This window comes from Hemiscyllium ocellatum, chromosome 31 (assembly GCF_020745735.1).
Source record: "Hemiscyllium ocellatum isolate sHemOce1 chromosome 31, sHemOce1.pat.X.cur, whole genome shotgun sequence".
NCBI lineage: Eukaryota > Metazoa > Chordata > Chondrichthyes > Orectolobiformes > Hemiscylliidae > Hemiscyllium > Hemiscyllium ocellatum.
The window spans coordinates 27,204,338-28,357,770 of record NC_083431.1 but is presented as its reverse complement, the minus strand read 5'-3'; the positions used below and the strand labels follow the sequence as shown (position 1 = coordinate 28,357,770).

The following is a 1,153,433-nucleotide window of genomic DNA, read 5'->3' as shown; positions in this document are numbered from 1 at the left end:
TTTGCACATTCTCCCCGTGTCTGCGTGGGTTTCCTCCGGGTGCTCCGGTTTCCTCCCACAGTCCAAAGATGTGCGGGTCAGGTGAATTGGCCATGCTAAATTGCCCATAGTGTTAGGTAACGGGTAACTGTAGGGGAATGGGTGGGTTGTGCTTCGGCGGGTCGGTGTGGACTTGTTGGGCCGAAGGGCCCGTTTCCACACTAAGTAATCTAATCTAATCACTCCCAGCAACCCCCTTCACCCACCCACCCACAGTGCCCACCTCTCCCTAAAGGCATCAGGAGCATTGGTGGACACCACATGTTCCCTCTCTAATGACACACAGGTTCCAACATAACCGTGGACACTCCTGTTTACTTTTTCCCTCCTGGTTATAATATTTAATCAACTAATACGAATTACAAACAGTTAACATTAACAGTATATAAGAAACAGCAGTTTACAGAGGAAAGGGGCAGCAAAGGCAGACCCCCAACCCCACCATACAACCAGTTCACAGGGAAACAAGGACAAACCTCAAATCCCAACTTACAATCAAGAAGGAAACAGTAAACACAATCACATACAGATGGTCCGATAAATCAAACAATAAAACAGTGCATATATCATAAACACCCCTATCAACCCAGAAAACTGGGACAACCGTGTACTGGACAGCCCACAAGCCTTCTGCATCTCAGCTCACACTTTCTGACCACCTCTAGGACAGCCGGTCCTGATTACCCCTTCTCGGTATAACAGCGCTCAGAATGGCCCATCTATCTTCCAGCTGTCAGGACAATTGGCATCGGGCAGCCTACCCAACTTCTGGTTTACAGGATGGTCTACCCACCCTCCAGCTCTCGTAATGACCCAGGTGTCTCCCCAGCTCACAGTACAGCCTGCCAGACTGAGGGACACACAAGACAGTGCAGGTGATAAACCCAACAAGACAGAGTGCACTCCCAGTATGCAGAGTGCACTCCCAGGGATTTGGTCCACTCCTAAACTCCAGGACGCAGCAAATGCTCACCTTCCAGAACACACACAAGTGTTCAGTCTTTACAGAGGCCTAGTCACCCACACAGGATCAGTTCATCTGGAACAATGTATTCTCTCACAAGGGCTCAGTCCAAATACCAAAAAAGTGAAAACACACTCAAGAGAAAACTAAAGTGTAAGGACTAAGCCCTGCCACAAAATCAACATGCTCTTTTCTCTTTTTATTGAGAAAAGGACGAACACACAAAGCTGTAACCAGCCAGTGAAATAACATTTCCCTAAGGGCTTTTGCCCGAAATGTCAATATTCCTGCTCCTCTGATACTATCTGACCTGCTGTGCTTTTCCAGCACCACTTTAATCTAGACTCTGATTTCCAGCATCTGCAGTCCTCATTTTTGCCTAGTTCCTTAGTGAGAACTGAGTTACACCTGAAACATATTGACTGTGAAGATCAGACAGTTTAAAAATCAGCCCTCAATTAAAAAGGAATACCAGTTAACAAACTGGCTATATAATTCAGTCAGTTTAGGAATCAGATTACCCAAAATAAACAAACCAACAGCAGCTATGTACACTGACTGTGGCCCAGCCAGCTCAGAGTCAGTCTCCAAAACCTAGGGATTCTAAGTCTGTGTTTTTTTAAAATTTCATTAAACAATACACGGTTTACAAAACAATTAACGTTAACAGCTGTATGCAGTGAAACAGCAATTTTACAAGGGAGAGGAACGGCAAAGCCAGGCCCCATACCTTGACATTCAACCAGCTTTCAGGGAAATAAGGACAAACCTCAAGTCCCAGTTTCAATCATTACAAAACAGTAACAATGACATCTGTATATAAAAGATGGTCTAATCACATAAAAAACAGTGCACATAATTCAGATCCCCAGCAAGCCACCATCACTTCCACCTTCTGGCCACTCTAAGGCAGCCCGCCCCTACACCCCTTCCGGCTTCCGTCCACCCCATGACCCTTCCAGCTCTTGGTCCACCCTGGCACACCTTCCAACCACCTCTAGGACAGCCCATCCCGATCACCTCTTCTCAGGACGACAGCTCTCAGAACATTCTAACCAACTTCCGGTGCTCGGGGCAACCAGCATTGGGGTGGCCTACCCAAACTCCAGCTTTCAGGATGACTTATGAGCCTCACAGAAAGGTCTGCCAGACCCAGGGACACAAGACAGTGCAGGTGATAACCCAATAAGCAACAAGACAATTACTAACAAACAGAGTCCTTTCTGGTACACAGAGTCTATTACCATAAACAGTTCTCATCAAAATATAGAGTCCGTTCCCAGGAATGGAGTCCACTCCAGTATACAAAGTGCATTGTCAGAAGTGTGGTCCACTGCTAAAAACAGAGTCCACAACCAAGGGCAGAGTTCACTCCTGAAGGCAGCAAATGCACACCCCACAACACACAGGTATTTAGTCTCCATAGAGTCCTGGCCCATCCTTGGAGAACCAGGCCCACTCACAGGAACACAGTACACTGTAAAGGTGTAGTTAACTCAGTGGTGTGGTCCACTCCCAAAGGCAGGGTCTTCTCCCAAACTCCAGGACACAGCAAGTGCTCACCTCCCAGCGCACAAAAACAGGTTTCAGTCTTTAGAGGCCCAGTCCCAGGTCCAGGCCTTCCCAAAGGAACAGCTCATCGGGTAAGACGTTTTTTCCCACAAGATCAACATTTCTCCTTTACTTTGAGAAAAGGACAAAGAGTAACATACAGGCTGTAACCAGCCAGTGAAACGACAATCCCCAAATGAGAACTGAGTTACACCTGAAACACATTGACTGGGGAATCAGGCAATTTAGAAATCAGTCCTCACTAAAAGAAAAGGTACCAGTGAACAAACTGGCTGAATAATTCAGCCAGTTCAGGAATCAAGCCCTTCATCAGGAATGGATTAGTGGTGTTGGAAGATCACAGCAGTTCAGGCAGCATGATCAGGAAAGCCAATTTCAGGGATCTATGAATAATTATCCCAAGATCCCTCTGTTCTTCTATACTACACAGTATTCTACTATTCCTTAAATACTCCCTTATCTTATCTCTTCTTAAAAGTGTGTGGTCACACATATCAGGATTAAACACCATCTGCCACTGGTCTACAAATCTTACCAACCCATTTATATCTTTCTGTAATCTGCATCCATTTTCTTCATTATTAAATACTCTACCAGCCTTGGTGTCATCTGCAAATTGGGTTAACACCACTCTGTTGTCATCTATATCATTTATGTCAGGGTCCCAGTAATGATCCTGTGTTACACCACTGGATACTGGTGTCCAATCACTCAAACAGACTTTACACTACCTTGGTGTCCTATACTAAGCCAGTTTCCCAGAATTCCATGTTTTAACCTTTGCAAATCATTTTCCCATATGGGACCTTGTCAAAAGATTTGCTAAATTCCATATAAACTATATCAATTGAATTTCCTTCATCCACACACGATCACACGTTCAAAAAGTTCTAACAAATTTGTCAGGCATGACCTCCCTCTGACAATGCTATGCTGACTGTCCCTAATTAACTTATACCATTCCAAGGGAGTATTAATTCACATCTTCAGAATTTTCTCCAATAGTTTTGCCACTGTTGACAAGAGATTCACCAGTCCGTAATTTCCTGGTTCATCGCTACCACCCTTCTTAAAAAGTGGAACCACATTAGTCATCCTTCAATCCTCTGGCACATTCCACGTGGCCAGAGAGGAATTCAAAATTTGTGTCAGAGCCCCTGCAAGTTCCTGCCTTGCCTCCCACAGCATCCTAGGATGCAATTCATCTTGGACACCTCTGAACTGTCTACAGATTTGCTCCTCCAATTCCTGCTGATTTTTTGGGGGCCAATAATACTCCTAATGAAGTAGCTGCCTCCTTAGCTCTGCTAAGTTCTATCCTCAAAGCCACATTTGAGGACCTTTCCAAGCTATCATGTCTCCTTATTGCTGTAATCCGCTCCTTAATAATGCTGGATACCACCCTTTTTACACCCTCCTGTCTTGCCTAAAGACCCTGTAAACCAGAACGTGAAGTTGCCGGTCCAACCTTTCCCTCAACCATGTTTCTGTGCTGGCAACAATACCATACTTCTATGAGTCAATCCACACCATTAACTCAAACTAGTCATGGTGTTTTATGCAATATAATGGTATTACTCAGGATATGGATATGTTTTTGAAACAAGATATGATTCATTTTAGCAGACAAAAATCAGATGGGGTAGTAAACATTTTTAAATAAAAATAAAACCTTTAATATATTCCACTCGAACAGAAACTAACAGTTGGAAGTTTCTGCTGTAGCTCCCCCAGTTAGGTATTACTGCTCTTCCATAACCCAAAAAGCATCTGATCACAAATTGAAAACACTGATGCACATACCATTTTGTTTCAATAGCCTGAATGTTTAGCAGTGGCAAACTGATGTTTGCAATGACCTTGAATTGTAAGCTAGAGTCAAGAGTGTGGTGCTGGAAAAGCACAGCAGTTCAGGCTGCATCTGAGAAGCAGGAGAATCGATGTTTTGGGCAAGAACCCTTCGTCAGGAACCTGATCTCCAGTATCTGCAGTTCTCGCCTTCTCCTAGTTGAATTGTAAGCCAGCTCACCTAACACTAATTATCTGTAAGGAACGAGGATTCTGTCCTGTGTAGGCCTTGGCATGCTTCTGCAATGCTCTTCCACATTGAAAATGACAGGGAAGGTGTAGTGCATAAAGGTTATGCTAACAGTCTTCCAAAACTAAACTGCAGTATATCATAATACATTAACATGAAAATGCCATTGCACCAAAAATAAATTCAGAACATTTCAAAATGTTATTTTAAATCTTAAACATATATAGTATAAAGCATCAAAATGTCCACAAGACCATGGAAGGCTATGATCAATTAGTCAGTTGAGTTAGAGAACTCCATACAACTTTTCAAATGTAAACTTGATTAGAATTGTGTCTAGGATGGTGAATTAGACACCACCCACCTGGACTTTCACAGTCTTCAATTAGGTGACTCATAATTGGTTAATCTATAACCTAGAATCTTGAGAAAGAAGTTGGTAACTTCTACAATTAAGAATTAAACATGTCTATCAGCAGAAAGTCTTGTCAATGTGAATCTATTTAGAGACAGGATACCAGTAATCAGTGCCTCTAATGTTCATCATCTTTATTAGGATTTAAATGTAACTCGTGAGAGAATGAGGCACAAATTGGCAGATAAAGACCAAAGTACTGCAGGCAAATTTGGGTATGTTAATGTTTCCAAAATGGGTTTTAACTTCCAGAAATGCAATGTTAAACATGAGTGGGAATAACACTAATTGCAAAGTACATGTATCATACAAGAGTCAGAACTTATGGCAAAGAAAAAAATGATTTAGGTATCATAGTTTACGTATTTTCAATGAAGTTGCATTTAAATCAATTGAGATACTGGACTGCACGCAACATAACTGTTCAACATAAAAAAATGCCATTTCATCATTGCTGAGCCTCAATTAAAATACTGTATCCAACTTTGAACTGGCATTTGCATGTTTCTGTAGAGTTGTCTATGAGTTTTTTGCTTGCTTCTCCCAACAGAAAACATATACTCTTAGTGGGTAGGACACTAGGTGAGATTCAGTCATCAAAACCACAAGTGACAAGCTAAAAGGAAAAACTGCACTTTTCCTATCTGGCTTTTCCCTATGGTCTTGTGTTAATCATGGTTGACCTCAAAATGAGTAGCATGACTTCCATTTACTATCCATGATTTAGCATTTCAAAATGACTCCAAGAAAGAAAAACAATTAGGTAGCAGTTGTTAGTGGTTCCTAAATAACTTCTGCCTTATGATTACCTACTCTACTCAAATTTTCCCAATTTGTATTAGGTTGATTGAACTCATCCATCAAAATAACTTATTTATATATTCTTCCCATCTCTTTACAGTAAACCATCTTCAATCAGCTAATTAACATCAGTCTCATGCTTCACAAATAATCAAATTAGGGAATATCATTAGAAATGTTAAAATAACAAGTCACTCTAAAATAAGACTGATTCCCTGTTATCCAAGAGTTGACAAGCTTAAGAGATTATAACCAATAGTTCATTATTCTGTGTATGATTTGGGGATGCCAGTGTTAGACTGGGGTGTACAAAGTTACAAATCACACAACACCAGGTTATAGTCCAACAAGTTTATTTGGAAGCACTGGCTTTTGGAGCGCTGCTCCTTCATCAGGTGGTTGTGGAGTATAAGATCATAAGACAGAATTTATAGTAAAAGTTTAGTGTGATGTAACTGAAATCATATATTGAAAAAGACCTGGATTGCTTGTTAACTCTTTTTTAGAATGAACATATTGGTTTCAGTTCTTTCATATGTAAATCACAGAACTTTTTTAAAGTTACATTCTCAAGTGGACTTTAACAATTTGTATCACATCGGCCTAGATAACACATTGAAGGTGTGAGGTGCCCTGTGTGAGAGTGTCTATGCCACAATGTTCAGACTGATTCTATTTCTAAAAATCGGGTTTACAGATTCATGCAGTTTTTGAGCAAAATAAAATTAAGCAAGTACAAATTCACCTCACAAACTTGTGTGTGTGCGTGCATGCATGTGGGTGTGTGTTGGGGTGGGGGTTATGAATGTCGAGAGAATGTATGTACGTGTAAGAGTGTAAAGGGGTAGAAGTCTGTGAGAGGGTGTGTCTGTGCGGCAGGTGTGGGAATGCACGTGTGAGTGTATGAGAGCGGGTCTGAGTGAATGTATGAGTCTGTAGGAGTATGTGTGTGGAGGAGTGTATCTGTCTGTGTGTGTGTGTGTGTGTGTGTAGTGCATTGGGGTCACCTGTAGTGTGACATGAACACAAGGTCTCAGTTGAGGCTATCCCCATGGGTACTGAACTTGGCTATCAGCCTCTGCTCAGCCACTTCTTGTTGTTGCCCGTCCTGAGGTCTGCCTTGGAGGATGGTCACCCGAAGGTCCGAGGTCAAATGTCCTGGACCGCTGGAGTGTTCTCCGACTGGGAGGGTACACTCCTGTGTGTTGATTGTTATGTGGTGTCCATTCATCCATTGCCGTAGCCTCTGCTTAGTCTTGCCAATGTACCATGCCTCAGGGCATCCTTGCCTGCAGCGTATGAGATAAACAATGTTGGCCGAGTTGCGCAAGTACCTGCCATTATACATTGGGAGGTGTCCCCACCCATACGGTGGTATCTGTGTCAACGCTGACATGTCTTGCTGCATCTACCATGACAAGGTTGTATGGTGCTGTCCTGAAAGCCAGGCAGTTTGCTACAAATAATGATCGGTTTGAGGTTTGGTGGTTGTTTAAAGGAGAGAAGTGGAAGTGTGGGGAAGGTCGTGGTGAGGTGCTCATCCTCATCGATGCGTTGCAAGCTGCGAAGAACATGGTGTCGTCAATCGGCTGCAAGACGTATCAGAGTATCGACTCGGGCAACACCATTACACGTGGGGACACGTTCCACCATGTATACAGCGAGTACTCATGCGACTCGGCTAACGTGGTCTATATCACATGCTGCAGGCAAGGATACCCTGAGGCATGGTGCATTGGTGAGCAGATGCTACAACAATGGATGAGTGGACACCGCACAACAATCACTAGGCAGGAATGTTCCCTCCCAGTCAGGGAACACTGTAGCAGTCTGTGACATTTGGCCTCGGACCTTCAGGTGGCCATCCTCCAAAGGAGGACTTTGGCACAAGCAGCAACGCGGTGACTGACAGGAGGATGGCGGCAAAATTTGGCACCCCTGGGAATGGCCTCAAATGGGACCTTGGACTCATGTCATACTACAGGTGACCCCACTGCACAATATACTCTCTCGCACTCACACACCCATGCAGACTCTCCCTCATATGCACACGTACACCCCCCTGCAACCTCACTGACACATGCACCCTCTCACACATACCCCATCTCTCTCTCACACACACACGTGCACTTACACCCATACACTCATTTACATCCTTAATCTGTCGCTCCTACATGTGCACATATATAACTTATGGGGTGAATTTGTTTTTGTAGAATTACATTTTATTTTACCCAAAACTGCATGAATCCATGTAAAACTCAAACTATAGAATTTATCAGTCTGACATAGCACTGCGATACATACAGACTTCACACCTATTGTTTAAAAAGCTATCTTGAGAATGTAATTTAAAAGTAGTTCTGGCATTTACGTATCAAAGAACAGAAACCAGCATACCCCATTATAAAAGATGAAAGTGTTAATCTAAGATTGTTTACTGCATCACATCTCCATGATACTGGACTCCTTTGGCTGTAAATTCTGTGAACATGATCTTAATCTCCACAACCAACTGATGATGGAGCAGTGTTCCGAAAGCTAGTGCTGCCAAATAAACCTGTTGGACCATAACCTGGTGTTGTGGGATTTTTAACTTTGTCCACCCAAGTCCAACACCAGCACCTCCAAGTCATAGCATTATTAATTAACTTTTGAATGCAAAGATTGCACTGACAACATTCCGAAGCATGAGGATTAAGTCTAATTTTGGAATTAACAAAATTTAAGTTAAAACATGTAGTTTACAAATTGGATTTACACCTTGCAGATACCAGTTGATTCATGGAGGTGAAATGGAAGGAAAGCAAAAGCTATCACTGAAGCATAGTGGAAACATAATCTGAACTAGGCTTTTTAAGATTTGGATGGTAACAAATCACAAGGATGGGAAGAGACAGGAGCGCAGTATTAATTGTAAAATGGGAGGTGAACAGGTTAAGTTTCAGCAGCTTGAAATGCAGATTTCTTTACTAAGCTTAAGCAGCCAGGACGAAGGGCAAGTTAGTACCTGATGTGTGGAAAGTGAGGGTGATTGACTGAATGCCGTTTAGATGGAATTCATCAGGAAGACGGGGGTTAGGGATGGGTAAGTTGGATGCGAGCTTGCTGGGACTTGGCGGTTATAGATGGAGTAGAGGCAATACTGTAATTCTAGGTCTACAAGCATCGCAGAAAAGTCACTCATCAGTTTCATCCAGCCAATTTCAACTTACATCAGCTGTCAGACTTCCTGAAGCCCAAGAAGCCTAGTTAGCCAGCATTGTGGGGAACACAAGTAATATGAGGCACACTAGCTCACTAAAAACATTTAAAAGGTGTGATTGGTGCCTGGAAAGCAGATGAGTCTAAATTCATTATCCTCCAATGAAATCCAATGTGAGGAAGTGATGTGTTGGGGTCAGGTTTATCACTTTTGATAATTTTAACATTGCTTGCAGCTTTCAATCAAGTTTATGCTGTTCGAAAACTGGACAGCTATGTACCTGTTAATACATGAGCTATTCAACTATACTAATCAATGGACCAAAGTTAATTCTTAATTTTTCTGAGGTGAAGGCTGTTTTGTGTCAAGTCCAAAGTAGAAATGAATAGGCAGATTTGCATAGATGATAATAAAATTACTGAAATTAATATTCTGCAGTTGTTGAAATTTAAAAATTGATTTCATTATGAAATTCAATAGTATTGTACATATGCACGGATTTTGGCAAGCAGTGAAAACTCTTTCTTCAGAAGCATAAGTAGTACTCCTGAATTTTTAAAAACCATGATGTGTCATATCTATGAAAAGTCCTCTAAAGATACATAAGGTTACAATTGTTATTATTGATGCAAATAGATTGCATGTGCTTATTACCCAAAGTAATGAAATACAGACAAATTCAGAAGCTGTTCAATACAGATCAACAATATAGTTCTAATTAAGGTAAATACAACACACAATCATTGGATCCTTTTATTCAGCAAAAGCATATGCAAATTTTTACCAAAAAGCACAGAAACTCCAGAAACCAGAGATTGTCATAAAATAATGTGCTATGATTACAATCATGCAACAAGACAACAAGCAACACAAGACACAAAAAGATTTCCCTTTCTAAACAAACTATGGGGCATTCTAACAGTGCTCAGGCACTTTGCAAATGAACTGAGATTGGAGGCAACATGACTATGGTTAAAAATCACATTTACAGAGGCAATCTCAGTTTATGCAATAGCTCATAATCAATACATCTCCACATTCAAATCAGGAGACTGGGGTGGAAAATAAGCGATTTCCACAGATGCACATGTATGCTATGGAATATTTAATATACCAGCCAGAAACTGCAACAAGTTGTAATTCCAATTTGGGCTGACAGACCTGTACTACATTTTAAATCAAGCCTACTTTGCACTGCATGATTTATTTGCGGTGCTGAAATGGCTTTGAACTGAATCAGGAAGGAGTAAAAAACACAATACTTCAGGCTATAAACTATTTGATCTCAGCATACTTGAGCACCAGTACAACCAATCACATGCTTAACTGAAAGTCTGTTTGGCAAAAATGAAATACATTTCATTTTCCAAACTCAAATTCTTAGTTGTCATGTAAATATTAAAATAAAGCTGCTTGGGGAAGTAAAAGTGTAATATTCAAAGTATACAAAAACAGATTTTCTTCCACATTCTTCACTGCTTTTCACCATTGTTTGGATCCATAGTTACCAGCGTATTGTCAGAAGCTTTGCTTCATTCTGGTTCAATTTTATATATAAGGTTCATTTCAAACATTAATCAATTAACTGGAAAGGGATTGAAGAACTGAGCAAAAATGAATTTTACTCCACAGAAACACAATAATAAATGTAGTTTGAAACTGAGAACTCTGACAATTTTATCAATCTTTTTTGAATATTTAAAGTGCACCAAAGCAACATCCTGGCATTGAGATCATATGGGCCACTTTACTCTTTAGGGAGCAAAGTGCCGAATCTTTCTTTTTAAGTTCTTTTATGATAGCTTTGAATTCCTTTCGTTTAACAAACATTACAAACAATGTGAATTCAACAAAATAAGCTGAGAAGTGGGTATTATTTGAAACAATTTGCAATGGCTAACAAACAAGAAAAGACAAAAATAAGGCCAGTAGAACGATGGAGGTTATTAAGGCAATTTTGTGGACCAGTTTGCACACAATACAATACATGCAACTACAGTCTGATTGAGGAAGTGGTTGGGGTGGGTAAGATGGGAGATAGGCCTAGGTGCATAAGAAAGAAAAAAAGCAAAAGAAATTGGGTACAGTATTCCAGCAAGCCATACATATAATACAGCCAACACTGGCAATTCTAAGCAAGCAATTTTGCTGGACAGCGGTATAGTAAATCACACAATGAATTCTGTCTCCATTTCCTGCAAGCTCAAGCGGTACTGAAATGCATTATAATATACATTTGTCTTCTTCAATGTTCCAAAGGTTCAATGCCTTTTCGGTCAAGCATTAACAAGAGATAATAATTGTGCTGAACTACATATACACATCAACTTCAAATACTTAACAGATCATTGGTGTCAGAAATGCAGCATATACCACTACAGCACATATTTCCAACACATTATTTACACATTTGATACACCTTACTGTTTTTTTAAAAGCGTTAAGAGTTCAAAATTCTTTGACAGAGAAAAAATGCTTCTGAAATCATGGTTAATTTTCATGAACCTTCTTTCTATACATCCAGACTGGGTAGGTAGCAAACTTTTTTGTCTTTAACTTTTTCTAAAAAAAATCGCAGTTAGCATGTGGCACAAGTGCATTGACAGACTGGTTTTGGATATATTATTACAAATATGTACAAAGTAAATACAGGCACTTAAAATGTCTTTGGTTGGAATAAACCAACTTTGCAGGACACTGGAATCAAAGTGTCAATACCCATTATTTTGGGTTCAACGTGCAAATGCTACAACCTGTCCGTTTCCAGCAATGAAGGTGATTTATGCTTCTGATAGTGCAACCTGAAGAAAGAAAGAAAAGTGACATAGAAACCAATATACAATAGTAACAAAGAGAAATTTCTGGCAAAACACAGGTCTGGCAGCACCTGTGGAGTGAAAACAGTTACATTTCAAATCCGGTGCCTCTTCTTCAGATCTGATAGCAACTAGGAAGCGATGGCTGAAGACAAGATGGCAGGAGAAAGAGGTGATGAGCGGGTAGGTGGAGATGGAACCCAGAGAAAGAGAGAGATTTGAAAGGGATAGGCAGATGGGAAAATATATATATATATATATAAAAAATGAGAAAATTATTTTATAGTAGGCGAGGACAAAACGAAACTGAATACGTGATAATGAGAAGAGGTGAAAATGGATTGGGCATACGGAAAGCAACCCATGATATGACAGGACCAAGTTACGGGGATGGGTTAAAAAGTAAATATAAAAGAATGAAATCAGGCACTCGAAGTTACTTAAATCAATGTTGAGGCTGAGAGGGCGTAGGGTGTCTCACTATAGGCTTCGTCTCACCTCTCCCTCTCCACATCCACATCCACATCCACATCCCAAACTCGTCTTCAGCAGATATACAACGTTTTCCTAGTTGCCAGGTCACTAAGCTCAAAATGTTAACTGACTTTTCCCCCACCAATGCTGCCAGACCTGCTGAGTTTTGCCAACAGTTTCTGTTTTTGCTTCAGATCACCAGTATCTAAAGTTCGTGGTTTTATTTTATACATAGTAAACTAAATTAACAACTGCTGAAAATGAGGCCTGTTTATTTGTGTAGCTCAAAATCTAAGAGTTAGTTAGGCCAGCACAGCATAAGCAGACCAAGCTTATGGTTACATAGTTTCCTTGTTAGGAAAAAGGGGAGCTTTGGAATCACAGAAGTATGGTAGCCAAGCTCTTGTAATACCAGAGCTATTCAGTAATATTCAAGGTAATATTTCCAATCTAGGTTTACTAATATGAAAGAAAAATAAAATTCTAGGGCTAATGTTCAATAACCAAATGCAGCTGACATTATCCACAAACGATACACAATAAATTGAACATTTTTAATCTTCATAATTTAAATATAAGCACTAATTAAGACACGTTAAATGTTTACAATGTTTAATTAATGCTAAAAGCTAAACTCTAGGAAAATGAAAATAATACTCACAATTATGTACTGTGTTAGTGTCTGTATTTAACAGGCATCACGATCAGAGTATAATTTCTCTTTAAATCGGGCTGAGTCACAGGAAAAGAAGGAGTTACCTTTTCTGGACAGAATTCACTATTGTTTTGTCGTATTTTCCCTGGACGTCCTTTAATAACCGCATAGCAGAATATTGTAATCACCATGACGAACAGGAAGTAACTGGTATGCATCAAATGCAAATTAATGAGTGAACGGTCATCCTGGGAATGGAAAAGATTTTTGCAGGAATAACTTTAAAGAGAAAATGACATACATCTGCATTCTTAATTTTACAAAGTTTCACTATATCTATCTTTCCCTTAAATTTGTACAATTCTTGTCAGTTGGTAGATCATTCCAAAAACTTGACCATGGTTTTGCATAAATGTAAAAATCAGTAAATTAATCCTTGGAGCTTATGCCAGCTCTTTGCTACCCAATGAATCTCACTTGTCTATTCTTTTCCCATAACCCTGTAATTTTTTTCTGTTTTGTACTTAAAGTCATAATTGAATCATTCTCCCACTCTAATAGGTAGCATAATCCAGATCACAAAAAGGAGCTGCGAGAACAGTGTTTTCATGCCACCACTGGCTCTATTGTTTATAACATTAGTTCTGTATCCTCCAGTTTCTGAACTATTTCTTACTTTGGACATTCCTTTCAAATGTCATCCTAGCACCCTCTTTAAAAAAGACCATCACCAGCTTCTCTGATCTCTCCACATAACAAGTCTTTCAACCCCTTAAATCTCTTCTGCTGCTGTACAAAGTTCTTGACATCCTTCTGAGATGGAGATGCCACAGTACATAATTGAATTGAACCCAGTACTTCAGATGGAGCATACAAAGTCTTTCAAGATGATTTAGCGTTACTTCCTTCGTTTTGTATTCTATGCATCTAATTGTAAAACCAAGGATTCAATGCATTTTCTAGAAAAATACAGCTTTCATAATTTATGCAACATTTGAAGATTACCTTTTTAAAACAATTTATATACTCCCTTTATAGTAAATACTAATCGAGTGGCATATTCTCTCTGATCCCCTATTCCTTTCTCTTTTCTATTGTTTGTATACATAACTGCATGGCCAAGCAAACAGAGGATTACTTCTCTTAAGCAAACTAAGGCACAATGACAGAAAGCTAGCCTACTCCAGTACTGGATGAGATAATGACATTGATGCACACCAACCAGAAGCCCACCAATTCTGACCAGAGGTTTTTAGGCTTGATGATTTCAAAGAATGTTCTAGCCATTGAGATGTGAGAGTTGCTGAATATTTTCACAGCTAGAGGTGAAATCAAAAGGTTAATAGCATTGAAGTAGTTACCCGGTTCTATATACTGAGGAACCCTGGCTTCATGCAGACAGAACCAAAATAAAAAGGTACTAACGGACTGTCACTGACCTGACACTTCAACTTATTTCTTTCTGCATGGGTGCTGCCAGCATCATTGTCCATTTGATTTTAAAATTTTCAGCATTTTTGTTAAACATCTGATTAGTACTTTGGAATTTTCAGTGCCTCATTAATATTGGAGGATACTGGGATTACACACATTAGCTGGCATTAAATCTGCATGGTTTATGTATGGGCCATAAAATCATTACAGAAGAGAACCTTCAGCCAATCAAGTCTACTCCATTGAAAAAACTCAACCTACAGCAGTCCCACTTTCCAACACTTGGTCCATTTCAAGTACTCATCCAACTACTTATTAAAAATTGTGGGTTTCCTGCCTTAACCACTCTCCCAGGCAGTGCATTCTATTTCCAAATTTCCTCAAATCCCTCTAAAAGCCCCACCTTTCACCTTAAAATTATCCCCCCCTTGTTACTAACCCTTCAACTGAGGGGAACAGTTGCTTTCTATGCACATCCATCAGGTCCCCTCTCAGTCTTCTCATAGCTCCTCTGCATCTCCTTCAGTGTAATCATATCCTCTCTATAGTTCAGTGAGCATAACTACATACAGCATTCCAGCTGAGAGCCGACCATAATCCTGCTCTTATAATCGATGCATTGAGCAATAAAGACAAGTGCTCAGTATGCATTTTAATTAACCTATTAACCTGTCCTGCTGTCTTCAGGGATCTGCGGACAAGCACCCCAAGATCCCTCTGAACCTCCTTATGTTCTACCATTCACTGAGAAGCCCCTTGTCTTGTTGCTTCTTCCAAACTGCCATATTTCACACAGTTAAATTTCATCTACCATTGACAAGAGCATTTGACCAACCTGTATCCTCCAGTAACTCAAGACCACCTTCCTCACTGTCAATCTCCCAATCATCGTGCCATCCGCAAACTTATCATTGCCCCCACATTTTCTTCTATAATCATTAAAATGTAATTATTACATAATTCACAAACAACAAGGGGCCCAACACTGATTTCAGTGGTATGCTGCTGGACACCAGCCTTCAGTCTTCTCCTACCACTCTCTGTTTCCTAAGACTGAGTTAGTTTTAGATCCAACTTTCCAAGTTACTGTATGCTTTTGTCATCTTTATCACTTTCCCATATGGGACCTTGTCAATGGCTATGCTGTAATCCATACCAACCACATCAAGTGTGCTAGCCACATCTGGTCACCTCCTCAAAAAAAATTAAATCAAATTTGTTTGGCATGACCTCCCACTGTCAAAGCCATGCTGACTATCCCTGATCAAACCTTGCCTCTCCAAGTGGAGATTAACTGTCTCCTTTAGAATTTTCTCCAATAGTTTCCCTATCATTGACCCAAGATTCAATGGTCTATACTCCCTGGCTTAGCACTAGCATCCTTTTTGAAAAAAGTGAAAACACATTAACTGACCTCCAATCCCAGCTCCACTGTTCTGCCCTCAAGTTACTGTTTCCAATTTACTTTGGCAAGATCATGGCATCTTTTAATAAAATCTGCCTTTCCTCAATCCAAAGCCCTAGGGCCTGTTGTCAGTTTATGGGTCTATAATGCAGTTCCAGTCATGTGATTGCCCCTTTTTATTACTAAACTCCACCCACGAAGCCTCCATTTGATGATCTAAGATATCATCCCTTCTTCCTGCAATGACCGACTCACCAATAATGCATCATCTCCATTTTTACATCCTACCCTGTCTTGCCTGAAGATCCTACACTCCAGAATGATGAATGGCCAGTGCTGCCCCCAGCCATGTTTCTGTGATGGTAACATTGCAATTTTACAAACTAATTCATCTCTCTTACCTCTTATACTCACATCATTAAAGGAGAGGTTATCTGGCTGAACTTTGTCTGCCTTTGCTCCTTTACTCAAGTGTGCTGTGTCCCTACTGTATTAACACAGTGCATCCCCTCTCCCTGCCAACTGGCCTAAATTTCTCTCAACAGCAACAGTGAACCCGTCTGCAAGGATGTTGGTCTTATTCTAATTCAGGTGCAGACCATCTCATTTGTACGAGAGCCACCTACCCTCAAAATGATTCTAGTGATCTAAAAACTTAAAACTTCTTGCACCCGTTCGTGAGATGTGCATTCACCTGCATTATTCTCTTATTTCTGCACACTCTAGCACCAAGTAAAGTTGTTATAGCTCCCAGAGGGCCATAGGCTACTTTGTCATTAGACCAAGATGACTGGTGGTAAGTTTAACCCAAGGGTCTCCAGATCGCAGGCAAGGAGCAAGATTGAGAAAACAGGGCCTTCATGGTGACCTCAACGGGTACAGAAACTGAACGTGCACTGTTGGGGTCACTATGCATTTCAAACCAGCTAACTGAGCAAACTGACATCCCTATCATTTGTAGAATTTTACAATGAGCAACATCCACTGAATAGACGCAACCCAACAGTGGTATTACCAACAACACTTATATAAAATAGTAAGTGTAAGATCACCAAGAGAAAAAAATTGAGAAGTTTTTTAAATATGAAAGACTTTATCCCATCAAAGATCATGATAGACATATCATACCATAATATGGGCCAACTAAATTTCCTCCTGAATTGCTCTTGGCCTATAATAATGAGGTAGTAGATTATACTTGAGCAAAATAATCTTAGTGAGTAAAAAAACACAAGATAAACTAATAAAACATTCCCATTTCAAATTTTTAAACATGCAAATCAAAGCAATGTATAACTTTAGGCAATGTTAATGGGTTGGCAACTTGTCACAGAGCCGTAAAGAAAACATAAGAACTATGAAACATCAGATTAATTTTGAGTTTTACATACATATAGTAAAATGATGCATTACTTACATCTGGCACAATGACTGTTAGTTTAGGATTAAGTGCATGATACACTTTCCCAATTGCTCCTTTGTAACACCAAAACGGGTTGTAATCTTGTGAATATTTTGTATTTGCATCTCGAGCTGTGGTGAAGATTTTATACCAGACAGTAGCATTGCTGAATGTTTCAGGGACACAATGTGGTGGCTGGCTGCAAAAGGAAAGTAATTTTCACATTACTTCAAATGTTAAAAACTAGTTTGAATGACATCCTCCACTTCTCTCCTCATGCCTTGCTCCTTTTCACACCATTAGGGCTGTGAGCAAAAACGTTGATAATTTCAAACTCTTGGAAAGCACGTTGTGCAAGTATGCTCTGCTCCAAAGCAGATCCTTGGCTCATGTTCTGACGCTTCATGCCAGTTTTGTTTTGTTGTTGATGGTCATTTGGTACAGCCATCCACTTCAGGGAAACAAGGAGACAGGTCACACAAGTTAAACACAAGCAGAACAGGAATCAAAATCTGTCCTGATGCCATTTATCTGAACCAAATCTGGGCCATTTGAGAACATTAGCCCCCTTAAAAAACATATCCATTTTAAAACTAGATTTTTGGTAACTTCAAAATTATCTTGATCTGGAGCCAAGCTTTGAACCAAGATCTATCACAAAGACCACCTACTTCCAGGTCTGGAGGCATCACCCTGCCTATTGTTGAAATCGCCCTTCATACTCTTGACCTTTAGAGTCAACTATTCTACTGCAATTCCGTCCAACTTCTCAATTTTCATTTTAAAAAAAACACTCCTCAAATTTCAAGTCTCTGTATTCTTCCCAACCCTACCAACTGCTGCTCACCCTCTGCTCATTGATCTATATTTGATCCAGGTCCACAAACACTTCAACTTAAAATTAGCTTGTTAAATCCATCCATGGGCTTCCCATCCTAATCTCATCAACCCTTCCGCCCTCAAAGAACTTTGCATCTTCCAAATTTAGTCAATTGTGCACTCTCCACTGTTCACCACAACATAGGTTAGCACAGCCCTTCCGGATGGAATGATTGCTAAGTCTGGTTTCCTTATCTCTTCCTTTAAACGACTTCCTAAATCCTGCCTTTTTGAACAAACCTTTAGTCTCCCAACCTTATGCTTCCTTCTTTAGTTCAATGACAACTATTGTCTGATTGCTTAGTGAAGTACCCAGAGATGTGTTTACTACATCAATGACATTTTATTAATGTAAGTTGCTGTTGTTAAAGGACTTAAAACTTAAATAAGGAGATTATGATTTTCCAGATCAAGAAATAAATAAGATGTACTCTAAAACAAAAGCAAAAAGACATTCCACATTAAAAGATTAACTAGATGTTAGAAAGTTGCCCTTCGTTAATTACGTTGCATTACTCATACTGTTCACTATTCGTCAATCATATTCTACTAAGTGTTTCAGAAAAATAAACTATTTACAGACATGGAAACAGCTTCTTGAGTCCAACCATTCATGCAGAACACAATCCTAAACTAAACTGGTCTCACCTGCCTGCTCCTGGCTCACATCCCTCAAAACTTTTCCTATTCATGTAGTTATCCAAGTATCTTTTAAACATTGTAACTTCTTTGCCCACTTCCTCAGGAAGCTCATTCCACACGCAAATCACCCTCTGGGACAAAATTTGCCCCTCATGCCTATTTTAAAAATCTCTCTCCTCTCACATCAAAAATATGCCCCCTAGTCTTGACATCTCCCATTTTGGTGAAAAGACACCAAGCATTAACCCTATTTATACCCCTCATGATTTTTATAAAATTCCATAAGATCACCTCATTCACTCCAGTGGAAAACTATCCAGCCTTTCCGTATAAATCAAACCTTCCATACCGAGCAACATCCTGGGAAATCTCTTCTGAACCCTCGCCAGCTTAGTAATAACTTTTTCCGAGAACTGGGGAACCAGAACTAAACACAGTACTCCAGAATATGTCTCACCAACGTCAGAGTCATAGAGATGTACAGCAGGGAAACAGATCCTTCGGTCCAACTCATCCATGCCGACTAGATATCCCAACCCAAACTAATCCACCTGCCAGCACCCAGCCCATATCCCTCCAAACTCTTCCTATTCGTATAAGCATCCAGATGCCTTTTAAATGTTGCAATTGTACTAGCCTCCACCACTTCTCAACATAATTTTCCAACTCCAATATTCAAAGGACTCAGCGATGAAGGCAAGCTTGCTTTTTAATCTTTTTAACCATCCTGTCTATATGTATTACAAACTTTGAAGAATTATGTACTTGAATCCCTAGGTTCCTCGGTTCTGCAACACTACCCAAGGCCCCATCATTTTTGTATAAATCCTGCCCTTGTTTACTGTATCAAAATGCAATACCTCTCACTGATCCAAATTGACTCATATAATCAAGATCCCTTTATAATTTTAGACAATCTTCTCCGTTGTCTAGTATGCCACCAATTTTGGTGTCACCCACTAACTTACTAACCATGACAAACAAGAGAGGACCCAGAACCCAAACATGTGGAACGCCACTGGTGCCAGGCCTCTAGTCCGAAAAACAACTTTCTACCATCACTCTGTATCCTGACAGTAACTTAATCATGTGTCCAATCGGCATGCTCACCCCGAATCCCGTATAATCTAACTTTCCAAATTAGTCTTACTATGCAGAACCTTGTCAAAAGGCTTTACTAAAATCCAAGTAAACAATGTCTGCTGCTTTGCCGTCATCAATCTTTTCATTGCAACCGTTAACGTAGCTTTTTTGGTTGCATTAGTGGTATTAAAATGTTTTCATTTTTAATTCCAAGACAAACGAGACATACAAATTCCCTCAAAATGCATCACGTTTCCTATCGATGTATGACCATGCAGCCATTTGTAAGACTCGTGCACTTCAATTGTTCTCCACTATGTGTCATCTGCTTCCATTTGAACCTGCCATGCACAGAGGTTAGAGGTCACGCAGAAGAAACAAAAATTTGGAGAACATTGCTGCAAAGTACATCAAATACAGGGTCACAGATGTGCATAGTTATAACCTATAACAAATTATGAACTGTATTTATTGGTTCTTCCATAACAGCTTTCAAGAAAATAAAAAGTATTAGCAACAAGTTATTTGCTAGACCAACAGAATGGGGAAAATAAAAGACCAAGTTATGGAGACACATTCCAGGTAGGAAAGAAAATCTTTACAAAGGATGCATTAACTCCTTGGAGGGCCATAACAATAATAAGTAAGCAATTTGTTTAAGTTACAGAATATGGGCGGCACAGTGGCAGAGTGGTTAGCACTGCTGCCTCACAGTGCCAGAGACCTGGGTTCAATTCCCATCTCGGTGTGGAGTTTGCACATTCTCCCAGTGTCTGTGTGGGTTTCCTCCCTGGTGCTCCGGTTTCCTCCCACAATTAGGTGAATTGGCTATGCTAAATTGCCTGTAACATTAGGGGTAAAGGAAGGGGCTACTCTCCAGATGGTCGGTGTGGACTTGTTGGGCCGAAGGGCCTGTTTCCACACTGTAAGTAATCTAATCTAAATCTCTGCTCAAATAGGTTGTCCAGCTACACCAACTATTTGAAGAACCTTCAGTTTAAGAAAAAAAAGTAAAACAAGATCTGTAGAATAAGTTTAATTCAATTGACTGAGCTGATCACATTTTAACCTTAATGTCAGAACATTGTAGGTTCAATTCCAAGGTTTCAGAATAGTCCAGGTGGCACTTCAACAGCAAACAGAGGAAGCCTGATTTGCTGGAAGTATCATCTTTTAAATGAGATCACTACAGCACCACCTTCAGGTACTGCAGTGTACCTGTGTGTACAAACTGCACTTGGTTCCTGAAACTCAGCAGTGATTACACTTGAACAGCTCATTTGATAAGATTCGGAAGACCCTGATAACAAAAAGGGGAGTTAAACAGCAATTGATTTACTTTTCTCAAAAGAAACAATACATAAGGGAAATTAATTTTCTCTAAGCAATTGCTTCTGAAGCAATAAATAATTAGGAGGCTCTGGTTTAGTTTTCGTTATCATATAATGTGTGATATTCTTCAAGCAAGGTCACGAATCCCAAATGCTGTAGTCAATCCAGAATGGAGATTAGGTTTAATTTGGCATGTAAATTGGTTTTTCTATGGGAGCCAAGGATCGGAATCGGACGATTGAATGGAGAAGTATACTTAAGCCAATTTCATTGAATTGTACTAATGGGTCCTTCTGAAACTTATCTAAATGGATTCTGCTGCATAAAAGGAAACTATTTTCTGTACAAAAGGATTCATCAAATAGAAGAGGGGGTAGAGTTAAGGCATTAATATTTCAACTCATGGAATAGTATAATACTAAAACTGTAAACAATGCTGACAGTATGACGATGCAGTAAAGTGATGTGATGTTATCAGGACAACCTTATTATGTAAGAATCCTGGCCATAAAATAATCATGTCTTCACATAAATTTACCCTGTACTTCATTTGATGGTCTTCTCTCTTGAATACATCAAGAATCTTCGATTCAATTTTATGAATGGCAGACACCCTTATCCATGTCACACAATTAGTCCCTATTTCTGTTATCACAACTGTGGGTATGAGAGGGGTAATCAATTGTGGAAGGGAGAGAAAGTGACTTTATTTTTATTCTCACCACTAATCCATAGATATGCGTTTAATATAATAGCAGTCAGAAATGGGGACTATGAGTCGTATTTTTCCTCCATAATCCTGAGCTCACTTATTACTGCTCAGCTAGACTCAGCGTACTTTGCACCAGACAGAATTCTGACCAGATATAGTTCTTCTTTTTGTGGCTCAACTATTCACTACAAAACCCAAATTCTGGTGATTCTGAAAACTGGGAAGAAAATTAAATTTCTAAAAATTCTTAAATGGTTGCTAAAAAATTTGGTAACTGTACTACTGGATAACTTGATTTGGAGGTGCCAGTGTTGAACTGGGGTGTACAAAGTTAAAAATCACACAACACCAGGTGATAGTCCAATAGGTTTAATTGGAAACACTAGCTTTCAGAGCGAGGCTCCTTCATCAGGTGATAGTAGAGTATAATCCTTATACTCCACAACTAACTGATGATAGAGCAACGCTCCAAAAACTAGTGCTTCCAAATAAACCTGTTGGATTATAACCTGATGTTGTGTGATTTTTAACTGGATAACATGGAAGATTTACCATTCCCAATACCAAAGCCAAACACCAAACTAAATATGCACTCTCTCACACAAAGTATAGTTATGGACAATACCACTAGCTGGTAGGGAGGTTGACAAGAAAGAGTATAAATCACTGGCATCAAATGCAGATTAATTCATCTGATTGAATGAATTAATTACCAAATTAATTCGAGTTTGAATGAAGCGTCTGCATTAGCTATCAGTGCAAATATTCTCTCACATTCACCCTACACAATATATTCACTCCTAGTTCAAAAATACCAGGTAGGTTAGAAAATAAAAATAGGTAAATACAAAGACTGCAGATGCTGGAAACCAGATTCTGGATTAGAGTGGTGCTGGAAAGGCACAGTAGGTCAGACTGCATCTGAGGAGCAGGAAAAATCAATATTTCGGGCAAAAGCCCTTCATCAAGCCCGAAAAGTCGATTTTCCTGCTCCTCAGATGCTGCCTGAACTGCTGCGCTTTTCCAGCACCACTCTAATCCTGGAAGATAAAAATACCCTACACACCCCTTTGAAAATCCCAATCACTTCCAGAATAATACTCACACGGTGACAGGAAAAACATTAGTTGCAGCTGTAATGGTCATGCATGTCGTGTAAACCATCTGTTCACACTGGCCATGGAGTACACATTCATCGGAATTCCAGAAAGTTGGCAAAGTGAATGTAATATTCATTTCTTCATGTGACTCATGCCCTATAAAATAGTCACAATGTATTTTTAAAATCACAGTCAATGAACATTTTAGGGTGCACTGAGTGCTCAAAACATGCTATTGGGGACATTACAATAAAAATCAAAAGTCATATCTTCCTGGAGAGATACTCAGTATTATAGCAAAATTGATTGTTAAAAATGGATCTGTTCACTTTATAGATTGTTAAGTTAGTAATAAATATTAGTTCTTCACATCAGAAGTACAACATGCAATAAGGCATGCCACAAGAAATAATCAGATCTGCTATTCACAAATTTGATTGAACAAACTATTCAGCAATAAATATTGCTTTTTAATCCAATTCACAATAAGAATTTTCTCATTTTCATATTCAATCTGTAGCGAGTAGTAAAATTGAATTATTTAAAACATCACACAAAACATATTAGAAGTGCAACTGCACAAACATAATGGTATCAAATAAAATACAACAATCAAAAGCAAAGTACTACATATTTCCATCTCCAACACCTACTCTCAGTCAGCCTTTTGAAATTCATATTTGTGGTTTATTTAATTGCCAGTGTCCTGGGAATTGAGAGTGTGGTGCTGGAAAAGCACAGCAGGTCAGGCAGCATCCAAGGAGCAGGAGAATCAACGTTTCAGGCATAGGCTCTTCATCAGAAATCATGAACGATGAAATTCCTGATGAGCGGCTTATGCCCGAAATGTTGATTCTCCTGCTCCTCGATGCTGCCTGACCTGCTGTGCTTTTCCAACATCACACACTCACTCTGAGCTCCAGTATCTTCAGTCCTCACTTTCTGCTTGTGTTTTAAGAATGCAAGTCTGACATTTTTAACCAATGTATACTCTAAAGCTAATCCGAAACAAATCTTTATAATTTTCACCAAGGATGTGTACTGTAGAAAACACCAAAGCCACTAATACTTCAAAGAGTCAGTATCAGGTTCTTGCAACATTACCAATTTGACAAACTTCCTATGATGAAGCAACTGTAACTGGAAATTTAAAACTATTACAAAAGTTGTTTATTCACAGCTAATATCACAGTGGGAGGCAGAGTAATAGACATTATGTTTCCTTGGAGTACGCAGGTGATTCATGACCCTTGTAACTATTTTTTTGCTGAGCTACGAAACAGTGACTAAAAGGACAATTTGGATGCAGCCTGTTTTGGATGTTTGTTTTGCAACTGTGTCGCTTACAGGAACAAATGGTTGTACACACAGATGCTGAGCGGAACCTTCAACAAGATATAGATTAAGACATTTGCAGAACAGAAGGTGACTATTCAGCCCATCATGTTCACACCAGTCAACAAAGATATCACCACACTCATCCATTTTAAGCTCTTGACCCATAGCATGGAGGCTGTGACAATGCAAATGAACACCTAAATACTTCAAGTGTTACAAATGTTTCTGAATTTACCACCCTTTAAAAGCAGTTCCAGAATCCCAGCAGCCTCTGGGTGAAAAACATTCTCTTTGCCTTCTAAACCTTACCTTAAATCTATGCTCTCTGGTTAGTAACCCTTCTACTAACAAAAAAAAAACATGCTTTCCTATCCTTAAATGAAACAAAAGTGAGGATATTTTAAATCGGAAGCAAACAACTTCGAGAAACTCGGGAGGCCTAGCTGGCTCACAGAACTCTAAACATGAACGTTATTCTTTCCACAGATGCTACCAGGTTTGCCGAGCTTCTCCAGCAATTTGCTTTTGTTTTCTTTACTACTCACTCTATCCGCAGCCCTCAAAACCTTAAACATCTCTATTGGGTCCCTTCACAACTTTAACTGCTCCAATGAAAACAATCCGGGCCAATCTAAATCTTTTCTCATAACTCAGACCCTCAGCCCAGGCAGCAACCTGATAAATATTCTCTGCAACCATTCTAGTTCAATCACATCATGCTCACCCGAACTGTAAACAGTACTCCAATTGTGGTCTAAACAAGTTTTATAGTTCCAGCACGCCCATCTTCCTCTTGTATTCTAAAGCTCAGCTAATAAAGACGAATATCCCACATTCCTAATTAACCATATTATCTACCTGTCTTGCTATCTTCAGTGATTTATGCACATGCACTAGGTTTCTCTCATCTTCAGTACCTTCAGGCACAATGGTTAGCATCGCTGCCTCACAGCACCAGGGACCAGAGTTCAATTCCACCCTCAGGAGGCTGAAGTTTGCACATTCTGCCCAAAGGTGCTGCTCCGGTTTCTCTCTCAGCCCAAAGATGTGCAGGTTAGGTGGATTGGTCATGGGAAATGTAGGGTTACAGAGATGGGATGGTTGGGGAAGGATGCTCTTCGGAGGGTTGGTGTGGACTCAGTGGGCCAAATGGCCTGCTTCCACAGTGTAGAGATTTGAAGACTCCAAGATCCTGCCATTTATTGTGTAATTCCTTGATCTTGTTAGCCCTCTTGCCTCTCTCTTACCTGAGCTTCTAAAAATAGACTCCTACAATCTTCTATTAAGAGCTAACTTACTTGCAGATTTCATCTTCCCCTCCCCCATACTACTTCTAAACTGTCTTTGCTTAAAAGATTCCCCAGTCCTCTGGCTTCCCACTGATCTTCACCTCATTGTATGTTTTTCCATTTGCTTTTATGCTGTTCCAGACTTCCCTTGTCTGCAATGACTGTCTGGTCCTCCCCTTAATATGTTTCTTCTACCTTGGTTTGAATTTCTGCTGCATCTTCCAAATTATCTCCAGAAAACAACTTTATTTTCACTTGAATGGCAAAGGATGAGAGGTGACTGGATGGAAGTTTCCAAAATTATGAGACTCAGTCTTTTTGTCCCAGGATAGGAATGTCAATTACTCGGGGATGTACCTTTTTTTATAAAAGGGCATAAGTTTAAAGGAAATGTGAGAGGCAAGTTTTTTTTTAAAATATAGAGGGTGATAATTGCTTGGAATGAACTGGTGGAGGAGGCAACATCGAAATATCTTGACAGATAAATGAACAAGGGAATATAGAGATATGGAGCACGGAGGCAAAAGGTTTTAGTTTAGAAAGGCATCATATATGTTGGCACAGTATTGGTGGACACAAGGACCTGTTCATGTGCTGTACTGTTCTTTAAATTCTTAATTCCTGGAATTGCTACTCCACCATCTTTTCTGTTAGGTTGCCCTTCCAATCAACTCCGGCTAGCTCCTGCCTCACGTCTTTGTAGTTATCTTTACTCAATTGTAACACTGTTACATCAGATTCCAGCTTCTCCCCCTCAAATTGCAGAATGAAGTCTATCATATTGTCACTGCCTTCATTTTAAGCTCCCTAATCAAGACTGCCAGATGACATAGCAAATCCAGAAAGGCCACAAGCTGCTTCAGAAAATCTTGCGGACATTCCACAAATTCCTTTTCTTGGGATCTGCTAACAACTCGATCTTCCCAGTACATCTATCATATGATAATCCCACGATCATCAACGCTTTTCTTTCATGTCTTTCCTATCTTTTGATCTTTTTTCTGCCCCACATTCTGACTACGGTTAGAGGGTTCTTGCGCCATCTCTCCAACATTCATCTGCTCTATCCTTCTACGCCTATATTCACTACTGCGTGACACCAGGAGGATATCTAGAGATTGCTACCTTATTCGATTTCCTATGTACCTCAATAAAGTCTACTTGCAACATCTCATTTTTTTCCCTCCTGGATCATTGATCCCAATATCAACCACTACTTCCGATTGTACACCTGCTTCTTTCAGAATTCCCCTGCAGCCGTTCTGTGGCATTCCTGACCCCAACACCCAAGCGTTGACATATTATCCTAGAGTTATAACAACTGAAGTATCTATCTATTCTACTCATTAACAAGCTCTCTACTTCATTAATAAGCCCCTCCACACTTCTGCTTCCCAAGTAGCTAGATTATCCACAGCGCCATGACTTGGCTGTGGCTGGTCTCCACGAAGGAACCATCACTATCATAGTCTAAGACTGAAAAATGTTTGCAAGTGAATGGCACTTGGGATATTTCCTCACTGACTATCCAGCCCCCTTGTTCTGTCTGGAAATCAATCATTTAGTCAGCCAGTTCTTAAACTGTACTTACAATCTTTAATTACAAGCAACAAGAAGTTTATTTAATATAGGAGGAAACATAGTTAAAAAGGCAACTATTTGCCTAAAATTCTGGAAGTAAATGGTAAAATATTTGCATAGATTATAAAGTAATTTTTTTGTGGAAATTAAATTCATTGAAATTAAATCAGTCAATACAATAAGAATACACAAAACCTGAAATCATCCAACAACTGAATTAATGGGATAAAGAAAGCTGTGCAAAATTATAAATGAACTGAAACAAATTAAAGTTTTAAAATTCATTTGATTCCGAATTTTTAAAAACATTACAACATTGAACTGTGGAAGAGAAGGAAAAAAGGCAAGCCAATAATTTAAGATTAGAGAAATAAGGTTACAGCACTACAGTTCATCAGGACAGAACACATTGCAGTTTCTTTACCTGTCAGCCCGATCTGATGTCCAAATATAGTTGCACTAAGGTGTGTAATATTGCGAGAGTATCCACCAAAAGGTTTTAGAGGATCCAATGTGAGTGTTATAGAAACAGAAATATTTATTGGTCCAGGATCTTCCAGAACTGATGGGGATTGTGTGGAAGATCGCATTTGTCCACTCGTTACTGTGCTCTCTGGGGTGGTTGTTTCATTAATGAGGTGCTTTAAAGTTTCATTCTCAGATATACACAAGTCCAGATCATTAAATCTCAATAGGAAAGTGTTCCAGTCCTATCAGGAGACAAAAAAAGTGTTTATTTTAAAATCATAATTTTAGTGCTTCATCTTTTTAAAAATATTGCAATAACAATCACAATCCACTTAGTAACAATGATTTTGATTGATTCTGTCACCATTAACCACTACCAGAATTAATCTTCTAAACTCCAATGAATTAGGAAAGTGTAAGGGGAGACTTAGTAGAGACATACAAGATAATACATGGCTTGGAAAGGGTGGATGCTAGGAAAGTGTTTCCGTGAGGCGAGGAGACTAGGACCCGTGGACACAGCCTTAGAATTAGAGGGGGTCAATTCAGAACAGAAATGCGGAGACATTTATTCAGTCAGACAGTGGTGGGTCTATGGAATTCATTGCCGCAGAGTGCAGTGGAGGCCGGGACGCTGAATGTCTTCAAGGCAGAATTGATAATTCCTTGTGACATCAAGAATCTAAGGGCTACGGGGAGAATCCAGGTAAGTGGAGTTGAAATGCCCATCAGCCATGATTGAATGGTGGAGTGGACTCGATGGGCCGAATGGCCTTACTTCCACTCTTATGTCTTATGGTCTTATAATAGATATACTCAAATAGCACCTTGGATTTTTGAAAAAATATCCTTAAGTGGTGGTGAGCTTCTTCAACTGCTGCAGTCTAAGAGACGCAGACATGCCAACAATGCTATTAGGGGAGTTCCAGGATTTTGTTGTGCGCCTTGGAGGAAAACTCGCAAGTTGTTGTCCTTCCAAGTGGCCAAAATCTTGGGTTTAGTAGATATTGCCAAAGGTGCCTTGATGACCTGCTGCATCAATGGTGGAGGAAGTGAGTTTTGAAAGTAGTCAATGGTTTGCCAATCGTGCAAATTGCTTTGTACTGGATTGTGTCAAATATCTGGACTGTTGTTGAAATTGTACCCATCCAGTAAGGCAGAGTGTTATATCACACTCCTGACTACATGATATAGAGGCTTCATGAAGCCAGGTGGTGAACTACTTACTGCAAAATTCACAGCCTCTGACCTGCTCTGTAGCACCACAGTATGAATATGGCTTACCCAGTTTGTTTTCTGGTTATTAGTAACCTCTAGGATTTTGATAATGGGGGATTTAGTGATGGTAAGAGAATTGAAAGTCATGGAGAAATTATTAGATTGCCTCCTGTTGGAGATAGTTGTTGCCAGGTACTTATGTAGCATAATGTTAGTGGGTGGCACAGTGGTTAGCACTGCTGCCTCACAGCGCCAGAGACCTGGGTTCAATTCCCACATCAGGTGACTGGAGTTTGCACATTCACCCAGTGTCTGCGTGGGTTTCCTCCGACAGTCTGAAAATGTGCAGGTTAGGTGAATTGGCCATGCCAAATTGCCCATGGTATTAGGTGTAGCGGAATAGGTTTGGGTGAGTTGCAATTCGGCGGGTTGGTGTGGACTTATTGGGCTGAAGGGCCTGCTTCCACACTGTAAGTAATCTAATGTCACTTACTACGCATCAGCCCAAGTTTGAATGCTGTCTAGAGCCAGAAACATGTGGATTATAGAAAGATTTTCATAGTCATTTCATTGATTCGAAGGATGTATAAAAAAGTTTGGTCAAGGAGGTGCATTCTGGGAACTGGAATGAGGAAAGGCAGAGAGGTTTGAAGAGGTAATACCAGAGCATAAGGTCATAAATGTCTGAAAACAGTGTTAATGCTCGTGAAACACAAGCGAGAGAATTGGAGAATGCTACAGACATAGGGAGACATACATACATAAAGGAATTCAAAGAGAACAAGAAACTTTATAAATTTAAACAGTTAGGAAAACGGAATTCTAGCATGTGAAACCTGGTGTGAGACAGGATACAAACACTGATTAAATGAGCTAAAATATGCAGAGATTAGAAATTAAGTGAAATGTTAGCAAATTTCAAGTCTACATATAAAATCATGGAAGGAGGTTTCTCTGTAAGGGCTTCAGCAGACACATATGGGAGCTTTTTATGGGCAAAATGACACTTTTTTTTAAAAGAAAAGGCATATAGAATATCAGAAGAGCTCACAAGTTGCAAATGATCAGTGAATTTAAAAAAAAATCCAAGGTCAACCTTTATCTTAATTGATCAGTTGAAATTAACAACTGCCAAGAGGGAGAGAATAAAGGAGACTGGCCACTAACCAAAGGTCTATTAAATGTGTGAACAAACTCTTCAGAAATGTCAGGCAACACACATGAAAAGTAAGAATCAAAATGCAGACAACAATATGCAATGACTTGTTGATGCTTCCTCTTCCCAAGACTTCTCATATCCATGTTGTTAAAATATAGTCTACTCTTGAAGTTTTATTTTCCATTAAACTTGGCACACTATCAAAAACGGAACACTTCAGTCAACACGAGATCATCATTATCCTTTGAGGTGCGTACAGTAGGCTTCCTTTGTTCAAACAATTTGACTACAAAACCCTCTGAAGCACTCTCTGCCAGAGCCGGGACAGCAGCTTCAGTTTTGATTTCTAAAGGTTTACATTTAGTACTTACTTTTGAATAACTGCCATTTGTTTTATTAAGATGATGCATATTTTGAATTGAGAAAATTATGCTGATCTCAACATATTTGACAAAATACTATTGGACAATACTTACAATAAAATCATTTCTCACCAAAACTAGCCAAGACTTAATCAAAATCATTTAGCTTCAATGCCTTTGAAGGAAACGTCAACCAAGGTCTCATCTTTCCTCTCAAGTGGTTGTAAAAGATCCCATGGCGCTATGGGATGAAGTACAGGGTATTCTCATTGTACTACAGGAAAGACCATCACAACAGATCTTCATTTGTTGGGACTCCTTGCTACGTGCAAATTCAAAGGCCCATTTCTCTCAAAGTGGGGCTAAACTTCAAAATTTATCCCCTCATTGTGAAGTACTTAGGGATGGAATGAAGCTGTGAATGTGTCATAATAAGAAGTTCTATTTAAAATGTTTTTCTCACTTCTGTGACTATTCTTTTGTAAACCTGACAGCAGATGCATACAATTTAATGCACAAACAAATGAAGTATTCAAAAAAAATCACTGCGCTGCCAATTATGAGGTGGCATGGTGGCTTAATGGTTAGTACTTCTTCCTTACAGGATCAGGGACCCAGATGCAATTCTAGCCTTGAGCAGCTGTCTGTTTGGAGTTTCAAGTTCTCCCTGTGTTCTAGTTTCCACCCACAGTCCAAAAATGTATACATTAGGTGGATTGCTCATAGTGTCTAGAGATGAGCAAGCTAAGTCAATTAGCACGGTAAATGTAGGGTTATGGAGACCGAATAGGGAATTGGGCCTGGGTGTGATGCTGTTCCAAGGGGTGGTGCGGAGTCAAGGGGATAAATAGCCTCTTTATGTTCTGTCGGGATTCTATCATTTTATGATGCCATTTAGCTAGTAATACTACTAATTAATAATAACTAGTTAACTAATACACTTAGGTTTGTGCTTTTACCTGACAAAAGAGATTTTCATGAGTTCTACTACAGATTAACACAGGTTGAGGAAGTAAATGACAATAACTGGAAGGTTTCTAGAACATGGCGTTTTGAGAAGGAAAAATGCTGTTTATATTTTAAAATATAGTGACCATTCCTCTTATAGTGCGCAAAAGAGAAGGCAGAAATACTTAGCAAACTAAATGCCATTACAGCTGTTTTTGTCGACTTAAAGCAACGTTTGCAAGCATAGTTGTTTTTACCTCCAAGTGACTAAATACATCTTATCCACTGATTTCAGAACAGAAGTGACACTACAGTACATTTACAGTTGGAATCTATGTAAACAGTATCTATGTTCTGGTAAAAACCTAGAGCTTTAATCATGACAAACATTTTTTAAAAGCATTATTTCATACAGTAAAAAAAGGAGGAAAGAAACAATACCTCCGTCATTTCTGGAGACTTTATTTCCTTTATTTTGAAAAAGTAACCCAATGTCAGGAAAGCGATGGCCATTGCACTGACACTAATCATAAACACCACAAGTGGAGGACGGTTGCTTATGTATACCTTCAAGTTCTCAAGTGGATGGATAGTAAGCATGGTTCCCATCAAGTAAACCTGCAAAACAAATCACTTTTTAAAGTTGGATACAACAATGGATTTGATCATCTAGCAACAGACAAGGTTTCCTACAATTGACCTGCTATTTTGCAATTAGGAATGAAAAACCCAATGCTATTAAATATTTTTTGTTGTTTGATTCACATCAAACACACAGCTATCACTCTAAACCAAAACATCAAACTCAAAGCTCCAAGACATTTAAACTTTATGTTATTTGCAGTTTACAGTCCAATTTACTATCAGTCACAATTCATTCAAAAATTCATAACACAAAAATATTCTTGCTAATACAATGGTCAACAAATCAAAATTCTTGCCCAAAGTTGCAATGATTGCATATAGCAATTACAAAACTAAAAATCTAGCCTCAAACATTAAGAACATTTCCAGAAAATAAAGCATCCAGTAGCTATTTTGATTTGCCAAATCAGTCTCCGCCCACTTCCAACCTGACAAACTCTCTGTTCAGTAGGGTTAAATAGACTTAAACAAATGAATTACATTCAGATGATTTAAAGCAGTTATGATGAAAAATTAGTACCCAGTAGTCATAACCTAGTTTTTCAGATTCTGCTTCAACTAATTATTTCTCACAATGGTTTTCTTTATCCTGATTATTTAGGTTGATTACAAAATTACAAAGCTCAGAATCAATGTCTATTCATGCTCGCACAGCTCCAATCTGCTTTTAGAGGATTGAACAAAGAACTGAAATTCAGAGGTATGCACAAAGAATGGTTGAATTCACCCCTGGTCTTGAGCCAGCATGTGGCCTCTATTTAGTATTCTTTCCTAAAAAGGTAAAAAAAAATCAATAACTCAAAACAAATCAAGATTTAGATGCAAAGCCAAGTCATGCACCAGCAGTGTTAACACCAAGACATTAGAAAATGCCAGTAAAATGTTTTGCATATTGTATATGTCATGGAAATATTTACTTTGCTTCCTGTCATGACTATCATTAGCATTAGGAGTCATATCCATTTTTCCACTGGAAAAACCGAAGCCATTGCTTCCAGTTCAGATTTCAAACACCATTCCCCAGTTAGACTCGGTCCATCTCTAAGTTTTTGAAATTAAACAAGTCTGATCTTCCTGGCTTATTTTACCCAAACTGAGTGAACACTTAACTATGCCTTCATTAAGACAGTTCACATCCACTTTGCTGACAGAATTTGCTTCAGATTATGCGCTGCCGAAATCTTTGCTCTTGCATCTGGTACCTGCACACACAACTACGCCAACATGTTTTCTGACTGTTTCTCCACAGTCAATTTTCTGCACATGAGGTAATCCCAAAATCCTTCCCAAGTCTTAACATTTACTAAAGTGCAGTTCAATGATCGCTCCTCTGCAAATGAGCCTTGTCTTTATAATTTTCTCAATTCTCAGGAAAATAAAACACTCGCATTCAGGTGTCTCCCTCCCAATTGTTCTCAAAATTGTCAATTTATTCATTAATTGTATAATTAAAGTATTCGTTCCATGAAAGGGCAGAATTACATTTCACTGTTGTCATGTAAAGACCTTACCAATATGTAATTCATAAAGTCACACACAAAGTGCAAGGACAATGAGAGGAAAGAGGTTTACAATCAGATTGCAAATATGTATAAAATCTTAAAAGAACTTGGGACCGGTGAGTTTCTTTCTCATAATTAGGATGTCAGTATTGTGATTTCCAGTGACCATAAGCCCTCATTATAAAAGTTTCACTTCAATTTTTTGCTCAATAACTGGATTTTAGAAGTGAACACAAAAATGATTACCCCAAGCCTGAAAGATTATATATCTTTCAGTTGCATGAATTTACTTCATCATGATGAGTCACCATAACGTTATATACACACACTTTCTAATGATCTCAACTGAAGTTACTACGAGACAAGTCAGATCACAGAACAAAATCTGGCTTGACAGACCAAATTATGTTTTTCTTAAAATTTCATTGAAAGCACACAAGGTTATAGATTTAGACTTGCCAATTAAATAGAAGCTCGTTACTCAAAATAAAATAAAATAAAATAAACCAAGCTAAATATGGCAGGTTAAAGATTTCAAAACACATGGCAAAATTAAGTCTCATCTACATCAGTGTTTTGACTGGAATCTCACAGTCCCTACAGTGTGGAAGCAGGTCATTCGGCCCATCGAGTCCACACCAATGCTCTGAAGGGCATCCCACCAACACCTCCACTCTATGCTGACAGTTCACATGACCAATCCACCTAACCTGCACATCTTTGGACTGTGGGAGGGAACCTGAGCAACCGAAGGAAACACAGATACAATAAGAATGTAAAAACTCCATACAGACAGTCGCCCGAGGGTGAATTCGAACCCAGGTTCCTGGCAGCTGTGAGGCAGAGTGCTAACCACTGAGCCACAGGGACACCCCTTCATATGTAATCAAAACCCAGAAAATTTTCCTTCCCACTGCTTCTTCTCAGTTCTGGTCCTAACAGTTGTGGATTTTTTTCTTTGAAAACTCACAACTGAGAGCTTATGACTTTCTCATCTTGAATAACTAATACAGATTTCTATACAAACATTTCTAGTCTGGAAAGTTAACAAACTACATTCTTTTGCTGAGGTAACTGATCACCTTAACTGCTCTGAACCTCTTTTCTAGCAGAAGCTGCATTTCCAGTCAGGCCTCCTTCAAACCGAACCAAAAGCCAAAGGTAAAACAAATCTGTATTAATGAATGCCACAACAGCTAATGGCTTAACATTTCTCTCAGCTGCTGTAAACCTCAAAAATATAATTAACATTGCACAGGTCCTTGCAGTCACTTGGTTTCTCTTTGATACATACTGGTTTTAAAGTCACGGTTCTGAGAAGACTGACCCCATTAAATTTTAAATCCCTTCCTTCACAAAAATCAGACCCATACCCATAAGTTTGAAAACCAAACTCTTAAAACAAATGAAGTCATTTAATGCAGTTCTGATAATATCCCTAGCGGTCATCAGCTACAAATATAAACAATCACGTCTGCAGAACCACTGAAATGCAAACATGGATTGCTCACTCACGTAGGTGACTGCAATGAAAGAAAATATTTACTAAAGCCAATGATGTCTCCAATTTGTACTCTAAAACCTTAAACACAATATAAGGGATTTGAAAAATTCATCTGAACAACTTCCAAAATACAGTGAAGAAATGTTACACAACAACACGACATGAGTACTCCCAAAGGTCTGTTAGGTACAGATTTCCATGATTTTGACACTGTAGCAATAAAGGAATGCAATCTACTTTATGTCAGGATGGCATGTGACAAGGCAGGAACATGAAAAATGGAAAATGTTCACATGGAAAATGTCCTTATCCTCCCAGGCTGTAAATGTCCAAGTTGGTAAACCCCAAAACAAAGTCTTGACAAGTTACTAAAAGTGCATCTTACAAAAACACTCCACCCAGTGCATCCATGGTCAAGGAAGTGAATAAGTAAAATGAGTTTTACTAAAATTAAATTGAATGATTAAATCCAAAAATGAGAAGTGAGCTGCCTCTTCTTCCAACCCTCCCATTTCTTCCAAACCAAAGGGGTAGCTATGGGCACCTGCTTGGGCCCAAGCTGTCCCTGCCTTTGTTGGGTAGGTGGAACAGTCCAGAGCTACACCGGCACCATTGCCCACCTTTTCATCTGCTACAATGATGACTGTAACAGCGCTACCTCGTGCTCCCACGAGGTTGAACAGTTCATCTACTTCACTAACACCTTTCACCCCGACCATCTCGGACACCTTCCTCCAGGGAAGCACTGAAGTTCATGACCTGCTTACTATTTATGCATGTAGGTTTCCTTGGGTTGATGATGTCATTTCCTGTAGTGACAACTCCCTCCACAACTCCCTCATCAGATCCACGCTCCCCACCAGCCCTCACCCCACTCCCTGCAGTTTCCCCTGCAACCACAGGAAGTGCAAAACCTGTGCCCACACCTCCCCACTCACCTCCATCCAAGGCTCCAAAGGATCCTTCCACAGCTGACAGAAATTTACCTGTACCTCCACAAATGTCATCTACTATATCCATTGCACCCAATGTGGTCTCCTCTACATTGGGGAGACAGGATACCTTCTTGCGGATCGCTTCAGAAAACATCTCTGGGCCACCTGCACCAACCAACCCTACCACCTAGTGACTGAACACTTCAACTCCCCCTCCCATTCCACCAAGGACATGTAGGTCCTTGGCCACCTCCTTCACCAAACCGTAACCACCCGATGCCTGGAGGAAGAACGCCTTATCTTCCACCTTGGGACCCTGCAACCACACGAGATCAATGTGAACTTCACCTGTTTCCTAATTTCCCCTCCCCCCACCTTATCCTAGTCCCAAGCCTCCAACTTGGCACTGCTCTCTTGACCTGTCCATTATCTTTCCAATCTATCCGCTCCACTCTCTTCTCCCGTATCTTCACCTACTTATTATATTCTCAGCTACCTTCCCCCCCCACCCCAACCCCTTCCCATTTATCTCTCAGTCCCCCAGCACATAAGCCCTTCATCAGGAACGAGGCCTATGCCCAAAACATCGATTCTCCTGCTCCTTGAATGCTGCCTGACCTGCTATGCTTTTCCAACACCATACACTCAACTCATCCTGAATGGTGCTGAAAATGTGTTGCTGGAAAAGCGCAGCAGGTCAGGCAGCATCCAAGGAGCAGGAGAATCAACGTTTCGGGCATGAACCCTTCTTCAGGAATGAGGAAAGTGTGCCAAGCAGGCTAAGATAAAAAGTAGGGAAGAGGGACTTGGGGGAGGGGCGTTGGAAATGCGATAGGTGGAAGGAGATTACAGTGAGGGTGATAGGCCAGAGTGGGGGTGGGCGCAGAGAGGTCAGGAGCCCAGAAGGGTTCATGCCCAAAATGTCGATTCTCCTGCTCCTTGAATGTTGCCTGACCTGCTGCACTTTTCCAGCAATACGTTTTCAGCTCTGATCTCCAGCATCTGCAGTCCTCACTTCATCCTGAATGGTGTCAAACTTCAAGTGCAGTTTTAACAACACTCATTCAGCAAACTGGAATGTAACCCATCACATTCCTGTTGCCTTGTAGATGGTTGGAAAGTTTGTGTGAATCAGGAAGCAAGTCACTTACCACAAAGCATCCAGCCCCTTGCCTGCTCTTGGAGCCACAGATTTGTGGCTATTCCAGTTAAGTTTTAGTTAACAGTGACTGCCCAGGATGTTGATGTTAAGTGATTGGCTGATTGTAATGCTAGTGACTGTTAAATAGAGTTGCCAGGTTTGACCTGTGTGGCATAAACTGTATTTACCAGTTTATGCCATCTGTGTCAAGCCTGGCAACAGCCTTATTTATCACATCAAGCCTGAATGCTGAGCATGTCTTGTTGCAAGCAGTTAAGGACCTTTTCACTATAAGGCAAGTGCCCAGTTGGTTTTAATAAAAAACATGAATACGCTATCATTCAGACTATCGTCTCTGTGCTGGCTGCTTGCTAGTGTTAGTCCAATACTAACCTAAGTGCCCTGCTCCCCTGAGTTGAAAATATTTATCCAATGTCCCTGCAAAGGATGGAAGGACTTTTGACTCAACTATTCCGTGCAGCAAAACTACAACAACCCTTCACAAGGAGTTTTATTGTCCCAACTGCAGACTTCACTCACAAATTTTAAAATGTAGCAGCTCTCATTACGAATATCCTAACTGTAAGAAAGAGTTTGATTCACCCAATTACAATTTTTCATTGCTCCCAGTATCACTCATTTAGACAATAGGTGCAGGAGCAGGCCATTCTGCCCTTCGAGCCTGCACCACCATTCATTAGGATCTTGACTGATCATCCTCAAATCATTATCCTGTTCCTGCCTTATCGCCATAACCCTTGATTTCACTATCCTTGAGAGCTCTATCCAACTCTTTATTAAATGAATCCAGAGACTGGACCTCCACTGCCTTCTGGGGCAGAGCATTCCACACACCCACCACTCTCTGGGCGAAGAAGTTTCTTCTAATCTCTGTCCTAAATGGTCTACCCCTTATTTTTAAGCTATGTCCTCTGGTTGGGTACTCATCCATCAGCGGAAACATGTTTCCTGCCTCCAGAGTGTCAATCTTACGTCTCAATCAGATCTCCCCCCACCTCAGTCTTCTAAAATCAAGGGTATACAAGCCCAGTCGCTCCAATCTTTCAACATAAGATAGTCCCGCCATTCCAGGAATTGACCTCATGAACCTACACTGCACTCCCTCAATAGCCAGAATGTCTTTCCTCAAATTTGGAGACCAGAATTGTATACAATGTTCCAGGTGTGGTCTCACCAGGGCCCTGTACAGCTGCAGAAGAACCTTTTTGCTACTATACTCAATCCCTCTTGTTATGAAGGCCAGCATGTTATTAGCTTTCTTCACTACCTGCTGTACCTGCATGCTTGCCTTCATTGACTGGTGTACAAGAACACCCAGATCTCTTTGTACTGCATCTTTACCTAACTTGACTATTTAGGTAGTAATCTGCCTTTCTGTTCTTGCCAAAGTGGATAACCATATATTTATCCACATTAAAAGTGGGCGGCACTGTGGCACAGTGGTTAGCACTGCTGCCTCATAGTGCCAGAGACCCAGGTTCAATTCGCGACTCAGGCGACTGACTCTGTGGAGTTTGCACATTCTCCCCATGCCTGCGTGGGTTTCCTCCGGATGCTCCGGTTTCCTCCCACAGTCCAAAGATGTGCAGGTCAGGTGAACTGGCCATGCTAAATTGCCCATCGTGTTAGGTAAAGGGGTAAATGTAGGGGAATGGGTGGGTTGCGCTTCGGCGGGTCGGTGTGGACTTGTTGGGCCGAAGGGCCTGTTTCCACACTGTAAGTAATCTAATCTAATCTAAACTGCACCTGCCATGCATCTGTCCACTCACCTAACCTGTCCAGGTCACCCTGTAATCTCCTAACATCATCCTCACATTTCACCCTGCCACCCAACTTTGTATCATTAGCAAATTTGCTAATGTTACTATTAATACCATCTTCTATATCATTAATATGTTATAAAAAGCTGCAGTACCAACACTGATCCCTGCGGTGCCTCACTGGTCACCGCCTGCCATTCCGAAATGGAGCCGTTTATCACTACTCGGTTTCCCGTCAGCCAACTAATTTTCAATCCAAGTCAGTATTTTGCCCCCAATACCATGCGCCCTAATTTTGCTCACGACATTTAGGACTACATTTTTCTATCCTTGGCATCAACTTGGCCGATTTACACTGTATTAACTTTATGTAGGGAATTTTAACACTTGGTCAGGTTGAAAACAGATGAGAAATTAAAACTCTAAGATTCTCAAACCTGAATCCAACCCACCTAGTTAGTTTTAAATGGCTATCTTAATATATCACCTGCAATATCACAAGTCCTTGTATTAATCTTTTGAGAAACACCTTCTTGAAGATCTTTTAGAAATCCAGGTATACTACATTTATTGGCTCTCTTTATCTACCTTACTAATTGCATTCTGAAATAGCTCCAATAAATTTGTTAAATAGGATTTTCCTATTGTTAAGCCACAATGACATCTCCTAATCACACTACCCTGTACTAAATGCATTGCTAAGACTTCCTTGATTGTAGATTCCAGTATTTCCACAAATTAATGTTATACTAACTGGTCTGTAGTTTCCATTTCTTCCAAATGCAGCACCAATATTTGTCAACTTATAATTTGATGGAAATACTCCAGAATCTTAAGGAACTTTTAAAAACAAAGCTTGCAGACCAGCTATCTCTGCAACTCTCTTTTAGAGCACTAAGGCATAGGCCATCAGGTGCGGTGAATGTCAGATTTTAGTCCCTTAAGTTTCATCAATACTATTTTTCTATTGATATTAGCTTCCTCACTCTTTTAGGTTATGTCCATTTTTGGGATGAATCTTTTATCTTATGATTCAAAGAAATGCACAAAATGCCTGTTCGTTGCCTTTGCCCTTTCCTAGTTTCCCCACAATAATTCCTCCTGTTAAGGGGCCAACATTAATTTTACCTAATCTCTTCCATTTTATTTAATTGTAAAAGCTCTCACAATATTGCTTTAGAATCCTGCTAGGTCACTCTTCTTTTTCCCTTCTCAACATTTTGGTAGCCTTTCGCTGGTTTCTAATATACTTCCAATTCCTCAATCTTGACACTTTTTCTTTAAAGCAATATTATAAGCCTCTTCTTTTGATCCAATACCATGATTAATTTCCTGGCTGAGCTGCAGATGGGTCATTTCTGCTGAATTTTGGTTTGCAATACAATGTACTTCTGTTGAGTGCAGGAATCCCTCACTTTTTGAAAGTTTGATTTACGCCACTTCACTTTTACAAAAGACCTACATTAGTAACTGTTCTTGCTAACCAAAAGAAATCGAGAGAGGATTTTCGCTTTTACAAGAAAAAAGTGAAATTTTTCCCATATAAATTAATGCTCCTTCACTTTATGCCATTTCGGCTCATGGAAGGTTTCATAGGAACGCTCTACTTTCATATAGCGGGAGATACCTGTAAATCCAGACTCAGGTGACTGACTGCATGGAGTTTGCATGTTCTCCCCGTGTCTGCGTGGGTTTCCTCCGGGTGCTCCGGTTTCCTCCCAGAGTCCAAAGATGTGCGGGTCAGGTGAATTGGCCATGCTAAATTGCCCGTAGTGTTAGGTAAGGGGTAAATGTAGGGGAATGGGTGGGTTGCGCTTCAGCGGGTTGGTGTGGATTTGTTGGGCCGAAGGGCCTGTTTCCACACTGTAAGTAATCTAATCTAATACATTACATCTATTTTAAGTTTTACATTCCACTGTATGCCCACTCCTCAGGTCTGTTTATTTTTTTATTCCACCTGTTGAGAAAAGTCCCCAAGTCCAGGGATGAGAACACCACCACCATGCCAAATTTCAAGTCTTTCACAACCATCCTTAAAATGTTAACCTTCCTTCTTTGCTGTCATCAGTAATAAGATCATTTTCCTTTTACTCAAATCCCAATCACCAACATATAATGATTACAAAATGGACACAGTACTGACTTCTGCAGTTCACCGTTGCCAACTCAAGTCTGAACAAAACCATTTAGTTCAAATCTTTTTTACATCTGCTGCTACAACACTCTTATAACACACACTTTTTTTTAGAAAGTTTCTTGAAGACAACCTTTCAAACAAAATCAGCCTATTAAGTCTATTAAATTTCTTAAATATAACTTGTCTTTAATAAATCTATGCTAAATGTCCTTAAAACATCAGTTACTTAAGTGCTATTTTATCCAAGATGACAGATTCCAAGCAGTTATGGATGACATTGGATTACTCCTTGCAAAATACCACAGATGCTAGAAATTTAAAGAGAGAGACAATGTTGGAAATACTGAGCAGGTCAGGCAGCATCTAGTGAAGAGAAAATCTGAGTTACATGTCATGGCGATGACCTTTCATGAGAACTGCTTAGTACTGTAATCAGGTGTGTCGTGATGTTATCAGTGCATGACTATTCCAGAGACCCAGACGAGTGCGATGTAGGCATTGTTTCATAAATTTCACCATTTGCCAAGGTAGGTGAAGTCCAAAATAATTTTTTAAAAACATATCTAGAATTAACAACTGCCTTGATGATGACCATTAAACCATTGTCACAGTCATAAAAGCACATCTAGTTCACCGATGTCCTTTAGGATCTATCTTACCCAATCTGGCCTATAAATTACTCCAGACCCACAGCGGTTGACTTCTCTGCCTCTGAAATGGCCTTAGCTAGCCACTTAGTTCAATGGACAATTAGGAAAGGACAATAAATGCTGTCATAACCAACAATGCCGACATCCGATGAGCAAAGTTAATAAATTCTGAATGTTGATTGTTAGACCAGTAACTCACAGTAAATTATTTATTTATCCCATCTCATCATGCCCCCGGTGGTTTCATGAGAACTGTTAAACTGAGAGCATGCACCAGGAAATTTCCCTGTGGTACTTTTTTTAATTCAACCACAAACAAAGGAAACGAAAACCTTTCTGATACCTGTCTTTGGTTTAAAAGTTATGTCAGGCCAAAATCCATTTGGCACCTGATTGCAATTTCTTAAAGCCATGAAACAAATATGCGAACAAAGCCAACTGTTCCATCAATTTGTTCAACTGAGAGAAACTTTTAATTGTGTTTTGCAATTGTGATGTATATGCATGTAGATTACATCTGACTAATCAACTAAATATCAAAGCAATGCTATTCATAGAATCATACAACATGGAAATAAACCCTTTGGTCCAACTGGTCCATGCTGACCATGCTAACCAAACCAAACTAGTCCCACTTGCCTACATTTGGCCCATTTTCCTCCAAACCCTTCCTTTTCATCTATTTATCCAAATGTCTTTTAAATATCATACCTGCATCCAGCACATCATGCCGCACACAAACCGTTCTGTAAAAGGTTTGTCTCTCATGTCCTTTTTAAAACTTTCTGCACTCACCTTAAAAACTTGCCCCAAGAACAAAGAAAATTTACAGCCCAAGAACAGGCCCTTCAGCCCTCCAAGCCTGAGCTGATCTAAATCCACCATCTAAACCTATCGCTCAATTCCTAAGCACCTGTATCTTTCTGCTCCCCACCTACTCATGCATCTGTCCAGACGCACCTTAAATGAATCTACCATGCCTACCTCTATTGGGAATGCGTTCCAGGCACCCTGTGTAAAGTACTTGCTGCATATATCCCCCTTAAACTATTCACCCCTCACCTTGAATGCGTGACCTCTGGATATTGAGTCCCTCACCCTGGTAAAAAGCTTATCTCTATATCTACCCTGTCTATACCCTTCTTGATTTTGTAGACCTCAATCAGGTGCTCCCTCAATCTCCTTTTTTCTAAAGGAAACAATCCTAACCTACTCAACTTCTCTTCATACCCAGTTTCTCCCATACCAAGCAACATCCTTGTATACCTTCTCTGCACCCTCTCCAAAGCATCCACATCCTTTTGGTGATGTGGCGACCAGAACTGGACACAGTATTCTAAATACGGCCGAACCAATGTCTTGTACAATTTTACCATGACCTGCCAGCTCTTATACTCAATACCCTGTCTGATGTAGGCAAGTATACCATGCCTTCTTGACCACTCTATCCACCTGTGCAGCCACCTTCAGGGTAAAATGGACCTGAACTCTCCCACCCTAGGACAAAGGCCCTGGCGATTCACCTTATCCAAGCACCTCGTGATTGGATAAGCCTCTATAAAGGTTGCCCCTCAACATCCTATGTCAAGAGCATGGTGCCAGAAAGCACGGCAGATCAGGCAGCATCCCAGGAGCAGGAGAATGGACATTTTGGGCTTAAGCCTTATGTTTGAGAGACAATTTCCTTCACACAAAACCATGCTGACTATCATTAATCAGTCCTTGCCTCTCCAAATGCATGTATATGCATGTAAATCCTATATTGCAGAATCATCTCCAACAACTTCCCCACCACTGATGTCAGGCTCACAGGTCTACAGTTCCCAGGCTTCTCCTTGCATCCTTTCACAATTTTAGCCATCCTCCAGAACTTTACCCATGATAAAGGGATGATGCAAACATCTCTGCTAGGGATCCCATGATTTTTTCCCTAACTTCCCATAACATTCTGGGATACACTTGATCAGATCATGAGATTTATCCACCTTCATGTTTTCAAAGACCTCCAGCACTTCCTCTTCTGTAACGTGAATGGTTTTCAAAACATCAATATTACTTCTCCAAGTTTTCTAGCCTCTACTTCTTTCTCCACAGCAAAAGCTGAAGTGAAATATTCATTTAATATATCTCCCATCTCCTGAAGTACAACACAGATGACCTTGTTGATTTTAGGCTCTATTCTCTCCATAGTTGCTCTTCTGTTCCTCACATACATGTAGAATCTCTTTGGATTATCCTTAATCATACCTGCCAAGGTTCTCTCATATCCCCTTTTTGCCCTCCTGATTTCCCTTTTAAGAATGCCACTACACCCTTTATACTCGTCAAGAAATTCACTTGATACATCTGCAATAGCTTGAATGTTTTGACCTGAATTCTGACTGCACCAGTAAGTAAAGATACTGGATTGCTATATATACACACATTGAAGGGAAAACACTGACTTGAATAATAACAAATACCATTTTGATAAGTTAGTTTTGATGAGCATGAGGTAATCAAGCACATTTTTGTTTACAATACGAACCAACTTGGTTAGGGCAGGCAGAGAACAAGGGAGGACTGCTAAATTAAACCACATTTACAGTCATAGAGATGTACAGCACGGAAACAGACCCTTTGGTCCAACTCGTCCATGCCAACTAGATATCCCAACCCAAGTTAATCCCACCTGCCAGCACCTGGCCCATATCCCTCCAAACCCTTCCTATTCAAATACCCTTTGGCAAATAGGGTTAAGGAGAATCCAAAGGGATTTTACAAATACATCAAGGACAAAAAGGATAACTGTGGAGAAAATAGGGCTCCTCAAAGATCAGCAAGGCGGCCACTGTGTGGAGCCACAGAAGATGGGAGAGATACTAAGAGTATTTTGCATCTGTATTTACTGTGGAAAAGGGCATGGAAGATATAGAATGTTGGGAAATAGATGGGGACATCTTTGCCCAGAGGCCCACTGAAGATATCACCTAGTAGGGTGACGAAACATCTGGAAATGAACCTTCCAGCTCAGTAAGCAAACCTACATCCAGATATTGAAAAATGTCCATATTACAGAGGAGTAAGTGCTGGATGTCTTGAAACTGGTAAGCTTGACATCGGTAGGACATAAGGTGTTGGAGGAAATCCTGAGGGAAAGGATGTACATGTATTTGGAAAGGCAAGGACTGAACAGGGATAGTCAACATGGCTTTGTGCATGGGAAATCATGTCTCGCAAACTTGATTGAGTTTTTTGAAGACGTAGCAAAGAGGATTGATGAGGGCAGAGCAGTAGACATGATCTACATGGACTTCAGTAAGGCGTTCGTCAAGGTTCCTCACAGGATACTAATTAGCTAGATTAGATCTCATGGAATACAGGGAGAATTTGTCATTTGGATACAGAACTGGCTTGAAGGTAGAAGACAGAGGGTGGTGGTGGTGGTGGTGGTGGTGGAGGGTTGTTTTTCAGGCTGACTAGTGGAGTGCCACAAGGGTCGGTGCTGGGTCCATTACTTTTCGTCAAGCATATAAATGATTTGGATGTGAGCATAAGAGGTAGTTAGTAAATTTGCTGATGACACCAAAATTAGAGGTGTAGTGGACAGTGAAGAAGGTTACTTCAGATTACAACAGGATCTTGACCAGATGGGCCATTGGGCAGAAAACTGGCAGATTGTGTTTAATTCAGATAAATGCGAGGTGCTGCATTTTGGGAAGCAAATCTTAGCAGGACTTATACACTTAATGGTAAGGTCCTAGGGAGTGCTGCTGAACAAAGAGACCTTGGAGTGCGTGTTCATAGCTCCTTGAAAGTGGAGTCGCGGGTAGATAGGATAGTGAAGAACGCACTTGGTATGCTTTCCTTTATTGGTCAGAGTATTGAATACAGGAGTTGGGAGATGATGTTGCGGCTGTACAGGATATTGGTTAGGCCATTGTTGGAATATTGCATGCAATTCTGGTCTCCTTCCTATTGGAAAGATGTTGTGAAACTTCAGAAAAGATTTACAAGGATGTTGCCATGATTGGAGGTTTTGAGCTATAGGGAGAAGTTGACAAGGCTGGGACTGTTTTCCCTGGAGCGGAGGCAACTGAAGGCTGACCTTATAAAGGTTTATAAAATCAAGAGGGACACGGATAGAGTAAATAAACAAGACCTTTTCCCTCGGGTGGGGGGTGGGGAGTCCAGACTACAGGGCATGGGTATAGGGTGAGCGGGGAAAAGATGACAAGCAACATGAATTCAACTGGGACAACACTACTATTATAGGGCAAGCCAAACAGAGAACAGCCCGGGAATTCCTAGAGACATGGCACTCTTCCACAGATTCTATCAACAAACACATCGACCTGAACCCAATATACCGGCCACTGCACCGGACAGCTGGAACTGACAACCGGAAGCGGCAGAGACAAACCACTATAAATGCTAGAGGAAACATCACAGAAGCGCTTCACAGGAGGCTCCCAAGCACTGAGGATGTCACCTAGACAGGGGACGAAATGTTTGCAACACAAATTCCCAGCTCGGCGAACAGAACCACAACAGGGAAAGATATAAAAGAGACCCAAGGGGCAACCTTTTCCAAGCAGAAAGTGGTGCACGTGTGGAATGGGCTGCCAGAGGGCATGGTGAAGACTAGTACAATTGCAACATTCAAAACGCATAGTATATGAAAAGCAAGGATTTGGAGGGATATGGGCTTAGTGCTGGCAGGTGGGACTAGGTTGGGTTGGGATGGACAAGTTGGACGGAAGGGTCAGTTTCTGTGCTATACATCATTGATTCTATGAACGGAACAATTTTCACCAAAATATGAATTACAGTATTCACTCTAACAGTTCTTTTCATAAATATTTAAACCATCAGATCAGGAATGCCTGAGTTACACTTCTTATGTTGTTAATATCAGACATGTTCAGATGCACATAAATGCTCTATGATTAACCACAGGTTTGACCATTTTAACTGATTTTTTTTGAGGAAATTGAAAATCCACTCGATATTGTTTGTATATGTGGAGTTTCAGAGGCATATTGACATAAGATGCCTAACAAAAAGCAAGGAACAGTGGATCCAGGAAACCTGAAAGAAAAACACAAATAGTTGGAGACACTCAACAGGTCTGGCAGCATCTGTGGAGAGAAAACAGAGACAACGGTTTGGGTCCAGCAACGCTCCTTCAGAACTAACACATTAAGGCACATAGTGGAAGTGACATGCAAAATAGTTACAAGATAAAAGTAAAAAGGAGAAAGAGGATGTTTTATTCATATTGGTGGGATTGGAAGAGAGTGCCCAGAGTAGTGGTTTTGTTTTCTATTGTATAATCACAGACATAAAGGTGGTATAAACTTTGTTTCTATCAAATTAATGGACAGCACATAAAAAAATTAGGTCAGATGCAAGAGACCATAAGCAAGAACTGCATCCAGTTCAATACACAGAAGAGAGCATGGAAACTGTTATAGGGATAAAAACAAAATACAACATACAATAAAATGTGAACTCTTGCAATCACATTTCAGGTGCAAAACAATGATATTTAAAAGATGGAAGTGTAGGCCTAAAAGTCTAAAAAGATTATCACTATATATACAAAAAAAGGAAAAGATAATAGTTGCAACAAGGATAATCTAAAATACCATTAGCTAGACATTTGAAAATTATTACTAAATAGATGTAAGGAAAAGACAGAAACAACTGCTCCCCATTGAAAATAGCTTTTGAGTCTACACCACAGCACAGAACCTGTTGGATCCAAATGTTAACTCATTTCGCACAGTCCCCCAAAAAGCAATAGAAAGTAGAAACAATTTTGTTTCATCTTTCCCATTCTGGCTGTATAAGAATTTACATTACAAAGAGAACAGCTTTTTAAAAAACATTCAGAGTATCACTTTAAATAGATCACAAAACCAAATCTAATCAGACCAAATAGATGTTTCGCCTAAATTTAAATAATTTAAGTCTATACTTCACTTAATTGCAACAAGTGGAAATGCATAAATAGAAATTTAAAATTGTACTACAAGTAGCAAATCTTTAAGAAAAGAATGTTATTAGCAGGAAAACGCAATTAGTATGGTTCCAGCCAAGGAGTAGCCAATTAAACTATCAGGTTGGAATCAGAATTCCATTCCCTAACTTGAATCACGAACACGGTACAAATGTCCCGATTATTTAGAGAGTGAAGGTGATAGTATCCCCACTGCCTAAGTATCAAAATCAATCACTGGTAAGAATCAAAAATCTTCACAGCATTCAAAGGAATCCATGAGCACTTGTTTGAGGTTGCATTTAAGTTACATTCGAAGTGACACCAAATAAAATAAATCTCCCCCACTGTATCCCTTCGGATGTGGAACATGCCCTCTTTCATAGATTAAATTAAAACAACTCTGTTGGAGTAAAGTAACAACAATGATGTTGCACCTAAGTGCATCTTAAAAATCAGTTGTTTATGGAAATTTGACAATACTAGAGAAGATATATAATTTTGCATGGATTGATTAGTTTCCTCGAGATTCGAAACACATTTTTGTTTGGATGGATCGCACATTGTTGCAGCATGTGACAACATGGGATAAATGCACATGACACCACCCATACAAAACATGATTTCAAGAAATACCGCCTCAGGATAAAGAAAACCACAGTACAAGTATTCTGAAAATATTTTTGAGTTTAACTAAAAACTATCCAGACAGTACAGCAACTTGGTAATAATGTGAAATTTGACAGTAATATCACAAGCTTTTAAGTTACATGCCAAGAGAATATATTTCTTTCACTATATTCATACTTTCCCATATTTTTGTATATAATTAATCAAATGCAAATATTTGCAGTCATTTTGCAGAGATCACAGCTTAACAATCACTGGCAAAGTTTTATCAGGGAAATGAAGAGAAAATGTTTCACATAATTATTGGCACCTGGAACACTACCTGAAAAGATGTCAAGCAGGTTCCTGAAATAATTTTACAAGGAAGTTAGACAAGTACATGACGTTGAACTTGAAAAAAAAAGTGTGTTGGGGGGGGTGGGGTGAGGTTAGCGAACTCAACAGGACTACTCTTTACAGCACAGCCATGTCAGGCAGAACGATTTCCCCCATCTTCCTTTGATCTTATAAAAAGTGTATAAAAATAACATTCAAATTAGAAAGACTCGAAATCCTAAACTGAAAAACTGCCCCTTTTGAAACACTGATATTAATACTGGCAGTTTAATTCATAAAGCAACATTGTAAGTTTATAGTACTTAACTAGTAATTTATCAAGTCACTTGTGATACACTTCACGATACTTTGTAAAGTCTCCCTACAGCTTGAAAACAAATTACCAATTTAGTATCTAAAACAGGGAAACAAGAGCCCAATATACTACTGAGTGTACGTACATTTGGTCTAAAACAGTTACCAAGGTGGATAATGTTTCTTTTCTCAGTAGAAAGGACAAAAACCCGTATACTGAGCAGAAAAGAAGTGTTACACAATTTAGATTTAAAACGAGCCTGTCAAGATTGAAGTTTGAAAGCGAACTGAACAGAAAGGACAATAGTCTCAAGTTTGAAACTACAGCTAAAGCGGCCTAGCAGCAACTTCACAACAGCGGAGCCTGCGCGTCTGCCCGAGCCCCAGCAAACAAGGAAGCCGGCTCGTCAGGTTCCCCGGGCCGGAGGCTGTACTCACCATGGTGGGGGGCTGACACGGCGGCCTCGCCTAGTCCGAGGACACAGACTGACCGGGAAGGAGTGAGGTGAGGGAAGGGGAAGGGGAGGGTTCTGAAGAGGGATCGCCCCCCCTCCGTTAACTCTCCACGGCCCCGGGGCTGCAGGAGGGACAGGGGCTAAAGGAAGACCAGCGGCGGCGGCAGTGACACGGGGCTGAGCTGGGCTGCTGTTGGCCGGCCTCTCGGCATCTCTCTCTCTCACACACACCGGGCCGGCCTCGGCATCTCGGCCTGGCCGCCGCCACTGCAGCCGCGGTACAAATCCCGATGGTCTGCCCGGTGCCAGCTCCCAGCTCCGGCCTCAGTCTCTCTCTCTCTTGCTTTGGGCGCTCCCTGAGCGGCTCCTCCTCCGGGTCCTGAAGCCCGCCTCCTCCCTGAACAGCCGCAAACCAAAGCCAACAACAAAGTGGGAAGCTTCCTGCTCCACTCCCGGTGTTGACATTAACCGTGAGTCAGGTTCAGAAACACTCCAGAGTGTGCGGCTGTTTTAATTTTAAAATCGAGACACATAGAATTAAGGGCTTATTTTTTTTTGCAGAAAACATTTTGCACTTGGCGATCATCAATTTCTGTCCACTCTCACTGGCCCAAAACCTTAATGTTCCAAGTTTAGTGTATGTTAGTTTTTAAAAGGTGGAACAATCCGACCCTCGTTGAAACGTATCGACAATCATTCTCACTTTATTTTCCCATCCTTAAATTTAACACGCAATATTTATTTAGTGTCGAGTTTTTTGAGTTATGTCCCGTCCACGTCAGAACATTTTTTAAAGAAGTAAGTGAATGCCTTTGATCCAGTGCAATGTAATTACCTTTCTAATAACGCATTTTAAACCAGAATGGAATCAGATTTTACAAGATTACAAACAATCATGGATCTGGAAGCGACCATTTGGTCAAAATGTACCTCTCTTCTGACCCCCACCACCTCCATTGTAGGTTTCTTAACTGATTCCAGGGTTTTTCCTTCATGACTCAATCTGGAAGGTTATTTGACATGTTCATAATTCTCTCAGTGAAGTAAAATTTCCTAATAGCCCAAAAGTTCACCCCTCTTGTATCTTAAATCTTCTAAAGTGATACTCTGAGTTAACGTTTACTTTTCCCTTCAAAAAATTTTATACTTATGTCAGACCTGAGAAAACCCCATGAAAAATCCTGAAATAACTCCCTGAAGGCCTGTATCCTATCGCCAAGTCACCCATTATTTACCCATGCATATTATATGGTACTGACCCAGCTAGCTCAGAGCTGGCTACTAGGGTGAGTAGAACCTCTGACACCTGATTATATGTCTCAAACAGGAGTTCCTGTTTGGACCAGGTTAACCACCCCAATTGGGGAACTCATATTCTATGTGGTTGATCTGGCTGACATCATTCCAATCACTACAAGTCTAATTTTATCTTTTCTCATATCATTATATCTTGATGCTGGGAAAAGTATCAATGTTCTTTGCATTATGCAACATTTGCTATTTTCCCTTGTTTCTTGGCAACCAGGATTGGAGTATTAAGTTGCAGTCTGACCAATGCACTGTACAATTTAATCATTACCTCAAGTGATTTATAATCTATTGTACCTGTTATAGAATTCACCTCATTGTTATTGTTCATATTTGTTTTGTTTTGTTTGGAAAGGTTGATTGAGTCTGCTAAGACACCAATTTCTTCAGCTTCTTTCCAGCTAGATGAGTGCCATTTATGGACTATCCAAGTCATTTTTTTTCCATTACTGTACAATTGGTCATATTAAAATATACTTGTCAATGTGCTACCCACATATATCTTGTCCAGCTCATTTTTAAAATTTTTATTTCAGTAGTTTCTATTGACTCTTGTAGTTTCTCTGGCATTTTTAGTTTAACAGTCAAGAAGTGTGGTGCTGGAAAAGCAAAACCAGTCAGGCAACATCCAAGGAACAGGATAGTCGACATTTCAAGCATGAATTCTTCATCAGGAAGTTTAACAACTTTAAATGTGACCATTCAGCACACCATAGAAAGATACAGCACAGAAGGACGTCATTTGGCCCATCGTGACTCTGTTAACTCTTTGTAAAATTTCTAGATTTCCTTCTGCTCTGTGGCTTCTTTATACATTCCCAGCAAGTTTGTATTTTAATTCCAAATTGTTATTCAATTCCCTCCTTTTTGAAAGTTATTATTGAGCCTGCTCCCACATGAAGAAATGATATTGACCCATAACTACATTTTTAAAATAAAAATCCCCATGACAACTCTTGTTTTTTTGCCAGTTACCTTAATATTTACTCTATCAAATGCATGTGATTTCGTTTTTGAATTTATTCAGTGACTGAGTTCTCACAACCTTTTCTGGTAGAGAATTCCACAGGTTTAGTACCGTTTAAGTGAAAATATTTTTCCTCAAGTCAATCCTAAATGGTCTGCAATGTATTCTGAGACTGCGTTCCCTGGTTCCAGACTCCCCAGCCAGGGAAACCATGCTCCCTGCATTGAGTCTGTCCATCCTGTTAGAATTCTATACATTTCAATCAGATTCCCTCTCATCCTTCAAAGCTCTAGTGAATACAGGAGTAGTCAAATCAATCTCTCCTCATAGGACAGTCTAGTGAACCTCTGTTATATTCCCTTTATATCTTTCTTAGGTAGGGAGACCAAAACTGCACACAATACTCCAGTTGTTGTCTCTCTGAGTCTGTTCTGTCATTCAATAAGATCATTATTATTTTGTTTGTGTTTTAATTCCACATTATTACCTACCCCTGATAACTTTTGATTACCTTCCACAATGGCATTTGCCTTAAAAATGTTCAAGGAGGGCAGCATGGGGCTCAGTAGTTAAGACAGCTGCCTCACAGCACCAGGAGCCAAGGTTTGATTCCAGCCTTGAGCGACTACCTGACTTTGCACATTCTCTCGGTGTCTATGTGGGTTTCCTCTGGATGCTCCAGTTTCCTCCCATAGTCCAAAGACATGCAGGTTAGATGGATTGGCAGTGATAAATTTTCCATAGTGTCCAGAGTAGGTGGATTAGCCATAGTGGATGCAAGGTTATTGGGATAAGGTTAGGGTGAGTCTGGGTGGGATGCTCTTCAGAGGGTCAATGTGCATTCAATGAGCCAAATGGCCTGCTTCCATACTGTAGGATTTCTATGATTTTATCATGATCCTGCCTTCCAAGGCAGAGACTTTCAAACTTGCACAACTCTCAAATGTCCTAAAAGGGTGAGAGACCTAAAAGGGCATTACTCACATCTTGACAATCAAGTCACTTTTCACTCTTCTAAAGGCCAGTGAACACATTTAGTCTCTCCCAACTTCCCTCATAAGCCAACCCATTCACTCCAGCGTTAATCTAGTAAAAACTGCTCTGAATTTCCTCCAATGCATTTACATCATTCCTTAAATAAGGAGACAAAAACTGTACACATTATTCAAGATGTGGTCTCATCAATGCCCTGTATAACTGAAGCATAATATGCTTATTCTTACATTTGCATCCTTTTTGTGATCAAGGGTAGTGTTCCATTACCTTGATCATTACTTGCTGGATCTGGATAATAATGTTTTGTGACTCAAACCCTGGAACAACTAGATATAAAGAGAACTAGTAAATCTTTTTGGATTACCAAAAGACATTTAATAAGATGCCACATGAAATACAATTCCATAAAATAAAGCTCATGTTGTATGGGATAACATATTGGTAGGAGTAGAAGATTAGTTAGCTAACAGGAAACAGAAAGGTTGTAAATGCGTAATTTTCTAGTTGGCAAGATGTAATGAATGCTGTGCCACAGGAATCAATGCTGAGGTCTCAATTTTTCACATGTTTATGTAAATGTCTTAAGATATGAATGCTAAATTTGTTGTTTTCACAAAGTTAGGTAGTAAAGTAAGTTGTGGAGGAAGTTAAGAAGCTACAAAGGGATATGATGAGTTAATGGGAAAAGATGTGACAAATGGAAAATGTCCATTTTGGAAGGAAAAATTTAAAAAGTAGCATATTATCAAAGTGTTGAAAGACAGTAGAGCTCTAAAATGCAGAGGAATCTGGGTATTTTCATTTATTCAGAGCATTGGTGAGAGCATATCTGGAGTAGTTGTATATTGTTTGTCTCCTAGTTAAAGAAGAATGTAAGTATTTTGGAAATAGTTCAGAGAAAGGTTTAATGGACCAGGACCTGGGATGACTGAGTTGCCGTATAAGAAAATTTTGGATAGGTTAGGGTTGAATACACTGGAGTTTGGAAGATTATTATGTGAATTGATTGAAAGAAACAAGATCCTGAGGTATCTTGGCAAGTTGTTTGTGGAGATGATGTGTCCTCCTGTGGGGCAGCCTAGAACTAGAGATCTCTGTTTATAAATAAGGCATCGTCCAAAACAGATAAAGAGATTTTTTTTCCCACAGCAGGCCAAAGGTCTTTGGAATTCTCTTCCTCCAAAGGCAGTGGAAGCAGAGTCTTTGAATATTTTTGAGACAACAATCAATAAATAGACTCTTGCTTCTCAAAGGAGTGTTGGGAATGTAGTGTAGCCAGATTAGCCATGATCTTGTTAAATGGTGGTTCAGGCCAAGGGAGCCAAGTTATGCTCTCTGTTTACTTTTCTTCAGCGCAGACCACTGAGTTCGATGCACGATAGGGAATTCCAAAACCGAACGTCAAGGCTGGGAATAGTGTCAGCATGCTGATTACTATTTGCAGATGTTCAAAATGGCTGTGCAGTACAGAGAGAATGTGCAAGCTGAGTGGTGTATTCTTGCTTCTAGTTTGTACATTCATTTGTTCCTTTCGTAATGTGACAAAAAAGGTCAAGAAAAGCCTGAGTCTCCAACAAAACACAAGATCTCAGCACGAAATAATGTTTCCTGGAGGTGAATGAGTTTCTATGTAAATTTTATGAAGGATGTGTTTAGTTGTATGATCTGTGTTACCATTGATTAAAATGTGTTTTTACTTTTAATGTATTCATATTCACCCAATAAGGGTTTGCAATTTACAGGGACAGTCGGCGTTCCATTCAATTTCTTAACTGGGATTGCACACATTGTTCTGATGCACAAGGTCTTAAGTAGTTAGCAACACATGTTCATTGTGTACTTATTGCATGCATTATGTACAAAAGTTGTATTCAACTTGGGTAACAATAAGACTAATCAAAGACGTGAGTTTTGGCCAACAAAAGCCAACTAATGTTGTCTATGTTTCCAACCAATAATAGCTGACTAGTCAGAAGCAGCTTTGATCATATTTTAACCAGAAATAGCTGAGTAGTTGCGGATAGTGATAATCGTTTCCAAAATGTAATAGGTGACCAGCCTGAGCTTGTGTTGACTGTTAACAACTAGTAATGGCTGACAAGTACTGTAATAACCAATGTCAAATTGTTTTCAATTGGAAGAAGCTATAACTGCTCAGCAACCAGGATTCAACTTTTCCAACTGATCTCACATCCTGGTTGGCAACTCTTTCAAACGTTCTAGTTAAACGGTTTTCTTTCAGCTGAGAAGTCCAGGATGTCCAAGTCCATGTCATAAAAATAGATCAAAAAGAGCACCAATCCAAACACCAACTCCTAGGGAACACCAATAGACATTTCTCTCCAGTTTGAAAAGCAACTGTGTCCCAATTTCCTGTCTGTTGTTCCTTAGTCTATTTTGTAACTATGTCACTATTAACCTTTTTATCCCATGGGCTTTTTTTTCTAACAAGTCTGCTTAGGGGTGCTTTAATATGTGCTCTTGAATGTCTTTGCACACAGCATTGATTACACCACCGTAACACACCATAGCAATCAAGGAACTCTTTTACATTAGTTGCATATAATTTGTCTTTAACATTTGTCTTCATCAACAGATGCCTAAGAGAAAGACCACGGAACGAAGACATGCCACAACCCAAAGGACTAGCCACACTACCATACATCAGGAGCGTTTTCTGAACTGACAGCCAGACTACTGCGACCCTTAGGACTCATAACGGCACACAAACCAACAGCCACGCTCAGACAACAACTCACTAGAACGAAGGACCCGATACCCAACATGAGCAAAACTAATGTAGTGTACAAAATACCATGCAAGGACTGCACAAAACACTATATAGGACAAACAGGAAGACAGCTAACAATCCGCATACATGAACATCAACTAGCCACGAAACGACACGACCAGCTATCCCTAGTAGCCACACAGGCACACAACAAGCAACATGAATTTGACTGGGACAACACTACTATCATAGGGCAAGCCAGACAGAGAACAGCCAGGGAATTCCTAGAGGCATGGCATTCATCCACAAACTCCATCAACAAACACATCGACCTGGACCCAATATACCAACCACTACAGCGGACAGCTGAAACTGACAACCGGAAGCGGCAAGGACAGACCACTATAAATACCGGAAGAAACATCAAAGAAGCGCTTCACAGGAGGCTCCAAAGCACTGGTGATGTCGCCTAGCCAGGGGACGAAACGTTTGCAACAAAAACTTCCAGCTCGGCGAACAGAACCACAACAATGAGCACCCGAGCTACAAATCTTCGCACAAACTTTGAATGCCTTTAACATAATCCAGGCTGGGTTTAATTCCAAGTGCCAGTTTATATTGTTTATGCCACTTATGTAAATTAGATCACCAATGTGGCACTAGCACTGAGACAAAAAATAGACATACAGCATTTGCCCTTCATTTCCATTTAACTCCTCAAACAACCATACCTTCCCTATCCTTCAACTAGTTTCTTATCCATGCCCAGGAATTACTCTTAATTCACATAGTTTTGAATTCACTTTGATGCATTTCATCTTGAACTTTGCTAAAAACTCTGGAAGTCAAGCTACGCAACACCTTCATGCTAATCAGTTTGTTTGGATTTATCCTTCTTCAAAATACTTGGACAAGATTTGCATCTTCTGAATTCTTTTCAACTTATGTTTGCTCTGTTATTGTTGTACACATTAATTTATCTTTATGAATGTCATTGATAGGTCATTAATAATTAATGGTAGATTGCACACTGGGATGAAATCCTTTTTTGCACCATCTTAAATTGTGAATGCCAGCAAGTTGTGAACATCGTAACATTTAGAAAACTTGGCATTGCAAAATATCTTAGTTATATTCAATCCTGATTGATTAAAAATGATTAAATATGAAACTAGTAAATGAGTATATATTGTTGATTGGGCTGCTGTTCTAACTTTGATTAGCAAAGTTTATTATTGTTCTAAACAATGGAAACCAGTGGCTTTATTCTTTTAATACATACTGGGATTTCACACTTGGTCTACTTTAAAAATGAAAGTTATTGGTGCCTAGCCAGATTGTAACATAAATTTGGCACTCTGACCTGAGGATCATAACAAAGCATATAAAATGTGGAGCAAGAGAAAGATTTGTTTAAACAATGAGAATGTTATTGCCAACAACAACATTTGGCAGACCTGCTTCATTGTTTACACAAGGGGCCAGGCTACTTAAGAACAGGATCTTCAAAGCATTTTAACAAGACATTGGTTTTCTGTAGGGTTGCTTTATGGATCTTTGAAGTAATAACTGTACTTGAACCTTTTAGTGAAGGTTCAACACAAGCATACATTTCTCCTTATGATGATACTAATTAAGAGATAAACCTAAGCAGAAATTTATCTAAGGTTGAATATGCATTGTGCTTGAATGAAGATACTAAATAGAGTTATGACACAAATGTACATATATTACATGGTATAAATGTATATTTTTGACATTATGTGACTTGATTATCATTCATGAGTGAATAGACTGGTTTATGGGCTAGAGACAAGATAAACAAAGATCAAACCATAGGAAAAAGTGAGGACTGAAGATGCTGGAGATCAGAGCTTAAAAATGTGTTGCTGGAAAAGCACAGCAGGTCAGGCAGCAACCAAGGAACAGGAGAATCGACATTTCAGGCATAAGCCCTTCTTCAGGAATGATCAAACCATAGTTTTACTAATTTCACTGAAAGTAAATTTGACTAAATGCTACTTTGTAAAACCATGTACACTAGTTAAAACACTAGAATATCATTAACTTCATCAGATTTTGCACTGTAGGAAAATCCATGTTTCCAATCAGTTCCTACAATTGTTAAATCTGTATTATTGGATCTATTTGCTCAATATTATCCCTCTGACTGTTTCATTTTAACATCACAGAATATTAATACAATCATGTAGTATCCTGGAAACAGTAAGCTGGGAAAGAGAGACGTGTAACAAAAAGTTATAGCTACCAACAAAGTTTAAGTGTTTTAATAGCAGCCAATAAATAGAAAGCAGAATCAAGCAATAACATTGCTTTAGGTCTAGAAAAGGTAAGTAAGGAGACAAGAAACTAAAAGGAAGACTATAAATATATTTCAAAAAGTGTCACACTTTACTTTCACTCATTTTTGAATGAGCTGATCAGCTTATGGAAACGTATGATATTGCCTGTGACTTGATCAGTACATGCAAATAAAATGGCTGATCAACTTGTGCCACTTTCAAATTTAGATATATGATTTGAAGCATGGGTGGGCCTGAAAAAAAAAATCAAGATAGGCTATTCAGAAATAAATGGAAAAGTCTGTTGAAGACAAAAGAAAATAGAGAAGCTGAAGACTCATACTAGGGACTGGATAGTGGAAGCATTCAAGTGAGAAGCAGTAAAATATTAAGGACGTAAAATTTGATCGAGACTAATCTATAAGCAATTCCATTTTCCTACCTTTGGTGAGCTGATCTGACACCTATCTCAAGTCTTGCCAAATTCTCACACTTATTCAGTTGTAGAATAGCACAGCTATTCTATAATTATAAGCAACTTAACATATTTTAATGCATTTGAAAATATTTTCCCACAGGACAGCATCCCCATAAGTTACTGTTGCAATTAACAAACCAGTTGTTCAGTTCAGAAATTTCAACATTCATTGCATATGTATATATTCTTGATGCCAACAGCCGACATTAAATTGAGGTTTGAGGTGAGGAATCTATTCATTTCATGGCCACCTGCTCACCAGCAGGAAGATCCAACCTTAATTTGATGAATGGGTTGCTGTGGAATTTGCACAATAGCTTTTTGCAGTCACAAGCAATGATTTATTACACCAAGTCATTCCAAACCTTCAAAATCATATTTTAAGATATCATGTTTGACATTGATTTTACATAATACTTCAGAGTAGTGAAATTAGTTTTTGATAAATATCTCAACTTTATCAAAAAGTTTATTTGTCATGGCAACCACAGAAGAAAAATGTTTTGAACATGGTGCCTCACCTGCTAACCGTGTTGTTTATATCCAAAACATGTCATAGAATAATTATAATGGAAACAGTACAGAAATAATAAGCCCTCTGGGTGGCAAATGACCTTCAGATTTCAAAATGAAAAAAACTAACTTAAAAACAGCAAAGAAACAATTGTCTGAAGTTTTTTGACAATGAAACTACATTATTAAAGAGTATAAATTAATATAAAAGAGTACAACCAAAATAAAGACTGCTGCTCACTCTATTTGAAATGAGACAAAGCCAAGAGTCACATCAGAGTTCAAAGAGATAGTGTTACTCAGAGAATGTCTCTATTGGAGTAAAATGAAGGCTGTTGGATAAGGCATTGTGTCACAGTCAGCTGAGCCTAAAGTGCATCTTCTAGCTGGGCTGGGTGTGGATGTCTGATTGTTGGCTATGTTTTGAGTAGGTAGTGGTATAGTTGGCCAGTTGCAGTCACTTTGGTTTTCAATTTTATGAGATTAAATATTTATTCATTTTAAGATGTGGCAGAATCTACAAATTGCACAATGGATTTATCAGCCATCTCAGAATGCATTGACTGATGAGTAGAAGCAAGTCATCTTCGATCATGAGTGACTGCCTTTATGAATTGTTAAGTATGGAAGTCCTTGCAATGGGCCAGAGTTCATAATTTTTAATGCAAAAATGTCAACATTTTATTATATATATATATCAGAAGTTAAGCTTATACTTTTAGCATTTTTTAAATGCAGAGGAAAAGTGCAACATACTTGAGACTGGTTTAAAGCAGCTACTTTCTTGTCAGCAAGAGAAAGGATTAATACACGCATGTAAATGCTGCAGTTAACATTCTATAGCAAAAACTGATGTTTATATTCTGGGCAGCAATCAGTTCACCAGTTGCTTCTTTGAATGACACTTATCTTTCTCAGCTGAAATTTCCAGCAAGGCTCTTTCTGTTCTCTTTGCAATTTAAACTGCAAATCTGGTTTTCCTTTTAAACCCAGAACAAGAAAATTATAAGATTGCTGTTTACTCCCCTAGTGAGCCAATTACTTTCACAACACATCTGCTCCTTTTCCTCAACTATCAAAACAGCAGTTAGTGCCTTTGTTCCATAACTAGTAGTTTGGAAGAAGACAGCAAGCCAAGCAGCATCAGGACGTGGAGAAGCTGACATTTCAGGTGTCACACATCTTCAGGACTGGGGGTGGGTGTAAGGGGAGCTGCAGATAAAGGGGTGGCAAGGGCAGGGTGGTGAAGTGGGGATAGGTGAAAACAGGTAGGGGGTAGGACCTGGTTGGTCAATGAGAGGAATGAATTTGGTTGGTGGCAGGGAGGAATGGAAGGGAAAGGAGGGGATGGGGTGGGAAGGGGGGATTATTTGAAATTGGAGAACTCAATGTTGAGTCCACTGTGCTGTAGACTGCCCAGGCGGAAGATGAAGTGTTGTTCCTCCAACTTGCACTGTGGATCGTTGTGGCAATGAAGGAGGCCAAGGATGATTATGTCAGAAAAGAAGTGGGAAGGGGAATTTGAATGGGTGGTGACTGGGAGGTTCGATCAGCCCCTGTGGACACGGCTGAGATGTTTGATGTACCATTCCCTAAATTTATGTTTGGTCTCCCCGATGTAGAGGTCACATCGGGAGCACCTGATATAGTAAACTAGGTTGTAAGAGAGGCAGGTGAACCTCTGTCTCACCTGGAGGACTATTTGGGGCCCTGGATGGAGGTGACCGGGTGATGTTTCAGCAGGTTTTACATTTTTTCCAGTTGCAGGGGATGGTACAGCCCACAGTCCAGAGGACTCAATGTTGAGTTCTCCAATTTCAATTGAGCTTACTATTTTAGTGCTCATTCACTTAACACTTCTTGGAATCTACCAGCCTCTGGCTTTCATTGTTGTTCAGTCCTTTGGCTGTTCAATGTTGTCAGTCTCTGTGGCTTGCATTGCTTTTTAATTTAGAGGGAGAGGCATACAGCTTATTCAGAGCTCTGAACAGTCAAAGGGAATGGATATATAGCTGCATTGCAGTGTGTTATGTCAATATCACATCTGTAACATCGGTAGCAGCTCAGACTTCTACAAGAAGAGAGTGTATGGCCAAAATGAGCACACCAATTTGTAAGGCCATGGGTTCTGCAGGTACATTGGAGACATTAGTTGTAAAAGGTGGGGATGGAAACTTGGGTAGGCTGAAAGATCATTGAGGAAATAGGACCAGCAAAACAAATTGAAATACCTGTGCAAAGGATGGGAATATTCTATACCTGAGACAAAACCTTCAAGTTATTCACATGGACACAAATTGAAACCTTGCCAACTTCGATTCAAAATTAGCTGCATAACTATAAGACAAAATAGCTGTCAATGCATGCGTAGTGTGTGGAGTAAATTACTGATTTCCATTTCAGGGTGGAAGAAACATAATTGAAATTTGAAATACTTCTCAGGGAAATTTCATTGATCATACATCCACTGATTCAGTAATGCCACCTATCTGGCATCAAATTGCAATTCATTGACAATTTGTTCCTTTTGGCTCCTTGTCAAGTCAGATAGAGAAATCTAAGAAGTGGTTAGTTTAAATGTATAACCTGGGTTCCCATTTGTGAACCATATCTCATACCTGATACTGTAGACAAGGGATTGTTTAGCTGGTTTGTAGATGCCAACAGCATGGATTTAATTCTCATACTTACTGAGGTTACCATTAAGAACTGTCCTTCTCACATGCTCCCCTCACCTGAGGTATGGCATCTCCTGGGGTTAAACCACAAGCAGGTGTCTCCCTCTAATGACAGGGCAGCCTTGTGGTCCTCTGGGTCTATGATGATTTTACTAACTGGAGACAATGCTTTGCAGTTGTCATATTCACACACTGAACTATATATTTGCAAGGAATGATCTGTTGAAGGGTGTCTTTTTTTTTGGAGTGCATGTGTCACAGTGGATTAATGGAAGAGTTTCAATTCCCCAAAGTAGTATGAACAGTTTGGTTCTGCAACAGGTATCTGGATAAGGTTACATATCTCTGAGCTCTGTCTCAAGGCAGATACTAGCCTTCTTGTGAAGTCTCCATGACATATATTTTAGGGCATAATATTAAGCTTCATTGAGATTAAAATGAGGGGCCAGAGCAGTGTTACTAGAACACAGTTCTATTTCCAATCTTCCCCATAGATTTTCAACTTATGCATCTGATATGGGCGTTACAATTTGAGGATTCTTGGAAGCTTTACTGCACAGGCAAAGGCAGCATCAGAGGGGAGTGCAATTATAACATTGTCAGCAAGCCCAGCAAAAAGAACAACATCCAACCCTACTGCATAGCCTCCAGTAGGAGAAGCAGCAAGTGCAGATTTCTCAGGGATGTGGAAGACAATGACCTTGCTGTAATGTTCCACAGTTTTTGGAAACAAAATGTAGGTGCAGGCTACATGCTAACATACAAGCAAGGAACGGATATCCAGTCTTAGGAACTCAGGAATAGAAGTAGGCCATTCAACCCCTCCAGTTTATTTTCTGCCATTTAATGAGATCATAGGTGATCTGTGTTGTACCTCTATGTAGCTGTTTTAGCATATGCCCCTTTACACCTTTGCTTAGTCAAAATATATCTTTCTCAGAATTAACATTAACAACTGATATAGCATCCATTATCATTTGTGAAAGGGAGTTGCAAAACATTTCCTGCCCCTTGTGCTTAGAAGTGCTTCTTAACATCCCTCCTGAACGGACTAGCTCTAATTCTCAGACCATGCCTCGTAGTCCTAGAATTCCAAACAGTGAAAATAGTTTATCTTTGTCTACCCTGTCTTCTCATCTTAATATCTTGGCGACATTAACAAGATCACCCCTTAACATTCTTTAGAGAAAATAGGATAAATTTGTGTAATCTCTCCTCATAATTCAACCCTTAAAGTCCAGGTATCAATTTTATAAAGTTACGTTGTACCCCCTCCAAGATCAATACATCCTTCATAAGTTATATATGATCTGCTCATAGTACTCCATAGGGTCTAACCCGGGTTTTGATAACTGTACCATAACTTTTGTATCCATGTACTCCAATGCTCTAGGTGTAAAGGTCGGCATTCCATTGGCTTTCTTGATTATTTTCTGCATCTGTGACATTTCAAAAATCTAAACACCTGACCTTCTTTGGATATCCACCGTATTTAGCTTCATTCCATCCAGAAATACCCTGATTTATCCTTTTTTGGTCCAAAGTGGATAACCTCACACATTGTTGCTTACATTGAACTCCATCTGCTCATTCACTTAATTTTATCTATGTCCCTTTCTAATTTGGGGCTGCCATTTACACTGCCTGCAAAGCTGCCTAACTTTGTGTTATTGGCAAATTTGAACATATGACTTTTGGTGCCATTATCAAAGTTGTTAATAAATAATAGGAATAATTGAGGCCCTAACATAGATCCTTGAGGGAGACCACTGTCAATTTGAGTATCTACCCATTATCCCTATTTTCTGTTGTCTGCCATTCAACCGATTTCCCGACCAAACCAGTAACTTGCCCTCAGTTCTGTTGCCTTCTATCCCAATTAATCATCCCTAATATGGGATCTATCAATTGCTTTCTGGAAGTCCATATAAACAACTTTCAGACATTCCCCTGTCGCTGATCCAAGTCACTTCTTCAAATAATTCAATGAAGTTTGACAGGCATGACCCACCTGTCACTTATCTGTGCTAGCTCACCCTGATTGTGAGATGCTCAGATACCCTATGCTTGATGAGAGGCACCAACAATTTTCCCATCCCGGCTGTGAGGCTAACTAGTCTGTAATTTCCCTGTATTTTTCTCTTTTGCCCTTCTTAAAAAGCAGAGTGACATGTACAATTTTCCAATCCAGAAGAATACCTCTTGTATCTAGGGACCTCCTAAAGATTACAGTTAGGGTGTCTACAACATACTCCCCTCTGTCCTTTTAACACCCTCAGGTTTGTGACTCTTTAAGTACATGAATTTCCTCATTTTAAATTTTTTTTGTTGACAATAATTTTATTCAGTCCCACTTTCCAATCCACTCCTCTGGATTTCTGGCTAGCAATTCTCCTTTTCTACTGTAAATACCAAGGTAAAGTAATAATTCAACATGTCTACCATTTCCCCATAGTCATTGATAATATCACCATTTTCCATCTTACAGTCAGCCAACATTGCTCCTGACCATCTGCTTTTTCTTTCTGTAACCATAAAATTTATTATTGGTTTTGATGTCCCTTGCAAGTTTCCTTTCATAATCCCTTTTAGTCACTATAGTTTTACACTGGCACTTATCTCTTTAGTTAGCCATACCTGTGCTTTTTTTCTGTGCGGTGGAGCTTTTCCCTCTCAGGACTTTAACTGGTTTTGTGTTGTGTTAAATGTTTCTTTAAATATCCTTGCTTGATCTGCCAATCAGTAAGATGATGGCTGATCTGATTGAACCTAATATCCACATTCTCTCCCAATTACCTATCGTCCCCTTGCTTAACAAACATATACAAGGCAACCCCCGTATCTGTGGAATCAACCCCCGTATCTGTGGAATCATTTTCTGTGATTTCAGTTACCTATGGTTTACCACAGCCAGAACATATTATAGGGAAACTTCCGAAACCAGGGACTGGGGGCTGCCGGGAAGGTAAATTCCCCATTGAAATGAATGGGTTTGGTCCTCTCCATGGTTTTGGGCTTCTGCGATAGGTTTAGGAATGCATTTCCCCACAGGTATGACGGAACTACTATATCCACTGCTGCCTTAAAAACTACTCAAGTACTTTGTTTCCATTGACTCTTCAGAAAAAGAGTGCCAAAAACTCATGCTTCAGAGAAAAAAGTTCACCTGACTGGTTTTAAGTGGGTAACCTCTGATTTTTAAACAGTGATTCTTGACTATTCCATAACAGGAAACATCCTCTCCACCTCTACCCTATCAACACCCGTTGAGATCTTAACGACAAGAAGTGCTGGAAGAACTCACTGGGTCTTGCTGTATATTTAGAGAAGAAAACAGAGTTAATGTCTTGAGTCCAAAATAGCTGGGAAATGATGGTATTTATGCCGATGGCAGCTGAGGCAATTAATAAAATACATGGAGACAAGGTCCAGAGAAAGAGAGAGTGAGAGAAAGAAAAAAGGGAAACAAGAGATTGCTTATCATTAGCTGAGAGAGATGTAAATGGCAGGTAGCATGCAAATGAGAAGTGCACACAATTATATATGGGTTGACTGCAGGAAGCAGTCAATATAACATTGGAACTGTGGATGTGAGGAAGAGGTCATGAACATAGAAGAGGGTGTTCATGTTCTGAAATTGTTCAATTCAGAAGGCTGGAAGGTACCTTGATGGAAGGAGGTGATGTTTCTCCAGCTGCATTGAGCCTCAATGGGGCACTGCAGGAGGCCCGAGACAGAAATGTGAGTATGGTGTGTTAAAGTGGCACGTGGCTGGACAAAGTGTAGGTCAGCAAAGCGGTCACCCAGTCTGCATTCTCATCTCCTCAATGTAAAGGAGCTTGCATTGTGAGCAGTGAATACAAATTGAGTGAAGTGCATGTAAATTGCTGCTTCATCTGAAAGCCTTGTACACTGGAGGAGGAAGGAAGTAAATGGGCAAGTGTTAAATCTTCTGAAATGGCATGGGCAGGTATAATAAGGCTGTGGGGAGGTGTTGGGAGTGTGGGAGGATAGACCAGAGTGTCCTAGAGTTCCCTGTGGAACCTCCAGATCTTATATGTTTAATTAAGTTGAGTCTTGCACTACATTTCAGTGCATGCAAGCCTAGCATGTCCAACCTTTCCTCATAAATCAACCCACTTTTCCTGGGTGTTTGGCCTTTAAACCTTCTTCAAACTGCTTCCAAAGCATTTTCACCCATCCTTAAATAAAATGACCAAGACTGTACACAATACTGCAGATGTGGTCTCACCAGTACTCTGTACAAACGAAGCATAACTTCTCTACTTTTAAATTTAATTGCCCTCATGATCAATGGTAATATTATATGAGCTTTCCTAATTACTTGCTGTATCTGCATATTAGTTTTTTGTGATTCATGCACTTACCAGATTCTTGTCCACCTTCTTCTGCTCTCTCTGAGAAATTAATTTTTTTGCATCTTACAGCAGGACACCTTGACCCAAATCGCCAGTACACTGAACTGAATGTGACAATACATAGAAGAGTTTGGATCATTGCCTCGTTAATGAAGTGCAATCATGCAGTTGTTATTGCTGCTATTCACACTGTGTTCAGTTAGACTGTCTACTGAGCAGCTCTGTGAAACCTGAATCATTCATATTTGAAAGGAGGATGATAAAACAAACAGGAATGAATAAAATATGTGAGCTGCAAAGTGAAACTCATTGAGATAGATGTCAATCTTTTTACATATTAGTGAAAATGGTATACAGTTTTCATTCAATTGTCAGGTAACAGTCTTGTAATCAAATAATATATCTATCTTTGAACACGTTTTGACAATTGCAGGATGCAGTTTCAGTCTTTGACGTCAGTATATGTACAGAAAGTGTGCTCTCTGCAGTTGTGGTGTCACTAAATTCAATCTCTCTGTTTTTATTTCAGTTTTCCATCATCCACAATGTGTTACTTTTAAATCACTTTAGCATGTTTCTTGCCTGACATTTAAAAAGAACATAGAATGAAATTAAACCCACCCAGCATAGTTTACTGTTCTTGCTCGTAATCCATATACCAACATTGGCCTCTGCTTTGTTGTTTCATACAACGTGGGAAGTTCCTAACCCTGTCAACTTGTTCTTTACTTGTGATTAATTGTAAATATTAACATAGCCTTATTGGACAGATGTAATACAATGTGAATAGAAGAAACAATGTGAAGGAGTTCTGATTTCTATATGTAAATTGCAGGTTCAAATGTCACAATTTTGGTTTGCAAACCAGGATCATTTGAGTTCCATGGATCAGTTAAGTAAATTGAACTTGGTTTCTTTGCCAAAGGGGAGACTTCAAAATGACCTAATTAAAGTTTCCAAGATAACAAAAAATGGAATTGACAAAACACATTGTGAAAACATATGGCTATGTTAAAAGGATTGAAATAGCAGTTAAAAGTAGTTGGAATCAAATTCGGCAGACCTTACTGAATGCAAAACGTAATTGAGTCGAAGGATATTTGTAAAAATAGAAAATGCTGGAAATATCTATTGGCGAACTCTTGGACAGAGGAAAGAAGAGAGAGAGAGAGAATATTGAGTAATATTGTGAAAAGAAGAATAAATGCTTTTAGTCTATGTTCAAAATGACTTTTATTTAGAGTCATAGCATCATACAGAATGGAAAAAGACCCTTCATTCCACAAGTTCACAGTGACCGTGTTCCCAAACTAAACTAGTCCCACTTGCCTGCATTTTGCCCATATCCCTCCAAACCCTTTCTAATCATGTATTTATCCAAACGTCTTTTAAACGTAACTGTACCTGCATCCACCATTTCTTCTGGCAATTCATTCCACACACAAACCACACTCTGCATAAAAAAAGTTGCTCCTTCTGTCCTTTTTGAAACTTTCTTCTGTCACCTTAAAAATATGCTCTCTAGTTTTGAACTCCCCACTTTAGGGGAAAAACAACTTTCTTATTCATCTTATCTATATCTCTCATGATTTTATAAACCTCTATAATGTTTCCCCTCAGCACCCTACACTCCAGTGAAAAAAGTCCAGCCTTTCCAGCCTCTCCTTATAACTCAAACCCTTCATTCCCAGCAACATCCTGGTAAATATTTTCTCAATCCTCTCAATTTAATAATATTTTTCTTATAGAAGCGTGACCAGAACTGTATATAGTACTGCAGAAGAGGCATCACCAATATCTTATACAACTTCAACATGACAACATATACTCAAGGGTCTGAACAATGAAGACAAGCATGCCAAATGCCTTCTTAACCACCCTTGTCTACATGTGATGCAAATTTCAAAGAATTATGTACCTGAACCTTTAGGTCTCTCTCTGTTCTTCAACACTACCCAAGGACCTACTATTAATTGTATAAGTCTGTTTGTTTTACCAAAATGTAATGCTTTGCATTTATCCAAATTAAACTCCATCTGTTGCTCCTCAGCTCATTGACCCAATTGATCAAGATCTCTCTGTAATCATAGATAACATTCTTCAGTGTCCACTCTACCACCAATTTTGGTGTCATCCACAAAGTTACTAACCATGCCTCCTATATTCTAATCCAAACTGTTTATATAAATGACACACAAAAGGGAATCCAGTACAATCCGCGTGGAACACCGCTGGTCACAGGCTTCCAGTCCATAAAACAACCCACCACCACCCTCTGTCTCCTACCATAAAGCCAATTTTGTATCCAATTGGCAAGATTACCCTGAATCCCTGATCTAACTTTACTAATTAGTCTACCTTGCAGAACCTTGTTGAAGGTTTTACTCAAGTCCATATAAACAGCATCTACCACTCTGTCCTCATTTATCTATTTGGTAACTTCCTCAAAATACTCAATCAAATTTGTGAGACATAATTTACCTCATAGAAAACCATGATGACTATCCCTAATCAGTCTGTGTCTCTCCAAATGCATGTAAATCCTATCTTTCAGAATCGCCTCCATCACCGTATCCACCACTGATATCAGGCTCACAGGTCTATCATTGCCAAAATACTCATAACAGCCTTTCTTATATAAAAGGCACAACATTAGCCAGCCTCCAGCCCTTTGGCACCTCACCTATTTTCCTGAATTCAGGCGTTACTAAGATTTTCAAAGTTTGTGCGAAGACTTGTAGCTCGGATGCTCGTTGTTATGGTTCTGTTCGCCGAGCTGGAAGTTTTTGTTGCAAACGTTTCGTCCCCTGGCTAGGCGACATCATCAGTGCTTTGGAGCCTCCAGCGAAGCGCTTCTTTGATGTTTCTTCCGGTATTTATAGTAGTCTGTCCTTGCCGCTTCCGGTTGTCAGTTTCAGCTGACCGCTGTAGTGGTTGGTATATTGGGTCCAGGTCGATGTGTTTGTTGATGGAGTTTGTGGATGAATGCCATGCCTCTAGGAATTCCCTGGCTGTTCTCTGTCTGGCTTGCCCTATGATAGTGGTGTTGTCCCAGTCGAATTCATGTTGCTTGTTGTCTGTGTGTGTGGCTACTAGGGATAGCTGGTCGTGTCGTTTCGTGGCTAGTTGATGTTCATGTATGCGGATTGTTAGCTGTCTTCCTGTTTGTCCTATATAGTGTTTTGTGCAGTCCTTGCATGGTATTTTGTACACTACATTAGTTTTGCTCATGTTGGGTATCGGGTCCTTCGTTCTAGTGAGTTGTTGTCTGAGCATGGCTGTTGGTTTGTGTGCCGTTATGAGTCCTAAGGGTCGCAGTAGTCTGGCTGTCAGTTCAGAAAATGCTCCTGATGTATGGTAGTGTGGCTAGTCCTTTGGGTTGTGGCATGTCCTCGTTCCGTGGTCTTTCTCTTAGGCATCTGTTGATGAAGTTGCGCGGGTATCCGTTTTTGGCGAATACCTTGTATAGGTGTTCCTCTTCTTCTTTTTGCAGTTCTGGTGTACTGCAGTGTGTTGTTGCCCTTTTGAATAGTGTCCTGACGCAGCTTCGTTTGTGTGTGTTGGGGTGGTTACTTTCATAGTTTAGGACTTGGTCTGTGTGTGTTGCTTTCCTGTATACCCTTGTGGTGAATTCTCTGTTTGGTGTTCTCTGTACTATCACGTCTAGGAATGGGAGTTGGCTATCCTTTTCTTCTTCTCTCGTGAATCGGATTCCTGTGAGTGTGGCGTTGATGATCCCTGTGGTTGTAGTTGAGTCCCTTGGCCAGTATTGTTCTTTCCATGTCTGTGAGCTGTTTGTGGGAGAGGTTTTTAACCCAGGTGTGTTTTTTTTTATTTCCGTGTTTTTAATGATTACAAACGTGTCATCGACATATCTGACCCAGAGTTTGGGTTGAATTTGTGATAGGACGGTTTGTTCTAACCTTTGCATAACTGCCTCTGCTATGAGTCCCGAGATTGGTGATCCCATGGGTGTTCCGTTGATTTGTTCGTATATCTGATTGTTGAATGTGAAGTGTGTAGTGAGGCACAAGTCCAGTAGTTTAAGTATGCCGTCTTTGTTGATAGGTTCCGCGTCCTGTTTTCTGTTCTGTATGTCCAGTAGGTTGGCTATTGTTTCTCTGGCTAGGGTTTTGTCAATCGAAGTGAACAGTGCCATCACGTCGAATGAGATCATGGTTTCTTCTTTGTCTATGTGTATATTTCTGATGATGTCCAAGAATTCCTGTGTTGATTGTATGGAGTGTTTGGATCCGCTGACCAGGTGTTTCAGTTTCTGTTGTAATTCTTTGGCCAGTTTGTATGATGGTGTCTCTGGTAGTGATACTATGGGTCTGAGTGGGATGTCTGGTTTGTGTACTTTAGGTAGTCCATAGAATCTGGGGGTGTTGTTGCTTTCCGGTTTCATTCTTTGTAGGTCAGCTTTGGTTACCTGTCCGTTTTTTTGTAGATTCCTTAGTGTGTTATTTATTCTATTGGTGAGTTGTGGTATGAGGTCAAATTCCTTCATTTGGTAGGTGTTGGTATCTGCGAGTAGTTGTTGTGCTTTTTGGATATAATCGGATTTATCTAGGATGACCGTCATTCTGCCTTTATCTGCTGGTAGTATGATTATGTTCTTATCGTTTCTTAGTGCTTTCAGTGCTTCCCTCTCCTTGGTGTTGAGGTTATGTGTTTGTCTTTTCCTTATCATCATAGGTACGACAGTTTGTCTCACTGTTTGTTGTGTCTCTTCTGTCAGTCCATTGTTCCTGAGTGTACATTCCAGTGCTGCTAGGAAGTCTGCTGTCTTGGCATCCCTGTGGTTGTAGTTGAGTCCCTTGGCCAGTATTGTTCTTTCCATGTCTGTGAGCTGTTTGTGGGAGAGGTTTTTAACCCAGGTGTGTGTTGTAGTGTCCTCTTTGTTGTGTGTTATTTTGGCTATTTTTTCTTTTAGTGCTTTTTTTTGCGGTGTGTTGTCCTGTTCTGTCCTATAGTGACAGCCTGTTCTATGGCCCGGGTCCATTCACGATTAGTGGTTTTTGAAATTAACGACTTTTGGCGCGCAATTTCTTGTATGTATTTGTGGAGTCGGTTGTGAGCGTCTGTGATCATTGCCTGGATCATCCTGCTTCCAGCTCGGTGAACAGAACCATAACAACGAGCACCCGAGCTACAAATCTTCACACAAACTTTGAACACTTACGGGCGAGAGACGCTGAGACAAGCCAGGAAATGGGAATCCTGCGCTAACCGCCTAAGCGCCACATACGAACAACTCCGGTTCCTACACGAATGCCGAAAGAATCAAATCCTTCCACAATGTGTCAGGTACAGACCACCAGTCAACAATCCACAAGCCAGGGAAACAGCCAAGCAGAACGGATTCAGGATGATCCAGGTAATGATCACAGACGCTCACAACCGACTCCACAAATACAAACAAGAAATTGCGCGCCTAAAGTCGACCTATAGACCTATAGAACAGGCTGTCACTATAGGACAGAACAGGACAACACACCGCAAAAAAACAGCACTAAAAGAAAAATGGCCAAACTAACACACAACAAAGAGGACACTACAACACACACCTGGGTTAAAAACCTCTCCCACAAACAGCTCACAGACATGGAAAGAACAATACTGGCCAAGGGACTCAACTACAACCACAGGGATGCCAAGACAGCAGACTTCCTAGCAGCACTGGAATGCACACTCAGGAACAATGGACTGACAGAAGAGACACAACAAACAGTGAGACAAACTGTCGTACCTATGATGATAAGGAAAAGACAAACACATAACCTCAACACCAAGGAGAGGGAAGCACTGAAAGCACTAAGAAACGATAAGAACATGATCATACTACCAGCAGATAAAGGCAGAATGACGGTCATCCTAGATAAATCAGATTATATCCAAAAAGCACAACAACTACTCGCAGATACCAACACCTACCAAATGAAGGAATTTGACCTCATACCACAACTCACCAATAGAATAAATAACACACTAAGGAATCTACAAAAAAACGGACAGATAACCAAAGCTGACCTACAAAGAATGAAACCGAAAAGCAACAACACCCCCAGATTCTATGGACTACCTAAAGTACACAAACCAGACATCCCACTCAGACCCATAGTATCACTACCAGGGACACCATTATACAAACTGGCCAAAGAACTACAACAGAAACTGAAACACCTGGTCAGCGGATCCAAACACTCCATACAATCAACACAGGAATTCTTGGACATCATCAGAAATATACACATAGACAAAGAAGAAACCATGATCTCATTCGACGTGACGGCACTGTTCACTTCAATTGACAAAACCCTAGCCAGAGAAACAATAGCCAACCTACTGGACATACAGAACAGAAAACAGGACGCAGAACCTATCAACAAAGACGGCATACTTAAACTACTGGACTTGTGCCTCATTACACACTTCACATTCAACAACCAGATATACGAACAAATCAACGGAACACCCATGGGATCACCAATCTCGGGACTCATAGCAGAGGCAGTTATGCAAAGGTTAGAACAAACAGTCCTACCACAAATTCAACCCAAACTCTGGGTCAGATATGTCGATGACATGTTTGTAATCATTAAAAACACGGAAATAGAAAAAACACACCGGATCATCAACGCCACACTCACAGGAATCCGATTCACGAGAGAAGAAGAAAAGGATAGCCAACTCCCATTCCTAGACGTGATAGTACAGAGAACACCGAACAGAGAATTCACCACAAGGGTATACAGGAAAGCAACACACACAGACCAAGTCCTAAACTATGAAAGTAACCACCCCAACACACACAAACGAAGCTGCGTCAGGACACTATTCAAAAGGGCAACAACACACTGCAGTACACCAGAACTGCAAAAAGAAGAAGAGGAACACCTATACAAGGTATTCGCCAAAAACGGATACCCGCGCAACTTCATCAACAGATGCCTAAGAGAAAGACCACGGAACGAGGACATGCCACAACCCAAAGGACTAGCCACACTACCATACATCAGGAGCATTTTCTGAACTGACAGCCAGACTACTGCGACCCTTAGGACTCATAACGGCACACAAACCAACAGCCACGCTCAGACAACAACTCACTAGAACGAAGGACCCGATACCCAACATGAGCAAAACTAATGTAGTGTACAAAATACCATGCAAGGACTGCACAAAACACTATATAGGACAAACAGGAAGACAGCTAACAATCCGCATACATGAACATCAACCAGCCACAAAACGACACGACCAGCTATCCCTAGTAGCCACACACACAGACAACAAGCAACATGAATTCGACTGGGACAACATCACTATCATAGGGCAAGCCAGACAGAGAACAGCCAGGGAATTCCTAGAGGCATGGCATTCATCCACAAACTCCATCAACAAACACATCGACCTGGACCCAATATACCAACCACTACAGCGGACAGCTGAAACTGACAACCGGAAGCGGCAAGGACAGACCACTATAAACACCGAAAGAAACATCAAAGAAGCGCTTCGCTGGAGGCTCCAAAGCACTGATGATGTCGCCTATCCAGGGGACGAAGCGTTTGCAACAAAAACTTCCAGCTCGGCGAACAGAACCACAGTTACTAAGATTTTGTATATAAAAGCAGAAAATGTCAGAAATAATCAGATGACATACAGAAAGGTATTAAAGTATGAGGTAATTTGGTGACAGTCCTGAGATCAGCACATAACTAAGCCCAAGGTGCTTGTACAGCAAAAGACCTATAGATACTAATGGGTAGAATGAAACGGTGAAATGTCATGGAAAGAAGTTTAATGTGAAAAAGATACAACTTATGAAGGTTAGAAGAAATAATGGTGGGAAAGCAAAATTAAACTTCTGGAACAGGTATCGCCATTTCACTATCTGAGAAGCACCTTGTCAGAAGATGATTACTGCCAGGAAGAAATTAGGCTCAGAATAGCAATTTAAAAAGGAATGCATTCTTCAAATATAATGAGTTGTTCAGCACAGGAATGAATAGATAGCTCCTGAGTTAACATATCAAAACAGTGATTTGGAGTGATTTGTAGTACAGGGCTCAAATGTAGCCTTCAAGAAAAAAAATGTTATGAATCTGTTTAAGAAGAAGGATGAAGTGGATCAGCTGGAGAGAACATAAGAACAATGAAGATGTTGTGAGGATGGTGGAGGAAGGATCATTAGTGAATATCAACAAGAATGGTGGCAAGGTTGATTGGCCTTATTTTAAGGCATGAGAGCTTGCTGGAGCAGATGATGGAAGGATGATTAGAGGTGTAACCAAGAGGGAGAAAGAGATTGATCAAGTACAGCAACATTAAATTGAAAATGGGAGGTTGCTATGAGCAACTGAAAAGGAAAGTTAAGACCAAGAAGCACAGAATTAAAAGCAGAGGATTTACTCTTTGGTATGTAAAACCCAATTTGCCATTCAACACAATCATGGCTGATTTTGGGCTTTGACTCTACTTTCCTGCTCATTCTTCACATCCTTTGATCCTCACAGACCAAACCTCTGCCTATCTCAACCTTAAATGTATTTAATGAAAGATCGTCCACAACCTTCTGGGATAGAGAATTCCAAAAATTCACAATCCTTCGAATGAGGCAATAGCTCCTCATCTCAATCCGAAATGGTCAGTCTCCGGTGCTGAGACTAGGCCCGTATTTTCATGGCCCTGACTGTTGGAAATAATTTCTCATCATTTACTCTACCAATCCCCCATAAGGACTTTGTAATGTCTTATTAAAAAACTTAGGCAAAGTTAACCAGCAATCAGTAATATTGACTAATACAAAGAATCTCCTGTTAGATGCTATAAATAAGGTTAACTGTTAAAAGAATATAACTACAGCATTTGGATCTTGACAGAGCCCATTAACGATAAAAAAAATGTGTTCTGGAAATTTGAGTGTCATAATGATAGTTATTTTTAGGTGAAACTAAAGGCTTCATAATATTGTTAACAAAACTATAAACAAATTTTGGCTAAATTTTTGATGAATGAGTAAAAATGTACCCACAGTGATAAATCCATACTTTAGTGGTCCAAAGGCAGCTTTAACAAAAATGCATAATTTAAAAAAAAAGGAAGAAATTATATTTGGATAATATATTAACATGTCTCACAAACACTCCAAAGAAATGCAGCTAGATTAACAATTAACAAATGAGTAACTAATTAAATATTCTGATTGTGTGATGTTACTAGAGGGAAAACTGTTGGCCACAACAGCAGAAGAACTTATCAAATTGTGCATCAAACTTAGTTGGAAAATAGCCTTAGTTTAGCATCTCAACAGAAAGACAATGCAAAAATGTCATTCTGTTTCAGCACTATAACAAGGTTAGGTTTAATCACTATGATTTCAGTTTGATTTTAACCATATCATATACATGGAAAGACATTGTATTTAATGCAGTGTTTATGCAAAAAAAGTTGACTTGGTTATTAATGCCATTTAATAAACATAAAACAATAAGGGATCTAATTTGGAGATATTATCGATTTGCACATGACTTACCTAAACAGCTACTGTAATGAAATCTTAGAAGGCTTGGTTGTATAAAAATGGGGTAGACAGGATGGAACTTGAGGAAAGGCAGAAGTGGTTGCAACAAATGCCCAGTTTAACAAATTACCAAACTATTACTAATATGACAAATAGAATATACTCTGCATCATGATACAGAAGTATTGCCTTGTGAATGTCCATTTATTAGACAATTATGGTATTATATCAAGATCGATAATTGGTTGACTATTGGAATAAATGATTTTGTTTCACCATATATAAATAATTCCTAGATATCATTGACTTTGCTCTTGGAACAAAAATAGCTTGTACTTGGGTGAAGTAGTTTTCCAACCAAGCATATTATACAAGGATTTAGAGAAGACAACGTGATATCACATCCTAATTTGGAAAATATAAATGTTTATTCGCTGGTGGTCATTTCATTTCTTTATGATTACAAAAAGCGTTTTTAATATAGTCAGAAACAAGAAAGCAGATAACTTTCCAGACCATTTGAAATGAAGAACAACATACAGCATCTGGAGCCCTGATTGCAATATGGATACAGCCAAGCTGCTGGGATGTATAGGGAACCAGAAATTTAAATATTTGAAAAGGAAACAATACTCAGCACTGGGACTCTTCTTTAAGGTAGAAAATAAAATATTCAAATTATTAAAGCTCAATGATATAAACCATACAGAGAGCAGCAGATGACTTCATAATCAGGGTAATCAAGAGCAGGTCACAAAGCTAGCGGCAAGGAAATAGATAGACAGCTTATTAAGATGTCTAAAGAGTATTACAAAAGAGTAAACAAAACAGCAATCATAGCATTTAGGTAATTAACAAGAATGCCTCATTCTTTTGCATGAACATTAGATATCTTAAATTGTGTAAATCATTCCTGCCACGATATAAATATCAACATTTAAAAGTAATGTTAATTTTTCATTCAACATATATTTAAGTTAGTTTTTGGAGGACTAATGTGTCTACTGCACAAGGAAAGATGTCTCTGCAAAATCAGAAACTTAACAGTAATTAAATTTGCACATCCTATAACAGCCAGAAATAGACAGGTACAAATGAGCCATTTGGATTTATCAAACTTCATACAAATAACTAATCTGAAAGTGAACAACTAGCAGTTGAAACTGGCTTGTCATTGAGCCATTGAGTCATAGAGATGTACAGCACAGAACCAAACCATTTGGTCCAACTTGTCTATGCTGACCAGATATCCTAACCTGATCTAGTCCTATTTGCCAGCACCCAGCCCATATCACTCTAAACTCTTCTTATTCATATCCCCATCCAGAGGCCTTTTAAGTGTTGTAATTGTACCAGCCTCAACCACTTCCTCTGGCTGCTCATTGCAAACATGCACCACTCTTTGCATGAAAAAAATTGCCCCTTAGGTCTCTTTTATATATTTCCTCTCTCATCCTAAACCTATGCCCTCTAGTTCTGGACTCCCCTACCCCAGAGAAAAAAGCTTGTCTATTTACTCTATCCATGCCCCTCCTGATTTTATAAACCTCTATAAAGTCACTCCTTATCCTCCAACGCTCCAGGGAAAACAGCCCTAGCCTATTCAGCCTCTCCCTACAGCTCAAATCCTCCAAACCTGGCAACATCCTTGTAAATCTTTTCGGAACCCTTTCAAGTTTCACAATATCATTCCAACAGGAAAGAGACCAGAATTGCAATTTCCAAAAGTGGCCTAACCAATGTCTTCTATAGCCGCAACATGACTTCCCAACTCCTATACTCAATACTCTGTCCAATAAAGGAAAGCATACCAAACACCTTCCTCACTATCTTATCGACCTGCAACCCCACTTTCAAGGAACTAAGAACCTGCACTCCAAGGTCTCTTTATTCAGCAACATTCTCATTAAATGTATAAGTCCCGCGCTGATTTTCCTTTCCAAAATACAGCACCTCACATTTGTCTAAATTAAACTCCATCTGCCACTCCTCAGTCCATTGGCCCACCTGATCAAGATCCCATTGTGCTCAGAAGTAACCTTCTTCGCTGACCACTACACCTCCAGTTTTGGTGTCATCTGCAAATTTATGAGCTATCTTTTCTATGTTCACATCTAAATCACTTATATAAGTGACGAAAAGCAGTGGACCCGCACCGATCCTTGTGGCACACCACTGGTCACAGGCCTCCAGACTGAAAAACAACCTTCCACCACCACCTTGTATTCTTCTATCTTCAAGCCAGTTCTGAATCAAAATAGCTAGTTCTCCCTGTATTCCATGAGATCTAACCTTGCTGACCAGTCTACCATGAGGAACCTTGTCAAACGCCTTACTGAAGTTCACATAGACCACATCCACCACTCTGCCCTCATCAGTCCTCTTTGTTATTTAATCAAAACATTCAGTCAAGTTCATGAGACATGATTTTCTATGCACAAAGCCATGTTGATTATCCCCTAATCAGTCCTTGCTTTCTCAAATACATGTAAATCCTGTCCCTCAGGATTCCTCCAACAACTTGCCCACCACCAATGTCAGGTTCACAGGTCTATAGATTAGATTCCCTAGTGTGGAAACAGGCCTTTCGGCCCAACAAGTCCACACCGACCCACCGAAGAGCCACCCACCTACTGCCCCCGACTAATGCACCTAACATTATGGGCAATTTAGCATGGCCAATTCACCTGACCTGCACATCTTTGGACAGTGGGAGGAAACCAGAACACCTGGAGGAAACCCACGCAGACACGGGGAGAATTTGCAAACTCCACACAGACAGTCAGCCTGAGGCTGGAATTGAACTTGGGACTTTGGTGCTGAGGCAGCAGTGCTAACCACTGAGCCACTATGCTGCCCCAATAGTTTCCAGGCTTTTCCTTACTACCTTTCTTAAATAGTGGCACGATGTTAGCCAACCTCCAGTCTTTCGACACCTCACCTGTGACGACCAATGATACAGATTTCTCAGCAAGGGGCCCAGCAATCACTTCACTAGCTTTCCACAGAGTTCAAAGGTACACCTGATTAGGGACTGTGGATTTATCGAGGAGAAAGTGAGGTCTGCAGATGCTGGAGATCAGAGCTGAAAATGTGTTGCTGGAAAAGCGCAGCAGGTCAGGCAGCATCCAAGGAACAGGAGATTCGATGTTTCGGGCTGAAGAAGGGCTTATGCCCGAAACATCGAATTTCCTGTTCCTTGGATGCTGCCTGACCTGCTGTGCTTTTCCAGTAACACATTTTCAACCGTGGATTTATCCACCTGTAAGCATTTTAAGATATCCAGCACCACCTCCTCTGTAATATGGACATTTTTCAAAATGTCACCATCTATTTCCCCACATTCTATATATTCAATGTTCTTTTGCACAGTAAACACTGATGTGAAATACACGTTTAGTATCTCCCCAACTCCTATGGTTCCACACATGGGCTGCCTTGCTGATCTTTGAGGGGCCTTATTCTCTCCCTAGTTACCCCCTTGTCCTTATTGTTTTTATAAAATCCCTTTGGAGTCTCCTTAACCCTATTTGCCAAAGCTATCTCATGTTCCCTTTTTGTCCCCCTGACTTTCCTTTTAAGAATACGTCTATTGCCTTTATACTCTTCTAAGGATCCACTCAATCTCGGCTGTCTATATCTGATATGTAATTCCTTCTTTTTCTTAACCAAAACCTCAATTTTTCTAGTCATCCACCATTCCCTATATCTACCAGCCTTTCCTTTCACCCTAACAGGAATATATACTGTCTCTGGGCTTTCATTATCTTATTTCTGAAGGCTTCCTATTTTCCAGCTGTCCCTTTACCTGTGAACATCTGCCTCCAATCAACTTTTTAGAGTTCTTGCCTAATACTGTCAACATTGGCCTTCCTCCAATTTAGAACTTCAACTTTTAGATTAGGTCTATCTTTTTCCATCACTATTTTAAAATGAATAGAATTATGGTCGCAGGCCCCAAAGTGCTCCCTTACTGACACCCCAGTCAATAGCCCTGCCTTATTTTCCAAGAGTAGGTCAAGCTTTGTACCTTCTCTAGTAGGTACATCCACATATGGACTCAGAAAATTTTCTTGTACATACTTAACAAATTCCTCTCCATTTAAACCCTTAACACTATGGCAGTCTCAGTCTATGTTTGTAAAATTAAAATACCCTACCATAACCACTCTATTATTCTTACAAATAACTGAGATCTCCTTACAAATTTGTTTCTCAATTTCCCACTGACTGTTGGGGGGATCTATAATACAATCCCAATAAGATGATCATCCCTTTCCTATTTCTCAGTTCCACCCAAACAACTTCTCTGGATGTATTCCCAGGAATATCCTTCCTAAGTACAGACGTAATGCTCACACTTAATAAAAACGCTACTCCCTCTCTTCTTATGCCCCTCTTTCTATCCTTCCTGAAACATTAACTGTCCATCGCTGAGCCAGATCTCTGTAATTGCGATGATATCCCAGTCCCATGTTCCTCACCATGCCCTGAGTTCATCTGCCTTCCCTGTTAGGGCCTCTTGCATTGAAATAAATGCAGTCTAAATTATGAGTCCTATCTTGTTCTATGCTTTGTTCCTTCCTGCCCTGACTATTTGACTTGCTCCTTTTTCCAACTGTACCAGTCTCAGATTGATCCCTTTCCTCACTATTTCCCTGGGACCCACCCCACTACCTTACTAGTTTAAATCCTCCCAAGCAGCTCTAGCAAATCTCCATGCGAGTATATTATTCCCCTTCCAATTCAGGTGAAATCCATCCTTTATGTACAGGTTACTTCTGTCCCAGAAGATATTCCAATGTTCCAAAAATGTGAACCCTTCTCCCCTGCACCAGTTTCTCAGCTATGCATCCATCTGCTATATCCTCTTATTCTCACCCTCACTAGCTCTTGGCACCGGGAGTAATGCAGGTATTACTAATCTTGAGGATCTCCTTTTTAAACTTCTGCCTAACTTTCTATATTCTCTCTTCAGAATCTCATCCTTTTTCCTTCCTATGCCATTCGTTCCAACGTATACAATGGCCTCCTGCTGGTTCTTCTCCCCCGTGAGAATATTCTGCACCCTCTCCAAGATATCCTTGTACATACCATTCTGGGCAGCACACCATTCTGATTTTTTTGCTGCTGGCTGCAGAAACATCTGTCTGTGTCCTGACAAGAGAGTCCCCTATCACAATCAATTGCTTGGAACCTGACTTACCCCCATTACATTAGAGCCATTCTTGCTACCTGAAACTTGGCTGTTCATACTACATTCCCCTGAGAGTCCATCATCCCCTACATTTTCCAAAGCAATACACTTGTTTGAGATGAGGATAGCCACAGGAGACTCCTGCACTACCTGCCTTCTACCCCAACCTTTCCTGGAGTTAATCCATTTACCTGACTGTACCTGCCACTTTTCTCCCTTCCCAAAACTGCCATCCATCACACCCCTAAGCTCCTGTAAATTTCTTATTGCCTTTAACTGCTGCTCCAACTGATCCATGCGATCTGATAGGATTCGCAACCGAAGACACTTGCTGCAGACATAATCATCAGGAACATGGAAACTCTCCCTAAACTCTCACACCTGACAGGAAGGGCACATCACTCTACTAAAAGTTATCTTTGCACCTTAAAAATCTAAGACCTAGAAAATAACACCATCTTATTGCTCTAAAAAAAACTAAGGCTAACTTAATACTTATATTTTTAAAATTTAATCAAGTGACAGATCTCAATAAAACATATAATCAAGAAAGAACCCACTCTACTCACTATTGTAGATTTACAGCAAGGCTACACTGAAAAACTATTCACTGAGGGGGTCCAAGATGGCAGCGATTTAGGAGGGTCATGTTGCAGAACTCCATACTGCAGCACAAGCGGGACGAATTTCTAAACCACCCAACCTGAACCATCCCGATATCCTGGGCCTCTCGAAAGGTCATGGAGTCCCAGGAAACTGAAAAATTGACTTACCTGCATTTTTGCCATCCAGTGATGCCAAAGAAGGGCGGAGGAGTGTCCGAGGCCTGGCCCCCGGCCCAGCCTACAGGATCCTCAGACGCAATTACCTCCCAGGCCCTGGAGAATGAGCTTGTGAACTCTCACGCGATGCTGAGTAAGCAGATAGAGGAGAAGCTGGCCCCAATCTCTATCATGCTGCAGTAGTATGGAAAGCAGCTGGGAGACTTAGAAAAGAAGGCAGATGAGGTTGAACACAGAGTCACTGTAGTGGAAGCTGATGCCAGTTCCTCCAAGGATAGCATCCAAGACCTGGAGACAAAGGTGCGTTGTTTGCGTGACCAAGTGGATAATCTCAAGAACAGGAGAAGGAGAAAAATATTCAGATCGTCGGTCTGCTTGAGGATAAGAAAAGTGAGTAGCCAGCAGAATTTATTGAGAACTGGTTGTTGCTGAAATTCCGTAACTTGGAGGCTGGCATGAGAGGCTTGAAGATCAGGCGCTCACTGGGTCACGGTGCGGAGGTCAGGTCTGGGTCAACGTCCTTGTCCTCTCCTGGTACGGTTTCAATCACTACAGAGATAAGGAGAGAATTATGGAAGCTACCAGAATCCAGGGGAAGGATCCAAAGGCCCTAATTTACGAGGGCTCTAAGATCATGTTCTTCCAGGACTTCTCAGCAGCTGTGATTCAGAAAAGAAAATCTTATGACAGTATTAAGAGAAGTCTGAGAGCTTGGGATTCAGTACTCCCTGAGGTATCTGGTGGTGCTTCGGTTCACCTTAGATGGATCTGTACATCTCTTTGATATGCCAGAGGAGGCAAGAAACTTTGTGAACAAATTAACCTGATCTGAACAATTTGGTATGTACAAGTAGTAGTATTGTTTGGGTGTGTCTTTTTTTTAAAAAAAAAGCAGAGGAAGTGCAATTAGAACTTTCTTTCCTTTTTTTTCTCTTGGTACTAGTTTATACTATGTTTGGCAGCAGTTGAGATGTGTACTTGCAATTTTAAAGTTGTTATACCAAAGGATGGGTGGGGTATTCACTCCATTTTTCTTTAAATATTTTTTCTTTATTCATATTGCTATTCCATGATGTATTTTCTTTCTTTTCTGCTTGTGTTTGCAATGCAGCTCTAGCTAGGAGGAGGGAAAGTGGTTGGGATGGCTAGATGCCTACTTATGGGCTGTTTGGGATGGGTAGTTGCCCCCTTTGGGCAGGGGGTGAGTTCGCCTATTCAGCACCATTGGCATTTTATATGTTGGTTATTTTTTGGTTTTTGTTGTTTTTAATCTTTGATAGTTTTGGAGGTTTGTTAAATGTAGTGATTTTAGTTTATGTAGTCTTCATGTTCAATGGATCGTGTGACATTAAGGCTCAGTGATTTGTGGTTCCTCCTCTCTGGAATTTAAATGTTACTGCAGTAAGTTATGGCCAATGACTTGATTAAATGGTGTACCTGGAACATCAAGGGGAGTCACTCAACAATTAAGAGGAAGAAGTTAATTTTTGAGTCTTAGAAAGGAGAAGGTAGATATTGCTTTGTTACTGGAGACATATTTGGATGATAGGGAGCATTTGAAACTGCAGCAGGATGACTTTGATCGGGTTTACTTCTCAGTACCAGAAGTAGGGGAGTAGCTATATTTGTCAGGAGAAATCTCCCAGTTAAAGACTTAATTCTTAAATCACTGACGGATAGGGAATAATATGGTGTTTTAAATGTTTATTGCCCTTAAGCTTATCCCCTCAAATTTTTGGTAAATGTGTTTTCTAAACTGATCAGTCTTGAGTCCCAGCATATTATTATATGGGGAGATTTTAACTGTCTCATGGATCCCACAGTGGACAGGCTGATCAAAGGCTCCCCCAATACCCTTTGTACAAACTAAACAATTAGTGGATCTGCGGGTGGAGTTAGGGTTGGTGGACACCTGGAGGCATCTCCACCCTACAGGCAGGGATTTTACATTTTTTTCCAATCCACACGGATGACACACTAGGTTTGATTTTTTTTTCTGACCCCTGTGGCAACCGTGAACTTGGTGACATCTTATATGATTGATAATATGACCATCTCTGATCATGCTCCAGTATACCTGTTGGTTAAGATTAAGGATGTTACAGTGGGTTTGAGGCATTGGCGAATGGATCTCTTTATCCTCAAGAATAGTAAGTTTGTGGTGTATTCCTCGAGGGAGTTTTGGACGTCCCTAGACATTATCTCAGGCTCAGTTAGTAACCCATCTGTCCTTTGGGAAACTGCCAAAGCCTATGTCGGAGTTAGTTATCTCCTATTCTGCCAGTAGTAAGCGGCAGGAAGGTGAGCAGCAATGTCTCCTTGAAGCATGGTTGAAGGCAGCCGAGAAGGCTTACTCTGACAGGCTCTTGTTGGTCAAACTACAGAGGATTACGGCACTGTGGTCTGCATTGAATTTCATGCTCACACAGACAGCAAAGAAGGAGCTTACGTTTGCAAAACAATGGTTATACAACCATGATGGCAGACCAGGCAAACGCTTGGCATATCTCACCAGGAAATGGAGAGCCCCATAAGCCATGACGGAAGTGACTCATGTGACTCCAAAAGATTAATGTGGCATTCCATAGATTTTACTCTACGTTATACAAATCTGAGGATTGTGGGGAGGGGCAGGCCAAAATGGAATCTTTTTTTAAGTATCTGGAGCTCCCGGGCATGAGACACCACCACCACCCAAACAAGAGTCCTTCCTCAATGCCCCCTTATCAGAGCAAGAGGTGCAGAAAGCTGTGAAGCAGCTTCAGAGTGGAAAAGTGGTCCAGATCGACCTCCCAGCGAATTATATAAGGAATTTATAAACAAACTGTCAGGCCCAATGCTTAATATGTTTAATGGTTCATACAGCCTTGATTATCTCCTGCCATCTCTGAGAGAGGCCAATATTTCACTTATTCTTAAAAAAAGGAAGGTCCCGGAGGACTGTGCTTTGTACAGGCCCATTTCACTCTTAAATGTGGACCTTAGAATCCTTTCTATGACTCTCGTGTTAAGGCTGGACACTGTGTCACCTTATTTTGTTAAAGAGAATCAGATGGGCTTCATAAAGAATCACAGATCCTCCAATAATATTAGGAGGCTGCTTAATGTAATTCAGGCATGCCAACAACAGTCAATGCAGTGTTTGGTGATTTCTCTAGATGCAGAGAAGGTATTTGACCGAGTTGAATGTCCGTACCTTTTCTATACAAAGTCTTTATAAGATGTGTAAAGGTTCTCTACAGTGGCCCTCTTGCTGCGTTCATCACCAATGGGGTACACTCAAGCAATTTTAACATTTTTAGGGGCAGCTGGCAGGGCTGTCCCCTTTCACCATTGCTTTTTACGTTGGTGATTGAACCATTGGTGAAGGTCAGTTGTAGGGATCCGAATATATCAGCTCTAGAAATGGAGTCAAAATTTCATTGTATGTGGACGATGTCCTAATTTTTTTGTCAAATCCAGCAGTTTCAGTGCCTCGCCTGATACAATGCATCTGTGCGTTCGGTGCCTTTTTGGGGTACAAGATTATTCTTGCAAATCAGATGCTATGCCTGTGATGGTCTTACGAAGGTCTTGAGGGCGAGTATCAATTCCCATTTAAGTGGTCACAGGGGATTTTGTGTATTCTGGATCGGTTGTTCAAAGCCAGTTTTGTTCAATTATTTGACAAATTCAAACAAGACTTTCAAAGATGGGGTTAAAAATCACACAACACCAGATTATAGTCCAACAAGTTTAATTGGATGCACTAGCCTTCAGAGCGCTGCTCCTTCACAATCGCCTGATGAAGGAGCAGTGCTCAGAAAACTAGTGCTTCCAAATAAACCTGTTGGACTATAACCTGGTGTTGTGTGATTCTTAACTTTGTACACCCCAGTCCAACACTGGCATCTCCAATTCAAAGATGGGAGGCACTTCCGGTCTCGTGGTTGGGTTGGATAACACTTAAGATGAATATCCTCCCCCTTTTGCTATACCCTATAAGGATACTTCCCCTGATTTTCAATAAACAAATATTCAGGAGACCAAAGGGCTGATTCAGCTCCTTTATTTGGCATCGTAAGCAGCCCCTCATTAAATTAGCTAAACTGCAACTACCTCACAGATTTGGGTGGAGTGGACCTTCCGGACATTATAAGCTACCAACTAAGCTCACTTTTACCCTATGCGAGTGATTGGGTCTGTGGGGACCCACTTTCAATATGGTTAGATATCAAAGCCTCCCAGGCAAGGTGCCCCCTTGCTAGCTTGCTATTTCTGGACAAAATGAGGACAGTTAGGGAATATTGCCATAATCCAATAGTTATCAATACTGTTAAAGCATAGAGGGCAATTTGGCAGAGGGAAGGCAATATTGGCAAAACATCTTCTTTTACATCTATATTTGGACTGCCGTTTTCAACTGGGGATGATAGATTCAGGATTTAAATGTTGGGCAGCTAGGGGTGTGTCTTGCACGGGTGAGTTATTTGAGGGAGACACAATGATGTCCTTCGATCAGTTGGCACGGAAATCTGAGCTATCAAACAGGGACTCTCGTTTTTTTCAAATTAGGTATTTTACTCAGAAAAAGATTAGACTGTTGATCGATCCCCACAAATAGAGGGGAGGGTTCTCAGTACACTTTCTTTCAGCACTTTATATCACCAATTAGGGGGTTCAATCGAATCTACAGGGTGTGGGACAGAGAGTTAGGTGGTAAAGTCTCCTCAGAGGCATGGGAAGATATTTGGGAAAATGCAAGAAAGATATCAATTTGCAATAGGACCCATGCTCTACAGTTGAAGATTCTCCAAGTGTCCACTTGGCTCCAGACCGTTTGTCAAAATTTAAACCAGGGGTTTCTTCAAACATATCCCAAGTGCAAGGCCTATACAGGCACTCTTACCCATTGTCTCTGGTCTTGTGGTAGGCTTCAAACATATTGGTGTGCTGTGGTGGGTGCAATGGAAAGGATTTTGGGTGTCAGGTGGAGAAGAACCTGATCTCTCTTCTGGGCCTGCCCAGTGTGTTCCCTGCAGATGCACATAAGAAAAAACTTTTCAATATTCTCACTTTTTGCGCAACAAAGAATATCTTGCTAGGTTGGGTATCCGAAATCACCTGCCTGACTGAACTTGTCATACTGAACAATTTCTTCATTTCCCTTAATTGTTCCAAACAAACAGCATTACTTGTGGGAATCTGTATGGGTCTTAGCTATGAGACAGGTAAAACATTCAGGTTGAAAATTTGCTCACTGAGTTGGCAGGTTTGTTTTCAGACGTTTCATCACCATGCTAGGTAACATCATCAGTGAGCTTCCAGTGAAGTGCTGGTGTTCTGTCCCACTTCTAACTTTGCTTCAGATTTTTATCCTTATCTTGCCATAACAGTGACCATTGTTAATGCTTCCCTTTCTCAAATTCTTTGCCTGGATGTCTAGGGATATGTTTTCCACCAGTACCGTAAATAAACTGACTGCCACAGATACCTTGTGTGATCAATTGTTGATATAACTGAGCTGGAATAGTAATGCTGACGTGGAGAGATATTAAGCATCCAGTGCAGTTAGTTTGGGGTGTGGTCAGCAGCATAAGTGGTGGCACTGGTGTTACAAGTGTAGCAAGTATACAGTCAAGGCCATAATAAGAACTGACAGGATCCGATGAAATGGCTTATTCTTGCTCTTTATTCTGTTTGTTCACAAATAGAAATTCTTATCAGAATTACTACTGCTAATCAAATTATGGCAATGATGAACCATATTCTTCAAATAAGATTTCAAATATTACACTTGGTTAAAAAAAAATTCTGGTTATTTTCACATTGACATTAAACTGAAATTATTATAACTTTACCTATTTCAATATTTAAAGTCTAATTGCTACAAACTGCAATTCATTAATTAAGAAACTGTCATTGCTTAATCATTTAAAAATCACTTAAGACACAATGTATTCAGATTACTGTAATAACACTGTATAAGATATTAAATTATGGCATAAAAACAGACATTTCAACATAGATGACATTTTAAAATCACAACACTGATTTTAGATACAGAAGAACATTCAGCAGGAAATAAAAACAAACTTCAATTTGCACCAATTTACCAGTTATTTAGGTTTCAGTTTTGAATTTCCAAATAGAGATAGTAAACTAATAGTTGTTATTAAATATTGATATGTGAAAATGGCTAATGTTGTAGTGTTCAACTGTGACCAGGGAACCAAAATTCAGTCCATTTAGAGGTTTAATCAGGTTCATGTTGTCTTCTATCCGCTTGTTCAAAACATGTGGTGCTCAAACCACTTGTCCCACAACGGGAAATGCAAAACAAATCAATCTCACCGATTCAAGACCTGCAAGTTCAAAAAGTCAAACCATTGTTTGATTCGCAGGCACACAGCTGGTATGTGCATGCAGCAGAACAAGAGGACACTCCCTCATTGTTACTTCATTTGGTGCTGTGAGCCAATTGAATTACAGGTACTTTCAATTTTAATTTTCCTGTGGTTGTGTTGTTCACTTCATTGCTGGTTATTCTTCCCATTAATATTCCTAAAAGTCTGTTTTAAGATGTGCATGCCTGATTTACTTACCCTAACTTTGAAACTTGTAGGCTTGAAGAGCTGACAGAGAAGCTGCAACAAATAAAAGCATTAAGGGCTCTTCAGCCCAAGAAATCAAGAAAGGTTAGGTTTTACAACTTATTGTACGTCTCTCAAATTAACAAGTGGTGTGATGGTCAGAGTTAAAAGTAGTCACTGGAGAATAGGACACAGGGCATTATCCTAGCTAAATATTCATTTAAAAATTGGACAATTTTAATAAGGATTTTATATCTAATTTCATGTATGTTATTTTAGATATAAAATCATTAAGCCTTTTCTGTGTTTTCTGGTGCAAATTATTCATATTGAAAGTGAATTAAATTCACAAGATTGTTATGTATTATGGGAGAATTGAAAAGGTAAAGCTGGAACAGCCCTTGCAATAACTTTATTCTTAACTTTGGCTTTCAATATCGATTGAATATTCGTTACACGCACATTGATTGCAAAGTTCATCAGGTGAAGAATATATTAAAAAAAAGGAAAAAAACTCCAATAAAGACACTTATCCAGTAAAAATAGTTTAATCCCAATCTGTCTGTCCCAAAAGCAAATACGATCATTTTGTGTCCATTCAGGAAGTGGGATTTACATGTTCCAAGAAGTTCACATGCAGAAGTGAAAGACTGACCCACAAATTAAGAGTGCTACCTTTATCTACATGTGACCTAATCTCAAGAGCACAAAATAATCAAGTTTAAACAGTCACAGAAGTCATCAAGCTTTGTGTAAAGTGCAATTATGCTATGCAGAGATCTTAAAAGAAACAATGAAATAGTACTAAGACAATTTAATTTTTTGAAGTGTCAATTTCACTTCACTGATTACTGAATTATTAGCTATTTCATGAAAGATGATGTATTGTGATCAAGTTAAACTTCTCGCATTGTAACAAATAAGGAGTGTTTATGTATTTATCCTAAATTATGGTGAAATTTGTGACCCACAAATGGCAGTTGGTTTTCTAGCATAAATAAGAATATTTTTCTCTTTATACAAACAATGGATTTGTTTCCAAAAGGTATTTTGTATACCCACTGCAATATTGTGTGGAATATTTACTGAGATTTCATATCACTGTGCTCACTACCTTGTTTTTACAATTATACTCAAAAACATCAAAAACAAATGACAAAAGTTTTTCAAAAGTTAAATTCTGTACAAATTGTTTATCTTGAAAAGAGGGGAAAAAAAACAAAAGGGGCAATTGTCCTTTGGTAATTTCAGTAATTTCTCCTTAAAGCTGATTGAAAAAGATCAGTCAGAAGTTTCAAAAGAATTTATATATATCTTATACATGAAAGCTATGTGGAGCACTTAGCATCAGTAATGCTAAAGTTCAATCCTTGAGCACACCAAGGTGGCCAATTTTTATAGCAGCTGTCTAGAATCAGCACACCAGTTGATGGCATGTGCATCACTGCAAAGCTGACCTTGTTCTCAACAGAAAATCACAGCAGGACTAATGGACAGGAATCAGGAATGGAAATACTGCCTATGTCAGAATACTAAAATCATGTGACAAAAATTCTGCGTCAGTTGAAATCAGCTAATACAGGCCAGAATAGAAAATAGAAAAAAAAACTGCTTTCTTATAGCATCGTTTACAACCTCAGGGCCTCCTAAAGCATTTTAATGAAATATGAAGACTTATTAATGGAACCCTCCAGATTGTATAATGTAGGCTTACCAATAGGAGAAGCAATCTAAATTTATTATACTGAAATTTGAAAATAAACGTTAACTGCGGCATATGGACCTTTAATGTGAAATTGTGCAAAATTGCCTATTATATTTTAGTCATTGAACATAAAACTTTACAATGCCAAAATTAAAGTAAGCACTCTTTCCATTCGTACTTTGTTAGAATATTATGTACATAAATTATTTTAGAGACTAAAAAGTAAATAAAACAGAAGATTGAAGTCAGCAACCAGTGATAAATGGGAATATGCCACTCAGAAAATTTAGCAACTAAAAATATTGATAGATAGCCCAACCAAACTATATTCTGTACAGAAATAAAAGAGTTACTTTCATCAAGTTAATGTCCGAACTCTGCTTCAATTTTAACATCCATCAACCACATTTAGGTTAAATTATTGCAAATGGACCATGTAAATGAATAATGCATCAAGCATTTCATACGATTCACAACTGGCCCATACAAGGAAAACCTCCAACTAGGTCATATTTATTGCTGATGTGTTTTCAAAATAAAAACAGGGGATAAAGATGATGGCAAATATGATAAAAAGTGAAACAGCTTTTGTTTCTTTTTACATAATATAACATGCGATGAAATGAAAAATGTAAAGATTTATCCTGTTGCTTTAAAGGATGGATTGCTCCACGCTATATGCCAAATTATCAATGTACTGTACAATGAACATATTTACAATGAAACATTGCATTAAAGATGAGACTATTGAAGAAGTATCAATAATGGCTTCTGATTTTTTTTTTAAAAAACGAATCATGGAGTAAATCCTAGAATTGAACACATTAGACACAATTTTAATTTACTCAGTAACTTTAACTAGGATCTCTGAAGATGAACTACTCTCAGTGGCAAATCAAGGAAAAAAAGTGTTGCAGAGAATTTAGTAAATATAAAATACACCTTGAAATTTGCATGCCGGATTAAAGAGGGAAACAAAAACAAAATTCTCTGGATGCTGGAAATCAAAAATAATAGAAGGCAAACACTAAACAGGTTAGCTAGTCATGTTAGGTTTGACTGAAGATTCTGTGCATGCTACCTAAGTTGCTGAAGGATTCCTTCATTTCTTCACATTTAAAAAAGGTACTAATCATAACATTATAATTTTGATTTTTTTTTTTAAAAAAGTCAGAGATCAGCCATTAACTTTTGAAGTAGCCTTTGTTATAAATCTCCAACAAATCTATACCTTACAACTGAATTGCAAATATTACTGAAAACATTTCACAAAATCGTTAGTTTGAACACAGCAGTACTCCTGTATTGTATGTTCCAGAGCCATAGTTGGCAGTGAACAGATTGAATATCAAAGGAGAGTTAGCTCAAGTTTAACATTCAGTTCACATTCTTTCAACCAATGAATACTTGTGGCTGGATTGGTGGTGGAAGCTTGTCATTTTCTACATTGTCAGAATCAATTGCAGCCACTGGTTGGCCCCTCGGTTTGATTTCAAGTGGATATTTCTCAATAATATCTTCAATGTCTTTTGTCACACCTTCGCTCCAGTCAATTAGATCTTTTTCAAGCTGCTTAGCATCTGACAAAATTTTTTGTTGTCTCTCATTCAGTTGAGAAATAAGATTTAAGTTTTTGTACATCTGCTTCAGTCCTGGACATGCTTCAGGAGACCATTCTTCAGAGTCCTGCTTCTTAGGTGATGCTTGGCCAGACATATAGCGATCAAAATCTTCCTGAGTCAGGTTCAAAGATTGGGCATCCAATTTTTCAATGAAGGCAACAGCACAACACTGAAAACAAATTAAATGCCATATTAAAAACCATTGCAAATACAGTTTGAACATGACTTCAATTTTTTTGAAAGTCATGTTAAAAAAAAAGTTCAGAACGCTCCTGGTGCTCACCTTCCACCCTACAAACCTTCGCATAAACCAAATCATCCGCCAACATTTCCGCCACCTCCAAAAAGACCCCACCACCAGGGATATATTTCCCTCCCCACCCCTTTCCGCCTTCCGCAAAGGCCGTTCCCTCTGTGACTACCTGGTCAGGTCCATGCCCCCCCCCACGACCCACCCTCCCATCCTGGCACTTTCCCCTGCCACCGCAAGAACTGCAAAACCTGTGCCCACACCTCCTCCCTCACCTCTATCCAAGGCCCTAAAGGAGCCTTCCACATCCAAAGTTTTACCTGCACATCCACTAATATCATTTATTGTATCCGTTGCTCCCGATGTGGTCTCCTCTACATTGGGGAGACTGGGCGCCTCCAAGCAGAGCGCTTTAGGAAACATCTCCAAGATACCCGCACCAATCAACCACACCACCACCTTGGCCCAACATTTCAACTCCCCCTCCCATTCTGACAAGGACATGAAAGTCCTGGGCCTCCTTCACCGCCGCTCCCTCACCACCAGACACCTGGAGGAAGAACGCCTCATGTTCCGCCTCGGAACACTTCAACCCCAGGGCATCAATGTAGACTTCAACAGCTTCCTCATTTCCACTTCCCCCACCTCATCCTAGTTTCAAACTTCCAGCTCAGCACTGTCCCCATGACTTGACCGGACTTGTCCGACCTGCAAGCTCCTTTTCCACCTATTCACTCCACCCTCTCCTCCCTGACCTATCACCTTCATCTCCTTTGTACTCACCCATTGTACTCTATGCTACTCTCTCCCCACCCCCACCCTCCCCTAGCTTATCTCTCCATGCTTCCGGCTCACTGCCTTCATTCCTGATGAAGGGCTTTTGCCCAAAACGTCGATTTCGCTGCTCATTGGATGCTGCCTGAACTGCTGTGCTCTTCCAGCACCATTGATCCAGCACTATACAGTAACTGATTCATGAAATCTCAGGCGGCAACCCTTTAAGTAATATTTTGATAAATAAAATATGATTAAATATATATAACAAAATATCGAGGTAAATCTCAAACCTATAATTTATCAAGTTTTCATCTCAATTGTATTCTTAACTAATGGTAAATATACAAGCATTAAACCAGATACATTTGTTCCTAAATTTGTTTTAAAGATTTTTCACCCATTCTGATCTTACATCCTTTTGATATTTTAAAACATTACTGGAAGGGACTTAGGACTGGATCTAATTTTTCCCACAATACTTGAGGAATTAGTGTACAAATGGGAGCAAACCCATCACAGATCTCCAATGTGAAAAATTAGTAGGGTCTGATATTCCCTTGCATAAACTCTCTTTAAAATTCACATATATTGGTCAGTAGTCAATGAGTCCAAAAGGTATCCAGTATTGCATTAGGATCCTAGGTCACACAGAGTCGGTCACACAGAGTCAAGGAGTCATACAGCATGGAAACAGACCCTTCAGTCCAATAAGTCCATGACAACCATAATCCCAAGGTAAACTAGTCCCACCTGCCTGCATTTGGCCCATTCCTTCCAAACATTTCTTATTCACGTACTGATCCAAAATGTCTTTTAAATATTGTGACTCTACCCACAGCCACCACTTCCTCTGAAAATTCATTCCACTCATGGAACCACTGTGTAAAAAGGTTGCCCCTCAAGTCTTTTTTAAATCTTTCTCCTCTCAATTTAAAAATATGACTCCTTATCTTGAAAACCCCCACCCTCGGGAAAAGGCACCTGCTATTCACATTAACTACACCCCTCATGATTTTATAAACCGTAACCTGCTACATTTCAGTGAAAAAATGTCCCAGCCTATTCAGCTTCTTCTTATAACCTAAACTGTGCATTCGTGGCAACATCCTGGTAAAATTTCCTGAATCCGCTCCAGCTTAATAATATGCTTCTTATAACAGAGTGACCAGAATTGTACACAGTACTCCAGAAGAGACCTCACTAATATCTTGTCCCATCTCAATATGACATCCCAATTCCTATACTCAAATGTTTAAGCAATGAAGGCAAGCATGCTAAATGCCTTTTTAATCACCTTGTCTACATGTGACACAAACGTCAAAAAATTATGCACCTGAACCCCTAGGTCTCTCTGATCTGCAATACTACTCAAAGGCCTACTTTTAGTTGTGTAAGTCTTGCCCTTGTTTGTTTTCCCAAAATTCAACAATAATTTCTTGAAAACAATTTGTGACCCTCGGTTGCATCAACCAAGTATTGTAGATTTGACTTTACCAAATAGTAAACTACTGTTGTTTATTTTAAGAGTGTAATTCTGGGTAGAACACTTACTAAATTTGTGAAATAATATCCATCTTCTCCAGTCATTAGTCTGCTTGGATTGCAGAATCGAGTAATGTACTGGATGTTTGACTGTAAGCGAGGTGGATTAGCTTTCAAAACAATGTAGATAAGTGTGGGTAAGAAGTCATCAGCTGAAGCAGGCTCATTCTTTGTGATCTTTATAGCATTGAATATTTGCTTGCTGCATTGTGTGATGCAGGTCAATTTTTCACGGGGAACACGTCGTGAATCCATTTCAATAACAGCTATAAAAGGAAATTCACAAAATTCATTACATTATTAAATTAATTTTACCACAGTAAATTCACATCTTCAGTTTTATTTTGTTCCTTTAAAAAACAAAATTTGTATGTATGATGGAGCTAAATTTCAATTCACAAAAATAAAATGATCAAAATCTGATTAGATGATATTGGATCAGCTGCCTGTTATACACAATGTCTCATAATTCCATTGACTACAAAGGATCAAATACTACCTTTTGCATCAATGTCCATGATTAATTTCTATACAGGTTGTTCCAATGTTAGTTGCAGTATGAATGTTGGCATTCATCCCCAAATCAAGTTTCCAGATTCAAGCTCCACTCTAGGAACTGAGTGCAAAAGTTAATTCCAACACACGAAGGTAGCATGGAGAATGTTGTACAGCCAGAGATGCCATCTTTTAGATGACATTGTCCCCTTGTCCCTCAGGTGAATGAAGACATCCTATGTTGGCACTATTTTGAAGAGTGGATTAGTTATCCCCAGTTCCCTAAATAATATTCTTACCTCAGATCAACATCACAGGAACTTGCTACATCCAATTTGGTTGCCATGTTTCCTGTATTACTACAATTACTACTAATTCAAAAGTACACTGTTGGCTGTAAAGTGTTAACTGCAGGAAAACAGTGTCTTAAAAAAAAACACAGGCCAAATGTAAAAAGGAACAAAGAAGCTACTTTATTGCAGATTTGCAGTATCTTGGATCAAAGAACTTTTTAAAATCTCACCAATAATAACATACAGACCTGAAGGACAAAGATCTGTATAAGAATTGAACATCAGAATTCCCCCTTTCGCAGAATTTTGAACAATAACGCATAAGGATCAAACTCTGATTATACCAAGAGAAGACACTTTGATGTAAATATGGTCAAGTTCCACCATTAATTGGGTAATAGCTAAGTTGGGTCGTGAGGCTTAACTTGCTTAATTGAGGGATCTTATTTTGGTTGCTACATGCAATAAAGTTTAAATCATTGTTTCAGTACTTGACTGTCTGTGAGATTTCTTAATAAGTGGCCGATTTAAAGATAACTTGTGATTTACCCACATCATGTCAAACAAGAAATGATACCAAAAATTGTATATTCTATTTTTGACATGTGGTTATTTGAATGGTCTTATGAGTAGACTCCATAGTATATTTATATGAATGGGTGTACTACTCTACCTCAATTTGTGGGTGCATGTCTGACAGCTACAGGGGACTGATGATGGTCTAATGTTTTACACTGGCTCCATCAAGCTGACCCTGACATAATGTAATAAGAAGCTCAACATTGAAGGTCTCAAATGTCCCACAAAGACAGTTCTTTTCAGCCAACACCTTCCAGGCAACAGGAGTTGCTGTCTGTGGTCAAAGGCAAACCAGAATCAATACAAATGTCTGGTTAAATCGGGATGAAAGACCAACTCCTGACTAACCATGTGAGTATGCTCATTGAAAACAATATTAGCAGATTTATTAATAAAGTAGTAATATAGAGTCATTCCAGTTAACCATTGATTTACAGGGTTCTGACTGACTGCTGTATCCAGTTGAGTGGACTTTTACCTCTCACACCATGGGGTTTAACAATGCTTTTGTTTATATGCCTTTGCTAGCTACTTTTAGGTTAAAAGCATTTTTTTTATTGTACTTGTCTGGCTTATAATTTCTAATTAATTCAGCCTTACATAACCATCAACAAGTGTATTTCCAATGCTTTGTCTCAGAGTTCACGCATTTAGCTGATATCACCAACTCAGCTCTGTTTCTGCCATTGTGTAATTGCGTACTACTTCCTATCTCTACCACAGCCCTTTGTGTAAATAAAATACAGGAAGATATATTTTTCCAGATTTAACAGACAAAGATCTAAGGCTTCCTAAACACATCATTTCTTCAAATCTTAACATGGTTTAGGCAAAGCTAAAGTTATGCTTTGCTTTTCGAGTTAACAATGATGTACAATTACTCAGTATTTTGTAAACTTATGAAACAATCATTTAAATCTGCATCAGCATTGGTGAAGAGGTTCTTGGCTTCTCCAGATGTTATACACAAGACTGGCGACCAAAGGTTTCCAAGAAATAAAGGAACCAAAGTGCAAGTACAAAGCAATTGGAGACTGAAAACATCAGCACAGTTCAAGAGAAAAGCAGCACAGCTATTGGTGCCTGAGGTAGACAAGCAGAAGGCTGGAAGAACACAGCAAGCGGGCAGCATCAGGAGGTGGAGAAGGCAACGTTTCAGGTGTAACCCTTCTTCAGGTGTAGGGGGGGGAAGCAAATAAAGGGAGTGGCAGGGGAAGGGTGCTAGGTTAAGACTGGTAGAGGGTACAACCTGGTTGGTCAATGGAGGAATGAATCCGGTAGGTGGCTAAGAGGAGTGGAAGGGAGGGGAAAGAGACTGGGAAGGGAGGATATTTGAAATTAGAAAAGTCAATGTTGAGTCCTCCGGACTGTAGGCTGCCCAGGTAGAAGATGAGGTGTTGTTCCTCCAATTCGCGGTCCAGTTTGTTTTAGCAATGGAGGAAGCCAAGGGTGGACACGTCATAAAGGGAGTGAGAAGGGGAATTAAAATGGTCGGTGACTAGGAGGTCCGTTCTGCCCCAGCAGGCCCGGTTGAGATGCTCAGCAAACCTTTCCCTAAGTTTATGGTTGGTCTCCCCGATGTACAGAAGACCACATCGGGAGCACCTAATGCAGTAAACTAGGTTGGAAGACAGGCAGGTAAACCTGTCTCATCTGGAAGGACTGTTTGGGGCCCCGGGTGGAGCTGACGGGGTTGTGGTGTACTGGCAGGTTTTGCTTCTTTTCCGGCGGGGGGGTTCATGAGGAGAGTGGTGCAATCAGACTGGCAGAGGGAATGGTCCTTGTGGAAGCCAGAAGGGAGCTGGGGGGGGGGGGGGTGGAGATGTTCTTGGTGGTGTGGTCTAGTTGGAGTTGGGGGTGCCTGAGGCAGTGGTACAACTAAAACCTGTGGTATGTAAAGAAAATAATGGTGGGCATACATTGAAAAGCAAGAATGGAGCAGCTTTACCAAGAACAGAGAGACAATCAACTCACAGAGTATATTTTGTAGAGATCCTCAACAGAGATTCTGGAATATTCTTTCTCAGAAAACAGTATCTGCAGAGTTATTTAATTCTTTTAAGACAAACATACTAACAAGGATTCAGAGGGTAGGCAGGAATGTTGAGATGCAGCCACAATCAGATCAGCTACGATCTAATCGAATGATGGATCAGGCTTGTGCAGCTTAGTGGCCTACTCCTCTCCAGCTCTTAATTCATACTCTCATATGAGATTAGTTTTGAACTGACTAGCCTCGATCTCATACGCTACATCAAATCTCAGTGTTAGCCCAATTCAGAATAAAATCAAAAAATCCATTTATCAGCTGATAAACGAGCCTGCCAATGCAGACAAAAATTGCTGCTGAAATCCTAAAATATGTCGGAGATACATTCCGGGTATGATTGATCAACCTAAGATCCCTTATCTGGGGGCAGAAACACATTCAGTGGATCTAAGGGACACTGTAATCATGACCACTTCCAAGAAGAGGGAGACCAAATGCAGCACTTAAAAGAAAGCCTCCCTGATGTCTGGCACAGAGAGCATCACTGCAAGGATTCTCTTCAACTGCCTTAGCTAATACACACAAACACACACAAGCTCTGTATATTAATCACTTTGAATCAAGCAACTGTGATTTTGTTTCTTTCTTATTAATGCATGTTAACTAGTAAAGCTGAAGCTGTTTGTACTGGATTTGTCTCATTGTTACAGGATGGGCATTGAAAAAATTAGTATCGTGACTGAAGAAGTGCATTACGAGATCAGGAAGGGAGATCGGGAAGATCCACAGATTCTTGCCAAAAGTCTGAAAATTAATTTCAAAAACTGTTTTGGAGATGTAAGGAAATTGTGCTTTATTGTTTCTGTGAATATATCGATGAGGGTATTGTGAATAACACCCAGACAGCTGCCTATGATTGTTCAAGTATAACTCGGAGGAGACCAGAGAGAATACATCTGGGAATGGCTTGGAACATGACAGAAATGTAAAACCAATTCAATGAGCCAAAACTGGGTGTTGTTATTTGGTACATTCATAGTAAAAACGTATTTAAGAAATGGACATTGTAAATTACTTGTTGTTGCAAACAGCAGTTTGGTCAGCTGCTTCAAAATTACACCAGGGTATCTGTTCACAGATGACCACCTGACAGACTCTGATTCTTAGGACATGTAAACAACCAGTGTCATTGTGTCCTATTGCTTAATATTCAAGATGTTGTGTGCCATTAATATCAGAGTCAGAAATGTTTGACGTAAAAAGGTCTCTTCTTCTTTAAAAACACCCTCTTCTCAATGGCTGAAGAGCTTCTCCGAGAGTTGGAATGTGGATCTCAGCCACAGGGAGTCACAATGCAGTTATGATCTTCACTGCAAGACAATCCAGCAAAAATGCAGGAAGTAGCATCAACTCCTGAACAGTACACAGCAATTTTTGACATCACTGAAACATTTGATTTTGTCAATCATGAGGGCTTTTGAAGAGTCCTCAAATTTGTCTGCCTTCAGCAAATTGTCACCATTCTCTAAATTCCTACTGAAAGGTCGGTAGTGGTCCCTAGCTCAGTGAAGACAGGCAGTGCCATCATATCAATCTTTATCTCCACCTTCTTTACTGCGATTCTGCATTTCTCCTCCAGCAAGTTTCTCACACCAGTGGAGATGATCTACAGAATAACAGAAACTAATTCAACCTTCATGGCCTCCATTCCAAGATTATCATCATTCCAACAATGATCATACACTTCAGTTCACAGCCAGAGCTGGTGAACGTGCTCACCTTGGGAGACAGAACTCCAATTCACTGTGGTGTCTTTCAACTCACTTCCTCGGCCACAACATCAATGCCCATTGCACTGATCCATGAATAATTTTCGACATAGGAGCTTTTGCTTGATGAAGGAAGACATCAATGGCAAAGTCCACCACTATTGCCTTTGTGTCACCTCAGCTTTTAGCTGACTTAGCATCAAACACAGGATTGAAGTTATAATGTCCCAGTTGCAAGGACCCTCACACTCCTACACGCTTCAAAGATTTTGATCATCTATAGTTGACATCGAGGCAATGGAAATGTACTAACAACATGGCTGGATGGACAATTTAATGGTAATATCCTCTCCCAAACCAATATGTCGAGCATCAAAGCACTCATCAGCTTAAAAGCAGCTTTGGTGGTCAAGTTGGGTCAATTGCATCCTTGACATCAGGTTCCCAAAACTGCTGCTCGACTCAGAACTTCATGTTAACAATAGACTCCCAAAAGAACAGGAAAAGTTTTAGAGATGCTCTCAAAGCATCTTAGAAGAGTCCAAGATCCCCAATGATTCATGGGAGTCTTTGTCATGCAAGAGGCAAAAATGGAGGAGTATTCAGAGAAGACATTGACCAGCTTGAGATGATTCAATAGCAGCACACAGAAACCAAGTCCAGGTAGTGGAAGAAGTTTATAACTTCCAATGTAACTTCAACTTACACAACTTATGGTAAAAGCTATGGATCATGCACCAGGTTTATTTGCCAGCTTCGTACTCCCTGAAATAAGTATAGCCAAATCATCCTTGACCTCATATGACTAAGTAGTAATCAATTTGTTCCCATGCAGGCAAAGTAATTGCAATTAGTCAGTCAGTCTGATGGTATGGAATCTGGCCAAAGGATAACCTCCAGATGCTGTTCTACATGTAGAAATTTATATTTTAACACATCAACTATCATAGCAGATAACGTTATGATCTCAGCTGGGTAAGTCAGATCTCCAAGTTACACCTGGCTTGATAGATGAGGAGTATATTTTCAGCAGTTTAATCACCATAGTGGACAATTATTGAATACAACTGCACAAGGCTGTCAATATTCTTTTAACAGAAGAACACAATTTTACATTAAAAGCGCTATAAAGCAATTTACAAAGAATTTAACATAGACAGCTAAAAAGTTCAACCCTTTTCCCATCAATATTCTTTATTGTCATTCAAACCTAGTGAAATATCAGACAACTCTAATTTATTCTGCAAATGACTCCTTCCAGACCTTTTCCTTGGATAGCTGAAGCTCTTTTTCTGCTCAGACAGCCTGATGTCTTTGCCTCAGTTCTGACAATCTGGAGATTTCTACCAAGGGTCACAGTCAGAAAACTTCTCCAACCTAAAAGAAACTGCCTTTCTGTTAAGATGACTTCCCAGTTTCTGAACTCTGGTAACCCCTAACCATCTGTTTCTATAACATAAAACTCAACTTTGTAAATCTTTAGTAATAAACTTCCTAAGTCGCTGATCGAGCAATTTGCTTTCTTTTAGAAAAGCGGTCTTTAGTTCACTGCACAAAATTACAATAAAAGTTACCACACAGAATATGACTGAAATTTATTCTTCCTCCACTTTCAATCAGAGTTCCCAAACATATATTAAACTCCTGAGCTGGAAACCTTAATCAAAGCTGAATTGCATTTGGATATCACATGTCAAAAACCAGGGTGCAGAGGGTCATTTAAACCAAAGATTAGAGGGAGCTCAATATTTGGAACACATCTCATAACATGTATTCACCTAAACTCAGGTCAACAAGAATGTTTCTAAAACACTCTTGGAGTTTGCATTTAATAAGTGGAAGATTTTACAGTATCTGATTATAGAAGCTCCACCGTACAAGAACAGCATCTATAATCTGACTCTGTTGTTTGCATTCCTGTAGATCTATTCCCCCATCTTTACTCCAAACTCTTTTTACGTTCCTACTCGACAAATAAACATCCCATTCCCTTCAAGTAAAGTATTAATCTGATGTTCAATATGGTTAAGTCATGGTCTGATAACCCTCAGTTCAAGAATCATCCTCCCTTTCCCTTTTGTTTCTTCCCGTTAGAATCACTATTTTCCATTCATAAATTCCCACCTTGCCTATCAATGGAACTAATCTCTTGTTGCTTGCCCTCGCCAAGGTCTCCCTTTACTTACACCTTTGCTGGCTGCTCCCACAACACTTCTGAACTGCAGCCCCTGACTCTCTGGATATGCTGGTCCTAACACATATTTTAGTCCAATTTCTGATCATCAGTCCCTTTTCTATCAGAACTTCCCTTCTCCTAAATGCTCATCTCCTGGTGAATCTCACTAACAATCCCCCATTCTATAGTATGCACATTTTCCCAATTTTCATCTCCCCTCTCTGAACCACATTCACATAGCTTCTCTTGATGTCCCATAATTTTCCTCTTCCCTTCCATTAGTGTTCCACAACTCCGATGCCAGGTTTTCCTCAAATTTCAAGCCCCATGAATTCACTGACAGCCAAAATGGACATTTATGTTCTTGAACCTCAACTGTTCATCTTCCAGACTCCTATCAATCAAATTGCCTGAATGCCACATGATGGGGCTCTCTGCATTGGTGATATTCAGAAACTAAAACATGAATTATTTTTCTCGTTCTACAAGTATTTCCACAGCAGAGAATGTTCAGCATTTTCTCTTTTTAGTCCAGATTGCAGCATCTGCAATATTTTGCTTCTATAGAAAACATCTACCTTTATTTTGTAACAGAGATCTTAAAATAAATTTGCATTATTGTAGTAAAACAGATAGTCTTACTGGTTAAAAAAAAAACTGAACAAACCTGTAATTGCTTTCACAACCAATTCATAAACTTCAGGAATTTCTTCATTCACTGGAACACATAACATTTCAAGAGTCACCCAATGCAGTGCCCTGTAGGTCATAAAATAAAAAGAGGAAAAAGTATTGTCAACCTAAAATTGCAGAACCTCTCGTCTGTGAGGACAAAAATGATTAAAATATCTTCCAGATTGTGAACTTACTAAATACTCAAGTCTTTAAATATTGCTGAAAAGAGATTTCTTCCCAAAGCTTTTCTTTTTGCACTTGCCAGGACAAATGAAAGAGGACCAAATTTCAAATGACAACAACTTATATTACTATCAACTTGACAAAAGTGAGTACTGCAGATGCTGAAGATTAGAGTTAAGAGTATGGTGCTGGAAAAGCACAGCATCCTGAGGAGCAGGAAAATCGATGTTTCAGGCAAAAGCCCTTTATCAGGACTCTAACTGGTCAAGTTATTCCCTTGGAGAAAGCAAAGTGGAATAAGAGTTTCTCAAATTCCATGGAATTCGAAAAAGGCAGAAGGCTTGAACACATTTTTGTTTACAATCCTTAATTTGATGTCCAATGCACTTGATATTTTTGAATATCCAAAGTGAGTATGCTTACCTGATTCTTTTCTGAATTGCAAGATCTTTTTTCTCATCATCAGTTGTCTCTGGACAAAACACATTTTTGTATAGTCGCGTCATGATGAAGTTTTCAATCTGGTCCATCAATTTGTCTATCCGTTCAGAGGAACCTGGAACAGTAAGTAGATGTATAAAACTTGCCTGCAGGGTAAAGATAATTTTGTTATCAGATAACACAACTGCACAACCTAAATGAAGGCCATTGAGTATTATAAAAGTTGATTTTCTAAAATGTGAATACTGTGCAAATGGACAGTAAATGATTTGCGATTTTGTTGCAACCTATAACGGGAGAAATCTAAAATGATTACTGACTTTCAAAACACTTATGATGGAAACAACATTAAGCACACAGCCCTGCGCAATTCCTTACAATTGAAAACTCAGCACGCAAACAGTTAGCTACAAAAACTGACAAGCATGACTTCTTATTTTCAAATCCTGGCAGACAAGATTGAGGAATACTATTTGTGCTGAGGGGTGGGAAGAAAAAGGAGAGTCTTAAGCAAAGCCTTGATAGTTTTCTTACCTGATTTTGATTTGGCTTAGCAAATAATTACAATTTCTCTTGCCAAGAGGTGGACCAAGCCAATCAATTGTTAGTTGGTGAACATTTAGTGGAAGTTGTAAATTCTGTACTAACAATTACGATAGTAGTAGAAAATGACATTGGTCAACTTAAGAGTGGTAATCATCAAACTGAGGAGAGCCAAGTTCAATGGAGCAAGAGCTGACTGGATAGACCAGAACCAAAGATTGGTGGGAGAAATAGTAGCTGAACAATTGGTTATCCTGAGAGATAGTTCAGGCATAAAGATCTATTCCTTCAAAAGGGAAAGGGAAGATAATCAAATATAGAACTTCCTGGACGATGAAGGAGATAGAAATTAAGTTAAAGAAGAAAAAAAGGTGTGCTAATGACAGGTGCCCGGTAGTAGTGTCCATGGTGTTGACATAAGCAGGACATTTGTTCAGCTGCAGCTCTTTATTTGCCACATGGAGTGCCTGGAACTGCAAATGAACTCACCATGGAGCATCCATGAAGCTAAGAATGTAATGGGTAACATATTTAGCAACCTGGCCACACTACCAGTAAGGGCTAAACAGACAGTGAGGAGCTGGGTGAGCACCAGGAAAAAGAGTAAATTTGGAAACAGTACAGGAGCCCCCTGTAGCCATTCCCCTCTCAAACAGGTACACCATTTTGGATACTGCTGTGAAATGGCTTCTCAGGAGATTGCAACAGCCAGATCAGTGGCACCACAACTGGTACTGTTGTACCACAGGTAGCATCGAAGGGGGGTTTATAGCCAGGGGCACAGACAGGCTTTTCTGTGGCCATAAGTGAGACTTCAGGATGGTGTGTTGCTTTCCTGGTGCCAGGGTCAATGATGTATCTGAGTGGGCACAGGATATTCTGAAGTGGGAGTGTGAGCAACCTGAAATAGGTTTATGTTGATACCAATTGACAAAGGCAGAAAGATATTTATAGGATCTGGTCTGTTAAGGGGAGTATTGTCATTTCCAGCATTTCTATGCTGTGGTTTGTATATGGGGTCTATTTCTACATACTTGTTGATGGCATTTTGGATTGAAAATCAGGTCTTTGGGAAGTCCCATGCATGTCTTTGGTTAACTTGTCCTAAGATGGTTACCTTAGCCCAGTCAAATTAATGGCCCTCCTTGTCTGTGGGTATTGACTTGAGCAAGAGTTGGTGTTTGCGTACTGGGTTGCTAGTTTTCTGCCGGTCTGCCCGATGTAGTGGTTGTGGCAGTTGTTACATGGGATTTTGCATAAAAACTATGTTGTTGTCACTATTATACACTTAGTTGAGAGAGGATCAAGACTAGCAGCTCAACGTTCTGGGATTTAGACGTTTCCAGCATTTTAGAAAGAGATGTAAAAAAAGGTGGGGGAGTTGTTTTACTGATATGGGAGAATATCATAGCTGAGACCAGATGAGTAGAGCTCAGAAATAGGAAGGATGCAATCACATTGATGGGATTGTACTGTTGATGGGAGGAACATTTTGGGAAAAGTGACCATAATTCTGTAAGCCTTAAGTTACAGAAGAATTGCCCTTGTGTGGGGAAGGCTAGCTACCATAATATTAGGCAGAAATAGAGGAATGTAAACTGTAGACAGATGTTTGAGAGTAAATCCACATCTGGCATATGGGAATCTTTTAGAGACCAGTTGATTAGAATTCAGGACCATCATGTTCCTGTGAAAATGAAGGATAAAGATGGCAAGATTTGGGAATCTTGGAATGACAAGAGAAATTGAGAACTTACTCAAATAATATAATAATATAAAAATAATAGGATAAAATTCAAAACAAAATAAACAAGTTGACAGCACAAACAAGTACAAGCTAACAACCATTAGAGAGACGTGGCTGCAAGATGACAGTTTGGGAACTTTTGAAGGATTTAAGGAGGACAGGGTGGAGGAGTGGCTCTATTAATATTATATGATGTTAGCTAGTCAAATAGAAAAGAATGACCGAATTTCAGAAAACCAGGAGGTTTAGATAGAGGTTAGACATGATAAAGACAAGAAGTCATTTATGGCTTTGGTGTACAGACCCTATATCAGTAACCACATGGTAGTATAGAGTAAAATGGATGAAACAGCTAAAGCTTATCTGAAAGGTACAGCATTAATTTTCCTTCGGGTGCTCCGGTTTCCTCCCACAGTCCAAAGATGTGCAGGTTAGGTGAATTGGCCATGCTAAATTGCCCGTAGTGTTAGGTAAGGGGTAAATGTAGGGGTATGGGTGGGTTGCGCTTCGGCGGGTCGGTGTGGACTTGTTGGGCCGAAGGGCCTGTTTCCACACTGAGTAATCTAATCTAATCCACGTATGGGCATGTCATTAACGGAACAATTAAAATTTTTTTTAAAAAAAAACAGTGGGCGGCACGGTGGCACAGTGGTTAGCACTGCTGCCTCACAGCGCCTGTAGACCCGGGTTCAATTCCCGACTCAGGCGACTGACTGTGTGGAGTTTGCACGTTCTCCCCGTGTCTGCGTGGGTTTCCTCCCACAGTCACAAAGATGTGCGGGTCAGGTGAATTGGTCAAGCTAAATTGCCCGTAGTGTTAGGTAAGGGGTAAATGTAGGGGTATGGGTGGGTTGCGCTTCGGCGGGTCGGTGTGGGCTTGTTGGGCCAAAGGGCCTGTTTCCACACTGTAAGTCTAGTCTAGTCTAGTCTAATCTTAATTATGGGAATTTTGATTTACATTTAGCCTGCAAAAGTAGCATAGATGAGGAATTCACATAACCTTTTGCAGGATAGTTCCTTAGAGCTGCACATCTTGGAGCAAACCAGAGGGCAAGTTAGACTAAGCATGGCATCATTTTATGAGTTGGATGAATCTATAACCACACACAGTGAAGGTGTCCCAGGTAGCTCATGGCTTAACCTTTAATTAAGAAAATTATGAAAGTGAGAGCAGAGCTAGCTGAAAAAATGCAAATCAAAGCTAAAGGAAAGGTTAATAGAGTTGCAGAGCCAAACACTTAAGGGGATTTTTCAGAATATACAGAATAGACAAATTCTAAAGAGAAGGAAAAATTCCAAAAGGGTGGTATCAACATCCATGATTAATTTAAAAAGTTAAAGACAATATCAAACTTGAAGAGAAAATATATAACTGCACAAACAAATTGGTGGCATATCAGAAAGTGGACAGATTAAAAAAAAATAACAGAATAACAAAAATATTACTAAAGAGATATTACACAGAAAGCTAACTATGGAAGAATAGATTTACTGTAGATTCTTTCTTGAAAAAGTTAACGAAGTGGGCATTGGCAGAAAATCAGTCACAGAAGTTAATAATAAAAAATAAAACGGACATGTCAGATGAATTGAACAGATGTTTTGCATTGATCTTTGCTATACAGGATACAAGCAATATCCCAGAGATAGCTTTAAATCAAAAAGTGAAAATGAAAAACCTGATGGAAAACTACAACCAGGAAATTAGTACTGAACAAATTGTTGGAGATGGCAGTGCACGTGGAAAAGTTTAAAATAATCTTGCTGTGCCAATACGCTTTTGTGAAAGGGGAATCATGTTTAACATTTGAGGAAGTAATATGTGCTGTGAATAAGGGGAAGCAGTGGATGTACTGTGTTTAGATTTTCAAAAGGCATTTGACAACATCACAATGATTATTACAAAAACAAAAATGTTCATGGGTTTTAAGTGCAGAATTTTTGTTTGGATAGAAGATCAGGATCTAATAGGAAATAGACTTGGCATAAATGGATCATTCTCTGGTTGTTAAGGTAGCAAATGGTATGCCACAGGGATATGTGGCAGTGTCTCACTTTTAACATAGAGTCATAGAGATGTACAGCATGGAAACAGACCCTTCGGTCCAACCCATCCATGCCGACCAGATATCCCAACCCAATCTAGTCCCATCTGCCAGCACCCAGCCCATATCCCTCCAAACCCTTCCTATTCAAATACCCATCCAAATGCCTCTTAAATATTGCAATTGTACCAGCCTCCACCACTTCCTCTGGCAGCTCATCAATTTACATAAATGAGCTGGAAGAAGGGACTGAAGGTATGTTTGCCAAATTTGCTGATGACAGAAGCTCGGTAGAAGAGTTACTTGCAAAGTAGACAATCTATATACAATCACTTGATAGTGGGCAAGAATCTGCCAAACTGCATGGATTGTTGGAAAGTTTTGGCAGGAAGAACAAGAAGAAAAGCCCATTTTCTAAAGGGTGAGAGACTTCAGACCTCCAAGAGTCAGAATAATCTGAACAGCTTTGGTAATGAACCACAAAAAATAATACTGCAACTAATAAGGAAAGCTAATAGAATGTTATTGCTCATTGTGAGAGCAATTGAATACCAAAGTAGGGAAGCTATGCTTCAGTTATACAGGACATCACTGAAATCATGTCTGGAGTACTGCACAATAAAAAAAGCTAAGAACTCTGGATACTGGAAATCCAAAACAAAAACAGCAGGTCTGGCAGCACCTGTGGAAGAAAATGGAGTTAACATTTCAAGTTCATTCTGAAGAAGTCACTGGACCCAAAACATTAAGTCTGCTTTCTCTCCATAGATACTTCCAGACCTGTTACATTTTAACAGAAATTCTGTATTTGCTTTTGGAATATTGCGAAAGGTATTCATCTCCTTATAAAAAAGAGGAGAGAAATGCATTGATTGTAGTTTAGAGAAGATTTACTAAACTAATACTTCAAATGAATGAGCTGTCTAATGAAGAGAAATTAAATAGGCTAAGGTTTAATCCACTGGGGTTTAGACTAGAGGCTATTTAGTTGAAACATATAAAATCCCAAGTGATCTTTACAGGGTGGATGTTGAAGGAATGTTTTCATTTAGACAGAATCTAGAATTAGGGATCACTGTAAAAATAAGGAGTCATCAATATAAGCTGAAAATGTGTTGCTACTTAAAGTGCAGCAGGTCAGGCAGCATCCAAGGAACAGGAAATTCGACGTTTTGGGCATAAGCCCTTCATCAGGAATCCTCGAATTTCCTGTTCCTTGGATGCTGCCTGACCTGCTGCGCTTTAAGCAGCAACACATTTTCAGCTCTGATCTCCAGCATCTACAGACCTCACTTTTTACTCGAGTCATCAATATAAGCCAGAGCAAAAAAATCTTTGAAACTCTTTCCCTGAAAAGTTGGTAGAAAGAGAGCGTTTTTAAATATTTTTAAATCAGACGTAGACAGTTTGTTGAAAGCAAGTGGGTAGAGAGTTATTAGCAATAGGTGGGAACATGGATCAACTGGTCTTAGTGAACCGGCTTGAGGACTGGAATAGCTTACATCTATTCCTAATCATTTGTTTGAATGTTAAAAGCTTCCAGTTTTGTGCATGCTTAATGGAAATACATCAGCAGTTATCTCACCAGTATGTAGATTGATAACTTTTGCACAGAAATGTGGGTCAGTCGATTTTTTTGAGAATAAACTTTTGCTGGTAACTTATGACTACTTTCTTGTGCTAACTTTAACAACATGGTGTCTAGGAAATCAGTATTTGCCTGTGTGCTGTGTTTTTAAGTCCAGTGAAATGGTGTTGAAAGAAGATTAGATTAGATTTCTTACAGTATGGAAACAGGCCCTTCAGTCCAACAAGTCCACACCAACCCTCCAAAGAGTAACCCACCCAGATTCATTCCCCCTGACTATTGCAACTAACACGATGGGCAATTTAGCATAGCCAATTCACCTGACCTGCACATCTTTGGATTGGATTTATTGGTGAATTTTTCTTCCAAATTTGCTTTTGTGCAAGTTTAAATACTGTCGCCTCATAATTAGTGAGAATAAAGTTAAAAATTGCACACCAGGTTATAGTCCAACAGGTTTACTTGAAAGTACAAGCTTTTGGAGTGCTTCTCCTTCATCAGGTAGCTAGTGGGGTAGGATCATAGGATACAGAATTTATAGTAAGAGATCAAAGTGTCACACAACTGACGTGATGTATTGAACAAACCTGGACTGCTGTTAAGTCATTAATCACTTAATATTAATGAATCAAAACCTGCAATCCATTCTAAGTCCCAGAACTTCTGTCAAATAACATTCCTGACATAACTTAAGGTTTCATTAAAAAAAATGTTACATTGCTAGGCAGGGATGCTCCCCCAGTCAGGGAACACATATGGTCAAGGACATTTGGTCTTGGATCTTCAGCCGGACTTCTGGATGAGCAACAACACAGAGTTACTAAGCAAAGACTCTTAGTCAAGTTAATTACCCATGAGGATGGCCTCAAATGGGATCTTGGGTTCATGTTACACTATAGGTTACCCCACTACACTATACACACACTCTTACACACATTCATACTCTCACACTCATGCAGAACTTCTCTCATACACGCGCTCACTCTCAGGCAGACACCCCTCACAGGCATATACTCCGACACACTCGTGCACGCACACACTCTCTCTCATGTGCACGTGCGCACACACACACACACACGCAAGTCTATGGGGTGAATCTGCAGATTTGTATTTGCAGATGCATTCTATTTTGTTCAAAAAGCACACAAACTATAGGAAGTCAGTCCATGTGACATTTTATGAATTCCTACTTTGGAAACAGAAGCTGTCTGACTTAAGTTTGGAATACAGACAGACTCTAACCTCACATCTTTAATGCATTGTCTGAGCTGAGACACCACATTTTTTAAATAAAACCTTAAGTTATCTTGGAAATGTGACTTGAAAGAAGTTCATCTGTGAGAATGAAAACAGTATCGGAAAAACGTTTAGAAGAGCGTTCAGAAAAATGTTGTTTTAACTTCAGAGTATGTATTATAAAAGCCAGGAATATCAAAATGTCCTTGAGTCAACCTTATGCCCTTGGCTGCTTTTTTTTAAAAAAAGTTACTCAGAGCTAGGTACCTTTAAAAATGGAGTGTGTCTGTAGTCGGTCAACCATATTTTGATAGAAGTCCTGAACACACTCAGATTGTTCCTCAATGCTCAATTCCTAAGAAAAAAGAAGTTCAAATGTCACAACTTTAGTTCAAATACAAGCAAAGAACTTTTTGCTGGCATAACTGAAAACCAACCACAGATTTACAGTAACAAATGGAATAACTTGCAATTCTATAGGGCCTTAAGACTAAAAGTGAACATCTAAAATTAATTTAAAGTTACAATAAGGGACATTAACATGTAGAAAGAATTTGAGAAAGTGGGAAAAACATTTTCTGTAAGGCATTTGTTGAGTGTTATTGAAATAATGGGGCGAGAGTCTGATAGAAATGTGAAAGGCATGGATGAATTTTTCTGCAGCAGTTGTACTGAGATAGGACAGAGGCACTCAGTGGCAGCATTACCTCATTCACTGGTGAGAAAATCAATGTGAATTCCACTATTGAGACCAGGAAGCTTCACAACATTCAGCAAACTTTAAATTGTAGTGTTACTAATTCACTATTTACTATTTTAATATTGAAGATGGCCCCTAAGACATTACCGTGGACAAAAAAAATTCTGGTCCAGTTTTAATTCCCTTAGTATAGCATGAATTTCAAGATCATGGAGGCAGTGTACAAGAGTCTTACTGAGACACAAGAATGATGGACCTTTTATTTGCAAATAGAGAAAACAATTCAATAAACAATAGCACTTTTCATGACAACAAAGATTTAATAGAGATGTTTGACAAAGTGAACAGGTCAGCAATGTTATAACTAAAGAGAATATTTAACAAAAATTAAAAATTAAGATGCTGGGAAAAATAAAACTTTGCATTTTGCACTTAAGATATAGAATGCCCTACTTGAAACAGCAAATCAAAGCAGAACTTATAACTGCTTCAAAAAAAGTGGATAGATATTTGATTTAGGACAAAAAGGATGCAGACAAACCATAGGGTTTTTTAGTTTGAATAAGACAGCTTTCAGAAAGCTCACTAAAGGCTTGATGAACTAAATTACCTCCATCTGTGCTATAAGATGCTATGCTAATTGTTGAGATTCACCAGCAAAAAGAGCTTATAATATTTTAACTGTGAGCTCAGATTTTAATTGGTGCAGTTACCATCCTTCATTGTTTGTCAAGATTTAAAATTTTCTTGCACTAGTTTATGTGAATTTACAGTGACTAAATAAAAAAAAAAGCTTTAGGCATGAGCCTTTGCTCAGTGATTACACCCCACCTCCAAGACAGAAGATTGTGGGTGCAAGGCCAATTCCATAGATTTGAACACAAAATCCAAATTGGTCATGTCATGCAGCAGTGAGGGAGTGCTGCAACCTTGGCTTACAGGTAAGATGTTCAAACCAGCATTGGTGGATGTAATAGATGTGCCTATGCAAAGAGAAATACAAGAATTCTCTTATAGCCAATAATTGTTCCTCAAACACTTTCACTAAAGCTTATATATGTTAGATTTGGTTATGCAGAAATTGATTGCTGGATTTCCTCATATTACATCAGTGACAACACTGCGAAAGTGCTTACATTGATTCCCTTTTGTTTCAACCTAATTCTTTTTTCACATTTAGATCTCTGTTCATATCTAAATGAATTACATATATTCATTACAAATCACAATTAAAGTATTGAACTTTTATACATCTTAGTTAAATTTATTGGGGGCAGTAATTTTACTAAGATCAAACTGGAATCTGTATCTACTCAAAACCAATGTTGTATATACTTATAGTTAAGTAGTAAGTAAGTTAGCTTGCTGAGCTGGAAAGTTTGTTTTCAGAGTTTTGTCACCATAACCAGGTAACATCAGTGAGAATCTCTGTTGAAATGCTGGTGAGATGTCCCGCCTCTCTACTTATAGGTCTTCATTTCTAAAAGGTGGGTGGTGTCATTTCCAGTTTTGTTTTCCAAGGGAAGGTAGATGTGTTTATTGATGGAGTTCTGTTTAGAATACCATGCCTCTAAGAATTCTCGTGCGTGTCTTTGTTTCACCTGGAATGTGTGTGTTGTCCTAGTCAAAATGGTGTCCTTCTCTGTCTGTCTGTATGGACACTAGTGATAGTGGGTCATGTCTTTTGGTGGTTAGTTGGTGTTCATGTAACCTGGTGGCAAGTTTCCTGTTTGTTTGTCCAGTGTCGTGATTTTTTATAGCTCTTTCATGATATTTTGTAAATGACGTTAGTTTTGCTGGTAGTATCTAATGGATCCTTTCGGTTCATTAGTTGCTGTTTAAGTGTGTTGGTAGGTTTTGACTGGGACAAAACACACTTCCAAGGACAGGTGAAAACATGACATGCACAAGAATTTTTAGAGGCATGGTATTCTAACCAGAACTCCATCAATAAACACATCGACTTAGATCCCATTTACCTTCCCTTGAAAAGAAAATGAACCAGAAATGACATCACCCACCTTAAGAAACCAAGACCTACAAATAGAGAGGCGGGACATACCACCAGCACTTCACTGGAGACTCTCACTGATGTTACTTAGTCATGGTGACAAAACATCTAAAAACAAACCTTCCAGCTCAGTGAGCTAACTTACATACTTACCATCAACTTGAGCTACAAATCTTCTCAAAAATTGCTTACTTTTAGTTAATACTGACTGTACCTAAATACAATTGTCTGCCATCCTGGACTCTACAGTACAGAAAGACTACTAAAGCTTTCGAGAGTAAAGAAATATGACAAAATTCAAACAGAAGTAAAATCTGCTTCTGTTCATCAGAACAGAACAAATGAAGTAAAAGGTTTAACTATGAAAAAGATGAACAGGATAGACAAAAGCAAATTGTTCTTGACTCCTCTACTGGGAATATTGGGCTTTGGAAATGCATTTAAATATAAGATTTGGACCGGAAAGCAAGAAAAAGCTTCTTTATACAGACTGTTATTGCATTCATTTCAAAGTTAGTGGCTGAGATAGAAAGTATGTTTGCATTCAAAACTAAATTATATAAGTGGACAAATGTAAAATGGTTGAATGGACATGGAAACAGTAGACAAATGCAGTTTGAGCTATTGTGTGAAAACATATACCAGGGTGGATGACTCCAAGGTGTTTGTTTATGGTTGTAACAAATGTTATGAACCCCATAAACAGATGGAAACCAGAAGATTATTTTAATGTCAATCATAACTATAATATTTCAACAAGCTCAGAATTAGATTGTATACAATTTTCATGTTGATTGTTGGACATTAGTTTTTTTTAAACACAAATATACAACAATAGCTGAAATGAAGTGCTTTCAAATGTTACCTTTTTATGTTGCATTGACTCAATAAATCCTCTGCATTGTTTTAGTATATCTTGACCAGGCTTGCGAAAGCTCTTAAGGAAATCAATAAAATCCTTAGATGCTCGTTCTGTTTCTAGGCTGGTTTGCCTATTTATGGATGGACTTGAGGCTTTAACTTCCTGACTGTCTGCTAGTTTTGACAAGAAAAAAATTATAAATGAGAAACCCAGTATTCAAATACCTTTGGTTTGTTTCATATTTAGTTTCTCTGAAGGCAAAATATAACCTTGTTACAGCATACTACATTTTTAGTACAATATCTGTAATGTTGCTTTAGTGATACAGTTTTAATCAATGGATTTTATTTAAACTTTGCAACTTTTATCACTGGATACTTACTGTATTTTTCCTAATTGCAGTTAGTAAGTTTGCAGATGACACCAAAATTGGAGGTGTAGTGGACAGCGAAGAGGGTTACCTCAGATTACAACAGGATCTGGACCAGATGGGCCAATGGGCTGAGAAATGGCAAATGGAGTTTAATTCAGATAAATGCGAGGTGCTGCATTTTGGGAAAGTAAATCTTAGCAGGACTTGTATACTTAATGGTAAGGTCCTAGGGAGTGTTGCTGAACAAAGAGACCTTGGAGTGCAGGTTCATAGCTCCTTGAAAGTAGAATCGCAGGTAGATAGGATAGTGAAGGCGGTGTTTGGTATGCTTTCCTTTATTGGTCAGAGTATTGAGTACAGGAGGTGGGAGGTCATGTTGCGGCTGTACAGGACATTGGTTAGGCCACTGTTGGAATATTGCGTGCAATTCTGGTCTCCTTCCGATCGGAAAGATGTTGTGAAAGGTGAAAAGGTTCAGAAAAGATTTACAAGGATGGAGGGTTGGAGGATCTAAGCTACAGGGAGAGGCTGAACAGGCTGAGGCTGTTTTCCCTGGAGCATCGGAGGCTGAGGGGTGACCTTATAGAGATTTAGAAAATTATGAGGGGTATGGGTAGGATAAATAGACAAAGTCTTTTCCCTGGGGTCAGGGAGTCCAGAACTAGAGGGCATAGGTTTAGGGTGAGAGGGGAAAGATATAAAAGAGACCTAAGGGGCAACTTTTTCACGCAGAGGGTGATACGTGTATGGAATGAGCTGCCACAGGATGTGGTGGAGGCTGGTATAATTGCAACATTTAAGAGGCATTTGGATGGGTATATCAATAGGAAGGGTTTGGAGGGATATGGGCCAGGTGCTGGCAGGTGGGACTAGATTGGGTTGGGATATCTGGTCAGCATGGACAGGTTGGACTCAAGGGTCTGTTTCCATGCTGTACATCTCTATGACTCTATGCTGTGAGAGGCAAGTACGCAACAAGAGTCAAACTAAAACAATGGTCATTATGAGTGATTAAGCAATTTCTACTTCCAACGATTATCGTTGTGACACTAAATAATAATATCTCAGAAGCGACATCACCTCCTTTCTTGTTCTTGTGTTGGCAAAGAAATCTCAATAGCAAGAGCAAATATCGTAAAGAACTCACACAGCAGAAGTCAACATAGTTTTCACCACGAAAGATTCAGGTTTTTTTTTGGAAAAGGTCAATATCTGCCAAAATATTGAATTTCTTGTACATTTAGCAGACTAATCTGTTAATATTATTCCTATCAGATATTTCAATTGATTTATAAACTGGTTTAAAATAAATGGGTTTCTTCCAACATAAAATAGCAGACACAGGAAGACAATGCGCTCATTCACCACCATTACCAACTGCAAATTTTACCCTCATTTTACAGCTGAAAAATATAATGGAACACCAATAACATTATTTCAAATAACGTAAAGGCTGTAAAAACTTTAAAACACCATATTGGCATGTTCATAAAATATTTCACACAGAACATGTAACATATTTAATTGAATAATTGGGTAAATAAGTTCCCACTAAATGGCTTCTATTACTACAAAAAAAACCATAAAAAAGCAAGTTATTACTAACAAGAGACAAAGAGCTCAGAACTGTTATTAATTTAGTTTCAGGTTAAAAAATAACCATGGAGTTAGCTCCCAGGAAGAAAACCCAATTACCATTTTTTTTTCTTGTCAAAACACAAATTTTAAATTGTATCAGAGTCTGAAAGCTTAATTTGAGATATATCATGTGTATAGAATATACAGAAGTAATTTTATTGATGACAGTATGAAATGTGGGAAAGACATAAAACTGATGCATCATTTTAAACCCAAAATGATGTAATATTTTCCATCATGCAGAATAATCTGAGCTGCAGAAATTAGGTTTATTTTTGCAGCAGATGTGAATCTGTTTTTAAATTTAATAGGAGTTTTGAAAGATTATTCATGGTTCCTATCAAGGAAGAATAGACCAAAAAGAATAATGAAATGAATATTATTTTCCTAATTTTAAAGTTAAGCAATTAGGTACAAATTAGTATTTAGGTCTGCCTTGGTTTCAAGTTTAAATGCAAAAAGAGTTATTTGGTATTTACATATTAACTAATGCATTTCCTTTGTAATTAAAAGCTGATCACAAACTTGTTTACATTTTTTTGCCACATTACATCTGCTATGCAGTTGTAGTACAATGTTTGTAGTTTATACATATGTAAACATTTCATGAAATTAGATATCAGTCGTATTTTGATGGGAAAATATTGGCTGGATAATTTGATAATGCACATGTCTTGCCAGCACCTTTTTCTCTCACTGAAAATTTAGGCAAACATTTCATCCTAAGAAAGATACAATCCTTTCATGTTTGCAAAATAAATTGAACTTGTCCTACAACTTTGCTAACTAATACAACTTTAATTCATGTCAGACTGCGTATATTTATCCTGAATCAATAAGATTTTAAAAACTGATTGCAATATAAAAGACTAATTGTTTTGGCAGTTTTGTAACAATTTTGAGCCCCATGATAAATTGATTAGCACCTACCTTGCAATTCATCATCAAAATACCATAGTGAATTAAGTGAAAGATAGTAGCAAATGAACACAAGCAAAAAAAAACAGAAAAGGAAACACATGTTCTTCACATATATGTATATGAAAACCAAGTGAGAAATTTACACCAAGATGAAAGCAATTTTGCAAAAAAATGCAGTGTTTATAAATCAGAATTTGTATCATACAATTTGCTAACATTCCAATCACTAAGTTAACATGCTGCTTTTCGGACTCCAAATGAGACTTAACCTACATATATATCACTTAGATGTACTATCACCCAAATTCAGTTGGGCCTTATTACTCTGCTTGCATCACTGACATTCTCCCACACCAGGCACGCTCTGCCTTTCCAATGGACGGTTTAATATTGCAATCCATGCTCATTAGGGTCTGGATTTTTTTCTGCTGAATTCATTTTACAAGAAACTTTTACAGCCAGAAATGATATAATAGTGTGGGCTGGGCTCAAATCTCAGAAGGAAAGACCAATAACTAGCCAACCACTCCAGACATTTACAGGAAATTATAACTGAATCTCAGGATCTTACTGAAACATTATTGGGAAAATTTATTTTAGATATTTGGTTATATAAACATGACAGCAAGGTTATGTGATAACCTCTCAAAAGAATAATTAACTAGCTTTCCATAAATCCAATTCAAGACACCACAAAATATTCAACTCAAATCATAACTTCAATAATTCTCAACATGTTCTTCTTTACATATATGTTAAATTTAAAGCTCTTCATTGGAATAGTGAGTAAAAGCACTGTCTGATAGTATTGTATGAATAAATCATAGTACTGGTAGAAATGTATCCATGACCAACCTAAGGGTTGGGTACACTAATTTGTTTGTAGATTCAAAACTTCATTTCCAAAATTAATTAGTTTTCCAAAGCTAATTTTGGAAACATAAACTAGATGTTCATGCATAAATCTGGAATGACACATTAGGAGTAGTCCACTGGAGCCTGCTCTGCCATTCAATAAGATCTGATCATGGCCTCACCTCCACTTTCTTGCGAACCTGATACTTTTGACTGCCCCAACAATCAAGAATCTATCTCAGCCTTAAAGTATTCAATGACCCCAGTCTTCACTGCTGCCTGAGGAAGAGAGTTCTAGTCTCAAAACAACAAAAAATTTTAATTTGTCTTAAATGAGAGCGCCCTTATTTTTAAATTTGTTTCCTAGTTCTAATCTCTCCGAGAAAAAGAAAAACACCCTTTTAGTATTCTTTCTGTCAAATCGCCTCAGGATTTTGTGATTCAAGAACATCACCTCTCATTTTTCTAAATTCCAATGGATACATTACTAACCTTTCCTCATAAGGTAACTCCTCTTCCAGATAAAATTACCTAATTTGCTGTTATGAATAGATGTAGCAACATAACCCATCTTTAAGCATATGTTGCCTATTAATACCCAAGAACTTAGATTTCCTGAATATAAAATTTATTTTACATTTTTCTAAATTCAGAACATACTTTAACACTTGATTACACTACATTATAATGCAATAATTTTAATCATCTTGGTATCATTCACAAAAAATTCCTTTGAATAATCTATCTATTCTACAAGCAATACATCGAGGATTAAGGAAGAAAATAGGTATGTATATTTTATGTAAAAATATACATTTTACAACAGAGACACCAGGGATTCAATTTTTAGTAACCATAGTTGTTCCAAATTTAAACAACAAACATATAAAATAAGTCTCATTTGAAGCAAATGACAAGGAATAATGATAAAGTCAAATACGTTGCGAAGCAGCGGTAGTGTCCCTACACCTGGACCAAGAGACCTTGGTTCAAATCCCACCTGCTTTAGAAGTGTGAAGTAACATCTCTAAACGGGTTTATTAAAAAAATGTTAAATAAAAAATAACTAAGTAGATTGTGGCACAATAGTAATATCCTAACCTTGATATGGCTTCCGTGTTCAAGACCCTCCTGGTCGAGAGGTATGTAATAACATCTCTGAACAGGGTGATCAGAAAAATAGGTAAAATAGTTTATTCTGACTTTCAGTTTTGCTTAGTAAAAATATATGCCCATGGATATATAAAAGGGAATACAAAATCTAGAATAATTTCAAATTATTCAAAATCAAAAAAAAATCAATAAAATACTTAATGCTTCAGATTAACTATCCTGAAATAGTTTCATTGAAACTAGCATTTTTATTTCCACCAGCTCGCAAAGATAGAAACCAGTGAGCAGATCTGACACTATCACAACATAATACATTTGTGCTCTAATAGTCTGCCATCAAGTGGCGGGATTTCAAAACACAAGCTTCTGATGATAGCAGGGAGGTATTTCACCAAAAGGAGGAACAACACCTCATTATGCTCTTCCAGGGTTGGTTACAAAAAAGAAATCAGCAAATGCAGCTGTCTGCAAAAGAACAGAAACTTTTGGGGCTGCAGCTTGAGCAATCCTATAATGACTGCAAATGTGTTGCTGGTCAAAGCACAGCAGGCCAGGCAGCATCTCAGGAATAGAGAATTCGACGTTTCGAGCATAAGCCCTTCATCAGGAAGTAAACACTAGACTTGGTCCCAGGTAACTTTATAACACTTGCGAATGGGTATAAATGTTAAAATATGGAAGGTATTTTAATTTTCATATTATGGTTGAAGAAATAAAATTTTAAATCTCACTTCTGAATTTGTTATTTTTCATTGATTAGATCATCAAATCAATGACATCCCAGCTCTCCTCACAAAAAGTGAAAAATTAGTTAAGAAATAAAAGTTTGATTTGAATAAAGTTACCAATTTAGTTGTTCAACAACTATGGGCAGTAAAAGTAACCCCAGTTACCTAAGCAAAGGTAACTCTCAATACCAGTCAGCATCGACAGGCAGCTTTGCAACAGTGCTGCATTACCTTCAGTAGGAGAAGCCAGCTCCCATGGTGGAGTAAAAATCTCCTTCAAATCCCTAAGAATGTTATCCGCATTGCATTCCCTCCCACCTAATCCATGCTTATGAACTTTGGCTTGATTCACTGAATACAAATGTAGAAAAGAACAGAAAGCAAGAGACAAATGGGAGAATACCATGAATGGGTAAAAAAAAATTCATTAAAAAACATGTAATTATCCAGAGCATGATCACACAGCGCAAGACAATGAATGAAAATTAAATACCAACAGCTGTTAGATACCCTCATCCTGTATCAAATGAGAGGACAACACTAGAGAGTATGAAATGATGTAATAGACTTAATTTCCTCTTTGCTCATGCTTTCGTTTCTTATCCTTAAACACAATTTCCACTGGAGAGCAATTATTAGCTTAGGAAAATAGCAGCATTGCAATTTGGAGATTAAAATACATCTAACCGCCATTCAAAAATAATGACCTCCTTAATTACAAGGACAGGAAAACTCCTCAGACTTACTCTCAACCTAATGGCGCTATTTTGCTGGAAATATGTTGGAAGCCAATCTGTGCATACAAACATGCTTTTTACTGTACAGTAACACAGGTGGGAATAGGAACAACTCAGAGGAATTTTACAGCTACAGGATTAAATTAAGTTTTTAAATAAACCACTTATTTTTTCAAATGGATTTAGACAAAAGAAAATAGGAAATCCACTGAAAGAAAGTGCAATACTGAAACTAAGTAAAAGTGGGCCTATTTTCACACTGTGAATATCATTGTCTCATGTTGAAATGCAAACTGAGCCCAAACATGGAATATAACTTATGATGTGCAGATAAGTGAGTGTACTTACTGAAAAATTAAGTTATTTATGTAAGCTTTAGCTTAAAATCAGAAAAGGTTTCAGATTTTTTGAAAACAAAAGTAACCTGTGCTGTGAATGGTAGACATCCTATGACCCCAGTGACTGAGTCTGCTGATTTGTGCCAAATGAGTAACAGTGCAGACTCGTCAACTAAGATATGAATGGAAGCTGTGCAAACTAATTTAACACAAATTCTTTACAGCCAGCTGAGGAAATTTTAATCTTGAGTGCAAGAGGCTGGATTTAAATGTAGATTTCAAAGAAATCACTGCACCATCTAGCTTTCCTGAAACAATCTTATTCATGGTCATTTGTCCATAAATACCTGAACATGAAATACCCACAAAGATAGGCCTCAAGATGGTGAGAAAGCAAATGGAAGCACTTGTTCTATCACCACTGTGCATATTTAATGCAAAGTGTGCAAATCACGAGCACCAACATTTCTCTTCTCGAGTAGATAATACTTGGAGAGTAAGAACAAGTTGAAATCTTTTTGGGATTATGCATTCCAGAAAAAAAAACTAAATTGAAAACAGAATAAAAGGTCCCACTGGGCAGAAAACAAAGAGAAACCTGAAGCACCGGATTAAGGTAGATTTTGTCCTGTCCCGTAACTAAACTCACAGTTTAGCATGGAGCAGAGATGCAAGCTGTACTAGTAGTGGTATCACCTTCTCTGAAGTAGTTTTCCATCTTAAGTTGTTTTTAATGGCTGTATACAGTTCAATAGCCATTTTAATATATCAATTCTGTTGCTCCTGATCATACATAGTAAAAAATTATGTAGATGCTGAAAATCTGACATCTATGCAAAATACTGGGCACACTCAGCAAATGGGAAATAGGAAATATGATATCATTTTTCAGAATGCTTTTCAAATCAGCCATATTGTAGAACTGGAAGGTAATCAAATGATAAACCTCAAACAAAATTAACATTTCATTAAATTATTTATTTGGGCACATTATGTAAAACAAGACACACCTTTTAAATCATAACATCTAGAACAAGAGGTGTAATTTTGAAGGGTTTTTGAAATGGTGTAAACAGCTTATTGTTTTCCACTGGGATCAAAGAAATTAGGGAGTAAACATACACTGCATTTATCCTGTAAATCACTTGTCAATTTCATTCTCAGAGTTTCCATAATAGCTTCACTTCCTGATTCTTGTCAATGTGATGACTCCACACGTAAGTATGCAAAACACAAGAATTATGTTTATAGTTTTAAAAATAGTACAAGAACTTTATACTAACATTTGCAATCAGAAATATTCGGCAAATACAAGGCTAAATTGTTAAAGATGCTTGTTCTCAGAAAAGTAACAAGAATTATGCTCAGTCCAAGCAATTTACCTTTCTTTGGCGCACCCCGGGATGATGGACTGAAGAATTTTTTGACAGTCTGGACTTTTCTTTTTGTCTCATTTGTTTTTTTCTCTTCAAATTTAGAAAAGGTGAGTGATGGAGCCCCTTGACTGCTAGCATAAGCAGCTTCCTCTTCACGCTGTAAACTTTGTATTCAAAATATTAGATTAATATACAATATAAAAGCAATTATTTAACGCATACTGCAAAGGGCCTATCATCTTATGTAACAAACTAACCTGCTTAGATAGATTTTACATGCTTAAATTTTTTTAACCAATTGCTTAACCAATAACACACTTAGTCAGAAATATCTACTTCGATTAAATAGAAAGATTCTTTCAATTACAAACATAAGGAAAAAATAATGTCCAAGAATTCTTTGAGAAGGAAGCAAAAGCAAAAGAGACACCAATTGCAAAAAATGTACAGGAGAAAGCAAAAATCAGAGAAACGCTGCACAAATTCAATGGGAACATTAGTCCAGAAACTTAACTGCTTAATAAATTAAATCAATAATGCAAAAGAGTTTGTCCTGGTGCTCAAAAAGTTCGTACTACATTTCACACAATGTGGAATGTGTTATATCCACTTAATTTTATTTTCTGTTATGTTGGTGCTCTGTTACCATGCTGTAAACTTCAGTATAATAAGGGTTCCGAGCTATAACACTTATTCTATGTAGCCTAGAACCTCATCAAATTTAAAAATCACACAACACCAAGTTATAGTCCAGCAGGTTTATTTGCAAGTACTAGCTTTCAGAGTAGTGTTCCTAAAGCTAGTAATTCCAAAAAAACCCTGTTGGACTATAACCTCATGTTGTGTGATTTTTAAATTTTATTCACCCCAGTCCATCACCGGCACCCCCCCTATCATACCACATTTGGCATTTAAAGACAGATTTTTTTCCCCCCAATACGTTTATTGTTTAAGGGATTTATTTCTTTAAAGAAATACTCATTACAGATGAACAAAAGCAACTAGCAATGTTGACAGATGTCATGCTTGACAAAAAAAAGTTTTCCTATATGTCATTCTTGGAATGTGTCAAGGATATTGCTGGTTGAGTACAAAATAATCAAAGCAGAAGCACTACCGTTCTGCAAGCTCCCAATCTTCTTGAATTTGTCGTTGTCTCGCTTTGCTGTATTCTTCTCTCCAACATTTGGAACAAAAACCTTGCCAAGCAGGATTTCCATAGTAACCACACCCTTTCTTACACAGCAGTTCTGACTGGTCCACATGAATTCCTCTTCGTTCTGATTTCAAGCTCATATTTCTATTGGAAATCAAAACAAAGTTACAATAAAGACAAACTAAAACCTGATAGACACAGGTCTGCATAAAACAGCTATGTAACACTGATAAAAGTCATTAAATAATTTATTAAATCCTAAAATAATAATTTGATTGTTCAGATAAAATTACTGGTCATTGAATTAACTTCTTTCTTGCATGCTCTATTAAAAACAAAAGGCTTGCAAATTCAGAGCACAGCTTTAAAATAATTAAATAAGTAATGAATACACCACAAATATCATTTGATCTTACGCTTGTAATCACTATTTCAGGCTATGATACTTGGGTAACTTAGAGGAAGACAAAGGTGGGATTTGCACGTGGTGATATGGGCACATGACTGCAGCCAAATAAGAGGCTCAGATAGTGTATATACCAGCTTGAACGAGGGCATGTTTGCATCGGAGGTTTGCCACAGAAGAGGCCTTCCATGCATCCTTTGACCAATAGCTAGGAAAGTGGAGGACTCCCAACATATCTTTGGTACAGGGATTTGCACACTGCCAGTAAGAATCTGTGTCCAGGTTTATAAACAACCATAACTTTACTGGAACAGGACAGATCTGAACCACTGGGACAGTCTCCACCCAAACAAAGAAGGACCAATGTTCTAGTGAAAAGGGTAAACAGGGTGGGCAACAAGACTTTAAACTAGGAAGTGAAGGTGAAGGGAAAGGTAAAAGTTAAGTAGTGTCATGGCCAATGGGAAACAAAGCAGCAGGTTAATGTATGTGGGGAGGGATTCAACTGCATGGAAAAGGATGAAAAAAAAAAGAGAACTCAGGAGCAGTTATTAAAGTCTCCAAAAAAAATAGTACAGTGTGTTGAGAAAGGATTAGGATGCTAATTTCAAACACACAGAATAAAGGGATGACAATGAGAAGAAAGATGGTAAATACAGGACTGAAGATATTGTATCTGAATGCATTCAGTATATGAAATAAGGTAAATGAGCTTGCAGCATAGATAGAAATTGGCAGGTATGTGGTGGTCATCACAGAGACATGGCTGCAAGGGGATCAGCACTGGGAGTTAAATATCCAAGGACATACATTCTATCGAAAAGACAGACAGGTGGGCAGAGTGGAGGCTGCCTTACCAGTAAGAAGTGTAACTAAATTAACAGCAAGAAACAATGTTGGGTCAGATGATGTAGAAATGTGTAGGTAGAGCTGAGGAACCGAAAAGTTAAAAAATCACAATGGGAGTCATGCACAGGCTTCCAAACAGTAGTTAGGATGTGGGGCACAAGATACATCAGGAGATAGAAAAGGCATGGAAGAAAGACAAGGTTACAGTGATCATGGGGGACTTCAATATGGGACTGGGAAAATCAGGTTGGTAGTGGATTGCCAGAAAGGGAATTTGTGGAATGTCTACGAGATAGTTATTTGGAGCAGCTTGTGGTGGAGCCCACAAGGGCACAGGCAATTTTGATATAGTGGTGTGCGATAAGGCAGACTTCATAAGGGAGCTTAAGGTGAAAGAACCCTTAGGAGGCATTGAACATAGGATGGTAGAATTTACCTACAATTTGAGAGGAAGCAAGTGGAATCAGATGTAATGGTATTACAACTGAATTAAGGCAAGTACCAAAGCATGAGGGAAGAACTGACCAAAGCTAAGTGGGAGAGGAGCCTAGTAGGAAAGACAGTGGAACAATAATGGCAAGAGTTTCTGGAAGTAACACAGCAAAAATTCACCCTGAGGAAAGAGAAGCATACTAAAAGGGAAGATGATGCAACCGAGACTGACAAGGGAGGTCAGAGACAGCATAAAAGCAAAAGAGAAAGCATATAATGCAGCAAAGGGCAGGTGGAAGCCAGAGGACGGGGAAACCTACAAAGACCAACAAAGGACAGTGAAGAAAGAAATAAGGAAAGAGAAGATTAAATAGGAGGGTAAGCTAGCCAGTAATATAGAAGAAGCTTGCAAGAGTTTCTTTAGATAGCTAAAGGACAAAAGAGAAGCAAAGACAGACATTGGGCTGCTGGAAAATGACAGAGGAAGTAGTATTGGGGAACAAAGAAATGGCAGGGGAACTGGAAAATGCTTTGCGTCAGTCTGCATGATGGAAGACAAAAATTCAACAGAGGGAGGGGGTAGAGGGGAGTATGGTGGCCATCACCCAGAGAAGGTGCTAGAAAATCTGAAAGGGCTGAAGATGGATAAATCACCAGAGCAGATGGACTACACACCAGAGTTCTGAAGGAAATAGCTGAAGTGATACTGGAGCCGTTAGTGGTGTTCTTCCAGGAACCACTGGAATCAGGGAGGGTCCCATAGTACAGAAAAATCGCAAATGTACCCCTATTTAAAAAGCGAATAAGGCAAAAGATGCGAAATTACAGGCCGATTAGTCTGACTTCGGTCATTGGTACGATTTTGGAGTCCATTGCGAAGAATGACATTTCTGAATACTTGCAAGTGCATGGTCAAATAAATTCAGCACGGTTTCATCAAGGGGAGGTCATATCTGACAAATCTGCTAGAAGTTTTTGAGGAGAATGAGCAGGTTAGACCAAGGAAAGCCAATGATTATCTACTTGGATTTCCAGAAGGCCTTTGACAAGGTGCAGCTCAGAAGTCTGCTGCGTAAGATAAGGGTTTGTGGTATTTGGGTCCAGGTACCACCATGGATAGAAGATTGGCAGCCTGGCAGGAAGCAGAGATAAAAGGGTCCTTTTCAGGATGGCAGCTGGTGACTAGTGGTGGTCTGCAACAGTCAGATTAGGGCCAACCTTTCTTTTTATACATTCATGATGTAGAGGAAGGAACAGAAGGTATTCTGGCTAAGTTTGCAGATGATACAAAGATAGCTGGAGAGTCAGGTAGTATTGAGGAGGCAGGGAAGCTGCAAAAGGATTTAGACAGGTTAGGAGAGTGGGCAAAAAAGTGATAGATCAAATACAACGTGGGCAAGTATGAGGTTATGCACTTTGATAGGAAGAACAGATGCATAGACTATTTTCTAAATGGGAGAAAATTCAGATATATGAAGTGCAAAGAGACTTCAGAGTCCTAGTCCAGGATTCTCTTAAGGTAAACTTGTAAATTGAGCCGGTAGTTAGGAAGGCAAATACAATATTGGTATTTATTTCAAGAGGACCAGAACATAAAAGCAGGAATGGATATCTGAGGTTAAGAATCTGGTCAGACCACATTTTGAATATTGTGAGCAATATTTGGCCCATTCCTCAGTAAGGATGTACTGGTCCTGCAGCAGGTCCAGAGGAGGTTCACGACAATGACCACAGGAATGAAAGGCCTAACACATAATGGCCCTCATCTATACTTGATGGAATTGAGAAGGACGAGGGATAATCTGATTGAAACTTACAGAACACTGAACGGCCTGGACAGATTGGACGTTGGGAAGATGTTTTAATTAGCAGGAGACTCTAGGATCCAACTGCATAGCTTTAGGGTAAAGGGAAAACCCTTTAAAACATAGATGAGGAGAGACTTCTTCAGCTAGAGGGTGGTGAATCTATTGAATTCATTGCCACAGAAGACTGTGAAGGCTAGGTCTTTGAGTATTTTTACAACAGAGATAGCTAGGTTTATGATTGTCAAGGGGATCAAAGGTTATGGGGAGAATGATTGAATGGCAGAGCAGACTCCATGGTTCAGTTTCTGCTCCTATGTCTTATGACTTTAAGATCCAACTTCAGTAGCACAGTTGAAGCTCAAGCACAACAATGTCTGATGGGTGAAGTGTTATTTCAGCACACCAATGGTCAGCTCCAGTACATCTTATACATTAAGTTGCATGATTCATTGCCTGTGATCGTATATCAGCTACATGCATATTAGGAGGCCGGGAATCCCAGCAAAGTTGCATTCTCACTCTGCCTGCATCTTTCAGGTTAAGAGAGGATGAAATGTACTCATGATAATGGTTATCACGCCACACTACGCACAGACATACTAAACATTCAAAGTTTTTCTCAAAGAAGAGAGCATATTACTAATGGTTGTCTGGCAAATCCCTGTGTGGATCACAAAGCCCCAAGAGGAACCATGAAATATTATACTTGAAGAAGGTGCCAAAGGAACTTCAAATAGCAAACCTTCAGAGCAGGAGATAGAATTCAAAACAAAACAGTGATTTCTTGCTGCTGCAGAGACAACGAAAGACTGACTACCCCTCTCAGCAGAATTATGGTCTAAAGTGCAGGCATGTTTGTGTTTTACCCTTTGAGGAATATACAAAAAGAGGTTAAAAATCAACTGCAACAACAACTGGACCTGTATGTGTATATGAGCAGATGTGCCAGTGTGCTTAGAAGCTCATAGCTTGAAAACAGCCATTAGATATCTCTGCACTGCAAGTAAAGAAAGACACTCTCATACTGGTTGTTAAAAGTTAAGCACTGAAGTCACCATCAAAAAGAAAACAGCACAAAAGCTTGTTAAGGTAACTGGCTGGATGTTGAATTGGTCAATCAAGTAGGAGAGGTGCTGGCCAGCTAATCACAAACAATGTTGAAGAAAAAAGGAGAAAATAAAAAAAACTGGTTCTGTCTGGGTTTTGAGCAGGAGGCAGTTTTGTGTTTTGAAATCTTTTGGACAGCGTTGCTTTTGTCTTGCTCTCTCTGATTTCAGTTTGGTTATTGACTTGTTGAATGTTCTAAGAAGACTTCTGCTGAGGTCATTTTCATTAACTGGTGACATCAGAATTCAAGCAAGATACATAATCCTATGTCGCTCTAATACAACCAGTCAATCATCGAAGCATTTTATGAAAGCCTTCCATTCATCATCGAAACATTTACTGAACTAGCAAATTACAATTCTTTTATTTTCCTTTATAATTTATCCCATAACCATGTGCGTCAGTAAGATGATCAAAGAAGATTGGGCTTAGATCATGGATATTAATTACAATGCCTGTTGTTTATCTGTGTTCTGTTAAAGTTATGCTACTAATAATAAATTGTTAACTCATGTTTAAGTTACAAACCTGGTGCCCAAGATCTGTTATTCCATAAAGTCTGGTTGGGAACACTTGAGCAAATGTGGGTTAATAAATATTTTAATTTCACTGTGTTGTGAATCCAGTGATAGTGAGTTATTTTGTTTGGCTTCTTATCCCATGTCACAACATCATGCTTCTAAGAACTGGCTTGCATGTCTTTTTAACTGTGATCTGATTATGTAATTCATATTTCTAATCTGTGCACGTGTCATGTTTATTATCTTTTCTTGTTTTTAATAGTTAAAAACTCTAACTTGGTAAATTTGGCTTCCTTTTAAATAAACACATTCAGATTGGTAAAAAGATATCCATACTTGGGGGGGTTCCTTTTTTAAAAAATCTTGAAACCCCAAACTAAAAAAGGAAAACCAGTTCACCCCCTCCTTACTTGGGAACACAATTTAGCCTAATCATAATGATTTCAGGACCCTCTCAAGCGGAGCAGTTATATTGTAGTCAATTCTCAACAAACAGAAAAGAGTCAGAGTGACCTTCCTCATGCAACAACACATGGCAAACTGAGATGCAATAAATGTCTCCAGCTCAAATGCTCATTGCCACAGTCACCTTCACAGCTACTGGGAATGTAATCCTTGCATTGATCCTATGTTGCAGTTGTGGCTGCAACAGGTAACAGATTTCAGTGCACACATACACTTTGAGATGAGACACTACAGGTCAATTGACTCAACCTTGACTTTGTTGGAACAATTTTAACCTAATTCACCTCTCAGAAAGGAAACTGCTGAAACTGAATGCAATACCCCAGTAGAGTACAAAACCAGCATTCCATTCAGTATCACAGGTTATCCTCCTAGCTTTGGATTCGGAGTACCCCCATTATGTCAAGGAGACTCCATTCGCAAGTAAGGAAAGATAATTTCCTGGGGTGCATGTGAGAACTGGTAGCACTACTGGTAAATATAGTGTCAGGGAAAGAGTCCTGTCAACAATAAAAGTGGACAATAGTCATACAAATCAGAAAAAAAGTAATCTGCATAAAGTCTAAAAGATCTAAACAGTTTAGATCTGTGTTGACAATACATTTTCTCAGATCACATAACGGGTACTATTTTAATTAGCATTGGTAGTTTCATGTAATTAATGTAGTAGGAGGTATGAACCCATCCCTTTTCACAAGACTCATGGACTGCTTATGGGAGAAAAACATACCACTGAGCCAGGCAGTATACGCAAGACAAACCTGAAAATTGTAATACCAACTCAAAAGAAAAGATGCTGAATAGACAACCACACCCTCAGGGATAAACATTCCCACTTGCCACTGCTAAATCAAGATTTAATTAAGAATATACATTTTTCCTCAGAATTTTGATGCATTGGAATAAATAACAGTGGTACCTCAGTATTTGCCAATATTAAAGTACAGGACAGACAACTAGGTCATGGTAACAATATAAAAAAAAGGGGCTTTCCAATTTGCCAGCTGAGGCCTGCAGCCAAACACTAAACAAAAATCAGTCACCTTGAAATATTGTGATAGATGTGAAGATAGCCATTGAAGTTAAATATTTCATTGCCCACTAAGTTTACTTTCTTTTGAATATGCTTTTGTGCCTGAATATTGGCAATTTGCATGGCTCTTACTGTGATCAATCTCTTTTAATGTAAAATCCATTTCCAAAAAAGTTACAGCAGCATACAAGATAAACAGACAGTTCCTGTACCAATGAATCTTGATCAGTAACTTAGGGGCAATAACTGGAGTTCCCTTACTTTCATCCTTAATTACACCTTTTCTGCAAAATAAAATATTAAATAATATTAGCTCCCCATCCCTACATCCCACTCCCATTTTTAATATGTCAACCTGTATTGGGGGGAATCTAGGATTTTTGGGAACTGAGTAAGCAATCATGTCTCACCAAAACAATTTGATTCTAGACAGAATCTGAACCAGGAAACAGTCAAATTGTGTGCAAAAAGCAAAATGAGTGAAGGAAAGACAGAAGTTAGAGAAATAAGAAAGAAAAAGTTACTCTGAAATAAGTATTCAAATTTTATTTCAGACCTTCAGTTATAATTAAAATTAGATGAAAATTAATTTTCAGTGTTGGAAGAGTCTGGTGTACAGTAATTAACAACCTGCTGTTTAAAAGTTGCTATACTGTCTGGGCAGGCCCCAATTTTTCTAGGAATTTTAATGGTACCATCTCAAAAGCACTGCAACTCCATGACCTTCCATTTACTTCAATGCCAAATTGCTCAGTGGCATTATCAGTTTTAATTGTACATGTACAGTCACCAGATATTGCTACCCAAAATTACTCTTGTCTTTCGTCTAAATCTGAGCCATAACTTTTTCATTGCCTTGATGAATATAACCATCAGTCGTTGAGGTTTGATTGCATTATTATCACCAAATTATCCAATATAAGCAGTTGGGGAAGTATTACTGATCAGAAACGACTACAGGACCAGTTAGATAAATAAATAGTTACAAGAGTATGTCAAAACACTAGCAGTTTCTGCGACAAGTAACGACCTACTGACTCACGCCTGAGAGACAAAGTCTAATTAGACGGGCCGTTACAACACTTTGCAGAAACAACTCAAAATACTTCACAAACTGTTCAAGCAGGACCCAACTGGTGAGGAAATAGAATGTTTAATTCTGCACATTATTTTCATCTCTAACGGAAGTATAAAAAAAACTGCTTTCCTTTCCAGACCCCAGGGCATTGCAAATTACTTCACAGCCTACTTTTCATGGGTTAGGAGTTGAAATTAAGGGAAATGCAGCAGCCACTTTGAGTACAAGTAACTTGTTCTGGTAACTTATTCTCCAATCCACATGGGATTGAGGTCTCTAAAACGTGAGGGTTAATTCCCTGGTCACAGTGACACCTGATAGGAAAGAGAGGATGCGCGTCTGCGGCTGGATTCACTTCGATGAAAGGGCATGCAGTGCCTCTGGGTGTGAACTGGTGCGGGAGAAGCTTGAAGTTGGACAAGTACCGTGGATCCCCGTCGAAGATTAAAAACAAGGTTTCAGTCCTGACTAAGGCAGTCTCGATCGAAACGCCTGTTTCTCTCCACAGATGCTACCTGACCCCGCTGTACGTTTAATTTTGTTTTGTTTTGCTTCAGTTTAAATGGCTCATCCGACAGGTCGCACTGGAGTGCCCACCTGGGTTTATTTACATTCTCAAGTCTCAGGACTGAGATTTGATCCTGTGACCTACTGAGAGGAGGAGGAGAAGGAGGAGGAGCGCTATCACCCTGATCAACACTGCACCGGGATGTAGTTGTACATTTAAACACCGATCGCATTAACTCTTCCTCTCTCTCTCTCTCGGGTGTTTGTGTACCAGCTCCCCACACCCACACCACGCCTCGGTGCCTCCCCTGTCCCCACAGCGATCGATGGCTGCTCAGGGAGGATAGCCCGGCCCTGCGGAGCCGGCGGCCGGTTCCCAACTGCCGCTCCCCGGCTCAATCGACGCGGACCGGGCTGTGAAGATCAGTCTAACACCGCAATCAATCATTTCGTGCGACACCACCGGAAAGCGGGTCTCACCTGGATCGCTGTCCGAGTCGCTCTCTGTCTCTTCCTCCCTCTTCCTCCAGCTCCAGCTCCAGCTCCCAGCGGAATTTTCTTCCTTCGCTTCACCAACCGCTGAGGCGCGCGACTCCTGGGCGTTGGGGCCTCATTGCGTCATCGCGCACAGAGCCGCGCAGTGACGTGTAGACGCACTGACGTCACGGTCGTTGGACTGTTTCTGCCCTCCCCGCAAAGTATCAAAGTTGAACGATTGGACAAGTTTCGCTCTGGTCTAACGTGGTGACCTTCTCAACCTTCTCGTTGAGGCCATCCGCAGCACTTAACATGTACAAGACTATGGTAGCCATGATGTGGAGGAGCCGCTGTTGGACTAGGGTGGACCAAGTTAAAAATCAGCTGAAAATGTGTTGCTGGTCAAAGCACAGCAGGCCAGGCAGCATCTCAGGAAAGAATTCCCTATTCCTGAGATGCTGCCTGGCCTGCTGTGCTTTGACCAGCAACACATTTTCAGCTGTGATCTCCAGCATCTGCAGACCTCATTTTTTACTCGAAGTTAAAAATCATACAACACCAGGTGATAGTCCAACAGGTTTATTTGGAAGCACTAGCTTTCCGAGCGCTGCTCCTTCATCAGGTGGTTGCGTTTATCAGGAGCAGCGCTCAGAAAGCTAGTGCCTCCAAATAAACCTGTTGGACTATAACCTGGTGTTGTGTGATTTTTAACTTTGTACAAGACTGCCCTGGCCAACCCATAAAACGAATGTTGTGTAACTCCAAGCTCCACTGCACTAGTTCATATCAAGATGGATTGCCTGTCTATTCATCTAAATGATAGCACTTGTATCTGTGCCCCACACCCTTTTTGTTCCCAACCATCAGAGCTTCCAATGAATGCAACTCATGATCAGGCAATTCGGTCCTCTCATTTCAGAGAGAACCCGTCAATGCAATACTGTTCTGTCTGCTGTAAATTGGGAAGATATCTCAACCTGCTGACTATTGTTTCTGGTCGTTAGATGTCTACCTGTGATGTTTGAGGGCATAAAGCACCATTGTTGGGATTGGTACACTGAACAAAATTATTTCTGACCATTCTTCTATTTTATACCCTCCAAATAAATCGGCCATAGCTTGATTTGAGAGAGTGACTTATTGTTACATTTGTTGTTACATATATCCAGAAATATACAGTGAGAATTGTTTCGTCCTGTCACAATCCAGTACCATTTTGAGTTACGAAAAGAATAAGAAGAGATTACATAAATGGAGTTTACCTTCTGTACAAGGGGTCATCAAATAGTGCTCCAGGATTTCTGCAAGGTGTCCTGGGCATCAAAGAGTCTCTGCTCTGAATACAGCAATGATGACCCCACCACCAGTCCATGGATCAGGCCTACCACAGTTGGGAGAACCTGCTCCAGGCACCATCCGTGCCACAGCCAAAGACCCGCAAGACCAAGCTCTAGGCTTACCACAGACAGGAGTCGTCACCTGCTGCCAACAACTCGCCAAGTCCAGGCTCCAGGTGTACTACAGTCAGGACTCCCCACTCCAGGCACCGTCACCACTGCAGCCAATGACCTGCCAAGTCCACCCTCTGGACACTACCAGCACTGCAACCGACACCCTGCCGACACTATTCCAGCTTCTCCATTTCATCAGAAAATGAAGAAAAGCAAAAAGAGAGAAAAAAAGCAAAAAAGGAGAGATAGAGAGAAAAGGATGCAGCCTGTCTGGAGCAGACAGGCCGAGGACCCTGAGAACAACCCTATCATGCCACCACCATTTTAAATTGTAATACTGTCTTTAAGTCATCATGGTTCTGGGTTCACCTCTACTCAGGCACACAATCAAGGCTGATGCACCAACCGAATTCTGCAGGATTAATGCCTTTGTGTTGGAGTGGATGTAAAAGAGCCCATGGCACTATGATGAAGAAGAGCAGGTGCTAACTCCCAATGCCATCGTTTATTCCACACATCAACGTCACCAGATAAATAGATTAGCTGGTCATGTTAGATGGTTGTTTTTGGAGTTTGCCATTGATACATTAGCTCGACATTTCCTGTGTTGCAACAGTGAATGCACTTCAAAATTACTTAAATATCAACTGAGGGATCCAGTAGTTATGAAAAGTGAAATGTAGATGCAAATTTTTTTCTTTCCATTGAATATTTAAAAAAGCACTTGCTTTATTGAAAATATTCTCCATTTATCACTAACAAATCAATTTTATTAATTCTTTTACTTTGTAGTAAATACCAACTTGACTTTAATGGTAATACTTTCTCCTTCAAGGCAGAGGATTGTTGGTTCTGGACCCACTACAGTCTTTCTTGCAAATTTAAAGAGCTTTCATCTCTCAGAATGGCACTAGGTTTGAATTATATGCCTGTGACAATCCTGGAAATTAGATGTTTTACACCGTTTTCTTCTGCAGCATTGACTAGTTAATTCCAACAAATCTCAAATTTAACTAAGAGACCAAATTCAAACAATGTATCTCCTATTCTTGACTCAGATCTCTTAAAGGGAGGAGTAGCGGTATTCCAGTTAACCTGTTGAGTCTTTTCTGTCATTCACTTCAACCATGTTTGATTTATACCTTAATTCTATATATTTACATTGGTACCAATCCTTACCCCCTTGTAGAACAGAAATATTATCAATATTCATTTTGACATTTTCAAGTGACCTAGAGTCAGCAGCCTTTCACTGGTGCAGGTGACAGGGAGAGGAAAGAAAGTTCCAAATTTCCACTGTTATTTACATCAAAAATGAATTTTTTGACATCACCCCTGAATGGTGAAGCTTCCATTTTAAGGATATGACATTTTTTTCTGGACACTTGCACCAAAGGAGATTGTGAGGATGTTGTGGAAAAAATCACCAGCCCTGGAGTCAGAGTTTATCGTACAAGGAAATACCTGGGGGAGACAGAGACAGAGAGACACCAACAGCACAGTGTTCAGCTGCAAGTCTTCTTTCACCTGGAGCACATGTCAAGATACTTTCATATATTTAGTGATATAATAGATCAGTGATGAGGTTATTGTCTCTGTACCATGGTTTGGTTATTGTAAACGTTGCAGAATTGTTAATAGTTTAGTGGGTTCCAGCACAGCCTTTGTTCATTTCAGCGCGGTTGTTGTTAGTTGCAGTGCAGACATTGTCAGTTTCAATATCTGCCCGGGAGTCCATTGCTGTAGTAATGGGCGCTAACTGCTCTTCCTGTGAAGGACAATTACTGCAGCCTGTATCACTCTGTATTGAGTCCATATCAGACTGTGAGCATTTCTATCAAAGGTGTTGGCTGGACCAAGACACTTCAGTGAGCAGTATATGCTACTCATGTGTATTCTCTTCCCCAGCTGCCTTAAACTAATCAACTAGGTTGTGAGTGCATTGTGCTGGAATCCTGGTGACCCCATTCAGTGTCTGTATTTTGGATCAGTGGTGCTTTAGAGACCGCAATTTCCCTTCCCACGTGGTTAAAGATGCTCTCCAACGCATCTCGTCCACATCCCGCATCTCCGCCCTCAGACCACACCCCTCCAACAGTAACAAGGACAGAATGCCCCTGGTGCTCACCTTCCACCATACAAACCTTCGCATAAACCAAATCATCCGCCGACATTTCCGCCACCTCCAAAAAGACCCCACCACCAGGGATATATTTCCCTCCCCACCCCTTTCCACCTTCCGCAAAGACTGTTCCCTCCGTGACTACCTGGTCAGGTCCACGCCCCCCCCATGACCCACCTTCCCATCCTGGCACTTTCCCCTGCCACAGCAGGAACTGTAAAACCTGGGCCCATACCTCGTCCCTTACCTCTATCCAAGGCCCTAAAGGAGCCTTCCATATCCATCAAAGTTTTACCTGCACATCCACTAATATCACTTATTGTATCCGTTGCTCCCGATGCGGTCTCCTCTACACTGGGGAGACTGGGTGCCTCCAAGCAGAGCGCTTTAGGGAACATCTCTGAGATACCTGCACCAATCAACCACACCGCCCCGTGGCCCAACATTTCAACTCCCCCTCCCACTCTGCCGAGGACATGGAGGTCCTGGGCCTCATTCACCGCCGCTCCCTCACCACCAGACACCTGGAGGAAGAACGCCTCATCTTCCGCCTCGGAACACTTCAACCCCAGGACATCAATGTGGACTTCAGCAGCTTCCTCATTTCCCCTTCCTCCACCTCATCCTAGTTTCAAACTTCCAGTTCAGCACTCTCCCCATGGCTTGTCCGACTTGCCTATCTTCTTTTCCATCTATCCACTCCACCCTCTCCTCCCTGATCTATCACCTTCATCTCCTCCCCCACTCACCCATTGTACTCTATGCTACTCTCTCCCCACCCCACCCTCCCCTAGCTTATCTCTCCATGCTTCCAGCTCACTGCCTTTATTCCTGATGAAGGGCTTTTGCCTGAAACATCAATTTTGCTGCTCATTGGATGCTGCCTGAACTGCTGTGCTCTTCCAGCACCACTGATCCAGAATCTGGTTTCCAGCATCTGCAGTCATTGTTTTTACCTAGTGTCTGTATTTTCTCTGCTGTCTCTCTCCATATCATGGTCTGGTGGCCATCTTGCATGTCAAGTGGCCAACTTATGGCTCAGTGCCCATCTTGTGTGTCCATGTGTCTAGTATCACCCTGCCCCATGCCATCTCCCACTTCATTTCCCCCTTTGTAGTCAAGGAGGAGACTTCAGAGATCTCCTGCAGACCACCCAATTACATATAGAGATAGGTCATCTTCAGGAGCTCCTCCTCTCAAGAGGTATCATGGAGGCTCTTCTGTGGTGACACTTGCTGCTGGTACAATTCTCATCATTAGTGCCTTACAGTAGAGCTTTAAACACCCAATGCCAAAAAAGAATACCAGCATGAGTGCAATGAGGAGAACTATCCCATGTGCCACATAGCGTCCCCAAGATTTACCTATCAACCAATTTAGCCTGCTGCCTGTAATTGTGGCTCCCTGTCGAAAATTATCTAGCTGGTCTTGGATATTCTTAATGGCTTCTGTAATGTTATAAGAGGCATCAAGAAAATGAGTAATACAATTGTCACCAATAATTGTACAAACTCCCCCTTGCTGTGCTAACTGATAATCCACGGGTAACGTGTCTGCTATGTGTAGAGTCTGAGCTCAGTCAGCTTTGTGTCAATTGCTTCCAGGGCTTTTGAGGTACTATTGACTTAGATAGTCAGACCACATCCAAGATAATTTAAGTTTTTAGCACTGACGACCCCTGCTGCGCCCCTCAAAGATAGAGATCCCAAGAATCCATATCCCAGTGACGACCCCAAAGTGGTGGGGACCTGCCAGTCAGCACAGAACTCCTGACTGATGGAGCGGGTCACTGTCCTTCACCAAACGTGTCCCCCGCTGGGACATGGTACAGTAAGGAATGCAATTGTCCCCACTGCGAACAGGTTTGGAGGACTGGGGTGTCTGTCACATAAGTCCCCTTAAATAGAAAGACAAATTCTTTCACCATTCGGTAACGTACATTGTACTGTCCTTCCGTCTGTCTATCCACCCATGTCACCCCGATCCCTCGGGTGTCTTCCCTTCACCCCAGCTGGTAAGTATCGACGGGTACATCCATGTGGCAGAGCTGACATGGGTGCCATTGCACTGACCACATATGAATTATCTGCCCGCGGTCACATCCAAGCATGCCTGCTCCCTGCAGGTGCAGATAAACTGTCCCCCAGTGACCATACAATGCTGATAAGTGCACTGAGTCTGGATGCATGAGTCACTTTTGGGAACCAGGGCATAAACGCATCCCCATCCTTGCCCTGATTGGGTAAGTACCGGGTTTTAAACGGGTCTTCCCTTCCCTACTTGGGGGTCTGGCCCCATGGGCTGGTGGTCCTGCCCAGCTGCATACATCTATCCTGGAATCCCCATTTGGTATGTCCCTATCTGCCCCACACACGGTGCTCAGGAGGTATCTACTGTATACAGGTCGCAAGGGTCCACACCAGGGTGGCCACAAATAGGGATTCTACTGATCGTGCCAGTGGGTAACAGACAGTTCGGTTCCCATGCAAACTTATATGGGTTTTATAGAAGAGATTATCTTCAAATCCTGACATGCTCCTGACAGTTGCAACACTTAAAACACAGTGAAATACATAGCGGTATATACATTTAGAAGTTCAAGTAAAGTTATCAGTCAAAGCCTTTGCTTTCATCAGGAGGTACAGTCGCGCTTCAGTGTGGTTTGTTCTGTTGGGTTTTCGGTACTTCCCCACCGGGGTGACCGTCTTGTCTGCCGTTCCTGTCTGCACCTGGGGAACTGTCAATGACATTAGTTTGGTCACAGGAGTCTTTAAAAGGTTTTAGTTGGGTCCAGTGCTTCCACGTGCCTTTTCCTTTAATGTCTAGGCAGGCACTGGTGTCCCCACATCGTATGGCCCATTCCATTTTGGGGCAAAGCCCGGTTTGTTGGGCAGTGTTCACACCAGGACACTGCTTCCTGCTGCTGGGACCTTAGGGAAGATTTCGAGTTCCCCTGCTTTGTCCTTTTTCTCCTGTTCAGGGAATATGAAATTTTTGTCTAATGCCGAGTAATTGGCAGACAGTCTTCATGACCTTGATGTAAAATGGTCCCTTGGTCGGAATCGATCTTGAAGGGCTCCCCCCAAACTCATGATTACCTCCTCGGCTAATATTCTGGCTACAGTGTCCACACTGCAGAGTTTGGCTGAGAATGCCCCTACCCACCGGGTGAATTGGTTTGTGATGACCAGGCAGTACGTTTTCCCATGGGTAGGTGGTAGTGGCCCTGTAAAATCCACCTGAAGGTGTCCCAGGGTTCTCTAGGTCTGGGCTGGTGTACCATCCTAACTTTTATGGGTCACCCTGGGTTATGTTGTTCACAAACCATGTATCTGTGGCAGTACTTGGCCACAGCTCTTCCCATTCTCTTCCACCACTACTCTCTCTCCCTAGGTTTGCTATCATGGCCTCTCTACCTGGATGGGAGAGCCTGTGGTGCAGCTCAAGCAATGTGTTCTGTATACACACTAGTCTATCACCTTATCTGCTCGCCCCCAGACACCATCCTCCCCTTTGAACGCACCCTGCAGTTTCCATTGCTCTCTCTTTCTTCCTGCAGGGTGTCCTCCTGTAGCTGCTGAATTTGGATAGCGCCTTTTGCTAATTCAATAGTGGCTGTTGCAGCCACATCAATGGCTTCCTGTTCCACGGCTTTCTGAGCTTCTCAGTCTGTTGCCTGGTTTCCTTTGAATTTTAGCCAACGTGGATTCTCTTTTGCTGGCTCCTTTTGATGGGCTTTCATTTTTATTACTGCAGCCTCTTTTGGTTGTTCACTGGCCCACAATAGTGCGTGAATTCTTAACTGGTGTCTGATAGGAGATTTCCCCTGTGGTGGTGAACCCTCTTCTACCCTATGCCACCATGTAGCCATGGAATACACCAAAGGCACATTGACTGTTGGTACGTATATTCACGGTTTTTCCTTTTGCTAGTTCCAGTGCTTTGGTGAGTGCTACCAGTTCTGCAACCTGTGCGGACTGACTTCCATCAATCCTTCCTGACATAACTGCTTCTAACTTATCACTTACCATAGCCCATCCTGATCAGGGCCATCCTGCTACATATTTTCATGGTCTGTCCACAAAAAGTGTCTAGGGGGGGTAACCTTTACTCTCCCCCTATCTTCATCTCCATCTGTATCCCCACAGTTGTGCGGTTCCCCCGTATCTAGAACTCCCTTAGCTGGGTTTTCTCCCACATCACTAACTATTACCAATGACTTACTTGGGGCTAAAAGAACTGCCTCCCATTTTGCCCTTCTCATATTGGAGACAGCCGTCTGTTTCCCTGTGTTTAGCATCTCTACTGGGGTGTGTTTAGTGTGGAGGATGACATTCCCTGTCACTACTATGGGCTTGCTAACCCTAACAGCTCAAGCAGCACAGGGTGAAGCTGCTAATCATCTGAGCAAGCCGGTGATTACTGGCCCTTTTGTAGTTGAGTAGTACCCTATGGGCCTTCTGCTACTGTGGTCTTGGGTGACCTCCCAAGCCATCCCTCATTATTACAGTGGATGTGAAAATCTTTGCTGGGATCTGGCAGCCCTACACCGGGGGCCGATATGAGTTGAGTTTTAAGCTGACTATATGCCTCCTCCTGTTCTGGGCCCCTCTTCCTCACCACATTTGAAATTACAAGTACAAACAGCACCCAACTTTCAACTCAATCTCTAACTGGACTCTATGTTGTTCACCCTGATAGAGTCCAATGTTACCTGACTTTGCCACTTGTGCTTCACAGCTCCTAGTGCCCTTGGCACCTCAATTCCCACCTCAAATCCCAACCTTCGCGTGGGGGATGGGGGTGGGGGAAGTGGGGGCTACCCCTCTTAACAACCGGTTTAGGGCAGGGCTTTTGAGACAGGCACTACCTTGTCCTCTGGCTGTTTCAGCACAAACAGCGGGTTCTTAGAACAGTTAATAGAGTTAACACGTTCTCCACAGAGGTGCACTTAAATTGTTTTTTTAAACTCAGTATTGTAGCAAGTTAGACATGACAATCGGTATATCTTTTAAACTCTGGTTTTTGCCTGGTCTGACTCTTCCCGTTTGCAGGTACAAATTGGTTCTTACTCCGGCTCCCCGATCGTGGCCTTTGACCATGGCACCAGTAATAAGAATCCTGCTCGCAGCGGCAATTGTTTTGGGGAAAAACACCAGTGTTGGAGTCAGGGTTTATTGTACAAAGAAATACTGGAGCTCCGGGGAGAGAAAGACACCAACAGCAGAGTGGTCAGTTGCGAGTCTTCTCTCAAACCAGAGCACATGTCAAGATGCTTTCATGTATTTTGTGATATAATAGGTCAATGATGAGGTTATTGTCTCTGCAACATGGTTTGGTTGTTGTAAACATTGCAGAATCGTTAATAGTTTAGGTGTGGTCATTGTCAGTTCCAGCACAGCCTTTTAATTTTAGCACAGTTGTTGTCAGTTTCAGCGCCGCCATTGTCAGTTTCAATGTCTGCACTGATGTCCATTGCTGTAATAATGGGCGCTAACTGCTCTTCCTGTGAAGGACTATTACTGCAGCCCTAGCTATTATCACCCTGTATTGAGTCCATATCAAACTGTTAGCATTTCTATCAAAGGTGTTGGCTGGACCCAGACACTTCATGCTACTCATGTGTATTCTCTCCCCCAACTGCCTTAAACTAATCAACTAGGTTGTGAGTGCATTGTACCAGCATTCTGGTGACCCCAGGCAGTGTCTGTGTTTGCTCGGCTGTCTCTCTCCATATCATGGTCCGGTGGCCATCTTGTGTGTCAAGTGACCAACGTATGGCTCAGCGGCCATCTTGTGTGTCCGTGTGCCTAGTGTCACCCTGTCCCGCGTCATCTCCCACTTCAATGAAGAACACAGACAGCTAAGCCAAATCAGCCTTTCTACCTTTATATTTGTAACAAAGTAAAATTAAACAGTCAACGACCAAGATTGGCTCCATTGGTTTCTTAACAAAAGTTTGAATAACCAATCCTAAACTTCATGAATAATTAATTCCAGACAGCGGTTTTGTATCTTAAACAAAAGACTTAACCATTTATTACAGAGACAATAACTTCCACAGAGAAAAAAGAAATCAAACAAGGTAATCTGAAATCAAACAAGGTAATGCTTTAAACTCAAACTATTCACAGAGAAAAAAATGGTCAGGCAAACAAATACAGTTAAGGGATAAATGAAAGAAAATAATGAAACTGGCCAGAATATTCAAATGGTTTTTACAATGGATTGTTTCACCGCTTTACTCACAGCACCTAAGTTATGTTACACAGTAAACAGATTGGAATGAAAGGATGCTGGTTAAAGCACAGCAGGTTAGGCAGCATCCAAGGAGTAGGAAATTCAACGTTTCGGGCATAAGCCCTTCATTCCTGATGAAGGGCTTATGCCCGAAACGTCGAATTTCCTATTCCTTGGATGCTGCCTAACCTGCTGTGCTTTAACCAGCAACACATTTTCAGCTGTGATCTCCAGCATCTGCAGACCTCATTTTTTACTGGAATGAAAGGATGGTCTAGGATATTGATAGATTAAGTGAATGGGAAAAACTGCGGCAGGGGAGTTCAATGTGGAAAACTGCACGGTCATCAACTTTTAATCCAAAAAAGATAGATTAAAACATTTTCTGATTTGCTAGAAGCTGTGGATGAGCGGAGAGAATTTGGTGTTAAGTAAAGAAATTTTAAAGAATTAGTGGGAGTACAAAATCAATATTGGCATTTATCTTGAGAGCTGGAATACAAAATAGTCAATTCCAGGTGCTGCACCTCAAAAATAAACACTGACTCTTGTAATAGTCCACTGTACTGGACTGCTTGGTTGCTGTTTTGGAACTTTCTCAGTTAACTCAGGTAATGGTTGTGATACTTCGAACTGAAATTTCTACTGTCTGGGCTTCCAAAGATTAGTGTAGGAGATTATATGGGAGCTTTCAAGTCTTCAGCTGTATTGTCAGCCGCCAATCTCATCTACTCCAAAAAATGCAGTGAAAACACTATTCCAACTCGGGTTCCACCATGATAGACTGAATGTCTTTTCCCAAGGCCTCAATTACCTCTCAATATCTGTCACCTACTTGAATATAGTGACTCTTCCAGAATTGCTGCAACCAATGTCCAAGTACTATCCTCATTAATAGACAACTTCTGCTATCAATTTAATCACAATGCTTTTCCTCGGATTGCTGTGTCTGTTAGAACCCTTTTGATCAATCTCTTCTAGCCCTGTCTCACAAATAATAAAAAGCTTTTTTGGTCTGTTCTTTTCTTTTTACCACAAGTTATCCAATAGGCCACAAGTCATTCTCAACTTACAATCCCCAACTCACAGCTCCAAATCAAAATTGGTACAAGAATAAAAATAGTGAAAAATATCAGTGAAGGTCCCAACAAAATGTGAACTATTTATCTGCCATGCTCATAGAATCATATAATCATCTTAAGCACTTCCCTTAGATGGTTCCATACTCCACTCAAGTTTATGCAACCTTTGCTTAAAATTTATCTCCTTTAGCCCTGGTATTATTTGGGTGAATTACAGTGCACTATTACAAAAGTCAGTGTTTTTTTTGAGGTGCAGTGCCTGGAATTGACTATTTTGTATTCCAGCTCTCAAGGTAAATGCCAATATTGATTTTGTAGTCCCACTAAGTCTTTTAAATTTTGTTACTTAACACCAAATTCTCTCCGCTCATCCACAGCTTCTAACAAATCAGAAAATGTTTAATCTATCTTTCATGGATTAAAAGTTGATGACCGTGCAATTTTCCACAGTGAACTCCCCTGCCGCAGTTTTTCCCATTCACTTAATCTATTAATATCCTAGATCCTCCTTTCATTCCAATCTGTTTACGTGTAACATAACTTAGGTGCTGTGAGTAAACTTAGATATGCATTTCTGTCTATTTCTTAATCTCAGTTAATTGTACAAAGGGTGATAAACTGAGGTCCAGAATAGATCCCTGACAGACGCCTATTTTAATTATATATCCATTACCCTTATTCTTGTTCTCCTAATTCCTAACTAATTCTTTATCGAAGCTGTTTGTTGCCAGATGCTTTTATTTTTGATGAAAGTCTCTTTTGTGGAACTTTTTTCAAAAACCTTATGAAAATCCATATAAATAATCATAAGATCAGGGCCTATCAGGATGTAACTCTGACGATGGACGAGGGAGATCCAGTAGATGTAGTGTACCTGGACTTTCAGAAAGCTTTTGATAAAGTCCCACACAGGAGGTTAGTGAGTAAAATTAGGGCGCATGGTATTGGGGGCAAAGTACTAGATTGGATTGAAAGTTGGTTGGCTGATAGGAAACAAAGGGTAGTGATAAATGGCTCCATTTCAGAATGCCAGGTGGTGACCAGTGGGGTACCGTAGGGATCCGTGCTGGGACCGCAGCTTTTTGCAATATATGCTAATGATATAGAAGATGGTATCAGCAGTAACATTAGCAAATTTGCTGATGATACAAAGCTGGGTGGCAGGGTGAAATGTGATGAGCATGTTAGGAGATTACAGGATGACCTGGACAAGTTAAGTGAGTGGACAGATGCATGGCAGATGCAGTTTAATGTGGATAAATATATGGTTATCCACTTTGGTGGCAAGAACAGGAAGACAGATTACTACCTCAATGGAATCAATTTAGGTAAAGGGGCAGTACAGAGAGATCTGGGTGTTCTTGTACACCAGTCAATGAAGGCAAGCATGCAGGTACAGCAGGTAGTGAAGAAGGCTAATAGCATGCTGGCCTTCATAACAAGAGGAATTGAATATAGAAGCAAAAAGGTGTTTCTGCAGCTGTACAGGGCCCTGGTGAGACCACACCTGGAGTACTGTGTGTAGTTCTGGTTTCCAAATTTGAGGAAAGACATTCTGGCTATTGAGGGAGTGCAGCGTCGGTTCACGAGGTCAGTTCCTGGAATGGAGGGATTACCTTACACTGAAAGACTGAAGCGACTGGGCTTGTATACCCTTGAGTTTAGAAGATTGAGAGGGGATCTGATTGAGACATATAAGATTATGAAAGGATTGGACACTCTGGCAGCAGGAAACATGTTTCCGCTGATGGGTGAGTGCCGAACCAGAGGACACAGCTTAAAAATACAGGGTAGACCATTTAGGACAGAGATGAGGAGAAACTTCTTCACCCAGAGAGTGGTGGCTGTGTGGAATGCTCTGCCCCAGAGGGCAATGGAGGCCCAGTCTCTGGATTCATTTAAGAAAGAGTTGGATAGAGCGCTCAAAGATAGTGGAATCAAGGGTTATGGAGATAAGGCAGGAAGAGGATACTAATTAGGAATGATCAGCCATGATCATATTGAATGGCGGTGCAGGCTTGAAGGGCTGAATAGCCTAAACCTGCACCTATTGTCTATTAAATAAACTAGTAGCTGAGGGTTGTATTAATTTAGTATTAATTATGGGGAACTTATTAGATTGAGTTGGTAGGGACTGAATGATTTAGGATTTGTACAAATACAAATTGATCATACATTATATCAAATAAACCAATTTGAATTGTTTGAATTGTTTGAAGAGGAAACTGACATGCTATAAATGCTATGTCTTGGATTCTTAAAGAGATTAACAGGGTAAATACTGAGAGGATGCTTCTACTCATGGGAGAGTCCAGGACTAGAACGCATGTCTCAGAATAAAAGGGTGCCAATTTAAGACTGAGATGAAGAGGAATTCCTTCTCTCAGGAGTAGTCCATTTGGTATCTTGACCCTACTCCACCATACAGTAGAATCATGATCCAACATTCCTCATAACAACTTACTTGCCCTTTCACCATAACCCTTGTTTCCTCAACTGATCATCAGTCAATCCATCTCAGCCTTAAATATACACAAAGACTTTGCCCCCACAGCTTTCTGTGACAACGAGATCCAAAGACTCTCAAACCTCTGAGAGAAGGAATTCCTTCTCATCTTAGTCTTAAATTGGACTCCCTTTATCATGAAACATGCATTCTGGTCCATGACTCTCCCATGAGAAGAAACATCCTCTCAGCATTTACCCTGTTAATCTCTTTAAGAATCCAAGATATTTATAGACAGTTCCTTATGTAGTGTGTCAGCTTCCTCTTCAAACAATTTAAATTAGTTTATTTGATATAATGTACCTGTCTAGCTTTTCTGATCAACTTGTACAAATCCTAAATCATTCAGTCCCTAATAAAAGAATCTAATAGGTTCCCCATAATTATTACTAAATTAATAGAACCCTCAGCTCCTAGTTTACCTCTCTTATTGTTCCATATGGGCAGATTTTGAATTCAAGAGGACAATTCCTGAATCAAATATGGCTTTTTTTTTAACCCTTGCAACCTCACACCCACATGGTTTTCACAATTTAGCCTCTCCAATATCATCCAAACAATCCTCATCAACTACCATCTAATTGCATAGCCACTTCACCCCAACTCTCACATTCAGGTCAGCCGTGATCTTAATAAATGGTGGAACCAAGCTTGAGAGGAGGAATGACCCAATTGTATGGCTAATTTGTAAATTTGTCTAAACAGTTCTCCATTTTCAGTTCTGAAAAAGGTAAATCTCAAATTAAGACATGTCTTAAACTAGGAAAAGGCAACTTCAGGACTGATGCCTGGAAATGTATGTAAGAACATAGAAATATTACAGGAGATGATTAATAATCAAAAGAAGAAATCCCTTTCCATCTCCATTTTAAGTGGGAAACCCTTTATTTTGAAACTGCGCCCTTGGAGTCCTGAACCAGGGAAATCATCCTCCTGGTATCCACCATGTCAAGCCCCTTCAGTATCTTCCATTTCAATAATAGGGAACCTGTGTTCTTGGTGGAGGTCATTGATGCTGTGGGTCCGACCTATTTTGGAGCAGAGAATTGAAGAAGATACTCTCTATCCAACTACTTAACCTATCTGCATCCCATTGCAAATTCTTTTGTCCTCATGTCAACTTACTCCTACCTAGCTTTGCATTGTCAGCAAATTGACTACAGTATATTCTATTTCTTTACTCATGTCATTAATAGAGGTTGTAAATAATTGATTCCCAGCACTAATCTGTGATGCACTCCATTTGTTCAAGTTTGCCAATCTGAACATGACTCCATTTATCTCGATTCTGTGTTTTCTGTTAGTCAATTCTCTATCCATATATTATCCCATACCAAGCATCTTGTGCAGCAATCTTTTATGTGATACCTTCACTTGTTTTATCCAGAGAAATGTGAAATTACTTCAAATAGAATAGTGAAAATCAAACCCCTGACAGTTTAAAATAAATTTGAATGCTGCAATAGATGGACTATTCAGAAACTGTATGAGTCAAATGGTCCTGCTGATTATGTTTTAGCTGATACTTTCTGAAAAAATAATCCAAATAATAATAATAATAATATGTGAACATTTTCCCCATTATTTTTCTGACAATATTGACTTATTTGGACTGCAGTCTCTTTTGTGTATTGTGTACATAGTATAACTGGCCATTCTAAATTACATTGCAGGAATCCTGGGATATTTGGTAAGGAATTCTTAGTAAGCCAAGATGAGAACAAGAGATTCCATTATTAGTATTGTCAGATGCCTTGAATTAAGGCTGCGTTCCGTGTCAACTTAAGTTTTCACAAAGCATTATAACATAATTAGTTGAGTCATACATGATAAAGAATGCTGATATCCTGTTATGAGGAGAAACACTTCCCCATTTTATTTATGGGTTTGGAAAGGGAAAAATACAGCACAGAAATTGAATCCTATTCTTCAAACTAGTTAAAATCTGACTGTGATTTTATCTGATAATATGTACTTCCAGTTGAATAGCACCTTTGAAAGGGCTAATGTGACTGAGCATATTATCTTGTTACTATCCCATAAAAGTCAAATTAGAAATCGCAGGCTTATAATGAAGGTTCAGGCCTGAAATGCTGATTTCCCTTCTCCTCTGATGCTGCTTTTTCCAGCTCCACGTTTTATTCACTGCAGAAAAATCTAAGATCATTTTCACCAAGGATACAAAATTAAAGCAATTGGTAAAGAACTCTTGAAGCAGATTTTCAAGAACAGAGAAAAGTTAAACAAGAATTGAATTGATTCAAACAGAAACAACATTTTTGAAGTGAATCACCACTGTTATTTAATAGCTTGTCTGTGAATCTGAAAGTAAAATAACATAACAATACAAATATATATTTGTAAAATTAAGCCAAACTAAACTAGGATGTGAAGATGACTGAAGAAAGGAGACAACATCTTGAATAAGAACTAACAGCTCATCCAAAGTGAAGCTAAACTTCCTTGAGGAAAGCAGAACCATTCAATACTATAACAGTCAATCTCCTTAAAGGAAGATGTACCATTTCTGTTCAATCACAGACTCAAGTATTCACAAATATTTGAAATATAACAATTATGCATCATATATAAAACATAAAGTTTGCCTTGTCATGTTCTATTGTAACCTTAGACAAAACTGTTAGTGTTACTAAACAACATCAGGCAAAACAGAGATGTGATGAACCTCTTAACATCTAAATCATAACCAGTATAGTTTATCAAATGGTGGTAAAGTATCAATTAATTGCACATAAACTTCTTGTTATGCCAGCATAGATATTATTCAATAGTTAGTTAGCACACGTATGTCTTAACTTCATCCTTAATTGTTCTTTCATTCAGCACGGTATTATGGTTCGATTTTGATTGACTAGCTATCAATTAAATTTGGATTGCATTGTCTGGAATGATCTAAAAAAAACTAATTGACATCTCTTGTAAGCTGTGTGTGCCTCACAGCTGCCTTGAAAATACCAACAGGCTGCCTATGAAGATACTTTACAAACAAATTTAAAGTTGCCACACAATGGAATGAACAAGCTGTGCCCAATGAAAATAATTAAGTGGAGACATTGTTTGTGACTGATAGATTACAATCCAGTTTTTAATTTGGGTGCATTAGAAAATGACAAACAGATGGGTGTATTATACTTTAACTGGAATCAATTGTCTTTTGGCATTTTAGACACAAATTGGGAAGATTTTCAGAGTGAGCTTATCAAATGTGAAAATGGAAGTTGTGGAAAATCTGATCCAGTTTCATAGTTGGGCCTCATTCAGATACCACTATTGAGCTGCTTGTTCTAAAGGTATCGTATGCTGACTGATAGCCCAAAAGGGGTGGAAATGCGGCAATCCTCAACTCAGCTGTAATTTTATGATAAGTGAAATTGGAAAAAAGGGAAGTGGTCCTTAGACACAGGTCCAGAAAGCTGAACATCAAGGCAAGTTTGATGAAGGAAATCATGAATAGTCCCTATCTGTCTGACTTTTGAATTGGCCCTTTAAAATTGTTCTGTGCATGCTCCGCCCAATGATTATTTCAAAATTGCATCAGGATCCTACAAGTGGCATTGAACTCCAGTCCACACAGGATCCAGATTTGACTGTTTCTGCTGGCCACTTAGGTACGCAGATTAAGGACTCCCATGAAAATGGATAGTAAATAAACGAAGCTGATGGACCAACTGCTGTACTGGATACTTAATCACATTAATACTCAACAGTGTAGACAAACGTCAGCCGCAATTTTATGGCTATTAACTGTCAGGTATATTGCATTGACATTGTGTACAGTTTATACATTTGGTTGTTTACTAGTTTGAACTCACTAACCAATGCAGGTGTAAAGTTGAAAATATGAAAAAAAACAACTGGCTAGATCTTTAATCAGAAATATACTTTCTCCTCTAGATTCTGTGACAACTCATCAAACTTTATGCCAAACTAGCTTAGTTAAAAGATTATTCCTCTGTATTCTAGATTGCCATTTGTATTGCAGCTCCATAGAACAAAGCATGCGTTGCAGTTTGTCATTGATACGGTACAGCATTTATGCATTTTATGCATTTTATGAATGTATTGTACCAGAGAATTTGGAGACATGGGCAATTTCTCAATGAGAAGTTCTCGTTTCAGTGGCAGAACGTCAAGAACAATACACATGGAGACGAGAGGTGGTACATCACAAACTCAAAGCACAACACTCACAAAACGACACCACTAGTAACATTTTGAGAGATCAGCACTCTCCAAACACAGCGTGATGCATTTGGGAATAAAATCAATTTCAAAAAAACCATCTGATATTACCTACATTGTAGGTCACACTTGCAAATGGTGGATGAAAATACAGCTTTTATCACTACTTGAAGCTTTTCCAAGTTTTTTGTTATAGTGCACCTCCAAATAATTTCAAAGCATTTCAACAATTCAATAAATATCTTTTAAATTATATTTGCTACATTTTAGCTCTTTCAAAATAATTAAGATTATTACTAACAGTCTTTTAAAATGCTAGGGTTCGGAATTTCTGTGAAGAGTCTAACAGTCCTCTGCATTTTATGGCAGAACATAGAACATTGTCGAACAGTGTGGTGCTGGAAAAGCACAGCTGGTCGAGGAGCAGGAGAGTTGATGTTTTGAGCATAAGCTTTTCATCAGAAATGACAGGGTGGTCCAAGGGGGTTGAAAGATAAATGGTGGGGGGGGAGCTTGGGGGATGGTAGCTGGGAATGCAATAGGTAGATGCAGGTGGGGGTGAAGGTGATAGGTCAGAGAAGAGGGTGGAAAGGATAATTGGAAAGGAAGATGGACAGGTAGGACAGTTCAAGAGGGTGGTGCCAAGTTGGAAAGTGGAATCTGGGATAGGGTGGGGGGAGGGGAAATGAGGAAACTGGTGAAATCCACATTGATCCCATGTGATTGGAGGGTCCCAAGGTGGAAGAATAGCACCCCCACCCCACCCCCCCACCTCCATCCAAGGCCCCAAAGGATCCTTCCATATCCGACAGATTTACCTGTACTTACACACAAGTCGTCCTGTGCCCATTGCTCTCGATGTGGTCTCCTTTACATTGGAGAGACAGGAAGCCAACTTGCGGAACATTTTAGAGAACATCTCTGGGGCACCCGCACTAAACAACCCCACCATCCTACGACCGAACACTTTAACTCCCCTTCCCACTCCCCAAGAACAGACAAGTCCTCGGCCTCCTCCACCGCCGAACTCTAGCCACCCGACGCCAGGAGGAAGAACACCTCGTCTTTCACCTTGGGACCCTCCAACCACACTGGATCAATGTGGATTTCACCAGTTTCCTCATTTCCCCTCTCCCACCTTATCCCAGATCCAACCTTCCAACTTGGTACTGCCCTCTTGAACTGTCCTACCTATCCATCTTCCTTCCCACCTATCTTCTCCACCCTCCTCTCTGACGTGTCACCTTCACCCTCACTTTCATCTACCTATCACATTCCCAGCCCCCTTCTCCCCCAGCCCCAGCCCCCTCCCATCCCCCTTGGTCCACTCCCTCATTCCTGATGAAGATCTTATGCTCGAAACGTCAACTCTCCTGCTCTTCGGATGCTGCCTGACTGGCTGTGCATTTCCAGCACCACATGCTTCGACTGATCTCCAACATCTACAGTCCTCACTTTCTCCTCGAACATAGACCATAGAACAGTACAGCATAGTATAGGCCCTTCAGCCCTCAGCGTTGCACAGACCTTTTATCCTATTCTAAGATCAAAGTAATGTACGTAGCCTTCATTCTACTATCAACCATGTCAATATCCAAGAGTCACTTAAATGTCCCAAATGTATTTGACACTATTATTACCACTGGCAGTGCATTCCATGCATTCAGATGTAATGCAGAACCTCCCTGGAAACATATTGAATACTGGCTGAGTACCAAATACTGGTTGAATACCAACCATTCCTCCAGTGGTTCTGCAATTATCAGAATTCCCCTGGAATTTCCGAGCCAGAAATTATACTGTCTCAAATGCTGTTAATGGTCTATATGGGAGCAAATTGTGACTGAAAATCCCGCTTATTGATTACAGAATTAAAACTAGATATATATCTACACATATGAACACTTTTAGACAACCATATTAAACAAACTTTATCTCAAAAGATGCAAAAAGAAAATAATTTCTGTATTTCAAAATCACAGCACCAAACAACTGAAGAGTATTTATTGTAAATTCGTCTTTTCTATGAATAAATATTTTTTAGCGAAACAGACACTCAGAATTTAAGTATCCTTATGTGACTGCTGTTGAGACCTTCATTTTATTATCATTTTTGGTTTGAAACTGTGAGCTGAAGCTGAGAATCAAACTTTGAACTTCAAGCAGCAGCTTTTGGGAAAGAAGAGACAGCAAACAAATGTGTTTTTGTTTATAGGAAGTGGCCTGGAAAGATAATTGTGGGTAATAATTTTCCAGGACCATGACAGACTTTTCAACACTGAGATATGTTGCTCAGAGATTGATAGCTGGTTAGATGTTGAATGGGTCACCATGGATTGAGTGACGCTGGCCAGCCAATCAAAGCGAATGTTGAAAAAAAGGGAAACCATAGTGTGAACTGGTTTGCTTGGGGTTTTGGCCAGAAGGCTGTTTTGAATATTATTCTCTCTAGTTTTATACCCAGTGAAAGATTTATTGAAGGTTTTGAGGAAAGAACCTCAATCTGTAGGACACAAGTAAAATTTTCCAGCGGTCTGCAAAAGGTGTTTACATGAATCAGTGACTTAAGAATTCAAGCAATGTACAATGCTATTAAGTGGGTATACAACACATTGTTCAAGGATTTATGAAGGCCTATTACACATCTTAAAACCATTAACTGGCAAACTGCAATTCTTTATTTTACTTTAATTTATCCATTGACTGTGACTGTCCAATTGTGAATGAGTGGGCTTGGTGTTTAAAGAAGATTGGGCTTAGATTGTGGATATTAAGTGGATCACCTTGTTGTTTATCTGTGTTCTGCTAAAGTTGTATTATTAATAATAAAACAATAAGGCTTTTGTTTCAGTATACATTTGGTGTCTGATATCTGCTATTTATAAGGTCTGGTTGGGAACAATTGAGTGATTTTGAGGGTCATTGGATATTTTAATTTTACTGAGTTACAAACCCAGGGATATGAAAGCTGATTTGGTTTGGCCTGTTGGCCTTATGTGTCATAACACTGTAACCAGTAAATATAACAGCAGGATGGGTGAGGAGCTAGCTGAATCAAAATAATTCATTGTTATGTTTTTATTCATGTTTTTGTAATTAGCAAATGATATACTGTATGAAATACTACTGTCTACCATTCCAGAAACTAGGAACTTATGCCTAAAGTGCCCGAGTACAACTTCCAGCAGCTATTCAAATTCTGAGTAAGCTTGAAAAGAATTTTTAAAGTGCAACATAGAGTCAAACGATATCAGCTTCAAACATGAAAACCTCAGACATTTACTGTGCTTTCTGGTTGCTTAACTTGATCGAGGTCAATGATGAAAATATATTGACCCAAACTATCCCAATATCTAATCTGTGAAGGCTTAATCATGGAGAGTTGTCGGTACAAGAAATACTATGTAAATGTCAGTTATTAATTCAATTATACACAATAATACAGTAATTACCTGGAGAAATATAAGCAAACGATTTGACTTTTCTGACGGGAGACAAAGAAAAATGCACTAAATGTCCCTAAAGTGACTGTTACATGCTACTGCACCTTGAGTATGATTACAGTCTTATTCATGACAACAAGCTCGATGTTATATTAACCAATCAGACTCGTCAGCATGAAAAAGGTTATGCTAAAACTCCAAGTTGAAATGCAGCTACCTAACCTTGCCTTGCTACAAGATGCTGTGGGCTCCCAAGTGCTAAATATATCTAAGTTTTCTTGGTGTCAAGAATAATTTTTTTTAAATCAGACTGTTTAGAGATGTTATAACATAATTCCAAGGCCATACACATATTCGGAGTTCAGACTTGAACTCAGAACTCGGTCCAAAGGTAGGGACAGTACCACTGTGTCACAAGATTATTAATAAAATAAATTGCAAAACTACTCCCATCATGTGATTTCAAATAATTATGAAACTAAAAATTATTAAAAATGTTATTTACCACCAGGTAATCTTGAATTCATAAATTGGGCGTTTGCAGTAGTAACAGTTTATCAGATGCTTATCACAAACACCTATACATTGGTGATCTACTGTAATTCCTCTGTCTGCTAAGTCTGTCACGATGCAGTGAAGAAGGTCGTATACATCAGCAATGGCTTCCCAAGGGCCAAATGATACATCAACTTCACAGTGATGTTCAAAGAGTTTTGTCTCATTCTCACTTCTATCAAAGCGTAGTGAGTTGTACAGAGGGCGTTCGTATGGTGTAACTGGCATCTCCTCTTTGTAAACACAAATCTTCAACTTTGCAAATCTTGCCTTTCGTTGAATTGCTCTTTGTTTTGCAATATCAATTATTCTTTCCAAATTCTCTGTTAATGAAAGGAAGCATAAGTGAAAAATACTGAAAACATACAACACAACTTTGGTTAACTGTTTTTTGAAAAATTTAAGGAAGTTTTATCATCAATCCTCATTGGTATGGAAAGAAAGAAAATACATTTCTCATTTTCATTTGTCAAAAAAAGGCATTCATTCCCAAGCAGGTGTAACCGTTCACTTCATTCATAACCTTTAGATGCATTACTCACATGATGAGATATAGAGCAACATTTGGGAAATATAATCAGCTTGTCTTCCTGTTACAATACAATTTTTTGAGAAATACTTGTATAACTTAAAGTTCTGAATAATATTTATTTCTCATGTTCAAAATTTTAAACCCAAATTTCTTTTTTCCCTTTTACTGCTCCCTGGCCCTTCTAACTGACAAAGAAATCTTTAAACCTTAAGAGTTATCTAAGAACTGACCTAGACCTCTTCTAAACATCTCTCTTACTGGTTGTTCATGGACTGTAAGCAACTTGGATATTTTATATCATAGGACCACAGTATTTAATTATTTATGATACTCCTATTTTTAGCAAGCAGCCTCAAGGTCCTAAAAAAAACTCTAAGGTACACCTGGATGTAACTTGAAACTCGGATTAATCAGCTAATTTTCCAAAACAAGAACAGTTTCATCACTTTTTTTTCCCAATCTTACAATTTTACATCTATGTATTCATAACTGAAGCAGAAATAGATAGTTTTTATATATTTTTTGCTACATCTGTTTTTGCATTAAGATTCATGTATTTTTATATAGAATCCTTACAGTGTGGAAACAGGCCATTCGGCCCAACAAGTTCACACTGACTCTCTAAACAGCATCCCACCCAGAACTCAACTCCTTACCCTAGCCTTGTAACCCTGCATTTCCCAAGGCTAATCCACCTAACCTACACATCCCTGGACACTACAGGCCATTTTGAATGGCCAATCCACCTAACCTGCATATCTTTGCAGTGGGAGGAAACCAGAGCACCCAGAGGAAACCCACACAGACACGGGGTGAATGGACAAACTCCACACAGGTAGTCACCCAAGGCTGGAATTGAACCCTGGTCCTTGGCACTGTGAGGCAGCAGTGATAACCACTGAACCATCATGACACTCCAAATTTAGGGAAAGAATGGGCGGCACAGTTGCACAGTGGTTAGCACTGCTGCCTCACAGCCAGAGACCCGGGTTCAATTCCCGCCTCAGGCGACTGACTGTGTGGAGTTTGCACATTCTCCCCGTGTCTGCGTGGGTTTCCTCTGGGTGCTCCGGTTTCCTCCCACAGTCCAAAAATGTGCAGGTCAGGTGAATTGGCCATGCTAAATTGCCCATAGTGTTAGGGGCAGGGGTAAATGTAGGGGAATAGGTCTGGGTGGGTTATGCTTCGGCGAGTCGGTGTGGACTTGTTGGGCCGAAGGGCCTGTTTCCACACTGTAAGTAATCTAATCTAATGTCAATTTTAATTCAAACTCTGAAATGAACCATATTTAAAGGGGAATCATTTGTAACAATTTATTGTCCTGTACACAAAATACAATGAATATTTCTCTTCCTTTTGAATAAGTTATGAAGTGAGCACCATGCAGAACAACAAAAGTTGTTCCCAACTCCTAAATGACATGGGCTGGGGCCAGTCATTTTCATGGTTTTTATGCACAACTCTGATTCATATAGAATTAATTCTCTCTTTCAAAACTGTAGTTTACAGCATTCTAGCACCTTTAATTATAATGCAGCTGCCAGGCCACTTGGCTTCAGGGACAAGTACCCAAGTCCGATCCACTCATGGATTGGACCAGGGTGCATCTCAGGGCTCTTGATTGGCCTATTAGCACTCACTTACGTTGCGCCTACTTGGATGCTCACTACATCTCAGCCTTCCATGGAAGGCTGTGCAGACGGGAAGTGACACAATAATCTGTCCAATGATGGAGATCAGAAGGTCACATCATGCTATGCAGTGAATTCACAACACAACACATTCTTTGTCTGGGAGAAACAAAAAACATAGGATGGCTGCTTGACATCAGACTTCCATTCATCTCATGTCTGAGACTTTGTATCCATACCATCCCGAAAGAGGATGCCACTCAATCCTCAGACTCTCTGCTCCAGACAACTGAGCAATGCACTGTGGCTATGGGGTGGACGATGAGGATACGGGAGAACTGCAGCATTGTGCCAAGAATGAACCCAAGGGTATTCTTCAAACAGAACAGCTCCTACAGTATCATGCAGCGCAGAAATATTGGCCAAAGCAACGTGCAGGACTTCTTTATGAGTCTCGTTCAGTCGAATCAATTATGTGAAATCATCTTTCACCAACTGTAAATGTTTTGAAGCTCCTGATGTCAACATCCCCTGCATAATCCCAATTGTAAGCACACCTTATTGTTTTGATCTTCCAACATGGTTTATTCTGTTTAAATGAAGGTAAGGTGACAGATGGATGGAAATCTTCACAACATCTGATGTCCCCTCATTCAATCATGCTCATATGGGCATTATGTACAGGATAGCTGTCACGAAGATACAGTTAAACAGATGTGGTGCTAAGATTGACTTGTTTCTCTACCTTCATTCTTGTAGTTACAGCTAAAATGATGGTTGAGTCCACCGCTCAAGATGAAAATTGAACCTATATTTAAACATGTAAGAACGTATTTCAGATATAATGTCACCCATGTGATATATATGATCTCAAAAGGTTTACTTTCCCCTTCCCCTCCATTATGCCTAGGAACAGTTCCAATTACCGCAACTCGGGTAGGGAAAACCTGCAGCTCTCTCGTGGGATCTGTTGGCCTGGGGGTTTGGCACACAATCCAGGGGCATGTTGGCGAGATTGTTAAGCTATCTGGTGTACTCTACTCATTTGTAGGATCACTCTCCTTGGCTTTAACTCCCACATGTTTGAGAGTGTGGGGGTGGGGTTGGTAGTTGAGAGTGGCAGGGTGGGGGTGGTGGTTGAGAGTGGCAAGGTGGGGGTAGTGGTTGAGAATGATAGCGTGGGGATGGTGTTTGAGAGCGGCAGGGCGGAGGTGGTGGTTGAGAGTGGCAGGGTGGGGGTAGTGGTTGAGAGTGGCAGGGTGGGGGTAGTGGTTGAGAGTGGCAAGCTGAGGGTGGTGTTTGAGAGTGACAAGGTGGGGGTAGTGGTTGAGAGTGGCAGGGTGGTGGTTGAGAGTGGCAAGGTGAGGGTGGTGGTTGAGAGTGACAGGGTGGTGGTTGAGAGTGGCAAGGTGAGGGTGGTGGTTGAGAGTGGCAGGGTGGGGGTTGTGGTTGAGAGTGACAGGGTGGAGATGAAAGTGGCTGACTCGGCTGTTAGTGCTGGGGAAGGTGGGGAGGTGTCCTGAGTGAGTTAGTAGGCAGCACAGAGAGTTATGCAGGCCTAGCAATGTGTCAGGATACAGGGATGAGGGGGTGGTGGTTGAGAGTGGCAGGGTGGGAGTAGTGGTTGAGAGTGGCAGGGTTGGGGTGGTGGTTGAGAGTGGCAGGGTGGGGGTGGTGGTTGAGAGTGTAAGGGTGGAGATGGTGGTTGAGAGTGGCGGGGGGTGGTGGTTGAGAGTGGCAGGGTGATGGTTGTGAGTGGCAGGATGGTGGTAGTGACTGAGAGTGGCAGGGCGGGGATGGTGGCCCTTGGTACCTGTGGAAAGTCCTGAGAATCTTCTGGAGGATGTGTATGTGGTTCCCTCTCTGGCTGGGTGACTACTGGTCCCATCCTTTCTCTGTGTGAGGAAGTGGAACCTGGAGAAAGTGAAAATCCTTCACAACCCTCTTGCCTGCTGTTAGTCCTGAGCACCAATGGCTAAAGAGTTGGAGTGAGAGTCTGTATTCATATCCAGCAGACACTAACTCTCCATGGTAGCTGTCAACTTGTACATGGAGGCAGCCAGGCATTCACATGCCAGAGGCAACCTGGTACAGATAACATTGGTGGATTCCACCACCCTTGAAGTCAGTTTGCCCACTTCCTCCAACAAACAGCCTGATGCTCCTGTTCAGGTTGTGTACTTGGATGAAATTGTGACTGACCAGCATGATAGAGTCCTCTCCTGGCTCAGGCTAAGCAGATGCCTGGTCTCTGACAGTCCTCTAAGTTCCAGTGGCCAGTTTGCTGCTCGAACCAGCTGCAGAGATGTGGCAGTGGTGTGCCCACCAAAACGTACTCTCAACTCTACTCTTCTAAAGCACGTGGTGAGGTGTCAAAATGTGAGCTGATAAGGCAGTCTTGATGGAAGACACTGTGCGGAAATCTGTGGCTTCTTCCTCAAAATGTGGAGGATATGAAATTTGGAGGGGTTGCTGTCTTCAAGGAACAGACAGCACAGATGTCACAGGAGATGACAGTGAGAGAAAGAGTTGTAAAATTGGGGTGGAGATTAGGGCATGCTGAAAGTACATTCAAAGCACTGGTAATGGGGAGCAGCACAGTACTCGGCAATGGATGTAATTTGGTTGCCGGGGGATGGAGGTCTCAGCATCTCCACAAGAGTGGTCATGGCCGTCTCCCTGTAAAGACAGGGTTCTCTTCTTGTTTTGGGTTAGGAACCCCATTGTCCATCTTGGCTCTTCTGGCTCTACTGTGGGCAGTTTTCTCCAGAAATGAGACAAAGGGAGGGATTGAGTGAGATGAAAGTGGCTGACTCGGCTGTTAGTGCTGGGGAAGATGGGGAGGTGTCCTGAGTGAGTTAGTAGGCAGCACAGAGAATTGTGCAGGTCTAGCAATGTGTCAGGATACAGCGATGAGTGTGAGTGAGGGAAGATACTGCACTTAATTTCGAAAAGGGTAGAGCATCCACCCCAATGAGAGGTAGGTGCAGTTAGCACAGTTAATGGGAATGTGAGGTAGCAGGGAGGTGGTGGTGACATATACCATCGTTGAGCACAGAAAGTCATCCGTCCTAGTTCTTGGTGCTCACTGCAGACTGTGGAGCATGCACTGACCAAGGTGGCAACTAGGTCGGCTGAGTGAGGTACCATGGCTTCCTCTGGCAGCCCTGAGGATGGTCCTCCTCATAACCCTGTCCACCAGGACATCCAGTTCACTGTTGATATAGCACAATCTTAACCTGCCTCTATCAGCCATCTCTGGAGCAATTCATCACACATGGGAATGCGTGGGGCAGCTCCTGAATGACAGCACTTGACCTGGTGTACATTGTAGTTTAATTATGGCACTAGCAGCAGTGGTCTGTGGGCATTCACATTGGTGTGAGCTGGGCACTGTACGGGAGTGCTGCAAACTGTGGAGAATTACATGAGATAACGTGTTAGAGTTCATGACAGGAAACCCTCCATGAAACCCCCCAAAATTGACCCTTAGCCAATCTTTGGTAAAATTCAGCCCATGTTAAGTGAAATGTGATGGCACTCAGATCGACAACCATGAAGAATAGAGTCTTGAGAATGGTGCCGGGTAAAGTGTCATTAGTGAGATCTGAACTCAGAAAGAGCCACAACAGTGAAGCTGCTGTTAAGGGTGAACAATGGTAGAAAACATTGCAGTAGTGGCAAGAGTGCCCAGGCAGAATTGGTATGAGGTACAGGTATTGGCACGAGTACTAGTGAGGTAATTACCCAGGCAAAGTGCCAAAGTTTTAAAAATACCTCAATTACTCAACAAGTGGTCTGAAATGCACAGCAAACAGTCACACACCCTGCACAGGGTAAAATAAAACTTGGAAAACTGCTGCGATGACAGGGCATGCTCAGAAGATATAGTCAACCACAGAAGAATTTCAGAGACAATCAACAAAGACCAATTAGTAAATGCGGTGAGAAGATTAAATGCTGGTCTAAAAGTAGCAGTGACACTGCATTATCTTTCCCAAAATAGCAGTCAGAGCAGAGATGTTAAGAAGGAAAGTAATTGACATTGAATTTCATTTTACAATAACCTTCCTCTTAAATGCTTAAACTGGCCTTGATAAATCCCATTTTACATAAATGAAGAATTCAATGAAATACATACATCTGCATAATTTTATATAAGTGACTGCACTGTACTCTGAACTAAAAAGTCCTTTTGATGTGATCAGTATAAATTAAAGATGATTAAAGCTAAAATGGAAGAGCATTATCCTGCATCAGTAAGCTGATACACTGTTGCAGGAACAAGTAGATCCAAATTTTCTTTCATGATCCTCCAAATATTGAGAGCAGCCAAAGGAAGTAATAAATACAAATAAGACATCACCTCAAATACACAGACATCAACTCATATACTTCAGCTGGCTTCAAAAACATTGCTTTCACATTTGCATAATTAAAAACAAAAGAAACAGGAGTTGGTCATTTACCCCTCAGGCCTAATCTAACCTTCATCAAGATCAACCCTTATCTGCAACCTAGTGCGGTCTTTTAAAGAGAAATATCTGCAAAGACAGCGTTACCTTTGTAATAAGGCAGCAAGTCCAAAAATGCCTTTCTCACTTTTTCACTGGCCAAAGGCTGTAGTTCATCCAGACATTCAAGAAGTGGTCCAATAGAGTAATATTGTGCTTCTTTGTAAACTGTTCTCACTCGCTCACGAGGCGGCAGGTCATCATTTCGTAAAAAATTCAAAATGTCTCTGAATACAGAAGAAAGGTAATGTATTAACCCAGGATGTGTTAATGGCTACATCAGTGTCAAATTCTTGGCAGATATTAATTAGTTTACATATTCTCACAAATTAAGTATCATGTTGGTATGAAATGTGGTTCGAAGAATAAAATGTCCATAACTGAAAAATATTTCGAAACATAAGTATTTCCATGCACCTCAGCTGCTTTCATCTAACTCATTCAAATAGCTGCTCTTTCTACATGTGATTAGTATGTATGCCATATGAACAGGAGTGAGCCATTCAAACACTCAAACCAATTCTGCCATTCAGTTAGGGTTGCTGTGCACATCATGGTCTTACCCAACAAACACCTTCACTTTCAAAATTTCAATTGATCCAGAATCCACAGAATATTCAAAAAAGAAACTTCAGATGATAGTACGTGGGAAAAAATGCGTTCCAATTTCATTTCCTAGCTCTAATTGTAAGGGTATATGCCCTTGTTTTTATTTCTCCAATCAAAGGAAATTGTTTCTCTATAGTATAGATTTAGTATTTTAAACATTATTTAGTCAAGGAATTCAAGCCAATTTTATGTAATATTTTCTCAACTTAATTCTGTAAGTCCTAGTTTAATTCTATGTTTTCAGACTATACCCCTTCCAAAGTTAATATAGCAATCCTAAAATGCAGTACACAAGACTAAATGCAATCCTTCAGATGAGATCTGACTAAGACAGTGTACAACAGATCCGTAATTCCTCTATTTTCCGCATACTAACTGAATGCATGGGCATTATAATAAAGGCTGGCTCTACCCTTACTGAGCATCCTTTTGCAAGTATTTTTCAACAAGTCTCAGTGAATCTGATGAGGAGAAAGAACTCTGCCTGATTTACCTTTTCCCCTTATCCTCAACTTACTGAAGTTAATTGTAGCACCTCTGCTGGCACCCCAGTTAGGATTAGCTGGTTCAGTAACAACCACAGAAATTAATGACACCTTTAACATTTGGGTGACTCAACAACACATCATTCAGTGCATTTAGCAAAAGAACTGTCACAGGAATTACCAACCAACATTTCTAGTTATCATCATTGTAAATAATACCACTAACAAATCTTTTTAAATGTAATTTAGTTTGTATTTAGTGTACATTGCTACAACATTCTGTACCAAGTTCAATTCAGCTTGTTTAGTTATTTGAATTTGCCGTTTTTAAACTGAATACGTCAAGCAAAAAAAGAAGAGTTCTTCTTTAATGAAGTAGAAACAATCATGATATTATTACCTACCCAAAGTAGGTCCCATCTCTGTCAATAAAGAAACGTCCCTCTGAATCAGTAGGAATATGATGCCGGCCACTGAACATTGCTGCCAGCATAGTATCTTCATAACGCCTCAAAGTGGATAGTCTTGTCGTGAAATACATGCCTCCTACGTTCAGTGGAACAACCTCAGGGAACTACGGAGGCAAGGATTAAGACTGTTGGAAAACACTTTAACAATCCTAACAGATTGTTTTTTGAGCTACTACATATTATATTTGTTGTTTATTGATTATTATAATTATTTCAATAAAGGGACAAGACCTATTAAGTAGAAGAGAAAATTACATTTTCATCTGTTGTGGAATAAACAATATATTCAAACTATCCATTCATCTGCTATACTTCGCAACATAGCTGGCTCCATACAGCACACTTTCTCCGATATACCACCTTGCTTACAGAGGCAACAGGAAAATAGTGCAATTTTGAACTAAGCTCAAATATTGTTGATCGACACAGAAACAACACGAACTGAAGTATCTTAAGGGCTTTCAAATAGTAAAAGGAAAATAAAGGGGCAAACCTGCAGGTGAATGACAGGCGTATACAGATTTATAGAATGGGGATACTAGATCACATTAATGGCTCAGTTATCGATTTGGATTTTTTTTTAAGTGAAGGTAAAAGAGAGTGAAGACTTTCTGAAATGTGTTCAGGAGAACTTCCATGACCAGTATGCTTTCAATCCAACTGGGAAAAAGCCATTGCTGGATCTGGTGCTGGCAAATGAGGTGGACAAGGAACTCCTTGTCAGAGCATTTGGTGATATTTGAGGAAGAGATGCTTCAGGTACCAACTAAATACATTTCAATAAACAAAAAGGGACAGTTTGAACAAAACCAGGGCTCTTGGATGCAGTAGAGTTATAAAACATGAATGAAACAAGAAAAGACAATGTATAATGCACATCTGATACATTCTCTCTTTGCTGGTCTTCACCAGAGAATTTAAGTACAGAATAGCATGTAATATTTCAAGAAACCCAAACACTTTCTACCAGCTTGAAAATCAGAGGTGGAATGGGCACCACTGGGGATAAATTGATTGATGCATACTTAGAGGTGTGTGGCATTGAATACTTTTTAAGTACTATGTATTCATTTTTACTGAGGACACAGATGCTTATATAATATTGACAGAGGCAGAGCTTGTAGAGGTAATGGATATGGTGAAATTAGTTAAGCTGGATGTACTGGAAAGGCTGCATATGCTTGATGTAGATAAGGCATCAGCCTCCATGAGCGGAAGGATGCAACTCCAACATGACAAGTGTAGACAGACAACCTTCTGTAACAAATACAGACAAATGAAATCATAAAGGAAACGCTGCCAGGAAGTGTACACAGGCAAAAGCTTTTAAAAAGTATTATATAGAATTTTAAAATAATTTCAACACATTTCAATAATTCCTGTTTTGTTCATTCTCAGTTTAATTCTCTGCCTTCTCATCACATTTCTATTTTTTCAATGAATAAGCTCAAATATTGTTCTGTATTTCACAAAGCTTAATGAAAAAGTCTTCAAAATTGCCCATTTTCTATTCTCAAATTATATCCTCGTTCCTGAATGAGTTAGCTGGATTGATCGCCATCACAGAGTTGTTACCTGGATTGACCCCCATCACAGAGTTGTTACTTGGATTAACCTCCATCACAGAGTTGTTACCTGGATTGACCCCCATCACAGAGTTGTTGCAGCACAAAACGAAGCCATTCAGTCTATCATGCTTGCCCTGGCTATTCAAAAGAATTCATTACCTGGTGCTAATCTCCTGCTTTCTCCCTATAGCTTTGCACATATTTCAATCCAAAGAATTATCCACTGTCCTCTTTTACGCCTTAATTTATCCTGCCTCCACCAACTCTCTATCAAATGTCCTCTCAGCCGTCTTCTCTCCAAGGACATCGCCTCTGCACACTCTCCAAAGCATTCACCTTTTTATGATAATGCGGTGCCCAGGACTGTGTACAGTACTCCAGCTGAGGTTTATCAAGTGTTTTACATAAATTCAACATGACCTTGCTCTTGTACTCGACGCCATTGTTTATAAAGCTGAGGACACTGTCATAACCTTAACAACCTCAAACACTACATTCTGGTGAGATTCCCTGTAACATTGGGGATAGCTAAATTTCAAATTTAGGAATATGTTAATGTTGGAGATCCTGACTTCAGTAAACACAATAGAACTGTTATACCTATGGAAAAATGGAAATGCACATTTGAATTTTGAAATCTGCTGCTAACTCTTGTTCCACTCTTCTCAAATTCCACTCGCCCTCAAATTCACTTGGTCCATCTCAGACACTTCCCCCTCCTTTCATGACCATATCATTTCCATCTCTGGTGAAAGTCTCCAGACAGACTTCTACAACAAACCTACAGACTCCCATAACTACCTGGACTACACCTCCTCTCACCCAGTATCCTGCAAGCCCTCCATCCCATTCTCCCAATTCCTCTGTCTCTGCCGTATCTGCTAGGACGAGGAGACTTTCCACTTGCAAGCATCCCAGATGTCCACTTATTTTTAACAGGGGGCTTTTCCACCCTCCCTCATTCAGACAGCCCTCCACCATACCACCTCCATTTCCTGCTCCACCACTCTAAACACCGCCTCTCCCAGTGCAATAAAGACAGAGTCCCCCTTATCCACACCTATCACCCCACCAGTCCCTACATGCAATGCATCATCCTCAAACACTTCTGCCAATTCCAAATAGACCCCAAGAACATCTTCCCCTGCCCACCCGTCTCTGCCTTCTGCAAGGACCATTCCCTCTGACAATCCTAGGTTCACACCACCCCTGCCACTGAACCACCAAGTACCATCCTGTACAACCGGAAAAAATGCAAAAACTGCCAGTACACCACCCCCCTCACCTCCATCCAGGGACCCAAACAGTCCTTCCAGGTGAGACAGAGGTTCACCTGCCTCTCTTCCAACCTAATTTACTGCATCAGGTGCTCCCGATGTGGTCTTCTCTACATCAGGGAGACCGAACGTAAACTCAGGGAGTGGCTCACCAACATCACAGCCAGATCCGCAGGGACTGACTGGGCCTCCCAGTCATCGACCATTTCGATTCCCTCAACCACTCCCTTTCCGACATGACCATCCTTCTCCATTGCCAAAACAAACCATAGTTCCTATTGGAAGAACACCTTATCTTCTGCCTGAGCACTCTACAGCCCGGAGGACTCAACGTTGGGTTCTTTGATTTCAAATAATCTCCTGCTCCATCCCCCAACTCCCTTCTCAGCACCTCCCCCTCTCTTCCACTCCTCCCTGCCACCAACGGGATTCATTCCCCCCATTGATCAACCAGGTCGTACCCTCTAACTGTCTTCACCTATCACCACCCTGCCCTCACCAACACCTTTATCTGCAGCTCCCCCACACCCACCCCCAGTCCTGAAAAGGGTTACACATGAAACATCGATTTTTCCACCTCCTGATGCTGCCTGGCGTGCTGCATTCTTCCAGCTTCCTGCCTGTCTGCTTTGGATTCCAGCATTTGCAGTTTTTTTTGTTGCTAACTCTTGTTTCCGGTGTTGTAACTTCACAAGAGTAATTGTACCTTCATAGATTATAGTAACTAATGTTACATATAAATGTTCTAGAAGAGCATTTTTTTATACAGAGGCAAAAAGGAATGAGATTAAGGCAATCAGATCAAAACAATGCCACTACTTGATTTCCTGCCTCACGCGACTGACTGTGTGGAGTTTGCACATTCTCCCTGTGTCTGCATGGGTTTCCTCTGGGTGCTCCGGTTTCCTCCCACAGTCCAAAAATGTGCAGATTAGGTGAATTGGCCATGCTAAATTGCCCACAGTGTTAGGTGAAGGGGTAAATGTAGGGGAATGGGTCTGGGTGGGTTGCGCTTCGGAAGGTCGGTGCGGACTTGTTGGGCTGAAGGGCCTGTTTCCACACTGTATGTAATCTAATCTAATCTAATATAATCTAAGATCCACCTTTTCTAACTGTTAAGATCTTTGCCCCAAAACTTCATCAATCTTGTAATTTAGAATGTTTAATTGACCCATCTTCGGCAATTGCTTGTGGGGACGGAGTTTCAGATTCCTGTTGGTTTTTATGGGAAGTATTTTCTGACATCATCTTAGGCAGGCTGAGCTTCAACATTTAACGTTAGTCCCCTTTAATCTGGACTCTCCCACAAATGTTTGGGAAATAGTTCCTATCGCTTCATCAGATCCAGTAATTATACATTTCAATTAGATCATCTCATAACCTTCTCAATCAAGAAAATACATGTCTAATCCATGCAACCTTTCTTCATAATTTAATCCTTTTAGTCCCCCTCTAATTCTGGTGAATTGGTGCTGCAAGGCTCCAAGAACAATAAATCCTTCCTGAAGTGTATTCTCTTAACTAAATGCACGACACCACACTGTGGTCTCACTCAAACGCCACATAGCTGTAATCTAACTTCCATCCTTTTGTATCCAGCTCCTTTCAGCCAAAGGCCTAGGTTATAAGTACTTTTTTCATTCTAGCTTGTAAATGCCCAATTGGTTTCAAAGATTTCTATACTTGGACCTCTGAATCTGTCTAATGCTTCACAGTTCCTAGCTTCTCATCATTTGCAAAATATTCTGATTGATTTTCTTGTGTACACAAGTGTATGACTTCACATTTTCCAACAGTGAATTCCATCTGCCACCATTGCAGTCACTAATTTAATCCTCACTCACTTATATGTCCTTTAACAACTTTCGGATCCCATCTGTGCTATTTATTATGTCATTTAATGTAGTGATTTTTGCAAATGTGGATTTCTGGCTCTCTATTCCTTCATCCAAGTCATTTATAAATGTAGTGCAAAAGCTGAGTCCTAAGTACAGATCCCCGCTGGACATGTCTAGTTATATCCTGCTAATTTGAGCACATGCCTATTATTCGTTGTTCTACTTCCTACACCATAGCCAATTCCCGATCCACTGAAAGAGCTGGCTTCTGGTCTGATACACTCATTTTTACTAACAGTCATTTGCAGAATCTTTTCAATTGCTTTCTGAAATTCCATATATACATTAGTTATAAATATCTCCTTATTTACCTTGCTATAGCATTTATATGTCAAAACAATCAACCATGCTTCTCAAAATGACTTCTGTCTTGTAAATCTATGCTGACTCTTTCTGATAGTTGATATTTGTTCAATAGTTCAGTAACTCTGTCCTGAACACCAGGTTTGAATAACTTTCCCACCACAACTGTTAGGCCAGTTGGACCACAATTTCCTGTTTTGTCACTCCTACTCTCCAGGAATAATGACATGACACTGATTAGATCCAAGTTGTCAATCCCTGAATCAAGCAAGTTTTCAAATATCACAATGACGGCACCTATAATTTCCTTGTATACTTAATTTAATATCAATTATTTTCAATATAGAACACATTGCAACAGTGAATGTTTGCTTAGAATTTATACAATTTATAGCATAAGTTCTGGAAAAATGTAACTAATAACACATTTTTCCTCAACTCATGAAGTGTCACAACCTAATATGGAGAAATCACTAACATCATAGATAGGTATTAAAACATTTGCTTTTTTCACATAAAGCTGATGATTATCATTATCACAGCAGACTGAAAATCTAATCAGTTCAGGGTCATAGTCAGAAATCTGCAGCACAGAAAATGGCCTTTCAGCCCATCACATCTGCCCCGGTCAAAACAACGACCTATCTATTCTAATCCCATTTTTTCAGCACCTCGCCCATGGACTTGTATGCCACGGCATTGAAAGCACACATCTAGAGTCATATAGCATGGAAACTGATGCCTCAGTTTAACCAATCCATGCTGGCCATAATCTCAGACAAAACCAGTACCACCTGCCTGCAATTGGCCTACATCCCTCCAAACATTTCTTATTCACGTACCTATCGCAATTTATTTTAGACTTTGTAACTGTTCCCACATCCATCAGTTCCTGTGGAAGTTCAATCCACACACAAACCACTCTCTGCATAAAAAAAGCCCCCCCCCATATCTTTTTAAAATCTTTCTCCTCTCACTTTAAAAATGTCTCCTAGTCTTACCATTCCCCACCCTAGGGAAAAGATACCTGCTATTCACCTTATCTATACCCCTCATGATCTTGTAAACCTCTATTAGGTCACCTCTTAACCTCTTACACTCCAGTGAAAAAAGTCCCAGCCTATCCAGTCTCTCTTTATAACTCAAACCTTCCATTCCACACAACATCTTGGTAAACCTCTTCTGAAACCTCTCCAGCTTAATAATATTCTTCCTATAACAGGGCAACTAGAACTGGATACATTAATCCATGAGAGGCCTCACCAGTTTCCTGTGTGACCTTAACATGACATCCAACTCAAAAGGTCTGAGCAATTTTAGATTAGATTAGATTACTTACAGTGTGGAAACAGGCCCTTTGGCCCAACAAGTCCACACCGACCCGCCGAAGCGTAACCCACCCATACCCCTACATTTACCCCTTACCTAACATTACGGGCAATTTAGCATGGCCAATTTTACCTGACCCGCACATCTTTGGACTGTGGGAGGAAACTGGAGCACCCGGAGGAAACCCACGCAGACACGGGGAGAATGTGCAAACTCCACACAGTCAGTCACCTGAGGTGGGAATTGAACCCGGGTCTCTGGCGCTGTGAGGCAGCAGTGCTAACCACTGTGCCACTGTGCCACCCACAATGAAGCAAGTGTGCTAAAACCTTCATAACCACCCTAACTACGTGTGATGCAAACTTCAGATTACTACGTACCTGAGCCCGAGATCCCTCTGTTCTACAACACTACCCAAGGCCTTACTTTTAATTGTATAAATTTTGTCTTTGTTTATTTTACAAAATCCAATACCTAGCATTTATCTAAATTAAACTCCATCTGCCACTCTTCATCCCAATAACTTAATTGATCAAGATCTTTCTTTGTAATCTTTGATAACCTTCTTCACTGTCTACTATACCACCAATCTTGGTATCACCCACAAACTTACTAACCATGTTTTCTATATTCTCATCTAAATCATTTATATAAAATGACAAGCAAAAGTGGACCCAGCACCGATTCCTGTGGAATGCCACTGGTCACAGGCCTCCAGTCCCAAAAAAACCACCATCCACCATTACTCTTTGTCTCCTATTATTAAACCAACTATATACCCAATTGGCAAGTTCACACTGAATCCTATGTGATCTAACTTTACTAATTAGTCTGCCATGCGCAACCTTGTCAAAGGTTTTACTAAAATCCAAGTAAAAAATGTGCTACTGCTCTGCCCTCAATCTGCTTGGTCACTTCCTCAAAAAAATCTCAATTACAATTTCCCTCACACAAAACCATGCTGACTATCCCTAATCATTCCTTGCCTCTCCAAATGTATATAAATCCTAATCTTTTAGAATCGCCTTCAACAACTTATCCACCACTGAAGTCAGGCTCACAGGTCTATAGTTAGCAGGCTCCTCCTTACATTCCTTTCTTACAGAAAGGCACAACATTAGCCACTCTCCAGTCTTTCAGTATCTCACGTATTTACAGATAAAACAAATATTTCTGCAAGGGATGCCACAATTTCATCTGTAACTTCCCACAAAGTCCAAGGATACACTAGATCAGGTCCCAGAGATTTATCCACTTTTACATTTTCTAAGACCTCCAGCATTTCCTCTTCTGTAATGTGAACTATTTTCAAAACATCAATATTTATTTCCCTGCGTTCTCCAGCCTCCATTTCTTTCTCCATAGTAAAAACTGACATGAAATATTCATTAAACATATCTCCCATCTCCAGAGGTTCAACACATAGACAACCTCTTTGATCTTTAAGGGGTTCTCCTCTCTCTAGTTGTTATCTTGCTGTTAATATACTTGTAAAATCTCTTAGCCTTGGCAAATAAAGTGAAGGAAAATGCAATCTCATGTCCTCTCTTTGCCTTCCTGATTAAGAATGCCTAAATACTTATTAAATGTTGAGAGTTTTTACCTCTACCACCCCTACCATCAGTGAGCTCCAGACTCACAAAACTCTCTGGGTGATAAAGCCTTTTTCCTCCCATCTCCTCTAAATGTCCTTCCCTTAAACCTATGCCCCCTGGTCTCTGATTCCTCCAAGGGGAAAAGTTTCTTCTTCTCTACCCTATCTTTGCCCTTCATAATTTTACACCTCTCAATCATGGCCCATCTCAATCTTCTCTTCTTTAAGGATACCAACCCCAGTCTGTCGAATCATTCTTCATATCAACTCTCCAGCCCAAACAACATCATGGTGAATCCCCTCTGCACCCTTTCCAGTGCTATCATCCCTCCTATACAATAATGTGAAGTCCAGAATGACACAAATGTTCCCATTGTGGCATAACCAATGTTTTATATCCTCCAGCATTATCTCCCTGCTCCTAAGCCTTGGCTAATATAGGCAACTCACCATACATTTTCTTAACCACCTGACCTGATATCTACATAAACATGAAAGGTCCCTCTGCTCCTTGCTGCTTCCCAGTGTCCGAGTTCATCATGTATCCCCTTGCCTTGTTTGTCTTGCCCAAGTGTATCACCTCACATTCATCCAGATTGAATTCCATTTGACACTGATCAGCCTATCTGACTAGTCATTCTCTATCCGTCTGTAATTGAATGCTATCCTTCTATTTACCATCTCAACAATTTTTGAATCATTTATGACTTACTGATCAAGCCTCCTATATTCAATTGAGAAGTTTTGTATATGAACTTGTGTTTCCCTGGCATTTCTCTACCACCACCCTCCAGCCCCCAAATATAATTCTAAAATTACAATTTAACTTCAACAATGGTTGAAAAGTAAGATTCATTAACATAGCTCGGGATAATTTGCTGGAAAACTTTTTTAAAACTTTAATAATTTTAACTGAAATATTCACAGTCACCACATGATACAACAGTTGCAGAAGGATAACAGATGATTTCAGGTCAAACAGAGCTGATGTCGACAATAAAGATTAAGATTGACAGCGGGCTTATCCAATGATGAGGGTAGCTTTGCCCAACTGTTTTTACCCAAGAGGAACGAGGAGGTAACTGGGCCAGTAAGAAACGGGCTTTCTGTTAACCGCATGGAGGTAGCAGCTATTTGTGTGAAACGTCTTCTCCAAATAGAGCCTGATCCACTCTGGACGAATGTGGATAATTAGAGAGATATCCATTCGCTGATAAACCCTCAGCACTGAAAGAATGCAGGTCAGTGCAGTCAACGCAACAACCACCAGAACCGCAGCTTCTACAATGCAGCATCGTCCTCACCTCTTGCACGGTCAGGGTATTCGTAGGTCGGTTGGCAGCTGGCTTCCTAACACCGTCTACTGAATCGGAGCCTGACATTGTATCATCCGACTGTTCGCTTCCCTTCTCTTCTGAAATAACCACCATCACTCTCGCCTTGTGCAGTGTGTATGTGCAAAAAACTGCTGCTGCAAAAAGTAAGGAGGGAGAGAATCACTTCCTAAAGGCTGCAGCTCATCTTGCGACGCTCCACCTCCTCTATGCCTACATCGATGGTGTTGGCGGCTGCCGGCTGTATCCCCGGTTTCTTATCTGCACCATGAAGCTGTTTGCTGTGGAATCCCTGTCATCGTGCATCCTCAACGCGCAGACGTAGCCTCGCCCTCTGATCAGGCTGTGTTTCATGCACTACCCTGGGAAGAAGCTCAGAGTCATTCTGGGGCACGTCGCAGGAATCTAACACTGCAATATTGTCAATAATATACAGTTGATCCTTTAACTGCCTGTCCCCAACCTATTCCATTCCAACTCTTCACCGTTGTCTGTTTTTCTTTGGTAATGCTGGTGTAGAGATACTGAGCAGTCTGGGGGAATTAAACACACAATTCTAGTTATATACTGTACATTGCCCGGATATTCTGATGACCAGATATTTGTTGAGGCAGCACAGACTGAAATCCCATATTCCATGGGATTTGCCCTGGAAGATGAAGAAACCACTCGCCTGCAACTCTCAGGAAGATTCCATAAATGTTGGAAAAATTGGATGATTCCACTGCGATTAACCCTGTAAAAGATGATTAAAAGTTTAGTTGAACTCATGGATAATTATTAAACTGAAGCTCCCCCACAAACACCCAGCTACACCTCTCCTGATCTCTCTCACGTCCCAGACCCCTGACAACCCCAATCACACTCTCTCAAAACCAACATGATTCCACGCCTTCCTGACACTGCCCACTGTGAGCATGAATTCCTGCCAATACTGAACACCCCTCAATCCATCACTGTCAAACCCAAAACACTCAAGCTGTCTTTAGCAGTTTATCTAGTCCCACACCTACGTACTTACACTATCACTGCAGCTATGCTGGACATTAAATCGCAAGGTCGAAAAGTATGGCCCTGAAAAAGCACAGCAGGTCAGGGAACATCCGAGGTACAGGAGAGTAGACATTTCGGGCATAAGTCCTTCATCAGGAATGGGGGGGGGGGGGGGGGCGGAAGGGATGAGAGATAAATAGGAGGGTGAGGGTGGGGCTGGGGGGAAGGTAGCCAGGAAAGCGATCGGTGGATGCAGGTGGAGGGGTGATTATAATTGGTTGGTGGGGAGGGCACAGTGATAGGTGGGAAGGAAGATGGACAGGTAGATCAGGTCAACAGGGCGGTGTTGAGTTGGAGGATAGGATCTGGGATCGGGTGGGGGGGGGGCAGTAGGAGACTTGGAAACCACTGAAGTCAATGTTGATGCAGTGTGGTTAAAGGGTCCCAAGGCAGACGATGAGGCATTCTTTCTTGAGTTGTCAGGTGGCGTGGATTTGGTGATGTAAGAAGTCCAGGTCTTGCATGTCCTTGGGTGAGTGTGAGGTAGAGTTTAAGTGGTTGGCATTGGGGCGGTGGGGTTTTTGGGTGCAGGTGTCCCAGAGATGTCCCTGAAATATTCCGCAAGTTGGTGTTCTATCTCCCCGCTGTAGAGGAGAGCAATGGACACAGTAGATGAGATGGGTTGACATGCAGGAAAATCTCTACCAGATGTGAATAGATCCTTTGGGGCCTTGGATGGAGGTGAGGGAGGTGATATGAGTGCAGGTTTTACACCTCTTGTGGCAGCTAGGGAAGTGCCTGGAGTGGAGGGTGGGTTGGTGGGGGGCATGGACCTAATGAGGCGGCCACAGAGGGAATGATCTCTGTGAAACAGGAGGGAAATACATCTCTGGGTGTAAGTGGCTGAAATGGTGAAGGATAATGCACAGTATCTAGAGATTAGTGGAGTAGGTGAGGACCAGGGGATTCTTTACTTGTTGTGGTTGGAGGGGTGGGGTTCAAGGGTGGAGGTGCGAGAAATGGAGGAGATGCACTGGAGGGCATAGTTGATCAGATGGGAGGGAAAAATTGCAGTTCTAGAAACAGGAGGCCATCTGGATATCACAGAGTCATAGATGTGTACAGCATGGAAACAGACCCTTCAGTCCAACTCATCCATGCCAACCAGATATCCTAACCTAATCTAGTCCCATTTGCCAGCACTTAACCCATAGCCCACTAAGCCCTTCATATACCTAAATTATTTATAAACCCACCCAGATGCCTTTTAAATGCTGTAATTGTACCAGCCTCCACCACTTTCTCTGGCAGCTTATTCCTTAAATGCATCACCCTCTGCATGAAAAAGCTGCCCCTTAGGTGTCTTCTATGTCTCTCTCCTCTCACCCTAAACCTATGCCCTGTGCACCCTTCTCATGGATGGACCCCCAACATCTCACTTCCCACTCCAGCTGTGGAGCACAAAATTGACTCTTAAACAACTTGAAACAAGATAAACAATAGATGAAAACTAAATTTGGCAGTTTCTATGCATATCATTTTAAGTGTGACCTTAAATCGTGAGTACTGCAAGCAACTTAATCTTTGAAACAAGAAAAATCTCAGTGGGTCTTTTTCAAGGCAGCAGTTAGATTACAGTCACAAGCAAAAACACCTTAGATTATTTCCTTTCTCTAATCTAGAGGGATCCGAAGTTAACTTGTTGAGATGCCATTGATTTTGATTACTGTGGATAGATTCAACTATACTCAAGAGATTTTAGGAATTGTATAACTATGTTTTAAAACAAAGAAGAAAAAAGGAAATTAGAAACTTATTCAGTTAGTTTTAATCAACAGAAAAACATTGTGTTTGACCTTCATAAAAACCTGTCTGTAACCTTTATCTTGCTGAACAAACAAGAATTTTATATAGTTACAATTATCAGCAATTTAAGTGCTAACTCATGAAGCACGAGTCTCTGCTTTTATTGCGCAAGTGTAGAATGATCAGTTCCTTACTCAAGTTGCTCTTAATACTTTTCAGCAGATTTGAAGCTGTGTCTTCTGTAGCAGATGATTTTGGAAGTAAAAAAAGTTTTTTTGAAATGCTGTCATTATAACCTTTCCACATGATCCTGATTCCGCTGTTCTGCACAAAGTATATACCTTTACTTTCTGCAAAATAGCTATAATAGAAATTAGGTAACCCATAACATGTACATTTCTCATTAGGCTATTGTGTAAAAAGTGAGGTCTGCAGATGCTGGAGATCAGAGCTGAAAATGTGTTGCTGGTTAAAGCGCAGCAGGTCAGGCAGCATCCAAGGAACAGGAAATTCGACGTTTCAGGCAAAAGCTTCCTGATGAAGGGCTTTTGCCCGAAACGTCAAATTTCCTGTTCCTTGGATGCTGCCTGACCTGCTGCGCTTTAACCAGCAACACATTTTCAGCTCATTAGGCTATTGATTTATTTTTAAAACTCAACACACAACTTTGAAGTGCAACAATAAAATATTCTGCGATGGAAAGACCTAGGTTTAGAATACATTCAGGGAGAGCTATGTCACTGAAGCTTTTTGTCTCGCATGTATCAAGATAAATACAAGAATGCCAAAATTTCAGTCAGCAAATTGTAAGTGATTGACCAAGGTAGTGGCATAGACAAAGCAATAGAAATTATAGATTCCCCAAATTCCTAGGTAATTTGGAAAGGTGCAATACTTGAAAACATTGCTTATTTGTGAAATACAGAAGGATCCTTGCATATGACTATGTTCTTAACCAATATAAATGTCCCTTGTTATGGACCAGGCCATACCCCCTCAAAACATTTCAAGGAAGTAGCCCAGACCCCGAACTTGGCTAGTTGTTTTAAGCAGGCGTAGAATGGACATTCCAGGAGTGATGCAGCTGGTCAGACCGCATGGTTTTAAACAAAGCAATTTATTTAGAAGATTACCAAATCAAACATAAATAAAAGAGAACAAAATACAGAATAACTTAAGCTATCTGAAAACCCAATTGATTATTCCAATGTAATGATGCTGTTCCAAATACTTGCAACAATCCACATAAACACCCCTTGGCACAAAACGAAACAAAATCAAACACAGGGTCTTACAGGAGAGATGGCAGAAAGAGGGAGGATCAGCATGGACCTGCTTCTGTGGGTCCAGCAGCTTCACAATGACTGATTGCTTTCAGTGAACAGCCAGACTGCTAAAACCAAATCAAACCAGAGTAAAGCTGAGCTGAGAGAACTGGCCGCACCTGCTTCAGTGTACTTGAAAGCTTTTGCTTGAGGCAAATCTGTTAGCTACAATCAAAGTGGCCCTAAAACCCTTCAAACCTGGACTTTTCGGAATTGCTGCTTTTATGACCTCTCTGGGGAAAAAAAGACCAAGGACAACCTAATCTTTCTAGCAAGAACCCAATTGAAGCAGATCAAAATTATCTTACAGGACAATGGTATCCTGATCAAAATTATTAGCTTATCTCACAAATGGGCTAAATGCCACCACTTTCAGATTTGCAAAGTATCTAATTCAAGTCCTGGAAAGGCAAAGCATCCAAACATGTTGAAGAGGTTTAAGTAATACTATGCAGTGGCTACATGAGTGGTATTTTCTACTAACAGAAAGCTGCTTTGAATTCAAGGACATTTAGCCCACCAGAAAATCGAGCAGTTATGTATGAAATTTAGTGCTGGTGCAATGCTAGACATGTAGGCTGTATATCCCAATGTCAATTCAAACTGCAAGTTCCTCCACTTCTTTGTTGGCTGCTGGGTCTTAAAATTTACTTCAAGTTTGGAAGTCTTATATCACCTTAAGTTCATATCGTAATGAGTTCAGCAATTATGAATACTAACTCTTGAAACAGGCGTTGTTAATATTACATCAGCTGCCTGGACAACCTTTCAATTTTCTTTTAATGACATGTGGGCATCACTGGCAAGGATAGCTTTTTTTTGTTGTCCATCCACAAATGGCCTTAAAGGGAGAGGCTTCAATGATTATTTAAAAGGGCATTTTAAGAAGTAACAAATTTGCTCTGGGTCTGGAGTCACAACCAGGCCAGATTCAATCAAGAACATCAGATTTCCTTCCCTCCAGGGCTTTTGTGAACAAAATCAGTATCAATTATAGCTTCATGGTTGACACTACTGAGACCCTCACAATTTCAGATTTTATTGTCTGAATTGAAGTTCTACCATATATCCAAACCAGGAACTTTTGCTTCTGGATTATTAGTCCATTACCACTACCACTGTCTCTCCCGCAGCAAACCCCATACTTAAAATATTGTAACAATTTCAGGAAAAATACATTTACATCATCCATGCCAATAATGTTTAACCTCCTCAGCTTATCTGGAAATATTCTTGGCATTAATGAGGTTGCTAAATTATTTCAGGCTGATTCTCTACCATGGTTAATTCAGACAAGAATATTACAGATTTATTTTCAGTGCTTGTTCTACATCTGAGCGAAGGGTCATGGGGGAAGTATCATCTGCAGAATGCCCTGGAATGGTACATCCTTCATGCTGGAGGTGCAACACAATTAGGAAAACAATTGTTATTATAATTTTGAGGTAATCTCCACTTTCCCACTACCAAAGTTATTTTCAGGCCCAGAATAGGAACGTCCTTTTCCTATAAAATAACATTCATAAATGTACTGAACAATATCTGTAATATGCAATCTTCTCCTGTAATTGCAAATGAGAAAAAGACTCTTGACTGGAGTATATAATGCCACTCATAAGATAAGCCTGCCAAGCCAAGAACATGGTCTAAGATTTATGCAAACAAAAAAGCACATTATAGCAAGAGTGAGTTGCATTAGAAACAAACCGAGAATGGAGTAACTCAGCTGATGTTGCGACATGTTAACCTCAGGTTTCTGAAGAAATGATAATTATATTCTGTCCATGGATGCTGCCAGATCTGGTGAGTTTTTCCAGCATTCTGTAAATTTCAGATTTCCAGCATTTGCAACGTTTTGCTTTTATTCAAGTTATACTTGGAAATGGGTGAACATTTGCATGAAGGTTAGGTGCTATTTCTTGATTCAACATTACTGCTGACATATATTGTGAGCTAATATTTTACAACTAAGTAGTGTGAACACGCTAACTTGTCACTTTTCAGATTTTGTCCTCACTTACTCCTATATTTCAGATGCCAACAACTTATCGTGTTAAAATTTATTTTAATGAAAATTTTACTTCAAAAATACAAAAAAAACAAAATTTTGTATGCAACTGTATAAATAAATCAATTACATACATGAACAGCACTGTGCAGTTGTTCATGCTCCAATAATTACATATTTTACATGGAAATGCATAGATAGAATCACTATAATTTTAAATCACAGCCCACAGTTCGCCCCAAGAGCATTTAGGGAAACAGGGTTCATGTTCATTCAAACTCTCTGGGAGATTACTTCCAAATCCTCATTCATAAAAAGAAAGAAACAAAAAAGGTCTATGGTGATTTTTGCCATGAATAAAACTCAAGGGGAAAATGGATACATTCACATTTCATTTGTTGATACTTTTGTAATGTCTGCATGGCAATATTCTAACATTATTGCCATCATTAATGGTTACATTACCTCCTCACATATAGCATATTTGCATTTTAAGTTTCTAAGAGTTTACAGCTGGAATAGTGGCTATAAAATGAAAATTAATGTGGAATAAAGAACTTATATCACTGGTCAAGAACAAGATCCATGAGAAAATCTGATCCTGAGATATCTTCTGAGAATCTGCTTTTCTGAGAATCAGAAAGGAAGATATCTGTCCATCCTTGAGTTAGGACCTCACCTGCAGCAAAACATAATACAATAGAATATTTTTTAATACAGTTCCTCTTGAAAAATGATAAACTACAATTTACAAATTATTTACAAAAATTGTTCTGACTGCTCTTTTGTGAAACATCAGCCACTTTGTGTTAGATTCAATTATGTTACGGTAAAATTTGATTTAGTATTATGAACTAAAACAAAAATTCCAATTTGGTTGTGGAAGATTGTGCGACAAGAAAAGCTCTAAAGTTGAAGTGGAATAAACAAAATGTGAAAACTGGAAACTTTTAACATGTGGATTAGCAACACAAATGGGTTTTTTTTAGCATAAGAGAAAATTACGGTTACAAATTTTGTTTATTTTTACATTGGGTCTGGACTTTGCGGACTAAACGAACAATTTTTATCCAATAACTCGAGGTGTGGTGAGCCATATTCTTGTTTCTTTATTCCTGTAAATAACTGTGCACATACAGCACTCATGCTTCCACGCTGTTTACCTACTTCAGACAACTTATCTTAAATGAACAAAAATGAGTTTTCCTAAATGCTACAATTGGAAAAAAAATTCACTCCAGATTTGCTTGAGTGACATTACAAGGAGACTGTTTTTCTTGTAATGGAGATGGAATAAGAAAGGATTTTTTTTTGGAAAAGGGATAGGAAAATGCAGAAGACATATAATCTAAACCTTAAAAGCAAAGAGACTGGAGATCAATTTTTTAAAAATTGAACAGAAATAAAACATCTAGACAGTAGTGATCACAAGGATTAAATCACGATGAGTGACATATGCACATAAATGCGATGATGGATACACAAACACAAAAATCTAAAGTAACAGGGGAAGATGGCGATGATGTGGTTATACCATTGGACTAGTAATCTAGGGTCATCCAGGTTAACATAGGGAACAGTGTGGGAACATAGCTAAAAACCCACCACAGCAATTGATGAAATCTAAATGTAATAAATAAAAAATGAGAATTGAAAATAAGTCTCAGTAATGATAACCCAACCACAAACTTTCACCTTTATCAAAACTAAATTGTCATAAAAATGATGCTGAATCAGAATTAACCTAAGGATGTAAATAAGAACAGATTAACCAAAAATGATTTGCCATAAATTAATAAAGGGATGAATTTAAAATTAAATCCAAACAAAAGAAGCATCATCACTAGATTTTTCCTCAACCCTCAATAGCTACATAATCTCTAAAAACGAAAAGTTACAGGAAAGACACATACAAACTACATAAATGATAAGAAAGGATGTCTAATAGAGTATTAAAGTAAGGTAAGATTGAGCCACTGAGGTGTGCCAACATATGAGAATGACAGACAGGAAAAGTCCAACTTAGCCAACAACCCTGCCACACTCCTGAGGAAGAGTCACCAGACCCGAAACGTTAACTTTGATTTCTCTGCCAGAACTGCTGAGCTTTTCCAGCAACTTCTGTTTTTGTTTTTGCCACAGTCTGATGGCTAAAGCATTATGATTAGACAGCTTCAAATCTCTTATGGGTATGTAATCTCCCAAGAGTAAAATAAAAACAGGGCAGATAAAGAGAGGAGAGGCCTTTTTTTTAAACATTCATTCGTAGGATATGGGCTATGCTTGCTCGGCCAGCCTTCACTAACCAGTCCTCAATGTAGGGCAGTCAAGAGTCAACTACATTACTGTGGGTTATCATACATAAGCCAGACCAGGTAAGGGTAGCAGTTTCTTTCCCTAAAGGGCATTAAGTGAACGGGATAAGTTTTTCTTTCTGACAATCCACAACTGTTTCATAGTTATTGTTAGGTTCTTAATTTTTTTTTCTTGAATTCAAATTCCACCAATCTACCATGGCAGAATTTGTACCTGGGTTTCTGTGAGATTAACTGACTCTCTGGATTAATTACCTATCGATAAAATCATGAGGCTGTGCCCCGCCTTTTCTCTTAGTTTCACTCTGATCCCAATCAGGTAGTCAAAACCAGTTCAGGTGGTCACTGGCCACACATACGTTAACTGTATCTTCACTTTAATGAGATGTTAAACTTATAATGCATAATAATGAAATGGCAGGAATATTGAATGCATGCCTTCCATTCTATTTTTGCATATCTCCAACTCTAATGAAGAGTGCAGGAGGGCATACCCAGAAGTGACAGGCCAATTTAGATAAGTCAACTTGTGTGCAAACAGTGTAAGCACAGTATTACAGACAGAGCCTCCTCCTGAGGTACTCAGCACAAGATACCAGGCTTTAAGCAATTTGATTAATTCCCCACAATGTCAAGGATTGGTTGAAACCACTGGATACTGTAAAATCTACAGGCCTTTCAATGTTCCAGCAATAGCACTGAAGATTTATAATCCTGAATAAGCTGTGCCATTGTCAAGTCATTCCGATAGAGCTACAAGACTGGCAGCTATCAAGCAGTGATAAAAATTGCCAAACTATTTCCACCCATAAAAAGCAGATCAAATACAATTATTTCTGCATCAGTTTCCTCGCAACTAAAAAGTGATTGAAAGTGTTGTTGACAGTGCTACCAAGCAGCATTTCCTCAACAATAACCTCTCTCGAATACTCAGTTTGGGTTCTGTCAGGTCCATTCAGCTACTGATTTCACTAATCTTTGACAGAAGTTTGAATTCAAGTGGGTAAGTGAGGGCGATTATTAACGACAGCAAGATAGCACTTAATCAAGTGTGGTATCAATGAACCCTAGCAAAACTGGAGTCAATGGCAATTAAGCTCAAAATATTCTGCATTTTGGAATAATACTTAGCATAAAGGAAAATGGTTGTGATTGTTGGAGGTTAGTCAATCATCTGAGCCCTAGGTCATAATTGCAGGAGGTCCCCAGGGCAATTGATTGAGCCCAATCAATTTTAACCTTTGTTCCATCATAAGATTAGAAGGGGGGATGTTTGCTGATGATTACACAATGTTTAGCACCATTCTCAACTGCTCAGATACTGAAGCAGTCTGCGTCAATATGCAACAAGTCATGGACATCATTAAGGGTTGGGCAGATTACACAAGTGCCAGACAATGACCATCTCCAACAAGAGAGAATGCAACAGAAAAGAGGACTTAAACTGACATTTAATTACATTACCTTACTGAATTTCCCATGATTAACACCTTGGAGTTACCATTGACTAGAAGCTCAAGTTGATTATAGGTAAATATTATGGCTACAAGACTAGAGGTTGAGCATCCTGCGTTAAGGATCCCACCTCCTAACTCATTAAATTCAGTCCACCAGCCACAAGGCACGGTGGTGAAATACTCTTCAGCAGCAGTCCCTCTCAGAACTTTTTTCTACATGAAACTTGGAGGTCCATTCATGGCAGTGACTTCTGGAACACTGATCGCAGTGTGTGAAACGTTGACGTGGATGCACATGCACATGTGCAGCTATGCAGCTAAGTGGGAATGTTGCTCTCCACTTGCCTGGATGGTTTCAAATCTAACAACACTCAAGATGTCTTACCCAATTTAGGAGAAAGCAGTCTGCTTGATAGGCACCTCATCTCACCCCTTTAACATTCACTCCCTCTACCACTACAGTGGCAGCAGAGTCTACCATCCATAAGATGCAATGCTACAACTCACAAGGCTCTTTAGACAGCACCTTTCAAACCAACAAACTCTACCAACTAGAAAGAGCAACACCACTTGCAAATTTCCCTCCAAGTCACACAGCATCGTAATTTGGAACTTTATTGCTGTTCTTCCACTGTTGCAATGTCAAAATCCAAGAACTCTGCCCTTAACAACACTTTAGGTATACTTACACTGCATGGACTATAGCAATTCCAGAAAGTAGCTCATTACCATTTTGTCAAGAACAATTAGGGATGAAGGTGATGCCCACAGCCCACAAATGAATTTTAAAAATCATTTGAGTCAATTTCCAATGGTGAAATTACCAAAGAGGAAAATGACAAAAGAATATCCCAGAGGTTGTAAATTCAAATCCTATTGTCTATGATTCCTTCTCTTTGTATTTTGCAAGGGGTTGTCCCTAACCCACTATTTGTCAGTATGCAAGAATTAAGCTATTGACCACTAATTGATCAATTAAGTGACTGAATAAATACAAAAGGAGGGACGAGTGGTACTGGGGTTGGAATGAGGTATGAGCCCTAGTAGCCAATGAACTTTATTCACAAGGAAAATTTCAGGTCAATTTCCCAACAGACTTAGATCCAAACTTGCACAACTGATCACCAAATTATTTCCTAGACTATCTCAACTATTTTGAAAAAATAATTACCCTTCCCCAATTTCCAATGCCTTCAACAAGAGTTTTAAATCTACAGTTTCTATTAGTGTGGAATGGGCCAGCAGATCTATTCCTGCTGTCCATTTTATCCCTTTAAACTAGATTCCATGTCTCTCAATTTAAGTCTCATTTCGAATTACCAACATCCATGCATTTTAACATTCTCCATCTTTGATTCAGATTCTTTAGCCATCACCATAATTTTCCATGTGAGCAGATTTCCTGTAAAATTTAATTCCAGTACTTTATCATTGGAAGCCCTCTATCAACTCAATCATTTACATATTACATCATCTCCCTTCATTTATCTTAAGTCACTCTCATTGCAAACATTATCTCTCTAGTCCACTCACACCCTTTATAGAACCAGCATAAATAAAAGGACATGTGGTGTCTGTTGTGCATAAATTTTTGTTGGAAATGTCTTCACTGAATACTACTCAGGCTTCCTCTGTCACATTGTTGGCTATGTTCAAGCTACTACCTACTTTCACTTACATCTAAAACATTTAATTGGATATGAGATCTTGTCGAAGATTTGTAGCTCAAGTTGTGGATCAGGTTATTGGTTTGCTCACTGAGTTGGGGGGTTTACTTTCAGACATTTCGTCATCATGCCTGGTAACATCATTGGTGAGCCTCTGATAAAGTGTTGATGTTCTATCCCAGTTTCTATCTATTTTTCTTGGTTTGTTGTGGTGGGTGATGTCTTTTCTGTTTCTGAGAGGTTGGTAAATGGGGTTCAAATTGATGTTTGTTAATGGAATTCTGATTTGAATGCCAGGCCTCTAGGAATTCCCGTGCATGTCTTTGTTTGCCTATTCCAGGTTGCACTATTCTAGTCGAACTGCTGTCCCTCTGCCTGTGTGTATGAATACCAGCAATAGTTGGTCATGTCTTTTGGTGGCTAGTTTCCTGCCAGTTTGTCCAATGTAATATTTGTTGCAGTCTTTGCAGGGTAATTTGTATATCACTTCATTCTGCTGGCTGTGGGTATGGGGTCCTTTCAATTAATCAGTAGCTGTTTCAGTGTGGTAGTAGATTTGTGGGCTACCTTGATGCTCAGGGGCCAGGGTAGTCTGATGGTCTTCCCTGATGTGTCTTTGATGTATGGTAGGGTGACCACAGTCTCTGGGCATGTTGAGTCTTCCTGCTTAGGTCCGTTGTGCAGGAATCGGTGGACTGCATATATACAACTTCTTCAGGAACAATGGTTAGCAGATAAGTGTTTCTCCTCGGATTCTTATAGTTTCAGGTTGCTGCTGTGTGTTGTGGCTCATATGAATAGTGTCCTGATGCAACTTCATTTGTGGGTGTTGGGATGGTTGCTTCTGTAGTTGAGTATCTGATCAGTATTTGCGGTTTTCCTGTAAACACTAGTCTGCAGTTCTTTATTGGCTTTTCATTCTACTATGACGTCCAAGAAGGGGGTCGGTATTGCTCTTTCTCTTTGATGAACTTCATATCGGTGAGAATGCTGTTTGTGTATTTGCGGGCTTCTTCCAGCTTGTCACATTTCATGATGATAAAGATATCATCTACGTAGCAGACTCGAAGCTTAGGCTAGATTGTGGGAATGGCTGTTCATTCTAACCTTTGCAAAACTGTTTCTGTTATAAGTCCTTATATTCGTGACCCCATAAGTGTCCCATTGATTTGTTTGTACATGTTGTCGTTGAAAGTAAAGTGGGTTGTGAGGTACAGGTCCAGTTGTTTGAGGATGCTTTCCTTGCTGATGGAGTTGCTACTGTTAAGGGTTTGTATCCTTGGTTTATCTCACAGTGAGACCAGTGTTTCTTTAGCTAGGATGATGTTTGTTGATGGGGCCGTTATGTCAAAGGAAACCGTGACCTTATTGTCCTCTATCTTGACGTCCTTGATTATGTTAAGGAATTCCTGGGTGGAGTGGATGGAATGGATTGAGTCTTGTACCAGGTGTTTTGGTTTTCATTGCAGTTCCTTTGCTAGCCTGTATGTCAGTATGCCAGGAATTGAGATTATGGATCTGGGGCAGGGACCCTTGTTTGTGTTTCCTTTGGTAATCTGTAGAAACAGGATGTTAGATCCTTCTGGTTTCATTGTTTGGAGGTCTGTCTTGTTACGTTCACCTGTCTTGTGTAGTTTCCTCAGGTGATTCTCTAGCTGTGGAATTGGGTCCATCGCTAACTGTTGGTAGGTATCGGTGTCCGTTAGTAGCAAGTTCACTTTTTCAATATACAGAAGAACCTCGATTATCCGAAGGACACAGGCGGGCAAGTATTTCATTCGGTTAATCAAATTCCGAAAAATCAAATGCCAGACAACATAGTTTAGCCATACATTGGAACCTTGTGATTTTGCTGGATAATCGAATTCCAAATAATTGAGGTTCCTCAACACGGTATTCTGTTCAGGATGACGGTCATGCACCCTTTGTCCGTAGGTAGGATTACAATGTTTCTGTCTTTTGTGTCTTTCTAGGGCTTTACTTACAAGCATTTGGAGGATATTCATTTCTTTCTTTCTGCTTAGTGTTAGTGCTACCATCTATCTGATGGCTTGCTGGGTTTTTTTCTGTAAGTCTGTTGTCTTTTAGGATAGATTCCAGTGCTGCCAGAAAGTCCTTTTTGTCCACGTCCCTGTGGTTGTAGTTTATCCCTCGTACTAGGACAGCCTTTTCAGTATGAGTGTAGTCGGTCAGATAGGTTCTTTATCCAGGCTCTGATTTGTTCATGTCATTGCTATGTGAGAGTTTGGTTAGTTTTTCTTATAGGGCCAGTCTCCCTTCCTTGTCCTGGTCTGCTGTTGTTTAATCTGAAAGCTCATTCTAGTGTAGTTGTCCATTCATGGTTGGTTGTGTTAGTGATGCTTCTTTGAATGGATGTAGCAAAGTCTAGGTGGGACTCAAGAAAGAAATTGAAGGCTATCCAATGTAATGGTAGGTAAAGGGAACCTAGAGAATCTTAGAGTCAGGGTAATGTATCTGGGAGTTGTAAATCCAATGTAAGTTAGTCATGATGGAGGTGATGACAAGACAAATGCATGCTGTCACATTTTGAACAAATTATGAATGATAGAAAGTGAGAGGCCAGCAAGGAAAGCACTGGACTTGTTAATAAAATTAACTTTGGGGGTCTGTGATTTGGGCAGAAGTGGGTACCTGTTGCATGTGTAGAAGCAAGGTGGCTTGATGACTAGTAGAATGCAGGGATTTTAAAAATCCAGATGAGGATTGATCAGGGTGCTGAGATAATGAATTGTTAGGTCCATTTGCATGTGCAGCCATGAAGTGGGATGACGGCAAACAAGTATAATTTATGGTACGAGTTAAGGACCATGGTTTTGTTCCTCTGGTTGGTGACTAACTGCTCACTCATCAAGAAGTGAGGTGCATTCGAGATTTTTTTCTTTTTTACAGCTCAGAGCCAAAGGGTTGATTGAAATGGTAGAGAGGTGTCACTGGGTATCATCAATATAGACATGAAAGTTGACCCAAAGCCTTAAGATTATACTGTTAAGAAACAGAATTTTAATAAAAGGGCACTAGTTAAATACTTTGGAGATCACAAAGTTAACAAAATTCTTATCCTCCTTTTCCTTCAGGCGTATCTGCTGCAAAGCAGGATTGGAATCTGCATAAAATAGGGATGAGGAAGATAGAAATGAAGACTTGGGTTTGCATGGTGCCTTTCACACAACGGGAAGTCTGAAGTGTTTTGTAAGTCATTGTTGTAACATAGGAAAATAATATACAGAAACATTGCAAGAGTGGTCAACTATGTGGAATGCTTTAGTATACAAGACAATGGAGAAAGCAAATCTACTACACTTAAAAAATTTTGAATCAGGTTGTTTTAATGCTGAGAAAATACAGAACTGGACTAGAGGGATGTGAGCAGAGTTTTGGGAAGCAATATTTCTGAGGACTTTATAATGTACAGAGAAAAAGGGATATGGATGCTGGTGTTGTTGTATGGCTCTAAGGGGGACAGTAGCAGAGAAGTTATGTTACTAGATGAGTAATCCAGAAATCTAGGTAGATGATCAGGGGATAGAAGTTCAAATGTTATCACAATAGCGAGGGAGCTTAAATTCAGTTAATTCAATAAATAGAACATAACAGGACAGTAAGGCCCTTTGGCCCTTGATGTTGTGCCAATCTGTGAAAGTAATCTGATGCCCATTTAACCTACACCATTCCATTATTATCTATACATATGTCCAATGCCCATTTAAATGCCCTTAATGTCGGTGAGTGTACTACTGTTGCAGGCAGGCCCTTCCACCCCCCTACTACTGAGTGAAGAAACTACCCTTAATATCTGTCCTAAATCTATGCCCCCTCGTGTTAGCCTTCATCAGAGGAAAAAGGCTCTCACTGCCCACCCTATCTCATATTAGATTAGATTAGATTACTTACAGTGTGGAAACAGGCCCTTCGGCCCAACAAGTCCACACCGACCCGCCGAAGCGCAACCCACCCATACCCCTACATACACCCCTTTACCTAACACTACGGGCAATTTAGCCTGGCCAATTCACCTGACCCGCACATCTTTGGACTGTGGGAGGAAACCGGAGCACCCGGAGGAAACCCACGCAGACACAGGGAGAACGTGCAAACTCCACACAGTCAGTCGCCTGAGTCGGGAATTGAACCCGGGTCTCAGGCGCTGTGAGGCAGCAGTGCTAACCACTGTGCCACCGTGCCGCCCTCAGGTTATTTTATAACTCTGATTATTTTATATGTCTCAATTAAGTCACCTCTCAACCTTTTCTCAAACGAAAACAGCCTCAGTCTTTCTTTGTTAGACCTTCCTTCCATACCAGATAACATCCTTGTAAGTCTCCTCTGAATACTTTCCAAAGCTTTCAATCCTCCCTATAATGCGGTGACCAGAACTACACAGAATATTCCAGGTGCAGTCTTATTAATGTCTTGTACAGCTGAAGCATGAACTCGTGGCTCTGAAACTCAATCTCACTACCAATAAAAGCCAACACACTATATGCCTTCTTGACAACCCTATCAACCTGGGTGGCAAATTTCAAGGATTTATGCACCAGGACACCACGATCTCGCTGTTCATCTACAGTGCCAAGAACTTTACCATTAGCCTAGTATTCTGCATTCCTGTTATTTCTTCTAAAGTGAACTACCTTACACATTTCTGCAATAAACTCCATTTGCCACTTCTCAGCCAAGCTCTGCATCTCACCTATGTCCCTCTGTAACCCACAGCATCCTTCAGCACTATCCACAACTTTGCCTACCTTAGTGTCATCCACAAATTTACTAAACCATCCTTCTATGCCCACATCCAGATCATTTATAAAAACGACAAACAGCAGTAGCCCCAAAACAGATCCTTGTGGCACACCGTTGGCAACTGAGCTCTAAGATGAACATTTCCCATCATTCACCACCCTGTCTTCTTTCAGTTAGCCAATTTCTGATCCAAACCACTAAATCACCTTCAATCCTGAAACTCCATATTTTGTGCAATAGCTACTGTATGGAACCTTATTAAATGCCTTATTGAAGTCCATATACACCACATCAACCACTTTACCTTCATCTACCTGCTTTGTGACTTTCTCAAAAATTCAATAAGGTTAGTGAGGCATGACCTACCCTTCACAAAACAGTGATGACTATTCCTAATCAAATTGTTCCTTTCCAGGGGATTCTAAATCCTCTCTCTCTTATAAACTTTTCCAACACCTTACTCACAATCGAAGTAAAGCTCACTAGCCTATAATTACCAGGGTTTGCCCAACTCCCATTCTTAAATAAGGGAACAACATTTGTTATACTCCAGTCTTCTGACACTACTTCTGTCGACAAGATAACAATGATCAAAGCCAAAGGCTCTGCAATTTCCTCCCTGGCTTCCCAGAAAATCTGAGGATAAACCCCATCAAGCCCTGGGATCTTATCTATTTTTGTATCTTCCAAAATTGCTAAAACCTCCTCTTTGTCAACCTCAATCCCATCTAATCTTGTAGCTTATAAGTCCGTATTCTCACAAACATTGCCCTTTTCCAATGTGAATACCGACGAAAAGTATTCATTAAGCACTTCCCCTATGTCCTCAGATTCCACATACAACTTTCCACTATTATCTTTGATTGGCCCTAATCTTACTCCAGTCATTCTTTTATTCCTGATACCTGGAAATCTGGAAAAAAAGAGCTAGAATCTCTTTTGGTGACCATGAAACTAGTGAATTGCTGTGAAAATTCATTGAGTTCACTCATCCTTTAAGGGAGGATATTTGCAGTCTTTAAAACTGTCTAGCTTATATGTGACTCCAAACTTCCAGAAACTCTGTGCTGCTCTCTGAAATAACTCAGCATGCCACACAACTGCATTCATCAAAGAAACTCACTGCCATTTTCTAGAGGACAGTTAAGGACTACTTAATTGTGATGTAAAAAATGAACTAATTTGCTAGAAGTCAAATATTTCATTAATATTGCATAAACTTGCCAGTACCACACTGGTCATTTTGAATCCAATATAAATTAAACCTCTATAATTTATGTGCGTGACTACTGCCTTTCAGTCCTTTTCAGCCAGTATCCTCCACTTTCTACTCTCTGGAAGTTGCACAATGACTGCTGCATCTAGCGTGAAAAACAATTTTCCAAAACTAAACTTTGGGGGAATATTAAAATTTTTATTTAGTTCACTCCAGCCCTAATGTTACCTGTCTGGTTTTGGGCTGGAGTGTTGGGATACTTTAAGATACACACAAAGTTTAGCTCAGTGCCAATTTTCTCCTTCGACTTCTTATACAATGTTGCTATTATGTTTTTCTAAACTGATTAAGTATAGAAGACAAGCTACAATGGTAACATAATGCAGCCTGTTAGTTTTAGATCATGAATTTCACCTATTAGATAAATTATGCTTTACCTTGAGCAGCTTTGTTAATTTATTACTTTCTCCAACTGCCTTTTTGTTTTGTTTACTGCTGTGCTAAACCTGTTCTGAAGTGAAGTATCTTCTATATCAGTAAGAGCAGCTTTATGACCAAGACATGTATTAACAATGTGGCACAAACGCATTTTAAGTATTAGGTGTCATATCAAGGATATGCCAACATTTATTCAATTTTCATAAAGTCATTTTAATGCAACTAGCGGCAGCAATAATGCTGAATTTTCAATTTAATGGCTGTGAAATAGGTGATTCGCCTTTCACTTTTCTCTTTAAAGGCTTAACCAGAGTTTCTGCTCCAAAACCGGAAAAAAATTTTGGTTATCAACATAATACAGTAAGGTCAGCAAAAACTCATCCTATAGGCAAATGTTCTGGTCTACTGATAAGCCCCTTATTTTACCTAATCATCTGTTCTTTAGACACTGCATTCTTCAGCTTTGAATTGTGATCCTTCAGAGTTACAATATCAAATGCTACACACAATATTTGAATTACATTTAGGTCATTCTACCTCTCAAACCTGCTCTAATGATGGCTAATCCAAGTGCAGAATAATTCCACTTTTTGCATACCTTGATAACTTTTTATTTCCTTGCTAGTCAATGAACTTATCGATTTCTGCAGTCAAAATACTCAATGACCCTGCCTCAATAATACTGCTCCCTAGGGAAGAATTCCACAGACTCCTGACTGTCTGAGGGAAGCAAATTCTCCTCCTCAGCATCTTTAATGAGAAACTTGTTATTTTTAAACTGGTTCTAGTCTGGGTGTAGGTTTGCTCGCCGAGGTGGAAGGTTTGGTTTCAGATGTTTTGTCACCATACTAGGTAACATCATCACTGAGCTGCCGGATGAAGCACTGGTGGTATGTCCCACATTTTATTTATGTGTTTAGGTTTGCTTGGGTTGGTGACATCATCTCCTGTGCTGATGACATTTCCAGTTGTTTTTCTCAGGGGGTGGTAAACGGAATCCAAGTCAATGTGTTTGTTGATAAAGTTCTGGTTGGAATGCCGTGCTTCTAGGAATTCTCGTGCATGTCTCTGTTTGGCTTGTCCTAGGGTGGATGTGTTGTCCCAGTCGAACTGATGTCCTTCCTCATCTGTTTGTAAAGATACTAGTGAGAGTGGGTCACGTCAACAAACACATTGACTTGGATCCCATTTATCACCCACTGAGAAAAAGAAACGGAAATGACATCACCAAACAAGGAAACCTAAACACAAATAAAAAGTGGGCCATACCACAGTGCTTCATCCAAAGGCTCACTGATAATGTTACCTAGTTTGGTGACAAAACTTCCGAAACTGAACCTTCCAGTTCACCGAGCCATCCTACATCCAGAACATCAACCTGAGCTCCGAATCTTCTCAAAAATCTCTGGTTCTAGTCTCTCACAAAAGAGGAAGTATTCTTTCAGCTGCCATATTGTCAAGTCTCCTAAAGATCTTGTATTTCTGCTAGATACATGTTCGAATGTCCAAACATTCCTCATTACATATAACTTGATCCCAGGAATCAATCAAGTGAACCTCTTCTGAAATGGTTCTAATGCAATTATGATCTTTTTAAAATAGCAGACTAAAGCTTTATACAGTACAAGATTCCACCCAAATAACTTCCCTAGATGTTTTTCCGGGAATATCCTCCCTCAACACAGCTGTAATGCTATCCCTTATCAAAAATGCCACTCTCCCTCCTCTCTTGTCTCCCTTTCTATCCTTCCTGTAGCTTTTGTATCCTGGAACATTAAGCTGCCAATCCTGCCCATCCCTGAGCTATGTTTCTGTAATTGCTATGATACCCCAGTTCCATGTTCCTAACCATGCCCGTAGTTCATCTGCCTTCCCTGTTAGGCCCCTTGCATCGAAATAAATTCAGTTTATTAGTCCTACCTTGTCCCTGCCAGCCCTGACTGTTTGACTCACTTCTGTTCTCAACTGTACCAGTCTCAGATTGATCCCTTTCCTCACTATCTCCCTAGGCCCCGCCCCCCGACCATACTAGTTTAAATCCACCCGAGCGGTTCTAGCAAATTTCCCTGCCAGTATATTAGTCCCCTTCCAATTTAGGTGCAATCCATCCTTCTTGTACAGGTCACTTTTACCCTAAAAGAAATTGCATTGATACAAAATGTGAATCCTTCTCCCATACACCTGCTTCTCAGCCATGCACTCATCTGCTGTATCCTCCTACTCCTGCCCTCACTAACTCGTAGCACTGGGAATAATCCAGATATTACTACCCTTAAATTTCTGCCTAACTCTGTAATCTCCTGTCAGAATCTCAACCTTTTCCCTTCCTATATTGTTGGTTCCAATGTGGACAATGACCTCTTGCTGGGCTCTCTCCCCTGTGAGAACATTCTACACCCTCTCTGAGGCATCCTTGATCCTGGCACTAGGGAAGCAAAACACCATTTTGCTTTTTCTCTGTTGGCTACAGAAACATCTGTCTGTACCTCAGACTACAGAATCCCCTAAGACAGTTGATTTCTTGGTAGCTGACGTACCCCTCGTTGCCAGTCTCAATACCAGAAACTAGAACTGAGAAATAAGAAAGGGATGATCACCTTATTGGGATTGTATTATAGACCTCCTAATAGTCAGAGGGAAATTGAGAAACAAACTTGTAAGGAGATCTTAGCTATCTGTAAGAATAATAGGGTAGTTATGGTAGAGGATTTTAACTTTCCAAACATCGACTGGGACTGCCGTAGTGTTAAGGGTTTAGATGGAGAGTGTAGGATACAGGTAAAGCACTGTTCCTTCTGCAATCATAATTGCTTATGTAAGGTAAAGGAACTCACACCAGTTGTTTCATCCAAGAGCTGAGTTAACAAGAATGAAAACTATGTGAAGGAAATATATAATTGTTTTTGTATTAGCTAAAATGTGCATACAAGAATGAAACATGCCTGCAAACAATGGTAGATGTTACAGACAAATAGATAAGGTGCTGTGAGGAGAGGGGGTTAAGCTAGATATGCTTGCCCAAACAGTAGTAATAAGCATCTGTTTCCCGCTTCTGCGAAAACAAGAACAAAGCACAATCAAGAGGTCATAAGGCCCAGTATGGGCAAAGAATAAAAGGAAATGTTGCTTTGGTGAGCAAAGGAAACAGAAGGTAGTGAAGAAGGATATATAACAATAAGACCAAAGAGGGATGTGGTCAAACAGCCTTGTGAGGCCAGAAATAAGCATTTTGTCATAGACAAGGCCAGATGAATTCAGAGATAAACAAGAGTAGTGGGCGTCAGGCTTAGAGTAGTGGGAAATGTAAACAGGGGAGGAGCAATAGGAGGAGGGAAGAGAAACGAATACATAAATATTGTGTAGTCATTAAACTCGGTGTGTGTGTGTGACTACCTTGTAAATAGTAGACACCACACCCCTCTTGCAAGAGCGTAATAAACGATACTACTGCTTCAGATCTTGTCTTGGACTGAAATTATTGAAGTGAATAAGCTTTGCTTCTCAGAGAGAGGAATTTCTTAAGTGCGTACAAGACAATTTGATTCAGTATGTGGACCTACCTACTAGAAAAGGTGCAAAACTTGACCTACTCTTGGGAAATAAGGCAGGGCAAGTGATTCAGGGGTCAGTGGGGGAGTACTTTGGGACCAGTGGCCATAATTCTATTTGTTTTAAAATAGCGATGGAAAAGGATAGACCAGGTCTAAAAGTTGAAGTTCTTAAGTGGAGAAAGGCCAATTTTGACGGTATTAAGGCAAGAACTTTCGAAAGCTGATTGGGGGCAGATGTTCACAGGCAAAGGGATGGCTGGAAAATGGGAAGCCTTCAGAAATGAGATAACAAGAATCCAGAGAAAGTATATTCCTGTCAGGGTGAAAGGGAAGGCTAGTAGGTACAGGGAATGCTGGATGACTAAAGAAATTGAGAGTTTGGTTAAGAAAAAGAAAGAAGCAGATGTAAGGTATAGACAGGATAGATCGAGTGAATCCTTAGAAGAATATAAAGAAAGTAGGAGTATACTTAAGAGGGAAAGCAGGAGGGCAAAAAGGGGACATGAAATAGCTTTGGCAAATAGAATTAAGGAGAATCCAAAGGGTTTTTACAAATACATTAAGGACAAAAGGATAACTAGGGAGAGAATAGGGCCCCTGAAAGATCAGCAAGGTGGCCTTTGTGTGGAGCCACAGAAAATGGGGGAGATACTGAATGAATATTTTGCATCAGTATTTACTGTGGAAAAGGCTATGGAAGATATAGACTGTAGGGAAATAGATGGTGACATCTTGCAAAATGTCCAGATTACAGAGGAGGTGGTGCTGGATGTCTAGAAACAGGTAAAGGTGGATAAATCCCTAGGACCTGATCAGGTGTACCCGAGAACTCTGTGGGAAGCTAGAGAAGTGATTGCTGGGTCTCTTGCTGAGATATTTGTGTCATCGATAGTCACAGGGGAGGTGCCGGAAAACTGGAGGTTGGCAAACGTGGTGCCACTGTTTAAGAAGGGCGGTAAAGATAAGCCAGGGAACTATAGACTGGGGTGAGCCTGACCTCAGAGGTGGGCAAGTTGTTGGAGGGAATCCTGAGGGACAGAATGTACATGCATTTGGAAAGGCAAGGACTGATTCGGGATAGTCAACATGGCTTTGTGCACGGGAAACCATGTCTCACAAACTCGACTGAGTTTTTTCAAGAAGTAACAAAAAGGATTGATGAGGGCAGAGCAGTGGATGTGATCTATATGGACTTCAGAAAGGCATTCAATAAGGTTCCCCATGGGAGACTGATTAGCAAGGTTAGATCTCATGGAATACAGGGAGAACTAGCTGTTTGGATACAAATCTGGCTCAAAGGGAGAAGACAGACGATGGTGGTAGAAGGTTGTTTTTCAGACTGGAGGCTGTGATCAGTGGAGTGCCAGAAGCATCGGTGCTGTCCTCTACTTTTTGTCATTTACATAAATGATTTGGATGAGAGCATAAGAGGTACAGTTAGTAAGTTTGCAGATAACACCAAAATTGGAGGTGTAGTGGACAGCAAAAAGGGTTACCTCAGATTACAACAGGATCTGGACCAGATGGGCCAATGGGCTGAGAAGTGGCAGATGGAGTTTAATTCAGATAAATGCGAGGTGCTGCATTTTGGAAAAGTAAATCTTAGCAGGACTTATACACTTAATGGTAACATCCGAGGGAGCGTTGCTGAACAAAGTGACCTTGGAGTGCAGGTTGGTAGATAGGATAGTGAAGGCGGCACTTGGTATGTTTTCCTTTCTTGGTCAGAGTACTGAGTACAGGGGTTGGGAGGTCATGTTGCGGTTGTACAGGACATTGGTTAGGCCACTGTTGGAATATTGCATGCAATTCTGGTCTCCTTCCTATCGAAAAGATGTTGTGAAACTTGAAAAGGTTCAGAAAAGATTTACAAGGATGTTGCCAGGGTTGGAGGATTTGAGCCATAGGGAGAGGCTGAGCAGGCTGGGGCTGTTTTCCCTGGAGCGTTGGAGGCTGAGGGGTGACCTTATAGAGGTTTACAAAATTATGAGGGGCACGGATGGGATAAAGTCATTTCCCTGCGGTCGGGGAGTCCAGGATTAGAGGGCATAGGTTTAGGGTGAAAGGGGAAAGACATAAAAGAGGCTTAATGGGCAACTTTTTCATGCAGAGAGTGGTACATATATGGAATGAGCTGCCAGAGGATGTTATAGAGGCTGGTACAATTGCAACATTTAAAAGGCATTTGAATGGGTATAAGAATAGGAAGGGTTTGGAGGGATATGGGCCGGGTGCTGGCAGGTGGGACTAGAGTGGGTTGGGACATCTGGTCAGCATGGACAGGTTGGACCGAAGGGTCTGTTTCCACGCTGTACATCTCTATGACTCTGATCTCACCAAGACCCTGTGACATAAAGATTATTTTTTATTTGTTCACAGGATGCAAACATTGCTGGCTTGGCCAGCATTTATTTCCTATCCATAATTGTTCCAAAGGTGGTGAGCTGCCTCCTTGAATAGCTACAGTCCTTGGAGCTTGGTTACACTCTCAATGCAGTTAGGATGGTGTTCTAATGTATCTTCTAGCTGGTAGAGGTTGCCTTGCTGGATTTCATTCCTCAAAAACAAATCTTCAGCATTCCTTTAATATTTAGCCTGGTTTCTATCCAAATATTTCTTCTGTGCTTTGATATCTTAGTAGTGACTAGTTTAAATTCATATTTATTACACACATTTATTATTATAATCAAAGGTGGAAACACTTCTTAGAGTTACTTGAGTTATTGAAGCTACTAACTTTGTAACCCAAAACTCTCAGTTAAAGTTTAATAATGCACTCCCTTCACTTTTTCAAAGACCCAGATAATAAGACCCCTCAAGACTAACACTGTCAGCCTACGATTATTGGTTAGAACTTTGAGATTCACAGTATTTCTAATACCTCAAGTCTTTTCAAAAGGTAGCTACTTGATATTTCACAATAACAACCAATTTACAAGTTGCAAATGTTAATTCACTGGCAATGTTATAAACACATGCCTGTGTGTTAAAAAGCTAGTTATCCACTGGCTTTGTACACAACAATACACATCTTTCATGGTGCATTTAACAATACATGAAAAGTGTCCAGGAGAAAGTGAGGACTGCAGATGTTGCAGATCAGAGTTGAATGTGGGATACTGGAAAAGCACAGCAGGTCAGGCAGCATCCGAGGAGGAGAATCAATGTTTTGGGTATAAGTCCTTCAACAGGAATTTATGAAAAAATTATAATCCAGGCTAGCATTTCATGCAAGTTCTAGATAGAAGTTCTCATGAGTGAAGAGAATAGAAATAGAAGAGGCGTCAATACAGGATGCTGTAATGCAGGAGTATTGGGAGAGACCCAATGGCAGTTACTGCATTATAGACAATGGCTAGAGCTAGCACCACTAAGCGAGAGAGAGATAACGTATCATGAGATAAGATTCTTAGTACTGAGATTAAGGAACATTAATAATTCCCCAAACAAGCAGTCAGAAATTTATTTCCAACAATAGAACCAAGTCAAAACATAAAGAAAGCACAAAAACAAGTGAAGACTTTGGTATTGAAATATAATATAAATTATACTAATGTGCCTCCTGAGTCAGTATTAAAATTGGTTAGTGAAATAACTCCTCAGAGGCTGGTATCCTGTCACCAAGTCACTCTTTATTTACACATGAAGAGTTCTTGACACTGACCCAGCTTTTGGAGCCAGCTCTCAGAGTAAGCAGAACCTGACAATCCTGTTTATACCAATCAGCCGGGGTCCCTGATTGGACCAGATTAACAACCCCAATCAGGGAACTCAGATTCGATGAGGTCTACCTGGCTGACATCCTTACAATTGCTACATCCCTTTCCTTGGAGTCTGAAGACCTAAACCATTCTTTTTTTTGTAGATCCTCAGAGGGCATTTTAGCACAGGGTTAGGTTCCTCCACCTCTGCCTCTGATATGGGTGGTGTGTAAAGCACAGCAGCTCACCTCTTGGACCTGGAGCATCTCAGAAGAAATTCAATCTCCTCTCCAGGTGGCAGAGGTGTCGAGGCAGCAACATCTGCTGTGTCCATTTCAGATTCTAAGTTATTTCAACACTCGACAGAGAAAGAGAGCCCACAGGTTCCAGAATAGGTGTGGAAAGGCAGTAGAGGAACAAAGTTCCTGCACAGTTTGCTACCGTGTTACAGCTTTCATGTGGTCCACGTGTTTGTTCAGGACCACCACACATACCTGAACTTTATAAGTCACTGGACCTGACCTCATGTCAACTATGCCTCTTACCCATGCAGGGCCACTCCAGTAGTTCATTCCAAATGTCAAACTTCATTCTCTGAACTAAAGTGTCTGTCCCTCTCACTTAGTGGTGCCTTACATTCAACATTTGGCCTGAAGCTAAGGGTGGCTCTGCCTTGTCCTCTAAGCAGAACTAACACGTCTTTGTGGCCCATTATAAATGTGCTTCTGTAAAGTTACTGGTGGAACTTTCTGACTTCAACTATGACCATGAAAAACTTTCCTTTCCTAACTGGGTGCATTTATGCTGGATACATAAACTATTGGGCAGTCCTCTCCATTGGGCCACTTGTGAGCTAACACTACTCCAGCACCAGATGAGGAGGCATCGCATGTCAATACCAGACCTCACTTAAGATCATAGTGTGCCAAGATTTTAGACAATGATAGCTGTTTCTTCACTTCCCTGAAAGCTATGGCTTGGTTATATGACCGTTTCCAAGGCTGATCCTTCCTGAAGTGTTGATGCAGAAGTGCCAGGGAAGAGGTCACCAGATTATGTACAATCTTTCCATTAGAGTTCACCAGCTAAAGGAAAGACCTAAGGTCCAGTACTGACATGACAGCCAGAGCACCTTTGATTGCTTTCACTTTATCTTCCAATGGGTGTATCCTGGTTTTGTTGACTTTGTAGCACAAGTCACTTGGAGTATCTGGAACACATGTTTCCCTCCTACACTTTGCCCACCTGGGAGAAATGTCTAAGGGCTATGTCCAAGTCCTCCAAGTGCTCTTTATTGGTCTTTCCTGTTATTAGGATGTTAACTAGATAAATGGCAACCTGGGGTATACCTTGTAAAATGTTCTGCATTGTCCGCTGAAGAATGGCACAGGCTGATGGTACCGCAAATTGCAGTCTCATATACTGGTACAAACATTTATGGGGTATTAATTGTGGCATGCTTCTGGGAATCCTCATCTAAATGCAATTGCAAGTATGCATGGTTCACATCCAACTTTGTGATGGGCAGCCCCCTTGCCAGCTTTGCGTATAAACCCTCTATTTGAGGGATTGGCTAATTTTCCAGCTTCAAAAAGCGGTCTACCATTTGTTAAAAATCCCCACATGGCATACCAAGCTATCAGGCTTCACAATTGTTATGACCGGTGCTGCCCATTCTACAAACTGAACTGGTTTGATGATTCCTTTGCTTTCCAGCCTTCTGATTTCTGCCTCTACTTTTGTCCGTAAGGCAAATGGCACTGGGCAGGCTGCAGAATCGTGGAATTGCTTCTTGGTCAACATGCAAGCATGCCAGCACTTTGACAGTCCCCATTTCATCCAGAAAAACTTATGGGTATTTAATTAGGACTTCACTCAGGCAGCCATTTCCTGATCGAAAAATGTTGAACCAATCTGGGTGAATCTTTTCCAACCAACTTCACCTTAACAACCTTAGGCTCGGGTCTTGTACTATGATCAGTGGTAACTGAACCAGTCACTTCTCATAAGAGACGAGAACCAAAGTTGTATCCATAATCTGTAAAGAAGGCTATGCAATTGCCTTCACTCAAGTTCAGTCGGACTTCTATCAGAATACCCTACAACTCGTATGCTCTACTTGCTGCATTTTCCAATGAAAATGCCATTTGTTGTGCCTGTTGGAACTCCAGTTGGGTTTCAGTTAGTAGGCGCTTTTGCAATGTTACATCATTAAATCCACATACCAGAACTACAGAGTTTAGGGTGAGAGGGGAAAGATTTAAAAGGGACTGGAAGGGCAATGTTTTCATGCAGAGGGTGGTGTATGTATGGAATTAACGCCAGAGGTAGTAGTGGAGGCTGGTACAATTACAGCATTTAAAAGGTAGCTGGATGGGTATATGATTAAGAAGAGTTTAGAGGGATATGGGTCAAGTGCTGGCAAATGGGGCTAGATTAATTTAGGATATCTGGTCAGCATGGATGAGTTGGTTTGAAGGGTCTGTTTCCAAACTGTATATCTCTCCCTCTAACTCTTGAAAGATTTTAGTATCTGGTGCCTCAGGGAAAGTTTGGCTCTGAAAATCAAACAAAAAAAGCTGTAGGTCCATAAGCTGTCAGGAGAACTACTCATTGTTTTTCATCTGTCCAATGTCATTTACATGGAAAAAAACTCATTTTCACAAACTGGGCTGAGTCATTATCAGCAGGATTGAATGAGTCAAGATCCCCAAGTAATGGCATGATACCAGAAATCCTTACCCCACCTGAAAGATCACTGTTGTGAGCGAATTTCTTCAGGAGCACATTTTTCTCTCGTCACCACTGAAATAACTCCAGAAGCCGGCATCCCTTTACCAAGTCACCCTTTATTTACACTCATCCAACTTCCTCACAGCCAGCTCTCAGAATTCACAAAACCGCTAACACTCCTGATTATATAGAGTCATAGAGATGTACAGCATGGAAACAGACCCTTCGGTCCAACTTGCCCATGCCGACAGATGTTCTAAATAAATCTAGTCTCATTTGCCAGCATTGGCCCAAAGCCATCTAAACCCTTCTTATTCTTCATGTATCCATCCAGATGCCTTTTAAATACTATAATTGTGCCTGCTTCCACCACTTCCTCTGGCAGCTCTTTCCAAGTATGCAATACCTTCTGCATGAAAATTTGCCTCCAAGATCCCTTTTAAATCTTTGCCCTCTTACCTTAAATCTATGCCCTCTAGCTTTGGCCCCCCACCCCAGGGACAGGACCTTATCTATTTACTCTATCCATGCCCCTCATGATTTTATAAATCTCTAAAAAGGTCACACCTCAGCCTCCGATGCTCCAGAGAAAATAGCCGCAGCATATTCAACCTCTCCCTAAAGCTCGTACCCTCCAACTTTCTGAACCCTTTCAAATTTCCCAACATCCTTCCTATAGCAGGGATCTGTCAACTAGAGCTCCCTGACTGGACAAGATTAACAGCACCAATCATGGAACTCATTTTCTGTAAAAGGTCCATCTGGCTGACCTCATTACAATCACTAAAGTCAGGATTCAAAAGCATATGTCAATGGCATATTTGTTCATTTCTGTTCCCCAAAAACACAGTACATACACAGTACAAAACAGAAAAATAGTAATTAGCAGCATTTATTAGGAAACAAATTTTAAAATTTGATATCCTCAATCGAAAGGGTGGTGACAGGACTGCATATTTCTTTAATTTACATATTCCAAATTATTTTTATGATGTAGTTTATAAAATACCATGCAAGGACTGCACAAAACACTATCTAGGACAAACAGGAAGACAGCTAACAATCCGCATACATGAACACCAACTAGCCACGAAACGACACGACCAGCTATCCCTAGTAGCCACACACTCAGACAACAAGCAACATGAATTCGACTGGGACAACACTACTATCATAGGGCAAGCCAGACAGAGAACAGCCAGGGAATTCCTAGAGGCATGACATTCATCCACAAACTCCATCAACAAACACATCGACCTGGACCCAATATACCAACCACTACAGCGGACAGCTGAAACTGACACCCGGAAGCGGCAAGGACAGACCACTATAACTACCGGAAGAAACATCAAAGAAGCGCTTCGCAGGAGGCTCCAGAGCACTGATGATGTCTCCGAGCCAGGGGACGAAACGTTTGCAACAAAAACTTCCAGCTCGGCGAACAGAACCACTACAACAAGCACCCGAGCTACAAATCTTTGCACAAACTTTGAGCTTTATGTGTCTCCATATAGTCCGGCAACAATTCACTATCACATCCCTCCAAGGCCTAAGAAATCCTGGTTACAAAATATTCAAGAAGAATCAAGTAGAGAAAACAATAATGGAAGTAACAATCAGAGATTCATTACTGGCAAAGAACTTAAAGATATAAAACATGGCCCTACAATCCTGTGAGGAACAGTTAATTTTTAAAAGACATCAAACAAACAGCAAATAACCAACAGAACTATGCCAGATGATTTTATGTTTAAGCAAAACAACAAGCTTTATTGTATCTAAAAAAGAATTAAACAAACTAACCACTGTAGCTAATATGGTCTAATGTCATAAACTCAATTCTATTTACTATTTCTCCCCAAAAAGTCCTTTAACCAATGAAATCTTTAGAGAGCCTTTCATTTTTCCTGGGGCCAACTCATCGATCTCTGGAGTTCATGGATATCTCTTCAGTGTTCCAGTTATTCACCAACATGTAAGATTTTGTGAGGGTCTTTTCTTTAGTTTCTGATTATGTAATCTCCATTTTAAAAAATTTGCCAAATGACTTTGGATTGCATAGCTCCAGCATAAGAAGGGGAATTTGGTACTGGGATATGAGAAAATGGTCAACGCCAGGTATTTTGTGTCTGTCTTCACAGTGGAGGACACAAATAACATGCCAGCAATTGACACAGACAAAGGTAGGTGAGGACCTGGAAACAATCATTTTCATGAAAAAGGTAGCGTTATGCAAGCTAATGGAGCCAAGGGTAGAGAAATCTCCTGGCCCTAATAGAATATATCTGAGGCTACTAAAAGAGCTGGCAGGAGAAATAGCAAATGAACTTATGGTAATTTTCCAAAATTCACTAGACTCTGGGAGAGCTCCAGCAGATTGGAAAACAGCAAATGTGATGCTACTATTTTAAAGAGGTAGACAAAAGATGGGGCATTGTAGACCGATTAGCTTATCTTCTGTAGTGGAGAAAATGCTTGAAGCTATTATCAAGGAACAAATAATAAGACATCTAGATAGAAAACCTCCCATAGGGCAGTTGCTGCAATTAGTTCATGAAGGGGGAAGTCATGCTTAACTAATCTACTGGAATTCTACGAAGACATTATGAGCATGGTGGACCCAGTAGATGCGCTGTATCTAGATTTACAAATATATTTGACAAGGTGACCCAGAAAAGGCTGGAGCATAAGATAAAGATGGAAGGTATTAAGAGCAATATATTAGCAAGGATAGAGGATTGGTTAACTAACAGGAAGGAAATAGTGGGGATAAATTAGAGTTTTCCTGGTTAGCAGTGACTTGTAGTGTGCCTAGTGTTGGGATCACAATTATTCACAATTTAGATACAGGAGTTGGAGTTGGGGACCATGTATAGTGTGTCTACATTTGCGGATGACATGAAGATAAGTGGTACAGCAAAGTGTGCAGAGGACTGTGAAACTTTGCAAAGGGACATAGATACTTTAAGTGAGTGGGAAAAGGTCTGGCAGATGGAATACAACATTAATAAATGTACAAGTCATCCATTTTGGTAGGAACAACAGTAAAAAGGACTATTACTTGAATGGTAAAAATGTACAGCATGTTGCCGTGCATAGAGACCTGGGTGTCCTTGTACATGAATCACAGAAAGTTGGTCTGCAAATAGAACAGGTAATTAAGGCTGCAAATGAATTTTGCTCTACATTGCTGAAGGGATTGACTTGAAAAGTAGGGAGATTATGTTGCAGCTTCACAGGGTGCTGGTGAGACCATACCTGGAGTACAGTATGCAGTTTTGATCTCCTTACTTGAGAAAGGATGTACTGGTACTAAAGGAAGTGCAGAGGAGGCTCACTAGATTGATTCTGGAGTTGAAGGGGTTGACTTATGAAGAGAGACTGAGTAGACTGGTATTATATTCATTGGAATTTAGAAAAATGAGGGGATGATCTTATAGAAACATATAAAATTATGAAAGGAATAGATAAGATAGTAGTAGAGAGGATATTTCTACTGGCTAGTGAAACTAGGACAAGAGGACATAACCTCAAAATTAGGGGGAGCAAATTTAGGACTGAATGGAGGAGAAACTTCTTCACCCAGAGGGTTGCGAATCTTTGGAATGCACTGCCCAGTGAAGCAGTTGAGGCTTCCCTCGGTAAATGCTTTCAAAGCTAAGATAGATAGTTTTTTGAACAGTAAAGAAATTAAGAGTTATAGTGAGAGAGTGGGTAAGTGGAGCTGAGACCACAAAAAGACCAGCCAGCCATGATCTTACTGAATGGCAGAGCAGGCTTGAAGGGCCAGATGGCCTACTCATGTTATTAGGAGCTTTCTGTGATTCCTGCCAATGGCTTAAAACATCATAAAACACCCTTATTTTCCAATAACTGTTATGACTTCAAACTGTAACCACAATGACTATATCCAGAACTTCAACTGCAACAATTTTAACTTCCTTTTATTGTGGACTGTGTATGTTTTTTTCCACAATGCTAAATAAATCTGCCAATTGTGTTTTCCCTTTCCAACTGTGAGTTCGAGTATCAGCTCCCTCTTTCTAGCACTAAGTTGGACAAGAAATCCAGCACTGACTTTACGTGGGATGGAAAGTAGTGTCTCTTTCAAATGGAATCTTCCACTGTGCAGAATGAGATCTTGTTTAACTGCTGTTACAACAAATTGGGTCAGAAGAATCACAAGGATCATTAAGGTCACGAGGCCGCATACTTAGCTTATTACCAATTTATGTAGGAAAATACGTTTGTTCTGAGAAAAAACACGACAACTAACTTTTGGATGAAGATGAGCAAATCGAAAACATTTATTCTGACATCATGAGTAATTGTCCCATGTCCAAGAATTTGAATGGGTGATTAATACAGTCACCCATTGTGCTCAGGTCAGAGAGCAGTTTTCACCAGGCAGTCCTTGTAGGTGGTTCTACGAATAGAAACAGACTTCCTACAGTGTGGAAACAGGCCCTTCAGCCCAACAAGTCCACACCCACTCACTGAAGATTAACCCACTCAGACCCACTCCCCTACTCATTTACTTCTGACTAACGCACCTACATACCCTGAACACTGTGGGCAATTTAGCACGGCCAATTCACCTGACCTGCACATCTTTGGATTGTGGGAGGAAACCAGAGCACACAGAGGAAACGCATGCAAACATATGGAGAATGTGCAAATTCCACAGACAGTCGTCTGAGCCTAGGTCCATGGTGCTATAAGGCAGCAGTGCTAACCACTGAACTAGTGCCACCTAGATTGCTCTCAAAAGAACTGCTTTCTTCAGACGCAAGACAGACCAAAAAAGGCGCAGGGAGGAGTTCCTTAGAGCTTCAAGCAGAGTGGAATGCTGTCTTCACAACTTTAATGAGATCAATGCCAAATGCTTATGTCCTTTGGTATTAGTGAATCATCCTCAACTGTCATGGGTTATATAATCTCATTAATTTACATATCTTATCTAAACTACTGCTTCTCAACAAACTTAATGAACTGTCAGAAGTTCCTTACAAATAGTCAATTACCTCTATCAGGTAACCACAGTCATTAACACCCAAAATGCAACAGGTGTGGGCATGATTTTATCCCTAGCCTTCCAATGACCCGAAAAGCTACTGAAGGTCCAACATTGACACAGTTTGTTAGCTGCATTTCCGACAGTCTTGCAGTCTTACCTGCTGGCTACACACTAACTGAATTCTCGAGATAAATTCAAACACAAAGAATTACACTAAGGTTTACTCAAGGTGACACACACAGCCAGCTCCCAGGTAAAAACACAATTAACTATAATAGTCTCCCCATACCCGCAGGGGTTATGTTCCAAGACCTACCGCGGAAGCCCAAAACCACTGTTGGAGCAAACTCATTCAGTTAAATGGAAAACGCTCCTTCCCGGTAGCCTCCTGGGTCCATGCTTCTGGAATGTTCCCTGTAACATGTTCAGGCCACGGTAAGCCGCAGGTAACTGAAACCGCAGAAATTGATTCCGTGGATACAAAGGATTGCCCTGTGTCTCCAAATTAACTAATTCCAAAGTTTTCCTTAATTCTGGGAAACCAAGTTAATAACTTATTTTTTAGCAGGAATATCTAGTCTCCAGTTCTTTAGCCAAGTATGACTATCTGCAACTTTAGGATTCTCACCTTTATTACTGTGATATCATGAAAACACAAGGATATCTTTTGAGTTGTAAATATTTGAATTTTACATTTAAAATTTGATTTCTAAAACCTATAATCTGTACCCCTAAAATATACTAACTGTAATATTAAACATATGTAACAGAGGGCAAAACATAAATTTAAAAAAGGGAAATGGTACTATTGGGAAATGTGTTTTGGATCACAAGAGTAGAAGTGAGCCAAAGAAAGAGTTATAAAGATAAAAACAAACCAGGAACAATCAGGCCACAATACTATCTGGTTTTAATTATCCAAAAGATAGACATGAGTAAAAGTAATTTTATTGCTAAGAACTGGAGCTTTTACAGCATGTACAAGACTACTTTTCAAACCATTGCATTTTAAATTCAAGGAAGGAAAGAGCTGGATGTGATGACAGGAAAGTTTTGATTTTGATTTTTCCCAAATATATAACAGATGAACAAATCTGCATAAATTTGCAGCAAATATCTGACAAGAGGAAAAAGCCAGAGGAAACTTTCAAGCAGATAAGACTTACTAGATATATGCTCACAAAAAGTAAAGAAATTAAGAAAAAAGTGAGAGTCTTTGGCTTAATTGACAAAATTAGATTGAGACTTGGAGATAGGATCAATACTATAAAACAAAACCACATGAAACATAGAACATTTAAAACAAATAGACCAGAACAGCTGACAAGGAGCATCTAAAATTGGAATTAATGAGGAAACAAAATATTATAAATAAATGCAAACAACTAAGTGTCAAACATAGGATAAGATTAAAAACATTAAGGAATTGAAATGATATCGATAAACCTTTGAACTCTGAAAACATTATGACCAGGACTTAGTTTTTTTAAAATTAAATTCTTACACCTGTTTTTGAATATTATGACAAACCTGGTGGTTAGCACATTGAGGTGAAAACAGAAGTTCATTTGGCTCCGAAATAGGACACACTTGGCTTAATTTGGGGGAGGTGCAGTCTTATTCGAAATAGTAGTCAAATTATGAAGTTGATACGTGAACCCAAAATTCGTACAGTATGCAGTGAGAATGCTGCGTTTGAGCATGGGATCCCAGCTACAAAACTGGCTAAATGAAAATGCTGAAGTCAACACATGCCCTTTTCTCATCACTAGCAGTATTCTTTACTGCCGTCTCTAAAAGAAAATTGCAGGACCTCAGGCTTGCCAGCGGTTGTATTTTAAAGCAATTGATTTCATTTGTCTGCTCCGACCTCCTGCAAGTCATGCGTCTCTGTTACCTGACACTTTGCTGAGGCAGCAACGTCAGGTACAAGAGCTTGCCGTATTTCCTGCCTTGTGCCGGGAGGTGACCATCACCCTCACACAGGCCGCTGCTTAGCAAACTCCGAGGTCGAACACGTCAAAGAATAATTTTCCTGCCTCGCTGCATCCCCTCCCCTCATAGCCTCAATACACTTGTGGATTCCAGATTAATCCCACCTGACCACTGGCAACTTTCCCTTTAGCTGCCGAGTCCCAAAATCTGGAATTCTGTTCATTATCCCGATGCTCCTAAAAGGCTAACTCTTCGTCAGGTGTTCATCATTTACCGTAACTGCACTTATGTTTTGTCTGACATTCGTAACAAATTTGAAAATTTAAAAGTATTTTCTACCAATCTGTCACAATCCGGCTGCTATGATCGTAATTTTGCTACAAAATAAAATCGTTATTTTTTAGCTCAACACTACGCCACGTCGTCTGCACACGCCCTGCGTGTTGTTTTCACTTTCGGTACGGTTGATTTTCAATATTCCTTAGATTCATCCCGATTTTTTTTCAAAAAAAGTTACCTGGTCCTTAAAAGTACTGAATTTATTCAAAACGTAAATTTGACTCTGGAGAAGCACAACCTTTAGTCGAATTTTTCATTCCATTTTTTCACTTGGAATTTAATTGACTTTTACTCATCCTATCTTTTAGGTGTGTTCCATTCTAGACATTGGTTCTATTTGTTACTTCTTCCCTCTATGTCATCTGGACAAGATAGGAATGACGTCATACAATTTTTGCAGCATGCAAAAAAGTCCTTCAAGCCATAATGTGCACAGCAGTAATCAAGCATCTATCTAGGATCAGCCCTGATTAACTTGCCTTTATTGGTTCTCTGAATGAAGAACTCACATGCAGCTGTACAAGACATTGGTTAGGCCATTTTTGGAATTTACATTCAATTCTGATCTCTCTGCTTTAGCAAAGATGTTGTGAAACTTGAAAGGGTTCAGAAAAGATATACAAGGATGTTGCCAGGGTTGGAGGATTGGAGCTATAGGGAGAGGCTGAATAGGCTAGGGCTGTTTTCCCTGGAGCACTGGAGGCAGGGGGCAAGGATAGGGTAAATAGACAAGGTTCCTTTCCCCAGGCTAGCAAAGCCTAAAACTGCAGGGCATAGGTTTAAAGCGAGATGGGAAAGATTTAAAAGAGACCTAACGGGCAACTTTTTCCACAGTGAGGGTGGGAAGTGTATGGAATGAACTGCCAGAGGAAGCAGAGAAAGCTGGTACAATTATAACAACATATAAAATGGAATAGAAATGGTTGAGAGGGATATAGACCGAATGCTGGCAAATGGGACTAGATTATTGTAGGATGTCTGGTTGGCATGGATGAGTTGGGTGAAAAAAAAAGGATCTTCAGCTCCTCTTTAAAACTCCTGCTCCTTATCTTAAAATTGTGGCCCCCGGTTACTGACCGCTGTAAGACTCCAGCCTAGAGAACGTCCTGGTGAATCTTATCTGCACTGCAACCACACCCTTTGTATCTTGTTCTCAACATAATTTTTGTTTATAATAAAATTTCATTATAGTGCAGTCAGCTTTTTCAAAAAGTTTGGCATTTCTTTGGTTGCTTACTTATTCCTCAACATTCTTGAGACAACTTTGCATGCAAATGTATAGGAATTTTGCATTTTACCATTTCTATTTACAAAATGAAATGAGGCTTAACTGAAGAATGGTCACCTCCTTCTGATAAATTATTTTCCCAGATTCTTTAGCATTTGCCATTGTTTGGATAAGCTTCAGCCATTGTAACTTTTAAACATAGCCTCAGAAATAGTAACAAATTTGAACAATCCAAAACATCACTGTAAATCCAGTTGACAATGCAACCTAATACTGTACCTCTGGCAGATCTTTAAGAATTGCAGGTAGTTGAAAGTCACCTTTGATAACCTGGGAAAAGAAATGAGTTTATTTTAGCATATTCTACATTTGCTCAAATAAAACCATCTCAGATAGTACATGCTCAACTTTTCCTCATTAATACTGTCAACTTCTCTTCCTGGGGGAGTAAAATGAAAGAAAATAAGAATGACAGGGAAATGACAACGCCAAAAAAAATCAGAAAGATGAGTAAATACAGTGAAGCTAAAAGAATTAAGTCAAAAAACAATTTAAAAGTCAAAATTAAACAGGTATCAGGAAAAAGTATATCCCTTTTATCTTAAACGCCATTCAAAATTTAAACTTAAATTTTAGTACTGTCAATACGATCTTAGATTTTAAAGCAGTCTAATGTGAGGTGCAAAATAATAAGAATGTATACATTGGCTAATGTTTCAATAAGATTTAAAGTTGAATCTTTAAAATGCTTTCATCCATGAACTACAATGACTTGCAGAAAAAGGAACAACCGCAATAATTTCCTAGCATCAAAAGGACAGGATGCAAGTCCGTTCCACCATCCAATAAGTTCATTGCTTAAGGCTATCCTAAATGCATTATCTAACTTCAATCTAATCCTTCATGGCTCTATATCTTGGAACATAATGCAATGAATGACATCTGTGTTAAACCCGCTGATGAAAGGTCATCAACAGGAGATGTTAATTCCATTCTTCTCTTAACAAATGCCATCAGTGCGCTCGTGCTAAATATTGTCCAACATAACTGTAGGAGCACACAAAAAAAATGGCTGGCATATTTACAAATATAATTTTCCCAATTATATGATCACAAATTATTTTCAAAAACTAAAAATTAATATAGTTGAGACAATGATTTCAAACATTTTTTTTCTTAAAAGAGGTTCCCTCTCCCTGATCAAAGTACTTTACCACGTCATGCAACTTGCAAATGTTTCTCTATATAGGACCAAACAAATATAAAAGTTTTGAGCACTGATTACCCGTTTTCACTACACTTTTTTTAATAGCTATCTTTCTTTGATCTTGTAAATCCACGATGCAAATGGTTTGGCATTACATTTTATTTAGAGTTAAATTTGAGCTTTAAATGTGAAAGAAAAGCATACATTTGCTCAGCATTTAAGAAATAAATTTACTTGCAACATGGTTTGTGGCACAATAACCACTCCTGTCAATGGATGATCAGTATATATTGAAATACCTTAGATCTATCTATATGCGTACTGAACAAATAGTCTCTTTTAAAATTGTTCTCCTGTATAAATTGGTAAATATAAAAATTTCTGTTTCCTCCCACAATCCAAAGATGTGCAGGTCAAGTGAACTGGCTATGCTAAATTGCCCATTATGTTAGGTACATTAGTCAGAAGTAAATATAGGGGAAGGTTGGTTACTCTTTAGAGGGTCGGTGTGGACTTGTTGGGCTGAAGGGCATGTTTCCATACTGTAGGGAATCTAATCTAATCTAGAAGAACGTCTGATATCTCTTATTTTGATGACAAACTGAGCATACACACAAATTAAATCAGCTTTTCAGATGCTTTCTCAAAATAATTAATTTTAATCATGTTATTTCAGAGTAATTTTCCTGTTAGGTTCTGGCTAATCTGTGCAATGATGAAGTTAACCTCTCCCGCTCACAGATCTCATTTACGATTATTATAGGGAAGCATCTACACCAAGGAATAAATTCTTGTTTAATTTGCTATTCCTATAGATTATGAATAACAGAGACCATATCATATTGAGACTTCTATTTGAATCACCTCAGCCACTGATAAGATACAATTTCCTGTGCTATGTAAATGTATTTTAATCAACATTCACAGATATGTTAATACAACTTCTGAACAGGTTGGGCTTGAACACAGGTTTCCAGGCTTCAAGGTAGGAACACTATCACTGAGCCACAAGAACCCAACCTGGATTACATCGTCGCTCGCCAATTCAAGCAGTAAATAGCACTAATATTACAGACTTCAAGCACAGCTAGAAAGAGCAAATTTAATGTCAACAACAAAATACAAGTTAGCACAATCCAGGATCGACAACAACGTTTTCTAAACCAATTACTGCTAGCTTGTTGCTACTCCCTGAACATTTGCTTACAGACAAGTTTAAAAGCAGCCAGTGCTGGGTTTTGAGGTATGGAAGATTAATGTTGGCCAAAGATTCCACACTGAAATTCAAATACTATTGGACAGCAAACCCAACAGGAATGAAGGAAGTGTTCAGCCTCCCTAGACCAGCAGTGAATGGTCAACAGTTACACCAGGAGCCCCATTTGGAACAAGGGAATCAAATCAGAGGCTTTCTGTACAACTCAGAGACCCACTATCTTTATTGGTTAAGCCACTAGGCATTCTCCTATCCAAGTTCCAATCCAGCTAGACAATCTCTAGTCAGTTCTGCAGCCTTCAACTTATTCAAGAATAAAAGATATATGGTGCACCGAAAGACTGAATTATTTCATCAAATATGACAGCCCTTCTTGAATTATATAAATACAGATATTTCGGCTATCCTAACAAGGACATTTATTTAATTGAGATTACGAACCTGGCTGGTCCGGGGCCCCTTGGGAGAGGAATCCCGCACGAATAGAGGTTTTGTTACATTTGATGTTAACACATTCCGAGCATGTATCTCACTACCCAATTTCTGTGTTATCCGTTGTTTTTTTTTCCTTTCTCTTATTTGAATAATGTAAGAGATTTAATTATACACTCTGGTTAGTTGTAGGTTAGATTAGTAGTTAGTTGAGTTTTGTTTTTTTTCCCTTCTTGGTATTTTTCTTTTGTTAAATTTTGATTATTTATTTAAGATTTAATTGTATATCAATGTTTGTACTTGAGAGTTTTGTTTATTGTTGTAAACTTGTAAAAATGTTAAATTTCTAATAAAAATATCTATAAAAATAGAACAGTGGATTTTTTTTTGTAAAGGAAGGTAGAAATGCAATTTAAGGATAATTAGTGGAAGCTGGTGTCCACATTAACGTATTTTGAAAATGCTTCAAAAATAATTTAGCCATATTACATAAAGCAAAACCTGAAGGGTTGGCATTCTTGGGAAAAAAAAATCCATATTTTATTACTCAATTGACCCCCCCCCCCACCTATTCCAAAAGTGGATGCCCTACCTCTGCTTTTCCAGCAGTTAAAGACCTGAATGCAGGCGGAGAAATTTAACCACCAAATCATCATGGAAAATCAATGCCAGGAGATAGTTACTGCTAACAATAAACCTCTACTTACTCTCTTGAATGTAGCCCCAAAGACCAAGCAGAAAACTGTCCAAATCAATGCATTAAAATGTATATTCTTCAAGTTTGACAGTAAATTTAAGTGCAGACATTTTAAAATAAAGCAGTAAGTTATAATTGTGTCCATGGAGGGAGGAACATTCAATGCTTCCAAAAATGTACATTTCTTGATTGGCACTCCATCCACCCCCTCCATCACCAACATTCAGTAACAGCAATATGTACTGTCTACATGATGCACTGCAGAAATTTATTAAAAGATCCTCAAAAGTACCTTCCAAACCCATGACCACCCCTATCTAGAAGGACAGGGACAGCAGATATATGGGAACATCACCACCTTCAAATTCCCCTCCAAGTCATTCACCATCCTGACTTGGAAATAGATCAGCATTCCTTCACGGTTGTGGAGTCAAAATCCTGGAATTCACTCCCTAATGAAATTGTGGGTCAACCACAGTAGATCGACTGCAGCAGTTCAAGGAGGCAGCTCACCACCACCTTCAAGGGCAACTAGGGGCGTGCAATAAATACTAGCCAACCAGCAATGTCCTGTTCTACAAAAATGAATACACTTTTGAAAAATTTTCAAGAAATTGGCAAGCTCTCATCCAACAGGATAACACAAATTTCATGTATACACTGGAAAACTGCCATAATTGGTGGCGACAAGGCCTAAACACCAATATCACTTGAGGTAGTAAACTGTTCCTAAAGCAATGTACATAGTAGAATTAGGCCATTCAGCCAACTGGTACCTGCAAATAGTTGTGCTTCACATGAACCTCCTCCCAGCCTACTTTCTATCGGTAGAACCTCAAAAGATTGCTGTGAAATATTAAAATAATATATTTATAACATATGCACAAAATGTTTGAGATAGACAGACAGACAGATACATGAAAGATTAGAATGCTGGTGGTATTTAAAATTCCATCACTGGATATAGGTGTCATTGAAGCTCAGCAGTTGCCGCTCATCCCTGTGCCAAATTACCATTACAAGTGGTGGTGAGCTGCTTTCTTGAATCATTGCAACCAACATGGTGTGTGTAGGGAGAAGTCACAGGATTTGACTCAGCAACAGAGAAGAAACAAATATATTTACAATATGGATTGAAGTATAAATGGTGGTATTCCCATCTTTAACAATTGCATCTCGCAGGTGGTGCACACTGCTACTGATTGAGGGAACTAATGTTTCAGGTGTTGAATGGGGTGTCAAACAAATAGGATACTTTATCCTGGATAGTATTGCATTTCTCAAGCGTTATTGGTGCTGCACCAATCTAGGCAAGTGGAGGGTATTCTATCACACTCCTGCCCTATACTTTGTAGACAAGTGGACAGGCTTTGAGGAATCAGGAGGGAAGTTCCTCGCTGCAAATTTCACAGCCAATGATCTGCTCTTTTAGCTATGAGCATTTAAGATATAGGTTAGTCCAGTTAAATTTTTGGTCAATTATCACTCCTGGATTTGACAGTAGGATTCAGTGATGGTAATTCCATTGAAAGTCAGATGGTTCGATTGTCTTGTTCTAGATAATAATTACCTGACACTTCTGTGGCATGAAGGACACTTGCCACTTAGCAGCTTAAAAAGGTGAATGTTGTCCAGATTTTGTTACATGCAGGTAGACCGCTTTGTCATCTTGTGGAATTGAGAACAGGGCTGTAATTATAAGTGAACAACTCTTTTTCTGATCTTATTTGGAACAAGGTGATTTGAACTCAGGTCTCCAAAGCACAAGTTCAAGCCTACAGACTGCTACTCCAGTCACGTAACCATTTTGCTTCCTATCTGGGGAAATGGTAGCATATCTGAAATTCTGAGCACTCTTGCCTCCTCTTTATTATTCCTCTCTTCTCCCCACTCAAGTGTTGCTTAATCGTGAGCTTATGTAGGTTAACAAAAAAGGTTGAAGGATACAGTACTTGGTGCAAGTTAAGATACAGCAGAATTTTGGGCAGATCATGAAAGGCCAGGCAGGAGCACACAGGACTAGGCAAACATTGGAGATAAAGACGACATAGGTTGACAGCTGCACCACAGATGAACTGAGGCAGAGTTGGGGTTGATCATTTACAATGAGAGTGAGAGAAGAATGAACAGCTCCTGGATATTGTAGTGGACAGCTGAACACACCATACACAGAAGTAAATAAAGGAATAATATCATACATGATAAGGTTAAGAGCCTTACTTAGGGACGAAGAGCAAGCAGCCTCAATGACAGCATGTGTGTGTAGATACCCACTCAACCCAAGATACTCCTGACAAGTATCTCGAGAGGTAGCAGTACTGGCCTAAAAACATAAGAAAAAGCTAGGAGAAAACATCTACAGCTAGGATCTGAAGTTAAAACAGCATCCAAAGGGCACAGTTATAAAAGAAAAGTTCCAAAGGTAGGCCAAAACAAAAGGCTGAAGGGCAGCAAATTCAACCTTGGAAGGCTTCAAAGCCAAGCCACAGACTCAGCAATACTTTGGAGAAGCAAAGCTATCAGAACACCTTGACAGTAAAAGAGGAGAAAAAAAAAATAGATTGTCACTCAGATCAATCAGGTTTGAGAGTCAGTTTGAATGGTAGTCCTGGTAGAGACCTAACCATTTTACAGTGCAGAAGGCCTGTAACAACGACAGACGAGGAATCTCTGGAAGCAACAGCTTAAGGCTTAACACATAGGAGCAGAACCGTCGAGATCTTGTTCAGATAATCCAAAATTTGAATAGGTCCACTGGCTGATGATGTTCTTGTAAGGCAAAGCATGAAACAAAGCAATATCCAGCATTGTGCACCGATTAAAATATTTAACACTAGCTTCCGCCTGAAAAGAAAGTTAGTGATAGAATAAGAGGAGATTCAAAATCAGCAATCTCAGCATGAGACAAATTAATAGAAGCCTTTTGAACAGATTTATATCATTCATCAGGATATGGTGGGTACTATGCATTGAAGGATGAATTACAGGCCATACAGTAGCTAATGATAGGGATGAGAATTTCAGACAGACATTCTCTAATCCAAAGGCAGATTTAATGTTAGAATAGGCAATGCAATTCACTGTGCAAGCAGATATCAGGGCCCAAAATTGTTCTGTAGTGGATCTACATTGGAAATTCTGAACACAACTGATGGGTGGGCCCAACATTGGTATTATTACCCTCCTGAAAGCTTGCCAAACAGCAACGAGAAAGAATTAATATCATCCACCATATTGGCTAATACAAACAGAATGATAAGTAAAACAAATATCCAGCTGGGAACTGGGTGATATAAGTGGAGCCAGTTGAGAAACTTTCGAAAATATTGTAAGTTAACAACACTGCCACCACCTCAAAAACAAAGATCCTGCAAAAGGAAAATTTCCACAGAAATGGAAATAGTGATTCTGGACCATCATGCTGAAAATGTAAGATTATGAAAGAGAATTTAAAACACAGAAACATCAGTTTCAGTATTGGGTGACAGTTCACTACGGTTGAGTCAGATCACAAAACATAAAACTCCAAGGTCCCGGAGATACAGATCTTCAGGTATGTAGACAAATCATTATTTAGCTTTACCACAGAGGCCAAAATATCAGTGAAACACTGGAAACATTAAAGGAATCAGAATATCTCATTGCTGAGCAGAAATACATATACAGAACAACATCTACTATCCAAACGAGATGGGCGAGGAGCATTTTGTTTGGATAATGGATAGCATTTTTATGGGATCATGAGATTAGATTAGATTAGACTTACAGTGTGGAAACAGGCCCTTCGGCCCAACAAGTCCACACCGACCCGCCGAAGCGCAACCCACCCATACCCCTACATTTACCCCTTACCTAACACTACGGGCAATTTAGCTTGGCCAATTCACCTGACCCGCACATCTTTGGACTGTGGGAGGAAACCGGAGCACCCGGAGGAAACCCACGCAGACACGGGGAGAACGTGCAAACTCCACACAGTCAGTCGCCTGAGTCGGGAATTGAACCCGGGTCTACAGGCGCTGTGAGGCAGCAGTGCTAACCACTGTGCCGCCGTTCAGATCTTGTTCAGATAATCCAAAATTTGAATAATTGATGTTCGGATGATCGAGGTTGTTCTGTACTCATCTAAGTCTAAGTCTATGTAGATACACTACTTCAGAATGAAAACAGGACTGAATTTCAGCAAGAATCTCCAAAGCTATTTAAAGTTTTTCAATTTGTCTTGTTCTTCATTACTCTGCAAGAAGATGCTATCCCATCTGCTTGCACAGAAAATTAAATAATCCATTAATGGAAAATATAAAATCTCAAGTGGACAGTTTGATTAAAGGCAGGGTTACATTACAAGGGACAGAACTGACATAAAAGTGCTCAGAGCTAATAATTGTTCCCAAGGCAAACTGAGGTGAAGAGTGTATGGATCTCATTCATTTAAACAAGGAGGAAAATGCATTCGGTTTCATCTGTTGATGATAATTTGGCAAAATTAGCATCATTTTTCAAAAAACCGGATGCCAATAGTGCATTCTAATACCCTTAAACCGAGAATTAAGGTTGCTTATTACATTTATTCCACCCTTTGGTTAGTATTGCATTCAGGCATCAAATGTCTCAAACCTAGAAGGGAAATAGTGAATAATTTGTCTTCGAGAATGACATCCTGTTGCATGGCAAAATGAAGAAAGAACATAGCAGGTTAATGATATGCTAACAACACTACAGAACACAGCCCTTAATTAAATGAGAAACACTAAATCGTCCAAAGTGAGGAGTACATTTCTCAGATACAATATCTAAAAACAAGACATCACAATGAATTCAAGGAAGACAAGGACCAAAGTGCATATACGATGTGCAGTGCTTCTTCGGTGTGGTAATTCAAATTTAGAAAATTTATATCCAACTTAGCCAGTCTTACTGAACTCATAAGAGATCTTTTGAAAAAAGCCATTGGAGTCAAAAACAGACTACAGCTTTTGAAAAGATTAAAAAAGTTATTTTCTAATCATGTTCTAGCAGAATACAATCTAGGCACATTCATAATAGTAGTATGAGATACACCACCCTCAGGATTAAGAGCAATCCATATTCAATTGAAAACAGAGAACTTTATGCAATCATTGAAAAGGAAGATTTGCACTTACATAGGATGTGCAAAGAATTGAAATTCCAGGTCAATGTAGACCACAAGACTTTGGGAATGCTTTTGGGATTAAAGAAAATCTAAAAATGTCTCTACCATACAACGATTCAGACTTAAGGTGGTGAGATACAATTATAGTAGTCAATGTTCCAGACAAGGTGCAAGTAACAACAGAGACACTTGAGGGCAGCAGTGGATTGAACTTGTGTAGAGGTAGAAAGTATTATTCTACACTAAAACAAACAGCAATAGAGGGTAAACGCAGACAAATTTGTGCAGCTCCGAAAAATTATCAAGGAGAGCATGAAGGTCAGATAACTACAACAGACCAAAAGCTTAAGATAATACAAACATTTGATAACAGTGAAAGACTTGTTGCTGTACAACCATAAACAGCTATACTGGTCTATGCTAATAGAATTTCTCCAGAAAATCCATGGGGACATCTAGATATGATAAAGTGGAGAGCAAAAGCAAAACAATCATGAAGAATTGCAAATGGTTTGTGCAAAGATTTGTAGCTCGGGTGCTCATTGTTGTGGTTCTGTTCGCTGAGCTGGAAGTTTTTGTTGCAAACGTTTTGTCCCCTGGCTAGGTGACATCATCAGTGCTTTGGAGCCTCCTGCGAAGCGCTTCTTTGATGTTTCTTCCGGTATTTATAGTGGTCTGTCCTTGCCGCTTCCAACGCCACACTCACAGGAATCCGATTCACGAGAGAAGAAGAAAAGGATAGCCAACTCCCATTCCTAGACGTGATAGTACAGAGAACACCGAACAGAGAATTCACCACAAGGGTACACAGGAAAACAACACACACAGACCAAGTCCTAAACTATGAAAGGTAACCACCCCAACACACACAAATGAAGCTGCATCAGGACACTATTCAAAAGGGCCACAACACACTGCAGTACACCAGAACTGCAAAAAGAAGAAGAGGAACACCTATACAAGGTATTCGCCAAAAACGGATACTCGCGCAACTTCATCAACAGATGCCTAAGAGACAGACCACAGAACGAGGACATGCCACAACCAAAAGGACTAGCCACACTACCATACATCAGGAGCGTTTCAGAACTGACAGCCAGACTACTGCGACCCTTAGGACTCATAACGACACACAAACCAACAGCCACGCTCAGACAACAACTCACTAGAACAAAGGACCCGATACCCAACATGAGCAAAACTAATGTAGTTTACAAAATACCATGCAAGGACTGCACAAAACACTATATAGGACAAACAGGAAGACAGCTAACAATCCGCATACATGAACATCAACTAGCCACAAAACGACACGACCAGCTATCCCTAGTAGCCACACACGCAGACAACAAGCAACATGAATTCGACTGGAAAAACACTACTATCATAAGGCAAGCCAGACAGAGAACAGCCAGGGAATTCCTAGAGGCATGGCATTCATCCACAAACTCCATCAACAAACACATCGACCTGGACCCAATATACCAACCACTACAGCGGACAGCTGAAACTGACACCCGGAAGCGGCAAGGACAGACCACTATAAATACCGGAAGAAACATCAAAGAAGCGCTTCGCAGGAGGCTCCAAAGCACTGATGATGTTGCCTAGCCAGGGGACGAAACGTTTGCAACAAAAACTTCCAGCTCGGCGAACAGAACCACAACAGAATTGCAAATGGCAAGACTTCATTTAGACTCACTGATCAGAGCACAAAAAATGATCTTTGTGATATACTATTTCCTAAAATTAGTATCAAAGATTTCAAGGATGAGGATTTCAGTGATTTACTTTGGAGACAGGCGTCAACTGAATGACAAGTTCTCCATTCCATCCTCAAATCAAAAATGAGAGGTGGACAGGGCAGTTAAGACTGCGAAGTTTCTGTTGCACAAGAGTCCAAACTGAGAATTTGCTCGACTCTGTCACACAGCAACTCTGTATAATACATAATCGGCAGTTGAATTGTCAATGTAGAGGTGGTTAAAAATGGACATTACAGTTTGAGTATACAAGTTCAAGCCAAACATACCTTTGCATTCAGGCTTGGAGGAAATGAGGAGAAAAAATGAAGAAAATGGTGATAACAGTGATGTTAGTAATAATGATATAATGATTACAAAGATTAAGTAATCAAAAATGAACTACTCGAATAATGCAGGCCAAGCAGAAAGAAACTTAAGGGGTGCTGTGTATGAGATTCATATAAATCAGAATGATCTAACTGACTAGTGACAGAGAAAACACTAGTCTGGAATGAGCAAGTGAAGAAAGGTCTTACATACTAAAGAGCTGTATTGGAGAACCTACTTTGCACAAATGCATATAAAAGGAATGTTACAGTAAATGAGGCATTGATGAGCCTTAGAGATAAGAGCAAGCAGCCTCATGGACATTTCATGTGAAGACTCCTACAACCCTGGGAAACTCCAGACCGGTATCTCAATCTGCAGGAAGTAGTATCGGCTAAAGCACAAGACAAAATAGTACTGAAAACTAAAGTAAACAACAACATTGAAAGTCAAACTATATTGCCAAGTCAAAAAGTCTGTTAATGCCACTAACTTAAAAATTTTACGTACATTGTCAGAAAATATGACTTTTAAGTCTTTTGTTTCAAGGTAACAAGGAGGGCAGTGTTCTGGAATAGTGGCTAGGAGTCCGCTAGGAGCACGATTATGTGGAAAAACAGAAAAAAGTAGTTATATAAATAGCTACATTGATGTTGCAATTTAAATATAGAATATTGTTCAACTCACTTGAATCAGTTTGTGAACCAATACAAAATAAAATGCACTGTTTGTTCGATTCCAACAAAAATCACTTTGCGAGTGAGCAAGACGACTAACAATCCATGAAATATCATACAATAGTAAACAAATCAAGTTGCACTAATCACAATTGTAAACCACAAAATTAGTGTGAGCTTTTCTTCTTGATTTAAACTTAAAGCTAGAGTCCAACATGTTTTGGACAATTTAAATGCTGGGCTCTGCAACCCACCACCACTTCTCTACTGTATAAAGCAGAAATCACTCCAAATAAAAAAATGGCCAACAAGCCACAGTAAAATTAAAGAATGACAAATGAAAATGTGGAGTGTAAAGGATAACAGTTCAGAAGGGCAATTACTCCACCTTTAGCAGATTTCCTCAAGAATGATTTGCGAAGCAATCATTAGTAGCTCACGAGTTTACAGTTCCATTTTCAGATTAACATTGCATTCTACAGGAAGGGATTAATAGTAGGTGAAAAGTTGAAGCTCCAGTACAGATTTAGAAAACACCATTCACCACCAATGGAAATCATATAAAGATCCCTTTATCCTTTATATTGTGACAAATTACAAACTTATGTCACAATGCTACTTTCAACTCTACGAACTTTCATTTTAGTTAATTTCAAACAAAGGAAGCATGCCAATTCTCTGCACAGACAGATACTCTTTCAATTACTAAACTCCAGGAGTCTCTCTACAAACTTTTATGTCTCCAAAATTGGATGATCATTAACCTTTGCATAGGCTCTAAAGCCTTGAAGAAGTTATATTCCTCTGAAATAAATACAGGAATAAAATTCATTTCAGGCACTTATATATTTAGTGCGTCTGTAGTGAGGGATCAAATTTCCCTTTCTAAAATTAACTTTCTAATCTGTACATGAAATGTAAACTGCAAAAAGCAGTATACATCTGCATTTAGTAGTTTGATTCTTTTATGGTCTAGAGGGAGTGTTGTGGGATACAGTGGCCAGAAGGAAGATTTATGGACATTTTCAATTAATTTTTAAAACCAACTTGATAAAATGTTACTTTATTGACTTCAACTGAGTACTTCTTAAACTGCCTCATCATACCAAGTATCCTCTGGGCAATGCCTAGCAACTCATGTTCCACTGAAAAGGACTGCCCATTGGACCACTTCATTGTGGTATAGTTCTCCTCAGTAACAGTCACTGTGTGGAGAATTAATATTAATATGGTTTGTTCTCTGAATACCCTTTTAAAGGGTATTTGTTATAGCTGCATTTACATTATTTATCTCGAGTGCTGCCCTTGACTAAAGGTGCACACTCTTGTTTACAGTGTGCTGACAACCCAAGTGCCAAATTGAAAAGGACACTTTTCCCTAGCAAGCATTTTTTTTTAAAACAACAAACTTAGTTTTTTCATGAGGAGTACAAAAGATATATCATAAATATATCTCACTAGTTAGTGCGAAAACTGGGCTACATTGGCAAGTCATTTACAATGTTTTTTGGGCTTTGTTACATTTGCTGGTGAAATGAAAACAGTGTTCTACATTATAAAGGTCCTCTAATGGCAACAAAACGTATTACCTCTGCAACAGCAAGAAGGTAATTAAAGTGAGATCTATACCAAATTCAAAGAAAAGGAATTTCCTCATCAGAAATACCTAATGAAGGGATCTCAGCTATTTCCTATCAGAACATTGCATAAATGTTTCTTGTACCATTTCAGTGTACAATTTCTTTGGCAGACATATTCTTAACTAATACAAATTCTATTTTTAAAAAGGTGCTTCTTTTTAGCTTTTAAAAAAAAAAGCATTAACCTGGTAAAATATTCACTATAACTGAATTATTTTACAATTTCAAGAGATTTTTGTTGCCAAAATTCAAATAATATTTATGAACAAGCAGTTTAAACAGTTTGGTCAGGCAAATGAAAATAGCTCTTTTTAAAAAATGAAGGAGTCAAACATTTTTTTTTACTTTATTTTTTGAGAAATTGCACAGTACAAAGAAAAACATTACAGTATGATTTCATACAATGAATCATAATTATCAGTTACATTTTTCAGAAAGTATAACCTAACAATCTTTTCCCAGACTCCCACATGTACACAGCACACAAAGAATAGTTTACATATTTAAATGCCAATACAATTCTTTAAAACATCTAACAGACAATCAATCAAAAAAATGAACAACCCGATTTGATTTCTAGTTGTTGCACAAAGGCAGTAATAGCCTTTGATTTAGCAGAAAGCTCATCAAATACTGAATGGTCTTCAATTGGCTCTTGGGAAGCTTTTTCTTAAAATGTTTAATGGTGGAAAGGTAAACTCAATGCATAATGATGTAGTGTATACCTTTTTTTTGCTTTCTGATGAGTCTGCTGTTGTTATAGTTTAAGAGACATTTCAAGTGACAGTCACAAAGATAAAAACAGGCAAATGCACGTTTCCCTATTCAACACAAAGGATTTATGTCAACTTTGAAACTCAGCAAAGTTTGACAATGATTAGTTAAATGGAATATTTATTGGGACAGTACAGGCAATAAAACAACCCAGTGGTTAAGTTGTCAAATAAGTAGCAAATAGTCTTTTAAATGAGTGCACATATTCCAATAAGTATGCTACTCCATTGTTTAAAAAAGTTCTAGTGCTTTTCTCCATATCCTATCAAGTCCATATCTCACAATTAAATGGCTACAAATTCAATAAAATTAAAATCTGTAAATCATGGTGCTGTTATGTTTAGAAAGCATCAAAACATATCGAGGCATGGTTTATGCACCAAATTATTCAGAGGGAAAGTTCTATTCACCTACCTGATAAATTGTTCAAAAATCTATAACTAACACTGATACAAGATAGCAGTGTAAACCATAAGTTATACAAGTGATTTCACTTTACTGTCAATGTTGCATCACCACTGGAGGAAATGAGAGAGTTCCTTAAAATAATACATAGAACATTTTGAACAGAATTCTAATTTCATACTCAAGAATTAGGTTTAAAGGAGCAGACAAAGTGAGTCTTGTAGACCAGATATAGGATAAAAGTGCAGAAAATGTCAGCAAGAGAATAAAAAAAACTTCAATTTCTTAGAGAAACAAACTTTAAACGCTTATGCAAAGAACTGAGCTGCGTATAACAAGCATTTCAAAATTTCAACGTTGTTTAAAAACTGTTTTAGAATAAGAGGTGTGCAACCTTCGAGACATTTCTCTGAAGTATAAACTGCAGATTTGTCATTTTAAAACAAATTTAAAATAATTTTCCTACATTTTTCAGTGATTTCAAAGATAATTGCAATGTAGTGTAAATGCAGGTTAAAAAGAAGAGCTGCTATATTCCTGAATTTCAAAATATTTCATAGATTCTGTATGGTATACTTATGTGGAGACCTCATCAACATATTTAAAATACTGTAGTACAAACCAGCATGTAAATAGAAATACTGAATAAAAAAGATTATGGCCACATTGGAGAACAAGCATTACGTCCACAACCTAATGTTGTGCATGGTTTCCCCAATATTCAACACTACATTAAAATAATTGGAGTCCTATTCTAGAAGAAGAACAGTGACAGGTGAACATTTAATATTTTAAAACTACAGTATTACAACAATATTTTGTAAGTGCCTGATATCCATTAGTATAGAATGTATTAGATAATGGGAAACACTAATTTGTACGAGTTGATTATGACAACTTTCTGCACATTTAAAGTATATTTACACATTTTATTCAGAATCCACAAAACTTCCTTATTTAGTTCAGTCTCAACATGGTTTCTATTATAATTTAACAGAATTTGTTATAAAAAGGAACAAAAAATTTTCCTTCAGTACAAAGTTCAGTTTTGCTGTACAGGGCTATTAGAAAAAAAAATGATTTGCCTGCAATTCTTTGGTTTTATATGCACAAAGTAAAACATTGCATCTACTCCCATAAGCCAACATCTTTAATTTCAAAAAATAGCAATTTACTGTAAACACCGAGAAGCAAAAATTAACAAATGACTGAACTAGTCAACTTTGTATGGCTGGGCAATAATTGAATATTTTTCTCAACTATTTTCTGATATGGGTAATCATAAACAGAGTTGGTTGGAAAGGATGTTCCAGACACTTAAACTCTTACACCTACCCTTTTAGTGTTTTCAATAACTGCTGGATCTGGTTTTCCATAATTGGGTGGATTTGCATATGGATCATATCCAAGCTTTGCTAACATAGGTGCAATCACTGGCATTTCACGAACTACCTCGTGCGGAATTTTTCCTACCCATTTTGACAAGGCTTCAACATTGACTGGTTTGATGACTTGATCAGTAGATCGCTCAACCCTGTAAAATTGAAAACATTCCATTTAAGTTACAAAAACAGTTAGCCCATATAAATTTATTTTCCTCACCCCCCACCCCCCCAACTGCATGTTAAAATGTGCTCTGAGCTTTATATAGTTTTTAAAATGTCAAATTCATTCTAAGATTCTAAGATAGACCCTGCATATAATTAAAATTTATTTTTGGCATTAGACATCACTACTTGGTCAGGAATTATATTTTTATTCATATTATGTCAGAATTTTTGCAGCATACTTATTGTGCATACTAACTGCAGCAACAGCATAAATCAAATTATACTAGTGGCATTTAAACTGGTGTCTTTGTACTCTGAAAACTAACAAGGAATACCTTGAAAATCGGAGATAATCAGGTTCTGATGCCTAATGAAAAACTTATTTGTATTTGTATGCCAATATGTTTCTACAATAATACCTGTTCAAAGGAAAACCAATACTTGCAACAATTAGCACAAAAGAGTTGGCTATTAGTAGGAAGTTCAGTGAGGCAAATTAAGAGTAATTCTGATGAGACCAGATTAAAATAAAATCATCCAATTTTGTTAGCTGACTCACTTACCTCAAGTGGAAAGTAATAGATCGAAGTCTCAAAGACTTGACTGTAAGCCAAAATTTTATTGCAGTGAAGAAGCATTGTTTTATTGCATGTGATGCTGAATCCACAAGTGTCTACTTGTTCAGGTGAATGTTAGTAATCTCGACATTGTAATCAAATGCTTTCTTTCATAAACAGGTCAATTGCCATTACTTTGTTAGTAAAACATTACTGCATGCAAATTAGCTTTGGTATTGTAGAACCTATTGATGCACTTTAGCTTGAAAGAATTGTAATTAATGCTGATACTCACTTACAAAAGAATACAAAACTACAAGGTTCATGTACTCTACCAGGTATCCTGAAATAATAGATTATATTAGATTAGATTCCCTACAGTGTGGAAACAGGCCCTTTGGCCCAACAAGTCCACAGCAACCCTCTGAAGAGTAACCCACCCAGACCCATTCCCCTACATTTACCTCTGACTAATGCACCTAACACTACAGGCAATTTAGCAGAGTCAATTCACCTAACCTGCACATCTTTGGACTGTAGGAAGAAACCAGAGCACCCGGAGGAAACCCACGCAGAGACGGGGAGAGAGTGTGCAAACTCCACACAGACAGTTGCCCTAGGCGGGATTCACGAGGCCCTGGCGCTGTGAGGCAGTAGTGCTAACCACTGAGCCACTGTGCCGCCCATCAGGACGTAAACTAAAGGGTGACATTGTCTCTCAATCTTCAATGCTCATATCCATTAATTGAGAAAATGGGTCAGTTATTTAGGGCAAGTCACTCAGAATATATTCTGACCTGTGGCACTACTTAGATACTCAGTTTTATCAACCTTAGCGCTGCTTTCCAGTTTTGAGATGTTATAGTGTGTTAGCTTTGCCATCTGCTGTAGTGTTGACCTGCCACAGGATGAAGGTGGAACATACTTTTAGAAGCAATAGAGAATCTAGAGTTAGAAGACTTCCACTTAAATAGTACCTTTCAATACATCAAAATCCCAAACAACTTTCACACGATGCAGTGCTTTGAAATGTAGTCTATGAGTAACAGAGGTAATATGGTCAAGAAATGTGCTGAAATCGTGCTCAAATACATTTTCAAAATGCAATTGGAGATCCATTTCACAACTTTTGCAGTTTTCAGATTACGAATTTCAGCCAAATTTCATAGGTTTTATGCATTTCATTACTGGGCCTGACATTAACCACAGCTGGTATTATAAAATCACCTTTGCTGTTTGGTCATGGCTCATACATACAAACAAATGAATGAGGAGAAGCCGGCCATTTGATCTTTTGAACCTGCTCATCGTCATGGAGAATCTGATTGTGGTCACAACTCCACATTTTGGTTTACAGCCGATAACCTCTCACTCATTGTTACAGGAACACATCTCTTCAGCTTTAAAAATATTCAACTATCCTGCCTTCACCCTCAAATCTTAAATGGAGAAAAAAAGTGTCCTGAAAAGGATATCTGATCCGCTGCATTGATAGAATTTATCTAGACTTCCGAATCACTTCCAAAAGGCTATTCCTTGAACAAAAAAAGCATTTAAATAAACACCATAACATTAAATGTCCACACTGCTTCCTATAGTTTGAAGAATATTTGGCATAAAATTGCTGCTGTATTTACTCAAATATCCTGCAAATAAGTGGATCAGATGAATGAGACAGTAGCATTGTCTCATTCTGGGTGGCACAGTGGTTAGCACTGCTACCTCACAGCAGCAGAGAGCTGCTTCAATTCCCACCTCATTCTCCACGTGTCTGCATGGGTTTCCTCCGGGTGCTCTGGTATGCATTAATAGGCGTCTCTGATTGGCAGGATTTGAAAAGTGTGGCCCTCCAAGTGTATTGTTGTGCTCATTTTTTTTATAATTTAGATGAAGGAGAGAAGGCATGCTAGTTAAATTTATAGATGACACAAAGATAGGTTGGAAGATTTGTTGTGAAGAGGACATAAGCAGGTTGTAGACTGATTGAAACAACCTGAGAAAGTGGACAAAAATTTGGCAGTTGGAGTATCAAGCGGAAAAAAATGTTGAATTGTTCACTTTGGCAGGAAGAATTTTTAAAAAAGCAGAGTATTCTGTAAACAGAATGACTGCAGAAGTCCAAGGTGCAGAGGGATCTAGGTATTCTAGCGCATGAGTCACAAAAGGTTAGCATGTGGTTACAGCAAGTGATTAAGTATTTCATTGGCTGTCTATCCTTTATTACAAGAGGAACTGAACATAAAAATAAGGATCTTACTGACTGTGGTGGGGCTGAATAGCCTACTTGTCCTAATTCATATATTTGTAGGTACTTGGGAGTACCCCAACTTTGGAACCTGAAATACACAGTCATTAAAAAAAGGTTAGCAGGATGCTTAAAGTATAATATTTACATTCCTTCTAATTGCTCCAGTCACAACTGAATCGGCATGAATGGACCATTGGAGCAACTGAGCAACTGAGGGGGGAGCATTGGTTATTGGGTCAAAGTATTTAAGCATTATATATCTTACTCAAAAAATGTTAGAATGGCAAGACAGTGTTGAGTTTGGACTCTTCAGCTCTTTATATTTCATTGTCAGCTACAGTCCATGTTTTGTTTGGTACTGAAAATCAACTTTAGTAAGAGCTTCACATCCAAAACTATTTAGTCAAATTAAAGATCCGAACATAACTGCAGAAGTATAAATTACAGAATCATGTGGAACAGCAGTTGGAGTCTTAAAAACACCATCATATATTTTTTCATTATTCTTAGATGCATTACGGGTATCAATACAGGTACCAGCAAGGCCTGCAATTGTGGTACATCCCTAATTACCCTTGAATTCAATGGCTCACTCAGCCATTTCAGAGGACAGTTCTGACGCTGGAGTCAGATGCAGATCAAACCAGATAAGAACAGCAGAATTCCTTCCCGCTGAACAAGATTATTCTTCTTTGCCATAAGAAAAACTGTTTCATAGTCACCATTATTAAACGTAGCTTTCAATTCCAGAATTATTAATTAAATTCCACCATCTTTCATGTGGTGTTTAAGCCAATGACACGAAAGCATTAGGCTGCGCCTCTGGATTACAAGTCCAGTGATATCATTAAACCACCACCACCCGAAACTGAAAAATTGAAATATTAAGGCAAGGCTTACAATAGGGTTTTTTGAATCTTCTTTTGATGTTCTTCATAAGAGTACCGTAGCAACCACAAGCAGCACGGTATCAAAAGGTATTTTACAGGACAACGCGACGTGTTTTGTTTTGAGTTTACAATTACAATGAGGTTTTTCAATTCTCAGAACTGGCTTCAGATATTCTACAAATAAAATGTTAACTAATACTTACTTAGAAAGAGAAACACCTCCCGCTTTCCCTATCATTTCTTCATGATGCAATACTGCTGTATTCCAAGGAACACCTAGGAACTTCAGAACATTCTTCATCCAAGTTTCAGGATGCAAAACGAGTTGTTCATAGTGTACTGGTAAACACTTATTAAACCCAGTTTCCAAACATTGATTATACATGGTCTCAATAGCACGGTTCCATTTGGTCAGACAGTCTCTGTAACTGCTGAGGTCAAATCCTGCTATGGTAACTTTCCGAGTAATCATGGAATGTACTGAAGCACGTCCATCCCGTATCATTAGAATGAATTTGGCATTGGGAAAAATTTTGCTCAAATAAGTCAATGATTTGAGAGCAAATGGATCTTTATTGCATAAGTACGTAGCAGGTTCCCCATGTTTAACAATAATTTCTAATAAAAAGGCTTGCATGGCCGAGTCCAGCACCTCATCAGTAACACCAGCTTCATCCAATCGCTGTTTCTCTCTGCCAGATCTGCTCCACATTTGTTTCATTGCAAGGATTCTAGGAATAACCCGGGTTTCCTCGCCACAGCGAATTTCAGGATGGGCATCAAGCATTGCTCTCATGAGTGTGGTGCCACTTCTTGGTACTCCTCCAATAAATATTAATGGCATGTCTTTGTTGTAAACAAGTCTATTTGAACTATTTTTGAATCCAGATTTTGAAATGTAACGTAATGATCTGCCACTATCTAGAATGTTAGAATGTTGCTGCGTATGCTCTTCTACTCTATGGTGGCATTCTATTGCATAACGACCAAGATAAAACACAGTTAGTGAGCTGATCACTAAACATGCTAATAATAAGTTCTGTTTTAATTTGCCTACCATTTTGAAATATCACTAAGACAGTTATTGATCCAGATATCAAAATAGTCTCTTACAAATCTGCCTTTAAATCAATTCCATGGCACCAAAACAGGAAAACACATCTGAAAAAGAAAACAAAATGTCAATGAGAAAGCTGCACGAGATTACACATCAAAACAGACAACAGTACAAAAGTACTTCAGAAGTAAAAACAACTTTTGTAATACTTTCAGTTCTACATCAGGCAGCTGAAAATTTATCACCTTAAAAGAGACAAACAAGCTACGTCAATTTACTTTCCACTGCAAACCAAGAAGTATTAGCTAACTGTGAAATAGAAAGTTTTAGCCTATTTAAAACAATATATTCATGCATGCTACTAGACAAACATAACTCCAGAGATTTCAAGAGAAAAAGGCTCAAGATCAAAAACATGACAAAATATCTCAGGAATTAGTGACAAATTTGCTCACAATGCTCGTAAACCAATCATGTTTATGTTCTTACAATTTAGGTAATCAAAGGGTTAACCACATCATTTTTAAGAACAATTAGTGGAGTTGTTCAGGGAGAGGTGGGCACTGCAGGGAGTGGAGTGCATAATTTCCCCCTCCAACTCTATTTTGATTTAGTCCCTGCCCTCCCCTTCACTGTTTGATCTCACAGCATTGCCCTCTGATGTGAAGGGCACTGCTTGTCACTGGCCACTCAGGTGTTTTTCTATTTTTCCCGGTGGTGGAAATTGAATAAAGATTCAAGCACTTTGTGTCTCACACCTGTACACACACACACCATGGGTGCTGGGGAAAATAAGCAAAACCGCAGTTAGGCGGTAGTGTGGGGGTTGGTAAAAAAAAAGAGAAAAAGAGCAGAAAAAAAAGAACAATTAGATCACACTCCCCCTCTGTGTGTTATATTAAAAGGAGTTCTGCTATACACTCCAATAATCACCATTTTAATCACAAATTCTGACAGTACAGATGGAAGCTGTTTGGCCCATCGTGTCTGCACCAATTTTCTGAATGAGTTAATGACTTGTGCCAACTTTTTTTTTCAAACAACCCGAATATTATTTCTACTTAAAAATTGTTATCTAACACTCTCATGAATGCCTCACGGACCTGCTTGCAGGCACTGCATTCCACAGCCTAACTACTCACTCTGTAAAAAAATCCATCAAATCAGATTATGCAAATTACTTTATATGTGCACCTCAATATTCTCAAACTTCTTATAAAGCGGGAACAATTTTCAACAACTCTGTACAGGACTCTCATGATTTTCAAAACTTCTGTCAAACTTCTCAGTCTTCTCTTCCTCAAGGAAAGCAGTCCCAGCTTCTCCAATCTATATTCATAACGGAAGTATCTCATCCTTGAAGCTACTTCCATAAACCCTTTCTGTACACAAGTGAATTCACATCTTCAGCGTGACACACAAAATGCAGCAGCGAGGTCCAACTAGTGTATTCAACTCAACATCTCTGCTCATGTGGTCTATGACTATTAATAAAGCCTAAAATACTACATGCTTTATTAAATACATGTTTTACATGACCTATCACTTCTAATTACTTATATACATACAAGTTATGTCTCTCTGCTCCTGCATGTGATTCATTTAATACTGCATCTCTATGTTCTTTTGACCAAGATGCATCATCTCACATTGAACTTCATCTACCACATAACTGCCCAACCTAGGAGATTATTAATTTCCTTTTGCAGCTTTACACCATCCTCCTCACAGATTAAAGTGCTTCTAAAATTTTGATAAACTGGAAAAATCTACATTCGTACTATCATTTGAATTAGGAGTAGGCTATTTGGCCCACCTAGCCTGCTCAACCAACCAGCAGAATTGTGCCTGCTCTGATTGTGGCCTCACCTGTACATTTTTATCTAACCTAAACAATCTTTGAGTCCCTGGTTACTGAATCATTTACTTCCATCTGAAAAACAACGACTCTGCCTCCACTACTTGCTGGGAAGAGTATTTCAATGATTCACAAATTTTGAGAGTTAAAAAATTTCATCTTAGTCTTAAATAGGAGACCTCTTAAGTTTAAAGTGCATCTGTTATGTCAATTCTTTCTCAAAAGAAGAAATATCTTTCAGCATCCACATGTCAAGTCCTCTTTGGATTCTGCACATAGTTAGTCACTTTTTAATTGCAATTCCTAGACTTTCATGGGTTCTCTATTACCTGCCTTCTGAACTTACTGCACTCTTCGCTCAGGTATAACCCTGACCTTGTCTTCAAACCTAGGGACAAGGGTAGCGCTGTTGTCATCTTGAAAACTGACTTCTACCTTGCTGAAGTTGCAGGTCAACTTTAACAGTTTCTCCTACCTATCCCTGGACAGTGACCCCAACATTAATCCTCAAGTCAAAGATTCCAGAACAGTCACTGACCTTATCACCTTGAGGGGTTTCCCTCCACAGGTTCCCATGTCAAATTCAAAGCCTTGTTAGCTAACTTCTATCTTCTTCCTAAAGTCCATCCATAGGTTGACCCAGTAGGTGTACTGTTTCAGCCCCACCAAACTGATTTCTCTATACATAGACTCTTTTCTCCATTTGTCTCATCTCTTCCCACTTAAAATCAATGTCTCTTAAAATGAGGTGGGGGGGGGGCTTCAGCAATGTTTACAATTTACTTGCCCAGATGTTCACTAGACACCCAAAACACACATACCCCCACACTCCACGATAGTCTGAAAGCTGCTTCTTCCTTTAAACAGAAACCCAATCAGTCCCCATCCAGCAGTGCACCATACGCACTTCAAAATTTGTCTTTCAAGACAATTCACTTCAAATAAAGAGAGTTGCTAGAAGTACTGACACAAATCTTAACTATACAGGAATTTTTGTAAGCTATGTTAAACATGGCTTATTTCAGCTGCAATTGGACCTTTTCCCTCAACTCTTTGTCAACACTGACGATTATATTGGTGTCATGTCACATTTCATCCTGAATTGAGAAAATTTCAATATTGTTTCATAATTCTACCTTCCACTCAGTCTCATCTGGTTCATCGCCAACTTTTTTTTTCCTTGACTTTCCATCTCCAAAGATGTGCGGGTCAGGTGAATTGGCCATGCTAAATTGCCCGTAGTGTTAGGTAAGGGGTATATGTAGGGGTATGGGTGGGTTGCGCTTCGGCGGGTCGGTGTGGACTTGTTGGGCCGAAGGGCCTGTTTCCACACTGTAAGTAATCTAATCTAATCTCATTATCGACTAATTCATAAAATGCTCCCATAACGGAAGGTACTCCCATACCTACCCTAACTTGACTTCCTCACACTCTAGACTAAGTAAAGACTACATTTCATTCGCCCAGTTTCTTAGTCTCCTTTACATCTGATGTAATTAAGCAACCTTCTACAAAAATGCTTCTGGAGATCTAAAGAGAGCAGCATGGATCATACAGCTGCTCCTGGCATTTCAGACTTAAAGATGTATTAGTTTTTTAAAAAAAAACACAAACACTCATTACAGCCATAATTTTACTAACAAGATTTTTTCCATTTTGTTTCATTAACATGAAAAATCCCAAAATTAAAAGACATTTGGATAGATACATAAATAGGAAAGGTTTGAAGGGATATGGGTTGTATGACTGTGTTGATTTTCCTCCATCGCCCCATCTGTTTCAATCACACTGATTATGTTTCTGTTGTAGCCCTTTCAATTCCATAACTATGACAGGTCCCCTTGCTCTGATCTTATATCTTATTAGCTTCCATATTCAATAAATAATGTGTTATCTTCATTGCAAAGCCACCAAACACATCTTCCCCCTCTCCTCCGCCTCCAGCATTCCAAATAGACCATTGCCTTCTGGAGTCAAAAAGTATGGAGCACAACAGATGATCCAATTCTCTTTTCCATTCCTGTCATCTTGTCCTGTTCCCACAGCATCTAAGTGTCTCAGAAGATAACCTTACAATTCAAATCCCTCCCAAATTAAGCAGCAAATTATGTATATTTCTCTCAATCTAGTCTACCACATTCGCTGCTCAGAATGCGGTTACTTTACAGTGGAGGGACCAAACAAGATTCGGTGACTGTTTTGGGGAACACTTCTGGCCATAAGCTTGACTCAGAGCTTCCAACAACCTGTTATCTTAATTACAAACCTCTCTCACTGAGATTTCTGTCTACAGCCTGCTACTTGTCTTTCAACTTGCCACTTCAGAGCCTTCTGGAATCAAAGAACATGGAATTCAACGATTTTAGACCATAAAACCATGGCCCCTATTGTGTTTCCATATTTTTATTTGCCTCATTTTTTCTCCTCTCGGCACATATTTTCCTTCTTTCTTTTATTATCCCATTAATCCTCTTTATTTTGGATATCTAGCTTTTCTATCATTCAATTTCTCTCATCTTCCACCTTATCACAGACTTTGACTTTGTCCTTGTCCCATTGTTTGAAACCTATTACATGTCTAACTTTTTCCAGTTCTGAGGTCACAGATAGGCACTATTAGTTACTTCCCCATAGAGATTCTACCTAATTTGAGTTCTTTCTAGCATTTCCTGTTTTTTTTTCCAGACTTCCAATATCTGTTTTATAGTTTACGTTTTTCTATGTAATCTTCGACTTATATAGAAGGTTTGACCATGAATTAAGGTACCAAAAAGTAATGCATATCATCTTCAAGAGACCAGGACAGAAACAAGTTGAAGAATAAATCTACCAGCATAGGATTGGGACACAATACTCTAGGCTTTCTTCCTGTTTTCTTTTAAACCAACTGCTGGTACATGTAAGAAAGGACTCCTGATGGAGGAATCGCCTCAAAACATACTTCAAACTCAAATTTTCAGAAGAAAATTCCATAAGATTCAGAATTAATTTTCATGTTCTTACTAGTTGGGCACTGACTTAACTGAGAAGTACCATGCATCTTATTTATATTTTTTAAAAGTTGCAACATTAGAATTTACAATTTTAAATTTTTTGTGCAATCAAACCTTTTGACACAGATTTTTTGAAAATAATCTGTTTGGCTACCAAACAACAAAAGTAAAAGAAAAAGAACGAAAATCCTTTAAAGTGGTAGAATTGTTGGGCAAATCTAACTTTAATTGTAACGATAAATACCTTCAGATATTCCACAAATAAAAAAAAACATCTAGAGATGGACACAGATAATTAACACAATTCAGAATAAAAAAAATCTCTGGGCTCCTTGTTAGCCAAAAAATTACGGCCGATATACAAAGTAGACAAAACCAAAAAAGTGTGCTCGGGATGTTGTTGAATGATCCAGACAAACCAGACTCTATTTCAGAGATGAAATATATCTTACCTTACTGAATAGTTTGATCAGTATCGCCAGTTATGGACGTTATTATGGGAATCAACATAGGTTTAGCTATTCTTTTGCATTCAATGCTGAACACTCTGCAAGTTAGACTCAATATCCTTTCCTGGCTAAACATTCCTTCCATTGGCGTCTGATGGAGATATCATTCACAGGTTTCTAACTCCTACATACCATCATGCTCTACCTAAATGTTCCTCCACAGACTTCTCTATGCTTGATGATGATGGGGAGGATCACAGATGATCGGACAACTCCCATGAATCTATGATTATGCTTCTTGGGAGGTGCTGATAATTGGAAAATTTAAACAGCTCTGTCCCAGTACTCAGCAGTGAATATCAAATACAATTACATCATTGCCCAAGCTTTGTGTCATCACGTCCTCACACAAACAAATGCCACATAACAGAATGTAACAATCAAGCACCCTTATGTTAGTCTTTTGCTTTTGAACAATTTACTCATCACCATAGCAACAGAAGAATCTCAAGCAACCGAATGTGTGGAGTTTGCACATTCTCGCTGTGTCTGCGTGGACTTTCTCTGGGTTATCCAGCTTCCTCCCACAGTCCAAAGATGTGCTGGTTAGGTGAACTGGCCATGCTAAATTGCTCATAGTGTTCAAGGATGCGCAGGTTAGGTGCATTAGTCAGGGGAAATGTCGAGCAATAGGGTAGCAGAAGGGGTCTGGATGGGTTACTCTTTGGAGGGTCAGTGTGGACTTGTTTAGCCAAACGATCTGTTTCCGTACTGTAGAGATTCTATGATTCTATGACGAACCCAAGGAACCCCCACAATGCAAGCAATTGCTGACAGACTAAAGAATGTCCCTTTTACCACTTTCCCATGGAAGCCAAAGGGATGGCAGAATATTAACAGGTCATTAGTATTATTGCATGCAGATACAAAGTTGTACTTCAAATTCCTTAAACTCATGAAAGAAAAACAAGAAAGAAAGATATCAAAGCAAAACAGAGAATACTTAGTACAATCAAGGCAATTACATTTCATAGGAACCTTTATTGGCTGTTAACATCATAAAATGAGGACGCCCCCCCCCCCAACGCTATTTTGATTTAGCCCCTGCCCTCCCCTTCACTGTTTTGATCACACAGCATTGCCCTTTGATGTGAAGGGCACTGCTTGTCGCTGGCCACTCGGGTGTTTTCCTACCTTCCTGGTGGTGGAAATTGAATAAAGATTTGTGCACTTTGTGTCTCTCACTGTGTCTCACACCTGCACACACACACACCATGGGTGCTGGGAAAAATAAGCACTACCGCAGTTCGGCAGTAGTGTGGGGGTTAATTTTTAAAAAAGAAAAAAAAAGAAAAAAAACCAGCAGATTTGATCACACAGCAGAAAAAAAATGGAGGACGGCGGAGTACACTGCAGTACCAACTACAGGTATCAAAACCTGGTCAAGGCGAAACATTGCTATCTGATCTATAAGGTTACCAACAAGATGACCAATAACCTATAGCTTGTACATTAATAAAGAATTCCTCATTACTTGTTTCAATTTTTAAAAATTCATTCACAGGATGAGGGCATTGCAGGCTAGGTCAGTATTTATTGCCCATCCATAATTGTCCAGAGGGCAAATAAGAGTCGACCACATTGCTGTGGATCTGGAGTCACAAATAAATCAGATCAGGCAATGTTCCTTAAAAGGACATTAGTGAATTAGATTGGTCTTTCTTGACAATCAACAATGGTTTCATGGTCCTTACAAGATTTTTAAATTGAATTTAGATCTTTATTGAATTCAAATCCCACTATCTGTCATGGCAAGATTTGAACCCAAGTCCCTAGAACATTACCTGGGTCTCTGGATTAACCGTTGAATAATAATACCACGAGGCCATCATGACCTCATATTTACCTTAAACACGTGGCAAAACAAGCTAAAGGAAAAAAATGATGCAAACTGTTCATTTACGAATATCTTTCTAAGACTGAAGGGTCTGTTTCCGTGCTGAACATCTGACTCTAAATGGAGAAAGACTGCAAAAAGAAACTTACAAAACAAAGGAATTCCTTCTCTCAGACTTGCAAATCTGTGGATTTGTTTACCACATAGACAGATTTTTAGTCAGCAAAGGAGTCAAGAGTTATGGGGAGAAGGCAGGAAAACAGTTGAGGATAATTAGATCAATCATGATCTAACTAAATGGTGGAGCAGACTTGATGGGCTGAACGGCTCTGTTCTCATGTCTTAATGCTTAATTTCAATAAGCCCAATAGGCAACAGCTGGCCAAGTCAAATCAACTCAAATGGAATTTTGCAAAAAGGCCTTTGGAAATTATTAGTGCACATCAATTTCTTTGGAAATAATGTATTTTGCAGCCATTATACTAGAAAGGTAGTTTTATGGCTAAAAAATACATCTTACCTTTTGTATCAACCTTCCACAAGAAACCATATCAAAAGCCTTACTGAAGTTCTTGATTACCTCCAACTGCGCTACCCTTATTTCATCACCTTATGAAAAAACTCAGTCAAACAGGATCTGCCTCAAATGAATCTATTGTGGCTGTCCCCAATCAATGCTTGCCTTTCCAAGTATAGTTTAATCCTGTCCTTCAGAATTTTTTTCAACAATTTCACCACCATTGACATCAAACTAACTTGCCTGTAATTACTTAGCCCATCCCTGCCAACCTTCTTAAATAAAAGGGACCACATCAGCTATCCTTCAGTCACTTGGCACCTTACCTGTGACTGGCAAGGTATTAAATACTTCAACTAGGACTTCACCAATCTCCTTCCTTGCCTCCCATAGCAGCCTGGGATACATCTCATCAGGCTCTAAGGATTTGTCCACCTCTATGCCTTCTAAAGTATCTAATACTACCTCTTTATTAATGTGTTCTAGAACCTCATCTTCCCCAAACTAAATTCCAAGCTATAATGTCTTTCTCCAGAGTACAGATGAGAAGAATTCACTTAAGATCTCACCTGCAGCCACTGGCACACATGCAGGATGCCCTTTCCATGGTAATCCTTTAATATACACTTATATAAAAAAAAACTTGGGATCTTTCTTAATCCCATCTGGCAAAGATATTTCATGACCCCACTTTGTGCTCCTAATTTCTTTAAGTAAACTTTAACACACTCCACACTTTTGAAGGGCCTGACAGGCTTCCTTTTTCAAAGTTTGGGAGAAGATTTGTAGCTTGGATGCTCATTGTTGTGGTTCTGTTCGTCGAGCTGGGAATTTGTGTTGCAGACGTTTCATCCCCTGTCTAGGTGACATCCTCAGTGCCCGGGAACTTCCTGTGAAGCGCTTCTGTGATCTTTCCTCCGGCATTTGTAGTGGTTTGAATCTGCCGCTTCCGGTTGTCAGTTCCAGCTGTCCACTGCAGTGGTCGGTAAATTGAGTCCAGCTCGATGTGCTTATTGATTGAATCTGTGAATGAGTGCCATGCCTCTAGGAATTCCCTGGCTGTTCTGTTTGGCTTGCCCTATAATAGTCTCAGTGGAATTCATGTTGCTTGTCATCTGTGTGTGTGGGGCTACTAAGGATAGCTGGTCGTGTCGTTTTGTGGCTAGTTGGTGTTCATGGATGCGGATCGTTAGCTATCTTCCTGTTTGTCCTATGTAGTGTTTTGTGCAGCCCTTGCATGGGATTTTGAACACTACATGAGCAAAGCCAGTGCTGGGTATCAGGTCCTTCGTTCTGGTGAGTTATTGTCAGAGAGTGGCTGTTGGTTTGTGTGCTGTTATGATTCCTAGTGGTCGCAGTAGCCTGGCCGTCAGTTCAGAAATGTTCCTGATGTATGGTAGTGTGGCTAGTCCTTTGGGTTGCGGCATATCCTCGTTCCATTGTCTTTCCCTTAAGCATCTGTTGATGAAATTGCGTGGGTATCCGTTTTTAGCGAATACATTGTATAGGTGTTCTTCTTCCTCTTTTTGCAGTTCTGGTGTGCTGCAGTGTGTTGTGGCCCTTTTGAATAGTGACTTGATGCAATGTGTGTGTGTTGGGGTGGTTGCTTTCAAAGTTCAGTGTGTGTGACTTTCCTGTATACCTTTGTGCTGAATTCTCCGTTCGGTGTTCTCTGTACCATCACGTCTAGGAATGGGAGTTGGTTGTCCTTTTCTTCTTCTCCTCTCATGAATCGGATTCCTGGGAGTGTGGCGCTGATGATCCGGTGTGTGATCTCTATTTCTGCGTTTTTAATGATTACAAAGGTGTCATCCACATATCTGACCCAGAGTTTGGGTTGAATTTACGGTAAGGCTGTTTGTTCTAACCTTTGCATTACTGCTTCTGCTATGAGTCCAGAGATGGGTGAGCCTATGGGCGTGCCGTTGATTTGTTCGTATATATTTGGTTGTTGAATGTGAAATGTGTTGTGAGGCACAGGTCCAGTAGTTTAAGTATGTTGATAGGTTCAACGTCCTGTTGTCTGTTCTGTATGTCCAGCAGGTTGGCTATTGTTTCTCTGGCTAGGGTTTTGTCAATAGAGGTGAACAGTGCCGTTACATTGAAAGAGACCATGGTTTCTTCCTTGTCTATGTGTATATTTCTGTTGCAGGAACCGGAGTTGTTTGTATGTGGCACTTAGGCGGTTGGCACAGGATTCCCAATTCCTGGCTTGTTATAGCGTCTCTCGCCCGTAGGTGTTCAAAGTTCGGAAGAAGATTTGTAGCTTGGGTGCTCGTTGTTGTGGTCCTGTTCGCGAAGCTGGGAATTTGTGTTGCAGACGTTTCGTCTCCTGTCTAGGTGACATCCTCAGTGCTTGGGAGCCTCCTGTGAAGCGCTTCTGTGATCTTTCCTCTGGCAGTTGTAGTGGTTTGAATCTGCTACTTCTGACACTATTCAAAAAGGGCCACAACACACTGCAGCACACCAGAACTGCAAAAAGAGGAAGAAGAACACCTATACAAGGTATTCACCAAAAATGGATACCCGCGCAATTTCATCAACAGATGCTTAAGGGAAAGACAATGGGACGAGGACATGCCGCAACCCAAAGGACTAGCCACACTACCATACATCAGGAACATTTCCGAACTGACAGCCAGACTACTGCGACTACTAGGAATCATAACAGCACACAAACCAATAGCCACTCTCAGACAACAACTCACCAGAACGAAGGACCCGATACCCAGCATGAGCAAAACCAATGTAGTGTACAAAATCCCATGCAAGGACTGCACAAAACACGACATCGGACAACAGGAAGACAGCTAACGATCTGGATCCATGAACACCAACTAGCCACGAAACGACACGACCAGCTATCCTTAGTAGCCACACACGCAGATGACAAGCAACATGAATTCCACTGGGACAACACTACTATTATAGGGCAAGCCAAACAGAACAGCCAGGGAATTCCTAGAGGCATGGCACTCATCCACAGATTCAGATTCAATTAATAAGCACATTGACCTGGACCCAATATACCGACCACTGCAACGGACAGCTAGAACTGACAACCGGAAGCGGCAGATTCAAACCACTACAAATGCCGGAGGAAAGATCACAGAAGCGCTTCATAGGAGGCTCCCAAGCACTGAGGATGTCACCTAGACAGGGGACGAAACGTCTGCAACACAAATTCCCAGCTCGGTGAACAGAACCACAACAGGCTTCCTTTTGCTTTACAAAACTCTTGACTATCACTTGCTAGACTCCAAGTCAAAGGGCTATACAGGCTCAGATTAAAATATGCTCAAAACCGACAATTACATTTCTAAATTTTAAAAATAAAAATAGGATATGCAGACTCTGCAGAAAAATGATGTTGAGCTAGATCAGTACTGATCCGGTTGAATAGTGAAGCAGGCTTGAGGGAGTTAATATACCCAGTCCTGTTCCTAACTACTATGCTCTGGCTAGTTCACTTGATTCACACCCCAACCACTACCTTAAGCATCAATTCACTTCACCACAGATGCACAGTGGCAGCAGTTCATACAATTTACAACATCCCCTGCAGCAACTCATCTTCTTCAGTAGTCCCTCAGGGGTTGGGTTCTGTCGTGGCTGAATGGTCAATCCCTGAAGAAGCAAACTCTGCAACAGGTGAGGCAGGTGGTGTTTGATCAGTCAAGTTGGGGAGGGCGCGAGGGATGTTTTTTTTGCTGCTTGCAATTAACCTCCATAGACTCGGTGATGTTCAAAGTGGTTGGCACATTCACAGATGCTTGTTCCTCAGTTTTTGCATTATAGGCCAAGCAATTCCCATCTGGTGGTGGTTATGATATTTGTTTAGGCTTTCAGGGTTCCCTTGTAGCATTTCCTCGGTCCTTGTTGTGATCGTTTATGGTTGCAGAGTTTGGAGTACAGCTCTTATTTAGTGAGTTGTGTGAGGCATGTAGACAATGTAGTTCATCCATTATAGCTGGATATTTATGTTGAGTGCCTTGGTACCAGGGACATTAGCTTGGGAGAACATGCTTACGCTGATACACCTACCCTACCAGCATACTTGAAGGATTTTCAGAAGGAACAGTTGATAATAACACTCCTGGATTTCAGATGCTGGCTGTACATCAATTTTCTGATGCATACGGGTGGGTGGGCAAGTGGGGTGAATACAGCTGCTCTGTACACCATGAGCTTGCTGGATTTGAAGTCTCAGACCTTGGATCCCTGCAGAACACAGTGCACAAAAGCTGCACTGGTGATGTTGGTGGTGTCACAGTCAGTTCACAATGAGTAGCAATCATCCATGTTGTTCATGGGCTCACTGTGGATTTTAATGATCAGGGGTCAGTGTTGTGAGCAGGCTAGGACAGACATTTTTCTTTCCTGGATGTATTGTCTGAGTCCATTCCCTTATTTGCCTTAGTGAATGTGCTGACGGTGGCTTGCAGCTCAGCCCGAGTGCGTGCACACACAGACGTTGTTTGCATACTGCAGCTCACTGACAAACATTAGGGTGGTCTTCGTTCTGGCCAATTTCCTGCCCATCCTGTAGGTTTCCTCAACTCTGGCAGAAGCTTCACAGAGATGGAGTGGAGTGTTGCAATAAGGAAGATGAAGAGTGTTAGTGCAATGACACAGCCTTGCCTGATCGCAGTTTGCACTTGCACCGGATGTGTGGTGAGTCAGTTGGTGAGGATCTCAGTTTCCATGTCATCTGTATCCAATTTTAATCTTTGTACCTGTACTTTAACCAATAACTGTCAGTTTTTACCAAATTTCATACAATAAACTAACCTTGGTCTTGTTCAACTACTAAAGCTTTACAGTTGATTATTTTTAACCAGGAACACAAAAGAACTGAAAAGGGCTGAACAGGTTATATTAACTCAATTCACTGAGCACACTGCAGACATGCCTGGCAGTCATGACACATGGAAAAGCATTTCATAGACTGGTGCACCATTTAGTGAATGACTGCTCAAAGTATGATGCATTCAAAAATGTCTAAATTATTATCTAAATGAAATCATGATTTTGTGAAACCTGCCGCCTTTCAGTAGAGACAGAGTTTGATTCAAATTTTAGAGTGCCTACTGTGCAACTTTCAAGCAAAAACCTCTGTTGATATTTATGTTTCACTTCATACAAAACTAATTATTCAAATATAATTGAGGGGACAAAATCCCTTCCCCTCAAGAGAGTTCTAGAGAAACTCAATTTTCTCATTTTTGGTCTGCTGAAGATTCTTTTACTCACTTTTTAAATTAGATGATATAATCATGTTGTGATGTTACATGCATGTGCATTGAATTTTTTGTAGGCGCTCTTTTAAAGAACTAAGTTAGCACAAATATCAAATAAAAACAAATTGCTGGAGAAATTCAGCAGATTTCGCAGCACCTTTGGAGACAGTCAACATTTTGAATCCAGTATGACACTTCAGATATGCAGTATTTCACCTTTATTAATTTCATATTTAAAAAGAATTTTTTATATCAAGTATTCTCCATGAAAAATTAAGGTTGCAGAAACTGCAAGATTTCTTTAAAAAATTCACTCATTGGATATGGGCATCACTGGCTGCTTGAGAAAGTGGTGAGGAGCTGCCTTCTTGAATTACTGCAATCCTCGTGCTGTAGGTACATTCAATGACATTAGGGAGGGACTTCTAGGAGTTTGAGTCAGTGACGCTAAAGTAACAGCAACAAAATTTCCAAGTCAGGACGGGGAGAGGCTTGGAGGGGAACTTGTAGGTGGCAATGTTCCCGTGTATCTGCTGACCTTGTCCTTCGAGCTGGTAGTGCTTGTGGGTTTGGAAGGAGCTGTCTAAGGATCTTATGTGAATTTTTGCAGCATATCCTGTAGATGTTACACAACTGCTACCTGGCTTCAGTGATGGAGGGATGCATGTTTGTGGAATGGTGTCAAGCTTCTTGAGTCTTGTTGGAGCTGAGCTAACCCAGTTAAGTGGAGAGTATTCCATCATACTTCTCACTTGTGCTTTGTTGATGATAGACACTATAGTTGACAAGATTAAAAACATATTTGCTGCGGTCCATACCAATAATGGAACCTGACTTTGTTGAGTTGTGAACATCATAGACAGGGAGGTTTAAGTAAAAGGGGTAAAGAATCAGCTATGAATTAAGGCTGCCTGAAATCTTAAAGTCTCTATTAATTATCTAATTCCCAAATTCCAAGAACAGATGAAAATCAGATGCTTTTTAGTTTCTAACTATAAAGCACAATGAAACAGACAGGTAGAAGCAGATTAACAACAGACCAAATGAATTTTTGCATAGCTCATAATTTCTCTTCTCAATTACCATTACCTCCTCACCCACATCACTACATGATTGCAGGGAAATTAGGACGCAGCAGACTTTCTCTCCTCCAGCTGCTGCTCTTGAAGACATTCTTGTCACAGGCAAACTCCTTAAGCTTGCTCTTGACCTGGCCACAGGTCACCTATCTTCACCCTCTTTATTTCCCCAATTCTTTGCAGCCTCCTGTAGGACAAATGAGTCAGACTAATTGTCCAGAATAACCACTTTTTGGTCTATAATTACAGCTTCAATCCTTCCTGCCCTGGTTTGCTATTTTTGAGAAGATCTGTAGCTCAGGTTGTAGGTTCGCTCACTGAGCTGGAAGGTTTGTTTCCAGATGTTTCATCACCATGCTAGGTAACATCATCAGTGAGCCTCTGGTGAAGCACTGGTGCTATATCCTATTTTCTATTTGTCTCTCTTGGTGGGTGATAGCATTTCCAGTTCTTTTTCTCAGAGGATGGTAGATGGGATCCCAATTGAGAGAGTTCTGGTTAGAACGCCAGACCTCTAGGAATTCCCGTGCATGTTTCTGTTTAGCTTGGTCCTACGATGGATGTGTTGTCTCAGTCAAAGTGGTGTCCTTCCTCAACTGTAAGTAAGGATACTAATTATAGTGGTCATGTCCTTTGGTGGCTATTTGGTGTACATTTAACATAGTGGTTAGTTTTCTGCCTGTTTGTCTGATGTAGTGTTTGTTACAGTCCTTGCATGGTATTTGTAAATGACATTTGTTTTGCTGGTTGTTTGTATAGGATCCTTTAGGTTCAATAGCTGCTGTTTAAGTGTGTTGGTAGGTCGTGGGTGGTGATGCCAAGGGGTCTGAGTAGTCTGGAAGTCATTTCAGAGATGTCTTTGATATTAGGTAATGTGGCTAGAGTTTCTGGGTGTGTTGTGTCTGCTTGCTTGGGTGTGTCGTTGAGAAATCAGTGGACTGTGTTTATTGGGTGCCAGTTCTTCTGGAATATGCTGTATAGGTATTTTTCATAATTCCTGGGTGCTGGATTGTGTTGTGACTTGTTGAAATAATGATGCTGCTTCTGGTGCAGCCCTAGTTTCCCTACAAAAGATGGTTTTCTCTCTTGCAGAACCACAAAAGTGAGGGGTGAGAATAGTGAATATGGAACATAGAATGTGACTGAAACAGCTCCTCAGATTCTGTCTCTCTCACTCAATGCTCCAATCAAATTCTATATTATTTGCCTGCTCTGAGATGCCAGTACTTTTACTCAGGGAATTTTGGAATACAAAGTGGCCATATTATAAGCAAGAGACATATGGAAGTGAATTTGCTTGAATTTTTCACCTTTAACATGGTGGCTCAAAAAGACACCTCACTACCATCTTTGAGATCAAATAAGAGTACGTGATACTAAAGAGTTAATTTGCTCTGCTGACCTGCAAGAAATTGGATGTCCCTAGGTGAGGGTGGGATGCCTCTGACTTCAAGATAGATTGTAAGAAATTTACATTATCATATCTTATTCAGAGCCATTTACATCGTCACGTCCTCCTATTTACATTTTAATCCCCTATTCAGAAATCAATAAGAACATTACAATTGGAATTTGACTACTCCCTATAGTTAAAAATAAAACTATTTGCAACAGATTTGACCATTAAGGAATGATTTACATTATATTGTTTCCGGAGATGGTCAGAAAACATTGCATCTTGAGTGGCATGTGACTGTTCGATTGTGGGGCCACGGGGGAGTGTTGGCTGGGCGGCTGCCTTGTGGGTATTACTAGCTGTGGTGTAAAGATTTTGTATAAACAAAAAGGACTGTTTTGTTTGTTCAGAGAGCTTCCCTGGATAAGCTTCGCAAGCTTGGCGAAGAGTTTTCAGGTTTCTCCAAAGTTTGTACTGTACGGTGCTTAATAAATTTTGGTTGTTCACAGAAGTTAGTGTGTTGCAGTTGCACCAAGAGTGTAAGAGTCTCAAGAAAAAAGAACCTAACAGGTATATGATAAGTGCTGGCTTTGTTGGAGATATCCGGAACCCACTAACAAATACAATTTGTTTCAGTTTCACAAAGGAAGTTATTCACCATGTCATAATTTTTAATCTATCAAAGTGGCAGTAACCACAAGTACAGCCAAATACAAAAGCTGCCAGCAAGATTAAAAAACCAACATGTATCAAAATTCATATAAACGAACAAATCTTTCTAAACTCCAAGTTACCTGAAAGTATATCAGATTTCACTTCTAAGAAACTATCACTTATTCCCCAAGATTAAGCTTTCAACTTTGCAAGAATCCCCGATCCATCTGAAACATATCAGAATACTCATTCCAACTTGTAAAATGAACCATGGCAGGAGCTTTTGTGACAAAATGCAGACTTGCATAACTCAAACTCAGCCAGACTGGACTCTTCTTTTAGAATACATTGCATTCTTGCAGCCTCAATGGTAACATTGTCGCTTTAGTCCCACTACTCCATGGGTCACATCTAAAATAAAAATACTTTTCCCAGTTACCAAGATGATCAATTAAATAACCTAACCGATCTCTGATTTTGTGTAAAAAAAGCCTACCAACCAGATTTCTTTAAAAACTGAATTATCAGTTAACTGATTAGCATTCATTGTCAAAAATTAAAAGCACAACTGAAAAGGTAATAATCTCGGATTAATACCTGAACAAATTAGCAAAGGATCTACAAGATGAAAGAGGCAAATGCATGGCTCAAAGATTGGTATGGGAGAAAAGGGTTCAAATTCATGGGACATTGGCACTGGTGAAGGAGAAAGCCACTCCGATAGAAGTCATGCTGGGACCAGAGTCCTGACAAATCATACTAGGGCTAAATAACAGTCGACGAGGTATTAACATTTCCAGTACAAGCCATAGGACAGAGTATGGAATGGGTCAGGAATCTAATTTCAGGCACAAATACAAGGGGAGATTGGGACAATCGTCACAGGACTGAGGTGTTAAATGCACGCAATATACGAAACAAGATAAATGAACTTGCAGCACAAATCGAAATGAGCAGGTATGATGTTGTGGATAACACAGACATAGCTGTAAGTGGATTAGGGCTGGGAACTAAGTATCTCAGGATATATGTTCTATTGAAAGGGCAGGCAGATGGAGCAGGGTTGCCTTTTGCATAAGAAATGAAGTTAAATCAAGATCAAGAAGTGATATCGAGTTGAAAGCATAGAATCTGAGACAGTAGAGTTGAGGAACCATAAAAGGAAAAAAATTCTGATGGAAGTAATGCATAAGCCTCCTATCAGGTGTCATGATGTGGGAACGAGGTTTGCTCGCTGATCTGTAGGTTTGATATCCAGACGTTTCATTACCTGGCTAGGTAACATCATCAGTGGTGACCTCCAAGTGAAGCGAAGCTGTTGTCTCCTGCTTTCTATTTATATCTTTCACCCGGATGGGGTTCCTGGGGTTTGTGGTGATGTCATTTCCTGTTCATTTTCTGAGGGGTTGACAGATGGCATCTAGCTCGATGTGCTTGTTTATGGCGTTGTGGTTGGAGTGCCAGGCCTCTAGAAAGCAGGAGACAACAGCTTCGCTTCACTTGGAGGTTGCCACTGTTGATGCTACCTAGCCAGGTAATGAAACGTCTGGATATCAAACCTACAGCTCAGCAAGCAAACCTACATCCGAAACCTCAACCTGAGCTATAAACCTTCACAAACCTTGCGAAAGACACTTATGGTAATCACAAGAGACTTCATTATGCAGGTTGATTCTGAAAGATCAGGTGGATAGCAGACCTCAAGAAAAGGAATTTATGGAACATCTATCACATTTTTATTTAAAAAAGGAGCAAAGTGCGGTAGAGCCTATGAAGGAATAGGCAATTTTAGATTTGATGGGTAATAAAGCAAACTTGGCAAAAGTGAGGACTGCAGATGCTGGAGATCAGAGTCTAGATTAGAGTGGTGCTGGAAAAGCACAGCAGGTCAGGCAGCATCGGAAAGATGCTGTGAAACTTGAAAGGGTTCAGAAAAGATTTACAAGGATGTTGCCAGTGTTGGAGGATTGGAGCTATAGGGAGAGACTGAACACGCTGGGGCTGTTTTCCCTGGAATGTCAGAGGCTGAGGGATGACCTTATATAGAGGTTTACAAAATTATGAGGGACATGGATAGGGTAAATAGACAAAGTCTTTTCCCTGGGTTCAGGGAGTCCAGAACTAGAGGGCATAGGTTTAGGGTGAGAGGAGAAAGATATAAAAGAGACCTAAGGGGCAACATTTTCATGCAGAGGGTGGTGCGTGTATGGACTGAGCTGTCAGAGGAAGCAGTGGAGGCTGGTACAATTGCAACATTTAAGAGGCATTTGGATGGGTATATGAATAGGAAGGATTTGGAGGGATATGGGCCGGGTGCTGGCAGGGAGACTAGATTGGGTTGGGATATCTGATCGGCATGGATGGGTTGGACCGAAGGGTCTGTTTCCATGCTGTACATCTCTATGACATTATGAGCAGGAAAATTGATGTTTAGGGCAGAAGCCCTTCATCCTTTTGCCTGAAACGTCGATTTTCCTGCTCCTTGGATGCTGCCTGACCTGCTGTGTTTTTCCAGCACCACTCTAATAAAGCAAACGTGATTAGGGAGCTTAGGGCAAAGGAACCACCAGGGGGCAGCAACCATACTACAGCACAGAAATAGAGCATTCAGCGCAAATAGTCCATGCTGACCATAATCCCAAACAGCAACTTGTCCCACTTGCCTGTGTTTGGCCTATATCCCTCCAAACATTTCTCATTCATGTGCTGATCCAAATGATCACATTCACCCTACAGTTCGAGGAGGAAAATCTGAAATCAGATGTAACAGTATTACAATGGAGGCAAGGTAACTAAAAAGACACGAGAGAAGAGCTGGCCAGAGTTGACTGGAAGGGGAGCCTAGCAGAAATTCATCCCACAGAAAAAGGAAGACACTAAAGGGGAAAATGAGGCGACCATGGCTAACAAGGAAAGTAAGGAGCAGCATAAAAGCAAAAACAAGACCAACAATATGAAGATTAGTGTGAAGCTTTTAAAAACCAGTACAGGACAACTGGGAAGTAGCGGGGTTGTGGGGAATGAAATATACGGCTAGGCCAGCTAGCAATATAAAAGATGATTGCAAGAGGTGTTTTTAGATATCTAAAAAAGGTAAGAAAGAGGCAAGCATGGACTTTGGACTACTGGAAAATGAGGCCAAAGAAGCAGTAATGGGGATCAAAGAAACTGTGGAGGAACTGAATAAGTACTTTGCATCAGTCTTCACAGTGGAAGATACCAACAGTATGGCAGAACCTGAAGAGAGTCAGGGAACAAAGTGAAGTGTCATGGCCCTAACTAAGGAGAAAGTGCTGGGGAACGCAAAAGGTCTTAAGATGTATAAATCACACAGATGGACAACACCCCAGAATTCTGAAGCAAATAGTTGAGGAGATTGTGGAGAAATTGGCAGTGATTTTTCAGTTATAACAGGAATCATGAAGAGGCCCATAGGGCTGGAAAGCAGCTAATGTAACACCCTTGTTAATGAAGGGAGGAAAGCAGAAGACAGGAAACTACAGGCCAATTAGACTCATTTGTTGATAATAACTGTAAAATCTTACCAATGATGAGAACAAGAGACTTCAGGTCAAAAAACAAAAACATGGCTTTCTCTCTGTAGGAGGCTAATTTCAAAGATTAAAAACTAACCCAAAATGCAAAAAGGTTAAGTTGTAGACTGTTCTAAAGTCTGTCATCTTGATGTTATAACAAGAGGTGAAGTCACAGCCTGCTCAGGAAACAATATTGAGAAGTTCTCTCAATCATTCTGCCAGATGAATGAACAGATTTTATCCAAAGTTCAATGAGAGGTTTATTTTCATAAAGTGGTGAGATCAGTCAGATCCCCTCTCACATGCTTCTTGCTCCCCAACTAATTCCAGACACCTAAACACTGTTTAAACAGCTCTAAACAAATGCCTATAGCAAAACAAGCAATTTATCAGCATTCACGTGATTTCTAGGAAACTTTGTTCAAACAAAACTTCACTGTCCACAATAACCTTTAGGCTATGCCATTAATATTTGCGTAAAGATTTCTAGCTCGGGTGCTGGTTGTCATAGTTGACGTTTCGTCTCTGTCGAGGTGACAGCTCCACGGCTTTGCAGCCTCCTGTGAAGTGCTGCTGAACTGTATCTTCTGGAATTTATTTGGCTCCGTTCCTGCTACTTCCAGGTGCCAGTTCTGGTTGTTTGTTTTAGTGGCCGGCTAATTGGGTCTAGGTGTATGTGCTTGTTGATGAGAGTCTGTGGGTGGGTGCCGTGTTTCTAGAAATTCTCTGGCTGCCCTCTATTTGGCATGTCCTTATGATCATTGTGTTGTCCCAGTTGAATTTATGGTCCTTGTCATGTGTCAGTGTGGCTACTAGGGACAGGTGGTCGTGGCGTTCAGTGGCTAGCTGGCGTTTGTGGATATGGATCAGCTGTCGGTTTATGGGCTGTCATGAATCCCAGTGGTTGGAGAAGTCTGCCTGCCAGTTCAGAGACATTTAAAAAAAAATGTAAGGTAGTGTTGCTAATGAGTTAGGTCGTGGCACTCAATGCTGTACATCTCTATGAACTTGTCGCATTGTTTGCCTGTTAGGCATCTGCGGATGAAGTTGTAGTGATATCCCCCTTGGCAAATACTCTGTAGAGGGGTTCTTCTTGCCTGCATAAGTTGTACTAGCCGTACTTGACAAGGGATTCAACTACAACTACAGGAACACAAAAACAACAAACTTCCTTGCTGCATTAGAATGTACACTCAGAACTAACAGACTAACCTAAGGGACACAGCAAGCAGTCAGACAAACCACTGTACCCTTACGAACAGAAAAGACAAAAGTACAACCTCAACACCAAAAAGAGAGAGAAGCCCTAAAAACACTCAAAAGTGACAAAAACCTAATCGTACCAGCAGACAAGGGCAGAATGACTGCTATCATGGACAAGACCGAATATATTCAGAAAGAAGATAAACTATTTGCAGATACAGACACCTACCTACAGAGGAGTATGACCCCACACCACAGCTAGCCAATAGAATAAACAACACATCACGGAACCTACAATAAACGGACTAATAACCAGGATTGACCTATAAAGGATGAAACCAGAAAGCATGAACACCTCAAGATTTTACAGATTACTCAAAGTACACAAACCAGACATATCACTTAGACCCATAGTGGCACTCCATGGAACTCCAATCACATAAACTGGCTAAAGAACTTCAACATAAGAATAGACAAGGATGAAGCAATGGTCTCATTTGATGTCATGGCACTGTTCACTTCAATTGACAAAACTTTAGCCAGAGGGACATTAGCCAAATTCCGGGACAAGCAGAAACAGACAATACGACTGGGAACCTATCAACACGGACTGCATACTAGATTGGTGATCGACAACACACTTTGCATTCAACAACCAAATATATGAACGGATCAATGGAGACCTATGGGCCCACGCATCACTGGGCTCATAGCAGAAGTGATCCAACAAATAGCCTTCCTACAAATCCAACCCAAACTCTGGATCAGATATGTGGAGGACACTTTTGTTATCATTAAGAGAACAGAAATCAAGAACACACACTGGATTATGAAATCCATGCTCACCGGGATCAGATTTACACAAGAGGATGGTAGAAAGAACACAAAACAGTGAATGTACCTCAAGAAAAAGTCAAACACACCAACCAGGTTCTGGACTATAACAGCAACCATCCGAATACACGCAAGAGAAGCTGATTAGGGACCTATTCAAAAGGGTTACAACACACTGCAACACTCCCGAAGGAAAGAAAAACATCTCTACAGAGTATTTGCCAAGAATGATTATCCCCACAACTTCATCCTAACAGACAAACAACGCGACAAGAACATGCCATGACCTAACTCATTAGCAATGCTAAATTACATTTTTTTTAAAAGTCTCAGATCTAACAGGCAGACTTCTCTGCTCCCTGGGATTCATATCAGCCCATAAATCAACAGCCACACTCAGGCAACAACTCACTAAGACAAAAGACCCTGCACCCATCACGTGCAAGACTAACGTAATTTACAAGATTTCTTGCAAAGACTGCATGAAACACTATACAGGATGAACTAGCAATCTGGATCCACAAACACCAACTTGCCACTAATCGTCATGACCAGCTGGCCCTAGTAGCCACACACACACACACGCGCGCGACAAGGACCACAAATTTGATAGGATAACACAACGATCATAGGACAAGCCAAACAGAGGACAGCCAGAGAATTTCTAGAAGCATGGCACTCATCCACAGACTCCATCAACAAGCACATATACCTAGACCCAATATACTGGCCACTACAATGAACAACTGGAAGTAGCAGGAACGGAACCAAATAACTTCCAGAAGACAGTACAGCAGCGCTTCACAGGAGGCTCCAAAGCCCTGAAGATGTCACCGAGACAGGGACGAAATGTCTGCAAATCAACTTCCCATCTCAGCGAACATACCCACAATTACAACTACCTTGTTAATAAACCACTGTTTATCCACTCTTCCAAAATTAATCCACTCTTCCAAAATCCTTCAAAACCTAATCTTAAGAAATAAAAATGCAGCATCCTTTGAACAAAATATAAATACATATTCAAAATTGGATATTTTGATAATTTCTTAGTCCTCCCAATTAAAAAAAAGTTAGTGCATTAAAATAGCATAAACTACGATTATTGTATTTGTATAAGTTAAGACAATTCCAGCTACATGCAAATCACAAACCTACTTAAAATGACAGATACATGACCTGCGGTTTCATATTAAAGTGAATGTTAGAGCAAAACCAGCAAAAATAAGGAGAGCAGCGGGGTTTCATCAGCATGAAGTGTTCCCATCAAAATCAGATGGGCTCAGGGTTAAAAATTAAACATTATGGCAACGGCAGATATCAGAACATGCTGTTTTATCACTCTACTCTTGCAGAACTAACAGTTAAATCAACGAATTGATGGATCTTTCAGAAGGTGGAACCTCCAATTGGTGCTGAAATGGTTAATATCCAAGAATATAGTGAAAAGCGGACTCGACAACCCTGGGTTGACGAACCAGACTGGAATGCCTACTAGACAGTTGTCCAGACAAACGCGGGGGGGGGGGGAGACAGACACCAACAAGGTTCAGGCGTGATGCCCTCCACAGCTGAACTGCGGGGTAAAGTCAGAGTTATGGCTGGTGCGAAACAAAAAAAGAGAGATACTTCCAAAGCTGCATCACTGCACGAAACGAAACCACACGCACACATAAAATGAGTACATAGAGGTGAACATGAGAGTTTTGGCTTTGGTTCTGAAGAGGAACCCGGGTGGGGGGGAAAGGGGAGAGAAGCGCAGAGAGCCCGAGGGACCAGCTCAGGGGACCCCTGCCCAGAGCACAGACAGAGCAGGACATGAAGCCGCTCCAAACAGAGCTAGCTTTGCGGGTCCGACTGTAAGTGGGCGGCGGCCCCCGGTCATCTTGGCCGCGGCGATTGTTTTGGGAAGAGGGTTGGGGGGATGTAAGAAGGAGGCGGCACACACCGCCGTGCGGAGCTATCGCCCGCTATCATTCACTTTGGACGGAGGAGTTTTTCTTTTAAAGAAAGGACCACCGGTCAACTGACAATTCAGCAATCGCTATTCGGCTAACCGTCGGCCCTCAGTTCGACTCTGCGTTCACCCACCGGGTAGAGCCGATGATTCCGATGTTACCGTCCGCTGCCTCCTGCCGGCCGCCATTTTCCGCCGGGTCGCGGCCCCCAGCAACCGCCCGTCCCGTGCTGACTGACAGCCAGGCACAAACAGCCGCGGCCTCCCATTGGCCCCATGCCAAAACAATCCGGCTGCTGATTGGTCGGGATGCGCGGGGGAGGCGGGCCCAACGGCCCTTCGGCGCACTGTAGCCCTTCAAAAGACTGAGGAGTCTCTCTGAGGAAATGTTAGCTTGTCCTGTCTCCACGGGTGATGCCTGAACAGCTGTGATTGCCAGCACTTGTTTTCGGTAAAGATCACAACATCTGCAGTAGTTTGCTCCGATCTTAATTCTTCGAAACTTGCCTCCAGGAAGACTCATTTCTGTGGTAATGTCCCTACCTCTGGACCAGGAGGCCCAGGTTCAGTGTCCCATCTGCTCTAGAGGCGTGCAACAGCGTTGATTTAGACAAAATCAATCATGCTTTACTCCACTGCCCACCCTGCCATTGTACATGAGCGATTTACATGGAATACTTTTTGAAGTTTGATTTAGGAAATGCTGCAGCAATCAACCAAACATTAATGTGTTTATGAAAGGTAATCCTTTCTGTAATGTCGGTGGAGCATTTGAGTTAATTACGTGCAGACTTTTGCATTCATATAATGACTTTCGTGATCTGCCTGAAAGGATGATAGAGGCAGGTACCATCAAAATCTCTAAAGAGCAGTTGGATGATTATCATTCAATCCCTACGGTGTGGAAACAGGCCCTTCAGCCCAACAAGTCCACACAGACTCTCGAAAAATGAGCCACGCAGACCCATTTCCCCATATTTACCCCTGTTTAATGCACCTAACCTACACATCCTTGAACACAATGCCAATTTAGCACAGTCAATTGTGCTATTAACCTACACATCTTTCAAGTGTGGGAGGAAACTGACACGGAGAATATGCAAATTCCATACAGAATCGAACCCTGATTCCTGGTGCTGTGAGGTAGCAGTCCTGACCACTGTCCTGCCAAAACCATAGCGTACAAGGTTACGTGCCAAGTGTTGGAAAATGGGACTAAAGTTTGATGATTGTCATAGACATCATGAGCCAATGGAACTCTTTCAGTGCTGTAAAATGTAACAATGTCCCAGAGTACTTGTCAGCCAGTAAAACACTTTTTGATGTGTAGTCACTGTTGAACTAGACAAATAGACTTTGTGTTACTTTGTTATCAGTGTGGCTCAGTCAGCTGCTTGCCTGAGTGGAAACGATTGTGATCGAAAACTCACTGCAGAGACATCAGCAAAAACATCTAGGTTATCACTAGGGAACTGCTACACTAAGAGATTCTGTGTTTTTGGAGATGTTAAATCCAGGTTCCAACCTGATTTTCATGAAAGATCCCATAGGACTATTTCAATGAAGACCATAGGATATATTTCTGGACAATATTTATCCATCAGTAATCTTCACAAAAACAACGTGCATGGTCATTTTAATATCACTGTTTGTAGACACTTGCTGTATATACTACATAAATAGTAAAGTCTGTGAAAACACATTCTTGTGAAAGTTACAATAAGTACAGTACAATTCTTTATTTTATTTCAGCAATTCTAGTGTTAATTGCAAGTATTAAACTTGTCAGAAATTGCTATTCCTCATTTCAAATGCTTTGAAATTAATTCAATAAGGACATAACAATAAATAAGATACCTTTTCACCTTTTAAAATAACAGAAATTATAATGTACATCTGATACTTCACTGGAATATTATTTACTGAAAGGATCTTGAAGGACCTGCCTCAAGATTTCTGCTGTAAAACATCTGCAATAAGGCTATCCAATGAGACCAAAAAATATATTCTGAATACTGCAATACTATACTGGTGATGTCATATGCCAACTCACTGCAAATTAAATAAATCTTTCACTTGAATGTTTATATAGGATTGCTTTTTCTGTTCTCAGATCAAACACTTTGTTCAAAGTAGTTGCAAGTATATTTTCTTTTAGTTCTACAAAAGTAATTGAAACCTCCTTTCTATAGTTAGTTGCTAGCTACATTGCAATTCACTTATGGACTTAATATGTCAGATATTGCTAACTTTTAATAGGGCAGATATTACTAACTTTTAATCTGCCAAACAGTACAGAACAATTCCAAAATGACTATGCCAGCAACAATCACTTTACATTACTGTATTTACCATTAAAGGAGAAAGATATTTGACTCTCTGGAAACCTGTAATAGTGGAAGAATATTCCCTATATGTTTAAAAGTTTCCCTCCGTTTCCAGTCAAAATGTACATGCTTCTACAGTCTAGTAACATTTGAGTAACGTTTACTTTTTTTTTGCACTTGTAACTTGTCCAAATGGATTTTCTTCATGTATGACCCTTGGCAGTTAGCGTCTGTGGGTTTTACTGACAATAGAGAACATCATCATTACTGTCATAAAACGTTTCCCTTTGCCAATTCTCTTCATTGGCCGACTATGGATTTGGCCATTTTCCAGGGTCAACATTTAGAGAATAATTCTTACTTGCATCATCGGACCCAGCACCACGGTGGCTGAAAAAGTACTGCTAAACACTTCAGGCACTCACAGCTGTGGACTTAAGCCAATTGTTTTCGTGGCAGCTGAAAGGAGACCTTTTCAAATTTAAGATTTAAATTTGGAGTCGTATAATTGATCACTCCTTGCTTCGCGCAGCAACATGACATGCTAACAATATGGCATTAATGATGTACAGTAAATCAATACATCATTTTAATACAAAGATACACACTGAACTGGGAAGTCCCAGATGTGATACTGAGCATGAGGAAACTTGTAGTTTATTTCCCTGGTCATAGCTCACTCCAAAACCACAGAAGCTATTGTTGCCAAATGGGCAAAGGTCTTCAGAAAATTGTCCCTTATTTTTCTTACATCATAAACATACAAATTACACTAAGGCTTTGAATTGTCTTTGAGCATTCACTCATGAATACATCACAATTTAATGCATTTTAGTTCGCTAACTCATCGGAAGTTTGCTTTGTTCAAATAACGTTTAAAATTTGGTCATCTAGTTTTTTTTATCATTCACATATGTAAGTGTCTCTTGCTAGGTCATCATTTATTGCCCATCCCCAATTTCCCTTTACAGTCCACTGGGGTTATGCACAGCCACAGAACTATGAGGCAGGAATTTCAAGAATTCTGACACATTAGCAATGAGAAAGTGACAATCTAGCTTCCAAGTCAAGGTAGTGCGTGGGTTGGAGGGGCATTTGCAGGTGTTGGTGATGTCCTTCTACATATTAGAGGTTGCAGGTTTGGATGGTGCTGTCAAATGAGCCTTTGTGAAATATTACTACAAGATCATAAGACACAGGAACAAAAGTTTGACTATACAGCCCATTGACTCCACCATTCAGTCATGGCTGACAAGTCTCTCAACCCCATTCTCTTGCTTTCTCCCCGTACCCTTTGATCCCCTTGATACTCAAGAACCTATCTATCTCAGTCTTAAATGTACTCAATGACATGGCCTCCATAGTCATCTGTGGCAATGAATTTCATAGATTCACCCCTCTCTGGCTGAAGAAGCTTCTTATCTCTATTTCAAAAAAGTCTTCCCTTTATTCCAAGGCTATGTTCTTGGGTCCTAGTCTCTCCTACCAATGGAAACCTCTTCCCAGCATGTATTCTGACCAGGCCATTCAATATTCTGTGTGTTTCAATTACATCCCCACCCCCCGTCCTTCTAAACTCCATTGAGTATAAACCCAGAGTTCTCAAACATTCCTCATATGTTAAACTTTTCATTCCTTGGACCATTCTCGTGACTCTCCTCTAAACCCGCTCCAGGGCCAGGACATCCTTCCTAAGAAATGGGGCCCAATACTCCAAATGTGGTGTGACTAGAGCCTCAGAAGTACATCCCTGCTTTGATATTCAAGTCCTCTTAAAATAAATGCCATCATTGCATTTGCCTTCACAACTACTGACTCAACTTGCAAGTTTACCTTGAGAGAATCTTGGACTAGAACTCCCAAGTCTCTTTTGCACTTCAGACTTCTGAATTATCTCCCTATTTAGAAAACAGTCTGTGTCTCTGTTCTTCCTACCTCACACTTTGCCATGTTGTACTCCATCTAGCACTTTCCTAACCTGACCAAATCCTTCTGCAGCCTCCCCGCCTTCTCAATGCTACCTGTTCCTCTACCTATTTTTATATCATCTGCAAACATAGCCAGAATGCCCTCAGTTTCTTCATCTGGATTGTTTATGCATAAGGTGAAATGTTGTGGTCCCAACACTGAACCTTATGGAACACCATTTGTCACCAGCTGCCATCCTTTGATCCCCACTCTCTGATTTCTACCAGACAAACTTCTATCCATGCTTGCACCTTTCCTCAAGCATAATTGGCCCTTATCTTACTCAGTAGCCTCCTGTGTGGCACCTTGTCAAAGGCCTTCTTGAAGTCCAGGTAGATAACATCTGTTGGCTCTGCTTAGTATAAACTGCTCGTTACTTTCTCAAAGAATTCTAGCAGATTTGTCAGGCATGATCTCCATTACAGTGTTTCTCTTACTGTGGATGATACACACTGCTACAACTGTATGTCAGTGGTGAAGGGAGTGACTGTTGATGAAGGTGAATGAGATGTCAGTCAAGTGGGCTGCTTTGTCCTGGTTAGTGTTGAGCTTCTTGAATGTTGCTCCTGCTACATACATTCAGAAGAGTATTTCAACATAATCCTGACTTTTGCCTTTTAGACGGTGGACAAGTTTTAGGAGTGAGTTATTTGCCACAGAATTCCTAGCTTCTGACTTGTTCTTATCACTATCGTAATTATATGACTGCTCTAGGTCATTTTTTGATCAATGAAAACAGCCAGGTTATTGTTCCTGGAGGATTTAGCGATCATAATACCACTGAATGTCAAGACAGCATGATTAGATTCTCCCTTGTTGGAAATATTATCTCAAAAGAATGCTTCGTATAAAGCTGTAGCTCAAATGTATTCTTCTTGGAGAAATTGTACCAAATAATGAGGAAGAAACTGATGAAGGACACAATATATAAAGTCAGAGTGACTAGAAGCAGAAGAGCAGCAGGAACAGGGACACTCTAAATTAAATTGTTCCTCTGATCCTGTGGAACTTCAGGCAGTATCTTGACAATCTTCACGTCAGAGCCATGCAGGATACTTTTCAGAACTACTATTTTATCAGAAATGCAAATATGTTTGTTGCAAATCACCACAGCACCAGGAGTAAATTTATCCATTAGGTAGTTTCCAACGAGGTCATTGGGTTAAAATCCTGGAATCCCCTCAACTGCACTGTGTAGCTACAGCACATGGACTGCAGCAGTTCAAGAAGGTAGCTTAGCACCAACTTTTCAAGGACAACTAAGGACAGGCAATAAATGCTGGCCAGCCAGCAACACAAGAGAATCAAACAAAAGGACAGGATGGAAAAGCAACTAACTGGGACTGTAACTTATAGAAAATTCTTACCTTTGACATTAGATTGAGGGCTTGCCTCAAGAGAACCTTAGCACTCCTAAATAGCAAAAAGTTAGGTCCCACACAAATCCATGGCTTTTGAGAAGGAACATTCAGGTAAGTAGATTTTAGAAGATTAAGGACAATGTGGTCCCTCAGACCGCAAAAGAAAGGTCAAATAGCAAACAGGCAAATTAGATAAATGTCTAAAACCACATTTGTCTAAATAAGGGACCATACTTCTCACAAGACGCCAGATGTGGTCTCCCCAGCACTTTGCACAGTTGCAGTGAGACATCCCTACTCTTAAACTGCAACCTCCTTGAAGTAAGGGCCAACATTCTGTTAGTCTCCCTGTATGCCTGCTCCACCTGTGTACCAGCTTTCTGTGTTGCATGCACAAGTAGCTCCAAGTCCCTTTGTGTTATTGATGTATTGATGTTACTGGTTCTAATGTACTTTCGGTTTCTCGTGAGAAATGAAATTAAAATCTTTCAAATTTTGTAGTAAAGTAAAACAGCTGATGTTCATGATAATGCTCCTGGTAAAATTGTCACACAATACAACAATATCTAATACAGTACACAGCAAAGGTAAAGCTCTGTGAAAAACACAAGAAATTTAATTGGCTGCACTATAATAACCTAATCCAAAAATTAAAATTTCAAAACTCTTAGAACAAATTGTTTTACATGGGTACTCAATGCTGAAATATGAGTGAACAATGAAGGATTTGTCTGATTTTAATGTGAAACCAATACAATTAGCTAGAATTAAATGGTCTGTTGCAATATAAAAGAATTTAACTTCTGAAATGTCTTGAAAAGGAGATTATAGAAAGTTTCTCTCTACCTCTGCTCCAATGAGTTCCAAAATATTGCTCTAACTTCATAATTTGTTATATTGTATCATTTAGTAGGCAGTTTATTCCTATGGCTTATGACTTCTGAATTTCCATTAAAATAATCATTTTATGAGATGGACTTTCAAGTCATTACCAATACTTACCCATATTGTTATGTGATGTCCTAATTATTTGCACGCATCTTTCAGCATAATCTGGGCAGAATCAAATGAAGTAGCTTTAAAGACTGTAAAATATGTAAAGGTGAGCAACTTCCTTCTCCCAAAGCAGTTCTAGCCCTGCTCACAAATTGGCTTCCATTCAGAATGGTGAATCTCTCCCAACTGTCCCATTCAATGGTGTTCATCACATTAGATACTCAGGCACATAGCCACCTGAGATAATGTAAATCCGGTATTAATCATCTGCACTTACAGTGACCAGCAGTCAATTGACTAATTTAGCTTAAATTCATGTACAGAAGACCATATATCTGCGTGACTTTAATGGACTGCTAATCGCAGGTCTCATTTTACTAGATCAGTAAAAATAGTAAAGCATCATTTGGATTTGGTAAGAGATGCTGTTAAATAAATGTACACATTGGGAAGTTGAACTGTAAAAAAGTACATTGTTGGGCAAAGGCTGAGCTTAATTAAGTAACGTTCAGCATAGAATATGATTTTGATAGGAGCCAATAACAAAAAGACCTTTTAAGACAGGAACCTAAAAAATGCAGTTTTCAGATCAATATACAATTACTGTGGTATTCTTGGTCCCTGTGTGAAGAAATTCTTTTAACTGCCAGCCATTTACAGCCTAACTTCTAATTAATGTTTGTATATTCCATGTAGAAGAAGGAGGCTGTCACCTGTCTACCAACCTGAACCGATACCATCAGCAATGAAGATTACATAGCCACTGGAAATAAAACTGAATTATTTGGTCTTATCCATAAATTTCCAACAGTGCCCAGCACTTTGATTGATTTCAGGGAACTGATATTGAATTTGGAAAGATATCTATACATAGTGGTAATAAATTTATTGTCCAGGTTGTTCTGTTATAACTTAATTGGCAAATTGTCGACATAGTTCTTATAGTGTGAACTCTTAAACCAAGTGTTGGCTGTAACATGATTACAGTGCCAACACTTTAAGCGGTGTTTCTAAAGTGTGATTTTTCTATAATAGGGGTTGCACAAGAATGCAGTCAATGTGTTATGGAAGAACTGACTGTACTTACTAATGCCAATCAAATGTGAATGTGCTGATGCCTCAAACATCTTATTGCTCTAATTTTCACTTGTGTATTAACATAATAAGTATATTTTGTAATGGATTCATATTCTATCTGTCATCAACTCGATTATTGCAACCAATTTATTCTTTTCCCTTTAATTGCTTGAGAACACACTTATGGTTTTCAACAGTTTGGGAAAATAGAGTTGAAAAAAAGTCCAGACCTTGTAAGGAGAAACTTAGATTTATATCACATTTATATCTCATATTTAGATTATTTAGAGCTTTTAGGAAGGCTGATGGAATGTCAGTCTTTCTTGCAAGTGGATTTGAGTACAAGAATAGTGAAGTGCACCTGGTGTACTGTGTGCAGTTTTGCTCTTCTTCTCTCAGGAGAGATATTACTTCCATAAAGGAAATGCAACAAAAATTCATTGGATTTGTTCCCAGAATGGTGAAACTGTCCAGTGAAGAGAGATTGGTCCTGAATTCTTTATAATTTTGAAGATGAAGAGGTGATCTCATTGAAACTTTATATTTATAAAATATGTATCAGGGATTGACAGGGTAGATGCAGGTCATGTGTTTCCACTGCTTGGGGAATCTAGAATCATGGGTCACAATTGGAAAATGAGGAAGATGCCTTTTAGGTCCAAGATTGGGAGATTTTGTTTTACTCAGATCCTTTGGAATTCTCTACCTTAGAGAGTATAAAATCACTGTCTCTGAGTATATTTTGTGAAGAGATTGATAGATTACAAATGGTGTGCAGGGCTATAGAGATGTGATGGGTAATGTATGGTTTTGGTTTGTGATCTGTTATTTTCTGATCTTTGAGCAGTTCAAATCACTCCCAGACCCCCGGTTCTGGACACTAGACTTACTTAGCGAATGTGAAATGAAGGGGCTGTAGATAGATGTTTCAGGGCAAAAGAGTTTCTATTTATTTAAAGTACAAAAGGTAATTATAATACAATTAAAAAAAGCAATAAATCCAAGAAATTGAGACAATCAATAATCTAGCAGAACAGTAGTACTGTAAATACACTATCAACTAGATTAAGACTATTAAAACCCCATCCTATTGACATAATTTCAGACTCTTTAATCAAAATTCCTACCCTTAGAGTCCAAATGCATTGTCCCCATCCTCTTCTCCTTGCTGCTAGCTAAGTCAGAACTTTGGGTCTTGGGGGTTTATACTCACCACTCAGAAAGGCAGCTTTGAAATACGCCTGGCTTTAAGAGGTGTATTTTGTCCTTTTTTTTAATGAAGAATGGTTGAGACAGAGATATCAAGCAGTCTCCTCAAAGCCAATAAAGTAAACAACTTGTGAGGCGTTGGTGTTCTTTTTAAAGTTGGATAATAGAAGCAGGTTGAATGGGTGGGGTCAAACTGCCACAGAATCCATCATTTTAGTTTTAGCTTTCTACAGTTGCTGGGATCTTGAAGCTAAATGTGGAAGCTCTTATCCCTTTCTCTGTTACATTTAAAAGCTGGGGTTCTCTTCCTGCTGCCAGAATTGCATGTGAGATAACCTATTTTACTGAATTTGCTTTTGCAATCAAAAACAAAAGCAAAAATTACTGGAAAAGCTCAGCAGGTTTCACAGCATCTATGGAGAGAAATCAGAAGTAATGTTCTGAGTCCAGTGACCCTTCCTCAGAACTGATGATAGCTCAGAAAAAGATTTTTTTATGCAGAGGATAGGGTGGGGGGAGGGGGTAAGGAGTAAACAATAGATGGAAGTGGAGAGAGAGAAGAGCAGTTGGACAAAGGAATGGGTAATTATCAGGCGAATTGCGTGAATAGCTGTTGATAGGGACTGTTGGCAGCTAACAATGGGTTGCTGTGTCCACCTAGTTCAACACCGATACCTCCACATCATTGTTGTGTGATAGCAGACTATGTGAAAACAAGGCCTAGTGTGTGGTGGGATGGGGTAAGGACACGGGAGAGCTCATGCCTGAGAACTGTCAAACTCAATATTGAGCCCAGAAGGTTGTAGAATTTCCAAGTAGAAAACAAGATGTTTTCTTCCAGCTTGCACTGAGCACTGGAACAAGCCTCCGACATAGATGTTGGGCAGGGAACAAGGTGGTGTACCAAAATGGCAGCAACTAGCAGCTCAGGGTCACTTTTGCCAACAGAATGCTGGTATTCTATGAAGAAGTCACCGAGTCTATGCTTTGTTTCACCAATGTAGATGAGACCATATTGACAGCAGCAAATGCAGTAAACTGGATTGGGTGAAGTGCAGGTAAAACACTGCTTCAACTGGAAGGTGTGTTTAGGCCCTTGAATACTGAGGAGGAAGGAAATAAGGAGATTAAAGTAAAGTGTAAGGAGGTAAATCTGATTGTTATTCATTCCTTTGTCTGTCTAATTCTTCTTCTCTCTCTTTGGTCTCTATCTCTACCTATTGTTTACTCTTTAACCTCTCTCCCTAACCAAGCTTCTGCATAAAAGCCAGCTTTTTTCTGAGCTGCCATCAGTTCTGAGGAAGGGTCACTAGACCTGAAACGTTAACTCTGATTTCTCTCCACAGATGCTGCCAGACCTGTTGAGCTTTTCCAGCAATCTTTGCTTTTGACCACATAAACATACTTTTGACAAAGGCAAATTCAGTAAAATAGATTGTCTCACATGCAATTCTGGCACAATTTTGGTCCCCATTATTTGAGGAAAGATGTAGTTGCATTGGAGGGAGTTCAGAAGAGGTTCACTAGATTGATCCCAGAGATATAGGGTTTGTCGTACGAAGAGAGATTGAACAGTTTAGGCCTATACTCTGGAATTTAGAAGAATGAGGGGAGATCAAATTAAGGTATTCAGGATGATAAAAGGTGTGGTTAAAATAGATGTGGAGCAGATGCTTCCTCTTGGGCATTCTAGGACAAGAGGTCATGGTCTTAGAACAAGGGGTAGCAAATTTAAAACAGATTTGAGGAGAAACTACTTCTCCCAAAGTGTAATGATTCTGTGGAATTCGCTACCCCAGAGTGCAATGGATGCTGCAACAGTGAGAAAATTTAAGGAGTAGTTAGAAAAATTTTTAATTGGGAATGGGTTGAAGAGTTATGGGGAGAAGGCAGGAAAATAGTCGTGAAGAATGTATCAGCCATGATTGAATGGCAGGAAAGACAAAAGAAACTGCAGATGCTGGAAACCAAAGTTGACAAGCAGGGGTTGGAAGAACACAGTGAGCCAGGAAACTGCAGATGCTGGAATCCAAAGTAGACAAACAGGAGGCTGGAAGAACACAGTGAGCCAGGCAGCATCAAGAGATGGAGAAGTCAATGTTTTGGGTGTAACCCTTCTCCTGAAGAAGGACTACACCTGAATCACTGATTTCTCCACCTCCTGATGTTGCCTGGTTTGCTGTGTTCTTCCACCTCCATGATTGAATGGTGGAGCAGGCTGATGGGCTAAAAGGCCTAATTCTGCTCCTATAACTTATGAACGTAACAGTCCTGAGGAATGGTCACTGGACCCAAATGTTAACTCTGATTTCTCTCCACAGTTGCTGCTAGATCTGCTGAGCTTTTCCAACAATTTTTGTTTTTGTTTCTGATTTCGATCATCCACACTTCTTTTGGCTTTTAATGTGTTTATGGGAAGTTACTATATTGGAACAGCTAATTTGTAGTAGTTAATATCTATTATTTTGTCAGCCATTTCAATAAAGTTACAATTAAGCCAGTTCTTTCCTTTTATTTTTACTTAGTCTGTATTTTAACTGTTGTGTAAGAATAAAGTGTGTTTTGCTGAAAGTCAAGTAGTTTGACCAACCAAATTGCATCTGGAATGTGGCACCTTTAGCTTACCTTTAAAATAAGAAAAGGTTAGGGTCTAGGCTATCTTCTTCATATGTTTTGAGGGAGATTGGTCTGGTCCATATCAAATCTCCATTTATTTTTTCAGTATTTACTAGTTTGCAGATTAGTACTACATTTGCTAGATTTTAATTTTTTTCTTTTTGTTGGGATTAGTAAAGAAAGTTTATATTAGGATTTCCTTTCAGCTGGAATTAAACCATGGCGAGCATGAGTTCTAAAACCTACATCACCAGCTCACAAATACAGAAACAATGGAAGATTGCATTGAGGCGAACAACAGGAATGAATAGTTACACAACAATAGGAAGTGTTGCTGAACAAAGAAGCCTTGGAGTGCAGGTTCATAGCTCCTTGAAAGTGGAGTCACAGGTAGATAGGATAGAGAAGAAGGCGTTTGGTATGCTTTCCTTTATTGGTCAGAGTATTGAGTACAGGAGTTGGGAGGTCATGTTGCGGCTGTACAGGACATTGGTTAGGCCAACTATTGGATTATTGCGTGCAATTCTGGTCTCCATCCTATCGGAAAGACGTTGTGAAGCTTGAAAGGATTCAGAAAAGAATTACAAGGATGTTGCCAGGGTTGGAGTATTTGAGCTATTGGGAGAGGCTAAACAGGCTGGGGCTGTTTTCCCTGGAGTGTCGGAGGCTGAGGGGTGACCTTATAGAGGTTTACAAAATTATGAGGGGCATGGATAGGATAAATAGACAAAGTCTTTTCCCTGGGGTCGGGGAGTCCAGAACTAGAGGGCATAGGTTTAGAGTGAAAGGGGAAAGATATAAAAGAGGCTTAAAGGGCAACTTTTCATGCAGAGGGTGGTACGTGTATGGAATGAGCTGCCAGAGGATGTGGTGGAGGCTGGTACAATTGCAACATTTAAGAAGCATTTGGATAGGTATATAATAGGAAGGGTTTGGAGGGATATGGGCTGGGTGCTGGCAGGTGGGACTAGATTGGGTTGGGATATCTGGTCGGCATGGACAGGTTGGACTGAAGGGTCTGTTTCCATGCTGTGCATCTCCATGACTCTATGACTATATGCTCAATCTGTCATTCTATGAGTTGGTGGGGGGGGGGGGGGGGGGGGGGGGTGACAGTAGGAAAATATGATTAGATACAAAACCAGATAGCATGCAGTGATTAATACGTTTCAAATTATACAGTATTATTTAAAGCATTAATTAATAAATTATTAACTGCTTATGATAGATTTCTGTAACCTAATTAATACATTTAATTTTGTACAATTGGAATGAGGGTAGCATGGTGGCTTGGTGGTTAGCATTGCTGCCTGACAGCGCGAGGGACCCAGATTCAATTCCAGCCTCAGATAACTGTTTGTGTGGAGTTTGCATATTCTCCCTGTGCCTGTGTAGGTCCCCTCCAGGTACTCTGATTTCCTTCCAAAGATATGCAGGTTTGGTGGATTGGCCAAGCTAAATTGACCACAGTATCCAGGGAGGTGTGGACTAGCCATAGGAAATGCAGGGATAGGGTGGTGGGGGTGAGTTTGAGTGGGATGCTTCTGGGAGAGTTGGTGTGGACCTGTTGGGCCAAATGGCCTGTTTCCATCCTATAGAGATTCTTTGATTCGATGAAATAATTTATGGAACAGTGGAATTTATCACAGACTGAAAATGATTAAGGTCAGATAAAATTATGAGAATATACATATAAAATGGTTCAATCATGTATTAAAGGACCATAATTCAATACCATGCAGGACAAAGCAGTCCACTTGATCAGCATCTCATCCACCACTTTCAACAGTCACTGCCTTCACTACCTCTGCACTGTGACAATATATTTTCTAATCAACTTGTTCACTAATGTCATTTCATACCTCAAGAGCAGGTGTGATTTGAACCCAGGCCTCCAGGTTCAAAAAGCAAGGATACTATCAGTGTACCACAGGAGCCACACAATGCTAACAGTATATACAAGAATAGAATTCACCTGTGTGACTTCAGTACAGTGGTAGTCACAAGTCTCATCTATCAAGGTCAATTAGCAAAAGTGAAAAAGCATAATTTGGATTCTAAAATGTGCTATTAGACAAATTACCATATTGGGAAGTTGAATCTGCAAGATGTAAAGCAACAGCTTACAAAGGCTTCTTCGGTAGTACTTTCCATACCACAATGCTGACCACTTAGAAGCACATAGGCAGTAGATGAGACAGGACCAAAATGTTCTCCAAGCCACACACCATCATTACTTTGAACCATATTGCCATTCATTCATTGTTACTCAGTCTAAATCCTGGAATGCCCTTCTAATAGCATTGTGGGTGTATATCCCACCCCCCACCACCAAACCACCACTACTACCATTCACTATGGACTGCAGTGGTTCAATAAACATCTCACCATCACATTCTCAAGTCAATAAGTATTGGTCTAGCCAGCAACATCCACATCCCACAAATAATGAAAAAAATTAAGCTTGTAATGATAATGTGAACAATCTGGAATTATGAAAGGCATATTAACATACAGTATTTTCTAAATCCCTGACGAGTGATGACAAACATTTTTTTCCAAGATATGCCTCTACTGATGCAGGTTGCTCTTTGATATTTTACACAAGTTATTCACCAGTTTATACAAAGACTGCCTGCTAGGGGGAGAGCCATTTGCCCATGAGGATATTCTAGTAAAACTCATTCCTATCTTCGTCTAATGTTTAGACATGTAAAATCAATGGCGACTACAATTGAATGGCTCATTTCTTTGTTATTTCCCTCATTGCCACTGAATGCTAAGACCAATCATCTTTTACAGCCAATATATAGATCAAATCTCAGAAAGCACTGTCATGTTTGGTTTCCTGCAGAACCATCCACTGCTTGAGGTGTCATATGGGCTTTAACTATAAAGCACAGTATTTAAAACAAAAAGCATTCTGATCAAAGGAGTTAAGCATTCTGCTAACTTTCATATATGCTTTGGATTATTTTGTCAGCTACCAGAACAAACAATGTGCAATCAACAAGCAAAAATAACCTGAAAACTCTTAATTGCCTCTTTCCAAAGCCAAAGCTAAACAAAGTTAAAAAAAATTAGATTAATATGAGGATTCTCAGTGACACCTATTATAAAAAATGGATATGGAAATGGTTACTTATTTTATTCATGGGATGTGGGCATTTCTGGAATGTCAGGCCCATGCCAAATTGCCCAAGGTCAGTTTGGAGTCAACTATTTGGCTGTGGGTGTAGTTATTTGTAGGCCAGACTGGGGAAGGACAACAGATTTCTTACCCTAAAGAATGTTAGGGAAGAGAGAGGTTCTTACAACAATTGACAGTGCTTACATGATCATCACATGACTGGCTTTTTATTCCAGATTTCTATTAAATCTAATTCCATCATTGCCGTGATGGGATTCAAAAATGGGATGAATTTTGTTTGGGATTACGTTTGGTCTGGACTGGTTGGACTGAAAGATCTGTTTCTGTGCTGCATGACACTATGAGTCTGTGACTTTGCCCTCAGAACATTAGCATAGGATTTGGGATTGCTCGTCCAGTGATACTACCACTACAACATGGCATCCCCTCTGAATAAAGTGGGAGCTCTGTCAGCTCTGATGCTTAACACAGGATGGAGTATCATGCAGTTTTGGACAGTGAAGCAATCCAGGCAGGCAGCAACTGGAATCTGACTCACCCTTCTCATGAAGACCTGTCTTTACCTACCTCGTGTTAATAATAATTAATATGTCTAATAGTTAATGTAACCTGTTTATAGATTCTGAGTTGTAATAATCTGATTTATTTTATGTAAGACAAGGACCTGTTCTGTGAGATTTATTTGTGGTTCATCCTTCACCACTGACTACTTAAAAAATTCCTAGACTAGTATAAATAGGATTAGTGACAGCATTATATCCCAGCCATAAATGTTTGGTATCTAGCCTTCTTATAACAACAATCAGTTTTCAGTGCTTATTTCAACCATGCTGTTCTTTAGCAGTCATTTGTGCTTAACTCCTAAAGCATTAAAAGATTATTTTTTGCAAATACAATAACTTAAATCAGTATCCTGTGACACAACGAAGGTAATGAAATTGAATATGACCTCGAATTCTGATGCTGTTTCAGTTTCCATTACAGCCTGTGTTTTAAAGCCACTTATTAGAGTATATTGAGCTTTAAAACCCTCAAGTGATTTATTTGAGAAACAGATAGCAAACTCAGCCAGATTTTTAGCTCTGTGAACAAAATTGTATTGATATGCACATCCAGAAGGCAAAGTGCTGAACTTTCTGTACATATGGCTAATATAAACAAATTTACCAAGCACTGGAGAATTATCAAAACTTTTAGGAAAGCAGACATTATAGAAAACAGAAAGAGAAAATAACAGTTTGGCAAATTTGCCTGAAAATACTCAGGGTAATTTCTTTCTTTATATCTGTGGTTACATAAGCTTGCAGCCCTTGAGGAGTTGTCTGTATTGGAAACAGAATGTGCTTATTGTGCTGTTATTTCATGTTCTGGCTCAGGCTGCCTTTATGCATCTGAAAGCAGAACATTCAAGTAAAGATAAAAACATTGATGGTACTTAGAAACATATGGTTGTTTTCTAAACCTGTCAACAGACAGCGCCTAAATAAGTTGAAAAGTTGGGCATGTACTATACCATACCCTGAACAGACCCCATGTTGAACTCTTTTGCAATTCAAAGCCTTGAAGTTTGTTGAAATCATTTGAGAGGGAGAAGACATGATTCCTCTTTTGTTCTTTATTTGATTTCTGCTGTCTACATTGCAAAATTAAGTCGTAACCTATTTTACCTAAGTTAATGACCTGAACCAGATATGACTCTAAATGTTTTAATGAGAGTAATGATATAAATCTTCAGTGAATTTAATTAATTGTTTGCTTACTGATATCAAAGTGGACTAAAATTCCAAGTCTGGAACATAATTTGGCTATACTCCATAATTTCACACTAGTTCATAACCAGTATCTGCAAGGAAGATTCAAAATGTAGGGTAAGCGTTACACTGTACAAATGCTAACAATGACAATGGTAGGCATTGGTTATTCTAAAATGTCCAATGTTACTTGAAAATGAGGACAGAATTTTGCACCCTGAATTTGCATGACTCCCCTCACCCATCATCTTGAAAAGATGCTGCCTCCACTACAAGTTTTTGGAAATTGGGTAAGCAACTTAAGAGAAAAATAATCTGCAAAAGAACAGAAATAAAGGGTGGAGGGAGGGAGCAGTTGAATCTCCTTTCAGACAGTTGGCATGGTTGTGAAAGGCCTATTGGCCTAGTTCCATCTTGGAATCATTCTACGTTTTACATGTAAGCTGGCAATTACATTATAAGAGCAATGGAGTAACTGGAAAGCTGACAAATAATGGAACCAACAGTCTCTGTCTCTTTAACCAATCAGGCTTCAGGTTTGAGAAAAAAAACAGACAAGGAGAGTGAATTAGAGTGAGTGAATTAGAACCAAATCAGGTCCACAAAGTGAAATAAAGGAGGGGTAAGTACAATTAGATTAATTGGGAAAAAGCAAAGGCAGAAAAAGTTAAACTACAAAATTTTAAATCTCTTAAAATATTTGTTAAAGAAATGCGACTGCTTTCTCACCTGGAAATTGCAGGTATTTGAATCTTAACGTTAAAAGAGTATTTATGTTGGAAGTACAAGCCTGAATCTTGGATGAATTTAATTTTTATTTACTGGGCAGGAATTTCTTGAAACATATAAGGAGGTTGATACAGACTTGCCAATTTCATGAGGCTAAATGTAAAATGATGCAAATTGTTCAGCGATCTGTGGCAGTTCAATGGACAGGCCATTTCCTCACCATTTTACTGAATTGCTTAACAGAATCATGGAAACAGTTTGGTAAAAGTCTCCTTAACAAATTCAGGCCCAATGTCACTTTGATGATTAACCTGAGACTGTACAAATGCTAACAATGGGAGGTATTGTTTATTCTAGACTCATAGAGTCCAACAGCATGGAAACAGACCCTTTGATCCAACTCATCCATGCTGACAAGGTTTCCCAAACTAAAATAGACCCATTTGCCTATATTTGGTCCATATCTCTCTAAATCTTTGCTATACATGTCCCTGTCCAAATGTCTTTTAAATCATAGACTCATAGAGTCCCTACAGTGTGGAAACAGGCCATTTGGCCTAACAAATCCACATCTGCCCTCCAAAGAGTAACCCACCCAGACCCATTCCCCTACTCTATTACTACATTTACCCCTAACTAATGCACATAATCCACTCACCCCTGGCAATTTAGCATGGCCAACTCACCTGACCTGCACATCTTTTGGATTCTGGGAGAAAACCGGAGTGCCCGGAGGAAACCCACGCAGACATGGGTAGGATGTGCAAACTCCACACAGACATTTTCCCAAAGCTGGAATTGATCCCAGGGTCCCTGGTGCTGTGATGCAGCAGTGCTAACCACTAAGTCTCTGTGCCGCCCAAAGTTTAAATGTTGTAACTGTATTTGCATCATCCACTTCCTTTGGCAGCTTGTTCCATATATAACCATTCTCTGTGTGAAAACACTGCACCTTAGGTCCCTTTTAAATCATTCCCTTCTTGCCCTAAACCTATGCCCTTTAGTTTTGGAATTCTGTACCCTCAGGAAGAGACCTTGGTTATTCCCCTTATCTATGCCCCTCATGATTTTATAAACCTGTAGAAGGTCATCCCTCAACTACCTACACATCAGGGAAAGAAGTCCCAGCCTGTTCAGCCACTCCTTATAACTCAAACTCTTCAGTCTCAGTAACATGCTTGTAAATCTTTTCTGTACTCATTCTAATTTAATAAATCCTTCCTATAGCAGGATGACCAGAATTGTACACAGTATCCCAAAAGTGGTCCCATCAATGTCCTATACAGGTGCAACATGACCTCCTAATTTCCATGCTCAATGCTCTGTCCAATGAAGGGAAGCGTGCCAAACATCTTCTTCATTATCCTGTCTGCCTGTGACATCACTTCCAAGCAACTATGTACCTGAACCACAAGGTATCTTATTTCAACAACACCCCCCCAGGACCTTGGCTGCGATAAGTCCTGCCCTGGGTTGTCTTACCAAAATGCAACATCTCACATTTATTTAAATTCCATCTGCCACTCCTTGACTTAAGGCCCGGTTGATCAAGATCCCTTTATACTCTTAGATAACATTCACTGTTTACTAGACCACCAATTTTGGTGTCAGAGGCAAACTTGCTAATCATGCTTCCTATATTTTCATTCAAATCGTTTATACAAATGACAAACAATGGTGGACAGAGCACCAATCGATGTGGCACACTGCTGGTCACAGGCCTCTAGTCTGAAAAACAACCCTGCACCACCATCAGCCTGTCTCCTACCATCAAGCCAATTTTGTATCCAATTGCAAGATCTCCCTGAATCCCATGTGATCTAACTTTACTAATCAGTCTACAATGCGAAACATTATTAAAGACTTATCTAAAGTCCAAGTAAATAACATCTACTGCTCTTATCTATCTTCTTGGTCACTTGCTCAAAAATCTCAATCAGGTTGGTGAGACACTATTTTCCAGGCACAAAGCCATGCTGACTATCCCTAATTAGTCCTTCTTTTTCCAAATGCACATAGATCCTGTCTCTCAGAATTCCCTCCAACAATGTATCCACCCTGACATTAGCCTCAATGGTCTATTAGAGTCATAGAGATGTACAGCATGGAAACAGACCCTTCAGTCCAACCCGTCCATGCCGACCAGATATCCCAACCCAATCTAGTCCCACCTGCCAGCACCCAGCCCATATCCCTCCAAACACTTCTTATTCATATACTCATCCAAATGCCTCTTAAATGTTGCAATTGTACCAGCCTCCATCACATCCTCTGGCAGCTCATTCCATACACATACCACCCTCTGCGTGAAAAGGTTGCCCCTTAGGTCTCTTTTATATCTTTTCCCTCTCACTCTCAACCTATGCCCTCTAGTTCTGGACTCCCCGACCCCAGGGAAAAGACTTTATCTATTTATCCTATCCATGCCCCTCATAATTTTGTAAACCTCAATAAGGTCACCCCTCAGCCTCCGATGCTCCAGGGAAAATAGCCCCAGCCTGTTCAGCCTCAACCCTGGCAACATCCTTGTAAATCTTTTCTGAACCCTTTCAGGTTTCACAATATCTTTCCGATAGGAAGGAGACCAGAATTGCACACAACATTCCAACAGTGGCCTAACCAATGTCCTGTACAGCCGCAACATGACCTCCGAACTCCTGTACTCAATACTCTGACCAATAAAGGAAAGCATACCAAACACCTTCTTCACTATCCCATTTCTACCTGTGACTCCACTTTCAAGGAGCTATGAACCTGCACTCCAAGGTCACTTTGTTCAGCAACACTCTCTAGGACCTTACCATTAAGTGTATAAGTCCTGCTAAGATTTCCTTTCCCAAAATGCAGGACCTCGCATTTATCTGAATTAAACTCATCTGCCACTTCTCAGCCCATTGGCCCAACTGGTCAAGATCCTGTTGTAATCTGAGCTAACCCTCTTCGCTGTCCACGACACCTCCAATTTTGGTGTCATCTGCAAACTTACTAACTGTACCCCTTATGCTTGCATCCAAATCATTTATGTACATGACAAAAAGTAGAGGGCCCAACACCGATCCTTGTGGCACTCCACTGGTCATTGGCCTCCAGTCTGAAAAACTGAAAAACTCCACCACCACCTTCTGTCTTCTACCTTTGAGCCACTTTTGTATCCAAATGGCTAGTTCTCCCTGTATTCCATGAGATCTAACCTTGCTAATCAGTCTCCAATTGGGAACCTTGTCGAATGCCTTACTGAAGTCCATATAGATCACATCTACTGCTCTGCCCTCATCAATCTTCTTTGTTACTAGTTCAAAAAACTCAATCAAGTTTGTGAGACATAATTTCCCACACACAAAGCCATGTTGACTATCCCGAATCAGTCCTTGCCTTTCCAAATACATGTACATCCTGTCCCTCAGGATTCCCTCCAACAACTTGCCCACCACTGAGGTCAGGCTCACCGGTCTATAGTTCCCTGGCTTGTCTTTACTGCCCTTCTTAAACAGTCCACTTTTGCCAACCTCCAGTCTTCCGGCATCTCACCTGTGACTATTGATGATACAAATATCTCAGCAAGAGGCCCAGCAATCACTTCTCTAGTTTCCCACAGAGTTCTCGGTTACACCTGATCAGGTCCTGGGGATTTATCCGCTTTTAACCATTTCAAGACATCCAGCACTTCCTCCTCTATAATCTGGACATTTTGCAAGATGATACTATCTATTTCCCTCCAGTCTATATCTTCCTTATCCTTTTCCACAGTAAAAACTGAAGCAAAATATTCATTTAGTATCTCCCCCATTTTCTGTGGCTCCACACAAAGGCCACCTTGCTGATCTTTGAGGGGTCGTATTCTCTCCTTAGTTACTCTTTTGTCCTTAATATATTTGTAAAAACTATTTGGATTCTCCTTAATTCTTTTGGCAAAGCTATTTCATGTCCCCGTTTTGCCCTTCTGATTTCCCTCTTAAGTATACTCCTACTTTCTTTATACTCTTCTAAGGATTCACTCGATCTATAACATCTATATCTGACATATACTTCCTTCCTTTTCTTAACCAAATCCTCAATGGTCTTTCATCATCCAGCATTCCCTATACCTACCAGCCTTCCCTTTCACCCTGACAGGAATATACTTTCTCTGGATTCTTGTTATTTCATTTCTGAAGGCTTCCCATTTTGCAGCCGTCCCTTTACCTTCAAACATCTACCCCCAATCAGCTTTCGAAAGTTTTTGCCTAATACCGTCAAAATTGATCTTTCTCCAATTTAGTACTTCAACTTTTAGATCTGGTCCATCCTTCTCCATCACTATTTTAAAACAAATAGAATTATGGTCGCTGGCCCCAAAGTGCTCTCCCACTGACATCTCAGTCACCTGCCCTGCCTTATTTCCCAAGAGTAGGTCAAGTTTTGCACCTTCTCTAGTAAGAACATCCACATACCGAATCAGAAAATTGTCTTGTACACACTTAAGAAATTCCTCTCCATCTAAACTTTTATGACTATGGCAGTCCCAGTCGATGTTTGGAAAGTTAAAATCCCCTACCATAACTACCCTGTTATTCTTATAGATAGCTGAGATCTCCTTACAAGTTTGTTTCTCAATTTCCCTCTGCCTATTGGGAGGTCTATAATACAAACCTTATAATGTGATCATCCCTTTCTTATTTCTCAGTTCCACCCAAAAAACATCCCTGGATATATTTCCAGAAATATCCTCTCTCAGCACAGCTGTAATGCCATCCCTTATCAAAAATACCACTCCCCTTCCTTTCTTTCCTCCCTTTCTATCCTTCCTGTAGCATTTGTATCCTGGAACGTCTATATAATTGCTATGATATCCCAGTCCCACATTCCTAACCATGCTCTGAGTTCATCTGCCTTCCTTGTTAGGCCCCTTGCATTGAAATAAATGCAATTTAATTTATTAGTCCTACCTTGTCCCTGCCTGCCCTGACTGTTTGACTCACTTCTGTTCTCCGCTGTACCCGTCTCAAATCGATCTCTTTCCTCACTATCTCCCTGGGTCCCACCCTACTTGTTTTAATCCTCCCAAGCAGTTCTAGCAAATTTCCCTGCCAGTATATTAGTTCCCTTCCAATTTAGGTGCAATTTGTCCTTCTTGTATAGGTCACTTCTACCCCAAAAGAGATTCCAATGATCCAAAAATGTGAATCCTTCTCCCATATATCAGCTCCTCAGCCATGCATTCATCTGCTGTATCCTCCTATTCCTGTCCTCACTATCCAGATATTACTACCCTTGAGGACCTCCTTTTTAAAGTTCTGCCTAACTCTCTGTAATCTCCATTCAGAGTCTCAACCTTTTCCCTTCCAATGTCGTTGGTTCCAATGTGGACAATGAACTCCTGCTGGCCCCTCTCCCCTGAGAGAACATTCTGCACCCTCTCTGGGACATCCTTGGTCCTGGCAGCAGGGAAGCAACACACCATTCTGCCTTTTCTCTGCTGGCCACGGAAACATCTGTCTGTATCTCTGACTACAGAATCTCCTAACACAATTGATGTCTTGGAAGCCGACGTACTCCTCGTTGCATTAGAGCCAGTCTCAGAAACATTGGCTGTTCGTGCTTTGTTCCCTTGAGAATCCATCACCCCCTATATTTTCCAAAACAGCATACCTGTTTGAAATGGGTATATCCACAAAAGACTCCTGCCCTAGGTGCTGACCTCTCTCACCATTCCTGGAGTCAACCCATCTATGTGACCGTCTCTGAGACTTCCCCCCCTTCCTATAACTGCCATCCATCACATACTGTTGCTGTTGCAAATTCCTCATTGCTTCTATCTGTCTCTCCAACCAATCCACTCGATCTGATAAGATTCACATCCAACAGCATTTATGGCAGATATAATCCTCAGTAACCCTTAAACTCTCTTTAAACTCCCACATCTGACAAGAAGTACATATCACTGCAAAGGCCATTTTTTGCTCCTTCATAATCTACAGACCCAGAAAATACAATTCCCTAGCTTCCATGCCTTTCTCTATAGTCAATAATGATGCAAAATTGTCATCTAGTATCTCACCCATTTCCTGTGGTTCCATACACAGACGTCTCATGTATTTTACTTGAATTCTGCACTTCATATTAATTGGCCATCAACAGTAAAGAAATCTTGGGGTGAGTGTTTTACTAAGACAACATTAGGAATCCCTGTGGACCTCTCTCATCCCCAGGCTGACTGTAAAAAGTTTCTGCCTGCATCCTCTGTCTGTGTGATATGCGTGAGCTTTCATCACTGAGGGACATGTTTGTGTGTGTGTTCATCTGAATGACATGCTTGTGTGAGAGTATACATCTGGGTGATGTCTACACACTTAAACAGACATCTCTGAGTGACGTGTTGAGTGTGTACATTTAAAGGATATGTATTTGTTTGAGTGAGTGTACATCCGAGTGACATGAGTTTGTGTGTGTGTATATTTGTGTGATGTGAGTTTGTGTGGGATTGTATATCCAAGTGATGTGTGTTTGTACATTAGAGTAATGGCGATATTGATTGAAATCATTCTTTACTTATTAACTTCCTTTGTCTTCTATTTAATGAACTTATATACCTGTTTAAAAATAGGTGATATTTACATATTTCAATGCAGCAATGCAAAAGAGTGATACAGTACAGTTGCTACTCAGGATTCAAACAAAATTAATGTTTTGACAAGGTTGACACTTTGAATGGAACTCTTATCTATCCAAAATTTTTTATTGCACCTAATGTATTTTTCCAGAGGTATTTGCACACATTAGTAGTGATAACCAAATCTTGGGTTTATGTACTGTGGGAATTTTTGTACTTTATTTTAATCATTTTTGATTTAGACCTGTGGGTTGATCTTCAGCAGTTGCTTGAAAAAAGAAAGAACAAACTTATATTTGTTGATGAGACCTGGCTTAGGCGATTGATTGTTGTCAGAACTTAAGAACTAAGAGGAGTAGGCAATTCAGCCCCTCAACCCTGCTCCACCATTGATAAAAACACGGCTGATTTCATTGCAGCTTCAACTCCATTTTCCTACCCGCTCTTCACAGCTGTTAAACCCATTACTAATTAAAAATCTGTCTATCTCCTGAAATTTACTCAACATCCTGGGGTCCAATGCACTTTTAGGGCAGCAAATTCCATAGATTGTGACCGTTCAAGAGAAATAATTTCTCTTCACCCCTATTTTAAAACTGCTCTCCTTTATCCTGAAATCATGTCCTCTCATTCTCATTGTTCAAAGAATGCTGTAGACATTTCAATTCTGGAACCTCAAGTGTTGACAGATGCTTGGATATTAATAAGGGGCTATCAGAAGGCTGCCAGTGCCAATCAGTCTAACAAAGAGAATGTTGAAAAAAATACCAAAGAGAAATCAAATTTTGAATTGGATTTGAGCTGTGATTTTTTTGGTTAGAACAGTTTTGGCTGTGAAAGCTGCAGTCCAGAGGTTTGCTCCCTGGTTATCCACCCATTAATAACTTACTGAAAGTGTAGAGAATAGAATCTCAGCCACAGAATTAAATGAATATTCCTTAGAGCCTACTAGAAGCTATTTGGATTGTCAGAAATCAAACAAGATATAATCCAAGGTGTCAGTGATCATTTGCATCTTGGAAACTGCTTTAATTTTTCTTTCAGTTTATCCCTAAACTGTGTCTGTTAAAATGGGGGCTAGAATCAAAGAAGATTGTGTTTAAACCGGAGACATGATTAGAATACATTGTTTAAATTTGCTCTGTTAAAGCTACAGTATTAATAATAAATAATTATTTTTTGTTCAAACTATAAACTTGGTACCTGATATCAATTATTCAAAAAGTCTGGTTAGGAACGATAGGACAGTTTGAAGGTCATTGAATGATTAATTTTACTGTGTTGTGAATTCAGGGATAGGGAGACTGATTTGATTTGGCTGTCTGTCTCTCTGTCATAACAACTGGGTTCTGCTGCAAGGTGAGTGACGTGTTACAGCATGTTGTTGCCATATGCACCCCATATGTTCTGTGGTTACAATGATCAAACTGTTCTTGGTGTCCTTGGATATTATTGGTTCTGACCATTTTTAATCAGGGAGTCTCTTGACTTGGAAAGAATATATCCTGACAGTCAGTTTATTTGGCAGATAAACAAAAACAGTGAATTTCCTGTAGCTTAATCATGTCCACAGAGCTAGACGGAAATATCTAGGCGCTGCTTTGAAGAATGGGAGGCACTCAGCCTCTTTCAGCAATATCACACGTAAGCACCACAGTTCCATCAACCCCTCTTCCTTATTTAAGTCCAGGTGCTGTGTTTTGCAAAGGAAGAGGGAATACTGTGCTTTAGTCGACATAGCAATAATGATTGCATTTCTCTGCCACATGACACGATTAGAAGTATAAATAAGAATTTCTTAATTTCTATTTGGAAAAAGGTACCAAAACCTTGGGTTGGATTTCACCAACAGTGGATAAACAACACAACTTGCTGTTGGCCCTAAAGAAACTTCTTATAAAGTTCCAGTGATTTCAGCATATGGACTTACCCTATCGCATTGACAATTTAAACCTGGCACCAAATCAAGGAAATCTCCATGTGTCCAGCAGCAGTAATTTTTGCAAGCAGTCATCACACTGAAATGTTCTCACAGATAGCAAGCGTGGAAGTTTATAACAGTAATTCTTTTTTTATTTCAATGTTCGATAGTGAACTAAATAATGATAGATCTAAATTAAAGTTAATTAAAAATTTGGAATTTTATAATAGAGAAATTTGACATTTCACATGTACAATTTGCTTTTTAGAATCAATGAGGTGTTTTGTAGTAATTATGAATTTAATACTTTATTACACCTAGTTGCAATTATTCTATAAGGTGCAACCTTTTCAGGGGGTGTTATAGCAAGATCAAGTGTAAAAATGTAAGTGTCTGTGGCTGAATTAATTGTCGAGAGATTGCAATCTAGAAGGACCTTAACGATGTATCCTCTGGAGAAGCACAGTATCACTGAAAACAACTTCTGGATTTTTACTTTTTTCTGTGCATTATGAATGTCTAAACTTACTACTTCTGATGAGTAATGATGACAAACAGAGAGCTTGGCTTACAATATTCCAGCAAAATCCAGGCCTTGGCTCAGCAATTGAGGTCAGCAGATGACCCTCATTACTATACATAATCTAAAGTGTCCACTTATGTAATCCAATGGTGGGGACAGGAATGTCCTTTGGAAGCCAAGAAGATTTCCTCATGGTATAGTCCTTAACTTGGATCTGCAATGTTCTTTAATATGTAGGGATCACAGTACAATAATTGAAACCATTTTAGAGAATCTAATCGACAGCATTACTTGGCAATTGTATGTAAACATGGTTTCATATAAATTTGAATGGAAAAATGTTAAGAAGGTATATTGTAATTTTTAAAAAGATGAGCAGAATTATTTTTTAAAAGTCTTATGATGTAAATCAGTGAAATAAAATATTTAAGATTCCTGCATAGCCATTTTGAAAGTTGAAAAATCACCAAGTACTATTTTCTCACTGGGCCAAATTAAAAAAAAACCTGTAAACTGATTCAAGGTTTTTTCCACTGGAAACCACAACCTACAACACTGACAAAAAATCTTCATAAGTGGTGAATTTGCCCATATTCATACTACAGCAGGATTTCTGAACTCTATTGCGCGCATATATGCACCCCCAAAGTTTGGGTTATAAAGTGTAATAACAGCACATATTAGCAGACCATCATGAGCACAGTAAAACCTGGGCTAATATATTTACGAAGTTCTATTGATAAGAATAGAAACCTTTAAAAGCGGTTTCAATTGAGAATCTATGATACTTGGTTATCTTTGACTGCATGATCCTTTCACATAAACTTTATTTCTGTATTCTCAATGAGAAAGTTACTTGAATATCTAAATATTTTGTACAGTATTCATGATGGAAGTGTTCCAAGTATAGTTAAGCACGATGTAATCTTCATTTTCACACTATTTTACCACAAAGAGAAAGTGAATGTTACTAACATAATTCCACATTATCTCCTTAATTCTACTAATACACAAATATGTTATTGCCTATGGAATGACATAGAGTGAACAATTTTGATTACATGGTAGACTGATGCATCTGTCATCCAGATTAATGCAGAATCAAAAAAAGCAGAATTGCAATTAGTTTTGCATCTATATATTATTTCTGGTCTGCTCCAGTTTATTTTGCAGGCTAGTATACATCAATGATGTTCTATGGACATTAAAAATAATAACAGTTTAGAGGTCAGTCTTCTGCATCTCTCTCTCCATCATGGAAGATATTCAGTGGTTGCTTTTCCATGAATAGAGCTTAATATAAATATGAATGGTTAGTTCAGGAACTTTTCTACTCCTTTCTCATGTCAAAGAAAGCAAAATTGAAGGCTTGCAAGGGATTATTTACATCCTGTAAGGCCCTGAACAAAATTTGCAGCTGTTACATCCAGTCAACATGGTTGAATGTTGAAAAGAGCAATAATTTTACAAATACATTTTCAAGTATATTTGTGCAGGAAGTACCAGATGTTATTGAGCTCTTATCTTCTTTAAGGTTGCTGTTACATAGAAAATAGAAGCAGGAATAGACTATTCAGCGCTCTGACCCTGTTCCTGCTTTCTCCTCAGAGCCTTCAATCCCTTTATCCCAAGAACAATATCTCTTTCTTGAAAACATTCTATGTTTTAGCCTCAACTGATTTATGTGGCAGAGAATTCCATAGGCTCACCAATCTCTGGGGTGGAAATGTTTCTTCTCAGTCCTAAATAGCCTAACTGTATCATTAAATTGTGACCACTGGTTCTGGACACGTGGGCATCAGGAGCATCCTTTCTACATTTGTACTGTCTAATCCTGTTAGAATTCTTTAGATTTATATGAGATATTCCTCCCCCCACCCTTCATTCTTCTAAACTCAAGGGTTTCGTCCTAACCAATCCTGCTATTCAAGGAATGAGTCTGGTAAACAATTGTTATATTCCCTCCAAAGCCAGAACACGCTTCCTCAAATAAAGAGACCATAACTGCACTCAGATGTGTTACCATACCAGATGTGTTGTTTCAGTTTATTTCATGTTACAGTTTCCAATATAGAATTAATATGTTTTTAAAATGCACAATCAAATCTATCTCAGTTCTGCACATATGTCCCTATGTAAGCTAGTCTAGAAAAATGTTTTTCATAAACTAACTATAAGCATGCAAGGTACAAATTTAGTCAGTTTTAAACCAAATTTAGTCAGTTTTAAACCAAATTCATAGTTATGGAGGTTTAAGAATTGTGGTTTTTGCACTATTTGAAAAGTAAAAATATTAGTTCTGGGTTAAGATAAACACTCATCAGTCATAGCTTATGTCTCACACTGTACAGTATGGAATATAACTGAAAACATGTGTACAGTATCTGAAATTACCATTACTGTGTTGAGTCCAAGTATAGTCAATCGAGTTTAAATACCAAAGCCAAGGTAGATCAATCATCAAAACATTTCCTGGACAGAAATGGAATGTATTGGCTGGATTTTGTTAACTTTCTATCTATTGATTTCCTTTTTCTCCAACAACCATATCCATCTCATCCTCCTGCTGAGTTGCAGTTTGCTCATCAGGGTCCCCTGGCAAAATGCTGTTGATTGTCTGTAGTAGTTCTTCTATCTGTTCTTCTGTTAATCTCTCCTCACTCTCTTCTACCATCTGAAATATTAAAACAGATAATTTTATATTTGTTCATGAAAATTGTTAAATTTTAATCCATTGCACATAAATGAGTGAACAAAACATCAGTTTATTGTCAAGAGTTTCTACAAGCATTATCTGGTAACAGGAAGTCCCAAAATACATTAATTTGAAAGTTCAATATCTAAAGAAATTAAACTATGTAGAAACAGTTATTTTCAGTAACTGAAGCCAGTTATAATATTTTATAATGATTTTGAGCTAATGCAGTCTCCTGGATATGGTCATGTAGAAAAGTGTTTGATTCCAAGATCCTCTTGTAAAATCCAGGAGTGGGAATGATTAACGTGATTTTCTGAATTTCCTCTTTCTGCAATTTTCATTGAAACATTACCTCATTCAAGAAAGTATAAGGTAATGTAGTTATTAAAAAAAAATGGATAGGGAAAAATTTTGATGTCAGTATCCCACATCTTTATTTTCTAAAATTTCTGCGACTTCCCTGTCACTGTGTTTGTTAATGGAATAAATGTAATGGAGGTGGAAACAGGATAAACACTTGCTCCCTTTTCGCTTTATTTGTCTATTTGGCAGCCAAGCAGAAGAGCAGTAGGATTCGTGCTAGGACCTTCTCTAGACCAGACAATCCATAGGGGTTTGGGGCAGGAGGAGAGAGTCTAAGGCTCAAACCAGAAAAACAAACTTTGCCTTTGTACAGTATTTCCACATTTAAAGAGCAGCAGTAAAATGTCCCGACATCAGCTGCCAGGAAAATCCAGCTTTTATTTAAAATTTATCTTAATTAAAGTTTTGTTTAAAGATTCTGAACGCTTATAACAACAGAGGTCCTAGAGGAGTACAGAATGTGCAAGGAGTAAACTTAAGAAAATCAGGAGAACAAAAAGGGGTCATGAAAGAATGATGGCAAATAAAATAAAGGAAAATTCTAATTCATTTTACAAGTACATTATGGATAAAAGGATTACCATGGAAAGATTAGGGCCCATTAACGACCACAGTGATAATTTGTGTGTGGAGCCAGAGGATGTAGGTACAGTTTGAAATGAAGACTTGGTTTCAGTGTTCACACATGAGAAGGACAAGGTGAATATGGAAATCTGGCAAGAGGACTATGATATACTTAAAGAAATTAGTATTGACAGAGAGGAGGTTCTACGTGACCTGGTAAGACTTAAAAGTAGATAAATCTCCAGGCTGTTGAGTGAGGCAAGAGAAGAAACAGCAGGGAAATTGGTAATGGCAATAATTTTCAATTCCTCCCTGATTACAGGAGAGGTACCTGAGAACTGGAAGGCAGCCATTATTCAAGGGATAAACTGGGATAAACTACAGGGAAGTTAGTCTAACATCAGTGGCAGGGAAACTATTGAAAGCAATTCTGAGGGTCAGAATTAATCTGCACTTGAAGATGGAGAGATTAATCAAGAACAGTCAGCATGGTTTTGTTAAGATTAGATTAGATTAGATTAGACTTACAGTGTGGAAACAGGCCCTTCGGCCCAACAAGTCCACACCGACCCGCCGAAGCGAAACCCACCCATACCCCTACATTACCCCTTACCTAACACTACGGGCAATTTAGCATGGCCAATTCACCTCACCCGCACATCTTTGGACTGTGGGAGGAAACCGGAGCACCCGGAGGAAACCCACGCAGACACGGGGAGAACGTGCAAACTCCACACAGTCAGTCGCCTGAGTCGGGAATTGAACCCGGGTCTTCAGGTGCTGTGAGGCAGCAGTGCTAACCACTGTGCCACCGTGCCGCCCACTAAGGGAGGTCATCTCTGACCAACTTGATTGAATTTTTTGAACCGCTAACCAAGAAGATAGATGAGGGCAATACACTCAATGTAATCTGCTTGGACTTCAGCAAGGCTTTGATAAAGTCCTGCATGGTGAACTGAGAGCCAAGGCAAGAACCCATGGGATCCAAGGAAATTTGGTTAACTGGATCCAGAATTGGCCGAGTAGCAGGAAGCAGAGGTTGATGAATGGGGGGTGTTCGTGTGACTAGAAATTGAGTTCCACCAGACTCCTTAAAGATCAGGTGGGGCCTTTACTGCTTGAGGTATATATAAACAATTAATGTTGGAGGCTTGATCATTAAGTTTGAGGATGATATAAAAATTGGTGGAGTGGTAAATGATGATTAGATTAGACTAGATTCCCCATAGTATGGAAACAGGCCCTTCGACCCAACAAGTCCACACCGACCCTCCGAAGAGTAACCCACCCAGACCCATTCCCCTACCCTGTATGTACCCCTGACTAATACAACTATCACTATTCGTAATTTAGCACGACCAATTCACCTGACCTGCATATCTTTGGACTGTGAGAGGAAACCAGAGCACCTGGAGAAAACCCATGCAGACACGGGGAGAATGTGCAAACTCCACACAGTCACCTGAGGTTGTAATTGAACGTGGGTCCTTGGCGCCGTGAGGCAGCAGTGCTAACCACTGAGCCACCATGCCGCCCTGTGGAGGATAACTTTAGATTACCAAGGATGTGGATGGGCTGATCAGCAGCAAATGGAATTCTAAGTGAGGTGATACACTTGGACAGGACCAACAAGGCAAGGGAATGTTGGGAAGAACTGAGAATCCGAAGGATCTTGGTATTGTTATGACACAGTGGTGAACCCCTCTGTTAATTAAACTAAACACACAGATAAGCTCACCTCACCTCATGATCTGTTAAAATATAATTGACATATTTTAACTCTCAAAATTCCACTATTTAAAGAAAACAACATCAATTTATTCTTTAACACTAAAAGTGAACATTAAATAACAACTATTCACAACTCTTAAGCCTCCTCCCTTTCTCTTTACTGCTTGCTATCTGCCTCTAATACACTGTTCCAATAAAACACTTATTAAAATTACATCAACTTAGTTTCAAAACCATACAGCGACTGTCGTCTTCGGTGTCTTTCATCTTCTGCTAAAGATCTCCCTGGGCCGTCTTCTTTCTTTTCACTGTGAAGATGTTTCATATGAAAAGGTACCTCTGATAGAAAGTGTTTCTATGTCTTGGGTCTCTTTCTTTCTCTCTATGGCAGTTGATCTGTCTGATTTTCAAAATGCCTGCCTTTTATATATCCCCAACATCTGATCATCTCATTGGTTCAACATTGGCAAAATAACAAATTCAAACTTGATTGGGTTTAGAATACTGGGGCATAGTTTAATCTGATTGGTTAAATTTAAAGTGTCAAAACAGCAACCAACTCAGGTATCTATTTCACAGCCAGATGTTACATATTTTCAATTTTCTAGTATACTCTAGGACTTCTCTAGTAAGCTCTCAGTGTAGAACAGTATTCACTCTCTCTTAAAGCTACAGTATACACCTTCAACTTCATAACAGTACACATGTCATCTGATTCCTTACGATAGCAAGAAAAGTAGATAAAGTGGTGAAGAAGACATATGGATATTTGCTTTTATTAACCGAGGTAGAGATTTTAAAGAGTTGGTGGGGGGGGGGGGGGGGAGGGGGGGGGGGGATGGTGTTAATCTGGCATTATAGACAAATTTGGTTAGGCTACAGCGACAGTACGATGTGTAGTTCTAGAATCACGTTATCGGAGGGATGTGATTGCACTGGAGAGGATGCAGAGGAGATTTACCAGGATATTGTCTGAGCTGGAAAGTTTTTATTTATTGGATGGACTGGGGTTATTTTCTTTGGGCAGGGCAAAAGTCAAGATTTTCCTGGTCCTTGGATGCTGCCTGACCTACTGTGCTTTTCCAGCACCACTCTAATCTTGTTTTCTTTGGAGCAGAGGTGACTGAGGGGCTACATGGTTGGGATGAGTAAAATTATGAGGGTGACAAATTGGAAGAAACCTTTCCACATGGTGGAGGAGGCTTCATCAGTGGGCATAGATTCAAAGTAAGAGGCAGGAGGTTTAGTGGGAATATGTGGAAAATTGATTTCATCGAGAAAGTGGTGGAAATGTGGAGCTCATTGCCTGCAAAGGTAGGGGCAGAAGCCCTCAATGTTTAAGAGGTAAGTATACTTGCAATGCTAAGACATCCCAGGCTATTGGCCAAGTGCTGGAAAATGGGATTAGAATAGTTAAGTGGTTATTTTGACCGTAGTGGACGTGACAGGCTGACGGGCTTTTTTGTGTGAAGTAGGTCTGCATGATTTTAATAAAAAACCAACAAATTCTTTGATGTTAACTGCATTGTCATCACTTTAAAAAAGTCAAATTAAAATTATTTTCCACAGAGATACTATTTAATGAGAAATGTAGAAAGAGATAGAATCTTTACAATATGAAAGTAAACAAAAGCTAGTGCAGTTGTTTCAGCATATTGTACCCTTTTTAATTTACCCATTTCTTATGAGAAGTACTGGAGGCAACTAAATGCCACTGCGGAAACTGCAGATTGTACATACTCAAGTTTGACACTGCAACTGATTCATAAGGAATGCAAATGTATCACACTGAAGCCGAGATGTTTATGAGAATGTCAGATCTTCAAGTACAAACATCAATGAGACTATTAAGAGGCACGTAGTCAATTTTGAATGAGTTATGATGAAGATTTTTCAAAACATTTATTTGGTTTAAAACTTTACAAAACAAATTGCAAAGACTGACAGACAAATTATTTTCCAAAATAATTGTTGAATGATTTGATTGGCACACCAGCTTTCTCTTTACTAATTTTTTTTAATGTTTACGGCTTCTTTAGACTGATTGTTCAAGAATTACTGTTTTCATAAAATCTCAATTGCTAACCACCTTCTTCATTTAACTTATACATATCTTTCCTTTACAATCTGATTTGATGCTGTTTTGCTCAGACCAAATTGTCATGACGGTGTCAGTCCGTAGGGCTTAAATCAAGCACAGAGATTGATGCAGCAAGTCCCTGTTCTTCACCACACCAAATGCGGACCGGGAGTTCGTACTTGGATTTAAGAGACCATAATTGTGAGAGTTTTAAATCCAGTTGGAAGATCCATCTAATTATATCTAGAGGGAGGGATCTCCAGTGTAACACACACTGTGCAAATTGGTTCAAATAATGAAGTTAGCTATCTGAAAAAAAGAAAGGGAGCTAAAAATTACTCTGGACTGGCTCCTTCCAACACAATGCCCGCTTAGGTAACAAAGTAAAGCATAACTGAGGGGGGAGATTTCTGATCTAAAATGTGAAACAAGAAATCTTTTCTGTGGTTACCTATTCAAATTAACTAAACATTATTTCAGTAGGCAATTTATGTAGCTTTTAGTTTGCATGTCTTAAAACTTGAAATGTTGTCATATGATCCTTTAGTCCTTCACTGGAAGTCTGAATTTTTTTTTAGAAGTTTTCAGTCTCTTTGAATGGTTGGGGAATGATTTGGAATGAGGAACAAAGACTGCTCCAGGCCAAATTAAACTGATGCTGCTAAAACAAGAAGTTAAGAGCACATGCTGAGTGCAAATGATTGCACAAAAAAAAACAGAGGATGGATCATCACAGAATGGATCAGTATTTCTGAAAGAAAAAGCTGAGATCAGTGTGGAATGTATTAGAACTCAAAGCAGGTGCTGAGAAAGGAGATATGGCTGTAAAAGTAGATCTTGGCAAGTGGACACAAACCAGAGAAGAAAACACCGATGATGAATAGAATAAAATAGACATGATATCTAAACGTAAAGCATGAAAAGTATGCACTTGAAAGCTAAAGCTGCTGACACGGTCAAGTTTCAAATACAAACTCTCACTGGAGTTAAAAAAATGAAAACATGCAAGGCTCTCAGAAAGGCTGAATAAAGATAGTGTGAACGGAAGAAATACAAGGTACTGATGTCTCAGAGTAAGTCAATCAAAGTGCAGGCAATGCAATCTATGCTGTATTCAATGAACCAGACAAAAGCCAAGAAAACATTCTTGCTTTAGTCTCTAGAATGTTTGGAAGAGATTAATTTTTTTTCTCTGACTTAAAGAAAAGTTGGTCGTTGTCATTATTTGTGCATATCTTTGATTTGTTGTCAAGTCCTGTTGAATTAAGTTTAAACTAAAAGCCCCAATTTCACAAATGAGTGAAGGAATTCTAGACTCACTTCTTCAGATGATTAACCAACTGTCTCATCTTTATAATCACTCAGAATAATCAGTCTATATTTACAGTTTATATTATTTTAATATAGGACCTATAGAAGCTAATGATTAAACACTTAGCTGACAATGCCAAAACATTTCATCAACTGTCCGGTACTCTATTTAGTGTCATAGCGTTATAGAGATGTACAGTATGGAAACAGACCCTTCGGTCCAACCCGTCCATGCCGACCAGATATCCCAACCCAATCTAGTCCAACCTGCCAGCACCTGGCCCACATTCCTCCAAACCTTTCCTATTCGTATACCCATCCAAATGCCTCTTAAATGTTGCAATTGTACCAGCCTCCACCACTTCCTCTGGCAGCTCATTCCATATATGCACCACCCTGTGAGTGGACATCATCAGGAATACACACATAGACAAAGAAGAAACCATGGTATCATTCGACGTGACGGCACTGTTCACATCAATTGACAAAACCCTAGCCAGAGAAACAATAGCCAACCTACTGGACATACATAACAGAACACAGGAGGCCGAACCTATCAACAAGGACGGCATACTTAAACTACTGGACCTGTGCCTCACCACACACTTTACATTCAACAATCAGATATACGAACAAATCAACGGAACACCCATGGGATCACCAATCTCTGACTCATAGCAGAGGCAGTTATGCAAAGGTTAGAACATACAGCCCTACCACAAATTCAACACAAACTCTGGATCAGATACGTTGATGACACCTTTGTAATCATCAAAAACACAGAAATAGAAAAAACACACCGAATCATCAACGCCACACTCACAGGAATACGATTCACGAGAGAAGAGGAAAAGGATAGCCAACTCCCATTCCTAGACGTGTTAGTAGAGAGAACACCCAACGGAGAATTCACCACAAGGGTACACAGGAAACCAACACACACAGACCAAGTCCTAAACTATGAAAGTAACCACCCCAACACACACAAACGAAGCTGCATCAGGAGACTATTCAAAAGAGCCACAACACACTGCAGTACACCAGAACTGCGAAAAGAAGAAGAGGAACACCTATACAAGGTATTCGCCAAAAACGGATACCCACGCAACTTTATCACCAGATGCCTAAGAGATAGACCACGGAACGAGGACATGCCACAACCAAAAGGACTAGCCACACTACCATACGTCAGGAGCGTCTCAGAACTGACAGCCAGACTACTGCGACCCTTAGGACTCATAACAGCACACAAGCCAATTTCCACACTCAGACAACAACTCACTAGAACAAAGGACCCAATAGCCAGCACAAGCCAAACTAACGTAGTTTACAAAATACCATGCAAGGACTGCACAAAACACTATATAGGACAAACAGGAAGACAGCTAACAATCCGCATCCATGAACATCAGCTAGCCACAAAACGACACGACCAGCTATCCCTAGTAGCCATACACTCAGACAACCAGGAACATGAATTTGACTGGGAAAACACTACCATCATAGGACAAGCCAGACAGAGAACAGCCAGGGAATTCCTAGAGGCATGGCATTCATTCACAAACTCCATTAACAGACACATAGACCTGGACCCCATATACAAACCACTACAGCTGAAACTGACACCCGGAAACGGCAAGAAGATCCATCAACAGACACATCAACCTGGACCCCACATACAAACTACTACAGCTGAAACTGACACCCGGAAGCGGCAAGAACAAACCACTATAAATACCGGAAGAAACATCAAAGCAGCGCTTCACAGGAGGCTCCAATAGCACTGATGAGGTTCCCTAGCCAGGGAACGAAACGTTTGCAGCAAAAACTTCCAGCTCGGCGAACAGAACCACAACAACGTCTTTCCGAGAGGAAGGAGACCAGAATTGCATGCAATATTCCAACAGTGGCCTAACCAATGTCCTGTACAGCCGCAACATGACCTCCCAACTCCTGTACTCAATACTCTGACCAATAAAGGAAAGCATACCAAACGCCTTCTTCACGAGGTAAAAACAATGACTGCAGATGCTGGAAACCAGATTTTGGATTAGTGCTGCTGGAAGAGTACAGCAGTTCAGGCAGCATCCGAGGAGCAGCAAAATCGACATTTCGGGCAAAAACCCTTCATCTTCACTATCTTATCTACCTGTGACTCCACTTTCTAGGAGCTATGAATCTGCACTCTAAGGTCTCTTTGTTCAGCAACACTCCCTAGGACCTTACCATTAAGCTAAGATTCACTTTCCCAAAATGCAGCACCTCGCATTTATCTGAATTAAACCCTAACTGCCACTTCTCAGCCCATTGGCCCATCTGGTCCAGATCCTGTTGTAATATTTGTTATCCTTTTCAATACACTGAACAGAAAAACACAACGTTTGAATCTGTATATCTTTTTAAAGTTTTGGATTGGAAGACAGGCCCCAAAAGGTCACTGAACTGACTCATGCTTACTGACTTTGATATTGAAAAACAAATATATTGTCAGAAAATTGTAAAGCTTCGACTTTAATTTTCTGAAAACAGTGCAACAGGATTCTAGAAGTGGTTTGATCTGTAATGTTGAAAGATTAAATGGGAATATCTCTCCGGATGTTAGTGTAAAGTTAAAGGGTTAAACTGCACTGTCTTTGGGTGGGGACAAAAGCCATGAAAGAATGCAGATGACTGTCCATTGTAATTTACACTTTATTTAGACATTACACCCCTGCTATTGTCAACTTAAACAATCAATTCAATCTCTTCCATTCAGAAATGCTTTATGGCCAGAGGTATGTCGCACCTGTATTGTCTTGGAATTACTGAGTCAGGAAATCATCTGCATAATAGTTCCCCAGGGTTAGGTCACTAGCATTCGCATTATCTACAAGGATGGTCTCATCCTGGTATTGTACCTGGGGTTGCATGTGACTGAGAGTAACAGGGGATTGTTTTGAGTGGCATGTGACTGTGGGGGAGTGGCCAGAGCATCTGTAAGCATGGCCATTGACCTGCATAAACAGGATGTGTTTCCTTTTGTTCAGTGCCTCACTGTGACTCAAACTCGCATGCTTGTGAGGTGGGGTCGGGGGTCACATTGCTTGTACAAGCTTTAATAAATTTTAACTGTTTCTTTTGTTCAGAGAGAGAGATTTTTGCCACAAATCCAAAACTCTGCGAGGGGTGTGTTAAAGATTCCTCCAGAAAGCCTGTACTGTACTGTGTTTAATAAATTTGGTTGCTTGTTCACAGAAGTTGGTGTCTTGCTGTTGCATCAAGTGGGTAAGAACGTCCGGTTGTAAAAGAACTTCACTGAACCCATATTACAACCATTAGTAATAATAGCTCAAGGTTGTGTTTTTTTCCAAAACTGGAAAGGAACTGATAAGCATAGCAATTAAATTGATTGTAGATTTATCACTGCCCTTTTCCTTAAAGCAGTGTCTTATTATTTCACTTGTATTGTTTATTTTCTGATGCAACCAAATGTTGACCCTGATTTGTTAAAAAAAATCCTTCCAGAAGCTGTCCATGGCTTGTTTTGAAGCAGGAACACGACTTAGATGAATACCATTATTATCCTAATTGATCTGTTTTCATTATGGACTTCTGAGGACCATCACTTTCTTTTTCATAGCCAAAGAGGTATTTTTCTGAAATTGTTCACAATTTTGCATTTTTTCTATCTTTTGATGGAATTAAATAAATTAAATTTACCAACTGTATTTCCACTGCAGTTAGTGGTCTGTGATTCAGCAGCTGGAGCTTTTCTGCCCTGAAAGATAGACAACAGGAAGTGAATACTATGAAAGAATAATGCAAAAAATGTTCAATAGTGAAAGCTGTTCAACAATGTAACATTTGATTACAATGTCAAATAATTGAATCAGTAGGATTTTTGAAAACACATCTCTCTATGGTTGTGTTTTCAAATTGTGCGTTATTAAATAGGACCATATTTACATATAAACTGATGTCTCTGCACTTTAATATAAATTAGAAGTCTTTACATAACGAGGTTTGGCTGCGAGTGACTCATCCATTAGATTGTTGAAACAGTTGGGCTACAGGGGAAAAATCTTCATTGGCTGATTTGTTCTAACATTTGTACAATGTTTATTCATACAAGATAGAGATTTCAAGTGCTTATAGTTTTTGTTATTGATATCTTAACTGGTCTGGATGATTGACATTTTATTACCTATTGTTAAAAATAATTTTTATGAATTAATGACTTAAAAAAACATATCCTACAGTCACTATCAGGATTATTGTTCTATACAGCGTGTATACGAGCTGAATGGCATGAAACTGTCATAGCTTGGCATGGAAGCTATGAAGCCAAGATGGTAGTCAGCACAATGTGGCGTGAACGGGGCATGAGGATTCAAAGAAGGCTGAGGGGGTCTGAGGAGTGAAGGTTAGAGGATATTACTGTTTATTAAACTAATATGAAAATCCAGAGCATTAAGGTTAGCCATTTAAACGGTCAGTTTTGGTACTCTGCAGCTCCTGTGGCAGCCTCCTAATTCTTTCCGAAGGCACTGCACTACATTCCGCTACAAACTTCTACCCGTGTAGGCATTCTCTTGAAATTTCCTGACTCTGTTTACCCATCTTAAAGAAGAAAATCCAGTTCATTATAATTTCTATAGAAATGAAACGCAAGGATAGCCCCTCAAACTTACCTTAGTATTCTAAATCATGGCTTATCATCGAAGTCAACTCCTATTTCTGCAGTATCTCCATACACCTGGTTTTTAGTGACCGTAAATCTATCAATCTCAGTCTTGAACTTAATGCCTGAACCTCCACATTACTCTAGAGTAAAGAATTGCAAAGATAATCCACCTTCTGAGTGAAGAAAGCCCTCCTTCTCTCATTTCTAAATGGCTTGCCTTTTATTCTGTGATTGTGTCCTTGGCTCTAGACCCCAGTTAGGGTAACATCCTTTCTGCATCTACTTTGTCTATCTTTTTAAGAATTCACTAAGGTTCTTTGAGATTGGATTTCATTCTTTCTAAATTTGGTGAATATAGGCATTTAAAGAAATACTCTTATCAAACTGGACAACCTCACATACCCAAATTATATTTTGCTGTCTCGCTCTTGCTCACTCACTCAGGTGAAATTCTTTTGAAGTCTCTTTACAACCTTCTCACAACTTACGTTCCCACAAAGACTTGTACTAACTGCAAATGTGGAAATATTCAATTGGCTCCACCACCAAATCGTTGATATAGACTGTGAAGAAGCAGGGCCCTGTACTGATCAGTACTGATCCTTGCATTATTTCATTGGCTACAGCCTGTCAGTCTGAGATTACTGCTCCCTGCTTTCTATCTGTTAATCAAAATGATTACTGCTTTGTACATCACCCTGATGCCATGTGCTTTAATTTTGTTTATTAATCTCCTGTACAGAACATCTGACTAATACAAACCAGTGAGCTTTTCCTTATTGATTCTGCCAGTAATACCCTCAAAAGCTCAATTTGCTTTCTCAAACATGATTTCCTCTTCATACATCATGTTAACTCTGTTGAATTGAACTTTATTTTTTATGTATCACATAATTGCATATTGTTTAGCTTTTGTAATTTCATCAGAAAGTCATCTCTATCCACTAAATTATGTCAAAAAACCTTGAGGGTGCTATGCTCATGTTATTGTTCAACATGTTTTGTTTCAACATAAATTCCAAACTTGTGGATGATACTAAACTTCAAAGAATTACAAACTCCAAGGAGGATTGCATAAAACATCAAATGGATTTAGACAACTGGTCGAATAGGTCAATAAGTGGCAAATAAAATGTAATATAGAGAAGTGCCAACTGATTTATATTAATAGGAAAAAAAAGAGACACTTCTCTGTTTACAACAAAGGGTACAATTCTAAAGGGTGTGCAGGAAGAGAAGTACCTGGGTGTACATGTGTATAAATCATTAAAGGTGGCAGGTCATGTGGCATAAACATCTAAGTTTTTTTTAATCCATTCATGGGATGTGGGCATTTCTAGTTGGTTCAACAATTATTGCCCATGAATAACTGCCCTGGAGAACGTGATGACGACTTGATGTAATGAACTGCTGCAGGATAATGGGGTGACTGATAAGGGATAGGGATAAGGGAGTTCTAGGGCTTTGAGTCAGTGAGTGTGGAAAAAAAAGACTAATGTAGTTCCATTTCAGATTATTTGAATGTGAGAGTTGGAGCAGAACTTGTAGGTGGTGGTCTTCTTATGCAACCAGCACCCTTGTTTTTCGAGCTGACAGGTTTGGAAGGTCTTGTAGAAGGAGTCTTGGTGAGTCGCTGAAGTGTATCTTGTTGAGTATCCCTGGGGGAGGCCAAACTGTTCATCAGTAAGCAGGTTATTCCTTTTCAAGTGCCATTTGATGGCACTACTGATGGCCCCCTTTACTACCTTCCTGAAGATAGATTAGACTGGTATGACAATAAATGGCTGGGTTGGATTTGTCCTACTCTGTGTACAGGGCATGCAAAGGTCATATTTCCCATTGTTGGCTTTTTTTTGGCCTGTGTAGCAGAAAAATGGAAGAGCTTGTCCTGGATGAAGTCTTCAGTACCATTGCCAGAATATTGTCAGGGCCCATTACCTCTACTGTATCCAATGTCCTTTTCATATCACATGGAATGAATTGGAGTTGGTTGTAGACCAGCAGCTGAAATGCTAGAGATCTCAGAAGGAAGTAAAGATGGATCATTAACCTTGCACTTCTGGCTGAAGATGGAAACAAATGCATCACCTTTGTCTTTTGAAATGATGTTCAGATGGAAATGTGTGTGGAGTTTCCACCTCCTATTAGTTGTTTAATTATCGCTATCATTCATAACTGGATCTAATTGATCCAGTTGGCTGTGAAACAGCTTGATTTTTTGCCCGGAAGTAGCCATGTATTGTAGCTTCACGTTGATTCCTAATTTTTAAGTATGCATGGTGCTCCTTGTAGCATTCCCTCCTTATAAGAACTTGAGTAGGGTGGGTTTGTAGCTTATTGAAGTTTAGAAGAATGAGAGGAGACCTCATCGAAATATAAAAGACTTTAGTGAGCTTGACAGGGTAGATTTGGCAAGGTTGTTTTCCCTTTTTGGACAGTCTAGGATCAGAGGGCATAATCCCAGGTTAAGGGTCACCCATTTCAGATAGAGTTGAGAAGGCCTTTTTTATCTGAGAGTTGGTGAATTCGTCAATTGCTGTACCACAGAGGCGGTCATTGCTGGGTCATTAAACATATTCAAGGCTGAGATAGACAGATCTCCAAGTATAAAAGCAATCAAAGTTTATAGGGAAATGGAAGAAAGTAGAATTGAGGATGGTAGAATGAACTCCTTTGGCCAAATGGCCTGTGTCTTCTGCTGGATGCCATGAGATTTCTTTGCCCATGTTTGACCAGATGCCATGAAATTTTGTGGGGTTCTGTCGTGGAAATTAAATCGACTCGACTCAACTTTGCAAGAGCAAAGAAAGGAGCTTTATTTAAATTCTGCAGAATTGACCCAATACATTCAGCCAGATGCCTCATGTAAGGGGTACTGAGCATAATTCAGAAACTCTTCTTCTGCCATTCTTATCACGCGCTCCAGGGCAAAGACTGGGAAAACTCAAGTTGTTATTCTCTCATCCCCTGGTCATGGACATAACTGGTCTTCAGCTTTTGCTGAATTCGATTGTCACAAGGTCAAACTGAATTCAAACAACGCCAAGCTGTCTCCTGGCTGCACAGCTCAACAAAGTATTGTTTACAAAGCTCAGCACAGCGTTAAATTTAGAAAGGCATTTTCTTTCAGATTTCACAGTAAATGTTAAATTTGTTAATTTTCCATTACAGGTTCAGAGTCAATTTGGAGGATTCTCAGGTCAACTCCTTCCTAGCAATGAATTTAATCTTAACTAGAACACTGGTTGAAGATGACTGAGTATGGGGATAGATTGTTTTCATTGGCAGAAAGATCAAAAACAAGAGGTCATAAATTTAAGATCATTGACAAAAAAAAGGCAATCAATAATGGATGGTTACAAGCTACAATGCACTACCTGGGAGTGTGGTGGAGACAGGTTCATTTTTTCAGCGGCAGTTGGAGGGGGAGGAGTGACAGTGAGGACCAGTGGCATGACAGGAAGGTCATTTTATAATATAAAAACTTACCTCAGGATTTTCAGGTGTACATTTTGGCAGCGGCTGAATCCCAAGACACTACACATGTAGTATCTCCCACCCATCCTCCTCCTCTAACCAAAAAAAAGACACTCATGCGTTGCTAAGGTGAGGTGTTTCAATTGATATTTCTTGTGTATCATGTGATTGTTCTCTATTAGTTGGTTAATTGAATAAGACGACCAAGAAGTACTAGAAATTATTTAACTCATAAATTTGTATAAGTTAATTAAATAAGTAGAGATGGCTGGACAGGTGATGTGCTGTCGCTGTATGATGTGGGAACTGGCTGATCCCATTGTGAACGGCAGTGACCACATCTGCAGCAGATGTTGGTTGCTGGAAGAACTCCGGATCAGAGTTGATGATCTGGAATCTGAGCTTCAAACACTGCGGCACATCCGGGAGGGGGAGAGTTACCTGGACGCTTTGTTTCAGGAGGCAGTCACACCCGGTAGATTAAGTAATTCAAATTCAGTTTGTGATAATGAACAACAGGGTGTGACTGTAAGTGAGGCAGTTAGGGGGAATTCTGAGTTTAGGAGTGGAGGATCCTTAGCCCTTGACCTTGTCCAACAGGTATGAGATTTTTGCTTCCTATATGGATGAGGAAAAGGGCTGTGGACAGGATAAGCCAGCTGACCACGGCACCATGGTGCAGAAGGCTATTCAAGAGGGGTGAGCAAAAAGACAAGTAGTTGTTGTAGGGGATTCTATAATTAGGGAATGATAGTGTCCTGTGTGAGCTGGATAGAGAATCCCGCATGGTGTGTTGCCTGCCTGGTGCCAGGGTGCACGACATCTCTGACCAGCTTGAAAGGATAGCGGAGCGGGATGGAGACGATCCAGTTGATGTTCTTCACAATGGCACAAACAACATAGGCAAGGCTAGGAAAGAGGATCTGTTTGGGGAGTATCGAGCACTGGGAAGGAAATTGAAGGACAGGTCCTTGAGGGTCATAATCTCTGGATTACTGCCCAACCACGTGCTAATTGGCATAGGGATAAGAAAATTAGGGAAGTAAACACATGGCTAAGAGGTTGGTGTGGGAAAGAGGGATTCCATTTCATGGGGCATTGGCATCAGTTTTTGAACCAAGGCAATTTGTGACAATATGACGGTCTCCACCTGAACCGATCTGGAACCAGTGTTTTAGCCAAAGAGATAAATACGTTGGTCACAAGGACTTTAAAACTTGAGAGTCGGGGGGAGGGAGAGGAGGGAAAGGGAAAGCCACAGGGAGTATGGAGTCAAGTAGAAAGATAAGCAGCAAGTTAGCATGTGTGCAAGTTTTAACTTTGAGGCAGACTAGGAACGAAGCAAAAAGGAAGGATAACTTAGAACATATTACTAGAGATGATGGAAATCATGAGGATAAGAAAATTAGCATTAAGGTGCTTTATCTGAATGCTTGTAGTATTCGTAACAAAGTAAATGAATTAACAGCACAAATCATCGTGAATGATTATGATGTGGGAGGCATCACAGAGACGTGTTGCAGGGGGTTCAGGACTGGCAGTTAAACATCCAAGGATTTACAATTTATCAAAAAGACAGGGAGGTGGGCAGAGAGGGAAGGGTTGCCTTGTTAGTTAAGATTGAAATTAAATCTATGGCACTGAATGACATAGGGTCAGATGATGTGGAGTCTGTGTGGGTGGAGTTGAGGAACCACAAAGGCAAAAAAACCATAATGGGAGTTATGTACAGACCTCCCAGCAATGGTCAGGACAAGGGATGCAAGATGTACCAGGAAATAGATAGGACATGTCAGAAAGGCAAGGTCACAGTGATCATGGGGGACTTCAGCTAAATAGAGGTAAATACAGGGGCATGAGAAAGGAATTGATGAAAATCAACTGGAAGCAGAGCCTAGTGGGGAAGACAGAACAGCAACAATGGCAGGAGATTCTGGGTGTAGTTGAGGACACAGTACTGAGGTTCATCCCAAAGAAAAGAAAGATTATCTGGGTAGATTATTTGGGTAGGTGGGATTAGACAGCCATGGTTGACAAAGTCAATCAGGAAATGTAACATGGAAAAAGAGAAAGACTATGAAGTGGCTGAGAGCACTGGGAAATCAGAAGATTGGGAAGACTACAAAAACAAACAGAGAATAACAGAGAGAAATAAGTAAGGAGAGGATTAAATATGAACGTAAGCTAGCTAGTAATATTAGAAATGATAGTAAATGTTTCTTTCAAAACATAAGAAACAAAGGAGGGGAAAAAGTAGAAATTGGGCCGCTCCAAATTGATGCAAGGCTAGTGATGGGAGATAAGGAAATAGCTGAAGAACTTAATGAATACTTTGTGTTAGTCTTCATAGTGGAAGTCATGAGTAATATCCCAATAATTAAGGAGAGTCAAGGGACAGAGTTGAGTATGGTAACCATTACAAAAGAGAAAGTGCTAGAAAAGCTAAAAGGTCTAAAAATTGATAAATCTCCTGGCCCGATTGGGCTACACCCTAGCATTCTGAGGGAGGTGGCTGAAGAAATAGCAGAGGGACTGGTTGTAGCCTAACCTTGTTTGTAGGTAAAATTCTAGAATCCATCATTAAGGATGAGATTTCTAAATTCTTGGAAGTGCAGGGTTGGATTAGAACAAGTCAGCATGGATTTAGTAAGGGGAGGTTGTGCCTGACAAACCTGTTAAAATTCTAATAGGTTAGACTAGGAAAACCCAGTGGATGTTATCGATCTTGACTTCCAAAAGGCCTTTGATAAGGTGCTTCATGGGAGGCTGCTGAGTAAGGTGATGGCCGATACTTTCAAGGTGAGCTACTGGCATGGATTGAGGATTGGCTGTCTGACAGAAGGTAGAGATTTGGGATGAAAGGTTCTTTTTCGGAATGGCAGCTAGTGACGAGTGGTATCCCGCAGGGTTCAGTGTTGGGGCTGCAGCTGTTCACTTTATATGTTACTGATCTGGATGAAGGGATTGGGGGATATTCTGGCGAAGTTTGCTGATAATACGAAGTTAGGTGGACAGGCAGATAGTTCTGATGTGGGGATGCTGCAGAAAGATTTAGTCAGTTTAGGAGAGTGGTCCAAGTAATGGCTGATGAAATTCAATGTGAGCAAATGCGAGGTCTTGCACTTTGGAAAAAAGAATACAGGCATGGACTATTTTCTAAACGGTGAGAAAATTCATAAAGCCAAAGTACAAAAGGATCTGGGAGTGCTAATCCAGGATTCTCTAAAGGTTGACTTGCAGGTTGAGTCCATGGTTAAGAAAACAAATGTAATGTTGTCATTTATCTCAAGAGGGTTGGAATGTAAAAGCAGTGATGTGCGACTGAGACTTTATAAAGCTCTAGTTAGGCCGCATTTAGAATACTATGTCCAATTTTGGGCCCCACACCTCAGGGAGGACATACTGGCACTGGAGCGTGTCCAGCAGAGATCACACGGATGATCCCTGGAATGGTAGGCCTAACATATGATGAACGGCTGAGGATTCTGGGATTGTATTCATTAGAGTTTAGAAGGTTGAAGGGAGATCTAATAGAAATTTCCAAAATAATGCATGGCTTAGAAAGGGTAGACACTGGGAATTTGTTTCCGTCAGGCAGAAGCACTAGGACCTGTGGGCACAGCCTTAGATTTAGAGGGGGGTCAATTTAGAACGGAAATGAGGAGACACTTCTTCAGCTAGAGAGTGGTGGAATTCATTGCCATGGAGTGCAGTGGAGGCTGGGACGTTAAGTGTCTTCAAGGCAGAGATTGATAAATTCTTGATCTCACAGGGAATTAAGGACTATGGGGAGAGTGTGGGTAAGTGGCATTGAAATGCCCATCAGCTACGATTGAATAGCTGAATGGCCTTACCTCCATCCTATGTTTTATGGTCTTATGGAAACTATAATACCACCTGAAAATGAAGGATATGTAAGGATGCAGGGAGAGTGCAGGGGATTGGCACTTGAAATGCTCCTTTGGAGAGCCAGCACAAATACAACAGGGTCAAATGGTCAGTGCTTTATGTGATAATTTGTAATTTTGCTCTGTGCTGCACCAGATTGATACAAATGAAATCTTATTGAATTGATGCCCAAAAAAGCTAATCTGCATAGTTGTACTATTATCAAGATGCAAAGTATTTCTTTTTGACCACAATAATATATATAATTAACTTACAGAAGACATATCACTAATCACAAATTGCTCTAAAATCAGTTACTGTCACAACATTGAAAAAAAACATACACTTCCTTTAGTCATTTTCATTGTGATATTTACTTAAAATTATTTGTAAACCTTAAAGAAAATTATATTCTAAGACGGATACATTGCTGTCTACAGCAACAAGTTCCTCAGATTTACTTAGATTGACTTATTCTCAATAGATTGTCCCAGTCTTGGTTTTGCCATTGTTATGGTTCTGCCATTGACTCAGGCCCAACATGTGTAACCCCGCATTTATCATGGCTAATCCACCTAACCCGCACATCTTTTGAATGTGGGGGGAAACTGGAGCTCTTGGCAGATACCCAAGCAGACAAGGGGAGAACATGCAAACTCCACACAGACAGTCACCCATTGCCTGCAAGAGTTTCATCCAAACAGAAAGATTCACTTCTTCCCAAGAGCAAGGCAGGATTTCTGTCGATTCCCCTTTCTGTTTGTGTCATTTTTGTGCTATCACCCCTCAGTCGCTAGCTCTCCCTTTTGCAGCTCTCCTGTGCATGTGCATCAGTACCTTTACTTTCTTCCAACTGATGCTGTCCCGAGGTCAAATGTTATCAGGTCACAACTGACCAATATTTCTTGTTATCCAAGAAAATTATAACTGATTTCTTTATAACTGTTTACAGTGCGTTCAATACCAGCCTCAGGCAACTGTCTGTGTGGAGTTTGCACATTCTCCCTGTCTGTGTGGGTTTTGTCCGGTGCTCTAGTTTCCTCCCACAGTCCAAAGGTGTGCAGGTTTGGTGAACTGGCCATGCTAAATTATCCAAAGTGTTCAGGGATGTGTACGTTAGGTACATTAGTCAGGGATAAATATAGGGTAGGGGAATGGACCTAAGTGGATTGTTCTTCCAACAAGTGTGGACTTGTTGGGCCGAAGGGCTTGTTTCTACACTGTAGGGATTCTAAACATAAGAACTGATGCAAACTCTTAAAGATTCCTTTAAAATACTCTCTTAAAACAAGCTTCAAGACATAAATTGTCACACCAGGAATTTATAAATACCAAGCTATCATCAAAAAAAGGAATTGAACTCTAATTATCCTCAGGCTTATGTTTATTTACAGCAATTACACTTTGCAGTAATAAGAAAGGCTGTTAGCTTTAAAAACTAAAAGTTAGCAGATAAGGACAATATATATGGTATAATACTTTTTAAATGGTCTTCATTGAATAAATAACCCCCTTTAAAATTAGGTTTTTAGGTTTGAACATTTATGAAAAAACAATTTATTTCTATTCTATGACTTTGTAGAGAAGGATTTAATTTGTAACGTAGGGTGGAAATTTTAACCCACTGAGTCAGATCAGCTCCAAGTACAGCAAATTCTTTTGGTGTTTTGTAATCCCACACATCCATCTAAACTGTGCACTTCCTTTACAGAGTTGCAACATCTAGTCAGTTTCATGTTTTTGCTCAACTATCAGCAATACTTCTGTAAGTTCTCCTTTCCTAAGTTTATTTCTAGAGTCTGAATCAACATTTTGTTTACATTAGTCCAGTCACAAAATTTCTCCTAGTTTTGTGCATCCACACAGAGATTTTTTTGTAGCAATATTTGTTCCACATTAGCGTGATGGAAATTGAGCAATCATATTTGCTTTAACAGTCTGAGACTACACTTTAAGTAAATGCACTCACTTAACAGAAGTGATCATTGAGGAGGTTAAAACGTAATGGGACCTTTATAAACATTCAAAATGACTTTTCAGCTTAGGCAAATACCACAAACAAAGTTAAAAATAACACAACACCAGGTTATAGTCCAACAGGTTTAATTGGAAGCAGGTAAAAACACTAGCTTTCAGAGCATCGCTCCTTCATCAGGTGGTAGTGGAGACTCAATCCTAACACACAGAATTTATAGTAAAAATTTACAGTGTGATGTAACGGAAATTATACATTGAAAAATCATGACCACAAACAAAGAGTATAAAACTGGAAAGATTTCACAATCCATCCTCTTTCAATTGTTCACTGTTTCAAATACCTATCAATGTATCCTTAAAAGTTCCAATGTTACCTGATTCCTGGGCTACCTGTTCCATTTCGTCACCCCCTATGTTAAGTAATTATAAATTATAATATACCCTGATTTTGAAGTTTCAGAATTGCAACACATGTAATCCATGCTTTATAACTTGAAGATACTATAGTCATATCTTCTCAGGTCAAGTCACTGATACAACCAAAACGTGCAATCACTCGGTGAGACATGGCTTTATAGGTCAAAATGGTGTTTATTTTTTGAGGGGTCCTTTATTGACTTCATGTTCTCACGAATCCATTAGATGAGACTGTAACGCAATAACAATAGCATCTCTATTTATGTTCACATATGGAGCATTTGGACTCAACACTGAAGCAGACCAGAATAATTTATAAATGCTCTCAATTATTATCAACTCTCCATTAAACTTAAACCATGACACATAAGGAAAGCTTTGATTTCATTGTCACAGTATTCAGTACAAGGCAAGAGACATAAGTTAACGCGTTTTTTTTCCCCCAAACATCTCTCTACACATCAAAAATCACCAGCCAGACACACCTGCGGAACAGAATGAGTTAATGCATTTCCGTCATACATGCACAAAACTTAAAGTTAATGAGGCAGTTATAATCTTATTATTACATCCTGGATCTCAGTCACAGATTGAAATATAGCAATTGACAGTGTTCATTCCACTAAGTTCCACTACTTTTCCCCCCCAAATATAATGGCACCTGAACTTGTACTGATCTTATTTAGAGATTTCATTTGAAAGGGAATTTACATTATCTCAGCGCTTTAAAGCTAGCCAGTTAACTGTTTCATTATGGATAGCTTTAAAAATTACTCTCTCCTCTACAGCCTCCTTCATCCCACCCTTGCAACCTCCCTCTTCACCCCCTTCTTTCTTGCAGCTGCCTCCTCCAACCTCAGTACACCTCCTGTAACCTCCTCATTAGCCCAAATTCCTCTTGCAACCCTTGATTCACCACAACTCTTGCAATTCTTCCAACTCTTGTCCCTCCAACTCTCACCAGCCTTCGTTTCTGCCTCCTTTTCTCCAAAACTCCCTCTTAGACTCCTTATATCCCACAGTCCTATTATAACCTCCTTCTCCCCAACACCTTTTGTGGCCTACTGAAAACCACTCACATCCCTTGCATTCTTCCTATGTTGGTCAATTTTCTTTTTGGCTAAAACTTGTTAATGATTAGATTATTACTTGATGCAGAGGCATTATCTTTTATAAAGAAAAAGGGAGGTTATTAATTGTTATGTGTAAAGAATTTGGGATTGCAATGTGGTGCACTTGTGAGTACAGCAAGTTGCATGTACTAACATATAGGACTTTACAGACAGAAAGAACGCGTACATGCACTGTTTCTGTTTAATCTTGACAAAAACAGGTGACAGCCATTTGCTGGTTTATTTGTCAGGCCAATGCCTGATCAGAGTCAACATGCCTGGTTTGAAATCTAAAGAGAGTCTGGCAGTTAAATAGTAATCATCATTGATCATACCATAGACTCCATGGTAATGTGTCTTCAAATCAGAGTCTATTTGCCAACCAATCAGCACTCTCCTCTTACACAGTATAAATATTGATTTTCCCATTTATTGGTTTGCTTGTGAATTGTCCTGAATACAAGCCAAAACTCTTGACAAACTGTCTTTTTCAGCAATACTACTGTTTATATCAACTAACGATCATGTAAACATACAAGTAGTTTTCCAATAACATGGTAGTTGTGACACTGTTATAGAAAATTGCACAATATAAATAATGGGGCCTATGGGAAACCCACTACCAAAAATATCAGTAAAAATTGAAACAAAAATAGTAGTTAGCCAAACACAGTCTAAGTAAATCTTTAAATCATATATTTCAATGAAATAATACAGTAAATTTAACACTTTCACACTACAATCACTGACTACTGCACTGTACCTTTCATGAAGCTCCTCACCAGAAAGTGCGTGAGATGACTGACCAGATGATGCAGATGTGGAAGTCCAATCCTCCTCAGGATTCTCCCCTGGTTTGAAATAAAGTTCCTTCTAAATGTCAACTACAATTCCCAGTTTCAACCTACGTTTCAAGGCGTGCAGAGCTGACTGCATCCCTGTTTTAGCCGAACACACTAAATTTCCATTTTGCAGACAGAGGGCTCTAAGGCTGGATTTTGTTGTTCAGCTAGTGCTGGGGATGAAATTGCATAACAGCGAATGGGAATTTGCTTTACAAAAAAAGTCTGTAATTTACAAATCACGTTACAACCAAATCACATTTAATAAACACATGTTTTGGAGAACTACCTGTGTATTCTGAGGTGCTACATCAGTGCAACACTGAAGTTACCTGCTGAGCAACAAACAATGTATCAATCCATCAACCATCAACTGATATACCCAGTGAGGCGTGATTATTTCAACAATATGAGACCATAAGACATAGCAAGTATTTATTATTATCGGACATCTGTTTTATATCTGTGAAAAGGGCTTGGAGGAGCACAAGAGCCCTTTATTCAAGTTTGAAATAGTAAATGGGCATGTTTTGGGGCATCAAATGAATTGATGATACTGAAAAGTGGACTGGATATAGAAACTCACAATCTTATTGAGTGGCATAGCAAATTTGTTGACCATTTGGAATAGTCTTTTTTTTATATATTCATATTGCAAAGTGGTCAATAACAAGATAAAGAGAAAAATGCAAAATGCCAATCTGGTTCAACCTATCATAGTAGTAAGGGGGAAGAAGCGACTCAGTGGCAATGTTACAACATGTATGACTGAAGCGAAAGACAACAGCTTCACAATACAGACAGTGTGAAGAGTTGAGAATGGGTGATGCAGAGATGGAATTGGCTATTCCAGGTACATATGGCAGCTGATCCCGTGTCTTCTCATAGAACATGTAAACATTTTTACAAAGGAAGGTCCAAAGATAGATCTTTAAGAATTCCAGAGGTGTTAACCCACTGGGAGAAAATATTAAACATTGGGAAATGCTGTATCTAAAGTTAAATAGCTAAAAATAGAATTAAGAAAGAGCAAGCTCACTGAACTGGACAATGGTTGAGACTGCTGTTGAGGAAAATCTAATTGGAGCAATCCAAACAGATTTGTAGGAAAGCTAGGTATAGACCTCAGGACTTGGGAAGAAAGACAAGTACAAAGATAGGGTCTGCCAAGGTTAGAATATCAAATACCAAAAGCAACATAATATTGGCACTGGAAATCTGAAATAAGAACAAAAAACGAAACAGCTAGAAAAATTGACCAAGTCAGGCAGAATCAGTGGAGAAGAAACAGTGTTAATATTTCATATCAATGACCTTTCATCAGAACTGAAGAGAGATAGAAGCGTAAGGAAAAAAAGCACACAGAAGACAACAGGGGTGGAGATTAGAATCTACAGATGTGGCATAATGTTGAGTCCAAAAGGTAGCAGAGAGTAGAATTGAAAGATAAAGTGTTGTTCCTCAAGCTATCATTCAGCTTCAGTTGAACATCATAGTAGGGCATGGATTGAAAAGTCAACATGGGAGAAACACGAAGAATTAAAATAACAAGCAATCAGAAATTCGGGATTGTGACTGCACACCAAACGGGGATGTTTGCAAAGTGGCCACTAGACTAACTTTGGCATGGAGATTGTACTTTATGGTCTCAAAGCATTGTGAATCGGTGGAAAATAAACTATGTGCAATAGAATTTGTGAGGGAAACATATATTCAAGGCCAAGTTTGGCTCCCTGTAGATCAGAAATCTGTCTAAGGTTATGGGGAGAGCAGGCAGGAAATGGAAATCAGATAAGCAGTGGTTTTTTTTTGAATACCAGAGCAGACTCAAGAGGATGGGGGAATGACAAAATGGCCTATTTCTGCTTCTGTTTCTTATATTCTTTTGTTTGGGTGGAATATTTGTAGGAAGGTTTTAGTCCTCTCATTTATTTTACAGATCTTTTCAACTTTAATGAATTTTTAAATTAATGTGAGTTTTTGAATTTTGTATTTCTGTATTTTGAGAGAAGCACAAGGCATATTATAAATTGCAGATTCCTTTGTTTGTGGCCCATGTTCATAAAGATTGAGTTTAAATGGAACCTAAAATACAGTATTTAATCTTTTGGATTGTGGGAGGAAACCGGAGGAAACCCAGGCAGACACGGGGAGAATGTGCAAACTCCACACACAGTCGCCCAAGGTAGGAATCGAACACAGGTCCTTGGCACTGTGAGGCAACAGTGCTAACCATGGAGTCACCGTGCCACCCTACTGGAAAGAATCCAATCTGGTCGGAGGTCACAAGAGCATGACAAATTTTGCCTTTACTGAAACATTCATATTTGTCAACATCATTTATTAGCTGTGTGTACAGATTTGATTGCAAGTAATTTGTTTCAACAGTCAGTTTTATTTTGAAATGTTGATTTATTTTATTCATAAAATAGCAAGACCTTTGCTCTTGATATGAAGAACAAACTGTTGGGCATCATTTAGTTTAAGCACTTTGAAATCAGATAAGCATGTTGCCAAGCTTACCCTGATAAGTGCAATATAAAGTACTATAATTCTGACTGGTCTGGGATTGTTCATATTTTACCTTCATGTAACTAGTTACTTTTGCTTTGATCATCAATTATAATTCAAAACGTCTGTTTTGGATATTGAGGTCACTTAGTTTCATGAAGGTGTGTCAAGCCTTGGAAACAAATTTCAGTACTTCATTTAATTCAACTTAACTTTACAGAATAACATTATTTTAAAATTAATTTTGATTTGCTATAAATGGGTCAAGAGTTATTTTGTCTTGATGACACGGATAATAATGCACTGTGCTATTTAAAGACAGCCATTTAAGTGCTGGCAGGTGGGACTAGATTGGGTTGGGATATCTAGTCGGCATGGATGAGTTGGACTGAAGGGTCTGTTTCCGTGCTGTACATCTCTATGACCATGATTCTATTTATTTTTCAGAAGATGATTAGGCTTTATGTTGCTGCTTAATCAGATACCCTTTATGGTTAAATTTGACTAGCCAGTTTTCATGCTGAAATATTAACAGCACAAACCAGCAAATTCATACCTGACATTAAGAATGGGTTTTGTTGCAGTCAGGTGTCGTAAATAGGCAACTATGTAAAAATACATTCCTAAAACTTCCCGCTTTCACAAAAATTTAGTCAATGTCAATATTTTTGTCTATTTATATCTGATTATACTCAAGCGTAATAGCTTAGGATGTTTTACTACATTTAAACAAACTTGTTTTGTCCAACAAGCCATTCTTCTGATTCTAGCCTCATGCATTTTGATTGGTCTTAGCACTACTAGCCATGTTTCCAGCTGGCTTGTCCCTAAACTCTAGAATTTCCTTCGGAAACTCTCCGCCTCTCTCTTCTACTTCAAAGTATTCTTAAAACCTACCTTGTGGTCATCTGTCCAGATTTCTCTTTTTGTGGCTCAGTGTCTAAAATGTCAAAAATCTTTTTATCAGTATCACTCATGTTGAACAATTTGAATTGTTTTACTATTTAACTGGATCACATAAATATATTGTTGCTGAGTTAAAGGTGCTAAAATAAGTGCAAGTTATTATCTATTTGATTGATAATGTAATTATCTGATATGGAAAAGCTATGATTATTAAATATGCCTGCACAAGCTTCAATTTTTGAACAAAAGTATAGACAAAGACTAGTACAGTTTATTCCCTATTACTTACACTTTTGCAATTAGCAGTGTCCTAGTGGGGATCTGTAGTTTTTTTGGCAACATAGTGGTTCACTAGTTTCAGAAACATTTGCTTCTGAAACAGTTGCTTCATGATGATATAAGTGTTGAACCGTGACATTATGACTTTGTGTTTTGCTCCTGTGTAAATAAATCTAATTTCTAGTTAGGCTTGAATGGCTGAAAGTGTGCAACCTTTAATCTGCTCGACATGATAATACAGCCAGTGTGATATCTGATGCAAATGTTTGATCTTGCAGCAAATATAAAGCTGTCAACTTTGATTTGTTAGAAATGCATTTATTTTCTTTCTTAAGAGTTATTTCTGTTTATTTCACTTCCCCAACCCCCTTCTCCTGAGATTTGTTGGAAGTAAGGCCCAAAGGGTTATTGATCTCTGGCTTTGTTCAATGTTCTCTGTTAACTAGCCACTTTAAGACAAATATAAAATACTTGGAACAGTGTTAATTCCAGACAGCGAAGCATCTGGTCCTCTACGTATCATCTATCAAGCTTGCAAAATTGTAGACATGAACGTACTTGTTCCACATTTTTGTGGATATCCAAATTGTAAAGTGTGTTTTTAAAAGGAGGACTTTTTTCTAAATGCCACAGGTAACTGTCAGACCCCTAAAGCTATAAAGTACGAAGGCATTGTTGGTATTCAGTAAATATATTCTATCAAGCAGTTGTACAGTAATTCTTCACTTAACACAAAGTTGTATCCTGTACTTTATGTAAAACAATATTCAGCAAATTAGGTTTTCTCATCAAAATGAATGTAACAACTAGTTAGGTTCTGTAGTACTTTTCACATCAGAAAAAGGCAGTAGTCTGCGCCACTGACTTTTCTGTCAGTGTCAGGTCCAGCAAGTGTCAGCAGTATGCCAGATTAGGTCTGATGAGTTGGGTGGGGGTGTCAATGCCGAATCAGGTTCTGTTTAATAATTGTTCAGGAGGTACTGCCAGATTTCACTCATCTATCTTTTCCTGAGTAATTATTGCACTTGACTGAGTCAACTGCATCAGGATTCCCTGCATTTAAGGAGTTATTGCAGCTTGGAAAAATAAATAAAGCTAAGTGATGTATATGAAACAAAGTTAGTTTTTGGGGACATTGAGCCCAGGTAAATTGGCACCATTTGTAATGATTTCAGAAGGGCTCAGTATGGCAACAAATCTGATTGGTCAAGTTGCAGTTTAACACAGACTCCATAAGGGCAGCACGGTGGCTCAGTGGTTAGCACTGCTGCCTCACAGCACCAGGGACAAGGGTTTGATTCGAACCTTGGGCAACTGTCTGTGTAGAGTTTGCACATTCTCCCCATGTCTGCGTGGGTTTCCGTTGGGCGCTTTGGTTCCTTCCCACAGATGTGCAGGTTAGGTGAACTGGCCATAACAAACTGCCCATAATGTTCAGGGATGTATAGGTGAGGTGCATTAGTCAGGGGAAATTTAGGGTAATTGGGTAGGGGAATGGGTTTGGGTGGGTTACTCTTCGGAGGGTCGATGTGGACTTGTTGGGCCAAATAACTTGTTTCCACACTGTAGAGATTTTATGAAGCAGAGTGATAAAGAGAGAAGCAAGGAGACCTCCAGAGGTTAGCTCTCTATTAAGGTCTCATTTTCTGTTGGAAGTGCAGAAAAGAAAATTATATCCGGAAACACAAAGAAATAATTCAAACTGAAAGAAAACTTGAAAGACCTACAGTGCACTACAGACTGACCAACATTGTAAAAACAACATCAAAGCACCATCGAAGAAAGATAAAGAGATTGTGGAACCAACCATCTAGTTTTGGTGATTTGGGACCACTAATAGAGAACTGTGTTCGTCTGATCTTTGTTTTTCTCTCCACTCACAATATTTGTGCTGTTTCTTTGTGTGTCTCTGTGCATGTCAGAGATTTGTAAAAATCAAGTTACTTAAATTAAAAGTCCTGTCCTTTGTGTTTGCTAAAATTAAGAATGTTACAATAAAGTTATTTTTATTGTTACTGAAGAAATCAGTGCAGTTTGCTTTTATCCTGGATAACAATAAGTTAGAAACAAAGTAGGATTTGTGATAGTTTCATCGCATCTTCACATTTGTGGTGATTCTAGGTATAGTGGGGGTTGATTCCCATTGCACTGCCTCACAGTGTTGTGACAGTTAAAAATAGAGTCATAGAGATGTACAGCATGGAAACAGACCTATCGGTCCAACTCGTCCATACCGACCAGATATCCCAATCCAATCTAGTCCCACCTGCCAGCACCTGGCCCATATCGCTCCAAACCCTTCCTATTCATATATCCATCCAGATGCCTTTTAAATGTTGCAATTGTACTAGCCTCCACCACTTCCTCTGGCAGCTCATACGTACAACCGTCTGTGCGAAAAAGTTGCCCTTTAGGTCTCTCATATATGTTTTCCCTCTCACCCTAAACTTATGCCCTCTAGTTATGGACTCCCCCACTCCAGGGAAAAGACTTTGTCTATTTATCCTATCCATTATCCTCATGATTTTATAAATCCCTATAAGGTCACCCTTCAGCCTCCAAAGCTCCAGTGAAAACAGCTCTAGCCTATTCAACCTCTCCCTATAGCTCAATTCCTCCAACCCTGGCAACATCCTTGTAAATTTTTTCTGAATCCTTTCAAGTTTCATAACATCTTTCCAATAGGAAGGAGACTAGAATGGCACGCAATATTCCAACCAATGGACTGTACAGCCGTAACATGATCTTCCAACTCCTGTACTCAATGCACTGACCAATAAAGGAAAGCATACCAAACACCTTCACTATCCTATCTACCTGCAACTCCACTTTCAAGGAGCTATGAACCTGCACTCCAAGGTCTCTTTGTTCAGCAACACTCCCAAGGATCACAAGATCAGGCATATTGACTGCTGGAACTTGCTCTGATTTCCAAAAACAAAAACACTTTACTGAGATCTCTTCAGCTGGTTTTCTTTAAGGATTACATTTTAATCATTGAGAGAGAAACAGCTAGAGCAAGAGCTCCTTTCTTTGCAAACCTCTCCAACTACTACCAACTTTCTTCCACTCCCATTTTTCAGGAGATATAATATTTACTAATTCCAGCTTGGATATCCTTTTCCAACTCATAAGTGTGCAGCTAAACAGGCAACTAACGTTCAGAGACATTTGTTGAATGAAGGTAGCATTTTTTTTCATATCTCACAAACTTGACTGAGTTTTTTGAAAATGCAACAAAGAGGATTGATGATGGCAGAGCAGTGGACATGATCTATTTGGACTTCAGTAAGGTGTTCGACAAGGTTTCCCATGGAAAACTGGTTGGCAAGGTTAGATCACATGGAATTGAGGGAGAACTAGCCATTTGGATACAGAACTGGCTCAAAGAGAGTGGTGCTGGGTCCACTAGTATTCGGCATTTATATAAATGATTTGGATGTGAGCTTAAGAGGTATAGTAAGTAAGTTTGCAGATGACACCAAAATTGGAGGTGTAGTGGACAGTGAAGAAAGTTACCTCAGATTACAACAGAATCTTGATCAAATGAGCCAATGGGCTGAGGAGTGGCAGATGGAGCTTAATTCAGATAAATGCAAGGTGCTGCATTTTGGAAAAGCAAATCTTAGCAGTACTGATACACCTAATGGTAAGGTCCTAAGAGATCTTGGAGTGCAGGTTCAAGGGTCCTTGAAAGTAGAGTTGTAGGTAGATAGGATAGTGAAGAAGGCATTTGGTATACTTTCCTTTATTGGTCAGAATATTGAGTACAGGAGTTGGGAGGTCATGCTGTGGCTGTACAGGGCATTGATTTGGCTACTTTTGGTACGTTGTGTGCAATTCTGGTCTCCTTCCTATCCGAAAGATATTGTGAAACTTGAAAGGGTTCAGAAAATATTTACAAGCATGTTGCCAGGGTTGGAGAACTATAGGGTGAGGTTAAATAGGCAGTTTTCCCTGGAGTGTTGGAGGCTGAGGGGTGACCTTATACAAATTTATAAAATCATGAGGGACATGGATAGAGTAAATAGACAAGGTCTTTTCCCTGCGGTTGCAGAGTCCAAAACTAGAGGACATATGTTTAGGGTGAGAGATGAAAGATATAAAAGAGACCTATGGGGCAACTTTTTCACGCAGAGGGTGGTGCGTATGTGGAATGGGCTGCCAGAGGAAGTGGTGGAGAATAGTACAATTGCAACATTTAAAAGGCATTTGGACGGTTATATGAATAGGAAGGGTTTGGAGGAATAAGGTGGGACTAGATTGGTTTGGGATATCTGGTTGGCATGGATAAGTTGGACCAAAGAGTTTGTTTCAGTGTTGTACACCCCTATGACTCTATGATTAAGGCCAAAAATGCAATCTCTTGTCTTGCTTATAAAACATCTGTTTTCCAAAGTTATTTATGTTCCCAGTAAACAGCAAATAATCTACAGTATTTCTTGTCTCTTGACGTTTTCCCAAGAGATCAGATGATAAAGGGTTTAGAACCCAGGAATTATCTAAATCTTTCATTTTGTAATTCTCAATCCATAAATATAATTTGTGTACCCAACACTACAGGTTTCTTCAAGGAAGCAGGGCAGGTAGATAAAGTTCTGATATCTACTTGCTTGATAAACTGGATGCTTTATGTTACAAGGACAACTGAGTGCTCTGCAAAAGAATTTGAGGAGTTAACTGCAGGAAATCTGTGTCATCAACCAGACAATCAAGTCCAACTGAAACAAGGAACAAAAAAAATTGCAGTAATTTGGATGAAAGGACTTGGTGATAGCTAGACAATATGTTCAACAGCTAACCCGAGAATGCAACTTAAAAAAAAGGGTTTTATGATTTACACATGAAAGAAGTGAAACTATCACTGTATTCTAACAGATGAAAGGCTTAACAGACAATCAATTATTCAATGTATAATTTCAGTTACATCACACTGCAAATCTTTGCTATAAATTCTGTGTTACGATCGAGCCCTCCACAATCACCTGATGAAGGAGCGTCGCTCCGAAAGCTACTGTGCTTCCAATTAAACCTGTTGGACTATAACCTGGTGTTGTGTGATTTTTAACTTTGTACACCCCAGTCCAACACTGGCATCTCCAAATCATGACTATTTTGGTTGGTACTTGCAATAAAGTTGAAGTCATCGTTTCAGTATTTGATTGAGAGATTTATGAATAAATCGTTGAATTAAAGCTAACTTGCAGTGGTTTACTGACAAAGTGATCAAAGATAGCATATGGAATACTTTATTTGGCCAAGTCATGAAATTTAAGGGCACAGAGTTTATGCTAGAGTGCAAAAGGCCTTAGTTAGATTACAGCTGGTGTATGTACAGTTCGAATTGCTGCATTACAATAGGGATGTAATCAGACCAGAGAGCTACAAATAAGATTTATGAGGCCAAGATGGAGAATTTTAAGCAACAAAGAAAGACTAGATAGGTTGGGGTTGTTTTGTAAGGAACAAAGGATTTGAACTGAGGGGCTGAGATAGAGTGAATGGAAAGGACCTAATTCTGTTAGCAATTAGGTTAATAATGAGGGTGCATACTCAAAGTAGTTGGTGAAAGGATTAGGGAGACATTGTGGGGTATCTCCATCATGCAAAGGGTGGTAGGGGTTTAGATTTCATTGTCCTGAAGGAGCTTAGGCATTTGAAAAGTATCTGGATATTCATTAAAGGTTCTATATTTCAGCAAACACAAATTAGCCAAATGATCTCCGTTTGAACGGTAAATTTTTCTTGTGAATTTTTGTCATCTGTTGTGGGTTTCTACTAATTTTCAGACTCTTCGGTTTCTTTATCTTCTTGCCAATGTTATGACCCTAACAGGATCCTCAACATTTTTAGTTAAGCATGGATCACTGTTTCCTGGGAGAGGTTCTTTGAAACCGGTCTATTTTCCCCTTTTGTAATCAACCTCGCCTGGATGTACGATACAGCTTTTAATATTGATTTCAAGAAATATTCATTCTGAAGGTGTGAACAATTATGGGAAGGGCAGAATTTATTGCCACAAATAGTTAAAAAGGTCTTAGCACTTTGATAGAACTGACTGATTTGTTGGACCACTTTAGAGGGCAGTTCAGGTTCAAACACATGTTTTGGGGCTAGATTAGATTAGACTTACAGTGTGGAAACAGGCCCTTCGGCCCAACAAGTCCACACCGACCCGCCGAAGCGCAACCCACCCATACATTTACCCCTTACCTAACACTACGGGCAATTTAGCTTGTCCAATTCACCTGACCCGCACATCTTTGGACTGTGGGAGGAAACCGGAGCACCCGGAGGAAACCCACGCAGACACGGGGAGAATGTGCAAACTCCACACAGTCAGTCGCCTGAGTCGGGAATTGAACCCGGGTCTACAGGCGCTGTGAGGCAGCAGTGCTAACCACTGTGCCACCGTGCCGCCGTGATATATAATCAGTCTGGATAAGTGTTTTTAATTTGAAAGATGAGTGAGCTGGATGGATATTTCATGAAACTAGCAATTTTGTGGTCATTTTCACTGATAGCATTTTTTAAAAACTTCAACCTGCTTAAAACTACATTCTCATTCTCAAACTATAAGGTAACTTTTTATGAGGATTTTTGTAGTCATAGAAAGTGGACCACCAGTCAGAATTCAACCAATCAGAACGGGATCTTGGACAAAGAAGTTCAGTCTTTACAACGCAATCACTACCTTTATGCTCTTTACTTAATTTATATTGCCAACTTTGGCTCTGGAGGAGAACTTTGGAGTCAGAAAGACATTTGAGTCATTTTGGTCTCAATCCAGAGCCTTAAACACAATTTTAGTTGACACTTTCAAACTGTACTGGGACATGGCCACACAGCCAGAGATGTAATCTTTAAAAAGAGACACTGAGCCATGGAAAACATGGCACTGTTTGAAGAAAAGCAGCTTCATGAAACCCTTGACAACATTTACTTCAACACCAACATTCACAAGGGTTTATATGGTCATGTATCTTGTTATTGTTTGTGGGATGTTACTATGCGCAAGCTGGGTACTTTACTTTTCCACAGCTTTCTTCATAAGCAATTAATTGGCTATAAATTATCTGAAGTCTATGAAGTGCTGTGAAAATGTATGTTCTTTTTCTGTGGAAGACAACAAGAATTTAAAGATATTGAAGTGACCATATTATTACTTTTGAAACTGAAAATAAAACTATTAATAGCCCAGATATTCTGATGGTCAGGTAGATGCTGGGAAAGCACAGAACGTAGTTATGCATCAGATCCACGTGGAATCCCTAATACAGCAGACCTTGTGGGAACTCCTGAAAAATTGAAACTCTAGGTAGACAATTCCCTTGCATCTGAAACTTTCCAAACCACACCCCCCCCCCCCCCCCCCCCCCCACCACACACACACACACACACAATGTCGGAGCTCAGAAAGTTCTGATTCAGTAAAGTTTAGTTATTACCCAAGAAATGTTAGAAGATTAAAAATTTAATCTAACTTCTGGGCAACCATCACTTTAATGCCCTAGCTCACCAGTGACCCTCTGAACTGCACTTGTACAGATGCTTGACATCCTGCAGATCTCCAACCCATCCTTGTTGATTCCCCCAGCTGACCTGACTTGACCTGACCCTGCCAGACCCAACAACCACCAACACATTGCCAGACTCAACACCATGCACCCTCACATGTCCAATACCCATATGAATGTGCAAATTAAGAGGAGCAGACCTCTTGGCCATTTGAGCCTACTGTACCATTCAGTAAGCCATTGCTGACCTGATTTCAACTTCAATTCCACCATCTTGCCTACCCTTGATAAATTTCACTGTTGCTCACCAAAATCTATCTACCTCTGTCTTAACAATATTCAAAAATTTTGCCACTAGTTTTGACAGAAATTCCAGAGACACTCAACCCCCAAAAGAAAAACACCCTCCTTATTTTGATCTTAAGGGAGTAACCTATGATTTTTAAACACTGATTCTCCCACCACAGGAAAAATCCTTTCCAAATCCACTCTGTCAAATCTACCCAGGATGTTTCAACCAAATGAACCCTTATTCTTCTAAACACTAACACATGCAAGACTAGCCAGAATTTCCTCATTAAGACTACCCATACATTCCAGATACTTAGTTTTATAAGCTTTTTCTTAACTGCCTCCAACATATTTACATCCTTCTTAAAACAGGGAGGTCAATACTGTACATAGTTCTCCAGGTGTGGTCTCACCACTGCTTCATATATCTGAAACATAATTTCCCTACTTTAGTATTTAAATCTCTTGCAATAAGTTATAACATTGTATTAACTTTCCTAATGCCCTCAAACCCCACCCCTCCAACCATAACAAGAATAGAACTTCCCTGGTGCTTATTTCCACCCTACCAACCTCCGCATAAACCACAACATCTGATGACATTTCCGCCACTTCCAAACAGACCCCACCACCAAGGATATATTTCCCTCCCCACTCGTTTCTACTTTCCACAAAGACCATTCCCTCTGTGACCACCTGGTCAGGTCCACACCCCCCAACAACCCACCCTCCCTTCCTGGCACCCTCCCCTGCCACTGCAGGAATTGCAAAACCTGTGCCCACACCACCTCCCTCACCTCTATTACAGGCCCCAAAGGAGCCTTCCATGTTCAAAGTTTTACCTGCACATCCACCAATATCATTTATGGTACCCGTTGCTCCCAATGCAGTCTCCTCTACATTGGAGAGACTGGACGCCTCCTAGCAGACTGTTTTAGAAAACATCTCCGGGACACCCACACCAATCAACCCCTCCGCCCTGTGGCCCAACATTTCAACTCCCTCTCCCACTCTGCCGAGGACATGCAGGTCCTAGGCCTCCTCCACCACCGCTCCCCCACCACCCAATGCCTGGAGGAAGAACGCCTCATCTTCCGCCTCGGAACACTTGAACCCCATGGCATCAATGTGGATTTCACCAGTTTCCTCATTTCCCCTTCCCCACCTCACCCCAGTTCCAACCTTCCAGCTCAGCACCGTCCCCATGACCTGTCTTACCTGCCTATCTTCCTTTCCACCTATCCACTCCATGCTCCTCTCTGATCTATCACCTTTATCCCCACCCCCATTCACCCATTGCACTCTTTGCTACCTTCTCCCACTCTCCTCTCTGACTTATCACCTCCATCACCACCCCCATTTACCTACTGTACTCTATGCTATTTTCTCCCCACCCCCACCTCTCATTTATCTCTCCACTCTGCAGGCACCCTGCCTCTATTCCTGATGAAGTGCTTTTGCCTGAAACGTCGATTTTCCTGCTCCTCGGATGCTGCCTGACCTGCTATGCTTTTCCAGCACCACTCTCATCTAGCCCCTTATTCTCCTTGGATCAGAAAAGATTAAGAGATGACCTTATTGAGGTGTTCATAAATAATTTTGACAGGGTAAGGAAGGATATTCTTCTTTCATGAGTTGGTATGTTGATAACTAGGGGTCAAAATTTCAAGACCGTCAGCAAGAGAGCTAGGACAGAGATTAGGAGAAACTTCTATACTCAGTTGTTTGGATTTGGAATGTGCTACCGGGGTGAGTGGTGGAGGCAGATTTTATACGAAATTTCTAAAGACTTATGGATACATATTTGAAAGTTGATGAATTTAGAGGGCTACGGAGATAAGGCTGGTGAATGGGAATTGCTGGGTAGCTCTTTGGGGAGCTGGTACAGAAAAGATGGCCTCCTTCAGTACAGTAAATTCAACGATTGTAAAAAGCTTAAGTAGACAAACGCATAAGTCCAAATAACCATTGAATCAAAAGGGCTGGTCATTCCATGCATATTCTTTATTTAAAAACTATCCTGCTACTTAAATGCCACATAATTAATCTTTAATTCTAATCTAACCCATCTCTCTCTCTTGCTCCATGTGCTGATTCCTAATCATCTTTCATCTGTCACCGTTCAGCCAGTATTCCAGTTTCTGAAAATTTTTATTAGCATTGGAGCTTTGGGAGAAGAAATAAATTCAATGTCCTTTCAAATTGGGGAAGAACAAAGTACTGTTGCACAATCCTTTATCTGAAATGTTTGGGACCAGCTGATTTTCAGAATTCAGAATTTTTCAAATTTCAGAATAAGTGACAGTTTAATGGCAACATGTTTTAAAAACCTTACTGGGGGAGCACACTCACCAAGTAAAACAGGGCCTTGAAACAGAATTGAGGCCTGCCAGTGCGGGCCGCGCCCCCCACATTGCATCGAGTGGGTGTCGACTTGGATTAACTGTTTGCACGCTAAACAACCTTGCTAATGAAAAAAAACTTCACAAAAAAACCTTTGGACTTTGGAGCTTTTCGGATTTCGGTAAAGGATTGTCTACCTGTATTTTAAAATATAGCACTTTCAAACATTCTGGGTCACACCTCATCTAGACTATTGCTGCTACCTCCCCATCTTGAAGTCACATGACCCCACATCTGGACTCTAAATCAAGGTGGTCATGGAGTGATACACTATAGCAACACACCAAGTCTATGCTGACCAACAAACACCAAACTACACAAATCCCATTTACCTCCACCTGGTCCATAGCTTACATTGCACCGGCATCTCATCCAGATGCTTCTTAACTGTCTTGGAATCTTGTGAGACAGTTTGAGGCAGGAGCAGGGGAGCAGTGCAGCGTGAAGGTAGCATTCACTGTCATAAGAAAACTTGTACTAAACAAAATGAATATTTAGCACTTTTTTAAAAAAAATGACACAAATGGTACCAGGGTTGCTGTATGCTGATAGCCCTTTGCTCCTATGAGCAGACCTTCACACTATAATTTATCATTCTAGCAGAATTCCCAGAGAATAAATAGAACTAGGGAGCAGGTGATGGTTATACATTAAGTAAGGGATAATTGGAGAATACTTCAATGGGTATATATCCTTTTATATATGGGGGAATAATAGGGACTCAGTGGTAATTTCCCTATCTCTGGGGCAGAATGTCCAGGTTCTAGTCCCACATACTACAGAGAGGTGCTATTACATGACTTAACAGGTTGATTTTAAAAATATGAAGGAAACAAGTAATCAGAAGTGTTGAACTTTGTAGTTTGTGAACCAAAACAAAAACTCTGACTAGAAAGGTTTATGGCTGGACACTGTCTAATCATTTTTAAAATCAGATATTTATCATAATTTAATGGATACCATGTTTGTCTACTCTGTAGATCCTGCATCTGATTTCCCCTTACAAAAATGTCATCAGATAGTTTGCTTCAACTTGAAATCAATAAAAATAAAATGGAGGCTAAGTTAGCTATATTGACTCAGATCACAGACCACACTGGGAAAGAAGCTCAGTGGTTGTGACATGTAGTTGAAAACAATATATCCTTTAATGCACAACATTTGCAAGGATCTTTGTATGACAATATAACATCTAAGATATAAAAGATCCAAAGGTACAATTAATTATGAAATTTTAATAAGTTTCCAGCAACTGAACCATGCTTATAAAATATACGGAATAAGTGCTCTGTTGTATGCAAATATCTTTGAGGGAAGAAAGTTCAGGAGAGAGTATACAAATAAACATAGGTTGCTTTTAAAAACATCTCCAAAACATAAAGAAAGAAAACAGGTCTGCAAGTACTAAAATGATCAACTGCAAATAATTAAATGCAGACAAAAGAAATTACTGAAACTGAAGCCCAGCAAACACATGTTTCCCATGCTGGCACAAACACTGGCTTCAGAAGAAACATTGTTCCAGGCGCTGACACGAATGTTCAGATAATTGAAAGTAATAATTTCAATAAATTGTTAAATATTTTACATGCCAGTTAGTATTATGCTCAGTTGGATCAGGAACAAGAATATCAGGAGCTACGAGGAAAAACAACATAATTCAGGAAAACTGTAGGCTTTAACTAGAGGTTGCATTTCTTTGAGACCTTGTGGGATCCATTTCTCAATGATTCAGTGTGGTTACACTGTTTATTTCAGCTAATTAACAAACCATAACACTGGAGAGCCAACTTTGCAATTCTGCAAACCTGTGATTGTACACACCCGTGGTATGGGTAGAGTTGAACATTGAGATCATAGGCTTTGCCTTTTCATTTGAGCATGCCTTTTAGCAAAGTAGGGGTGAAAATGTTCAGAGTCAAGCTTATAAACTGGCTGGTTGCCAATTGCAAAGCTAGGTCAACTAAGCTGCATTTATGATGGCAAATTCTTACCCTTAGGCAGCAAATAGCTTTTTTCCATCTGAGATGGGTACAGCTGAGAACAGAAGTGAGTCAAACAGTCAGGGCAGGCAGGGACAAGGTAGGACTAATAAATTAAACTGCATTTATTTCAATGCAAGGGGCCTGACAGGGAAGGCAGATGAACTCAGGCCATGGTTAGGAACATGGGACTGGGATATCACAGCAATTACAGAAACATGGCTCAGGGATGGGCAGGACTGGCATCTTGATGTTCCAGGAAACAAATGCTACAGGAAGGATAGAAAGGGAGGCAAGAGAGGAGGGGGAGTGGCATTTTTGATAAGGGATATCATTATAGCTGTGCTGAGGGAAGATATTCCCGGAAATACATCTAGGGAAGTTATTTGGGTGGAACTGAGAAATAAGAAAGGGATGATCACCTTATTGGGATTGTATTATAGATCCCCCAATAGTCAGAGGGAAATTGAGAAACAAACTTGCAAGGAGATCTCAGCTATCTGTAAGAATAATAGGGTAGTTATGGTAGGGGATTTTAACTTTCAAAACATCGACTGGGACTGCCATAGTGTTAAAGGTTTAGATGGAGAGGAATTTCTTAAGTATGTACAAGACAATTTTCTGATTCAGCATGTGGATGTTCTTACTAGAGAAGGTTCAAAACTAGACCTACTCTTGGGAAATAAGACAGGGCAGGTGACTGAGGTGTCAATGGGGAAGCACTTTGGGCCAGCGACCATAATTCTATTTGTTTTAAAATAGTGATGGAAAAGGATAGACCAAGTCTAAAAGTTGAAGTTCTAAATTGGAGAAAGGCCAATTTTGACAGTATTAGGCAAGAACTTTCGAAAGTTGATTGGAGGCAGATGTTCGCAGGTAAAGGGATGGCTCGAAAATGGGAAGCCTTCAGAAATGAGATAACAAGAATCCAGAGAAAGTATATTCCTGTTAGGGTGAAAGGGAAGGCTGGTAGGTATAGGGAATGCTGGATGACTAAAGAAATTGAGGGTTTGGATAAGAAAACGAAGCATATGTCAGTTACAGACAGGATAGATTCAGTGAATCCTGAGAAGAGTATATAAAAAAAGGAGTATACTTAAGAGGGAAATCAGGATGGCAAAACGGGGACATGAGAGGGCTTTGGCAAATAGAATTAAGGAGAATCCAAAGAGTTTTTACAAATATATTAAGGACAAAAGGGTAGCTAGGGAGAGAATAGGGCCCCTCAAAGATCAGCAAGGCAGCCTTTGTGTGGAGACACAGAAAATGGGGGAGATACTAAATGAATATTTTGCATCAGTATTTACTGTGGAAAAGGATATGGAAGATATAGACTGTAGGGAAAGAGGTGGTGACATCTTGCAAAATGTCCAGATTACAGAGGAGGAAGTGCTAGATGTCTTGAAATGGTTAAAAGTGGATAAATCCCCAGGGCCTGATCAGGTGTACCCGAGAACTCTGTAGGAAGCTAGAGAAGTGATTACTGGGCCTCTTGCTGAGGTATTTGTATCATCGATAGTCACAGGTGAGGTGCCGGAAGACTGGAGGTTGGCAAACGTGGTGCCACTGTTTAAGAAGGGCAGTAAAGACAAGCCAGGGAACTATAGACCGGTGAGCCTGACTTTGGCGGTGGGCAAGCTGTCGGAGGGAGTTTATAGAGTAAGCATTTAACCCATTACTTGAACAGAGTTGGAGAACCAAGAGATAAGGTCATGTGGCCCTGCGAACAGTATAGAGGTGCAGCAGTCAGAGACAGAAGAGTTAAGAAGAAAATTCCTGAGAATAGTTTTTAATCAAATACTCTGGAGTTAAAGGAACATTAGGTGACTGGTGCATTTACGTCTGGATTAAGGAAATGTTTTGTTTTAATTTAGTCTGAGAAGTGGAAACACAGCACAGCACTTCAGTCTCAGGACATGCATGACCTATGTTAGTAGAAATACCTGGTACACCACACACTTAGGTAGTGTCATTAGCTAGAAGAGCTTGAATCCTGGTTGTGAGATTAATCAGCACTGTTCAAAGGGTAGGGCAGGCAGATACCCTTGTTGCCTTTACAAGCTATGAGCTAAAAGTTGGAAAATGTGATTTGGTTGGAGAACGCCTTTTCAGCTTGTATGGACATGATGGGCCAAATGGCTTCCTTCTTTGCTGTAGATTTCTATGAATCACACTCCTGTAAACTTTAGTTAAATCCTCTTGGGAAGAAGGCCACAGATCCAAGTGCAAATCCAGAGGATTAGTCAGCATCTGCATAAATGCCAGGTCAGGAGATTCTCCTTTATAGACCTGCTGCCCTTTTCTTCACAGGCAGCATCCGAGGAGAAATTATCACTCCTGATTTTTGGATTTTTCCAATACCATAATAATCACATTCTACAAATGCGTTTTGCATATAGAGCAAGGCACCATATGTCCTAATCATCAGTAAGATTATTTTTGCCAACTCTTCAAAATTGCTCATCCCTCAGCTAATCTGAGGTTTAAACCTGAATACATTTTTCTTCTAGAACTGACTATTGTAATACACAGCCTGGCCAGACTCCCCCTCTTCGATTCTCCATAAGTTTAAGTTCACCCAAATGTTTGCATCCCAAATCACACTATGGGATTTGCATGCTGGCCTTCACTGTTAAGATATGCTGGCCCCAAGTTAAGATATCAATTTTAACGTTTTTGTTTTTGCTTTCAAATGTCTCCTGGGTCTTATCCCTTCTTATCGGTGTAATCGCTTCCATACATACACCCTTCTAAAAGATTCACCCTCTTCCTATCTTGGCTTCTTGCTCATTCCCATTTTTGGCAACTTTACCTGCAACTAGGTTTCAACTGACAGGCCTCAAAATTCTACAGTTTCCTCCTTAAAGCTTGGCACCTCACTCTCTCTGTGTTCTTCTTTAAGACTCCACTAAACTTATCACCTTATCATTTTTAGAGTCATGTTTTGTTTCATAACACTCTTGGAAAGCATGTTTGACATTTTCAAATGCAAATGGTTTTGTTGTTGCATTAAACACAAAGCAGTTCCTTCAAAATTAGAAAATTATGATTCAGGATTATTTCAGGGAAACTTGAAGAACCTTTTGATATCACTCAGCAATCACCTTCCTGTCTTTCTCATCCTCAAAATATTCTTGCAATTTGCTTCTTCCTAAGTTGTCTCAAAAACATAATGTCTGATGTATTTATGGTTTTGAAAGTTTTATGTTGTGCAATGCATTGTAATGAGCTTCTGTTTTTTCGGGCCTCTGCTATTGATTCAAAACCAAAATGCTGGCAGAGAATGACAACTTCCAGCAGGCCGCCTCCCTGTATCTAGCACTAGTTCTGTTCAGTAAATCACAGTTTGGTTATTCAGTGAAAATGACGAAGGTGCTTTGGAAGAAGTACCGGGTTATAGATGAGAAGGAGCAAATGGATGAGGCCAGAGAGGAAACTGTCAAGCTGCCATTAGTCCACTTCATGGGCTTGATCTTCCAATGCATCCAATCACAAGATGCAGGTGCAATACAAAAAGACTCAAATTGCACAGGTTTTGAGGTACAATCTTTGTGTAATCCATTCAACAATACTGAGCAGCAGGTTACTGCACATCACTGCGAGCTGCTGAGTTTTTTTTTAATAAATGCAGAAAGCTGTAAAGAAAGTAATGTCTTCAAAGGAGGGAACTTAGAGGGAGCAGGCACAAAATATGATTCTTTCACCAGTATGAGCAATGCTGCAATGAAGACTTTGCTAAAAACACTGTCTCTGCTGCTATGGGCTAATTTTGATGGTGATGTAAATGCGAATTCCGCATCTCATGAAAGAAAAAGTAGTATGTTAAAATTGAAGGTAGAAGTGAGCATCCTGCCAGGTCAGCATTGTGTGCAGTGCCTACGGATAACAATAGAGGAAGAATTAGAAAAATATTCACACTTATAGCACACCCTACATAACCACAGGAGTGCCTCTGAAGTGTTGTCACTGATATAATGATAGGCAGATGATTGGTGTGGCCAAGAGGAAACAGTTGCCTATATCAGTACTTTACACTGATTCCCATGTTAGTGATTGAGCTACTCCTTAGTCCTCATTGTGCCTGCAATGCAGCAGTGGTGCTGACGAAACATGATCCACCTTTTTACCCAATGTTCAAAGCAGAAAGATACAGATTTGGAAACTGACAGATGGATGCTGTGAATCAAAATTTTTATCTTGAACACAAGCTATGAGTGGAGAGAAAAGAGACACACAGAAAACAGCATGAAATTATCTATATGTAAATACAGAAAATGCTGCAAATACTCAGTAATCCTGGGAGCAACTGTGCAGTAAGAATTAGAGATGATAATGATTGATGTTGATTATCTGAACCCTTAGAAATATTAGGGAAAAAAATAAGACTATTATAGACAACAAAATACAAAATCCAGTTTGTCACTGCACTAAGCTTTAGTTACTGCTCTGCACAATGCTGCAAAATGAGTCATTTAGATCCTCATCTGCATATGATTATGAGACTCAGACATGTCTAATGCTTAACCCTCAAAATATGCACCAAAATCCCAAGCACAAAATTAAGGGCAATGTGCACACATGCAAAATGTGAGGCTCTGTAAGCAAAGGGAGCATCACACAACATTAGGACAATGTGATTTTTAATTAGATAGATAATTTAAGGAACAGATGAAATATTGTTTTTGATTTAGATTTATGGTTAATTTAATTTGGATTGAATTGCATAGAAGTGCCCTACAAACAAATGAGACATATTATTCTCCAGACTTTGGATTGGAGTTAGTTCCAGCATTGATTTAAGATACTGGTGAAGATGTCTTTTTTAAGAAAATGTTGTGAATAAAACAATATTTTATATATGACCCCACCAACTTAAATAAGATAAAAGATTAATATGAAAACCGGTATGTTCTCCCTGAGAAGACGAGAAAACTTTTCAAGCTTATTCAAATACTGCTGACAAAATGTCTTTTTTAGATTACCCACTGTGAACAATCCAGTTGGAGCCGCTTTGCTACATTTTCTTTTGTTTAATTATTTTCATTTGGTTCCATTACACACTTACAATTATATTTTCTCTTTTCTCATCCGAATACTTCAATTTTAAATCATAGTCAACTGATTTTCTTTTGCATTCACAAACTAAGAACTCAGACAATTAAAGAGAAACAGAACTGTGAAGCAGTTAGGTCCTCACAGGAACCAAGGGAAAGGATGGGACTAACTGGAAAATATGACTGATGTCTAAAGGTCTGAAGTACACTGGATGATGTCATCTTGAAAACATTTCCGAAATTAATCACCAAGATTAATGTAAATTATGCAAAAACAGATATAATCAAGCACTGATTTTCAGGATTTGAGTTTTAATAATGCAATGTTTAGTGACCCTCCCTGACTGCATACGTCGTTTCAGGTCTCTCAGTTACAATGTACCTGTTCCCTTCAGATATTTCTTTTAAATTCTGTTTGCTATACACAGCTGGTTTGTTGCAGTCAATTTTGTGTCAGTTTAATTGATTGGCGATGAAGTGTGATGCCAGTGCGGCGTTGAAAACTCAACTCCAAGTTTTCTCTCACACACACACACAGCTTTTTACTTGGATACAAGGAGACAGTGCCTAGCCAAAGGCTAGGCTAGCAACTCAAACGAGCATCAGTTACAGGAGCATTTTTATGCACTCACATAACCAAGTTTCAGATGACCATGTGTAATGTTTCTTCCTTAATGTGATTAAAGCAGCTTGAGTCATAGTACAGAGTTCACCACCTTTCAGTATTATTACTGCCTCCTCAGTGTTATCTGCCTGATAAGTGGAACAATATTATCCAATTAACTTTTTTTTATATTAATTGCTGAGGTAAGCTTTAATTCTAAGTTGACGAAACATAATGTCCCAGCAAGCCTAGCAATCTATAGTGGTCCTTTTTCTGTATTTCCACAGTGGATACAATTTCTGTACCAGCTGAACTCATCATGATGGCCCCAGCTTCTGTTTCATAAGTGGGGATCCCCTGGTTAAACTCGCCACCAGCACCCTATCGTCTTCTGGGATGATATTTTGATTTACTTCCAGCGATTGATTAAAATCCATTTTTATGCAATTTAATTGTAGCAAATGGTACCAAGACAATACCCTCCCACTACAATGACAGGGTCCCACTTGTCCTCAATTTCCACCACACCAGTTTCCATATCCAAAAGATAAAGCTGCCAGTTTTGCCACATCGAGCTGTTTGGCACCACCAGACACATATTCTCCTCACCTCCCTTGTCAGCATTCCGCAGGATCTATTCCCTCCTGAACATCCTGGTCCATTCCTCCACTTCCAATACCTTACCATGCAATAGCATAAGGTACAATACTTGCCGGTTTAATTCCTCTCCCTTCACTATCCAAGGCCCCAGACACACCTTCCAGGTGAAGTAGCGATTTACCAACACTTCAGTCAATCTAGTCTCCTCCATACTGGAGAGACAAAATGCATACTGGATGACCATTTTGTCTGTAAAAATGATCTCAAGCTTCTAGTTGCTGGCACATCAACATACCAGGTCTCAGGCCTTCTGCAGCACTCCAGGAAGCTCCACGCAAGTTGGAGGAACAACACCCCGTCCTCTGCTTGGGCACCTTACACTCTTCAAGACTCAATGTTGTGTTTAACAATTTCAGAATATGAACACCTTCCTCCATGCTTGTTATCCATCTCTACAGCCCTAGGATCTTTTCAGCACAGCAAACCCATTATCGACTATTCACAATTCCCACTAGCACCCATTCAGCATTTCTTTCTCTCCTGTTTGTCACCAATTCCTTTTTTATCCCCTACCCCTCTCTCTCTTTCTGGAAATGGTCTCATCTATTCAACTCACTCCTCCACCCAACAGTAACCCCATATCAGCATAAATTCCACCATTTCCCACCTGCACTCATTTCCATTGAAGTGTCACTGGACTCAAAACATTAACTGTCTTTCTCTTCTCAGATTCTTCAGACCTTCTGAGTTTCTCCAGCACTTTGTTTTTGGTACTAATATTTTGACAGCAAGTGACTGTTTGGGAACTGCACACATAGTTCCAAAGCTTAGCCAGCTGGTTAAGTAGGACTTTAATGAGGTGTTCATCAGGTGAAATGCTCACAAGGTTTGCTTCTTTTTTTGCTGACAAGCCTTGTGGCACAGGTGCTGCAGAAAGATGCGAAAATTCTGCAGATCTGCCTATTTCACCAGACATTGAACTAACCTGTCATTATAGTTTCACCTAAATCTAGTATGACAGATGCAACAGTCTAATCAGCCTGGATCTACCATTAAATAATTAAAGTCCCATTCTAATTCTGTCCAGTGATTCCTAATTGGTATTTCCAGACACTGCAAAGTTCACGACTTTGGAGGCAGAAACAAACTTGTCCTAAACCCTTTCTAGTTAACATAGTTTTCAGCACTGGCACTTGCTCTTTTAATCCCTATACTGATGAAACATCTGTTTAATGGAACATTTCCTCCAGATGCATTATTTCTAAAGTATTCTGTACACACATCAAGAAAATAAGATTTTGTTTTGCATACAGGATGTGGTTTCCTTTAAATCAATATTTTAGTTTATAATAACTCACATTTTAATAACTTTTCGGGTCAAGTTAGAGTGATAGAGTCATAGAGACGTACAGCATGGAAACAGACCCTTTGGTCCAACTCATTCAACCGACCAGATAGCCCAAACCAATCTAGTCCCACCTGCCAGCACCCGGCCCATATCCCTCCAAACCCTTCCTATTCATATACCCATTCAGGTACCTTTCAAATGTTGTAATTGTGCTAGCCTCCACCACTTCCTCTGGCAGCTCATCCACACACGCACCACCCTCTATGTGAAAACGTTGCTCCTTCGGTCTCTTTTATATCTTTCCCCTCTCACCCTAAAGCTATGCCCTCTAGTTCTGGATTCCCCCACACCAGGGAAGAGATTTTGTCTATTTATCCTATCTATGCCCATCCTGATTTTATAAACATCTATAATGTCACCCCTCAGCCTTCGACGCTTCAGGGAAAGCAGTTCCAGCCTGTTCAACCTCTCCCAATAGCTCAAATCCTCCAACCCTGGCAACATCCTTGTACATCCTTTCTGAACCCTTTCAAGTTTCACAACATCTTTCCGATAGGAAGGAGACCAGAACTGCACGCAATATTCCAACAGTGGCCAAACCAATGCCCTGTACAGCCGCAACATGACCTCCCAACTGCTGTACTCAATACTCTGACCAATAAAGGAAATTTAAATTTGGGTCAGACCCTCGCTAAAAATCAGCAGATTTACAAAGAGATCAGTTTGTCTGTGAAATTGCTGAAGGTAAGTCAAGAAATCAAGATAAAATTCCTCTTTTCAAAACACAACATATGAATACCTCCCAAAAATGACCAATATAAAATTGATAACTAGTAATGAAACTAGTACAATTAAAGTTAGGGAAAAGGGAATTACAAGGGAAAATGTCTTGGGCAATAACAAACAAATATTTTGAATTAATAGTTGAACATATTAATACAAAGAATAGTCCAGCATATTTGTGACCTGCCATGACCTACAATATCTGTCCTGATCTTGGCAATATTCTTCATTGTAAATTTTTCTTTTTTTCTAAATTATTGTAAATTATTCTATTTACAACAACAGTTTAAACCAATCGAACACTGGTAGTAAAACATGAAAATCATTCTCTTCAACTGCAACCAATGCCGCTGACTGAAAGTCCATAGCTCCCAATTTATGTTAAATCTCACAGGATAGTGAAATGAGAGTAAACTAATGTCTGCCTCCCCATGAGCTAACAATGTGGACAATTTTTCAGACTGCTTTACTGTACTGAATTTTTTTTTTGGAAAATTGCTTTATCATCTTAGTGCAAAGTCAGGGCAGCAGCAGTGTTGATTCCATAATGCACACCAATGTAACTGAAATTACAACAGATCAGCAGTGATAGTAGATGCAAATTGCAAGCGTGAGAGGAAGCAAAATGATTTGAAAATGCTTGTGTAGGGGATGCCATCAGATAATTTCTCTTATGTAACCATCCCAAAGTTTGGGAACTTTTGTCCTCGTAGAACTCTTAAGGCATAGCTTATTTTAAGCCAGTAAGATATGCTGTTTTACAATGAAGGCATCATGCCAAGTGTGCACAATGTATGCCTCACTGGGTAGCAGGCAAACAATCAATCCCCAATATTCCTGGTGTTGTCAGAAAAGTTAAAGGTTTCACAAAGTTCACAAAATTCCCCAACTCGAATGTCTTGAGGGGCCCAAGTTAACACACAGTACAGACTAGATTTCTGTACTTAAAAATTAATATACATATTATAAATAACCAGATTCTAACTACAAGTAGACAGCTATGAATCATCAACATGTAACATTACTCATTGAAATTCTAACCCCTTACAAAATTTCCCCCACATACACAGATACATATAGACCAAAAAAAATGATGTTATGCATTGAAGGAGAAACCTAGGAAGGCGCTTCAATGGCCCCTGTCTGCATGGTTCACTGAGATGTTCCTTTTGCTGGTTAGGACTGTATTTTTGATTGTGGACTGAAATGGGAAAATGACGATTTTAAAAACCAAGCATTTTGGAAGGGATTACTGCAATTTTTAAACGCAAGTTACCAACAATTATTATAAGTGGTGTATACACTGTTGGGGCTTGTTCAATTAGTGGGGAAGATTGGTTGCATAAAGACCAGCACCAGTGTGTATAAAGTGAGATTTGGCAGAGAAGGAGCTAATTAGTCTGTAGAGTGATGATCAGTTGATGACGACTAAGAGCTTCTGCCTGCCAACAACTGTAATTGGCTTCTAAGCAGCTGAACAGCTTGTGGATGTAAATATTATAGGCAGAAGACTTTGCACCTTTGAGAAAGTAGCTAGCAGTACTCTTTCATGTAAAAAAAAGCTACTTTCCCTCATCAGTTGCTATAATCTCTGGTTTTTAAGCAGTAACTAACAGTCCTTGCAATTTGTGAATCAGTTGTTCTGTCCCTCCTGGAAGAGAGTGAAAAGTTGTCGGAGGAGAGATTGATTAACAGTAAGTTTTTTAAAAAATATGATGACAGGATGAGGACATCACTGGCTGGGCCAGCTTTTATTGCCTAATTGTCCAGAGGGTGTTTAAGAGTCAATCACATTGCTGTAGGTCAGATCACACGTGGTCCAGACCAGGTAAGGACAGCAGATTTCCTTCCCTAAAAAGTATTAGCGAACTAGATGGGTTTTTTTGACAATTGAAAACAGTTTCATGGGAATTAAGTTCAATGATGATCACATCTGCTGTCTCCGCTGTGTATGTCCACCATCTGCAAGGCACAAGTCCGAATGTGAAGGAATGGTCTTTATTTGGCTGGATGAGTACTTAAACAGCACAAGCAGCTTGACTCCTCTGGGAAAAGCAGCTCACCTGACATCCCATCGACCATTTTCCACATCCATTCATCACCAGCAATTCACAGAGGAAGCAGTGTGTACCATTTGTAAGATGCTCTGCAGTAACTAGCCAAGGCTCATCAGTGAGCACCTTCTAAACCTGCAACATCTACCATGGAGAAGAAAGGCCTTGGTGAAGTCAAAGTTGGTGTGGAGATCTATTTTCTGTTCTCCACATTTATCTGGACTTATGCAACTGCAAGCACTACATCAGGGTCTCGCAGCCTTTTCTGAAACTGCACTATCAGGCAGCTGATTCTGGTTAAGTTGTTGCACTAAGATACCTTAGCATGATTCTGGCAAATGTTTTGCCAGCACTGAAGAGGAATGATATTTATCCAAATCTTGCCGGGTTGACTGGTTTCTGTCCACATGTACAGGCAAATAATGGAAGTATCTCAAAGGATGGAAATATTCTTGTGGGATGGTTACCTGTTACCAGATAGACTGAGTGAGTTCAGGAAGCTTCTTAACAAGGCCTTGACCTCCAAATCTGCAGAGCTCAGCTGGGTGAACCTCAGTCACTAGAGCTTTGCCATCAGACTGATGTTTAATTACGTTTGTCATTGTGCACAATGTGTGGGTGTGATGTCATCAAGAGAGCAGTTGGAGACCTGTTGTAATATGTTATTTGTTTCACTGATGTATTCAGGCCAATTGAGGATATAATTAAATGCTCAGACGCAGTGTTGACCTGTTGACATTGACGATTTGTGATGAACCAATAGTTTAGGGTCCACAGAAAGGTTTTAGAGTATTGTAATACATCTTCCAGTCTTCATGGTCGACAAGTGAACTTCATCAGCTTTCTTACTTAGCTAAGTGTCTTTGTCTCAGTTTGCAATGGACAGTCCAATGAATATTTTGGTAGGCATTGTGTTTGGATCATGATAACAAGTCACTGAGAGAAACCCTGTAGAGGCAAGGTTCATCCTCGAGTAGATTTGGGATAACAATTGTTTTCAGTGAGCCAATCTTCATGTTTATGAGAGGCAGCGCTGAAGCCTGTCCATTGCAGCAAGTGTCCATTTTCACCAGACACAGGCAACTCTTGAATTCCTTGGACAAAGATTCCTGCCTGTGTGTTTAATTCTTGAACTGTTGTAACGCATCTGGATCTTCAATCCTTGGCGGTATGTAGGAGTATATGTTTAGTGTTACGACATAGGGTAAACCCCCTATATTAATTTTAAACCAGCAACACAGAAAAGATTTATCCTGTGTGGTAATCTGTGAAATTTTGAAAGACCAAGAACTATTTAAAGTAAAAATTAACAACTTTATTTCTTAAAGTATAACAGAGAATAATTAACTAACTATTTATAACTCCTTCTTCTAACCTATCATTTACTTACCCTTCTATAACGCTTGTCAGGTAAAACCCCCGATTAAGATTTACTAAAAATTCAAATTTCAAAACCAGGCAGCTGTTGAATCTTCTCTTTGTATTTTCAGCTGGAGATTTTCTTCTTAGGATTTCTCTTTCACAGGTTGTTGATAGATAAATGTACCTTCAAGAGAGCTGTGTTTTGGTCAGCCTGTACATGCTGGTGGCTTGGCAGTTCTCTCCCAACTCTTCGCATCTTCCCAGTCTTTTACTCCCAAAGCATCGGATTGTGTCATTGGTTCTTAACATGGTCAACATACTAAATTCGAACTCAAATGGAAGTTGGTATTTTTCAGGGTATAATTTAAACCGATTGGCCTAATCTGAATTTGTTGTTTTTTTGTCTCCAGGCAACCAGATACACTAGTACCGCTGGACTAAAAGATGACATTGTATCTTGTTCAGAACATTTGGTGCTGTCAGGTAGTTCTGCCAGCTTTTAACTTTCTTGAAGGTATAGTACACTTCTACACCTTCATTACATTAGCATTGAAATCATAAGTCACAAAATTCAGCAGTCAGCCTTCCAAATGGCTTTCGTTACATTTTCACGTGCCTGCATCTGTCCTTCTGCCTAAAGATGACTTTGTTGATTAGATGCCAAGGCATTGATTGCAAGTGTACCAAACACATCTTATACAAATTAGAATAACAGAAAATGGTCAGTGATTAAGACCTTATGCATTTTCAGTAAAAGGAGACCATTACTGTTAGAACTACCTAATTTTCCTGATGACCCTTTCCCATGCCTGGTTATCCGAATCAACTCCAGTACTGATGTTAAATGAGCTTGTCTGACATTGGCATGGTGGTAATCGAGGACTTGAGATTATTACAGAATTTTTCCTTGACTTCATCAGGATTGATCGTGATAGTGTGCACAAGCTGAGTATTAATTGTTGTCGCTGTGCAAAGAAAAGTTAAGTATCATCAGGCAATCATCAATAACTTTAAGAATGCAAACCAACTTACTGGTAAGATGGTTTATGAAAACAAAGTCTGTGCCAGATTCATGCCATTTTTCTCTTCCATGGCCACACCAAAATATTGACAAGACACTGGGACTGAATGAGATATACCTAAGGAAAGTGAGGATAGAAACTACAAAAGCACTAGCAATAACTTTTCAGTCTACCTTAGATTCAGGGTGGCACTAGAGGCCTAGAGGATTGCAAATGTTATGCCCTTGATCAAAAAAGTTGATCATAGCAGTTTAACTTTCATGTTTGGAAACCCCCGGACACAATAATCCGGGGCAAGTTTGTACTTGAGTAGACAAACATAGATTAATTAAGACAGCCAGCAAGGATTTATGACGAGAATATCATGTTTAACTAACTTACTGGAATTTTTTGGTGAGGTAACAAAGACAATTGATCAGGGCAGCATTGCTGATGTGATGCACCTGAACTTCTAAAAGATGTCTGATACAGTGCCACTCAACAGTTGGGTTAATAGAGTTACAGCCCATGGAATAAAAACAGCAGCAACATGGAAATGAAATTGAATGAGTGATAAGAAGTATTTTTTTTAGGCTGGGCAAACAATTTGTAGTGGAGTTTCTCTGGGATCAGTATTAGAACCCTTGCTTGTTTTTGATAAATATTAATGATCTGGACCTTGTGGTGCACATTACAAGCACGAAACTTGTAGATGACAAAATTTGGAAGCATTGTAAACACTGAAGATTATAGAGTGGAACTTTAAAAATACATGGACAAGGAATGGGCAAATGCTACATACAAACGTTTTCACTGTTCCTAAGTACATCTGACAATAATCAATCAAACCAAAGTTAAATCAAATAAGTTTTAGATATAATTCGATGTGGAGAAGTGAGGGGTGATGCATTTTGGTAGAAAAAAACAAAGACAATTAAAAAAGGGTAAAACACTAAAAGTGGTTCAGGAGTCAAGGGACTTGGACGTATATGTGCATAAACATTAAAGGTGGCAGATAGATTGAGAAAGCAGTTAATAAAGCATACAGTATGACTTTACTTATAGGGACATAGAATATAAGTGCAGGGTGGTAATGTAAATTGTACAAGACTAGTTCTGCCTCAGCTGGAGTATTGCATCCAGTTCTGGGTATCACCCTTCAGGAAGGACGTGAAAGTACTGTAGAGATTGCAGAAGAGTTTATGAGAAAGTCCCAGTGATGAGGAATTTCAGTTATGTTGATAGATCAAAGAAGTTAAAATTATTCTCCTTGCAGAAGAGAACTCTCAGGAGATCCAAATGAAGATGATGGTGCGTAGATGGAACAAGCTATCAGAGGAAGTGGTGGAGTTGGGTATAATTTTGACATTTAAAAGGCATCTGGATGGGTATGAATAGGAATGGTTTAGAGGGATATGCTGGCAAATGGGAGGTGGTCAGATTTGGATGTCTGGTCAACACAGATGAGTTGGACTGAAGGGTCTGTTTCCATGCTGTAAGACTGTATACATGTACAGAGTAAGTAGGGAAAAAAAAATGTTCCCACCCACGAAAGGATCGAGAACAAGAAGGCACGGATTTAAATTAGGATTCCTGAAGAAGGGCTCATGCCTGAAACGCCTATTCTCCTGCTCTTTGGATGCTGCCTGACCTGCTGCGCTTTTCCAGCAACACATTTTCAGCACGGATTTAAATTAGTAAAAGCAACAGTGATTTGGAGAAAATGCAGTGAGTCGTTAGGATCTTGAATGCACTTCCTGAGACTGTATTGGAGGCAGGTTCAATTGAGGTGTTCAAAAGGATATTATTTGGTTATTCTAAAAGGAAAGAGCGCGCAGTTTTTTGGGGAACGGCAGAAGAATGGCATTGAGTGAGAGACTCCGCTGAAGAGTAAATGCAGACACATGGACCAAATGCCCATCTCAGACTCCTCCTTCCCTTCCTCGACATCGGTTTCCATGTCTGGGGATAGATAGGCTACCAATATCCACTATAAACCTACCGACTCCCACAGTTCCCTGGACTATAAATCCTTGCACCGTGCTTCCTGTAAAAACTCTATTCCATTCTCCCAGTTCCTCCACCACATTTGTTCCAATGATGCCAACTTTCAGAGGCTCCCTTGTCAATGTTCATCTTCTTCCTCAACAGAAGAATCCCCAGCATTGTTGTCGACAGAGCCCTCCGTTGGGTCTGACCCATCTCCTGCATTTCGACCTTCACATCCTCTCTTCCCGCCACAACAGCGATAAGTTCTCCCTTTCCCTTACCTACCATTCCACTAGCATCCACATTCACAGGATCATTAAGCACCATTTCTGCCACCTGAAGCAAAATGCCACTACCAGACACATATTGCCTTCCCCTCCCTTGTCAGCCTTCTGCAGGAACCATTCCCTCCAGGACACCTTGGTTCATTCTTTCTTCACCCCCAACACCCCCACAACCTCATGGCACCTTCTGCTGCAACCTCAGAACTTGTAACACCTATCCGTTTAGTTCCTTTCTCCTTCAGTATCCAAGGGCCCAAGCACACCTTCCAAGCGAAGCAGCGCTTTACCTGCACTTCACACAATCTAGTTTACTGCATACATTGCCCACAATGTGGTGCCCACTACATTAGGGAAACGAAGTGTAGGCCGGGCAACTGCTTCACTGAACACTTGCGTTCTGCCCGAAAAAAAACCTTGAACTTCCAGATGCCTGCCGCTTCAACACACCACCCTGTTTCCGGCCAATATTTGTGTCTCAGGTTTGCTGCAGTGCTCCAGCAAAGGTCAGTATAAGCTGGAAGAACAACACCGCATTTCCTGCTTGGGGACCTCGCAGTCTTCCAGACTCAATATCAAGTTCAATAAATTTATGGCTTGAGCTCTCCCATGTCCTTCACCCAACTGCTACACACTAAGCCCTGTTATTACATAGTCTGCTATTACACACAATCCATTGTCAGCCACTAATAGTCTCCGTTAATAGCTAATCAGCCTCCTAACCAGATCATTATCTACTCCTTTGTCTGTCCAATTGCTCTTCTCTCTCTTTGGGCTGTATCCCCACCCACCATTTACTCATTATCCCCTCCCCCCACCCTATCTTCTACTTATAAACTGACACTTTCCTAGTTATCACCAGTCCCGAGGACAGGTCACTCGACCAGAAACATTAACTCTGATTTCTCTCCATAGATGCGGCCAAACCTGCTGAGCTTTTCCAACAATTTCCACTTTTGTGACCAAATTGTACTCCTGCATTGCAACTATTTTGTGGCTCTATGACGAATATATAACCTGTATCGATTTCCCTGAGTTGACCGTTCTCAGTCTCACTGAGGGCAATGATGTAGGTGTAATGCCTAACCAGCTGTGCTGACGAGAGCAGTTCTACTTCTAGTCAGTCAGCTGTGCAATTATCTTGACGGTGCACATGAATAGGACTGAAGGGTCTGTTTCCATGCTGTTTCATTCTATGACTCTATGTTCCATGCACCATGACTTTACCTTTTTGGAATGAAATACCATTGTGGTGATGGGATACCTGCCAACTTTGCCCTGGCTATAGAAGTGAAGTAGATCATGTTTTAGGCACATTTTCTAGCCCATTATTTAAAAATCTTTCACAGGATGTGTGCATCACTAGCTAGATCAGCATTTATTGCTCATCTTTAATTGCCCAGTTGGCAGTTAAGAGCCAACCTCATTGTTGTGGGTCTGGAGTCACATGTCAGTCAGACCAATTAAAAACAGCAGTTCCCTTCCCTAAAGGACATTAGTGACCCAACTGACAGATTTTTTTAAAATATAAAATTCAAACTTCACCTTTTACCATGGTAGGATTGAAACCTAAGTCTCCAGAACAATACCTGGCTCTCTGGATTAATACTCTTGTGATAATACTACCAGACTATCACCACCTTTCTCCTGAGAAAATGATAGTGAGCCAACTTCTTGAACCACTGCAGCCCATATGAGTAGGTACTGTTATGGAGGGAGATTCAAGATTTTGTCGCTGCAGCAGCAAAGTGATACCTGGTATGGAGGGATTGTCTTACAAGCAAAGGCTAAACAAGTTGCATCTCTACTCACTGGTGTTTAGAAGAATGGGAGGAATTTTCATTGAACCATATAGGATTCTTAAGGGGCTTGACAGGGTAAACGCTGAGAGGATGTTTCCCCTCAGTGGATGGTCTAGGGCCAGATGGTGAGGTTCAAATGAGCCAGGTCTAGGGCTCATTTAAGACTGCGATGAGGAGGAATTTCTTCTCTCAGATCGTTGCAATTATTTGGAACTCCTTATCACAGAGAGCTGTGGGGGCAAAGTCTTTGTGTACATGAGGCTGAGATAGATCGATAGATTCCTGATAAGTAGGGGAATCAAGGGGTATGGGGTTAGGGCAGGAAAGTGGACACAAAGAATGCTATTAAATGGCAGAGCAGGTTTGAGGGGACAAATGGCCTATGCCCGTTCCTATTTCTTATGATCTTAACTGGTTTCAATTCAGACGATTTACAGTCTGAAGGTGAATATTCAGGGGATAGTGTCCTCATGCATCTGTCACAGTTGTCTTTTTAGGTACCAGGTTTGGAAGGTGCTGTTATACTGAAGAGTTAACTAAGGTGCATTTATTTCAATACAAAGGGTCTTACAAGAAAGGCTGATGAACTCAGGGCATGTTTAAGAACACGGGACTGGGACATCATAGCTCTTACAGAAACCTGGTTGAGAAATGAACAAGACTGGCAACTCTATGTTCCTATAGGAAGGATAGAAAAGGAGGCAAGAAAGGTGGGGGTTAGCATTTTTGATTAAGGAATATATTACTGCTATAGCTAGGAAAGATATTTCTGATATATCCAGTGAAAATATATGGGTAGAAATTACAAGTAAGAAAGGAACAATCACTTTGATGGGATGGGATGGTACTATAAGTCCCTGAGTAGTAAGAGGAAAATTGAGAAACAAATATTTAGGGAGATCTCAGAGACATGTAAGCATAATAAGGTTGTAATAATGGGGTTTTAATTTTCCAAATGTGTGGAAAATTAAATTTTCCAACTACCATAGTGTTAAAGGTTTGAATTGTGAAGAATGAGTCAAACGTGTTCAAGAAAATTTTCTACATCAATACGTGGATGCTTCTACTAGAGAAGGAGCAAAGTCAGGCCTTCGTTTGGGCAAAAAGGCAGGGCCGGTGACTGATGTAAACGTAGGTGAACACTTTGGGTTCAGTGATTATAATTCTGTTAGTTTCAAAATGGTTATGGAAAAGGGTAAGCCTTCCATAGTAGTTCAAGTTTTTAATTTTGACAAATTTTAATTCTAAAAGTTGTTTGAAGTAGACTGTTCGCAAGTAAAAGGACATCTGACAAGTGGGATGCATTCAAGAGTGTGATAATGAGAGTACAGAGGCATTGTTCCTTTTAGAGTGAAGGGTAAGATTGATCAGCTAAGGAACAATGGATGAATAAAGATATTGAGATTTGAGTCAAGAATAATACAGCATTTTAATTAAGATAGAGATAACCTGGTTCAATCTCTTATTCAATACAGAGTGCCTTCCTGATTTTTCTTTTAAGAATGGTTCTGCAAAGAGGGTTTGTGGGATAGCATTGGCAGATAAGGTTAAGAATAATCCAAAAAGATTCAACAAATACATGGGGGTAACTCGAGAGAAGGTAGGGCCTCTTAAAGATCAAGGAGGACATCTTTTTGTTGAACCCCAGGAGATGGGAGAGATACTAAATTTATATTTCATGTCAGTTTTTATTGTGGGGAAAGAAATGGAGTCGAAAGAACACAGAGAAATAAACTTTGATGTTTTAAAACCATTACAGAAGAGGAAATTCAGGATATCTGAGAGAAAATAAAGGACCTGATCTAATGTATGCCAGAACATTGTGGGAAGTAAGAGAGGAAATTATGAAATTGCTGAAACATTTGCATCATCTATAACAATGAGTGAGCTGCCTAATGACCAGAGAGTGGCTAATGTTGCACCTTTGTTTAAGAAAGACTGTAAGAAGAAACCGGAGAACTATAGACATGTGACTCTGACTTTGGTTGTGGGCAAACTGTGAGAGGTGATTATAAAATATAGGATTTATGGATATTGAGAGGGGCAAAAATTGATTGAGGATAGTCAACACCGTTTTGTGCGAAGAAAATCATATCTCAAACTTGATTGAGTTTTTTTGAGGAAACTACCAAAAAGATTGATGATGGTAGAGCAGTAGATGTTGTTTATTTGGATTTTAGTAAAGCTTTTGACAAGGTTCCACATGGCAGATTAATTTGTAAAGTTAGATCACATGGGATTCAGGGTGAGCTTGCCAATTGGATATAAAATTTACTTAATGGCAGGAGACAGAGAGTAATAGTGGAGGGTTGCTTTTCGGACTGGAGGTCTATCACCAGCAGTCTTCCACAGGGATTGGTCCTGGGTCCTCTCTTGTTTGTCATTTTATATAAATGATCTGAATGAGAATATAGAAGGCAGAGTTAGTAAGTTTGCGGATAACACCAAAATTGGTGGCATAGGAAATAGTGAAGAAGGTTTTCCAAGATTATAAAGGAATCTTGATCAAATGGGTCGAGGGACTGAAAAATGGCAGATGGAATTAAATCTGGATAAGTGGGAAATATTGCATTTTGGTACAACAAAGGTAGGGCTTATATAATTCACGGTAGGGCCTTGGGCAATGTTGTAGAACAGAGGGATCTCGGGGTACAGAATTATTTGAAGCTTGTATCACATATAAACAGCGTGGTTAAAAAGGTGTTTGGCACGTTTGCCTTCATTGCTCAGTCCTTTGAATATATGATTTGGGAAGTTATGTTGAGGTTTTACAGGATATTGGTGAGGCCTCTTCTGGAATACTGTATCCAGTTCTGGTTGCCCAGTTATAGGAAGGATATTATCAAGCTGGAGGGGGTTCAGAAGAGATTTACCAGGATGTTGCTGGGTATGGAAGGTTTGAGTTTTAAGGTAAGGCTGGACAGGCTGGGACATTTTTCACTGGAGCATAGGAGTTTGAAAGGCAATCTGAAAGAAGTTAATAAAATAATGAGAGCCAGAGATACAATTAATGGTTGTTGTCTTTTCTCTAGGATGGAGATTTCAAAATGAGAGGGCACATTTTTAAGTTGAGAGGAGAGAGATTTAAAAACATAAGATGTAAATGTTTTACACAGAGGGTGGTTTGTGTGTGGAATGAACTTCATGAGAAAGTAGTGGATGTGGGTACAATTACAACATTTAAGAGACATATGGATAGATACATGAATAGGAAAGGTTTGGAGGGTTATGGGCTTGGAACAAGCAGATTGGACTAGTTTAGTCTGGAATTATAGTCACATAGACTAGTCGGACCGAAAGATCTGTTTCCATGCTCTATGACTCTAAATGAACAACACGGTCCTGAAAAGACCTACTCAGTTAATCGGGGGCAGTGAAGTTCCACCTCTGATCCCTTCCAGTGAAAAGCGATTTTATGGCTTACGATGCCCGTGTGCAGATTCACCATGATAGCTCTCAGGGACTCTACAACTGCTATATCACTCAAACATTACCACAGGACTTTTGACAGATAGCAGACAGATGAACATGATTTGCATATGAATTGATTAAAGGCAGGGAAATATGCACATCATCAGCTTTGCTCTTCCAATCTAACCTACTGTGGTCAATGGTAAGGTGAGTCTGTCGAAAATAGATTGCGGGACCTGGACGTCTCTTGTCAAGCTCTACATATTCCACAACATGGTGCTGACTCTCATTTAAAGACCATTATACCCTAGATTATTCTTGTTCACCTGCATAAGCCTTCATTTCCATGGGTGGGAGACCTGATAGCTGTCCTTATTTGATTTAGCTTGCTTGTCAAAATAATTTAGTGGGGTGTGGCTGATGTCACATGCTAACAACTATTTAGAGTCCCAGATGAGGAGAAGATCAATACAGGGTAAATCCCTCCAAAGAGTGCATGAGCCTGCATCAGAAATTCTACCTTCCATTATATTGGTATTATTCATAAAACTATTCCAAAGTGAATATCATCAGTGGAAAATTTTCTTGATGACTTCAATTCTTTATCACTAAGCCAGCCAACTATCCATTTAAATTACATAAGATGGTTTTCGAAGAATGTTAGCCAGATTACTTGCAAGTTTTGACACTTCTATTGAATTTTACTAAATTATCCAGTCGCAATCACATCTGTAAAGTACAACTCTGGTTGGCTGAAGAGCAATAGTCATCTAAAAGTTTGGCAATAAGCCAATATAATGTCTCAAAAAATCGTAATATTTTACTGCATTGGTTTCATCAAAGTAAAGCTGCATCACACTCCAAGTTCCCAACCACCATTCTCCATTCCAATTTTGTGTCCAAGATCATTCTCCATTAAATGTTGAGCTCACAACTCTGGATAGGGTTTTGAAAGACAATGAAAAAGCAGGCTCTGCTGTAGCTGGAATAAAAAATTAGTAATGCTGTTTACATTGTATAGTGCAGCCAACAGTGGAAAGAGCTGCTTGTCAGCAGCTCTCGCAGGTCTAATGAAGATTGTAACCAGCCCTCAACCTTTTCATCTTGTATGGCCACTAGATCTTATCTTTGGAACTCAGAAAAAATTATATGCAAGATACTATCTGCCCAATATTTCCCTTTTACTTTTTTCATTGTATGCCAATGTGGAATATCAGAACAAGACTGGCAATCTTGCAGATTTACGTACAACTACAGGACAGTAGGATGAAGTGTAATTGAAATTTAGTAAATAGAATTTTGTTTTCAACTTTTTATTACACACTGCATCTAATTTGGAACATATCAATTCCATCTGGTGCCAATTCCTGCTGTGTATCTTGGCATTTAAAAAAACATGACAGCTTAGCATATGTTCAGGAACACGCAACACTGAAGCATACAAGTTTTAGTGTCCTACAGAGAAATAGTCACATATAAACTAACATTATGATTTTTGTACCAAACTTCTGTTCTCACTGCGAAACCATACTCATTCTCAACTTTCTCTGAAGAATGGCGCTGTGATGCCTTTAGCATCTGGGTGAATTTTCATTTCAAGTTTTTTTTTGTGCAAATCACAAGATACATTGCAGCAACTCACCAAGGCTCTTAGACTGCATCTTCTAAACAGTGAAGAGCTACCATCAAGGAGGACACAAGCCTGCAAGTTCTATTCCAAGTCATAGATCATGTCAAATTGGATTTATATCTGTGTTCCTTTCCAGTAACTAAGTCAAAATCCTAAAACTTGATCCCTAATATCACAGTGGTGCACCATATCTCTTCGGCTGCAGCACTCACCATCATCTTCTGAAGGACTGTTAGGGATGGGCAATAAATGGTGGCTTCGCCAGCAATGCTTCCAGCCCCAGAATAAAGAATGTGAACATCACATTTTTTTATTTTTAAGTTTCAAAGACCAAAAAATATCCTGAGCTGAACTCCCAAAAACCTTTAAAATATGATGAACAATGAACAACAAGAATTCTTAGTTATTGACTAAAATAAAAGTAGAGTGATGTAAGGTCATAAATCAGTCAATTTGGAATTGTAAAGACTTAGAAATTTGCCTATAAAAATATTTGTTTATTCTGACTTAAATTACTTAGACATTCCAATGAAAAAAAGTAGTGTGAAGTGGATAGCTGTACTTACTTGGTCAGTCTTTGTGGAAGCATAGCTCTAAGAAACGTGGTTACAATTTCTGGTGTCTGATGTTTGCATGGCGTTTTGGACAAATACTTTAAAGTCTATGAATGAAATATAATAAACAAGATAAATACTCTATCCTCAACAGTGTGGATGTCTTCAACAAAATTGTTCATAATTTTGAACACCTCAAAAAGGTCATCTCTTAATCTTCTCTGTTCCAAAGTGAACAAGCTCAATTTCTTTACACTTTCCTTATACCCAAAATCTCTTATGTCTGGTATCATTCTAGTTAATCATTTCTGCACACTCTCCAAAGCATGAACATCCTTCCTTAAGTAAAATAAAAATGCTCAAAACTAAACCTAAACTCAAAATGTGATATGACCAACGATTTGGGTCAAAATCCTGGAATTCTCTCCCGGAGGGTATTGTTGGTTAACCTACATGTGGACTGCAGTGGTTTAAGAAGGCACCTCATCACCATGTTCTCAAGTGCAACTAGGGATGGGTAATAAATGCTGGCTAGCCAGCAATGTCCATGTTCCACGCATAAATAAAAACATTTGTACAGGTATAGCAATCTGTCTTTGCTTTTATGCCCGTCTATAAACCCAAGCATCCTAATAACTGTTTCAACTTGCAGGCCACCATTGTGGAATTACTTACATGAATCAAGAGGTCCCTCTGCTCCTGTACTCTCCTCAAAGTCATACCATTTAGCCTGTACTGTCTCTTCAAGTTTCTACAGTATGGAGATAGGCCCTTCGGCCCAATAAGTCCACACCGAACCTCCAAAGAGCACCCACCCAGACCTATTTCCTTACATTTACCCCTGACTAACGTACCTAACACTATGGGCAATTTAGCGTGACCAATTCACCCAACCTGCACATTTTTGGATTGTGGGAGGAAACCCACGCAAACACAGAGAGAATGTGTAAACTCCACATAGACAATCGCCCGAGGTGGGAATTGAACTCGGGTCCCTGGCACTGAGGCAGCAGTGCTAACCACTGAGCCATCATGCCGAGTAAATGCATAACCTTACAGTTGGCTGCATTGACATTCATCCATCATATGTCTGCTCATTTGACCAACTTGTCAATGTCCCTTGAAAGTCACTCAACATTTTACTCACAATTCACTATTCTCCCTAGCTTCGTACCATCTACAAATTTAGAGATTTTAGCCTCAACAGCCATCTCCAAATAGTTTGTACAAATCTGAAAAAGCAAGAGACCTAACACTGATCCCTGGGGAACACCGCTTTCAACTCATCTCTAGTCTGAGAAATGCTTATCTCTACCTACTATCTGTTTTTTATATTTTAACCAACTTCTAATCCATGCTAGGAGAAAGTGAGGACTGCAGATGCTGGAGATCAGAGCTGAAAATGTGTTGCTGAAAAAGCGCAGGTCAGGCAGCATCCAAGAAACAGGAGAATCGATGTTTCAGGCATGAGCCCTTCTTCAGGAATCCTGAAGAAGGGCTCATGCCCGAAACGTCAATTCTCCTGCTTATTCCTTCTGGGCCCCACTTTATCCATCATTAATCTTTACTATTAATACATTTGAAGAACATTTTGCTATTTGTTTTAGAGCAGCCTGGCATTTTTTCCTCATGCTTCCTCTTAGCCTTCCTTGTTCCAGCCTTCGCCTCTCTCCTGTATTTGCAAAACTTTTCTGGATTTCTATTATTATTCTGGTTTGCGTCTAATGTCTCCTTTCTCTTCCTTAGTTTCTCATCAATATACTTAGCCATCCAGCATCCTGTAGCTTTAGATACCCTGTATTTATTTGTCATGGACATGTATGTAGCTTACATCCTATTCATCTCTTTTGAAAGTCCCCCTTTATCATCCACTGTTTATCTACCAAAATGCATTTCCAATCAACTTGCTCCAGTTCAACTTTAGACCCCTAAAATTTGCTCTTTTCCAATCTGTGATCTTAATCCTTTACTGATTTTTATTCCTTTCTAACTTAATATTGAACCTTATTACATTATAATTGCTACTTACCAAATGCCCCCTTACTCTGACATTCTCCACTTGGCCAGTCTCATTTCCTGGGACTAGAGCCAGCATAGCTTCATCCCTGGTAGGAGTGTAAATGTACTGTTACAGAAAGTTCTCCTCCACGTGACAGGAATTTCTCCCCTTCTATGCCACACACCCTACCTACCATCCAATCTATCCTGGGGTAATTGAAATCACCAGGTATCACAATTCTACTTGCCTTGTAGGCTTCCATTATCTACCTTCAATTGCTCTCTACTACTTCTGCCCAATATTTGCAGGTCTAAAATAAATATCCAACAAGGTCACAGCTCCCTTCCCATTTCTTACATCTAACCACATAGATTCTAATTCAGGTACTGCATCTTATTCAAGGGCTACGATACTATCTTTGATCACGACTGCTTTTTATCCACTTTGTTTATGCTCAAAAGGGTTATAACCCAAGATATTAAGTATTCAGTCATGTTCTGGCTTGAGCTAAAGTTTCTGCAGCTATGTCATATCCCCCAGAACAATGTCTGCTTCCAGTTCCCCAGTTTTGTTCATTATACTCCATGCATTTACACACATATATTTAGCCCTTAGTTCTTTTTTGTCAACTGGAAGGCAACTATTTTTCTATTCATAGTCAACATTCAAGCCTTCTCTTACTTCCTTTTCACCATTTTGCAGCATCTCTTTTGTCTCTTCTAAAACTACACCCATTAGTCAACCCCCAACCACCCCCGCCATTTCTCTGACTAAAAGCTCTTGCATCAAAACATTTGCACCAGAAGTTGGGATGTCAAAATTGCAGTAACAAATTAAAAGGAAGCAGAGGGTAATAATGGAAGGATGCTTGTTGGACTGGAGGCCTGTGACCAGTGGAGTATCTCAGGGTCGGTGCTGGGCCCCTTGCTGTTTGTTATCTATATCAATAATGATTTAGATGAGAATGTGCAAGGCATGATTAGTAAGTTTGCAGATGACACTTAAATAGGAGAAATCATGGACAGTAAGTAAGGTTATCAGAAATTGCAGTAGGACCTTGATCAGCTGGGGAAGTGGGATGTCAAAATTGCAGCAATAGATTAAAAGGAGGCTGCAGAAGGATTTAAGAATGAGGACTGCTAATCATACATGACTCATATTGTTAAGATACATAGGTGAATGGCTTTATTTAATGACACATCTCTAAGCCAGGAGGCCAGGTTCAAGTCCCACCTGCTCCAGAGATGTGTTTAGATTAGATTCCCTACAGTGTGGAAACAGGCCCTTCGACCCAACAAGTCCACACCGACTCTCTGAAGAGTAACCACACCCCCCCCCCGACTAATGCACCGAACACTATGGACAATTTAACATGGCCAATTTACCTGACCTGCACATCTTTGTGATTGTGGGAGGAAACCGCAGCAACTAGAGGAAACCCACGCAAACACGGGATGAATGTGCAAACTCACACAGACTGTTGCCCGAGGGTGGTATCGAACCTGGGACCCTGGTGCTGTGAGGCAGCAGTGCTAACCACTGAGCCACCATGTCACCCCTCCACCGTGTTGATTAAAAATATCTTTGAGAGTACCTAAAAGAGACTGAAGGGACCCTTGTGACGCAGTGCAACTCAGAAATAGCAGCTGATATGGTCACCTGCTCCAGACGTGCATCATATCACATCAGAACAGGTTGATTAGAAATGTTGAATTGAGAAATGGATGGGAAGGTTGTGGCACTGTGGTAATGTTATTGTTCTGGCAGTTCACATGCATTCAACTCCCAGTAGCCAGTGACATTTAACTTTTGTTCCTTTAAGGGACTGCCATCTATTTAATTTTTGTTCAATTCGGTTTCACTGTTTGGATTAATATATTGAAACAAAATAAAGAGGACTGCTGGGTTACTAAGTTGTTTAGTACAAAGTAGATATATGAAATTACATTTTCTCTTCTTCCTTAGGCGGATTAGAAAATTCAACATGTCTATAAAGGACCCTCACCAACTTGTATAGATACACCACAGAAACTATTCTATCGAGGTGTATTACAGCCTGGTACAGCAACTACTCTGCCTAGGACAGCAAGAAACTTAAAGTTGTGTGCACAGCAGACCTATCTGTATTAAACCCAATTTCCCATTTCTTGGCCCACTTCCCCAGCTGATCAAGATCCTACTGCAATTTCTGATAACCTTACTCACTGTCCATGATTTCTCCTATTTTAGTGTCATCTGCAAACTTTCCAATCATGCCTTGCACATTCTAATCTAAATCATTATTGATATAGATAACAAACAGCAAGGGACCCAGCATTGACTCTGAGACACTCTACTAGTCACAGGCCTCCAGTCCGACAAGCATTCTTCCATTATTACCCTCTGTTTCCTACCATCAAGTCAATTGTATATCCAATTTGCCAGCTCGCCTCTGGATTCCATGCAATCTAACCTTCCAGAACAGCCTAACATGTGGAACCTTATGGAAAGCCATATAGACCACGTCTACCACCCTGCCCTCATCAACCTTCTTGGTCACTTCATCAAAGAACTCTAATGATTTGTGAGGTCTGAGCTCCCTCACACAAAGCCACGCTGACTTTTCCTAATCAAGCTTCTTCCCTGTCATTATTAGACTGATGAATGGACCTCTCTAACTTCAAATAATGTTGACCTTGCTTTGCACACCTCTTACACAGCTGTAATCTTGTATACCTCGCACCCTACGATCTATATGTCCTTGTTTGCTATGATTTTCCTGTACCTCTCACAAAACAAAGCTTTTCACTGTACTTAGGTACATGTGACTAGAATAAATCAAAATAAACAATAAATCAAATCAAGTTTTCTGTGAATAAACCTATTAAATGAGAAAAGACCAGTATATTGTTCCAAACCTCATCAAGAGTATAGAAGTTGGGAGGTCAAGATGCGACTGTAAAGGACACTGTTTAGGCCACTTTTGGAATATTACGTGCAATTCTAGTCTCCCTCCATCGGAAAGAAGGAAAGATGTTGAGAAACTTGAAAGGGTTTAGAAAAGTTCTAAAAGCATGTTGCCAGCTAGGGGGAGAGGCTGAATAGGCTGAGGCTATTTTTCCTGAAGCATCGGAGGCTGAGGGGGTGACCTTATAGAGGTTTATAAAATCATGGGGGACATGGGTAGGGTAAACAGACAAGGTCTTTTCCCTGGGGTGGGGGATCCAGAACTAGATGACATAGGTTTAGGATAAGAGGGGAAAGATATAAAAGGGACCTAAGGGGCAACACTTTCAAGCAGTGGGTGGTGCATGTACAGAATGAGCTGCCAGAGGAAGTGGTACAATTACAACATTCATAAGGCATCTGGATGGGTACATGAATAGGAAGGGTTTAGAGGAACATGGGCTAAGCGCTGGCAAATGGGACTAGATTAATGGGAGGATATCTGGTTGGCATGAACGAGTTGGACTGAAGAGACTGTTTCCATGCTGTACCTCCTTATGACTCGATAACTGGCTTGGGATTCAAGGAACAAGGACAAGAATTCTGAATAGACAAACTGGTGGATAAACAGCGAATGGAGATGAGGAATGATAGAAGGAATTGTGGAGCAGAATTTACCATAATATAGTAATTATAATATAATTAAGTGCCTAAGTTCTGGATGAGCTTGAAATGATGTTCATAGAATGCAGTTAGTTAGGACTTGTTAAAATTGCATTTAAAGAATTCAGCATTCAGTTGACAGAAATGGATGAGTATTATGACTGCAGTGGATGAAATGGTATTCTTTAGCCAAACAACACAAGGACTAGTATGGCTTTCCCTTCTTTTAAAAAACCAACCAAAAAGTGCTTCCATGTTGCAATAATCATAAATAACTATATGAGTAAGGCTTAGCTGGAACACATCCCAGAGAAGTGGTGGCTAGGGAGAGTGTGGATCTTGCAACTGCTCCTGAGACTGTAGGCTTAAAGATTTATTATAGTTTCATTACAGTTATTACATTTAAAAGACATTTGGATAAGTATATGAATAGGAAAGGTTTGGAGGGATATGGGCAAGAAGAAGGCAGATGGGACGAGTTTAGTTTGGGATTGTGTTTGGTATGGACTGGTTGGACTGAAGGGTCTGTTTTTGTGCTGTATAACTATGACTACGACTCAATCAAAACGTCCATGAAAATTCCATGCGTTTTAATTTTGCTCATCTACCTTCTGTGGGGGAGGCCTTTATCAAAAGAATTCTGAAAATCAACATTTACTAAATCCATAAACTTCCTTATACCAATTTTGTTAGTATCATCCTTAAAAAATAAACTCCAAATTTATCGAACATAAATTTGCAATTCATGCTGACTATGGCCAGTCAGATTTTTTTTGTCCATGTGTCTATTTATTATGTCCTTTAGGATACAGAATATGCTAGAAGGGTCTGTAGTTCCCTTTGTTCCTTTCTTAAGTAATGGCGGGATATTTCCAAATTTTCAATCTGCAGATATCGTCCCAGAATCCATGGATCATTGATGATCAGATGTAGAAGCAAAATTAGGCCATTTGGTCCATCCAGCCTGCTCTGCCATTGATCATGGCTGATACGTCTCTAAACCCCATTCTCTTGCCTTCTCCACATAACCCTCGATTCCCTCCCCAATCAAGAACCTACAATCTCTGTCTTAAAGACACTCAGTGACTTGACTTCTGTAGCAGAGTTCCACAGAATCACTACCTCTAGCTGAAGAGGTTTCTCCTCATCTCAGCGATTTGGAATTTTAGAAGATGGTTACCCATGCATCTTCTATCTCTATATCAAACCCCTTCCAACACTTTGGATTGTAGGCTATCAAATTTATGCCCCATTAATTTCTCTGGTACAGTCTTCTGACACATACTCATTTCCTTCACTTTCTTTGTCAGCTTTTGAGTTTTTGCACCTTGAAGAATTAGATGGTTTGCAAAGGCCATGAATAGAGCACAGACAGCCAAGTTTCTGATAGCAAGACTGGCTCTAATGCAACGAGGAGTGCGTCAGGTTGCAAGCGATCTATTGCGATAGGGGACTCTCTAGTCAGAGGCACAGACAGTCGTTTCTGCAGCCGACAGCGAGAAATCAGGATGGTGTGCTGATTCCCCGGTGCCAGAATCAAGGATATCTCAGAGAGAGTACAGAATATTTTCAAACAGGAGAGGACCAGCAGGAGATCTTGTATACATCAGAACTAACAACATAGGAAAAGAAAACGATGAGATTCTGAGGACAGAATATAGGAAGTTAGGCAAGAATTTAACAAGATCCTCGAGCACAGTAATATCTGGACTATTCCTGGCGTCATGAGTTAGTGAGGGTAGGAATAGGAGGATAGAACAGATGAATGCATGGCTGAGGAACTGGTGCAGGGAAGGAGGATTCACATTTTTGGATCTTTGGAATCTCTTCTGGGGTAGAAGTGATCTGTACAGGAAGGACAGATTGGCAGAGAGATTTGCGAGATGTGCTCAGCAGAATTTAAACTAGTAAGGTGGAGATAGGGACCCAAGGAGATAGTGAGGAAAGAGAGGAGTCTGAGACTGGCACAGTTGGGAAAGGAGCCAGTCAAACAGTTAGGGCAGGCAGGAACAAAGCAGAGAACAAAGTAAGACTGATAAATTAAACTGCATTTATTTCAATGCAAGAGGCCTAACAGGTAAGGCAGATGAACTAAGGCCATGGTTGCAAACATAGGACTGAGTTATCATAGCAATTACAGAGATGTAGCTCAGAGGTATACAGGACTGGCAGCTTAATGTTCCAGGAGATACATGTGATAGAAAAAATAGAATGTGGGGGCAAGAGAGGAGGGGGAGTGGTGTTTTTGATAAGGGATAACATTACAGTTGTGCTAAGGGAGGATATTCCTGGGAATACATCAAGGGAAGTTATTTCGGTGGAAATGAGAACTAAGAAAGGGGTGATCACCATATTAGGATTGTATTAGAGATTCCCCCCGCCACTCCACCCCCACCCCCAATAGTCAGCAGGAAATTGAGAAACAAATTTGTAAGGAGATCTCAGTTAACTGTAAGAATAGTAGGGTGGTTATGGTTAAGGGGATTTCAACTTTCCAAACATATACCGGGATTGCCATAGTATTAAGGGCTTAGATGGAGGGGAATTTGTTAAGTGTGTACAAGACAATTTTTTGATTCAGTATGTGGATGTACCTACTAGAGGTGAAAAACGTGACCTACTCTTAGAAAATAAGGCAGGGCAGGTGATTGAGGTATCAGTTGGGGGAGCACGTAGTGGCCAGTGATCATAATTCTTTTAGTTTTAAAATTGTGATGGAAAAGGATAGACTGGATCTAAAAGTTGCAATTTTATATTGGAGGAAAGTCAATTTTGATGGTATTAGGCCAGAACTTTCAAAAGTTGATTAGGGCAGATATTTGCAGGGAAAGGGATGGCTGAAAAATAGGAAGCCTTCAGAAATAAGGTAATGAGCGACCAGAGACACTATATTCCTGTTAGGGTGAAAGACAAAGCTGGTAGATATTGGGAATGCTGGATGTTTAGAGAAATTGAGGGTTTAGTCAAGAATAAGAAGGAAGCACATGTCATGTGAAGGTCCTAAGGAGTGTTGCTGAACAAAGAGACCTTGGAGTGCAGGTTCATAGCTCCTTGAAAGTTGAGTCACAGGTAGATAGGATAGTGAAGAAGGCGTTTGGTATGCTTTTCTTTATTGGTCAGAGTATTGAGTACAGGAGTTGGGAGGTCATGTTGTGTCTGTACAGGACATTGGTTAGGCCACTGTTGGAATATTGCGTGCAATTCTGGTCTCCTTCCTATCGGAAAGATGTTGTGAAGCTAGAAAGGGTTCAGAAAAGATTAACAAGGATGTTGCCAGGGTTGGAGGATCTGAGCTACAGGGAGAGGCTGAACAGGCTGGGGCTGTTTTCCCTGAAGCTTCGGAGGCTGAGGGGTGACCTTATGGAGGTTTACAAAATTATGAGGGGCATGGATAGGATAAATAGTCAAAGTCTTTTCCCTGGAGTCGGGGAGTCCAGAGGTAGAGGGCATAGGTTTATGGTGAGAGGGGAAAAGATATAAAGAAGACCTAAGGGGCAACTTTTTCACGTAGAGGATGGTACCTGTGTGGAATGAGCTGCCAGGGGATATAGTGGAGACTGGTACAATTGTGATATTTAAGAGGCATTTGGATGGGTATATGAATAGGAAGTGCTTGGAGGGATATGGGCCAGCTACTGGCATGTGGGACTAGATTGGGTTGGGATATCTGGTCGGCATGGACAGGTTGGACCGAAGGGCCTGTTTCCATGCTGTATATCTCTATGACTCTATGTGCAGACAGCAGAGATCGAGTGAATCTTTAACAGAGTATAAAGGCAGTAGGAGTATACTTAAGAGGGAAATCAGGAGGTTAAAATAAGACATAGCATAGCTTTGGCAAGTAGAGTTAAGGAGAATCCAAAGAGATTTTATAAATGTATTTAAGGACAAAAGGGTAACTAGGGAGAGAATATGGACCTTTAAAGATCAGCAAGGCCACCTATGTGTGGATCTGCAGGAGATGGGGCAGATATTAAACAAGTACTTTGCATCAGTGTTTACTGTGGAGAAGGATGTAGAAGATATAGAACCTGTGGAAATAAACAGCGACACTTTGAAAAATGCCCATATTACAGTTGAGCGGTTGCTGGATGTCTTAAAATGCATAAAGGTGGTTAAATCCTTGGGACCTGATCTAGTGTACCCTTGAACTCAGTGGGAAGCTAAGAAAGTGATTGCTGGGCGCCTTGCTGAGATATTTGTATCATTGATAGCCACAGCAGAGGTGCCAGAAGACTGGATGTTGGCTAAAATGGTGCTACTATTTAAGAAAGGTGAAAGGGAAATGCCAAGGAACTACACATTGGTGAGCCTGACATTGGTAGTGGGCAAGTTGTTGGAGGGAATCCTAAGGGACAGAATTTACTTGTATTGAAAGACAAGGACTGATTAGGGGATAGTCAACCTTGGTTTGTGCTTGGGAAGTCATGTCTCACAAATGTGATTGAGTTTTTTGAAGTAACAAAGAGGATTGACAAGGGCAAAGTGGTGGACGTGATCTATATGGAATTCAGTAAGGTATTTGACAAGGTTCCTCATACTAGACCGGTTAGCAAGGTTAGATCACATGGAATACTGGCAGAAGTAGCTATTTGGATACAGAACTGGTTTCATGTTAAAAGACAAAGGGTGGTGGAGAAGATTACTTTTCAGACAGGAGGCCTGTGACCAATGGAGTGCTACAAGGATTGGTGTTGGGTCCACTGCTTTTTGTCATTTATATAAAAAATTTGGATGTGAACACAGGTAGTAAGTCTGCAGATGACACCAAAATTGGTGGTGTAGTGGAAAGCAAAGAAGGTTACCTCAGTGTACAACCGGATCTTGATCAAATGGGCCAAGGAGTGACAGATGGAGTTTAATTTATATAAATGTGAGGTGCTGCATTTTGGAAAGGCAAATCAGAGCAGGACTTATATACTTAATGGTAAGGTCATGGGGAATGTTGCTGAACAAAGAGACCTTGGAGTGCTAGTTCATAGCTCCTTGAAAGTGGAATCCCTTGGTAGATAGGATAGCGAAGATGACATTTGGTGTGCCAAATTTTAGTGGTGAGAATGCTGAAGATAGGAGTTGGGAGATAATGTTGTGGCTATTGGTTAACACTGGTCAAGCCACGTTTGGAATACTGTGTACGATTCTGGTCTCCCTGCTATACGAAGGATGTTGTGAAATTTGAAAGTGTTCAGAAAAGATTTACAAGGACATTGCCAGGGTTGGAGGATTTGAGCTATAGGAAGAGGCTGAATAGATTAGATTAGATTCCATACAGTGTGGAAACAGGCCCTTCGACCCAACAAGTCCACACCGACCCGCCAAAGAGCAACCCACTCAGACCATCCCCCTACATTTACCCCTTCACCTAACACTACCAGCAATTTAGCATGGCCAATTCACCTAACCTGCACATTTTTGGACTGTGGGAGGAAACCAGAGCACCCGGAGGAAACCCACACAGACACGGGGAGAGTGTGCAAACTCCACATAGTCAGCCGCCTGAGGCAGGAATTGAACCCGGGTCTCTGGCACTGCGAGGCTGGGGATATTTTTCCTGAAGCACGGAGGTTGAGGGTTGACTTTATGCAGGTTGATTAAATCATGAGGAGCATGGATAGGGTAAATAGACAATCTTTTTTCCCTGGGGTGGGAGAGTCTAAAACTAGAGGGCATAGTTTCAGGGTGAGGGGGGAAAAACTTAGAAGGGACCTAGGGAGCAACTTTTTCACGCAGTGGGTGGTGTGTGAATGGAATGAGTTGCCAGAGGAAGTGGTGGAGACCGTTACAATTACAACATTTAAAAGGCATCTGGATGGGTATGTGAATAGGATGGTTTTAGTGGGACATGGGCCAAATGCTATCAAATGGGACTAGATTAATTTAGGATATCTGGTCAGCAGGGATGAGTTAGACCAATGGGTCTGTTTCCGTGCTGTACACCTCTATGTAATAAGTTCTTTAAAAGACTGTCCATTGTCCATGTAGAGTCTTTTGATGCATTTTTCCAATCCAGGTCAGCCAATTTGTCCCTCATGCTTTCATAACTTCCAATCATATTTAACATTCTTCCTTCAGATTGAATATCTCACTTTTAAACATAACATAAAATTGCTACTCATTGTCCTCTCTGTGGGGATGTCTGGTTCATGGCCATTTGCCTAGGGATCCAAATGAGAGAACAGAGGTAGAAAGATCTCATATCTAAAATATAATAAGACATTTAATTTGAGAAACCCCATGGCTCAACTTGTCAAATTGAAGACCTAAAAATGCATAAAGCACTATATATTTACGTCCTGAGATGTAGTTAGAAGTTGGTCTTAACAGAAACATCCCAAAAAAATTACATTAGTGGGATCTCCCAAAAGTTGGGCGGCACGGTGGCACAGTGGTTAGCACTGCTGCCTCACAGCGCCTGTAGACCCGGGTTCAAATCCCGACTCAGGCGACTGACTGTGTGGAGTTTGCACGTTCTCCCCGTGTCTGCGTGGGTTTCCTCCGGGTGCTCCGGTTTCCTCCCACAGTCCAAAGATGTGCGGGTCAGGTGAATTGGCCAAGCTAAATTGCCCGTAGTGTTAGGTAAGGGGTAAATGTAGGGGTATGGGTGGGTTGCGCTTCGGCGGGTTGGTGTGGACTTGTTGGGCCGAAGGGCCTGTTTCCACACTGTAAGTCTAATCTAATCTAAACAGTTTACAAAACAAATATTTAGTAGGCACTCCAAAATGCACAAATGAGATTTTACAGTTAGCAAAATGTCATGCTTTATTTGAATAAAACAAATTTGAGCAGAAATTAACAAAAATAAAAACTGAAAAAAATTCTGAAGTAGCAGTCAACAGTCGAATGGTACTGTGATAAGTACCAAATAAACAATTCTACTAAACAGCAGGTAAATCAACACTTATGGAGATGATATCAAGATGATGGTATAAATTCATGCTGTTTGTCTGTTGCTTGGTGTAATTCTGTTCTTTACTGTCGTCAGATTCAGGTTTTACATGACCATGCCTTCTTAAACGGACTTGCAGAGCACACTTTCACACTACTTTAGTTGCTCACTATAAAGCAAACTACTCCTTTGCTGTACTTTATGGAAACCACGTCCATGATTGCTGAGAGGATGTAGCAGAGAGTATTAGCTGTAAGGTTTCCTAGGCAACAAGCTGTTCAATCTGGTGCAACACTGCTGCTGTCTATGCAATGCTGCTGAGAAACTCAAATTTTTGTTTCATTTCCAACAGATTTGTATATACTTCTCATCACTGACGCCCACAAAAGATTTCTGATTGGAAAAAAAAGGCAAAAGATAAGGATGAAGCCCCAAAAAGATATTGAAATGAAATCAAGCTTGTAGGACCCTCACACAGTTTGTAGAAAGTTATTAGTTCATATGAAAATGCTACCAAATATTCAGAAACATTGCTTGAATCAATTTGATTTCAGAAAATCTGTCTGAGTGGTTAGATGGAATGCTAAGGCATATCCTAAAATTTCATACATTAGACCATAAGACAAATAATGCGGCATTTGAAATTGTAACAAAAACTCGAAGTGATATCCAAAAAATTGACAGTATTTCAGTATTTGATCAGAGCTAAAATAAAACTATCATGACCTCTTTGTAAGGCAAAGCAGAAAGAGGGTTTAAACTAGGCATAGTTAGATGACAGATGTCAGAGTGTTTGCAGATGAGCTGCAAATGAGAGTGAGAATCATAGAATCCCTAGTGTGGAAGCAGGCCATTTGAACCATCGAGTCTACACCGACCCTCCAAAGAGCATCCCACCCAGACCCAACCCCTACTCTATCTCCGTAACCCTGCATATTCCATGGCTAATCCACCTAACCTACACACCCCTGGACACTATGGCAACTTAGCATGGCCATCCACCTAACCAGCACAACTTTGAACTTTGGGAAGAAACTGGAGTACCCGGAGGATACAGGGGCAGCATGCAAATTCCACACAGTTACCCGAGGGTGGAATTGAATCTGGATCCCTTGTGCTGAAGCAGCAGTGCTAACGCTGAGCCACTGTGCTGTCTCAAGGATGGCACAAGCCAGGTGAGAACGACATCATGACAGCAGCAGTAGTAACGTGTTTTGGACCCATTTGATTGTACTACTTTTAGATCACAACAGTCACCTCATGCACTGAAACTATTTTGTTTTCACAGGCATTTGGCCAACCACTCTGTCATTTAATCCTTCATACAAGATTGATTTTAATTCAAAGGGATTCTCCTTTTCCTCCCTACCACATGTCCCCTAGATTCTACGGATGGACCCACCTTCTTAAGCAATCTAACTAGACAGCCCTGGATGACAAGCTCCCAGACTCTTGCCCGGTGGCTGTACATCTCCCAGACCACACTAGCCCTAAACCTTGGACTGGTCACGCTGGACATCAGAGGCAGAGACTCCCTGACCAAGAACACCTCGACTAGATGCCTCACAGCCAGTTCCCTAGACTTGCTGCACCCAGGAAGCCAACATCCTGTGGGGATTTTATCAAAATCTTCTGAAAATTGAAATAATACATTCAATTGTTTCCCCTTTATCGACTCTGCTAGTAATTTTCTCAAAAAAGGTTCCTCAAACCTGTTTACTACCTTGCAAATTGCAGCAACAGAACCTATTGAATTTGGGAAGAAGATCACCAAAGCATCCATATCTCCGTAGCTACCTCTTTCAAGATGCTAGCATGTATAATATCAGATCCTAGGGACTTAGCTGCTGTCAGTCCCATTCATTTCTCCAGTATAACTTTCTCACTAATATAAGTACCTCATTCTTCTTCGTGCCTTGAATTGCTAATTCAGGGAAATTTCTTCTATCTTCCTCAGTGAGGACAAATACAAAGTAATCATTTAGCTTCACTACATTTCTCTATTCTCTTTCATAAATGCTCCTGCCTCTGCTTGCAAGGAGCCCACACATTTCCTTTTTTGCATAGCATGGAAGATTTTACAATTTGTATTATTCTTTTGCTATTTCACATTCATATTTTATTCTCCCTTTATCAGTTTCTTGATCCTTTTTTTCTAAAAATCATCTAATCCTTTGTTACACTAATATTTCTAAATAACTGGAGAGACTATAAAGATAACATAGACATCTTTAACTACCCATTGCCCATGCACCATCATATCTTTTTAATTATTTCCCAATCCACTTCATAACTTCTTTTGTTCAAAGTAAGCACCCTGGCTTTAGACTGAATTACCACACTTTAAAACATAACATAAAATTCTGTCATAGTATGGTCACTCGTCAGTTAAGGTTATTTTACAGCAAGATTACTAATTACCATTTTTCTATTACATAGCACAAGACTTTAAAATGTCTGTTCTCTAGTCAGTTCTTCAACATTCTGCTCTAGAAAACCAACTGCAACACATTCCAGAAACTCATTCTCCACAGCATTAGCCCTCATAAAATTTATTCAGTTTGCACGTAGTTTGAAGTTAACATGATTACTGTACTATTTACACTACATGCCTTTCTAATTACCTGATTTAATATCAGGCCCAACACTACCACGACTGTTTGGTACGAGTTGTTTACAGTCCAAAGTTTGCTAACCTTTGCTGCTTCTTAGTTCCACCCAAACAGAACTCACATTTCTTTATTCCAAACAGAGATCCTTCTTTACGAATGAACTGATACTGTATGTTATTGTGTTCTCTTTTGTTCATCTATCCTTTGTTCCCATTCCATTTTGACTCCCATACTTTCTCATCTATCCTTACCTAGCCCTAGACAACAGAACTTTTTCTGCCTTGCATTACAGTAAACACCCCTCAGCTCTGACCTAAGTACAATCTTCTGCTTGTCCTAAAGATGGTGTTTAATTTTGACTCCATCTGTGCAACACCTTCTACTCAGAAACAATAGATAGAGATGACTTATGATAATCATGGAGATAAAGAAACAACAAACATTCATTTAAAAATTTTCCAGTAATTTTGGTTTGTTTTATTTGTAGCAAAATATGTGGAACAATGTGTCTGTTTCTAAAGAACCATGATTCGTATGGGAACAATGAGCTAATTGCTACAATTAGGGGCGGCACGGTGGCACAGTGGTTAGCACTGCTGCCTCACAGCACCTGAGACCCGGGTTCAATTCCCGACTCAGGTGACTGACTGTGTGGAGTTTGCACGTTCTCCCCGTGTCTGCGTGGGTTTCCTCCGGGTGCTCCGGTTTCCTCCCACAGTCCAAAGATGTGCGGGTCAGGTGAATTGGCCATGCTAAATTGCCCGTAGTGTTAGGTAAGGGGTAAATGTAGGGGTATGGGTGGGTTTCGCTTCGGCGGGTCGGTGTGGACTTGTTGGGCCGAAGGGCCTGTTTCCACACTGTAAGTCTAATCTAGAAAGATATATTATCAAAATTTCATGTCCCACCATGGAAGTTACACATGTTCATCATGATAAACTGAAGGGCTTTCCTGTAGATGACAAAAGGTTGGGTGAAAAGAATGCAAATCTTGGCAACACACAAATGTTGTATTCTACCTACCTCATACATTATTGTGTTAAGATTTTGCTGACCAGCACTATGCTTCTTATTTCCACTTTCTTTCCGTTGCTCTTTAAGATCAGTCAGAAGCTTAAAGACCTAAAAGGAATAATAAAAGGATGAAAAATTGCCGATAGGACTTTCAGCTAAAATTTCAATGTAATAGATAGGATGATCCAGCAAACCCATTATAGCACCAGGTCAGCTACATCCACATAGCATGCAAACTTGCAACAGGTTTATAATTGTACAGTTACAATGCTTCACCTGACACTCCTTCCATGTAAACATTGTATACTTACAGATACAATAAATAAAGACAGTTTGAATTAATTTATGGGCGGCACGGTGGCTCAATGGTTCGCATTTCTGCGTCACAGCACCAGGGACCCGGGTTCAATTCCCGCCTTGGGAAACTGGCTGTGTGGAGTTTGCACATTCTCCCTGTGTCTGCATGGGATTCCTCAGGGTGCTCCGGTTTCTTCCCATAATCCAAAGATGTGCAGGTCAGTTGAATTGGCAATGCTAAATTGCCTGTAGTGTTAGGTGCCTTCATCAGAGGTAAATGTAGAGGTATGGTTCTGGATGGGTTGCTCTTTGGAGGATTGGTGTGGACTTGTTGGGCCGAAGGGCCTGTTTCCACACTGTATGGAATCTAATCTAATCAAAATATATTGGTACTTTGGCTCTAAACAAATATAGAAAATATACAGAAGCAAAGAAAATAAAATGATAAACTTTATTATTTGGATGAACAAATTCTCATACTTCAACTTACCACACATAGCACAAATGTTCTACTGAGAAAAAGCAAATAATGCAGCAAATTCACATCAAAATAGCACTTAAATTTCTTTCAGAGTGTGGGCATCAGTAGATCAGGCAACATTCATTGCCAATCTCTAACTGACCTTGAGAAGATGGTGGTAATTTGCCTTCTTAAACCACTGCAGTCCCCGAATGTGGGAACACCGTAGTGTTGTTAGGATTGGAGTTCCAGTACTTTTACCCAGCAATAGTGAGGAACAGCAATATTATTCCAAGTTAGGAAGGTCTGTGACTCGAGGAGAATTTACAGGTGGTGGTACTGTCATGAGGTTGCAGCTTTGGTAGGACTGTGGGAGTTTGTTTGGAACAGGAATCATATTGGAGTGAAAATGTTAACTCTATTTCTCTCTTTAGAGACAGTACTAGACCTGAAATTTTCTTGTGCTATTTTTATTTCACAGCTTTTTTTTCAATCATTGAAACGTGCACAAAGTTAGAAACTTTACCTCATAATTACTCAGCATTGCAGCATTTGCATCTTTTCTGAAAGAGAAAATGAAAGGATCAAGTTTTGATTTGAAAAACATTACAGAAATAAAAGAGACAAGTAATTGAGTACAGAATATATATTACTGCTTTTGAAAACTTCAAATTGCTGTAACTCAGTAGTTAGTGAACACATGGAAGCACTGATAACTGTTCTTAATTAGCAACAAGTCACTTTGACAGGACTTCCGACCACAAAGTAAAATTCCCATGACCTGGATTTGGTTGTCAGTGATAAAGTATGATCTTTGCAGTATGGTTTGCCCTGCTCGTAACATTTGTTCTTGTGCCAAGTCAGGAGGATCTGTGCCAGTCAGCAGTTCAGCAACAATGATGCTATGAAGTAGAGTTAGTGCTCAAATTACACTGAAGTATCTCACAGACAGTTACAAAGTAAAATGCTGATTAAAACTGATTGTCCTTTAATTTATACATTTATTTTCCCAAGACAGCAAAATGAAGATTGGGTACAGATTAGAAGCTGAAATATAAAACCAATTTTAAAAGAAATTTAAATGTTGGAAGTTCAGAAAATAAAATGTTAACATAACACGAATCCGAGTTTTCAAAATCTAGAGAGGTTTGACATGGTACAGAATTCAAATCCCAGTTACATTTATTAACATGGCAGTTTCTTTCAGCGAAAAGAGGGAGGTGCTCATAACATGAATGATTGCATTCTGTGGGGAACTCAACAGTGCAGCCATGGAATCACTGACAGCTTTGAACTTCTGTGTATCACTGAATGGTTTACACTCTGTATAGAGGTTAAAGTTTAGTTAATATCCAGGAATACACTTTTTTCAAATCAGTTTGATTTAAACTTGCACCTCACAAAACTCCCACCCCATGCATTACTTGTTCTACTTATAATGGTTATTTTAAATCAACCTGTTCAGGTGTGTTATGACCCATTGTCCAGGGCAGGTGGGATTTGAAGTCAGGCTTCCTGGCCCAGATATCAGGACATTATCACTGTGCCCCAAGAGTTCATTCTATTCCCCATATATACAGCCAGTCAAGTTCTTAACTAATTATCCCTAAATTGACAAAGTACCATCACTTGTTCCCTAGTTCTATTTGGTTTCAGGAATACCTATCAGACCCGATTAGATGATATGAACTCCAGAAACTAATGTCAGTTTCAGAGGAATAATGAAGTAAACTCAGACAGGTTTGCATCACCACCATAAAGTCCACATTATATCTCTGTTTTACTTTAGAGAGATATATAATTTTACTGTATGCAAAATAACTCTATTACTAGGTCAAGAACTCATATCATTTGAAGGTATGTTTTTATTACAGTGCTCTGTGGGAATGTTTCTGGCAGTTTCAAATTCCTTATTGTGAGCTAATTTATGTCTTGTCTGATAAGGGAAGATGACTTAAATAGTATAGTAGATAAAATATACCTGTACAATGCCGTGATTGTTACGTGTTGTTGAGAATAAAATTAATGTTGGCTAAAAATAAAGAAATGAAAATAGTGTAAATATTAAGGGAAATTATACAGAATTCAAATGAAATTAAGGCAGTGTTTGGTGATGGCACAACTGCTTGTGCATTGCAAAGACTGTCCATGTCATTGCCAGTGAGGTCCCAGGCAGCTAGCTGCAGATCATTTCCTTTGTGTTTCACAGATGCTGTAAGTGCAAGAAAGGGGCAGTAGCTGAGGAGCAAGAAGCTCAAGGGAAAGGCAGCAAGAGCATAGGCAGGAGTAGCAAGTGAGTTGTGAACACAAAAAGCACAGAGCTTGAGAGGGGGAACTAATTGGGGGGGCTAGTGAGGATTTGGAAATAAATGACAAGTGGGAGCAGTGAGCAGTACACACACACACAGAGTGTGACAGCATGTGTTTGACCTAGTAGCATACAGGGCAGCACCAGTGCAATGAGTACTGCCACTAGTTGTGACATCAACTATGAGAGAATCTGCATGTGTCAGTGTATTTGGTGGGTGCTGAGTACACATGGACAACTATTCTTGTTCAGGAGCAACAGTGTAAAATTAACTTCATTTGAAAATCAGAAGAAATTGCATATTGAAATATAACACAATTGTAGAGATTTTACGAATAAAGGAAATGAGATAAAGCAAAATAGAAATCGTGGCCTATATTAAAATATATTTGTTTTATATACTTATCCACAACGTGCAGATTAACATTATTATATGGATTAATTTGTTAGAATCAACATTGAAAATATTTCTCAAATTCTATACACGTGCAAGCGCCACCTTCTGTTCTAATACAAAGTGAGTCAGAGTGCATGTTGATACATGGGGCTGAACTTTACTAAAGACTTTAGCATCTCAACGGTGGCTACCTGCTCATTTATTGACCCTACCAACCTTACCTCCATTCCTACTGAAAAATAATAAAGTTCTAGCTACTGTAATGGATTGCTTTTTGAAAACAGGCATGCTATTTGGAGCATGTGATTTGATTTGCAACAGGGTGTAAGTTTTAGAAGGACGAGCCGAGGGGTCCTCTTGTAGCGCAGTGGTAGCGGTCCTACCCTGGACCAGGAAGCCAGGGTCAAAATCCCACTTGCTCCCAAGGTATGTAATAACATTTCTGAACAGGTTGATAAGAAAAAAAAAGGTCAAATTAAAAGAAAAATATTAGCTGTTCCCTACCTCTCCCTCACCTTTTTTGGTTTGTACTGCCCTTATCGAGATTTGTTTGTAAATTATTCAACTGGAAATATGGGCATTTACTAATAGACAAAAAATATTATGGGTGATTTGATGATGGAAAAAAAAAACACTCAGTTGTGTGTAAGTGCACTTGTGGATATGAAAAACAGAAAACTACGTTAGCTGGAGTGCTCTTGTGGTGCAGTGATAACATCCCTATGTCTGAGTCAGGAGGCCTGGGCTCATGTCCCATCTGCTCCAGAAGTGTCAAAACACGCTGACTTAAAGGTTGACTTAAAATCATAAGTAAACCACTAACTCAGCAAAGAAGTGAAAATAAACGGGACCGTGGAAAATTTGTTGATAGTGAATGATAAGGAAGGAATTCCATGAAATCACAGGGAAGAAGTTAGGATTTGCAGAATTTGCTGGTCAGTCAAAAGTACTGCTCAGAGGAGATATAATTGATTATTAAATTAGATAAAAGTAAAATATATGTTAAAAGGGAAGAACCTCTGAGGTTTGGGAGAAGGGAATATTGTGTATTGAAAAACTAACAAGCATGGAAGAAGAGTTGAGCTACAGTGAAGTATATGAATGTGGAAAGAAGAAATAATTTAAAATTTATTCATGAGATATGGGCATTGCTGACTGGGCCAATGTTTATTGCCCAGTCCCACTTGTCTTTTGGAAGGGACAAGTGAGCTGTTTTCTTGGACTACTGCAGTTTATTTGTTATGGGTACACCCAAAATGGCGTTAGTTCAAGAATCTCAGTTGTTGCTGTGTAGAAGGAGCCCATTGTGTCTGCACCATTCAATTCCCTAGTGCCAATCTCCTGACTTTTCCTCATATCTCCCACACCATTTCAATCTAAATAATTATCCAATTATGCCTGCTTGAATGCCTCAATTGAACCTGCCTTCACCACATTTCAAACAGTGACTACTCACATGTGCTTATTTTGCACATTACTTTAAATCTATTTTCTCTCAGTCATTTTTCTTTGATGAGCAGGAACAACTTCACCCTATCTATTCTATCCAGCCCTCTCATGACTTTTAAAACCTCTAACAAATCTCCCCTCAGCCATCCTCTCTTTGACAACAAACTCAACTGGTTCAATCTATACTCATAGTTCCATGATTTTGACATAGCAACAGTGAAGGAACGATCATATATCTCCAAGTCAGGACAATGAGTGGCTTGGAAGGCAACTTGAACATAGTGATGTTCCCATATATCTGCTGCCTTATCCTTCTGGATAGTAGTGATTGTTGATTTGGAAGATACTGACCAAGGAGCTTAGGTGAATTTCTACAGTGCATCTTGTGCCTGCTATCAAGCGTCGATAGTGGAGGGAGTGAATTCTGGTGGAAGTGGTGCCAAATTAGGTGGGTTGTTTTGACCTGGATGTTGTTCAACTTCTTGAGTGTTGTTGGAACTGCACTCACCCAAGCAAGTGGGATATATTCCAGGTGACAACTGACTTTTGCCTTGTACGTGGTGGAAGGCTTTGGGGAATCAGAAAAAAGCTACCACAACAGGATTCCTAGCATCTGACTAGCTCTTGCAGCTACAGTATTTATATGGTTCGTCCAGTTCAGTTTCTGATCAATGTTCACCCCCAGGAAGTTGATAGTGGGGGATCCAGTAATGCAATATCATTGAATAAATAGTGATAGAAAGATCCTCTCTTTTTGATGACGGTCATTTCCTGGCACAAGTAAAAGGCAATGGAAAGAAAAAGTACAAAAGTGGCAAACAGCAGTAGGACAGAGCAGGAAGTGGGAGGCATTGTAGTGTGGGATGACGACGGATGGAATGAAAACCAATACTTCCACTCCATTATCCAGAGGAATAAAGTAAAAATTCAATTTTTTTTCCCATATGGGAAAACCCAGTCCGGTTTACTTTCAGAGTTTTCTACATAGCATTGGAAATCCCCATGGAGTGTTTTACTCTATATGATAAAAGAGGGGGCTGCAACTGTGAACAAAAATATGGTTTAAGTTCTTCTAGCGTTCTTAAAATTTATCAAATCATGTGAAGTCCTTTAAATTCTGCAGCAGTTTGACTGTTCGAAAAATACTAAAACATTTCAAATAGCATTAATATCTTGATTGTTTTTAACCACTTTAAAAGCCAGAAATTTAAAATCAGTTCATATTCCTAGCAGGATCAGCACAAGACTGAAAAAGCACCACATTGCAAACAACCTTAGCAATAGCAGGATTCAAAGATGAGTACAGGTACAGCATCAAATCTGGCCATCAAAAAACCAGTGATGCAACATGATAAAAAAGCAATAATTTTTTAAGTTGTCATATAGGAATTTCAATTATTGTTAGATGAGTGAAATAACTTACTGGTTCGTTGGACAGTACTGATGCTGCATTGATGCAGTGGTATCCAATCGGTTGTAGATTGTATACCTAGCTTTCCTTGCTCACCAAACTATCTGAGCCACCCCTGACCTAACCCACCCAACCTGAACCATGTGACTCAAAAGACCTGCAGGAGCCAAAAGCCAGCAATGGACTTAGTCTCAAGGTTGCAGGTTTTGAGACACTGTTACTGTACAGATATAGATCATTTAAATGCAACACTCAGTCTGAGAAAAATACACCTGAATTAATTTCTGTGAATATTAAAAAAAACACAGTAAATCACATGCTATATATGAGCTTCAGTACATCAGTTATTTCTGAATAAAAATGTAAATAGAGAATTGCATATACCTGTACATGCTTTAATCCAACCACTTGCAATTTTTGTGTATTGGCTTTCACTTCAGAAAATATCTGCCACACACCACAGTTGCAAAATCAGACTAAATGAAGCTAAATGATATTGATCCAAAAATATGTTAGGAGGGGTTTACTTAAAATTCAGTCAAAAGAATAAGCTTTAAAAGAGAGCAAGAGCAAATTACTGCAGATGGAATCTGAACTGAAAATTAAAGATGCTGGTAATCACAGTGGTTCATACATCATCCATGAAAAGAAAGCAAGCTAACATTGAGTCTAGATGACTCCTTGTCAGAGCTGAAGTGAAGTGTAGAGGGGGAAGCATTTATGCAATATAGGGTGGGGGGAAGGAATGTTGATGGTTCAGAATAAGTGATTGGAATATGAGAATGGCAGAACAATGGAGTGGCTTTATAAGACCATAAGACATAGGATTGGAAGTAAGGCCATTCAGCCCATCGAGTCCACTCCGCCATTCAATCATGGCTGATGGGCATTTCAACTCCACTTACCCACATTCTCCCCGTAGCCCTTAATTCCTCGAGATATCAAGAATTTATCAATCTCTGCCTTGAAGACATTTAGCATCCCGGCCTCCACTGCACTCTGCGGCAATGAATTCCACAGGCCCACCACTCTCTGGCTGAAGAAATGTCTCCGCATTTCTGTTCTGAATTTACCCCCTCTAATTTTAAGGCTGTGTCCACGGGTCCTAGTCTCCTCGCCTAACAGAAAAAATTTCCTAGCGTCCACCCTTTCCAAGACATGTATTATCTTGTAAGTTTCTATTAAGCCTCCCCTTAATCTTCTAAACTCAAATGAATACAATCCCAGGATCCTCAGCAGTTCCTCGTATGTTAGACCAATCATTCCAGGGATCATCCGTGTCAATCTCCGCTGGACACATTTCAGTGCCAATATGTCCTTCCTGAGGAATTTCTACTGATCAGCCAGCAATTTGAGAAAAATGCAGTAATTTTAGACAAGGCGAAACTAATCGCTTAAATTTTGGGTACAGTATTTGAATCGTCTAACAGCAATGATGTTAGTTGCAATGGAGTACACATTTTGTTTCATCATTGAAGATCAGTTCCTTCACTGCCAAGACCAATTTTCCTTCATCACTCACTCATTATGTTTCCTTTTTCCATTAAGGGTGCAACAGAAAACCTTTGGTCACCTTCCTTAATGTCTGAGATAGCATGCTGACCTCATTAAATTTGGACTTGTATGTGAACAAGACAATCAAAAATAGAACATAGAACAGAACAGTACGGCACAGAACAGGTCCTTCAGCCCACGATGTTGTGCAGACCATTGATCCTCATGTAAAGTAAACCTAATGTACGAACCCTCAAATTTCTGTGACCATATGCATGTCCAGTAGTCTCTTAAATATCCCCAATGACCTCGCTTCCACAAATGCTGCTGGCAACGCATTCCATGCTCTCACAACTCTCTTCATAAAGAACCCACCTCTGACAACCCCTCTATACTTTACGACAAACAGCTTAAAACTATGACCCCTTGTGATAACAATTTCTGACCTGGGAAAAAGTCTCTGGCTATCAACTCTATCTATGCCTCTCATTATTTTGTACACTTCAATTAGGTCCCCTCTCTTCCTTCTTTTTTCCAATGAAAAATGTCCGAGCTCAGTCAACCTCTCTTTGTAAGATAGGCCCACCATTCCAGGCAGCACCCTGGTAAACCTCCTCTGAAACCTCTCCAAAACATCCACATCTTTCCTATAATAGGGCGACCAGAACTGGACACTGTATTCCACGTGTGGTCTAACCAAAGTTTTATAGAGCCGCAACGAGATCTCATGGCTCTTAAACTCAATCCCCCTGTTAATGAAAGCTAAAACACCGTATGCTTTCTTAACAACCCTGTCCACTTGGGTGGCAATTTTAAGGGATCTATGTACCTGCACACCAAGATCCCGCTGTTCCTCCACACTGTCTTTAATCCTGTACTCAACTTTCAAGTTCGACCTTCCAAAATGCATCACTTCCATTTATCCAGATTGAACTCCATCTGCCACCTCTCAGCCCATCTCTGCATCCTGTCAATGTTGCACTGCAGCCTACAACAGTCCTCTATACTGTCAATGACACCTCCAACCTTTGTGTCGTCTGCAAATTTGCTGACCCATCCTTTAATCCCCTCATCCAAGTCATTAATAAAAATCACAAGGGGTAGAGGCCCAAGAACAGAGCCCTGTGGAAACCACTCACCACTGACTTCCAGGCAGAATACTTTCCTTCCACTACCACTTGCTGTCTTCTGTCAACCAGCCAATTCCGTATCCAGATAGCTAAATTTCCCTGTATCCCATTCCTCGTGACCTTCTGAACGTGCCTACTGGGGGAACCTTATCAAATGCCTTGCTGAAGTCCATATACACCACATCCACCGTTCGACCCTCATCAACTTGTCTAGTAACATCCTCAAAAGAACTCAATAAGATTTATGAGGCATGACCTGCCCCTCACAAAGCCGTACTGACTACATTTAATCAAGCCATGGTCTTCCAGATAGTCATAAATCCTATCCCTCAGAATCCTTTCTAACACCTTGCAGACTGACTGGTTTGTAATTGCTGGGGATTTCCCTATTTCCTTTCTTGAAGAGAGGAATTACATTTGCCTCTCTCCAATCCTCAGGTACGATTCCGGTGGAGAGCGATGATGCAAAGATCTTTGCAAGCGGTGAAGCAATCGCACTTCTTGCTTTTCAAAGCACCCGAGGACAAATCTGGTCTGGTCCTAGCGACTTTTCAATCTTAATATTTGTCAAAATTTTCAGCACATCAGCTTCCTCAATCTCTATCCGTTCCAGCATGCTTACCTGCCCCTCACTGGTTTCATTCACTACAAGGTCCTTTTCTTTAGTAAAGACAGAAGCAAAAAAACTCATTTAGGGCTTTCCCTACTTCCTCAGACTCTTATACGCAAGTTCCCTATGCTATCCCTGATTGGCTCTACTCTTTCTTTGATCATTCTCTTATTCCTCATATACATGTAAAATGCCTTTGGATTCTCCCTAGTCCTTGCTGCCAAGCCTTTTTTGTGTCCCCTCCTGGGTCTCCTCAGGCCATTTTTGAGCTCCTTCCTCGCATGCCTATAATCCTCTAGAGCTGAGCAAGACCCTTGCTTCCTCCACCTTACGCAAGCAGCCTTCTTTCTTTTGACGAGAAGCTCCTCCTAATATGTCTCATTAGATTTTAGAATCCTTACTGACGTATGCAGAAACTGAAGCAAAACAGTCTGTTTCCATGCTGTACATCTCTATGACTCTATATAGAGTACAAATGATTCAATGCAAAGTTATGAATAGAAAACAAAAAAAAAGGTGGGGGCAACAGATGAAAAGGACAGAAAAAGATGTCATGGTCAGGCTTGAGATCTAATTTTCATTTTATAGCAATCTTGAGAAGTGTCTAGGAGTATTTTATTATATTAAACAGGCTAATATAAATGCATCACGTTGTATTTATGGTCACTTTGTCTTGACTATGCTTAATCTTTCTGAATATCAAGCTAATGATGTTCATAAAGGTAATAGTTTTCTTTTTGATAAAAACTTCCTTAAATAGTATTCTCCCTTTCAAGTGTTATGGACCAGACTAGACACCTTCCAAATATTTTAAGGTAGCCTAGACCCTAACATTTTCTTATTTTAAAGGTAGATATGAAATGGGTGTTCCACATGTGATGCAACTGGTCAAACCACTTGACGTTAAGCAAAACAATTTATTTATATACTACAATTAAAGGACAAACAAAAGAAAGAGGAATTAAAATAACTTAACTATTGGAAAATTTAACCAAATAATAGATACAGTACCTATTGCTAATTAACTGTTCCAATGCAGTAATATCCCATAAACAGACCCCTTGACAAAAAGACAAACAAAATAACCTTTTTAAAGTGACAGCATCGTCACACAAGACAACATATTTGTAAGTAATCTATCAAAGAACCAAATTTCTGTCACACGTGATGGCAATCAATGTAAAATTGCTCACTTAGGAAAACTAAAAAGGTTCTTTCTGGGATAACCATTCTTTTGAAACCAACATGAAGCAAATTCCAAAGCATAGATAACCTCGTGAATGACTTTCATAGCTGAATATGGCATCTTCAAGATGCTGGGATTAAAATATTGTAAGCAGTCTGGAAACCTAAAAGGTAATTCCAACTGTGACAGGTGCTGATTTCTCTGCCTCAAAACAAAATATCACTAACATAGTTAGGGGTGTTGTTGCAAATTTCAAAAAGTTATAAGGGAGCAGACTGGGAGATCAAATCTGATATCTGGTCCTAAAAGAAGTGTAAAAATTTAATCTTCCTGGTACAATAGAAAAAACTCTACCACAGTATTAAGTAAAAGAAATTTGTTCATTAGATGAAAGAAAATCCACTGGTCTGTATTTTCTGATCAGCAGTGGTTGAAAGGGGCATAATTTAAGCAGTGTAATCATAATTAATACCTGCCCACTGACATTCGTTGGGCTTTAAAAACTGCTATTTGTGGTATTTAGAAAACTAAGACAACATGCTGCCCTCTACAGGATATTTGGGACATATGCGCAATAGAAGCAGGTTTTAAAATCCTTACTGACACATGCAGACATATAAGTTAAATGTAGAAATGATTTCAATGAAAAGTTATGTATAGAAAGCAAAAGGGGACAACACATGAAAGGGTCAGAAATGTAATTTTTTAAAAAGTCTCCAATAATTAAAATTTAAAGAAATTAAACCACTTTTATGAAACTAAATTTTCTGTGCCAGTTGTAAGTAACCCTTATCCTGTCACTAAACATTCACTGATACTTGAATCCACAAACCTTAACCTTCTCCTAGACTCTCTGATGAATAAATGAAGACATATGGTGCAATGAAACTTGAATAGGAACACCATAATTTGGAGAACAACTTCCTCATTTCCATGTTTATCAGCATCTGTTTGAATGTCTACATTACGTAGAAATCCAGGCCAATATATGCAGTCTCTGTCCGATTTGCCCATTCATAAAAATAAATGCTGATTGCTAAGTAACTGATATGAAACTCAATGTCTATTCCATGACCTAATTTCTATGAAATTAACTATCCGTTGTAAATGGTCATCTCTCCTCAAATGCGGTCTCCCTTCATCATAAAGTCACTGTCATCAATACCTGTTGAAAACAATAGTTCACCAGATCATACAAGGATGGCAGGTTTCCTTACCCGTAGGAGAATGAAGCAGCATTTGGGATTCTCACAACATTTTGTCGTCGATAATAAATGAATTTAAATTGTGGATGCTGCCTGGATTATTAGTTCAGACTTCTGGGTTGCTAGCCCAATTGGATATCCATTACTGAAAACAACAAGTGCTGGAGATCACAGGTCAGGCAGCATCCATGGAAAGATAGCAAGCTAATGTGGAGTCTAGATGAGTTTTCATCAGAGTTCCATTATATTGCACACTTTTATGTCCTTCTAGCTTTAACTTTACATTGGCTCCCAAACCACCAAAGCCTCAAGTTTAAAACTCTTTATATTCAAATCCCTATGTGGCCTTGGCTCTCGATGTCAAAATTGATTCTGATCGTAGGAGACCCTCTGAAATGGCTATTTGTATAATCCCTCTCAACTCTCTTGGTAAAACTTCAATTGCCATATATTTCAGTTGCCCAGTCTTCATGTTCTGGAATTCCCTCTCTAAACTATGCTTCCTTTTTTTTAAACTGACCCACTAACAACACTTTTAATATATCCTTGAGCTTAGCATTTTTATCTTATCGTGCCACTTAATTTTGTTGGAGCTTATTTCGATGTTAAAACCACAATAAAGAATTGCAAGTTCTATGAGACATCTGTCAACATTCAATACAAAGGATGGCATTAACAAGTGGAAGACAAACCACAATAAATGCATCTTCAAAATCTACTCACCCAACCACCCTTCACCCCCTCCCGCCCCGCCCCCCCCCTCTTACATTCCTTTCACGACAATGCGAGACAAAGTAAATATAGTTCATACAGAGAACATTGCAATTGAAGTCACACCACACTCCCTGTTCCAAACCCTCACACTGACAGCTTCTCTAGCATCTCTACTTTCCACACCCAATGCAGGCCATGCTCTTTCTGGTCTCATGTGTTGCAATACTGACATTCCTGATCCCTTCATCCACATGCAGCGTCTACAACAAGTTGAATATACTTCTCCAAAAGTAAACAAACAGGGGTATTGAACCCATCTGGACTTTTCCTGTGTTTTTTTTAAATTTGCCACATAATTAATAACTGCAAGCTCGGCCAAATTTCTCTATCAGCATGAATGATTTATTCATTTACTCCCCAGAGCCAGGGGACTCACACCAAAACAAAGATCAGGCTATTTGCACAATATACACAGGACAACCAAACTGAACAAGTCTTGTCTGAAGTGAAAGAAAAAAAGTTTTTAGAAGCCCAACCTCCGTCTTTTTATGATTTGGAAATGCCAGTGTTGGACTGGGGTGTACAAAGTTAAAAATCACACAACTCCAGATTATACTCCAACAGGTTGAATTGGACACACTAGCTTTCCGAGCGCTGCTCCTTTATCAGGTGGTTGTGGAAGACACAATTCTTCATCTGAGAGACTTAACAACCAATCAAGGTATTTTTTCAATGTATAATTTCAGTTATATCACACTGTAAACTTTTGCTATAAATTCTGTGTCTTACAATTATGTACTCCACAACCACCTGAAGGAGCGGCGCTCCGAAAGCTAGTGCTTCCAATTCAACCTGTTGGAGTGTAATCTGGAGTTGTGTGATTTTTAACTTTGTACACCCCAGTCCAACACCGGCATCTCCAAATCATAAAAAGACTGAGGTCGGGGTTTTTAAAACCAGCGACAAAACGGAAAGACGGACTGAGAAACGATCCAAAAACAGAGCCGTAGCTTTGGTTTCTCAGCCCCTGCCGGACGCCCGACTCCGTTAGAACGCTGCGAACGTCTATTTATGAGGAAACGTTGGTTTAAACACTGGAGCGACGCTTGAGGAAAACTTACACCTCCATGGTGCCCCCGCTCTCCGGCCCTGACAGCCGCTCACGCGCTGCAGCTTGGTTCGGCCCTCACACCGGAGGAAGAAACGGACTTCACAGGAACACGTCATTTCCGGTAGTGAACCCCAGCCTCAACCGTCCCTGATCAGGAGCAGGCTCGAGGGCGAGGAGCCGTTGAAGGGGCCATGGACACCAACAATGTGTAAGGACATGGCTCACGGTCAGGTGTCAACTGGAGAGGGAGAATGTTGTGTCTCTTAATGCTGTCCATGACTTTAGAGAGAGATGGGCACCGCAGGGCATACAGTGCAGAGTTTTAGTCCCTTCCCTTTCTTGCTCTCCCCATTCCGATGTTTTGCATCGCCCATAATGGCCATTGCTTGTAATGCTAATTGGCTGCATGGGTGTTTTACTGGGGTGGTGGTCCTCGGTGGGTTAAAAAAATAGTCATAAGGATTTTGCTGTTGGAAAGGTCACATAGTTGTCAGAGCTAATACTTTTGGGTATAAACAAAGTGAAGGGAAAAAACAAAGTTACAGTAATTTGGTGGTGGGAAAGTTGTTTGGTTGTATGTGATAGCACTTCAGGATGTGTCAGGATATGATTAATGTCAGTGCACCTGTTAGTCCCAACTTCAAGTTTCACCTGCTCCAGAGGAGTGTAATAATGTCTCTGAACAGGTTGATTAGAAAAAAATGTGTGTAGATATAATTGAGAGACTTGTTGTGCAGTGATAATGTCCTTGTCTCTGGACCTAAAGACCTATGTTCAAATCTATCTACCCAAGACAGCTACCATCTCAGTTCCCGGGCTACCATAACACATTTGAACAGGTGATTAAAATCTCTATCAAAGATGTTTGAAGGAGAAAATAACATTTTACAGGATATGATGTGGGACTCTTGAACCAGGAGGCTCAGGTTCAAGTGTCACCTGCTTCTAAGATATGCAATAACCTCTGAACAGGATGACTCGAAAATGGATGACTTGAAAAGATACGGGTGCTCTTATGGTATGGTGCTAGTCATAGGGATGTACAGCATGGAAATAGACCCTTCAGTCCAATCCGTCCATGCTGACCAGATATCCCAACCCAATCTAGTCCCACCTGCCAGCACCCAGCCCATATCCCTCAAACCCTTCCTAGTCATATAACCATCCAAATGGCTCTTAAATGTTGCAATTGTACCAGCCTCCACCACATTCTCTGGCAGCTCATTCCATACACGTACTGCCCTCTGTGTGAAAAAGTTGCCCATTAGATCTCTTTTAAATCTTTCCCCTCTCACTCTAAACCTATGCCCTCTAGTTCTGGACTGCCTGACCCCAGGGAAAAGACTTTGTCTATTTATCCTATCCATGCACCTCATAATTTTGTAAACCTCTATAAGGTCACCCCTCAGCCTCCGACGCTCTAGGGAAAACAGCCCCAGCCTGTTCAGCCTCTCCCTGTAGCTCAGATCCTCCAAACCTGGCAAATCCTTGTAAATCTTTCTGAACCCTTTCAAGTTTCACAACATCTTTCCGAAAGGAAGGAGACCAGAATTGCATGCAATATTCCAACAGTGGCCTAACCAATGTCCTGTACAGCCACAACATGACCTCCCAACTCCTGTACTCAATACTCTGACCAATAAAGGGAAGCATACCAAACGTCGTCTTCACTATCCTATCTACTTGCGATTCCACTTTCAAGGAGCTATGAACCTGCACTCCAAGGTCACTTTGTTCAGCAACACTCCCTCGGACCTGCTAAGATTTGCTTTCCCAATTTGCTGTCCAGTTACACGTCCAATTTTGGTGTCATCTGCAAACTTACTAACTGTGCCTCTTATGCTTGCATCCAAATCATTTATGTAAATGACAAAAAGTAGAGGGCCCAGCACCGATTCTTGTGGCACTCCACTGGTCACAGGCCTCCAGTCTGAAAAACAACCCTTCGCCACCACCCTCTGTCTTCTACCTTTGAGCCAGTCCTGTATCCAAATGACTAGTTCTCCCTGTATTCCAAGAGATCTAACCTTGCTAATCAGTCTCCCATGGGGAACCTTGTTGAATGCCTTACTGAAGTCCATTTGGATCACATCTACTGCTAATGTTTCTGCCTCTGAACAGAAACCTTGTGTTGAAGCCCCATTTCAGATATGATTTTTAAAACGTTTTGTTCAACGTTATGGGGGTAGATGGAGTGTGCGGAAACTGGAAATTGAAAGCAGGTAATGATGCTCTTTGAAGATCTGATGCAGGGACCATGGGCCATATGGTGTCTTTCTGTGCTGTAATAATTGTATGATTCAGTTTCATTATTACTTCTCATCAAGCATCCCACTTTCTGGAGCAGGAGGATTTCAATCAGAACCTTCTGCCCCAGTGGTTGGATGCTACGACAATTGCCAAAACATTATATTTCATGATGATATAACACTTTCAGCTCCAGTGGGATTTGATCCTAAATCTCCTAGCTTAGGCTTCACATTTACAGTTAGCTGCAAGGCAAAAGGGCTACTCATGGAGGTGAAATAATTTAACTTTGCATAAAAGGTGGAAGGGTTAGAGAGCTAGAGTGGCTATAGAATGTATAAAGACTCATAGTGTTATTGGGGAGAGTAACCCAACAGGGGTTATTGGGGCAAAGCACTAGTGGGAGTGGGGGCCAGCTATGCTCGTCCTTCAAAAGACAGGAAAGGCTATCTTTTGATATTGGACTGTACAACTTAGATTTGGAAATAAATAATGATGAGCAGCCATTCCTGCAGTAATTGAGTCTTTGGAGTGAAGGTATATAGAGCTATTGTGCACAAGGCTTGGAGGGAGTGAAGGTGATGCTGTTGCTATATGATATGCCAACAACAACTGAACTTCCTTCATCCTACAGTCCAACATCTCTGAAGAATCACTTAATATGACAAATAAACCTCATGTCCTTAGCAGCAATCCATTAGAGATGGTTGCTAACACCTGTTATGAAACCAATAGCTGTCATCTCGGTACCATGGCTACCGTGGAGCAGACACTGTACTACTCAAGATTTGGTTCTGGTGAACAGTTTAGGGGATGTCTTTCAGTACAGTCACTCAAGGATTCTTGAATTGGAATGGCCTGCTGTACTCTTAAAAGAATAATTTTCCTGTCAGGTTGGATCTTGATGGAGGAGAAGTACTTTCTTGAGGGTTAAGGAAAAAGTGGACAAGGGTGACCTAACCTTGCAAGGCCTCCATGGAGAAAATGAGGTCTGCAGATGCTGGAGATCAGAGCTGAAAATATGTTGCTGGAAAAGCGCAGCAGGTCAGGCAGCATCCAAGGAACAGGAAATTCGACGTTTTGGGCCCTTCCTGATGAAGGGCTTATGCCCGAAACGTCGAAAGGCCTCCATGGGCTTGGCTGAGGCCTCAACATCTCAAGCAGGATGGAAAGGGAACTAGGCTCACACCTGTTGAGCCAGTTCTATCTTAGATCACTTCAAATTGGAGGACAAATGATCATAAATGCATCTTTTCCAAAATGAATGAGCATTTAAGAAGTGTACAAGTCATAATGTTCCCTGTTTGCCCAGTGCCTACATGACAATTCTCAAATTGTTCCATTTCAACTGTGTCTCTTCTCACTTCATTATTTGTGTGCCTTAAAGCCATCAATTGTTAGAATTGTGGATCTGGCATTAACCATCTCATTACATTGAATCCTTTTCAGTAATCACAGTCTAAGTAAAGATTAACTAAGTGTGCCAGTACTATGACATGACCACTTCTCTCTTGACCAAACTAACTGAGTGCACTTTGTACGGTAAAGGTTGAAATGAATGCAGCTGGGATGCCCTTGTACATAGGCACCACAACAGATTTGTTCGTATGTTAGTGATTTTGAGAAGATTTGTAGCTCAGGTTGATAAGTATGTAAGTTAGCTCACTGACCTTGAAGGTTTGTTTTCAGACATTTTGGCATCATATTCGGTAACATGCTTAGTGAGAGTCTCTGAAGTGTTGGTGGTATGTCCTTCTCTCTCTTGATAGGTCTTAGTTTCTTAAGGTGTTCTTATATGTTGATGAAGGGGGAAACCATGTGTTATGACACTGGGTAAACCCTTCTGCTAATTTTAAACCAAACACACAGAAAATCTCACTTTTCCTCGCAATCGGTTAAAGTATGAGTGACAAAGAACTACCCAAATCGCACTATTTAAAGAAAAAAAACAATTTATTCTTTAACTCCAAGAAAAGAGAATGTTAAATAACAATTATCTACACTGTAATTCTCCGTTGTCTGATTGATTTATGTACCTCCCACTCTACAACAATATACTGTAGTATTGGGGATAAACCCTTAATTAAGATTTACAAGAAAAATCAAATTTCAAAACCAGTCAGATGTTGATACGCCTGGGTCATCTTCAGTCTTCTGCTGCGTAGGTCTGTCATAGATAAAGGTAGCTTTCTGAGAGTGGGTTTGCAGGTAATCTCTTGGTGCTCTTTGCCTCTCTGGCTAACTGTTCAAAATGTTTGATTTTTATGCCCCAAAACATCAGATTGTTTCATTGGTTTGATGTCGTCAAAAGAGTAATTTCAAATTTGATTGGGTTTTAGTATCTTGACGCATAATTTAAACTGGCTAAATTTGATTTGTTGTGGGACATAGCAGTTCAGCTCAGCTATTTATTTCATAACCAAATGTTACATTTTTAAATTTTTCAGCACACTCTGTGCTTGCAGTCAGTCACATGACAGGCTTGCCAGCTTTTCAACTCTCTTAAAGGTACAGTACACGCCTACAACCTCATAACACATGTCTACAGATCCTTCCTGTATTGATGTTGAGTCAGTCAGCGGGGCTAGTGGTGGTTAAATTTTGACCATGTTCTTGACTTCATCAACCTCGTCATTAGCTTCGTTTTAGCCTCTTCAGATGCTGATTGAACGTCAAAGGGAACATCGTACCCAGGCCTTCTATCTTTGCAACATGCTAGCATAGTGCAGAGCAATTCAAATCAATTCCATTCCCCAACTCTATTTCTGTAGCCGTGCAAATTTATTTCCCTCAAAGTGTTCTCCACTTTCCTTTTGAAATTATTAATTGTGTGTTCTTCATCTAACTTAATAGGCAATAAGTTTCAGGTCATTATCATTTGCTGAGCAAAATAGTTCTTCCTTATTCTCTCTTTGAATCTCTTGCCCCAAATCTTAATCCTTGTACCATCTTGTCTTTGTTTGTCTTCTCCAAATCTTGAGTAATACATCTCTGCTGAATTTCATTTCCTCCAAGGAGAACAACTCCACTATCTCCAATCTCTCATCCATGGAACCATTGTGGTAAATCTCCTCAGATCTCCCAAGGATCCTCACATCCTTCCTAAAGTGAAATGTCCAGGAGTGGATACAGTTGCGACTTAACCAGAGCTTTATAAAGTTTCAACATAAATTCCTCATTTTTGTACAATTCCTTTATTAATGAAGCCCAAGATCCCACATACTTTCCTAATCACTCTTACAATATGTCCTTTCATCTTCAAAGGTCTGTGCCCATGGACCCTTAGGCCCATTTGTACATTCGAACTGTGTATGGAAAAATTGCCCCTCTGTGTCATTCTGCCAAAGCGCATCATCTGATTTTCTTTGAACTAAATTCCATCTGTCACTTGTCTGCCATTTTGTGAGCCTATATCCTGTGTAGTTACCAAAACAACTCGCTGGAAAAGCTCATCAGGTCTGGCAGCATCGGTGGAAAGAAATCAGAGTTAACATTTCAGGTTGAATGACCCTTCCTCAGAGCGATGAACTTTTGTAGTTAATTGCTTCATCCTGATTCTTTGCCACACTTCCAACTTTAATATCATTAGTAAATTTTGAAATTTTATTCTACATTATAGATAAATGATTTGGATATTATAAAGAAACTGTGGACTTAGCACTGAACCTTGGCAAACACAATCATCTACTACCTTCTGGTCTGCAAATGAACCATTTAGCATGATCTGTTTTCTGTCCCTAAAGGAATATCTTTATCGTAGATTACAATAACCCTACTATGCTGAATCCGAATTATATTGATTGGATTTTTATATGGTCTGTTTGACAAACACTTCCTTGAAATCTTCTGAAAAGATGGTGATAGTCAGACTTCTGAGCCCAAGGCTTATCTACTCCGTCCGCTTTTCTTTTGGTTTATTTTCCTTTTCCTCTCTTTCTCAATTTTTAAAAAAAATTACCTCTTGTTTTTTTGGTGGTGGCATTGGGGAAGCGAGTAGGCCCAGCAGTACAGACTCATCATGATGTCAGAGGCGAATTTGGGTTCCTAGTGGCTTTTGCATCACTAAGATGGTCCTAACCTGACTCATGGCTGCTTGCGGTGGAGACGGGTTCGGGTTTCTGGTGGTGTCTGCGTCCATGTTCAGGGCATGTTCAGGGCAGATTCATGGAGGCAGCACCGGAGGTGGGTTTGGACCCAGTACAAGATCCAGCGGCATCAGCAGTGGCTGCATTGGTGAGGTAGGCCTGAAGTGGACTCAAGGCAGTGGTGCCATCGAGTTTGTGCTGCTGTGATACCCAGTGGCTTCTGCATTGGCAAGGTCCATTGAGGACTTGGAGTGGCCAGGGCATCAGTGGAGGCAAGCTGGCGTGTAAGAGTGGCCAGTGTTGGTGCAGCAAAGGAGACTTGTGCCTGGTTTATCAGGACAATGAAGAAGCACTTAGCAAGAAGAACTGTAAAGTTGAACACTTTTTTCTCTCTGTTTCTTCATTTTTCTGCCTTTAAATTTATGTTTTGGTTTATTTTTCTGTGTTTTAAGATGGTACTGGAGAGTGGCAGTAATACACACATTTTTCACTGTATTTTGTAACAACATATACATGGCAATAAATACATCAAATTAAATCATGGTTGTTCATGACATTACTTCAAAGAGGAGAGGGGTCAGCTGAAATTTGACCTTCAATAAAGGTGGCAAAAGAATGATTACATTTATTTGTGAGTTGCTGTGTTACATGCATTTCAACAGTGTTCAACACCAAGAAATTCACTTTGGCTTTAAAGTACTTTGATATGTCTGATAGTCTTGAAAAGTGCTAGATAATACTTGTAATGCAGTGGCAGTATCAGGAGGCCTGAGTTCGTGTTCTACCTGTTCCAGAGGTATGTAATAATCTCGCTGAACAGGTTGATCAGAAAATAGTTATTTTTGTTCGCAGCCCATCTTTCCTAATTTTCATCCCATTTGTAATTTCTGCAATTTAAGTTTCTACTACTACCAATATTTTGTTAACAATCTCTTAGTGTTCATTACATATTTGTGTCTTGGCTGCATCCCTTAGCATTTATCATTCTCATTACCTCACAATTTACAAGCTGGATGATTTTTGGTACCCTTTCATATTAATTGTCATTGTATCCTCACACTCCTATGGTCAAATGTACTAAAATTCCTTGAGGATACAAGCAAGTTGTATTTATTGAGGAATGAAGTCAGCACCTGACCCTGCGGTGAAGGAATTCTCAATGGTCAGTATTTAACCTGAGGATTGCGAGGCCTTTTACTGGAGAGACAAGCCAACAGATTCTGGGACACTGCCATTCAGCTTGCAACTGAACCGGGAAACAAAATTAGAGTCTTGATTCAGAAAAACAGTGAGCTGACTGGCTGGTAAGGAACTAGCTTTAAAGATGAACCTTAAAATAGCAGTTATTTTAAAAAGTGTAAAATTACTAAGGGATTAACTAGAAAACACCAGGGAAGAATAACAGAGAATAAGAAAAGGAGTGTATTTGGAACACTGTAGAAATAAAACATTTAATGACTGTCAAAATTGCCTCAGTGGCTCCTCACCAGACTTTAAAAATAACAGATATCAGCATCAGCATTATAGCACCAAACAAAAATTAACAAATGTAGTACTCAGTGTGATTTTAGCAGAGCAAGACTAAATAAATTTAATCAATGTCTTTGATTTTAAACCCAATCCTCCTTGAATATAGCCCCCAATCTGATATAGGCAGACAGACACAATTAAGAGATAAATAAAGGAAAGATAAGAGAGGGGGGAACTGGCCTGATCACTTAAACAGTCTCAAAGATGCATAGTTTCACAAGGACATGAAATTATATCTTGCTTGATTTCTGAAGTCGCCAGTCAATGCCTACAGCTTTCAGTAGGCTTCCAGATATATTCAATGTTCTTCCAACTAGGATTCTATTCCCTGAATTTTCAATAATTTGACAATAGGAGAACAACTAGAGAGATATCAAAACTCCTTATAGCAGCTTTCACTCTCTTGGCCTTTCTGTCTAAAAAAACAGATCAAGCTTTAGTTTCTCTGTTTTCCATCATTCTCGTTGTTGGTCAGCACTGGCCTCCGTCTGATGGCCCCTTTTAACATTCAAGCATTTTCCACCCTTTGAGCATAACACATAAAATATCAATTTGTTTGTTCTTTCCCTTTTTAACAAACAAACTACTGTTCACAGTCCAACTAAGTTAGGATAGCTGGTCAGCATGGATGAGTTGAACTGAAGGGTCTGTTTCCATGCTGTGCATCTCTATGTCTCCATGAGACTAAAGGTAAGGAGAATATCTTCTCAGTCTAGCTAACTTTTCTAATCAATTAATCTAAGTTTCTGTTTAAATCATGGCAATTGAGGACAGCTGAGCGGAATGTGTGATCTGTCATATGTGGAAAGTCATGGATCTTACAGTCATCCTAGATGACCATGTGCAAGAAGTGCTTCCTACTGCAGAACCATGAGCTCTGGGTTTTGGAGCTCAAGGCAGCTGGAGACACTGGCATATTGGCGTGGCTGAAACTTAGGTGGATACAACGTTTAGAGAGGTGTTTGCACTACAGATCAAGGGTCTGGAGGCATGAAGGGAATTGGTGAATACCAGGCTATCAAAGTGGAACAAGTAGATAGCCCCTAGGGCCCTGATCATAAATTGTTTTTTATATTTTTGGAAACTAACGAGTGTTTGGTTCCTCAAGCGAGTGCAGTCACAGCCAGGCTTCTGGCACCACAAGCGACCTGAGTACAGAAGGGGAGGAAAAATAAGGAGTGATAATAGAGGATTCGCTGGTTAGGGGAGCAGGTAAGCATTTCTGTGGCTTCAGATGTGGTTCCAGGATGTTGTGTTGCCTCCTTGGTCTCAGGGTGAGGGATGTCATTGAGTGGACGCAGGTCATCCTGAAGGGAAGGGTGATAAGACAGAGGTAAACATTGTTAAAAATCACACAACACCAGGTTATAGTCCAACAGGTTTAATTGGAAGCACTCTAGCTTTCGGAGCGACGCTACTTCATCAGGTGGTAGTGGAGGGCTCGATCGTAACACAGAATTTATAGCAAAAATTTGCAGTGTGATGTAACTGAAATTATACATTGAAAAATTGATTGTCTGTCAAGCCTTTCATCTGTTAGAATACAGTGATAGTTTCACTTCTTTCATGTGTAAATCACAAAACCCTTTTTTTAAAAGTTGCATTCTCGGGTTAGCTGTTAACAATGGTGATAGCTAGACAATATGTTGTAGGTGTTAGCCCCCTGTGTTCTCTGTCTATGACCTGATGTTTAGATTGATTCTAATCTAACAAGTGAGATAACAGAGTTTTACATAAATTCATGCAGTTTTTGAACTCAGTGTTCTACATGAATGTATGCAGTTTTTGAGCAAAGTGCAATGTAACTCTGCAAGTACAAATTCACCCCACAAAATATATGTGTGCATGTGGGTCTTTGTCTGTGTGTGTGTGTATCTGTCTGGGGTGGGGGTTGTGAGGGTGAGAAAGTGTGTGTGTGTAGTGAGTGCAGAGTGTCTTAAGTCTGTGAGGGGGTGCACGTGAGAGTGTGGGAGTATGTGTGTCTATGTGCACATCTGTGTGTACCTGTGTCCGTGTGTGTGTGTGTGTGTAGTACAATGGTGATCACCTGTAATGTGACATGAACCCAAGGTCCCAGTTGAGGCCCTCCCTATGGGTACCGAACTTAGCTATTAACCTCTGCTCGGCCACTTGGTATCAATGATACATGTAGAATGAGGGATTGGAAAAGCACAGCAGGTCAGGCAGCATCCAAGGAGCAAGAGAGTCGACGTTTCGGGCGTGAGCCCTTCCTGAAGAAGGGCTCATGCCCGAAATGTCGACTCTCCTCCTTGGATGCTGCCTGACTTGCTGGCTTTTCCAGCAACACATTTTCAGTTCTAATCTCCAGCATCTGCAGTCCTCACTTTCTCCTAGAATGAGGGAATGGGCCTTGCATTACAAGTTCAGGGAAATAAGCAGTTGATTAAAAAAGCAGGGCATAAAAAGGTTGTGATCGCTAGAATACTCCTGGTGCCATGTCCTAACGAGCACAGAAATGGGAGAACAGGGCATATGAATGTGTAGCTTAAGAATTGGTGCGGAAAGGAGGGTTTCAGATTCCTGGATCACTTGCACTGTTTCTGGGGCAGTAGGACCTCTACAAGTAGGATGGTCTGCACCTGAAACACAGTGGGACTAACATCCTTGTTATTGCGAAGTTGGGTAGCATATTTGTGGATTAGAAGACAGGATGTTAGAATTTGATGATTGTAAAATTATGGGGGGGGGGTGGCAGGGAAAGGAGGAAGTGCACGGCCCCTTTAAAAGATGATGTTTTATTTTCTCCTATGTTTAGCAATTTAAAAATGAGTGTCTGTGGGCAGCAGAGTGCTCGAATTAAAACACTTGTATCAAAAGGCAGGCAAAGCAGCATTTTTACCAAGACAACAGATTTTTAAAATTAATTTAAATCAGGCACTTAGAGACTAAGGACCAATTAAGTTTAAATCTGATGGTTTTGACAACCTAGAACCAATTGGACTATAGAAAAATTAATAAGTCATCAAAGCAGATGGCATTTGAAAAGTGGCAGAGACCAAACTGCCATCTTAAGAGATTAGCTCTCTCAGCTGTCCGAGTAATCTGACTAAAGGTACAGGGCTAATATTCCTGACACCAGAATTCGATGGAGAGAGGTGTTCCTGACGCAAGAATTCAAAGGAGGTAGCGTTCTGGAAAGAAGATCAGCAGAGAAAGAGTGGAGCATTCTGGAAGATGTATCCTGGCTGGAAAGAGGCTAAATTTTATAGTATCTTATATAGACTTGTATTTATTGAAAGTGTGTACATGAGAATTTTGTTTTATTTGGGAATAGTTAGTAGTTAGAGGGGAATTGTTTGCCTTGGAGTTAGATAAATAATTTGTTACTTGTTGAGTATAGAGTAACTGAAAGGATTTCATTTCATTTAACCACTCCTTTATAACAGATTGGGGGAAAGGGTGTGGTGAGAGGTATGTTATACCACTTGTCATACTACTTTCAACAGATTGTGAAATGAGGTGATACTCTCTGGATGTTTCGGTTTTAGTTATCAGAAGGGGTTGACCTCCGTTTAAGGACACAGAATGATACAGCATGGAAACAGATCCTTCGGTCCAACTTGTCCATTCCCAAACTAAATCAGTCCCACTTGCCTGTGTTTGGCCCATATCCCTCTAAACCTTTCTTATTCATGTCCCTAACCAAATGTATTTTAAATGTTGTAACTGTACCTGCATCTACCACCACCTTTGGCAGTTCATTTAGCATACATTTTTGAATAAGAAAAACATTGCTACTGTAATTAAAGATATTTCTGAGGGATCATTTAATAAAAATATATAGGTTGAAGTTAGAAATAATAAAGAGATGATCACCTTGATGTGATTGTACTATAGAACCCCCAGTAGTCAGAGGGAAATTGAGAAACAGGGTAAGAATAAGGTTGTGATAGTAGTGGGATTTTAATTTACCAAACATTGACTGGGACTGCCATAATGTTAAAGGTTTGGATAGTGAAAAATATGTTCAGTATGTTCAAGAAAATTTTGTTTATCAATATATAAATATTCCAACTAGAGAAAGAGCAAAACTTGACCTTCTCCTGGGAAATAAGGCAGAGCAAGTGAGTGAAGTGTTAGGGGAACACTTTGGGACTAGTGATCATAATACTATTCATTTTAAAATAGTTACAGAAAAGGATAAGCCTTCCATAGAAGATAAAGTTCTTTCTTGGAGTAAGGCAAATTTTAAAAGTATGAAACAAGAACTTTCAAAAGTTGATTGGAGAAGATTGTTTGCGGGTAAAAGGATGACTGATAAGTAGGAGGCCTTCAAAAGTGTGATAATGAGAATTCAGAGGCATTATATTCCTATTGGTGAAAGGCATGGCTGGTAAGATGAGGCAACGATGGATGAATGAAGATTGAGGTTCTAGTCAAGAATAAGAAAGAATCATAGATGTAGACAACTGGGATCAAATGAATCTCTTCAAGAGTGTAAAGAGTACATTCCTAAGGAGGAAATCAGGAAAGCAAAGAGGGATATGGTTACAGATAATCCAAAAAGATTCTACAAATACATCGAGAAGAACTAGACAGAGAGTCAGGCCCCTTAAAGATCTTCAAAATCATCTTTATGTTGAATCTCGAGAGATGGGAGAGATAGTGAATGAATATTTTGTCTGTTTTTACTGTTGAGAAAGAAATAGAGGCTAGAGAGCTCTGGGAAATAAATATTGATGTTTCACATTACAGAAGAGGAAATGTGGAGGTCTTAGAAAATATAAAGATGAACACATTTTCAAAACCTGATCTAGTGCATCCCAACACTTTGTGGGAAATTAGGGAGGCAATTACAGGGCCTCTTGCAGAAATATTTCTCATCTATAAATATGGGTGAAGTACAGGAGGACTGGAGAGTGGCTAAGTGTTGCTGCAAGGAGATGCCTAAAAGCTACAGACTGATGAGTCTGACATTAGTGGTGGATAACTTGTTGGTGATTCTGAAAGGTAGGATTTGCATATATTTGGAGAGGCAATGACTGATTAAGAACAGTCAGCATGGTTTATTGCAAATGAAATTGTGTCTCACAAATTTGATTGAGTTTTTTAATGAAGTAACCAAAAAGATTGATGAGGGCAGGATTGTTGTTTGCTTGGACTTTAGTAAAGCCTATGGCAAGGTTCTGCATGGTAGATTAATTAAGTTAGATCACATGGGATTCAGGGTTCGCTTATCAATTGGATATAAAATTGACTTGATGGTAGGAGACAGAGGGTGACGGTGGAGGGTTGTTTTTCGGACTTGAAGCCTTTGACCAGTGGTGTTCCACAGGGTTCGGTGCTGGGTCTACTTTTGTTTGTCATTTATATAAATGATTTGGATTAGAATAGGAAGCATGACACCAAAATCGCTGATGTAGTAGACAATGAAGAAGGTTATCTAAGATTACAAAGAGATCTTGATCAGTTGGGTCAATGGGCTGAAAAGTGGCAGATGGAGTTTAATTTGGATAAATGTGAGGTATTAGATTTTGGTAATACAAACAACAAGACTTCTACAACTAAAGGCAGGGCCCTGAGTAATGTTGTAGAACAGAGGGACCTAGAAGTTCAGATACATAATTTTTTGAAATTTGCATCACATTAGACACAGTGATTAGGAAGGTGCTGAGTACGCTTGCCTTCATTGTTCAGACCTTTGAGTATAGGAGTTCGGATGATTTGTTGATGTTGTACAGGATGTTGGTGAAGCCTCTTCTGGAGTAGTGTCCAGTTCTCATCACCCTGTTATAGGAAGGATATTATTAAACTGGAGAAGGTTCAGAAAAGATTTACCAGCAGGGTGCTGAGAATAGAGAGTTTGAAATATAAAAACAGATTGGAAAGTCTTGGACTTTTTTCACTGGAGCATCGGAGATTGAGACATGACCTTATTGAGATTTATAAAATTATAAGGGACATAGATAAGATGAATAGCAAGGGTCTTTTCCCTAGGGTAGGGGAGTTCAAATTGGGGGCAAATTTTTAAGGTGAGAGGAGAAAGATTTAAAAAGGACATGAGGGACAACGTTTTTACACAGAGTGGTTAGTTTGTGCCATGAACTGCCAGAGAAACTGGTGGGTGCAGGTACTTTTACAAGTTTAAAAGACATTTGGATAAGTTCACAAATAGGAAATGTTTGGAAGGTTATGAGCCAAGCGCAGGCAGGTGGGACTCGTTTATTTTGGGAACGTGGTCATTGTGGACTAGTTGGACTGAAGGGTCCGATTCCATGCTATACGAATCATTCACTGTGGGAAAAGTTGTCCTTCATGTCCCTTTTAAATATTTCTCTCCTCACCTTAAAAATATGCCCTCTAGTTTTGAACTCCTTTACCCTAGAGAAAAGACCTTCGCTATTCACCCTATCCATATCCCTCATGATTTTATAAACGTCCATAAGGTCATTCATCATCCTTCTATGCTCCAGTGTAAAACATCCCAGCCAATCCTTATAACTCAAGCCCTCCAGTCCTTAGAAATGTTTTCTGCACCTATAAAGCACAAACAATAGTGGACCCAGCACTATTTCCTGCAGAACATTGCTGGTCACAGTCTTCCAGTCCAAAAAAAGAACCCTCCGCTACCATGCTCTGTCTCCTACTGTCAAGCCCTGCCCAAATCCCATGTGATCTAATTTTACTGATCAGTCAATCATGCAGAACCTTATCAAAGGCTTTACTAAAGTCCATGTAGACAACATCTGTTGCTCTGCCCTCTTCTATCTATCATCTTGGTTACATCCTCCAAAATCTCAGACATGTTTGAGAGACATGACTTCCCATGCATAAAGCCATTGCTAACTATGCGTAATCAGTCCTTGCATCTCCAAATTTATATAAATTCAATTTTCAAAATCCCTTCTCACCACTGCTTTGGGAGGATTTGCTGATGTTGTTGGAAGGAATTTAACCAGTTCATCAGGGCAGGGTACACAATATGTTAACTTAATAGTGACTCAGAATATCTGAGCAAAGGAATCTAGGCAGAGGTGTTCAGCCATGTTTTGTCTTAAGAAAGTAAGGTGAGAGGGGGCCCTTCAATGTAAGAGAAAGGTATGGACTGACATGTGGAATTGTGATGTTGCTGCCATCAGAGCCATGGCTGAAGGAAGGACAAGACTCACAACTTAAAATTCCAGGGTAGGATTTTCAGGTAGAAAAGGGTAAAGTGTAAGAGAGGAGGTGGTGTTGCTTTATTAATCAAGGAGTCAGCAACTACAATAAGGAGGGATGATAAGACCATAAGACATAGGAGTGGAAGTAAGGCCATTAGGCCCATCGAGTCCACTCCGCCATTCAATCATGGCTGATGGACATTTCAACTCCACTTACCCACATTTTTCCTGTAGCCCTTAATTCCTTGTGACATCAAGAATTTATCAATCTCTGCCTTGAAGACATTTAGCGTCCTGGCCTCCACTGCACTCTGCGGCAATGAATTCCACAGGCCCACCACTCTCTGGCTGAAGAAATGTCTCCGCATTTCTGTTCTGAATTTACCCCCTCTAATTCTTAGGCTGTGTCCACGGGTCCTAGTCTCCTCGCCTAATGGAAAAAATTTCCTAGCGTCCTCCCTTTCCAAGCCATGCATTATCTTGTAAGTTTCTATTAGATCTCCCCTTAATCTTCTAAACTCCAATGAATACAATCCCAGAATCCTCAGCCGTTCCTCGTATGTTAGACCTACCATTCCAGGAATCATCCGTGTGAATCTCTGCTGGACACGCTCCAGTGCCAGTATGTCCTTCCGGAGGTGTGGGGACCAAAACTGGACCCAGTACTCTAAATGGGGCCTAACCAGAGCTTTATACAGTCTCAGTAGCACAACGGTGCTTTTATATCCCAATCCTCTTGAGATAAATGACAACATTGCATTCGCTTTCTTAATCACTGACTCAACCTGCACGTTTACCTTTAGAGAATCCTTGATTAGCACTGCCAGATCCCTTTGTACTTTGGCTTTACGAATTTTCTCACCGTTTAGAAAGTAGTCCATGCTTGTATTCTTTTTTCCAAAGTGATATCTCGGACGTGCCATCAAATGAGACTTTGTGAGTAGATAGTAGAAATCAAAAGGAGGCAGATACACTGTTTGGAATGCTGTATATTATAAACCTTGAAACTCACCAGACAAGAGAGGAGCACATATATAGTCAATTCACTAAGCTGTGTAAAAACAAAAGTAGGGTGGTTAGTTTAGGGGATTTCAACTACCTCATTAATTAGGATAACCATAGCATAAAGGCTTTGGAGGGTTCAAATCCAAAGGTCCATTCAAGAACAGTGCAGTGCTGTGCCCAATTCTGGGGAACTAAGCTGGACTGGTGTTTTCATGTGGCATAGGGGGTGCACTTTAGTGATAGTGACCACAACATCATATATTTTATGAAAAAGAGGTTCTGGAAAAATGTTTTTTAATTGGGTTAAGACAGTTTTTATTAAAATAAGGCAGGATCTGGCCAAAGTAGATTTGGAAAAATACTTGAAAGTAAATCTGTGACAGAACAATGGCAAGTGTTCAGGCCCAATATGTTCCCTTTAGTCTGAATTGTAGGAGGCAATGTGGAGAACGTGGCTGTTTTGGAATTTCAGAACTGGATAAATAGGCAAAAAGAGGCTTTTAACAGGTCGAAAGGAAGCAAATCAATGGAGCCCTAATGGAATTGAGAAATTGTCCTTACGCAATTTGGTCATCAAAGATGGTGCATGAAAAAAGTCAAGGTCAAGATTGTGGAGAATCCCAAAATATTTCATAAGTAAATCAAAGGGAAGAGAAGAACCAGGGAAAGTGAGGGACTTATTAGGGACCACAAAAGAAATTTGTGCATGGAGCAGAAGGATAGTGGTAGTGTGTTAACTGAGTACTTCGCATCTTTCTTCACTCAGGAGGAAGAGGACATAGGTATAGAACTTAGGACAGCATAGTACAGGCCCTTTGGCCCTTGACGTTGTGCCGACCTTTTATCCTACTTTAAGATCAACTCACCTAATGAGTTTTGAGAAGATTTGTAGCTCAGGTTGAGGTTCTGCTCACTGAGCTGGAAGATTCATTTTCAGAGGTTTTGTCCCCCTACTAGGTAACATCTTCAGTGAGCCCATTTTACTATCATCCATGTGCCTAATGTATCTGGCTATCCATTCTCTCTATACCTCATCATTTTGTACATCTCTATCAGGTCACCTCTCACCCTTCCTTCACTCCAATGAGAAAAACCTCAGCTCCCTCAACCTTTCATCATAAGACATGCCCTCCAGTCCAGGCAGTATCCTGGTAAATCTCCTCTGCATCCTTTTGAAAGCTTCCACATCCTTCTATAATGAGGTGACCAGAACAGAACATAATATTCCAAGTGTGGTCTACTCCACAGACCTGCAGCATAACCTTATGGCTCTTAAACTCAATCCCCCTTCTAATGAAAGCCAACATACAATACAACCCTATCAAGTTGGGTGGCAACTTTGAGTAATCTATGGACATGGACCCCAAGATCCACCTGTTCCTCCACATTGCCAAGAATTCGGCTTTTAACCCTGCATTCAAATTTGACTTTCCGAAATGAATCACTTCACACTTTTCCAGGTTGAACTCCATCTGCCGCTTATCAGCCCAGTTCTGCATCCTGTCGCAAGCTACAACAGCCCTCCACATTATCCACAACTCCACCAACCTTTGTGTCATTGGCAAATTTACTAACCCCATCCTTCCACTTCCTCATCCAAGTCATTTCTAAAAAAAAACAAAGAGCAGAGATCCTGTAGAACACCACTAGTCACCGAGCTCCAGGCTACCACCACCCTGTCTTCTTTGGGTCAGCTAATTCTGTTTCCAGACATAAAGGACGATGAATTGAGGTTCCCGAGCAGATTTACATAAGGAATGAGATGGTATTAGAGATGTTGGTAGACGTAATAGTGGATAAATCCCAGATCTGGATCGGTTGTATCCCAGGCTGCTTGGGAGTTGAGGGAGGAAATTGCAAGGGCCCTTACCCAAATTTCTAATTTCTCTCTGGCCACAGGGGAGTCGCCAGAAGACTGGAGTACAGCTAATTCAAGAATGGTAAAGAAGATAAACCAGGGAATTACAGGCCATCAAGTATTATATCAGAAGAAGGGAAATTGTACGAGAAATTTCTAAAGGTGAGAATCAATCTCCATTTAGAAAAGCAAGGTTTGGTGGAGGATAGTCAGCATTGTTTTATCAGAGGGTGGTCATGCTGAACAAATCTGGTGAAACTTTGAGGAAGTGACCAATTGTGTAGGAGAGAGTAAAGGAGGTAAAAACAAATGGAATAGAGGGTAACTTGGCACATTGGCTTAGTGGCAGGAAACAGAGGGTGACAGTTTTATTTTACTGGAGGCAATGCAGTTTAGAAGTAATAATTTAGAGTACTAAATTAATGGCAAGATGTTAGGAAGCATGGAGGAACACAAGGAGCTTGGGATGTTTGTCTAAAATCCTGAAAGGCAGGGCAGGTTAACAGGGTAGTATGATTGAGGCATAGATTATGAGCAGGGAGATTATATTGGAGTTGTACAGGACTTTGTGCAGTTATGGTCACCAAACCATAGGAAGGATATGATTGTATTGAAGGGGATGCAGAGGAAATTTACCAGGATGTTGCTCAGAGAGGGTGGATAAGCTCAGGTTTTCTTCTTTGGAGCAAGGAAGGTTAATCATAGAATCTGTGGAAGCAGGCCATTTGGTCCATCAAGTCCACACCAACCTTCTGAAGAGCATCCCACCCCTCTACTCTGTCCTTAGTCCTGTGCTACCCTAATATGGTTTCCAAAATAGCTGTGTATTAGATAGTATTAATATAGGATGTTTGGAGTTCCTTAGAATATCACAAATATTTAATAATTATGGTAACTGTTTACTATTTAACATAATTTGTATAAAAGGAGATGCCTTTTAAATGCATGTTTCAGCTTCCTTGTGAAGTTAGCCCAATTCAGAAAAATTATATAGAACTCACTTTTGACAAATTTCTTTCAGTTACAACTTCGTTTTATCAAAAAAACTATTTACACATTTATTCAAGTCAGTCACTCCAGCCACTGTATTTATTGTTTTAATAGTTACAGATGAACAAGTTCACTCCATATACAATTACCAGTACAGTTTTTACAGATCGTATTACAATACATCACTGCTATTTGTTTATTTACAAAGCACTTATGTACATAAAAATCTTCCAATTCAGTGCAATGTCATTTTTTTTACAATTTACAAAATAAGATGTAATGTAGTTACTCAGATAAATTAATAAATTCTGCAGTTATTAATGATTTAATTTAATTAAAAAAAATATTTTTCAACCATTATATCTATAACAGACTTGTAAGAACACACAATACAGCAGTAGATTGCACTACCGGCCCTTATTTCAGGGCTGTGGCTGAAAGGATGGTTTAAAATATTAATTTCTCACACAATCACTCAGGCTTTTTTGTTTTAAACTCTTGGAGAACATAAAAAGAGGAACAGTTATAGAGACAATGTAAAATTGTTGCTTTTGTTCTAATCATAATGCGCACCTGTGTTTGTCAAGATATTTAAAAATGCATGACATAGTTAAGTGCATGATCACTGCTTCAGTGATATTGTGTAGAGAAAGTATGGCTAGATTGTTTTAGAATACCAAGCAATGAGGTACAGCATTTAGCCATCACTTTTAGAATTAGTATGTCAAAACTTGTTACACAGACTGTAACTGCGCAAAGGAACCATCGGTTCCAAATTATATTACATTGTATTTGCCAATGTTCCTGTTTAATAGAGCTTAATTAGTAGTCTTTATATGAACGAACACATACACACACGCACACACACCTATATATTTAAGACCATCTGAAGTAGCCGTAGGATTTTGCAGGATATCAATAAAAATCACATTGGGTGGGAATTGCAATAACCTTTGAAGGTAAAACACTGTTCAATAATAGTACCTAGCTCTGGATATCAAATGTTTGTTCCAGTTTTGAATATAGTAAAATAGATCACAAATCATCTGTTTCTGCTAACTAAGTTATTTTTATGATGCCAAAGAAAACAGTTCTGCTTTAAACTGCTTCTAGGTTTATGGACATTTTGTAGCTCAAGTAAAATGCTATGAATTTAAAAATCCAAACAAATATTAAAAGTGAAAAAAATCCTGTGCCCAATGTTCTTCTAATATAATGTCAATTAAACAAATCATATAGCAAACAGCAGTGCTGAAAATGCAGGTGAAGTTTAAATACAACACTGTCAAAACCTTCTAAATCAGGTTTCTTTAGTTTTAGCCAAGCCAGAAAATACCTGAAGATATTTTGCTCCAAATTCATCTAAATGTGAATTATTAAAATAAAAAGTGTAGCTTAACCTAATTATTTCTATGTTTAAGGAACGTGTAAATCAACCAAACAGACGTGAGGAAGATTCAAGAAACACAACTCAACTTTGTATTACCTTTTTAAATTCTTGAATGCATTCAGTTCAGTTCACTCTCACTTGAGTGAAGAGATTTAAATAATCATGGCACATATTTTGTAACTTTTCAGAATTTTACATTGAACAAAAAGACTAATTCTGAAACATTTACACAGGTTTTAAAATATTGATTTTTCTACAACTATATAACATTAAAAATACAAGCTAAAGTCATTGTTAAAAAGGTAACAAATGCAAATTATGTTTCATGAACCATCACTCCAAATTCACTAGGGGAAAATATAGTCTAACAGAGTTATCTTTAACTGAGTAGAGTTAAAATGCTGTAGCCCATGTTTTAGGAAGTGTAAATTTCTGGCATGCTACCATTCTGGTCTCGTCAACACAATGCATGAAACTCATAGTTTAAGAAAAGGAGGTAGCAGATCATATTGGCTACTGACACGTTGCAATTAACAACTGGAAAATCAGTATTACCATCTGTATTCAACTTCTACATTTTTTCCTTATGCTTCATAATCTCAGAATTTATTTGCAGAAGCAGTACATTTTCAGCAGAAATCCTGTCCAACCCTGAAATTCTCATCTGGAGTGTTTTGTTGCCCAGTCATTCTGAAATCTCATGGCATTTTGCAAATGGAAAAACACATTCACTGCAGAATACAGTACTTTCTATAATCAGATTCAAAATCTTCATCCATACTGCTAGTGTCTGCCATCTTCTTGCCTTCTGTCTTTGGCAGGAACTGTGCATAGTTCACACCTTGTTGTTCATAGAAAAGTATGTAGGCTGAATCAGTGTCAATTTCATCAGGACGCACCTCCTGGAAGGGAGAAAGAAAAAAAAATTAGGTTCATAGTATATTGTTAGAGGAATTACAAGAGAAGGGTTAGGGCTAATAAACCAGGATATCATTCTCAGATAAAAAATAAAAAGTCCTAAACAAAAATATGATCTAATGTATGTACACAGTATTTAATCAATCAAGATTGTGGTCACTGAAGGAAAGAGGAAATCAGAACATTTCTCACCACTTCCACTATAGACTGAACTAGTCATTTCTGCATAAAACATCTATTCACTGTCAGAAAGCCTTTTTATTCAGCGTCTTACCCATAACTTTTAGGCGAATTGTGATAAAATTGGAGCTATCCTTTTTTGCTCATATCTTCACTTTATCATTTCTCTGAAGTCCATTCACTATCTTGGTTGTTTAAGCTAGTACTAAATTTTTCCTTTGAACCAAAGGAAACATGAATGCCCACATCAATTACACCAAGGGCATATTTAGAAATCCTGGTCCAGTTTTGCCCTGCCCTCTAGCTACTACCGAAATCAGTAGTTCTTGCATTTCACACTTTAAAAGGCCCAACTATTCAATATTTCAATGGTTTGTGTTTTTTCGTCATTCCCAGTATGTTCTAAACTCCATTTCTTAAATTTAATCCAAGCAACCCATAAACATAACCATCCATCTGTCAGAGTTACACAAGATGATTTTTCTCTCTCTTAGCTGCAGCCATTCTTTAAGCTATAGTGCCCCCCTCCAACAGCCTTATCACATCTATGCAATGTAATGAGTTTATCTGTTTATTGCACTCCCCAGGATTTCCACACCTCCCCACTGAGTGAGAAAGAAAAGTATGATTCCCTTCTAAACTACCTGCCAATTACTTTAAACCTATGTGCCTTAGTTATTGACTGCTCCTCTATGGGAAGTAGGACCTTACTATCCACTCTATAACCAGACCTTGATTTTTAGTAATTTCAATTAATTTTTTACTCAATGTCTTTTCCAATGAAAACAACAAACACTCCAGTCGTTCCATGTAGTTAAAATTTTCATTCCGGATATCTTTTTAAAAAACCCTTATAATCTTTATCAGCATTTTTCCTTTACTCCTTGACTACCTACATTTTAAATTTATTTTTCGGTGTACAATTGTGAGAAGTACCATAGAAATGGAAGTGACTGAGTTAGCTAAGTGTGGCATATTTTGGACACGCCATAGAATATACACTGTACCAGGATGATTATGTTCAATTTACACAGGTTGTATATTTTCATAATGAAAAGGATAAAACTGCAGCATTAACATACCTTACAGCTACTATCGTTGTAGCAGTACCACTTTTCATTGGGGTTTTTGGCATATGTGACATAGTGGCCTCCTCCCAAAATTCCTGAATGGCACTAGATGAATAAAGCAAATTATTTTGTTAACAAATAACATTTTACTACTTTTGATTTATCACATGCAGTCTTTTAAAAACAATTCTTTACAGGAAGAGGTCATCACTGGCTAGGCTAGCATTTATTGCCCATCCCTAATTACCCAGAGAACAGTTACGAGTCAACCATATTGCTGTGGGTCTGGAGTCACATATAGGCCAGATGAGGTAAAGATGGCAGGATTCAAACCGAGGTCCCCAGGACATTAGATTAGATTAGACTTAGTGTGGAAACAGGCCCTTCGGCCCAACAAGTCCACACCGACCCGCCGAAGCGCAACCCACCCATACCCCTACATTTACCCCTTACCTAACACTACGGGCAATTTAGCATAGCCAATTCACCTGACCCGCACATTTTTGGACTGTGGGAGGAAACCGGAGCACCCAGAGGAAACCCACGCAGACACAGGGAGAACATGCAAACTCCACACAGTCAGTCGCCTGAGTCGGGAATTGAACCCGGGTCTCAGGCGCTGTGAGGCAGCAGTGCTAACCACTGTACCACCGTGCCGCCCATCATACTTGGGTCTCTGGATTAACCGTCCTACTCCTCGGATGCTGCCTGAACTGCTGTGCTTTTCCAGCACCACTCTAATCTAGAATCTGGTTTCCAGCATCTGCAGCCCTTGTTTTTACCAAGTTAACAGTCCAGCACTAATCACCTGCTTTCTCTTCTCTAATTGCAAATAATTTACAGAAGATAATCAGCAATATTTATGGACGTAATAAGAGAAGTAATTTATAAAATGACAGTCACAGAACATAGTAAAAAGACTCGTAGATTTTGGAAAAAAAATCTGTTGCATTTTCTTTTAATTTTTACTATCTTTTTGTTAAAAATCAAATATGTCCATTGGAAAATTTATTTTGTTTCTCAGATCTAAAGAAACTCTGTAGAAGACAGAAGATGAATAAAGATGAAAGTAGGATGGTTTATATTCCTTAACCACTGTTCAGACTGTCATCCAAAATTTATGGTGGACACCTAAAGATGGTTTCAGAAGAGACACCACCTGAGATAAAACGGATTTGGAACTTTGAACATACAAGAATAGTGATGAGGAAATCCAATGGATATCTTGTTACATTTCTAAAAGGGTTAAGTGTACCAAAAATACATTTCAGTGCTGTATTTAGTGATTCATGAGAACTATCAGTTATAGCATCATAACCGTAAATGTTTTCCAATTACTTGTTTGGTTGGGTGTAACAGAGTCTTGGTGAAACCACATTTTGTGGAAGCTTTTTATCTTACATTCTTCTGTGTAATTATCACCTCTTTAGTAGAGAAGCCATTTGTTCAAGTTGTAAGCACGGCACTGTAATATGGATACACCAATGTCATTCTGCAGGTTAATGGTTACCTTGCTTTCACAAACAAATGAATGGACATAAGGTCATCACTTTTGGCCTAAAACATGCTCTGTTTACCTTAGACTACTTTGGAAGGGCAAGACACTTCAAACGTTAGCAGTTTCATGCAACTACAATGCAGGAGTAACATGTTTGGTATTCACCACTAACAGGATGTTGCCATCAAGCTAATAAAGACATTCTGCCTGTTCCACAAATGACACCATGATACATGAATTTAAGTACTAGTGAGATGCTAGGTATCAAATTAAGTCACCATTGTCTTACCAGACCATAGGGCGGTTCTCTCATTAGATAGAAAAGTACAGCACAGAACAGGCCCTTTGGCCCACGATGTTGTGCTGAGATTTAATCCTAATGTAAAATATAGTAACAACCTATGCACCCCTCAATTCACTGCTATCCATGTGCATGTCCAGCAGTCGCTTAAATGTCTCCAATAACTCATAACTCTGCTTCCACCACCACCGCTGGTAATACATTCCATGAATTCACAACTCTCCGCGTAAAACACCTATCTCTGACGTTGCCTTTATACCTTCCTCCTAATATCTTCAAACTATGACTTCTCATACCAGTCAATCCTGCCCTGGGGAAAAGTCTCAGGCTATTGACTCTGTCTATTCCTCTCACTATTTTGTACACCTCTATCAGGTCTCCTCTCTTCCTCCTCCTCTCCAGAGAGAAAAGTCCGAGCCTATTCAACCTTTCTTCATAAGGCAAGCCCTCCAGTCCAGGCAGCGTCCTGGTAAACCTTCTTTGCACTCTCTCCAAAGCCTCTGTATCTTTCCTATAGTAGGGCGACCAGAACTGGACACAATATTCCAAATGTGGCCTCACCAGGGATTTGTAGAACTGCAGCAAAACCTTTTAAACTCGATCCCTCTGTTGATGAAAGCCAAAACACTATATGCTTTCTTAACAACCCTATCCACTTGGGTGACAGCTTTGAGGGATCTATGTACTTGCACACCCAGATCCCTCTGTTCCTCCACACTGCCAAGAATCCTGTCTTTAATCCTATATTCAGTATTCGAGTTTGACCTTCTAAAATGCATCACTTTGCATTTATCCAAGTTGAACTCCACCTGCCATTTCTCAGCCCAGCTCTGCATTCTGTCTGTGTTGCGCTGCAGCCTGCAATAGTCCTTTATGCTATCGACGACACCTCCAACTTTTGTGTCATCAGCAAATTTACGAACCTACCCCTTACCCTCCTCATCCAAGTCATTTATAAAAACTACAAAGAACTGAGGCCCAAGTACCACCCTACTCAACACTGTCCTCCAGACAGAATACTTTCCATCTACAACCACTTTCTGAATTCAGATAGCCAAATCTCCCTGTATCCCATACTTCCTGACTTTATCAAATGCCTTGCTGAAATCCATATACCCATTGGTATATTTCCATTGGTAGGAGAGACTAGGACAAGGACACAACCGTACAGTAAAGGGAAGACCTTTTAGAATGGAGGTAAGGAGAAATGTCTTCACCCAGAGTGGTGAATCTTTGGAATTCATTGCCACAGAAGGCTGTGGAGGCCAGAAGATTGAGTATATTTAAAACGGAGATAGATTGGTTCTAGATTGTCAAGGGGATTACAGGGAGAAAGTGAGAGAATTGGATTGGGAAACCTATCCACCATGGTCGAAAGGCAGGGCAGACCCGATGGGCTGAATGGTCTAATTTCTGCTCCTATGTCTTATGGTTTTTATGAAAAAGCACTAACAATGTCGTTTATTCTAGTGTTTTAAAACACACAAGTGTTTTAACTAGGATTAACTTTTAATGGACAATGTTTACTACAGTGGTGCACCAGGCTCAGACTTAGATTTGTGTTATAACATGCATTCAAAATCTGCAGCAGAACACTGATTATACAATTTTAACTTTGCTAAGGACATCAGACATTAACGACATAATGCATTGGAGTTTGGATCTCAAAATGAAAGAAATTAAGTACAACTGGATTTTGCATAGTGTGTGTAGTCAAGACCAACAAACATCTTGCAATGTGAATGTGCAGTTACACAAGTACACAAAGCACTAGTGAGAAGATCAGTAGTGACAGATAAGTGATTTGGAGATGATTGCTGATTATTCCTCAAAAGTTTCAAGTACAGTATGAGGAAGATACAGTCAAAAGAAGCAGGGACCTGGGCTGTACTACTTCAATTGTTCAGTACAATGTTAGAAATGTGATAATAAGGTTATTTAAGTTTCAATAAGCTCTCAGTTAGAATATGGTTAGCCATTCTAATCTTCACATCACAAAGATGACATTCTGGATCCTCAGGCAGAATGATCAATGGCCTAATAACAATAATTTGTATTTATATCATGCTTTTAAAGCAAAAGTATTCTGACCCTTCACAGCAGCTTTTATCAAATAATTTTTGACACTGAGCCATGTTGGGAATTATTGCAGCAGAAGGATATAAAGGTGAGTTCTTGGAGGATCTTAAGCAGTCAGGGGCAATGGAAAAGTGAAGACATTTAAGGAGGAAATTTCACAGGTTAGGGCATTAGCAGTAGAATGCAATCAATTGTGTCTTCTGTTGAGTTTGCTAGAAAGCAAACTTGTTTCTGGATTTTAAAATAGAATTTATTGATTATTGCACATTAATAGACTGCATAGAATTGATAGCTTATTCAAATTGAGAAATCAAAGTCTGGTTGGAAATTTACTTTTCTAAGAAGTACTCAATCTGTGGAACAGGATTCCAGAGGTAGTAATTAAATTGAATTCTTGCAGTTCAAGGCAACAATTCTGGTCACAGTTTTTTTTAAAAAAAGTGATTACTTTTGATGTGTGAGATAGACACTACTGATAGATGAATCCTGAATTAACTTAAGAGTTTTAATTAACGAGTTCTTCAAGGTTGTGTGCAGACAAACAGTCAGGATGAATACATGGCTGAGTCCATCAAAATAGAAAGTTAGTACACAAAGGTTTAATGGCTATTCCTGACCTATGGAAATAATTGAATTTTCAGCCTTCAATCTGTGGTAATTTAAACTGGCTTTTGATATCATGAGGGTAAATAGAGTGATGTTACAGATTGAGCATGAGGGGCTGAGTGTTCAATTTCTCCTAGTTTAATATGCACTAAATGGGAGTGAGGTGAGGTCAGAAGAGGAAAAGTGAACAAACATCCTGCTCGTGCAGTTCTGTGCGCTTCCCTGTGTTGAATTAAAAGGAGCAAATATGATGTTTTGTGGGCAACTTGTCTGAATGAGGTTCATCCAGAAAATAGGAAAATGAATTAAAATTAGGCCTGAATATGATTATATTCTAGGTTATTAAGATACATACATAATTTTGCTTATAGTTATAATGGATTCATTAGGATCAAATACCATTTTTTTCATTCCTAAAAAATAGCCTAGCTGATTTATCATCTCAGGATACAGATATATTTAACTAGATCTCGACACTAAGGATAAAATCACTCAGTTCAAATACAAGCATCTTGTGGTTTCATTTGAACCTTTAAAAATAACAAGGGCTCTCAAGTCAGAACAAATAATTACATTTTTAAATGTGTCATTTTTATTTTGAAGAATTTCTTAGCATCCCTGGTCCAATTTGGAAAGTCTATCTTAACAACTTGGATGAGGCAGAGGGAAAGAGGTAAAAAAGAACTTGATGAATTATCAACAAGTCACTATGTAAAGATTAACATGCCAAAAATGTTTATCTAATCCATTATTTTAATAGCATCAGAGCCTATTTAAATAGTTAAGCATGCATTCCTATCAAACCAAGGTCATGATCAAATGCTTTTGGAAGTTCCAATTGGTACTGATGATGAAATTGCTCTATAATTGTCAGATTTTTGTCAGGAATAATACAGATTGATCAGTAAAGCCGGTCAGTAGATTCACAAGTGGAAGTTAATTGGTGTGGACACCATTGGTAACTTTCAACAGAAAGCCTGAGAAAACTTTACTATGAACTGACAGTTAGCACTGAATAGTCCCAGTGAAGATCAAAACAAATGTGAAAAGTAGCCAGTACACATGTCTGCTTTCAAGGAGATCACCTCAATGAATTATTGAGAGAGTTAACAATAGAAAAGAATGAAGTTGAATTCTTCATAAATTGTGGAATTTTCAGTTAATTTCATGAACAAATGTGCTTGGAGAATAGATAATTCATAAGTCAATGATTTTGGTTGAATTCCTACAGATTAATTTACTGCTAAAAGTTAAAATTAAAACCTGTAAAATTTTAGTTAGAAAAGTTTATTAATATTGGAATGTTTATCAGACAACTAAAGAGTTTACTCTGCAACAGATTATAAAAATACTACTTACAGAAATTGCATATAAATTATATAGAGGCTTCAAATGGAGTGGAACTCTTTGGTCATCTGCAGTTACGTCTTCATTCTTGTGACTTTCACATTCTCCGTTACTATTGCAATTTCTAAATCCATTCTGTGGCTTATTGTGACACACTCCATTGACCAAAATCAATTCATTGTCCTGAGCTGTTACAGCCTCGTGTATTATTCCCTCATTGTCTCCTCCACAGCTGTTTGCCGTATCAGTGACATCTACCATTTGGTCGAAATGAGCATTTCTGACATTCTTCATCTCCAATATTTGATCTATATCACAGTTATTCTCCTTGCTGCTGTCCAGATTTTCTTTACTGTTTGACAGCTTATTCTTGCCAAGCTGCGGTAAGCGGAGTCGACCTCTGTTTTTTCCTTGTTTAGGGCTGTTGGTAGGGCTATTGCTTTTGCTTGATGAGTTATGATTTTTTCTTCCTGAAGGTGGAGATGCTGCAATTAAAGATAAATACAGAAAAATAACAATTTTTCTCCATAATGTTTGCATAATTATCAAAAAGTATCTTATAATAGTATATATTTACTGTAACATTATGACTAGATTAATCTACAAAAATTTTTATTTTAAGTTGGAAATGGCAGTGACTCGTAAAAAAAAACTCATAATTAAATCATCTCCATCAACTTATTTTACATTGGGTCACAAACATCCAACTTGAATTTTAAGTACAAGATATCTGGAATTAAGACACAAAAGTTATAAATTAAGTACCTTTTAAATTCAAAATACTCATGTTTACACCAGCTTGTGGTTCAGAGCCACCAGTCCCCATTCCCTGAGAGTTTCCCAAATCGGATTTCTTCGGTTCCATTTGTGTAATCTGCTGTTCAGTTTGCGTTAAATACCGTGGCACCAAAAATGCACTGGGGTCGAAACCTTCACGAGGAAATTTAACAATCTTCTGCGATTTAATCCAACGGCCATTCACAAATTGAAATCTTTTCAGGTGAATTATCTTAAAACAAAGCAAACCAGAAGAATAGTTATTACCAAGTTAATGTACAAAACACAAGTGACCTGTTTCTGACATGTAAATGCCAGATGATATCTGCCCTAGTCACCTCTAAAATTCTTCATTGGAACTTAGTTTTGCAGGTTTTACAAAATCTTAGCAATAAAAGTATTGAATCATTCAATACTAACATGGTCATTCTAAAAGATGAGAGACTTAAACAATTCAGATCTTTTTCAATATATCATTTCAGTTGCATCACACTAAACTTTTCCTATAAATTCTGTGTCTTACGATCTTATACACCACAACCACCCGATGAAGGAGCAGTGTTCCGAAAACTAATGTTTCCAAATAAACCTCTTGGACTATAACCTGGTGTTGTGTGATTTTTAAAACTTTGTACACCCCAATCCTACACCGGCACCTCCAAATCATAATAAACTTTCCTCTTTAATTTCTATACAGAATGGAGTTGGAGGTAAGATAATTAGCATGTTACATGAATAAGGTCCACAGGAAGCACATAGCTAGGAAAATGAGCTTTGGAGGGAATAGCGCAAAAGTGGCTATTATAGGATTACATTAAAGGTTCTCATTGTTGTGGTTCTGTTTGCCGAGCTGGGAATTTGTGTTGCAAACGTTTCGTCCCCTGTCGAGATGACATCTTCAGTGCTTGGGAGCCTCCTGTGAAGCTTCCTCTGGCATTTATAGTGACTTGTCTCTGCCGCTTCCAGTTGTCAGTTCCAGCTGTCTGCTGCAGTGGCTGGTATATTGGGTCCAGGTCGATGTGTTTGTTGATTGAATCTGTGGATGTGTGCCATGCCTCTAGGCATTCCAAGGCTGTTCTGTTTGTCTAGCCCTATAATAATAGTGTTGTCCCAGTAGAATTCATGTTGCTTGTCATTTGCGTGTGTGGCTTCTAAGGATAGCTGGTCGTGTCGTTTCGTGGCTAGTTGGTGTTCATGGATGTGGATCGTTAGCTGTCTTCCTGTTTGTCCTATGTAGTGTTTTGTGCAGTCCTTGCATGGGATTTTGTACACTACATTGGTTTTGCTCATGCTGGGTATCGGGTCCTTAGTAGCCACACATGCAGATGACAAGCAACATGAATTCCACTGGGACAACACTACTATTATAGGGCAAGCCAAACAGAGAACAGCCAGGGAATTCCTAGAGGCATGGCACACATCCACAGATTCAATCAACAAACACATCGACCTGGACCCAATATACCAGCCACTGCAGCGGACAGCTGGAACTGACAACCGGAAGCGGCGGAGACAAGCCACTATAAATGCCGGAGGAAACATCACGGAAAAGCTTCACAGGAGGCTCCCAAGCACTGAGGATATCACTTACACAGGGGACGAAACGTTTGCAACACAAATTCCCAGCTCGGCGAACAGAACCACAACAACGAGCACCCAAGCTACAAATCTTCTCCCAAACTTTGAAAATTAAAGGTTCTCCTTGGATTGTAATCAATTGTGGAAAGTTTTAGGCAAAATTGAAAGATGAATATAGTTTTATTGGAAGGAAGAATCTCCAATGTAATCCTCACCAAGACAGTGATTGTAATGGTTATAAGTTATCTGGATGGAAAAGGTAAAAAAAAACCATGTCATCAGAGCTCAGATGGGAGAGATAGGATGTAATTGTGGTGATTTATTTTTGATTGTTTGTCTGGAAGAACTTTTTTGTAGTTTTATGGTGTCAGCTGCCTAAAACAATTAGGTTTGTTTTTGATAGTAAAAACCTTAAAACTTTAACTTTGTAAGATCAATCAAGTTTGTCAATGGGATTCAAATACCTTCTTTAAAGTTATCAGTGTCTAGAAGACAAGACAGTTTTCTAGTTATCAATTAAAATCAAGTGGATTTTAAGCCCAGTACCAGAATTGGTGGAAGTCTCCAGAGATCAAGCTTCTTTGTTGCCAGGCGATGGGTTTTACATTTTGAACAATAATAGAGCTCGTCCTCCCCTAACTCTTCTTCACTAGTGAATGCTCGAAGACAGCTGTCTAAATTAATGGGCTCTGCTTGAGCTCGCCGACTCTCCTCGACACTTTCATGCTCTTCACAGATCTAGACACAATTAAAACGCATGGTGATCAATCGTAGTCTTTGCAATAACTTTGCATTGTACAGTACACCACAGAATTGTCCATTTGTTTATTCTGGCAGGATCATTTTTATGTTCACAATAACATTGGGTGAACTTGTTATTTAGAGTACTAGAAAGGCTTTAAAATCAAGAAAATAGGAGTAACACTGTGGTAAAATTATCCAATGAATTTAGTGAAATATTACCCTTTCCTGTGATGTTTGATAACGAAGATGTAGAGCAGTTGGATCCCAGTCAATGGCTATATAAGCATTTCCAACAGCAGCTCGTTCATCAGAACAGTCAATCTTGCATCCTCTGCAAAATCTACATCAGAACAAAAGTGCTGTTCAGGATGAAATGTTACCTCAATTGGTAAAATACAGATATCCAAAAAGTATTTTTCCACACATCTTGTATTTTATCACTGAAGAGACTGGAACCTGGACAGAATTGGAAGGTAAGCAATTTATGATCTTCACCAACAATATTCTATGGTGAAATAAAAAGAGTAAAGTACAAGTGACTTTAGAATACATCCAGTTTGTCCAATAGTAAGCAAGGGATCTTGCCTCTGGATTGATAAGTTATGGACCAAGTAGATGTCAACTAAGGCTGTGATGTAAAACAAAATTGTTTGTGGAAATACAAAATTAATTGAAGGCACACAATGATGCACTTTTAAAAGGATAATAATCTTTTTCTAAAACCAGAGTCTGTAATAAACTCTAAGTCTTGCAAGTTCTTCATTACTATTGAAAAGAACAATTATCAGAGTAAAAAGGACTTTTTCTGTTACCTGTACCATGAACACCATGAACATGTGTTTCCATCTTTATGAACAACTCGAAGAGTGAATGGATACTGATAGCCCATACTGTCATCACTAGAATACAAACACAATGTACAGTATTAGTCTGGAAAACAACATGATGCAATGCACTGAAAGATTTGTTTGCACATTACATAGTAAAATATAAAGTTGCAAATATTTAACTCAACAGCAAGATTGCTATAGTCCAGGCAAGACAGTGAAAATCAGATACATTTATCATTGTGCATGGCTAGTTTCTTATCCACTTGTGGGTCACGAGCATTGCTGGCTGGGCCAGCATTTATTGCCCTTCCCAGCTGCTTTTGTGAAGGTGACTTTTTGAACTGCTGCAGTCATGGGAACAAAAAACAAGAGTAGGGCACTCGGTCCTTCAGTCCTGTTCCACCATTCAATAAAATCATGACTGATCTGATTTTATCCTCAATCTTTCATCCCCCTGCTAATTAAGAATCTGCCAATCAGTACTTGGAAAATATTTAATGATTCTGCATCCACTGCCTTTTGATGAATGGAATTCATCCTCAATGAAAAACAAACATTATTCCACATTTCTGTTTAAGAATAACAGGGCATTTTGAACTATGACCCCTAGTTTTAGAATCACTCAAAGGAGGAAACATGTTTTCGACATCCAGCCAACCTAGTCCCCTCAGCATCTTAGATATTTCAATTAATTCACCTCTGACTCTTCTAAACTCCAGAAAGTACATGCTTAGCCTGTTTAACTTTCTTCATAAGGCAATCTACTAATTCCAGGTATTAGTCCAGTAAGCCTTCAATGAACTGCTTCCAATGTAATAACATCTTCCCATAAGTTCTGTATACTGTACACAGCTCTTAAGGTGTGTTCTCACCAATGCCCTATGAAACTGAAGCATAACTTCTTTACATTTGCATTGTTTCTCTCGCGATAAATAATCGACCTACAATGCCATTAGGGAGGGAAATCCATGATTTTGGACACTGAGGAACAGCAATGTATTTCCCAGTCAGGATGGTGAGTGACTTGGAGGGGAATTTGTGGGTAATATTGTTAACCTTGACCTTATAGATAGCATCTAAGGATCTTTGGTAGATTTCTAGAGAGCATCTTGTAGATAGCACAAACATGTTGCTTCTGAGTATTAGCGGTAGAGGGAGAGGATGTTTATCGATGTGGTGGCAATCAAGAAGGCTGCTCTGCCCTGAATGTTGTCAAACTTTAGTGTTGTTGAAACAGCACTCATCCAGGTAAGTGGGGAATATTCATCACACTCCTGACTTGTACCTTGTGGATGGTGGACAGGTTTTAGGAAGTCAGGTGGTAACTTATTCTGCAGTATACCTAGCCTCTGCTGTGTTCTTACAGCCACTGTATTTAAATGGTTAGTCCGGTTGAGTTTCTGGTCAGTCGTAAACCCCAGGTTGTTGAGAATGGGAGATTCAGTGATGGTAATACCATTGAATGTCAAGTAGCAATGGGGTGGATTTTAGTGGCACATTTCAGCCACTAATTGCCACTTTTCAGCCTAGGCCTGAATATTGTCTAGGTCTTGCTGCATTTGGACATAGATTGCTGAAGCAATCTGAGGTGTTGTAAATGATAGTAAACATGGTGTAATCAAAGTTTGTGAAAAGATTTGTAGCTCTGGTGCTCGTTGTTGTGGTTCTGTTCGCCGAGCTGGGAATTTGTGTTGCAGACGTTTCGTCCCCTGTCTAGGTGACATCCTCAGTGCTTGGGAGCCTCCTGTGAAGCGCTTCTGTGATCTTTCATCCGGCATTTGTAGTGGTTTGAATCTGCCGCTTCTGGTTGTCAGTTCCAGCTGCCCGTTGCAGTGGCCAGTATATTGGGTCCAGGTCGATGTGCTTATTGATTGAATCTGTGGATGAGTGCCACGCCTCTAGGAATTCCCTGACTGTTCTGTTTGGCTTGTCTTATAATAGTAGTGTTGTCCTAGTGGAATTCATGTTGCTTGTCATCTGCATGTGTGGCTACTAAGGATAGCTGGTTGTGTCGTTAGTGGCTTCACAGGAAGCTCCCAAGCACTGAGGATGTCATCTAGACAGGGGACGAAAAGTCTGCAACACAAATTCCCAGCTTGGCGAACAGAACCACAACATTGTGTAATCAGTAGTGAACATCCCCATTTCTGACCTTATCATGAAAGCAAGTCACTGATGAAGCAGCTGAAAATGGTTGGGCCTAGGACATTAGCCTGAGGAGTTCCTGCAGAAATGTCCTGAAGCTGAGATGATTGACCTTCAACAAACACAACCAGGTTCCTATGTGTCAGGTATGACACTAACCATCAGACAACTTGCCCTGGATACCCATTGATACCAGTTCTGCTCGGCTCCATAATGCCGCACTCCATCAATTGTTAGAATTCTTCTTGTAGATTCCGATATAATCAGAAGAACATATGAAGGACTAAAATTATTGTGTCACCTCACTGCCCAAGTTATAAGATGTTGCAAGGCCTTAGGCAGTTTCCACAAAACTTTCATGGGTACCAGCTGTTGCCCTGCATCCAGTGGGCCTTCTAAGCTGCACATAGGAACTTAAATTTGTGTGCCAATGTAAGTCAAACACAAAGTTGGCTCCTTTAGGATACTGAATGTGCAACTGCTCAACAAAAAATGCAATTTAGGGCTGAGATATGATAAGTTTAGAAAGAACATAGGTTGTGCCACTTCCAACTCCTCCACATTTAGTTAGCACTGTATGCTACAATATAATATTGTCTGCTGCTGACAATAACATAACTATGTTACATAATGGGAAGGGTAACTGATGTACACTTCAGTACAGAACCTAGAGTTACAGAGAAATTGTGAGAAAGAAATCATATTTTCACTAACCAATCTTGAGCGTGGTTACTTGCTTCCTGAGGTGGCAGAGGGCTGGCAAGTCGTGAAACCTGTATCCATACAGAATCATAGAGGTCCTTCTTTCGAGTATGTACAGTACAGGGTACAATAAGTGGCATGCCAAATAAGCTGGGGCGATTTTTCTGTGAGGACAGAAAATACAATTCTGTCCGCATCTGTACGAAAGAAAAATATTTGAAGTAAAATCCATACTGCTTATATAAGTGATCAAAAGGATTCCAAAGTATGACTGGTAATTTTTATTTTACAAAAAGAAGTCTCAATGTTTTATCAAAAATGCGTAATTAATATAAGTAGTACAAACATTCTGTTAATGCTGGGCTGTGATCCCCGATAGTCAGGCTGATGGTAAAAATAATTGGCTTTGCATCAGTGGCCCATTTGATTGCCACCTCACCCTTAATCATTCACATTCCTCATCACTGACACAAAGAGGCAGCACTGCATACACCATCTATAAGATGTACTGCAGCAACTCACTAAAGCTGCTTTTGACAGCACATTCCAAATGCAACACATCTACCACCTAGAAGAACGAGAGAGCAAATGCATGGAAATACCATCACCTGCAAGCTCCTAAAAGTCTCACACCATCCTAACTATATTAGCTCTCCTGCCCTGTGGCTGGATCAAATTCCCTTGCAAATAGCACAGCAGTAGTTCCAAAAGGTTGCTTTTGATTGAGTGTTGGATTAGTAATGTAATGGGTAATGGGTCTGACTGTGGATAAGAAGATTGAAGGTTCGTTTCCTACCTGGCTCACGCACAACATACAGCTTTTCCACCATTGCGAATTGGCGGTTGTCTGCCACCTGCTGCCTTGATATATTCCCAAGAACTACATGAATAGGTTGGTGAGTTTGGGGCGGCATGATGGCTCAGTGATTAGCACTGCTGCCTCACAGTGCCAGGGACCTGGGTTCGATTCTAGCCTTGGACAACTGTCTGTGTTGAGTTTGCACATTCTGCCCATGTCTGCGTGGGTTTGCTCTGGTTTCCTCCCGCAATCCAAAAGATGTGCAGGTTAGGTGAATTGGCCAGGCTAAATTGCCCATAGTGTAGGTTAGGTACAATAGTCAGGTGTAAATGTAGAGTAATAGGATAGAGGAATGGATTCAGGTGGGTTACACTTTGGAGGGTCAGTATGGACTTCTTGGACCAAATGGCCTTTTCCACACCATAGGGAATCTATGAATTATGAACCATCTTCTTGGGGTAAACTAAGGACAGCCAATAAATGTTGGTGTAGTTAATGACATTCATGGCCAGATATTTCAGAATAAGAAAGACTACAGATCATGAAATGTCAGTGATTTTCTAATGCCATTTGATTTTTGGAAGTAAAAGTGTCACATTACTTGAGTGTTTGTGAAGTTCCATTCTTTAAAGCAAATGGAGAGTGTCCAATCATACTCTGTTTGTTTCTTATAAATAGTGGATAGATTTCAAGAAGTCAGAAGATGGTTTACTCATCTCAGAATTCCCAGCCTCTAACTTGCATTGTTAGCCACTATATTTCTATGGCTGCTCAAGTTCAGTTTCCAGTCAATGGTAACTTGAAAGTGTTGATGGAGTCATGGAGTCATAGAGTCTCACAGCACGGAAACAGACTCTTCGGTCCAACTTGTTTATGCCAACCAGACATCCCAACCTGACCTAGTTCTATTTATCAGTATTTGGCCCATATCCATCTAAACCCTTCCTACTTACATACTCACCCAGGTGCCTTTTAAAATATTTTAAATTGTACCTGCCTCTACTACATCCTCTGGCAGCTTGTTCCATACATGCACCAGCCTCTGAAAAAATTGCCCCTCGGGTCTCTTTTAGATCTTTCCCCTCTCAACTTAAACTTATGCTGTCTAGTTTTGGACTCCCCTCCCCTGGGGAAAAGATTTTAACTATTCACCCTATCCATGCCCCTCGTGATTTCATAAACCTCTCTCAGGCAATCCTTCAGTCTCTGATGCTTCAGGGAAAAAAAAGCCCCAAGCTATCCAACCTCTTATACATCTTTCCTGCACTCTCTCAAGTTTAACAATATTCTTCCTATAGAAGGGTATCAGGTGAGGTATTGCCTGTCCCTAACTGCCCTTACATAGAGTGGATTGCTTGGTTATTTCAGAGGGCAGTTAAGAATAAACCAAATTGCTGTGGGACTGGAGTCACATGGAGGCCAGACCAGGTAGAAATGGCAGATTTCCTTCCTGAAAGGACATTAGTGAACTAGATGGTCATACTGGAGTTGAAATGTTAACTCTGTCCCCTTTCCACAGATGCTGCCAGATGTGCTGGGTTTCTACAGCACTCTGTCTTTATATTTCAGATCTCAAACACTTTGTTTTTATTTGGATGATTGATGGGTTTTTACATCCAGTTACAATAGTTGTCATAATGTCAATGGACCAGCCTTATATAGCAGAATTGTCATAGTATTTAACTTCCACCAGCTACTGTGGTAAGATTTGAACGCATGTCCCCAGGGCATTAACCCGGGCTTCTAGATGAAAAGACCAGTAACATTACAACTAGATTTTTTCCTTTTTTTTGGTTCATGAGGGTCAACTGGCTAGGCTAGCATTTATCGCCTCCCCATAATTTCTGTGGAAAAGGTGGTGATGAGCTGCCTCCTTCAACTGCTACAATTCATATGGTGTCAATTTACCAGGATTGGATGGTTTGAGCTATCAGGAGACGCTGAATAGGCTGGGGCTGTTTGCCCTGGAGAGAAGGCTGAGGGTTACCTTCATTTTCAAATCAAGAAGGGCATGGATAAGATCAATCACCAAGGTCTTTTCCCCAAGGTAGGGGAGTCTTAAACATTCATTCTAGAGGGCCTAAGTTTAAGATGAGGGGGTAAAGATTTAAAAGGGACTCGAGGGGCAACTTTTTCACTCGTGTGGTGCGTGTATGGAACGAATTGTCAGAGGTGGTGGTGGAGGCAGTTTAAAAGGCAGGTGGATGGGTACCTGAATACTAAGGGTTTAGAAGAATGTGGTTCAAATGCTGGCAAATGATCAGTTTAGGTCTTCTGGTCGGCAAGGATGAGTTGCAGCGAAAGTTCCATGCTGCATAGTTCTATGACGAGAATTGTACACAGTATTCCAAAAGTGGCCTAACCAATATTTTGTACAGTTGCAACATGACATCCCAACTCCTATACTCAATGTTCTGACCAGCTCAATCACTCTTTCACCACTGTCTTTGGCTCTGGGCACCCTCATCATTTTCCCCCTCTGTCTATAATATAAAAATCATCATTTTTCAGCTCCCATCAGTTCTAAGAGTCATATCAGACACTAGACATTAATTGTTTCTCTTTTCACACAAGTTTCCTGATCTGCTGACTTCCTCTAGCACACTCTGTCTGGACTACTGTACCCATGCTGCCTTTAGATCCCATGCCTGCATAGTGAGAGCTGGCAGCTTGGTGTCAGGAAAAAGCTCAGCCCATGGGGCCTGATGGAAGTTGTAGTTCTCACATTTGCTCAGAAGCGATTGGTGGCCAACAGCCAGGGGTTTGAATGTGAGCATGGGGGAGCCCCCCGGTGGGAGGAATTACCTGTGAAGATGGTGGGGGATTCTGCAATGGTAATGCCATTAAATATCAAAGGGAGATGGTTAAATTCTCTCTTGTTGGAGATGGCCATTACCTGATATTTGTGGGGTAAAAATGTTATTTGACATTTATCAACTCTAGCCTGGACATCATCCAGGTGTTACTGCATATGAACACTGACTGTTTCAGCATCTCAAGAGGTGTGAATGGTATTCAACAGTGCAGTCGTCAGTAAATACCTTCACTTTTGACCATATGATAGAGCGAAGGACATGGATGAACCAAGTGAAGTTGGTTATGCCTAAAACACTACCCTGAGTTTAATTTTCAATTCCATTTTAAACAGCAGCTCTGCTTTGAAGTATTATCTTACCATTTTTCTGTGAACTGCAATAATATATCCTATGAAAGGGCTATCAGTAACTGCTGGCAAATGTCCATTAGGCAGTCCATTAGAGAGATTCTTCTCAATCTCAGTTGGCACAACTGTACTAGGAATTCCATTGGGAATAATATTAGGTTTCATTGGATTTGCACTTGAAGACTGGTTATGCTTTCCATTAGTTAATGGCACCTTGGAGGAATCTAACAAAAGATACACGGTTCAATAAGTTGAGAGTGATACATTAAAATAACTGGATTCAAACATTCTTTTCTTTCTATAAAACAGAAAACAATTAAAAATGGGGTCACCTGTAAGACAGAAGTCAAATAAATCCAAAATGATTTCATTCTCTGAAGATTAACTGCTTATATTTTATGATTACAGCTGATAGGAAGTGAATGTTTAATGTGTCTGTATGACATTCCTTATTGCTAATTTTAGAGATATAAGCCAACTTACTAAACAGATTGCAGGCTCCATTAGAAGCACAGAAACACAAAAACTTAATGTTATCATCTTAAAACTGATGTAACCAACTGTAATATCTAGCCTACTGTAGTATTCATTTTGCAAATGGACATCATAACAAGTTGCCTAAATCAAAGCCAAATAAAAGGATTTAAAAAAAATAAAATAACAAACAGACTGCAAAGACTCTCACTTAGTGCAAGCTGTGGTTTTCCCTGAACCTTTAAAATAGCATAAAACTTGGCAAAAGGGCCTTAGTTAGAGCAAGTTGATTGAGATAATGCCACTTTCCAAAAATCAAGAAATATTGAAATTTATCAGACCACGTATGTCCAAGGTTCACAGACCTGAAACATTACCACTGTCTTTTTCCACAGATACTGCTGAGTGATTTTGACAACTTTCAACTTTTTAACAATGTGAATATTATTGCTATGTTGCAATATATAAAAGCTTGCTCTGAGTCTCTACCTGAATTTTTACAATGTTATATTTTAATACCTACAGTTTATCCATATTATATCTCTCTATTATATATATTAATACCTGTTTGTATTGGAGATGTGGCAGAGGTTGGTGATCCTGGAACAGGGATCTCAAAAGCACACAAAAAACCACTTGCTGACAGTCGCACTTTCTGGTTATCTTGAGGAAAATTCTGTTCAAAAGGATAAAATTCACCCTTTATTAATCACAAGCTTGGTCACTGATTGATTTCACACTACTATTAGTTCTATATTTTTCCATTCAAATTAAAGTGCTTCTTTCACTTGATATGAAGATTAACTGGAAGATTGATGCCAACAAATTTATATGATCTGTTGTAATAATCACTCTTGTCTAAACATTTTCTTTTACAAATCTGAATTTTCGTTTTCTTCCATATTTCCTAAGTTTTACTCGTGTTAGCTAGATTTACTTTATCACAGAAGGGATTAAATCTATAATCCATCAAGGATTATAGTCTTAGTTTTAATTATGAAGAAACAAAGCATTTTATTAAAAAAAATGCAAAGTCTGCTGTCCCACCGTGTAAATATTTCCAGAAAACATGTACTCACTTTTATATTCGAACCATGAACCTCTCCCAGCAAGATCTGTTCTGACTTCAGTCCACACAATTCACTTAATTGTTTTTTCAAACCTGTGTATTTTTCATCCATATTTAATCGTAAACCATATCGAACTGGTGTGGAACCATCTAATTTGATAACTGAAAAACAGAACAAATTTCATATCTATAGAAGCTCAATTTTTTACTTGTACTCTTCTCAGTTAAGTCAAGTCTTGAGATGAGATTAATTCCTATGTGGAAGCTGATCCTTTTGAGGAAGGGAAAATGACGAATAGAAAAAGATGGGCCAGACAAATCGGGGAAAAAAATCATCAATTGTGTGACAGAAATATTAACAATGACAATTAATGGAAAAATAATTCTAAAAGTGCTTTTCAAGATAGGAGAAAATTACTGCAAATTTCAAGATTGTGTGTTTATGAAGAGATTGTGGAATGAAATACCACTCAGTTTCAGCATAAGCCACATTTCAGACCAAATATAAAAATATAAATATGCAAATCAAAATATACTTCATTATCAACTAGTACTGTGCCACACATGACTTCACACTCCATATACTGCAATATTTTTCAATAGCTCACACCAGCCAACTTTCATAGATGAGGCAAATAGTTCATTTTAAATTCAGGGCAGTTCTGCACTGTGGGTCCCATATTCAACAGAAATTGTCCAATCCTAATTCAGTCTGTATTTCTGTAGCCATGAGATTTGGGAACCATTAATTCCAGCAATTTTGGACAAGGTTCTCCAATGAAAAGGACAGCAGAGTTGAACTACTGTGCTTCCCAAATGACTTTTGAAAGGAGAAGGTTCATGGTACAATGGCTTGTAAAGCTAAAATACTGTAAAAACTCCTGAGCACTTGTGGAGAGAAACAAATGTGTATATTTCAAGTCAATGTCCCTTCATCAGAACTGAGGAAGATTTAAGAGGTTTTGAGAAAGTGAGGGGAGAAGGAGAGAGGAGCTTAAACAGCAAAAGAGTAATTCTGATTTTGGGTGGGGGGCTGGACAGATTAAATAAGGAAAAACTTTCATTTTGGAAAAAGTTCAAGAAAATTATAATGGGTATAGGCAGAGAACCAAAAGATGCATCCATATGCACGGTGAATGGTTGCTTTACAGCTACTCAATTTTTAAAATTCCTACATACGATGTAGATGTCACTGGCAAGGGTAGCAGTTATTGTTGATTCCATGTTACCCTTGCACTGATTGGCTCTGTAGGCCAGTTAGGAGTGAAACACTAATGGTTATGTCAGAATTATCAATTTCCTTCTCTAAAGGACATGAGGGAACCAAATGGGTTTTAGGACAATCAACAACAGTTTCATGGTTGCCATGAGGCTAGCTTTTAATTCCAGATATCACAGGTTCAATTTTTTTTTAACCATTTCTGTGATGGTGGTTTCATTGGACAACTGTAGCACATAGAAAGATTAGAGTGGGATCAATGTAGAGAATTGAAATGAAAGGAAGCTCATGGTCATTCTCATGGGAATGAAGGAAGAGGTCTACACTCAGTCCACCTTTGGTCTCCCAAGTGTAAAGGAGCCTACTTGATGAGCATGTATAAAGTGAAAAACAGAAGAGTACACTCAAGTGTTTGGGACATTGATGGTGAGAAAGGAGAAGTCAAAGGGCAGCTTTACATATCCTACGTTTGCATGGAAAGATGTCACAGGAAAGGGAAGGGCTATTGTAAAGTGACTGAAAAATGGAGTATCATGGAGATAATACACTTGGGACAAAAAAAGTGACGAAGGATGACCCACTGAACACTGCTGGTTTGGTGGAAGTTAAGGACAACAGGAACTCAATCACAGTTTAGGAGGGATGGGAAGGAGTGAAAACAGAAGGGCATGAAATAGACTGGATACAGGGAAGAATCCTATCAATCATACTCATAGGAAATTCTTGGTTGAGGAAAAAGGATAAAATAGCTGAAGCATTACTAGATAGAAAATGTTGCATTCAAAGGGAAATTTTCATTTCTGAGAGCAAAGGGAAGACATGAGTCAGATCATGACAATTTCTATTCTGACTAGTTTTTCATTTAGAATTTGTGTGAACTTTTCAAGTCAAACTATTTTCTGTATTGCTTGTGAATGACAATAAGGAAGGGTGTGCTCTTTACAGCCTTGTAAGTATCAACATTTGGATTATTCCAAAATGCTATACTCTAAACTAAACAGATTAAATTAATTTATAGGCAACACCATGAACGGCTGAAATATTTTTCTTTACGAAATTGAAATTTCGCCACAACTTATTAAAAAAGCCATTAAGTTTAACAAACCTGTGATTTCTAAGTGCATATAGCTATCCATTGGCAGAGGCAAAGACAGGAAATTAAATGGATCAAATCGAACACTTATGTGACCACAGGTTTTACATTTGACTTGTGATTTTAGCTGTCCGTGAAACAGGTCGACCACAATGGATTTATTTCTCCTTAAATGATTTTCCCAAGCCTAGAAGAGTATAGAAATAAAAGTTGAACAGAAATACATGCTTTAACAATGAAGTCGAAAGTACCTATCTTGATGTCTAAAACTGTAAACTACATAATTACAATTATCTTTAAAAATTCCATTCACTGAAGCAGCAAATTCATTACTATTCAACTTTTTAAATCTTGAAGTATTTGAAGATAGAGTAACATTGATTCATTACTCCCTCAAGTAAAAAAACATTTACATAGAAATTATAAGTTGTACAACTTTCTGTAATTAGTTGATATAAGTAATTAAAAATCTGTCTGAGTATGCAGGTTAGGAAACTGACTGTAATTCATACTGCACAATGTTGCAGCCAATTAAATATGCAGTATAGCTCTGTAGCAGGGTTCCAGTAGTCCTCAGGACAATTGTATCATGCATCAAATCACTAAAATACTCTCAGAATTCTAATCGATGCCCAGGTATTTTTCTGGAATTTACAAGATGCAAAATAACTTCTGGCAGATTTCCCCTACTGTGAAAATATGTTCAGCAATAATATTTTCAAAGCTCAGTGAAAATACTTATTCTAGTGGATATTGTGATGCATCGATTGAAAGTGATTTGAAGAAAGGAAAAAAAGAATTTTTGCTCGTATTTAAGAACGTAAATTATGTTTTTTTTAAAGCTACCAATTTAAAGGCAGATAATGGATTGCAAAATTTCTACAGGTACTTTATGTATGCTCAATGCATAAAATTACGAACAAATAATCAATCTTCAGCTTAGTTTAAATTTGTACACAATTATGTAAGAAACTATATAACTAGTTATGCATCATCTGAGATTTAAATGTCTTGAACAAAGAACTACTGACCTCTGCTGCAACCTCAAAATCTGGACGACCATCACTATCCTTCAGTTCAACATATGGCTTTTCATGAACTCTGTTGAGGTCTTCGTGAAGACCATCCAATAAGAATGCGAGGAGCTCTTGGGAGTCCTGCTGCTGAAAGCCATTAAATCTCGGGGCATACTTGGCTATTGTCCACTAAAAAAAGGGATAAAACAAAATTTGTAGTTTGTTCTGTGCCAAACATAAAATAAATGGGTGTTTACAAGTTACATTGTATCAAGGAAATGTTTTACATCACTGTTCTCACTTAAGTCTTCCCTTTTGAAATTTGCCCGTTTTGTTTATGTTTCCCACTTTAATATTTATTTTCCATTAAAAACATATCCACGAGGCAAAGTCAATGCTTGATTTTGCCACTGCCACACTCTCCAAAACTTTCATCTATCTGATATCATTGATCTATACAGAAACTTTAACAGTTAAGGTAGCACAAAATAAATATGAAGAATGGTTTATTGCTAATTTTCTCATTAATTCCATAGTAACTGCTGTTACTTAACCAACTTTTTTCTAAATACAAAAAGTTCACGAAACAAACGGTCAATGCAACAGATCTTATCCATTGAAATATTTTACAATAATATGCTCCCTTACCCTGAGTTTAAGTGGCGCTACATTCTTCTGAGTTCCACTCCATAATTCTTGGATAAGATCCCCATAGCACTTGGCCATATGACCTTTCATTCCTAACGGGTTAGCCCTGCAGTAAATCACAGACTGTCAAACTGACCTTGCAACAATATACTCACTTTAACATTTTCATTGCATAATATCTAAAAAAAAGGGGTCACTTGTTACTTAACAGATTACTTATATTTTTGTTGCCATTAGATTATTTGATTAACATCTGAAACATTTAAAAACATAGCTAAACAACCAAAAAGCATTTGCTTCCCGAGTCTGCTACTTCATTCAATGAAATCTTAGTGAAACACTGGATCAATTGCACTTCCCCATAATCCTCGATTCCTTTTGTGCCTAAACGTTTATCTAAAAATGGGTACTAAAATTTCGCTCAGGCTATACATGGCACAAGTTTATTTCCTTTAAACTTTGGTACTATTTTTAAAAAAAGTAGAGAGTTTTAAGTGTTTAGTGATTCAGTTCACAGAATCATATAATCCCTACAGTATAGAAACAGGCCATTTATCCCAACAAGTCCACACTGACCCTCCGAAGAGTAACCTACCCAGACCCATTCCCCTACCCTATTACTTGACATTTACCCCTGATTAATGCACTTAACCTACACATCCCTGAACACCACCGGCAATTCAACATGGCCAATTCACCTAACTTGCATATCTTTAGATTGTGGGAGGAAACCCACGCAGATACGGGGAGAATGTGTAAACTCCACACAGTCACCAGCAGCTGGAATCGAATCCAGGGCCCTGGCGCTGTGATATAGCAATGCTAACCACTGAGCCACCATGCTGCAGTTCTGTTGTAATAATCAGGCACTACGGAATCAATTTGTCAAACAGAGAACTTCCTAGTCCTTACTAGCTAGGCTTTGCTAGACCCTTGTCAGGGTATTATATGAATCAGTTTTGAGTTGCAAAAATGTTTCATCCTTGGAAAAAAAATGAATAAATATCAAACATTCCTAAATCAGAGCAGCAAAAGTAGTGGAAAGGCGAGATATTCAAACCAAATGGATTTTTCTTTTTTAGTCAAAGTGGTTTGGGAGTGCTTCACAAAAATGACAACTGGATACAATATTGACTAATTTGAATGTTCAGAAATACACATTAGCAGCATTTAATCTTTTCATAACTCATTTATTCTCCACTGAAATTTCTAAAACCATCCAAACATGTACACAACATTAATATCTAGTTCAGAATACTCCTTGTCAAGTTTTAGAAAGATTTTCTAATGAAACAGATGATGTTCAACAAATACATTCAATGCAATTATCTTGTCACACCCACATTTTAATTTTAGGCAGTACACTGCACAGGTATAGTCTCTGTTGTGTCTTTAAGTGACAAAGTGTCATGGACTTTAATTGGTTGCCTGGTCTACTTGATATTATAAAATTCAAGTATGCTTCTAATTGCTCATTATTGGCCAATGTTTCACAGCCAATGACAACTTGAAGGAATATCCTTCTTTAAATTGTAATAAGTAAAGTTAACTTGAGTTATTTTTACAGTTTAAGTTAATGGTTAAAGCACTTCACCATCCAATTTACATGGAAAATTATATAGACTTAATGCCAATGTTAATTTTTTTTCAGGCAACTTAATTTATACACCTTACTTTAAAGGCATAAATTCAAAGTCTAAAAAATTGTTCAAGTTGGTCAACTAATCAATTATAACAGTTCATGATAAACCTTTCATAAACAGAGTGTAAATGACAGTTTACAATTTGTTTACACAGAGGAAAATGCATTCTTGTCAGGTTACAAAGAGAAAAGAAATCAACTTTAAGCTATCCTCCATTAACTGACCTTAATCTGCCTAGGCAGGAAACTCAATGCATTACCCTGAGCTGTGCTGGATACTTAACTCATTCTCAACCTACAGCAGATTTCTAAGCAAGAATTTTTGAAGACTGTTTCACGTATTAAAGCCCGCAAGATTTTCCTTTCCTCAGCTGCATAAAGGCACTTTTGACCAAAGGAAACTGTACAACTCCCAAGTACAGGTAGTTGCGTTCCTACAAAACCTTGCTTCATAGAAGATTGCTTAATATAAATAATGGGACCTATAGGAAAAGTGAGGAGGGGGGCAGACCAGCAAAAAATATCACTCACATCACCTAAAAGTCGAGCGCAAAGTATAGCAGAGCCTGAATGAAGGTTGAAATCGTATTTATTAATAAAACAAAACTAAATTTACACAGCACATTTAAAAAAATGTAGGGAAGCTGCTCTTTGTACAGAACCTCTCACCGAAAGCTGCTCTGTCAGCAGCTGATATCAGCACATGCACAGAGCAGCATGAAAAACAGTAGTGACATCATAGAATATCACACTGACTTCAGTGCAGATGTCGCACATGCACAGAACAGCATGGAGACATTGGTGCATGCGCAGAACAGCATGAAGACCGGCACTGATATCGCACATGTGCAGCCACCGATGCAGAACAGTGCAGAGATTCCAGCACACACGTTGGTGCAGAACTAAGCAAGCGGACCGATCCCCGCTGGAATTGCGCTATTGCCAATGAAGGTAAGCGTTTTCCAAAATACCGTTCCCTAATTCTTCAGCAATGCTATAGCCAAATCACACTGCCGAAACGCACAGATTTCCAGAACCATTTGCACAACAGATTCAAATTATTTAGAAAGGGACAGAAGAATTCAAATTTTTGAAGGGATCTTGGTACACAGGACATTATTTCCATTTGAATTATCTAACTGATTCTACAAGGTATGATGTACCATTTTCATTCCAGCATTATGTTTGTACCATAAAAGGCTAACCTAGTAGGAATGCTGAACTGACGCATTACAGCGAAAAGAGATTTGCACTGCATTTCATATTACGAAGAGCAGAGGAAAATCACCTATACAGTGTATTCAAAAAGAATGGGTACCCAATGAACACAGTCTGTGAATTTCTCAGCAACAAACCCAAACAAGCAGACAAATCATGTCCATAAATCCTAGCCATTCTTCCCTACATGACAGACATCTCCGAAATGACTGCCAGACTGCTTAGACATCTTGGCATCATGGCAACCCACCAACACACTAAAACAGCAGCTAATGAACTTGAAAGACCCTATACAGACAACAAGCAAAACTAATGTCATTTACTAAAGACCTTGCAAGAACTGGAACAAACACTACACTGGACAAACCAGCAGAAAACTAGACACCAGGATATATGAACATCAACTAGCCACAAAAAGACATGACCACTCTCACTAGTATTGTTGCATATATTTGAGGAAGGACACCACTTCGACTGGGACAACACATCCATCCTAGGACAAGCCAAACAGAGACACACTTCCTCGAAGCGTGACATTCTAACTGGAACTCTATCAACAAAACACATTGACCTGGATCCCATTTCCCACCCCCTGAGAAAAAGAACACGATATGACATCAGCAACCTAAGGAAACCTAAACACATAAATGAAAAGCAAGCAATACCTCCAGTGCTTCACTGAAGGCTCACTGATGATGTTACCTAGTATGGTGATGAAGCGTCTGAAAACAAACCTTCCAGCTCAGCGAGCAAACTTACATCGAGACCTCTACATTAGCTTCAAATCTTCTTAAAACTCACTAAGACCTAATAGTTTTAATGTTGCACAATAATCATACCAAGGATCAATAAGCAAGAGCTCCACTAATTCAAAATTTGCCTTCATAAGCCAGTTACAAATAGAGATGACCATACATAAAATTCAAAACAATGTATAAAGAATATGAAGCAGCGTGCACTTCTTAGGATTGAGGTAAGTGCACAGAGATTAGTATTGGGACCTTCATTAAATTCTCTAATTTCTATTTATGTTTGCAATTGGAAATTTAAAGTAAAAAAAAAGTCTTTATGCAAATCAGTTAGCTCAAAAACAATTCAAATCAACAAAGGGTCAGTTAGACTCAAAACGTCAGCTCTTTTCTCTCCTTACAGATGCTGCCAAACCTACTGAGATTTCCAGCATTTTCTCTTTTGGTTTCACATCAACTAATACTGCATTTAAAAAATAAAAATTCATGTCTTCAATTCTTCTCAACAGCAAATACCAGTACACTAGTAATTCACCTATTCTATAAGCTTACCCAAAATAGTGTACAAGGAAAACGGTTACTTTACACTTATAAATCGAACGTCAACACTACAGGAAACTTGAGTTCTCTGCTGTGTAATAATTGCAGCCCAATTAATACACATTCTTTCTCATAGCTTACACTGGTCGCCAGAGAATCAAACAAAATGGCAACTGTAGTTTAAACGAATCTTAAATGATTTTCAATAAATCCAAAATATGACACCTTTCTATAAGATGACATTTCAACCTTTTTTTGTAAAAAGGTAGTTTTCATTCAAGTATCTTGCAGTTACAGACAATTCCTGGTCAACCTGGATGAGTGGTATAGGGTGTGGAGAGAAATTTTGAATGTTCATGAATACTCAGATGAAAAAAAACAATCTCAAAAACACCAGTTTAAATATATAGTAAAAGCAGAAAATAACATTCATTATTCTCGTGTTTTTACTTAGTTCAATTAAAACACTTCCTACTCTTTCAGTTTTCTGCTTGAATGAAACCAATATTTAATAACCCATCTTTTTGGAGATAGCGATGAAGCAGCTGGATTTTTCTAACATGTTTATTTCTTATTTCAAAAGCTCAGCATGTGCATGTTTCACTCTTCTCATTTAAAATTTTGTTCTGATATACTACACTGGTATGCAGTGATTATAAGGGCCAAGTCTGAGAATGAATATTAAAGGCCTTATGTGTTGGCATGTAAGTATGAAATAATTTAAGGAAAGAAATCTTGGAATAAAAGCTGGCAGAGTACCAAGAGGCTGTCAAACTGTTACAAAAACCTAACTCAATTCACAAGTGTCCTTTCGAGAAAGGATCTCATGTTCCTTACCTAAATGGCCTATGACTTCTAGTCTCATGTCAACATGGTAGATTCCAAAGTGGCCATGCAAGACACTCAATGTGAACAATTAGGAATGGGCAGTAAATACTGGCATTGTCAGCAGTCTCCATGATTAAACATATCCTGTGACATTTTGTCTACTATTTCTATGAGTAAAAACTTCACAAATTCTCCCTGTATACCAGAACAGTTCCAGTCTACATTGAAATCAGCTCTGGAGAAAACTTATCTAGTATGATCTTACCTCTTTTCACAATCATGGAATATTTTGATTTACTAGCATTAGGTGCATCAAAGTGCACAAGAAACAGCTGTGTTTTTCTGTGCAAATTGGAATTGAATTTCAAGATGAATTGAACAAAGAAAAAGTTGATATGTGTATTTCACGTTCCACAGATAGACAAATTAAAATCCTTACCTGTTGAGTTCATAAAGATGTCTCCCTGATATGAAGTATCGAGTGAGTGGCTGTGTGTTACTGACACACTGGATACTAGAATTCATAAAACATGTGTTTCCCAGGTTACTTAATCCTGTTGCACCTTTTTCCGTTGGAACTAGAACAAAAAAAGCATTATATGTAATGATGTGATTTAGAACAATCAAGAAACAAATAAACACCAGGGAATAGTCAAATATTGAGAATAAAAAAAATCTGCCAAGTGGATCCAGATAAATAAGTGATTAAAGAACTTGCAACAGATCAATTTGCAATAAACAAGCAGAAATGGTATCCACACCTGACAAAGATCTGAAATTAAACATGTCAATGACCTTGAATACTGTAAAATGCCTAGTGAGATATAATTGAATTTTATTTGTCACCCTGACAAGGATGTTTGAACCCATAATAAAACATTATTAAACCCATTACGACTACCTAGCTATGTTAGTGTAATAATTTTCTATCAGAAATCACATTCTTAATTGTTTTGTGAAAAGTTGCAGAAGTAATAAGATAAAAGTGTGGCATTACAAACAAAGAGCAACTTGCAGGTCTGCCATGTATTGATACCGTGCATCTGAAGGAATCTGATAGGTCTAGTGCTCAATATAAAAACATGATGAGCACATCTCCCTGAGATATAGATTCTTAAGAATCACCGTATTCTAAACAATTCCAGTTTTTTTTGCCAGTGAAATTTTTGTTTGAATGTATATGCTACACACCAAGCACTGCAGTCGTACATATTTAATATTCCAACTAAAACAGCTCATTTTCGCATCTATATGAACCCAGCCTCACTGAGCTATATCTTTCTATGTTTTAGAATAGAAATTAGTAATGGAAATAAAATTGTGGGGCCAATAGCAAAAACAGCAAATGTATCATTTATACGTAAGGCCAAATTGAAATGATTTACATTTATTAACTCAAATTACAAGTCTTGAATATTGCTGTTGAAGCTTCTCAGCTTTTCCTCACTAGGCCAGATAGATGTGGGGATTTGGACATGCCAGTGTTGGATTGGGGTGTACAAAGTTAAAAATCACACAACACCAGGTTATAGTCCAACAGGTTTAATTGGAAGCACTCTAGGTTTCGGAGCGACACTCCTTCATCAGGGGATTGTGGAGGGCTCGATCGTAACACAGAATTTATAGCAAAAATTTGCAGTGTGATGTAACTGAAATTGTACATTGAATAATTGATTGTCTGTTTAGCCTTTCATCTGTTAGAATACAGTGATAGTTTCACTTCTTTCATGTGTAAATCACAAAACCCTTTTTTTTAAAAAGTTGCATTCTCGGGTTAGCTGTTAACAATGGTGATAAGCTAGACAACATGTTGAAGGTGTTAGCCCCCTGTGTTCTCTATGATCTGATGTTTAGGTTGTTCTCTCACTTTTTAGATTAGAATCAAAGTTTTACATAAATTCATGCAGTTTTTGAGCTCAGAGTTCTACATGAATGCATGCAGTTTTTGAGCAAAGTGCAATGTAACTCTGCAAGTACAAATTCACCCCACAAAATATATGTGGGTGCGTGTGTGTGTGTCTGGGGTGGGGGTTGTGAGTGAGAGAAAGTGTGTGTGTGTAGTGAGTGCAGAGTGTCTTAAGTCTGTGAGGGGGTGCATGTGAGAGTGTGGGAGTGTGTGTGTGTCAATAAGGGTGTGTGTGGGTGTTGTGTGTACCTGTGTCCGTGTGTATGTGAGAGTGTGTGTGTGTGTAGGAATATGTGTGTGTGTGTGTGTGTGTGTGTGTGTGTGTGTGTGTAGTGTAATAGTGATCACCTGTAATGTGACATGAACCCAAGGTCCCGGTTGAGCCCCTCCCTATGGGTACCGAACTTAGCTATCAGCCTCTGCTTGCCCACTTTCCTCTGCTGCCTGTCCCAAAGTCCACCTTGGAGAAGGGTCACCCGAAGGTCTGAGGCTGAATGTCTTGGACCATAGGGAGAACCTCAACCGGGACCTTGAGTTCATGTCACATTACAGGTGATCACCATTGCACTACATACACACACATACACATGGACACAGGTACACACAGACGTACACACACACCCTTATAGACACACACACACTCCCACATGCACACCCTCACAGACTTAAGAAAACTCTGCACTCACCACACACACACAGACAGACAAAGACCTACATGCACACATATATTTTGTGTGATGAATTTGTACTTGCAGAGTTACATTGCACTTTGCTCAAAAACTGCATACATTCATGTCGAACTCTTGAGCTCAAAAACTACATGAATTTATGTAAAACTCTGTTATCTCACTTTTTAGATTAGAATCAATCTAAACATCAGGTCATAGATAGAGAACACAGGGGGCTAACACCTTCAACATATTGTCTAGCTATCACCATTGTTAACAGCTAACCCAAGAATGCAACTTTTAAAAAAAAAAGGGTTTTGTGATTTACATATGAAAGAAGTGAAACTATCACTGTATTCTAACAGATGAAAGGCTAAACAGACAATCAATTTTTCAACGTATAATTTCAGTTACATCACACTGCAAATTTTTGCTATAAATTCAGTGTAACGATCGAGCCCTCCACAATCACCTGATGAAGGAGCGTCACTCCAAAAGCTAGTGTGCTTCCAATTAAACCTGTTGGACTATAACCTGATGTTGTGATTTTTAAGATAGATGTGGACTCTGGTTGAGGACCTGCCATGGAGAATTCACCTAGGAACTCTTGTCCCATTTTCTCTTTAATTCAATAAAGGCAACAAGTGTACACATTTTCCCTTTCGACATATGAGGACTGCTTTCTGAATATGAATATATGTAGCTTCTCACAAAAATAAGTGAGCTTTAGTAAAATAGCTCATTTGCAGTTCCTAGAAGCCGAATATATTTCCCTGCAAGGAAAAGGAATACCAGACATTCAAAAAATGGGACAATGTTGTAGGAGACAGGGCTTCAACCAATCAATATCCTTTTCTCATGCGATATAAATTATCAGTCTGAGGGTTGGCATCTTTGCATTATCCTGAGTGGAATATGAAAATCTTCAGTGGCATTTTTTTTAAGCAATGTTCAATAATGCAATTGCAATGAGAAATAATTATTCCCAAGAAAGAATGGAAAGAGCCAATATTTATAATAAAGCATAGATTCACATTATAAATCAGTTTTAAAGTCTTTGCTCCTTTTCATATTTTTCACTTTTAATATTTCAAGTCAAAATACCTTAGCTTTAATTTAAAGAAACCCACCAGTTATTATAATTAATAGAAAATAAACAAGAAATTTGCTTGCTTAAGTTTTAGTATTTCAAATAAATATCTTGAATTGTGAAAGTTGACTTTATCTTGCTCAATGACCCCACAACACAAAATAAATCATATTACCTCAAAGCTAAAGTTCTATATTTGTACCTACCCTTGTGTCTGTCCATTTTGCTACTGTTTGCAATGAATGACATCTCCTCCGGCCAACTCATATCTTTGTTGCGAACTATTATAAGAAACGCAGGATATCAGGCTGATGGTACTGTAACAATGCTCATACTTAAGTAACTGGAAAGCCTGTTTGACATAATATTTAGAACTTATGCTTTGCAGTTCTTTTTAAAATCTTGTTTTTGTTCCATGCACATCACAATGCTAATCAGAGGGTTCAATTCTTGTTTGCTGGTTAGGAAGGAGCAAGAAGTGTTTTTAAAAATATTGCCCAGAAAAAAACTGATCCACCAATTCTTTCATTCCTTCATGTATGGAAGAATCAGGACATAACTTAATAGCTGTCCTTGATAAATGAAACCTAGCTGAGATCAAAAATTCATTGCTCCTGGATGAATAGGCTTGGACTGACCTCTACCAGTCTATGGTTCTGAACACAAATTTAAACATGTAGCACCATCATGCTACAGGCAGATTTCCCTCCACCCTGAACCCGAACCCCAACCCCAACTATATGTACTGTCCTACCTAAGGGTTTTACTACTGTATGCTACATGTTAATTTATTGTGACTTAGAAGCAAAATCATTTTTTTCTAATATATTAAATAAATTACACAAAATTCCCAATTTTTAAAAAAATTCTCAAACAGTAATCTAAATGTTCTATATTGTTAGAGTATATTGATACATCTGCATGAAAATAAAATCATTAGTAGTTTTAATTATATTTCACGTACTACCCAAAATATACAGATGCGACTATGTATTGAGCTGGTCAGAAAAATAAAATGTACGCTTGACCATACGAAGAACCTTAAAATTCTGCTTACAAATATCTCTTCTTCAGTGCTGCTTGAACATTTTGGTCTTCCCAACTATGACCAAGGAAACTCACCAGCACAAGGCTGCTGCAATTCAAAAGGAATCTAAAGTACCATAACCACCTTGAGAAACTAAAAATGGGCAGATGACACTCTGTGCCTGAATTATAAGAACTGAACAGACTACAAAATTACCAGGTAGTCACTAAAGATAAAAAAAAACTTTTTATTTTGCAAAACGCACCACCAAATTAATCATTTCATGAAGAAAGTTATGTGCTGCTTTTGTGGAATTGAAAATTTCTGACTAGTAGGAATAGTTCCAAGGTAAGATGAAATGGATGATCAGCCAATTCAATACATTGCAGTTCCAAAAGCAGAAGGATAGGTCTAAGTACAATAAAATGGGTGTGTTCATACTTGTGGAGGCCATGACATCCCTGAAAGTAAATTCATGAGTTAAAGCTTGGAGTAAATTCTCAGGCCTCCAGTTAAAACTGTCAAGTTTGACAATATGCAGAAATCAGCATCAAATTACAATCAAATATTTAGTTAGTGTGCCAGGGAGTAGCAGATAATTTTGGATAAGCTTTCTCAAGGTTTTACAGATTGTATGTCTGTACATTTGGGTCTAATGCAGATTAATTCACAGATATTGATGGCTATGATTAGTCAACAATTTCAGTATTGCTGTTATCAAGCAACTTACAGTACAGTAGATGAACTAGGAGGGCCTTCATAATTTGTATTTTGTCCAGAAGTTCTGACGTTCCTTGTTAGATAATTCCTAGATATTTTAATTTCACAGTGCACTGCAAGTTATTCTTAAAATTTCAACGTCACAGTAAGTGTAATAATCATGAAACATGGGATTGTATTTTTCATTAGTTGTTTGTAAATGCATGCCCAGAGAAGAAACTGTGAATAATGAGTCTGTGAATTGCATATTTGGGATTTCAGAATGCCTGATGTATTCTGCAGAGTAGCAACACATGATTCAAGTGATGCTTTTAAAACAAATCTAGCAATTATAAAGATAATTTGTTCTATAAACAATGGTCGTAAACTAGGCGGCAGCAGCAGACTGCAGACTCATTCAAATTATATGACTTGAATGGAAACAATTTGCTGTAGTCTCTAAGATTAGTTTAGAGTCATAGAGATGTACAGCATGGAAACAGACCCTTCGGTCCAACCCGTCCATGCCGACCAGATATCCCAACCCAATCTAGTCCCACCTGCCAGCACCGGCCCATATCCCGCCAAACCCTTCCTATTTATATACCCATCCAAATGCCTTTTAAATGTTGTAATTATACCAGCCTCCACCACTTCCTCTGGCAGCTCAGTTTAATCGAATTTCAGAAATGAATAATATATCATTCACATGTTATTTAATACTGCATTGGAAAAGACAAGGAAAACCGCAGAGAAGGAAAAAAAATGTAAGTTTTTTAGATTAGAAAAAACTTGCTGAGGAAAATAACAATATATCATCATTATGGAAAGCTGATGTATACATCACTCTGAAGGGATAGAGCAGAATTTAAGGCTGAAACATTTTGTCAATGAGTGCAGTCTAAGTTCAATGGTTTTACAGATAATCATTCTGACAAGGCGACATGTGAACTTGAAATGCATCCACCTGGAATAAAGTGAACTGTTTTACTTCCCTTACCAAAAGGAGGTATACGCTGAAATCAGAAGCAGTGTACAGAAGCTTCGTGAGGTTGATCCAAGGTTCTTAAGAACAGAGATTGAATAGGTCGGGCCTGTTAATCATTGGAATGATTCATTGGGGGCATGACAGGGTAGATGTAGATGTTATTTCCTTCTCTGGGAGAGGTTAGGATCAGAGGGCATAATTTTAGAGTAAGGGGTTGCCCACTTGAGTCAGAAATTTAAGAGGACTTTCTCCTCTCAGAGGTGGTGAATCTGTGGAATATTTTTTAAATCAGAGAGCTCCAGAAAATGTGCTGTTCAATATATTTAAGGCTGAGATAGACATTTTTAATGAGTAACAGAATTGAACGTTATGGGAAAAAGGTAGGAAAGGAACTTGTAGGATTATCAGATCAGCCACAATCTCATTGAATGGTGGAGCAGACTTGATGGGGTGAAACCTATTTCTACTGTTACGTATGGTCTGTTTCTGGCCCAATGCATGACTAGAAAATGATTCTAGTGAGCAGTTTTTGAATTTTCATTGAAACAAAGCATTTAAATATGGATAGCAATGCAATTATAACAATTTCAGTTAAATTTCCATAAACTTTTTATTCGCATTCACTAAATAAACTCGAGCTCCTCAAAGATCAAATGATTAGCGTTAAGATATAAATGCTTAAATTAAATCAGTGAGGGAATAAGATGTGCCATAACGTTGGTAGTCCCACATAAAGTGCTAGATAATCATTATTCTTTAAATAACGAGAACACAATATTAATAAGTAGAAATGGGAAGCTGGAGGATGCAGTTTCTAAGGCCAAAGACAAGTTTTAAAATTATTTTACTCTGTACTATGTCAATGAGATTTGAAATGAATCATTGCCATGACTTAGAAATGAAATGTTCATTTACACTTGAGAGCATCAAATACATTAGCTAACTTTAATGATTTTTGTGCTTTTCTTGAAAATCTTGTCTCTTTACCTTCAATCACCAAGTGTTGCTCATCTAGAATTTTCAAATCTTCTAATGTGTGGTCCTCATCATCCAGTAATGCCAGGTAGTTCTTAAAAAAAGTACATCATATTAAATGATAATCTCAACAGAATACAATCAACCAACCAAACATTGTAAATTCTATTTTACCTCACTGTTGTATAGCCACAGTCGCATGTCTTCCTCCTTGATTCGAAGCCGCTGAGATAAGTATTCATGTATATCTTTTATTGTTTGCATACGGCTGAAGCAGCCAGTGTAAGCTAACACTCGTTTCATTGGAGAAGATGGTGAAGGTACATTTCCTAAATTCACAATAAATATATTAAGATGAAAACATACTAGCCACAGTACAAAATTATTAAACACATTAATGTTACTCCGATTGGGGTTGGGCACCCAATTCTTGATAAGCATTGAAAATAGCACTCTGCAACCATACACTCGCCTGCTAACAAATTAAGTTAGAAAAGTTCAGTCTAGCTTAATGATCATTGATATCATAAGCTTCATCGACTAAGCAGGCTTAAATAGATAAAACTAGTTTCAAGTACAGCCAACAACTGTTTGTCTCAAAAGAATTGCAGTAATGAGGCTAGCCAATGTATTTTGTATCAATTAGTAGGTTATCAAGGTAATATCAAATAGGCTACATACATTTGTTGCAGTCCATTAATCATTATGATCACTTATTTCCAAGTCAATAAAAATATAAAACCATCTAATACATATATTCAAAATTAAACGCCCAGTACATTGGCCTTTCCCCCAAAGAAACCAACTATAATAATGATTTAACATAGCAATTTTGACTAATCAGAAAGCAGATGATTCAACTGTTACAGGATTCAGACTGCTTTGTAAATCAATTTAATTGCTAATAAAAATGAAATAATAAAACCAAATTGTAATACAAGATATTTTCTGCATGGCAAGGAAGATTTTATGGTAAAACCAATTTAAGGATAGCATCTTATTACTATACTTTTAAATTAACTATTATATTTGAAGACAGTTAAACACATCTCAAGGTTAAATTTCATATTTGATAACAGGAACATCATGTCAGTGTCTGTTAATACTGCAGTTGCCATTTAGTGTCCTTGTCTGATCTGAAATCTACTCAACCAATGGAATAGTAGTCAAAAGAATGATATTCTAATGTGCTTCATAATAAATTAAGCAGGTTACACTAAAAATGTACAAAAAGGTCCAAATCTCAGTCACGTCATCAGGCTACTGAAAGACAAAACTCTTGAAGGAGATGTTGGGGAGGAACTGCAAAACACCTGAAACTTTACACAGAGTCAGCTACAAAGGGAGAATTTTCACAGAACTAAATGATGATCTTGGGTAGTGGGGAGGAAAATTTAAAAATGAAACCAAATTTAAAAATTACAACTCATGCGGCAAAGAATAGCTCAATATGTCAGGTTTAGCATGACTGTAAACCAATACATTGAAAAGAGCGTAGTAAAAGCTAAAATCTAATTTGTGAACAATTTCTAATTGTGTGAAAGACAATGAGAAAACTTCTGAGCATGTAAATAACAAAAAGGCTACAACGCGCGATACAGTTGGTCAAAGTTAGGCCATAAGTAAAATAAATAGATTAAATCACAAATTAAGAGGTACAGATGTAAGACTACAGCAAGGAAGTAGATTGGATTAAATTCAATCCAGAGTTCAAATTCATAAAAATCGTTGTGGGGCATATCTTGGAAGTTCATCATGAGGTCTTGAACATTTTATCAGGGAAATACACACAGCACCAAATTCCACTCGATAGTATCCTAAGCATTGTAAATGCAGCCAGAGTTCTGTTTTGTCTCAGATTTCTGTATAGTAATATTAGTTTTGATTACTGTTATTAACTGATTCAATTGTCCACTTAGCAGTTAATGATGGAAATGGTTTACACCAAACAAACAGTGTTGGTCAGTGAACATTCTGTTTCTGAATGATCTTGGTACGGTCATTGTTTTGTAGATATTGATTTCAAGTATTGAAATTTGTGTAGACATGATCTTCAGTTTGTAGGTCAAGGCCATTTGGATTTTGAGAAATTCTCAATTCAAAACTATAATCTTTGTTTGAAAATGTAATGCTAATGGAATTAGCAGTCAGTAAACCAGAAAACTAATAGCTCCCTTTTCTTGCTGCAGTCTTGCATTACCCCCAGGTGCATGTCGAGAAAATGTTCTTAGGCTCATCATACCCATATTCACCCAAATGTTTGACTGTTGTGTACGCGTGGCTGTTTGTTGACGCAAGAAAAGTAGGTAACGAGGAAACAATTCCAGTTCTGCTTCCTTACTTGCTGTATTTCTAATGACCTAATTAAGATGGTAGAGAAAAAAAATATTAATAGTTCCAGTTCTGACCACACGGTTACAGCAAATTCTTTGAAGCGATAAAGAATCTCTTAAATTTCTGTACTTGTCACATAAATACCAAGATTTTGGATGCAATATGGCTGAGTGAGAGTTGGAATAACTGTCTACTTCACAAAAAGTCAGAAAAGCAATATTAAACATTTCAGATTTTTGCAAACATCATTAAGTGAAAATACAATTCAAACACACCACAAATATTCTTGCACTGATAAAAACTGGAAATGTTTGAGCAGTTTTAGACTCTGACAAGGGCCAGTTATGAAATCATTAAGTAGGTGATTACCAATCATGAAATTACAACATTTCTAACATGAAATAATCAGTATTCATTTAATGCTTATATATTTTCCAAACCTTTAATTAATTGAATTAATAATAGTAAACATTATTATATGTGCAATATGCTAATTTATTAACTTCAGTAACCAAATAGAAACTAATTTAATATCTATTTTTTCCCTCAAGGAAAACACAAGTACAGGCTTTCAAAAAGAAAGGGGATTAGTATTCCCTGACTGGCTAAATCATTAAACAGTATGAGGATTTTGCAGTTTCGGTACAACACTGTACTATAGTTTGCTTTATGTGCACTTCAGGGTAGCTTAAATGTCTGAACATGTTTTTTCACAACTCAGTGTTCTTTATAGTTCATTGGTACATGACACTCCCAAATAAATTATGCATGGAAAATACAGAACAGTAACATGGTAGTTATGATATTTGACTACCTATCCATGTATATTTAAATCCCTCTGTTGTAAAATGAGATTTAAACGGAATAAAATCTGCTAACTTGTTGTGAAGACATACTAATTTGTTCATGTCCTATGTGAGAATTAGTTTCACAAGAGTCATGAATTATTTACCTTTATTTATTTACAGGATGTAGGTGCTGCTGATTGCTGGCGAGCGTTTATTGCCCTGGAGAAGGTTGTGGTATGCTGCTTTCTTGAACTGTTGTATTATGATGCAGGTGCATCAGCAGCGCTGTAATGGAAGGATTTCCCGAATTTTGACCCAATGAATGAATAGTCAAATAAAGGAAAAACTGGAGTGCTGGAGAAACACAGTAATTCTGACAAAGTGTCATTGGACTTGAAACATTAAACAATTTCTCTCCACAGATGCAGTCAGATCTGTTGTGTTTCTCCACACTGTTTTTGTTTCAGATTTCCAGCATCCACAGTTCTTTGTGCTTATAATAAGGAACCGTGTTATTTGCCAAGAAATTCTGATTAGATACACTTAGAGGACATTTACTCTGGAAATTCCTGTGCAAGAGCCTCCTGTTTTCAGAAAGTCCAGGAATCCTTGTAACTAGTAGGGGAACAGCATCAACATGTGAACCACACTCAGCTATGTGGTAGGAGGTGTTTCATATTCATATTTAATCCAAAAATTCTCATGACTATCTATGACCTTAAGGGCTTTTATTGAATGTTTATCAGAGAAGATGTGCCAGCAGACTTTTCATTTCTCAGGCATTTACTTTAGAATCAGATCTATCTGGATTTACACGGTTCCAACACAATTCCAGCCTGCACTGCTGCATTGATGATTTGATCATTGAAATATCTGGGCCACTGTTCACAGTCAGGATGGTGTGTGGCTTGGGGACAAATATACAGGTCCAATGTATTTATTGCCGATGTCCAGCTAGATGGTAGAGATCATAGGTTTGGAATGTATTGTCTCAGGAAAATTGGTGATTATTGCAGTGCAGTGCATACTGCTCCCATTGGCATTGCTATGGAGAAAGTGAATGAAGGTGGTGTTCAACAATTGGCATGTCAATCAAGTGAGTTGCTTTGTCCTGCATGGTGTCAAGCTTGAAGTGTTATTGGAGCTGCATTCATCCAGGCAAATGGAGAGTATTCCATGACAAATCCATTCTGATTTCAGCATTGTGGATGGATAGGGGAGACAGGGAGACAGAATTCTCAGCCACCCATTATGTATATAAATGGTCCAATTCAGTTTCTGGTTAATGGTAATTCCAAGGGTGTTGGTAGTAGGGTATTTAACATGAGGAAAGATCAATATGATCTTTCATAAAACTACTCACATTCCAAAAGCAAATATAAAAAAACTCACTTGTTGTTACATCGATGTTAAATGATTACAATGATTAGATTCCCTACAGTGTGGAATCAGGCCCTTCGGCCCAACAAGCCCACACTGATCCTCTGAACAGTAACCCATCCAGACCAATTTCCCTCTGACTAATGCACCTAACACTATGGACACTTTAGCAGGGCCAATTCACCTGACCTGCATCTCTTTGGACTGTGGGAGGAAACCAGAGCACGAGAAAACCCACAAAGACACTGGGAGAATGTGCAAAATCCACACAGACAATCGCCCGAAGCTGGAATCAAACCCAGGTTCTTGGCGCTGTGAGGCAGCAGTGCTAACCACTCGGCCACTGTGCCAATATTTCCATGCATCCTAAGAAATCATCAAAACAGTTTAATTCAAAACAATGCACCAATAAATATTTCTTTTAATTGTTCATAGTAAGTCTAAAGGAAGAAGCCAGATAGACCACCCAGCATTAATCTATGCACCAGAAAGAATAACAGCAAATATAGTTCAGGTCAAACCTGTATAATCCTCATTAACATCTGGAGTATTGTGCTTGAACTGGGAGATGTGTCAGACAGACTCATCAAGCAAAGTCAACACATTCTAAAGTATGATTCTGAGTAGCAGCGTGACCAGGGAAGCAGACAAAAAATAGGCAACTATGGGCCAGTCAGCTTAGTGTTTGTTATTGGGAAAATTTTGACGTCTATTATAAAGAATGTAATAGTAGAGCATTTAGAAATGCATAATATGATCAAACAGAGTCAGCATAGCTTCATGAAGGGGAAATCATATCCATCAAGTTTACTGGAATTCTTTGAGGAAGTAACAAGCAGGATATATAAGAGAGAAGCTGTGGATGTAATATATTTGGATTTTCAGAAGATGGTACACATTAGGGGCTACTTAAGACCCCATACTGTTGGAAATATTACGTTAGCTTGGATCGAGGATTGGCTAACTATCAAAAAATAGGGTGTCAAACTAAGGGTGCATTTTCAGAAAGGCAATCTGTTACTTAATAAGGAGAACTGCAACGCTGAACACTTTTTCTTTATTTCTTCATTCTTGTACCTTTGTATTCTATATCTTGGTTTATTTTTCTGGGTTAGAAGATGGCGCCACTGTACAACACTTTTTATTACATTTCATAACAAAATGTGAGAGACAATAAACAAGTCAAAACAAATCAAAAAAACTAGTAGTATGATGGGATCAATGTTGGGCCACCATTATTTACAATGTATATTTATGACTTGGATGAGGAAAGTATATCTACTATAGCCAAGTTTGTGAATGATGAAAATATGTGGAAAGCCAAGTAATGAGGATAACAAAAGAGTTTGAGAAAGGAGACGACAGAGTTTAAGGGGGTAAAAATTGGCAGATGGAATATAACGTGGAGAAATTTGAGATTTTGCACTTTGGCAGAAAGACAGAGGAGTTGAATATTATTTAAATGGAGAAAGACTGCAGAACACTCGTGGAAAAGAAGTCCAGTCTTCACATTGAGGATACCTTCTATCATGTTGTGTGGCATGACAAATATGTTAAATGAGACAGATTTCAGACAGATCTAAGACCTAATCATCTATGAGACACTGTTAGCCATCAACTGCAGCACAATCTGTAACCTCATAGCCTGGCATACTGATCTTATATGCCTAACCCATTTCAAGTTCTCGTCTACAGAAATCCCTGGGATATTGACTGGGGATTCATCAATGATATTATTGTTACACGTCAAGGCATGAGCGTTAAACTTCCTGTTGCTGTAGATGGTCACTGCCAGGCACTTGTGTGGTGTGAATGGTCACTTGTCAGCTCAAAGTTCGATATTGTCTAGGTCTTGCTGCATTTAGACGAGGAATTTTTAGTATCCAAGGAGTTATGAAGGGTGCTAAACATTGTGAAATTATCAGCAAACACCGCCAGTTCTGATCTTATGATATTGGGACGGTCATTGATGAAGAAGCTAAAAGTGTTTGAGCCTAGACACAACCGAGGCACTCCTGCAGAGATGTTCAGCAGCTGACTTCTACAACAATGATCTTTTGTGCTTGGTATAACACCAATTTAGAGTTCATCCTGATTTCTATTGACTCCAATTTTGCTAGGGCTCCTTAATACCAGACTATCAAATGTGGCTTTGAATTAAAAGGATGTCACTTTCACCTCACTTCTGGAATTCAGCTTTTTTGTCCATGTGAAAATCAAGATTATAATAAGATTAGGAGCTGAGTGATCCTGGCAAAACCCATACTGAGCATTAGTCAGCTGATTATTGCTAAGCAAGTGCAGATAGATAGAACTTTGGAGACACCGTCCAACATTTACCGATGATTGAGAGTAGATTGATGAGTGGTAATTGATCACATTGGACATGCTTTATGTGGTTGAACATACCTGAGCAAATTTTCTATATTGTTGATTAGATGCCAGAGTTGTAGCTTTAGTGGAACAGTTTAGCTAAGTCTGCATCTATTTTTGGGAAACTCCCCAGTTATTGTGACAGAGGACTTGCAGGATCTACAGGGCTGATCTTGCCCTTGTCACTTCCGTTGCCTTAGTCAATGCCAGGTGGTCAATCTGGTTTCATTCCTTTGAGACTAATGTAAAAATGTAATAAACTAAAAATAAATGCAAGGATAAAGATAACTTACAGGCCGTGGCAAAGCCAGGTTTGCACCATACCAATGATACAGTGCCCTCCAGACGGGTTCTGGGACAATCTCATAGTCCTTGCCACAAACTAAAGTAGGATTCTGTTTCAGACGTCCACCCTCTAAAGTTAACGTAGGAACCTTTACAAGAAAAACAATGCTCTTTAGGGAAATATACAAATTCATGACAACTATAGACATATTCTATCATTGTTATCCAGGAAAAAGTTTAAAGAAAGGATCTGTGGCTCATCACAGGTGCTCATGCAAATTATCTTGAGCTCGCAGCTTGGTGACAGTATCAAATCTGTTGATAGCACCAAATTAAAACAGTATGACACAGTGAAAAATTATGAAAACCTTCAGGAAAATACTGCACTACCTACAAAGATAAGGGATAGTCAGAGTCTAGAAAGCAAACCAAAAACTGGCATACTTTTTGAATTGGCTGAATTAGTTAAAGTAGTACCCCAGTGAGCTCTGTTGGGTCCTTTTTTTGTTTAATATTGATACAAGCAATCTGAGTGTCGGCACAATGGAAAAGGCATTGATATTTTCTGGTAGTTGAATGTGCTCTCAGTGACAGATAAATATAGGTATAAAAAGTTCAACTCAGGGACATATTTGTATAGTTGCAAACTGGTTAGTTCAGCCTTTTATTGGTCGGAGAGAAAGAACTTATAAATGGCTAAGCAATGTAATTTGTGGCAGAGGCTTTGAGTCTTCCCAATAGTTCATTGGTGAAAGGTTCTGCTTAACCAGTGCTAGCTATTGGCCACAACTGTTAGACTCATCAAAGGCAACGGGGGAAGGTGAGGTTGTTAGATAAACTGGGCGTCATCAACATAATGTGGAATCAGATGCTTGTTTCAGATAGTATAAGCAAAGGAGAGCATTAAGACAAGAAATAAGAGATGGTGAATGATAAATTTTTAGAGTTTTCTTAAGATAGCAGTGAAGGTCCAGGAATGGAGGCTCGGGGTGATTCCCTGACTACAACTGAATGGATGAGAATGGAACTAATCATGGGCAGGAATGGAACTAAGCATGGGCAGGGTCGGAAAGTGTGGCACTGGAAAAGCACAGCAGGTCTGGCAGCAGGAGAGTCGATTGACGTTTCGGACATAAGCCCATCATCAGGAATGGGTTTAGGCAGGGCCAACTAACTGGATAAATGGTGTAGTCAACAGAGTCAATGATACAATGTACAATATGATAAAAATTCTCAAAACTCTCGAATAAGATTAATTTAAATTGCTGAGCTAAACATGCTGGAAGACATTATAATTTATTTCCATCATTTTCAAACAAAAAAAAATCACAGTCAAATAAGACTGCAGTTTCAAGTTTGCTGCTGTTTCAATCAATCCAAGGGAAATAATTTTGGCAATTTTGTTTTCGATGAAAATTTTATTTTTGTAGCAAAAGGCAAAATATACAGTATATAAATGTCTTGGTGATGCATGGGTAAAATTTAGGTCATAGCTGGTTTCAGAATGCATATTGGGAGTACATCTGAAAGTTAGTCTGCCCATCTAAAATGCAACACGGACTCTGCTTCAACTACTAAGTCTTCAGGTAGATCACACTTAGTATCCCATCAGCTTCTTTTATCATTATCCAATCACAGTTACAGCTTTTAAGGTGCTACAAGTGTGAATCTCAAGTTCTGCTGCTGTTACACATCACCAGACTCTGTGCTATCCAGAACATCAATGAAATATATCATGATAATATACTACGTATTTACTGATAATTAATTCCAACTATCATCTTTCCTCTCATTCCACGAGGAAACCAATTTCCCTTGCAGCTTTCTCTGGTAAATGCAAACATTTAAATTGATTGGAAAGAACAGCTCGAGTCAAGCAAAATGCCAAATCAGAATCATGTTTGTTATTCACTATAAGAATTTATATGTACATTATGCTTTCACTTATTTAAGTATCATATAAATAGGACATGTTAAGTTTTTCTTGCTAATATTCACAATTGGGCATGTCACGAGTTGTTAAAAATATGAGAACTCAGAACATCTTGCACAATTTCATCTTATTTAGAAAGTCAATTCCCAAGAATCATGAATCTGTGCATTGTCTGAATATTTTTTCTGACAGTCAACGTGTTTGGCAGAAGTGACAAAAAAGTTAATATACAGAAACCTAAAAAGGACATCACAGTAAATGTAATGTTTTATTTTTGGAGAGACTGTATAAATACCTTTACAGACCCTTGCATTACAAGTGATTGGTTATCAATAGCTCCTGGTTTCTGTGGACCAAGTTGTGCCAAAATGTTCCCATTGGCACTGAGGAAACACTGACCATTATTGTCCAAACTGTTGTTCTGTCTAGCAAAACACACATCAGTACCAGCTGGACTAGTCTGATATAAACCTGAAATTTAAAAAAACATCATTTTTACTTGCTTTCAAATAAAAACAACTTTTACTTTGTACAGTATAATCTAATATAATACGAATGCAGCTTCTTGAAATTTGAAAGTGGTCACATTAACTCCTTGATGAACTGTAAAATCATCTCATGTTGCCTGTAGGAGGTCTGCATTTGTAAAAGATTGATCAATGGCTCAGCATCTTTTTCCACCCAATGAAGGTCGCTTTAAATGTTTTCGTACTTTATTTCTTTTTAGTGTTGTGAATGTGAGAATGTTGACATAGAAAACTTTCTAATGAGAATGGATTCAACGATAAATAAATTAAATCAAAGGTAAATGGTATGACAACAATCCAAAAAAAGCTTCAGATATATCCTTTCACCTAAGCAAGGCATTATGGCAAGCAAACATACATTCTGTACTTGAACGGAAACAGAGAACAAATCATATTTTCATCCAGACTGTGCTGCACTCTGGATTTGTAATGAAGCTAATGAATGTGATTGATTCATATATTCCTACATCCACAAATGACCATATTATTTGTTTCCCAGTGCTGGGGTCACTACATGCATTTTATTTCTTGGGACTTCTGCTACTATACTGGTAGGCTGAGCTGAGAAGGGATGAATAAGAACACCAGTGATTATAACATACTGAAACATTAAATGTTAACATACTCATTTGTATGTTGTTTCAAACACCTTTACTTTTTCAAAATGTTATGTTTAATTTAAGTATGCCGCATCTGAAATTATTTTGCAACAATATCGCTTCCTTTTTTAATGCAAAAGAGAGTGCCCATTTTATTACTGTTAAATGGTGGTCCTTAATTCTTTAGCTAGACCATTCATAACTCAATGAATTCAAACTAATTGATCAGCACCAACAGTTTTTCAGTATTATGCAAACACAGATTCCTGAGGGTAAAGTGCTATCATGAATTTTCATTTATTTGCTAACAGGAATCTGACCAGAAGTGTTGAGAAATGGCAAGAATAAATATATAATTTGGATCAGTTTTTTTGACAGTTTTCAGTACAATCAATTTATTTAATAAACTTTGTATCCCAAATTAATTTCTGATTTAAAAATCCAGTTCCAGTGTATGCACTAAGTTGAAATATCAGGCTTCAAAAGAACTGTATTGCACAAACTGAAAAGCAAAAACATTTTTACCAGTGCCAGTGGTCTCAGATGCTTCAGATGCAATTGATATATTATCAAAACATTTTTCATCTGTAGAACTGAAGGAATTCTGCACTTCAGGCTTATCTTCACCTTGATCTGCAGCATTCAATGGGGTCTGATTTTTCATTAAATTAGTTATTGAAGAGGGCTCAATTATGATTGGCTTTGCTTCCTGCAATAAAAGCAAAACAAAAGCTTGAGAACCGAAAGGTAACATTCATGGCCATAGCCACTTCCATCAACAAAAATGGTGAATATGCATTGAAACTAGCTGAAGATCCTTACTAATGATTTGAGATTTAAATTAAAATTGTTCTTGACAGATATCATGAATTCTAACCTCCTACAGAGGATTTTGGGCTCATTATCAAGTTTTGATTCTACTGACCTACAAGGATGAATTTTGGTCTTGTAGTTTGAATTTTATTTTCAGTTGATTACTTTGATATAATCAAATTTAAACTATATTGTAAAAATCTGCAGGACTAATTGACTTTTTTTTTACATAGTTTACAAAAATTCCAAAATGTATCACTCTTTTTTCAAATTGCCTCACTGACTCTAGTTTGAAAAAAACAGTAGACTATAACTGTGGTAGAATCAAGTAATGCACAGTATTTGTAAATATCAAGCTAAATCTAAAACTCAGAGGGATGCCAGACATAAGTATATTAGCGTAGCCAACTCTCTTGTGATTCAACAGAAAACATAAATGGAGATCATAATGGGTCAGGCAGCATCCATGGTTCAACTGCCTTTGTCCTTAGCATCAGAAATAATCTTATTTTTGCTATTTGGTAAAGGGGAGTGAGAGAGGGCATAACTTTGTCTAAAATAGCTCAACTATTAAGGATACAACTCTAAAATCCAAATTCCTATCTTCATTGTACCAAATCGTTCATTAATACACCTGACAGTATTTTGTACATCTTAATTTTGAAGTTGAAAACCTGTTTTTGGAAAGCTCAAAGCTGAGTGTTACAAACATGACTTGGCTGCTTTGATCACTATTTTTCAACACTGAAGCTACAAAGACAGACTCTGTAATGTTAAACAATATTTCACCAGAGACTCTGTCAAAAGATCTCAAAGGCAAAAAAAAAATTGAATAGGCTCAGTATTATACCAGAAGTTCTTTCCTGCATACTTATGAATAATTCTCTCTCTCTTGTATTGTTTTTAATGTATGGGAAGAATAGTCCATGCTTCAAGTAGTCTGACACAAAACATAGTGGTAAAATGCTAATTATTCTTCTCATGATATACAATGTCATTCACATTGTGCGAGTGTTGCAAGTTTTAGTTGATAGGTTATGTAGATCTGCTAACAGAAGCTTGTCGTTTAGCTGCAAACATGAATCAATGTGAAGGAGGAACCCAAATTGTCAAATATATCAAAACACTGAAAAGTAATACACTTTTTTGATACTCTAAAATATTTCAGTGTGAAATATACAAAAATTTACGTTCATTATATTCTAATTACCTGATAGCTTTTCTTCATTTGATGTTGGTGCATTATCATCTGGAATCCTAGAATAAGTTTTCTGCAGTGCATTTTATATTCCTGATGTTTATCAGTGAATAACAATTCAAGGAACTCAGTGTAGAAGCAAATTACTGCCAAAAGCTGTACCGAAAACAACAAATAGTGGAGATCACAGCGGGTCAGACAGCACCCATGGAGAAATAGCAAGCTAATGTTGAATCAAGATGACTGTTCAGAACTCTGAGGAAGAATCATCTAGACTCAAAATGTTAGCTTGTTCTCTTTCCATGGGTGCTTTCTGATCCACTGTGACCTCCAACATTTGTTGTTTTCATTTAAGGAACTCTATCTTTGTATTAAGGCATAATGCAGTTTTGTTTAGATGTTTAAGAAACCAATTTCAAAAGGCAGAAAGTTTGGAGACAGAAGACAGCAAAGTACTTAATCATAGCTTCAAAGTTTTCATCTTAACGAGATATTGATTTTTGAGAAATAAACTGAAAATTGGAATACATAATACAATATGCTTATTTACAGCAGCCCATTATATTGTCTATATCATTTCTCATTCCCTTGGTTATGTGACAAGAGCAGTACAGAGAATAGTTCAATCTGAATTTCATGTCTACAACTTGCTAGTTGAATATTAACTTCTGAACTCAAATTAATTAAGTATAATAATTGAAAGATGGCAATGTTTGAAAGATATTAAGGCTTCTTATACTCTTATGAATCTCTTAAGTAGTTGATATCTTAGTCAGTTTGCTACAGTATTCCTAGTTGAGTTATTTTATGCAAGTTGCAGTGAATATATACAAAAAGTTATGAACAGACTACACACAATAAGCGGAGAAAAGCTGTTTTATTGTGTAAATGTTTGACTTAGAGCTTACAAGTATTTAACATATTTAAACAAAACACAGTGGTCTGTGGCGAGGTTGGGAGTTTAATGAAATATTCATCCCAAAAATGACTTGGTTCAGTGAAAACTTGCATCCCCTCCTTATTCCCAAGCTAATTATTAACTTGCTTCAAATAATTTATATTTACCTAATTGGCATAATGTTCAATTAATGATGTTAGATTAGTCTAGGGTATGAGATCAGTTGTGATGTTTATTTACAGGTCTGACTTTTAAAGAACAATGCCTCAAATGGTGTTGTTGAAAGCAGGTAAACAGAATTCCTTACATCAATAAAAGCAAAATAAACGGTTTTTAAACTTTTGCATTCAAATGAAATGACCAGCTTGCTTGCTTTATTCGAAAAATAATTTTGCACCTAACAAAGCACAACATTATATGTAATGTTTTCTAGTTTGACTTTTAAAAAGATAAACAGTGTTGTAATTACTCACATATTTAACATACTCCTTCCACTGTTGCCACCACTGTACTGAAATCAGAAACCAGTTATGTCCAGGTTGTAGACCATGTCTACTTTCTCTTTCCAACCATCCACTAGATACAAGATACATATAAAATTAGTAATTGGACAATTAAAAGCAGGCATTCCCAAAATTTATTAGCACAAAGTTACATAGCATGCTATCTAAGGCCTCCACCATGATATTATACAAGGTGTATTAGACATTAGCAAATAATGTCACACAACATTCAGACAACGAATATTAATCGATGTGTTAACTTCGACAACAAAATGTTGTAGATAGCAAATATAGATCAGCCTGGGTACACATAACTAATGGTAGCTTTTGGGGACAAGTCCTGTACCACAAATGTCCTAATTAATCATCAGAACAGTCAAGATGTGCAATTAAATGGTAGCCATGATGCGGAGGTGCCAGTGTTGGACTGGGATGGAGAAAGTCAGAAGTCACCCCAAGAAGGAGTAGTGCCCTGAAAGTGTGTGATTTCAAATAAACCTGATGGGCTACAATTTGGTGTTGTATGACCTCTGGTTTTGCAGTTAAATGCAAAGAGATTGGACCATATGATGACTGACAACATTTAGCTGAGATAAACATAGCATTGTGCATTTTTATTGGTCCCACAGATAATGTACAGGGGGCAATTAATACAAAAGGTTGACAATGGGGAAAAAGAGGTGATACTCTGTAAATATTACTTGGGTTTATGATCAATCATAAAATGAAATGAAACTGGATTGCATTAATAAAAACATATGAACCAAAGAACAATATTCTGTCATGATACAGATCACTCGGTAGACTGCATCTGCAGTACTGGATTCAATTTTGGATATTTTGCATGACATGTTAGAGTGGTCTTGGAAAAGATGCAGGGGAGCACAATGGAAACATTTAGCAGCTTAAGGAACCATTGATACTCAGGTAAGTTCAAGAACTTGGATATATTTACTTGCGAATATTTCATATTTGGAAGTGATACACTTAGGTCTTTAAAATAATGAAAGATTGGATAATGTGTATTTTTGCTATTATTTCTATTTAATCTGTCAATTTCTAGAGAGGGGAAATAGTAGTCATGAAGATTCATATCTCAGTTTTTGTTCATGAAAAATAACTTGCATCAAATGCAGAATTCCAATTAAATATGAGGCTTACTTAATTTGCCAAATAATTTAAATACTATTTCAGGCATAGCATTCCATTCATAAAAGACTAGAAACAGCAAAATAATTATAGCTTTATGGTAATTTGCAAGTTACGCACCTGATAATTTGCCCTTCTTCTTCTGGTGTAGCTGGTCTTAAACCAAGAACTATGTGGCATATCTGCAGAAAGAAAGATGATAATTACCACTGTGACACACACCCTCCTACTTTTCAGTAAGAGGTATTGTCCTCTCCTTTGAAGAATCACTTTAAATAATCAGTTAAACTAAACTTTTGCAGCATAGACAAATCCCACAAGCCAAATTGTTGAATAGCTTTATAACTACTGAATTGCTGCCATGTAACATGTGACTTTATAACCCAATTTTTAAATATAAATACTTGCGCTGTTTTAATTTAGTATTTGCATAGATGCATGAAAAAAGTTCTCTCACACTAATTTCTTGTCTCCATGCTCTTGAACAAGTTAACATCTTTTCCTGAACTGAATGATAATTTGAACCATTCACCCAAATACATTCCACAACACCATATCGGTCAATTTGGCAAAGCAGACGTCTTAAAACAACGATTCTGAACCTCAATAAATAAATCAGGAGTATCATAAATTTTAATATCAGTTTTCCTTAAGAGAAAATGACTTCAAGCTAATCTTTCACATTTATCTCCAAGTTGGTCAAACACATATGCAAAAGCATGATGCAGGTATACGTTTGGATCTAACAATCTCTGCACTGCAGGCCTCATCAGGGTGAAGTTTCAGCAGTGTGCTTTTATTGGTGCAAATTTTATGCATCCCAAAAATCCAGATTTTTCTTGAAAAGCAAAATCACTAGTCAAACATTGCAAGAAAATTTTAGAAGGAACAGTAAGCAGTGACTCAATTTAGCAAAATGTTACTCTGGCTACTCCGAATACCGAGCATCTAGTTAGCAAATCTCATTAAAAAAAATTCTGATGAGCCGGGGTGAGGTTTTAACGATGTGCACTAAAGCAGAAATGGTCCTTCACATAATGCAGGTCACTGGCTTCATTAACTCATTGACTGAATAAACCTCTGTCATTTGGAAAAATATTGCAATTTCTTTTCCGTCAAAATTTGAAATTCAAGCAACAAGATACAAGTAGTTCTTCTGTACCATGATGGTTGCATTCTTGTGCAACTCCACATTACAGAAACAGTGCTTAAAGTTTAAGTAGCGATGTAGTTGCGCTACAACCAACACACCTTGTAAAAGTTTGTGCTTTAGAAACAGTATCCCCAATTTGTCAATCACATCAGTGAATTTGCATTAACAAAACACGTTATAGGAGAACGACCTGTATTTTGCATTTTTATAATTTGTTGATGGGATGTGTGCACTGCTGGCTCACCCAGTATTTATTGTTATCCCCAAACAGAAAGTGGTGATGATGTGCCCTTTTGAACCACTGCAGGCTACAGGGTAAGGGTAAAATCACAGTAATGCGAAGAATGGAATTCCAAACTTTCGATCCAGAGACAGTGAAGGAAGAATGGTACAGTCCAAGCTTATATGATGTGTGGTTTGGAAAGTAATCTGCAAGTGGTGGTGGAGCTCCCATGCATCTGTTGCCTTTGTGCGCCAGTGGTGAAAGGAATGAATTTTGAAGATAGTGAATGAGGTACAAGTCAAGCTGGCTGTTGTTCATGTTAGTGTTGTGGGATATGGTAAATTAATGTTACTTCTGCAATTCTCAACTATTAGCTAAAAGTGTATGCAAGAAAGAAATGGGACTGTAAGACAGACAGTTAAACTCAATATGCCTGTATAAACAATAGGTATAAACATCTGTTTCCCACTTTTACAGAAACACAGGAAAAAACTCCAATTAAAAGGGCTTAGTGATAAGATGCTGTGAAAAGGCAAGGATGTGCCCACAGCAGGATGAGGTCAAATGGCCTTGAGAACAGGAACGAGCATTTTTTTCACAGACAAGACCGGATAAGACACGAGATAAACAGGAGTAATGGGTACCGGTCTTAGGGAAGTAGAGGATGTAAACGGGGGGGAACAATGAAATAAGAAAAAAAATGTAAGAACCAAATTATATAAATATCGAGTATTTGTTGAATTCAGTATGTTTTGTCCCTGCCTTGTGGACATCACACCCACTTGCAAGTGTGAAATAAAGGGCACTACTGATTCAGATCTTGTCTCGGACTGAAATTATTGCAAGTGAGTGAGCTTTGTCTCTCACAGTGTCAAGCTTGAACATTGTTGATCTGCATCCACCCAGCCAAATGGAGCATGCTATCATATCTCTGTCTTGTGCCATGTCAGATAATCATAGAATCCGTAGAGTGTGGAAGCACGCCTTTCAGCCTATCGAGTTCACACTAACTCTCTGAAGAGCATTCCACCCAGACCCCTCCCCACCCTATCCCTGCAACCTTACGTTTCCATGGCTGATTTACTTAGCCTGCATATTCCTGGACATTATGGATAATTTAGTGTGGCCAATCCATCTAATCTGCACATCTCTGGACTGTGGGTGGAAACCAGTGCACCTAGAAAAAACCACACAAGGAAAATGTGTAAACTCCACATAGACAGTCACCCGAGGCCGGAATGAACCCAAGTCCCTGGCGCTATAAGGCAACAGTGGTAATCATTGTGCCACCCTTAGGTCAATAATGATTTACTTGCTGCCGAATTCCCAGCCTATGATCTTTATATTGCAGTTCCAGTTCAGTTTCCAGCCAAATGGCAACCACAGGATGTTGGTATTGGGGAAATTCAGCAATGGTAACAACATTGGATGTCATGGGACGATGGCTTAATCCCGTTTTGTTGAAGATGGCTGTTGTCTGGTACTTGTGTAGTCCAAATATTATTTGCCAGATCAGGTCAAGCCTGGGTGTTCTCTGGGTCACATTGCATATGAACACAGGCTACTTCAATATTGGAGGAATGGTTAAATGATGCACACTGTGGAATTGTCAGCTAACATCCCCACAATTGACTATATGCTGGAGGAAAGGTCCTTGTTGATAAAGTTATAAATGGCTGGACCTAGGTCATTTCCTGAGAACACCTGCACAGATTTTCTGGAGTGAATATGACTGACTTCCAACAATCCCAATCATCTCCCTGTGGGAAGAGTCTTCCTGCTAATTGCTAGAATCCAGATTTGCCCAAGATCCTTAATACCATAAGGATTCAGTCAAACATGGCTTTGATGTCTTCCCCTCTGGAGTTCAGCACTTTTGCCCATATTTGAACCAATGCTGTAATGAGTCAGAAGTTGAGCAGCCCTGGCAGAACTCAAACAGTGTCAGTGGACAGGTTATTGCTGAACAACTGCTGCTTGACAGTAATGATGACCCCTCCCATCACTTTGATGGATGTCAATTAAATGGTTTGGATTTGTTCAGCTTTTTGTGTAGAATCTACTTGGACAATTTTCCAAATTGTAGGGTAGATACCATTGTTGTTGCAAATCTGGAGCACGTCTCCAATTCTTTTACAGGAATATTGGCAGGGCTCAATCTTTGCAGTAACCAGTGCCCTCAGCATTTCTTCAATATCATATTGAAGGAATCAAATTGACTGTATATTGGCATTTGCAATGTTCAGACGTGGTCATCCAGTCAAGGTGGATCATCCACTTAACAATTGTGCTTGAGATTGTTGAAAATGTTTTCATTTACCTTTAATATGGACGTACTGATTCCCCACATATTGAGGATGGGGATATTTGAAGAACCTCCAGTGAGTTGTTTAATTGTGCACCACCATTATCCACAAAATGTGGCAGGACTGCAGAGCTTAGATTCGTTAGTGATGGAATCCCAGAACTACGTCTATCACTTGCTGCTTGTCTTGTTTGACATACAGGTTGTGTTGTAGTATTACTAGCTTGACACCCCATTTTTAGATATGCTTGGGTGTTGCTCCTGGCACTCCCTTCTGCACTCTTCACTGAACCTGGGTTATTCCACTAATGATGTGATGGTAAAATATCTGGCTAGGACATTTCAAATGTTTGTTAAAACAATTCTGCTAGTGATGACCCAAAGTGCCTCACAGATGCTCAGTTTTCAGTTGCAAGCTCTGTTCAAAGCCTATCCTATTTAGTGTCATCTATCAAGACAGTAATTCATCTCTGTAAGGACAACATGATGGTCACTTCTACCTATACTATGATGGACAGATACAACTGCTGCAGAAGGATCATGGTCAAGTACATTTTTTTACCCTCTCTATGTTTATACCACCAGCTAGCACATTCTAGTCGAGCGACTATATCCTTATGACTGAAGCTGCTTTGGAGATAGCGGTGCTGCCAAAGCACTCTTGATGTCGGGACTCTGAAATTCCCAAACCAGAGTACATTCTCTCTTCTTGAAGATACTGTCTTATCAGAGGTTGGAGTGGTAGGAACAACAATACACACACTCCAGTGTAGACTGTCCTCCAGTGTCTCACCTGCAGCAATCTTCACACATAATCCTACTCTCCACTACTAAATGGCAGCTCCCATCCTCACCTAAGCATTGATATGTTCTATGAAGAGTCTGTGGATTGCAAATACAAATAGGAACTGTGTAAGCTTCCTGCTCCAGCATGACGACGCCAGGTTAAATGTCTCACACCACAATATCAGGTTGACCATGTTGCTTTGCTGCAATAAGCAATAAAGTTAGGAATTCAGTGGTCTGAAGGGAGAGGAAGAGAGAACAGTGTGGAAGCAAAATTTAAATACTTTATAACTGAGCCTAACCATGTATTTACTTCAATGCCACAATGTACCGAATACCTAAGACCATAAGGACAAATGGAATAAATAACTCAAAAAAACCTAAAAGAGAAATAAAACAATGAGATTGTTTAACAGTAAACATATAGGTACTAACCTGAAATAAGAGATTAAGAAACTCACTGGCCAGAGCACTTTGTACACTCCATATCTGATAATCTTCTAGTGTTAAATGTCCCATCTATCATTGAGCAAGAAAAACAAAAACTCAGTTGCCACAGAATGCAAAATTAGATACTAAAAACAGTTGAGCAGGCAACATATATATGCTCAATTTTTAAAGAGTAAATCAGAACAAGTAATTTGTGCCATCAAGTTTGTATGAATGTGTTTCTTCGCATTATCTTTTCAAACCAGTTGCAAACAGACATCCTTCAAATTACTTCAGATTTCTAATTCAATAATCATAAACTTATATTTCTCAGCAGCATATCACTGAGAAATAAAACAATAACTTACAATTACCTGTCAATCCTTCTCAATGTTCAAAACCTGCAATATATGTATTTTCAACCTGTTTAGGTAATGAACAGTTTGACTTCATAACTATAAACCTCTTGCCTGCAAGATTCCCAGAAAAATAAAATAAATTCAGATAACTGCACTTTTCAAGATGGAGAAACAGACTGCTATTGAAGAGAGGTGAATTGAACTCTGTTTGTGGTCAGAAGGCAAGAAAATTGAGACTTTTTTTTTCTTTTGAAACCGGTTGAGGTGTACTTTTCCTTCCCAGTTTCAACTCAATTTTGAAGTGACCTGCAACAAACTCCAAGTTGGTTGAAGACAGGATTTCACATAATTTCATCAAAGTTGAAAATGCCGCAGCAGGATGATGTTTGGAAATGAAAAATTAGTTTGGTTTGCAAGCAAACACAAATCTCCAGAGAAGGTAGGTTTCAAGGAAGCTTTCTTGGACTTGAGGTAGGCTTGGCTATTGGCCTGGAGTTTGATTGTTCAATTACAACTGATTAAATTCTCAGCAGACTCAACTTTAACTAAACAGTGAAGCAAGGATGGCCCAGAAATTACAATTAAACTTGTCAGAGATTAAAGGAATTTTGATTGTGTAATAAGGTCCTTGGATGAATCAGCTAAGTGGGGACAGCACAGTAGCTCAGTGGTTAGCAATACTGCCTCACAGCACGAGGATCCCAGGTTCAATTCCAGCCTCGGGCTGTCTGTGTGGAATTTGCACATTCTCCCCATGACTGTGTGGGTTTCCTCCGGGTGCTCTGGTTTCCTCCCACAGTCCAAAGATGTGCAGGTCAGGTGAATTGGCCATGCTAAATTGCCCATAGTGTTAGGTGTATTAGTCAGAGGGGGGTGGGTTACTCTTCGGCATGTTGGCGTGGACTTGTTGGGCCGAAGGACCTGTTTCCACACTGCAGGGAATCTAATCTTAATGGTGTAAGTTGTTATGCCCCTTGTCAAAAACCATTCGTCACTGTACGAGATAGATGGTGGGAGACCTGGGTTTTGATATCCCTCTCAGTTACCACCCTGTGCTGGGGTGACATACTGTCTAACATTATTTTGTGTTTAATTACTGCAATATCCATACAATGCAAGGGTGGGGGATTTTAGATAGATGGTGTCTAATCTTGGTGATTGCTGTTGAAACTATCCAAAAACATACCAAACATGGCATTATTTAATTGGCAGAAAACATGTTTTAGTTCAGAAAAGTCTTTTTCAAAATTAAATTGTTTTAAAAACTCTATGCAATCATTTATGATCCCTTTCAGATCTCCTGAACCCAACACATGACCTTCCTCTTTTTGTATTACTATCCTTGCTGATTAGCAATAGGTTGAAGTGCACTAAACAAAACAGATTTATTTAACTAGGACATCAGTTGAAATATCTAGGAAATCATTTAGAAAGCTAAGTATTTGATTCAGCTGATACCATATCACTTATTCTGAAAACTAACAGTTTAGCTAGAATGTCTGTGAAACAAAATCACACGACAGCATTGTTGTCAAGGTGCAGCAGTTGGGCCCATCAAGTTTGCAACAAGCCAATGTATGATTACTTGTTTTTGCTTTGACTATAAAGTATATACATTTCCTTAGTCAATTAATTGAAGAATTAAAGTGTCATCACTTATACAAATGCCTTGAATTTGTTCAAAATTCACTTCCCAGATTATGCAGGTTTAGTATCACAGTTTAAAAGAGCTAAATCCAAACTTCTATTTCATAATTCAAACAGCTATAGTTAAATATAGTTAGTTTTAAATTCCAAATGCAATCAACAAGTCCAAAATACATATCAATTTAAATGCACAGCACAGAAAGTCTTACTTTAGTGGTATCATGCTTCTTCAAAATATGATTGACAATATCAGCTATCCCCATTTGCAGTTCCTAAGGAAAAGGTGAAACAATGTCAAGTCAGCTGAGCTAGATGTCTTCAAGTAGACACAAAATTTTAAAACAGACACCAAGGATGCTCTGGATATTCTGCACACAAATACATAGAAGTGCTGATGGAAAAGCAAAGAGAACAACTCAAATCTTTTGATAATTTTCAGTATTTTTATATTTAATCCTTCTGTTGTTTTCTTTGGAAATGCTCTTTTCTTCCTTCTCTATTTTTCTGCCAGGGTTCATACAATGCCAAATACATCAGGCATTACTGGGGAGTTAAAAGATAGGTTGCCCAAAAGTAATGCCAGTTTCTATAAATATCTGACTACACATTCAATGTATCTAAATTGTCACACAGCTTGACTGACATCTACAGTTTGCATGCATGCATTGAGGTGGGGTTTAAGGGAATTATTGGTGATAACTGTGTTGTGATAGTGAGTTTTGAGAAGATTTATAGCTCAGGTTGAAGTTCTGGATCTAAGTTTACTCCCTGAGCTGGAAGCTTCATTTTCAGACGTTTCGTCACCATTCTAGGTAACATCAGTGAGTCTCTGGATGAAGCACTGGTGGTATGGCCAGATTTTTCCTTGGATTGGTGATGTCATTTCCTGTTCTTTTTCTCAGGTGGTGGGAAATGGGATCCAAGTCAATGGGTTTGATTAAGATAGAGTTCCGGTTAGAATGTCATGCTTCTAAGAATTATCACACGTATCTCTGTTTGGTATGTCCTAGGATGGATGTATTGTCCCAGTCGAAGTGATGTCCTTCCTCATCTGTAAGGATATTAGTGAGAGTAGGTCATGTCTTTTTGTGGCTAACTGATGTGTTCATGTATCCTGGTGGCTAGTTTTCTGCCTGTTTGTCCAATGTAGTGTTTGTTACAGTTCTAGCAGATCTTTTGTAAATGACATTAGTTTTGCTTGCTGTCTGTATCGGGTCTTTCAAGTTCATTAGCTGCTGTTTTAGTGTGTTGGTGAGTTTGTGGGCTACCATGATACCAAGAGGTTGTAGTAGTCTGGCATTTCAGAGATGTCTTTGATGTAGGGGAGGGTGGCTAGGCTTTCTGGACATGTTTTGTCTGTTTATTTGAGTTTATTGCTAAGAAATCGACAGACTCTGTTCATTGGCTACCCGTTCTTTTTGAATGCGCAATATAGGTGATTTTGCTCTGTATTTTATAGTTCCTCTGTGCTGCAGTGTGTGGCGGCTCATTGAAATAATGTTCTAATGTAGCTTCGTTTGTGAATGTTGGCATGATTGCTTCTGTAATTCAGTATTTGGTCTATATGTGTTGTTTTCTTGTAGACACTAGTTTGAATTCCCCATTGGCTGTTTGCTCTACTGTGAACAGTGTTATATTGTGTTGTGAGAATAGCGTGGAGTTCGATTGAGGTTATTCTCCAATGCATCCACACACATGGAACTTGCCCAGAGGTAGTCTGTAAAGTGTACTGGCTGTCTACTGCGTAGCACTCTACTAGTTTTGTTATAAGTAATATAGATAGATTTGGGACAGCCATTTGAAGCCGCCTGACAGGCTTCAGTCTCCTCCATAAAGTTCAGTTCCTCCCTCCCTAGGCCAGCTATCTCGAGTTGAACCCGAATGTTTATGGCTTTGGTATTACACTAATCCAAAGACAAACATCTGATCTCACATTCATGCCATGACCAAGACTGTCCATTTCCACCTCCGTGACTGTTCTCAAATCTATCCTTGCTTTGGTTTATCTGCTGTTGAAATTCTCATCAATGCTCTTAAAAAAACAGCGCAGCACAAGAATGGGCCATTCATCCTAACAAGCCAGTGTCGACACTTGGTAAACTGTGTGTCTAAACTAAACACCCCCCCTCCCTTTTTCCCCCCATCCCAAACCTAAATATTCAATGTAATGTTCTAAATTCTAGTAATTTAGAATTCACTTCAAAGAATTCAAATTTTATTTACTTAAGAATTGATTCCATTACTTACAGGGATACTATCAGTGCGGTTATCTTTCCAGACTTCCAAAAGTGCAACTACCATTTCTTCTAACTCAGCACGAGACAAAGCTCCATCTTGATCAGTGTCAAATACCTTGAAACAAACTATTGAAACAAAAAACTTCATTTTTAAAATATAAAACATATGTATGTACATATAAAGTCAACCTTTCAAATGATGAGCTTTGATATCGACCAATTATCGTGGAAATAATCCAAGTCAACAACAAATAGGAGAAAAAGATTGGTTTTGACAATTGTCAGAGTGTACCCTTCATCAGGATATAAGCTCAAACTGTCAGAGTCATACAGCTGTACAACATGGAAACAGACTCTTTGGTCTAACTCATCCATGTCAACCAAACATCCTAAAATACTCTAGTCCCACTGCCAGTGTTTGGCCTATATCCCTCTAAACCCATCCTATTCATATATCCATTCAGATGCCTTTTAAATACTAAAATTGTACCAGCTTCCACCACTTCTTCTGGCAGCTTGTTGCACACACACTATCCTTTGCATGAAAAAGTTGCCACTTGGGTCTATTTTATATCTTTCCTCTTCACCTTAACCCTATACCCTCTAGTTTTGGACTCGCTCACCCTGGGGAACAGACCTTGGCTATTCACCCTATCCATGCCCCTCATGATTTTATAAACCTCTATAAAGTCACCCCCCTTAGCCTCCGATGCTCCAATGAAAATAGCCCCAACCTATTCAGCCTTTAGCTATAACTCAAACCCTCCAAACCCGGAAATATCCTTGTAAATCTTTTCTGAACCCTTTCACCCTTTCAAATTTCACAATATCCTTCCAATAGTTCGAAGACCAAAATTGAAAGCAGTATTCCAAAAATGGCCTAACCAATGTCCTGTACAGCTGCAACATGACCTCCCAACTCTTATATTCAATCCACTGACAATAAAGACAAGCATTCCAAATGCCTTCTTCACTATCCTGTTTACCTCTGACTCCACTTTCAAGGAACTTTGAAAGTGCACTCCAAGGTTTCTGTTTGGCAACACTCTCCAGTGCTTTAGCATTAAGTTTTCCCTTGAGAGAAATTACTAACCTGTTCTGTTAATTCCATCCTTTTCAGTTTTATTCCAAAGATCATTGCTGCATTATAGCAAATAGATTATTTGCCTTGCAATACCTTAATTTCAGCCTTACTCTGACATAATCTAAGCTAACGAGATACTATACAACACCTTCTTTTGTCCTCTGTCTTAGCTAAGCAGTATATGTTTTAGCTCTATTATTCTTGTTCCAGACCATAAAACCATCACTGTAACCACAGTAGATGAATAATTTTTATACATATCTCCAATATATCTGGTTAAGGTCCAAAAAGTGCAGCAAGTAGACATTTACTTTCCATCTCAGGAACCTGGCTCAAATCCAAAGCTTGAAGGAACAAAAATAAACTGTCTTTTGGCGATATGTTACCGGAATAAAAAAAACAAAGATTGTCTCAGTCCAACTTTGCAATCCATTGTTTAAATAAAATGGCTGAAATTAAATCTAATAAGAAAAGAATATGATGCCAAAGTGATTACTCATCTAAACTATCAACAGTTTTCAAATTCATCTTTAAAAGTCATTTTTCAAGTTTCAAGAAGTTAAAATAGATTAACTCAAAAAACCCTTCATTTTCACATATTATGTTCTGCATGTTTCCAAAAATAGTGGTCACTGTTACAAAATAAATGAGATATCGTTTGATCCATGGCTCAATTGCCAAATCTGTCAGAACTTACATTTCTGCCGTTCAGCAAGAGGTCCTCTACAGCAAGCAGAAAGTCCACAAGAAATTTCTTTGAAATCTATGTGATTGTCACGATTTTCATCAAAAGCACTGAATAGACCTGGAAGGGATACCCATATAAATTGACAATACAGTATTAGAATATTGAATACAATAATATCTTGTATATATTAGTTCCTGTACAGTTAGGTGTATATATGAGGTATACCATTAGGGACATATAATTTATATGCTTGTATCTTCTGACTTCCCATAGTATACTCAAAGAATTCCACAATGCCCATGTATTAATTGCGTTAATACTCAAGATTCTGCAAGTGACATTGTAATTTTTCAATTATGTGACTTATTACAAAGGAACAGCAAACTTCTTCAGAAATTGCAATTCCTGCACTGAACAACTATTCAAATAAAATTGCAAGAATCCGAAAAGCAAACCAAGTGCATAGCTGAGTGGTCAAAATTTGCATATCTTCAGCAGGTAACAATATGAATCTATTTCAGTTGAATGAAGCTTGCATTTATAAAGTCTCCTCAATAGAGTGAAATGATCTAAGGCACTTCACATGAGTGAATAAAATCTAACAACGAGCCACACGGGTAGATTTAGGGACAGGTGGTAAAAAGTTTGGATAAAGAAATAAGTTTGAGTAAAATCGTGAGGCAAACGGGGTAATTGCGAGATTAGATTCTAGATGCCACTGGTAAAGTATTGAATATCAAGAAGCACAAAGTTAGAATTGGAGTAGTGGGAAGAATGTGAAGTTTTCTCCACATGGAAAACATTGTTTCATCCTTTGTTATCTCTACAATGAAGGAGTTTAAAAATCAAGATACAAATATCAAAATAAGTACATTTCTAGGTCAGGAGACAATTTAAACCAGCAAAGTCACAGATGAATGCGAACTGGTGTGAAATAGGATACAGACAGCAAGGTTCACTGGTACAGTTTATAAGGGGTCTCTCCTTAAAGATGGAAATGAGAAACTTTGAGAGTTGAGTGTCTGTGGAATTCTCTCCCCAGGCAGCATTAAAGATTTTTAAGTCAGAGGTAGGTAGATTGCTGACTTTAGGAGTGGCCAGCAAAGTAGATTAGATCACAATATTATCTTAAGTGAACAGCAGAGCAGACATAAGGGACCAAATGGCCCTTTCTTGCTCTGCCTTTTATATTTGTAATAGATAAAATTTGTAGAGGTGCAAGGTGGAATGCCAACCAAAAGAGAATGAGAATGATTTGGTCTACAGGAACAGTAATGGGTGGGTGAGGGGGAGGGGTTTCAATAGCAGCGGAGTCAAGGCTAATGTTAAGATACTCACATTATGGAGGTGGAAGGTGGCAGTGTTAGAGGGAAGGACATGGAGTAGAATGCTCTCAACGAATATTTTGATTTATTACAATCAATTACAGAATAAAATTGAAGAAAAATACAAGTGTCATTGAGTAAATTATCATCAAGATGACATGGCAAAACAGAATGAAGAAAACCAAGAAATGGGTGCATAAAGTATACTGATCTACTAACTCCCCCACCTTTCCCAACTCGGTGAGACAAAAATACAGAACATTGCCTCCATGTGAACAAAATTATATTCCTCTCACCCAACTAATTCTGGTTGCTTTTTTCAGTCTTTCTAATTGCTCAGAGTCATGCTGTTTCCACAATCAAGAAACGTGTGAAGCACCTTAAATGAAGACTCTAAACATGCGCGGCACAATAGTGATAATCTTAGTCGATCAAAAGTTCAGGAAAAATGCACTGTAATCAAGAACATCTCATCTGCGAGATGAGATCTGGACATCATATGTTAGGATGGATACATTGGCCTTGGAGGGAGTACAACACAGGTTTACAAGAATGATACCTGGACTTGTAACATTCTGAGGAGAAATTATATAAATTTGGGCTGTTTTCTCTAAAATTTAGAATGGTGAAGGGGGATCTGATCAAAATTTTCAAGATATTAAAAGGAAAATAAAGGACAAGTAAACTACTTCCACTGGCTGGGGATTCTAGAATTGGAAGACATAATCCAAAACCTAGGCTTGGACCATTCGGAACAGATGTTTGGAAGCACTTCTACACAAGAATTGGTAGAGGTTTAAAACTCATCTCTACAAACAGCAGTGGATGGTGGACCAGTTGTTAACTTTAAATTGGAGATAGATTTTCTTTTCCTGTAATGCAAGGGTTTTAGGAAATGGACCAAAGATAGTATATGGAGTTAGGCCACAAATCAGCCATGATCATATGGAATGGCATAGAACAGACTCCAGGGATGACCAACTTCTGTTCCCATATCCAAAAACAAACTTCACTTGAATTTCAGTCCCCCACCATTGTTTGCTTAGCAGAAATTTGGTCTCCAACCTTGACTAAAAAGGAATTGATCCAGCCCAAGTCTAGTGCAATGGGATTGTTACACTAAGTCAGAGTTGCTGTCTTTTGAGGTATTAAATGGAATCTATATACTCACCCAAATACAACTTCTCTTCATGACTATTTACAGGACTTTGTTGTCAACAAATTGACAAAGACACTTCTTGGTATTACAATGATTGAACTTTAAAAATAATCTGTCAGCCACAGAGTGCTTTGCAATGTCCTGAGATTGTGAAAGGTATGACACAAATGCAAAATATTTCTTCTTTCCCAGCCATGAATAAGGGAAAAAAGGTCCTGTGTATCTCAATCAGTATAACCTACTGTAAAATCTGTTCTTGCATAGGCAATGTTAACTTCCGTTTCACCAATCTAATACGAACAAACAAAAATTCCCCCTCCACCCATCTGTGCGAGTTCCTCCCATTTCCTCCTCCAATAACAAAACCAGTGAGCTGAAGCTTGTCCCACATGGCTATGTAGAATTAAGAATTGCTTCAGTCAATGTGAAGATTGTTTGCCCCCCCAAAACAATTTGCCTCTTCTATTCACTAAGAGATAATACAAAGTACTGTAAATCGCACAAATTTAAAAACACAGCACACAAGATGAAACGGAAATGGTATGTAAAATTAACAAATATATATCCTTCGCATACAGGATACAAAAAAACTCAATACATCAGGAGGTGGAAGGAAGTGAGGAACTTGAGATGGCACAATGGTTAGCACTGTTGATTCTCAGTGCCATTAATGCAGGATTGATTCCAGGTTTGGGTGCTGTCTATATGGAATTCACATGTTCTCCCTTGTCTGCATGGGTTACTACTGGATGCTCCAGTTTTCTCCCACAAAGATGTGCAAGTTAATGGATTAGCGAGGCTAAATTGCCCTGTTGTGTCCAAGGATATGTAGGCGAAGTGAATTAGCCATGGGAAATGCAGAGTTAGTAGGATGGGGTGTGCCTCAGTGGGACGCTCTTCAGAAGGTTGATGCAGACTTGGCAAACCAAATGGCCACTATGGCACTATTGGGATTCTATGACACTGCAAACGCCAGAGGAATAGTACCCACCAATTTGATGGTGCCACTGGCTAGCAAGTTCCCAGGTATATTTGAACTTAATCAAGAGTATTAAGAGAAGGTGGCTAATGAGCTAGATGCATGGTGTTAATTTTCCAAAACACCTTAGATTCTGGAAAGGTTTCATCAGAATGCAAAGTAGCAAAATAACTCCTCTCTTCAAGGAGAGGCAGGCAGAAATCAAAAAACCAGTTAACAATATTTGTAATGTTAGAATTTTAGGCGGTTATAGCTGGACAGAAAAGAAAGAAATCAAGAAATTCATGGTTTTGTCAAATAGAAATCACATTTAACCAATTAATTGGATATTTTTGAAGGAGTAGCACACACCGTGGACTAAAAGAAAGGAGCATTTAGATACACTGCACTTGGATTTCCAGACCCATATTTGACATAATGTCACATAGGTTATTGTGGAAAGGCTATAAATTGCAACATACTGGCAAGAATAGAAGCATGGCTGGTTGGCAGAAAACAGAATATACAAGTGTCCCAATTCTGTAGGGTTTAGCTTTTTACAATTTATATGAATGACTTAGTTGAAAGGAGCAAAGGAATAGCAACTAAATTTGCATGTGACAGAACTATTGGTTGGAAAGTATGCTGTGAAGTGTATACAAAGATGATGCAGACGGAAAATATGGTGGGTAAATGCAAAACAGTGTTCACTTTGGCAGGAAAGATATCAAAACAAAAATAAGAGTTTAAGCAAAATAGAGAATAATTACAGAATTTGGAAGTGCAGAGTCATCGAGATATGTTAATGCATGAGTTAAAGTTAGCATGCAGGTACAAGAAGCAATTAAGGCAACTGATGGAATGCTATCCTCTATTACAAGGGGAACTGAACGTAAAAGGATGTTGTATTTCAGTTAGTTATGCAGAGTACTTATGAGATCACATCTAGAACTGCGTATGTAATTTTGGTCTCCTTATTTAAGGAAGAATACAAATGCATGATAAGGGAGGTTTACCAGATTGATACCCAAAATAAGCAGGTTATCTTACAAGGGAAGACTGGGCTTAATTTCATCGAAGTTTTGAAGGGTCAGGGACAACTTGTATACTTCAAACAAGATCCTGCACAATCTTGACAACTGAACATGGAACTATTTCCTCTCATGCACAGTACAGAACAAGGAGACACTACTTTAGACTTAACTACATTTACTGTGATCACCACTAGGTGGTGTACTGACCACACGAGCAGAAACACAGGTTTGCAGTCCTATGCATCTGTGAAGTGATGGAACTGAAGCTGCGAGAAAAAATTGGGTATAAAGAGTGATTGATAGTAGCCTTAGCACTGGTCCCTCTTCAGTGTGAGGAGCTTCTCTGTACACTGTCATGGCCCTGATGGGAAGAATGTACTGGTAATCAAGTCATACTACTCCACAGGACATTACAAACATAAATGATCAACTGAATCACTAGAAGGGTCAAGTTGCCTGACTAAGGAGAGGAGGAGATGTGAGCTGAAACTTATCAGTGTTTTGTTTCCTGTTTGCCATCCAGTCATGATTTGGAGATGCCGGTGTTGGACTGGGGTGTACAAAGTTAAAAATCACACAACACCAGGCTATAGTCCAACAGGTTTAATTGGAAGAACACGAGCTTTCGGAGCGACGCTCCTTCATCAGGTGATTGTGGAGGGCTCGATCGTAACACAGAATTTATAGCAAAAATTTGCAGTGTGATGTAACTGAAATTATACATTGAAAAATTGATTGTCTGTTAAGCCTTTCATCTGTTAGAATACAGTGATAGTTTCACTTCTTTCATGTGTAAATCACAAAACCCTTTTTTTTTAAAAAGTTGCATTCTCGGGTTAGCTGTTGAACATATTGTCTAACTATCACCATTGTTAACACACGGCTCTCCACTGTATTGAATAATGAGTAATCAGCATTTATGCATGGTGAAAAAAAGATGTGACATCTTTGGTGCCATTTACCTACAGTATTTGCTTCATACACTCAACTTGAAATTTGGGATCATCTTTTTATGACAGACAAGGTGGGTTTTTTTATTCCTGTAATGGTTGTGCCATTTTGGACCACAGCCTCAGGAGTTGGGATGACTGAATATTTCTAAGGCAGAGGTAGATGAGATTTTTTTTGGAGATAAGATTTTTGTTAAATAAGGAAATCAAATGTTAGCAGGAACAGATGAGACAGAGGAACAGATTTGAAACAAATATTTCAACCATAATTTTACTGAATGGCAGAGCAGGCCCAAACAATCAAATTACTTACTTCTGTTCCTAATTCACGTATTTGCATGGAAATTTTCATATTCAAACGAGATCCATCCATCATCTTCAGTGAAGCAATTTGCCCTTGTTCAGAATCATTAACTCTTGCATCATCTTATTTTTACCTCTCCTCCCCTGTACAACTGGCCTTTACCTCCCTCCCTGACCTCTTGTCCCAAAATCAAGTACTTGAATGATTCTACTTCCACCTAATTAACCAATAATCCATTACATTTATTATGGAATATTTTCTGTAAACAACTATGTGATTTTGCAAGCAAGCTTAAGGATCTCCAACCTAAAATTGCTCACAACATTCCACATAATGCATTTGTCATCCCAGTTTGACCTTGAGTGGGTTCCAGTTGAACAGCTCATTCTCAGCTCACATTTTCTCTTACTAAAACGCTTTTAGTAGATGTTATCCCCACAGTAAGGCTTTCATTACCTTCAGTTAAAGATGGATGGATAGGTGGAGAAACCAAAGGAACAAATGTTTCCAAATCAAAACGTCCAGTCCTCGACTGAGCCTTTAGCAGCCAGTAGCGTTTCTCAAGGTCAATTATATCAGATTCTTCCACTGTGAATAGAAATAAAAACATCATTAGATCACATGTACAAGAAGCCAGGGGTTCAGAAAACAATTTGAAATAACTGATGAGAGTCACTGGTTACAAGACCAAACATATCCCTAAAATTTCAAGAACAATTTTTGATTTGTTGAATCTTTAGGACTGAATTATTGCTTTTTAAATTTTATTAACTGAATTTAAACAAAATTCTTAACTTAGAAATCATAAATACTTAGCAACATGCCTAAAACAAGTGTGAATGCTCTTGTACTTTTTTCATTCTAAACCCAGGCTTAAGACACTATAAAACGCACTTCAGAGACGAAAGGGAAAAGGACATTGACTCAAATAGATATCTAGCAGACTGACCAAAAGATGGACTTTAATCAAAATCCTAATATTAAGGAAATAGGCAACTCCAAAGTGAGCAATGTAAGCAACTAAAAAGCACAGCAAGCACTGAAATGGCACAAAAAATCAAAGGCAGAGAAAGAAAAAATTGTGGATGATTGTAGAAATGGAGGTAATTTTAGAGATAGCAAGCAACAAAGCCACAGTTTGATTTAAACATAAACAATGTTCAAGGCATTGCTGAACTGGAAGGTAACATAGGGAAAATGGATAGTGATGCTCAAGCCAATCTTAAAGCAAAGTAGGTCCAGCCAGAATAATTATGGGTTAGCACAAACGTCTAGGGTAGGCAAGGTGGAATAGGTGTATCGAATGATACTAGAATTAATTGACTGAAGAAGTGGTAAAGGAATGGTGAGGGTTTCAGCGATAGAACCATGAGGGTAGGGAAGACTGGAAGGTTATTAAAGGTGGATAAGGTGGCCTTTGTGATAAAAAGGATATAGGTTCAGAAACTTAACTCAAATTTGAATGAGATGTTAAGGTTACAAATAATCTGAAGTCATAAAATCTGTGGCAGAAATAAAGTTCACAACTGGGGCTAAGAGATGTCACTTCAATTTTTTCCAATGTATAACTGAAAGACTGGATGTCAGGCAAACAGTCTGGCAACAGGGGGGCATTGGAATGGTTGAGATTGGTGAAGATTTAGAAATTGGTATCAAGCAAAAGTGGACTTAATCACCATGGATAATGTCACCATGTGGAAACCCAGAAATGGAGGTAGAGGACAGGGCTAATGACAAATCCCTTGAAAACTAGATAGTGGTCTCAGTGCTGAAGATGCAGACATATATGTAGCATGAAATCCATGTAACAAAAGGTTTGGAGAGATGTTCTGTATGGCTATGTCAAAGACTATGGATAGGCTAAGTAGGATGAGAAGGGGTATATATGTCATGGCTAAGTCACAAAGAATGTTGTGGAGCTTCAATAGTGGCACTTTTGATCCTGTATCAATTGCTAAAATCTGACTGAAGAGATGTATAAATTGATTTGATAAAATGAGGCAAAAATTTGGAAGGTGGCATATTTCCAGCCCAATCCCAATGCAATTTTCCATTCCCATGCAATGATGCTGAATTAAGTACTTTACCACTAATCTATAGTGATATCCATCAAATTTAATAATTAAGGCTATCATCAAATGAAAGATCGATACAGCAGGTGTGCGCACTCAGAGGGTTGGAATGGAAACGGAAACAAACATGATACAAGGTAAAGAGTAAGAAGTTTACTTTCTTTGGAAGAAATTTCTTTAAGAACAGTTGTCTTGTGACTTAAGATAGAATTGCCGATTTCCATGGCAGATTTCACAGCAGTTCATATTCAATAATATGCAATCAAAGTGAAACCAACGTAGAGAAGTGATGATACGTAACCAAATGGTGTTCACAATGCAATGAAAGTACTGAAAAGGTACAGGGATATGTCAAGTTAACAAACTGATTTGACAATGCTGCTTCAATAGAATTACTTGAAATACAGCTTGATACTGGAATAACTATATCATCTATTGTAATAACTACTGTCAGCATAGCACCTCAGTAACGATTACCTGTGGCAGCACAAATACTGAACCCTGCCATATTTAGTGAATCAATTCTGACTACCAAAGCCAATATGTTCACAACAACAGGGTTTTAGTACATATGCCTGATTAGAGTGGTAATACATGATATGGAACTTATTTTAAATCAAGGTTCAATTGTCAGAATTCATTTCAGGTTTGAATAATTAACGCACACTATTTTTGCCAAATCTCAGTGGTCATATCATTTGAAGTTTATTGGCACTATTAAGTTGGTATTCATGAGAAGAGTACTATGGAGTATACTAACAGATACACTAAAATTTCCACTAAAAATAATTTATTCATTATCTTGGAGTGTGATCGCCAAATTAGTCTTCTGAAACAAATTTGCCCTTATCAGTCTTTTGTCATTGGAATTTACATACAAGCACACACACAAATTAGCATTAATTTGAGACAGCTAATAAGAAGAAGAAATGGCAAAGAGCAGCAAATTCTTGGACCATGGCTGGGCTACCAAGAAGCTCTCTCACAGGGATAAACAATAAAGTAAATACAATGTTAGAATGCTTAAAAGTGAATGAGAATCAGAAAGTGAAATAAACAATGTGACATTCACAAAAGGCTGATGTCAAAGGTGAAATAATAAATGACTCTAGATTTGGAGGAATAAAAGTGGAAGTACACTGCAGAGATCGAAAAGTAGCTTTTCAGGTTGTTCAGCAGTAATTATGACTTGGTAACCTTTTATCTAATTTTCTCACTAATGACTGCAAATGCTAATTATGCTATTACAACAACCACAAGTTTGTACCTATTCAACTAAAGATACATGCACAAACCTTTATCCTAAGATGTAGGCATGGCATGGAATTTGTCACTTTTCAAAAGATACAGGGCAAGGTTTTTAAATCACAATATAACTACTGCATTACAAACCATCAACTGCTATTAACTATGACACTAGGTTTTTTTTTAAGAAAGCTGTTTTACAATTATATTGCAATTTTGTTCAAATATGCCTGAATTGTGTGACCCTGACTGCTTTAGTACAAATAAGATGTGCAATCATTAAATTCTGGCAGAATACACAGGTGAAGATAGTTGAATGCAAGAGATCTGGGATAAAATACAGAAGTCCTCAAAGCTTTGATAAGAGCTCCTACTGGACATTTTTCTGCACTGATTAGCCTGCATAGTCAGCATTATGTACACTACAACATTAAGTTGAGCCCCAGTGCATTACAGCTCAATAAATGGAGAAAGCCCTCATGATTTTGAGTACCTCTTTTCAACATTCCTAGGCCCTTCAATGTAATTAACAGAAGTTCTTCATCCACTGAATCATTCTCACAAACCCTTTCTGCACTCTATTTTACATCTTCACATTGTCCTTGAAGTACCTCCAATGGACTGTAGTGAGTGCAGAAAACAGGTCAACATTACCTTTTCAAGAGTAATTAGAGATAGACAAAAAAAGCTGGCCTAGCCAGTAATGCTCACATTCCATGGACATATACAAGAACTTGTAAAGAAAACTTAAATTGGACTCAAACTATTAACTGCTTCTCTTTTCATAGATCTCGTCAGACCAGAATTTCTCTTGCAATTTTTTTAAAAAAGTACATGATTATATCCTTGTTTTCTTGTACTCGTTTTTTTTTATCTTTAGAAAGCCCAGAATCCTGCATGCCTTTAATGCAAATTATTCTATGATTAATATATTTTTATACCCATAGATATCTTCATGTCTGAACTCTGAACAGAGAACTTTTATTTTCATAATCCTTTGTTCTCCTTCCCAAACTTCGTGTTCGTAAGTTCCTCTACAGATCCCAAAAATTAAAAATTCTGTTTTGTACTTTGATAAATTTTCTGACTTCTCAGATTAATCTAAAGGGAAATCATCACCAATGTCCCACTCAAGTTACTGGCTATAGACCAGTCAAGCTCCATTAAATCCCCATCACCATATTTTGGGGATCAATTTCCCAATTCCACAGAAAGGCATACTAAAAGAAAAAAAGAAATCAAACAAATGCAGAAAGGAAGCAGGATATTGATGGGCCACTTTAAATTGCTTATCTGCTCTGATTTTGAAGGAGGGCTCATGCCCGAAACGTCGATTCTCCTGCTCCTTGGATGCTGCCTGACCTGTTGCGCTATTCCAGCAACACATTTTCAGCTCTGATCTCCAGCATCTGCAGTCCTCACTTTCTTCTATCTGCTCTGATTCAAGACTATCAGCAGGTTCTTGTCAGGAAAGCAATAAAGAATGAGATGAAGGTAAACAAATGAACTTGAAATCTAAATCACACAAGTGCCAAGCAATGGCCATTTCCAATAGGAGAGAAGCTAATTATTGTTCTTTAATATTCAATGACATCACCATCGCTAAATTCACCACAATCAACATCCTAGAGGGTTACCACTGATCAGAAGTGGATTGGCCAAAGCATAAGTCAGGAGTGTGGTGGAATCCTCCCCACTTTGCTCAATGATTGCAGCATCAATGTCACAAGAAGGTTGACACTATCGAGGACAAAACAGTCTACATGATTGGCATCACATCCACAAAATTCAACCCATCCACCACCAATGCTCAGTAGCTGTGTAGGCCATCGACAAGATTTGTGGCAATAACACCACCTGTATGCTCCCTTCAAGCCAATCCACCTTGACATGGAAGTATATTGCCATTCCTTCAGTGTCACAGATTGAAAATCTTTAAACTCCCTCCCCAAATGGCATTATGGGTATACCTATAACAAATAGACTGTAACAGTTCAAGGTGGCAGCTTGTCACCACCTTCAAGGGAACTAGGGATGGTCAATAAATGTTGCGGTTCAAAATAAAACAGAAAGCATGTATGGAATGGCTTACTGACCGACTATTATTTCTTTGTGTAAACTCTGGGTTGCAATCTGTAGATTGTAATGGATTTTTTTTTTCTTGAGTGTGAGTGTTATAGAACCAGAGATGCACAGTACAGAAACACCCTTCAGTCCAACTCATCTTATTTAATGCCCAATGCTATTTTCCCTCAAACTCAGCCTGCTATGCCATTTCAGATGATAGTTAAACATCAACCATATTACAATGGATATGGAGTCATATATAAGCCAGACCAGGTAAGGATTTCTTTCCCTGAAGGACATGAGTGAACAAGAGTGCTTTTATGACAATCAGCAATGACTTCATGGTCACCATTTGCCTAGTTTCTAATTTTAAATATAGACATACTTAATGGAAACTCTACCGGCTGTCACAACAGAATATAGGTCAATGAGACTGAGCAACAGTTTGGACATTTAGATTATTATTTCAGTGACACTGTAACTATACCACTTTCTCCACATTATTGCCATGTTTTCAAAATAGTTTAATGATTTGGTGCCAGGATAAATTAAAATGAATCTATTTTACTTGCAGTTTAATGGTAGGACAATTCCAGAAAAATGGCAGCCTTAATGATGCACAGGTTCTACCGTCACTTTTAAAGGTATACATTAAACTGGAGCCAAAATTGAAAAATTCAAATTACTAAAAGCCTTCATCCAAATAAAAGTCAAACTCCTTATACTACTTCCTACATAATAAAAAACTCATTCAGAAAATAATTAAAATTAACTGGTGTGTCTCAAATTCAATTACTACGACATTTTCTATTTCTGTCTTGGAATTTAGATTTCAAAGAATCGCTACGGTGTGGAAACCGGACATTTGGCCCACTAAGTCCAAACAACCCTCCAAAGAGTATCCCACCCAGATCCATTCCTCTATCCTATTACTCTACATTTCCCCTGACGAATGTACCTAACCTACGCATCCCTGAACATTATTGGCAATTTAGATTGACCAATTCATCTAACTTGCACTTTGGACTGTGGTAGGAAACCCATGCAGACACAGGGAGAATGTGCAAACTCTAGACAGACAGGCCAGAATTGAACCTGGGTTCCTGGCGCTGAGAGGCAGCAGTGCTAACCACTGAGCCACCATGCCACCAAACATACATTATATATAATTTAATAGTTTGCAAAGAATATTTTAAAAACGACAATGCAATATGCAATGAGCAAAATTTTTTCCTTAAAAAGTTAAAACAATACTGTGAAGAATATCTTAAAAAATGTTAACAAATAAAGACAATGGTGTAAAGTGATGTAGCTCACCTACTTGTCTTTTTATTTTTGTGAACGAACTATTTTGAAACCCAAGGATTTGCAAGGATGGCTGCATGTTTTGAGAGTAAGAAATGTGATACCTCTTGTGAACTCTTTAGCTGTGGGTTCCAGAAACTTGCAGACGAACTGGAACTGAGGGGTTGTTTGAAACTGAAGCTGATTGGTTTGTGGAGAATAGGGCATTCTTCAATGACAAAGGTCTTCTGGCTGCCAATAACTATAGTGCTTGGCTGTCAGGTAACTAATAGTTTGGGCTTTGAACAAAACAGAGAGAAGCTTAGACCAGAAGTGAAACATCTAAAAACTCTTACCTGTACTCAGTCGTTTTTAAATTCAAGAAAAGCTTATTTTTCTTTCAGTTTTCCTGCTGCAAGTTGTGACTTTGAATTGCACAGATCAGAGATCTTCCACTACCTCTTGCAAATCAGTGGGAGCATTGGTGAAACAGTCAAGGAACAACCTTCTTATCAGCAAGAACTAACCTAACAGGTTTAGTGAACAAAAACAATGAAAATTTTCTTCCCAGTTTTCTCTTGGTTCATTTTTATTCCCCCTTTTATGTTTGACTGCGTGTCAGGGAGAGTTAGAAGGGGTTTAGAATTTTAATTTGTAGCGTTTACTTTATTTAAACTGATGGTCTGTAACAAATGCTAACTTTTGTAAAGTACAGAAACTTGTTCTGTGCTTTTGATCAACCTGGCTTTGAAAATCAGGTAGCAAGGGGAGTTTGCTATTTCTTTTAAAAAGACTAACTTTTGTGATGACCCTAGGAATACTAGGGCTTTATTTCCAGTGAACTATTCTGCTGAGTCATGACAATGAATTAGAAAGCTGTCCAGACTAATGATCTCTCGAGATCTCCCTTTCTCTGCTATCTGGTACAAAGTCAAGATATTTGGCAGACATTCAATACATCAAACATGATAAGTAGTCAATTATATTTAACTATTCTCTTAGACAGCAAAACAGGAAGCAGAATATAAAAGTAAGAATACAATAAACAACTGGGACGCATTATTTTATAAATGTGAATTTAAAATAAAAATGTGACACTCCACAGCTTTCTTTAAACAAAAGGGACAATGTACACATTCAGCAGTAATTAAGAACCTGGTAAACTGCTAAAAACCCAGTTAAAGTTGCAACTGTTGAGGTATTTTACTGCAATATAAACAGCCCAGAACAACATTTCCATCTGTCATGATTTCTACTTTATTTGCATCTGCAATCAATACATGTTCTAGCGTTGGTTTGAGAGAGGGAATGCAAAGAAACGGTCACTTCATTTGGCGTCGGTTTCCTCATTTGCTCATGTATTGTCTATACCAGAGGGCATAAGTGATAAAGCCAAAGAAAAAAAAAGATGGGAAAGCATCCTGCTCCTAGGTTTTCGCAATGCTCAAAATCAGGTGGAAAGCAACCCTAGTTTTGTTCTCCCTCTCTATGGGAATCACTTGTACCAATATGACTAAGCTTAAAAATTCGATGGAATAGGGGAATCACCATGACCACTTAAGTTGCAATTCAGTGAACTATTGATTTCATGCAAGACTTGGTTTAATAAAGAAAACCCAGTTCTTACGAACTGAACTGATGATATGATAAAGCTTTTCCAATTAAGCTGAATTCTGTAACTTACTTGATGAATCACTAAGTCTCACGCTTTTGTGAAGCAATGTTTTTGTCTAGTGAATGTTCCTTTGATACAATAATTTTTTTTTAAAAAGAGATGGAGCTCATGCCATGAACAAAAACTGCTATCTTGGAAAGCACCTACACAGAGATCCCCTAAACAGAAGTGCGGGTGGGCAAGAGAAATAATTGGCTGACGTAGCCCTAGATATATTTTGTGGCTGATTACTAGTTATATTGAAAAGCTTGATTCTACAGCTAACTTAGAAAATTGAAATTGCCTTCAATATAGGCACAGGCATTTTCTTTTGTTCACTAAACCTGTTGGGTTAGTTCTTGCTGATAGGAAGGTTGCTCCTTGACCTTTTCACCAATGCTTCCACTGATTTGCAAGAGGTAGAGGGAGATCTCTGATCTGTGCAATTCAGAGTCACAATTTGCAGCAGGAAAATTGAAAGAAAAATAAGCTTTACTTGAATTTAAGAATGACTGAGTACAGATAAGAGTTTTTAGTTGTTTCACTTCTGGTCTATACTGTAGCCTTCAAGACTCAATCGAGTTCAATAATTTTAGGGCCTGAGCACCTTCTCCAATGTCCTTATCCCATCTTCACATACCACACCTTGTCATACATGGGCTGCTACCACAACAGTCCCATTGTCAGTTACTAATGGTCCCAATTAGTAGCTACTGATTCCCACAGGTTAACCTTTACCCATTCCTTTGTCTGTTCAACTGCTGTTTTCTCTCTCTGGACTTCATCTCCACATACATTTACTCCTATAACTCCATCTTCAGCAAATATACTGACTTTCTCCTAGCTACAATCAGTTCTGAAGAACGATCACTACACCTGAAACATTAAGTCTGCTTTCCACGGAGTCTACCAGACCTGCTGATCTGTCCTCAGCAATTTGTTTTTATTTCCCATTTCCAGCAATCATGGTTCTTCAGTATTTTTCTTCTTTTTTTATTATTTGTTTATGGGATGTTAATGCCACCGGTTGAATTTATTACCCAACCCTAATTGCCCAGAGGGCAGTCAAGAGTCAATCACATCAGTTGTCACAGTCTGATGTCACAGCAAGACAAGACCAGGCAAGGTTATTACATTTCCTTTCCTAAAGGATATTAATGAAACTGATTTATTTTTAAGGCAATCAACAGTGGCTTCATGATTGTCCTTAGACCAGATTTTCACTGATTTCAAATTTTACTACCTGCTAGCACATGTCTAGTTTCTATCACCATTGACATCTCAGGTGTGTCTGTACTTAGTTTAACCATGTAGACTACTGCTGAAACCCTCTCCCTTTGTGTGCAGCACTCTCCTACCTGCCATTACCTTGGCTTATCATTTTCTTTGTTGCAGTAGGCAGCAGATGGAAGGGAGCAGAAACATGAGTGAATTTTTTTTCAATCTTCATTAGATACACACCATCTTTAATGCAGATAATTGCCTGGGATGTTGCTGTCAGTGATGTACAGGCACCACATCTGCACATTCAGTTGTCCTCTGCAGCTGTAGCAGCAGAAAACTGAACCGTCTAATAAAATCACTAGAATTCATCAAATAAAACTATATTAAGATAAACCTTTATTAAGATAAATGTTTAATAGATGCGTATTAATTTTTTGGTTTAAGAAATATGATTGAACAAGAAATGCTACCATAACCATGATTATCTGTATACATTTAAAACACACTATGTATGGATCAGGCTGCCAGAGGTGGAGGAGACAGGTACAATTATAACATTTGAAAGACATGAATAAGAAGGGTTTAGAGGGATATGGGCTAGATAGGATATGGGCAAATAGGTCTAGATCAGTTTAGGATATCTAGTCGGATTGGATGAGTTGGGATCCTAAGTATCTGTTTCTGTGCTGTATAACTTTGAATCTATGACTCTCCATGTGCTCCTAAGGAGCAAATCAACCAGTCTGCAAGAGATACAGATGTATTATCAGTCTACAGGTATATGTTTCTTCAACTTCACAGATACAGGATTATCCATAATTTTCCTGCTGGCCCCACAGTAGGTTATATCTCATTCCCCTGAATTATCAGGGGTCACTCCCTTCATCTTGAGGAATCCACCCTCTCGAAATTAATTTGTTAATATTTCCATTTTTTTCCATTCTTTCGCCCACAGCCCCTTCTCTTCAGTAGTCCTTTTGCATCATCCCCCAAGTCCTCCTCTACTTATCTGACTACAACTATGAGAGATGGTGCTGGGATCAATATAGGAATGCAATTAGGTTGCTGTTCAAGCAAATGACTCCTTACACTTTTGCATACATGCATTCATCACCTGCATAATAGCACAGATACTTTGGTGAAGAACAGCAGTCATCAGTCCAATACAGACTACACCAAGATTCCAATTGTATTGAAATGTTAAAACTCTGAAGTCATACAAACATTAACAGACACTTAGTATTATATTTAGCTTCTGTAGTGTAATAAACCTGAATAAAGAAGTTTGTTTATATTTAATAGGCATATCACATTCAAAACAATAAGTCAGTCAACTTTTTTATATCGTGATGTGAAATGGATTTCATTCTTGGCAAAAGTCAATGGCACACATCATAAGCACTACTTCTTCTAATGGTCCAATGTATATTTATTCACCCACCTGCAGGTGCTATTTTTTCAAGCAGACAGCAGTTAAGACATATCATAATCCAACCCACACCGATAATAATCAACCAAGAGATACATGGACTATATTCAAATCAAAAGCACCTTTTAAATCAAATGCATTGAAAACAAGATTATTGCAGAGCAGAGAAAATTCAACTCCAATGTGTACAAATTAAATCTTTGTCACTTCTCCAACAAATGAAGCATTCTGTCATGATGCCTGGAAGGTTACATGGAGAAAATCCTTCTGCTCAGAACATAGCTTCAGAATTAAGAGGATAACCAGACAGCTTGACGATTAGATTGCACAAGCAATTTCTCTAATTGGCATATGATATCAAAATCATGGAACCTGGGAGGAACATGAGTGACAAGAGTAATAATTGAGATATATGTGATTAAATAATATATGAAATGAGACAGTACACAGCTCACAAGAACAAATGAGCATTTAAGAAAATAAAATAAATTTTACAATGCTTTAGGTATCTTAAACAACCTGGATAAATTAAACTATATCTTGAAACTTCAAAAGTGTTAGGTATTTCTAAACTAACTGACAATATTGGTCCTGAAATTGTACACAACCTCAAAAATTAGATCGACTTGAACCTCACTTTTCCAAGCACTGGCAATCTTGGACAAATTGCCACTTCTCTTTCTGATGCAGAAATCCTCACTATTTTTCTTTTCATATTTTTCAGTGGAAACAGTATGTTTAAAATAAAGAAATGTAGATGCTTGCTGTTGGTGACTGACCCAGAAGGCAACACAACGTAATTACTAATCTAAGGAACACAGTGCAGTTTAGCACCATGTATTGCTGCTCCCAGGGCTCTGAGCTGGTTGGACATTGGGTTGGTCAATCAAGGGAGGACCTGATGCTAACCGCAGAGAATATTGATTAAAAGAAAACAGAAAACTGGATCTCTCTGGTCTTGACAGGTGCAAAATAATTTTGGAAGTTTCGGGACTGGCTGGCATTTTCTAAATAAATATTTCTCTAGTTTCTTTAAAAAAACTGTTGAATGATCTGAATAAATACTCATTTCTCACAGACTAAGATTAACTATTTCTTATTAAAGTTGAATGAAATAGTTCATATTCACTTGTGACTTTAACTTTAGGTACATTTACTTGCCTAGGAACAACTCATATTCACATAAAGGACTGCTTTAAGGCTTGATATCCAGTGTTTGAAACTGTTTAGTTGAATTGGCAAATTACAATTGTTTTATTTTCTTTCGATTTATTTCTTAAATGTGCCTGGCTGTCTGAGAGATAGTAGGCATTTTGACCAAACAAGATTGATTTAATCAGAGACTTAATTAGGATTACTTTGTTCACTAACCCTGTTCTGCTAAATTTAGTTATTAAATTGTTGATTTTGTTTAAGTTATAAAATTGGTGTCCAAGATCTGTTATTTGTAAAAGTCTGCTCAGGAACAAAGAAGCAATTTTGAAGACCACTGAATATTTTAACTTCAGTTTTATAAATCCACCAATAACAAGCTTGGTTTGCTATCCCTGGCAGTAAAATTACTTTAAAAAAAATGTTAAGACAAAGTTCTACATTTCTAACAGGAGATCCTAGTTAGGGTACTTTCAGAATGAGGAATTATACAGGTTCCTCATAATATAGGATAGTCAAGCAAAGTCAAACCATGCAGCCTCCCACCATGCTCCCCTTCACCGCCGTCGCCTTAGTTACTGTCTTCTGTGATCTAACATATCCTGCAACATTGAGAGCCACTATGGTGGTCCTGGGAAAGGCTAAGTATATAAGACATGCACAAGGGAATGCTGCTAGGATGCAAAGTGGCAAGTAGACCAGTTAGGTACTGGAATGTTTAGGGTATGGGGGTTGTGGTGTGGGCAATTAATTTAATAGCTTAGAGTAACATCTAGGGATTTTCCTGACTAAATATTTGCTTAAATGCAGTAGAATCCTCCAAATTCTGATTTATATGGATACTTTGAGAGGCTTCCAGGCATAGGGGAATTACCCATCAAATCAATTTCCAGGGCAATTCCTTCAGAGTCAGTGTAGGGGATTTCACAGAGTCCCAACACACATCTCCCATCTGCTCTGCAGAAAAAACAACACTGGTCAGTGCTGTGTGATATGCAAACTTGAAAAAAATTCCCATTTCAGTATTAACAACAGATAAAATGGGCCATGTTGATTTGTGTAATTAGTTCTCCCACTGACTAAGCCTGATATATACATATTCAAACCGTCTTGAAATGAAATGTTGAGAGACACTCAGGGATTTCAATAAATAGGTTTTATGTATTGTATGCACTTACTTCCTGGAATGTGTCCCATCACACACTATAACACCCTTATCATAAAACAACACTTTTTTTTCTCTAGTTAATCAAAGGTTTCAAAACCCTGTTGGTTGCTGAAACACCAAACTGAAAGGGAAGATTCAATCTGTTCATATTACACACTCCATAGTACTGACTAGTCAAAGCACTAATTCAATATTTTCAAAGCTATTTAAAAACAGCTTAAGTGGGGCCGCACAGTGGCTCAGGAGTTAGCACTGCTGCCGCACAACACCGGACGCCCAGGGTAGATTCCAGTCTCAGGCAACTGTGTGCAGTTTGCACATTTTCCCTGCATCTGCGTGGGTTTTGTCCAGGTGCTCCGGTTTTCTCCCACAGTGCAAAGATGTGCAGGTTAGGTGAATTGGCCATGCCAAAATGCGCATAGTGTTCAGGGATGTGTAGGTTCAGTGCTTTAGTTAATGGGAAATGTAGAGTAATAGGGGAATGGATCTGGGTGGGTTACTCTTCAGAGGGTTGCTGAGCCGAAGGATCTGTTTCCACACTGTAGGGATTCTAATTTTAAAATTGAATTAGTTGAATTCTAAGTTGAATTGTTTTTGCAAGAATAAGCTATGTGTTTTTTCTGTAATATTACACATGTTCACCCTACATTTCTTTATGGATGGCACCACAGTGCACAAAAACTGACACAAACACTGTAAATACTAACTGATATTGTGAAACACAGCTTGGAATTACCTTGTGGGATTCAAGCCAATAAATACTTAAAGGCATCTATCTACTTCAGTAGAGGCATTAACCCACTTAGCCTGAGCTGAAACAATCCAGAAAGGCATTTTAGATGAATATGCCACAAATCAATTTTGGGAAGCTATCTATTGAACTTTTCACAGTGTTACTCTCTCATCTACACAAAGATGACATATAAATCAATGACACTTATAATCTCTCAGAAAATTAAAGTGCATGGAGATTAGTCACCAGATGATTCAAAGGATCAGAATAGACTGATCTGCGAGTGAATCACAGTGTTCATCAGCTGCTTCAGACACCATAATTGATTTTGAAAAACTTTCGTAACATCTTTCAGAATAATTATTTCCAAGCTCATCTGCAATATATCAGAACTGTATCTTCTACCATTCATTTCATCCAACTTAGTGCCAGAATTCATGCCACTCCTTTTTTTTGGGGTTGGGGGAAGATGCAAATCAATAATGCTAAACCTGAGGATATCGTGTCTTATTGGAGATGGGATATTGAAAAATAATCGGACTTCACAGAAGGAATGAAGGGGGTGAAGGATTCTATTGGGGAAGAACAGCCGAGGTTTTACTTGTGAACATGATAAATCGACAAATGCTGCTGCTTTAGGTAAGCAGATATGAGGAGCAAAGATAGATCTTTAGTGTAAACTATTGGTGAAGTTGGGTGGGGAGAAAGTGGGGGAAGAAATAGTTACTGCTAAAGAAACAAAGGCCACAATTGGTTGAGCAAGTCTTAAACTAAACAAAAATGTATTCAAACCATGGAAAATACAATCGATGGTCATGTCAAAATGCAGCAAAAGGTGGTCACTGATGGCAGGAAGTCAAACAGGGAGTGGTGGGAAAGATCAAATGGATTTGGGTGAAATGTTATTTAGGGATAAGACAAAAGGGCGGTTACAAATGGTGTGACAGTTAGTAAGCTCACAGATGTTCAAGGAGAAATAAAATACTTGAGAAGTAATTAAACACAAACATCAGGGAGCATCAGGGCTCAAAGAGAAATTGCAACATCAGCAGGAACAGAATCAGGGAGCATCAAATGGGTCCAGTGAATTGATGCTCTGTGGGGAGGATAGTTTCACAAAATGAGTAATCACGCAGTTTAATAGCCCATCGGTTTTCTGAGCTTCCAGGACAAACTGGCAGTAACTTTTTTTTAAAAAAAGTAGAGGACAGTACTAAATGCATCCCAGCATTAATTGCGCATCATATTCATTCAATCTCAATAATTAATTTTCTCTCTAGTTAGGAAAGGGTTACTTGAAAGGTAATACAACCCAAGTTGAAGCTGACATCTCATCTCGATCAGTATTCAGAACAGGGGTCACTGATTGTTGATGCAAGTGGTTGCATCTCTCAACAGGAAAAGCCTTGCAGCAAAACCAACAAGGAGCCAGCTGTTAGTAGAAACAAAAATAATAAAATAACACAAAAGAAGGAACTGCAGATGTTGAAGATCTGAAACAAAAATAGAAATTGCTGAAGAAGCTCAGCAGGTTTGGCAGCATTTGTGGAGAAAAAGCAGAGTGAAAATGTCTGGAAAATTGACTCTGAGCTCCCAGTTCCTGGCAACTTCAACACATCACCAGGTTCTCTGGCCAACATTTCTACCTCAGGCCTACTGCAGCTTTCCTGAGAGGTCAGCGCAAGTTGGAACAGCAGCATCTCATTTTCTGCTTGGGCAGTATGTGGCTTTCAGGACTCAATAATGAGTTCAATAATTTTACAACACGAAACACCACTTTTAATGTCGTTTACCCACTCCAGCACAGACCCTATCATGACATGGGCTGCTTTTCAGCACAGCTACCCCACATTCACCTACTCATGGTCCCCATTATTAACTGTTCTTCTTCCTTGGCTTATTATCAACCAAACCTTTATTTGCCTAATTTTCTTTAGCTCTTTCTGTGCTCTGCCTCCACATATACATTCACTCTCTTTCCTCAATGTCCTTCACCAGTATCTTGAATCACCTTTTTCAAGCCACTGCTAGTTCAGATGAAGGATCTGGATCTTGAAAACATTACCTCTACTTTTTCTCCACAGATGCTGTCAAACCAGAGTTTCTCTAGAAATTTCATTTTTATATATTATTATCACAACAAAAACAAAATATAATGCCTCGGAATATGCTATATAATCATTCAGAAACTACAATTTGCTTTATAAAACTGGCAGCAACTTCTGCATAAACACACTTGGCTGAACACAGAGTCAAAGAGCTATATATCATGGAAACAGAACCTTCAGTCCAACGCCTCCATGCCAAACAGATATCCTGAATTTATCTTGGCTAATTTGCCAGTACTTGGCCCATATCCCTCGAAACCTTTCCTATTCAAATAAAAAAACAGGTGTCTTTCAAATGTTGTAATTGTATCAGCCTCCACCACTTCCTCTGGTAGCTCATTTCATACATGCACCACCCTCTGCATGAAAACGTTGCCTCTTAGGTTCCTTTTAAACCCTTCCTTTCTCACGTTAACTCTATACCCTCGAGTGTTGGATTCTCCCAACCCAGGGAGAAGACCTTGTCTATTTATCTGATCCATGCTCCTCATGATTTAATAAACCTCTATTACCACTCAGCCTCCAACACTCCAGCCCCACTTTATTCAGCCTCTCCCTATAGCTTAAGTCCTCAAACTCTGGCAAAATCCTTGTACATCTTTTCTGAACCCTTTCAAGTTTCACAACATCCTTCCTATATCAGGGGGACCAGAATGGCATAAAGTATTCCAAAAGTGGCCGAACCAATGTCTGTACTGCCGCAACATGACCTCCCAAACTCCTATACGCATTACACTGACCAACGAAGGCAAGTATATCAAATGCCTTCTTCACTATCCTGCATACCCACAACTCCACTTAGAAATTTCGAATTTACAGTAATAACACTTACGGAATATAATGGACCCACAGCAATATTACAGCCTTTGCAATTGCAATGACATGACATTAACTTCAATTCTTTAAATTCATTACTCTTGTAAAATAAACTAAAGTCATGGATTACTGAAAAAGGTGCAATTGAAAACTTAACTGACACATCAAGTCATAATTAATACTGAACAATTGACCTGGTCCTGAAAATTAAAATTAGATGTCTGCAGGGTCCATTCCATGATTTCAAAGAGATATAATAAACTTAAAAATTACCTAGACATTTTATGATATTTCAATTTCTACCTTAATCCCTTTGTACACCCTAATGTCTATTTCTGCACTCTATAAATATGCCCAAATACTGAATGTTAATTTTTGTTACTTCCTGTTTTTTTTAACATTAGTATACTTCATTTTGATTGATTGCTCAACTGCATGTTGACTTTACTATTACTAGGCAAGAACTTTCCAAAGGATGATACCAGTTCGATACTAAGAAGGAAAACTGACATTTCACAGTTTGGTGCTCTTCAAATGAGCAGAAAGATAACTATAGCTCCTAATAAATATTAAAATTCCCAACTATGCATTTTGCCGTTCAAAATCTTATTTTCTAAATGAATGTAGGATTACAGGAAGATTTAGGTATGTGTTCCTTCATGTTAATCTCAAAATCCCGAAGAATTACACACACCCCCCTAACACACCATCAGAATATTTCATAATTTTTAATCTTGACAAAGTACAGCAAGCCTTTTTATGTCGTGTCAGATAGAACAGCACAGGCATTATTAACAGTAGACTGCAACAAGTCTACAACAAGATTCAGAAAAGCCAAACTTTAATATTATGATGTATTCTGCATGATGATAAATGCTTTCAATTGAGACTACTGAATAAAATGCCTGAATTATGAATTTGTGCAAAGAAAACATTGTCTGCTGCAAACTTTAATTATAGTTCTCATTAGGTTCGGTGAAAATACAAACTAAGCTATCTCAAGATATCCAAGTCGCAGATAAATGCCCAAATTCATGAACAGAAAAGGATTATTAGGGTTACAAGATAAATCTCCAGTGGATTTTAAGAAAAACAATTGCTGGAGGGCCTCAACCAGCTGCAATAATTAAAGTAAAACCACCAAAGGACATTAAAAATTGACAGATATTAGAATATCGCGATAAGTAGCGTTAAGTAGCTTTAATATCCAAAGCTAAAACTCGCTATATTAAATTCTAATATTCAGCTTTGCAAAATGCAAGCTCAAAAGACATTATCCCTCCCCAAGTAATTGGTCCAATGTAAAAACAGATCACTATCTAACATCCCATAACACAGAATTCTGTAAAACTATTAACCATTCAACAAGTTTACGTGAACTATAGTTCAAAGCAAACTGTTTATTTTCACTCATCAGCTCTTAACCTTGTCTTTCTTCAGATTCTTTTGCAAGTATTCTATTTCTGAAAATGAACATTGAACCTGTCTCTACCAGCCAAAACATTGCAAATATAACTTCTGTATGAAAACACTTTCTCTAAATCATCAATAGCTCTTTACCCAATCATCTTAAATAACTACCCTTAGATCACTGATTCTGGAATTTTTATTTTTAAATGACTCATCCAAAATTTTCGTTACTTCTAAGAGTACCATTAAGTTTCCTCTTTTTCTTTACCCATTTTAAGGAGAATAACTCCAGCTTCTTCAGTCAATCCACACATCTGTAATCCATCATAGCAGGGACCAATCAAGCAAATCACTTTTACACTCTTTGAAATTGACTATTTTTTCCAAATAGCAATAGCCAGAATTGGATAAAATACTCTGCTGAAGCTGAATCAGTGTTTTATATGGGTTAATTCAATTATTCTTTATATAAAATCCATCCATTTGTAAATCCAGGCTTCCCATTTAGTATATTAATCTGAACCATCACCCTTAGATTATTATGCACAACCAATTGTCATTCTGTTCTGTGGTCTATTTTAAATTTTACCACTCCACATGTATTGCCTTTTCTCATTTTTCCTATTAAAATGCAACACCTCAGACTTTGCTGCATTTGAATTTCATTTGTCATTTGTTTGTCCACCGTATCAGCTTATCTACACAAACATAGCAATTAGGAGAAGCAGGCCATTTGATCCTTCACGCATGTTCTGCCATTCAGTAAGATTACAATTAATCTGTTTGTATTCTCAATTCTGCACTCACAATAATGCCAATAATCTGTGATTTCCTTGCCCATTAAGAATCAATCGAGCACTGTCTCAAAATTATTCTATAGCACTCTTTACATCTGCTACCTTCTGAAGTAGAATTCCAAAGTTTATGAATTTCTAGAGCTCTACATCCTCCTGAAATCTATTGCTCCTTTTTTCTTTAGAATCTGAAATGCATTGGGATAGCTCCTGCTAAATCTCCATTTATGTCCAAATTCCAACTTAATTGATGAGCCATTTAACTACCAGTTTTCCTTAAAATAAACTTGCCTGCTAAGATCAAAGAAATTGCAACAGCTTTGAGTGAAACAAATTATGTTTAAAAGCGTAACAGTACAAGCTACTTTTGAACGTTCAAACCTTTTTTGGATTAATACGGATTTTGCATTTTAATTCGTTCTATTTTTATACTTAAAAAGTCATTCAATATTTCAAGTGACTCAACTTCTAGCAAATTTTTAAAAAATGATGGAGAATAAAAGTCACTTGCAAAAACAAAAAAAAAATCAATTAGAGGATTCCAAAGATGTGCAGGTTACGTGCATTGGCCATGCTGAAATGGTCTGATGTGTTCAGAAATGCACTGGCTAGGTGGATTAGACAGGGTAGATGTGGGGTTACAGATACAATGGTGGGCTGGGTCTGGGTGGGATGCTGCTTGGAGGGTTGGTGCAGACTGGACTTCTTCCACATTGTAGGGTTTCTATGATTACCAAACATGTACTGATTAAAGCTGTTAAGGTTATACTGAATATTCAATTTTATTTAGAAAGTAGAACATAGAAAAATACAGCACAGTACAGGCCCTTTGGCCCTCGATGTTGCACAGATCCAAGCCCACCGAACCTACACTAGCCCACTATCCTCCATATGCCTATCCAATGCCCGTTTAAATCCCATAAAGAGGGAGTGTCCACCACTGCTACTGGCAGGGCATTCCATGAACTCACGACTCGCTGAGTAAAGAATCGACCCCTAACATCTGTCCTATACCTACCATCCCTTAATTTAAAGCTATGCCCCCTCGTATAGCTGACTCCATACGTGGAAAAAGGTTCTCATGGTCAACCCTCATCTAAACCCCTAATCATCTTGTACAGCTCTATCAAGTCACCCCTAAACCTTCTTTTCTCCAATGAAAACAGCCCCAAGTGCCTCAGCCTTTCCTCATACGATCTTCCTACCATACCAGGCAACGTCCTGGTAAACCTCCTCTGCACCCGTTCCAGTGCCTCCACATCCTTCCTATAGTATGGCGACCAAAACTGCGCACAATACTCCAGATGCGGCCGCACCAGAGTCTTATATAACTACAACATGACCTCAGGACTCCGGAACTCAATTCCTCTACCAATAAAAGCCAGTACGCCATATGCCTTCTTCACAGCACTATTTACCTGGGTGGCAACTTTCAGAGATCTGTGTACATGGACATCAAGATCCCGCTGCTCATCCACACTACCATTAGCCCAGTACCCCATCTTTCGAAAGTAGTTTCTAATGCTAGAGTAAAATCTTGCATTTTTTTCAACAATACAAAGAAAAGTTATTTTCTGAAAGCAAAATCTTTCCATTCGTCAGTTTTCACTCATTCTTTGTGTAAATAAAACTACGAATATTACAAATAACTGAAAAGTAGAACGTCTGTATTTTACCAGAGTTGTCAGACGCTTAAATTTTACATTTTACATTCATCTGGTGGTAAGCAGCACTGAGCTTTAAATAACTTCGTGATCAGCACACCAATGTCATGCTTCAGTGATATCACTAATGGGAAGTGAAAGGCACCCAGGAGAAGTAGATACTGGGCAATACACCCACGTTCAAACACCCGCTTCTGAAGTCACTAGTGGGGAAATTTTATAACCCTTCCTTAGGCTAACCATCCTAGTCACATTTTCTTGTATTATAATGAACAGGTGCTGACATCCTGTAAGCTAGCTGTTTGCTGAGGTGAAAACTACAGAAAACAGTAAACAACAGGAATAATATGTTTTTAAATCAATATACATGTCCTACCTGTTGATTTTAATGAAGGCTATCTCTTCAAAAACAGAGTTGTAAGAGAGTCATACAGCCCAGAAACAGAACCTTCAACCCAACTCGTCCATGACGACCAGGTTTACTAAAGTGAACTTTAGTCCCTTTGGTCCATATCACTCTCAACCTTTGCTATCCATGTACTTCTCCAATTTTGTTTTCAAATGTTGTAACTGTACTCACCTTTACCACTTCCTGCAGCACCTTGTTCCATATACACATGACCTTCTGTGGAAAAGTTGCCTCTCTGGTCTCTCAAATCTTTCCCCATTCAACTTAAACCTCTGTCCTCTAGTTTTGGCCTTGGCTGCCCCGGGGAAAATACCTTGGTTATTCACCTTATCTATGCCCCTCAGGAATACATGAACTTCTATAGGCTCACCCCTCAGCCTCCTATGGTCAACGAAAAAAAACTCCCAGTCTATCCATCCTTTCCTTCTAACTCAAACGCCAATCTTGGTAACATCATTGTAAATCTTTTTTATCACCCTTTCCAGTTTAGTAACAACATTCCTATACATAGTGACCAGAAATGTATGCAGTACTCCAAATGTGTCCTCGCTAATGTTTTGTATAATAATATGATGTGCCAACTTCTACACTCAATGCTCTGATCAATAAAGGCAAGTGTGCCAAAGGCCTTTATCACCACCCGGTCTACCTTTTACCCCACTTTCAAGAAACTACGTATCTGCATCCCTACATCTTTCTGTTCGACAACATTCCCTCGGGGCATACCATTATTTATGTTAGTCTGCCCCGATTTGTCTTTTCAAAATGCAACACCTCACATTTGTCTAAAACAAACTCCATATGTGCCACTGGCCCACTTGATCAAGATCCCACTGTACTCTGGATAACCTTCTTCTCGGTATATGCCATCATTAATTTTGGTGTCATCTGTAAATTTATTAATCATGCCTCTGACATTCTCATTGAAAGATAGTGAACTCAGCACCAATCCTTGTAGCACAACTGGTCACAAGCCTCCAATCTGAATGAAAACCCTCTCCCACAACCATCTGTTTTCTACCGTGAAATTGATTTTGTATCCAATTGGCTCGCTCATTTTGGATCCTATATGACATGATCCTTACTAACTGGTCTACCACGTGGAACCTTGTCAAGGCCTTGCTAAAATCAGTGTAGACAAAGTCTACTGGTCTGCCTTCATCTATCCTCTTGGTCTGTTCTTCGAAGAAACTTAAGTTTGTGAGACATGATTTCCCAAGTGCAAAGCATGCTGACTATCCCTAATCAGTCCTTGTCTTTCCATATGCATGTGGATGCTGTCTCTCAGAAGCCCCTCCAATAATTTCTCACCACTGACAGTAGGCTCACTCTCATGTAATCCTGTAGCTTTTCCTTGCAGCTTTTAAATATTAACACAACATCAGCCACCCTCCACATCTTCCGACACCTCATTTTTGGTAATCAATGATAAAATATTTCTGCTGGGGCCCCCTAATTTCTTCCCTAGCTTCCCCCAATGTCCTGGGATATACCTGATCAGGTCCCAGGGATTTATCTCACTTTATACATTTTAAGACCACCAGTTGCAGACGACACTAAGTGACGAAGGATGTTGTAGGTTACAGAGAGACATAGATAAGCTGCAGAGTTGGGCTGAGAGGTGGCAAATGGAGTTTAATACGGACAACTGTGAGTTGATTATCTTTGGTCGGAGTAACCGGAATGCAAAGTACTGGGCTAATGGGAAGATTCTTGGTAGTGTAGATGAACAGAGAGATCTCAGTGTCCAGGTACACAGATCCTTGAAAGTTGACAGGGTTGTTAAGAAGGCATACAGTGTTTTAGCTTTTATTAATAGAGGGATCGAATTCCAGAACCATAAGGTTATGCTACAGCTGTACAAAACTCTGGTGAGGCCGCACTTGGAGTATTGTGTACAGTTCTGGTCTCCACATTATGAGGAGGATGTGGAAGCTTTGGGAAGTGTGCAGAGGAGATTTACTCGGATATTGCCCAGTATGGAGGGAAGGTCTTACGAGGAAAGGCTGAGGGACTTGAGGCTGTTTTCGTTAGAGAAAAGGAAGTTGAGAGGTGACTTAATAGAGACATAGAAGATAAGCAGAGGGCTAGATAGGGTGGACAAGAAGAGCCTTTCTCCAAGAATGGTGGCAGCGAGCATGAGGGGGCACAGCTTTAAATTGAGGGGTGATAGATATAGGACAGATGTTAGAGGTAGTTTCTTTACTTAGAGAGTAATAAGGGTATGGAATGCTTTACCTGCAACGGTAGTAGGTTCACCAACTTTAAGTACATTTAAGTTGTCATTGGACAAGCATATGGATGTACATGGAATAGTGTAGGTTAGATGGGCTTCAGATTGGTATGACAGGTCAGCGCAACATCGAGGCCCAAAGGGCCTGTACTGCGCTGTAATGTTCTATGTACCTTCTCTTCTGTAATGTGGACTCTTTTCAAGACATCACTATCTATTTCCCTGGTTCACTAGCTTCCATGGCTTGCCCCGCAATAAGTACAGATAGTATTCAAAGTTTGGGAGAATACAGATTGTAATTCTCTACAAAAAAAATCCTAAATGTAAGGGGTCAATGTACTTGCACATCATTAGACTTCAGACAATCACTATGTCACAAAATACTTACAATGAGTGACTCCAGCCAGAGTTTGATAGAAGGTAGGTGTATCACTATCGTCAGTAAGAGTGACACATACTCCCCCTGACAGCAGCCATCGAGCAAATGTGAAAGCATCCTTATTCTGAAGGAGCCAGTTCTTGAACTTCTCATAGTTTACCTTTTCACCCTAAATGGAAAGCAAAATGTTAAACTAGAATTGAATGTACAAAATATACAAAGCAATCATTATTACTTTCATAGAAAGGTAAAGTAACTGGACCAGCAATCCAAGAGGTTCATACAAATGGTCCAGAGTCACAAGTCCAAACCTCACAAGACAGTTGCAGAGTTTCAGTTAATTAAATAAATACGTAATTTTAAAAAAGCAGCAGTCAGAATGATATTACTGGCTTGTTACTGCCCTTGATGCAGGGAAAATATGTTATCATTACCCTGATTGGGCTATTTGCCAGCCCAGATGCACAGTGATCCACTTGGTTCTTAACTGCTCCCTGAAACGGCCTAACAAACCACACAGTTGTTACCATCTTCTCAAAGGCAAACAGAGGTGGACAATAAAAACTGGCCTAGCTCTTGACACTCGGGTTGAAGAAATGAAAAAAATTCAAGCATGCTCTGAAAAGTGGAACTCAAGAAGAGTTAAAACAACATAAGTAACCATAGCTACCACAGTGTTTCACGTGTTTTTAGAGTTGATTTGAGCTTGCGAAGCCACACTGCATCAAATCAACAGTATTTAATGCACATAGGTCAGTCAGGTTAAGAAGCTTTATTCAAAGCACTTAAGTTTTAGATGACAAGTTCTGTAAGTTGTGACTTCTTTTCAACATTGAGCAGACAGCAATGTGGTTTAAAAAATGTTATTTAAACAACATTTTACATATTTAAACATGAAAATCTTTTGTGCAGAAGTGATTATAGCCTCCACTTTTCACACAGCAGTTATTTACAATACAATACTGCTGCCTCACAGCGCCAGAGACCTCAGTTTGATTCCCACCTCAGGCAACTGTACGTGTGGAGTTTGCATATTCTCCCCATGTCAGCTTGGGTCTTCTCAGGGTGCTTCTGTTTCCTCCCAAAATCCAAAGATGTGCAGGTCAGGCGAATTGGCCATGCTAAATTGTCCATAGTGATAGGGGTAAATATAGGGTAGGGGAGCGTGTATGGATGGGTTACTCTTCGGAGAGTCGAACTTGTTGGGCCGAAGGGCCTGTTTCCATACTGTAGGAAATCTAATCTAATATAATACTGGTACCAAGATCGGCTGACTGGCAGTAGGTAGAAAGTAGGGATAAAGGTGTCTTTTTCAGGTTGCCAGACAGTGACTATTGCAATTCGCAGGGATCTGTGTTGGTAACACAACTATTCACGTTATACATTAATGAAATAGGCTTTTGTGCTGAAATCCATTAATGACTGACAAGACACCTCCAATAATCTGATCGCTATTATGATATGTGACTTTTTTAAAATGTCCATGAGTAAATGTGATATTTTAATTTAGTTGAATATGCTGTGTATGATCCCATAGTTTCTTCTACATGACAGCAAATCTAAAACAGCAACAATTATTGCTTTTTAAATTATATAACTATATAATTATAATTATATAATTATGTAAGAAGAAATATATTTAGGAAAATTGCAAAATCAAATTTGAAAAAGTGTGTTGACAACTAAAATCTGTATTTTCTTAATCTACTAAACAATAACTAGCAAAATTATTGTCCACAAAGCCATTACAGTGGACAGGCTGTACACAGTATACTATCATAAGAAACAGATGGCGGTCATCAAGCCTGCCCTGCTATTCAACAACAACATAGCTGATTAGAGGTCAGGCTGACCTCTACTTTCCTTCGACTCTGATAACCTTCAACTGTCCCGTCAATCAAAATTTTGTCCAACACTTCTTTGTGTATTTTATATATATTATATATGACCCAATATCCACTGACTGCTCAAACATTTTTTTTTAAACAGGGTAGCCCTTTCATCACAAGTATAGACCCAGTGAACTTTCTCTGAACTGCTTCCAAAGCATATCATCTCCTTAAGCAAAGAGACCAAAACTCTGCATAGTATTCCAGTCAACAATCTAATTTGTAGTTCATGTTAATATATACAGAAAATATTTATCTGTGATGATTGTTATAAAGGTAAAGTAATTAAACGCTGGACTTTAGTGACTGCCAGAATAACTGAAGAATTAGAAGCTCAAAAGGTCACACATTTGTGAAATGAAGTCAAAATAAACGAGATGGCACTATAAAATAGGTGAGTCTGCTTGCGGTCATTGGCTGGAGGTCAGCTGAAGATTGGCAGAGCAAGCTACACTGTATGGAGGTGGGTAGCACCAACTTATGTGGGTATTTGCTGAAGCAGGTTTTTAGTTGCAGTTTAGATCTTAAAGTTGGACAAAGGAGAGCCAGTAGACATGATCTATTTGGATTCCCAGAAGGTCTTTGAAAAGGTGCTGCACAGGAGGCTGCTAAATAAGGCAAGGTACTGGCATGGATGGAGGACTGACTGACTAGTACAAGGCAGACAGTAGGGATAAATGGATTTTTTTCAGTATGGCAGCTAGTGACTAGTGGAGTTTTCATAGGGATCAGTATTGGTACCACAAGTATTCATGTCATCCATTAATGATCCGGGCGAAGGAAGTGAGGATGCTGTTGCTAAGTTTATGGATGACACAAAACTAGATGAAGGGACAGATAGTGTAGGGGAAATGGGGAGGCTGTCTGGCAGAAAGCAGAAAGTAGGGATAAAAGTGTCTCTTAGCACAGGCTAAGGTGAAAAACTGGCAGATGTAATACAATGTAGTAAAGTGTGAGGTTATGCACTTTAGTAGGAAAAATAGAAACACGGACTGTTTGCTAAACAGAGAAATCTGAAGCACAAACAAACATGGAAGTCCTAGTTCAGGAATCTTTTAAGGTTAACGTGCAGGTTTACTTGACTCTTAGCAAGAAAATGCAATATTGGCAATCATTTCAAGAGGGTGTAAATACAAGAGCAGAGATGAACTGTCTAGGTTGTATAGGTTCTGGTCAAACAGCATTTGGAATATTCAGTGTAGTTTTGGGCCCTGTAACTAAGGAAGGATGTATGCGCATTGGAGGAGGTCCAGAAAAGGTTCACCAGAATGATTCCAGGGATGAAGGGGCCATTATTTGAGGGACGATTGAGGACTCTGGATCTGTACTCAATGGAATTTAGAAGGATTACAGGAGGAACCTGATTGAAACTTACAGAATAGTGACAAGCCTGGATAGAGTGGATGAGGAGAAAATGTTGCCACTAGCAGGAGAGACTAGGACCCAAGGGCACAGCCTCAAAACGAAGGGATGACCCTTCGGAATGGAGAAGAAGAAGGAATTTCTCTGGCCAGAGGATGTGTAAGCAAAGGAACTCATTGCTGCAGAGGGCTGTGGAGGGAAGTCAGTTAGTGTATTTAAGACAGAGATAGATAGGTTCTCGACTGACAAAATGATCAAGGGTTTCAGGGAGAAGGCAGAAGAATGGGGTTGAGAAACATATCAATTTATGATCAAATGGCAAAGCGGACTCGATGAGCCCAATGGCATAATTCTGTTTCTATATTGGGGAGATAATGGCTTAATGGTATTATCTCTGAATTGTTAATCCAGAGATTCCAGGGACCTAGGTTTGTATCATGCCACAGCAAATGGTGGAATTTTAATTTATTAAATATCTGAAATTAAGAGTACAATGGTGACCATGTGTCGATTGTCAGAAAAACCTATCTGGTTCACTGATGCCCTATAGCGAAGGAAAATGCCATCCTTACCTAGTCTGGCTTACATGTGGCTCCAGACCCACAGCAATGTGACTGACATTCAACTGCTCTCTGGGCAAATAGGGATGGGCAATAACTGCTGGCCTCATCAGTGACGCCCACATCCCATGAATTAATATTTAACAAAAAAAGCATGATCATGTGGTTTGTAACTCAGAAGTTTGCCAAGATAAATGATAGTTAGACTTACCCTGCAATTACTATAAGTCATTACTTTAACCAGCAATTGCATCAAAGGAAGGATTTAAATTTCAGTTTGAATCTTGTGAGCACAAAATCTGGAAGTTTGCCTAGATTGAAGCTAATTGGAGAATCTGCAGTGTCCTCACATCAAGTTGTAAGAAAGTAACAAGTAGATTAGCTTTAGAAAGTAGTGAAAAAGTAATCAGAACAAGGGATTGAGAAATAAATTTACAATCACTTGAATGTGTAAGTAATTATCAGAGGTAAAATTTGAAGTTCTACTTCTGAGGAAAGTGCTCCAGAGGTTTATGGCACACTTGAAAATGGTTTCTACAGAATTAAATTACTTGAAAACTGATGGGTCTTTTAAAAGCGCATAACTTATATAGCTATACACCATTTTAGGACTTTTTCTAAAATTTCATTATTGCAACAATATTCATTTTGTTAAAGTGTGAAATCTTGTGATATAGTTCTGTTGAAACAAGTTATTTGGATTTATTTTTAAATGCTGAAGGTTGCTGCAATCCATTCAGCTTAGTCTACCTTAGTTATGTTCCCTAAATAGATCATAATGTCCTTGCATGCATATTGTTTGTAGACTTATTGTATATTTCACTTTCTTTATAACAAAAAAACCTGATTATCTGTGGATTTCTTTATTTGTAGGTTTAAAATAATTGGAAAATATGGTGCGGTCTTCTCATTACACATCTAGCAGTTCAAATTTAGGGCTGAAACTGGAACAACATTTGTCATTGCACTTAAAGAAACTCCAGGTTTTCACTATTTGGCAGTCTCCCAGCCGGTGTGGCCTCAGCATGGACTTCTGGTCTGAGGTAATTTCAGAGCGGTTGTCTGGCCTCAAGGTGAAGCCTGCCATGATCTGGGGTCAAGGTCCAGCACGGACTGGCGGTTATATGCCAGCGTGGATTAGATTGGAAGGACTGTTGTTACAAACTTTTTATTTCTCTATTTGTTAATTTATTCTTATGATTTGTAATGCTAAACATCTTATTTCCTTATTTTTGTATTCATTTGCCAGAACTTGTACTGAAGAAACAGTACCCAGGTACCTTGTACCTAAGATGGTGACATAATTGGTGACTTTGAGTACGTGATAATAAAGCTAATGAAATTCAATGCAATTCTATTCAATTCAAATATTTAGAAGCTAAAATATCAGGACCAATCAATTCATATAACAAACGAAATATTCTGGAAAAGATGACGTGGCATGGCAAAAAAAAATCTACTCTAGGGATCGGTTAGGTTGAATAAATTATATGGACTGTTTATGGTTTATGAATTGAATTGCTCTGGTGTTATTTTTATTTGCAGGACACCGGCAGAGACACTTCCAAGGCGATAAAACTACCAAGCGGAATTACTTTCCTCTTTCTTCCCACCCTCGGTTAGCAGCATCACAACAATTTGAGAATTCACATTGTGATCCTTCAGCAGTGGATAGATTCATGAAGCAAATAGATTTAAGATCATAATATTGTCAACTTTGAGAGATAGTTTTCTACCACTTGTTCAACTTGGTTGCCTGTTAGCTTAGTAATCATATATGCAAGCGAAAACTGGAAAGCAAAATGTGTGAACTAAAGAGAGAGAGAAGAATATTAAGGAGCAATTGGAATTTCTCAGTACTAAGATTGATCAGAGTTAACTTAAGCAGAAGTTCTGCACTACGAACACTATCCCCCCACATAGTATTTATTTCCATTCATTTTGACCAGAATGACATTTCAGTTCAACATAATTCTCAAAAAAAAATCAGGAGATCATAAGATAAAATTTATCTTTAGTTCACTGCCCTATAGTGTTCCTAACATTTTTTTCAGAAGCACTGAGAATGACAACATTACATCTACTTATCTGCAGGATACAATATGAAGAAAACATAGCTTGTCAGCAAAGCATGTAAGAGGCATGCTGCAGCTAATAAAATGTTGTTTTGGGCAGTTGGTGGTACAATGGCAGAGGAGAATTTGCAGCATAATGCACAGAAGGCGAAAGAGGTCTTCAAGTAGGAACCATCATGAAGACTAAACCTGTAACAGACTCAAGGTGAATCATTCTTTGAGTATTGTGTGTCAATAGATGAATAAAGGTTACAATTTCAAGTATATCATGCTAACTTACATTTGGTTGCAGAAATACGAGATCTACATACAGGATGGGATGCTGGGTTTCAACTAACTTCTGTTTGAAGGAGGCAATATATGTCAGAGGTTTATATGAGACATAATCTGTGAAAAATGGGAAACCAAAAAGGAAGATATTGACAGCTCTAGAAACAGAAAGGGTAGCAACAGGGATGTCAACAGCAGTGTGGAGGAGATTATCCAAGTTGTTGAAATGAAGATAAACAATCTTGTCAAGAGACTTGATGCTACACTGGATGCTTAGCTTTGGGTCAAACAGTTTGCGAACAATTTGTCTTGTCTGACAATCTGTGTCACATTTCTATTAGCACCATATTATTCATAAAAACATTTATGATGACATCAATTCCAAGGACTAGAAATTAATATTCTAGAAAGCAAGACAGATCAGGTTAGGGCCAGTGGAGACGATAAAGGAGCAATAGGAAGAAGTCAAAGAAACTAAATTCCACAGAGCAAGTTGATCGCTGATAGAGGCAAAGGCTCTACAGAACCAAGATTCTGGTGGAAATTCGCACCTTTACCAACATAGCAGATTTGATCTCAGCAATATGGACTGCATACCCATAAAGGTACCTCAAGATTCACTCAACTCATCCTGAAAAACTAGTCAAAAATACAGTTAGCCATGCATTCAAAACTAACAATATCCAGAGTCACATGTGGCTATTTCTGATATTGTGATTTTAAATATGTTGGAATACAACCAGAACAGTCTTCAGCAAAAAAGATTTTCAATTTTTTCTAATAAAATGTATAATCCTTTCTGACAGGACAATGTAATATCACAAATACTTGATTAAAAATCATAACTGGGCAGTTCAGTTTTAAATCCAGGAAAGGTGTCAATGCAGGACAATTTCTTTTGAATAGCAACAGAATGTAATTGAATTGTATTTTGCTGTAATTGTAATTACTGCTTCTGCTATTTCAAGATTAGCTCGGATTCATTGTTTAGATTTGTGGACAACTGAATGAATGATAGGGTGACTATTATTTGAACTTGAGATCCGAAGATGAAACCACTAAAAAGGATTATGATAATATTTCAATGCTTGATTCTCAATGCTACATTTCTCAAGCTATCCAAGTTCCTCTTGGATAGCCAAGAAACCAAGTCACAAGAATACAAGCCTGTTCACTGCTGATTTCAGACATATATCTTTCCAGAGACTATTTGACATTATACTTAATGTAGAGTTGAATTGGACAGGTGTAGTTTATTTTCAGAGGTGATTCTGACATCAGCTAAGCTAGTTTCATGATCAAAATGTCAGGTGGCCTGCAATCAAGGTTTTTAATGGTATATTTAAACAATTCAATTGTCAGCTGTTTATCAAAGAAAGACTTATTTCCAAAATATCTTTCATGACCACTAGACATTCCAAAGGGCTTAATGGTCTAAGGCAGACTTTGGAAGTATAGCCACTATTGCAGCGTGGAAAAGGCAGCAATCAATTACACAGCAAGTTCCTAAAAACAGCAATATAATAAGAACTAAACAATCTATTTTTGTGATCTTAATTAGGGAATGACTGTTGGCAAGTATATAATGGATAATTTCACTTATTTGAAAAGGTGTCATGATGTCTCTAGATAAGGCCTTGGTTTAACATTTCAGCTGAAAGATCACAGTATTTCCTCATTTATCAATGTTAGCCTCAAATTTGTACTCAATTCCTGGAGTGCTTTTTGAACTTGGAACATGGGTTGCATGGACGGGTTGAACTAAAGGGTTTGTTTCTGTGCTGTATAACTCTGAGATGCAAGTATTGTACCAATTGAGCCAAGGCTAACACTAAAGTCAATTTATATTCAAATTCAACATCTTTGAAGTAGTTCTTGGTGATGTTCAAGGTTTAAATATTTTCATCCATCTTTTCTTAGTGGGTATCATTCCTTGGATACCTGCCACCAAGTGATGATTCTTGTCCATATATTTTGAGAAGCGAAAAACATTTAGATCTCACTTGATGTCTGAATATATGAATTTTGAGAGAGATTTCAGAAGAATGGTCAGTTCCTGTAGCTCAGAAATGCTAAGTTCCCTTCCCATCACTTTAAGATCAAACAAAAGCTTACATTGTGAAGACTTCCCTGCTACAATTAGCTCAGTTGCACATCCTTGCAAATAATTAACACGTCATGTACAAAGTTTGCATTCAAAGGTATCATGCCTTTTCATTTATTTGTTCTTCAGTACTAACTTAGACAAGACATTCTTGAAAACTTTCCCATTGTAAATGCTATTCCAAAGCTGTTTATGGAGCAGCCAACACAATGCAGAAATTATTTCTTGTAGACCTTGTGTACAATGGATTTCACTTGAGATATTCAAAAAGAACCAAATGAATGTGTTACCTTTCGACACAACAACTTTAATACACTTTTGGATAGCCCCTCACACGTCATCTTCTCAAAGTACAAAACCACCCAAAACGTTGTCACTGCAGACTCAACCCTTACCATGTCCCACCCATTGATCACCTCTACATTAGCCAAAGTATATCATTGCGCAGTCAAGCAATGCCTAAAACTCAAAGACAACCATATCGATTTAATGTTTTGACATCAATTTCAAATAGTGGATTAGTAGCCTCTAATTAACATTTATATATTACTATAAACTTTACAATTTTTGGGTAATGGAATGAAAATAAATACAATATCCACTACAGGCAGCATCACATTTTAAAAAAGATAAACTGGGCACAAATCGTACTACAATCTGGTAGAGTTGTGCCATTAAGCAGAGTTAACACACAATTCTTTGGAGGCAATTCAGGGGAGGTTCACTAGATTGGTTTCAGAGATAAGGGTTTGTCTTATAAAGAGAGATTGAGTAGTTTAGGCCAATACTCCCTGGAGTTTAGAAGAATAAGAGGAGATATAATTGAGGTTTTTAAGATGCTAACGGAGACTGACAAAGTAGATGTGGAGAGGATGTTTCTTCTCATCAGGCAAACTAGAACAAAAAGGTAGAAAAATGCAGAAATTTACCCATGATTCTCAAACAGCACCTTCCAAACCCATAATCACTTCCATCCAGAAGGGCAGCAGATGCATGGGAACACTACCACCTTCAAGTTCCCCTCCATGCCACTCACCATCCTTACTTGGAAATATACTCCCATTCCTTCATTGTCACTGGGTCAAAATCATGGAATTCCCTCCCTAATAGTATTATGGGTCAATTAATAGCAATGTCTGCAGTGATTCAAGGCAGCAGCTCACCACTACCTTCTCAAGAGCAACGAGGGACAGGGAATAAATGTTGGCCGGCCAGTGACCCTCCACATCCCACATATGAATAAAAAAAAGTTTAAGGATAAGGGTTAGCAGATTTAAAACAGAGGTAAGGAAAAATTACTACTCAGTAATGAATACATGGAAGCTATTACTCCAGAGTGTGGTGGATAATGGAAAATTGAATTTGCGTACATTTAAGGAGATGGATTTTTAATCAGTACTGTATTTAAGGGCTTTGGAGAGCAGGCAGGAAAATGGAATCAAAATGAGATCAGCAGGTTGAAATGGCGGAGTGGGCTCAATGGGCTGAATTGCCTACTCCTGTACTCAATTCTTGTGGGATGCTTCAGATGAGAAGCAGCACACGTATGAGCTTAAAGCTCTTAATTTTGCATTCCACGGACAGGGGTTGCAGGCCACAAATACTCACTAACACCCCCTTGAGGCACTTCTAATAAATGAGCCAACTGGGGATTGAGAAAGTCATTGTGTTTAGAAGGCATCTCGAGTCAAATTAGCCTTGAAAAACAAGTTCCAGATTTCCATATATCCCTTCAGTTCCAGATGAAGACATGACCACTGTGTTTTGTGTCTTTCAACCATACTTTTAGAGATTAGAGTTAAGCTTTATCATGTAGGAGTCTACAATACAATAAAATAATTTCAGCTAAAGTTCTGCTTTTATTCTGAAAATAGATGTCAATGGGGCCAAAAGTTGAAGTGAACATTTAAACTGATTAATGTACAATAATGCTTTTTAAATGATTAGATTTGAAAAGTATGAACAATAAGTAACATGAAATGGCAAAAATAATTTCAGTATCACTAAAAAGCAAATACCATTAACTAATGCATGCCTTTAAGTGTTTCTGTAATCTAACTCACATTGGATGCAGGAAATCAATGCAGAAACCTACATTCAGGCCAAGCAGATTTAGAGGTTGAGGGATAGAACAAGTGTTTTTGGAGAGAGGTTTGTGTGTGTGGAGTCCTTAATGCTTGCTTAGTCAAGGGAGTGCAACAATCACCTTATCTTAGTTGGAAATTGGAACTGGGGGTTTATGTGGTGGAAGGGGACGGAGGGGATAATTACTCATTTTAGAGCAAGTGTCAGAGATGGAGTACAACAACCCTGGCATTAATTTTATTTTAAAACATTATTCACATTGGCAGGTTATCAAACTGATTGCTTTCTATTATTGGTTGCTCGCCAACTGTTCTCTGAAGTGACATACATTTTCTGTCTGATTAAATACAAAAGGATTGTTGAAGATTCAGTCTGGAACAGTAGCTTAACCCTAGGTGATGCAATATTTAAATTATGTAATTCTGCAAATGAAAAGGCAATAACATTTGTTGTCTTGAGATTACTCATTTATTTTAATTATGTAAGATAAAAATAAGAAAACACTATTTTTAACATATGCTGATATTTCCACTCTCAGAATACATAATACACTGATACTTAACAAAACAAAATGAAATGACAAATTCAACTTGGTCTAAGAGATATTTCTCAAGAAGGATCATCAACAGGCAGAACAAAATTCCCTTGACAAAATAGAAAACACTGAATTTCCCCAGAATATCTTCAGGGAAATCCCACAAATGACAACAAAAAAAATATAAATAAGTGCACATAACTCCAATACAGCTCTGACACTTACTTTTTCTATACTTCTCTAAAGTGAAATCAAGTTATCGTGCACTGAAATGTTTCTCATTCTTGATGAACTCTGATAACAAAAATAAGAAAGGCAGTCAATATTTATAGTTACAAGAAAAAAAGTCTGCAACGTAATAGTGGAAGTGAGGAGAAAGTTTTCTTATGAAGCTGTGGTCGGACATTTGTTACCTAAAGAGTGGTAGAAGCAACTGAATGATAATTTTTTTTTTAAGAAGTCTTAATTTCCTATTTAAAAGTTAAGTGAAATCTTATGTCCTCAAATTTCTTAAGGATGCATGCCAATGCTCGAGATGTGAAAATGTTTGTTCAAGATAATGGTAAAGGCCTTTTTGTAAATTCAAAAGTCTTGAGTTAACTTTTCTCTGGTGTATTCTCCATGGCAATGCCTTGATCAAAGTCCACTTGGCAACTGATCAGCGCACAGTTTTTGATGGAGTATAAATTGTTATTCCCTTTACATCTTGGCATTCTTACATCTGTCGTGATGAGTGTACAAAGAAAAGATTTGACAGCATATCACTTTTTGCAGCAAAGAAAAATTAATTGCAGACTAATGATGCTCAGTCATGTAGATGACAGGCTTTGAACCTATTTACTTACTATCCTAGAAAAAGACAAACTGTGTTTGTTGGTTTGGGTGACATATGCTTGGAATGATCAACATAAATAGAGTCATACAACATGGAAATAGACCCAATATTCCAACTTGTCTAAGCTAACCAGATATCCCAATCTGACCTCATTCCATTTGCTATCATTTGGCCCATATCCATTGAAACCCCACCTATTCATACACCTATCCAGATGCCTTTTAAATGTTATAATTGCTCCCACTTCCATCACTTTGTGGCAGCTTGTTCCACATAGACAACATCCTTTACCTCATGAGTTTATAAACCTCCATAAGGTCACCTCTCAGTCTCTCACACTCGAGATAAAAGCCTCAGCCTCACCTATAACTCAAACCCTCCAGTCACAGCAACATCATTTTAAATCTTTTCTGCACCCTCTCAAGTGCAACCAGAATCGTGGTAGTATTCTTCAAGTGGCCTCATCAAAGTTCTGTCCAATTGCAACATTGTACTCAATGTTTTTACCAATGAAGGCAAGCGTGTCACCAGCGACTCCCCTTTCAAGGAACTATGCACCCGCACCCCTAGATCTCTTTGTCCGACAATACTCATGAGGACCCTACCACGAACTGCCTAAGTCCTGCCCTGGTTTGCCTTAACAAAATACAATACCTCTCATTTATCTAAATTAAACTCATTCTGCACTCCTTGGCCCATCTGATCAAAGTTCCGTTGTGCTCAGAGGCCATCTTCTTCACTGTCCAGTTTTTTGATGTGATTTGCAAACTTGGTAACCATATTCACATCCAAATCATTTATATGAATTACAAAAAGCAATGGACCCAGCAGCGATCCTTGTGGCACACCTCGGATCACTGGCCTCCAGTCTGAAAAGCAACCCGCCACCAACACCGTCTCCTACCTTTGAGCCAATTCTGTAAGCAATCAGCTAGTTCTCCCTGGATACCACGTGACCTAACCTTACTAATCAGGTATCATGTCGATCCTTGACGAATACTTGCTGAAATCCATAGAGACAATGGTTACCACTCTACCTTCATCAACCTTCTTTATCACCTCTTCAAAAAACTCAAGAAAGTTAGCGAGACACAATTTGCCATGCAAAGTTACACTATCCCTAATCGTTGCCTTTCCAAATGCATATACATTTTGTCCTTCAGAATCCCCTCCATTAACTTACCCATCACTGACTTCTGAATCACCGGTCTATGGATCTCTGGCTTTTCCTTACCACCTCTCTTTAACAGTGACACCACATTAATCAAACTCCAGTCTTTCATCACCTCACCCATGGCTATCAATGATACAAACATCTCAGTCAGAGGCTCAACAATTTCATCCCTAGCTTCCCACAAGGTTCTGGGAAACAACTGATCAAGTTCAGGGGATTTATCTACCTTTGTATGTTTTAAGACTTTCAGCAGTACGACTCTTCTGTAGTATTAACTCTTGTCGTGACATCACTACTTATTTCCCAAGTACACTGGCTTCCATGACCTCCTTCACAGTAAATACTGACGTGAAACATTTGATTAGTATCTCAACCATCTCCTGTTCCACATGTAGACGGCCACATGGATCTTTAAGGGGCACTATTCTCTCCCTACTTACTCTTTTGCCCTTAAGGTACTTCCAGAATTACTTTGGATTCTCCTTAACCCTATTTGCCAAAGCAATGTCCTTTTTCTGCCCTTCTGAATGCCTTCAAGTATACTCCAACTGCACTGATAGTACTCCAGGGATTCATTCAATCTCAGCTGTTTATACCTAATATATGCCATCTCATTTTTCTTGACCAGAGCCTCAATTTCTCTAGTCATCCAGTATTCCCTATATCTAGCTACCAGCTTTGTCCTTCACATCAATTGGAACATACTGTCTCTGAGCTCTGATTATCTCATTTTTAAAGGCCTCCTACGTCCCTATACCTGTGAATAAGCCTCTCCCAATCAACCTTTGAACGTTCCTGTCTAATGCTGTCAAAATTGGCCTTACTCCAATTTAGAACTTTAACATTTTGATCAGATCTATCCTCTTCCATAACTACTTTAGAAATAATAGAATTATGATCACTTGCTCCAAAGTGCTCCCCCACTGACATCTCTGTAACTTGCCTGGTCTTATTTCCCAAGAGAAGTTTGTTTTGCTCCGTCTCTCACAGGTACATCCACATACTGAATAAGGAAATGTTCTTGTACTCGCTTAATAAATTCCTCCCCATCCAAGACCTTAACACTATGAGAGTCTCCGTCTATATTTGGAAAAGTTAAAATCCCCCACCATTACAGCTCTATTACTCATGCAGATATCTGAGATCTCCTTAAATAGTTGCTTCTCAATTTCCCACTGACTATTGGGGGGGCTATAATACAATCCTAACATGGTGATTTTCCCTTTCTTATTTTCACTTCCACCCATATAACTTCATTGGATGATCTCCAGGAATATCCTCCCCAAGTGCAACCATAATGCTCTTCTTAACCAAAAACGCTACTCCACCTCCCCCCTTACCTTCCTATTCTTTACATAGCATCAATATCCAGAACATCAATCTGCCAGTCCTGTCCATCCCAGAGCCATGTTTCTGTAATGGCACTGACAGCCAAGTCTCATGTTCCTAACCGTGCCCTAAGTTCATCTGCCTTACCTGTCAGGCCTGTTGCACTGAATTAAATGCAGTTTAATTGATCAGTTTTATCTCGTTCTCTGCCTTATCTACTGTACCAGCCTCAGCATCTTCTCTCCCCAATTTTTCATTTAAAGCTTCTTGGGTGAAACTAGCAAATCTCCCCGCAAGAATATTGGTTCCCTTCCAATTCAGGTGGAACTTGAAGAGATCCCAATGATCCAAAAATGTGAATTCTTGCCCCTGCACCAGCTTCTCAGCCATTCAAAAACCAACTGGTATTCTGGAATAGGACATAAATCTAACAGATCTCAACAAAAAATGAATTGTTTACCTTTACCATCTTTTTTGTTTTCTTCCATTTATTTTTGCTGTAATAGCAAATAGTTGATATCATTTGAAACTTCCCTCAAAAACAATTAACCTGACAATTCTGCTCCTTTACACCAAGATAGTAGTTCAAATAAGGATTGACAAAGAATAGTAAGTTAATGATTTTCTAGATGAAATTTAGACAAGCATCATATTTCTAACAATTTAAAACCGTTTGTTGTTTCTTGAAGGAAGTTTAGTATGCTTTGGCATAACATTTTACATGACCTAACTGTGAGACATCTACTCATATTACAAAAATGTAAATGACTAAAATATTTTACACCAGCTCTGTCCAACAAGCAGCCCATGGGTGCGAATATGGCCCATTAAGCGGTTCTATCTGTCACACAGCCAGAGCTCCAAGTACAGATAGGTATCCCAGATACTGAATGGGGATCCTCTTCCAATTATAAGTGATTCTCTCCTTTTTCCCATGATTGGACTCCCTGGTGGAAGAGAACTGGCTTCAGTTTGGCAGAGCAGCAAGCTGTACTAATAACCTGACCATACAGTGGATGGCTGGACACTGGAAGGGAGAGGATGCCTGCTGGACTGGTCAGTGGTTGAGACTCTAAGGCAACAGATGGATTGTAGGATGAGGTTTTGCGGCAGCAGGCAGATCAGACAACAAGGCTGAGAATGGCAAGGGGGATCATGGACTCATCTTTATGCATATGTGAGAGTCCTTTGAAAGATTGCACTGAAGATGGTGAAATAGGCCTCTTGAGCATGTGTGGATGAGTGAGAATACAGATTCATCAATAAGATCCTATGTCCAAACATAGTACTTCAAACAGTATAGTTAACATTAAATTGGGAACTTAAAATGGTTCCAAATGAACCCTGAAAGATCCTTAAAGCTATTAATCAATGCCAGTATTAATGACACTAATGTGAGCAGGTAGATTTGCATAGCAACTTGCATCTTATTCAGATGTCTTGCAATAGGTGTCTTGGCATAAATTCTGATACAGCATAAACAAAGGATCCTTGAGTCAGAATGTTGTCTGCACTGTTTTTTTTTCTGGCAAAAAAGGCTATAATTCTCCATCTAAAACTAGGCTGATCAAACATTTTACATGGGGGTACTGATGGTGGGGGGCGGGGTTAATTTTTCTCAAGGGGCCAGTGAGAAAATCTCAAAGATAGGTTTGCTTGCACCCTTAAAACATCTGTTTTGGAATGTGCATAAGCTTAAGTGAAAGGTTGTAGATTATCTGGTCTGGTAACTTACTTTTGCCTTGGTATTAATTTAACTAAACAACACTGTCCCTATCAACATAGTAGCTTATGTTGGTTTGAAGCAATCAAGGATAAATGATGAGATTCAGCTCACAAGCCAATGAATCAAACAATGTGCACTCATAATCCATTATCCTAAATTTTCATTTGTGCGGTTTTTGGTCAAAGATCAGCTTACAGATGGAAAATTGTCAAAAAATATTACATGAAGCAATACTGGTAAGAACTCCTTACAAAAATCAAGTTACACATTTTTAGTACATGCAAACATAAATTTGTGGCACCATTGAGCCAGTTCAATTCAAAATATTGTGGCTGCACCACTTCAACAAAAACTTGCAATTAGTTTGCAGCTGTAACATGGGATAATCTCTGTAGCTGCTTCACAGCAAGAAAAAAGTATCTGTGTACACATGATAGGAAGTTTAATTCTCAAAGCACAATACAAACTTGTGTAATACCATGAACATTTTCTTTGTTAATCAAATAACACTCACCACATGTGCTGTAGTTACCATTCTTCATATAATCCTTGGGTACTTTCTGATACAAAGGGAAAGTTTTACATCAAGCACATGGTCTTAGTATCACTATATGCCACAGACTCACTGTGAATATACTGTCGAAACAACTTGGCCTTAGCAACGTACTGATTTTGGATGGTATGGCAGAGAGCAAGAAATCAGTCCAACCAACAGAATACGAATATGTATTTACATTAAAAAAACCCTATTGAATATGCACACCGTAAAGAAACCACTCCCTTTAAATCCAACTATGGTGACCTATACGCTCTCATAAGCTGGTGGGGAAACCCCAGCAGAAACCACACCAAAGAGGAACTTAAAGTATCCAATGAATGCGATTACAGCTGGCAACCCACAAAATTCCTGTTACGTAGTCATTATGATGTCAGTTCTTTTCTAATCTGGTTCCTACTTTCCAAATCCTTCTTGAACTGAAGTGAACAAACGTAGTGGATAAAGTAATATCTATTCAAATTCTGAGTGACACAATAATACACTATTTTACATTTTACAAATTATCACCACAAAACGGAACAGAAAATACAGCCAAAAAGTTGAAATAGAATCCTGAATTCATGCTGTACTTTTCCACTAAAATGGCAATAAGAAAAGCTATGTACTATCTTACAAAACCAAATAAAATGTACTGATTTTCACATGAAAACTCACTACTAATTTACCAGCCCCCTGTCTGGACATTACCTATGCACAAACTTTCCAGCAGGAGCTACAGCTAGAAATTTGAAGACTTTGTTGTCCTTGCTTCAGCCTGAGGAAACGTCAGTATATTTAAAGTTACATAATAACATATTGCACTAATGTGAAATCAATACAGATTACCAATTAATCCTGCAATACTCATCAATAAACAATGCAAATCCATCCCTCCATTGTTTCCAGTAGTAGAACACACTAGAAAACTTGGCAGGAAGAGTCATTGAACTTTCACAGCATGATAAACAGCTGGTCATCAAATATCTGTTTCCGTTAATCCCATTTTCTAGCAATTGGCCCATAGCCTTGCATTCTCTGGCATTTCAAAATACTTAAAATGTCTTGAGGGCTCTCACTTTTATCATCCTTTTAGGCAGTGAGTTCCAGATACCCAGAACCCTCTAGGTGGAAAAACATTTTCCTATATCTCTTCGAAACCTTAAAAATGAGACCCTCTGGTTAGTGACCCATCTCCTAATAGGATACTTGGTCTCTATCTACTTCCCTCTTGGCTTGGCATGGTCTCATGAGAAACCAGTAGAGACAATTAAATATGATAATATAAAGAAAGGCGAGCAACTGCAAATGCGCACATTTCATGACATGAACAATCTTAATAAGGCTAACATACCCAAATATTCTTGCCAATTTAAATACTTGTTAATTTAAACAGGGAGACCGAATGCAATGTATAATTATTTACACGTACGAAATCCCAAGTTGAGGAGCACCCTATGCTGCAAACATTGAATTGGGGCATAATAAAGGCAGTGGGAAACATCTAGTTTGATATATAGGATTCAGGGAAATCGTCAGGTGCAAATTTCTAACATACTCCTCGGATATATTGTGCCAGTGCAGAACTGGGCAACCCAACCACATGTCTATTAATTTTGAATGAATTGAAATCATAATTATTATGCACAATTTAAACACATGACCAACATACATGGACTCTATTAGTAAAAACCTTAATCTGTCATAAATACACTAAACTAAAATAAGCATGTTACAGACCAAAGGGCTGTTTCCATGCTGTACATCTCTATGACTCTGTCACCTTGCAGTGACCAATCCTTAAGATTGCTCAGCATGGATTCTGTCACAAGCGAACTTAAATTAATTGATCAATTTTCAACTACATAAACAAATATTTATAATTTTACTTTGCTTACTCAACTGTTTTCAGCTATTTCCCCAATGAAATAGTAATGTTTTACAACTTTACATTATGTGTTCAAACAGAGCATGAACAGAATAAATCCAAAATGGATCTAAAATCTTCAATCATATGGAACAAACCTACCTTAAAAAGTATTAACAAGACAGATAAATCCAACAAGCAGCAGCTATCCTGTTTTACAACCAAAAGCTACCAACATTAAATTCTCAAAAGTAATAGAGACCAACTAAAATACTTTCTTTGGAATACTATGTTTACAATAAGTGAGGAAGTTGAAATTAATTAATTTGCAGATCAAAAGGAGTTGCTTTTGTTTTAAATCCAGGTGTTCACTAGTATACCATTTTCAGGCAAATGCGCAAAGTTAATTTCTCCTTGTAATAATTGCTAGTAAATGGCCTTATGCTGAAGTTACTGACATGATAAATAGGAAACATATTTCCAATTGTCACATCTCAGAGCAAAATTTAAGGGCGGCATGGTGGCATAGTGGTTAGCATTGCTGCCTCAACGCGAGAGACCTGGGTTCAATTCCTGACTCAGGCAACTGACCGTGTGGAGTTTGCACATTCTCCCCGTGTCTGCGTGGGTTTCCTCCGGGTGCTCTGGTTTCCTCCCACAGTCCAAAAATGTGCAGGTCAGGTGAATTGGCTATGCTAAATTGCCCGTAGTGTTGGGAAAAGGGGTAAGTGTAGGGAAATAGGTGGGCTGCGCTTCGGCGGGTCGGTGTGGACTTGTTGGGCCGAAGGGCCCATTTCCACACTAAGTAATCTAATCATAACTAAAAGGCAAGAATACTTGGGGGAATTTAAAAAATACATACAGATGGCTATTTTATCATGGAATGCCACATCAGAAATAGTGGTGGAGGGATAATCTATTATTCATAAAAATGAATGGATAACTATTTGAAAAATAAGATGTAAAATGACTGTATAGGGAAAGGACTGGAATTTAAGACTTGAGTGGATAGCTCAAAGATACAGCAGAAACAATGATGGCCCTTCTTAACTGTAATTATTTAACGTAATGTATCATCTTTCACTTCACAACTTTTGACAGCACAATCACACAATGGTTGCCGTTACAACAGGTCTACCAATATCCACCACTACAGATTAAAGAGTTGAACAAGAATGCAAGTAGCTTTGGCATTGTACAGAATGTGCATAATAGTGTTATTGAGCTGCGAACTATTCTGTACACAGAAAAGAAAGAAGGGGGAAACAATGCATTGACTTAAGTAGCAACCATTCGGAGAAGAAATCTATCATCTTATCTTTCATATTTTGTAATACCAGGAAAAATACCCATTTAGTCATGTAGGTGCCATGTAATTCACATTGAGGTGACCGCTGGAAACAAGACGTTTAAACATTATGATCACCTGAAGTACAATTTTAATTCAAATTATGTCACAGGGTTGTGTTAATAATGTGAGATGAAATAAATTGACATGGTTATAACAATGTATCCTGAACACAAATTAGCATGCAACACAAACAAAATAGCTAATTTTACCACAGGGATATTGTTACTGAACTAGTAATGCTCTGGGGAATCTGGTTCAAAGTCTGAATGCAAAAACAAATTAAAATGATAACCGTCCAACCATTGTCAACAATTGTAAAAGTCCTTAGAAAGTAACGTGAGTAATGGGGACCCTAAGACAGGCAGTCAAAAAGACGCGCTGCAATCAACTGGAAGTGGTTCTTGCCATATTGCACAGCAAAAGGCTAGCTATATGCTGAGTCTCTGTTGTTATGCTTACTATTCTCAAATCTTCATACAGCATAAAAGTTAGTGGCAAAGTTAAAACATATAAAAGCCAAACATGTTTGAACAATAATAAGAATTAGCACAAGATTGGAGAGGCTCAAAATATGGTGAGAGAGGGGAGGAGATTTTTTGAGTTTGGGAATTTTTAAAATCAAATGTGTGCTTACAAAAATGTCTCAAAGGAAACCAAAAGTTGAAAAGCTGCACAAACAGAAAGAGTTTAGACAATACTCAAGACTAATACTGCAACTCATCAAATGGTATTGATGAGAGGGAAGGGGAGGGGGAAAAAAAGAGTGAAAGAGCAACAGTGACAGGAGATTCTAGCATAAAAGGGAACAGGCAAATGCTTCTGCAGCCACAGATGTGATACCAGGATAGTTTGTTGCTTCCCTGGGACCAAGGTCAAATATGTTACAGAGCAGCTGCAGGAAACACTGCAGGAGGGGTTGGGGGGAGGTGGGGGTTGGGGGTGGGGGGTGATGGGGAGAGAGAGCAGCCAGTGATTATGGTCCATGTTGGTACCAACAACACAGATGAAACAGAGATTTCAAGCACAATATACAAATGTAGAAAGTGATTTAAAAAGCAGAATCTCAATGGGTAGTACACTCAGGATAATAGATTCTGGATTAGTGGTGCTGGAAGGGCACAGCAGTTCAGGCAGCATCCAAGGAGCAGCGAAATCGACGTTTCGGGCAAAAGCCCTTCATCAGGAATCCTGATGAAACATCGAGAAAAGCCTGAATTGCAGAGGTCAGATGTTTTTCAGGCAAAAGAACACCAACAGGAGAAAGTGGCCCAACCACTGTTAACAACAGAAACTAAGGATAGCATTAGATGCCGAGAGGAGTCATATAAAGTTTCTCAAAAATTAGCAAACCTGAAGAGTCATAGAGAAATACAAGATGGGATTAGACTGTTCGGTTCAACTTGTCCATACCAATCAGATATCCTAAATTAATCTCATCCCATTTACCAGCATTTGGCTCTAAACTCTTCTATTCATGTATCCATCCAGATGCCTTTTAAACATACTAATTGTACCACCCTCCACCACTTCATCTGGCAGTTCATTCCACACACACACCACCCTCTGCATGAAGAAGTTGCCCTTTAGGCCTCTTTTAAAGCTTTCCCCTCTCACTTTAAACCCAAGGGAAAAGACCTTGTCTACTCAACTATCCACACCCTTCATTATTTTATAGACCTCTATAAAGTCCCCTGCAGCCTCTAACAATCCAGGAAAAATAACCCCAGTCTATTCAATCTCTCCCTGTGGCTCAAACCCTCTGATCCTGAGAAGACTGGGAACAGTTTAGAATTCAGCATAGAAGGACCACAGGTTAAGAGGGGAAATACTGAATATGAAAGTGAACTTTCAAGGAACATAAAAGTGACTAAGAGTTTCCATACGTATGTATAAAAGAATTAGTGCAGACAAATGTAGATGCATTAACATCTGAAGCAGGAGAACTGATAATGGAAAACAACACAATGACAGCAATTAAACAAGTACTTTTGTCTGGTCTTGACAGAAAATGACAAAAAAAAGCTTCCCAGAAGTGCGAGGGAACCCAGAGTCTTTTGGGAAGGAGTAACTGAAGTAAATTAACAACAATAAAAAACAAGGAGAAATTATCGACATTGAAAACGGATAAATTCCAAGGCCTGATAACCTAAATATGGCAGCTATGGAAATAATGGATACAACACCTTCCAAAATTCTGTAGATTCGAGAACACACTGACTGATTGGAAGGTGGCAAATCTAACTCCAATGCATTTAAAAAGGAGGAAGAAAACTGAAAATTATAGACCAGTTAGTCTAACATCAGTAGTAAAGAAAAAAAACAGAATCTCTTAACAGTTGGGAATACAGGATGCTTAAAAAAAAATCAATAATCTCAGAGTGTCACTATGGATTTATGAAAGGGAAATCATGTTTGATGAACCTGCTGGGGTTTTTTTGGACAGTACAACAAATCAAATAGACGAGGGAGAACCAGTCGGTATGTTGTATTTGGACTTTTCCGAAAGCTTCTGATAAATTCCCATGCAAGAGCTTAGTGTGCAAAGTAAAAGCATATGGGATTGGTGATAATACAATGATATGGAGTAGGAATGGTTAGCAGATAGGCACTAGAGTAAGAATAAATGGGTTGCTTTTAGATTGAAAGGTGGTGATAAGCGCCGTCGTGCAAGGATTATTGTTTAGACGTCCATTATTCACAATATTTCAATAATTTGGATGAGGAAACCAAACTGTAATATTTCCTAGTTTGGTGAAACAAAATTAGAAAGGAGTGAAAGTAGTGGGGAGAATGCAAAGATGCTTCAAGGTAATTTAGCCAAATTGAGTCAATAGGCAATGACATGGCAGATGAGATATAACATGAATAAAGTATGACATTATCTGTTTTGGTCAACAAAACAAAATGGCAAGATATTATTGAAATGCTGATATATTAGGAAAGATCAATGTACAGTGGGACCTGGGTCACCGTATGCAAGCATACAGGTGCAGTGGGCAGTTAGGAAGTCAAATGACATGTCAGCCTGGAGGGTTCGAGTACAAGAGAAACTATGTTTTGCTGCAGCTCTACAGGCCTTGATGAGAGCACACCGACAGCATTATGTGCAGTTTTGATCTCCTTACTTAAAAAAGATATGCCTACTATTGAGGGAACACTGTGAAGGCTCAGTAGATTGATTTCTGGAATGGCAGGTTTGTCCTTTGAGGAGACATTAGGTCAACTGTGCCTATATTCACTGTCATTTTAAAAAAAGTGAGAATCACAGGCTCTTCAGCCCAACAAGTCCACACCAGTCCTCCGAAGAGTAACTCACCCAGACCCATGCTCCTACCCTATTACTCTGTATCTATCCCTGTCTAATGCACTTCACCTACACATCCCTGAACACTATGAGCAATTTAGCACGGACAATTCACCTAACCTGCGCATCTTTGGACTGTTTGAGGAAACCCACACAGATACAGTGAGAATGTCTGTATGGAGTTTGCACAGTCACCTAAGACTGGAATCAAACCTGGGTTGCTGGCCCTGTGAGGCAGCAGTGCCAACCACTGAGCCACTGTGGCGCCTCAAATGAGGGGCAGGGGGTTGAGGGTAGATTGCATTGAAACTTAAAATGTCTACAGGGCTGTACACACTGAATGCAAAGATGCTGGGGGTCCAGATCAAACTGAATGTCTCAGGATATACAAAAGGCCAGTTTTAGACTGAGGGGAAAAATATCCTTACAGAAGGTGGTGAACCTACGGAACTTTCTACCACAGAAGACTGTGGAGGTGAAGGCATTGAGTATACCTAAGAAATAAAGTTAAGATTTCTATAAGCTAAAACTGTCAGGGAGTATGGGAAAGAGAGCAATGGAGTTAGAGGATCAGCCATGATATGTAGCAGAGTGGTCTTAATGGGCCAAATGGTTTTCTCCCACTTCCATATTTGAATGTTGTCTTGCACAGAAGTGTTGTACTCAAATCTTTAATGGTTACCAATTTTGGGGAAAATAGAATGATTACTCTAACATTCAGAAGTTACTCAAAAATACTAGAGGAACTCCAAGAAAACCAAGTTCAAACACGGTTGTTAATGATGATAAACACAGTCCAAATCTAGACAAGATGTGGAAGGTGTCCTTTGGCTAGCAGGTAAGATCATTTTGCAAGAGTAGTAGTTTGTAGTCATGTCAGATTGATTGGGGGTAGTCAGATGATCAGAGGAGCAATCATCAGTTGTGAAGCCACTCATCTGTCAATGTTTTTAGCTGTCCAACACAAGGTTCCCAAACGTTCTCCCACAGGACCGTATTTCAAGGCTAGAAAATAGTTATGGCTCCTCAAAGACAAGGCCAAGAGCTGGTGGGGAGAAGATTTTGGTAAGAGGAAGGGTGATGAAATGCATAGGGTTGAGGAGATTCTATTAATCGTTAAAAACAAGGAGTATCTTTGTACTGCCACGGGAGGCAAGTCTCCAGGTTGAGTCATTCAGTTAGAGAAAAAAAAGTGAAGATAAGAACTCTCTTGCAGTTGTTCATGGCAACCACTGGTACTCAACACCAAAACCCTCACTTTGGTTAGCCCACAGTCTATGTTTTCCATTCAATTATCCACATCTTGTAATATGGATTTCACCCAAGTCTCTGACTCTAGATCATATATTCATATTCCCCGGGAGCAAAAAAATTGCTCATAAGAAGTTTAAACTCCTCAGAAATTCTACTTTGCTTTCGGATCCTGACTTATACTTAGGGTATGTACTTAGGGTCAGTGACTGGATGGAAACTGAAATCTGGTCAGTAGATTGACAAATACTTAAGAGCATATTCATATTAAGAGGGGACAAAATTATGCTTCTTTCCTCAAAGACTCACCCTGAGATTTTCTCAATATCTACTTTTCAATTTGTGGGACCGACATTTTCATTTTCAGGGCCTCCTTTTTCATTCTCACAGACTGAAGTGACACAGTCACATAGTAATAACACCATGTTTCTTGGTGTTGATTTGGAATATTTTGATTTGCACAGAAGCAGAATTAGAAGAATTAACCAATATCATAAATAATTACAGTTTCATTAAACTTAAAGCCACAACACTCCTGGAAAGTATTAATTTTCAATTACAGTATTTAAATTGCAACATGACAACAATCATAAGTTAACACAAACATTTTTCAAAATAAGTGACATGTACTCTGACACACAAGCAGCATCAGTCAGCATACCTTCCATAGACTGAAAAAGTCATAGCACACATTTCCATTGTGTATAAACAAAGCTGGAACTTTTAAACAGGCAGTTACAACCTTATTATTGTATCTCAGATTTCAATCCCAGAATCAATTTTATAATTACAAATGCTTATATACATTTTCTCCATTATATACATTTTCAAGTTTAGTAGCTCCTGAACATATGCAGACTAAAGGCAGAGATTACACATTCTTTTTCAAGGAATTCATTACTTCAGCAATTTCAGGTTTTCCTGGTTCCCAGATAGTTGAATAGTCTTTTGCCGACCGGTTTCTCTCTCCTTCAACCCCACTCCTTGCCACTACCACTTCCATGCTGGAACCTCCTCCCTTTCCCACCCTCTCTTGGAGCCTTCTTTTCTCTCCCACTCACCATTATGAGTGACCTATCAACAGCAATCGAGTGAGAAACAACTTGCGATGCAGCAGCATTAGGGATACAGAATTTGAGGAGTCCCTTGCAGATTCTATGATTTATGTACAGTTTAGCAAAGTCCAGGTACAGGGGTGATCTTTCTCTGACATTCCCATTATTGTTTTTTTTTCCAGTCATGTATTGGACTTTGGGAAGCAAACTCGTCTGTTGTTTCTGTTCATTTTGAGCACTGATGCCAAGCAATCACTACCTTAGACAGAGTTAAGACACTGCTAGTATAATCTTCACTGTGCAAGATGAAAGTGGGGAATGTGGGAGTCTGGGTTTGCATTTTAGATTTCGAATAGTTTTACACGTAGTGTCCCAAATTGGCAGCCTTGGAACCATGTCCATGCTGGATTTTAAATCTTGCCAGTGCCCAAATTAGTGTGAGGGTTGTTTGGACAACCAGGCAGCACAGGAAAAGACAGGCATACAACATCAATAACTTGTTAGTGTGTCACAACTCCAATTCAGCAGCTATCCTGAATAGTGTCATTCTACTTACCTAATAATAATATTTCAAATATGTGCATGACAACTTAGAAAAAGTGGTATGGTCTTTTTTTAAGAGAGTGCCAGTTTTTCAGTTGGCTGGATCTGAGGCATTGCATCTGTATGCACTACATGGAGAGTATATGGAGAGCACAAGCTCAGCAGTTGTATCTGGAGCTTATGTTGAACTGTTATGACACAATGCAGAAGGCCAAAGATGAAAAGATCAGAGTTGGAGAGAGCACAAGGTAGAGAAAAAGTAAAAGAGGCAAATTAAAATGAAACTTTTAAGCTGAATATACTGTCAATTTGGATGCTGGAGAAAATTTGACAAAATTATGAAAAATAAAAATGGACACACTGGAGAAGAACCAAGTGGAAATAGTATAAAGAATATTTAACATATCTTCTACAAAAACAGACATGGGTAGGATGAGAGTAGCATAAGTTTCCAGCAAATATTTGGACTCAAAGGAAAAGATTTTCAATGTGAGAACAAGGTCAGCTGGATGGAAAGATGGTGATTTGTTTGGAGACAGGTTTGTCCACTGTTAAAGGAATAAGCAAAGAGTCAGCAGACTCCCCTCCTGAATGATAACTGTATGATAACTAGGAGCAGGATTAGGCAATGAGCCTGCTCCACCATTTGATATGACCATGATTGGCTTCAACTCCACTTTCCTGCCCTTTCTCTAAAACTTTTCAACCCATTGCTATTTAGACTTCAACACCTGAAACTTAGTGAATGTCTCAGCATCCACCACACTCTGGGGTAGTGTATTCCATAGATTCACACCCCTTTGAGACAAGTATTTTCTCACTGATTTTAAAATCTGCTATCCCTTATGAGGTCTCATTGTAGATTGTTCCACAAGGAGAAACATTTTGTGTTTACTTTGTCAATCCCCTTGAGCATCTTGTGTGTCTCAATTAGATTTCCTCCCCTTGTTCTAAACCCCAGAATGTACAGGCCTAAACTGCTCAATCTCTCTGGAGATGTAATTTGTGATGCTCACCAAACTCATGACAATTGGATCACTATCCTCACTACAAAAGGTACTAGCCTGGCAAAATGGCACATTTGAAACCTAAAAGACAGCCATACAGTACAGACCACCATTCTCAGACCCTAAGCATGCAGAACAGTCAGCAGATCTACTCACATTGACATTTACGCATGCAGAATAGTCCAGATCTACTCATATTGACATTTAAATTCATCCAAAAAAGCAGCAGAGAAGGGAACAATGGTGGACTATTTTATAGACTTAATTTAGCAAGTGGTCTTTCAATTTCAGGTCACCAGAAACTCAACATCTGAATTATATTCTCATAAACACAGTTAGTTTGTCTTGAACTGCAACTTGTCAGTTAATCCATCTCCTAATATCCAGCTAATCACTTTGTTTGGTTAACAGTATGATGAGTTACACCCATCCCTAAATTTGATGCTGCAACCTCAACACCAATCACTACATGGTACTAAACATGAAATACATCAATTTATCACTTCTATGACTCATTCATCTCATCGGTGGTGTGCATATATTAGGTAAGTGGAACCATAAAATTGAAATTTGTTCAGGCATCCAACACAAATAAAAGAGTTGCAGGCATTGGTGTGTGAAGATTAGACAAAGAGAGAAATAGAGCTGAGGCAAAAGGAATGAGTTTTCTGGAGCAAGAGAAAGCAGAAATTATAAGGATGCTGAGACAATTCTGGTTGAATATGTTCAGTAGGGAGATTATGCAGGCTGCACAGGATAGGGGTGCTCAATTTGGAGGTTTGAGGAAAACAAATCCCCAGAAGAGAGAAGGCAAGTCATGATAAATTATATCTTGCTTTTCTAGTAATAGGTTAATGCTCTCAGAGGCAAAGGTTTTCTAAGAGTTACCTTGCAGTATGACTGACGGCTTTCCACCACACAAAGAGCTTCCTATCAACAGGATGGTAACAATGTCAATGTTGGAATGTTAAAAATCACACAACACCAGCTTCCTATCCAACAGATTTTATTTGGAAGCACTAGCTTTCAGAGTACTGCTCCTTCATCAGGTGGCTGTGCACAGTTACCTGGTGAAGGAGCAATGCTCCGAAATCTAGTGCTTCCAAATAAAACCTGTTGGACTATAACCTAGCGTTGTGACTTTAACTTGGTCCAACCCAGTACTAAACTGGCTCCTCTTACAGAGAGATCTGGGTGTTCTTGTACACCAGTCAATGAAGGCAAGCATGCAGGTACAGCAGGTAGTGAAGAAGGCTAATAGCATGCTGGCCTTCATAACAAGAGGGATTGAGTATAGAAGCAAAGAGGTGCTTCTGCAGCCGTATAGGGCCCTGGTGAGACCACACCTGGAGTACTGTGTCCAGTTCTGGTCGCCAAATTTGAGGAAAGACATTCTGGCTATTGAGGGAGTGCAGCATAGGTTCACGAGGTCAATTCCTGGAATGGAGGGATTACCTTACACTGAAAGACTGAAGCCACTGGGCTTGTATACCCTTGAGTTTAGAAGACTGAGAGGGGATCTGATTGAGACGTATAAGATTATGAAAGGATTGGACACACTGGCAGCAGGAAACATGTTTCCGCTGATGGGCGAGTGCCGAACCAGAGGACACAGCTTAAAAATACGGGGTAGACCATTTAGGACAGAGATGAGGAGAAACTTCTTCACCCAGAGAGTGGTGGCTGTGTGGAATGCTCTGCCCCAGAGGGCAGTGGAGGCCCAGTCTCTGGATTCATTTAAGAAAGAGTTGGATAGAGCTCTCAAAGATAGTGGAATCAAGGGTTATGGAGATAAGGCAGGGAGCGGATACTGATTAGGAATGATCAGCCATGATCATATTGAATGGCAGTGCAGGCTCGAAGGGCTGAATGGCCTACTCCTGTACTTATTGTCTATTGTCCTCCACATCAATGTTAGAATGGATTACTGCCTGTTACACCATGGGGTTGACTCTGGGGATGTGGGAGAGGCCTAAAATTAGAATAAGCAAGGAGAGTGGAGAAACAAATACAACAAGTATTCTTAATACAAAGATTAAGACAGACTAAGAAGTCAGAGGGAGATGCCCAGATTGTAGGAGTCCTGAAGACAGGAGGAAACATCCAAAATACAAGGAAATGCTGCTGGTCAAAATAAGTGCACTTGGGGCAAAGATGGTAAAGAAAATCCCTGGGTTACTGGATCCTGCTCCACTTCACCAGTTTTCCATGATCTCCACTACCCACTAGCCAAAAAGGGGTCTTCTGGCTTTTTAGATTCCTTTGATTCATGCTTTCTGTCAGTTGACCCATCTCCTGTTCTCCAGCTAATCACTTCACTGCATATTCTTGATTCCTGTTGTGTGTTCCCTTCATTCCATTATTCTATTCCATCTTGGGGGTTGTTAGTCTGTAAATGTTTTTCTACTAAAATGTCACATTCAAACTTTAGCTTGTCACTTCTTTCTACAGATCTGTGCATTTAATATTTTATGCTTTTGTTTCAGATTTACAGAAGCTGTCAGTTTCAGATTTTTTTTGCTTTGGATAGTAGGATGAATAAGTATTCTAAGTGTCAAATACCTACCTCAACAAAGCACTTCTTAACTCCCAGCTGAACCTCACCATCACAAGCCCGAAGCATAGTTTCCATTTCCTCTCGCACAACGTAGCTCCCAGATTCATTTGCAAAGAGATTAAAAATATCTGTAAAAAGATCACACACCAAGTTAAAATACATTTCAGGAGATAATTGTAATACGTTTTGATGAAAATAGGGGCTACATTTCTGTAAGTTACATTCCCATTTAAAATCTCACTTTAATTAAGGACACCCATACATCTAATCAGGAAACTGAAAAGTAATTGGCATAGACATTATGATTAATTGATAAATCCGGCGATTTGAGAAATGCAAGTTATTTTCTCCTAGTTTACGCAACTGTTTTCAAAAGCCCAACAATAATAATAAAAAATCAAGTTACTAGACCAGCTTCCCAGTTTTGTAGAGAAGGAACAGTGTCAAAACCTAAGCACCTGTCTTTCAGAACTATTTTCAAGACCAACTGATAAATACTTATGGTTACCAGTCTATATTATTGCTTGTACTTGGTTTGGAAGCTACTTGACAAATAAAAGTGAGGTTTTCTTTTTAAATTATTTTTTTTAAATCAACTTGTTCAGAGATGTTATTGCACACTTCTGGAGCAGATGAGACTTGAAACCAGGCCTCCTGATCCAGCGGAAAGGAATATTCCTTTGCACCACAAGATAGCCCTCCTAAAAAAAGGAACACTTCACAAACATGCATGTCATCCTTATGCAGAGACCATGCTTGTCTGTTTTGTATCATGCTAATTTTACTATATGCACTGCCAAAGTGAGCAAAGTTTGAAGATTTTCTAAATCTCCATTTTGGTTTATAGTGGAATTGGTAATCAGTGGTGCAGACAGAAATCTCAAAAAACTGATATACAGCCCATGAGCAGTCAGCATACAATATGTACATATCACACATATATGCACAGAAACTATGGCCCATCCCCATCTTGGATCAATTATCTCAACAATCTGTTGTTATGTAAAAAACATTTACAAGAGCAGAGAAATATTGACAAAAACAGCTAATACTGCAGCTACCATATTCCTTTGACAGATATTAAGTTCATGAGCCTCTAATTTCTTTCCTTTCTCCTTCCCTTTTTGAATAAAGTAGTCAGATTCTAACACGGTTTCTTGCTCTACAGATGCTGGCCAGACCTGCTGAGTTTCTCCAACAATTTCAGTCAGACTCACTATTGTTCAACTTTATAGGACCATCCCCCAAATTTAGAAAATTAAAACCAATGCACCAATTATCTCACCCATTTCTTTTAAGACCTAGGATGAAGTCCATTAGGACTTGAAGATTTGTCAACCTGTAGCTCCAACTGTTACTCAATACCATTTCTCTGGTGATTGTGATTGTCCCCAGTTTCTCCATTCCTTGCATTTCTTGATTTACAGTTGATTCTGAGATGTTGCTTGAATACTTCTTCAATTCGTGTGCCATTTCCGTTTTCTTATTTTCCATTACTAATGCTACAGTCTGGCTTTCAAGGAGATAAATGTTAACTATATTAACTCTTTTTCAATAATTACAGAAACTCTTACTGTCTGTTTTCATACAGCTTACTAACTTTCTCTGACACTCAAATATTTCCCTCTTTTAAACTATTAGTCATTCTTTGCTGTTTCTTGTATTCCATCCAACCTTCTGACCTGTCACCTGTTTTTACATAATTATACACCATCTGTTTTAATTTGATACTATCTTGCTCTTTTTAGTTAACCACAGATAGTGGATCCATCCCTTAGGATTCTTCTTACTTTTTGAAACCTATCTATTCCGTACATTCTGAAACATCCCCTTAATATCTGCCACTACATCCAATGTATCCTTGAATCTAATTTGCCAATTCACATCATCAAGCTCTGCTTTCATGCCCCCATAATTGTATTTAAGTTTGAAGAGAAATAGCATGACATCCATTCTTCTTTACCTCAAACTGAAGGTAAAATCCAATGATATTACTGCTGCTCTTAGCTAGCACTGGCTTCACTATGAGATTAACTAATCCCATCTCATACAGTATACCAAGCCTAACAGTCAGTCTCTGGTCTGGTTCAGAAAAGAGTTCTGAGGAACTAGCCCAAAGACAAACTCATCTGAGCCAACCTTGTCTACCTGACTTTTAATCTGAGCATTAAACGTTCAAGGCTCTCATTTTTTTTTTCCTTTTCTGTTTCACCCTATCGCGAGTAATGGTTCGGGAACCTGTACACCACTCCTACCACGGACTCCTTGCCTTTATGATTTCTCATTCCAACTGCTCCAACATATTGGTATCCTGAACTTAGGTATACCTCTCTTGTGCTCATACGGTAATTAACTAGCACAGCCACCCCTCCACCTTCTCCTAGTAAGCTGTCATTCCGAAATGCCCTGTGCCTCAAGATTCAGGTTCCAATCCATGTCATCCTGCAGCCATGTCATAGTAACGGCTACCAAATCATTTTTTTAATATCTAACCTTACACGCATTCAAATATAGGACCTTTAATTCTATCCTTTCACTGCCTTTTAAAAGTCGTCTGATCTGTTGGCTGAAACATGAATCTGTCCTTTTCTGCCCCATATTTTTCACCATTTACCATATTAATACCTTTCTCTTTGGCCTCAACTCTACTCTTCGATTTATCACATCTTCCCTAATTTGATCATTTATTCCTACTAATTAGTTTTAAATCCTATCTACTATTTGTCTGGCTTTGCGCTTGGCAACTGCACAAGCTCCAGCATGGTGTCAATGGAGACTGCCCAAGCGATACAGATCCCACTTTCCCAGTACTCGTGCCAGTACCCACAAACCAGAAACTACTTCCCCAACACTAGTGCTTGAGACATGCAGTCACCTCGGTAATCTGATTTGGCTTACACCAATTTGCAGATGGGACAGGTAATAATTCAGTGATTCTACCTCGAGGTTCTACTGCTTAGTTCTACACTGAACAAATCTTATTGACGACATGGAAACTCCTTTGTCCTGCCTATGAACCACAACGACTGGACCCTGTCCCGCCCACAGCAAGATCCTTTCAAGCCTTAAGCAGATATCTCAAACCTTGGAACGAGACAGGCAACACCGACATTTAGGTTCATGCTCCTTGCTGCAGTGGTGATAATCCCCCTCACCTCTATAACCACTAGATTACATCCACCTCCCTCCTCTTCAATGACTTCCTACAACATGGGGTCAGTTAGCTCATTCACTGTGTAGTCCTATCATCCAGCCAAGCTGAAAGAACCACACACCGTTTGTCAATTGTGAAGGCTGAGGCTCCTGCCCTCGTATCTCCCCTTAACTGTTTCACTTGCGGCCATACATTCCAACCCTGAATTTTTTTATTATTAACTTGTAGGGTGTGGGCATCACTGGCTGAGCAACATTTATTGCCTGTCCCTAATTGCCCTCGAGAGGGTGCTGGTGAGCTGCCTTCCTTGTACAGTTCACAGAAAGACCAAATCAGATTTGGAAAGCTTCCATTTCCCTGATGCATTGCAGCACCTGTAGTTCAGTTTCCAGCTCATAACTTGCCATAGATGTCCTCTGAACCAAACTGGCATCCCAGTTTGGAACTCGAAATCCCACATACTGTAATTTTAACATATCACCTGTCCTAACATATTTAATGCATTTCAGTTAATTACTTAATTACATTATTAATTTACTTGTGTTGCTTTTTATATTTTATTAACTTTACTACCTAGGTATACACTGTTAAAAACTAAAAAAAAATACAAAGACCTCAACCACTTAGCAGAAATTCACTAACTTCTTTATCTGTAGTACAGCAAAAACCATTTCCAATCAGCTCCAATGAATTTACCTCTATTTCTAACTGCCTGTCTTAACTCAACCTTTTTAAGTCTACATTTATCATTTTCATAATCATAAGAAAATAAATGGCTAAGAATCTATAAAGAAAGAGTCCATAATAATCAAAGACAAGTTTTGGAAAATAAAAAGGGATTGCCTCAAGATAACTCAGTTGAAAGGTCTGAAATAAGAAATATTTAAGTGAGATGCACAAAGTTAAGTATAGAATGAATAAAAAGACAGTACTGTGAAGAGATATGAAAAAGCAAAACAACTTAAAATGACTGACCTATGCCTACGAGCTATCAAAGGCTGAAGATAAAATTGCCAAATCTTACAAGGCCATAGAATTGCTCTTCCATTAGAAAGACAAAACTGGTAGTGGTTTAACCGGAAGGTCACCACTCCTCAAGTAAGGGGTGAGGTTAAGAAGGAGAGTCCTTCATGGTAACCTCCTCTGGCACGGGAATTGAACCGAGCCTTTGGCAGCACTCTATCATAAGCCAAAGTTAAAAATCACAGCACCAGGTTATAGTCCAACAGGTTTAATTGGAAGCACACCAGCTTTCGGAGCGACATTCCTTCATCAGGTGGTAATGGACGGTTTAATCCTAATACACAGAATTTATAGCAGAAATTTATAGTGATGTAACGGAAATTATACATTGAAAAATTGATTGTCTGTTAAGCCTCCCATCGGTTAGAATACAGTGATAGTTTCACTTCTTTCATGTGTAAATCACAAAATCTTTTTTTTAAAAAAAAGTTGCATTCTCAGGTTAGCTGTTAACAACTGTGATAGCGAGAAGGTGTTGGCTCCCTGTGTTCTCTGTCTATGCCATGATGTTTAGCTTGATTCTAAAAAGTGAGATAATGGAGTTTTACATAAATTCATGCATTTTTTGAGCTCTGGATTGGAGGTTGTGAGTGTGAGAAAGTGCATGTGTGTGTGCAGTGAGTGTAGAGTGACTTAAGTCTGTGGGGGGGGGGGCATGTGTGTGTGAGAGAGAGAGAGAGAGAGAGAGTGTGAGAGAGAGTGTGAGAGAGAGTGTGAGCGCGAGAGAGAGAGCGCGAGAGAGAGAGCGCGAGAGAGAGAGCGCGAGAGAGAGAGCGCGAGAGAGAGAGCGCGAGAGAGAGAGCGCGAGAGAGAGAGCGCGAGAGAGAGAGCGCGAGAGAGAGAGCGCGAGAGAGAGAGCGCGAGAGAGAGAGCGCGAGAGAGAGAGCGCGAGAGAGAGAGCGCGAGAGAGAGAGCGCGAGAGAGAGAGCGCGAGAGAGAGAGCGCGAGAGAGAGAGCGCGAGAGAGAGAGCGCGAGAGAGAGAGCGCGAGAGAGAGAGCGCGAGAGAGAGAGCGCGAGAGAGAGAGCGCGAGAGAGAGAGCGCGAGAGAGAGAGCGCGAGAGAGAGAGCGCGAGAGAGAGAGCGCGAGAGAGAGAGCGCGAGAGCGAGCGTGTGTACGTGCAATGGTGGCCACTTGTAATGTGACATGAACCCAAGGTCCTGGTTGAGGCCCTCCCTATGGGTACCGAACTTACTTACACACACACACACACACACACACACACACACACAAATAAACATATATACACGTACACGCACACAGACACCCACACACACCAATGACATAAGAAGAAAAAAGGATGAGGTTCTGAAGGGAGAATATAGAATGGAATATAGACAAGAAATTTAAAAAGAAAGTCCTTGAGGTGGCAATATCTGGAATACTCCCAGTGCTGCGAGCTAGTGAGGGTAGGAATAGAAGGATAGGGCAGATGAATGAGTGACTGAAGGTGCATGGGAGAAGGATGCACATTTTTGGATCATTGGAATCTCTTCTAGGGTAGAAGTAACCTATACAAGAAGGATGGATTGCACCTGAGTTAGAAGGGGACGAATATACTGGCAGGGAGATTTGCTTGAGCTGCTTGGGAGGATTTAAATTACTAAGGACGTAGGTGGGACACAGGGAGGAAAGAGATCTGTACCATTCTCAGATTGTTGAGAAAAGAAGCAAGTCAAACAGTCAGGGCAGGCAGAAACAAAGCAAAGAACAAGGCAGGACTGATAAATTAAACTGCATTTATTTCAATGCAAGAGGCCTAACAGGGAAGGCAGATGAACTCAGGACATGGTTAGGAACATGGGACTGGGATATCAGAGCAATTAGAGAAACTTGGCTCAGCGATAGACAGGACTGACAGCTTAATGTTCCAGGATACAAATGCTATAGGAAGGACAGAAAGGGAGGCGAGAGAGGAGGGGGAGTGGTGTTTTTCATAAGGGATAGCATTACAGCTGTACGGAGGGAGAATATTCCCAGAAATACATCCAAGGACGTTACTTGGGTGGAACTGAGAAATAGGAAAGGGGGTGATCACCTTAGATTAGATTAGACTTACAGTGTGGAAACAGGCCCTTCAGCCCAACAAGTCCACACCGACCCGCCGAAGCGCAACCCACCCATACCCCTACATTTACCCCTTACCTAACACTACGGGCAATTTTGCTTGGCCAATTCACCTGACCCGCACATCTTTGTGACTGTGGGAGGAAACCGGAGCACCCGGAGGAAACCCACGCAGACACGGGGAGAACGTGCAAACTCCACACAGTCAGTCGCCTGAGTCGGGAATTGAACCCGGGTCTACAGGCGCTGTGAGGCAGCAGTGCTAACCACTGTGCCACCGTGCCACCCACACTGGTATCGTACTGTAGATCCCCTAATAGTCAGCGGGAAATTGAGAAACAAATTTGTAAAGAGATTTGTAAGAATAATTGGGTGGTTACAGTAAGGGATTTAAACTTTCCAAACATGGACTTGGGACTGTCATAGTGTTAAGGGTTTAGATGGAGAGGAATTTGTTAAGTGCGTACAAGAAAACTTTGTGAGGCCATATATGGATGTACCTACTAGATGAGGTGCAAAACTTGACCTACTCTTGGGAAATAAGACAGGACAGGGGACTGCGGTGTCAGTGGGGGAACACTTTAGGGCCAGCGACCATAATTCTATTAGTTTTAAAATAGTGATAAAAGAGGATAGACAAGATTTAACAGTTGAAGTTCTAAATTGGAAGAAGGCTAATTTTGATGGTATTAGGCAAGAACTTTCAAAAGCTGATTGGGTGCAAATGTTCGCAGGTAAAGGGACAGTTGGAAAATGGGAAGCCTTCAGAAATGAGATAACGAGAGTCAAGACATAGTATATTTCTGTTAGGATGAAAGGAAAGGCTGGTAGGTGTAGGGAATGCTAGATGCCTAGAGAAATTGAGGGTTTGGTTAAGAAAAAGAAGGAAGCATATGTCAGGTATAGACAGGAGAGATCAAGTGAATCTTTAGAAGAGTATAAAGGCAGTAGAAGTATACTTAAGAGTGAAATCAGGAGGGCAAAAAGGGGACATGAAATAGCTTTGGCAAACAGAGTTAAGGAGAATCTGAAGAGGACAAAAGGGTAACTAGGGAGCGAATAGGGCTCCTCAAGGATCAGCAGGGAGCCTCTGTGTGGAGCTATAGGAGATGGGGCAAGATACTAAATGATTATGTTGCATCAGTGTTTATTGTGGAGAAGATCATGGAAGATATAGAATGTGGGAAAATAGATGGTGACATGTTGAAAAATGTCCATATTACAGAGAAGGAAGTTCTGGATGTCTTGAAACACATAAAAGTGGATAAATCCCCAGGACCTGACCCCTGTGGGAAGCTAGGGGTGTGATTGCTGGGCCCCTTGCTGAGATATTTGTATCAATAGTCACAAGTGAGGTGTTAGAACACTGCAGGTTGGCTAACGTGGTACTATTATTTAAGAAAGGTGCTTAGGACAAGCCAGGGAACTATAGATCAGTGAGCCTGATTTCGGTAGTGGGCGAGTTGTTGGAGGGAATCCTGAGGAACAGGATTTACACATATTTGAAAAGGCGAAGACTGATTAAGGATAGTCAACATGGCTGTGTGTGTGGGAAATCATGTCTCACAAACTTGATTGAGTTTTTTTGAACAAGTAATCAAAAGCATTGATGAGAGCAGAGGGGTAGACATGATCTACATGGACTTCAGTAACGCATTCGACAAGGTTCCTCATGGTTGACTGATTAGCAAGGTTAGATCTCATGGAATAGAAGGAGAACTAGCCATTTGGATACAGAACTGGCTCGAAGGTAGAAGGGTGTGGTGGTGGAGCATTGTTTTTTCAGATTGGATGCTTGTGAACAGTGGAGTGCCACAAGGATTGGTGCTGGTCATTTATGTAATTTGGATATGAACATAGGAGGTATAGGTAGTAAATTTACAGATGACACCAAAATCGGAGGCGTAGTGGGCAGTGAAGGTTACCTCAGATGACAATGGGATCTTCATCAGATGGGCCAATGGGCTGATGAGTGGCAGATGGAGTTTAATTCAGATAAATGCGAAGTGCTGCATTTTGTGAAGCAAACCTCAGCAGGACTTATACACTTAATGGTAGGGTCCAAAGGAGTATTGCTGAACAGAGAGATCTTGAAGTGCAGGTTCATAGCTCCTTGAAAGTAGAGTTGCAGGTCGATAGGATAATGAAGGTGGTGTTTGGTATGTTTGCCTTAATTGGTCAAAGCATTGAGTACAGGAGTTGGGAGATTATGTTGCAATTGTACAGGACATTGGTTAGACCACTTTTGGAATACTGTGTGCAATTCTGGTCTCCTTCAAATTGGAAGGATGTTGTGAAACTTGAAAGGGTTCAGAAAATATTTACAAGGATGTTGCCAGATTGGAGGATTTGAGCTAAAGGGAGAGATTGAATAGGCTGGAGCTGTTTTCCCTGGAGTGTCGAAGGCTGAGGGGTGACCTCATAGAAGTTTATAAAAGTACGAGGGGCATGGATAGGATAAATAGACAAAGTCTTTTCCCTGGGGTGGGGGAGTCCAGAACTAGAAAGCCAAGGTTTAGGGTGAGGGAGGAAATATTTAAAAGGGACCTAAGTGGCAACTTTCTCATGCAATGGGTGGTGCATGTATGCAATGAATTGCCAGAGGAAGTGGTGGAGGCTGGTACAATTGCAACATTTAAAAGGCATCTGGATGGGCATATGAAAAGGAAGGGTTTAGACGGATGTGGGCCAAGTGCTGATAAATGGGACTAGATTAGGTGGGATATCTGGTTGGCATGGACGAGTTCGACTGAAGGGTGTGTCTCTGTGTTGTACATCTCTATGACTCTATGATTCTGATAGAATATTAGGTTTAGATGAGAAGATAATTTGAGAAGTAGTTGGCATTTCTGGATTATTTCTGAAGTAGGGAAGAGATTTAGTACAAGTTAAAATTATGAGGATGTTAATAAATGGGAATAAAGAGAAAAATCATTACTCCCTCTGCTTCGGGATATCAGTGAAGAGGGATGGTCAATTTAACATCATCACGAAGTGGGAGAATGGTTCAGGAGTATTTCCTTAATAGTTGTTATAGCATAAAATTCTGACTCAGAAACCGATAAGGCAAAGGGACCTGAGAGGCAACATTTTCACAATAAGGATAATGCATATATGGAACTAGCTGCCAGAGGAAGTGGTAGAGGCAAGTACAGTTACAACACTGAAAAGACATTTGGACAGGCACATGAATAGGCAAGGTTTAGTGGAATATGGGCCAAACACAGGCAAATGGGACTAGTTCAGTTTGGGAAATGAGGTCGACATGGGCTATATGACTATGACTCTAGATGCAAAAGGAAAGCAGGGGAATTGGTGTTGGAATACTCGAATGAACAGCCAGCACTGAATGGTGGGCCATACTGACTTCAGCTATGAAGATTTCCTATGTACCTGCCTCATTAGCTATCTGACAAAGCAGCAGCACTTCAAAAGCTTGCACTTTCAAATAAACCTGTTGGATTATAACCTGGGATTGTGAAATTTTGGACTTCATCCACCCAGACCAACACCAGCCCCTCCACATCATGACAATTTCTGAGGTTAATGAGTTCCAATGTTCTTAGCAGATTAATTCCAAATCGAAAGATAACAGGGAGTACAGCAAACTTTTCATTATCTGGCACCCATTAGGCCAGGAGTATGCCTATTGATCAAATATTTTGAATTAAGAGACCTTCATAATTAAATTAAAAACACGGACCAAATAATAGATCCATAATGCAGGAGGTATACACATTACCATTTTCCTTTAGTTACAACATAGATCATTTAAATAATAATGTAACTTTGCCTTAAATGAAACTTACCAGCACAGAGCCTTCTCACCTGAACCCTCAACTGACTACTCGGAGATTAGATCATAGTATTGGAGGAGAAATTGATTCAAATTCGAATTAACTGTTGGTATTTCATGTGGCCAGTTGATTAAATAAGTATACTTACATTCAGGTAAATAAATTAAAAATTGTAATAATTGAACAAAATAATAGAGTAAACGTCACAGTAATTAGTGTATACAATTTTGCCAGTTTGTCAAGAGTGCAGTTCATAAGATGTTAGTTAAAACAGGTTTTCTGTGCTTCACTGCATAGTTTGCCAATGTCTTTTGGAAATGAAGCTCCTAAAGTTGAGAATTATTGTTGAACAAGTTGATTTAAAACTAATTAGAAGATGCACTATACTGATAGCTAAATATTAATAGGAGGCTAATTATTGCTGGAAATATTCAATATATTTTCAGATTTATCCAAGTTGTCCTGAATATTCAAGTTTCCAAATCACCAAAATCCTGCTCTGCATAACAAGCTACAAATCAGGGAACGGTTCCAATAGAGTTGAATTGTTACCATTGTAGGTTTTAATTTGTTGACATTTTCATTGAACATACAATGATGATGATTGGGGTACTTACACTTCGCTTTTTCTTCATCTCTTCCCCTTGTCAGGAGGACCAGCCCCACTATCAGATTATTAAAATGAAGACCTTTTGATGTTCCACCAAATGAATGATAGATAACCTATGGAAATTTAAAAAAATTCAAAATCTACTGAGTATTTTTGATCTGGCAAATTTTCCTCCAAATATCACACTGATAATATTTAAATTTTTATACAATTGTAACCATCACCTACATAACTTAGTTTTTAAATATTAATACTTGGAGATGACAATAATCACGTTTTGCCTTTAAAAGTATGTTTCAGTGCTTGCGGGTTGAATACATCATCTATCCCAATTGTGGCCAACAATAACAGACGAGATGACGTTCTTTGAAAGCTTCCAGTTAAGTGACTGAGTAGCAATACAATATATGATACATTACAAAAATGCTATTAAAGTATAATTATACTGGACATCAATACAAGCTAGCTAATTTTCTTGATGACAGAATTTTGGCTACATATAATGCAGTATACACAGCTGTTAAACACTCAATTCTCAAGTTAAAATGGCAAAGTTCAATATTCTGTGCAAGAAAGCCTTTCACTCAAAAGATTCTTCAGAGATATCTTGTTACTATATAAAATCATACATTAAATCCAACTAGATTTCAAATACTTACAGACCATGCTATTATCAGGTTCCATGCAAAAAAGGTCACCTGACTGTTCCTGATACATGAGGGAAGGAAGCAAATGCAAAAAACACAGGGACATGGAATCATTTCTTGCCTCCACTGGTGACTATCTTCTGCCCATTTCCACAGAATTAATACTTTAGAACTAGGGGACACAAACTGCTCAGGAGAGATATTAGAAAGCACTTTCACACAAAGGATGGTAGATGTTTGGAACATACTTCCACAACAGCATCAATACAGGATCAGGAGTGATTTTAAATCGGATATAGATTTTCTTCTTGTAAAGCAATGGTATTAATGGATACAGGCCAAAGGCAGGTAAATGGAGTCAGGGCAAAGATCAGCCAAGATCTCATTGAATGGTGAATGACTGGAGGGCTGAATGGCGCACTCCTGTTTTTGGCTCCTTATTATAACACAAAAAGTAGGTTTCCCCCAAAATAAAGAATACACAAATTCAAACATCGTCATTCTTATTCATTGTTTTTCTGCATGTCCTCTTCTATTTACTTATCACAACATTCTGCTCTCAGCGCCAAAGTAAGCAGCAGGATTGCTAATCCCAGGACTATAACCCAATGTATGAACTGTAAAACTGGTACAATATGTTTAATATATTCCATGAGTAATTTCAGAATTTTTTTTAACTTGTACCTCTGATCTACAAACCATTTCAAGAAATATGGCAGTAACATACCCCCAAGAAATATCACTGCTACTACTGACTTGGTTGTCAGAAAAGTCAGAGTTCACTAAACATTCATTTTCGTCCCTTAGAAAAGCAACATACTTCCAAATGGGCCCTGGACCAGTAATCAGACAAAATGTCCTGTCACAATATATCACTCAATTAACACGGCGCATGAAGAGATAACAAAAGACTTATTTTGAGACTTAATGTAAAAGGCCCTGTGCTGGACTGTATTTTCCTTTGGCACATTGAAAAGCTCAGAAGGACATTTCAACATTTTTTGGCTGCATCAAGTTAGCCCAGAGTAGACTTTATCATCCTCAACAGTGCTGACATCCTCAATATTTTGACTCTTTTTAAAGCAATGAATCTTCACTAATCACACAGGACTTAATCACATTAATGTACGCATGGCAAAAACAGAGTTAAAACAAACTCAGCATTTGACAGTAAGCCAATAAAGCTGTGGTTCTAATCAAATTAACTTATTTGCAAATATATATTAATATTTTTCATATGAGTAGTTTAAAACCCCACAATTCACAAAATGATCAGCTATTTTATTCAACATCTGTAATATAAATAATCCAAAGTCACTCAGCCTAAAGATTTTGAACACAAAAACTAATTACACTGGTTTCAATAATTGAATAAATCAATAAATCCAATGATATTTACTTTTCTTCACAAGTTTAACTTAAAAAACCATTTGCCATGTTAATTTACTTGACCACTTATTCCCTCCTCAGCACTTTTACAACCTCCACCTGCACTGAGCGCACACATCTTTCTCTTTTCCAACCAAGCCTCCAATGTCCCAGCCCTTCTGACACCTCTACCAACATAATGGGCTCACCCCATGTGGCTGCATCTTTCCAACATCCTAGGAGTACACATTTCTGGCCATAAATAGTCCCCATACTTTGCCTGACCTTCTGCTGCCACCTACTGAGTGTCTTTGTATCTTTCAATTTTCTATGCCTTTTGTGAATTAATTTTCTCAGTTCCCAAAATGTCAATAGTCCTCAAAAAATATTGAGCTGAAAATGTGTTGCTGGAAAAGCGCAGCAGGTCAGGCAGCATCCAAGGAACAGGAAATCCAACGTTTCGGGCATAAGCCCTTCATCAGGAATCCCTGAGGGGTGCAGTGAGAGAGGAATTCACTGAAATCCTTGTAGAGGGAGGAAGAGAGCTTCTTCAAAGAAGGCATCCTTGCAAGAGGATTCACAGTAGGTTAAAATCTTCAAGGAGAAAGTGAGGTCTGCAGATGCTAGAGTATCAGAGCTGAAAATGTGTTGCTGGAAAAGCGCAGCAGGTCAGGCAGCATCCAAAGAACAGGAAATTCAACGTTTCGGGCATAAGCCCTTCATCAGGAATCCCTGAGGGGTGCAGTGAGAGAGGAATTCACTGAAATCCTTGTAGAGGGAGGAAGAGAGCTTCTTCAAAGAAGGCATCCTTGCAAGAGGATTCACAGTAGGTTAAAATCTTCAAGGAGAAAGTGAGGTCTGCAGATGCTAGAGTATCAGAGCTGAAAATGTGTTGCTGAAAAAGCGCAGCAGGTCAGGCAGCATCCAAGGAACAGGAAATTCGACGTTTCGGGCATAAGCCCTTCATCAGGAATCAGGTACAGAGCAAGAAAAGCATAGTGAGGGTATTCCAGATAAAGATCTAGCTATTAAAAGTGCAAGAGGCTGCTTTCGGAGTATGCCATTTTTCTGAGTGTTTTGCAGCTAGAGAAAATTATAGAGATAGTTAGGAACCAGATGATGGTGCAATCTGAAAACAATACTAGGAATCTTTCAATCAAGATGTTGCTTAATCAGAGCCCAGTTTAGGTCAGCAAACACAGAGGTGATGTATGAATGGGATTTGGTGCAAGTTCAGACACACAAGTTTGGATGAAGTGATGCTTACAAGGGTATAAGCATGTTTTTATTCTTCATTTGTTTACAGGAAATAGGCATTATTGGCTGGGGCAGTATTTTTTTGTCCAATCCCAATTGTCCTTAAGATGGTGGTGAGCTGTTTTCTTGAACTACTGCAGTGTACAGGTTGTGGGTACACCCAGAGCACTATTAGAAAGAGAAGGATAAAGAGACTGGCAGAAGAAAAATCAAATTTGGAAGTAATACATTGCAAACTAAGACTATACTCACATTTCATAGGTCTAGGACCCCTGTATTCAGACAATTCATGCCTCTCCCCACACCCACCTCATCCCATGTGCTAGTGAGAATAAAAATTGGAAACATCAATGCTACCATCCCCAAAAGCTCTTTCCCATGACACTCATTACAAAATTAGCTCTACAAGCCCTGGAACTCCCACATCCCAGCACCAATTTTTCATTTCAGACTCCTACATTAGTTGCGAGTGTGGTGCTTGAAAAGCACAGGTCAGGCAACATCCGAGGAGCAGGAAAATAGATGTTTCAGGCAAAAGCTCTTCATCAGGAATAAGGGTGCTGTCTGACCTGTTGTGCTTTTCCAGCACCACACTCTCAACTCTAATCTCCAGCATCTGCAGTCCTCACTTTCTCTTATGTTGGTTGGACGGGGTATAGTTTCATTTATACATTCAAAAGACAGACTTACCATTGTACACAAACAGGACAAAGTGAGGGTGCAGATGCTGGAGACCAGAATTTAAAAATGTGGTGCTGGAAAAGCAGGAGAGTCACTGTTTCAAACATAAGCCTTTCATCAAGAATGGCATTCCTGATAAAGGGCTCATGCTCAAAGCATTGACTCTCTTACTCCTGAGATGCTGCCTGATCTGCTGTGCTTTTCCAATGCCACACTTCTTGAAATTGTGCACAAACAGGTGAATTAATAGGAAATGTTAGAGAAATCTGATAACAGACTTTTCAATATGGTGCAGACACAAGATATTTTATATTAAGAACAAATGCACAACTTAAAATATTAGTATCATTTCCAATAATACTGCACCAGAACTTCTTGTAAGATGTTGATTACCTAAACGTGTGAACCAACTCACCAGGGAACCTCTAAGGAAATGAGCAATTGAGAGCTGCTGTATATTCACCTCTCAAGTTTGGCAAAATGAAAATGAATTGGAGGCCGTTATTTAACAATAATGCAGCAAAGGGAGAAAAAAAATCTTGTTTTTTTTTGTCTGATAACCAGTCATAGAAGACAGTTAATAAAATTAATTCGTAAATCTCAGTAAAGAATTCTGCAAAGTTACATTTTTTACAGGTTAAAAGCACAAATGAAGCAATACCTCAACAAATACAAAATGTTCCCTTCTTCTGCCTTGGCCTCGTCCCCAATAGGAAGTTTACGTTTATGTAACTGAAAATAACTAAGACTGAAGCTGTCCATATGTCTGCCCTGGACAAACAAAAAATCTACTAGCATTAGAAACAAAAAAAATAGAAGAAGAAAATCAAGAGTTAAGAAATGAAGTAAAAGACATGGTCAAGCAAATCTGGCTCAATTAATGGCCACCCATTAAAAGTTAATAATGATAATAGAAGTTGGAAAGGAAAATTACTGCTTTCTACATTTTTAAACTATTGTTGTGGTTCTGCTCGCCGAGCTGGAAGTTTTTGCTGCAAACGTTTCGTTCCCTGGCTAGGGAACATCATCAGTGCTGTTGGAGCCTCGTGTGAAGCGCTGCTTTGATGTTTCTTCCGGTATTTATATTGGTTTGTTCTTGCCGCTTCCGGGTGTCAGTTTCAGCTGCAGTGATTTGTATGTGGGGTCCAGGTCGATGTGTCTGTTGATGGATGTTCTTGCCGTTTCCGGGTGTCAGTTTCAGCTGTAGTGGTTTGTCCAAGGTATTCGCCAAAAACGGATACCCACGCAACTTTATCACCAGATGCCTAAGAGATAGACTACGGAACGAGGACATGCCACAACCAAAAGGACTAGCCACTCTACCATACGTCAGGAGCGTCTCAGAACTGACAGCCAGACTACTGCGACCCTTAGGACTCATAACAGCACACAAGCCAACATCCACGCTCAGACAACAACTCACTAGAACAAAGGACCCAATACCCAGCATGAGCCAAACTAACGTAGTTTACAAAATACCATGCAAGGACTGCACAAAACACTATATAGGACAAACAGGAAGACAGCTAACAATCCGCATCCATGAACATCAGCTAGCCACAAAACGACACGACCAGCTATCTCTAGTAGCCATACACTCAGACAACCAGCAACATGAATTTGACTGGGAAAACACCACTATCATAGGACAAGCCAGACAGAGAACAGCCAGAGAATTCCTAGAAGCATGGCATTCATCCCCAAACTCCATCAACAGACACATTGACCTGGACACCATATACAAACCACTACAGCTGAAACTGACACCCGGAAACGGCAAGAACATCCATCAACAGACACATCGACCTGGACCCCACATACAAATCACTGCAGCTGAAACTGACACCCGGAAGCGGCAAGAACAAACCAATATAAATACCAGAAGAAACATCAAAGCAGCGCTTCACACGAGGCTCCAACAGCACTGATGATGTTCCCTAGCCAGGGAACGAAACGTTTGCAGCAAAAACTTCCAGCTCGGCGAGCAGAACCACAACAACGGATACCCGCGCTACAAATCTTCAATCAGATTTTAAATTTTTAAACTATTTTTGACTTTCCCAGAGATAAACAGACCATTCGCTGAGCTTACCAGCCTGTCATGTACACATCTCATTAAAGATGAAGTCAAGTCAAGGGTAGCTGCCATCTGTCATCAGATGCTAGCACAGTAAGTCAAGGGCATTGTGCAATTACAGTTCATGACTTGGATGTGGTTAGTCATCTGCTTGGGGTGGTCAGAGGGTAGTTTCACTACAGTTCAGGGAGTGAGCATTGTCAGTCCTGCAGGTCCAGCACAAACAATCAGGGAATGTGTGGAATGTCTTTCAGGGTTTTGCATGAGAATTGGTCATTTATCAGGGCCTCATGTCCAAGTAGGTCATGCATCACTAATGAAGCAAGTTTGGCACAGCAGCATTATAGAACTTGCTCAAGGTTACAGTGACAAGCCCTCCAAGAAACTCACCAAATTGATCATTAGGTGATTTCTGGTGAGATTCAATACTTTATCACGACTGCACACGATACATAACCCCTCTCTGGATTTCAATGATTTTTCTGAAATCAGCTAACTAAAAATAATGAAGACAGGTTTCAAGAAATAAAACAATCATTTAACAAGTAAAATGAGAAGTGTTTGAAAAATCAGCATGTGGTTGCCCTTTCTATTTATCAAGGACAAAATTCCTCCATACTAATTTTCATTTTCCTTTAACATATTCAATAGAAGTCAAACTTCAGAAAAGTAACTCTTAACTGCCTTCTCAAGTTCCCCTGCAAAATTGTTTGGGGGCGTTTCTATATCACATCAGCTATTTGATCAGTCTAAAGTTCGAGATGCCTTGCCAGTGATGAAATGGTAACACAGCCAGTTTATGTATTTTCAAATAAGTAATGCCCATGAAACTGAAATTCTACCCGCTCAAACCTATTTCATCTAAAACCGAATTTCCCTTCCCTAATTCCATGAGAATTTGCACTTATAGATAGCTCCCATTCCTCAGGTACTATCCCTTTGCTTTTGGTCTGCATCATCACCTTTTCAAAATCCCTTCTCAATCTATCCACATTTTTGGGCAGATACCAGTCTTGCGGCTAGAGTGGAAAAGTTTGGCTAAGACCACACTACCTCTGGGACACAAATATTTAACACTGCTGCTCAGAACTTTTCAGAATCCACAGCCTTTGCAATATCTGGTATCTCCAACAGTTTCCTGTTAACTTGTGCAGTGGGCCAAACTGGATCAAAATTCCTTACTGTGATGTTGGAGACCTCCAGAGAAGGCAGAGACCGATTGTCCATTTGGCACTTCTGGCAGAAGATGGTTGCAAACACTTGCATTTTGTGCTTTGCACTGATGTGCTAAGTTCTGCCATTGTTGAGGATATGGATATTTGTGATGACTCATTGATAATCAGTTTTGATTTGCTAGATATCTTCTGAAGCTATCCTATCGAGCACATTGAAGGTGTCTCAGAACATAATGCATGAATAAAATGCCCGGTGTAAATTTGGCACTTTATCTTCACAGGGACTTTGCAATGGTCTTTCGCACCTCACCTGCAATGGTCAGATGTACCTGCATCATTTTCTGAAGTCAAGGTCAAACATATTTGCCTCTTGTTGGTTCCTTCCCTGTCTGTCACAGACCCAGTCTTGTAGTTATGTCATTTAGCACTCAGCCAGTTTGGGAATGGACATTTCCACCCAAAGCACATTCAGAGTCATTGAACCCTGACAGTGTGCAAACAAATTTACACCAACCCTCCGAAGTGCATCCACCCAGACCCATCTTTCTAACCCTTCCCTAAAACCTTACATTTCATGGTTAATGCACTTCACCTATACATCGGTGAACACTATGGGTAATTTAGCATGGCTAGTCCACCTAACCTGCACACCTTTAGACTGTAGGAAGAAACCAGAGCACTTGGTGAAAACCCACTCAGCCACAGAGACATGAAAACTCCACACGAACAGCTGCCAGAGGGTGGAAGTGAATCCACCATGTTCAGCTTCAACAATGACTGTCCGTCTACCATCAGATCAGATCTACCAACAGATACAAAAGGAGCAGTCCCTGTCCAAATGCAACAATAATTGGATAATTTTAGACTGACAAGCAGGGACTAACATTCACACTATGCAAGTGCTAACCACTGCACAACCAGTGTCAGTAACCAATGTCTATAAGTTTGTCTAGCTTTATTTCTTTTGACTTTTCAGCAGCAGTTTGGGATGCATAAGACTATTTAGAGGACGTTTTAGAATCAACACAGATAAAGGCAGTATATTTCCTTCCTTTGCATAACAACTGGAATACAGGCAACGGTTTACGGAGAATGGACTGAGAGAGGCTGGCCTATGAGAATGTGTAAAGGGTATAAGTAGGCAGGGAAAGAGTTAAGATCTGAGTTTTGTGAAACAAGAGATTCAGCTAGGCATGACTCAGATAAGAATTTACAGTCAGAAATGGAGTGCTGGAAGCAAGGGCAATGAGTTACCAAGGTGGAAAAGCAGTCATTATATAAAGCCATTTAACAAGATAAGGTAGCATTTCAGTATGTAACTTCAATTAACAAGGTAAAAAATATTCATTATGTGAAGCCAGTTATTCATGTGTAACAGCAGATGGCTTAATCTTTACTATTGATACCCACTGATTGTAACGGTCACCCAATTAATATATATGTTGCCATATCTGGATGCTCTTCCCTGTAAAATGATTACATAATTCATTGAGAAATTGCTATTTCAGAGAAGACCACTAATTCATGTCTTTGTGCACATGGGCAATCGTTCTCTCCAGGGCCCACAATAAAGATGGAGGAGGTAAAGTCACATTGTGTCTGAGTGTTTTGCTGCGACTGTCGGGGGAAACGGGACCACAATATTGGTGTAGTCAGCAGGATCCAGACCTCTAGTTACGATCGGATGATGTCAGTGGCTGCCCAGAATATTGGTGTCTCAAGACAGATGGGCCCACAAGGTAATGTTTTAAACCTTGATCCCTCTCGATATTCCTGTGCGCCGGAGACAGTCCTCTTGCTCGATCACTCTGTATTCTACGCATTCCTCGAACGATAATTAGTTCAGTTGAGAGACACAGTTTCACAAGCCCACTGGCTGACAGAGGTTCAAGTCCTCTGTGCTGCATTGGGGTAGGGGTGGGGGGGCGTTGGTTTGGTCAGGATTGGAGTCCTCTGCACGGTACTGGGGTTCGGAGTCCCTGGGATGGGTTTGGTTGGGGTTAGAGTCCTCTGTGTGGTACTGGGCCTCGAGCCTACTGGGTGGGTTGATTCAGGGTTCGGGTGCTCAGTGTGGTGCGGGGCTCGAGCTCTCTGGGCCTGAGCGACATTCGAGCTCTGTGTTTCAAGTAGAATTCGAATTGTGTGTATTTATGTGGGGTTTGAGCCCCATGAGGAAAGTGAGAAAGGGATTAAAGTCCCCTCACGGCAAAATTTGAATGTCTGTGAGTCTTTGTTATTGGGAAAGAGAGTGGGTTGGATTGTGATGCCATATGGTCTGCTGCGAAGGCTTTCTCTTGTTCCAAGTGTAATTTCAGTCAAAGGATGCAAAAAAAATTAAAAACTAGAAATGTTGAAATAAAGGTTGTACTAACACTTGCGTTGAAAAAGGATAGTTTCAATTTAAATTGCTCCATGCTGAGAGTGTTTGATGTTTAAAAATTTTGATTTGTTAAAATACTGGTTCAGGAAATCCTTTTAAGTAGTAGTTTTGCCTTGCTTGAATTAGGATCTCAATTCAATGTTTTGTGGGCAATAGTAAAAGGGCAGATTTTATTTTTATTTTGAAATTGTAGGACATTATGTCCTTTTTAAAATTATTAAACTTGTTACCTTAAAGCAAATTGATTGAGTGCCTTGAGCCCCTGATTCTACAATGACTGTTTTAAAGAAAACAGTTGTGTCAGTGGCCATGCTTTAGCCAGATGAGCATATTGTATTAAAATATCTTTGCTGTTGTGTCTTTTTAATGCAGAGTGCGACAAAAAGAAGAGTGCGTTTTGAGTTTGATGTTTCTACAGAATATCAGAACTTGAGGCTGCGATGTTTCATTTCTGTTAATTATTATTACGGCTTCATTGGCTCCCTTCATATTGCAAATTCAAAGAATGTCAAACTCTACCAAAGTTGCCACTGTAATATTTGGGAAGATTCATTTGGAGAACATATTTTAAAATATTCTGCATGTGTTTCCCACGAAGATTTGAGATTTAAATCTGAACTGAAACTGCCTCTTCAATTGCTGAAGTACAAAAAACATGGTGTTTTCTTGCTATTGCAGACTTTTGAATTTTTTCCTTTTAGCTTTCACACTAGCCAAGTATTAATTTGTTAAAGAAAAATAATTTTTCAATAACCTAAATGAGGTTCCTCCGAAGGTTTGATTTTAGGACCATTAATTGCTGTTTATAAATGACTGAATTGTTTAGGCAGTATAATTTAGAAGTTTATGGATTGTATAAAACTTGATAATATCATAAATAGTGAACAGAATAACAGACTTCAAGAATTCGAAGAATACTGAAATAGGCAGACACAATTTAGTGTAGTTAAATGTATGACTATCTTCATGCTGATAACCACCTTAGCAGAGAGGGAAAGAGAGAGGAAATGCAACGGTACTTTCAGCAGCTAACATAGTCTGCAGAGTTTCTCCATTCACGGGTAAAGCACACCTTCGGACCACTGCCCACCCCTCCACAACTTGATCTCATGGATTCATTCAGCTCCTCAGCCATGAGCAAAAGCAGTGAAGAAACTAACAAAGCGAAGAGGAGGTATGTATGCTTTTTGCCGTGGCCTTCTGACGGACAATAAACCACCAGAGCGAGAGCAGAAGTAGCAAAGAATGCTGCATTTACCTAGCCTTCTGCTGCACTGCATGCTCAGATTTGCTGATTTCCTCCATCTGAAGCATCTCTAGAAGGATGGATGTCTCGTCAGTTTGGTGGGCGGCACGATGGCACAGGGTGGGCGGCACGGTGGTTAGCACTGCTGTCTCACAGCGCCTGAGACCCGGGTTAAATTCCCGACTCAGGCGACTGACTGTGTGGAGTTTGCACATTCTCCCCGTGTGTGCATGGGTTTCCTCTGGGTGCTCCGGTTTCCTCCCACAGTCCAAAGATGTGCAGGCTAGGTGAATTGGCCATGCTAAATTGCCCGTAGTGTTAGGTAAAGGGGAAAATGTAGGGGAATGGGTCTGGGTGGGTTGCGCTTCAGCGGGTCGGTGTGGACTTGTTGGGCCGAAGGGCCTGTTTCCACACTAAGTAATCTAATCTAATCTAATGAAGCAGTTAATTGCCCTTAGCCAAGAATTCAGATTTCTCTGAGGAGTGATGCAAGGACAGGCTGAATTTTGTTTTCAGGTTGGACTTTATGAAAGGAGATTTTAGAAAACTGGCTCATTTCCACTCGACTCGAAGGGATGGAGTGGTCACTAAAGACTGTGGCTTTAAGAACTTTACTGGTTAATTTTTTTCTCCCCCCACATGGGAGGATTCTTCAAACACTAATTACTGTAACTGACTGGTAATTTTTATTGTTATAATCACTGTGTGCTGTGTATCAATAACTTGCTTAAGTACTGGCTGTCAGTGCCATCTAGGTAGTTATCACGAAATGATAAAAGGAGGGAATGAGAATGTGTATCACGCATAAGCAGGCAGGGAAAGAGTTAAGTTCGGAGATTTGTGAAACAAGAGGTTGAGCTGAGCATGACTCAGATCAGATAAGAACTTACAGTTAACAATTGGGTGCAAGGATAATGGGTTAACAAGGTAGAAAGCAGGCAAAAGTGAGGACTGCAGACACTGGAAACCAGAGTCTAGATTATAGTGGTGCTGGAAAAGTACAGCAGGTCAGGCAGCATCTGAGGAGCAGGAAAATCGACGATTCAGGCAAAAGCAGTCAGTATGTCGAAACATTTAACAAGATGAGGTAGCATTCAGTTCACAATGTCAGTTAACAAGGTAAAAAGTACACATGTGAAGCCAGTTATTCATTATGCAACAGCAGATAGCTTAATCTTTATTATTGATACTTGCTGATTCTTACGGTCACCCAATTAATATGTATGTGCCTTATCTGGAAGCGCCTCCCTTTAAAATGACTATATAGTTTATTGAGAAGTTACTGTTCCAGAGAAGCCCGTGAACTCATGTCTCTGTGCACATGGGTGATCTTGCTCTCTCCCTCCACGGCCCAGAATAAAGATGAAGGAGGTAAAACTATGTCTCTGAGTGTTTTGCTTCGACTGAGGGGAGGAAAACGGCAAGACACCTTACAGCAAGCTTCCAAACTCAAAATCTCAAACGCATAATGGAGGCTTTCAGCAATGGCAAGTTTGACATAAAAGCAGAGATGGATAGTCTTTGAGCTAAGAAAACTTCACAGTGAAGAGAAATTGCAGCTGAAAATTCATCTTGGAGTTGCATACCATGCTCAGGTTGAGAGCAGCCTGCTTCAGTAAAAGCTGCTGGTTCACAAGTGGGTTTGGAAGCTGGTCAAGTGACGACAATTGTCTTGACCTTCCCAATGCTTAACATAGCTCATTTTCAAAACATCCATGATATAATTTTGAAACAAAATCAAAAAGAGAAGTAGTGGGTCAGTGGTGTTGAGTGTCATCAACGTATGTCGAACCTGATGCGATGCTTTCAAGTGATATCAGTGGGCACAAGTATGTAACCAATTAAGTAGCAAGCATTGGAATAGACCTCAGGGAGCTGAGAAGTGAAAGCAACACTGGAGTTTCTCTGGCAGCTAGAAAGTTAAGAGTAGAATTGAGGAAGGTCAGTCTCTCTTAATAGGACATCAAAAGTGAATTTTTGGAAGAAGGTAGTGCAGTCAATTGATTAAAAATACACAGAGGGAGAGTGACCACAGTAACTTTTAGAAACACATAAAAGGTAAGGCTGAAGTATTTGCAATAATTAGCAGTCAGAAATGCCAAGTAAATGGATAATTCTTTTAAGCCTTCTCCTGAGGACCCCAGTATCGTATATGCAAGGCTTCATCCAATTTGATTCACTCCACAGGATATCAAGAAAAAGGCAAAGTCTCTGAATAATGCACAGGGTACAAGCACTGACAACATTCCAACAATGTTATTGACATGCTTTCCAGAAACTGCTGTTCATCCAGACATGCTGTCCCAATACAGCTATAATACTGGCAATTAACTGGGAGTGTGGAACATTGCCCAGCTAAGTCTTATACGTAAAATGCATGGCAATTCCAATCAAGGCCAATTACCACACCATCAGTCTATTCTTGCTGATCAGTAACATGACAGATGAGGTCATTAATTGAGCTTTCAAACAACATTTGCTTCATGCTAAACCGCTCATTGTTTTTAGTTTTGTTCGGACAGGGTTACTCAGTCCCTGACCTGATGACCATTTGTTTCAAATATGGATAAAACGGCTGAACTCCAAAGGTGGAGGCAAGAGTGACTGCCTTTACATCAAGACTGTACTTGATCAAATGTGGCATCAAGGATCCCCAGCAATACTGGAGTCAATGGGAATCAGGAGGAAAAAAAACTTTGCACTGGTCAGGGTTATACTGATTGAAAAGGAATATGGCTGTGGTTGTTGTGAAGTCAAACAAATCAGCATCATCCCTGTAGCAAACCTCCAGGGTAGTGTCCTCATCCAACCGTCTTCAGCTTCAATGATTTTCTCTCCATCATCAATCCCATGTGACTCTTCACATAAAGCAGTCGCCCCCTATCCAAATTCAACAATAATTGGATAACCTTGAACTGACAAAATTGGACTAACATTCACACCACACAAGTGGTAGGCAATGGCCATTTCCAGTAAGACAAACAATTTAACCATTTTCTTTTGACATTCGATTCCATTACCATCACTGCATTGGCCTAAAACAACATTGGTGTGAGTGTGTCTGTGTGTGTCAACCATTAACTAGAAACTGAACTACACTAGCCATATAAATATAGTGGCTACAAGAACAGGTCAGTAGCTAAGGATCATGACTCCCCAAAGCCTAACAACCACAAGGAATGAGTGAGGAATTTAATGAAACTTTCTGTACTTGCCTGAATGAGTGCAGCTCCAACAATCAAGATTGATATAAGCCAAGACAAAGCAGCCTGCTTGATTGCTTGAGGACGTGGTGCCATTCAATTACTTCATCATCAATGCACACTAATAGGAGTGTGTCCCATCTACTCAATGCACTTCAAAAATTCATCCAAGTTCACTTCTAAAGCACCCTCCAAATCCATGGCCACTACCATCTGCAACAGTGAGAGCAGATATATGGGAACCTGTATCTGCAAGGTCCCCTCCATTCTGACTTGAAACTGGTGTTGTCCGTTCATGGTTACTGGATCAAAATCCTGAAACTCCTCCCTTCCTAACATTCTGAGTTAGCTGCATGTACACCAAATGGACTACATCAGGCAAGTCAGCAGCTTATCACAAGGGTAATTGGTGATGTACAACAAGTGCGGGCCTGCCAGCATTAATAAAAAAGGTTTCACTCCATCATAAAATCTGATGTTTTCCACTGAAACCAGATACTGAAGCGGTTCACGTCCAAATGCAACAACACATGGTGAAAATTCAGTCTTGGACTGAAAAGTGACAAATAACATTTGGACCACACAAGCACAAGGCAAGTACCATCTCCAACAAGAGCATCTAGCCATTTTCTCTTGGCATTTAGTGGCATTACCATGAATTCCCCCGCTATCAGTATCCTGTGATCTACCAGTCACCAGAAAGTGAACTGGAGCAGCCATATGAATACCATGGCTACCAGAATAGTTCAGAGACTAGGAATTCTGAGAGCAATTGGTCACCTCTCAACTCATTAAAGCCTGTACACCATCTACAAAGTATAGGTTATCAATGTAATAGAACACTCTCCACTTGCCTGGCTACGTTAAGCTCAAGAAGCTCAACATCATCCAGGATATAGGCAGTCTATTTGATCAACATCCCTCCCACTACCATGAACGTTCTCTCCCTCCACCAACAGCATAGTGGCATCAGTACTTACTGTTCACGAGATGCACTGATGCATTTCAGCCACTTCCTTTGATAGCTGTTTCTAAACACAACATCTAGCAGCCAGAAGGACAAGGGCAACAGATACATGGGAACACCAAATGCACGTTCCCCTCCAAATCAAAAATTACGATGAACTCTAGCATCATTTCTTTGCTGTTGCTGGATTAAATCCTCAAAACTTCCTTTCTGACAGCACTACTTGTTTTTAAAAAAACTATTTAACCTATTTTTCTCATCAACCTGTTCATACATGGTATCACACACCTCTGAAGAAGGAGGACATGAACGTCAGCTTCCCCGTCCAGGGGTAGGGACGCTACTTCTGCACCACAAGAGAATCTGACAGAGCTAACACACCTCCACTAGATTACCTGCAACTGTTCAAGATCTCAAGGATAATTAGGGATGGCCAAATGTGGCCTTGCCAGTCATAACCACATCCTGTCAAAGAATAAGAATGTGTTCTTGACAGAATGTTTACTGCTCATTGATCGATAATAACTCAGACAATCAACAACTATCATTCAAAACTCTCACCTTCACATTATGTCCTCACCACTGTCTTATCTTTGTCACTTCAAGTTCAATAATGCATCAAGAACTCTGCATGTCTCTGACCCTGACCTTTTATGCACTTCTATACACCATAATTTACGTTCAAATTCCTAGGCCCTAAACTCTCAAATTTCTTCCCTTGCTTCCTTTAAGATCCTCCCCAAAAACATCAACAATATTGTAATCATCCCTTCCAATTCTTTTGACTCCATGTTAATTCTGTCTAATTGTACATCCATGAAGCACTTTGGAATAGCTGACTACATTGTAGGTATTGTGAACTACAAAGTTACCTTTACTTTCGGAAATGTTAAAGGACATGGCACCATTCATCAGGAAACTAGAATTTAAATATAATATTCATTATAAATGACCATGCAGATCAAAATTTCTTTGGGTGTTGCATAGCCAACAGTTTTAGAATTTCAACAGCTTAAGTGCCTGACCATACATTCCCATGAATGTTTCAAAACTTAACTGCTCCAACTCGAGAGCAAATAAAACATCAGTTGAACTAGAGTGTGCTTCCCAACAGGGAAGGGCCAAGTTTCCATAAGGTATCATGTTCAAATCATGTGCTCTCATAACCCCAAAGAGAGAACAAGCAAAAGTTTTGACTACAGGTAAACAAAACAATTGACACCAAGATTTACAGAAAGCACTCTAAAATAGAAAGGCAAAAAGTACATGCCCAAACATTAATAATATATCAGATGCCTTTTCATGGAAAACTAAATAAACACTTTCAGTTCACCTTGCGATAAGTCAAAATGATGTTTAAGCAACAAAAGCTCAAACCTCAATCAAGGTTACAATTAACATTATTTGAAAAAGAAACCTACAGGTCCATTTGATTCAAGATGGGCCCAAAGTCCATTTTCTGAGTTTTCTATGCTTCAATAGTCACTAAATTTAGCAGGCAGTTCATTAGCCATGAAGTAACTCAGTATATCTGGCTATCATGAAGCAGCATTTCTACACATCCTCGACCTTCTTACAGACAATGCTATTTACTTTCTGAATGCTTAATAATAAAATTTATTCTTCACTGTCTGTGCTTAACCCAAAGAGATATAGTAGAGTTGAAAACCTGCAAAACAAACTGGCAACAATATTCAAACTATCAATAAGATTTTCTTTTGAATCAGTCAGCCTCAAAGCCATTGAAAATTGCTCACTTTAAAAAGAGTTAAACTAAATTCAACAACTGAGAAGTTTATTTTTATTTGTTGCAGTTGTCATAACAATTGCCAACAAAAATATGTTTTAGTTCATTCTGGTAATATGTACAGTTTTAGCTTCCAAGAATGGAATTTAGTAAGAGTCTGATTTCTTTAGAAGGTTCCATGTCTGGAGTTTTAAAGCATGTGAGAATTGAACAGACACACAGTTTTTGTCGCAAACTACATAAGAAACTGATTTGTGGATGGAGTGAAGCTACTTTTCAATTACCAATAGTAACCTAGTCTGGTAAATTTGTATAGGAGAAAGTCAGGACTGCCAATGTTGGAGATCAGAGTTGAAGAGTGGGGTGCTGGATAAGCACAGCCAGTTAGGCAGCATCCGAGGAGCGGAGAATTGATGTTTCGAGCATAAGCCCCTCACTCCTGATGAAGGGATTATGCTCGAAGTGTCGATTTTCCTGTTCCTTGGATGCTGCCTGACCGGCTGTGCTTTTCTAGCACCGCACTCTTTGATTTTGGTAAATTTATGTCTTAAATACCATATTTAGCAAACAATTTATAAAGCTTCCGAAGTCCATGGACAGTAAACAGTTGGACATTCAAGATGGCAATACAAGAACTAAGAAACTTGATACTTCCATATCTTATGGAAAAGAAAAGCGACAGCATAAAGACACCTACATGTTAACTGTAAATTTTAAAACATGGGCATCACTGGACAGGCCAGCATTTATTTACCCGAGGGCAGTTAAGAATCAACTAGTTTAATAAGCTAACTTGCTCAATGTTTTGTTTGAGAATGAATCATAGCTTTATTGAGCCCCACGCTAAATAAGGGACAAAGCATTTTAAGGACAATAAATCAGATTCTAAGACAAAACTTAAAACTTCTGTAGCAAAACAGTGACAAAAGTACAACTATTGGATACTGAGAAGATGGTATAAATAGAAGAATAATCAAAAATTAATTAAAATCAGTTGTAGGACAGTAAAGAAATATTTTATTGGATCATATTCTAAAACTGAAGAATCATTATATAGCAAATAGTAATATACCAGTATCAAAATGCTTTACCATGATAATTTCATTGAGATATCAAACTTGTTTGCATTGAACAGCCAGAATTCTCACATATCACACTGGTTTATAATCAGTACCAGTCACTTCTCTTAAAATTCTTAAACATCCTTTGGGGTAATTGGATTAATTCAAACTTGTGTTTGAACACTTAATAGAACACATTCAGAACATCACAGCACAGTACAGGCCCTTCAGCCCTCGATGTTGCGCTGCCCTGTGAAACCAATCTGAAGCCCAACTAACCTACACTATTCCATTCTTATCCATATGCCTATCCAGTGGCCATTTAAATGCCCGGAAAGTTGGCAAATCTACAACTGTTGCAGACAATGTGTTCCACGCCCCTACTACTCTGAGTAAAGAAACTATCACCGACATCCATCCTCTATCTATCGCCCTTCTATTGTGTTTCATGGCGGGTATGTATCATTTTAAAGCATCTGTGACAAACTGCGAAGTGTGAAGAGCAATTTGTAATCTTGCAATGAGCTAATCCAAAACCTGTGTGATTTAAAACACTTTTTAATTTTCCTAAAAGATCCCCAAGCACACTGCTGTGGTTGACCTGCACTAAAAGGAGTGAGTTATTAACAATGGGCTAAATTGTATGTGGAAATTATTTCTTCAGGTAACTGAACAACCAACTGCAGATCTTAGCTTGAAATTGAACATAACTTGTTTAGTTTTAGAAATAGTACATTTTTACTGTTTTCATTCAGGAAGAACAAATATGAAGGTAACAAATTGACAATTTTCAGAGAACAGTAACTATAACCCACATCAAAAGTGGAACTGTTCAGTACCCATTTGGTGCAATGGCTTTAATTGTAATTTCACATCCAGAGGAACTGCAAACCACATCATCTAATTTTGGATCCTATGCTATGGAATTCAGTGAACAGGGGGAGATAGTGAGAGGAGGGTAGGTCAACTGGGTGACAGCAGTGAAGGATGCATGCCTGCATAGAGGGAGGGTAAGGGGCAGGAGGACATGGACGAAGGGAGAGAGGATGGAAACAGAGAGAGAGACAGACCACTAATTACTTAATCACAAAGTGCTCTACAAATTGCTTTTGAACATTAAAACGAGTGTGAATCTTCAACAATGATTAAGAAAATGTTATAACCAATCATAAATCTACTGCACTGGAATTCTTTACCAATAATCACAGTAATCTTGCAGACTACAAAGTGAAAATAAGTAACTTAAATGTCAAATATTTGACAGTTTTTGGAGACTTCTAAATACATTGTTCAGTTTAATGCTAAGTTAGATTTAATATTACTCACACTAATAGAAAGCAGAGCCAGGTGATAAATAAATTAGGATTCTCAGGGAAAAAAGGTAGATGTGACCAGTAAAATGTATTGAATTGCATTTCTCCTGCTTAAACATTTTTTTAAAAATATAGACGAGAATAGTGGTTGTACTTTTATGAACACGTTTACCATAACACAAAGATATACAGCAAGTCATTAAGGTTGGAGATCTGATTAGCATTCAAAACGAATTTGGAAAAATTAAGGAAAGTCAAATGAATACCTAAGTGATGCTGGAAGAGATATAGGTACATAATATGTTTCCCTTGGGTTGGTAAACTGTTAAGAGGTTGGATATGATTATTGGCTGAATAGTAATGCATCTACTGCATAAAGACTGCAGTCAGAAATACATTTCAAGGACCTCCAAAATAACCTACGTCCAGGAGAGAGAAGAGGATCAAGATGGAGAACACCACCTGCATTGACCAGTTGGGTCAGCTAGCCTGTCTGTATTGCAAAAAGATTGTAAACCAACACCAGAGTCATGTTCACAGTACTGGCTACCTTATCAAGCAGAAAGGATTTAAAGTTTGAATTTCTGGGAACAGAACCTTTCTGAATTAACGCGGTAAAACTGTTAGATAAAAGGTTTAAACAGATTATTGCACACTGCCAGCCAACATCTCTGGCTTGCTCAGCTCTAAGTCCATGAATGGCTGAAGAACCATCAGCTGAAGTCACAACAGTTCTGTAAGGTCCAGTAAACAACATTTGGTGATTTTTAATTTATATACACAGAGGTAGCCAGTTGGTTTGATGCTTATTTATCTCATGATTCAACGTTATGTATTCTAGTGCATGACAAAGGAAAAACATTTCACTGATGTCATAAAACAGGTCTACTGCGCAAATCAGAGTTGTGGATTATTCACACACTTCTATTTAGGTCTAAACAATATGCTTTCTTTATAGAATAAACTAATATCCTCAAAACAGTAAATAGATACAAAGTCCAATAATAATAAAGTCCAATAGGAATAAAATAAAATGTTTTGAATAGAATTTGCAAGCACACTGACAACTGGCACAACAAAGAAATCAAGTGAAGGAAAAGAAGTTCCATGCAGAGGAAACAACCCCAACAATCTAATGTCCTTTGTCCCTACAAATGTATAAAGTCATTACCAGATCCAGTTATCATATTCCACTTAAGTACCAACTCCAGAAAACTGCCCATGAAACAAGCAAATAATCAAGTGAATTTTTCTGGCATTAATGAAACGTATTCTGAATGGTGAGCAGAACAAATTGATTTGCCAAAATTGCAAAAGGTAATGGGAACCAAAATGAAGACAACCACAGTTAACCAACAGTGCTTCTCCCTTTAAAACTTAAAACTCTACAACATTACTTTGATAGATACAGGCACAAAGTAAAGTTTCTAAAAAGATGCCACTGTTGGCCATCAGCAACAAGCTGATAGAAGCTACAACTTAAACTGAAGCCATTTGTAGCAGCTTGCAGTAAAAAGACATGTACTTATCGAAGAGTGAGCACAGACACTAAATTGCATAGAATTACAAATTATTAATACAAGATAAAGAGACAGAAAATTATGTAGTCCATGAAAAGAATCTGCAGCCCACCCTTGAGGATGCTGGAAAAACTCAGCAGATCTGGCAACATCTGTGAAGAGGGAAACAGTTAATGTTTCAAGACTGGTCGGACACTCTTGGCAAGTTCTAAAGAGGTGTCCATATTAGACTCAACGTTTGTCTCTCCACACGTAGCCAAATCTGCTGAAGTGCTCTGGTGTTTGCTACAGCCCAATCTTAAAGCTATCACCTTCACAATGAATTCCACCTCAAAAGGTAACAGCCATATTTTTGTCTTTTATAAAAGGTAAAGAAAATGCTACAACATTGATGGAAATAAAGCAATAAAAGCACAGAGGGCTGAAAGTAGAGAAGCCAAGTTTTGTTTATAAATACACCTGACAATGTGTATCAGATAACAAGTGGATTTCACAAGATGCAGTCTACTCAATGCATACAGTTGTTCCAAAATAAAGCTTCACTTTTCAACTCATGATTTTAATTTTATTCAAAATCTAATTGCAAAGAACTTATATACAGTACTGAAATTCTTATTAACGAAACTAATTTTTTTAGTAGAATATTTGGTAACAATTCACTACCAATGACTCACCATACTCAGATATATTTAGGCATGGGATGCAGTTATATACTGCAGTTAAATGAACCATTTAATCATGAACTACTCAATTTTACAGTAACAAAACTAAGTGATGTTGAGCAGTTTACAAAGTCTAAGAGGCAACTTACTTGCCAGAAAAAACTTGCATTTTTAATTTTCTGTGCACCAGAATTGAACATATTCTTGATATTTTCACTTAGAACAAAGTGAAATTCAAACTTCATGGTGTATCAAAATCTTGGTGGCCTTCAGCATTATTGCAGTTGTGGAAAGGAAGCTGGCTGCATGTTTATCTCTGAGTAGTTAAAGGGTTAATTTATTCTGCTGACACTTAAGAAAGTGGACAGCCTGGGAAGTGTGTTTTTCAGTCTTGCAGACTGTGATGAAAAACTCTGCATAAAGGAAGGACGGTTCCCTCGTTCAGACAGCGTCGCTTGACATGCTCCGCAGCATCGCGAAGTGTTAAGTGATCCGCCAAAAGATTTGTACTTACTGAAATAAATGGTGGCTGCTCACAGAAGTTGGCATATTGCAGTTGCATCAAGTGTGCATGAAGCTCAAGAAAGGAACCCAAAAATCTCCTTCTAACATAACTTGAGGCATGCATTTGAACACTCCCAGGAAAACTACAAGATATTCTACCAATTTTTGACTGAATATCAAGTGGCAATCTAAGCAAGCTCAAGAATAGATCCTAAATATAGCAGAAAAGGAATTTTTCAGCTTAATACAATTTAAAACCATGCCATCTGTCTCTGATCTAAACCAGAAACTAATTCTTGGAATTGTACAAAATGTGGAACAATTTCCAAATTACCAACTTAGTAAGCATATACATAGCAATTACATCAGCCTACATAATATTAACTTACTGATGCTGGGTGCTGATTGTTAAAAATGGACATTTCCATTGCATAGAGAATACGTCATGAATACCTTGATATCAAACGAAGATAGTGTAACTTACAAATGTTCACCACTCGGTATGCAAAAAAAATCAAAGAACTCTGGATGCTGGAAATATGATACAAACATAGGGATTACTTGAGAAACTCAATAGGCCTGGCAGCATCTATGGACAGAAGGCAATGTTTCAGGCACAGTGATTCTTCCTCAACCTGAAACATTGCCTCTGCTTTCTCTTGAAGGTTGCTGCCAAACCTACTGATTTTCTGCAGCAGTTCTGGGTTTTGTATAATGGTGTTGTTGTTTCGGGTAACAAATTCTATTTTGTTCTTAGAACAGAGGACAGAAGATTGAAAAGTGAAATTAGCAGAGAGCAAACAAAAGTGAAGACAACGTACATAAAACAGCTTGCAGTCATAAGCTTCCACTTCAATCCTTTTTCAATTATAAAAGCAATTGATTGCTACACACCCTAGTATATTAAAATCTTGATTATAACCATTATTCAATTTTATGAATAACTAAACAAATTTAATGAGATTTTTAAAAACTGAAAAAACATTTTATTTTCAAAATGCAGCAAAAATCTATACTTAAAAATGCATGATAATTTGCATTTCTATTGTAACAATAATCAGATGTATTTATATGTTCTTTCAAAGTTAGTGAAACATCGCATAAGTAAGTCAGAGAGACAACAAAGTATGACTGAAAGATGTATCTTGGAAGGGACAAAAAAGATTTAGTTGCACAAGTGTGGGGCTAAGATAATTACAAGCTTAAAGAAACAAAGCAAACAGAAAAAAAAGTGAAACACCAGCTGTTAAATTACTATAGCAGAAGTTTGAAGAAATTTGAGAATGAGATACCAGCACTAAGATTAGTGGGAGTGTCAATTTGGAGCTGAAGGATGGACAGTTAACAGTTCTAACAGTGGAGAGTACAATATATATTGAGAAATGAAGCAAGCAGCCTTGGTACTGGATATGGCTGGAATAAACATCCTAAGTTGACTCACAAACCAGTAACAAAAATCCCACTCTGCCAAAATGCTATTTTTGAAAAGGTGCCACCAGCAAACACCCTATCCTCTGAGGTGCTAGCCTCCCAAACCGACATCCATTGTTCCTGCAACCAAATGCTCAAATCTCTCCAATCAAGTTCCAACCTCTGTCACAGAACTGAAACACTTATTAAGTATAGAAGTTGCAACATCCAGTCCAGAAAATTATTTAAAACAGGGAGCAATTGCAAAACATGGAGACATTAAGGGATGTCGAGGAGCCCTGGTAAATGAAACAAAGTTAACATACAGCACAAGATTAGAAAGGTAAATGGAATGTTTTTGGTTATTCAAGGGGTATGAAATATAAAATTGGGGCATTCTGTGATAGTTATAAAGATTGTCGGTGAGTTGCATAGAGCTTTTGTCGCCTTCCCTAAAGGACATAAATATTGTTCATGACCTTGATGGGAGTAAAGTGCTGATAATCAAGACCCACAAAGGCTGCACTGGAACTGACAATGACCACGCTGAAATTAAAAAAGGCTGCGCTGGGACTGACAATTACAGAACCATTTTGTACAAGGAGGCCACCCTGACCCTCCAAAAGAACACTTCACCCAGACGCTCACTGTATCCCCATAACTCAACATTTACTGTGGCTAATCCACTTAACCTACACATCCCTGGACACGACCGATAATTTTAGCATAGCCAATCTACCTAACCTGCATATTTTGGACCATAAGGGGGAATTGGTGCACTAAAGCAGACAGGGGAAGAATGCGTAAACTTCACACAGACAGTTGCCCAAGGCTGGAATCAAACCTGGATCCCTGGTGCTGTGAGGCAGCAGTGCTAACCACTGAGCCACCATAATAATTGCTTTTGTCCAATCATCAAAATGGCAAGGTTTCCCTTTTCTACTGCTATCCAGGTTGAGAGAGATGATCACCAGACATTTTTAACAAAGCTTAAAAAGAAATCTAATTATGGAAGATCAAAACTCTTAAAAATGAGGCAAAACTAGCAAATGCCTCATTACAATCCAGAATTAGAATTACAACCACAACCCCTTTTAATTCCATAGACAATATGGATTCCACTCAATAGACAATACAATAGACAAAGATAAAGACACTGAGGAGATAATATTGTTAAAAAAAAAGGGTTAAAAACAGCTTGTTGGCCAATGGCCTAAAAATCAAAAGATAGAATTAATCAAATTCTTTCAGTCCGCTGAGCTTTTTGTTTATAAAACTGAATTGTTAATAGCATACACCACTGAAAGATCAAACAAGTTCAGCTCAGAAGAAAATCAAGCTGTCATTGGATAGTGGACATCAACTTCTGATGGTTTACCATGTAGTCAAAATCCTGAGATATGGAAACTTGTAGTCCTCAAGTACTTCAAACAAAGAAGGGAGAAAGAGACATGAAGCCTTACTGCAGAACTTTCTTTCTTCAGAATCCTAATGTTTGTGAAATAGAAACCAAGTCCAAAACAAGTTTCAAGACAACATTCAGCACAGGTCCTCAATTTCTTGCAAAGTCAGATTTTCCAGCAATTAAGGGCAACAAACACCATCTTTGTTCGGCTACATTTCACCAAAAGTAATTTATCTTTTTGTATTCAGCAGGTGCATCATAGCTCACCAGGTGTTGACCTAATTACCACAAAAGCAGATGGGTTCCCATCAGAATCAGAGTGAAAACATTTTTCAATCCAAAATGTTAAAATATCTTCAGTTTTTCCACATATTGCAAGCATTTTAAAATAGGTTTAGAGGCCTGGCTTCAGAAAATAAAAGGGTTTCCATACACCATTAATAGATTTTATTACATAATATACTTACGACCCAGCGAGGTTTAACATGCAGCCTCAAGGATCATTCAAGACTTGCTGAACTTCATTTTTTTTGGTTCAGATTAATGGAAACTCCTGGAGCTTAAAGACAGGACTTTATTTTTCCCAGTTTGCATATGGAGCAGTCCTGTGAAGTCCTTGGAAAATTTAGGCTATATAGAGCAGAGCTCTTGAGAATGGCTATATACTGAACTGGGATAGAGTGAAGAGATAGTGATAGCACAAAACCAAGAGTCAGTGTTAGGATAAAAACTTGAAATGGTTACTTAGAGCCAAATACATTTCAGCAGGTTGTATGATAGCACTCTAAACTACCTACAGCTCCATTGTAAATGTTTAAGTCACAGTGACTTAAACTTATCAAAGTGTTAGAGTTGGGGATTTGGATGTGAGTGTTGTGCAAATGATGTTTGGGGTACCCTGCCAAGGTGTATCGGATATCTTGTTTGCTTTCAATTTGTACAAGAGTGTTTCAATGGGATAATACTTTTAGCACATGTTGAAAGATCTTCGAATTTGTGTTATCAGTAGATGATATAGTTTATTCTACTTTATCTGTTATTTTATGAATAAACTTGTTTTGTTGTTAGAACAAAATCTGCAGCATTGCATACTTATATTTCAGTGAGACACCACTTTGTTAATATCAAAACATGATCCATCAAGCCAAACTTATGTCTGGGATCTGACTTGTCCAGTAATAACATCATCTGGAATCATAATATTATTCACTGGGACTTCAGCAGCAGCACCTTCCTTAGTAAATACAGGTGCAAACCAGTCATTTAGAATTACAGCCATGTCTTCTGCTCCAATGTGAAGTCTACTGCTCACTCACGTTCACTTGTTTCAAGCACAGGATTGGATGTTGTCCTGGGATACCAATCATGCAAGTTCCACTGGAGCGACTGCAATAGCTTTACTCAGCCACTTCCAATAAAAAAAAAGCTGGATTTTAGTCAGTTGCTGTCTTACTTAAGAGATGGCAATTTTAATTTCAGTAAGCTAGACAGTCATTCAAACATTTAGACGTAATCTCAGATTCAAATTTGGAAATTATTCATAAATTCACAATTAAACCAAACTCACATAGCCATGGATAGAAGGAAGAGACAACTTTGATTAGGAAACTGCAATAATTTAAAAATTCACACTCCTGACAAAGTGAAATGCAAGCTGGGCACTGGAAAGCATCACATCCCAGTGCTGCCATGAATCTACTTACTTTTGAAAAAAAAGTAGTCATGAGTCATCAAATACTAAAAATGCCAGAACACTATACCAATGTCCACATTGGGTGTAATTAATTCTGTGTGAGAGGATGTTGGGAAAAGCTACTGGCTATATACATCTGCCTTGCTCTTCAATCTCAGTCATGAATATACTAGTACATTTAACCAGCAGCAGGACTTAATGATCTCTCACACACACAGTTTCTGCATACGACATGCTAACATGCATCTTTCTACACATAAGGATCTTCCAAAACAAACTTTTAAGAATTAAAGAGAAAGCTGATACTTCACACATACACGTAAACCATTTCCAACTGGACGAGCATATTCTCACAACAAACTGGAGAATTCTAATAGGTACAATCAGAAGGGGTCACCTGGCTAAGCAGTGCCAATTCAAATTAGGCAGGTAATCAGCAAAAAAAGGGGAAAATAACCACAGATGACATTGAGTCATAGAGATGCACAGCAGAGAAACAGACTCTTCTGTCCAACCCTGGTCATCCATTCTAACCAGATGTCTTAAATTAACCTAGTCCCATTTGCCAGCATTTGGCCCATATCCCTTCCTATTCATATACCCAACCAGAGACCTTTTAAATGTTGCAATTGTAATAGCCTCCATCACTTCCTCTGCACTTCAATCCATACACGCACAATCCTCTGCATGAAAATGTTGCGCCTTAGGTCCCTTTTAAATCTTTCCCCTCTCACCTAAACCGATGCCCTCTAGTTCTGGACTTGCCCAACCCAGGGAAAAGACCTTGTCTACTTACCCTATCCGTGCCCCTCATGATTTTATAAACTTCTATAAGGTCACCCCCTCGGCCTCCAATGCTCCAAGGCAAACAGCCCCAGACTATTCAGCCTCTCCCTATTGCTCAGACCCTCAACCTCTGCCAACATCCTTGTGAATCTTTTCTGAACCCTTTCAAGTTTCTCAACAGGGAGACATGTGGATGTAATGCAGATCCACATAGTTATGCCCTGTATCCAGTCATCACCTGGGCAACTTCTTGAATCATTAGAAACTCTTACATTGCATGGAAGCAAAAGCACAGTTATGAAAAGCATGCAGATAGTAGACAGCTTCCAGGAATTTGCATCCTGCCAAATGTGTAAATAAGCACATCATTCCAAATAGAGAACTACTCAAGGCAAAAACCAAAAAGGTGAGACTAATTTCCATTACACAAAATTGGCACTCCAATTTACTGAAGACAACTACTTGTGACCTGAGAGGTCAGGTAATCCATTTGAGAAAACCTTGATGTGGACTTCATGGCACCAGGTGTATGCCCAAATGTCCAACCCTGTTAAGTATCAGAATATTGGAAATAAAACAGCTATATAGTTACCCATAAATAAAAACATTGCAATTCACAGATGACAAAAACGTAACCATTTACCCTTTAGTTGGATTACCCTGGCATTTCAGAATCATCCACTTTGTTTTTCAAATCTATCATTATCTTAAAAAATACTTGCTTGAAAATGATCAAATCCAGGAAATAATCCAGTCAGAAACTGAGCCACAGGAAAAATTAACAGTATTATCACAAAGGATACTTTGTTCAAATCATTTGGTGTCACAATCGTCTTCTGGACTAGCACTTGCATCACCCGTGATCGCGATCACAATTTTGTTATAGGGCATGTCTTTACATCAGAAATTTCAGTCCCAAGCTTTCATCAATTAGAATCATCAAATCATTTTCCAGTTCATGTACCTCAAAAGTACACGTACTAACAGTAACAAGTTAAACTATAGCTTCCACACCATCTATTACCAAATGGAAGTATATTTCTACTGAGAGAGACACTGAATTTATTTTTACAAATGAACACATAATGACATTACACCCAGTTGAATAGATGTCGCAATGCTAATAACTTGAATTTACAGAGCATCTTTAGTATTTTAAGCTGGTGCACCTCACTGAAGCAGAAAGAGAGCAGCTTAAGTACTTCACTAATGACTTAAATCTTCAATTGTTGAATGATACTGCATAAAGGAACACTATTTGATCACTGGATATTGCGCCTTTGCTGGCTCTTTGGTAAGGCTGTTTCATTCATCCTACGCTCCTGCTCTTTACCTATAACCCTGTGTACAAGTCGTCCTGCTATAATGCACGTTTCATTGACATAAATTCACCATAACATGATTGACAAATTGGGGACACTGTTTCTAAAGCATATTAGATATAAGGCAATTCCAGCCCTATTAATTTAAATGGTGCTGTTATTACATGATTTTCTTATAATACAGGATTGCATGAGAGGAATTACCATGTTACAGCCAAACTGGCTGTATTGTTTTCCAAGGATTTAGAAATTTCCTTTGGAAAGTTAAGATTTAACCCACTTTCATGATGCTTTCAGATGACACACTCCAGATCACAACACAATGGTGTTTCCACATCATTTCCGGCTCGGTTTTGAGTTGCCCATCGCCCATAATGCACATCATCTGGTTACCAACCCTGCTGCCACAAAACAGTTTTCCTTTATTTTCTCTGTCAAGACAGGTAATGATTTCAAGCATCTCTCTCAAATTGCCACTTAACCATCTCTGTTATAAGTAAAGCAAATTCAATTTTTCCACATAACTGAAGACCCTCATTCTTCACACCTTCATAAACTTCCTAAATCGTGGTGCCCAGAATTGAGCACAATAATCCAGAGAACTAACCAATTTCAAGAATGTTGACTTCTACATCTTTCCACAGAAGTGAATAATTCTCAAGGACAGTTAAAAATAAATAAGCCCTCACATTTTCCCACATATTCAAAGATCAAGTCCCATTGGTAAATCTGATTTCATTCTTTCATTCAATGTCACAGCCAGTATCACTGTCCATTCCCAACTGCACTTCGAAAGACTTTATCAAAGATGTTCTAAAATCAAATTACCCACTAAATCAGGCGGAGAATTCTGCTTCTTTAACCATCTTATGCTGACCACGAAGCCCCAAATGGACATGTTTTCAGATTTGCTCAACTTTCTGATCGGCCAATTCATAACTACCACTCAACATGGGCAAAATGGATTGAGGCATTATGGAAAACAACCCGGTAATGAAAAATATAACTCTGAAGATCATCCAAAATGAATTCTTCAAAAGCTGTTTATTGATCCTTCTCCATGCACGACCAACTGCTTCGCTGATCAACTGCACACACATTAAGTACATGGCTAGCGACACATTTCAGTCCACCCCAAAGTACAAGTTCTACTTGCCAGACGGACAATTGAAAACAATACAAGTAGAGGCACTGCAGACAAAACTGGATTCTTTTCCTGAGATTAGTCACAATGCCAACCACATAACAAACATGCACAACTACAAACTATCATACTATACTAAAGAGCGAAATCTAATGTACAAAATTTGAAACCAAGTGCCATACAATCTAATTTGTAGACAAAAATTAGATCCACAATTCCAAACACAAAAAAACTTACACAATCAAGATTAAATCATTTGGAAAAATAGTATAAAAATGCAGCTAACTCTGCCCCTCAACTAACATGTATTCCACTCAGCAATTTGAGAACCTAGAAAGGGCAATTGAAGCACGGTGGGATATATTCAACCACATTAAAAGGTTTTTTTGTGCCCAAATAAGATAAAGTACCTCTTTTTATTGTCCATGAATGTGCGCATTGCTGCCTAGGCCAGATTTTATCGCACATCCCGGATTGTAATGGAAAACGTCGTGGAGCGCTGTAAACCTTGAACTGCTGCAGGCTTTACAAGCATAAGAAGAGGAATCAGGAAGGAAATACCAGGATTTTGAGCGAGAAACAGTAAAGGAATAGCAATATAATTCAGGACAGTGATTATGGAGGAAACTTGAAGATATTGTGGAAATCTCCCCTGGAGCTCCCTCCTAGGGGTGCTTACTCAGCCCCCTCCTGTACTTACTGTATACCCATGACTGCACAGTACAAATACCAGACTAATGCCATTTACAAGTTCACTGATGACACCACCATAGTTGGTTGAATCTCAGATAGCGACAAAACACACTACAGACGGGAGATGGCAGACCTGGAAAAATGGTGCGCTGGCAAAACCAAGGAATTCATTATTGACTTTTGGTAGGATGTTACTGATGTCCCCTACACATTAACAACTCCGAGCTGGAATGAGTGGAGAGTGTCAAGCTCCTGAGTGGTCAACCACAACAAGCTTTCTTGGACTCTTCACGTGGACACACTGGTCACAAAGACCCAATAACGTCTCTGCCTTGTCAGGTAGCTGAGAAAATGTGGCATGATGGCGAATACCCTTGCCAACTTTTATAGGTGCGCCATCGAGAGCATTCTGTCTGGATCTATCACTACCTGGCACAGCAATTGTACCATTCAAGATTGGAAATGGTTACAGAGTGTGGTGAATTCAGCCTAGACAATCACAAAGGCCAACCCCTCCCAACTATAGAATCCATCTACCAGACCTGCTGTCAAGGAAAGGCCACCAGAAGTCTCAAAGATCCATCCCACCCTGACAATGATTTTCCTTCAACCTCTACTATCAGGGAGAAGGTACAGAAGTCTGAATACACTCGCCAGCCGGTTTTGAAAGTTTCTACCATCCTGTTATTAGAATATTGAATGGACTCACAAACTCTTAACTTTCACCTGTACCTGTGTTTTTATTTTTGCTGCTGTTTACTTTTTATTTACTTAGCTATGCGACTTAACTATGTGATCTGCCTGTATTGCTCACAAGACAAAGCTTTTCACTGTGCCTCAGTAGACGTGACAATAAATTAAAATTAAATTCAATTCAAATCTACTGGCAGTAAGTTACTGTAATGCATGCTGTACATAGTACAGACAGATTACACTGCGCATCACTGGTGGAGGAAGTGAATGTTAAAGATGTTGATTCACAAATCCGACTGCCCAAGTCAAACCATCATCTCGGCCTGCTCCTGCCCCACTGAACTTATCTCCTCATATCTTGACACCATCGTGACCCCTTGGTCCAGGAACACCTCACATTCCACCCAAGCCCTTCACAACTTTTGCTTCCTCGGCCGCCAACGTCTCATCTTCACCATGGACATCTAGTACCTCTACACATCCAACCACCGTGGCAAGGGCATCCAAGCCCTGCTTCTTCCTCTCCTGCCGCCCCAACCAGTACCCCTCCACCGACACACTCATTCAACTGGCAGAACTGGTCCTCACCCTCAGCAACTTCTCCTTCGAATCCTCCTACTTACTTCAGACCAAAGGGATAGCCATGGTAACCCGCATGGGCCCCAGCTATGCCTGCCTCTTCATTGGTGAACAGTCCATCTTCGGCAGCTACATTAGCACCATTCCCCATCTTTTCCTCCGCTACATCGATGAATGTAATGGCGCCACACCATGCTCTCACAAGGAGGTTGAAAAGTTCCTCAACCTCAATAACACCTTACACTCTGACCTCAAGTTCACGTGAGTCATCTCCGAGACCTCCGGTGAACAATGCAACACAGACAACTATCTCAAACCCACTGACTCCCACAGCAATTCGACTCCAGGACATCCCAGAAGGCCTCCTATTTTAAAGATTGCAATTTTTTCTCCCACATGATCAGCAATGTCAGACAGTGCATCTTCTCCATTTCTTGCACCTCCACCATTGAACCCCACCCCTCCAGCCTCAACAAGGATAGAATGCCCCTGGTCCTCACCTTCTACTCGACAAATCTGTGGATATCATGCATCATCCTCCGCCATTTCTGCCACCTAAAATCAGACCCCATCAGAGATATATTTCCCTCACCACCCATATTGGCATTCTGTAGAGGCCATTCCCTCTGCGACTCCCTTGTTAAATCCACGTGGCCCACCATCCCAACCTCCACTCCCAATACCTTCCCTCGCCACCTCAAGAGATGCAAAACCTATACCCACACCTTCCTTCACCTCTGTCCAAGGTCCCAAAGACCTTCCACATCCAGCAGAGGTCTTTCTGCTATTCTATCCATTGCTCTTGATGGGGTTTTGTCTACACTGGGGAGACAGGATGCCTACTTGCAGAATGTTTCAGATAACACCTCCGGGACAACGCATCCAACAACCCCAATACCGTGTGGCCAACCACTTCAACTCCCCCACCCACTCCAACCATGACATGCAAGTCTTGGGCCACTTCCACCACCAAATCCAACCCACCCGATGCCTGGAGCAATAACACATCATTTTCTGCCTTGAGACCCTCCAACCACACAGGATCAATGTGGATTGCACAAGCTTCCTCATCTCCCCTCCACAACCTCATCCAAATCAGCACTGCCCCACCTGTCCATCTTCCTTCCCACCTATTCACTACATCCTTCCATCTGACCTATCACCATCACCCACCTCCTACATGTACCTATTGCCTTCTGTTACCCCACCCCTATACTCCTATTTCTCTCCCCACCCCAATATTCCTGATGAAGTGTTTATGACCAGAATGTCAATTCTCCTGCTGCTCAAATGCTGTCTGACCTGCTGTGCTTTTCCAGTGCCATACTTTTCCATGCTGACAGGGCATCAAACAAACTGATTTTGTGATTTCTGAATGGTGTTAAGCTACACCCAAGCAAGTGAAGAGTCCATCACACTCTAGACTTGTGCCTTGTAGATTGAGGATAGGCTTTGGGAGACAGGAGTGTTATTTGCCCCAGAACTCCTAATCCCTAGCCTGCTCTTGTAGCTACAGTATTTTTGATGGCTAGTACAGTTCAATTTATGGTCAATAGTCATCGCTAAGGTTTTTCAATAAGCAAATGACATTTCAGCTGAGTGCTACAACATGGGATGAGTCAATGGAGTCTTACTCCTGATATTTACTGTTTCATTTATGTTACATTAGAATGCAGCAATCTCTCAGCTTTTTGTTTTTGTATCAACCACTGCCACATGCGAACTCACATTCCTAAGTCCCCAGAAAATTTAAATAAATTAGTAACATTTCCAGAAACCAAAAACATACCAATCTGGGTATCATACATTAGGAAGGATATAGAGACCTTGGATAGAGGCCAAAGTAGGTTTCAAAGAATGATACCTGGACTTCAAGAGCAAAGTTAATGAAGAGAGATTATACAAATTAGAAATGGTTTCTCTAGAATTCAGAAAGTTAAGGGATGATCTGATCAAAATCCTCAATATATTAACAGGAAATGACAGGGTAGGTAAAGATAAACTATTTCCACCGGTTTGGGGTTCTAGAACTAGGAAGCATAGACTGAGAATTAGGGCCAGACCTGCTCAGGAGAGATGTGAGAAAGCACTCTATACACAAAGAGTAGTAGATGCTTTAAAATCCCCTCACAAATGGCAGTTGATGTTGGATCAGTTGTTAATTTTACATCAGAGATAGATAAATGCCTGTTAAGCAACTATATTAAGGAATATAGGCCAAAGGCAGGTATACAGAGTCAGGCAACAGATCAGGCCAAAGTGAGGACTGCAGATGCTGAGATTAGAGTCAAGAGGGTGGTGCTGATAAAGCACAGCAGGGCAGGCAGCATCCGAAGAGCAGGAAAATTTACGTTTTGGGCAAAAGCCCTTCATCGGGCAACAGATCAGCCATGATCTCCTTCAATGGCAGAATAAGCTCAAGGGGTTGAATGGCCTACTCCTGTTCCTATATTATTTTGATTTTTTTTTCCATAAAAGTACTGGAATCATTCTTTACTATGCAAAGTGGGAGATGCGTACTAAAAATTTAAATTCAAAAGAAATCTGTTAATCAGAAATAAAGATTTCAAAAAGCAAGGAGACATAATTTTAGATTTTATGTTAGTTTTTATCTAATTTAGTGGCAGAATCATGTGTTATACCCATTATCACCACATGGAAGATTTCTGGTCTGGCCATGACCGCGAAGATTGAAAATTGCCAGGTCAAAGCAAATTTAAATAGCATCTTCAGCATTTTGCTTTTGTTTAAATTTAAATGGATGTTTTGCTGCTAAAGAGCAGCTCAAATCAGTTACACAATCAAAACTATTCAATTATTTTCTTTTGTCACTGAATTAAATGGATTATCCTCCTCTACCCAGAAACCTAGTCCAGGCAAAACAAAATTTTCAAGTCCTGCATCGAAATAAAACAGGGCATTTTCTTTCATCATTAGTTCAGCTGCTTTTTAACACTATGTACTATAAACAGATGAAACAAAATGATTTTTTGTCAAACTAATTTTCTCATGAAAATATTGAAACATACATTTTGCTTCATACACATACAAGTTAACCTATATGTAGGGTTACGTTGTTCAAAGAGAAACCATAAACATGAGCTCAATGGAGAACAAAAGGTGATGTCAGGAATTCCAGTTATGTGGTACAACAACATAACTTCTCTGATAACATCAAAGTGAAATGTATGATGCAGCTGGCCTGCCAAAATGTATATTTATCGATTCTACATGCTAAAATGTACAGGGAGAGATTGAAATTTAGCCACAAATTTTCAGTTCTAATTTGGTTGTCCATTCACCTGCATAAAAATAGTCCCAGCTGAGGAACTTCTACATGCTAAAGCCTTTACTAGCAATGATCTAGGCTCTTATTACACTACAATTACATTAAAATACTCACTTCTGCAACTTTAGGTGGAACCCCATCTCCAAGAACTTCCCTTACAAAGGCTTGCTGGCTCATATAGAAAGAAAGTCCACTGGTTCTCTTGAAGGCATCTTTTAACCTTTTCAGTTCTATATCTGTAACTGTATAAAAAGGGAACATCAGTTAGCATATATTCGCTGTGCAAAACTGCAATATTTAAACTAACATTGAGATTTTATCAATATTTCAAGTTATACTTTGAGAGATTTAAAATTCAAGACGAAATTCCAAGCTAGCCCCACTAAAAATACTAACCACTGAGTAAAATGACAAGTCTAAGAAAAGCAAACAACATAGCATGCATAAAGCTGAAAGTATTTTTTTTTTAATTCCCTGATGCAAAATGGAGCAAATTAGCTACAATGATTTTCTTGAAGGGTTGGAAGAACTACAATTCCAAAATGAGTAATTTGCTCAGTGTTCCCCATTAGCCAACTGTACATCAATTTAGTGTAACTTTGAAGATCGTAAAATAGATTCACAAAACCTAGATCAGACAGCCTAAACAATTCTGATGAACTCACTCTCTCCACAGATTCTAAAAGACTCTATTTTCCCCAGCATTTTCATGTTTTGTCTCAAATTTCAGGCATTCACAGTATTTTGTTTTGTTATTATGTGACAAGGACTGACATTCCAAGTTTGCAGTGTGATGACAGGTCATTTATGTAATGTTATTTGGAAACTTGGGTTCTAAATATGACAGAACCATGTACTGCTTTAAATATGATTTTATTTCTATGATGCATGTTCAGGGAAGAACAAAGTTTTATTTCTTCTTTGAGTTGAATGTAGTGACTCAAATTTTCTCAAATTTGTCTCAAATTTTCTTTTCTCTAAATTGAACGTTTAAAATCACAGGTGAACACTTCAGTGCATTAGAAACAAGTGTAGAAGAGGGAAAAAATATTGCCATGTAACCAAATGCACAAATGACAAAGGCACAAATATTCAGAACATCACAAAGTGTGCACAGACTCCTTTTGGAGAGAAGCAGGTTCCTCGGAAAGTAGAGGCTTAGAACAGTAATGTTCAGAAATGTGCAATGAAACAGATGTGTGCTTTCCAGGTCATCTGAGTCGTATGCCAACATGGCAGTTAAATGGAAAATCAGCCCTCAGTGACTTAAGATTACTAAGGGAAAAGCCTCCAGAGACAGAAGGCTGTAGAAGAAAAGTTTGACGTAAGAATACAAGTTAGTTCGCTAAGCTTGAAGGTTTGTTTTCAGATGTTTCGACAGCATACTAGGAAATATCATCAGTGAGAGCCTCTGGTAAAGTGCTGGTGGTATGTCCTGCCTCTCTCTTTTTAGGTCTTGGTTTCTTAAGGAGGGTGATGTCATTTCCATTTTTTTCCCACAAGGGAAGGTAGGTAGGGCCGAAATCAATATGTTTATTGATGGATTTCTGGTTAGAATGCCATGCCACTAAGAGTTCTCTTGTGTGTCTTTGTTTTGCTTGTCTAGGATGTGTCTTGCCCTAGTCAAAGTGGTGTTCTTTGTTGTCTGTACGTATGGAAACTAGTGATACTGCGTTGTGTCCGTTAGTGGCCGGCTGGTGTTTATGTATCCTGGTGACAAGTTTCCTGCTAGTTTGTATGGTGTAGTGCTTTTTTTGTTATAGTTCTTACATGGTATCTTGTAAACTATGTTAGTTGTGCTGATGGTATCTAATGAATCCTTTTGGTTCATTAGTCACTGTTGAAGTGTGTGTTGGTAGGTTTGAGGGCTACCATGATGCCAAAGGGTTTGAGTAGTCTGGAAGCCATGTCTGATATGTCTTTGATGCAAGGTAGTTTTTGGTTGTATTGTGCCTGCTTGTTTGGGTTTGTTTCTGAGGAATCGGCAGATTGTGTTTATTCAAAAAACAAAATCACTTGAAGTTAGACATGTTAGAGAAATAAGCAAACTGTGCTAGCAGTTTAAAGATTTGGGGGAAACATTGAAGAAATAGCCTTGAGTGAATGCAAAATTTCCTGAAATGAAATCAATTACAGTTAACCAACTACACCAGAAACTTAAGTAAAAACAAGGGACCCTTCACAATAAAAACTCAGCTCAGGACAAAAGGTGTTAAGTCTATATACCTGATATTTGTCATAAAGATCTGTCCACAGATTGTTCTGGTGCAGTGTAATAAAGAGCTGAATTTTCCAAAATTTGGCTAAGTATCATTTTCAGGTTATTCCATGGAAAATTTCACTATGTAAGCTCCAGCACACAAGGTGAGGCAAGCAGCTCCTAGACCTTGTACAGGCTACAAAACCTTGGAATGCATTGGTGAATCGTAGACTTTAGCTGGAACTTTACTGGATGCTCCTCCTCTACATTGAATGGTCTTGGACCAATGATTCCCAGGTATCAGTGGGATTGTAACACTTCACCAGCACGGCCTTGAGGCTATATTCTGTCCACCTGAAGCTTACCTGCCATTTCGGGGTTGGGAGTAAAGTGTCTGCTCGAGGAGTCTCACATTGGTCATGGGGGTAAAATGTCCAGCCCATCACAGCTCAGCAAGAATGGTCAGTGCGCAATGCTAAGGATATTGGCTTGAGACAAAAACAAACGCAGATGCTGGAATCCAAAGTAGACCAGCAGAACGCTGGTAGAACACAGCAAGCCAGGCAGCATCAAGGAGGTGGAGAAGTCCCCGTTTCAGATGTAACTCTTCTTCAGAATTGGGGGTGGATGTAGGAGAGCTACAGATAAAAGGTGGGGTGAGGGCAGGATGGTGAAGTGGGAATAGATGAACACAGGTAAAGTATATGACCTGGTTGATCAATGGGAGGAACGGAGCCAGTTGGTGGCAGGAGGCAGTGGAAGGGAGGTTATTTGAAATTGGAGAACTCCATGTTAGGTGTTCCAGGCTGTAGGCTACTCAGGCGGATGATGAGTTGTTGTTCCTCAGTTTGGTTCATTGTGGCAATGGAGGAAACCAAAGATGGTCATGTCAGAAGGGAGAGGAAAGGGGAATTAAAATTGGCAGTGACTGGGATGTCCAGTTAGCCCCTGTGGGTACGGCTGATATTCTCGGTGTACCATTTTGTTTACATTTTGTCCCCCCAATATAGAAGAGACCAAATAGGGAAAACCTGATGTTGTAAACTAGGTTGGAAGCGAGGTAGGTGAACCTGTATCTCACCTGGAGGCACTGTTTGGGGCTCTGGATGGATGCGGGATACCGGCAGGTTTTGCATCTTTCTGGTTGCAAGAAAGGTACCTGGGGGGTTCAGGCACAAAACAAAGACTGGTGAAGGGAACGGGTCCTTGTGGAAGGCAGAGAGGAATTGGGTGGGGAAGACGGTCTTGATGGTTGGGTCTAGTTGGTGTTGGCAGACATGTTTAAAGGATAGCGCGTTAGATATAGAGATTGGTGAAGTAATAGGAGAGGACAAAGGGGATGGTTTGGAGGATGGTTTAGAGTAAGAGAATGAGGAATGGAGGTGGTTCAGTAGAAGGCTGTCTCTGGATGACAGAGGGGGGAAAAGCATGTTGTTTAAAATAGGTGGACATCTGAGATGCATGGAGGTGTAATGTCTCCTCATCTGAGCAGACGAGACAAAGGACTTGGGAGAACTGGGTGGGGTTTTTACAGGACCCTGGTTGGGAGGTGGTGTAGTCCAGGTCATTGTGAGAGTCTGTGGGTTTATGGTAAAAGTCGGTCTGGAGACTGTCGCTGGGGATGGAAATAGAGAAGTCAAGAAAGGAGAAAGAGGTGTGCAAGATGGACCAAGTGAATTTGAGGGAGGGGTGGAAGTTTTGGACAAATTTGATGAACTGCTCCAATTCAGTCTGGGTGCAGGTTGCTGCACCGATGTAGTCATTGATCTAATGGCGGGAGATATTGGCCTCGTCAATGAAGTTGTTGCTGGGGCATCTGTCTTCCTAGCGGGTTCACAGAATCTTTGTAGGCAACACTGGTGGTTGTGCTTCAGGGCCTTGAGGTGTTTGCTGTAAACAGTCCACGCTCAGACGTATATAGATGATGGGAACCACTACAGTTCTGTATACCACGAATCTGATGTCAGGTCTGATGATGTCCTCAAATACCCTTTTCCCTCAGGCAGCTGGACACTGTGCTAGCACTACTGGAGGCTATGCTGAGTTAACAAGATACAAAATATTGAAAGTGGCCAACATTCTCCAGGGCCTTAATGATTTGCGGTTCATTCCAGAATGCTGGGCTAGGTTGGTGTAGTATCTTCAGCTTGTGGATGTTCAGGGTGAGCCCTGTGCTCTCATATGCACAGGAACAGCCACCTCATTGGGGTTTTCTACAGACCCCCTCATAGCATAGAGAGATCGAAGAACTCAGAAGCCAGCAGATTTTGGAAAAATGCAGATGTAGCAGAGTGGTTGTTATGGATGACTTCAACTTTCCTAATATTGACTGGAACCTCCGTAGTGCAGATGGTTTGGATGGAACCGTTTTTGTCAGGTGTGTCAGGAGGGTTTCCTTACTCAGGATAGGATCAGGCCGACGAGGGGAGGGGCCATTTTGGATTTGGTGCTCGCAATGAGCCACGACAGGTGTCAGATCTGTGGGAGCACACTTGGGTGGCAGTAACCACAACTGCCTCACAATTAATATACCGGGGAGAGGGAAAGGAGCAGTTACCATGGTAATATATTTAGTTGTGGAAGAGGAAATTATGACACAATCAGAAAGAAGTTGGCAAGTACAGATTGGGAGCAGTTGTTCCATAGAAAGGGCACAACAGACATGTGGCGACTGTTTAAAGAGCAGTTGTTGCAAGTGATGCATAAATTTATTTCTGAGACAGGCAAGGGGTAAAATTAAGGATCCTTGGACGACGAGAACAGTGGAGCTTCTCGTCAAAATGAAAGTGGCAGCTTACATAAGGTGGAGGAAGCAAGGATCTAGCTCAGCTTTGGAGGATTACAGCTTTACTAGACAGGAGTTCCAAAAACGGACTGAGGAGAGCCAGGAGGGGGTACGAAAAAGGCTTGATGAGAAGGATCAGGGAGAACCCAAAGGCATTTTACTCATACGTGAGTAATAAGAGAATCAGGGAGAAGGTAGGGCAGTCAGGGATAGCGTAGGGAACTTGTGCAAGTCGTCTGAGCAGATAGGGGAAGCCCTAAATGGGTTTTTTGCTTTGGTTTTCACTAAGAAACGGGACCTTGTTGTGAATGACAACTTTGAGGAGACGAGAAATAGGCTTCAACAGATCAAGATTGAGCAAGTTGACATGCTGGAAATTTCGGCAAACATCAAGATTCATAAGTCCCCAGGGTCAGACTAGGATTTATCAGAGGTTGCTCCAGGAAGCAAGAAATGAGGTTGCTAAGCCGCAGGTGAAGATCTTTGCTTCGTCGCTTTCTACGGCAGTCATAATCGAAGGATTGGAGGGAGGCGAATGTTGATCCTCTTTTCAAGAAGGGTAATAGGGAAATCCCTGGCAATTACAGACCAGTCAGTCTTAGGTCTGTGGTCAACAAAGTTTTGGAAAGAATTCAGAGGGACAGGATTTATGATTATTTGGAAAGGTATAGTGTTATTAAAAGCAGTCAGCATGGCTTTGAGAGGAGCAGGTCATGCCTCACAAATCTTATTGAGTTCTTTGAGGTGGTGACGAGACAGGTTGACAAAGATCGGGCAGTGCATATGGACTTCAGCATGGCATTTGATAAGGTTGCTATGGTAGGCTCATTCAAAGTCAGGAGATATGGGATATAGGGAGATTTGGCTGTCTGGATTCACAAGTGGTTGGCTGACAGAAGGCAGAGAGTGGTTGTAGATGGAAAGTATTCTGCTTGGAGGTCAGTGGTGAGTGGTGTCCCACAGAGCTCTGTTCTTGTGCTCTGCTCTTGGTAGTTTTTATAGCTGAGAAGGTCGAGGGTTGGATTCGTGAATTTGCTGATGACACAAAGGTTGCAGGTGCTGTTCACAGTATCGAGGGCCACTGTAGGCTGCAGCGTGACATTGACAGAATGCAGAGCTGGACTCAGAAATGGCAGATGGAGTTCAACCGAGATAAATGTGAAGTAATGCATTTTTGAAGGTTAAACTTGAATGCTGAATATAGGATTAAAGACAAGATTCTTAGCAGTGTAGAGGAACAGAGGGATCAAAGTTGCCACCAAAGTGGTTAGGATTGTTAAGAAAGCGTATGGTGTTTTGGCTTTCATTAACAGGGAGATTGAGTTTAAGAGCCGTGAAGTTTTGCTGAAGCTCTACAAAACGCTGGTGAGACCATAATTGGAATAATGTGTCCAGTTCTGGTTGCCCTATTATAGGAGAGATGCGGAGGCATTGGAGAATGTGCAAAGAAGGTTTACCAGGATGCTGCCTGGACTGGAGGGCTTGTCTTACGCAGAGGTTGACTAAGCTCGGACTTTTCGCTCTGGAGGGGGGGGGAAAAGAGAGGTGACCTGATTGAGGCGTACAAGATAATGACAGGCATGGATAGAGTCAGTAACCAGAGACTTTTCTCCAGGGCAGGATTGACTGCCATCAGGGGTCATATTTTTAAAGTGCTCGGAGGAAGGTATTGAGGAGAAATCAGAAGGAGGCTCCTTACACACAGAGTTGTAAACACATGGAATGCGTTGCCAGTGGTGGTAGTGGAAGCAGAGTCTTTAGGGATATTTAAGCAACTGCTGGACATGCACATGGACAGCAGTGAATTGAGGGGTGCATAGGTTAGGTTATTTTATTTTAGATTAGGATTAATCGTCAGCACAACACTGTGGGCCGAAAGGTCTGTTCTGTGCTGTACTTTTCTATGTTCTTTATGACTCCATAAAAGGTGCTGATGATGGTCTAGAGTCCATCTTCAGAGCCTGCACATATGCAAGCATCATCCATTTAATGCAGCTCATTGGCGTTGGTTGGGGTGACACTGATTTTGGCTTGAAAGTGGTAGAGGTTAAATAATTTCCCACTGATTCTAGAAGTTAGCTCCACTCCAGCAGGGAACTAGTCAGTGAGGTGATGCACTGCAGCAATGTACATCGAGAACAGTTTTGGGGAGATGACATTGGTGTCCCTCACAATGCTGGAAGTCTCCGACACTTTTGCAGAATTTAAACAAAGGGGCATGACTTATTTTAGCTTTAGGTTTCTGTTGACATTAAACATAAATGCAAACAAATGACCAAGAGAATGCCGGTTTTGGAATTTTTTTATGGCTAGAGCTTGTCACATTAATTTCTATTTATAAAACATCAGAATTTCCTCCTGTGTATTATTCAACAATTGTCAACCAATTATCTCAAAAGTGACTGCAATGGGCACACAATACAGCTAAGTAGCTCTTGGTGCCACACTTTTAGTACAAAAGAAACACGACACCCCTACTCAGAATGACTATATGCAAATCTAGACAACAATGCATGGGTGATCCAGGAAGTCACATAATTGAAAAAACAGAAACCACTTCTTTGACTGTGCCAGTATTGTTTATATCCTGACAAGAATGCTTTAAATATGTGAACATGAACCACTTTCAGCATACAAAAGGGGATTGAATTGGAGGAAAATTGTGACCAACTTCATAAAGAATACAGATGACATATAGGATAAAAATGTTTAAAATGCTGGATTCAAGATCAGATATATGTTCAGACTAGTAAGGAAGTGCATTCCTCAATACTCTAACTGAAGCTCAAACTAAGTTTTTTATTCCATAAAGTTCTTGAATGGTTAAAAATTTTAACTTCAAAACAAGGACGGAAAAAATGGAAAATATACAAAACTGTTATTTTACTCGCAGCAAGAATCAAAGAAAAGCTGAATACAAGCGAGTATTATATTGCACATCAAAACTCTATTCTGTAAAATTCTAGTTCTTATGTTTTGCAACCAACTCAAAATACCCCAAGTCAAGTGACTAACAGGTACAGTGGTAGAAATTAAGAAATGCTTTAAGTGAGCAGTAAAATGGACAAATAGGAGGGTTGATGGAAAGAATTTGTGCCTAAACAGCTGAAGGACAGCCTCCCGATTGTGGGAACATGAAAAATTAGTGTAAAGGGTGGGGACAGAGTAAAGCCTGAACTCGACAAAGTAGTCTTCAAAAACAGGGTTGTAGGGCTCGAGGTTTCAGAGTTTTCAAAAGCAAGATCTCAAAAGGTAATTGAAACAAAGATTTAAAATTTTGAGATGCCATATGCAGGGCTGTGGTCTGACATGAATACATGAACTTGTTCAAGTTAGGACACGCACAGCAGTTTTGACTGAGCTGAAGATTATAGAGGGTAGGAGATGGGAAGACTTTGAAATATATCAAGTCTGGGGGAACAGAGGTATGAGAAAATTTGTCAAAGATGTAAAGTTGCATAGTTCCAGAGGACCATATGAATGCTCATTCATAACAGAGATATAACCGGTGGCAGTTTAACCCAAAGGTCACCATATCTAAGGCAAGAGAGGTAGAGAAGGAGAGTCCTTCATGGAAACCTCAGCCATTGAGCGAACTGAACTCAGAAGGCTTGCATCACTCGACATCACAAACCAACCATCCAGTCAACTGAACTAACCTGATCCTTGTAAGACAGATACCTGTATAATCATTTCAACAGCAGACTAACTGAACAGTTGAGATTATATATTTGTCTGTTTAAATCTCTGACAGGATGGGGCCAGGTAGAGAATAAAAATGTCACCAGACACTGACTTTTGATTGCCAATCTTCACACAATACTAGTTCTTCACTGTAATTCCAATAAGTCATCATTTATGCTCATTGGTCCTATAGCCGTATTTCATAAATTATTTTTTCTCTCCCTTGACTCTCAAATGTATGAACAATGTTAACATTTAATGAACAATTCTACACCTCAACTATGAGATTCTTACCCACCCCCCAAACCACTCCCATTAGCTTTAATTTTCACCTGTATACTTAAAGAGATACACAGCACGGAAACAGATCCTTCGATCCATCATGCCCATGCCAATCAGATATCCTAAATTCATCTAGTCCCATGTGCCAACATTTGGCCCATATCCCTCTGAACTCATCCTATTCACGTATCCATCCAGATGCCTTTTAAACGTTATAATTATACCAGCCTCCACCCACTTCCTCTGGCACCTCGTTCCATACAGGCACCACTCTGTGTGAAAACGTTGCCCCAGGTTCCTTTCAAATCTTTCACCTCTTACCTTAAACCTACACTCGCTCATTTCAGATTCCACAACACCAAGGAAAAGACATTGTCTATTTACCCTATCCATGTCCCTCATGATCTTATAGACCTCTAAAGGTCACCCCTCAGTCTCCAACGCTCAAGGGAAGAGAGCCTCAGCCTATTCAGCCTCTCACTAGAGACCAAACCTTCCAAATCTAGGAACATCCTTTCTGAACCCTTGCAAGTTTCACAGCATCCTTCCTATAGAAGGGAGGCCAGAATTTCATGCAAAACGCAGTCTAACCAATGTCCATGTATCGCCACAACATGACCTCCCAACTCCTATATTCACTGACCAATAAACGAAAGCATACGAAATGCCTTCTTCACTACCATATCTAGCTACAACTTCACTTTCAAGGAATTATGAATCTGCAGTCCAAGGTCTCTTTGTTCAGCAAAACTCCCCAAGACCTTACCATTGAGTGTTTAAGTCATGTCCTGATTTGCCTTTCCAAAATGCAGCACCTCACATTTAGCTAATTTAAATTCCATCTGCCACTCCTCAGCTCACTGGCCTATTTGATCAAGATTCTGTTGTACTCCAAGGTAACCACCTTCGCTGTCCACGACACTTCCAGTTTTGGGGTCATCTGAAAACTTACTGACAATGTCTCATATGTTCACACCTCAGTCATTTATATCAAATCACAAAAAGCAGTGGACACAGCACTGATCCTTGTGGCTCACCACTGGTCACAGGTCTCCAGTTTGAAAAGTAGCCCTCCACCACCACCTTCTATCTTCAAGCCAGTTCTGTATCCAAATACCTAGTTCTCCCTCTATTCTGTGTGATCTAACCTTGCTAACCAGTCTACCAAGAAAAACCTTGTCAAGCAATTTAATGAATTCTATAGAAATCAGGTCCATCATGCTGCCTTCATCAATCCTCTTCATTACTTATTCAAAATTCTTAAATCAAGCTAGTGAAACACTATTTCCCATGCACAAGCCATGTTGACTATCCCAAATCAGTTCTTGCCTTTCCAAATACACGTAAATCTCATCCCCCAGGATTCCCTCCAACAACTTACCCATCACTGATGCCAGACTCACCAGTCTATAGTTCCTTGGGTTTTCCTTATCCCCTTTTTTAAAAAATAGTGGCACTGTTAGCCAACCTCCAGTCTTCCGGCACCTCACCTGCGGCTATTGATGACACAAGTATCTAAGCAAAGGGCCCAATCAGATGCCTTTATTTGTTTTAAGGTGTCCAGCACCTTCTCCCGTCATTTTTCAAGATGTTGTTATTTACCTCCCCACGTTCTATATTTTCCATATCATTCTCCACTGTAAACACGGATGCAAAATACTCATTTAGTATCTTCCCCATCTCCTGTTGTACCACACATAAGCGGCCTTACTGATCTATTCTCTCCCTAGTTACCGTTATCAGTTATTTCCAAGCCCTAGCTACAACCACTGTTATCAAATGGCACAATCACCCATACCTTCCCAGGCTCTGAAGTTATCAGAATGTTGTAGTTCTGTTCGCCGAGCTGGGAATGTGAGTTGCAAACGTTTTGCCCCCTGTTCAGGTGATATCCTCAGTGCTTGGGAGCCTCATGTGAAGCGCTTCTGCGATCTTTCCTCTGGCATTTGTAGTGGTTTGAATCTGCCGCTTCTGGTTGTCAGTTCCAGCTGTCCGCTGCACTGGTCGGTATATTGGGTCGAGGTCGATGTGCTTATTGATTGAATCTGTGGATGAGTGCCATGCCTCTAGGAATTCCCTGGCTGTTCTCGGTTTGGCTTGTCCTATAATAGTAGTGTTGTCCAGTCGAATTCATGTTGTTTGCCATCTGCGTGTGTGGCTACGAAGGATAGCTGGTCGTGTCATTTTGTGGCTAGTTGGTGTTCATGGATGCAGATCGTTAGCTGTCTTCCTGTTTGTCCTATGTAGTGTTTTGTGCAGTCCTTGCGTGGGATTTTGTACACTACATTGGTTTTGCTCATGCTGGGTATCAGGTCCTTCGTTCTGGTGAGTTGTTGTCTGAGAGTGGCTGTTGGTTTCTGTGCTGGTATGAATCCTAGTGGTCGCAGTAGTCTGGATGACAGTTCAGAAATGCTCTTGATGTACGGTAGTGTGGCTAGTCCTTTGGGTTGCAGCATGTCCTCTTTCCGTTGTCTTTCCCTTCAGCATCTGTTGATGAAATTGCGCGGATATCCGTTTTTAGCGAATACATTGTATAGGTGTTCTTCCTCTTTTTGCAGTTCTGGTTACTGCAGTGTGTTGTGGCCCTTTTGAACAGTGTCTTGATGCAACTTCTTTTGTGTGTGTTGGGGTGGTTTCTTTCGTAGTTTAGGACTTGGTCTGTGTGTATGGCTTTCCTGTATACCTTTGTGCTGAATTCTCCGTTCGGTGTTCTCTGTACCATCACGTCTAGGAAAGGGAGTTGGTTGTCCTTTTCTTCCTCTCGAGTGAATCGGATTCCTGAGAGTGTGGCATTGATGATCCGGTGTGTGTTCTCTATTTCTGTGTTTTTAATGATTACAAAGGTGTCATCCACATATCTGACCCAGAATTTGGGTTGAATTTGCGGTAAGGCTGTTTATTCTAATCTTTGCACTACCGCTTCTGCTACGAGTCCAGAGATGGGTGAGCCCATGGGTGTGCTGTTGATTTGTTCATATATTTGGTTGTTGAATGCGAAGTGTGTTGTGAGGCACAGGTCCAGTCGTTTGAACCTAGCATCAAAGACGGCATACTCAATGTCTTGTTGTCTGTTCTGTATGTCTAGCAGGTTGGCTATTGTTTCTCTGGCTAGGGTTTTGTCGATAGAGGTGAATATAGTGCCGTTACATCGACCATGGTTTCTTCCTTGTCTGTCTATGTGTATATTTCTGATGATGTCCAAGAACTCTTGTGTTGATTGTATAGAGTATCTGGATCCGCTGATCAGGTGTTTCAGTTTTTGCCGTCGTTCTTTAGCCAGTTTGTGTGATGGTGTCCCTAGTAGTGATACTATGGTTCTGAGTAGGATGTCTGGTTTGTGCACTTTAGGTAGTCCATAGAGTCTGGGGGTGTTGTTGCTTTCAGGTTTCATTCTTCTGGGAATTCGACTGGGACAACACTACTATTATAGGACAAGCCAAACACAACAGCCAGGGAATTCCTCGAGGCATGGCACTTATCCACAGATTCAATCAATAAGCACATCGACCTGGACCCAATATACCGAAACGTCGACTCTCCTGCTCCTTGGATCCTGCCTGACCTGCTGCACTTTTCCAGCAACACATTTTCAGCTCTGATCTCCAGCATCTGCAGTCCTCACTTTCTCCTAATTGTCCATATTTACCTAACTCTTTTTTAAAGCAAGTCACTACTTAATCTGCTTTCACAATCTTTACAGACAGTAATCAACATAACTCATGCATAAAAATTCTTGTTCACACCCCTGGATTTAACAATTACTTTAAAATCTCTTACTCCTTCCCAGTGAAAATAATTTAATCTTAGCTACTCTAGCAAATTCATGATTTCAAGTCTCAGAAGATTGGTTTTGTAGTAAAATGGAAGACAGTAAATCTTTATACGTCGACATTGAAGTGACAGCAAAACACAATAGTGTATATGAAAGGGGGAGTTGCAGTTACAGGAATGCTGCTACTCAACATGGACTCATTTCAAAGTCATCAGGTTTTTTTGTCTTTGCTTGACAGATGGAAACTCAGGGTATAAATGGAAAACAGATACAAGCTATGTCACAGAATATTCAGAATCCAAGCTGATTTTATGACCAGACAAGACAGATTTGATGCAGAAACTGGACTTAACAGATTGTATTTTGAAGTGTTTTGGTTTTAACAAAGTAGGCTCTCATTGAAACATAAACATGTAATGCTGTAGGTTTTGCTCAGACAACAAAACTATTAATAAAGTAGTGAAATAGGACAAACTCAAATATATACTTACAATACAAATGCAAAGTTTTTTTTTTAGAAACACACTAATAGGAATATAGTTTTAACACAAAAACACACATTGAGAAGTTGACAAGAAACAAAACAGCTGCATAAAAAAACCCAAAACACTGCACGAGTAAAGTATGCAAAAGCACACATACAATACTCAGTATCTGTACCTAATACCTCAGTAGGTTTAAGCACTTTGTGAAATGACTTCACTGTATGGACTGAAACTGCAGTTGGCTTCTTCTAAAATCCATCCCACACCTGTTCAAACGTACACAACATTACTGACTACTTCACAATTTTATCCCAGTACGTCTGGTCTAGGACTAATACCCTCTTAACCCTAAGGTCACCTAGCTCATTATGTATCCTTCTCTCCTCACGAGTATTGCTCTTAACAGGCATTTTTGTCCAAGTATTTCACTGGACTGTTCAAACTCAATGTTAAACCTAAAGAAAATAACTCTCTAAGCAATGAGTATTCCCCATAAACTCAAAAAATAAGTTTAGGCCTCCAGCAAATCTGAGGCCCCATTATTTATTTACTTAGCTGGATCACAAAACAATCTAAGATGAAAAAAAATGTATTAGTGCTTCATAAAACTTAATTCATTTTGAAGCCAGGCCCAAAAACTGCTTTAAATTACAGAACCATGGCTGCAGAAATACTTCCAAGTTAATTATCAACTTCAGACACAAAAAACTAAGATCAATAACTCAAACGCCAGAAACGCATTAGCTAAATATATAGTGCAAAATAAATTCAAAACACTAAACTTCAGTTACTGCATGAAATTAGTGTAACGTGACTGAAGTTTCACAACAGCATTTTCAGTAAATGGAATACAAACGTTCTTTCCACTACTTAAATGTACAATTCACTGACATAATTGCCCATTCAGTATTGCATTGACAAATGATTCACAGCAACTCTTTGAAACATCTTCCTATCAGTAAAAATCAAAGTAAATTTGTAATGCACAGGTGAATGTGAAAGGTTATTAAAAACACTAGAAATCATCTCATCAATATATTGCAATTTTACCACATCCAAAATATCCTAATGCAAAAGACAAATTACAAGAACTCGAGAAAGAGCTATTTTTGCAGCATTTAAAATTACATTTCCCTGCCTCAGCTTCAGCTAATTAAAATGCTAAATCTCAGCCAACACCACAGTAACAACACAAATGCCAAAAAACGATTATTAAAACTGTGATGTGCTTGCTGCACCTTGGAAAACAGATGTACAAGCATGGAGTTTAAACTAGGTTTAGTCAAAATTATACTGGGAACCCAAGTAAACAATTTCTTCTCTAAACTACATTATAATAGCCTATTGTTTGTTATAAGGCCATCTTCTGTCAGTTGCATGTCTTATTGAAAATGTATTTCCAATATCAAATGAGAATTCTTTAAAAAAAATGTCCATGTTCAAACCTTCAGACTTCCACTTCAAATCAATAACGAGAATTAACCATATTGTCTGTAGTAGAGCAGCACAGAACATTACATTTTGATTGAAGTAGAAAGACAGCTTGTTAACCTAATCCATGGGGTTGGAATGTTTGTTTCCAGTCTATTGGTCCTTTTCCAACTATCCTCCATTCCAATACATATTATAGTCATTTATAACATTGGTACAAAGATTAATTTCTCCACTTCTTCAGTTACTCCCTTTCTATTTATTCAAACAAAGCCTAAAGCTTTGAAACTTTTGTATGGAAAACATTGGCAGACTAAAATGAAAATACTAAATGTGTTATGTCACTAAAATGTTACAGATAAAGACAAACACTAAGTTATGTACAAAAAATCTTTTGAATACAGAGTTCAAAAATTTTTTTCCATAGTCACCAAAGTGTTTTCGGAATGAAGAATGTTTTGAAAACAGTAACATGTATTTTAAATTACACTAGCTACAAATATCTGGGGCACAAAGCGTTCTCCTATGTTATTGGACAAGTAATCCAGAGATCTGGGTTAGTAATCCAGAGAACAAGTCAGATACTGGCACAGCAGACTGAGAAGTTGAATCTGGTATTTAAAAATTTAGAAATATAAAGATTGACAGTTTAAGAAGTGACTTAAAAAGTTATTTAATTGTTTACAAATGTTACTAGTTTCAAGTGTTCTTCACAGATGAAAACTTGCTGTCCTTATTAGGGCTTTTTAAAAAATTGTTAAATTTACTTTATTCATCAAAATTCTTTATGTATAGGTACTAAAGCAGTTTTGTATTGTCCATGCATTAAAAAAAATACAACACTGGAATTTGACATTCCCTTCAGTTGCAAAAACCAAAAGGTATTTCTGACTCATACATTAACAGAGGCAAAAAGGGCTAATAACAGAGGAGTCGATGCCTTTATCCACTGTGCATTGGTTGCAGCTGCCACAAGCTTTTGTGCGACTCTCAGCACATAGTAATGGATGCTGGAATACGCCAGTCTGTACCAGATGACCAACAATTTCAGACAGACCAGAGATTCTTTCACGAAGCTGGTCGTGCAAGCTCAGTCAGTGTTGGTCTTGGTGTGCGCCCTGGACAACAGGCAATGTCATACACAATCCTGCATCACAAAGCTACTTGGGATGAACCTCAACAAAAAACAACTTCATCTCTCTCCACAGTCTTTGCATCAGCACATTACAAAAGAGATGGTATAACAGACTCTCCACCATCATATCCACACTAATTCCACCCCGCCTCCCACCCCCCCAAATATGACACATAGAATGGCAGCCATCAGGATGAAGCTACTGTTCGGTACATTCATCCTCCCCTTATCCCAAGCTTCATACATTGCGCCACTGCAGATCTCCAAATTAAGTGGAAGATGGCTCAGGAGACTGCAATGGTGAAAAGACAGACCTGCACCGCTTAAAATACCTCAAGTACCTCACACCTGATGACCAGATTTGTACCTGCAATCGAGAGGGAGTTGTGCTCCCACCTGCCCACTTCTGCCTCATCTTGGTGATAAGCCTCTCCCAAGTTTTGGCACACACTCCAGCCCCTCAAACATACATGCAGCACCTTCAGATCTGATGCAAAAGGATCAGTCAGCCCAGTTCTCAAGAAACACAACCTTGCCTCGAATTACCTTGGCTCCTGAAGCCATTTTGAACTGGTCATTTGCTCATGAATCTGCACACTGATAGCAAATCAGAACAGGTAACAGTTATGTCAGCCCTGTATAGGGAAGCTTGGACCTGCAAGCTTCCACTATCTGGAACAGTCACCCCTCTCAGGCTTGCACTCTTCCTAATGAATCTGGTGAAAGGCTCTCTATAACTCACAAACAAGGAAGAGGAGAGTGGGCAGTCCTGCTTGACTCCAGATCTGACTGGGAAGCTTTCGGAATCCCACCCATTCACTGAGACTGCACTACTGATGTTGGCGTACAGCAAGTGGATCTAAATGCAGACTTTCTCACGAAATTCCATTTTTTTTTGGAATGCACATCCCTTATATAGGTGTACAATCCTGCTGCTAAATGTCCCTTCTCCTGCTCCAGGCTGATGAGGGAGGTTGCCAATCTCTGTTCTGCATTTTTAGCAATCATATCCTGAAGGAGCACGAGGCTCTCAGGATTCATCTTGCCTGGTACAACACAGGTTCAGTTGGGGCCTAGCACCAATTCCAGAGCAGACCTGACCCAGTTGTGATGATCTCAGACAGGATTTTATAAGCTACATTCAGCGACAAAATTGGTCGCCAATTTGGTTTACTCCCTATCCCCTTCCATTTGTCGGGGAGGGTGTTGATATCTTGTGTCATGGATTCATACTATACTACCTGCCTGAAGCATATTACTGCACACCTCCAGCAGGTCGTGGTCAAAGTCCCACAGAGCTGAATACACCTCACCTGGTAAGCTGTTGCTTCTGCGCGTTTTATTATTTTCATGGGACTCAAGAGCTTTGGTCAACTCAGAGATAACAGCTTGACTAGCCTCTCGTGCATGCTCTCACAGAGGACAGGAATGACTGGGAGACACAGCTTCATGTAATACAGTATGGCATAAAATGAATTGCTAATCCTCAGGATGTCAGAATGAGATGTTGTCACTGATCCTTCAGGCTGTTGATCACAGGTCTCTCCTTGTGCACCTTCTGGAAGAAGACATGTCCTCCTCCATGATTCAAACTTTGTCTGGAAGATCATCTTAGATGCCTCAGAGAGGAACTGAAGCTTGCTGGCTTGTCACCTCAAAGAGATCCTCATGACATCCACCACCACCATCTGCAGTAGGTTCCACATGTTTATTTGGAGTTTCAACACTTTTCCCTGTTTTTCTCTTGCCTTCTTAACACTTTTGAGAATGAAGAACCTCTTGACGTTCTCCCATTTCCCACTAAACTGCTGAAGATTCAGAAGGACTTGAAGTCTCCAACCTATGCAACCCCTTCTGAGTTTCTCAACAACTTCTGGCATCAATTCCTTCATGGTCAACTTTCATGTTCCTTTGCTGGCCCACCTATCATCTTGTAGTTGGCAGTCACCAAGTTGTTGGTGGTCAGAGAAGCTTGGAGTTAGTAGATTTGGCAGAGAATGCTCGGGACACAATTTTGAAACCTATCCTTGATCAGATAGACCTGTGTGGCCACGATCAGGTCTACCTACATGGTGTTTCACCTGGATGTGTGATGATGTCATGCAGCTTAGTGTCTATGGAAGGGTGTATCAGCCTCTGGATCGTCCAACTGCAATGACACATTTGAACTCTCCAGCTAGAATGGCTGACCTGGACATCACCAGCAGCAGTGGGAGGTGAAGGATGGCTCACTCTTAACCACTGAGATGCACATGTCAGTCTGTCTCAAGGGAGTATTTCTGTGCATGATATCTACTAGGAGGCACCCTCTTACCAATCCTTAACTTTGCTGGTAGTGCAAGTGCCTCCTCATCACAGCATATCCAGGCTGGAGAAACAGCGATCATGGCTACCTGACTAAATCAAAGACCAATGAGCCCACAAATTTGACCACTTCCCGTAGCTGCTGAGATGGAGTATCATAAAGCCTGCAGCAACAGAAGCTCCACTTCAATGTTGGTCAGGTAAGCAAATGTGGAAACACATAGTGAAGGGGTTTTAAAGCCACAAACATGAATACCAATCATTTTCAAAACCATTTAAGATAATCAAAACGTCCACGAGTTCTCCAACTTATTCTCACTGAGTGAGCTCCTGCCTCCCTATGATATGTTGCATTCTCACAGGGTTGAGGTAGCTGTCCTGTTCCTCCCTGGTGCACTTGACTGCTCAGGTGTCATCAGGGAGAGGATGAAACAGGGAAGGTTCAGTTCCAAATCTGGCAAAGCTGCTGCTGTACTTTGCTCCTTGTTCACTGCTCCCCGTATGGTGCAGGGGAACCTTTGGTTCCAGACAACTGGAGTATGGGTGTAATTTGGCCCCTCATGATGTCCAGCATTTCTGGGCTGGAGGAGCTTGTTTTCTTCTCCCCTTTAGTGCGTGTCTCTTTTGTCTGTGGCCATCCCTCCACACATTATATGAGCTGCCAGTGCGTCCTTCATGCAGATGCCTCTTTTTTTCTTTCATTGTTGGATAATGGGGGAACCCATATGGTTTTCTTTTCAGGCTATTCCTCACCCCATCATCCACTCTCCTGACTCCTTCGCTGCCTCCTCAACCTCCACTCAACTGCCAAGTCAATGGAGGAGTGGTCAACTGTTGATCCACTGTACTGGCCTCCTTTCTCTCCTCGACAGCCTTTTTCTCATTTTGGGTTATGTTTACAGTCATAGAAATGCACAGCACAGAAACAGACCCTTCGGACCAACTCATTCTTGCCAACCAGATATCCGAACCTAATCTAGTCCCATTCGCCAGCAGTGGGCCCATACTACTCTAAACTGTTCATCTTCATATATCCATCCAGATGCTTTTTAAATGCTGTGATTGTACCAGTCTCCACCACTTTCTCTAGTAGCTCAATCCACACATGCACCACCCGCTGCATGAAAAAGCTGTTCCACACTAAACCTAAGCCTGCTAGTTCTGGACTCCCCCATCCCAGGGAAAGGACTTTGTCTATTTATCCTATCCATGTCCCTCATGATTTTATAAACCTCTATAATGTCACCCTCAGCCTGTGATGCTCCAGGAAAAATAGCCCCAGTCTATTCAGCCTCTCCCTACAGCTCAAATCCTCCAACCCTAGCAACATCCTTGTAAATCTTTTCTGAACACTGTCAAGTTTCACAACATCCTTCCAATAGGAAGGACCTTCGTGTCCAGGATGATTGTTTTCAATCCCTGCAAGTTCTAAAGAAGATACAAGTGCAACAGGGGTACCATGAGGCCTGTAGCACCTGAACCAGGAACAATTTATTACACAGCTTTACTGCTCGATTAAGACCTAGACTGACCCGAAGCTCCTGCTCAAAGTCACCTGACACACACTCAACTGCCTCCACTGCACTCCGCATTCACGGATTCAACCTCCATGTTTACCTTTAGAGAATCCTCGACTAGCACTCCAAGATCCCTTTGTACTTTGGCTTTATGAATTTTCTCATTGTTTAGCAAGTAATCCATGCTTGTATTCTTTTTTCCCCAAAGTGCATGACCTCGCATTTGCTCACATCGAACTTCGTCATCTAATTTCTTCCCTGGTTATGGGCAATGAATTCCACAGGCCCACCACTCTCTGGCTGAAGAAATGTCTCTGCATTTCTGTTCTGAATTGACCCCCTCTAATTTTAAGGCTGTGCCCACGGATCCTAGTCTCCCCGGGGGAAACGGAAACAATTTCTTAGCGCCTACCCTTTCCAAGCCATGTATCATCTTGTAAGTTTCTATTAGATCTCCCCTTAATCTTCTAAGCTCCAATGAATACAATCCCAGGATCCTCAGCCGTTCCTCGTATGTTAGACCTACCATTCCAGGGATCATCCGTGTGAATTTCCGCTGGACACGCTCCAGTGCCAGTATGTCTCTCCTGAAGTGTGGGCCCCAAAACTGGACACAATACTCCAAATGGGGCCTAACCAGAGCTTTATAAAGTCTCAGTAGCACACCACTACTTTTATATTCCAATCCTCTTGAGATAAACGACAATATTGCATTCGCTTTCTTAATCACGGATTCAATCTGCATGTTTACCTTTAAAGAATCCTCGACTAGCATTCCCAGATCCCTTTGTACTTTGGCTTTACGAATTTTCTCACCGTTTAGAAAGTAGTCCATGCTTGTATTCTTTTTGCCAAAGTGCAAGACCTTGCATTTGTTCACATTGAACTTCGTTGTCTAATTTCCTCCCTGGGTACGGGCAATCTGGCTCAGAGACATGACTCAGTTGACACCACAGGTTCAATCAGTTTCTGACTTTTAGGGACATATCCTCAACAGGGGTATGTGATAGCCAGTTAATCCGCAAGTCTCCTCCCCACCAGTTTATCCTTCCACCATAAACAACAATGGTTCTTTTTGTCACTTGAACCCAGTTTTCCTCAGATGTGTAATTTCTAGCCAAGACAGTCCCTCAGTTTTGGAAAATCTTTGACTTTGAGGCTCCTGCTCTTCTGGCCATCTGTCCCTCTTGATTACATTTCTACCACCGCTCTGGTCTCCTACAGCTGCAAGTCAAATATGGCTCTCAGCTGGTGGGCAAACATTAAGGATACCAGTGCATACTGTGACATACATAATGTGTTACAGTGCATGCTGAGGAACTTGTTGATTCACCATCCCAGAAAACCCACCCCTTGGGAGGCTTCTACAGTTTGCTTCAAAGGTTTGTACAAATCTCTCCGCCTGGCTGTTTGCTCCCAGTTGATAGGGAGCTGATCTCACATCTTCATGTGGCATTCCAGGTACTCTTCTGCCACAAACTGTGGACCACTGTCACTCATGCCTTGTTCAAAATTCCCAAACTTGGAAAGTATTTCATCTAGCCAGTCTATCACTGTTTTCGCTGATACCAACTCAGGCCCTTCGAGTGGGCATTCATGATCAATAGTAGCATTATGAGCAACATGGTAGCTCATTAGGGAGCACTGCTGCCTCAAAGAGCCAGGGACAATGGTTCAATTGCAGCCTTGGGCGACTGGCTATGTGGAGTTTGCAATTCTCCCAGTGTCTGCTTAAGTGTCCTCCGGGTGCTCCGGTTTCCATCCACAATTCAAAGATATGCAGGTTGGGTAAACTGGCCATTCTAACTTGCCCATCGTGCTGAGGGATGTGTATGTTAGACGCATTAGTCAGTGGTAAATGTAGAGTAATCGAGATGTGGAATGGGTCTGGGTGACATACTCTTCCAAGGGTTGTTGTGAACTTTTTGGGCCAAATGGCCTATTTGCACACACTGTAGGAATTCTATGATCTGTCCCTCTACTGGTCTCATATAATCAACATGAATCCACTAACAAAACGATTAAGGCCATTCCCATTGGTGAAGGGGTGACAAAGCGCCTTCCTCATTAACACATAACATTGGTGATTCTCATTCCAGTGCTCTTGCTGGTGAGTGGTACTTTATTGTCTTTTGGGGGTCCATAGCTCATGATGCCACACTCAGCCATCTAAGCATACATGGTTGCCAGTCTTGGGCAGGCCTCGCAGAGGTGGCCTGCTTCCCCACACACATTGCAGCTCTTGAACTCCTTATATCTTTAGTAAGGCGCTCCTCCATTTTAGAGTCTCTGCAGGGGGTTCCTTTACAGTCCACTTTCATGGACCCTGACCTCCCACACACTCAAGGCTGCTCTATTTATATTAGATAGCCTCAGATCCATCCAAACCTGAAGCAGATGATGGGTGAGGGCTCATCTTGACTTGCTGCTTGCTTGTTCAGATCCCACAACAGGTCCACTGCATCAATGCTCCCTCCTTCTAACTGGACATACCTTTCTAAGGAGGTCAGGACATCTGTTGCCAGGACAGTGGAACTTATACAAATGGACGACATCAACCCAGCTCCTCTATGTTAGAAGAACAAAGTCAGTAGTGTTGCAGATAGGACACCGAAGTGACCCTCATCGTCAAGATCACACCATTACCATTCTCTGAAGTGGCCTGACAAGCCAGACAGTTGCTCTACTGCTTTTTTTAATCAAGAGAATTTACATTAAGTATGCAAAGAAACAGCTAATTGGCTCAATCAAATGTTGTTGTTTGTGTTCCATGGAAACCTATGCTCATTTCCCTTATACAATTCAATCATTGGTACTCACTTATTCATCATATTCCTTTCTTATCACTTGCAAAATAGTATGAATTCAAATAAATGCAACTTTCCATGCTACATTTGGCCACCAGCTGTCAATATTTTCCTCAGAGGAATATTGATACTTTAAATATGTTACAGATGATGCTAGACCTGCTCAGTTTTTCCTGCAATTTTGGACTTTCTGAGAGAGGGTTTATTTTGCAAAGCTATCCACATCGTGTTAAAGTATACACAGTAGGTAACTAATGTTTAGTTTCTAAACTGATACTATTCTTTTGATGACTCATTGGATAAACAAAACAGCACAATTCTCTCCTATTTTTGTCTCCTTCAAAATAAACTTGACCACATTCATCATTGAAGTTTTGTACGGTTTCAGTAGGTACATAGATAACCACTAAAGTATTTCTGCTAAAATAAGATGAATAGCACAGGAGATTGATTATGTTTTGCATCAGGTTATCCTCTCATTGTGTTTTCTGCCTCAGTTACACTCGTGCATTTAATGAAGGCCACACCATTTTATTTATTTGTGCAATGATCATGGCAGAGATTCTCACAGGACATCAAGACAATATCAAAACTCCTAAGTGGAGCTTTCTTTGTGTCCTTGCATTGCTTCCTATGACTAATGCAAGAACACACTCTCGGTCCATGTTCTCCAAGCAAAGTTTATTTCACAAGGCGAATTCTAGACATCCAGCAACCTGACTGGTCAAATTCAGTTGTAACTGTCTCAACATGGTATGCAAGCTTTGCATGCCAAATCAAGGGAGCCCCTGAGTGTTTGGTATTTTGTCCTTCCATCAGCTTCAGAATCTTCCAAAGCAAGAAGATGTGGAAGTGTTTGAATATCTTGGCTTGACACTGGTACAAAGTCCAACTGTTACATGCACAGAACAGTAGATAAAATTATTGCTCAATAGATGCAATGCAGTCGACACATTTACTCCTCATTCCTGGACTAATGTTCAACTTCAGGTCAAGTCGAAACTTGCTCAACAAGTTCTGCTGAAAATGTGTTGCTGGTTAAAGCACAGCAGGTCAGGCAGCATCCAAGGAACAGGAAATTCGACGTTTCGGGCATAAGCCCTTCATCAGGAATGAGGAGAGGGTGCCAGGCAGGCTAAGATAAAAGGTAGGGAGGAGGGACTTGGGGGAGGGGCGATGGAGATGTGATAGGTGGAAGGAGGTCAAGGTGAGGGTGATAGGCCGGAGTGGGGTGGGGGCGGAGAGATTAGGAAGAAGATTGCAGGTTGGGAGGGCGGTGCTGAGTTGAGGGAACCGACTGAGACAAGGTGGGGGGAGGGGAAATGAGGAAACTGGAGAAATCCGAGTTCATCCCTTGTGGTTGGAGGGTTCCCAGGCAGAAGATGAGGTGTTCTTCCTCCAACCATCGTGTTGTTATGTTTTGCCGGCGGAGGAGTCCAAGGACCTGCATGTCCTCGGTGGAGTGGGAGGGAGAGTTAAAGTGTTGAGCCATGGGGTGGTTGGGTTGGTTGGTCCGGGCGTCCCTGAGGTGTTCTCTGAAGCGTTCTGCAAGTAAGCGGCCTGTCTCCCCAATGTAGAGGAGGCCACATCGGGTGCAGCGGTTGCAATAGATGATGTGTGTGGAGGTACAGGTGAACTTGTGGCGGATATGGAAGGATCCCTTGGGGCCTTGGAGGGAAGTGAGGGAGGAGGTGTGGCCGCAAGTTTTACATTTCCTGCGGTTGCAAGGGAAGGTGCCGGGAGTGGAGGTTGGGTTGGTGGGGGGTGTGGACCTGACGAGGGAGTCACGAAGGGAGTGGTCTTTGCGGAACGCTGATAGGGGAGGGGAGGGAAATATATCCCTGGTGGTGGGGTACGTTTGGAGGTGGCGGAAATGACGGCGGATGATACGCTGTATACGGAGGTTGGTGGGGTGGTAGGTGAGAACCAGTGGGGTTTTGTCTTGGTGGCGATTGGAGGGGCGGGGCTCAAGGGCGGAGGAGTGGGAAGTGGAGGAGATGCGGTGGAGGGCATCGTCGATCACGTTTGGGGGGAATCTGCTGTCCTTGAAGAAGGAGGCCATCTGGGCTGTGCGGTGTTGGAACTGGTCCTCCTGGGAGCAGATGCGGCGGAGACGAAGGAATTGGGAATATGGGATGGAGTTTTTACAGGGGGCAGGGTGGGAGGAGGTGTAGTCCAGATAGCTGTGGGAGTCAGTCGGTTTATAGTAGATGTCTGTGTTGAGTCGGTCGCCTGAGATAGAAATGGAAAGGTCTAGGAAGGGGAGGGAGGAGTCTGAGACAGTCCAGGTGAATTTGAGGTCGGGATGGAAGGTGTTAGTAAAGTTGATGAACTGTTCAACCTCCTCATGGGAGCACGAGGCAGCGCCGATACAGTCATCGATGTAGCGGAGGAAAAGGTGGGGGGTGGTGCCAGTGTAGTTGCGGAAGATGGACTGTTCCACATATCCTACGAAGAGACAGGCATAGCTGGGGCCCATGGCAACTCCTTTAGTTTGGAGGAAGTGGGAGGATTGAAAAGAGAAGTTATTCAGCGTGAGGACCAGTTCAGTCAGTCGAAGGAGGGTGTCAGTGGAAGGGTACTGGTTGGTGCGGCGGGAAAGGAAGAAGCGGAGGGCTTTGAGTCCTTCGTGATGGGGGATGGAGGTATACAGGGACTGGATGTCCATCGTGAAAATAAGGCGTTGGGGACCGGGGAAGCGAAAATCCTGGAGGAGGTGGAGGGCGTGGGTGGTGTCCCGAACGTAGGTGGGGAGCTCTTGGACTAAAGGGGACAGAAGCGTGTCGAGGTATGCGGAGATGAGTTCGGTGGGGCAGGAGCAGGCTAAGACAATGGGTCGGCCGGGGCATTCAGGTTTGTGGATTTTGGGCAGGAGGTAGAAACGGGCGGTGCGGGCTTGTGGGACTATGAGGTTGGAGGCGGTGGATGGGAGATCCCCTGAGGTGATGAGGTTATGGATGGTTTGGTGGTGGGAGGTGGGGTCATGGTCGAGGGGGCGATAAGAGGAGGTGTCCGCGAGCTGGTGTTTGGCCTCAGCGGTATAGGGGTCGGTGCGCCAAACTACTACCGCGCCTCCCTTGTCTGCCGGTTTGATGGTGACGTTGGGATTGGAGCGGAGGGAGTGGAGGGCTGCACGTTCTGAGGGTGAGAGGTTGGAGTGGGTATGAGGGATGGACAGGTTGAGTCGGTTAATGTCGCGGCGGCAGTTGGCTTACAACAAGTTCTGCAGTCTATCACATCATGAACATTATAGCCCACTGTCTCTTAAGTTTACCTATCTCAGACGACTTAGCAATTGAGATCAGATGCTGGTCACTGAAACAATCCTTGCACCTTGAGATGGGGTATCTTGGCTTGTAGCTTACATTAGCTTTCTTTGTCTGATGGTGAGGCCAAAGTTGTCATGTTAAGGGAGAACAACTTCACATTACACTGCACAACTAGTTCAGAAGAGGTGTACAATTATTGGCAAACAGAAAATTGGGATGCAACTGTCCATGGAAACCTTGGTCTATGCCCCAAGCAGTCTCAGATTAGGAAATTCTCTATCCACGTGTAATCGGATTTCAATGCCAAGTCATCTTGGAAGGCTATATGCTACAGAGCTGCAAATGTGTTGCTGGTCAAAGCACAGCAGGCCAGGCAGCATCTCAGGAATGATGCTGCCTGGCCTGCTGTGCTTTGACCAGCAACACATTTGCAGCTGTGATCTCCAGCATCTGCAGACCTCATTTTTTATATGCTACAGAGATCCATGTTCTGTTCTCCCCATTCCTCCTGGAGCTGTTCAACTACATCCACCTTATCAGCAGCTCCTCAACATTTTCTGAAAACTTGCTGACTCTCTGGAAATAAAAATTGCTCAAGATGAAGTGACTCAGTAGACTTCTACCAAAGAATTTGCCAGTGATGGAATGGGGTGAGATTTTCTAATGCTTTCACAAGATTGATAACATCCTTCCTGCTTATACAAGTAGACAATCCAGACATTCTTACATGATTCCTTGTTATCACATAAGCTGAAAGGGTTCACTAAGCTCCTTGACCAGATTTCAAACACCACAGATCTCAGCTAGCACCCTGGAGGTGGAGGTGGTAACCAAGTTTTTGGATGAAAGTAGCGCAACACGTAGTTTATATGGATTTCAGCAAGGCCTTTGACAAGGTCCCATATTGAAAACTACTGAAGAAGGTGAGATTCCTGGGATCCAGGGTAACTTAGCAAGATCCAAACTTGGCTTAGTAACAGGGATCAGAGGGTGGTGCGTTGATCAATGGCATACCACAGGAATCAGGGTTGGATCCCTTATTGTGGTGATATTCCTAAATGACGTTGGCAAAACCATGGGAGAGACAATGGGTACGTTTGCTCATGACACAAAGACTGGCTAGGTCGTTGACAGTGAGGAAGGTGGTACTAGGTTACAGGAAAATATAAACAGATTGGTAAGATGGGCAGATCAATGGTGAATTATGGTGAATAAATTTAGAAGAAACAAGACAAGGGAATACACAAAGAATGGTAAGCCACTAGGAAGCTCATAGGATCAGAGGGATCCTGTGGCTGTTTGCTCACTGATCTCGGAAAGTAGCCTGATGGATAAACTGGATAGCTATGATGACATATAGGATACCTGCCTTTCTAAGTCATGGCATAGACTATAAGAGCAGGGCAGTCATGTTAGAGCTGTACAGAACACAGCTAGAGAAGTTTGTGTAGAAGACTCACTAGGTTGCTATTTGGGTTGGAGAATTTCAGCTATGAAGAGAGATTGGACAAGGTTGGGGTATTTTCTGTGGAGTAGAGAAGGGGAGGACTGGATAAAGGTTGGGAGGTATAACATTATAAGGGCATGGATAGGGTGAATAGAAAACAGCAGCTTCCTTTAGCTGAAAAACAATCACAAGAGAGCATAAATTTAAAGAAGTCAAGAGGAAGTTTAGAGGGGATGTGTGGGTGGTGAATCTGGAATGCACTGCCTCGAAGGACATTTGAAGCAGGAAACCTCAAAATCTTTACAAAGTGCTTGAATGCGCATCTGAAGTGACATAACATTCAAGGCTATGGGTCTAGTGCAGTAAAGTCTAGGTAGTTGTATATTTTTGGCAGTACAGACTTGATTGGCCAAACGGTCTCTGCTGTACAGTATTATGATTATGGGTGTAGAATGTGCTCTCTAACATCCTTCAATGAATTGCTACAACGCATCTTGTAGACAGCACATGCTGATGCTACTCAATGTTGGTAGGTGAAGTGAACATTTGTGGATGCGGTGCCAATCAAGGAGACTGCTTTGGCCTGGAAGGGGTTAGGCTTCTGGGGGTTGTTGGAGCTACATGCATCCAGGCAAGTAGAGAGTACTCCATCATACTTCTCTCTTATGGCGTTAATCATTTACAAGCCACATGTAGAATGGAAGTTTATCGGAGATGTCTTGATGCTCATTAAATATTGTCCATTTCACCATCTAAAGTATGTTTCCTTATTCTAGGGAGGTGAACACTATGGTCCAGAAAACAGCTGTTCAGTTGTTCAAGTGACTGCTGAGATCCACTTCTGGTCACTTTTCATTGGAAAAGGCAATGTGCAAGCTCACAGCTACAACTCCCTGCCAATTGCTCATGCATCAAGTCAAGACTTGTGACCGATTGATGATGAACACACTTGCACGTGAATTGAATTACAGTGAAAGAGAGTTGGGCATTATTAATCTGTCTCTTGTTCAACCCAATCTTAATCCAGTGGGAAAATGAGCCTAGGTAGGCTGGAGATACAGCCAGATGTAGGAAGTGACTCCGATGCATTCTTTCTTGTCAAGGTTTACACCCTCCATTACATGTACTGATCTGCCTTCAAGATTGCTGGATTATAGACAGTGGACGATATTACCTTTGCAGATCAAGAATGACAAATCTCTAATTGTTACGGGCAACAGCTACTCTCAAGTGGTTTGGCCTATCCAAACAAAATAAGTCACTCAATGCAGCAAGCTCATTTGAGAGAAATGCTACCTTTCCCTTGTACACCTCACCTATATATTCTGAGGGTTCAGGTTCAAATTAAATTACTAAGCAGTAGCATGGATGCTACAGTCAAACTCAGCACTAGTACCAACTTGGAGAAATTGAAATGAGGGACAAGGAGGTGTAAATAAAATGACTGTTTATAATCCTGATATCAACCAGGAACATCTTTGTTGTGAAAACGCACAGACCTCAGTCAACAGCAGAATATGATCCTACTCAGTACTTAGGCATGAAGTATATTGGATTGAAGCATCTTGACGACTAACAAGTTAATTTCTTCAGGTGAGAGGAGGATGAAAGGAAAGGGTAAAAAAAATAAGCAAAATGTAGTCATTCATTTTCTTATGAGAGAGAGAGAGAGAGAGAGAGAGAGAGAGAGAGAGAGAGCTTCATGGTAACTCTCAGCCAGCTATAACACTACCTGAAGGATAGATGAACTGATGTATCTTTTCATTAAACATATGAGTTCCAAAGCCACTAATCAAAGAGAAGTTGTCCCAGCATCATGACTAATATTTAATCACTGAATCAATATCATTAAAAATTATCTAGTTATCTATTTCATCGCCAATCAAGCATTTTGGCTATGTATAAATTAGATGCCATATTAACCTACATTACAACAATATGATTTACAACTTCACAGTATTGCTTAGCTTAGTGTAATGTGTTGAGATTGTGAAAACAGCTATTTAATGCATTGTTTCCATCTCTGTTATTCCAACTTAGCTACACTATACCAGCATAGCCTTATCCAACTAGTCAGAATGTTACCTCATCAACTACAATTCCAGAGCATGGGCAATGTAGATTCAAACTTCCTATATAGTTTGAAACAAAACTTGCATTATTAATATTTCAGTCATATGTTGTGATATTAAGCAAAGTTGGTATATATTAAAAGCATGCGAGGTATCTGCTAAAATGTCTTTGTTAAGGAGCACGATTCCAGTACTTAAACCTAAAGATATAGTAGAGCACATTCCCTGCTTCATCTCATATATACTTGCCAAATTACCAGACTTCTTTTAAATGCTGGGCAAATTCCCTGCAGGGGAAAACCAGTAAAGAGTGAAGGCCCCAACAACTGAACTATCAAAATTGATCATTAATCACTTTTTAAAACTGATATAATCGATGTGCATTTTTTAACAAATTATCTCCTCATATGAGCACAATATATTTCCTAAAAACACTGCAAAACCTGAATAATTTGCATGTTTATTTTTATCTGCAGAATAACATTGGAAAATAATGTATCCACTTTCCTCCAAGGCAACAACATCAGTTCATAAACATTGGAAAATAGTAATATAACTTCACTGTAGGTCAATTACAGGAAGCCAATTCAAAAGTATTAGAGAACAAACTGCTAGTAAGCAGAAAGACTGATCATACCAAGGACAATATACCAAAATAGAGAACTCACAGAGGGGCATTAAAGTACCACAACACATTTGAACGTTAAGTTACAAAGCAAACAGAACAATAGCTAAATCTCAGGTATGTTATAGCTTTCATACACAAAACTAATTTTGTAGCTTTTGAAAACAGAACGGGAAAGAGATGTTGATTTATAATCATCACAACTAAAATTTTATTATGGAGCTTTACAACACGTCACGATTTTGTTCGAAATCAACGTTTTAAAAGTAAGCTACTTCCTGAGTTGGAATAACATCCCATCCTAAAACGAAACTATTTAACTCAAACGTGCGCTAAGTCATAAGCCTCATGCGCATGTTAAGACGGCCGGAAAAAGAGCAATAACCGTTTGCTCTTTAAAAATTTTAACCATGCGTGTTCGCTCAGTTTTCGAACCAGGTTACTTGATCTTACTTGTTGAAAACACACTTGATAATCACATATTTAATTACACAGCATATTTTGCCTTCTTATGAACAGGGAATAGATATTCCAGTTTCCTATGTATTAAGGAGTTATGTGAACAGCGAAACACATGAAAGCAGAATCCATCGAGAAGTGACAGTTTGCTGCAGAACTCACTGGTGTCCACAAGTCTGCGTCACCCTGGGCTGTTGTGCCCGCTATATGTTACTCTGAAATTTCGTCGTAAAAAATAGGTTATATTCTGTTTGCTTCAATCGTATTACTATCATCATTTAGGCTCGAGAAACACGCAAGAGCAAATTGTTGTGTTAGGAACGTTTTTAAAAGAGGTCTTATGTGAATTCATTCCTGCTATATTTCAAAATTCACAAAAAATACCCCCAATCGTAGTTACGCAGTACTACACTGAAAATTACCCTTACCCGCGAATGGCTAAGAAATCTCTTGGGTTATGAAAACATCCTAAAATCCAGAGATTCAGAAAATTCAGGCAACACAAAGACATCGTTAGCCCTCGAATACAGCGATTCAAAATAGATTTCTCTCAATTTCAAGCAAACCAGGGATCGAAACTCCTGATCAACACAGACCCACCCTTTAGTCTGGTGTACATACATCTTTAAAATATCTTTTAAAATAGATCCTGAAAAGCACGACAAATAAATACCGACACCTTCCCACTTTCGCCCTTACAGCGGATTCAGGCATTTATAAAGCTGGATTTCAAAAAATAACAGCAAATCAGTGTCGTCTATATAAAGTCCACCCCCGCCCCAAAAGAACGGAGTTTCCGTGTCTTTATTGACGCGCATAGACAGCATCCCTGTCATGGTGGTGAAATGCTATTTTAAAGGAACTGCACCATTAAGGGGCAAACCGAAAACATAACCGCCGGCTTTCAAATATTATTTCAATTTTTTAAAAAAATACAAAAAACAAACCCAAACATCGTGAGACCTCACCTCGTTTCGCCGCTTCATCGTAAGACAGAAAACCTATCCTTGACTCCTTAGCGCCCATATTCCCCTCATCTCAGTGTTATTATTGTAAGTGCTGATCTCCCTTCTCTCACTTTGTTTTCTTCCTTCAGTCTCTACTTTTCTCCCTCCGTCAAAGCCCGGCCTCAGGATTGTCCACAACCTCCATGCTGAGTCACATGACCAGCGCGTGAAGTCACGTGGGCGCCGGCAACAACGGCGATACCACCGAGCGAGGGGGGCGCATGCGTACCTCCACCTTCTCTCCTCCTCCGCTTCCACTCTTTCCCCAAAGCGCTGACTTGCGGCCATATTGCAAAAGGAGCTGCCATCGTCAGGTGTTGCGCTTCTCTCCAAGTTGGCTAGTTACTCTTGGAAGGACAACTTTACTTTTTATTTGTTCCAGTTTTAATTTCATGAGTATGATGTCAGATGGTGGACGAAAAGAACGCAAGATGAGAATATCTTTTTCCACATACACAAACAGCCATTTCAACTTAGTAATTTGGAAATGGAAGAGTGGTGGAAGCAGATTCACCCAGTAACTTTGCAAAGGAATTCGGGTAAAGTCTTATTGAGAATGTACAGTACTGTACTTGCAGACCTGCAGGGACAGAACATGGAAGGGTCCAATAGCTCGTTCTTCTTGTGCCAACACCGATACAGTGGGCTGAATGATCTCTTTTTGTGCCGTAGTATTATGTGACATCACAGATTTTTAATAAACTGAACAGAAAATTGCATAATCTGACGCGGGCAGTTTAAAGTTTATAGATATATATCAAAGAAGCAAACATTTCAAAGAGTTCGTCTAATGAGCAGCCAAAATTAATATTCTTATTGAAGATGAAAATATGTCAAACAGTTTATTTAATAAGCAGCCTTACACATGTTAAGAGTAATTAAAGTGGTATATCGACGAGAAATAATCAATAATGAACATGGAATTCAATTTAAAATTTGTATAATGTATTTTTACTCAATAAGACAATTCTTTGAAGTTTGCATCACATTAGATTGGTTAAAAAGGCATTTAGCAAGCTTGTGTTCATTGCTCAGACCTTTGAGTAGAGAAGTTAGGATGACATGTTGAAGCCTGTTCTGGAGTATTTTGTGCACTCCTGGTATCCCTGTTTATAGGAAAGATATTATTAAACTGGAGAGAGTTGGGAAGAGATTTACTAGGATGTTGCTGGGAAAGGGGGTATAATGGAGAGACTGGATAGGCTGAGACTATTTTCACTGGAGTGTAGTTGATTGAGAGGTTGCTTTATATAGGTTTCTATGTGTCAAGAAAGACATGGATAAGGCAAATAGCAGGTGTCTTGGGGGATTTCAAGACTAGGGGACACACTTTTAAGGTGAGAGGAGAATGATTTAAAACAGACTGCATTTTTTTTCGTGATTCGTGTATGGAATGAACTTTCAGAGGAAATGGTGGACATGGATACAGTTATAATGCTTAAAAGACATTTTAGAGAAGTACATGAATAAGACATGTTTGGAAGGATATAGGCCAAGCAGGCAGGTGGGACTAGTTTAGTTTGGGATTATGTTTGGCATAGACTGGTTGGATGGAAGGGTCTGTTCTGTGCTGTATGAATTAAGAATTCATAGATGATACAAAATTTTGCTTTGTAATGGAGGATTGTGACAGCACCAGGCTTTGAGCTAAAAAGTCTGTTAGAGAGGACCTATTTGAAATTTCAAAAATACAAACTGGACACCAGGAAGTCTTGTTTCATAAAAGAACAGTCCACTTATTGAGACTTTTCAGTGAATAAGGTTGTCAAGTAAAATTTCTTTAGCAGTCAATTACATGCTAGAGGGAAAACAACAAACAAAACACCATGCAACACATTACCCAAGAAGGGCCCTTTAGTTTCATGAGTTGTGTGTCAGTTGGTAGGCATATGTAACATTGCTTACTAAAATTTGTTCAGAATTATTTGATAGCAATTCTTAGTCAGAAGGTTATGTGCTCAAGTCCCAAGGACTTCATGATGCAGTTCTGAGGGAGTGCTGTTTTGTAGGTGTTGTCTTTTGAATGAGACTTTCAACTAAGGCTCTTTTCAAATAGGCATAAAATCACACATGGCTCTTCAGGAGCAGTGCATTTCCCATGGTGTTCCAGACAATATTTCTTCCTTCTCTTTGGGCAGTTCCTCAAGTTACAAGATGACTTACTTTCAGACCAGAAATTAGTTCAGATGCAAAAGAGTCAAGTGCTTGACCTTTATGTCACAGGTAGGGCAGATGATCATTGTGGGAATAGGAAGGTGGAATGCATGAGTTGCTATATTCTCTTTTTTTCTATCAACAGTTTTCTCTTCAGTTTGCCATCAACCATATAAATTCCCGCCTCAGGCGACTGACTGTGTGGAGTTTGCACGTTCTCCCCGTGTCTGTGTGGGTTTCCTCCGGGTGCTCCGGTTTCCTCCCACAGTCCAAAGATGTACAGGACAGGTGAATTGGCCATGCTAAATTGCCCGTAATGTTAGATAAGGGGTAAATGTAGGGGTACGAGTGGGTTGCGCTTCGGCGGATCGGTGTGGACTTGTTGGACCGAAGGGCCTGTTTCCACACTGTAAGTAATCTAAACAATGAATTTCAAGGTTTTTAGATGCTTGGTTGTGTGTAACAAAGTTTCTGATTAGATAAAAAGACAAGATATGAAGTAAATGTTGATATATTCTCAGCACTCTCAACTATCAAGCTGTCAGCATGAAATACCAATCACTTTTTGTGAAAAAGGAATGATGACATGATCCTGGTCCACTTTTTAATCCTTATTCTACTATCCTTTGTTTTTGCGCATAATAAACTTCAACAATTGACTTAGCATGTTGTTAGTTTGTAAAATTTCAGCCTTCCTCTTGCATCACAACCCTATTACTGCCACTGCTTAGTCAATTTTACAAATAACAATATTTCATTTATAAGAAAATAATGTAATCAATTATCTCTTGATTGAAATCCCATTCTTTAGAGTTGAGGTGCAACTCTTCATTGATTTTGCTTTGTTTTCGATGAGGCTAGTAGGTTACATACTCGGTAGCCGTCATCTTTCAGTTGTGGTTCCCCACTTCTGATGTATCAAATTTTAACTCATGACAAAATTGTTTAGCTTCTTTGAAAACAAATCAGGGATGCGCAAAAGTCTTGGAGTCCTTATTGACCACTGCCACTGCACCATATAAATTTGAACAATGTCGAAAAAAAAAGATTTGTAATAATGATAATGAAGAAGTATTGTCTGAAGTTAAGGAGTTGCTTCTGGATAACGTGACTGGTTTACTTTATGTAGGTCATTTAGAACAAGCAGAGTTGTAGTCTCTGGTTTGTTACCCGTGCCACGTGATAGAGAGTCGAGGAATAGGGAGAGAGAGCAGTTAAATGCGTGGCTACAGGGATGGTGCAGGAGGGAGGGATTCCGGTTTCTGGACAACTGGGGTCCTTTCTGGGGAAGGTGGGACCTCTATAAAAAGGATGGGCTACACCTGAACCTGAGGGGCACCAGTATCCTTGGGGGGAGGTTTGCTAGTGCTCTTTGGGAGGGTTTAAACTAACTCCGCGGGGGCATGGGAACCAGGACTGTAGCTTTAGGGTACAGGACCTTGAGTGTAGGGAGGTTAGGAATAATGCAGCGATCTCTAAGGAGGGTGCCTGTAACCAGAAAGGTGGATTGAAGTGTGTATACTTCAATGCCAGAAGTATAAGGAATAAGGTAGGTGAACTTGCAGCGTGGGTTGGTACCTGGGACTTCGATGTTGTGGCCATTACAGAGACGTGGGTAGAACAGGGACAAGAATGGCTGTTGCACGTTCCAGGGTTCAAATGTTTTAGTAGGATCAGACATGGGGGTAAAAAAGGGGGAGGCGTGGCATTACTTGTCAAAGACAGTATCACAGCAGTGGAATGGACGATGGAAGAGGACTTGCCATCTGAGGTAGTTTGGGCTGAGGTTAGAAATAGGGAAGGTGAGGTCACCCTGTTAGGTGTTTTCTACAGGCCTCCTAATAGTCCTAGAGAAGTAGAGGATAATATTGCGAGGATGATTCAGGAAAAGAGTGAAGGTAGCAGGGTGGTTGTTATGGGGGACTTTAACTTCCCAGATATTGACTGGGAGAGCTATAGCTCGAGTTCATTAGATGGGTCGGTGTTTGTACAATGTGTGCAGGAGGGTTTCCTGACACAATATGTCGACAGGCCAACAAGAGGGGAGGCTATATTGGATTTGGTTCTAGGTAATGAACCAGGCCAGGTGTTAGACTTGGAGGTAGGTGAGCACTTCGGGGACAGTGACCACAACTCGGTGACTTTTATTTTAGTGATGGAGAGGGATAATCGTGCGCCGCAGGGCAAGAGCTATAGCTGGGGGCAGGGAAATTATGATGCAGTGAGGCATGACTTAGGTTGTGTGGATTGGAAAAACAGGCTTCAAGAGAAGAACACTAATGAGATGTGGGGATTGTTCAAGGAGCAGCTACTGCGTGTCCTCGATAGGTATGTACCAGTCAGGCATGGTGTAAAGGGCCTTGTGAGGCAGCCGTGGTTTAGTAAGGAATTGGAGTCCCTTGTGAAAGGGAAGAAGGCGGCATATGTAAAGATGAGGCGTGAAGGTTCAGTAGGGGCGATTGAGAGTTATAAGGTAGCCAGGAAGGAGCTAAAGAGGGAGCTAAGAGAAGCGAGAAGGGGACATGAAAAGTCTTTAGCTGGTAGGATTAGGGAAAACCCAAAGGCTTTCTATAGGTATGTCAAGAATAAAAGGATGACTAGGGTAGGTATCGGTCCAGTCAAGGATAGTAGTGGGAAGTTGTGTGTGGAGGCGGAGGAGATCGGAGAGACATTAAATCAGTACTTTTCATCAGTATTCACTCAGGAACAGGACACTGTTGCTGATGTGAATATGGAATCACAAATAATTAGAATGGATGCCCTGGAAATATGCAGGGAAGAGGTTTTGGGAATATTGGAAAGGATGAATATAGATAAGTCTCCTGAGCCTGATGGCATTTACCCCAGGATCCTATGGGAAGCTAGGGAGGAGATAGCAGAGCCATTGGCCTGGATTTTTATGTCGTCATTGTCAACGGGAATAGTACCAGAGGACTGGAGGATAGCGAATGTGGTCCCATTGTTCAAGAAAGGGAGTAGGGATAGCCCTAGTAACTATAGGCCAGTGAGTCTGACTTCAGTGGTGGGCAAAGTCTTAGAGAGAATGGTAAGGGATAAGATTTATGAACATCTGGGTAGGAATAACGTGATCAGGGATAGCCAGCATGGTTTTGTGAAGGGCAGGTCGTGCCTCACAAACCTTATTGAGTTCTTTGAGAAGGTGACTAAGGAAGTGGATGAGGGTAAAGCAGTAGATGTTGTGTATATGGATTTTAGTAAGGCGTTCGATAAGGTTCCCCATGGTAGGCTAATGCTAAAACTTCGGAGGTATGGCATTGAGGATACATTAGAGATTTGGATTAGGAATTGGCTGGCTGGAAGGAGACAGAGGGTAGTAGTTGATGGATTATGTTCATCTTGGAGCGCAGTTACTAGCGGTGTACCACAAGGATCTGTTTTGGGACCATTGCTTTTTGTTATCTTTATAAATGATCTAGAGGAAGGACTTGAAAGCTGGGTAAGCAAGTTTGCGGATGACACAAAAGTCGGTGGAGTTGTGGATAGTGAGGAAGGAAGTGGTAGGTTACAGCGGGATATAGATAAGTTGCAGAGCTGGGCGGAAATGTGGCAAATGGAATTCAATGTAGCTAAGTGCGAAGTCGTTCACTTTGGTAGGAATAACAAGATGATGGATTACTGGGCTAATGGTAGGCTACTTGGTAGTGTGGATGAGCAGAGGGATCTTGGTGTCTATGTACACAGATCTCTGAAAGTTGCCTCCCAGGTAAATAGTGCTGTGAGGAAGGCATATGGTGTACTGGGCTTTATTGGCAGAGGAATTGAGTTCCGGAGTCCTGAGGTCATGTTGCAGTTGTATAAGACTCTGGTGAGGCCTCATCTGGAGTATTGTGTGCAGTTTTGGTCGCCATACTATAGGAAGGATGTGGAAGCTTTAGAACGAGTGCAGAGGAGGTTTACCAGGATGTTGCCTGGAATGGTAGGAAAATCTTATGAGGAAAGGCTGAGGCACTTGGGGCTGTTCTCATTGGAGAAGAGAAGGTTTAGGGGAGATCTGATAGAAGTGTATAAGATGATTAGGGGTTTAGATAGGGTAGATACTAAGAACCTTTTACCGCTAATGGAGTCAGGTGTTACTAGGGGACATAGCTTTAAATTAAGGGGTGGTAGGTATAGGACAGATGTTAGGGGTAGATTCTTCACACAGCGGGTTGTGAGTTCATGGAATGCCCTGCCCGTATCAGTGGTGAACTCTCCTTCTTTATGGTCATTTAAGCGGGCATTGGATAGGCATTTGGAAGTTATTGGGCTAGTATAGGTTAGGTAGGATTCGGTCGGCGCAACATCGAGGGCCGAAGGGCCTGTACTGCGCTGTATCCTTCTATGTTCTATGTTCTATAAGATAAGTCATTTAGCCGAACTTGGGTCACTTATCCAAAATCCATCTACAATCCTTGCAAGTCACTTGTATCTTCTCAGAACTATTTTTCAATACTTGTGTGATACATCACTTTCTGATAACGTTAGATGTCACAACTTTGAATTTATGCCTTGTCTTTATGTTTTGATTTAACTTGGAGGATTGGTCTCAATTCCACTCATCTGCAATATTTATTAATATATGTCTATACAATACTTTTGAAATATCCAAACTCATCTCATTGTTCCTAATAATTCAGTCCTGTGACATTTGGGTTCAGTCTTCTGTCTCTTCTCTGTATTACATTTGGGACCTGAATATTTGATTATACATATTGTCTCCAAGACCAGTTTGTTCACCTATTTTGTTTGCTTTTGTTCTTTTAAATTTTAAAAAATTATGCAGTTGAACAGCTATCCAGTCTGAAACTAAGGGAGCATTATCTTGCAATCAGCTGGACTGTAAACCCATTCTCTTCCCTATAGTGAAATTGTATCAATTCTCATTTAATGGTCTCATACTTAAAAAGAAAAGCTGAAGTCAAAACCTAAAAGAGGAAGATAACATTTGAAAGAATAATAAAAGCAGAGAAGAACAAGGTAGATTATTGGCAACAAAAATAGAAATTGTTGGAAAATGCTGCAGGTCTGGCAGCATCTATAGAGAGAGATACACAGAGTTGATCTTTCGGGTTCACTGACCCTTCTTCAGAACATTAATGGCAAACTTGCTATAATATGATAGAGATGGATTTAAAGCCACACCTCTCCATAATGTGAATTCTCACTGTTACCAGAACATAAACTAAGCACAGCTCCAAAAACAATGAGCATAGTTGAGAGGCCGAATTGTAGACCTAATATCAGTTACTAACCACTCGAGGAAGTACATCAGTACCCTGGAGTAATGCAAATTAACATTGATGATCACTTGCTCCACCTTTAATTTTGCAAAGAGGATCAGACAATGGAAGTATAAGAATAAAAAAAAGAACCATGTGTTGTAGTAAAGTAAGGAAGTGGCATTTTGTTTTAAATTCTTCAGTTGGCAATCAACCAAACAACATAGGAATACTTCGAGAGAGTTTCATGGTTGAAAACCCATCAGTCCTTGTCCAAACTATCATTTGCATTCAATTAGTCTTTGTGACTGGCCTTTGCAGTTCTAATACCTCCCTTAACACTTGGAGAATTGCTTTCTAAGTACCACTGTACATTTATAATCTTGACCTCTTATTGGTACTATTTCTATTCGTACCATAGATTAACTAAAGAAGTACCATAAACCAAAAGATGAGACCTTGTGCTTGCTTCTCTATTGGCCTTGTGCCTTTGGAACACTTCCAGGCAGCATGACTCTTCTGTGTAATCATATATGTTTTTAATTTATTAGTTAATTTTATAAAAACTTTACAAACTGCTTAAACACAAGCAACATAAGCTGTAGCAACAGGTAGTATGCTGAGGTTTACGCCATTTCACAGGTTTAAAAATAGTTTTCAATCAATTAATTTTATAATTTTTAAATGAGCAAGGATACTGGGATGTACCTCAAAATTGACTGAAGCAAGCAGGAAGTAGTGTGGTTTCTCGTTACCGCTGTTTTCCTTTTCTTCCCCATAAAAATTTACATCTAAGTGAAAATAGCTCAAAGTCACTTCCACTGAGTTTTGAAATTCATTGATCTTTAGTTTTGAAGTTAATTTTAATGCGTGTTCACCCTGCAGCAAGGCAAATCTTCCAGCAGCTACTTTCAACTGAAACTGTTGTTACTGAAGATGGGCCTATTTCCAATTTGATGTATGCTCAGTTACTCTCTCTCATTGAAGTGTAGCATACTCATTTAAATGTCAAGAGATCCAGAGAGCGGGGTCTGGACCAGTAAGCGGCAGGTCAGGGTAACCCTGAGGGTCGATGACAACAGGAACATCCTCCACCCACCCTCGAGCTTCGCAGTTGGAGGGAGCAGAGGCTACCTGACATATGCAGGGCAGCGGAAAGTGTGCCGAACCTGCGGGAAGGGGGGACACATGGCGGCAGATTGCAAGGTGACCATCTGCAGGAACTGCAAACAGGAGGGTCACCTGACTAAGGACTGTCAGGAAGCAAAGATCTGCAACCTGTGTGGAGCTGCAGGCCACATGTACAAGACCTGTCCAAGATGGGGGCGGGGGGGGAGCCATTTACGCACACATGGTCGGAGGTGGCAATGTAAGTCGTGGACCCCCAAAGACCAGCAAGGTGCACCCAGACAGCAGGGAAATGGAGTCTGGTGGCACTCAGAAAGAAGAATAAGCTGGAGCGGAGGAGGCGGTAGTCAGCGAAGAGACACAGCAGCTGATCCTAGCTCTAGCTGGGCAGATGGAAGCAATGGAGGAGGAGGTAATCTAGAAAGCAGAGGGGTGGATACCTGTTAAAAACAGGAAAAGAAAATCCTGCCAGGCCCCCAAAGCCTCCCAGCAAAGGGGGAAAAGACAGCTGCATGAGGGAGGTTACGGCCAGCTGTTCGGATGATGAAGACGGGCGCAAGGAGGGTCATCGCCAGAAGAAGAAACAGAGCGCCGTAGGTGAAGAGGAGGGCATTTTCTCCCAACCAGGAAGCAATGGACCCCCGAAGTCCACCCTCCACCCAGTGAGAATCCGGGGGTACCCACAGCTACAGGTAACTGAGAGCTGTGATCCTCTGACAGTCCCACTGTCAGACACAGAACTGGATGGTGTGGACCCTTGCCTTGGCTCAAGGTCATCAGAGTGGGTAAATGACCCCAGTGAGGAACTGGACAGCTACCTCAGCCCAGCAGTTCGTGCTCACTGTGGGGATGCAGACAGCTACCCTAGAGAGAGGACAGTCAAATGGACAATGGTAACCCCATAAACTGGGGGTTAAAGAAGGTTCCTTTGCTATTTGTATAACAGGGGGCCCGTTACTGTTGGGTTCCGTTGAAGCTTCAGCTAAATACTAAGAGACTGGATGGTTAATAAACAGAACTGTAAATACGATAACTGTAAATTCGACTAATTCAATCTGTTCTCTATAATGTTAAGACATGCAATATATATATATGAACAACATGACCAATTGTACAGGAAGTAAAAAGTGAGGTCTGCAGATGCTGGAGATCAAAGCTGAAAATGTGTTGCTGGTTAAAGCACAGCAGGTTAGGCAGCATCCAAGGAACAGGAAATTCGACGTTTCGGGCCAGAGCCTGATGAAGGGCTCTGGTCTGAAACGTTGAATTTCCTGTTCCTTGGATGCTGCCTAACCTGCTGTGCTTTAACCAGCAACACATTTTCAGCTCAATTGTACAGGAACCAAAGATTTATTTTATGAATAAAGTATATTTTGAAATTTAAAAAAAGAGATCCGGAGAGAAAAGGAAAGGGTGGATCTTGTTACATGGTTCCCTGAGCAGACTGTCAAAGTCATTGACAGAATGCCTCATCACCAGAACTTTCCAACAAGCACCAAGACATTGCATCAAGTCATTACCTGTGAGATCCTTCATGTATGGTCAGTCTGCCTGTGCCACTGCACGCTTCCCTCAAAGTGGCTGTGGAGGTCTTGAGACTGCCAAACATCTTCTGGAATGTGTCTTTGCAAAGGAAGTCTGGAAGATGATGCAGTGTTTTTTGTTGAGGTTCACCCTGAACAGCTCTGTGATACAGGACTCTGTGCTTCTCAGTCTGTTTCCCAGGATACACACAGTGACGAACATTGTCTGAGCCTAAAGGACCATCAACGCAGTGACAGATGCTCTTTGGTCTACTGAACCCTGTTGGTCTTCCAGAACAAGGTGTTGACCCTGACCAAGTGTTGCAGGCTGGCACATTTCAAGATCCAGGACTGTGTGCTAAGACAGACAGTAAAGCTTAGGGCAGCTGCCATCAAGCCACAGTGGGGAAAGACCACTATCTGAGGTCTTTGTGCTGAAATGAGGGTCCTTCTGGTGCCTCATGTTTGTAAATAAAGTCTTGTACACGTAAGAAATGGCTTCAGTTTGTTTGCTGGATAGAATCAAACTCCAATGTTTGTTTGTTTCTTAATATGCCACTGTACAGAACCAAACTATTTTCATGGCGATGTATACATAGATATTTTGAATGAATAAAGTTTATTTTTGAAATAAAAAATCAAGTTTATTATTTTTCATAATTATATTCATTCAAGAAGGAAATAGAAGTCAATGCTGGGAACAAACAGACCCGCACAAGAATAGAGTCCTTCAATTTAATTTTCTAAATATCTTTGAGAAAATGATTGTAAATTTCACACTATTGTTATGATCCCAGCTGATGTTAATACTGGATCAAGTCAGATCCCTAAATGAAATTTAGCTACTTATTTCAGTAAGTGACCACCATGTTAAATAAAACAAATGAGTACACAAGGTTGCAGATTTTCTCTTACAACGAAATTGTTGATTACATAAAAGGAAGAATAAAATAAAACAAATCAAGTACCTAAGTATAGAACATAGTTTGAAAAAGCTTCACACATAAAGTAAAATATTTTATTTGCCATCAATTTACAATTTCACATCCAGAGAAAGCACTACTCTATCTCAAATCTTTAATTTGGAGGAGCCAGTGTTGGACTGGGGTGGACCAAGTTAAAAATTGCACAATACCAGGTTATAGTTCAACAGGTTTGTTTGGAAGCACAAGCTTTTAAAGTGCTGCTTCTTCTTCAGGTGGTTATGGAGCAGGACCATAAGACGCAGAGTTTATAGCATGAGGTTACAGTGTCATGCGGCTGAAATATATTTGCTTGTTTAATATATTTCAGCCGCATGGCCCTAACGTTTTGCTATAAATTGTGTCTTTTGGTCCTGCTCACAACCACCTGATGAAGAAGCAGCATTTCAAAAGTTACCAAACAAACCTGTTGAACTATAGTCTGGTGTGTGATTTTTAACTCAAATCTAAGTTTAACTGAGTTGATTCATATTAGTTCTGTCCTGCAAACTGTGAAGTTGTCTTCCACGAATACTCAGAAAACAAAGATTAGATATCCTCACGTTTCAGTCCACTGCAGATTTCTAAACAAACATTCCTAGTTTGGAATTACGCAAATTGATATTCTGCTAAAGCAGGAGAAAGTGAGGACTGCAGATGCTGGAGATCAGAGTTGAAGTGTGTGGTGCTGGAAAAGCACAGCAGGTCAGGCAGCATCCAAGCAGTAGGTGAGTCAATGTTTTGAGCATAAGCTCTTCATCAGGAATGAGGGGGTAGCTGAAGGGGCTGAGAGATAAAGGGAAGGTAGCTGGGAATGTGATGGGTAGATGAAGGTGAGGGTGAAAGTGATAGGTCAGAGAAAAGGGCAGATTGGATAAGTGGGAAGGAAGATGGACAGGTAGGACAGTTCAAGAGGGTGGTGCCGAGTTGGAAGGTTGGATCTGGGATAAGTAGGTGAAGGAGAGATAAGGAAACTGGTGAAATCCACATTGATCCCATGTGGTTGGAGGGTCCCAAGGTGAAAGATGAAGCATTCTTCCTCCAGGCATCGTGTGGCTTGAGTTTGGCGGTGGAGGAGTCCAGTGGTGAGTGGACGGGAGAATTAAAATCACAAGCACAGTAGAAATTTTCTCCTAGATGAAATATAGAACAGTTCGGAACCAGGGTACTTTAGCAGAATCAAAGAGTATGGGGCTGGAAAAGCACAGCCAGTCAGGCAGCATCCAAGAAACAGGATAGTTGACGTTTTCAGCATAAGCTCTTCAATAAGAATGAGGGGGTGGCCCAAAGGGGCTGAGAGATAAATGGGAAGGGGGTAGGCTGGGGGAGGAGGGAAGGTAACTGGGAATGTGATTGGTAAGTGACTGTGGGGGGCCAGAAATGGAAAGTTTTTGAGCCTGCCTCAACTAAACTCAATCCTTGATTATTCTAAAGCAGCAACGAGCTAATGGTCCACAATGTTTATATTCCTGGTCATAAACCATGCACAGTACTAACAACCTTGCATTAATATTCCAGGGTCCCTGCTCTCTAGCTGTTGATGCTCTAGAGATGACTCACTAATCTTAATTTTCTTTTCCAGACTCTTAAAAACAATAATACCCATATGCTACTAGATTAAAATCCGACCCTCTTAAAAATGGTATGATGGGCAGGGCAAATAGAGAATACTAGGCTCCTTGACTAACAAAGCAGTCAATAGTTATTGAGGGTAAGTGTGAATGTCGAGTTGAGACCAGAAGCAAATCAGCCATAAACATATTGAGTCACAGAGAGGATTAGAGGGACCAAATGGTCTGATTCTGATTTGTTTCTTTCTATGTTGTTTTCACACTTGTTGACAAGTTTAAGTGAATCTAGATTCACTACAAGCAGAGAACAGAACTGGATGAGTTCTTATATTTGACCATTTTAGCTATGTGGAAAATATGGATAGTTATGGGGGAAATGTGACCTTGTGGTCTCCTGGAACTTGTATGATTGTCTCCTAGAGTCAGAAAAGGATTTGCTAGTTTAACTTTGTTTATTTCTTGTGTTTTTCCTTGGAGATTGAGAGAGTGGTTAGGTTGATGTGCTTAAGTAGCATCATGACAGTTTTGGATAGGCTTAATAAACCAGCTGGTCTTTTGTTTTTGTGCTTTCATAAATATTCATCTTGTGTTTATTTGGGAATTGCCATGAAGCAGCTGAAGCTTAGCGATCCAGAAGAAGCCAGTATGTCAGTGCACACAGTGTAATTCCGTCTTTTACAAGCATCAGCTCAAGTTCATTTTTGAAGAATTTAGGTGGTCAGTTTTGAGGAGGATGCTCAAGATGAAGCTTATTCAAGGGAGTGGGGGGTTGCCCTGTGAGATTCTTTCAGGCTTTTGGGATATGACCATTTGTTTTAATCCTTGCTCCTCTGTTTGTGCCCTGTTGTTCTACTAGTATGTCTGACTCCAAGCAACCTTACTGTCCTGGGTTAATTCATCTATTTTTTTCCAAAGCTACATTACTTGCTCCAAATATTATCCCAGCTATTTGGCCAGCTCAAAATGCCAGTAGTTATCTCTTGTTGATCCAGTAGAAGAAAAGGAACCTGCTTGCTTGAGGGCTAACTTCCTCAGCTGCAAAGCCTTAGCATTGGAACTTGCATACCTGATGATAAGAAAAAGCACAGACATTATTTGCAGATTCAAATACTCAGAGATTCAGAGGCGTCCATAGTTTACTTTTATGTTTTCATGTGCATTGATGTGTTGGAACTGTAACCAATCGTGAAACATGAATATTTTGGGAACTTCTGAAGTGGAGCTCTTTTCCTCTATGGGAGAGCTCCTTTCCAAAATCAAAGTAACTCTCATAAATGGCCAAACACTTCGGGTAGAAGCCTTACACTTCAATATAAAGCAGTGAATGTTGTTCAGTTCCTTCATGTCAAAAAATTGAGTAGACCAATGCTTCACTCGCAGGGAGAAAAATCAGTTAAAATAAAAGTTTAATACATTTTTGGTGGAATAATATTTGGAACAAGTAATGTAGCTTCAGAAAAGAATAGATGAATTAACCCAGGACAGTAAGGTTGCATGGAGTCAGACATATTAATAGAACAACAGGGCACAAATAGAGGAGCAAGGATTAAAACAAATGATCATATCCCAAAAGCCTGAAAGAATCTCACAGGGTACTGAAACAACAACAGCACCCCCCCCGACTCCCTTGAACAATGCGGATCCCAGAGCAAATGGCCCCTTTCCAATGCTAAGAAGGTCAGATGTGCCATCCTACATATTAAGCCATTGTACTGGGTCAATAACAGATATGTTCCAGTAAAGAAAGATTAGGTGTACCATCAAAATAACATTGAAGACAGCTGGAAATTGGTGGAGGAACTTAGCAGGTCTGGCAGATTAAGAGTAATTGGGCTTGAAATGTTAACTCTGGTTTGTTTTCACAGATGCTAGCAGATCTTCTGAGTTTTTCCAGCATTTCTGTTTTTGTTTCAGATTTTCAGCATCGGCAGCTTTTTGTCATCAATAAAACATAACAGTAGGGTTTACCTCCTTCACCCTACCCTTTCTCTTCCCCACCCCAAGCCTTTCCTGTGTATATGTATCCTCTCGTTAAATTAATATTCAAGCATCAAAGATGGAATTTGGCCATGTTCAGATCAAGAGAATCAGGTGTGTTCGAGGTGATTGGTGCATTAAAATAATTCAATTCCTAAATTAAAAAAGTGTATAAAAATCAATGTTTTATAACAGCTCTGGAAGATCACTTTTTGCACGGGACAATTCTATCTCCCTTGCATATGCACGAATAAACACTGGTGAAGCTTTCAGATGTTGCTATTTAGTCTTTATTAGTTGAGATAAATTAAGAGGAAACCTCCTCTGTCATTCATAACTTAATTGTAGCCAGAAGCCTGTCCCATGTAAATGATATGGTGAAGGTGTATCCAACAGCAGTTTGGTGGCTGAAATAGGTATGGATGAAGTTCTGCTTCATAGCATGATAGCATATCTATGTTATCCATATACTTTCTCCTTCCCTTCAAATGAAAGATGTCAGAAAATGGGTAGAAACAGCCAGACATGAGGTCAGACAAGATGAAGCTAGCTACAAATCATGTCTAATGACTCAAAACAGGACGATCTGCAACCCAAGTGGCCATCAGCGAGATACCTTGTTTATTGCTGCCACTTGGGAATGGTTAAACTGAAAACTAATTTTGGTTCTAGAAGTTGCTGTTCAAAAGATTGAATGCTTGCATGATATGTTCACATTAAAACAGGAACCCTTAGAACAACTCAGCTTGTCTGAAAGCATCTATGGATTAGGTAATTGATTATGGCCTAATGACTATTTGGGCTCTTCAGGAAATACAAAAGCTTCTATGACGTAGTCCATCAGTGTATAGTTGAATAGTGACCCCAAGTAAACTCATCATGCAAATCAATGACCACTTCTGAAATAGATCCTCTTGTGTTTTAATTTTGCGATAAAATATCGGAGCAGAATTAGGCCATTAAACCTATTGAGTCTGCTCCGCCATTTGATCACGGCTGAAAGGTTTTTCAACCCCATTTTCCTGCCATCTCCTCATAACTTTTGATCTCATTACTAATCAAGAACCTATCTATCACTTTCTTAAAATACTCTCATTGTCTCGGCCTCTACAGCTTTCTGTGGCAATGAGTTCCACAGATTCCCTACTCCCTGGCTGAATAAATTTCTCATCTCACTTCTAAAGAGTCATGCCTTCACTCTGAGGCTGTATGCTAATGTCCAATTCTCTCCTGGAAACATTTTCTCTATGTTCACTCTATCTCGGTCTCTCTGTACTCTATAAGTTTCAATTTAAATTCAGTCATATCTGTCAGATTTATTTGACAATGAAACAAAATGTGAGCAATGGCTCCTGGGAATCTGAGGCTATCTTCTTCAATCCTGACCACTTGTAGTCTTGGGAGAAGTCGGGTTTTGACATAATGGAGCCAGTTTGGGTGCTAAGACAGATCAGCATGTCAAGCCTCTCGTAGTACAGTTCAACCAGAGTTTCTGGGATTTGTCTTGTCTGTTGCATATTCCATTATTTTGATTTCAGATAAGATGTCAAACCAAAGCAATATCTATCATTTCAAATGCAAATAGTAGATCCTACAGTTATGTTGGAAATTTTCCACCTGTTTCAGTCACCAAAGAGCTTGTAAACCATTGAGAGATCTTGTGCTGTGCAAATTTATTGGTTTATCTCATCAAACCTCAGTGCATACATTTTCAAAGCATGTGAAACTATATCTGTCAAGGGAGATAAAAGTGATACAGTGAAAAGTATACTGTGATTTTGAAGATCTAACTGCAGTGTCAATCCATTCTTCCACTGGAAAAATGCAACAAGGAAATATGTTAACATAATTTTTCAAACTACCTTTTACCAATCTGTCAATGAATTGTTTTGATATTCATTGCCAATGGGCAGAATATTCAACCAAAAGTTGTGTTGTATGGTTTTAGGATTCAGTGTATGCTTGTTTGTTATTGATTATAGAGTCCTGCAGCACAGAGATAGACCCTTTGGCCCAACTGGTTCATGCCAACCAAAATGTCCCTCCACACGAACCCCATTTCCTTTCACTTGGTCCGAATCCTTCTCATCCCTTCCTATCTATGTATTTTTCCAAATATCTTTTAAATGTTGTTAATGTACCTGCTCCAACCACTTCCATATGCATATCACTCTTTGTGTAAAAAAAGTTGCTCCTTGGGTTCTCTTTTGTTCTTTGCCCTCTAACTTTAAACTGATGCCTTCTAGTCCTTGATTCTCCAACTTTGGGAAAAAGACTGAGTGTGTTCATCCCATCCATGCTCCCACAATATTGTAAACTTTAATAAGATGCCCCCTCAGTCTCCTACACTCTAAAGAAAAGTAACTCCTAGCTTGTCCAACCTCTTGCTATTACACAGACCGTTGAGTACTCGAAACATCCTTGTAAATTTCTTCTGCACTTTTTCCAGTTCAATAACATCCTTCTTGTAGCAAGGTGATCAAAACTGAACGCAGTACTCCAAGTGCGGCTTCACCAATGTCCTGTGCAACTGCAATATAATTTTCAAACCTCTATATCAATTCCCAGACTGATGAAGGCCAATGTGTCAAAAGCCTTCTTCACTGCTCAGTCTACCTGTGATGCCACTATCAGAGAACCATGCACTTGAACTCCAGTGTCCCTCTGTTCCACTACATTCTGAAGGCCCTACTAGTCACCATGAAACTCCTGCCTTGGTATGACTTTCCAAAATGCAAGACCTCACATTTATGTATATTAAACTCCATTTGCCATTTCTTGGCCCACTTCCCCAGCTGACCAAGATCCTACTACAATTCTGATAACCTTCCTCACTGTCCACAATACTACCTATTTTAGGTGTCATCTGCAAACTTACTAATCGTGCCTTGTGCATTCTCATCCAAATTATTGATATAGATAACAAACAGCAATGGGCCTGGCACCGACTTCTGAGACATTCTACTAGTCACAGTCTGACAAGCATCCTTCCATGATTACCCTCAGCTTCCTACCATCAAGTCAATTGTGTATCCAATTTTCCAGCTCCCTTTGGATTTCATGCAATCTAACCCCTCAGAGCAGCCTATCATGTGGAACCTTATCAAAGGCCTTACTGAAATCCAAGTAGGTGGACGTACTACAGATGCTGGAGATTCGAGTCAAGATTAGAGTGGTGCTGGAAGAGTTCCTCATTCCTGATGAAGGGCTTTTGCCCGCAACATCAACTTTTCTGCTCCTTGGATGCTGCCTGGCCTGCTGTGCTTTTCCAGCACCACTGTAATCTTGACTGAAGGTCTACCACCCTGCCCTCATCATCCTTCCTGGTCACTTCATCAAGGAAGTCTAACAAATTGAGGAAAGAAATAAGGAATTAGAATATGTTTGTATTAATCCCAAGTTTCGGCATATCTTCTGCTCTGAATCATTTTCTTACATATTATCTTTTTGGTTTGAAGGTATTATGAAGAAAATATAGTATACTGCGTTGGTCTTCACAGTAGGGGACACGAATAACATGCCAGTGATTGACAAGGAGCTGAAGGTAGGTGAGGATCTGAAAACAATCATGAAAGAGGTAGTGTTGGCAAGCTAATGGTGTTAAATGTAGACAAGTCTTCTGCATCCTAAAATACTAAAAGAGATGGCGGGAGAAATAGCAGACACACTTGCAATTTTCCAAAATTCAATGGACTCTGGAGCAATTCCAGCAGATTGGAAAACAGCAAATGTGACACCACTGTTTGCACTGCTACTGGAAGTGGTTAAAGCAGGTATATTAATAAAAAGAAGGTAGATAAAAGATGGAAATTATAGACCCCTTAGCTTCCTTGATAATAGCTTGGATCTATTATCAAGGAAGAGCAAACAAGACATCCAGATAGAAATTTTCCTGTTGGGCAGACATAGCATGGGTTCATGAAAGGCAGGTCATGGTTTACTAGTCTACTGGAATTCTATGAAGACATTACAAGCACAGCGGACAACGGAGACCCAATAAATGTGGTGTATCTAAATTTCCAAAAGGCATTCGACAAGGTGCCGCACAAAAGGCTGTTGCAGAAGAAAAGATGCATGTATTAGCATGGATAGAGGACTGGTTGACTAACAAGAAGCAAAGAGTGGTGATAAATCAGTGCTCTTTTGGTTCGCGATCAGTGACTAGTGGTGTGCCTCAGAGATTAGTGTTGGGACTGCAATTATTCCCAATTTATGTAGATGATTTGGAGTTGGAGACCACGTGTAATGTGTCAAAGTTTGCAGATCACACTAAAGCATGGTAGAACAAAGTGCAGAGAAATGTGAAAATTTGCAAAAGGACATAAATAGCTTGAGTGAATGGGCAAAGGTCTGGCTGGTGGAGTACAATGTGGAGTAAATGTGAAGTCATCCATTTTGGCAGGAATAACAGTAAAAAGGACTATGATTTGAATGGTAATAAAATTCAGCTTGCTGCTGTGTAGAGGGATCTCAGTGTCCTTGTATCTGAACCACAGAATGTTGGTCTGCCAGTACAACAGGTAATTAAGAAGGCAATGACATTTTGTCCTTCATTGCTAACAGGATTGACTTTAAAAGCAGGGACGTAATGTTGCAGCTGTACAGGGTGCTGCTGAGGCCACACTTGGAGGAGTGCCTGCAGTTTTGGTCTCCTTATTTAAGAAAGGATATATTGGCACAAGAGGGGATGCAGCGGATGTTCACTAGTTTGATTCCTGAGTTGAGGGTGTTGGCTAGCGAGGAGAGACTGAGTAGGTTGGGATTATATTCATTGGAATTTAGAAGAATGAGGGGTGATCTCAAAGAAACATATAAAATTAGGAAGGGAATAGATAAGATAAGATAGAGAGAGGATGTTTCCACTGGCAGGTTAAACAAGGACAGGAGGGCATCGCCTCAAAATTAGGGGGAGCAGATTTGGGACTGAGTTGAGGAGGAACTTCTTCACCTAGAGGTTGTGAATATGTGGAATTGCATGCCCGGTGAAGTAGTTGAGGCTTCCTCATTGAATGTTTTTAAAGCAAAGATAAGTTTTGAACAGTAAAGGAGTTAAGGGTTAAAGTGAGAGGGCAGGTAAGTGAGTCCAGAAAAAGATCATCCATGATTTTACTGAATGTTGGAGCCGGCTTGAAGGTCCAGATGGCCTCCTCCAACTCCTATTTCTTATGTTCCCTAATCTTACACATGCAGTGACATGCAATTGTCTTTCTTAAAACTCAGCCTGTCTGATAATAAATCAACTGGTTGACTAAAACTTTGTTGTAAATTTCTGGTTTAAATTTCTGGAGTCTTCCTTCTTTAGGAACTTGTATGATCCAGCTAGAATTTTTTTCCTCTGTTCATAAAGACCAAAACGAAGCTTCTCAAGAATGGTTAGTCTGAATTTTCACATTAACATGTATAAATAAAAGAAGAATGTGACAATAATAGCAGTAATACAATGTTATGGATGTGTCAAATTTAAACTAAAAATCAAAAGACCCCCACAACAGGATGAAAACATCTAATTGTCAACCTGAAATGCATTTGGAAGGAAATGCTTTTTATAAAAAGAAATATGTGTAACATTCCATGCACCATTTAGAAATTTAGTATGTCCTGGCCAAGAGTTTCTCATACACCAATGTAATTCACTTGAAAATGGTCAAACCTGCACAAAAGACCAAGGAAGTTTATGTGCAAGTTCTGTTTAACATAATGGCACCATAATTTGGCTGTGACTAGTGGTGTCCGACCAGGTTCTACGTCGAGGGTTCAGCTGTTCACTGCATTTAGAAAAGATTTCAATGATTCAAGGTGTGGAGCCAAATATCCAAGTTTGCTAATGATATCAAAATAAGTGGTATCTTATGTGGTGTAAATGGAGGTACAAAAACGCAAAGAAACTTATTGATTAAATGAATGAGGAAAATTCCAAATGGATTTCAGTATGGGTGAATGTGGGATCATCCACTTTTGGACCAAAGGAGAAGCGAGAATCAGTGGAAGTGCAAAGAGATTTTGAGGTCCAAGAATATAGATTGTTGGAATGATATGGATGAGATAATGCCTTTATAGCTCGAGGATCGCTTTATTCTGACATGGAATGTGGGAGTCAACAGCAAGACCAGCAATTACTGTCTATTGCAAATTGCTGTTGAGCTGAGTGGCTTGACAGGCCATTTTGAAGTCATTCACACTGCTGTGGATCAGGAGTCACACGAGAATACAAAAGGTTAGAAGTCACTCTACAAAATTGCAGAGCCTTGGTTAGACTACACTGGGAGTACTATGTTCAGTTTCAGCTTAGGAACAATATGTTGATCTCGGACAGCTTAGATTTACTGGATCTATGCCTGGATTCCGAGAGTTAATTTATGAAGAGACATTACAGAAAGCAGGTTGTGTTTCCTGGAATTTAGAAAATTAAATGATTTTACCAAGGTCTTCAATGTATTAGGTGGAACTAAGAGAATAGATTGGGTGAAGCTATTTCTGTTATTTGGGGGGTCCAAGGCTTCAGGGCTATAGTTTAGAGCAAGGTTTTTCAGCATTGAAGCTCAGAAATGTTGTATGTGTAATTGAATAATAGGAGTTTAGAATTCTCTTCTACAAATGGAAGTTAATACTGTGTCAATTATTAATTTTATATCTATATTTGGTAGAGATAGTTAACGATTAATGTTCACTCATACAACAGTGTACGGATTTGTCATAATACAATCAAATAGCAGCACAAATTCAAAGGTCTAAATAGTTTACACATGTTCTTGTGTTCCTATATTCTGTAATTTTCAATAAAAATTGAAATTGCTGGAAAAGCTCAGCAAGTCTGGCAGCATTGTGGAGAGAAATCAGAGTTAATATTTCAGGTTGAGTGACCCTTCCTCAGGGTTCTGCTGCCAGATGCTGAGCTTTTCCAGCAATTTCAATTTTTATTGAAAATTACACATGTTCTTGTGTTCCTATATTCTGTAATTTTCAATAAAAATTGAAATTGCTGGAAAAGCTCAGCAAGTCTGGCAGCATTGTGGAGAGAAATCAGAGTTAATATTTCAGGTTGAGTGACCCTTCCTCAGGGTTCTGCTGCCAGATGCTGAGCTTTTCCAGCAATTTCAATTTTTATTGAAAATTACACATGTTCTTGTGTTCCTATATTCTGTAATTTTCAATAAAAATTGAAATTGCTGGAAAAGCTCAGCAAGTCTGGCAGCATTGTGGAGAGAAATCAGAGTTAATATTTCAGGTTGAGTGACCCTTCCTCAGGGTTCTGCTGCCAGATGCTGAGCTTTTCCAGCAATTTTTATTTTTGTTTCTGATTTACAGCATCTGCAGTTCTTTCAGTTTCTGTGACTTTTAATGATTTGTAGGTACCGGTGTTGGACTGAGGTGTGCAAAGTTAAAAATCATACGTCAGGTTATAGTCCAACAGGTTTATTTGGAAGCACGAATTTTCAGAGCGCTGCTCCTTCACCACGTGGTTGCGGAGTATAAGATCATAAGACACAAAATTTATCGCAAAAGTTTACAGTGTGATGCAACTGAGATGATATATTGTAAAACACTTGGATTGTTTATCAAGTCTCTCATCTTTTAGAATGACTATGTTGGTTTCAAGGTTAAAAATCACACAATACCAGGTTGTAATCCAATAGGTTTAATTGGAAGCACTAGCTTTTGGAGCAGTACTCCGAAAGCTAGTGCTTCCAATTAAACCTGTTGGACTATAATCTGGTGTTGTATGATGTTTAACTTTGTACACCCCAGTCCAAATCTGGCATGTCCAAATTATGTTGGTCTCAGTTCTTCTCTCTCACTCACACACACACACACATTCAGACAAACATATAACATTAGATTCCACGGTGTGGAAACAGGCCCTTCAGCCCAACAAGTCCACACCGACCCGGCGAAGCACAACCCACCCATACCCCTACATTTACCCCATACCTAACACTGCGGGCAATTTAGCATGGCCAATTCACCTGACCCGCACATCTTTGGACTGTGGGAGGAAACCGGAGCACCCGGAGGAAACCCATGCAGACACGGGGAGAACGTGCAAACTCCACACAGTCAGTCGCCTGAGTCAGAAATTGAACCCGGGTCTCAGGCGCTGTGAGGCAGCAGTGCTAACCACTGTGCCACCGTGCCGCCCATAAGTTTGTGGGGTGAATTTATACTTGCAGAAACACATTTTATTTTGCTCAAAATCTGCACGAATCCATGTAAGATTCTGTAAATCCCTTTTTTAAGAACTTGAATTAGTCTGAACATTGGGTCACAGACACTTTACACCTTCAGTGCATGATTTGAGCTGATATTGCACCAATTGTTAAAGTTCGCTAGAGAATGTAACTTTAAAAATGTTCTGAGATTTACATATGAAAGAACTGAAACCAACATGGGCAAGACAGCTCTATTAATTGTTCAAAAGTTATAACATGAAATATTATGAGGTTATTGTGACACAACCCAACCAATGTTCCCCCCTTTTATGGTTCCAGACAAGATATCCCAACCTGTTCAGCTTCTGCATAAGGAAGGGTGAACTGACTCCCCCTCTTTATTCACCCACCTACTCAACTGGTCACAACAATATTAATTTTAAAATGGATTCCTTTCCTTTTAAATACTTTTTTCCCAGACCTAAATGAACTTGAGGTAAATGATTTAACCACGCTTCCTTGCATTAACAAAGAGTGAGCTCATTAATTACCAAATGTGAGGAAAAATTAGTAATGAAACACACATATGCATGCTTTTGAAATAAGATAGGAGTCCAGAGAAATAAAAGTTTTAAAAAAAGAGTCTCTGAATTGTTCATAAATTGCAAATGGCTGAACATTGTGACCGTTGCAGTGGAAGTTCCCGGTATCTTTGGCATTAATAGTCAAACAGTCACTTTCGTAGTTTTGCAGGTTGCTTGAGATTTTGATGTTCTGATTCCTTTTCTCCTCAATTGAATTCCAGTTTTCAGGGTGAGAGAGCCCTTTGTGAGTTTTCTTTTCTTTCTCTGGCTTGCCAGTGGCTGAATTCTAATACTCATTAATGAGAGAGTTCCTTTATCTGCAAGATGTTGGGCAGTTTTTCAACTGTGACCTTCACTGCATAGTAACACTGAAACTCAGGCTCGTACGCATGGGTGCCTTAACCCACTGGCGGATATGAGAACCTCAGTTACACTAGCACAGTCTAGCAGAGTTGAAACTGGCTTTTTTTAACAATGTCCTTCTTTATTTTTCAAATGAAGAAATACCAGATGTATCAGCAGTTTGGGCCAAAATGAGTTTTTTTTTATTATATTTGTACTTGCGCATTTATGATCCTGTCCATTTTGACTCATTCCTTCCCCCATTGAAAGGTTGATGTTTGTTGCATCTTTGAGTGTTACATTCTGTGGATATCTCTTTCCAGAACACCATTTCGTTTACAACTCCACCCATTTACTGCATATTCCCTCTTTTAAATGTCATAGTTTGGAACTGCAAGTTGAAAATGTCCATTTGACTTCAAGATTCTGACCTGTGGTCACATTGCCATATATCATTGGGAGAGTTAATTGGTGCTGAAAGCCTTATTTCAGCTTAAAGATTTTCTCTTTTTTTCCCCTGTTTGTATACATTGGATTTTGTTCACAATATTTTCTGTACTTATTGTGTAAATTGTTACCAAGCTAGCTTGAAAAGATGTTTTAGGGCTATAGTTGTCCAACTGGGGTCTGTGGATCCCTAGGGGTTTGTAGTCATTTCAGGGGAATCTGAAGAATAATGTGAATATGCTGATCAGAGTTGGGTAGAATAAGGCAAGCATCAAATATGGATCAAACATTAAAACACGTTTTTGCATGCAGCTCTTTTATATTTTTAATATCATATACTATTATATGAACTGGGATTGGAGGGGGTATTCTGTCCTTCCTGACCTATTTGAAAGAGGGTCCTTCAACCCAAAAACGTTGAAGATCACAAGGGCAATAACAATCTTCAAGAAATGCATTCTTCCACTCACTTTAAGAAATAGGAAATAAGCAATTCCAGATATCTTGGTAACATGGTAAATTCTGCTACATTGTGCAAGCCCTTATCCTGCTTAACCATGCATGGATTTAAATGTGTCTTCAGGCTATATAGCTACTGTGGAAGTTTAAATCACTTCTTATCCTCCTGTGGTCAAGTAAGGATGTAAGAGATTGATTGCACGATTTAGTCCTATAGCTTGAAACAGCAGTATTAGAAGCTAATAGATACAAAAATATGCTCTTTTAACATATGTATGCAGTAACAATGTATGCAGTAACATACATTGAAGCTTTCAAGGAGGTGCCAATTTCATTTTCTGATTAAAAATAAGAATTAGTGTTCTTCATTTGGTCATTAGAAAAAAATAATATGATGAAATTGGTAAAAAAAACAAAGGAAATTGCATAAAATCTCTACCTTTATGGAAATTATAAAGGTTTATTTGCATTGATAACTAGACTTGGAATGACTCTCTTGGCACAGTGATAATGTCCCTACATCTTGACCATGAAGCTTGGTTTCAAGCCCTACTGCTCCATATGTGTGTAATAATATCTGAGCAGGTTGATTTGAAAATGTCAGAACTAGACTTTGAAGTATCTTGTGGTTCAGTAGTAGTGTCCCAGTCTTTGATAAAGAAGGCCTAGGTTCAAGACTCACCTGCTCCAGGGGTTTAAAGTGACATCTGTGAACAAGGTGATTAGAAAATATCATCCAATACCACTTTGGTGCTGCAGTGGTAGTATTCCTACCTCTCACCTGGAAAGCCTACAAATCCTACCTATTCCAGAGGTGTGTCACAACATTGTCTGAACAGATTGATTTTAAAAAGTGCAGTGACAAACTATGTTTCACTTATCAAATAAACACATTTAAATTTATTCACTTAAAGTTTATCTAAATATTCAATACACTAAAATGAACAGAATTTTATTACCATTGAAATATAATCTAAGTCAATTATAGATTTTATTAAATGTACTTATTTTTTAAATCCAGTAAAACAGTTGGAACAGGAACTTATTAAAGCAACACATGAAATGATAATTGGGAATTGTTTAGTGACTTAAAGGAGACAATTCATCTTTCTGACTGTAAATATTTTTGCCACATTTTATTTAAAATTGTCATGTACATATTAAAATAAAACCTTTGGATTGTGGCATGAAAAATGTCTAATCTGCACTGTGCTATTTCTGTCATTTGTGCAAAGTTATGAAGTAATTATGGAGAGCAGACTTGGTTTGCATTATCAAAGCAGTGGTAACTGTGACCATTTTCAGTAACTGTTTACCTTCTAACTTGGCTATTTTTACTTGTGAGTACTGAAACAAATTAAACTTGGGTGACAAGGTCAAGGATAATCTCAAAATTTACTTACACAGTGAATGTGAAATGCATTAATACACTAATTTGTAGTATAATTTAAGCTGTTATAGAAACATACATTTACAATAAATTAGGTATAATTGAAGTTTAACAATTAAAGATTTGCTACATTAATAATAGCTGAGATTTTTAAATATTGATTCCTTATCAGATTGCTTAGTGTACATTGAACCTGATTACAGTTACCTGGAGAAGGGTGGTACAAGAATCATAAACAATTGAATGTTTTATCAATTTTTTAAATCTTTGTTTCTCCATTAAGAAGGGTATATTCATTCAGTTATGAGTTTTAAAATAAGTATACAGAACCATAGTGTTGATTACGTCCCACACCGAAATTCCTTCTAAATTGATCTGAAGGTGGGTAAATCACCTGGACCAAATGGACTACACCACAGTGTTCTAAGGGAGATTGTTGAAGAGATAAAAGAGGCATTAGTGGTGATCTTTCAGGAATCACTCAAGTCAGGGAGGGTCCCACCAGAGTGGAAAACCGCTAATGTGACACCCCTGTTTAAAAAGGGAGTAAGACAAAAGATGGAAAATTACAAACTGATTAGTCTAACCTCTGTTGTGGCTCAAATTTTGGAGTCCGTTGCGAAGAATGAGATTCCTGAATACTTGGAAATGTATGGTAAAATAGGGCAAAATCAGCATGGTTTTATCAAGGTGAGGTCATGAGAATTCTGAGGAAGTAATGAGCAGGTTAGATCAAGGAGAGCCAATTGATGTTATCTGCCTGGACTACAAGAAGATCTTTGACAAGGTGCCACACAGGAGGCTGCTGGTAAGATAAGGGTCCTAGGTATTAGAGGAAAGGTGCTAGAATGGCTGGCAGAAAACAGAGAGTGGGAATAAAAGGGTCTCTGTCAGGATAGCAGTGGAGTTCCGCAATAGTAAGTGTTGGGACCCCAACTTTTCATTTAATATGTTTATGATTTAGATAAAGGAACTGAGGGCATTCTGGTTAAGTTTACAGATGATAAAAAGGTAGGTAATGGGATAGGTGGTATTGATGAGGCGGGGAGGCTGCAGAACATTTTGAACAGGTTAGAAGAGTGGGCAGAGAATTGGCAGATGGAGTACAACGAGTGAAAGTGTGAGGTCATGCACTTCGATAAGGCAAATAGAAACATGGCCTATTTCCTAAATGGTGAGAAAATCCACATGTCTGAAGTGCAAAGAGACTTGGGAGTTCTAGTCCAGGATTCTCTCGAGATAAACTTGCAGGTGGATGAAATAGTTGGGAAAGCAAATGCAACATTGGCATTTATTTTGAGAGGACTTGAAGGTAAAAGCAGGGATGTATTTCTGAGGCACTATAAGGCTCTGGTCAGACCATGTTTGGTGTATTGTGCACAGTTTTGGGCCACCATATCGCAGGAAGGATGTACTGGCCCTGGACCATGTTCAGAGGAGGTTCACGAGAATGGTCCCAGAAATGCAAAGCTTAACATATGAGGAATGTTTGAGGCCTCTGGGTTTATACTCAGTGGAGTTTCGATGGATGAGGGGGGATCTAATTGAAGCATACAGAATACTGAATGGCCTGGACAGAGTAGATGTTGGGAAGGTGTTTCCATTCCTAGTCTCCTAGGAGAGACTAGGAACCAAGGGCACAGCCTTTGGGTAAAGGGATGAGCTTTTAGAATGGAGATAAAGAGAAACTTCTTCAGCCACGAGTGGTGAATCTATGGAATTCATTGCCACAGAAGACTGTAGAGGCCAGGTCATTGAGTCTATTTAAGACTGAGATAGATTCTTGATTATCAAGTGGATCAAGGGTTACAGGGAGAATTAGGAGGACAGGATTGAGAAATGTATCAGCCATGATTGAATAGTGGAGCAGACCTGATGGGCTGAATATCCTAATTTCAGCTTCTATGTCTGATAGTGTTATGGATGGAAAAAAAAGTACAGACAAGATAAACATAATTCTGAAAATCAAAATTCCATATTCGAAGAATGGGTTAAATTGTCTCAATTGAATTTTAGCACTGATGTCTTGGCTCTAAAGCAATGCTTATTCTTCATAAATGATCTGGCAGACATTTGTCCTTTCTTGTTAGAATTCTTTCTTTCAAGCTTTTTTGATTTTTCTGTCTGTTTTCCTACATGGAGAAAGAGAGAGATGTGAGCTTTCAGTACACAGACTCTGAAGGTTTTCTGTCTGTTGTCCTGGCACTTGTAACCTTTTTAGCACTTTAATTTCTCAGTGCTGCTCAGTCTCAAATTCTCCCTTCATTGCTTCAAGTACAACATTGTCTGATGCAGGCAAAATTGTGTAATACTTGATTTTCAAATTGCAAAACTTTCCCAATATTTTACCTATGTAGCAATCAAACTTCCATTTCTGTTTATAATCCCAAAAAAGACAAATATGCAACTGCTTATGCTGTGGTGGATTTTGTTACCGATATCAAATTGTGAGTGAAGTCTCCAGAGCAGATTGCTGACTATGAAATTAGTCTGAAGTCTCCTTTGGAAAATTATAAAAAAGTATTTATTTTTTCACCTTTATAGTTTCAAAGCACTAACCAGGCAGGCAAACCCTCAAGGAAAAGATGACTAATTGTAATAATGTCAGTACTGTGTTGGAGAGCTGTTCTTCCTTGTTGTTAATGAGACTAGGTTTCTGATTCTATATTCATGAATTTAATTTGAATTGTTCTGCATGATGTGTTCGAATTTCGTCTTATGCGTCCTGACCGAACAATCTGACTTTGATATATTCTCGTCCAGTAAGCATTGCTACTTCCCGCTGATGTAACAGAAAGGTAAATCTGGTAAGGGGGACGAATTTGGAATGCAATGTGGGTATCCCAATGTTGGACTTGAACCAAAACGCAAATTAAGATTGGATAAAATTCCTATGCAGGAAAGCTGATCAGCCCAAAGACGTGCATGTGCACAAATGACCAATTTGTGGACACAATCTGTCCAGAAGTTTCGCCGTTTAATTTAGGATTGCCACCTCTTTTAAGCTAGTAGAAAATCACAGTTAGTTATCCGCTGGACTTGTGAAATCCAAGTTTTGATTGAGTGCACAAGCTTTAAAAGAATCAATTACAGAAATATATTCTCAGCAGGTAAGACAACTGGTTTTTAGTAGTTGCAAGCAGTCCTTCTTTCACAGATACATAGGCTGAATATTGGCATTCTTATGTTGATCTTTATAGTAGGAACATAAAATTCAAAATAACAAGGAAACTCTGAGTACTGCTATATTAGAGGCTGCGAATACCTTCAAATTTTACAGTCCTGAGTCACTGCCAAATTGCCAGGATCCCACTTTGGTAATACTGGAGAACCTGAATCTTCATTATAATCTAACTTGATGGATCAAAGTTGAAAAATGACGTGCTGGGAAAACACAGCAGGCCAGGTAGCATCCAAGGAGCAGGAGAATTGACGTTTCGGGCATAAGCCCTTCTTCAGGATGGATCAAAATCTTGTTAAGAAACGAAAAGAATGCATGAAAGAACCAAGGTAAATAAATAAGCCACAAACTTCCCATGTTGAAGTGCAAATAAAATTATTATACAAACTTGAACTGAACAAACATACACTATGTTGTGGTTCTGCTCGCCGAGCTGGAAGTTTTTGCTGCAAACGTTTCGTTCCCTGGCTAGGGAACATCATCAGTGCTGTTGGAGCCTTGTGTGAAGCGCTGCTTTGATGTTTCTTCCGGTATTTATATTGGTTTGTTCTTGCCGCTTCCGGGTGTCAGTTTCAGCTGCAGTGATTTGTATATGGGGTCCAGGTCAATGTGTCTGTTGATGGAGTTTGGGGATGAATGCCATGCTTCTAGGAATTCTCTGGCTGTTCTCTGTCTGGCTTGTCCTATGATAGTGGTGTTTTCCCAGTCAAATTCATGTTGCTGATTGTCTGAGTGTATGGCTACTAGAGATAGCTGGTCGTGTCGTTTTGTGGCTAGCTGATGTTCATGGATGCGGATTGTTAGCTGTCTTCCTGTTTGTCCTATATAGTGTTTTGTGCAGTCCTTGCATGGTATTTTGTAAACTACTGACTGCCAGATGACTGCGACCCTTAGGACTCATAATAGCACACAAGCCAACATCCACGCTCAGACAACAACTCACTAGAACAAAGGACCCAATACCCAGCATGAGCCAAACTAACGTAGTTTACAAAATACCATGCAAGGACTGCACAAAACACTATATAGGACAAACAGGAAGACAGCTAACAATCCGCATCCATGAACATCAGCTAGCCACAAAACGACACGACCAGCTATCTCTAGTAGCCATACACTCAGACAACCAGCAACATGAATTTGACTGGGAAAACACCACTATCATAGGACAAGCCAGACAGAGAACAGCCAGAGAATTCCTAGAAGCATGGCATTCATCCCCAAACTCCATCAACAGACACATCGACCTGGACCCCACATACAAATCACTGCAGCTGAAACTGACACCCGGAAGCGGCAAGAACAAACCAATATAAATACCGGAAGAAACATCAAAGCAGCGCTTCACACGAGGCTCCAACAGCACTGATGATGTTCCCTAGCCAGGGAACGAAACGTTTGCAGCAAAAACGTCCAGCTCAGCGAGCAGAACCACAACAACGGATACCCGAGCTACAAATCTTCAATCAGATTTTAAACATACACTATGATGACTAAATAGTTTTATGTTGGTCATATAAGGTATTGATTCTGAACAAATAATTTGCATACACATTTGGTGCTAACATTCAAGATTAAAATTACATACATACAAGATAACAGGCACTCCATACAACGTACTTGAAATAGACACAATCAAGATGTTTCCTTTTCATATAATAGCAACACTATGGTCACTAAATCACATGAAGGCTTTGTTCTTTTGTAACAGATTATAATTTTTCACTTTCAAGGATCCTGCTTCAGAACTCCAGATTTACATAGAGCCTGGGCAAACCATATGAGCAATTGTGCAGATTAGTTCATGACATGTGTACAAGATTTTCTTTCAGACTAGTACATTGAAAAACCAGTCCAAGAACAGGCTGTTCTGGAATTGGTATTGTGCAATGAAAAGTGGTGAATTAATAATCTTGTGTTGGTCCTTTAGAGAAGAGAGACCATAACATGATAGAGTTCTTCATTGTTAATTTCACTTTTATTCCTAATCAGAAACTAGGATCCTAAATTTAAACAAAGGAAACTATGGAAGTATGAAAGGTGAATCAGCTCTGTTAGATTGCATAAGTTCTGAAAAGGCATGATAATGAATTATGAATAGCTGATATTTAAGAAATTAGTTCACGTTTTGTTTTCTGGTGTAAAAACATGTCTAGAAAATAGCTAACAAAAGAAATTAAGTTTAGTATGAGATCCAGTGAGAAGTCACATATAATTGCGAGAAAAAAAATCTAAGAATTCAAAAAAGGGGGAAAAATAAGAGTCTATGAATACATGAGGAACATGAAGGTGAAGGTAAAAGCTTCTACAAGTATATAAAAGAAAAAATATTATTGAAGTCAAATATAAGGCCTTTTCCATCCCAAATGTGAGAAATGTTACTGGTAGCCCAGCAGTTAACTAATTTTCTTCATGGAAGAACACACTTTCCCAGAAATGATGGGGAACCAAGCAAGTATGGAAAGGAGGAATTGAAGAAAATTAGCTTCAGTTTAAATAAAAATGCTGGAGGAATTTGTGTATCTGAATGCTTCCGGGCCTTAGAATCTAATTCCCAAGGTACTAAAGAGGTGGCCATGGAATTAATAGATTGCCATCTTCCAAACTTCTGTAGATTTTGGAGCAGCTTGATTTTAGGTGGCTCCAAAAAGTCTTTAACTTGTTTTTATGGTGGAACGAAGTGCTGGTGATGACCAGCCGGTGTTCCATATACTTGGGGAACATCCCATTAGTGTTGAAAATTCCCAATTCCTTTCTTTTCACTTGTTCCTTTCCAGATCCTTTCCAATCCTGGCATTCAAGTCTCGATGGATGATAATTTTTATCTTCCTTAGGCATGTTGGTAAGTATGATGGCCAGGGTAGAGAAGAAGCTTTTTTTTGGATTCATCTGTTGCATCAAGAGTTGGAGCATATGCACTCACAATCATTGCCTGTCTGTTTGTGACTAACAGGGCATTCTGAGAGTCAGTTTACAAGTTCATTCTTGATAGCAAATCCAGTTCCATGCATCCAATGTTGATCTTTGTGTTTTCCTCTCTGGAAGAAAATCTAACCACTGCCTTCTTCCTTGAGCTGCCCTTTGCCTGTTTTTCAAGTCTTCCGCAAAGTGAAATGCCCGAGTTCATGGGTAACAAGACTAATTCTTTGTTCCGGATACTTGTTTTACTCATTGTCAATGAGGGTTCATACATTGCAGGTTCTGAGATTGTGTGTTTCACTTTGGTTTTTCGGACTTTAGGTCGAAGAATCTGATGGATTTGGTTTTCCAGCCAGGTTGGTGACCGAACAGACCATGTTTCAGGCACGTTTTCTAGCCCCTTCCCTGGTGCGGTGAGCAGAGTGGATCCTGTTCAGTTGTGTAGAAAGTTGCCAACTGCTCTCCTGCTCCTATTCCAAGATTGAAATAGCAGAGTAAAATTCCACTGCCTGTGTGCCAATTTGAAGCCAGGGATCTCTCAATCTTGTTGCCACTTTGTCTCACCAATCACCAGAGGGCTTATGTGGTTTGTGTGGGAGTGTTTGACTTCCTCTAGGCAGACGGCGCATGTGGGGATCTTTGAACATCAGCAGACACATGGTCCTTGACAGAAGGTAGATCCAGTCACAGTGCAGGGGAAAATTTGACAACTGGGATCTCCTGACTACTTCAGCCTTCAACCATCATCGCAGCCACTGATAAAATGAGTATCTTCTGCCTGGATTGCCATTAAAGTCTCAATTTGGATTGCGCTTCGTCTCACTGCTCCCCTCCAACCTGATGGGTGACCCTGCTAGGAGTTGAGAACTCCTGACAGCATCACTCTTGGGATTAACAGAACATTCAAGCCTCTCCACCATAATAAGGTGGCAATCCACAGAAAAGCCATGGACAATTAGTGCAAATCATCTCCACAATCTGAAAAAATTCCATCAACTGCTGTCCTCTGTTTCCTGTCAATCAGCGAACTCTGTATCCATTCTACCACTTTCCCAATAATTCCATAGTCTTCCATTCATAACAAGCTTCCTGTGTCATACTTTGTTAATAACAGTATAAATCAGTCTGGGCAATCAGGTCTTCAATTAGACAAGGACTCTTCCATTGTGGCTACAATGAAGAAGCAATTAAAGTGAATATGTCCCAGTGGCATTGTGTACTCTGTGGTCGTGCTACCAAAGCAACATACTTGGCCTCAAACTGGTGTATAATAAGGATAGCACCCTTTTGAAAGGCAGAGAAAACATCAGCCTCTGATGGTGAGAACACTTCAAAGAACCCCTAAACTATAATACGATCATAGCCAAGGTCATGTTTGAGTAAATTCCCCAACTCCCCATCAAGGAGATCTTGTACTCCAATCTAGTGTGGCAAAGGTTGAAGCTCCCACTGAATACATGAAGAATGGAGAAGGTGCAGGAGCAGAGATGATTCAAATAGAGATTTTCCAACTTGGAGGAGCAGAGCCATCATCACTATCAATTGTTGCTGTAAATCTGGGACAAAGAAAATATCCCTGCTGATCACATGGATGCTACACAGAGTGGACTACAGGAATTACCAAGGAAATCCCTACTGTTCATTACCTAAAAAATCATCACTCAAATCCTCGCAAGGCACCTTCACCCAATCTCAAAGGAAATCCTCCCAGAAAGTCAGTGTGGCTTCTAACCAAACTGTGGAACTATGAACATGATTGTCACTGCTTCGCAACTCCAAGAGAAAAGTCAGGAATAACACCAATCACTCAACATAGCCTTCATTGACCTGACCAAAGCTTTTGACTCAGTCCATCAGGGAGTGCTATGGCAGATCCTGACAAAGGCCTATCCAATGAAATTCATCAACATCCTCTGTCTCCTCCATGATAAGATGTTGGTGACAGTCTTCAGTGCAGTAATGACAGAATTCTTTGAGGTCAAGCAGGGATATGTCATTGTCCCCACTCTTTTCTCCATCTTCATTGCCACTATTCTTCATCTTGCCAGGATTAAACTTCCTGGTAGTGTGTACATTGTCAACAGAATGGACAGAAAAGTTTTCAATCTCAACTGGTTGAAATCCAAGAAGAAAATGACACTGACCTTGCTTGTGGCATGTGGAACTTCAGTATGTGAATGACAATGGTATTATGCTCTCTCGAAACAGAAACTTCAAACCTCACTTAATGCCTTTGCAGAAGCATCATGAAGAATTGGTTCCATCCTCAACCTCCAGAAGATTTGAATCTTCTACCAGTCCAACCCAGATCAGGTTTCGGTCTATCCCTCCATTAAGGTCAATGATGATATATTGAACAAACCTAGAATGCTGTTACATCCTTCATCTTTTAGAATAGGTTGCAGGTTTTGGTTCATTAATATTGTAAATCCCTGATAGACTGGATGTAAAAGTTGAAGTTCTAAATTGGAGAAAGGCCAGTTTTGACGGTATTAGACAAGAACTTTCAGAAACCAATTGGCGGCCAATGCTTGCAAGTAAACGGCCAGCCTTTAAAATGGGAAGCCTTCAAAAATGTGATAACGAGAGTCCAGAGGTAGTATATTCCTGTTAGGGTGAAAGGAAAGGCTGTTACGTGTATGGAATTGAGGTTTTGTTTAAGAAAAAGAAGGAAACATATGTCAGGTATTGACAGCAGAGATTGAGTGAAGACTTAGAGAGTATAAAGGCAGTAGGAGTGTACTTAAGAGGAAAATCAGGGGGGCAAAAACAGGACATGAGATAGCTTTACAGAGGATAGGGTTACAGAGAATCCAAAGGGATTTTATACAAACAGTGAGGACATAAGGGTAACTAAGGATAGAATAGGGCCCCTCGAAGATCAGCAAGGCAGTCTATGTGTGGAGCTGCAGGTAGATGGGGAGATACTAAACAAGTATTTTGCAACAGTGTTTACCGTGGAGTAGGACATGGAAAATATAGAATGTGGGGAAATAGATGTTGACATCTTGAAAACTGTCCATATTACAGAGAGGAGGTGCTGGATGTCTTGAAATGCATAAAAGTGGATAAATCCGCAGGACCTGATCAGGGAAGCTCGGGAAATGATTGCTGGCCACTTGCTGAGATATTTGTATCATCAAAAGTCTCAGGTAAGGTGCCGGAAGACTGGAGGTTAGATAACGTGGTGCCGCTATTTAAGAAAGGTAGTAAGGACCGGTGAGCCTGACATCGGTGGTGGGCATGTTGTTGGAGGGAATCCTGAGGGACAGGATTTACATGTATTTGGAAAGGCAAGGACTGATTAGGGATAGTCAACATGGCTTTGTGCATGGGAAATCATGTCTCACAAACTTGATTGAGTTTTTTGAAGAAGTAATAAAGAGGATTGATGAGGGCAGAGTGGTAGACATGATCTATGTGGACTTTAGTCCGGCGTTTGACAAGGTTCCTCATGGTAGACTGGTTAGCAAGGTTAGATCTCATGGAATACAGGGAGAACTAGCCATTTGGATACAGAACTGGCTTGAAGTAGTAGACAAAGGGTGGTGGTGGAAGGTTGCTTTTCATACTGGAGGCCTATGACCAGTGGTGTGCCACAGGGATCAATACTGGGTCTACTGCTTTTCTCATTTATATAAATGACTTGGATGTGAACATAGCAGGTATAGTTAGTAAGTTTGCAGATGACACCAAAATTTGGAGGTGTTCCGGTCAACAATGAAGGTTTCCTCGAAGTATAATGGGATCTTGATCAGATGGGCCAATGGGCTGAGGAGTGGCAGATGGAGTTTAATTTAGATAAATTAGAGGTGCTGCATTTTAGATCTCTCAAACCTCACTATACTATACATTGTCACAGACACAAGCACACATACACAGACACTGTTACATATTCACGCACTCACACGAACCATCTCTCATATACACACACACACACACACACACACCCACCCTACACTCGCACCCACCTTCTCACAGGAAAACTCCGTCACTGACACACTCTACCAAGCACGCACACATACAAACACATACTCTCTCACATGCACTCACACTCGCACGTACACATACACACATTCTCACACTCTTTCTCATGCACACACACGTAAGTTTATGGGGTGATTTTGCACTTGCAGAATTGTATTTGCAGATACATTCAGCATACAGTCTGCAGGCAGTCAATCTATATAACATTTTATAAATTCCTATTTTGGAAATAGAACCAGTCTGGTTCAAGATTGGGGTACAGACTCTAACCTCACACCTTTAATGCATTGTCTGAGCTGAGATGTCACTTTAATTATAAAACCTCAAGTTATCTCAAGAATGTGACTTAAAAGAAGTTCTGGGATTTATATATTAATGAACTGAAACCTGAGACCCATTCTAAAAGATGAAAGACTTAACAGCAATCAAGGTTTGTTCAATATATTGTTTCAGTTGCATGACACTGAAATCTTGTGCTATAAATTTTGTGTCTTATGATCCTGCTCCATTAGTTACCTGATGAAAACAACACTCTGAAAGCTTGTACTTCCAATTAAACCTGTTGGATTTGTCGTGGAAATTAAATCGACTAGACTCAACTGCTAGCAAGAGCAAAGAAAAAGCTTTATTTTTAACCCCTCTGCATGCAGGACCAATACACTTAGTAAAAGTGCCTTGTGTAAGGGCCATGAACAAAATTCACATTCTTTTTATACCATTCTTATCACACACTCAAGGACCAGGGCTGGGAAACATTCGAGTTCTTATTTTCTCATTCCCTTGCCATGGACATAATTATCTTTATGTTTTCCTTAGTTTCTTTGCTGAATTCAACTGCTCGCAAGGCCAGGTCGAATGTTTACAAAGTTCAGCAAAGACAAGCTGTCTTCTCAACTGCAGAATTCAGCAAAGTGTTTGCAAAGTTCAGAAAAGTATTAAATTTAGCAAAGCATTCTTTTTCAGATTTCACAGTACATGTTACTTTTGTTAATTTTCCATTACATTTTCCCCCTTTTTGTCATTTTAACCAAAAAAAGTACAGAGCCAGAATAGCTATACATCAAAAATGCTTAGGGAACACCAGGCCTTTCCTCAGTCACCATCTACCTGTGGCTTTGTGGTGGTATCGTCACTTGCTCTGGTGTGCCTGTACACAGCCTATGTTCACACATCACACTCATCAACGTCATGTTAGGGTGGGGTCCATGCAATCATATCTTACTGCCGTGGGGCCACTGATAGTTTTACCATTTGGTATCCTACTGCACTCATAAACAAGCGGCATAGGCAATACACAAGCAGAGTCCCTTACAAAGCACTATGAGTAAGACCAGTCCTACAACTAGTAGAACTTGTAGGATCCAATACCTCCATCCTCCCCAAAGAGAGGTGAGCCATCGGAACCAGGAGTCATCTGCTGGGGGAGGCGGTCGTATCGCTGCCTTCATATGATTTATTACACTAGTGATAGTTTGGGATTCATTAGGAATATTAAAACAGCATGAGGTATGTAACATTTTGCAGATGCCCCTTCTCTCGGCCATCAGTATGTCTAGTACTAATCGATTTTGTATCACTGCTTCCCTAACCGCTGTTAACTCAGTGTGAATGAGTGGTCGGCCTTCCTCCATCTCATTTGCTAACAGTAATACATTATATGCGAGGCCATTAATCTTGTTTATTGCTACCATTGTCCTTGCTCCCAAGAGAATAAACACCCAATGTTCGCTCCTGGTATATTCCAGGGGTCTGTGAGTGTGTACCCACAGGGATGTCCCTTCGGGTTCGTCTGTTACCAGCGCTTGGGACGAACACTGTTGTGCCAGTGGACAGTATCGCAGAGTAGCAGCACCCCTTCCATCCCAGGGGAAGGTAGTGGTACCCTTTCTCCACAAGCCCATATTCTACCCACCATCATGGTCTGATTATTGATACAGGAACAAACAATGTTTATGATTGTACTATTGTATAGGTTGCTGAGCAAGAGTCATTGTTCAAGTACAGCGTCGCAGTACACTGGGAAATCCCCAAATGGAGTCTCTCCCGATTGGTGCAAATACACGTTTTTCCCTGCCTTCCACTATGTGAGTTTTGGATATTGTCACCCGTGCCCTGGCATCTACTACCTTGATCATAGAATATCTATTTCCCGTATCAGGTATCCCTTTGGTTGTGGTGGCTCCTACTAAGTGCCAGTCACCGGCACCGCAAGGATCCCTGCATAAATATTCATTATCCCATTATAGTTGTCCTGGTTTCTAAACGGCTCTGGGTCGCATGTGAAGGTCCACTTAGCACCCTCAGTTAGGATTACCATCTGCGGCTGTATCCCAGACACCCCTGCCCTTGTGAAAAGTCCTACCAGGGCGCTTGCTAACAGAGCGATCTGGGGCAGCCCCATATTTGTATGAGGCTTCTAACAGCTACTTGCACTTAATTGGTTCTAGTGTTGTCCGATGTCTCCTCAGGCCCAGCTACACATTTGCAATGGCTGGCGTGTATCCACATGGCTCTTCCAGCAATTTTAACAGCTGTCTGTAAGGAGCATTTGAAACGGTCCCAGCTATCTCTTTGCCTTCCAGTTTTTCCTCCTGAAGTCTTTTACCACTATCCAGTCTCCAGGTTCTAGATCATGCAGCTTCCCTTCTGCTGGTTGGAGTGGTGCTGCTTTCACTTGATTTTGTATTTGAGACAAAAGTGTAGAGAGTTTTATACAATAACACAACATCTCATCCTCACAGTGGCTTGTTATCTGTCTTACCTTAGGTCTTGGGCCAATTCCTGTGTTGGGCAGCGTACCAAACAAAATTTCAAACAGGTTCAGATTAGCTCTTCCTCTCCTCTTAGATCTCATATACATTAGCACAATTGGAAGTGCCTTTGTCCATGTCACCCCGAGTTCCTCACAACATTTTGTCAATTTATTTTTTAGGGTCACATTTTCTCTTTCCACTGTCCCACTTGCTGGGTGGTAGACAGAGTGTTGTCTCATGTTTATTCCTAAATAATCACTGATGTGCTGTAAGGCATTATTGACAAATGGTGTCCCATTGTCGCTACTAAGCCTTTCAGGGATGCCCCATCTCGGAATTATTTCCGTGAGCAAAGCCTTGGCTACTGCACTGGCACTGAATAAGGGCTCGTGCCCGAAACGTCAATTCTCCTGCTCCTCGGGTGCTGCTTGACCTGCTGCATCTTTCCAGCAACACATTTTCAGCTACTGCACTGGAATCCTGTTTAGACGTGTGGAATGCTTCCACCCATTTGGAAAACATATCAACTATTACCAGACAATACCTTTTCCCTTCACTGGCCATTAGTTCAATAAAGTCCATCTGTAAATGTTTAAAGGGTTTTTGGGGTTGAGGGTGTGCTGCCTGACTCATCTGTATTCCCCTCCCCACATTATTAGTGGCACAGTTAACACATTGTTCACAATATTTCTGGGAGTAATGAATAAATCCCTTAGTGTGCCAGTGTGCCGAAATACTGTCATACATCCCCCCCTTTTGACACATGGTCCTTACCATTTGTCAGTTTGGCATAGAATGGAAATAATGATCGTGGTAGGCAAGGTTTACCATTGGGGCCATACCATACCCCTTCCCTCACGCTACACCCTGCTTTTGTTCACTGATGCTTTTCTTCCAGCATGGCCTGCGACTCTAACTCCCATACATCTGCTGTTGGGGTACAAAGTTTTGTCATACATGTCAAATTGATTACTTATCGGCTGCTAGGCTGCTGTTCTTGCCGCTGAGTCTACCCGTGCATTACCTTGAGAAATATAATTGTTATTTTTCGTGTGGGCTTCACATTTTCACACAGAGATTGATTTAGGCAATAGGACTGCTTCCAGGAGGTCAGAAATCAGGTCACGGTGTATCTTTCCGGTGGAGGTCAAGAAGCCCCTGTGCTTCCACAGGGTTCCAAAATCATGTACAACCCCAAATGAGTATCTGCTGTCAGGGTAAATATTCATTGTCTTTCCCTTAGCCAATTTACATGCCTCTATCAAGACAGTCAGCTCCACTGCTTGCGCTGACAGATGAGAAGGGAGCGATCCGGCTTTGACTACCTTGTGGGTAGTCTCTACAGCATACCCAATACAATTCTGGCCTGTCTCCTTGCTTCTGAATGCTGACCCATCCACAAAAAACTCCATATCTGGATGCTGAAGTGGTGAATCCTGCAAATCTGCTCTAGGGCTGCAAATTTTATTGGTTACAGCGACACAATCATGTGGGTCTCCATCTCCATCTCCTTCTGTGGGGAGAAGGCTAGCAGGGTTAAGGACATTACATCTCTTTATTGTAATGTTAGGCATCTCCAATAACATAGCATTGTATCTGAGTCAATGTGCTGTCGACATGTGTGTAGTCTTTTGCTCAGAAAGCAGTAAGGATACTGCCTGTGGGACCAGTAGGGTTAATTCACTATAGCCGATTATATTCCTGGATGCTACAACAGCCTTTTCAGCTGCAGCCATGGCTCACAGGTATTTAGGCAATCTTGCCGCTATGGCGTCTAGCTTAGCCGAAAAGTATGCTACCACTTCAATTTTCTCCCATGATTCTGCAACAGCACAGATGTCATACAGCCACGCTTCTCATCTACCATTTGTACAAAAGGCTTGTTTGGATTCTGAATTCCCAGTGAGGGTGTAGTGTGGAGTGCCTTTTTCAATTCAACACAGGCACTCTCGGCCTCTGGAGTCCACTGCAATGGACTCTTGTTCTGCAACCCTTTGCCATGGGCTATGTCACTTAGGGGCCCCTCAAGGGTTAGCCAATTTAGTTTCTTCCTATATGTCCACATATCTGCATTGAACCAGATACCCACATCGTCCCTGAAGACCCATTCTTTCGTTCTTTGTGCCTTTAGCACCCATGGTCCCAAATCCTGCCACTTGTCACTGGACGCCTTCGCCAGTGACACGTGAGGAGCGGATCCTTCCACATCAAAAAGATAAGGGTCTACTTGCCATCACAGATACTTTAGATAAGTTCACACTGACTGCACATCTGTGATTACTCCTATAAAATTCGCACAATAACAACTGATCTGGATTAACCAATCTCCTGAACCAATCCTTCTCATATGATTCGTCAGGGCCATCACGGTGTATGTATGTTGTGCAATGCAGCATGTCCCCAGTAAGAAAATAATAGGATTAACATGGTTACTTGCTTCCAGGGCGAGTGAATCGCTCACTGAACTTATCGCTCTGTGGCTTAATCACCACTCATAGACATCCATCGGGGTTGTGGGTTGTATTTTACAGCCTGCACGGGTAAATCTTCGCTTTGAATTACTTGCAAGCCTGTCAGAGTACTGAACAAACCTAATCCCAGTCTCCCTATGAGATCCTGACCCATCAGATTTAAAGGACAGAATTCTGATAACAAGAATGAGAATAGGAATGTTTCCTCATTACTAGTTTCACACAATAGGGGTGCGGAAAATCTCTCTCGTACCACGACTCCTGATGCACCCATTGTGTTCAGGGACATTCCACTCATCTTTATTTGTGTCGATTGTCTAAACTGACTTAATTTAAGGACTGAATATGTTGCCCATGTATCTACCAAAAAGGTAACTGGTGTACCTTTCACATATAACATAGAGGTAAGCATTAACTTATATGCATCGTTGTTATATTGTACATATTGTCCACACTTCGCAATCTCAGCGCTCAATATAGAGTTAGGACATGTTTCAGTGCCCATAAGCTAGTAAAAGAGATTGGCATAAGCGAGTTTTGGTTGTCAAGCATAAGGGAAAGAAACTTACCTGTACTTTGTGGCCTGTCCACCTCAACTTCAGCCTTCCCCTGTCGGTCACCCTGCTGTCCAGCCTCCAGGGTCGATTCCGACTGTCTGTGCGGGCACTGTTTCGCCCAGTGGTCCATTGCTCCGCAACAAAGCACCCACCAGATCTACCTCTGCCAGCGCCTCATCCACGACCTCCACCTCTGCCTCTCTCTCTTCCTGCAGCACCTCCCTCCAACGGCTGAGTGACCATTTTATCATAGTAAGCTGAGCCTTGTGCTTGCTGTTCCATCTTTAGTTTTCGCTTATCCTTCTCTTGGGTAAGCAATTTTTCAGCATGTATTGTATGTTGTTCTATCAAATTCAGTTTTCCCGTGTCCTGGGTAATACATGTGTCTTTTACCTTTTTCACTATTTTGTCCTTCATTCCATTGATGAAGCTGTTCCTCAGGTGTGCTTCATAAGCCATGATCTCTGCTGCCATTATGTCATCAGGTGTTCTCAGTCCATATGGGCGGTACCGGGACACTGTCTCACCTTCTCATTGCTTACACATTGCAATTTTGGTCATGTCCATTCGCACTGGGAAAGCGTCCCTGCAGGCAGTTGCCAGTGCTACAACAAAAGCATTAATGTCTCCATTCTCTTCCACTTGTGGGTCAGTTGATTTGGCATGGATATTTATGGCTGGCCATTTAGACTTGATTTTGGTGACATTGGCACCCAGTTTTTCTCCCAGGAAATGTCTCATCTCATGTGACGTGGGACGGAATTCGGTACAGAACATTGTCACTTCTTCGGCGAACTTATTATCTCCAACCTCGCGTGGGTCAGGCAAACTGCCCATAGGCACTTTCCAAATCCTTCATGGTTCATGGTCGGTGGACCAGCGCTGGGCGCCTTTCTGGATCTGCAACTTCAACCATTGGTGCTTGCAGAACTACCTGGTTAGATGATCGTATGCCAATACTCTCACCGTCTGACTCATCAACCGTCGTGGGGAGATCGCGAGCCAGCCCTGGATGCCTTTCCATCTTGGAATGGCTGTCGTCATTTTGGGCTTGTTGCTTCAGTAAGTTGCGGGTACGAAGTGCTACTGGTGATTCAGCAGACACTGAGGCGGCGGCCATTGACTTGGAATCTTCACCAGGCGGATCTCATGCGGGGGGGTGGGGTGGGGCTGTTGGTCTCGGAGGGCAGTCATCAAGGTCAGGATCTGGAACAGACTTAAGACACTGTACAATTTCGTTAGGATGTTTTCCGTGCACGTCTGCATGTGGCCTAGTGTTTGTACATATATTTGATCTATCTTTTACTTAAGATTTCCTTTCGCTGATATCGGCCTCAACGTTCCACATGTTATAAGCACTCCAATTCACAGGTTTTTTTTTTTCCATTTCTCCTTCTGCCTCTCCTCCAACCTCGACCTCAATATTTCCAACTGCCTTTTACGAAAACTTCCTCCCTCCTTGATCCATAATTCTAATTGCTTTACAGACTCTGGGCCGTAATTATTTAGCAAGTATTGTATTTTTGGTTTGCTATTCCAAGTCCTCTGTGAACCCTTCTTTTATTTGCTCTTGCCGGAGCCTATTTTCAGCTTTACTGGAAAAGTGTTCAGCTCACTCTCTCTCTCTCTCTCTCTCTCTCGGTATCATTATCTTTTCCCTTTGACTTGCTTTTTACCTTCAGAGGTCCCCTCTCGCATTGGGCGCGTCCACCTCAATGTCTTGGTTTTCGTAAACCAAGAAACCATGTATCTGCTATGTCTTTGGAAAGTCCAACTCAGCAAGTGGTGGTTCCAAGTCTAAAACCACCCTTAAACTTGCTGTCTCTTAAATGCTTTAGAGACAGCAATCCCTTCCCTTCGGTTTTACTCGAATACCATGCGAGAGTTCACTGGACCATTTTCCTGCTTTATTTATTCTCTTAGAATGACTGTCTATGTAGGACTACTTAAGCCACGACCCTATTCGATTCAAACCCCGGCGCTGGGGCGATCCACAGATTCCCAGTCCTCTCACACAAAGGGGCCAATTCAGCGTTCGAGATGAAGTGAAAGACCTTCAAGGCACTGGCACCTGCGCCCTCTGGGAATCTTCAGAATCTCACCCAGTCACGGGATGAGCCCCCAAGTTATTGTCGTGGAAATTAAATCGACTTGACTCAACTGCTAGCAAGAGCAAAGAAAAAGCTTTATTTTTAACCCCTCTGCATGCAGGACCAATACACTTCGCAAAAACGCCTTGTGTAAGGGCCATGAACAAAATTCATATGTTCTTTTTATACCATTCTTACCACACGCTCAAGGACAAGTGCTGGGAAACATTTGAGTTCTTATTTTCCCATTCCCTTGCCATAGACATAACTGTCTTTATGTTTTCCTTAGCTTCTTTGCTGAATTCGATTGCTTGCAGGGCCAGGTTGAATGTTTACAAAGTTCAGCAAAGCCAAGCTGTCACCTCATCTGCAGAATTCAGCAAAGTGTTTGCAAAGTTCAGAAAAGTATTAAGTTTAGCAAAACATTCTCTTTCAGATTTCACAGTAAATGTGAATTTTGTTAATTTTCCATTACAGACTATAACCTGATGTGTTGTTTTTAACTTTATCCTCATGAAATGCAACATAGATGTCAACACGTGGGAGATGCTCGTTCAGAAAAAAATGATTTGGAGGAAACTGATGGAATGCCATATTGAAGTGCAGAATTATCCTGGAAATGGATTGAAGATATGCCATATGAGTTGTTCGAGGCTTGTATGTATCAGATGCCAATGGCCGTGGAAGTGGCGTGCTAATAGCTGGCACCAATGAAATGTGCCATAACATGTTGGTGCCAGTTTCCAAAGTAGAGCTCCTTTGGAGCAAGGAGCAGGTTGAAGTTGCCAGGTACCTGGTCTGGCCTCTGTATTGAGCATTCTCAACATCCAGCGTTTTCAGTTTATTGGTGAGATATGAAACTGAACATTAATAAGGCTATCAACAAGCTAAAAGCCTTGTTAATTGGCAACTCACGTCTACCTAGTGAGAAACTTACTTTGACACTTAGCAGATGTTTAAATGTCACTGAGTTGCTTCTGATGTCAAGGTAGGCCTTGCCAGACTCATCGTGTGATTCTCACTGTCACCCATATCATTCAGACCCCTATAAGTCTCCAACTAACTTGTCCCTTAACCTGCATCATTCAGATTCCAAACATCTTAATATTGAGGCAGAGTAGTAGAGAAGGAAACCAATGTTGAACTTCAGTACCCACTAATCATGAGAAGTCCCACCCTATTGCAGAAAAATCTGGGGATTGAGAATTGGCCTCTTAAATGATGAAGAACCATGGCAGACATTTGTCACCTTTAGTAGATCTCGTCCTTAAATCAAGATCAGTGTATGAAATCTTAGTTTCTTATCATAACCAATGACCCCAAGCATTTATACGTTGCGCTGTACTCATGCAGAATTATACAGGAACTCTCTGGAGCTACTCCCAGTTTCCAACTGTGTCATAATGTCATGTATCCGTTGAAAGTCATTCCTTTAGTTTTCTGAGAATTCCATTAACTGACTTTTATTTGTCTGTGGGATGTGGATACCAGTAACACGGCTAGCATTTGTTGCCTATCCATAATTGCTGGAAGGAATGGGTAGCAAATTATATTCTTTACAACATCATGGCCTGCAGCAGTAAGTACACTAACCAGGTTTTTAAGAAGGGGCTCCAAGGTTGTGATCCAGTGACTGAGAAGGCAATGCAATATAGCTGCAACTACACATGATAGAATGGTTAGTAAAGTTAGCACACATCGGATCCAGGGGAAACTTGCCAATTGGAAAATTGGCTTGAAGGTTGGAGAGGGAGGGTGGTGGTAGAGGGTTGGTTCCTTTTCAGATTTGAATCCTGTTACCAGCGATGTGTCACTAGGATAGGGGCAAGGCCCACAGATTTTTGGGATTTACCTCGATGATTTGGAGGTGAATATAGGATACATGTTTAGTAAGTTTGCAGATGACACCAAAATAGGTGGTGTACTCAACAGTGAAGAAGACTATCTCAGAGTGCAATGGTACCATGATCAGATGAGCCAATGGGCTGAGGAATGGTAGATAGAGTTTAATTTAGATAAATGTGAGGTGCTGCATTTTGCTAAGGCAAACAAGGATAGGACTTTTACAATTAATGGTAGGGACTTGGGGAGTGTTGCCAAACAAAGAGACCTAGGGGTGCAGGTGCATAGTTCCTTAAAGGTGGAATCACAGGAGACAGAGTGGTGAAGGTGGTGCTTGGCATGTTCGCCATTGTAAGTCAGAAGTTTGAGTATAGGAGTTGGGACATAATGTTACAGCTGTACAGGACACTGGTGAGGCCACTTTTGGAATACTGCATTCACTACTTGTCACTCTTCTATAGGAAAGGTGTTGTTAAATTTGAGAGAGTGCAGAAAAGTTTTACAAGGATGCTGTTGGGATTGGAGAGTTTGAATTGTAGGGAAAGGCTCAATAGGCTGGAGTGTCAGAGGCTGAGGGTGACCTTGCGGAGGTTTATAAAATCATGAAAGGCATTGGATACATGAATAGCCAAAGGTGGGGGAGTCCAAAGCTAGAGGGCATAGGTTTAAAGTAAGAGGGGAAAGGTTTTAAAACGACCAAAGGGGTAACTTTATCTACACAGAGTGTGGTGCATGTGTGGAATGAGCTGTCAAGAAGAAGTGGAGGATGTGGGTGCAATTACAACATTTAAAAGGCAATTGGATGGGTATATGATCAAAAAGGGTTTAAAGGGATATCAGCCAATCACTGGCAAATGGGACTAGGTTAGATTGGGATCTCTGGTCAATCTGGACAAGTTTGACCAAAGAGTCTGTTTCTGTGTTGTATGACTCTAGGACTCTAAGAATCAGGAAGCCGTATGAATTGTAGAGGAACCTGCAAGTGGTGGTGGTTCCCATGCATATGTTGTCTTTTTCCTTCCAGGTAAGATTGCAAGTTGGAAGATACCGGTGAAGGATCCTGGAGGAATTTCTGTAGTGCATCTTGTAGCTAATACACATTGACATTACTGTGCACAAGCAAACAGAGGAGCAGTGGCCAGGTTTGTCTGAGGTACTGGGCATCATCTCATAAAGATTTCAGGGCTGCAGTAATACTGTTGGCACCCTGCGGACTGAAGAATGCAATTGTCTGGCTGTCTCTGTCGATAGGTTTATGGAAAGCCAAGTCCAGTTGCTCGGCAAAACCATCAATTTGCATAAATTACTTGGATGTACAAATCAAATGTTCGGTTGTTAAATTTTCTGATGACACAAAGATAGGTGAGAACCAAGTTGTAACGAGAAAATAAGCAGGTGGCAGAGGTATATAGTTGGGTTAAGAGAGTGGGTAAAGAACTGGCAAATGGAATATTATGAGAAAAATGTGAAATTGTCCATTTTGGCAGGAAGTATTAAAAAAAAGCATATTGGTTTAGCTGTAAGAGATTGCAGCACTGTGAAATGCAGAATGAACAAGATGTCCTAGTGGATAAATTACAAAAGGTTAAAGTGCAATTACAGCAAATAATTAGTAAATCTAACAGAATATTAGTGCTTTTTGAAAGGGGAATTTAATTCAAAGGTAGGGAGGTTATGCTTCAGTAACACAGTCTATTGGTCAAATTACATCTGGATGCTATGATCAATATTGTTCTCCCTATTTAAGGAAGGATGTAAATGTTTTAGAATCTTGGGCAGGCTAGGATTGTATTCACTAGAGTTTAGAAAACTATAAGGTCACTTGATTGAAGCATATAAGATCCTGACAAGGTGAATTTGGAAAGGATATTTCTTCTGACGGAGAATCTAGAGCTAGTCACTCACTGTTTAAAATGAATAGTCACCCAGTTAAGACTGAAATGAGAATTTTGTTTTCCTCTTGGAGGGTTGTGATTCTCTGAAATTATATTCATCAGGAGACAATAGAAGCAGAGTTTTGACTATTTTTAAGGCGGAAATTCATTCTTGATAAGCAAGGGCATAAAAGGTTGTTGAGTGTTGGTGGGAATATGGAACGGACGTCACAATCATATCAACCACAATGATTATGAATGGTGCAGCAGGCTAAAGGAGCAAAGTGGCCTAGTCCTGCTTCTCCGGTTTCCTCCCACAGTCCAAAAATGTGCAGGTTAGGTGAATTGGCCATGCTAAATTGCCCGTCGTGTTAAGTGAAGGGGTAAATGTAGGGGAATGGGCTTGGGTGGGTTGCACTTCAGAGGGTCGGTGTGGACCTGTTGGGCCGAAGAGTCTGTTTCCACACTGTAAGTAATCTAATCTAAATCTAAATTCATAAGCTAAAAGATTACCTTTGATACAATAATTTCTTTTTGATGGACACATCTGAAGTGGCATGTTATAACATACAGCAGTCTGTTTTAAATGTTAGTTTAAGGTTGTAGAAAATGAAAATGTATTCTAAAGCTAGTTCTAGAAATAGCCGGAAGTCATTTCTACTTTCATTTCTAATGTGCGTGCATGTTTATTCTGTTTTTCTGGTGATGTTGGAACATTATGTTTGCTGACCCAAACACAAGAATAATCCATTGATATTTTTCACAGCTGAAATAGAGAAGTGGTTTCAAACTTTCAAAGGTACCATTGTTCTACTGCAATTAAGGTAGATCAGAATTCTACCTACTACGCCAGGTAAATATTTGGTAAGCAAATGCATTAAGACATCCAGCCGGGTGTTTGGATTTAGGCCACAGGTTAGCCTTGAAATCATCAAATGGTGGAACACGTTTGAAGGGATGAATGGCCGCCTCCTGTTCCTACATTTCAACTTAACATGGGTACAGAGACTTCACTTATGGAGAGGGTGAAAACTATGCAAATCCAGCCTGCATCACATTAGATACATTGGCAATTAGGAAGTCACTACGGGTTATGCCAAAAAAGCCTTGGAGCAATTGCAGTAGAAAGGTACAGGGTGCAAAATTTGACCAAGAAAAGCTAAAGATATGTTGCTACTACATTGCCAAGTGGAAGCAATGAATGAAGCAGAAAGAATCTTTACATCCTCCTCTAAACTCACAAGGTTTTGTGCAATCAGTAAACTTGTAAATATTACATTTGATTCCCACATCCAAATCATTGATATATATTATGAAATGTTGGACTTTGAACAGTGATTGCTGCAGTGCTCCAGTCATCACCTTCCATTTGAACAAAGACCCATTTATTTCTATTCACTGTTTCCTATCTGCGAAGCAATTCTCAATCCATGTCCACATCTGATCACAAATTCTATATTCTTTAATATTGTACACTGACCTCACATGTGGAACTTGATCAAAAGCTTGCTGAAAATCCAAATACACCACATATACCAGATCTCCCATTTGTATTCTACTATTAACATGCTCAAAAAATTCTAATTGGTTTGTCAAAGATAGTTCATGTTGGCTTTGTCTAATCCCATTGATATTTTATAAATCCCGAAATCATAATACAGGTAGTTCTCCTATAACACCATAGTTACATTGTAGCAAAACCTAGCTAAATAGAAAATTGCTTAATATAAATAATGGGGCATATGGGAAAAGTGGGGTTAGTGATAGATCAGCAAAAATTATCACTTACAATCAGTCAAAAATCTCCCAAAAGTCTACAGAAAATATTGCAAAGCCAGAATGAAGGTTGAAATCGTATTTATTAATAGAACAAAAGTAAATTTAACAGAGTACATTTAAAAAATGTAAGAAGGCTGCTCTCTGAACAGTACCTCTCATAGAAAGCTGTCCTGTCGGCAGCTGACATTGGCACATGTTGGGTATGGCTCAAAGACCAGCGCTGACATTGCGCATGTGCAGAGCACCGCGGAGATTTTGGCGCTTGCGCAGAATGAACCGTACACAAACTGATCTCTGCTGGAATCATGCTATTGCAAGCAGAGATAAGCATTCTCAAAAATACCATTCCCTAATTCTTCAGCGATGTTATAGCCAAATTTTGCTGCTGAAATGTGCATTACCCCGGGGCTACCTGTACTCTCACACATTCGATGATGTTAGTCTAATCTATATGTAATTCCCTGTACTCCCATTCCCTCCTTTTTTTCAACACTGGTTTAGAGGGATATGGGCTGAAAATGTGCTTTAACCAGCAACACAACAGGTCAGGCAGCATCCAAGGAACAGGAAATTCGACGTTTCGGGCATAAGCCCTTCATCAGGAATGAGGAGAGGGTGCCAGGCAGGCTAAGATAAAAAGTAGGGAGGAGGGACTTGGGGGAGGGACGATGGAGATGTGATAGGTGGAAGGAGGTCAAGGTGAGGGTGATAGGCCGGAGTGGGGTGGGGGCGGAGAGGTCAGGAAGAGGATTGCAGGTTAGGAGGGTGGTGCTGAGTTCAAGGGAATCGACTGAGACAAGGTGGGGGGAGGGGAAATGAGGAAACTGGAGAAATCTGAGTTCAACCCTTGTGGTTGGAGGGTTCCCAGGCGGAAGATGAGGCGCTCTTCCTCCAGCCGTCGTGTTGTTATGTTCTGGCGATGGAGGAGTCCAAGGACCTGCATGTCTTCGGTGGAGTGGGAGGGAGAGTTAAAGTGTTGAGCCACGGTGTGGTTGGGTTGGTTGGTCCGGGCGTCCCAGAGGTGTTCCCTGAAGCGTTCTGCAAGTAGGCGGCCCGTCTCCCCAATATAGAGGAGGCCACATCGCGTGCAGTGGATGCAATAGATGATGTGTGAGGAGGTGCAGGTGAATTTGTGGCGGATATGGAAGGATTCCTTGGGGCCTTGGAGAGAAGTAAGGGAGGAGGTGTGGGCGCAAGTTTTGCATTTCCTGCGGTTGCAGGGGAAGGTGCTGGGAGTGGAGGTTGGGTTGGTGGGGGGTGTGGACCTGACGAGGGAGTCACGAAGGGAGTGGTCTTTGTGGAACGCTGATAAGGGAGGGGAGGGAAATATATCCCTGGTGGTGGGGTCCGTTTGGAGTTGGCGGAAATGACGGCGGATGATACGCTGTATACGGAGGTTGGTGGGGTGGTAGGTGAGAACCGGTGGGGTTTTGTCTTGGTGGCGGTTGGAGGGGCGGGGCTCAAGGGCAGAGGAGCGGGAAGTGGAGGAGATGCGATGGAGGGCATCGTCGATCACGTCTGGGGGGATTCTGCGGTCCTTGAAGAAGGAGGCCATCTGGGCTGTACGGTATTGGAACTGGTCCTCCTGGGAGCAGATGCGGCGGAGACGAAGGAATTGGGAATATGGATGGAGTTTTTACAGGGGGCAGGGTGGGAGGAGGTGTAGTCTAGGTAGCTGTGGGAGTCAGTCGGTTTATAGTAGATGTCTGTGTTGAGTCGGTTGCCCGAGATAGAAATGGAAAGGTCTAGGAAGGGGAGGGAGGAGTCTGAGACAGTCCAGGTGAATTTGAGGTCGGGATGGAACGTGTTGGTAAAGTTGATGAACTGTTCAACCTCCTTGTGGGAGCACGAGGCAGCGCCGATACAGTCATCGATGTAGCGGAGGAAAGGTGGGGGGTGGTGCCAGTGTAGTTGCGGAAGATGGACTGTTCCACATATCCTACGAAGAGACAGGCATAGCTGGGGCCCATGCGGGTGCCCATGGCAACTCCTTTAGTTTGGAGGAAGTGGGAGGATTGGAAAGAGAAGTTGTTCAGGGTGAGGACCAGTTCAGTCAGTCGAAGGAGGGTGTCAGTGGAAGGGTACTGGTTGGTGCGGCGGGAAAGGAAGAAGCGGAGGGCTTTGAGTCCTTCGTGATGGGGGATGGAGGTGTACAGGGACTGGATGTCCATCGTGAAGATAAGGCGTTGGGGACCGGGGAAACGAAAATCATGGAGGAAGTGGAGGGCGTGGGTGGTGTCCCGAACGTAGGTGGGGAGTTCTTGGACTAAAGGGGACAGAACCGTGTCGAGGTACGCGGAGATGAGTTCGGTGGGGCAGGAGCAGGCTGAGACAATGGGTCAGCCGGGCAGTCAGGTTTGTGGATTTTGGGCAGGAAGTAGAAATGGGCGGTGCGGGGTTGTGGGACTATGAGGTTGGAGGCGGTGGATGGGTAATCCCCTGAGGTGATGAGGTTATGGATGGTCTGGGAGGTGATGGTTTGGTGGTGGGAGGTGGGGTCATGGTCAAGGGGGCAATAGGAGGAGGCGTCCGCGAGCTGGCGTTTGGCCTCAGCGATATAAAGGTCGGTGTGCCAAACTACTACCGCGCCTCCCTTGTCTGCCGGTTTGATGGTGAGGTTGGGGTTGGAGCGGAGGGAGTGGAGGGCTGCACGTTCTAAGGGTGAGAGGTTGGAGTGGGTGAGAGGGGTGGACAGGTCGAGTCGGTTAATGTCGCGGCGGCAGTTGGCTATAAATAGATCGAGGGCGGGTAAGAGGCCAGCACGGGGTGTCCAGGTGGATGGGCCAAATGCTGGCAAGTGGGACTAGATTAGGTTATGATATCTGGTCAGTATGGATGAGTTGGACCAAAAGTGTGTTTCTGTGCTGTACCTCTCTATGACTCTATAATTGACATCCTGTTCCTTATTCACACAGTACTGTCAGATTAAATTGTCATTTATTTTGATGATGCTTATGGAATGTTCATGCTACATAATTGCTGCAGTGTCTGAATACATAATGCTAAGTACCCACCAAAAGAAAATAATATGTTGCATGAAGCATTTTGAGATGAGGTGGTAAGATACTTTATAAATGCTAATACCTGTATCCGTTTTGATTAATGTACTTAGCTGGTGATGATTTAAAAAAAAGATTTACATTTTGCAACCAAAAAACAAAGATGATATGATTATCTGTAAACAACTGCTACTCCTGACAATAAACACAGAATCCTTGTTATTTTTGTCATAATATTAGAACAGGAGGAATACTATGAAGGTAAGGAAATGAAGTTACTCAGTCCTGAATTCATAATAGTCTTTTAATAATGATAATATCTGAAAGAAAGTTTTTCATTTTCTATCGTTCAATCAATTATGCCAAAACGTACTGTTGTATGCAAAAAGTAGTCTATTTTAGTCACTTGGGATTGAAATTCAGTTGTGGGTGCACAGTTGTGCAAGTGCATTTGTATTAGTGCATTGTGCATATTTTGTGTATCGAGACACTTCTTTGGGTTTGCGGAGGCCCTGTTAAGTGAATTATCAGATTACGTGCTTAGGCACACACTGCCCAAGGGCAGGGTGTGGAGGGACAACTTGCAATCTATGTCCTTCTTCACTGCCATCTGTTTCCGTACTTGCCAAAGCAATATTTCCTTTTATTCGTTATTTACACTGAGCCTTATGACCTCTTGATTGTGTTTTTTTTTGCTGAAGCGGGAAACAGATGCCTGTAACTGTTTGTACAGGCATATCTAGCTTAACCCCCTCCCCTCACAGCACCTGATCTATTTGTCTGAAACATCTACCATTGTTTGCAGGCACATTTTAGCTAATACAAAAACAATTATATATTTCCTTCACATAGTTTTCATTCTTATTAACTCAGCTCTTGGCTGAAACAATTGCACACTGGTGTGAGTTCATTTACCTTGCATTACCTATGTCCCACATCTTGTTCCTAGAGGTTTTGGAAAGGATTTATGTAATTTTGGATATGAGGAGCAATCTTCTCAACACAGACTGCAGTTTTGGCGATCAAAATGTCAACCATTCAGATTAGGAATAACTTCAAAGTCTTGAAATTTTTTGAAGACTCTTTCTTGATGGTGGTGTCCACTTGTTGTTAGAATCCTCACTGATTTTTAATTATTTTGTTTTTGTTTTTTAATTTTGGTTGGAGCTGAAAGGTGTCTCCCGGACTGTGAGCAGCAGCTTGTGTTAAGGAAAAGAGATCTGATCAGGTGTTGATTATTTTTGAGGCCAGGTCTGAAAGCTATTTGCAGCTTGGTTTGTGATCAAAGAACTCTGTAAACTCTTGGACTCAAGAGTGGCAGTATGCTTAACTGGATAGCAGCTGTTTGGTCATTAATGTGGTCAGTACCTGGGAATAGGTGCCAGCAAGTCTGGGAGAGAGCATGATGATCAAACACAGTGAGGGGTTGGAGGTTTTTGTTCTGTTTTGAATTGGTAGTCTCTGAGAGAAGAAGTTTGGCTATTGTCACTGCAGCATGAAGATTTAGAAATTGCATGCCTAACCTCCCATTACCATTCTTTGGAAGTTCAGAGAATAGAAACTAAGTTACAAGTATTATTAATCTTCCTAAAGATGAATTGGAAAAGGTGGCACTGATTGACATCTTCAGGTAATCAATCAAGAGACAATCCCACATACCTGTGAAACAATGCATTATGGAAACTGCTTAAGTAATTTGGCTATTTTGTTTTGTTCCTTTTTTTTTGAAAATATTCCTTAACTTGTTGATCTGGTTGTCTTATGTGGGAATGGGCCTGAAAACAAAGGTTGTTGTATTTAAATCATAGGCTTAATTTAATTATTTGGTTGTTTAACTTTGCTGAGCTAAAGTTGCTGTATTATAAACAAATTGTTAAGTTATAAACCTGGTGTCTGGTATTGATTATTCACAAAGTCTGAGACTAGTTATTCAGAAAGTCTGGTTAGAAACTATTAGGGTCAATTTTGAGTCATTGACTATTTTAATTTTACTGTGTTGTGAATACAGGAATAGAGAGGCTGATTTGATTTGGCTGTCTCCATGTCATAACATTATGCACTGTCCTCCAAGACTCACTTCCATGTGGATGTTCCTGAACCCTTGTTTAGGGAAACACACTGGTCAATCGCAGTTATGGCAAGCCTAAAGAAACATTTAATTTTTATTAATGTGTTTATAATTGAAGACAAATAAAGTGTAACAGAATAAATAAGCTGAACAGTGGATGGAAACTTCCAAGTTGCATTTCATTTATAGAGCTGACCTTGAACTCTGTAGTACACAGCTACAACTGTAAAGTCACCATAGTCCCACTTCGCATTAGAGAAAAGTTATTGGTGAGAGAGTTTAACCCTGAAAATCACCATGCCTCAAGCAAGGGGCAATATTGACAGAGTGGGACTTGAATGTGCATGGTTGGTGTCACTCTGCATTGCAAACCATTCATTCCTGATGAAGGGCTCTGGCCCGAAACGTCGAATTTCCTGTTCCTTGGATGCTGCCTAACCTGCTGTGCTTTAACCAGCAACACATTTTCAGCTCTGATCTCCAGCATCTGCAGACCTCACTTTTTACTAATTGCAAACCAATTGTCTAACCACCTGAGCTAACTGGCCCCATGTAACTGAAAGGAACATGCAGATGGTGAATCTAAATCCACTGGTTACTATCCATTCTTTCTTTTTTCTATTTTCTCAAAGATTTATTCCTTCACTTAAGTTTTCTATGAATTGAGATTTTGTATTTCTACAGCTCTAATCAGCCCTGTATTTCAAAGATATATAATCTTATCGATTTGTTGAATATCATTTAAGTCAATCTAACAGAAACATTTTCCGGTCTTCCCCTTTCAGATATTGCTGGAATTCTGTTTCCTTTCTCCCAATCACTCAAAGTTTTGTTCCTTTTTGCTCCTCATGTTCTTTCTAGTTTCTGCCTTTCTCCTTCTGCATTCAATTTCCCCTTTCCTTCTCTCTTTCAATGCCATCCATTTCCACTTGTTCTCTTTTACTTTCATTCCTATCTTTTTCCCTCTTTTGCCACCATTTCTGAATCTCCATTTGTTGTTCCCTTCTTCCCATACAATCATATGCCTCTTTGTTGCCACTGCTCTCATTGTCATTCATTTTGTCTCTTCTCAGCAATATTCCTCTCTGAGTTTTGTTGCATAAATAAATAATCCTGGTCTTAAAGTTAAGAATTTTTGTGTTTATAAGAATGGTCATCCGGCAGAGACCAGATTGACTGACATTAGTAGCAGAATTCTAGTAGGAGTGGCACTAAGGGGAAAGGGACATGATCAATGCTGTCTTTTGTTTTCCTCAAAATGGTTCAAATACCATCATGACAATTTTAAGAATTTGATTTCATTTTTAAAATGCCTCAAAAATACAAAAGCTGGTATCATTAAAAGTGACCTTAAACTTCCAGGGTGCCCTTATAAGGGAAACTAGGGATGGGAAATAGTTGGCATTCTTAACAATGATACCCACATTCCGATATTGTTCAAAACCCAGTGTACTTCCTTCATAAAGCGCATAGTGACATTTGCAGACTGGTATGCAATGTTGTATAAAATCTTCCACTCAGTCTCAGCGTCAATGTTCTCATTGTTATTTACTGCTGTGTTGATGTTAAACATTTCAGTTGGATCTTTGAAACATTTGTCAAATTTCTTAGTTGATTTAGAATTTTGCTTAGTGAAGTTGAATGGCAAGCAAGAATTTGTATGCAATAATGAAATGATCAATGTACTTGTCAATACTCTTCACTATCCTAATGATTCTGATGTTCTGTATATTTCAATATAAAACATTACATGGTGAACAAGATGTCAGTGTTTTTGTATCATCTTCCTCTTCCAGTGCTACCCATTACTGTAATGGATCTGTGGGACAGAATGAAAAAAGGCAAAAAATGGTGAGCATTATCCTATTGAAATTAAGGAAACAGAAAGGGGATTCAAAGCTTTGCCTGTATAATGCTTCAAATGGATCCAGTAGTGACGGGGAAGACACTTAGTCAGGAGCATGGTGCTGGCAAGATACCACTGATCTCATTAACTTCCATGGCAAGCGTGGAATGCCTTCACCTGAACATAGTGGCCTTGTTTTCAAAAAGGTTAAGAGTTCAAATATGTGAAAACCACCTCTTATTGGCCCTTTTTTGGTAAGTCTTCTGCCTTAATTTTTTCTGAAACATAATAAACAAAATAAATCAAAAGCATTTGATTTTGGTGCTATTTGATTCTGAATTGGCTTGGTTAGTGAGAATATATAATGAAAGTATAAAGTGTTGACATTCAATGCTAAGGACGGAAATACAATTTCCATTAATGTTTACGTAAACATATCACTGACCTGGACTGTATCTTGACTGAATTAATTCAGGAAAGATCTATGTTCCCATAGACAACTCAACTAATAATTGCAGGCTGCCTTCTTTCCTGAATGATTTGAAGACATAATTTTATTTAAAACACTATTCATTATGTGTTTTATCCACCTGATGAAGGAGCAACACTCTGAAAGCTGGTGCTTCCAAATAAACCTGTTAGTCTACAACCTTGTGATGTGTGATTTTTAACTTTATATTTTGAATGCTTTGATGATTCCATAAACAGGAAATTGAGTGATTTAACTTAGCTTTCAACTTATGTACTTAGTTATTTGTACTACAGAACTTGAGTATTGCTGGAAAAAACACCCATTTTGTCAAAGTTTTTTATCTTGCATTCGGGACAATTAGCAAGAACACAAATTCAAGGGGATGAACTCCATTTCAGCAACAAGTTTGTAAGTTGAACAAATAGCTCAGGTAATATTTTTAACATTTTAGTTAAGGCCAAGTTCACCTATGAAATTGCAGGAATCTCAATGTGTATACTGACGAGTGAACATAGATTTGTGGAAATTGGAGTTGAGAACCCCTGGAAGATGTTTCAACTAGGACATCAAACAAAGGGAACCTATTTGACTGTTCCATTTCAAAAAATGATTTTAGGCACAGCTAAAGATGGCAGATTTCCTTCCGTAAACAAAATTAGTAAACTAGTGGTTTACAATGGACACCACTAGGTTAGCTTTTTGTGTCTGTTTACTAAATTTTACTAAAGTCAAATTTCACGATGGTGGCTTTCAAACCCATGGCCTCAGAACATTAGTCTAGTGATTGTTGATTATGAGTGACACTGACACTTCATAACCACCTTCCGTAATGTGAAGGAATCCTTAACTGTGGAAATTAAAAACTTGCTCAGGAATGGTTGTACCATTTCATTCAGTCATTTGACCAGTTCTTGTTGTGGAGAACCAGTCATTAGTCAGGGTGTAAAGGGAGATCACTTTTATTTGTCTTGGGCTGCTCATTCATGTGTGGACCATGTGATAGGGAGCTTTGAGGACAAACCCTACCATATATATCACCAGCAACCCATTGCCCTAACAAAGACCAGCAATTTTTTTTTTCAATTTACTTCGCTTTTGAGTAAGGATCTTTAGTTATGCTGAATGGCAGGTCTAGTGGACATAATTTTGGACATGCCATTAAAGACGTGCATTGTTGATATAATCATGACTGGCATACATAATTTTTTATACATGTATTATATATATATTTATTTAGATTGACCTTGAGACCTTGCAACACCATCTGACATTCATGTTCCATGTGAAATTCAGACAGTTTGTTCAAAGCTGCAACATGTCTGAGTTATGCCAGCTAAGTGTGCTTTCAAAGATTCACTGTCTTCATTAGACACTGATTCATGGTAGAAAACGTGGTAGTAAATGAGTTTAAATGCAGTAAATACCTCTTCACATTTGTGGGATGAAGGCACACAAAAGTTGAAACTATATACCACGACAAACTTTCAGATAGTACATGGTCAGTGAGATTTACTACATGTTTTGTGGTGTCACTAATTATGGAGAGCAGGCAGGAAAGTGGAGTTGAGGCAAAATGAGATCAGCCATAATCATCAAATGGCAGAGCAGGCCCAAGGGATTGAATAGTCTGCTCGTGCTCCTAATTCTTCTGTACTTAAGTGCATGGCAATGTGAGTTTAGTGTGTGGGTGTTTTTAAATGGACACCGTTAACAATATATAGTTTGGGGAAAATTCTGTAAGACATTGAAATTTGGGAAAAGGTTCTTGGTTCTGTAAAATACAGTGTTTCTTCAAGCTAACCAAACTAATGTTACTATAAGTAAAAAATGAGGTCTGCAGATGCTGGAGATCACAGCTGCAAATGTGTTGCTGGTCAAAGCACAGCAGGTTAGGCAGCATCTCAGGAATAGAGAATTCGACGTTTCGAGCATAAGCCCTTCATGGCTTATGCTCGAAACGTCGAATTCTCTATTCCTGAGATGCTGCCTAACCTGCTGTGCTTTGACCAGCAACACATTTGCAGCTAATGTTACTATAATGCTATTTATTAAATGGAAGTGATCGTGTACTGATCTTGCCATTGGGATAATTCTCAAGAGACATGGGTTTAAATTTTAACATAGCAAATAATCAAATCTGAATTCAATAAAATCTACTATTTTATTTGCTGGTCTAACCATGTTGATAATTGTCAAATTCTATCTGGTTTAATGCTGTTCTTTAGGGAAGGAAATTGACTATCCTTACTGGATCTGGTTTACATGGCCTGACAGGCCAGTCAGTCATACCAAACTGCTGTTACATCTAAACAAAGGAATGAAACCAGACAGATTGTACAGGCATCAACCTAGGCACCAAAAATGACAATGGCAAACATGGTGCTGTTGACTCGAGCAAAGTTGGAAGAGCTGCCCTACAAACTAGTCAAGCCACAGCCTGGAATAGTCATACCCATTACTTACAATGTCCCAGAGATCACCATCACCATCCTCGTTATGACCTGTCCTGTCCCACTCACTGGCTGAAAAGACCCACCAGAGGTGACTGCACAGTGGAATACAGATGGAAAAGTGCTGCCATGGAAATCCTCAGCATTAACACTGGACACTATGATACCTCATGGCATCAAGTGAAACATGGGTAATGAAACCACCCAGTTATTGCTATGTAACCACCCTGCCCATATGATTTATCAGTGCTATTAAATGTTATCACTATTTGGAAGAGGCGCTAAGAGTTTCAAGATCACAGCATATACTCTGGGTGTATGATTTCAATGTTCATCATCAAGAGTGGCTTGAGACAATGACTGCTGGTCAAGTTGTAAAGGACAAAGTTGTTAAGTCTGTGGCAAGTAATGAGGGAACCATTAAGAAAGAAAACATACTTGACATCATCCCTATCAATCTAAGTGTTGCTGATGCATCTATCCTTGGCAGCCTCAGTTGCAGTGACCATCAGATAGTTCTTCTAGAGATAAAGTCCTGTCATCACATCATTTTTCACCCTCTAATATGTTGTGTGACAATACCACTATGCTAAATGGGGCAGACCTCACACAGACTTAGCACTCAAAATAACGCATCCACGAAATGCTCTTTTGGCCATCAGCAGCAGCAGAATTGCACTCCAATACAATCTATAACCTCAATGCCTGGCATATTCCTCACTCTGCCATTAACATCAAACCAGGAGATCAACCCTAGTTCAAACAAGAGTACAAGAGGACATGCCAGGAACAGCATATAACTAAAAATGAGGTGTCAATCTGGTGAAGCTACAACACAGGACTGATGGCATGTCAAACAGAGGAAGCAGCATGCAATAGACAGAGCTAAGCAATCCCACAATTGAGGGATGGGCTATAAACTCTGCATCCCTGTCACATTCAGTCATGAATGATGATAGGTAATTAAATGACTAACCGGAGATGGAAGCTTGACAAATATTCCCATCCCAACAATAGTGAAACCCAAGACATCAGTACAAATCACAAGTTTAATCTCGCACAAAGGAATATGATTGTGGTTGTTGGAAATTGATCTTCTCAGCCCCAGGACATCACTGCAGGAGTTCCTCAGGTTAGTAAGGAGGAGCAAACATCCTCTGCTGCAATATCAATGATCTTCCTTCCTTATCGAGGTCAGAAGTAGGGGTACTCAGAGATGATTACACTGTGTTCAGCATCATTCACAATTCCCCACTACCAAATCAGTCTTTGTATATGCAGCAGAAGCGAGACAATATTCAGGCTTGGGCTGATCATTGACAAGTAACATTCGTTTCACACAAGACAAATGACCATCTCCATCAAGAGAGAATCTGATCATTAGATCTTGACATTCAATGGTATTACCATCACTGAGACTTTAACTGTCAACATTCTGGGGGTTACCACTGACCAGAAACTGAACTGGAACAGCATATAAATACTATGGTTACAATATCAGGTTAGAGACGAGGAATTCTGTCACAGGAAACTCCCCTCTTGTCTGTCCAATGTCTGCCAATTATCTGCAACGTACAAGTTATGAGTGTGATGGGATATTCACCACTTACCTGAATGTGTACTGTTCGAAACATACTCGAGATGCTCAAAACCATCAAGAAACAAACAGCCTGCTTCATTAACACTTCATCCACAACATTCACTCCCTTTAGCACTATGGATAGGGTAAATAGGCAAAGTCTTTTCCCTGGGGTCAGGGAGTCCAGAACTAGAGGGCATAGGTTTAAGGTGAGAGGGAAAAAATATAAAGGAGACCTACGGGGCAACTTTTTCCACACAGAGGGTGGTACATGTATGGAATGAGCTGCCAGAGGAAGTGGTGGAGGCTGGTCCAATTGCTACATTTAAGAGGCATTTGGATGGCTACATGAAAAGGAAGGGTTTGAAGGGATATGGGCTGGGTGCTGGCAAGTGGGACTAGATTGGGTTGGGATATCTGGTCGGCATGGACGGGTTAGACCGGAGGGTCTGTTTCCATGCTGTACGTCTCTATGACTCTATGACTAAGTGTGTGTCATCTACAAGATACACTGTAGAAACCCACCAAGACTCCTTTCATAGCATCTTTCCAACATGTGACCTCTATCCCTTGGAAGGCCATGGCACAGATGCATGGGCACACATATTGCCTGTAAGGTTCATTCCAAGACTCACATCATCCTGACTTGGAATTGTATCTCCGTTGCTTCGCTGTCACTGGGTCAAAATCCTGGAACTCTCTTTATAACAGCACTCTAGGTCTTCACAAAACCAGCAGCAGTTCAGGAAGGCAACGTGCCACTGCCTTCTCTGGGCAATTCAGGGTGGGCAATGATATCCTAGCCAAAAAAGCCCATATCCCACTAATGAATTTCAATAACTGATTTTTGTTTTTTTACAAATTGAATAAGATGCTAATGATGCTAATCTTCTACTATTTTCTCTCCTACCTGTCATCTGTGACAAATTGAAAATACTTACAGACAAATGTAAATTGATTTTGGACCAAATTTCTGAACCAGTTACCACTATGTGAGCAGCTGGTAGTGTTTTCATTCTAACTAGTGGACAGCATTGACAAGCCCCATCTCAAACATTTAGGTTGTCATGATTTGTGTCCTGGGAGTTAGAGAGAAGCTACATTATTGGTGCTTTTTTCAATGTTTAAGGAGTACCCTAATAATGACTACACAATTTTAAATGGTGACTTGTACTGGGATTTGGTGATTGATTCAGGCTCATGTCAAGGGGCTGGGGGAGATTAATTATTTAATAAGAATATGTGGTACTGATATTCAATAAAAATTACTGAAATAAAATACCTTTCAACATACAGGTGGGGCATAGTCACTGCAGATCTACCCTTTTTTATTGATAGATTCTAGAATGTCAGCTCTTGACTACTGTGTGATGGAGGTAGTTAAAGGTCGTAACACATGGTCCAACTACTTCAAACATTTCACAGCACTGTGGTCAGACCCTTACTTTAGAATGCCAGAAACTGCAGAACCTCCTCATAACATTTGGTTCATATCAAGGAACTACATACAACTTGATACAGCCACACAGAAAGATAGCCATTAGGATGAGGCCAATATTGGGTATGAATTTTTCCCTCTTCCTAGAGATTTATACATCAGGTGCCAGAAAATACTGTTCACTTTCAACCTTTATACAAATCAGAAGATGGCTTGGATGATTGCCATGAAACAGGAGTGAGGAATAGGTCAGACCCACATCAGGTGCAGCAACAATGAGGGTATAACATCTGATAACCAGGTTTTTATCCACAATGGAGACAGAGCATCCCTCCCATGTGCTGCAGATGATCACCATCTTGTTCTGTTAGTAACTTCAGGAATAGTGAAATTTTGAGTCACAAGACTACACTTTTCAAGTTGTAGGAACTTACTAAATGAAAATTTGGCATTAAGAATTTGCAAAAAAAACCACTAGATGTCAGGGTTTACTAAACCAGCACTGGATGTCAAGGCTATCAGTGTTTTACATATCGAGATGCAATGCTTCGTCTTAAAGAAAGGTCTGGTCTGAAATGTTAATTTGTCGATTCTTTCCAATGTTACTTAACTTACTAAATGCTGCAAGTATTTTTTGTTTTTTGTGATTTCCTGCATTTCCAATTTTTTGTGTTTTGTTTGCTACATATCAAGATTTTGTTGAAAACACTACATCACATAGGGATAAGAGAACAAAGTATTTAACCAAATATGTTAGTTTAAATGTTTTTCCTTTCTTCCTGCATCATTAGAGTACTGAAACCAAACCCATCTTATGACTTCTGCTTGAGCTCATTCACTTCAAGGTTTCAAATCTGCACTTTTATGCATTTCAACCTTCCCTTCTTTCTATAATAGCATTTTAAAAGTACAATTGTGGTGTCACTTAACTGTTGTATTATTAATTTATATATATTTTTAAAGTTCTATCTTATTCTTTTCAACATTTCTCCACGTTAGGAGAGTCCAAAATGAGAGGACATAGGTTTAAGGTGAGAGGGGAAAGATTTAAAAGGGACCTGAGAAATAACTTTTTCAAGCAGAGGGTGGTGCGTGCAGGGAACAAGCTGCCAGAGGAAGTGGTGGAGGCAGGTACAATTACAACATGTAAAAGATGTATAGATAGGTAAATGAATAGAAAGGATTCAGAGAGATATGGACCAAATACTGGCAAATGGGACAGGGTCAGATTGGGATGTCTGATGCTTTCAAGTTGGACTGAAGCAATTGTTTCCATGCTGTGTGACCCTATAACGTTGATATTGCCCTACTTCACAGAACTTGACACTGTATGTAGGCTTCTGAATTAATATTGTAATTACAATTGAATCTTGACATTCATTCATCAGATATATAAAAATTTATTATGAGCACACCAAAATTTAGCATTTACCAAATATTTCCAAGTTAAAATTTGTTAATTAGCTTACCATTGTTGGTATTATGCTTTTTCTAATTCAAATTATTGGCAAGCTTGGCTTTGCTGAATCCTCAAAAACAGATCTTTTGTTTTAAAGATGGATAGTATCTGGCTTGTTGTTGTGCCTCCATAGTCTTACCAGACCATAGGGGCTACTGTAATTTTGGTGGTGATTTAACCTGAGGGCTACCAGACCTCAAGCGAGGGAAGAAGAGTCCTTCCTGGTAACCTCAAACCGGTGATGGGAATTGAATCCGTGCTGTTGGCCTCAAACTGCTCTGTAAACCAACTATCCAGCCAACTGAACTAAATCAATTACAGTCTGGATAGATATATTTTTCTTTTCCTTGCTTGGGTGGGAAACAGAAGGTTCAGGACAGATTGATCAGAACAATGCAGGAGGTTATGGATTGTCAGAACATTTATAATGTTTAATCTGAATATAATTTGAGGTAATTTTCAAGTCTATGCAATTGGTAATCATGGCTATGGAACATCCAATATTCTATGCTAGAATTTGATAATAGCCCAGGAACATCAGCACATTAAATATCTCTATCATTTCTGATAAACATGCCCAAGTACTATTTAAAATATACACACCTAAGTGGATATTTTTAATCAACCTGTTCATCCCTGTTATAACACATCTCTGGAATGCTGAATCTTAAATCTGGGCCTCCTGTTCCAGAGGAAGGGACATTATCACTGTGGCAGAAGAGCTCCATGTTGTTGCTTTTCCTAAACAGTCCAATTAAATCTATTGCACTTGTTCCAGCAGTCCTCAATTCTGAAAGGAACTCTGTTTATTAGAGCATAGTTCAAAGAGTGTTTATTTGTACTGACTTAATATTAGCCCCTCCAGGTGCTGCAAAATCAATGATTCCAACCTGCAGCAGTTTGCTTTAATATTTGAAGAAGAATTTGGAGGCATTGATATGGCCAGTATTCCTTTGACATAAATAGAAACTATGTGGGAGGATGGATTTCAAATCAAGCTTAAAATGAAAGCTTTAAAGGATTCACGTTACAATTCAAGAAGAAAATTTGAGAGAAATTAGAATATGGGATCAGAATATGTATGCTTTCAGACATTGCTGCCAAGAACCTGATATTGAGGACTTCATCTATGGCCACAGTTTGCATATCATCAGACTTAATGTCATAAAAGTGTTTTACAAAATGCTGCTTCAAAGTTTTAATTAATTCCCAAGCTAATTAAAATTTGAATAGGAACACCACAGGCCTCTGAGCATCAATGAAAAATAAACCACACACTCTTTCGCCTCCTGTTTTAATAGGGTAACATTGCAAATGTTGCTGGATTTATCATGTTCTACCTAATGCGTTGCAGCAGTACAAATGCAAGTAATGGACTTCTCCCTCTAACTTCCCATTTTGATTGGGTTGTCAATGTTTGCATCAATTTTTTTTCACTTTTTTTAAAGAAAGGACCCTTGATAAGAACATTGCTAAACCTTTAGCCGAGACATCATATAAACTGTACTGAGTGGCAATATATAGTCTCTTGATAAGTTTTTCAGGAATTTAATGAAGTATGCAATTTGATGAGAAGGAAGATAAACCAAACCTCCTTGAACCAATACCTGGGTTCCTTTCTTTGCATTTAAAACATCCTTGATAAACTTCATCCACAACGTATCAAGAAATCATTCCACACATTTATTAAAAGTTTCCATGTTCATGGGACACCAGTTGTTGTTATTCTCTCTCTGGTCTAATTTCTCTGACCTTGCCTGATTGAATAATTAAACTTATTTAATTAGACTGTGGTGGTGGAATTGGCAGTGACAGATGTGGTGACTGCTTACCCTGTTGCTTCAGTTCCTTTCTGTGTACTATTTGTGTCAAAGCTGGAACCTCACCTCTGTTATACTTTATATCAGTATCTCTCTCGCTGCATTAGAAAACCTAGCAGTGCCCTGGTTTCCTACACTCTAGAGCATGCTGCATATATAATTTATCAGCCCTTGCTTAACCAATGATTGGATGTCACCTAACCCAAGGTACACTTGCCAATAATATTTTAAGAATGCTGGCCGAGAAGCTGGCATAGATCAGTATACAATGTGACCATAGGTTACCAGTTAGCCAGATGGCTCATGCCCAATTAGAAAATCTAAGCTATCATTTTCAAGAAAAATTTAAACTACTTTTGCTTGCATCACCTGTAGGGCCAACCATGCAGCTACTCAGATAAACCACTGAGTCAGAGCCAAACCAACCTGTGTCCCCACAAGAAAAATAGGATGCCATTATTAATATCCAACAGTCACATGCGAAGTTTAACAATGACTAATACTTTTGTGAGCTTTGATGGAAGGCATTACATATAACATGGCCAGAGTGCAGTATGGAGTATAATGAGTGCAGTCAGTGAACTATAATTTTCCCAACAACTTTCCTATTGTGCTTTTTCCTCATGGGATGTAGGTGTCACCGGAAAGGACAACATTTGTTGCTTGTCCTGAATTGCTCTTAAAAAGGGAAGGGACCTTCTGCAAAAGTCATAGCAAAAAATAACAGTGCACAATTGGACCTGACCAAAGGAGACAAAGGAATTGTGTCCGAGGAAGAAGTTAAACTGTAGACATGAGGGATAAGTGAATTTCAAGCACAAGTTTACCTCTGAAAATAAACTATTGTGCAGGAATTTGTAAAATATAGAGGTGACTGGGTTAGTTATTTCCAAAATTTCAAATGTAGAACAACATTTGAGTGAGCTCAATGTGGTAGTTGGAACTACTTGAAAAAAATAACGTTAAAAATCACACAACACCAGCTTATAGTCCAACAGGTTTATTTGGAAGTACAAGCTTTTGAAGCGCTGCTCCGTCGTCAAGTATCTAGTGGGGCAGGGTCATTGGACACAGCATTTATAGTAAAAGATCAAAGTGTCATACAACTGATGCAATGTATTGAACAAACCTAAATTGCTTTTAAGTCTTTAATCACTTCTAATGGGGATTCAGGTTTTGATAGATTAATATGTAAAACCCAGACTGTGATTTTCAAGTCACAGTCCCAAGATAACTTAAGCTTTCATAAAAGAAAAGGTGACATCTCAGCTGAGATAATGCTTTAATGGTGTGAGGTTAGAGACTGTCTTTATCCCAACCTTGAGTCAGACTGGTCCAAATGGACCCCATTGGTCTGACAGCAAACGCTGAGAAATTAATCAGATGAGTAACATTCTGAGAATTCTTCCAAGATGTCAGCAGTGAGCCCAATCAAACAACCAATGAACTGGAACAGTGATCAGAGAGAAATGTGATGGAACAACCAAAGATGTAGTTGACTTGGACCCCTCTGGAGGGTCACTGCCCTGAAATTGATATGTATGCTCAAACCGTCAGGAAATGGGTGAACACCAGATTCATCAGCTACACCTACAAAGTCAAGCAAAACATCACCCAATCAGAACACAGCACTATCAAGACTAATCACAACATTGTCATCAAACCAGCAGTCAAAAGAGGAGCCATCATAATTCAGAATAGAATGGACTACTGCAAGGATGTGTACCGATAACTGAACAACCAGGAACACTACAGGCAACTACTGACCGAGCCATCCAAAGAACACACCTGTGACCTATACAAATTGATCAAGACTTTTGATGTAGTCTTTCAGAGTACACTACACACTCTCATCCCACATACTTCTTGCATACAGAACTTGTACAGCCATCTGAAGATACACGAAGCCAACATATCTGGACGTCCCATTGTATCAGGCAATAGAACCCTATATGAGAACCTCTCTGGCCACGTCAAGGGCTTCTTAAAACCCTTGACGTGGCTTCTGTTATGACACTACAGATTTCTCACAGAAACCCAGCACCCACAGACCAGTTGAACCAGGAGCATTCTTCATCATAATGGATGTTTCAGCACTCTACACCAGCTACCCACACAATGACAACATCACTGTTCAACCCTCAGTACACAATACCAATAGCTGACAATCTCCAAGCACCATCCTACAACTCATCTGCTTCATCCTTGACCACAATATCTTCACCTTTTATCAATCGTTCTTTATCCAAACACATGGACAGCATGGGGACCAAATTTGCACCCCAATATGCCAACATTTTCTTGCACAAGTTAGAACAAGACGTCTTTGCTGCACAGGATCTCCGACCAACACTATATACCAAATACATTGACAACATTTTTTTCCTCTGGACCCATGACAAGGAGTCACTGAAACAACTACACAGTGATATCAACAAGTTTCATCCCACCATTGGATTTACTATGGATTACTCTTTGGAATCAGTCTCATTCTTTGATACACGCATCTCCATCAAGGATGGGCACCTCAGTACCTCACTCTACCACAAGCCCATGGATAACCTCATGATCCTGCACTTCTCTAGCTTCCATCCTAAACATATTAAAACAGCCATCCCCTATGGATAAACCCTACACACAAACAGGATCTGTTCAGATGAGGAGGAATGCGATGGACACCTTAAGGTGTTGATGGATGCCCTCATAAGAGCAGGATACGGTGTTCAACTCATTGATTACCAGTTCTGACGTGTGACAGCTAGAAACTGTGATGACTTCCTCATTAGACAGACATGGGATATGACCGATAGAGTACCCTTTGCCTTCAGTACTTCTGTGAGTGGAGAAACTATGCCATGTTCTTTGCAGCCTACACCACATTATTGATGAGGATAAGCACCTTGCCACGATCTTACCTTCACCTCCACCTCTTGCTTATAACCAACTGCCAAACCTTAAAGAGACCACTGTTTTCAGCAAACTGCCCAGCCTTCTGGATAATATCAACCACTACTCCACACAACCCTGTCATGGCAACCACTGCAAGACTGTCAGAGTGTCAACATGGATACTACCATTACATGTGGGGACACCACCCATCACGTGTACAGCAGGTATTCGTGACTCTGCCAATGTTGTATATCCCATATGCTGCAGGCAAGTATGCCCCTTGGCATGTTATATTGGAGAGACCAAGTAGATGTTACGACAATGGATGAATGGACATCACAGAACAGTTGCTAGACAGGAATGTTCCCTCCCAGTCTAGGGATACTTCAGCAGTCAAGAACATTCAGCATTTACATTTTAAGCTCCACAAGACTCCTTTGACTCCAAGAGACTTCGAATGGCAAAAGTTTAACAGCCTCCGCCCCCAACAAAAGCTTTTAAATAAATATAACAAATCATTTATTGATCTAGTGCTGAAAATAGCAAATTGGGTCAAATCGAAAGGCAGGAGGGCCTTGGTCTTCGACCTTTCTGCGAATGCAGTTTCCCAGACAGAACCAAGCACACGACAAATAATTTGTCTGGGGAAAATAGTCTCAAACATTACAAATCAGATGACTTGATCTGATTTAGAATTTCTCCATCAAAAGTAACTGCGCTGAATACGTTTTTTTTTAAAGTCTCATACTCCTGAAATTTTCTTCCTTGCGGAAAGAAATGCACGAGGCGACCCTATGGAGTGATACAATTTATTCAATTATTTTATTGCGAGTATGTTATTTTCACCAATTCAAATCTCTAAACAAAAGAACATATGAACTGTGAATTAAAATCGACAAAGAAAACACAAGAAATATTGTGTCACAATGGCAAGAAGGCGGCAAACTATTTTCTGAACATAAAATATTAATAAAATGCGTTTCCAGGTTCTAGAAAATCTTGCAAATAGAGGAAGTGACGGTCTTAGGCAGCTGCAGCGAGGAAGACGCATGAGATTCCAGCTCCACCTCCTCCCGAGGAATTAAATTATCGAGGCGCCGCTGCAAATTTATTTGGGTGTTTTAGTTTGAGGGACGTGTCTTTGATCGCTGCACTGGTGACATGCTGCCTGGTTCTTTGTCTTTATAATTTTGTGGAGAAGTGAGTTGCCCAGAGGTTGCAAAAGGCACTGACTCACAAATTATTTCAGTTTAGGGAGGAAACAGTGAAGATTGACGGTAGTCGCAAGTGAACTGCAGTTTGATGAATACGTGAGTCGGTGATTGAAGCCGCTGCGGGATTATCATCCGAACCTACACCTGCCAATGTGAGTGTTTCCTTTCGTGGTGCACAGATCTACAAGATGGGCTTGAAAATCTTGCTTTTTGTGCCTAACATTATTGGTAAGTAGCTTTTCCGGATTTTATGATGTTTTGGTTTGATGTCGGGGTGAACAGAGATGCAAGGCGAGATCTGAATCTGTTTTAAAGCATGTGATTGATGCACTTCTGTCCGGGCGGTTGAAGAGATTTATATTTTGTGCGTTGTATTTTGCTCCTGCTTGCATATTGAAATTCTTTACCCGCTACTAAGATACTGATAGAAATGTGAGCGTGTGCTTTACTAATGCCCCACTTGTTCCATTGGCAAACACCAGAATATTTAGAATTTTTTTTTAACTGGCATATGTTTTCACTTTGAGAAATGACTTGTTTAGGAGCAGCATTGAATTGTTACTTCTCGCAAAGTATTTGATTTAAGGGAGGAGTTTTTTTTATAATTATTTATGGAACGTGGACTGGAGTAGCATTTATTAAACAAAAGCGAGGACTGCAGATGCTGAAAACTAGACTTTAGATCAGAGTGGTGCTGGAAAAGCACAGCAGGTCAGCATCCGAGGAACAGGAAAATTTGACGTTTCGGGCAAAAGCCCTTCATCAGGAATAGAGGCCAGAAGCCTCCAGACCGGAGAGAGAACCGTTAAATAGTCAGAGGGCAGTTATGAGTTAATCATAACTGTGAGTGAGTCTTGTAGGCCTGACCAGGTAAAGATATACTAAAGGATATTAGTGAACCAGATGGATTTTTCCTGACAAGTGGCAGTGGTTTCATGGTCATCATTAGGCTCTAATTTCCAGGTTATTATTGGATTAACCTCTCTAGATTAAAAGTCTAGCAATAAACCCACTCGGCCATTGCCTACCCCTGAGGGTTCAGGTTTAAGTGTTAACGCACAGGTTTTAGAAAAGTCTTGCAAGTGTGAGTGATTCAATAAGGAGCAAAATATTGAGATAATAGTGTGTAAAACATTTTGCTATCAAACAGGTGACTAGGTGTCAGTGGGGGAGCACTTTGGGACCAGTGACCATAATTCTATTTGTTTTAAAATAGTGATGGAAAAGGGTAGACCAGATCTAAAAGTTGAAGTTCTAAATTGGAGAAAGGCCAATTTTGACGGTATTAGGCAAGAACTTTCGAAAGCTGATTGGGTGCAGATGTTCGCAGGTAAAGGGATGGCTTGAAAATAGGAAGCCTTCAGAAATGAGACAACAAGAATCCAGAGAAAGTATATTCCTGTCAGGGTGAAAGGGAAGGCTGGTAGGTGTAGGGAATGCTGGATGGCTAAAGAAATTGAGGGTTTATTTAAGAAAAAGAAGGAAGCACATGTCAGGTATAGACAGGATAGATCGAGTGAATCCTTTAGAAGAGTATAAAGGAAGTAGGAGTAAACTTAAGAGAAAGATCAGGAGGGCAAAATAGGGACATGAGATGGCTTTGGCAAATAGGGTTAAGAAGAATCCAAAGGATTTTTACAAATACAGGACAAAAGGGTAAAAAATGAGGTCTGCAGATGCTGGAGGTCACAGCTGCAAATGTGTTGCTGGTCAAAGCACAGCAGGTTAGGCAGCATCTCAGGAATAGAGAATTCGACGTTTCGAGCATAAGCCCTTCATCAGGAATAAGAGAGAGAGAGCCAAGCAGGCTGAGATAAAAGGTAGGGAGGAGGGACTAGGGGGAGGGGCGATGGAGGTGGGATAGGTGGAAGGAGGTCAAGGTGAGGGTGATAGGCCGGAGTGGGGTGGGGGCGGAGAGGTCAGGAAGAAGATTGCAGGTTAGGAGGGCGGTGCTGAGTTGAGGGAACCGACTGAGACAAGGTGGGGGGAGGGGAAATGAGGAAGCTGGAGAAATCTGAATTCATACCTTGTGGTTGGAGGGTTCCCAGGCGGAAGATGAGGCGCTCCTCCTCCAGCCGTCGTGTAGTTGTGTTCTGCCGGTGGAGGAGTCCAAGGACCTGCATGTCCTCGGTGGAGTGGGAGGGGGAGTTAAAGTGTTGAGCCACGGGGTGATTGGGTTGGTTGGTTCGGGCGGCCCAGAGGTGTTCTCTGAAGCGTTCCGCAAGTAAGCGGCCTGTCTCACCAATATAGAGGAGGCCACATCGGGTGCAGCGGATGCAATAGATGATGTGTGTGGAGGTACAGGTGAACTTGTGGCGGATATGGAAGGATCCCTTGGGGCCTTGGAGGGAAGTGAGTGTGGAGGTGTGGGCGCAAGTTTTACATTTCCTGCGGTTGCTGGGGTAGGTGCCGGGGGTGGAGGTTGGGTTGGTGGGGGGTGTGGATCTGACAAGGGAGTCACGAAGGGAGTGGTCCTTGCGGAACGCTGATAGGGGAGGGGAGGTAAATATATCCCTGGTGGTGGGGTCCGTTTGGAGGTGGCGGAAATGGCGGCGGATAATACGTTGTATGCGCAGGTTGGTGGGGTGGTAGGTGAGAACCAGTGGGGTTCTGTCTTGGTGGCGGTTGGAGGAGCGGGGCTCAAGGGCGGAGGAGCGGGAAGTGGAGGAGATGCGGTGGAGGGCATCGTCGATCACGTCTGGGGGGAATCTGCGGTCCTTGAAGAAGGAGGCCATCTGGGCTGTGCGGTGTTGGAATTGGTCCTCCTGGGAGCAGATGCGGCGGAGACGAAAGAATTGGGAATATGGGATGGCGTTTTTACAGGGGGCAGGGTGGGAGGAGGTGTAGTCCAGGTAGCTGTGGGAGTCAGTCGGTTCTAGCTCCCAGCCTTGCCGGATTTTCACCATCCCTCCAGATCTCCCCCTCTCTGAGGATGAAAGATCAGTCCTCAGCAGGGGCCTCACCTTCGTTCCCCTACGCCCTCGGATTAATGAGTTCAACACGCGGCGAGATATTGAACAATTCTTCCGCCGCCTTCGCCTCCGTGCCTACTTTCACAACCAAGACTCCCGCCCACCCTCTGACGACCCCTTCTCCCGCCTCCAACACACCCCATCCACCTGGACACCCCGTGCTGGCCTCCTACCCGCCCTCGACCTCTTTATAGCCAACTGCCGCCGTGACATCAACCGACTCAACCTGTCCACCCCTCTCACCCTCAGAACGTGCAGCCCTCCACTCCCTCCGCTCCAATCCCAACCTCACCATCAAACCCGCAGACAAGGGAGGCGCGGTAGTAGTTTGGCGCACTGACCTGTACACCGCTGAAGCCAAACGCCAGCTCGCGGACGCCTCCTCTTATCGCCCCCTTGACCACGACCCCACCTCCCACCACCAAACCATCATCTCCCAGACCATCCAGGACCTCATCACCTCAGGGGATCTCCCATCCACCGCCTCCAACCTCATAGTCCCACAACCCCGCACCGCCCGTTTCTACCTCCTGCCCAAAATCCACAAACCTGCCTGCCCCGGCCGACCCATTGTCTCAGCCTGCTCCTGCCCCACCGAACTCATCTCCCAATACCTCGACACGGTCCTGTCCCCTTTAGTCCAAGAACTCCCCACCTACGTTCGGGACACCACCCACGCCCTCCACCTCCTCCAGGATTTTCGCTTCCCCGGTCCCCAACGCCTTATTTTCACGATGGACATCCAGTCCCTGTACACCTCCATCCCCCATCACGAAGGACTCAAAGCCCTCCGCTTCTTCCTTTCCCGCCGCACCAACCAGTACCCTTCCACTGACACCCTCCTTCGACTGACTGAACTGGTCCTCACCCTAAATAACTTCTCTTTTCAATCCTCCCACTTCCTCCAAACTAAAGGAGTTGCCGTGGGCACCCGCATGGGCCCCAGCTATGCCTGCCTCTTCGTAGGATATGTGGAACAGTCCATCTTCCGCAACTACACTGGCACCACCCCCCACCTTTTCCTCCGCTACATCGATGACTGTATCGGCGCTGCCTCGTGCTCCCACGAGGAGGTTGAACAGTTCATCAACTTTACTAACACCTTCCATCCCGACCTGAAATTCACCTGGACTGTCTCAGACTCCTCCCTCCCCTTCCTAGACCTTTCCATTTCTATCTCGGGCGACCGACTCAACACAGACATCTATTATAAACCGACTGACTCCCACAGCTACCTGGACTACACCTCCTCCCACCCTGCCCCCTGTAAAAACGCCATCCCATATTCCCAATTCCTTCGTCTCCGCCGCATCTGCTCCCAGGAGGACCAATTCCAACACCGCACAGCCCAGATGGCCTCCTTCTTCAAGGACCGCAGATTCCCCCCAGACGTGATCGACGATGCCCTCCACCGCATCTCCTCCACTTCCCGCTCCTCCGCCCTTGAGCCCCGCTCCTCCAACCGCCACCAAGACAGAACCCCACTGGTTCTCACCTACCACCCCACCAACCTGCGCATACAACGTATTATCCGCCGCCATTTCCGCCACCTCCAAACGGACCCCACCACCAGGGATATATTTACCTCCCCTCCCCTATCAGCGTTCCGCAAGGACCACTCCCTTCGTGACTCCCTTGTCAGATCCACACCCCCCACCAACCCCACCGCCCCCCCCGGCACCTTCCCCTGCAACCGCAGGAAATGGAAAACTTGCGCCCACACCTCCACACTCACTTCCCTCCAAGGCCCCAAGGGATCCTTCCATATCCGCCACAAGTTCACCTGTACCTCCACACACATCATCTATTGCATCCGCTGCACCCGATGTGGCCTCCTCTATATTGGTGAGACAGGCCGCTTACTTGCGGAACGCTTCAGAGAACACCTCTGGGCCGCCCGAACCAACCAACCCAATCACCCCGTGGCTCAACACTTTAACTCCCCCTCCCACTCCACCGAGGACATGCAGGTCCTTGGACTCCTCCACCGGCAGAACACAACTACACGACGGCTGGAGGAGGAGCGCCTCATCTTCCGCCTGGGAACCCTCCAACCACAAGGTATGAATTCAGATTTCTCCAGCTTCCTCATTTCCCCTCCCCTCACCTTGTCTCAGTCGGTTCCCTCAACTCAGCACCGCCCTCCTAACCTGCAATCCTCTTCCTGACCTCTCCGCCCCCACCCCACTCCGGCCTATCACCCTCACCTTGACCTCCTTCCACCTATCCCACCTCCATCGCCCCTCCCCCTAGTCCCTCCTCCCTACCTTTTATCTCAGCCTGCTTGGCTCTCTCTCTCTTATTCCTGATGAAGGGCTTATGCTCGAAACGTCGAATTCTCTATTCCTGAGATGCTGCCTGGCCTGCTGTGCTTTGACCAGCAACACATTTGCAGCAGGACAAAAGGGTAACTAGGGAGAAAATAGGGCCCCTCCCAGATCAGCAAGGCAGCCTTTGTGTGGAGCCACAGAAAATGGGAGAGATACTGAATGAATATTTTGCATCCGTATTTACTGTGGAAAAGGCTATGGAAGATATAGACTGTAGGGAAATAGATGGTGACATCTTGCAAAATGTCCATATTACAGAGGAGGAAGTGCTGGATGTCTTGAAACGGTTAAATTCCCAGGACCTGATCAGGTGTACCTGAGAACTCTGTAGGAAGCTAGAGAAGTGATTGCTGGACATCTTGATGAGATATTTGTATCATCGAATGTCACAGGTGAGGTGCCGGAAGACTGGAGGTTGGCAAACGTGGTGCCACTGTTTTAAGAAGGGCAGTAAAGACAAGCCAGGGAACTATAGACTGGGGTGAGCCTGACCTCAGTGGTGGGCAAGTTGTTGGAGGGAATCCTGAGGGACAGGATGTACAGGTACTTGGAAAGGCAAGGACTGATTTGGGATAGTCAACATGGCTTTGTGCATGGGAAATCATGTCTCACAAACTTGATTGAGTTTTTTGATGAGGTAACAAGGAAGATTGATGAGGGCAGAGCAGTAGATATGATCTATATGGACTTCAGTAAGGCGTTCGACAAGGTTCCCCATGGGACACTAGTTAACAAGCTTAGATCTCATGGAATACAGGGGGAACTAGCCATTTGGATACAGACTAGCTCAAAGGTAGAAGAGAGAGGGTGGTGGTGGAGGGTTGTTTTTCAGACTGGAAGCCTGTGACCAGTGGAGTGCCACAAGGATCGGTGCTGGGTCCTCTACGTTTTGTCATTTACATAAATGATTTGGATGCAAGCATAAGAGGTACAGTTAGGAAATTTGCAGATGACAGCAAAATTGGAGGTGTAGTGGACACTTCAGATTACAACAGGATGTGGACCAGATGGGCCAATGGGCTGAGAAGTGTTTAATGGAGTTTAATTCTGATAAATATGAGGTGCTGCATTTTTGGGAAAGCTAATCTTAACAGGACTTGTATACTTAATGTTAAGGTCCTCGGGAGTGTTGCTGAAGAAAGGGACCTTGTAGTGCAGGTTCATAGCTCCTTGAAAGTGGAGTCGCAGGTAGCTAGGATAGTGAAGGTGGCGTTTGGTATGCTTTCCTTTATTGGTCAGAGTATTGAGTACAGGAGTTGGGAGGTCATGTTGCGGCTGTATAGGACATTGGTTAGGCCACTGTGGTCTCCTTCCTATCGGAAAGATGTTGTGAAAGGGTTCAGAAAAGATTTACAAGGATGTTGCCAGGATTGGAGGATTTGTACTACAGGGAGAGGCTGAACAGGCTGGGGCTGGAGTGTCGGAGCCTGAGGCGTGATCTTATAGAGGTTTATAAAATTATGAGAAGCATGAACAGGATAAATAGGCAAAGTCTTTTCCCTGGGGTCAGGGAGTCCAGAACTAGAGGGCATAGGTTTAAGGTGAGAGGGGAACGAGACTGAAGGGGCAACCTTTTCACACAAAGTGGTACATGTATGGAATGAGCTGCCAGAGGAAGTGGTGGAGGCTGGTACAATTGCATCATTTAAGAGACATTTGGATGGGTATATGAATAGGAAGGGATAGGAGGGATATGGGCAGGGTGCTGGCAGGTTGGACTAGATTGGGTTGGGATATCTGGTCGGCATGGACAGGTTGGACTGAAGGGTCTGTTTCTATGCTGTACATCTCTATGACTCTATAACAACTATATTAAAATATGCATGGATATGTTGTTGGTCCTCTTACGGAAAATTTGTGTTCAAGTCCTTTTAGAATTGGTTTGTCACTATCAAGCGAGAAAAACCTGTTCACAGTAAGTTTGGAAATTTTTGACACAGGTGGAAATTAAAATACAGAGGGACAATAGCAAATTATATTCCACGCTGTGCTTTAAAACTGAGCTCAACATGAGTGCACATGCACCTCTCAGCAGTCTGATGGGAGATCCCTAGCAGATTTCTTCATTCCTAGGGGCACGAAGTAGAATTCTGCTACTGGTTTTCAGGTGAAAAAAAGTGTGGACCTTGGACATTTTGGTCTGTGCTTCCTGCCTAACATCAGATTCTGTTATTTTCAAAGCTGCTGTTAAAATGTGTGCTTAGAAGGAGGAAGTGAAGACAAGAGATTGGCAGTTTAGTGACAAAGTTCAGTCACCTAATTGGCCTTCCTGGTTGCTGTTTTAGATGATAGTATAAACTTTTTTTTAAAAAAAATGTTCTCCTTTCACGTGTTGCCCTGCTCTCGTTTTACATTTGCTGTTGTTGTCCTCTCCTCAAAATAAAATTTCGATCTCTATGCCTTTGCGCCAAATCCAAGTTTCCCTTCCTTTATCAAGTTTTTGAGTGTGTTTTCATGTCTTAAGTCCTTTTCCATCTTTAGATGTCCATGTTTGAACCCTCCAGTCAGTTTGTTTAGCCCCAGCATGTACTGAAAAGTTCTTATCGAGGTCATATGTGATAGTAACAAAACTAAACTTTCACTTCTGAACTTGCTTTACCTATCAGCAGCATTTGAAATGATTGGCCACACCATCCTCCTCCACTGGTGTCCTATGCCAGGGGACTGCTCTCATCAAGTCCCATTCCTATCTAATCACAGCCAAAGAATCGCTTGCAATTGCGTCCCATCCTGTTCCGGAACCTCTCCCAGTAGTCCACCCTTGACCTTCTCCAGTTTTGCAATCTGCTGCAAACTCCTGTTCTCTAGTGATAATTGATTCTATCCCTCTCCCTCTCACTGGTTTGAGATTAAGCCAACCTATTTACAACCTTGCTGTTGCATACAACCATATGTTCTGATCTCACGTTCCTACCATTGCTGAGACCAACTATTTCCATCTTTAGAACATCGTCCAACTTTATCTCTTTCCCCACTCATCTGCTGCTGAAAAGTTTCTCTTACTGTTATCCCGATATGACTCCATTCCATTGCACCTGGGCTAACTTCCCAAATTATGCCCTTTGTAAATTTGAGGTCACCCAAAACTCTGCTTATGTCTTAATTTGCACCAAATCCTGTTCCTCAATTACCCTCCTGCTCACTGACCTCAATGGCGTCTAGTCAAGCATCTTGATTTTAAGTCTCATTCATTCATTTTTAAAATCCTTCCATCATCTTGCTCTTCTCTGTCGCTATCTCTCTCCTCCAGCATCACAACCCCTGAAGGTATCTTGTTATGAGTTAAAGGCGTGTACTGTACCTTTAAGAGAGTGAATGTTGTTTTGAGCGGAGACCTTACAAGCACCTGTCATTTGACTAGTGAGCAATCTGAGTGTACTGGAAAATTGAAAATATGTAACATTTGGCTGTGAAATGGATACCTGAGTTGGTTGCTGTCTTGACAACAATTCGAATTGAACCAATCAGTTTAAATTATGCCCCAGGATACAAAAATGCAATTGAGTTTGAATTTATTGTTGTGCCAACATCGAACCAATGTGATAACCGATGCTGGAGCATAAAAAAGCAGGCAAACTGTCAACGAAACATTCTATCAAAGGTACCATTTCATGTGAAACATCTTTGCTGTAAAAGAAAAAAGACCCAGGAAGATCTTCAGCCGAAAGAAGGAAGACACCGGAGATGACAGCTGCTTATGGTTTTGAAATTAAGTTGATGTAATTTTAATAACTATTTATTGGAACAGACTATTGTTATAGAGGTGGAGGCAGGTAATAAACAGTTAAGATAAAGAGGGCTTTGAGTTGTGAGTAGTTATTGTTTTCTTTAAAATAGTGAAATTTGGTACCATATTTAAACAGCTTGTGAGGCAGATGACCTTTTCTGAGTGTTTGGCATCATTAACAGAAGGGTTCACCGCCATGTCATAATAATCTGTGTTCCTTCAATTCTAGTTTCCATTGCTGTCTCTAATTTTAGTTACCCTCTGGAATAAGCTCCCTGCACCCCTCTGTTTTGTTTTCTTCTTTAATGAAAGTCCCTTTTAGAATTTACCTCTTTGATGAAGGTTTTGGTCATCTGATTAAATACGTTGCTTGGTGTGATTTTTTTTGTAATGCTTCTGTGAAGTGTCTCTAGTCACTTCATTACATTAAAGGTACTATATATGTTGTTTGGAATCTTGTCAATGAATTTTAATTTCATTTTAAAAAAAAAAAGGTTTTGTAGTGATTTGCTTTGGCCTGTGGAATAATTGTGTTTGGAAAGCATTAACTCAAAAGAAGCCAATTACATAATTCCTTAGCTATCTGATGGGAAAAAAATGTTTAGGGCTGTAGTGGAAGAACAGGTGCATGCGACTGATTGTGCCATTTAGGAAGTTATCCAATGTGATGAGTCAGTTGGCCTCCTTGCTGTCTCAGTAGATTTTTGAGGATGTGAATGAAGTGGGAGGAGTGCTGATCCAGTGAAAAACTATGTTCCAGATGGTCTGAGCTTTCTGTATTTTATTATAGCTGCAGATATGCAGGCAAGTAGTGGGTATTCCATACTATTCCTGATTTGAGAGTTGTAAATGGCTTTGAAAGGCCAGGAATTGAGACTGTTTTGTAGAAAATCCAGCTTCTCTTTGTTTTTCCAAGTATGTTAATGTGAGTTCTCCAGTTCTGTTCAGGTTAGTATTAGGATTTTGATGGTGGTTTTATGGTAATGCTGTTGAAGATTAGAAAGAGTGGTTGTATTTCCTCATGTTGGAGTTGGTTGTTACCTGGTACTCTTAAGGCTCAAATATTAGCTGGCTTCTGACAATCTAATCTCTGATATTGTCAGGGTCTGTCTTCTGTTGGATAAGGATTTCATTATTTGAGGTTCTATGATTTGAACTTCAGAATCATGAACAAGCAGCACCAATCCCCACTTAATGGAGAAGATTCATTTTTGAATCAGATGAAGCTGGTTTGGCTGAGGATATTGCCATGAGTAATTCATTCAATAATATCTTGGGTTGCAATATTCGATCTGTGACAATCACAATCATGCTGTTTGTCAAGTGTTGCTCCAGTGTTATGACCTTGGCGAGATTCCCCAAATTGTTTTTCTGGATGGATATTTTAAATTATCAAGATTACAGAGGAGGAGAATTAATGGGCTCCCCTTCTGTATTCACTCACCCCAACAGGTGGCCATTACAAAGTTAATTTTAAAAGTGGCATCCACAATTGAAGGAATCCTTTCTACCAGACCAAGTGAACTTATCATGAGGCAATTTTACCAGGTTTTCTTGAGTTGAGTGAGTTTTTTCATTACTAAACATAAGAAATAATAATGCACAGTATTTAGAAACGAAAATTGAGTCCAAACATGTGCAAAAGTTTAAAAAAGATAAATATACCAGTCTCTGGGTTATTTGAAGAGTAGATTCATTGTAACTGCTACAATGATACTGGAAGTCTGGATGTCGGCAGGTGAATTGTTGATTCCATAATGCTTGGTTTTGCACGTCAGCTGAAAGGTCTTTGTCCATTTTCCTTTTGATTATAGTTTTGCTTGCTTTTCGATTTCCAGCAAAGAGAGAAAGAGATTTCCTCCTCCTCTGCTCAGAGGGTCAACTAGAGTTTTCTCGCAGTGACAAACATTCCCACTAAGCTGTGTACATACACAGCCTCTCCAAGGTGCCATATATGATGATTGGCCTCAGCATGATTCTTGAAAAGGGAAAACACCAACATTTGTCTTGCCCATACTGCTGTGTTCAGTTATCAACTTCACAGTATGTGACTAGTCAGTTCAGTTTGCAGAACATAAGGACTCGAAGCAGGAATAGGCCACCTGCCCCTTCGAGCCAGCTCCGCCATTTGATAAGATCATGGCTGATCTTTTCATCAACTTAGTTCCACTTACCTGTGCTGTTACCGTATCCCTTAATTCCTTTATTGTTCAAAAAAACTAGCTTAGCTTTAAAAATTGAAGCATCAACTGGGCAAGGATTTCCATCGATTTACAACCCTCTAGGTGAAGAAGTTCCTTCTCAATTCAGTCCTAAATCTGCTCCCTAATTTTGAGGCTCTGCCCTCTTGTCCTAGTTTCACCTGCCAGTGGAGACATTCTCTCCACTTCTACCTTATCATAGAGTCATAGAGGTGTACAGCAGGGGAACAGACCCTTTGGTCCAATTTGTCCATGCCAACCAGATATCCCAACCCAGTCCACTCCTACTTGCCAGCACCTGGTCCATATCCATCCAAACCCTTCCTATTCATATACCCACTCAGATGCCTTTTAAATGTTGCAATTGTACTAGCCTCCACCACTTCCTCTGGCAGCTCATTCCACACACGCACTACCCTCTGCGTGAAAAAGTTGCCCCTTAGGTCTCTCAACTTTTTCTCCTCTCACCCTAAACCTGTGCCCTCTAGTTCCAGACTCTCCCACTACACGGAAAATACTTTGTCTATTTAACCTATCCATGCCCCTCATGATTTTATGAACCTCTATAAGGTCATCCCTCAGCCTCTGACACTCCAGGGAAAACAGCCCAGCCTTTTCAACCTCTCCCTATAGCTCACATCCCCCAACCCTGGAAACATCCTTGTAAATCTTTTCTGAACCCTTTCAAGTTTCGCAACATCTTTCTGACAGGAAGGAGACCAGAATTGCACGCAATATTCCAAGTGATCTAACCAATGTCCCTTACAGCTGCAACATAACCTCCCAACTCCTGTACTCAATACTCTGACCAATGAAGAAAAGCATACCAAATGCCACCTTCACTATCCTATCTACCTGCGACTCCACTTTCAAGGAGCTATGAACCTGCACTCCAAGGTCTCTTTGTTCAGCAACACTCCCTAGGACCTTACCATTAAGTGTATAAGTCCTGCAAAGATTTGCTTTCCCAAAATGCAGCACCTTGCATTTATCTGAATTAAACTCCATCTGCCACTTCTCAGCCCATTGGCCCATCTGGTCCAGATCCTGTTGTAATCTGAGGTAACCCTCTTCGCTGTCCACTACACCTCCAATTTTGCTGTCATCTGCAAACTTACTAACTGTACCTCTTATGCTCGCATTCAAATCATTTATGTAAATGACAAAAAGTAGAGGGCCCAGCACAGATCCTTGTGGCACTCCACTGGTCACAGGCCTCCAGTCTGAAAAACAACCCTCCACCACCACCCTCTGTCTTCTACCTTTGAGCCAGTTCTGCATCCAAATGGCTAGTTCTCCCTGTATTCCATAAGATCTAACCTTGCTAACTAGTCTCCCATGGCGAACCTTGTCAAATGCCTTACTGACATCAATGGAGATCATGTCTAATGCTCTGTCCTCTTCAATTCTTTTTGTTACTTCAAAAAACTCAATCAATTTTGTGAGATATGATTTCCCACACACAAAGCCACGCTGACTATCCCTAATCAGTCCTTGCCTTTCCAAATACGTGGAATCCTGAGGAACAGGATATACCTCCAAAAACATGCCCAGCACTGACATCAGCCCCATTGGTCTATAGTTCCCTGGCTTGTCCTTACCACCCTTCTTAAACAGTGGCACCACATTAGCCAACCTCCAGTCTTCAGGCACTTCACCTTGACTATCGATGATAAAAATATCTCCGCAAGGTGCCCAGCAACTACTTCCCTAGCTTCTCACAGCATTCAAGAGTACACCTGATCAGGTTGTGAGTTGGGTTGGGTTGTGAGTTCATGGAATGCCCTGCCCGTATCAGTGGTGAACTCTCCTTCTTTATGGTCATTTAAGCGGGCATTGGATAGGCATTTGGAAGTTATTGGGCTAGTATAGGTTAGGTAGGATTCGGTCGGCGCAACATCGAGGGCCGAAGGGCCTGTACTGCGCTGTATCCTTCTATGTTCTATGTTCTATGTCCTGGAGATTTACCTACTTTTATGTGTTTCAACATGTCCAGCACTTCCTCCCGATCTATTTCCAGACATTCTATATCTTCCATGTCCTTTTCCACAGTAAATACTGATGCAAAATATTCATTTGGTATCTTCTCCCATCTCCTGCGGCTCCATACAAATGCCGCCTTGCTGATCTTTGAGGGGCCCTATTTTCTCCCCAGATATCCTTTTGTCCTTAATGTATTTGTAAAAGCCCTTTGGATTCTCATTAACATTGTTTGCCAAAGCTATCTCACATCCCCTTTTTGCCCTCCTGATTTCTCTCTTAAGTATACTCCTACTGCCTTTATGCTTTTCTGAGGATTTACTTGATCTATTTTGTCTATACCTGACATATGCTTCCCTACCTTCATAATTTTAAATGTTTCTATAAGATCACCCCTCATTCTTAGAAATCCCAATGAATATAATCCCAGTCTACTCAGTCTCTCCTCAATCCCCTCAACTCTGGAATTAACCTAGTGAACCACCTCTGCAATACCTGTAGTGCAAGTACATCCTTTCTCAAGTAAGGAGACCAAAACTGCGCACAGTACTCCAGGTGTGGCCTCACCAGCACCCTGTACAGCTGCTTTTAAACTCAATCTCTTTAGAAATGAAGGACAACATTCCATTTGTCTTCCTAATTACTTATTGTACCAGCAGACCAACTATCTGTGAGTCATGCACAAGGACACCCAGGGTCCTCTGCATAGCAGCATGCTGCAACTTTGTACCATTCAAATAATAATCCTTTTTACTGTTACTCCTACCAAAATGGATGATGTCACATTCACTAACATTGTTTTCCATCTGCCAGAGTTGAAAATGTGTTGCTGGAAAAGCGCAGCAGGTCAGGCAGCATCCAAAGAGCAGGAGAATCAACGTTTCGGGCATGAGCCCTTCTTCAGGAGTCATTCCTGAAGAAGGGCTCACGCCCAAAATGTCAATTCTCCTGCTCTTTGCATGCTGCCTGACCTGCTGCGCTTTTCCAGCAACACATTTTCAACTCTGATCTCCAGCATCTGCAGTCCTCACTTTCTCCTTCCATCTGCCAGATCTTTGCCCATTTACTTAAAGTATCTGTGTACCTCTGCAAAGTTTCACAGTCTTCTGTACACTTTGCCACTCATCTTTGTGTTAAAGTATGCGGATGACACCCTACATGCAGCCCCCAACTCCAAATCGTCTATATAAATTGTGAATAATTATGGTCCCAACACTTAGCCCTCAGGCACACCACTAGTTACTGATTGCCGACCAGAATAGCACTCATTTATCCCCAATCTTTGCTTCCTGTTAGTCAACCAATCCTCTGTCAATGCTAATACTTTATCCATAATGGCGTGCATCTTTATCTTTTGCAGCAGCCTCTTATGTGGTACCTTATGAAAGGCCTTTTGGAAATCAAGATACAACTCATCCACTGGGTTCCCATTGTCCACCTTGCTCATTACGTCTTCATAGAATTCCAAAAGATGTGTTAAACATAACCTGCCCTTCATGAACCCTTGCTGTGTCTACCCAATGGGACAATTTCTATCTAGATGCCTTGCCTTGCTGTTTCTTCCATGATAATAGACTCCAGCATCTTCCCCAGTACAGAGGTTAAGCCAACCAGTCTATAATTCCCCATCTTTAGCCTCCCTCCCTTTTTAAAGTGGTCACATGTTTGCTGTTCTCCAATTTGCTGAAAATGCCCCAAAGTCCAGCAAATTTTGAAAAATTACCACAAATACACTTGCTATTTCTCCCACCATCTATTTTAGTACCCTGGGATGCATTCCATCAGGACCAGGAGACTTGGCTATCCTTAGCTCCATTAGGTTGCCCAACACTACCTCTTCTGTAATAATGATTGTTTTCAGGTCCTCACTTACTTTCATCTCTTTGTCAATTACAGACATGTTATTCGTGTCCTCCATTGAAGAGCAGTATAAAATACCTGTTCAGTGCCTCGGCCATTTCATCATATCCCATAACTAAATGCCACCTCATCCTGTAAAGGACCAATGTTTACTTTAGCCACTCTTTTTCATTTTATCTATTTATAGAAACCTTTGCATTCTGTCTTTATATTCTGTGCTTGTTCTTTCTCATGTTCTATTTTACTTTTCTTTATAGCTTTTTTTGTGGCTTACTGTTGACCTTGAAAGTTTTCCCAATGTTCTTGGCCATATTGTATGCCATCTCTTTCAATTTGATAGCCTCCCTTATTTCCTTAGACACCTATGGCAGATTACCCTTTTTTTTTTACAGTCCTTCCTTTCATTAGAATATGCTTTTGCTGAGCAATTTGAAAAATTGCTTTGGAAGTCCTCCACTGCTCATCAATTATCCCATCATAAAGTCTTTGTTTCCAGTCTATTTTAGCAAAGTCTATTGTAGTCTCCCTTGTTTAAGCACAAGACCCTGGTATTGGATTTTAGCTTCACACTCCCCATCTGTATCCTAAATTCAACCATACTGTGATCACTCCTTCCAAGAGGATCCCTAACTATGAGGTCATTAATTATTCCTGTCTCATTACACCCTCTGACGACCCCTTCTCCCTCCTCCAATACACCCCATCCACCTGGACACCCCGTGCTGGCCTCTTATCCGCCCTCGATCTATATATAGCCAACTGCCGCCGCGACATTAACCAACTCAACCTGTCCACTCCTCTCACCCACTCCAACCTCTCTCCCTCAGAACGTGCAGCCCTCCACTCCCTCCGCTCCAACCCCAACCTCACCATCAAACCGGCAGACAAGGGAGGCGCGGTAGTAGTTTGGCGCACCGACCTTTATACCGCTGAGGCCACCGCCAGCTCGCGGACGCCTCCTCCTATTGCCCCCTTGACCATGACCTCACCTCCCACCACCAAACCATCATCTCCCAGACCATCCATAACCTCATCACCTCAGGGGATCTCCCATCCACCGCCTCCAACCTCATAGTCCCACAATCCCGCACCGCCCATTTCTACCTCCTGCCCAAAATCCACAAACCTGACTGCCCCGGCTGACCCATTGTCTCAGCCTGCTCCTGCCCCACCGAACTCATCTCCGCATACCTCGACACGGTTCTGTCCCCTTTAGTCCAAGAACTTCCCACCTACGTTCGGGACACCACCCACGCCCTCCACATCCTCCATGATTTTCGCTTCCCTGGTCCCCAACGCCTTATCTTCACAATGGACAACCAGTCCCTGTACACTTCCATCCCCCATCACGAAGGACTCAAAGCCCTCCGCTTCTTCCTTTCCCGCCGCACCAACCAGTACCCTTCCACTGACACCCTCCTTCGACTGACTGAACTGGTCCTCACCCTGAATAACTTCTCTTTCCAATCCTCCCACTTCCTCCAAACTAAAGGAGTTGCCATGGGCACCCGCATGGGCCCCAGCTATGCCTGTCTCTTCGTAGGATATGTGGAACAGTCCATCTTCCGCAACTACACTGGCACCACCCCCCACCTTTCCTCCACTCCATCGATGACTGTATCGGCGCTGCCTCGTGCTCCCACGAGGAGGTTGAACAGTTCATCAACTTTACCAACACCTTCCATCCCAACCTCAAATTCACCTGGACTGTCTCAGACTCCTCCCTCCCCTTCCTAGACATTTCCATTTCTATTTCGGGCGACCGAATCAACACAGACATCTACTATAAACCGACTGACTCCCACAGCTACCTGGACTACACCATCTCCCACCCTGCCCCCTGTAAAAACGCCATCCCATATTCCCAATTCCTTTGTCTCCGCCGCATCTGCTCCCAGGAGGACCAGTTCCAATACCGTACAGCCCAGATGGCCTCCTTCAAGGACCGCAGATTCCCCCCAGACGTGATCGACAATGCCCTCCACCACATCTCCTCCTCTTCCCGCTCTTCCGCCCTTGAGCCCCGCCCCTCCAACCGCCACCAAGACAGAACCCCACTGGTTCTCACCTACCACCCCACCAACCTCCGTATACAGCGTATCATCCGCCGTCATTTCCGCCACCTTCAATTGGACCCCACCACCAGGGATATATTTCCCTCCCCTCCCCTATCAGTGTTCCGCAAAGACCACTCCCTTCGTGACTCCCTCGTCAGGTCCACACCCCCCACCAACCCAACCTCCACTCCCAGCACCTTCCCCTGCAACCGCAGGAAATGCAAAACTTGCGTCCACACCTCCTCCCTCACTTCTCTCCAAGGCCCCAAGGGATCCTTCCATATCCGCCACAAATTCACCTGCACCTCCTCACACATCATCTATTGCATCCGCTGCACCTGATGTGGCCTCCTCTATATTGGGGAGACAGGCCGCCTACTTGCGGAATGCTTCAGGGAACACCTCTGGGACGCCCAGACCAACCAACCCAACCAACCCGTGGCTCAACACTTTAACTCTCCCTCCCACTCCACCGAAGACATGCAGGTCCTTGGACTCCTCCATCGCCAGAACATCATAACACGATGGCTGGAGGAAGAGCGCCTCCTCTTCCGCCTGGGAACCCTCCAACCACAAGGGATGAACTCAGATTTCTCCAGTTTCCTCATTTCCCCTCCCCCCACCTTGTCTCAGTCGATTCCCTCGAACTCAGCACCGCCCTCCTAACCTGCAGTCTTCTTCCTGACCTCTCCGCCCCCACCCCACTCCGGCCTATCACACTCACCTTGACCTCCTTCCACCTATCACATCTCCATCGCCCCCTCCCCCAAGTCCCTCCTCCCTACCTTTTATCTTAGCCTGCCTGGCACCCTCTCCTCATTCCTGATGAAGGGCTCTGGCCCGAAACGTCGAATTTCCTGTTCCTTGGATGCTGCCTGACCTGCTGTGCTTTAACCAGCAACACATTTTCAGCTCTGATCTCCAGCATCTGCAGTCCTCACTTTTTACTCATTACACAGGACCAGATCTAGGATAGCTTGCTGCATTCAGTTTCACTGTATGCTGTTCACAAAAACTATTGCAGATCCACTCAATGACTCCACCTCAAGACTACCCTGACTGAGCTAATTTGACCAATTGACATGTGGATTAAAATCCCCCATGCTAATTGCCATTCCGTTTTTACAGCATTTGTTATTTCTTTGTTTATTGCCAACTCCAATGTGATGTTGTTATTTGGTGGCCTATAGACTACACCTGTCTGTGGCTTTTACTTAGAAATTCTAATTTCCACCCAAATGGATTCAAACGTATTCTCCAAACCTATATCATCTGTCAGCACTGCTGTGATGTCGTCCTTGAATATCAAAGCAACACCACCTCCCTTACCTTCCTGTCTGTCCTTCCGAGTAGTCTGATACCACTGGATATTTAACTCTCAGTTGTGACCAGCCTGTAACCATGTCTCTGTAATGGCACAAATCATATGATTTAGTAGCTACTAACTCATCAACCTTATGACAAATGCTGTGAGCATTTAGGTAAAGCGCCCTTATGCTAGTTTTCTTACCCTCATGATTTCCAACATTTCCAATGATATCATCTGAATTATTCTTCCTTTTTATTTCTTTCATAGTCTGTCTTATAATTAAACCCTCCTACACACATGCTAACCTGCTGCTTATCTTTCTATTTGCCATCATTCTTCCTATCATTTTCCCTTTCTTTTCCCCTGAATCATTAGTTTAAAGTCCTAGTGACCACCCTATTTATTCTTTTCACTTGAACAATGGTTTCAGATCGGTTCAGGTGGAGACCTCCCATCGATACAGATTTCCCCCTGCCGGTTCCAGAACTGCTGTCAGTGCTCATCTCTCCCTTTTTGAAGTTCTTTTGTTTTAGACTACTTTGACATTGATCAGGTGTGACAATCTGTGGTCTCCTTTGAGATTGAGGCTTCTTCCGCCGCCTCTGCCTCCGAGCTTACTTTTACAATCAGGACTCCTGCCCATCTTCCAAGGACCCCTTCGCCCGCCTCCAACACACTCCATCGACCTGGATACCCCGGGCTGGCCTATTACCTGCCCTCAACCTCTTCATTTCCAACTGTCGCTGGGACATTAACCGCCTCAACCTGTCTACCCCTCTCGCCCTCACACGTGCTGCCCTCCACTCCCTCTGCTCCAATCCCGACCTCATCAAGCCAGCAGTGGTGGGTGCAGTGGTAGTCTGGTGCACTGACCTCTACACAGCTGAAGTCAAATGCCAACTCGAGGATACCACCTCCTACTACCCCCTCGACCATGACCCCCACCCCCATCATCAAACCATCATCTCCCAGACCATACAGAACCTCATCACCTCAGGAGATCTCCCACCCACAGCTTCCAACCTCATAGTCCGGGAACCCCGCACTGCCCGGTTCTATCTCCTTCCCAAGATCCACAAGCTTGACCACCCTGGCTGACCCATTGTCTCAGCAAGCTCCTGCCCCACTGAACTTACCTCTACCTACCTCGACACTGTCCTCTTTTCCCCGCCCCCCCAGTCCAGGAACTCCCCATCTACGTTCGAGACACGACCCTTGCCCTCCACCTCCTCCAAGACTTTCATTTCCCTGGCCCCCAACGCCTCATCTTCACCATGGATATCCAATCCCTCTACATCTCCATCCGCCATGACCATCCGTTTCTTCCTCTCCCTACGTCTCCAACAGTATCTTTCCACCGACGCTATCATTCGTTTGGCCGAACTGGTCCTCACCCTTAACAATTTCTCCTTCGAATTCTCCCACTTCCTCCAGCCATGGGCACCCATATGGGCTCCAGCTATGCCTGTCTCTTTGTTGACTACGTAGAACAGTCCATCTTCCGTAGTTACACTGGCACCACTCCCCACCTCTTCCTCCGTTACATTGATGACTGCATTGGTGTCACCCCGTGCTCCCTCGAGGAGATTGAGCAATTCATCAACTTCACCAACAAATTCCACCCTGACCTTAAATTTACCTGGACCATCTCTGACACCTCCCTCCACTTCCTGGACCCCTCCATCTCCATTTAATGACTACCGACTTGACACTGCCTTTTTTTTTTACAAATGCACCCACTCCCACAGCTACCTGGATTACACCTCTTCTCACCCACCTCCTGCAAAAATGCCATCCCGTATTCCCAATTCCTCTGCCTCCGCCGTATCTGCTTCCAGGAGGATCAGTTCCACCATAGAACACACCAGATGGCCTCCTTTAGAGACTGCAATTTCCATTCCCAAGTGGTTAAAGATGCCCTCCAACGCATCTTGTCCATATCCCGCACCTTTGCCTTCAGATCCCATCCCTCCAACTGTAGCAAGGACAGAACCCCCCCCCCCGGTGCTCACCTTCCACCCTACCAACCTTCATATAAACCAAATCATCTGACGACATTTCCGCCACCTCCAAACGTACCCCACCACCAGGGATATATTTCCCTCCCCACCCCTTTCCGCCCTCCACCGTTCCCTCCGTGACTGCCTGGTCAGGTCCACGCCCCCTCCCCCAAATAACCCACCCTCCCGTCCTGGCACCTTCCCCTGCCACTGCAGGAATTGCAAAACCTGCGCCCACCCTCCTCCCTCACCTCCATCCAAGGCCCTAAAGGAGCCTTCCACATCCGTCAAAGTTTTCTCTGCACATCCACCAATATCATTTATCAGTGCTCCCGATGCGGTCTCCTCTACATTGGGGAGACTGGACGCCTCCTAGCAGAGCGCTTTAGGGAACATTTCTGGGACACTCGCACCAATCAACCCCACTGCCCTGTGGTCCAACATTTCAACTCCCCCCTCCCACTCAGCGGAGGATTTGGAGGTCCTGATCCTCCTCCACCGCCGCTCCCTCACCACCCAACGCCTGGAGAAAGAACGTCTCATCTTCCGCCTCGGAACACTTCAACCCCATGGCATCAATGTAGACTTCACCAGTTTCCTTATTTCCCCTTCCCCCACCTCGCCCCAGGGCCAACCTTCCAGCTCAGCACTGTCCCCATGAGTTGTCCTACCTGCCTATCTTCCTTTCCACCTATCCACTCCACCCTCCTCTCTGAGCTATCACCATCCCACCCCTATTCACCTGTTGTACTCTTTGCTACCTTCCCCAATCCTCCTCCCTGACCTATCACCTTCATCCCCACCCCCACTCACCTATTGTATTTTATGCTACTTTCTCACCACCCCCACCCTCCTCATTTATGTCTCCACCCTTCAGGCACTCTCTTTCCTGATGAAGGACTTTTGCCCGAAACGTCGATTTCCCTGTTCCTTGGATGCTGCCTGAACTGCTGCGCTTTTCCAGCACCACTCTAATCTAGAATCTGGTTTCCAGCATGTGGAGTCATTGTTTTTACCTAGTTGATTATCCACATGAGCCTTCCGGACAGTAACTGAATTATGTTACACCAAATATACATTTGCAGTCATTCCTCTAACTTGTATAACCTTATTTTAAGAATCTTGTAATTAAAAGTTCAATCTACCTGTATTTGATCTATGATCATGAAGCCAGACTGTGATAAGTTGTTCCTTTTGATTCGTTGACCACAATTAGATGTTGTACCATATTTTGCTTGAATGCTGGTTAATGTTGGGAACCAAATCCTGTCGTAAGTGAGAAACGCGTTTTGTATGTTAAATGCTTTGGAGGAATGAGTGCATTCTTGTCATTTGTTGCAGTGCTTTATTTCTCTAGCCCTGACAAGCTAATTAGAGAAGAATGTGATTAAGCCTGTAGAATTAAGCCAGGGAACTATAGACCAGTGAGCCTGACCTCGGTGGTGGGCAAGTTGTTGGAGGGAATCCTGAGGGACAGGGTGCACATGTATTTGGAAAGGCAAGGACTGATTCGTGATAGTCAACATGGCTTTGTGCATGGGAAATCATGTCTCACAAACTTGATTGAGTTTGTTTTAAGAAGTAACAAAGAAGATTGAGGGCAGAGCAGTAGATGTGATCTATATGGACTTCAGTAAGGCATTCGACAAGGTTTCCCATGGGAGCCTGATTTCATGGAATACAGGGAGAACTAGCCATTTGGATACAGAACTGGTTCAAAGGTAGAAGACAGAGAGTGATGGTGGAGGGTTTTTCAGACTGGAGTCCTGTGACCAGTGGAGTGCCACAAGGATCAGTGCTGGGCCCTCTACTTTTTGTCATTTACATAAATAATTTGGATGCGAGCATAAGAGGTACAGTTAGTAAGTTTGCAGATGACAGCAAAATTGGAGGTGTAGTGGACAGCGAAGAGGGTTACCTCAGATTAGAACAGGGTCTGGACCAGATGGGCCAATGGGCTGAGAAGTGGCAAATGGAGTTGAATTCAGATAAATGTGAGGTGCTGCATTTTGGAAAGCTAATCTTTGCAGGACTTATACACTTAATGGTAAGGTCCTAGGGAGTGTTGCTGAACAAAGAGACCTTGGAGTGCAGGTTCATAGCTCCTTGAAAGTGGTGTCACAGGTAGATAGGATAGTGAAGAAGGCTTTTGGTATGCTTTCCTTTATTGGTCAGAGTATTGAGTACAGGAGTTGGGAGGTCATGTTGCGGCTGTACAGGACATTGGTTAGGCCACTGTTGGAATATTGCATGCAATTCTGGTCTCCTTCTCAGGATGTTGGGAAAGGTGAAAGGGTTCAGAAAAGATTTACAAGGCTGTTGCCAGGGTTGGAGGAACTGAAGCTACAGGGAGAGGCTGAACAGGCTGGAGCTGTTTTCCCTGGAGCGTCGGAGGCTGCGAGGTGACCTTTTGGAGGTTTACAAAATTGAGGGGCATGGATAGGATAAATAGACAAAGTCTTTTCCCTGGGGTCAGGGAGTCCAGAACTAGAGGGCAGAGGTTTAGGGTGAGAGGAGAAAGATATAAAAGAAACCTAAGGGGTGACTTTTTTATGTAGAGGGTGGTACGTGTGTGGAATGAGCTTCAGAGGAAGTGGTGGAGGCTGGTACAATTGCAACATTTAAGAGGCATCTGGATGCGTATATGAATAGGAAGGGTTTGGAGGGATATGGGCCGGGTGCAGGCAGGTGGGACTAGATTGGGTTGGGATATCTGGTCGGCATGGATGGATTGGACCGAAGGGTCTGTTTCCATGCTGTACATCTCTATGACTCTATGCCATTCAGCGTGTGGTTCCCATATCTGCTGTCTTCAAGAGCAACTCAGCTAGTCCCTGGATTTATCTCATTCTTTCCACTTTTTTTGGTTTATCCAAAAGAGAAACAAAATTTTCGCAACAGCAGACACGCGATTTTTTTTTTCTCTTAGGTTCAATTTCTTGCCTCCTTTTTTTTTCTTCTCAACACTGGTCTTTTTGTGAAAATTTATTGGCATCACAAAACTGGTATAGATTTAGGTTGAGAATTGCATCAACACCATAGTTTTGTAATGATATTCAAGGGTGTATGATAGAGTGTGGACCTTTTTTTGATTGATTGGTTTATTTTTGCGGCTGTGAATGTCGGTATTCAGTTGTTTGTGGTCCAGCCTTAGTTACACATCGTGCAAACTATTTCTCAGTTTTGCTGTTCTGAAGTTGAAAACCGACATGAATTTTCGGGAGTAAATGACAGACAACATATTCACCAAAACAGGAAGATTTGAATGATTTCTATGAGTGGGAGTCACCAACTTACCACTAAAAATCCCAGCATGCAGGAAACACAACTCTGCTGATTTATTTGAATGTGCAAATTGCAGCTGATTTAAAAAAAAACAGGATATCTTTATATGCTGCATGTTGTGGTTCTAATTCTTAGGAAATTTAGTTCTTTCATTTATTATTGGTTTGTTTCAGTTCTCTTTAAGGCAGCTTTAAGTAGAAATAGGAATGTTAAATTAACATTTGGTACAGGGATTTAGAGGAAAACCGCTTATTCTTTCAGTATCATTTCTTCTTGTGTTGAAACTTCTGTCCCTTTTCATAATTGGAATTTCATAGACTTCTTAACTTATAAAGCAAGTATGCTCAACACAACTTGCATTTATATACCAACTCTAATTAAATAAAATGGTGTTTCAGAGGAACCTTAACAAACAAAATCTGATACACAAGTATCTTGGAACAAATGACCAGTAACTTGATGAATGGTAGGTTTCGGGGAGTTTCGCTGAGAATAGAGAGTTAGAGAGGCCAAGAAGTTTACAGGGGGAATTCCAGAGGTTGGCTAAAGCAGCTAAAGGCCTGCTGCCAATTGTGGAGTGCTCAAAGCCAATGACATGCAAGAGACAAGAGCTAGAGGATGCAATAAATTTGAAAGGTTGTAAGGCTGGAGCATGTTCCAGAGAAAGGAAGGAGAGCAATGGAGGGGTTTGAAAACAAATGTGAAAAAAGTTGTTGGCAGACTGGGCTGATGCAGGTCAAGCACGAAAAGTGTGATGAGTGATATCTGAAGAGCTTGAAGTGGAAAATGAAAAACTGGACAGCATAATTGGCATAACCCAGTCAAGAGGTAGTGAATGTATGATGAGGGTATCAACAGCAGCTGAGCTGAGGTGGATGAAGTAAAATGATGTAACTGTGATGGAACTAAGAGATCTTGATGATGAAGTGGTTATGTTGAATATTGTATTTCCTCTCCATTTTCCTGCCAAAGCATGGATCTCCTGAGGTCCATGCATGGCAGTAGCTTCTGGAACTGAAAGTCAGTGTGTCAACACAGCAGTGAGCATGGACCTCTTGAGTTACTGCACAGGTTAGAGGGAATGTTGGAAAGCCATCTTATGGATGATACTACAATAAGGTTACTGTTAAGTTTTCTTTTTACTTCTGAGGTTCTTATACATTTTGATGCAACTGTAATACACCAACTTTTGTGAACAAGCAACTAAATTTATTAAGCATTGTACAGAAGAAGCTAGGTGACCCCCTTTGACCTGACTTTGCATGCGTGCATGTGAAGAGGGTCAAAGTGAGGCTGTGAACAAAGAAAGCACATCCTGTTTATACAGGTCAGTTGCAATGATTACAGATGCTGTGGACACTCCCCCACAGTCACAAGCCACTCGAGACAATCCCCAGTTACTCTCAGTCACACGTTACCGCAGGTACAAGGGCAGGATGAGACCATCCTCTGAGATGGGGCTGATGCCCTAATCCTGGGGAATCGTTATGCAGATGATTTCTTGACTCAGTGCTTTCTCAAGACCATTACAGGTGTGACATACCTCTAGCTGTAAAGCATTTCTGAATGGAAGAGATTGAATTGATTGTTATAATTTGACAATAGCAGGGGTGTAATATCTAAATGAAGTGTAAATTACAATGAACAGTCAACCGCATTCTTTCATGACTTTCGTCCCCGCCCAAAGACAGTGCAGTTTGACCCTTTAATATTACGTTAATGTCCAGAGAGAGTCCCAGTTAATCTGTTAACATTACAGTTACAAGCCATCTGGCACTGCCTGGGAAACGGGTAGCTTACAAATTAAATTTGTGGCATGGACCAAAGACTAACTTCTATTATGTCAATCTTTAGTTGAAAGGAAGTTATGCCTAATAATTGGATGTGGGATGTGACAAACCTGGGGAGATGGTGAGGTACAACTGGGTCAGTGCTAATGTGGAACCTGACACTTTGATATCAAGTACAGTAAGAATGAAAAATAGGAAAGGGACAGCCATAAAATGAAAACAAAGGCTTCAGTCTTCAGAGTATTTAATTGGAAAAAAACTTTGGCTCATCCTCACCAAAGGATGCTTCCAATTAAACCTGTTGGACTGTAACCTGGTGTTGTGTGATTTTTAACTACTTATGGGTGTTAGACAAGTAGGCTTATTGCTGAGTGACAGTGAAAGGATCAGGAGAGGTGATGATGAGAGGAAGCTGGGTCTTGAAACCTGCATGTATAAATTGGTTGGTTTTCTGATGGTGTAACTAAAGAGTAGTACATAGATGAATAAGAGAGGGCCTACAATAGATCCTTGGATGCTGTCAGATGTATTTGTGTGGGAAAGAGTTGTGGGAAAAATAGGTCTGGATTAAAGAGGTGACAGTAACTTGAATAACTGTACAGAAGAAAGGAAAGAGATTTGAAGATGTGTTTGTGATTTGCAGAGACAAAGGGACAAGGGTTAGCTGGCTTTTGAAGAGTGGTGATGATGGCAGATTTATAGAACTTTTAAACAGTATTCAGAATCAGGAAATCTTTAACTATATAGCTAACTTTGGGGACCGCAAAACAATTTAGTGGTCAGTAGTTTACAGCACAGAATACAGTATAGAATCCAGTATAGAAGCAAGCCATTTGCCCCATCAAGTCCACAGTGACCCTCCAAAGAGCATCCCATGCAGACTCACCTCCTATCCTATCCCCGTAACCATGCATTTTCCCACCTAGCCTGTACATCCCTGGACATTGTGGACAATTTAGCATGGCCAATCCACCTAACCTGCATATCTTTAGACTGGGAGGAAACTGGAGCACCTGGAGGAAACCCAAGCCAACACAGGGAGAATGTGCAAACTCCACACAGTCGGCTGAGGATGGAATTGAATCCAGGTCTCTGGTGCCGTGAGGCAGCAGTGCTAACCGTTGCTAGCCACTGTGCTGCTCTGTTTGGGAGGAATAGGATTGAGGGAGGAGGAGTTGGGTCTTGTGAATCTGAGGCACTATCCCATACTATATGTGGGGAGCAGAGGGATACAGATGCTTAGGAATTGGGCGACAGGTTTAGTCAGTAGATTTGGATCGGCTCAGACTTGGAGAGCCGAAGGGCCTGTTCCTGGGCTGTAAATTTTCTTTGTTCTTATTCTATATTTGTCTTTTATGCCATATGCGTAATTTAATAAATAGCATAAATAAACAATTTGTTAATCCTCCTTATAAATCATTGAGTGTCAGCTGTGATTCACCTCCGTACCATGAGGTAGCCCTACTCAGTACATTTTGGACGAGAGATAAACCTGCTCAGGTGGATGTAAAAGATACCATAATCACTGTTTTGAAGAAGACCAGGGAGTTGTTTCCATTGTTCTGGCCAGAGTTTGTACCTCCAATTAACATCACAAAAACTGGATCATCTGACTGATTGCACCAGCATTTATGAAATGTTAACAGTGTGGTGATAGTCTGTGATGGTGTCACAAACCAAGCAGAAGTTTTACTTGAGCATAAATGAGTATTACACTACTTTTATATGTATGGCAAAGACCTCAAGGCACTGTTCCAAAGAGCAAGGGAGTTTTTTGCAGTGTCCTGGCTAATGTTTGTCCCTCAAATCAACTTGAACAATTAAAACTTTTTGTGGGAGCTTGCTGTGTGAAAGTTGAGTGCCTAATTTCTTCTATTAATAAAGTATTGCATTACAAAAGTTCAATTAGCTGAAAATTCCTTTAGAATGTGTGGTGGTAATGAAAGTTATATTCTTTTTGTTTGTGCAAACTCAGTATCCAGCAATCCATCGTGGATCTGAAATTGATGAGCTCGAGGCATAAAGTATGAAGTATTCAATGCCATGTTCATTCTATTCTAGTGTTAATGTGCTTTGTCTTTTAAAAACAGGTTAATTGTAGTTATGTTAGTTTCTTGTCAAGTGTTTGTGTTTCAACCAAACCAAGAGAATGAGCATGCAGTTCAATCGTGTCCTTCAGAGAGGAGGAATTTGTATCGACAACAGCTATTTCATCTGATCTTTCAGTTAACTTTAAACTTGTATAATTTAGGATCCCACAATCATCAAGGTTATTTCCATTATGATTTCCATTGGGAATTGACAATCAGCACTGTCTCGTAGAATTAATGCATGTACTTACATTATCTATTACACATGAAGTTATTTTAATTCTGTCACATTTTGTTCCAGTAACAGTTATTTTGTTGTTGAACTTTGCACATTATCTTTAAATGAAAGAGTTAATGTTTTTTTTCCCCAAGGGTGCAGGCATATGTAACATACATTGTCTTTAATCTGCTCTCATTCACTTTAGAAAGGGGGTGCAGGAAGATGAAATTGATGACTAGAGAATTAATTGCTTAACTACTTTCCTGCAAATAAAACTATGAAATGGAAGGAAAGAAAGAAAGAATTAAGTACGTTACATTATTTCTGGGACCTACTTTTAAATTGAATTGATTGGGTAAAATCTCACAAGATTAAGGATTCCAAATGAGTTGGACAGTATCTGCCTAGTCCCCATGCACATGAGTTTACTGCTTAAGCCTGCTAGTGATGCAGCACTATCGTATTAAATCGCAATACTGTCTTAAAAATATAACATTAAAAATCACACAACACCAGGTTATAGTCCAACAGGTTTAATTGGAAGCACTAGCTTTCGGAGCAGTGCTCCATCAGGTGATTCATCAGACCACCTGATGAAGGAACAGTGCTTCGAAAGCTAGTGCTTCCAATTAAACCTGTTGGACTATAACCTGGTGTTGTGATTTTTAACTTTGTACACCCCAGTCTAATACCAGCATCTCCAAATCATAAAAATATGACATTAGTGACTGTGGTAAAGGAATATAACAATAGCTATGTTCAGTTGAAGTTACAATAGTGTGAAGGAAGATTTCATCAACAACTCATTCATGCTGTACTAAAATTAAAATGCTAAGCACCAGGGTGTTGCCACTGTCTAAGTTGGAGATCTTCAAAAGGAATGATAGGTTTAAAAAAGAAGTTTGAAGGAAACAACCTTTTAATGTCTCTTTCTTCAAAAAAACATTGAATGTTCATGTAAAATATATTTGTGTGCCTAAATTTGAGTCCTACTGTATTTTAACTAAATTCAGACAATGCTCTTTTCAGGTTATATAAGGATACTCCTTCTGCTGGTTTGCTGGTGGACTTTCAATTATCCTACAGTGTTTTTTCCCTGTTACGTGATTTTTATTATACTTGATGGTGAGTGTGTATTTTGAAATGTTTGATCGAGAGAAAGAATGAAACATGTTCATGTTTGAATAGTTATGAAAGTGTTCCCCATTTTAGAGGGCTGCAACTCACAGATGCTGCTACTTCTCTTGCACAGTACACTTTGCAGCAGCATCTGTTGGTTTCATATCCGTAGAACTTAAATTTACCTTCTGTGTTTTAGAAATTAATCTTTCCATTTTTGTACTTTTAAAAAATCATAAGCAGACTAAATCACAGAAACTACTATTAGAGGTACTTATTTTTATTAGTTTAGATGTTTAGTGGAACTATAGTGACTCTGAGGTAAAATCCACCACTTCGAAAACCTGAAAGTAAATCCAGAAATTGCTGGAAATATTCAGCATATCAGGCAGCATCTGTGGAGCGAAGGCAGTTAATGATTCAGGTTGATTACCTTGCCAGCATATTTTTATTCAGATATCCAGAATCTGCAGTATTTTACCTTTGTATCCAATAATTCTGTTCATTGCTAAAATTATTGCAGGTTAATGCCCTGAATTTCAAATATCGTACTTTATAGAAAAATATATTACACGTGCACCTGACCATGAGTCTTGTACTACTTTGATTTGCATTTTCCCTGTTGGCTCCTGTTCTGTCAATCAGAGTTTGGAGGATGAGCTTAAGTAAAGGCTTGTTCTGTTATCTTGATGAGCGTTTGTTCCCAATAAACCTGATTTCACAAGGCACACTCTGTATTAGTTGAAGCACACTTTTGGCCCTTTGTCTCATAAGTCCTTGGACCCACTGATAACTTGTCCAAGATCCTTGAAAATAAGGAAATAGTTATTTTTCAGAACCTATTTGATCATAGGAGCATGGTGTTATTATTCAATGAAGTACTTTTATTGCGTATGCATTTCAAATATCCTCTATCATTCCATTGAGGAGAACCTTCTATTTAATGCAATGAGTTTTGTCTGTGTTTTTAATTCCATGTCACATATAAGATGCTCATATCTTCTGATACTACACAGATGAATCTGGTCTTTTTTTCCCAGAAAAAGCATCAAGCTCCCCATGTCATTTATTTTGAGCCAGTGCATCAAATTGAGGGCAAACATGTGAAACTCTGTGCAATTCTGTTTAGTCATAACTTGGAGCTAAAAATCCAAAATCATTGCATTTTTTCTTGAACTGATGAAAACTTATTGCTCTAAAAGGTTAACTCTTAGAGTCATAGAGATGTAGAGCATGGAAACAGACCCTTCAGTCCAACCCAATCTAGTCCCACCTGTCAGCACCCGGCCCATATCCCTCCAAACCCTCCTTATTCATATACCCATCCAAATGTCTCTTAAATGTTGCAATTGTACCAGCCTCCACCACATCCTCTGGCAGCTCATTCCATACACATACCACCCTCTGCATGAAAAAGTTGCCCCTTAGGTCTCTTTTATACCTTTCTCCCCTCACCCTAAACCTCTGCCCTCTAGTTCTGGACTCCCCGACCCAGGCAAAAGACTTTGTCTATTTATCCTATCCATACACCTCATAATTTTGTAAACCTCTATAAGGTCACCCCTCAGCCTCTGACGCTCTAGGGAAAACAGCCCCAGACTGTTCAGCCTCTCCCTGTAGCTCAGATCCTCCAACCCTGGCCTCAAAATCTTGCTGAACTGCAGAGTATTTCCACCTTCTTTAGTTTTTGTTAAAATTCTATGGTTATTAATTATAAAATTTTTACCTTTCCAAAAATTGGGTGCCACCTGGTGCCTGCTTGCTGACTCAAATAAGAGCACTGGAATGAATCAAATTTACACAATTATGGTATAGTTCATTGTTTTATTCACCGTGCTCAATATAAATGGAACAATATTAAGCAATTAAAAGTTGATGTGGAAATCTCTACAGTTGAATTTAACTCAAAACTGCAGGAAAAAGTATAACTATTCTGTGAAACTAGAGACTAAAACTCATGTTGATGCAACAAAGGTTCTGTTCAGTTAATATAATTGGCCTGTAACGATTCAGAATGTGAGTGAAAATCTAATAAATTTACAGTGTGTAGACATTTAGAAAGCATGTGTACTTAAGCCTTTCTGAAGTCTGCAAAAAGTTTTGACTCCTGTAAAACAAAATGCAGAGCAAAACAAAAGTTGGAAGAAAGGCTTAGGAACCACTAGAGAAGCTGCCAACTTGCAGCACAAACAACATGGAATTGTCATCAAAGGAAAGGTAGCCATTGTAGTGGTGGTTCACTGATTTCTGAAAACTTAACCTTTCTCTGTGAGATGTTCTCTCTTAAAAGATATGACCTTTGAATCTCTGGGGAACACAGTTTGTTCTGACCTAGACTGGCTTGACATAAAGGATAGTGAGAATGATCAACTGTTTTCTCAAAGGTTATATGTTTTTAAGGGGAAAGAGATTCCAAAAGGCTCCCAATATGACTGATTGTGGTGAGGATTACACTAGGCTTGTAGCTGTCTGACAGATAGATATGTTTAGGTTAAGTTTATTTTTAAGTATTGTGAGAGTTGAAAGCTTTCACTAGGTGGAATGCCCTGAAGCACTCTGCATGGTCACAGTGAACTTCAATTTCACCTTTTTGTGCCAGATAGTACGTTTTAATTTTATGAATAATTAACTAACAAGCGAATTATTGGCAGAAGCTTTACTTTGTTATTGAATATACATCAATAGATCGTAAACGATAAAAGCTGCACCATGCACGGCTAAATTTTAAGGAAAACCAAGGAAGTGCATGTACTAACAGTTTTTAAAAACTGTTTTGATATGTATAAATTGTTTTTATGCTCATTACTGTATAATATAGTAAACTCATAATAGTTAGAACTTAGTAACTAATACCCAATGTGTACACTGACGTTGTATTTAAACCTCCATCATGGAGTGATAAATAGAGATGTTTGCTGATGATTATATTATGTTCAGCGCCATTCACGACGACTCAAATACTAAAGCAGTCCATGTTCAAATGCAACAAGATCTGGACAAACTCTAGGCTTGGAATACCAAGTAGCAAGCAACATTCATGCTACACAAATGCCGGGCAATTCTTGTCTCCAACAAGAGACAATCTAACCATAGCTCCTTGACATTCCATGCTATAACCATCACTGACTTCCACAATTATTGACATCCTTGGGATTCCCATTGACCAGACGTTCAACTGGATTTGCCACATAAACACAGTGGCTACATGACCAGATCAGAGGCTAGGAATACTGCAGCGAGTAATCTACCTCCTTACTTCCCAAAGCTTGTCCATCATCTACAAAGTAGAAGTCAAAAATGTGATGAAATCCTTTCCACTTGTCTGATTGGGTGCAGTTCCAACAATGTTCAAGAAGCTTGACATAATCCAGGACAAAGCAGCCTACTTGATTGGCACGTACAAGCATCCACTCCCTCCATCAGTGACACTCAATAGCAGCAGTACATACTATCTACAAGATGTACTGCAGCAATTCAAAGATCATTATACAGCACCTTACAACCACTTTCACCTAGAAGGACAGGAGCAGCAGCCATCCTTTCAGTGTTGCTGGGTCAAAATCTTGGAATTCTGTCCCAAAAGGCATTGTGGGGCAACCTACAACATGTGGACTGCAGGGTTCGAGAAGATAGCTCACCGCCATTTTCTCAAGAGCAACTAGAGGCTGGCAATAAAAGTTAGCTCAGCCAGTCCTGAGAGTGAATAAAAGAATATGTACAAGGTCAACTATCTAATAATCATTGAACTGCATTTATATATTTTTTTCCCATTCTGACATGTATAATCTATTCACTCAATATATTCTTAACAATTACAGGGCTTGATGGATATGCAGCGCGGCAGTTAAATCAGGTTTCTGAATTTGGAGCTTGGTTTGATGTTGCTATTGACAACTTTGGGCGTACAATGTTGTGGTGCTTGCTCTTTAAGGTAAGTGCATTACTATTGAGAGTGGCAAAAATGAGATTCTCTTCCTCAGGCAGACCTTCAGGATAGAAGATGACTTTCTTCCACTCAAATGCTGTGGATTTGAGGGTCTTCATAGTCAAATGCTAGATCTGCAAACCCTGCCATAAATAGTGAATGTTGAGTTCGCTGAAATGGATAAGTGGACTGCTCGGCTTGAAAGTGAGATTACTTCACAAATTTGAGCACTTTTGGAATTACATTGCATGGGCATTTCTGTAGACAGGAAAGAAATGGCAAAATAAAACACTGAAAATGTTCGGTGATGAATTCGTGGGAGAATGGAGAATGTATAATTATGAAGACGGTCCTGAGATAGTAGGACTCTTTCTACTGCAGCAGAGGAAACTAAGATAAGAGTTAATAGAATTTGCAAAACAGACGTCTAGACATTTACAGCACAGAAGGAGGCCATTGAGCCCATCATGAAAGTATTAGTCAACAAAGATCTGACTGCACTAACCCCATTTCCCAACCCTTGGTCCGTTGTCCGAGAGGCTATGGCAATGCAAGTGAATATCTAAATACCACTTAAATGTTACAAGAGAGTCTGACTCAATTAGTCATAGAGATGTACAGCATGGAAAAAGACCCTTTGGTCCAACCCATCCATGCCGACCAGATATCCCAACCCAATCTAGTCCCACCTGCAAGCACACAGCCCATGTCCCTCCAATCCCTTCCTATTCATACATCTATCCAAATGCCTCTTAAATGTTGCAATTGTACCAGCCTCCACCACTTCCTCTGAAGCTCATTTCATGCACGCACCACCCTCTGCGTGAAAAAGCTGCCCCATGGGTCTCTTTTATATCTTTCCCCTCTCACCCTAACCCTATGCCCTCTAGTTCTGGACTCCCTAACCCCAGGGAAAAGACTTTGCCTATTTATCCTATCCATGCCCCTCAATTTTGTAAACCTTTATAAGGTCACCCGTCAGCCTCTGACACTCCAGGGAAAACATCCCCAGCCTGTTCAGCCTCTGCCTATAGCTCAAATCCTGGCAACATCCTTGTAAATCTTTTCACAACCCTTTCAACTTACACAACATTCTTCTGATAGGAAGGAGACCAGTATTGCACACAATATTCCAACAGTGGCCTAACCAATGTCCTGTACAGCCGCAACATGACCTCCCATCTCCTGTACTCAATACTCCTGACCAATAATGGAAAGCATAACAAACTCTGTTTTCACTATCCTATCTACCTGCACTCCAAGGTCTCTTTGTTCAGCAACACTCCCTAGGACCTTACCATTAAGTGTATAAGTCCTGCTAAGATTTGCTTTCCCAAAATGCAACACCTTGCATTTATCTGAATTAAACTCCATTTGCCACTTCTCAGCCCATTGGCCCATCTGGTCCAGATCCTGTTGTAATCTGAGGTAACCCTCTTCGCTGTCCACAACCCCTCCAATTTTGGTGTCACCTGCAAACTTACTAACTGTACCTCTTATTCTCACATCCAAATCATTTATGTAAATGACAAAAAGTAGAGGGCCCAGCACTGATCCTTGTGGCACTCCATTGGTCACAGGCCTCCAGTCTGAAAAACAACCCTCCACCACCACCCTCTGTCTTCTACCTTTGAGCTAGTCTGTATCCAAATGGCTAGTTCCCCCTGTATTCCATGAGATCTAACCTTGCTAATTTAGTCTCCTATGGGGAACCTTGTCGAATGCCTTACTGAAGTCCATATAGATCACATCTACTGCTCTGCCCTCATCAATCCACTTTGTTACTTCTTCAAAAGACTAAATCATGTTTGAGAGATGATTTCCCCAATTGTCCTTTTCAGAAAATGAGTTCCAGTGCTGGGTTAAAAAAAGAGATCCTTAACACTACTTTAAGCTATTTATCTCTTAACTTACATCTATCTTGCCCTTCTATTCTATGCCTCGATTAATAAAGGAAAATATCCTATATCCTTCTTAATCATGTCATCTACTTTTCCTGCTACCTTCAGGGATCTATAGATCTGCACACCAAGGTCCCGCTGACCTTCTGTACTTTCTAGGATCCTGATGAAGACTCCATGTGTTGTTGGACCTCCTCAAGTGCATTAATTCCTGCTTTTCTCAAGTTGAATCCACTTGCTACTGCTCTGTTAATCTGATCAGTTTGCTGATAGCCTTCTTCAGTCTATGACTATCCTCCTCATGGTTTACCACCCTTCCCAATTTTCCTGTCATTTGCGAACTTCTTGATGATACCCCCTTCACTTAAATCCAAATTAAGACCTTCAGTCCTCTGGCACTCATCTGTGACCTGTTATCTCCTGCCTCATAATCCTGATTTATATCTCATCCTGCCCTGGGGATTTATCCACTTTATTAATACTAAACCCATTCGTACCTGCTGTCTTTCTGTGTTAACCTCCTCTGATATTTCAGTCTTCCACCCTGATGTTTGTATCTCTGTAATCCTTTTCCATTGCTAAGACACTTGCAAAGTATTGGTTGAGGACTGTATCTATATCTTGCAAGACAAAATAGAGATTAAATCATGCCCTACACCATCTCATTACTAGCTGTGAGGGATAGGAACGTGGACTTCTTACGGATAACAAAATAGATACCACTGGCATGTCAATCTCCTATCTGTTGTGAAGGCCCACATGTTCAGATCAAATGAGTCATTGAGGTAAAAAAAGAAATGAAGTGGGGTTTGGGTCCACACACATGAGTCTGCAGATCTGTGGGTAGCAAATCCGTTGACATCCAGAAGTGCATATACGTTTTTTTTCTCTTTCCCCACCCCCCCCCCCACCCCCCCCCCCCCCTTAGTTATTGTGTTCCTGTTTATGTAATTTAAAAAACCCTTCAGATTTGTCTTGCCAATGCTTTTTCTCATGCTTTTCTAATTTTCAGAGGACATAATTGAGGCAGAGCCTTTGCTTCCTTGAAGGAGAATGTAAGAAACCAGTTGCAACAATTGAAGATACAGGCTATGAGATAGTGCAGCAGTATGATTAATCTTCAATGGGTTTAGGAAATCGCTTGTACAAATATGATGGCCTCCTTCTGTTATTCTGTGGTACAAATGAAAGAAGGTTGCAAAGAAACATATTTCATTGAAAAATTCTTTTTTTTTTCCAGTGGGGACATTTTATAAGTAGCTTAGAGTGGTGTGTTTTTGTATGTACACACAATTCCATGGGAGCAGACTGGAAGAACAAGTTTGGTGAAGGTCCTTGGTGGGTTCGGAAAACAATGGCAAATGGTATGAAAACTTAAACTTTGTTTTTAAAAACTAAGTCAAAGAATTGTCCTGGTGGAAACATTGCAAGTTCCAATTGGCTGTCAAACAACTCAAAAAAAAATTGCTAAGGAATGTTTTATATGAACTTCAGGAGTGGTCTTCTATGATGACTATGAATGACTTGTTTCTCAAAATTCAACTGAAAAGAACTGCAAGTGTTTGAACCCACTTGTGAACAGGGAGGTGCCTACGTTTTGAAGAAAAAGAATCTTTGTGCTGTTTTAATATCCTGTAAAATTTTGTTTTTCTTCAGTACATTGTTTTACTTAAGTAGCTTACCTTATCCACATTGATCTGATTACCTGTTAATTTTCACCTCTGGGAGAACATTGTGAGCATCCTAACATTATGATCTATCATAATTAAGGTTTCATTATTTAATCCATGAATGAAAACATATGCAGAGTCGAGAGTATGGTGCTAGCAAAGCACAGCGGGTCAGATAGCATTTGAGGAGCAGGAGAATAGACGTTTTGGGCAGAAGCCCTTCATCAGGAATCCTTGGATATTGCCTGACCTCCTGTGCTTTTCCAGGACCACGCACTTGACTCTGATCTCAGCATCTGCAGTCCTCCCTTCGTCGTCCATGAAAACACATGCATGTGTGCCAAGAGCATTATGTATTTTATAAGGCAATTGGTCTGACAAAATGACATGCATAATTGTATTAAAAGTAAAATATGCCACTTGCTCTTTGATCTATTTCACCATTCAGTGACATCATGTGTGCAGTTTTGGTCGCCATACGAGAGGAAGGATGTGGAGGCACTGGAACGGGTGCAGAGGAGGTTTACCAGGATGTTGCCTGGTATGGTAGGAAGATCGTATGAGGAAAGGCTGAGGCACTTGGGGCTGTTTTCATTGGAGAAAAGAAGGTTTAGGGGTGACTTGATAGAGGTGTACAAGATGATTAGGGGTTTAGATAGGGTTGACAATGAGAACCTTTTTCCACGTATGGAATCAGCTATTATGAGGGGGCATAGCTTTAAATTAAGGGGAGGTAGGTATAGGACAAATGTTTGGGGTAGATTCTTTACTAGTGAGTCGTGAATTCATGGAATGCACTGCCAGTAGCAGTGGTGGACTCTCCCTCTTTATGGGCATTAAGTATATGGAGGATAGTGGGCTAGTGTAGGTTAGGTGGGCTTGGGTTGGCGCAACATCGAGGGCCAAAGGGCCTGTACTGCGCTGTATTTTTCTATGTTCTATGTCTGATTTATTACTTCATATTTCCACTTACCCCTGATAGCCTTTCACCTCCTTGCTTAACAAGAACCTTCCTACCTCTGCTGTAAAAATGTTTGAAGTCTCTGTCCCTGCTGCCTTTAGAGTTGTAAAGGCTCATGACCAGTTTAGGGAAAACATCTAAATAACGGTAACTTAAAGCAGATAACTAGTAACTCAAAGTTCCATATCCTCCCACAAGTGGAAACATCCTTTCCGTATCCACCCCTTGTCAAGACCCAAGAGGATCTTTGTAGGTTTCAATCAAGTTGCCTTTTGCTCTTTTAAACTCCAGTGGATACAAACCAAGTCTGTCCAACCTTCCGATAACACAACATGCACATTCCAGGTTTTCCTCTTAAAGTCAACCCCTTTTTTCCATTGAACCTTGGTACCCAGGGGAAAAAGATTCTGACTATTCATGCCTCTCATAATTTTGTAAACTTCTATCATGTGCCCCCCCCACTTCTCCATCACCATTCCAGTGAAAACAAACCATTTGTCCAATCTCTCCTCATAGCTAACGCTCTCCAAACCAGGCAACGTAGTGGTAAACTGTTCTGAAATCTCTTCAAAACCATCACATCTATTTTGTAGTAATGTAGCCAGAACCCTACACTATAATCCAGATTTGGCCTAACTAATGTTCTATACAGTTGCAACATGACTTGCCAATTTTTATACACTCTGCCCCTGCTGATGAAGCTGTGTTGCTGGTCAAAGCACAGCAGGCCAGGCAGCATCTCAGGAATAGAGAATTCGACGTTTCGAGCATAAGCCCTTCATCAGGAATGAGAGAGAGTAGCCAAGCAGGCTAAGATAAAAGGTAGGGAGGAGGGACTTGGGGGAGGGGCGATGGAGGTGGGATAGGTGGAAGGAGGTCAAGGTGAGGGTGATAGGCCGGAGTGGGGTGGGGGCGGAGAGGTCAGGAAGAGGATTGCAGGTTAGGAAGGCGGTGCTGAGTTGAGGGAACCGACTGAGACAAGGTGGGGGGAGGGGAAATGAGGAAACTGGAGAAATCTGAATTCCAACCTTGTGGTTGGAGGGTTCCCAGGCGGAAGATGAGGCGCTCCTCCTCCAGCCGTCGTGTTGTTATGTTCTGCCGGTGGAGGAGTCCAAGGACCTGCATGTCCTCGGTGGAGTGGGAGGGAGAGTTAAAGTGTTGAGCCACAGGGTGGTTGGGTTGGTTGGTCCGGGCGTCCCTGAGGTGTTCTCTGAAGCGTTCCGCAAGTAAGCGGCCTGTCTCACCAAGCACCCGATGTGGCCTCCTCTATATTGGTGAGACAGGCCGCTTACTTGCGGAACGCTTCAGAGAACACCTCAGGGACGCCCGGACCAACCAACCCAACCACCCTGTGGCTCAACACTTTAACTCTCCCTCCCACTCCACCGAGGACATGCAGGTCCTTGGACTCCTCCACCGGCAGAACATAACAATACGACGGCTGGAGGAGGAGCGCCTCATCTTCCGCCTGGGAACCCTCCAACCACAAGGTATGAATTCAGATTTCTCCAGTTTCCTCATTTCCCCTCCCCCCACCTTGTCTCAGTCGGTTCCCTCAACTCAGCACCGCCCTCCTAACCTGCAATCATCTTCCTGACCTCTCCGCCCCCACCCCACTCCGGCCTATCACCCTCACCTTGACCTCCTTCCACCTATCCCACCTCCATCGCCCCTCCCCCAAGTCCCTCCTCCCTACCTTTTATCTTAGCCTGCTTGGCTACTCTCTCTCATTCCTGATGAAGGGCTTATGCTCGAAACGTCGAATTCTCTATTCCTGAGATGCTGCCTGGCCTGCTGTGCTTTGACCAGCAACACATTTTCAGCTGTGATCTCCAGCATCTGCAGACCTCATTTTTTACCCTGCTGATGAAGGCAAGCATGCCATCTGTCAGCTTGACCACTTTATCCACTTGGGTTACCACATTCAGGGAACTGTCGATCTGTGTGCCTAAAATGCATCACCTCACGTTTGTCCAGTTTGTACTCCATTTGCCATTTCTCTGCCCAAGTCTCCATTCATTACCCTGCTGTATCCACTGGTAATCCTCCTTGCGATCAGTAGCTCCCTCATCTTTGTGTCATCTGCAAATTTACTGATCTGACCACCTACATTCTCCTCCAAATCATTTGTATAAATTAAAAACAGGAGGGGTCCAAGCACTAATCTCTGTAAAACACCACAGGATACACATCTCCAGTCAGAAAAACGTGCTTTCATGGCTACTCTATGACAAAAACAGTTCTGTATCCATCTTAGCAGCTCACCATGGATCCAATGTGATATCTCATTTTTTCTATCAGCCTGCCATGAGGGACCTTTTCAAAGTAAAATCCACGTTGAGAACATTCACTGCCCTGCCCTCGTCAGTCATCTTTGTCACTTCCTCAAAAGACACTTACATGTTTCTGAGACACAACCCTCACAAAGCCATGTATTGCTAAAGTCCCATCTCTTTCCAGATGTGAATAAATCCTATCCCTAAGAATCTTCTCCAATAATTGCCCTACCACTGATGTAAGGCTCACCAGCTTGTAATTTTCCAGATTATCCCTATTGGCCTTCTTAAAGGAACAACAATTGCTATTCTCCTGTACTCCGGGACCTCTCCTGTGACTAAAGAGGATATGTAGATTTTGTACACAATTTCCTCACCTGCCTCCTTCAATGTCCAGGAATAGATCCCATCAGATTCCTGGGAACCTACCTACCTTAACGCCTTTCCAAACACCCAACATGTTTATATATTGACGTGCCCTAGAATATCTACCCCTCCTGAGATTCACCATCCACCATGTCCTTCTCCTTTGTGGATACTAATGCAAGTGTTCGTGAAGGATCTCACCCAGCTCCATGCATAAATTCCCTCCTTTGTCCTTTACTGGTCCAATACTTTCTCTAGCTAGCCCCTTTTTCCTTACGTATGTATGAAACAGCTTGGGATTTTCCTTAATCTCCTAAAAGGGGACATTTCACGGCCCCTTTTAGCACTCCTAAGTCCTTGTTTGATTTCCTTCCTTCTATCCTTCAAGTGTACTGTCTGTCTACAATTGCCTCAAATTTATGTAGAACTTACCTTTTCTTTTAGACTAAGCTCTCAATTTCACTTGTCATCCAAGGTTTCTAAATCTTGCCATCCTTAACCTTCAGTTTCACAGGGACATGTTGGTCCTGAACTCTAATCAACTGGCCTTTAAAAGATTCCCACATGCCAGATTTACCCTCCATCATCTGCCCCCAATCTATATTTCCTAATTCCTGTCTAATATTATGATAGTTAGCCTTCTCCCAATTTAATGCTTTCAACCGAAGACTACTCTATCTTTATTCATAAATAACTTAAAGCTTGTACAGAATATGCTCTTCCACTGAAACCTCAATCACCTGGCAGGGCTCATTCCCCAATACCAGGTCTCGAATGCCCCCACCCATTGTTGGATTATTTAAAAATTGTCTCAGAAAACCTGCCCTGGACGCCAACATACTCTTCTCAAACTACCACCACCATCAAATCCAAGACCCTGGCACAAAGGGAGTCCCAATAAGAGAAGTTAAGTAGCCCACCACAGCAACTCTGTTTTCATTACATTTTTCTGTAGTCTGTCCACATATCTGTTCCTCTACCACCTGCTGGTGGTTGGGAGTCTATAGTCAATCCCAAAGTGATTGGTCGCTTCTTATTCCTGAGCTCTACCCATGTGGCCTTGCTGGATGAGCCATCCAAAATGACCTCTCAAGAGAGCCGTTTTATTCTACCTTGCCAGAAATGCAACTCGCCCATCTCTTTTACATTCCTTGTTATCTCACCTGAAACATCTGACAGAATGTTAAGCTGCCAGTCTGTGTCTCTCTGAACTAAGTCTCTGTAATAACTACATCATTGAGCTTGGATTAATACATATAATAATTAATATGTAATTAATGCGTTTATCTGCCTTACCTGACATACGCCTCTTGTTAAAAGAAATACACCTCAGACCACGAGTTTCCCCCTCACCCCACACTGTTCTTCCCACGAGTCTTGCTGGCCTCAGATTCCCCATCTGTCATTTTACTTGCTGACCAGCTGCAGTGGTTCCCCGGCCACACTACTTTAAACCCTTCCAGGATATTAGTGCCCCTCCAGTTTAGGTGCAACCAGTTTTTCTCTTACAGGTCCCACTTGACCCTGAAGACCTTCCAATAATCCACATCCTGAAACTCTCCCTCCTACACCAGCTCTTTAGCCACATATTTGACTATACTATCTTGTATTCCTAGCTTCACCGACACGTGGCACAGGGAGTAATTCTGAGATTACAACCAGAGATCCTGTTTTCCAACTTTTTACTTAACTCCCTAAACTTCCTTTGCAGGATATCATCTCTCTTTCTGCCTATGTTGTTGGTATCAACATGGACCACAACCTCTGGCTGCCACCCTTCGCTTTCAAAATGTTCTGTGTCCACTCAGTCATCCTTGACCCTGGCACCAGGGAGGCAACACACCATCCGCAGTGTTGCATGTAGCCACTGATTTCAGTGCCTGTGCCTCTGACTGTAGAGTCCCTATCACTACTGCACACCTACCCTTCAACTCTCCCTGCTGTATAACAGTGCCAGTTGTGGTGACACTGATCAGCTGCAGGTGCTGCTTAAAGGCCATTTTCCTCTATCTCCAAAATGGTATACAGAGGAACCTCGATTATTCGAAGGACACTTTAGATTAGATTACTTAGTGTGGAAACAGGCCCTTCGGCCCAACAACCCGCCGAAGCGCAACCCACCCATACCCCTACATTTACCCCTTACCTAACACTACGGTCAATTTAGCATGGCCAATTCACCTGACCCGCACATCTTTGGACTGTGGGAGGAAACCGGAGCACTGAGGAAACGCACGCAGACACAGGGAGAACGTGCAAACTCCACACAATGGCAGGGAGTATTTTGTTCAGTTAATTTAGTTCTGGATAATCGAATGCCAAGGATCGGATCCTTGCGATCTTGCTGGATAATCCAATATTTGAATAATCGAATGCCAGATAATAGAGGTTCCTCTGTATTTGTTTGAGAGAGGGGTGGTCACAGGGGACTCCTGCACTGCCTGTCCATGCTTACTCCTCATATTGGTGGTTACCCACCTCTTTTTGGTCTGTGTAGCCCTTCCTGGTGTAGTGACCAGCTCATTAAATGTGCTATGCATGACATTCTCAGCCTCACGAATGCTCCAAAGTAAGTCCATCTGCAGCTTCAGGCACTCCATGTGCCAAATCAGGAGCTGCAACTGAACGGATTTCCTGCATATGTTACCATCTTGGAGACTGGAAGTGTCTCTAATATCCCACATATTGCAGAAGGAGCACTCCATGGAACGGAGTTTCCTTCCATTTTCGAACCTTATCAAGTAAATCAATCTTGTCAGCTACAGAAAATAATTCAGCAATTGATTACATAACATTACCCACTAGTCACCAAATTCCAGTGTCCTATTCCTATGCTCTATTCCTAGCAGACCACACCAAAAAGTTATTTCTCATTGTCCAGTCTGCATTACTCAGTCTGCAAATCTGGTCCCTGAGCCGCCAAGCCATGTCACTTCGAGTCATGACATCGCCTCTGGAGTTCTACCCCTCGGTTCAGCTCCACTTCGCTCTGACTGACCCTGCTCCTCAGGTATTAATCCGGCTGCCGCTGTTCGCCCTCAGGTTCACTCTGTCACTGCTGTCGTGCTCAGACTGTCCTCCAAATTTATGCACTAGGGGACCTCCAGCTTCCTCTATATTTCAGAGCTCTGCAGTTACTCACCATTCAGATAATACACTTCTTGTTTATTTTTCTTGCCAAATGGAGTTTCACATACACCACATCTTACTCCATTTGACAGATCTTTGTTCACTCACTTTATCGATAATCCCTTTGTCACCTCCTTACGTCCTCTTCAAATGTACTTTCTTAGCCATCTTCGTATCATTAATTTTTACAGCCATTCCTTCTGTCCCTTCATCAAAGCCATTTGTATAAATGTTTAAAGATTAAGGCCCAGGCATTGACTCATGTGACATACACCTCATAACACCCTGCCAACCAGTGAAAGGCCCTGCTGTTTGCACTCTGACTAGCTGATAAGAAAAACAATCTTCTATTTATGCAAATATGTTAGCACATACACTATGGACTTTTATTTTCTGTGGTACATTTTGATGTGACATTTTATCTGGAAATCTAGGTACAGTACATGCTTTTATCCACAGCACTTGTTACTTTCTCAAATAATTCCAACAAATTGGTTAACCACGATTTCTCTTTTACAAAACCATGTTGATCTGCCTAATTACCCGAAACATTTTGAAATGCTGTGTTGTAACATCTTTAATAAAAGCTTCTAACATCTTCCCTATGACCGATATTAAGGTATCTGATTAACTGCTTCTGTCTCCCCTTTTATAAATAAAGGAGTTACGTTGACTGACTGATTTTCAATCTAACTGAAGCTTCCCAAGATCCAGGATCCTTCAATGAAGTCCATCAGGACTGGAGTTCTTATGAACCTGCCACTGCAACAATTTGCTCAGCACCAATTTTCTTGTTCTTCTCTGTCTTTCATTTCCTGACTTGCAGCTTTTTCTGGGATGTTACTTGTAAGTGTCATTACAGACATTACTATAGGATCGATGCCCACTTAACCTTTTTTTCTTTTTTTTATCTATCTGTTTTTATATTTCAAGCTAGTTTTCTCTTGTGCTTTTGGTATTCTCCTTTATTAGTCTTTTTAAGCTTTGTTTTTCTGTCCCATCTTCTGACCTGCCACCCATCTTGCACAATTATGTTTTTTCCTTAAAATTTCAACACAGTCTTTACCCTTTAACTAGGTTGTGTGTTAACGACATAGGTCGGTAAGAAGAAACGTTTTGGGTGGTCAGTGTGGGGAGTTAGGCATAGAAGCAGAGCTTCAAATGAAAGAATCAGATTAGAGAAATAAATTCATGAATAAATCAGAGAACGATTGGTTAAGAAAAAATGGGTTTTGGTTCATTGAGCAATGGCACAAATACTGGGAAAAGAGGTGATTGTACAGTTGGAATGGAATTCTCATGATCCATATAACTAGGGAAGTAGAGAGGGTTTTGAACCAAGTAGTGGGACAAAGAATCAAATTTAGGAAGAATGGAAACAAGGAAAGAAGGTAGGTATTAAAATGGGAAACTATAAACTAACAAGGGATAAACAGTTATAATTGAATAGTAAATCAATAAATAAGGCTGGTAGTTACAAAACTAAATGTTCTGAACGTGAATGCACAATTAAACCTTTCTTTCAGTCTCTCCAATTCACTGTTGCAGTATCTGATTTGACATTGAATTTAATATTATGCCTAACCCTCTGCGAGAGTCATTTTCAGAATAGAAAAAGGCATTTTGGCCCATTGTGTCCATTTTCTAGTACTTTACTCTTTGCCCCACAAGTGCACTCTCTTTTTTTTAAAATGTTGAGGTTATCTGCCTTTACCACCTTTACAAAGTCATAAGTCACATGATACCAGGGTATAGTCCAAAAGGTTTATTTGAAATCACAAGCTTTTCCTCATATGTCTAAATCTTCTGCTATTTAGATCTTTGTCCCTGGTTAATGAATCCTCTATCAAGAGAAACCATTTCTTACTATCTACCCTATTTTATGTCCCTCATAATTTTATAGATGTCCTCTGCTACAAGAAAACAATCCCAGTCTGTCCAGCTCCAGCCCAGACAACATTCTGGTAAATCTTCTCTGCACACTCTCTAATACAATCTCATATCTTTTTCTGGAATGTGGATTTGAGAACTGGATATAATACTATAGCTGTGGCCTAACTAAAATTTTAATCTGTTCCAGCATAACCACCCTCCTCTTAAACTCTTTGCCTTTGTCAGTGAAGGCATGTATACCTTACGCTTTCTTAACCACTTTATTTGCCTATCCTGATACTTTAATATACTGATGTACTTGAACAGCAGCATTATGAACAAATGAAAAGTAAACCAGCAATTAAGTTGAAATTTTGTTCAATCAAAACATAAATATTAAGGTCTTGATAACCATTAGTTTTATAATATTGACTTGCAGCACAGAACTCCTCTTTCGGGCCTCTGTTTCAGTACCACATTGATGAAACCCAATTTTCCCACCTCAAATGGTGTGTCCCCTGTCTTGGTGTGTCCCCTGTCTTGGTGTGTCCCCTGTCTTGGTGTGTCCCCTGTCTTGGTGTGTCCCCTGTCTTGGTGTGTCCCCTGTCTTGGTGTGTCCCCTGTCTTGGTGTGTCCCCTGTCTTGGTGGAATAAACTCAATTATGGATATTTTCCACATCAACCTGTTTAGAGATGTTATTACACAGCTCTTGAGCACCTCTTGAACCTGGGCCTCCTGATTCAGAGACAGGGAGACTTGTCACCACACCACATGAACTCCTATGAGTTCATTTGTGACGTTTTTTACTTTAACTATTGACCATCACCTGTGCAGCCAATTGGAAGTTTATATACAAATTCCATTATGTGCAATGAACTATTAAAACTAAGGGCAGTGTGTTGAGAGCAGGAAGAAGCTAAATCAAAACAGAGTTGGAGGGGGTGAATAAAGCACTGCATCCCCTCGTAGTGCCCACCTCTCTCCTAAAGGCATAGAGAGGACTGATGGACACCACCTGCTCTTTCTTCAATCACACCTGGGTACAAATGTAACTGCATAAGAGGGGCAGATATGCTCCCTTCCATAGCTTGCTGCCTGGATCTGTTTATAGGAGAAAGTGAGGTCTACTCAAATTCACCTGGACTGTCTCAGACTCCTCCCTCCTCAAATTCACCTGGACCGTCTGACTCCTCCCCCCTCTCAAATTCACCTGGACCGTCTCAGATTCCTCCCCCCTCTCAAATTCACCTGGACCGTCTCAGACTCCTCCCTTCCCTTCCTAGACCTTTCCATTTCTATCTCGAGCGACTGAATCAACACAGACATCTACTATAAACCGACTGACTCCCACAGCTACCTAGACTACACCGACTCCCACCCTGCCCCCTGTAAAAACGCCATCCCATATTCCCAATTCCTTAGTCTCCGCCGCATCTGCTCCCAGGAGGACCAGTTCCAATACCGTACAGCCCAGATGGCCTCCTTCTTCAAGGACCGCAGATTCCCCCCAGACGTGATCGACGATGCCCTCCACCGCATCTCCTCCTCTTCCCGCTCCTCTGCCCTTGAGCCCCGCCCCTCCAACCGCCACCATGACAGAACACCACTGGTTCTCACCTACCACCCCATCAACCTCCATATACAGCGTATCGTCTGCCGTCATTTCCACCACCTCCAAACGGACCCCACCACCAGGGATATATTTCCCTCCCCTCCCCTATCAGCGTTCCGCAAAGACCACTCCCTCAGTGACTCCCTCGTCAGGTCCACACCCCTCACCAACCCAACCTCCACTCCCAGCACCTTCCCCTGCAACCGCAAGAAATGCAAAACTTGCGCCCACACCTCCTCCCTTACTTCTCTCCAAGGCCCCAAGGGATCCTTCCATATCCGCCACAAATTCACCTGTACCTCCACACACATCATCTATTGCACCCACTGCACCCGATGTGGCCTCCTCTATATCGGGGAGACGGGCCGCCTACTTGTGGAACTTCCTAGAGAACACCTCTGGGACACCCGGACCAACCAAACCAACCACCCCGTGGCTCAACACTTCAACTCCCCCTCCCACTCCACCAAGGACATGCAGGTCCTTGGACTCCTCCATCGCCAGACCATAACAACACGACGGTTGGAGAGGAGCGCCTCATCTTCTGCCTGGGAACCCATCCAACCACAGGGGATTAACTCGGATTTCTCCAGTTTCCTCATTTCCCCTCCCCCCACCTTGTCTCAGTCGAATCCCTCGAACTCAGCACCGCCTTCCTGACCTGCAATCTTCTTCCTGACCTCTCCGCCCCCACCCCACTCTGGCCTATCACCCTCCCCTTGACCTCCTTCCACCTATCACATCTCCATCGCCCCTCCCCCAAGTCCCTCCTTCCTACCTTTTATCTTAGCCTGCTGGACACACTTTCCTCATTCCTGAAGAAGGGCTTATGCCCGAAACGTCGAATTTCCTGTTCCTTGGATGCTGCCTGACCTGCGCTTTTCCAGCAACACATTTTCAGCTGGATCTGTTTATAGCCAGCCTGACCAGGTCCAGACGCAGACCCATGAGAAGGTCCTCTGCCCTCACCCCTGGATGCCCAAAGATCATGAGCAGAGGATTGAAATGCAACCAAAAACATGACAAAAGATTTTTCAATTAACTTTAAAAGGGTGTGCAAATGCGCATGAGTTAATTTGTGCACCTGCGGTTTAAAGTGGCCACACCTGTCAAGGAGTTAATTGTATGTGTAAGGACACAGATTGTGCCTCATTAATGGCTGTTCATGAGTTAATGTTTATTTTTCCAATTTACAGTATAAAGGAATACTTTTGGGACATTGAATGTTGGCTAGGGAGAAGGCTGACAGTTATAATGTTGCATTCCATAAATAAGCCTAATATTAAGGTTTAAAAGAAAACACTTTTTTTTCCCAAAATTAAGTGGAGATATTTATAACTTTTAATGTTTCACTCTCAAATGGAACTATCTCAAATACTGACTTTGGATTTTTCTTTCACCAATTGGCTATCAGGAGTATAATGAGGGAAACTGCTGACTTGTATACAGAGGTCAGCATGCGGTAAATATGCACCAAGATGTCATAGTAGATTTTATCACTTGTTATAATCTACGTGTGAAGTACCATGACTCAGCTCCTCAAATTTACAAAATATATTTTAAAATTAGCTCTGTATTTTGAATCAAGTTCCACTGGGGACTTGCATAATGTTTCAGCTTCCTTTGCTTTGTAGGAATGACGCTGGTTTTTAATGATTTTAGACAAGATAGCTGTGTACAGTGTTTTATGGAAAGATTCCATTCTTTTATGCTCCTCTACATTATTCTATAGTTAGTAAAATGCTGAGTGAAGATCAGAAACAGAGCAACAGTCACTGGGCTGTTTATGTACACTGCCATTTACACATAGTGCCAGATGTCCGAAGGACAGAATAAAGCTCAGTGGCTTGGAAGAGATCCAATCAAAGAAATCTGATGCTGGTTGACTTCAGGATAAGGCTAAAAAAACAGATTGGCTGATATTAATTTCTAGTAGGTTGAGTTCAAACCTTGCTATAAATATATTAGAACGTCACAGGAACGGTCCCTTCAGCCCATGATGTTGTGCTGAACATGATGCCAAATTAAACTAACTCCTTCTGCCGACACTTGGTCCATACCCCTCCAATCTTGGCATATTCACGTTCTTACCTAAAGTCCCTTGAACACCCTTACCATATCTGCCACCACCACCAAGCCTGGCACCAAATTCCATACCCCATACCACTCTCTTTTTTTTTAAAAAAAAAGCTTGTCATTTCCATCTTTTGAACTTTCTCCCTCTCACCTTAAATGCATGCCCACTGGTATTGAGTATTTCAATTCTGGGGGAAAAAGATTGTTTCTATCAGGGCAGAGGCTAATACACCACCTGCTTTCTTCTCCGGCCTATGGCCTCACTATCAAATATTAGGCTAGTGTGTCCACGGTGGTCACGTACCTCCAAGTACCTCTACCACCCCCAAATTTCAACCAGTCAGACCCATTGTTTCTGCCTCACAGAATTCATCTCTTCCTATCCTGACTTTGTTTTTTTCCCCCCCTCCCTTCCTTCTCATGTCCATGGTTCTTCTGACGCTTTAACAGTTTGAGATTCCAGGTCAGGCTCCAGCTGCCTTCCCTTTACCATGGATGTGTAATCCCTTTTACACATCTGCCCCCCAAAACCATCAGGATGGTCTTGGGGCTCCCCAGTTCTTTCTTTGGGGCGGGGGGGGGGGGAAGGCCTAAACTGTCCCTTCCACCACCTTCCTCTTGTCTCACTTTGAACAACTCCTTTAAATCCTCTCTTTCTCCTCTCTCTTTCTTCAGGTCTAAAAAACCTGCATGGCCCCCAGTTACGTCTGTCTCTTTGTGGGGCAGTGGAACATTCCTTGTTCCAAACCTTGTCCCTCCTACAACTGTCTTCATTTCATTGATGTTACCAATGTTGCTTCCCTGTCATATCTAGAATTGGAAAGGTTTATCAGTTTTGGACACAGTATTCCAGAAAAGACCTCATCAATGTCCTGTACAACCATAACATCATTTCTCAACTCCTTCACTCAAATGACTAAGCAATGAAGGCAAGTGTGCCAAATGCCATTATTAACCGCCCTGTCTATATATGATGCAAACGTCAAAGAACTATGTACCTGCACCCCAAGGTTTCTCTATTGTACAACACTACCTAAATCAGGATTTGGAGATGCCGGTGTTGGACTGCGGTGTACAAAGTTAAAAATCTCACAACACTAGGTTATAGTCCAACAGATTTAACTGGAAGCACACTGATGAGATAATCACCTGATGAAGGAGCATTGCTCCGAAAGCTAGTGTGCTTCCAATTAAACCTGTTGGACTATAACCTGGTGTTGAGATTTTTACCTAAGTCAGGGAATCAAAGCACTGAGTGGGTGACTGCTTATGGAACCTCCATATTCTGTCCATAAAAATGACCGAGTCATTGTCATACAGCACAAAAACAGGTCTTTTGGTACAACTTGTCTATGCCAACCAGGTTTCTAAAACTGAACTAGTTCATTTGCCTGCGTTTGGCCCACATATATGGATTGGAAAAATAGAGGGATATGTTCAAATATTTTTGATAATTGTATTTGCCTCTAAACTTGCTCTGGCAGCTCATTCCATAATACAGACTGCCCTCTTGTGTGAAAAAGTTGCCCTCTGTTTCTTTTTAAATCTTTCTCCTAAGCTTCCAGTTACCATCTACTCAACTCATTATTGCTCCCTGGCTAACATCTTAATCTCAGGCTTGCAGTAATGCTCCAGCAAAGTTGTATCCGACAGTCAGAGATGTACTGCACGGGCAATAGACCCTTCGGTCCAACCCGTTCATGCCGACCAGCTATCTCAACCCAATCTAGTCCCACCTGCCAGCACCCGACCCATATACCTCCAAACCCTTCCTGTTCGTATACCCGTCCAAATGCCTCTTACATGTTGCAATTGTACCAGCCTCCACCACATCCTCTGGCAGCTCATTCCATACATGTACCACCCTCTGCGTGAAAAAGTTGCCCCTTAGGTCTCTTTTATATCTTTCCCCTCTCACCATAAACCTATGCCCTCTAGTTCTGGACTCCCCAACCCTAGGGAAAAGACTTTTATCCTATCCATGCACCTCATAATTTTGTAAACCTCTATAAGGTCACCCCTCAGCCTCCAACGCTCCCGGGAAAACAGCCCCAGCCTGTTTAGCCTCTCTCTGTAGCTCAGATCCTCCAACCCTGGCAACATCCTTGTAAATCTTTTCTGAACTCTTTCACCTTTCACAACATCTTTCCGATAGGAAGGAGACCAGAATTGCAGCAATATTCCAACAGTGGCCTAACCAATGTCCTGTACAGCCGCTAAGATTTGCTTTCCCAAAATGCAGCACCTCGCATTTATCTGAATTAAACTCCATCTGCCACTTCTCAGCCCATTGGCCCATCTGGTCCAGATCCTGTTGTAATCTGAGCTAACCCTCTTTGCTGTCCACTACACCTCCAATTTTGCTGTCATCTGCAAACTTTCTAACTATCTCTTATGCTCTCATCCAAATCATTTATGTAAATGACAAAAAGTAGAGGGCCCAGCACCGATCTTTGTGGCACTCCATTGGTCACAGACCTCCAGTCTGATAAACAACCCTCCACCACCACCGTCTATCTTCTACCTTTGAGCCAGTTCTGCATCCAAATGGCTAGTTCTCCCTGTATTCCATGAGATCTAACCTTGCTAATCAATCTCCCATGGGGAACCTTGTTGAACACCTTTACTGAAGTCCATATAGATCACATCTTCTGCTCTGTCCTCATCAATCTTCTTTGTTACTTCATCAAAAAACTTAAAAGCTCTTATCAAATTCAACAATTTTAGAACCTCAACATCTTTCTCTTTATCCACCTCGAAGCTCCAGGTCTTGTCATCACACCGGCTGCTTTCAACACAGCCAATCCATTTTTAACTGTTCATGGTCCCCATTCTCTGCTTTTCTTCCTTCCTGGTTTACTCTTTGCTTACTGTTCATGTGTCTTCAGCATATATCACATTTTCTTAGCTATTAAGGTTCAGTAGGGTCACAGGACCCAAAACATTAGCTTGGATTTCTCTCCACAGATGCTGATAGACATGCTGAGTTTCTCCAGCAATTTGTTTTTGTTTCAGATTTCCAAAATCCACAGTTGTTTATTTATATCTTTAATTAAACCTGAAATGGAATCTTTACTAAATTACAATTAAGTAGTTTATTTCTGAGGTCAGTTTACTCAGCCTGATTTGCATGTAATATATCTTGCCTAAATAGGTAATATCCTTTTTTTTTAGGTTTTAAAACTCCTGTAGGAGCATTTGCTATCTTTGGATTACACGTACTTCCAATTTGGCTGTATGGTTACTATAATCAAATTCTATCAGCAACATTTTTGATGCCTCTTACAATGCAATGGCTTATCATTGCATTTCTTGTTGCTGGAAGACTTCTATGTATGGCAGTGGAGGTAAGAGAAAGTATTTCTTTTTGTTTACAAAGTCAGCAAATTAATTTTCCAAAGCAGATAATTCAAATACATTTGTTTCCATTACAGTTCTGGTGTATATTTATTCACATTCTGTACCTCGTACGAAATGAAAAGCAAACCAAAGAAAAGTAATGGACTGATTTGCAAAGATACCTAAAGCAATATTTCCAGGTTCAGGTAATTGATTCCTGCAACATAAAGTTCCACTACAAGTTGATTGTGGAACATTTTTGCAATTTAGTGCACCTCGAGAGGATTTCTCCTTTTGTGCAGGATTTATGGGGAAAGGAGAAGTAAAAAGACATGGAACTTTTTCCTATTTTTCTTGAATCTATAACAATCACAGTTGTGGACGCTTTGTCATCAAATGAATTCTGTATTTTATGATTAAAACCTTTTATAATCTTTTTTTCACGCGGAGTTTTAAAAGATATTTCTTAAAAAAAATCTAATTCTTCATGATAAACAAAAATGGCTTAGTTTCTGCAGGTCACAGTAAACACCATGAATGACTCCATGAAGAATAATCTTCATTCATATCTTTTCCAATACTGCCTAACAAGCATGAAGCATTTTAGCTACAATTGCTCATTATTACAATACATGACTAGGATGCTTAAATTACCTTGATTGACTGCTGTATGGCCAGAAAAACAAAATTAAAAATTAAAATAAATTCATTTAGCGTTACTGCTGAACACTAGTTGCAGTGCTTAGCAGAGGATTCTGCCATTTAGAATTTCAGAAACTTAAATTTATTTGCTTTAGGTTACTTAGTCTAATGAAATATAACTTGTTTAGTTCATCTTTTATGCTAACAAACCCACTTGTTAACAACTAAAGCATTCCTGCTGGGTTTTTGACAATTAACAAGAAAAGTTGCAAAAATTAAATTAGGGATAGTGGTAGAAAAAAAAGAGTATTCTACTCAGTGCTTTGTTTTTAGAGTAGAATTATATTTTAGCTATGTCAGTTTGTCAAGGTGCTCATTTTAGAAGGAGAGAGACAAGTTTTCTGACTAGCAAACATTTGAATTTGAATGTTATGAGACAAACTGCTGAACACATTCTGCAGTGGCCCAGTTTAGACTAAAGTGACTAATAGTTTTGCATTTATATATATAAAAAAATGCAAGTTTAAACTAATCAGTTTCTATTTAAAGCAGCAGAAATGGTCAGCATTCCCAGTTCTTACCCAGCAACACGAGTGGGTAAGTTAGGTTTACTTGCTGCCATTACTGTCAAATCTTTTTCTCAAATGAGCATTTATTGCATGAGTGAAAGGAGAAATTTGATTCAGTTTGGCAGAAATAGTAGAGATTCTTTGAGCTACAGCCCAAATATTTATAGTATGTATGTTGACATTCTTAGTAGACTAACAAGCTCTTTAACTGTTTTGATGGCAAAACAAATTCCAACAGAAATTGAAACTTATATCTCTGCTTTGACTTCTATGTTCAGGCAGAGTAACCATTACAAATACCTACAAGAGTTGTGACGACTTCTGATTTTGCAATTATTAGAAATTGACATTATTTGCTACTTGCTTTTGTGATTGGATAAGTTAAATTGTTAATTTGTACTTTATTTTTATTCAGTGGTGATACTCATTGTAGCAATTGTAATTGAAGTTCTCAAAAGTGAAAAGGACAAGATTTGTTCCACATAATCATTACAATAAAATGCATTTTTTAATACAATGAGTTTATAGTTTTCTCAATCAGTTGCAAGTTGGCACTAAGCTGGTAGAGACCTTCCAAAAGCAAACCCCAAAATATTCAAGTAGCTTCTCTAGTTGATTATGCCATCTTCCTATAAACTGTAATCCGCTACTGTCTCCTGCAGAAAGTGCCATAGTGTAAAACACCTAACACACACATTAACATTACAAGCTGGCTCTCTGAGGCAAAGTGTAGTTGCCTGGAACAATTTCGAACTTCACAGTAATGTAGTGTTTATTTTAATTTAAAGTGAAGCCCTAATATTCCCCCAAGATTAGAATCAAAGTATGGGATTTATTCTTTATTACATGTGGCTGAATAGCACCATCTTTTTCATTCACTCAGTGTTTGTTTAAAGCAAGTACTGATGACTTAGAAGCAGACCTCTTGTATATTTGAGTAAGTTGTTGTTGTAACTTTTTATATTCCTTGCTAGTTTTGCCTTAATTTTTTTTTGTTCTGAATTTATCACAGTTTTCAAGACTGGCTCATGTTTCCATTTTATATGCTTTTTCTTTCAACTATTACTGTCCTTTAACTTCCTTGCTTAGCTATGGTTAGTTTATCCCTCTCATTACTGGGTTATTGCTTGCTTACTGTTTTTTCCTGCTAATCTGTCCAGCCAACTAATTCTACCCTCATTTCATTGTAATTCCCATTCTTCAACACAATTTGCTTCTAACCCAAGGTTCTCGCTGTTAGTAATTAAATCCTATCATGTTGTTATAATCATTAATTATTGAACTGGAAAGGGATTTACCAGGATGTTGCTGGAAATGGAAGGTTTGAGAGACTCAAATGCTACAGTCCATTGAAGTTTATAAAATCATGAGGAGCATAGGTAAGGTGAAAATCAAGGGCCTTTTCCCTAAGGTGGGCAAGTTCAAAACTAGGGGGCATATTTTTAAAGGTGAGAGTGGATAAAGATTTAAAAACATGGGCACCTTTTTAAACAAAGTATGTTGTGTGTGTGGAATGAAATGCCAGAGAAAATGGATACAGGTAGTTAGAACATTGAAAAGACATTTGGATAAGTTCATTAATAGAAAAGGTTTGGAGGGATATGAGCCAAGGACAGGCTGGTGGGACTAGTTTAGTTTGTGTTTATGGTCAGTATGGACTGGTTGAACCAAAAGTTCTGCTTCCGTGCTGTGTGACTGTGATTACTGGTGCTTTCTAAGTAACTCCTCCAGTAAAGTCTCCAATTCCAAGAATAGAAAGAGCAGAAGTACTCACTGTTTCTAAAAATAAAGGAACTGATCACCACTTTGTTTCACCAACTGCAGCTGCACTGTAATCAAACAAGACGGAAGTGGGTACTGCAGGTGCTGGGGATTTGAGTCAGGATTAGTGGTGCTGGAAAAGCACAGCAGATCAGGCAGCATCTGAGGAGCAGAAAAGTAAACATTTCGGGCAAAAGCCCTTCATCAGGAATGAGGCCGAGAGCCTTGGAGAGATAAATGGCAGGGTGTTGGGGCTGGGGAGAAGGTAGCGGAGTGTGTAGTAAATGGATGAAGATGGAGGCAAAGGTGATAGGTCAGAGAGGAGGGAGGAGCAGACAGGTGGGACAGTCATGAGGACATTACTCCAGTTCCAACCTTCCAGCTCAGCAAAGACATGGGAGGAGAAGAGGAAACTGGTGAAGTCTACATTGATGCAATGGGGTTGAAGGGTCCTGAGGCAGATGAGGCATCCTTCCTCCAGGCATCAGGTGATGAGGGATGGCAATGGAGGCAGCCCAGGACCTGCATGTCCTTGGCAGATTGGGTGGGGGAGTTGAAACATTCGGCCACGGGGCGCTGGGATTGATTGGTGCAGGTGTCCTGGAGAGGTTCTCTGAAGCGCCTTCTCAGTGTGCTTCAGAACTGTCAATCTTCCTTCCCACTTATCTGCTCCACCCTCCTCTGACCTATCACTTTTACCCCACCTCCTGCCTTCTGTTACCTTCTCTCCAGCCCCACCCCTCCCTTTTCACTCTCCACCCTCAAGGCTCCCAGCCTCATTCCCATTGAAGGGCTTTTGCCCGAAATGTCAATTTTCCTGATTGGATGCTGCCTAACCTGATATGCTTTTCCAGCACCACTCTAATCTTGACTGTAATCAAACAAGGCAACACTGAAGGCACCCTCAATTTATATCCCCTAATTCAAAAGCTTCTGAAACTAAATTAAACTGTAATTAACTAGCTTTAGCTGACACTGTAAATTTCTGTTTTAATGCTACACTTAAACTTGAAATAGCAACTTGTAGCAAATTGTTACATTAAGCAGCAAACTAGAATTTAAACTGAAATTAGCTCATATTCTATTCCTCAAAATGTACCCCTTGACACTTTCAAACTCCAGCACACATCTAATTTCTGAGCCTGATTAGATGACCCTGGCCATTGTGAACCCCTTGATCAATCTAGAAACTGGAATGCCAATTCAGTTTGTTTGCACAATAATCCTGCCCAGTGTTTTCACATCATTATAATACTTCAGATGGGGGCCCTCTTGTGGCGCAGAGGAGTATTCCTACCCCTGGACCAAGAGACCAGGGTTCAAATCCCCCTGCACCAGAGGTCTGTAATAATATCTGAACAAGTTGATTATGGGGCAAGAGAAAAAGTTATATTAAAAAAAAATGCTTTAGATGGGAAGCAAATTACAAATATCACAATGATGTGACTTACTCTAACTTGTCATTTGAAAAAGGTCTGTTCACCAGTTTTCTTTCACTCTAAGATGGTCCTTTGTACGTTTAGCAGTTTTGACCAACAGATAGACTTATCATATCAACCATCATGCCTTAAGAGAAGGTTTACTCATTCCATTTCATTGAGTTAAAAGCATACAGCACAGAAAAAGACCCTTTGGTCCAACTCATCCGTGCCAACCAAGATTTCTGAGCTAAACTATCCCGATAAGAGATATTTTAACTGATATGAAGAAAGGTTTAAATGTTATAACTGTACCCACATCTACCATTTCCTCTAGCAGTTAATTCCACACATTCTCCACATTCTGAAAAAATTGTCCCTCTGGTCCCTTTTAAATCTTTCTCTTACCTTGAACTCCACCCTAGGAAAAAATGGGTTTGGAAAAGTTTGTTTTTATAAACTCATCAAAAGTGATTTCAAATATTCTTTGACTTGCAATGAGGGTAGTGGTAAGAAATAAGCATGCAAATATGGGAAAGCTTTCATTAATTTTGAGTTTCAACTTACATTATTTTCATATTCATTTCTGGTGAAGCAAAGAAGGCATCAGCCTTTGGCATGGTGTTAGATAGATTAGGAATACCTTGGGCCTCCGCATATCAATTCTGATAAGACTTCTGGGAGATATGGTGCAAGTAACAAAAATTCTCAATTTACATACATAGAACATAGAACAATACAGCACAGAACAGGCCCTTCGGCCCACGATGTTGTGCCGAACATCTATCCTAGATTAAGCACCCATCCATGTACCTATCCAATTGCCGCTTAAAGGTCGCCAATGATTCTGACTCTACCACTCCATGCCCCCACCACTCTCTGGGTAAAGAACCCACCCCTGACATCTCCCCTATACCTTCCACCCTTCACCTTAAATTTATGTCCCCTCGTAACACTCCGTTGTACCCGGGGAAAAAGTTTCTGACTGTTTACTCTATCTATTTCTCTGATCATCTTATAAACCTCTATCAAGTCACCCCTCCTCCTTCGCCGTTCCAACGAGAAAAGGCCGAGAACTCTCAACCTATCCTCGTACGACCTATTCTCCATTCCAGACAACATCCTGGTAAATCTTCTCTGCACCCTCTCCAAAGCTTACACATCTTTCCTAAAGTGAGGCGACCAGAACTGCACACAGTACTCCAAATGTGGCCTAACCAAAGTCCTGTACAGCTGCAATATCACTTCACGACTCTTGAATTCAATCCCTCTGCTAATGAACGCTAATACACCATAGGCCGCCTTACGAGCTCTATCCACCTGAGTGGCAACTTTCAAAGATCTATGTACATAGACCCCAAGATCCCTCTGTTCCTCCACCTGACTGAGAACCCTACCGTTAACCCTGTATTCCGCATTCTTATTTGTTCTTCCAAAATGGACAACCTCACACTTGGCAGGGTTGAACTCCATCTGCCACTCCTCAGCCCAGCTCTGCATCATATCTAAGTCCCTTTGCAGCCGACAACAGCCCTCCTCACTGTCCACAACTCTACCAATCTTCGTATCATCTGCAAATTTACTGACCCACCCTTCGACTCCCTCATCCAAGTCATTAATAAAAATTACAGAACAGCAGAGGACCCAGAACTGATCCCTGCGGAACTCCACTTGTAACTGGGCTTCAGGCTGAATAGTTACCATCTACCACCGCTCTCTGACTTTGACCGGTTAGCCAGTTTTCTATCCAATTGGCCAAATTTCCCTCTATCCCATGCCTCCTGACTTTCCGCATAAGCCTACCATGGGGAACCTTATCAAATGCCTTACTAAAATCCATGTACACTACATCCACTGCTCTACCCTCATCCACATGCTTGGTCACCTCCTCGAAGAATTCAATAAAACTTGTAAGGCAAGACCTACCCCTCTCAAATCCGTGCTGGCTGTCCCTAATCAATTAGTGTCTTTTCAGATACTCATAAATCCTATCCCTCAGTACCCTTTCCATTACTTTGCCTACCACAGAAGTAGGACTAACTGGCCTGTAATTCCTGGGGTTATCCCTATTCCCTTTTTTGAACAGGGGCACAACATTCGCTACTCTCCAGTTCCCTGGTACCGCCCCCGTTGACAGTGTAGACGAAAAGATCATTGCCAACGGTATTGCAATTTCCTCTCTTGCTTCCCACATAATCCTAGGATATATCCCGTCAGGCCCGGGGGACTTGTCTATCCTCAAGTTGTTCAAAATGTCCAACACATCTTCCTTCCTAACAAGTATCTCTTCTAGCTTACCAGTCCGTTTCACACTCTCCTCTTCAACAATACGGTCCCTCTCGTTCGTAAATACTGAAGAAAAGTACTCATTCAAGACCTCTCCTATCTCTTCCGACTCAATACACAATCTCCCACTACTGTCCTTGATCGGACCTACCCTCGTTCTCGTCATTCTCATGTTTCTCACATACGCATAAAATGCCTTGGGGTTATCCTTGATCCTATCCGCCAAGGATTTTTCATGCCCTCTCTTAGCTCTCCTAATCCCTTTCTTCAGGTCCCTTCTGGCTATCCTGTATCCCTCCACTGCTCTGTCTGAACCCTGTTTCCTCAACCTTATGCAAGCCTCCTTCTTCCTCTTTACTAGACATTCAACCTCCCTGGTCAACCAAGGCTCCCTCACACGACCATTTCTTTCCTGCCTGATAGGTACATACATATCAAGGACACGTCATATCTGTTCCTTGAAAAAGTTCCACATTTCCACCACATCCTTCCCTGACAGCCTATGCTCCCAACTTATGCTCCTCAAATCCTGTCTTACAGCATCGTAATTTCCCTTCCCCCAATTGTAAAATCTACGCTGTTGTGCGCACCTATCTCTCTCCATAACCAAGGTGAAAGTCACAGAATTGTGGTCACCATCACCAAAGTGTTCACCCACTAACCAGCCCATCACTTGTCCCGGTTCATTACGAGTACCAAATCCAATATGGCCTCCCCTCTGGTTGGACAATCTACATACTGAGTTAGAAAAGCTTCCTGGACACGCTGCACAAACACCGCCCCATCCAATCTACTTGATCTAAAGAGCTTCCAATCAATATTTGGGAAGTTGAAGTCGCCCATGACTACGACCCTGTGGCTTCTGCACCTTTCCAAAATCTGTTTCTCCACATCTCTGCTGCTATTAGGGGGCCTATAGTAAACACCCAACAAGGTGACTGCACCTTTCCTATTTCTGACTTCAGCCCATACTACCTCCAAAGGCAGATCCCCCTCAAACTTCCTTTCTGCAGCCGTTATACCATTTCTAATTAGCAATGCCACCCCCCCTCCTTTTTTACCACCCTCCCTAATCTTACTGAAACATTTGTAACCAGGAACCTCCAACAACCATTCCTGTCCCTCATCTATCCACGTTTCCGTGATGGCCACAACATTGTAGTCCCAGGTACCGATCCACGCCTTAAGTTCACCCACCTTATTTCTGATACTCCTTGCGTTGAAGTATACGCACTTGAGCCCATCTGTGTCCGCAAGTATTCCCTGTCAGTGCTACCTTCTCCACAGCCTCCCTACATTCTTGGACATCCTGACAAACAGCTAGCTTACTTGCTGGACTACAAGTCCGGATCCCATCCCCCTGCCAAATTAGTTTAAACCCCCCCCGAAGAGTGCTAGCAAACCTACTCCCCAGGATATTGGTGCCCTTCTGGTTCAGGTGCAACCCGTCCTGTTTGTACAGGTCCCACCTTCCCCAGAATGCAGTCCAATTGTCCAAATACCTGAAGCCCTCCCTCCTACACCATCCTTGCAGCCACGTGTTCAACTGCACTCTCTCCCTATTCCTTGCCTCATTGTCACGTGGCACCAGCAACAACCCAGAGATGATGACTCTGTCTGTCCTAGCTTTTAGCTTCCAGCCTAACTCCGAGCTCTTGAATGACCTCCCCACCCCTCTTCCTACCTATGTCGTTGGTGCCAATGTGTACTTCTGGCTGCACACCCTCCCCCTTAAGGATTCTGAAGACACGGTCCGAGATGTCTCGGACCCTGGCACCTGGGAGGCAACAAAACCATCTGAGAGTCTCGCCCATGTCCACAGAAACCGCCTGTCCGTCCCTCTAGCGCTCTCCTCCTCTCTCCCTTTCCCTTCTGAGGCTCAGAGCCAGATCTCACGCCACAGACCTCGTCACTGCAGCTTACACCTGCAAGACTGTCCACCCCAACAGTTTCCAAAGCTGTATACTTATTGTTTAGGGGAACGACCACAGGGGATCCCTGCACTCCCTGCTTCTTCCCCTTCCCACCTCTGTTACCCAGCTACCTCTGTTCTCCGGCGTAACTATGTCCCTGTAGATTCTATCAATCACCCTCTCGAATAATCCTCAGTTCATCCATACGTTCTGTGCTTCCAATACAGTAGCTTACAAATTAAAATTGAAGATAACTGGGATATGCAGCACATTTTTTATGTTAAAATGCCACAATCTCCTGTGTGGTGCACAATTGACCAGATTTTTATACTTCCTGTTGTACTACATTGGCCACAACTTAAAAGCAAGTCCTACTATCAAGTGAATTTAATTTTACATCAAAACAATCTTTCTTTTAAAATCCTGTTGTTATGCAAGGGTGCAGTTGTTACGGTACTGCCTTTTCTCAGTGAGAATTTGCAAGTATAAGAAATTGGTTAACAAAGATTGCAAATATTTGGGCTTACTAATGGAATGTGCAGCAAGAAAACATTTCAGGACATTTTTAGAATTGTCAGATATCCCACATAGCTCAATGTTTACTGCATTTTTGGAGAAAGATGATTGATTTATGTGAAAATCAAACTTCAAATAAAACCTCTAGTACTACTCCAGTTGCTCAAGAATTAATTTTTAGTTAATTTTCAAATGATTCAATAATCTGTAGAGTATACACATCAAGGTATTAGCAACTGAAAAATTAGCGGTTGCACATTAAAACAAATCTGGATCATCAGACGTAAGTGTTTTGTATTTGTTGCTAATCAACAGCCCCCGTAGTTTCATACTTTTGTCATTTCTAAAATTTGTTACTCTGGCAAAACTTTTCAAATGCAGTGTTGACATAGAATAACCGTTTTTAGGTTGCTTCCTACTCAATGCAGCTATAACACCTAAACGTAATGGTGATTTCATGCCAGTATATGTATAGCAGCAAAGGTTTTGGAGAAAGAAAAATCTGATAATACAATTTTGCTCATATACTTTGCTTTCCCATCTGCTGCCAAAGCACCTTTAGATTGACACTTTAAAATCGATAAACATGAATATTTTGCATTTAAAACAGTTTCCTTGGCAAAATACAGGTAAAGCTAACCTTTCACTAGTTACACCCCAGCATAGGAGTTGAATATAGTAAAGCATCCATTGGAAAGGCACCTCATTTATAAATGTAAATTTACATCATTTCAACAATTAACTAAGAAGCAAAGACAGATTGTGCATGAACACTATATTTAGCAGATCAATAATGTTTTATAGTAGTACACTTACAGAATATCACAATGTTTGTTACAAACATAAGCAATAATGGTCTGACGGTTGCACATAATGTTGGGCGCTGCAGCCTGTGTCATTACACTAAAAGTTTCTGTACACAAATAAATGGAACTAAAATTAAACAAAATTGTAATGTCGTTGTATAAATTCAGCATGGCACTATTACATGGATTTCTGCTCAAGTATCTTTTGAGTGTCTGCTTGTCATTTTGCTTTCGAACAGCACAGGCTGAATATGGTAATAGTGTTAAGCCATTGCTGTCAAAGCAATTCGGTAAAGTACAAAAATAGTACTGTTTAATTAAATGTGCAATAAAATGAACACTGTTGACCTTTTTCTTTTCCAGATCCTCAATGTTATCAAAACTTTATTATTCACTTAATGCAGAACATGGCAATATTATTCCCAAAGAGGAATAGAAGTTGAATTTTAAAAAAAAGATGACAAATGGTACCTAAAAACATCAGTTAGTGATCCAACACTTAACTGTGCACCACAAACCAACTTCTAGATATCTCCTTTAATATTTCAATTTTAAAAAATGTGCACTTCAACAAACTCACTAAGGCCACTCATGCTATAGATACCTAGGAATATAGTGACATACTGTAATGTACAGCAAACCTATCACAGTGCCCTTAAGGATGTCATTTTGCAATTGGTGACACAGCAAAATAATTAGGACTAACTGCGATGCTGTGGAGGCAAGCAGTGCGATGGCACCAGTTTAGCATACTTCACAAGGAACTGCTATAACTTCCAAGATGCCAAATAAATTCAGTCAATAGTTAGCAAGGCTGGTTTAAAATTGCCCATCCTGGAACAATCTGATTATGCATTAAGAAATGGTTGGATTACTAGTCAAAAGTTATGTGGTCAGCAGCAAAATGGCTGAAAATAATTAAAAGTAAAAGGCTGCAGCTGCAAAATAGCTTCACTTTAACCAATATTTATGGCATTCAGGTGCCGAGACCAATCCTCCTGTCATCAGCATTTGCAAACTTTACTAGACAATGACATGCCATGGCGACTGTTTCTGGTCAGTTCTTTCCTAGTCTTGTATCTATTACATGAATTTTTTTTTCCATTACCTTTACCTCTGAGTTTAACACCTAAATGAAAGTAATTACCCTAATGGTATTACGTGTAGTTACTGGATTGTTTCACAGTATGCTTCTCCCTTGCAGTCCAGGGAATAAAGACTGTACGTGACAATTTAATCCGGTTTTGATCCTCAGCAACCCTGTCCAATTGTAGGCTGAGCTAACAGGAACGATCTGACCACTTCTTCTGTGGATTGCGTGCTGCCATTTACATCCTCAAGGGCATCACTTATGGCAAACTGTCGATCCCGCAGGCGGTTCCAGTTAGACAGAATATTATGATATTCAAATACTTTCTCAAAATTGCCAATAGAGTTGTACAGTTTGATGAGACCTCTGTAATCATATTCCAGTCCACTGTAACCTTCTCCAAATAGCTTCTTTCCTGCAAGTAAGCACATTATACAGAACTTGACTATTTCCAGAATGAACAAGACCTATTATTTTAACTGTGATAACCACACTGCCTGTTACGAGACATCAAAAATTATACTTAATCTGCCTTTCTTTTCACAAGATTTTTAGACTATAGCTTAACACTAGATACAAAATGTGGAGGGACAATATTAGGAGAGGTGGTTAACTGTTTAGTTGAATTTGAGGAACATCAGATACAGTGGGAAGAGGAAACGTGAGGCAGAGGATTTCCAGAAATAATACTAGAGCATGAGAAAATGTCTTGAGTGCTTTATTTCCATTTCCTCATTCCTTGTCATTAGTAGTAAAGTTGGAAGAGGAAATGAGATCTGAAGATGACGAAGAAGTTTGAATGTGATACATTGGGAATGGGGTACTAAGGAGTTAGTTTTGTGCAGCATGGAAGGAAATCAGGGACTAACCAGAATGGCGTCCATATTGCCACTGTTAAGCTTCAGAAAGTTAAAACTCAACACCAAGTTTAGTTGAAGTTTATTTGAAAGTACTAGCTTTCAGAGTGCTGCTCCTTCAGGTAACTAGAGGGGCAGGATCAGAAGACAATTTATAGCAAAAGATCAGCGTCATGCAATTAAAATGATATATTGAACAAACCTAGATTGCTATTAAAGTCTTTAATCTTTTAATAAACAAACTTGAAATCCATTCTAAAAGAAGTTCTTGGATTTACATATTAAGTCCCATTCTCGAGATAAGTGTTAAGGTTTTATTTTAAAAATGTGATATCTCAGCTCAGGCATTGTATTAACGGTGTGAAGTTAGAGACTGTCTGTACCCCAATCTTGAGTTAGCCTGGTTCTATTTCCAAAGTAGGAATTTGTAAAATGTCATATGGATTGACTGTTTGCAGACTGTGCTGAAAGTATCTGCAAATACAACTCTGCAAATGTAAATTCACCCCATAGACTTGGGTGTGCGTGCGCATGCATGAGAGAGAGTGTGAGAGAGAGTCTGTGCATGTGCACATCAGAATGTGTGGGTGAATGAGAATGCACGAAGTTCCATGTGCACATGCTTGGTAGTTTGCGTGAGTGTGACAGAGTATAAGCCTGAGAGAGGATGTGCGCATGAGAGAGTGTGTGGGAGGTGTGTATGTCAGAGATTCCAGGTCACACTACAGGTGATCCCACTACACTATACACTCCCATACACATACACTCACCCTTACATACTCTGCAGACTCCCTCAAGCACACACACACACTGAACTTCACACTCTCTCATGTGCATGCACACACAAACACACTTTCTCTCCCTCGTGCACATATACACAAGTCTATTTGCAAAATTGTATTTACAGATAGTTACTCATTCAAAATTGAATGTGTAACTACAACATGCTCCAGAGCCATGGAAAGAAAGGATTGAACAGAAGAATTGAAACATTTTTGTACAAAAAATTTTTCAAACCCAAAAATCATGAAAGTAAATTAACCTGAATCACATTTAATTTTCTATCAACATCAATAACCCTACAATTATACACAAAAGAGCAAAAGGACAAATTAAATATTTGATGAAGTTTGCAAAGCTAGTTAATATAAAGGTGCTAAAGAGTACAAGTGAGGGTGGAGAAAACAGTTTGAAACACAGACATCCAGTCTGACATGTATAAGGAGAAATCTTAACATGATTCAAATGTTTGGCATAACCAGGACAAGGCATCCCACTTGACTGGCACCCATTTAGTAGCTTCAGCATTCACCCTCCATTACTGATGCTTAGTGACAGTTTATCTGCATCTTGTAGCTGGTCTAGACTATTTCCACTAGTTAGGGATTCAAAGACTAGAGAGCACAGTTTGAGAATCAGGGCCAGATCATTCAGGGGAGATATTAGAAAGCACTTCTACACGCAAAGGGTGATAGCTATTTGGAACTCTCCTCCACAATGGCAGTGGATGCATGATCAGCTATCTATGTTATATTTAAAATTAATTATTGTTTTTAAGTAAAGAGATGAAGGGATATTGGCTTCAGATCAGCCATGATACCATTAAGGGGACGAATGGCCTACTTCTATTCCTACATTCCTATGTTTTTCAGCAACTTACCAAACTCCTCAGATAGTAACTTCTCAACCTGCAAATTTTACCACCTCGAAGGAGGGAAGTAAATGCATGAGAAAAGCATTACCTGCAAAAGTCCCTCCAAGCTACACACCTGACTTGAAGTGTATCACCACTCCTTTACTGCTGCTATATCAAAATCCTAGAACTCCCTGCAAATAGACATCCCTGTTTACCTACATGACATAAGCTTTGTGGCTCAAAGTAGATTATCAGTCTTCAAGGACAATTATATGTGGGCAATAAATGCTGGCTGAGCTAATCATGTTCAAATCATCTAAAATGAGGGGGAAAAAAAAGTGAAAAAATTTAGGAACTTGGCTGTTGTCAAGGGTGCCCAGAATAACATTGAGGATGCAAATCCCCCAGAATTGAGGGAGTACATATATTTTAGGGAATTACATAGCTAGAGGAAGCGAACAGAGTTAGGAAAGGGTGAGGCCATGGTAGAAATGAAAATAAGGAAGGGAATTTAAGTAGGAATACATTGCTGGAGCTAGTATAGGTTGACCAGCCTAGGGATATTAGATCAACTGTATTTGGTGCCAGTTAAATGGTACAGCCATTGGAAGATAGCAGCCAAGCCAGGAAAGCATTGGAAAGATCAAGTCTAGAAGGTAATCAAATGGTTGCGGGTTTCTGCACCAGAAACTGGCTTTGTGGTAATATCCATGGTCCAGCAATCCAGAATCCCAGACTTGAATGTTCTGAGGACAAGGGTTCAAATCCCACAATGGGCGATGGTGAATGTAAAATCAGATTGTTTTTAAAAACAATCTGGAATTACAAACTAGCCTACTGGCAATCATTTAACACTATTGTTGTAAAACTCCATCTGGTTCACTAATTTCTTTAAGGAAGGAAATCTGCTGTTATAACCCAGTTTGGTCTACTTGTGACTCCATACACTCAACAGGTGGATGACTACGCTCCGAAATGGCCAAGCAAGCCATTCAGTTCAAGGGCAATTATGAATGGATAATTAATGCTACCTTTGCGAGCAACATTCACATTCCATGAACAAATTAAAATAAAAATAAGCTGAGGCTGGTGTGGAGTCGAATACAATTATGGATCTGGAGGAGGTGGTCTTCGCAATGAAACAAATATCAATCAGAAACAAATGCTGGAATTAGTTAAATCACCTGCCAGGATAAGCTTTGCTCAGCCCTATAGTTAACAGGGAGAAGGATGAAATTGATAGACAGGGAGCAGGGTTTGTGTGAGTTCTAATGACATTTCCATTCATCCCAATGTTTATTTCAAGGAAATTTCTACCAAATCACTGCCGAAAGTCCACCAAGCAATATCATAAATCAAGATAAGTGGCGGTAAGGTAGAGCTGGATGTTGTCAGAGTACATGTGGAATCCTGCATTGTTTTCAGATGGTGTTGAGGGTCCATATTTAGGAGGGAAAAAAAATGAAATAATTCACCAAAAGGATCTTCTCCATCAAGTGAATACATTCATTCGTTAAAGGTGAAACGTTATTTGTCAAGGCTGTATTTGAAAGTCACACTACAGATATCAACAATAGGATTCGATATTCAGACTTTTCAGTTTTGAGTATTTAATGCATTGATGGTAGCTAGGTAATGACACGCTGGTATTTTGCTACTTCATTGTAATTTAAAGTTGACAATTTTCACAATTTTCCTTTATCGTGTTCTAGAATTTTACAGATATCAGAGTACCCGCATGTATTTCATAAATACATTTGTAGCTAGCAGGCTATTACTGAAGTTAAGATCTGGAACTCCCAAGTAGAATGTCAAAGTCAAGTATTTTGGAAAATAGGAATTTTTCCCTCTTTTTTTTAAAGTAAGTACAACCTTCAAGAGACATTCAAATAAGAAAAGCACATAATAAACATAGGTTTAATTGCTTTAGCATTGCATGCTCAGGTGTGGAAAGTACATACCTATAGCTATAGACCTCAGATAAAGTTTTTCAGCATCTTCAAACTGATTCATATCATAGTTATAGAGAGATGCTAGATGCCCCACCGATAATGCCACTTCATAATCTTCTTGGCCCAAGAGCTGCTCCTTAATTTGAATTGCTTTTATATGCATTTCTTCTGCTTCCTATGAAACCAAAAGCATTTATAATAATTAGTTATAATTATAAACACCAATTATAACAATGAACTGTGTCACCAAGCTGATCCCTTTTTTCTAAAAGCTGTTCCTTTTCTCATAGATAGTGTGTTATTGATTTCTTTTCAGAGGGGTCAGAAACCAGGCCAGGCTCTTATCCGACTGGTTTGGTACAGAGGCGAAAAGGGTTTTGAGAGGCTTTTTATTTATATGTAAACAAATGAGATTTCAGGCCAAAGTGGTCATGTTTTAGAACTGACCTGTGTAATAAAAGGGAAGTGGTGAGCTCTCTAGCTGAGCAATTCAGTTCAGTCCAGAACGAGTTGGGAGTTCAACAGTGAGCTGTGTGGAAACTCTCTCCTTCTACCCTCCTAACGTCAACCTGTAAGGATCTGTTCCATTTATACTGGTTTTTAAGGGGGTTTGCTTATTGGGACTGTTGTGTGTATTCAGAACAGCTTAATTAAGTCTAGTTTGAATAGATTTGAGGTTCTTTATTCCGTTCTTTGTGTTTCATTGTGTAATTTTGTGAATACATTTTTGTGTTTTAAAACATAGTAGCAACCTAGCTAGTTTACTCCGGGTAATTTTTACTGTACATTTACTGAAACAAATTGAAAAGCTTTGATCTGGGTTGCCTGCTCAAGAATGTTTTGGGTGGTCTGGCCTAGTCCATAATAACTGAATAGTCTGAAGATAACTTCTTAGCCCATAACAATCTAAAATAAACTCCAGGAATAGGGTAGCCAACAATATCCACTACAAATCCATCAATTTCCACAGTTATCTTGACTATACATCCTTACATCTTGCCTCCTGTAAAATTTCTATTCCATTTCCCAGTTTGTCAGTCTCCATTGCAGCTTTTCTGGTACTGCCAACTTCAAGGGGGCTTCCAAAAAAGTTCATGTTTTCCTCAATCTAGGATTCTTCATCAGCATGGTTAACAGGGCCCTCAGTCATGCCCAACACATCTCTTGCACTTCGGCCCTCGCTCGCTCACTCTCTTCTCTCCCACAAGAACAACAGGATCCCCCTTGTCCTCCCCTATCCTGCCACAACAGCAATAGAATCCTTCTTGTCCTCACCTTACACCCACCAGCATCCATATCCAAAGGATTATTAATCACTATTTCTGTCACCTCCAGCAGGATGCCACTACCAGATACATATTCCCTCCGCTCGCAGATCTGCCTCCCTCTGGGACATCGAGGTCCACTCCTCTTTCACTCCCAATACCTCCCACAGCACTTTCCCTTGCAATCACAGAAGGTGTAACACCTGCCCATTTATTTCCTCCCTCCTCACTATCCAAGGCCCCAGACCCTTTCAAATGAAGCAGTGTTTACCTGCACTTCACACACAATCTAGTCTACTGTATTCACTGTTCACAAACTGGTCTCTTCTACACTGGAGAGATGAAGTGCAAACAAGGTGACTGCTTTGCAGAAGACCTATGCTCCATCTGCAAAAATGACCCTGTCTGCCACCTCAAGACACCACCATGTTCCCCAGCTTATATCTGTCTTAGCTTCACTGGAGCACAGCAGCAAGCCCAAGTGCAAGCTAGAAGAACACCTCATTTTCCACTTGGCAACCCTACGGTCTTGTTTCAGCACCTTCTCTGAAGAGTCATAGAGGGGTATAGCACAAACAGATTCTTTGGTCCAACTTGTCCATGCTGACCAGATATTTTAAATTACTCTAGTCCCATTTGCCAGCAATTGGCCCATATCCCTCCAAACCCTTCCTATTCATACAATTATAGCATTTAATAGGCATCTGGATGGGTATCAGCCTCTGGCAGATCATTCCATACACGCACCTCTGCATGAAAAGGTTGCCCCCCAGGTGTCTCTTAAATCTCCCTCCCACATTTCCCCGTCCCACCCTAAAACTATGCCCCCTAGTTTAGGATTCCCCAACCCTGAGAGAGCGAGAGAGCGCGGCTGTGCACCCTATCCACGTCTGTCATGATTATATAAACCTCTATTAGATCACCCCTCAGCCTCCGACAGTCCAGGGAAAGCAGCCTCAACCTGTTCAGCCTCTATTTATAACTCAAACCCTCCTTATAGCTTCATCCAGAGACTCACTGATGATGAAATGTCTGAAAATGAACCTTCCAGCTCAATGAGCAAACCTATAATTAGAACCTCAACCTGAGCTACAAATCTTCTCAAAATTCCCTAGCACAAACCTTCCATCCCAGCAACTTCCTTGTAAATCTTTTCTGAACTCTTTTCTGAGTTTCAGAACTTCTTTCCTATAGCAGGGAGACCATAAGTGCACACAGTATTCCAAAGGTGGCCTAACCAATGTGCTGTATGGCTGCAACACAACATCTAACGCCTGTATTCAATGTACTGACCAATACTGACAGATGTACCAAAAATTTTCTTCACCAACCAGTCTACCCGAGACTTCTCTTTCGAGGAACTTGCATCCCTTTGTTCGGCAACCCACCCAGGACCCTACCATTAGCTGTACAAGTCCTGACCTGTTTGCAACACCTCACATTTTTATTTAAAGTAAACTCCATCTATCATTCTTTGGCCCATCTGATCAAAGTCTCATTGTACACCAAGATAACATTCTTCCTGGTCTGCTACGCCATGAATTTTTTTTCTTTATTGCCAAGGAGCAAAAAAGATTCAAATAGGTCCAGTATAACTTATCAATTTCTGGATTAGTAGTGCTGGAAGAGCACAGCAGTTTCCTAATTTCCCCTTCCCCCACCTCACCCCAGTACCAAACTTCCAGCTCAGCACTGTCCCCATGACTTGTCCTACCTGTTTATCTTCTTTTCCACCAATCCACTCCACCCTCCCCCACTCACCTATTGTACTCTATGCTACTTTCTCCCCACCCTCCTCTCACTTATCTCTGCACCCTTCAGGCTATCTGCCTGTATTCCTGATGAAGGGCTTTTGCCGAAACATCGATTTTACTGCTCCTCGGATGCTGCCTGAACTGCTGTGCTCTTCCAGCACCACTAATCTGGTTTCCAGCATCTACAGTCATTGTTGGACACTGATAAGTTATGGTAAAAACAATGAACCTTCAGTTTCAATGGTTCCAAACAGCAAGGCTGGCATTAGGAATGCCTTTTTATGGCCAACATGAATAATTTGAACTCGTTCATTTATCCACACAAATAACCAGCATACAGCTGAAAAATTTCCTAATTTTAAACTATTTAAGTAAATAAAACAAACAATTTAGATTTGCTGGTAGTTCTTTTTTTGTCAGCAGCTGTAAAAGTACATTGCTTTTCAAGCCAACATACTGACTCTAACCTAATGCGCTCCAATGGCATTACGTGGAATGTGGAAGCAACTTCAGTAACCCTTAAGTTCAAAGGTTAAAGAAAGAAGAGAATGCGAACTGAAAACACATTGTTAACTAGGAAAGCTGTACATAATTTACCTTGAACTTCCGCATAGATTGATAGAGCCTGCCGAGGTTTCCATAGTGCTTCGCAGTCTGCACATTGAATTCACCAAAGGCTTTCTTGGCTAACTGGAGTGAAGAAAGGTGCAAATCATGAGCCTCCTGAAGAAGCCGTTGCTCAGTTTCCTTGTTATGACAGTCAATAGCAATCTCCTCCAGTATAAGCGCTGCAAAGAAAACATGACAAAAATCAACCTGAAAACAGATTTCAGAGGATTAGGACTAGTGACAGAAACCTGGAGAATCTATTAATCTGGATGACTAAAAGTAGAAGATCTATCAGGCTGACCACATTCATTTCAAGAAAGCAGCATAAGAGCAATTAGAAATGTTAGGGAATACATATTAGCCGTGCCAGCAATACTCTTTTTCCGTAAATTAATTTGGGGAAAAAAAAAACGGATCAGATACTTATTATACAGTCAGGTATAGCATGAAAGCAAAAGAGAAAGCAAATAATGAAGCCAAGGGCAGTGGGAAACCAGAGAATTGGAAAGAGATAGTGGAGGCGTTGGTGGTGATCTTTCAGGAATTGCTATTATCGAGGAGGGTCCCAGAAAACTGGAAAACTGCTAATGTGACACCATTCTTTAAAAAGGGAGTAAGGCAAAAAACAGAAATTTACAGACTGATTAGCCTAACCTTGGTCGTGGGTAAGATCCTGGAATCCATTGCGAACAATGAGATTTCTGAATCACTGCACATGTGTGGGGAAAATAAGACAGAATCAGCATGATTTCATGCTAGAATTCTTTGAGGAAGTAATAAGCGGGTTAGATCAAGGAGAACCAATCGATGTTATCTACCTGGACTGCAAGAAAGCCTTTGACAAGGTGCTGCACAGGAGGCTTTGGAGTAAGGCAAGGGCCCATGGTGTTAGAGGCAAGGTGCTAGCATAGATAGAAGCTTGGCTGTCTGGCAGGAAGCAGACAGTGGGGATAAAAGGGTCCTTCTCAGGATGACAGTTGGTGACAAATAGTGTTTCACAAGTCTCAAAATTGGGACTACAACTTTTCACTTTATGCATTAATGATCTGGGTGAAGGAACGGAGGGCATTATGGCTAAGTTTGCAGATGATACAAAGAAAGGTAGAAACATTGAGGTGGCGGAGAGGCTGCAGAAGGATTTGGAAAGGTTAGGAGAGTGGGCAAAGAAGTGGCAGATGGAGTACAATTGTGGAAACGTGTAAGATTATGCACTTTGGTAGGAAGTATAGAGGTATGGACTATTTCCTAAATAGGGAGAAAATTCAGAAGTCTGAAGTGCAAAGAGACTTGCGAGTTCTAGCCCTGGACTCCCTCAAGGTAAACTTGCAGGTTGAATCAGTAGTTGGGAAGGCACATGCAATGATGGCATTTATTTTGAGGACTTGAATATAAATGCAGGGATGTACTTCAGAGGCGGTAGAAGGCTCTGGTCAGACGGCATTTGGAGTATTGTGCGTAGTTTTGGGTCCCATGTCTCAGAAAGGATGTACTGGCCTTGAAGCATTTTCAGAAGAGGTTCACAAAAGTGGTCCCAGGAATGAAAAGTTTAACATATGAGGAATGTTGGAGGACCTCTGGGTTTATACTCAATGGCGTTTAGAAGGATGAGGGGGATCTAATCAAAGCATACATAATACTGAGTGGCCTGGACAGAGTGGATGTTGTGAATATGTTTCCATTAGTAGGAGTGACTAAGACCCAAGGGCACAGTCTTAGAGTAAAGGGAAGACTTTTTAGAATGGAGATAAAGGCGAAACTTCTTCAGTCAGAGAGTGTGGTGAATCTATGGAATTCATTGCCACAGAAAGCTGTGGAGGCCAGCTCAGCGAATACATTTAAGACTGAAATAGATAGGTTTTGGAGTATCAAAGGGATCAAGGGTTATGGAGAGAATGTGGGAGAATGGGGTTGAGAAACATATCAGCCATGATTGAATGGCAGAGCAGACTCAATGGGCTGAATGGCCTAATTTCTGCTCCTACGTCTTATGGTCATATGTGAATGGAGATACATATGACGGACTCAGTTGGAGAAGTATGTTTATTGTCATTATGTACTGATTTCAGCATCTTGGATGAAAAATATATAAATCCTCAGCGTGCTCTACAAATTACAGACCTCACATTCCTAAATCACATCACTTTCTTCCCCCCCCCCCCCGCCACAACTAAAATACCAATACGAAGGAAAGGGCAGACATATTGAATTATTAGATCAGCGTTTAGAATGAGAGATGACATGCCAGACATTCCCAAGGAAACAGATATTGAATAAAAGATGATTCACCAAAATTAACGCAAGCAAAACAGCAGTAAATAATATTAAAATAGGCACCAAAATTTGACACTCACATTTTTAAAAGAACATTTTAAAAGAAAGAACTAACTGTAGTCTAAGGTCCTTTTGAATTAGGAAAATTTCCTTTCGATTAGAAAACTGCATGTGTTGAGAAGGGAAACATGGGACCCATAACACGAGTTATTGGCACTAGCAATTACAATGAATGATAGTGCGATTGAATGTATTGAAATTTTCAGTTGATCAGAAAAGACTGGCGTTGTAAAAGATGGTCATGCCCAAAAGGAATGTTTTGGAGGCAGCCTAGAGTTTGGACAGGGAATTGTCTCTGGATGTTGTTATTTATGAATTTCAGGGCACTGGATAAAATTCCATCATTAAAAAACTGTTAACTCACGTTAAAGACAATGGAATCAAAGTCAAATTACTGATCAAGTTCAGAAGTTGACTGAGTGGCAGGTGAAAGAGGTTTATGAAATTGAGGGGCATGCATAAGGTAAATAGATACGGTCTTTTCTCCAGGGTGGGGGAGTCTAAAACTAGATTTCATAGGTTTAGGGTGAGGGGAAATTATTTGAAATGGACCTGAAGGACAATCTTTTCACGCAGAGGAGGGTGCATGTACGGAATGAGTTGCCTGAGGAAATGGTGGAGGTTGATACAATTACACACTTTTTAAAAGGCATCTGGATGAATAAGAGAACAGGAAGGGTTTAGAGGGATATGGGCCAAATGCTGGCAAATGGGACTACATTAATTTAGGATATTGTGCAGTACTCCAATTGCCAGGGTTACCAGTGATAGTCCACAAGGATCCAATTAGTACCTCAACTATGCTTTTTGGCATGGATATTTCATTAGGCAGTTAATTGCTGGAGCGACACTGCCCGGGGTTGTGTGTTGGGACAGTGCAGAATCCCAGATGGAGCATATTAGATTCAGATGTACAGCACGGAAACAGACTGTTCAGTCCAATTTCCCCATGCCAACCAGATATCCTAAATTAATGTAGTCCCATTTGCCAGCATTTGGCCCATATCCCTCTAAACCCTTCCTATTCTCTTATTCATCCAGATGCCTTTTAAAAAGTGTGTAATTGTATCAGCCTCCACCATTTCCTCAGGCAACTCATTCCGTACATGCACCCTCCTCTGCGTGAAAAGGTTGTCCTTCAGGTCCATTTCAAATAATTTCCCCTCACCCTAAACCTATGAAATCTAGTTTTGGGCTCCCCCACCCTGGAGAAAAGACCGTATCTATTTACCTTATGCATGCCCCACAATTTCATAAACCTCTATAAAGGTCACCCCTCCGTCTCTGACGTTCCAGGAAAAATAACCCCAGTCTATTCAACCTCTCCCTATAGGCCAAACCCTCCAACCCTGGCAACATCCTTGTAAATCTTAACTTTAAGTTTCATAACATCGTTCCTGTAGCAGGAGACCAGAATTGTTTGCAGTATTCCAAAAGCAGTCTAACTAAAGTCCTGTACAGCTGCAACATAACTTTCCAACTCCGACATTCAATGCTCTGACCAATAAAGGCAAGCATACCAAAAGCCTTCTTAACTGTCCTATCTACCTATGACTCCACTTTCAAAAGAACTATGAACCTGCTCTCCAAAGGTCTCTTTGTTCGGCACCACTCCCCAGGACCTTACCATTAAGTGTGTAAGTCCTTCCCTGATTTGCTTTTCCAAAATGCAGCACTTTACATTTATTAAATTAAACTCCATCTGCCAAACCTCAGCCCATTGGCTCATCTGATCAAGATCCCATTGTACTCCGAGGTAACTTTTTTCTCTGTCCACTACACCTCCAATTTTGACATCATCTACAAACTTATTAACCATAACTCCAATGTTCACATCTAAATAATTTATATAAATTACATCATTTATATTCCATAGGAAATATCTAAAACATAGAATACAAGGAGTAGAAGTAGTCATTCTTCACATACAAAGCAGTGGTTTGACTAAACTTGGAGTACTGCAAACAGCTATGGTAATCACCAGGCAGTTTTATCTCAAAAATATTACAGACTTCTGTACTATTTACATTAATCAAATAAGTTTTTCACATTAGTTTTCTGCATAATTTTGACTTCTTGGCTTCCATCCAAATATTCTCAAATTGGTAGTAGTAGATATGTGTCAGCTCAAATAATAGTTCAAGTTCATTCATAATTACAAATCAGTACACTAACAACTATTTCAAGATAAAATGTTTTGGTTGATCAGACTGAAAATAGCCACCATGTATTAATTCCATGCAGTGTGTGGACATATTTATTCTAAAGAATCATGTATGTGTAAACTATCTGAGCTGAGTTTCAACACTGTTCACAGCACGAGTGAAGACCAAGTATCCTCAGAAGGATAAAAAAAATTATTAAATTCCTCTATAACTGTGTATGGAGTTTGCACATTCTCCCAATGTCTGCGTGGGTTTCCTCCCACAGTCGAAAGATGTGCACGTGAGGTGCGTTAGGTGAATTGGCCATGCTAAATTACCCATAGGTGAAGGGTTAAATGTAGGGGAATGGGTTTGGGTGGGTTGCTCTCCGAAGGGTCGGTGTGGACATGTTAGGCCGAAGGGCCTGTTTCCACACTAAGTAATTTAATCTAATCTAATAACACCAGCAAGTTGCTACTATATGAGTAGTATTAGCAGAGGCTTTAAGAAGAGCTTGCCTGACAGATACTTAGCCTATCAGGGAGCATACAGATGCAAAGCACACAGGAAAAAGAATCATACCTCTAGGAAATCTGTTATTTAGTATTCTACTTCGAAGTTTGTTCCATCGTTAGCTTTTCTTTTAAATGTGCATTTTAATGGTCTTACTATTAGAGAAAAGACAATAGGCTTGCATGTTCTTTGATGCTATTCTTAAAAATTAAAAGGGTAAAGAGCAAAATATTTTTGTTATACAATTAAAGTATATTTCCTGCAGATTGAATTTTACATCTATAGTTCAGACAGATAAGTGTAAGATATTCAAAGTTCAAAAATACTGAGTCATAAGATTTGAACAAACAGTGAATTCTAATAAACAGACCTTTAACCCTTTTAGAAGAAGCCAACAATAAATGGTCTTCAGGAAGGATATGAGTGATGATGTCTATGGCACGTTCAGCATGGAATCTGTAAGGAATCAAAAAGTATATTCTTAACTTTAAAAAATGAATATTGTTTCCATCAGGGTAGAAGACATGTAAACTCCAAAGTTTTACTTCATTTTGTTAAAATATGGATGATGAAGTCTTTGTTTGACAAGGGAAAGGAAAGAGGAAGGAAAGAAAAAAATCTAAATCCAGTTAGAGCAGATGCAGATCCAAATGCACAAATAGTTAAAATAGTATAACCTACAAATATAAGCTCTGATACAAAACATTATATATGACAGATTTACATCCTGTTTTCCACTGTTCTCAGAGGTGAAAACAACATTTGAATTATGTCACCCGTTCTCAATCTAATTAAAATGCTGAAAAAAAAATGCAAAAAAGTTTCCATTCCAACTGATGAGCATTTTTAACTTGCTATTAGCAATAGAAAACAGTGCTGACATGTAACAAACTAGGTAACTTACAGTGCATTGTCAAACTTCCCAGAACTGTACTGATGTACGTAAGAAGAATAGGCCAGGTCTTCATGAGCTGTTGCTACGTGGATGTTCTTGCCTCCAAATACTGACTGCCGGATATCGAGTGCTGTCTATTGTTCAAAGTTAAAGTTTAAAATTAACTTGGATAAGTTGCAACACCACCCACTTGTAAAATTCTTTAGACAAAAACAGTTGTAAATATCAAAAAAAGAAATAAACTAATTATATATATATATATATATATATACTCTATGTGCCTGCCTAAATGGAGTAAGTCTGCATAACTTTTGAAGTCATCTTATGGCTCAATTGAAAGATCACAAATAGTGAAGCTCAAATCAAGCTGCCATTTGCTTAAAATAAAAGAACCCCAAGTTAGAGGACAGCTACAGGTAGTGCCTGGGTTACAAGCAGTTCCTTTCGTGCATCCATTCACAAGTTGATTTGTACGCATGTCAGATCTTTAAAATTACACCCTCAATACAGGATCACATTTGTAAGTAGGATGATGTTTGTAAATTGGGGAACCCCTGTATCATAATTGAGCAAGTTTTAACGGCTTATAAGTCAATGTCTTTTTGGCACAGTCGCATTGTTCCAACACTTTCCTATATTAAATTTTCATTGGCTAGCCAATGTTTCAACTGGAGAATTTTAATAACAATGACATTAGTTAGCACTTAAAGAAAATCATGTAATAAAAAGGAAAAATATTCAAAGCCTTCCCGAAAAATAAATATTGACAAAAATGACCAACTGCTCTTTCCTCACTGTAAAACAAAGACTACATTAATCATTGGTGACTTTAATGTTCATGTAGATTGTCAAAATCAAAGGTAGCCCCGAGGAAGAATTAATAGATTGTATTTAGGATAGTTTCCCAGAACAAATGGATCTAACCATGCATCAGGCTACTTTAGATCTAGCAATGTGAAATAAGGCAAGTTTAATAAATGATCTCAAAATAAAAGATCGTTTCGGAAATTGTGATCTTAACATGGTAGAATTTAGCATTCTTGTTGACAGTAATAAAACTTCACAGGCAATTCTGCTAAACCTAAACAAAAGTTACCAAAGAACAAGGGCAGAGTAGGCTGAAGTGGACTAGGAAATAAGTTTAGCAGAGGAAAATGGTTGATAAAGAAGACAGCTTGCATTTATATAATCATACATGATAAAGAAAGAAATGGATGAGGCAAGATGGAAGTGACCAAAAATCCTGCACAAGAAATATGTATTGAATGAAAACAAAAAAGAAAGATTTCAGGAATGGAATCCACAGCAAATTAAGCAAGATGTCAGGAGTCACACTATTGGCTCAGGAGGGCAGGAAGTATTTTGAGGGGGGCAAGGGGTTGCTGTATGACTAGAACAGAGTCATAACAGGGAATTAAAAGCATTTAAATTAGAATGAATAGTAACAATTTCAGGTGCAAACAATTAGACTCAATATAGTTTGCAAGGCGATGATAAAGGAAGAACTTGGTCTGAGAGCAAGAAAAGGGCAGCTGAGGTTTTGAAATGAAATGAAGATGAAAGAAATACAGGTTAATTACAAGCAGGTAGCGACAACTAATTGACTATAAATTGTGGACAAGAGTGATAAATATATATATTTAAATATGTTGGGGCTCATCATCTGATATGTAATGGAAGCCAAAGCTCAAGCTCGAAAACTAGACTCAAAGTGATATGCTATTGCAGACTAACGTCATGGGGAAACAATAAAATCCAGTTACAAGTAGAAGTTCCATCTGAAATAAGAGGACAGGATGGATGCATCACTAGCAAAAGGTGTGAGCAAGTGTGTGGCAGGACAAAAGTTGTTAGCTTTGGGCTTCCCATTTTTTTGATTTAAAGGAAGTACAGCTGATTCAAGATTGAATACAGTCTAATAATATGCTTCCAATTTGCAGACTTAAGAACATAATTGAAAATTTAAAATACACCTTAACTGGCAACAAGAAGAAAAATTCCAACATACCTGATAAATAGCAACTGATTGACAAATATTATCTACGTTGAGCAAGTAAAATCCATAATCTAAGAGGGTATCAGAGTATTTGGGATGCTTTTGACCAAAATGCTCCCTACAAGAAAAATTACATTTCTGTAGTAAATATTCAAAACATGCAATGGTGTTTGAAATACTAAAGTATGTTGAAACGAAAAAGCAAGTCCTCTGCTTCAACAAAAGGGCAAATGTTATTAATACTATCTTATCAAAACTGTCTTTCCCTCTCATTCAATTTCCATACCTGTTTTGTAAAGCTTATTTTTTTGTTCACGGCTTCGTCATCATTTCGGGTATAACACTTCTTCAGGGAGGAAAGGTTATACCTGAAATGTTGACCTATCAACCTCATCATGCTGCCTGGCTTGCTGTACTCTTCCAGCTTCCTGCTTGTCTACTCTGCATTCTTGCATCTGCAGGTTTTTTTAAAATCTCTATCACTCTGTCTCTTCATGTCCAGTTTATTTTGTTTCTCGTTATCACAGAAAATGCAACATAATGTACATACAAATTTAAAGGTGGAGGCCATTCAACCCTTCAAGTCTGCTCTGCCATTCAAAAAAGATAACAGCTGATCTGATCAGTAATTTTTTTCACTAACTCTTTGACTAGCCAAGCAGTCAAAAGATAATCTACTACTGCCTTAAAGATACAGTAAGACTGTCTCCACTGTCCTCTTGGGAAAGTGGTTCATCTCTGACTTAAATAGAAGACTTTTTAAAATTCTACAGCCGAGTTCTCATCTCTCCCACGAGGGGAAATATCCTTCTAGCATCCATTATCAAGTCCTAGCTAGATCTTAAAAGTCTCAATAAGATCATCTTGCACTTCTCTAAATTGGACATACGGTCAGCCTGGAGAAAGTGAGGACTGCAGATGCTGGAGACCAGAGTTAAAAAAACGTGGTGCTGGAACAACACAGCAGGTCAGGCAGCATCCGAGGAGCAGGAGAATCGACGTTTCAGGCATAAGCCCTTCTTCAGGAATGAGGCTGGTGTGCCAAGCAGGCAGCCTTACCAACTTTTCAAGTCAGACAGCAATCCTCAATCCAGTTATCAGTTGACTGTTAACCTTCTCATAATTATTTCCAATACTCTAACATCCTGAATGCCCTGTCCAGATGTGGCAAAACATTCATTTCTATACAGCATTCCCTGTGCAATAAGTAACAGCACTCTATTTGTGTTCCTAATAGCTTGTTATATGTATCTCAAAAAGTGAGCATGCAAATACATCAGGAGATGTAGATCACCTTGTACTTGGATTCTGCAACTGTTCCCTAATTAAATAATTTACTTTTTGGAAAAAAAACTGTTCCTGCCAAAGTAGCTAAGTTCATAATTTCCTACACTGTATTCCAGTTACCAATTTTTGTCACTCAACTTAATCTACCCATGTCCTTTTCCTAGTTCCTTGTGTCCTGTTCACACTTTATTTTCCTACCTCTCTTTATGTCAAAGATCTGTGTCAAAGTAAAGAGTAGCATATCAGTCAATTCTTTGTTAAGAAAATGCATTCACAGGACGTAGGTATCGCTAGCTCAGCTACCATTCGTTGCCCCATTCTTAATTGCCGAGAAGGTAGTTGAGAGTCAACCACATTGCTGTGGCTCTGAAGTCACATGTAAACCAGAACCACAGAATGCCAGATTTCCTTCCCTGAAGGACATTAGTGAGCCAGATGGGTTTTATGACAATTGACAAAGGTTTCATGGTCACCAGTAGATTCTTAATTCCAGATTTTGTTTTATTGAATTTAGATTCCCCCATCTGCTTTAGCAGGATTTGAATCTGGGTTCCTACAACAGTAGCAGAGTTCCTGGATCAAATAGTCTAGCGATGTTATCACTAGACTATTGCCAGCTCATTTGTTAAGTTGTGGGTAGGACAGTTAAGTAAAACGTAACAGAAAAGTGATTAGGACAGACATCAGTCTGGCTATTACAAGAAGGTCTAAGAGAACCCTGTAATTTAGATTAAGATTCTCTTGAATTATGTTTGCAAGGAAACTTACCGCGCTAAATACACAGCATGTTTTATTAACTGCTCTGCTTTCTTGAATTCCCGTTTCACTACGCAAGCCTAGGGAACAGAAATAATTCAAATTACAAAACTGCAAATGACTTCATTTTAGTATTCCTAATAATGTGAATTAGATTCACAGTTATACAACTCATCCATGACGACCAAGTTTCCTAAACTGTACTAGTCCTATTTGCCTGCTTTCGTCCCACATCCCTCTTAATTTTTCCAATTTATTTAACTGTCCACATAGCTTTTAAATGTTCTAATTATCCCTGCCTCTACCACCTCATTCCATACAAGAACCACCCTCTACACACAAAAAAAAGAGAGTTGTCCTTCAGATCCTTTTTAAATCTTTCCCATTTCATCTTAGCCCTTGACCTCTAGATTTGGACTCTCCTTGAGAAAAAAGACCATATCTATGCCCCTCATGGTTTTATAAACCTGCATAAAAGGTCACCCCTCAATCTCCTATGCTCCAGAAGCAAAAAAGGCCCCAGCCTATTCAGCCTTACCCCAACAAAAACTCTCCAGTTTTGTTAACATGCTTGTAAATAGATTTTTTTGCACCCTTTCCAGTTTAATAACATCCTTTCAAAGCATAGAAATTAGAATAGTACACAGTATTTTAAATGTGGTCTGACCAAATGCTCATACAGTCATAACACGACATCTCAACGCCTGTACTCAGTGCTCTGACCAATGAAGGTAGACATGCCAAACATCTTTATCATCTTGTCTACCTGTGACCTCACTTTCAAGGAACTATGCATCTGAACCCCTTAGGGTCTCTGTTCAGCAACATTCCCTAGGACCCTACCATTAACCATAAAGTCCTGTATTGGTTCGTTTTATCAAAATGCAACACAAAATAAATTCCATCTGTCATTCCTCAGCCCAGTTGATCTCAGATATGAGTTGTACTCTTAGTTAACCTTCTTCACTGTCCACTAAACCAATTTTGGTGCCATCTGCAAACTTACTAACAATGCCTCCTATATTCTCATTCAAATCATTTATCTAAATGACATGCAAAGGTGGACCCAGTACAGATCCCTGTGGAACACCGCTGGTCCCAGGACTTTGGACAAAACAAAAAAAAATCTTGTTTTTTTTCCTCAGAATGTATCACGCATCATGAAAATTGTAAACGCAATGAAAAAAGAAGATACAAATTCTCATTATCATCAGTAATTAATTTTCCATGTATCTTGTTTTAAAAAAGAAACTGCAGGAAGAGAATAGTGTCTTATGCTTGTTTTGGAGGCATTACATGTGGTGCACATAAAGGACAGGAATTAATTTTATATTTGTGCGGAAAGCAATTTGTAACTCAGGTAAAATGAATAGGAGAAGGTATGGTATTAAAAAGTTTATTTGGAAAACGGCTTATGTACTCTACCCCAGAATACATACTAGAACATTAGATAGAAATTTCATCCTGGCAAATTTTTTGTTAATGAAAGAAAATTATAGACGATTAGTATAGAAACTTTATAATGTTAAAGGCACTATATTTCACCACTCAATCCTTCCTGGAAATTTTCATTACATTTATTTAGTCCCAAGCAACTCATGGATCTGTATGTTCCGCATGTTAAATCTGCAAGTTACATCTGAATTTTGCTATTGAAAGAATTAAAAACAAAAATAATACTTGTTTCTTCCTTTCACATCATGAAAAATATCCCAACTAGGCAGATGTGTTTAACTAACTATATCTGACACTAATTAATCAGAGTAAGATTAAATAAAGTGCATATCATCACACCAATTTGTAGAACAGAAGAGGTAAGTACATTTGTTTTTTTTTGATGATGACTTAAATGTTTAACAAATTAGAACTTTCAACAATTAAATGTTTTGCATTTTTGTCTAGACAATTTCAAAATGCATCAACTATACCTCATAACTGCAAATTACTCACTTTTGAAGCTTGCCTCAAAACATCAACTGCTACTTTCACGGGCAAGCCAACTGTGATTTCCTTCATGGCTTCTACACACCACTTATAAGCCTAGAAAAACAAGTGCATGGCAATTACCATTTAAATAGGATATACAACACTTGTCAACTTTCTACAATACTGTAATACATTAATACTAACTCCAATAAGGTAGGACATTGCACATAATCAAGATTACACTGCAATACACACTCCAAGTTCATTAAGTGAGAAATGCAGGAGCAGTCCAGTGCATAGTGGTACTTAAAACATTTCCTAAAGTAATTTGGTTACCTGAAATCTTAATGCTCTCACTTTGATTACAACATCCACCACTCTAGCCAAATCTAAAAATGGTAACCATCCGAGTCAAAAGGTATACCAAGTCCCAATAAAGAGATGACATTACTCAATGCCTTGACCTTTAAACATAGATGTAGACTCAATCCTTTGATCTTCCCGGGAAGTTAGCACAATATCCCCAAGAAAGAAAATCTACATTGTAAACATACCAATCACATTTGCCTGCTTATACTACTTTAAAACCAGTTCAAACACATCTGTGAAAGTAAACTTAGATAAAAGACAATGTAACAGTAGTGAGGGGTACAACACAATTTCAGTAAAGACATTAGTCATAACCTCATTTCAACCACAACTTTGAGATGCTCCGAAGATGTGAAAAGTACAATATAAGTGATCTTCATTCTTTTTTGTATATCCACGCTTGTATCTCAATAACTTGCGCTCTTAGGTTGTTACGGTCAAGGCCCACATTAGAGACTTGAACAAATAATCTAGAGGAGAAAGTGAGGTCCGCAGATGCTGGAGATCAGAGCTGAAAATGTGTTGCTGGAAAAGCGCAGCAGGTCAGGCAGCATCCAAAGAATAGGAGATTCGACGTTTCGGGCATAAGCCCTTCTTCAGGAATCCTGTTCAGGAAACGTCGAATCTCCTGTTCCTTGGATGCTGCCTGACCTGCCGCGCTTTTCCAGCAACACATTTTCAGCAAATAATTTAGAGTTTGTCATTGCAGCATAAAGGCAATATATTTCTGGCTTTTTAAATGAGGCAATTAAAATCCTGGCTTTTTTTTAAACTTAAGTCCACTTGAAAGAACACTGAAATAATGGGAGGCTCTCTATTGCTCGTAATCAATATCTATTCCTTAACTAAGTCCACAAACTGATTATCTGGCTCCCTGCTACTTGTGGAACCTTGCTCTGTGCAAGCTGACATGTTTTCCTACATCATAACAGGGAATGCACTTAAAAACTATTCTCTGATATAACATTGCAAAATGTAAGGGTATGGAAACAAGCTTGTTTTCTCAAACACTTTGCAAATCAAAGTTTCCAAACCTTTTAAACCAAATTTGAAAATCTGTATCTTGATAATTCTATCCAAACACTATAGTGACAGATCATTCAAACATGGAACTTCAAATGTACTATGGTGAATTTAAGTCAGTTTACAGTACTGATATGAACAAATATCTTACATTTTCTACTCTCTCAAACGTAATTACTCTCACTGATATATTACAAGGATCTGCCAAGTAGGCAAGCTATTCAAACAGGGCCTGAACCTGAAGCTGTCTCAACACAGTGCAATAGAAGCAAGCAGATCAGGGGGCATCCAAGAGAAATGAATACTGTGAAACTTCTGTTAATTTTCTCCTTCCTATGTCAGGTCACTGGATCAATTTTCACTTACTGTATAGAGTGAGATCAACTACTGCAGACTTTACCTGACATACAATCGCCATGCTGTGTGATTGTATGTACAGTTATACATTTCTTGAAACAAACAAATCATATATATACACATTACAGACATTTTGGTCATCAACTCCAGTATTCTGAACCTACCTCATCATAATGACTTTTAGCAAAGAGTAATGCACATAGCTCTCCAAAGAGTGCTGCTCTATTTGCCTGGTGACCATGTTTTGCCAGTTTATCGATGTAGGTTTGGGCAAGTTTGTAGGTCTCTTCCCCCAAGTGGTACTTACAATTGCCATTGCGCACGTGGAGTAACCTTGAAACCAAACAAATTGGGAGTCAGAAATCATAATATCTGAAAGACATAACCCAAAATCTATTACTCACTGTGATCATTTTTAGCATTTTTCATCAAAGGTAACTGAATGTAAAGAAAATTCCAGGCCGTCAATGTTGTTGCACTGATAGAACAAAAGTGATGTACTGAAAATTGCAAGGAAATTTGGACATATGAGGCATCTGAAAGACCTGGAGAAGTTCAGAATTATTTGATTAAAGCTTAAAGCTTCTACTTGATCAGAACATAGAACATAGAAAAGTACAGCACAGAACAGGCCTTTTGGCCCATGATGTTGTGCTGAGATTTAATCCTAATGTCAAATATAATAACTTAACATATGCACCCCTCAACTCACTGCTATCCATGCGCATGTCCAGCAGTCGCTGAAATATCCCCAATGACTCTGCTTCCACCACCACAGCTGGCAATGCATTCCATGCATTCACAACTCTCTGCGTAAAGAACCTACCTCTGACGTCTCCTTTATGCCTTCCTCCTAATATCGTCAAACTATGACTTATTGGAGACTTATCAATCTTAATGTTTTCCAAAATTTCCAGCACATCAACTTCAATCAATTTTGATCTGGTCAAAACTGTATCCCAGATCCTCTAAGTTTTCATTTAGAGCAAGTTCCCTTTCCTTGGTGAAAACTGAAGCAAAAAACTGATTTAGGGCTTCCCCTATCTGCTTAGACTCCACACAAAAGTTCTCTACGCTATCCCTGATCAACCTTTCTTCATAAGGCAAGCCCTCCAGTCCAGGCAGCATCCTGGTAAATCTTCTTTGCACCCTCTCCAAAAGCCGCTGTATCTTTCCTATAGTAGGGCGACCAGAACTGTACACAATATTCCAAATGTGGTCTCACCAGGGACTTGGAGAGCTCATGGCTCTTAAACTCGATCCCCCTGTTAATGAAAGCCAAAACACTATATGCTTTCTTAACAACCCTATCCACTTGGGTGGCAACTTTGAGGAATCTATGTATTTGTACACCCAGATCCCTCTGTTCCTCAACATTGCCAAGAATCCGGTCTTTAGTCCTATATTCAGCATACGAGTTCAACCTTCCAAAATGCATCACTTCACATTTATTCAGGTTGAACTCCATCTGCCATTTCTCTGCCCAGCTCTGCATTCTGTCTATGTCGCGCTGCAGCCTGCAATAGCACTCTATACTATCGACAACGCCTTCAACCTTACTGTCACCTGCAAATTTACTGACCCACCCCTCAACCTCTTCATCCAAGTCATTTATAAAAACTACAAAGAGCAGAGGCCCAAGAACAGAGTCCTGCGGGACTCCACTCAACACTGACCTCCAGGCAGAATATTTCCCATCTACAACCACTCTCTACCTTCCGTCAGCAGCTAATTCTGAATCTAGATAACCAAATCTCCCTGTATCCCATACTTCCTGACTTTATGAATGAGCCTACCATGGGGCACCCTATCAAATCCTTGTTGAAATCCATATACACCAAATCCACTGCTCAACCCTCGACCTGTCTTGTCACCTCCTCAAAGAGCTCAATAAGATTTGTGAGGCATGACCTGCCCCTCACAAAGCCATGCTGACTACCTTCAATCACGCTATGCTTTGCCAAATAGTCATAAATCCTATCCCTCAGAATTCTTTTCAAAATTTTGCTGATCACAGACGCAAGATTGACTGGTTTATAATTGCCAGGGATTTCCCTATTACCCATTTTGAAAAGAGGAACAACATTCACCTCCTTCCAATCCTCTGGTACAACTCCTGTGGAGAGTGAGGAGGCAAATATTCTCACAAGCTTAGCAACCTCCTTTCTTGCTTCCCGGAGCAGACTAGGATAAATCTGGTCTGGCCCTGGAGACTTATCAATCTTAATGTTTTCCAAAATTTCCAGCACATCAACTTCAATCAATTTTGATCTGGTCAAAACTGTATCCCAGATCCTCTAAGTTTTCATTTAGAGCAAGTTCCCTTTCCTTGGTGAAAACTGAAGCAAAAAACTGATTTAGGGCTTCCCCTATCTGCTTAGACTCCACACAAAAGTTCTCTACGCTATCCCTGATCAGTCCTACCTTCTCCCTGATCATTCTCTTATTTGTCATGTATGAGTAAAATGCCTTTGGGTTCTCCCTAATCCTAAGTGCCAAGCCTTTTTCATGCCCCCTCCTGGCTCTCCTCAGTTCAATTCCGAGCTCCTTTCTAGCTAGCCTGTAATCCTCTAAAGCTGTGCTAGATCCTTGTTTCCTCCACCTCACATAAGTTGCCTTCTTTCTTTTGACGAGAAGTTCCTCTGTTCTCGGCATCCAAGGTTCCCTAATCTTACCCCTTCTTACCTGTCTCAGAGGAACAAATTTGTGCATCACTCGCAACAACTGCTCCAGATGTCTGCTGTGCCCTTTCTGTGGAACAATTGCTCCCAGTCTGTACTTACACACTCCTGTCTGATAGCGTCATAATTTCCTTTTCGCTAATTAAATATCTTCCCTCGGTAACTGCTCCTTTCACTCTCTAAGGCTATGCTAAATGTGAGGCAGTTGTGATCACTGTCACCAAAGTGCTCTCCCACCACGAGATCTGACACCTGTCCTGGCTCATTGCAGAGCACCAAATCCAAAATGGTCTCTCCCCTCGTCAATCTGTTTACATACTGAGTAAGGAGCCCCTCCTGAACACACCTGACGAAAATGGCTCCATCCAAACCATCTGCACTTAGGAAGTTCCAGTCGATATTGGGGAAGTTGAAATCACCCATAACAACAACCCTGCTACTTTTGCATTTTTCCAGCATCTGCTCACCTAGGAGATCTTCAATCTCTCTACTGCTATTAGGTGGTCTGTAGAAAACCCCCAATGCAGTGGTTGTTGCCTTGCTGTTCCTAACTTCCTCCCATACTGACTCAGTAGACAAAACCCTTCCTCAACAATCTTAGTTTCTGTAGCTGTGATGTACTCTCTGACTTTTTTGGTGCACTGTGACAAGTTGCTACTCTTGCTCTATCATGATGGTGGGGGAGGGAGATGAGACAAATGAGAGAACACAAATGTACCTTTGATCTCTTAAATGCACATGATCATGTGCTAGGCTTGCTCAGGTGTTTAGTCATTAATGATTTCAAATGGTCTTACCCAGCGAACCATGAAGATTTCACATGTTTTTCATTTGTCAATTAAACTGGCAGTTGGTGGGTGAGGAATAACCAAATTTAGTGAATTTAAAATGAAAAATCCCTTTGCTGAAGGGACAGGATGTTTCATGCTCTTGCATGTCTATTCCACAACCTTCTGAAAATAGGAGCCTGTGAAGTTCCTGACCTACACCATTCTTCCAAAAAATAAACTTTAAGCTTAGGTGACATTGTTGGGGGAAAACAAAACAAGTCAACTAAGTAGGTTAGTAGAACAGGAACAATTATTCCTCAACTACAACGTACTGCACCAGAGGCCAAGAGTCATCTTCCACTGCAGAGGGCTATTATATATAATCTAAAATGAATAGATTTGACAAGGATTGAGATAACAGTGTAATATTTAAAAATTACAAATACTGCACCTGGGGTTTCTACATGTATGATAATGTTAAAATGCTTCTGGATGAAACATGTTTCATAGCCTCTTAATACAATATTGCAGATGAGAAAAACAATATTTAGGTTGAATATACTGTAAGTCCTAGAAACAGAATTGAAAATACTAAAGTTTCCACTATGAAAATGTTACCAAAATGGCATAAGATTACAATTAAGCATATTTTTAAAGTGTAATAGTCTATGCTTATACTAAATGTTAACAGAATCTTAAATGTACATTCTGAATTTTTACTTGAATAGATTCCTTTATGATTCAGCCACTTAATAAACCAGTAAGTTCACAGCAACTGACAACATTCCTAATATGAACTGGAATCTTTAATGCTGATTACTCTTTAAAAGGATTAATATATTTGCTCAGTATCTAAGAACCAAACTGTTGTACCCTAAACTCAGGTACCCATTTTACAGCTAAATGTTACATGTTTTCAATTTTTCAGAACACTTTGGGACTGCCATCTGGTCATACACACAGGTGCGTGTAAGCTCTCAGTTCAGAACAACATTCACTTTCTCTAAAAGGTACAGTACACACCTTCAACTTCATAACAGGACTACATTTCCAATATAGAATTCAACAGATTTTTTTTTCTAAACCATAATTGAAGTTCCTCAAAACACAGAAGAAGAAAACTGCAAATAATAGCCTGATTTCTGCAACAAGTGATGAACTAACAATGCTAACCTTTCACTAGACTTTTAAAACTGGAACTAGCTGTTAGGGCTACCCATGACTGAATAGTACCAAATGACCAATGACAGCTGCCCCTGACAAGCTCTGTAGAACATGGCTGACAGTAGTTAAGTCTGTGGGAAAATACTTGATCAATGTGATCGCAGCAGGTCGAACAAGTTTAATCAAGGTTACTGGCGGGGATAGAACGGGCAGCTGCATTTGCTTACATAGACAAGAACATTTTACAGTAAGTAATTGTTTCACTCTGCTGCAATATTAATAGTAATTTTTTGTTTGGATCCTTCATAATCATAGATATAGATTCCAAAGTAGTTATAGATCCACATATATTTTTAAAAAATCACCAAAATGAAACCACTTTCAGCCAACAGAAATGGCCCCTCTTATCACTAGAGTCTGTGAAAACATTATGATCGTGGGTGGACCATCAACCTGTCCACTTCTTTGTCATTCAGTGATTTTACTTGGAGATATGGGGGGGGGGGTGCACTGGGCAATGTGCTCTCTAAGTTTTAAAGCTGTATACAGTCGGAGGATTTTGTGTGCCTTACTGCAAAGAAAATCTGAAGCTGTAACAAAATTGTACCAAAATAAAAAGTTATACCTGAATCTCCTTCCAGACTCTATGGCTCTCACTGGAAAATATGAGTTCTAACACTAGCATAATTAGAAATCAAAAAAAGCACATTTCTGATGAGGGAATTGGGGTATGTGAACAGGGCAAGCAAGTGTACATCTTTTAAACAAAATCAGTTTGAAGAGCAGCCTCACAGTGCCAGAGACCTGGGTTCAATTTCCGCCTCAGGCAACTGTCTGTTTGGAGTTTGCACATTCTCCCAGTGTTTGTGTGGGTTTCCTCCGGGTGCTCCTGTTTCCTCCCACAGTCCAAAAATGTGCAGGTTAGGTGAATTGGCCATGCTAAAATTGCCCACAGTATTAGGTGAAGGGGTAAATGTAAGGGAATGGGTCTTGCTGGGTTGCTCTTCGTCAGCCTGTTTCCACACTGCAGGAAGTGAAAGCTGGAATAGTTAATTCAATGTTAAATCATCTACAGAGAAACTAAAGCAAAGAAAGGAAAGACTAAAGAGGAGCCTGGGGGTGGGGGGGAGAAGTGAAGTGGTGGGGGGAGGGGAAGAGAGGGAAGGAAAAAAAGTATTAAAAGTTTCATTTATATTTTAATACATTTGAAAGCTTCGTCTGGAAGCAAGATACAATTACAATAGGATCTATAAAAGGTCTGGGACAGTAATTTCCTGATTTTCATGTATTAGTGTGAACATGCAGTCACTGGAGAGGTATTGTTTGATTGAGTACTGATAGCATCACCATTACAGTCCCACAAAATCTGGGCATTTGACTAGTTGCATCATGGACTGGAAAGTATAATATGTACAACTATTTATCAAGTTGTTTCTGTTGTGATGGCGTTGTAATCCTGCAATTGCTAAAATTTAGAAAAAATCTAATCCGATAATAAAAAAATCTGGATCTTTAAAGGTGGAATACTATTTTCCTTCTGAAAAGGACAATTGCAATTTGGGGCCTCACAATTCCACTGTTCAGAAAAGTGGAATGCAAAGTGATATATTCTCATGTATTCCATCAAAAATCAGGTGATTGACTGTCATGGGTTGAAATTTAATCTGTTTCACACTGTAAAGGAGTGGCAAACATGACAAATTTATATACGTCAAATATGGTCAAATGATCAAATCACACAACAGCATATACTGAAAAAGGGCTGCAAGGAAGCCTTTAGTCACTGTTAAAAGGGCCAGGAAGAAAAATCAAAGTATGTCCTCTTTATAAGAACCCAAATATCCTTAGCAAGTTGCTGACTGGATGACCTTCATATTCTGTACAGAAATTTCAATATTCAATTTTATAGTATTGACATTGTACACGCTCCTGAGGAACAAGGCTCTCTGTTCAAACCAGACTCCGTGGGCTTATGCATATAATCCAGGTTGACACTTCAATACAATATTGAAAATGTGCTGCCATGTTAGAAGGACCATCATTCACATGGCGATTAAACTGAGGAATCCATTAGACTATTTACAAGAAAAGCAGTTTCCTAGGTATTCTGGCAAAAATCTGTTAACTAAGAACAGAACAGATAATCTGGTCATTTGTTATTTGAGAGACTGTTGTGTGCAAATTGTTGCCATATTTTACTACATCAGTGATTACATTTCAGACCATTTTAAAATTTTCATAGCTAATTCAGTACTTCTGACATTGTCAAAGATGGTAAGTAAACAAAAGTCTTTGCCTTCTTTGCTAGTACACACCTGACGCAGCATTCAACTGCACGAAACCAATGAAGTACCTCATCATGTAGCGAACATAGCTGCAGACAAGAAAGGAACACCTTCTCAGCATCACTATACCAGCCTGCATCAGAAAGAAAGCCACCTACAGGAGGTGGGGGGAAACAGAAAAGAAAAAAACAAAATCATTAAACATAATATATTAGAATGTACCCTGTATCTCAGTTACGAATGGATATTTTGCACAGCATTTAAATGCATCTTATACAAAAGAGTCAGTATTCAAGTAATTTGGTGTCAGCTGACTTGTGTGCTTGGTCACTAAACAGACGGAACTTCTAAAATATTGCCATGAAACCTATTCAGAAAGGACTTACCCTGAATAAAAAAATCCACCCAAGTATATATAAAGGCTTTTCTATGTGGGTGACCCAAAACATTAACTGACTTCTCTTCACAGGGGCTGCCAACCTGAGCTTTTCCAGCAACTTCTGCTTTTGTTTCTGATTTACAGCATCTGCGATTTTTTCAGTTTTTGTTTTTCTATGGTTGGCTTGCAAAAGTGAGTTGTTCAAGACAAAAGTGAGTTGTTCAAGACAACACTGAGTTGTTCAGTGTTCTCCTTGGAGGTGGTCATGATGTTAAGAACTCTAATTGAACCAATTCTGGTAATATGACCATAAGCAATATGGAGTTATATAAAAGTATTGATCTCAGATGGTGGAGTCTCACGTAGTGCTAACTGCCATGAGTCTGTGTTGAAGAGACTCAAACTAGGCAGCGAGCTATTTCTTCCTACATACATTTGTACCTGCAACTCCATTTGTTTTTCCCAGAATTACACATAGGAAGACAATAGAGGATTGCTATCCAAATCTCGCCCACTTCTCCACATTTGGAGGTCAGTTAACTCAGTTAGCTGATTTGTGATGCACAGAGTGACATCAATAGCATTCTTATACCAGCTGAAGTTACCATGAAGGTCTCTCCTTCTAAAACTTGCCCCTTGCTTGAGGGATGATTAATCCATCACCAGTCATCATCCCTCATTTCAGAGAGAGGGCAGCACTATGGTCCTCTGGGACTATGGCAATTTTACTTCTCCACATAACAGAAGACTACACTTCACAAAAAACAAAAATCATAACAGATATTAGGTATATCAGAGGCAACGGATTTATTTTGGCATAAACTTCCAAAAAAAAAGACATAAACACAGTCTCCACCAGGATAACTTCAAAAGTACACACATTGTCTGCTACTGATTCTCAAATCTTCCTAATGAGATAGAAAGTGCAACTAAACTCGAACAACAATTAAAATGAAAACTATCTAACGGGGAAGAATCTGGAAGAATACAACCAGTACCAGTACCTAGCGAGTTCAACAAGGTCACATCTAGCAACTCAAGAACAGCCAGCAAAACAAAACCAATTCATAGAAACGTTAGAGACCTATAAAAAACATGGACTATTACCATGCTGAATATTTACCATCTACCACTACTCTCTGACTTCGACCGGTTAGCCAGTTTTCTATCCAATTGGCCAAATTTCCCTCTATCCCATGCCTCCTGACTTTCCGCATAAGCCTACCATGGGGAACCTTATCAAATGCCTTACTAAAATCCATGTACACTACATCCACTGCTCTACCCTCATCCACATGCTTGGTCACCTCCTCGAAGAATTCAATAAGACTTGTAAGGCAAGACCTACTCTTCACAAATCCGTGCTGGCTGTCCCTAATCAAGCAGTGTCTTTCCAGATACTCATAAATCTTATCCCTCAGTACCCTTTCCATTACTTTGCCTACCACAGAAGTAAGACTAACTGGCCTGTAATTCCCGGGGTTATCCCTATTCCCTTTTTTGAACAGGGGCACAACATTCGCTACTCTCCAGTCTGTATATTTATATTGTATTAATTTAAATTAGATAGTTCAAAATTTTTCACTATTAAAATCATCTTGGGATTTCAGTAAACTGGATTTAAGTATGAAGTTAGGAACTGAATTGAGGTTATGATTTTAACAGACTGCTTTTGTTACTTAAATCTCACACAAAAAAAATTGTTCTGTATCTATGAAATATAATAGATACAATATTATTTGATAATACCTGCAGCCTATAAAGGAAAATAATAATCAGAAACAAAGATAAAAAACCCAGTTACTTAATGGGCTCGGAGATCTTACAAAACGTCTTTCCGTATCCCTTCAGCAGGTCTTTACCACTTACAATGGGCACTCACACTGTACTCAATGTCAGGGTGGCAATGTGTCTTTTTTAAAAAAAGGGAATATGCCAGCAGTCTTTTCCTGGCTACATGCCATGTGTGTTCTATTAACTCCAAATTCTACAAACAAAAACACAAGTTCAGGTAACGGGTTAAGATAAAAGTACGAAGGAAATCTTTACTGTGTAAAATTGCAATTTGTTAAAATGAAAACATGTGATGTATGTTGTATAGCCTGGCATATGACATTAAGAGATCACCTATATTAGTTCAGATGAACTGGAAGTAATCCACTATTTGAAATTCTCTCTACTAAAATTCTGCCATATTATATTTTCTAATCAATCTCTTTGGAGCAAGTGTGACTTGAACCCAAGCCTCCTTGTACAAAGGGAGGGAAATTGCCACTGCACACAAGAGCCCTAAAATTCAGCTTCTTAAATAACTGCTGCAACACCTGTAAGCTGTCAATTTTGAAGTGATTCTACTTTCTTCAGTCCTCCCTTCCGATGGAATACACAGGACAAGAATAATCTTAATCTTCAAAAAGGTTTTTCAGTGGAAAGGATGTAAATTTTATACCCTTCAATAAGTTATATCCAGTACATAGCTGGCAATTATTTAATCTTTAAATAAACATACACAATTTTTTTTTCACTTATACAGATTCCAGTATCTTATTCTGACAGGAAGAAAAATTGTAGATCCTGAAGATTAAATCAACACCAAATGACTTGTATCACAGTCTAAAATACATTTTCTCCTTCAGATGATTCTTGAATGGATCAGAAAGCAAAATCAACTTTAAAACAGTTCTTACCTAAAACAAATCCAAACTGGATTGCTTTTTCTTTCACATGAGCATCTGACTCTTCAATATATGAACAGCGCCTGCTGAAAGAATTGGCCAATACTGAAGCCACCTTTACTCCATGATCCATTAATGCTTGAAAACAGTGATGCAGGAGATGCCTAATAGAGAGAGAGAGAATGGCTTGATTAAGCAGAGAGTGATGTACATTTTAAAATAAATCCACTGAAAATAAAATCAATTTCTGTATATAATTAATTTAATGACTATAGAATTCTGAAGGGAGGAATCCATCACTGCTATTAACAAATTTATGTACATAATAGCATTTTATGAAGTCTATTCAGGCCATTAATACAGTGGACAACTGTCCTAAATACAAGACAAAATTAATACACTTCCAATGGGCATTACATAGCAAACAAATTCCAAGTTAGGTATGTGCGGCATTAAACTTTATAGTGGCAAATTGGAGTGGATCAAAAATGGGATTGCAGGATTTTCATAAATTGTTAAAACAGTCCAGGTTACTAAAACCATACATAAAACAAAATTAAATTTGGGAGAGATTTCAAAGCAGTTATATCATTTAAACATTCACAGACCCTGTGGTTACCTCACACTTTGATTGCTGTGCACAGGTCCTAATTCCAGGCTCCACAAAAAGTGCGAAAAAGTTTACAAGCATTGCAGGAAGTGCAAAATTGATTTATAAATAAATACTTTCTCAGAATTAAGAGCATACAGCCATGGGGGAAAAGACTGAGCACTTTGATCCAGAATATTGGAGAGGACAGATGACCCAAATGAGGTCCTCAAAATTATGAAGTAGTGCAACAGGGCAGAACAGAGTGGACACTTCCACTCAGGTCAGTGTAAAACTAGTTACAATAAACACAAATCACCAATAAAATCCAATAAGGACTCTTTTTAAAATACAGAAGTGCTAATGTGGCCCCTCCTCAACCATTCTAGGCAAGACATTAGCATATATCTCTTAAAATGGAATCAAGAATGGGTTCAGGAGGGTGAAAAAAAGTATTATAGTATGCTTATGTATTAAGTAATAGGAGAAAGCTTCTATGTTAAATGAAATATTGTGATTTCTTCTGTGGAAATATGTTTTTACGGATTTGGCAAATAGGAATAGTTGGGCTTGTGTACAGAACACTCAGTTGAGACCCAATATTAACACCCCGGAAATTGGAGACAAGATGCAGAATAAACTACCCTCGTACTGCTGACCCAATACTGCCAACGTTTACTACATCAATACTATTCATCTAGGTTATTCTTGTAGATATTCGGAATAAAATTGTCAGTTTATTTTGATAGTGGTCTTTTGGGTAGCATGGCCTATGTCCACCAACAACAATGTTGATACTGTTAGCTTGCCTTGTAGAGAAAAAGTTGTTTAAAGATGAAAACGGAGAAAATTAAAATTAATAGAATCCTCCCGCGTCTCAGCTAGTTTCAATTGCGGGTTCCAAAAAAGGTTCTGAAAAAAATCCCATCACGACCACAAACAGATCAAAGATGATCTTGCTGAATGATAGAGGTACTTCAAATATATTATAGAAAAAAAAGATTAGGAAGAGAATAGGGCCCCTCAGGACCAAAGTGGACATGTACGTGCAGAACTGTAGAAGATGGGTGAGGTTCTCAATGAATAGGTGTTTACCACGGAGAAAGACATGAAGACTTGGGTACTTGGGGAAGTTAGTGGTGATATATTAGAGACAGTCAAATCACAGTGGAGGTGGTTTTGGATGTGTTAGAATGTATAAATCACCTGATCCTGACCAGATATATCCAAGAACACTGCAAAGGCTAGAAAAGAAATTGCGGCAGCCCTAGCTGATATTTTTGCATCATCGTTAGCCATGGGTGAAGTCCCAGAAGACTTAGGGGGTAGTGAATGTGGTGCCAGAAGACTATAAAACATTGGAGCAGAAATTAGGCCATTCAGCTCATCGAGTCTGCTCCACCATTCAAGTCATGGCTCAACCCCATTTCCCACACTTTCTCCCCGTAACCCCTGATACTCATGAACCTACCGACCTCAGTCTTAAGTGTACTCAATTACCTAGCTTCCACAGCCTTCTGTGCAAATGAATTCCATAGATTCACCACTCTGTGGCTGAAGAAGTTTCTCCTTATCTCTGTCCTAAAAAGGTCTTCCCTTTATTCTGGCTGTTTCCTCGTGTCCCTAGTCTTTCCTACCAATGGAAGCATCTTCCCAATATCTACTGCCAGACCATTCCGTATTCTGTATGATTCAATTAGATCCCACCTCATCTGTCTAAACTCCATTGAGCATGGACCCAGAGTCCTCAAACATTCCTCATATGTTAAGCTTTTCATTCCTGGGACCATTCTTGTGAACCTCCTCCGAACACACTCCAAGGCCAATATATCCTTCCGGAGATATGGGGCCCAAAACAGCACATAATATTCCAAATGAGGTCTGACCAGAGCCATAGAGCCTCCCAAGTACATCCCTGCTTTTATATTCAAGTCCTCTCAAAATAAATGCCATCAGTGCATTTGCCTTCCCAACTACTGACTCAACCTGCAAGGTTACCTTGAGAGAATCCTGGACTAGAACTTCCAAGTCTCTTTGCACTTCAGACTTCTGAATTTACTCCCCATTTAGGAAATAGTCCAAGCCTCTATTCTTCCTACCAAAATGCATAATCTTACACTTTCTCACATTTGTAGTCCATCTGCCACTCTTTGCCCACTCTCCTAACCTTTCCAAATCTTTCTGCAGCCTCCCTGCCTCCATGCTACCAGTCACTCTACCTACCTTTGTATCGTTGGCAAACTTAGCCAGAATGCCCTCAGTTCCTTCACATAGATCGCTCCTGCATAAAGTGAGAATTTTTGGTTCCAACATTGAGCCTTGCAGAACCCTATTTATCATTGGCTGCCATCCTGAGAAAGAATGCCCACTCTTTGCTTTCTGCCAGACAGCTAAGCTTATATCCACGCTAGCACCTTGCCTCTCACACCATAAACCCTCATCTTGCTCAATAGCCTCCTGTATGACACCTTGTCAAAAAGGTCTTCTTGATGTCCAGGTGGATCACATCCATTAGCTCTCCTTGGTCTAAACTGCTCAAAGAATTCTAGAAGATTAGTCAGGCATGACTTCCCCTTGATGAAACCATGCTGACTGCCATATTTTACCATACACTTCCACGTATTCATAAATCTCATCCTGAGATTCCAGGATCTTACTCACGACAGAGGTTAGGCTAATCAGTCTGTAATTTTCCATCTTTTGCCTTACTCTCTTTTTAAAACAGGGGTGTCACATTAACTATTTCCTAGTCCCCTGGGACCCTTCCTGATTCCTGAATTTATCCATCTTCAGGCCATTCAGTTTTTCTAGCACCTTCTCAAGTGATGGCCATCATTCTCAGTTCTGCTCCCTCACTCTCTTGAATTTTTGGGATATTATTTGTGTCCTCTAGTGAAGACTGACAGGAAGTAATTATTCACTTCCTCAGCCATTTCCTTGTTCCCCATGACTATCTCTCCAGCGTCATTTTCCAGCAACCCAATGCCCACTATTGCTTCTCTTTTGTCCTTTATATTACTAAAGAACAGGTGTAAAGAAAAGCCTGGGAACTATAGACTACTAAGCTTAACATCTGTGGTGGATAAGTTACTTGAGAAGATTCTGAGAGATAATACATATATGTATTTGGAAAGAAGGGTTTGATTAAAAGTAATCGGCATGGCTTTGTGAGTGAGAGATCATGCCTCTCAAAATTTTTGAGAGTTTTTTTGATGAAGTGGCCAGGAAGGTTGACAAGGCCAAGGTGACAGACATAGTCTATATGGATTTCAGTACGGTCTTTGATAAGGTTCCACATGGTACACTGCTCTGGAAGATTAAATCACATGGAATACAGAGGGAGCTGGCAAATTGGATGCACAATTGGCCTGATGTTTGGAAGCAGAGGATAATAGTGGAAGGATGCTTGTCGGTCCGGAGGTCTGCAACTAGTGGAATGCCTCAGAGGTTGGTGCTGAGCCCATTGCTGTTTGTTATCTTTATCAATGATTTGGATGAAAATGTACAAGGCATGATTAGTAAGTTTGCAGATGACACTAAAATAGGTGGCACTGTGGACAGTGAGGAGGTTATCAGAAATTGCAGTAGGACCTTGATCAGCTGGGGAAGTTGGCCAAGAAATGGCAAATGGTGTTTAATATAAGGATGATTTCTGGACTCAATTATAGAAAGAGGTTGGTCAAGCTAGGACCTTTTTTCTTTAGAGCGTAGGAGACTGAGGGGTGTCATTATAGAAGTGTACAAGAACATGAGTGGCATAGATAGGGTGAATGCACTCTATTCTCCAACTCTGGGAAGAAGACAAGAGTACCAGAGGGCATCAGTTTAAGATTGGAGGAGAAAGAGTAGTGGGGGCGGTTATGCATATGAAATGAGCTGCCAGCAGACGTGGTTGAGGCAGGAGCATATCATCATTTAAAAGACATTGGGACAAATGCATGGATAGGAAAGGAATATAAAGGACATAGGCCAAGTGCAGGGAAACAAGGTTAGAGTCTGGTTGAAGATTTGTAGCTCGGGTGTCCGTTGTTGTGGTTCTGTTCGCCGAGCTGGAAGTTTTTGCTGCAAACGTTTCGTTCCCTGGCTAGGGAACATCATCAGTGCTATTGGAGCCTCCTGTGAAGCGCTGCTTTGATGTTTCTTCCGGTATTTATAGTGGTTTGTTCTTGCCGCTTCCGGGTGTCAGTTTCAGCTGTAGTAGTTTGTATGTGGGGTCCAGGTCTATGTGTCTGTTAATGGAGTTTGTGGATGAATGCCATGCCTCTAGGAATTCCCTGGCTGTTCTCTGTCTGGCTTGTCCTATGATGGTAGTGTTTTCCCAGTCAAATTCATGTTCCTGGTTGTCGGAGTGTATGGCTACTAGGGATAGCTGGTCGTGTCGTTTTGTGGCTAGCTGATGTTCATGGATGCGGATTGTTAGCTGTCTTCCTGTTTGTCCTATATAGTGTTTTGTGCAGTCCTTGCATGGTATTTTGTAAACTACGTTAGTTTGGCTCATGTTGGGTATTGGGTCCTTTGTTCTAGTGAGTTGTTGTCTGAGTGTGGAAGTTGGCTTGTGTGCTGTTGAGTCCTAAGGGTCGCAGTAGTCTGGCTGTCAGTTCTGAGACGCTCCTGACGTATGGTAGTATGGCTAGTCCTTTTGGTTGTGGCATGTCCTCGTTCCGTGGTCTATCTCTTAGGCATCTGGTGATAAAGTTGCGTGGGTATCCGTTTTTGGCGAATACCTTGTATAGGTGTTCCTCTTCCTCTTTTCCATATACAAACCACTACAGCTGAAACTGCCACCCGGAAACGGCAAGAACATCCATCAACAGACACATCGACCTGGACCCCACATACAAACTACTACAGCTGAAACTGACACCCGGAAGCGGCAAGAACAAACCACTATAAATACCGGAAGAAACATCAAAGCAGCGCTTCACAGGAGGCTCCAATAGCACTGATGTTCCCTAGCCAGGGAACGAAACGTTTGCAACAAAAACTTCCAGCTCGGCAAACAGAACCACAACAAACAAGGTTAGCTTGGACAGACATTTTGGTTGGCATGAACCACTTTGGGCCAAAGGGCCTGTCTCTGTGCTGTAGGACTCTTATGATTAAAAAGGATGCATGGCCTACTTCTGTTCAGAGGCCTATATTCTGCAACTGTGCATGAAGTTTAAATATTTAGTTAAACTGGAATGACTAATGAAAGGAATTTATAATAAGAACAACAACATCCAGTGGAACAATGGATCATTCTGCAGCCACAAGCCATACTAGAGACTGTTGTTATCAGTTTTTCAGCAGCACAATAGTCTCAACCCAGAAATGCAGAATGGTTTAAAAAAAAATGCACACTGCTAAAGCTGGATCTAAAAGCAAATTTAAGACACAATTCCTCTAAAGAAACTTAGCAGCAATCATTTTAGTGTGCACAAGAGCTGTATAGACAAAATTACAACTAAAATATGACTTCACCTTTGTTCATTAGAAAGAGTAATGCAGTATGATGCATCTTTGTACTGTACTACATTCAAGGGCACATGCATCCAAAGACACAGGGTCTGGCATTTTTTTTTGTTCGAGACAAAAACAATTGTAGATGTTGGAATCCAAAGTAGACAGGCAAGAGGCTGGAAGAACACAGCAAGCCAGGCAGCATCAGGAGGTGGAGAACTCAATGTTTTGGGTGTAACCCTTCTTCAGGGCTCAGGGTGGGTGTAGGGGGGCTGCTGATAAAGATCGTGGTGGAGGCAGGGTGGTGAAGTAGACATAGGTGTGTGAGGAGGGTGAGTCAGGAGATGGAGAGGGAGGTTACTTGAACTTGGAGAACTCAGTGTTCAGTCCTCCAGGCTGTAGGAAGTGGGAAGGCGAATTAAAATGGGCGGTGACCTCCCAATCCCACTCCCTTTCTGACATGACTATCCTTGGCCTCCTCCATTGCCACAACCAACCACACCGTAAACTGGAGGAAAACACCTTAGCTTCCACCTGGGCAGCCTACAACCCGAAGGACTCAACACCAGGTTCTCTAATTTCAAATAACCTCCCTTTCCAGCCCCTCCCCCCTGCTACTGGATTCTAGTAGCACTTATTATAGTTTATAGTCAAGTCCAATTCCTGCCAGGCCTTTTAATATGGGTGGAACAAAGTCCATCAGTCCATCCATCCATCCATGTGATACAGCCTGTTGCCCATATTGAGAGAATATAACCTTGTCGGATTATACACACATGAAACAAAGCAAAGGACTATGGCACAGCTGTGCAAACTCTTTCCCACTGTGACCCTATTTTAGTTCACTACCTCCAAGAGGAGGAGGAAAATAAATACAATGCTTGTTAGAAAAACATAGGGAAATTAATGGGGTTAAAGGCTAATCTCTAAATGGGGCTAAAGAATTACCCAAGTTCCTAGACTTGAGTTGCACTTTTCGATAATAAAGACAGTATTGGCAGAAATCAGAGATGGAGGACGGGGAAAATTTCTGGCTGTAAGAGCTGCTCCTTTTTTTTTGAGGTATTTTAGGTGTTGGAGGTGATTTCCTCGAATTCCAGGAGCAGCAATTACTGTTTTATATGCTGTTGCATTGTTTTGGAACTTTGGAAAAAAAGTCAAAGTAACACCAGTTTAAAAGGGAGAAGAGCAGACAAAGGAAGCACTTGGACAGTGCAGGGAGAGGGGGGTGGGAAGAGAAGAGAGAACGAGCGAGCGAGAGAGCAAACCTGCACAGTTACTGTCTTTGCTGTTTGAATTAGTGTATCGCTGGACATCGTAGTGCATCTGGGAAAATTAACAGTGAAATTCACAACTAATCTTGGAGGAACTGTTGGGCAAAGTTCACAGCACAGAATCAGATAAGTTAATTGTTGTTTTCAGTCTGTCCAAGAGAAAGGCTGCAGTAGTGAGTATAGTGGATTCTTTCTTGATTGTGTGTTTTTGGAGACAAGTCTCTTGATTGAACTCAAAACATAAGCCATAGCTATTAATTTAACCTGGGGCAGTGTCTGTAGAGGAATAGTGTTATTTTCTGGGTCTGTAGATTGTGAAAGAGCAAAAATGGTCTTTTCAGTGATATGTACTTCTTGTCAGATGTGGGAGTTTAAAGAGAATTTAAGGGTTACTGCGGATTATATCTACCATAGATGCTTCTGGATATGAATCTGCTCAGATCGAGTGGATCGGGTGGAGAGACAGATAGAAGCGATGAGGAATTTGCAACAGCAACAGTATGTGATGGATGGCAGTTATGGGGGAGTCTGAGATACAGTCATATAGATGTGTTAACTCCAGGAAGGGCGAGAGAGGGCAGGAGTCTTTTGTGGATATATCTATTTCAAACAGGATGCTGTTTTGGAAAATGTAGGGGGTGATGGATTCTCAGGGGAACGTAGCACGAACACCCAAGTTTCTGGAATTGAGACTGGCTCTAATACAACGAGGGGTATGTCGGCTTCCAAGAGATCAACTGTGTTAGGGGATTCTGTAGTCCGAGGTACAGACAGATGTTGCTGTGGCCAGCAGAGAAAAGGCAGAATGGTGTGTGGTTTCTCTGGTGCCAAGATCAAGGATGTCTCAGAGAGGGTGCAGAATGTTTTCACGTGGGAAAGGGGCCAGCAGGAGGTCACTGTCCACATTGGAACCAATGATATAGAAACGGAAAAGGTCAAGACTCTGAAGGGAGATTAGAGAAAGAGTTAGGCACAAAGTTAAAAAGGAGGTCCTCAAGGGTAGTAATATCTGGATTACTCCCAGTGCTACGAGCTAGTAAGGGCAGGAGTAGGAGGATACAGCAGATGAATGCATGGCTGAGGACCTGGTGTATGGGAGAAGGATTCACATTTTTGGATCATTGGAATTGCTTTTAGGGTGGAAGGACGGATTGCACCTAAATTGGAAGGGAACAATATACTGGCAGGGAAATTTGCTAGAACTGCTTGGGAGGATTTAAACTAGTAAGGTGAGGTGGTGGGACCCAGGGAGATAGTGAAGAAAGAGATCGATCGGAGACGGATAGAGCTGAGAACAGAAGTGAGTCAAACAAACAGTCAGGGCAGGCAGGGACAAGGTAGAACTAATAAATTAAACTGCATTTATTTCAATGCAAGGGGCCTAACAAGGAAGGCAGATGAACTCAGGACATGGTTAGGAACATGGGAAATTATAGCAATTACGGAAACATGGCTCAGGGATGGGCAGGACTGGCGGCGTAATGTTCCAGGATACAAATGCTACAGGAAGGATAGAACGGGAGGCAAGAGAGGAGTGGGAGTTGCATTTTTGATAAGGAATAGCATTACAGCTATGCTGAGGGAGGATATTCCCAGAAATACATCCAAGAAAGTTATTTGGGTGGAACTGAGAAATAAGAAAGGGATGATCACATTATTGGGATTGCATTATAGAACCCCCCCAATAGTCAGAGGGAAATTGAGAAACAAACTTGCAAGGAGATCTCAGCTATCTGTAAAAAAAAAAGGGTGGTTATGGTAGGGGATTTTAACTTTCCAAACATCAACTGGGACTGCCAGAGTGTTAAAGGTTTAGATGGAGAGGAATTTCTTAAGTGCATACAAGACAATTTTCTGATTCAGTATGTGGATGTACCTACTAGAGGAGATACAAAACTTGACCTACTCTTGGAAAATAAGGCAGGGCAGGTGACTGAGGTGTCAGTGGGGGAGTACTTTGGGGGGAGCGACCATAATTTTATTCGTTTTAGAAGAGTGAGGGAAAAAGTTAGACCAGATCTAAAAGTTGAAGTTCTAAATTAGAGTAAGGCCAATTTTGACGGTATTAGGCAAGAACTTTCGAAAGATCATTGGAGGGAGAAATGGGTAATGGGACGGCTGGAAAATGGGAAGCCTTCAGAAATGAGATAATAAGAACCCAGAGAAAGTATATTCCTGTCAGGGTGAAAGGGAAGGCTGGTAGGTGCAGGGAATGCTGGATGACTAAAGAAATTGAGTTTGGTTAAGAAAAAGAAGGAAGCATGTCAGGTTCAGACAGGATAGATCGAGTGAATCCTTAGAGTATAAAGAAAGTAGGAGTATACTTAAGAGGGAAATCAGGAGGGCAAAATGAGAACATGAGATAGCTTTGGCAAATAGAATTAAGGAGAATCCAAAGGGTTTTTACAAATGTATTAAAAGGACAAAAAGGTAACTAGGGAGAGAATAGGGCCCCTCAAAGATCAGCAAGGCGGCCTTTGTGTGGAGCCACAGAAAATGGGGGAGATACTAAATGAATATTTTGCATCAGTATTTACTGTGGAAAAGGATATGGAAGATATAGACTGTAGAGAAATAGATGGTGACATCATGCAAAATTTCCAGATTACAGAGGAGGAAGTGCTGGATGTCTTGAAACGGTTAAAGGTGGATAAATCCCCAGGACCTGATCAGGTGTACCTGAGAACTCTGGGAAGCTACAGAAGTGATTACTGGGCCTCTTGCTGAGATATTTGTATCATCAATAGTCATAGGTGAGGTTCCGGAAAACTGGAGGTTGGCAAATGTGGTGCCACTGTTTAAGGGCGGTAAAGACAAGCCAGGGAACTATAGACTGGTGAGCCTGACCTTGCTGGTGGGCAAGTTATTGGAGGGAGTCCTGATGGACAGCACGTACATGTATTCGGAAAGGCAAGGACTGATTCGGGATGGTCAACATGGCTTTGTGCGTGGGAAATTATGTCTCAAACTTGATTGAGTTTTTTGAAGAAGTAACAAAGAAGATTGACGAGGACAGAGCAGTAGATGTGATCTATATGGACTTCAGTAAGGCGTTCGACAAGGTTCCCCATGGGAGACTGATTAGCAAAGGTTAGATCTCACGGAATACAGGGAGAACTAGCCATTTGGATACAGAACTGACTCAAAGGTAGAAGATAGACGGTGGTGGTGGAGGGTTGTTTTTCAGACTGGAGGCCTGTGACCAGTGGAGTGCCACAGGATCGGGTGCTGGGTCCTCTACGTTTTGTCATTTACATAAATGATTTGGATGCGAGCATAAGAGGTACAGTTAGTAAGTTTGCAGATGACACCAAAATTGGAGGTGTAGTGGACAGCAAAGAAGGTTACCTCAGATTACAAAAGGATCTGGACCAGATGGGCCAATGGGCTGAGACGTGGCAGATGGAGTTTAATTCAGATAAATGCGAGGTGCTGCATTTTGGGAAAGCAAATCTTAACATTAAGTATACAAGTCCTGCTAAGGTCCTTGGGAGTGTTGCTGAACAAAGGGACCTTGTAGTGCAGGTTCATAGCTCCTTGAAAGTGGAGTCGCAGGTAGATAGGATAGTGAAGATGGCGTTTGGTATGCTTTCCTTTATTGGTCAGAGTATTGAGTACAGGAGTTGGTAGGTCATGTTGCAGCTGTACAGGACATTGGTTAGGCCACTGTTGGAATATTACGTGCAGTTCTGGTCTCCTTCCTATCAGAAAGATGTTGTGAAAGGTGAAAGAGTTCAGAAAAGATTTATAAGGATGTTGCCAGGGTTGGAGGATCTGAGCTACAGGGAGAGGCTGAACAGGCTGGGGCTGTTTTCCCTAGAGCGTCAGAGGCTGAGGGGTGACCTTATAGAGGTTTACAAAATTATGAGGGGCACGGATAGGATAAATAGACAAAGTCTTTTCCCTGAGGTCGGGGAGTCCAGAACCAGAAGGCATAGGTTTAGGGTGAGAGGAGAAAAGATATAAAAGAGACCAGAGAGGCAACTTTTTCACACAAAGGGTGTACATGCATGGAATGAGCTGCCAGAGGAAGTGGTGGAGGCTAGCACAATTGCGACATTAAGAGGCATTTGGATGGGTATATGAATAGGAAGGGTTTGGAGGGATATGGGCCGGGTGCTGGCAGGTGAGACTAGATTGGGTTGGGATATCTGGTCTGCATGGACATGTTGGACCGAAGGGTCGGTTTCCATGCTGTACATCTCTATGACTGTGACTCTAAATAGTGGATACACTGATAACAATCTTCCAAAAATGTTTAGATACTTGAAAAATCCCAGAAGACTGGGAAACTGCCAATGTAACATCCTTAATTCAAAAAGGGAGAAAAACAAAATCAGGTCAGTTAGCTTGACATTTGTCATTGGGAAAATGACAAGAGTATTATAAAGGACATAACAGCATAGCACTTGGAAATGCATAATCTCAGAGTAAGGAGTTACTTCTTTAAAACAAGAGGAGGAATTACCAGGAGGCGGAGTAAGTAAGCAAGCCTGAGACAGATTCATTAGTAAGAGTGTAGAGGGTTAAAAGGGAAAAGTAGGAAAGTGGAGTTGAGGATCAAAAAAAGGCCTACTTTAATTCCCACATTTTATAGCGTTGCCATGTTGCCAGAAGTCTCAGTGAAGCCACTCCTTCCACCCCATTCATTTCAAGCACCTTCTCTCGCCTTTTACACAACGCCTCACACAAGATGAAGGTGAGAACATCCAGTATTCCTGTGCCTTGAGGTTGGTACAGGAAGAAATGTCGGAAAGAGTTCTGCAGGTTGCACAACAAAGCAGTGGCAATAGGAAGTGTGACCTCTACTTCCTCCAATCACAGAAAGCGAGTCAGGTTGGTGACAGAGTAAACTGAATGCAAGCATGCAAAAGAAAGAAAAAAAGAGACCCCAAGTGACAGTTCCGTCAGAGAAAAGTTTAAACACAAAAGGACAACTAAAAATTGTTGTGGTTCTGTTCGCCGAGCTGGGAGTTTTTATTGCAAACGTTTCGTCCCCTTTCTTTTTTTTTGTAGATATTTTTATTGAAATTTAACATTTTTGCAAATTTACAAAAATAAACAAAACTCTCAAATACAAACGTTGATGTACAATTAAATCATATATACAATAGTCATAATTTAACAAAGAAAAGAGAAAGAAAGAAAACAAAAAAAGAAAAAAAAAACGAAAAAAAAGAAAGAAAAAAAAACTCAACTTTCTACTAATCTAACCTATAACTAACCAGAGTGTATACCTAAGTCTCTTACATGCTCGGAATGTATAAACATCAAATATAATAAAACCCGTATTCGCGCGGGATTCCTCTCCCAAGGGGCCCCGGAGCAGCCCGGTCTGAAATCTTCACTAAATAAAAGCCCTTGTTAGGATAGCCGAAATATCTGCATTTATATAATTCAAAAAGGGCTGCCATATTTTATAAAATAATTCAGTCTTTCGGTGCACCATATTTGTGAGGAAGTCAAGGGGGATATATTCCCTAATTAATCTGTGCCAATTTGAAAGTCCAGGGGGGCCCTCAGCCACCCAGTTCACCAAAATATTTTTCCTTGCACAGAAAGAGAGAATAGAAAATAGTCTCTTCCCATGCATATCCAGAGATGAGAGGTTCGAAAAGCCCAAAAGGAGAGATACAGGGTCCACCCTAATTTCCATTCCTAAAATTTCTGTCAGGGTATTTGCCACTTTAGTCCAGTATCTGCGGATTTTCTGACAAGTCCACAGACAATGTACAAGAGTACCCACCTCTATTTTGCATTTAGGACACATTGGAGATGCTCCTGCCTTAAATTTTGCCAGTCGAGCCAGAGCTATATGGGCCCTATGAAGTATCTTTAGTTGGATAGCCTGAGTTCTGTTACAGATAGCAATTCTTCTAGCATTTTCCCAAATGTCATTCCACATATCCTCAAGAGATTTCTAGCCCCAAGTCCTGCTCCCATGTTTTAAGCAGGTCATCCATGTCTCCTGAGACTCCATGTAGCAAATGGTATATAGTACTAACGGAGGATGCCCCCACTGGTCGTAAGACATTACGTTCTCTGTCTGATTTATAAAGACTATCTATTAATGTAGTCTTCCTCTGTATATAATCTCGAACTTGGAAGTATCGAAAGAGATCCCCATTAGGTATTCCGAATTTCAGACGCAGCTGCTCAAAGGACATCAGGATCCCATCTTTAAAATAGGTCCCCTAAGCATGAGATGCCCCTGGATCTCCAGAGTTTAAAGGTGGCATCTGTAATCCCCGGTTGGAATCCCCATGTGCCTACTATTGGTGCATGGGGGGATGTTTTATGTGAGTTACCCTCATTTTGCCGCATTATATTCCAGGCCTTAATTGTGTTTAATATTATGGGATTTTTACAGTGGTCTGTAATGATTTTCCTCTTATCTGAAAATAAAAGGTTAATAAGTGGGTATTTTACTTGGGAGGCTTCGATATCCAGCCAAATTGATTATGGATCAGATGAAACCCAATCAGCTGTGTAACTTAGTAGGGAGCTTAACTGATATTTCCTAAAGTCTGGGAAGTCCAGTCCTCCCCTTGCCTGTGGAAGCTGTAGCTTCTTCAGCTTAATAAGGGGCCGTCTATGGTTCCAAATAAAGGAGCCCAACCAGCCATATAATTTACGTAGGGCTAGCCTTGGCAGCATCAGCGGGAGCATTCTCATAGGATATAAGAGACGGGGCAGAACATTCATTTTAATTAATGCTATTCTCCCTAGCCAGGAAATCGGAAGGTCTCTCCATCGCTGGAGATCCTGCCTTATCCTTTCCATTAATTGTACAAAATTAGCCCTATACAGCTGATCAAATACTGGCGTGATAAAAATACCTAAATTTCAGAAGCCCTCCAGGGACCAATGGAAGGGAAAAGGGGATCCGTCCATTAAGTGGGGTATCATAGCCAGACCACCCATTGGCATGGCTTCCGATTTTGAAAAATTAATTTTATAGCCTGAGAATGCACTAAATGTATTAATAACTTGAATTAGACGAGGCACTGACATTAAAGGATTACTGAGGAATAAGAGAACGTCATCTGCATAGAGGGTAATTTTGTGTTTACCTGTACCAATCCTCGGGGCCGTTATATTAGGATCAGTCCGGATGGCTTCTGCTAATGGTTCGATTATCAGTGTAAACAACAATGGTGAGAGAGGACATCCTTGACGGCAGCCCCTACCCACACTGAAGCCATCCGATCTTAATCCATTAGTAATAACAGCTGCTTTGGGGTCATTATACAATGTTGAAACCCATTTGGTAAACACCTGTCCAACGCCAAACCTTTCCAATGTGTAAAATAAATATGACCATTCAACCCTATCAAATGCCTTTTCCGCATCCAATGAAATTACTACTCCTGGTATCTTTCCCTGATGACAGGCTTGGATCATATTCAAGACCCTTCTGATATTATTGGATGATCTGCGGCCCTTAATAAATCCCGTCTGGTCCTCCTTTATAATATATGGCAGTACCCTTTCTAGTCTTAGTGCTAACATTTTTGAGAGAATTTTAAAGTCTACATTTAGTAAGGATATTGGTCTGTAAGATGCACAATCTTCTGGGTCTTTTCCTTTTTTGAGGATAAGAGAAATATTTGCTTCTTTCAGCATGGGCGGGAGACAGACCTGACTATGTGCAAAATTATACATATCCATAAGTGGGTCAACCAATATTCCTGTAAATTCTTTATAGAATTCAGCTTGAAAACCATCCGGGCCCGGTGCTTTTCCGCTCTGAAGTTGCCTAATTGCCTCAAGTATTTCTTGGACTGTTAAAGGGGTATTTAGGGCCGACACCTGTTCCAGAGTCAGGCCCAGGAAGGTCAAATTTTTAAAAAATGACTGCATCCTCCTAATCCTATCTTCACAATCCTGCGATCTATATAGTTCAGAATAAAATTCTTTAAAGGTCGCATTGAGCTTTTTATGATCATGAGTCAGGGTACCTGTACTTTCCTTGATGGTCGGAATAGTTTGAGGGGCTTTCTTTTTCTTTGCAAGAAATGCTAAGTATCTACCCGGTTTGTCGCCATATTCATATAATCTTTGTTTCGCAAATAATATTTCCCTTTTAGCCGTTTGAGTAAGCACGGTGTTTAAAGCTGTCCTAAGAGCTGTAATCCTCTGCAATTTTGTGATAGAAGGTCTATCAGCGTATGCTGTTTCGGCTGCTTTTAGGCGAGCTTCGAGCAGACGCTGTTGCTCTCCCTTCATTTTCCTCTGGGTCGCTGAATAGGAGATGATCAAACCTCGTGCATAAGCTTTGATGGTCTCCCACATCATTGACGGATTGCTAGCCGTACCAGTATTAATTTCTAAAAAAGTTTTAAGTTCTTGGGAGAAGTACTTTAAAAATTTGCTATCTTTTATCAGGAAGGGGTCCATACGCCAATGCCGAGCAGATGTCCCATTGTTCTTTACCTTAGTTTCCATGTATACAGCGGCATGGTCAGAGATTGCTATAGTACCTATTTTACAGGTTGCTATAGAGTTTAGAAAAATCGATGGGGCAAAAAACATATTAATTCTTGTGTGACATTTATGTGGATTAGAGTAGAAAGAAAAATCTCTACCCTGTGGATGGAGACATCTCCCATACATCTACCAATCCTAATTCTTTATTCAGGTCCGCCAGTTGTCTAGATCTGGGAGATACTCCAGCGGCACTCTTGGGAATCCAGTCTATTTCCGGATCCATAATACAATTAAAGTCTCCCCCTATAATTGTATGACGGGCACCAAAGGCCATCAGTTCTGAAAAAGCTTCCGTTATGAATTTAAAGGGGTGTGCCGGGGGGCAGTATACATTTAAGATCCCATATTCCCCTCCATTTATGAGGGCTTTAATCAAAATATATCGTCCAGATTCGTCTTTTATCTGATTTAGAATTTTCAAAGGGAAGTTCTTCCGGACAAGGAAAACGACTCCCCTGCTTTTTGAATTAAAAGAGGAAAAAAAGGCCTGATCAAATCCGCCCTGTCGTAATTTTAAGTGTTCTTTATCCGACAGGTGTGTCTCCTGTAGGAGAGCTATATCAACTCTCTCCTTCTTAAGATTTGATAATATTTTCTTCCTTTTAACTGGCGAATTACTCCCCCTGACATTCCAGGTGCACCACTTAACCGACTGTTCAGCCATAATCATCTGGACAGATCCGAGACCCCTCGGGAGGGGAAACCCTATCTAGAACATCCCGAGCATGGAGCATACAAGATTTACAAAAGTAAAGATTCTCTGATACACTCAAAACAATATAACAAAAAACTCTTTCTAAGTATAAAAAATATAAAACATTCCGAATTGGAGATTTTCTCCCTTGTTCCCAGGGAGCATCACTTCCTCTCCCACAGTCTATCTTACCCTCTTCCAACCAGTGCCCCACCCTTGATCCAGGTGTTCCTCAATAAAATGAGGAGAATTCAAATATAATATAAAGCTAGAGTTAACAGTGAACACCCCACCCCCACCCACATCTAAATATATTTGGGAATATTAATACCATATATAACTATAAGATTACAATCTCAACATGTAATACTTAAATATAATGCCACAAAATAACAGGGGAAAGAAAAACAACCCCACTCCTAAAAACAGAAGTAAAATAGAATAAGGTAACCACCTCTCCCCATCAACATTAACCAAACGCCCCAACATATATATATATACATACACACATAGGGGGAAAGATAAGAAAAGATGAAGGGATGTAAACCAAAATAATGGGAAAGGCAGACCAGCGTCCACAATCTCTTACAGTTTATTTAAGAGAGTCCAAGAATTCCTTAGCCTTCTCCGGTGATCCGAAGTTATATATGGATCCTTCGTGGCTAAGGCGTAGCGTCGCTGGATATCGTAAGGAGTACTGGATATTTAAGTCCCTTAAACGCTTCTTCGCCTCATCGAATGCCTTCCTCTTTCGGACCAAAGCTGGGGAGAAGTCCTGGAACAGCATGATCCTGGATCCTTTGTGGGTCATAGCTTGGGGATCTTTTCCCAGATTTCTTGAGGCTTCCAGGAGCATCTGCCTCTCCCTATAGCTCTGCAGCTGGAACAGGACCGGGCGTGGGCGCTGGGTTGAGCCGGGCCCACGTACTGTGACCCGGTAGGCCCATTCTACCCTTACCTGGCCTGATCCATTATGCAGATTTAAAAGTTGTGGCAGCCAATGCTCTAAGAATGCTGTCAGCTGACCTCCCTCTTCCTGCTCGGGCAGGCCCAACAACCGAATATTTTTTCTACGACATCGATTTTCGAGGTCATCAATGTGGTTTTCTAGGTTCTGGACTCGATTCTCGAGAAAACGGATGTGGTCGGCTGTTGATTTTATCCCAGTCTCTGAGGCTGCGGCCTTCGACTCCACCTCTCTGACTCGGCACTCCAATTCCTGAATGTCTCTGCCCTGCTTCTGCAGCTCGGCTGATTGAGTCTCGGCAGAGCAGAGAAGCACTGCCGAGACTCATCGATAAAAGCATCAATCTTCGCCTCCCACCTGGCAAACATCTCCTCAAAGCTCATCTTCATTGGTAAATCTCCTGAAGTAGCTGAAGACACCTTTGTTGCAGATGAAGAGGGAGAGGGTGGGGGAGGGGTCCCTGCTTTCTTAGAGCCGCCTGTTCCCTTCCCTTTACTCATTTTCCAGCTAGTATTAGACTATTTAAATGTACTAATAGGTAACTATTTAAGGTTAACAACTATTATAAATGGTTTAGTGAGTGTGGTGGGGGTGGATAGCCCACTTTTCCCAAGTTTTGGGTAGAGCACTGTGGACTCAGTCTTGCTGGGTCGCCGCCATCTTGGATCCCCCTTCGTCCCCTTTCTAGGTGACATCTTCAGTGCTTGGGAGCCTCCTGTGAAGCGCTTCTGTGCTGATTCCTCCGGCATTTATAGTGGTTTGTCTCTGCCGCTTCCGGTTGTCAGTTGCTGTCCGCTGCAGTGGCCAGTATATAGGGTCTAGGTCGATGTCTCTGTTGATAGAGGCATGGCACTCATCCACAAATTCTAGGAATTCCCTGGCTGTTCTCTGTTTGGCCTGCCCTATAATAGTGGTGTTGTCCCAATCGAATTCACGTTGTTTGGGACAACACCACTATTATAGGGCAGGCCAAACAGAGAACAGCCAGGGAATTCCTAGAGGCATGGCACTCATCCACAAATTCGATCAACAGAGACATCGACCTAGACCCTACATACCGGCCAGCTCAGCACCACCATCATGACCTGTCCCACCTGTCAATCTTCTTTCCCATCTATCTGCTCCACCCTATCACCTTCTCCCCAGCCCCACTACCTTCCATTTATCTCTCCACCCCCAAGGCTTCCAACCTCATTCCCGATGAAGGGCTCCTCCCTGAAATGTCAATTTCCCTGCTCCTCTGATGCTGCCTGACCTGCTGTGCTTTTCCAGCACCACTCTAATCGTAACACAACTAACTTAGTAGATGGCACCAATTTCTCTAGTCAGAGAAATATTAAATACTTCCGTTTTCTATTATCCAATTATACTGAAGAACGACCGTAGTATATTCAGCCCATCATGTCCATGCCAATCTACATGAAGCCCGTGGAGGCTATGGCAACACTCATGAATATCTAGATACTGTTTGAATGTTACAAGTGTTTCTAATCAATCACTTTGTAGGTAGTGAGTTCCAAACTCCCATCACTCTGAATGAAAACAATTCTCCTGTTTGCTTTCTACCTCTACTGTTCCTCAATTACTGACCTCATCTAATGCCATGTGTTTTCCTATCCATGCCCCTCAAAATCTCATACACCTCTAACAGGTCCTTTCTCAACTTTGCAGCTGCAACCATAGCCCATGGCTATGACCCTCTCAGTTCCAGCAGCATTTTGGTAAATTTATACTGTGTCCCCACAAGCCCAAAGATCATATCCTTCTGATGATGCAGTGACCCAAAATGTACTTCAGTTGTGGTCAAACCAGGACTTTATACAGTTCTGGCAAAACTCCTTGCTTTTGTATGCTGTGCCTCAGGTATGTCTCCTTAACCATTTTATCCAGAAGCTTGCTACTTTCAGAAATCTTTGAATAGGTACACCATAGTCCATCTGAGCTTCAGTACTTTCCAAGTTCCTGCCTGTCTTAGCATCATCCCTTAACCTGTTTGCCCTCCCGAATATTATTGACTTTCTTCCCCTCCACAGAACAGACAATGCATAATATTGATCTAAATAATTTGGTTAAAAGTAATTTGAATGTGGAGTCCACTGGCAGAAATGTTTCCTCATCCAGGATTATAATTCCATGCACAACCATTTTTGTACAAAGAAGATATACTGCAAATCGAAGAACAAACATTCAATTCTTTGCTGTTCATAATTGGTGCTAACCACATTTCAAAGCGCTACACTTAACTGCAATTGGGAATGTCTGTTCACCAGTTTCTTTCCCTTAATATATTATTTCCTTCACGTCATAGTTTCTTTAGGTTGATCTTCAAGAATTTACTGAAGCCAGGCAAGTCTCTGCTGGATTATTTTGATAATGTCAAACATCATGATAACAGGGCAAATTTAATCTATATTTTGTCAGCTGAAAGGATCTGCTTAACAAACTATTTACTGCACTCCCTACAAATAAAAATGTTCATAGAGAACAGATACTTTCCTCCCCCACTATCCCCATTAAGATTTTAAAAAGACTCCTAAACCTGAGCATATTATATACCAGAAATGAAAATCTCCCTCAGATAAGTGAACAAAAGTGTTATCATTGACTGACTTCAGTTGAAGATTTTTTTCTGCATGAACTCCAGGTACAAAGAATTACATTAAACAAATATAACACTAAATTCAACACTGACCTCAAATTGGCTGAAAAAACAATACAAAACTAGGTGGTAACTGACTAATGCAAAGTCATAGGGAGAAACAGAACAGAATGGGCCAATGTTATCAAGAGTTCAGAACAAATTAAACACATTGAAATTTTATAAAATCCTCAATGGGTTTAACAGAGAAGTACAACTCGAGACTATTTCACTTAACTGGAGTGTCCAGAACTAAAGGGGAGTCTCAGAATAAAAGGAACCGGCTAGTTTTGAGAAAATTTGTAGCTCACGTTCAGGTTCTTGATGCAGGTTTGCTCGCTAAGCTAAAAAGGTTCATGTTCAGACGTTTCGTCACCATAGTTGGCAACATCTTCAGTGAGCCTCCAGACGAAGCACTGCTGTTGGTTCCTGCTTTCTATTCATATGTTTGGGTTTCTTTGTGTTGGTGATGTCATTTCCTGCTCTTTTTCTCAGCAGGGTAAATTGGGTCCAAGTCAATGTGTTTGTTGATAGAATTTCAATTAGAATGCCATGCTTCTTGGAATTCCCAATTCCTTTGTTTGGCTTGTCCTAGGATGAATGTGTTGTCCCATGCGAAGTGGTGTCCTTCCTCACCTGTACATAAGGATATTACTGAGAGGGGGGTCATGTCGTTTTGTGGCTAGTTGATATTCGTGTATCCTGGTGGCTAGTTTTCTGTCTGTTTGTCCAATGTGGTGTTTGTTACAGTCCATGCACAGTATTTTGTAAATGACATTAGTTTTCCTTGTTGGCTGTATAGGATCTTTCAAGTTCATTAGCTGCCGTTTTAGCCTGTTGATGGGTTTGTGGGCTACCATGATACCGAGGGAACAGAGTAGGAACCGGAAATGACATCGCCGTAGGAAATGAGATCACACCAGAAAATGACATCACCAACCCAAACATATAAATAGAAAGCAGCAGTCATCAGCAGTGCTTCGTCCGGAGGCTTACTGAAGATGTCGTAATCTACTATGGTGATGAAACGTCTCAAAAATGAACCTTCCTGCTCAGTGAGCAAATCTACATCCAGGAACTGGCTATTAAGTCCAAAAGGAGCAGCCAGTTCTTCACTTGCCGGTTGCAAAGGTGTAGGGAATAACTAGGGGATGGCAGAAGGAAAGCGCAGAGGGGTTTGGTAAAGAGTGGGGCTTTTTTTAAAAAAATGTTCTAGCAATCGATGTGAGATGGGAAGAGAGCTAGAGTCGTTTTTTTTCAAAGTACAAAGAAATGTCTACAAGTGTTGCTTAACCTATTACATAAGAAAAAGAAAAGTCAAGTGGTCCTGAAAGAAAGAAAAAAAAACACAATTTTCAGGAAAACACAATTAAAGCAGATTGAAAATAACAGTTTAAAAAAAGTATGAAACAGACCTATAGAAGGCGGTAAAACAAAAGTACAGACCAAAACTCTAATTTGTTAATATTCTTCAAAGTCAGAAAATGACTGTTTAGTTTAAAACATTTTGAAACCAATTTTAAGAACATGGCATTTTTTGGAAAAATAGGTTAGAAAATAACACTGGGGGCAATTCTATATTGCCAAACTTCAGGTTAGAATCCTATTACTTGGCAGTTGCCTTCAGATCCAAAATCTGCACACAGTTCGCTGGGCATACCAAATTCAAATTATACTAAAAACCTTTACCATGAACAGAAAAACGAGCATTCCTACCTTTTGTCTGATGCTCTAAGTACCTTGGCAAACACCTCAAGCTCACAGAATTCACCACCAAGTTGGCATAAACGTCCTTGTTGATAAAGCTGCAAAAACCAATGGGATTTACTCAGGTCAGGAAAATTACATCGCTAGTTATGAGCATTCACATCATATTTTGGTAACTTTCAAGAGATGAAATTTGGTCCATTTCCCCAGTTTTACTAGTGCTTGCCATTGTTTTTGATGTTTCCCTTATTGTTTTAAAAGTAGCAGTTGTATGTAGTTTCTTTGCAGTCAAAGGTTAATGGATCACTGCCTACTGGGGGTCAACCGATAACAATATCAAGCAAACCCAACTCAGGTGCAACTAAGGTGAAACTGTTATTTCCTTTACAGTGCAACACAACAGGGAATTGCTTTCCGTTTTTTGCACCTGCCATTCTACAGTTTTTCAGCAAAGCTGCCAAATTAGACAATTTATACCCAAGATACTTTTGTTCCAGGCTCTCAACGGCAAGACGACAAAGACAGACTGTCAAACTCAATGATGGAATGAAAACAACAAACCACTCAAAATAGAAAGATTTGAACATTAATCAGAAAAAATGGAAGGCTGTAAAAGATAATTATAACTTAGATCACAAACCTCCACACTTAAATGAAAACTGTAGCAGTATCAGTAAAACCTTGGCTGAGTATACAATTTTATAATGAGATAGTTATCGTTCATCTTCTATTTCCATAGAATATTGTGTTAAGCAATGGAGAAAGATATTGTTTGAGCAGTGTGAACTACATTGATAGCTCAACCTGGAAACAGGACCATCAGAGGAATTACTCTGCAATTAAATCTATAACTTCCATGACACATCATGAACTGGTGAAGTAAAGGAATGGCATGCAAAAGGTAAGCAGCTCAGCATGAAATCCTACACAGTACAATTATAATGTAATTACACTAGACCATAAAATGAGAAATTATGACCTATTGAAATACATTTTGCAGTTAAACAGATACGCATTTGATATTCTAACTTAGCAATTCATAATAAAACACAACAGGAGTAAGGAGTATAAATGAACTATTTTTACATAAATTGCTTCATACTGGGCATTGTAGAATTGTAAAGTTTAATGCCAGCGAGGAACTAATATGTTCAACCAGCTCCAGAAAGTCATGCTTCTGGGAGATTTCTCCTATATTTCCAAGCAGTATATTGTTAATTAATTTGGAAAGACATAATCTGAACAGTGTAAATTACAATCTCTTGTGAATACTTTAACTAAAGATCAGAACCAAAGGAAATACTACGCAATTAAATTTGTAATTTCAATATGTATTATTTTTTATACCTGTCTGGAATTTACCACAAAATTCATGCATTTCAAAATTAAAAAAAAAGGGTGTTACGGACAGGAGACGGATAAAATGAAATTCCCAATTCCTCTTTCCCATTTATCCATAATCAGTGCAGTTTAATTTTGAAAAGGCTGATCAACATATTCCGAAGCTCTTAGCAGCAGCAAGCAATTTAAATGTAGCTATCATGCATTGGAGAATTTTTATTTACGTACACCCCAGAAAATCTGTCGCTTTGTCAAAAGTTAAAATCACAACATTAAGTTAGTCCAACAGGTCTTTAATCACTTAGAATGGCTTACAGTGGCTTAGTGGTGAGCACTGCTGCCTTACAGCACCAGGGATCCAGGTTTGCTTCCAGCTTCAGGCAACTGTATGTGGAGTTTGCACATTCTCTCCCTGTCTGTGTGGATTTCCTCTGGGGTGCTCTGGTTTTCTCCCAGAGCCTAAAGATGTGCAGATTATGTGAATTGGCCAAGCTAAATTGCCAATAGTGTTCAGGAATGTGTAGGTTAAGTGCATTAGTCATGGGAACTGTAGAGTAATTGGGTAGGGGAATAGATCTGGGTGGGATACGTTTTGGAGGGTGGGTGTGGACTTGTTGGGCCAAAAACCTACTACCACAGTATTGCGGCAGCACGGTGGCTCAGTCGTTTGCACTGCTGCCTCAGCACCAAGGACCAGGTTCAATTCCAGCCTCGGGTGACTGTCTGCATAGAGTTTGTACACATTCTCCTCGTGTCTGCGTGGGTTTTCTCCAGATGCTCCAGTTTCCTCCCACAATCCAAAGGTGTGCAGATTAGGTTAATTGGCCATGCTAAATTGCCCATAGTGTTCACAGATGTGTAGGTTAGATGTATTAGTCAGGGGTAAGTATAGGGTAGGAGAATGGGTCTGGGTGGGTTACTCTACAGAGGGTTGGTGTGGACTTGCTGGGCTGAATGGTCCGTTCCACACTGTGGGGATTCTATGAATACAAGCTTTCGGAATGCTGCTCCTTCATCAGACAGCTAGTTGGGCGGGATTACAGGACACAGAATTTTATAATAAAAGTTCAAAATGTCATACAACTGATGCAATGTATTGAACAAACCTAAATTGCTTTTATGTCTTTAGTCACTTAGAATGGGGATGCAGGTTTTGATTCATTAATAGACAAATCCCAGAATTTATTCCAAATCACAGTTCCCTGAAATAACTTAAGGTTTTATAAAACAAAAGGTGGCATTTCAGCTCAGACAGTGCACTAAAGGTTTGAGGTTAGAGTCTGTTTGTACCATAACTGAGCCAGACAGTTCTATTTTCAAAGTAAGATTTTATAAAATGTCACATGGCCAGAGGAAGTGGAGGAGGCAGGCATAACTGCAACATTTAAAAGGCATATTGATGGGTATATGAATAGGAAGGGTTTAAAGGGTTATGGGCCAAGTGCTGGCAAATGGGACTAGGTTAGGTTGGGATATCTGGTCAGCATCGACAAGTTGGATAGAATGGTCTGTTTCCATGCTGTACATCTCTATGACTGACTATCAACATTTTGACCAAAATGGAATGCATCTGCAAATACAAATCTGCAAATTTCAGGACTGTGATTTGAAATAAGTTTTGCATATTAACCAATTGAAACCTGTAATCCCATTCTAAGTGATTAAAGACCTAAAAAACGATCTAGGTTTTCAGAACAGGCTATAAGAGTCTTTTAAAGCTCTTGGAAGGCACAACAAGGGTTTTTCTCTGATGCTTTGGCACTGCTGATGTCAATTTTCAGATTACCAGGAGTCTTTGGGGTATTGAAAGTGAAGTACGTAATATGAGAAAATTAACTTGATTACTGTCCATTCATTCACAATACAAGGCAAAACGTGCTTTTGATAGCAAAAATTAGATTCAATCAACATGGTCAAAGGCCACTGATGTTCATGAGTCCATTTAATACAGAAATGTTTTCTTTAAAAAAAAACGAATATCTTCAGTCCTACTTTAGTAATGATAAAAATGGTAAATTTAAGTCATTTGTGTTCTAGAATGAGTCACAGAAAACAACTATGAAACCACAATTCAATGCATCATAAAGTACTGGAATGTTCAGAAGTAATTAGAAAGACACTTTCACTTAATTCTGACCAGGCCAAAAGTGTTATAGTAAAGATGCCATTGCACATAAACTTGTGCTGCCACATATGTATCCTACTTGTTAGGAAAATAAATCAAGTCAGCTCATTTGGTATCTAAGTCTAGCTTGAATGAAGATTTTGTTTCGCGACAACAGAAATCCAGGATGCTCTGCAGGACTTACAGATATAACTACAGTTTCAGCAAGAGAAGGCTTTTGATATCCCTTGACACATTTACCTCACACAATGCAATAAAATATTTGATCTAACATCCACAGACTTTTTGGGGAAGTGGGGAGGGAGGGAGGTGTGACTGTGGAATTTGCCTGTTCTCCCTGGGTCTAGGTGGCTTTCTACTGGGTGCTCTGGTTTCCTCTGCAGTCCAAAGATGTGCTGGTTAGGTATATTAACCATGCTAATATTGTCTGTAGTGTCCAGATGTGTAGGCTAGGTGGATTATAGCCATGGTGAATGTGGGGTTTTGGGACAGAGCTGTGGGGATGGGGATGGGGTTGGGTGGGATGCCCTTCAGAGGGTCAGTACCTGTACATGATTTTCATATTTATGAACTTCTGCTGCATTTCCAAAGTTAATAACTTCAATACACATACTCCACTGAATCTCATATTGACGACCTCGATAATCAAGGTCGTCGAAAAAATATTCAGCTGCTGGGCCTTCCCGAACGGGAAGAGGAAGGCCAGCTTACAGCATTCCTGGAGCAGTGGCTGCCACAGCTTTTAAATCTGCATGCTGGATCAGGCCAGGTAAGGGTGGAATGGGCCTACCGGGTCGCAATACGTGGGCCCGGCTCAAACCAGCGCCCACGCCCGGTCCTGTTCCAGCTGCAGAACTATAGGGAGAGGCAGATGCTCCTAGAAGCCTCAAGAAATCTCGGAAAAGACCCCCAAGCCATGATCTATAAAGGATCCAAGATCATGCTATTTCAGGATTTTTCCCCAGCTCTGGTCCGAAAGAGGAAGGCATTGGATGAGGTGAAGAAGCGTTTAACGGACTTAAATACTCAGTACTCCTTACGCTATCCAGCGACGCTACGTTTTAACCACGAAGGATCCATATATAACTTCAGTTCACCAGAGAAGGCTAAGGAATTCTTGGACTCTCTTAAATAAACTGTAAGAGATTGTGGATGCTGGTTTGCCTTTCGCCCCACTTTGGTCGATATTCCCCCCCTTTTTTTCTTCTCTCTTTTTTTTAAACCTCAGTGTTTAATATTATCATGGGGCGCGGGGAGAGGGATTTGATTTTCTCCCCACCCCCGCTTGGTTTGTATGTATATATATGTTGGGGCGATTGGTTAATGTTGGTGGGGGGAGGTGGTTACATTATTCTATTTTACCTCTGTCTTTAGGAGCGGGGTTGTTTTTCCCCTATTATTTTGTATTATTATATCTAATTATTACTTGTTGAGATTGTAATTTTATAGTTATATATTTATATACGGTATTAACATTCTCAAATATATCCAGGTGTTGGTGTGGGCGGGGGTAGGGTGCTCACTGTTAACTCTAGCTTTATATTATATTTGAATTCTCCTCATTTTATTGAGGAACACCTGGGTCAAGGGTGGGGCATTGGTTGAGAGAGGATAAGATGGACTTTTGGAGAGGAAGTAACGCTCCATGGGAACAAGGGGGAAAATCTCCATTTAGGTACTTTTTATATTTTTTTTATTTAGAAATAGTTTTTTATTATATTGTTGTGAGTGTAATAGAGAGCCTTTATTTTTGTAAATTTTATATGCTCCATGCTCGGGATGTTCCAGATAGGGTTTCCCCTCCCAAGGGGTCTCGGATCTGCCCAGATGATTATGGTTGATCAGTCGGTTAAGTGGTGCACCTGGAATGTCAAGGGGAGTAATTCGCCAGTCAAAAGGAAGAAAATATTATCAAATCTTAAGAAAGAAAGAGTTGATATAGCTCTCCTACAAGAGACACACCTGTCGGATAAAGAACATTTAACATTATGGCAGGGCGGATTTGATCAGGCCTTTTTCTCTTCTTTTAGCTCAAAAAGTAGGGGAGTGGTTATTCTTGTTCAGAAGAATTTCCCTTTCAAAATTCTAAATCAGATAAAAGACGAATCTGGACGATATATTTTGATTAAAGCCCTCGTAAATGGAGAGGAATATGGGATTCTAAATTTGTACTGCCCCCCGGCATACCCCTCTAAATTTATAACGGAAGCTTTTTCAAAATTGATGGCCTTTGGTGCCCGTCATACAATTATAGGGGGAGACTTTAATTGTATTATGGATCCGGAAATAGATAGGATTCCCAAGAGTGCTGCCGGAGTATCTCCCAGATCTAGACAATTGGCGGATCTGAATAAAGAATTAGGATTGGTAGATGTATGGAGATGTCTTCATCCACAGGGTAGAGATTTTTCTTTCTACTCTAATCCACATAAATGTCATACAAGAATTGATATGTTTTTTGCCCCATCGATTTTTTAAAATTCTATATTATCCTGTAAAATAGGTACTATAGCGATTTCCGACCACGCCGCTGTATACATGGAAACTAAGGCAAGGAACAATGGGACATCCGCTCGGCATTGGTGTATGGACACCTTCCTGATAAAAGATAGTAAATTTGTAAAGTACTTCTCCCAAGAATTTAAAACTTTTTTAGAAATTAATTCAGGTACGGCTAGCAACCCATCAACGATGTGGGAGACCATCAAAGCTTATGCACAAGGTTTGATCATCTACTCAGCGACCCAGAAGAAACTGAAGGGAGAGCAACAGCGTCTGCTCGAAGCTCGCTTAAAAGCAGCTGAAACAGCATATGCTGATAGACCTTCTATTATAAAATTGCAAAGGATTACGGCTCTTAGGACAGCTCTAAACACTACGCTTACTCAAACGGCTAAGAGGGAAATATTATTTGCAAAACAAAGGTTATATGAATATGGCGACAAACCGGGTAGATACTTAGCATTTCTTGCAAAGAAAAAGAAGGCCCCTCAGACTATTATGACTATCAAGGAAAGTACAGATACCTTGACTCATGATCATAAAAAGATTAATGCAACCTTTAGAGAATTTTATTCTGAGTTATATAAATCGCAGGATTGTGAAGATAGGACTAGGAGGATGCAGTCATTTTTAAAAAGTTTGACCTTTCCGGGCTTGACTCCGGAACAGGTATCGGCCTTAAATGCTCCTCTAACAGTCCAAGAAATACTTGATGCAATTAGGCAACTCCAGAGCGGAAAGGCACCGGGTCCAGATGGTTTTCAAGCTGAATTCTATAAAGAATTTACAGAAATATTGGCTGATCCACTTATGGGTAAAAAATGAGGTCTGCAGATGCTGGAGATCAGAGCTGAAAATGTGTTGCTGGTTAAAGCACAGCAGGTTAGGCAGCATCTCAGGAATAGGGAATTCGACGTTTCGAGCATAAGCCCTTCATCAGGAATGAGAGAGAGTAGCCAAGCAGGCTAAGATAAAAGGTAGGGAGGAGGGACTTGGGGGAGGGGCGATGGAGGTGGGATAGGTGGAAGGAGGTCAAGGTGAGGGTGATAGGCCGGAGTGGGGTGTGGGCGGAGAGGTCAGTAAGGAGATTGCAGGTTAGGAGGGCGGTGCTGAGTTGAGGGAACCGACTGAGACAAGGTGGGGGGAGGACATGTATAACTTTGCATTTAGTCAGGTCTGTCTCCCGCCTTCGCTGAAAGAGGCAAATATCTCTCTTATCCTCAAAAAAGGAAAAGATCCAGAAGACTGTACATCTTATAGACCAATATCCTTGCTAAATGTAGATTTTAAAATCCTCTCTAAAATGTTAGCACCGAGACTAGAAAGGATACTGCCATATATTATAAAGGAGGATCAGACGGGATTTATTAAAGGCCGTAGATCATCCAATAATATTAGAAGGGTCTTGAATATGATCCAAGCCTGCCATCAGGGAAAGATACCAGGAGTAGTAATTTCATTAGACGCGGAAAAGGCATTCGATGGGGTTGAATGGTCATATTTGTTTTACACATTGGAAAGGTTTGGTGTTGGACAGGTGTTTACCAAATGGGTCTCAACATTGTATAGTGATCCCAAAGCAGTCGTTATTACCAATGGATTAAGATCGGATAGCTTCAGTGTGGGTAGGGGCTGCCGTCAAGGATGTCCTCTCTCGCCATTGTTATTTATGCTAATAATTGAACCACTAGCAGAAGCTATACGGACTGATCCTAATATAAACGGCCCCGAGGATTGGTACAGGTAAACACAAAATTACCCTTTATGCAGATGATGTTCTTTTATTCCTCAATAATCCTCTGATGTCAGTACCTCGTCTAATTCAAGTTATTAATACATTTAGTGCATTCTCAGGCTATAAAATTAATTTTTCAAAATCGGAGGCTATGCCAATGGGTGGCCTGGTTATGACACCCCACTTAGTGGACAGATCCCTCTTTCCCTTTCGTTGGTCCCTGGAGGGCTTCTTATATTTAGGTATTTTTATTACTCCAGTATTTGGTCAGTTGTATAGGGCTAATTTTGTGCAATTACTGGAAAGGATAAGGCAGGACCTCCAGCGATGGGGAGACCTTCCAATTTCCTGGTTGGGTAGAATAGCACTAATTAAAATGAATGTTCTGCCCCGTCTCTTATATCCTATGAGAATGCTCCCGGTGATGCTGCCAAGGATAGCCCTACGTAAATTATATGGCTGGCTGGGTTCCTTTATTTGGAATCATAGACGGCCCCTTATTAAGCTGAAGAAGCTACAGCTTCCACAGGCAAGGAAGGACTGGATTTCCCAGACTTTAGAAAATATCAGTTAAGTTCCCTATTAAGTTATATAGCTGACTGGGTCTTGTCTGATCCACAATCAATCTGGCTGGACATCGAGGCCTCCCAAGTAAAATACCCACTTACTAACCTCTTATTTTCAGACAAGAGGAAAATCATTACAGATCACTGTAAAAACCCCATAATACTAAACATAATTAAGGCCTGGAATATAATGCGGCAAAATGAGGGTAATTTACATAAAACATCCCCCCCATGCACCGATAGTAGGGGCATGGGGATTCCAACCGGGGTTTACAGATGCCACTTTTAAACTCTGGAGATCCAGGGGTATCTCATGTTTAGGGGACCTATTTAAAGATGGGGTCCTGATGTCCTTTGAACAGCTGCATCAGAAATTCGGGTTACCCAATGGAGACCTCTTTCGATACTTCCAAATTCGAGATTATACACAGAAGAAGACTACGTTAATAGATAGTCTTTATAAATCAGATAGAGAATGTAATGTCCTACGACCAGTAGGGGTATCCTCCGTTAGTACTATTTATCATTTACTACATGAAGTAGTGTCGGGAGATATGGACAATCTGCTTAAAACATGGGATCAGGATTTGGGACTAGAAATCTCTATCGAAACGTGGAATGATATTTGGGAAAATGCTAGAAGAATTACTATCTGTAACAGAACCCAGGCAATCCAGCTGAAGATACTTCATAGGGCCCATATAGCACCGGCTCGATTGACAAAATTTAAGGCAGGAGCATCTCCAATGTGTCCCAAATGCAAAATAGAGGTGGGCACTCTGGTACATTGCCTATGGACTTGTCATAAGATCCGTAGATATTGAACTAAAGTAACAAGTACCCTGACAGATATTTTAGGAACGGAAATTAGAGTGGACCCTGTATCTCTCCTTTTGGGCTTTTCGAACTTTTCCTCCCTGGATACGCACGGGAAGAGACTATTTTCTATTCTCTCTTTCTGTGCAAGGAAAAATATTTTGATGAACTGGGTGGCCCCCCTGGACTTTCAAATTGGCACAGATTAATTATGGAATATATTCCCCTTGACTTCCTTACAAATATAGTGCACCGAAAGACTGAATTATTTTATAAAATATGGCAGCCCTTTTTGAATTACATAAATGCAGATATTTTGGCCATCCTAACAAGGGCCTTTATTTAATGAGGACTACAAACCTGGCTGCTCCGGGGCCCCTTGGGAGAGGGATCCCGCACGAATATCGGTTTTATTACATTTGATGTTAATACATTCCGAGCATGTAAGAGACTTAAGTATACACTCTGGTTAGTTATAGGTTAGATTAGTAGAATGTTGAGTTTTGGTTTTTTTTATTTTGGTTTTTGTTTTTTTTCCTTTGTTAAATTTTGACTATTGTATATTTGATTTAATTGTACATCAATGTTTGTATTTGAGAGTTTTGTTTATTTTTATAAACTTGCAAAAATGTTAAATTTCTAATAAAAATACCTAAAAAAAAAAGTGTGTTTATCTACGTGATGCACGGAATTCACCTAGGTTCCGGAAACAAACTTTCTAAAACCACAATCTCTACCATGTAGAAGGACAAGAGTAGCAGATGCATGGAAATACCACCACCAGCAGAAAGTTTCCCTCCAAGCCATGTCACATTTTGACCTGGAACTATAATTGTTATTCCTTCATTGTCACTGGGTCAAAGTCCTGGAACTCCCCCTCAGAGCTATGGAAACAGTCAATTGCTTTTTGACTGCAGCAATTCAAAAAGAGGTAGCGCACTACACCTGCTACAGGGAAATAACTGCTGGCTTATCCAACAATATCCACATATCAAGAATGCATAAAAGAAAAAAAAAATCAAGATTAAAGTTACTGGGTAAACATTTAGTCAATCTTATTGTCTACAAAAAAAAAAGGAATAATAGCAAATTAGCTCAGCCATCCAGACCCACTTTCAAAATCCAATTTATCCATCGTTAAAGTTTCCTGATGCCAAGGCTTTTGTGTCAATTGAGAATTAAAACCGAGATGTTAAACACTCCATCTCTATGTTATTTCAGCAAACATTTTTGACATCACAAATTCTTGAACTGGGGATAACTCCTCTTCTCTTCATCAAAACAGTGCCACAGGATCCTTTACAAAAGCTAAGCAGGAAGATAGGACGATGGTTTAATGTCTGATTGGAAGATGGTATTTCTGACAGTTGACACGGCTACACTGCCCTGCACAGCAAGTCAGGCAGCATCTGGGGAGCAGCAGAAACAACATTTTGGGCATAGCCCTTCATCAGCAATGCTTCTTCAGATGCTGCCTGACGTGCTGTGCTTTTCCAGCACTACACTCTACTCTGATCTCCAGCATCCGCAGTCTTCTCTTTCTCCTGCCCTGGAGTATCAGCCTCATTTTTTGTTCTCAAGTCGCAGAGCAGGCTGGAAGTACAGTAGTTCTCCTATAATGCATGTTTATTCAACATAATTTGGTGTCAACATGATTTTTAATTGCGGTCTTTAAAAAAAATAAAGCATACTCCCTTTCGCTGTTAAGCGATTGGATCTCCAGCACTAGCTGAACAGCGAAACCCAGCCTCAGGACCCACTGTCTGCAAAAATGGAAATTCAGAGTGTTCGGCTAAAACAGGAATGTGGTCAGCTCTGCAAGCCTTGGAAACGTAGCTTGAAACTGGGAATTGTAATCGATATTTAGAAGGGGAGAATCTTGAGGAGAATTGGACTTCCACATCTGCATCATGTGGTCAGTCAGCTCACGCACTTTCTGGTGAGGAGCTTCATGAAAGGTACAGTGCAGTAGTCAGTGATTTTAGTGTTAAATTTACTGTATTATTTCATTAAAATGTATGATTTAAAGATTTACTTAGACTGTACTATCATGTGTTCAGCTAACTACTACTTTTGTTTTGATTTTTACTGATATTTTTGGTTGTTTACCCCAACCCTGTTTTTCCTATAGACGCAATCATTTATATTGCACGATTTTCTATAACCCAGTGTTCCATGGGAACACAACAACCGTGTTATAGGAGAACCACAGTAAATGATGTGGGTATGTAGCTTATTAAAAATTGTCAAAGACAGCACAAACAAATGTTTAGATGGGGCTTTTAATATAATTAAACACTGGATAGTGCTTCACAGGAGGGTTATAAGGAAAATTCAGGAAGTGCACACTCGAGACATTAGAAGATAAATTGTACTGAAGTGTCATTATACACTGATATTCTTTCTATTTATTGCCAGACATGCAGAGAACACGCAGGAGAGATTTAGAAAAAAACCCTTCAGCTTTTATTCTCTGCTGTCTTGTATCAATTTAAATTAGGAAATTTATGATTTCCTTATGTGTCGTGCCTTTAAGTTCATTGGAGAGTTGACAGTTATTGAGGCTATTAATGAATCATTCCATTTCTGCTCTTGTGCAAGTCCATTTACAAAAGATATCAACATAAACACATGAATATCTTGTCACTACATGACTGAATCAACTAATAAACGAGTTTGAGAATTTAAAAAGTTGTCCAAGAAAATCTCAAGATGAAACTCAGGGAGGGGAATTGTTGACAACCTCCACCACCACAGCGCCATTTTAGGATCATGGGAAAATTTGCAGCATGCAAAAACGTTAATGCTGTCAAGCCCAATTTTATCTCCCTGATATTCAACATACGACAGTGCTAACAAGCTATGTTAAAAACAAATTCATGCAGAAAGTCAATATTTTTACTGGCTGACAGTGCTTTTGATTGCCTTAAGGTCTGTCAAAGGGTAAGTGTTAATCACATACTTGTCGGGTTTCAAGCTATCATTTACATCTTTATAGAACTCAGTTCAAGTCTCTGTTAAGTACAATACAGTAACAAAATACATTCATGCCTGAATGTCACTAATTTGCATTCATCGAATGTAATTATATGAACAACAGTTGTTCAGGACTAGCAATATTACAAATAATTAGAGAGTGTTACATGATCTCATTGAAGGATTAATAAATGATCACATGCAGAACACAGCAAAAAAAAAATGACACTGTCATCCCATTCCCACATCAGTCAAAGCAAAATGCTCAGAGACAGTATAGTTCTACCTCCTTCACCTTTATTCCGGGCCTTGGAGTGAGAAAGAACGATCGCCCATGTGCACAGAGACATGAGTTCTTGGTCTTCTCTCAAACAGCAGTTTCTTAATGAATTGTATAGTCGTTTGTAGGGAGCAGCATCCAGAAAAGGCAACATGCATATTGACTGGGTGACCGTTACAATCAGTGAGTGTCAATGAATGTTTTTAACCTTGTTAACTGACTTTATATACTGAATGCTTCTTCATCTTGTTAAATGGCTTTACATAATTAATGCTTTGTTAACACACTACCCTTTCCTCCAGCACCTCATTGATCAGATAAGAACTTGCAGTAAACAAAAGTCATAGAGTCATAGAGATGTACAGCATGGAAACAGACTCTTCAGTCCAACCCGTCCATGCCGACCAGATATCCCAGCCCAATCTAGTCCCACCTGCCAGTACTTAGGCCATACCCCTCCAAATGCTTCCTATTCATATATCCATCCAAATGTCTCTTAAATGGTGCAATTGTACCAGCCTCCACCACTTCCTCTGGCAGCTCATTCCATACTCATACTACCCTCAGAATCATGCTAGCTGAACCTTTTGTTTCCCAAAAACTCAAAACTTAACTCTTTCCCTACCTGCTTATACCAAATACACATTCTCAACACAATGAGAACTAAAACCAAATGCCAAAACTTCACAACAATAATGGTCAAAAATAAGATGTGCAGTATTTTCATAATTACAGTGACTACAAAAACAAGTCATGACTAGGAATTCCGTAGCAAGTAACTTGCCTCCTGACTCCTCAGTGTCAGTCCACCATCTGCTAAGCACAAGTCACAAATTTGATGGAATATTCTCCACTTGCCTGGATGAGGACAGTTCCAACAACACTCAAGGAGCTCAACACTATTCAGGTCAATGTAGTCCACTTAACTGGCACTTCATCCACCATATTCCACATTTAGTCCCTTTGTGATGGTATAGTGGCAATTTAATGCACCACATATAACATGCACTACAACAACAACAACCCACACTCCGAACTGTAGAGGTTTAAGAATGCAGTTTATCATCATCGTCTCCATGGTAATTAGTGATTGGTGCCTTTACTGCCAATGTCCTCAGCCCATAAACAAATTGACAAAAAAAAAGTTAGATGAAAATATTGCACTAATTGTACCTTTTAACTATGGTTCAGAATAAACAAACCTACTCAGTAAAAGGTTAGAATCTTGAAACCTATCCTTTATGTATGATAGAAATTATTCTAATACTGTTAATTTAACTGTCAATTTTACATTCTTGCTCCATAGCATACATAAATGATTAAGGGAGAATTTAGTCCAGTAAATTCCAACATTCAAAGAATATTTTGCCCTGATACACTGTTATTGCACTTGCATGACTAATTATGTAAAAAAGAATTAAATTATATCTTGGAATAAGAAATTTGTGGTTATGAATGCCCAGAGTGTTAACACTTGATTTTCAAGAAGGCTCAGAAAAGCTACTGTTGTTCTGCCTTTTAAATGATGTAAACAACCCCCTTGAAACTTTAGAATGTGTCATGCAAAACCACAATTATTACAAAAAGGTACATTAGGCTATTCAGCGCATGCCAGTCATTCAAGTCTTCATTCAAAAACAGGTAGATGCTTAGATCTCCACTTAAATGTGAATGCGGAAGTAAAATTCTTAATCCAAAATGAATAAGAAAATGCATATATTGAATGTTGTGTATTTAACATTGCCTAAAATTGCCAAGTAATTAATTAACTACTTTACATTTAGATTTCCAGGTTCCCTTTCAGGAGAAATTCTTCACAGCAGCATACAAGTAAACTCCGGCTAGGTACTAGACAATTCACTCAGAATATTACGGAGCTTATCCTTGTTCGAAAAAAAATCAATCAAACTTTCTGGAAAGGACAGGAATATGGCTACGAATCCAAAAGTTAAAACAAACAAACAAGTCACATGGCTAGCAAAGATCAGTCTTTTAAGACTAAAAAGAGGGAAATCAAATAGGTAGATAGTCTGTAGATGAATGGATGTGAGGATATTCATCGCATTTATTTTCCTTTGTTCAAATGTACTGAGGAACATGTTCTTAGAGTAGTACACTTCTAATACAGGGAACATTTTTTTTAAAAATGCATCTTCAGTAAAAATCAAATAAAAACAGTACATATAATCCTGGACACACTCGGAGTTACATTCATGTACAATTCCTAAGTATTAGGACCAAATGTATTTTGTGGCTTGACTGCAAATTCCTAGTCTAATTGAGTATTTAAGAACAAACTATAAGTTGCATTGTTTAATAAGTTATCAAACTTATAGTCTTTACAATTAATGTCATACACAAAAGCAAAACACATTTCAGCGTTTGACTAAAGCGTAAATAAGTATACATTTTACTTCGCTAGTTGAAGTGTACCTGATTTGAAAATAAACGGAAGTTTGAACACGAAAAAATTAGGTCAAAAAGGTACATAGTTCTGGTATACCACGCGTTTCATCAATGCGATTTAGCTATAACAAGATTGACGAATTGTGGACGTTGTTTGGATAACACAAACTTTCTACTGAACATGTATAGCAATCTTCTACAACGCGATTTTCTATAGCACAGGATTGCAGAGGAATGTAACTGCTGCATTATAGCAGAACAACCTGTACATTTTTCTTACATCTCAATTAGACACTCTAGCATATCTTTAATGTTGCTAGAGCGTCATCTCCTGCAAGCAAAAAATGAAACCCATCATCTACAATTAGCATATTTAAAAATGTTTAGTGGGCTGCCTTACAGTTAATGCTAGAGTAAAAAGTGAGGTCTGCAGATGCTGGAGATCAGAGCTGAAAATGTGTTGCTGGTAAAGCACAGCAGGTCAGGCAGCATCCAAGGAACAGGAAATTCGACGTTTCGGGCAAAAGCCCTTCATCAGGAATGACCTGCTGTGCTTTTACCAGCAACACATTTACAGTTAATGCTACTTTCATCAGAAAATGTTTCAACAATGACGGTGCAATATGAATTGCAATGTACACAATACTGAAGGAACAATCTTACCAGAATACTTGCAGTTTGATCACTTCTTCCTCTAACTTGTATTCTATTGTTTTCCTCATGTTATTAAACATCATTTTGATGTTAACTGTTGCATGACATTGGGCAGACATGCCGAGAGCTCAGGTTAATAAAGTTCCTGCGACTCTTCAGTTATTTTATCATTCCTCATGGAGTACAACTGTTTCTCCAATTTGTAGGAGTTTATTTACACTTGACTACATTAAATTTAATCTGTTCTACCCTGATTTTACTCAAGTTACTTGATCATTTGAGTTAAAATTTGACCAACTTGCATCTAGTTTCTGAGTCGAGGCTGCTGACGCAAATCAGAAAATGCAGTCAATTATCTCAATTAGTGTACTTCATGAGGAAAAAGGTCTCACATTTAAATAAATTTAGTTTGTGCCGAAATGGTGTACATGGCCAATTTTTAAGATTTGTGCGCTTCAATCACCACGCAATTTTCAAAGTTTGCAGGATGATGAATGACCTGAACAAATATGTACCATTTGCAAAGTTAACCTGTTTTAGTACTTGGGATTTTTTTTTTCAAAAGTAACAGTTTGAAAATGTTATAGTTATTTTCAGTTCAACTGATTAAGCCATGCAAACTAGAAGCTTGCATTTTCAACATTCATTTTTTGCTCATTAATTGATCTCAATAAACATATGTGAAAGTCAGTCTCTATTGCAAAGTTTAAAAAGGACAATCTAAAAAGAGACTCCTCTATTTCCTATTCCTGAACACAAACCAGCTCGAAGCATATTTGGTTGATATGTCTGGCTTGGGCAAGATGAAGTGGGTGGGAAGAGAAATTCAAATGATGTTCTACAACAGTGATAAACTACAATGCTTTTATTTCGAACATCCTGATAAATAGGGGCAAGGAAAAAAATCATTAGATGCTCACTAAGATGTAGCAACACCCTGTGCACATTTAGCTCTGCTTGGTCCCTGTCAACCTACAAAGGGAAACACAGGCTATTTGATGAGATTGCACTGAAAATTGCACCAACACAAATCTATATTATCTGTGGGATTTAATTGGAAATTTTAAAAAAGGCAAAATATTTGCATGTATGTCAGATACCAAGTGACTCTAAAAAAACCTCGGCCTAAATGAGTCCAAGAAATATTTTAATACTCAACTTTGAAACCTCTAACTGAAAGTAAAAATGGATCTACCCAGAAGAAAATGAAGTCTACTTTAAAGTCCCTGAATAGTTAATTGGAATGCTTATTTTAATATTCCAGCAGTATTACTTAAAAAAAACTGCCTACAAAATAAGTACCTCTTTTTTAAAAAAATGGCAAAGGTGATCATTACAATAATAGGAATTTTATATCATGGCATTCAACTGTCTACACAAAATAACCCAAGCCAAAACTTTACAAATATTCATAATAAGTTAACAGTTGTAAAAATACTGACAGTATTCAGTTGCTTAACAGGTAGGTCTGTAAACTATTTTAAACTTCGCAAATTTTATAATTCAATACTCTCTAAATCAGTGGCAATATCCCAAACAAAAGCAATGCACTTCAGAATTTATTTGCAAATTGATAAATGCACCATGTTAATTCTGAAAAATGTAATCTCTCACATTTTATGCTAACGAGGTTCACTGAGCCGATGTCCTCTGTAACAATGCAAACATTTTCCTCATACTGGAATGACGCAAGATGAACTGAAGGACTGAGTAGTTGAGAGGTTTGTAAGAGTGAAATATAGTTTAAATAGCCAATGGATCAGCCATCAGCTGTGGGATAAATACACCTGAACCTATTGTCACAGTAGCATAAGAGTTTGGTTGAAGTAGCAGCTTGGAACACTCGAGGAGGTCAGGGTGAAAGCAGAGAGGCACACTACAGAAATATTTAAACAAGGAAATAGTTTAAATTTTCTGGCTTATAGAGTCAGAGGTGTACAGCATGGAAACAGAGCCTTCAGCCCAACTTGCCCAATATCAGAAAGGACAGGGAGAATGGGCAAATGGAATTTGATATGGTATCGAGTATGAATGGTAGATACTGGGAGAAACAACCGAAGTAACTTACAAAAACACTTTTTTAATGCTGTTGGCATTACCATATCCAATTAAAATTTGACAAAAACAAATTAAAACAATTGCTTTCTTTTAGTGAGCAATTAGGAAAATTAACATGCATCCCTTTGTGAGTGTATCACAATGCACTAATTTGGTAATGCCATAAACACCTGAAGGAAAAATCAGCCAGAACAGTTTCCTTAAAGATGTAGGCAAATTGAAATACAAGCCTCATGAAAGTGTACTCCGAGCTCTGGCACAGTATAAGCAAGGCAACTGTCTGTGATTTCCACAGAAAGGTTGATATAAGTAGAACTCTACTTTTTCATGAGCCTTGAAAATGAAGTTACAAAATGTGTTAAATAATCTTTCTCCTGAAATGTAGTCATATTTTTGGACCAGGAGCAGTGTGGTATTTATCAATATTTCTATTAAGAAACTAAATTTTCAAATTTACTAAGCCAAAGAGCACTACTATTATTACATAAACATTATTACACTCAGTTGAGCTTTAATTTTCTTTTGCCCATTCTTCCTCAGCAATAGTGTTTAACTGCTAAAGAGTAAACCTCTCATTTTTTGAAAAGAAAATCCAGATAGAATATGGCAGTGCAAATTCCACACTGCTTCCTTGCCAGTAACATTCTAAACTCCATTGTGAAAAACAAGAGGAATAGGTCGTTCAGCACTTTGATCCTATATAGTTATTCAACATAATTAGGACCGACCTGCAACTCAGCTTACCAAGCTTCAATCCACATTTCTTGAGACTCCACTTATCTAAAAAAAATCCAAGCTCAGTCTTAACCATTTCCATTGACCCAGTTATTTTCCCATATACACTCATGCTTTTATCATTTTAAATTTATCAATTCGATCATTCCTCAGTCTTTTAAACTCCATTGAATAGAAATCTAGTTTTGTTACGATTCCAGGTGATGGTACAGCTGGACCAGTCAGATCGCTGAATGAAATCTGGCCAGATAGATAACGTGTTATTAAAAAAATTAATGTGATGCACAGTTTCTTTAACAATTGAACAAAATTTAATGCACAAAAAATGAAAAAAAAAGTTTAGGTACAGTCAGTTCTGCTATAATATGGTAGTTCCGCTCTCATGCAATCCACTTAAGAAAATTACATGATAGTAGCACCGTTTAAACTAATGAGGCCAGAATCGCATTATAATCAATACACACTTCTAAAGGTTCATGCTTAGAAACAGTGCCCCCAATTCAATAGTGTTATAACAAATACACATTAATGAAACGCGTGTTATTGCGAACGACCTGTACAGGGGAAAAAAAAAGTTTAAAAAAAACTTATACCTAGCAAAACAAAATTTCAATCTATGCCCCAAGACCATTCCTTTACAGCATAGAGTCAGTCATAGTATGGGAACAGGCTCTTCAGCATGACTCGACCATGCCAACCAAGTTTCCTAAACTGAACTAGCCCCATTTACTGATTTGATCTACATCCCTTTAAACCTTTCCTGTCCATATACCTGTCACCAAAATTGGTAGTTTAATGAACAGTGAAGAAGGTTATCTAAGAAGGTTATCATGATCAACTGGGCCAGTGGTTATAATTGTACCTGTCTCTCTCACTTCCTCCAAAAGCTCATTCCATATTAGCACCACAGTCTGTGGGAGATAGTTGCCCTTCAGGTCCCTTTTAAATCTTTCCCCTCTCACCTTAAACCTACACCCCTTAGTTTTATTCTCCCCTACTCAGGAGAAAGATCCTGGTTACACACTTTAGCTATACCCTCATGATTTTAGAAAGTAAATAAAGGGATTCGTGTCCCTATAAGAAGTAGAATGAGAAAGGGGTTAAGGTCCCTTGGGAAAAAAAAAGAGTTTGGATTTCTCTAGTGGCGGGACTTCAGGCTCCGGAGCATAAAATAAAGTTAGAAACCAGGAACTTCAAAGAAAAACACCTAAACAAAATTTGATACTTGGTAAACTTATCACCTTGGTCCCCCACACCTCCCCTTAGAAGTACATTTAGGACAACATGGCATCACCAGGAAAAGGTGGAGAAATTGGAGCCGGTCCACTCGGATCCTGACGGTGAAGTACATTAACTAACGGGGAGGCTTTGTCCAAGTTTTTGTTGTGGGGGATCTCAGTTTCTGGGCTGTGAACTTAACTTCTTCTTCTGGGGGAAACAGAGTGGCTTGGACTGCAGCGCCATGTGGCCCACTACAAGGACTCTCTCTTTTTAAGTGTAATTTCAATGAGAAGATGTGGGGGGAAAAAAAAAATCAAGAAATATTGAAATTAAGGTTGTACTAATATTTGGGTCAAAAAAGGAAGTTTCAATGTAAATGTGCCATGCTAAGAGTGCTTGATATTTAAATATTAGGTTTGTTAAAATCCTGGTTGAGAAAATTCTTTTAAGTAACTGTTTTCCCTTGTTTGAATCAGGATCCTAATTCAATGCGTTTCGTGGGCAGTGTATTAGGGCAGATTTTGTTTTTTCATTGAAGTTGTGCAGCATTAATCTAATCTTTTTAAAATTATCAAACTTGTAACCTTAAAGCAAATTTATCGAGGTCCTTGAGCCCTCCATTTGTTTCAAATTCTACAACACCAGTCTTAAAACAAAATAATTGTGTCAGTGGTCATATTTTAATACAATACTCTCACCTGGCTAAAGTATCATTGCTGATCTCACAAAAAGGGAGTAGATTTTAATTTTGATGTTTTGTTAAGATTTGAGAGAATATTAGAACTTGAAGCTGAGCTGGTTAAGTTCTTTCAATTACTGTTAAGACTTCATCACCCCTCTTCATATTTAAAGTCAAAAGAACATTGATCTCTACCAAAGTTGCCACTGTAATTCAATTTTATTTGGGAAATTTCATTTGGAGAACATATTTTAATATATTCTGCATTTATTTCCCAGGAATATTTGAGATTTAAAACTGAACAATGGCTAAAGCACAGGAAACACTTATTTTCTTGCTGTTCGAGAGTTTTGAAATACTTTTCCTGACAGCTTTCACAATAGCCAAGTATTAATTTGTTAAAGGAAAATAACTTTCAACTAACCCGAATGAGGTCCCCCGAAGTTTTATTTTAGGACCATTGATTGTTGTTTATAAATGACTGAATTGTTTAGGCAGTACAATTTATAAGTTTATGGATTGTATAGAACTTGGTAATATTAAAAATAGTGAACAGGGTAACAGACTTCAAGAATTCAAAAAAAAACCGTTGAAATAGGCAGACACGATTTAGTGTAGTTAAATAGGTGACTGTCTTCATGCTGATACCCATCTTGGCAGGGAGTGAATGAGACAGTCTGTAGAGTTTCTCCACTCACAGGTAAAGCAAGCCTTCAGAGCATCGCCCACCCCTCCACAACCTGATCCAACAGATTCAATAAGCTCTGCAGTCACGAGCACAAGTATAGAAGCTAACAAACGGTGAAGAGGAGGTTTGTATGCTTTTTGTCAGTGGCCTTACTATGGACATGAAATCACATGAGCTTTACCTTCTCTTTTGATCATTTAAGGGATATGAAGATTGACTAATCATGCTAACATCATAACAATCAGTAGACTTTGTTACATTTGACAGCAGAGTGGGAGCAGAAGCAGCAGAGAGTGCAGCGTTCACCAGGCCCACCGTTGCAGCTGCAGCTGCTTCACACTCAGATGTGCTAGTATCCTACATCTGAAGCATCTCCAGAAAGATGGAAGTCTCAGTTTTGTAAAGTATTTAACTGCCCCTTATTCAAGAATTCAGACTTCTCAGTGGAACGATGCACAAGACCAGACTGAATTTTGTTTTCAGGTTGGACTTTACTGAAGGAGATTTTCGATAACTGGCTCGTTTCCATTCAACTTGGAGGGGGTGGAGTGGTCACTAAGGACCATGGATTTAAGAACTTTACAGGTGAATTTTTTCCATATAAGAGGATCCTGGATATTCTATTTAATGCAAGGACTTTTAATTTTTGTTGTTATAATCATTGCATGTTACGTGTCAATAATTTGCTTAAATACTGGTCGTCAGAGTCCTATGAAAGCTGTTAGTGTCATCGAGGTGGTTATCATGGAATGATAAAATGGTGGAATGAAATGTTAAAAGATTAAATTGTACTCTTTCTCTGGACATTAATGTAATGTTCAAGGTTTAAACTGTACTGTCTTTGGATGGGGGCGACATTCACGCAGGAATGTGGATGACTCACTTCATTTGGGCAGCCATTTGCCACTACTCTCCTCCTATTATCAAATTAAACTCTCATTCAGTCCTTTCCATTCAGAAATGCTTTCATAGCTATACCCCAAAGCTAGGGCATATCACATCGACATTGTCTTGGGGAATCATGGAGTCAGGAAATCATTTGCATAACGATTCCCCAGGATTAGGACATTTACATTATCTCAGAGGATGACCTCAGCCTACCATTGTACCTGGGGTAACATGTGGTTATGGAGTGGATGAGTGGCCAGAGTACCAGCAAGCATTACCAACTGGCCAATATAAAGGGGATGTGTTTCCTTTGTTAGACCATAAGATATAGGAGTGGAAGTAAGACCATTCGGCCGATCAAGTCCACTCTGCCATTCAATCATGGCTGATGGACATTTCAACTCCACTTACCCGCATTCTCCCCATAGCCCTTAAATTCTTTGATGTCACAAGGAATTATCAATCTCCGCCTTGAAGACATTTAGCATCCCAGCCTCCACTGCACTCTGCGGCAATGAATTCCACAGGCCCACCACACTCTGGCTGAAGAAATGTCTCTGCATTTCTGTTCTGAATTTACCCCCCCTAATTCTAAGGTTTTGTCCACAGGTCCTAGTCTCCCCGCCTAATGGAAACAATTTCCTAGTGTCGACCCTTTCCAAGCCATGTATTATCTTGTAAGTTTCTATTAGATCTCCCCTTAATCTTATAGACCCCAATGAGTACAATCCCAGGATCCTCAGCCGTTCCTCGTATGTTAGACCTACCATTCCAGGAATCATCCGTGTGAATCTCCGCTGGACACGCTCGAGTGCGTCCTTCCATCTTTTGTCTTGATCCTTTCTTGAACAAGGGGGTTACAACAGCGACATTCCAATCATCCGGGACTTTCCCTGACTCCAGTGACTTTTGAAAGATCTCAACCAACGTCTCCGCTATTTCCTCAGCCACCTCCCTCAGAACTCTAGGATGCAGTCCATCGGGACCAGGAGATTTATCAATTTTAAGACCTTTTAGCTTTTCTAGCACTCTCTCTTTTGTAATGGCAACCATACTCAACTCAGCCCCCGACTCCCTTTAATTGTTGGGATATTACTCATGTCTTCCACTGTGACGACTGATGCAAAGTATTTATTAAGTTCCCCAGCTATTTCCTTATCTCCCATCACTAGGCTTCCAGCATCAGTTTGAAGTGGCCCAATGTCTACTTTTGCCTGTCATTTGTTTATGTATTGAAAGAAACTTTTACTATCATTTCTAATATTACTGGCTAGCCTACCTTCATATTTGATCCTCTCCTTCCTTATTTCTCTCTTTGTTATCCTCTGTTTGTTTTTGTAACCTGCCCAATCTTCTGATTTCCCAGTGCTCTTGGCCACTTTATAGGATCTCTCTTTCTTTGATACATTTCCTGATTTCCTTTGTCAGCCATGGCTGTCTAACCCCTCCCCGGATAATCTTTCTTTTCTTGAGGATGAACCTCTGTACAGTGTCCTCAATTATACCCACAAACTCCTGCCATTTTTGCTCTGTCTTACCCGCCCAGCTCTTTTCGTCAGTTCCTCTCTCATGCCCTCATAATTACCTTTAACTGTAACACCATTACATCCGATTTTGCCTTCTCTCTTTCAAACTGCAGATTGAACTCTACCACATTATGATCGCTGCTTCCTAAGTGTTCCCTTACTTTAAGATCTTTTATGAAGTCTGATTCATTACATAGCACTAGGTCCAGAATAGCCTGTTCCCTTGTGGGCTCCGTGACAAGCTGTTCCAAAAAGCAATCCTGTAAGCATTCCATGAATTCCCTTTCTTTGCATCCACTGGCAACATTATTTACCCAGTCCACCTGCATATTGAAGTCTCCCATGATCACCGTGACCTTGCCTTTCTGACATGCCTTCTCTATTTCCCAGTACATGTTGCGCCCCTGGTCCTGACCACTGTTAGGAGGTCTGTACATAACTCCCATTATGGTTTTTTTGCCTCCGTGGTTCTTCAATTCCACCCACAGACTCCACATCATCCGACCCTATGTCATTCTGTGCCATAGATTTAATTTTGTTCTTAACTCACAGGGCAGCCCCACCCCCTCTGCCCACCTCCCTGTCTTTTCGATGAATTGAAAATCCTTGGATGTTTAACTGCCATTCCTGACCCTCCTGCAATCACACCTCTGTGATGCCTACCACATCATAATCATTCATGATGATCTGTGCCATTAGTTCATCTGCTTTGTTACAAATGCTACGAGCATTCGGGTAAAGTGCCTTAATGCTAACTTTATCATTAGAGATATTGGAAGTCATAAGATGTCTTAAGTTATCCTTCCTTTTGCTGCAATTCCAGTCTGCCTCTAGTTTAAATCCACCTGTACACATGCTATCCTGCTGCTCATCTTTCCATTTAACTCCATATTCCCTGTCGCTTTCACTTTCCCTGACCCCCAACTCAGAAGTTTAAAATCCTACTGACCACCCTATTTATCCTCTTCACTAGAACATTGGTACCTGATCGGTTCAGGTGGAGACTGTCCCAACAGTACAGATCCCCCCGGTTCCAAAACTAATGCCAATGCCCCATGTAGTGGAATCCCTCTTTCCCACACCAATCCCTTAGCCACGTGTTTACTTCCCTAATTTTCTTATCCTTATGCCAATTGGCATGTGGCTCGGGTAGTAATCCGGAGATTATGACCCTTGAGGACCTGTACTTCAATTTCCTTCCTAATGCTTGATAATCCCCAAACAGGTCCTCCACCCTAGCTTTGCCAATGTTTTTAGTCCCAAAGTGGACCACAACAAGTGGATCCACCCCCTCCCGCTCCAACATCCTTTCAAGCCGGTCCGAGATGTCCCGCACCCTGGCACCGGCCAGGCAACACACCATGCGAGACTCCCGATCCGGCTTGCAAAGGATACTATCTGTCCCCCTAATTATAGAATCCCCTATAACAACTACTTGTCTTTTTGCTCCCCCCTCTTGAATGGCCTTCTGCACCATGGTGCCGTGGTCAGATGGCTCATCCTGGCCAGAGCCCTTTTCCTCATCCATATAGGGAGCAAGAATCGCATACCTGTTGGACAAGGTCAAGGGCTGAGGCTCCTGCACTCAGGTTCCCCCTACCTGCCTCACTTACAGTTACACGCTGATGTCCCTGATCACTAACTGAATGTGAATTACTTAATCTCCCAGGTGTGACTGCCTCCTGAAACAAAGCGTCCAGGTAACTCTCCCCCTCCTGGATGTGCCGCGGTGTTTGAAGCTCAGATTCCAGATCATCAACTCTGATCCGGAGTTCTTCCAGCAACCAACACTTGCTGCAGATGTGGTCACTGCCATTCACAATGGGATCAGCCAGCTCCCACATCATAGAGCTACAGCAAATCAATTGCCCAGCCATCTCTGCTTAGTTTATTACTTTGTATAAATTTGAGTTAAAATACTTTGATACTTCTCTGCTATAGTCCTTTTCTAAAAACCAAATTAATAGATAAACCAAAAAAGTAAATTTTTAAATTGTTCAGGGTCTCTTCAGACTCAACTTCACACGCCTGTGAGGAGAGTCAAAGCAAGTCATCTAGCTTTTACAGGCTTTAATAAACCTGTACTGATGCATAAATATGACTTGCATCACGTGTGTGAAACCTCAAGAAAAGAACCTAACACTGGGAAACAGTCAGTCAGTCAGGTTCTGTTGATTTATCTACCTTTATGCTTTAATACCTCTAGCACCTCTGTTTCTGTAAGTGGACTATTTTCAAGACAACACTACTTACTTCCCATCTCTCTCCACAGTAAATACTGACAAGAATTATTAGTTTATGATCTTGAGAAAGTCTATAGCCTTAAAACTTGTCTTTAAACATTTAGATTGAAATATAATGTTGAATTATAGAACACATTTGCTGCACACTGGAAAGCAGACAGGCAGGGAGGCTCAGAAAAAAGGGAGGAAACCCAAGGTATGCAGAAGATAAAAACATCTGTGTTCACCAAGTGATAACAGAATGCTCTAAGGCAATTAAGAACATTTGCCTTAACATCATTGAATTTGTGTCAACAGGACACCAAGTGATAACCTTCATGGCTGTTCCCTTGTGAGATTGTGAAATTAATGCGTGCTTGATTCTGACCCCGAAACAAAACTCACTACCGTCAAAAGCCTTGTAATTAACAGTCAGGTCCTGTCAATTATAATGGATTCTTATTACCCCTTGCAAGCTAGACAGAGAGAAAAACATCTTTGCTGTTCCAAGTCCCTGACTAGAGAGTTCAAAAGAACACTAGAGAGACAGACCATTTTAGTGCTGAGGCTGCTGAAGCCAGTAGAAAATTAACTCTTAGTGCTGATCTGCTATGGATTGAACTTAACTGCAGTTTTGAGTCTTTATGATGATATTGAGTAGCCATTACCGGTTATCAAATATAAACTTTGTAAAAGGTAATATTGATGAAGCTTTTACTTACTTGCTGTTCTTGCAGACAATTCTACAAACCTTACGTACTGCCCCACTGTCAATTCTAACTGATCAAATGTTATGTCTTACTTGAATTTGAATTACAACCCTGAAAAGAAAGCATGTTTAATTCAAAGACTAATGAATCAGTTTAAATACAACCTTACAGTAACATCTCAGCCTTAGATACAGAATGATTCAGTGCTTAAAATAAAACAAGAGCCTGCTCCTAGCTTAGAAATTATTCTAGGCCTAATATTGAAGAGATGCTGGCACATTGTGTCGGGAACCCATTTTATGGTCAAAAGTTTGCCCTCCTTGCTAAGAAGCCATTTTTGTAAAACAATTGTATCTGACATGTGCACTGCCCTCGAAGCGGCTGCGGGGTGGGGGAGGAGGAGAAAGAGGGGGGGGAAAAACGAGACTGTCACACACCTCCTTCTGGAATGTGCCTATGCAGAAGTAGTCTGGAGAGGAATGCAGTGGTGTTTGCCAAGGTCCGTCCCGAGCAGCTCCGTGGCGCGGGACTCCGTGCTCGACGGTCTGTTCCCCGGGACGCACATCGAGATGAATATCAACTGTGCCTGGGCAGTCCGAAACCTGTTGATCTTCCAGGTGAAGGAGTTGACCCCGACTGAGTGTTGCAGACTAGCACATTCCAAGGTCCAGGACGACGTGTTGAGGGACACGCTGAAGCTTGGGGCAGCTGCCGCCAAGGCGCAGTGGAAAAAGACCACCATGTAAAGTCTGCCTGCCTAAGCACAGGGGTCCAACGCAGTAAGGGGGCTCCATTGACCCTCCTGCTAAATATGTGGATAGTAATCGCACAGACCTGTATATATGAATGATTACTCTGTCTCTCTATGCCAAGGAATGGAATGTTTACATATGTATGGCATGATCAATTGTACAGACCAAAATATTTTATGAATAAAGTATATTTTTGAAATTAAAAAAAATTGTATCTGACATGTGAGCTATGCAAAGTTACCTTATGAACTCTCCAATTAGCTCAGACTGGTACCTCTTTATGATAGGAGTTTATCTTGCTAGCAGACACCTAACTTGGCTGGCTATGTTTTTCCCACCTGATGAATGGCTTAGGATTCTTTTTTTAAGATTAGATTAGATTCCCTACAGTGTGGAAACAGGCCCTTCGGACCAACCAGTCCACACCGACCCTCCTAAGAGTGACCCACCCAGGCCCATTTCCTCTGACTAACTGACCTAACACTATGGGGCAATTTGGCATGGCCAATTCACCTGACTTGTATATCTTTGGATTGTAGGAGGAAATTGCAGCACCTGGAGGAAACCCACACAGACACGCAAGAACATGCAAACTCCACACAGACAATCACCCGAGGCTGGAATCGAATCTGAGACCCTGGTGCTGTGAGGCAGCAGTGCTAACCACTGAGCCATTAGTCGAGTGTACACATGCCTGTCAATTAACTTCTTTTCCTTACGAAGTATTAAGAAATGCAATTTTTTGTAAACTTTTTGTATAAAGGAAGCCACTTTGTATCAGTACATTGGAGTAGCCTGCTCAGGCACTTGAACAGCTAGTACCCTACTCTCCTAGGTTACTAGAACCTAGCTAGTTTAGCTTATCAGTATCAGTGTATGTTGTAACAGTGATGCTATTGGTAAATAAAGGGGATAACTAAAATTAAACTAAGTTATCTGTAAGAGGTTTTTTTCATTCCAGACACCCAAAGAGTACAATCTCCAAGATAAACCTTGAGAGGCTTACAGGTCGGAGTCCACAAGGGATTCCCTGGGCCGTCTCAAATCTGTACTTTAACAATCTCACTCATTTCCTGTGGCTCCACACATAGACAACCTTACTGATAGTTAAGGGATGCTATTTTCTCCTTAGTTACTCTTCTGTCCTTGATGTACATATAGAATCTCTTTTAGCATGGGGGGGGGGGGGGGGGGTGCACAGTGGCTCAGTGATTAGCACTGCTGCCTCACAGCACTAGGGTCCCAGGTTCGATTCCGGCCTCAGGCAACTGTTTGTGTGGAGTTTGCACATTCTCCCAGTGTCCGTGTGCGTTTCCTCCGGGTGCTCTAGTTTCCTCCCACAGTCCAAAGGTGTGCAGGTCAGGTGAATTGGCCATGCTAAATTGCCCATAGTGTTGGGTGCATCGTTCAGAGGGAAATGGGTCTGGGTGGGTTACTCTTTTGAGGATTTGGTGCGGACTTGTTGGGCCAAAGGGCCTGTTTCCATACTGTATTGAATCTAATCTAACTTAATTCTCCTTTATCTGATCTCATATCCCCTTTTAACCCCCTGGATTGACCCCTTAAGTGTATTTCTACATCCTCTTACAGTCCTACTGCCTATACCTGATGTATGCCTCCTCCTTTTTCTTGACTCAATATCTCTAGATATCCAATATTTCCTAATCCTGCCAGCCTTGCCCTCATACTAACAGGAAAATGCTGGCCTTGAACTATTTTGCTTTTGAAAAGCTTCCAGTTGCCAAGTGGTCTTTTACCTACAAACAGCCTTCCCTAACTTTTCAAAGTTCTTAACTAATAATTGGCCTTAGCCCAATTTAGAAATTTAAACTGGTGAACCATTTCTATCCTTTCCCATTACTATTTTAAAACTAATAGAACTACGATCACTGGTCCAAAAGTGCTCCCCCATTAGCACCTCAGTCACTTACCTGGTCTTATTTCCTAACAGGAGGTGGTCAGGTTTTGCCCCTTCTCTAGTAGGCCATTTAACTTTCTTCATCAAAATGTATCCTGAATACACTTAAATTCAACCCATCCAAACTCTTAACATTATGGCAGGTCCCAGTCTGTTTGGAAAGTTAAAATCCCCTCATATTACAAGCCTATTATTCTTCCAGCTATCCATGATCCCCCTATACATTTGTTCCTCAATTTCCTGTTGGCTATTGGGAGGCCTATAATACAATCCCAGAACAATCATCCCCTTATTTCTCAGTTCTATCCAGGTAGCTTCACCGAACAATCCCTCAGGAATATTCTTTTCAAGTACTGCCGTGACGTTTTCCCTAATCAAAAACACCATTCCTCCTCCTTCTATCCTTCCAGAAGCATCCATACCCCACAACTTACCCCAGTCCTGTCCCTCCCTCAACCATGTTTCTACAATAGCTTTGATATCTCAATCCCATGTTCCCATCCACGCAGAGTTCATCTGCCTTACTCGTCAGTCCTCTTGAAATAAATTGTTTAACTCATCAACCTTCCCTTGTTCACTGCCATGCTCTTGCCTGTCTGGTTTATTTAACGTGCTCTCTTTAACTTGTGCACGAGTCTCAACCTTTTCTTTTGTCTCATTACTGTTTAGAGTCTCACTCACCTGCTCGACTAGTTTCCAGAGAGAAAAAAAATAATGGGGATGAAACTCATTCTCCACAGACTATCAAGTCTTCTTACATTAATTTGGACAAGTTAAATGACTGTGCAAATGCATAGCATTGAAATATAGTGTTGATAAATATGAAGTCATCTACTTTGGCACTAAAACAGGAAGGCAACAAGCCCCCAGCTGCTTTTGTACACCAGTTGCTTGAAGAAAGCATGCAGGTGAAAGCAGCAAATGCACATTAGCCTTCAAGAGACCACACCACACATACTGTGTACATTTTTAGTCTTCTAATCTAACAAAGTATGCTTTGGTTATGGAAGGAGTACAACAAAGTTTTAACTGACTGATTGCTAGGATGGCAGGACTAAGTTAAAAAAAACTGGATAAGTTAGGACGATGTTCACTGGAATTTCAAAGAATGAAACGGTGAAATTCCAGAAGGACCAAACATAGTAAATGCAGGAAGCATGTTCCTGATGACCAGAGAGTGTCCAAAACCAGGGGTCACAGGATATGGCAAAGGCCATTTAGGACTGAAATGAGGAGAAATCTCTTCACCCAGAGAGTGGTAATTTTATGAAATTCTCTGCCCCAGGAAGTGGTCGAGACCAAGACACACTGATTTCAAGAGGAGATAGTATTCTTAAAAAGGGATCAAAAGTCATGGAGCAAAATCAGGAATAAGCTATATAGAGTTACATGATTAGCCGTGATCATATTGAATGGCAGATTAGACTCAAAAGGGCTGAATAACCTACCCCATTTGCTATTTTCCACATTTCTATAGGTTTTTTTTTAAAAAAAAAAGCCTATTTCTAACAAACCATCCCAGCTGTGGAAGTTGTACAAATTAACTTTTCCATAGAGATAGCTGTGCTTTCACTGAACTTTTCTACACACTCTTTAGGAGATAAAAATATATTTACTTCAGATTTCCTCCAAACCGATCTAAATTTTTAATCTCAGGGTCATTTAAACTAGAATCAAAACAATGATCATCAATTAGACTGTAAAGGGTGTAGGAGTGGATTATGCTGAACAAAAAAAAAGCTAATAGCCCTCAATGTTTATCCCACCTGTCCTAAACCAACATAGTAAAAACAAATCTTCCATTAACACTCCCAGAGTTTGGGGTTTTTTTTTGAGGGGGCGGGGGCACAATCACTTAAAAAAACCGGAAGCTGCTTGTGATGCTGAACAGTCTGTTGTTGGATAAATCATTAAGACTAGATGGATTACACTCGGAGTACTAAAGGTGACTGATGACATTCTTTCAAGAATTACTAGAGTCAGGAGGTGTTCCACAGATTGGAAAATGGCTAATATAACACCACTGTTTAAGAAAGAAGGGAAGCAGAGGATAGGAAAGTATGGACTGGTTAGCTTGATCTCGGTCGTGGATAACATTTTAAGAGTCTATTATTAATGATGAGATTGCAAAGTGCTTTGAAGCGCATAGTAAAATAGGGCTATGTCAGGATGGCTTCATCAAGGGTGGTCATGTCTGACAAATTTGTTAGAATTCTTTGAGGAAATAATGAACAATTTAAACAAGACAGTGCCAGTATACATAATCTATTTGGATTTCCAGAGGCTTTTGACAAGATGTCATGTAACAGGCCGCTAAATAAGACATGAGTCCATGGGGTTTGGAGCAAGGGGCTGACACAAATAGAGGATTAACCGACTGGAGGAAGGCTGGGAGTGTGGACAAAGGGTTCTTTTTCAGGATGGCAGCCAGTGACAAGTGAAATTCCACAAGGCTCAGTGTTGGGACAACTATTCACATTATACATTAATCATCTGGACAAAGGAACTGAGGGTGTTGCTGCTAGTTTTGCAGATGACACAAAGCTAGGTGGAGGGACAAGTAGCATAGAGGAAGCAGGGAGCTTGAAGAAGGATTTGTACAGGCTCGCAGACTGGTTACAAAAAAAACGCAGATGGCATACAATGCGGTAAAGTGGGAAGTTATGAAACTTGGGCAGAAGAAGAGACATAGACTATTTTCTAAATGGGGAAACGTATTGAAAATTTGAAGCAATAAGGGACTAAGGAGTCAGAGCTCAGGATTCCCTTAAGGTTAATATGCACATTCGGTGGCAATTAGGAAGGCAAATGCAACATTAGCACTGGTTTCGAGGGGGCCAGAATGAAATACAAAAATCACAACACCCGGTTATAGTCCAACAGGCTTATTTGGAAGCACTAGCTTTCAGAGCACTGCTCCTTCATCAGGTAGCTGTGGAGTAGGATCATAAGATAGAATTTATAACAAAAGATCATAGCATCATGCAACTGAAACGATATATTGAACAAACAGATTGCTGTTAAGTCCTTCATCTTTTAGAATGGATTGCAGGTTTTGGTTTATTAATATGTAAATCCTAGAACTTCTTTTAAGTCACATGCTCAAGATAACTTAAAGTTTTATAAATTGAAATTTACAGAACACAGAAGCCTAGATAGAATGAACATGGAGATTACAATTGCACTGGTCCAGAGAGCACAGCTTCAAAATGAAGGCACCAGCCTTTATAACAGACTAACAGGAATTTCTTCAGCCAGAGGTTGGTGAATCTATGGAACTCTGACTCAGAAGACTGTGGCAACCAGGTCACTCAGTGTACTTAAGACAGAGATAAATAGATTCGTGTTTAGTAAGAAAGGCAATGCCGCAGAGGGATTTGGGTTATGGAGAGAAGGCAGGAGAATGGGTGTGAGAAGCATATCAGCCAAGATTGAACGACAGAGTAGACAATAGGCTGAATGACGCAATCCTGCTAGATCTTATGGAGGTTCGACTTAGGATTTTTTTTTAAAAACCCTTTAGTAAGAAAACCCTATCTGCTGCTGCTGTAAAATCCAAACTCTAAATCAGATACCTTCCACCACAGTTTTCCTCATGATTTAAACCCTATATATGATTCTGGCAAATCCATAATGCTTCTTGTGAGCATATAATTCTGGAGGTGCAGTGCCTAATATCAATCTGCCAAATGGAGTTTCATCAAGTTTCTGCACAACTGAAGCAAAACTTCCACACCTTTGAATTTATACCCATTGCATGGAAGAATTAAAATTTCCCCAAGCGCTTCTTTACTTGTGCACTAACTTTTATTGATTTGTAGCCATCAAATTATTTTCTCCTCCATAGTTCCAGTTTTGCACCATTATAAAAACATTTCCATTTATTGCTCTTCGATCAAAGATGGACAGCCTAATTTTTCCCTAAAGAATTCTATCTGCTGGTCATTGGTCTATTTAATCTGTTTATGTGCTTTGGTAACTTTCAGTTTCAACATAGGTTGCAACATTGTGAAACTGTATTTTGTTTTATCGCCTTTCTACATAAAGAAGAGGAAATCTTAACCATAAAGATATACAAGTTGACATCTGCACAAATAAAACAGTTCACAGGAAAATATTTTCCAAATCAAATATTGCTAATGCCATTAGGAACAAGGTTCTTAAGAGCAAGGTTTGTGATCTATGGATGTCAGAATGGCTTAGTTAGTTATTTAGCTTAATTAGTTATATCTCTCCATTTCCCAAAGAGTCTCCTTGTGACATGTAACCCAACAAAGGTAGCATCAACAGGCCAAAGTTTCATAAGCTTAAGGTGACCGGCTCTCTAATTCTTCCTCTGTCATTGTGTACCCTGAGCTGCTGCATCACCACCTGGTTCAGGAAATGCACACAGTCTCAGATCATAAGAACCTACAACAAATAGTGAGGACAGCCGAGAACATCACTGGAGCCTTTCTTCCCTCCATTACACACAGTTATGCCATACGCTGCAACCGAAAGACTAAGAGCAAGCTGGAAGCCAAACACACCCCTCACTCAAACCCTTCTCCCTCCTGCCATTTGGCAGAAGATGCTGGAGCATTCCATCTTTCACAGTCAAACTGTGCAACAGTTTCTTCCCCCAAGCCATCAGGCTCCTTAACACAGTACAATCAAACTCTTTCCATCTGAACTGTGCTAGAAAAATGCCTATTATTTATCATTCTTCTATTACACTGCAACTTGCATGTTTTTCACTTCTTATGCACCTTATGCCATGTACAATTGCGTAGTTTGTGCTGGCCATGTAGCATCCTCTGTCCTGGAGGAATGCTGTCTCGTTTTTACTGTACCAGTTGTATATGCTAGAAACAACAAATAAAAAAACTACTCTACTATTTCTTCTCTAAATATATTCCAACAAGATTGATAGCTTAACTACTTAACGAAAATAAACGTGCTTTCACAACACATGAAACGGTTATAAAAAAGGCAATGTACCGCAGACTTCAAAAGCTTAGCCCATGGCACATTATGCTAGAATAAATACATAATGGCTTTTGCTCCCAACTGTTGTTGGGAACACAAATGTACAACAGAATTGTAGTTTTGCCTTCACTAAGCAAATGGATGGTGGCAACAGCTGATCACTGAAACAGAAATACTTTTGCACACCAAGCAAGAATGTGAATATGCACAAAAAATTCAACCAATGAATCTTGTTTTTAAGAAGAATAAGTAGAGGGGGAAGTGAAGGCACATACACAATGCAGAAAGACTTTCCCAATGAGAAACAGACTCTGACCAGAGGGCACAATCTCAGAATAAGCAGTAATCCATTTAAAACTCAAATGAGGAGGAATTACTTCTCATGGAGTGTTATGAAACTGTGAAAGTCTTAATTACAGAGAGCTGAAGAGGCTGATTTGTTAAATATATCCAAGATGAAGGTAGACAGATTTTTTAAAAATGAAGGGAACTGAAGGTTATAGGGAACAGGCAGGAAAATGTAGTCCAGGATAATCAGACCAAACATAATTTGATTGAATGGCAGAGCATCTGCTCCCATGTATTATGATATACATACATGGTTAAAATAAAACTACACAAAAAAGTGCATTTTACTATTTCCAGTTTTGTAGTCTGTTAATATCAATAAATTAGTAATGAAATCTTAAAGTTTTCTACCTCCTTAGAATTGAATAATTTCTCCAGGGAATTGTAAAGTTACCTAGTTAACAATTACACAACACCAAGTTACAGTCCAACAGGTTTATTTGGAAGCACTGGCTTTCAGAGTGCTGCTCCTTTACCAGGTAGCTTGGAGCAGCGTTCCGAAAGCTACTGCTTCCAAATAAACCTGTTGGACTGTAACCTGGTGTTGTGTGATTGTTAACTTTGCCCACCCCATTCCAACACCAGCTCCTCCACGTCAAAAATAACCTAGTAATCTTACTTCCCAAGAAAGAGGTCAGCCAGCGGGGTGCTAGAGCAGACTTACAGCCGTTCTAATGTGTCCTTAACTTCACTTTTCTTCCGGTCCCTTACAATCCTTGTGTAAACACATGGAAACTTAGTGTCATATACGGATTAGTGTCATCGCTTGCCTGGTTTTAAATGGCAGGTTATAAAGGGGAGCAAGTGTGCTTCTGAAACCAAATATCAAAATTCATGCAAGGCAATTTACTCGGGGCAGTAATAGCCAGTATCGCGGAGCAGTCCCAGACGTGAACCAGAACGGGATAACGGTGATTATCACAGCCCAGGGAAACCAGTTAATTGGTCGAGTCAACTGCAATGCAATAAAAAAAATACGAAAAGGGGTCAGGATGCGGAGAGGGACTAGATGGCCGTACCTTGTAATAAACGTCAAACTGTATATTTTCGGGCAGCGAGCGGATCTCCCTTCGGGAGCGTGTGTAGCTGTCCACCACAGCCGAGATTGCAGTATTATACAGGGTTTCAGGAATCCATTCCAGCTCCACCGCCGCCATATTGTTGATGTCTTTTCCCCCTCAGCGGCCGCCTCGCACCCCAAACAGGAACCAACCAACCGAGCGAGCGACAGAGCCGCCGGAACCTGCAGCCCCTCGCCAAAACACAGCGCCGATCGTCAGCTTTCAAACAATCCGAACGTTACTGTTTAAAAATGAAAAAGAATTAAAATGCCATTCAAACGAAATACACTCCCACCGCCTTTTCTTCCTCACACTTCATTTTAAAACAATTTTCTCGCAGAGGCAGAACATTTTTTTTAACATACGCTGAACGCGGTGACGTTTTCCACATGCACGCCAGTTCCCGCCCAAGTACGTAATGACGCAAGAAGCTGCATAAACACGTCATTGAGTTTTTTTTAAAACGAAGGGATCTCCCGCACTGGGAGTTTCCCCGCTTCAGCATGGCTGAATTAAATTCTCAGAGTCACGTACACAAAAGACATGATATTGGAAGGGCGGGCGGTTAGTCTTTAAAATTTGGATAACACAGATTGAGAGAGCTTCTGGAACAGTGATAAAGTCCCTACCTCTGAGCCAAGGGCCAATACAAACTATATTGCTGAGATAAAAGATTTCCTATCACAACATTCTCCAAGTAAAGTTTAACGTTTACAGTTTCTCTCCACGATCCTGCTGACGCTTTATGTGATATTTCATCTCAGTGTGTTGCTACTTCCAGCTGCTCTCCAACACACAAACACAATCTGCCCGATTCTATCCCACCCCTCTCACTCCAGACATCACACTCAAACATCCCTCACCTTTTCTCTTACTCATTCAGAGGCCATTACCCCACCGGCTCCCTCAGAAGTCTCACTTCCTCAACCCTCTCTCTCCTGCCTGATTAACTGTCTCCATTTTGGGCCAGCCAAAATTCTTGGACACATCCCCACAGGCCTGGAACATCCCACCCCTTGGCTTGAGACCAGTCCTTGCTTCTGGAATTCTGACTTACAGCTAGATCTTACTGTACTTTTTGAGACTAGCCACCCACCTGCCAGAGGTAGGCAACTCTCAGAGATAGTTGCTAGCCATTAGCCACTTGGGTGGGCTTTCTTCCTGTCTGCTCCTGCAAACCATGCTAATTCTGGATGATGAATTTACAGAAACCAAAGATGCTCAGGCATTCTCAGAAGGAGGCTTTGAGCAGTCTACTCAGTCATGACCCCGAGGTATCCAGAACAGATGGTATTTCAGAAAGCCCACACTTAGGATGTGACAAAGGAAGCCAAATTGTGGCAAAACGCCAGAAAATCTGGTGGGTCTGCATCTCCTGACCCATTGGTACAGACTAAAGCAGACTGTTCATAACCATGGCATTCAATTCAGCAATGGAGCTTCCAACTTATTCTACATGTCATAAAGCTCCAATACTCCAACACTGCCCTGCATTAACTCTGTTTGAAGCCCTTTGCTGATGAAACAGTTCCATTTCTTGTCATCTTATAACACGTAATCCAAAAGGCTCCCAGTAAATCTCCCATCCTCCATACAACACAATGTTCAGTTTATCCAAAGTTCTGCTGCCTACATGCTATGTCACACCAAATCCCAGTCACCATCGCTCCTCTTCATGTGATATACATTTGATCCCAGTTACACAGCACTTTCAATTTAAGAACAAATTACAGATGATGTTGAGTCTAAAATGAAATCAGAAAATGCTGGAAACACTCATCTCAGACACCTCCCTCCCCTTCCCGGAACTCTTTGTCTCCATCTCCACCAACCAAATCAGCACCAACACCTATTACAAACCCATCGACACCCAGAACAATTTCGATTACACCTCCTCCCACACCCCCTCCTGGAAAAACGTGATCCCATACTCCCCATTCCTCTGCCTCCACCGTGTCTGTTCCCAGATTGAGCAATTCCACATCCTAGATGTCCTTCTACTACTGCAATTTCCCTTCCTCTGTGATCAATAATGTCCTCAACTGCATTTCGTCCATTTTCTACACCTCTGCCGTCAAACAAAGCCCCCCCCCCGACCACAGCAAGGGTAGAGTCCCCCAGTCCTCACATTCCACCCCACTAATCCTCGAGTCCACTCTCCGTCACTTCCACCACCTGCAGTCTGACCTCGCCACCAAAATGATATTTCCCTCCTTACCCCATCCACTTTTTGCAGGGATCATTCCCTCTATGACTCCCTCGTTAGCTCCACAATCCTCACCAACCCCTCCTCCCTACCTGGAACCTTCCCCTGTGGCTGCAGGAGGCACAAGACCTGCCCGGACATCTCCTCCTTCACCTCTATCCAAGGCCGCAATGAATCATTCACTCCAAGTCTGATAAAGATTCATGTGAATTTCCTCTTACCTGATTTAATGCATCTCAATGTGGTCTACTCTATATCGGAGAGAGTGAGCGCAAACTCAGAGCAGGTCAGGGAACATTTATGGTCCATACGCATCAACCAACACCCCTCCAGTCACCATCCATTTCAACACCCCCTCTCACTCCCTGACAACATGTCAATCCTGGATTTCCTCCACTATCAACACAAGGCCACACGCAAACTGCAGGAAGAGCACCTCATCTTCTACCTTGGGAGCTTATGACAATTCAGCCTTAATATAGAATTCACCAGCTTCCAAATCTCCCCACCCCTGACCTCATCCCACGCCCAGGTTCTCCATCTCCATCTTTCCTCCTTAACTTGACACAACCTGCCGGTCTTCCTTCCTATCTTTCCCCTCCACTTTTCCCAGTGACCAACGCGGCCACCTCCCACCTGCATCTGCCTACTGTCATCCCACCCACCTTTCCCCAGCCCCACACCTCCTATTTATTTCAAAGACCCCTTCCCCTCCCCAAGCCCGATGAAAGGTTCCAACCTGAAACATCGACTCCCCTTCTCCTCTGATGCTGCTTGACCTGCTATGCTTTTTCCAGCTCCACTCTTTATCCAGTCTGATCTACAGCATCTGCAGTTCTCACAATCTTCAACATACTCTGGCAACATCATTGGAGAACAAAACGAAGTTAACCTTTCAGGCTGGAGATTTACCATCAGCTTTCAGCACTCTAAGTCTTAATAAAATTCTTAGCCTCTCTATCTCCCTTTCCTCCTTCAAGACCCTCCTTAAAACCCACCTCTGATCAAGCTGTGGTCACTTTTCCAAATATCTCATTATGCATTCATCTTAGTGTCAATTTCAGTTTATAAGATTGCTGTTAAGGACCTTAGGTTCTTTTGTTACATTAAAGGTGCCATTTGGTGGGGGAGGTGGAATCCAAAATGGCAGCGATCTAACAGGTCTGCCTTGCTGAGCTCTGCACCACAACTCAGACGAAGTGATGCTTTTACCCCCTCCACTTAAGCTGTTTTGGAGAAAATCGAGTTAGGTATTTTTGGAAATGCTCCATACTTTTCTTTTTAAAAGGAAGATGACGAGAGGCAAAAGACTGAATAAATCGCAACAGGCAGGAAACTCCCCTGCAGCATCAGACACACCAGTGGCCACAGCTTCAGCCTCAACTGAAACCCCGACAGACTCACCTACTCAACAGGGCTTGGCTGCAGAGTTCATGAAGCTCTGGGAGAAGATCGAAACTAGTCTGTTGACTATGGATAGGATGAAGACAGTTACGGAATACTGTCAGAAACCAATCATTATTAATACTGTCAAAGCATAGAGTGTAATGTGATAGAGTGAGCGCAATTTATCTAAAAACTCCTTTTTCACCCCTATAGTTAGTATGCTGGTATTCCGGCCGGGAATAATAGATCCTGGATTTAAATTTTGGGCAACTAGGGGAGTCTCCTGTTTGGATGGCTTGTTTGAGAGTGAGATTTAGATTAGATTAGATTCCCTACAGTGTGGAAACAGGCCCTTTTGCCCAACAAGTCCACACCGACCCTCTGAAGAGTAACCCACCCAGACCCATTTTCCTCTGACTAATGCACCTAACACTATGGGCAATTTAGCATGGCAAATTCACTTGACCTGCACGTCTTTGTGACTGTGGGAGGAAACCGGAGCACCCAGAGGAAACACACACAGACACGGGGAGAATGTGCAAACTCCACACAGACAATCACCTGAGGCTGGAATCAAACCTGGGAGCCTGGTGCTGTGAGGCAGCAGTGCTAACCACTGAGCCACCGTGCCACCCTATCATGATGTCCTTCGACCAAATGAGCCGCAAATATGGATTGTTTAGCAAAGACCTTTCTTATTTTATTCCAGGTCAAGGACTTTATCCAAAAAAGAACTGCGCTTTTGACCAACTCCTACAGATCTGATACGGAGAAGAGAGTGCTTCATAACAAAAGCACTCTCTCCGTTCGTAGTCTCTACTATCTACTTGGGGGGGGGGGGGGGGGGGGGGGGAGGTGGGAAGTACCTTGGATGACATTGAGTGACTATGTGAGGTCTGGAGCAAGAGTTGAAAGTGGAGACTTCCTCCAATACATTGGAGGACATTTGGGAGAATGCATGAAAGATCTCGATCTGTAACAGAACACATGCCATACAGTTGAAGGTTCTTCTTAGAGTTCATTTGCCCCAGATTGTCTTGCGAAATTTAAAATGGGAACATCTCCAATGTGCTCCAAATGCAAAATAAGCATAGGTACCCTCACTTATTGTTTGTGGTCATGCCACAAGCTTTGAAGGTATTGGATCACTGCGGCAGGTGTAATCGAGAGGGTCTTGAGGACCAAAGATGAGGGAGACCCAGTCTCTCTTCTCCTGGGCTTGCCGAATTTACCTTCCTTAGATGTACATGGGAAAAAGCTGTTTAACATCATCACTTACTGTGCATGGAAGAACATTCTGATGAGCTGGGTGTCTGAGAACTCCCCCCACCCCTTCCTGCCCACAGAGCCTGTCGAGATGTCATAAGTTAATTATGGAACACATCCCTTTGGATGTCCTTACAAATGTGGTGCACCATAAAATGGAACTTTTTTATAAGACATGGCAGCCCTTTTTGAATCACCTGGATGCAGGTTTGTCTGCCATTTTATTTAGGCCTTTGTTTAGCCATGATGATTAGGTTTAATGAACCTGATGCCCTGAATCCGGAATAAATATAGGTTGGGAACCTCGATTTTGTTGTGTTGAGTGGCATTATTTATTTATAACTAATTTGTAGTGAGTATAGTTTTGATTTGTTTTGTAGAGTAGGGTAGGAATTAGTTTATTGTAATTCTTGGAATAATTTTATATTGTCATATTTTTGTAATTTTATAATTTTGTGAAGAAATATTTCTCAATAAAAGTATTTAATAAAAAAAGGGTGCCTTGTAAATACAGGACAATTTATGAGGAGTTGAAAAGTCTGGTTATAACACAAAATAAAAATGCAGTATCCATACTATCCAGTGTTACACATAATATACATACATATACCTACAGAGTGCATAAACAACAGAGTTTTATCTGACTATCAGTGGCAAGTCAGATGACACTAACATAATTTTAATATGTTTGATGCTAGTGTTGATCTTTCTGTTCTGCAAGTAGCATGGTAATGATGCCTTCTCTAGTCTGCAGCGAAAAACTAGACACAGTATTAAGCTAATGAGTGCCCTCGGTTGGTCAAGCTTCCCAAAAAGATGCGTCTATTGTCTACTTCATTCAGATGCTAATGTAGTTTGCTGAAAATCTTAATGTACAAAATGGCAATGCACATATTATCTGAAGACATCTCTGAAGGAGGCCTCTAATATTTCCCATGGTGCCATTTAATACTTGCAAGCATTAATTCTCATGCATAAGAAAATTACTTTCTTTTGACTCAATGAAAATAAACAATGTTTGAACAATATGATAATCATTTGATCCTTCTGCTGGCACATGAATAGACATTTGTCTGACTGGCTTGTTTCTGTTTATGTTGCTATCCCATTACTGTGGCACCGTTGCCAACCATTGTTGGCTGCATTCACTCCTGCATAATGCAACAACTTCAATAGTTACCTATTAATAAACCTTAATATTTCTATTTTATGTTCCATCTGAATTACTCATCTAACATTATAGTTTGTCCCTCATATAGAAAATAGCTATATAGCATATGAACATTTTTAGGCTTTCAATGTTGAACTTTGCCGACAATATAAAATGAGACTCTGTATTAGGATCACCATTGTAAGGGCACATGTTGAAATAGAAATTTGTTAGATCATCACGTGACAAGAGAATTTCAATAGAGACAACCTGCTAGAAAATAAATCTTAGTCACAAAAAATTAAAGAAACAGGGAATAAGGATCAAAGTAAAGATAAAGTTATAAATATAATAAAGCAAATCAGATTCATCTTTCTTTTGACATCAAATTTAAGCATCCACTGGCAAGGCCAACATTTATTGCCCATCTCTAATTGCTCTTGACTTCAGTGATTGTCTAGCTTATTTCACAGGGCAGTTAAAAGTCAGCCTCATTGCTGTGGATCTGGAGTCACATTTAAGAAAGAACAAGTGCAGATGACAATTTTTCTCCCCTGTAGGACGTAGACAAATTAGATGGGATTTTAGACAATCCAGTAAGATTGTCATTACTGAATCTAACATTTTATTTCACATTTACTGATAAAATTCAAACTTCTCAAGATGGCATAGTGGGATATGAATACATATCTCTGGACTATCAGTATTACTTGTCCAGTAACATTTCCACCACACTAACCTCACCCTTTCAAACAAAGTATGCATTTTATGGTACCTTATACCATTACATATTCCCATGTTGCTTTGAAATCATGTTTTATTAAAAATCACTTTATGAATTTACTGGCTGGAAGCACTTATCTAACTTTTAAAAATGACTAAAGCAATGTTCTAACGGCTTGAATCCATAGCCAAAGACATTATGCATTTGCATCACTGTACCTTTTACACTGCAAGGCCATTAAGTGGAGCCCACCTGTCCAAAAAATCTCACCGGAAACAATTGCCTTGAAGAAGAATGAATAAGAGTCATCATCTGCAAAGCTTCGCTAATAATCTGTGTACAAAACTGGGTGGAGAAAAGCCATTAGATTTAATCACTTGGACAATGGGACACTGACTAATCTAATCATACGAGCCATGCACCTAGAATCCACTATACACAACCATAGTTGGGGTAACTAAGCAATTGGAGATTACCTGGTCATGTAACAAGCCCGTTAACAAGCTAATGAAATGTTCAATAATCAAGTTTTCTATGTGGGTCTCTCTCTCTCTCTCTCTCTCCGTCCCCCCGCCCCCTCCCCCAATAAAACTCAGTCATGTCCTGGCCAAAATCCATCCCTCAATTACAAGAATAATGAGTGGAACCACAGGAGATGGATGAGATACTTAGTTAATATTTTGTGTTAGTATTTACTGTGCAGAAGGACATGGATGCTGGGGAACAATGGAAATAAACAGTGATGGCTTGAAAAGTGTTCATATTACAAAAGGTCAAAAATCACACAACACCAGATTACAGTCCAACAGGTTTATTTGAAGACTGAAGCTTAGAGCATTGCTCTTTCCTCAGGTGCTAGTGAGAGAAAGAGAGAGACCTTAGACACAGAATTTATAAGTAAAAGATCAAAGGGTCATACAACTGATGTGAATGAATTGAACATACCATAGATAGCTGTTGAATCTTTAGTCGGTTAGAATGGAGGTGCAAGTTTCAATTGATTAATATGAAAATCCCAGAATTTCTTCCAAGTCACTGGCTTGAGATAATTTAAGGTTTTGTCAGTATAAAAGAGGTGACATCTCAGGTCAGACAATGCATTTTAGGTGGGAGGTCTTGTCTTGAATCTGTCTGTGTCTTAACCTGGAGTCAGACTGGTTTCATTTCCAAACTATGAATTTATAAAATGCCACATTGACTGATTGTCCGAAAGCTTGTGTCTTCAAATAAACTTGTTGGACTATTCCCTGGTGTTGCATGAATTTTGACCTTGTTCAACCCAGTCCAACACTGGCACCTCCACATCATATTGCAGAAGAGGAGTTGCTAAAGGTCTTAAAGCACATAAAGGTATATAAATTTCCAGGACCTGATTAGGTATTTCCCAGAACTTTGTGGGGAGCCAGGCAAGAGATTGCTGGGCCCTTTGCTGAGATATTTGTACCATTGATAGCCATGTGTGAGGTGTTGGAAAACTGGAGGTGGGCTAATATGGCGCTATTATTTAAGAAAGGCTGTAAGGAAAAGCCAAGGAACTGTAGACCAATGAGCCTTACATCAGTGGCAGATAAGTTGTTGGAGGGGATTCGAGGGTCAGGTATTGTATGAATTTGGAAAGGCAAAGACTGATTAGGGATAGTCAACATGGCTTTGTGCGTGGAAAATAATTAAGTTGGTTATAAATTTTGAAGAGGTGACAAAGAAGATTGATAAATGGTAAACTTTATATATATGGACTTCAGCAAAGCATTCAATAAGGTTCCACATCATAGACTGGTTAGAAGGTTAGCTTACATGGGATGTTGAGGAGCTAGCCAATTGGATACAAAATTGGTAGTAGTAGAGGGGTTTTTTTTGGATTGGAGGCCATGACTGCCTTACTATCAGTTTCTAACTAATCTCTTTTGTCCTTACATAAAAGTGATTTATAGAAAACAGTTGAAGTCTCAAAAAGCATATGATTGGTCAGATTAATTGGACGAGTAAGGTATCTGATCAGGACCCTGAAGGGGGTGTGGAAGAAGGTGACACCAGACCTCGTTAAGATTAATTAAATTAGCAACAATGGGAGGCACGGGGAGTTGCCTGTGTAATGACCGATCTGTAAATAACATTAAAGGGGATATATCCCGCCCGACAGTTCTTTGGGGAGAATGTAGGGTAATTGGGAACACAACTCCCAGATGCGGGAGAAAGATAAGTCCGGACTAGAGAAAGTATTAGGGTGCCTGGTATTTGTTTGGCCTACATATGGGTCCAATGAGGATTGGCTGTGTCAAGATCTTAATATATATGTTAATCAAAAAGAACCGTATAGTCAAAAAGAGTCCGATTATGCGGCTTGTTGGATAGGGAGCGCGGGAGTAAAATAATGTCCCATGAATATGGAGGGGCAGGGAAAGAACAGAAAAAGAATGAATAAGGGAAGCCACAATGGGAACCCTTAACGTGTTTGCCGCCCCCATATACTACTCTCCAGGACGAGCCTACAGCTCCTGAAGTAGAACAGAGTCCAGACACAGAAAGGGGAACAGACTCTGAACTAAAATATGAAGAACCTAGGGGGCCCAGAGTCACTCGAGCCACCACACTCGAGTGGGCGGAGATAATGGAAAATGTAAAATTATGTCCCTTAAGAGAGGTCTTGATTGGGACGGAGAAGTAGGATATGTAAATGCTCCCTTAATTAGCAGTGAAGTTAGGGTCTTTAAAAAGGAAATGAAAAGTTTAATAGAGGATCCGGTTGGAATGGCTGAACAATTAGATCAATTCCTAGGGCCTAATCTATATACCTGGGGAGAACTGATGGCAATTTTAGGAACGCTATTTTCAGGGGAAGAACAAGGTTTGATTAGGAGAGCGGCTTTACAGGAATGGGAAAAGAAGCACCCAGTTGGGGAAGAAGGGGCCCCAGCAGAACAGAAAGTCCCAAATGTTGACCCTCATTGGGAAAATAATGACAGAGAAGATAGGAAGTCAATGCGGGATCTACGAGAAATGGTAATATTAGGAATTAAAGAGGTGGCACCTAGATCACAAAACTTTGTTAAGGCCTTTGAAGTATGACAAGAGAAGGATGAAACCCCTTCTGCATTTCTTAACAGGCTCAAGGAGGCCACAAGGAAATATTCAAGAATGGATCCCGATGATCCGGTAGCTCAGGAGCTCTTAAAGGTCCAGTTTGTGACTAAATCATGGCCGGACATACAAAAGAAATTACAGAAATTAGATGGATGGAGTGAAAGACAGATGGAAGAACTGTTACGTGAGGCACAGAAAGTGTATGTGAAAAGGGAAGACGAGAAGCAGAAACAGAAAGCCAAAATGATGGTGGCGGCAGTAGAAGAAATAACAAAAAGGAGAATGGGATCAGGGGATAACAGGAAGGGTAGGGGAGGACACGAAAGACAAGGGTCTGATACCCGGGAAAGGAGGCAACAGGCAGGGTGTTACCATTGCGGGAAAGTAGGGCATTTTAAACAGGAATGCTCGGAATTAGCACGAGAAAGGGAAGCCGTTTCCCTAATGACCTTAGATGAAGATTAGGGGAGTCAGGGGTTCCTTCCTCCTGAGACCCACCGGGAGCCCTTGATAAATCTAAAGGTGAGACCTGAAGGGGAGGAGGCAGTATTTTTGGTGGACACGGGAGTGGCACGATCATCCCTAAGTTTTAGACCTACCGGTGTTAAATTGACTAACAAGAATCTCAGGGTTTCCAGAGTAAAAGATGAAGAATTCTTGGTGCCTATTTTTGAGCCAACCCTAATTAGAGGAAATGATGAGGAAGTGACAGGACAATTACCAACTGTAGAGTTCAATGATAAGTTCTTAAAAAAAACGAGATTGTGGCGCTCGGTTCTTCTTTGTCTGTCCTTAGGAAGAAGGGTCTGTTGACCCAGACACCTCCACTAGAGTTTGCAGTGCATCGAATACGACTGGGTGATTGGGACCTGATAAAGATCTGGAAAGATACCAAACTGCACCCAAGCTGGGAGGGACCATTCCTAACCCTCCTGACTACTGAAACAGTCCGAACTGCTGAAAAAGGGTGGAGTCATCACACTCATGTTGAGGACCCCGTGGACGCTCCTTCCCCTTCGGCAGAGTGGCAAGCTCATCCTACAGACAACCCTCTGAAAGTCAAGCTGAGCAAAAAGAATGGACTGAGATAAGAGACTATTAAGTATTGGTTAAAAAAAACTATCCCAAAACAATTGTAAGTGTTGCATGGACTGGTATTTAAAGGGTTAGGGAATAGACAGATAGGGTTGTGAGCTGAAATGAATGGTCAGCTTTATGTTGTCACGATAATATTGGCACTAGCTGCCAAGGGGGGTGTGGGAAAAATCATTTTACCACTTTATGTCAGAATTATGCTAAACTAAAGGGGCATACCGACTGTTGGGTATGTGCGGAGATCCCACATCATGGGGAATCCGGAATTCCTCTCACGGTAATACCACTTACCAAAGAAGAAGTGTATGATGTACAACAATTTGACTTGGGCTCAAACAATACAAAATGGAGATCTGACAGGGGTAATTATAACTTTGTGGGATGATTCCCTTGACCAGCCCCGAAAACTCTGGGTGCTTTCGATGGCCTTAGAGTTTCCCTACCGAAAGGAGCAGTAAATACCACTTGTTTCTGTAATCAGAATGATACTGCACCCTTTCCGATGAGGAAAATCATCTTGAGTCTACACTAGCCAAGCCACTGCCACGACCATTTTCCAAATATTAAACGGAACATATTGGGTATGCGGCCTGAAGGCCTATCCATTTATTCCCAGGGAAAAATACATTCGCGTGACCGAATGTAGAGGAATGCATGCATGTTATGATGTTGATCAAACACTGCCTCAAAGCCAGAAAGGCTGGAGTGGCTGCTGCAACCTCGCCTATATAATTCCCCACTTGAGGCTGTTAAAGAGAGCCCCAAAAATACCTCGGAATAAACAGGGAGGAAGCCAAGTAACCCGGGGAAAGTAACCGAAGGAGATCGTCTCCTCTGGACTATGAAACCTATGTATGGGACCGCACGAGCAGGAGTAGAAATACAAAAGTTGGCGGCTTCCCTGGAAGAGTTGGCCAACAATACTGCTGATGTGTTGGCGGAAACTCAATCCCAAGTAGCAGCCATAACAACCGAAATGATTGCCACTAGGCTAACGACCCTTCAGAACAGGATGGTTCTGGATTATATTCTAGCAGAGAAGGGTGGTACCTGTGCACTAATTGGAGAGGAATGTTGTACGTACATACCTGAGGACTGGTTGGGGAAGATGGTTAGTCAATCTAGCTATCTATGGATTATGGTGGTAGGGTTCAATGTCCTAAAATGGATAATGAGCCGACTGATGACATCCCTTGGGGAAGGAACCCAAATACATCATCAGATGCTTTTATACCATGTATAAGATTGTGAACCTCAGCACCAAAAGGCGTAAGAGGGCAAAACATAAGAAAATGAATTAAAGGAGACTTAATAAGTGCAGAAACAACAGTTAGAGAAAAAGAAAAAGGGGGAATTGTGGGAGATTAGAAATGTAGTTTCTGCAGGAGGTGGTTTAGAGATGTTGTTTTTGCAGATGGGTGGGGGGGTGTTTTGGGGGGAGGGGAAGGGGAACATTACACAAACAGTTGCGGGCTTCTTGCAGCATACTTAAGGCTAAGATTTTAATGAATATAGAGGTTTTTTGTTTAAGAAATAGTCTCAAACTAAGAAATAACTTTAAAGTGTTGTAGCTGACCACAAAAGAAGCAGCAGGGGCATTTCACAATAAAGCTTATAATATAATAAGAGAAACTGTATAAAAGAACAAGCTGTAACAAACAAGGAACAAAGAATGCAGACATATAAGGACAGCAGGATGGCCAGATAAGAAAATAACTAGAAAAAAAATTCAAGTGAGGTAACCGGCTTATGATAGGATGAGATTAGCACCAATGAGAAAAGGGAGGCATGATTCAGCAACTTGCAAACTGAATAAAGAAAGTTTACATGCTTTGTAACGCGCACATTTTTGCTTGATTGCAGAGGTGTCTGGTACTTGCAAGGCCGTAATAAATTGTTCTTGTTTCCAAGGCTTTGTTTCAGGCTGACTTGTGAGTGAGTCCTGTTTCTCACAAAATTATGTACCGGACAAAAATATGAGGAACATTTTCTATAAGAGAGCAAGAAGTGGTCACAGCTGGAGGAGAGAGGAGCGAAAGCCTGAGAAGAGGAACATTTTTCCATCAAGTCACGTGAAATCCCATGAAAATGTAAAAAAAAACGATCATGATGACTTTTAGATCTGAGTTGGGACCTTGGGGTCAGGATCAAACAGGGGGACTGGCTACCCCTCATTGTTTCAGGAGTGGTCACATGACCACAATTCTGCTTGAATTAGTTAATTAGTTACCTGAGGTCCATAGATGGGCTCATTGTGTAGGGAGAGCGGATACAGTGACAGCTGTAACCACATGGATTGAAAGGGCTTTCACAGCATCTTGGACCACTGGTCCTTCAGGTGTGCTATCAGAACATTTCCCCAAGGAACCATTATGTTTCTGACATCTCAAGGTACTAGCGGATCTTCTGGAGAATTCCAATACACTTCTGACCCGTGGCCTTAACTGCTTGTTCTACTTGCAGCTACTTGATGCGCTGGTACCAATACTGCCTTCCCCAAAATGGCTAGCATTGCGATTGGCAAACAAGCTTGCTAACTGGTGGTGCCACACCACACACTGACCCAAGTTGGTTTTTGCTCCCATCAGCTGACAAAATCCCGTCTTCAAATGCCTAGAAGGAATACAATAAGATTTTTGGCTTCAAGATTATGACATAGAAAATATATTTTACCACTTCTGCAAGATTTCCTCCTATTCTTTCAAAATACAGTCCTACATTTTCACTTTGAGACCACAATGCTCAATAGTTACTGTTAGTGATGTCCAGAAATTTAAGTTTGTGAACTTTATCTCACGAGACCTTTATCCCAGTTTTCTCCCACTCAATCTCAGTGCCTCTCTCTATCTGACTTGATTGTTCTTTGTTTGTGGTTTCTCTGTGTTTTTCTTTCAGATTCTGGTGAAGGCCACAATGAATTTCCCTTTGTACCCTATTCAGCATTGTCTCCTAAATATGCTTTTGACCTGGACATCATGTTCTTTCAGTAGGCTGTCGAGAAATCGCAAATGCTGCCAAAAGTGAAATTTTATTTTTCCTGCTTCTGTGCTTCATCATTGACAAAGCAAACACCAGCTTTCAAACCAGGATTACACTTCTCTGTTTCTATCATGCATGTTCAGGTCAGATTTAGCAGAATAAAATTGCATGATGTATATTCAATAACACAGAGGAAAAACTGTGAGAGCTGAACATCTGAATTAAAAGCGGAAATGCTGGAAACTTCTTCTGGATGACATTTTACCTCTTGTATCTAATATCAGTCTCTCTGTACCCGAGTCCTGTTCACCCACCTCCATTTTTTCTAACTGACCTAAAGAAAAACCGGATACTGTTCTGACAAATCTGGAACTACAAAGCAGCTCTGGCAGAATCTGTGGACAAAGAAACAGATATATTATTTCAGGATGTGACCTTCCACCAGAATGGTTCTGATGGAAGGTCACATCCTGAAACATTCATAGAATCATTAGAACCCTTACAGTGTGGCAGAAGGTCATTCAGCCCATTGAGTCCACACTGACCCTCCGAAGAGCAGCCCCCCCACTCAGACCCACCCTGTAACCCTGCATCTCCCATGTTTAATACTATACATCCCTGGATACTACGGGCAATTTAACATGGTTAATCCACCTAAGCTGCACATTTTTGGACTGTGGGAGAAAACCGGAGCAACCGGAAAAAAATCCATGCAGACACAGGGAGAATGTGCAAAGGCCACATAGATAGTCACACCTGGGAATAGAATCAAACCCAGGTCTCTGGTGCTGTGAGACAGCACTGAGCCACTGTGCTGCCAAACCTATATTTCTCACTAACATGGAAAGGTGGTTGTGGTTGTTGGAGGTCAGCCATCTCAGCTCCAGGAATGGCAGCAGGAATTCCTGAGGGTAGTGTCCCAGGCCCAACCATCTTGAGCTATTCCTCTCTACATAGATGTTGCCAGTCCTGCTGACTATTTCCAATATTTTTTGATTTCATTTTTCACTGATCTACATTGGCTTGCTGTCCAGCACTGCTGTCGCTTCCTGAGTGCTGTAGCTACTGAAGAAATGTGAGTTTCTTGTTGAATAACAATTCTTATAGATACTGTATTTGCCCTACACTAGGTGGCATGGCGAATCAATGTCCCTGATTGAACCAGGTGTCCTGGCATCAGGGCTCCTATCGCCAGTTAAGCATTTTATTCTGTCAGCCGCTCCCAGAGATTGAGGGGACACAGATGGCACTAGTTTTTGTTTCGACGGTCAGGTTTCCACCACATGTATAAATTTCTGCCGATTGTGTTGGGATCTGTGGCCATCTGATTGTTAACTGAAATCTCAATTAAAAGTTGGGTTTGGAAAACATTTTTTCTATTACTTTAGTATCCTTTATTAATTTTTAATGTTCTTCTCTCGCAGTCCCTCTCTTCTAGCTCTGGAGTTTGGTTTCTATGGTTACTGAGTTGTCCAATTGTAGAGTTGCTGACGAATGAGACAGGTGAATGGGACATTGCGGAATCTGTGCGCCCTTTCTGCTCTCTTCACTTGATCTCCACATATTCCACTCACAGACATTTGAAGTCTTCCTGGATTCTTCTTCAACAGTTATGCGTTCTAGGGCAAGTGATTCACATGTATCAATAGGGATGTTGCATTTATTTAGGGAGAACATTCAGGGTACCCTTGTAGTATTTCCTCTGCCTGCTTAATGATTGCTTACATTGCAGAGCTCGAAGAAGAACACTTGTTTAGGGAGTTGTGTGTCAGGCAGATGGACAACATGGCCCATCCATCACAGCTTGTTGTGCATGACCTGTGCCTCGATACTGAGGATCTTGGCTTGGGAGAGCTGCTCATGTTGGTACACCTACGCTGCCAGCAGATTTGCAGGATTTTGTGAGGCAGTGCTGGTGACAATCCTGAAGGGATTTGAGGTAACTGCTGTAGATGGTCCATGTTTTTGACGTTCACAGGAAGGTAGAGAATACAGCTGCTCTGTAGTGGGTTTTGCGGTCTCAGATTTTGAACACTATGTTCCACTGGCATACGAAGGCTGCACTGGTGCATTGGAGTCAATGCTGGATTTCATCATCAATGTCTGCTCACATGTGAGGAGCCTTCGGAGTATGGGGAATAATTCATGTAGTGGATTTTGATGGTTGGGAATCAGTGTTGGGTACCAGGACTGTTAGAGAAACTTTGTTTTCTGGATGTTTAGTCTGATGCCCATTCTCTCATAAACTTTGGTGAATGCATCAATAATAATTTGTACTTCATCCTCAGAGAGTATGAACAAGCAGGAATTATCTGTGTGCTGCGGCTTGATGACAGAATATAGAGTGCTCTTGGTTCTGGAGGCATTGAAGTTGAACACTTTCCTGCTCATTGTGTAGATTAACTCCACTTTGACAGGTTCTTCATGAGAATAGAGTAGTGTATTGTGGCGAAGAAGATGGAGAAGAGTACTGGTCCGATGACATGTCCCTGCTTAAACTGAGTTTGCACTTGTATTGTGGTGGATTCGTAGGTGAGGGTCACAGTTTGCTTGTCATTGTGAAGCAGGCAGAGATGGTGACAAATTTGTGGGCTGCCAAATTTGAGAAGTGTCCTTTGTCTGAGAGGATACAAGGAGTATACTTAAGAGGGAAATCAGGAGGGCAAAAAGGGGACATGGAATAGCTTTCGCGAACAGAGTTAAGGAGAATCCCAAGGGTTTTACAAATACATTAAGGACAAAAGGGTAACTATTGAGAGAATAGGGCCACTCAAAGATCAGCAAGGCAGCCTTTGTGCGGAGCCGCAGAAGATGGGGGAGATACTAAACGAGTATTTTGCATCAGAGTTTACGATGGAAAAGGACATAGAAGATATAGAATGTAGGGAAATAGATGGAGACATCTTGAAAAATGTCCATATTATAGAGGAGGAAGTGCTGGATGTCTGGACATGCATAAAAGTGCGTAAGTCCACAGGACCTGATCAGGTGTACCCTAGAACTCTGTGGGAAGCTAGGGAAGTGATTGCTGGGCTCTTTGCTAAGATATTTGCATCATCGATAGTCACAGGTAAAGTTCCGGAAGACTGGAGATTGGCTAACATGGTGGCACTATTTAAGAAAGATAGTAAGGAGAAGCCAGGGAACTATAGACCAGTGAGCCCAATGTCAGTGGTGGGCAAGTTGTTGGAGGGAATCCTGAGGGACAGGATGTATATATACTTGGAAAGGCAAGGACTGATTAGGGAAAGTCAACATGCCTTGTGCGTGGGAAATCATATCTCACAAACTTGATTGAGTTTTTTGAAGAAGTAACAAAGAGGATTGATGAGGGCTGAGCAGTGAACATGATCTATATGGACTTCAGCAAGGCATTCGACAAGGTCCCCATGGGAGACTAGTTAGCAAGGTTAGATCTTATGGAATACAGGCAGAACTAGCCATTTGGCTCAAAGATAGAGGACAGAGGGTGGTGATGGAGGGTTGTTTTTTTTTAGACTAGAAGCCTGAGACAAGTGGAGAGCCACAGCGATCAGTGCTGGGTTCATTACTTTTTGTCATTTATATAAATGATTTGGATGTGAGAATGAGAGGTACAATTAGTAAGTTTGCAGATGACACCACAATTGGAGGTGTAGTAGACAGCGAAGAAGGTTACCTCAGATTACAATGAGACTTTGATCAGATGGGTCAATGGGCTAAGGAATGGCAGATGGAGTTTAATTTAGATAAATGCGAGGTGCTGTATTTTGGAAAAGCAAATCCAGAGCATGACTTATACATTTAATGGTAAGGTCCTAGGGTGTGTTGCTAAACAATGAGACTTTAGAGTGCAGGTTCGTAGCTCCTTGAAAGTAGAGTCACAGTTAAATAGGATAGTGAAGAAGGCGTTTGGTATGCTTTCTTTTATTGGTCAGAGTATTGAGTACAGGAGTTGGTAGGTCATGTTGTGGCTGTACAGGACATTAGTTTGGCCACTTTTGGAATATTACGTGCATTTCTGGTCTCCTACATATCGGAAAGATGTTGTGAAACCTGAAAGGGTTCAGAAAAGATTTACAAGGATGTTGCCAGGGTTGGAGGATTTGAGCTACAGGGAGAGGTTGAATAGGCCGGGGCTGTTTACCAATGAGCATCGCAGGTTGAGGAGGTCACCATATAGAGGTTTATAAAATCATGAGGGGCATGGATAGGATAAATAGACAAAGTCTTTTCCAGGGGTGGGGGAGTCCAGAACTAGAGGGCATAGGTTTAGGGTGAGAGGGGAAAGATATAAAAGAGACCTAAGGGGCAACGTTTTGATGCAGAGGGTGGTACATGTATGGAGTGAGCTGCCAGAAGAAGTCATGAAGGCGAGTACAATTGCAACATTTAAAAGGCATCTGGATGCGTATATGAATGGGAAGGGTTTGGAGGGATATGGGCCAAGTGCTGGCAGGTGGGACTAGGTTGGGTTGGAATATCTGGTCAGCATGGACCGAAGGGTCTGTTTTTGTGCTGGACATCTCTATGACTCTAATCCATTTGTCAATTGTGCAGCTTTAGTGGCAGTGATCAGCAATCTTGGATTTGTTGTGCTTTCTTTATCCATCAATTGTTCTTTATTCAGTGGAGCTTCACACTACAAGTCATGGTTGATGCTAGTATTCTTTATTGACTTGTAAGTTTGCATCATTCTATGTGTAGTAATTTTAACAAAGTCAGCCAGCTGAACATCATAGAATATGAATTTCCTGATTGGCAATGTTAATCTTGTCTGAGCATGGAGCCTTGGCTGACGTAAAAGTATGAGTGTCAGGGCTCTTGGGCCCACTGGATGCCTGACTCATTTGTAAATACACTCCCTCTCACAGGCAAATACTCCATCACACTTGCACATACACTCTATCAAATATACACACAGTTTCAAACACACACACTCACACCCTCTTTCCCTCTCTCCCTCTCTCCCACACACGTGCATGCACATACACATATAATTCTATAGGGTGAATTTGCATTTGCAGATTTATATTTGCAGATACATTCTATTTTGTTCAAAAAACACACAATCTGTAGGCAGTCAGTCCATGTGATGTTTTATAAATTCCTACTTTGGAAATAGAACCAGTCTGACTTAAGATTGGGATACAGACAGACTCTAACCTTACATCTTTAATGCATTGTCTGAGCTTAGATGTCACGTTTTTTTTAAACCTTAAATTATCTCGGGATTGTAACTTCATGGAAACTCTGGGATTTATATATCAATCAATTGAAACCTGCATCTTCAACCTAATTAATTAAAGACTTAACAACAGTTTGGGTTTATTTAATACATCACATCTTTTGTATGTCACTTTGATCTTTTACAATAAATTCTGTTTCCTATGATCCTGCCCCACCAGTTACCAGATAAATGAGTTGGACTATAACCCTGTGTTGAATGGTTTTGAATTTTGTATGGGATGTCAACCTCTGAAGAGTTATTTCACTTTGCATTAATGAACTCATTGCTATCATATTTGATATGATCTTTAGTTTGTAATTTTCTTCAAACTGATTTTCTGATAGTTGGCTGACAGTTTGGTGGCAGACTAAGTTAGACTAACTTTTAGCAGCTTCCTCTGATCATTGACTAATCTGTGAGCATGCAGTAGACAAGTAGCTTATGTTGGCAGTGTCCTTAGCAAGCATTACTATATGTAATGGATTACAGTGCAAGGGTATTTCCATGGCAGCAATACAGAGTGTCCACTTAATCACGGGCATGCTGTACCCTTGAAAAGTACATGACCTTTTGCTTTAGGGCTTTGTGACACGAATGGACTAAAATTCAGCTTCAATACTCACATCTATATATTTTTGACTTTTAAAAAATATGTAAGCAGCCAAACAAAAATGGCATCCATTGGACACAATCCGGGCAAGTTGGCTGCCTCCAGAAATTTCCAGCAATTATCAAGGCAAAATGAAATGCATCATCTACTGGATTGTAACACTCCTTACATTGTATAATCATTCCAGTGAAGCAAACACAAAAAAGACACAGATGAAATGACTATACCAGCCAGTTTTCTACAAAGGGTTCCATTACAACCTGTTTATGCTTAATTTGGAGCTCATGACTGCACAGTTGCCTGCTTCAAAACATATTTGGTTTTGGCCAGGAAATCAAGGCCTACCATGTTAGCTGAGTTACATGACCAAAACCGCTGGTTTGTTTGAGATGCCTTCACCTATACAGTGTTTAACTTATTTCCTGTGTCTTAGAGTCATAGAGTCATAGAGATGTACAGCATGGAAACAGACCCTTCGGTCCAACATGTCCATGCCAACCAGATATCCCAACCCAATCTAGTCCCACCTGCCATATCCCTCCAAACCCTTCCTATTCATATACCCATCCAAATGCCTCTTAAATATTGCCATTGTACCAGCCTCCACCACATCTTCTAGCAGCTCATTCCATACAAGTACCACTCTCTGTGTGAAAAAGTTGCCCCTTCGGTCTCTTTTATATCTTTCCCTTCTCACCCTAAACCTATGCCCTCTAGTTCTGGACTCCCCGACCCCAGGGAAAGGACTTTGTCTATTTATCCTATCCATGCCCCTCATAATTTTGTAAACCTCTATAAGGTCACCCCTCAGCCTCCGATGGTCCAGGGAAAACAGCCCCAGCCTGTTCAGCCTCTCTCTCTAGCTCAGATCCTCCAACCCTGGCAACATTCTTGTAAATCTTTTCTGAACCCTTTCAAGTTTCACAACATCTTTCCGATAGGAAGGAGACCAGAATTACACGCAATATTCCAACAGTGGCCTAACTGACATCCTCTACAGCTGCAACATGACCTCCCAACTCCTGTACTCAATACTCTGACCAATAAAGGAAAGCATACCAAACACCGCCTTCACTATCCTATCTGCCTGCGATTCCACTTTCAAGGAGCAATGAACCTGCACTCCAAGGACTCTTTGTTCAGCAACACTCCTTAGGACCTTACCATTAAGTGTATAAGTCCTGCTAAGATTTGCTTTCCCAAAATGCAGCACCTCGCATTTATCTGACTTAAACTCCATCTGCCACTTCTCAGCCCATTGGCCCAACTGGTCCAGATCCTGTTGTAATCTGAGGTAACCCTCTTCACTGTTTACCACCCCTCCAATTTTGGTGTCATCTGCAAACTTACTAACTGTACCTCTTATGCTCACATCCAAATCATTTATGTAAATGACAAAAAGTAGAGGGCCCAGCACCGATCCTTATGGCACTCCAGTAGTCACAGCCTCCAGTCTGAGAAACAACCCTCTACCACCACCCTCTGTCTTCTACCTTTGAGCCAGATTTGTATCTAAACAGCTAGTTCTCCCTGTATGCCACGAGATCTAACCTTGCTAATCAGTCTCCCATGGGGAACCTTATTGAATGCCTTACTGAAGTCCATTTAGATCACATCTACTGCTCTGCCCTCATCAATCTTCTTTGTTACTTCTTCAAAAAACTCAATCCAGTTTGTGAGACATGATTTCCCACGCACAAAACCATGTTGACTATCCCTAATCAGTCCTTGCCTTTCCAAATACAAGTACATCCTGTCCCTCAGGATTCCCTCCAAAACTTGCCCACCACCGAGGTCAGGCTCACTGGTCTATAGTTCCCTGGCTTGTCTTTACCACCCTTCTTAAACAGTGGCTCCATGTTTTCCAACCTCCAGTCTTCCGGCACCTCACCTGTGTCTATCATGATACAACTATCTTAGCAAGAGGCCCAGCAATCACTTCTCTAGCTTCCCACAGAGTTCTCGGGTACACCTGATCAGGTCCTGTGGATTTATCCACCTTTAACCATTTCAAGACATCCAGCACCTCCTCCTCTGTAATCTGGATGTTTTGCAAGATGTCACCATTTATTTCCACCATCATTTTCACAGTCTATATCTTCCATATCCTTTTCCACAGTAAATACTGATGCAAAATATTCATTTAGTATCTCCCCCATTTTTTGTGGCTCCACACAAAGGCCACCTTGCTGATCTTTCAGGGGCCTTATTCTCTCCCTTGTTACCCTTTTGTCCATAATATATTTGTAAAAACTATTTGGATTCTCCTTAATTCTATTTGCCAAAGCTATCTCATGTCCCCGTTTTGCCCTCCTGATTTCCCTCTTAAGTATACTCTTACTTTCTTTATACTCTTCTGAGGATATCCTTGATCTATCCTGTCTATACCTGACATATGCTTCCTTCTTTTTCTTAACCAAACCCTCAATTTCTTTAGTCATCCAGCATTCCCTATACCTACTAGCCTTCCCTTTCACCCTGACAGGAATATACTTTCTCTGGATTCTTATTATCTCATTTCTGAAGGCTTCCCATTTTTCAGCCATCCCTTTACCTGCGAACATCTGCCTCCAATCACCTTTCGAAAGTTTTTGCCTAATACCGTCAAAATTGGCCTTTCTCCAATTTAGAGCTTCAACTTTTAGATCTGGTCTATCCTTTTCCATCACTATTTTAAAATGAATAGAATTATGGTCGCTGGCCCCAAAGTGCTCCCCCACTGACACCTCAGTCACCTGCCCTGCCTTATTTCCCAAGAGTAGGTCAAGTTTTGCACCTTCTCTAGTAGTACATCCACATACAGAATCAGAAAATTGTCTTGTACACATTTAAGAAATTCCTCTCCATCTAAACCTTTAACACTATGGCAATCCCAGTTGATGTTTGGAATGTTAAAATCCCCTACCATAACTACTCTATTATTCTTACAAATAGCTGAGATCTCCTTACAAGTTTGTTTCTCAATTTCCCTCTGACTATTGGGGGGTCTATAATATAATCCCACCGAAGGGAGAATTCACCACAAAGGTATACAGGAAAGCCACACACACAGATGAAGTCCTGAACTACGAAAGCAATCACCCCAACACACACAAAAGAAGTTGCATCAAAACACTGTTCAAAAGGGCCACAACACACTGCAGTAACCAGAACTGCAAAAAGAGGAAGAAGAACACCTATACAATGTATTTGCCAAAAACGGATACCCCCGCAATTTCATAAACAGATGCCTCAGGGAAAGACAACGGAATGAGGACATGCCACAACCCAAAAGACTGGCCACACTACCATACATCAAAAACATTTCTGAACTGACAGCCAGATTACTGCGACCACTAGGACAGCACACAAACCAACAGCCACTCTCAGACAACAACTCACTAGGACGAAGGATCCGATACCCAGCATGAGCAAAACCAATGCAGTGTACAAAATCCCATGCAAGGACTGCACAAAACACTACATAGGACAAACAGGAAGACAGCTAATGATCTGCATCCATGAACACCAACTAGCAACAAAACGACATGACCAGCTATCCTGAGTAGCCACACACTCAGATGACAAGCAACATGAATTCGACTGGGACAACACTACTATTATAGGACAAGCCAAACAGAGAACAGCCAAGGAATTCCTAGAGGCATTGCACTCATCCACAGATTCAGTCAAGCTGGACCCAATATACTGACCACTGCATTGGACAGCTGGAACTGCCAACTGGGAGCGGCAGATACAAATCACTATAAATGCCGGAGGAAACATCACAGAAGCACTTCACAGGAGGCTCCCAAGCACTGAGGATGTCACCTAGACAGGGGACGAAACGTCTGCAACACAAATTCTCAGCTCGGCGAACAGAACCCCAACAATTTTAAATATTTACATAATTTGTAATTTTAACTTATATCCTTACCTTTTTCTTTTTTTCTTGAAAGCGTATATGTGTGAATGTGTGTTGTGAAACAATTACCCCCAGGTGTGGAATGCAGAAACTAACTTTACTTTGTTTACACCTGAAAGCATTTATTGAAATAATTTATTTTTATTATACTTTACAAACAGGGCTTGGGAAACACACTATCACCTATTTTTTAATTTAGGGAAAAAAAATAAGAAAAGAAAATTTAAAAACGAATCATGTTGGGGGAAAAGACGAAAACAGTAAAAACAGTTAAGTTCGCATCTCTCTCTGTGGTCCATGATGCACAACCTCTTTTACTCTTTTTCATCCACCCTCCCCCCCGCCCCCCCACCCACTGCATCCCCAAAACTCTATAATATTGCTTCAAAATGTATTTTGAGTGCCTTGTAAGAAAACAAAGCAAATTAAATTACAAATAGTATTGAATTTGGCAAACATCCTGAGACCAACATATTTCTGTCTTGCTGCCAGGTTTTATGTGGTGTTGAGATAGTGGTGACATTTTCTGCCAGCTACTGTAACTTCTCAGATAAGAGCCACCATCTCCAAAACAGACCACCCCTTGACATCTCCAAACTCGTTTCATTATGTTGTGCTGGTTTTCTTTGCATCTTTACTATATGGTATGTTCTCCCCTCCTTCAGGATCAACTGTTAAATGCTGTTGTGGCAGGTGACCTACTCATTGAACTAATTCCCGATGTTTGCTGAGAACATTTAACTAGTGAATTCCTTCTACTTGACATTGTGAATGGTTATGTATCTCAGGTCTCTTTCTCTCCCCACTTCCAAAAATCACTGAAGTCTTTCATTCTATACAAATAGTTTTCCATTCTAATTCCCCTCCCTCTCCTTCCTTGCTAAAGAAATCTAACTACTTGATGACACTCAGTTCCAAGCTCATCGTATCAATCAATGCTTCTTGAAATCTCTTCAATTCCATTTCTGCTCTGGACACAGCACTGAAACTAATATAATCAAAAACATGAAGAACATCCTCTCTAACCATGAGGATGTTGTCCTGTTCATTCTTGTCCTTCGTAGCCTCTCTGCAGCCTTTTACATTCCATTCATCTTCAAGCTCACTACTCAGTTCTCCATCTCTGTGCCACCCACCTGGACATGGTTCCACTCCAACATAGCTCATTATTATACAATGGCTTTCCTTCGGGAGTGTTCTTGGACTTTATTGTTGTTCCCTCCACCCTCACTTTCATGTCGATAGTCAGTTACCATTAGCTAACTCTTCCCCACTATCTATAGAGATGAACCAGAATGTTCTAGAAATTAAAATCATCAGGATCAAATCTATCTTGCTGAGCTTAAATAAAAATTCTTCACTCTAGGCTTATGCACTCTCCTGTGATTTCATAATGTGTTTCATTCCAATGTGAGCATTTATTTTTTAAAATTGTTTATTTTCTCCTCCAGAAAATCATCTCCCTCTGTTTTCATGTAGTTTTGGTAAAACAATGTCTCTGTGAGTGAGAAATCCAAATCTGCTAATGATCCTTTATGCCTAGTTAGGTTGAACCACATCAAAGACTTACACATTTGATGCTTTCATATCATACACTACTATTGTTACTCCTGCTTTTAACCACTTCCATTTAGCTTCCCCTTCCACAAGGTACTAGATTCAAATTTATCATCCAAATTCATCAATCTTTCTAAAGCCACAACTATTCCCAATCTGTTCCCACTGAAGGTGCACCTCTTATTGCAACCTCCTCATTCTTGTGCTTTATCTTTTGTGTCGTGATATTTGACTTTCTTAGGTGCGTGTTCTGAGATGCTTTATAAATCCCTACCAAAAACTATTTTTTTTTAACCTGTAAAAGCCTGTCAACAATGTTTTTAGGTCACCTATTCTGTTGCATGGAAATCATTATTGCTAGCACTGATGCATTATGTAATTATTAATACATGAAGTTACAGAGATGTACAGCACAGAAACAGACCCTTCGGTCTAACTTGTCTATGCCGACCAGATATTCGAACCTAATCTAATCCCATTTGCCAGCACTTGGCCCATATCCTTCTAAACCCTTCCTATTCATACATCCACTAAGATGCTTTTTAAATGTTGTAATTGTACCAGCCTCCACCACTTCCTCTGGTGGCTCATTTCATATATGCACCACCCTCTGCAGGAAAAAAATTGCCCTTTCTGTCCCTTTTAAATCTTTTCCCTCATATGCTAAACCAATGCCATCTAGTTCTGGACTCCCCCACACCAGGGAAAAGACCTTGTATATTTACCCTATCCATGCCCCTCATGATTTTATAAACCTTTATAATAAAGGAACCATATATATGCAGACTATTGGTCTGATGTTTTCATTGTCAAAGTTGTAATTTTAAAAGCACTGGTTTAAAATGTGATTGTCAAGCATGTAAAGAAGACCAGGTACTTTGAAATTACCACAGTTTTGTGACAATTTTGCTCTTTGGAATTGACAAATCATTTATCTGCTTGACTCAGTTATATATTTCCTCTTTTACCAATGTCTGCTGAAGACTATCAGACCATGGTTTTATGCTTCTTGTATTTATCATTGCTCAATAATAGCTCAAAAGTCTTTAATGATCACCAAACCAAAATAGTCTCTGAGATTGCTACTTAATAAACAATATTCAACCTCAAGCTAATGTAAACACACACCACAACGAGCAATTTGAATAATCAAATCCTTTTTTGTCAATAGTTATAAGATATGCAAACATGTCAGAAAATGTAACCATCAACTTCTTTGCTCACACACAATTTCTTGTGTGGGAATACTACTGAAAATTTTATGTCAAGAATTTTACACAATGTTATCAGTCATAAGACCATGGCAAAGGAATTTTAGTGCTCATGCCTGCTCATAATGTTCTGTGATTACAGTCTTAACATTATGAATTATAATCAACTGAATAGATTTGAAAAAATGCAATTGGAATATCTCTGAAATATTATTTCACAGATCAACTTCATAAAAATGTATTAAGTTCAAACATTCCTCTGTTCATATGTAAAATGTATCAGTAACTTATCTGTAGTCTTTAAGAACTGTTAGAAATTTACTTTTTATCATTTAATTCATTTTTTATCACTTAGGACCTAAAAGTGTTGTTTACATGGTGAAAAAAAATTGACAAACCATGTTTTGTTTTTGTCACCATTATGCCACATGCACCTAACACAGTGTTGTTATTCTCAAAACCGTGGTAAGACTTGATGCTTGTGTTACTTATGAACAAATGATATTGCAAATTCAAGCTAGACCCGATGTACTATTAAACAAAACACCCTCAAGGTTGTTGCTCTTAGCTTTGTGAAAATGTCATCTTGCTGCTTGACTTGCCATTGAAAGCATTGAATGGTATGAATCTGGTGTGGTTTGGTAGATAGGCATAAAGTCACTGCAATGCCTGTGTATTTGTGTCTCAAACCCCTTTAACAATGTGTTAAATGTTACCTACTGACAGACAATCTTTCTGACGCAGAGAAGAATCATTTCCAAATGTGATGTTTGTTTTCCTCTGTGTTTTAATTATTTAAGATAAAAAAGTACTTTTCAAAAACAAAAAAGATCTTTTCTATCTCTTTTATTCCTCTAAAACAAATCTTTCTTCTCTTCTTTTCATTTATTTTCCCATACCTAATTTGGATTTGGGTTCATTCACTTTAACTCGCACTTCCTTCTCAATCATTGCATTGTAAGTTTCACAAAGCTTCACTCCGATCAGTAAAGACACGGCTGTTCGCCCTCTTCACGTATATGGTAGATTCCCTGTTTATGTCAATTCAAAGTTAATCAGTTTTCACATTCATCAACTAGCTGTACAAAAACTGTTAGAATCGAAACACGCCTGAGACCGAGTCAAATGCTGTAAAATATCAGAGCACAGTTGCAAATGTGTTGCTGGTCAAAGCACAGCAGGCCAGGCAGCATCTCAGGAATAGAGAATTCGACGTTTCGAGCATAAGCCCTTCATCAGGAAGGGCTTATGCTCGAAACGTCGAATTCTCTATTCCTGAGATGCTGCCTGGCCTGCTGTGCTTTGACCAGCAACACATTTGCAGCTGTGATCTCCAGCATCTGCAGACCTCATTTTTTACTCAAATATCAGAGCACAGTTCATTATTGCTCCGTATGATTGCTAGCATTAAAGTGCATGTCTGTAATCAAGAAAAATGTTTTTAAAATAAATTCTATTCTGAAGAAGGGTCATACTGGACTAGAAACATTAACTTTGTTTCGCCCACCATAGCTGCTGCTACATCTGCTGAGTTTCTTCAGCATTCTCTGTGTTTGTTTCAGATTTCCGTCTGTAGTATTTTGCGTTTATTTTAAATCAGTTATTGCAAGGGGGTTGTGTTCAAATGATGTATTTATATGTTATTCTGTTAACTGCTTTAGTTAGTTTTTCTGATCCTCCATTAAAAAAATCCTATTATCTGAACCACCAAATCGGTTAGGAAAGGATTGAAAGGCAGCAGACACTCTACAGTGATCATCATCCATTGATCATGACAATGCATGCAAACCAATGGGTATGGATAGAATTGGACTTGGTTGCTCAATGAAATCTTAGTTTCATGTTTGAAAATGGCCACCGGGCACTATAAATCAGGAAATACCGCTGTCTTTAGTAAAGTGACAAGTCAAAAATGAACTGAGCCTGCTGCAGCCAATATTTGAGCACCATCTAGTGGTTAATATCAGACCCCATCAGTTGCTTGAAGCCCAGCAGTTATAGCTGAAAATGTGTCGCTGGTTAAAGCACAGCAGGTTAGGCAGCATCCAAGGAACAGGAAATTCGACGTTTCGGGCCAGAGCCCTTCATCAGGAATGAGGGACAGTAGAGGTCCTTTGCAGGTCTGTGAGAGTGTTGTCCTGAGCTGGGGTAGGGCTGACTGCAGGGAATGTAGGTAGCGACGCATGGCTGCAAGGGTGGAGCGGAGGATCCGGAGGGAGGTCTGTTGCTGGAGGCTTCGGATTTGTTGTAGGTACAGGTTGTCCTGGTTGGGTCCCAATTTTGTTGGTTGGAATGTAGTCCGGAGTCCGTGTGGGATCAGTCGGTTCCATAGGCAGGTACTGAGGAAGGAGATGTGGCTGTGGTAGTGAGTCTGTTTGAGAACGTGGCTGAAGAGCTTCTGTGCAGAGGAGATGACCTGGGGGGTGCAGTGAGAGAGAGACTCACTGAAATCCTTGTAGAGGGAGGAAGAGAGCTTCTTCAAGGAAGGCATCCTTGCAAGAGGATTCGCAGTAGGTTAAAATCTTCGAGTAAAAAGTGAGGTCTGCAGATGCTGGAGATCAGAGCTGAAAATGTGTTGCTGGTTAAAGCACAGCAGGTTAGGCAGCATCCAACGAACAGGAAATTCGACGTTTCGGGCCAGACCCTTCATCAGGAATGAGTTATAGTCTTACCACAGTTTTGAGAATGAATTAACACTCTGTTAGGTGCATGTGGCATAATGGTGACAAAAACATTATATTGCTCTTCTGATTTATTCCTTTCCAAAATAAAACATGGTTTGTCAATTTTATTTCACCATGTAAGCAACACTTTTAGGTCCTAAGTGATAAAAAATGAATTAAACGATAAAACGTAAATTTCTAACATTTCTTAAAGACTACAGATAGGTTACTGATACATTTTACATATGAATGGAGGAATGTTTGAACTTAATACATTTTTATGAAGTTGATCTGTGAAATAATATTTCAGAGATATTCCAATTGCGTTTTTTCAAATTTATTCAATTGATAATAATTCATAATGTTAAGGCTGTAATCTCGGAAGGTAACAATTTTGACATGAACTCCATTTTTGTAAAAACAAGATTTCCACCAAAATTACAATCCCAGAACAAGAGAAGCAATAGTTTTTTTTTGTGAGACAAAAAAACTGCAGATGCTGGAATCCAAAGTAGACAAACGGGAGGCTGGAAGAACACAGCAAATCAGGCAGCATCAGGAGGTGGAGTAGTTTTGGGTTTAAAACTTCTTCAGGACTGGGGGTGGAGGGGGTAAGGCTGCAGATAGGGTGGCCGGGGAGAGGAGCGGGGAAGAGTTTGGATGCGGAGAGGGGCAGAGTGGTGAAGTGGTGATAGGTGACCACAGGTAGAGGGTATGGCCTGGTTGGTCCATGGGAGGAATTAATCTGTTTGGTGGCTGGAAGGAAGGGGAGGCAAGTGGAATGAAAAGGAGGAAGTGGGTCTGGAAAGGGAGTCAGGGGGTGGAAAGGGAGATTACTTGAGATTGGAGAACTCAGTGTTGAGTCCTCCAGGCTGTAGGTTGCCCAGGTAGCATCAGGAGGTGGACAAATCAATGTTTTGGGTATAAACCTTCTTCAGGACTTGGGGGTGGGGGTAAGGTTGCAGATGGGGGTCTTGGGGGGGGTGGGGGGGAGGTTTTGGATGGGGAGGGGTGGAGTGGTGAGGTGGTGGTAAGTTAACGCAGGTGGAGGGTACGGCCTGGTTGATCCATAGGAGGAATGAATCCGTTTGGTGGCTGGAAGGAAGGGGAGGCAAGTGGAATGAAAAGGAGGAGGAGGGGCTGGAAAGGGAGTTGGGGGTGGGAAGGGAGGTTTCTTGAGTTTGGAGAACTCAATATTGAGTCCTCCAGGCTGTAGGTTGCCCAGGTGGAAGATAAGGTGTCGTTCGTCCAATTTGTGCTCTGATTCACAGTGGTAATGGAGCAGGCTGAGGATGGTCATGTCGGAGAAGGAGTGGGAAGGGGAATTGAAATGGGTGATGACTGACAGGTCAGGTTGGCCCTTATGGGCCCAACTGAGATGCTTGGCAAAACATGCCCTTAATTTATGTTTGGTCTCATTGATAGAGAAGACCACCGTGAGCGCTGGGTATAATAAACTAGGTTGGGGGAGAGGCAGGTGAGCATCTGTTTCATCTGGAAGGACTGTTTAGAGCCTTGGGATGGAGGTGAGGAGTTTGGTGTGCTGGCAGGTAAGGCACTCAAACAGATAAAATAAAATGCTACTGTCCCTGATCATTTAAACATTTTAATATATATTATTTTCTAGTTATTCTTGTAGATGTGACAGCCTACAGGAGGACACATCCATACATTGGCTCGCATAGAAATAAGGAGAAAGATTTACAGCACAGGAGAAGGAGGCCATTTGGCCCACTGTTTCCATGTGTTGGGACAGATCCTCTGTCCCCGTGTTCGTTTGGAGGAGAGAGACTCCGGGTCTGATTAAAAGTATAAACAGGTTTAATGAGAGAGAATCGTACATAGTACAGTGAGGTGTCTAGCTCACTGGAGAAGGCGCGTTCTGCCTATTTTTTTAATTTGTCTATCCTTTTGTTCTCTCACATTCCAGAGTTACATCCTTATTTGGTAAAATGCAGAATTTTCGTATGTCATTGTTTCTCACCTGATAACGTTCTATTACCTCAGTTTGAGCTACGTGCGTTTAGACACGGCTCCAATGTCCTGTTATCTCTCACCCTCCCTGGGGCCTCTTCAGACTATGCCATCAGCTTTTCAGTCTGTTCTTAGTGTAACATAATGGCTTACTGTTGTCTAGTGAAGCTAACAAGTTCCAGACTTGCTAATACTACCTTACGTGAGCACTACCTAACAATAAAGTTTCTTACACTAACTTTCCTTAATAATGGATCCCAACACATGTCAGCCAAAAAATGAATGATTAACCTTAATCCCACGTTCCAGAACATGGTGCATACCTCTTTAAGTTATAACATCTCAAGTGAAAGTTCAATTATTTTCAAAAACCTGCTTATGGTTTTTCTCTCCACCACCTTTACAGATAGTAGTTTCCAGACGTCACTACTCCTTGCATGTAAAATGTGCTCCACAATTCATCAATTAATTTAAATCTAATTCCTTTGGGTTATTGATCTTGCTGCAAATGGAAACAGGCCCTTCATTGATATTTTATAATCAACTTGTTCAGAAATATTATGACACATTCCTGGAGCAGGTGGGACTATAACCTATAACTTCCTGGCTCAGAGACAGGGACATTACCACTACATCATAAGAACCCTTAGATCCATTGTTGTATGATATCCAGTAATTGTAGGTTAGAAACTGGCCCTTTAACCCAACCAATCCTCCAAAGAGTAACCCACCCAGGCCCATTTCCCTCTGACTAATGCATCTAACACTATGGGCAATTTAGCATGGCCAATTCACCTGACCTGCACATCTTTGGACTGTGGGAAGAAACTGGAGCACCCGGAGGAAACCCACACAGATGCAGGAAGAATGTGCAAACTCCACACAGACAGTCACCTGAGGGCTGGAAACAAACCTGGGACCCTGATGCTGTGAGGCAGCAGCGTTAATCACTGCACCGTGTCGTCAGCTGAATTAAATTTTCCTGTAGCCTTTCGTTTTCAGAGAAAACAAACTAAGTTGAACCAACCTTTTCCTCATAGCTAAAATTCTCCATTCTTCACACACTTTTGTGCTAAGTACATTCTTTAGCACAGTTTTGTGCTAAATATCTTGATAACCTTGCCAGTGTGATCACATTCCTCCTCAAATGTAGTGTGACCAGATTAAATGTAGTAATTCAGCTGCAGTAAATTTGTATCTTATACAATAATAATTAAACCTCTCTGCTACTTGATAATCAACTGGAAGATAGGATTAGACTCCTTTTTTGACAAACGTGGTCACTTTGGGTTTAAACTATTGTGTAAATCTTCAACTGTTTTTATGCCATCCTCCAATATCCCTCTTTTCCCTGACATGTCATAGAACCATAGTATCCCTACAATGTTTAAAAAGGCCATTCAACCTATCTATTCTGCACCAACTCTCCGAAGAGCATGCTTCTAGACCTGACGTATACATCCCTGGACACTACGAGGCAAATTGGCATGACCAATCTGCATATCTTTGGACTATGGGAGGAATCCCAAGTAGATTCAGGGAGAATGTGCAAACTCCAAACAGACAGAAGCCCAAGGTGAAATCGAACTGGATCCCAGATGCCGTGATACAGCAATGCTTACCACTGAGCCACTGTGCTGCCCCCTTTCTTTTCTCTAAGGCAGAGAAGGGGAGATAGAGAATTCTCATTGGAACATATCACAACCTACAAGGGCCTCAGTACTGAACTCTGTAGAAGTCATTGAAAACAGTTTTCCAGTTACAAAACCACCGATTGACCATAACACTTTGCTTCCTTCCACTGAGCTAATTTTGGACCAACTTGGTAACTTCCTTTACATTTCATGAAGTTTTAATTTGTTGATCATTCTATCATTTTGGACCTTATTAAAAACTTTGTTAAAATCAATATATTTGGAATTATATGATACATACAAACAGCCTTGAACAAGGGAAATTCATTTGATTTTCAATAGCATAGCCACCACTGAGTCTTCCACATCAACACTGTGGTATTACTGTTGTACAGAAACTGAACTGGGCCTCAAAATCTTCCCATGTGATGTAACATTATTACTGTTGAATGGCTTAATCTGTTCGTGAAGACATTCTTCTTTGGTTTTTGTGGGTGATTATTTCCTAAACTACAGGAAAGAACTATCAGTTTTACAAGTAGGGCAAAGAATTAGACCCTGAGAATACCTAAGCTGGAATGGGGAATTGAATCCTAAGCAATTAACATTAATCCAACCCCACCAAGATAACAGCATCCCAGAAAAAGCAATAATTGATATTAGCTTATGGGCCATTGTTTAAGACATCAGAAAAAGATGTTTAGAAACAAGTGTATTAGCGTTCTTCCAATAATATCACACAATATTATTTAACCCCAAGAATATATGCCAAATTTGAATTTGTTTTGAATGCTGATAATTGCCAGACACCACAGCTTCCTCCAAGTGTGTTTTTTTCCCCCTGAAAATGTCACTATGCGCATTTTCCTTTCTGCTGTTACAATGAAAGAAAAGATCAGTCATGAAGACACTGTACCAATGTGACATATAACTTTAAATGGGATCTTGTTAGCCCACAAAATACGAACTTCTGCAAATATTCTTTTCCAAATGTTTAGAGGTATATAACAGACGGTAAGGTAGATTTTTGAATGTATTCATTGTTAACCATACTAATAAAATTGTGAGGACATATCGGAGTTCATAATTTTGCCCTGGTCCTGAACCGAATAGACTGAAATGAGGTGGAATTCATTTCATCTGTCAAAGAAGAAATACTGAAGATTTCCTTCTTGTAATATTTGTGGGACCAACCAATTGTATATGACTTTATGCTGTGATGGTTACATTTCAGAAATGTTTACAGAACATACTCAGATAAATCACCAACAATTACTGGGACTTTCTGGTGGCTGTACCCTTTAATGGAAAACATATATTTCTGATTGCTAAATTTTCCTCACTGATGCTGCGTTCATCTTCAACTCATATCACATTGTTCTACTTCTATCTCCTTTCTTTATGTTGCTTGCCAGGCTTTTTTCAGTACTTTGCTTCTGTACTTCTTGGCAAAATGCCTTTGCTCCCAAATTTTCATAGAATCCCTACAGTGTCCTCTTACCATTCACCTGTACCTGTGTTTTTGTTTTTGCTTCTGTTTACTTATTATTTACTATCTATGCTACTTAACTATGTAATCTGCCTGTATTGTTCGCAAGATAAAGCTTATCACTGTTCCTCAGTAGATGTGACAACAAATTCAATTCAATGTAGAAGCAGGTTATTCAGCCCATCAAGTCCATATCAACCCATCAAACAGCATCTCATCCAGACCCGCCCCTTACCCTATAATCATCGCTAATACATCTAATCTACACATCCCTGGACACTATGGGCAATTTAACATAGCAGGTCCATCTAACATGCACATCTTTGGACTGTGGGAGGAAACCAGAGCACCTGGAGGAAACCAATGCAAACACAGGGAGAATGTGCAAACTCCACACAAACAGTCGCCCAAGGATGGAATCAAACTCAGCTTCAAATCTTTCAAATCTTTCCCTTGGTTGGATGGCAAGCAACCCTAAGTTGTTGCTGCTGGCACACACTTTCTCAGACTTCTGCTTTTTATATTTTCTTTTTTGTGCATTCCATTTTGGCATTCCATTAACCTCAGCTTGTGTTGTGCCAATAGTGGAGGTGAGACCAAGTTTCATTCTGTGAAATTGCAGTTTCACTGTTTCCAATGGAACTGCTATTCTCAAAGTGTTTTAAGTCTCCTCCTCTATCTAGCAGATCAACCCTTGACCTATCTGACCTAGAATGTCAGACCATCTGATTCATTACCTGGTAATACAAGTTCTTTACAACATAACTGCATTCATCTGATCCCTGCTTCAGATGGGTCACAAATTAGTCTGTTGTTTGCCCAATTTCTGTTTCATCTGATGGAAAACATGCTTTTAGAATGTGGCATTTGGCAACAACACATTTGGTCTTTTAAAATACTGCACATTCATAATCTCCCTTTTTCTTCTGTGTCAGACAACATCTTGCAAGCCTCCCTCACCAGAGCGTCTGCATTTAATTACGTAAAGCCAGTTGCTATGCTGTCTGTGTGAGTGTCTCCAAAGTGGACTGCAACTGTCAGCAGGGGTTTTAAACTTCTCTATTGCCTTCAGTTCACACCGATGATACTGGCATTATCTGTCACATCAAACAACTCAATTTCCCAGACTGTTGACACGTCAGCTCCAGAAAATGCCATGATGCAATCCTAAATATCTCTGTATTTATTATTGTTACCAATGTCACACCTTAAGCTGGAATAAAAATATTTCAAGTCACAAATTTAGCTGTAGATATCATCTCATTAAATCTGCTAACTTCTGAACATGTGCTATCTGACCTTCCAACCCAGGCCAGCTGACCCCATATGTAAGACAGAGTATACCTGACACTGACTTACTCTATAGTATTTAATTTTCAAATCCCCACATGACAATTGCTACCTAACCCATCGATGGATTCACAGTGAGCTGAACTGTGACTCCAGGACTTGGAGGAACTGGCTCAGTATCAATGTTAATAATACATTGGTTGGATTTTAAGAGAGCGCATCAGTCGATGTGGGGATGAGACCCCCACCAGAGCAGTAAAATTTGGGGGCAAGCCTGCCTCGGCTTGGCTGGCAACCCTGTAGCCATCTAATTGCCATTCTAACTCAATTGTGAAGGAAGTCTTGCAACTGAGAGTTGTCAATCCAAACAAATGGCCAGCATCACTCTAGTCCCAGAAGGACTGCCATGAAGAATGGCCACTGCTGAGGGTTGCAGTCAGGTTACAGTCAAGAACAGATGCCATTATATGCCTGAATTTCAAGTTAATTCTGGGTTCTCAGTGGGTTGGCAGACGTTATTATGTCTGCTGGTAAAATCAAAGGCTAGGAAATATATCTCAGTCACAATGCCCAATTTTACAAATTTGCTGCCGCCAACTTGACCCTGCGTCACTTAAAATCCAGTCCATTAAGTGGGTGAAATTGATCAAAGCCAGCAGTGTGAAACTGGTTTGTTGTAAACTGCTAATTAATTTTTCAGTGTGTCAGTGCTTAATTTCAATTGACTTGAAAACTTGTGTCCAAGTAAACCTAATGGTATTACTGTAAAATATTCAACCAGAAAGTGTTTGAACTGTCATAGCATTAATGTCAGTGGAAGGTATATCAGGCAGTTTGAGAAAGTGGTTGCTAATTTGCCACAAGCAAGTTTCATGGTGCTGCTGTATCGATTCGTTTCACACTCTAAACTTTAAGGGAAGGCTAATGTTCTTATAAGTGAGGAAAAAGTTCTCTACAGTTTACTTATACTGTAATTTCACCCAAAGTTTAATGTGAGTAATTGTAATATTTTAGTGCAACACACATGTTTTAACACTGCTTTTAGATCTCTGATAAAGAATAATGTTCAATTCACTGCTATGTAGCAGCTAAGAGCAAAATATTGCCACAAGGTGGTGCCTTTAATACAACCTGAATCATATAATTGTTCAAATAGTTTTTGTGCATTTTCAGATCAATCTGGAATATTGAACTCATACAACGTTACTAATTATAAGTGCGAGCTTAGCTTCAGTGGTAGTACTTTTGCCCTTGTAAGTCTGTGAGCCAGCCTTACTCCAACATTGAACATATATTTGTCAGAGGGACCTGCATTGTTATGGTTTCTGCATGAATACCCTGCCACTTCTTTTGATTCAAGTGGATTCAGATGATCCCAGAGCACAATTCCGAAAAGAGCAAGTGGGTTTGTCAATTGTGGTAATCATGATCTCACAACAAACACCACCAAAAATAATTAATGTGTTTATTTTTCTCATTTGGAACCTCAGTGGATACAAATGGACTGCCATACTTGTTACTGCAGTTAAAGAGTGATGATTTGGTCATGAAGTCTTCGAATAGATCCTGGACAAGATTCCCCAAGTGATTACTGTTCTTGAAATGATACTCCAAGTTGTTAAGCTCCAAGGTGACGAGGGATGGATTAGTTTCCCTTCTTTATTCACCCACCACCTCAGTTAGAAAAACATCAATTTAGAAAGGATCCTTTACCTTGAGAATACCTTTTTCACAGACTCAAACAAGCTTATGTTTTAAGAGGATCCATCTGGCACTTCTTTGCCCTTCCTCTTAATTTGTCCGAGTCCTTCTGCAGCCTCGCTACTTCCTTTGCACTACCTGCCCCTCCATCTATCTTTGTGTCATCTGCAAACTTAGCAACAATATCCTCAGTTCCTTTGTCCAGATTGTCAATGTATAATGTTCCCTTGCAGAACTCCAAAACTCACTGCCTACAATCTTGAAAAAGACTAATTGTATTCTTAGCCTGTGTCTTCTGCCAGTCAATCAATCTCTGTTCTTGCCACTAACTTGCCCCTAACACTGTGAGTTCTTATCTGATTTAGCAGCCTCCTATGCAGCACCTTGTCAAAGGCCCTCTGAAATTCAACTAGATGACAGCCATAGGCTCTCCTTTATCCAATTTGCTCATTACCTTCTCAAAGAATTCCAGCAGATTTGATAGGTCCAGAATTTGTTGGCCTTTCCAAATTAACTTGTGAAAGTGGTTGTTAGTTGCCGTGCTGAGATGCTGTAGTCCATCTGCTGCAGCTCCATCCACAGTGATGTTAAGAGAGGAGTTCCAGAATCTTGATTGAGCAATAGTGAAGGAAAGCTGATATATTTCCAACAAGGGTTGGTGTTTGATTTGTAAGGGAACTTGCAGGTGGGTCTGATGCCCATGTCCTTCCAGATTGTAGAGGTCTAGGGATTTGGAAGATGTCGCTGAAGGAGGCTTGTTGAGTTGTAGCAGTTGCTGCCTCTGTGCAAAGGGAAGGAATGCCTTATGTTGGTGGTTGGGTTGCTGCTCAAGGAGGCGGCATTGGCTTGGATGATGTTGAGCTTCTTCAAAAGGAAGGAAAAACATGCCTCATCCAGATAGTCAGGATATCTGTTTCAAAAGGACAACTGTCTCTGTATAGGACATCCAGGGGATAAAAGGTTCTCTAGTTGAAGGGACTTAGAGACTATATACTGTCAGAAACAGAATCAAGGTCAATAGTTTTCAGGTCTGGTCAGAACACGGCTTCATCCACCACTTAGCACCAAGGGGCTCAGAGCAAAGGATGTGAATAGCTATATTTCTGACAAAATACAAGACCTCAACAAAAAGGAACAATGCTTGGAGATGGATGATATATAATACATGTCAATCATAAAGTGTTTATTTTTATGACTTATGCAACATTTACTTTGGCTATGCTTTCCCAATAGAAGTTTAATGCATATAGCTAAAATCAGCATCTCTTAGCTTTCTTCCATGAGTTTTTGCAATTGTACATATCATCATGTTAATGCTCAAGGCCTTAATGGCATGCATTCACTATATATTTTCCTTTCATGAATTGGCATTAATTAAGTTATTAAAAAAAAACAATAGATGACAACAAAAGCTGACCAGTGACAACTGTTTTCAACCAGCAATAGTCAGTAATGTCCAGTCAGCAATGAGTGTCAGCTGTTTCCACTGGGAAAAAACAATTGCTTATCTACAGTGATCAGCTTTTGCAAACTAGTCTGAGGTACCCATTATCAACTGTTTCAATTGGTTGTGTTACATCTTTTGTTCCTGTTTGGGGATATTGATGGGATTGATGTGGGATAGTGATATGAGTGACAGGGTTGGAGAAAGTTAATGGGCCAGTGGGTGAAATTATTCAAATAGGAGAAAGGCACGTAGATGGTGGGATTCACTTTCAGGGTTATCTTGTGAGCATCATATGTTCAGAAGTCACATGACACAGAGAGTCCAACAGGTTTATTTGAAATCACAAGTTTTTGGAGCATTGCTCTTTCAGACGTCATCTGATAGAGGAGGATTTCTGACTTCTAACATCATCTTATCTTCAGAAAGGGAGAGAGGTTTTACAGCAGGGCATACCCGGTGCTTCTTAGGAGCACACCTGAACCTTCTGGCCTGACAGGTAAACTCTAGGCCTCTTGTAGCCCTAGCTTGTGTGTATGTTGTATCAGGCTACTAGGACAAATTGTAGTCAGGATCTGATGACATCTTCAGAGCTGATGTACACTTTAAGAAAGAGCTTAAGAGCTTGGGAGGTAGAAGAGATTTTCTAGAATAGTGCCAAGGATGGCACTCAGGAGTGAGAGAGATTTCAGTTACATGGAAAGACTGGAGAAGCTCAGGTTCTCCAGCATAGTCCTGAGAAGGTAAAGTAGATTTGATAGAATTCAGAATCATGAATGGAGTTGATACAATTTTTCCTGATTAATTCTATCAAGTGGCAGAATTTTAGTACCCATTTTTGACAAACTAACCATAGGTGATATGAGCCAAATTTATTTACATAGTGAGCGTTGTGACCTGGGGTGCACTGCCTCAAAAGAGTGGAGCAAGCAGATTAAAAAATGAAGAGCACAAATTCTTTCATGAACAACAGCTTTAATATATCTTAAGATCATTCAAGGTAGGGATATGGTGAATATAAGGGAAAACAACATTAGGCATACAATAAGCCACAATTGTATTGGATGTTGAAATTGGCTCAATGGGTTTAAGGTAATGTAAATGGCTCCTACTTCATTCTTTATATTCCTTTGATGGAATAAGCTTGTGATTTACATCCATTCTGGAAATAGCCTTTAAATTTAGATAGGTGCCTCAACAGAGTCCTGCACTATATAATGTGAAATGACATTAGGATTTCAGTAAACCACTTATTTTTCACATATAAAGTTAACATTACAATCATTTTGTCTGCCTGTACAGGCCAGCCACAAGAACATCTTGCTATTTGTCTTCTGTGACACCTTTCTGTTTACACATTTCTACGCCCACTGTTAACTGAAAGCTCCACTTCAAATGGCTCCCATCCCTACATAATGACAGGCTCTGGGCAATAGATGGCGCTGTATTATCTTTTCCCCAAAATATGCTTCAGACACCCTAAAGAACCATTTGTTTAATGATTCTTTCACGATCAAAATGTCAAATGTTTGAAAGAAAAATATAAATAAAATAAATATATTTCTAAATAACTTCTGTCTCTGAATGCCTTCATTACAATTTTTACTTAAAAGCCTTAGCCACTTCGTTAAGAAGATCTAGGACCAGATGTCTTTTCCTATTCACAACATGAATAGCAGAAAGCAGGTACTAATGTGTTTAGAAAATTCTCTAATATATGGTTGAAAAATTGATCCCAAAGGTCCATCTAGATGCATTGAAGGTTCCACTCCTTATCAATTATGTTTCCAAACCTTTTCAAGAAAATGTAAGAAAAAGAAATCAAAATCTTTGTTTAGGTTTTTTTTTGGAACAGAAAGGCTGTGGAGTTTCTTTCAGTCCATGTTTGGGTTTGAAATCGGCAGTATGCCAGGAGTTAGTGTCTGGACTCAAACAGCAAACAGCTCCAAAATTGGATCTAGAGACTAATCAGCATATTACCACTGAGCTGTGAAGTCCAACCTTACAAAACATGCCTGTTGCAGTAAATTCCTAATCCAGAATACTCAGATGCATTCAGATAAAATCTTCCTTCTGTTATTTATTGGACATTTATAATACTTAGGAAAATAAAGTTAAATAGATGAACTTTACATGTTATGTATTTATTTCTATAAACTCTAGAAGATAGCCCTAACATTCCAAAACAAAATATAAGCTGCTGGTGTAACAGAATTTTTGATGTTTAATTGAGAACTGTTTGATGCTTCATTGTTCCTCAAGCTTATATAGGCGTACACAGCAATGATCAAGATCAAGAAGATGCCACCTGATTAGTCCCAACTCTTAATAAATATTGGATCCCACAATAATGAGCATATCTACCAGAATTAAAAACATGCCCTAAAGGTTGTTCTATTATTACAGAAAGAGCTGCATATTTTGCAAGCTGTACCTGGGCACAGAATTAATCATCAAATGGGCCAGAGGTCATTGTAGCATAAATGGTATTTTCAAAACTGCAACATGTTGGAACAAATATAATTTTCCATAAAAGTAAATGCATATTAATCATGATCTAAACTATTTGTGCTGTCTTACTTGAAATACATATTGTGAGATTCAAAATTAGTGATTCAGAATATCAAAAAGGTTCCATGCACGAAGCCAACTTTTACTCACTTCTATAATTTGCCACATCATAATAGATGAATGTGTGCCCCTTTCAAGTCATGTAAGCTAACCTAGAGTGTTGACATATCAGAATTACATATCAACTTTGTCAAGGCAATTCAGAAATAAAATTAAAGATTTATGTCACTCTTCACTGTTTTTCTTTCGATTTGACATCAGAAAACCCTTCATTACGGTGAGATGCATACCAATTGTACATTTTAAGGTTCAGCAGTCTAGGAACATCTTTGATCTTAAACAAAAAAAAAGGTTTGTTTAACATCAACATCAGAGTTATGTATTCACTGCTAACAAGAAAACAACAAAGCATTGGCATACATCTTTTGACAGAGTTGATATTGACAGCATTGCGTAACTATGAAAAATTATACACAGCTGCATTCCTGTATAATCTTTTTCATTAAATCTGGCTCTAATTACAGATTCAGAAATCTTTTTTTTGGATAGTAGAAGAGTCAGGGAAAATTATTTTTATTTTTCTCTCATTTGTAACCTATGAAACCAAGCACGACAGTTTAAAAAGAAACATTTTATTTGCTGAGTTTTCAGTATGTTTTATTTATTTCTAGCCAGGGTGAGAGGAGCAACGGTCATGGCGCCTGCAAATGTTGCTGAATAGAATAAACATATCATCAGTGACACTAGAGTAACTACAATTAGACCTTCATTCTGCACAGGAGAGCATTACATTTACAATTCTGTGAATTGTACCATTTGACTAGCACTCTATTTATTTGGATTTCTTATTACTTCTGAGGCTTTAAATATTGCCCCACCGACAAAAAGGTAATGTCATGTGAACCCTTTTTAGGAAGTGTCTGCATTTGGATATTGCTTTCAGACTCACACTCTAGTAAGGAGCAGAAAAAAATACAAGTATTCTATGCTATGACATTTAATCAACATAATTTAACAGAGCTGATACACTTATTTAAGGTCACAGTTGTGCTTTTTTTCACATCAGTGGAAAGCAGCTTTGCGTAATCAATATGAGAAAATAACGGTAATTGCAACATTGATTCTGAAAGCCAAACCTCTCCCCAAAGTGACTGTGTGAGGGTGGGGTCGGAAGTAACATGCAATGTCAGTGTTGGATCAGGTTTGATGGGCCATCTGGTCTTTTCCTTGTGTCAGTTTTGATTTTGTTTGCAAGTGCTCTGGACACATTTAAGGCACTGTTTCTTTCTATTTGGACTTCACACCAGTTGCAGTGTGGTTCTATAGTTATGCGAAACCAAGATTAAAAGTGATTGGACAACCAGTTGACTGTTCTTGCACTGCATAACTCATAATAATGAGTCTTTTTCATGCTATGTTAAAATATCCACTGTTATTTAAGGAAAAGTCATGGTGAGGTGTAGACCTCTATGAGCATGTGTATAGCTTAATGGAACAGCAATCTACTGAGAAATAGAATGTGATTTACAGCTGGTGCAGACTGCAGTGTAACTAAGGTGTTGAAAACTGCACTTCACATTTTTAGCAGAAAGTTATATGGCAAGACTTTCTTCAGCTGGATTCCCCAAACAGTTCCAAACTGGTTTATACTGGGATTAAAACAATTAAAGCAAAAGATTAACCACTGAAGTGGTTCAATTTTAAAGACTGAAGAAAAGTAGATCAGTAGCAATGTTTCTTTTACACTATGCTTTATTATTGTGGATTCTGTGAGACGCAATCTCATGAGTCAGTCTTTTTTTTGTAAATACATTTATTAGCAAATTTTTTTAACTTTACAAACATATAAAATTATTGAAAAATACAATCAATAACAAATATCAGAATAATAAAAAGAAAAAAGCCACGAGTTACAATACAACTACTGTCTACTAACTACTAATCTACCCTATAATACAAAACAAACCCTAACACTGTGCAAAGCCACACCAAATAAAAAAGAAAAGCAAAAAAAACCCCCAAAAACCCACAAGATACAGAACAGCTATGTTCGGCACAAAGCTCCCAAACAAAGTAACGGGAGCATTGTAAATATACCCGTATTAACTCAGGAGACCCGCCCCCCTTCAGGGCCCATGGGTCAGTCTTAACAATAATGCCCCCGCATGCTGTAAGTCCACCAGTCTCCTCGAACCTTCGCCCATGCAAGTTAGCAGGGATAAACCACTGACCTCACTTGATGCCTGATGTCCGGCTGAGGTCACTCCAGATTATCAATACTTGATGTCTGAGCTCATATCTTGCATACTTGTTCTAGTTTGCTTGCACACAATTATACAGATACATCTCATACATCTAAACAGGGTGCACCCTATTGCTCTTAGCTTTTTTTTCTAACTATTTACTCGCTCAGTGCTTACTTGGAAGCAAACAACTTCTGAGGCTTGTACTGTTTTTTAAACACATTGGCTCTTCTGAGCTCAATTGCAGACTGCCAGCTTCTGAGGCTGGAAGGAGGATAGGAGGCAAAGCAGACAGCTTGACATAGTCAGGAACACCAAACACTCAAGGAGTGGACATTTACTGTATCACACTATGTTTTGTCAACGCCATGTAAACCAGCAGTTTATATAACAAACGTGTTACAAGTGCTTCAACCAAATGACCATGTCTGCAAGTCAAAGCAAATAGATGTCATTGGTTTGAGACTATCTATGGTCAGTTGGCTCTGCCATAGTAGGTCAAAGACCTCATCCGATTCTGCCATTGTCAACCAGGGCACGTTGTCTTACCGAGGTCCAAGGATCCATATCCTTGCAATCTGGAGATTGGGCACACTCAGCTCTGCAAGTCATTTGTAACCACTACAGGGATTACAGATAGGCCAGCGTGGTAGGCCTGTGATGTGCAGGGGGATAGAGGCCTATCACAATGGACAGAAAGTCCCGTTAATCTGATTGACTAGAATGTCTAGTAGTAAAAGCAGCGCAGGAACTAGATAGAAAACACTATGTGGACTCTAAGCAAGCTCACAGAGATTATTGACAGCACTTATACACTGGAAAGCCCAAGGTTTTGGGACAGATTGGGATCAGACACACTATGGTGGAGGGTGTAATTAAAGGTACATTTTGATAGTCTCATATTGGAAGCTTCTTGGTATGGCATGAGATACCTTCCATGCATACAGGATGCTCTCTGAATGATGGTGTTCCCTTTCTGTCCTGCTCTTTCAGCAATGTTTAATGCAGAGGAGGCAAATTGTGATCTTTACTTAGGCAATAATTTGCCACCTAAAGCCTTTAGTAAGGATAGATAAAAACAAGGACTGCAGATAGAGTCATAGGGTCATAGAGATGTACAGCATGGAAATAGACCCTTCGGTCCAACCTGTCCATGCTGACCAGATATCCCAACCCAATCTAGACCCACTTGCCAGCACCCGGCCCATATCCCTCCAAACCCTTCCTATTCATATACCCATCCAAATGCCTTTAAAATGTTGCAATTGTACCAGTCTCCACCACATCCTCTGGCAGCTCATTCCACACATGTACCACCCTCTGCGTGAAAAGGTTGCCCCTTAGGTCTCTTTTATATCATTCCCCTCTCACCCTAAACCTATGTCCTCTAGTTCTGGACTCACCGACCCCTGGGAAAAGACTTTGTCCATTTATCCTATTCATGCCCCTCATAATTTTGTAAACCACTATAAGGTCACCTCTCAGCCTCCGATGCTCCAGGAAAAACAGCCCCAGCCTGTTCAGCCTCTCCCTGTAGCTCAGATCCTCCAAACCTGGCAACATCCTTGTAAATCTTTTCTGAACCCTTTCAAGTTTCACAACATCTTTCTGATAGGAAGGAGACCAGAATTGCATGCAATATTCCAATAGTGGCCTAACCAATGTCCTGCAACATGACCTCCCAACTTCTGTACTCAATAATCTTGACCAATAAAGGCAAGCATAACAAATGCCGCCTTCACTATCCTATCTACCTGCGACTCCACTTTCAAGGAGCTATGAACCTGCACTCCAAGGTCTCTTTGTTCAGCAACACTCCCGAAGACCTTACCATTAAGTGTATAAGCTGAAAATGTGTTGCTGGAAAAGCGCAGCAGGTCAGGTAGCATCCAAGGAACAGGAAATTAAACGTTTTGGGCATAAGCCCTTCATCAGGAATGGAGGAAGAGAGCTTCTTCAAGGAAGGTATCCTTGCAAGAGGATTCGCAGTAGATTAAAATCTTTGAGGAGAAAATGAGGTCTGCAGATGCTGGAGATCAGAGCTGAAAATGTGTTGCTGGAAAAGTGCAGCAGGTCAGGCAGCATCCAAGGAACAGGAAATTCTCCATTAAGTATATAAGTCCTGCTAAGATTTGCTTTCCCAAAATACAGCACCTAGCATTTATCTGAATTAAACTCCATCTGCCACTTATCAGCCCATTGGCTCATCTGGTCCAGATCCTGTTGTAATCTGAGGTAACCCTCTTCGCTATCCACTACATCTCCAATTTTGGTGTCATCTGCAAACTTACTAACTGTACCTCTTATGCTCGCATCCAAATCATTCATGTAAATGTCAAAAAGTAGAGGGCCCAGCTCCGATCCTTGTGGCACTCCACTGGTCACAGGTCTCCAGTCTGAAAAACAACCTTCCATCACCACCCTCTGTCTTCTACCTTTGAGCCAGTTCTGTATCAGAGTCTAGATTAGGCAGCATCCAAGGAGCAGGAAAATCGACATTTCGGGCAAAAGCCCTTCATCTGGAATAGAGGCAGAGAACCTGCAGGGTGGAGAGATAAATGAGAGGGGGGGGTAGGGTTGGGGAGAAAGTAGCATAGAGTACAATAGGTGAATGGGGGTGGGGATGGAGGTGATAGGTCAGAGAGGAGGGTGGAGTGTATAGGTGGAAAGGAAGATAGGCAGGTAGGACAGGTCATGAGGGTGGTGCTGAGCTGGAAGGCTGGACCTGGGGTGAAGTGGGGGAAGGGGAAATGAGGAAACTGGTGAAATCCTAGAATTTGGGCTAAACTAGCATGAGAATAAAAATAACTTTAACATGATTTAGTTTTTATTATCCAAGTTAATCTTCAGCTTCCTGCGAGTTTATCTCTTTCAACATTGTAATTTTGTGGTAGTTCCTGGTATAATGATTTTCAGGGTGTGGCTGCAGATGATCTTTAGACTGCTTTCATCCCAAAGCCTTATGCACACTCGTAAGTTAAGTTTAAATTGTTGCATTATTTCAAAAATATCAATCAGGGACATTCATCTTGGAAATACACATTAAATGACACATTGTCCAAATTCAGATGTACATTCAGATGCTGCTCCTTCATCAACAATGGGCTAAAATCCTGAAATTCTTAACACTCACTGTGGGAGTACCAATCATTCTGAGGGCAACAGGAGTTCAAGTCTTACAGAGTTTCAGAGTGTCTTGTGAAAATGAATCATTCCTTTAATACAGGGAAAGCTAAATTACGCAATATTGACCAAAAGAATGATTGCAGTTACCAATTTGTTTTTGCAGACTTTTATTTCACCATACCTGATGAGTTACTTTCCTTTCCCTTTTCAAAGAATTGATGAGACACTCTCTGCTCTAATGCCCTGAACTAAAGTGATAAATTTTAAATAACCAAAAATTTCAAATAAAATTAAATGCCTGACAATCGTGAAAGTTTTGTGTTTTGTTTTAATGGAAAGATCAGCACCAACCTTAGGAAAGCTTATGTGCATTTTTAAATTTGTTTCTTACACTGGTGAATTCCCATTGTACTGTTTTAGCTACATAAATGTAACATTGCAATCAAAGATGTCCAAAATACAGACTTGTTCATTTTGTTGTTGAACTAATTATGTTGCCTTGTGGATGAAGCTCAGTAGAATTATGATTAATCTACTCTATTTTTGGGCCAGAAAGCTCATTTTATGAGCAGGCGGTCTTTATGAACATTTATTTTTTAAGTCCAACTTGGCATAACTGGTCCCACAATGTTTACAGTGATGTAGCAAGGACAGGATGGTTCAAACTATTCCCATAACTACCAAAATCATCAGAGTTTCAAAGTGACTTCCAGCATCAGAAAAGCTACAGCTGACTTTGACAGGTCCTATCATTATGGTGAAGTCTGCTTTGGCTAAACAAATAGCTTCTGAACAAAAAGGGGCCAAACATTCAGTAGCAGATATGATTTGAAAGAGATAGAGAAAGAAAGCCACAATGAAAACATTCAAATAAATCTACCCTTACACCAGTTGATTGCTAAGGCCACACCAATTACTTAGACTACACAGCACAGTTATGGTTCATTTGGCTCAACTATTGTGTGCTCATGTTCCTTCGCTATACAAACCTTCTTCCATTTCATCTATCTCCTATCAAATTTCCACCATATCTTTCCATTTCCTTCACTTTCATGTACTCATCTTGTTTAACTTTATAAGCAACTAACCTTAGCCACCTCTTGAAGTTGTGTGTTCCACATTCTTACTACCCTTGACATTAGGAATTTTCTGAAAATGTGTAGCTAGTTAAAGCACAGCAGGTTAGGCAGCATCCAAGGAATAGGAAATTCGACGTTTCGGGCATAAGCCCTTCATCAGGAATGTTTCCTGATGAAGGGCTTATGCCCGAAACGTCGAATTTCCTATTCCTTGGATGCTGCCTGACCTGCTGTGCTTTAACCAGCAACACATTTTCAGCTGTGATCTCCAGCATCTGCAGACCTCATTTTTTACATTAGGAATTTTCTCCTTACTTTCCTGCTGGAGGTATTCCTTAATAATTTGTATTTATGACATTTGCAGTTGTGGAGAATCTACCCCAAACATTGCTGCCATATCTACCTTATACTTATCTAAAATTTTAAACACCTCTATCAGCATAAGTTATCTTTTTCAGAAAAAAATGCTCCGAAGGATTAAATTGTTCTTGAGAGTTAGAGGATGGAATTTTCTCCAAGTCTGAAGAATTCGGGTTATGGTGAGAACTTTGCAAGATTTAGACAGGGAGTTGAGCCAGGTCTTTCTTGACATTGGAAGCAATGAGTCACATTTTCTAACCAAGTTCTGAATGTCGAAACAAGATTCTCACTAGTGAGTATCAAGGGGCCTATTAATGGTGATTATTTGCTCACTATTGCCTGCATTATAACCTAATCTCACCTCATTAGTATGCACTCTGCCATCCTATTCCCCACTGGATAGAGACTGGATGCTGAGAATTTCCAACATGAAACTAGAGTAGTTAGCTGGTTACTCCAGCTTGCTGCTTGCTCCTGGGGATCTCCATCTTGGACAGTACATGCATGGCACGCTCCACAGGCATAGATGGAGGAATCTGACACGTGTCAGATTCTCCACACCCCCCACTTCCTGATCCTCTGATCCACTTACAATTTACTTCTACACTGCCAACTATCATTGCATTGCTGCTGCAAGTACACTTTGCGCAGGGACTGGGACCCACCTCATGGACTGTACCAGGTTGCTTCTCAGGGCTGCTTGCTTGCTGTCTTAGTACTCACTCAGTTAGCAATAGAGGAGAGGAGTGTCATAGGGGTGTGACAGTTAGTTAATGAGGAGAGTTTGGGATGATCATATGAGGAAACTCTTTAGGCCTCATGGAGAGAAACCCTTATAATGAATATTATTGAGAGACAATAGCTTAGTGGTATTATCATAGATTATTAATCAAGAAACTAAAAAAGTGTTCTGGGGACCCAGGTTCAAATCCTGCCATGGCAGATGCTAGAATTTAAATCCAAGAAAAATAAAACCTGGAATTAAGAATCTACTGACAAAATCATTGTCAATTGTTGGAAAAACTGATTTGGTTCACTAATGAATGCCCTTCAGGGAAGGAAATCTGCCATCCTCACCTGGTCTGGCTTACATGTGACTCTAGACCCCTGTGATGTGGTTGATTCTCAATTGCCCTCTGAAATGGCCTAGCAAGCCATTCAGAAATGAAACTGCAAGGGTCACCTGGCATTGACCTAGGCACTGGAAAAGACAAGGGCAGAATCAGCCTTTCAACCCTGCAAAGTTGAAACTAACATCTGGGGGCTAGTGCCAAAATTGGGAGAACTGTTTCACAGACTAGTAAAACAACAGCCTGACATAGTCATACTCATGGAATCGCACCTCATTGATAATGTCGCAGACATTATTATTTTGGGCACATGTCCTTGGATATGTCTTGTCCCATCAGCAGGACAGACCCAACAGAGGTGATGGCACAGTGGTATACAGTCAGGAAGATGTTGTTTTGGAAGTCCTTAACACCACTGATCTGGACCCCATGAGGTCTCATTGCTTCAATTTAAATGTACTGATTATCATGTACCACCTTCCTTTGCTTAGTGAATCGATACTCCCCCATGTTGAAAAACACTTGGAGGAAGCATTAAGGATGGCAAGGGCACAAACTGTAGTCTGGATGGGGGATTTCAATGAAGCACTACTGGTTGGGTCCTAAAGGATATAGTTGCTAGATTGCATCTGCAGCAGGTGGTGAGAGAACCAACAAGAGAGAGACATATACTTGACCTCATCTTTACCAATCTGCCGGCTGTAGATGTATCTGTCCATGACAGTATCGGTAAGAGAGATCACTGCACGGTCCTTGTGAAGACGAAGTCCTGCCTTCATGTTGAGAATAACGTCTATAGTGTTGTGTGGCACTATCACCATGCTAAATGGGCCAGACTTTGAACAGATCTAGCAATTTAAGACTGAGCATCCATGAGGTGCTGTGGGCCATCAACAGCAGCAGAACTGTACTCCAGAACAATCTGTAACTTCATGGCCCGGCATATCCTCCACTGCAAATGTGTTGCTGGTCAAAGCACAGCAGGTTAGGCAGCATCTCAGGAATAGAGAATTCGACGTTTCGAGCATAAGCCCTTCATCAGGAAGCTTATGCTCGAAACGTCGAATTCTCTATTCCTGAGATGCTGCCTAACCTGCTGTGCTTTGACCAGCAACACATTTGCAGCTGTGATCTCCAGCATCTGCAGACCTCATTTTTTACCCGGCATATCCTCCACTCAACCATGACCATCAAGCCAGGGGATCAACTTTGGTTCAATGGAGAGAGCAGAGGGCATGCCAGGAGCAGCACCAGGCATGCATGAAAATGAGGTGCCAAATGGCTAAGCTGCCAAATAGGACTTGCATGCTAAACAGCCTAAGCAGCAAGTGGTAGACAGAGCCAAGTGATTCCGCAACCATTGCATAATATCTAAGCTCTGCAGTCCTGCCACATCCAATTGTGAATGGTGGTGGACAATTAAACAACTCACTAGAGGAGGACGCTCCACAAATATCCCCATCCTCAATAATGGAAGAGCCCACCACTTCAGTACAAATGTCTGAGTTTGAGAAACCAAATACTGCAAAGTCTACAGGCCCTGACAACATTCTGGCAACAGTACTTGTGCTCCAGACCTTGATGCTCCCCTAGCCAAGCTGTTCCAGTACTGTTACAACACTGACATCTACCTGACAATGTAGGAAATTGCCCAAGTATATCCTGTAGATTAAAACAGGACAAATCCAACCAGGCCCTATCAGACTACTCTCGGTCATCAGTAAAGTTATAGAAGGTGTTTTCAACAGTGGTATCAAGCAGCATTTGCCCGGCAATAACCTATGCAGTGACACCCAGCTTAGGTTCTACCAGGACCATTCAGTTCTTGACCTCATTACAGCCTTGGCTCAAGCATGGAAAAAGGGCTGAATTCCAGAGGTGAGGTGAGAGTGAGAGTCGTTGACATAAGATTTCATTCAACTAGTGTTGCACCATGAAGCCCTAGCAAAACTGGAATCAATTAGTATCAGAGAAAATTGTCCTGTGATTACAGTCATACCTGACACATTGGAAGGTGATCGTGGTTGTTGGAAGTCAGTCATCTCAGCTCCAGGGCATCTCTGCAGGAGTTCCCCAGAGCAATGTCTGAGATCCAACCATCGTCAGCTGTTTCATCAATGACTTTCCCTTCATCATAAACTTAGAAGTTGGGATGCTCGCTGATGGATGCACAGTGTTCAGCACCATTTGCAAATCCTCAGATATTGAAGCAGTCCATTTTCAAATGCAACAAGAGCTGGACAATATCCATGCTTGGGCTGACAAATGGCAAGTAACATTCGTGTCACACAAATGCCAGACGATGCCCATCACCACTATGGGACAATTTAACCACCTTTTTTTGACATTCAATAGTGTTACCATCATTGATTCTTCCACTATCAATAAAGTGGACATTACCATTGACCAGAAACTCAACTGGACTCACCAAATAAACGCATTAGTTACAAAAGCAGGTCAAGGCTAGGATTACTGCAGTGAGTAATTCATCTTCTGAAACCTCAAAGTCTATCCACCGTCTATAAGGCACAAGTCAGGAGTGTGATAGAACACTCTACTTGCCTGGATGAGTGCAGCTGCAACACTCAAGAAGCTTGACACCATCAAGGACAAAGCAGCCCACTTGATTGGCACCTTATCCACAATCATCCATTCCCTGCACCATCAATGTTCAGGAGCAGCAGAGTGCACTATCTACAAGTTGCAGTGTAGAAATTTACCAAAGATCCTCAGATAGCACTTTCCAAACCCATGACCACTTCCATCTAGAAGGACCAAGGGTACAGATACATGGGAACACCACCACCTTCAAATTCCCCTCCAAGCCACCATTCCTTCACTGTCGCTGAGTCACAATACTGGAATTCCTTCCCTAATGGCATTGTGGGTCAATCCACTGTAGGTGGATTGCAGTTGTTCAAGAAGGCAGATCACCATTTTCTCAAGGGCAACTAGAGTCGACCAATAAGTGCTGGCCAGCCAGTGACGCTCACATTCAAGCATTTAGGAATAATATCTGCAAATAAAAGGTACAACAAAGAAAAATATTCAAGGATGGTGATGAAATGCCTGTAATTGGTATCAGGAGTCTGGAAAACTCAATAAACAATTCAAGAAGTGACACGCAAAGAACTTAATTCATTGTATTGTTCTGAATGGATATGATGAAGGGCTTATGCCTGAAATGTCAATTCTCCTACTCCTCTAATGCTGCCTGACCTGCTGTGCTTTTCCAGCACCACACTCTCGACTCTGATCTCCAGCATCCACAGTCCTCACTTTCTCCTGCATGGATATGAGTCTTGTATCTACAGAAAAAGACTAACTTGCTAAATAGCTTTAAGATTTGGATTTGTTTGATTAGATTAGATTAGATTAGACTTACAGTGTGGAAACAGGCCCTTCAGCCCAACAAGTCCACACCGACCCGCCGAAGCGCAACCCACCCATACCCCTACATTTACCCCTTACCTAACACTACGGGCAATTTAGCTTGGCCAATTCACCTGACCCGCACATCTTTGGACTGTGGGAGGAAACCGGAGCACCCGGAGGAAACCCACGCAGACACGGGGAGAACGTGCAAACTCCACACAGTCAGTCGCCTGAGTCGGGAATTGAACCCGGGTCTACAGGCGCTGTGAGGCAGCAGTGCTAACCACTGTGCCACCGTGCCGCCCACTTTTTAAGATGATTAGATTAGATTAGACTTACAGTGTGGAAACAGGCCCTTCGGCCCAACAAGTCCACACCGACCCGCCGAAGCGCAACCCACCCATACCCCTACATTTACCCCTTACCTAACACTACGGGCAATTTAGCTTGGCCAATTCACCTGACCCGCACATCTTTGGACTGCTGCCTCACAGCACCAGGGACATGGGTTTGATTCCACCCTTGGGTGACTGTCTGTGTGGAGTTTGTACATTCTCCCCGAGTCGATGTTGATTTCCAACAGTACTCTAATTTCCTCCCACAGTCCAAAGATGTGCAAGTTAAGTGGATTAGCCATGCTAAATTGCCCATACTGTCCAGAGATGTGTTGGTGAGGTGGATTAGCTATGGGAAATGCAGGATTACAGGGATAGGGTAGAGGGTGTGCCTGGATAAGATGCTGTTTGAAAAATCATTGTGGACTTGATGGGCTGAATTCCTTGCTTCCACATTTGGGATTCTACGATTCTATCCCAGATCCCTTTGCTCTTTGACCCCATCTGGTTTCTTATTTTTTAAAGATGTCAGTGATATATCTATTTTGACTAAAGCATATAATCTCACATTTATTTGCGTTGAAGTTCATATTACTTAAATTCCCAACATGCAAGTTCTTGAATATTATATTATGGTCATTTTTCTACACTGGTTATAATAACCCTGCGAATGGTATTGTTTGGAAATTTTGATGGTGCGTTACTATTTCCTAAATTCAAAGTAATCATGAAACTTATGAATAATGGTTGCCCCAGCATTAATTTTTATGGAAAAACTTCCTAATTTAAATGTGTCTAATCTGAATACCACTCTTCACTGCTACTCATAGTTTCCTTTTGTCAGCCAATTTCTATATGTTCAATTTGTCTTCTGACTTCACTTATATTAATCTTTGGCTTGAGCCTACTGTGGTGCCTTATCAACAATACTTAAAATAATAAGATTGACTTCAAATCCCTATTAGTCCAATGGTGTGTAGGAGGGGTCACTCCACTTACAGACTTGAGGCCCACCCAAAAAAAAAATTCCTAGTTCTTTCTCCAGGTCATTATTCAATTTATGTGTCTGGATACAAAGTGAGGTTGGAATTCTAGTTGATGGACTCCTCAGAAAAATAACACAGCAATGTTTATTGCTTAAGCCTAACTGTGTAAAATGGCAGGCTGGTGTGGTACTAAAGAGCTTCTGCTTTCCGTAATATGTTTACATGCCATGCCATTTACTGGGAGAGGGTTCAAAATTAGAGGATGGGAAATTGTTGTGTTGTGGATAAGGCATGAAAATTCAATACAAATCGTATATTTTCTTGGTTTCACAGTCCAGATTTAACCCATCTCAAGCTAAGACCCAGGGAACTTCAAAACTTCTTGTGCTCATGCTGTGTTGACATGTTCAAAATGTCCCTAGCAACTGGTTTACTGGAGTTTTCACAAGTACTGCAGACTCTATGTATGATTGACACACAATTAGGTCTCTTCCCACCCTGCCCCCTGTAAAAACGCCATCCTATATTCCTAATTCCTTCACCTCCGCTGCGTCTGCTCCCAGGAGGACCAATTACAATATCGAACAACCCAGATTGCCTCCTTCTTCAAAGACCGCAATTTCCCCTCAGACGTGGTTGATGATGCTATCCACCACATTTCCTCCACTTCCCGCTCTTCCGCCCTTGAACCCGCCCCTCCAATCGCCACCAGGACAGAACCCCACTGGTCCTCACCTACCACCCCACCAACCTCCAGATGCATCATATCATCCTTCGTCATTTCCACCACCTCCAAACAGACCCCATCACCAAAGATATATTTCCCTCCCCTCCCCTATCAGCGTTCCGGAAAGACCACTCCCTCCACGATTCCCTCGTCAGGTCCACACCCCCCACCAACCCAACCTCCACTCCTGGCACCTTCCCCTGCAACCGCAAGAAATGCAAAACTTGCGCCCACACCTCCCCCCTTACTTCCCTCCAAGGCCCCAAGGGATCCTTCCATATCCATCACAAATTCACCTGCACCTCCACACACATCATTTACTGCATCCGCTGCACCCGATGTGGCCTCCTATACATTGGGGAGACAGGCCGCCTACTTGCAGAATGTTTCAGAGAACACCTCTGGGACACCTGCACCAAGCAACCCAACCACACTGTGGCTGAACACTTTAACCCCTCCTCTTACTCCGCCAAGGACATGCAAGTCCTTGGCCTCATCCATCGCCTCATCTTCCACTTAGGAACCCTCCAACCACAAGGGATGAATGCAGATTTCCCACCTTCCTCATTTACCTCCCACCACCTTTTCTCAGTCCCAACCCTCAGACTCAGCACCTCCTTCTTGACCTGCAATCTTCTTCCCGACTTCTCCGCCCCAACCCCTCTCCAGCCTATCACCCTCACCATAACCTCCTTCCACCTATTGCATTCCCAACGCCCCTCCCCCAAGTCCCTCCTCCCTACCTTTTATCTTAGCCTGCTTGGCACACCCTCCTCATTCCTGAAGAAGGGCTTATGCCCGAAACGTCGATTCTCCTGCTCCTTTGATGCTGCCTGACCTGCTGCAGTTTTCCAGCAACACATTTTTCAGCTCTGATCTCCAACATCTGCAGTCCTCACTTTCTCCTCCAATGGTGCAGTCAATTTATTTGTATAGAACAGGAAGGTTTCTCAGTCTGATATTGGATTGTGCTAAATTAGCTGTAGTGTGGGAGGAGAAGGTCCGTATTTCCAGTCATAATCCAATTATCCCTAGGAGAGTTAATGATTTTTGGTCATTGGGTGAGCACAGACTCAAGTTCAGCTGTAAATCTCCCGTGCATAATGTAAGAACATAAGAAACAGGAGCAGAAATAAGTTTTGAGCTCACGTTATAGCTCATGGTTGATATTCTATTTAACACCATTTTCCTGCACCGTCCCTGTACTGCTTAATGTTTCTAACATTGTTATGGACCAGACCAGACCCCCTCAAAATACTTTAAGAAGGAAGCCTACATCATAATGTTTTATTATTTAAAGGTAGTTGTGAAGTATATGTTCTAGATGTGATGCGATAGGTCAGACCACTCACCTTTAAGCAGAATGCAATTTATTTAAACACTATAATTAAAATATAAACAAAAGGAAGAGGAATTTAGAAAAGCTTAACTACTGGAAAACTTAACTGAATAATAGATACAGCACACATCACTAATTAACTGTTCCAATATAGTAGCATCCCATAAACACACTTCTTGGCAAAAAGGTAATTCAGCTATAGATTCTTATAGACAATTCTTCAATCCAGGAGGAAACAACATCAGGAGACATTTCAGAGAATGTAGCAGCTAGAAATTATTTTACTGAAGCTTCAACTCTTCTGGGACCCAAACAGCTTTGACTGCTACAGCTAACAAAAAAGAACTAGAAAGCTTGATCTGTGTGGGAACTGGCCACTCCCTTTCCATTGTTACAAGTTTAAAAAAAACTAAAGGCCTCCTCTGATTGTTGAATTAGCCCATCTCCCTCATTCACTTCTGCACCTCTGCCTCTTCAACCTCTCTTCAAATAACACAAGACAAAATATCATTTTTAAAGTGACAGCATCATCAAAACATGTAGAAATCTATAAAATTTCAATCTTGGACACATTCAATGAGAATCTCCACTGCTCTGTGGGGCAGAGAATTCCAACCATTCATCATCTTTTGAGTGAAGAAATTCCTGCCATCTCAGTCCTAAATAGCCTGTCTGTTATCCTGGACAATGTTTTAATGCTAGAACCTCCTGCCCAAATAGAGAAACATCCTTCCTACATTTACCCTGACAATCCCCAGGTTTATGTCTGAAAGAAATTACCTCTTATTCTTCCAAGCTCCAGCAAATATGTGCCCAGTCAATTTAATCTTTCCTCACAGCACCAACCTTTCAACTCAGAAATTAACTTGGAGATTCTTCATTGCATTTGCTGTATGGCAAGTATATCTTTCCTCATATAAGGAGACCAAAATTTCATACACTATGCAAAATATATTTGTTGTATATATTTGCAGTCAATATATATTTTCCTTCCTAACTGCTCACTGTATCTGCACAATAACTTTAATTGACTCATAAGAAAGACAACTGAGTTACTTAAACATCATGTAAACTGAACCTAATCCACATCCACTCTGGCCACCTCCCATTTGAATTTTAAGGTGAGGCCTGGAGTAGATGATCCACACCCTCCAAAGATATATTTTGGTGTTTTGAAGATTATAATGAAGTCACTTTGTATCGTTTTCTTTCACCACTTACAACTTAAAATTGGTCCCGAGCTAAATTCAGGTGAGGGACAGCTAGATCAGATAAGAGGCGCTTTTCTACTACTTGTATGTATATATGCTCTGAATCCAACAATGCGATTATCCTAACTCTTCTGATCCCCCACTGGCCTCCCCCATGAGGCTTGCAACCTCTGTCCATTGTACCAATGTTTTTATTACCTTTTGAGGTTCTACACGATTTTACTCACAGTTCACAATATTTCCAGGTTTGGTGTCACCTACAGATTTTGAAATTGTGTCCTATAGACAAAGGTCTACATCATCAATATATGTGAAGAAGCACAGAGATACCAACTCTAACCAATGGGAAACTCCACTACAAACCTTCATTCGGGGTGAAAAACAACCATTAACCAGTACCTACTGTTTTCTGTCCCTCACCTGAATTCATATCCATGTTGCAAACTAACTTTGTTCATTAGTCAGTTATGTGGCCCTTCATCAAATGCCATTTGACATTCCATGTCCACCATATAAACAGTAATACCCTCAGCAACACTCTGTTACCTCAGTAAAATAACTTGACAATCAATTAACCATGATTTTTCCTTCAAAAATCTGTGCTGTTCTTAATTAACCCAGATTTGCCAAGTGACTATTGATTTTTGTTTCAAAAAAGTCTTTTCTAGAAGTATCTCCATCAATGAGTTTAAACTGGGCCTGTAGTTGCTGGACTATCTTTAGTTCTTTTTGAAAAAGAGCATTATATTTGCAATTCTTCATTCATTTGGCACCACCACAGAGTCAATGAAATAATGAAAAACAGTGGCCAATATCTTCACAATTTCGATTTTGCTTTCTTTCAGTATGCTTGGATATTTCTTATCTAGTCCCACTGCTTCATTAATTTTAAGCACAATCCATTCTTATTAATTTTAAACCCTTTAAGCATTTGACCTTCCTCCTGTTTCACCATTACCTGTGTAGCATCTTCTTCCTTCATAAAGACAGCTGCAGGATATTCATTTAAAATAAAAGGAAAGTTGCCACAGTCTCAGAGGACTACTTTTGCATTAAAGAGAGATGACTGGTGGTAGTTCAACCTGAGGGTCACCTCACCCCCAGGTGAGGGGAGAGGTTGAGGAGAAGAGTCCTTTGTGGTAACTTCAGCAGGTGCAAGAATTGAACCCAAGCTGTTGGCATCACTGCATCACAAACAAGCCATTCAGCCAATTGAACTAACTAACCCACAAAGTTATTTTTTAATACTCCAGCCAAGCTCTCTGCATTCATATATAAATGCCTTTTGTATTATGTTCATTGGCTCCACTTTTCCTTTTATCATGTTTTGCTTCAATTGGAGAATTTTGCTTTCACTTCTATGTTAGCTGCCTGTCCCTTCCCATACTCTCCCTTTGCTTCTCTTATTTGCTTTTTCAATTCCCCTTTGAAGTTTCAATGTTTGGCATGGTTCTCAGTTGTATGATCCACCTAATACCAATAAACTTACTATTTTTCTTCCTCATTTTATTATGTATATCTTTTATCATCCATAGAACGCTGAATTTGTTTGGCCTACATTTTCCCTTTTGTTCCAATCTATCAAGATTGTCACTTAGCTATTTTTTTCTTTAAAGGTAGTCCATTGTTCAGTTGCAATTTTGCCTGTCAACCTTTGACTCCAGTTTATTTGGGTCACATTTCTTCTTATCCCAATGAAATTCACTTTTTCCCAGTTAATTATTCTTACTCTGGATTGTTATTTATTCATTTCCAAAGCAAACCTAAATCTTATGATATAATAGTCACTGTACCTTAATTATTCCTTCACAGACACCTTTAGTCCTTCTCAAACCCAAGATCCAGGTTCCTTGAGAGAGATATGAGAATGTGAGAGAGCCCCTGGAATTGCACTTCATCAAGGAGTTAAAAATTCCAATGGAGACTCAAATGGAAAGTGTTGGTAAAGGGCGAGTGGAGTGAAATAAATAAAACTGAAAGAAATCTTTACAGCTGTAGTGTTAAATAAACCTTTCCAATGAAATCTATAAACAAGACCAATAAGGTTATTCACAAAGTAATCACTCCATTTATATTATCGATGACCTCTGAATAATGAAAGCAGTTTAAAACATACTTGAAAAATCTGCAGTGCATCAAGACATGAATTGTACTTGCAATAAATATGGTATCATTTGGTTGTTTTCATCTATTTTCTTTAGTTTTGAAAATGGAATTCACCTTATAATCAGTGATTGAACAATGAACTATATTAAATCCATACCATCTCTTTCAGATTCATCAAATACAAAGGCAACAAATTACATTTTTGTAGTTTCGTCATATGGAAAAGCAACACCCCATACACTTCCCAGGAATGGAGGGAAAGACATTGGAGAGGCAAAGTAGAATTCAGAATTATTGCCCATTTTCAGGAGTGTTGCTGCTGGGGGTGACTGATACCTGTTTGCTAACAGCTGGCATCCAACTAAGCTAACTAAAGTGCCAATCGATGGCACGCTGCATGACCATGGAGTGTCAGAAGTATATCCTGCCAATGGAGTCAGCATGGACTAATTGCATTACAAGCGTCATTGACTCAGCTAAAGACTTTCCTATGGCAGTGACCCCCTCCATAATAATGACGTGGCAGCTTCGATTAAGTTTTATTTAACTAAATGTTCAGTTCGTCAGATGGTGCTATTTTAAAACATCAAATTCCCACCCATCATTCTTCATTGATAATAATCTTGAAGGCAGCCATTTGTTAGGCCACCTCTCGAAAGAACACTGGATTGGTCTCACTATCAGAGAGTATGAGCTGATGACATCCATTTGGTCCCAACACTGTGCTGTTGGATAGGATGTAAACAGTAATGTTTTGGTTGAGGTTTACGCAAGATAGGGTGTGGAAGGAAGATTCGGGGAGGATCAGAATTGAACATAGAAAAGACACAGATGGGATTTCAATGGCTGATTGGTGGCAGTAAGGGGTAAAGATTGGTGACATATTTTTGATTGACATTTATGATTGATTTATTGAATGATTTGTTGTTGTCACGTACCAAGACAAATGTTATTTTGCATCCTGTACAGGCAGACTATAAAATACAAAGTGCAGCAACATAACAGAAGAGTGCAGAATACAGTGATACAGCTGCAGAGAAAGTGCAGAAACAGAGAGAGAACAGAATTCGCATTAGAGAGGTCCAGTATGGGAGAAGTCAGTGAAAGCACAGATTGAAGAAAAACAGACTTCAAGCAGGCGAGGATGAAAATGGTGTTCAATCTTTCCAATATTCAGCAGGAGGAAATCATAGTTTATCTAGAACTGGATTTTGGATCAAGCACTCTGACAGTAGAGAGGCAATGAGAGGCTGAGAGAGGTAGATCTAAGTGCCATCTGTTTACAATTGATCTGTGTCAAAGGGCACTCTGTGACTGAGAAAGCGCGGTGAACTAATGATGAAAATGTGAAACAAAGAGAGGACAGTTAAATGGAACTGAGAAGAAATAAACACTGCAGGAAAATGGTGTTTCTGATTTTTTTGAAAACATCAGCAAGAGTGAGAAAACAGCTGAACAAAATTTCATTATCATCAGTCATAGAGAATATTGTTCATGATTCTGATTAAGACAGTTTTATCAATTTGAAAGAGCAGAAAACTATGTCAATCCATATCAGTTTACTTTACAGTACATTTGAAGAGATTAAAAGGTCCAGCCTTCTGCAAGAGAGTTTAAATGTTACAAATGACCTGGTGTTGCCTAAAACTCTATCATAATCAGTTGCGAAGTCTTGTTGTTAGTAAGATGAAAATTACTTGTTGGTGCCTATGAGTCTGTAATAGTGAGGTTTGAACGATATACGATATAAATAACTTACAAAAAAAATGAAATTGGGATAATAGCATTATTGCAATCCAAGGCCAAATAATTTTGTACATAGATTCATACAAAATGTACAGAACAGGAAAGGGAATCTATTAAATTAGAGATTTTATATGTGCAATATTTGCAATCAGCGAGGACAAGTAGAATGGTCAATTTTAAAATGGAGAGAATGGTTGGTGTGTTCAGTGATTCTGAATAAAATGCAAACTAAGCTAAATTAGAGGTTAATGATACAGTATTAACACCCAGAGCCTACTCATTCAACACACCATCTGTTGCCATCCAATTATTCCTGCTAAAAGGCTATAATGACTCTATACAGACAATGGAAGGCATCAAGTGTGCAGTTTAGAACTGAACCATAATGCAGCATATACACTAAGATAGAGTGATGCTATTTGTCATCGAGTCTCTTCCAAAGATACAAAAATTCAGGTTTCGGGAAATGGCTGATATTGCACAAGTGAAAACCAATTATCAATCCAACATTAGCTTGTCACCATTCTGCAGTCACAGCAAGTTGTTTTTTTGTGCAGCAGAAAATATTGCCAAGCCATTCAGATTTTTTTGTCACAGGAAGTGAAAGCGAAAATGCACAAATTTTATAAGAGTATCCCAACCAAAGTGCTATTTTTGGAAATGATATATACTGGAAATTCCAGTTTATAAATCTGAAGTTTTTTTGACCTATTAATCACCTCGATAGCCCTCCACGTCAATCTTTAAATTAATTGTCATAGAGTCATAGAGTCATAGAGATATACAGCACGGAAACAGACCCTTCAGTCCAACTTGTCCATATTGATCAGATATCCCAACCCAATCTAGTCCCACCTGCCAGCACCTGGCCCATATCCCTCCAAATCCTTCCTATTCATATACCCATCCAGGTGCCTTTTAAATGTTGCAATTGTACTAGCCTCCACCACTTCCTCTGGCAACTCATTCTTTACACATACCACCCTCTGCATGAAAACGTTGTCCCTTAGTTCTCTTTTATAACTTTCCCCTTCTCACCTTAAACCTAAGCCCTCTAGTTCTGGACTCCCCCACCCCAGAGAAGACACTTTGTCTATTTATCCTATTCATATCCCTCATGATTTTATAAAACTCTGTAAGGTCACCCCTCAGCCTCCAACACACCAGCAAAAACAGCCCCAGTCTATTCAACCTCTGCCTACAGTTCTAATCCTTCAACCCTGGCAACATCTTTTTACATCTTTTCTGGACCCTTTCAAGTTTCACATCTTTCTGATAGGAAGGAGACCAGAATTGCATGCAATATTCCAAAAGTGACCTAACCTGTACAGCCGCAACACGACCTCCCAACTCCTGTACTCAATACTCTGACTAATAAAGGAAAGCATACCAACTGCCTTCTTCACTATCCTGTCTACCTGCGACTCCACTTTCAAGGAACTATGAACCTGTATGTTTTGGATATATATGAAGGCAGAAATTCCTATCAGAAAGATGCACGTAAAAATGAAAAAGTCTGTTACTTTACACAGATCAATCACTTCTATTTAACTGGATTATTTTAAGCGTCTGTAAACATATCACATGTAGAAATGTATCACAAGTGTGTTAAAAGTTCATGCGTAAACTTGACTTCTTAGAAGTGCGACTTTTTTCTGTAGATAGATGGTGGTAGGCTTTCTGTGAAGACTAAATAAATTAGCAATAGAAGGGAACAGAAAGCTTAAGATGTGCACGTTTTGAATTGCCCCGATCAACTTTCGGCATGCCCTCTGCTCGTATTGCATGGGCCTGTGGAACTTTGCATACAAGTGGTTGGGGAATTCATTGAATGCAACAGAAAAGGGGGCAGTTTTTGTTTAAGAAATGTATAAAGACTGTAGTTTGAAGCGCAATTACACTACACTGTTTGGAGTCATTTTCAAATTGAAAATGTTTGTTAAATACACTGCAGTTGGAATCAATGAACTTTGGTAAATAGACATTAATACTTTGCAAGATCTTCTTAACAATAAAGTTTGCATTCACAGCAGAGGAGCATATGGTTCATTAAGAGTTTGACAGCAATTTCCTCTAATGTACAAGATACAATGTTGGAAAATACAAGTTGACTACTTTCACCATGGTATTAAAATACCTTGCAAAATAAATTGCTTCAATCAAGCAAAATTTCAAACTTTCAAAAAGATGGTGGTTATAGATTGTTGTATATTTCCAATCATTAACACACAGGATGGCATAGTGGCTCAGTGGTTAGCACTGCTGCCTCATAGCACCAGAGTCCTAGGTTTGAGTCCAGCCTCAGGCGACTGTCTGTGTGGTGCTTGCACATTCTTCCTGTGTCTTTGTCAGATTCTTCCCCCAGTCCAAAGATGTGCAAGCCAGGTGAATTGGTCATGCTAAATTGCCCCTAGTGTTAGGTTCATTAGTCAGAGAGGGGTGGGTCTCTTCAGAGGGTCGGTGTGGGCTGGTTGGGCCGAAGGGCCTGTTTCCACAATGTAAGAAACCTAATCTAAACATTTGTACTGCACAATACCTAAGGTCCTGGAGATTCTGAATCTACTTTGATGGTTAACGGAAAGAAGATTCTGAGGAGCGTTGTCCTTTTTGGAAAATTGGTGTACTCTTCCCAGAAGTTTAGCTGTACCTGACAGGGAATGACAATGAATTGTGAAGGATGACATTAAGGTCTCCTGTTATAGAGCAAGTTATTGACAGGAAACAGATGTTTCTGTTTCCTGTTTTGCAGATTTCATGTTAATTTGGAGGCCCTACAACTGTTTTTCATTGCCATTTGCACGTACAAAGCTTGCAGTTAAAATAGAGTGCCTGATACCAGGTTAGGACATTCTAACTTCTCCGGCTTTTGTTATTATGCATATGTTTTGAAAATGCTTCCAGAACAGTAAACCCAACAGACATTTGACTATGATAATAAAACAAAAAAGCTTCTGGAAATATGCAGCGTTTGTGAAGAGAAACATACTTAACATTTCAAGTTGTTAAACTTTCATCAGAACACTTTTTATGAAAGATCATTGTTGATCTGAAACATTAACTCTGTTTCTCTTCACAGTTGCTGCTTGACCTGTTCAATATCTTCAGCGCTTCTTATCTTGATTTCAGATTACTAGCAACTGCAGTATTTCGCTTTTGTCTACTTTATGTTTGGCCAAGCAAAAGACATTAATATCCATTTCTTAAAAAGCATTTCGTAAAATTTTTTTTTCAGAATTTTTACAAAATTAACAGACTCCTTCAGTAAACCTAAAGTTCATAATAAAATCTTAGACCTTCAATGAGTTCCACCACATCTGAAATTTTCTTTAGGCTCAGTCCAAATGGATAATGGAAGAATTAAATTCAATCCCAGCCAAACAAGTTGAAAATGGCAGCAGATTATATTGAGAGAAATAGCTAGGTTTTATACAGACAAATATCCTTTATATTTTTTACACCTCTCCAGGTGTTAATTTTCTGGAGCGGTCTTCACAGATGCTGTGTTTCCAATACATGAAGTGTGACTTAAATAGTGATGCAATAGCAGTAGCTCTTTTATTGTGAACCTGTGTCCCTTTGTTTCAGTGAAAAGCCACTTTGACACCAAAAACCACTTCATTTTAAAAGTCCAAAATATGAATCCAGCTGATGAAATTCAATAGAGCACAACCTCATGACACAGCCACTGAATGGGTTGCTTGTGATGGACTTTTCATTGACAGACCAGCCAATCATCCAGGAACAAGTCATAGGGTAATTTTAATCCACATAATTACTAACATAAATGTAATTATTACCAATATTCCTGCTGGAGTACTGTTTTTGTGTCACGACTCAAATTTTTCTCACTGATACTTGCCACTGCTAAATACTTCACAAAACTAAATCAAATTTACTACCAAATCATATATTTTATCATTAGCAACATATAGCAAACAGAAGTTGATAGTGTTTCTAACATCTCACATTTTTACATATATAGTCGTATATAATATTAATAGATTCAGATGATATGCAATCCATACATGTAACCTGACTTCAATTTCAAAGCCTGATGCCACATAAATTATTTAACTTAAACATCTCAAAGATGGACCACAAACCATTATGATCATGTTTTTCACTACATTAAAATATCACACTTCCATTTATTTAGCAAGATTCAATCTGACAGTGGGCAGATAAATTGAAGTATTATTTTCAAATTTAATAATAATTTAGTGGACTGCAATTCTCATTTAATAAAATGATTCCTTCTAGAAGAAAGAAGAAAAATGTAAGACTTATATTTATATAATGACTTTCACAGGGTCAGTACATCTCAAATCATAGAGATGTACAGCATGGAAACAGACCCTTCGGTTCAACACATCCATGCCGACCAGATATCCTAAATTAATTTAACCCCATTTGCCAGCATTTGGCCCATATTCAACGAAACCCATCCTATTCATATACTCATCCAGATGCATTTTAAATGTTGTAATTGTACTCGCCTCTACCACTTGCTCTGGCAGCTCATTCCATAGAAACAGCACTCTTTGCCGAAAGAAGTTGCCCCTTAGGTTCTTTAGATCTTTCCATTGTCTCCCTAAACCAACGCCTTCTAGTTCTGAACTCCCCCAATTCATGGAAAAGACCTTGTCTATTTACCCTATCCATGACTCTCATGATTTTACAAAGCCCTATCCTCCGACCCTCCAGGGAAAACAGCCCCAGTCTATTCAGCCTCTCCCTGTAGCTCAAATCCACCAAACTTGCAACATCCTTGTAAGTCTTTTCTGAATCCTTTCAAGTTTCACAACATCCTTCCTATAGGAGAGAGACCAGAATTGCACACAATATTTCAAAAGTTTACTGCCAAATAATATAGTTCATTATTAGCAATATATAGCAAATGTAAGTTGATAGTCTTCCAAACATTTCAGATTTTTATATATAGTCATACATAGTATTAATAGATTCAGACTATATGCAACTCATACATGTAACCTGACTGCAACATTCTTGTAAGTCTTTACTGAACCCTTTCAAGTTTCAGAATTGCTCACAACATTCCAAAAGTGGCCTAACCAATGTTCTATACAGCCACAACATGACCTCCCAACTCCTATACTCAATGCTCTGTCCAATAAAGAAAAGCATAGCAAATGATTTCTTCACTATCCTATCTATTTGAGACTCTACTTTCAAGGAACTATGAATCTGCACTCCAAGGCCTCTCTCTGTTCAGCAACACTCCTCACACCCTTGCCATGTTCAACAACACTCCCCAGGACCTTGCCATTAAGTGGATAAGCCCTGCCCTGATTTGCTTTTCCAAAATGCAGCACCTCACATTTATCTAAATTAAACTCTATCTGTCACTCCTCGGCCTATTGGCTGGTCTGATCAAGATCCCATTGTACACTGAGTTAACCTTCTTCAATGTCCACAACACCTTCAATTTTGTGTCATCTGCAAACTTACTAACTATATATCTTATGTTCATATCCAAATCACTTATATAAATGACAAAAAGCACTGATCCTTGCGGTCCACCACTGATCACAGGCCTCCAATCTGAAAGGCAACCCTACACCACCACACTCTGTCTTCTTCCTTCGAGCCAGTTCTGTATCCAAATGGCTAGTTCTCCCTGTATTCCATGTGATCTAACCTTGCTAACCAGTCTACCATGAGGAATCTTGTTGAATGCTTTACTGAAGTCCACATAGATCATGTCCATCATTCTGCCCTCATCAATCCTCTTCATTACTTCTTCAAAAAACTCAATCAATTTTGTGAGATATGATATCCCACTCACAAAGTCATGCTGACTATCCCTAATCAGTCCATGCCTATCCAAATACATGTAACTGCTGTCCCTTAAGATTCCCTCCAACAACTTGCCCACCACCGATGTCAGGCTCACTGGTCTATAGTTCCCTGGTTTTTACTTACTACTTTTCTTAAATAGTTACACCACGTTAGCCAACTTTCAGTCTTCCAGCACCTCACCTGTGACTAACAATAATTCAAATATTTCAACTAGGAGCCCATAATTACTTCCTCAGCTTTCCACAGAGTACTAGGTTACACCTGATCACGTCCTTAACAGCCATTAAAGTACCATCGTAATTTAAGCAATATGGCAGCCAATTTGTGCATATCAAGCTCCTACAAAAAGCAATGTTGCTGAAAAGTTAGCTGATACTCTGTATTGAAGAACAATGTGATAATGGCAGCCTAACTTTGAGGGTTAAGTAATCTCTAAGGTCCTGGGGATATCTCCCCGTCTCTGACACAATGCCTTTGGACCTTTTATATCCACATGACAGAACAGGAAGGGCCTCAGTTTAAACACGAAAGACAGTACTTCCAACTGTGTCAGCTGAAGGTTTTACATTCACAACTCTGCATCAGGATTTGAACCCACTAACCTGAGAACTGAGAGTACTATCAATTGAAGCAAAGCTGAAAGCAAAAAGATTAGAAAGAAATTAGGAACACAACTATCTCAAAGGCATCTGGATGGGTATATGTATAGGAAGGGTTTAGAGGCATATGGGCCAAAAGCTGGCAAATGGAACTAGATTAATTTGGGATATCTGGTCAGCATGGACGAGTTGGAATGAAGAGCCTGTTTCCGTACTGTACATATCTATGACTCTGACTCTAAGCAACACAGTGATTATGTTTTATTTTGCATTCTGCATTTTGAAGACTAATTTCAGGCTGTGAAATTACTTATGGCATTATGAATCTTGACTCAGCACTTTTGTATCTTCTGTCTACCTTGTTTCTGTATGATTGTTTTGCATTTTTGTGAGCTGTGAAATCACGTATGGTTTAATAGACCACATGATGGAACAAAAAATAAAACAGTATCTGCAATAGTTGTCTTCAGCACCTGTGTAAATGCTATGCAATTGCATAAGGCTTAAAATATTGTGTGCACAGTCTTGCTATTTCCTGAGCACTTTTTGAATGATAATGGATCATTGGAAGTACCAGACATGCAAATTTGATGAGCAAGCCAGCTACTTGAGTGTGTAAACCTCAGAGAATAAAACATGAACAAGTGAAGCATTGAAATCTGGAAGCGCTAGGCTCTCAGAGGCTTGGTAAGAAATTGTAGAGTGAGATAATATTTTGGATGACATTCACCTGTCATAAGCAAAGATGAAAGAAACTCATCACTAACAATCTCACAATTATTCCCTTGTCTGAGACAAACAGGATGAGCAAGTTAACAAGTGGAGTGATTCTGAACTGGTATTTTCATAGTTATGACACACTAATGCATTAATTTAATTTTCAGTTCCCCTCTGGGTACAAAAGGACTGGAGGATGGTTAATGTGGTATCACTATTCAAGAAGAGTCGTAGAATAAACTCGGAAGCTACAGGTCTGTGGATTCTAATATCAGTGGTAGGTAAACTATTGAAAAGGTTCTGAGAGTCAGAATTAATCTTCACTTCTAGAGGCAAGAATTAATCAAGGATAGTCAGCATGGCTTTGTAAGTGGAAGATCATGCCCAGTCAATTTGATTGAATTTTTCGAGGAGGTGACTGGGTGGAAAGTTGATGGTTGTGCAGTTGATATAGTCCATATGAACTTCAGTAAGGCTTTTGATAAGGTCTTGCATGGCAGACTGGTTAAGAAGCTAAGAGTCCATAGGATCCAAGGCAGTTTGAAAATATTGATCTAAAATTGGTTTTGTGGCAGGAAGCAGAGGGTGATAGTCGAAGGGTATTGTTGTAAATGGAATCCTGTGCCCAATGGCATACTATGAAATTCATTGCTGGGTCACTACTGTTTGTAATGTACATTTATGATCCAGACATGAATGTAGGAGGGATCATCAATAAGTTTGCAGATAATATGGTTGTTGGTGGTGAGGTAAAAAGTGAGGAGGAAAGCCTTAAATGACATCGTGAAGTGTGCAGGAACGTCAGATTGGAAGAACAGTAGCAGAAGAAATTTAGTTCTGAAAAATATGAGGTGACACATGTTAGGAGGATTTAGGCAAGGGAGTAGACAATGAATGATAAGAAGCTGGGATGTACTGAGGATTAGAGGATGTGTATGTTTATACTTGCTTGAAGGCAATAGGACAGCTAGATAAGGTGGCCAAGAAAGTACTTTGGATATTTGCATTGAATACAAGAGCAAGGAGGTTATGATGGATCTGTATATAACGTTAGTTAGGACTGGTGTACTATGTGCAGTTCTGGTTGCCACACTACAGGGAGGATGTGATTGCACTGGAGGGATTGCAGAGGAGATTTACCAGAATGTTGCCTGAGCAGTACAGCTCTGAAGACAGACTAGATAGTTTGGTGCTGTTTTTGTGATAATGGAGAAGGCTTAAGGAAGATTTAATTGAGGTGTCCAAAGTTCTGAGAGGCATAGATGTGGTAGTTATGGAGAACCATTTCCTTTAGTAGAGGGGTTAATGACCGAGGGCACAGTTTTAAGGGAAGGCAGGAGGGTTAGAAGGGATTTGCAGAAACATTTTTTCACACACTGGGTTTCCTAAAAGAATGGCATGAGTGGGAACCCTCATTTCATGTAAGAAGTATTTAGATGGATGTTTGAAATGCCATAGCCTACAAAGCTTTGCATGTGCTCGAAAAAGAAATGGGAATAGATGGATTTGTGTTTGACCAGTATGGACATGATGGGCTGAAGACTCTCTTTCTGTGCTGTAAAAATTCTAAGTATGTCTACCAAGCTTGTTGAGAAGATTAGTACGAATCAGTCATAGCTTTCCAGCTAAGTTACTGACACCAGAGACACTGCTTCTCCATCTGTGCCAGCTATCTCTGGAATGATGCAATCAAAGTGTATGGTGCCAGTAGAACCTGACTACTTAACTATACAAATCACCAATGCTATGCTTCTTGGTCTTCTTGTCCTACTGAATCTAGTCTATATGTTACACAATTTCCTGCACTGTCTAGGCTGTTCTTTATAAAACTTATACGATTGAATTTAATACCTTTGTAACAATAAACTGGAGACTTGAAACTAGGAGAAACTAGAAATGGCCATAATTAATATTTGGACAATTGTGAGTGGGACACCATTTATCATGTTTAAGGAGCTAGGTATCATTTCATCTAGTTCTTACAAGAAACTTGATTGTGAAGACATTTGCAAGCCTTTTTCTCACTAAGGTTAGGAACTGTGATTACCAAGGTAAAAGCAATGACTGCAGATGCTGGAAACCAGATTCTGGATCAGTGGTGCTGGAAGAGTACAGCAGTTCAGGCAGCATCCAACGAGCAGCGAAATCGACGTTTCGGGCAAAAGCCCTTCATCAGGAATAAAGGCAGTGAGCCTGATGTGTGGAGAGATAAGCTAGGGGAGGGTGGGAGTGGGGAGAGAGTAGCATAGAGTACAATGGGTGAGTGGGGGAGGAGATGAAGGTGATAGGTCAGGGAGGAGAGGGTGAAGTGGATAGGTGGAAAAGGAGCTAGGCAGGTCGGACAAGTCCGGACAAGTCATGGGGACAGTGCTGAGCTGGAAGTTTGGAACTAGGATGAGGTGGGGGAAGGGGAAATGTGGAAGCTGTTGAAGTCCACATTGATGCCCTGGGGTTGAAGTGTTCCGAGGGGGAAGATGAGGCGTTCTTCCTCCAGGCGTCTGGTGGTGAGGGAGTGGTGGTGAAGGAGGCCCAGGACCTCCATGTCCTCGGCAGGGTGGGGGGGGAGTTGAAATGTTGGGCCACGGGGCGGTGTGGTTGATTGGTGCGGGTGTCTCGAAGATGTTCCCTAAAGCGCTCTGCTAGGAGGCGCCCAGTCTCCCCAACGTAGAGGAGACCGCATCGGGAGCAACGGATACAATAATTGATATTAGTGGATGTGCAGGTAAAACTTTGATGGACGTGGAAGACTCCTTTAGGGCCTTGATAGAGGTGAGGAAGGAGGTGTGGGCACAGGTTTTACAGTTCCTGCGGTGGCAGGAGAAAGTGCCAGGATGGGATGGTGGGTCGTAGGGGGGCGTGGACCTGACCAGGTAATCACAGAGGGAACGGTCTTTGCAGAAGGCGGAAAGGGGTGGGGAGGGAAATATATCCCTGGTGGTGGGGTCCATTGGAGGTGGCAGAAATGTTGGCGGATGATTTGGTTTATGCAAAGGTTTGTGGGGTGGAAGGTGAGCACCAGGGGCGTTCTGTCTTTGTTATAGCTGGAGGGGTGGGGTCTGAGGGCAGAGGTTTTCTGCTGCCATCCCATATTCCCAATTCCTCCGCCTCTTCTGTATCTGCTCCCAGGAGGACCAGTTCCACCATAGAACACACCAAATGGCCTCCTTCTTCAGAGACCGCAATTTCCTTTCCTACGTGGTTAAAGATGCCCTCCAACGCATCTCGTCCACATCCCGCACCTCCGCCCTCAGACCCCACCCCTCCAACCGTAACAAGGACAGAACACCCCTGGTGCTCACCTTCCACCCTACAAACCTTCGTATAAACCAAATCATCTGCCGACATTTCCGCCACCTCCAAACGGACCCCACCACCAGGGATATATTTCCCTCCCCACCCCTTTCCGCCTTCTGCAAAGACCGTCCCCTCCGTGACTACCTGGTCAGGTCCATGCCCCCCTATGACCCACCCTCCCATCCTGGCACTTTCCCCTGCCACCGCAGGAACTATAAAAGCTGTGCCCACACCTCCTCCCTCACCTCTATCCAAGGCCCTAAAGGAGCCTTCCACATCCATCAATGTTTTACCTGCACATCCACTAATATCATTTATTGTATCCGTTGCTCCCGATGTGGTCTCCTCTACATTGGGGAGACTGGGCGCCTCCTAGCAGAGCGCTTTAGGGAACATCTTCGAGACACCCGCACCAATCAACCACACCACCCCGTGGCCCAACATTTCAACTCCCCCTCCCACTCTGCTGAGGACATGGAGGTCCTGGGCCTCCTTCACCGCCGCTCCCTCACCACCAGACGCCTGGAGGAAGAACGCCTCATCTTCCGCCTTCAGAAACTTCAACCCCAGGGCATCAATGTGGACTTCAACAGCTTCCTCATTTCCCCTTCCCCCACCTCATCCTAGTTTCAAACTTCCAGCTCAGCTCTGTCCCCATGACTTGTCCGGACTTATCCGACCTGCCTCGCTCCTTTTCCACCAATCCACTCCACCCTCTCCTCCCTGACCTATCACCTTCATCCCCTCCCCCACTCACCCATTGTACTCTATGCTACTTTCTCCCCACCCCCACCCTCCTCTAGCTTATCTCTCCACACATCAGGCTCACTGCCTTTATTCCTGATGAAGGACTTTTGCCCGAAATGTCGATTTCGCTGTTCCTCGGATGCTGCCTGAACTGCTGTGCTCTTCCAGCACCACTGATCCAGAAACTGTGATTACCAGCTTAGTGGACTGAACTGCTGCATCACGTGGAAAAGGGAAATCCAACTTCCTGTCACATCAGACATGGGAAACAATGTTGTATTCCTTAAAGTGAGGCATCGATGGATAGAACCTGAACAAACTTTATATGTTTTTACAAGCAATTATTTATGACGACAAACATTACAAGCGTACATCTCTCACCCTAATGTTATATTTTCTGTATTCTCCTGTTTGTAGAAGCGCAACTGAATCCCCAAATAATGACCACCAGCAGGGGAGCTTGAGCAGTCAGGTGGATCCTCTCTGGAGGAAAGGAGTCTTTGTTAAAAAGAGAGCTCAAGGAGAGAGGGGGAGACAAACAGCGCTTTCTCAATCAGATATGAACTACAGGTTTAATTCAATTTTTTCTTAAGTTTATCTTAATTTCTCTCACTGTTGGTGAAGACCCAATGCCAGTGGAATAAAGTAATCTTGTTTCACAATGTTTGGGCCAAATGTGTGCTTTAATCTCACATAATATATAATTAATATACAATTAACAGGCAGTGTTCTCACAGTAACTGGTGGAAACTGTCAATTATGCTTTTAGAATTTAATGGCTAGCCCTTAATGGCTTAACTGGAAAAGTATGACATGAGTTAGCTTTTTTTTGTGTGTGTGAGAAAACAGAAGAAGTTATCACTACAAAATCTGTCCATTTCCACATTTCTAATTGTAGTGAACTCTGCTCCTTCTCAGCTTATCTGCTGGTGAAGCCCTCACCTATGCCTTTGTAAACTTTAGATTTGACTGCTCTACTTATCTCCTATGACGGTGGGAAAGTGTACGGGGGAGTGAGTGTGATGTTGGGGGAGTGTGCGGGGCAGTGAGTGTGACTCTGGGGGAGTGTGCGTGGAAGTGAGTGTGGTAGTGGGGGAGCGTGCGGATGAATGAGCGCGATGGTGTGGGAGTCTGCAAGAGAGTGAGCGTGACGGTGGGGACTGCAGAAGAGATTCACCAGAATGTTGCCTGAGTGATGCAGCTATGAAGACAGACTAGATAGTTTGATGCTGCTTATGTGAGAACAAGGATGGCTTAAGGGAAATTTTACTGAATTTACAAAATTCTGAGTGGCATAGATGCGGTAGTTATGGAGAATCATTTCTTTTAGTAGAAGAATTAATGACTGGGTGCACAGATTTAAGGGGAAGGCATGAGTGTTAGAAGAGATTTGCAGAAACACACTGGATTGCCTAGTTCTTGTTATAAAGCACCCCTGAATCTTCTCATTGGTAACACCCAGCTTGTTTATCTTGGCTTATTGCGTGCAAATACATTTCTTCAACAAGGAATTTTTGAGTTACCGCTTTTTAATACAACCTCTCTCACTTTAAACTCCACATTTCAGACAGCTCGATTATTGTATAAGTAATGTTTTTAAAGCAGCATATTAGGGATAACTACAATTAAAATGATGCGTTCATCACTGTTTTGACAGTTCTGTCACCCTAATAAGAGTGAAGGAGAGCAGCTTACTGATTTTATGATAGTAGGAAGCTTCTCAAAGCAGATCAGTTCTCAGTTTGCTAAACTGTTACTTGAATTCAAACAAGTCTAAGCTTGAAAATCCTACGTAAACACAGCAAGAATATTTCAGCTAACGCTGAACGTTTATTATTTCTGGTAACTGCTAATCTTTTAACATGCCTCTGACTGAGTGCTTCTTTTTGTTGGGAATAATATTCGAATGGAAAAATCGAGACCTCTGGGCAAACATAACCAGTTAACAGTTGCTGAAATAAATTCAAAACCTTAAGGAATGCCCTCTACTCAGTGATATACCTGCCTTTTAAGGTTGCATTATTCTTGCTGTTCGTCAGTGTGAAAGACTGGCACAAAAGCCTTGTTTAGGTATGAAAATGTAGTCAGTGTATTATTGTTTCATTGGCCTTCGTTTTCCAGTAGTTGTGTCTCTTAAATGCATTGTGAGTAAAACAGGAACAAGATGTACATGTTCTCAGGGCTGTACACTGAATAGTTGACAGCTGCTGATTTCTGAGTTGAATATATAAATTCATTGTATCCCCATGGCAATACTGCAAACTAGAAATCACTCAACTGGACTGAATTTGATCACACTAATACATATTTAAGCTAGAGATGTTGTTTTGTCATTTATAATTTATTTGTATAGAATGACACAGCTGGCCTGTGTCTAGCAAATGAACAGTACACTGTTTGTAATAATAACATTTACATTGCATCTTATCAGAATGTTTCAAAGTGATTCACATGCTATAAATCACTCTTGAAGTGCAGTGATTATTGCCTTGTACATGAACACGGCAGATATTCTGCATCAATAGCATTTCAGATATGGCAATGAGAAAAAGTAACAATTGCACCACACAGTGCCAGGCAATGACCATCTCCAACAAGAAAGAATCCAAGCATTGCCCCTTGGCATTCAATGGCTTATCATTGCTGAATATCTGAATATCAGAAGGCTGATCACCCTTATTCATCTGAAATCAAAACCTATGGGTCACTAAGTTCTCTTTGTTGCTCTGTGAGAGTTGGTCAATGCTGACAGTATTGCACTAACACTTCATACCAGTAGCAAATAATGGACAGGCTCTCTCAAGTGTATAAATGGTTTGATCATTGGCAGAAAGAAGACAAAAGTCATGATCCAGATGGTGCCATACCACCAGACAGTTCTCAGTACTCAACACCAACAACTGCCAATCTCTAAGCACCGTCCTACAACTCATCTGCTTTTTCTTCGACCACAACATTTTCACCTTTGACAACCAGTTCTTCATCTAGACATACAGAACAGCCATGGGGACCAGATTTGCTCCCCAATATGCCAACATTTTCATGCACAGGTTTGAACAAAACTTCTTCTCTACGCAGGAACTCCAACCAACACTATATACCAGGTACATTGACATTTTCTTCTTCTTGACCCATGGCGTGGAGTCACTGAAACAACTACACAGTGATATCAACGAGTGTCATCCCACCATCAAATTCACATGGACTACTCTCTATTATCTGTCTCATTCTTGGACACATGCATCTCCATCAAGGATGGGCACCTCAGCACCACACTCTACTGCAAACCCACGGATGACCTCATGATGTTACACTTCTTTAGCTTCCACATGAAACATATTAAAACAACCATCCCTATGGACCAGCCCTACGCATACACAGGATCTGTTCAGATGAGGAGGAACGTGACGGGCACCTGTAAGTACTCAAGGATGCCCTCATAAGAACAGGGTATGATGCTCAATTCATAAACTGTCAGTTCCGATGTGCCACAGCAAGAAACCACGATGATCTCCTCAGGAGAAAGACACGTGCTGCAACCGGCAGGATATCCTTCATTGCCCAGTACTTCCCAGGAGCCTACACCATATTCTTAGAAACCTGCCACACATTATCAACGAGGGTGAGCACCTAACCAAGACCTTCCCAATACCTCCACTGCTGCCTTTAAACAACCACCAAACCTCAAATGGATCACTGTTCATAGCAAACTGCCTGGCTTTCAGGACAATATCATACAACCTTGTCATAAGGGACGCTGCAAGCGTCAGAATGGATACCACCATTACGCTTCGGGATACCTCCCACCATGTATGTGGCTGGTACTCATGCGACTCAGCCAATGTTGTCTATCTCGTACGCTGCAGGCAAGGATGCCATGAGACATGGTACATTGGTGAGACCACATAGAGGCAATGTCAATGGATGAATGGACACCGCACAATAATCAACAGACAGGATTGTTCCCTCCCAGTCGGAGAACACTTCAGCGGACCAGGACATTCGACCTCGGACCTTTGGGTGACTGTCCTCCGAGGTGGACTTTGGGACAGGCAACAATGAAAAGTGGCCTAGCAGAGGCTGATAACCAAGTTTGGTACCCATGGGGATGCCCTCAACTGGGACCTTGGTTCATCTCACACTACAGGTGACCCCATTGCACTACACACGCACACACACAGACGCACACACAGGCAGATGCACACATACAGATAGACATAGACACCCCTAGACACACACACACATACATGCACACACTCACATAGACACACTCCTACATACACACACACTCTCCTACAGACCCATACACTCATGCTCACACATACACTCCTACACTCACACATACACCCTCTCACAGACTTATACCCCTTTACGCTCACACTTAAACATATGCACATACTCTCTCACAGACACTCATAATATCTTGCAGACTTTGATCAAACCACTCCTTCACTTTCTCAGTTCTAGAGAAATCAGACGTTATTTGTATAATGTTTCCTCACAACTTTTATGTCTCCTGAAACCTCCAAGAACTTCACAAAATATGACTTCAAAGTGCGATTACTTTGGTGAACACAGAGCAAATTCACACACGTCAAAGATTTTTGTGCTATTAGAAACTTTGCACTTGAAATTATATCCCTTGTCATTTATTTTATGAGATGTCCTGAGTGTTTGGGGGCTGATGAAATATTTTATTTATGTATAATTTGGAAAGATCATGAAAACAGGAACAGCAGCTAAAGGATCAATGTACAGAGCAAAATCTTGGAAAGAATGCAATATTATTACAAGAAGGGAAATGTTTAGGATAAAATGTCCTCAATTTAGAGCTGTTACAGAAGTAGGATCTGTTTAATAACCTTAAGTACTGTTTGTTTTAGTATCAGTTCTCTGGATCTTCATACAAGTTCGGGCCAGGCATCCAGGTTATTTTTAAGTAAGTTTTATTAATGGACTATACAGGATGGTAAGGCTACAGAGCAACATGGTCTATGCAGTACTGGTCCTAAACTTCCTGCAGAGTACTAGCATACACCCACTGAGGTCACAGTTACATCACAATGTATCTACACATTCATTAAGCCCTCTGTCTACCTCTGTTACCCCTGTTGAGAAAGAAGGAATCTTGTTGACTATGAGATCCTCAGTTGCAGTTGTTAACCTGAGATAATCAGGAAAGCCCTGGCAGATCAATATAACCAGGAGATTTAGAATTTTCTCAGTTTAGGGGACAGACTCTGTACTGGCTGGGCCACAGTCATGTGTTACTGCTGTTGTTGGGTTGCGGGGGAAGAAAGAAAGAAACCTAATTCCTGGACTGGCTGAATTATATAGCCAGTTTGTTAACTGGTATTCCCGTTCTATTGAGGGCTGATTTCTAAACTGCCTAATTTTCACAGTCAATGTGTTTCAGGTGTATCTTGGTTCTCATTAGGGAACTGTTGTTTTGCAGACTGGTTACAGTCTGTGTGTTACACTTTTTTTCTCTTCTACTTTGAGTAAAAGACAATGTTGATTTTGTGGCATGGCTTAGCCCTTGCATTCTGGTTTTCTTTGTTTTTTTAAATATGTTTTCACTTTTTTGGTGTTTGAACTGAACCCTTGTGAGAAAATAGATCTTTCCAGCTGAGTTGTTCCTATGGGTAAGCCTGGTCCTTTGTTGATGGACTAAGCTTCTGTAAAGACTGACCACCTGTGGGTGTGCTGGGAGGTTAGCTTTTACTGTGTCCTAGAGTTTGAGAGTGGACCCTGCCTTTTGGGGTGGACCCAACTCTTAAGTTAACTGCACCTTTACAATGTACTGTGATCCTGTGAGTGGGCCCGATTCTCTATGGATTCTGAACAACTGTGGGGTGTACATTTACTGCCTTCAGAATGGACTCTGTTTATGGTAATATACTCTGCAGTTTGGAGTGGACTCAATTTCTGGCAATACACTTTGTATACTGGAGTGGACTCTGTGTTCTTGTGAATGGACTCGACATTTTGAAGAGAATGGTTTATGGTAATGAACCCTGTACCAGAAGGGACTCTTTGTTGATCATTGACTCTGTCATGTTGCCTGTTAGGGTTATCACCTGCACTGATTTGTATGTCCCTGGGTCTGGCAGGCCTGACTGTGAGCTGGTAGGCTCATAGGCCGTCCCAAAAGCTGACACCCTGAGAGCTGGAGGGTGGGTAGGTTGGCCTGTGAACCTGATGATAGGTAGGTTGCCCTGAAAACCAGAGGGTGGGTAGGCCACCCTGATGCCGGTCACCCCCGAGAGCTGGAAGGTGGATAGGCCGTTTTGAGTGCTGTCGTCCCATGAGGAGTAATCAGGACGGGCTGTCTTTAAGGTGGTCAGAAGGTGTGTCAGAGCTGCCGAGCACCAGAAGGTGCATAGGGGCAGGCTGAGATCTGGAAGGCTTGTGGGCTGCCCTGCGTGCAGTCACCCAGGGAAGGAGATGGGCTCTCCTAGATGTGGCCAGAATGGGTCTCGGGGCAGTCCACAGGCTGGATGGTGCCTCAGAGTGGGCGAGACCCAATGGTACGGAGGGGTAGACTGGGAGCTGGAAGGTGGGTAGACGGTTCTGGTTGAAATGCCATGCTTCTATGAATTCTCATTCGTGTCTCTGTTTGGCTTGTTTCAGAACATTATTTCAATGAACCAAAGCACACCCTGCAGCACAGAGGAACTACACAGAGCAGAGGAAAATTACCTATACCGTGTATGCAAAAAGAATGGGTACCCAACGAACACGGTCTGCTGATTTCTCAGCAACAAACCCAAACAAGCAGACAAAATACATCCAGAAACCCTAGCCACTCTCCCCTACATCAAAGACATCTCAGAAATGACTGCTAGACTACTTGGATCCCTTGGCATCATGGTAGCCCACAAACCTACCAACACACTAAAACAGCAGCTAATGAACTTGTAAGACCAGATACAGAAAACAAACAAAAATAATGTCATTTATAAAATACCGTGCAAGGACTGCAACAAACACCACATTGGACAAATAGGTAGAAAACTAGCCACTAGGATACATGAACATCAACTAGCCACAAAACGACATGACCCTCTCTCACTAGTATCCTTACATACAGATAAGGAAGGACACCACTTCGACTGGGACAACACATCCATCCTAGGATAAGCCAAACAGAGACACGGATGGGAATTCCCAGAAGCATAGCATTCCAACTGGAACTCTATCAACAAACACATCAAGTTAGACCCCGTCTACCACCCCCTGAGAAGAAGAAATGATATCACCACAGGAAATGACATCACCAACCTAAAGAAACCCAAACATATAAATAGAAATCAGGAATCAGCAGCAGTGTTTCGCCTGGAGGCCCACTTAAGATGTTACCTAATAGGGTGACGAAACGTCTGGAAATGAACCTTCCAGCTCAGCGAGCAAACCTACATCCCAAATGTGGGATTTGAGGTTTAGATCAGATTAGATTACTTACAATGTGGAAACAGGCCCTTCGGCCCAACAAGTCCACACCAACCCGGCGAAGCGCAACCCACCCATACCCCTTACCTAACACTACGGGCAATTTAGCATGGCCAATTCACCTGACCCGCACATCTTTGGATTGTGGGAGGAAACCGGAGCACCCGGAGGAAACCCACGCAGACACGGAGAGAACGTGCAAACTCCACACAGTCAGTCGCCTGAGGCGGGAATTGAACCCAGGTCCCTGGCACTGTGAGGCAGCAGTGCTAACCACTGTGCCACCGTGCCGCCCTGAAAACTGTTTGATTGGTGGGGTTTGGGATTTGGCTTTGCCGCTCCTCTCCCTTGTAAATTGTTGTTTTTCTGTATACCGCTGTTAATATTAATTGCTTGTAAACTGGAGACAGTTTATTAAAATTTTAAAAAAACCCAGGATACTCATGAGTTCGAGTGGCTGTCGGAAGAGAGGGTCAAGGCAGCAAGGGTCACCAAGGTCGGGGATGCGGTGGGGGCCTGGACTGGATGCTACTGCAGGATTTGGTGAGCAAGGTGGCGGTAAACGTCCGGTTCATGACCACTGCCATTTGACACCTTAAAATGGCGGTTCTTGGACCTGACATAGTGCACCAGTTGGAGGATGCTCAGGTTTGTGGTGGAATCCAGTTTGCGCTTACCTCTGCCCGGATAGAATTTCACATTTGCCCCAAGGTCCCATACCTCCCACAGGAGTCTGTGCCCCACAACCTGAGCCACCTCTGGGATTTTAATGTTGTCCCCTTTAGGGACATAAAATGGCGGGCCCTGTATTAAATGCTGCTGCACACCGTCCACCTCTTCTCCCTTATCCACTGCCCAGAAACACCTTGGCGTGCCCATTTGCCACTGGGCAGTGGGGATCCCCAGTGGAGGGCTCTTTATGCAGGATTCCTCCCCCTTTCTCTTGGGGATCTGGGATGGAGGGTGCTGCCCGTGGTGATCCCCTGCAATTGCAGATTGCGGTGATTCACGGACTCCTAGACCACCTGCTGCTTCTGTGGCGCTGTAGGGTCTGTGGACCATGTATATGTGGGATGTGGGCATCTGCATTCCCTTTTTAGTTTTCTTAAAGATCACCTTTTATGTTTTTGGTTGCACTTCAGCCCCATGCTTCTGATCTTTGGACACCCGGAGCAGAAAGGGGAGAGTAGGTCAGAGGATCTCCACGTAGTTCTGCTCCTGGACATAGCCAGGCTGGCCATAAACAGATCCAGGCAGTGGGCCGTGGAGGGGGTCGTTATGGTCGATTGCCTGCCCCTCTTCTGCGGTTACATTCGGGCCTGGGTGTACTTGGAGAAGGAGCACACGGTGTGTTAGGGAGAGGTCGGCACCGCAGGGCATGGAGTGTTTTATTTGACCCTCCAATTTGGTTTTGATTTAATCCCTGTCCTTCTCTTCACTTTCTCGATCATGTAGGGAATTGCCCCTAAAGAGTAGGGCACTGCCTGTCACTGGCCACTCTAGTGTTTTTCTTCTTCCTGATGGTGGAATATGAATAATGTTTTCTGCACTTGTTTTTCTTAAGTGTCCTACACCGACTCGTACATGATATGGATGTTTGGGGGAAATAAACACTATTGCCGTTTTGGTCGTAGTGTGGGTGTTTACAAAAAAAAATCCAGGACATTTAGAATTTCGTCAGTTCAGGGCACTCTGCCTGTGGCCAACCAGCTCAATGTACCGTGCACAAGTAAATAAAGTGGTGACTTGGTGATAGGATATCGGCCTCTGTGCAGTTATTTCATCAACTTTTCTTAAGAATTGCATTGTTGGTCATAGAGTCATAGAGATGTACAGCACAGAAACAGATGCTTCAGTCCAACCTGTCCATGCCGACCAGATATCCCAACTCAATCTCGTCCCACCTGCTAGCACACTGCCCATATCCCTCCAAACCCTTCCTATTCATATACCCATCCAGATATATTTTAAATGTTGCAATTGTACCAGCCTCCACCACTTCCTCTGGCAGCTCATTTCATACAGGTACCACCCTCAGCATGAAAAAGTTGCCCCTTAGATCTCTTTTATATCTTTCCCCTCTCACCCTAAACCTATGCCCTCTAGTTCTGGACTCCCCCAGTCCAGGGAGAAGACTTTGTTTATTTATCCTATCCATGCCCCTCATGATTTTATAAACCTCTGCAAGGCCACCCCTCCACCTCCTACGGGCCAGAGAAAACAGTCCCAGCCTATTCAACCTCTCCCTATAGCTCAAACCCTCCAACCCTAGCAACATCATTGTAAATCTTTTCTGAACCCTTTCAAGTTTCACAACATCTTTCCAATAGGGATTGCATGCAATATTCCAAAAGTGGCCTAATCAATGTTTTGTACAGCTGCAACATGACCTCCCAACTCCTGTACTCAATACACTGACCAATAAAGGTAAGCATACCAAACACCTTCTTCACTGTCCTATCTACCAGTGACTCCACTTTCAAGAGCTATGAACCTGCACTCCAAAATCTCTTTCTGGATAATCAAAGATGGAGGACGGGAAACATTTCTGGCTGTAAAAAGGCTGTTCCTTTTGTTTTTGAGGCATTTTAGGTGTTGAAAGTGATTTCCTCAAATTCCAGGAGCAGCAGTTACTGTTTTACATGCTGTTGCATTGTTTTGGAACTTTGAAGAGAAAAGAAAAGTCAAAACAACAGCACTTTTAAAAGGGAGAGGAACAGACAAAGGAAGCACATGGTGAGGTCATTGCAGGAGAGAGAGAGAGAGAGAGAGAGAAAGAAAGAAATACACTGCTAACTGATTTTGGTCCTTTAACTTATTTCTAACTTTTCTTTGACACTGTAAGTAATGTTACTACATTTCCTTTTATTTCTCTTTTGTATCCAAGATTTGTACCTAGGTGCTAGTAATTAAGATGGTTCCATTAAAGGCAACCATTGTAAAAGTTTTTCACTGTACTACTGTATTTCTGTACTGGAGTACACATGACAATAAAGGCTATTCTCTTATACAATCAAGAATATTCTATGCTACAAAAATTTACTTGCTTGGTGGAACTGTCTGTTCATTTATTATACGTAGGTCAACACGTTAAATGTAATCTCTGTCTTGTGAAGGGTGTTCAAATCTGTCTTCATTTTGTTTAGAAAAGTGTATTTGGTACACTTAACCAACAAAATAAAGTGGAGAAATAACTGTAAATCACAACGTGATCTATTGTGGTACAACTATATTTTCAAGCCGACTTATTTGTTAATATTTTTTCTTGCTTTGATTCAATCATTAATGTAATTAAAATATATTATTTAATCATAGTTTTTTTTATCTCATTGAGAGTGGAAGGTATACCAGTTCATTAAAAAGAAAGATAATAAAATAACTGCAGAAGATCTAAACAGCAAAATTTCATGTAGAAATTCTATGTGCTTGCTGGCTGCAATCAGCAACAAAATGGATATGAAATTGATCTGTTTTTTGATGATACGTTCACCAAAGTGGTCATTCTTGGATATCATGTTATCGCTAATACAGATTGTGCTTCACTTTAACATTCAGTTAAAGAACAACAATGGTAGTTGGTATTTTTATAGCCCTGTCAATTTCCCAAGATATTTGGCAGAGAATTTAATCCATATTTTCAGTGAAATAAGGTAATATCAAGATGAAAGACCCAAAGTGTAGTCAAAGGTATTTGTTAAGGAGAGACCTTGATGGAGAAGAGAAAGATGAAGGACTGAACTGATGTGTAGAAGAGGTGAAAGAATTAGAATTAGCTTTCTAATTAGAATTAGAAGAAAGAGAAAAGAGAAAGTCAAAGTTGATGAAAGGCAAATTAGAGGGAAGTTGAAAATTGAGCATAACGAGAAATTAGCACAGGGCAGGAATGTTGAATATGGGAAAATACTTTCCAAAGAATAGAGCTGAAGAGTTCAATAATGAATACTGCTGCATCATTCATCATAATTTCAACTTGGGTAATGCACTCAGGTCATAGAATATATAAGTTAGATGAGAAAACTAGAAATGGACTCAAAATGATGTTCATTGCTAATTATCTTATAAATGAGTATCAATCAATTATCAGTTATTATAGAAAGCAGCTTTTATGTTCCTTTGTAAAAATTTATGACAATATTTTTCGAATTTTTTAAAAAAATCTTGATTTATTTCATTGCTTTTTTTCAAAAAAATTCTTTCAGTTTGACCTTTTGCTACTTGCTTTTCATCATTTCAACCTTTGTTTCTTTTTCCCATTACAAGTTGGCACCAAATATATCCGTTTACACTCCCCCCTTCCCCAGATTTTGAGCTATTTAAATCAGTGGGCTACTATAGTTCCATTAGGCGAAAGTGAGGATTGCAGATGCTGGAGATCAGAGTCAAGGTTAGTGGTGCTGGAAAAGCACAGTATGTTGGGCAGCATCCAAGGAGCAGGAAAATCGACGTTTTGGGTAAAAGCCCTTCATCAGGATCTATAGTTCCTTTGGCTTCTGATATTTTATCTCCTCCTGATTGTATGCTCTGTTATTTGCTCAGTGCTACAGCCTGTGTTTTTTTGTTGGAAATTTTCTGTTTTCAATGCTGAACCCCATCAGTTGCTCACATCACTTCTCTCATGTGGAATGTGATAAATGTATTCCATTAAACATCAAAAATACAGCATAGAAGCAGGCTTTCAACTCTGTGATGTCTGTGTTCATGTTCCACATGGGACTCTTCCAATTCTTTTCATTTTATCATACTGGATCTGCACATTCTTTTATTCCCTTCTTTGTTACGAGCTTACCTATTTACCTTTTAGGCTGCTTCTTCTCCTCAATTACTCCACATGGTAAGCAGTTCCACATCCTCACCACTTAGCAAATATGTTTTTCCTTAAGTCCCCAATGGATTTCTTAGTGACCACATGAAAGCTATGACTCCTGCTTTTTGACTCTGTACACAGTAGAAACTGCCTCTCTATATTTACTACTAGGAACTCCTTCACAGTTTAAAGAGTTCTATTAGGTTGTACCTCTCTTCTCTGTTAGTTAAGCAAAAAGGTTTCTAAGCTGCATTGACAAAGCATGTTGGCAACTTTGTTAATTCTTCGGTTTAGTTAAAGTGAGAATACGAGTAGCACATGCAGCAGCAATGTACAGCCATAGTTAACCAGCCTCTCCCGCTTAACTAATTTCTCCTTTATCTTTTGTTGTTGGTTGAAATGATTCCTGAATGCGATTGAAAAATTAGAGTTCATTGTCTTTGAGGTTTACAGGTTGATAAATTAATGAATTCTGCAGGTCAACTATGAAAATGCTCTGATTAAAGAGTTACCTTCTTTAATTCACCACGTTTTTTTATAACCATGTATTTGGTTGTGCTGGTTTAATTATCTCTGGATTAACAACACTGCCAAGGGAGTCTTGTGACATGGTGCCATGTTGGGCCAGGGATTAGAAATTGGTGTGGTTGACAGGGCCCAGGGTTTTTGAGTTGTATCTGAGTGTCATGATCCTGATGGGAAGAGTGCAATGGAAATCAAGACCCCACTATTCCATGAGTTATCACAAATGTATTAATGGCCATTATCTGAGATAAAAGAAATATACCAGGTTTTAACTACGAACAAGAAAATAAAAAACTATTATAACAAGCTTATTCTTTAACAAGTAGAAAAATGGAGCATCAATTACTAATCTGCAAAATTAAACTGAAAGCCTCTTTAATTCCAAATATGTACACTTTTATTTCTAAATAAGACAGACATGCCAGACAATTCTACAGAAATATTATAGGTGGAAAATGTAGGCAAAAAGTAAAATTTCTGTGCTTTAAGTCCAAGCCACAAGGGTGGAATGAGTTTCCTTTCTCACTGTTTTTCTGATTTCTAGCAATGATATCATGCTGTTGTCATTGGCAGTGATCTTCAATTCAGTAGATGGTCAGTTGGATCTAGGCCTTTGTTTAAGTTAGGAACAGGGCACCACTGTGACACAGTTGTGGGCACTATTGCCTCACAGCACCAGAGACCCAAGTTCACCTTGGGTGATTGCATGAAGTTTGGATGTTCTTACTGTATTTGTGTGGGCTTCTGCCAGATGCTCCAGTTTCTTCTCATAGTCCAAAGATGCAGGTTAGCTGGATTTGGCATGCTAAATTGCCCTGTAGAGTCCAGGATTATGAGACTAGGGGAATTAGCTATGGTAAATGTGGGTTATGGAAATGGGGTGGATCTGATTGGGATGCTCTTCAGAGGGTCAGTGCAGACTCGATGGGCTGAATGGCCTCCATCTGCACTGTAGGGATTCTATTAATTCTTCCTTGCACAGTCTTTAAACATTGTTTCTTTTTCACTCAGGTAGAAAGAGAGAGAGAGAGAGAGAGAGAGAGACAGCAAGGGAGATCTGTATTGGTTTGCAGTAGTTTGGATGTTTGAGTACAACTGCTCTCTTCTAAGACCTGTGATAACACTGAAACTTAAAGCAAATCCAAAAGCTACTGCTGGACAGTGTCCTTTTCAACCCAAAGGCACTTAGTGCCAGCTAATCTCACAAAAGTATCCAACCTTGATTTTCCAAATGTTGTATGCCCTTCTTTACCCATTATGTGAACACTGCACAGTTCTATGTTTCTTTCAGGTTATTAAAATGAGATTCAGTTGTTGCAACACAGTGGTCCAAGCTTCCATTTTCCCAGGTTATATTCCAAATGAAATATATGTAATCCTTACACTGGGGCTGGTGAAATTTAATTTCTTCACACTAAACAGCAATGCACTGACAGCACCTGGGATCAGCAAATCCCATGCCATGTTGCAGAGATACAGTAGCTTGAAAGATTAAGAAATTTTTTTAGCTTCATCCCTGTAGAGGAGAAGCTTTCCTATTTCTCAGGCTTAGATTCAAACTTGGTCAATTTATCACATGATGCTGTTAGAAGGGTTTGAAAATTAGACTAACAGTTTATTCCAAGGAAAAATTGATTCCTTGCTATGAAGAAGAAATTATACTTAATCCATTTGGATATTCCTGAAGAAGGGCTTATGCCCGAAACATCGAATCTCCTGTTCCTTGGATGCTGCCTGACCTGCTGCACATTTCCAGCAACACATTTTCAGCTCTAATCTCCAGCATCTGCAGACCTCACTTTCTCCTATTGGATGGCATGACACTGTACATATTTAGACTTCCAAAGATAACTTTTATTTATCTTTTAAGATTGAATTTGGCCAACATATTTTTCATCATAGTTGAAAATGAATAAAAATAATGCACATTTTTAATAGGATAACTTGAAAGAATTTAATTATCAGGTGCTTTCACTATGCCCTCCCACAAGTATTCACTAAACATTTTAGGCTTCTGTTCTCTGCATTTCACAATCTCAAAGATTGAATTATTTAAAAAATATGTAAATGAAGGTAGCTTTAGGACACCTTAATAACTAAGAAGGTGTAACTCATTATTCCAACATTTACAAAAATGCAACAGCTTGTGACTTTTTTTTAACATAGTGGTTTAATTTTTTTCTCACACAGGACAGAACAAAAAGGGTGAGTGAGACACCAAAAATTATTTATTGAATTCCCCTTGGGAAAATGAACTGACAGTCAATAAATTGAGTTTTCTAAAAAAACCTTCCAGTTTCCAATTTGATTGTGTGTGAGTTTTCTCTAAGAGCTGTAAAGACAAATGGAGTCATAAACTGGGTAGAGGTCTGGGATGAGGAAATGTTTCAAATTAAAGGGTTAGAGTAAAATAGATTGCTATTTAAATTTATCCTGAGTTATGTTAAATTGCTTTTTTTTTGGAGAACTGCATCAACCATCTTACTTGAACTTCTAATTTGAATGTACTTTTACAGCTCTATCCCATAATTCATTCATGAACTGATCACACTTTGTGTGAAGAACTTTTCAACTTCTGTCTTGAAATGTGCCTTTTGCTCGTTTAAAGGTGTGTTCTTCTTGTCCTATTGTTGCAGATTCAAACTTATAGTTAAAGGATGGTGCGTGATTTAAGGGGAACTTTCAAGTAATGATATTCTCATGCATTTGTTGCCCTTGTTCTTTGCGACAGTAGAGTTCAGAAGTTTAGAAAGTGTTGCTGAAGCACCATTGTCAAGTTGTCGTTGTGCATCTTGTAAATGGTACACAATGACAAGACTTGGGCTTATACAATTAATGGTGTGGTCTTGGATAGTAGAACAGAGGGACCCTAGGGGTCTTTAAAGTTTGAGTCATATATAGACAGGGTGGTTAAAAAAGCAATTGCCATGCTTGCCTTCATTGCTCAGTCCTTTGAGTGAAGGAGTTGGGATGTTATGTTGAGGTTGTACAGGACATTGGTGAGGCCTTGTCTGGAATATTGCATCCAGCTTTGGTTGCCCAGTTATAGGAAGGATATTATCATGCTGGAGAGTGTGCAGAATAGATTTACCATGATGTTGCTGGTGTATGGAAAATTTGAATTAAAAAGAAAGGCTGGGACTGTTTTCACTGGAGCGTAGGAGGTTGAGAGGTGATGTGATAGAATGTTATAAAATAATAAAAAGTATTAAAAGAGTTGATGGGAGTTTGCTTTTCTCTATGAGGAAATTTCAAGACTTTTTTTCAGATGGGAGGAAAGAGACTTAGAAAGGACAGAGGAGGCAAGTGTTTACACAGAAGATGGTTTGCGTGTGGAATAAACTTGCTGAGAGAGTGATGGATGTGGGTGCGATTGCAATATTTAAAAGACATTTGGATGGATACATGAATACGAAAGATTTGCAGGGATATGGGCCAGGAGCAGGTAGGTGGGAGGAGTTTAGTTTGAGATTATGTTCAGCATGGACTGGTTGGACTAAAACACCTGTTTCTGTGCTGTATGACCCTATGACCCTGACATTTTGTGCATGTGGCAGAAGGAAAGGAAGTTGAAGGCTGGGTACGGGGTCCCAATCAGGTCAGTTGGCTTGTTTTGGAAGTGTCAAGCATCTTGAATGTTGATGAACCACACTCAGCCATACAAGTTAAGAGTAATCCATTGCACTCCTGGTTTGTATCTAGTAGGTGATGGACAGGTTTGGGGAGTCAGGAGGAGAGTTACTCACTGCAGATTTCTTAACATTTGCTCTTCTCTTGTTGTCAATGTATTTATATCACACATGGGGATCTCTTGCAGTGACATCTTGGAGCTGAGAGGATTGGTCTCTGACAACCACAGCAATTCATATTCGTGTTGGCTATGGCTGCAATGAATGGATAATTCACCCTTATTCCCTTCTATCCCAATTTTGCTGAGGATCCATACTGTAGCATTTGGCCAACTGTTGCCTTGGTGGCATGATCAGTCATTTTCTGCCAATTCTTTTGTTAATGTTAGAATCAAGAATTTAATGAGGTTTGGAGTTCTGCTCATGGTGAAACCCAAACTGCTCATCAGTGAGTTGGCTATATGTAAGTAGGAATTGGTGGATATCACTGTCAATAATACCTTCTGCAGATGATTGATGGTAATTAGCTAGTTTAGAATTTTATGCATTTTAGGACATACCTGGGCAATTTTCCAGACTAATGGGTAGGCATCAGTGTTGTAGCTGTACTGGAACATTTTGGCTTAAATAACATTTAATTCTGCTGCCTAATTATTCAGTATAATGGCTTGTATTCATTAAGATTCGTAGTCCCTCTTGTGCCCATTCTATTTTAGCCATTTTCTTGAAATCACGTGGAGTGAATTGAATTGGCTGAAGATTGACATCTTTGATGCTTAGGACCTTGAGGAGGACAATACAAGATCGTGCATTTGCATGTATGACTGGAGATGAGTTTAACCTTGTCTTTTGGACTGACATGTTGGGCTCCCCCATTCTTTATAAAGGTGATGTTTGTGGAGCCTCCTCCTTTGATTAGTTATTCAGTTGATTGTATAGAGACCCTCATGACTTTTCTTTGATCTTGCTCAATTTTGTTTGATGGAACTAACATTTGAACTTTGAACAGCTGTGTGTTTTTGGAGAAGAAAGCAACATTTATGTTTACTCTTAGTAATTGACCTGGAAGATAATGTAACTTAACTACGAATTTAAGAAATTTTCCACTGAGTACTACCTCACCCAGAGCTGCCAGTTGCTTGAATGGTCAATCATGAGAGTACAAATGCTAACAAAGAATATTGACTAAAATTGAAAAAAAAAGTGAAAAAAGGTTCTTACTGGCTATTCCAGGTGCAGAGTGATTTTGGAAGCTTCAGGACGAGCCGATGTTTTTATTACTTTCTCTGCAACAATTCTGTAAATGTACTGGTGACTTTGACACTGAAATTAGATATGCAACTACATACCTATGGTGAATAACATAACATCCATCATTTGAAGCTGTTGAATTAAGCAGACAAATTTCAATTGATTTTTCTTTTTAATCTATCCCATAACCTGTCAATCTTCTTTCCCACCTATCTGCTCCACCCTCCTCTCTGACCTATCACCTTCACCTCCACCTCCATCCACCTATTGCATTCTCGATTACCTTCTCCCCAGACCCACCCTTCCACTTATCTCTCCAACCCTGAGGATCTCAGCCTCATTCCTGATTGAAGGGCTTTTGCTCGAAACATCAATTTTCCTGCTCCTCAGATGCTGCCTGACCTGCTGTGCTTTTCCAGTACAACTCTAATCTTGACTTTAATCTCCAGCATCTGCAGTACCCTCTTCTGCCTGTCCCTTAACTATGTCTGTCTGTCCATGTGTACAGTCATGATCAAAGAAGTTTTGGATTTAAATCATAGATATTAATTAGATTGCATTGTTGTTTAGCTTTGTCCCTGCTAAAGTTACAATACTTAAAATAAATTATTAATTTTTGTTTGCATGATAAACTTCATGTCCAAGCGCTGCTATCCATAGAATCTGTTAGAAACAATTGGGTAAATTTTGAGCATCAATGAATATTTTAATTTCACTGTGTTGCAAATCCAGTGATAGGTTGATTTTGTTTGGCTTGCTCTCCCTTGATTCTAACAATCAAATGTGACTGGACAGATGAACTTTGATCTGATCTATTGGTTGCTTTATCTGTTGGTTGAAAGCTTTCCTTATCATATGCTGCTTGTCTGTTTTGGATCACTTTATCATTCTACGCAAATTCCATCTTTAGTCCCAGCACTTGAACCATATGGATCCTATAGCTGAGCCTGAAGTGTCAACATTGATATGTCTTTCTGCTATGATATGGCTGTGATATGTTTGTCCCATAACGATCCATGTTTAATACCTTCTGCGATTCTCCAACAATTTTTAATGTAAGAAAAACAGAAAGTTGCAAATCTTAGTAGTTTTTCATAATTCTAATGTTTGTCGTCATTTGTTTGAACATAAAAGTAATTGAAGGTTTTTCTTTAGGCGCAGTTTATTCATTATGTGGTCTTGTCAGTGGCTTACTCAGTCATTTCAACAATCTCTCTAAAATAGCTTAAATTAGAAATGCGAACATTGTGAGAATGTCTGGATCAAAATACCTCCCACATCCTGATACAGATTGTGTGTAGCATTAGGCTGAAAAGAATGCATTATTCATTTTTTTTTCTCCACATACAGACAATATTTCCCATTATGCTTTGCTCTAACTTATGGTCAATGCTTCATATTAATTTTTGCTATATTTGCTCTTCATAAAAATATTATATTGGATGCTTCTGAGAGCTAGAAGAAATTTAAACTCAAAGATTTTGTTATAATATGTTAATCATTTTTAAGTAACAGTTCAGCAACAGATTCCTCTGCTGTTCAATATTTCAGAATCCTGTTGCTGTGGTAACATGTCAGAATGAAACCACAAACTAACATCTAAACATTGCAGATATGATGTTTGTGCGAATGAATTTTTGGCTCAGTGTTCAGTGCTGGGAGATGTTAGAAAAAGACCTTGTGGTTATAACAGATAATAGTTAAGTAATCCTGCGACAAAAAAAAATAGTAGATCCTTGTTAGAGCTTGTCGGGAAGCTGGTACAGTGTATTTGTGTTAGAATACATACAGTAATTTAAATTCACTTTTAAATGATCAGCTTTGGTTATCTGGCTTAATTTTAAAATAGTATGTTTTATAAAGGGAGCTGGTATCAGAATAGACGAGGGGATCATGACATGGTATCACGAGAGAACTATCATTTCAATCTCAAATTGAGGTCCCATACTAGTAAATTTACAAACCGGAAGTTTTTTTTGGGGTCAGTAAATGACATAGCATAAGCTGATGTCAACTATCAAGACCCTGCCTAAATTGCAGTGGATACAAGTTTTGTCTGTCCAACCATTGCAAGACAATATATTAGGCTGGTCTATCTCCAACATGTTTACATCCATCCTTAAAAAAGGAGACCAATGTTGTACACAATACTCGAGATGTGGTCTCATCAATACCCTGGATACATGAACCATAACTTCTCTACCTTTGTGTTCAATTCTTCTTACAATAAATGATGACATTGCATTACCTTTATTAAACCTTCACTGCATCTGAACACTAGCATTTGAATCCCTCTGCATTTCAGGCCTCTACAATCTCTCGCCATTTCGATACTATATTTATTTCTTACTTTGACTGCCAAAAATAGCTAATTTTATATTTTCCACGCAAGATTCCATTTACTGGATTTTGTCCACTCCTTTAGCCAAGCTATATGATTTTGTAGCCTCCTTAAGTCCTTTTCATGATTGATTTTCCTACCTGTCTTTGTTTCATCAGCATTTTTAGCGAGCGTATAAGACCAGAAGAAAAAGGAACAGGATTAGACTGTTTGGCCACTTGAGCCTGCTCTGCCATCCAATAGGATCATGCCTAATTTGACGCTCCCCATATCTAGGTTTTTGCATTTTCCCCATAACCCTTGATTCCCTACTGATGAAGAAACTATCTATTTTCGCCTTAAACTTACACAAGAACTTTGTCCCCATAGCTTTCTGTGCAATAAGTTCTGAAGACTCACAATTATCTAAGACACAAAATTCCTCCTCATCTCAATCTTAAAATTGGTACCCCTTCAGTCTGAGACTATACCTCTCACTGTGATTATATCTTTGTCCTTTGATTCAAGTCATTTCTATAATTTACAAAGTAGAGAGGGCTCAGCACTGATCCTTGTGGCAGACCATTTGTTGAGTCTTGCCAAAGAGAAAATTACCCATTTTAGGCCTGATTTTTTGTTTTGGCTTGTTAGCCAGCCATGGCAATATATTCAGACCAAGCCTGGATGTGGTCCAGGTCATGATGTATGTGGACACAGACTACTTAGATATCTGAAGTCATAAATGGCACTAAATAATATGAATGTCCCCATTCTGACCTTACGATAAAAGGAAAGTCATTGTTAAAGCAGCTGATGATGGGTTGGCCTAGTCAATACCTTGCTGAACTTCTGAGACGCTTTCTTGGAGTCTTGATGATTGACTTCCATCAACTTCAACTACTTTCCTTTTGTGCTAAGTATGACTCCAATCTGCAGAGTTTTCCCCGATTCCAACTTTACTGGGGTTCCTTGACATCATACTTGTTTGAGTGCTGTCTTGATGTTCAAGAATTATCGCTCTCACTTCAACCCAGGCTTTCAGCTCTGTTTGTCCATGCTTAAACCAAGACTATATTGATATCCGGAGCCAAGTGGCATTGATGGAATTCAAAGTGAGCATCAGTGAGCAGGTTATTTCTTTGCACATAATCCTTAATAGCACCATTGAGGGCTACTTCCATTACTTTGATGATTGAGAATACCTACAGGTCAGTAATGGGCCGGGTTTGTCCTTTTCTCCTGTGTAGAAAATACTTTGGCAATTTTTCATGCTGCCTGGTTTATGCCAGTGTTGTTTGTTGTGATTGGCTATGGGTACAGCCAGTTTTGGAGTGCAAGTCTTCAGTATTATTGCTGGAATATTATCAAGATCCATACTTTAGAGTGGACATTAATTATTTACCAAATATCCATCAAACAGTTAGCTCCTTCAGTTATAGGACTCTAAGAACCAATTCTGACAGGGTGAAGAAATTGGAAAGAATAAAAAAGTACTTCCTTCCCATAACTCCCTCACCCAACTCCCAGCGTTTTGTTCAAAGTTACACTAACTTGACTGACAATCAATCCAAAATAGAATACCCTGAATAACTGTCAGTATCAAATCTCTAATTATACGAAAGTTCCTACAGTGGCAAATATAATCCAAAAGTGGGGGTCGGTTAGCTCATTTGGCTGATGGCTGTTTGGTGATGCAGGGTGATGCTAATAGTATGGATTCAACTCCTGCACCAGATGAGGTTACTGTGAAGAACTCTCTTTCTCAACCTCTCCCCTTACCTGAAACATGGTGACTCTCAGGTTAAACCACCATGAGCTCCTGCTCCCACTCTCACTCGGGAGCAGCCCTATGGTCTGGTAAGACTATGGCAACATGACCTTTATAATCCAAAACATACTTCATTAATTGAAAAGTTCATTTGAATGTCCTGAAATTATGAAAGGCTGTTTAGAAATGAATTGCTGTTCTCTGTTCTAATGAGCACAATTTTACTTGGTTATGAATTCTAAAATCATTTATCATGTTAATTACACTGAAAAAACTTCAACTTTTCAAATTTATGTAGCACTTCAAAACTTAGCAAACTGTGAAGTCAGAGCTTTTGGATGGAAATGATAAAATAATTTCATAATATTTATGCCCTAAATTTAACAAGTTATCATTTTTAACATTTCAAAGTGTTTTTAAAGAAAAGATTGAGTTTATAAAAATACATATTAGAGACATTTTATTGGTCTGTACATAAAATCATAGTAATTGTGCTAGAAATCTAAACCCACAAATGCAAAAAGCTTTATATAATGAACTGTCAAAAGAAAACCTCCCTATTTACTTAACATTTCCGGTTTCCCTTCTTCCAAAAGACTCAGCTCCAGCTATAATAAACTTGTGTTTCTGTTGTGGCTCTGTTTACTTTCCAGAATACTTTTGCCTCAAAGAAAAATGTTTAGGATTCTTTTATGACTGACAATTTGATGAAAATTTACACAACACAGCTTCAGACTGCCAGTTTAGCAGACACTGTATTAGTGAATCACAAGGGCAAGGACAGAATGCAGCATTACAGTGTAGTTTAATCTTGCACACAACAGATAATTATTCCGAACCGTCTACCACAACAATATCATGTTCAGTATGTTATGAACTTGCAATCAATATATAAGGTTTTGAACACAGACTATTAAATGGCTGCTACACATCTTTTGAGTTTTGGCATTTTGAGCTCTAGACAGTCTTGAATCTCAAGAAAAATAGCTAATTAAACATGAACATTCAAAGCCACATGAGGAATTCATATACATCTCTTGGTTTAAGATGTCCAGCAGGCCCACCTTTCTCTTTTGTCACAGGCAAAAGAAACTCAGGAGAATCTTCTGGACTGAGGAAATGAGGAAGGAGGCCTGGGAGCTTAAATGAGCTGTCATTATGACTGGCAGCTAATGTCTTCATGCGTCAGTGTAGGTGAGCTCTGGATTGGAATACCAATGGGCAATCTTCTGTTTTCCTCTACTTAAGAACTTTAAATAGTCAATTAGTGACAAACTTCAGGGCCTCTTCCTGACTGGACTGCAATTTTATCAGTTTCAGATGAGACACCTGACATGTGTACTACTGGATGAATAAACCTGTGAGGGCTACATGTCTGCTGCAAGGAGGGAGTGACCCTTGATCTGTAATGACCGAGGCCATGGACATGGAGCATTGGGTTGGGCACATGTAGTCACCTTCCTGCCACAGAATTAGTGGCTTCTCATTGGCAATCCATTACAACTTGAATCTCCTCAGTCAGGAGGAAGTCCTTTGGTATCCACTTATGTACCTGATGGTCAGATAATTTGGTGAGCCGTTCTTTAAGCATGAGAGTGGAAGGAGCAATTCTTTCTGAGGCAGCATGTGAGGCACAGATCTAACTTGGAAAGTTTCACCCACTGAAATGCAGCATGCAGTCAATGATTTGAACTCATTCTATCGACTTTTAAGTATGAAAACTAGACTGGTTGAATTTCAAGGTGTCAAGCAACAACACAGGATATATAATCAACACAACTCATTTTTGAGAGAAGAACTTTGAACTTGTACAAACCATGTGATGAGAAAAACATTTTCTTCCTTGTTTTTAAACTAACGTGAAGAAGTTCTTCACACAAGAGCAGAATTTCAACTCCAAGATATTAAACCTACTATAAGTTTTCCAAGCAGTTAGGGTAATAGATTGCAAAACCTTCAAAGTGGACAAAGGTCACATTCACCTTTTCCCCCAACAATCCCCCTCCCTACTTGCAACTGTGAGTTGACCTGAGACCTAATCTCCTGGAAATTTGACAGCTCAAAACCATACCACAAGCTCAAGATCTTTTGCTTTAAAAATTCTTCACAAAATTTTTACTCATTTAAGAAGCTATAGGCCTGTCATAGAAGAGACTGAGACAATTGTCAATTGTATTGTTTTACCTTTATCTATGCCTAATGTCTGTGTTGATAGGGTGTGTGGGATAGCGAGTGAGACATGACATTATAACAAACACCTATGGAGAAAGTGAGGAAGAGCTGATAAAGAGCTTATGCTTGAAATGTTGACTCTTCTGCTCCTCGGATGATGCCTGACCGGCTGTTCTTTTCCAGTGACACACTTTTTGACTTTGATTGTAAACATTATTGCAAGTATGTGCTATTAAATATTATTTTAAACCAAGCTCGTTGCTGGAATTATTTAATCAGAACACTCACTCTGAGGAATAAAAAAAAGATACCCATTGCACATAAACATTTTGATCACAGGCAGGAAAAAAAAGCACAAGTTTCTTCAAGAACACATCTTTTTTAGCTAAAGATTTAAAACTTTGTTAAAATATCAATAGAGATAGCTTCATTTTGAGAACAGTGTGCAAGTGATTTCAGATTTGAACACTCAATTGGAAATTTCGATATTAATTTCTTAATCATCTATTCACCTTACTTTTGACTCCTCATGTAGACTGAATTGGATTAGAAATCAGATCCTCTAGCTCAAATATGCTTCTTGGTCAAGCAACAAGGGAGTAACAAAGAAACAGCATCAATATAAAAAAAAAAGTTAACCTTATTGAGGCAGTGGTGCTTTAATGAGGTAGCCTCTGTGAATGGAGATACAAGAAATAAATTAGAAAAGTTATAATTGAAAAAAGTTAAAAATCACACAACACCAGGTTATAGTCCAATATAGTCTGACAACTACCTGATGAAGGAGCGTCGCTCCGAAAGCTAGTGTGCTTCCAATTAAACCTGTTGGACTATAACCTGGTGTTGTGTGATTTTTAATTTTGTACATCCTAGTCCAACACCGGCATCTCCAAATCATTATAATTGAAAAATATCTGATCTCAAACCATTTAGAGGGCTTGCTGTTAACAGCTAAAGTTGAAGGATCTAATTCAGTATTTCAGTCTTATGCATGACTTTTTAATACATACAGAGGAAACTTGGTGTTTCAATGTCCTGACCTTTGTCTTTAGAACATTACACCAAATAACAGAATGACATTTATAGCTATAAGAAAAGCTTTGAGCCGGTGGGCTGCTTGTGCAATGTTTGAAGGTGATATCCTAGGAAGCCCAGCCGTGAGAAGATGTGCTAAAATAATGAAGAAGTCATTGAATGAAGTGGGAGAAAGAATATAACTTTTGGTCAAGTTTGAAAGTGTTGGGGGTGGAGTTTTGCCTCTGCTTCAATAACATATTTGGTAACTTTGCCACAACCTTGCCGAATGCAAACTGAAACAACTTCACCCCCAAGTATAGTGTTTAAATTATTTAAATAAAAGCTGATTCAAAAGCAAAAAAACAGTGATGGCAATCTCTAGGCATATTGTTACCACAGCCTCTTTTGAATAGTTGTGCAATTGAAGTAAAGCAATAATGGACAGAAAACATCAGAATAAAACACTTTGGATGAGCTTCCTTGTAGAAGAATAACATGAAATCTCAGAAAACTGAAGTAGTGCTGTCCTTCAGAGTGGTTATATGATGGAAGACTCTGAATATTGCAAGCAGACTTTCAGCAAATGGAGGAGTGAAAGCCCCCTAAACTTCCTTTATTATCAAGAAATGATGAGTGGCAAGGTTTAACTTGAGGGTCACCACCCCTTAACTATGGGGTAGAATTGAGAAGGAGGCCTTTATGGTGAGCTAGCTAATGCAAGAATTGAACCCCCACTATTGGCAACACAAACCAGCCTTCCAGCCAATTGAGCTAGCCAACCTCATTATATTGCTGAATAAGACTGTTAAGGGTACAAGAAAAAAATGTCAGTATCTTGAATTCAGAGGTGGGAATTAATTTTATATAGACCATTCACTTGGTGAAAATATCAGTTGAAAATTGAAGTAATACATTGCACTATCTATATTTTCATATCTTTATCCAGTGCTGGAGAGATATATCTATCAAATATGCTGTGCCTATTTGAGGAAGGATGTAAATTGATTAGGTGTGGTTTAGAGCACCTTACTAGATTGGTACATGGAATGAGTGGATTGTCATTCGAGGATAGGTTAATTTGGAGGAGCCAGTGTTGGATGGGGGTGGACAAAGTTAAAAAATCACACAACACCAGGCTATAGTCCAACAGGTTTGTTTGGAAGCATGAGCTTTTGAAGTGCTGCTTCTTCATCAGGTGGTTCATCCGGATAGGTTGGACAAGCGCACTTCTACTGGAATTCGGAGGAGTGAAAGGGAACTTGAATGAAGTGAATAAGATCCTGAATGGTCTTGGCAAAGTGATTGTGGAAAGGATGCCTACACTTGTGGGTCAGTCCAGAACTAGGGGGTCAGTGTTTTAAAATTAGGGGTCACTCTTTTATGACAGAGATGGGTGATTTTGTTTCTCTTAGAGGGCTGTGTAACTTTGGAAGTTTCTCCTTTAGAATGTCATGATTTTGGAGCTAGTAAATATTTTTAAAGCAGACATAAATTTTTTATGCAAAGGAATCCAAGGTTACCAGGAGAATATGGAAATGTGGAATTTGAAACAGAATTAGATTAGCCATGGTCTTATTAAATGGCAGAGGAAACTTGAGGGATTGCATACTCTACTTTAGGTCAAATGCTATATGTTTGTATGTTTGTTTATATAGAAATGTTAATTATGCAAGAATAGTTTTGTATTGAGGTTAAGAGCCTTCATTATTTTCTTGCAATAAAATTAATTGTTATAGTGGCAATATGCATTATATATTTACTTACGCAGTTGATAGTAAAAATGTGAAATCATATCTGATATTTTAATGTCTTAATGCTTTTCAAAACATGAGAAATGTTCAGAGGATTAAGGGGTCAAATGAAATTTTAAAGTAAAATGTTCGGTTAAACACCTCCCTGATACTTTCCTAAATACCAATCAAAGTGGCCATGCGAATTCAAAGATCTTTATGACATTTGAAAATGAGCTAAATACAGAAACTGAATGATTCAGCCAGACAGATAATGTCTTCTTGCTATGTTCAGCTACATAATCTTACATTGCAACTGCAAGGATGCTTATTGCATCTTGCATTATTTATTGCTGATTAATGTATCTTCTAATGTCTTTGTATTAATCCTAAGGTTTTTTTAAAGCAATTGTGAACTGTACAGAATACTTACAATTACTAATAAAGTTTGTTTCTTTCCTCATTGTCATGAAGTTTGCTTTATTTGATTGCACCTGACTATTGGTATTTGGAACTTTAAATTCCTAATATTCTAAAGTGGAACTTTCCATGTTCATTAACATCCAAAAACATCATGTGTTCCATTCCCTGAATGTTATCTGATTCACCATTCATTACAAAGTCTAGATGTGAGCAGTGTCTTCCAATTTACCTGGTGTACCATTGATGTTTAATAACTTGGACTTCTGGTTTAGATTGGTTAATTGAAATTCCATAATCTATTTTCATACACCATTCTTACCTCATCATAGAGTAAGTGGTCATGATTTTTAACCTGAAAATCCATTGAATGTTAACTTTTCAGGTTTAAAATCTCATTATATAGTTCATTATGTAGTTTTTCAGTCTCTTGGAGATCAAGATTTTTAATCTTTGACAAATAGGACTCCATTACCTGCTCGATTTTATTGTATCAATGTTGTATCAACTGCTGTGCTCTGTGGTCAGCTCATTTTTATCATTTTCATTTAGAAAGGTCATTAAGGAACATGATGATTTGGAGATGCTGGTGTTGGACTGGGTTGTACAAGGTTAAAAATTACACAATGCCAGGTTATAGTCCAACAGGTTTTATTGGAAGCACTAGCTTTCAGAACACTGCTCCTTCATTAGGTAGTTGCTTCCAAATAAACCTGTTGGACTATAACCTGGTGTTATGTGATTTTTTAATGAGGGAAAATAGAATTCAAGTAGTCTTGAGGCATAATTGAACTATGGCCTAATTGAACGGTGAGAGATGCTGAATGGTCTACTACCTATCCTATATCAGATGTGTTTCTTATTTTCCTACTACATTTTAGTTTAATCCTACCATTACACTTTCAAGGGAGCTTCTAACTAACAATCTTGAAGCATTAAACATGAAAAACCTGTGGAACATGCATTCTCCAAAGGATTTTGCTGTAATTTACACTGACAGCATCCTGAAGTAGCTATACAAAATCAATGAGATAGCATTATGAGGGTGAGATGGGTGTCAATGTAAATGAATTAATAGTCTTTTACCTGCTGAATTATAACAAGTGAAACAATGATACCAGAACAATATTCTATGATTCATTCTAATAGAATGTCATATCAGATTAGATATTTGACCAAATATAATAAATACGAAAATGGTAAGGAATGCTCACACATATGGCATTACAGAATCTTTTTAAAAGTGCCTTACAGCTTGAGCAGCTGCAATTGTCAGGCAATCAGGTAAAACATTCTTGAAGAAGAGTAATGACTTCTAAAAGTTTCTGCAAAGGTTTTGATCCACATCACTTAATTGCAGCCTAGAACTATCAGAATTGTAGATGGCAAGAAGCTGAAGACTGAACTCCACATTCTATACTTATGCCTAAGCACTATCAAAATGGATCTAATTAGGATCAGTGCTATTGTGTGCAACAGGCCACACACTTCAATAGATGCTCCTATCGAAGACAGTTATCATTTTAGGCCAGAGGCAACAGGTGTGGGTCAGGGATCTGAACCGAAAAGGTTTAGTTATCCAAGGAGCTACAGACCAATGGAGACAGTATATTGTTCAAACTGCTGAATGAGTTGTATAAAGGAACTGCAGGAACCTTATGCCATCATATGCTAATCTTCCACAACTGATAATTTTATTTTTATTGTTCACAGGATGCCAGTGTTGCTGGCATTTATTACCCATCCCTAATTGCACAGAGTGCATTTAAGAGTCAACTGCACTGCTAGAGTCATATGTAAGCCAGATCAGGTAAAAAAAGCAATTTCCTTCCCTAAAGGTCATTAGTGAACCAGATATATTTTATAAACAATCAACAGTGTTTACATGGTCACCATTAGACCATTTTTTAAATCTAGATTTTTATTGAATTCAAATTTCACCATCGGCCATGGTGGGATTCAAACCCATGTCCCAAGAAAATTAACTTGGAGTTCTAGATTACTATTCCAGTGACATTACCACTACAATGCCACCTCCTAAAGTGGGACAAACCTGATAGGAAGTTAATCATGCAGGGGCTAATAAACCACATATTGTCAGGATAAGCATCAAAGTCAATGGTCTGCAACCCAGCAAATAATCAGTCTTCTAAACCAAACAGAATACAATCCAATGAAATGGTGCACTATTCAAATCACTTGAATTGTAAAATCAGAGACTTTGAGGGAGTTAGTGAAAATGTAATTATATACAAAAATATAATAATTAAGAAAAGTTGGGAGGAAGTATCCACAAACCTGTCTGCCCCGGCCGACCCATTGTCTCAGCCTGCTCCTGCCCCACCGAACTCATCTCCCAATACCTCGACACGGTCCTGTCCCCTTTAGTCCAAGAACTCCCCACCTACGTTCGGGACACCACCCACGCCCTCCACCTCCTCCAGGATTTTCGCTTCCCCGGTCCCCAACGCCTTATTTTCACTATGGACATCCAGTCCCTGTACACCTCCATCCCCCATCACGAAGGACTCAAAGCCCTCCGCTTCTTCCTTTCCCGCCACACCAACCAGTACCCTTCCACTGACACCCTCCTTCGACTGACTGAACTGGTCCTCACCCTGAATAAATTCTCTTTTCAATCCTCCCACTTCCTCCAAACTAAAGGAGTTGCCATGGGCACCCGCATGGGCCCCAGCTATGCCTGCCTCTTCGTAGGGTATGTGGAACAGTCCATCTTCCGCAACTACACTGGCACCACCCCCCACCTTTTCCTCCGCTACATCGATGACTGTATCGGCGCTGCCTCGTGCTCCCACGAGGAGGTTGAACAGTTCATCAACTTTACTAACACCTTCCATCCCGACCTGAAATTCACCTGGACTGTCTCAGACTCCTCCCTCCCCTTCCTAGACCTTTCCATTTCTATCTCGGGCGACCGACTCAACACAGACATCTATTATAAACCGACTGACTCCCACAGCTACCTGGACTACACCTCCTCCCACCCTGCCCCCTGTAAAAACGCCATCCCATATTCCCAATTCCTTCGTCTCCGCCGCATCTGCTCCCAGGAGGACCAATTCCAACACCGCACAGCCCAGATGGCCTCCTTCTTCAAGGACCGCAGATTCCCCCCATACGTGATCGACGATGCCCTCCACCGCATCTCCTCCACTTCCCGCTCCTCCGCCCTTGAGCCCCGCTCCTCCAACCGCCACCAAGACAGAACCCCACTGGTTCTCACCTACCACCCCACCAACCTCCGCATACAACGTATCATCCGCCGCCATTTCCGCCACCTCCAAACGGACCCCACCACCAAGGATATATTTCCCTCCCCTCCCCTATCAGCGTTCCGCAAGGACCACTCCCTTCGTGACTCCCTCGTCAGATCCACACCCCCCACCAACCCAACCTCCACCCCCGGCACCTTCCCCTGCAACCGCAGGAAATGTAAAACTTGCGTCCACACCTCCACACTCACTTCCCTCCAAGGCCCCAAGGGATCCTTCCATATCCGCCACAAGTTCACCTGTACCTCCACACACATCATCTATTGCATCCGCTGCACCCGATGTGGCCTCCTCTATATTGGTGAGACAGGCCGCTTACTTGCGGAACGCTTCAGAGAACACCTCCGGGCCGCCCGAACCAACCAACCCAATCACCCCGTGGCTCAACACTTTAACTCTCCCTCCCACTCCACCGAGGACATGCAGGTCCTTGGACTCCTCCACCGGCAGAACACAACAACACGACGGCTGGAGGAGGAGCGCCTCATCTTCCGCCTGGGAACCCTCCAACCACAAGGTATGAATTCAGATTTCTCCAGTTTCCTCATTTCCCCTCCCCCCACCTTGTCTCAGTCGGTTCCCTCAACTCAGCACCGCCCTCCTAACCTGCAATCTTCTTCCTGACCTCTCCGCCCCCACCCCACTCCGGCCTATCACCCTCACCTTGACCTCCTTCCACCTATCCCACCTCCATCGCCCCTCCCCCAGTCCCTCCTCCCTACCTTTTATCTTGGCCTGCTTGGCTCTCTCTCTTATTCCTGATGAAGGGCTTATGCTCGAAACGTCGAATTCTCTATTCCTGAGATGCTGCCTGGCCTGCTGTGCTTTGACCAGCAACACATTTGCAGCAGGAAGTATTCTGTGTAAGTCTGGAAGAGTTAATATTGAGAAGGACCATAAGTGATAGGATTTGCAGGCTTGTGAGCTGAACACCGAGTCCTCCTCAAAGTTTCTTTTACAGTGTCTGTCATATTAATATAACTGTAGTCAGTTGCTAAAATCTCTGTAAGATAAACTCTACCTGATGGCATTCCTCAATATTAACCTATATACAACAATAATGTTCTTGTGAAGCCCTTGAGATGCTTTACTAAGTTAAAATGTCATCTAATTGAAATGAAAACAAAAAGTGCTGGAAAGACTCAATAGATTTGGCAATTTCTTTGGACTGAGAATAGTTCTTAGTAACAGTGGGGTGGCATGGTGGCTCAGTGATGAGCACAGGGACTTGGGACCCGGGTTTGATTCTCTGGTTGGATAATTATCTGTGTGGAGTTGACACATTCTCCCTATACCTGCATGGGTTTCTCTGGATGCTCTGAATTCCTCCCACAATCCAAAGATGTGCAGGCTAGTTAGAATGGCCATGGGAACTGCAGGGGTAGAGAACTGGGTCTGGGTGGGATGTTCATCAGTGGGTCAGTGTGGACTCAATGGACTGAATGGCCTGCTTCCACACAGTAAGGATTCTATGAATAGAAATGCAACCAGTTTTTCCATCATAATCTTCTTGAAACTTCCTGTTTGGAAAAATAACAGACAGGTCACTGGGTTGAGGAGAAGATTGTGCAAGCAGGCTAGCAGAGATTTTTACTCACCTAGCAATTTTCACAGCAGATTCTACCAGTGAATCCAACTGGAACCACACTTTTAGAAGGACGGAGATCTGTGGAAATGTTGACTTATATAGTTTATCATGACAGCTATTCACAATCGTAATCCAAGAATATTTGCAGACAAATGTCACCACACTCAAGCACTGTCAGTAGCTGGCACACTTAAACCACCCTTAAGTTTTGTTCTTTGAGATAATTTTAGACTTTGTCTGTAACATCAGCAACATAAGCCAATTAGCCTCTATAATTATAAAGCAAATGCCTCATTAACTTGAGGAAGAAATTAATCTCATCACATCAGTGACAGGAATATTGACTCAATATTCAATATAATATATGTTCAAACATTACGTCCATCCTTAAAAAGACCTAGAGTCAATCATCTTCCTCTTCTCCTGCTCTGCTTTTATCTTTCTAAAATACCCTGCATAGGTAATTGAGAATAATGTTGCAGGTTGCTGCTACTGCAGACAGCATGTTTCTTTGAAAATCATTGAAAGTTTTAAAAAAGTTTATTATAAAATTAGTTTCAATTGCTTGATATTATTGGCATAGTAATTTTGGGATCTTACAAAACAGCGTTGTATGTTTATGTTAGAAAATAATTGGCTTGACCTAATATTGTATTGCAAAACCCTGTTAGGACAGTCTTGTGGTGCTGTGTGGTTTCCCAATCTCTGAGCTAGAAACTCAAGGTTCAACTTTCACCCAACCTGGAGGTGTTTCATAACATGTTTGAACAGTGTGATTTCAAAAAAAATCTGCTGTTAATTTGGTAGGTGGTGATGTGAACTATATAATTTTCAGTGCTTGCTATTGATTTCTGGTGCTGCAAGGACGGCTCAACTTTCCAGCCAATCTGATTTGTATCTAAAGACCACTTTTGATATAATGTGCATTTAATAACTTCCCAACATGCCATGAACAAAATAATTAAAAGATTCCTGCAAGTTACTGATACTTTTTATAACTGATGTGTGAAACAGGCATTGAAAGTAACTTCTAAGTCGACTTCTTGAAGTAGGGCAGCACAGTAGCACAGTGGTTAGCACTGCTGCCTTACAGCGCCAGGGACCCTGGGTTCAATTTCTACCTTGGGCAACTGTCTGTGTGGAATTTGCACATTCTCCCTGTGTCTGCGTGGGTTTCCTCTGGGTGCTCTGGTTTCCTCCCACAGTCCAAGGATGTGAAGGTTAGGTGAATTGTCCATGCTAAATGCCCGGTGCATTAGTCAGGGGTAAATGTAGGGGAATGGGTCTGGGTGGGTTGCTCTTCGGAGGGTTGGAAATCTAATCTAAATGGAAAATTGAAGCTTGCTATTTTCTGAAATGGTACAGATTCTTTTACTCTGCTTCAAAAATATGTGATCATGGCCATCAGTACCAGAAGTGCTTTTAAACTTATTTTGTCAGTCCATCAAAGTACATGTCTAAAATAATCTCATGACATGAAATAGGTGCAGATTTGAAAACACTTCCACAAAAGAAGTTGTGAAAAGGATTTCGCTATTTGCTCTATATGGCTGCATTCACAGAGCAGGTACAATGTTTCTGAACTAAATTAATACTTGTTTCAAAATGTGAAGCATGGTTTTCCAGAAATCTGCCCTCAATCTCTGTTGGGTTTGGGCTATTTGCTTCAATTGTTACTTGTTTAAACCAAGCTCATTGCTGATGGGGTTCTGTTGAATGTAACAATATAATTTATTTTCACATATTGTTCTGTCAGATTCATAACACAGCTGCATTGTCAGATTTATATGTAAACAAATCTATACCAGCTTTAACACATTCTACTTATGTACACAATTGTCCAATATCATGACTTTGGCAATGGATTTACATAATGTTTCTGAACATAAATAAAAGAGGTGGTTGTAGTCAGATGAATTGAAGCGAGCTTTCAGCATTTAAAATACCACCAGACTTTGAACAGTTAAAATTATCCATCTTTTCTTGTAGCTTTGAAATCCAGACATTCACACTTGTGAACCCTGAGTAACCTTATGAAGCTACCACATAGCTGCACCCATCAACCAATTTAGGATTGCCAGTTAGGGTCACAGTATGGCAGACTTACATGCACTGGAAGCTCTAGGGCTTTGTCCTTTGTAGACAGAAAGCACACATGCACTCACTATGTCTGTTTCAATTCAACAAAATAGATGAGACCCACTTATTTCTCAGGGCATTGTTTTGACAAATCAGAGTCAACGTGTCTGGTTTAAAATTTTAATAAAATCTCAGTAAATCCAATTATCAACTGGCACATTCTCCATGGCAATGTCTGTGCCAATTAAAGTCCACTTGCCAATCAGTCAGCTCTCCTCCCATACAGTCCAAATTATGGTTTCTCCCTTAAACTGGTTTTCTCGCAAATTTTCAGTGTTGGAGCTGATTTCCTCAAATTCTAGGAGCAGCAATTACTATTTTATAAGTTGTTGCATTGTTTTGGAATTTTGGGGAGAAAGATCAAAACAACCGGACGGCACGGTGGCACAGTGGTTAGCACTGCTGCCTCACAGCACCAGAGACCCGGGTTCAATTCCCGCCTCAGGCGACTGACTGTGTGGAGTTTGCACGTTCTCCCCTTGTCTGCATGGGTTTCTTCCGGGTGCTCCGGTTTCCTCCCACAGTCACAAAGATGTGCAGGGCAGGTGAATTGGCCACACTAAATTGCCCGTAGTGTTAGGTAAGGGGTATATGTAGGGGTATGGGTGGGTTGCGCTTCGGCGGGTCGGTGTGGACTTGTTGGGCCGAAGGGCCTGTTTCCACACTGTAAGAATTTAATCTAAAGATGAGGAAGACAAACAAAGATAGTGACCATCAGGGAAGTGAATCAAATGGAGAAATAAACCTGCACTGCTGTCTGACCGAACAATGAATTTGCACAGTTGACTGTTCTCCTGTTTGATTTTTTCTTGTAAATATATTTATTAGCAATTTTTTTAAACTTTACAAATATATAAAATTATTGAAAAAAAAATCAATCACAAATATCAGTATAATAAAAAAAAACACAAATTACAATACAACTACTATCTATTAACTACTAACCCACTCTATAATACAAAGCAAACCCTAACACTGTGTAAAGCAACACCAAAAAAAGTAAGAAAAGCAAAAAAAAAACAAAAAAACCCCACAAAATACAGAACAGCTATGCTTGGTGCAAGGCTCCCAAACAAAGGAACGGGAGAATTGTATACATACCCGTATTAATTTGGGAGACCCCCTCCAGGGCCCAGGGCTTGACAAATCTAATCATCCTGGTTAAACAAACGCCCTAGTTAAGATAACTGATAAATCTATATCCAAATAACTCAAGTAGGGCTGCCATGTCTTATAAAAATTGTCTGTTGTGTGATGCACCAGGTTTGTGAAAAAGTCCAAGGGAATGTGCTCCATAATTAATTTCTGCCATCCCAGCAAGCCCGGCTGGTTCTCAGACTCCCAATTCATCAGAATATTCTTCCATGCACAGTGTGCAAAATATTAAATAGTTTCTTCCCATGCCCGTCAAAAGATGGTAAATTTGGTAGACCTAAGAGGAGAGATATCGGGTCTACTTTGACTTCAATCCTTAAATACCCTCCCTACCTCTCCCGCCACAGCACTCCAATAAACACGGAGCCAGTGGCATGTCCAGGAGCAATGGGTAAGAGTACCTACACTTATTTTACATTTGGGATACACTGAAGATGCCCCTTTTTTAAACTTCGCCAGATGGTCTGGTGCCAGATGAGCTCTGTGCAGAACTTTTAACGGTGTAGCGCATGCCCTGTTAGAGATTGAGATCTTTCGAACATTCTCCCATGTTTCAGAAGAGATCTCCACTCCCAGCTCTTGCTCCCAGACCTCACATAACCGGTTAATATCCTGCCAGGATCTACTACCCAGCAGGCGATAGAGGGCACTAACCGAAAGGGTGCTTGTGGAGCGTAGCAACAACCTCTCTGTATCGGGCTTATAGGGCTTAGTGAGAAGTGTAGTCTTCTTCTGGATGAAATCCCTAACCTGAAAAAAACAGAAAAGATCTCTGCTGGGCAAACCATATTTGTGGTTCAGTTGCTCAAAAGACATCATGACCTCCTCCTCAAACAAGTCTCCCAAACTAGAAATTCCTCTCGCTGCCCATAATTTGAACTCTGAGTCCATCATCCCTGGTCGGAACCCTGGCATGCCAACTATAGGTGTAAGTGGCAAAGTCTTAGATAAACAACCCTCACTCTGACGCATCGCCCTCCATGCCTTGACTGTACTAATGACAATGGGGTTCTGGCAGTGGTCCGTAACTGTCCTCATCTTATCCATGAACATTAGGTTAACAAGAGGGCACTTTGCTTGGGAGGCCTCAATATCCAGCCATATTGAGTTTGGATCGTTACCTACCCAATCGCAGACAAAGGACAGCAGGGAACTCAATTGATACCGTCTCATGTCTGGGAAATCAACTCCTCCCCCTCCTTGAGGCAACTGCAATTTAGTAAGTTTGATGAGGGGCCGCCATGATGCCAGACAAAGGAACCAAACCATCCCATAAGCTTCCGCAGCGTTGACCTGAGAAACATTATGGGGAGCATATGCATGGGATAAAGCAAACGAGGAAGAACATTCATCTTAATGAGAGATATTCAGCCCAGCCATGAAATTGGAAGAGCCTCCCATCTCTGGAGATCTCGCCTAATATTGTTGAGCAAATGAGCAAAGTTAGTCCAAAATAGCAGATCAAACTTGGGGATAATAAAAATGCCTAGGTACCAGAACCCTGCCTGTGACCACTTAAAAGGGAACTTAGAGCCACCTTCAATTTCTGGCACATCCTTAAGGTTACCCAAAGGCATAGACTCTGGTTTTGCAAAGTTAATCTTATATCCTGAAATAGCCTCAAATGAATTGACACATTGTATCAAATGGGGTATGATCATTGGGTTCGATAAAAACAGAAGGCCATCATCCGCGTACATTGTAATCTTGTGTCCCCTTGATCCCACTTCCGGAGCGGTTATGTGGATGTTCTGACAAATAGCCTCTGCCAGCGGCTCGATCATCAACGTAAACAACAACAGTGAGAAGGGGCAGCCTTGCTGACTACCCCTACCAATTGTAAAATTCTCAGACTTCACCCCGTTGGTGATGACCGCGGCCAGTGGGTGGCCATATAAAACCTCCACTCACCTAGCAAAGACTCCCCCCAACCCAAACTGTTCTAAAACATATGGCCATTCCACCCTGTCAAATGCTTTCTCTGCATCTAAGAAAATCACCAACACCTGAATTGATCGTTGCTGACAAACTTGGATCACATTCAGCAACCGCCCAATATTATTAGAGGACCTATGGCCCCTTATAAAGCCTGTCTGTCCTCTTTAATAATATGGGGCAACACCCTTTCCAATCTAAGCGCCAGGATCTTGGACAGAATCTTGAAGTCTGAATTTAATAGAGAGATGGGCCTGTTTGAGGCACAATCCTCAGGAACCTTCCCCTTCTTAAGAATTAAGGAAATATTAGCTTCTCTCAAAGATGGTGGTAGGCATTCATGCATATAGGAGTGATTGTACATCTCCGACATCGGCCCTGACAGAATCCCTATAAACTCCTTATGAAACTCACCCGGAAGACCATCAGGGCCAGCCGCTTTCTCACTCTGAAATTGCCTAGCTGCCTCCTGTATTTCCTGAACTGTCAAGGGGGCATTAAGGAGAGAGGCGTGTTCCAAGGTTACACCTGGGAGGTCCAGGTTCTTAAAAAAGGTCTCCATTTTAGCACTTCTGTCTTTGCAACCTTCAGACCGATACAATTCATAGTAAAAGCTCCGAAAAGCCTCATTAATCTTTTCAGCATCCTATGTAAGGACCCCGGCGCTGTCTCTGATTGCAGTAATGGATTGGGGAGCACGCTTTTTCCTAGTCAGTTATGCTAAATACTTCCCTGACCTATCCCCATATTCGAACAGCCTCTACCTAACAAAAGCAAATTCTTTCTTTGCGTTTTGTGTCAGTATTGATTTCAAGGCAGCCCGAAGGGCCGTGATCAGCTATAGCTTAGTCACCGAAGGCCGCGCAATATGTGCTGCCTCCGCGTCTTTCAACCGCATCTCAAGTAGACACGGTTGTTCCTCCTTCTGTCATTTCCAGCTAGCCGAATAGGAAATAGCTAATCCCCTAGCAAAGGCTTTAGCAGTCTCCCATAGCATGGACGGACTACCAGCCGTGCCTGAGTTGATAGTCAAGAATTCCTGAAACTCCTTCAAAAAGTATTCCACAAATTTGGAATCCTTAAGGAGAAAGGGGCCCAAACACCAATGCCACAAACCTAGCCCTTCACTCTTGGCCTTAACCTCCAAATATACTGCCGCATGATTTCAACCCATAATCGAATCCAGAAGGGCTAAGGGAGCCAGAAAGAGGTCAATCCTCATGTGACATTTATGTGGGTTTGAAAAAAAGGTGAAGTCCCTGCCGGTAGGGTGAAGACATCTCCAAATATCCACCAGCCCCAAATCCTCGCATAAGTCAACCACCTGCTTGGCCTGAGAAGAAATAGTTGGGGGCCCACAAGGCATCCTGTCCACTGTCAGATCCAAAAGAAATTAAAATCCCCCCCCCCATAATAATGTGCTGTGTTCCAAAAGCACTCAGCCTAGAGAAAACACTCATCAAAAATTTGAGGGGATGTGCCAGAGAACAGTAGACGTTTAAAATGCCATATTTCTCCCATGTATCAGGGTTTTAAGTATCACAAACCATCCCTGCTCATCTTTCACCTGCTCTAATAATGTGAATAGAAGATTTTTCTGGTTAAGTACTGCCACTCCCCTTCTTTTGGTAGTAAAGGATGAAAAGAATACCCGGTCATAACCCCCCTGTTGTAATTTCAGGTGATCCCCATCATCAAAATGGGGTTCCTGCAACAAAGCGATATCAACCATTTTCCTCTTAAGGCTAGAAAGCACTTTTTTCCGTTTAACAGGTGAATGACTTCCCTTAATGTTCCAGGTGCACCATTTAATAAGGCACTTAGCCATATCCCCTTTCAGACACCCTTGAACCCCTCGGAGGGAGAACCCTGCTTACACAGCGCCGAGCATAAGTAAATAAAGACTCATAGAATCGAAAAACGATATATACAAAAACTACTCTGCCATAACTATAAACAACTATTACTACCAAAAAACTACAAAGAAAACCAACTATAGAACCTTGAATGGAAGACTCTTCCCCCTGCCCATAGGGGGCACTCACCCTACCCATCCCCTCCTTCACAGCTCCTTCAAACCCAGACTGTGCCTCAGCCTTGGGCCAGAAAAAAAAAACAAGGAGATGATCCTTAAATCAAAAGACAAAGTCAAGATGAGCACTCCACCCATCCCTGGCTTCATGTCACCCCTACTTGTGACTAAAAGAGAAGCTGAACAAACAAAAAAAAAGGAGAGAGACAACAAAGAACATCCACAAAATTTCTCATAGAAAATCCAGTTATTAAAAAAAACGAACAACTTATTGCAAAGTCTTTTCCCCCTTTTCCAAAAAGGGAGAAAGAAAGGAATAAAAAAAAGGAAGGGAAAACACGGAGAAAAATAGAAAAGAGAACAAACATTAACCATATTCTTCAGGCCAATCCGTCTATTTTAAAGTGTCCACAAAGTTTTTAGCCTTATCTGCCGAGTCAAATGTATAAACTGAGTCTTCGTGGCTGAAACGAAGCACTGCAGAGTATCTCATGGAGTACTGGAAGCTCAGGTTCCTCAGCCTCTATTTAACTTCATTGAAAGACTTCCTCTTTCTGATTACAGCTGCTGAAAAATCCTGGAAAAACATGATTTTTGACCCCTTGTACAGCAGCGCCTTTGGATCTTTTCCGAGGGATCAGGAACAGTTAGCACTGTTGCCTCACAGCGCCAGAGACCCGGGTTCACTTCCCGCCTCAGGTGACTGACTGTGTGGAGTTTGCACGTTCTCCCCATGTCTGCGTGGGTTTCCTTCGGGTGCTCCGGTTTCCTCCCACAGTCCAAAGATGTGCGGGTTAGGTGAATTGGCTATGCTAAATTGTCCATAGTGTTAGGTAATAGGTAAAATGTAGGGGTGTGGGAGGGTTGCGCTTCGGCGGGTCGGTGTGGACTTGTTGGGCCGAAGGGCCTGTTTCCACACTGTAAGTAATCTAATCTAGGAAGCTTCTATGACATTTTGGTTGTCCTTATATGAGTGGAAGTGCACTAAGACCAGGCGGGGATGCTGCACCGGCCCTGACCTGTGCACTGTAACCCGATATATCCTTTCAATCTGAAGCCTGCTGGACTTCATGTGAAGGCCCAAAACCTTTGGCAACCAGTTTTCAAAGAAACTGACTGGCTACTCACCTTCCTCACCTTCAGGGAACCCAACAATTCAGAGATTTATCCTCCGACCTTGATTTTCGAGGTCGTCGATATGGTTTCACATGGCCCGCACCTCTTGCTCCAGCACCTGGATCCATTGCAGCTTCTGAGGCCTTAGTTCGACCTTCCACCTCCTCCAGGCTCTCCCCGAGATCCTGGATCTCCTGTTCGTACTTCTGCAGCATGGTTGCAATAGGTTGCAACTGGGCACGAATCTCCCCATGGAATTCCTCAATCGTAGCCGCAACTTTCAAGGTAAGTCTCTCCATCGCTGTGACCAATTCCTGTGAGTCTGTCAGGTCCCCGGGCGTTTCAGGAGAGGCTGCTGCTGCTGCAGTCTCTGGTGTTGTTGATGCTGCAGGGGAGTGTCCTCTCTACTGCTGTTTGCTTGCTCCTTTTCCCTTTGGCATCATTCCCACTCCTAAATATTAACAAATATTTGTTCTGTAAGGTTTTAAACTAATATTTCCACCACATAGGTTGGCCAAGGATGGCAAAAAACACCGGTATGCCTTGGCTGTTAGGCAGAGTTGTCCACTGCAGTCCTACAGAATCATTGCCATCTTGCCGAGTCCTCCTGTTTGATTTTTAAGTCTCTCTGGACATCAGAGTTCATTCTAAGAAAAATTAACAAAGAGAGAAACCTATGTGGGACAGCTCACAACAGGGGAACAGCTAAGTGGCTTTTGAAAACGTAACCTTGCTTTGTTTTTGTAAATCCATAACAGTGAGTAGAGTGGGTTCTTTTTTGACTATATATTTTGTTAAGACCTGTTTCTTGAATAAACTTTAAAATGTAAAACATAGATATTAAGTTAGCCTGGAGCAGTGGTTTTTTAGAGCATTAAGACTGTGCTATTTTCTGGGTCATAGAGTCATAGAGATGTACAGCATGGAAACAGACCCTTCAGTCCAACCCGTCCATGCCGACCAGATATCCCAACCCAATCTAGTCCCACCTGCCAGCACCCAGCCCATATCATTCCAAACCCTTCTTATTCATATACCCATCCAAATGCCTTTTAAATGTTGCAATTCCATCAGCGCCCACTTCCTCTGGCAGCTCATTCCATACACATACCACCCTATGTATGAAAAAGTTGCCCCTTAGGTCTCTTTTATATCTTTCCCCTCTCACCCTAAACATATGCCCTTTAGTTCTGGACTCACTGACCCCAGGGAAAAGACTTTGTCTGTTTATCCTATCCATGCCCCTCATGATTTTGTAACCCTCTATAAGGTCACCCCTCAATCTCTGACGCTCCAGGGAAAACAGCCCCAGCCTGTTCAGCCTCTCCCTGTAGCTCAAATCCTCCAACCCTGGCAACATCCTTATAAATATTTTCTGAACCCTTTCAAGTTTCACAATATCTTTCCAATAGGAAGGAGACCAGAATTGCACACAATATTCCAACAGTGGCCTAACCAATGTCCTGTACAGCCGCAACATGATCTCCCAACTCCTGTACCCAATACTCTGACCAATAAAAGAAAGCATAGCAGAGTCATGTGTCCATCCTGTTGGGTGTGGGAGGTCAGGGAGAGTTTCCACGTTACTGATGATTGTTTTTACAGGAAGTATGTTTAATTGCAAATCCTATTGGATTGCATGGATTGGATGAAGTGGCAGTTAAAGGCAATGAGGAATTTACAGGAGATAAGGGAAGGAAGATAAACTGAAGATATAGTTAGGCGGCTGGGTTACCTCCAGGAAAGGTAGGAGAGTGGGCATGTCATAAAGGAGTCTCCTGTGGCTATCCCCATCTCAAACAAACATGCTGTTTTGGAAAATGTAGAGGATGATGGACTCTCAGGGGCATGTAGCACAAACAGCCAAGTTTCTGGTATCAAGATTGGCTGTAATGTAATAAGGGATACATCAGGTTCAAAGCGGTCAACTGTGATAGGGGACTCTCTAGACATTTTTGTAGCCAACAGCGAGACATCAGAATGGTGTGTTTTCCGTTGGTCCCAGGATCTAGGATATCATGGAAAGGGTGCAGAGGGGAGAGAGACCAGCAGGAGGTTGTTGTAGTCATTGGAATTAACGATATAAGAAGAGAAAAGGATGAAATTCCGAGGAGGAATTTAGGAAGTTAGACGGGAATTTAAAAAGGAGGTCCTTGAGAGTAGTATTAGCTGGGTTACTCCCGGTGCCAACAGCCAGTGAGGGTAGGAATAGGAGGATAGAAAGTTACCTCAGATTACAATGGGATCTTGATCAGATGGACAAATGGGCCAAGGAGTGGCAGATGGAGTTTAATTTAGATAAATGTGATGTGCTGCATTTTGGAAAGGCAAATCAGGGCAGGACTTATACACTTAATGGCAAGGTCCTGGGGAGTGTTTCTGAACAAAGAGACCTTGGAGTGCAGGTTCATAGTTCCTTGAAAGTGGAGGCGTAGGTAGGTAGGATGGTAAGGAAGGCATTTGGTATGCTTTCCTTTATTGGTCAGTGCATTGAGTGTAGGAGTTGAGAGGTCATGCTATGGCTGTACAGGACATTGATTAGGCCACTTTTGGAATACTGTGTTCAATTCTGGTCTCACTGTTATTGGAAGGATGTTATGAAATTTGAAAGGGCTCAGAAAAGATTTATAAGGATGCTGCCAGGGTTGGAGAATTTGAGCTATAAGGAGAGGCTGATTAGGCTGGGGCTACTTTTCCTGGAGTGTCGGAGGTTGAGGGGTGACCTTATAGAAGTTTATAAAATCATGAGGGGCATGATAGGATAAATAGACAAAGTCCTTTCCCTAGAGTGGGGGAATCCAAAACTAGAGGGCGTAGGTTTAAGGTGAGAGGAGAAAGATTTGAAAGAGATATAAGGGGCAATTTTTTCACGCAGAATGTGGTCCATGTGTGGAATGAGTTTCCAGAGGAAGTAGTGGAGGCTGATAGAATTACAACATTTAAAAGGCGTCCAGATTGGAAAATAAATAGGAAAGATTTACAAGGATATGGGCCAAATGCTAGCAAAAGGGACTAGAATTATTTAGGATTTCTGGTCAGCATGGATGAGTTGGTCTGAAGGGTCTGTTTTCTTGCTGTACATCTCTATGATTCTGTGACTAAGTGCAAGACAAAATGTTTCAACAAAATGTTTTTCATCATTGATACTCAAGTCCTGTACTACTAAATGACTACTTGTAAACCCAACTACTTGCTCTTTTCTTATTTATGTTGGTTTTATTTGTTTACCAAATGCAACACACTAATTTTGATGAGTTAAGTATCAATCAGATTCGTTCATCTACCAGGCCCTCTCTTTTATCATGACAGATAATGGAGACTCTATTGAAATAACTTGCATAATATGTTTGGATTTTGGAGCTGGGACCTTTTACTGGTTGATATTTGCACTCTGTGGATTCAAGCTTCCCTTGTCACACCCTCATCTCTATTCAATGATACTCAGAGAAATAGACTTTCTAAATGGTGAGAAAATTCATAAAGCCAAAGTACAAAGGGATCTGTTAGTGCTAGTCGAGGATTCTCTAAAGGTAAACTTGCAGGTTGAGTCCGTGATTAAGAAAGTGAATGCAATGTTGTCATTTATCTCAAGAGGGCTGGAATATAAAAGCACGGTTGTGCTACTGAGACTTTATAAAGCTCTGGTTAGGCCCCATTTGGAGTACTGAGTCCAGTTTTGGTCCCCACACCTCAGAAAGGACATACTGGCACTGGAGCGTGTCCAGCGGAGATTCACACGGATGATCCCTGGAATGGTAGGTCTAACATACGAGGAACGGCTGAGGATCCTGGGATTGTAGTCATTGGAGTCTAGAAGATTAAGGGGAGATCTAATAGAAACTTACAAGATAATACATGACTTGGAAAGTGTGGATGCTAGGAAATTGTTTCCATTAGGCGAGGAGACTAGGACCCGTGGACAAAACCTTAGAATTAGAGGGGGTAAATTCAGAACAGAAATGCGGAGACATTTCTTCAGCCAGAGGGTGGTGGGCCTGTGGAATTCATTACCGCAGAGTGTAGTGGAGGCCGGGACGCTAAATGTCTTCAAGGCAGAGATTGATAAATTCTTGATGTCACAAGGAATTAAGGGCTACGGGAAGAATGCGGGTAAGTGGAGTTGAAATGCCTATCAGCCATGATTGAATGGCAGAGTGGACTCGATGGGCCGAATGGCCTTATTTCCACTCCTATGTCTTATGGTCTTTTCTGAATTTTTTTCCAACATTCCTTAACTTCTACTCTCTGAGTCTTCCAGTCAAAAATACAATTAATAGAAAGTCACAATAAAGCTGCCTAAAGCACTTGTGATTTTCTTGTAAAGATATAAAAAAAATTGAAGGGGGAAATAAAGCACTATATTCCCCACGACGCCCGTCTCTCTCTCTTTCTCTCTCTCTCTCTCTCTCTCTCTCTCTCTCTCTCTCTCTCTCTCTCTCTCTCTCTCTCTAAAGGCATTGAGAGCATTGATGGACATGCACACTTCTTCTGCAATGACACCCAGGCACGAACATAACTGCGAAAGAGTGCAGACTATTAGCAGATATGAGGTCCTTCACAGCCTTCTACCTGGACCTGTTAAAAGCCAACCTGTTCAGACCCAGAAGCAGACTGATGAGGAGGACTTCCAATTCACCCACACTGCTCCACACCAGATGCCCAAACATTAGGAGTGTTAGGCTTAGCTGATGTGTTTCAGCAGGACAGGCCATTACCTGGTTACAAGTTAATTCATACTTAACAAGCTCCACAGAGAGACTAAATAGTGATTCATCATGGGCCTTACGGAGGCTATCACACATGGGAAACCTATAATTCTCTATTGCTTACTCCTTGACAACACCTGTATCAATCAGAGTCAAACTGCTAATCAATCAGAAACTCGTTTGCCTGTTCTAAAAATTGTTGTGCTTGTTTAAAATTTAGAATTTTTTTGTTTGACCAATGAGCACGATTATGAAAACCTTCAACAACTTGTTCGCTTCTCAGTAATATTTAAGATCAACTGCAGTTTCATTGTAGGCTATTCCAAAAAAAAGTGCAGAACTTTTGTTGACTGTGTTGTTCTTGTTGCCTGTGTGAGGCTGTTGTTGCCAAGACGACCAATGGCTCTTTCTAAGAGCTTTGTCAGAATGGAATGGATTGGACTGGTTAGATTACCATGACCTCCATCGACAACCAGTCAGATCAATTCCACTGAAACATTAACCTTTCAATCTTCAGAATGCTGATTAACCAGTCACACATTTCTATTATTTCTATTTCTAACATATCACCATTTGTAGCCCTGAACATACTTGAGTTTCCTAATCAGGCAGAGTATGGTTTTCTACGCTGATTAATATGTTTCCTGTCATAATACCCTCAATTTCTGAAAGTCGCTGTGCAAACTGAATTAAACTGGCCAGAGTTTTGAAAATTCAGACAGACTTATCATGTGTTTAGAAATGAATTCAAACAGGATCAACAATAAAATAATACATCAGTGAAAAAAAGGTTGATCATATTTTATTACAATTAATTTAGAGAGATCAGTTTCATGCTTTTTGTAAATTAAATTCTATTACTTTGTACCATAACTCTAATTGTCAAGACAAAAATAAATCAGTTAATTTCTATGTGGCTTTTTATTGATCTTTGTGGTTTTTGAAAATTATATGCCCTTTGCATCAGCTTAAGAATGAGCTTTTACCATTTCATCTTCAAGTAACCGTGAGAATGTTAGGTCTTATCTTGACATGGTGAGTAAATATTCCAAACAAAAGACTGACTGAATATTTACATTGGTTTTCATGAAATAATTAAGGATGTTAAAATAGAGGTTACAATCAAAGGTCAGGAGATGGTTGCAATGAGAGCTTCCTGTCCACATGCATCAACAATTCTTAGAACTCACAATATTATGTTGTATTAAACAGCTAAATACAATATAATGCAAAATGAATAAATACAAATTGACCATACAGGCAAATGACATTTTAGTCATTACATATACATGCACATCCCCATGTCAGAGTTCCAATATACATCATTAAGTGTTATGAACAGGCACAAAAAAATTGAAGAACTTCTAAAGTAGCAGAAGTCATATGTCAGTTTTTAAAAGCTGTGGACCTTAACTGGAGTATTGTCAATAGTCTCAGCGTCACACCTGAGAAGAATATATTATCTGTGTAAATTTTTTTTACATTTAGATTATGGATCAAAATGGTAAAATGATACTGTTTTTAAGACAAGGGGACTGTAGAATGGGGTAGTGCAGTTTTAAAATGAGCTACTGGAACTCATTGTGAGTTGTTTTTACACTGTTGCTTTGTTCATACAATGGGAAATGATTGGTGAAGTCATTGCGCCATGGCTAAATATTCTAAGCATTTTTGCTGAGAGACAGCCTGTTGATTGTTTTATCTTTCAATGAGGACCAGCTGCATGAGTCAGGAATGCTTAGTATGACAATAATTCATTGATTGGCTCCTGGGTAGATGGATAGCCTGAGTGTGAAAAATATGGGGCAGAAGCCTCCAGACTCTAAAAAGACAGCATCGCGCTCTCTCATCGCATAGAGGTAACAAAGAAGTAGAAGCTAGTTCACTATTTTTATCCACTATTTGCATTTAAACAGCTACTTCTCATCTGTGACTCAGAGTTGAAATCTCACTGTGCCAAATGCCTTCCATTTGCAGTAAAGAGTAAAAAGAGCACCTCATTGAAACTTATGTTCTTGCAATTTTTTTCTAGTCCTATAACATCTACTTTTTTTGTTCATCTATGTGTATCTGCATCTGTATGTAAGGGTTAAATATAGGGGTTTAGGATAGGGTAGAGTCATAAGTTGATAATATATCTTCTTTTTGTCTGTGCTGAGAACTGATTTATTTGTAAAAGAAAAGTTATTTCTTGTTAAATATAGAAACTTCATCATTGTTTCTGTTAATCTGAGAACATCAGACAGGAAAATGGCAGTTTTTGAGTAATTTGATTAAATCTTTAACTTTTATGATGAACCTGGGAGCAGTGGACTCAGGTATCAGCCAAGTGGGACAAGACAGTCTTGAGAGGAGTATCAAATAGGATGTCGTTATTGATTTCATGGGAATAGAATATTAAAAAATGCAAATATTTACCACAGTTGTACAGGGCTCCGATCAGACCACATCTATACTTTTACTTTCTTTATTTAAGAAAGGAAATGATTGGAGATCAGGAAATATTCTCTCAACTGATTTTTTAGATGGGACTATACATAATCTTATAAGGGATATTGGCCAGGTTGGATCGGTATCCACAGGAATTCAAAGGAATAAGAAGTGGCCTTAATGAGTCATGTAAGAACCAAAAGGGCCTTCACAAGTGATGCTAAAACAATACCTTGGGGTAGAGATTAAGGGGCATAGCTGTAAAAGAATTGGAGATGAGAAATATTTTCTTTCAGAGAATCATGAGTTTGTTCAACTCTCTTCCCTGGACAGCAGCGGAAACAGGATAATTGAATAATTTTAAGGGTGAGTTACACAGATTCTTCATTGTCAAGGGAGTCAAAATGTACACAGGATAGCCAGGAAAGTATTAGATTAGATTAGGTTACTTACAGTGTGGAAACAGGCCCTTTGGCCCAACAAGTCCACACCGACCCGCCGAAGCGCAACCCACCCATACCCCTACATTTACCCCTTACCAACACTACGGGCAATTTAGCATCGCCAATTCACCTGACCCGCACATCTTTGGACTGTGGGAGGAAACCGGAGCACCCGGAGGAAACCCACGCAGATACGGGGAGAATGTGCAAACTCCACACAGTCAGTCGCCCAAGGCAGGAATTGTTGAGGCCACAATCAGATCAGCCATAATCTTATTGACTGGCAAAATAGTCTTGAGATATAATGACCTACTCCTACTCCTAATTCTTCTGCTCATATGTTTACAACATTTACCAGAATGTAATTTGAAATCTAAAGGTTATAATTATAATAAAAAATTAGGCAAATTTGTGTTGCATTCTCTAGAATTTAGAAGGATAGGAGGTGATTTGGTCCACTGAGGGGAACAGATATAACAATTTCCACGGTTTGGGAAGTTGAGGCCAAGGGACATAGTCTAAATATCAGAACTAGACCTTTTTAGATTGGTTAGGAAACATTTTTATTTGCCAAAGGATGGTACAATTTGGAAATCTCTTCTTCAAACAGTAACTCTTGGTGCATTTTTGTTAACCAAAGATTAACTAAAGGAGAAAGTGACAAAGATAGATATGTGGAGTTAGGACTAGGATCAGTCATAATCTAATTGAACAGCAGAAGACACTTGAGTGGATAAATGATTTATTTCTGTCCTTATGTCAGAATGTGCACATTCATTCAGGTAAATAGCAATTGACCTGTCATGCTTTTTCTGGTTAAATGCTTCTCAGTTGTACTGAACAATTAAAATCATCTGTGATACGTTTTCAGTTAAATCTCTATCTAGAAATTACTAATTCATTACAACTGACTTTTATTTATTTGTAGCAATGGCACAAAAGTAATTGGAACACTGTTTTGTGATTATATATATTGGAAAGAAGAGGTTGTTTACCAGATGCTTTTATTAACTGCCTGATAAACAAATGTGATGCACTGGAAAAAATAAGAATGTCACATTTATGCCTTGACATTACTATCTGGATTGTGTTTCAATCAATTTAATGATGCACCATTTACCACTCTTAGTGGTTTGCATCAAGGTGTCACAAAATCAATCTCAACGATTAGTTCAGCAACAAGATTAGGACTTTTAAAAATTCATTCACAGGATGTGGGCATCACTGGCTAGGCCAGCACTTAATGCCTATTCCTAATTACCTGAGAGCAGTTAATAGTTAACAACAGTGCTGCAGGTCTGGAGTCACATGTAGGCCAGACCAAGAAAGGATGGCAGCTTCCTTCCCTAAAAGCTATGAGTGAAGTTGTTGAGTTTTTCTGACCATCAACAATGGTTTAATGAAACAATTAAAAAGAAAGTGCTGGAGAAATGCAGGCAGCATTAATGGAGAGACAAAAGTAAGAGTTAATGTCTTTAGTCCAATGACCCTTTATTGGAGCTAAAAATAGCTGTGAATAGCTGGTATTTATGTTTATTGTGGCGGGTATTGGGGGATGTGGGAGAAGGGGAGTGACTAGAACACATGGAGTCAGAACCCTGAGAGAGCAAGAGAGAAAAAAGAGACAGGCAAACAAAGAGATTGCTGATGATTAGCAGAGAGAGAGAGAGAGAGAGATAAATGCTGAATGGAGCGCTAATGATAAATCAGAGTTTGCGTAAATGGTTGAAAATGGGAGGTATGGACAAAAATAGAGGAGGGTGTCTAATTCTGAAATTGTTAAACTCAATGTTGAGTCCTGAAGGCTGCATGGTACCTAGATGAAAGATGGGTATTATTCCTCCAGCTTGCATTGAGTGTACCTGGAGAACTGCAACAGATCAGGAACAGAAATGTTGGCATGGGAATACAGTGATGTGTTGAAGTGGCAGGAAATTGGAAAGGCAGGGTCATTTTTATAGAAAGATCATAAGTGCTTGGCAAAGCAGTTACCAGTCTGTGTTTCATCTCTCTGATACACTCGAGACAAATTGTGGACAGTCAAAGCACTAGAATAGAGTGAATGGGTGTATTGGGGGCCTTGGATAGTGAGGAGGGAGGGAGTAAACGGGCAATTTCTGTGATTGCACTGGAATGTGCGTGGGGCTGTTGGGAGGTGTTGCGAGTGAAGGAAGAATGAACCAGGGTAGCCCAGAGGGAACGATCCCTGCGGAATACTGACAAGGGACAGGAGGTGAAAGAAATGGCAGCTAATGACCTTTTAGATATGGAGGGTGATGGGATAGAAAGTGAGGACCCTATTGTTATTGTGGAAGGGAAGGGTGAAGGCAGAATGCAGGAAATGGGCTGGACTTGACGGGGCCCTGTAACCATGGTAGAGGGGAATCCTCGGTTGAGGATAAATGTGGGCATTTCGGAGGCTCTCCTGAGGAAGGTGGCATTGCCAAAATAGATGCAACAACAACAGAGAAACTGGAAGAATGGGATGGACTCTTTACAGGAAGTAGGGTGTGAGGTTGTATGGTCAGGTAATTGTGGGAGTCAGTGGGTTTGTCATAGATATTGATGACTAGCCTTCCCCCAGAAATGGAAACAGAGGTGTCTAAGAAGGGAAAGAAGGAGTCAAAGATGGACTAGGTAAAGGAGAGCGCGGTGTGGGAATGGGAAACAAAATGGATAAACATTTCCAATTCAGGATGAGGGGGGGGGAAACAGCACCGATGATGTCATCAATATACTGGAGAAAGAGTTGTGGACAGGGACCCAAATAGGATTGGAAAAGGAATGCTCCACGCACCCCACAAAGACGCATGCATTACTGGGGCTCATGCGGGTACCCATGGCCACCCTTCCAACCTGAAGACAGGGAGAGGAGTTAAAGAAGAAGTTGTTCAAAGTGAGGATGGGATCAATCGGGCATAGAAGGTGAATGGGGATGGTTCAAGCCTTTTTTTCCAGGAAGTGGAGAGCCATAAAATCTGACTCCTGACAGGGATGGGCCTGTAGAGCGATTGCATGTTTGTGTTGAAAAGGGGATGGCTACTCATGTCAACCTGGAAATTTTGAGAGTGACGTAAAGAATCAGTTGAATTGTGGGTGTAATTGGGAAGGAATTGGACAAGGGAGAGAAAAATCCAGTCAAGGTAGAAAGAAATAAGTTATTTGGGACAGGAACAGGCCGAAACAATGGAACTGTCTGGAGAGTTGTGTTTGTGGATTTTGTGAAGAAGCAACAGATCAGATTAGATCCAGATTTTTAATTGATTCAAATTCTATAATCTTCATGACAGGATTTAAACCCATGTCCCCAGAATGTTACCTGGGTCTTTGTATAAATAGCCTGGCAATAATATCACTAAGTCATTGCCTCCTTTGAATCCATCAGGGACAATTTATAATCTTATTATTTGTTAGCTATAACCTTTATGGAGAGCTCTATTTGTTGGAAAAGAAGTGGTCAGTGTGACTTTTGATCTGAACTTGTATGATTTCTGTTGGTGAGATGGGTGAGATGCATTGAAGGAATGAACTGTGAATTTACTTGCTGCCTCTTGGCAGATTATGCTGTAAATGTTTAAGGACGATTTTAAGTTGCCTGTGGTTCCAAATCTAAGCAAAATTTCCAAGTACGTGCTTGTTGATGCAGCTGAGAGCTTAGAATGAAATAAAGTAAGCCTAGCTATTATCAATAGATTAATGCAGCTTGAATAAACATTCAAGAGAAAGTGCAGAAGTAATGGAAGAGCTTTTAAAGTGGATTTTGTTGTTGTTTCACTTGTACCTAGTTTCAGCAACTCTGAAATTTCACCCTATGCATACTAAAAGGATTTCTAATGAGACTTTTTCCTTGCATCTATTTATAATGGAAAAGATTGAATATCATTCCAGCATAGAGGTACAAGAGGTAGAATATCACTCAGAGGCTTGTCTGGCAATGCATCTATAACTTTAAGAAGAATTGGAGGATTTATCCAGTTTTGAATGACAGTGTCAGGAGTATGATAGGGCTATCTAACTCTAATGTATTTTTGGGTTCCTTGAAATGTTGAATGAAACAGATGACACAAACACACCATTGTGAAGTCTATCATTAACTCTTGGCGTTGCTTAACATTAAAGGGTATCACTTTCTGAATATCCAGTAAAAGGTGGGACAGGATCTTGGAGCCCCTGAGATTCCTCTGTAATCTTGTCCTCAGAATCTACTACCTCTAAATTATCATCATTGCTTCTGCTCTTCTTCCTTCCTGTTAACCTCTTCTTCCTTTCATCACCTACTTCTTTCCATTCCTTTGATCATTCTAGAAGAAAGGAAGGCACCAATAAATAGTTGGGCAACCACGATAGGTTTGAAACCAGAGGGGAAGGTGATGTATACTTTATACAGATACCAAGAATACTGTGAAACAATGCAATCACTAACGGTACATTTCTGCATTTATTTCACCATTTCCCATCAAGTATCGCCCTAGCAAGTCTATGGTCTCGTTCACATATATAAGGGAGATGCCACAATAATGATATTATCTCTGGACCAGTAATCCAGATGCCCAAATAATGGTCTGTTGACATGTGTTCAAATCTTACAATAGCAGAAGTTGGGATTTAAATTCCATGAATAAATCTGAAATAAAAAACAACAATCTCAGTAGTGGTGACTGTGATAACTTTTATAATTGTTGAAAAAAACCCATCTGATTCTAATGTCCTTTAGGGTAGGAAATATGAATGCCTTACATGGACTGGCCTACATGGGTCCCTCTGACTGACAGGAACCTCCCATTGACTGGACAGAGAAATAGCAATCCATTCACTTTCCAACACGGCCATTTGGTTGAATAAATGTGAAATGTGTTTGTCGCACTGACAGCTAGCACATACTTTAGATGCTAGATTGACATCTCAGTATACCAGACAGTGAGATGGCCCCCTCCACAGTCATGTCTCCACTGACAAGCTTGACAAGTTGTCTGTCTTTGTCTCTGCGAAAAAGGATACATCAATAAGGCAGTACTGATAGCTTTTAGTCTCCAGCTAAAAATCCAACATGATATCAGGCATGGCTTGACATCACAAGGAAAGGCTGGTGAACATGCAAGTAAGTGCTAAGTGCACAAGTACTAACAGAGCAAGCAAGAAGCCCTGAAATACACTGTGGTTGAAGTTTGAGCTGGATGCCTGTCCCTATGCACAAATTGTTCTTGCAGCACCATTTCAATGGTGATTGCCAGTATGTTCACCAATGCAGGTCTGTACTTCCTAAGCACCAGTATAAGTAATTCGAAGAGATGTCATAAGAATCATGAGGTATGGCAAATGTCAGATGCCAATGTCTGAAAATGAGGGTTACATGTGGCTGGTGCCCATGGATCATGAACTAAGATGCTCAACATCTAGCTTGTTGACTCTGGATAAAAGCAAATTACTGCGGATGCTGGAATCTGAAACCAAAAGAGAAAATGCTGGAAAATCTCAGCAGATCTGGCAGCATCTGTAAGGAGAGAAAAGAGCTGATGTTTCAAGTCTAATTGACCCTTTGTCAAAGCTTTGACAAAGGGTCAGTTAGACTCAAAACATCAGCTCTTTTCTCTCCTTACAGATGCTGCCAGACCTGCTGAGATTTTCCAGCATTTTCTCTTTTTGCTTGTTTGACACTATTGGTAAAATTGGAAGCTGAAAATTAATGAGGTAAGCTTAGCTATTAATAAGATGTTTAACAAGCTATAATCCCCATTGAATGGCAACTCACCACAACCTAGTGAGAAAGTTATCTTGCTGCTCAGCATATGCATAAAGGACATAGTGAGTTACTCCTGATTGGCCAGTCCAGTCTTCCCATGCGATTCTACTACAAATCTGACCATAGCCCTTGTGGTTCAGGTCCCGGTAAGATTCTGCCCTAGGTCTTTCTTTTGTCAGTCTTGTCTCACTGTCCTCATAATAATGAGATGTAACAACATGAACCCTGTAAACTCCATTTGGGGTCAGCTTTGGACATTGTTTGTGTCTTCAACTCTAGATACACAGGGTGGTAGGTTCTCATCAATTTTTTTTCCTGGGCATTAAGATTAAAAGTTGTGTGAGTGGAGCTCAGAAAGGAATGTTTTTACTGGGGAGGATTTTATGCCAGGAACAGGAAAATTAATCTTGTTCAGTTTCACTTTACTGTCCAATTACATGCTGGCATTGGCAGATAGCTGGGGAAAGGAAACGGCTAAGCTAGCCCTCTTACCACAAAATAGATTTTAACACAATGACAGACGCTTATTGAAGAAACAAATGATACCAATCAGAATTTATTATACAGATATAATCAATATATATGTTTTAAAAACCAGGACTATACTGAATGGAATTGTGTGGTTAAAGAAGATCAGACTGCGAACAATGAAGAACTTCTGCTGTGCTCCAAAGTACTCATTTTTCACTGCATCATGCCACTTCATTGAATTAAACAACATTTAATCCCAGTTGCATCATATTGGCATTGCTACTACAATTTGAGGCGCTGTGTGTTTGACAGCACATTTTGTCCACGATTAAGATTTGTAGCAGCAGGACAGTGCACCTTGATGTTGCATGATATTGTAAAGTGTGTGTTAGTAAGTCACTAGCCTCTCTTACATCCTTCCTGAGTTTTATTTCCACTCAAATTCTATGCGACTGCATGAGTTTTGAATCTTGTCATGCACAATTGTCATATGCCGATGGTAAATCACACAACGTGTGGTAAATGTTGGAAGCTGTGGAATTTGTTGAGAAATGTTGCTCTTTGTCAACAGCAAAATCAGCCCTGATTAACTAGACACTGTACCTAGATGTCCAGAGAGCTTTTCCTCAGCTAGGACCTGTTTTCTCAGCTCACATTTGGCTGGAGCTCCAGTGGACGACAAAGAAAACACCTTAAAGACACTCTGAAGCAGTCCTTGAAATGTGGCAGCTTTGGCATTAGAATTGTTTGCTATCAATCATTCAGAATGGTAACAACTTGTCCATAAAGTTCCATCAAACGTTATCATAATGTCTTATGAGTGGTGATAAAGGGAAAGAAGCAAATCCTGTATTCTGGATTCCATACTTCATGTACTCAAAGATCCATGAGTCAAGAATGTTTCTGCTAAGTCACTTGGTTACCTATGATAGAAACCCAAAACCTGACTTGACACTATCCTTGACTGGAGGGACAATCAACAATGACAATCTATGAAATATTCAGAAATAAAATTTCATTGACGTCCTCCATGAACAAATGTGATTAAATTGATATGATTAAATCTGTTTATTAATTTATCTAAACATTTCATAACATGTTTTATATTTTATCATGTTATAATTGTAGTGATATGGACTGTTAGTTTTTGACATCTGTCACTTGCGACCTTTCATGGACTAAAATGGTTTTAAACAAGGAAACTTGATGATCTAAGATAGCTGCAATGAACACCTGACTTAAGGTTGAAAGGTTCATGAAACAATCAAAAAACAAAACCTAGCCTTTCACACAATTTAATATGTTTATCAAAATGATTGAACGCAATCACTCAGATCTATAGCTGTTATTTGACATACCTTTCTGGAAGTTGCAAACACTGAGATGAAAATCGACAGCAGGTTATCTAGCTTAAAAAAAATGAAGCCACACACAGGAATAGTCAAATGAAATGTATTTCAGATTACAGCTCTTGATCGAGAGAAGAAAACGGAGAAGTTTCATTAGAACCAGAGGGCTGGCTCCCTCTCAGTTTGTTTCAAACTTCATACTAATATTTGTTTATGTGTTAGATGTCATGTTCTATTGTTTTTCTTAGGGATAGCAAGTAATAAAATTCCTCTTTCTTTCACTCAAGAAAACCTTGTAATTGACTTCTTAAGTTTTACTAACCTCATGTTTTAATTGAGTGTGATACAGCTGTGTGATTTGATGCAGGAAACCTGAGTTTAAAAGTGATGAATTGATTCACCCTCCTAACCTGGTCATAATAATCAGCTGGCTTTTTTTTTAGAATCAGCTACAATTCAAAAAGCCAGTCATTAGATATTTTGAAAATTACCTACTGAAACAGGGAAACACTCACTAATCCTTCATTACATATTACTTGCTTCTTCCGTCTTGCCACCTTTGATGGATTAAACATGGTGTTGGCGTTACAATCTGAAGCTTTCCAGAGAGATGTGTTTGAATTTGGATTTTCCTTCCAAATAATTAACTACTTAGCAGATCTGAGCATGAACTGTTCTCTTCTGAGCATTCACATTCTGTGCAAATTACTACAAAACAACATTGTAGCGTTGCAGGAGATCAAAGGGGCAATCCCCTAGAGGTTAAATTAGACAGGGTTCATATAATGGATATTGTATTTGATCAATGTAATAATGTTTGAGTACTTTATATGAGCACAGTATTTAGCAATGAAAACATGGATTTAGCCTATAAATAAGCTGAACTTCTAATTTCAGTTGTACACCCTCCAAGGCATACAGGATGCTCAGACTGGAAACTGAATTGATACTAATGTCTGTACTTCACGTTCATCATGATTGGTACCAAAGGGTGAGATTTCAATCTGCACAAACATCACAGTCTTCAGCCTATTTACATTAATTCATCTCAGGTACCATACCATAAAGCTGCCACTCACATTTAAGGATTACAAATAAATAGGAAGGTAAATCAGGTGCAGTAAGCCAACCCAACCGCCCCGTGGCTGAACACTTTAACTCCCCCTCCCACTCTACCAAGGACATGCAGGTCCTTGGCCTCCTCTATCGCCAGACCATGGCAACATGATGCCTGGAGGAAAAACGCCTCATCTTCCGCAAGGAATTCATTTCCTGATTCCTCAAATCGTGCCTATAAGACATATGAGAGGAATGTAATAGTCTACTTCCGACTGGTCAGGTGGGTGAAGCACCAACAACACACAGAAATCTCAACGTCATTCAGAACAAAACTAGCATGTCATCCACTAACACAAACATTGGAACTTTGCCTTGTGTCTGTAGCGAGTCATGATATGGAGGTGCCAGTGTTGTACTGGGGTGGACAAAGTTAAAAATCACATAGAAACAGGTTATAGTTCAAGGGCTTTATTTGGAGGTACAAGCTTTCAGACTGTTGCTCCCTCATCAGGTAGCTAGCTATCTGACAAAGGAGCAGCACTCTGAAAGCTTGTACTTCCAAATAAACCTGTTAGACTATAACCTGGTGTTGTGTGATTTTTAACTGTAGCCAGGCAGACAAAAAGGGGCAGTAGGTCGGTCTGGAACTGCTGAACCACAGGCCTATGGCCTAACTCCAGGCTAAGCTGCTCCTGTCATAAAACTGGAGATCAGCTGGGAAATTCCAGTCAGTCTGATTTGTCTCTGAACTTGAAATGGCTAAAAACATGACAGGCACCAAGAACAGGGTCAGGTAACTGGCACCTGATCATCTTGAAAGGCTGGAAAATTCAGTCCCAAGGTTTTTTGAACCACGGGAGGATATATTGACTTTGGAGGGGGTATAACATAGGTATACAAAATTGCTACTTGGACTTCATTGATTAAGTTATAAAGAGAGATTATACAAATTAAGCCTGTTTTCTCTAGCATTTATAAGGATAAAGTGTAATCTGATCAAAGTTTTCAAGATATTAACGGGAAAAGACAGGGTAGATAAAGATAAATCATTTCCACTGGTTGTGGATTAGGGCCAGAACATCCAGTAGAGATGTTAGGAAGAACTTCTACACACAAAGGACATAGAGATTTGGAACTCTCTTTCACAAATAGCAGTGGATGCTGGATCAGTTGTGAATTTTACATCTGAGAGAGATGTTCAGCAAAAGTATTAAGAGAAATGGGCCAAAGGCAGGTAAAAGGAGTTAGGGCACAGATCAGTCATAGCTGAAAATGTGTTGCTGGTTAAAGCGCAGCAGGTCAGGCAGCATCCAAGGAACCGGAAATTCGACGTTTCGGGCATAAGCCCTTCATCAGGAATGCCCGAAACGTCGAATTTCCTGTTCCTTGGATGCTGCCTGACCTGCTGCGCTTTAACCAGCAACACATTTTCAGCTCTCATCTCCAGCATCTGCAGACCTCACTTTTTCCTCACAGATCAGTCACAATCTAATTGAATGGTGGAATAGACTCCAGGACCTGAATGGCTTACATTACTATGTTCGTATGTAAACTCTCTCTTTTGGTGCAAGTGTATGGTAATCTGAAGTGGATAACATACAGATTTTCAATACACTAAAGCTAAGAACTTGTGCAATTAGCACAACACCCAAAAAAAGAAATTTTCTAAAGTGTGCATCTTTACAACAGTGAAAGGAACAAATGAAATACCCAAATGCATTTTAGCAATGAATGCCATTGTGATGAGAATCACAGGTTTGGTGAATAGCACTGTAAGTTCCTTCATAATAATCCAAAAGTGTTGTGTAAAAAAGGAACTTGAAATCAAAGAAAGAACTGTTTTCAGTTTGAATGCAGTTAGCAAGGTTAGATATCATGGAATACAGGGAGAAGTAGCCATTTGGATACAGAACTGACTCAAAGGTAGAAGACAAAGGGTGGTGGTGGAGGATTGTTTTTCAGACTGGAGGCCTGTGACCAGTGGAGTGCCACAAGAATTGGTGCCGGGTCTGCTACTTTTTGTCATTTATACAAATGATTTGGATGTGAACTTAAGAGGTATAGTTAGTAAGTTTACAGATGACACCAAAATTGGAGATGTAATGGACAGCAAAGAAGGTTACCTCGGATTACAACAGGATCTTGATCAGATGAGCCAATGGGCTGAGGAGTGGCAGATGAACTTTAATTTAGATAAATACAAGGTACTGCATTTTAGGAAAGCAAATCTTAATAGGCCTTATGGTAAAGTCTGAGGGAGTGTTGCTGAACAAAGAGACCTTGGAGTGCAGGTTCATAGCTCCTGGAAAGTACAGTCTCAGGTAGAAAGGATAGTGAAGAAGGCATTTGGTATGCTTTCCTTTATTGATCAGAGTATTGAGTGCAGGAGTTGGAAGGCCTTGTTGCAGCTGTACAGGGCATTGGTTAGGCCACTTTTGGAATATTGTGTGCAATTCTGGTCTCCATCCTATTGGAAGGATATTGTGAAACTTGAAAGGATTCAGAAAATATCTACAAAGATGTTGCCAGGGTTGGAGGATTTGAGCTATAGGGAGAGGTTGAATAGACTGGGGCTGTGATCCCTGGAGCGTCGGAGGCTGAGTGGTGGTCTTCTGGAGGTTTATAAAATCATGAAGGGCATGGATAGGATAAATAGACAAGGTCTTTTCCCTGGGATGGGGGAGTTCAGAACTAGAAGGCATAGGTTTAGGATGAGATGGGAAAGATATAAAAGAGATCTAAGGGGCAACTTCTTCATGCAGACACTGGTGCGTGTGTGGAATTGGCTACCAGAGGGAGTGGTGGAGGCTCGTACATTTGTAACATTTAAAAGGCATCTGGAACGGATATATGAATCGGAAGGGTTTGGAGGGATATGGGCTGGGTGCTGGTGGGTGGGACTAGATTGGGTTGGGATATCTGCTTGGCATGGACGAGTTGGACTGAAGGGTCTGTTTCTGTGTTATACATCTCTATGATTCAATGAATGGTTAGTTAATGTTTATGTATAGATGCAGGATAGACAAGGATATTTTGACTGAGATTGTTAAAATGGTTTGCTTATTACATAATTCTGTGTTGATGAATTGAAAGTCATGTTGGAAACTTAATCGGACACAAGTGTTGGCTAAGTTAAAATAGTTCGAAGAGAACATGGATTTGAATTGTTTCTAATAGCGACTCGCGTTTTAGAAAGTTAAGTCTACATTTTTGAATTTTTACATCACAGGATAAATCATTTGTACCTCAATTTACAACATGAAGCACTTAATTAGTATAAGGCATAAGTAAAGAGTGTGATGGAATGCTCTCCACATGTCTGGATGAATGCAACTCTTAATAAGACTTAAGAAGCTTGACACTATCCAAGGCAAAGCAGTCTGCTTGATTGACACCACGTTTATGAACTTCCACATTCATTCCTTCCAACACTGATGCAAAGTGCCAGCAGTGTGAATCATTTAAAGGTTATACTGCAGCAACTCACTAAAGCTATTTCAATCGACTTTAATAGGTGTGAGCTCGACCATTTAGAAAGGATAAAGCAGCAGATACGTAGGAAGATTTTCACTTGCAATTCCTTTCCAAGACACACACCATCTTGACTTGGAATGATATCTCCATTCCTCCACTGTCTCTGGGTTAAATTCTGGAACTTCATTCCTAATAATATTGTGAATGAGCTACGTCAGATGGATGGCAATGATTCAAGAATGTAGGTCACCAACATCTTCTCAAGGGCAAAAAGGGATAGGCAAAAAGACACTGTCCTTGTCAGTGATGCCCGCATACTGGGAAAGAACAAAAAATTGTTCACTCATTTGCGAGATACTTGTGATTATCTTTCATATACTTTTCAATTGAACCTTGTCCCATTGATGAGCTTCCAAATTTACCTAATATGAAAAGAAATGTCAAATACAGGTCATTCTTCTGTAACGCAACAGTTGTCTTTCTCTGCACCCTCACGCTATTAAAAAAAGTGCTATGAAAAACCGCTATAAAAAATAGCACTGCAGAAGATCGCTATAGAAAGTCACTATACCTGTTCAGCAGAAACTTTGCATTATCCAAACAGCATCTACAATTCGTCAATCACATTATAGCCAATTTGTGTAAATGAAAAATGTGTTATTCCAGAACAACCTGTACAGACTCATATGAAATAAGTACAACAATCACAGAATGCAGCTTTGTTTCTTTAAAATAAAGCTGCAAGCCATGATTTAGAGACATACTGCATATGATTATGTTTCATGTTCAAGTTTATGAAATTGATAGGAAGAATCTGGTAGTCACTCTCAAGTGTCAAAAGCCTCAACAACTATTTTCAATATATGCCTGCAAAGCACAAATATGTGGCACTTAGGAAAAATAATTTGTTCACCAGCTTAAACCAGTCCAATTACAATATCTTGAGAAATTAGAGACGACTTGGTGAAGGTAAAGTTGTTGATGTCTTTTACATTTTCCACTGCAGAAATGGTCTGGGCAACCAACATACCATCTAACTGCCAAGAAAAGATGGCTCAAATACAATTTAATGAAGACTATGATAAGTTGTATTCACTTGGACTGAATGAATTTGCAAAATCGATCTTTCTGGAAACTCCTCAAAGAAACAAAATCTGTGCTGTCAAAGAAATGCCCAAGGCAGCTGGCCATTAGCTTCTTGCTGACAGTTGTTGTTGGTTTAGTTATATTTGAGTAAAACGGTCACAGATTGAATCACTCCCCTGAAAAGCAATTTTCAATCTGGGGAGAGATACCAATCCTGACCAACACCCCCCACCCTCACACCCTCAGTGTGAGTGAGGGCATGGTGGGCAGCTCATCCTTGCTTAGTCAGCTCATCCCATATAATCATTCAATGGCTGGCAAGCTGTTATAGAGTCTTAGAGTCATAGAGATGCAGAGCACAGACACAGACCTTTGGTCCAACTTTTCAATGCCAACGAGATATCCCAACCCAATCTAGTCCCACCCGCCAGCACCCGGCCCATATCCCTCCAAACCCTTCCTATTCATACACCTATCCAGGTGCCTTTTAAATGTTACCATTGTACTAGCCTCCACCACTTCCTCTGGCAGCCAATTCACACATGCACCACCCTCTGTGTGAAAAAGTTGCCCCTTAGGTCTCTTTTATATTTTTCCCCTCACCCTAAACCTATGCCCTCTAGTTCTGGACTCTCCCACCCCAGGATAGAGACTTTGTCTATTTATCCTATCCACGCCCCTCATGACTTTTTATAAACCTCCAGAAGATCACCCCTCAGCCTCCGACACTCCAGGGAAAACAGCCCCAGTCTATGCAACCTCTTCCTATAGCTCAAATCCTCCAACCCTGGAAACATCCTTGTAAATATTTTCTGAACCCTTTCAAGTTTCACAATATCCTTCCAATAGGATGGAGACCGGAATTGCATGCAATATTCCAAAAGTAGCCTAACCAATGTCGTGTACAGCTGCAACATGACCTCCCAACTCCTGTACTCAATACGCTGCCAATAAAGAAAATCATACCAAATGCCTTCTTCATTATCCTATCTACCTGCGACTCTACTTTCACGGAACTATGAACCTGCACTCCAAGGTCTCTTTGTTCAGCAACACTCCCTAGAATCTTATCATTAAGTGCATAAGTCCTGCTATGATTTGCTTTCCCAAAATGCAGCACCTCACGTTTATCTAAATTAAAGTCCATCTGCCACTTCTCAGCCCATTGGCCCATCTGATCAAGATCCCGTTGTAATCTGAGATAACCTTCTTTGCTGTTCATTACACTGCCAATTTTGGTGCCATCTGCAAACTTACTAACTATACCTCTTATGCTCACATCCAAATCTGTTAATCAGCTTCAATTAGACCTTCCATTCCCAACAGCACATCACCACTGCCAACCAGTCAAATGGGTGTCAGCTTTCTTGTCCCAGCATTGCCACTGGGAGATGTGGCCACTGCTGATACTGCAACTGTACCAGAGGAAAATGTGTGATGGAGCCCAGACTTTAAGGTATCTCTGGGGTCTCATTGCAACTAGGTTGACAGACCAGGATGAAGGTTGTGTGGGTTCAATGTGTATGTGGAAGGTTGGAGGACACTGTGGGTAAGAGGGATAGCTTGGAGATGTGCTGGAAGGGGTCTTGTATACGAAGGACTCCTTCCCACTTGCTGGCAACCAGCACACCTACAGTGAAATCTGGTGGGTTAGAGACATAGACATGGTGTTCACCTGTTGAAGATAACATTGCAGCAGTAGTGGGAGGTAGCTGTTAATTGGCCTGACTTGCCACTGGTAAAACTGCAGAAGGGTTAGGAGCAAGTTCATTCATTCTGGGAATGACATCTCTGGCATGGTACCCAATTTTATGCCGCACTCTGCCCGAGGGAATGGCACAAGTTTCAGCCAGAGTACTTAAATCCAGAATGATGCTCCAGACTAGGATATTATTTGCTACTCCGCAACTGATCAATTAGAACACTTCAAGATGAAGAGTCTTAGTTAACTTTCCTCCCTCAACCAATATCATTAACATGTAACTGAGTGAACATGCAATTTCACTTTTTATGGGGCCTTTCTATCTGAAAATTGGTCTATTTAAAAAGCCGTCAAAAAGAGTGGTGCTGGAAAAGTACAGCCAGTCGGGTAGCATCCAAGGAGCAGGAGAGTCAACGTTTCAAGCATGAACTCTTCCTGATGAAGAGCCTGTGCTCGAAACATTGAATCTGATGCTCCTTGGATGCTGCCACAATTTTCGAGTCTGATCTCCAGCATCTACAGTCCTCACTTTCTTCTATTTAAAAAGTAGTCACACTTAGAAAAGTAAGTTATTGGCCCTAAAGTTCATTGAGACATTTGGAAATATGAAAGACACAATATTAATGTAAATTTATCCTTTCTTTCTAAACAAGGATGCAAAATTCTGGAAATAATTCACAATCAGGAACTTGGCAAGAGGAATAGAAAACATCTTTGCCCAAGACATTATATGGGGCAAAATGACTCAACACCTATAGTAAGTTGGCAATATTCAATATTCTGAGGAATTGTGTGAATATTTTTATATACAAGCAGATGAATGTCTTGGGGAGATGCAAGTGGATGGAATGTGATGTATTAAATTGATTAGCTGGGTGGGATAATGTGATTAAATATTTCAACACAAGGGAGCTGGATTATACATTAAGCTCTGCAACTTGATTTTCATGCAGATACACTTTTGTGATTATAAGCATCATAAAATACATCAAAAAATGTTAGACCAGTGATGCAACACAGAACAACAAATTAACTGTAGTCTATGTTGAGCTATAAGTAACCTCCCTCTAGAGTTGACAGTTATTTAACAGAAAACCAATTGTAGCCAAACTCTCATGTGTACCATTACTTGCAACAACATTTGTCCCCAAATGAATTGAAATTATTAATGGATGTTGTGAAGGATGAAATTCAGCTACAAGAATGTCTTCATTATATCAATGTGAGAATTGTTTATGAAGACACTGATTCACTATCATTCAAGTATGGCATCAGACGTAATCTGAAATGTAAAGAGCTACCAGTCAAACAAAAGATGTGCAATTCTACTGTGCCATGACACATTGCTCGAAGTTTTCAAACTGCTTTTTAATCAATGAATTACTTTATTATGCAGCTGCTATTGTGGAAAAGCACAGAAGCCAAATTACATGTAGTAAGGTCCAGGTAGCGGCAAATATGAGAATTGCCTGAATGGTTTGTAGTGGGTGATGCTGACTGAGGGATACAGAGCCATCAGAAAGCACCCTGCTCTGCAATTACGTTATTAACCATCCAGATAAACACATTTTATGCGCACAGCTTCAAGAGTCTCATTAAGGTATATACCAAGGTCAGCTGCTTCATATCATTGTTTATTTGAGCATATCATGTCCCATGCCTGAAGAACCTTAATATGTTGCCTCCACATTAGAGAAGGTAAATTATTATTCAGACTGAGCAACTTCCTGGAAGCTTGCATCGCAATGATGGCATAAATACAAGTTGATACCAATTTGCAGCACAAAGGACCAGAGATGTTTACTTAGAAGTGAATTTTTAAGGCACGCATGAGTTTCCTTGATCTTTTGTACCGATTCCCTGAAATTTCTGCTGCGTCACTCTGCCAGTCATTAGCATAGCTCTTCACATTCAGAAGAGAGGTTCGCATATTTTCTGCATTTATAACTGATTTTCTGACAGCATAGATATAGTCAAAATGTTGAAAGAAACAGTGGAATAAGTCACTTTTTACACACCTGAACGAAGATTTAATAAAGAACTCTCAAAGAGATCTGAGAGTTTTTATGGCATTACAAAATAATACATTAAAAACTGAAAACATTCCATGATTGCAATTTGTTGTATGTACCACGCCTGGTGATAATGTAAAACTTTCCAATTTTAATTTTCATAAATTAAAGGAAAAATAAAACATAAATTGTACTTTGCTTTGGCCCTGATTGTGTATACTGATTTCTGCGTATTTGCTCCATTTTTGACATACCTGACAAATGAAACCATCTAATGAATTATAATCGTAGAATTATAAATACACAATGCTCCCATTAATGAGCAATCGTTCACACTTCTATCCTGGCTGTAGAAGACAGATGCAAGAAATCAGCCATTTGTCAATGTAAGATGAACTTAAGTAGTTTAATACTTTTGATTCATGCTCTAGACATTGGACTTAAAACCTAATTTGTCTTTTCAACATTCATTTTTCAGAAATACAGAAGGAGTCATAAAATGAATGGAATTTCCTTTAGCTATAATAAATGTTCAGCAGGTGACATGGTCCATTGTGAGTCTGCTGTCTTTTCCAGACCAACCAGAAATTAAGCTAGCAACAAATGGATCATCAGATTTGAAAAACAAATCTGATGTGTGTGTGTGTGTGAGAGAGAGCGAGAGAGAGAGAGATCGAGAGAGAGAGAGAGAGAGACAGAACAGGAGAGACAAGAAGTGTTAGAATACCATCCGAAATGGGTATAGGGTAGAGACTGTTGGGTAGTGGAAATCATGGAAGGTATTACATTCCAGATCCCAGCTGTTATTACTAGAAAGGTTCAGATCTCAGACTGAAATCCAGCTTGAAATATTTTGTTTTGCTTTTATTTAACAAATAGCAATTTTTAAAATCCATTTACCTACGAGCTATTGGTGTTGCTGGATGGGCCTATATTTGTTATTCATCCATAGTTGCCTTTGAGAAGGTGGTAGTCTGCTGCTTTCTTGAACCATGGCAGTCCGCATGCTATAGGTAGACCCACAATACCATTAGGAAAGGATTCCAAGATTTTGACCCAAGTCAGGATGCTGAGTGGTTTGGAGGGGAATGTGGCAGTGGTGGTGTTCCAGTGCATATGCTGCACTTGTCATTCCAGATGGAAGAAGCTGCAGGTCTGGAAGGTGACGTCTAAAGATCTTTGGTGAATTTCTGCAGTACATCTTATAGATGGTTCACACTGCTGCTTCTGCTGTTGTTTCATGTGTGCATGGAACTTCAGCCATCCTGACTTCTGAACTTTGTCTGCCACCCTCAGATCACGCCTCTGTGATGTAAAGTTCATGAATATCATTTATTTTGGAGTTTGGATTTTGGATTTACGGCATTTGGATTTTGCTTTGTATATATGAGAGGTTTTCATGATCAACATGTCAGTATTTTTGGAGCTTTTTTTTAAACAGTTACGTGATAGGAAGTGCTCGGGGTGATGATAGGAATTTGTTTGCATTGGGACAGTTTTATGATTGAATCGAGTAAACATTGAATGTCATTAGCTTACTTGTAGTTAAAAGATTCCAGTTTTTTTTTCACTTAGGGAAAACCACAGAGCTTGTAAAGCTTTTGTTTTCAGTGTGTAGACATCCTGACTGGAGTTAGATGTAAAAACACATGTCCATCTGAAGAAAAAAAAATTCATAACAGTAGGAAATGGTTTTACTCTATGTAAACATATTATTTTGGAAGTTCTGAACTAGAGTACTTGATTTAGGGGTGGCATGGTGGCTCACAGTGCCAGAGATCCAGGTTCAATTCCACCCTCAGGCGACCATCTGTGTGGAGTTTGCACATTCTCCCCATGTCTGTGTGGGTTTTCTCTGGGTGTTCTGGTTTCTTCCCATAGTCCAAAGATCATGTACTCTTGGGAAATAAGGCAGAGCAAGTGACTGAAGTATCAGTGGGGAAGCATTTTGGAGCCAGTGACCATAATTCTATCAGTTTTAAAGTAGTGATGGAAAAAAGATAGATAGGATCTAAAAGTTAAAGTTCTAAACTGGAGGAAGGCCAATTTTGACAGCTATTAGGCAAGAACTTTCAAAAGTTGATTGGGTGCGGATGGTCACAGGTAAAGGGACAGCTGGAAAATGGGAAGCCTTCAAAATGAGTTAACAAGAGTCCAGAGACAATATATTCCTGTTAGGGTGAAAGGCAAGGCTGGTAGGTGTGGGGAATGCTGGATGACTAGAGAAATTAAGGTTTTGGTCAAGAACAAGAATGAAGCATATGTCAGGTACAGATAGCAGAGATCAAGTGAATCCTTAGGGGAGTATAAAGACAGTAGGAGTATACTTAAGAGGGAAATCAGGAGGGCAAAAAGGGTATATGAGATAACGTTGGCAAATATGGTTAAGGAGAATCCAAAGGGATTTTATAAATACATTAGGGACAAAAGGTTAACTAAGGAGAGAATAGGACCCTTCAAAGATCAGCAACGCAGCCTATACGTAGAACCACAGGAGATGGGGGAAACACTAAATGAGTATTTTGCATGTTTTTACTGTGGAGAAGAACATGGAAGGTATGGAATGTGGGGAAATAGATGGTGACATCTTGAAATGTGTCCATATTACAGAGGAGGAGGTGCTGGATGTCTTGAAATGCATAAAGGGGGATAAATCCCCAGGACCTGATCAAGTATACCCTAGAACTCTATGGAAAACTAGAGAAGTGATTGCCGGGCCCCTTGATGAAATATTTGTATCATCAAAAGTCACAGTTGAGGTGCTGGAAGACTAGAGGTTGGCTAATGTGGTGCCACTGTTTAAGAAAGGTGGTAAGGACAAGCCAGGGAACAATAGACTGGTGAGTCTGACATCGGTGATGGGCATTTTGTTGGAAGGAATCCTGAGGGACAGGATTTACATGTATTTGGACAGGCAGGGACTAATTAAGGATAGTCAACATTGCTTTGTGCGTGGGAAATTATGTCTCACTAACTTGATTGAGTTTTTTGAAGAAGTAATGAAGAGGATTGATGAGGGCAGAGTGGTGGACGTGGTCTATGTAGCCTTCAATAAAGCATTCAACAAGGTTCCTCATTTGCAAGGTCAGATCACATGAAATACAGGGAGAACTAGCCATTTGGACACAGAGCTGGCTTGAAGGTTGAAGACAGAGGGTTGTGTGGACGGTTGCTTTTCAGACTGGAGGCCTGTGACCAGTGGTGTCGCACAAGGATTGATGCTAGGTCCACTGCTTTTTATCATTTATATAAACAATTTTGATGTAAATATAGGAGCTACAGTTCGTAAGTTTGCAGATCTGTTTTCTCTGGACCGTTGAAGGTTGAGAAGTGACCTTATAGAAATTCATAAAATCACAAGGGCATGAATAGGGTAAATAGACAAGATCTTTGTCTTGTGAGGGAGTGAGGGAGTCCAGAACTAAAGGAAATAGGGTTAATGTGAGAGGGGAATGATTTAAAAGGGATCCAAGTTGCAATTTTCCACACAAACGGTGGTGCAAATATGAAATGAGCTGCCAGAGGAAATTGTGGAGGCTGGTATAAATATAACATTTAAAGGCATCTGAATGTGTACATGAATAAGAAGGGCTTAGAGGGATATAGGCCAAATGCTGTCAAATGGAACTCGATTAATTTAGGATACCTGGTCGGCGTGGATGAGTTGAATTGAAGGGTCTGTTCCATGCTGTAAGTCTCTAGGACTCTTGATACAGTTTAGGTGGATTAGCCATGCTAAATTGTCCATTGTATTCAGGGATGTGTAGGTTAGGTGGATTAGCCACAGGAAATGCAGGGTTACAGGGTGGGATGCTCTCCAGAGGGTTAGTGTGGACTTGGTGGCCCAAATAGCTTGCTTCCACATTGTAGTCATTTTATTGTTCTATGGTTTGAACTCTGATAGTATTATCTGAAGCTGAGAAAGTATAAACTCAGTTGTGTGACTAATCAAGAAAAAGGCCATAAAAATTTCAAGACTGAAAATTCAATGAAATAATTAAATTAAAGTCATCGATATGATCAGGAAGGAAGTTAACATTCACTGGTGTTTGAGTACACTAAAATGATGATATTGTAATTTTACTGTGTATTTTGAAATACTTCAAATTGTGTTAAATGTAAAGTGCTTAGTTTATTCTATTGTACCTTCTTTGATTTTGCATAATAAACTTTTTTTATTGTTAAATTCAGGTCTACAGCAAAACTTCAGTAAGAAAACTGTGAGGGTTTCTTTAAATATTCAACAGTTTTAAAGCACACAGAATAGTCACCTTCTGCAGAAGCAGCCAGTCATAAAAAGTGGCTTCAGGAATAATAGTACTGCTAAGCTAACTACTGTAAAAACTCAAAACTGTGCAAAATAATGAAAACAATGGATGACCTAATGCTGCACATGGAGTGTCTCACAGAAGTGTCAAAGAGAAAATTCCAAATTATAAATCCAGGTTAAAATGGTATTGGACACTTGAAGAATGCTAGGTGTCTGAGAGGAAAAGTGAGAATGAATGAATGTTCTTGAATTAAAGAAATAAATATATACAGAGAGGCCTATATCGCATTATATTAGAAGGCTAAAAGAAAGCATTTAAAAGGGCATCATTATAATAATTTAAAATTGCCAGAAAAGATTGTGATAAAATCTTTAAAGAAAGAATACTCATTAAAAATTTGTTCAGTCAGCAGTATAACTCTACTTAAACTGAAAAAGTCAAAGTCAGAAGAAGAATTTATTAAAAATCGCTGTTTTTAAGTAAAACCTGATTTTGGTTGTGCAACTGAAAATAGAACAAAGGCAGCATGATATCTAAGTTGTTTTAAACATTTAGTAAGACAGAATCTTATATAGAAAGAACAGAAAGTGTGCAAATTGTTTATATTGTTAAAAAAGAGCAGAAACCCACTAAGAATACAGGCAAGTACACACATATATATTCTTTTCTATCATTTCAGAAAAAAATAAAAAAATTGAAAGATTTTAAAAGCATTTCAACACTCTTTAAATGCTTGAAAATAATTTTTCAGTAAAAATAGAATTGTTCACCTAAGCCATTTAGAAGCTTTTCAACACTAATTAACAGAAATTAAAATAAAATTTCTGAAAAGGGAAATAATTGATATAAGTTAAAAATCAGAATAAAAACAACAAAGTTTTTTAATCATAAAGTTGTATTAGCAATTCATCTTCATTATCCAGCAATGAAAAATAGAATTACACAATTCAGAAAGTTTGCTGAGAAGACAACATTTAACACAATTAGAGTGAATGTCATAATTTAATATCATTTTTTCTAGTTTGTGTTTGAGGCTAGGGGTATGTGTGTTTTAATCCATGTGTCTGAAGGTGTTTAATAGGAGAAAGTGAGAACTGTAGATGCTGGAGATCAGAGTCAAGAGTGTGGTGCTAGAAAAGCACAGCAGGTCAGACAGCATCTGAGGAGCAGGAGAATTAACATTTTGGGCATAAACCCTTCATCAGGAATGAGGCTTGTGGGCTGGGGGGTATTGAGGGATAAATGGGAAGGGGTGGGGTTGGGGGGAAGGTAGCTGAGAAAGCGATGGCTAGATAAAGGTGAGGGAGAAGGTGGTAGGTCAGTGGTGGTGGTGTGGAGCAGATAGTTGGGAAAGATGATGGACAGGTCAGGATGGCAGTACCAAGTTGGAGGCTTGGGACTGGGATAATGTGCGGGGAGGGGAAATGAGAAAACTGTTGAAATCCACATTTATCCTGTGTGGTTGCTTAGTCCCAAGGCAGAATATGAGGCGTTCTTCTTCCAGCATTGGGTGGTGACAGTTTGATGGTGGAGGAGGCCCAGGACTTGCACATCCTTGATGCAGTAGGAGGGAAGTTGAAGTGTTCATTCATGGGGTGGTGGGGTTGGTGGGTGCGGGTATCCTGGAGATGTTCTCTGTAACAATCCCTGAGAAGCCATCCTGTCTCCCTGATGTAGAGGAAACCACACCGGGTGCAACGGATATAGTAGATGACATTAGTAGAGTTATGGGTAAATTTCTGTTGGATGTGGAAGGATCCTTTGGGGCCTTGGATGGAGGTGAGGGGAGTGATGTGGGCACAGGTTTTGCACTTTCTGCGGTGGCAGGGAAAAGTGCCAGGTGTGGGGTGTGGGCTGGTGGGGGCCATGCACCTGACATGGGAGCTGTGGAGGGAATGGTCTCTCAGGAATGCTAATATGGGTGGGGAGGGAAATATATCTCTGGTGGTGGGGTCCACTTGTAGGTAGCAGAAGTAGCGGAGGATGATGCGATGAAGGGGTTTAATGACTAACTTGTAAGTATTTCTGCAGTTCTAGAGTCATAGAGATGTACAGCATGGAAACAGACCTTTCGGTCCAACTCGTCCATGCCAACCAGGTATCCCAAACCAATCTAGTCCCACCTGCCAGCTCTTGGCCCATATCCCTCCAAATCCTTCCTATTCGTATACCCATCCAGATGCCTTTTCAATGTTGCAATTGTACCAGCCTCCAACACTTCCTCTTGCAGCTCATTCCATACACATACCAACCTCTGTGTGAAAGAGTTGCCCCTTAGGTCTCTTTTATATCTTTCCCCTCTCACCCTAAACCTACGTCCCCTATTTCTGCACTCCCCGAGCACAGGGAAGAGCCTTTGCCTATTTATCCTATCCATTCCCCTCATGATTTTATAAATCTCTATAAGGTCATCCGTCAGCCTCCGACGCTCCTGGGAAAACAGCCCCAGCCGCATTCAACCTCTCCCTATAACTCAGTTCCTCCAACCCTGGAAACATCCTCATGGTGATTTATTTTAAAACATTTTGGAGAGAGGCTTTCTGTCGAGTAATGGGGTGTTGTTGACATTGCAAGAGTTTATTAAAAAAAAGTGAAGTAAACAGGTTAATGCATTTGGCTTTCAGATCCTGAATTGCTTCTTGAGGTTTAGGGAAAACAGCATTTGTGTTTCAATTTGTCAATTTTGCCGAAGGTTTGGATGAAGCTGGATATGAAAAATGCTTCCTTCTGAGAAACCTAGGCCTGTGAAGAAAGAGTTTACGTTTAGATGTTCCAGGCTAGAAGTTTATGATTAAAATCCTAAAGGGCTCAAGTAAAGCGAAGAAGGTTTAAGCTCGGTTATCTGATGAATCAAGGAATAACCAATCAGAATTGAAGTCACAGCTAAGCTAAACACTATGGGACAGAGAAGGAAGTGCTCTTTGGTGTAAGAGATGCTCTTTGAATGAATAAAATTATATTTTGACCATGTGTTTCAAAGGTTTCCAGTGTGTACTAAATGTAAATAGCTTCAATCATTCTATTTTATCTTAACTTATATTATGCAATGAACATCTGTTTTATTGTTAAAACTGAATGTGCGGCTTTGTGTGTTCATGTTTCAGTGAAAAATTACCCCATTAAAAAAAATCTATCAACCTAGATTTAAGTCTGGGATTGACTTGTCCAATAATAACATCAGCGGGTATCTTAACAGGGTATTGATTTTGTTAGTAAATGTGATATGGAACAGCTCTGATCTTTTGGCTGTCTGCTACTTCAAAATGTTTTAAGTTAATAAGGCATTTGGGTTCAATATTGTGGGAGTCATGTGAGCACGCTTTCTAGAGAACAGACAGTTAACCACCAAGGCTTGCATTGCACATAATGAGAGGTATGACCTGTTCCAAAACTGAAGTGCAAAGTCATTCAGTCATCTTCTTATAGGATTGTTCTAACTTGCAATTCTATTGTGTAGGGTTTTTTAAAAAATATGTTCAATATGTGGTAGCATATAAGTCACTAATTTGGATTTTAATCTCATCAAGAAGTTTCTTGATGCATTGACTGTCTCGATGAGTTTATGTTTTGAGAGATTTCCAGAAGATTATTGCTCAGTCTAGTCACATGATTATAACAAACATCTTTGAGGGATTGTTCAAAACAGTCACTTAAATGCATTAGCAATTGGAGTTTACTCAATAGTTGACAATCTTGTTAGAGCATTTGATAATTACTTTGCTTTTAGAACCAAACTTACCATGGGAAAAGCATGATTTAGGAGAATAATATACCTTCCAGGAGAACCTATGATAATTTATTAATGATTTTTGTATACTGTGAGAATATTTAGAACCATGGAATCTCTACAGTGTGGAAGCAGGCCATTCAGCCCACTACATCCACATCGACCCTCTGAAGAGTCCCCCAACTGGACTCATGCACCTACTCTATCCCTGCATTTCACATGGCTAATTCACCTAATGTATACATCCCTGGAGACTATGGGTAATTTAGTATGGCCAATCCACCTAACCTGCACATCTTTGGACTGGGTGAGGACACTTGGGCATCTGGAGGAAACCCACGCAGACACTGGGAGAATGTGCAAACTCTACACAGTCACCCAAGAAGATCATTGGATTTGTTCTACTTTCTAAGGAACAAAAACACCAAAGCATCACAAGATGGGCCAAGGAAATCGATGCTCGAACTCACTGTTCTTGGAGATAAGAAAAAAATGCACAGAGCAATGTCCATCTTTATCACACCAAAGTAACTTGGAAAATTTTCAGAGAATGTGTAAAAGCCAGAGATCAAATAATACTTAGAAAATAAAGATACAATAAGAAAAGATGTTCAACCAATGAGTTTGGATTCACCCAAGAAGATGTATCATCCTTTATTGGATTAAATGGACCTTCATGGCGATCTTAGCTGCTACAGCAATTATACTATACACTACTGGCATTACCCTGCATTGCAAACTAGCCATCCAGTCAATTGAGCTAACCAAGTCCCTGAGAGTAATGCATACTTGGTCTTGAGTCTAACATAAGGTCTCACAAGAGCTAATATGTAACTTACATGTGAAGTAACTAGCTATTAAATGCAACAAAATAAACTATTCTGTTCCACAAAACCAAACTGTCTTCTACCTGTGTGTGGGCACCTTTCCCTTTTGGTAGCAGTAAGTAAGACTAATATCATGAAGAAGGATTGGCTACAGGCAAACATACAGGTTTAGAAATGGGAGGAAATACTACTACTCCTTTTGGTCCACAATCAGAAATGGAAAAGTACTTACTTGTGTAATGCAGCAACCCTCACCTCTCCTTAGCTACTGGGTCTATAATATTGACCTGCCCCTTGAGAATATGTTGTTCACCCTACCTCGTAAAGCTGGAGGTAGGTACAGTCATGCAGTTTGGGCCTTCCTTTCTCTTTTCTAAGAATTAAACTTTTCTCTTGAGTGTTTGGACAAGAGAGTTAAAAGCATTCTTCTTTTAAAACAATGAACCTTCACCAATTTTTAAATGTGCATTATTCATTATGATGGGTCTTTCTACAATAGTTCAAAGTGCAAAGAGAGTGAAGTGGTAGGCTGATCCAGAAAGTAAGCATAGTTTAGACAGAACAAACCATGAATATTTATGGCACTTAAAATAAAATTAATTCAACCTATCAAAGGTTAACTCTGTCAACGTGAATAAGAATGGAGAATCACAAACTGTTTTTTCTATCGACATCCCATAACTATATTCTGATCTGATTTCCAGCTGGAAACAATTCATATCTTAAAAATCTTTCCATTTAAGGAAATTATGCCACAGGTTTAAATACATTCCATCAGATTCCTGTTTAGTGAATAATCCCAATAAGTAAGCACAATTAATTGTGTTGAAAAAGCATTTACATTGAATTGTCAGGTCATAAAATATCTGCATCAAAGTTTTCACTGAACTGCAATATAACCATTCAGGCTGAATGAAGGTATAAACAACACTAATATATGCACTGTTATATTCTCAGGATATCCCGATGCACTATACAACAATGTCTTAGTAATGATTTGCAGTCACTGTTTGCATGCAATATGGTCCAAAAACAACAATAAAGTAAATGAACAGCCATTCTCTTTTGGCTGTGTGTTGAGTAATGAACATTGGCCAGAATGCCCCTGTTTTTTCTAAAGTGTAATTAAATCTTTAGCGTGTACCTGAGCAGATAGACAGGTCTTGTTTTGATACTTTATGTCAAAGATCATACCACAAACTCTACAATACCCTACAGGCTGAACTGAAGTAACAGCTGAGATGATAAAAGAGATTTTAGCTCATTCAAAATTCTCCCACATCTGGAGAATAAAAAGCAGGCCCTATATGTTCAAAGTCCTAGAGTGGAACATGGACAAGAATGTGGCCATTGGACGAGGCTACGTTAATTCTGGAGCTGATCTTAATATGAAGGACAGGCTGCTCTTCAAATCATCTCGTGATGAGACTGCTCAACAACATGATATTTGGTATAACCAGAACTTACAAGGCTTACATAAAATAGGATGTACCTCCTAAAGCAAGATTGCTGTTCCTGATTTTACTTTTCATTGGACAAGTCTGAACTTGTGACGGTGATGCTTGTGGCTCATCTTATGGTTTTCCCAGATCTTCAGTTAGCTCAGCAAACATTAAACTTACTTCACAACTTCAAACTGTTATTTCAACAGGCTAAATCCTGAAAATCTCATCCTAACTTTTGTATAGCTTTCTTCTTCCATCTTAACTTCTGTACAGGCTTTGTGGCAATAAATGACTCAAACTCTGCTGAATTATTTGAAGGAGGACAATTGGTGTAAATTGCCCTGATGGACAGTTACAATGCCCTTTTTAAACTAGCTGTTGTTCCGTGGATGTCACTAGTAACCAGCTTCTTTTAGTCGGTGAGCAGGATATCCATTGGAAAACTGTGGGATCCACCTTTACAGATGCAGATCAGGTTCAAGGACATCATTGGCATGCAACAGCAATTTGAACACCATATCCATGTCGTAGTGTCATTACAGGTTTTCTGCCAAGCTAATATTTTTGAGAAAAGGAGCAATATCTGAAAAAGATCTATAAAGCTAAAGCTCTTCTAAAAAGATTTCCCCTCGATTAAGAATGGAAGGGCTCTTGATCCCAACAATAAAACGTTGGATGTTCCTTCCCTGGTTGGCCTTCTTCAATCATCTTGTCTCTCGGCGACAACTTACCTTAATGTTATGTATCAAGTGGCAGCCAAAAAGTAGCTACTTCAAGGAGCAATCTTCACATTATATTGTTAGCATAATATATAAACACACAGTACCAGGAACAATTCCTTCAGGATATCATAGCCAGCCCAAAATCCTCTCTTGCAATAGTTCCAATGGCTTGCGCTTCCTCCTGCAATCAGGCACATGCAAATATAAAGCATCTAGAACAGGGGTCGGGTATTAAAATGATCACAAACTCATCAGCAGGAAGCTAGAAGGTTTCCCATCTCATCACTTCAACAACCCCTCTCTTCAGTTTGAAAATTCTCTCCCTGTTCAATCTCATAGACCAACCAGATTTCACACCTACTGAGAGCAGAATTATTAAGGATCGAAATCTGTTGAGCTCTTGAAGCCTTCAGGATGGAGGTTACTGCTTGCAGGTGTTTGATAGTTAAGCCTTCCTTGTGCTGACAGAGATTTTCAATAGGACATATCCTGGGCAGAATTAATAGATTTAGGGTGTAGGTTTGCTCGCTGAGCTGTAGGTTTAATATCCAGATATTTCATTACCTGGCTAGGTAACATCATCAGTGGCGACCTCCAAGTGAAGCGAAGCTGTTGTCTCCTGCTTTCTATTTATATCTTTCTCCTGGATGGGGTTCCTGGGGTTTTTCCTATCCAGGAGAAAGATATAAATAGAAAGCAGGAGACAACAGCTTCGCTTCACTTGGAGATCACCACTGATGATGTTGCCTAGCCAGGTAATGAAATGTCTGGAAATCAAACCTACAGCTCAGCGAGCAAACCTACACCCTAAACCTCAACCTGAGCTACAAATCTTCGCAAAACGTGAGAATTAATGGATGTTACGAGGAAGCATGATATCACTGGTCTCACCTCCAAAAGTAACACCAAAATGATGGGAAGGCAGGCTGAAAAAATTTGTGGGGAATAAATATCATATTTCTAAATTTATGGATGATCCAAAGTTGGCAGGAACATGTAACTTGCTTCAGGAGGAATTGGACAGACTAATTGAGTGGGCAAGAACACAATAGATAGAATAGAAACATAGAATCCCTATATTTCGGATAGAGGCCATTTGATGCATTGATTCTCTACTGACTTTGACCTCAAATGGAGTCTGAAAATATGCCAGAATTGCACCACGTACTGAGAGTAACTCACACCTAATAACCAGGCCTTTACCTGCAATGGAGAGGCAGCAGTGCTCCCATCTGCTCAATTTCTCTCTCACCCTGGCAATATACTCTGCCAAAGTTTTGGTGCATGCTCCAGGCACTCCAAACCAGATACCCAGCACATTTGAAATAAATGGCAGGTTATCCATTTCAATAGGAGGAATAGATGTACAGACTAGTTCTAAAATGTTGAGAGGTCAGAAAATGTAGATGTGCAAAGGGACTTGTGTTACCCTTGTGAAGGCTAACATGTAGTTACAGTAAACTATTTGGAAGGCTAATGGAATGTTAGCCTTTATTGCAAGAAAGTTTAAGTACAAGAATGGCAGTCTTTTTTCAATTGTACCAAAATACAGTTATACCGCATCTGAAGTATTGTGTGCAATTTTGGTCTCCCTACCACAGGAAAGATATTATTGGCACAGAGGGGAGTGCAATGAAGGTTCACTAGACTTGTTCCTGGGATGGTGGACTGTCCTATGAAAAATGATTGGGTAAATTAGGCCTGTATTCTTTTGAGCTTGGATGAATGAGAGGTGATCTCATTTAAACTTACAAAATACTTAAAGGGATAGGTAAGTTAGATGCAGCTAAGATGTTTCTCCATCTAGAACCTAGAACCTAGAACCAGAGGGTACAATTTAAGAAGAAGATGGATGGCTATTTAGAATGGAGATGAGAAAAAGACTTTTGTACTCTGAGTGAATCTTTGGATTCTCAACCACAAGGGCTTTGGAAACTGCAGTCTTTAAGCATATTTAAAATAGAGATTGATACATTTCTGGCTACCAAAATCTGATCAGAAAATAGCAGAACTGAATGTAGTTCCCTGCTGATTCTCTGATGAGATTTTTGTGCTAGTTTCTTTCAGTATGCTTAATACACTAATTCACAACCTCCTCATTTGTTCGTAGTTATTTTGGAATATTTGACTCTAAATGTGAGTGCTTTTTTTTGTGGTTGCTTATCAGTGGCTGGAACTTTGTACTTGTGATGGGTTTACTCTTACCCTCCAGTTAGAGAACTGATGCAAACCCTGTCCTATTTCATTGGGGGCATGTTCTGATTAGGAGCTCGTTTGTACTGCGTTGGGCCTCTCACAGGATTTAGGACCTGGGGTTCAGGTTTGGGGCAGAAATCCCACCCTCACCATGAGAGCTGTCAATCAGCTACCAACTGAATTTTACCACTGCCAACATCTTCAGAAGGGGTGGTCACTGCTACTGGTAATGTTCTGATGACCTAATCAGGCTTTAGATCCCTGATTATAGGTAAAGGTGGAATGAGAGCAGTGGAGAAGGGGGGGCTGTCTGGTCAGAGGGAGAAAGGGATTCAGAGACAAAAATGGGTAACTTTCAGTGGACACTACATCAGATGTCATGTCCCACAATCCAGCACTAAGTATCCGTGAACAATTGAACCCCATGATACCTTTGCAAATCGATATAGTTTTGATGGCTGGTTTTTGAGAAGCGCAGGAAAAGCTGGGCAACTCCCATTAAATCCCTGAGCCACCAATAAATTCCACTGGGCTCAGAAACAACTGGCTTTAAGTGTCTTATTAATGAACTCACTTGATGTCCCAGCACCGGTGAGCAGGATTCCTGCATCAGGCTTGGTTAGTCCCTATCCTAATTGCAGACAGTATTCCAAATGCCAAGATTCTGGCGTGGGTCCTCTGGCCTGAATCTCCTAACCAGTCCCCCATCATTGTGCCTGCTCTAGGGGGCTTATTTATTTATTGAGTATTTTTTCTCCTTCAGCATTCAAATACTACATTAATACCTAAGCTCTCACTTTCAAACTTGCTGTTTTCTCTTACTTTCACATCTCACAATCTAACCTAGTCCTGTGTAAGAAGCTACGAATCCTGTCAGTGCAGCAGATGTGAAATTTCTCATACAAATGTTAGCTCTATCACATCCTTTGAACCACAAATGGCTAAACTGTTTGCACAGTCATTTCAAATGCTCGATTTAGGTATTTTGTTGATTGGAATTATGACCTCTATAAAGGGCTTTGTAATGCAATAGTTTATGCTAATGAATAATACCTGGTTTGAAGTATAGTTATTAATGAAAGATAACTGTTCAACTTACCTTGAAATTAGAGATAAATGTGTAGTTTCTATGAAGGCCAAGAGCTGGCCAGCAGAGTTTTGTCTTCACTATGTTTAGATTGCTTGTTTTTATATTTATAAGTGAAAAATCAACTAAAGAGAGACAAGTTCAGTGATGTTTATTCTGTTTTTCATCTAAGAGCAGCTTCCTCAAAACTACGTCAATGCCATGGTGAGGACAATCATATCACTTTTTTGATGGTTCACACAAAATGATTTTGCTAATTCCTCTTAACTGCTAAGAATTTACCTTTGGAGAAAATATCCATCAATTTACTTTCAATGAATCCAGATTTTCTTTGCAAGCCAGCTTCAACCGTTAGATGATAGATGCAGAAGTGCTGCAGACCCAGGAGAGAATGGCTCCCATCACATCAAAGCTGAACTCATCATTTGACATGGAAATATATTACCATTCCTTCACTGATGTTAGGTCAAAATCCTAGAACTCCCTCCTTTATGGCATTGGGTATTTAACTATGGCATATGGACTGGTGCATTTCAAGGACGCAGCTCACCACCAAGTCCTTTGGGGTGGCATGGTGGCTCAGTGGTTAGCACTGTTGCCTTACAGGGTCAGGGTCCCAGGTTTGATTTTACCCTCCATTAATTGTCTGTGCGGAGCTTACACATTCCCCCCCCCCCCCGTGTCTGTGTGGGGTTTCCTCAATTGCTGCAGTTTCCTCCCACAGTCAAAAGACATGCAGCTTAGGTGAATTGGCTACGCCAAATTGCCCATAGTGTCACAGGGATATGAAGGCAATGTGTATTAGCCATGGGAAATGCAGTGTTACAGGGATAGGGTAGGGGGATGGGTCTGAGTGGGATGCTCTCTGGTCGGTGGGTGTGGACTTGATGGGCCGAATAGCCTGCTTCTATACTTTACAGATTTTATGATTCGCAAGAGTAATTAGAAATGGGAAATATATGCTGGCCCAGCTAGTGACACGCAGATTCCATGATTGAATTAAAACAAAATTGACTGAGTATAGCATCAAGGTATCTTAGAAAAACCAGAGTTAATGGGAATTGGGAAAACTCTCCTCTCATAAGACCATAAGACATAGGAGCAGGAATTAGGCCATTCAGCCGAAGTCTGCTCTACCATTCAATCATGGCTGGTAAGTTTCTCAACTCCGTTTTCCCTCCTTCTCCCTGTAACCCTTGATCCACTTGACAATCAAGAACCTATCTATCTCCATCTTAAATATTCTCACTGACCTGCCCTCCACAGCTTTCTGTAACAATGAATTCCAAAGATTCACCACTCAATGGCTGAAGAAGTTTCTCCTTATCTCCATTCTAAAAGGTCTTTCCTTTACTCTAAGACTGTGCCCTTGGGTCCTAGTGTCTCCTACCAATGGAAATATCTTCCCAACATCTACTCTGTCCAGGCCATTCAGTATTTTCTAAGTTTCATCTGGAACCCCCCCCCCCCCACCCCCCTCATTCCTAAGCTCCATTGAATATAGACCCAGAGTCGTCAAACGTTCCTCATATGTTAAGCTTTTCATTCCTGGGACCATTAAGGTCATACTTAGTACAAGGAAAGATGGTTGTGGTTGTTGGAGGTCAACCAGCTCAACCACAAGACATCTCTGCAGGAGTTCCTCGGGGCAGCTTTCTAGGTCCAACCTTCTTCAATGCCTTCATTAGTGGCCTTCCCTCATTCATAAAGTCAAAAGTGAGGTTGTTCACTAATGATTGCACAATGTTCAGTACCACTATTGATCCCTTGAATACTGAAACTGTCTGTGTGCATATACTGTAAGACTCAAACCACATCCAGGCTTGGGCTGATAAGTGGCAAGTAACATTTGCTCCACACAGATACCAGTCAAGACCATTTCTAATGAGACAAGATCTAACCATAGCCCTTCATGATCAATGGCATTACCATCAATGAATCCTCCCACTGCTGGCATTCTGGGAAATACCTTTGAACCAAGATTGAATGGAGTCAGTCATATAAGTACTGTGGCTGCAAGAGTAGGTAAGAGGATAGAAACTTTGCAGTGAGTCAGTCACCTCGTTTTTCCACAAAGTCTGCCCACCATTCACAAGGCACAAGAAAGGAAAATGCTGGAATACCTTGATACCAAAAATATCAGAAATCACTAAAGAAACTTGACACTATCCAGGAAAAGGCAGCCCACTTTCTTGGTGTCCCATGTACTCTTTTTCAATATTCACTCTCTCCACCACTGATGCACAGCGACAGCAGTGTATACCATCAGAAGATACACTGTCGTAACACAGTAAAATTTCTTCAATAGCACCTTTCAAATCCATGACCGCTACCATTCACAGAAACAAGATATGTGGGAACACTACTACATCCCCTCCAAGCCACAGTCCATCCTGACTTGGAACTATATTACTACTCCTTCACTGTCACTGAGTCAAAATCCTGGGACTCACCTCCTAACAGCACTGTGGGTATCCCTTCAGTAGCAGCTCAGGACTGCAGCTCATCACCACTTCCTCCAGGGTAATTAGAGAGCGACAATAAATGTTGACCTACCCAACAACATCTACATCCCTAAGCAAATGAAGGAAAAGCACACCTTTCAAGACCACTATCTCTTTCCCCTGCCCATCATTTTGCCCTCCCACAGACCACAATTGTGCATCCAAGGCCACCATTTTGCCATCCCTCATTGACCACATTTTGCCACCCTCTTCAACATCTCACTTCGATACTATAATCTACAGACACAGCAGGTAACTCCTATATGACCTCTTTCCTGCCTCCCTGCCTGCTCCTCTACTCTTCTGATGGTAAGGCTATTAGGCAGACTTGGAGAAATAAGTTGTGATGTATTTCAGAGTTTCCTATATCAATGTCTTCCAGCCACTGAACACAACGCATTGTAAATATTGGGGTCAATTGTCCATTGGAATTGCTTTCAAAAGGTCTGCTTTCAAAATCAAAAAACATGGATCACTTGGTAGACAATGAGTAGACATTTTCTAATTTATTCAAATACATTTAGATATACCACTAAAAATTATGTTAATTTTGCCACAAAATCCTTTGGAAACTTGAGATTAAGTAGCACACTAAGTAAGAAATTGTCCTCACTTATGACAAACCTGTCTGCAAACCCATGATGACAAGATGAACAGCTTTTCACCTTCCCAGCACAATAGTACTTATTTTGCCCCAAAGTTAGTATTAATCCACTAACCGAGGCCCTAAGGAGGTTCTGGAAAGTGAAATCCAATACATGTATTTTTGGTTGCAGCTTTTCTGCATTTTTAAAAGTGTGATTTGATCTGGTAGTTTCACATTGGAGCTACATTATGTTGTAACCAAGAGGAACCTAAAGAGTGTAGATGAACAAAACTCTCGCCTCATACATTTTCATAAATTGTGGATGAGTCAAATGGGAAAAAAAAAGAAAGTGAAGTCAATACACTATGCAGATTCCTTTAATAAAACTGACTGCCTGAAATCCCAATAAAGAATAGGAATAGAGAATAGGCAGCTGTGACACTTCCAGATGTAACAAGAAATGTACTTCTCCAGTACAATTCAGTTTGGATTGCAGCCTTTTCAATAGAGTCCCTTTATTTGGTTAGGGATGGAACATGGCCAGTTATTTCCTGAACATACTGTGACTCACTGCATTATTTCACAGAGATTAACTGAAAAGGTACCCTTCCATTGAGGTCGAGGAAAATCAGACAAGATATACAAGGGACAATCAACTAGTATCAGCAATTTTACAGCATATCACAAAGTTAAAATTACTCCTGCCTTTGTTTCTTTGCTACTTTCCTGTCTCAACTAGTTAAGTCAGTGGGGGGAAGACCCAGAGATGACTTTCTTGCCTGTGAGCTCTTTAGTGGGCAATGAATGCCAGTAGAGATCACAAAGAAAAAGAGTTTCTATCATATGGGAGTGAGGATGGTTTTGGACTGTACTCTGGGTTTGGGTCTGTTTAGACTTCCAAAAGTATGCTGCTTAAGTCCAAAGTCTTTTTATGCAGGAATGCTTTAGTCACAATAAAATCTTTACGTATGTTCGCTTTATGCAACTTTTCAAAAAATTGTTTTCAGGATGTGGGTATTGCTAAGGTGGCATCGATTGCTCAGCACATATTTGAGAATCAGTTGCATCGCTGTGGGTCTGGAACCAGAACAGGTAAGGATAATAGATTTCCTTCTCGACTGGCTATTAGTGAACTAGATGGATCTGTATGACAATGGGTATTCAATGAGAGGTGTCTCTCATTCAGTCACTCAGTACCTGATTGAGGGATCTGGCATTGGGAAGAGGGCCACATTGACAGAAACCCTTGTCCAAGCCAATGACCATCATTCCCCCTTGATGGAGTGAAAGCCCCCCCGATCGGGGACAAAGATTCAGGAGGCAGGCAGCAATCAGGCATATGGCAGACTTTATTCCTCTTCAAGCAACAACCAGCTAATGCAGGGAGACGACCAAAGACCTTCCCCGAATTTGGCCTTGACATGAGAACCCAGTCATTCTTTTAATCTTCAGCTCAGAAGAAAGATCAAAGACACTCTCTGGTATTTACAGTTAAATACTACAATTTTACACATTTTGTGTTACGATAATCACATACAACATGGTCAATGTGTCCTTTCCCTTATTCTATACATCCAATCCTGTAAAACACTTAATCAATGACAGGCACTCCTAAGGACAGTCCCAGGTTCCCATGATCTCATGGTGTTTAACAGATATTGCAATTTGCAGGCCTTGGGATCTATTTATACATCTATTCTATTAACTTGCATACCAAAGTTACTGGTTATATTCCTTTGGACCTTCTGCAGACTTTATTATAGAACAATAGAACGCAGAACAGTCTCTTCGGCCCTCAATGTTGCACCGACCTGTAGACTTTTCTCAGCTCGTCCCACTACACTATCCCAAAATCATCCATGAGGATCTCTAAGAACTTCTAGAATTGTGTAGCACCTTGTATTTATTTGCTATCTCCATCAAGTTCTGTTACTCCTCTTGTATTTTCCACAATCCTAATTATATATATAAATATATATATCTAATACAAAAGACAATTGGTTCTAACCAACTGCCATAAGATTTATAGCATTAATTCCTCTTATAAGGGTAGTTATAAATTAAAGTTTTACAGGTACTTCTACTGTTAGTACTTTTTGTGAACAATTTATTTCATTCAGGATGTGCCAGACATTTTTTTAGAGATGAGGAAAGCATTTCCTGAGACTAATTATCTTTCACATCAATGTTTGAATGCTTTTTCCCTAATGCTTCTATTATATTTTGGTTATATATGTGTATCAATAATTATATTGAAATCTATATCTGTGATTATCTAAAGAATCTTTAACTAGAACCTATTCTTAACATTGTGAATAACTTCAAAGAAACACTTGATTCCTGCAAAATAACTTCAGCTGTTGTTTTCACAGTTGCATGATGATTTAGGCTGAATGAGATTTACACCCCTCATTCTAATGGGCACTGTTCACCTAATGGGACAACATCCGTTCATTAATGAGGCCGGAATTAATCACTTGTCATAGTTTAATGAACTTGTGGTTATTCTTAGACATCCTCTTACTAAACTGTCTCAGATGGCTGTTTATGTAAGGCCTCCTGTTCACCTTGGAGTAGCCTGTTCAAAGGTACCATCGTGCTTCACTTAAGTGCTGAATCAGGCGTTTAATTCTGTTTTATTTACTTGTCCGTCATTGTGTCTAAATGCTGGAGCAGGCTTTTTCATTCTGTTTATCCCTTGTCAGTGATTTTGTGTCTTTTAAACATGGGTAGCCTTTACACCAGATCCCTATCCCACAGTGTCTCTTCTGTCATCGTTCACCTGGATCCATTCAGGATTTTAGATCTCAGGTGGGTGCAGTACCAGCAGTAGTTGTTGCCTTCCTGGTGGCACCACTGCTCAGTGAAGAAATGCTCATCTCTGATTGGTTGACAATTCTTAGCTTTCAGGACTTTTGGCTTCAGAGAATTTGATCCCAGGGAGAGTCTGCCTCTTCCCTGTTGATTTCCTGAATGGTACTTAATTTTGTGAGACTTTTTAAAGGAGAAAGCTCAAGATGTTTTGGAGTACAACAGCAGGTAGATCAAAGCAGCACTGTGTTCAGCATGGGGTGTTTATTAAAGAGAATTTAAGATGTCTGTTTACAACATGTATACCGCATGGTAAAGGTCACCTGATTGTAGCAGACTAGGAAGTATGTTTGCACATGATTGCATTTCAATCCAAACATGCCCCTTTTATATAAAAATCAAGCAAAAAACTGCATTATCAGGTACATTTTTCACTACCCAAGTTACAAAATGTATGCATGACCCTTCTCATGCATTAGCAGTTTGTTCTCTCTCTCAGTATTTGCATTCGCTTCGCACACATGGGACTGAATCTTACTATATTTCGGCAGTGTCATTTTCATTCGATTTCCTGAACAGTTTCTTTCTGCAAGGCCTAGGACTAAATGACCAAGCATGCTTCTATGGCACCCCGATCATTGTCTGCTAGTCCACTTCTCCTACTTGCTGCAACTGGAAGGACTTGCTTTGAAGATCTGAACAATGAGCAAAATTTGCTTAGGCTGGTGTTGTTTTCCTTGGGTCAGCGAAGCTGGAGAGGAGACATGATGGAAATGTATAAGGTTATGAGATGTACAGATAGAGCAGATAGGACAACACTTTTTCCATTAGTAGAGGGATCAATAACCAGGAGCCCAGATTTAAGCAAAGAGGTAGAAAAATAAGAAGGGAGTTATTGAGAATTTTTTTTAACCCAGTGGAAGTGGAAGTCTGGAACTCACTGTATACTTGAAAGGGTATTTGAAACAGAAACTCTTGTAATGTTTAAACAGTATTTATATATTCACTTGTGTGGCCTCCAGGACCATGCACCAAAAGCTGGATAATGTAGTATTGCCAGATCTTTGTTGACAAGTGTGGACATGATGGGCCAAACAACTTCTTTCCAATCTATAATTGTCTATGTTTATGAGTTTATAATCCTGAAATCCTGGCACTGATGCCATCTTCTAAAGACCATTACTCACTTGGTCAAGCGTAGGCAGTCCAGCGCTGCATTGCACATACGTAGACATTCACTCTGGGCATGGACAAGAAAGCAAAAGAGGTATCCGGTTTTGTGGACAAGGACCTGGAGGGTACAGAGTAGGACTGTCCTCTTTTGAGTGAACTACCAAAGAAGGCAATGCCAGCAGACCCTGTCAACTTGCTGAAATAGTTTATTGCATGTGATATTGAAAATGTCTTCTGAGGGACATTTAGGGTTACCAGATCAAGCTTTAGACTTACTCTGGCTAAGATGAATGTCATGTGCTTGACATCTACAGATTTAGAACTCCAGATCCTTATTTGTTATGTTGCAATAGACTCACAATGTCCTTTTGGCAGGGCATGGTGCAATCATATTGCCTCAAAATTACTTTAAAGGCCTTCACTTTGGATTGCCATGTTGTACCAATTCACAACGGCTTGTGAATGCCTCGATGTTGCATGATGCACCAATGTCAATCTGACACTTAATGGGATGTTTTCAACAGTCGTTATTTCAACAGTCACTAACCATCCCTCATCTCCCAACTTGTCTGAACTGACCTGCTGTATGGTGTACAGAGATTTTGCCCACTGCAGTGTTCCTACAACAAACCCCAGGATGGAGTAGGTTATATGAAGAGGCTGTTTCTCATACCTATTATGGTGACACAGGCACAGCTGTCCAACAGAGGTAACACTGTTGTTCAGAAAAGTGGGTTCTACTGGATTTAAAATGAATGCACCTTGAAAATGTTCCAGGAAAGAAACTTTCTCCAAAATGGCGCTTACATGCTACAGGTGCATGTAAAGGGGAGGGTAGTGGAAGGTGGCTGAGATGTACACTGCATTGAAGAAGCCATCTCCCAATGAGGATTTTATGCGCAGTTTAAATGGGCCATAATCTGCCAGATTGGAGTCCCATCTCAAATTCTTCCTTCATGTATCCCCCACTCTCACACCCCACCACCGTTGTGATAACTCTTGAATTCCAGGTGGGTTACAACATCCAGTGGTTTTATTATGAAATAATACTCATCATGAAAATTATGAAATTACTGAAGAAACTGAAAGGCATCTGAAAAAACCAGTAACAATAACCAGATAAATAATGATTAACATGACAGGCAAAGTACACACTTTCATTAAGCTTGAAATTCAAACAAACAATCAGTGCTATTCTCTTAACTGTTGAAAATAGATGGGAAAATTAGAATCTGAGCAAGGTGCAGTTTGTGAAATTACCTCTTGCTGGGAAATTGTTAGCTAATATTTTCAAAAGGATTAATTATTAAAAATAAATATTTTTCTCAATGTATGTTGTTAATATTTAATCTGATGGCTGCTTGGGATTTGTTATGTTAAAGTCCAGCAGGTATACCCTCTGCATCAATCTCAAATGATAGAGAATAGCACACCATGGGGCGGACAAAGCATTCTGGTTCCCAAAAACATGTAAGTACAATTCTATTCTGTTGCTATTTCCTGATAACTTTCTACTCGTGAATAATTTTAGCATTTTTGAGATAAATTTGGGGCAAAAACTGTTAATGGACAAACCCAGGTTCTTGCGCACATCTAGAGAGTACAGATTGAATCAAGTAAAGCAACTAATTAAGAAATATTGGAGCAATTTCAGTTTTCAGGAAAAAATAATGTTCCTTACTACAAGAAGTATCACTTTAACAAGATCTTAGGTCATCAGTGACCAAGGCCACATTAAGGAAAAATAGAAATAATTATATCTAAAACACTATATCTACAAATATGAAATGTTTGCAACAAAGCAGATAAATAATAGCATACATTGAAAGAAATTAGGTTAAGTTAAAAGTCATTATGGAAGCTTGGTTGCAGTGTGGCCAAGGGTGGAAACTAAATGTTCCAGGATACTTGACCTTAGCAGGAGAAGGACTAAATAGAAACTTGTTCACCTGGTAGTAAAGCATGGGATAAGTGCAGAGAAAGAATCTTATCTCAGAAAGTCAAGTTTGGGTGGAGATTGCAACTAGCAGAGTAGATAAGGAAGAACCTAAGGATATATTGTATTTTGTTTTTCCAGAAGCAATTCATAATGTGTGCTTGAGAATATTACATAGCAATGGGATTGGGGTGAAATTATTATCATGGAGTGAGGATTGTTTCGCAAAGAGAAAACAAAGTTAACATTTCAAGTCTATTGTAATTGTTCTTTGGAACTGAAGGGAGATGAAACCATGGTGGGTTTTATGCTGATGAACAGGAATATTGAGTTTATACAGCACTTTCTAATTTAATTTCAGATCTCATGTATCTGCTGTATTTTGCTTTTATAACATGGAGTGAAAATGGATTAACAGAGAGAAAACAGAAAACAGAAAACGGTGGCACAGTGGTTAGCAGTGCTGCCTCACAGCACCAGAGCCCCAGGTTCAATTCCCGCCTCAGGTGACTGACTGTATGGAGTTTGCACATTCTCCCTGTGTCTGCGTGGGTTTTCTCTGGGTGCTCCGGTTTCCTCCCACAATCCAAAAAAATGTGCAGATTAGGTGAATTGGCCAAGCTAAAATAGACCATAGTATTAGGTGATGGGGTGGGTTGGTGTGGACTTGTTGGGCCGAAGGGCCTGTTGCCACACTGTAAGTAATCTAATCTAAAAAAATATACATGTCTTTATTAGATTGGTAAGTTGTAAGTAATGGGCTTTGCAAGTATCAGTGTTTGAGCCTCAATGGTTTACATACTTCATAATTTACTTTATAAAGAATTAAGACTTGCTTTAGGAATAATTACCTGGGAAATTGCTTTAAGACTGATTGCTCCTATGTTCCATATTCGAACTTATTTAGGACACTGTATAGCACTTCACTGGATAATAGTCCATCGTCCTTACCTAATATGATTGGGAACAGACAAGTTCTTGCAAAGTATTTGGAGTTCTACTTAGAGACATATCATCTTCTACATTTTACCCGTTGCTGGTGGTTTGAAGAATAAAGTTGAAATTCATTGGGAGACTTGCTAGAACAATTGTTGCATACTTCACCAATAATCTATTTAGTTTTATTGTGGAAATCTCTGAGGATTTCACTTAAAAATAAAATAATTGCACTATTCTATCTGAATTGGACAACCTACAGAAAGCAGTGTTACCATAATCCTAGGAGAAAGTGAGGACTGCAGATGCTGGAGATCAGAGCTGAAAATGTGTTGCTGGAAAAGTGCAGCAGGTCAGGCAGCATCCAAGGAACAGGAGATTCGACGTTTCGGGCATGAGTAACACATTTTCAGCTCACCATAATCCTACCTGACCATTGGGTTGCTCTCCATTAGAAAGAGGTGTAATCTGAGGGTTATTGTGTCTCAGGTGAGGAGAGAGGAGAGTTTGAGAAGGAGGGTTCATAGTGACTTCATCTGGTATGTGAATTGAGCACAAGCTATTGGTGTTACTCAGTATGATAAACCAGATGTCCAGCTAATTGAGCTAACCAGCCTCCATTTAATTTACAGAAGGTACCAGAGGAAGTTATTTGGTTTTGATGTTACTAAGGGCCCTCCTTGGTCTGTTGGAGGAGGACAGGTCAGCCAGAGCCAGAACACTTGCTGCAACAGTAAGAGAAAAAAGAGCTAGTTGGTTTCCTTACCTGCTTTGTGAGAATAGGATATCCCTTTTCCTTTGTGGTTCCTTCACTATGACCTTCAATACCATGTTGAAGGACTTACATGACCTCTCACATGGTCTCTGAGCCAGCTTGAAATATATTGTGCGTTAAGTGATCCATCAGTAACTGAGTGAATGGAGTCGACGATGTTCAAATCCCATCTGCTCCAGAACTGTGTAACAACATCTCTGAAAAGGTTGCTTAGAAAATATCTACACTGTACTGCGAAATTGAGTTTAACTCACAGTTGACAACTAAACCTGGAGGTGTATGTTTAGTACATCCAACCAAGTTCAAGTGATGTTAAACAATAATTATAAACATTATTACATTCTTTTAAGGCAGACTATCAAACAGGAATGTCTTATCAGCACAGCAACACAACCTGTTTTTAACCTTTTAGATTTGTTGGATTTGTGAGTGAGATTATAATCTGAATCTTGAGTTCTATTGGCCCTGACTTTCCATTGCACATTTTGCCTAGTTGCAGAATGATCAGAGTAATAGCAGCCTAAACACAATATGATTGTTTAGGCTCAACACATGAATGGAAAAGTCTGATCAAATTGCTGATAACAACCATTTATTAGAACAAGCATCCATTTGCTACTTAACTAACTTGTAAAATTGCTACTGAATTTAATCTCTTACATGTGCCTAATTTATAGTACACCAGCGTGATGAAAAGTAATTATGATTCCGTGGAGATTAGATGACCATGTAAACATATGGGATAGAGTAAACCACCTCTGCCAGAACAGTAGGTCATTTCAAATCAGAAGTGACATTTCTCATTTACAGTATTATTAGGATATACAAATATATCCAGAAGGTGACTGCAGTTTATTACAGATACTTTAGCATTCTTCTCTGAATTCATAGTGATGCAAGTATAAAATAAACTAAAAACAGTTTGAGTGAGGAATTGCAGTATTAGCTTGTAAACAAAAATGAATCCTGACTATAATCAAGTATTATCCAATAGTACTGTAGGGCTTTAAACAGCTCTGTTTTAATGTTTAAAAATCGCACGATACCAGGCTATAGTCCAACAGGTTTAATTGGAAGCACTAGCTTTTGGAGCACTGCTCCTTCATCGGGTGGTTGACTATAACTGGCGTGTGATTTTTAACTTTGTACACCCCAGTCCAACACCAGCATCTCCAAATCATGACTGTTTTCATGTTGAACAACTGCAAAAGTTACAATCAATTCACAAACTGTCATCATATTGGATTACCATACTGCAGCAGCCACCTTTCCAACCTCCTCCATGGGGCAGTAACTACTTCTAATAGTGTAGAAAAAAAATTTTGTTCCAACCTCAAGCATAGCAATCTAATATCATTAGGTTTTGGAATGATATTTATAAAACAGCTGGAGCTGCTCAGTAGGATTGTAATGAGACATTTGGGATGGTAATGATAAAATTATGGTATTATCCTTACTAGGTCATTAATCATGGTGCTGTATTCAATTTTCAATATTCTGTCAAGTTAGGCTGATCTTTGTCTTAAACACACTGCTAGTCTTGCCTCACACAAAACTCTCTTCAATACCAAAGATGTTCAATTGTCCACTCATTTGTTTTCCATGCACAATTTTTCAGTGATTATTCAAGTCTTGATTGATAGGTTAATTAGATGCAGGTAACCTTAATTTTTGCTGTTGATTTGTTCATTTCCATTAGACTCATACCCATGTTTGATCATGTAGTTGAGGAGGAGTGTGGGCAGCTGACAGGGCCGACAACCTACTGGTAACATAAACAAAACAGAACAGTAAACTGAACAAAGTTGGTTTTCTTTTAAGTTATCATTAAAAAGCAGATTGTACAGCCGAACTGTGAGGAATAATGTATTAAGGCTTGGGTCTTTATTAAGATTATTATTCATTTTATACACTCCCTTGATGGCTATGTAATGATATATAGGTATGGATCACAGCATATTATTCTCTTTCAAGTCTTGTTTAATAATGGTTCTACATGATATTAACTTATTGCATTTTGAAGTATTTCATTGCCAGGTTTAGGAGAGGTGAATTGGCTCCCTCCTGTACAAGCTTTTTGGTTGATTGCAACATTAGATGGACTGGAGGGCTACCCTTCCCATTGTACAATGAAAGAAAGATAGGAAAGTATAGTGAGAGTGAAACAAATCAAGTTCTTGAGAAAACATTTCCTCATTTTTTCACTCAGGATGTAAATGGTGGCTTCTGAACTTCAGACTATCCTATTCCAACCTTATTTATCTGACTCATCTTATTTATATGTTCATTCCAATTCTCTTCCCTTTCTCCAAGAAACTAGATGGTGCAAATTCTCAACATGTAAATCAGAACAGGGCATGCAGCTGCAGTTCACCAAATGCTTGTCCCAGCCATTGTGCAAGCGCCTTTTTACAACAATGACCTTACATGGTCCATGCTTCCAAGTCTGTGAATCTTCATCTGTTCAAGTCAGCACTGACAAACCACCAGCACATCATCATGCCTTCCCTTAGAACAACTCTTGCATCATTTCATCCCTTCAACGCATTATGTTGGAGCACATGGGCCCCTTTTGACTTAAACGTTTCTGCCAGGTCCCTCTGTGTGCAAGACCGCATAAATACATCATGCATTGTACAGGGTATACATTATGGCTTTCAGTTAGCTTTCATTGCTCTCATCTACTTTGCGCTTACTTAGACGCTACAGCTCTTGTAGACTCAACATTGCTTTCTTAGCACACTCTCACTAACTTCAGCACTGACTTAGAATGGCCAGCCTCTGGATAGCTCATGTTGCATTTTTAGTGCACAGCGTCCTTACAGCTCAGTTCCAGGTTGACAGTCTTTGTTTGACATACATTGCTTTTTAGCGTGGACAGAGAAGTAGGGAGTATTGAACAGTCAGGAGATTGACATGTTGCTGTGTGGCACAGTGAAATGGCAACATCACACCTGTGCTAGCAGTTTACTAACTCCATGGGCTCTGGAAATGGTGGGGGAGGCTGAAAGGTCATAGAGTATACAGGGACAGGTGCTCAAAAGGGAACATGAGATGGGGAGGGAAAAGGGAGGGGGGTGGGGGGGAGGTGAATTAGTGCATCACAGGCACAGCCTGAAAGTCACTCATACTGATTGAAGTTGGAACCTTGTCATGTTGATTCAAAAGTCAACTGCACAGTACTACTGACATCACTTGCAAAGTGGGTGGAATAAGTTACTGCCTTTTTCTTTTGGATCAGTGTAAACTCTTCAACCTGGAGGTTCTGCTTTGAGCAATTGTAGTAATCATATCTCCACTGAGATGCCACCCATTTGGCTTCAATTTATATTTCAGTGGCAGCTCATGCATTGTCAAAGATGGCATATTAGAAATTATGGCTTCAAGCAATCATGACTATTATATTGCGCACACTAATTACCTCCTTGTCTTGACAGCTAATGCAACTAGAATGAGAACAAGGCGTTTAAAAGCAGAACCTGAATTTTGATTTTCACAGGCAAATTCCATATCTAGCATGGGAAGATAATGCCTCACAGCTGCCAGATTTGCACATTAAACTGTAAATATGCAAGCGTATGGTCTGTAATATGGAAGTGAGCTTTGCTTTGGGAGGGGACAGGGCGAGTATGGAGATCTATTGGCAGAAGTCTCCATCTGATGCAGCACTAAAATTTTAATTGTGCAACATATATTTGAGTAAGGTGACATACTTCAGAGCTCCTTTTGGAAGCATGGCAATGACTGTCTTGGGAAGCCTCCATGCTACACTGCTCCAGGGCATAACATGAATCTTCATTGTGATGGACGTGAGGGCTCAGGAGTTTCTTCAATAAAATTATCTTCCTGAATATATCTCTCATGGAGATCACCATGGTTGGATTCCTTGTAGCATTGGTGCTCCTGCAAAAACAAGACAACATAGGAGGAGACAGTGATTACTGACTCATTAGCAAAATCAATAATCTTCAGAGGCTGCTGCACACCACCAGAGGGAGAAACAGCAGTTTCAGGTGCATTGAGGTGGAGGAGAATTGTGCGACTCTACATTTACAGACCTTGCTGTCATTTTCTTCAACTGTCTGAAAGACAGTGCAGGCACTGATTAAGGATGTCCTAGCCAATCATCACTGAACTATGTCATCTGCTGGAACAAGACTTGTGCTCAAAAGAATGGGTGACTGTCCTCATTCTGATGGCTGTCAAGCTCATAGCTGCCCTGAATTTTACTGCCAGCAACACATTTCAAGGAGTAAATGGGCATCAATGGGCATCTCCCAATCTTTGACCTACAAGTACATCCAGAGCACAGCTGTTCATATCCTTTCCTGATGATGTGGAGAATCTAACAGCGCAGACCCTAGGACTCTCTACCACCACTGGCTAACCTGAGATGCAGGGCACTAACGACTGCAGGTTGAGATGATTCTTTTAATACTTCTATCATTGGTTAACCTTCAATGTTTCAGAGTGCATGGAAACTGCTAAGTTGCTCTAAAATGCTTGAGCATCTGTAGGACAGTCATTAACCTGACAGAGGCAGACTTTATGCAATTTTTCTCTGCAGCCCAATACTCAATGTGGGGAAGCAGACATGTGAGCTGCCCAATGTACATCTCCCAATCTTGAATAGCAGTGCACTCCCTTGATATATTGTTATGTAAAGGGACATTTTCCTGCAGAGATGTGTGGATTCACCACTGATTTGGTACTCTCAATCACGAGATGGTTTAAGTTGGTATGATGCGTGCAAAACAGGCTGTAGCACATTGCATGTACATTACTTTTAAGCTCAATGTTGTTCACATAAAAGCATGGTTATGCAAAGTATTGTCAGTCTCCCTGTTGGCAAAATGGTGAATGAGCTTTCTTTTACTCTGGGTTGTGTTGAGTTTTGTGCATCACAGTGTGGGGGCATGTTTTTAGATTGTAGCATCTAATGTTGTGTGCATCTGGGCTTTAAATATGATGTTGGAGGCATGTGTCCTGGCAGATCCCTTTAGTGGCAAGAATTTCAGCTTCTCTGGCTACATGATTCCCCAGTTGCATAATTAATGAAGTGAAGTATTGAAGTCTGCATGAGAAAAGTTGCTCTAAGTGATGGCAGAATAGGCATTATGATTCTTACTCACCAAAACACTAATTGAAAATGGGAAAATTTCATCTTCCCCTTAGCATGAGGATATATTGCTTTCTGATATAAAAAATATAGTTGCCCATTGTCAAAATTATCAGTAAAGAGCCAACCACAAGGTTTTCTTGAGTAAAGAAAGAGAAATTTTATTATCTATTAAGCCCAAGAAAAATAATAAAAATATGACGTCAAGCATAGATACAGACAGATACAAGGTTAAGAATGTTTTGAGTCCAGTACAAAAGCAAGATTAAAAGGAATATACAGTGTCCTTGAAGTGTAATAATTTAACTTGAAATCACGTTTTTTAATTTATGTTTTGTATTCTCAGCAGTAACAATGTTTTAGATCTCCTTAAGTTCTCAGTCTCTAGATATGTCGCAATTAAAACAGAAATTTCTGGCGAAACATCACTAGCCTGGCAACATGTCTGTGAAGAAAGGAGGGTTAACACTTTAAGTGCAGTTTCTCTTCATCAGAACTGATACCAGCTAGAAAAAGGTATTATTTAAGCTGAAGATTGGGTGGGTGGGGGGGTGGGGCTGAGTGAGGGAGGAGTATGATAAGGGAGAGTGTGTACATGCAAATGGAACCCAGACAGACAATATAAAGGAGAGTATGCAAACAGGAATGACTGACAGCAGGCCTGGACAGAAGAGGAGCTCAATAAGTGATAGACAGCTGAAAGTAGGAGAAAATGGGTAGTCGGTGCTAAACCTATGTCATATCAGGGTCACATGTGTGAGTAGGTGTATGCATGGAAGGACAGAATCAGGCACTAATACTTTGAACTTGATGTTGAGTCCTAGAGACTATGGAGTCCAGAGCAGAAAATGAGACCAGTTCTCAGAAATGGAAACACGTTGAGGAAAGGAAGGGAGAAGTCTGAGATGGACTTGGTAAAGATGATAGCAGGGTGGAAATTGGAAGCAAAATTGATAAACTTTTCAAATTCTGCATGAGAGAGGAAAACAGTGCTGAAGATGTCATCGATGTACCAGAGAAAGAATGGCCAGGTAAGACTAGAATGTGTACACCTCACAAAGAGACAGGCATAACTTGGCCCATGCAGATATTTATGGCCACCCCTTTGACCTGAAGAAAGTGAGAGGAGTTGAAGGAGAAGTTGTTCAAAGCACTTGGCCAGGTGGAGAATGGTGGTGGTGGACATAAATGGTTCAGGCTTCTTTCCAGGAAGAAGAAGAAACTGTTGAGACAATCCTGATGAGGGTTCGATGTCTACAGGATCCATAGTAAAGAAGAGGTGGCTGAAGATTGCAAACTGAAAATTCTGAAACTGATGTGCAGCATCAGAAGAATCATGGATGGAAGTGGGAAGGGATTGGACATGGAGATAATAATTTGAGCCAAGGAAGGAAGAAATAAGTTCTGTGGGACAAGACCAGACAGAAACAATGGGTCTGCCTAGGCAATCTTCTTTGTGGATTTTGGGAGCAGGCTGAAGCAGGCTGAATGGGGTTGTGGACTATGAACTGGGAGTGTTGGAGGTGATCCCCAGATGAGACGAGGTTAGTGACAGTTGTGGATACAATAGCCTGATGCTTGATGGTGGGGCAGGTCCACGGGGAGATCGGAGGATTTCTGAGAACAGGCACTCAGCCTCCCTGATGTTGAGGTCAGTACACTAGACAACAGCACCCATCTTATTGTCAGTTTGATGACAAAGTCAGGACTGGATCTGAGAGCTTGGAGAGACACTTGACTTGAAACATTAACTTTACTTTCTCCCTACTGATGCTGCCAGACCTGCTGAATTCCTTCTGCAATTTCTGTTTTCGATTCAGATCTCCAGTATCCACAGTTCTTTGATTTATGTCTGGATGCGTCTCTCCAATTTATGTCATCATTGAGTGCTTTATTCCTTAAGAACCAGAGAGAGATTTCTCTAGTTCTGCAATCACAAACGCGTTTTTCCTGCTCTGCCAAAAAGAGTCCCATAAAATGCAGCTGGTGTACGTATTTCAATGTCTGAGTTAATGATTTCCAAGATTGATAATTGCAGGTGCACCTTCATCTCCAATTCGTGAATCTTATCACAAAAGTTATAAATCACAGTTAGAGATGTTGGATTTTTCATGCATGATTGGGTGGACTTGTTTTGCTATCTTTTACTAAAAACATTAATTTTGGTTCAGACAATCTCATTTATTCCATATTGATTTCACAAAGCTTAGCTAACCTGCATGGTCAACTGATTTTAGTGGCCATTATGTCATTTTTTTTCCGTGTTAAACTCTTTCAGTCAATGAAAATTTCAAGTATTAATAACAATGATGAAATTTGAAAATGACAGTCTATATATTATCACAACTCTGACATTGCAATTATCAGATGGACATTAAAGCAAAATAAATGGCACTGTGCAGATTTACCAGGAGATCGGTATGACAAAGTTCAAAAGAGAAAGGAAAACTTGAAAAATTGCACATGCTCCATTGGAACAGAATAAATTAAGGGATGCTTCATCTTTTAGATGCAAACTACTTGAAAGTGCACTTATTATTTTTAAATTTGTTTTGGCGATTTCTCTTTTACACTTATTCCCTTATCTTTAACAGCAATAATTCAAAGTTTGACTAGTCTTTAAACATTATAGATTCCTCATATGTTTGGGTATTTATTGTGCCTTTTTTCCCTATCTTTGCTCCCATCTTAAATAAAAGCTGGCTTAGAGCAGGTGGATGTGACCTCCTACTAAAAGCCCATCTCCCTGCTTCCAGTAAATTATTCTGTTCTGCAGTACCACAATTGTAATGCTCTGCACTATAAGTATAATTTTTCTGAGGTTCTGATACTTGGAATGTTCATTTAGGAAAACGTGAGAAATGAAAACAGTCATGTGACTGGTTTTGAAGTCTACCTAACAACAGACTTGGATGACTTAGCTCTTAAAGGTTAAACAGGGGATTCAGAATCTCCCCACTTCAGGGACTAACTCTGAGCTGGCTGGTCACAGCCAGTGTACTGTGCACATGTACTTCATTTGCTAGGAGGAAGATGTAAAATATTTACAATTGCAGACAATAGCAGTAGCTCTATGTTAAGTGCTAGTTTCCAAAGTTCTGGAATGTTTTGTGAATGTTTAGTTATAAACTGTGTGCTTTACACTGTCCATTTGCTTCCAAGATAAAAGAGAGATGTACATTCAAAAAAAAACCCTTGCAGCATATTTACCTGGATGCAAGGCTCAAAGGATTCATGTTTCCATAGAGAAAGGTTTCTAAGTTGAGTTTGATACTCACAGACAAGTAGCAGCATCCAAGGGAAATAAATTAACGAGAGGCTGGTTTAGGGAATTGAATGAGGATGGAAGCTAGCTTTTGGATTTAAAGACCAAATTCGCAAATGAAATTGCCTCAGTTGAGCTGGAGAAAAAAACCTCCAGGAAATCTTTCACCATGAGGGACAGTTTTTGTCTAAAGGCTACTCAACTAGGAAAGGAAAAGACAGAAATAAACTTTTGGGAGCTACGAATCATGTTGGACTGGTTGCGGGAGAATTGCATTTTTTACTATGGAAGGTCAACATAATGTATACCTGATAGTGGATTTTTCAGTTGTGTTAAAAATTCCATCCCACCATTTAAAGAATGTTTCCTACGAAACACTTCATAGTCAGTGTGGCTTTTAAGCTACCTGTTGCAATATGTATGTTAAAGTGTGAGAACATACTATGGCATTATTTCAGCTAGCAACTTGAAATAATTGCACAGAGACTCGTTTCTTATCACCAAGTCATCCTTTATTTACATGTGCACAGCACACTGGTTGTGACCAGCCAGCTCAGAGTTAGTCCCTGAAGTGGTGAGATTTTGAATCCCCTGTTTTTAGCCTTCAGCCAGAGCTCCCTGATCGGCACAGGTTAATAATCCCAATCAAGCTTTGCATAGTTAATGAGATCCACCTGATTCTAATCACTACAAACTGGAAACCCAAAATTAACTTTTTGAAGTTATCAGTCTCCATGCGGATTGTGACAATGATCTTTCTAAATGGAAGGTTTGTCAATGAGAAGTGTACCAATGAGAAACTGGACTGTTCAAATACTTTGAAGTCAGTAGATTGTACTTCAGCACCTGCAATGTTTCTCTCCGCAGACCTTTGGAGCATTAAATGTACTAAATACATGAAGAATTGTGTCAGCAGCCTGATGAAATCAAACAGCTACTAACCTGTTAGTATTTGATGATCCCTTTATATAGCACTGGTGGGTATTCTTCCTACTGCTTGATATCATGTTTGACCATGGCAGGGTAAGAGATGGTGTTACCTCAATCATCGAGTTGGAAAATGGCAGCAGTGGATAGACATTCGTTGATAAAACAGAATCATTCAGGGCAGGCAAATCTTTGTATGTTCTTTTTGTGCACACCTTGGTTAGGCCACTGTTGGAATATTGCATGCAGTTCTGGTCTCCTTGCTATCGGAACAATGTTGTGAAATTTGAAAGGGTTCAGAAAAGATTTACTGGTATGGAGGATTTGAGCTATATGGAGAGGCTGAACAGGCTGGGGCTGTTTTCCCTGGAGTGTTAGAGGCTGAGAGGTGACCTTAGAGGTTTACAAAATTATGAGGGGATTGATTAGGATAAATAGACAAAGTCTTTTTCCTGGGGTCAGGGAGTCCAGAACTAGAGGGTATAGGTTTAGGGTGAAAAGGGAAAGATACAAAAGTGACCTAAGGGGCAACTTTTTCACGCAGAGGGTGGTAGGTGTATGGAATGAGCTGCCAGAGGATGTGGTGGAGGCTGGTACGATCGCAACATTTAAGAGGCATTTGGATGGCTATATGAATAGGAAGGGTTTGGAGGTATATGGACCGAGTGCTGACAAGTGGGACTAGATTGGGTTGGGATATCTGGTCGGCATGGACAGGTTATACCAAAGGGTCTGTTTCCATGCTGTACATCTCTATGATTCTATGACTACGACCAATACATAGGTCAAGAATGTGTCAAATGCATTATATGTCACAAATATGCCTGGATACCATGGATATCACTTTGGAGAGCTAAGAGCTGCAAGCATCCAAACTATAGATGTTCCTGAGGCCCACTTTGCATCCAGGAACAACTTCACCAAAGTTGTAAGGAATTTGGTTACCTACTTATGAAATCTTATTCTGTTTGCATAAAATTAGCACAAGGAGAAGTAAAGAAAAGCAAGTCACTAGCTGACAGTTCACTGAACAGCAAAACCATCATGTTCCATGAGGATCCAGTTTGACTCCTGCCTGTGTACAACTTCAATTGTTCAATAGGAGACACAACAGTTGGCCTCAGGGACCTTAAATAATGGGACTAAAATGAATCGATCTTCTCACAATTACCATTTAATAACTTCACCTTGAAATTGTATAATTATGGATATCAACTGAATAGAGGGTCAGGTTTTTTTGGGAACATATCTTTCCAAATTCCCAAATTCCGAATGTGCAGTAATGTAGCACATTGACGCACAGAGTAAAAATTCATAGGTGAATAATGGCCATTGAAAGCAAGAACAGGCTTTATTTTCATCCTTAAAGGTAATGACTAAAAATGCAGAATGTTTGAAAATCTAAAACTTGCTTGGAAATTTTAGAAATACCTAAATAGTTTCTCTGCAACTGAGATGAAAATAAGGCAACTTTATATGTTTGATAGCAAACTTGGAGCAGAACACATTGGAAAGAACAGACTCCACAATTCTAATGAAGATTGTTAAAGTGCTAATCTAATCAGTTCTCTCTTAAGGTCTGACAATACTACACTGTGTTCCTAACATTCACCAATAATACTGTAAATGCTTGCTTGTTTAGGCTGGCTTTGATTGATGATCTCACATTAGGCAGGTTCTCTAAATAAGGTGCATCTTTTAAAAGTCACAATCTCTGTGAGATTTTTCCAGATACAGAGAGAAGAAAGTTCTGACATCACTTTCCTGCGCTACCTTGGCTATTTGCCACCATAATATCTGAGCTCTGAAGGGGGGGTAGTTGTTTTCAGATTGTCCTAAATCTCTTCGCTTAGACAAAAGCTGCATCTAGAATAAAAAAGTGAAGGTAGAATGGAATATTGTAGGTAAGATTTTTGAATTCCTAATTAAGATTGGCATGTTCTCAATGAATAGAGCAGCTGCATGGTCAACAACATAGGACAAATGGAAGAAAAGGATCTGAAGTAAAACTAAACGAACTGTTATAAAGGTTGTGTATAAAATTGATAACTGCTCACTGCTCATTTAATCTATGTATTAATGATTCTTGTGTCAATACATAGTCATTTCAAGTCTCAGAGCTATATGTTGGAGCAGTTATTAACCAAAATAGTATTTGTGCAACATCACATGTAGCTTTGATGTGTGAAGTGATTACTTCACACTTTTTTTTACAAGATGGATCAGCTGAGGAAATGTTTGGCAAGTTAAAGATAAAAGATAAGGCAGTTGAACACAAAAATGATATTGATTAAAATAACCAGGGAGTGACAGAAAGGGACAAAACATACAAACACTATAATGTGCTAGCCAGTAGGGTCACAGAAGAAAAAAAAGGTGAAAAAAACAAATTAAAGATAGACGCATTGTTGACACAAACATTGATAAATGTGTATAGTATGATATCCATTATAGAGACATAGTTGCAAGTTAACAAACAGTAAAAATTGAATATTCAAGAACAATTGAGAGGACATGAAGAAATTAAGATAAAGTGAATTAGCTTTGTTAATAAAAGATGGGATTGGTGCAGAATAGGAAGTGGTGTTGACCTGGAAGATCAAATGTGTAGAGTTTAGCAATAGCAAGAGAAAGAAGCCACTGATGGAAGATAACTATAAATCTTCTAATAGTAGTTACATTGATGAATGGAGCATAATTCTACAATATATTGGAGCTTATGTGAAAAGTACTGAAATCATCATGGGCCATCTTAATCTTAATATTATTGAAGAAATCAAATTGACAAAGGTAACTTGAAGAATGAGTTCATAGAGTAACGTTTGGCTAATTGCACTGATGAATACATTTAAGTGCCAACCAAGTAAGAACCACTAGCATGTAAGAATAAAGGAGCAGCATTGTGATAGTGCAAATGTGTTCAGGTGATGTAAGTTGTATTATTGCAATCTTCGATAAATTGGGAGAATAAACTTGTCACTGTAAATTCAGAGAAGGAGCATTTTTCAAGATCTCTGAATTTAACATTCCTTTTATAGTTAAATTGTTTTTCAACAATTGTTTTCCTTATTGATACACTCGATGTGCAATGCATTTATTTTGTATTAGTTAAACTCATGTAGCTTTATCTCTCCTACATTCTTGTATGTTTTCCAATCTCTCTCACTGACTATCATATATCTTCCTTTCCAGATGCATTCAATCTTAACCTTGTTAATGTCCTGAATAGAAATAATGAAGATAGTCATGAATATGTTATTAATGGAATTGGGTAACAGTGTTGGATGGTGATAAGATGAAAAACAGATGGCAAAAAGTGCCTCATGAAATACTTTTGAAGCTAAAACTAATGATTAGTGATCTGGGACAGTTGGGAGGGAATGTACAATTCTGGTGTTAGTCCTTTATGAGTGGTTTTCAGCTCTTGAGGAGTTACTGAAACCTGGCAGCAGTTAGGGACAGAAATATTAGTATCTGACAGTGCAAATTGATGGGGAAAAATGAAAAAATGGGATTTTGGTATGTAGTGGCATGGGATTGTGGGATATATAGTATTACAAAATGTCAGAATTTGGAGCATTTGAAGAAAGGAGTGGGCTGGAGTTTGAGGACTGAGAAATCTAGCATACATTGAAAAACTATTTTAACACTGTCTATGAATGGTCTAGGTTTCATACACTGATACAGGATTGGAATGCATTCATATGCAACACAAATCAGAGGATTGTTCCATTAATGTAAACATTTCTTTGCCACTGTTACCAATGAATAGAAGAAGAGGACTTAAGAACCTCTGCTGGTTTGTGTGGAATGGAAGACGTGGGAAGAATCTCGACCCAGACCATTGGGGAGCAGAATTGGACATTATGAAAACCAGCCCAATGTGGACATGGGATTGGGAATGGGCAAAGAATATGTAGAATTTTACAAGAATCCAGATATCGCAGCAGATAGGAAAACCAACTGTTAATTTATACAAGGTACTTGACCTATACCTTCTCTAACAAAAGTTTGGCAAGGTATCTGTACCGTGTGATCTTTGAAATCATCACATTGGGTGATATCATTCATATATTAACCCTTTGAAATCTTTTTAAACTCCCTCCTCCAGTGCTTTGTTCAGGTTATTATTAACACACATTCATTTTAGTATTTACATTTAAATACTATTCCATCTTCCATCAAGGCTCTAACTTCACAAATTTAATCTGTCAGGAGGTGTCTCTCCCTTATTATGTTCTCATTGGACTGAAATCATAGTTCTTGTCAGTATTTTGGCTTGTCTTCCATTAAAGATTTCTATACTTCTTTGACAGTTATATTTTGAAGACTATGCTTTTAGAAATTTTAATGATTAGACATTTATTTTGACACATTTTTTTCAATGTGGGAAGCATTCTCCTTTACTTGCAGAACACTGATTTCACCTATAAAGTCTTTTTTGAATTATAGCGCTAGGAGTTTACAGCATCTTACACTTTACCTTTGGGTGTCTCATTTCTATGGTGTTTTTCACTATTTTGCACAGTAGGAAATAAATTGATGACTGATTAATCTGATGGAGATTCATCAGCTATTTCAACAGCAATGATGTATCTAATCAATTTTGTTTTCAAATCTCTGTAGTCACTTGCCTCAACATATATAAATCATTGATGCAATATTCTATTAACTATCTGGTTGCTAGATTTTTTTGGTAGGCTTGGATCTTTACAAAGTCTTATTTACATATTTGTTCTGGGATTGCAGTGATTATCAAAGGCCTTCAAATATTCTCAAATTTGTCCGGTTCTTCCTTAATTCCTTTGCCTGCACTCATTCATCTGCTGTTTCTCCAAAAGAATAAATAAATATGCTAATGTGTGATGCTTCACCTTTATTGTCCAGTCTTGAAACAATTTTATATTTTAAGAATTTCTTTCTTCAACACATCCAATATTGTGTCAGATTTGATCCATTGCTCTGTTCAAAGCTTCTAGCTGAGAAACGTTTAAATTTATTGTTCTTTATTAACATTGCTAGTTTTATCTGTTTACTTCTATAAAGTGTTTTTTTGTAGTAGACCTTTTTCATTGTCTCTGAGCTTCACTATAACTTAGATTTTTAAATTTTGTTTTAATAGTTAGAATTGTTCTGCACTCAAAGGGCTGTAAATACTACTTAACTTTTCCTCCACCTGCCCAGCAATATTCCAAACTGTCATTGTTTGTGGTACTTTAAATTGTTGGCTTCATAAAAAAAATTCTAAACTGTCACTTTTATGTCTCATTCAGCCCATTTTATCTCATTACTCTGTTGGGATAAAATGATTCAGCCTAAGTATTCTGTGCCATTTTCCAAACTTTGTACCATTACTTTAGTCTTTCTGTTATTTAAGCCTATTTGAATTTTCTTACCCAGTCCTCAACATCTGGCTCACCAACTCAATCCGGAGTGGGAACAATCCTGGTAATTTTATGTTTTCTGTCTTTTGCTCTTCAGGTCGGTTTTTGTTTTCTTCTTTTCAGCAGGTTCTGTGATTTAAAGAAAAAATGCCATTACTCTTGTTAACAACTTTCTTTAGCAAACTTTACCAGTGTTGTTATGTTGTAAATGACATCTAAATATAAAATCTTCAGATTCCATGCTGACCACTTCTGAAGAAGGGTCACCAGACCCAAACATTAACTTTGATTTCTCTTCATAGATGCTGCCAGATCTGCTGAGCTTTCCCAGCAACTTCTGGATTTTGTTTCAGACCTCCATGTTGTAACGTTTGCTGCATTTATTAACAATGCCACCACTAGGATGTGCAGCCAATGTGCATGCATAAAAGCACAGTTATGCAGGGCCACACCACTACAAAGCAGTGGAACAGCATTCACCAATTCTGCATCCAAATGAGCTCTGATAGCATCTGAATGATTCACATTCCATGCACAGCATTAGAAATTAAGCTATGCATCAGTGCTTGTATATGTGCTATCGACCATGCATGTGCAATTACATTCTGGCTGAGGGTCATATGTCACTAGTAACTGACATTATTGGATGTGTATGTTCATGCGTAGGTGCCATTTTGTTGGCCATCTTTGCACTGGCCAATTATTCTGGTAAGACTTGGATTCAAGGCTGATGTCCCTAAACTTCCATCTAATCCATTAAAATGTTGAGGTTTCTGTATTTATACAGTAACAGTTTTATTACTAGCTATTAACTGTTTATATGTGGCATATGAAACATGCCTTTCTCCATTAAAGCTGGGCAAGTAGTCCTTAGCATGTGATCCCTGACATCACCATAGTACGAGATATCGCTCATTCAAAATATTTTCTATAACTTCTTAGACTACAAATAACATTAACATTCACAACTAAAAAAAAAGATTTGGAAGAATAGAATATGTACTCTTCATGATCATCTCTAGGATTGCTACTACAATGGAAAGGTAATTTGTTTATGCTTTCCAAAAAACGTCTCTTCATCATAAATGCTGAATTGAAGAGTTGGGGAGAATGGAGATGAGGCAAAATGTAGAGTTGTGGGAACTTTCCGGCTTTGGGAGGGTGGACACAGTCCATTGGAAAATACATATGATAATCCTTACAAGCCTGTATTTTGTCTGAAGCAGGCAACTGCAGGAGGGAGAAGCTGCCTGTATGAGCTGATCCAGCCTGCTCAAGTGGAGAGGAATTCTAGTCCAAAGTCATCACTTTGTGGTAATGGCTCCAACACAGCGAATTTTATCTCCTGGGTAGTGAGTCACTGTTCTGTGATGACCAGACATCAAGCTGTGCAGGAGGATTTAGATGTTGGAGATAACGGAGACATCGAAAGCCCCAGGTCACAACTGATGTAGCTAACTCATACTAATGCTAGGTCACCCACTGCTCCAGAAGCTTCACATCCCTAACTATGCACAGCCTCAAACTGCCACCATCTTAAAACATTACAATTTTAAAAAAAACCATTATCTGTTTTTTAATTGATTCTTACATGGCAATCTGTTGGTGAATTTTAATAATAGAAATAGAATAGAAATAGCAGAAAACAAATGTTTGCAAGGAGCATTTTGAACAATCAGGCCCTCAGGAATATTTTACACCCTGTGAGTAGTTCTACATTTTTGTCCGACATGTGCCACATGCAGGACTTTCAGTTTTATAGATAGTTGCAAGGAAAACCAATCAAATAGATCTTATTCATTCACCACTTTGAAGCAAAGTTGAACTGGCTTGGTTAGCTCAGGCTGCCATGGTTACAAAAGAGAATATCAGAGCCTGAGCTGCATACCAGACATACATGTAACTGTGTCAATAACAAAAAAAAATTTCACGATAAGAGTATTGAAATGTTAATCTCTACACAACAAAATTATACAGAAATATCCAGCATTTAATAATCCTTTTTAAGCTAATAAAAAGCAACAAGCAAAGTGCTAAAAAGATTAATTTGTGATTATATGACAGGATTTCAAAACATATAATGAGTAGGTAGTCTGCCACACTATCAGAAAATGACATTTGTGTAACTGTTTGAAGTGAAGTAATTGCTGCTTTGTGTTATTAGAATTTGTTGAATTGGCATCGCTGTCACTAGACTTGCTACCCACTCCCGTCATCAGTGCATTGTTTCTGCAGTTTGTATTCAGAGGGCACTATGGCAACTTAGATTACTTGGTCAGTGCCTCCCATTGCTTTGACCCCCACCACTGAGGAGGACAGGATCACTGATGTAATTGAAACACTATCACATCTAAATTCCTCTAGAGCCCACAACATCTTGACTTTGATGAAAACCATTATTTTCTCATTGTTGCTGAGTCAAAATCTTTGTATATCCTATCCAGCTTCATCATAAAGGCATCATCAATATAAAAACAGCAGCATTTCTGGGAGAAAACACACCACCACCTTTTCAAAGTAACTGGGGAATTGCCAGCATCACCCACACCACAAAAACAAATGAAAGTGAAGTGATATCTTCGCTTTTCTCTCTAAATCAGAAGGTTCTCTACTGTGACCTTTCAGCGCATTATCTCTGTGCAGTTCAATACTTTCAATATCTTATTGTGTGCTGCACTGTTGGAGGTGTTCAAATGAAACAATATACCCTTATTAGACCTGCCAGCTCAATCAGCTGGCTGCCTGAATAGGTATATTCTTTGTTGTTCTGGTCAACATTCCTCTTTGAGCCAACACCCACCAAATCCAGGTTTTCTTATTATGTATTCACTTATTGTTTGTGAGACTGTTCTATGTGAAAATTGTCTGGTATGTTTACCCGTATAATAACAGCCAAAGTTCAAAATCAATCTGTTGGTATGAATAACATTGAGCCATCCTGAAATTATTTACACAATAATCTACAATTTACAAAACCGCAATTTTAAAGCATAGAAGTGTGTTTTTTTTTAAGGTCATGGTCCAGTTTGCAATCCCAGGGTCAGCAGACTTCACCATCTGAAAGGGATCAACTTTTCAAGCTTTTGTTAACTTTTGGTTTGATCTTTTTCCCTATTTTCATCAGTTAGTTTCTCTAACTTCCCTCATTCATACTGTCCTCTTTGGCAAGGAATATGAAGTGAGTGACGATACACAAAAGTCATCATGCCAAGCACGTGACAATCCCAAAAAGCTGCAAAAATTGACTCCTTTCAAATGGTGGAGTCAACTGAACCTGGGATTGCAAGTCGGACTGTGAACTTAAGCAAAGCACTTAGCTGCTTTAAGTAAAGCATGTACACTGTTCGAGACTATTTCCCTTAAACTAACATGCAGTAAGGGGGCTTACAAGAGACTCTTGGTACAATTTTGGGCCTTTCTCTGTGGCACAGTTGATGGCAAGAGGGTACTTAATTAGGCAGGAGGGAGAGGGATGGGAATTCTGCTGCTTACCAACTTCCACCCTGAATAGGTCATGGTGGGAAGATTTGTGAATGGCCTTCCTTGCCCCATGTGAATTGAGGGCCCTGAGTGGATAGATAGAGTGATGCCTATTTTAGGGGGTGGTGGTGGGGGATGGCGGGGAAGGGCCATGACAGGAAAAACAGCAGACGTTCACTTGGGGGCTCTCAGATGGGTCTCTCATTCAAAAACAGTCTATGTGTGATCAAGAGATCTGCCATCAGAAAGTAGGAAATCTGCTGGAAGCAAACCTCCACCCTTGCTGCCAATCCTCTACAATACTCCCAACCTTTCTTGTGCCATCACTGCCCAGAATCTAGATTCAGTTCCAGCCTTTGAGTGGTGGCAGTAGCTACGTTCTCAACTTGCTCTTCTGCTTGATAGATTTGCCAGCTCCGACTGACCAGCAGCTCTTGATAGGCAGGACTTTTGCACTTGGATGTCCTTGGTGCTGAGAGATGACCCATTCCTGCTGGTCAACAACATCAGCTATTGATCCTACTACAAATGAAAACGTGCTGATTTGGTGTTGATGATCCTTTGGGTATAAGCCTGAAACCATTCAATAGCACTGAAGCTTTCAGAGCCCCTACTTCTGGTCTTGTTCTCAGCCTTTTACAAATGGTTGAGGTAATGACAGGTCTGCACTGGGACTGCCATCCCTATCTAACTGGCCTGGCTGTGTACATAGGTTTTTCCTTTTTTACTGTCAAAATGTCCTGATCTGTTCTTCCTCTGCAGAATATTCTGGTGAAATTTTGACATCTTCAGAGGTTCTTTCTCTTCTCCTTTGACATCTTCCTGTTCTGAGGCCCCATAATTGACATCTTCTGAGGTCTTTATCTGTCATTCTAATATTTTTCAGCTGCACCTTTGAAGTCTTCTGAAATCCTTTGAATCTTCCTTTTCTAGCTGTTTCCCTGAACTCTGTAGTCTCTGGGCATTCTTTACCCGCTGCTAGCAGCTGCCACGTTTCACCTTGTAGTTTAACCCAATCATGCTATTAGAGGTAATGGTTGAGAATATCACAGGCTGTGGATGTCAACATACAACATCTATGAGGCTGCTCATCTCAAAGCCAGCTCTTCAACTCCTTATGTCCTGTAACACTCATTGTGTAACACTAACTGAAGACAGTGGATTATCCAATATAGCTCTCTGGAGAAGTCTCTTCATCAGTGCATCTAGACTGCTGTCTTCCCTCTTACTGAAGTCTATCATGTGATCAGTTACAGCAACATGAATCATGAATAATACACTAGCGACATGGATACAGTGCTGTTCATATCAACATTTTAACACAGCATTCTTTAGATCAGAAATTTAGGAAAAATAGAACATAGAGAACTTAGAACATAGAACAGTACAGCACAGAACAGGCCCTTCAGCCCACGATGTTGTGCCGACCATTGATCCTCAAGGAACGTAAATCTAATGTATGAACTCTCAAATTTCTGTGACCATATGCATGTCCAGCAGCCTCTTAAATGTCCCCAATGACCTCGCTTCCACAACTGCTGCTGGCAACTCTCTGCGTAAAGAACCCGCCTCTGACATCCCCTTTATACTTTCCGCCACACAGCTTAAAACTATGACCCCCTCGTGTTAGCAATTTTTGCCCTGGGAAAAAGTCTCTGGCTATTAACTCTACCTATGCCTCTCATTATCTTGTACACCTCAATTAGGTCCCCTCTCTTCCTTCTTTTTTCCAATGAGAAAAGTCCGAGCTCAGTCTACCTCTCTTCATAAGATAAGCCCTCCATTCCAGGCAACATCCTGGTAAAACTCCTCTAAACCCACTCCAAAGCATCCACATCTTTCCTATGATAGGGCGAACAGAACTGGACACAGTATTCCAAGTGCGGTCTAACCAAAGTTTTATAGAGCTGCAACAAGATCTCATAGCTCTTAAACTCAATCCCCTGTTAATGAAAGCCAAAACACCATATGCTTTCTTAGCAACGCTGTCCACTTGGGTGGCAATTTTAAGGGATCTATGTACCTGCACACCAAGATCCCGCTGTTCCTGTCTTTAATCCTGTACTCAACTTTCAAATTCGACCTTCCAAAATGCATCACTTTGCATTTATCCAGGTTGAACTCTATCTGCCACCTCTCAGCCCATCTCTGCATCCTGTCAATGTCATGCTGCAGCGTACAACAGTCCTCTATACTGCCAACGACACCTCCAATCTTTGTGTTGTCTGCAAACATGCTAACCCATCCTTCAATCTCCTCATCCAAGTCATTAATAAAAATTACAAAGAGTAGAGGCCCAAGAACAGAGCCCTGTGGAAACCACTCACCACTAACTTCCAGGCAGAATACTTTCCTTCCACTACCACTCACTGTCTTCTGTCGACCAGCCAATTCTTTATCCAGACAGCTAAATTTCCCTGTATCCCATTCCTCCTGACCTTCTGAATGAGCCTACCATGGGGAACCTTATCAAATGCCTTGCTGAAGTCCATATACACCACATCCACCACTCGACCCTCATCAACTTGTTTAGTAACATCCTCAAAAGAACTCAATAAGATTTGTGAGGCATGACCTGCCCCACAAGATCACAAAGCTGTGCTGACTGCACTTAATCAAGCCATGCTCTTCCAGATGGTCATAAACCCTATCCCTCAGAATCCTTTCTAACACCTTGCAGATGACAGACGTGAGACTGACTGGTGTGTAATTGCTGGGGATTTCCCTATTTCCTTTCTTGAAGAGAGGAATGGCGTTAGAACATTGGCTGTAGTCATCTGCCTCTATTATATAGGGTATGTGGACAGCAGTTCCAACTGGTGGTGGAAAACATTGGTGGTAATTATCTGGTTGGGGTAATTGTGATAAACCATGCTTCAGTTTATGCCTCACCAGAACTAAAACCAGCCTTCATTTCATAGTAAAATCCAGGCAATCTGTCAAAGTTAAATATAAATGATAGCATAGATGATTCTGAGAGGCCTGGGTACAGTGGAAATCAAGAAGATGTTTCCACTAATAGGAGAGACTAGGATCCACTGGCACAGCTTCAGGGTGAAAGGGAGATCCTTTAGAATGAAGATGAGGAGGAATTTCTTCAGCTAGAAAATGGTTAATCTGTGGAACTCATTGCTGCAGAGACTGTGGTACCCAAATCATTGAGTTTATTTAGATTAGATTAGATTAGACTTACAGTGTGGAAACAGGCCCTTCGGCCCAACAAGTCCACACCGACCCGCCGAAGCGCAACCCACCCATACCCCTACATTTACCCCTTACCTAACACTACGGGCAATTTAGCATGGCCAATTCACCTGACCCGCACATCTTTGGACTGTGGGAGGAAACCGGAGCACCCGGAGGAAACCCACGCAGACACGGGGAGAGCGTGCAAACTCCACACAGTCAGTCGCCTGAGTCAGGAATTGAACCCGGGTCTACAGGCGCTGTGAGGCAGCAGTGCTAACCACTGTGCCACCATGCCGCCCACTGCCACCGTGCCGCCCACTAAGACAGAGATAGATAGGTTCTTGATTGGTGAGGTGATCAAAGGTTATAGGGAGAAGGCGGGAGAATAGGGTCAAGAAAAATATCAGCCATGATCAAATGATGGAGCAGACTCGATGGGCCATATGGTCTAATTCTGCTCCTATATGTTATGCTTTTATGGATGAATTTCCCAAGTACAAGTTGGCACTCTAAGAGTTAAACTCCAGCAGAGATTCAGTGTGTTTCAGAAAGGAAGAGTGAAAATTGGGAACAAATGAGAGGAGAAAAAAGGAACAAAACCATTGGTTTGTGCAAAGATAATTGGAGTTGAGAATATCCTTCCACCTCTCTTTTATATTGTTAGACTTTGAAGTTGGGTCCAAAGCAAGTATTGTATCACAAATGATATTGCACCACTGATCATCAATTACTGACAAAAGCAAAATGAACTAGATAGCAGGAATTTCTTTGAGGATTCTCTAATTTGACTATAACTCTATACTTCAACTTTCCTCCGATCTTTCACAAATGACTGTCAATTGGAAGAACACCAGAAATTCCCAGCAAGAATGTTGTGAGATTGAGTTTTCTGTTATGCTGATTAACATCATCAGTGTGTCAATGGTGCAAGCCAATGTTCTAGCAATTGCTCTTTCTCACCAGTTAATGATTAATGAAGAACTGGAATTGGACAAGCTCCTAGCAAAAGAAAAGTGATTATCTGTTTTGTTAACATTTACTTATATGCCAGGAATGAATTATGATTATGGTTAGCATCAGTCTCAGCAGTTAATATACTAAAACATACAGCACATAAATAATGTATATAAGTGATCAACCAATGATTTCTATCAGATGATAATATTTAATATTTCAATTCTTGAAGTTTCTAAGACAAAATTAATTGATCAAACCAATTGCATTTTAATTACATCTGCCAAAGAAACAGACTTTGAAATGCCTGGCTCCACTGGCAAAAGAAATTTGGTGCAAATTCACTTCTTGTTCAAAGGAATTGGACGAAGGATTGACCATTAATTATTGTCATGCAGTTGAGGAGCTGACTGCATATTTTTAACATCTTGCCAACTGGAAAGAGCTGCAAGTCCAGTGGCTTTAACGTGAACCAAAAATAGTGCAGGAATGCTCAAAGGAAGAAATGATCCTGTGGAGGACTGCAAAGCATCAAACATTGCAGGGACTGAGTTCAATGGAGTTAGCAGAAGTATTGAACCAGTCATAGAATCCCTACAGTGTGAAAACAGGCCATTCAGCCCAACAAGTCCACACCGACCCTCTGAAGAGTAACCCACCAAGACCCAGACCACATTACTCTATATTTACCCCTGACTAATGCACCTAACCTACATATCCCTGAACACTATGGGGAATTTATCATGGCCAATTCGCCTAATCTGCACATCTTTGGACTGTGGGAGGAAACCAGAGCACCCCAGAGGAAACCCACGCAGACACGTGGAGAATGTGCAAACTCTACACAGGCAGTCGGCCAAGTCTGGACTCAAACCTGGGTGCCTGGCACTGAGAGGCAGCAGTGCTGACCGCTGTGCCACTATGCTGCCCCGTATTGAGTATGTTCCAAACTTCAGAAAAACTGTTTGACAACTTTGAACTGCAATTATCAGACCTCCAGTTATGGATCATGGAATCACAGATTTGTAACAGTGCAGAAGGCGATTGAAATAAATCCACAGAGGCCAGTATCCTATTACCAAGTCACCCTTTATTTACTCATGCACAGTACTTGACACTAATCTGGCTTCCTCAGAGCCAGCTGTCAGAGTGAACAGAACATCTGTTTACGTCTGCCAGCCAGAACTCCCTAAGTGGACCAAATTGAGAGCCCCACAAACAGCATTTGCCTTCCTAACCACTGACTCAACCAGCAAGCTTACCTTAAGAGAATCCTGGACTAGAACTCCCAAATCTCTTTGCACTTAAGACTTCTGAATTTTCTCTCCATTTAGAAAATAGCCCATGTTTCTATTCTGGATTCAGGTTTGCTCCTTGATCTGGAAGGTTCAGTTTCAGACATTTCATCATCAAACTAGGTAACATCTGGATGAAGCACTCGTGGTATGGCCCGCTTTTTATTTATGTGTTTAGGTTTCCTTGGGTTGGTGATGTCATTTCCTGCGGTGATGTCATTTATTGTTCTTTTTCTCAGGAGGTGGTAAATGGGATTGAAGTCAATGTCTTTGTTGATAGAGTTCCGTTTGGAATGCCATGCTTCTAGGAATTCTCACACATGTCTCTGTTTGGCATGCCCTAGGATGGATGTATTGTCCCAGTTAAGGTGATGTCCTTCTCATCTGTATTTAAAGATACTAGCGAGAATGGGTCACATCTTTTTGTGGATAGTTGATGTTCAGGTATCCTGGTGTCTAGTTTCTGCCTGTTTGTCCAATGTCATGTTTGTTACAGGTCTTGCAGGGTATTTTGTAAATGTCTCTATTCTTCCTACCAAAGTGCATGACCTCACACTTTCCCAAGTTGTACTCCATCTGCCACTTCTTTTCCCACTCTTCTAACTTGTCGAAATCCTCTGCAGCCTCCCCCCCCTCCTTAATGTTACCTGTCCCTCAACCTATCTTTTTATCATCTGCAAACTTAGCTAAAATGCCCTCAGATTGTTAATGTATAAATTGAAAAGTTGTGGTCCCAATACTGAGCTTTGCAAAACACTATTTGTCATCAGGGAGAAAATGAGGACTGCAGATGCTGGAGATCAGAGCTGAAAATGTGTTGCTGGAAAAGCACAGCAGGTCAGGCAGCATCCAAGAAGTGGAAAATCATGCCAAAACATTGATTCTCAGTGGTTAGCACTGCTGCCACACAGCGCCGGGGACCTGGGTTCAATTCCCACCTCAGGCGACTGACTGTGTGGAGTTTGCACATTCTCCCCGTGTCTGTGTGGGTTTCCTCCGGGTGCTCCGGTTTCCTCCCACAGTCCAAAGATGTGCGGGTCAGGTGAATTGGCCATGCTAAATTGCCCGTAGTGTTAGGTAAGGGGTATATGTAGGGGTATGGGTGGGTTGCGCTTCGGCGGGTCGGTATGGACTTGTTGGGCCGAAGGGCCTGTTTCCACACTGTAAGTAATCTAATCTAATCTAATTTTCAACTATTTGTCATCAAAGAGAAGCACCCTTTTATCCCCACTCTCTACTTCCTGCCAGACAGCCATGCTTCTGTCCATGCTAGCACCTTGCCTCTAACACCATGGGTCCTTATCTTACTCAGTAACCCTTCATTCCAGATGAAGGGCTTTTGCCTGAAACATTGATTTTCCTGCTCCTTGGATGCTACCTGACCTGCTGTTTTTTTCCAGCACCACTCTGATCTAGACCCCTTACTCAGTAGCTTCCTGTGCAGTGCCTTGTCAAAGACCTTCTTGAAATCCAGGTAGATAACATCCATTGGCTCTCCTTGGTCTAACCTGCTCATTACTTCCTCAAAGAATTCTAGAATATTTGTCAGACATGACCTCCCCTTGATGAAACCAAGCTGACTTTGTGCTATTTTACCATACAATACCAAGTATTTAGAAATCTCATTGTTCACAATGGATTCCAGGACCTTACCCATGACCAAAGTTAGGCTAATCAGTCTGTAGTTTTCTGTCTTTTGTTTTGCTCCCTTTTTAAACAGGGGTGTGATGTTAATGATTTTCCAGTCCTCTGGGACCCTTCCTAATTCTACCAATTCCTAAAAGATCACCACTAACACCTACACTATCTTTTCAGCTATCTTCCTTAGAACTCTGGGATGTAGTCTATCTGCCCCAGGTAATTTATCCACCTTCAGGCCATTCTGTTTTTCTGGCACCTTCTCAAGTGATGGCCAATATACACAACTCTGTCCCCTCACTCTCTTGAATTTTTGGGATATTACTCGTGTCTTCCACCAAGAAGACTGATGTGAAATAATTATTCAGTTCTTCGGCCATTTCCTTGTTCCCCACCACTATCATTTTCCCAGCAGCTGCATGTCCACTTTTGTTTTTCTTTTGCCTTTTACATATCTAAAGAAACTCCTACAGTCTTCCTTTATATTACTGGCTAGCTTACTCTCATACTTAATCTTCTCCCTCCTTATTTTTTCTTCTGTTGTCCACTGTTGGTCTTTGTAAGCTTCCCAATCCTCTAGTTTCCCACTGCCCTTTTCCACATTGTGTGCTTTTTTCTTTTTCTTTTATGCTATCCCAGACTTCATTAGTCAGCCATGCTTGCCTCAGGCTCCCTTGACATGTTTCTTTTCCCTCAGGATGAAGCTCTGCTGTGTCTCCTGAATTAGTCCCAGAAACTCCTGCCATTGCTGTTTCATCATCTTTCCTGCTAGGTCTGTACGTGACTCCAGTTATGGTTTCTTTACCTTTGCAGTTCCTTAATTCTACCCACACAGATTCTACACCATCTGATCCTACTTTGTTTCTTACTATTGACTAATTTCATTTCTTTCTATTAAGACAATCCCACCCCCTCTGCCCACCTGCCTATCTTTTTGATAGGATGTATATCCTTGAATATTCAGCTCCCAATCCTGATTCCCATGCAGCCAAACCTCCATGATGCCTACCATGTCAAACCTGCCAATTTTGATCTGTGCCACATGCTCATTTATCTTATTCGTTCTACTGCGTGCATTCAGATGTAACACCTTCAGTCCTGTATTAACCATCCTGCTTCTCATTGTTGTTCATTTGTCCAGTGTGCTTGAAGTTTGATCGCTAACCCTTTCCAAACATTCAGTCGTATCTGTGTCTGTGCTGAAGATTTTGATAACCTCTCTTGAGTTCTGTACTCTTACCCCCTCCTTTAATTTGGGTTTTCTAATTTCCCCTATAAGTGAACCCTTCACCCCCCACCCCCATCACCATTTAGTTTAAAGCTCTATCTACAGCTCTAGTTATGCGATTCGCTAGGACTCTAGTCCCAGCACAGTTCAGATGAAGACCAATCCATCAGAACAGGTCCCTTTTTCCCTAGTACTGGTGCCAATATCCCATGAATTCAAACCCATTTCTCCCTCACCAAACTTTGAGCCATGCGTTTACTTGCTTCATCTTATTGAACGTGTGCCAATTAGCTTGTGGCTCAGGTAGCAATCCAGTGTGTTGCACACTACATGTTCCACTTTTGTTGAGCAATAAAAAATACACATAAGGGACAAAAGAGATTCCCAATGGAAAATTGAGGAGCTGTTTCCATGTGACATTCTGGATATTCTCAAACTTGCAATTTCTCTTTCCAGTCAAGTGTCAGTAGTTGGAAACTTTTGCTCATTATAGACAGTGTATTGATCCTGAGGAAAACATGATGAACTGGGGACCTTACTTTCAAGTAATACCCACCTTCCATAGGCAAAGAAAATCTTCTTGTTGTTATCACATTTGCAATTACAAATGAGGTAGACATCAAGTAATGCAGGGTAGGCTTTGCGTATAGTCATTCTATTTGAAAATTAATTAAACTGATGTAAGTAAACAAAAAATAAAATATGTGTATGCCCTAAACAGTCAAAGAATGAGGTTACTTGTATATCTGTGGACTTAGTACTACGAGAAAGTGAGGACTGCAGATGCTGGAGGCAAGAGTAAAAAATGTGGCGCTGGAAAAGGACAGTCGGTCAGGCAACATGCATGGAGCAGGAGAGTTGACATTTTGAGCATAAGCTCTTCATCAGGAATGTGGGTAGGAGTGCTCAATAGGGCTGAGAGATAAATGGGAGGGGTTGGGATGGGGGGAATGTAGCTAGGACTGCGATAGGTGGATGAAGATGGGAGGGTGATGGCGATAGGTTCTTAGGAGCAGAAAGAACATCTCATCTTCTGCCAACTACACGGAATCAATGTTGATTTCAGCAGTTTCCTCATCTCCCCTCCCCCCACCTTATCCAAGATCCAACCCTCCAACTTGGCACCGCCATCTTTAACTGTCCTGCCTATCCATCTTTGTCCCCACCTATCTGCTCTACCCTCTACTCCGATCTATCACCATCACCCCCACCTTCATCCACATATTGCATTCCTAGCTACCTTTCCCCCAGCCCTACCCCTCCCATTTATCTCTCAGCCCCATTGGGCACTCCTACCCACATTCCTGATGAAGAGCTTATGCTCGAAACGTCGACTCCCCCGCTCCTTGGATGCTGCCTGACCGGCTGTGCTTTTCCAGCACCACACTTTTTCCCTGTGGACCTAGTACTGAGAACTATTACTCGAGGCTTGCCTTGCTTGTTCTCCAGGCTCATTACTCTTTCATAGGATGACTCCCTGAGAGTAGCTGATACATCCACATGAGCCAACTTGTTGTTTGGAACTGAAGCAGCATAAATTGTTAACAGGAAAGAGAAGAGATGAAGGAAATTCATTCTCCAACTTTGCTTCAGCCAAATGCTGACTTTATATCTGACCACAGAACTGCATTACAGTTTTTGTGGTGTTAAATTTGCAAATACAGCGTGTTAACATTTGTCTATTGTTGACAATCATAATGGATATTGAGGCAAAGTGAAAAACAATACAGCTTGAAAAAATAAGTTGGTGCTTCTATTAAAATGGAAAAGGAATTTTATACAAAAACACATTAAGCTTTAGTATACTTAAATGTCATTCAATACAGAGAGACAAGCAGCCTGTATCCTGCACATTAAGTTTTAATGTGCTCACATTATACCACTCTCAGTCAGCCTCAGTAAAGAATCATAACCTGAAGCTTCTTGCATCATGACAAGCTACCCAGAGATGCCCAATGTACCCTTTCTAGTTAAGTGCAATTAAAGCAACACAATGTACAGAAACCTAGCGAAAGGCTGGAATGTAGCCAGATAGCAATGATGCAATTCAAACTCAGTTTATCAAAGGAACAAAACCATAAAAAGTAAAAGCAAATGTTCCATCAAGAGCTGAAAATATTGAAATCTGAGATTGAAATTTTATTTTAAAAAATAAGCAAATGATTGCAAAAGTTATATTTGAAAGATTCTGACAGCATTCTGTCATAATATTTTCCCTATTTACATGTCTGCATAGCAATATTCATAGTCGTGGAATGGGACAATACAGTTGCAAATGTAAAACTAATTAAGAATATGTACTGTATTTATGCTCCCTGGATAAATCTGGAAAACATTGAGTTTTCTAACTACTTACTGCCAGTTAATTCAGAAGTACACAGCCAGGAATTCATCAACCCCAACGGTCAAGGAGAAAGTTATAAGCCATTAGCAATGTGTAAGCAAAAATGGGATTTAAAATAAAATGAACTTTGGCCACAGTTGACAGGCCAATTATGTGGAGGAGAAACTTTGTGGCCAGTGGATGATGCAGCCCTGATGGGGGGAGTTAGAATAAGAAGCCTTGTTGCTGAGCCCCCTTAGGCACCTGTCAGTCTTGTTATTGCAGGGAACCCATTTGCTGCAGGAAAGATCTCGGCAGCATTTTCAATCAACCCAAAATAGGTAGTTAATGATTCAAACAGATAGTCACTGCCACCTTATGATCCAACATTAAAATAACTGACTTTTCTCATGGGACCAGGAAGATTCCACACTGAAACTCCTTTGTACTTCATTGTATGAGTCATATTCAACTCAAAATGTTAACTTCGCTTTCTTAATATTTCCTACTGTTTAATTTCAGATATCCAACATTTGCAGTATTTGGCTTTTAATTCAATATGATTCCTTTACTAGGTTCAACCATCAGGCTCAAGAATGGCCTAGTAGTATTATTAAATCTGGACTATTAATCCAGAAATTTCGCCTATGTACTGGAAATCAGAGATCAAATCCTAGCACGGCAGACGGTGGAATTTCAATTCAATAAACACCTGGAATTAAGAATCTACGAATGACCATGAAACCATTGTTGATTATCAGGAATTCCCATCTGGTTCACTAATATCCTTCAGGGAAGGAAATCTATCATCCTCACCTAGTGTGCCCTGCATGTGACTCCGGAGCCACAGCAAATGTGGTTGATTCTCAACTGTCCTCTGAAACAGCCAAGCAACTATTCAGTTGTATCAAGCACTGCAAAGTTTCAGCAAAGAATTTAAAGCACCTATTGACTCTGCAAAGTTCTCCTTATGAACAGCTGGGAGATAGTGCCAAAATTGGGAGAACTGTCTTATCGACTAGTCAAACCACAGCCTGACATGGTTATACTCCAGAATCATACCTCAATGACAATGTCTCAGACACCACCATCACCTGGGAGTTGCCCTGAGGATCCTCAAAATTGACTCCCAGCCCCAAGAAGTCTCATTGTTTCAGGTTAAAAATGGGCAAAGAAATCTCTTGCTGATTACCACATATTGACCTCCCTTTGTTTGATGAATCTGTACTTCTCAATGTTGAACAACACTTGGAGAAAGCACTGAGGGTGGCAAGGACACAAATGTATTCTGGATGGGAGATTTCAATATCACCAAGAGTGACTCAGCAGCAGTACCATTGATTGAGCTGGTTGGACTCTAAAGGACATAGCTGCTAGACTGGGTCCACGGGTGATGGTGTGGAACCAACAAGAGGGAAAAACATGCTAACCTCATCCTTGCTAATTTGCTGACTGCAGATGCATTTGTCGATGACAGTATTGGTAAGAGTGACCACCTCATAGTCCTTGTAGAGATGAAGTCCCACCTTCACATTGAGAACACCCTCCATCATGTGGTGTGGCACTGTTACTGTCCTACATGGGACAGACTTTGAACATATCTAGCAACTCAAGACTGGGGATCCATCAGGTGCTGTGAGCCATTAATAGCAGCAGAACTGTAATACACAATCTGCAACCTCATGGCCTGGCATAACCCCCACTCAACCATCTCCATCAAGCCAGGGGTCAATCTTGATTCAATGGAAAGTGCAGGAGGGCATACTAGGAGCAGCATTATGGCCAAAAATGAGTTGTAATGCGGTGAAGCTACCAAACAGAACCATTTAAATGCTAAATAACATAAGCAGCAATAATAGTCGAAGCTAAGCAATCCTGCAACATAGAGGCCACATCTAACCTCTGCAGTCCTGCCACATCCAGTTGTGAATGGTGGTGGATAATTAAACAGCTCACTGCAGGAGGAGGCTCCACAAATATCCCCATCCTTAATGATGGAAAATCCCAGTGCATCTTACAAAAGATAAAGCTGAATCTTTCACAGCAATCTTCAGCTAGAAGTGCCAAGTGGATGATCCACCTCAGTCTCCTCCAACATCACATATGCCAGTCTTTAGTCAATTCAATTCATTCCATGTGATATCAAGAAATAGTTGGAAGTACTGAATACTGCAAAGGGCCTTGACAATATGCTAGCAATAGTACTGAAGACTTGTGCTCCAGAACTTTCCATTCCTCTAGCCAAGCTATTCCAGTACAGTTATGACACTGCTATCTACCAACAAATGTGAAAAATTGGCCAGATATGTCGTGTACACAAAAAGGAGTCCAAATTCAACCCCGTCAATTACCACCCATTAGTCTACTGTCGATCATCAGTAAGGTGATGAAAAGTGTGGTTTCATCAACAGTGCATTCAAGTAGCACCTGGTCAGTGATAACCTGCTCAATTTGGGATCCACCAGCTCCTGACCTATTCCAGCTTTGGTTCAAACATGGACAAAAAAAAAGTGAATTCCAGAGGTGAAGTGACAATGACAGCCCTTGACATCAAAGCCACATTTGACCAAACATATTTGACCAAGAATCCCCATCAAAACTGGAATCAATGGTAATCAGGCAGCCGACTTTCTGCAGAAATCATAAGTCATTCCAACTCCAGGACATCTCTGCAGAAGTCCCTTAGGTTATTGTCTTATGCCCAATCATCATCAGCTGCTTTGTCAGTGAGCTTCCCTCCAGTATAAAGTCAGAACTGGGGATCATCGCTGATGAATGCACAATGTTAAGTACCATTTGTGAATCCTCAGATACTGAAGCAGTCCATATTCAAATGCAACAAGGTCTGGACAATATCCAGGCTTGGGTTGATAAGTGGAAACATTCGCTCCACACAAAAGTCAGGCAAAGACTATCTCCAATAAGAGACAATGTCACCACTGCCCTTTGACATTTAATGGTATTACCATCATTGAATCCCCTGCTGTCAATATCCTGGGTGGTTACCATTGAACTGAAACTTAACTGGACTCACCACATGAACAGTGTCTACAAAAGCAAGTCAAAGCCTAGAAATGCTGTGATGAGTAATTGACCATCTGACTCTCCGAAGCCTAGTCATAATCTACAAGGCACAAGTCAAGACTATGATGGAATACTCCCCACTTGCCTACATGGGTGCAGCTATAACAACACTGAATAAGCAAGTGAAAGCAGCCCGCCTGATTGGAACCACATCCACAAACATCCATTCCCTTCACCACAATGTTCAGTAGCAGCAGTGTATATTATCTACAAGATGCACTGCAGAAAGATCATTAGACAGTACTTTCCAAGCCCACAACTATTTCCATCTAGAAAGACAAGGGCAGCAGATACATGAGAAAATCACCACTTACAAGTTCTCTCTAAGGCACACAGCATCCTGACTTGGAAATATATCACTGTTCCTTCACTGTAACCTGGACAAAAATCCTGGAATTCCTTCACTAAAGTCTACCAACAGCACATGGACTGTGGCAGTAGAAGGCAGCTCATCACCATCTTCTCAAGGGAAATTAGGGACAGGAAAAAAATGCTGGCCAGTCAGTGATGCCCACATCCCATCAGCAAATTAAAGAAAAGATGTTGGCTGTGTGAATAATGTAACACTACCATGCACCTACAAAATTGAGCAATTATGAAGATAGCTATTTCAATTTTACTTTTATTTGTACAGAACATGGAAATATACCTCAACCACTGTAATATTGTCCAATCAATCAATCTTTGAAATGTTCCAATTACCAAGCATGCCAGACATAAGCACAGTTGGTTATTTTTGCAATTTTAGTACTTTATTTGATACAGAAAGTAATAGTTTTACTGAATAGTTGCGCTAGATTTTTTAAAAATAGAAGCATGCCTCTGAAACAAAATGGTTGAGAATCCCAGAATTTATTAATGTGACGCAATATGGCAGCACGAAGGAATGTTTAATGTGTGACTGAAAACAATAATTTCTTTAAAGTTCATTGCTATATTTTACCAGGACTGCTAAATCGAGGACTTTTATAATGAACAGAAAGCAGTTAAAATGTTGTCATCAGACAGAACAGAGAGCACTGTGAGTGCCTTATTCCAAAAATATCTGAAAAATTTATGATTTCTATTAAAATCTCAGAACATCAAACCTACTCATGAGACCAAGTTATAATCTGCAAACTGTTGTATAATTTTGAATTTGGAGGTGTCAGTGTTAGACTGGTGGACAAAGTTAAAAATGACAACACCAGGTTATTGTCCAACAGGTCTATTTGGAATCATTAGCTTTCGAAGCGCTGCTCCTTCATCAGATGATTGTGAAGAAGCAGTGCTTTGAAAGCTGGTGATTCCAAATAGACCTGTTGGACTATAACCTGGTGTTGTGTGATTTTTAGCTATAATTTTGAAACAAGTTTTTTTGAATAGTGTGAATATAAGGCAGCACAGTGGCTCAGTGGTTAGCACTGCAGCCTCACAGCGCCAGGCCCCCAGGTTTGATTCCCACCTTGGGTGCCTGTCTGTGTGAAGTTTGCATGTTCTCCCTGTGTCTGCGTGGATTTCCTCCCACAATCCAAAGATGTGCAGGTTAGGTGAATTGGACATGCTAAATTGCCCATGGTGTGTAGGTTAGATGCATTAGTCTGGGGTAAAGGTAGAGTAGTAGAGGAATGGATCTGGCTGGGTTACTCTTCAAAGGATTGGTGTGGACCTGTTGGGCTGAAGGGCCTGTTTACACACTGTAGGGATTCCATGATGTATAAAACAAGGTTATGTTCTGTTATGTCTTACATTTTGTCAATTTTGAAAGTTTAAGCAATTCATATTGAAATAGAGCAGTGCCTGAATATGCCAAGTGTTGTGGTATCCTATTTACTGATTGACTTTGCCATGAAACATAGAGTTTGAAAGAAACAATGTGATGAATGAGATAAAAGATTGGAAATTACATATGATTCTTCTCATTATATCTTGTTCAACTGATTTTATTATTATCCGTATATTAGGAACAGGAACAGAATATATTGGTCATACAATATTCCACAAAATCAGTGGAACACAATACTTTCTTCTCTGAGTGTTTGGCGGTGAAGAGAGGCCTTTACTCAGATGGGAGAGCTTGTCATTCAAGCTCCAATTAAATCTGTGATGGGAAGGCCCCTGGACAAGGTTCCTGACCCGCTACAATCAGAGGCCTTTAAATGGGCAATTAATGATTGCCTGGTTCCTTGCAAAGTCCTCTGCCAAGCTGAGGAAAAACAATCTCTCTCCAACCTTGGATCAGATGTAATGCTCTTAACATTGTTCCAGATGGGTTCATTTTGCAGACTGAAGTCAAACTTTCTGATGGACATAAGGCTGAACTACTCACCAATATATGTGAAAAAAGGAAAACATTACAGGACAAGGAAATTTCTGAGAAATGAGACGAGATACATTTTGATGAACTAATGAAAAGTTGGAAGGAACATATCTTTGATAAAGCAGATTGACACAAATGGGGCTAAAAAAAATGTTTTTTGGGGCTAAAAGTCAGTGTGGCCATGTTTTTTGAGGGCATCCTGCTGGAAGGCTTAGTGAGTTCTCTAGCCTTATATGACCAATTTGCCTCATTAAATACCCATCCTGCCTCATTGGCGTCACTCTCACCTGATTCCAGCCCCATTTTACCATGCACTGTTCCCAGAAGAACTGGCCACTTACCAATATCTGCCAAAATAAAACCAGCATCACTGGTAACAGCATCATCTTTAAAAACTGCATTGCACTCAGATGAGTGCTAACAGTCTGACGTGGCCTTACTCATTGACGGACATTCATGCAGAAGATGTTGGAGAAGATGAAATCGGTGCCCCATTCTCAGACAGGTACCCGGAAGTCCTGATGGATAAGATAGTCCTAATGAGGATGCCCTCCTCCCTGAAGTCACACCATCAGACCCTGGCAGCTTGATCCAAGGTCACAACTCCAGTCAATTTGGTCTCCACAATCTGAAGGAATAGGTGGCAGTGACACAAAAAGATCAATGACTTTTCCACTGTGCCAGGGCAAGTGCCATACTCTTCTCTCTGCTCCCTCACGCCCATTCTATCTCACATTAAGGTTAGTGCTGACTATTCTTACTATCGGCTGCTACGTGGTCACTTAATTGCTTTTGGTTGCGCCCAGCTCCCCTCCACAACACTAATCCGGCTGGGATTCTGTGTCACCGCCTCACTCCCAGGGACTCCTCACCACCTTTAGACCATCTGCATCAGCATTAATAGATGTACCACTCAGTTTCATCTCACTCAATCCTTTTTTTTCTCATTATAGGAGAAGACAGCACACTATAGGAGAGAAGGACAGACTGAAGGAGTACCCGAAATCTGACACAAACACCTACCTATGTAGAGAGATTCCTTTCCCGCGTAGAAGACTGAGATCCAAGGGGATGATGAGACATCCATGTCGCACCAACAACGTAAATATCATTATGCATTCCACTCCATTATTCATAACCAAGCATGACAGATATAAAGTTTGGGAGAAGATTTGTAGCTCGGATGCTCATTGTTTTGGTTCTGTTTGCCGAGCTGGGAGTTTGTGTTGCGAACGTTTTGTCCCCTTTGTAGGTGACATCCTCAGTGCTTGGGACCCTCCTGTGAAGCACTTCTGTGGTGTTTCCTCCAGCATTTGTGGGCGGCACAGTGGCACAGTGGTTAGCACTGCTTCCTCACAGCGCTTGAGACCCGGGTTCAATTCCTGACTGAGGCGACAGACTGTGTGGAGTTTGCACGTTCTCCCCGTGTCTGCGTGGGTTTCCTCCGGGTGCTCCGGTTTCCTCCCACAGTCCAAAGATGTGCGGATCAGGTGAATTGGCCATTCTAAATTGCCTGTAGTGTTAGGCAAAGGGTAAATGTAGGGGCATGGGTGGGTTGCGCTTTGGCGGGTCGGTGTGGACTTGTTGGGCCGAAGGGCCTGTTTCCACACTGTAAGTAATCTAATTTATGGTGGCTTGTCTCTGCCGCTTCCAGTTGTCAGTTCTTGCTGTCCGCTGCAGTGGCCGGTATATCGGGTCCAGGTCGATGTGTTTGTTGATAGAATCTGTGGATGAGTGCCATGCCTCTAGGAATTCCCAGCCTGTTCTCTGTTTGGCTTGTCCTATAATAGTAGTGTTGTCCCAGTCGAATTCATGTTGCTTGTCATCTGCGTGTGTGGCTACTAAGGATAGCTGGTTGTGTTGTTTCGTGGCTAGTTAGTGTTCATGGATGCGGATCGTTAGCTGTCTTCCTGTTTGTCCTATGTAGTGTTTTGTGCAGTCCTTGCATGGGATTTTGTACACTATGTTGGTTTTGCTCATTCTGGGTATTGGGTCCTTCGTTCTAGTCAGTTGCTGCCGGAGAGTGGCTGTTGGTTTGTGTGCTGTTATGAGTCCTAGTGGTCGCAGCAGTCTGGCTGTCAGTTCAGAAATGCTCCTGATGTATGGTAGTGTGGCTAGTTCTTTGGGTTGCGGCATGTCCTCATTCCGTTGTCTCTCCCTTAGGCATCTGTTGATGAAATTGCGCGGGTATTCATTTTTGGTGAATACCTTGTATAGGTGTTCTTCTTCCTCTTCTTGCAGTTCTGGTGTGCTGCAGTGTGTTGTGGTCCTTTTGAATAGTGTCCTGATGCAACTTCGTTTGTGTGTGTTGGGGTGGTTGCTTTCATAGTTCAGGACTTGGTCTGTGTGTGTGACTTTCCTGTATACCTTTGTGCTGAATTCTCCGTTCGGTGTTCTTTGTACCATCAGTCTAGGAATGGGAGTTGGTTGCCCTTTTCTTCCTCTCTCGTGAATCAGATTCCTGTGAGTGTGGCGTTGATGATCCGGTGTGTGTTCTCTATTTCTGTGTTTTATATCCGTTTGTCTGTCTGCCTCCATGGAGAGATTGGTGGCTGCCTTGAGAGCCAGGCCATTACTCAGGTTCTGCTGGAGAGCCGCAAACACCTCATGGCAACAAAGAAATAGGGAACAGGAGATATAAAGCCAAGGAAGCACCACACACAGACCTCTCAGGAATCATCTGCCATGGCACTTCAGACATGGCCTACCTGGATTACACCTCTTCCCACCCTACCTCTTACAAAAATGTCACCCTGTATTCCCAATTCCTCTGACTCCGCCATATCTGCTCCCAGGAGGACCAGTTCCACCACAGAACACACCAGATGGCCTCCTTCTTTAGAGACCGCAATTTCCTTTCCCACGTGGTTAAAAATGCCCTCTAATGCATCTCGTCCGCATCCCATACCTCTGCCCTCAGACCCCACCCCTCCAACCGTAACAAGGACAGAACGCCCCTGGTGCTCACCTTCCACCCTACCAACCTTCACATAAACCAAATCATCCACTGACATTTCCGCCACCTTCAAAAAGACCCCACCACCAGGGATATATTTTCCTCCCCACCCCTTTCCGCCTTCCGCAAAGACCGTTCCCTCCATGACTACCTGGTAAGGTCCACGCCCCCCTACAACCCACCTTCCCCTGCCACCACAGGAACTGTAAATCCTGTGCCCACACCTCCTCCCTCTCCTCTATCCAAGGCTCTAAAGAAGCCTTCCACATCCAAAGTTTTACCTGCACATCCACTAATATCATTTATTATATCTGTTGCTCCCGATGCGGTCTCCTCTACATTGGGGAAACTGGGCGCCTCCTAGCAGAGCACTTTAGGGAACATCTCCGGGACACCCACACCAATCAACCACACCGCCTTGTGGCCCAACATTTCAACTCCATCTCCCACTCTGCCGAGGACATGGAGGTCCTGGGCCTCCTTCACCGCCGCTCCCTCACCACCAGACGCCTGGAGGAAGAACGCCTCGTCTTCCGCCTCGGAACACTTCAACCCCAGGGCATCAATGTGGACTTCAACAGTTTCCTCATTTCCCCTTCCCCCACCTCACCCTCATTCCAAACGTCTAGTATTTTATTTAGAGCAGAGAAGAATGAGGTGGGATTTGGTTGAGGTGCATAAGATTACGAGAGGCATAGGCAGTTGGATAAGAAGTAGCTGTTCCCTTTAGTTGAAAGGTCAATAACAAGCGGGTGAAGATGAAGGGCAGGAGAATTAGAAGGGATTTGAAGAAGATCTTTTCACCCAGAGGATTGTGAGAATCTGGTATGCACTATCTGGGAGAACAGTTGAGATAGGAAACCTCAACTTTTCAAAAGTACTAAATGGGCACTTGAAAAGGATAAGGAAGTGCACCATATTGTATGAGTGTGCTAAATAAAATTTGTCCCACTGACCGCCATGTCATATGTGCGGCAATCTACCTTTGTATCTCACCATTGGTATGCTTGCTTCCAATGCTGGAAAGTGCGACAAGTGTAGATTTAGACTAGTTTTATCGATGCAGACCCAATGTGCCAAAGGTGTTTTTTGTAGTCAATGATTCTATAGTGATACTCATTCTATTGCCTACATTTAAGTGAGATGGCTATTAGCATTACCACCAGCTTACCAAAATGTAAAGTGTACATTTCATATTCCCTCCAGGGATTGTTAATTTTTATTTTCTTTTTTATACTGGTCTACCTCAATAACCTATTCATTTAGTTTGATCGTTGATTTCTTGCCTTTCTGAAACTGTCGCCCAATTGGCACATTTTTTGAGAATGACCTATTGTATGACAGATAAAACATTCAGTTTTAATAAACTACCTTTGCATCCCAAAGTTTGTGTCCATGAGGTTTCTTTGCTCCACAGTGCTGACAAGGACTTTTAGTATTTCCTGTCTGACCTCCGCATTGCACTGGTTTTTCATATGTATCATTTCTTTTATGCCTTAAGAACTGAATGGACTTCTTCTCGTAGGATTAATTTGTGTTGAACCAGACTTCTGCTTTTGTAACACCTGAATAGCTTTCTCTACAGTCAGATCTTCTATGGATCGTAATATATCCTGCCAAGTCTCATCAGCAATTCCTATAACAGTCTTTTTTATGAATTCAGACTTTAAATCGGTATTGCTACATTTTTTTCATTAATACCATAGAAATCATTAATATTATTAATGGATTCTCCTGAATGTTGAACTCTTCTTTTAAATCTGTTCTTTTAAAAAATGCATTTATTCTGAGATAAAAGTAATTGTCAAAACTTTTTTGTATTTCTTCAAAATTATCTGTTACTTCTTTTACACTTTTTTGATCTGTAAATGTCATCAACTAGATTCTCAATTGCATACAGAAGTGGATTAAATTGCTAGGCTTCTGATTTAGTATCTATTTTGGGAAGAATTCCATCTCATAAAAATGCTCAATTTTGCACTCCCTCTGAAATGAAATTTTCTGACCAATATTATTTCTCCCCAATTCTCCTTGAATTATTTACTTTCCTTGTTTTGAAGGCTTTTATTTTGTAGAAATCGGTCTGTATGATTTACTGTAGATTTTTCCTTATTGAGTCATAATTTGAAGATTTTATTTGTAATTTGTTAATTGCTTAGCTGTTCCATGCTGCTAACTGCATGGTAAAGTGACTTAAAGCGGAGTCTGAAGATACTGGAAAATCTTCAGATGTTTTTCATTGCTACCATGTTGCATGAGGCGCACTAAATAAAATTTGTCCCATTGACCGCCGTGTCTTATGTGCAGCGATCTAGCTTTGCATCTCACCACGTGGTAGGCTTGCTTCCAGCATCATCTTTAAGTGTAGGAATCTATGTGGCCTGCTTGAACTGGTGTGGTGCAGAAACCCAATTATTGATACAACTAGAAGAGACACCTAACATTGAACAAGAACTAGTTTATTGAATGCTAGTGATTAGTTACAGTGAAACAATATACGAGCTGGATGTTTGATCTTACTCCTCTGAGATGCTATATCCTCCGGGTACTCTGGTTTCCTCCCACAGACATTTGTCCATGGTAAATTGACCATAATGTCCAGAGATTTGCGGGTTAGGTGGATTAGCCCTGGGAAATGCAGGGTTACAGGAATAGGTTGGGGGGGGAGGGGTTGAAATATAGATGGGATGCTCATCAGAGGGGATTCTATGAAATCCCAAGCTGTTCTGCCATAAGTCTAAACTGTATCAACATATCGGTTGGTACTTATAATACTCCTTCCTAAACCCCTTCCTAAAACCAATATTCAACTTTCAGATTATGAACACATTGAACAAGGATCTTATTAAGGAGTTTTCACAATTTGAGCTCTGAGAAAATATATTGTCATTCATTTTTCTTATATTTGTTGTTCTCATAGAAAATTCATTTTCTGAATGTTTTCTTTCTGAGGAAGTCAAGAAAATGGTGTCTAAATTCTGAAATCCAGGGGCTCTATAAATTTCATGATAGTCCAAATACTCTTTCCAATGTTTAACATGGCAGCCGGACAATGTCATGGGAACAAAATTTGAACACAAGTTTGCTCACAATTTGCCTCCATTCATTTTTCTTACAGTTGAGGCTCCTGAATATTCAAGTGACACAATGATATTAAGATTAGATTTACTGCATATTCAGAAGTGGGAGGACACCAGGATAGCAGCCATGTCTGTAGCAAAAGAAAAGGAAATATGCGTTCTCTGAGAGGATTGAAAATGTAAATAAATAATAAGAAAAATGGCATCTACCTCCTGCAGCTTCATCCACTGATGACACTGAACACTCTGGGCTGAAGATTATGACGTTGATCACTCACAATAAAGGAGGTTGACAGTGGGTAAGGAATCTGAAGGTGTGTGAGTAGAAGGTTTGTTAGTGGTTTTGTTTTAAAATAGAACATTGGAATTAGTGTCCTAAGTGTGGAACTCTGGACAAATCAGAGAGGGTGTAGGGGTATGAAGGGGAGAATTTGTGATGACGAACTGTACATCACTGTTGAATCTTCAGCATTTAAAGCACCCAGTGAGGCCCTGAATGGAAGCATTCTGTAACTATCAAGAGAGAGCTAGCTCCTAGTGATGCTCTTCTAGCTGGGCCCACATGGAGATCCTGTTTTCTGTGAATGAGAGTCCTGGAGGCGAGATATGCATGGCTGGAATTGGCCAAGGAAGTGAGCAGCAGGAATGTATTGCCTTGGTCCTGGATAGTCTTTCAAAAGGTTCAATGGCTGCATCAGGATAGGAAGTGTAAGCAACATCGCATTAAAGTGCAAACTCTGTCACTCTAACTACGCAAACTTGCCCAGACGACATTCCTCAACCTAAAACACCTTGTAGCTCCATTCGGTCCTTTCTTTGAGGTAATGCTTCAGATCCCACCTGACCAACCACCACTTACCCTCATTGTATTGACTTGCCACACCCAAATCTCTTATTCACCCTCCACCCATTACAATTTCATTGTAATTTCATTTCTCATGCTCACAAATCTCTTCTTTCTCTCCTTGCAGGGGTTTAGAACATGGGACACCATGTAGAGCAGAGAACTGTGGGTAATCCTCCAGCCATTGCCACCTGATATTTGCAGAGAAGGATGGGGCAAGCAGAGTATCAGTGTGAATGTCATTGGTGATTGAGAGATCAGGTCTCACAGATATCTGAAGTAGATATTGCCATATAAAATGTAATACTCACTCATATTGACTAGCTATCAGCAGGAATTAAAAACAAATGTTATCTGTACAACGATGACAAAGAACTCTCTTAGGATTGAAATTTCATTCTGAAAAGATGTGAAGTTCTTATGTGTTACTAGCTGCTTCTGAGAAATGTCCACGACTTACTCATCAATGGTGGGAAACCATTAAAACACAGTACCTATTGACTGCATGAATTGTAAACCGCTTGAATTTTCCAGATGGCTGACAGGTAACTGCCTGAGGTGGCCTCCAGGCTGTTGGGAGGAGCAGCAGTGTCTCCTTTAATTCCATCATTATGTCCTAGTACTGCAGCAGCCAGAGGGTCATAGCTCTGGCCCACAGGCAATCCACCCTGCAGAGGCCTGGCAGCCGTAGCCACTTTGCATTTTAGACTTTCTAAAGTCATCATTGGGCGTGTCTCCTTTGTGGCATCTTTTGATTTCCTTCTGCATACACCTCTCCCAATCGGACTACCAGCTGTCCAAGGTCTAGGTTACACCAATAGCCCCTCTCAGCTGTTGGGCTTGTCCATCACCCTTTAAACTGATATGATGAGTGCTGTTCTGCAGCAAGTTGATGTCAACACACGCATTAAATATGTCCACATTAAACACACAGAAGTGAACAAAGACAGAGAAAGATGTTGAATATGGGCTTTTGAAATTAACTGCTAAGTGGAGGTCTAAAATTATTGCTCCTTGATTAAAATGTTACAAGGGGAGGCAAAAAGAAGTTTACACAATCTTCCCTTACATTTACCTGGGTCCATCAAGATACAATAAAGGCTGCAGTTCAACAAAGATTACTTTTATCGTCTCTGAGCCCCCAAAAACTGGTGCTGGCTGCAGATAAGGACAATGACTGTTTGGTGCCTTACTCGCCTCCACAAGAAGTTTAAGACCAGAGTTATACCTAGCCATCATTCTGATTGGTCAACAAAAATCTATACTGTTCAATGACTGGCTAATTCACATACTTTCATATATGGACTTTCAAAGTCTGGCTGTATGAACGTGAAGTTATTTCTCCATGACTTTGCCAGTTGATGCATTGAACTCCACAGTTAGATAAACCACTGGGAATTGGAAGGTGATAACATTGGGGTTTAAATCCTTTTAATTGGGCCAATTAATTATTTGCAGTGATGTAATCTCATATTTTAACTTTGCTCAGATATAATGGTCAAAGTCAATAGTAGGGTTATTCAGGACTCTGACCACTGAAGAACATTAAAAAATATAAGCTGCAGTCTCACCATCCTGGCAGTGTGTCTGCCTTGATGGCTCTAAGAGAGCATTGGCAAATTTGATGATTATGACTTTATGGGATAAATGTGGAACACGGGCTATCTCCAAGCAAAGCTCATATTGCTTGCATTCAACATACTAGAGTGTGTCAATCGTAAGGCCACTGATTAAACTTGTTGTGTATCCCATGTCTAGATTGAGTCTTCCCAAAGAATTAAGGGAAGAGAGGGTTAAAGCTGCTGTAATTTCCCATTTGGGATAATTGAGTTGCATCAGAGAATGCTGATGTTGCCCCTGGCTTAAGCAGAATCATGATGGTAATAAGCACATCATGTTCATGGACTTCAAGAGAAATAGAGTATTGGATAAGGAAAAGAAAGGAAGCTAGAAGCAAGAAAGGAATATAGTAGGCATCAAAGACTCAAAGCAGTACATGAGTGTAGAAAGTACAGGATGTTGCTTAAAAAAAGACATTAGGAAAGTAAAGAGAAGACAAAAGTTAAATGATGTTGTATTTGATATTGCCATATATACCTCAGCAGCACAATTGCAGACCTTTATATATATAGTTTGTTAGACTCTGGGAAACCATGAAGAATATATTTTGGCAGCACCAGAGAAAGTAACGTGTAATTCGTACGTATTTACAGTGTGGTACATTGCGACAAGTACCTTGACCAATGATACTATCTCCAAGAGCAATATTTCTGTCATAATGACCTGTAGACAGTAGACAGGCAGGAGGCTTGAAGAACACAGCAAGCCAGGCAGTATTAGGAGGTGCAGAAATCGATGTTTCGGGTGTAACCTTTCTTCAGGACTGCACCTCCTGATGCTGCTGGGCTTGCTGTGCTCTTCCAGCCTCCTACCTGTCTACTTTGGATTCCAGCATCTGCAGTTTTTGACCTGTATGACAGGTATCAGGACCAGTTTTATCTGCTGGTCTGAAAACTGATAGTAAACTGGATGTAGGTTTGCTTGCTGAACTGGATTCCAGTTCAGTGAGCAAGCCTACATCTGGAACTTTAACCCGAGCTACAAATCTTCTCAAAACTTGCTGATAGTACACTGATCTTTCATTAGTCCAGTATTACTAGTTTCTCCCTCTGCACTGATGGGGCCTGTAAACACCCTCTCTTAATTCCCCTCCTCCTTGAAAATAACTTCAAGACTCCACCAAATGTGTTCCTCACCCAGAACACAGTCTGGAGTTGGGATCTGAACATTAACTAAAATCCAACACATCTCAAACCAGAGAAAATGCTGGAAAATCTCAGCGGGTCTGGCAGCATCTGTAAGGAGAGAAAAGAGCTGACATTTCGAGTCTAATTGAACCTTTGTCAAAGCTTTGTCCAACCCATCTCAGTACACTTTCCACAAGACCTGTAAGTGTCCCTCATAGACTGGTGCAGCAAGGAGGCTAGCATAACCTGTGTTGAAGGAATTACCTCCTGCAAGCTGCAACTCTGTTTTCTTTACCTCTGTCCTTTGGGGTGACAGGTGAGGAAGGAGAAGGCTGCTCTTCTTCCTGCCATTGGTGCTGCTGTTGCAACTGGTGTTGGTTTTGTTCTTCATTTTGTTCCTCAGTAGAGGTCTTAGTTAGAGCTGCAGAAGCTATCTCTGTGCTGCTGAGAAGGCAGACAGCTGAAAAGTATCGATTAAAAGTAAAAAAAACCACCTGCAAAGCAGCAGGAATGGAATGGATTAGTCTCAAAAATCACCTGCAAAGTGGTGAAGGCACACTCTCAGAACACATCCTGTGAGTAAAAGCCTCTCACTAAGGGAAGAAAACAGCTTTCATTTCTTAGTTTATAAAGCTTTCCAGACTGTCAATAACCAAGGTCTGTCAATTCTTGCTCTACCTACTAAGTTCCAAGAAGCCTGTGAAATCCTTGCACTGACAATTAAAGCCAGTACTGAGGGTAAAGAAAATGCACTCAATTGCCTATTAGCACCCATTGAGAACAAAAAACAGTCTGTCCCACAGGATTCCTCGAATGAAACCAAATATGCTCAAGATAAATCCAAAAGGCAGAGGGTTTAATGTTGGGTTCCTGACACGCTGGCAGTTTTTGCTTTTCTGACCTGTCAGATCCACTGAAACCTTCCCACCCTAGCAGTTAAAATTCCCCACTTGATATGTCATTGCAACCATTGTTGATAACACTTAATATTATTTGTGTTGGTATATATTTCACTGTTTCACTGATACCTTATGAGTGGCACTATTCATAATAAATAAATTAAATTTTCTTTTTCAAAGAAGTCAAATGAAAAGACGCTGTATAGTTAGCAAACTGTTGTAAAGCATAATATAAACCAAATTAAAAGATAATTCACTCATATCAGTGCTATGTTTTACAAAGTGATAATTCGTCTACATCATTACAGTAAAGATTAGATTACCTACAGTATGGAAACAGGCCATTCGGCTGAACAAGTCTACACCAATCCTCCAAAGATCAACCCACACAGACCCATTCCCCTACATTTACTCCTGACGAATGCACCTAACACTATGGGCGGCACGGTGGCACAGTGGTTAGCACTGCTGCCTCACAGCGCCGGAGACCTGGGTTCAATTCCTGACTCAGGCGACTGACTGTGTGGAGTTTGCACGTTCTCCCCGTGTCTGCGTGGGTTTCCTCCGGGTGCTCCGGTTTCCTCCCACAGTCCAAAGATGTGCAGGTTAGGTGAATTGGCCAGGACAAATTGCCCGTAGTGTTAGGTAAAGGGGTAATGTAGGGGTATGGGTGGGTTGCGCTTCGGCGGGTCGGTGTGGACTTGTTGGGCCGAAGGGCCTGTTTCCACACTGTAAATCTAATCTAAAACTATGGACAATTTCCCATGGCCAATTCACCTGACCCGCACATCTTTGGATTGTAGGAGGAAACCAGAGCACCAGGAGGAAACCCACGCAGATACTAGGAGAATGTGTAAATTCTACACAGGCAGTCACTCAAGGTGGGAATCAAGCCCAGGTCCCTGGCACTGTGAGGCAACAGTGCTAACCACTGAGCCACCATGCCATCCTTAGCAAAGCTAAGCAAAATATCCATGGCCTCATACTGAAGAGCAGAACAAGTTGTTCTGGTGATGAAATAACTAAGTTAACTTGCCTGACCTTTAGTTAAGCTGTTGACTGAAGCAGGATTTATAAAGTTAGACTGATGCAAGCATATATCACTGTTATTAAAATGTGTGCATTACATGTATAAAACTACAAGTTTTATTGTATCTTGTCAGAATACAGTAGAAAAGAACATTTACACTTTTGTTACAATTCTATTTCAAGGTTTTGCAACCAGTAGAAATTATAAAATACAAAACAAAATGAACAATGTGCTACCTGGAGGCATGAATAGTATTTATGCTCTTTAAATGTCAAATCTTTCAAATTAAACATCATAATTGACAAAAGCCATACTTTTAAAACACATTTCTTAAGAGATTGCTCGCATAATTTGATGAAAATATTTATTTAGTTCAGAATCAGCCCAGAATGATAGGATCACAATTTTCTTCCTTCTAATGACTGTTAAGAGTTGTTAAAAGCAAGTTCTTCCTTTGTAAAATGAATTTGGTTATTATCATCTAACCCCTTGAATGTAAGATTTGATAGCCAGCAATTCTTTGACATTTTTTCTGCATATATGGGCTGAACAGATTATGTATAGATCAAGCTCCTATAAAATGCATTACTTAGGATTCCATGCTCATCTTGAGGCTGGTAAAACGCTCTCACATTTCAGCAAAATAAGAACAAGGAGCATGTGCTGGTTAACATCAACCAGAACTCCGAACCTCAACAGGAAATCTGAGATCAGTGCAAGGGAAAGAGCAGATACCAGTCATGACAGATCTCAAATCTCTTTTCCTCTTTACTGTAATTGGGGAATGCCAAATTTTCAAATGCAGTGAAAAGGAAAATCTATCCATGAACAGTTGAAAAATGTAGACTTAATATATTCCATCAATTGTAACATACATAGTTAACTATGTTAATTCCACATGCATTGTATCTGGCTGTTACCATAGAAAAGGACAAAAAAAAGTTTGCATTTTCATAAGCATCTTCTTCAACCTCAGATTGGCTGCAAATTGCATGAGACAATAAGATACTTTTTTCTTTTGAATTTTGACATGCGTAATTTAGAAAATGCAGGAGACAACTCGCATATCAGGTACCAAAACAACAATTTGATAGTCATGTAATTGTAGGTGGTGTTTGAGAGGTGACTAGCGAAGAGCATAAATAGGGTGGTCAGTCGGACTTTAAACTTCTGAGTTGGGGGGAAAGGGAAAGTGAAAGCGGCAGGGAGTATGGCGTTAAATGGAAAGATAAGCAGCAGGATAGCATGTGTCCAGGCGGATTTAAAATTGAGGCAGACTGGGAATGCAGAAAAAAGCAAGGATAACTTAGGACATCTTATGACTTCCAATATCTCTAATGAGAAGAAAGTTAGCATGAAGGCACTTTACCCGAATGCTCATAGCATTCATAACAAAGCAGATGAACTAATGGCACAGATCATAGTGAATGATTATGATGTGGTAGGCATCACAGAGACTTGGTTATGGGGGGGTCAGGACTGGCAGTTAAACCTCCAAGGTTTTTCAACTTATCGAAAAGGCAGGGAGGTGGGCAGAGGGGGTGGGGTTGCCTTGTTAGTTAAGAACAAAATTAAATCTATGGCATTGAATGACATAGCGTCAGATGATGTGGAGTCTGTGTGGGTGGAATTGAGGAACCACAAAGGCAAAAAAACCATAATTGGAGTTGTGTACAGACCTCCTAACAGTGGTCAGGACCAGGGACGCAACATGTACCGGGAAATAGAGGAGGCATGTCAGAAAGGCAAGGTCACATTGATCATGGGAGACTTCAATATGCAGGTGGACTGGGTAAATAATGTTGCTAGTGGATCCAAAGAAAGGGAATTCATGGAATGCTTTTTGGAACAGCTTGTCATGGATCCCACAAGGGAGCAGGTTATTCTGGACCTAGTGCTTTGCAATGAACCAGACTTTATAAAAGATCTTAAAGTAAGGGAACCCTTAGGAAGTAGTGATCATAATATGGTAGAGTTCAGTCTGGCGTTTGAAAGAGAGAAGGCAAAATCGGATGTAATGGTGTTACAGTTAAATAAAGGTAACTATGAGGGCATGAGAGAGGAACTGACAAAAATAGACTGGAAGCAGAGGCTAGCGGGGAAGACAGTAGAGCAAAAATGGCAGGAGTTTGTGGGTATAACTGAGGACACTATACAGAGGTTCATCCCAAGAAAAGAAAAATTATCCGGGGAGGGATTAGACAACCATGGCTGACAAAGGAAGTCAGGAAATGTATTAAAGAAAAAGAGAGAGATCCTATAAAGTGGCCGAGAACAGTGGGAAATCAGAAGATTGGGAAGGCTACAAAAACAAACAGAGGATAACAAAGAGTGTAATAAGAAATGAGAGGATAAATATGAAGGTAGGCTAGCCAGTAATATTAGAAATGATAGTAAAAGTTTCTTTCAGCACATAAGAAACAAACGACAGGCAAAAGTAGACATTGGGCCACTTCAAACTGATGCAGGAAGCCTAGTGATGGGAGATAAAGAAATAGCAGGAGAACTTAACAAGTACTTTGTGTCAGTCTTCACAGTGGAAGACATGAGTAATATCCCAAAAATTAAAGGGAGTCAGGGGACTGAGTTGAGTATGGTTGCCATTACAAATGAGATAGTGCTAGAAAAGTTAAAAAGTCTTAAAATTGATAAATCTCCTGGCCCCGATGGGATACACCCTAGAGTTCGGAGAGAGGTGGCTGAGGAAATAGCGGAGGCATTGGTTGAGATCTTTCAAGAGTCACTGGAGTCAGGAAAGGTCCCAGATGATTGGAAGATGGCTGTTGTAACCCCATTGTTCAAGAAAGGATCAGGACATAAGATGGAAAATTATAGGCCAATTAGCCTAACCTCGGTTGTTGGTAAAATTCTAGAATCCATCATTGAGGATGAGATTTCTAAATTCTTAGAAGAGCAGAGTCTGATTAGAACAAGTCAACATGGATTTAGTAATGGGAGGTCATGCCTGACAAACCTGTTGGAATTCTTTGAAGAGATGACAAGTAGGTTAGACCAGGGAAACCCAGTGGATGTGGTCTATCTAGACTTTCAAAAGGCCTTTGATAAGGTGCCACACGGGAGGCTGCTGAGCAAGATGAGGGCCCATGGTGTTCGAGGTGAGCTGCTGGGATGGATTGAGGATTGGCTGTCTGACAGAAGGCAGAGAGTTGGGATAAAAGGTTCTTTTTCGGAATGGCAGCCGGTGACAAGTGGTGTCCCGCAGGGTTCAGTGTTGGGGCCACAGCTGTTTGCATTATATATTAATGATTTGGATGAAGGGACTGGGGGCATTCTAGTGAAGTTTGCAGATGATACGAAGTTAGGTGGACAGGCAGGTAGTACTGAGGAAGTGGGGAGGCTACAGAAGGATCTAGACAGTTTGGGAGAGTGGTCCAGGAAATGGCTGATGGAATTCAACATGAGCAAATGCGAGGTCTTGCACTTCAGCAAAAAGAATAAAAGCATAGACTACTTTCTAAATGGTGAGAAAATTAGTAAAGCCAAAGTACAAAGGGATCTGGGAGTGCCAGTTGAGGATTCTCTAAAGGTAAACATGCAGGTTGAGTCCGTGATTAAGAAAGCGAATGCAATGTTGTCACTTACCTCAAGAGGGTTGGAATATAAAAGCAGAGATGTGCTACTGAGACTTTATAAAGCTCTGGTTAGGCCCCATTTGGAGTACTGTGTCCAGTTTTGGTCCCCACACCTTTTTAGGAAGGACATACTGGCACTGGAACGTGTCCAGCGAAGATTCGCACGGATGATCCCTGGAATGGTAGGTCTAACATACGAGAAACGGCTGAGGATCCTGGGATTGTATTCATTGGAGTTTAGAAGATTAAGGGGAGACTTAATAGAGACGTACAAGATAATACATGGCTTGGAAAGGGTGGACGCTAGGAAATTGTTTCCATTAGGCGAGGAGACTAGGACTTGTGGACACAGCCTTAGAATTAGAGGGGGTCAATTCAGAACAGAAATGCAGAGACATTTCTTCAGCCAGAGAGTGGTGGGCCTGTGGGATTCATTGCCACGGAGTGCAGTGGAGGCCGGGACGCTAAATGTCTTCAAAACAGAGATTGATAGATTCTTGTTGTCTCGAGGAATTAAGGGCTATGGGGAGAATGCTGGTAAGTGGAGTTGAAATGCCCATCAGCCATGATTGAATGGCGGAGTGGACTTGATGGGTCGAATGTTCTTACTTCCACTCCTATGTCTTATGGTCTTATGGTCTTATTGATCAGGATACTGTGGAGAATTCCCTTGTTTTTTATTCTGATTAATTTCATGCTCAAGTTCCTGTGTTTGGATTTGTACCCACAAACGTCAAGTAATGGGGGATAGAATGTTAAAATACAGTTTCTACCAATTCCCTGAATCTTTTCACCAATTATCGAAGAAAACATTAAGCAAAGTCATAGAATCAGAGTCATACAACATGGAAACAGACGCTTCAATCCAACCAGTCCATGCTGAGCAGAATCCCAAACTAAACTAGTCCCATCTGCTACTCCTGGCCCATATCATCTCAAATCTTTCCTATTCATGTATCTATCCAAATGTCTTTTAAATGTTGTAATTGTACCCACATCCACCATTTTATCATTCCACATGTGTGAAATATTTGCCTTTTAATGTCTTTTTTAAATCTGTCTTTTCTCACCTTAAAAATGTGCCTCCAGTCTTGAAATTCCCCAACATAGACAAAAGACAACTACTATTAACTCTAACTATACCTTTCTTATTTTATAATCTTCTGTCAGATCATCTATCAACCTCCTACATCCTAGTGAGCAAAGTCCCAGCTTATCCAGTCTTTTTTTAATAACTCAAACCTTCCATATCTGGCATCATCCTGGTAAATCTCTTCTGAACCCTTTCCAGCTTGATAATATCCTTCCTATAACTGGACGACTAGAACTGGACACAGTATTCCAGAAGAAGCCTCACCAATGTCCTGTACAACTTCAACATCATTTCCAACTCCTATACTCAAAAGGACTGAGCAATGAAGGCAAGCGTGCCAAATGCTTTTTTAACCATCCTGTGATGCTTCAAAGAATTGTGTACCTCCATCCTTAGGTCCCTCTGTTTTACAATGCTACCCAAAGCCCTACCATCATTGCGTAAGCCCTTGCTTGATGTATCAAAATGTAATACCTTGCACTTATCTAGATCGAACTCCATCTGCCATTTTTCAGCCCAATGACCTACTTATCAAGATCCCTCTGTAATTTTAGAAAACTTTCTTCACTGTCTACAATGCCACCTACTTTGGTGTTGTCCACAAACTTACTATCCATGCTATCTATATTCTCATCCAAATAATTTATGTAAAAGACAAACCAAAGAATGAGTATTTTATGGACAGTTTCAGGGATAATAGATAATGTCAGTGCAATATATTATTTTTTCATTTTTGAATTATTGCAAGTTTAATTTAAACTTAAATGCTGAGTAGGACAGAATTAATGCAGTGGGCTAACAGACAAATAACAAGCAGTTTAGTTATGTCAAAGTAGTTGAGCATTAACTGCTTGCTAGTTACAAACTGAGATCAGTATCTGAGATTGCTATAAATGGGTAAGGTAATTTAGGATTGAACGTTTTAGGAAAATGATAAATTAACAGCCTACCTTTTTATTATTAGCCATGTCTCAAGACCTTAAGCTTTCTCATCTGTGGTGATGCTGTCACTTTAAGAGATTATTTTGTACAGTTTTTATTGAGAGAGAGATTATAAGGCAGAGGTAGCAAGCTGTCTCTAAGAAAGTAAACAATTTATGAGGCCTTGTGGGTTTTTTTAAAGTTGGAGTGGAAGCAGCCTGGTTATGGCCATCTCTCACAGACCAGCCTTTCTCTTTTTTTAGTGAGTTTTGAGAAGTTTTTTTAGTTTAAAGAGGAAACCTTTGGGGTCTCAAGAGTGTTGGAGCTTCAGGGAATGTCTCCTAGCTGCTACTTTCTCTGAATTTTCTCTTGGTGTCTTTTCCCTTCTGGATTGAAGAGCTGTATGTAAAAATCTGTGTCTGATTTTGCTTTTTTTTTGCAAAGGAGTGTGTTTATAAGATATTACTACATGGGATCAGTTTGTTAGTAATTGCTAAGTTATGCTAAATTTCTCTTTCTTTTGTTTGTATTTTACCTTTTGTGTTTAAATAATTTGTGTTTTGTTTAATGTTGAGTAGTTTGACCAGTTGCATCACATCTGAAACATGACCTTTCATATCTAAATTTAAAATAAGAAAAAGTTAGGGTCTCAGCTACCTTCTTAAAATATGATGAGGAGGTTTTATCTGGTTCATAACACATCATTATGAAATAAAACAAAAAATGTGGCATATATACAGCAGATCTGGCAGCATTTGTGGAGTGAGAAAAAAACAGTTAACTTTTCGAGTCCAGTGACCCTTCATCAGAACACTGGACTCAAAATGTTAACTCTGTTTCTTTTTCCCTGCAGATCCTGCCAAACCTGCTGAGTTTCTCCAGCACTTTGTTTTTCTTTGTTTCAGATATCCAACATCCAAGGATTTTTGTTTTATCTTTATTGGTGCAGCTGAAAAGTGTATTGTAGGGAGTTTGCTGCCTATTGATAGAAAATTCTCTCGCTGTAGAAGTAAATGTATTTTTTAAAAGCCTAATTTCCTCTGATTACCACAACCTCAATACCAATTGTATAGAAACAATGCACATATGGGATTTAAATTGTTGGAAGATTCTCCTGTATTCTTGACGCAATTTCAACTTGCTCATCTCAATTTCTCTTAAGTTTGAAATAGAAATGTTTTTGTCTGAAAGGAACAGGGCCATAATTAAATGGCAAAGTCATGTCCTGATGATATCATTGATACGAATAAACTTAACTTTAAGTCTTACTAAGGTCTCCATGATCTCAGGTATTATGGGCATTTGAATTGTATCTCAACAACAAGAAAGGACATTTATTTATATAGCACTTTACATGATCTCTAGATTACTCAATCTTACATCCAAAGAAATACATTTATATATGTGTTGTAATACAGAAAATGCAGTTGCGCACAGCAAACGTCCATACACATCAAAGTGGTAATGAGCACCTGTTTTTAGATGAATTTAATAATAAGTATTGATCTCAATCCAATAGTTTTATGGAAATAATGCCATGCGATTTTTGTTACTATAGATTATAAAATGATCTCTACGTGCCCATTTAAATAAGCAACAAGCAAAACATGTAATTAAGGGTTTATAACCAGGTAACGTATCCATGACACAAAAGGAGATTTTAGCCTGTAAACACTCTCCAATGCATGCTATTGTGAAACTAATTTACATTTCAAATACATTCTAAATCATTTCCTTGATGTAAATTTCCCTTTTTCAAAAGACACTATTAAAAGCCTGTCAGTCATACACCCTCTCAATGCAGATTGATGAAACAACATTATGTTTTGTAATACTAAGCAGTTTAAAAGCACTTTTACATTTTTCAGCCGACAGTAGACATACCTCCCTTCTCCATATAGTCCATTTTACAATGGCTTACTATTTACGGAACTGATTGAAGTGTGGACAGTGGAAATTTGGGTCTCTGAATCTGCTTTTTGTTTAAAGTAAATGCATAAAATGGTTGATTAAATTGGTGGTTAGGTCATTTATAACACCAAGACCATAGGGATTTTACAGTATGACATAGATTAAAAGAAGGGACAAGAGCCATTCAGAGGTCATTTTCCCTATACAGAGCCAATTTAAACAATTAGTATAATGGCACCTTAATTAGAAATGAAAACATTGTAAAAAAAATGCACATGAACATGGTACTTAATCTTCTACAACATGACTATTAATTACTTTGAGTAGTGTAAATTCATACGTCACTCTGTAGCCCTCTGGTATCATATAAATAGAGCTTGAGGAAACATTAATTTGAAACTCACGTATTCCATTACTTGCCTTCCTGGGAATGTTCAACTGCATGCCGTCTGGTCAACAGTCCCTGTGGACATTTCGTATTTTCACTTCTTCACAACACATTTGTAACTGGCTTCCATATATGTTATAGATTCCAGTCAGTTTGACTGAATTTGGATTTTGCCCAGTTTTCAGAATGAAGCTAATGCGAGACATCTGCTATTTCATAACATCCCAAAGTAATCCAATCTTTATAGGTTCCAGAAATTCTTGCATGCAGATATTCACAGAACTGTGGTAAACGGATATACTTTTTGAACTGAACTGAGATCTACCAGGTTTTGATCCCATGTGCAAAAAGAACATTTGAACTAGGGTAGGGTTGACTCAGATTCATGGGTAGTTGCTTCTTCTGCCAACATCACTGCAGCAAGTTGTTTGTGCGTGTGTCCATTCCAAGCTATTCTGATAAATTGCATCAAAATTTTACCTGATCAACAATGAGAACTACTTTTTCTGAGCAGTAATAGGTTTTGTGTGAACCTATTTTGGAAACTTTATTTGAAAAGACAAATGATGATTGATCCGATACAAGGGTGACTGATGTTGTCAAGGAGACTTTGAGAGATTCCAGAAAAATAGCTGGGTGAAATCTTACTAGACGCTCAACAATAACGGCAAGAAATTTGGGAGAATCATTTGAGAAACTGAGTGAGGCCTTTCTCAACATGGTTAAAAAATGCAACAGTCTCAAAGTCCCAAGTGTTGATATAATATTCTTGCTTGTGAGCAGCAAGAGGCCTATTTGGGTATTATCACTGCCTATCACCCTTATGAGTACAGAATTTTGTTTCATTATTATGCAGTCAACTATTCTACTAATCACCAGATGAAAACTAGATGCTGAGAATTCCTAACATGAAGACTGGGTACCTGACACCTCTAGCTCACTTCTTCTTCCTCTGGACTTCCATCCTGGACACCTACCCACCAACATCACAAGGAACACTCAATAAGTAATGGTTACACACACTACATGTCTATGGATGCTGGCAGCTGACGTGTTTTAGTCTCATTGCATCATTATGGTACATATCCAACTCATTTATGGTATGCTTCTGCATTTTAATGCTGCACTTTGAAGTACACCATTACTTTTCATTGCAATGCTGTTGCAAGGACAACATTGTGAATTGGATATCTATGTTATTGAACACTGCTCTGCTTGCCCTGCAGAGGAAGACACCACTATCAACAAGAACCATTGTATTCCATGAGACAGTTGGCCATCTCAGTCCAATAGGTAAAAACAATGACTGCAGATGCTGGAAACCAGATTCTGGATCAGTGGTGCTGGAAGAGCACAGCAGTTCAGGCAGCATCCAACGAGCAGCGAAATCAACGTTTCGGGCAAAAGCCCTTCATCAGGAATAAAGGCAGTGAGCTGGAAACATGGAGAGATAAGCTAGAGGAGGGTGGGGTGGGGAGAGAGTAGCATAGAGTACAATGGGTGAGTGGGGGAGGAGATGAAGGTGATAGGTCAGGGAGGAGAGGGTGGAGTGGATAGGTGGAAAAGAAGATAGGCAGGTCGGACAAGTCCGGACAAGTCATGGGGACAGTGCTGAGCTGGAAGTTTGAAACTAGGATGAGGTGGGGGAAGGGGAAATGAGGAAGCTGTTGAAGTGCACATTGATGCCCTGGGGTTGAAGTGTTCCGAGGCGGAAGATGAGGCGTTCTTCCTCCAGGCGTCTGGTGGTGAGGGAGCGGCGGTGAAGGAGGCCCAGGACCTCCATGTCCTCAGCAGAGTGGGAGGGGGAGTTGAAATGTTGGGCCACGGGGCGGTGTGGTTGATTGGTGCGGGTATCTCGGAGATGTTCCGTTAAGCGCTCTGCTAGGAGGCGCCCAGTCTCCCCAATGTAGAGGAGTCCGCATCGGGAGCAACGGATACAATAAATGATATTAGTGGATGTGCAGGTAAAACTTTGATGGATGTGGAAGGCGCCTTTAGGGCCTTGGATAGAGGTGAGGGAGGAGGTATGGGCACAGGTTTTACAGTTCCTGCGGTGGCAGGGGTAAGTGCCAGGATGGGAGGGTGGGTTGTAGGGGGGCGTGGACTTGACCAGGTAGTCACGGAGGGAACGGTCTTTGCGGAAGGGGGAAAGGGGTGGGGAGGGAAATATATCCCTGGTGGTGGGGTCTTTTTGGAGGTGGCGGAAATGTCGGCAGATGATTTGGTTTATGCGAAGGTTGGTAGGGTGGAAGGTGAGCACCAGGGGTGTTCTGTCCTTGTTACGGTTAGGGGGGTGTGGTCTGAGGGCAGAGGTGCAGGATGTGGACGAGATGTGTTGGAGGGCATCACCGCCGCTCCCTCACCACCAGACGCCTGGAGGAAGAACGCCTCATCTTCCGCCTCGGAACACTTCAACCCCAGGGCATCAATGTGGACTTCAACAGCTTCCTCATTTCCCCTTCCCCCACCTCATCCTAGTTTCAAACTTCCAGTTCAGCACTCTCCCCATGACTTGTCCGGACTTGTCCAACTTGCCTATCTTCTTTTCCACCTATCCACTCCACCCTCTCCTATCACCTTCATCTCCTCCCCCACTCACCCATTGTACTCTATGCTACTCTCTCCCCACCCCACCCTCCTCTAGCTTATCTCTCCATGTTTCCAGCTCACTGCCTTTATTCCTGATGAAGGGCTTTTGCCCGAACGTCGATTTCGCTGCTCATTGGATGCTGCCTGAACTGCTGTGCTCTTCCAGCACCACTGATCCAGAATCTCAGTCCAATGTCTATTCTATCCATTCCAATCCCATTCCATTAAAGATTTGTCTGATCTTGAAATATATACTTTGGCGGCTCTGCTGCAATTAACAATGTTCTATTTTTTTCCTTTATCACTTTAAAACAAAATTGTTAACATCCTTTACTGACATTTTTATGACTTACAGATGTCCGTAATTAATGAGTTTATAAACAAATGTTTTAGTGGATTTTTTTGGTCTCATAATTTTGGCCTCCTCACTGAGGGTTTGCTTTGTCAATTTGATTTGCAATAAGCAATCCTTAATAAGTAATTTATCTATAATCATATATCCTTCAGTCCTTTCTCCAACAACTGTAGTATTTATGATCCAATTGCTATCATCCAAGCCAAAAGCTTGTTCTGATGTGATTACATGCAGACCATGCTACTTTCCAGTTTCTAACTTGCCTCAAGTTCTTCAGTTATCGACTAAATCAATTCCCTTCTGCACATGATATTTTAGGAACTGTTCATTTAAGTCAGTTAGCCAATTTATTTCCTGGCCTGGTTATCAAGTGTAAATGGGATAAGTTCAGAAATTAGCATTGTTACATCTTTTAAACCTACCCAGCATAGTCATTCTGCAGTCTTTCATGGAACACATTATTCATACTCATTAATATAACTGATTTAAATATGGTTCTTTTCAATAAAGCATTGGCCCTATGATCCTTTCTGTAAGTAGATAAAACATTTGTACTGACCCTTCCGCTCCATTTCTACTTCTATACCCCACCTTAGAGCTTGTTCAAAATAGGTGGTAAGGATAAGCCGAACAATTACAGACCAGTCAGTTTAACTTCATGGTGACAACACTTTAAGGAATAATTATACAGAATAGAGTTAGGAAGCACATTGTAAAAAGGTGGGTTGTTTAGAAACAGTCAATATGGATTTCTAAAGTTAAAAATCACACAACAGCGGGTTATAATCCAACCGGTTTATTTGGAAGCACGAGCTTTCAGAGCACTGGTCTTTCATCAGGTCGTTCATCAGAGCAGCACTCCAAAAGCTAGTGCTTCCAAATAAACCTGTTGGAGTATAACTTGGTGTTGTGTGAGCTTTAACTTTGTAAACCTCAGTCTGGTATACACTGGTACTCCCAAATCATGACAGCCGTCGGATTTCTAAAGGAATTGTGTGTTGGACTAACTTGAAGCTTTTTCAAGAAGTAACAGAAAGGGTAAAGGTAATGCCCATTGATGTGGCATATATGATTTTCAGAATGCCTTCTGATACACTGCCATACAAGGACTTGAGAGAAAAGTTATAGCTCATGAAATAAAAAGGACAGTAGCAGCACAGTTACAAAATTGACTGAGTGATAGGAAACAGGATGTTTTTTGGGTTGAAGGATGGTTTGTAGTGGAGTTCCTGGGGTTTGGTGTAACATCAAGATTGGGGAAGACTCAAAAATTTGATTGTGTTTTTTTGAAGAGGTGACCACAAAGTTAGATGAAGGCAGAGTAGTTGACATTGCCGACATTGACTTTAGCAAGGCTTTCAACAAGATTCCACATTGTAGACTGTTTAATAAGATTAGATCACTTGGGATCCAGGGAGAGTTAGCCAATTGGTTACAAAATTGGCTTGACAATAGGAGACAGAGGATGGTGGTATAGAGTTGTTGTTCAGACTGGACATCTCTAACCAGTGGTGTGCTGCAAGGATCGGTGCAAGGTCCATTGTTGTTCATGATTTATATGAACAATTTAGATAAGAATATAGGAAGCTTGGTTCGTAAGTTTGCAGATGACACAAGAAATGGTGGTTAGTGGATGCTAAAGAAGCTTATCTAAGAGTAGAATGGAATCTTGATCAACTGGAACAGTTGGCCAAAGAATAGCAGATGGATTTTAACTCAGATAAAAGCAAAGTATTGCATTATGCTAAGACAAACCAGGGCAGGACTTATATAGTTCATGGTTGGGCCTTGTATCATCGAACAGAGAAACCTATGGATGCAGGCACATAGTTCCTTGAAAGTGGCATCACAGGTAGACAGGGTGGTGAAGAAGACATTTGGCATTTGCCTTCATTGGTCAGAGCCTTGAGTACAGGAATTGGGCCATTATGCTATGGTTGTACAAGACAGTGGTAAGGCCACATTTGGAATACTGCATACAATTCTGGTTGCCCTGCTATAGGATGAATATTATTAAATGGAAAGGGTGCAAAAAGGATTTACAAGGATGTCACTGAGACTGGAAGGTTTGAGCTATAGGGAGAGGCTGGATAGGCTGGGAACTTGTCTGGAGAGTAGGAGGCTGTGGGGGTGTGGGGGTGGGTGGGGGGGGGGGGGGGGGGGGGAACCTTGTAGATGTTTATAAAATCATGAGAGGAATACATAAGCTGAGTAACCAAGGTATTTTCCCCAGGGTAGGGGAGTCCAAAACAAGACAGCATAGGTTTAAGGTAAAAGGGGAAAGATTTAAATAGGGACAGGAGGGTAAACTTTTCACACAGATGATGGTGCATATATGGAATGATCTGCCAGAAGAAGTGATAGAGATGGATACAATTACAAAATTTAAAAGAAATTTGGACAGGTACATGGTTTCCTCTACATTGGGGAGACAGGACGCCGACAAGAGGAGCATTTTAGGGAACACGTCTGGAACACACACACACCAAACAATCCCACTGCCCAGTGGCCTACTGCTTCAACATCCCCTCCCACTCCCCCAAGGACACGCAAGTCCTGGACCTCCTCCACCACCAAATCAAAGCCACTAGCCAACTGGAGGAAGAACACCTCATTTTCTACCTTGGGATCCTTCAACTACACGGCATCAATATCAACTTCACTAGTTTCCATAACTCCCCTCCACCTACCTCATCCCAGGTCCAACTCTTCAATGTGGCACGGCCATCTTGACCTCTCCTACCTTTCCACCAACTTATCACAATCACCTCCCACCTGCATCCACCTTCACACCTACCTTTTCACTAGCCCCACCCTCTGTCCCCTATTTATTTCTCACCCCCTCCACATTCTTATGAAGGGCTTATGCCCAAAATGTTGACTCTCTTGCTCCACGGATGCTGCATGACCTGCTGTGCTTTTCTAGCACCAAACTTTTTGACTCTGATTTTCCAGCATCTGCAGTACTCGCTTTCTCTCAGGTATATGGATAGTAAAGCTTTAGAGGGCTATGGGCCAAATGCAAGCAAATGAGATGAATCCAGTTTAGGAAACTTGGTTGGCACGGATGAGTTGGACCGAAGGACCTGTCTGCATGTTGTAAGACTCTCTAATCTATGACTAAGTTGGGACTGTTCTCCTTAAAGAGCAGAAGGCTAAAAGCAGATCTGGTGGCAGTTTTCAAATCCATGAGGGGTATGGATAGAGTAGAGAGGGATAAATTGTTTGTTAAATGATAGGGAGTTTGTGAATGATAGGGTGCGGATTTAAAGTGATTTGCAAACATAACAAATTTGATGTATGAAATAACATAGAACATAGAAAAATACAGCGCAGTACAGGCCCTTTGGCCCTTGATGTTGCGCCAACCAAAGCCTACCTAACCTACACTAGCCCAATAACCTCCATATGCTTATCCAATGTCCGCTTAAATGACCATAAAGAGGGAGAGTCCACCACTGCTACTGGCAGGGCATTCCATGAACTCACAACCCGCTGAGTAAAGAATCTATCCCTAACATCTGTCCTATACCTACCACCCCTTAATTTAAAGCTGTGTCCCCTAGTAACAGCTGACTCCATTAGCAGAAAAAGGTTCTCACTGTCAACCCTATCTAAACCCCTAATCATCTTGTACACCTCTATCAAATCTCCCCTAAATCTTCTTTTCTCCAATGAGAACAGCCCCAAGTGCCTCAGCCTTTCCTCATATGATCTTCCTACCATGCCAGGCAACATCCTGGTAAACTTCCTCTGCACTATTTCCAATGCCTCCACGTCCTTCCTATAGTATGGCGACCAAAACTGCACACAATACTCCAGATGAGGCCGCACCAGAGTCTTATACAACCGCAACATGACCTCAGGACTCCGGAACTCAATTCCTCTACCAATAAAGCCCAGTACGCCATATGCCTTCTTCACAGCACTATTTATCTGGGTGGCAACTTTCAGAGATCTGTGTACATGGACACCAAGATCCCTCTGCTCATCCACACTACCAAGTAGCCTACCATTAGCCCAGTAATCCATCTTCTTGTTACTCCTACCAAAGTGAATGACTTCACACTTAGCTACATTGAACTCCATTTGCCACCTTTCTGCCCAGCTCTGCAACTTATCTATATCCTGCTGTAACCTGCCACATCCTTCTTCACTGTCCACAACTCCACCGACTTTCGTGTCTTCCGCAAACTTGCTCACCCAGCTTTCAAGCCCCTCCTCTAGGTCATTTATAAAAATGACCAACAGCAATGGTCCCAAAACAGATCCTTGTGGAACACCGCTAGTAACTGCACTCCAAGATGAACCTATACCATCAACTACTACCCTCTGTCTCCTTCCAGCCAGCCAATTCCTAATCCAAACCTCTAATGCACCCTCAATGCCATACCTCCATAGTTTTTGCATTAGCCTGCCATGGGGTACCTTATCGAACGCCTTGCTAAAATCCATATACACCACATCTACTGCTTTACCCTCATCCACTTCCTTGGTCACCTTCTCAAAGAACTCAATAAGGTTTGTGAGGCACGACCTGCCCTTCACAAAACCATGCTAACTATCCTTGATCACATTATTCCTATCCAGATGTTCATAAATCCTATCCCTTACAATTCTCTCTAAGACTTTGCCCACAACAGAAGTGAGACTCACTGGCCTATAGTTACTCAAGCTATCCCTACTCCCCTTCTTGAACAAGGGGACCACATTCGCTATCCCCCAGTCTTATGGCACTATTCCCGTAGACAATGACGACATAAAAATCAAGGCTAATGGCTCCGCTATCTCCTCCCTAGCTTCCCAGAGGATCCTAGGATAAATGCCATCAGGCCCAGGGGACTTATCTATTTTCATCCTTTCCAGTATTCCCCAGACCTCTTCCCTACATACCTCAAGGTTATCCATTCTAATCACTTGTGACTCAATATTCACATCAGCAACAGTGTCCTGTTCCTGAGTGAATACTGATGAAAAGTATTGATTTAGTGTCTCTCCAACATCTTCACACAATGAGTTGCCTGGGTCTAAAATGCACTGCCTGGAGTTCTACTGGAGTCAGAATCAATTGAGGTCATTCAATATGGTATTAGCTGATAATTTGAATAAAAACAATGTGCAAAGATATGGGGAAAAGACAGATGAATGGCTTTAAGTCATATTGTTCATTAGAGACTGTCAGATCTGATGTAGACATGATTGGCTGAATAGTCTCTTTCTGCACTGTGACAACTCTGTGATTCTATGATTCTTTGACAGTCTCCAGTATCAATAGTTCATAAACGTATAATGTCTCCTTCCTGTATCTCTGCCAACCCACTCCCACAGAGCCATTATTTATTTTGTGTTACTTACTTTCACCTTTTTACCTTGGGTGTAAATTTGTCAGCATCATCACCAGTCTCTATATTTACTAGATTATCATTGCCCTATTTGTAAGAGTATGTCCATTCTCATCAGGGTGAACAAGCCTTATTGGTCATCATTATACATAGAGAATAGCAAGAAATGTAACCTTTTGTGAAGCCCTACCGATCCAAATACCAGGTCCTTATGATCTGATATAACATTAAGATTCCAATTATTCTTTATCCTCAAGCATGATCTTGGCTCCTGCACTGCATACCCTTTTTACACCGCATTCCATCTGTTTCACTTGTCAAAGTCTCTGTGCTTTACAGAAAAAGCCTACTCCCTGGTTTCACCAATGTCCTTGAAACGTTTTGGAATTCTATTGGTGGTTGTGAAGGATCATTGCATGGAAAACTGCTTTGTGAGGCTTTCTCAACCTTTATTTCAGACATTGGCGACTGTGTTGCAACAATATCTTTCTGAGGATTGAATCGTGAAAGCCATCTAGCTACCAGTTTCTCCTTTAAAACAAAATTAAAGCCCTGCTGTTCTATCGACCAATGCATTTTGTGTGTAAACAAGGTCTGATCTTGGCTTATGCAGCCAGGTGAGCCCCTTCACAAGGTGCTCTCCAGAGTCATGGGATCCTTTTGCAGTGGAAGCCAATTCTACATCACTCTTTAAAGGGTTTGAGCTTGGCATATCCTATACTGAGGCGAAAGTGGGTACTGCAGATGCTGGAGATTAGAGTCAAGATTAGAATGGTGCTGGAAAAGCACAACAGGCCAGGCAGCATCTGAGAAGCAGGAAAATCAACTTTCTGGGCAAAGCCCTTCATCGCTCATTTCTGATGAAGGGCTTTGCCCGAAACGTCGATTTTCCTGCTCCTTGGATGCTACCTATCCTATACTGTCCCTCCTGTGGTACTTGTGCATGGCTCTTACATACATTTTAGGGTCCATGTCCAAGGAAAGTTGCCAAAAAGCCACTGATCACATCTAGCTTGGTGAAGAACATCTGACTTTTGTTTGTGAGTCTAGTCAAGTTCTTGTTTTCAGATGCATTTTGAGGTATCTCATGTTGCACTGCCTTGATTAAATGTATTAAATTGACGCAACATTTAATGGAGTTGTTCAGTTTAGGAACTAGCATCATGTAGTCAGCTGTTTGACTTTAGAAATGCTTTTCCAGCACATTATCTCAGTCTCCTCTTAATGCTATTGGGTTCAGGACCTTCCTGTGTGTAAACCAACAGTTGGAAAATGCATGTGCCTTTTTTTGATGTGCTACATGGAACTTCCCTGGATCTGTTAAAAAGTCAGAGGATCTGTTGTTTAGATTAGATTAGATTGCTTACAGTGTGGAAACAGGCCCTTCGGCCCAACAAGTCCACACCGACTGCCGAAGCGCAACCCACCCATACCCCTGCATTTACCCCTTACCTAACACTACGGGCAATTTAGCATGGCCAATTCACCTGACCCGCACATCTTTGGACTGTGGGAGGAAACCGGAGCACCCGGAGGAAACCCACGCAGACACGGGGAGAACGTGCAAACTCCGGGAATTGAACCTGCGTCTCAGGCGCTGTGAGACAGCAGTGCTAATCACTGTGCCACCCAACTCACTTGTCAGTGTCTGACTGATAAACTTAGTCTGCCTTAAGGATGAGACGGAGGCCTGTGAAGGCTTTTGCACTGAACAATAAGTATGGGTGGTCATATGGTGTTTAAGCAATCTGTTTATATCTGTATCACAATGTTGCTTAAAACTAGCCTTTTACTGAGAAGCTGGTTCTTCCCGGTATAGATAATTGGATGGATGGTTTGTAGGGTGACTTCATTTGGTCATCTAAGACTATCTGACAAAACAATAATTTCTACCTCTATGTCTCACTTAAAATTGCATATGGTAGCCATTAGCAATGATTTCCATGCTCCAATAATAACCATCCACATCCATAATTTACCCAACAGTGAAATATTACTGCACAGATGTGCTTTTGAAAACAAATGTCTTGTTTGCTCTTAATATGAGTTTCTATGATGAACAAGGAACACTGAGTTGGTGTTTGATTTATTGTTATCACATGTACAGAGACAGAGTGAAAATTGTTGTCTTGCATACCATACAGGCAGATCGTACCATATGAAGTGTGTCAGGGTACCAGAACAGATTGGACAATACAGTGTTACAGCTGCAGAGAAGATGCAGAGAGAGAGATCAGAATTCACATTTGAAAGGTTTGTTCAAAAGTCTGACAGCAGCTGGGAAGGAGCTGTTGTTGAATCAATTTGTACGTGTATTCAAACTTTGATATCGTCTGCCCGACAGAAGAGGATGAAAGAGAATATAGCCAGGGTGGGAGGGGTCTTTAATAATGTTGTGCTTTTCTAAATCGGCGGGAAATATCGATGGAGTCAAAGGATGGAAGGCAGTTAGCTTTCTGTGGTGTGGACGGAGCCTTTTCCCCAAAGTAGTACTTCATGCTGTTTTGAGAAGTAAAATAATGCCCAACACCTTTTGCCCAGTTTCCCGGTTTGTGCCACACCACATTTTCAATAGTGTACCGTCTATGGCAGTTCTGCCACTAGTTGGCCCATCTATAGTTCTGCATAAGGCTATGGGTGGGCCAAGATAGGATTGGTAGCTCACCTGGATGCCAATTGATCATCCACAGTGCTTGGACACATCATATGGTTATCATAGGCCTTTTCCAGACACTAGTTACTGTATTTGTTGTACCGAACAGTTGCTGTAGTGCTGCCACCAATCTTTAATCAACTTGTATGGACTTATTATGACAAACCTCTGAACCCAGGCCTTTTGGCCCAGGGGTAGGGATCCTACAACTGTGTCAAACTTCTCAGTTCTGTTCTCTATGCTGAGTCTCAGGGCCTGTTTACTTATCAGTTGTAAAGGATATACCACTGTTTAGTCTGAAGAAGAAAAGGGATTGGTCGCACACAGTAAAGATAGCTTATTGCATGATAACATAATGTTCTATTTATATTGACTAGTTAGACATAATTACCTATAATGCAGGAGACAGGTATGTCACCTTTGACCCATTGGAATCTTATGCAAGTCTGTCAGATTGTCCATCTAAAGACTGTGTAACATATCAAGTGTAACTTTAACATCAGCTCTTTCAGAACCATTACTTCATTCAACAATGTTCCTTAATATATGCATTGTCACCATGTTTCATTGTGTATTGGCATCTAGATTAACCTTGAATAATGTTGTTTGACACTTTATTTTTCTGGTGATTCTTATCCCTATTGCCAATATGTCATTGCCACTCATCTGGGTGAGCATTAATTGGCTTAATTGAACACAATTTTATATAAAAGATAACAGGAGAGGAAATCTTATCTGAAATTGGACTGACCCAAACACCAGTTCCATATCATGTCACAATTTTAACATAGTTTCATTAGCTACATGTTCAGTAGTTATGCCAAGGATAAAGATATACGTCTATTTACTCAACACTTTTACCTTAATCGAATCATTACCAGTATGCTCATCAATGTATTCTCTGATTTGGTTATGTGTATGATCCTTTTTTAAGCATTTTTGCCTTGAAGATACATCAGGTAACTTAAAGAGAGCAATGAATGTGCTGCATGTGCAGGAATTTACAGGCTGCTGCATAACCACTCAGATTAGGAGAAACATTTGGTAATCATTTCAATGTGTTATTCCAGTCATCACTACTGTAATGTTTGCTTTAATTGTCTCCCATCTAAACACTCCACATTTTGTCACACAATTCTACTTCCAGAGTTCTAGTTTACACCTAAGTCTCATTCTGATCTTACTGATCCACATTGACCTCAAATTTTTACCTTATTTGCAAATCCCTACTTATTTTCACAAATTTTCTCCCCCTGCAAGTGTCAATATGTGGGTTTCTCTTGGCCAAGGCCTAAAACCCAAAATCCCTCCCTTCACTTCATGTTTGATAGTGGAGTCTTCAAATACCTCTGGAATTCCTTCTGTCTTTCTGTGTTAACACCTATGTCCTCACCTTCAAATCTTCCTTAAAAATAAACAGTACCTTGGATCAGCTCCTTTAACTCCACGATTAGTACAAAGCAAACATTTTCTTTTCCTATTGTTAAACATCTGTTAATGATGGAAATTAGTGCCACTCATATAATCTTGAAATTCTGTTGACGTTCTCTCAGTGCCTTGACAAAAACAACAATGGACCAATGGAAACCTTCAGGAAAAGAATGGAAAGTTAGAACACTGGAAGTAACAAAAGCATGATTGAGAATTTCAGCAGCTGAGGAAGGGATATCTCTGAATCCCACCATATACAATAGGAGCTTGGGAGAATCCCCATATAATTCGAAGGGTCAAAATGCTCAACCAAGCCGAATTTGACCAAAACTCATCCATTTATTGGATGACAGTTAAATCACAGTTCTAAACTCAGTATTTTTGACATGTCAATTGGTGGTGTAGTTGGACTAAATTAATTATGTATGGCTTCATGTTAGGTAAGACTGATCACTTGCACAGTCTATACATCACTGTAAATGTTTCTTTAGTCCTGGACAAATATAAAAGTTGTACTCAAACCAGTGCGTAGCTGTATGTTTGGCTTATCTCTGTGTTAACAACTGAAGAACTAATGTTTACACAATTTTCAAGGGCCAAGTCAATCAGGAAAGGGAGCAGTTAGCCACATTTTGCCGAACTCCAAAGTTTTCCCACTGCGCAAAATGGCAAATGGCTCTCATTTCATTGGAAAGCTGGTGTATCCTGTGGCAGCACTCTTCATTGCTCTTGAGACATTAACAAGGATTCTATCAGAATTGATTTATTCCTTCCAATCATTCATTCAGGTCTTAGGACATAAGTTATCCTAAATGACCAAAACTTAAACAGTGGGTACCCCATCATCATTAGGTATGGGTTAGTGCAAAAATGACAAATCTTCTTTTACCAAACATGCAATAACTAAATATGTACAGAAATGGATACTGGATCAGTATAATGTGATTGCATCCCTATCACACCAGAGTAACACAATCTGAGTTTACTAACAAGAGAAGCCAAAAGTCTTGTTATGGGTTCAACTTGTGTACTACAGATGTGTTGTTTACATTGTCCTGGCTATAGAGCACTCCCCCATTTCCCCAGTCCCAATCAGACTTCAAGCATCAAGTCATGTTTTTATCCTTAACTAGTCATTAAGCATTCACATGTTTTAAGTTAAAACTAATTAATGGAAATACTCTAGCTGAGGATTGTCCTTCCAATCTCCTCAATTTCCTCTACTCTTCCTTTTCCTGGCCCTACTCATCCCTTGTGTTCTGCCTCTAACCTGAAGCAGGCAACCTCACAAACTTTAAAAAATACTTTGATGACCACTTGAATTGTCATAACATTCAAGGCAATGGGCCTAATGCTGGAAGGTGGGACAAGCATAGATTTAATGTAGTTTTGGTGGTTTGGACTTGATGGGCCGGAGTGCCTGGTCTGGACTCTATGATCCTATGATGATGCTTTCTCTGTCACCCCCTTCTCTGTTATTGTCACTCTTTCCTGACCTTTTTATATTCTTTTACCAATATTTTCAATCGTCTCCCCCTTTCTTCTACCATAAGAAAAAGTGTATTGACCATTTAGCCCATTAAGACTGTTTCATCACTCATATAGATTGTGGGTGATTTGTACATCAAGTCATTAATTACGAACATTTAATCCATATTCCTTGAAACCCATACTTCACAAAATATTTGTTAATCTGAATCCTGGTAATTCCAATAACTTAACGCTGTTTATATTTCAAAGTTCCACTGCTCTTTCCTAGCCTACATATTAAGGTTATGGCCTCCTTGCTTTTAATTCCCTCAGAACAAATAATTTCTTCAGACTAGTTTCTTAAAGACGTCTTGTCATTTTAGCTGCCTTAAGCATATCACTCCTCGTCCTTCTAAACAATGAAATACAAGTTAATCCCACTGGTCATCATAATTTAAGGTGTGTTCACTTTTCTGGTACCTCGTTTTCCCTATGCATTCACCCCATTGTCATTACCCCATCCTCCTTTCCCACTTATCTCCCTAACTGCCCATATCCCTCTCATTAACCCTCAACCTCATCCCTGAATCCTCACTGTCTCCACTTCCCCAACAACCAATAAATGTACCTGTTGTTTGAATTACCAGCCTTGTCAGTAATAATATATTCACAGCTCATCTGGAAGCTGATTATTATCTGAGAAATTATTTTTGAGGGGATAATAACAAAAACTCCTATCTAATATTGTCTTTCATGAGAAGTACTACATTTACCACTCATTATTTCAAGCTCTGGAAACGAACGCAGGTTAAATGTTATTTTGCTGCATCCTCAGAATCAGCCCAACCTCTATAAAAATGGAGCAGTAGAGAAGTATCGGTGGATTAGATACTGTGTTACTTTCCAGTACTAATACAGTATTAAACATTATATTTAGAGATAGGTTTGGGTCCATTTGAATTACAATGATTGTGCTCTGCGGCAGAAAAATATTACTTACTGAAAAGCTGCGTCCACATTTAACTTTTACTTGCTTGTTTTATAAATTTCTAGTTTTGATATCATTTTCTTTTGTATTGCTCTGCAGAGATGAGAGGCAATTTCTTTTTAATTTCGGGGGATAAATAGGAATTACAAAGCAAGCTAATGATGTTCATTGACTATGTTGATACATGAAAAGGTTCACTATGTTATGATCTTATCCTATTTCAAGTAGCAAGGTAAACTAATTAAAATGTTACAAATATAGTTTTTATACATGATCAGTTTAAGAGATCAGAATCCTCTGGGTAAATAAGTATATTTACATTTGATGCAGCATGACTGAAATATTCCCAGAACTCAGTTGGTTGAACTTTGGCACACGAATTGAGTTTTCGCTGTTCAATTAACAGATGAAAGAACATGTAATTCGCATGAGATTGCACAGCAGTTTGACGCAGGAGTTCTGGCTTCGATGCCAAAATTAAGCTAAACAGCTCAGTATGTCTGATCCTGCCAGCATGACAGGATCCTGACTGACCAGTGCAGACAGTGATGTTCGTAATTGTTTGAATGCGATGTAGTGGATTAGCACGAAATCTCATTGTGACCTCCAATCTTTTAATAATTAAACACTAAACCTTGAAACACATCACGTAAGAACAAACACAAACATTAGTTTCTTACTTACTATTTTCTTTGCAATCTGGTGTCTCAAATATCATGCATTTTGATGTCTAACAGATTGGCAAAATTATTTCAACATGAGTTAGAGGATTTATAGAATCAACAACACTAAAGGAAATCACATAGTATAGTAAGTCATCCCTCGGTGTTTAACAGAAGTATAACCAAGTGAAACCTGACACGAGACCAAAGACATTCCTCAGAAGCTTCTTTAAGAAGGAGCAAGATGAAGAGCCAAAGGGGTGGAGCGGGGTAAGGGGTTGTTCATAGAATTCCAGTCCTTGGGTCTAAATAATTGAGAACATGCCTTCCACAGGTATGATAGAGTCATACAGTAGTACAAAAACAGACCCTTCAGTCCAAGCAGTCCACACCGACCATAATCCCAAACAAACTAATTCCACCTGCCCTGTGCTTGGCCTACATCCTTCCAAGCCTTTCTTATTCACGTACTTATCCAAATGTCTTTTAAACTGTAAGTCTCTTTTGTCTTATAGAGTGATGTAGTTCAACTGACTGAGGTATGTCTAATGAGATTGTTACTGTTGGACTTATTTCATAAGGACATGATCATTGTGTCATTCCTTCACTTCCTCTATTTCTGTGGATATCAGTTTGGCCAGTATCCTTGATTGCATTCATATTGTGCTCCATGGGGTACCCCAGTGCATCCACACAACAGTCCAAGTAAACCACCTCTTTAGACTGGAAGGTGCAATTCTCTGTCTTGAAGCACACTCCTACATCTTGGAATCTCTTTAATACTTCTTCCAAATTCAACAACTGTTCTTCTTCAATAGGACCTGTTTCCAATACAATAACACTCGGTAAGTCACATCGTAAACTCTTGATGGTGGTTTAGAATATAGCACATGCTGATGAAACTCCAAAAGGCGAGTGGGTACACGGATACGATCCTTCTTAGATATTGAGAATCTTTAGCCAATCTGATTTCGTTTCTTGGAGCCAGTCCTGCTCTATTAAACGCAGTCTCTGATCAGCCACTATGACTAAAGGCAGTTGAGCAGATTAGCCACTGGAGCCAGAGTTGTACCCGTTCTCTTAATAGCTTCTCTGTATAAGTCATCAGTCTGGACCCAGTGGTCCTCAACCTCAGGGGAAGATACTGGTTACTATTCCATTCATAATATCTTTCTGTTTACCAATGTCTCCACTGTGATTCGGCTGAGATTTACATTGTTGACAGATATAACTGTCCAGTTCACCTCAGAACCAGTTTCTATATAGGACTGATCCTGTTCGATTTACTTGTGCTGGGTAGGCTTTGCTTATACTTACACTTATGCCTCAAGTGTTCTTTTTTGCTGGGGGCTTCTTGAATTTGAAACACTTTGTGCACACAGGCTGTATCCAAGCTGTTGATTTAATCTTTTATACTTCTTGCTCTTCCAATTCCCATATTCATTTCCTTGCTGGACCAGCATCTTCACTCCAGGTACCACTCCTGTTTGCGGTTTCCTACCCTAACTGATTGCACTGTTCAGAGCGTTTTTGTGATCCTGGGTGCCCTTTCCCCATGCTGTTCACCGGGACTTTTTTTTAAGATCTATTTCCAATTTTGCCAAAAGCTCCTTTTGTGTGCCTTCCTTATTAATGACAAATACTAAATCATCTCTTAGCATGCCATTGAATGCAGACTCAAAATCATAAGGCTTTTCAATCTCCCTAAAAATCTTTACAAAGGCTGCAATAGTCTCTCCTGAGGCTCTTCAGTTCAAATTAAACTTGTAATGTTATAAAACTATGTCAGGCTTCCACTTATTGATTACAACTCTGCCTTCAATGCTAAAATCGCAACTAAACTAATCTCCAAACTTCAAGACCTAGGTCTCTACTCCACCCTCTGCACCTGGATCTCAATTTCCTGACTCACAAATCACAATCAGACAGCACGTCCTCCATGGTAATCCTCAACACCGGCATCCTGAAAGGATATGTACTCAGTCCCCTATTGTACTCCCTGTACACTGATGACTGTGTTGCCAAATTTCATTCAAACTCCCACTACAAATCAACGACCGTTGTAGGCCAGATATCAAACAATGACAAGACAGAATGTAGGAAAGAGATAAAATGATTGATGACATGGTGCAAATCTCTCCCTCAATGTCATCAAAACTAATGAGCTGATCATCGACTTCAGGAAGCAAGAAGGGGGTTATGCCCCCTTCTACATCAATGGAGCTGAGGTGGAGGTTGCTGAGAGTGTCACGTTCCTAGCAGTGACAATCACCAACAATTTGGCCTGGACCATCTGCATCAATGCAACAATCAAGAAGGCACAACAACTCCACTTCCTCCTCAGGAAGCTAAGGAAATTCAGCATGTACATAAAGACCTGCACCAACATTTACAAGTGCACCACAGAAAGCATTCTATCTGGATGCATCACAGCTTGATACAGCACTTGAAACTACAGAAACATTAGAAATCACGCAAGCCAACCTTCCATCCATTGACTCATTCTACATTTCTCGTTGCCATGGAGAGGCAGCCAACATCATCAAAGACCCCTTCAACCCTGTTATAATATCTTCCAACCTCTTCTGTTGGGCAGAAGATACTAAAGTTTAAACATACATACTGACAGATTCAAGAACAGCTTCTTCTCAAATGTTATTAAACTTCTGAATGGACCTCTCAAATTTCAAATCTAATGTTGATCTTGCTTTTTGTACACCTTCATTGCAGCCATAACTTTGTATTCCTCGCCCTGTTCAATCACCCAATGATCTTTGTATGTTGTGATCTGCAGTACTGCATGCAATACAGAACCTCTTTCTGTACTCTTGCATATTTGACAATAATAAATCAAATTACCAAGAGCTTAGGGTAGTAGTGCCCTTTGAGAAATTCTACAATATCTATGATTGTTTTGTTATCCAGGCCACCAGGGAACGTTAAGTTTCAGATCAGACTATATGTTTGTGCCACATGCAGTTAGACAAATCTCTGTTTCTTCTCCCCCTCTAATTCATTAGCATGGCAAGATTTTGAAGCATTCAACATACTATATCCAACTTTCTGTTGCTAAATTAAACAGCTTTAATTTTCTGAAAAGAGGCATTTGACTGTTATCTTATTTGTAGGCTGGACTTGTCTGGTCTTCTTTTAAGCAATTTGAGCTGCTGACTTGCACCTCATTGTCAATATAATAGCTTCAAAGCTTGGCTCTGCCTGGTAACTTAGAAAACACAATGATTTAATGCAACTAATAACACTTATTTACAGAGTACACTAGACAGTCATTGCATGCCTTGCTCCCCAATTTAATTGCTGGGCAAGACACCACATGCCCCATGCAGATTTTCCACTCCATCCCTGATTAGTCCTGTAGGTCACATACCTCCTTCCTTGGACCTCAGCCTGAAAGGAGCCAACTATTACAGGATCTCATTTCCCCATTGCCAGGGTAGTTTCCAGAGCTGGTCGGTAAAGTAAATGGGTTTGTTGGCAGATGATATGTCAATCAATTTCCTTACCTCAACATCTATAAAGTCATAAACAACCTGGCAATATAGGTTGTTGGCTGCTCATCCTTTAAGGAGACCTTTCAGAACTGCAAGAGGAAGTTGAACCGGACAGTGAAAACACAGGTCTTTAAAATCAGTCTGGTGCAGTCAGGAGCAGCTGCAAATGTTAATGTTAGATTATGATGCATTATTTTATGAGGCTGAGAACATCATTAGGGAGATGAACCAGGGTCATTATGTTCTGTTCATCTGCGAGGATGCTCAATTACAGAAATGATCCTCAGTCAATTTTGTATTGGCTAAAGTCTACTGTCAGCAATGAATGACATTTTTTTTCAGACTGTCAATGATTGACTAGTCTGGGAACCATTGATTTGCCCAAGGTCAGGAGGATCTAGACATGGCAACCAGACAATGGCATAGAATACAACTGTTTTTTTATGTTCACTAAAGAAATATATTTTGACATATTTAAGGGTGGTAACCTAGCATAGTTTCCTTCATAAGCTGAAAATGGATTTAGTGCTTAATAGAAGCCTTTTAAATAAGGGTATGCATCTGTGTGTAAGTAATCTAAAACCATTGGAAAATACTTTTTAAAAACCAAGCCCATCTCATAGCTACATAGGTTTTACTAATGTGTTTCTCACTAACTTTTATGCTTTTAAAATGAAAAGCACTTCCTAAAAATGCCTGCTAATCCCTGTGCATCTAAGACAATAAACAGAATTTGAAGAGCCTTCCCTAATAAATGTAATTAGTGGATACTTACAGTTTGATCTGGGGAAATGGCCCATTTTGTAGTCAAGATCCGAACCAGGTGAAATGAATTTTGATTTAGTGGAAGACACAATATAGAGCCCTCTTGTGGCACAAAGGTAGTGTCGCTACCCCATAGACCAAGAGTGGGTTCAAGTCCCACTGCTCAACAGGTCTGTAATAACATCTCTGAACAGGTTGATTAGAAAAATAGGTTAAATAAAAACACAAATATAACTGACTTTGAGCATAAGCCAGTCATTACCAACAACCTAAATTATTTTGCTCTCCTTCAGCTAAAACTGCATTAATTACACTGACATTGCTGACGTAAACAAGTGGAAACTTGATTCTATTATATGGAGGCTAAATATGAAAACATGCAGTTTTACAATTGGAGATTAATGAAAATCATTATTGTGCTTCAGCGAGAGGTAAACAGCTACTACATAAAATCCATACCATCAACTGTTAAAGCCATCACTCGGTAGGATATGGTATATTTCCATGCCATGATTAAGAATATTTTCATAATATTACAATGAACTGTCATGTTCACCAGACATCATTTCAGTTTTACATTCAGTGAACACTGAAGTCATCTTGTGACTCTTTATGGGAGGGGTAGGTTCGACTCGGATTTCTTTGATCTTGATGTAACACCAAAATGACAAATCTGCTCATGATAGTTGAGAAATTGGCATGTCTACAATACACTAATGACATTGTTCATAAGTGACTTAGCCAATCTGACTCACTGATAGATGCTACAAATGCAGCACTTTCCTTGGAATTGGCTTCTACCTACTCAGCTTCAAATGTAAGTATATGGAAACTTTGTACTTTTAGTAGCTTTATACTTTTAAACTGCAGAGCTTTAACATTTTAAACAAAATCAGCACCACTGTGCACATTTTGGGGTCCCTAAACCTGGCTCTGTCAACCTGCATCTAATCTCTTTGGACTAATTAAGTGTTTTGTCAGTGGAGAAATAGTATGCACTTTGTACTGATGTAGAAGATTTGAAGATGCTTAAATATGGTTTAATGCATATGCCAGATACCTAACTGTCTCCCATAAATGTTTTACTGCATCCATCATGGTTATTATTAACTGATAAGGTAATGAACCAGATCAAACCACCTGGACTAATTCATACAAAAAGAAGCTAATATTTATAATTATATTTGTTGGTTTTAAAAGAAGTGTTTCTCTTCAATGGCTTTTCTCAGTAGTCTGAGGAAATGCTTTTGGTACACACCTGTAGCCTAAGTGACTTTTAACTAATTCTGAAAACCAACAATATGTGTAAATATTTAAATACGAAAATAAGAAGTAAGCTATTATTTATAGTGCTACAACACACTTGGTCCAAAACACTCATTACGTGGGTGGACCAAATATTTCAAAGTCCATAATCTTTATGACAAATACCAAGAATTCCTGTTTTGTACTGATTTGACAAACTACTTCAGCTCCTCTCTTCCTCCAGTCTCTGTCTCTCATTGTTGCTCAACAACTTTGGTTAGAGAAGGAGGAATTGGATCAATAAGTCAATTTTTGTTTTTTTGTCAATGCTGTTGATATGATTTATACAATAGAAGATGCAGTAGAAACAGACAAAACATTAATTAAATATTATTCAAATTTATAATTGGAAGCTGTGCCGTATGCACTATTTTAAGTGATTCAGCTGGTTCATGACATTAACCACACAGATTGTTTACATTGCTGCCTTATCATTCATTGCCAGTCATTTGTTATTCTCTGTACAACATAGGATACAGTTTTCTCACAGACACAGCAACATAATGAACATTAATATCACTCTTTGTCACAACACATGGACGATGTCTAAGGAAGGGTCACTGGACCCAAAACATTAACTCTAATTTTTCTTCACAGAGGCTGCCGGTCCCACTGAGCTTTTCCAGAGATTGTTGTGTTTGTTATTGACGTATATATGTCATTATTTTTCAAACTATATGACAGATTATCATGAGATATTGAACTGTGAATTAATTGCATGAGTTCCATCAGTTGTCACTCGAATTTATACACACGATGTCTACCCATTTTGTTCTGCCCTGAAACCTAGGGATCAAGAATGCATAAATGTTATAGTCAGCTCCCAGAAACAACATGAAAACTTCAATCCATCAGATTTTCTAAGACAGAATTTACAAGATGGTCTTGTGTTCTGCTCAAAGTCTGCATTGTAAGTTCCAAAGACCTACCTTGATTAGATTAGATTAGATTACTAACAGTGTGGAAACAGGATCTTCTTGATAAAGGTCGATTTGGTGACTATCTGGGAAGTCATGACAAAATCTGGCCCTAGTCCATTAAAAATTGGAAGGGAGCAAAACCAGGATCCCAGGTAAGTGACAAAGATTGCAGGTTGGACACATTTACATTTATATTTTGTTTCATTTTACATTCACCAATTAACATTCGCCAATTTCATCTATTTACAGAAAATAATTTTGGGAAAATTATTACACTTAAGTACATTTACTTTACAGATAAGAAAGCCATAGCTGGCGATACGTATCAAACACACAACATGGAAAGAGTTAAGAGTGTCTTGCTGGAAAAGCACAGCAGGTCCAGCAGCATCCAAGGAGCAGGAGAATCGACATTTCAGGCATAAACCCTTCATCAGGAGTGAGTCATTCCTGATGAAGAGTTATGCCTGAAATGTTGATTCTCCTGCTCCTCGAATGCTGCCTGACTCTGATCTCCAGCATCTGCTGTCCACACTTTCTCCAAGCTGACACAACAGGGAAAGCACATTTCAGTTTTATGTTTTGATTGAAAGAATTAAATAAGCATCACCGCATCAAATCAACAAGATATTACCCTGCAGTTTCATGGAACTCAATCTTTTAAACCATTCCAATTCATTTACTTATGGTAAATCCTATTTAATTGTCAATATCACTCTTAGTAACAATAAGAAGATAGACAAAATGGCAGAATAACTAAATTGAACTGTTTTTTCATGTTTCTTTTGTTGCCTGTAGTAACTTCTAGTCAAATTTGATGTAAATGCATTATGAGTACTAGAAAATATGGAACTACAGAACCACAATAAAATGGACACAAGTGTAGATGCATGTAAGTATGCATAAAAGTGTAAGCAAATGTTGTGACATTACACACAGATTTAAATATTAGATCAATAGAAGTGATTTTTCCAGGATTCACCCACAATCAAACAGAACAATTGCTAAAATAGTATGCTACTATAATAAAATATGATAATTTTGATGGTGGGATGATGCACTGGATTAGTAACCCTGGAAACTGGCTTCGAATCCTGTGTTGGCAACTTGGATGAAAGTCTCTGTTTGCTGACTGTGATGGCATTAGGCCAAAATGTTTGGTTTGTCACAATAGAACTTCTAGTGCTGATGCACAGAAGGAGGTCTTTCAGTCTATTGTGTCACAGGAATGTAGAAATTGCTAAATGAATAAAAACCAATGTTTGTCCATTTTCCTTTGATGATCCAGATGAACACATGATATCACAGAATTGTTACAGTGCAGGAGTCCACTTGGCCCATTGGGTCTGCATTGGCCCTCAGGGTGTTTCAATTTTGTGACAACTCTCTTACCTTTTCCCTATAACCCTGTACATTGTTTCAATTTAAGTACACACCCAATATCCTTCAACTGAAACTGCTTCCACCTCAATTCCAAGCAGTGAATTTCCAACTACTACCTCATGTCCTAACTACTCGCTGTGTGAAAAAGAGGTGCATTTTTTTTTGCAAAACTCTAAAACAGTGCCCTTTGGTTCTCCATCCATTTGTAAATGGGAACAATTTCTCCAAATACGATCTGTCCAGATGCCTCGTGATTTTGAAAACTTCTGTCAAATCACCTATCAGTGGTCTCCTCTCTAAGAAAAATGATCCCAATTCTAAAATCAATCCTTTTAACTGAAATATTTCCTCCCAGGAATATTTTTGTAAACCTTTTCTGTACTTTCTCAATTCATTCACATCCTTCCTAAAATTACAGCTGAGACTGTATGTAACATTCCCACTGAGGTCTAATTGATGTTTTATGTAAATTCATCATATCCTCCTTGTTTATCTAAATTTTGCTCCCTTTTGTGAAGCTTAAATATGTATATGCTTTGTTAACAGTTCTCTCTACTTGTCTTGATTTATGTACACATACAGCTCTCTGCTCCTGTACACCCTTTAGTACTCTATGTTTTATATGGTTTTTCCATGTTCTTTGTTCCAAAGTACATCACTTTACACTTGCCTGGATTGAACTTCATCTACCACCCATCTGCCAACTCCACCAATGTGTCAATGTCTTTTTGAAATTCTACACTGCCTTCGTCACTGTTTAACCTTTTCTGAAGCTTGCAGTCATCCACAAACTTTGCAACTGTCCCACGCACAGCAAAATCTAAATAATTTATATACATAAAGTAACAAATACTAACATCTGGGAATTTCCATGACAAACTTTCTCCCAGCCTGAAAATATCCATTACGCATTCCTCTGTATTTCCAACTCATCAGCCAATTTTGTATCCATGTTGATACTCTTTTTTATTCCATAACCTATTAGTTTCCTCACAAGTCTTTTGTGTGGCACTATACTGAATATCTTCTTGAAGTCCACATACATCAAATCAACAGCCTTGCTGTCCACATACATCAAATCAACTGTCTCTACTACATCTTTAAAAACCTCAGCAAGTTAGTTAGACATGTTTATTCCTTAACAAATCTATGCTGACTCTTCCAAATAAGCTACATCTTTTCGTGATTATTAATTTGATCATGATTAATTATTTCTTGAAGCATCTCCAACTGCTGCAACTCTATTTACAACTCTGTTTGAACAAGGGTATAATGTTTGCACTTCTCTGATCTTTCAGCACCATTCCCAAATCCAGAGAAGTCTGAAAGATGATTACCAGTGCCTCTGCAATTACTATTTTCACTTCCTTTAATATCTCTGCATGCATCTCATCTGGTGCCAATGGCTTGTCAACTTTAGTTACTGGCAACCTAAACTATACATCTTCCTCATCAATTTAAAACCCTTCCAGTAACTGAATTTCCTCATCCAATATGGATGACAAATTAATTAATTTACAAAGATTCAAAGAATTAATTTAACACCTCAACCATGCCTCTTTTGATGCTTAATTGGCTCTACTCCTCCTTTTGCCATATGTTTACAACTTATGTATTCAGAGGAGACTTTGGGAATGCATTTTTTCCAAAAATCCCTCTTTGCTATTCATATTTGCTTTTTCACTTTCCTTCTGAAAATTTTATATTCAATTTGGTAATCAACAGTATTTGCAACCTGACATCGTCCTGGGCATACTTTCTTCTTTTAACGTATTTTCTATTTTTTCTGTCAGAAATGGAGGTCTGAATTTGTTTGTCCTGAATTTTCTTTTTGAGGGAACATACCTCAACAATTCCAAAACCATGTCCTCTTTGAAGGTAGTTAATTGTTCAGCTACTGTTTCTCTCATTAAGCTTTGGTTGCAGTCTATCCAGTCCATCCCAATCTTGCCCCATTGAAGTGTGCTTCCTGCCAGTTAACTCTGGATTGACCAACGTCATTTTCTACCATCATCTTAAACTTTGTAATATAATAATCACTGTCCCCTAAATGCTATTTCTCTGTCAGCTGTACTACTTAGCCCACCTCATTCAAAGATCCAGGTCTCCCAGTGTCTCCTTTCTTGTTGAACTGGATGCATAGAAAATTCTCCTGAACACATCTAGGAACACTTGTCCCTCACTGTATTTTACACTACCACTATCTCAGTCTATACTTGAATATATAAAATTCTCCATCACAATTAGTCTACAACGTTTATAGACTATTATAGTCTCTATAATTTTCTTGATTTGTTTTTCTCTATTCTTCCCACAAGCTGGTGGTGTATGTATTACACTGAACAATGAAATTGCAGCCTTCCTATTCCTTAGCTCAAGCTGAATTGATTCTTTCCTTGTGTTCTCTAAAACATTCTTTTTTCCCAGTAATGCAATACTCCCACTTAATGGCTCCACCCTCTTTTTCTTTCTTTCGAATCTTTTCTGAATATCTTCTAACCAGGAATACTAAACACCCAGATCCAGTCTTCCTTAAGTCAGGTCACTGTTAATACTACTACATCATAATCCTACAAGAAAATCCTGCCTGTAACTCCCTAATCTTATTAAATGTACTCTGTGTTTTCATATGTATACAGTATGATTTAGCTTTAATTTCTTTCTCTTTATTCTAACTTCACCCATTAAATTACTATTCTCTACTTTAGTGCCATTTGCCTCTCTGTGCATTTCATCCGACTAGTATTACCTTCTAATATTCTCCCCTGGTTCCCACATCTCTACTGAATAAGTTTAAAGTCTCCCTCATAGCACTAACAAAATACTTCACAAGGATGTCATCTAGATTGTGCAGGTGCCATCTCCCCCATAGCTAGTCCCAATCTACCAAGGATCTAAAGCCCTCCCCCTCCACACCATCATTCCAGTCACACATTTACTTGTCTTTATCTTCCTATTTCTGTAATCACTTGCATATGACACTGGGAGTAATCCAGAGATTACTAATTTAGACTCCTGCTTATCAATTTTATACAAAACACACTAAATTCCAATTGCAGGACTACATCCCCACCTTTCTATCTTTGATGTAAATACTAATATGGACCATACGCTCAGGTTGTTTGTGCTCCCCCAGAAGAAATATCTGTGACCACTCTATATAATGAAATTGGAATTGTTGATTATCATAGTAATCAATATCAATCACTTATTCTAGCAAGAAAACTTTCAGCGCTGGAAGGCCAGGGAATCATGGATCTAAAGTCAACTGTTCATCCCAAACATGATGTAGAGGTGCCGATGTTGAATTGAGCTGGACCAAGTTAAAAATCACACAACACCAGGTTACAGTCCAACAGGTTTATTTGAAAGTAAAAGCTTTTGGAGCGCTGCTCCTTCGTCAGATAGCCACCTGATAAAGAAGCAAAGTTAAAAATCACACAACACCAGGTTATAGTCCAACAGGTTTAATTGGAAGCACACTAGCTTTCAGAGCGATGCTCCTTCATCAGGTGATGGTGGAGGGCTCGATCGTAACACAGAATTTATAGCAAAAATTTACAGTGTGATGTAACTGAAATTATACATTGAAAAATTGATTGTCTGTGAAGCCTTTCATCTGTTAGAATACAGTGACTATCACTGTATTCTAACAGATGAAAGGCTTCACAGACAATCAATTTTTCAATGTATAATTTCAGTTACATCACACTGTAAATTTTTGCTATAAATTCTGCATTACGATCGAGCCCTCCACTATCACCTGATGAAGGAGCGTCGCTCTGAAAGCTAGTATGCTTCCAATTAAACTTGTTGGACTATAACCCAGTGTTGTGTGATTTTGAACTTTATACACCCCAGTCCAACACCAGCATCTCCAAATCATGATAAAGAAGCAACGCTCTAAAAGCTTGTACCTTCCAGTAAACATGTTGGACGACAACGTAGTGTTGTGTGATATTTAACTTAGTCCATCCCAAACATATCTGTTCCGATTCTTAACTAGATCAATCCTAAACTGAACCCTGATTTATCCTCTTCACTCAATAACTTCTCTGCTGTAAATATTTATGTGCTGTTTCCTTAAGATGCAATTGTTTTTGTCTTAACCATTCCCTTTGGAAAAAAAGTTCTATCTTCTGCTCCCCACTCTGTGTAAAAACAAAATCTCTTACATTCATTTCATCACTTTCTTGAAGACAATATCACATTGATGACCCATCATTGTGAACTTGTCAAAAAGCTTGGATCAGTTCCTAAACTATTGCCATACCTGTTGTGTGAAGGAACTTCATTTTTGCATGTACGTCTCTGCCACAAATCTATCAAGATCATTGTGTTATCTCTTTAAGGAATCTCCCAGTCATATCCTGGCTTCATGGTGTCACTCTCACCTTTGAACCAGGATTAACTGCATAATCTTGACTGACACTTTGATACAGTATTGAATACTACCTTGCCAGAGATGCCATATTTCAGAAAAGGTATTAACTAAGGTCCTTCTTTACTGAATTTTCAGGGGGATATAAAAATATTATAATGATATTCAGAGAAGATCAGTTCTCCCTGTAGCCCTTTCGGCACCTATAATGCAACTAAATAAAGTAACTGTCCATTTATCTTCATTCGTTCTGTAGAAGCTTCTCTGGACCCAAAACGTTAACCGTTAACTCTGCATTCCCTCTAGAGATGCTGCCAGAACTGCTGAGTTCCTCCAACAATTTCTGTTTTTATTTCAGATAATTAAGCATCTGTAGTTCTTTGATTTTTTTTAAACATTAATTTTGTGTTTTTTTTCTGGATGTTGTAATATACAGATTTTGTGTTAATGTTTTGATATTTCAAGAGTAATGGATTGGCCAGAAGAATTTTCTGATGTCATTAGTTAAAGAACTATATACTACAATTGCAAATTTTAAAAATTCTTCCTTTTCCATATATCCTGTTAAAGGTCTTTATTTAAAAATCTCCATTAAATTTCCTTGTAACCCCTCTGCTCCAGTGGAATTAGTTCAAGTACTTTATACTCCTCCTCTTTTTATCCTGAAGACATTTGTAATAAATGAAATGGAGCTCCCAAAACTATATTGGATCTAAATATGTTGAATTATTGCCTACTCCAATGTTATCCTCATTACTTTTCTCTAGTACATTATGTCTCCATTTATTGCATGCAAAATACTATTACCCTTTTTCATAACTCTATATAACTGTGCTCACACTTTCAAACAATTATGTATTTGAACCCTTAGTCTCCCTAATTATTTGCCATCTTCCTCTTCTTTTCATTACTTGAATACGCCTATTCAATTGACCACCACCACCACCACCACCTCCACAACCCCTCCCCCCTCCCCCTCATTAAATATATGACCTTACTTTATTTTTACTTTATGCTGCTGGCAACCTAACAAGCAAACAAGTCCATAATGGCTACACACAGCACTAAAGTGACAATCCAACTCAAAAAAGCACAGCGATAATCACTTTGGAAATGGAAACATCATAGTGGAATATTAATGCCCAGGAGGCTCTTATTCGTCAATGATTGAGACAAACAAACATTTTTGGGTTGAATAGTGTGAATATTTTTCAATCAAATTTTCACCAAATCTGATCTAGCAGTGGCTGATGTTGATAGTGTGAGTTTTATGTGGAAAATCCCTCATTTCCTAGCATTGATATTTCTCATTTTGATAATCAATAAAATCATTTTCAAACATATGAAAGGATGGAATATGGCCATAATTTATTGGAACAAAATGTTAATATTGAATTAAACATGTATCAATCTAAATCTAGCTGAACATTATTAACAGTAAAATGCTTGACAATAAAATATTAATTTAACATTTCAAAGATGTTACAATTATTTATTTGAAAACTTAATGTGTTGGATTTCAAATAACTTTTACTTAGGGAAGTTGGCTGAAACTTGGGGATCAAGGTGATCTGCTTCCATTCCAGATTGATGGGTTTTGAGACTGTTGCTAAGTCCACTGCATGATATGGAGCCGCTGTTATATGTGGCACAGTGATATTTGAAGAGTTGGGTAGATGGGTTGTTTGGAGGTGTTTGCACTTACTCCAATACATTTTCCTGGTGAGGTTACTCAACACATTTGGTGCCACTCAAATGACCATACTCCAATATTGTTAGTCATTAGACAGGATTTCCTATGAGTCAGAGGGCACGTTTTGACCTCTTCAGAGATGCTCTGAGGATGTCCCTAAACATTTCCACTATCCTTCTGGGAATATACTCCAGTGACCATGAGTTCTAAGAAGAGTAGGGGCTTCATGGATCTGGTGTCAAGTATATGAAAGTCATGTTCTGTCCAGCCAAGCTGTTTTTGAGTGATTGATGTTTCAAATGTGGCCAAACTGGATCGGGAGATGCTGCTACAGTTGGATACCTTTTGTGATGCTGAATTTTGAGTGTCTTGTGAAGGTACAGTTGGCTTTGCTTCCAGGGTGCGTTGAGGTGCCAGCTGTAGGTTGCCTTTTATTCTCCAAAGCACATAGAAGCAGGGGATCATTGTTTCCCTGCAAAGCCCAATCTTAGTTTTGTCTCAGTTGGCCAAAGTCTGAGGTGGCACATAGAGATGATGATGGATTTTATAATCTCTGTTAGATGAGCTCCCAAAGTATGAACAATGGTCTATATTTTTCAGGATCTTACTTTTAATCTTAATCAATGGGAAGAAAGGTTTTGCTGTGGGAACTGCTGGAAAAGGACCTAAGTTTTCCATCTGTTTAGTAAAGGCCCATTTTCTCATTTGCTTTGAAGAAGGAATCTACACTGACCCAGAGTTCAATTTCTGAATGAATGCATGCATAAGGGTTTCTATGTACTTAAGCTCTAAGACAGAGTTGGACTGGTTTTGGCTTTGGATTGGAGGCAGCACAGTGTGAACAGTTTTCTGTCTATTGTTTAGATTATCCCTTGCCTGCAGGTAATTTGTTATTGGAGAGATATAGAATTGCAACAAGGCAAATGGAGAAGAGAAATGGTGCAATTGTGTGTGTCTTAGCAGGGCTTGTGGTGGTGCCATTGGTGAGGATCACTTGTTGCACATTGTCATGGAGTAAGCAGACAACGATGACGAATTTCTGAATGCAGCCAAATTTGAGGAATATACTTGACAACTGACAAAGTTAAAGGCTTTTGTGGGTCATAAAAGTTGTTGAAAAGGTCATCCAGCAGCTAAAATACAACAAACCTTCTGGAGCAGATAGAATCCTTGTTGAAACATTGTGAAGATATGCTCTTGCCATGGCTGCACAATGTCATATCCCTCATCAGAGAAGAAGAGCATATGCTGGTGCATGTTGGGTACACTGTGATTGTGGCTTTATCCAAGAAGGGAGACATGTACAATTATGGTAACTACAAAGTAGATTCTCCGATGTCTGCCATGTGACAGTCACTGCCTCCTCAGCCCCTTCTTCCCAAAGCTGAGGAACTCCTTCCAGAGACATACTGCAATTTTCACCCATCGCCAGGCCCCTTGTGCATGATCTTTGCTGCGGACTAAACTGAAAAAAATGCAAGAAATAGCACCAATCATTCTACATTGCCTTACTGAGTAGGAGATAGACAGAAAGACCAAATTTTCATGTTAAACGAATGTTTTCATAAGCCAGCAAGAATGATTAATGCTCTCAATTGAATATCACCAACAGTAAGGATTACATTGATTGCAATTCAAGTGTGAAATCAAATTTGTTTCAGTCTTCCCAGATCATTTAAAAACCCCCTAGGATTGAAGCTAATTGTAAATCTCAGGTAATATGGACAAAATTGTTTGAAAAGCACAGCCAGACAGGGCAGCATCCTAAGAGCAGGAGAATCGATGTTTCAAGCGTAAGCTCTCATTTATGATGAAGAGCTTAGGCTCAAATCTTCGACTCTCCTGTTCCTCAGATGCTGCCTGACCAACTGTGCTTTTCCAGTTACATTCATTACCCTAACACCTCCCTTAGGGAAAAGTATTTTTCTCATATCACAATTTTCTCTTTGGCAAATTATCTTGTATCTGTGACCTCTCAGTCTTGATCCTTTGATGTGAGAGAACAGTTTCTCCTCATCTACTCTGCCTATCACCCTGATGATTTTGAAAACTTTGATCAAATGTCCTCTCCAAGACGAAGAGTCCCAACTTCTCCTACCTATCAACTAACAGAAGTTTCTCAGATCTAGAATCATTTCCGTAAACCTCTGCTGGATTCTCACCAATACATTCATAAAATTCTCTCCTTCCTAAATTATGACACCTGAAATTGTACACAATACTCCAGCTAATGTCTAATCAGTGTCTCATACAGGTTCAGCACATCCTCCCTGCCCTTTTACTCAACATCCCTATTAATAAAGCCGAGGATGCAGCATCATTACCTTTAGTAACTTAACTATAATAACCAGGTCTCTGCTTCTGTGCACCCTTTAGTTTACACTGGTTTCACATGTTCTTTGTGCCAAAATGCATCACTTTACATTTCTCCACATTAAACATCACTTGCCATTTGCCTGCCCACTCCACTGACTTGTCTATATTCTTTTGAAGTTTCCTGCTATCCTGTTCACAGCTTACAATGTTTTCAGGTTTTGTATCATCAGCAAAAATATTTCAGCAGAAAGATTTTATGCTGGACTCCTCAAAAAGATCATTTGTTTTGCCAAACATGTGGGCTGCAGACTGGTGTCTTTCTTTTCTAGCCATTATGCCTTCACTAAGCTATCATCAAGACTAGAGCAAACTTGACTGTTTTTCCTTTTTTCAGAAAAACAACTCCAGATTTGTTGGAATGTCATCAAAATGATCAATTAACCTTTATTCCCTGCTCATATATACTGCCTAACCTAATGAGTGTTTATAAAACAATAATATATGTTTATGTAGCGCCTCAAGCAAATAGTTCGGTTTTCCAAGCGAGTTAATCCCAATAACTTCACAAGAGAGTTATGAAGCAAAATTTGATGCTAAGCCTCCTACAGTAGTACTGGGGAATATGATCAAAGAGAGGAAGGGAGATTTAGAGAGAGAATTTAATGACTAAGGACCTCAGCAGAATAGAACAGTTATCAATAACACAGTGATTGGAGATGCTCAAGATGCCAGGTATCTCTGGGGTAACGGTTGTACAGGTGGAGGAAATTTGAGAGATAAGAGGTGAGACCATGGAATAACTTGAAAACAAGGATGAGATCATTAGAATCAAGGCATTTCTTGATTATCTAGTGTACGACAGCAAGTACAGGGCAAAGGACACATGAGATTTGGCATAAACAAGGACATGGTCAACAGTGTTCTGGATGACAACATGTTTATGGAGAATAGAATGTAGAAGGCCAGCCAGAAGTGCATTGGAATAATTTTGTCTGGAGGTAAGAGAGGCATGTTCCCAACATTTTCTGTTTCTATTTCAGATTTACAGCATCCACAGTATGTGGCTTTTGCTTTTAACTTTAACATCTGTTTATTTCAATCCTTTTTTCACAGCATATTTTTAAAAAATTCTTTTTTTATATTGTTGGTTTTGGATTACTTTCCACGACATTATGAAGTTTGTTATGCCCCAGCCTCTTATAAGCTGTACATGCAAGAAAACCTATATTTGTGACAACCTAAAATTACTTAAATTCCTGACATTAATTCCTCAAATATATTTTATCTCAAAAGTGACATAGAATATCTGTTAGATAGCAGTATCATGTAAAATAAATAATGCCTTTATGAATCTGGCCTCATGAGTTATGTAATCATGGGCCACAGATAATAAACCATATATTCCAAAATTCTGTACTTCACACAAACAATAAAACTTCTGCTTATCCCATGATTTTGAAATATTGCCATGGTTTCACCCAAATAAATTCATTATCACACCCTAGGGTCCATCTAATGGCAATAATGTTGCTTTACACAATATTTCCTGTACAGTCACCTTTGCACAGAAACATATTTTTCATAATAATTAATAGATTTGGATTTACCTGACAAATTTGCTTTTTGATCTGAAAAATAATACTCATTATGCTCTGCCGCAAAAATATATTCTGGAGTTATTTCACAACAAAAATTCCAATTTATAAGAGCATCACTATGCATCCATTAACATTGCTTGCTTTTTATAAAAACAGAATATACATTTTTAAATAATGAACTGGTGAAACAAAATTAAAGGTTATACGTTAACTTCATTGTTCAACCATGATCCATAGATCACTCAAGCCTTTGTGGATACAGCAGTGTGATTCGGTTAAATAAGAACCCATTATTCCTTACTAAGTATTAATCGCCATTTAGAAAAGTTTGAACATGTATTGTTTGCATCCTTTTGATGTGTAGTTTATTAACTTTCATTACCTGATCATATAAAACAACAATAGACATTAATAATGGTTGCTCATTTTCAGCTATAGAACTGTTCAGGCAAAAATAGAAAACAAAGTCTTTGCAACTCGCTTTCTGCTTATTATGGATTCTCTCATTTGAACTGCTTTCCCTCTCTTTCTGTTGCAATTACAGTATTTTAGCCATTTTTCTTTGAATGACTCACATATTAACTATCACATCATTGTGCAAAGGGTAAGCTATTTCTTATACTTTCTCTCTGCAAAAAAATAAACACAATTACCCTTTGGTTCCATCAAAGAGATAGGACAGTGCTCAATGTAGCAGCTTGACAATGGCCATGAGCATTGTGTGGAGAAGGAGGATGTTAAGCAGCCAGGAGTTATATTAAAGGAAACAATTGGCTTCTTGGAGGAAATGGGCTTAACCTGGGATTGGAGAAGGAATGGGGAGGCAGTCTAGAACCATTGCAGGAGGAGAGAGACGGAACAGCTTCAATGTGGATACAAAGGGTTTGCTGAGATGAAGTGGTGGGAGGAAAATGACTGAAAGGTCTGAAGAGGGAATTTCAATTGGAATTCTCGTGATTGCTGAGGTTTAGAAATATATGGTCACAGAGAATGTGAGGAGAAATGGTGATGAACAGCCACTTGGAAGTCACATTCATCTTGTCTTCAACCAACTGCCAAGACATTAACGGAAATGTATATAAGGGAGCAGGATATAAGAGATCAAGGATATTTAAGAGATGGAAACCTTTGCCTTCTTAAACTTATTACCAGTGTTTGTGTGTGTTGATTGTTATCCCATTTTATGATAATTTTTCCTCAAGGTCATAAGGTTACAAAATTAAAAATGATATAACTGTGAATGCTGGAAATCAGAAACAAAAACAAAACTGGTGGAAAAGCTCAGCAGATCTGGCAGCATGGGTGGAGAGAAATCAGAGTTAACATTCCTGATAGTGACTCCATCTCAGAACTATTTTCTGTGGATGAGAACCATAGGGTCAAGCTCTGTACAGGGCAGCACCTGACCAAGTAACTCTCACCACAGCTGGCAGCCAAGAGGATGATGGAGTGGAATGTCTGTAGAACAGGGCTTGGTTCAATCAAAATGCCGAAGTTCAGCAAAAGACAGACTTCCCTATCCCTATGAGGAGGAGAATGTGAAGCACTAAGAAGCTGGTACTGTCATAGGTTTTAGCCGCAGAATTAATATTTGCCTCCTTAAAACGCTGAACCACAGTCAGAGGTTACATAACCAGGGGGTAGCCTGAACGGTTGCGTTTTTTTTAAGCTTGCTGATACGAAGTATGTGAAGACAGTGTGTAAAGGCGGGGGGGGGGGGGATGAAGTAAGAGCTCCTGGGAGCTGCGAATGTGATGATTTGACGACAACAAGGCGAGAAGTTTTTTTTTAAAATGTGAAGGGACGAGATGCTCAGCGTTGAATAGGAAGACGATGCGATCACATCAACTTCCTTTCTGACGGCTGAACGGGGAGGTGGAGGGGAGAGGGCATGTAAAAGGGTTTATCCTTTTCAGTGTCTTTGATGGTCTGAAGCGGCGCACATTAGTAAACAGTGTTCTGGTGTCTCACAGTTCAGTCGTTTCAGTGACTGAGAGAGTCTGCTTTGTAAAGCTAGCATTCAGAGCTGCTAGCAGTTGCTGTGCTGTCTAACACGATTGGAACGGACCCACTGAGTTGTTATTGCCGCTTGATTTGTTTTGCTGTCGTTTGGGGAACTGCTTGGCAATGCCATGGTGGACTCCCACAGTGGGCATTGTGTTCCTGGCCGTGCTGTACCTGGTGGCCAGGCTGTATTTCGGATGGAGTTTGACCGAGAGGTGTCTGCTGAAGGGAGCCCCGAGCCCGGGGGACAGCGATGTGCCGAGGCTAGTCCACAAGCCCTCCGCCCTGGCCAAGTACCTGCTCAGGAGCTGCCTGAGCTTCAGCGCGGGGGCGCCGTGCCGCGGGGTCTGGAGCAAACTGCCTCACCTGCAGACCGTCTGGAATGTGGTCTGGCCGCCGGGCACCGCCGTCCACTTCGTCCGGGATTACCTGCAGTTGGCCGACGAGGGGCTGGTGGCACTGGACTGGGCAGTGCCCGCCTCATCGGGCAGGAGAAGAGCCTCCAGCAACTCGCCGGCGCCCATCGTCCTCATCATCCCCAACTCCTTCGGCAAGATCACCAGGAACGTGGTCGAGGTGAGAGTCCAGCTAAAAACGTTGTTATCCCTTCTCCCCTTGCTGTCTCCTTTCTCTCCCTCCCCTCTCCCACTCTCTCTCCCTTCTCCCGCTCTCTCCCCGCCTCTCTTCTCCCCCCTTCTCCCACTTTCTCTCCCATCTCTCCCCCTCTCCCCTTTCTCTCTCCTTTCTTCCACACCGCCCCCCCCCCCCCGTCTCCCTTGTCCCCTCCTTTCCCTTCTCCCGCACCCACCCCACTCCACCCCCGTCTCCTCAATACCTAGAGAGAACTCAGCCACGTATTGGGGTTGCAGCGGCTGATTGGCAGCCTCTGAGCCAGTAGAGGCATGATGGGCCGAATAGCCGGCTTTTCCTGTGGTATGGCGGTAAGAAGTAACACTGGTGCGCCGTGTTTCGAGTTGCTGAGGACCAGCAGTGTCTCGTTCAGGTTTGCCCCGAGCCCTTCAGTCAACCTGCTTTAGAACATGACAGAGAGCAGCTTCATTGCAAAATTGCAGCTGACCACAATCTTTACCCTGACGTTCAGGAAAAGGCCTCGAATAAACGTTCACCTGGGGGAGGGGGAGGAGAAGAGGACAGAAATATGGTTCATTCTCCCTACTGCCCATCCCATTCCCCTAAACTCCCAATGACCCCAGATCAGATTTTATGCAGTTTTGTTTTGGAGATCAGTCTTCCGCGAATGTATGAATCTGTCACCGCGGAGGAAGTGTGGCGCTCATGGTTTTGAACAGCACAGTGGTTAAAAAAAAAGCTTATCGAAACTCGGTGCTTAGAATCCGAATGAATAGCAAACGAAACTTGATGTTGCTCCCAGGAGAGCGGTCTGTGTCTGACATCTCTCTGTTTAAACACTGCACAAATCCCGCTGACAGGCTGTATCCGTGGGATAAGATGCTCACTTTCTTGTTCTGCTTTCAAGTCGGTTAGATTTTCTTTTTAACAGGGCTGTTTAAACTAAGATTCTGGAGGATTGGGTATTGACGAGCCGGTTTCTGTTTGCATTGCTAAAATTCAATTCCCTTATGTCAGACTTTTAGACGATTAGTTTGAACGTCTCCTGCATAGATAAAGGGTTCGAACTCATTCTGACAAACGGATCCCGCAGACTGGCTTCTCCGAATCCAAATGAGATGACAACAGTGTGAGAATAACTGCTACCTTACTCTGCTCTGCCATCCACCTTGTCCACTTCATGGACAGCAACAATTACCGATTACTGGACTATTTGTCTCAAAACAGCAGAGTACAGTTAAGAGGATAGTGGTAATGTCCCTACCTCTGGACCAGAAGGTTCAAGTCTCAATTGCTCCAGAAATGTGTAACAGCATCTGTGAATAGATTGGTCAGGAAACAGCTATAATTCGAAGTAAATTGGTCTTTGGAATATTTTCTTTGCCAGAAGGCATTTGAGACCTGTGAACTCTTCAGGGCACAAGAGAGATGTTTAATCCTTGAAGAAAATACAGAAAGAGTTATATTACTGATTCTTCCACCTCAGCAACCCAGTGGGTTGTTGGTAACAATATACATCAGACGTGTGACTGTGAATTGCTGACCATTAAATGTGATGGACAGAAAGTTCGGCATGGGGTGTGTCTTTTCTAAATGCCCCCTGTCAGAAGCATTTGAGTCCAGCCTTTCCTGTCAAAGAACTCAGCTGCGAAAGAACATCTAAGAATATCAGTCTTCAGAAAAGGGCACCTGAGAGGTACAGAAGTAAAGGAAATAAGGAATACTAAACCTGGAAAGTTACTCAAATTAAATAACAACATTAAGCAAGGATGACTTCAGTTTAAACTACCAACAGACAATTTTTTTTTTTACAAATGTCAAGAAGTTCCACTTCCCACAGGCAATGATCAATTTCCAGGTAAGGTAATGGAGACAAAAATGCAATTGAACAGTGGCATAATGGAGAAACCATATGCTAGTAGGTGGCTCCTGCATAGCGCTGCTTTGTGATTGTTAGACATTTTTCTGTTTGTTTTTTTTCTCTCTGGCTTCTAACCATTCATTCTGAGAATTAAAGTTAAAACCAAGATAGCTCACATACCTTATGTCTACAGCCCCATCTAAAGCCACCTCAACACTAATCCATCAACCTGTGCTGATTGTTTGATGTTATCCGTACCTGAAGTTAAAACCAATATCTTGCATCATGGTTGAATCACAAAGCATCTCATCCACTTTACTTGGAGAGATATCTCCCAAGTGTTCAGTTTGAAATTTACTAAATAGTCACATAGTTCATGATTAAATGGAGGAAAGCCATCTTATTGGATGAAAAGGTGAGCAGGCCCCAGATGCACATTCCAGCAGTTGCACTGCACTCCTGTTTGAAAGGAGTGCAGAAATGGTCAATAAGATTATTACATCTGTCAGCTTAGCTAGAAGCATTTGTTGAACGTTAACTGCATCAGTAAAAAAAACAAGAAAAACTTAGGTGAAAAGTTAAGAATCCACAATGTTCCTTTTAACGTGTTGCCAATCAATTATTTTCTCTATTGCACATTAAAGAAGCCTACACATAAAAACATTTCTTCAAATTCAACTGATGTGATTCAGCTTAATATTATCACCAATTTCTAACTCATTATTGGACACTGCTACTTGGCTTGATAATTGACAAGAATTTATAATTGAAGAGTGGTTATATCTGTGTAAATAAACTAATAGTGAATGCAACAAGTAACTGTGGATGGTGGAGATCTGAAACAAAACTTGAAATTGCTGGAGAAAGTCAGCAAGTGATAATCACTGGTTTTGATGCCAGGTAGAAAAAGCAAAATCTTATATTGACTGATGTTTCAAAGAAATTTGTAAATACATAAATTGCTTTGTACTTTTGGAAGGAAGTCCTCATCTTTCAATAAAACTTAGTTACTGTTCAGAGTCCCTGTGCTAAGAAAGAGAACAAGCAGGCAGCTAACTCAACATGGAACCAGAGTCGAAGTTTGTTTGATAGGAACTCAGCTGAATAAGTACACAGATTACAAATTCCTGAAATTGACCTCTGCTGCCATAAATTGGTTATTTTAATAAGCAATATTTGCTAAACTGTATGATGTCCTCACCCTGACAGAGCAGAAAGTAAACCACTATTAGAAGTCTATGCATCAGGTATGCAACTTCACAGCAGTTGTAAATTACTATGATTTGTATCAAATCCACACAAACGGCCAGATTCAGATCCCTGCCTAATGCAGAATATGTAACTGGCAATACTCAGATATTGTTGAACTCTGTCATTGTTTATGGTATGAGGTGCCTTAACTGTAGATGCAAATTGTACTTAAGTGTGATTTGTTATGAAAACAAACTGTGACCTCAAAAATTAATTTTAATTTTCAGATAAACCTTACAAATTTGGACAACTCCATACATTAAGGGGACTGATATCAGAATTGAGCTCACATCTTCCTTTTCATATTTCCACCTTGGCAGGGACATGCAGTTAAAATACAGTCAGTTCTGATATAATACAATAGCTCCATTTTCATATGATTGCGAGTTATAAGAAAATCATGCAATATCCACGCAATTTAAACTAACAGAGCCGGAATCACGTTATAGCTAATACAAATAAGGAAAGTTTGCATTCTACAGAGAATGATCTAAATTTTTCAATCACATTGAAGCCAATTTGTGTTAAAGAAACATGCACTGTAACAGAACTGACAGTGTAATGATTTATTTTCTGAATTGATTGGGATTGTTGCTTTTTATAATACTTTCCTTTTGACTTAGAGGTACTGGTGTTGGATTTGGGGGGACAAAGTTAAAAATCATACAACACCAGGTTATTGTCCAACAGGTTTATTTGGAAGCACAAGCTTTCAGAGCGGGATCAAGGAGCGGTGTTTCAAAAGCTAGCGTTTCCAAATAAATCTGTTGGACTATAACCTGGTGTTGTGTGCTTTCCTTTTGGACATGATCAAAAAACTGTTAGACTCCAGCTAACAGCTCAACTGGCTCACTAACACCTTTCAAGGGCTGAAACCTTCCATTCTTACTCAGTGTGACAAGTGCTTCCCAATATTTATGTACTTAGACAATCAATACCCATCATCTGTTTCTTCTTAATCTTAAATAAAGATATTAATAAGTTTAACAATATAATTTACTGGGCCTCCTCTACCCATCCCTAATGCTATTGATTCTTAACCTTGTGTGTCAAACTACTGCAGACATTGAGTGCAGCGATTCAAAATGGCAACTCAACACAATTTTCTCACGGCAGGTAGGATGTATAATAAATGCAAGCCTTGCTTGTAATGCTCATAATCCAAGAATACCTTTCTTAAAAGTGCATAAAGCTTAAAATAAAATAGAATCTATTTTATTTTTGAAAAGGCACAGTGGTTAGCACTGCTGCCTCACAGCGCCTGTAGACCCGGGTTCAATTCCCGACTCAGGCGACTGACTGTGTGGAGTTTGCACGTTCTCCCCGTGTCTGCGTGGGTTTCCTCCGGGTGCTCCGGTTTCCTCCCACAGTCACAAAGATGTGCGGGTCAGGTGAATTGGCCATGCTAAATTGCCCGTAGTGTTAGGTAAGGGGGAAATGTAGGGGTATGGGTGGGTTGCGCTTCGGCGGGTCGGTGTGGACTTGTTGGGCCGAAGGGCCTGTTTCCACACTGTAAGTCTAATCTAAAAAAAAAATCTAATCTATTGGAAATAGCAGACAAAGGACCATCTGTAGAGAGAAAAGCAGAGTTAACTGGTCAGAAAAAAATAAAACTCATGGGTTGTAAGAAAATGTGACAAAGTTGAATACAAATTTGGCTTAGAGTCATAGAATCATAGAGATGTACAGCACGGAAACAGACCCTTCGGTCCAACTCGTCCATGCCAGCCAAATATTCCAACCCAATCTAGTCCCACCTGCCAGCACCTGGCCCATAACCCTCCAAGTCCTTCCTATTGAGGTAGTAGGCAGCAAAGGAAAATGGTCAACCAGTATCATTGCGGTTGGAAGGCTGTTTACAATGGAGTTCTGCAGGAATTCGATATAATTCAGAGAACTATTGTCTACATAACATTCTATGGCCAATTATTTTCTCAAATTGCTCCTTTTGTAAGATTACCTTCATAATATTGGAAAACACAGCCCCACTTCTATTGTTTCCACTCATGCCAGTGTTGTATCAGCCAAGATACCTTTAACACCCCTCTCAATTTTCTTGACTTCTAAGATCAATGGAAAACATTGTTTATTGTCTCACACCAAGAACATGATAAAATTTGCCATAGAGGAGTAATGATCTGGAAGATTGCCATATGAAATATTGCTAAAAATGACTAACTTCATATCTTTTGGATCATCCAAGACCGGAAATTTGGATACATAGTTCCCTAAACTTAATTTCTTCAGCATTTTATTTACTCTTAGAGCCTCCTTACCTATGACATGTTTTAGCATGGTATTGAGTTCCACTAAGCCCTTACTGGCTTTGGGTATCATCATAGCATGCAATCAATTCAACTGACTAACTAAGTCTCTTAACTGACTTGTTTGTACCCTGGATGCAAAATTCTCTTTCAGAGGACCTGGTTCTATTTATTGGGATGGAATTGGACTGTACAAAGCAAGATTGTTGATTCCAAGTCACTCAAAGTTAATCTACTCAACATCTATATATTTAACGTTCCCTGAAGCTTGACTACCAGTCTTAAACTCCTTCATATTGTGTCTATCACAGAGTTCTCAAATTCTGCAGAATCTCCTCACAATTAGCAACGTGTATCATAAAGATGCCTACTAGTTTCTTGTTGTGATAACAATAAAACATCACTGCATCTGCTATTAACTGAATGCAATCCCTTTCAGTAGGATAGACTCAATTTAGAAATTCCACATCCTTCATACATCATACAACTCAAAATTACTTGTTTAATTTCCAGTAATTCCACTTCTAATCACCAAATTTCTTTAGATGGCTGTAAAAATACTTTCCTTTCAAATGTTTCTCCTTGCCAAAATGCAGATTTTATATCATTTGATTTGCATCCTAAAATATGTTGCTAAAAGGGCTAAGAAACTCTTCAGGCCTATTTTTTCTGATCTGGCAAAATTGACTCTAATATTTTGATCACCACAGGTCTTTTGGCAAATAATCTGGCTTTAGATTTATATGTATCATCAGAAGGCATTAACTGTGAGATCAAACTGGCTATCTGATGCCTTGTGCATAAACCAAATTATTTCCAACTTCCCAATTCTTTTTGTTTAGCATCCTTTATCAACTTATCGACCTAGTTATTAGCCACTAACACTTCTCAATCTATGATCTTTTTCTTTTTTGTGGTATTTCTGACCGATTCTATAGTCCTTATTCTTATTAAACTGTGTCTCCTGCTGACCTTGCAATCCTCAATCTGGATTTCCCTTCTATGATCTGAGTTCCTTTCGCCAATCCATGATCTTTTCCTCAGACCATGATCAGTTCTAGGGCCATTTGAGAACTTGTCTTATGTTACTTGCCTTTTTAGACCGTAAGGCCGCAGCATAGAAGTAGGCCATTCAGCCCATCTCACCTGCTTCAATGAGATAATAGCTGATTTGATTATTTTCAACTTTTATTTCCTTTTGCCCATAACTCTTTATTGCTTTAGAGATTTAAAAAATCTGCCTATCTCAGTTTTGAATAGAACTAATGACCCAGTAACCTCTGAGAGAATAAAACAACCTCCTCATCCTTGTCTTAAATTGTTGACTCCTTACACTGAGACTGTATAGAATTACATGGAATCTAGTCCTAGACTGTTGCACAAGGGGAAACAAACTCTCAGCATCAATCCTGTCCAGCCTCCTTAGAATTCTCAATATTTCAATAAAGTAGCCTCTCATTCTTCTAAACTCCAATGAGTACCAGCCCAATTTACTCAATTATCCTCATAAGAAACTCCCTTCATATCCAAGGACAATTTAACGAGCCTTCTCTGGACTGCCTGCAATGCCAATATATATTTCATTGGATGTGGGGAACAAAGCTACTCTCAGTATTCTGGGTATGTTCTAACTAATAGTTTATATGGTTCTGGTGAGGCATCCCTTTGTCTACACTCCACTCCCTTCAAAGTAAAGGCTAACATTCCATTTTCCTTCCCTGTTAGCACTGAAATTGTATGTTAGCTTTTCTTGATTCATGAATGAACAACCCTAAATCCTTCTGTGCTGCAGTTTTCTGCAGCCTTGCTGCATTTAAATATTGTTCAGCATTTCCACTCATTTAACCTAGCTATATCTATCTTTTTTTTGTGTCATCCTCACCACTTGCCTTCCCATTTATTTTAGTGTCATGTTCAAACCTGGCCATAATACATTTACTTTCCAAGTCATTAATATAATTGTGAATTGTTGTGTCCCCAGCATTGATCTACTAGTTAGAGCTTTGCCTCCTGAAAATGGCCCTGTTATCCCAACTCTCTGTTTTCTATTATTTATCAATCCTGTGTTCATGCTAATATATAACTCCCAATATCATGATCTCTTATTAAGTAGACTAATGTATGGTACCTTATCAATCACCTTTTGGAAATACAGATTATATTACATTGACTGGTTGGCCATTATCTATTCTGCCCATTAGCTCCTCAAAGAATTTTAATTAATTTGACAGGCATGATTTCTCCTTCAAGAAATTATTCTGATGCTGCCTGATGAAATTATGCAATTAAATCATTTATAATAGGCTCTAATATTTGCCCAAGAATAGATGCTAAGCTAACTGGCCTATAATTCATTTTGTTTTGTTTCCTCCCTTTCTGAATAAGAGTATTAAATTGGCAGTTTTTCAGTCCTCTGGGATGTTTCAAGATTCTGAGGACTCTTGGGAGGCTATTAGCAGTAAATCCATTATCTTGTAGCTACTTCCTTTAATATGCTAGGATCCAACTCATCAGATAGTAACCGACTGACTCCCACAGCTACCTGGACTACACCTCCTCCCACCCTGCCCCCAGCAAAAACTCTATCCCATATTCCCAATTCCTTCGTCTCCGCCGCATCTGCTCCCAGGAGGACCAATTCCAACACCGCACAGCCCAGATGGCCTCCTTCTTCAAGGACAGCAGATTCCCCTCAGACGTGATCGACGATGCCCTCCACCGCATCTCCTCCACTTCCCGCTCCTCTGCCCTTGAGCCCCGCTCCTCCAACCGCCACCAAGACAGAACCCCACTGGTTCTCACCTACCACCCCACCAACCTCCGCATACAACGTATCATCCGCCGTCATTTCCGCCACCTCCAAATGGACCCCACCACCAAGGATATATTTCCCTCCCCTCCCCTATCAGCGTTCCGCAAGGACCACTCCCTTCGTGACTCCCTCGTCAGATCCACACCCCCCACCAACCCAACCTCCACCCCCGGCACTTTCCCCTTCAATCGCAGGAAATGTAAAACTTGCGCCCACACCTCCACACTCACTTCCCTCCAAGGCCCCAAGGGATCCTTCCATATCCGCCACAAGTTCACCTGTACCTCCACACACATCATCTATTGCATCCGCTGCACCCGATGTGGCCTCCTCTATATTGGGGAGACAGGCCGCTTACTTGCGGAACGCTTCAGAGGACACCTCTGGGCCGCCCAGACCAACCAACCCAATCACCCCGTGGCTCAACACTTTAACTCTCCCTCCCACTCCACCGAGGACATGCAGGTCCTTGGACTCCTCCACCGGCAGAACATAACAACACGACGGCTGGAGGAGGAGCGCCTCATCTTCCGCCTGGGAACCCTCCAACCACAAGGTATGAATTCAGATTTCTCCAGTTTCCTCATTTCCCCTCCCCCCACCTTGTCTCAGTCGGTTCCCTCAACTCAGCACCGCCCTCCTAACCTGCAATCTCCTTCCTGACCTCTCCGCCCCCACCCCACTCCGGCCTATCACCCTCACCTTGACCTCCTTCCACCTATCCCACCTCCATCGCCCCTCCCCCAAGTCCGTCCTCCCTACCTTTTATCTTAGCCTGCTTGGCTACTCTCTCTCATTCCTGATGAAGGGCTTATGCTCGAAACGTCGAATTCCCTATTCCTGAGATGCTGCCTGGCCTGCTGTGCTTTGACCAGCAACACATTTTCAGCTCCAACTCATCAGATCCAGGGAACTTATCAACTTTTAGCCCTTATAGTTTCCCTAGTACTTTTTCTCTCATGGTATTTATTGTGTTGATTTCAATCCCCTTTTTTGTACATTGATTATTTATCACTTTTAGAATGCTGTAGTATCTTCTACCATGAAGACTGATAAAAAGTGTTTACTCAATTCCTCCACCACTTTCTGGTTCCTGATTATGATTTCACCAGCCTCATTCTCTAACAGGCCAATATTCACATTAGCCTCTCTCTTCCTTTTTATGGATTTAAATAAGCTCTTGCTGTTAATTTTTATATTAATGATAGACCTTGGTTGGCTCACCCCCTCCTTAGAATCTTTCTTCTTCACTGAATATATCTTTGTTGTAATGTAACCTATCAGGTCGAGAGGATTTTCTGGTCTATAGCCCTACTGGTTTCCCCAGTGCTCTTCTCTAATGATAGTTAGTTATTGTTTTTATTGTATCTTCTTAAAGGAATACAATAAGGTCTGGATTTTGAAAATTGAAAATCCATTGGTTTTTCAAACACAATAGTCTTTTTTTGTCCCATGTCTGTTTCATTTGAGCCTTTATTATAGTTGGCTTTTTTTTTATTATTCCATGGGGTGTGAGTGTTTGTTGTTCACCCCTTATGGTGCTTGAACTGGGTGACATTGCTGCAGATCTGGATTTACATGTAGGCTGGACCAGGTACAAATGGCAGATTTCCTTCCCTTTAATGACCAGATGAGCTTTTACAATAATAAAGGGTCAATTGTAAGGATATTTCACTTGTTATGCAATCTGGATTGTTAAAATAGTTGGCTCCACCTATGTTACAGGGAATCACCACTACATTCAGTGATTTCAACATGTTGTCTTCCCAAAACCTGAAACAGTAGAACTTTCAAATTTCTTAACCTTACTTTGGTCCATTTTATTCATAGAATCAAGGTAAGATTTTTACCAATCCACTCCACAGACTGTGGACAAGCATCCATGGTTCAACATGCCACAATTGATTGTTTTAGTTGTCGACTCATTCATTTCTGGGCTGAAGTTGGTTACATCTAATAGAATGCCTTCCTCCTGATAGCTTTTCCCCCATTTTTTCTTTCATTAGTTCATTACATAATGGAATTTTTGAGTTGCATCTAAAAAAAGGTTGACCATTCTTTAGGATTCTGTTATAGCTCCCAAATTCTTGTCTTCTGGTTTAATCTCTACCCTCACCTCTCTTTGCTATGATTCTCCTTTTGTGTTAGTGTTATTCAGCTTGTATCTGAGTGGTCTTACATCACTGCTACCGCTGAATCCGCCATTCTTTGTGGGGTTTTTTATTCACTCGTGGGACATCGGACACACTAACAGGCCAGCATTCATTGCCTATCCCTAATTGCCCTTGAGAAGTGTGGTGGTGAACTGCCTTCTTGAACTGCTGAGTCCACATGCTGTAGGTTGACCCACAATGGACTTGGGGAGGGAATTCCAAGACTTTGACCCAGTGACAGTGAAGGAACAGTGATATATTTCCATGTCAGGATGGTGGCTAGGAGGGGAACTTAAAGGTGGCGGTGTTCCCCCATATCTGCTACCCTTGTCCTTCTGGATGGAAGTGGCTATGGGTTTGGAAGGTGCTATCTAAGGATCTTTTGTGAATTTCTGCACTCATCTTGCAGATAATATGCACTGCTGCTACTGAGCATTGGTGCTGGAGGAAGTGGATGTGGCGCTAAACAAGTAGGCTGCTTTGTCCTGGATGGCATTAAGCTTCTTGAGTGCAGTTGGAGCTGCATCCATCCAGGCAAGTGGGGAATATTCCACCATATGTTTGACTGTTCCTTGTAGATGGTGGACAAGCTTTGGGTAAAGCTTTACTCTCCGCAATATTCCTAGCCTCTGACCTGCTCTTGCAACTACTGTGTTTATGTGGTGAGTCCAGTTGAGATGTTCACCAATGGTAACCCCCAGGATATTGATAGTGATGGTAACACCATTGAATGTCAAGAGGTGGTGGTTAGATTTCCTCTTATTGGAGACAGTCAATGCCTGTATATTGTGTGGTTCAAATGTTACTTACCACTGGTCAGCCCAAGCTTAGATATTGTTCAAATCTTGTTGTATTTGAACATGGACTGTTTGAGTATCTGAAGAATCATAAATAGTGATAAATGTTGTGCAATCTTTAGAGAACATCCCCACTTCTTATGGAGGGAAGCTTCGTTGATAAAGTAGCTGAAGAAGGTTGGTCCTGGGGCACTAACCTGAGGAATTTCTGCAGAGGTGTCCTACGGCTGGGATTACTGATCTCCAAAAGCTACAGCCATCTTCCTATGTGCCAGGTATAACTCTAAACAATGGACAATTTGCCCCTGAAACTCATTCATTCCAGTTTTGCTAGGGCTCCTGGAAGCTGTACTCAGTCGAAATTGGCCTTGATGACAAGGACAGTCACTGTCACCTCACCACTAGAATTCAGCTCTCCTGTCCCTGTTTTGTCCATATTACTGCTGAATGGCTTATTTGAGTCATGAAGGCCATTGAGAATTAATGTTTTCCCAATAATTATTTTTAAGGTTTCTGACATCTGTTCCAAAATTCTTCTTTCTGAAAATTTAACTCCAATTAATACTCGGGTCTATCCATGTCTTACACTTTAGCGCTGTCTAAAGATTTAAAGGTGCACATAGAAGTAGGAATCTCCTTTAGCTCTGAGAATATTTTATACTTGTTCCCGGTTCTAGTGCAAATTGGCAGTGCCAAGGTTATACCTTGATTTCTCGAAGAACATTGATGGGAAATCATATCTCAGAATTTTACACTTGGTTTCAGCCATTCTTCTCAAAGATGACTCAAATTACAATGTTCTGCCTGAATAGGACTCTTAGTTTACAATCTTCACCTTCACAGAACTATTCTCTGCTACCGATGTCAAAATTAATCCAAGTCAATCAGTGAGACAGAAAATCATGAGGCCTTCTTCTGTGGATTGAGTTCGCTGGCTACTCAGTGCCACTGCCACTGTGTTTCCATACCCATTTCCCTACTCCAACTTAATGTCCCCATGCCACCCCTAAGGGCGTTCCCCATATCCATGAGTTTAAACAATAATAACTACCATCTGTACTCTTTAACTTTGAATAAAGATATGAACAAACTTAACAATATGATAAATTAGATATTAAAAAAACACTGGGATCTTGAAGTATACTTCGGCAGATCCTTGAAGATAGTGCGACAAATAAATAAGATGATCAGAAAGGTACTTGAGATATTTTCCTTTATTGCCTAAGGCCAAGAATATAAGAGCAGAGAAGTAATACGGAACTGTATAAACCATGACCATAATTTATACAAATAAATGACTGCAGCTGAAGTGCTGTTTTTAGCTCTGGTCTCCCATTAGAGGAAGTATGTGATCACAATACAGTGAGGACAGAAAAGATTATGAGGAAATTGTGAGGAATAGGGATTTTTGACAATAACGAAAGATTGGATAGTTTGGGGTTGCTTTCTTTGTATTGGATGAGGTGGAGGGGAGACTTAATGGAGACATATAAAATTGAGAGGAGCCTTGTGATGAAGAATAGTAAGAACATATTTCAGTGAGCAGAGAGGACAATAACCAGTGAACATCAACTGAAAGTGAGGTAAAAGGAAATTATTAGAAGGGAGTTTTGAGGAGCAAGTTTTCACCCAGAGGATATTGGACATCTGGAATTTACTGTCTAAGACTATGATAGAGGTGGAAACCCTTACAGTATTTAAAAACTAACATTTAGATATGCTTTTAGGGTGCTGTAATCTACAAAGCACCAGACAATGAGTAAGGTGGGTAATATTTCCTGGCCAGCATGAACATGAATTCCAAATGGCTTTCTTCCGTGCTGTAAATCTTTCTGTTTCTATGTTTTTGTCTCTATGTTACAAGTCAGTGACCTTTCAGTGGAACCAGCCTAAAACATTAACTCTGGTTGTCCCTCAGATGTTGTGACACTATTTCCAGCATTCAGTGCAATTTTTTTTCCAGAATTTGACATATGTGGCCTTGCTATAAGAGATAAAGGCTATTTCTTCTGAACTCAAGGGTGGTTTTGCATTGTCCTGTTTTTGCACTCTTAATTATTGTTGATTTAAAGATAATCATTATTGTGAAATTGTTAGGAAGGGGCTGATGTGGAATACTTATGATATTATGCATTACATTGTCAGTGCTTTAGAAGTCAATGAACTGTGCGTTTGTACTTCTAGCTACAGCACAAACAACACCCAAATCAATCTGGGTTAAGACCAAAAGATTAAATGAATTTAATCCAACTCAAACCTGAATTTTAAAACTCCAACTCCATTGTGACAGGCATGGTTTGAATCACCTGTGTAAATTATTTAGGTAAAGCAAAAAAATGTGTTTGAAACTCATGGAAAGTTCAATTCTGTACAATACATAAAGCATGTTAATAATTTCAGGTAAAAATACAGACCAAATGTGTCCTCTTCAGGTTCAGTTATTGTATGAGAATGTTTTAATTTTCTGTGCAAAACCTTTGGGAGAGATTTTATATGTGCTGAGTTACACTGCTGTTATATCACAAAGGAATGATTTATGCCCACTGGTGGTCAGCAGAGGTATTTATGTAAAAGTTTCCAAGAGCCGTCATTGGTGTAAATCCCTTGTGAAATGGACGCAAGCTGTTGCAGTGCCTAAAGAGTGGGCTGTGGATTTTTAAATAGATAGATCATGCTGAACATCTGGGGGCTAGACAGGTAAGGAAGCAGCGGCACTTGACTTACTCACTTGAATCTCACGTACTTCACTGCACATCGCATGAAACTTTCTCTCTAATATTTCAAGAATGGCCAAATATGGCAAATGTCTTGCAGCAAGCAGATTAGTCTGCAAGCATTGGCATCCAGGCAAAAAGGCATGTATTTAAAGCTTAGATTGTCATTTTCTTTGAGGAAGCAAGAAGTTGTGTCTCCACCCAACCATCTTCAGTTGCTTCATCAATGATCTTTCCTCCATCATAAAGTCAGGAGTGGAGATGATTGCTGATGATTGCACAATGCTCAGTGCTATTCATGGCTCCCCAAATACTGAGATAGTCCAAATGCAGCAAGACCTGGACAAATCCAGGTTTGGGCTGACAAGTGGCAAGTAACATTCAGGCAACACACCAGGCAATAACCACCTCAAACAGGAGAGATTCTAACTATTGCCCCTTGATATTCAATGATATTACCATTGTGAAATCCCCCACTATCAAGCTGTTATTATTGACCTAGAAACTGAACTAGATTATCAATATAAATACTGTTGCTACAAGAGCAGAGAGAGCTAGGGACCATTGACACAAAGCTGGTCCTATTTTTCTAAAAAGCTGTTCCTTTTCTCAAGGATTGTGTCCTTGATTTTATCAGAGGGGTCATAAAACCCTCCCGGCTCCGAGGTGGTTAGTTTGGTACAGAGATGGAAAAGGATTTTGAGAGGCCTTTTGTTTATATGTAAGTAGATGAGACTTCCGTCCAAAGTGGCCATGTTTTAGAAGTGACCTGTACAATGAAAAGGATCTGGTCAGCTTTCTAGTTGAGCCATTCAGTCCAGAACTAGGTAGGAGTTAGCTGTGTGGAAACAGTCTGCTAGACTCTCTCTCCTTCTAGCATTCTAATTTCAACTTGTAAGTATTTGTTTCATTTTTAACTGTGTTTCAGGGGGTTTGCTTTTTGGGACTGTTGTGTATTTTTGGAACAGCATAATTAAATCTAGTTTGGACAGACTGAGTTCTATAGGTGTATTTTATTCTGTTCTTTGTGTTTAATTGTGTACTTTTGTGAATACATTTTTGTCTGTTTTAAAACCTGGTATTCAATCTAGCTAACTTACTTGGGGGTAATTTTCACTGTACACTTAGCAAAACAAATTGCAAAGTTATGGTCTGGACTGCCTGCTTAAGAATGTGATCTGGCCTAATCCATAACACCATGCAGTGAAAAACTCACATTGTGGCTCCCCAAAACATGCCCACCGTCTACAATGCGCAGGAATGTGATGGAATGCACCCCATATGACCAGATAAGCAGCTTCAACAACATTCAAGAAGTTTAACACCATCCAGGGAAAAGCAACTTATGTCATTGGCATGACATCTACAATCATTCACTCCATCCACCATTGACATTCAGAAGCAGCAGTTTGTACCAGCTACAAAATGCACTACAAAAATTCACCGAGGTTCTTTCGACAATGCCTTCCAAACCCACCATCGTTAGAAGGACAAGGGCAGCAGACACACGGGAACACCTGGACCAACAAGGTCCCCTCCAACATACTCACCATCCTGACTTGGAAATATATCTCCATTCCCTCATTGTCACTGAGTCAAAACCTGAACACTTGCACCCTCAATGGCATTGTGGGTCTACCTACAGCAAATGGATGGCGATGGCTGAAGAAGTCAGTTCACCACCTCCTTCTTGAGAGAAACTAATGATGGGCAATAAATACTGTAATTAGAAAGCAAGAGGCATTAAAATCTGAACAAGAGTAAGCCTCAGATGTGAAGAAAGGAAACAGATGATTGCAAAAGTATTATGCTGGAAAAGCACAGCCAGTCAGGCAGCAACAGTGAGGAACAGGAGTATTAACATTTCAAGCATAAGCTTTTCGTCAGGATTCCTGATGAAGAGCTTGTACTCGAAACGTTGATTCTCCTGCTCCTCAGGTCATAGAGTCATAGAGATGTACAGCATGGAAACAGACCCTTCGGTCCAACCCGTCCATGCTGACCAGATGTCCCAACCCAATGTAGTCCCACCTGCCAGCACCGTGGGCGGCACGGTGGCACAGTGGTTAGCACTGCTGCCTCACAGCGCCTGTAGACCCGGGTTCAATTCCCGACTCAGGCGACTGACTGTGTGGAGTTTGCACGTTCTCCCCGTGTCTGCGTGGGTTTCCTCCGGGTGCTCCGGTTTCCTCCCACAGTCCAAAGATGTGCGGGTCAGGTGAATTGGCCAAGCTAAATTGCCCGTAGTGTTAGGTAAGGGGTAATATGTAGGGGTATGGGTGGGTTGCGCTTCGGCGGGTCGGTGTGGACTTGTTGGGCCGAAGGGCCTGTTTCCACACTGTAAGTCTAATCTAATTGGGCGGCACGGTGGCACAGTGGTTAGCACTGCTGCCTCACAGCGCCAGGGACCTGGGTTCAATTCCCGCCTCAGGCGACTGACTGTGTGGAGTTTGCACGTTCTCCCCGTGTCTGCGTGGGTTTCCTCCGGGTGCTCCGGTTTCCTCCCACAGTCCAAAGATGTGCGGGTCAGGTGAATTGGCCTTGCTAAATTGCCCGTAGTGTTAGGTAAGGGGTATATGTAGGGGTGTGGGTGGGTTGTCGCTTCGGCGGGTCGGTGTGGACTTGTTGGGCCGAAGGGCCTGTTTCCACACTGTAAGTAATCTAATCACCCAGCCTATATCCCTCCAAACCCTTCCTATTCGTATACCCATCCAAATGCCTCTTAAATGTTGTAATTGTACCAGCCTCCACCACCTCCTCTGGCAGCTCATTCCATACGTGTACCACCCTCTGCATGAAAAAGTTGCCCCTTAGGTCTCTTTTAAATCTTTCCCCTCTCACCCTAAACCTATGCCCTCTAGTTCTGGACTCCCTGATGCCAGGGAAAAGACTTCGCCTATTTACTCTATCCATGCCCCTCATAATTTTGTAAACCTCTATAAGGTCCCCCCTCAGCCTCTGACGCTCCAGTGCTGCCTGACTGGTTGTGCTTTTCTAACACCACACTTTTCAACTCTGATCTCCAGCATCTGCAGTCCTCACATTCTGCCAGAAGTAAAATGTCTTGAGATAATGGTCAACCCAGTTCTTTGGCTGTTTTGTAGGACTTGAGTAGACAGCCATCATTGATGGCCCTAAAAAGGGAAAGCAGCGCAGTAGATGAACTAGTGGCATGTGTAAAAACTCTGTCAAAAGTGGTGTTAAAATGATTGTTGGCAGTCTTCTGCTTACTTTGGATTTCATACTGTTAAAATAGACATGGAACAGATAGATACTTTGTTATTCATGGAATCTATAGTCATACAAGGAAAGGGGTTCTATTGGTGCAGAATTATTTACACAGGTGGTGATGCCTGGCATGTTCATTGAGAATTAAAAAGTGCACATTTGTTGTTACATTGTAAGATGGTAATTGCAATGATAACCTCTCTCCTTATTGAAAAGTGGCAGAGAGGAAGGAAAGATTGTGATATTAAATAATGTTTCAAAATGGGAAGACTTGAATGATATGATTTCGTCTGATAGCTCATACAACAGTTTCTGAGCGCTGATCATTGGGATATAATCCTCAATATTGTTCTTGATCCAATAGTGTCATACTCTTCTTATCAGACAACACTGTCCATCTCCATCCCTTCTGCTATAGAAATTATATAAATCATCATAACACATTGTTAAGTCTTTCTCAACTTGACTAGGCAGTGGAAATGTATTTTTAAGATCCTGATTATCTTCTGATGACCAATTTTTAAAAGTCTTAAAAAGTCTTTGAAAGAAATGTGCCTTCCCCAAACTCTCAAAACAAACCACTGCAACTGTATGTAGGTAGAATAGTAAAAAAAAGAAAAAATGGTTTATCCCAGCTGCAAATATCCCTTATGAAACTCTGAAGATCCTTCATGTTCAGGAACTCCAAACTCCCACTTTCTATCATCTGATACTGGCAGCGTCTGTGCCATATAAATCCCAGTCTAAGTGACCCAAAGTATAATGTAGACAACTGTAAAATCAGGAAGCTAAGAGCTGCAGTACCAATGGTTCCTAATGTTGATACCTGCCAATGACAACAGTCGGGTGTCAATCACGTGTAACGGAACAGAAAGATTCAAAAACAGAAGGAAACTCAGAAAAGTGATTTATTGGCTGAAAGGGTTGTTTTTCAGACTGGAAGCCTGTGACCAGTGGAGTGCCACAAGGATTGGTGCTGGGTCCACTACTTTTTGTCATTTATATAGATGATTTGGATGTGAGCATAAGAAGTAAAGTTAGTAAGTTTCCAGATGACACCAAAATTGGAGGTGTAGTGGACAGCGAAGAACGTTACCTCAGATTACAACAGGATCTTGATCAGTTGGGCCAATGGACTGAGAAGTGGCAGATGGAGTTTAATTCAGATAAATGGAGGTGTTACATTTTGGGAAAGCAAATCTTAGCAGGACTTACACACCTAATGGTAAGGTCCTAGGAAGTGTTGCTGAACAAAGAGACCTTGGAGTGCAGGTTCATAGCTTCTTGAAAGTGGAGTTGCAGTTTGTTAGGATAGTGAAGAAGGCGTTTGGTATGCTTTCTTTTATTGGTCAGAGTATTAGGTACAGGAGTTGGGAGGTCATGTTACAGCTGTACAGGACATTGGTTAGGCCATTGTTAGAATATTGCGTGCAATTCTGGTCTCCTTCCTATCGGAAAGATGTTGTGAAACTTGAAAGGGTTCAGAAAAGATTTACAAGGGTGTTGCCAGGGTTGGAGGCTTTGAGCTATAGGGAGAGGCTGATCAGGGTGGGGCTGTTTTCCCACAGCGTCGCAGACTGAGGGGTGACCTTATAGGGGTTTACAAAATTATGAGGGGCATGAATAGAAAAAATAGACAAAGTCTTTTCCCTGGGTTCAGGGAGTCCAGAACGAGAGGGCATTGGTTTAGGGTGAGAGGGGAAAGATATAAAAGAGACCTAAGGGACAACATTTTCACACAGAGGGTGGTACGTGTATGGAATGAAACTGTTTCAAATCCACCAGATACTTTTATGATCGTAATGTTATATTTTTAAATAACATGTACAAGCTTTTTATACATTATCAGACAAAGTGCACTCAGATGCTATTTGTTTGCTTAGCTCCTAAGGAATTGTGAGAGTTATTGAAAAGTAATAAATTACTATAGGGATCATGCAAGACCAATTCAATTTTTAAAGTCACATCTTCCAACATTTATCCAATTTTTCACTCCTACCACATAGATGGTTGTTGTATCTCTGTACTCTGTTTTAAACAGAACAGGCTTTGTGTGAAACAACATCTCTATTGACCAGCTGACTTCTTCATTTCTTAACATATAACTTCCCATTAATCTTAACTGCAGGAATTAATCTCAGTCAATGCACCAAACAAGAAATGTTACTCATTCTTCTATGTTAAAAAGAAGTCAACGCACAAAGAAATCTGATGTTAGAATTCATCCCAGTCTGTTTCAATCCAGAAGTGCAGTTGCACAGCTGAACAGTGTAAAAAACAATGATGTAGGTTAGTAATGATACAATAAGTACAATTATCTTTAAACTGGTGAGGGCAAGTCTTAGAGTGAGTAATACATTTTTGGGATCCTCACAGTCCTTATTGCATGAATGTTAGAAAGTGACAATAAACTTTATCTATTATCCCTTCCAATCATGCAATAGAAATTGCTTGAACAAGTCAGTCACACAACAACAGCAAAAACCACATCACCTCAAAATAACATACCAAAAGCATGATCACTGCACCACTGCTGCTTAGCAATGATTCACTGTTCAACCACAGAAAACTAATTGTGCCTGCACTTACCTGATCATATGACCAATGCAAGAAAATCTTTTAAAAATACATTTAATGAATGTTCCAGAACATTATATTCACTACCATGAGGTGAAATAACATGATAAGATCTGTAAATATATTGCACTGTTTTGATCTGAGCAGTGCCATCCAGTATTGAATTAACCTCATTAAATGTTCATTCTTGACAAATTGATGGTTATCAGAGGACATGCAGTTCATCGGCAATGACACCCAGATAAATAGTTGAGAACCAAACCACATGAAATACTTACCTTGTGTGTGCTGTGCCTTTCAGGGAACAGAAAGATACTAGCCTGCGCTTTTTGTATTTCTATTTCAGTAGAGATTTGCATTTTTTGTAATTCTATTTCCATAGAGATTTGGATTGGTGCCATTCGATGTAGTTGAATAGATTACACATTACATGCTATATTGTGCAAGTGAAATAGATCAATTTAATGGCCATGTGCTAACTTTTAGTGTGGTTTTTTGTCTTTTACAGTCTAGTTACTTAACAACTTGCTCCAGTGTGCATGCCTAATTGGTGTTGAGGATCGGTTTACGGCAGGCATTTCCTGTCTCCACTTAATTGTGTTCTGCTGCATTATAAATTCATCTCTTAGGTACCATATAGAGTTGGCAGAAATGATGGTGAGAAGCAATATAGATTAAATGGTGCAGGTCTATGAAGTAGAGTCTAAGGGAGCACAAAGGGATCAGAGATCTTTGTATGTCACAGGCAATATTGTGGGAGTGATTAGCAAAATGTATGAAATTTTAAGCTTCATAAATAAAGGTGTTGAATACAAAAATGGACATTATACAGTGAATCTTTATATCATGATGAGAGTTCTGTACCCAGTTTTGGTCACCACAGTTTAGGTAGGAAAAGTGAATCCTGGATACTAGTGCATATTTATCAGAATGACTTCATGGTTCAGAAATTTTAGCTGGAAGGTTAATTTGGAATAGTAGACTAATTAGCCTTTCAAGGATGCTGTACCATTTGATAAAATCATGGCTGATCTAATTTTGGTTTTTGTGCCACTTTTTACATGCTCTGAAAACTCTTAACCTTATTGATCAAAAAATTTCTTCAAACCAGCCTTTAAATTTCAATGGCCTCGCCTCCACTGCTTTCTGTGGAAAGGAAGTATAAGAATTCTGAGGGAAGAAATTCCTCCTCCTCTTTGTCTTCAATGGGAGATGCCTAATTTTGAACCTTTGTCCCTAGGTCTGGATCCCTCCACATCCTCCAATCATTTACTTTGTTGAACTTCCTTAGAGCCTTAAATGTTTCAATAAGTTCAATAAAGTCTGCAAATTTCAATGAGTGGACACTATGTGCTCAAATTTTCCCAAGATAATTCCTTCATCCCAGGGATTAGCCTAGTGAACCTGCTCTGAACTGCTTCCAAAAGAAGTCCCTCCATAAATCAGGGATAAATAATCTAATATTGTCCTGAATGGCAACAATCTTCTTGAGTGTTATTGGAGTTGCACTCATCCAGGCAACTGGAGAGTATTCCATTACCCTCCTGGCTTGTGCCTTGTGGAGATGAGTTACTTGCTGCAGATTCCTAGCCCCTGACCTGTTCTTGTGGTCATAGTATTTAGATGGCTACTCCCGTTCAATTTCTGCTCAATGGTAAAGCCAAAGGATCCATCTGTGTTGAGACCTTAGGCCACCAATATCCCCACCAGCTCTTGCTCTGTATTTGGTTCGGCCCAAGTGTCCTTGCTGAATCCTCTGAAGAATGTCATTCTATAATGAATGGGGAATTACTAATCAATCATCAAAACTGGTAAATCTTCGATGATATAGAAGGGTTGTTTTTGTTCAAAGTAAGTTCGTCACAGTCACAGAGATCTACAGCACAAAAAAAGGCCCTTCTGCCTACTGCATCCATATTGATCAAAAACCGCCACCTAACTATTCTAATCCCATTTTTCAGCTCTTGGCCCATAGCCTGATAGGTCGTGGGATTACAAGTGTATATCTAAATACTTCTTAAATATTATGAGGGTGTCTGCCTCTACCACCCCCACAGGTAGTGAGTTCTAAGTTCTCACCACCATCTGGGTGACAAAGGTTTTCCTCACATTCTGTCTAAACCTCCTACTCCTTACCTTTGAATACATCACCTGTGACTCTGGAAAGATCATCTGCTGGCGTCTGATTCTTGCCTTAGACATTTTGAGTCTTGTCTAAGAAACTCATAAGTTTGAGATGATCACGTTATACATAAAGAGTATTTTTAACAATACTTTTTCATCCAGAAAGGAGAGCAAAACTTTATGATCAGACTCAATCATGACCCTGAAGCCTTGAATGCAGTCAGAAAACTTTTCACAGTAACTACTACAGCTGCTTTCTCGATGATGGCATATTTGTCTCCAAATCTGAACTGATACAGAAATAGAATATAATTGTTTTTGATATCCTTTTGTCTATTCCTATAATAGAAGCCCAGCCAAAAAAGCAGTCAAGCAATGCTAACCAGTAAGCATTATGCAGTGGGAGGGGAATAAAAAAGGAAATACTTTAGAGGGTACAGGGGTGGCACAGTTGATACTTTGCTGTAAGTACAAGCTTATGTTTGTAAATGTACTGCTATTTTACATATTTTATTTTACCTGTCTTATTAACAGTCACTAGTAAGAACCAAACCACACAGTTTGCTTCTTACATCTGTGGCATCATCCAATCTTGGAACCCCCTCACAGAGAGTGCTGTTCTTTTTTTAGTGCTCAGCATAGTACAGCATCTTTTAAATATTTCAATGTGGGACAGTCATATACTGGACAGCCTTCAAATGGTCAAAAATATTCACTTTTATTCAGCAGCAGCAAAAGTGAAAAGACAAAGAAACACTGCACTTACTTCTGGAAACAGACAAGGACCTTCTGTTTTTTGATCAGCAACAAATTTACAGTCATGTATGGCCACGATATCCAGCTCTCATCTACTAGAACTGTCTGATTTGTTGTGCCTAACGCTACAGCACTCTGTCATCCAGGAGATGATGTTCCTTTTGTTCAATGTCCTCATCTTCCTACTTGGAAGACTGTTGTTGCTCTCCCAACTTTTCAGCATCCACCACATCCCTTCTTCATCTGAGCACAGCTTGCTTGGATTGTATGGCACACTCCATCTGGAGTGTACTGCAAGGACCCCTCAGACTGATCTAAGCATCGGAACTTCACCTTTAGCAGCTCTACCATCTGTTCCATGAGACTCTGGTCACAGGAAGGGCAGCATTGCATTAATGCTCGGCTTCAATCAGGGGCTTGTGTAATGGTGTGATCAGCAATGGTTGCAGAGGGTAGTTCTTATCTCCTAGTAACCATCCTTGTAAGGCTTTTGGCCCTTGAAATGAAGCAGAAATGTGAGAGTTCTTAGTGATATATGCATCCTGGCAACTTTCAAGATTCCCAGATAACTTACAGGTTGATGGAACAGAACACCTGTCTCATGATGATGTTGGCTGAGTTAGGATATGTTGCTCTCAATAGAACATGTGTCCAGTCTATGGTGCAGTATACCTGGGGGAATGCCAGCTATGCTGGCAAAATCTACTGCCTGGGCTGCAGTACTGATTTCCTCTGGGGAAACTGTGGTGAAATGGTGTGATCTGGCACAAATTACCTTGGTAATATTCTTGAAAAATTTGTGGGTCGAGGATTGTGAGATCACATACAGATCGCCAGTGGCTTCTTGGAAGCAGCCAGTTTTGTAAAGGTTTAGCACGGTTATTACCTTGACAACTATTGGGACAGGTGGCCACCCACGTCTTCAGGTTACAGGTCTCCTCCAGCAGTTGGTATGGGTCTGTGAAGGTGTCCTAGGACATTCATAATCTGTGGTGGCATGGCCTGTCGTTCATTTGGAGGAAACAATATTTTGGATGATAAGTTCTGGCCCTCCTAAACCTCCTTTACATCCTCAGGAGACCGTCGGCTGTGATGTATTCATATGACAGTAGTTCAGCAGCCACTGAAGTTTATTGTTGTTTCTGGACTCTCTGGTGAGTTTGAACCTCCTCGATGTCTCTATACCTTCATACCACTGCAGCCACATTGATGATAACACTTGCTGTGTTGGTCATTGATCCATGTGTAGGGAATATCAGAAACAATATTGATTTATGGAATATAAGGCATAGTCAGGAATTATCTTCATGCTGAGATTTCCAAGTTTTATATTAGATTAGATTACTTACAGTGTGGAAACAGGCCCTTTGGCCCAACAAGTCCACACCAACCCGCCAAAGCGCAACCCACCCAGACCCATTTCCCCTACATTTACCCCTTCACCTAACACTACAGGCAATTTAGCATGGCCAATTCACCTAACGTGCACATTTTTGGACTGTGGGAGGAAACCGGAGCACCCAGAGGAAACCCACGCAGACATGGGGAGAATGTGCAAACTCCACACAGTCAGTCGCCTGAGACGGGAATTGAACCCGGGTCTCTGGTGCTGTGAGGCAGCAGTGCTAACCACTGTGCCACCGTGCCACCCAAAAAGTAACTTAATTTATTATACATCAATTCCAAATAATGTCAAATATGGTAATCATAGATACAGGTTGTTCTCATATATCGCATGTTTCATCAACAAGAACTGGCTACAATGAAATTGACAAATTGTGGATGCTATTTGGATAAAGCAAACTTTCTACTGAATGGGTATAGCGATTTTCTATAGTGCGATTTCCTATAGCGGTTTTCAGTAATTTGATTTCCTATAGCTTGAGGTTACAGAGGGCCGCAACAGTTGTGTTCAGCAGAATGACCTATATACCAACCTCTCAATCATTGTTACATTAAGCAAAGGCTAATCTACATTCTTTGTGCATTCATATCCATCTGCTCTCTCAGTTTAGTGTTCTAACTCTGCCCACACTGTGCTCTTTATATTCAGTGATGTGCAGTTCTACAACAATATTGCAAGGTTGCTCTAAGATCTTGAATTCCTTGTACAGTAGAGTGTCTTCTCTCTTTCTGTCATGCCTTAATATTCCAAACACCCCAATATCAGTGGTCTCTAAACATTTGGTGGTACTGCGAGTCTAAGTATAATGATGGCTGATGGGATTGCTAGAAAGTGAACCCTGACTCTCTTTACAATATACCATCAGATCTAGTGTACAGGTATAATATGTGTGTTTGCTCAAACATGGCAGATCCTGGCCATTGAAATGCATGACAAAATGATTGACCACACACCAGCTAAACATTCACCGAATGAAATTTTTTTCTCTTAAGTTAATGATATTCTCAATTGGGGCATGAATTGTAATGTGAGTCCAGTCTATGCCACCTGAACCTGGAGAAGTGTTGCTTATCACCCTCTTACCGGGTCAAGTTATTTTGACCAGTGATTCAGTGGATGATTGAGCAAACATCAGTGAAGAGTTACTAACTGATATTTGCAGAATTCCTTTGTGGACCTCCACTGTTGCTCTTATATTGTAGCCTTGGCTTTAGGAAAGTAGCTTGAAAGCTTTCTAGGCAAAAGTGAGGACTGCAGATGCTGAAGATTAGAGTCAAGATTAGAGTGGTGCTGGAAAAGCACAGCAGGTAGGCAGCATCCCAGGAGCAGGAAAATCGAATCCTGATGAAGGGCTTTTGCTAAACGTTGATTTTCCTGCTCCTGGGATGCTGCCTGACCTGCTGTGCTTTTCCAGCACCACTCTAATCATGTCAGCCTTCTAGCTTTACTGATTGATAGCACTTTATCATTAGTCATGCTATACACCATTTGCTCCGTGGGGATGGTCATTTACTGTGGCAGCGATGACTTGTACAGTCTTTTTATGTGAACTATTCAAATGTTAACATGGTGTCATGATGGTATTATAAGAATTATGTTAATTTGTTCACATCATGACAGAATGTTATGCCATTATATCATACCCAATAAGTATAGCATCTGCCACTAAAACATTGTATTAATTTTTTTGACGAAGAGTTATCACAACCTCAAACATTAGCTCTATTTTTCTTCCTGATTCTGTTTAACTTACTGAGTCCATGCTTTCTGGAATGGAATTCCAGCTGTTTTGATTACAGATTTTCAGTTACTGCAGCAGCTTGTATTTGGATTTATTGGCCTTTTGTTACCTTAGTCACTGTGCTTAAAAAGTGTACTAAATTTATCATTATACCATCTTTGGATATCCACGACTGGCAGCAGCAAAACTTAGAGGATGCACATCTGAGCACTGACGCCATGCTGCATCCACCAGCCCAGTGAGAATCCTGACAAGCTTTGAGGAGTCAAAGGCAATCCCTTGAATAGGAATGGCAGCTGTTTGTGCCTTTTGGACCACTGCAATGGCATACACCAAAGGTGAATTTTGGTAGGAGTGACTGACCAAGAGCTGGGATTGATACAATGTCTTCTTTATACCCTCTATCAGAAACTTTATCTTGCCACAAGAACCCACTTTTTAAACAAGGCCACAGTAAGAAAAAATATGAGAAAAAATATATTTTGAGGTTCAGGCTACAGTCCCAATTTGAAATTTAAATTGAGAATTTTTTGCTATTCAGCAAGCTAGTTCGGAGAGTGGCCAGTTGCACTACCCCTGTTAATGATATCCCGGTCACCTCTGAGAGCTGAGGACATGTGAAAACATGAGTAGCTTCAGATGTAAACTCTGCACTCCTGTCAGATCCAGTCTTAAATATTTGTGGACAATCAAACCCCAACTCAGAGGAAGAAACTTCACAAACATCCCAATCCTCACTGATGGGGAAACCCAGCACATCAATACAAAATACAAGGTTGTTGTATTTGCAAGCATCTTAGGCCAGAAGTGCTGAGTGGACAATTCAATTTGGCCTCCTCCTGAAATTCTTAATATCAGAGATGTCTGTCTTCAGCCAATTCAATCCACTCCTACCTGATATCAAAAAACAACTGAAGGCACTGGATGCTGCAAAGGGCATGGGGCATTTGTACTAAAGACTTGTGTACCAGAACAAATCACACTAGCTAAGCTTATTCAGTCCAGCTACAACATTGGCATTTATATAGCACTGTGGAAAATTATCCACATATGTTCTGTCCTCAAAAAGTAGGACAAATCCAACCAAGCTAATTCTGTCCCATCGATCTACTCTCAACCATCAGCAGTTGTTGACACCGTTATCAAATGGTTTTTACTCAAACCTAACCTGCTCAGTGATACTTGGCTTGGGTTCCACCTGGCATACTCAGCTCATAACTTCAATGTAGCACTTGTACAAACATGGACAAAAGAACCAATCTTAGGAGGCAAAGTGATGGTTACTGCCCTTGGCATTAAGGCAGCTTTTGATTGAGTGTGGCATCAATGAGCCCCAGCAAAACTTAAATCAATGGGAATCAATTCATACCTGGCACATAGGAAAATGTCTCTGATTGTTGGAGATCAGTCATCTCAGTTCCAGAATATCTCTGCAGAAATTCCTCAAGGTAGGATCCATCTTCAGTTTTTCATAAATGATCTTTCCTTCATCATACACTTCGAGTAATACGTTTGATGATTATTGCACACAATGTTCAGTACCAGTCACGATTCCTCAGGTACTGAACCAATCTGTGTCCATAATATCACCCAAACCTGGACAGCATTCAGGTTTGGGCTGATAAATGGTAACTAAAATTCATATTTCACAAGTGCCAGGCAATGACCATATTCAATAAGAGAGAATCTAATCACCACACACTATGGCATTACTATTGCTGAGTCCACCACTACTGATGTATGCGGAGCTACCGTTGACCAGAAACTGACCTGCACCGAGCATGTTAATTGTCCAGTTACAAGAGCAAGTCAGAGTTGGGTAACTTACCTCCTGACTCCTTAAAACCTGTTTGCTATCTTCAAGGTACAAGTCAAGAATGTGACATAATATCTTTTGTTTTGCTGGATGAGTACAGTTCCTCAATACTCAGGAAACTCAATACCGTTCTGGACAAAGCAGCCCTATTGATGAGGGTCTCATTTCACTCTTTCAAAATTCATTCCCTCCACTCCTGACACATAGTGACAACAGTGTGTACCTTTACAAGATGCATTGCCTTGGAACTTGAGAACATGAGTGGGGCAAAAACAAAAGGTTGCTGGGAAAGCTCAGCAGGCCTAGCAGCATCTGTGCAGAGAAATCAAAGTTAATGTTTTGGGTCTGGTGACCCTTCCTTAGAATTGGGGAATTTCTCTTCATAGAACTGCTGTGTTTTTCCAGCAACCTCTGTTTTTGTTTCTGATTTACAGCATCCGCAGTTCTTGTGGTGTTTATTTAACATGAATGGTGCATTTAGCCCACTAAGTCTGTTCCATTATTCAATATAATCATGACTGATCAATAATTTCAATATTTTTATCTCAAACTTTCCTCATTTCCCTTTATGAATTTGGTATTTAGAAATGTGCAAGTCCCTGCTTCAGACTGACTCAATAATTAAACTTTCACAGCCCTCTGGAATAGAGATTTCCAAAGATTCACAACACTCTGGGTAAAGATGCTGCCTCATTTCAGTCCGTCTGAACCTTCCCCTTGTTTGGAACTGTGTCCCTGGTTCTGGACTCCAAAATTAGGGGAAACATCTTACCTGCATCTATCCTGTTTGGTCGTTAACTATTTTCAATGACATCACTTCTCATTAGATTAGATTACCTACATTAGATTAGATTACCTACAGTGTGGAAACAGGCCCTTCGGCCCAACAAGTCCACACCGACCCGCCGAAGCGTAACCCACCCAGACCCATTCTCCTTCATTTACCCCTTCACCTAACATTACGGGCAATTTAGCATGGCCAATTCACCTGACCACATTTTTTGGATTGTGGGAGGAAACCGGAGCACCCTGAGAAACCCACACAGACATGGGGAGAATGTGCAAACTCCACTCAGATAGTCATCTGAGGCAGGAATTGAAACCGGGTCTCTGGCGCTGTGAGGCAGCAGTGCTAACTACTGTGCCACCGTGCCACCCATTCTTTGAGATTCTACAGAATATAGAAGGTGTGGTGGCATGGTATACTGTGAAGATGATTTTCTAAGATTACAAAGGAATCTTGATCAAATGGGCCAATGGGCTGAAAAATGGCAGATGGAGTTCAATCTGGATAAATGCGAGATATTGCATTTTGATACAACAACCAAGGTAGGGCTTATACAATTAACGGTAGGGCCTTGGGTAGTATCGTGGGACAGAGGCATATAGGGTGCAGGTACATAATTCTTTGAAGCTTGCGCCACATATAGACAGGGTGGTTTAAAAAGTGTTTGGTACACTTGCCTTCATTGCTCAGTCCTTTGAGTACAGGAGTTGGGAAGTCATGTTGAAGTTGTACAGGACATTGGTGAGGCCTCTGCTAGAACATTGTATCCAGTTCTGGTTGTCCAGTTATAGGAAGGATATTATTAAGCTGGAGAATGTTCAGAAGAGATTTACCAGGATATCACCAAGTGCGGAAGGTTTGCATTATAAAGAAAGGCTGGACAGACTGGGACTTCTTTCATTGGAGCGTAGGGGGTTGAGAGACGACCTTATCGAAGTTTATAAAGTAATGAGGGGTATGGATACAGTTAATGGTATTTGTGTTTTCCCAAGTATGGGGGATTTCAAGACTAAGGGCACATTTTTGTGGTGAGAAGAGAGAGATTTAAAAAAGACATGAGGGGCATTGTTTTTACACAAAGGGTGGTTCGCGTGTGGAATGAACGTGCAGAGTAAATGGTGGAGGTGGGCACAATTACATTTAAAAGACATTTGGATAAGGATATGAATAGGAAAGTTTAAGAGGGATATGGGCCAGGAGTAAGCAGATGGAACTGGTTTAGTTTGGGATTATGATCGGCATGGACTGGTCGGACCAAAGTGTCTGTTTCTGTACTGTATAACACAATGACTATGAATCTAATACATGCCCAGTTTTCCCAAGATTTCTTCGTTGAACAATCCTGCCATCCTGGAAAAGGACTAGTGAACTTTTGTTGCACTCCCTCTATGGAAATAATACCTTTATGAAGGTAAGGGAGCCAAAACTAAACATAGAACTCCAAGTGCAGTGTAATCACGCACCTGCATAATTGAAGTAATACTTTTCTACTCCTGTACTCAAATCCTTATGTGATAAAGGCTAATAAACCATTAGCTTTTATAATTACTGACTGCACCTACATGATTGACTGCTGTGAGCCAGGCTCCTTTATATGTTTACATTTTCTAACCTCTTAACTTATAAAAAACTCTGCACCCCTGTTCTTCCTACCAAAGTAGATAATTATATTACATTTGCCATGTTCTTCCCACTCACCCAGTCTGTCCAAATAGTTTTGTAGCCATTTTGCATCTTCCTCACAGCATATATTCCTACTTAGTTTAATTAACTTGGGAATATTATGCTTTTTCCTCACATCCAAATCATTGCCATCCATATTGTGAAAAGCAGGGAAACAGTGCTGATTCTTGTGGGACCCCACTAGTCACAGATTGCCAACATGAGAATGAACAATTTATTCCTACCCTGTGATCATCCTTTTAGCCAGTTCTTAATCCATGCACTAACTTACCAAGGCTGATTTATGAGTTTCTTTCAAAATCCAGGACCAAAAGGACAAAAGCAGCAGTTACCTGGGAAAACAATCATCTGCAAGTTCCCTTTAAAGTTACAGATCACCCTGACAAGTATATAGGAACTACATAGTTCCTGATGAAGAGTCCTGCCCGAAATGTCAACTTTCCTGTTCCTCTGATGTTGCTTGACCTGCTGTGCTTTTTTTCAGCTCCACATTTTATCAACTCTAACTTTCCAGCATCTGCAGTCCTCACTATCTCCAAGTGTAGGAACTACATAGACATTCTATCATCATTACTGGGTTAAAATCCTGGAACTCCCTCCCTAACAGCAATGTGGGTGTACTGCATCCCATGGACTGTAGCAGTTCAAAATGGCAGCTGACTATCTCCCTCTGAAGGGAAGTTAAGTTAAGGTTAGCCACTGACATCCACCTCCTATGAATGGATAGTAAAAAACTTTAGACATTGAAAGAAGTGGAGTTGTGTCTCTTGAAGAGCATTAAGGTGGATAAGTCCCCAGGACCTGATGGCATCGACCCGAGGTTAAAGCACGAGGCAAGAAAGGAGATTGCTGGGACCTTGATCAAGATCTTTGTATCCTCATTCACCATTGGAGAGGTCCTGGTTGTTCCTCTATTCAAGAAAGGGAGTAGGGATAATCTTAGAAACTGTAGACTGGTGAGTCTCACTTCGGTGGTTGGGACCCTATTGGAGAGCATTCTTAGGTATAGAATCTATGCATATTTGGAAAAGCATGGCCTAACTAGGGACAGTCAGCATGGCTTTGTGCAAGGCAGGTCATATATTACTAACTTGATTGAATTTTTTGAGGAGGTGACAAAGGTGATCGATGAGGTGGTGTTACACAGGGATCTGTACTGGCACCTCGGTGGGGGTGTGTGGAGGGGGGATGGTTTTCGTAGCTTTTCAGATGATACAAAGATCGGTGGAGTGGTGAATAGTGTAGAAAGCTGTCAGAGGATTCAATGGGGATAGATCAGTTGCAGAAATGGGCAGAAAAATAGCAGATAGAGTTTAATCTGTGTAAGTGTGAGTTGCTGCAGTTTGGGAGATCAAATCTTAAGGAAAAGTATCCAGTTAGTGGCAGGACCCTGAACAGTATTGATGTACAGTGGGATCTTGGCTTCCAGTCCACAGCTTCCTGAAAGTGGCCATGCAATTGGATAGTGAGCTGAAAATGTGTTGCTGGAAAAGCGCAGCAAGTCAGGCAGCATCCAAAGAGCAGGAGAATTGACGTTTTGGGCATGAGCCCTTCTTCAGGAATGAGGAAAGTGTGTCCAGCAGGCTAAGATAAAAGGTAGGGAGGAGGGACTTGGGGGAGGGGCGTTGGAAATGCGATAGGTGGAAGGAGGTCAAGGTGAGGGTGATAGGCCGGGGTGGGGGTGGGGGTGGAGAGGTCAGGAAGAAGATTGCAGGTTAGGAAAGCAGTGCTGAGTTCGAGGGATTTGACTGAGACAAGGTGGGGGAAGGGGAAATGAGGAAACTGGAGATATCTAGGTTCATCCCTTGTGGTTGGAGGGTTCCTAGGCAGAAGATGAGGTTCTCTTCCTCCAGCCGTCGTGTTGTTATGGTCTGGCGATGGAGGAGTCCAAGGACCTGCATGTCCTTGGCGGAGTGGGAGGGGGAGTTGAAGTGTTGAGCCACGGGGTGGTTGGGTTGGTTGGTCCGGATGTCCCAGAGGTGTTCCCTGAAACGTTCTGCAAGTAAGCAGCCTGACTCCCCAATATAGAGGAGGCCACATCGGGTGCAGCGGATGCAGTAAATGATGTGTGTGGAGGTGCAGGTGAATTTATGGCGGATATGGAAGGATCCCTTGCGGCCTTGGAGGGAAGTAAGGGGGGAGGTATAGGCACAAGTTTTGCATTTCTTGCGGTTGCAGGGGAAGGTGCCGGGAGTGGAGGTTGGGTTGGTGGGGTGTGTGGACCTGACGAGGGAGTCACGGAGGGAGTAGTCTTTTCAGAACGCTGATAGGGGAGGGGAGGGAAATATATCCTTAGTGGTGGGGTCCGTTTGGAGGTGGCGGAAATGACGACGGATGATACGATGTATGTGGAGGTTGGTGGGGTGGTACGTGAGGACCAGTGGGGTTCTGTCCTGGTGGCGATTGGAGGGGCGGGGCTCAAGGGCGGATGTGTGGGAAGTGGAGGAGATGCGGTGGAGGGCATTGTCGATCACGTCTGGGGGGAAATTGCGGACTTTGAAGAATGAGGCCATTTGGGTTGTACGGTTTTGGAACTGGTCCTCCTGGGAGCAGATGCGGCAGAGACGAAGGAATTGGAAGTATGGGATGGCATTTTTACAGGGGGCAGGGTGGGAGGAGGTGTAGTCTAGGTAGCTGTGAAAGTTGGTCGGTTTGTAGTAAATGTCCGTGTTGATTCGGTCGCCCAAGATAAAAATGAAAAGGTCTAGGAAGGGGAGGGAGGAGTCTGAGATGGTCCAGGTAAATTTGAGGTCGGGGTGGAAGTGTTGGTAAAGTGGATGAACTGTTCAACCTCCTCGTGGGAGTACGAGGCAGCGCCGATACAGTCATTGATGTAGTGGAGGAAAAGGTGTGGGTGGTGCCAGTGTAGCTGCGGAAGATGGACTGTTCCACATATCCTACGAAGAGGTAGGCATAGCTGGAGCCCATGTGGGTGCCCATGGCTACTCCTTCGGTTTGGAGGAAGTGGGAGGATTAGAAAGGGAAGTTGTTCAGGGTGAGGACCAGTTCAGTCAGTCGAAGGAGGGTGTCAGTGGAAGGGTACTGGTTGGTGCGGCGGGAAAGGAAGAAGCGGAGGGCTTTGAGTCCTTTGTGATGGGGGATGGAGGTGTACAGGGACTGGATGCCCATGGTGAAGATAAGGCGTTGGGGACCGGGGAAGCGAAAATCCTGGAGGAAGTGGAGGGCGTGGGTAGTGTCCCCGTAGGTGGGGAGTTCTTGGACTAAGGGGTCAAGATTGGATGGGGTGATAAAAAGATGTATGGAACGCTTGCCTTTATTGGGGTTAGGGAATTGAAGTAAAAAATGAGGTCTGCAGATGCTGGAGATCACAGCTGAAAATGTGTTGCTGGTTAAAGCACAGCAGGTTAGGCAGCATCTCAGGAATAGGGAATTCGACGTTTCGAGCATAAGCCCTTCATCAGGAATGAGAGAGAGTAGCCAAGCAAGCTAAGATAAAAGGTAGGGAGGAGGGACTTGGGGGAGGGGCGATGGAGGTGGGATAGGTAGAAGGAGGTCAAGGTGAGGGTGATAGGCCGGAGTGGGGTGGGGGGCGGAGAGGTCAGGAAGGAGATTGCAGGTTAAGAGGGCGGTGCTGAGTTGAGGGAACCGACTGAGACAAGGTGGGGGGAGGGGAAATGAGGAAACTGGAGAAATCTGAATTCATACCTTGTGGTTGGAGGGTTCCCAGGCGGAAGATGAGGTGCTCCTCCTCCAGCCGTCGTGTTGTTGTGTTCTGCCGGTGGAGGAGTCCAAGGACCTGCATGTCCTCGGTGGAGTGGGAGGGAGAGTTAAAGTGTTGAGCCATGGGGTGGTTGGGTTGGTTGCCGGTGGAGGAGTCCAAGGACCTGCATGTCCTCGGTGGTTAGGGAATTGAATGCAAGAGTAAGGATGTAAAATAGCAGTTTTATAATACTTTGGTTTGGCCACACTTGGTGTATTGCATTTAATTCTGGTAGTCACATTACAGGAAGGATGGGAGCCTTTGGATAGGGTACAGAAGACGTTTACTAGGATGCTGCCTGGATTAGAGGGTATAAGCATTAAGGAGAAGCTAGAGAAACTCAGGTTGTTTTCTCTGGAGTGGAGGAGGCTGAGCAGAGACTTGATAGAAGTCTGTAAAATGATGAGATGCATAGATAGGGTCGACTGTCTGAATCTTTTTCCCAGAGTTGAAATGTCTAAAACTAGGGGGCAGGCATTTCAGGTGAGAGGGAGTAAAGTTTAAAGGAGACTGGAGGGGCAATTGTTTTACACACAGAGTAGTAGGAAAGTGGAATGCAATGCCACAGATGGTGGTGGAGTCAGTTATGATAGGGGTGTTTAACAGACTTTGAGATAAGTACATGAACATGCAAGGAATGGAGATACATGGACCAAAGGCAGGTGGAAGGGATTAGTTTGGTGTGGTATCATGTTTGGCATAACATCATGGGCTTAAGGCCCCATTCCTGTGCTGTACTGTTCTATATAATATGGGGGGCTGAATTGTCCCAGAACAGGGAATTTTCTCCAAGTCATGCTGGAAAGCAGGTTGACTGCCTGCTACATGGAAAAGGGCAGATAAATAATGCTATTGAGGTCCCAGTGAGGGAGACTTTTCAAGTTTTTTCCAGCATTTTGCTGGTTGCAGAATGGCCATATACAATGTGGAGAAATCAGCTCAGTGTAGCTCATTCAGGGATGAGTGAATGGCTGCTTGCTTCCAAGAGGGATCTGTATTAATCAAAAACAATTCCAGACAAAACCAAACCACTGCAGGAATTTCCCCAGAAGCACAAAGCTACTTGATCATCATCTCATGCTTAGTATGCAATGCATTGAAGGCTAAATAATGTTTAAACTAAAGATGTCCTTTACTACAAGGTGAATGGAGTATGATAATATAGGGAAGTCAGGCTATAACAGTACAGGTTATTGATGATTCTGTACCTGGAGTACTGTATGCTAAGCAAGGGATTTACTTACATTGGAAGCATTTTGGAGAAGGTTCACTCGGTTGACTCCTGGAATGAAGGGGATATCTAATGCAGAAAGATTGAAGAAATTGGGCCTATACACTTTGGAGTTTAGAAGAATGAGAGATAACCTTATTGAAAAGCTTCGGATTCTAAGGAAGATGTTCAGTGAATTTTCTCTCATGGGGAAATTTAGAACTAAGTTTAAAAATAAGGGGTCGCCAATTTAAGATGAAGAAATTGCCCCTCAAGGGAGGTCAGGTAGGAAATATGAAGTTATCTGATATCCATGACCTTACTAAATGTAAATGCTGGCTTAAAGTCCTAATTGACCTTTTCCTTCTCCTATTTCTCATAATCTTATGATTTTACAACTTGCTTATCTCAGAATGTTCTTTATGATGTCACAGAAACATCTAAAGCTTTGCAAATTTATATTTAACAAAACTGTATGGAATGCCATAATTATGAGACAGGATGTGGCATTCAATTCACTCATGTTCACATATAAGACACATTAGCAAAACTATAACACTTTCTATGTGCCCTATAATTCACAATGTCTCCAGTAAGAGAATCTGGAAGTTATAAAGTTTCCTTAGAGACTCTTAAAATATGTCTAGTCTGTGTAGGTAGTGACTCATTTCCCCTGATTTTACACACTTTTTCACTTGAGACAGCATAATGTGATGTTTCCCTGAGACATTTAATTAAAGAAGCTGACAACCAGGTGGAGAATCTTCAGTGTAGTTCACATACAATAATCTTAACCAACAGCAGACTGTGGCAAATACTTTACCACAATGTTCTTCTATGATGATTTTAGGGTTTAGAATGGGTTTAAATCCTGAATATTTTGTACAGCAGAAGCAAATTCACTCATCAATATTAGTAATTAGAATCCTAACTTAAGAATTCTAGGATATCACTATCTAGATGTGAGCTCATGAGCATGGAAGTATGAGATTACTTACAGATTACTTACTTATATACAGTGTGGAAACAGGCCCTTCGGCCCAACAAGTCCACACCGACCCGCCGAAGCGCAACCCACCCATACCCCTACATTTACCCCTTACCTAACACTATGGGCAATTTAGCATGGCCAATTCACCTGGCCCGCATCTTTGGACTGTGGGAGGAAACCGGAGCACCCGGAGGAAACCCACGCAGACACAGGGAGAACGTGCAAACTCAACACAGTCAGTTGCCTGAGGTGGGAATTGAACCCGGGTCTCTGGCGCTGTGAGGCAGCAGTGCTAACCACCGTGCCGCCCGAAAGTATTGTCTTCTATGATGACAACTTTTTATAATTGCTAATGAATGCTTATTATAAGAATCAATTCTTGATTTCTTTGTAGTCATGAAAACTGTATCATAGAACATGTAATATGTGAAGACAATACTTTCAGTGATATACGTAATGACTACTCTAAGTATAGTCAATATTCAGTGCTGTATTCCTTCAATAATGAGTGTTAGTTATACAGCCAATCAATAGTACTTATAACATGACTATTCTACTTTAAATTTATATACAATATTTAAATACATGGATCATAATTTGATGTGAATTATAAATTAATATCTTAAAATAATGAGTTAGTGTATCCTGTGATAATTTTATTACCTTTTATTTTATTTTGTTTCTGTCCTTGTGCAATTTCAAGATGGCTGTCACATAATCACAGCAAATGACTTGTAAAGATTGAACACATCTTTCCATTTTATGATACAAAGCTATCAAACAGCACAATTCATGAGGAAAAACATTAAAGAGAAACATATCATGTGAGATAAGTGCAGGGGAGTTTATTGATCTAGGATTTCTCATTGTGTACAATAAGACATATTTGTTAAACTCCTTGAAACAATCCAACTAATGAAATCATGGAATAGATATTTTAAGTAGAAGCAACATCATAGTACATGACCAAGGAAAAGGTCAGGGCAGAGCAACTCCCTGTCATTCTTTATCTGTAATGCATCAATACAGAGCCTAGACTAAAGAATTATGGGATATGATTAGGCTGCCTCCAAATTATCAGACTATCGGACTGATATCCAGCACTGAAAGAGCAGAAATTTCATCTGACGAAGTGTTGGAAAACTGAAGCCACTACCTTTGGCTCCCACAATAAACTCTGCTCTTTAACCACCAGCTTCATTCGTTGCTCTGGGAACTACTCGAGGCTGAACAAGACTGCTCACAACTTTGGCATCATATTTTACCCAAGGTGAACTGACCATACATCTGCACTCCATTATGACAACATATTTTTACCTTTGTAATAATGTCCAATCCTCCCTACCTTAGTTCAGCTGCTGTTAAAATTTTTATCCAAGCCTTTGTTGACTTGAGACTGGATCGCTTCCATTTTAAATTCCCCAATCTTTGTTTTGTCTTTGCAGCTCTGTGCCTCAGCCTTGGATTATGGCTACCGCCCAGTAATCTTTAATAGAAGGTGTCAGAATGGAAGTCTTTTAACTACATTGAAACTGCAACAGTTTGGTGATCCATCTGATCTAAGGGAAGCAGTCAGATACATTCGATACAAACATCCAAATGCCAGACTTTTCACTGTAAGTGAGAGCACAGGAGCTGGACTTTTGCTGTCTTATCTTGGAGAGTGTGGATCTTCCAGTTATGTGACATCTGCAGCCTGCATCTCACCTGTCTTCAGGTATCAGGAATGGTTTGAAGTAGGACTGCCTTGGCTTTATCAATGGTTTCTACTCCTTTACCAAAAAACCTGGCTCAGTAGGTGAGTTTAACCGGATATGTAACTTGAAAGGCATGTGTTACTGCATCAGGAACTGTGTGAGGTAGAAGCTGACAATGTCTCCTGATGATTGCTCCGTTATGTTGTTCATTTGTCCTGTAGATGAGGTCATGTCTTCAGTTTTTATATTCATTCAGGGGATATCGGACCAGGTAAGTGCAACAATTTCCTTCCCTAAAGGACATTAGTTAACCAGATGGGTTGCAGGGTATCTTTCAATTATGATCAATTTGCAGTCAAATGTCTCCTTCTCTCACAGATAAATTAAACTTTCTTAAGTATATAGAGGACCAGGTCACCCAAAACATCTGTACAATCCTTTGCATTTGCTTTATGAGGTTGGGTATAAGTATAGGATTCTGAAACCAAATGTACTTTCAATTGTAACATGCAGGGGAGGACTGACTACATAACATTCTACTTACAAATGCATTTTAAAAAGGATTACAATTTATTCAATTATCAAATAAGTGCAACAGAAAGTACACTTAGTTAGACAGTGGACTCAACTGCTCTAAGAACTTCAGTGCAGTTTCTTCTTCTTTCTTCCAGCTGTCTTTCTTTTTGCACACTCAACTACTGAAAAATAAGCCTCAATAACCTTTTCCCAAATCTTAACTCATAGCATGATCAAAGTTATGTTTCACACGAGTTGATCCATTGGATTCTTACAGGGCTGGGTGATGCACCCACAGTGCCTGAAGGATCCAAGGTCAATCTTTGAATGGCTAGATAGTGTATGCTCAATATCTGTTTTTTTTTAACAGTAATAGTCATCTTAATGTTATCACTTCCTCCCTCTCCTGATTCATTCTTTCTCAAGTGTACTGTATAAGGTTAATTCTTAATGAAATCAAGTGTCAATAACTGTTTGTTTTAGAGGCCATCTGCTCAAAGTGTTTTCCTCCCCCTACTTGAGGAAGACTTGGAACATGACACCTTAAAGTAAGGAACATGATGGAAAAGTTACTTATACATAAATCTAATACAGAAAATTATTAAATACTACTACACATATTCACACAGCAGGCAATACGTAAGTTATACAAGTGTGTAAAAAATATCAATACACAATAATTAATGCAGGAACATTGAGAAAATGCAATATCCTTAATGTTCAGTCAATATATAATTTCAATGATAGAATTGTACTGCTTACAAAATGAACCACATATTGCCACAAAGCTAATTCTAAGTACATTTGGCAATTTTGTTTCCCAAATAGAGCACCACAAATGTAAAATATAGAATATAGCTGTTGCCTTTGAATAACAATTTTTCACCCCAAAACTTTCTCACATGTGTTGGCCTAAGGTTACACTAGCCTGAGTCATATAACAATAGGACGATAAACTTTACTTTTTGACCTGGACCAAATAGCTTCTTCCTCATAGATTCCTCATGCAACCATAATAGAACGTGTCACTTGTATTTTGTTTAAAACCCCTGATTCACTCCTTTGTCAAGTGATGTTAAATAGCCACATCACTGGAATCCCACATTGTTTATTATTTAAATAAAATAGTATAATATTCAATTTATCTACTAATATTCTCTGAACTAATCTAGATTATTCACGAAACAATAGTTTCTCTGCATAAATGAATGTGTATCATTGTTTTGCATGCACCTTATCTTTTGTACTGGCCTGTGAGTATCTCCTGTCTCTTGTGACCTGACATTGTTTTCTAGGTGGATATGAGACTTCACAAACAAAAAAGTAGGCCACAAACAAAGAACAGTACACGACAGGATGTGTTCTGTGGGTGAAGTCAAAAGACAAAACATTTTATTTTTCTGCAAATGTTGCACTCACTCCTCCTCCCCTGTTCAATTCAATTAATATTTTCTAGCATTTCATCCACATTACTGGCATATTGTTGGTAAGTTGCCTGAGCTACTTCCTACCTTGCCATTATTTGCCATGACTCTTCAGACCTTCATCATTGCCCTTGGGGGTGGGGGGGGGGCACCCTCATGATTTGCAATCTGAATGATTTCATTACTCAATTTCCTACTCTTTTATCTTAGACTGCCAATTGTAGATTTTTTTACTAGCATTATTAGGTTCACAGAAGGAGCCCAGTATGCTTATTTGCAATTTATTAGCTTGATAAATTTTCGCTCATGGTCAGAGTTCACTGCTGTGTGAATATGTGTAGTAGTATTTAATAATTTTCTGTATTAGATTTATGTATAAGTAACTTTTCCATCATGTTCCTTACTTTAAGGTGTCATGTTCCAATGCTTCCACAGAAACATTAATAACATAAAACAGAAAAAGGCAATTCAAAGCATTTACAAATAAATCATTGCAAAATTAAAATGGTTGATGCTAAAAATTCAATCGTAATTTTGGTGATGAGCAATTACTAATAATTTGTGAAATTTATTTGATAGAAACATACAGAGCAAGTGACCTAAATAACACTTTTTAAATAAATGCATGGATAAAGACTTATATTCTTAATCGACCGAAGTTCAAATTCCAGTTTCATTGGATTAAAGATAGGTTTAAACAGTCAATGCATGGAAGTTTTGGGAAAATGCTGGTGTGCTAAAGTTTTGTGTAAGTATAAGTACTAAATTGCCATGCTAGCTATTATTTCTGAAGGCTTGTGAATAAATTGATGAAATATGACACTTGCTTCTGTATTTGAAAAATCTTACAGAGGAAAGGAAGGCTGGAGAAAGGGTAGCATTTTGCGTTAGTTTAATCGGACCAATTCATTATTTTTCAGGGTGATAGACTGCATCCTACATTTGAAATGGGGACACTGAGGAATTTAATTCAAATTGCCATTTTTCCACTTGAATAATGGATCTTAGAAATGGACTTCTCACAATTCTGTAAAATAATGAAGCTTGTATTAACTATATACATAAAATACAATTGTTAATGCTTTTATTAACTACAGGTATGCCACTGCACTGGGACAGATCATTGACATGGATAAGTTGTTTGCTACACGTACTCTGAAGGAGATGGAAGAGGTACTGTTCTGTCAAACAAAAAAGAGCAACCTATCTTGGGACTTGTACTGGGAGAAGAATGATCCATTGCGGGATGTGGATGAGGTTGCTGTGCCAGTACTGTGTATTTGCAGCCAAGATGATCCATGCAGAGGGGACCCAGATTCGACTCTGCCATTTGAGCTCTTTGAAACCAACCCCCATTTTTTCTTATTGTTAACTAAACATGGTGGCCATTGCGGCTTCTTGAAGAACAGATACTCTACATGGAGTCATGAGGTATTACTAGAGTATTTTAAATCTGTCAGTGAGTTCTTTATGACTGAGGAAAGGACAAAAAGTTTTTCAAAAAGGAAATGTACAGGGTCTGGAATCTCCATGTCTTATAAATGTGGCAGAGGCAACAATTTCAAAAGAGATTCATTTTGCTCTCACAATATCCATGATATTTTCAATTGGCAACGGTCCTATACCAGGTGATTAAAAATTAGAATACATATGAAATTATTGTTCTTAATAACCTCAAATATCAAACTGACGCAGCCCTGTTTGATGTGGATCATCATATGAAACCTCATTGGCCTAAACAAGGGTTCAGCCTTTCATTTTTTCACAGGGTTTATGATTGTTGAGGTTTGGACATCTCATTAGTTTCCAGGCAGCTAGAAAAAACATTTTTGACTAAAGAAAATGGACTTACATACTTGTATCAATGTTAAAGAGACCCCATGATTTTAAATTACATATTAATTTTAAAAAGGGTTAATATGTCATATATTGGGACCTGCCAATGTGTTTATAAGTCTTATTTGGAGTACAAGATTTCTTATAAGGACTGGGTAAAGTTTGCTGTAATAAATGGAGCAGTGTTAACTGTTGTAACTGATTTTTAGACTCTGTGAAAATACTTTAGTTGACCTTTAGTCTCTTATGCTTTTGACAAACCTCAAATAACAGGCCGAAATGCAGAGATCAAGTTAGGCTTTGCCTCTGTGTTATCTCCAACCTATTTATTAAAATAAAAGTAACAGTAAGGTTACTGATTACTGTTTCATAATTCAGTGTGGTTGGAACAGATGTACGTTTTCGGTGGTGCATATTTGAGATGTAAAGTATTTTATTAAGTTCAAGATTGCATTTGACATCAATTCATATAAGAGTTAATAATGGAACGTTTGGTGTCAAAATATGAATAATTGCCAACAGGGCAACTTGAAAAACGGTGTTTTACAGATGTATTCAGTCAAAGTGATGTATGTCTTGTTTTATATTTCTTGTGGCTTTATATTTATTGTATTTTTCCTGAACATTAATATGCACCCAGAGATGAAACCTACCTATTTCTCACCACAACCCCCTAAACAGGAAGTCTCATTTATCTTCTAGCTTTCAGTTTTGAAATAAAATATTCAATATAACCAGCCTTCTCTCAATAACTGTACAAGAAGCAGATGGAGTACATTTACCGACAGACACAACTGGCCAAATAGATTCAGATTAAAGGATGAATGTTAATATTCTTCATTTCTTCATTTCATTTTGGAGATTTTGACTTTTAATTCTTAATTAAAACTTTAATATGATATATATTTTTTAAAATGTTAGATTTGAAATATATGTATATTTTAAAGTTTGGGGTAACAACTGGAGAGTTAAAAGTCACACAACACCAGGTTATAATCCAACAGGTTTATTTGCAAGTACAAGTTTTCGGAGCACTGCTCCTTTTTAAAGTATCTAGTGGGACAGGATCATAGGACACAAAATTTATCGTAAAAGATCAAAGTGATGTATGACTGATGCGATGTATTGAACAAACCTAGTTTGCTATTAAGACTTTAATCACTTAGAATGGGGTTGCAGGTTTCAGTTGATGAAGATGTAATGACCAGAGCTTCTTTCAAGTCACAGTGCTGAGATAACTTAAGGTTTTATAGAAAAATGTGACATCTCTGTTCAGAAAATGCATTAAAGGTGTGAGGTTAGAGTCTGTCTGTATCCCAACCTTGAGTCAGACTGGTTCTATTTCCAAAGTAGGAATTTATAAAATATCACATGGACTGATTGCTTACAAATTGTGTGCTTTTGAACAAAATAAAAAGTACCTGCAAATACAAATCTGCAAATGCAAATTCACTCCATAGACTTCTGTGTGTGCAGATAACATGAAGATTGGTTGCAGATGGCATGAAGATTGGTGGAGTAGCAGAAAACATGGGGAACAATATAAATAGACTGGGAGTTGGGCAGAGAAGTGGCAGATGGAGTTCAATCCAGGCAAATGTGAATGATGCATTTTGGGAAGGCTAATTCCAAAGCCAACTGTACTGTAAACAGAAGAGCCTTGGGTAAAGTTGATGAGCAGAGAGATCCGGGAGTTCAGGTCCATTGTACCTTAAAGTGGCTACACAGGTGTATAGAGTGGTTAAGAAGGCGTATGGTATGCTTGCTTTCATTGGACTGGGTATTGAGTTTAAGACCTGTAGGTCATGTTAAAATTGTACAAGTCATTGATTCGGCCGCATTTAGAATACTGTGTATAGTTCTGGTTGCCACATTACCAAAAAAATGTGGATGCTTTGGAGAGGGTGCAGAGAAGGCTTACAAGGATGTTGCCTGGTATGGAACATTCCAGCTATGAAGAGAGGTTGAGTTGGTTAGGATTGTTTTCATTAGAAAAAAGGAGATTGAGGGGCCCTGATTGAGGTCTACAAAATCATGATGAGTATAGACAGGGTGGATCGAGATAAGCGTTTTCCCAGGGTGAGGGATTTAGTAACAAGAGGTCACATGTTTAAAGTGAGAGGTGAAATGTTTAAGGAGAATAAACGTGGAAAGTACTTTACACAGAGGGTGATAGGTGTCTGGAATGCGTTGCAAGTAGAGGTAGTAGAGGTGGGCACGGTAGATTCATTTAAGGTGCGTCTGGACAGATGCATGTGTAGGTGGGAAGTAGAGGGATACAGATGCTTAGGAATTGGGCAATAGGTTTAGACAGTGGATTTGGATTGGCTCAGGCTTGGAGGGCTGTAGGGCCTATTTCTGGGCTGTACATTTTCTTTTTTGTTGTGTGTGTGTGTGTGTGTGTGTGTTTTGGGGGAGGGGGGTGTGAGAGAGAGAGTGTATGTGTGGGGGGAGAGAGAAACTCTCTGACTGTGTGTTTGTGTGCTTGGTAAAGTGTGTTTGAGTGTGACGCAGTATATGCCTATGAGAGAGTGTGCGTGTGTGTGTCTGAGAGAGAGCATGTGTATCAGAGAGGGTCTGAGTGAGTGTAAATGCGTATAAGAGTGTGTGTGTATGTGTGCTTGCATGTGAGTGAGATGTATAGTGTAGTGGAGTCACTTGTAGTGTGACATGAACCCAAATTCCTAATTGAAGCTGTCCTTATGGGTACCAAACATGGCTATCAGCTTCTGCTTGACAGCACTGCTTTGTTGCTTATCCTGAAGTCTGCCTTGGAACATGGTCACCTGAAGATCTAAGGCCAAATGTCCTTGAATGCTGAAGCATTCCCCAACTGGGAGGGAACATTCCTGTCTGACAATTATTGTATGGTGTTCATTCATCCATCTATTGTCATCGTGTCTGCTTGGTCTCATCACTTTACCATGTCTTCTGCTCCCCACCTAATCATGTATCTGTTCAGATGCATCTTAAATGAATCCACCATGCCTGCCTCTACTACCTCTGCTGGCAACGCATTTCAGGCACCTACCACTCTCTGTGTAAAGTACTTGCCATGTGTATCCACTTGAAAGCATGACATCTCAGGATTGAATCCTTTACCCTGGGAAAAATCTTATCTCTCACTACTCTGTCTCTCCCCTTCATGATTTTGTAGACCTCAATCAGGTCCCCCCTCAATCTCCTTTTTTCTAATGAAAACAATCCTAAACTACTCAACATCTCTTCATTGCTAGCACCTTCCATACCAGGCAGCATCCTCATAAACCTTCTCTACACCCTCTCCAAAGCGTCCACATCCTTTTGGTAATGTGGCAACCAGAACTGTACACAATATTCTAAATGCGGTCGAACCAATGACTTGTACAGTTTAGACATGGTCAATGTTGTCCTGAAGGCAGTTTGGTGTGAACAATGGTCTTTTTAAGGTTTGGCAGTTGTTTAAAGGTGAAAAGTCAAGGCATGGGCAAGGTCTTGGTGAGGTGCTCATCCTCATCAAGAATGTATTGCAGGCTGCGAAGAACATAGCATACTTGCTCCACTCCCAAGAAGTACCGGACGAAGTACCAGTCATATTCCGTGTCTGTCTTCTGAGGAAGTCATTATGGTTTCTTGCTGTGGCATGTCAGAACTGACAATCGATGAGTTGAGCATTGTACCCTGTTCTTACGAGGGCATCCATCAGCACCTTCAGGTGTCCATCACATTCCTTCTCATTGGAACAAATCCTGTGTGTGTGTAGGGCTTGTCCGTAGGGGATGGCTGTTTTTATATGTTTAAGATGGAAGCTAGAGAAGTGCAGCATCATGAGGTTATCCGTGGGCTCGTGGTAGAGTGAGGTACTGAGGGGCCCATCCTTGATGGAGTTGTACGTCCAAGAATGAGACTGATTCTGAAGAGTAGTCCATGGTAAGTCTGATAGTGGGATGTGCAGTTGTTTCAGTGACTCCTCGCCATGGGTCCAGAGAAAGAAAATGTGTTCAATGTATGCAGTGTATAGTGTTGGTCAGAGATCCTGTGCAGCAAAACAGTCTTGTTCGAACTTGTGCATTAAAATGTTGGCATATTGGGATGCAAATGTCTCCATGGCTGTTCCGGATGTTTCAGTTGAGGATGAAGTGGATGAGTTGTGGGATGATGCCTGGAGATTGGCAGTTGTTGGTGTTGAGTACTGAGGCTGTTGCAGCAATGCCATTATTGTGGGGGATGCTGGTGTAGAGTGCCGAAACATCCACTATGATGAGGAATGTTCCTGATTCAACCGATCCATAGGTGCTAAGTATCTGTAAGAAATCTGTAGTGTCACGACAGAAGCTGGGGGTCCCCTGTATAAGTGTTTCAAGATGCCCTCGACCTAGCCAGAGAGGTTTTCACACAGGGCCTGATACGATGAGACGTTCAGGTGTGTTGGCTATATATATCTTTGGAAGGCAGTAGAAGTCCCCTACTTGAGAATACGTGGAATGAGAGTGCACAGGGTACTCTGAAGGACTGGATCAAAGGTCTTGATCAATCTGTTTTGTTCACTGGTGTGTTGTTTGGTTGAATCAGTATATTTAAGAGTAAAATAGATAGGTTCTTGATTGGTAAGGTAATCTAGGGTTATGGGGAGAAGGCAAGAGAATAGGGTTGAGAAACATATCTTCCATGATCAAATGGTGGAACAGACTTGATGGGCTGGATGACATAATTCTGGTCCTTTCTTATGGTCTTTCTATCATTTAAGTCACTTTTAATCGTAACCAAGAAAGTACATTTCTTCTACTTAATTGCTAGTCGATTGTAGCATGTAGAAATGGCCTCCTGCCATCAGAGCAAGACAATTATCTCTTATTTCAGTACTGTGCTCCTCTGAGCTTCATCCAGAGTCATTTGTTAATTATTTTAAAGTACTCTAGTAAATTAATTTTAATATTGTGTTATCTTTTTGTTGTGGGGAAAATCACCAGCCTCGGAGTCCGAGTCAGGGTTCAATGGCAGAGTTTATTGTACAAGGAAATACCGGAGCTCTGGGGCGAGAGAGTCACCAACAGCACAGTGGTCAGCTGCGAGTCTTCTCTCCACCCGGAGCACATGTCAAGATACTTTTATACATTTTGTAATATAAGAGGTCAGTGATGAGGTTATTGGCTTTGTAACATAGTTTGTTTATTGTAAACATTGCAGAATTGTTGATAGTTTCAATGCAGTCATTGTCAGTTCTAGCACAGCCGTTGGAAATTTCAGTGTGGTCATCGTCAATTTCAACATCTGTGCGAAAGTCCATTACTGTAGTAATGTGTGCTAATCGCTCTTCTTGAGAAGGACAATTACTGCAGCCCTGGCAATTAGCACTCTGTATTGAGTCCATATCGAACAGTTAGCATTTCTATCAAAGGTGTTGGCTGGACTCAGGGCAGTATACACTACTCATGTGTATTTTCTCCCCCACCAGCTTTAAACTAATCAACTAGGTTGTGAGTGCATTGTGCTGGCATCCAGGTGGCCCCAGGCAATATCTGTGTTTACTCTGCCATCTCTCTCCATATTGTGGTCCAGCGGCCATCTTGTGTGTCAAGTGGCCAACTTATGACTCAGTGGCTACCTTGTGTGTCTGTGTGCCGAGTGTCACCCTGTCCTGTGCCATCTCTCACTTCATTTTCTATCTTTGAAAAGTGGCTAAGGTTACTCAGCCATTTCGTGCTGCCTTTTTAAAATTTAAAACCAGTCTTCAGTTTTTGTGCCCTTATCCTATATCTCCAGACAGAGTCTCTGTTGAATTCATAGTATTAGAACAAGATGAGCAGAGGTGAAATAGCTCCCCTCTTCTCCACTCTTCATTTGATCATGAGTGTTTAACTAGTTATATACTGTAACCTTAAAAGAACCAATGAAACACAGTTTCACAATTTTAACAATCAGTTTTATTGTACTTGCACTAATCTGGGTAAAATAATAAAACACATTCCAATATTGACAAACATACACAGATGATGGGACTAAGCATAGAAATACAGATCACAGAGCGAGTAAGAAAAGGTTTATTATATTTGACTCAAGTGAAAAGAATACAATGCTGAAAATGTGTTGCTGGTTAAAGCACAGCAGGTCAGGCAGCATCCAAGGAACAGGAAATTCGACGTTTCAGGCCGGAGCCCTTCATCAGGAATCTTTTTCCTATTCCTTGGATGCTGCCTGACCTGCTGTGCTTTAACCAGCAACACATTTTCAGCTCTGATCTCCAGCTTCTGCAGACCTCACTTTTTATACGAAAAGAATACAATGTCAGTGATCTTGCTGACCAAATGTTCCTTCAATAGTCCTGACTTTTTAAGTTAAAGCTAATTTGGGTTTTTTTGTCTGGAGATGATAGGGTTGAGCAGAATTTCAGTTTTAAAATATTACTGTTTGCAGTTGTTTGATCCTTGTCAGCAAGTACACACTCTAGTTTGTAGGATGATTCCTGCCATCACAAACATTGCTGTTAGAGTGTTTTAGGTGCCCTTCTTCTCGGAGTTAAATGAATTATGGGTCATGATTGAAAAGTTGCTGTTCTGGTTGGTACAGCATATTCACATTTATTCTGTAATGAGTGCTTCCCTTCAGTGTAAATCTCTTAACTGAATGATTGCAGAATAGTATTTGTTATTTATGTTTCAAATCCCCGAATTGGGTTTGTTTATGTATGCATGTACAAATAGGTGTTGGTCCTCTCCCATTGTCCTGCACACTCACTGAACCTTTTCATTTCAGCCCGCTTTTGAGTTAGGCCTGATCTGAGTTGGGCTCCATTTGCTGGTAAAAACAATGACTGCAGATGCTGGAAACCAGATTCTGGATTAATGGTGCTGGAAAAGCACAGCAGTTCAGGCAGCATCCGAGGAGCAGTAAAATCGACGTTTCGGGCAAAAGCCCTTCATCAGGAATAAAGGCAGAGAGCCTGAAGCGTGGAGAGATAAGCTTGAGGAGGGTGGGGGTGGGGAGAAAGTAGCATAGAGTACAATAGGTGATTGGGGGAGGGAATGAAGGTGATAGGTCAGGGAGGAAGGTGGAGTGGATAGGTGGAAAAGAAGATAGGCAGGTAGGACAAGTCATGAGGACAGTGCTGAGTTGGAAGTTTGGAACTAGGGTGAGGTGGGGGAAGGGGAAATGAGGAAACTGTTGAAGTCCACATTGATGTCCTGGGGTTGAAGTGTTCCGAGGCGGAAGATGAGGCGTTCTTCCTTGCTGGTGTCAACCGGTGTGGCTGCTTCACTCAGGCTGTCCTGTTGATTTGATCAGGCTTCACCCCTTACACTTTAAACAGTTGCACAATACAATAGTTTGGTTATGAAGAAACCAGGTTACTGAAGAAGTTTGCACTCAACAGAGCTTGGAGGAAGAAAATGTACTCACCAGTTACACAACTCATATACTGTACATGTTGGGTTTGGAGACACATGAACTTTTAAGTTTGGCTTAACAAGATTATGCTCATAAAAGTTATGCAATGTGCTGGAGCGTTAATGAGTATTCATGCTAATAACAGTAAAGGAGGTTCAGCCTACCCACCTGAAAGATTCGGAGAACCTAATATCAACCTTTTAAACCACTGTCAAGAAACTGAATTTTTGCTTCCAATCTTGTTAAGTTCCCCCACCTACCCTTATAAGAGCTTCAAACAGGCCTGGAAGATTCTGACCATAGGAAAGTGGGCTATTTAGTCACTACAGCCTGCACCTCATTGAATTTGATCATGGCTGATTTGTGTCTCTGTTTCATTTAGCACACTTGGTCAATATTGCTTGATATCTTTAACTAATAAAAAAAAATTGTCAATGTCTTAATCTTGAAAATGTCAATTCACCCAGCATCCATAGGCTTTTGTTGGATAGAGTCTCACATTTCCAAAACACTATGTTTGAGCAAGTGATTTGACTTTAGTCCCGAATGATCTCGCTCTAATGTTAAGATTGTGCCACCTTGTTTTAGACTATCGCACAAACATAAACTACTTGTGTCTGCATTTACTCAGCTTTTCAACTGAATCAATCTTCAACCTTAAGGGAATAGAAGGACATAAGTATTTGCAAAGAGTACTTTCATCAAGAATATACCAGGATTTAAAATGTTGAGTTATGAGGACAATGTTTAGTGCTAGGATATTAAAATAAAGATATTGAAATACAAGTGAAAATTGAAAATATATTTGAAGGGACCACAACTGACATACATCTCTCTGATGAAGATAAATTCAGTCACATCAATTGAAAAAAAGGACAACATACTGGAGTTAGCAACTTGAAAGCAATTTCATCATTATTTGTGAGGTGCTAAGAGACTAATCTTCTATTCTGTGCAGACCCTGAACTTCTCTTTACTGTGCTACACAATAACTGTCTAGACAGATGGGAAAGACATGCTCTTCACTTGGTAGGAAGGATTTGTCTGAAAATGTGTTGCTGGTTAAAGCACAGCAGGTTAGGCGCATCCAAGGAACAGGAAATTCGACGTTTTGGGCATAAGCCCTTCATCAGGAATGAGGAGAGTGTGCCAGGCAGGCTAAGATAAAAGGTAGGGAGGAGAGACTTGGGGGAGGGGCGATGGAGATGTGATAGGTGGAAGGAGGTCAAGGTGAGGGTGATAGGCCGGAGTGGGGTGGGGGCGGAGAGGTCAGGAAGAAGATTGCAGGTTAGGAGGGCGGTGCTGAGTTGAGGGAACCGACTGAGACAAGGTGGGAGGAGGGGAATTGAGGAAACTGGAGAAATTTGAGTTCATCCCTTGTGGTTGGAGGGTTCCCAGGCAGAAGATGAGGCGCTCCTCCTCCAGCCGTCGTGTTGTTATGTTCTGCCGGTGGAGGAGTCCAAGGACCTGCATGTCCTTGGTGGAGTGGGAGGGAGAGTTAAAGTGTTGAGCCACGGGGTGGTTGGGTTGGTTGGTCCGGGCGTCCCTGAGGTGTTCTCTGAAGCGTTCCGCAAGTAAGCGGCCCGTCTCCCCAATATAGAGGAGGCCACATCGGGTGCAGTGGATGCAACAGATGATGTGTATGGAGGTACAGGTGAACTTGTGGCGGATATGGAAGGATCCCTTGGGGCCTTGGAGGGAAGTGAGGAAGGAGGTGTGGGCGCAAGGTTTACATTTCCTGCGGTTGCAGGGGAAGGTGCCGGGAGTGGAGGTTGGGTTGGTGGGGGGTGTGGACCTGACGAGGGATTCACGAAGGGAGTGGTCTTTGCGGAACGCTGATAGGGGAGGGGAGGGAAATATATCCCTGGTGGTGGGGTCACCTCCAAACGGACCCCACCACCAGGGATATATTTCCCTCCCCTCCCCTATCAACGTTCCGCAAAGACCACTCCCTTCGTTACTCCCTCGTCAGGTCCACACCCCCCACCAACCCAACCTCCACTCCCGGCACCTTCCCCTGCAATGGCAGGAAATATAAAACTTGCGCCCACACCTCCTCCCTCACTTCCCTCCAAGGCCCCAAGGGATCCTTCCATATCCGCCACAAGTTCACCTGTGCCTCCACACACATCATCTGTTGCATCCGCTGCACCCAATGTGGCCTCCTCTACATTGGGGAGACGGGCCGCTTACTTGCGGAACGCTTCAGAGAACACCTCAGGGACGCTCGGACCAACCAACCCAACCACCCCGTGGCTCAACACTTTAACTCTCCCTCCCACTCCACCGAGGACATGCAGGTACTTGGACTCCTCCACCGGCAAAACATAACAACACGACGGTTGGAGGAAGAGCGCCTCATCTTCCGCCTGGGAACCCTCCAACCACAAGGGATGAACTCAGATTTCTCCAGTTTCCTCATTTCCCTTCCCCCCACCTTGTCTCAGTCGGTTCCCTCAACTCAGCACCGCCCTCCTAACCTGCAATCTTCTTCCTGACCTCTCCGCCCCCACCCCACTCCGGCCTATCACCCTCACCTTGACCTCCTTCCACCTATCACATCTCCATCGCCCCTCCCCCAAGTCCCTCCTCCCTACCTTTTATCTTAGCCTGCCTGGCACACTCTCCTCATTCCTGATGAAGGGCTTATGCCCGAAACGTCGAATTTCCTGTTCCTTGGATGCTGCCTAACCTGCTGTGCTTTAACCAGCAACACATTTTCAGCTCTGATCTCCAGCATCTGCAGACCTAATTTTTTACAGGAAGGATTTGTCTTAGACTACCTTTAATGATTTGACTGCTGGTTTCAGCAGTCTCATTACTTTTTGTCTGACACTTATTTAACAGCATGAGCTTGACGTTCCACTGAACTGAAGGCTGTGAATTAAGTAAATTCACAAATACATATGAATAAACATACATAATTTCTAATTCAACACAGGAGTCAAAATGCAATGGGTATATGACCAGTCAATAACTCTCTTTGTTATTGGAATCTCTAAATATAAAGGTTCCGTAGGCCATCCAGCTTCATATACTGGAGGTCTAGGAACTGGGACAATAGATAGTAGAAATCATGACACTCAAAGCAGACAGAGTTGGTGTTTCTAAGTGTAGTATTAGTTATTAAATAAATGATTATGGTATACCATAAGAGTACAATTTATAACAAAATTTAATACAAGTACAACTAATGTGAAATAAATTAGGATGTAAACACAGATTGGACTTAATGCAGAAAATCATGGAAAATCACTCAACATTCTTTTTAACCTCCATTAACAGAAAAAGGGAGTTGAGCAAAAGCTTTTTTAACCACATTATAAGGTTCTCTTTTAACATTAAAATAACCTCTTAAAAGAGCCTTTCCTGCAAAATCAATGGACAGACAATGCTTACTTCTGAAAGATGATCACTGTGATGAGGTATCAGAATATTGTGAACATTCATGAAAGGATATTAAAAATGAGCTGGATTATTTTGAAATGAAAAAAGGTAGAAAAAAGGCATTTGGGAATAAGTATGAAAAGTAGAATTTCCTATTGATTTGGGGCAATTGATTTGATGGGGTTTGGGGGATAAAAGTAAACCTTTGATTGCCTAACCCATGGTGACCAGTCTGCCTAATCTTTAAAGAGAATTCTAGATCCTAGCACAGTTGAAGTACGTTCAGCTTTTTCAATTAGTTTACATTCACTCATTTCCTGTCACCAAACGGATTCTTAATCAGAACTGATCTGATTAGGGCCTGACCTTTGTGTTGTTATTAATTAACCTAAAACAAACTTATAATGGGTTAATTGTTATTCAATGGGAAGTTTGTTCTAATTTATTCAAAAATAAATATTAAAACCACTATCAGAGTCTTTATCAGTGAACTGTCCTTCACCTGTCCTGCTTTCAAATGGTTAGTGTGAAGCAGCCTGGAGCTTTGCATTGATTTCCATTGATGTGGCATTGCTATGTTCTGCCTGTCTAATACACAGTTTAAAAGAGAAAATAAATTTCAAAGTTTATCCTTTAATTCAATAAAGCCTACAGCTCAATGGAAGGGATCAAGACTGGAAGACCTCTGGCCTATTCTGTCAACCAGCAGTGGCAATATCAAAAATACTGCAGCAAAACTGATCATGTTCCCTCAACAACAGTAAGATTGTAATTTCAATTATGAAATGGGTAAGAAGTGAGGGGAAGAAGACCTGCAACTAGCTGGATAAGTCAGCAAAAGTGTTGTCTCAATTTTCAGAATGCCTCATGTTTGTGTGGTGGAAATGAGCAGGCCAGCAGGAAATGTGCTCCTCAGAGGCAATTTGCTTAAGGGAGGTAGGATGTTGGGTGCTGCTACAACTTCTTAAAATCTGCAGAACCTAAAGATTTTCCTTTTGTGTGCAATACCGGGAAGCCAAGTGGTGGAACTACAGTTGAACAGTTGCAGTTCCAGAAGATAATCAAAATATTTTGATGTATTGATGGAGATGCTGGTGAAGCAAATATATGGTCTAAAAAAAGTTCTCTTACCTTTGGGTTGTAGGTAGGTAACATAGTAAATTGTGAAACAGGCATCATGAGAAGAGCACATGAATGCCACCTGGAATTTTACCAACATCGGGCAGAAGTTTAATGATAAGGTAAGAGTTATCTCATCTTTCCAACACAATCTGTAAGGGGCTCTATCTTTCCTTCAGCCTTATCAATCCTTACCTTCCTGCTTGTCATGGTTATCTCCAACTTAGATTGGAAGTGCTCAATGCAGACCCCACCTGTTTGTCGTTATACCCACAATGCCTGATAATGCACTCAAAACTGCTTTTTCTTCTTGGCTAAATTTAATGCTTTGGATTAACTACCCTATACAGTTTGAAATTAATCCAAGGCAAAACTCACATCCATTATTCTTAAAGGGGAAGCTATATCACTTAACAGGGGAAAGATAACCAGCAAGGAGAAAGTGAGGATTGCAGATGCTGGAGATCAGAGTCAAAAAGGCATTCCTGATGAAGGGCTTATGCTCAAAACGTTGACTCTCCTGCTCTCGGATGCTGCCTGACCGGCTGTGCTTTGCCAGCACCATACGTTTTGGCAAAGATAACCAGCACTCTCACTATACTGAAAGTGCTGACATTTGTGGGAAAGACTACTATTGATATAATTGAAGATCACACCTAATGGTTACTAGCATTGTGGTTATGTTACTGGATGAATAATCTAGAGGACTGATGCAATGATAGGGATTCTGTGGGGATACCTTATGTAGATACCTTGGTACTCTGTAAATATCAATTATTTAGAATTAAAGATAGGAGCATCATTCAGAAATTTATATTCTACAGAAATTGTCTATGCAGTTGACAGTGAGGACAAATGGTGTAGGTATCAGGAAACTATCAAAAGGCAGGTCTAATGGGTAGACAAGAGCAAGATAAAGTATTTGGAGATGGCAAACAATGGAAATGAATATGAGATAAATGGTAGGATAATGAGAAGTATTGAGTGGAGGAATAGCAGTACCTTGGACTGTTGTGATCAGTGATCTCTAAAGGTGGTTAAATGTATATACTTAGCTCAATTTGTCTGACAGTATAAGAACAGGGGGGTTATGCTAGAACTGTACAAAATATGAGTTAGACTGCTAAAGGTGTAATGCAAATAGTTCCAATCACTGCATTTAAGGAAAGGATGTGATCAAGACAGAAATGATGTAGAGGGGATGCATGAAGATGCATGCAAGGGTAGAAAGTTTAAGAAGATCAGGCCAGCAGGCACAAATGTCCATAAATGTGACCATGATCTTCTGATCACTTCTCATATTGATTCTCCACCTTTTTCTGACTCTGACTTCTCCATCTTCTGCTTCTGTAGTGTTCCAAGCAATCACACTGCTAGTTACAGAACTGCACCTCATCTTTCTGCAGGCTTCTAATTCAACATTGAGTTCAATAATTTTATATTATGACATCCTCCTTTACTTTGTTTACAGATGGTAGCTACACGTGATACTGCCATTCACACCTCTTCTAGAAACATGTTTGTTCCTTCACTTGTTACTACTCAACCTTGTCCCATAGATATTTAATTATTTAATGGAGCTGTGTAACTGGATGGCTAGTTTGTGACACCATCAGCATGAGTTTAATTCAACACTGGCTGAGTTTACTATGAACTCCACTACTCTAAGGACTCCACTTCTCAAATCTCCCTTCACCCGAGGCAAGGTAACACTTAAGTTAAAGCACTACTATCTCTCTTATGAGACAGCAGCCCTATTAAGCAACTTTAAAAAATCCGTGACACTCTCCTATCCTCCCATTTTCACAGATGCTCCCTTTTATTCTTTTCCCACAACCCACTGCTCTCCCTCACCCCCTTTCATTTGTGCATAACCATTACATTTCTAAGTTTCCCAGTTCTGATGCATGGTCACTGACTTGTAGTGTTGACTCTGTTTTTGTCTTCACAAATGTTGTCAAACATGCTGAATATTTAAGGCATTTCTTTTGATTTTATTACAGGTTTCTAGTATCTGCACGATTTTGCTTTTGGATTTGCAGGGGTTTGAACAGAGGTGCCTAAAGGGAGATTCAACTGAGATGTACAAAATTATGACGAACCTACATAGAGTGGATACAACAAACCACTTTCCTTTAGTAGAATTACAAGAGGGCACAGATTTAAAATAATTGATAGAAGAATTAATGAACATGGGGGTTAAGGAGAATTATTTTCACCCTGAAGATGGTCAAGGGCTAGTCAAGTCAGAAACCTTCGCCATATTGAAAATACATGGGAGTGTATTTGATGTGCTGCGACCTTTAGATTATGGTTAAAGGCATGGAAAGTAGAATTAGTGTGGAAAGCTATTTTTCAATCCACATAGTCCTGGTAGGCAGAATAGCCACTTTCTGTGTCCTAACCTTTCTATCACTCTACATTAGGACACCGCAGTGGTGTATTGTACTGCCACTGACCTCTAATTGCTTTACTGTAGCCAAGTTTTTACTCCCCCGCTTTATTTAGGCCTGTGTCAACCAGGAAAATGAAGAAAGCTCTGAAGACAAAGCACATTCCATTTTGCTCTTTTTCTTATTTCGCCTAGTTAAGAACCATTAGAGGAAAAAGTGAGATCTGCAGATGCTGGAGATCAGAGCTGAAAATGTGTTGCTGGAAAAGCGCAGCAGGTCAGGCAGCATCCAAGGAACAGGAAATTCGACGTTTCGGGCATAAGCCCTTCATCAGGAATCAGCCCTCATTCCTGATGAAGGGCTTATGCCTGAAACGCCGAATTTCCTGTTCCTTGGATGCTGCCTGACCTGCTGCGCTTTTCCAGCAACACATTTTCAGCTAAGAACCATTAGAGTCAAGTCACTTGACTTACAGTTATCTGTAAAGTGACTTCAGAACAGTTAAACAGAGCAGGTATGGTGGGAAGGCAAGTCCAGCCAAGACTGAATAGGATGACTTTCTCATATCCCTCCCCTGCTGAAGAAAACATCCAAGTAAAATACAAGGATCCAGCATTTATAAGAAAGGTGATTTTTGTGCATCAACAATTACTCCTCGCATTGGATCAACAGCTAGTTGCAACTCCTCAAGAATCACAGAGTATGAAAAAAGGTGGGATTTTTCACATGTGCAAGAACATGTGCGAACTCTTTCCCTAAAAAATATAAATTATTCAAAATTGTAAAAAAAACTTATGAATTTGCAATACAATTCAATTTGTCTTTGAATGCATGTTCTATTCTTAGATGTTTCAATGTGATTGTAATTGTCCTAATATTTACCATATACATTCCATGACAGGCTAACATCCCACGGGCAAAACAATTCATTTTGTCAAAGACAGAAAGTGCAATATACAGGTAAAAAAAAAATTCTCAATGCACCATGACCCAGTCTGGGGTTTCTCAGTATAATTTCAATACTCTTGATGTTGACAATATATATAGTATAGATTCATAGAGTCATACAACACAGAAACAGATCTATTGGTCCAATTCGTCTATGCTGACCAAGTTTCCTAAAACTTTCCCACTTGTCTGCATTTGGCCATATCCCTCTTGATCTTACCTATTCATGTACCAAGTGTCCTTTAAATGTTGTAACAGTACTTGCATCTACCATTTCCTCTGGCAATTCATTCCACATAGGAACCACTCTGTGTATGAAAACATTGCCTCTCCTTCCTTTTTAAACCTTTCTCCTCTCACCTTAAAAATATGCGTCCTAGTTTTGAACTCCCCCATCCTACAGCAAGTCCTTTGCTATTATATATGGCCCTCATGATTTCATAAACTTCTAAAAGGTCACCTCTCAACCTCTTCTGCTGCAGTGAGAAAAGTGCCAGCCTGTCTAGTCTCTCTTTATAACTCAAATCCTCTGGACCCAGCAGAATCCTGGTAAATCTTTTTTGAACCCTCTCCAATTTAATAATATCCTTCCTATAGCAGGGTGACCAGAACTGTACACAGTACTTCAAAAGTGGCCTCAGCTCAATGTGTTGTACAATCTCAACATGACAGAAATGAATGACGTCAGCCTGATTCCACTTTCTACCTATACGCAATGCAAGCAAGCTAAATGCCTTCTTAATCACTCTGTCTACCTGTGACACAACTTTCAGAGAGCTATGTACCTGAACCCCTAGGTCTCTCTGTTCAACACTACTCGGGGCTTTACTAATAACTGTATAAGTAAGTCCTGTCCTTGGTAGTTTTCCAAAAATGCAATATCTCTTATTTATCCAAATTAAACTCAATCTGCCACTCCTCAGCCCATTGGCCCAATTGATTAAGATCCCTTTGTAGTCTTAGAAAACTTTCTCCACTGTCAATTATTCCACCAATTTCGGTGTCATCCTCAAATTTACTAACCATGCCTCCTAAATTGTTATCCAAATTATTTATATAAATGCTGAAAATGTTTTGCTGGAAAAGCGCAGCAGGTCAGGCAGCATCCAAGGAACAGGAAATTCAACGTTTTGGGCATAAGCCCATCACCTTCTGTCTCCTGACATCAAGCCAATTTTGTACCAAACTGACAAGCTCTCCCTGAATTCCATGTGATCCAACTTTCCTAATCAGTCTACCATGTGGAATCTTGTCAAAGGCTTTACTGATGTCCATGTTAACAATATCTATTGCTTTGGCAGGACTTAAGCCCAACCACAGTATGATTGCCTGAGGTCCTGGATTAGTAGTGGTGTGGTATTACCACTACCCCCCAACTCTTAAAAGGACAATTGTTAAATGAACATAACTTTACACAAGTGATCAGCCTAGAGACAACTATTCTGAAGAGAGGCTGACTGCAATCTCACATCTTTCCTTTGTCTTAACTAGTTGCCATTACACGCTTCATGCTAATAGTGGAACAGTGTGCAGACGGATTAATTTACTTTATGATACACATTAAGGAGCCTTGATTGCTTCTGTTCTGTCCATAAACTATAATACAAGTTTTTAACGAAAATGAATAGAAGACCTTTAACTTAAACAGATATCATTTCGTGAGCTCAATTATCAATATAAGTATTGCTAAACAGACACGAGCAGTTGCTGAAGTACCATCAATGCTTTCTAGTTTTAAAATGGACCTTAGATAGTTCAGGTCAGAATACACAAAAAAAAAGCTCTGAGATAATTCTAATTTCAGGCGAGCAGTGCCACCTAAAGAAACTCTCCTACCCTACAAGGGAAAAGCTGCACTTAATAAAGAGTTTGGCTGCAGTACGGTACAGTTGAGGCAAAGTTGTTTACACATGTTGAATTTATATGGCGTCTTTGATGAAGGAAAGTTTCCCAAGACACTTCACAGGAGCACAATCAAAAATGACACTTGGTCTAAGCAAAACTTGTTAGTAAGGGAAACTGAAATCTTAGCAAAAACGTTAACTTTCCGTGAACAAAAACACCATCCGGCACCACATCGGCTTTTATGCGAGGTGCAATGCCGAAGTGGGCTTTTTTTAAAATACAGGAATATTTACAGTCTTGCCAATTCACGGCTGACAATAAACCACATCCATCATTCAGCTGCCAACAATCGCAGCTCCGCTGGCTATAGAGCAATAGGACTATTTTTGGCTGTGTCTGATATGTTTGTGATCATGGAACACTAGATCGACTTTGGTGGAGCATAGTTTTAAAATTCCCACCCCACCACCACCAAGAGATTCTGCGCCACCAGAAGAACGTCAATTCTAGCATGATTACTTTTAAAATCAACATTAAAAGCTCGGACATCAAAACAGCTAGCTCTTGGAGATCAATCCGTGCACCAGGTTCTCTCAGAAGACAGAGCTGAAACAACTGTTTTCCACCAGATGGCGCATTTGAACACACCCGCTACCGGCAAAGTTGTAAAGGAAATAACAAAATTCCACATGATAACGTGGTGGATTCCCTGGAATTTACGAAATATTGCTTTTTTTTCAGCATTTGTTACTTTGTTTTTAAATAAGAAAGAGCTGGACTTATCTGTTTTGCCATTATCAAATCTCAGTGCTGAGGACATCACAATACCACAATGTTATTGTCAATGACTCTCATTCTCTAAGTACCAGGGAGGGATGGTATACTGGGTACTCCTTGGTTCTCTAATTGATTGTTTGTTCCTCATATGGTCCATTAGATTATCAGGCTTTACAGCCAAACCTGAACCCTGCACTCACCCAATGTTAATTTGAATACATATCACTAGGTAGAAAGTGGAATCAGGCTGACGTCATTCATTTTTGACCAGTTGGAGCTCATTATTAGTAAGATCAGTGAATTAAGCACAATTCAAGAATTAAAAGGGGTCAATTTTGTAAGTGTAGCTCTGTTCCATAATGGGAAGTGAATATTATCCACATTAGCATTCAAGCTATTTTGGTTATATATAAGGAAAGTGCTGGAAAATCTCAGCAGGTCTGGCAGCATCTGTGGAAAATGAAAATGTTAGGGCTTCTATTCCAGTGTGACTCTTTTCTGAAATGTTATCTCTGTTTCTGTCCACATGCTACCAGATGGGACATCAACGTTGAGGTTGTACAGTACAATAGCAAGGCCTCTTCTGGAGTACTGTGTGCAGTTCTGGTTGCATTGCTGTCGGAAGGATATTATTAAATTGTGGGGAGTTCAGAAAAGATCTCGCCAGGAATGGAGGGTTTGAGTTATGAAAATAGACTGGGTAAGCTAGGACTTTTTTCATTGGAGCATAGGATGTTGAGGGATGACCTAATGGAGGTTTATAAAATTAGGTGATTATATGGATTATATAGATCAGGTGAATAATAAATGTCTTTTCCCTAGGGTGGGGGAGTTCAAAATTAGGGGGCATTGTTTTAAGGTGAGAGGAGAAAGTTTTAAAAAGGACATGAGGGGCAACCTTCTTTTTACAGCGTGGTCCATGTGTGGAATGAACTGCCAGAAGAAGTGGTGCATGCACGTATGGTTACAACATTTAAAAGACATTTGGATGAATTCATGAATAGGAAAGGTTTGGAGGGATTTTGGCCAGATGCAAGCAAGTAGGACTAGTTTGGTTTTGGGAATATTGTCAGCTTAGACTAGTTGTTTTTATTTCAAATTTCCAGCATTGACAGTATGTGGCTTTTATTTGAGAAAGTATTTGGGTAAATATTTCCCCTTGTTGACAGTATGTACTTTTAGGAACTATTTAGGAGTTATTTATTACTGAAGTGCTGAGGGAAAATCAACAAGCTACGTCTATTGTCATTCTTTTTCAAAACCATAAAACTACATGATACAGGAGAAGAATTCAGCCCATCATGTCTGTTCTGCCATTCAATCATTGTTGAAAAGTTTCTCAACACAATTCTTCTGCCTCCTCCCCATAACCCAAATCCCTCTATGGCATTGCCTTTCCTGATATATGCATCCTCTTCAAGTCTCACAACTATTTGAGGTATCTGCACTCCTTGAGCTCTGACCTCTAGCACATCTCTCACTTTAATTGCTACATCATTGGAGGGTCCACCTTCCGATTCCTAGATTCTAAGCTCTGAAATGTCTTCCTGACACTTCTCTGCCTTTCCATCTCTCTTTCCTCTATTAGGACACTTCCTCTTTCTCCAAGCTTTTAGTTATTTTATTTAATATTTCCTCATGTGGCTTACTGTCATACTTTGTTTTGTAATGTTCCTGTAAGTGCCTTAAGGTGTTCCATTACATTAAAGTGACTGTATAAACATAAAGTGTTGTTGCAAATTGGATTCTGATTCCCTTTAAGATGCAATAAACTTTCAACAATGACCAAGATCCAAACATAAGTAGTAGCTGTTTATATAAGTACATAAGATGACTGATGGCTATGAACTCTGTAAGAAATACTTTCATAAAGCAGGGGGCAAAACTTGCCATAAATGAATTACAGTTCCACATCATTGTAATACAGAACACTGTTACATTTTTCAGACTACACGTAATACTTTCCATACTCATAGCATAAATTGGTAGTATGGTGAACTCTTCAAAATGATTCACATTACACCTACAAGTATCAACCACTGAAGTTACTGATCATGAGTCATGTAGTTGCCCTCACTCTATTGCTCATGACACACAAATTACAATGAACAATGCATCATTCATTGCTCTCTGCACTTCTTGTTCAGAGTAGAATTAACTGTTTTCATCTTTTCTGAACCCTTGGGTCAGGTCAAAATTGAATATGGTGCATGGGAAGAGGCAGAGGTCTTGCCTTGAGTTCTGATTTACTGATTTCATTATATAGAGGTTTAAGCATAGAAATAGTTATAATTAGTTATAAAAATCCAGTTTTTAGGGGTCCAAATTTAATTTTATTTTCAAGTGGGTTACAAGCTGTCCACTTTACAATTTCAAAACCTTCAGACAACATAACTAAAAAAGCAAAGTGATCTAATTCAAAAAACGGACAGGTGGTGACAACACTTGTAAACAGAGTTACCGGTGAAATCATTTTAAGTACCTTCTTGTTATTTCTTTTGTTTTGCTGAATTATTTGCTGTCAGAGAGGTAGAGATTCAGGGACACTGTATAGTTGGGCAACAGTTTGATTCAAGCACAACAAACTTCATCTCACTTTAACTCTGGCAGATTAAAAAGTTTCAGGTTTATTGTTATAATAAAATAAACAAATCATTGAGCTGCCATCTTTTTATTTCGTCATATATAGTTTGCAAACTGAACAGTCTTGACAATATTGTCTGCGAATGGCACAAATCATGACTGAATACTGGAAGTGTGAAGACAGGATGAATATTCTAGTGTTTTGTTTGTATTGATTTAAGGTTCAGGAACATTCACACAAAGGTTTCCTTCAGAAAGCTAATTGAGAGAATCACAATTCACAATAAAGTAGGCACTGACTGTGGAAGTAGCCACCTTAATAAGCTGAATAGTTTTTTTTGTTCCCTACAACAGCTTTGAAGCACAAACCCTATTCTTTCAATGGCTAATGTGCTTTATAAGCTATTTATGTTTAATGCCTGTTCCAAATAGATTGACAATGTACTAGCAACTGCTTCATGTCAAATGTATCATTTTGTAAAGCATTAGTTAACAAACATTTCAAAGATTAAGAGAATGTCTCTACCTTCTAAAAGTTCCCTTCAGTTTGAAATGTTGTTTTATAAGCTTGAGAAAAGGTTCCTAGACATTATAACCAAAGCAACAGTTATGGAGAATCATATTTTTATAGAATTTTTTACATAATAAGTCATCCAACATCCTGGTAGACAATCTAATGAAGGCTGTTCAAATGGGCCACTGGAGCCAGCTTCACCATTTTTGTTAAGAATCCCCTTGATTCCTCCTGTCCACCATTTAGCTACTCTCACACATTCTGTGGTCAACCTCATAGCCTGCCCAATTTTAATATTCCCTTAAAATCATTGGAAAGTAACGCAGGGCCGCTGATCCAATTCTATCAGCTTCCTGCTAGGTAACTGAGGTAAAATGACCCAGTGTCTCGAATATGTCTTTTCTGCTCTCATTATCCCTTTGGTTATTTCATTCTAATATTAGGTCAGCCACTTAACTGCCTCCTGTTCAGTAGCGTTATGTGCTATGCATGTCATTCAATTACTTTGCTGTGCATGCAATAGGGTTTGTTTCCCTCTTTGTCTTTTACCTTAGTTTATTCCTTTTTGAATACTAGTCATTTATAACATCTTTCAGTTCTGTGGAAGAGTCTACATTTGAAACATCTTATATGCCCACTCCACAGATATTTTCCCTCATGGTCTTGCTTGACTGGTTGTGGGCTTCCAGTAACTTGCGATTTTGTTTAATTATTTCAGCTGAGGTTGCATTTGCTTTTGGCTCATATTGATTTCTGAAACCTTTTCTGTGCGAGTCCCATGCAACGAGTAAATAATGAGAGACAGAGCAGAAGCTGTTTCACACTACAGTGATTAGGGGACAGAACACACTGTGTGAAAGTGAGATGGAGCCAGATTCAATTCAAGCATTAAAGAGAGCATTGGATAATTATTTAAATATGAACAATGTGCACGGTTACAGGGAAAAGGCAGGAGATCGGCATTAAGTTGAAATGGAATCTGTCTGCTCCAGGGCCAGTGGCATTGTTTTCTCTATGTACTTGTCATCATTTTTCCTTTTTTTCTTCCTTTCTTCTTCATCTTTGAGGCCAGGATGGTATCAGTGGGGTGGTGGCTGCAGCGTTGGCGGCATGGATTGGGTCGCCTAGCAGCGATGGCGATGCTAGTGCCCTTAGGCTGGACTCGGCGGCAGTAGGCCCAGTGCCTGGACTCCTGGTGTCTATAGGTCCAAAGCCTGGACCCTTGGCAGTAGGTCCCGAGCCTGGACTCCTGGTGGTAGTAGGCCCAGAGCCTGTACTCTTGGCGGTGGTGGTAATTAGATTAGATTAGATTAGATTAGATTAGATTATTTACAGTGTGGAATCAGGCCCTTCGGCCCAACAAATCCACAGCGACCCGCCGAAGCGCAACCCACCCATACCCTCACATTTACCCCTTACCTAACACTACGGGCAATTTAGCATGGCCAATTCACCTGACCCGCACATCTTTGGACTGTGGGAGGAAACTGGAGCACCCGGAGGAAACCGGAGCACCCGGAGGAAACCCACGCAGACACGGGGAGAACGTGCAAACTCCACACAGTCAGTTGCCTGAGTTGGGAATGCTGGTGGTAGGCTCAGAGCCTGGATTCCTGGCAACAGTCGGCCCAAAGCTTGGACCCTTGGCAACGGTGGTGCCCAACGCAGGACACCTGGCAAAAATAGAACCTGGACATGGGCTCTTGGCAGTGTCAGCATTAGCAGAGAACAGCCAGGGAATTCCTAGAGGCATGCCACTCATCCACAGATTCAATCAATAAGCACATCGACCTGGACCCAATGTACCAGCCGCTGCAGCAGACAGCTGGAACTGACAACCGGAAGTGGCAGATACAAATCACTATAAATGCCGGAGGAAACATCACAGAAGCGCTTCACAGGAGGCTCCCAAGCACTGAGGATGTCACCTAGACAGGGGACGAAACATCTGCAACACAAATTCCCAGCTCGGTGAACAGAACCACAACAACGAGTACCCAAGCTACAAATCTTCTCCCAAACTTTGATTCACTTAATGATAATAATGCCTTGTTGCTAGATATGGACCTACTTTTAAAGTACAGCAGGTTAGGCATCATCCAAGAAACAGGAAATTCGACGTTTCGGGCCAGAGCCCTTCACCAGGATGAAGGGCTCTGGCCTGAAACGTCGAATTTCCTGTTCCTTGGATGCTGCCTAACCTGCTGTGCTTTAACCAGCAACACATTTTCAGCTCTGATCTCCAGCATCTGCAGACGTCACTTTTTACTACTTTTAAAGTAACCAAGATTTCCATGGAACCAATACTTTGTTGCTGTAGAATGGTAACATAATTTATTGTATTATTTTTGCATTGAGGCAAAATTATGCTGTGGTCTTGCACCCACCAGACACTGGATAGACTAGACTGATTTAACATTCCTGACTGCCTTTTGCAAACTCTGGATATGTTTAAATCAGTTGAACACAGGATTCAGTGTTAAGTATTAATTATTCAAACCATCTGTACCACCCACTTCTCTCGACTTGATGATTCACATCCTGTCTAATGTTTCTTACTTGGTGTTACATTTCTAGGTAAAATGGATGTGTAGAAATAGAATTTCTGTGGAGTCAAGGACTCTAGATTTCAATGTATGAAAATGCTTTAGCCATAGCAGAGCCTTTCAAGTTATCTCTTCACTATAGATTTGTACACCAATTTTATCATATGTAACAGCTGTTTTGAGTAAGTGAGAAATGTGCAAGCTGCTGCTCTTATGGTTTCATTAATCAATATATTTATAGTTTTGCTGTTCCCTGTTTACTCACACTATATTATACAGTAGTTACTAGATTCTTTATTCAAAATATGCACGTCACTTATAGTTTCTATTATGTGAGATAAAACTGCTCACAAATGTCTCTACCACTCACACTCAGCTTACAGATTAATTTCAAACTATCTTATTTTTGATGTTATAGTGAACATATCAGCTATATATTGTCCTTGCAATCTCAAAGCTGCAATGTAATGTTACTCATTGTGGTAGCCAATATCTTATTGATTATAATCTATTTTGTAAACCATCTCATTCATTTTCTGCAAATAGAAGAGTTCAGTTATTTCATTTATAAAGGGATAAACTACACTTTGAGTTTGATACGCAAAAAACACTTTTCACTGTATTTTTACATACATATGACAATAAATATAAAGTTAATGTAATGTATCTGCTGAATTTATAAAATTCATTTTCACACTATAAGTTTATAATAGGTTACTTTAACTCCATTAGGTCCATTACTAGTTACAAACTGTCATTCTGCAAATCCTGAAGCTAAGCAAAAACACTCAAACATCATTTATTCCAAAAGTGCACATGATAGTCAAAAACACAAATTATGACCCAAGGTCTGCTTTGAACATGGTGGAACCCTGCCCATGAAGGAAATTCATTTCATTCATTTTTTAGTTGATCAAAATGTCGCAAATATATATTTTTTATTGGAAACTCCTCCTGAAAAGTCAACAGGTCACCTCATTCACAACTGAACTTAGCGCTGTTACCCGAGGAGGGACAACTTCCTGGAGATGAATCAGAATGAATGCTTTCAAGTTATATGATTAACTTAATCAATTAAAACAGAGACAGATAAAGGGACTAAAGGTCTTGGCATCATGTGACAAATGACCTTTATTTGAAGAACATTGTAACTAGTAAACAGTTATAATTTATTTTTGTATATTCCATTCAAATACACAGAACAAGTTGCAGTAATCAAAACCAAAATAACTTTAATATTCATTATCATTGAATACTATCAAAATATCTAGTTCAATTGAATTAAATCTTTTTCATTTGGCTTAGCAGAGATTTGATCAGTTATTGTGCTTAAATTTACATGTAACACATTAATTGCAATTTGACAGTGCTATTTTCCCTGCAGTGTTAGAGGCTGAGGGCCTGAGGAGCATGGCTGGGGTGAACCGCCATGGTCTTTATCCCAGGGTGGAGGAATCCTAAACTAGAGGATGTAGGTTTACGGTGAGAGGGAAAGTGGTGGAGGCTGGGACCATTATAAGATTTAAAAGGAATCTGGGTAGGTACATGAGTAGGAAGGGTTTAGAAGGATAGGGGCCAAATGCTAGCAAATGGGACTACATTAATTTAGGATATCTGGTTGGCATGGATGAGTTGAACTGAAGGGTCTGCTTCCATGCTGTACAACTTTGTGATTCTATAATTGAAATAACTTCTTAATCTAGGAGTACAAACTAGTAGTTCAAATTGAATATAGTTAAATTGGGGATGTTTACCACTATTTTCATTCTATTTTTTATCATCAAGGTTGTTTTACACTATGGATAGGATTTCACAGCTGCATAACATTGTAATAATGAACAGCAGATTTAAAGATACAAATGTAGATGAAATGGGTGGAAAGAACATAAAAAATAGGGACTGGGGTGCGGCCACACTTGGAGTATTGTGTTCAGTTTTGGTCACCTTGTTATAGGAGGGATTTTATTAAACTGGAAAAGAGTGCAGAAGAAATTTACTAGGATGTTCCCTGGACTCAATGGTCTGCATTATAGAGAGAGGTTGGACAAGATAGGTCTTTTTTCTTTAGAGGAGAAAGTGAGGACTGCAGATGCTGGAGATCAGAGCTGAAAATGTGTTGCTGGAAAAGCGCAGCAGGTCAGGCAGCATCTAAGGAGCAGGAGAATCTCCTGCTCCTTGATGTTGCTTGACCTGCTGCGCTTTTCCGGCAACACATTTTCTCCTTTTCTCTTTAGAGCATAGGAGTCTAAGGGGGAACCTAATATAGGTGTATAATATCATGAGAGGCATGGATAGGGTGAATGCACTCAGTTTTTTTCCCCCAAAGTTGGGGAATTGAGGACTAGAGGGCTTCAGTTTAAGGTTAGAGGGGAAAGAATAAAAGGGAACCTGAGGGGCAACGTTTTTACACAGAGGGGGGTATGCATATGGAATGAGCTGCCAGTGGAAGTGGTTGAGGCAGCTGCATTAACAACTTTTAAAAGGCATTTGGACAAATATATGGATAGGAAAGGATTAGAAGGATATGGGCCAAGTGCAGGGAAACAGGGTTAGAGTGGACAGGCATTTTGGTCAGCATAGACCAGTTTGGGTCAAAGCGCCTGTCACCATGCTGTAGGACTCTATGACTCTATGACATTATGAGAGCCCCTTGACTCTGCTCCACTATTCAATAGGATCATAGCTGATATGACGTCCACTTTCCTGCATTTTCCCTGATAAGATTCCCCGATCTGCATTTTATCAATTCAAGATTCTAATAAATATGAATTTACTGAAACAATGACCGATAACAAACTAAGCAGTATTTAGCGCTTACAAGTTTCTGATACTTTTCATATCTTTTTTAAAGAAATAATACAGTTTCAGGTTAATAAATTTTAAAAGTGTTTAGCAGTTGAAGATGAAGAATTGGGGAAATAAATTTAATATTTCAGTCATACATGGTGATACCTTGTGTTTGAAATGCCATATTAACCCTTTAAAGTCTGAAAGACTACTTAATTCTGCAAAATAACCAAATATCAATTTGCAAGCAGCAGTGAAAGGGATAGAAGAGGATGAGTTTTGCCTGGAGAATCCAGGTGCCTTCAAGTCAAATATGTGCAAATTTGGAATCTATCAGAAGTAAAAGGTTCAGGAACAATTAAAAAGTTAAAAGGATTGGGGTTCAGTAACTAACCTGCACTTTCAACCAGATGATTTATTGTGGCCACAGCTAAAGAATTTTATTTAAATAATTGCGTGGAAGGAAGAGCCTGGTGTTTGAGACCTGAAGGGCAGGAAAATATCCACTGAACCTGTGAAGACTCTGGAAAAATCCAACATGGGAAAACCTTAGAAGTGGGTAGCCACCAGTTTGAAAAGATACAAAGACCCAGTAAGCAGTACAGTTATACAGCATTACCAGAAACATTTAAAATACTTGAAAGCAGTAAATTATTACAAAACAGTAATACAGTGTAACGTTTTATTGAAGGATCTAATACAGTCATACGGTAATAGAGTGTTTAAAAAAATGCAAATAAAGAGAGTACAGCATAAAGTCTATCAAACTCTTTGGTAATTCAATTCAAAACTATATTAGGAATGTAAGAATACAGGCTTAAGTCATAAGGGTTTATAAGAAGTATTGTGATGATACATATGTTAAATAGTCTTAAAGTAATAAGAATAATTAGCACATCAAAAAGGAATGGAAAAAAGTATAATATTTCCTAACATATTCAAGGTCAGAAATAAATCATACAGAATACAAGATTGGTCTTCATGGCATTCCTTCAGAATTTAACACTATGGGCGGAAATTTCTTTTTAGAAATCAAATTATGGCAGTGAATGTGTTGGATGGCAATATATCTGCCAATGACTGGAGCAAGTATTGCTTACGATCACATACGCCTCAACTTTTCTATGCAAGTGAGATGTTGCACAGGGTACTTGGTGCATCATGGAGTGAGCAAGCTGGATAATCCTGCCTCACAACGTGATGGCTCACTAGACTATCATGCACTTGCACTCAGCCACTGAATGCATCTCACAAAGCCTCACATTCTATAAGCCTCTGCTCACATTTAATGATGCTCACTCAAGGACTTATTTCCCTCATCCTCTCAAACTACTAATTTTTATTTGTGCTTCCTGCACGCTGATTGGGATATTCCACTACCTTGCATGGTGATACTGGTTCAAAAATTGCTGCTGCATCCATTACCAACAATGCTTCAATCCTTCCCTTTATCTCACTGCAGGAAAAGTTAACATGGAGCACATTATGAAATCTAAGATTACATGGCATGTCACGTTTGAAAAATGTTCCTGGCATTACCAAAGACAAAACAGAAGATGAAAATTTGCAGAAAGAGGCAAATATTGAGAACAAAAATGAGGAATGGTACAACCCACTTGAGGTCATTTAGGAGTCTTTAGTTGATGTTGCTCATACAGCAGAACAGACTGTTTAAATAGAACACTCAAGGCAAGTGATAGAAAGTTTGTAGAGTGAGCAGTAATCATTCAATACCATGAGAGAGAGAGTCTGGAAAAAGTATTCTTCACCAAACAATCACAGAGAGTGACTAAAAGCATCCAGCTGATCAACAACCAAGGTAAATGAGCTGGTAATGAGACCAATGTCCTCAAATTAAAACAGTAAAGAAGAAGAACTCCTAATCTAAGCATCTAGAATACTGCAAAATTGAGACTGATTTTCCAATGAAAACTATATTGCCTGAGCCAGAAACCCAGGAAGCTAGAAGGAAGAAAGTTCTTGTTTCAACGGAACAGTTGTCTTCCATGATGGATGAGACCCTGGAGGACACTGCAGGGCAGAGCAAAGTTCCTCTGCAAAAGGCAATTCAGGAAAATCATGGTGCTCCAGAAAATGAAATGGAACAACATAGAAGAAATAATATCCTCTGCAAAAGATATCCAAGAGAAAAAAAAATCTTCCAGTCCCCAGTGCATGAATGATCCCCAGATCAGAACCAGGGTCAACAGTCTTCATTTAAGAGACTTACCATTCTTTCAACTCTAAACAAAATGAATTCTGAGAAAAGTGCGAAACATCCAAGCCATCTGTATTTGGGAAGTCCACCCCTATAGGAGTGTGATGGAATATTCTTCACTTGCATGGATGGCTGCAGCGACGAAAAATACTCAAGACGTATGACACTATCCAGGACAAAGAGGCCTACTTGATTGGTACTCCAATCTTCAACACTCACTCTCTTTAACATCACTACACAATGGCAACAGCATGTTCCATTTCCACTGCAGCAAATCATCAATGTTCATTTAACAATACCTTTCAAACCGACACCATCTACCACCATGGGGGCAAACAGCAACAGATACATGGGTCCACCTTCACCTACAACGTCTTCTCCAATTAACCTACCAGACTGATTTAGAAATATATCACAATTCACTGTTGGTGGGTCAAAATCCTAGAATTCCATAATAAGATTGTAAGTCCTTTTTCAGTGGCTTAAGCCGATAACTCACCACCACCTTCTCAAGGGGTTGTTTGGGATGGCAATAAATGCAGGTCAATCACACATCCATTCCATGAATTAAAAAGATAAATAAAAACAAACTACTGTGGATAATTTGAAATAAACATAGAAAGTGGAGGAGAAACTCATCAGGTCTGGCAGCATTTGTGGCGATAGAAACAGAGTTAACCTTTTGAGTTTATTATGACTCCGAAGTCCCTGGACCTGAGACATTAACATAGTATTTTAAAAATGGTTAGAGTTACAATGCTACTGTAATTTTGTGTGTCTTTGAAACTAAATTCAACCAATTTACAGTTATTATGAACTGAATTCAAGACTCTTTCCCCAGGACATAAGTACAAAAAACAACATTGTCGCTCCAGTGCCATATTGGGGGAGTTATGTTGAAGGGAGTAAATGAGACAGCTGAATGGAAAAAGTCCAACTAAACTATTCTAAAGGAGAGCAAGTAAGTTATCCCCAGTGGCCAAGCCAAGCATTGATCCCTCAAAGAACATCACAAAAATAAATTATCAGATCATTAGTGCATTGCTGCTTGGGAGTTTGTTGTGTCCAAATTGGATGCTGTGATTCCTACATTGCAACAGTGACTACATGTCATAAAATATTTCATTGGCTGGAAAGTGCTTGATGAAAAGTGCTGTATAACTACAGTATTGTTTTCTTCATGAAGACCACAACTATGTAAAGATGAATTTGCCAAAGATATTTGAATTTCATTTTTTTTTGCATTTGTATCAGATAATTAGATATTGGAACTTCACAGGAAAGATTAGTTGTAAATTTATATAACTGGGAATGGAATAAGCTGTGTTAGTTGTCATGGTAACTGGGCCATTTGAGCCTGTATGCGTCAGCTGCAACACTCGCTATATTCACAATTTCCTTTCCCTCTGACTGCTGTAGCAATCAGGCTGTTCATTATTGAACGGCTCCCTTAAGTTCCAGTACTGGTCTGTGGCTGCAATGTAATTGAACCTTTTGCTTTCAGGGTTACTCGGCAATTTTCCTAACCCAGTTCATGAACTTTAAGCAAAGTCAGATTACTGCTTCTTCAGCTGAGAGTCACAAGAAGCTAAAATTCCAGCTCCCAATTGCCAGTAATTGAGATCAAGCTTGGACCCGAGGTAAGTGAAATTCTAATGACAGGGGTCATTGACCTGAAAGATTTGTTTCTCTCCACAGAGGCTGCCTGATCCGCCGTGTGTTTCCATAATTTTTTTATATCATTTTACATTTGTAGATGTGAATTAAGTGTTACTTTTCTCCGTACAGAGCAAGCCAACTGCAATAGTGATTTTCACAGTAACTGTTACTTAACATAATGGCCATACTGTGAGGATGTTCAGAACATAATAGCTGAATAATATGTGATATACCAATTTGGTTCATGACACTTTCGTAATTCATGATTCTAACCATGGAGCAGATTATTGTCTTTGTTCAGGTTTAAAAATACTTCCAAAGTAATGAAAAATATCTATGTGGTGCAAGATAAAAGTTTAATAGGTCTAAATCTTGTCCTTCCCAGTTCATTCCAGCTGAGGCCCAAAAAACTTGTAGCTTAGTCACTGCCAGCACCAATTTTAATTCACACCCCCACCTCTATGTTCATCACTATGTTTAGCTTATATGATTCCTATTATGTTTTTCTTTTATGATACTTCAAGGAATAAGTGTTTGCAGTTGTAAAACATAATGGTCAATCATTTTTCTATTATACCAATCAATGCTTAACAATTTAGCTTTGGATTTACTCTATTCAAATTTAAATGTGGAGGGTTTGGGTCTTCATTCTGGCTTCTAAAAGTAAAAACAAGATGCAAGTCTTAAAGGGCCCAGAATGATATGGGCCATGGTGAAATTTGTGGAAGAATCAGACACAAAGTCTGACAAGGTCTATCTCAACATTGGGAACAACTTGCTGCATTTTGTATGTATTCTCACTAGACAGTGGTGAGTTGCCAATTAAGAGTGATTATAGCTTGCTAAACATCATAATAATACCACAATTCCCCTCATTAATATTATGTTTCCAATCTTACTAAATATGTCAAACAAGCTAGACTTGGCGACTTCAGAGACTTCTTGTCTTGGACTGTCTGATTAGGTCACTCAAGGAGGTGGACTATAGTCATTGTGGCTTTCTACAGAAACTAAGGGAAAAAGAGTTTTTTGGGGACAAGGGGATGCTGTTGATATGAGAAAAATGCTAGGGAATCTATTTATTGGGATTGGGTCTGCAGGTGGGAAGACAGTTCTGAAGGGGATATCTGTATTTGTAGGAGGGTATATGAGTCAGCAAGGAGTGGGGTAATGTGGGAAAGGGGTTTGTCCAGTCAGGAACAGTCTGGCTTCAAGGTGAGAGGGAACAGTGTATGATCACAGTTGGCTGGTCACTTCATATGCCAGGTGCTGGGGTAGGGTAAAGGTGGCCAGGGGCAGGCTCATGTAGACAGGCTGGATGGGGCCCATGGGAGGTGATGTTCACAGGAAGGGGATCTGGATGTTGGAGACATATGGACACATACAGGCAGAGGCTAGAAGCCACTGCCCAAAGATTGCTCATTGTCACCTTCCATTGTATTGCAATTTGAAAGGATGAATAAGAAAGCAAACAGCTGTAATCACAGCCAGAGTGGGTTGGGGAAATATCTCAACCTATGAGGGAGGGAGCTGCAAATCCAAGATTGTTAGGCATTTTAGAGGGAAACAATATTATATGCACATCCGTGCTCTGTACTGGCCACAGACATGCTTATCACTAACATTCCTAATATTTTGACCCCCTCATTACTGCAAACGACCTGCTCCAGTCATCGCTGACCACATAATTCACATCAACACTTTTGGACACACAGAATAGGGATGATCTACAACAAGAGACAATGGAGTCAACAAAAGCCATTGCCCTATATATACCTCATTCATCTTACATCCACACACTGCAGCAGGCTCTCAACACAAGCACTACTGTGTAATATATCCTGTGTGGACATGAAGTTTGGCATCATGCTGGCCAAGTTACATCTGGGGCTACACAGAGAGTCAAATGAGCAGATACACAAGAAAAACAACCAAAATACTCAGAGGAGATTAGATTAGACTTCCTTACAGTGTGGAAACAGGCCCTTCAGCCCAACAAGTCCACACCGAACCTCCAAAGAGTGACCCACCCAAACCCATTCTCCAACCCTATATTTACTCTTGACTAATGCACTTAACACTATGGGACAATTTAGCAAAGCCAATTCACCTAGCCTGCACATCTTTGGTTTGTGGGAGGAAACTGGACCACCTGGAGGGAATGCATGCAGACATAGGGAGAATGTGCAAACTCTGCAAAGACAGTCACCCAAGGCTAGAATCAAACCTGGGTCCCTGGTGCTGTGAGGCAGCAGTGCTAACCGCTGAGCCACCGTGCCGCACCATGCCGGGAGATGACAGCCGAATGATTTATTGATGGACTGTTATTCGAGAGATCCAGGTAACATTCTGGGAACCTGTGTTTGAATCCTGCCACAGCCATGGAATTTGAATTCAATAAAAATCTGTAATTAAGAGTCTAATGATGACCATGAATTCTTTGTCAATTATTGGAAAAACCCATTTAGCTCACTAATGTTCTTCAGGGAAGGAAACTACCATACTTTCCTGGTCTAACCTACACTGCAATGTGGCTGACTTTTAACTGCCCCTGGGCAATTATGGAATAAATCCTGGCTCAGCTAAAGTTACCTACATCCTGCAAATGAATAAAACAAAAATGTATACAAATGTGATTCTTCATATACATTGCAATGCCACCCAAGCCACAAAGGTGCTCTCAATAGATTTACTGCTTTCTCTCTCTGTCACTGCATCTTTGGGTAATCCCTGGTTTTGCAGTTGGAGTAGAGGGAGCCTACTCAACAGATGAGCCCATTGGGCCTGGAGATTTGCTCAGACAACTCCAGAGCGTTTGTGTCTGGACGGCCTAGTCATGTTGAGCATCTGCTCGCCAGAGGTAAGTTGACCACCAAAGGCTTAAACTTTCATTCAGCTTTATGTTTATATCCACTCATTTTAAAAATGGGAGAATAAAATAGGGGCAACAAGTAGAAAATGGTCTACAGTCATTGTTATATAGCATATAAAGCAGAGAGGGAGAAAGCAACTCTAAATCCAAAAGTCAAAACCTAATCCAGTCTTAAAACAATGGGGAAATCCAGGACTGGCTTTAAGTGCCAAAGGTAAGGATGGAAGAAAGTTCTACCGTTGCAAAGGTGGGATGTGTACATCAAATGGAATAAGTTTGCCACTGTCTTTGTATGGATTAAAAATAAAAAGGTTTGTAGATTGTAGGTGTGATAAATAATGGTTCATTTCCAAAAGTTTTCTGGTGGAGCAAATGAAGAACTTTGAATCACTTGGACAGAAGAGTAACAGTATTCAATTGACATACATAATTAAACAATAATATTTATTACTTATTGTCTCATGGAACGTGGATACCAAGGGCAAGCTCAGCATTATTGCCCATCTCTTAATTGGCAATAATACTGAATGGCTTGCTAGACAATTTCCGAGGAGAAAGTGAGGTCTGCAGATGCTGGAGATCAGAGCTGAAAATGTGTTGCTGGAAAAGCGCAGCAGGTCAGGCAGCATCCAAGGAACAGGAAATTCGACGTTTCGGGCATAAGCCCTTCATCAGCCCTTCATTAGACAATTTCCGAGAGCATTTAAGAGTTAACTACAATGCTGCCTGAAGTTACATGTGGGCCATGTTGGACAAAGATGACAAATTTCTATCCCTAAAGGACATTTGTGAACCAGATGAATTTTTATAACAATCAATGACCATTTTATGGCCACCATTGTTAAGATTACCTTTAAATTCCTGATTTATTACATAAATTAAGAAGAAACAGCCCATGTGTTAGAGATAATATACAGGGCGGCTGCCGCATCCACAGAATTGCTTTCAGCTGTTTCAGTTACCACAGCCCAAACATATTACAAGGAATGTTTCAAAATCAAGGACCAGGGGTTATTGGGAAGGTAAATGTCCCATTTAAATGCATGGTTTCGCTCATATCTGTGGTTTCGGGCTTCTGCGGTAGTTCTTGGAACATATCCCCCATGGGTCCAGGGTACTAATGCATTAGCATACATGGAGGATTGGCTAACTCATAGAAGACAATAATTTATGATAAGAGGAGCACTTATATTATGGCAATACAATATTGTATTATTGGATGGGAAAAGTGTATGTACCATAGCCAAGTTTGTGGATGGCATGAAAATAGGTAGATGGTGAGGATGGCATAGAGTTTTGTAGAGGGATATGGGCAGGAGAAGTGAGTGAATAAAAACTTGGCAGATAGAATACATGAGAAAATGGAAGCTAATACACTTCAACAAGAGGGATAGAGCTGAATATTATTTAAATGAAGAAAGACCATAGGAAGCTGCAGCACAGTGAATTTTGGAATCTTCATGCATAAATCACAAAATAGGATAATCTTTCTGAAACTATACAAGGCACTAGTTAGACCAGGCCTAGAATATTGTAAATAGTTTTGGGCCACTTATCTAAGAAAAGATATGCTGTCTTGGGAGGCAGTCCAGAGTAGATTCACAAAGTAGATCTTGAATATGTAGGGATTGCCTCATAAGGAGTTGAGTAGGTTGAACCTATTTTCACTGGAGTTGAGAAGAATGAATGGCGAACTTATTGAAACATACAAGGTTCTTAGTGGACTTGATAAGGTAGATGTGGAAAAACTATTTCACTTTTTGGAAGAGTGTCGGACCAGTGGGAGTAATCTTAGAGTAGGATAGCACCCAGTTCGGACAGAGATGAAGAGAATTATTTTTCTGTCAGAAGGCAGTGAATCTGTGGAATTCCTCACTGTCGGAGGCTGTTGAGGTTAGAATGTTAACTGTATGCAATGTTGAAATAAACAGGTTTTTAATCAGTAAGGGAATCAAGAGTTATGGGGGAAAAGCAAGTGGAATTGGGGATTCAGATCAGCATAATTCCATTTAATGGTGGAACAGACTTGGTGGGCTGAATGGCTTACTTCTGCTCCCATGTCTTATGGACTTATGAATTCAAATTCCATCAGCTGCCATGGTGGGATTTGGACCTGTATGCTTCTAGCATTAGCCTGGTTCTCTGAAATACGAGTCCAATGCCATTACCACTACGTCACCATCTTCACACAATTGTTTAAATTATTCCAACAAAATCAAATATAAAAACAAAATCTTAATAAGAAATTCAGTTGCAATTTGAAGGTCTATTTCATATATTTGATAAAGCACGAATGTTTTGTGAAGCAAATCAAAATCTTCAAGACAAATTGTAAAGTAAACTGGATCAGGATAATTTTGAATTCTGTTTTTATGGGAGTGAGACAATATCACCCCTGTGGCCATGAAAAGGTTACATTTTTGTACAGTTGAAATGATCATATTATATCAGTATTGTGCTTATTTAATCAAACCCATTGTAAGGAACAATAAGGTGAAGGCAAGTTTCATACAAGTTTCTTTATCCAAGTCGTCAAACAGTTATCTAATTTGTACCACAGATGGCAAATTGCATAATAAGCTCATTTGCTGTTCGTAAAGCTTTGTGTAATGTTCATAATTGCATAAGATTTGCCCTTACACAATGCCTTTAACAGGAAAAAAAGGACTCTTAAATGTTTTGAGAGCAGGACTTATTTCTCAGTCTAACATTTTCATTGCTCACTATTATACATATCAGTCATGATATTTTTTCAGTCAACACTCTTTAGAAAGGAATGTGGTGTGGGTTAAATTCAACTTAGTCATTGGTTCAGCATCCAATCACTATGCATATACAGAGTGGCTGACACAGTTGTTTCAGACATTGTGACTTTTAACTAGCTTTAGAGCTGCTCATAATCACTGTTCATTTTTAGATGATCTCAACTAAATGATACAAAGGTTAAACAACTAACAATGTGAGCAGGAAAATATCAGACAAATAAATTTGAGATTCAATAAAGGATCAACACTGCAATGTACAATACCCAGTCAGGCACTGTTCAACTTTGAATGTTTATAATATTATAGTTTCAATCAATACAACAGATTTGTGATGTACTACAACCTAAAAATAGATATTTTAAAATAAATTTAAAAGATATTGGCTAGAATTTCATGGTGGTGAATTTGGAGATGGGTGGGGGTGGAATTTATTAAATGAGAGTCAGGTAGCTTTCTCATGTGTTCCTACTGCTTTGTGCATTTTTCAATTATGTGAGTGCACTAGCAACAGCAACATGGGCAGCAGAAACCAACTGATGAGATGCTTAGTGGGCATTTCATGAGCCTACTGCAAACTAGTTTTGGTACATATACTCTAACAAATAAGAGGAGATAGTTGTACAACAGAATGTGGAGGCTGCGTTAAAATGATTAAGATTTATCTGATACTAACAAAAAAATGGAAGAATGCTATCATCATGTATCAGTGCCTTGGCAATGAAGTTAGAATTCCTGGAAAGTGGGAGAGAAACCTCCAAAGACAATAAGTCTCAAGATGTCTCAGCCTCTTCCCTAATACTGATGATGTGTTGCTGTCTGCAATGCTTCCCAGCTGATCCTGCTGCTCGCCACCTGCTAGTCACCTCGTGAGTGCCACAAGCCTCACTTGTCATGTGGTGACCTGTCCAGAACTCCCAATTCCAGGACCTACTTGCAGCCCATAACTAGACACCAAATGCTGATATGGCGTGTAGGTTTGACACTACCCATAAAATGAAGCCAGTGAAGATGTTACAAAAAATATAGGTTTGGGAACTGTAAATACTGTAGTCCTGATTTCATGTTTCCAATAACCCAAGAAAATTCAGCCTATCATAAATATACGTTTAGCTTACTGATTTTACTAATACAGAAAATGTATAACATTCAAAAAGAATTTGAAGTAAAGTCATAGCAAACTCAAAATGTTAACCCAGTTTCTATCTCCACCTGTTGAGTTTCTCTAGCAATTTGTTCTTTTTTCAGATCTCCAGCATTCACATGTTTTGTTTTTATTCAAAAGCAATTCATTGGTTAATACAAGTGCTTTTTGTAAAACCTTCCTGTATACAAAATAGGTGCTCCATGACTTATTGACTGTACTCTAAAGCAATTCATTGTATGTGAAGTATTTGGGTTCTAAGAGACATAACATGGCACTAAATAAATATACATTTCTCGATGAGATTATGGCCCTGTAAGCATTCCCATGTAAACTCTTTAAAGCATGGATTTACAATTATACTCACTAGTCCTTTGGGAATAATGGATGCCTCTGACTGATCACAAAGTGATATACTAATTGAAAGGTTCATACCATGCCAAAAGTCATGGAACTAAAGCCTAAATTGTTAAAAGCAATTAGCTCCATACTAAGGTTAGTCTATATTCTTAAAATGTCTCTCTGCTATAAGATACTATTTTTGTTACCTTTAATGCTGGTAAGTGTGTTGGTTTTGTCTAACTTTTATGCTAGAAGCTGGTATGCAATACACGATTTTCATGATCCCATGCCATTAATAAATGCAGGCCTTGACAAATAATTTAAAACAAATTTCTAGGAATTATGCATTCGCTATGAACATTACATGTGTACAGAATTTTCCTAGCCCATTAGGGATAGGTTCAGTGCTGGGTTAGGCAAGAAAATCATAGAAAGTGAAATCAGGTCGTGATCCCAACAGTATACCACCCCCTTTCCAGTTTTTCTCTGATGGCTTTAAGGGTGACTGGGAAACTCCATTGGATCTATAATTGAGAACCTTTTGAGATTGTTAAAAAGCTAACTATGAGCTTGTTCATTACTAAATCCTGGATTGCCTAGTTATGGCCTTTAGAAGAATGAGAGGGATTCTCATAGAAATTTATAAAATTCAAACAGGACTAGGCAGGGTAAATGCAGGAAGGATGTTCCCATAGACTGGGGAATTCAGAACCAGAATTTACAGTCTAAGGTTATGGAGTTTCTGTTTCCCTGGCCGGTCAGCAAATTGCTCAGATCACCAAGGCAAGTGCACAGACAAAATAGCAGAAACTGACAAACTGGGAAGGCTTTGATCAGTTACACCGAAGAGCTCCAGTCTTGACAATTGAGAAACTTCTGTTCATTGCAATGCCCTCAGAGAATGCTTCACTGCCTGAAAGGTAATTGCCATCTTATTGGAAGGTGCTTTATTCACCAAGCTATACCTCACTCGCTAGCCTACACAATAAAATGACAGCAGTTTACCTGCTTTTCCTTGCACCTCTGCTGAGGGCAAGCAAGAGCCCTAACAACAGCCAATAGATCCAGCAGGAGCAAGAACAAAACTTGCAGCAGAATCAACTGTCTTCTCTTCAATTGTGTGCCTCTCCAGTGGTCAGATGGGAGATATCAAAATCTAGTTGAATGGAGGTAAACCCCTCAATATATGGATTGCCAGCATTCATTATGTCAAAGCACCAGTGCCTGAGGGGGCCTAGCTTCACAAGACAAGTCTATGCTGACATCTGCATTTTCCTGGAACAGGACCTCCTTTCCAGTGGAGCAGGTGGGTATATATTACTGGTGGCCAGCAAATGGCCTTTCACCAGAGAACCATCCTTAACCTATCTCTTTCCTCTGTTCAGATTATATGCTCTCTTCTCTGAGAAAGAAAATAAAGTTGCAAAGGCTCAAAATGACATGTGCAGCTGAATGCAGAATGTAATTTGTGGTAGGTGATTGTGAGGGATGGATAGGGGAAGGCAATAGGCTAAAGGTCATGTGAGGTGCCTGCCAAGAGATGAATGAATGGTACTATTAGGTGTTGCCTTGAAGTACATTGTGCAAAAGAATGCTAGGCAAGTTGGAGCATGGGGTGTGACACCTGAAAATATTACATCATTCATCTGTCATGCCCTTCTGAGCTTTTATATTCTTGTTGATGCATTGTCTTCAACTGCGACCTCAAAAATCGAAATGGTGGTCAGCTTTCATGTCGCTGTCTGTTTAATGAGAAATTCTTGTCTTAACAGAATGGACATCAGCATACCCATCCTTCCTAATCAGAAAGGGCACCCAGACACAAGTTGAAAAAAGGTAAAGAGCAACTGTTTGGCATGCTGTTCAGAGATGTGGGTTCCAAGCCATCCTGGTGGAGATTAGAATGGTATAATTCTATCCTTTACGTCCAATAATGCAAGTCATTTGAATTCATTATCTATCTCATATTTGTACATCAAGCAATAGCTATAGTGAAAGAACTATAGGGATATTGTTTCAGCATTTCCCAATTTTTACTTCAGATTTCCAGCATCTGCTTTTTGGTATCAGATTGAAGTTTGCATCCAGCAGTACATCTCCTGCTGCCTCAGACAGTTTATCTATCTGTTCATTCAATTCACATTTTCCTTTGAACCTTCTGGGGGCCTTTCATTCTTAATTTCTCTTATTTTACAATCTGTCTTAAATATATCAATTGCACAAGGTCCTGTGAAACTCTGTAGTTCTTTACATTTAGTTGCAATGAACAGGGTCTCTCACACAGAGTTTCACATTACAAAGTATCTCAACACATTATGCTCTTAAAGTTATATTTAGAAACTGTGAAAAGGGATAAGAAGTATAGGTGCTTACAATCACAATGTTATAAAAAAGGATATTGAAATGATACCAAAAAGTCCATCAAGGCAGTTACAGAACTGAAAGTTAATATCATTCAGGAAAGAATTAAACAGGTTGGGGCTCTTTTCTCTTGAAATGAGAAGGCTGAGGAGTGACCTGACAGAAGTCCTTTAAACTATGAAAGGGATAAGGTAAATAAAGATAATATGTTTCGCCTGGAGGGGCAAGAGAAGATCTAGAGTACATGACTATATAAAGGAATAGGTTTTTATTGCTTCAATCAATGTTCAGTTGTCATTGAGCAGGACCATCACATCAATATTAAGAAGGGTAAAGCAAGAAAAAAAACAAGATTGGAATTCTACAGGATCCCAGTAAAATTGAACAGTGAATCTAGAAAGTATTTATGAAGTATACATCACCAAAATTTTTTTTAAATTAGTTACATTTGTGAAGGCTTATTTTTAAAAAAAACTATATCAAACAGCTCTTTCAGTATATTATGTAAATGTCAGAGAACAGGGAACCCCTGGAGTGTTAATGGATAGTTCTGTTAAGACTCATTAGGGTAGCATACTGGAAATCAAGCTATTCCCAGAGTCATCAAAAAGTTGAAGATATTTTGAAGTATGCAAAATTCGCTGATTTACCTGACGTTCAGACCCAGAACGATAGAAAGCATGGACTAGGTCTCTGCACTGAAAAAGAATCATGATTTATTATAAATGATTGGACTCTAGTTATAGGCAAATAAGTATAATCTGTTGGCATATAACACTACTAATTAAAACTTTAATCCCCTTAAACTTAACTTCCTTGCATATAGATGGGTAAAATAGGTTAGGGAAAAGAAGGAAAGACATTCAGTAGTCTCTTCCCATGCTTTGTTGTTGAGATGCTCCTTATGTCTCTTCTGCTGATCACCATGATGCTTCAGTCATCTTTTTCCAGATGATTACACTGGTTGACAAGAGACAAAGTTGCTGGTACACTCACAAAAAGTCTCATACTTATCTGTTAAAAGTCACAGTTTATAGCAACTGTTCCAGGGAAAATAAATTGGTTTTCTTCAAGTTTACTGTGAGATTTGACTGCAGAGAACAAACAGACTGTTCCCAAGCTGGAGAAGAATTGAATACTCCTCACTTTCTGTAACTTGTTCCCAGCTCCAAGCTGTTCCCTTACCTTAGAACCAATCACAAAGTTGTTGGTGGGCAAAAAGGTCTCTGTCATTGACAGCTGGTCACCAATAATTACTTTTTGCCAGCAAAAACTGCATCTGTAAACCCCTTTGTTTCCAAATCACCTACAACTCAAAATCCAATTACTGCTCCTTCAAACAGTATTGCTTTTTGCAATGCTTGCCATGAATGTCAGGTTTCTTGCTTTTTAAAACTTCAATCACTCTTTCAAACTCTGGTTTTCAGAACAGGTCTTGTTCTTTTATGTCCACAGTTGATAGAACCACAGAACAAAAATACATAGCCCATACATTTTACGACAGGTGGAGTAAACATTGAAGGCTATTAGGTTGTTTTTGGTTCAGGATAAATAAGTATCAATATTAGTTTAGGAAAACTAAAGATTGAAAGTCTATAAAGCCAATTTGGAGGAGAGCTGACTGAGGTCTGAAATAAGAATAGTTTCTCTCTGAGGAAGGAGCCTTTTCAGAGTAGTTAAGGGGATAAATTATCTCAGTAGCTAAGTTTAGTTCATGCAGCTCCCAAACTAGAGCATCTGATTAGAAATCTGCAGGTTCTTAGAAGCTAAGAAAATTTGAACTCAGTTTTGTGAGTATTCATGGAAAACGTCTCCCCAGTTCACAAGATCAAAAATAGAGAAAATCAGTTAAGTTTAAATTAAAGATTTGATATTGAAGTATAACTTCTCTGGATTGGAAACCTATAAAGCGATGGTGTGGGTGAATACATTGAAACTTTGCTTGGCCTGCTTGTTTCTGGACTTTTTGGAATTGTGTCCGATATCTAGATAGCTTTTTAAAAAAAAATTGTCTAACCCTTTGTGTAAAAATGTTCTGTTCTGTTCTTGAAGAAACTTTGCAACTTGAGTGATTATATTTCAGAATTAAATTAGATTTTTAAAAAGTGATCTATCAAGCCAAGTATGATTCAGGGATCTGACTTGTCAAGTAGTGCCATCAGCTAGGTTCAAAGTAGGCTATGTCCCACTATGTCAGCTCTCCTCTAAACTAGCCTATGACCTGTCAGTCTCTGAGATTTGTTATTATAATAGTCAGTACTTTCTACATTGTCAAGTTTTGTATCATGCACAATCCTTGAAGATTCCTAGGTTCAGCTTATTTACTGTATATAGGAGGATGTTTATACACTATGTAAAGGGAAAGACTTGGGGGGAGATGTAGAGTAAAGGGTACTGTTTGGCATGTAGATGGAAAGCTAGGTTGATGATGCTGTCATGATCATATGCTGACACAGAGACTCTGGAAGAAGGAGCAGCAGCTCAGACTTCATGCCGAACTAGAATATATATAATTAGTATGTAAATAAAGAATAACTTTGAAAAGAGTTCACAGCCTAGCTAGACTTTTTTCATAGAGACATGCACCTACATCCTGCAAGAAACTACATGACAATAGATGTTTGCAATGTTGAAGAGACCTAACAGCAACTCTAAGCAGTGGAAACAATCTGAAGGACTCATCCAGCAACATGGGGCAGGTGATAACCCAATGATTGAACAAAGAGAGAAGCTTCAAGTGATTTAGAAATGATCTGACAAAGCATGTTTTCATTCAGAGGGTGGTATAGGTATGGAATGTGCTGAATGAGAAGATGGTAGATGCAGATACTCTCGTAACATTCAAGAAACATTTGGATAGTTCTTAAAATGCCAGGGCATAGTAGGCTAAGGAACAAGTGCAGGAAAATAGGATTAGCGCAGTGTTGTGTTGATTGGATGGCATAGACACGGTGGGCAGAAAGCTGCTTCTTTGCCATATGACTCAATGAAAGACACAGACCCTAACAAATGGGAGCAAAACCATTGGGGGAAGAATGGCTTGAAAATCAGAGTAAGAAATGGAGTCCAGCTTGCTGCTTTAAGAAACACTCGAAAACATGGAGGAGATTCAGTAGGCAGAAAAATGGCAAAATTGCATCCAGTTTAGCAACAGTGACCAAGAAAAATCAGGTAAGTACCTTGAAATACATAATGGGAAACCATGAAAATGATGTGCTTGCAAGGCAAGGGGTGAATATGAAGACAACCTCTTATGTACATGTAACTGGAGCTTTGGCTTCATTGCAATGTTATATTTTGAAGAGTAAAATTTAATAAAAGACACGAAAGGCATAACTTGTTTATTAATGACATTTACTGTTTAGCATTATTGTGATTATAGATTATTTATGGATGATTTAATCAGAGATAGAATTGTTCATTGATTTAGAAGAAATACTTTAAGGCCTCCTAAAGCCTAGAAAAGACCTAATATTGACAAAGGCGGTACAACTGATGCAACTGACTGAAGTATGAAAGCAAAACCAAGTTTTCATTAGGAAACAGGAATATCCGTGGAAAAAAAACTTGCCACCATTCAATTTAGTGGTTGCAAAGCCAAAAGCAAGACTAGGCCAAAGCCAGGAAATCACGTGGAAAGAATGACAAGTGCATTTTACAATTGTCCTTGCTGTAATGGGGTAAGAACATATATGGATGTGATAAATGTTCGCCCAAACCAAAAATTGCCAAACTTGTGGGAAAGTTGGTTAGGTTAAAGTGATATGTTGTTATAAACAGTTCTTATTCATCAAGGAGAGGAAAAATCCCTTGATAAATACTTGCATACAAGGAAGTATAGAAGTAGGGTGACAACATTTTCAGAAATATTTTCACTAAATTGGAGCATGTTAAAAAGACATAGGAAGGTGGGACTGCCAGATGATTGACATGGAGTCATAGAGATGTACAGCACAGAAACAGACCCTTTGGTCCAACTTGTCCATACCGACCAGACATCCTAAATTACTCTAGTCCTATTTGTTAGCACTTGGCCCATTTCCCTCTAAACCCTTTCAATTCATGCACCTGTCCAGATGTCTTTTTAAATGTTGTAATTGTACCATTCTCTACCACTTCCTCTGTCAGCACATTCCATATCCACATATATTAGGCAATCATAGCAGGAATTTATAGGAGGGACAGTTGAGCTGGCAGGTCATTTAATGACATTGGACAACTCAGAACAGTAATCCTATTGTGTAGATTGTTTAAAAGACCTCACCAGCAATTGGACTGTGGATACTAAAAATCACTGGGGAAAGTGGAAGGAGAGAGACAGGCTTTCCTGCATGCAACAGACAGGTGTTAGATGAGGAAGGATGAAATTACACACATACACAGTGTATATTTGATACAAAGGAAATATGGCAAAAAACAGAACCTTTAAACTACTTCTAGGAAATTGTCAGGACACTGAGATATTTAATGAAAAGCTGAAACTATCCTAGAAAAATCAGGATGTCTGGTCACCCTATACAGAGAATAGCTTAAAGTAGCTGTGGTTAGATGACATTGAACTTGAATTTTACATGGTTTACCAATTATTAGGTTGAAGGAAAACTTGGAGAATGTCTTAAACAATCATGTGCAATGTTTTAGATCAAAATATTTGTTTTACGCCATGCTTTTAAACGTTCAAAAGTTCTCATAGCGCATTAAATGTGAACTGTTAAGACTGTGCAGTGATGCAATTTGGGAAGAGACAGTAAAGACTTACTGTGCATTTAAGCATAATGCCTGCTGAGATTCCAGACTATTCTCAACATATAAAAGAAAATAACATATTAATGAACTCACTTCCTGTACACTTGCTTTTGTTTGAATTGCCCTGTTTCCTGCTAGTTCAATTGGATTGAATTATTAATAAAAGGGGAATCAATAGAGGCAATTAACTGTCAATCAAAATATTGCCTTGCTCACTGTTGATCTACATACTAATTGATAGAACTCCTGTGATATAACCCAGTGAGTTAGTGGTTAGAACGTTACAAGAGGTTGCATGCATTTCCACTGAAAAGTTTGAAAAGTGTCAAGTATATGTTTTTCAAATATTTTCCTTAGATAATAAAAAATCAACATTTTCCTTACTGACTACAGGCAGGTGAATACATATTTTCCCCTTATATATCATGTTCAGAAGGGAGGAGCAAGAATATGCATTTATATAGCACCTTTTATAATTTTACAGAGAACTTTCCAGACAATGAAATATTTTTGGATTGGCATTGTTGTCACTGTTCTAATGTGAAAAAATATGACATTTAATACTATACAGTAAAGGTATAATTCCTTTCACTTTAAGTACAGCAACTGAGCATGTGTGAAAGGAACTCTCTCAAAGTGATATCAGATCATATGGAACTTGAGTCTTGGTCTGGTAAGTTTTAAAAAAGATGTTCTCTCTTACCAACCCTTGTACAAAGTTATGTTAAACAAAGTCTTTTTATTTACTCAAAAGTAAAGATTTCACATTACTAACTGGTGGCAGCGATCAGACCCATCAAACTGGAGGTAGGTGGTAAGAGTCTGAAATAAAATCCAGTGAGAATAAATTATAAATTCAGCCTAGTGATCCAAACTCATTGGTGGAAAAAATGCTATCTAATGATAAACTTCAAGATGCACCTGGATACTACACCATATTATGGAAAGCCCATGCTGAAGCCAAAGAAAGTTTGGGAGAATATCCAAGGAAAGTGCATGATTATCAACAGAAAGAAATCATTTAGGATAGGAAGTAAAGCATTACATGAAGAATTTTAACATGAGGAATAAATAAGTATTTATATTCTCCCCGTGTCTGCGTGGGTTTCCTCCGGGTGCTCCGGTTTCCTCCCACAGTCACAAAGATGTGCGGGTCAGGTGAATTGGTCAAGCTAAATTGCCCGTAGTGTTAGGTAAGGGGTAAATGTAGGGGTATGGGTGGGTTGCGCTTCGGCGGGTCGGTGTGGACTTGTTGGGCCGAAGGGCCTGTTTCCACACTGTAAGTTTAATCTAAAAAAATACACTAGTACTAAGCAAGTGAAGGAACAGTGTGCCGTCTAGGCCAGGAAGGAATTTTACAAGCAGGAACCTAACTCAGCCAATTTTATAAAGAGTTGCAAGTGCAAAGATAGAGATTGGGCAAAGGCTGCAGAAGCAGCACAGAAAGTTAAACATAGTTCACAACATTCAGCAGGAGTGTTAGCAAAGCGGCTCAGAGTGGAAGGATGAACATTTCCTTGGGAGTGTGACGGGCCCATGCAATAATTAAATTTACTTGATTGTACAAACCCATTGGATAAATTTTAATGTGCAGAATTTAAAATAAATGGCAGAGAGACTAATTTTAAATTGGTATATAAAATGCATCAATCCTTTTGGATGCATCACCATTATGGAGGCCATGAATCCTTATGACCATACTTCCATTACATTTTGGGTCTCAAGAGATACAAGAATTAGAATAAGAGCCCAGCTTAATGCTACACTTTGCTAAATTGAAAAACAGATTATGGAGATCTTGTATGTAATTCCTAACCATCCTGCTTCTTTATTAAGCAAGAGATCCTTGCTTAGCTTTAGACAGTCTGTGTTAATAACAGCAAATTAACTTCAGTCCTTGCATCACAGGAAGGTGGAAGTGACCATCAAGAACAGAAAATGGACTCAGTGCAAAATTAAAATAACTAAGAAGGCAGTGTTCAGTCAGTAGTTTGCTCTTTTTGAACTTTGGGCAGAAATTTTTAGGATCTGAATGATATGGGTTGTGATGAGAAATATGGGAGAATTTTATGAGGAATTGAACCTTTCTTGATCTCAGAAACAACTCACTATGTTTTCAGAGTTGCAGGCATTAAGATCAGACACTCACCAGGGACTGGCAAGATCCCTATGGAGTGGCAAGGACCCTATTAAGGGGGAATTGTTAACAACCTCATGAACAACAAATCTTAGCTTAATGATGTGCAGCTTTCTACAATTCCATGCAAAAGCTAGATACTGATGATTCTTGACATAAAAATCAGAGTGGGTAATTAATCATTTCAGCTCATTGCTTGTTCCTCTGGCCATCACCCCAACTTCACCATCTTGGATGCCTGACAACATCTCAAGGCACAATCTAGGCTACCAGCACGCTATGTCACAGACACTGACATTTGACAACTGCTGGCCTCTCCAAACCTTTGTGGCACTTCTCTGATCCACTTGCAGGATGATTTTGCACTTTGAAGTTGCGCTTTGGGAAGCACCCGCAACTGGTATAAAACACTGCCACAAGGACACTTTGTATGTAGGGAAAAGTGTCCATCTTAAGGATTGGACTATGCTGCATCTCAGGGCTGCCTACTTGCTCAGTTGTGTTCACTCACCAAGCACCCACATAGATGCTTATGGCATCCCTGGCCTTGCTCAGTTGTAAATGTTATTTTGTGCAAACCTCAATCAAGGGGGTGGATATCTTATCGTATGGCACATTGATTTGTCACTCATTCTTCTGACTCACGTGTTAGCTCTGTATGCCACAAACACATCTTTGTGGGGATTGGTCCTCAGTGAAGTCGACAGAGGTGGGCCTGACATAGTAAGTTGAGAGCAACCTCCGAGATCAGTCGATGGGCTTGTTCAGGGTTAGGTTTCCAGTTGGGTTGCTCCCAAGCCAGGGGCCCATGCCTCTGAATTCTGGGGGAATGGGTTACAGTCTCCTTAACAGCCAGTCCAAGGGTTCAGCACTAACACAGTCAGGAAGATGTACATGCATTAAGGGTATTGACATTTCTCATCCAGGCCTGTCCATTTAGGCCACTCAAGGGAATGTGCCCATCCAATAAAGACGAGGGGTTCAGGGAGTGGAGGGAATAAAGGGAGCTTCCCCTTGGGAAGGGGAGTGGGAAACCTATTTGTGGGGATTGCGGGTTGCAGTTTGGGAGACGCAGGAATGGCAAATGTGAAGGGGTTGACTGGATATATAAGAGGGGGATATGGTAAAACATGGATAGGAGCAGGGTCATGCAGGAGAAGTTTGTCACTGTGGTTTCAAGGGAGAAATATATACACAGTATATGTATAAATGAACACACCTGGCATAGTTACATCATATACCAGGGGCTGGGAGATCAAAGGTGAGCAGGTGCAGGCTCATATAAATGGGTTGAAAAGGGACATGAGGAGGTTCAACGAGTATAGAATGCATGGGAAGGACAGCCAGGAAGTGGCCTCACCAACATGTAAAAGTGAAGCCTGGAAATTACTTTCCAAGAAGTGCTTACTATCACCTTCCATCATCCTGTTCATGAAGGCAGCCAGATGGTCGCATGCTTAAACAACTGGGTTCCTATTGCATAACCTCAGTCATGGAGTCATAGTGTCATACAGCATGGAAACTTGCTAAGTGGCTGAATATTTCAACTCCCCCTCCCAATCCACCAAGGACATGCAGGTCCTGGGCCTCCTCCATCGCCAAACCCTAACCATCTGACACCTGGAGGAAGAATGCCTTATCTCCTGTCTTTGGGACCCTCATTTCTCCTCCCCACTGTATTCCAGTCCCAAGCCTCCAACTCAGCACCACCCTCTTGACCTGATCATCATCTTTCCCATCTATCTGGTCTAACGTTCTCTCCAACCCAACACCTTCTCCCCTACTTTCATCTATCGATTGCATTCTCAGCTACCTTGCCCCCAGCCCAACGCCATCCCCACCCCTCCCCCATTTATCTCTCAGCCCCTTGGCTTACAAGCCTCATTCCTGATGAAGGGCTTATGCCCGAAATGTTGGCTTTCCTGGTTCTTGGATGCTGCCTGATCTGCTGTACTTTTCCAGCACTATATTCTTGACTCTGATCTCCAGCATCTGCAGTCCTCACTTTCTCATAGCAAGTAAACAGACCCTTTGGTCATCTCTGGACTTTGACAGGCAATGACTCCCCATACCTGCCTGCTGTTCTTGTGTGTACCTGTGCATGTGCACGAAGTCCCTGATCCTCTTCTGGGGCTGACTAGGTGCCTGGTCTCTGACAGTCGTCCGAGTGCCAGTGGCCTAGGGCAATACTTCCTTGGCAAACTGTGGAATCATGGTAGTGATATTCTCACCAGTTTGTGCTACCAACTCTAATCCAGTTTAGTTTCACCAAAATGTCAGTATCTAGGCTAGAGACGCCAGCAACAGGAGGCACCAGCTAATCTTTTCTATGTCAGAACTCTAAATGGTATGAAGGAAATAGTAATTGAGTTCATATATAAAATCAATGGAGAGTTTGCTTACATTCCAGACCTAGTACTTTGTGTTTCTGTGCATATCTGTTATTATTTTGATATGTCATTGGAGCCTGGCTGCAACTTTTACAGTGATCTGAGAAGTTGCAACATTTGCACCAAGTTAATCTCACTAGGCAGTGTTTAGCGGTCACAGCTGACATGAAAACAGAGAAAACATTCTATTCTGTTAAATTAGCACCTGTCATTGTGATGATAAACTGACCAATTGTTTAACAATTTAACAGCTTTAGTCTGTGAGCAGAAATTTTCTAATTTACTGGCTTTTAAGAAAAGATTTTAAAAATTGTGAGAATGCCAAACAAATCAATCAGCATCTGAAATAGTGAACACTGGTTAACATTACATGTGGCAATTTAACAGTCAGATTAGCAAAACCCGACAGGGCAAAGACAAAAAGGAAAAGGTCAAAAGTTAAACCTAATAGGTCACAACCTCATTGATTTACTACTTTAATCAAACATGCAAACAGGCAGGCCGTAGGTTGAAACCCTGATGTAATCTGAGTCAGCTGATCTCAGCTGGGCAGTAATAGGGTTGTATTTTATCACCCATAGATTGTGCAAGGTTTGTAGTGTTTTATGTCTTGGAGATGTCACACCAGTTTTTGTGTCTCAACTAGATTATATCTACAAACATTTCTAAAATGTCTCACATACTTAGCATCTATTGTTTTCATTTAATTTAACTTGCTCAGTAACCACACCCAAATTTGACTAATCGTTCATGGAACAGTCAACAATCCACCTCCTATGTAATTTGGATTTAACCCTCTCCCTCTCTCCGCATCCCCCCCTCACTTTTTGATGTTAGCATTGAACTTAACAGGCTTTGCTTGTAGATATTCAATTGACCACACAGATGTTTTTTCATGGAGAGAAAAAATATAATAATAAACTTTATTTTCAACTATGTCTTCATTTTCTGTCTTGCTGTATAAAATATAAGCTCAGGTATTTTGGGGGAAGAAAGGGGGAAAAAAAAGTAAGCAAGTACAAAATAAAATAAATAACCACAGGTGATTTGGGAAAAAGAATAAAAATCAGCTGAGTTGACTTCTAAGGCACCCTAAACAAAGTGATTAAAAGAGAACCTTGATCACTCTGTAAAAGCGTTCAATGCCACTGGGTTAATTTCATGTTGCATCAGGATGTCAGATGGCAGTGAATTCCATACCTTGCTAAGAATTCTGTGAACTGACTCAAAGCAAACTGCAGTCCATTGTCCAGAGTGATACTGTCTGGAAAATGCCATTTTGTAAACAACTTGCTTATAATGTAATTGACAGAACTGGTGATCATGGGATTCATTGCAGCAATATAGATCATGAACAACAAGCAAAAGGGAATGATTGCTAAAAGACTGCTTGCATTTCTTTAAAAGTACTTACTTGGAGTTGTTACCAATGTTTTGTTGGGCTTTTATTTGATTCTAAGCATGTGACACAGTTTATTGGGTTGTCTGTTGAATGTACATGCAAAGCAGTTTCTCATGAACTCCACAGCAATAAACTCCCAGCCACCAGGCTACATCATGGAATGGTTATTGCATATTTACCACAATATAAATAATGGATCTCCTATCTTTATCTGCCTCAGTTGTATCTGAACTTCTTCTTACAACAGACTTTGTTTGCTTGTGCTTCTACACTGGCCCAGTATTGCTTTAATTCTGTCTTTGCAATATTCTCAATGCAGCGTCCTTAAGTTAAAATTACATTTGTGGCTTTTGACCTCCGTTACTGTAGTCATGCTTTCCAGTGTACCTACAATGGTGGAAAACTCTCCAAGAACTGGAACTACTCCACTGACATTTATCTTTTTCAGTCTGAAGCCATAACATTGTTTAAAAGTTTTTCCCTTGCTCAATCGTGATTTTAACTTTATTGATGAAACTTGCAAATCTATTCACTTCTGGTTGAACTCTGATTTGG

At 40.1% G+C, this 1,153,433-nt stretch overlaps 9 protein-coding genes, 1 long non-coding RNA gene and 1 other non-coding gene across 18 annotated transcripts; 3 read left to right on the top strand and 8 right to left on the bottom strand.

Annotated features, from left to right (window-relative positions):
* Positions 1 to 9,773: 9,773 nt before the first annotated feature.
* tmem248 (transmembrane protein 248) lies at positions 9,774 to 49,742 on the bottom strand. Of its 2 annotated transcripts, none has more exons than XM_060848221.1 (7): positions 49,308 to 49,742; positions 31,773 to 31,949; positions 27,601 to 27,886; positions 22,974 to 23,124; positions 17,236 to 17,419; positions 12,986 to 13,227; positions 9,774 to 11,835 (listed from the first exon to the last, which is right to left on the bottom strand). In XM_060848221.1, exons 1-6 carry the CDS (start codon positions 49,308 to 49,310, stop codon positions 13,000 to 13,002), a joined length of 1,029 nt encoding a protein of 342 aa, XP_060704204.1. In that variant the 5' UTR covers positions 49,311 to 49,742; the 3' UTR covers positions 9,774 to 11,835; positions 12,986 to 12,999. The 2 variants fall into 2 exon arrangements, with proteins under 2 accessions (XP_060704204.1, XP_060704205.1); XM_060848222.1 differs by having other exon boundaries at positions 13,084 to 13,227; positions 49,308 to 49,741.
* Positions 49,743 to 89,693: 39,951 nt separating this feature from the next.
* On the bottom strand, positions 89,694 to 131,066 carry rabgef1 (RAB guanine nucleotide exchange factor (GEF) 1). 3 transcript variants are annotated; one of them, XM_060848057.1, is made up of 9 exons: positions 130,908 to 131,066; positions 122,183 to 122,365; positions 121,072 to 121,229; positions 112,990 to 113,156; positions 109,681 to 109,768; positions 102,237 to 102,369; positions 101,623 to 101,714; positions 93,663 to 93,919; positions 89,694 to 91,253 (listed from the first exon to the last, which is right to left on the bottom strand). In XM_060848057.1, the coding sequence occupies exons 2-9, from the start codon at positions 122,359 to 122,361 to the stop codon at positions 90,855 to 90,857; spliced, it is 1,473 nt and encodes a 490-aa protein (XP_060704040.1). In that variant the 5' UTR covers positions 122,362 to 122,365; positions 130,908 to 131,066; the 3' UTR covers positions 89,694 to 90,854. The 3 variants fall into 3 exon arrangements, with proteins under 3 accessions (XP_060704040.1, XP_060704039.1, XP_060704042.1); XM_060848056.1 differs by having other exon boundaries at positions 112,990 to 113,159; positions 130,908 to 131,065; XM_060848059.1 differs by lacking the exons at positions 121,072 to 121,229; positions 122,183 to 122,365; positions 130,908 to 131,066 and adding an exon at positions 120,812 to 120,910.
* A 21,386-nt stretch (positions 131,067 to 152,452) lies between these two features.
* Positions 152,453 to 170,536, bottom strand: kctd7 (potassium channel tetramerization domain containing 7). The gene is made up of 5 exons (XM_060847782.1): positions 169,848 to 170,536; positions 165,661 to 165,805; positions 160,682 to 160,851; positions 159,232 to 159,410; positions 152,453 to 152,829 (listed from the first exon to the last, which is right to left on the bottom strand). Exons 1-5 carry the CDS (start codon positions 170,144 to 170,146, stop codon positions 152,453 to 152,455), a joined length of 1,170 nt encoding a protein of 389 aa, XP_060703765.1. The 5' UTR covers positions 170,147 to 170,536.
* A 5,761-nt stretch (positions 170,537 to 176,297) lies between these two features.
* LOC132830294 (protein-tyrosine sulfotransferase 1-like) lies at positions 176,298 to 250,943 on the bottom strand. 3 transcript variants are annotated; one of them, XM_060847868.1, is made up of 6 exons: positions 250,844 to 250,943; positions 226,243 to 227,200; positions 222,130 to 222,328; positions 210,869 to 210,938; positions 206,820 to 206,870; positions 176,298 to 176,861 (listed from the first exon to the last, which is right to left on the bottom strand). In XM_060847868.1, the coding sequence occupies exons 2-5, from the start codon at positions 227,097 to 227,099 to the stop codon at positions 206,857 to 206,859; spliced, it is 1,140 nt and encodes a 379-aa protein (XP_060703851.1). In that variant the 5' UTR covers positions 227,100 to 227,200; positions 250,844 to 250,943; the 3' UTR covers positions 176,298 to 176,861; positions 206,820 to 206,856. The 3 variants fall into 3 exon arrangements, with proteins under 3 accessions (XP_060703851.1, XP_060703852.1, XP_060703853.1); XM_060847869.1 differs by lacking the exon at positions 210,869 to 210,938; XM_060847870.1 differs by lacking the exons at positions 206,820 to 206,870; positions 210,869 to 210,938.
* Positions 250,944 to 278,053: 27,110 nt separating this feature from the next.
* Positions 278,054 to 370,377, bottom strand: crcp (calcitonin gene-related peptide-receptor component protein). The gene is made up of 6 exons (XM_060848051.1): positions 370,291 to 370,377; positions 357,792 to 357,828; positions 356,518 to 356,616; positions 340,425 to 340,519; positions 289,374 to 289,431; positions 278,054 to 279,601 (listed from the first exon to the last, which is right to left on the bottom strand). Exons 1-6 carry the CDS (start codon positions 370,296 to 370,298, stop codon positions 279,446 to 279,448), a joined length of 453 nt encoding a protein of 150 aa, XP_060704034.1. The 5' UTR covers positions 370,299 to 370,377; the 3' UTR covers positions 278,054 to 279,445.
* A 27-nt stretch (positions 370,378 to 370,404) lies between these two features.
* Positions 370,405 to 395,922, top strand: LOC132830331 (uncharacterized). The gene is made up of 3 exons (XR_009646361.1): positions 370,405 to 370,488; positions 388,168 to 388,288; positions 393,699 to 395,922. It is a non-coding gene; the product is annotated as an uncharacterized LOC132830331 (long non-coding RNA).
* Positions 389,244 to 588,672, bottom strand: usp32 (ubiquitin specific peptidase 32). Its single transcript, XM_060847945.1, has 34 exons — positions 588,483 to 588,672; positions 557,355 to 557,482; positions 522,426 to 522,531; positions 511,778 to 511,896; positions 482,364 to 482,523; positions 458,970 to 459,101; positions 452,793 to 452,900; positions 451,022 to 451,137; positions 448,984 to 449,046; positions 446,775 to 446,858; positions 441,993 to 442,054; positions 440,694 to 440,796; positions 437,837 to 438,020; positions 436,481 to 436,656; positions 434,261 to 434,401; positions 429,335 to 429,452; positions 427,267 to 427,421; positions 427,105 to 427,186; positions 423,610 to 423,684; positions 420,179 to 420,317; positions 414,763 to 414,868; positions 414,130 to 414,303; positions 413,111 to 413,285; positions 410,797 to 410,948; positions 410,282 to 410,393; positions 409,256 to 409,467; positions 405,294 to 405,478; positions 402,417 to 402,503; positions 401,824 to 401,944; positions 401,407 to 401,598; positions 399,271 to 399,514; positions 398,518 to 398,990; positions 392,687 to 392,779; positions 389,244 to 391,408 (listed from the first exon to the last, which is right to left on the bottom strand). Exons 1-34 carry the CDS (start codon positions 588,538 to 588,540, stop codon positions 391,235 to 391,237), a joined length of 4,809 nt encoding a protein of 1,602 aa, XP_060703928.1. The 5' UTR covers positions 588,541 to 588,672; the 3' UTR covers positions 389,244 to 391,234.
* On the bottom strand, positions 512,471 to 512,573 carry LOC132830621 (U6 spliceosomal RNA). The gene has a single exon (XR_009646402.1). It is a non-coding gene; the product is annotated as a U6 spliceosomal RNA (small nuclear RNA).
* A 152-nt stretch (positions 588,673 to 588,824) lies between the features above and the next one.
* si:ch1073-145m9.1 (uncharacterized) lies at positions 588,825 to 747,305 on the top strand. Of its 3 annotated transcripts, none has more exons than XM_060848115.1 (9): positions 588,825 to 589,060; positions 606,514 to 606,599; positions 644,741 to 644,795; positions 658,147 to 658,339; positions 686,962 to 687,057; positions 690,870 to 690,982; positions 694,118 to 694,241; positions 710,015 to 710,187; positions 747,230 to 747,305. In XM_060848115.1, exons 4-9 carry the CDS (start codon positions 658,300 to 658,302, stop codon positions 747,272 to 747,274), a joined length of 591 nt encoding a protein of 196 aa, XP_060704098.1. In that variant the 5' UTR covers positions 588,825 to 589,060; positions 606,514 to 606,599; positions 644,741 to 644,795; positions 658,147 to 658,299; the 3' UTR covers positions 747,275 to 747,305. The 3 variants fall into 3 exon arrangements, with proteins under 3 accessions (XP_060704098.1, XP_060704096.1, XP_060704097.1); XM_060848113.1 differs by lacking the exon at positions 747,230 to 747,305 and adding an exon at positions 710,275 to 711,058; XM_060848114.1 differs by lacking the exons at positions 644,741 to 644,795; positions 747,230 to 747,305 and adding an exon at positions 710,275 to 711,058 and having other exon boundaries at positions 606,514 to 606,603.
* Positions 720,043 to 810,141, bottom strand: appbp2 (amyloid beta precursor protein (cytoplasmic tail) binding protein 2). The gene is made up of 13 exons (XM_060848111.1): positions 809,739 to 810,141; positions 774,615 to 774,703; positions 752,817 to 752,968; positions 749,781 to 749,904; positions 743,015 to 743,183; positions 741,126 to 741,215; positions 739,188 to 739,255; positions 737,145 to 737,250; positions 735,146 to 735,270; positions 734,612 to 734,697; positions 729,242 to 729,432; positions 725,635 to 725,800; positions 720,043 to 721,595 (listed from the first exon to the last, which is right to left on the bottom strand). Exons 1-13 carry the CDS (start codon positions 809,874 to 809,876, stop codon positions 721,342 to 721,344), a joined length of 1,758 nt encoding a protein of 585 aa, XP_060704094.1. The 5' UTR covers positions 809,877 to 810,141; the 3' UTR covers positions 720,043 to 721,341.
* Positions 810,142 to 1,060,531: 250,390 nt separating this feature from the next.
* On the top strand, positions 1,060,532 to 1,102,588 carry LOC132830467 (protein ABHD15-like). Its single transcript, XM_060848209.1, has 3 exons — positions 1,060,532 to 1,061,205; positions 1,098,557 to 1,098,909; positions 1,101,846 to 1,102,588. Exons 1-3 carry the CDS (start codon positions 1,060,753 to 1,060,755, stop codon positions 1,102,378 to 1,102,380), a joined length of 1,341 nt encoding a protein of 446 aa, XP_060704192.1. The 5' UTR covers positions 1,060,532 to 1,060,752; the 3' UTR covers positions 1,102,381 to 1,102,588.
* Positions 1,102,589 to 1,153,433: the final 50,845 nt, after the last annotated feature.

Coding starts and splice junctions, on each gene's coding strand:
- tmem248 (XM_060848221.1), bottom strand. Junction 27,887..31,772: donor AGTCTCCAGAAATGACGGAG/GTATTGTTTCTT, acceptor GTCTCCTGATAG/GACTGGAACACTTTCCTATT. Junction 13,228..17,235: donor TAACAGTCATTGTGCCAGAT/GTAAGTAATGCA, acceptor TTCCATTCCCAG/GATGACCGTTCACTCATTAA.
- rabgef1 (XM_060848056.1), bottom strand. CDS start 122,361: ATGAGCTTGAAATCAGAACGAAGAGGAATTCATGTGGACCAGTCAGAA. Junction 102,370..109,680: donor GACACACTCCATTTTTAAAG/GTACCTAGCTCT, acceptor TTACTGTTCCAG/GTTCCTCTGAACGGATAGAC. Junction 101,715..102,236: donor GCAATTCAGAAAAGAATCAG/GTAAGCATACTC, acceptor TATGACCTACAG/GGCACTGCATTGGGTGACTC.
- kctd7 (XM_060847782.1), bottom strand. CDS start 170,146: ATGGTGGTTATTTCAGAAGAGAAGGGAAGCGAACAGTCGGATGATACA. Junction 160,852..165,660: donor GATCGGGAATTGGCTATGGT/GTAGGAAGTAGA, acceptor TTGCCTCCGTAG/TTCCCTGAGGTTGTTCCACT. Junction 159,411..160,681: donor AGAGATGGGACCTACTTTGG/GTAGGTAATAAT, acceptor TTCTGTATTCAG/AGACATTTTGAATTTTTTAC.
- LOC132830294 (XM_060847868.1), bottom strand. CDS start 227,099: ATGGTAGGCAAATTAAAACAGAACTTATTATTAGCATGTTTAGTGATC. Junction 222,329..226,242: donor GGAGGTGTTTCTCTTTCTAA/GTAAGTATTAGT, acceptor TCAATTTTACAG/GGTTGAGCGATCTACTGATC. Junction 210,939..222,129: donor TTATTGAAAACACTAAAAGG/GTAGGTGTAAGA, acceptor AATATTTCACAG/CAATCTTTTGAGGTTCTACC.
- crcp (XM_060848051.1), bottom strand. Junction 356,617..357,791: donor CAATGCTGAGTAATTATGAG/GTAAAGTTTCTA, acceptor TATTCCTTTTAG/GTCTTTAAGCTTCTGACTGA. Junction 289,432..340,424: donor CTTCCACAAAGACTGACCAA/GTAAGTACAGCT, acceptor TCTATCTTTCAG/GGCAGAAAAGCTCCAGCTGC.
- usp32 (XM_060847945.1), bottom strand. CDS start 588,540: ATGGGCGCTAAGGAGTCAAGGATAGGTTTTCTGTCTTACGATGAAGCG. Junction 511,897..522,425: donor AGATGAAGAAAAAGCGAAGT/GTAAGTACCCCA, acceptor ATCTTTTTACAG/ATATTTTTAATCTCTTTGCA. Junction 436,657..437,836: donor ATCTGAGACCACTGGCACTG/GTAAAAATGTTT, acceptor TTTAAATTTCAG/GTTTATATCAGACTAGTCCA.
- si:ch1073-145m9.1 (XM_060848113.1), top strand. CDS start 658,300: ATGGGCTTGAAAATCTTGCTTTTTGTGCCTAACATTATTG. Junction 687,058..690,869: donor GATTTTTATTATACTTGATG/GTGAGTGTGTAT, acceptor TAACAATTACAG/GGCTTGATGGATATGCAGCG. Junction 710,188..710,274: donor TTCTATGTATGGCAGTGGAG/GTAAGAGAAAGT, acceptor TTTCCATTACAG/TTCTGGTGTATATTTATTCA.
- appbp2 (XM_060848111.1), bottom strand. CDS start 809,876: ATGGCGGCGGTGGAGCTGGAATGGATTCCTGAAACCCTGTATAATACT. Junction 729,433..734,611: donor TTCTTCTAAAAGGGTTAAAG/GTCTGTTTATTA, acceptor TTTTCTTTGCAG/CGCTTATACTGGAGGAGATT. Junction 721,596..725,634: donor TCTGAGGTCTATAGCTATAG/GTATGTACTTTC, acceptor GCTTACTTGCAG/GAAAGAAGCTATTTGGAGAA.
- LOC132830467 (XM_060848209.1), top strand. CDS start 1,060,753: ATGCCATGGTGGACTCCCACAGTGGGCATTGTGTTCCTGGCCGTGCTG. Junction 1,061,206..1,098,556: donor TCACCAGGAACGTGGTCGAG/GTGAGAGTCCAG, acceptor TTGTCTTTGCAG/CTCTGTGCCTCAGCCTTGGA. Junction 1,098,910..1,101,845: donor CAAAAAACCTGGCTCAGTAG/GTGAGTTTAACC, acceptor TATTAACTACAG/GTATGCCACTGCACTGGGAC.